This window comes from Psittacula echo (genome assembly GCF_963264785.1).
Source record: "Psittacula echo genome assembly, chromosome: 6".
Lineage (NCBI taxonomy): Eukaryota > Metazoa > Chordata > Aves > Psittaciformes > Psittacidae > Psittacula > Psittacula echo.
The window spans coordinates 33330729-34297728 of NC_137743.1; the positions used below are offsets into that span (position 1 = coordinate 33330729).

General features: G+C 39.5%; 6 protein-coding genes across 6 annotated transcripts in view; 3 read left to right on the top strand and 3 right to left on the bottom strand.

Moving 5' to 3' along the window:
- Window positions 1-20293: 20293 nt before the first annotated feature.
- GPR39 (G protein-coupled receptor 39) lies at window positions 20294-106591 on the top strand (the record flags this gene model as incomplete). The annotated part of the gene is made up of 2 exons (XM_080621300.1): window positions 20294-21161; window positions 106068-106591. 2 exons carry the CDS (start codon window positions 20294-20296, stop codon window positions 106589-106591), a joined length of 1392 nt encoding a protein of 463 aa, XP_080477426.1.
- A 354-nt stretch (window positions 106592-106945) lies between these two features.
- LYPD1 (LY6/PLAUR domain containing 1) lies at window positions 106946-124976 on the bottom strand (the record flags this gene model as incomplete). Its single annotated transcript, XM_080621354.1, has 3 exons — window positions 106946-107181; window positions 123726-123863; window positions 124925-124976. 3 exons carry the CDS (start codon window positions 124974-124976, stop codon window positions 106946-106948), a joined length of 426 nt encoding a protein of 141 aa, XP_080477480.1.
- A 2684-nt stretch (window positions 124977-127660) lies between these two features.
- NCKAP5 (NCK associated protein 5) lies at window positions 127661-523373 on the bottom strand (the record flags this gene model as incomplete). Its single annotated transcript, XM_080620860.1, has 19 exons — window positions 522992-523373; window positions 412260-412337; window positions 369491-369550; window positions 344167-344300; window positions 286473-286563; window positions 259824-259973; window positions 235487-235555; window positions 229394-229432; window positions 223205-223324; window positions 198666-198770; window positions 195056-195247; window positions 190712-194568; window positions 189832-190009; window positions 185525-185603; window positions 163248-163562; window positions 160961-161094; window positions 157854-157983; window positions 155006-155193; window positions 127661-127939 (listed from the first exon to the last, which is right to left on the bottom strand). Exons 1-19 carry the CDS (start codon window positions 523058-523060, stop codon window positions 127661-127663), a joined length of 6267 nt encoding a protein of 2088 aa, XP_080476986.1. The 5' UTR covers window positions 523061-523373.
- Window positions 523374-735306: 211933 nt separating this feature from the next.
- Window positions 735307-815293, top strand: MGAT5 (alpha-1,6-mannosylglycoprotein 6-beta-N-acetylglucosaminyltransferase; the record flags this gene model as incomplete). Its single annotated transcript, XM_080622179.1, has 16 exons — window positions 735307-735544; window positions 738902-739069; window positions 754754-754830; window positions 756366-756455; window positions 768482-768553; window positions 769804-769965; window positions 772207-772376; window positions 773257-773391; window positions 779628-779761; window positions 784007-784140; window positions 796854-797003; window positions 804668-804814; window positions 808751-808867; window positions 809692-809766; window positions 813215-813372; window positions 815095-815293. 16 exons carry the CDS (start codon window positions 735307-735309, stop codon window positions 815291-815293), a joined length of 2226 nt encoding a protein of 741 aa, XP_080478305.1.
- Window positions 815294-830039: 14746 nt separating this feature from the next.
- TMEM163 (transmembrane protein 163) lies at window positions 830040-931081 on the bottom strand (the record flags this gene model as incomplete). The annotated part of the gene is given in 10 exon segments (XM_080621662.1): window positions 830040-830100; window positions 831499-831640; window positions 836267-836378; window positions 851643-851660; window positions 851662-851691; window positions 852149-852245; window positions 871791-871882; window positions 873053-873096; window positions 925641-925760; window positions 930925-931081. Coding segments are annotated over 10 exon segments (873 nt in total).
- Window positions 931082-954284: 23203 nt separating this feature from the next.
- The window catches only part of ACMSD (aminocarboxymuconate semialdehyde decarboxylase), a gene marked incomplete at its 3' end in the record, with an annotated part of 24560 nt that continues 11844 nt past the window's right edge, over window positions 954285-967000 (top strand). Inside the window, exons 1-4 of the mRNA XM_080621355.1 lie at window positions 954285-954433; window positions 957728-957772; window positions 963583-963679; window positions 965912-965961. Of these exons, the coding sequence (XP_080477481.1) occupies window positions 954377-954433; window positions 957728-957772; window positions 963583-963679; window positions 965912-965961 (249 nt within the window). The 5' untranslated portion in view covers window positions 954285-954376. The remainder of the gene's footprint in view (window positions 954434-957727; window positions 957773-963582; window positions 963680-965911; window positions 965962-967000) is intronic.

Here is a 967000-nt window from a genome sequence, read left to right on the forward strand (position 1 = left end):
AGATCCTCTCCTACAGTGGGCCTAGGGTCTTCATTCTTACAGTCCCTGCATCCGCCTTCCAAGACTTGGGTGGTGTGGTGATTATGTCTCCTTCTATACATCTCCTTGAGATCTAAGACACTATCTATTAAATGAGGCTACAGTATCTGTTATTCTCATGGGATTTCTCCGTTTCCAACTCCCATCACAGTGCCTTTTAGTAAGTTTTGGAATCTGTGTAAATTTCTGACTCTAAGAAGTACGTTCAGTTTAAACCTTGGTAGTCTTAAACTTGGTGCTTTTTGTAATGTATGCTGCAAAAGAGCCATAATCTGCTGGCCTCCATAGTACCATTATTCCAAGTGAATATGTGGGCTAAATGAACTGTCAGGCATCAAATAACAAACATAAGCATGCACTTAAACACTGTGGTTTTCATACAAATAAATGAATACACGCTGCTCATTCTTGTGCAGCGTGAACATAGCTTTCCTGTATGTCTAGGATTTTTTACAAAGCTTCATGACGGTCTTAATTATTCAGTACCTATTATAAGCCTCTAAGAGTGGAAAGAGAAGCGCATTTCCTAGAAATGAAACATGGAAGTGTTCTCTAAGCTATTTTAATGCTAATTCTTGTTCACTTTTTCAGAGCTTGAGCTTTAAACACAACTGTGAAAATATCAGACCAAGTTGGGACATGTACTTTGGATAGAGGTGAAATTGTGAATTGGCATTTAATCGTGGAAAGTGATTTTGTAGCAGGTACTTTTAAATTTTTCAATTGGTGTGAGTCAATGAGCTTTTATGGTAACAAAATTGCACAGTAGGCTTTAATTGTGCATAATTACTGCACTGCGTGGTGCAGAGTACTATATTGTAGGCATTCAACTGCATTCTGTTGAGTTTTTTTATTGAACTCTGTGAAGAAGTGTACCTGATGGTGTTTGATATATGCTTGTTTAATCTGCTTGTGCTTTTTTGTCTTAGGAAAAATTAAAATAATTATAATAGAATATTTTTTTCCTTTTTCTCCCAGCTTCCAGATGACTACTTATGCTGTATGTTCTGCCTATGGCCATCTGCTAAAATTAACTGGAGTCTTATTTCTGATTTCAGCTGCAAAAGTATTACAAAAGGTCTTTAGGTTTAGAGGTGTAACTCTAATATAAGGTTCATGGGGGTTTATATTCATCTGTGCATTCTTAAGGCTGAATGATACTTGGTGGATTTTCATCTTGTCACTTCAGTAACCTGTAGTTGTTTCCAAGTTGATTATTTTTCTTTCCTGAGTGTTTTATATCTGCTGGATTTGACCAGTGCATCCAGCTAGAACACAGCCTGTGATTCAGGATTAGGAAAACTTTATTTCCTCCTCTGTAAGTAGAGCATTTTTATCACTGTGGACCTAGTGATTTGTGAAATCCTATTGTGCTTTGGTTTTTCTCCTGCTAAGCTTTCAAGTTGTCATGAGTTATCTGCTTGTTTCCCGTCTTTTCACCAATATTGGAACCCAGGCCAGCACTCTGTTGCTCTCAGGAATTCAGTATCAGAGCTTTCAGCCATCAAAAAACCTTTATGATGTTTCTGGGATGTGACATTTCTGGGGAAAAACAACCTTGGGTTCAGGGCTTTGGATTTTTAGGGGATGAAAAAATGGAGTCTGATATTATTGTAATTACCACAAGATTCTGTAGTTTTTTTTTCCTGCCAGGGATAAAAGTACTGTATAACACACAGTAGCTTTAGCAGATCTTTCTCCTATCCGTATTGATGAACTTACCATTGTTATAATGTAGATAACAAATCTTACAATAGTCCTCTTTCTTGTTAGCATCTTCCAGCACATAGCAGCTTCTGTAGGTGGCCTCAAAGAACGAACTGGAGGAAGAATAAATTTTGATTGCATCACTGCAAAGCCTTTTTTGTTCTTCCTTCTTGTATAGTAAAAATGAAGTAACAGGAAAAAGCTTTCATTTTTAATCATCCATTCTGTTATTCCAAGACGTTCTGAAGAATACTGTTACAGGTGGAGTTAAGTCAGCCAGGCATTTTCACCGCCTTCCAGTCTATTTACCTACTGTTATACCTGGAGGTCTATATAATGCAAAAGGAATATGTGAAAATTTCTTTAACAGCTTTACAGTTCTTTCCATAAGAATGTGTGCATTCAGGAACAATGCAGGATCGCTTTCATCCCACCCTACTCTGAATTGCTGAATTTTACCAGGGAGGTGAACAGTGTCTCTAGCTCTTATTATTTCTGCTTCACTACTTATATCAATGGGATGTAACTGTACAAACCCAAAGTCCTGTCGGACACCTGCCTTCCTCTGGTGATCTCAGCCAAAAGCAGAGAGAGAACAGACACCTGTGTGGGAGGGTGAGAGGTAACTGTTGATCAGAACTGTGAAAGGAAATATTTAAACACATTTTAAGACTCTTCTCTACAGACATTAGCTGTTAAGTGGGATCTGATCCTCAGTTAAATAAGATAATTTTGCAATATAGCAGGTTCAAACGTTTATTTATTTCAAGAGCCGTTGTAGTTGCAGAGATAATCAAGTCTTTGATTTTATGTCAGAGACCTGCATAAGCTGTCATGCTTCAGTCTGGGTTTGGTGTTTTTTGTGGGTTTTTTTTGTTTGTGTTTTTTTTGGGTTTTTTGTTTGTTTGTTTGTTTTTGTTGTTTTTCTTTTTAAAAAAACCCATTGGTTTTACTGCATTTATTTCCTTCTTTTCCCCTTACTTTAGTTTTTAAGGAACAGGAGGAGGGGTGAGTAACAGTAAAAAAGAGGAAACTCTTACTGATTATCTTATTGCCTTAGAAGACAGTTTGGATGTAATCCCAGATTATACATCTGCCCCTCTAATGTACGTCCAAAATAATATTGATACCAATTCAGACATCTGTGTGCTAGATGTGCTCAGCTGCTTGTGAGCGTGCTGCTGCTGCGCCTGCAGAGAACAGCCTGAGCTTCCTCATGTGCTTAGCAAGCAATGGCAAGAGGAAAGAGCAGCCTTCCTGTCTGGGCTCAACACCCAGTTCAGAAAGGTGTGTTTGGCATTTCACCCTGCACTTTTCATCCTGCTTTCTCTAACACTCATAATGTTCTCTAGCTCACATCAGGTTATGCCTCAGAATTACAAGAGCAATTAAAATAAAAATGTTTTTTCAACATATTGTTAGCTGGACAGATACCAGAGGTCCTGACAGGATGGGTCAGGGTAGTCTTTCCATGCAGGGCTGAAGCTTGAAATGGAGAAAATTGCAATGTCCTGGCTGTACCAGTTTCTCAGATATACTTCCTTAACTTTTCTCAGCCAGTGTAGGCAAATTCATTAAACACATGCAGCCTTTCAACAAGAGCTGAGGCTTTTTTGCAGCTCAGGTGAAGTTACCGGCTGGGACAGGATAGTGAAAAGTTGACCATCTTTATTCACATAAATGTATTTATATTTTTTTGTGTTTTGCTAATACTTCTAACTATAAACTAGTCCCAGAGTAGAAAGACCCATTTATATTTGACATCTCTCATGAGATATCTTCATTTACAACATAGAAAGAAGACTGATATTCAGTAAGTCTTTCCTTCCAGGCTGTTTTCCCAAAGGCTTTATTTATAGGTTGCCAGGTAACCAGAAGTCTTTGACATTTAAATAATACTTCATACAGGTACAAAAGGTGAGATTTTTCCAGAGCTGAAATGGCAAGAACTATCTGAAATGAACGGTAGTCTTAGCAAATGCCTATGGAGCTGGCCACTGATACGCACGCACACAAATGTGAAAGAAGCAATTTGCTAAACTCTTCAGTGGCTGTAAGGATCCAATTTCAAGTACAGAGAGTGCATATTTTTCCTAGCTAGTTGTTAAATTGAATCTGCATATTCTTACTTAAGGTCATATTGCTGTTTAATAGGTAAACCTTACTCTTCATCTCCTCAAGGAAAATCAGGTGTGTGTTGCTACTCGCAGTCTGCTTTTGCTTCTCCATCGAGTTGGCTATGGTTTCTGTAGTATGGAAGAGAGGAATAAAAGAGATAAGGGTAATTAAAGTTGTCAGCATTAGCATGGCCAGCCAAATGTCTCCAGAGGACCGTGACAGCTCTTCCTTCCTCTTCTTCTACCTTGATCTTAGAAGAAGCAGCCCAATGCCTTGAATTGCAGAGACTCACTCATGGAGGTGGAAGAAATGTGGAGTGCCTCAGAAAGTGTTTAGTCATGGGTCTGCCAGTTTTTCAGCCATCTATAAGACTATGGCTCAGTTACTGTTTAGGTAGCTACCTTATTCTAAGTATCTAGTCTAATGTAAGCCAAACTTAAACACGTGCTTATTACTGTCCTGTGCTAACTGGAATCAGTCAGAGGATGCAGTTGATTTTAGTTGTAATCTCATGTAACTAAAGCACCCCAGTCCTGACTATGGGTAGAGGCAGGAAAGCCCCAGCTAGACCTGAAGCCTGAAGAACAGGGCCTTTATGGATCTCAAAAGTTGTTGGTGCAGCCAAAGGTGGAATCAACTTTCATGGCAGTTAAAAGAAAGTTGTGACAGCATGGAGCTAGCCCTAGCAGCAAGAAGCTCATGCATCAGGATTGCTTGAAGACTCTTCCTTCCCTAGCTGGCTTTGTCGTGAATCTTGCACAAGAGCAGCTTTCAGTCTGCATCTTGCTACAGTGACTCCAAGGGGTAGTTCTGCCCCAGAGTGATTGCCTCTCTCTGATATTTGGCAGCAGGGCAGGAGCTGCGATGCAGGGAGCTGCCCTGAGACCAGAATTTTGTGTCATGCAGTTCCCTACTCCCAGTGTGGCAACAGATTTCAGTTCTTACTTGACAAACTTTGCGTTTAAGCTCTCCATGCAATGACTTTCTTTTCCCTTTAAAGTCAGGCTTTTGAAAATTTCCTTTTTCACAGTATTTTTACTATGGAGATACTCCTGAGGTCATTGTGAAACATCTTAAACATTCAAACCTATTTCATTCTATTTCCAGGGCTTCATCATAGCAGCAGTGTATTAGAACAACTTAATAAAATGTTTATATCAATGTCTAAAGTTCACGGTAATCTGAGAGTGTGCAATGACATCTGTAGGATAAGTTACATAACTCAGCATTGAAACATGACCACAGGACAAAGTATATTGTTTGGAAATCTATTGTTGGACATGAAATCCAGCTTTGCAATTTTTGTGTCAGGATTTACACTGACAACTTTTTTTCATAAATGGGAGACACTTACATGCCATCCTTTGAGTACTTCAGAATCAAAACTGGTGAAGAAAACAAAGCCTTTGTACCATTAAAAACAGCCAGGCTTTTCCTATCAGTGTGCTTATGTTAGCTATTCACGATTCAGATAAACTAAAACTGATAACACGTTTATTACGTGTTTTGCTACATCTGTCCTTCTGATGAAGTGCTCTGAAATTACAGCATAAAGACTGCAAATTTATTTCAGCAGAACCCAAAAGTCTAAATCCTTTATCACAGTAAATGCAAACAACAGTCCTTATGAGCAGCCTAAAACAGAGTAACAGAACACAGACAAGAATACTTCCCCACAGTCACTGCAGTTCTTGGGTAGCAGGTTACACACTTATGCCTCAGTATATGTTTATTTACATATGTCAAACTTGGAGTAGTTTAGTAACATAAAGTAGAAATTTGGCGTCCATGGCCTGCATTTCTCTGTTAGCATTCCCACCAAAACCCAGTAAAACCCCACAGATACACCTCCCAAAGAACCAAAAATCCTACATCAAGGCTAATACATCAGTTTGCTAAAATTGCAAGTAGAAGTGATTCATTTCTTCCAGATACTGGCTTCCTTCTGCTACTTCAGGAATAGTAAGGAGATGTGGGGGAGCAGAAAAGTTGTTTTCATGAGTTTTTTTTCATTCATAATTCAGTTGGGGTTGGACCCAAACTTGTTGAATTATTGCAGTTGGCTGCAGTAGGACTGTGCTATCCAGTCCTTTACTATGCAGATAGAGAAAAGAAGAGCTTAGAAATTAAATACAGCTGTGTGATGCAATAGAATATTCCAATGAAATCACAGCCAAATCCTTCACACCCTATTGAGGTGTTAGGTTGCCTCCAGGTGAAGACAGCAGAATTGTTTGTAATGATTCAGACATGTTCAATGAAGTTTTTGGTCAGTATCATGGAAGGAAGACTAAACCAAGTTAAAATCGGCAGTCTTGGATGTCTTGTACTCTGTAAAACTGAAAAGAAGATTTTCAAAAGGGCATCTCTGGCTTAAAATCATGAAATGTGGGGTAAAATAGCTAATGTGATAACATATTCCAGAGGCTTAAAAAACTTGACATGGGTAAGAAACTGTACACTTAGCCTGATGTCAGTCCTGGGAAAAATAATGGAAAAGTTAATAAGGAATTTAAATGATAGAGATTCAAAGGACAGAAATATAATAAATGCTAATCAGCACAGTTTTTCTGGAAAATATATCTTATGCAGCAGACCTGATTTTGAATGAGATTATAAATGCATTGATAATGGTGGTTATGTAGATTTTGATAGTATTTTCCTGATGAAAATTTTTGCATTCCACAGCTCTAGTGAAACATGCATTTAAAATGAGCTAATGGATAGATCGCAAAAATGAGATATCATTGGCAATTATTACAGAGCTCTTAAAGTGCTCTAGGGAGGTTGGTTCGGGCAACCTGAAAATGTGACAGTGACAGGCTGAGCAGCTAGGCCTAATCAAGGGTTGGAGCCAGGCATCCCCTCCGGGAATCACAAAAACTTTAATGTATTTCAAACTACATCTGAAACTACTGGACATTTTCATCAGTGATTCAGCTGCAAATACAGGAATTAAAGCTTGGGGCAGTAGTCAGGGTGAGGGTAGCGTATCCCAGTTTGTTGTAGAGGTTATTCGATAATCTGAGCCCATGCAAACGATGAAAAAAAAAGCTATAAAGGTCACATCTGCAGAAGAGAGAATTTCCTGGAAAACAGCAATTTTAAAGATGTTTTGGGAGATCATGTGAAATTCAATGCAAGTTGACAACATGATACTGTAGCAGAAAGGAGGAGGAGGAGAAGAAAAAACGCAAGCTGAGGAACAGCTAATAGGACTGAGAAGCTGTCTCCTGGGTAAACCATCCTGGTGAGACTAAATGCAGTAATGCTTTTTGATGTGAAACCCTGTGGAATTTACCATTCACGTCATGCTCAGATCCCATATTTTTCAATATACCATCACTCTTGTCTCATGTGTATATATATATACATATATATATACATACACACACACACAAAGAGAGAGATATCATTCCTTAGTGTATGGACCAATCCCTACAAAGCTGCTGGGTTCATCTGGTTCATGATGAGCTCCATCTCTTGTAACAGTCTTTCAGAGCAGGACAGACAGTGTGCAGTGTTGGATTGTTGCCTGCTGATGACACTGCGGAACTCGTCTGGTCATTGCTGATGTAAAAGATGTAAAAAGCTGGATTCCATGTAGAAAACAAGTATGACTACAGGGCCAGAGGCAGCACTTTTGTTTAAAGAAGAAATAATCAGAAAGACCACACGTAGGTGAACTGGAACAGACTATAAGTACTTTTTCATGGGCTGTTTAACCTAAATTAGAATCACAAGAACTAGTGTCTGGAGACAAAAATCAAACAAGTACAAATGAGAAACTGTACTGACATTTTTAAGGAACTACAGAAAGAAATGTTGGTGTCTTCATCTCTTGAGGTCTTCAGGTTAAGAAGGGTATAGATATTTTAGCCAAACAAAAGCTAATGTACTCACTGTAGAGGGACTGGCTGAGTGCCACGGGATGCGACTAGCCTGTTGACTTCTGATTTAAATGTAACGAACCTAAGAATGAAAAAGCAGAGCTTTCATTGAAGACAGTTAAATTTTGCCTGGAGAAGTACTGCAACATAATTCCAGGTTTTTTAAAATTTAACGGAGTTCTTGGTTCTGAATACAAATCCTGCCTTACAGTGTTGCTGTTTGCACACATCAGAGAATTCTTAAGCTATTTAATCCTCATTAGTGAGGCATTATTAATCCACAACATTGAAGGACAGGAGGTATAATTTAGAGAAACCCTTATGGTAAGGATCTCATAGGAGATAAAAAGGAATTAGTGTTTCTACAGACTAGTAACATAAATCATGGCATTCTAGTGCAGGTTTGTGGGTTTTTTTAATGTTGCAGATTTAAAATTCTGTGCAAGAGTTTTGTTTTCCTATGGGTGCTATAGGATTAAGGGGTAATTTTAATTTTTCACCTGTGTTATATCTAACCTTGGTCTATGGGATTCCTGTCTTTTGTGTTCCATAAGGCTTTCCAGCATTATCATGTGTTAGAGAATCACTGAACTGTTCAACTCACTATCCTGGGATTATTTTCTTATACTCACTAGAAGTTTAACCTGTGAAAACAATCATTAAACGATTTGTAACATAGCAGAGACATAAATGGTCTCAAAAAGCTTATGACTGAGAAAAAAAGATAAAAAAAGAGCAATGACTTGGTAGAGCTCCCATATTTGTAGAAATCCATAATAACTTGTTTCCCAAAAGTTAGAATACTTGAAATAATTTAGTAGGTTAGAATATTTGAAAATTATCCATCTGTTTTTTCATAACCTCTCTACCAAGATAAACATTGCCATCTTATGCAATTGCACCTCTTTGCTGTGGAGGAGGTAAAACTTTTCTCAGACAGAGGCCTTGCAAAGTCTAGTGTCTTCAGCTGTGCGAACTGATATTGAATGGAGTTGTCCTTCGTGGTCAGGTCATGGCTGTATTAGACAGGAGGGCTTTTAAGAGAAACCCAGAAGTTTGCACTTGCTGAGCCAGATTCACCATGAAAAATAATACAGCCATGTAAGTATGGCACTGCAGAGGCAGGGCATTTTCCCCCCACTTATCTCAGCATTTAAAAACAGAGCTGACCCTCTGTACACCCCATAACACATCCCAGGAGAAAGGGAGGAGTGCTTTATGGCCACCTGCTCAGGGAGAGAGAGAAATCTCTCTGCTCTTGGGAGTTGCTTCTTATGGTTTCTGGCAGGCATTGTGGGGAGGACCATTTCTCAGGGACTCATCCCGGGTGCTCTGGGAAGGATGTTCTTTACCTCAGTTTGAGAAGCTGGAGCTGTCATTTCTCACAGCTTAGAAGTAAGAGACACAATGCCTTGGAAAACAGCAGTCTTTATGAGCAATATTGCAATCAAAGTGGAAATGTAACAATGGTGCTTTACACAGCACAATCACAGAAAGGGTACAGGTTTGATACCATATTCCAAAATGTTTCAGTGTGGGAGGCATATTATCTCAGTCAATAACAGCAATGTGAGCAAATAAAAGAGCTTGTATTTTCAGTTAACAAAAGGAAATGGATGTTTTGACCACATTTAGTGCTTCCTCAGCTCCTTCTCGTTGGATTTGTTACATGGTGGTGTTAAAGACATAAAGCACTTATTTTTAATACTGACATTTATTTTTACTGCAGCACTACGTAACTTCTAGAGTGGCAACCTCCAGTTTGGGGCTTCCTACAACTCCTGCAGTCATACTTGGCCTCAGTGTTGGTAACAGAAGACTGCCATGCAGGACCAAACCAAGAGAGAGATCTCAGCATCTAAGAGTCTCTTACTGCAAATCTGTTGAGCCTGGTCTAAATGAAAGATAACAATTATTCTTTGGCACCCACCAGACCTCAAGCCTGCCTCTTTTGATTTGCTCACTTCTTATTTCCTTTCCTTTTCTAAACTGTGTGTACATATACCTCACCTAAGAGAAGAGAATGTTCACGAAACTGCACTACCCTACCCACTTCAGGTTTTCTATGTGAAAAAGCAGCCTTTGGCTCTGCCTTTCTAAGCGTAGTCTTGGCTGTGGTTACTCTATCAAACATTTCTTTTGGAGTTGGCTGAAAATTGGTGTGCAGATTCTTGTAAGTCCTGAGCATCTTCCAAGGTTGCACTGTAGCTGCAGAGTCCCTGAGTCAATCATTCATTTGGAGACTTCTGTACAAGTCTCACATGGGTTTTGCAAATGCATTTTTAAACCTAATTTTAAACCTTGTAGACAAAACTCAAGAATGATGAAAACTTGCAACCACCTACACACAAAACATTTCCTAGGAGACCTTCCTGGCTTAGTACCCTTTTAGGATTTTGATTGATGTTTTGCAGTTCCTTTCTTCCTAGCCAGCCTTTTCTTCCTGTGGTTAGTACACCAGTCCAAGTTAAAACTTTGTGTTTTTACGAATTCCAGTTCCTTCTTTCCAGGTAGCATCTGGAGGTAATATCTGGAGAGATCTTTCTAGGACAGCTTTTCCAAATAACATCTATTCCTTATCAAATGTTTATTTAGGAGCAAACCAGGCAAAGACAATCCTCGAAGACTTAGTTTCTTTGGCCTAAAGCCAAGTCTTTTATCTATTTGAATGGATGTCCTGTAAAGCTATTGACTCTTGAGCAGCCTGTATTGCTAGCTCTTTTCTCTGTGTAATGATTCTTCCTGATAGCTCTTAAGTCAAAGAAAAGTTAAGACTGGAAGCTACAATAACAAAGAAAAGTCACCCAACAACTGGGCAATCAAAGTAATAGGCACAAAACATGTGGGATATATCAGCTGATACATATACAAAAATTGTATTTGTCTCATTTCCCTTTACATGCTGTCTCTACACCATAGATATTACAGCTGTTATTTGTGATAGGAGCCCTTTTTGTCAAGAGAGAAGTAGGTATTCCTGGGGCTGCAGACTTATTTTGCATGTCTTCTTTAGAATGGCATCAATCAGGTCTTGGTTACACTGAGGAAGATCTTCACAGACATGAGCCAGTCCTGGGGTGACAGTGTCAGATGTCAGAATGGGCATTGTGGCAGCAGGTTAGCATTTACAGTTGTTTAAAGCACACATTTTCTTAGTAGGAATAGTATGCCATGGAACAAAGAAAAACTAATGTCAAGAAGGGAGGGAATGAGGGGAAGAGAATTAGAAATTCAGAGAGCAAAGAGAAAAAAGTGATAACTAAAATATTTTCACATGTACTTAATATAGTTCATGCTTCAAAAATAAAATAATAGCTGTTGGTTTGTTCCAGACAAAGGAGTTTCTGTATTTTTGCAAAACAGAAGAGCTCTACTTACCCAGTATGGGAAGTCATAACAATTTATTGATCATATATATAGGTAGTCCTGTTTGTACTTTAACAACCATTTGGACAGAATATGGTACCACATAAACACAAGTGAAAACACTATTGAAAAAACAGTTTTGGATCCCATTTCTTATTTACTTCCATGTTCAGTTTCAGGGTTTGGATGTGTAAGACAGTGACCAGAATTTCCTGTGTTTAGTCAAAGAATTTCAGAAATAAAGGAAGTTGCACAGATAAAGTAAGCCTAACTGCACGCCCAAAGCAAATGAGGACCTCTCCCCTCCCTCATCCTTCCCACGTCCCCCCCGTACGGGCACTTCAGCAAAAAGCATTACAAGCATCACAAACATTAAATCCGAGGTAAAGTGTGTGCTTTAAATCTAAATCAGCTCACTTTCACATTTGTTTGTTTTAGATTTTCTTTGCTTGACTTACATTTACCAATATAGTACTAAATTGCAAAGTACTCCCATTACACTGTTAGTATTTGCCTCTGCAAATGACATCTAAAATGAAGAGAAAATGCTGTCCTGTCACGAGTCAATACAGAGCTGGTGGGCAAGTATGCCACTGCCACAGGCTTAATTCATGGCCCAATATAATCGGAGGGAGAGATACATGTGGAGCTGCTGGGGACAAGTGAGGAGCAGTTTCACTGTGCTCACAGGGCCCAGGCAGGAGGCAGCGAGCTTTGTTGTACCTTAACTGCTTGTCACTCCCCAGGCAGTGTTTCCTACTAGGGCTGCTCCCGATCTCCACACCATCTCTTCAGGCTGTGATTCAAGGCTCTGCAGCACAGATTGTCCTCCAAAGTTTTCTCACTTTTCCCTGGCTATTGTGTGCTGGGGTGGAGGAACAGCCTAGCATGCAGCAGCCCAAAACACCTGCCACAAGAATTCCTGATGATATGCACCAACAGGAAGACAGCAGGGATGAGAAAACCTTGAGTCAGTAATTGGTGGTTCAGCTGGACAGTGACTAAAGGTTCTGTGCTTCATAGATCCCGTGCTGATGGCATATCCAGGAGCCAAACTCCTGAAATTCACCTAGTGTTTTCCCTGAGAATAAGACCTGAAGCCCTGCCTTCTGGCCAAGTTTCAGCTCAGACATATTTTACATGTTTTACTTAGAAACCCAAATGTGGCATCCTGTATACCCACAAATTACTATGTAATGTTAATTGTCCTGCTCTTCTCTAGAAGTAGCTGTATCATTGCAACAACAGGTGAAGAATTCTGCCTTTTTTTACAAGCTATTTAAAACTGAATTTGTGAAGTTACTGCAGAGGAAAGAACTACATAATCTTGAAATACGAGTTCCTTAAAGTGAGAAGTTGGGTATTTTGAGTCTTGGCATCATGTACGTATTGTAAGTTCAAAAAACCAGGGTGACAGAAGCATCCTTGCTGTGGTGACATACTCCTTAGAAGCAGGTCAAAAAGCTGTCATTAGCTTGCTTCAGGCTAAACTGCATCAGCTGAGTTCTGAAGAGAGGCAAAATGATTCTGTAACAGCTCAGCTGGGCACATGAGTGCAAGTCCTGATGGTGATGAGATGCCAAGCACAAGAAAGAAGCAAGAAGCAAGGAAATATATTTTTGCTTCTCATTGCAATATTAAAGCTTGATATTGCTTTAAAGAGATTTTCAGAAGAGCAAGAGTGAACCATCAACATTTTTTAGAAGATTCCCAGTTGGTTTGTTAGCAAAAGAAGAGCATGTACTCTGAACTGCAGTGTTTTGTTGCCTGCATGTGACGGTCATTTCCATAGATTATTGACTTCACAGATTCATAACAAAAATTATGGAGAATTCAGGTTGTGAGAGGCATTGTTACAGTTATTTCTATCTTGTAACTTCAAGCAACTGGCTACATTCAGAGAATAAAATCTGAAGTTTTTTCTAGGCCAGTAGCATAACATCCAGTAGTATGAACCTCTATTAAAAGCTGGGTTGGAAAAGTACATTGCATAGAAGAATTCTACTTGACAGTTTAAAAATGCAGCAAACTAAGTATGCTCTTAAACAGGAGCTTTGAATTGTATTTTGAAGCCATTAACATCTATTTGGATAAGTCAGTTTAGAAATTATGCAAAGAAAAATGAGAATTGTGCCTGGGATTATGCCCTGGGGTTCACAGTGGCGATTTCTTGAACCAGATGTTACTCTTCGGTGCCACTGTGCTTCAGACAAAAGGAACTCTGAACGAGTATTTCAGGAAATGTGTTCAATGTCATTGACTTATGATTATTGAGACCTAGGCTTAGTGTATGTGCTCATTTTGGTTTTAAGTTGTAGCTCATTTGTCAGGCCTGGGACATAAATAAGATCATTTCCTTCGATGCCTCATTCTCAAAGGATGCAAAAAGGACTATCTTATTTCAGGACCTGCTTTACTTGCTTTTTCCAGCCTGTCTAATCAGCTTCTTTACATTTGGGGACTTTTTTTTTTTGCCTCTTAACAGCTACTAGAATGTCAAGGGACAGAGAGAAGTGCATCTCTTTCATTGCTCCAAGAGTGGAACATTAACACTTTCACTTTTTTTTGCCAGGCAAAGTGCACTTCCACCTAATCACAGCAACCCACAGACCTCCCAGTGCATTTGGTTTACTTCAACTGAGTGAAGGCTTTGAACAGTTTTAACGTCTTTAATTTGCTAAGGTGATCAGAAAGCAGGTGGTGTATTCAACAATTCCAGATATGACTAAGTACAATAGTTATGTGTTTTGATGCTGTAAATGTGTTTTAATTATTATGAATTAACATCAGTTAAAACTACCAGAGCAGCTAGTAAGGAGCTGTGTAAATGCATTTTGTGCTCTGTAATTGCTATGCTGCAGGTCATGTGAGAAAGTTAGCTGAAATCCAGAATATCAGTGAGGAGGCTCAGATGTTGCACAGATTGTCTCTATCTCGGATAAACCATTTAGTCTCACTGTCTCCAGCTTCTTTTCATGTTGCTTGCCAATTTGTAAAACAAACTGGGAAGTAGTGAAGTGTTTTTATCTATTTATTTAGAGGTAATGATTTGGAGCAGAGATTGCTTTTTTCTGTGTATCCTGGAAACACATTTGAAACCCTCTTCTCTATTGGCCAGATAAGCAAACACTCACAATATGATATTCCAGGAAGATGGCATTACAGCAGGTAACACTGCACATCATTGAATAAAAGATGGCAGCTTTCCATATGTCACCTTTCTAGAGGTAATCTAATTTAATTAGAATTCATTATAGATATGTGGGTTACACAGCACATCCATTGCCCTGATTGCATAACCCAGTTTCTCATAATGTCAGAAGAAAAGGAGCCAAGCAGTTAACAGCACGGTGGTTGTTAGGCTCTGTTGCCCAAAACCAAACTCTTAGGGAAATTAAAAAGAAATAAATTTCACAAATTACTTGTAGTTATTTATATTATTAACTATCATCATAATCTTCAAAAGAAGAAATACAGAAGAATACAAAGGCGTCTTAACAGTAAAGAGGCTTTTTAGATTTCTAAAAACCAGAAAGGAACCTTTATCTGAATGCAGTCTTGAATTATTTAAATGTTAATGAAAAATATTTTTAAAAGCCAACATGAGCTGTCTCACTCAAATTGATTTCTTAAAACATTTAAAATCATTTGGACACTTCACTTTTGTCTGTGCTGTTTCTTTCTTTTATTCCCACAGCACTTTCCCCTCTGCCTGTGCAGATCAGAGTAGCTGCCTTCTGCAGAACAGCAATCTCATTTTGTTTACCTTGTGTTTCAAAGAGAATTGAACAAGCCCAGGATTCACTTTCTCTAAACAAATACTGACAAGACAAAGGTATCACAGCTATTCCAGGGACAAGAGGTTTGTTGAGATGGAGAATGGTAAAGACTAGCAAGAAAAAAAGTCAATGTGTTTTTATCTGAAAAAAAAAAGTTAATCCTTTTCACAACCTCATTTTCTTTGCTTTTGAGATAGCTCTCCTTTTTCATTTAAGCTTTCAAGTTTTTCAACCAAAGGAAACAAGAAACCAAAGCATTTTCTTTGTTCCTGTCAAGTAGCTTGAACAGTTTGAGAACAGAAACCAGTCAGAGCAGTGTGATTAGCGTAGCCAATTAGGGTGGATTTGCATATTCACAACACGGTTATCAAGAAATAATTCTGCAGAGATAATGCAAGTGTGACAATGCCTGTCTGCCAGTCAGGGCACCCTGGCATCTGTGCTGTATGGTAATTGAGAAATAACCATTGAGCGATTCTGCAGATTGGGCAGCCCAAGCCAATTCATGTGCCAGCACTACACAGCTGGGGAAGAGACTGCATTTTTAAGGCAGCAGCCATACAATACCTCTGCACACTGGAAAAGGTTAATCTACAGTCTATTTACCTAAAATACAACAGCATCTGTCAAATGTGATTGTTCTTCCAAGACTCATTCCAGCTACAACTTGTGCTAACTGCCAGTTCTGGGGGCCAGCCTCGTCAGGAATTTGGGGGACATGGCTTCTGATGAGACGGTAGTTGGTCAAGGACCGAGTGCCTTGCAGACCCTCCTGCCCTTCAGCTCAGTCAGTGGTACACAGGCATGGTGGGGTGCTAGATGGTTCACTGCACAAAGTGTGTGCAGGTGAGCTTTGTGCAATGTCTAAAGGATGTATGATACAGCCCTGATTTCTTCTGTCCCAACAGGCCTCTCACCAAGGTGTTATCCATGGAGTAGGCAAGAAAGCAGGAACCTTTGTAGACTCTGTTGGATAACAGACTGCAGCGGGTGATCATAGCTGCTTTATTATCTCTGAAAGTGAAAAATCACCTTATATACTACAGTGACAACAATCCATGCTCCTTCTCACCATTTCTCTGCCTACCACCACTTGTCATCTTTTACCAACAACTGCATCTTCACAAGTGTTCAGGTGAGCATGATTGTGTCTGAGCAAGTGGCATGCAGAGCCAGCTGTGCCCATGTAATCTGCATCTTCAGGATGCTCTATTTTCTTAAAAAGTGGCTAACAAGTGATTGGCAATGTGTCGCATCTGTGTGTGCTGATTTTAGAAAGAGAGACAGTGATCTCTATCCGTAGTGCTCTAGACTTGGAAGGCAGACGCAGGGACTGTGACAATGAAGACCCTAGGCCCACTGTAGGAGAAGATCTGGTTCGAGACCATCTTAAAAACCTAAACTTGCACAAGTCCATGGGACCTGATGAAATCCATCCGCGGGTCCTGAAGGAGGTAGCGAATGAAGTTGCTAAGCCACTGGCCATTATATTTGAAAAATCATGGCAGTCAGGTGAAGTTCCCAATGACTGGAAGAAGGGAAATAGAACCCCCATTTTCAAGAAGGGGAAAATGGATGACCTGGAGAATTACAGAGCAGTCAGTCTCACCTCTGTGCCGGGCAAAATCTTGGAGCAGATTCTCCTGGAAGGCATGCTAAGGCACATGAAAAACAAGGAGGTGGTTGGTGACAGCCAGCATGGCTTCACTAAGGGGAAATCCTGCCTGACCAATTTGGTGGCCTTCTATGATGGGGCTACTTAATTGATGAGCAGGGGTAGAGCAGTTGACGTCATCTACCTGGACTTGTGCAAAGCGTTCGACACTGTCCCACACAACACCCTTGTCTCTAAATTGGAGGGACATAAATTTAATGGGTGGACCACATGGTGGATAAAGAACTGGCTGGATGGCTGCACACAAAGAGTTGTGGTCGTGGCTCAATGTCTGGCTGGAGACGGGTAATGAGTGGTATCTCTCAGGGATTGGTGTTGAGACCGACCCTGTTCAACATCTTTGTCAGTGACATGGACAGTGGGATTGAGTGCACCCTCAGCAAGTTTGCTGATGACACCAAGCTGTGTGGTTCGGTTGATACCCCGGAGGGAAGGAATGCCATCCAGAGGGACCTTGACATGCTTGTGAGGTGGGCTGATGCCAACCTTATGAAGTTTAACCATACCAAGTGCAAGGTCCTACACCTGGGTTGGAGCAATCCCAGGCACAGCTACAGGTTGGGCAGAGAAGAGATTCAGAGCAGCCCTTCAGAGAAGGACTTGGGGGTGTTGGTCAATGAGAAAATGAACATGGGCTGGCTTCAGTGTGCGCTCGCAGCCCAGAAAGGCGACCATATCCTGGGCTGCATCAAAAGGAGCGTGACCAGCAGGTCGAAGGAGGTGATCCTGCCCCTCTACTCTGCTCTCGTGAGACCTCACTTGGAGTATTGTGTGCAGTTCTGGTGTCCTCAACATAAAAAGGACATGGAACTGTTGGAACAAATCCAGAGGAGGGCCACGAGGATGATCAGGGGACTGGAGCACCTCCCGTATGAAGAGAGGCTGAGAAAGTTTGGGCTGTTCAGCCTGGAGAAGAGAAGGCTGCGTGGAGACCTCATAGCAGGCTTCCAGCATCTGAAGGCGGCTGTAGCGATCCTGGAGAGGGACTCTTCATTAGGGACTGTAGTGATAGGACAAGGGGTAACGGGCTAAAACTTAAACAGGGGAAGTTTAGATTGGATATGAGGAAGAAATTCTTTACTGTGAGGGTGGTGAGGCACTGGAATGGTTTGCCCAAGGATGTTGTGAATGCTCTATCCTTGGCGGTGTTCAAGGCCAGGTTGGACAGAGCCTTGGGTGGCATGGTTTAGTGTGAGGTGTCCCTGCCCATGGCAGGGGGGTTGGAACTTGATGATCTTAAGGTCCTTTCCAATCCTAACTGTTTTATGATTCTATGATTCTATGACTTCTCTTCAGTGCTGGGGGCTGAAGTCATGGTGCACAATGGCCACAAATTGGATCTAGAGGGGCTCCCTGCAGTGTTCTCCCAGGTACAAGCACACAAGCCACGTTCACTTTCGTAACAGCTAAGGGAAAGGCAACAACACAAAAATTATTTTGTGGTACTCACTGCTACATGATATTGAGTAAAACTTAACAAAATCCCTAAAATTAGACTGTGACACAAATCATAAGTTCATAAACTGGTATCATCCACCAGGGTAAAGACTATGAGCTCTCTCCCTCCATGCCACAAAGACACTTTTAGATCATTTATCACAGAATCATAGAATGGTTTTGAGTTGGAAAGGAGCTTAAAGGTCATCTAGTTGCAATCCCACTGCCACGGATAGGGACATCTTCCGTTAGACCAGGTTTCTCAAAGCCCTGTCCAGCCTGTCCTTGGATACTTACAGGGATGGGGCATCAACAATTTCTTCCCCATTTAGTTGGGAAGAAATGTTTCCCTCCAGGAAGATATATATATATTTTATAATCATCCATGATAGGGATTTTATATGTATCTCTGGAATACTCACTGCTGGTTTATGTAGTCCAGTAACTTATGTAAAATTTTTTTAATGGTCTCAGTCTATGAGTATCCACAATTGCCTCTTTCCTTCCTATCCCCTTTGTGGCATCAGCTCTTTATTAGAAAGTTAATAAACTTTGTGTATATTCTAAAGATAATATTGAAACCTGCAAAATTGTGTTCTGCATTTTATAATTGGTGTGGAAAAAAAGGGGGAAATCTAATCCTATTGGGCCTTCTTTCTCTTTTGCTCTCTCTCTCTCCCTTTTTCCCTTTTGATAGTAAGCAGCAAATTTTAATTAGCTTCATTTCCACAATTCAGTCATGCATATGTAATCTTTGTTCACACTTTTATAAAGTAAAATTAAGTGAAAGAAATTGGGTAATAATACAAAGCTTGTCTGAGCAGAACAAATGTGAATTATCAAACATAAGGAAAAATGACTAGGACTACAGGCTTGAAGTTGTGCAAGGTTTGAGGTGGTTCTTCTGAAACTGGAATGTATAAATAATGCGTAGAAACAGGTGCTGATTATCCTGTTTTGGGCATCTTTTGTTCATTATATGCTTGGGCTGCTGAGGTACAGTGATAACCACTGAACGTGAGGAGACTGCTTAATAACAGCTTTCTAATGTTTCTCTTTTATCATGAGCTGAAAGTGTCACATGTTCTTGTCTAGTTAATAGAAATCACTTTGTGAACCCACTGTTCTTGGATTTGGTATTGGAGCAGATCACTGTAATGGGCCTCTCTCTTGGTTATAGCTGCAAAAGCTGTTCTGCCATTTTGTACTGTAATGTGAAGGTTTTCTAATCCATACACACACCTTCTAATTAAATGTTTCCACGGGTTACCCTGGGAGCCTTCAGTGCTATGGTTTGAAACTAGAACTAAAGAGTGTGTTAAATTCATTCTCCCTCAGGTGAGACAGGAGCAGGAAGTCCATTTTCATCCTCTGTTACTCTGGATTACTTGAAAGCATGAACTTGATCAGGATTACTAACTTTATTATTTTTGTTATCCAACACGAGAAGATAGAAAATTAAAGGGAGACAATGGATGTGTCTAAATCTAGAGCTCATCTTATTTTATAACTTATGAGAAGTCTCTTTAGAGTCTAACCAGTTATTTTAAGAAGCTACCAGTTCATCAGCAGCAACTGAAAAACAGAAGCTACTGATGATGTAAATCAGTTCATGGCTGCACAAGCTGCGTATCAAATAATGCTGTGGCAGATACTGAGGTCTTCATTAAAGGAAAGGTAAAGTAGTGAAGCATGTTGGCATATGGAAGTCTGAAGCCCAGTTAATATTCAGCCTGACCCCACCAACCTAATCTATCCCTGAGAAGGAGCTCTTATTACAGGAAGTGCATTTCAAACGTCCGTACAGGAAGTGCATTTCAAACGTCGGTGGCTTGTGCCAAGATTTAGGTTAATGGTTAACAGAGAAGCTATAATCACACAGAAACTCTGACTTCCTCCTCCTGGGGCAAGGACCAAAAGCTGCCTTTGCTTGCAGAAGAAGAGGCAAATGTTGAAAGAAGAGCAGTTCAGACCACAGAGGGCTGGAGAACGGCATCTTCACTTAGTAGAGAAAGGAGAAAAATCCAAAAGGAGCAAGAGATGTTTGCCATAGATATAGGTAAGATCTGAAACACTTTTGTGCTTGGCTCACTGACTCAGTGGCTGTTGCTAACAAAACCCACAGGTGTGGCTAGTTGAGACAGGTTTTTTGTGCCTGATTGCTCCAACCTGTGCATTGCAGTGAGAGGGGCAAAGCAAGAAAGGATCCATTTGCTGTGAATCTGAACATCAGAGAGGGCAGAAGGCTTTTTCTACCTCCTCTTCCCCCCAAGGGGCTTCTCATGGCAGGACAGACATCCTCTTCAGACTGTTCTGATCTCATTGACCACAGCCACATCCCTGAGTTTGAAGTGTCTTCTTGGATTAAGATCACTTTGGCCTCTGTGTATGTCTGCATCTTTGTTGCGGGCATCCTGGGCAACAGCATCACCATCAAGGCCACCAGGATCCTGCAGAAGAAGGGCTACCTGCAGAAAGAGGTCACAGACCACATGGTGAGCCTGGCCTGCTCTGATCTGCTGGTCATCCTGCTGGGTATGCCCATGGAGTTCTTCAGTGCTATATGGAGCCCCTTTTCTACCCCCAATGGCAATGTGGCTTGCAAGCTCTACTACTTCCTCTTTGAAGCCTGTAGTTACGCCACTGTGCTGCATGTTGCCACCCTCAGCTTTGAGAGGTATGTGGCTATCTGCCACCCCTTTAAGTTCAAGGCCGTCTCTGGACCCCGCACGGTGAAGCTGCTCATTGCTTTTGTCTGGGGGATGTCTGTCATAGTGGCTCTGCCTCTGCTCTTTGCCATGGGCACAGAATACCCCCTGGAAGCTATTGAGGGCTACCAAGGTATGACTGCCTGTGACAAGCCTATGCCCAGGCACCACCTTCCTGATCTGAAGCACAATATGACCATCTGTACCAGCCTCTCCTCCAAGTGGTCTGTCTTTCAGGCCAGCATCTTCAGTGCCTTTGCTGTGTACATCATAGTGCTGGGATCTGTCATATTCATGTGCCACAGCATGATGAAGACCCTGATGATCCACAAGGAAGGAACTGTGGCAGTGAAGGGTGGACTAAAACACCAGGAACAGTATCTAAGAAAAAGTGAGAGCTCGGAGGGCAAGAGCTCCAGGAGACAGATCATTTTATTCCTGGGTAAGAGCCATGGGTTACTCTGCCTCCCCTCCCCTGCCCCCTTTCCACATGGGAAGAAAGCCCAGAAGCCTCAGTTTTAGCTCACCAGGTTTACCTAAATGGGGGATATATGTTTTAAAACTGGGGCAAAATGATGGAGAGAAATACTTTGGTTGCAATGACATGTTTTTAAGAAACTGATTTTCCTGTGTGTTTTTGACTCATTCTTTTTGCTGCTAGAACAGGTGGGAGGGAATAAGAAGGAAAATTCCGTTTGCTGTCTGATATTTATGTTGTTTGATTATCCTGCATGCCTACATGCAGCAATATGGGTAACAGGGTGTTGCTGCTTGATCTTTGGGGTAGCAATAGGCAATGATTGCCTGGATATAAGGTAGTTCTACTTGTATGTTTTCCCATTAAATTACAAATACATGCATACTTAGTAAAGGCTCTCGATAGGACAGAAGAGTGTCTTGCAAGATCTGAAGTTTGTCCCACTCACAGGGCACGTCCCTGTTAATTCAGGATGCTCCCTGGAGGGTACTTACGTAGTCTCAGTAATTGTGGTTGTGGATGTGTTGCATCCAAGCATTAAGAAAGCTGGGCTGGAGAATTGATTTGGTCTTGCAAATTGCTGTTGCCCTCTTTGAATTTTTTTTGTCTGGTTTTATTTGAAGGCCTTGGAATTATGTTTGATTCTGATCTCTCTTGCCACATTTTTCAGGCAAAAACTAATCAAGCTGTCATTTCACCAACTTGAATCTTTCTGGGCTGTGATCCATGCAGTCTCCACATTTGTTGATGCTCTTAGAAGCACCCTTAATCATGCCCTGGCTGCATTACTGCAAGTTTTTGTTTTGTTGGGTTGCTTAGTATGATACTGGATATAATAAATGAACCATCTAGAATGTGAATGCAGAGTAGACCTAGTATTTCAGTGATGCTTTTTTAGAGTTCTGCTTGATATTGCAGAGGCAGAATTGAAACCTGTGGGTCTGTCCACTTCTAGCTTTATGTAGATAAGATATTTTAAGACATTTTTTTCTTTTCTTTTCCTTATCCTCAGAATGTACACCTAACAAAGAAATTGTCTTGTGCAATGCAAGAAATCATCTCTGTGGGATGGGAGGTCCCATACCTGGGTGATTAAAAGGGCTTTCGCTATACTTACTTCACTGAAAGTACTGATTTCTGAGGTAGAGGCTTAGCAGCAAACGCTAAATACAGCATGTTGCACAAAGTGAAAAAAGAGATAAGGCTCTGCTCTAAGTGCTGCTGCAGGATCCTTAAATGTCTGTGGATCTCTCTCCCCTTGTAAAATTATCATCCAGATCTGCGTTAAAGCTCAGTCTAAGATCCCAATCCTGTAGCAAGTTCTAGCTAGGTTGAGAGGTGAAGGTAAATTGCCTTAGCTTTTCTTCCCCTTCTTGATTATTGTTCGTACTTGGTGATGGTTTAACATGGAATAGGGCTCACCTAGTGCTGCTTGCAGGAGTGTTAAAAGCTAAGTGAAGGCAATTGGCTTTTGCTTTATCTTAAGGGAATTTGCTGTCAGTATGTGGCATTCCTCTGTGCTCTCAGCTTTCTGGAGCCACTAGATACTTCTGTAAATTCTCCAAAATCATTTCAGTGGCGAGATTCTTAATACAAGTCTTGCTAATTTACTTAGGTTGGGAAATAATAAACTGAAAAGGAAGAAACTGTGGCCTGCATCCTTAAGAACAATGCAAAGCAAATTAATTTGGAGATTTCATAAGAGTGATGCTTTAGGGAAGTTTTAACCCAGAAGAAATGAACATATAGATTGGTTACAAATCGCTGAATTTATATATAGTGATTTAGAAGTCCTCTTTGTTTTTCATTTAACAGATGGGTCAAATTAAAACAAATACTTGCACATTCCCAACGTATTTCACTTTTAATGTGAAATATAAATGTCAGAATGTAGCAGGATGTCTTTGAACGTGTAACAGCAATAAAAACAATTTAGCAGTTTCTTCTTCTAGCTGTTAAAATTGTTAAGTTCTATAAAATGGAGATTAAATTCATAAATGATGATGAGAAAAAGCTAAGTAGAAAACACAAGAAGGAACTGGTGTTTTTTTAGTGTCGCATCACTGTGTGGCACTTGAAATAATCATGAATATGAATTGTAAATGTTGAAAGACTGCTTGCCATAGGTAGTATGTACGCTTGCAGGATGGGCTCCAGATGGGGTGACACCACTGCTATAATGGAGGAAGGTGACAAGGGGCCAAGGGAGAGAGCTCCACCATGCTACACTGGTCTAGGCCCATGTGGGGAAGAGCTTTTGTCCAAGGAAGGTAGCTGCAAGGTTCAAATATTTCAGCTTAAAGCCCAGAGGGTCTGTTTGGGGATTTGAAATCGTTGGTGTAGAGATGTCAGTTCTTTCTGTTTCTGACTACCTTGCTACACTCACAGTGGAGAGGAGGGTCTGGCTCAATGGCTGCAATAAAAGCTCTATGCCTGGTGCTGGTGGTGGGGGTACTTCCAGGGGCTGTTCAGCTCAAATTTTGGTAGATTTGTTCCAGTCTAGGAATGCAATTTTGTCTCAGTCTTTTGAAGAAAATCAGTTTTGCTTTTATAAAGTAGTTTGTGCAGTCCTGTTCCTTCCAACTTCCTTCCCACTTGCTGCTGCCTTCAAGAAAAACATGATAGTACATGCAAGTCTCCTTAATGGTCCTGCTCCCGAAATGAGGCCTTTTGTGCTTTTGGATAGACTGGGGCATAATTCCTGCAATCTGGGTGTGTGTGAGATTTATTTAATCACCTTCTGAGTCATGTGGTAAAACTCACTTCCCCAGTGGGTCAGCCCATCCACACAAGCAGCATAGATCGGACTGGTTGACACTGTGTGGGTTACCTATATGTTTGTTGTTAAAGTAGATTTACTCATGTTGGGAGAGCAGAGCTTTCTTCTTGTAAAGGTCTATATGGGTCTCTCTGAGTATGACCTGTTATGAATAGCAGGAAAAATCTAGCTGAACTTAAGTTTTTGAGTGATTCATGGCAGCATGTGTTAATAAAAGTTTCCCCATGCCTGGCAGCAGAAACTGAATAGCTGTAGTGCTTATGAAAACACATGGCTGATGGCACTTTGAAACACAAGCTTTTCACAGTATTTAAAATCTCCTAATGTGCAGTCCACCGTGACAGGGATTGATTCAATCTTTGTGGCTATTCGATCTTGTCTTTCTCCTGTGGCTGTAATAGGCAAGGCAGTGACCAGAGGGCTGCCTAAATGGCCACAAGGTGCCACTGGGGACCTCTTGCTTCTCCAGCAGCTGAGCTGAGGCCTTTGCCAACATAGAAATGAGCTTTTAAGAAAGGTGAGTTTGGAGATTTATATGTATTAATATATATAAGTGGGTTATAGCAAACAAAGAAGGAGAATGTAATAGAAGGATTATGTAAAAGATATCAAACTCCAACTATTGCAGTAATTGTAAATGTTACAAAAATAAGGCACTTCTCATAGCTGAAACTATGTAAGTTAAAAACCTTTAGGAAATGTTAACAGGTGGCTTGGTCACTGGGAGAGGGGAGCAGTATGGGACAAGCCTCCATGCAAGCTACTGGTGGGATGGTCCTCAGCACAAGTGGCTCCATGGCAGCAGTGGCAGCTCACTGGCCATGGCTACATCCTTCTTAATCTGGTCAATTATATAAAGCAGCACTTCTACAAAAGCAGTTGTATGGTTTGTCATCTAGATCTAACTGAACTGAACTTGTACTCTACAATGAAATGAGTTTTGACTACCCCAGCTGAAAAATGTATTGCTTCTACAGCTTCTGTTATTCCCCTTGGCAGATTCCGTTTTGCTCTTCCACTAAAAAGTCTTAATTATTTTGTATAAAACAATCTCAGGCCCCCCACAGTAAATATGTTGAAATAAAAAAGTCCTTTAGTGTTGCTACATCCTCTGCTTTTCTTTGTATACACTTCCAGTTTGCCCTTTGGAGCAATACTCTTCTGTTTGCACAGCAGGGGGGTCCAACTGCATGGGGCTGCTGGGCACTGTGGGTGCTTCGGTGTTTGCCAGCTGGCATCTGGTCAGCGCTTTTTTGTCTCCTGGCCATGATGAAACATCCATCTATCCTGACCACTTCCTTCCAGGAAATGGAAATATCAAAGTAATCTGGCTGCTGTGAAAGTGTTGAGGTGGATGCACTAAAGCACTGATGTAACTGCATCAGTCGGTGAGAGCCAGAGTTGCAGCTGGACTTACATAACTGGAGAACTTGCTGATACCAGCGCAGCACCGTCAGCTCCCCCATGCCAACCAGGAGAGGTAATTCTCCCTGCTGTCTCTTTCCCATCACTACAGTACTGCAGCTTTTCTGCTGTAGGACCTTCTGATGTAAGATTAATTTTACCTGTGTGCCTGGACAACAAATATCCTACAACTTCTTTATTGAGCAGAGAAGGGCTTATCAGAATCTATGGCACTGCCTTCATCTTAAGAAAGACTGTGGTGTTTTTTTCTTTTATTTTTCTTTAGTCTAACACTTAAGTATGTCAAATACACTGAGAGTCGGCCTGAAGACAGTAGAAGTGATGGTTTCATGTGATGTGGTATGGTGCATGTAGCTTCAGCTCTGGTCTTCTTTATGGAACAATAGCCGCTAGAGGCTTTACTGAGACTCTGGTAAGTGCCATATAAGGAGAGTTCCTGCCTCTAAATCCACATAAAAAGGGCAAAAGGTAAGGGCTGGAAAAGCTAGACAGAAAGAGGTCAGTGACCTGACCAAGGCCACAAATGCTGTGGAGAGTCACAAATGCATCTGCTGAATCTTGTGCAAGTGCCCTGTCTTCTGATAAAATTTTGAGTTGGAAATTAAAAAGACCTTTTAGAACTTAAGATGGAGTACCATTTTTTCCCTATATACTAGTGCTGGCAGATTAATGTTTTGCTCAGAATAAAGGTATTGTGTGTAGAAATAGCCTTTCCAAAGATCACTAAGGAAATGTATTTCATAAGGCACTTGGCAAATGGGTTTTCAGGAGGCAGCTTACTTCAAGTAGTTGTGAAAAAATACGTGGTTGTCATCCTCAGATGACTCAGGCACAGTATAAGTTGACAATGGTAGGACTTGTAGGAAAATTAGATGCTTCTTCATAGGCCGGAAATTGGCTGGGTTTTTCCTCACTGAAAAAGGTAAAGCTTAGGGACAGAACAAAAATTGAAAGAATAACCTAATTGATTAGATTCTAGAATACAGCTCCAACTCATGTTCTTTAAACTCGGCTTCATTGACTCCTCTTGGTTCATTGCTTTAATCATTCCACTCAGCCGCCTTTCTTCAGAGACTTTCTTGGAGAGGTGCCTGAAGATAAATACATTGTAGGCTGGATATCATTTTAATCTCTGTGTTTTATATGGTGTCTCCATCTATATATTTCCGTGAGCAGGACTTCAAATTATGCCAGACAAGTAGGAAACTGTACTGAAATGTGTAGTAGGGGCTGAGCAGGTAAAATGAAATGCTTAGACAAACAGACCAGGGTCTGGCCATTCATCTGAATGGGACACCTACCCTCTGTGTAGTAAGCTTTTGCTTTTAGGTGCTGCTTCCTGGAAAAGAGATAAAAGCAGAAGATTTACCTACTGGTGTTCACTAAAATTTGCTTTCCTTTTCTCTGCAAAAGTATTAACCTGGTGTCAATGGCAAAACTGATCAATGCTACTGAATGCTGGTAGCATAAAAACGAAGTTCATCTATTCAACAGATGACAATGGAAAGGCTGCGTTCAGGAATCATAGCTTCTCCTTGCAATTTTGTACAAACCATCTCCTTCAAAGGACTGTGAGACTTCTGTTGGGCTAAAAAAAACAAAACAAAACCAACAATCAAAAATGTAGCCACAGTAAAATAGACTCAAGGCAAACTTCCAAAATCATATCTCTGTGTTCAGTTTTCCCACAATGTCATTTAAAAAATGAACATAAGCAGAAACCAGCATAATTTTTCTCCCTATTGTACAGAAAGCCATTTATCTACTGCTTTAACTGGACTAGTGTAATAGAAGATTGTGCTTTTGGCTTAAGCAGTCTTCCTTTCCTCCTACATCAAGGGCTGGCACAGTGGTACAGAGAGAAAAAGAATGGAAGAATAGGGACTAATTGAGGCCAGCACCCCCAGGGTATTTAAGGCTTTCGTAGTTTTAATGGAAAAATCTATGTGTGATTACACTTTGCATTAGAGTACTTAAGAATTGCTTCAAAATGAAAAGCCTGCAGCTTTAAAGACAACCTAACTGCAAATACTGTAGTCAGAGAACCAAATTCACTACTAGTGCAATCCACATAATTCTCCATATGTGATATCCTGACAGATATAGGTTCGGTGTACATATGACCACTGTCTTTGCTTCCATGTGCAAGAAGCTTATGAGGACAGTAAGTGATTTACTGGTACTTAGTGAAAATCATGGCCATGCTTCTGTCTTTCACCTAATGCCTACAAAGGAAACTGATGTTTCACCTAGTCTGCTAGTGAGCTATAGGTGCTGATGTGCTGCTTCAGCCTAGCTTTCCCGGTGGCATATGCAGCACAACTATCTTTCCTCTTCTTTATACTCTACCATCTGTGTTGTCCGTATACTAAGCGGATGGAAAAGATTTATTAAGTATTTCTGCTCTGTATTTGCCTCTACCCAAAGCCTTTAAGCTTAATTGAAGACTGTTACAAGTTTTGACCTTAAACTTAGTATTAATCTTTCCCCCTCCCCTTCCCCCTCTCTTTAATAGCTTTTATTGGTCCTCGGTTCTTCTGATATCCCCAGGGTATGTTAAGAGAAGAAAGGAGGGAAGTACAGGTAACATCCCTTGCTTTGGTAGCATAAGCCAAGAAACAGGGAGGGAGCTGCTGTCTTTGGGGAGCTGAGGACTGGCTGTGTCATCGCAGCTTCTGAAAAACAAGCTCTGTATAATGGCAAACCCTCTTTAGGACACGCTTACAAGAAACAGCCTTGGAAGCTGTCTCTTTAATTCTTTGATTAAGAGGTTATTGTCTTAAGCATTAGTGTTCAGATTTCTCTCTGTTTTCTTGCTACCTCTTCTGAGCTTACTACCTCATTTGAGACACCATCTCAAATGTAGATTGCTCTTGCAACTCCCCAGTTTCAGTAGATCATAGACTCATTTGAATAGTAGATAGATGACTCATCTGTGGCAAGTTCACAGATGATTTATTGAAGTCTTTACCTGTGAAAACTAAATGCATTATCTATTCCTCTATTGTTTCATATTGCAATTATATCACATTTCACAAAATTAAATCTTTTGTTTTCCTAGCTGATGTTACGACCATTATCTTTAAGCAACAATTGCTAACCTGTGAATTTTAATGGAAGAGAGCTTTAATATCTGCACATTTATTAGTAATGTGAAGCTTTCAATTTAGTCCTACATAACTTCTTGGTTTCCTGAAGGCAACATTTGTGTTAGAAACTGAGAACCAGCCAACTGCCAACCACTAGGTTAAAGATTATTTTCTTCCCTTTCATTGTTGTGAGTTCCTAAACCTTCAGTTTTACTGGATAGGTAGTACATTTGAAAAACTGTAGTTTTTCCTGTAGTAGAAGGAATTCTAAAATTATGTTTTCTGCTAAAGATAAACAGTTAAGATTTCAACTTAACATCTGGCACAATGTACTGTAGCAGCTTTTTATCCTTTCTTGAGGGCATGATACATATGTTTATGCTGTTAGATGTCAACCCTATGCTTAACTGAGAAAGCAGTTATCTTTCTGACCTCTGTTGTGGATGCATGAGTAACATAAAGGTAAAAATATTATGGATTAAATGAGTCTGCCAAGAACCTCTTAATTGTATAAATAGTGACTTACAATGAAAGGTGAAACTGAGAAAGAGGTCTGGTATTGTTATGAGCTAACTTTTCCTTGTTTCCCCTTAAGTTGTTTTAAGCCTGTGGTGCTTGTATTTAATTCTCTCTTAAAAGCACTTACTATGTTTGATCTTACAAATTTTTTCAAAAAGGTATTTAGATTTAAAGTGCAGCTTTTGGGGTTAGAGTTGAGGATCTCTCTGCAGCAAGTGTATGCTTGTAATGGAAACATGTAGAGAGTTCTGTGAGCACTCAAAAACCAGTTGACATCCACCTGCAAATAGGTGCAATGTAATAGGTAATAATCACCAGGAAGCTAAACTTGAGTCTTGACTTTAAAGAAAACCAGACACAGTCAGCATAAATGGCTTTCTTTTCTCATGTTTTATTAGGTAGCATCTGTAAAGATATTCAAAAGGCTGTTCTACTCACAGTATGTTAGAGATTGGAAGGGACCTCAAAAGATCATCTAGTCCAATCCCCCTGTCAGAGCAGGAACACCTAGATAAGGTTACACAGGAATGTGTCCAGGTGGGTTTTGAATGTCTCCAGAGAAGGAGACTCTACAACCTCCCTGGGCAGCCTGTTCCAGTGTTCCGTCACCATCAGTACTCCAGTCTCTAGCTGAGCCCTGCGAAAGAGCTCAGATACAGCCCCTTTCACAGGGTAGTCTAAATATTTTGCCCCTGTTCATATAGTGTTTCTGCAAATCCACCCTGCTTTGCTTCTCCATATAATATTGCCAGCATGCTTTTTGTTGAATGTAGTGATTGTCTGATATAGCTAAAAGAGGAGCTGCCTTGCACTCAGTCTTTTGTATTAGTAGTATATCTATGATGCTGCTGAAGATGATTTTGATTTGAAGAAATACTAGAAGACTGTCCTGATTGCTGCTTCCTAGAAAAATCCCTGGAGTTCTGTATATATGTTCCCCTTCCAGTAAACTGCAATAACCACAATTATTCTGGCACTTTTTCTATAAAGTGTAAAATTTAAATTCTGGAACTTAATGTTGTGGAGGCCAAATCTAAAAGTGAGCTCCAAAAGAGATTAAATGTAACCTTGAAGGATAGTGCTGTCAAGAATAAGATATAATTTCTACCTTAGGAAGTCCTGGTATAGCTGAGTGCCAAAAAGCATAGTGTGAATAGTACAGAAAAATCCCTCTATGTTCTTTCTCCCACAGATGTCTGTGTGGGATCATCACAGAGAGAAATGAATGGAGAGATGAGTCCTAGGTCTGTCCCAGTATGTCCGCTCTCAATCTCAAATTTTCTGTATATGCCAAAATAGGCAAGTAATAAGTCTGCTTCAGCCAGGTAGAAGAACATAAGCTTTTTAAGATGGTACAACAAGATGGTGAACATGAAAAAGAATAGACTAAAATGCTCTCCCTCAAGTTTTGGTTATTTTTTCCACACATCCCTCTGCCCTACCAAACATAAACTTTTCAGAAGAAAAAATGTATTCATTACTGGGTGTGATTTTATTTCTCTGTGTGTGTGTGCACCAAAATGTCTCATTTGATAAGCTCCAGTATCTGTTATTTTTTTTAAAATTCTTTTGCTTGTCATTATCTTTCCAATAAAGACAACTTCTGAGCTTCCTGATTTTGAAAGTGAAACTGAACTTAAATTTGTCCCTTAAATGCATTAAGGCTGAAGGTCCTCACCAACTGAGTCTCAGTAATGCTTAAAGATATCTATCGAAGGGAAGTTCTAGAAACTGCTATAACTGAGCCAACAATCAGAATTAAACTTCTAAGGTAACTAAAAATTGTAGTACAACATCAATAAGGTACACAGAGAATGGAGTAGTCTTTACTGTGGACATGACTTTAACGTGTCAGGTTTTTAACCATTAGATAAGAACTAATGTGTTCTGGTGAAGGACAAACAGAAGTCAAAAGCAAGCATGCTGATTTGTTTGCCTTTGCCCTTCAGACAGTGAAATTGCTAAAAGCCTTACAACTTTCTGGTGCAAGTTTATTCAATAGAACGGTTTGGGTAGGAGAGGACCTTAAGATATCTGGTTCTAACCCCCCTGCCATGGGCAGGGGTACCTTCCACTAGTCCAGGTTGCTCAAAGTCCTGTCCAGCATGGCCTTGAACACTTACAGGGATGGGGCAGCCACAGTTTCTCTGGGTAAGCTGTTCCAGTGTCTCACCACCCTCACAGTAATGAACTTCTTCCTAATATCTAATCTAAATCTACCCTCTTTCAGTTTAAAGCCATTCCACCTTGTCCTGTCACTACCTGTTCTTATAAAAAGTCCCTCTCCAGCTTTCCTGTAGTCCCCCTTAGGTACTGGAAGCTGCATTAAGTTCTTCTCAGAGCCTTCTCTTCTCCAGACTGAACAACTCCAGCTCTCTCAGCCTGTCTCCATAGGAGAGGTGCTCCAGCCCTCTGATCATCTTCATAGCCCTCCTCTGCACTTGCCCCAGCAGGATCACATCCTTCTTACGTTCGTGGCTTTTGTGATCTGTTTGGAATCTTTCTGATTGATTGAAAGAGTTGCAGATCTAAAATGGATGGAATGGGTCCTGCCACAAGTGTTCGGAAGATGTCATTTAAGTGATCTTTTTGTCTTGAAAGCCAAACCACTTAAATTCTAGGGGTAGTAATGATGACATTAACTCCTGCCAAAATGCGTAGAAGCATTTCCCGGTACTTGCAAATGTACACATACCATTGAAAGTCTTGGACAATAATTCTAGGAGGATAACTTAGCTACTAAAGTATAATGGGTTAAAGTATATCTTTTTTTAACCTTGAGCGTTCGTAGAATGCAACGTCTAACTACCTGTGTTGAGGCTGTAGAAAAGATGATCAGAGATGTGGAGACAAACTTTTAACACAAGCTAAAATGAGGTTGTATTGTTTTATGTAACGAAATGAAGAATATGGCTGCTTTGAGTTGTCTTTACATACAATGAGGTAATGAGTACCAAGGAAAGAATAAAATCTAGTTTGTACCCTCATTTGAAAAGCTTGCAAAACTGGTTCAGTAACAGCCATATGCAGAGTGACTCTGGGTACAATCATTCTGATCTCGTTGTGCAATGAGTTAAGCTTAGCAGTCTTGCTTGGCATCTTTAGAAATTGCTCAGGGAGCCCAGCCCATAAATTGTCACTCCTTATGTAAAGGACTTTGCAATTGCCTTTGTTTCAGTTGTAGAGCCGAGGACCTTCCCTCCAGTATGCACAAACCTTCCCCTTCAGCTTAGAGACTTGAGTCTGAAAGTTGTAGTACCCATGATTAACTCTGAGTTTCCAGAGCTTTAAATCCGTGTTAAGTATAGATATGCTAATTCGGTCTATTAAAAAAAAAAAAAAAAAAAAAAAAGAGCAACGGAAGAGCAAAACAAGAGAGTTCTGAAACTGTCACCTGCTGGTCTGCTCTGTGCAAGGGGCCATCATCCCTCATTTGGAGCAGTCCCTGAGCAAAGCCAGAGCAGATCTGATCTCTCTGTGCCTGTTGGTTTATGAGTGCATACCTCTTTTCTCTTCCAGTGCTCCTCTTGTGCCCTTTCCTAAAAGATTTTCCCCACCTAGTTTACTTGTAGGCAGCCTCAAGAGTTCATTATTGAAAGTTAATGTGTGTCGTTTTAAACTTTCCATTGTCTTGATTCCCTTCCCTTTTTCTATTCCTGCTCATATGCACATCTTCTGAATTCTAAAAAGCTTTTTGATAGCAACTTGAAATTCAAATGTCCCCTTTTTCTTTGTATTCTGGTCCAAGCCAACATTTAAATGAATTCTTTTATATTATAAAAAGCATATTGACAATTTAGGAAACATTGTCCTGCAATGCAAATGATCTGATATTACAAAATATTGCCATGTTCTCTGTATTGATCTAAATGATGGCATTGGCATAAGAGTTAATGGGTCTACAGGGGCCATGAATGAGTACAGACAGAAATCAGAAAATTTCTAATCATGAGAAGGACATGTTCAGGGACAGCCTTCCAAGTGGAGAGCTGGACCAAATGAGTTCAATTTCTGGGGTAGCAAATGCCATAATTTCTGCAAGTCCATTATGTGGTTGCCTGTGCTGGAAGTGAAGGTGTGTCTCTGGTCATAAAGCCCAGGCCTCCACTGTGTTGGAAGGAAGAGGTTATGTTTATTGCTCCTTGGTGTGGCACTTTGTGACTCCGTATCCTCCTTTGGGAGGGTGCTGAACCTGTAAAGAAGGTCCAGCAAGCTTACCCATGCTGAACATTTCCTGTTGCCAAAAGTAGGCTTTCAGAAGGCTGGCCTGGGACCATGCAACTTGGTGCACACATGGTCTGTAAGTGGAGGATCCATTCCCTCCATGTTTTAGTCTCTGAATCAAGGGCAAAATACCACCTGTGCTGCTCCTCCTCTTGCTGCTGCAGATCCATTCTACCAGCCTATCCTGACGCCCTCCTTCCCAACCTATGTGGCCATTAGTCTCTGTGCCAAATGACTGGTGTTCAAAAGCCTGCCTCCAAGTCCCTATCTCCAAGAGAGAATTACTTTAACCTTATCAAATTGAGGTGAAATTTAAAATGGCTTAATGTTTATTTGCTGACAGGCAGGATTGTCCTCTAAATTGACTGTCACAGCTCAAACACGACGCTGTAGAACCAAATCATAACCTCTTGTTGGCCTTCAATGAAACAATGTTAGGTTTGGGGAGTGGTGATCTTTTTTAGCCTCCCTGGATGTATGGATAGCATTCTCACTTTGAAGTTTTATACAATGAAGTTACATTTTATATTTGCATAATTCAAATAGATGAACTCCTCAAACAGGCACAGAGACTTGATTTCATTAACTTGGGATGCAGCCATTCCCATCTCTCATGCAAATGGCAAATACCTTTCCTGTAAGTATACTTTAAAGATTCATTTCTTTCTCTAATCAAGTGGTGCAATCCTACCCACAGGAAGCAGAATTGATTTCTGTTCCCTTCAGGCTGAATAGCACAGACTTTATTTGGGTTAACTTCTTTCATGAAATTTAAAGTTAACCCTTCTATGTGCTATGAATCAGCTGAATATGTTCCTGTTCACTGCTCTAACACACTGAAAATGCACACAGTGTAGTTTTCCTGCAAATGTAGCTGTCAGCTCAGGGAAGCTTTGCCTATTGTCATCAAGGATCCATTTCCACTGAAACCCTGACCTTGAAAGCTTGTTTTTAAATTTTCTTCTGGGCCTTGAATGCTGTAATTGATTATGGTTGCTTTTGAGTTTAGTTTTTAACAATCAAAGTGAAGAATTGCTCCCAAGTCTGTTACGATGTTGAAGGAAGGCAACTTTCCCACACGGCATGAGTAGTGTCAAAGAGCCACAATGGACTCTTGCAGGCCTTCCACAAGGCACTGACGTTTCTGGGTGGAAATGAAAAGGGGACAGAAATTCTCCTCTCTTGGAGCTGGCACCTGCAACTTTTGGGAAATGAGAGTACTCCACTGCATTAATGCAATTTTATAGCCCTCAATGGAGGATTAAAGATATCTGCTGATGTTCCAAGTTGCCTGAGGGAATAGTTCCTCACATCATGTAGTCTGAGCCTATGGCTGGAAATCCTGTCCATAGCAGCACTCAGAATTTCACTCTCCTCAGATATGTGGAATTGTCCACATATCTTTGATGTTTCCTGATTCATCTTCTTCTATCTGGTTTGCTGTTCCTGGTAATAAAACTCTGCATCTTATTTTCTGTCTTTCAGTTGTATCACTTTTCACTTCGATTGTCTTATATTAGTTGAAAATGATAGCCTGACCCTTGGCCACTCTTCCACTGTGCTTCTCTGAAACATTTCCCAGTGCTTTCATTGAAAGCAGGATGCTCTGCTACATTCTAATGAAGAGCTGCTTTAAAAACAGCAACAACAACAAAAAGGGAAAAAACATATTTTTCTCAGTAATTTTGGATGCTTAGTTTTCCAGTTCTCTTTGTCTTAGAACACAAAGTAGTGATTGGGGAGAGGTTTTTTTCTCAGCACCCAAAGTGAATTTATGGTGTGCTCTCTGCCTCTTCTAGCCTGTAGAAGGAAGCAGTAGGAAGACAGCTGCATTGAATGGCTCAAGAAAATCCAAGATGTCCTGGTTTTTCTTCTTGTATCAAAGGAAGATTTTACTCTGCAACTAGCACTAATTAGTAAACCCTCCCTAAAGCATACACATATTGTGCGTTTCGACCTCTGAAAGTACTGGTGTGGGGGTGCGCACCAAGTCGTGAGCAGTGAGATTGCTCTGGTGTTTTGATTACTACCCCAGATGTCAGCTGCCTTTCACAAATGACTTTAAAAGTTCAGCAGTCTGGTTCCCAAGAGCTTTTGATTAGCCTGGCTTTACTGCTTCATTTAGTTAAACTTTGCACTTCCCCTTCAAACCTCTGAGTTGCCTAGGGTGTCAGTGGGGAATGCAAGGCCCAATACCTGGTATTGCTCAAAAGAAGCAGTAGCCTGGGATATAGTCTGTCTCTGCTTCTCTTGGGCTTCATGTGACACCAAAAAATGTGGTTTTTTGATACCAAGGAATGCTGAAAAGGTCTACATAAATATATACCCACAGATGTGTATATACATACATATATAGCAATATTGACTAATTAGGAGTAGCCATTCACACCAAACTGTTGTATCTCAAGGCATGAGGAAGCGTGAGCAGCTTTTTCGCACTTTGGACTTAACAGCAGCCCAGAGCCTTCTTGGTTGGCAAAGTGCTGCATTTTACAAGAAAAGCAGCCCAAAATAATAGGACTTGAACCAATTGCTTCCTCTTTGTCTATCTGGAACTTTTGGAGGTTTCTTTTCAGATTTGGGGTGGGTTTTTGGTTTAATGGTTTGTTTGTTTTAATCTTTAAGAAGGCTCAGCTTGAAGGGTCCCAGCTCTCATCCTGAGCAGCCACATTTTGGAAAAGCCTCATTGAGCGAAAGCCCCAAGAGTACAAGGTGAGGAAAATGCCATGCTTGTTGGGGTGCACTGGAGATCAATACACTGAATTTAGTAGGAGTAGCATTTCAGACTTTTGGTGACAAAAATCTTAACAACTGAACTCTACTTTGAAGTCATTTCAGGTGAAGAATATTTGCCATCTTTACATCACCATTTTGTAATGTTTTATCCCTTGAAGCAACATTGAGAAAGTCAGTGTCCCTGAGCTTCAAAAATTCTTTATTTAATTTTAAAAATATCAATGGTTCTGATCATTTTTACTCAATATGGTTTTGAGGTGTAAATACTGAGGTGTGAAAAAATCTGTTTAAAGTGAACATCATGCTTTTGATCCTAGGACTGATGTTCTGTAGGAGGAATAGAAACAAAAATCTCATGATAACCCCTCTGCTTTCCTAAAATAGAAAATCTGCCTAGTTAATGAATATAAATAAATGTACATTCACTTCCTCTTTTGAGGTTACTAAAACTGATTAACATTAGGTACCACAATTTATTTAAAGCAGTTGCGTAATTATTCTGCTTCCTATCCTAAGAACATGTGACTTATTTATTATTGAGGGATTGGGGTTTTGTTTTAAAGTGTATCCTTGAAATCACATTGGGGGCATATCTTTGTCAACATCAGAGTTTTAAAATAAGTACTTTACAATAACTTATTCTGATATACATGCAAGGAAGAAAAATTGGGCAATGCTATAGATATTCAATAAACTGTGATCCATTATTTTACAGGAAAGGACCCAAAATCCTTAGGAGTGAAATAATGTATTGATAATTTGGGGTTACACAAGTAGAATTCAATATTCAGCATAATTAAATTAGAAATTGGTAGCTTTGGTGAAACAGAACATTTTTTCATACAGAATTTAAAACAGGTGAAGCTACTTTGCTTTGTTTTGACACTGGGTGGATCAAAGTGCATTGGCTGACAGTTACTTTCGAGTAAAAGACTTCATCATAAAGTTACTTGTATGTGTTGGCCTTTCCTCTTATGTTATTCTACTCAGAATTCATTCTCTGCTCACTAGTAGAGGCTGCCATAGCTTCTGCCATGTTGTTAGTTATACCAAGCAGGTTGAGTTACACGGTCTAGATCCATCTTTGCTAAAATTGCATCTTCCCTTCCCCCAACCAGTCTTCAGGACTGAGAAAGAGAATTGAGCAGACACTGGCTGCAGCTGGAGGTGGCCAAGAGCTGTGCAGTTGTTACGATTTTGCAGACTTGTTCCTTGTTGTCCCTTTTGTTGACTTTCATGAGGTGGCTGTTGAACAGATATTCCTTTAACTGAGTTTAAAGTTGTTCTCTAAGTTTGCATAGTTTGAGATATTGTCAGTCTTCTTTGGGCTGGCAGTACTTTAATTCCTCAAGATTGGTGTCTGTAAGTGTATGTAAAACTGTATGTGAAGGAAGAGAAACACTGAGATTTAAACAAAATTATCATTTTAAATGTGGTAATACCATGTTATACTATCACTTCAGTATGAAAATTCTACTTCAGGATTAATGACTAAATAAAAGGCATCTCTAAACAATAAAAAAAGAAGCTGTTGATGTGAGCACGGTTAAGAGAGTAGAGAGTTTAAATATTAGGTCTCCCTTCCCACAGGAACACGTGCATAGCTCTCATTAGTACTTGCAAATTCTGCATATGTACCCAGAGAGAAACATACACCATTTAAAAGCAGGGGAAAAATCAAAAGGAATCTGCTCTGGAAGTTTCCCAGCGAAAGCACTCGAACCTCATCTAAGGAGTATTATGGGACAGAAAGAAGTTCTGCAGCTGGTGAACTTTATGGCAAAGTTGCATTTCATCCTCAGACCAGTTGTAAAAAGACAAGTTGAAATAAATCTACATTCTGCAGATGTGCAGACAATTCATGAATAAAATGTAATTCTGCAAGCAACCTATTATGGCTATCATAATGAGTGGGATAAAAAAAAAGCAAAGCAGCTGGATGCTGCTCATTTTGAATCACCAACTTCTGAAAACAGTAGCCTATTCTGACTTAGCAGAAGTAGTATTGATTTCTACAAACGTAGGTATTTCAGTGATGTAATTTTTATCTGCTGCATGGTAGTATCTTGGAGCCCAATCTGAGACCAGGGGCACACTGTAAATGCACTGTACAGACAGGAAGAATCTCTGTCAAAACATACACAGTCTACATAGTTAGAACTAGAAAGAATGATAAACAAGGAAGTTTGACGTGTACAGTTGATCTTCTCTAGCTTTTATTAACACAGCTATTGCATATTAAGTGCATGTATTAAATATTTGAAACTAGATAAGAAATGTTTATCTACTGAAAAAAAGTAGCCCAGCTACTTTTGAGAACTATGGGCTATGTGACAACGATGTAGCATGTTTGAAGTAATTGAATTTTCCATTTCCTGAAAATGCACATGGAAGAATATCCATTGTAAAAACGATTCTTTTTCTTGGAAGAGCTCATCATTACCAGGAGCTCTAGCATGTGTTGCATTTTTTAAGATACTCATCATGTGTTAGTAGATGAAAATGGGCTGCAATCAGCTCTCAAGAGGAGTTGGATTTGAGAAGGAAGAAATGCTGCTAGTAGACTTTAATTGTCAGCCACCTCTGACGCTGGTGTTGGAAGATGAAGAGGATTATTTGCACCAGCTTGTAGCTGCTCAGAGGAAAAATAACTACTGTGTATTTGTAGATTATGATAGTCTTTGCTTCTCTAAAGAAAACTCCTTAATATAACTTGCATTGAGGCTCTGAAACGCAGCTTGTTTGTATTTCCCCCTTGGCAGTGAAAACCTCATCTCTCCCTGATCTGCATTTGAACAGTCTTCATTTTTATCTCTTTTAGATAAGGAACAGAGTCTCTCTTTCTTTCTCATTTGAGCACTGGGAGGGGTTTTCTTTTTTTTTTCATCCTGAGCCTGTGCAATAGCCCAACTATTTGCTTTACAGTGCCTCTGGTTTGTCATTGAAGGGCAGTCATATTTCCAAATTGACTGATTACAGCTCCCCTGGGTGAGTCTGTTTTGTCTGATTGTGTCTTGGCGTAACATAGGGACAGCCTGCAGGCTTGTTTGTTCATGGTCCTGTACATTCAGACACATGGGTGCATTAAATGTCGGTGCTTTATGCATTTAAGATGGCAGGCTTCCTGTGATACATAGCGTGTAGGGTTATAATTTCCAATATGCAATTTCATGTGCAGAAGAATTATTTAGAATATAGAAAAATTAAGAGAGCAATGAAACTATTTTGTTCAATTCAGACACACATCACTACACAGGAATAGCCATTTGTGTGAATGATGGGGGTGTCCCTTTAATGCTTGCTGCACAACCAAATGTTTGGATATTTGAAAAGACCAGCATCTGATGCTAAAAGTGCAGGTTTTCTGAGTCCATGATATCAAGATGTTAAGAAATGAAGCTGAAACCTCTCCTTCCTTGACCCTTTTTCTACAACTTCCACCAATATGCCAGTTCCAGGTCAGTCAGCAATCAACAAACGTATGGGATCTCTGAATGGGATAAATGCACACAGTTTACTACTAGAACTTGATTTGAGACCAAACATGAGCATTTAACTAGTTTTTGGAGACTGATCATCCTTTTTGCCTTACCTGCAATCCCTTTCTCCTCAGCTGTCTATGAGTATGTACCTGTAGCTAATACAAGAAATAGTTTTGAAGCCTTATCTCCTGAGTGTCTTCCCTGCCTTTAATTTGGTAATCTGTATGTAGAAAATATGATCATATAGGCTGTAATTTTGTAGTATCATAGAATGGTTTGGGTTGGAAGGGACCTTTAAAGATCATTTAGCTCCAAAACCCCTTGCCATGGACAGGGCCACCTTCCGCTAGACCAGGCTGCGCAAACTTGGCCTTGAACACTTCCAACCTAGCCCATAAACAACCCAACCTGGCCTTGAACACTTAGAGTGATGGGGTAGCCACAACTTCCCTGGGCAACCTGTTCCAGTGACTCACCATCCTCACAGGTAATCTAAATCTCCCCTCTTTCAATTTAAAGCCATTTCCCCTCATCTTATCCCTACAGACCCTTGTAGAAAGTCCCTCTCCAGCTTTCTTGTAGGCCCATTTAGGTACTTGCAGGCTGCTCTGAGGTCTCCCCTGAGCCTTCTCTTCTCCAGGTTAAACAACACCAACCCTCCCAGCCTGTCTCTGTAGGAGAGGTGCTCCAGCCCTTTGGTCATCTTCATGGCCCTTCACTGGACTTGCTCCAACAGATCCATGTCCTTCTTATGTTGCAGGCTCCAGAGCTGGATACAGTACTCCAGGTGACATCTCATGAGAGCAGAGTAGAGGAGGAGAATCACCTCCTTCAACCTGCTGATCATACTCCTGATGTGGCCCAGAATATGGTTGGCTTTCTGGGCTGCAAGTGCACATTGCCAGGTCATGTTGAGCTTCTCATCAACCCTATTGAGCTGCTCATCAACTTGTTGACAACCAATCCAGTTTGACGCAGGATGTTTTCCCCTTGAATGTCCATGAGACAAAAAATGATTGCAATGTGTTCACCATTTTATGCTTCAAAGACAAATTTGTCTTTGTAGGTTAAAAAATCCTAAAGCCAGGAATGTCTCATGTTCATAAAATATATGGCTCCCTCTTACACCCTAGCCATAATATGTTTTTTTACAGCCCTTGTGCTTTTCCTTAAATGAGCAGGACAGTTACCTGAAAACAAGCACCTAATCTGTTGACCAGAGATACATGCTTTGTCTGAAGAAGAGCTAATATTGCCTGCTCTCTTGTTTTAGAGCCTAACCTAAGAAGACTTTCTAATTCCCTTATTGAAGAAAGAGGTGGCAGCTTCATAAAGCCACATTACTTGTTAACTGTTACAGATGAAGCTAATCTGAAACGCAGCAACTCTTAGTAACAGAAGGGACTGGACAGAAGAATATTTTCTATATGTGAAGTTGCTCATCCATAGCATACTAAAGATTTCATTCCTTTCATAAGTCAGGATTCTGACTTCAACTAAAGTTTTTACACCTTCAGGTTTTTATCCTACTGTCCAGCTGCCTCTCTTTCTTTCAGTTAAGACTTTTCTTTTTAAATCACCTTTTCCATGCCCCAGCACCATACACCAAAGTATCATCTATACTGAGCAGGGTTATTTATTATTTAACCTGCTTGCAATTAAGGTTCTAAACTGGAAACTTGTCCATAACTTCATAGTTATGGAGCAAACAGCAATTTTCTCAGTGTTCAGTAGTAGCAAACTCTCTCCCCAACCCTTCCCTTCTTTCCCTAAATCAATCATTAATAAGATTTCATTTAATTCCCCCAGCCCCTACCTTAAGTTTTTCTTTCTTAATGGCACCATTACAGTGATTTTATTTAACAAGTTTCATTCTGTACAGCTTTTGAAATAAACATGTTTACTAGCGGTACTTGGCTAAATTTGCAACCATTACACTCAGGGACTATGCCCCCAGGCCATCTGTGCTTTGGTTACAGAAAGATTGGACAAGGACTTCAAATGGTGTAGCTGGAAGAAGAGCCACCTTCCAAGTATTTTTTTTCTTTTCTTTTAAAAAGCAGCAGAAATTAATGACACACAAAAGTATTTGTGTTGCAGAATAGCTGGAAAAAGGGTTTCCTTCCATTTATATTCATGACAGCTTCTACATATCCAGCTATCAAAGCCTATTATGAAGAGCTGTATTGTAGTGTAGATAGTTTTTTTTTTTTTTGTTGGGGTGTTTTTTTTTTTTTATGCTTCTCATAATACAGATCTGTAGGTAAATTTGTCAATGATAAGTCCGCATGTCATATTGCCGTATTTCTTATAGAAAATGTTCTTAATGATAACTACCAAGTTAAATATTTTTATTGTGAAAGTTTGAGTTTATTTGGTTGCTCAGTTTTATGAAAAATTTTTAAATAGCGGGGGTTTGTTCAGTTTGGAGCAAATTTAGAAACACAACATTGAAACCAAACGTAATTTACTGAGCTAGTTACTTTCTACATCCTGTTTTTTAATAAGGTATGCACAGATGAGCAAGCTGCTTTCAATGACTTCCAGTGCTAGATTTTTCCTTGCTTTCCTTTTATACATGACTTGTCCAACCCATATTAGCAGCTTATTCTGGAATGAATTTTGACAGGTTGATGAAAAACCAACCCTCCTTGATGCCCATTTTGAAGCTGGTTTGATTGGCTAGGGCTGCCTCTAAAACCTAAAAAAAAAAAAAAGAGAGAAAAGTCCTCTGTGTGCTTTTGTTAGAAAATCTCCTGATGAAAGGAGTAACTTTCTCCATTTCTTCAGTGTTTTAGTTCTTATCCTGTCCTCCCTCTCCTGTTTCTCTGCTCCCTGCTATTAGCTGAAATGGGGCTGAGAGTGGGGTGACCATGCAGTAATAAAAAGTGTGAGGGAAAGGAAGGAGGGAAAGGGGGTCTGGCAGCGGGGAGAAAAGGTCACCTGTTTGTCTCAGAACTGAAGCTCAGGGGTTTTCTCATCAAACTGGAGATATTTAGAACAAAAATCTTGTTGTTTAATTTATTCTTTTCCCTCACAAAGATTAAAATAAATGTTCTTGGTCTCTTAAGCTTAGTACTTAGGAATATGAAGCCCCTAACATATCAAGAAGATAAAGCCAAAGGGCATTGCCATGATTTGCAAAATCAGCAGTTGACATGTTCCCTGTTCCTCCCACCCCATCTGGGGAGAAGAAAGAATAATGGCACAGGCTGGTCTGGGGCTCTCCAGGTTGTATCACATCCATGGTGACCCCTCCTAACGCCCACTAATACACACTAATGTAATTTCTCACATGCACAAGCCCAGAGGCGTACACCTCCTGTGGTACCAGAAATTACTACTGTTATCCTTGAGCTCTGACTAATTTCCTTTCCAAACGTAAGAATGACATCAACCTGTCTGAAAGATAAACTGGTTAATGCCAACAGGAAAAAGAAATCCAGGTTAAAAGATGGGCCTCCTTTGCCCCTGACAAGTCAGGGAGAGCACTGGGAGTGCGTTGATACAGGTGCCCTGGGGAGTTGACAGAGCCCAGTCACACCCGGAAAGCTTGGTATGTGAGAATGGGATGGTTTAGCCAATATAATTCAGTTACTGCATGTTGACTTGTTCTGTGGGTGGTTGGGGAGCCACCTAAAACATGCCTCTGTATGAGATGTGAGACAAAGGACAACTCCTATTCCCCTCACATGCTGTTCAGCTCCTGATTCTGAAAAGCACTGTGACCTTTCTCTTCAAATTGACCTGTATTTGTAGACTTGAAAGCAAAGTTTTTGTGTGGACATTGCATGTTACACGTACAAACAGCCAGTGTGGTACCTGCTGTATGGTTTGGCAGTATTGAGTTGGATCTGCCCACAACTCTAAGCCTGCTGCAGGTGAGATTCCTGTTCAATTTCTGCATCTGTTTCTGGGCTCATTTGCCTCTTCTGATCAATCCCTGTCTTTGCAGGCTCCATCATAGCTTCTGGTTTGGGTTGTGAGCACATGTAAAAATCTACATATTAGCTGATTTTTGAGACAGAGTGCTTATTCGCCCTGCTGAAGCATGTGTGTTCTAAAGAAAAATGTATAAATCTAGTCAGAGGAGCATATTACCAGGTTTCTATGTGTTTCTTTTCCCAAGTTGTGCTGTAGGTTAAGCTACTATTCCATGTTCCCTGTCATTCATCTCTAAGTACAGCACATACTATGGCAACAGCGTTCAAAATGAACTCAAATTAAGCCTGTGTCTGCAAAGGAGACAAAAATATCAAACTAGTTTAATTACTCCCCATTCAGATGTAATTTAGTTGCATTGCACTAAGAAAAATAAGTGCTGCTGGGATGTTATGAGACAATTAGTAAGATAATGTAAAATAGTTAATACCCCTGATGTCTGTGAAAGAATGCTCTCGCCTCTGCTTCCAAGTAGTCTTGAAAGGGTTTTCTGCATTGTATTTCTAAGCAAGAATATCCTTTCCCTTGGAAATCCGACAAAATCCTGTCACAATCCAAAATGGTTATTTCTGGTTTGGAAATCATACAGTTCAAAGAAATCACCTCGGTGCTGAGCCAGGCACAGGTCCAGGCACTGTGAGAATACTTCTCCCTTGGCAACGAAGGGTGATAGGTACGCTTTCTCACCCGGCAGTTTAAATTGCTGTCTTTGTTTCCTAGCAGGCACATGGAAATGCATCCTTGCGCCTTTCACAGCAGCCATTTGAAGCATTCCACAAATATCACAGACATTCAAAACGTGCCACAAGTATCTTCCTTTTTTATGTTCAAGATGGTGGACGTTTTCTTCTTCCACTGTGACAGCAAAGTTAGAACAGCAGATTTCTCCATAAGTTGTCAGTTTGTCTTCCCAGCACCCATCAGCCATAAGTGTGTTTGTTCCTTAGCTATGGAGTCTGCGACTCCAGCTCTGCTACAGTCCTCCTAAGTGACCTTGTTCAAGCAGTAAGCTCTCCCTGTGCCTTGGACACTTCTGCACCGTAGGGATAATGATTTCTGACTCCTTTGTAAGTGTGTTTTATTTGCTACAGTAGAGTCCAATTATCCTGGCTTTTGCCACTGCATGAATTACCAGCTACCAGCACCCGTGGGCAGAGCACAGTGAGCTTGAGCACATGTGTGGGCATTAATGCAGATTTCCTCGTTTCTCTTGTTTTGAAGTTCCTCCCTTGGGTTAAGGAGTTGGGGATTTTTTTGTCTGTGTGTTAGTCTCTCAGCTGTGCAACTCCCATTAAAAGTCAACCTCTCTGTGCAACTTGATCGGAAAAAAAAAAAAAATCCTGTTTAATGTGAGATTAGTTTAAGCTTTTGTACTTGGTTTCCTTGGGACTCTAATGGCAGTCTCAAAAAGAAAATCACCCCTGAGAATGTCTAGCACTTTGAGTTTCACATAAATGTAATCCAATTACCTCAGTCTAGTCCATGCAGAACTATTTGGTCTGAGGTATACATCAATCTAGGAGAAGTACAATATACTGAACTGAAAAGAAGGCAAATTGGGCATATTTCTTAATAGCATAACACAATGCAATTGCCAAAGGAAAGGCATATGCTTCTGTCCTGCATTACATAGTGCCTAAACTGAGTAATTTTGGGTGGGGAGAGGGAGTGAAGTCCTTGCAGGAAGGAATTTTAGAGGTATCTTCCCTGGAGGCCAGTTTTGTAAAGGCATGCCATCTGGTGCATTCAAAATGCAAAAAGATTTGCTCTTCATAAGTCTGAGCCAGGGATAAAAGTCCATCCCTGCCAGGGATGGCTTAGCAGTATCCAGAGAGAGGGATGAGTTTTATCACAAACAGCGAAATTCTCCTTTTCCTCCGCCCTTAACCTCTAGTTCAAACATCAAATAGACTGATCTTACTGCAGCTGCTGGTTTTTGTAATGAAAGTTTCTGATGTCCTTGCTTACTGTGAACTGAGCAATGAACTGTTTCATTACTATTTCTGCTTTGCTTCCAGGCACCTTCATTTTACACAGAGGTCAGAAAGGGGTTAAATACGAATGCTGACATTATCCCAAGCAAAGCCTATACTAGGGTTCAAACGGTCTGCTCCTCCCTTGCATGCCTTCAGCAGCAGTCAGATCACTACTGTGGTGCTGAAGCTTGTGGCTGCTCTCTGTATCAGCCTCAGTATTGGCATCTCTCAGGCCTAAGCTGTAGATTGAGTATCTTTGCAGAATTAAGTGGGTTTTGCCCTGTGCCTTGCAGGATAGATAGAATTATAGAGTGGTTATTATTAGTGGAAAGGACCTTAAGATCATCTGGTTTCAACTCCCCCTGCCATGGACAGAGGCACCTTCAAATACACCATGTTGCCCAAAGCCCCATTCAACCTGGCCTTGAACAGAGAGGGATGAGTCAGCCACAGCTTCTTTGAGCAACCAGTGCCTCACCACCCTCACAGTGAATTTCTTCCTTTTTATCTAACCTGAACTTCCCCTGTTTAAATTTAAACCCATTACCCTTTATCTTATCACTACATATCTTGAATTGTCTTTTAGAGGAATGGTTGAATGCTTAGCTTGCCTTGGAGACACTGGCTTTCGTTTTGGAATCCCTTAGTGCATCACTGTCACAACTGAAGCTCTCTTTGCCATTGGAATAATCTACCCAGGGAAATGGTGGATTCCCCAGCACTGAATGGTTCTAAAGTTAAGCTGGACAGAGTGCTGGGACATCTAGTCTATGTCACGCTTTGCAAAGAAAGGCTGGGACAGATGATCCTTGAGGTTCCTTCCAACCTGTTATTCTCTCAGCAGAGGCTGGAGGCCTGCAAGAGGCAGCCACTGGCTCATGCGTTCTCCAAGTTCAAGCTATTCAGGGCTTCCAGCTTACTACTGTGCTTACTATTCCTATCAGATGGACTCAGAATATTCACAAACTGAATATTCACAAGCAGAATATGATGTCCAAGTAGAAGTTAAGATTTTACAACAAAAGGTGGTGTAACCACTGAATAAGAAGAAATTATGCCTGAATACTGAGGACTGTGATCACAGCCCTGCAGCTCCTGCCATAGTTCATGGCGGGGTGAGTTTCCCTCTGGAAGCTGGGTCTGGGAGCTGTAAGACAGGAATCTTGAAATACTGAGCAACGATACTAATCTAGCTATTAGTACCATGTATATCTGCGCCTGCGCAAAAGCAGCAAGATAAGCATGTGGGCTGCACCTGCTTCACGTCAGTGAAGAGTAATGCTCCCGTGACTCCCTGGGTCTCAGGTGTGCTGCATGCACAGTGATGTGGTCCCTGTGCACTACTCTCCTGTAGCTGTGTCCTAGCAGCCCTGCTCCTCACTGTTCATGTCCACAGAACTCCAAAGTTGTCTTTATTTTGTTAATTTGAGCTTCCCCGTAACATGCAGCAAATTGATGTGCTAGTGAAATCAGAGTGTTGTTGAACCTCTTCCAGATGTGGGGTTTTTTGTCTAATCAGATATAAAAGAAACTAACCTCAATCAATTACCTGATTGAAAAATATGTCAGGCTTTTCTCATACTGGGAAAACTCTGGGTTTTCTCATACTAAGAAAAAAGTCCTGTCTGCCAAGTAGAAGATGCCTGCACAGCCTCACACAGGTACTTGTGCAAGTGAGAAACTCATAGAAAATAACTTCTGGTCTATTCAATTTAATTTCTTCTGCTCTTCCTTCTTTCTTTATCAAGATAAATCTTGATAGCTTTAATCTTATTCCATACTTCCTTCAATCTGGGCACCTAACATTGTGATATCATGGACCTCACAAGGTTGTAACTCCATGAAAAGTTACTGGGCATGTTCCTGATGCCCTGTAACTAATGGATGCTTCAGACTTGAAGAAGCAAGCTGGATCCTAGTGGTGATGTTTTGTGTTCCATTTATTTGTTCCTTATTGGTTTCTGAAATCCATTTGTCGCAATATTATTGAGTACTAACAACTCACACGTGAAATCTAGCTTTTGTCACTAATTTTGTGATGTTTGCATGGTTAAGCACTTACATAGGTGTAAGTATACTTCTTAATATTGGCAATAGCTTCCTCCCTGCCTATTTCCTGGCAGTTAAAGGAGAAGAGACAGCACAAGAGCAAAATCTGTTTTCTTGTTATGATAACTAATGTGGTCAGGCAAATTAACACAAAGTAAATGTGTTAAGAGGAGCAGTGATAACAGAGTCCTTGCATTGTCCTTTGCATGGCCATGGTAGGGCTGGCTATTACCAATAAATCTAATTATTTAAACTAGGAATTTTTCCTGATACATCCTCATTTCCTACATTCTCAGTATGTCCTTTCTCTTGCTTGGAAGATCTTTGTGAACTTGACAGAGCTTGAGAGCTGAAGAAAACTTATTCAAATATAACTTGTATGGTAGGGTTAAACACCGCTGTTCGCTTTCCTTGTGTATGTTCCTCTTCACACCTACCTAAACTGATAAGGCACCACGTCAGTGAAGCTGAAGGAGTGTAGTCACTATCAAACTTGGGAGAATGCATTGAAGCCTTCTGAAAACCTATTAAAGGTCAAGTTAGAAGCAGTGTTATTCTTCACCTGCCTGTTCCTTTTAAGCTCTTTTCTAACCATCCATGCTGTCAATATCTCTGACCCAGAAGAGTGTTTAAAGAGCAAGCCAGAGCAAAACAAAAAAATGTGGCTTAATTTAAAAATCTTCCTGGGTTAAAAAACGGGTTGACCATTACTACAAAATGCCAAAGCATCATTAAGTGCTATAAATATGCTATTAATAAAACACATTTATTTAGAGCGGTTAACTCTAATTTCCCATGCTGTGCAAAGGATGTGTGACCTTTTACCCCCTGTTATCTTGAGCAAGGAGGACCTTGTGGACTGATGGTGAGATGGTGAGGGGAAGGGGAGAACTGGTGAGAGAGGCTGTTGCTAGAATAAATTACCCTGAACTTCCCACTTCAAAAGTCAGTACTGCTGCTCTTCACTAGCTTTCGTGCACCCTTTCCTCCTTAGCACTAGGAAACCCCCCAGAGGCTCATTGAGGGCTCAGCCAGAAGGGTAGCCTGCTTTTTGCTCTTCATGTGCCTGGTCTCCTTTTTTGTGATAGGGGGCCTTAAGTCATCTCAGCTGTGAGGGTCAAATTTTCCTGCTGTCTCTGAGGGTATAACACTTCTAGAAGTCACTGAACTGTTGGGAAAGGGCAGGAAAGGTATATGATGCTGATGTGAGTAAATGCCAAGGCTGTAATGATACAGCTTTCCTTCTGTCTTGTTCCTCCCTGGAACTGCTTGAGACAGGCAGGACATTTCAAGTGTCTGTAATTGAAGGCATTAAGGTTTTACTCAGCTCTGCTTAAATCAGTGGTCTCAAGCATATATTTCACAGCAATTATATATTGCTCCATGCTTGATTTTATGGTTCTGCTCACATAAACTTCTGCTGGAGCTTTTTCAGGCATAAGTAAATCTGAAATATACAGATCATTAGAGGAAGTATTGAACCATTTACTTGTAGAATAGACATAGATTAACTGGGAATGGATCAGTGTGCTTTTATCACATCACATCCATAGTAAGTCTGAAAACTTCTTTGGGATAAAAAAAATAATTGTTTGCAGTTGCAAGGAGATCAGGGACAGCTTGACAGAGCATGGTGTGAGATGCATGGCAGCCTGCATTCTCTAAGTGGAAGCAAATATTTGTAAGCAGGATTCAGTCCTGGCTTAAGTGCAGTTTCAGAAGTAAAAAAGAACCACTGAGGTGGTACACAGGAAAAAGAGATGGCCACAGAGCTGTGCTTTCTCCCCTCATCTGCCTGGGTTCTGCTAACTTGCTCTCTGTCACCAGTGTGGTGTGGGGAAGGAGTTGCTTTCCCCTCCTTCCTCTGTGCTGCAACGGCAGCAGACATTGATTAAAAAAAGAGAGGGTCCTATGGCCCAGTTCAGACTAGGAGATTATCGTGGTTTATCGTGCCTTACTAATTTAATAACCTGCTTCTATCCAGTCACCGTCTGGACTTTAATTTTGGCTACTATTCGATCAGAGCACAAACAAATGACAGAAAACCTCAATGACAGCATGCCAGAGGAAATACTACAAAACCAGAATTAATTGAAAATATGTACTCCAAGAGTGAGATACAGACTCTTTTTCTAATAGGCTTAGACTTGGATATTATTACTGAAATACTGGCAAATTCACTCATCAATGTAAATCGTCTTGCTGCATCTGTCAACGGGCACCTAAAGCAGTTATAAAGGCAGAATAGCTCCTCATAAATATCCAATATCCTAATTATCAGAGCTTGACTTAACCAATAGCAGGGTAATAAAAAGATGTGATTTTTCTGATCTTTTGCTATGAAAAATGCATACTTTATTCTTTGAAGACTGACTGCAGTGTCACAACTTTTGTGGCAAATAGAGCATGAAGCATATTGTTAAAAATATGGTTAGGGAATGTGAAGCCACTAAATATTTTATCTTCCTGGCAATGTACTAGGAGGAAACTATAAACTTCAAATCATCAGGTTCCTCCTCCCACCACCCAAACTGTTTTAATAATATAGAAATTCAAGGTCCTGAGAGAAAAGTAACACATCCATTTTCCAGTGTGCTTTCATATAGTGAGTATCATGAATTATGTAGTGTTTGCATTGGGGTTTAACATGTCATCAGTTATCTCTAAGAATTGTTTAGCAGTTGTGTTTCTAACGTCCTTCTTTTTCCTTTTTTGCTGATCAATCAAGATGTGCTGGGTGGATGCAAACCTTTTCTGTCAGGGTGTCCTGGGGATGGTGGGGAAAAGCAGGGACCCCAGGGAAGGACAGGTGGTCATTTTGCTGGCCGGGTGAGGCCTCTGCATGCTGTCCTTCCTACACAGCTACTGCCAACCACTTTGTCACTGGATCTCCTTTCTGGCAACCTGGCAAGACACCCTGCCTGTATGGCTGCAGCAGAGCCAGTGTTGGCCCAGCAGGACCAATGCTCCAGCTCTGCAGCATACTGGTCTGGTCAGGCAACCCTACAGTATGACATTGGCTTCTGATGCTTCTCCTGGGGTTTTCACATGATGATTTCTGTGTCCCAAGTTGAATTTCAGCCATGAAATTAACTCTATGGCAAGGAACAAACCATGTTCTCTGTAACTTGCACCTTTCAAAGAGTATGTGTGGCTAAATTAGCCTTCCCCCTTCTTCAACACTCTGCTATGAAAATCAAAGCTCTAAGATGTATTATTCCTGTTGGCTTTGTGGCATGGTGCAAGACTCCACTGTTAAGAGACCTTGTCACTGATTGCCGGCAGGGTCTTTGACTTTGAATGAACAAGGAGATGATCTGCTCTTCTTCATTCCTCATTAGCAGCCCTGTCTTACCTTGTGCTGACCCCTGATTTTGTCATTAATGTGTATTTGTCTCCAGATTCTGTTAGGGATAGGGTAGGAACCATGACACTGGTGATAGCAGTAGTCTCCTGGATGTCTGCAAAACAGCTGCATAAATAGAGTTGCACTTTGAAGGCAGATGGACAGAGAGGTTGCAGGAGTAATAGGATACATCCCATTTTTTTTCCTTCTCTGGCCATTGCTGTGGTTGGGAACACATGATTTGCTCAGTGAATTGGTGAAAATTGGTACCAAACCCATGAATCTGTACTGAGCACCTGGATATATGCTGTAGTTCACATTTTAATTTATTAAAACAAAGACACTTTGTGCAGTGTAATCAGGATGAATTACTTACCTGGCAAGGTTGCGTAGGGCCCTTAGCTGTCTGCTGATGTTCACTTGACACCTGTATAAAGGATGTGCTGATGAGAAAGTGTCAGGGTCATTAAATAATTTTCTGCTGTTCATTACTATGTGCGTGTGGAGCTGGGTGATATGGAGGCTTCAGTTACACAGCTGAAAACCCCAGCTTTCCACTTTCCAAGAGACTGGGTTTTCTGTTATACCAGTGATGTGGGGACAGATGTTTTCAGGCTAAGAAGTCAATTCCTGCTTTATAAGTAGGAATCTCTAGAGCTGAATGCTGCCTTTCCTATTCTTTGTTTCCTTGAAAGAGCCATGTGGAGGTTTCCCAGCCTTGCCCCATACATGGCTGCAGACATAGCCTATATCAGTGCGACGAGGAGGAGAGCTGGCCTTTCCTCCCAGGAAAGATGTGCGGGGCTCACATTCCTCTTGCAGTCTCAGTGAAAACTCTGGTGTTTGATCGAAGTATCAAAATCCTGTGCACAGATTGTTTCTTGAGGAGACCTGGAAACAGGAATATGTTATATACAGATCATATTGGTGAACTCTTCTAGTTTAGGAATTTAAGTGCTTTGAAAATTGTGCTGGCATAAAAATATCGCATTCACTACATTCCACATAGTTTGAAATAAAAAGGACTTTGAGCATCTAGTAATGTTTTGATAATAGTGCTTTTTGGGAGCCTTTGTAATGGACTTGATGACAAACACATATAAATATACGTAGATAAATCCAATTTTTCACAACCAGGAAAAAAAAAACACCTCTTTTCTGTAACACATCACTTATGCTCCAAATGTGTTCACCTCTCTATTTTAAAGCACGAGAATGTGGAACAGCCAGGACAGCACTGAAAGTACATCCTTTAGGAAGGATAGTCTATCATCTTGTCTCTGGCTTCATACTCCCTATTGAACAAATCTGCCAACGTGACACTGGATACTGATGAGCAATTTGCATGGTTATAAAAACATTTAAAAACATTGGCAAAACTCCATTGTTTTGCTATTTAATTCTTAATTTACATTTTTAATGTGCTGTGTCCTAATTCATATTACGTGTTTTACTCTTCTGTGTACATCTATAATAGAACGATTTTTTTTCTTCCCTAAAAAATAATTATGAACACTTAAGAGCTGTTGCAATTGCACTGTGTTTGAATAAAAGACTGTGCCTGTCTGTTAAGATATGCTTTCTTAGGAAGGGAGCATATTTGCAAGGGACAGGGGAAAATAGAATAGCTATTATGGTATAGATTAGGTATATTTGTAAGTGTTCTGCCCAAGCTACAGATTACCTTCAGTAATCAGACTGCAAAAAATTGTAATAAATGATGGGGGCTGGAGACCAAGCCTCTGAACAGCCTGTCTCAGTGTATTTATTAGTCTTCCCTCCTCCTCAACCCCAGAGAAGAATGACATAGAATTTTGCCAGGCCATGGAAATAAAGGCTTAGCAACAGTATCTTCACCCTCTGTATCCAAGCTGTGTTTTTAAATTTCAAATTGTGTTTTTAAATTCTAAAGTGTTTTTAAATTTAAATCGTTTTTAAAGCAAGCTGTGTTTTTAAATTCCAGTTAAAATTTTTTACTGGACTATGATTTGTGCTAGGACTAAACTGCTGGTAATTGGCTTGGTTTTCATCCTCAGAACAACTCACCCACAGAAAGCATCTTAATATGAATGTATTGTTGCACTGTATTCACACAGCACTTGCACTGTTAGAGGAGGCAGAGAAATACCATATCCACTAGCTGAAAGAGGGGCTGAGCAGTAGGAGCAAGCTGCAGTCACTCGGGTCCTGCTCTGTCCTGCCTGACCCACATGGACAGCTGGGAGTGAGCAGCCCTCCATCAGACTCACTGAGGGAGGCCATGAGCTCCAACAGATACCATCTCCTGCATACAAAAAACAGAGGTGTAAGCTGCCATTGAGAGAACTGTCTGTAATCATTTTATTCCATGAAACAGACCATGATTCCCAGTGATTAATGACTTACAGAATAGCAATGCAGCGAAAATATTGACAGTGGGTTTAAAGTAAAGATTAAGGACTCTGAACCCAAAGAAATAACAGCAAACAACTTTACATGGCACAGGCTTATAAGCTTCCTGCTGCGAGAAATTAGTGTAAAACACAGGAAGAGAAAATGAACGTGCTCCTGAGAGCAGTGTACGTGCAGGACACCTCAGTGCCTCTATGCCAGTGCTGTGGTTCCCCCATCCTGCAAATGGACTGGGGAAGACTTCTTATTTACAGTGCTTTGCTCCAGCAGAGATCTTTAAAGTTGCCATGAAACTTGGCAATTTAGGGCCCCTTTCATTAGTGCACACTCTCTCCCAGTGGAGCCCATGTGTGGGCTGATGCTGAGAGCCAGCTGCAGCCTGTGAGGGTGCATCAGGGGCCATTTTTGTTGTGTAATCACAGAGGAACTTGCAGGAAGACTTGGAGCAATTCACTGAGAGTAGGAATAAGACTGGAAACAAGTTTTTACATACACATACAGACCCGTGCATTTTTTATGAGAACTGATTAAGTCATGGACGAGATAAAAGAGCTATGGAGAATGGGAGCCAAGTTGTTCAATGGAAGAAATAGGATATTGATTTCATTTGGGGCATATAATGAACAGTGTTGGACCAACCAACTCCTCTTTGGGAGGTGCTCCTGGGAGAGCTTTCTTCAAGTTTAAAGCATGTATTTTGTTCAAGGAACCTGGGAAATATAGAAATACTTTTAGTGAGACTCTTCACTGTGCTGTTTAGGAGCTGGGGATCCACAGGGCACAAGTGGAGGAAAGAGAGAAGGTGAGCAGAGGGGAATCATTAGAAGAGAGGCCCACAGCTTTGCAGTCTAGCTCAGCTCTCCCTGAATCCCAGGGTTATCTGTTCATATATATCCCTGTATTCCCTTTAAAACTTCTTAAAATCTCTGTGTGCAGATCACAGGGTCCGTGGGCCTGAAGAGGGTTGGGAGCTGAGAGCAGAAGCCTTCCCAGGTGTGAGGGGAGCAGAGGCAAACCAGCTGTGGGGTGGGTGTCACTTGCCTATGCCCTGGTGAGAGAAGGGTGTCACAAAGGGGTGCTTTGGGGCAGGACTGAAAAGGGACACAGGTGCCCAAAGAGACCCCAGGGCTTTTGTTCTTGTCACTGTCAAAGAGCAGCCCCCAGGGCACACTGAGCATTGGAGAGAGACCTGCTCAATGCAGTTTGGACATGTTGGGAAATAAGACAGATCTGATCAACCCAGTCCCCTTGTTTGGCAATTACACTCCAAAGGTAGGTTGAACATTGCAGCGTATGGGAGACACACAAATAAGAGTTTAAAGTGAAAAAGGCATTCAGGAGAGTTCTATTGTGATTAATTTGTGCAGTCAACAAAGCACACCTGCACCTTGTACATTAAACATATCTCTTACTGAGGTCTGCTGCAACTTGTTTGACCTGCGGCTTATACTGTATTTGGATATAAAATCTTGTGGTTACGAAAATCTGTGATGAGCCAGTGTATTCTGTGAGCTTTTTTCATGAGCCTTTTTCTCAAACGTGCTGAAGTTTGGAAGAAAGTGTTACTGTGTCATTCGGGGGCATTTTGCTGCTAAACGTCATGTATGTGAGAACTGTAAAGCAACGCTCTTGGTAATTCTTGTTCTGAACTAATATAGAAAGCTTAAGTATGATTTAGGAGCCCAGGCAACTGGTTTCTTTTACTGACAGATACTAATTCTGGGTGTTTACAAACTGGAATAAAGCTTGCTTTTGCAAGTAGTCCCACTTATTGCTTAGTAGGAAGTTCCTTGTGGAGCACTAAACATTTTCTAAGATAAAGAAATTAGTCTTCTCTTCAAATTACCAAACAGCTCTCTGAAATGAGACCACTGTCTTAGGTCTGTCTCTAAGACACCTGCACTCTTCAAGCTGATGTATTTACTAAAGAGACATGTAAAAAAACTAGTCAATCTACTCTGGTTTAAATTCATGAGACTCTGTGCATCCTCAACAACTTTGCTTGGTTCAATGGATATCTGTGATGTGTATCTTTGACCCTAGATGCTTGTTGTATGGATTTATGTTCTTAACTAATCATGTAATGCTTAATTTGTTTTTGCAATAAGTAGTTACAATACTACTAAAAATAAGTGTGTGTGTGGTATATGCCCAGATTTGGACTTCTCTCAAGTTTACCAGCCTTTCAAAGGCATTGATGGAGAAAGAACTGGGGCATCCTCTAACTCACAAGCGAGAGGAGTTTTCCACCTTGGCAGCACTTTATTTTTGTGTATTTGTTCTACTCACATATTTATGAAAATAAATACCATTATCCAAGAGAAATACACAGGCTCCAGTGAAAGTCTGCTCTCTCCTGTGTGATTTCACAGTCGTACTTTCTTCAGAAACACTTAGAGATTGGTTAGGAGCTTTTTAAAAGTGTCTCTTGCAATGGCTTTCCTCTTAAAAGCAGCATAAGCACACAGGGCAGTGCATGTGAGAACTGCAAGTGTGGTACTGGAGGAGAGCTCTGTTCAGACGCGCTGTTTGAAAGCAGGACTATTGGTAGGTCCTTGTCTGCCATGGGACACTTCCATCCAGCAGTGTGCCACATCCTGCCCTTCTGCCCAGCATGAGAGTTTCTTGAGCATGGGGTAGGTGAGAAAGCAAAGAGAGCACAGACCCTGCAAGGGACGATGCCACCTCTGCTCTCTTAGGTCGGCAGCACAGAGGGCCTCGGTGCTCACTGAGTGTGGCCGCCTGGAAGGTGTCCATGGTAAGATGGGTTTATACCTGCTGCCTTCTCCAAGGAAATATGTTGGAAATGCCACCCTCAGCTCCCTGGACAACCACTTTTTTGCTTCCTCAGAGCTGCACAGGATGTAATAAACTGTTACTGCAGGGAGTGTACTGAGGGCTTTAGTTTTAATTCAAAAGATGTCTTTAATCTTCCTGTTGCTTTGTATAAGTTGTAAATTACACAACCCTGCAGAAAATGGTATGTAAAGTAGGATTATGATTCTCATTTTTATTATGAAAATGGCTCTGCATGGCAAAAAACGATTCTCATGGTCACTTAATTTTTCATTTACTCTCCAATTTGCATTTCACATATCAAATGCCTGAAAATCTGGGTGGGTTACTGCAATTTGGATGTTCAAAATCTATTTATAAACAAACTAGCTAAACAGATGTTATGGACATCAACTATGAACGACCATAATAGTTGGAGCTGACATGTAGATGTAGCAGAACTCAGCATGCCAGAGGCTGTTCCAGGGCATGCGGCTGTAGAGAGCAAGAGGTGCTGCAGGGTAGCAGGGTGCTCAGTGCTACACCCAGATCACAGCAAGTGGCATCCCCTCAGCACCTGCTGCCCAGCCCTCAGCAAGCTGGGATGGGGTTCAGGGAAGGTTGGAAGTCAGACTGTGTAGCAGCACTGCAGACTTTTATGGGAAGGCTGTACTGGGAGTGAGGAAGGCACCACAACAAAATGAGTGTCTCGGAAACTGGAAATCGGCTGTAATGCTTGATGGTGGTGGCCTTGCTGAGGTAAGGCACTGGCTTGATAATGTTTAGACTTCTTATGAGTTCTGACTGAGTTTCTCTGCATTCTCAGCATTTACTGCTTTGGGGGTTGCAGTGGCTCTGACAGGGGAAGGAGGTTGTGATTGGTGAGCTGAGGGGCAGAGGGCTTTCCTGAGGGGTGAACTTGAGGTGGGAGTGGGAACAGAATATCAGAGGGAGGGGAAGGGAAATTAAAACTCCTGACAGGACTTTCTGTCCCTGATGCTTCAGATCCCTGCAGCCAGCGACGGGTGGTTTGGTGGCACAGGTGCTGCCCTGGCCAGTAGACACTTACCTCTGGAAAGCTCAGCCTCTCCCTGCTGATGCTTTCCAGCTAGCAATAGAGTTATGGCACTAACTGGACATTTGGTTTAAAATGAAAGTAAGAAAACCACCTCCAGGTACTATGTAGTGCCATCTGATTGCCAGCTTTGTGGGACTGCAAACTGGGTGCCACGGTGCTGCAAGGAATGAGGAAGTGAAAAGGGCTCAGTGAGGACACAGGGATAATTCACACAGTGAGAGATAATTCCCAGCAGCACAGTGGAGGGTGAGGGATGCCCTTCCCTGTAGGATGCTCTGGATGGGACTCAGGGAATAACAACATGCTGCACGCACAGCTGCCTGCAGCACCACCCTGTCTGTACCCAGCCCATTCTGTAGAGGGCTGCATAGATCCCCATCATTTCTCCCTTGCACAGCATGCTTTCCCTCTATTCCTTTCAGTTCCTTGTCCTACTTTGTAACATCCTCTCCTGTGCTTCAAGGCTTACAGCTCCTGCCTCTTAAAAGCATAGAAAGGAAGATCAGGTTTATGCGATGGAGGAAGTGTAGCTGCAAATCATGAGCAATGGTGAAGTCCTCAGCAGACTCTGAGTCAGAGGGTCCCAGATGGCACCTTCAAAGTCTGCCAGAGACCAGTGTGCGGGAGATGGATGAGGGTGGATCTGCCTCGAGTGGCAGGGGGAGAGCTGACATATATATCTATGTCCTGAGAACATGATTGTATTAGTGGCAAGGGGGAATGGTGGAGCTCTAGAGAAGTAAAGAGGCTCAATTGGACAGGAGAAGTGGGGGAAATGAAGAGGAGATAACTAAATGCAAGAACAGAAGATTTAGTATAGTACATTAGGCACTAGCTCAAGTGATGTGAAGATCTTCAATGACTTTATGAGATTTTAATCCTAAAATAAAATAATACAAAGTAGTGCATTATTTTACTGCTAATGTTATGTGCACCTTGAATGTTTCCTGATTGTTGGGGATTTCTTCCCTTCCCCCCGCCTCCCATAGGTAGAAGTTTTTATATTTAGCCTTTCCTTTCTTTCCTTTCTCTTTCTTCTTTCCTTCCTCTCTCTCTTTCCAATTCAAGCAAAGTTGGTTCAGCTGGTTTTGATTTATGCAAGCATGAGGAAAATATGTTTTTCCCATATCTTCAGAATAAAATACATGCACACCCATAAGTCTAAGCTGCCTGGAACTGGCAATGTCAAATTAGCTTGTTTATAGCCCTCACTGGAGAGTTCCAAGTTTTGAAGAAAATTGGTTCCATGTTTTTAAGTTTTGAATGCACTAGAAGTCAGTGTTTTCATGTACACACATTAGGTGGGATTTGTTTGGGTTTTTTTTCTCCCCCTAATGCTTTTAACCTGAATCAGCTTTGAGCATTTAAGGATGCATTGCTAGGAGACTCTTACGTTCTGTTCAAGCTGTCTTGCTAAAGCATTTTGGTCATGCATGGGTGCAGAAAGTAGCACAAGTTCCTTCCTTCTAAATAAATGTGTATGAAAACTAAAATGCAGTGGAGAATCTTGAATAATGCAAGCCTAGTGTTTCTAATGCAACGTTCCCAAACTATGGGAAATACTTAGTTTTCAGAATGATTGGATTTGATTCACAGAACTCTACCACAATGTTTATGGCAGCTGCTAAACGATATGCTTTGTAGCACACGATATCAAACAGGTATACAGTAACCTGTAAGTGCTTTAAATGCCCTGATGTGGACCACCCCATTGTGCCTGCATTCTCTTGGAGAAGCCCTGCAGGTACCAGCCTTGTACCACTCACTGGGCTTGCATTTGTCCCTAAGGTCACAGCCATGGCCTCAGCAACCTGGCCAGAGTTCAGACCTTGTTATTTGCTCTGCTTCAAGGCACGGACTCACTGTTTATACAGATCTTGCTTTAGACAAGTATTGGCTGATGTTAACTCCGGGAAGGCTAAAAGTAACAAGCAAATTAACCTAACTGTAATGTCGTTACCCAGCCTTTTAGCAGTTCCTGACTTACTTGCTTAGAAAGAGCTTTGCTGGGCTTTCCTCCCATGGCCATGCTGCCAGCATGCAGATGCTGCTGCCTCCTCGCACCAGCCCTGCCTCTCTCCAGCTGGGGTGCTTGGTCTTCCAGCCCACAACCTTTTGAATGTTAGAATTTCTCTTTGTTTGTTTGGGTTTTTTTGGAGGGGGTTGGTTTTTCGGTTTTGTTTTTGGTTGTTGATTTTTTTTTTTTTTTTGGGGGGGGGGGCAGGGGGTGTCCTTTTTGTTTTGGTTTGGTTTTGTCTGTACACAGTATTGTTTCTCCTGTTTAAGCTGATCCCTGCCTGCCTTCAAGTGCAAGCAGGTAGTAGTACAAAATTTTACTTGCACAAAATAATTCCCACCTCAGATCTGTTTTCTCTGGAGAGGAGGAAAAAAAAGGAGTTGGAAGCTCTTCCTCTTCCTCACCTCACTACTCATCTTTAGGAGCTCCTGATGCCTGTCCCTGCCCCTTCTCTTCCTGCAGTCACCCAAGAGAGATGAGAAAAGGGGTGGGGGTGGGGGGATCACTGCTTGGCGCAGGAAAGAAACATCAGGCTTGAGGTACTTGTTGAAACTCCACGTGAAAACAAAGACAAGTGCTGGCAATGATGAGATTCAGGATTTGAGGGGCACGGAGGGCATGCAGTGGATGCTGGGCAATACAGTATGTCTCTGTCCACACACACTGACGCCTGTTCCCAAGCCCTGGGGAAACACCTTTATGCTGCAGCGTTTAACCCAAGTGGCTGTATTTGCCTATCTAGGAGAGTGATCCAGATTTGTGCTATATGAATGTACTGCATCCCTAATGTGAAATCTGAGAGTTAGATTGTGTCATGGAAAGACAGCTCTTTAAGTCCTGGTGAATGTATTTGACTCTTATACGTAACAGCGGATATTGGTAGCCCTTCAGCATAATCTGCTTCTGTGAAAATGTATCCAAAATCCCTCTCTATCATCGTTAACATTTATCACTGTTAATGAAATTACTTACTTAATCATTTTAACCTTGATGCTACCCTGGATAAAAGACCTGTGATATATCTGTAGAGGAATAGCTAGACATTTGATACATTTGAAAAGATAACACTAATTTATTTTAGTCTGATTTATGATTAGTGCTGCGCAGCATGAAGCACTCTGCTGCTCTGTACATCACTTAGGGTCTATAGGGTAAATAATTGCTGTACTCATCATCCCAGAAGCTGCATGTGTGGCACTGTGTATGGCATCATGATCTTACTTTCAAAAAGATATGTGTGTATTTGAGCAATAAAAAGGCAGCTATGTTTGCAGCAACTGGTGCCCCCTGTGGTATGTGTGTGTGCAATACCTGCTGTGAGTATTGGGGTGCTACGACCTTGGGGAGACGCTGAGCCAGGATTGGTGTGACAGGGTGTGCAGGAGGGTCAGAGAGGAGACCAAGGGACTTCCAGAGCGCCAGTTATCAACTCCATCAGAATGACGGAGAAGGCTTAATCAGGATTTTATACACCTCTTTTCTTTAAGAGAAGTCACCTCCAAAATGAATGGATGTTCAGAGCACGGATTTCCCCAGTAAAGATGCCCAGATTTAAAAGTTGCCTGTGTAATTGTGCTGGGTAGTCTGACAGTAACACAAGATAACATTGTATTATTTTTTGTTCTTAATTTTAATGTAAGATTACTTTTTCAGCCATACCTTAATCATGTAGTGCAACTCCAATCTACAGAGAGGACTCGATATTAGGATAATTAGAAGCCATTAAAAGTATAGGATAATATCACTATAAAGCTGTACAGATGTTCTATATTCTGCAGGTCTCTGTCAAAGGAGGAAATTTAACATATGTCAAATCCTATCAGTGATATCTACTTTATTCCTGTAGCACATAGGAAGCTTGGAGGGATTCATCATGGTAAACTCAGGATATATTTTCTTTCCGTATTTTGCAGTAAAAAAGTGATTACTTCTTGAAATTGGTAAAGATAATTTTCTCTGCCTCCATTACCTCCTCCCAGTATTCAGACTTGGGTATAAAACAGACAGCTCCTGCTAGTTATTATTTCTCTCTGGATTCCAACTTGCTTTTTTGTCTCTTGCACTTATTCAGCCTGTAATCATCAGTTCTGCGTTACATGAACCTGTCTAACCTGTCACATTTTACTCCGGTAAATGGGAGGGATGGCTGTCTGTAACTGTTCCCATTTGTGATAGCTGGCACTGGGACTGGACCTCGTACAGTCACACTTCTTGCCTGGGACAACTGGCCCCACAATATGGTCACACTTCGAACAAGACTTTAAGCTGGGTGACAGCTGATATGTCTGTGGATAAATCTAAGTCTTGGTGATTTAATACACCATTTTCAATGAAAGTTTTTATTGTTATTTTTGTAGAGAAACATGGTTGCTTTGCCATGTCACAATACATAATTCTAAACTGCACTGTTTAGATTTTGCTTCCTCTCAAATGTGTATTTTAAGATTGTCATTTTAGATAGCATTTCTGAAATAGATTTCCAGATGATTTGAATGGATACCAAAAGGTATTTTAAATCTTAATGTTAGATTGGTTCCTATCTTTCACTCACTCTCTCTTGCTTGAAAGATGCTTTCAAAATGCAAAGCTCTGGTTCTGTATCTGAATGATTGGCACAAAGATTTAATAATATCTTTTGTCTTTATAGCAGTTCCATTTGTAGCAATTTTAGCATCAGTCTCCAGTGAGCCCGAGTAAAAAACTTTATTTAATATGAGCCAGCTAAATATAATTTCCCATTTCTTTGATCTCCCCTATTTTAATTCGCTTCTTATCAGGTACCTGTAGGGCTAAGAGATACAGTTGATGGTTTGCTGCTTACGGAGTGATTCTGTTTAAGCTGCATGGATTATTGTTGGCGAGATATTGAGGTATTCTCATTACAGATGTGGTAGTATAGGTTGAAGATGTTGTTGCTAACAAACACCCTGCAGCTGTTGTGCATGAGGGTTTTGCTTCTGAATCTCCTTCCAGAAACTTCAGTAAAATATAGGGAAGGAGTTTGATAAATAACATATGAAGTAGGTGACTGTAGGTTAACACCGGGGTTCCTTCCTCAGTCACCTTAGTGTGGCCATGGATAGATGCTGAATAATCAGAGGCATGCCAAGCTGTTCTGATGTTTAGGAAGGTGTGAACACAAGCCGTGTGCCCTGCAGTAGCAGTTGGGATTACTGGGTCAGGATCAGGCTTCTCAGGCTCCCATGCGCCCTGCCCAGCCAAGATGTTGGTGTGCGCTTTGTGGTGCAGGACATTCTGGGGACATTCATGGTATATAATCTTAGCTGTGAAGCTGCAGAGAGAGGACCCCTTCCTAAATAGTGTCACATTTGAGTGTAAACAAGGCAAGAATTAAAGAAATGAAAAGGACCAAGTGTGGCTATTGGGTGTCCCAGCTGGCACCACTCACCTGTGTGACTCCTCAGCCGTGGACACTTTTTGCAAGCAGATTGCCTTCTGAAATGCCTTTCATGGCAGGCAGCTGGAGAACAGAGGACCATCTAAGCTCCCAATATTTCTTTTGCTGCATCGCTTGTTAACTCACAGCAGCAAGAGGCAAGTAGTGCTTCAGAATTCCTGGAGGAAAGCATCTCAGGAACAAATGTGAAATGGAGGAGGGACAAGCCAGGCTCCATTGATGTTTTGTGCTATTCCCAGCTCCCACTGGAGATTTAACCTGCTGTTTGTATTTCCCTTTGCCTGAAGGTGTGTTGAGAACTGGTGGGAGTATCTCAGTCCCTATGTCCTCCTCACCTGTGGAGACCACCCGAGCATGTATTTGCAGAAGAAAAAAGCAGTTGTTATTTCATGTTGTGGATTTTGGTGCTTCTGTTCAGTAGTCTGGTAAAGACCTTGGTGCTTGTGAAGTAGAGATCAGGTGTGCACAGGCACAAGTACGTTATACTAATTAGAGGCAATTTAAAAACCAAACTCTTCTGCACTATTTAAAACACAATAAACAGCTTTGCTCCCTAAGTGTTAATCATCTCCTGCTGTTCAGTCTCTGAAGCTAAAACCTTCTACTCACTTCAAAACACTCTCTCAGTAACCAAGTGTGACATCGTAAAAAGGATTTTGAGGACTTCAGTCTGGGAAAAAGCAGATGTGTTTAGGAGAATAAAATCACCAAGGTCTTCGGATCTACAAAGAAACTCCAGGCAAGAGAAGGAGAAATGAAAAAAACCTAGTCAGCCTAAGTGGAAGTGTTCTAAAATTAGGTTTCTCAAGCCTCCCTGGAAGATGCACAGGTGCTGTGTGGGTGCCTGCACACCCAGGAGGAATGCAGCAGAGGAGGTAGAGAAGGTGCTGCTCTGTGTGTGCTTTCAGGAGCCGTAGCTGTGTGCCACATGTGCTTGGGGAAGGACTCACTGAGGGAATGGCTGTTGCTTTTTCTCAAAGTCCCAGTGTGAAGGAAGGCACACCAATGATCCATGTCAATTACATGAAAGCTGTGCACTACCAACATGTTTCATCATTGGGAGGCATTGAATTATCTGCTGTACAGAAGCAGGTACCCATCTCCCCACAAAGAGGAGTCATGCAGTTAGGGGTGTGCAGTCCTGCTGAGGACCTTGAACCCACGGTGGAGTGAGGCTTGTAGGTGGGCTCCTGCAGGCAGAGGGAGATGGTCCCTTTCAGCCGTGCTCCGTTCCTCCTGCATTCTCAACCACTCTGAAGATCAGACCCTATCACAGTCACCACTGTGAGATAGAATGTGTTATTAAGCTTAACCTAGAAATAAAGAAAGGTTTGAGAAACTGCTACAATTTCTGACCTGTGCATTTATTATAATTGAGTCCATTAGCCTTAATTTTATAATTTCTAAATTAACTTTGTACATTTACAAATGGTCTTAATTGCTTCATGGAGGGAGTTAGGCTTTAACAAAGCTAAATGCATAAAAAAAGTATCAGCTACATCAGTACCAGTAGGTTCCTTTTTAATATAATGCTGCCAATTTATATCCAGTGAATTGTCTAGAAAATGCATTGTTGAAGCATCAAAGTTACCTTAAGTTGTTCTAGCTAGTAAGGAAAATAAACAAACCTCAACTGGATATTTCCACATGCAGGTTCCTCCCTATGCTGAAGCCTTTGTACATGTAAAGCACCCATTTTAAGCACTATTTTGGTGCTTACAAAAGGTGTTATTGTGCAAACATCGAGCCTGAAATTACTCCTCTTGACTAACAGTAGCCTATCTATAAGTCCTCATCTAGAATTTGGAGTCATTCTCTGGTTTCAGAGGGTTTATGGGCTGTGCCTTCTGGAGATAGTTGTAAGGTAGTAGATCACAGAATCACAGAATCCCGAGGGTTGGAAGGGACCTCAAAAGATCATCTAGTCCACCCCCCCTACAAGAGCAGGGTAACCTAGAGTACATCACACAGGAACTTGTCCAGCCAGGCCTTGAATATCTCCAACGTAGGAGACTCCACAACCCCCCTGGGCAACCTGTTCCAGTGCTCTGTCACTCTCACGGTAAAGAAGTTTTTCCTGATGTTCACATGCAACCTCTTATGCTCCAGTTTACACCCATTACCCCTTGTCCTATCACTGGACATCACTGAGAAAACCCTAGCTCCATCATCCTGACACTCACCCTTTACATATTTGTAAACATTGATGAGGTCACCCCTCAGTCTCCTCTTCTCCAAGCTAAAGAGACCCAGCTCCCTCAGCCTCTCCTCATAAGGGAGATGCTCCACTCCCTTAATCATCTTAGTCGCCCTGCGCTGGACTCTCTCCAGCAGGTCCCTGTCCTTCTTGAACTGAGGGGTCCAGAACTGGACACAATATTCCAGATGCAGCCTCACCAAGGCAGCGTAGAGGGGGAGGAGAACCTCTCTTGACCTACTAACCACATCCTTTCTAATGCACCCTAGGATGCCATTGGCCTTCTTGGCCACAAGGGCACATTGCTGGCTCATGGTCATCCTCCTATCCAGCAGGACCCCCAGGTCCCTTTCCCCTTCACTACTTTCCAGCAGGTCAACCCCCAACCTGTACTGGTACATGGGGTTGTTCCTCCCCAGATGCAAGACTCTACACTTGCCCTTGTTGAATTTCATCAAGTTTCTCCCTGCCCAACTCTCCAGCCTATCCAGGTCTCGCTGATGAAAAGATAAAAATTCAGTTACCTTTCAAATTGTTGTGTTGTTCGCTTTTAATTCATGTAAGTACAAAACTCCTCCACCCCTCTTAAAAACCCTACTTTCCTTTGGATGACGATGCTGAGGCTTGAATTCAGTCTGACTGGCACATTAACCCAAACAGCTGTTGCTCATGTCCATGTCCTGACATGAGTGTTTCAGACTGTTTTCCTCATTATTGAGAAATGCCAGGCTCTAATACTGTATTGTATATACTTTCCCCAAGAAGGGGAAAATGGATGATCCAGGGAATTACAGAGCAGTCAGTCTCACCTCTGTGCCTGGCAAAATCTTGGAGCAGATTCTCCTGGAAGGCATGCTAAGGCACACAAAAAACAAGGAGGTGCTTGGTGACAGCCAGCATGGCTTCACTAAGGGGAAATTCTGCCTGACCAATTTGGTGGCCTTCTATGATGGGGCTACGGAATTGATGAGCAGGGGTAGAGCAGTTGACGTCATCTACCTGGACTTGTGCAGAGCGTTTGACACTGTCCCGCATGACATCCTTGTCTCTAAATTGGAGAGACATCAATTTGATGGGTTGACCACTCGGTGGATAAAGAACTGGCTGGATGGCCGCACGCAAAGAGTTGTGGTCAATGGCTCGATGTCAAGCTGGAGACCAGTAATGAGTGGCGTCCCTCAGGGATCGGTGTTGGGACCGATCCTGTTCAACATCTTTGTCGGTGACATGGACAGTGGGATTGAGTGCACCCTCAGCAAGTTTGCCGATGACACCAAGCTGTGTGGTTCGGTTGATACGCCAGAGGGAAGGGATGCCATCCAGAGGGACCTCGACACGCTTGTGAGGTGGGCTGATGCCAACCTTATGAAGTTTAACCATGCCAAGTGCAAGGTCCTGCACCTGGGTTGGAGCAATCCCAGGCACAGCTACAGGTTGGGCAGAGAAGAGATTCAGAGCAGCCCTGCAGAGAAGGACTTGGGGGTGTTGGTCAATGAGAAAATGAACATGAGCCAGCTTCAGTGTGTGCTCGCAGCCCAGAAAGCCAACTGTATCCTGGGCTGCATCAAAAGGAGCGTGACCAGCAGGTCGAAGGAGGTGATCCTGCCCCTCTCCTCTGCTCTCGTGAGACCTCACTTGGAGTATTGTGTACAGTCCTCAACTGAAGAAGGACATGGAACTGTTGGAACAAATCCAGAGGAGGGCCACGAGGATGATCGGGGACTGGAGCACCTCCCATATGAAGATAGGCTGAGAAAGTTGGGGCTGTTCGGAGAAGAGAAGGCTGCTTGGAGACCTCATAGCAGGCTTCCAACATATGAAGGGGACTATAGGGATCCTGGGAAGGGACTATTCATTAGGGACTGTAGCGATAGGACAAGGGGTTACAGGTTAAAAATTAAGCGGGGGAAGTTTAGATTGGATATGAGGAAGAAATTCTTTACTGAGAGGGTGGTGAGGCACTGGAATGAGTTGCCAAGGGAGGTTCTGAATGCTCCACCCCTGGCAGTGTCCAAGGCCAGATTGTACAGAGCCTTGGGTGGCATGGTTTAGTGTGAGATGTCCCTGCCCATGACAGGGGGGTTGGAAACTTCTTCTCAGTGAGAGTGACAGAACACTGGAACAGGCTGCCCAGGGGGGTTGTGGAGTCTCCTTCTCTGGAGACATTCAAAACCCGCCTGGACACATTCCTGTGTAACCTTATCTAGGTATTCCTGCTTCGGCAGGGGGATTGGACTAGATGATCTTTTGAGGTCCCTTCCAATCTCTAACATACTGTGATACTGTGATACTGTAACTTGATGATCTTAAAGTCCTTTTCAACCCTAACTATTCTATGATTCTATGATTCTAATGCCTTTGTTGTCAGTGACTGCAAGGTGTATATTTTAATGTTTTCCCTGAAACTTTGATGTTTAACCTTCTTCATAGGTAGCATTTCCTGAAGGCCCTGTGAAGTCTAATCAACTGTATGAAGGATCAGCTGCTACGGCCTCAAAATTACTTCTGTACGGAGTTTCTTAAAACAAGATGTTAAGGCTGAAATACTTACTTTTGAATACTTTATTCAAAGCAAGAAGGGATCTAAATTAGAACTTGTAGTTTTTCATCTTTGTCTAGAGGAAGTAAATTGAAGGGAGTAAAAAAACAGGTATTGGAAAGTAATTTATTCAAAAGAAAAGAGAATTTTATATATTTGGGGTTATTAATATGCAGCTATGGCATCTGCTTGAGAAGAATGTGAACACAGATACTTCAGCAGACTGCTCTGGTACAACATGTTACATTATGGTATGTTTGATTGTCAGTAGTACACCACAACTGACATCAAACTGGGACAGGTAAAACCTATATACACGGTTTTTGTTTGAAGATGGCAAACATTTCTTTGCAGATGCGGAAGCTTTGATTGAAGCTTAGAAACCGAAGACTCTTAATAAAGTAAGCAGCAACAAGAGGTGTAGCTAGCTTAAATACCTTTTCCCCTTCCACCTCAAAATACCAGTGCTTTTCTCCCCTTCTGTACTAGGGTGAGCTCCCTCCACCTTTCATCCTTTACTCCCTCAAAAGAAAACCACCTCTGCCAGTAATTTGATGATAGGGGTATTGTTGAAGGCAAACAGCAAAGCCAGGGCTATGACCTAGTCCCAGCTTCCATATTGGCTATTTTGAAGCTGTGTCTCTGTGGCTACATCAGAAGTTTCCCTTGTGACTGGATGATCTTTTCCTGGGGAAAGTTTTTTTTAAACTATACATGTATTTGTATAAAAAACTTGGATTTAATACAAATGTTTTTCAAGGTTGGGAGTGGAGAAAACAAGCTCTGGATAGAGAATCCTCTAGAGTCCCAGTGGGACCTAGGTTATTTTCAGAAAATATGGACCTGTTTAATGTGATTTTTATTGTTATACTTTCAACAATTTATTTTATTGCTTACACAGTTGGTTATGAATGTGAAATACCTCTGAGAAATGGGAGAAAAAAAACCAAACCAACAAAACACCTCAAAGACCCAGTGTATGCGGAACAGTTAATATTTCAGATGGTGGTGATTTTAAAGTTGTCATCCACGAATTGTAGAGTTCAGGTGCAGGTGAGCTCTGGTGCCCTTCACATTTATGGTGCTACATCACTAATAACAGGAGTCAGAGAGGGAGTTGAAGAAATCTTTACAGAAGCAGCTCGCTCCGCTGTCACTATACTAATTTCTACCATCTAATCGTTCACCTCCATGGCCTGCACTAGATGTTACAGTCCCCTTAAGTGCAGAATAGCAAATATTTCCCAGTGTGCAGGGATGTATGCCAAATCCATTAAATCTTTCAGCTCAATTTTTTTGTTGGAGTACCTGGCCTGGAGGTTATAGCTTTAATTTTTTTCTAAGACCACTGAAGGCCTCTTCAGTTACAAGTACTGGAAAGAGTCTTAAGAGTCCTTTTAAACTGTGCATGACCCTTTTGTCTTGATCACTGTCTGACACCATTTCGACTGACTTGGATTTTCCTTAATTTTTTTTGAAGAGCGCAATGTTAAAGGCTACAAATACTTGAAGTTCAGAGAAAAGGGGAAGTGGCAGGATGCAAAGGCCTCGTTGAGGGTCTAAAATCCAGAAAAGCAGTTTCTTGGTTTTGGGTTTTTTTTTTCTCTCAGAGGTAAATAAGCAGTAAGAGATAAATTAGATGGAGTTCTTGAAGTTTTATCATATTCCTCCAGTAAGTAAAAAGCACATGCAGAGTTACAGGAATCTGGGATCTCTGGACAAGACCTGTGGAGACCTGTCACATGACAACAGTGTAGAAGTGAATATAGGTGGTCGTCATGACCTAACTGAAAACTACCTTTGTGATTTGCAAGCGATCGCATTACAGATGACGATGTTCAGATTGGAGGCTTTAATGGGATGATTTGTACTGCATCCTTTGATGTTTGATAACAATCAACATCAACATGTTTAATAATATAGAAACAGCAGCCACAAGCTGTGACTGAATCTTGGTGATGCCTGAGCCGTAGGACTAAGCCTATACTCCTTCTCCTCCCTATAGCTGTTCTGCTCTACTGAATCTCATCCGCCTGATGCCTGGTTTGTGCAGAGGCTTGTTAGCTCAGAAGAGCTCATAGGTGTGTAAGTTTGGTACCCCCATGGCAGTAATGTGAGCTGGAAACCATACAATTACAAGAGGGAATTTAGTACCCGAGCCAGTCCTGCACTGCTATTCAGAGAAGAAATGCCTTTCTCTTCAAGGAGGCTTGGAAAAAGCTGACACTATGATTTGTGAGGCAGCAAAGGTGAGGTGTCCTCTGGAATTCACCTTTTTAGGGGATTTTTGGGGAGAGGAAATGCCCCTTCCTGGATTCCCAAGGGCCTGAGTCCATGGATATGACCCCAGTTCATTTCAGACTAGGGAAGCAAGGCACACCTCATGTTGCCCCATGTGCTCCCATGCCTGTGACATCCCACAGTGGCCCACCACACTAGGCTTGGGCACTTGAGCTTACACAGGCTTCACAGCTGCTGTGTAACACTGGCACCAAATGTTCCAAGCTTGAGAGGCCTTCATAACTGTCACCTATCCTAGGTATTTTTGCATAAGAGTCTGCCAACCATAAATTTTGGGATTTAAAATATTGGATTTAACTGAATTTAAATAGATTGATTCTCATACCAAGAAATAGAGGGGTCCACATGACAAGTATGTGTGCTATAAGCTCTTGACTTGTAGAGGGCAGAACTGCAGAATGAGCTACCCGCAGCTACGAGGGTTTTCTTCAGGTTTCTTAGGAAAGAGGCAAATGTGATCCAAGATGAGTGTTCCTGAGAAGTTGGGGAAATGAACACTTTTTGTGGCAGTGGTGTTTTCTCTGGCATACGGTGGGGACTTTAGGGGCATTCAAGAAAGGGACTCCAATAGAAATGATGTCAGGATGAACACAGGAATGGTGTGATTTGGTTGCCTCCTTGTTTATCCCAGCATAATGAAAGTAGAGAGGGGATGTGAATTGCTGTCTATAAATATATCAGAGAAGTAAACACCAGGGAAAGAAAGGAGTTAGTTCAGCTAGAGGACAGTGCTGGCACAAGAACAAATTGGTAATAAACTGGCTGTGAATAAATTTCAGATGGAAATTAGAAGCAGCTTTTTAATCAGTAAAAAGGTGAGGTTCTGGAAAAGCCTTTCACTGGGATTTTGGGGGCAAAATCTTAACTAGTATGCAGATGGATCTTAATCAGTGTATTAAAGGGATTGTGTGATGTGATTGTCTCCAGTGTCGAGGGACTGGGCTCCTTGGCCTATGCATCCCTTTAGTGCTATGTTTCTACATACTATGTTTAGTAATTCTCTCTGAATTGCTGAAGTGCACCGAGCACAGAGAAATGCTGTATTATTCTGATGCAATGTTATTTTTCAAAAAACATATCAAAGTGTAAATATGCAGGGATAAGGATGGTGCTGGGCATATTTTTATTTAACCTACTTTAAAATGAATACTGGTGACTAAATGGCTTTAGTCATTTTGAGGACATTGGCCATATCTCTCCCACTCCATAACTAATTTCATTTCTGAAACTTGTGCTTCCAAAAATATTGGCTGTTTAGAATTGGAAGTGTTAGAGGGTATGTAATATTCAAGGTTACTGTATGATTAAGGACAGCAAGCTGCCATCACATACACTAAGAGTTAGCACAGTCTTGTCCACAAAAAGACCGGAAACTAATCACTACTGTTTGTTTCTTTCCATAGTGGTAGACACATCAAGCAATAGAGAAAGCAATTTCTTACTTAGAAATTGTTTTACCCTTTTTCTTTTGGACATCTAGAACCATCACTCTCAGGTCCATCCCTTCTGATCAATTGATTGACAGTTGCAATAGAAAAAGCAGTTGGCTGCTGAAAAAAAGCCCCAAACCCCTCTCTAGTCTTGTACTTGGGAATGTGAGTTTTAAAATGAATCCTGTGAGACTAATTGAATGTGACTGACACCTGCCACTGGTACAGTGAGGAGAGGAAAGACCTCTGTTCCCAACTGAGAAAAAACAGACATTCTGCAAAAAGCTATTCTTTTTCCTTCATTTATCATTGCTCAGAGTTCACAACAATAGCTAAATAACAGAAAAAAAAAAATCTACATTCTGAGTCTGCTTTTGAAATGCTAAAAAGTAAATCAACAGCCTGGTTCTTCCCAGGACAAGAGATCTCAGAAATTAAGTCAAACCATGTTGAATGTACCATACTCCTGAAATTCCAGCAATGATTACTGTGTAAACATTATAAACAACTAGTCTGAAGGAATAATTTATTTTGCATTGAACAACATGCTCTAGTTGTGACTGTCAGCAGAATCTAATACTGGTCCGAAACTTCATTTTTATTTTAAAAAGGTGTAATAAGCAGATCAAAGAATGTGACAGAAGAAAGAAATCTAAATACAAACACACAAGCCCAGAAAATACCCTCTGCACAAACGATGTGCAATCACACAATGCAATTTTTTTAACGTAGGTTTTATGGAATGATAGAATGGTTAGGGTTGGAAAGGACCTTAAGATCATCAAGTTCCAACCCCACTAAATAGGCAGAAATGCCTTACCCTAGACTATGCCTCCCGAGGCTCTGTCCAATCTGGCCTTGAACACTGCCAGGGATGGAGCATTTACCACTGGGCTGCCTGTTGGGCAGCCTGTTCCAGTGCCTCACCACCCTAACAGTAAAGAACTTCTTCCTTATATCCAATCTGAACTTCCCCTGTTTTAGTTTAAACTCAATACTCATTGTCTTATCACTACAGTCCCTGATGAAGAGTCCCTCTCCAGCATCATTATAGGCCCCCTTCAGATGCTGGAAGGCTGCTATGAGGTCTTCACACAGCCTTCTCTTCTCCAGGCTGAACAGCCCCAACTTTCTCAGCCTATCTTCATACGGGAGGTGCTCCAGTCCCCTGATCCTCCTCGTGGCCCTCCTCTGGACTTGTTCCAACAGTTCCATGTCCTTCTTATGTTGAGGACACCAGAACTGCACACAATACTCCAAGTGAGGTCTCACGAGAGCAGAGGAGAGGGGCAGGATCACCTCCTTCGACCTGCTGGTCACGCTCCTTTGCAACCCAGGATAGAATCATAGAATAGTTAGGGTTGGAAAGGACCTTAAGATCATCAAGTTCCAACTCCCCCGCCACTCTTGGCTTTCTGGGCTGCGAGCGCACACTGAAGCTGGCTCATATTAATTTTCTCATCGACCAACACCCTCAAGTCCTTCTCTGCAGGGCTGCTCTGAATCTCTTCTCTGCCCAACCTGTAGCTGTGCCTGGGATTGCTCCAACCCAGGTGTAGGACCTTGCACTTGGCATGGTTAAACTTCATAAGGTTGGCATCAGCCCACCTCACAAGCGTGTCGAGGTCCCTCTGGATGGCATCCCTTCCCTCTGGCGTATCAACCGAACCACACAGCTTGGTGTCATTGGCAAACTTGCTGAGGGCGCACTCAATCCCACTGTCCATGTTGCCAACAACAATGTTGAACAGGATTGGTCCCAACACCGATCCCTGAGGGACACCACTCGTTACTGGTCTCCAACTGGACATTGAGCCACTGACCACAACTCTTTGCGTGCGGCCATCCAGCCAGTTCTTTATCCACCAAGTGGTCCATCTATCAAATTCATGTCCCTCCAGTTTAGAGATAAAGATCTCATGCAGGACAGTGTCAAACATTTTGCACAAGTCCAGGTAGACAACGTCAGCTGCTCTGCCTCTATCCATCAGTTCTGTAGCAATCAGTTCTTTTAACAGATTTTGCACATCTTATTGAGTGTTGCGTAACAAAGCTGTTTGCATTTGAGCACTGAATTCTGCTTTGCACCCCAGTGCAGTGGGAAGCATGGTGTGGTGCAGGGCTGCTCCTGTTGGCAGGTGTTAAAGTGGATGGTCTCATTCACACAGGTCAGATGTACTTTGTGTCCGCAGTCGATAATTGCCTCAAATTTGTATGAAGCTCTGATACATCAGATTCACACTACATCTGCCAGTTGCCTCTACAACACATACAGTGCAACTGCTCAGCACAGGCAGAAAGGTTGCTGGTTTGTGGCTGTATCTACAGTAGATGCTTGCTCAGAGCACTATGAATTAGTTCAATTACTAGGAAGGAAATGGTAATCTACTGTCAAAGTACATTGAATTGGGGGGTCTCCTGCAATGACTGGAGATTAGCCCAAGATTTCCTTATGTTCTAGTCACTTTAATCAAATTATTATTTATTGATGTTGGAGTCTGTTTTCCCTCTAGCCAAGGGGGGAGTATTAGGAGAGAAAGCCCCTATTAAATAGTGTTTTGCAGGGCTTGACATTTGGAGCACCTTTCCATTTGATACTCTTATTCTATGAACTGGATCATAGAATCATAGAATTATAGAATCATAGAATGGCTTGGTTTGGAAGGGACCCTCAAAGGTCATCTAGTCCAGCCCTCCTGCAATGAGCAGGGACTTGTTCAACTAGATCAGGTTGCCCAGAAACACATGCAGCCTGGCCTTGAATTTCTCCAGGGATGATGCAGCTGCCACCTCTCTGGCCAACCTGTGCCAGGATTTTACCATCCTCGTTGTAAAGAATTAGCCTGAATCTCCCTTCTTTTAGTTTAAAACCATTAGTTCTTCTCCTTACCATTACCAACAACTCCTTCAAATTTGTTTGTTGAGCATGATATGCAAATAAGGAATAAAATATTTTTTTAATCTCATTTTCTCCAGGAGAAGAAAGGAAAATATGGCCTGGTGCATGCTTAGGTCTCAGAGTAATCTCTCAAACCTGAAACATTTTTTTCTTAATGTAGGTAAAATTAATTTCATTGGCTACTAGACCAAAATACTGCGTTTTAAGCATTTCTGGTGCTGCTTGTAACACTCTGGGGTCCTTTAGTATCTATTCTATGCCCTTTGCAGCCTGACCATCCAGCAACAGTAAATTGAGCTTGTGTAAGAGCCCTGCTGAGGGATGTTGACACAAGAAGTTATTTCTGAAAAACATGATGTTGGACTAACTTTCCATGGGGCAATCTGCTGCTGCAATGGGCTTTCCCTGTCCCCTGGCAGAGGCTTATTAGTAAAAAAGAGTGAGCAGGTTTTGAAGTGTTGCTTTGATGGTGCTATGGGAGAGGCAGTGCTTCAGGAGGGGATGGAGAGAGGCAACTGCAGGGACCACAGTTTCCACCATGTCAGCTGCTCTACCCCACCTATATAAATTCCTAAACCAGGAGTTCATCCTGGAAAATCATGAATAATGACTGAGGCTCTATTTGGTGCTTGATTTTCAGAGTGAGAAGGAGCAGAGAGGAGCTGAGCGTTCACCTGGGCACAAACCCCTGGGAATGAATGCTCAAGGATTGTCAGCAGATGCTGTGAAGTTCACTGCCCTTAGAGGCACAGTCCTCTGGGTTGCTGTTACTTTAGTTAAACCCCACTTCCTTGAAATATATTTATTCTGTTTTCATTTCAATGGTAAAGAATGGCAATATTACAAACATGCTCCACTGAAGCTCATAGCAGCCTTGGTCATGCAACCAGGTGCTGTGTTTTAGGTGCAATGATGAATTTTAAAAATGAATGTAAACAACCGAATACTTCAGAAATATCTATAGGATTTCAAAGGTTTCTGGAGTAAGCTGAATTCAGTTTTGCAGATGCTCACAGTGTCGTGGTTTAAGCCCCGGCCATAAATCAGAACCACGCAGTCTACTTCCCCCCCCACCTTTCTTGCCTCCGCTCCTGGAGGGACGGGGAGGAGAATCGAAAGAATGCAGCTCCCACGGGTTGAGATAAGAACAGTTTAATAACTAAGGTATAACACAAATCACTACTGCTACCACCAATAGTAATAATGATAAAAGAAATAACAAGGAAGAGAATACAACTGCTCACCAACCGGTACCTCGCCCCCACCCCGCAGTCATCCAGCCCTTCCGGGAACTCTCAGTTCTACATCCTGGGCATGACGTGCTGTGGTATGGAATACCTCTTTGGCTAATTTGGGTCAGCTGTGCTGTCCCTGCTTCCTCCCGGCTTCTCCTCCTCTCTGGCAGAGCATGAGACTCACAAAGTCCTTGGTCAGTCTAAACATCTGTGTTATCAGCTCTGTTCCCAGGCCGAAAGTCAAAAACACAGTGCTGCCACAGCTACTAAGAAGGAGAAAAACTGACTGCTACTGCTGAACCCAGGACACACAGTTTCAGGAAATGCCTGGGACAGAGCACAGATTGCTAATTAAATCCAACAAGAGTATAAGAAAGCCTGATGCTATGGGCAGAGGTGATGTGGACACCAATGTCTCACCTGCAAGTGAGGAGTCAATGTTGAGTAGGAACAGGCTGCAAACTCTGTACCAGGTTGGCATTCCTTATATGACATAAGGGAGAAGTGGGAAGGAGAGTAGTGAGGTATTTATCTCAGCAGCCTGGGAAAAAGGTCTTTTGAACACTTTGAATGGATGCAAGCAGAGCAGAGCAACATTTTTTTAAGACTGAAAAAGAAATGAGCAGTGTGTGCTGTATACTGAGAGCTCACATCAGTCCTAGGCATTCCATGAGGATGATGTCCAGGTTGGCCAGCTCTGCTGGAGACAGGACAAGAGGCTGAGGCCAGGGAGATGGGCAGTGAGGCTGCAGGGTCTGGAAAAGATCAGGAAAAGAGGTGGTGGTGAGAAGGGACTTCAGGTTCTGCTCTAGCCAAACTGCTTGCAAGCTGACAGCTGGACATCCAGGAGTACGTCAGGCCTGAGCCTCTTGCTGGTACACATTGGGACAGGTCTGTAATGGGGAGAGATAGATTTGAGTTGTCAGCATGGAAATGGCAGCTGAATTTGTGCTGGCAGCAGAGAAGGACCCAGCACCAGTCTGTGTGATCCCACAGGGAAGAAAGTGAGGAATTAATTGTTCTGGTGATTAAATAAAGCAGGAAAAAAATCAAAGAGTCTGAGCTTCTTGGGGGTGTGCAATATTTTCCGTTTAGCAAAGCTCTGTAAGATTGAAGTATTAATTTTGCATTTTAAACATTTTTTTTTGGAAATGCATGCTCCAGATAATCAACAGCCTCACACTTGCTACAAGGACACAGCATCCGAAAGGAGTGTCCTAACCTGAAAATCCACCCTGCAACCAAAGAGCTCTTTCCTGCCATCAGCAACACTATTATGGCACAGCTAAAAGTACTGTGGACAAAACTTCAAACAGAACTGAAGAACAAATGTTTTCAACACATTGATTTGTTGGGACTGGCTCTGATCATTTATTTTCAGCTCACTTGTGTGGTGCCCGTAGCAAGCTTGGTGGGCTCTTTATGCCTTTGCAATAATGGAGATTTTCTTTTCATTAGAGTGGAAGCTAGAAAAGTGAGAAGAGAAAAATAGCATGGCTGGTATAACACCCAGCCATCACTCTACTGTGAGTACGGTAGTCAAACATCAAAGCCGATAGATGTATTAACAGGGAAGCAAAGATCAAGGAGTACTGGCAGAGCAAATAGCATGGTGGCAGCTGTAAGCAAGCAGGCAGGATGCTCCTCTCAAAGCTGTAATCTGAAAACTAGAGAAATGCCGCTGCACTGACAAGAGGTGTATTTGTCACCCTTCAGTAGCATGATGTGTCTTTTAGCGGTACCTTGTTGTGCTTGCAGCTCTTCAAGATCTCATGCCATGTCTTGCCTTAGGTTATCTCTCCCCATGCCTGTGCTCCCAGATCCCTGTTACATTTGGCACTTGGAATGATAGCCAGGACCTCATATGCACCTTTTTGTGCTGCTTTGTGTTGGATTTCTGTAAACGTTTTGAGTAAGCTACTATAGCTGTGTATTATTAAAGCCAATTAATGCAGAAGGCCTGCTGATGAGAAGGCAGCATGATGCTTTGCTTTGAGAAATGCATGAGTCTGTCAGTGGCCTTGGTGAGTTCATTGGCCATGCCCAGGTGTGTGGTGGCAGTGACCTAGTAAGGGATTAAATTGGTGCTGCTGCCTCTCTCTTTCGTGGCACTAAGAGTCGCCTTTGACTTCAATACCTTGGTGTGCAACAAACCACAGAGGAAGAGTTGAGTACAATCTGTCCCCTAAACCTGCTGGGTGAGAAGCTCCATCAAAGGTGGAGCAATTGAGACAAAGAGCAGCCAGAAACTGCAGTAGATTTTAAGGCCAAATCTTACATCTTTGGGAGAATCATTACCTTTTCAAAGCTATTTCTTAGAAGGAATCCACAGAAACCCAGATGTTTGCATGCAAATCAGTCTGTCTATCAATGAGAAGTAAGAGACTCGTTTAGCATTTTCCCCTCTGACCCTATTCTTCTATCCTGCCATGATCACTTGGAAGGGCTCTAGAGGGCTTAGGCCTCCCTTGCCACAAAACCCAGCAGGTTTGCCATATGATCAAACAGAAGTGCAGCAAAAACGTTGCCAAATTACCTTGCAATCCTTTGGTTTACTGAGGAGGGAGCAGAGGAAATCTGTGAAAAGCAGTCACTTCAGCAGTGGCAAGAACCATGTATATGAAAAAGTGATAAACTAGTCATTATTAACCCAATGGTTGCATTGCTGAAAGACTGCAGGGTTTTTTGCTATACTAATGCCAAGTGCTGGTTTTATTTACACTATCTTAATTTTTTTATACCTCTTATTATGTTCTCTTTTATAACGAGGCTCTGAGCTGCATTAGCTCAGAAACTGTCTTTTGCTATTTCCCATGTGCAGTTGCAGACTGCCATGGAAACAATTCCTGGTCCAATTGGAAGACTGTGGGTGTTTTTTTTAAAGTAACTTTCTCTTGGGTCCTCCACTATTTTTTTATTTAAATATTTTGATATGTGAGAGAAATTTATATAAAAATTAGCAGCAATTGACTTATGGAACATAGCTTTAATTAAGTTGCACAAATAGTATCTGCTACAGTACTAACAAACTCTGTTATTTAAGTAATAAAAGTGAAAGAAACAATTTATTGAGGACAAAGTAGAGGAAAGTGTGAGCAGAAACATAGCTAATGAAAGGCAAGTAAAGGTTTGGCAGCCCTCTACGGGGCAGAGTGGAGCTGGCAAAAGTCCAGCTGGACTATGTTTCCTAATTAACTTTAATTCTCCACTTTTAAACCCCGACTGGATTGCAGTCTTCTCATTTTTCTGTCATGTGCATTTCTCTTGCTGAATTCTTCTTCTGAACAGGAATTTTACACTGAATGGCGAGTGAGTAAATAAATAAATAAAATCAACTGCCATGAACCATTTCAGTTTTCAGGACTACAGGGTATGCTTTTAATGCCCCTCTCAGAGCTCGGCGTTCAACTGCGGGAACTTCATTAACACGCTCATTAGCAGTATGTGATTCACTGCCACAGCCTCTCCCTGGGAGCTGGGAGCAGCAGCTGGGGGAGTGGATCAGCTTCAGTGAGCGCATATGTTAATAACACTAATGTTGTAGCATTTGGTGCTGCTGAGAGACAGTAAAATATCTGCACTGTCTCCTGCTACACTTAAAAAAAAGAGACCAGTGCAACATAAAATAAAGCTATCTGCTAGGAATGTTTATAGTCAGTATTTATAGATTAGAGCAGTATGTTGGAAAATCAAACACTACAATGCACACATGAAGACCCATTCAATGAATTATTCAGGAAGAGCTGTCGTAAAAGTGCTCCACTGACAAGAAAAGCAAACTAATGTTTCAGCAACTTGAACTGAATCTGCCACCTCTGACCTGCCAGCCTTGCACCTTCAATAGACCTCCACTAGTGTAAACTCAGTTTATGCTAGTAAACCTGCTCTCTGTGAATTGCTGGTGGTGGCACGAAGGAGGTGCAGCTGCACCTTGGGGTTGCAATGGAGGTCCTGCAAGGAGGCAAGCAAATTAGCAACATCTCTGCAGCCATGATCCAGGTTGCTCCACTCCAAAACACACGTGTGTAGCTCTGCATTTGTAGATTTGAGTACTATTTGATCTAGCCCTGTGCGTTTGCTGTGTTGAGTGAAATGAGCAACCTAGGCAGAAAAAGCAACCTGCTCATATTTCAGTAGCATCGTAGGCTTTCCAGATTTGCAGATGTGCGTTTGGCCTGTTTGAGTCTGGTTTGCTGTGGATTTCAGTGTTTCCACTATGAAAGGTGAAATTGGGATCCAAGATCATAGAATCATAGAATAGTTAGGGTTGGAAAGGACCTTAAGATCATCTGATGGGGTTTATTTATTTATTTATTTATTTATTTTCATACCTGCTAGGCTTCTTCACACATGTCCTTTTTTTCCTGTGATTTTAAGAGGTTGACATGTGGGTCAGTAATGGTTGGCTGATGGCAGGACAGTTTTTCCACTCCTGTTTGCCACTCACTAAAATCTTGTCAATGTTGCATTAACAAATTGTGCCTTTGGGCAGCGCAGGAGAGCTCTGTCGACAGTAAATGCTTATGAAGAGGACAGGATTAACTGTGATGAATAGACAGCCGGGTTGACTTTCTAATAAAAAGATCTTGCACACGCTGCCTTACAAATATGACTTAATTCTAGGTGGTCTGAGTGCCTCTGGACACTCACCAGGGCTAAGCTACTGTGTAATATGCATCTTTCAACTCATAAATAAGTAAAAAATTAATTTTGCATGAACTGCTTAAAGCTAAAATGGGTTTTCAGTCCTCTTCACCTGATTGCAGTGTTGCCACCTGGCTTCTCTTATTCTCATGGGATAAATCTTCACTTCTGGCCTTCAGTGTATGCTTGAACTTGTGGATTTGTCATGTTATTTACTGTGGGTTTGTTTTCCTCCTCACAATCTCTGTTAAATACTGATACATTTTCAGTTATTTTTTTAATCTGATAAAGCCTTCAGCTAATTTTATTTGAGCTAATAAGCAATTCACCCTTCCAAGCTGCGTTTTCAGATCTTTTATCTGGAGTCCCAATCTCCATTGCTAACGTTACTTTCAGCTCACCCGCTGAGGCTTTGCACACCAAGATGATGTACGGCACAATTGAGTGACTCCATGATTGCAGACTTGAAAAGTATTTGGTCCAGCACTGGGCATTTTTTTGCCCCTCCATATCTTTGTATTCCACATTTGAATGCACTATAGTGCTGTATTGATATTACAGTCATAATGTGTTTGTACCCACAAAGACTCTTATTGACGTAAATGAAAGATGCCCTTCAAGCTGCAGTGTGGTGACAAAATCCAAGGTACTCTGTAGAGATGTAGTATGTGAGGAGAACTGGAGTGAGGAGGTGTGGGAAGATGCAGCTCCTCCCTTCTAATAAATTCACGCCTAGTCTGAGCATCGTTTTGGTTATAACCAGCCAGGGGAAGGCTTAGCCAGTGGCAACTCTGACTGAGTCAACAGCAGATTCCCCAATGACCTGGGTACGCTGTTATTGGTATGGGGTGAATGAGTTGTGTTTGATTAAAATTATGGGGATTTTCCTTTTTACTTACAAAGAAAAGTGCTCTGATCTTCCTCATCATTCTGCTGTGGGCAGCAGCCTTCATGCAGTACCTGCAAGCCCAGGCTGTGCGCTGCAGGGGTTGGATCTTTCTCTTAGAAATGGTTAATATTTTCAATTTTTGTGTCTTTGCTCTGTGGTTGCCAAGTTAAAATAAGAGCCAGGACCCCCCACTGTGCCCCTGGAGCAGTGCACAGGGCTCTGAATGCATATTGTGTGCACTGACCTTTGCTGTTGAGAGGACCTGTATGGGAGATCAGGGTTGCAAAGCTGGGTGCAGCCACTCTTATCCATCAGAAAGTCACTGCAGCGCCTGCTGTGAGCCATGCATCTATCTGTAGAGCTGGAGTTGGTTCTCAGGGGCTTTTATAGTGCCCCATCCTACGCATATAGCACTGCCATTAGAGCCAGCATGATTGCAGCATGTTATGAATTACCTACTGTTTCTGACACATATGGGGACCTTGCATACAAAGTATCATCACAGAGCCAATTTTTACTGTCTAATCAAATCCCTTAGAAACTACTTTCTAATGGAAATGATAATGAAACTTTAATTATAACTGTGCTACTTGGTTCCCTGAGTGTACACATCCCATTAGATGGTTTCTGCTAAGACAGTGATATCTTTCAAACTCATTTCCAAGCATATTAAAAAAAAATAGGGGTGCTGTTTTATCTGTGATGTGTTACAACTGTTGGTATTTTTCTGCGTTCATCAAAATCTCATTAGCATTAATCAGAGATTTGACCAGAGAACAATATAGTTCCTTGGGTTATAGACTGAACAGAAATATTTGCATGAGCCAGAAACCTATTTTTTGGTGAAGTTTTAGAGTTTTAATTTTTAAAGATATTTTCAGTACAGCAGAAGAGCTTGTACCGATAGGCTGGGGCAGTGTGCAGTACATGTTTTATTCAGGTGATTAAGCACATTGTTCCCATGTGACTAGTAAAGGAAAAATATGGTGTAGTTTTTCCTTTCTTCAGTTATATCTGTAGCATCATCCTAGGCAATAATTTTCAAAAAGGGATGCTTAATTTCTTTTTAAAAAGTGAGCCATTCCATTAAGTTCAGCTGCAGGATCTGGGGGTAGGACTAGACATCACTGTGATTCAGAAACGTGCAGCTAGAACTAGATCTGTTTATTAATGAGATTATATGTAGAGTAGCTACCAAGCCGCAGATCATTTCTACATGAGAAACATTGAGCAGTTCAATGGTTTGTGAGCTAAGTGCAGATCACTGTGAGCCTTTGGCAAGAAATAATCCAGGGTTATTCCAGGTGTTGGAGTGTGTTTAAATCTGATCCTTCCTGGCACGAAGAGTTCATGCTCGGCTGGGGTGTTCCCCTGTGCTACTCTCTCCTTGGTGGCTTGGCATATTGAAGTGCTGTGTGCATGGAGGCAAGAACTAGCACAGACATAAAGGGGTCTTGAAAGGGATTCATCTCTTCAGCCTCAGTACTCTGAAGGGTAACCAACTCGTGTAACATCACCAGCAACAATAAGCAGCTTTTAGACAGGCAGCTCTGAGCACTGGTGCTGGGATGCAAGCAGGCAGGTTAGCCCAAGGCGCTTTCTGCTCTCAATTGTTATGTGACTCAGCTTGTCCATCCAGGGTGGGGGGTGGATGAGTCCAGGTTTTAGAAGCCAAATTTTTATTCTTTTCTGTGTGAACTTGAAAAAGAATTAAAAAAAGGGGACTAAAAAAAAGAAAAAAAAAAGGTGCTGCAGTCTGTCTGATAGCGCTAGCTGGCAGGGATGGGGAAGGCCGCTGCAGCACTGCAACACTGGGAAGTTAGAAGAGATTTTTCACTGTTGATTTTTGAAAAGGGGAAGAAAAAAGGCAGCTACTTTAGTGCAGGAGAGTGTAAGAGAGGCCCATGTTCTTAGTTTAAAATAGCACCAGAAAGTAGTTACTCTCCTTGCGGAAAGAGCAGGATTCTTGGGTACTTCTTAAGCCTATCCTGCAGGTACAAATGTGCCTTTTAAAGTTTAACCTGTTCTGTAAATCCTGCTGGGAACTGTTGTCTCTCCTTGGCCTTGTTGCTGTATCTCCAGCTTGTCTGTGTGAGCAGCGCCAGATTGTGGTAAAGAAAAGTTGACATTACAACTTGGAATAAAGCCTTCTTCCCTTTGCAACACAAAGGGCTTGCTTTTAGAGATAAGGTTAGCACCTTCAGCTCCAGCAGTACCCTCGAGTTAATGATTATCATATCCCAGACGCAGAAATAGGGGAATGAGGATGATATCGGTAAAGGGAAAGATACCAGAGGGATGGGCTGCCTTTGACATGATAGCATCTATCAGCTGGGAGCTGAGGTCCTGCAGGGAGCTGAGGTCCCGATCTGTTTTTCAGTGCCTGTGGTAATTTCAGTGTTGCTTTGAGTGTGTTCCCTCTGCTTTCATTTCAGCTTTGTATTCCAGCTACTAATTTGTATAAAATGCTGGGATTGGAGAAGCAAGGGAATATAATTCAGCCCAGATACCTCAGTATGGTATCAGGGTCAGGCCTTTGCTACTTGCTGCTAAGCAAAGTGACTGAGGAGTTAACACACGAGCTGCAGGACAAGGTAGATGCGACATTCCCAGGTGTGTATTACCTGTTCTGTGTGTGCCAAACCCTGCAAGTGAACAGTTCAGTCCTTCTGTATTTTGAAAAAAAGAAAAGAAGAAAAAAGAGAAAGAAAAAAACCTGTGTATGCTGCTCAGGAGAATATTTTAACATCTGGAATAGCCAACCTGTGTAGAACTGGTTCATCTTCCTAATAGGCACTTTCCTTAATGATCTAATTGGTTGCAACATAAAGTGGCTATATGAAATTTGTATAGCAGCAGCACAGTGGCTGCATGAACATGGCTGTAACTGCTTAAATCATCTCACTTCATAAATGAGCCATCTTCTTGTGTTCTCAGAGCACCTGGTCCATTCCCTATCTGCCGTTACGTGTGTTGCTCCACCCAGTTCTGTAGGGACTTCTGTCTCTCAAAGAGAGCACAGGACAGCACTGTGGCCTTGCTCCTCACAACCCCAGGTTTGGAAACAGGCAGCTGTCTCCCCTCAATGTCTCTCACTTGCACAGGCAAGATAAAAGTCTATGTACTGTTCTTTAAGACAGGAAAAGATATCTCAGCACATGCACAATGGATTTTATGTCTGCACCATCTCAGGAGTATGGAGTTTTGCCATCTCCATTGTTCCTCTGTAGAGGAATGAGGTCAGCATGCAAAGACCAGGAGTTCAGGGAGAAGGGGCAGCTATGGGCTCACACTGGAGTGCAGGAAAAGATGGAGAGGTGGAAAGCAGATTTGCACACACCGGGTTCCTTCTTGTACTGCTCCTGCAGAGCCAAACCAGGAGGCAAGAGATGTCTAAATTATACCAGGTAGGTCCAGAGGTATAGACACAAAATCAGAAGGGGGATCAGAAAGGAAGAGGTGCAAATTCCCCCTGCGTGCACACTGGGGGCAATGCAGCATGTGCATAAGGGTGGCTGGCACCTTGCACAGTGTGACTGCTGTGCCAGGGACGGTGGAGAAGCAGAAACACTCCCAGGAGAATTGGTGACCAACTCTGCTACCTTCCAGGGCCCTTGATTCTCCCCTACCATACGGTGTGGGGATGGCCTTTCACCAGTGGAGTGGTGGCCCACTGCAGCATGGATGTTCCTGTGCAATGCAGTTCTTGGTACAGAGCCTGTCCTGTGCTCTGTTGCCACAGAGACTTTCCTCTAGGAACACAGACTGATCCTGAATCATAGAATCATAGAATAGTTAGGGTTGGAAAAGACCTTAAGATCATCTGCTTTTTTATTTTATATATATTGGAGGATTTCCTGTTTAATAATTTTGTCTTTAACATGGTACTGTTTATCTCTACTTCATGATCTCCCAATTTCATGCACTATGGAGCACCAATTTGCATGAAAATCCTTACAAATCTATGGTGTGTGGGGGATGTGTTCTTTGTGTCTGCGCTTTGACATTCTACTCTAGAAACTTCCTTCAAACATAAATCTGTATAATTCCAGTAAAAAAACCCCCACAAACAAAACATAATACCCTGAATTTTGTTTTAAATTAGACTCTAAAGCCCAAGATTTGGAACTGAGTAAGGCCAAGATCTTTAAGGTCTCAGTATCTGATGTTATGAACCTAAATCCATGTTTACAGATTTACCCCTCCAGACTTCACTCAATGCACTTTCTTGCCCAAATGCAGGTGTCAGCAGCTGAAAAGCCCAGATACCAGCAGCCTCCCTCCTTTTCAGGGAAGTCCTGAATACAGAAAACTTTCACAAAACACAGTGTGTATTTTATTATACAACCTCTAAATTACAATTTGTAAATCAAAGTGAAGGCCAGCTTCTTTTCTGGCTCCCTAAAGCTACTATGAAGAGAGACTTTGTTTTAGCAAAATACCTAATCTTATCTACAGTGTCCCTGTTTTTAATTGCTATGATAGTATGAGAATAATGGAAAACACCCACCTGTAGGTTAGGGGGTAACCAGGGCAAACCCACGCAGTTTTCCAGGGATGCTCTACAGAAGCTGCAGGATTTGATATCAGAAGTAGTGTGAAAGTAATGTGAAAGTGAAACTCGATGAAATGAAAGGACAACCAGATTATAATGCAGACATGATCAACATTTTGAATTAAAAGTGTGTATTGGTGCACAAGCAGATACAAATAACCGAAGCCTCTTCATTTGCGGGCTTGCAGAGGAATATCTTTCTAAGGTATGCTTTTATAAGCATTAAACAGTTTTTGGCACTTGTGATAATCGTAAGGTCCAAAAAACCAAATGTAGAAAATTGCCTTTTTCTGGGAAAGAGCACTGTTAATATTGAAATTATTAAAGCAGCCAAACTGTGTGAAGGGCATCTTTATTCCCCTTTGACACATCATGACTACATTTCGATCAATGCAGCCTACGTCTCCATGGTTTTCTTTGTCTAAACCAGCTTTGATCAACTCAATAGCACAGATTTCTTCAGGCTGCCTCAGAGGTAAAGATGTGTGCTAGGCTAGCTGCTGGTGACCTGTCCTTATCCGTATGACCCTTGTGATGAAGAAATAAGATTTAGAAATGAGATTTTTAGATGAAGAAATAACACTTAGATCTCTGCAGAGTCAGCAAAAGGACAAAATTGTGAATTGCTGCCTGTCACTGGAGCCACAGGGGTTTATTCCAGGCAGCATCACGAGGCACCCACTCCTTAACGTGACCACTGGCAAAATGTGGAAATGGTATCCCTTTTCAAGAAGAGAGCCAAACCAAAAGACCGTTGGTTAAATGGAAATGTTTCCTGTGCAGGCTGGGTCCAGTTGGGTTTGGCAGCCTGGGGCAGGAGGATTGGTTTCAGGGGCTGCTGGGTTGGCAGGAGCAGCAGGTCCCTACAGACCAGCAAAGGGAGAGAGGGGTCTGTAATGGAGGGGAAAAGGACTCAGCAGGCAGACAAAAACCCTGCTTTCAAGAGGTGAGTAGAGAGGAGGTTCAGCTGATAAAATGCTTTTGTTATTAATCTGCTTGAACTGATGGCTCTTCTTTTCTCTCCTTGCTCTCACCAGCGGGAGCAGAGTGCTTTGTGGCCAAGTGGCTAAGCCTTTCCCTCTCACCTCCCCTAGGCAGAGCAGAGAAGAAGCAGGGAAGGACACAGGAGACGTACAAAAATCTGGCATGCACAGGGAGTAAATCAGGGTGTTAAACAAAACCTCTGCTCTCGGCTGGCTAATGTTTCAAAGGAAAACATTTCAAATGCTGAGAGAGATTGTGCAGTTAGCCGGTGATGCAATTACATGGTTGTAAGCTGTAGAAACTCTTTCAATGTGGCACATACTAAACCTTTCAGAGGTAGTGCTTTGATTTTTAATTTTATGCTGTTGGCAGGCAATCAGGGTCTTTAATAGTATGGAGGCCAGAGGGAAAATGTTTCAAAACAGCAAGGATCTTATCATAGTGTGCAATTAATGAATAATTATTAAAAACCAGAAATAGCTGGAAAAGCAGGGAAGAGCTGGCAATGCAATTCTCTGGTTTCAGGCCTATAATGATATCTCAGGAGAGGGACGTATGATATGCAGCTTCATGCAATTAAAGCTGGGATTTTTTTCCCCCTAGTCAAAAGATTAGTGATCTTGAAAAAAATATACCTGTCACTTGGTTTTGTTTTCAAGTCATTAAATTGTTGTGGTAAAGCATGTAACATTTAACAAGCATGGAGACATTCTTCTATAAATGATGGAATTTTAGGATTTTTTTTTTCTTTAAACAGTAAGATTTTTTTTTCTTTTTTTTTTGTTTTAAGATGTTTGAAAAGAGGCCTGTCGGCAGAATCAGACTATGCTGTCCATGGGAAAGGGCTGCAGTAACGCTTTCCCAGTACTCTGGCTGCTAAGTTTGTCCAAGAAGACACCAGAACTGAGAAGGAAAGGCTTCATGTGGACATCGAAGTCCGTTTGATGCTCTGCCACAGAATAGTGCTTTTTCTGTGTTGTTGAGGAAAAATCTTATCACCTGTGATGTCTTCCTATTTCCAACCTATTAAAAAAAAGAACAAGAAAGAATACCCATTTTATTCTCTCACACAGGCTTCTGAAGGTTACCTGGGCTTTTACCCTTTTCATCTGTTTTCCTGTGTTCAGGCACCTTTCTGCGTTGGGGCCGTATTGTACCCAGCAGCTCATTGTCCTTGGTGCCACAGCTAGTGAGGCCTAATTGTACATTTTTGGGTGTGAGACACTTGTTCACCTGGGGACAAATGAAGTCTCCAGCCTGGTGCAATGCCCTGGTCCTGACAGGTCAAACTGTATGTGAACTAGGAGGTAAGAACTGGTGTCTTAAAGGGCCATGGAGCTCCACCAAGCCAGGGAATGCTGAACATGAATGGTGGTTAGCTTCAGCATGAAGTAAGAGTCCTTTAAACCAAAACTAGCTTATAGTGTAACCAAAATAACAAGAAACGTTAAACTCCTCTACTAAGGAGGCCTATGGAAAGACCAATCGTGACCTTCAGATTCAAGGCTTAAAGTTTTCGGGTTTTTATAATGAAGTGCAGTTATAGCTGTGTGTTATCACTGGTCTTGTTCTCCTAATCAAAAGTGAACTTACTGTTTGCTTCTTCACTTGGAGAGAATAGGACTTTCCTGCTTGGACATGGGAACAACTGTTTTGCTTTTAAAGCTGCATAAAACATCTAATAGCTAAAGGTGTAACACTCGTGTTTCATCACTGAAATCCATTAGTCTGTGGCATAGTGAAAGTGGCTCTGGCATGCAGGCTTGAAGATGCATTTGCTTCGCAGCCTCTTCTTTTGAGCACTGAACACATTTACTTACTGCTCTTTCATTATATATGATCTCCAAAAAAGTTATTTACAACTATCAGACATTTCTACATGCGGTATTAAGAGATGTTTTCCATTAGCTTCAAGATAGAATGGCTTAAATTGTGTGTGTATGTGTGTGTGTGTCTGTCTTGGCTGCTAGTATCTTGCATTCACGTCCGTGGTGTTAATCCTGTTGTATTGTGGCACTGCAAGAGTGTAATATGTGGCACCCTTCAGTGCTGGTACATGTGCCTTAGTGCATGACTGGTATTGACAAAAACAAATGTGAACTACTTTGATCTGCACTGAAAGGGGAAAAAAAACATCTCTTGGTTCCTTGGAAGGCTTCCTGGCTCAAGCACACTTCTGCATATTTGTTTAGACACTTTGATTGCCACAGAGCATGGCAGCTCTAAAGAATTCCTGGGGCTAGAAAGTGCTTCTTGAAACCATTAGATTTCCTAGACACATTACACAGGAAACCAATGGGGCAGTGTCAGAGAGGATGCCAACTTGGCTGATGGGGGCAAGCAAAACCCGGGGCAGATGAGCATAAACGAGCTGTGGCGTTTTCTTGAAACTGTTTCTAGGAGACAGAAGTCAATCCGCACCACTGTGCCTGGTTTGTTTGCTCCCCCTGGGTTTTTTTCTGGCCTCAGGGATTTTTTCTGTTTTCCTTTTCTCCCAACTCCAATGCCCCCTCTTTGCTCCAGGGCATTGGTAAAATGGCATAAATGTTTGCTGGCTTGTGAGAGAGTGTCTCTAGACCCCTGTGCTGGTGGCTGGGGGGCCAGGGACTTCCAAGGAGATGTCAGAGGGGGGAGCCTCACCGAGTTTCGCCAGCCAGTGGTGCAGGGAAGCTGCTCCTCCGAATGGAAAAATGCAGACTGAGAAAATGAACCTCTTTCTGGCAGAGATTTTGGTGTCCCTGACCCTATTCCCAGGTAGCATCGGTGGGTACAGTGGAGTGGCAGCCAGTGTCGTATGTCCATAAGTCCTGTGGTACCAAAAAGGAGCCAGATGTGCTACTCTCTGCACATCACACTGGTTTTGAGGACAGTCCCCATAGCACTTGACTACTGCTTTGGCTCAGCAGCCTGTCATCCTGGGGAAGTGATTGGGGCCTTGCTTGCAGTTCTCACCATCCTATGAGGGTGGAGGACATTGCCCTTCTCCATGGCTTTGTCTGAGGTCTGCAGCTTGCATGCTCTCAGGCTTGCAGATTTTCTTTACTTCAAGGCATGCTTAGTGCTCACAAGAAGCTGGTTGCTGATGTTTATTTGTTCCTGTAACACCTTCTGAAGTCAGTAGCTTTTTTCTTTCTTTTCCCTTAAAAACATAGGGGCAGAGTGCAGAGTGTGCACCAGTGGAGTTTGTTACAGTGTCGTAGCTGGCTTCGGCTCCTGTCATTAATTGATAATCTTGCTGGATCTGCTAAAATGCAGTGCCAGCTCAGCAAGCTCCAAGGAACTCTTGGGTAAAGTGCTCTCCATTTTGAGACCATTGTCGGCAGCTTATCACTTGATTTATCTCCTTTTTCCAGGTGTGGAATTAAAAGTAAACTGTCATTGTAAATCACTAATTCAAGCAGAGTGAGAGAACAGTGCATGGTTTGCATATTTCAATACCACTTAATTAGGAAAAAAAAAAATCCCTTGTTCCATACAAATGTACAATGCAAATCCTTTCTCTTAGTGCTTCAGATGGGTAAAATGTCTTTTTCAGTCCCACATGTCTAATGCTGCTTCTCATCTTGTTACAACAGACTTTTAATTTTGCCCCTGGAACCAGATAGGGAAGTAGCTTTCTTTAAAGCCCAACCCTGTATGCATCTGGGAAGGAGTCCTTGCCTGCAGCTGGCACATACACCAGCACTGACACCTCTTAATCCAGTCCTGAGCCTGCTGACCTTACTCATGTATTTACTTATTTATTCATTAAAAAAGGCTTTTGTGCTTGCTAATTGTGTAACTGCCATTTTACATCCTAATTGTCCTAGAGGAGGTTGAGGGATGTGTCTTCCCTAAAGGTGTTCTCATCTGACTCTTGTTCAAAATCAGCTTCTAACTGCAAATTGTGGTTTTGCATGACTAGAGCTTCTTCTGTCCCAGCCCCTTGTTTCCTTGAACTCACCTTCATGGAAAACAGAATTATTTACTGGTTCAGTGGGAGTATCATTTTCTTGTGGCATGTCGCTTCAGAAAAATAAGTGGTTCTTGATATGATCACTGCCTTCGAGCCTCATCTCTTACTGTCCCGTCTCCCCTTCTTCCCTTACCTTTTACGTTCCTGCTGTGCTGCTGGGTGACAGCACCTCCAGCATTTGCTTCAGTCCCTCCCTCAGCTCTTCCTCTTGGCAGTATAAATTGCTCCAGCAATTTCATAATTTTGATCTGCAATCATTTTGCTCCTCTAGCTTATGGCAGCGCACAGACCAAGCACTCGTTTTCTTTTTAGACCTGGCTGACTACTGGTGTACTGATCTCAGAGTAACTTCAGAGCTGAGAGGTTTGTGAGGTGCCGTGTGCACCAAAATGTGGATTAAAAATTAAAGCCGGAAGAGAGAGCACCCCTTTCAAGAAAACATCCAGCACTTCAATTGTTTGGTCTTGGGTTTTTTTCCTCTCAGCACTTGCCAGTTTTTATTTAAACACAAACTTATAAACTCACTATCCCATTATAAAATGAAATATCCTGCTTTAGAAAAATGAGCAAACAAACGATAACACCATCTTTTGATTTATTGGTGTGATTCTTTTTTTCCCCAAACATGATCTCTGACAGGCTTTTCTGTTCTTGCTAAAAACATTGCATTGTATATAAGATTTTCTTGTTCAGATCAATTTGTTAAATTTTCATTTAGTTTCAAAGTGGTTCGTTTTGTTGAGGCTTCATTTTATTCAGACTGCAACTCAAGAGGTTTCCTGTAGCTTAGAGAGATTGCTTTTGAATTGGTACATTATTCAGTCATGAATAGTTTCTTTAGTATATGAGCAGCTGAATAGGGTTTTTATTACAAATATGAGTTTGAGTGCAGAACAACAACTATTTTGGGTAAATAAAGAATGCAAAATAGAGCATAAGCCTTCATAGTATGCTGTGATGCTTTTCTGCACTGTGTGCATTGGGATTTTTTTTTAAGTACTTAGCAAAAACCTCCTGTAGGGCATGGTGATATGATTGACTGCACACAGAATTTAAAAAATAATACAGTATATTGCAGAAATATGGCTGCACCAGTAAGATCTGAAACCATTTTTATGTTTTCAGAAAATACAAGTGAATAAATTTTGGTCTTTGTGATCAGCTACTAATTAAATGGTGGTTCTGCTGCATTCAGCATTGGATGCTATTGCCATGTTCTGAGTGGGTGTAGCAGGAATCCTGCAGTCGCTGAGGTGATGAGGTGATGTAGGGCAGCAGGGCAAGCGCAGTCTCAGTGTTATTCACCAGCCTTTTAAAATATGTTTTTCCTCTGTGTTGATTCTTATTTACCAGTGTACACAATTGCTTTTACCTACCTTGAATTAGTTTCCACCTCTGCAGGACTGTTTTTGTCCAAAAAAGTTAACTTGGGTAAATGGAAAGCAGTAGGAAGGAAGTATCTGGCTTTTGAAGATGCTGTCTCTGGATTTAGGGAGGTTCTGTAGATGGAAGATTCTTGTAGCAAATGAGGTACCTTTATTTGCTTAGTGTGTGGCAGAAAATTAGTCGACCTTGCGTGTTCTAGCTGCCTCAGTAAAGAGATCGAGGATCCCAGTGTCTCAGAGCAGATCTCCTGCCATGTTTTGCTCTAATAGGCTTCACCAGTGCAGCCTCCAAAAATTGTTTTCCCTGACATTAAAGGTGACAGGGGGGGATTTTGTGGGGGCATCCTACTGCCTGTAGCATAGCTGCCTGGAGTTCACTGTTGCACCAAGTCTAGGTCGTTGGCTGTATGACTTCAAGGAGAAAAGAATCCATTTTTGCTCAGGTAAATTAGGAGAGACCTGCCTGCCTTTTACTACACTATCTACTGGTTAAAGAAGTTTATTGCCACATGAGAAGATGATTTAGACTTTCTGTTTTAATCTCTTGAATATTATAAGAAAAATTAGTTCTATTAGCTCTTGGGAGTTAGAATTTCACTCATGAGTGGGTGAACACCTTACAAAGCTCAAGAAGAAGGTATCTAAAAATGTCTCTTCCCAAGACATCTTAGTCAATAGGAATGATTAGAAAAACTTATTTCAAAGTAAGAGGCTGTTCTGGAAAGAGGATGAGAAATGAAAGTGGATAGTGGATATAGCTATGTTAATAGGGGCAGAGCAGCTACTTAATTACATAGCAATGTCAGAAGCAATAGGATTATCTATTTCTGTCATGGTACAGGTCAGACCGAAAGCCAGCAGTTGAACTTAAGGTGCTATATAAATGCATAGGAAAGTTCCCAAATGCTAATAGTTGCCCTCTCAGTTGCTGGAAATACTGATATTTAGTGATCTTCTTTCTCCCTTTCATAGTCATATATTTATTAAATGTGAAAGGGTTACTGTAAAAGTCTTTTTTTCCATTACTGTGGTCCTGTGTGCCCAAAGTTGGAGCCAGCTGCATGAGTCCGGAAGAAGAAATGTATTTTGTAATTTATATTAGGGTAGATCTAGTCCTTGCTAAAATCTCCTGTATATTCACTGTGCTCCAGAAAACACCATATTTATCAACAGATTCTAGAATTTACGTTAAAAATGGCATAATTGAATCAAATGCATTGCCACATCTTGTTTCCTCTTCTTTGTTTATAGATTTCCTCTAAGAAGCTCTGTTTTGTTCCTGTATTTTCTAGGAGAGAGGGAGAGTGCAAGCTGTCAGATAGTTGGAGCTCTGGCTTAATTAGTTTTCTCAGGTCTGCAGTAATATCTTATAGTTCTTAGTGTTTCTTGGAAAGGTGCTACAAAAGATAGAGTGAGCTGCATGCTCTAATTCCACCTGGAATACTCTAGTTAGCTGTGGATTCACCTCAAGGAAACAAAAGAGAGTTAAAAGGCTAGCAAAAATGTACCCTGTATGGCCTGTATAAAGGAACATGCACTGGGTTATTTTTTAAGTTAAAAGTCATTGTAAGGGGGTTTGCTTCTAATAAATTATATAGAACAAAATGATGTGACATCTTTTACTAATACTAAGATACAAGACTGAGATTACATGTGTGGAGGAGAGGAAGAAATGCTGCCTGATGTTTACTGTGAGCCATTGCTGCTTGTCGCCTAGCTGAGACATTCTGGAAGTCCCCAGCAGCTATCTGAAAGCAAAGTGCAAATATCACATCCCAGACACAAGGCTCCAAACCAAAAGGTGCCTGAGTGCTCAGTGAATCCATGTTCAGGTGTTTATTTGAATGCCGTTTTGGAGAGCATATTTGCCTTCTCATATGGCATGGGGAGACTTTGAGCCTCATAGACTTTGAATTAGACTGCTGCCAAGTTTGTGGCAAGGGGAAGAATACTCTTTATCTTGCATGTATATTCCTTGAAAAGGTTTAGAAAGGAGGTTTTGACATGTTTGCACTCATTACAACTTTCTGGACAGCTCTGAAATGTAAATAAAAGGAGATTCAGGTGTTAGCAGAGAAGAGACTTTGCTGCGATGGAAATATTACTGCTCCCTGAACAGCCTTCTTGGAGGGAAGCTGCAAACAAGCAGTGTTTGGCCAGGACATTTTTCTTAGGGCAATTTTAAGTAGCTTTACCACTACTCAAGGCTTTGATCCAAATTATCAGAGGTAAGGCCTAATTTAAAGAATAACACTGCCTTGTGTAATAGGTACTTTATGTTTCCCCCATTAACATGGTGGCCAGGATGCACTGAAGGAGTCAGACTGGAGTTTGGTCTTCATTCACTTGCAGTGTTGGAATGACCTCTATAGCTCTACTGGAGATGGCTGAATCAGAGATTCCACCTCTCCCACCCTTTCCATAAGAGAGCTGTCTGACACCCCCAAATACCTCATTTAATTTCTCACGCCAATATTTCCAGAAAAGAATGTTGTCTTCCCTCCAAAAATAAGAGGAATCTGTTCAGAGGAGGAAAAGGCTCACTGCTGTCAGAAATAGCAGGCTATCAGTGAATTTAGAAGAACGTGAGAGTCCTTCAGGCAGCCTTTCACCTCCCCATGCCAGATTTGTAGCAGAAATATTTGGCCTGTGTAGGTTGTTTCCTTGATGATTTTACCTAAGGATGAGCTCCTGGGGACTAGTGCCTCCCATGTGCTGGTGTGTGATGGGACCTCTTTTTACCCAGTTTGCTGCAGCAGACCCATGGCCCTCTTACAGCACTCTGCAGCATTTTTGAACAGAAAGGTACCTTCTGATCAAGACAGCCTCACCCATATCAATATCTATATAAAATATGTTGCATTATGATAAGAGTTGCAAAGGCTATATGCAGTAGGGTTTAGCTCCAGACACAGTTCGGATGGTGCATGTAACTGTTGTGGCCACATTGTAAATTAGGGTGGAAGAAGAAATGAGAGGTTTGATCCAATGCAACACCATTTCCTCCCAAAAAAGGAAGCTGAGGCACCAGTCAGTATCTTACTGGACTGACACAGCCGCCTTCCTCAGGGACAGAGGAGTGCAATAAATTGGCCACCAGTCCCAAAGCACAGCCACTGTCAGGCTTTGTGCTACTGGTGCCAAGTCTGCCTGGGTGCATTTCTGCTCTTCCACTGCCTGGATCCTGGTTCTTGTTGTGGGTTTTGTTGTAAAATTTGGATAACTGCATGTAATTTTTACGGCAATTTGTTTTGGTTTGTCCTCTCACTTTAGCTGCTAAACATAAACGCCAATTGCATTTGTTCGTTTAAAGCAGCTGGCAAGCATAATCTTGCTACCATTTGTGTATCAATAATTCCATTTTCTTCTCACTTGCTACAAAACAGCGAGTTTTCTTCATTTCAGGGCTTTTGGTACAAAAATTTGACTTGGAGATTGATAATATCTCTCTTGTTTAGGAAGAGCTTTGCTGATTCCCTGTGATGATCAGATTCATATAACATATAGCTAAAGCTTGTCTTTCTGGCAGAGCTCATAAGTGTCTTATGTATCTGCTGAGCTAATATATTGTCTTTCTGTATTTGTATTCTGCAGTAGATTGTTCAATGATTTCTCCTGCTGAATTGCAATAGATGAGCTGTTTAATGTTGCAATGGCTCATTTTGTAATGTAAAAACAAAAAACCTCTCAATTCCAAATTGTGTTTGCTAGTTAGAATGCAGAATTTAAATGAGATTTATATGGAAGATGTATTTTTCCTACTGTTTTGCCAATGCAGAATGAAAACAAGTATTCACTCTTCCTAAAAGAAAATCAAAGCAACCATGGTAAGAATTTGTTTTGCAGGGGAGAAGCAGCAATAAAAAGTAAACCTGTTCCTTTCTACATAGTACTGTTCATATTGGTGTTCCTTAAATATACTTTCTCAATGCAGAAGTAACAACTTCGAATAAGCAAGTCTTTTCTGACAGCTGGAATGTTAAAATTTCTAAAAATGAGCAGTTAATATGCATTTATTTTACCCTGGTATGTCTTCTCATGCTCAGTCTATGTGTATTTCCACAATATTCTTGATTTTTTACCCAACGTAGCTCTGGTTTAAAATTTCAGTTATGATTTTACTGAAGAATTGTTGTAGTGAATGGAAATGAACGATTCAAAACTAGATGCTGGATTTTGTGGCATTTTTTGACAAACCACATGTGATTGGCACCTGAATGAAACAGTCGATTGTTGCTTCAAATGCCAAGTTGGTATTTACTGTAAGGCGTAATGATTTCATGACTGTTTACCCACCTGTGTGAGGGAAAGCACCAAAGATCACAAGGGAATGTATAAAATTCTCCCATTAGCTTTCGTGTTTTGCGGCAGCCTCAGCTCTGCGGTGACCAGATTGCTTCATCCACAGAGTTGGGGTCCTCAGAAGAGCACTGTGGTGTGTTGGTGTAGTGACCCGGCAGGCTCGCCTGCACATGGGGGCTCACCACGCTGTGAGGATGCTGCTCTGGCACTCCAGTTCGAGAATTCAGTATCCAGTTACAGTATCAGAGACTGGTCCATCATTTCTCTGTACAGTTGTGCACATTTGAAACTGAATTATAGTAGATGAGTGCTAAGATGAAGTTTGAGATTGGAAGATTAAATCCGAAGAGCAACAAAAACTCATATTTGAAGTACAATTTTTAACATAATGAACAGAAGAAATAAATGACCATTGAAGGCAGGAACTTGTGTGGGGAAGATTTTCGAAGGTGCTGTTGTCACTGCATCACAGTGTCTATAAATGTGTTACCATCTCCATAATAGAATGTGGTGGGGTGACCCTGGCTGGATGCCAGGTGCCCACCAAAGCCGCTGTATCACTGCCCTCCTCAGCTGGACAGGGGAGGGAAAATATAATGAAAGGCTGTGGGTCAGGATAAGGGCAGGGAGAGGTCACTCACTAGTTACTATCACAGGCAAAACAGCTTTGACTTGGGGAAATTATTTAATTTATTACCAATCAAATCAGAGCAGGATAATGAGAAGTAAAAGATAAACCTTAAACCACCTTTCCCCCATCCCTCCCTTCTTCCTGGGCCCAATTTCACTCCTGATTTTCTCCACCTCCTCCCCTACAGTGGTGCAGAGAGACAGGGAATGGGGGTTGTGGTCAGTTCATCACACCTTGTCTCTGCCACTCCTTCCTCCTCAGGGGAGGACTTTTCACACTCTTCCCCTGCTCCAGCGTGGGGTCCCTCCCACAGGAGACAGTCCTCCATGGACTTCTCCAACATGAGTCCTTCCCACAGGCTGCAGTTCTTCATGAACTGCTCCAGCACTGGATCCTCCCCAGGCTGCAGGTGGAGATCTGCTCCACCATGGACCTCCATGGGCAGTGGGGGACAGCTGCCTCACCATGGTCTGCACCAGGGGCTGCAGGGGAATGTCTGCTTTGGTGCTTGGAGCACCTCCTCCCTCCTGCACTGACCTTGGTCTCTGCAGAGTTGTTTCTCTCACATGTTCTCACTGCCCAATCTGGCTGCAGTTGTTGCACAGTTTTTCCCCTTAACTGTGTTACCCTGGAAGCACTATCACCGCTGCTGCTGGGCTTAGGCTTGGCTGGCGGTGGGTCTGGCTTGGAGCAGGCTGGCATTGTTCCATCAGACATGGATCAGACATTCTAGCAGCTTCTCATGGAACCCACCTCTGTAGTTCCAGACTACCAAAACCCTCTTGTGCAAACCCCATACAAACTATTAAAACTGGCTTGATTTCCTCTGGTAATATATAAGCACGCATGGCTTTTAAAAGCATATCATGTCTTTAATCACTGTTTTGCAAAAAGACTGCTCATGTTCAGTAACGATGCTTCTGTCATGAAACTTCCTTGAGTATTTTTAGCTTTTTCTAGTGTTTGCACTGTGAAATGGCAGTATTTAAAAATATTTGAGAAGCAAAACTTGACCCTGCTAATAACTGAAGATAATTGTCAGATATTTTAAATTGCTAAGAAGTAGAACTGTTAACGCTTGTGTCCTCACTAATTATATTCTGCATATCTATGTTCCCCTGACAACTTCTGATGCATCCAGTATCACTCTACCTAACGGCTGAGGGCTTTTCAGTGACAGTGCAAAGGAAAAACAGCTTATTCCTCTGAGGGACTCTTTTCTCTCTTGTGGAGAAGTGTGTGGTGGGATCCCTGGAAGCTGTTACGTTTTAGTGTTGCAGAGTCAGAAAAGATTTTACTGAAGTGTCCTGTAAGTCCCAGCTGGATGGATCTATGGTACATAGACTTGAAACTTTGGTTCAGCCCCACGTAAGCCTCTTGTAATCTTCTCCTTGTTTGATGGGAATGTTTGTGTTTCTCAACCTAATACGCTGTTTATCAGTTGTAGAGCACTGAAATACAACAGAGACTGAAACATCATCACTTTGCAAGGAAGTGCAGGTTCTGCTGGGCAGGTTCCTTCAGCATTAGTTTCAATTAAAGATGACATTGCTGGAAATACAAAATTCACCTAACCCTTGGCCAGCGTGTAGCTGAGGTGATATTGCTGTGTTGCATCCAGCCTAGAGCAGCTCTTTGCTGCCAGTCAAGAAATATGTTCAGCAGAGCAGGGAGGACCTGAACTGAGCAACTTGCTGGGCAATGCAGGGGTTTCAACTGGAGCGTTGTGTGCATGCTGTTGTTCTGTTGTGTCTTTGCTTTGGCCCAATGACACAATATGCAGCCAGAATCTCTGATAAGCCAGTTTGGTCTCGGTGATCCTGTAGCACCCTTGAGGGCACTTGTGCGGGGGAGAGTGCAGTCCAATCTAAGCGAGAAGACATACACTTCAGATTCTGGTAACAACTCCTGGGTCTTCGTAATGATTTACGGTGGCAATTAGTCACCTGTGAAATGAAGTATCAAAAACAGCTGCAGGTGATTTTCTGACTCCAAAGGTGGCAAATGCTTATGTGAAATTATTCTCAATGTGCCTGGCAACTCCAGTTATATATGGAAGCTTTTAAAAAGGAAAGAAATAATTCCCTGTGTTGTCACTGCCCCACATTTGAACACATTGCTGCTTCGGGTGGGTATTTATGGGAGGAACACATGCATGGTTTTAACATTTGTGATTTAGCAAGACCATTAATGGTGTCTTCAATTGGAAGAAACGTGATTTAGTGTGCAACAGAACAGCAACTTATTGATTAAAGCCTTGCAATTTTGGTTCATTTATTGCATCAACAGGCAGCTTGGTTCTTCTCTATGCCTTTCATTTATTGCACCATATTGTGGGACAGCACTGTCCTATCACCCAACTGTGCTTGCTAATGAGACATGGCCTCATTGCACAGTGCCGTTGAGGCTGGGAGGAGCATAATGATCACTGGATGGACCCAGATTCCTCTGGGGGCTATGGGAATTGCAGGTCCATTGGTTTTTTTGCTGGGAGCTGTTGACAGGATCAGATGTACAGAGAGCTGGTTTTCAACTGTTGGTCCCAGGCCATATGCTTAATTGTTCAGCAGCATTTATAAAGATAACTAGTTTGTTACTGGCTTCTGTTCAGTTTAAACCCATTCTGAGAAGGGCTATGGTGTGCTTGCCAAAGCCTCTCTGTGAGCACTTGGAGATTCGCCTGCTTGTGCTGGTGACAAAAATGTTGTCTCGACAGCTCCTTTGTCCTTTATCCCTGCAGTGCCAGCCCAGGCAGGAGCAGGGGCTGGATTTCATCTCAGTTTGCTTTGCCAGAGGCACCCCTACATGTGTTCTCTATACACAAAGTGGCTCCACAGCAAAGGCAGCAAGTCGCTGATGAAGAAACGCCTGTTCTCTGGGGAGGCTGCACACCTAGCAGCCAGCCCAGATCCACTGTCAGATCCCAAAGTGAGCTGGTAGATCTTTCAGGTGGTTAGAAAAACTCCAATGGAGAAATCACTGGGAAATATACACTTGCCGTATCTCTTCTCCCTGTAGCTACTGCCTGAGTAGGGTTAGTAGGGATAGTTTACTTATTCCCTCCTCTTCCAGAAAAGCATTTTTGAAAGGCAAATCTGTGATTCTGAAAGTTGAGGGTAAAAGGAACAGAGTTGCTGAGTAATTTGAGCTTATACAAAATGTATGTAGCAATGCACACATTGACTTACTTCAGAGAATATAAAAATTTATTGTCCCTTGAGCTTAATATTGACACAGACAAAGCAATATCAATATTTATCTCCCAGGTTAATACATTTTTATATTCACCTTAACATTCATCAATATGTGCTTATTATAATGTTTGTCCTTCAGCAGAAGAAATTTGTATGTGGTGGAGAGGGAAAAGGGAGGTTTATATCAGTATTCTTTTCCTGTTTTAAACTTCATCAAACACTTTATCCTGCACATGGAGCACACTGCAGCCCTCATTCAAGCAAAACCCTTATTGACGGTTGTTACGTTCTATGCACTGAATACAGGATTGAGTGATTGATTTTTGGGAAATGTGAAGTTAACTGTCATAAGCAGAAGGGGCAGCAAACCCACCGTATCTGTTTTATAGACTAGATGCTTGGTGGCACTTCCTGCAGCAACTCTGTAACCAAGAGTGACCTACTTAACAGTGCACAGACACAGAGGCATAGCACGGCATGCAAGACACAGATCGAGCAGACTTTGATCCCGAGATCCAGTGGTCAATTGCTGCCTACAAAATGATGCTGTTAATGTGGAACAGGACAGCTGCAGATTTGTTAGGAGCCTTGTGGCAAACTTACCTTATGCCTGTGTCACATGTGGCACTCTGCATCTGCATGCCAGCTAGAACTTGGTTTGTGGGCACTCTGTACCATAGAGAACGCAGTGGCCTATTTGGGCCTCCGGTATTTGTTCCAAGAAGCAAGTGTGTGTGGGGAAGAAGAGGGTGGCCACTTCACTGTGTCTGAAGGATTATCATTCTGGTCTGCTCTAGTGCATTTTTACCCTAATTCTAGACCTCAGATGATAGAGGCTTCCTATCTGGATGATGAGGGCAGGCTGCACAAAAGGGATGCAGACATTCAGCACTGGATGTCACAAGACTTGTCTGGGATCTACGAAGGCCTTTTAGCACAATTTATGCTATAGATACTTATTTATGTGCAGATACGAGCTCTGGCAGTTAGGCAGAAACATTGTGAGTTCTGCAGAAGCGCAGAAGCACATAAGCCATTGTTCCGCTTGCTTTTAAACCCAAGGGAGCTGTTGGGGTAGTCTGGGAGCAGTCGTAAAAGGTGTGTTCCTCCCTCCCACCCCCTGTGCACCCTTCTGTTCATCAACAGCCAATTGGTGTTGGTCAGAGACAGAGAGAGTTTGAGTCCTGTGTTGATCTGGATAGTGGCTGAACACCAGCTACTCACGAGAAGCTGTTCAAAGCCGAAAGTTTGGATCTGAAATTCTACCCAGCTGCTGGTAGACCAGAGAAACTTCTCCAAGCTCTTACCTGCCAGAAGCAGCACTGGTAGGAAATCCTTGAGGCTGGAGAGCAAAGGCAGTCCCCTTGAGGTGCTCCTGCGCAGCCTGCCTGGCTCCTGCTGCTTGACAGCATTGCCAAGAAGTGCCAACAGCCATTTGCTATCACTTCGGTTGGTTTCTTTGCTGCACTTACAAGTCAGGCTTGCAGCAATGAAAGTAACAGCTGTTTGTAATCTGACATTTCAATGACAATTGTCAGTAGACAATAAGCATATGGTGGCTGACTTCTCACTTGCAGACAACTGCAGCAGCAGAGGCATGGAGCAGCTGCAGCTGCTGGAAGCCAGTACTACACTGATCTGCAGTTGGGAAGGTCATCTCAGTGACTGAAGACGGTGGTGCGTGACTTCTGATGTTTTTCTCAAAAGCTAGAAAGACAATAGCTTAATGCCCAGTGTCCTTATTTCCATTCAAAAGCAAGATTTTTGAGTCCTGGTTAAAATAATAAACATAGCATAAATACATGCCAAAACCTCACCTCCTCAAAGTAACACTCTTAATAAGTCCTGGAGTCTTTGTTTTCTTCCTTGTGCTGAATTCGTAGTGACTGATACTGTGACCATCAAGAACCTGATTAGCTCTAAGGTGTATTTGCGTGTGATTTCAAAGCCATTTGTAGCAGAATCAAATCAGGAACAAGTGCTTTCCTTGTGATTAGTATTGCTCTAGGACAGTAAACTTAATAATGAGGGGTGGTCTCAATATTTTCCTCTTTTGGGAGCCAGCACCTTTGACACATGGTTGGAAGAATTTCTGATTTAGGCATAGGGCATTAATATCACATTATACCTTTGAGAATAGTTGGGCCAAGTATGCAAATATGAAATGCACGCTAAGAAGACTCCCTCTGACCAAACTGCATCAATGCCTGTGCTTGACTCATAACTCAGTAACCATATGCTTATATTTCACTGACAATTGCCATTTAAATGTCAGTTTACAAGCAGATGTTGAGAACCCGCCTTTTTGCCATTAATTAAATCACAGAAAAGCAAAATTTGATGTTTAAGGCTGCTTAGGGTAACAATGACGAGAGGAGCAGCAGAAGCTAGCAGACCTTATAGTGCCGGGGTTAAGTTGCACGGACAAATGAGCATGTACATGAGCTGCTACAACAGCCTTAGTTAATGGGCTATGGCAGCCAAATACAGCATGTTGGCATTTCCTAGAGACCATGATCATTTTGTAGACAATCCCAAGTTTTGTGGGAAGGCTGGCAGAGGCCAGGGTAGAGGGGAGATGCTGGACTATAAAAGGAGACAGATTTAAGTACTCAGGTGCAGAAAGGAAGACAAAAATCTATTCAAGAGCAGAACAAGCAATATCCGGAAGGGTAGAGAAGGCAGCCCTCTCTACTCTGCCAGACTTTTGCATGTATTTAAAATCCCTCCCAGTAAAGTTCATAATGAATTTAATTCAGTCCTCTATGGCCCAGAGGAATGTTCTGAGTAATAAAAAAGTATTGCTAAGGGATAGATGACTGCCAAACTCCCATTTGGTGCCAGAAATGCATAGTTATATTATTGGTGCTTAAACGCTAGGTTTATTTTACTACATAAGCGATCCTTTGTCACATAGTGAGAATTAATACTGAAAGATACACTTCTGGGAAGTTACAGTAACAATCCCCAGATTCAAATCATTGTTAAATTGGTATGATTTGTTTTTAAAGAGTTTTGGGGTGGGTTTTTTCTCCAGATTATATTTGAATGTTGTAGTTCCTATTCTGGGTAAGCTATTTTGTGGCTGGTTTCTGGCTTAGCTTTTTGAAGTGGTTTTAGTCAAGGATCTTTTCATGTCTGTCTTTTTTTTGTTACCTTGAAATACCTATATCAATGTTAAATGAATTGTAAGCTCAAACACTTACTTACTGGTTGAGATATATTCACTTACACATAGTCAGCTAGGCTATGGTGCATGGGCTAATGCACTTTTGATGATTAAACCAAGAGATTCAAGTGTATGTTGGAAATTTCAAGCACCAGTGATGGAGGTCACTGGACCACAGCATTACTTTGTTTATAAACATCAGTATTCATGGAAGATAAATCTTTGCTCTCATCTAGTGTGTCACTCCAGTGCAGTGGGCAGGAAAATGGAAAAAAAAATGGAGCTGCTGATTTTTTTCACTTTAATAAGAACTAGCGGAAGGGAAGGGTGGATATGAGATGAGACATGAGAGAGTTCAGCTCCTAGCAGGCAGCAAGCTCATGGGAAAAATGCATCAGTCCTGGTGCAAGAGGCAGTTTGGTTTACTTTCAAGCTGAGACAGTGTAGCTTAAACACCTTCTGCACTTTACAGTACAACACAAACTTCTATGGCCTGTGTACAAGTTCAAATCGATGGCAGCAGTAATTTGGTCAAAATATTTCATATGCTAAGGTCTGAACAGAAAGCTTTTCTGATGGGCTCCGCTGCTGCACTTCAGTTTACTCCATACCTCCACATCAAGTGTGACCAGTTAAAAAAAATGTTGAGAATCTGTTGGTGTGTTTGTTTACACGGTGCATCTCTCTTGAATCCAGAAGCATTTTTTTCAAGCATAAAAATGAACAATTACTCATCCCTGGAAAACAACAAAGTTTTGCTGCCACCTTCTCCCACCCCCCAAAAGACTCATCTCACTGCACTGCAAATGGGCACAAGCAGCTCATTTTTCACTTGCTGTTCACACAACAAATACACAGTTACCCAGAACAAAAGTGACTGAAGAAGGGGAAATCTTAAGCATTTTGGCAGTTTGAATTAGAAAGAAAAGTCAATGGCAAAGAATTCAAATACAAGCAAAAAGTCAGACATCTTGAAGCACTACATTTGAGGTTTAAAACTGAATGCACACATTGTTTGCTTAGCCTTTCACAGCAGTATTCATAATTTAGGAAACTATTAAACAGGGTGAAGTGTCCTGTTCCCTACTAAGAACCCAAAAGTTACACTGTAGAGCTTATTTTCTTTTCCCTTGAAAGATATCATCTGGTAAAATTTGCCAAGAATCCTGCAGACCTCGGTTTATGGGCTTTATGTTTCAGTTGCACAGGAGAAAAAGCCACAGCAAACCAGTACCATCATTTTGCTGCCTTTTCAATAAGGCCTGTCACAAGTCACAGCTCCTTATTTTCTGTTGGTCTCTACCAGGACTCCTCTCTGTGTATTGGTTATGCTGACAGCAGATTAAAAAACAAGCACTGAAGACTACGAAATTTGCAGGACTAATATAAAATTCAGATCAGCTTTTGACAGAGACACAACAGGCACTGACAAGTGAGGCAAGAAGGCAGGGAAGAGTAGGGCAGGGAAGCAAAGGGGCCTGAGATTGTATAGGAATGGAATGAGAATAGAGACAAAGGTGAGTTACAGTAGTTAAAGAGCAGAAAATGGCAAAGAGAGACACATTTGTCACTTGCCTACTACGAACAGCCTTCCAGGTATCTTACCTTGTGCTGTAAGTCTAAGATACGCTACTTCTCATCCTACCAGAATTATTGTGACATGAAGTGATTACAAAAGCAGATGATCAAAAAGACAACTTTTATTTGGTAGCTTATTCAGTGAGATCATAAATTTGTTAATTATACCTTTCATTAACAAAATTAATTAAAAAGAAGACATTTCATACCTTTTCTTTGCTCAGGGGAGGTGGAGGAGAGAACTTAGACATACCTGTTTAAGCCCTGGCAGTTTTGAAGTTAGGAAACATCTTTCTTTTCTTTTCTGCCTCCCTTTCCCATTTATGTTCATGTCTTCCCACTTGTGAAGTATAATGTTCCTGGCTTGGAAGATCAGCATGCACTATTTCAAAATTGTATTTCTACTGTAATCTGTTCAGTGGTGCATTCTACAGCAAGCTCTTTGATGGGGGCAATCTGACTTAGTCTAGACAGGTAGGAATTAAGTGCTTCTGTGCTTCTGTTGGGAGAAGAAGTTAGATGTTGGAGATTAACAATACCACCAAAGCCTACTGGAAATGACAATGGTGCACCATCACGATACTCTCTACTACTTTGTGCCTCTGTGGCAGGAAAGCCAACCTGCAACTTCTGCTCCCTCCCAGTGTTCATATAAGGCACGTTTCCTGCAACGAGAAAAACAAAGTGGAAACAGTAATCTGGTGGCGTAAGGTGTTTCAGAAGTAATGCTTGGTGGGGGAGCACTGAGAAGAATTGTTTTGTTACCTGTTATTTTATGCAAGATGTCAGGATTTCCATGCTTACATGCACCAGAAGCAGTGGATACCAGTGCGGATTGGAGTGCGTCCCCCTGCTCCGTCTCCCGCCTGGGAACAGAGCCTGCTCAAGGTCACCCACACCTTACTTCAGGGCTGCTCTTCTGAAGACAGCACCACCACTGAGCCCTAGTGAAAGCCAGTCCACAGAGGCAGAGTTTTCAGACATCTAGTCACCCCCTTTTTAATGCCATCAGTGATGCAGCAACATGTATTTATATTTACATATAAATACAGAATGATCAGATACCATATTTTAAAGCATAATTTATAATCTGAAACTGCTTACACTTTCATGACTAGGCTTGGGTTTTTCTCATTTACATTCATAATTTAATTCCACTGGAATTTGATTTTAAGAAAGCCCAACATATCTTAATTACCATAAAAAGATCCATACATATTTTGCTTAAAAATATCTTCTGTAAGAGGAAATTTACAAAAAATAACAGGAAATTTATTATTATGCATACATTTTCTTTTTTTTTTTTTTCCAAAGTACAAACAAGAATCTGATCTCTTCTGGGTATTGCCTGATCTAATATGGCTATAGCTTCTATTTATTTTGCTTGTTTTTCAAAGTAAAGGGAAAGACAAAAGAAATGTAAGAACACAAACTAAAATAAAAATGCATTCTTTTTGAAGATACAGATATCAGTGAAAGAAGTCTAACAAATGGCCATAGGTACAAAGAAATACCAGCCAAGCAGTATGCACTCTTCTGTCAGAGCATGTGCTGCAGTGACCTTGTAACAGTTATTAAAAACAACAAAACAAAAAAATGCTACTGGTAGAAAAAGCTGTCAAGCGAAACATTGAGAAATTGGTACCATTTCCTAATGAGCAAGTGCAGAACTGATATTTAGTGGTTTATGTTTTTTTCTTTCCATATATGCATACCTCTTCCTCTTTCTGTTCGCAGGACTGATTATTGCAACTCTGGCCGTATGCTGGATGCCAAACCAGGTTAGAAGGATCATGGCTGCTGCTAAACCAAAGCAGGACTGGACTGTTCCCTACTTTAGAGCATATATCACTCTTCTTCCCATTGCCGACACCTTCTTCTACCTCAGCTCGGTGGTGAACCCCCTCCTGTACAACATCTCTTCTCAGCAGTTCCGCAGCGTGTTCCTGCAGGTCCTTCGCTGCCGCCTTACCATACAGCATGCCAACAAGGAGAAGTTTCTCAGAGCAAACCAGAGCTCCAGAGCAAGGAGCAGCCGGTCTCTGCGCCCACTGCTCTTCATGTCGTCTAGGCGCAATTCTTCTATGAGGAGCAATAACAAAATTTTCTTAAGTACTTTTCAGAACGAGACCAAGCCTGACTGCAGCCTACAGGAACCAGGACCCGAATCACAGCAGTCCAGCTTGGAAGTAGTGCCCCTGGAGACTAGCTCAGAGCCCAGCCTGGATGCACCAAATGGCCTTTGTGAACATCAAGTATGACTTCATAAGGCAAAGTTAATGATTAGCAATGAACTTAAAAACATAGAAATCAAAATGACCAAGGAATTGACTACATCTTAAAAGGAATAACATAAGTGGATTTGTTTCCAGTTATGCAGCAAAAGTAGAGTCCTGTATCCTGCTGATGGGATTTTTAAGTGCAACACTGGAAATTCAATCTGCTAACTGAATTCATTAGCTGCCGAAAATATCAGCCCCTTTCTCCCCACAGCCACTGAATTTCCCTCTTTGTTGACAGGGATTTGGAAACAAAAAGAAAATAACTGCGGTGTCTTTGAAGAAAGGAGGAGACAGAACAAACTTTGTCAAGGCAAAAAAATACTTGCTTGAAGTTTAGCAATACAAAACCCACAGAGCCAATGTAAGGAGCAGAACAGTGGTTATTACGTGTGCCCTCGGCACCACACCAGAATTCCCCCTCTTCTTCGGCCGGGGTCCATTGCAGAGTGGGGTGTTACAGCAGCTGATACAAACAGAGTTCACTTTCCCCGGAGAACAAAAGGACTGGTACCCAGCAGAGGCTATCAGACACGCTGCTGAAGAGGCGCAGGATTTGCGATACATGATTCCTGTGACACAGAATAAAGGTTACTTAGTTTGATATGAACACAGTTTTGCTTTAGAACACGATCCATGCTTGGAAACTGTTGAGAAACCTGTTTACATTTCTAAAGCCATGCTGGTGATTTGAACCAGAGCCCTCAGCTGTGACACGGCTAATGGCTCTGCACTGCAGGAGAAGCACAGCCACTCTGCTTTGGATTTTCCTTTTATTTGATTCTGGTTGGAACCAAAACTATTAGACTCAAATGATGCATTCTTATAACCAGAATTCCCATCTTTTGGAATAAACTGCTGGAATAGCTGTAACTGAAATGCAGTTAGTTTTAAAATGGCTTTCGTTCCTGTTGCTGAACACATGTGAGTTGTTTAAGGTGTCTAATTACAGTTTTCTATGCTGTTAATTTGTCTTTTGAGCATTTTTGTTTCCTTTTCTTGTTCCTTTGCCTCACACAGACAAGTAACCAAGAGTAAAAGGAGGACTATCAGCAAAACTTCACACCCTCACCTGCTTTTATTCTTTTAAAGAAAAACTAGAAATACTTTTCCAGGTAATCTCAGTTCTTGCTGTTTTTGAAGCTTAATACCCTCAACAACAAAAATTTCCCTTTGTACAGAAATGGCTTTTCTGAGTTGAAAGTCTACCCTTTTAAAATGTAATTTAAATTAATCTAATTTTAATTCAAAATCTAATTAAATTTATATTCTATCAAATTGTTTTTACCTGAAAAAAAGTACATTCTGGTGCACATAGCTGTTATTTTAAAACAGTTCATAAAGGTTTTAAAATACACAGTCGCATTTTCCCCTGACACTGGAAAATGTCTGTGGCAGTTCCACATCTCAATGCTCTAACATTTTCCTGCAAGTGATACAGTAGAAATTGTGTTGGAAAAACATATACATAACACATAAATAGATAATGGAGGTTTGCTCATATTGCCTTGTGGTTACAAAAAGAGGTAAATATTTCTAAAGATAATAAAATCACTATTTCTTTTGAATATGCAACTCTCAAAAGTTTTTTTTTCTGGTGGATGAAGTGCCTAAGCCATTATCCATCATGTCTGAGAAGCTGTGGCAGTCCAGTGAAGTTCCCACTGAGTGGAAAAGGGGAAATATAACCCACATTTTTAAAAACAGAAAAAAAAGACTGAGGGAACTACAGGCCAGTCAGTCTCACCTCTGTGCCCGGCAAGATCATGGAGCAGATCCTGCTGGAAACTATGGTAAGGTACATGGATGTAAGGAGGTGGTTGGTGACAGCCAATATTGCTTCACTAAGGGCAAACAGTGCCTGATGAATTCAGTGGCCTTCTGCGATGGGGTTACAGCACTGGTAGCTAAGGAAAGAGCAACTATCATCTACCAGGACTTGTGCAAAGTGTTTGACACTGTCCCACACATCATCCTTACCTCTGAATTGGAGAGACATGGATTTGACAGATGGACCACTCGGTGGATAAGGAATTGGCTGTATGGTCACAATCAAAGAGTTGAAGCCAACAGCTCAATGTCCAAGAGGAGACCAGTGACGAGTGGTGTTCCTCAGGGGTTGATACTGGGACTGCCACTGTTTAACATCTTTGTCAGTGACATGGACAGCGCACCCGCAGCAGGCTTGCCAATGACATCAAACTGTGGTGCAGTTGACCTGCAGGAGGGAAGGGATGCAGTCCAGAGGGGCCTTCACAGGCTCAAGAGGTAGGCCCATGCAAACCTCATGAAGTTCAATAAAGCCAAGTACAAGGTCTTTACACCTGGGTCAGGCCAGTCCCAAGCACAAATACAGGCTGGGTGGAGACTGGATTGAGAGAAGCCCTGATGAGACAACTTGGGGGTGCTAAATGACAAGAAGGTCAACATGACCCAGCAGTGTGCGTCTGCAGCCGAGAAAGCCAACCATATGCTGGTTGGCTGCATCAAAAGGAGTGTGGCCAGTAGGTCGAGGGAGGTGATTCTCCCCCTCTACTCTGCTTTCATAAAACCCCACCTGCAGTTCTGTGTCCAGCTCCAGGGCCGTCAACATAAGAAGGACATGGAACTGTCGGACCAAGTCAAAACGAGGCCATGAAGATGATCAGAGGGCGGGAGCACCTCTGCTGTGAAGACAGGCTGAGAGAGTTGGGGTTGTTCAGCCTGGAGAAGAGAAAGTTCCAGGGATAGCTTAGAGGAGCTTCCAGTACCTAAAAGAGCTGACAAGAAAGCTGGAGAGGTTTACAAGGACATGGAGGGATAGGACAAGAGGGAATGGCTCTGAACTGAAGCAGGGGAGATTTGAATTAGTAAATAACTTCTTCCTACTATCTGTGAGGGTGATGAGGCACTGGAACTGGTTTCCCAGAGAAGCTGTGGGTGCTCCATCCCTGGCAGTGTTCAAGGCCAGGATGGATGGGGCTTTGGGCAACCTGGTCTAGTGGAAGGTGACCCTGTCTCTGGCAGGACTGGATGGAACTAGATGATCTTTAAGGTCCCTTTCTAACCCAAACCATTCTCTAATTCATCTGAAGAGCATCGGACAGGATTCCCTTGGAGACTGGTGCCTCTGCATCCTGTAGCATGGCTCCAGAATGTTTTTAAGTGCACAATGACTGAGACTTTTTTTTAGCAGGAGTGAAGCAGAAATATGACCTGTAGGTACTGAACTCACAGTAACTGCAGATACTGGTTCAGTCCCTGGGGACTTCAGAAATAAGCACTACTGCACTGCACAGCCCAGTAGAGACCTCTGAAGTAGCAACTGCCACTGCGCTACTGAGTGCTGCATGTAGCAGCAAAACACGGTTTGTTTGGGTTATGCTCAGGAAGAAGGATTTCCCGTCTTCAGAGAATTTTAATTAAAGCAATTCTTTTACACTGTCACCACACTGCTGCCATCTCAACAATGCAGGGGTTTCCCTGTTTTCTGTTCTCCCTCTGCAAATCTGAACTCTGAATCATGTTTTAAGGCTATCTATCTAGTCAAACTCACGAAGAGAAGCCCTCAAGTCAGTGTTAAATCGTTCTCTGTCTCCAGTGAACTTCAATCAATCAACGCAGCAGGTAGAGCCTCTTCTCAAGAAGGAAGAGGAGCTAGAGGCTGTTCTAGCTGTAACAACAAAGGCGCACAGATTGAGAGATACAATCTTTTTTTACTACAGTTTGCAGAAAGAAGGGAGCTGTGTCACTGTTGGCAAACCATTTCTATCAATGAGCCTCAACTGTGTTGCCACCAATCGGTTTTCAACACTGAAATCTCAGCTGGTGCTTCCCACAAAGACCTGGTGCTTTGTCTGTGTTCCTCCTGCAGTCTTCAGGAGCTGAGGCACTTGTGACTCCTCCCATAGCTACGATTACTTTTTTTTCCTTCCCCTTCCCTCTTGAGATAGGAATCCTGTATTCAACGGAACTATGCACAGAGATTGTTCTCACATTTCTAATCCTGCATCTACTCATCAAGCATTCCTTCCCTGTACTTACCACCACCCAAACTCAGCCACTCCTCAGTCTTCTATATGAACAGCAGTGAATCGACTTTCCTCTCAAAGACCAAGCCTCTAAAAAGCTTTTGACATTGGCAATTTCCTACTCCTGTTGTTTCATAGATCACTCTCTTCCTGCCATTTCCTTTTCACAGGATTCCCACAAAGCCCTGTTCTCAATTCAAGCTATCATGTGATTTACTAGTTTAGGTCCCCAAAATATCATATACTTTGCACTTTTCCCTTTTAGACAAGGAGACTAGAATGGTTCGGTGCTGTGAACAATTAGATAATACCCTCTGAGGCATGATTTTCACTAGGCAACTCTAGAAGACCACTCTCCGAAAAAAGAAAATCAAGTTCTGCAGCTTAACTGCATGTGTTTACAACAGCTCTGTTGTCCAGGATAAATTACACAGAACAATCCGGAGCTCCTTTTGAAGGTAAAACACAGTATTCCTGCACAGACTGAAATTTTACAACTCAGTGTTTCTTGCACCACTGGACCATGTTCACACCTAAATACAGAGAAGAATCTAAGTAGGAGTAAAAATCCCACTGTAACACCTCTTCTGTAAATATGTCTTACAGCAGGCAATTCCACTCCCAAATGATTGTTTATTCCCTTTCCCAGCTCTAGTAATCGGAATTGTAACAAGATTCTTTACATAATTAAAAAAGTCAGCACTTCTGTCAGCTTTTCAATACTTACTTGCCTGAAGACATGCCCTTCACATCCAAGTTTATTTCTTAAGTACCAATAAGATTCTTTTGAGCTTGCAAATCAGCTGCTATCATACATTAACTGTGCTTTTTACGAAGCATCAGCTATGAACGAAACTCAATCACCATAGAAAAGCTGTGCTTTTCTTTAAATCTGCAGTATCCTTATAGCAAGATACAATGAAAACAGGCATAAAGATTGATGGAAAAATGGAGAATGTTAGCACTACAGGAGTGACATTTAAAAAATGCTTTGGCCATGACTTCTCTTATTTTTTAACCATGAGTGTAAAAAAGCAATGACACTTTGAATAGTATGAATTAAAGATAGGCAGGAAAACTGCTCTTAAACCTTTTTTTCTATCATATTCTGATTCCAGTTTAATTGTGGTAGGAAACAAATTAGTACAACTGACTTCCCTGGGGTGATGCCAGGGATACTACTGTCCTTGCTCCAGCAGACAGATTAATGTACCCTAGTTCACCCACTGAGTTCGGATGGGACAACAGTGTCCTTTCTGGATTAACCCCAGAGATTTTTCTTCAACTCCTCTCTTGCAGTGGCTTATTGTACCATTAAGCCAGCTCTGAAATTATTTCTGAGATCTTCCTGAATCATTTGCCACCAGCAGGCTGAACTGCAGACAGTTCTTTGACGTAGTTATCTATCTGCCTCATAAGACTCATACCACAGACATAACTGCTAATCACTGGATATTCTTGCTTGAGCAATCAGCTTGATACATCCATTAACACAACACCTGGAAATATTATTGCAAACCTTTCAGGGAATTTTCTGCTACCTCAGATTGTTCTGCGTTGCTGGCTAGGCAAGGAGACTACGTGTTTTACACTCCGCTCTTACTGGGATGGGGTCATTCCCAGTGACCTACCCTCAACAGTTCACACTAGTGCTCAATTAGTATATTTACTAATATACAATTAGTATATTTACTGCCTGATCTCTTGATGGATAAGTACCAAATAATTTGTCCTTTTTCATGGATTCAGCAGCCCCCAACAGCAGTGTGAGTTATGCATATGTGTAGGTACTACAATGTTTTAATGCTACTACTGCTCCCACTGGCCAATTGATTTTCCTTCATTTTGGCTTTAAGGTTTGTAGGATTGGCTGAGGATATAGTTCAAGTACAAGTACTTTTAAGAAGAGAGGGGAATACACAAGGCTAGAACATATGTTTGATAATGCAGTAGTATTCCACACCCTCTCCTTCCACATATACCTACTACAACTGCTTTAAAAAAATGAAGCTTTGGGCTTACATCAGGCATTGAAAATTTACTCCAAGTCTGAGCAACTTGCCCACCATTACACCTCTCTCTGCCCCACACACGATCATATATGTAGACAGCATCAAGGCCCAAACTACTATTTCTGCAGGATTTCTGCCTTACTCCATGCAATGAAGAGATGGTGTAAATCTCAAGCCTTTTCTATAGTTCCTGCTTGTGATAATGATTTTCTCACCTAGATCTGTTCTACACATACCCTCCCCACAACTGCCAAGCTCAACCCCCCCCCACTTCACTGCAGTCTAGTCCTGTACATCTGCAGCCTGGCACTGTTTGGCCACATGCAGATGCATTCAAGTCAGATAGCAACAAACAATTCTTGCTACAATTTATTTGAATTCAAAAGTGAGAGTTCTTCCACCTACCATGTCTGCAGAGCCCAGTACATGTTCTCTTGTATTAACAGCTTAACTTGTTACTAGGACAACCAAAAAAGGTGACATCACACCTGCTTCTTACACGGTGTATATGCAGAAGGCACCAGAAGATCCAAGCTTTTTCTCTTACTGCTCAAAAAGGATCTTATTAGGCACCTTCAGTTCTTCTGTTACAGCAGGTACAGACAAAACAGAGCAAATGTAAGTATGACTCTCCAACTTAAGAGCCAACCATAATCCAAGCAGTATGGAACTTTAGTTTGCACCTGTACTCTCCAGACTGTCCTTCAGCAAAACACACAGAATCTCTGAAGCCAGAATTGGTAAGTAGAATACCACCAGAGATCAGTGACCTGATTTCTAAAGAAAACCAGTAACCTTCCCACCCTATGACTCAACTACTGTGAAACTGCCGTCTGCAGTGGCACACCTCAGCAGGAAATTGCACCATCTGCTTCACCCTGGCACAGTTTATGGCCCCATGGCCATGAACTCTTAGCTGAAAGTTTGACTCTAGTCAAGTAGATGATGTTGCTTTGTCCAACACTAACTTTTCCAGGCCAAGTGCTCTATCCCATGGGCTAGACTGACACTCTCCATTTTTAAACAAAGCTTTTGCTTACAGTGTTTTGTACATATCCAATGTCATAGGCATGCATAAAGCCAGGTTTTTCTTCTGCAACTCATTCCACAAATACTGCTTTAGCAAAATCTTCTGCACGTACTCTGAAGAATATGATGCGCTCCATCAAATCTTTTAGATTATTAAACAACAGCCTGTGCCCAACTAGGGCCCAAGAATGAGGCATCCTTGAGCAGTCACAAAACCACCTTTCCAAGGCTAGACAAAGAGTTACAGGCATACACACAGCCTTAGCTTCAGGTACATAGGAAAGTTTTGTATCTTAAGTAACTCAGAAAGCTAGCAGGCAGATCAAGACAAGTTTTGAGGTGCGCTGTTGCAACTGCAGCAGAGTTTCTCTACTCAATGCTTTTAGATTAGGTGCTTAATCTTGCCCATCTGCTCCAAGCAAAAGGCCAAGAAAACTGGGCAACAGTGGAAAATTCATATTGTGGCACACACAACCCCGGGAAGCCTGCAAATGTTGTCCTAGCTCTAGAGTTAAGCATTCTCTTAGAATAATAGAGTATTTAGAGTTGGAAAGGACCTTAAGATCATCAAGTTCCAACCCCCTGCCATGGGCAGGGACACCTCGCACTAAACCATGTCACCGAAGGCTCTAACCTGGCCTTGAACACTGTCAGGGATGGAGCATTCACAACTTCCTTAGGGCAACCCATTCCAGTGCCTCATCACCCTTATAGTAAAGAACTTCTTCCTTATATCCAATCTAAACTTCCCTTGTTTAAGTTTCAACTCATTACTCCTTGTCCTATCACTACAGTCCCTAGTTAAGAGTCCCTCCACAAAGATAAGCCCAAGAACTGTGTTGATGTACTGATACTCACACTTTGTTTTAGTATTCTGAATAGCTCCAATTCTCTTATTTCACTGAAACTTTCAACTTTCTGGTCTCAGTGAACCTGCAGGTTTTCCTTCTTGTTGTGCTTAGACTTGATGTCTTGTCTGCCTATCCATGCTTGCTTTGTGATTTCAACTATATATTTCATCCTTTATTTCTTGTCCTAAACTGTCACTTGCTTACCCTCCTCTTGAGTGAAATTCAGTACCCAGGAGGAGTTATTTTGTGATGTCTGCTGAAATCTAAAATGAGAACTTATACTAGTGCAAGAACAACATGTTAACATTTAATATCAATTTCTGAGGAATATAAAATATACACGTGACCATTTCTGGATTTTAGTATATTCAAAATTGGGTTCAGACTACACACAAATAGGTTTCTAAATTATGATTTTTAGTTTATATGGGTTTTGTGCCCATCTTTTTATGGCTTCAGTGGTTTTGTTGTGGTAATTGTCTATTCCTTAGCTAGTACCTGTTCATACACATCATACAGTGACAGACTGAAAAAGGTCTTACTGAGATTTGCTCTGTTTTCTGGACAGTGATTGTAAATACGTTATCTGAAAAGGTCCTAAATATCTTAGAAGGTGACTGAATACTGAAAAGCAATAATTCTTGTGAAACTGTGCTTCCCCAGTGATTTTTTTAGTTAGATCATGCATTTATTGGTTTCAAATATGAATTAAGCTTCCCCAACACAAACCCCTTCATCTATGATTGTAAAAACTGTTAAAAATTACAGTTAAAACTGGTGTAAAGTATAACCACATCCAACCATATCCTCCATGTTTCATTTTACACTAACCTTTCCTATCCTCATCTTCTCAACTTTTTCTCTGGAGCTCACAAGAGGTTTAAATAATTTGAACCTTACCAGAAGTTTCATAATAAAATTTATTGATTACCTTACAAAGAGTTAATTAAATACAGTTAGCAGCCATGATCAGTGTTTTGCAGGTGAAAAAAACACAGAACACTGAAATCAAGAGACTTGAAGTCTATTGCAAAGCTATGTCACAAACTTCCAGATTTTTAATGCTGTGTTTTAGGACTGCAGCTATTTCATCCCCACCCCTCCCTTTGATGCATTCAGTAGAAGAGATAAAAGCATATTCATGCCATTAGGCTCTTCCAGAGTACACAACTGTAAAAAAAAAAATAAAACCAAAATAAAACAACCCCCCCCACACCATATCTGTTTGAATTAGCCTATTTTCATCATAATTTTCTATGAAAACTTACTCAGCATCATCAAAAATCCTCCATATAGTCAGCACTCCTAAAAAGTTGCACTTTTTTGCAGAATATAACAGGAGGCTTTTGACAATGAAAGACTGGCCTCCCCACTCTCCTTCTGACCCCAGCTGACATGGACTGACATGCCATCTTGCAGAAATTAAATCATCTCAGAAGAAAAGTGGACAATTGTTGACCGACAGAGGACAAGGGTTTGGATTATGATGAAAGCCCTTTGTAAGTCATGCCTTCTAATTCTGGCACTGGAAAAATGACTCAAAACTGCATTGTTAATAGCATAAATAACAGCACAAAGTAGTCTCTGTCATTGCTTGCAGTATCATACAGCAGAAGCATGGCATTAAACTGCTTAAAAATGCAGAGGCTGATAAAGTTAAAGTACAACTCCTAATGGTGGTATTATCAAATATTTTTTTTAAAGCCACAGGAGGCTACAAACCACAAGTCAAGGCTTAACTTTCACCTGTATAACTAATTCTTTTGTTTTCTACTGGTTTTACTCATTTCTCTGCTCACTAATGTGGACTTACAGTCAAGCACTATCAATCTTTCAAACAAAGCTGGCTCACAGCACTCCGTCATCTGTGCTTTTCTAATACAAAGGTATCAAGAGCTAAATGGCCTTGGATATCAAGATCTAATCTGATCTTCCAGCAAGAGAGGTGAACTTAATTTTTGGAATCCTGTATGAGCATTTTTCCTGACAATCCTTGTCTGCTGAAATGAACTGGGAAGGCACAGTCCTTGTGCCTTTGCAGATGCTAAAATGATATATCCTTGTAGTAGGTTCCATAAATAATTTTACACATGAATAGCCTTGCATCCTACTCATTAATGTCCCTAGCAGTTTCGATGGAACTGCTCTCAGGTTTACACTTGCATGCCAGCACCTTGGAAATCCATTCAGCTTTTAGATCTTTAGCTATTTTCATGCTTATAGTTTTACAGCCTGTTCAGCTTTTGGAGCAGGATTTGCCTAGATTTTGTATTATCACTTCCAAAGACTCGTTGGTAATTTTGGCAAAACAGGTTATGGCAAGTTTTCAAAAAAAACCCCAAACAACTAGACTACAAAGGAAAAATGGAAATGAAAACAGTCTGGACTAATTAAAACACAATCGCTGATGTTTTGATGAGGTCACTGCAAATTAAGATAAGTTAAGGTCTATCCTGGGTTCAGCAGTAGCAGTCATTTTTCTCCTTCAGCTACTAGCTGGTGCAGTGCTGTGTTTTTGACTTTCAGCCTGGGAACAATGCTGGTAACACCGATGTTTTTAGTTGTTGCTCAGTAATGTTTACTCTGATCAAGGACTTTCTGAGTCTCATGCTCTGCCAGGGAGGAGGGGAAGCCGGGAGGAAGCAGAGACAGGACACCTGACCCAAACTAGCCAAAGAGGTATTCCATACCACAGCACGTCACGCCCACTATATAAACTGGGGGCAGTTACCCAGAAGGCCCAGATCACTGCTCAGGCTAGGTATCGGTTGGCAGGTGGTGAGCGGTTGTATTCTCTTCCCTTGTTCTTTCCCTTATCATTATTATTATTGGTGGTAGGAGCGGTGGTTTGTGTTATACCTCAGTTACTGGACTGCTCTTATCTCAACCCATGGGAGTTACATTCTTTCCATTCTCCTCCCCATCCCTCTGGGAGTGGAGGGAGGAAGAAGGGAGGGAGGGCTGCATGGTTCTGAGGTACCGGCTGGGCTTAAACCATTACAAGGTCATGCAACAAGGTTTTGGAAATAGACTTTTTTGTGTGTGAAATACAATAGGAAGCTCTTGAAGGAGGTATAAGAGACACCAGCTCGTGGGCACTGTATCATCATAAAATTAATTTGTATACCTTTTATACAAGTCTGAGAAATAAAGTAACATAAAAAGCTATTGTCCGTGTCCTGTGAAAAATGAAATTCACTGGACCAGATACCACAACTTCCTTAATAATAGAGCCCTTCATAATCTCTGCACTTGGATCTTGGTCATGGCTTTCAAGTCATGAACTGCTTGCACTGTTAACTCCACTGTTGCTTTTCTATATTTAAAGGCAGTCAGAACAACAACCTACCATGTACGGGCTGTAACTTCTTATCTGACACACTTAGTTCAGTTCATTCCATACATGGCTTCAAGTTTTCTGAGCAGCCCAAAGACTGGAATGAATTTACTAGTAAGAAAACAGCTTTGGCCTGTGAAAAAGTGTTTCTAAATGGTAATGCACTCACAGCTCCAAGTTTTCAGCATACAGCACGAATTAACAACATCACTTCAAAGTCTTTTATTCAGCATCAAGAATGAACTGCATGTTTCCAATATTGGTTACTGTGTGTTCATTTCTTTGGGCACCTGGTAGTGTGAGACAATGGTGCAGGTAACAGCCCTCACATGCCACTTATTTATTTATTTATTAACTTGTCAGTAAGGGTTTATTATATTATGCTTTACTTAGATTAAAAAACCATCAGAAGTTCTTTTGAGTTACGTTGATATGCTTTGACCAAAAGAGAAAGTGTAGAATAAAAATGAACAAATCTACTGCCAGCTTAGTGGATGTTTCTTACCGATTCTAAATGGATACTGGTGATGCAGCATTTTGCCTATAAAATTTTAATGCCTACAGTGATTCTGAAGACATTAAACTTTGTTTACTGTTTTAATCACTTTGTCAATAAATGTACTCCAGAGTATAATTTCCCCTTGATACAAGTGTGCAATTAGTATTAGTACTAATGGATGCTATACACGAAACCAGCGAAAAGTATGTGCTTCTGTAATCCTTAACAGCCATACACGAAGCAAATTTATCATGGCAGCAACACAGCAAGATAAAAGTAGTAAGTAAACACAGGTAAAGAATTTACCATAGGTCAGCTCAACACACAACTTAAACTGTGTTTTTGTCTGCCTCATAAAACAAATGAAGGAGAAACACAAGGCTGAGGAGAGTTTAAATAAACAAACAAACTTAAAATTCAACAAGGAGATGATGATCTTGTTTATGATGTTCCATGCACTACTCTTAAGCACAAAATTATCACCATTGCTTTTGCTTTAATTACATTACAGGATTACATATTATGTAAATACATCAAAGCTACTGTTGTACACCAAACAAATAAGAGAAGTTTCTTATTGCAGATTAATAGAAATAACAAGGTTGTTTCCCAACTGACTTGCAAAGAAAATTCATGAATAGTCTTATTTTGATGCAGACATCTAAAAATATCAGTCTTGCTACTGTGGATTTTTTTTTCCCCAATTGTGAAAGTAAAGGTTCATGCATGTACGCTCACAACTACATTAAAGCACAAGGGATAATTGTTCAGAACATACATATGGGCAGGTTTCCTTACAGAGAGTCTGAGGAATTCAGTCTGGCTGCCTTTCTGGGCTGTCTCATCCTTCATGCTTTATTGCTTTCTGATCTAGCCACACTGCAGTTTCATTTTGCCTTAAGTAGGTTTTAGAATAGCCTTTATACTCAGATAGCTCTTGCCTTCAGTAGAAGATAAATTTCATTATCAGTATGTTTCCTATGATACATGTATAAAAACTACATATATTACATACTCATCTCCATATCATCAAGATGTTTTATCTGATCCCAATATACTGTGGGATTTCTTCATCCCTATATATGCTAAAAATGAAGGAGCACTGACATTCCTAAGTTAAAAGACTGTAGACAGGAAGGAGGCAGGTGGGAGAGGGGAATCTGGCATAGGCATTCCACAAAGTATCCGCAAATGGAATTACTGTAAGCAAGAACTTTGATCTTTCGTTAAACATTTCATTTACACAGTTTTCAAACACCTGCTTCTCCAGTTGAAGTATGCACTAGAAACGTATCCTCTATGTTAATTTCTGTGGGACAAAAATGACTCAGTGTTGTCTTCAGTGCCAGTTCCCACCCTCACCAGTGTTCCCTCTAAAGGGGAAAAGCACTTCCTCCCCCCGCCCCCAAGATTAAATGAACAAAATAGTTTGTAGGATTTTGCATCCCAGGTGAAACACTGTGTTGTCTTTCTGTATCTGCCACGGGAGCAGAGTGCTAACGGAACTGCGTAAAACTTGTTCTAATGTAAGTTTTAAAACAATTTGATTAACATGAGAAAAATATTATGTCACTTAATTGACAAGGTGTCCAGTTCTGTGCACTGACAGACCCCCGAAGTACAGCTGAAATGTGAACTGCCATAGCAAAGAGCATGTCTGCAGGGGAGGCAGAATTATACTAGTTCCACATAATCCCTTAATCAGATAGATACACATGTACTGAATTGAGTGTACTTATCAGTGCTGCTCTATTCATTTCAGGTTGTGCAATGGAGCAAACATCTACCTGATGCTACAAACAGCTGAGATAACATGCCTACTGATCTAATTCAAAACATCATACCTGCTTTCTTAGCTACTCACATCAGAGGCTGTCACAACAACAGCCACTTTTTAAGCTCTGGGTTAGGAACATGCCTATGCTGCTGTTATTTCTCATCTGAAGTCAAAAAGTACTTCTACAGTTGGTTCTCCAGAAACTGAGACAATGTTCTGAGAGGGCACAGTGGCATTTAAAGCACTAACCCTAACGTTACAGCAACTGAAGAGGAGTGGATTGCTCAGCTGTGATCAGGCATGAGGAACTATTTTACAACACAAATGAAAAAAGCTGCACAGAGTTGCAGCCCTCTGCAGAGTTGTTTACAGAAAGTTTAACGCAGAAATGAAGCTGAACCACAGAGCTGTCATCCCGCAACTCGGTGAACACTAACAAATATGCAAGGAAAAAGGCCAGGTTGGACAGAGCCTTGGGCAACACCATCTAGTGTAAGGCATGCCTGCCCATGGAAGGGGGTTGGAACTTGATGATCTTAAGGTCCTTTCCAACCCAAACCACTCTATGGCTCTATGAAAAAAGGCACAACCTACACACTGGGGACTATACTGTAGACACCACAGAATTTAAGTCAGTGATGGCAAAACAAACACACAGGTTAACATCCTGCAAAGGAAGGGTGACTACATCAGCAGGTTACTAACTCAGACCATGAACTTTACCTCAAAATGTTGCACTTAACTTTTAAACAATGTTTAGGAGAACTTCTAACATTTTGCTCACTGACTCAGCTATATTTTATTAAGGACAAAAATGGGTTAGTCTACAAAAATTAAATTATATTCATTTGACTATATCTAGTCAATAGGAAAAAGTCTTAATTATGAGATTGTTCTGTCAAATAAACGCAAATTCATGTCTTTCATATTCTGATTTAAAAATTCAAACTCAAGCCTATTATAAATTAAAATCGGTATTTGAAACATTTCAGCTTTCGATGATAAGCAACAACCAAAAGAATCAAGTTATGAAATATACTGATAGGAATAGAATGAATTATTAAATAAACCTTGGGAGGAAAAAGAGACTTATATTACACACATTTAAATATCAATTAGGAAAACGAATAATAAAGGATCATGAACTGAATCATCTGTTTTACAACCAATCCTCTCTAGAACTGACTGAGAACAACAGGGAAACCAAGCTTGCAATGTAAATTTCACTCAAATTGAAATAGTTAGGTAAAAAATTTAAATTCATTAAGTAGCTGAGATTTGCAATCTCTAAGCTTAAAATGAGTAAGAACTGCATTTATAGAAGGAAATTACATAAAATAGAACAGTGGTACCTGCTATTGCACAGCATGCTAGTTACCTCCTAAAGGGAAAATCCAAGGATCTGCTCAGACACAAAATAAAACTGCACAGAAAAAAACCCACCCAGAAGTTTCCTTTAAGAGCACCTTATTTACTGTATTGCAAACCAATTTCTTTATAGGAATAAGAACAAGGTATGCATTTGTGTATGTCTAAAGCCTACTAAACCAGTTCCAGTTCGCATTTTCAGTGTAAAACAGTCACCCTGGCCAGATTGCAGCCTTGCCTACTAGTCTGAGCCAAGGCACGGGTCTAACTGTCTCATCCTCACCCCAGCCTATGAGTGGCTGCTCCTGAACACAGCTGGGGGTGTGTGTACACATATCTGCAAGTCCACTGATCCAGAGACTTGCACTTTAACCTGCGAGGGCCTTACTTGCCTGAGAACACTTCTCTAACATTCACCCGAAGAGCAGATCACAGATTGTTTCTGGAAGGCTGATACAGTCTGAAGTTGTACTGAAATAAAAAGATATCTTGAAAAACTCCCCCAGTCAGCAAACACCAAACAATGTTAAGACTTCAGTGAGAACTGTCTCCATACCATGCTCACAGCCCTTCAAATCACCACAGCCTCCACTGAAACCTATTAAAAGGTGTGGCATGCGGATAGCAATGTCTTCAAACATTCACTGAGAGATACTTGGACTTTAAAAGTACTGTGTAAGCCGTAAATACCTCCCATCCCCCCCACCCTTTCCAAGTAAACTTGAAATTAAATATTGCAATAATATCTATTTTGAAAGAGACTGATTTTTCTTTAAACATAGAGCTTTTCTCTCTACACTGGAAGGCTTCTATATGTTTTACAGAAATAAAATCACTGGGGATGGTGCTACCCAGGATGAAATAAAGTGCCAGTGGTTCAGCTACTTTTGACAGGTAACAACAATTGTGATTATTTACCTGTGATTTGTAACTCAGTGTTTTGATACTACCAGCCCAAGTGGAACTATCTGATTGATAAGCACTTTGAAAATACTAATGAGTAGTCCCCTCATGCAAAGAGCCAATGTTACCGTTCAAGACAGGTGGCTGCATACATTTGCTAGATGGGGGGGATCCTGCTGGTACTGAAGGACTCACTGAGAAAGGACAGACCACAGCGTGATTTATGTTAGCAGGAGAACAGTCCTTTACATCAGTAAATGCCACGCTCTACAGCATTGCCCTCACTTGTAAAATGCGCAATCCCAGACAGCAGCTTCCCTTTAAATCAAGGTTCTGAAGACCCAGCTTGTCCTCTGCTCCTTTGCCAAACATTTGGAACAGAGGTCACATCCATGCTGAGGGACATCAGAGAGCTGCTACTAGCTTGCCCTTTCTAATGCCCAAGCATCTTAATGGCTGGCTGCAGCAAGAGCAGGATGCTCCATGAACTCCAGCTCCCACAAACACACTTTCGTGCCTCCCAGCCCCGAATTCCCTAATCAAGCTGTAGTCTTCTACTCACATAGATGGCTACAGAGCAATGTGGCAGTCTAAAAAATGAGACTGTTCCCTCTAAATCTCAAATGACTTCCATGACATTGAATTAAAAAAAAGGCAATTTATAACACTGATCAAAAGGCAATAGAGGCAAGATGTAGAATCACAGCTAGCTTCCTCTTGAGCACATTTATCTCCAACTATGCTAACTCTTATATTCATTACAGTAGGGGAAAAGTCCCCTTACACTTAGAAAATTGGTATGGCAAATATAACCATTTGTGCCTCCTCCCCCAAACTCTTTTCTGCTCTCTCCCTTCTGTTTGATGTTTTCTTTTATGGACAAAAGCTAAGATGACTACACTTCCCTTTCCTTAAGATGAACCTTCAGAGTATATGAATTGCTAGAGTAAATAAAAGAAAGGAGGGAATTACTAATTTAATGCTGTTCCATCTCTTGGGGAAAAAGCCCATGTAATTAACTGTAATGAGATTAAACTAACTTGTTATTAATTTCCCAGTGCTGGGAAACTAAATCTGAGACCCATAAGTCTGTGTATTAACAGCTTTATCAACATTTGGCTTGCATCCTTCAGTGTTTGCACCAGTTTTAAAGGAAAATTATTAACTTCATTGAGTGCAAAGTCACTTAGAAGTATAAGAAATGGAACGTGGTCCCTTTAGGCAGGGATGCCAGATTTCTCTGTAGCTGAAGACTATGAATGGGTGGAGTCAAAAGCCACAACTGGTCTCCAACACAAACAAGGTATAATTATATTTATTAAATCCTTACCAAAGCTTTTTTCCATTACTTCCTTCTGACACATATCTTGAACATTCACTGTACAATTCACGATGAACTCTGGAGCAGAGCAGTCATTATTTAGTTGGAACTCCTCACACTGGTAGCACTGTATTTGCAAACCCAAACCTAGAACAGATCGACTTCGGTCAGGATAATAGTACTAAAAAAATCCAACAAAACAAAACAAAAATCAACACGTGCCACAGATCCTTACCCTTCCGTCTTCGCATTTCGTTGTGCCTATCTACCCAACAGCCCAGCAGAAGTGCGACTTCCACACAAACAACGCAAGATAAACGCGTCGCCAGCACTGCTGAGACTGCTCCTTACACGCTCAACACTTGGCTTAGGAGCGGGTTCCCTTCCGCGGGGCTCCGTGGGGGACACCCGGCGGTACCGGCGCTGGGGCGCTGCCACCAGCAGGCGGCGGGGCACGGGCAGTGGCAGGGTACTCGCAGCGCAGCCGCTGCCCATCGCCTGCCCAGCCACCCCCAGCGAGGCGGGATGAAAACTGCCCACGCTCCAGAGACAGCAACCCGGCTAATAGATGTGCTTCGGCTCTTATCTGTACCGATGGGTTTACTTAGCTACTAATTAATTACAAATGATTTAATTACTATTTTGCCATGCACAATTACAGCTGCGGAGCATACTTCACTTCCCTCCTTTATCATGCAAACGAGGTGCTCCGTACGGCTCTCCAGGAGCCGCTCCTCCCAGCCCTCCGCTGAGGCCGCAGCGCGGCGACTTCCAGAACCCCGTCGGGGAGCAGCGCTTTGTGCCGCGCATGGGACCCCCTGCCCGCGTATCCCTTCCGCCGGGAGCTGATGGCGGCAGGACCGATCCCGCTCCCCTCTGGGGCTGACGGCCAGCCCGGGGTTAAGCGTGCGCCGCACCGGCGGTCAGCAGGCGGCATCCTCGGAACGCGGTACCGGGTGCTGCGTGCGGAGCGACCCCCGCCTCGCCCCGCGGGTGGACAGTGACGGGGACACCGGGCCGGGCTGTGCCCTCGCTCGCGGCAGGGAGCTCCACAGGGTGCGGGCAGTACGCCGGGCTCCGCTGCCCCGTTCCTCTCTGAGCGCCCGGCGCCAGCTTCGTCGAGGGGACGAAGCCTTCCAGCGGCCGCTGTGCCGGGCAGCGCAGGCTCGCCGCAGGTGCCTCCGGGGGAGCTGCGCTGAGTCCCTTACCTGGCGCCAGGCACAATCCCCAGAAAGTTGCAGCAAGGAGGAAAAGCCGCATCCTTGCGGAGCTGCGGCCGCCAGGCTGGCGTGCAGTCGCGAAGGGGCATCAGAAGGAGAAAGGCAGCGGAGGCGCCGCGCACTTGTGCCGCTTCCCCGCCGCCTCCGCTGCGGAGAGGCGCCCCGGGAGCAGGCGGCGCAGCCCGCCCGGCTCCCGCCCTGCTCAGCCCCGCGCAGCGTTCCAGCCTCGCTGGAGTTGAGCGCTGAGACTAGAAGAAACTGTACGAGAAGCGAGAGCCGGGGGGCGGCTCCCCCCTTCCCTCCCCCAGCACCATGTGATGCCAGCGGAGCGGGGCGGGGATCCCCGACAGCCGCCGCGCACCTCGCCTCGCCGGGCGCGCGTCGGAGACGGGCAAAGTTCAGTGAGGGAGAAGGCTTCCCGCTCCCGCACGCAGCCCGAGCACGGCGCGCACCGCCACTTCCCGCGGCGGCGCCGAGGCGTGGGCACACAGCCCCGTGCGGCGCCCCGGCCGCCCCAAGCACATAGATGGCGGCCGGAGTGAGCCCTGGGGGTGTCACGGGCCGTGTCCCGCTGCGAGGCGTCCCTTGCCGGCCGCAGACGCAGCCCGCTGTACCCGGGAGGCGCTGAAGGAGCGCGCGACCCCTCGATCCGACCGACGCCGTTTTCTCCCTTCAGCCCCCTGAGAGGGGATTCAACCGCAAGAAGATGGAAGCGGCCGCGCCGGCGGCGTAGGTGTCGGTGCGGGCCCCGCTGCCTCCCCCGCGCACACCCGCTGGGGCTGGCGCTCGGCACCGGCTCCCCGCCGCTCGCTGCCCATGGGCGCTGCGGCGCTCGCCGCTGCCGCCCGCATCGGCGGGGAGCCGTTGGCAGGTTGCGCTGAGGTGGCGGCAGCCGGTGGCAGGTCCCGGCTGAGGCCGCTCGTTCTGAGGGGAGGTGAGGTGGGGCAGGGGCAGAGGCTGGGGCAGGCCGGCGTGTGCAGGAGCGGCCTTTCCCGGCCTGTTTTTGCTCCAGCCCGAGGGGTGACTCGCCTCCCCTCGCCGCCTAACCGCGCTCTCGTCGTGTCACAGCCTCTTCTGCCAGCGAAGTAAACTGCTTTTTCGTTCTGAATTCCTCCGCATGAGTGAATCCTACCTGCACGCACGTTGTACGGGAGCAGGGAGGTTAGCTGAGCTGAACAGGGTACAGTCTCTACGCGGTCCTGTACGCACTCACTATGTGGTGCCGATGCCCGTCCAGTGCACCCCCACTCAGCTGTACCGACTGCATGTACCCCCTGCACTTAACCACAGCATCATGAAGTGGTTTGGGTTGGAAAGGACCTTAAAGATCGTGTTTCATCTAGTCACACCAACCCCTTCCAAAATCCCCTCTTCAGGCACACATATGCAAGAGAAATTTTATTTATGAAAGACGTCCCAATCAAAATTTCTTAAAAGTTGAAAAAGACAACGCAAGTTTATGGCAGAAATGACTTGAAATACAACAAATTGCACAAAATATCAACACTGATCATACAGCTCTTCAAAGATAACAGGCATGTGCTAAAGAAACTGTGGAGTCTAGAAATATCCCAAATATGTCTAGTTTACAGATTGCTGTACAAAAAGCAGTTATAAATACTTCACATCTAGAAAAAATACACAGAACCTTTGAAATAGACTTTCCCTTACATATAAACAACCTTTGTAGAAAAAGCCAAACACAGTTGATACAAGCCAATCCCCCTGCTCCTAGATATGTTTAAACTAGTATGGGTTAGCATCGACATCTTTTTGAAGTGTGCCACAAACAGGAGTTGGGTTTCATATATTAAAAATAATTTTAATGCATACAATGTAATTACGACCAAACAGGGACTAGGAAATATCACACAGTATGATACATTCGTCATTTGATGGGAAATGAGTACACAGGAGGTGGAAGCAGAGAAACTGTGTTACAGTCGGAAGTGAAGGGCGATTTATGCAGCTCTCATTCATACAAGACTCCTGGTGTGTCAGCAGTGAATTAGTCTGACCCTTGTCTTTCAGTTATATGTATGATTGATGAAGTCAATACCAGCAGCATCAGGCCTTTTAATCTATTAATTTTCTTGTCAAGTCAGAAGTCAAAACCCTCTCAAAATAAGACACCTGTTGTAAAATTGTAATAACTGAAATGCACATTTCCCTGGAACACCTGTATGGAATTGCACTAAAAATAAACAATAAAACGCGTTTTGTAAAAAGGAGTCCAAGAAAGGTCATTACAGACAATTTGGCAGACTCAAGTCTATGGTAATGCAGTGTTTCTACATACAGTTGAAAGACTAGAACAATTATAAATCTTTCTTAAAAAAATTACCAACTTTTCTTGTTAATATTAACATCAGTTTCCTTAAGTTAGTAATCTGCAATTACAGGAGCATAGCACCAATTTAATATTTATTGCTGTCATTTATCTCTACAAATATATTTTCCCAAAATACTTACAACTGTACAAATATTCACAAAAGTGCAAAATTCAGACTTTATTCTGTGTCACTGCTGTGTTTGGTGTCGAGTCTCGCGCACCACGATGACTGCTGTCTTGCCTGCCTTATTGCTGTGTGGTGGGAAGTCACAACACCCTGCCGTGAGCGCAGCGATTCCGAGGGAGAATTTTCAACAGCCGTCTCTTCTCCCCCCTCACTCCCCACTTGCCTTCAGCTGCGTTACGTGCTGCAGCCACGCAGGGAAGGGTCTCTAGACATCGTTTGAGCCTTGGCTGGTGCAAGAGGAGAAGCTATCATATAGAGAATCACTCAAGGATTCTAAATTGTCCACATCATGCCTTCCCGAACTACTTAAGGAAGCTGCTTCTTTCTTCCCATTTTCTTCCTTTTGTGCTTCAACCTTGTTCAGACAGTTCTTCTCTTTTTCTAATAAAAGTACATTATTGCTGTTAAATTTATTGAGAGACTCCAGGGAAATTTTAGATAATCCATTCTGGGAATCTTCTGTTTCTTCAGTTTGCTTCCATTTCTGTAATAAGTGAAGGAAATATTAGAAACATATTTCTTATAAAGTTATCCTACTGTACACCATTAATTACTGTCTTTCCCAAGTTCACAGGGTTAAAGTAAAAAGATTGTTAGATGCTTAAATATCTGTTATAACTAAATAGAATGTTAACATCCATTTTAGGAGAAATAGCTTTAATGATTCTGCTGAGACAAATAGGACTCCATTTACACAACAGTAAAGTGCTATTAATGTCTGAAGTAGCAGATCCTGGGTATGTGGATGTTAAGCGTCCCCAGCATCTTCACAGTAAGTTACATCTTCTCCTGTACAAATACTCTGGGAGGCATGTTTGAATGGGTATTTGTTTAAGTTGAGTTTGGAGTCTGCTAAAAAACCAAGGTGCATAGACATGTTCAGAGGGGAAAACAGCATTTTTCATAAATTACAGACACAAATGAAACGTGCTAGAGAGCTACCTCACATTTTGCATGGAGCAAGCCTATTGATTTCCACGGACCCAAACTCACTCTAACCAACAAGAAAGAAACAAGACAGGAAATTACACTCAACAGGGCCAATCCCCACAGACCAGAATCAATCAGATACCAGCCAAGCCTACTTGGAGAAGTGTTGTAATTCTGCAGGAACACCGGACGATGCATTAGCACATTATATTAAAAATGCACAGTAGGATTATACAAGAGTAATTTTATCCCTTTGGTAGCTACTGGTATTCTCAGTCAGTGATCTCCCCAAGGATTAGTTAGGGAATTGCGCAGGGAGCAGTTCAATAAAAATGACCTGCTGTTCATACACAGGATGTTTCAAAGTCTGCCTAACTAACTCCTCTTACAGATAATATTATCACTGAAGTATGAGATAACATTCAACATTTTACATTCAACATTCAACAACCTCTCGGAGAGATAAGAGTCAAGAATTCTGAGATATGCTGTCAGAGTGCAAGCCATTCCTCATTTTTGGTATTACCGTTAGATAGCAAAGACTGAATCAGTAAAGTGCTGCCAATCCAAGACAATATTTTGGCTTAGATAGAAAATGAAATGGTATTTTAAGCACACTGAAAATACAGTGCAGCCAGATGTATGGATTATGTGGATCATTACATATGCAGTTACAAAGGGTTGTTAGAATTTTTGGAAGAATCCAAGTTCCAGGTAGGTCCAATGTTGTGCATGCTGTGCTGCTTATCCTCAGAAATCTTGTGCTAGAAGAAGACAAATCACTACATAGTTTGATTGCTTGTTTTTATGGCTAGTTAGATAAAAATCAAAATGCCAGTTCGATGACTGTTTATGTTGTGATCTTGTCATATTTCATCAGCTAACAATGCCTGGATGAGTTTAGTATTTTTATCAAATGTTTCAAATGTTAAGCAAAGCAACAGGAGATGCTAAAGTCTTAGTAAATGAACATTTTCTGTTTGGTTCATTTATTAATCTTCAGTCTAAAAGGTTTTAGGAATCATTATGTTAGATTCTGATTTTAGATGACAAAACTCAAGACAGTTGAGGTCTTCAATATCTGTAATTAAAATGTTTCCTGAAAACACTTGGTAACAAAACAAAGACAAAGTTAGGGCCCTTTCACAGAAATTCTCCACAATTTCAGCTTAGAATGTTCCTCCCTTTGCCCTCATTTAAAATACTATGCACTATTCCTGAAACAGTTGTTTCACTTCTCTGTAGACCAGATGAGAAAATTCTCAGACACGGCATCAATACCATGCATATTACCACTTTTTTGCTCTTCAGAGTATTAAACCTGAAATACTTTATTGTATGACAGACTAAACGATTTTTTTTTGTGTATATTTTTACCACTTCACAGGGTTTTTTTAGATAAATTGAATATGGCTACTTAGCACAGTCTTGGGTTTGCAAGAAGTCAATATTGGTGTTAGTAAGGTCTACGATAAAACTTTCATTGATTCAAATGGAGCCAATTTCAACTATTGGGTAGGAGGAGCAGAGACATCTAGAGTATTTCCTGCACAGAGCAGTCCAGATGAAGTATGGAAATACGAGCAAGATCTTTGGCTGGCTGAAGAATAGATTTAAGCCAGTGCACAGACTGGAGTGAATTCAGCAGCATATTCTGCATATATGTAGTATCAATAATTTATTATACCCTTACAAGTACAACCTAGACTACAATCCTAGTTTAATCACACCCTAGTTTCTCATTTAATATAAGGCTAAGTTTATAAAATATATTAGGAAACTGCAGGGAGCAGAAGTATTCTCTACAAATTTTAAGCAAAATCATTGAATTGAATCAAATGAAACTGAACAGAAACCAGTGAAGAACACTGGCAAAAGGTACACAGAATATTGAACAGTACATCTATGATACATCAAGAATTAAAGAAAAAACTGATTTTAAAAGTTGTTGCAGCAATATTTATTACTGAAATAGAAAAATATCAGAAATAAGTTATGGATATTTCTTTGAAATACAGTTGTCCTTTTTAAACCATGACAAGATGTCTTCAATGCTCAGTTCCATCCTTATGTGAAAAATAATACATCTTTTCTTTAACACATTACTTCAATAGTATGCAAGTATGCAAAAGTAATGCTCGTGGGATGTGAACAGTAATACTTTATGTTTTTTTTCATTTGATGTAGGTGTAATGAATAATATATAATACAATACAAACTGTATTGTAATACAATACACTGGTTTAGGCCATTTATTGCTAATTTTATAGTCAGTTAAGAATGTGGGGTCATCTGGATGGGAATTCTGGTAGAGAATTAATATTCTAGAACTGTACTCAGATATCAGATGTACAATATGATCTTAGCTCGTGATTTTATTAGTAAAGCTGCACTAAAATCTGTTGGAACATGTCCACAGGAGGGTCACAAGGATGATCAGGGGACTGGAGCACCTCCCGTATGGAGACAGGCTGAGAAAGTTGGGGCTGTTCAGCCTGGAGAAGAGAAGGCTGTGTGGAGACCTCATAGCAGCCTTCTACGGCTGTATAGTGATAGGACACTACTAGACTGTAGTGATAGGACAAGGGGTAACGAGTTAAAACTCAAACAGGGGAAGTTTAGATTGGATATAAGGAAGAAATTCTTTACTGAGAGGGTGGTGAGGCACTGTAATGGGTTGCCCAAGGAAGTTGTGAATACTCCATCCCTGGTGGTGTTCAAGGCTGGGTTGGACAGAGCCTTGAGTGACATGGTTTAGTGGGAGATGTCCCTGCCCATGGCAGGGGGGTTGGAACTTGATGATCTTAAGGTCCTTTCCAACCCTAACTATTGTATGGTTCTATGATATCACATATGGAATAAAAATATATTTGTGGTTAGAAAGTTAAAATGTGATATTCTAGTCCTTGACACACAGAACACTCATTCAGAGACTGAGCTCCATAAGCAAAAATAAAGAAAACTTTAAGCAGAGAAATTAATGTAAGAATCTACATAATCAATAAATAATTTTCTCCCACAGTAACAAAATTATGTACCTTCCTAGAATTGAAAGGTCATTGATAATTTCTTTAAACTTGATGTGTCAAGATAAATGTTATCTGAATTCTTTATGATTTTTTTTCTCTGGTTACTCTAAATACAATTCAGAAAAAATTACTAAAGACTATTTATTTAAATTTATTCTTAAGTGTCTTACTTTTCATGGCAGTCACAACAGCTGCTAGATGAATCAAAAGACAAAACCAAAGAAACTATTATTAGAATTTGTTTGATAAATTGTGTCTGCGGTTAGGTAATGCCTTTAGTTTTGTTCATGTACATTTGTTACTGACCAGCAGAGGCACAGATCTAACAAAGAACAAGGGTTTAGCCCGAAGATGCTAGTATTGTGCCTTTTAAAGTAATTAGTTCATTAATGCATTTGAGAGCCACACTAATGTGAATCAGTAGGTCTTCCTGCAGATAGGAACGTTTGGCAGTGGATCAGATGGGTTTTATATGCTTGAGAACTGGGTGAGATTTGCTAATAGTGTAGAGTGCAGCTAACCTCCAAGTCATGGATTCCAGTCTGATCTTTCCTGTATTAGTAGTGACTCTCTGCATAATAAACAGGTGGGTTTATCATCACAGGAAACAAAAAAAAAAGGACTTGGTGATGTTGTTCAGCGTTGCTGGAAGAGCTAAGATGGAAACAACAGTATGTGCTTGCTCTCAGATGGGATTTATCTTAGAAGTATACTCATAGCCATTTCAGCTGTTGACTTTGCTGCTGATTATTCTGCTTCTGCTCTATGAATAAAGACAGTGTTTGCTGTGTTCGGTGTGGTCAATATAAACTTAAGGGAAATGGTAAAAACATGTCACAGGTTTTGGTCTAAAGGAGAAAAAAAGGCACAGTGCAGAAAAGGACTGTGATTTTCACAGTGCCTCTGTAAAAGCATTGGCCCATCATTGTAAAGCAGATCCATGAATAACTTGTTTTACTTATTCTAACTATATTTTTGTATAGAAAATACATACTGTTATAGCCTTAGGGTATAGGAAGCATTTGTTGTTCTACTTTGTTGTAAGTGGAGAGCTTCTGACCACTGGAGTTTCTTAGCTAGTCAGTATGAGGTGCTTTATGCCACCTGAGAGGAAGGACTATTCGTCAGAAGAGAAACCCTATCTGACAGAATATAGATGTTAATCACGAGTCACATCACTTTGAAATAAATCCATGAGTCATGAATCAGAATAATGTTTCCTTGTTGGCAACATCCTAAAGGGAATAACTAAAACCCATTAGTGATATAATAAAATCTGGCATGTCACTTCAAGCACAGCAAATTATGAAAACAAAACTAGCCTGCAGTTACACTGATACATTATAAATAGGTGTTATTTCTACATTAATACATCAAATTAGATTTTTTAAAAAACTTTAAAAATGAGAGGTTACATGTGGGTAGAATGCATTTTCAGCGCTGCCTGATCGAAGACCAGTGACAACTGTAGCTGTTGTGAATGGCAGAAGGGCTCTGCAGGTCTAACAGGAAGGAGCAGGGAAAGATGGGCTGGTTCACGGTACAGAGGACCACACAGTTGACAGGCAGAAAGGGATGCAACAGCAAGTCCAGTTTTTCTGTATGGTAACCCCTGATTGCCTGGAGGTCAGGCTGTGCTTATAAGGCATGTCAGAGCCCAGAATTAGCAATGAACCATTCTGCAGGATAAATGTATTTTCCAGCTGCCTAAGTTTAGTTAACCAGCACTTTAAAGGGCTCAGAATCAGTTACACACAAGAATAAAATGAACTTTATTTATGTCTCTCATGCACTGGGCAATTTAGTTTTTAGATTAACACAAAAGCAGGAAGGGCATTGCTTCAAGTGAAGTATAACTGCAAAACACTATTGGATAAACCCAACTAAATTGCTATGAGAATTAAATATAGATCAACAGAATCGATACTTAATTGTATAACTCAAGGTCTTTCATTTCAGATCTGATCTCTAATAGGAGATACAAAGTATGTGCACTTTTTATTTTTTTAGTTATTATTTAAAACTTTACTGTGAAGGAAAAAGATTTTCTAGATTTTTACCTTTTTAAAAACTGTTTGGTACTTTGTCTGCATATGTTCAAGTGAAACTTGATCCCACAGTGCCACTGTTTCTTATTTGAAATTCAGAGTTTTACCGATTTAGATATCCTCTAGTCCTATAATTGCTTTGTATTTATGACACAATGGGTCTAAGTGGGATATGCAGTTGCAGCATTTCATAGGTTGCTCATATATAACCCATTTAGCGGAACATTTTTAATATGTTCACAGCTTCTTGTAAAACAGATAGAGAGTAGTATTCTGATCAGAGACATACCAGTGTAATCAGAAATAAATTCTCACTGTATTCAGTGGTGTAACACAACCAGTTTGCAAGCAGAAAGGTGTAACATGAAAAGGGTTAGTTTTGAACTACCAAAGGTAGTAGCTTTCTAATAGCTAGTCGGGACAGAATGCAATGGTGGACTCTCAGTGGAAAGTGAGTACTCTCTAGATCTCATTTAACATCAGGTGGATAGGTAACACTCTGCATTAAAAATAGTTGTACAGTCACATCCAGGAAACTACAGAGGTGAAAGCTGTAACTGTGTGACCTTTGCTATATTACAGCTGAGCTAAAAATGTGATGTTTGAACTTCTTTCTCTTTAAAGCATAGCCTTAAATAATAAGATAAGCGCTGCTCTCCCTTGTCATAAGCTTTCATCTATTTTTTGGACTGACAGTAAAATAATTTTTTAAATAATGAGCCCCTTTTCCTTTTTCTATTTGAGCAGAAATCCCATTAATATTTTGCTGTAGCAGACAATAACATTCTCAAAGATGCACCGTTAGTTTTTCAAAATAAACAGTGAGTGCTAGTTTCTTTTCTTGGGGGAAAAAATACATTGATACGGATTATTTTTAAGTTCATTAGTCTGTTCATCAGTTTCTAGAAGGCCATATATACCTAGGTACATGTCATCCACTTCTGGCATTATGGGTAATACAGTAATGACAACAGAACCAATGCTTGCCTACTGCATTTAAGAGTATAACAATCTACAAATATATTTTAGTATTGCAAGGACAGCATTTCTGAGGATCCTGAATTGTAAGTAAATTACCTTAGAGGAAATAAAGCTGATTAGCGTGAACTGTGTATGCTTCATAGCTGCAGATCTGGACAAAACAGCCATTGCTTAATGAATAGGTGACTGAGGAATTGAGACTTACATTGTCTATTCCTTGAATTCTTATGTGGTTTAGGAGATAAAAGGTAGTTTAGTGAATTAAGCCTTATGCTTTCAGAAGCATAGTTTTAATAAAATGACGAAATGACTTGGTACATTCAGGATTCTAATGCCAAGAATATCATCCTCATAATTTACTAAGTATATGATTATTTTGTTGATATGACTAGACTGTTTGACCCGAGTAGGTATATACCAACCCTTTTAGAAGTTTTCCTAGTTTAATAAACTAGTATTTTCAGGCCCTAGTTTCAAGGTTTGGCAAATGTAGCTTTTTACCTTCAGCTCAGTTCTGAACTGAATGCCACAAATGTGGTTGTTTTCTCATAGTGCCTCAGAATGGCCACTGGCTGCATTAACTGTGCATGGACAAAGTTTATTTAAAATGGAGTAAGAAAATACAATTCTAAGTGGCAACATCTTGGAAAATGGTCACAATGCTCAATCAAGTGTGTTGAGGGGATTTATTAAAAAGAAAACAAATTAAACACCAGTACTTTCCCCAGAAGGTAATAGAATCATAGAATCATAGAATAGTTAGGGTTGGAAAGGACCTTAAGATCATCAAGTTCCAACCCCCTGCCATGGGCAGGGACACCTCACACTAAACCATGTCACCCAAGGCCTCATGCAACCTGGCCTTGAACACCGCCAAGGATGGAGCATTCACAACCTCCCTGGGCAACCCATTCCAGTGCCTCACCACCCTCTCAGTAAAGAATTTCTTCCTCATATCCAATCTAAACTTCCCCTGTTTAAGTTTGAACCCATTACCCCTTATCCTGTCACTACAGTCCCTGATGAATAGTCCCTCCCCAGCATCATTGTAGGCCCCCTTCAGATACTGGAAGGCTGCTATGAGGTCTCCACGCAGCCTTCTCTTCTCCAGGCTGAACAGCCCCAACTTTCTCAGCCTGTCTCCATACGGGAGGTGCTCCAGTCCCCTGATCATCCTCGTGGCCCTCCTCTGGACTTGTTCCAACAGTTCCATGTCCTTCTTATGTTGAGGACACCAGAACTGCACACAATACTCCAAGTGAGGTCTCACGAGAGCAGAGTAGAGGGGCAGGATCACCTCCTTCGACCTGCTGGTCACTCTCCTTTTGATGCAGCCCAGGATACAGTTGGCTTTCTGGGCTGCGAGCGCACACTGAAGCCGCCTCATGTTCATTTTCTCATTGACCAACCCCCCCAAGTCCTTCTCCTCAGGGCTGCTCTGAATCTCTTCTCTGCCCAACCTGTAGCTGTGCCTGGGATTGCTCCGACCCAGGTGTAGGACCTTGCACTTGGCATGGTTAAACTTCATAAGGTTGGCATCAGCCCACCTCACAAGTGTGTCAAGGTCCCTCTGGATGGCATCCCTTCCCTCCGGCGTATCAACCGAACCACACAGCTTGGTGTCATCGGCAAACTTGCTGAGGGCGCACTCAATCCCACTGTCCATGTCACCGACAAAGATGTTGAACAAGACCGGTCCCAACACCAATCCCTGAGAGACACCACTCGTTACTGGTCTCCAGCTGGACATCGAGCCATTGACCACAAGTCTTTGCGTGCAGCCATCCAGCCAGTTCTTTATCCACCAAAAGGATATCATCTTTTGTAAAGCAGCGCCTTGCATTGGCAGAATCACCAGTTTTGCTTCAGAGGGAATCTACCCACTACAAGCCATGCTTACTGCAATCAGAGGCTCACCAGAAGGCATTAAGGAAGAAATGTCCATGGTGAGAAAGGAAGCTGATACTCAGTTTTTAGAACCTGACAGACTGAAAATGAACAAGACATGCATAGGATACACTTACTTTTCAGAGATCCTTTTCACTTTACTTGTAGAGGCAGTTAAATAACAAAATTGTTTCTAGTGACTGGAGAAAAATCACAGTGAAAAAAAACTTACACTGAAAGATAAAGCTGCTGACAAAGTTACTGAACCTGACTTAACCATCTGAAGTTCAGAACTATTTCTTGACAGAATTATGTTGAAAGTTACTATGCCAGTGATAAGCTACTGAATGGTACTGGAACTGTGCAGTCTTAAGTAATTTCACCATTTCAGTCTTCATCAGACTGTATTTCACCATGCAGCATTTAAATATACAGAGGTTTGTCCTACTGAATGAAAGTAGTTGTCCTTACCTTGATGGAAGCATGACTGATTGTTTCAGTAAAGAAGAAGCTTTATAAAAAAGGGGCTACAATTTTATCCTAGATTAGAGGTTTAGAGGACTTTTTTTTTAATTGGTATACTTAGAACTGCATCAAGAAGGGGAAAAAAATAAAGATTTTTCAAATCTAAAAAAAAATACAGTCCTTAAAGAGACATATTTTATCCTACATTTTGACTGAAGCAAAAATTCCTCTCAAACTCAGTAAACGCAGGATCATACTCATACAACATACAATCTCACTGACATTTGCAGTAATCAGGGTCATTTTCTGTATAGCTGGACTATTCCCAGACTACTGTTCCTAAGTATCAGCTATGTTCTTACCCCTCTTCATCTTCCACCTTTGGCTTTTTTTATTTTGGTAATTACAAAGACACTTATCCTCTCACTCTGTAGTGATGTCTCAGTTCCTGGGCTGTAACGTCTGTATGTCAGTCACCCAGTATACCGATGGAAAATGGAATTGCACTTCAAGAATGTACTGCAAATGGTAATTTGTAGTGGGTAATGATTTTCCACACTAGTAATCCTCTCTTTGGAGTACCAGACTAGAATCACTTCAGGTTAACCTGTGACTATCCAAGGTACATCAGCTGATCTAAGGGCAAAAAGACAGAAGGAGATGATATACAAGGACCAACATTATGTAGCTGCACCAAGAGCAAATCAGCAATATGAAGAAACCATGTAGAAATAATTCTCTGAGCTGCGAAAACTGGCTTGTTGTATGCACTAAGAAGGCTGCGCTGTCTGCAGCCCTCTTTGTGCATAAAACACTAAGGCTGTCTGCAGGGGCATTAGAAGAGTATGAATCTTTGCTGAAAGACTTGCAGAGGAAAGAAAGGGAATGTGCCTTCTTACAAGTTTTAAAGATGATTCATAAAGGTAATTTAAACATCAGAGTAAGCTCCACAGCAAATGGTGTTCTCATTTTTAGCCTCTGAGGAGAAAAGTTGGGAAGAGACAAAGAATCTTTCCAGACCCATCAGTCCACCTCTGTGTGACTCCACATTTAGCTGCTATGGAGGGAGCCTCCTCCATGTTTTGCATACATGTTTTGCATACACAGTGCACACACATCAGAATGATACCTCTTCCAAGCTCTCACCAAGCAGAAATACAGAGGTGATAATTTTCACATTTGGAAGCAAGATCTTCTTTATTCTTAAAAAAAATCTGAATTAGCAATCTTAAACCCCACTCCAAGAAAACAGTTTATTTTAGGAGCCTAAAGTAATTTTCCTTTCCACTCTGGATATGGATGTGGGGATGTGGATGGACAATCATGTCACATATTGCACTGGTAGGGGCTCCTGGAGGCAGCAGAGGATGAGGCTGTAGCCCAAGCTTCCTTCTCAGTAAACCTGTTGCAGCCTGAACTATGTGCATACTGTTTTCTGACATTTCTGTGCAATGAGACTATGACAGTTCCTTTGAAATCAGAGAAGACTGGGACAGGATAGATGCAAATAGTGATGCTGGTTATGTGACTGCACTTGCCACCTCTTCAGCTGACATTATGATCTGCACAGTTTTCAGTACTCATTCACGCGAAGCACGAATTGCAGAATGGAAACCTCTTTGTAAGTTCATCTGCATCAAATCCTATGTAACGGTACAGTTATTTACATGTACTTTCTAAATTTATGCAAACAATTTATCTTTGCTGTAGGGGAGAATATTTTGAGGGGCAGAAGCACAACATGCACAAGAATCTGAGCGGGAATTTCAGATAATTTCAGGCTGCAGAACCAAATTAAAGCAGAAGGATAAATCCTCTCGCAATTTTTAGTTCATTTCAGTGCACCAAGTTGTATCAATAAACAGCCTTTAGTATAAGTCAGCTAGAAAATAAATGCTATGAAGGATGTTCCATTTTATGTCCTTTGAATTCGATTAGTGATTAGTCTTGGTGGTTAAGCCACATGGGAACAGTAACTGAGGTTTCTCTACTACGGTTCTGTAACAACTGGAAAACACTGTTGGCTCATGTCTTATACCATGATGGGATAGTAACCTAAAATCTAATTAATCTATGAATGAATTATGGTTCTAGAAACGTACTATATTATAATCAATTTTAAGTGAGTTCCTAACAGAAGATAAGATGAAGAAAAAGCTGTAAAATTACCAGAGGTTGATAAATTCTGTTTACTATGACTGATGATTTTTATGGAGGATAATTTTACAATCCATCAAACTTTTGTCAGTTCAAGAATCATGCTGCCAAACGTATGCAGTAAATTAATTTTTAAATTTACATACTTATTAAAAATCTTATTGAAAACAGCAGGAAGTAAGCCTTGCTTGAATAATAAAATAACTTGTTATTCTACTGGAAAGAAAACAAACAAACAAAACTCAACCAAATTTCTATTAAGATGATTTTACAGTAGGGCAGTAATTATAAACAGCTACATGAATTAGTTAACCAAACAATGTATTAAATAGCCAACCTCAAATTAATGAAGAATTAAAAAAAAACCCTTGGAAGATAATAAATTAAAAAATGTAATTTAAAAGCTGAGAAATTCATGGCTGACTTTTGGATGTGCTTGAGGACATATTAACTCAGGCCCATTGGCATGAGCTCCTGGATTCCTTCTGGAAGCATGGGGAGCTGCAGGTGTTTGCCTATGTGGCTTCCCCACTCAGGGTGCTGAAGAGGAAAGGAGTGTTAGCAATCTTCGTGTGCATATGGCCACAAGAATGAGCCCAGTGTGATGTGCTGAGCCCAGTGTGATGTGCTGCTGGCTCAGAAAATCATTCTGTGACACAAGTCTGTTTATTCTCACAGAAGCTCACTGCAAGAAGGTGTTACAGCTGCACCCTAGGTACTCCTGCTAAAAGCTGAACATGAACCATAGAAATATCTGCTGAACAAGCAAATAAACAGAAACAAGAAAGGAGAAAAGGCTATATCAGCACCAGTGTGGCAGCAGGGCCAGGGCAGCGACTGTCCTCCTGTGCTGGGCACTGGTGAGGCTGCACCTCGAATCCTGTGTTCAGTTCTGGGCCTCTCACAAGAGAGACATTGAGGTGCTGGAGTGGGGCCAGAAAAGGGCAATGGAGCTGGTGCAGGGCCTGGAGCACAGGTGTGATGGGGAACGGCTGAGGGACCTGGGGGGTTTAGTCTGGAGAAGAGAAGGCTCAGGCGGGACCTTATTGCTCTCTACAACTGCCTGACAGGAGGTTGCAGTGAGGTGGGGTTGGTCTCTGCTCCCAAGGAACAAGTGACAGAACAAGAAGAAACAGCCTCAAGCTGCACCAGGGGACTCAGTGACATGGGTTAGTGGTGGCCTTGGCAGTGCTGGGGAATGGTTGGCCTGGATGATCTTAAAGGTCTTTTCCAACCTGGTTGATTCCATGATATATGCATATTTAAAGCATATCATATTATAAAACTACAGCACATGGTAGGAGGTGGCATTATCACAAGGAAAGCAAGAACTACTTTCCCATCACTTACACAAGGAAGGAAGCATGGTGATATGACTTGAGGCAAATAAGGCACCTTAGAGACCAGCCCAGCAGAGTTCTTGGCTGTGTCTACTTGCAAGGCCGAATTTCAGTGTTACCTATCAGTTATATTACAAAGATTTTTCTGCTTCATCTTTGATGAAGCACCTTTTCTGCTTCACCTAACTCCACCACTGTGATTCCTGTACTGTCCATATGCCACAGACAAGCTTCTGGTATCAATAAAGCAGTGGAGCCAGGCCTCATGTCCTCTTGGTTCCTTCCCTGGTCTCATCTTCCCAATTGCTGCAGTTTTCTTTGTCCACTACTACCGCTGGGACCAGCCATTCACACTCTTAAAATATGTACTTTATGTATATAAAATAGGTAAGCCATCCTGCCTGCATCCATCAGAAACAAGACTTGCGTAATATTAACAATTCTGCTTCCTCCCTCAGCCCTCTCACTTGTCTCATGAGAGTCCAGGGCCAAGGAACAGGCCCTCTTATTTGATTTATGGATTACGTAGTATCTGGTGTGTGTTCAAATACTGCATTATGCCTGCTATCAGCGAATACATGTTTCAGGATGTCTGCCACCATTACGAGGAGAAAGCGCTATGCCTGTGCTAGTGGTGACAATACAAAGAACGGAAACAGGACAACATTGGATTTAATAATTTAGTCAGTGGACTAAAATATATCTTGATGGAAATAAAAAAAAAATAAAGAATATTGTAACTGATCTCATGTTTACCAGGCAACTCAAGAATACAGTCCTGGGCTGTGGCTTGGTAACTATGTGAATTAATTCAAAAGGAAATGGGAGAAACAGGGCTACATGCAGGGAACAGGCAATTCATATCACAAATGCAGATTGTAGATGACAGTCCTTTGCCCAGCTCTAAAGGACAATCAAAAAGAAACATTGTGAATTAAGCAGAGTAATGCTGGGCACCAAGATGGCCACTGCTGAAGATGCATATGGAAGTTCCTAGAGCCGGGAGATTTATGAAGTGTTCAACTTGCCTCCTCACAAAATTAAATCAGTGATACACATCACATTCTGATTAACACACATATCATTTGGCTGTGATCCAAGGAGAATTTTAGTTAATTTATAGGGTTAGATTTGTTTGCTTCATCTTTTAGACACAAGTACATCTGTTCCTGGTCATGAGAATCTCTATTCTGCTTTGTGGTTCAGCCAGGCATACGGAGCATCTCTCACTTGGATCTGGTAGGAGGCATTAGTGGTTGAAAACTTTCTGTAAAGGGGTCACAGCCTTGAAACAGAAAGGGGTCAAAGGACAAGTGTGCTGGACAGACGTTTGACTTTACATCTTTGCCTTTTTTAGGTACCAGCAAGGTTGAGGTAAGCAGCTAACAAGATGTGAAAGGCTGGTAAACATTTGTGCTGAGTCCACCTAGGCTATGAAAGTACCTGCTTTGAATATGAGGTATTACTTTGACAAGGCTTTGTCAGAGAAAGGAAACACAGTGAAAATACATATTGGGAAGCCCATTTCTCTGGGGTCTATTTGGCTGTGAGAAAACCTTTGTTGGGAATGATCAAAGAAGGAATTCAGTGTGAGAAACCAGGACAGGCTCCTGTTCTCACTATGGGATTCCTGCAGTGACACAATAATGCAGTATTTTTTGCACTGGTTTTGCTACAATTGGGTATAAATAAAGAAACGTGTATATGAAGTGCTAACCAGCCACAGGAATCGATTTGTGGACAAAGGCTTTAGAAGATTTACTGACCTTAGCAAGACAGAAGTGTTGCAGTATTAATGCTGCAAACTGTTGTGAGATACTAGCAATACAGAACATGTTCCTATGCCTAAAATACAGATTAGAAGATTATTAATATAATAGGCCACTAGGAGGACTAAAATACAACTGGAATTCACACAGACACACAAAACTCACGTAAAACTAATATGCACTCATTTTCTGAATGGCCAAAGGTGATACAAAACAGGATATCTGGATAAAAATACAGAATAAAGCAACTCCCAGGCCCCACTAGTGAATGAATAATTTGAAAAGTATTGCTGAAAATGAAGAAGCATTTGACATTTACTAGAATACAAAAAAAATATTGGAAGTGTTGATTTCTTCGATATTTTAGATTATTCAGGATTAAAATACTTGTAAGTATGGATTAAAAATTTCCTCTGTGCACAGACATTGTTAGGAGCCTTGTATGGACAGCCAGACTGCTGAAGGCGGTAGGTATAGTTCTGCTTATGGAAAACTATTTGCAGGATCCAGGTGTGAATTTGCTTCTGACATTCTGAAAATTCCTCAGCAAAGGGACGATGTGTTTGTGGTTTTAGCCTTTGTAATGCAAGATCCCATCTTGGGTAAGAATGCTTGATGAGAATATTAAGTGATAATGATTATTTGCCTAGCTTTGCTGTGGGGCCTTCAAAGCCCTCAAAGCAGCCTGCTCACAGTACTGGATTAAATTCCAAATGCAGCTGGAAGGTATTATTTATATTCTTTATTTAAAAATGGTGAATTTAATAGAAAAAGAGGTTTAGCAATTTGGACAGTCAGCCAGAACCTCATCCTGATCTCCAGCCCTGCACTCCAAACTGCTAAGCTTTTTGTCACTATTTGAATTTTTTTTTGTTTCTTTTTTTTTTGCAGGCAAAAAATTCATCATGGAACAACAGAGGCCTGTATTGTCCTCCCTAGAGACCATCTGAAGTGCTCTTCAACATACAGGACCTGGCATTTATCCAGTGTATGTGGTAGTTAATCAAATGTTTTGCACTGACTTCAGTAGACTTTGGATCAGACTCCTGATGCATTAGAGAGATGAATTATTTAACTTACTGAGTTCCCCTAGAAACAAAACATTGAGCTGCAAACAAAGCTAACAAACACCAAATGGGATACCATCTGCTGCAATGAGCAGAACATGACCAGTTTCCCCTATGCTTGAGATTCTTCCAAAATACAATCTGACATAGGTTTGTTGAACTCCCAACTGTCTTACAAAATTGGCTTAGCACAGGTTAGCAAATGCTAATGCCACCAGCAACAGCAAGTCAGACTCTGATGTATCAATTTGAGTTCTCTATGATTTTATTTCTATTGGACTGCCTGGTGTAAAAGCTCAAGGGTTTTCTGCTATCCAGAGCCTATGGAGCCTATAGATATGCGTCTGTTCATGCCCTGTGTCGTAGGGCCAGCGGACACTGAGTAGTTTCTGCCCTTGAGTAAATCTGAATGGTAATTATCTATATAATGATGCCTTCATAAATCTGTATTCTTCTATCTTTTGACATCCAGATGCCCTGACTGACTGACTTCTAAAGAGACAGGATATGGAGGCAAAAGAAGCTCCATCTCCCACAGGAATGACAGGAGATACCTGAAATCACAAGTCCAGAGCATTCCCTACTTGGTATCGAAGTTTTTGGCTGTGCTGGAGAATATATGGGTTCCCAAACACTTTCACAGGAACAGAAGGACACTGCTAAGCTAAATGCAGTGTGTGATACTAGTAGATACCATCAGTATTAGACCCCTTTCCATTTAAAAATCATACTAAGCAACCAAATAGTTTTTATGTAATGTGAGGAAAAAAACTAACAGCATTTGCCTTGTAAAACATGACAAGAAGGTGTCTTCATACCTAAATTTGCTGCATAGCCAGGCACTTCATCTTCTATTATTGTCACTACAAGTGATGAAACTACCACAAGCAAACAGAACCTCTAAAGGCTATTTAGTCTTCAGCAGTTAACCAGAAAGGCTACAGCTCTCCATATCATGCAGCTTTTAGATGGTGACTGCTGTTCTTTGGCTTGCTCTGCTGCATCTGTTTTCATTGCTGTGCTATTAATGATGTTGTAATACAGATTCCATGATTTTACAATGGATTTCATTTATAGAAATCTTATATTACAAATGTTGAACTCTCTGGTACCCTGGCTTGTTATAGTGGTTCTCAGAAACATGAAAAGAAGTATGATGTTCCAGTAAGAGTAATAATAAAAATACCCTGTAAAATGATACAAATGGAAATATTAGCATTTTTTAGTTCTCATACACTAATGTTATGAAAAATACAATAAAGAAATGGGTTTAAAAATACAGAAAGTTTCATTATTACATGATCTTAATGTTGTAGGACCAGATGGAAAAATACACATTATTTGGCCTTCCTTTTAACTCAGGGGAAAATGTCTGCTGATGTTCCATGACATTCCCCACAGAGCCAAGGCACAGAAGTGGGATGCTACAGATCAAAATTCTGCCAGATAGGGAAAGAATATCTAAACCGATTTTTGAGCACCTATATAAATACCATGATTTTCACAGGATCCAAATATATGTATCTGTTGGAGACACCAGCAAAAGCTGCAGATTTCTAGCACCTTTGAAAACTGGGCAGCTGAAGTGTCTAAATACGAATTTAGGCACAGCTATTAGGAAATGAAGCTTTAAAAAAAATGGCCTATAGTTTTAGTAATTAGGGGCCACAAACAAGACTCTCCAGTTAGGCTATGCAGGGCAACGTAATTCTTGCCACCATGATCAGGAAGCTAACTGCTCAGCTACTTCTGTTCCTCAGTTTCAGGCATTGTCTGAAAAGCTCCTACATTTCAAACCTACTTTGTATCTTAGTACATGTGCTAACAACAAGTTTCCCAATCTGGTAACTTTTCTGCAGATACAGTCTCTTGGTAAAGTTTAGACATTCCTGTTCTAAGACATATCATAGGCTATTACTGCATGGTTAACATTTTAATTTCATAATGCTCATCAGGATAATATATTCATATTTAATTTCTTCATTCCCACCCACTTCATTCTTCATCCACCCAAATCCATCTGAGGTCTTGTTTTACGTTATGCTTTACAGAGCATTCATTCAATAACCCATAGGATACGTGAATATGTAATAAGATATCGGAAAAATAACTTTTAAATGTTTGGCAATTATTCAGATAATTATTCAAATAATCACTTAGGGTTTTATTTGCTGAGAATAACACTAGAGTAGTTAAGGGAAGTTCTTAAGGCTTTTTATAGTATGCAAAAGTCTTAGTGACTTCTATCAATGATCAAAGAATGGAGTAATGCAGAGAAGGTGGCACTAATGGAAATGGGGCTATCAGGATGTGTCTTGGTCATTGATGGATTGATGGGCAGTACCAGCTGGGAGGACTCTCACATGTGCTATGAAAATTTATGTCACTTGTCTTAGCCTTTGTGAAAGGTAATTAGACATTTAAATTACATAGCTATATCTTACGAACTTCCCAAACTTCCCTGTGTCAAGTTCTTGCTGATAAGTCTGATAAATCCCATGTTTGTTTCTTCCACCAAATACAAATATTACTTTCCATTAAAATAATATGAATTATGCGCAAGACCTGGAATTCACATACCAGGGCCTAAAAATATAGTAAGAAATAAAATATTTCACTTTGGGACTTGCTATAGAGTATTTCAGTTCCTAAAAAATGTTTAACTAATATTTTTTCTTAAGGATTTAAACAATCTGTGTGTTATATTGCAGAAAATCCAGTCTAATTTCTCATTTAAATAAAAGGTGAATTGCTTTTTAGAGATGAAAACAGCTTGTGGAACAAACAATAAGCACCTGCAAATTATTTCAATGTGATTTTTGCTGATACTTGCCATAAAATTTGCCTTATTTTCAAAGACTGTTTTGATTAGGATACTATTGTCTGTGTACATATGAAAACAAAAAGCAGAGTATTAAAAAAGGAAGAGTTTGGTAACAGATTTTCAGTGTATGGCCACAAGTCCTGCTAGCACCAGCTGTGCAACTTACTTCTCATGTATTTTGCTCAGAACGGAACTCTCATACTGAAAGATCAGTCATTTCCTACCCTTCCCTGCATGATGTTTGAGTGCTTTATGCAAAACATATCACTGTTATAGACAGGGAAGGCAAGTTTCAGCTGGAAAAAATTAAAAAAAAAAATATCACAGTGTTATTCATCTCATTTAACTCTGCGAATCACATGCTCCTCTGGGAGTCAAAATATTTTTCAGCTTCAGAAAACAAAGAGCTCACTGAGTACCTCTCTGCCCTACTGCTCTTGATCGAGTCAATCTAATGTTTATTGTATCAAATTTATTTTTTAGCTTTTTTTTATTACTAATATAATTTCTACCATTACAACAATTACACTATCTCACAAACTTACTAATAGTTATCATTTGTTGCTGCTAATGTGCCTTGAATTCCATTTTGGCCTACAGTATTATTGTCATATTCCAATTCAACACAGAGAGAAATGAAACCGAAAGTTTTATTTCCAAAGATGGAGGACTGAAGAGTGTCTGGTTACAAATGGCAGCAACATTAAGTGCACTTTGGGCCATGCTGCAAATCATAGCAGCTCCATCTGTCAAACCTTTGAAAAATATGCTCAGAACATTTTCCACTCAGGGAAATCACTAGCAAATCACTAGCAAATGATACTTCTATTCAATATGTACTTTTGGTTCTTATTAGACGAAAAGATCTGCCTATATACAGCTAGGATCCACAGTGGCTATTAAATCCTTATGTAATCTTCAGTTATATAGTCAAATAGACACTACAGTGCTCAGAGTGTATCTGAAAGGCACAGTGCAGTGTGATGTTAAGGTATCAGTGAGCAAGATGGGTGGGCTGGGACCAAATGCAGTGGGGTCTTTTCAACACTGCTTATTGCAGCTACTCAGCCCTGCTGAGAAATGTTCCAGAGTAACCAGGCCATAAAGGAGCTGTGCTAATACTGTGCTCAATCAGGCTCACTGTAAATTAGCTCTGTATAGCTCCGTGTTGCTCTGGGCATTCGTATGTAAGCAGTTTTGGACCATTTCTTTGGGGACTCCAGGAAATGAGCTGCACGACTCTGTGACATCTGGGCCAGTGGGTAATGTGGTTATGCTGCTCCTACATGCTGAAAAGACAAGGTTCTCTCTGTAATTTGAAATTACTTGCTGAGATGGTGGGATATGGGGTTTCTGCTCCAGTGAGCAAGATTTTCAACTCAAAAGGAGCCAAGTTCTTCCCTCCTTACAGTGCCAAAGGGGTTATATTCAGTGAGCACAACACTCCAGCTCTGGTCACAGGACAGCTCAGTGTGTTGCCTTAAATCAGAAAAGCTCACACACCTGCATTTGGCACTCAGCAAACTACATGGGCATACTTCACTTGGTGCTGTGAGTTATCTGGGGATTTAGCATTATATGACACTGTGCCATAGCCACTAGAACTGCACCTACATGCCAGTGATGCTTCAAGCCCTTAACTTTCCTCTTGTAGCTGCAGCTTTTCACTTCCTCCGCATCTTCTCTCAGACTCACATCCAAACTATTCTCCTGCTAGCCTTGCACACCATGTGTTTTAAATGCCACCCAGCCTGCTGTACTATGCCAAAGACTTTCTGTCCCTCACCAATATCCAAATACGCTTTTAAAACTCTGTGTTAAAAGATATTTGAGTTAAAATGTCGCCACCTACCCGTTCCCATAAATACACTAACCAAACATAAAATAGAACTTTTACACCAGCTGGAGGGCTAGTTAGAATGGGATTTGGTGCACAATACTAAAACTACTGAGTCCATTAGTGCTAGAAGCAGAACCGTACCAGCAGATAACAGCTTCCAGGTTTTTTTAGGGTATGCTTTTCCTAAAAATATCCCTTGCATTACATTAAAACAGCTACTTTCTCTGACGGACTCTGCCTTCCAAATGTCGTTTTGCCTTGCCACAGCCTTTTAAAAACTTTAAAAAGTTATGGAGAATGTTACCATCCTCCTTGCTGAGCCATTCTCCATTGCCTGATTTTTCACTAAAACTCTCAGCAGTGTAAGAAGCCTCAGCTGTTTCACCTAGAAGGCACAGGGAGAGAAATGAGTCTCTCTATAACTGCAGCTTTTTATTGTTGCCAAGCTAGTTCCTCAGGCTAACTGTAAGAATGTTCTTCCACACTACACAACATTTCTTTTAAGTGATACACGTCAAGTGAGACTTAGGTCCCAGGAGACTGCCTAGCAGTCTTCAAATTGTTTGTTTTGCTGTCTCTTCACTTTACTTTTGAGGGCAACTTTGACAGCAAGATACTAGAAACAATGAGACCTGATTAGGAATATAAGGCTCAGTAGCAGGTCTAAGAATGTGAACTTGCCCTACGCAGGGAAAAAAACCAATCATGCAGAGATGTGGGACTTGTTGATGTTTGGAGAAATCATAGCTTATTTCTAATTTCACATTTCCCCACATGAGTTGAATCAGACTTGAGGCTAGTAAAAATATTTTTAATTCTGTACTACTCCCATGGGTGGTATGGTAAAATCTGTTTTCTTATCAGAGCATGCTCCTGTGGTTTTTGTCACTTATGTTGTCAAATACTCCTATAAAATTCCCCTGACAATGGATCTTACATCAACTTGGGTAATTACTCAGACAGTCTTTACTATGATGGAACAAGTATTGCATCATTCATCTGAGAATCAAAAACCTTTGATTAAATACAAAGGAAGTCTCGCAGCCCCAAGCCTGTCAGTGGGTAAATTCTTTTGAGACAATTTGACAAATGGAAACATGTGTAGCTTAAAGACCCCCATACATACCACATTTAGGAAATGGAGCAGGGGAGGCTGTGGTGCAGAGTGCCTGTTTCAGTACTCCAGTCTGTGCCCAGTAAAGCCTCGTATGTGTGCTCTCGGTGACCTCCCTGCAGTGGCAGCAGAAAGACTTGATCTCAGCCGGCAGCACCAGCTCTGGAGGCAGAGGTCTAGGAGAGCTCTGAGCAAGCATGCATGGATGCAGCACGAGAACTTGGGGGCAGCCCAGCTCCAGCTGGGCCCCTTCAGGTCTGCCATGACTGAGGTGCACTCTGAACCAAGCAGCTATGTCTGCGTGGCTCTGTACCATCCGTGGCGGTTTTACACCACCTGTGGCTTGGGTGACCAATCTGAGCACGGTGCTCAGAGCATGCTCCCTCTCTTTGGGCGAGGCAGTTTGCTCTGCTTTCAAAATAGAGGTGCTGAGCCCTAGACGGACATACAAGTCTGCTGGGTAGTTTACCTTCCCTTTGTTATACTGTCCTTTACAAAACTGTTGCTGGATCTTTGATATACATCCTGTGCTAATGATGTGAGTTTTGAAGATAGAATACAAAAGCACAAATACAGTAAATTTTATTTTCACTTTTTGTAACAGAGAGGATGAAAGGATATCAGATCCTGACTGTATTAGAATGTCTGGTTCTAGGCTGGCATCAACTGATGTTTACGTTAATAGACCACCTCCATAAACATATGCAATGATTTGATGTGCTAATTCCTTACACAGAAGGAAAACATTGATCTTAAAACAGAAGACAGGTGAATGGGTCTGCAGACTTATTCCCCATCTACAAGTTGTACAATGGCAGTATCCTCCTTAACATCTTGCATTCATCAAGGCTGGGAAAGGAAATAAAACTGATTCCCTCCTCAACTCATCACCTTCCTCTCTCTTAAGCAAGGCAAGGAAAACAGCAAAGAGAAGGTGAGGTTTCTGTGCTTGATAGACAGTAGGCTGAATTACATAGAAATCCATAATAACTAATTCCTGGATTTGATCCAGCCCATCTAGGAACTTTCTATTATTGACAAGGGACACCTTGTATCTCCTATTACTTTCTAGTGTAATATTTTGTAGGAGTTGCTTCAAATTCTGTATTTGCAGTATCACACACATTGTACAAGAGAAGCTAAGACCTAGGTCACCTAGAGCATTTACTGTTTTCCTTCTGAGATACGTATTGCTGTCCCGAGTTTACAGACAGTGAAACTGAGATCCTGAGACCAAGCAGCTAGCCTGATACCCAGTGATGCCCCAGCTGCAGGAACTCTCATTATTATGAAAGTATAAGCAAGGTAATTATTTAGTGCTCACTTGAGGGCGCACTGAGGTTTGGTTTCACTCTCTAAAATACAAATAGTAGCTACAACAGCTACTTTTTACTACTTCCCCACAGAGGAAAGCTTGGGGCAATGTTCATCTTGCTAACTTTGAGTTGAAAGTTTGGTATTCAGTACAAGCTAGCTGCATAGGCTCCCTTTTGCTGGTCAAGGCAAGGAAGCAAGTACTTCCATAGGTCAGTACACCTTCCCACTTTGAACTCTTAGGATGCAGCTCTTCCAACTGTTAGCTGGACTAAACTCATTCTGTTAGGTTTTTTCATACTTGATAAGCAGAATCCCTCCTTCAACATATCTGAGAATGTGAAAAAAATTAGTTCTCTGTGAAAGCAGAGTACACTGTCTCCCTGGAACTATTTCAGACATTTAATTATGGAGAGTGTCTTTTAAGAGGGGCTCTATTTTTAAGAGCCTAAAAGTGTCTTTTAAGAGGGCTTTATTTAGGACCCTAAGAGCTTCTCTCTTTCAGAGAGACTAAAGTACCTTCAGAAAGTGACTCTGAGAACCCAAATCAGGCACATAAACTTTGCTGGCATGTTTTGCAAGGTCTGACTAAATTGCTGAATGTGCCCAGTGTGCTGCTAATTCATATCCTAGCTCAAGACCTACTGATCTCTGTGAGTGATGAGACACAGGATGAGACACAGAATGAGACACAGAAGCAGCTCATGCCTGCCTTTTGTTTTCTCCTTGTTCTTGTTTAGTGTAGCCTACAGAGGTGTCTAGGCTGTTTTAATTATTGCTGTAATTCAGGAATGCTGGAACATCCTCTACAGAATCAGCCGAGTGCTCTGGGATCCTTGAGGATGACAAGTGTTATGCAATTACCAAACTTTCTTATTCTTGCTTCTAGTCCTTTTGTGAATATTCCTTTCTGTTAATTCAATGCATTAGAAGCCTTGTGAACACAATGAGTCAATCATATAGCATTAACTCTCAATCAGCTTACTCAGCTGTAAAAAACCTTGAGTTTATCTGGGAATGCCGCCACATCAGTCCCATTTCTAAGTGCAGCCAAACCAGCAGCAACTTCTCTAATTCTTCCTTTTCCTGTATTTGCCAGTGAGTTCTAATATATACTTCAATTGCAAGACACAGTGATTTGAGCATTTGATTTCCTTCATGAATCATCTCTACAACACATACAAACTCTGCTGTGTTGCATAAGACTGTAAATTCACATTGCACATACAACCTCTTCCATTAAATGAGCCTCCTAGTTAAATTGCTGATGCAGTTAACATTGTAGCTGTGCCCGAAATGTCACATTTGTTATGTATGTTATCATAACTAAGGGAAAACAAAACCTGTGATGGGCACCAGCCTCTTCCACAAAGGGTCTTTTCTTTAAAGTGCTCAAGTCACGCCTTGAAATACAAGCAAGCCTTGATGTTGACACAAATTGAGTAATACGTAGGGACAAAGGAAAGCAAAAAGGGCTGTATTACAAAAAATAATTATGTGGTGGCTGGTTAAGAATAGAGAAGAAAAAATATTTTTCATGATGCTTTGGGATCATAAGGATGATTAAGTAATAAAATCTTTGACCATCTCAGTTACTTTTCCAAGGGAATAAAGAAGATGATAAGAAGTCTTGTATTAGTTCTCATTGTTCATAAACAATGGGCCTGGGTGAGGGAAATTTATCTTGTTTTCTGAATTCTTATAAGGAAAAATAAACCACTGAGCTTTTAAAGTCTAAACAGTAAGTTCATTGAAATGTGAAAGAATTTCTTCCTTGCAAAAATATGGTAGCAATCATGACGTCAGCAAACTGCTCAAGGCACAACTACTGCTGTAAGGAAGAGGAACAGCTGTTTAATGCAGGCCTCACTGAAGCTGCACTTGGACAGGTGTCTGCCATGGGCTGATTGCAGTGGACTTTAGATGAGGTGCTATATATGTTTTACTAAATCAGAGAAGTTACTGTTCAATTAAAATTAATTCGATACACATAAAAATTATTGTTTCTTGTTTTGAAAATCTTACATGAGGCAAATACACCATGACTCTTTATTTAAGTGAAAGTTTTATGCCCAGCATTCAATGCATCTTATTCCTTTCTTTGAAACTGTATTTTTTTTTCTTGTCCAAAATTCTGCAGTGAAATGATGACATTATTTCAGAATATGTTTCCCAGGTCAAAATAAATGCAAAATAAAATTGGTCTTAATGCCAAATGAATTTAACCAGGATGCTTTTTAAAACTTCATACATAAGAAACTGGAACAATAAATATTTCTCTCAATGTGTAGAAGCCTTGATTCCTCTAACTGCCCATGCAGTGTCCCTTTTTCACAGCAATTGCCCACTGGTTGTTTCCCTTCTGAAACTCCTCCCATGCAATAGTTCTTTGCTGATAAAACTTGTTGTGTATATACTTTGGGGCAATGCTGATGAATATGTTCAGTGAGGAGACAATTCATAAGATAGTAAGCGGGTTAACAGAGCTTCCTGCCAGAATGTCTCATTAGAGCACCCAGTCTGAAGCCACTATTGTACCAGTGCTGTACAGTCCAATTTAGCTGAGCTGAGGAACTGATACAGCAGCCTGCTCTTTTGACAAACAGTGTAAAATCCTCATTCTTCCCATGACAACAATTTATTTTTTCTTTTAGCTTTTAAAGGCTTCACACACTATTTGGGAATGAAATTCAAAGCACGCAGCATTTCCTTTTTCAAAATGCCAAATAATCTGCATGAAAGCTTCATTTCCCCTCCCCCCCAATTTATGTTGGGTTTTTCTTTTTTTTCAGTTCCTGGCCATAAGTGCCTCAGTTTTTGGTGTAATGTTCCAGATCACACAGTTCTAATTTAAACAGACTGTGGATGGACAAATTACAGCTTAGAAAAATTTGCTGTGCTAGTTCAAATAAGAAGTTCAGGGCAACCTGTTTTTCATGGTTACTGGCTCTTATTTGTCATTCTGAAAAGTTTAATACTAATAGGCAAATCTCTAGTGCTTTACTGAGCTTTCACTGTTCACTGAGAGGCAATGCTGTTTTGAGAGCTATTTCATATCCTCAAAGAGTTATCTCAAAAGCTCTCCAACACAATGCATGAAAAATGCTGGTGCTGAGTTCTACCTGTTGCCTTCTAGTTTAATGGTGGATTTTTACAAGGATCCTAAGGCTACTTTAATGAGTTTTGTTTAAGTTTTGATGCTGATTGGGCACATTGCAGAGATGTCATATGCAAAAATTGCATGAGAAGAATTAATTAAAACTAGATGCAACTCTGAGCCACTTCTCTGTAGTGGAACCAAATCTTAACTTCTCTGTTAATCGTAAAAGCCTTCAGAAGGCAGAACTGATTTTTATATATTTTTATATAAATAATACATATATATATAATTAATCTCATCTTCATAACTAAGCTGTGAATTTCTAGATGTTCAAGATGAGGAATTAGGCGTATGTTCAAAGCATTTTCCTTCATCTATCCTTTTTAATACTCTTCTGCTACCTTCCTTTTTTTTCCTTTTTAAATTCTCTTCTTCTTAGCTATGAAGCCAGATTCTTTAAAAACTGTTCTTTCTAATATGACCCAAATATGTTCAAATTGAATCATATTCTAGGTACTAGTGAAATTTGGTTGAACAGGAAATGAGGCAGATAAGTTTCAGGATTTTTCTTTTGAAGTTTGTGTGTCAATTCAGTTAAGCTGGGCTTTACTGACAGCAGAGTTGGAGCAAAGTGGGCATTGCCAGTTTGTTCTACACATTCCTTCTGCACATTTGGCCCAGATTCTTGAAATCCTCTAACTTTGGTTAATCACCTCTGAAGTTACAATGCACAGTGATTTTATGAAGCTGTAAACTGGTATTTGTGAAGAGATAAATATTCTTTTTCACTTATGAACTACAACAGTATGCTACAAAAGCAGCAGCTCATTCATCATTTTCTGCTACCACCATTGTTTATGACATAACAGACCCAAAATGTGCTGAGTGCTACACAGAAACAAAAGAGCTGCTATTTAAAAAGAAGAGCTGGGGAAAAAGATTGAACATGGAGGCAAAATGTTTAAACTGGATCATGGCTGGGTGGCTCCATTTTTAAACAAATTGGCTTGTTAGAGTATACAAGAGAAAAAGTCAGAAAGTGTTAGGATGAGAGGAGAAGGCATGAGAAAAGAGGAGGAAAAGAGCAGGTTGAGAAGTTGCCAGTCAGGGTTATTGATACTGCATGATGTCAGGTTCAATGTTTTTACAGACAGAAATAGTAAGTGGATTCACATGAAGTAAGCATCAAGATCCACCAATCATATCAGAACTGGTCTTCAAAATAACGTTTAAAGCCCTCAAATCAGGAGTTCCAGAGCTAACACCAAGTGTTATTTCAAAAGAGACCAGAAGATAGCTGACTTCCATAGCATGATTTAATTTGAATTTTCAGGATACTACTTCAGATGTTTAGATGATTTACTATATGTTCTGCTATACAGATTATCTAACTACATGAAGGAGCAGTCTTAAAAGATATTCTCTGTTTTCTTGCTATCCTTCTATTTAATCTCTCTAATGGTAGAGTGCTAGTGCTAGCCTGTCTCTACTTGTCAATTTTGGAAGTCTGATTCTGTGACAGTTGAACATCAGAACGTAACACTGTTCTAAAAATATTTACATCTTTACTCTTCTGCAGGTCATGCCAGTTTTTGTTATCAATCAACACACTGAGGAAAAAACAAGAGACAAATAAAAAAATCATTAAGAAAAGGATAAGTAATATAAAAGTCATAGTAACTCACACTTGGGCTCTCCCTGCCCTTGCTGTCTTCACTGGAAGCTCCACTCAGCTGCTCAATTAAACTGTAATGCGTTAATTGTTCAGGTCCATCCTCTCCAAAATGGCCACAGAGACTGTGTTGGTATAAATCCAAGATTGACATTGGGTTCCCCAGAAATGACTTTCTCTGACTTTGTTTTTTCTGCTCAGCTGTAAGAGATGTTAAAAATAATACTATTATGGCATATTTAATTGTTGAACTGCAGTCTATATACATTATAATGTTACAATTTTAAAATGTATTTTAAATGTTTTAAGGTATCTGGGGTTCAATGTAATAACAGCATTTAAATACTGGCTCCTAACTCTCAAATCAATACACATAAATAAGACTGTTCATATTTAATATTCAATGCGAAAGAGATGGCATGAAACAGCCAGAATTAATCCTCTTTCTTTTTTAATTATAGAAGGGACAGTTAATTTGAGGTGATCATTACACTTATTTATTTGCCTTAAGTTTTTGTTCTTCTCTCTTAATAGTCTTACATGGCAGATGTGCTAAGTGCCCTTAGCATGACTTTCAGTTTTACTATATTTGATAATTCTATCCTTTTCACTACATTTTTAACTAATGAATACAACAGTATAAAAAATACACTGGTAAGGTAAAAAACAGGCCCTACCCTGTTACAGATCCTACTGTAATACACGAATATTAGGAATAAAACCTTAGTTTTCAAAGTCCAAGGCTGAAAACCTATTCAGAAGATCAAAACAAAACCAAAGAAATTTTCTGCAGCTTCATGAAAATGCACAGGAGATAGAGGCTTATATGATCATTAGTTTCTTTCCTCACACTTTTTGTTACACAAACTCTACTTATAACTTACAGCATTAGAAGAACCTCTGCCTCCAGTGCCTCCAACAGAACTGCATCAGGATAAAACCTTCATGAAATTTGAAGCAAAATATTTTCATGGTTGAAATAGAAGAACCTGGAATATTTGGCTTATTCCCTGCTATTCTACTGACCTTCTCTGTAACACTGAGCAATGTACTGGGACTCTCATCCAAAGCTCACTAAATTAATGAAGGTCTTATCATTGACTTTTAATAGCCTTTGCATCGGACACTCAGTCTTTCAGTCTTTATGTTCCCTGCTCATAAATGGAAAATTAAAATCACCCCAACATTATAATTGTTCAGCCAATGAAATCTCATAAATATTTTTGGGACTCATCTAATAAATACAATTATTACATATGAAAATATTCTTTATGAATTGGTTTGCTGCAGCCTATGCCTCAGCCTCACATGGATATTCTGAGTTGTGAGCATAAGGAAGCTAAGATCTTTAAACACAGAATAAAGTATTGTTCTGAATATGATGTGAGAACTGCATTTATAGAGCATAGAACAGAAATCCTGACCATAAGGAATGACCACAGCAGAAATACTTTTGCAATAATGCTTTATAATTTTCTTTTCTATTTGTCTTAATCATAATTATGATTTTTAGTTGTTATTAGCCCAAAATATTAGGCATACACACAAAATTAAGGATTTTCTACGTAAAATTGTGACTTAAAGTCATCCTTAAGAATCATTAAACTTGGAATCTGCCGCCATTTAATGCAACTGCTTACACACTATAAAACCCTTTTTTTGCAAATTGTGATCAATACAGAAAAAAGTGCCTGCATATCTCTTTAACAAAATACATCTTTCTTGTATTAGAACATGATGTGTAAACCTGTAAAAAGAAGTCTTTATGGGCTGACTTAAATGTTTTGCAACATTTCATACAGATTAAAAATAAAGTTATAGGAGTAATGTAATAAAATGTAATGTAAATAAATGTCCTGGCTTCCTACTCTGCTCTCTTTCTGGTGGAATCACCAAAAAATGAATTAGCTCTGAAAAAGCCAAATGTTTTAAATCCACCTCCCAGCAGACACTAAACAGCACAGTGTGTCTGTCAACAGTATCTAGCCATCCATGGCATTTTTAATACATTCTTCACTGCAATATCTACTATAGGTGCTAATGTTTGCTAGGTTGAGCTCACTGCTGTGCAGAGGGTTCAGCACAACTCCTATGAATCAGCTTAAGCTGTGAGGGCTTCAATGGTGGTGAGACCCTGCACTGGCCTTTGCACTTGCCAGAATTTATCTCCTGCAGGGAAGCCATCGGCTGCGTAGGCAAGGATACCAGCTCCACTCTCCTCCCCCTCTCAGACAGCTCACATCTGCCTCGAAAGGAAGCTTGCAGCACAGCAAGCCAGTGGTCAAGACGACAGCAATTTCTTGGGTTATTAAGCACATTATTATTAAAACTATTATCTCAAGAACTTACTGTGCTTTTATCTACTGGAATTCAGTAAATTCCAAATTGCCATCAATTCTTGCAAAAAGGTTTAATACTTGAAAATGGCAATATTTACATGGAGAACAATAGGAGACACTCCACTTTGGCATTTTGATACAGAGACTGGAAAATCGTGGCCTTGATCATTGCTTTATTTCAACTGGCTAATATAATTAAAAAGAAAAAAAAGGAAGTTATCTTTATAGTCACCTTTTATATTTGTAATAATGTAACAGAAGACTTCTTTTTACTTACACTGCAGGGATTTATGCATAAAAACCTACAAATAACCCCTTGCTAGCAAAAACTGTGGAAGAAAGGAAAAGAAGATATGTACATAATAAAAAGCAAAAAGTAATAAAAAGTTAATGGAAAATTAGACTGAAGTAAGATCTGGGGGTAGAAAGTGAAAACTAGACAGAAAGTTCAATAAAGGACACTATCTGCTGCTGACTCAGAGTGGAGATGATACACATTTTTACGTACAGATTTTCAATTACCTTGTTTGTTGTTCTTTGTTAACTCTACAAAAGTCTCCTCTGCAGTTCTAAAATAACTTGTTTCATACTCTGGCTCCAGTTCAGTGTCACTGCTGCTTGCAGAGTAAGTACACACTCTGAGAGCTCTGTCCTGTACAAATAAGGGTATTGCAATTATTTAGATGATGCATATATATAAAAATAATGCTGAAGATGGTATTAAGAGTGGAACATTTTATATTCATCAGGCAGTATACATGGATATTTCAACTGGAAAAAAGTCTGCAATACCCATTTAACTAACCACTTCTCCTTCAAGTAAGTAATCATCAATCTGGCATGGGGGAAATAACACATTCTTCTCCTAGTAAGTCTTCTCAGTTTGGCAGAAACAGCCCAGATTTTATCATTTTTTTTTACTGCAACATTGTTTTCAAATCTACCAACATCCTCAGATAATTTCACCCAGCAAGTTCAATTTTATACTTCTCAAATATGTTTAATAGAGTGTATTTGTAACATGCAAAATTACCATACAACAAATCGTTTGCTGTTAGCAATTCTAGAGACAATTAGGAGGGCCAGTAGACAATATTCATGCTTTCTATACCAGTAAATCCTAAATTCTTCCTAAATTCACACCCCTTGTGCCTAACATTTACCTGGCTGTAGTCCTGAAGCCATTTACACACGTTCATATACCATCTATACACACTGACCTCACTCTTAGGCAGACTAATTAGCAGTAATACATGTTTTGTGTTAAAATGGTTTGGGGACTAGAAGTGGTCATTCATGACTGGTTCATGGTGAAGACCACACTGATGTGGTTTTTACTTGAAGGCCAATACTCCTGCACTACAGAGAATTCACCAATAGTTTCTCAATGACATACAAGTAATTTTATCTCCCTATTTCTGTTCTAAATATCCTGAGCATGAGTTACAGAATCACAGAATCACAGAATATTAGGAATTGGAAGGGACCTCAAAAGATCATCTAGTCCAATCCCCCTGCCGGAGCAGGAATACCTAGATGAGGTTACACAGGAATGTGTCCAGGCGGGTTTTGAATGTCTCGAGAGAAGGAGATTCCAAAACCTCCCTGGGCAGCCTGTTCCAGTGTTCTGTCACCCTCACTGAGAAGAAGTTTCTTCTCAAGTTTAAGTGGAACCTCTTGTGCTCCAGTTTGAGTGCACTACCCCTTGTCTTACCATTGGTTGTCACCGAGAAGAGCCTGGCTCCATCCTCGTGACACTCCCCCTTTATATATTTATAAATGTTAATGAGGTCACCCCTCAGTCTCCTGAAGTCTCCTCTTCTCCAAACTATAGAGACCCAGCTCCCTCAGCCTTTCCTCATAAGGGAGATGCTCCACTCCCTTAATCATCTTTGTTGCCCTGCGCTGGACTCTCTCCAGCAGGTCCCTGTCCTTCTTGAACTGAGGGGCCCAGAACTGGACACAATATTCCAGATGCGGTCTCACCAGGGCAGAGTAGAGGGGAAGGAGGACCTCTCTTGATCTACTGACCACCCCCCTTCTAATACACCCCAGGATGCCATTGGCCTTCTTGGCCACAAGGGCACAGTGTTGGCTCATGGTCATCCTGCCGTCCACTAGGACCCCCAGGTCCCTCTCCACTACACTGCTGACTAACAGGTCGTTCCCCAACCTATATTGGAACCTGGGGTTGTTTCTGCCCAGATGCAGGACTCTACACTTTCCCTTGTTATATTTCATCAAGTTTCTCCCTGCCCAACTCTCCAGCCTGTCCAGGTCTCGCTGGATGGCAGCACAGCCTTCTGGCGTGTCAGCCACTCCTCCCAGCTTAGTGTCATCAGCAAACTTGCTGACAGTACACTCAATTCCCTCATCCAGGTCACTGATGAATATATTAAATAATACTGGCCCCAGCACTGACCCTTGAGGACTCCACTAGATACAGGCCTCCAACTAGACTCCGCCCCATTGACCACAACTCTCTGGCTTCTGTCCTTCAGCCAGTTTGCAGTCCACCTCACCACCGGACCGTCCAGTCCACACTTCCTCAGTTTAGCTGTGAGGATGCTGTGGGAGACTGTCAAATGCTTTACTGAAGTCATATAAATATAGGCACATCAGACCCACAGGAGTATAAGGCTGTGGTAGATAGGTTCACAGTGTACCCTAATGCCATTAAGCTATAAAGGGCAGAACCCATTTCTGTATTTCTAAAGTGGCAGGGAGATCCTAACAGCCATTATATTGGAGGCTGACATGAGCCTGACTTGGAATTAGTGGGAAAAGCACCCCACCGTGATTGGCCCAGAGGTTCTGTGCATCCTTGGCATAGACTACCTCAGGAGAGGGTACGAAGGAAACTAGAGCTCCCACTTGGTAAATACATGGATAAAGCAGACATGCAAAAAAGCTCTGCAACAAAGTATTTTTAGCCTCTTGTAATGTAAGACTTATTAGCTAGCAGTCTGACAGTTTTCTTGCTTAACACCCACTTTCTTGATAAATTTTTTTCTCTCTTTGCTAAGCTGCTGACCCTATGGTTCTCATGGGGCTTGACAGCCTGATGTTCCTGAATATGAATAACTTGACAAGCATCAGAAGTAGCTTTTACACAGGTATTTGTCTGTTTATTCTTCCTTCAGTTTTCATGACAGGATTGAAGGACAGAGATCATTACAGGGATTAACCAAAACCACACAGAAATATGTAAGAATTTTCCTGTTCACAATACTGTCATAGCACATCTGCTCAAGCACTCATATGGCCATACAGACAAGGAAACCTCAACATGGAGAAAAAAAATGTGATATGAATCTCATGGAAAGAAAACAAATGAAATCAAGTTTCTTGAAAAGAAAAACAGGGCAAAAGGTCTCCATTTCTTTGTCTATAAAATGCCTGTGAGGATTTTAATTAAAACATGTTTGTAAACCATGATGGCAAAGTACCCTTAGGAGCTATATTATTATTATTAATAAATAATGGATTGCAAATGAAGGGCAAGAAAGTAAATGTAGCTGTTACGATTGCTAGTTACTCTTCCCACTATATTAAAACCATTCACCATTTCTGCTTCTTTACAGCACAATACACATCTCATTTAATAAATGACACTTCTTAACCCATACCTTTGTTTTAGTTTTCTTGGTGGTCCACTCTGGAAGAACTTCTCTATTTTCCACAGTTTCTTCAGTATGCTTTAATGAGGCAGAGGTCATAGAACTTGGTTCTTGTTCACTTTGCTTTGCAAGATTAATTATTCCTGAATTAAGAGAGGCATTATCTAAATTGTAGGTCTCATCAGCATCTTCCTGACAGTGTTTCAATTATAATTCAGTAAAAACTGAGAGCAAATCATTATGTCAAATAATATTTTACTACTCCAAAGAACAACTTACTAACATACTGGAATAATTCTAACAAGTACAATGGCAGAATTTGATCCAAAGCCTCTTCCTATTACCAAGAGAAGAGGAAAGCATGAATTTAAATCCCTCTATTAGTTTTAAAATATATACTCTTTCAAATAAGAAACAACATTCAATAACTACTTCTAGGCATTGTAGGATCTGCTTTGCTATTTTATGTTCTCAGAGAGAGAACAGTCTTTTACCATAATTATAACTACAAGTACCTTTCTAGCAGAAAGCTAGCCTTTTTATTTGCTATATTTGCACTATGCAAAATCAGAACATCAGAGAAGATATATGGTACATATGAAATAAAGTGGTAATTGTAATTTGAATGAGAAAGTGAGGGAGAGAATAATTGAATGAAAATATTCTAGTAAAGAATGAGTTGACCCCACCATCTGATGTATACTACTTTTTTTTTAACATCTTTTCATGACAATTTAATTAAGATACAAACCTTACAAGGCTGGTGCAGTGAATATTAGCATTGAGATCAGAACAATCTTACTGCTACTGATTTCTTAAGAAGCAATTCAATGCTTGCAGTTTCTGTTCAATTTGTTATAATGACAGTGTTTAATCATGAACTCTATAGCACACTGCTGAATTGAGGTCACACATGTGGCTATTGAAGCATGCAGCATATAATCTATAACTAAGATTTCACTTCTGAATCTGTCTTAGCTGTACCATTAATTAACAGTACATTTAAAAATACTAAGCATTAAAATATACTTTATTTAGATTTTATTTGAAACAAGTAGGGGAGTCTGCAATGAAGCATATGATGCATGTTTGCAGTCTATTATATCATTGCAATACCACACTGGGAATATTGCTAAATCAAGTAAGTTCTAAGACGTTTAATTAGAATTGTTCTGTTATGCATTTTGTGAACACATAAAAGAGTTTTTTTTCCTCCTAGGCTCAATATACATCAGCTCATTAGCAGAATACATATTTGATGTCCTTAAACTAAGCTTAAACTTGATGTTTAACCTTACATGCTAATTACATGGAAACTCTCTTAGAGTGATGCAGATTTATGCAAGTTAAATACTCACAACTTTTATAGATGCAATAAATACACTGACAAAGTGCTAACAACCATAACCCCAAGAAAAACACGATATTGCACTGGGTCAGGATAAAAAAATACTCTTCCCATTAAACCACTTACTTTTACTGCTTTTTGTACCATATCTATCATGCTGACTATGAAAAATTCCTTGTTATAAACACTTTATGTAATGGTTTCTATCATTATTGACATACATATCGATAATTCAAAACCCTTCAAAAACATATATAAATGGTCAATGTGCATTTATGAAAAAATGCAGATTTCAATGGAACCATTTACTATAACTAATACCAAGTTATTTGTTGGTGCTTTCCTGGATACCTTTTATTCCTTTGTCAGTTTTTATTTTATAGTTTAAATACAAAGTTTGCGTGCAGCTGATCAGTGAAAGTAAGGTATTTTATGTTCATCTATAGAAATGTATTTGTATAATGTAGTAAAGTAATGAGAGTCGTTTTTGAGGTCCAGGCCATATATTTGTTAGCACTGAGGCCAAATGAGTTTTTAGACCAAGTCTGGTTTCAAAAGCAAGTCTCTATGAATGCATCTTTTCTACGTCACAACATGACTATGCTTTGTACTTTGCTGCAAAGTCTGATCCTGAATATTGCTGATCATCTGCATTCTTTCTGAAGTCAAATTTCAAGGCTGGCATATGTTTTTTCTTCATGTACTGTTTCTTGAGAAAAGGATTTAAGTACTTAACACATTTTTCTTTCTCTGATAAGCGTTATGTGTAACAAAATTTCTATACAGTTCAGGTCACAAACTTCTTAACCTTATGCATTCATAAAAAGAACATCTTCTGTTCTGCATTTAACATTTCTGTTATCAATTGTCATTATTATAGGACTTCTGCTAATCAAAACAGACATCAGGGCAGAAATAATGTGATTTTCAGTGTAATTGACATTTTACCTGAGGAAGCTGGTTTCGGAAGGCGACTTTGAAAAGGTCGTATACCTTTAGCAATCATGGCCGGATCAGATGTTGAGTGACTAATTATGCTTTCCACAGACTCCTGGCTCTTAGCTGTTGAAGGCACTTCTCGCTCAAGAGTTTTGGCTTGTACTGAAGGAGCTGAAAGAAGAACTTGCTCAGACTGTGCAAGGACTTCTATTTGCAAAGTTGAATCTTGCTTAGAAACATGTCGCCCTGTAGATCGGCTCCCTGAGTCAGGGAGGGGGAAAGTTCCAATCCCGCTGTCCAGCGTCCTCATCTGGCAGCAAGACTCTAAGATACAGGAAAATTGTGTGACAGGGTGGAGCTAAAGGTGTCACCAGTATTTAAAGACAGTGAAGGGGTCTATGGAAAAAAAATGCATTTTCAAGCGAAGGTTTCAAGGAAACAATGAAAAAACATTTTTCATTTTGTGAGTATGCCGTTACCTGTCATTTGTGTTAAACTAACAGACGCCAAAATACTGAAATTGTCCTGGTTCAGAGTTACGGTGTGATAATGAATAAGAAGGGCATGTTTTAGAAAGTGATGACAGCTGGAATTTTTATATTATTTACTTCAAAGGCCCACAGAAAGTCTGGAGAGTACCAGTGTGAGGGGCCGAGTAATATAATCTAACATATTTTTTCCTACATAAACCCACACTCCACAAAAGCTTGACCTCTCCATACCTCTGCTTAATTGTTTCTCTTATGAGAAGGTGTTTATCAAAATGTACCATTTATTCTTACACAAAATTAAGATCTACCTGAGACACCTGTCTTTCAAAGTGTCCTGAAAAACTTAGATAGCAACAGCCATGACTTGTTATGCTTTGGTTTTGCATATCCCATTTGGGTTAAGGGTACACTTCCTAACACAATGCCAGACAGGGGTACATTACATACTTGGTTTAGAAGCAGTATGGTCACCCATAGCCCCCCAGCTTATTCATCCTACTGGAAAAGTGCTCTACTAACCATGGAACAGAGAAAGATGAAAGTGTAGATAATGTGCACATTGCTGTCCTAGCAACTAGGATCTAAGAGCACCACCCTGCCCTGTCATTATCTATTCATTTCCAGAGACTTGCCTTTTGTTTGCATAATTAGCAAACAATATAAAAGAGACTATGATGGCAAAGTCCTTCTGAGAGGTATAAGCACCAAGAAGGGAACTTCAGCACTAACAGTTGGAAAATGAGCATAATTTAGATTAAATGTCTGGAAACATCCCTTGACAGTGAGATCTTCAGTCTGTGGCAGCCACTCCCAAAGGAAGTAGAGGAATTTCCTTTGCTTTAAGCAATTTAAGGCTACACTAGATAAAAGATATACTGCAGTGAACAATTACACTCTAGCAGGAGATGCAGAACATGACCTAATATATCTTTTCCATCTCTATCTTCTGTGTCCCTAAGTATTGATTTTTTTTATGATATGCCTATTTGTTGTTTAAGTCTGTTGTAGTTAGCAGTCCTCTGTCAAATAAATTTCATTATTTTTTTCCTCTGCAGTGTTTCTAATACTCTCAGAAATTCAGAAATATTTCTCCTCTACAGGTTTTGCCTATTTGTTTTTGAAATAAGAATATTAATGTGGTCATTTTCCACTAATATCTTAATCTCAATGGGACTTATTTGATGGGAAATTAAAGATAAATTAAATCTCTATTTAAAAAATCTTCTGGTTCTTGTCAAAAGAGAAGTCTATATTCACATGGTCCTCATTACCTTATTTTCCTCACTCAGGATCAAAGAAAAATTTAAAGTCATACTAAGGACATTTGCAACAGCAAAACAAACTCGCCATCTTGTAAAAGGGCAACAAGTGACTCTGATATCCTTCACACAATTACTGCATCCCAGTTCTTTCCACAGGTAAGAGGAGATGAGGTTGGAAGCCATGGCTAGCTAGCAACTATGTTTTCCATCACATTTTCGGCCTGATGTGCCATAACTGTTTTAGAAGTTGCTGAAGGTTATCCAGGAAATGTGAAAAAGAAGAGAATTTAAATTTGGTTCTGCTGCATCAAAGGGAGGTATCCGAGCCACTGAACTCTTACTTTAGTTATTCATCCCTCAAGATATTTTTGTTCTGTTTTTGAATAGTGAACTGTTCCTCTCAGGATGTAACAGAGTGCAGAAAAGTAAGTTAAAATGCTAGGTGCCTGACCTTGCCATTTATTCTGTAGATAACCAAGCTTGAACAGTGTGTTAACTCATGCACAGGTAATGCTTCAGCTAATGACCATCAGTGCCAGTAAATAAAGGAAAATAGAGAATAAGAAAGGACTTCCATTAGTTGCCTCTTGACCAGAAGAAAGACTAGTGCAGCACTAGTTATGTTGGAGAGGCAGAGCTCTTCAACAGAGACATGGAGTAAACTGGAAGCACTAAAGAAAATAATATCCTGAAAATAAAAATCTGGAGTCTCCCCTCTACTGCCCACACAGTTAACACTGAATCTGATTTTGCAACTCAGTTCCACAGGGAATCTGAATGATTTTGTAGCGTTATTTCCTTTCTGAGCATTCTCTAAGAAACTAAAAACTCACTCTCTCCTTATTGTTACAAGAAAATTAAGTAGATTCAAAGCGTACACTGAACAGCAAAGCTACATCTTTTGCTCAGGGATAACTGGAAGATGAATCCTATTTTATCTTCTATGGTCCTGTTTCTTAAAATGACATAAGAATTTGTCTTGCCCACTGTTACCTTGTGTATGCCTAGGAATTGTCCATAGAAGCAATAGCATAAAATCAAGATAAATTAATACTGAAGGTCATACTTGCAAGAAAATAGTCTCATGATGTTCCCAGCAGCTGGGAGAGTGATGAAGGAGCAGACTAGCAATATTGTACTCAATTGAAAGGAAAAAGAGTTTTAATGGATTATAGACTTCCTTCATAGAGACTTTACCTATGCTAAAGTAAATGCACCAGGTGGAAAACATGTTTGAAACAGGTCACTAAGTTTAAATTCTGAACAAGCACAAAAGGGCATGCTCAAAGCTCAGCAGCTCCCACTGTGACACAAGACATTTCTGAAAAATGCTGTGACTCAATTATGTTGAGTAATCCTCAAAAACCTAGTTTAAATCCAGACAGTGCACCACAAAATTCTTTACTGATGTTAATTTTTCACTAACAAAAGTAACTAATTCCCCCTAAAGCTATATTATACAGATAAAAAACAATCTTGGAACAATCTGTATTACTGAATTAATGAATATACATTATTTTGTGTTGTTTTTAAACTTTCATGAAGCAACTGCAAAATAAAAATATAGTTATACATCTCAGTGACAGCTTTCAAACCCAACGGTTCACGGCCCATCTGATTTCATCAGTTGCACTGACACTTCAAACGACTGTTATAAGCAAGAGCTGCACAAGACTACATAATGAAAATACGTAAAAGTTAAATCTACGATGCTGCAACAGTACTGCTCAATACATGAAAAATGATTCTGCAAAACATTAAAGTCTGAAAAGAGTTACATATGAGCTTAATTGCTTTTGCTTGCAATTTTTTCCTGCCACACAAGCCAAATTCTCTGCCTCATTCAGGGGTTTTGTCCCCACTTTCCCTGCCAGGGAAGAAAACAGCTCAACAATGGCATTAGTTTTTATAGTGGACACACATAGACACGCAATCTGCCATTTTACTGAACAATTGACTAGAATAAAAAATCTGAAGTACTGAAATAACCACTTCTTTCCCTCCTGTCATGTGGATTTGAGTTTGGGCAGAAAACAAAGATCCTACAAATCCTACAGTAGAGAAGCATTTCTCAAAACTGAAAGCAGAAATAAGGAAGGATTTAGAGAAATTTCTTGCAGATCAAGAAACTCCTGACTGCACAAGAACCTTCTGGTGACAGGGTGTTGTAAGAGCTTTAGGGACAATTTGAGGAAGACCTTTAATGTTGAGAAGCTTCTCAGCCACTAAACAAAACAAATTAACGCTGCATAGAGTTTTCTGAAAATCTGTTGAACTCCCTAGTTCTCAAAATCTTAGGTTTAAGATTTTTCACAGGCAAGATAATCAAGCAGTTCATGCCGTACACCATCTGGACACCATGGTAATTTGAACAGTTGGACAGGCACTGGCACATTCCAACATCCCCGGTGTTTTACCAGAGTTTTCTGGTATCAGTAAACCATAAAGACCTCTTCAACATGGAGACAGCACCCAAATTAGAGTGAACAAAAAGAATCTTTTAAAATTGTGCACCATTCTGAGGGCATGGACAAGAGGAGCACAGAAAAGTGACATACACACAGGCTGGTAGGTATAAGGAATTCTAAAAATGAGATCACTGGCGAAAATTACAATAGCAGCTCCTTCTGTGTTTTTTTTTACATCTTCCTCTGACATGCAATGTTAGAGTTAGAAATAAACAGAGGCCACTGACAACACAGAATTCTTTAAAGTCTTTCAGGGCATTCTCCTGAGCATAGATAATTTAAAAATGCACCTTGCATACCAGCAACAGATTGTTAAACCTAATTATTTTTCAACTTTTATTTCTTCTGAAACATTTGCCACAGAGCTACCACAAACACACTACCTCTAGCTCAGAAGCTACTTTTGGCACAAATCTTTGGAGACTGGGAGAGAATACCCGGGAAAGCTGACTGCTGACCTTGCTTTTGTGTTTCTTCAGAGGCACTGGTATCGGTCATTCTGAGAGTTCTCAGTCTGAGCTGGTACCATGCTGTTTTATGTTGTCATATGGCACTCTTCTCTGTTCCTCTTTTTGTACAATGCTTATGAAAGAAAAATCAATTTTTTTTGGAAAAAAGCCCACAGGTCAGCTACCATGAAGGGAATTGCTTCCAGCACAATGCAAGAAACATGGGTTCAGCCTTCCTCAGTCTAAGTTCTACACTGATGGTTGCAAAATAGAGTATTACTCAAAATAAGCAATGGAGCAAAATGTGTCCCACTTTTAGATTATGTACATGTTAATCTTTCTGATGTTGAACTTCTGAAAACCTGTGCTGAGCACTAGTACTAGCACATATCCAAGAGATTTAATGAATTTTATATAGTAGAAGCCATAATGTGATGACATAGCTTTTAAACAGAGATACTGATACACATTTCTTTAACAAAGTGAAAAGATGGTTTTACTAAGGGGGATATAATGCCACATGTTATTATAAATGAACTTTTAACTGAGTAACTGGAGAGTGTTTCAAAGTGTTTCCTCAGGTAAAGTGAACACTCATATTCTAATAAAGTCTTATAATATTGTATCTTAGAAAGTGTTTCACAGATGCTTAGTCTAGTCTCAAATCACATACCAGGTCTTTCTTTACATAGGAACTGTTATACTTTAAAGAAGTCTACATATTCAATCACACTTATGTTGATCATCTAGTTAAAACAATATGTGATTTTTATTATGATGCTTAAATCATCCATAAATCTTTATGGAAACAAGATCCAAAGTTTTACCCACAAAGCTACAAAATCAGGCATCAATCAACAATTCTATTAAGCAGGTATATTGTCTTATGTGTATACGCAATGTCACTCAAAATGGTCAGGCAATTCATCCACTTTGAATTAAACATTGTTAGAGGAGACATTTCTGGGTGTTAGCACACAGGGGAGGACTCACAGGTCCTGAGAGGAAATAACTATAGCCCCTACTATGTTGAAAGTAAAGTTTTGCCTCTCTACCAACTCTCTACCGTGACTGACAAAAGGCAGACACCTCTCAGTGCTGCTTGAGGGTTTTCAGGGTTTCCAGAATCAGCCCAATAACCTCAGTCATTCCCCATCAAGTAGAACCACAATATTACTAATGAAACATACTGGTGGATACCAGATGCAGTTACTACAAGCAGACATTATCTTTATTTTCAAACGACTGACACAAACTAACAGTTTCTATTTGGAGATGGAAAAGTTACAGAAGTGTTTATGTTACTTTGATGGCAAATCTATCTTAATGTTAAAAATAAACAGCAACAAGGACGACAACTATATTTTAGGTCAAAACATACATCAAGCTTTCTATGTAAAATGCTAGTAGCACAGGGACATTTTCTTTCAAAGAAGCATCCCATCTCATGAAAAATGTGGAATTCTCCCCTGTGCTTACCACTACAGCTGGTTTGAGATCTTCCTCACATAAATTTTCAAGTTTTGGCCTACAAAACTGCACATGATTGACACAAATTTCAGCTGAAACCCTTAGTAACCACCAGAATTTTCCACAGAAAACAGACATTTTCAGGAAAAAAAATAGTCAAAAATAGTTCTGTATCAAGAACAGTTTCACTGGGAAATTTCCAGCAAGCTGTTTTCAGAAGTACGGACTCAAGCCTTGAAAGAAGGATTTGAGAAATATGGCTTTCTTCAGCAAGTACCTATGATACTGAAGATGAAAGGGCATAATTCCAATCAGTAACAGAATACACAAATTCTAACAGATTACCTTTCTTTGCATTAGAAAGTTCAAGACAATCTACTAAGCTGACACAGGGAACCAGAGAACATGTAGTTGTTTTCTCCTGAAATACAAAGGCAGTATAATTTTTCTGGTATTTTGAAACATGCCAAATTATTATGAATTTTTCTTCTTTTTATTTTTTCAGAATAATATTCAAATGTAAATAGGTCTCTGCAAAGTTGCATTATAATTTAATAAACATCTTTAAGCTACATGTGGCATTGGCAGGAAGAACTTAAACTACAGATGGCAAACCAGATCTCTTTATTTGCACATCCTTCTCTTCATCTGCAATGCTAAAGCAACCACAAAAAATTTAATGTATTTCTGCCACATCAATGTCAATTTTAAGTAGATTATTCCTTCTGGGTTTATACCATTATTTGATCCAATTAGTCAAAGATGAATGCATTATTGTTTTCTATCTAGATCTGAAGTGCAACAAGTATGCAAAACTAAAAAACCCTGAAGGCTATTCCTAGGTACAACTAGAAAAGACACAAGTTTTCACAGCTCTGATACTCTCATGAGTACTGCACTGGTGAAATGGAATTATTTCAAATGGATACTAAGGAAGGGTAAATGGGAGGAGGACTGTGCAGTGTACTTCCAAATGATGGATCTACAAGTGAACTTCATTCGCGGCTGCATCAATCTTGGATTAGAATTTAAGCTTATTTATAATAACCAACACACTAAATGCAGACTCTACCAACTGACTCAGTGTTCTTTCTATTGCTTCTTCCTTGTCAAGCTTTTTTCTTCTTGCAAAACCCATCAACATCAATGTCATTTGTCCAACAAATTGACAGTTGTCTTCACAGTCTTCCATGACCAAAATCCCATCTTTGAAATGTATCTTCTGAGTTGAAACAGGTAACTGCCACTTCATTTTAATTCCAGTACCACCTTAAAATACAATTCTATTAGTAAGTCAGAAGATTAGTTTTAATTATTAGTGTGCACTAACAATCTTGTACTCCAATTTGGCAGTTATCTATGACTTTTTTCTTCTTGCAGTAAGTGTTTCCCATTCCTCCTCTCCAGGCATTTAGGTTCCTTCTTTGTATGCTTGGAAAGAATGGTGGTCAGCTACTTGGAACAGGGTTGTTACGAAGAGCAAAACTTTAAATGAGTTGGAAAAAGAACTTGGATGATTTTTAGAATTTTCTACTTCACATCTCTCAGTGTCTATTAAAGTCTACATGCAACTTCCAGTTAGAGAAGTCCCACAACTGATGACATCTGGACTGATCTCTCCATATTACACTGCTATACTTTCTAAAAATCTACTCACTGTTCTCAGGAGACAAGATATTAGATAAAATTTTAGTCCTACTAGAAAGGAAATACTGAGGCTTAAAAGTCATGTGAAGAGCAACCTTAAGCTGTGTGTAAAAGGTAACCAAATGCAGTCCAGCTGCAGCCTGGCTATCAATGAGGCCAGCCTGGAAATACTTTGGGGAGCTATCCTTCTTTTTTGGCTCTATGTCCTCCTTTGGTTTTACCCCTGCACTTGCCAATCAGCCTTACAGATCTGCAGCTATCTTTAAGAAATCCTTACAGATGAGTAATAGCTGAGAAGAAAGAAAGTCTTCACATCTGATGAAAGGTGTGAATCCAAGGGAAGCAACAGGTCTGTTGCAATGCAGAAATGTGGCTTTTACAGGCCTTTTCACTGCAAATAGCCTTCTGTTTCCCTTAGAACCCTGGAATATAAAGGTTGAGAGCCAACAATTGCACACCATCTAAAGAACATCTTACTGGGGATTGCTCATTCAAGGCATGGATTGATGCTTCCCTTCATTTGTTATTCTCTAACAGAAAAGGCATTATCCCAACTTAGAGAAATTGTACCTGTAAGTAGCAAAACAGAAGAAAAGATGGTTTACTATTTACCCAGGTGCCAGCTAAGGGCTGCCTCAACCATGCCTTTTCCACGTAATCACAGACCTATCTCTTTCTCTCTTTACGCCTCAGTTCTTCATATTAGAAGACAAAGCTAATCACATCTCCCCGTTACACAGTGATAGCATAGGGATAAAGAATCTAGGAGTTTGGCAACCAGTATTTAACCAACCTGCAATCACTTGAATGAATAATGCTTGTGTAGAGAAATATTTTAGCTTCCTTGGATGCTGTTCAGGAATGAATAGCAAGCTGCAAAATACTTGTAAGAAGCATTGTTATTTTTGCTAATATTATTAGAGGTAGATGGTTTAACTTTGGTTTGTGAATAACTGCATTAGACCGCAGTTACAAAAGAGAAGAGGTCACACTTAGTATCTCAGATACACAGGCTGCACATAGTGCCCAAGGGAGCATTTTCTGCTGGAATCTGTTCCATTCAGGGTTTCTGTTCATGGACTAGTGTGTTTGAAGCACTGAAGGATAACAGGATGGAACCACTGGTTTACCTGCTCTTAAACAACTCTCTTATAAACTGGAGTTTGGTTTCACTCACATTAAGATACTATTTCCTATTTCCAGCAGACAGGACCAGGGATAGTGCTTTAAGCATAAATGCTGTCTCTGGTAAACACACACCAATTAATAAAGTGCATAGGAAGTTCTGGGTCTTGCAAATGCACAGAAGAACATACTATATTTATTTTAGTAACATTACTGCTTTTTGCTTATTAGGACAAAATTAAAGCCAAATGAATATTAAATGAGGCTTTAAATAATTTATTTTTAGTTCTGCCCTACAGACGGCTTTACTTAAGGGCACTACTAATAAACAGTTACAAATATACATGCACACCTGAAACAGACTGATTTTATTTCTTAATTAATGAAGTGAAAACTCACTAACAGAGTGAGCACAGAGACCTATGAGAAACTTTTAGGTGAACTCTAATCTTTTCATTTTGGTACTCACATTCAAGTCCTCCAAACCAGTGAATCACTGTGAAACTAACTGCATGCAAGCAGGATTTGATAAGAAACCATCACAATTTTAAAGCCAGAAGAACTAACAGAGATTTTACTCAGGAAGTCTATTTTTTGCAGTGTTTTATGGTGCTACAAAAATTGTTAGAATGTCCATTCTGAAACAATATACTGGACCTCTTTGCATGTTAAAGACAGAAAGTAGGGAAATTATTCACTATAAATATATTTAATTTCTTTTTCTTTTTGTAATAGTGGATTGTCCAAACACTGAGAAATTCTCAGGTTCACCTAGTAATAAAAATAAGCATGAATTCTATAGGTATTATTTCTCTGCTGTAGTGATTACTTTTTTTTGAAAAGCCTGTTTTTCTATGATCTGCTGTCATGTTTAATTGCATAATCAAATGTCAAAAGTTCAGGTCTTTGACTGAACATATGAATCAAAGATCCTTAAACTCAACTAAAAATTGGCAAAGACGAGCAAAATTAGGAAAAGGCATACTATCATTAGAGTGAGAATTTGGAAAGGCAGATGCTGGTACAGCTCAAATATAATTGATAATTCATGTAAAAATGTATTTTTCATAAAAATTCTACAAAGTCCATGTGAACACAGTTGAAACAAATGTTTAAAATAATTCAACACATTTCAGTTTGCTCAGTTTTACTTCAGGTATATGAATTAGAGTTAATAGGAAATGCATGACTGAAACTATATACACACATCTACAGATGGTTTCAGCCAGAAGCAAAAAACACGTAAAGTAGAAAAGTTTCAAATAGAAGGGCTTATACTACTACAGAGAATACTGGCATGTACTATCCTGTGATAAGTATGATAATCAGCCACAGTCTTGATTTGGGTCATAAAAACTAATATAGATTGGGCCAGACTGTACGGTAGTGTAAATCAACATAGAAGCATTAACTTCAGAGCTGAAGAACCCAACAATCCTGTTTAATAGACATTTTAAGCCTGAATGAGACCAGCAGATTCTCAGTATCTTGAATAATAATTAGACTGTATCCTATATATAATGTATAAAAAGCCACACTTCTCATTCTACCGATAAAATTTGGTATTTCTGGGTGAATAAATGTAATGATAAAGAAGGAAATTAACAGCAAATTATTGTGGCTAATATAAGGAGGTGTTGATCCAAAATATTAATTTTCTTCACAGAAGGAAGACAAGCTAGACAGGAGGCTGCGGCGGTGCTGCAGAAGAATTGGCAATTAGACAGGTGCTATGTGTACTATCTTTTAAAGTACAAAGAAATGATTTGTCTTTTCCAGACTGTGAAGAAGGTAAGCTGACATAAATTGGAAGACACTAATAGATGTTAGTTTCTTATTATTCACATTGGCAAGGTTCTCCATCATCATCACGGAATGTAAGCAATAGCTTGAAAATTACACAGAAAGTTTCACACTACTATCATAGGCTCCTTCAGATCATCATTTCAAAATTATTCCCTGCATAAATACCCAAATGTCAAATGAGAGTCAAGAACACAGTACTAAAGACACAGCTCACTCCATTTCTAGTGGCCCAAGCCCACATAATGCTGCTTCTCTCACAGCTGTCTCCATTCTGCAGAGTAGCCTCTTCACCTTCTCACTCATACAGAAAACACGCATTAATAAAATTCCACTGAAAAGATGCAGAGCAACACAGTAGAAGGAGAGGATATTTAATTAGCTGTATGCACCAGTGTGAGCTGTATCTGATGAGCAAGTCCTGGGATGGTAAATGCTGAAAGCTGCTCCACACCATCCTGGAAGGCCACTCAACAGCATGACCATAGCAAATCTCCAATAACATGAATATTATGGCATAAGAACACAGGAATGCTAAGTGTTGTGTAAAGCCTCACAAAGAAATCGTGCATTGGTCATGGACAAATTTAGAACAATATCTTTGAAGATATTCAAAACTCAACTGATGGAGTCCCTGAGCAAGATGACCTCCAATCTACGTGCTTCTAGGGGTATATTTCTACACACAAGACTGTCAGTTGGTTTTGCAATGCCTACTGGTTATTAAACAAGATTTCCCCTCAGTGATGCCTCATTTTAGCTACTCTGGTTCAGAAAAGTAAGTTAGTAACAGACACAGGTAATTTCAATAGTATTGAAGGATCAGAAAATGAAGATCAGAAAAAGGGAAGAACAGTGCTTGATAATTACATTGAAATGTAAATGCTTTTGGACATTAGATGGAAGCATGAAATGGCATAAACTTTGAGGAATGTAAAGTAAAAATTTAACTGCTTTTTACCCAGCCAAGTTCAGTTTTGTTTGTGCACTTTCACACGTCTCCTATCTGAAGTATTCTGAGGACAATGAGACCATGATAGTTAAGGAAATGTGAGAGTCTCTCAAGATCTTTTAGATTCCTTGTGGCACTAGGGTTTGAGGCTTCTTTGTTTGTTTCGTATGGGCTTTTTTTTTGTGTGTGTGTGTGTGTGTGTGTGTGTTTGTTTTTGTTTCGGTTTTTTTAATGAATTTTGGATCCTGATGTTGCTAGAATCAAGCACCTTATTTTAGTATTTATTAATTCATAATTGTTTTAGCAATCGGGAATCTAGTCCTTTGGATTAACATCCAAGCTAGTTACATATAGCAAGTGACCATGTTAAGTTGCCTGCTACACTTCAGCCCTATTTCAAAGCTCCAGCTCAGGAAGCACACACATACTAAAGCAACACAGTCTACAGATTTAGCACCTACCTGTCAGCTTCCACATGCACAAAGGGCTTTAGAAAATGGCTTTGTACCGATGTACAAATTGCATGCATACTTGTACTGCTACTCATGTACAGAGCATTAATGTAAACCAGAATATCTTATACAGTTTGCATCAAAACATAACATTTTTGAGCATGCAGATTCAAAATAAGAACAGACCCAGGCTGGAAACAGATTTGGTGCTAACTGGTTTTGTTTGATGGCTTTTACAGACAGCAACCTCACATGTAGAGACTTCTAGGTATTCCACAGCTCTACTGGGTGGCAATGGGGAAGATAAGCCAAACGTTTTTCCTTTATTTGATCATGTGTAATTGAATGATTCAACTGGTATATCAGTGATAAGATGATGCTAAATGGTTCTTCTCAACTTCTATCAATGGCCTGGTGAAAGGAATCAACAGTGACAGTGATAAGTTGTTTTCTTAGGAACTGAGACTTCATGACAAGAGAGGATTTCTTTTGTGGTCAAAATACATTTTATCACTCGAATATTGTTCTTCATTAAATGCATTAGAGGCATCCATGGAATTGCCTGACATTTAAGCAACTTCTGGATTATCCTTTTGCTTCTCCACAGTGATGCACATCACCTCACTTTATTGAACTCACAGCCTGTAATACAGATCATTTTGTTCACTGTCTTTCCTCTGTCACTTATTCTGTTACATTTATCTCAGTAATTCATTACAGACCTCATGTAATCTGTCTCCAGGTTTTGAGGATTCTTTAATGTAAATGTATTTGCTCAAATATGTCAGACTTAATGGACATGGTTTTCGATGATGATTGTCAGACAATGCATTTACCACATTAATCAGGCTTGTTTCTTTCCCATTCCCCGACAAAGAGAAAACATGAATTCAATAGCTGTTTACTTAGTACTCCAGTAAAAACACCAAAAGTTCTAGTATTTTACATGGTGGTGGATAAATCCAAGCCTTTTGTTTAGCAAATTTTTTTTTTTTTTTTGTCTTACTAGAAGCTTGGTGGAAGTGTATTTATATGAGGGTGGTGAGATATTGGAACAGGTTGCCCAGAGAAGCTGTTGCTCCCCCATCCCTGAAAAACATAGAACAGTTAGGGTTGGAAAGGACCTTAAGATCAAGTTCCAACCTCCCTGCCATGGGTAGGGACACCTCACATTAAACCATGTCACCCAAGGCTCTGTCCAACATGGCCTGGAACACCACCAGGGATGGAGAATTCACAACTTCCCTGGGCAAACCATTCCAGTGCCTCACCACCCTCTCAGTAAAGAACTTCTTCCTTATATCCAATCTAAACTTCCCTGTTTAAGTTTTAACCCATTACTGCTTGTCCTATCACTACAGTCCCTAATGAAACATCCCTCTCCAGCATCCTTATAGGCCCCCTTCAGATACTGGAAGGCTGCCATGAGGTCTCCACGCAGCCTTCTCTTCTCCAGGCTGAACAGCCCCAACTTTCTCAGCCTATCTTCATACGGGAGGTGCTCCAGTCCCCTGATCACCCTCGTGGCCCTCCTCTGGACTTGTTCCAACAGTTCCATGTCCTTATGTTGAGGACGCCAGAACTGTACACGATACTTCAAGTGAGGTCTCACAAGAGCAGAGGAGAGGGGCAGGCTCACCTCCTTCTACCTGCTGGTCACGCTCCTTTTGATGCAGCCCAGGATACGGTTGGCTTTCTGGGCTGCAAGCACACACTGAAGCTGGCTCATGTTAAGTTTCTCATCGACCAACTCCTCCAAGTCCTCCTCTGCAGGGCTGCTCTGAATCTCTTCTCTGCCCAACCTGTAGCTGTGCCTGGGATTGCTCCGACCCAGGTGTAGGACCTTGCACTTGGCATGGTTAAACTTCATAAGGCTGGCATCAGCCCACCTCACAAGCGTCTGGAGGTCCCTCTGGATGGCATCCCTTCCTCCGGCGTATCAACCGAACCACACAGCTTGGTGTCATCAGCAAACTTGCTGAGGGCGCACTCAATTGTCCATGTCACCGACAAAGAAGTTGAACAAGATCGGTCCCAACACCGATCCCTGAGGGACACCACTTGTTACTGGCCTCCAGCCGGACATCGAGCCATTGACCACAACTCTTTGCGTGCGGCCATCCAGCCAGTTCTATATCCACTGAGTGGTCCACCCATCAAATTGATGTCTCTCCAAATTAGAGACAAGGATGTCATGCGGGACAATGTCAAAGGCTTTGCACAAGTCCAGATAGATGACGTCAACTGCTTTACCCCTGTCCATCAGTTTCGTAGCCCCATCATAGAAGGCCACCAAATTGGTCAGGCAGGATTTCCCCTTAGTGAAGCCATGCTGGCTGTCACCAACCACCTCCTTGTTTTTCATGTGCCTTAGCATGCCTTCCAGGAGAATCTGCTCCAAGATTTTGCCAGGCACAGAGGTGAGACTGACTGGTCTGTAGTTCCCCGGGTCATCCATTTTCCCCTTCTTGAAAATGGGGGTTATATTTCCCTTTTTCCAGTCGTCTTGAACCTCACCTGAGTGCCATGATTTTTCAGATATGATGGACAGTGGCTTAGCAACTTCATTTGCCAGCTCCTTCAGGACCCATGGATGGATTTCATCAGGTCCCATGGACTAGTGCACATTCAAGTTCTTAAGATGGTCTCGAACCAGATCTTCTCCTACAGTGGGCCTAGGGTCTTCATTCTCACAGTCCCAGCGTCTGCCTTCCAAGACTTGGGTGGTGTGGTCAGAGCATTTACCAGTGAAGACTGAGGCAAAGAAGCCATTAAGGACCTCAGCCTTCCCCAAATCCAGGGTAGCCAGTTCTCCTGATAGCTTCCGGAGTGGGTCTACGTTGTCCCTAGTCTGTCTTTTATTTGCAATGTAACTATAGAATCCCTTCCTGTTATCTTTCATATCCCTAGCCAAATCTAATTCTAACTGGGCCTAATGTTATAAGGCTACGTTGTAATGGGCTTTGAGAAACCTGGTCTAGTGGAAGGTGTTCCTGCCCATGACAAGAGGGTTGGAAATAGATGATCTTTAAGGTACCTTCCAACCCAAACCACTCTATGAGTTTATGATTCTATGATTATTAAACAAGCAGATGAACTGCTGTTGTTTTCACCAGGCTTTGGAATAGGCCAGTAGATAACTTACATAATTAAGCATTCTGAATAGGTAAATTAAATGGCACATTCAGAAACAGATTTTGAAACATACTTTTTAGAAGAGAATCATAGAATCATAGAATAGTTAGGGTTGGAAAGGACCTTAAGATCATCTAGTTCCAGCCCCCCTGCCATGGGCAGGGACACCCCACACTAAACCATGCCACCCAAGGCCTCATCCAACCTGGCCTTGAACACTGCCAAGGATGGAGCATTCACAACCTCCCTGGGCAACTCATTCCAGTTTTTCAATTCCAGTGTTCATCAGATCCAGATTTGGAATTGATACAGAAAGAAAAAAAAAAAAAGGCAGGTTCTGTATTGTGGTCTAGATTTTTGAGGAGTCAGATAATGAGCAATAAATACTGGGGCACCTCACAAGCAGTAAAGAGTGACCACTGCTTTTAAACGATGTAGGTGAACAAATATGATAGCAAAGGTGAGAAAAGAATATCTCAGCAGTAAATGGGTAAAATCATATAGAAGAATTTGAATGAAAAGAGGAGTCAGAAACCAACAAATTTACCTGAACTACTCAAAAGAATGCAGGCCCTTCGCCTCACAGAAAAGCCTGCTTATGTAGTGTGTTTTTTAATTTTCATACATACAGTTTCATAGTGTGGTTACTAAAACAATATCAGAATACACAGATAAGGCTATGATCTTTATTATTGATACCTGAATGCAAATAAATCATAATGCAGACATTTCATTCTAAGTCAAACCCAGCCAGATCTATATATGTCCTTTGCTATTGGTGTACCTATAAAATTGCTATCAAGTTGCTAGCAACTTATCTATAAAACTTGGTATGAAGAACATTTCTGGTTTCTACTGAAAACGTAATTTGGTCATTTTGCTGCATATAAAGCTTAACTGGGTGGACTTTAAAACACAATGCAACATCATAAAATACCAACAATGCTTTCTTTCTGGAACATTAGGCAACTAAGGGATTCAACCAAATGTTCTCTAAAGAAGCTAAATTCCAAAAAGTGGCTTAAAAGACAGATCTTCCCTTTTCTGACCAGCCTGCCTTAAATTAAACTGCAAAAACCTTCTGCAAGGTTGTTCTTGGGAAGCAGAAAAAATGATGATAAAGCCTGCTATAAGGCAGATGATTATCAAGAACTTTAATGGAATTGAGCGCTGGGCTACAGCAGAGCTACAAAAGAATCCCTTGACCTCAGTGTGTGCTTTTGTTCCAGCACAAAGGAGCAAAGTCTACAATGCACTTTTAATGTTGCTTTGATAGTACGTAAGCCCAACCCTCTATCTAGCTTTTCAAAACCCTTTTAAGTAGCTGCAGGCATTTTCTCTGTATTATAGAAATGGCAGTATCTACAAGGCTCCCATTTAATGTTGGATGAATCAATTCTGAGCAACTGACCTAGACCTCTAATGAAAATTTGACAAAAATTAGACCAAATGGTTTCTTCAAAGTTTCAAAAATTCTGACTATATTTATCTTCATAATCTTCGCCTGGCTCTGAGTTTGACTTGGAATACTTCAAACAAACAACAGGGGTCAATGCCACAGCTAATTTCTTTCCAACAACTGTGAATCTTTCTACTGTGGATTCTAGCCCCAGACTGCCTCTGGGAATTAACTCCCAATACAACTTCAGTAGGTAGTATCTTGTGCTTCCAACAGAGCAGGTATTACCAACAACACCCTGATATATTTTGGATTGCTTTCGCCAATTCTTGCTATCAAGTATTTGCTCTCTAGAGTACCCACAATGCTCAAGCGAAATGCAGATATATTCAGATTATTTTTTTACTTTTATTTTTACCAGTGATGTCATTCCAAGGAGAAAGCCTACCTACAGTGATGTCCCTGATGTCAAAGTTCAACAGGCTTTCATTAAAGAATGAATCTGTCCCTTTAGTTCAAGTGACATATTAAAGATAATATCTGAAAGCAAAAAACTCTCCAGTTCAATAAAACAACTCCTTTAGATGAACTGTCCATGCTTTCATGTACTCCCTGAAGTTTTGTGCTTCAGACCAGAAGCACTTGCTTGATTAATTTAGGAACAGCTAAGGATAGAATGATCACTGCGAACCTACTATGGTGAATAAACATATTCACACATAGAAATATCTGTGACAAAAAAAAAAAAAAAAAAAAAAAAAAATCTTCTTTTTATTGAAACCTGAGTATAAATTTAAGAACTGGAGACCTTCTCAGACACCTCTTATTAGTCTATGTAGGCTGGTGAATATATGCTGAGAATGTATTTTGTGTGAAGCTGGAGTATATCATTAGCAAAAGGCACATTCAATATTAACTCACTTCTCTAGCAAACTTGTCACCCATCTGGAATTACAAACAGAAAAGAAAACTGGACTCAGAGAAATTATAATCATACAGCTTTCATACATGGGGTTTGGAAAACCACCAAAGCATTGATGTCTGGGAAAACGGCACACTCAGTATTTCCTTCTTCAACCTCAACATAGGTTTACATCAACACTGAAGGATGATACAATTAATTATGACTAAATTTCCTCTTCATTACAGATACATATTACTAAAAATCCTCAAGGACAGGAACCTTTTATTTTGTGTAGGCACCTGTATACCCAAAAATACTTCTGTTCCTTCAAGGTACCTGTATTTTAGCCATAAGAAATTAATATTATAATCAGGGAAACTATCTTTGGCATGACTGCTACTGTATAACATAGTATTTTCATGTGAAATTGTCCGCCAGAGTGAATTCTACAGTAATTAGCATTCGTTTGCTTGCGTCATGGACTTCTGGCTATTCCCTTGAAGCTGTTTGTCATGGTTTAAGCCGAGCCAGTAATTCAGAACCATGCAGCCGCTCACTCACTCCCCTCCCTTTCTTCTCCCCCTCTTCCAGAGGGATGGGGAGGAGAACTGAAAGAATATAAATCCCATGGGTTGAGGTAAGAACAGTCCAGTAACTAAGGTACAATACAAAACCACTATTACCACCACTAATAATAATAAAGATGATAAGGGAAATAACAAGGGGAGAGAATATAAAACTAAAAGGAGTAAGTAACAAAAGGAAAACAATAAACACAAGCGGTGCACAATGCAATTGCTCACCACCTGCTGACTGATACCCATCCTGCCCTGGGCACTGATCTGGGCCTTCTGGGTAACTGTCCTCAGTTTATATACTGGACATGATGTGCTGTTGTATGGAATGCCTCTTTGGCCAGTTTGGGTCAGGTGTCCTGTCTCTGCTTCCTCCCAGCTTCCCGTTCCCCTCCTCACTGGCAGAGCACGAGACTGGAAAGTCCTCTATTGGGGTAAGCATTACTTAGCAACAACTAAAAACATCAGTGTGTTATCAGCATTATTTTCAGACTAAAGTCAAAAACACAGCACTGCACCAGCTACTAAGAAGGAGAAAAATAATTCTTAAAGCCCAACAGGACACAGTTTATCACTGAAAACTCTTAATACATTATAATTAATGCACTCACACTTTCCCAGGAGTGGCTGCTAATTTGAAACAGTAGCTGAATTTTAGTTACAAGAATATTATTTTATATATATATATATATATATATATATATACCTGCTATACCTGTCTGAGCTGGGGAGTCCCACATGACATGAAGGGAAAGTCAACCTTGTTATGATGTCCTTCCTCATACTTGGTACTTTAGGATTTCTCACTTCATCACTCTTTCAGAATCCAGCTACTTTATTGCAATGGGCTTGAGGAAGGAGCTCTGGACCTGAAAGTGATGCTCAGGGATTCTTAGGTCTCCTGTCTGTGGGAAGTGGCAGCATAGGTAGTGTCTGTGCTGCCAGGACCACATCTAGTATTCACGCTGACAATACAGCAAAAGCATCCAGGGCGTAACGTATTTTTGTTTTAAATTTTTTAAAAATGTTTTAACTATATGTTTAAATACAATATAGACTGCTTCATATGGAAATGATCATGTGTTCCTGAGATACAGGTATACTAGAAGAGAAATTTTACATCATACTCCATTCTTTCAATTTAGCAGAATCCAAAAAGTCAGCTAAATACTTGAATTTGTTTATAACAAGAAAAACCCCTAGCAACTGGCATTTTACATGGTTTTTATATAACATACCTAGGAGTATCTCATTATTAGAACATGATGAACCAGCATTGTCTTACATGGTATCAAGTTTGAAGACTGTTCAGTTATATGCATAAGTTTATTAGCTAACTGGGCAGAACTGATGTCAATTTAGGTATTTTACAGTGATAACTACAGTAACATATTTTTCCTATTATGTAGAGAACATCTTCCCTGCTTAATCATAGCCTTCTACATCTTCTAGACTTTCAGCAACATTTTGTTAACAGTTTAGGTCAAAACCAGTAGACCAAACTCATTAATGTACAGCTACAAAACCAGAGTGGCCTTTGTTTCTTCTTTTTTTTTTTTTTTTTTTTAATTACTGTTTACAATAGTGAAGAATGCAGTAAGAAACTTACAGCCCACAGCAATTTTCAAGATTTCAAAGATGTTCCTATTCTGGAAGACATACACACCACACCCTCCTCCCCACTGTGAAACTGTTCCGTGAAAAAGACAGATCACAAGCCTCCACCAGGCCCTCTTTGACCAGACTAAGAACCTGGCTCATTTGCTTGATGGCAGCAAGGCTCAGCATTTACAGAGCCATCCTTCCTGTATTATTTCCTTCTGCTTCTGACAACCAGAAGCCTAGGAGCTGATAACAAAGCAAGCCAAATTTGTCTCTCTCCCTTCTCAGATAAGTTCTTCATAATCTTCACAAGTTCTTCCTTGTGTATGGCTTTGACTAAAAACTGCAAGGTGACATGGGAAATGTTCCAAATGAATGTTTCTTAAAGCTGAATAGAGTTTCAGTACTGAAAAAACTCAGTATCTTTCTATGAAATCCTTTGTATTAGAAAAAAGACAGAACCTCTGTCAAAGAATTTGGTAAAAGAATCTGAGCAAGACCTAGGAAATCTTGCTATCCACAAAGAGCAATGCATCATGCAGCATACAAAATACAAATGTAAGATAAAATATTGCCTGATGAGAGACAACCAAAACACAGCATGATACTGATATAGGAGTATTCAGGAAGTGCACTTAGATCCATGCTTCTAATTTCCCAGGCTTGGGCTTGTCCTGCTCAAGTAAGTAATCACTGGTACACCCTGTATTAGGAATCACTGTGCTGATGTTAACAAATTTGCCTAGATTTGTATTATTTTTACTGTGCCAATACAACCTATTGCATATAATGGCTCCCATCATCAGAACTTCCTGACATTAACAGCTAGATCCTCAGAGCAATTTCCTTGAGTTTCTCTAGATGGTTTGACAAGGCAGAATAGGGATAGCTGGCATCCTGTGTTGAGCATTTAAGAGATGGCATTGTCTAAGGGAAAGAAGATGCTTTTGCAATTGGTCTAATTCAGATGATGAAAAAGTCTTTGTACAAGCTATAGAAATTTCCCAAGGGCAGCACTGCCTGTAGCACTGCTATGTAGCACTACTTACTGTGGACCTGGATAGACCTGGGCCACAGACCTACCTGTCACTTTATCGTTGTCATCAGCCCTGAAAAAAGTGAAGAAAAAGCTCCTGTCTTTGCAAAAAAGGACCCTGGTGCACAGGAGGACTGGACCCACAGAGATGACCTCTCCCAACTGAGGGCCTCATGAACCTAAGGCACAACTGAACTCTGACTTTGGGGAATGCCAACCAACCTGCTCCAGAACCACTATATCCTGTCAGAGACTCAGATTTGGTGCCTGTAGGAGAAGCAAAACATTGACACTCTCAAAAGCCACCTGCATGACATATTACAGGATGTACTACCAAAGTAATATGTTGAAATATATAGCAATTAGGTCTCAGCCACAACCACCAATTATACTGATGAACACCAACGAAGCACTGGTGTCTGAAAAGAAAAAAGCTCTGCAAATAGCTGTTTTCAATTGTTCAGTATCTGGATTAAAAAATTAAACCCAAACATTTCACATCAAGTCAAAGTAGAAGTTTTGAGAATTTTGGGATGGAGACAAAATAATTCTGAAGGAAAATAATTCTGAACAATCTCGAGCGAGTTATTCTCTTTTGGACAATTCTGAGTAACAGAAAAGTAACAGTCTTTAACTCACAGAGTGAGGGGTATGTATTTCTCTTTTCAGGACTAGTGCCTACCCACTCACAGAATCCCTTCACTGCATTGTTTGAAGTTCTTGTTATTTGGTTGCTGTAATGGAGCTAAGTTATGGCTGGGTTCATAGAGAGAAGAGTTTTAGGGATCTCTTCGGCAAGTAAGATAGCCAGAGTTTATTTGGCTGAATTTGAGACTGAAAAGGATGTTGAAGTCAATACAGTATGCAAGCATTTTCCTACTACCTCAAAGAGAAATGTATTTCAACATGATATCTCTGTTCAGCCACACTTGCTAGGTTGACAATATTAGTGAAATAAAAGAGCTTCTGGGTAGCCAAATCACTTACAGTGACCTGAAAACACTGAATCAGATTCTAACTATTGCTGCAGTCTCTGCCTACAAAGGGAACAGCTTTAAGGTCTTTTGAACAGACACCTGTTTTGCTACTCCTTCTGGTTTAGTTTATTACAGAAATTATTCTGCTATTCAGAATTTTATTCTGAATTTTATTAATTCAAGGCCAGATGACAGAGTTACAGCATATCAGTAATATTCCCACTGGAAGTATCATGCACAACTAACCTTGAGTTAAGCCACTATATGTAATCAACTAGTTTTGGAGGCTGAAATGATCTTTCTTAGCCAGATTCCAAAGCCCTTCTGTCAGCATTGAACTGACCCACAACTGCTAATGGTATGTACCCATTTTTTTTGTATAGTTGGTGAAATCAGGTTATCCAGGAACAGAGCTAAATGAATGCCAAAGCTAACATTAGGTGGGCAAACAAATGAAGTAATCAGAATTAAACATGTTTGGGTTTTTTTTTCCTAAGAACTGACAGCAATAAAATCCGGGGTAAAACATAATTTTGTACCTATCACATGACTCTGACATGTAGTCCTTGTCATGGTGTCCTCCTCTTCTTCTTGCAGGTTTTCTGTGACTACTTTAGCCTGTACATAGTACAACAACAAAAGTGAAGAAAATCTGTGACTCAGTTACGTTGCTTCAGGATAACTAGAAAATATCTTTTCAGAAATAAACCAGAATAAAGTTACAGGGCAGCTAAGAGTGGAAGAGTTCATTCTATGAATGGTATCTGAGGATAACAACTTTAACTTCATTCAAAGTCAAAATATGCAGCAGTCAAAAAATACCCTTGGAAGATGTAATTCCTCAAATGGAAAACTCTTTTCTGCAGTTGTTCTGACCTCTTTGCTTCTCTCTAGAAATACCATGTTTCACATTCTAAGCCAAATAAAAGTGAACTTAATACATGATATAGTATCTCTGTAGTTCAGTTTGCAAACACAGAACTTTGGCATTTTTGTTTCCACCCCTATTTAAAAGCAGTAATTAGCTAAACAGAGAGAAAAAACTTAATTTAAGAATGCAGGGCACACTAAGAGCCTGCATGCATTATTCGAGTATGTGTTAATCAAATCCCCTAGATACTCTATTTTTCAGCTGAAGGCATATTTTTTGCTGTTCTTCTGCACTATTTCCCAAGTGTATATATAATCTGGGTACCTTCCTAGCATACAGTGAAAACCCCTTCCATTACATGCCATCAGCAACCATAATTCAGATCCAGGGACATATTTTTCTGCCATGATACATAAATCAAACAGGAATGAAGATACTTTCAGGGTGATGAGAGGAGGAAAGCCAGCACTGCAGAAAAAAAAATATTTTCAATATCTATCTCAAAGATTTTAAATTATTTATTAATCCCTCTGCTATTTTAAACTACTTACAGCACATCCACAATAACATTAAATATCTTCTGCAATATAAACCAATAGAATTTATCATCATTTGCATGCCATATCTTTGACCATAACATATATTCTGCTTGTTTGGCTTACACTAGTAGCCTTATTGACCTCCTGTGACTAGCCTCAGTAAGACATGAATCCGAGATCTAATTACATCTTTTTTTCTTCTGAAGTAACGCTCTTCAGGCTATGGAAAATTAAGACAAGAGTATGTAATCATGCAAAGAATGGGTAGAACAATTTATCACATTTGCAGACTGCATGGCAGTCTGTGGCTTACTGCTGATGTGACATTTCACAGTATTAGGATAGATCTCTGGGTATTCCCCAAACACGCAGACTGCAGACAGACAGTGCTATACAAAGCTCCTGGTGTCTCAATTTTGGTGCCACACTTCCACCTCACAAAGTAAAGCCCATGGCTTTTCTAAATTACACTGGGCTGTAATAAAATCACATAGATGAAATGAAGCAGTGCAGCACAAAAATGATTGTATCTCACCTTAAGCTCCAGCCAAGGACATAAAAAAGTATTGGAGAATGTGGAATATCCTTGGTGTGGGCTAAAGGATTATGTATTTCTGTTGGCTAGCCTTTAGAACAAAGTGCTTTTTTGATGAACACTAACGGGAAGTGTATCCCTCTGAAGGTGAAAGCACAAGGCCGCCATTGGTGGAACATTGCTTTTTCCATAAATTCGGTGGCAGACAAGCAATAACATTTTTTGCATGAACAGAATCAGATGTAATTGGTGCATATGTTACAGTGTAATAGTGCCCCAAGTCTTTACCTGGCACATCATAAAGGAAGAGATTTAATCATGAAAAATTAAATAGGCTTTAAAGGAAAAACTTGCTAGGAAATTAATGTTAAAAAATGTTATGACCAGGATTTAAAATACAGTTTAGATTTAAAATACAGTTTAAATTTAAAATGCAGTTTTGAAATACAGCAGCTTTGACGCTAAACGTGTATGGTTGAATGCACTTTGCATTGTTCAAAAAAGAAATCTTCATAGTTTAGGGCTTTTCAAAAGATTTATGCTGTTTTCTCTGAAACAATTTGTTTTGTCTTTTTTACAAGTGAAAAAATGCACAACAGGCCATTCTACTGCATGAGACTTTTCAGTCACAGCTGTCTTGCAGTCCTTTGAAATCTGCTTCAAAGTAAGCAGACACCAAAGAATAACTGGAAATTATAGTAATAAGATGCATGAACTCTGAATTTAAAAACTTTGCATTGTTTTTCTTGTAGAAGTTTGGAGGACAAGATGAAATATCACATACTGTAGAATCTTAAGGTATATCTCTTTCACAGGTTAGCATTAAGAACTGTAAGCATGGTTTTAGTTCTGTTATTCTAAATAATAGTCCCCCGTCTTTCTGCACTAGGTATGTCCTTCAGGAATTAAGAGACACAAAAAAACATAATATGAAACTCGAAACAATTAAGGATATTATGTAACTTAATCTTAAAAAAAATACAAAAAATACTCTGATTCCCCATGAACAAAGGAGTGTATTGTATATGACAGGTAATGCCTTTTCTCTGTAACTAACATGCTCTTAATAATGAAATAGTGCAATTAGCAGTTCTCCATTATTTTTGTATATTAAGAACAATCTTTGTAGTTACCTGATAAAACAAAGCATGTTTCTTGAACATATACTTAGAGTTCTAAATGACTATTATTGCTATGGTTAGAGAGACTTCACAAAATGACAGACAAAAAGCACAGCAAATTATTCCAGCATTAGAAAATAATGAGTCAGAAAGAAACTGCAGAAGCAGTGTGCAGAGTTTTTTGTACTTCTGTACAGTGAAGATATACCCTAAGCTGTCAGGACCATATTAAATGGGGCATAGTTAAAACTGAGTGGCTCTGATAAGGGGCTCTGCTTTGCTATCAAAGTTCTAGATCAGCTGGATTGAATTTCCTGCATATTGCACATTTCCAGACTTTCATTCTCTCTCTTTGCTTTCAGTGACACTACAAGGACAGCCTTAGATATGCTTATAATTTGTAGCTTTATAATGCAGGAGACATCTACATTTTGAAAGAAGAGATGATACCACAGGAGTCAGGAGGAAAAAGTTTTCAAACACATTCATTCTGCATATGTTCAGTGTTAAGTTTTAAAAATGACCTTGCAGATGTTCTTAGAAAAGACATCAGCATTAAAGTAAAACAACACTTGCCTGAAGCTGAAACTATGCGTGGGATATGTAAACCTTAAGCATCTTAAATGTCAGTACTAAGCTAAGAGTTTTTCAAGTTCCCATTATGAAGCTTTTTGAAATTTGTTTTACCCTTGAAACACGTCCCAAAGATTTTGTGTTTCGAATTCTCTCAGATGAAACAGTTGCATGTGCTGTACTTCAGTAACTCAGTTTTATCAGAACAACAAAAGTGATAGCCTTAACTTCATGATCAGTATTGCATTTGACACAGGTTCTCAGTCTATTTGGTGGAAATTGTGATTATTGTTAATAATCACCATAAGAATGTGGTCAAGACAGCTATCAGGAATGAGAAAATAATGCTTATCAAGTTAAAGCATCTCTGTTTTCCTGGTGCTTGGACTTTAAAACATCATGGGAAAGGCCCCTTCTGAGCAAGAAATTTCTTACTAAATTCTATGTTAATAGAAGCTTCACAAGGAAGTGCACCCATTCAGTTTGACTTTGGGTTACAGTCCTTGACTGTATGTATACTTCTCGATGCAGAAAAGTTAGCAATTCACACAACCTTTCAAGAACCAGAATCTAGTAGCTAACAAAGAATAAATTTGTTTTTCTTCTAAATTGCATCATCCCTACTTCCTGGGTAACTTGGTGTATCAGATATACTAAGTACATTATTGAAGCATAAAACTACAGGGCATTAAATGTAGATTTTCCATGGTACAGAGACATGGGTCAAAAGTATGGTTTTGCTTTTGAAAGACTCCCTCTTAAGTAACAACTATTCTCAAATATGGTCAAATACTTTGCCTCTTTCGCATCAGCAGTGCGCTTTTTAGGTTAAATGATTTCTATAATGTTCACAGGAATGTTAACACTGGCATGCAATTTTCAGGGAAAGGGGAAAAAATGGAAAAAAAAGGTCCTATTATTTTATTATTTCATTATTTCATTCTACTAGCGTATGATTATAGCACCATTGTGCATGTATCTCCATTGGAATTGAATTGCCAGCAGAAGCAGTAGGATCTTCATGACTAGCCGTATAACCTGGCCTATATTTAAACTGCCAACTTTAGTATTAATTCACAATTCTCTAGCTACACAAAATCCTTCTATCATATATAAACAGCTATTGTCCTGTTTGTCTGTACTGTCAGGAACACCTCCAGAAGTTAAAAAAGAACATAATAATGTTTTCATATACCAAAGCACTTACCAGGGTCTGATTCTGCATTTCCATATCAGCTTTTGTGTTGCTGTTTTTCTTGTGGTTTCCTTGAGAGCTAATAGAGTTGCCGTGAAGAGAGGAGCCCTGGGAGCTGCCCTTCGACACACTCCTGTAGGAAACATTATTTGATCCACTTTCTGTCTGCTGAGCTGCTTTCTTATCAACTCTGCAGGTAGAGAGTGATTCCTCTGATAAATTACATTGCCCTTCTTCAATCACTCTACTTTCCCATTCCTTTAATGTTTAAAGTAACCTCTCTATATCTTTCTGTCTCTAAACCTTTGAGTGATAAATGTTTCTAACTAGCCTTGATCAAACCCGTCACTTACAATTTCAGGTAGTATATCAATTTAGCCTTTCACATATAATGATTTATATTATATTTGGGACTGCTGTGGGGCGAACTTGAAAACACAGTATAGCAAATGTTAAGTTCCGTGAGTGAAGGTTGTGGTAGCTAGAAATGTAATTAATTCTGACTAGTTACCAAATATATGTCTGCTGGTTACAATACACGAAGATGGAATACATTAAAACATGAACCTAAATATTCTCAATCTTTACACACCATCTGCTTAGATTCTTGATTTCTGGAATAATTTGAATTTCTATCAATTTGGATGTAACTTGCCATTCTTTAATTTCAAAGACCACTGGTTTGGTTAACAAAGGAACATGAACAAAATTATCATCTCATTATTAATGTTTTGGGGGTCTTTTTTGTGCAGAGATTAACATCCTGATTGTCTACCTACTAATTACTACTATGCATTCTTAGCCTATGAGAAACACATTGAACTTAGCATTTGATCAGCTGTAAAGCTACAGTGTACAACACCACATCCCAAACCATGTTCCAGAGTTTTACCTGTTTAAAAGCTCTTTCATAAAACTGTCTTTTGGTGAGAACGTAGATGTGCTGGAACCTTTGCCTTGCTCACACTCAATCTCACCAGGAGTGTCTTGTGAAGGTTTCAGAATTTTGCTCTCCATGGCATCAGCTAAAATATCACCATTGTCTGCTTTCCTGTTAATTTCATTTTCTATTTCACAGTGTTGTTCAGTTTTCTTTTTTTCTTTTTTTCTCTCCAGTTTTGCCTGCTTAATTCCAAATCCTGAAATTCTTGCATCTTTTTTTTCTACCTTTGTTTTAGGATCATCAGTCCTCCAGCTACTCAGTGCTGGGAGCTTACTCTTTCGAAAGCCAAACCAACTAGCTAGAGAGGGTCCAGTCCTTTGTTTAGTCTCCGTCGTGGGCAATTTAGTTTGTCCCTGACCCTTTTGCACATTTTCTTGGATGCATAGCATGACTTTTTCCTCTATTGTAGGTTGCAGAGCTGGGGAACTCAAAATATTGGCACCCTTCTCAGAGGCTTCTGCTAACTCTAAACACATTTGCTGTTTTTGTGACTTTGTTGCTTCCAGTTTCTGAGAACACTTTATGCCATCTGAGCTTTGAAATGATGAAGATTGTTTGGAAGATACAGAAACTGATGCTTCTAGATCTAGTTCCAGTTCTGTTGGTAGAATACTTCTTTTATTATGAGCCTCATGTTGAAAACTTTCAGTGCTTTTCTCACTCTGGACAGACAGGCTACGTGCATCTTTCTGAGAAAATGGTTTGTTTCCATTGCATTTTGAAGCGTTGTGAAACAGGTCTAGTTTCGGAGATGATCTGAAGGGCAGTTTGCTCGGGCTTCCATGCTGGCTATTACAACTAGTTGTATTTCCAAGAAAGCCTTGTTTAGAATAGGAATTTTCTGTGGGTTTAGGAGTATATGAAAGAGTCACTGGTGTCACTGCTGACCCAGGAATGGGCTTGATTTGAAGCCCTTCCACGGATGAGTTCTGCCTTGTTAGAGAATTTCCTCTATCAGACGTGTTTGTAATAATCTGAGTCCGTACTTTTCCAAGACCTTCTGTTGCAGGGGCAGAAGGCTTTTCCCCTGTATGAATGCTGAAACTCTGACTGCGAGCTTTCGCTCCATTCATGCCCAGAGCTGGCTTCAAGTGTGACTTGTTACTAGAAGAAACAGATCTCTTAACTAATTTGTTTTCTAATCCATCTACTCTGTCTACCACCAAGTTGCAGTTTTCATGTGAATGAGGTGATGCTGCATCCATACTAAGTCCCACAGTAAAACTGTGTTTTACTTCGGTATCAGACTTAGAGTCTTTTAATTCAGCATCCGTTGTACTTCCACTGGTTACACATATAGATTCATTTTGCTTGTACTTACTTGAACTCACATTACTTTTGGAAGCTGCATTTATACTGTCTTTTTCCTGTTTCCCTGGTACAGTAGAACTCTTGCGAAGTTGGGGAGATTTGACAAATAATTTCAGTCCTACAGGGAGACGGGTTTTCATTCCTTTCTCATTAGAGTTTTGGGTAGCATGTGCAGTGTCACTACCATGAAACAGTGTTGACAATGGGGAATTGTTTACCTGAGATAGTAAAGGCTCACTTGTGCTTGTGGTATGACATTGAGGAGTTGCAGGGAGAATGTTTGGCATCTTTTGTGGCTGATCTACCTCACTGTCACAGGAAATATCTTTTTTGCTGGAATATGTGTCTTGCGAAGAAGTTGTTTTCAATGACGGAAAACCTAGAGAAAGGGACCTGGTTGTTTGAAAATCTGTGTTAGGAAATTCACGATTCCTGTGGAGACCCAGCTGATTAGGGCTTTTTGGGCAGACTTGCTTTGTGGAAACATTGGGAAGTTCTTGGCATGCACTATGGGGTTGCTGAGATATGCTCTTATGTTGCATAATCGCTTCTGCATTTTCTTGAAGGCAAGATAATTCAATTTTGGCCCCAGAAGATGCATTTTTTGCTTGCAATTCATGACTAGATTGATTATGAAAGCCAGAGTTCACAGTTCCTTTTGATGGTGATGATTTCAGTATATTTTTTGCTGTTTCACTGGGACCAGCTCCTCCTAACTTTACCACTACAGGTGGTGAATGAGCATAATCAGGCCGAATCAACAAGGATGTTGACCTGCCTGGAGGAAGGGGTGGGGATGGTGATTGGGTTTCTACAGTTGCTAAATCACAATGAAAGTCTCTGGTTGGAGGTTCTCCATAGTCACTGGGCTCTATAAGGTGCTGAGGCAACAGTGGTGATGCTGGATTCTGACTGTTTGGATACTTTGAACGGTCACTTCTGCCTGGATGTTTCAAGCTAGGCAGAGGGTGGACAGGGGTCTTTGGAACCTGGAAGTCGACCTTTGAGTCAAAATTATGAGGTGGACATTGTGCCTTTTTGAATCTTGAAAGCTTTACAGGTGGCAGAGCAGGTGATTTTTCAAGGGCTGCAGGGCCTACTGCTTCAGCTACAGGTGTGTACCCATTCTCTGTCATCACAGTTTTTTCTGGAGAAAATTTACCTCTGCTTGGTATTTTAGTCAAGTTTGGCTTTTGATTGATTCCTGAATGCCCAGTGGAGCTTGAATTGGCCTTGTATGTTGCATCATACACTGGCTTCGCTAGTTTTTGTCGTGGAGTATTTTGCAGCATCATTCTTCCACAGTGTGAAGATTCATTGCAGGTCATAGGGACAACTGTGTTTTTATTCCCAGTATTATCTTCAAGAGTCTTTTTCTCAGTTTCATCCTCAGATCTTTCTAAAGAAGTGTAGTTTCTAGCATTGGTTCCTGTCTGCAAACCAGTTATTCCCTGAGGTATAAATTCAGTATATTCTGCACTGGATGTAGTTTGTGGCTGGTTGATTGAAATTTCATTTCTTGTTACAGTGACAACTCCAGTTTGATGTGAGCTGAATTCAATAGGCTCACCATCCTCAGCATCAAATATTACTGTAATGCACTCTTCAGAAGAGGTCTTTCTTATAACCTTTTGTTGTTTAATGAAATTACATGTCTTTGGCCTAATGTCTGAGGGAGCAGATATCTTTTTTTCCTCTTTGTCAGTAGATACAATCTGAGAATTTTCCGTGTCTTTGAACATGTCAGAGGTCTTCATGTACTTCTCAGTAAAAGGAGTTGCTAATAAATCTGATGGACTTTTCTCATCATTGCTTTCTATATGCAATTCATCCAAGACTTCATTGTCATCAGTATCTGAAAGCTGAAAATTAAGGTCCTTCCAGCCTATATTAGCATGGCTTTGATACAACTGTAACTCAGGCAGCTTTGCTCTGGTGCATGATTTTACTTCTGCCTGAAATCCACTGACAAAACTAGTCAATTTTTCAGGTCTTTCCTTTGAATTAAAATATGAACTTCTTTCTGGCAAGTACTTCCTATTAGGATCCCAGTCAAAGAGACTGTCAGAAATGCTGTGAGTTAATTTGTTACAATAGGTCCTGCAGTCTTTTCTTGGTACTTCCTGCAGGAACAGTAAGGATGAAGAGTCATCATCTGCATCATCATGTGAATCTGAATCATAAGAGAATGCTTTGTTATGTTCAATGCAAATACTTTCTATTTCTGTTGGCTTACAGTAAGTCTGTTCATTATGGCCACCACATTTAACTCCAGGGGAATATATTCCTTCATTAGAGTTCATGCAATCTTTGTAACCCCATTTTGATATTACTGAAGGTGATTCAAGTATTATTTTTTTCTTCTGTAATTTCTTCAGCCCTTCTAAGATATGGTTTTCCTTGACACGAGTTGGAGGTAGATCATCTGCAGGACTTGAGAGGTTGCTTGGGAGAGAAGAGCCAACACTCACTCTTTTATCCCAGCTCACAGATGACTGTTGAAACAAAACAAAATTCACATATTACTCACATGTGCTGTTAATAAAGTGTTACCATTTTAGAAAACAGATATAGGAGTTGCATAGGGTATTACATTTCCTCCATTGCTATTAATAGCAATGTTCTTTTTTAATAAAGGATTTCACAGTGGTGTGAAGGCTATAGCGCACTTAAAACCTGTAGGAAGAACAATATAAATGGAAGGATTAAGATAAAGAAGAAGAGCAATTTGGACTGTGAAAGACAGAATAAATGTCAGAATAAATGAGGAAACTGTGAGCAAATTGTTAAAGAAGAATTAAAAGGGGGAAAGTGAAAGGGAGGGAGACATTTGGGACAGAATCCTTACTGAGTTCAGTGACAACTGTTTTAAATATAAAAGAGAGAAGAAAGTGAAAAAAATCTCTGAAATAGGCAGCTTTTCAATTTATCTTATTTCAGATTAATTTATGCTAATAAATGAAGAAAATTAATTTGATTTACCCTTTTGCTGCATGTCTTTCCGTCATTCCATGTGTAGGAGGAACCACTGGAATATTCACTGCAAGCACTTGAGAGGGAGAGTTCACTGCTACTGCAGCTGCTCCTGGGATACAGGCAGCTAGGACCTGTCATATGTAATTGACTCTGGCATTTCAAAACGGGTATACTGGATTTCACATTCTGCTGGCGTTCCTAAAATATGAGAAGAAATAGAAATATCTTATGGGTGGAAAAAGATCATTTCACTTCCTCTTGATTAAGAAGGACAAAGAAAAAGCAAGTAAGCTACTTATGCATTCCTGTTATGCCATTAGCATCTGGTGAATTTAATACCGAGAACTAAATTATAAATTGCTAAAATTTGTCAGGGCAAAAATCCACAATCCTCCATATTTTCTTCTTTATTCTCAAACCAATATTCTGCTATTCTTTTGCTAATGATTATTCTGAGTGTATTTGAATTATGCTTTGTATATAAAGTGTGCCTGTGTAAGATACAGAAAACAAAGTTATAAGAATACGAGTACATCTTGACAACCGCATTATAGCCCTACAATGTAACTGATGAGGCTGTGCACCCTGGACAAGGTAAATTAATTTAGCATCCCAGCCAGAATGTCCACTGAGAATGGAATCTCTCCATTACAGTCTAATTTGGGTTTCCTATCTAGTTCAAAGCTTTGTCTAAGAAACTCTCTGACGTAGGACAATCCATCTTTGTGTCGCTTGAAGACAGCTGAAGCCTCTTGCTTATGCAATTTATTGACACTTTATGGCTGCCTTTAGTACTTGTGTAGTTATCGCCCTTCTCCAAATGCAATTTCAGCTGACTGTGACTAAGTGCCAGCTTTGAGGAAGAGAGTAATGAAGAGCAGATAGCACTTTAGGTAAAATATTAAACCTCTGTAGGAGTATCTAGGATGCCTTTAATTTGTTTTCAAACTAATACTCTTGTGCCTAACAGTGTTAGAGCTTCTTTAATGTTAAGTGCCTGCACCATTCTATTATGCTATTCTCCAGCTCCCTTACAGAGTCAGACATCTTTTTAATTACCAGGAACGCCAGAGAGAGTGACATGGCTACCTGAAAGCAGGTTGTAGTGAGGTGGGGGTTGGTCTCTTCTCCCAAATATCAAGCAATAGGATGAGAAGAAACAGCCTCAAGTTGTTCCAGGGGATGTTTACATCGGGTATTAGGAAAAATTTCTTCACTGAAAGGACTGTGAAGCATTGGAACATGCTGCCCAGGGAAGTGGTGGAGTCACCATCCCTGGAAGTATTTAAAAGATGTATACAGGTGGCACTTAGTGATATGGTTTAGTGGTGGACATGGCAGTATTAGGTTAATAGTTGGATGTGATGATTTTAAGGGTTTTTTCCAACCTAAATGATTCTATGATTTTATATGACTCTGTTTCACAAAACTTTGCTTCAGATTTCATTAAAGCAAGCTCAAAAAATATTTATTGATTTTGCGTGTAGATATACACCAAACTAATTTTGCTTAGATGAAAATTTTACCTTTATATTCAAGAAGACACAAGAAATATGAAGTTATTGAATCCACAGAACAATTATTGAAACCGTATATGCACTAGACACAGCTTCTTCATGCTAATCTCCAGAAAAATGCTGTTTGTAGGTGCTTCTCATACACTAACGTGTTTGTTGCCCTTCTGCTAATTTCTTCCATTTATTCCCCCATGTCCTCCCATTTATTACTACAAGGGTTGAACCTTTTTTCAGTTAAATGGGAGAGAGCAGAATTTTTACTGCTGAGGAGTTCATCAGTACAGCTGCTCATTGCTCAACTGAATAATAATGTTCTGGTTTTGACAAACGTAACTACAGGGCAAATCATTATTCTCTGTCACAGGCAAAACCTATGAATGGGAAAATCATTTAGAGGTAGCAAGAGCACATTTCACCTCTGAGAATTATCGCTACATGTCCTCCTATGAAGTCAAATGGATGCAAGAGGAGTAGCCTTTAAATCCACGGGATCTGGGAAGAAAAAATACATCTTCGAGTGTGAGGCTGGCTGATGCCTGTGTTTTGGGCTCTGAAACAGACTTTCTTGCTTTGTTGAGACAAATTACTCTTTATTTATGACATCATGGTTCACATGGGAGACCCTCTCTTGTCAGCTTCCCCAGCTACAACGGTGTTGTTCCCTGTAAGGCTGACTATAGAGAGGCCATTGGCAGCATCTGCTTCTTTTGGCTATTTTGTTGCCTTTCAGCTATGGCACTGGGAAAACATGTCATGTCAAATTTCTGCTCTTTATACTCGACAATGTCCCAGTCATCACAGCGTGTAAGGGAAGGATGCCTGTAAAACCCTTTCCTATGACAGTCTCCTGTCGGAGAAAAGAGGAGATCACAGTGTGCTGACAAGTATTGCCTTCCCCTCCTGTCATCTTCAGCTAGTCTGAGAGACTTGCCATCCCCTCACTGTTTCCTTTTCACCTAAAGAGAGGAGAAAGGCCTTTGGTCCTACAGTTTTAGCAGTGGGAAAAACGGAGATATCCAAGCAAAGCAAAAGAACAGTGTATTACTGTAATCATCTGTATCATTTAAGAAAGGAGATGATGCACACAAAATATCATACCATTACATATGCTGAAGTAGGATATCCACCCAATTTCTACACTGCATTCAGATCACTGAAGGTGGAATTTTCCCATGCAATTTGCCTTTATTCTTGTAATTATCCAAGAAAGTACCTTGATAATATGTTTATGATGCATTCATTAAATATATTTAACTTGCATACATGTCTATAACTGACATGGTGAAATTTTAATTTTTTGTAATTAAGACTTTTAAGTCATTGCCTTTAATGAAAATAAAAGGGCCTGAATGTAGTATTACAATTTAAACACATAATTTTCGCTAGAAATCACAGAAAATGGAATTAGACTGTTAGACAAAAAACTGTTAAAAAAACCTAACCTGAAGGCTTAATTACATATCAAGCAAAGGTGGTTAGCATTTTTGTGAACCTCTGAAACAATGCCTTTTCATTAAAGTATGTATTACAAAGGAGATTACATTTTTGTTGACACTACTATACTTGAAAGTCATACACAGGTTCAATGCTCTGTTCTTGTCCTCTTTTCCCCATGTGACTTTTGGTTTTTGAGCTACTTTTCTCTTTGACAATGAAACATGAAAGCCACACTGGCTAACATTTTGCCAAATAAGCACAAAGCTAACCCCATCTGAAAAAAAAAATGCAGAGCCCATGAATTTTTAAAAGTTCATACATAATATATCATAAAAGTGGGATGAATAATACGGTGTATGGGCTTTAATAAAAAGCTCCTTGACCATTTCTCAGAGATTCTGAGATGTAATCAATACCCAAAAAGGTACACTGGGGACATTGCTAAGATTTACGCTTTTTTTGCACAGAGTGACACTATCTGCTTACTATATCAACTGAGGACACAATATTGAATATCAGAGAACAGAAGAAAGAAGTATTGTTATCTGCCTCAACAGTGTTTCAGTTCAGAGCTCTGCTTTATGGCTCATCCCTGGCATCAGACTTCAGAGGCAAAAAGCAGGGTCCCAAATAAGGGGTACAAGGACAGCACAAAAACTCACGTGAATTTGAGCATCAGCAGTTCGAGACTGCATCAGGCTTCTGTTTCGTTCTACTTCTGAAAGCAAATCTCCAGATGAGAGGTCTAAGATGCGTGAATGGAGTTTCTGGGGGAGCAGAAGGGAATGAGCAAAACATAAGCATTTGTCAAATATGAAGCAGATCAGCAATTCCAAAATTCCAAACTCTGCTGTTAAATTTCAAGGGGAAAGAAGACCCCAAGGTAAAAGAGGATTTGTTCTAATTTGAAACACTGCTCTTTGTGCTTACTTTGTCCAAGACTTCCTGTATGCAGAATAGATCATTCTTTATCCAAAAGAAACTCTACTTTTTCTTCTAGTCACTGTTTTGCAACTTAGCATTACTTCACATGCAACAATGACAAATGAATACAAGCCCCACCATTATCCACAGAGTTTGACAGGTGTCAAGAAAAAAGGCATTAAAATGAACTACAAAATTAACATTTATAAATCAATCAACACGTTAATGTTGCTTTATTTTTGAGCTGTTACACCTTGAGTGAATGATTGCAAAAGTGACCCTATTTTTAAACAGCATTGATCTGCTGAAGGCCTCCTTTGCACACATTTTAACTCAAAGTCATTACTGTCATCTGTTAGGAACAATTAATGTGAATAGAAAATAATTGCATTGGGGAACTAGGGGACTCAGAGGAATTTGTGCGTTAATATTCACATGCTGTTCGATTGTAAACCCAGTTCTTCTTTTAAGTTTTGCTTGGAAGGATGGCTAAGCTTGTGCCTTTTCCTCCATGTTCACCTAAGGCTTTCAGCATGCATTCAGCCTGATTTGCTTTAATTGCAGTTTCAATAAAATCCATGGTTTACGTGAATGCCTTGGCCAATGACTTCAAAAGAATAAGCATCTGCAGCCCTGTCAGTCATTGGACCAACATATCATGTAACAGGCAGTGTGGATCTGACTCACAGCCCACTGAACTCAACAAAAAAGTACTTAAAAAACCCCAACCAAACAAAAGAACTTTGGATCAGGCTCTTTTCATTTCCCCATTAATTCTCCAGGCTTGCAACATGAGAGACTACATCTACACCCTCTACAGCACCAGGACACTCAATTTGGAGGAACAAATGGAGCAGACCTGGCCAGGGTGCTTTGCTAGGGGGACCCTGTGAAGGATGCAAACCATGGAGACTTGTCGAGGCTGCACGAGCAGTCCATCACCAGGTACATCCAAAAGGCTTGGTCAAAGAAGGAAAAGAAATTGTAGCACAAAAGCCCTTCCATGCTGTGCAGTAGCAGTAACAGCAAGACACTTATTTGCAGAGCCCAAAACATCAGTCACACACAATCTTATGCCCAGCTAATCCCCAGCCTCCTCTCTTGGTACCTCTTGGTACCCACTGCAGAAATGTATCTGCTAGAGAACAAAGCAGGCACCACTCCTACAGCGTCTGTTATCTGCATGCTGCACTTCATGCATCTATTTCAGGAAAACTAGTGCTTTTTTTTTTTTTTTTTTTTTTTTTTGAAATTGGGAGCAATTTCTCAGTATTTCCATATTCATCCAGCAGGTACTACCTGTTGCAGACAGATTATGAAAAATATTTTCAATGATCAATATCCTGTATAAACATATTTTGTCCAATATATTGTTGAATAGATCGAAATGCTACGAGCACTCAGTATCCAAGATACTTTTCATTATACTATTTACTACATCCAGGCCCTGTGTTTTTTAACATCAGCGATGTCTATCCCTTAGTTATTCAGTGTGTACCTTTTAAAGTGTTATTACTAGAGTTACTGTCAGGTATTTGTTCAAGATTAAAGCTCCAGGTAAAATGCCTTCCCAAACTCACAGATTTACTGACTTAGTACACCTGTTATTCTTGACAATAATTCCAACTGCATCACTGAACCACCAGAAAATTCCACTGTTTTCATTATCCGGACTCACTGATGTTCTGAACAAGCGGTGTACTTGCTCTTTGCAAACGAATTAACTACTTTCTCCAGTGAAATCAGTCACCTGATTTTTGCTTCCAGAGATATTTTAGCAGAAGTTACTAAAGCCAAATCTGAGCATTAGAGATGATGACTGCAGCCATGTGAAATGGATGAACATTTATACTTCAACATTTATTTTTCCAAAAAAAAAGTGTCCTAGAAATATTGCCATAGGAGTTTTAGAGCTGTAAAACAGTCTTCTCATTTTTCAGCATGGCATTTTAAATACTTCATTACTTAAATGGGAACATATATGCATCTCAATAAGGGAAATTAAATATACCCCTATAGCATCATCCAATAGAATTTAGCATTCTGCTGTTATTGCCCATATCAGACATAAGAGCAGAGATCAGCTCAACTGGAACAGGCAGAAAACAAACAATTTTTTGGCCAGTGATAAGATGTTGCCTAGCAAAGTGGGCTGTAAATGGCTCAGAATTCTGGGGGTCCCCCCACACTGGCTCAGTAACCAAAAGGGATGGGATGCACATGGGTCATCCTGTTTTCAAATCACTACTAGTGTTAAACTCTATGACTCTATAAAACTGCCATAACAAAGGTGAATCAGCAGAATAAAATGATTAACAAAGAAGTAAAATGCATTCTCAAGATGTATAATGTGATTACATTTCTGTATCAAACAACAGATCATCACATTGGGAATATTCATACACACACATATGCAAATAAACTAACAGACACACAGCCAGCACAATGACTAGCATTACCAAACAGCACAAGAAAGTTTGAGATCATTAATTAAATATAGTCACACAGCACTGAAGCGAGTCATCCAATTACAAAAGAAAAATGATAAGAAAATTGTTTTTCTTTCATTTATATTTTTCTTTCCCCCACTCCATTTTCTAATTAAAAAAATGAGAAAAACTCTACTATTTGTTAAAAACCTCATTAATGATCCATTTAAAATGAAGTAACAGATTGTGCTAACTATGCATCTTGTTTCTGACTTCTTCTCAGATATGCAAAATGTACTTTGTCCTTTATGGTTATTTTTAGATGACAGTCACGTAACTAGATCAAGGAGCTTGAAAACTGTACAATATTAAAATCACTGTTGATGCTATTATGATGCAATGCAATGAAAGGAGAACAGCACTGAATGACTTCCACAGAAAACATCACATCAATTTAAATGAATACTTATATATAAAACTGAGGAGTTACAACTATAAATCCAAGCCATCTGCACCATTTTTTGGTGCCCAATATAACAATGGGAAACTGAGCAGTATTTGTACCAGGTGGGGAACCTCTGGGCCTCTCTGAACACAGGAAGCATTAGGCTGTACAACAAAAACCATTATGGAAGTTAATACAGCATGCCCAGACCAACTTCAGTGGAAATTAGCCTGTACTGAGTACTGCCAGGGCAGGCATGAACTAAAACATTCCTAGCATGTTAGCTAGACTGGACCCATGCCTCTACAGAAAGTGAGTGCTGAGAGGTACAGAAGCCCGGGCAGAGCAGGCCTCTCTGGCTGCTGGTGACCAGCAGCAAAAAGTTCCTCCTTCACCTACGAGACTGATGAAGAAAAAGCCATGCCTTTTATGGCTCAATGTCAAGATTAACTCCTGAAATCCACATAAAAAATAAAACCAAAGTAACTGATAATTTAGGTGGAAAACTATTATATCAAGTGCAATAGGAAATACAATTATCTGGCAGGCAGATTACCAATCCATCAAATAGTACACCAGCTCCCCTTCCCCCCAGCAGCATCCTTATTAAGGCTTTCTAGGAAGATAAAAGAAGGCTACTACCTGCTGGCATGAGGCAAATATTACAGAGAGACTCCCCTAACTATTGCGCCTCTTGACTGTATCTGTGCAGAATATCTATCAGTTCCCATCTCCTTTTTGAAACATCTAATGGCCTGCAGCATTGCTGGAACAATTTTCAATGAATTATGCCCAACTGTAATGGCTCTCCAATATTGGATGAGTTAATTGCTATTAAATCAATCGGCTTTGCTTTTCTCACATGAACCAAAGTCCATCATTCACAAAGAATAAATCCTCTCTCGATTCTAAGGAGACACTTTAATCCTAGTGCTCTGTGCCAGAGCTGTAAATGTTTGTTTGTTGCATGTGACCTCCTCCCATCTTTGCTGTTATCTGGGGCATCACACACCTGTACAGACTGCTCTCCTACATGACCTTACCACTGTAATTGGACTGCCAGGGAATACCTTTTCTGTAGCCTTCACACCACTCATTTTTAATAATTTTCTGCACAAAGAAGATTCCCCTAAAGTCCACCACAACAGCAACACCACTGCTCCAATTCCACCCTTGTTGTACCAAATGAGTTACATCTTAGTAATTCCACCAAAACCATGCAAAATAATGTGCCACACAAGAAGAGTACTGATATGGTCATCTCTTTACCGGTGTGATAGATGCTCATGGAATTAAAAAGCTCTTTCTAGCTGACATTTTTTTCCCAATCATCTGACCTGTCTCGCGTTCCTGTTCCCTTGCTCATCTTTAACTCTTATATCCATCAGAAGCAGACTGCAGCTATGAATTGATCACATCTACGATGAGCTTTAGTTTCAAAGGTCTTACAGAAATAGTACTCTGCACTACATTTCCATTACACCATGGAAGACAGCAGACTAAAAAAGAAAAAAAATATTATTAGGTATGCTATTTACGTAGTATTAGTTTATACAGAAATACAATCTTTCATGAAATTAAATCTTGATTTTTTTTAGTCCTTAGATACATTGCAGAGAGATGTTTAGCTGGAGGTGACAGAACATCCTTCACTTATTCCATCAGAACTTACGTAGGTTAAGAACATGCACTGCTCAAAGTATGAAATGAGAACTTCTCATACACTAAATACTCTGAAATAAGGAGAAAGTTAAGTATTTTTAAGAAAAAAATGATCTTTGCATTTCTGCACAGAAGCAAACAGTTAATGTGATTTTTTGGGTGCCAGTTCTGGGAATAAAATAGGGCCTTACAGGCATCATAGTAACGTCATATAGGTCTATGTCTCTACATTTTCACAAGTGTGTTAAAAATAGACCAAGCTTTAAAGAATAAGGAAATAAGAAAACAGCTGTGAGTCTGGGGAAGGGGGGAAAAGTTCAGCATTTTGAAAGGAAGAAACACTACGTTAAGATACTAACTTTTCTTGCCCTCAGCATTTGGGTAGCATTCTGAGTCCATGTTCAGGTTCCCTTGTAGTAACAGGACAATTCAACAATTCTTCTGGATTTATATATTTTGTTTATAAAATGTTACATGCTTACAGGTTTGTCTATTTGAGATTATTCTGCAACAAATATTTATACTTGTATTTTCACTTGAACATAGAGCAACCATGAACAACCAATCTGTACTTGTGCATTTCCTTAAGCACCAAAATATTGCATTAAGCAGCCAAGGAAAAGAAAATAGCAAAGTATCACTAAAGCATGGGAGTAAACAGAGGCTCATTACAGCTCTCTTCCTGCTCTGTTCTGTTGCTTCAGAATATCCCCTAGGAAAAGTGAATAAAGATCTGCAGTATGGGTAACAGGAGTTAGTCAGAAGAGATATCTAGGAGAACATGCAATGTGCAGTCTACTTGTTAGGTAACTCCTTTCTCTGACTGTTGGAGCTAAAATTTGAGTGAAGAACTAACAGCCTTTGACCATTTAAAATACACTTTCTTTACCAAAAAAAATAAACATAAGTTCATCATTTCTTAGACCTCTAGAAGCTACTAATATACCTCTCTGCAGGCAAACCACATAACTTCTGATTGTAAAGCTAAAGCATCACACTAAGCTATTTTTTTCTACTTCTCTGTTGCTACAGACCAAGCAGTTAACAAAGATACTTGATACTTGGCAAAAGTGTGTAACATGCAATGTCATACACCTCAGTCTGGAACAGGCAAAACAACTCAGAAGTTTTATACGCCACTGTATTTAGTACCAACATGCATGTTGTCTTTCATATTTAGTATCTGGTTATATACTAAGGTTTGTCTGACAGGTTAACTAAAATTAATTTGTGCTGTATATTGCTGCTAGGGTTCTCAACAGCCGTATCACAGCAGATTTACCACTACAGGTGGTTGTATTTAAGTTTTGGTGGAATGAGGTGGTTAATACACAGTAAGTGAACCCCAGGATAACTCTTACAGTGGCATGAGCAGGCAGTGGAGACTGCTATTTATTGGTCTTACCTACAGCTATGTCAAATATAGGAAACAATCACAAACATGCAGTATTGCTCGGTGGCAAAGGAGGAAGAGTTATGCATAAAATGAATATTAAAGGATTAACTGTAGAATACATTTCAGTAAGCTAAATCAGTTCTTAGTACAAAAAAAAAAAAAATGTTTCCAGCTATTCCAGGAATTTCAAGTCAAGCAGATTATGATTTTCCATTAATCTAATAAAAATACTTCCATGAAACTTTCAATTTGATATTTTCCATTTGTTTTTGTTGGTTTTCACTCCTGCTAGGCTGACTTTGCTAAAAAACCTAGAAGCCTTGTGATGCAGAAGGCGCTAGACTTCAAATTCAAACCCAGTATTAATAGTGGTTTGTCAAGTTCTCCTGGCAAATGCTCCAGGCGAGTTTACTGAGACTTAACAGACAACATCCAAGACAAAGTACATGGATATGATATTACAAACATTTGTATAGAAGATTAGGGTGCAAAAGCTACATCAGCAAATCCTGTTAACAAGGCAAATCCAGCACAAAAAAATAAAGCAAAGGTTTCATTTGTATCTGCCTCAGATTTTCCATGCTTGGTGCTCTCCATTATTATCAAGCCATTCAGAGATGGCAAAAAAACCAGTGAAGTAGATTCCAGAGTAACTCAGAAGGTTAGAAACTTACATCCTAGGGTATAAATTGGGAGGTATTAAGCAGGTATTTGATGCATAAACATAAATAACATAATCTTTCTGTATTCTTCAGAGAGTTGGCAACATTAATGTAAGCCTAAAATTATGCCTGTTCCAAATCTCTTAGTTTTATTAATTTTTATAAACTGCTTTAAATAAAAGTTACATTGAAAGACATAAAGCAATATTCCCTGATCCTACTTTTCATTTTATAACTCTATCAGTGTTTTCAAGCTCTGAGACTCCAAAGTGTTAGTTCTCATTTTAATAACACTACGGTTGGAGTCTGTAAATATTGCAGTAATAATAAAATGAGCTAATTTAATTTCTTAGGAAAATGTCTGTATAAAGTTCCCTGTGGTTTGTAATTACTATAAAGTCAACAGTTTACATCAATGATCCTGTAATCAGCTAGTCAGAATGTAAATAATTAATGAAATAAATGTTTTCAGTGATCTTGCTCATGGAAGACTCCTTGGAGTACGGTAAAACAGCAGTTTTATGAGAATAATATTGCAGAAGAGTAAGCCTTTTCTTGAGTACATATTTGTATTTTGTTTCTTAAGTACATATTAGTATTTTGTTTCCTAATAATTTGGGTCAAACCAGTAAATGCTTTTAGTAAACACCTTTCTATTGATCTAATACTAATTAATATGTTAATTCCACTTTGCTAAATGAGTGGCAACATCATGCAGGTGCTAGGAAGTATTGGGAACATCAGAGAGTGTATTCACAAGCATTTCAGCATGGTCAGAATCAGTTTAGGAGACAACTTTATACTGAACATCTGTGACAAGGAAGAGCTATACCATTAATCTTCTAAGGCATGCCTTACACATGCTATCTATGCATTAGCAGTAAAAAGGCGGGCTGTTTTTTATTATTTCACTGTTTTAAGAAATGCTTTAACATGAAAACACAGACGAAAAGTACTGATGTTTCAGTCTCGCTTATACAACAGACATTGCATTATTAATCATTATCTGTAAATACTACTCACTAATTTCAACATGCTGCTAAATTGGTGGTTCTAAGAGAGTCAGTGATAATCCTGGTAGCACAACACAATTTTGGTCTGTCTTTGTGATTCCTGCAGTTTAAAATTCATTTTCACATTCACTTTCTGACTATGCCCCAAAATCATCTAAGGGAATTAGGCAGAACTCAGTACGATCTTGTTATTGACATTTATGTTGATCGATGTTGTCTCTTACAGAATTGGAATCTACGGATCAATTCCCTTATTAGATTCATTCTCAGTGCTGCCATGATCATTTTATCACAGAAACTGCTGCCATCAAATGCTGCTTTATCACTTTATAATGGGATAAGCTGAAGCTTTCCTCTAGTATATAGCTGGAAATGAAAACTGTCTGGGCTCTAAATATTTCTTTAACAGATTTTCAAAATACCCTTATTAACTGCATATGTCTATTTTAAAAGCTATTTTAAACTCAATTTACCTAAACAGTAATAATTTTGTCCCACAACAAAAATCCAGTTCTCAGGGTGGTAAAAAAAAAAAAAGGCTAACACTGGAGAGTGCCTTGGATCTGCTAATAACTTTCTTCCTGCAGAGCCTGTGAGTCAGATGACAGAAAAAAAATAAGAATGAAGAAACAGAAGAACTGAAAAGGTCTCAGGAATGGTAAATGGTATTATATGAACACACAAACACATGTGCAAACACTCAACAAGCACACAGAACAAATACATACACAAGGGTCACTGCAAGTACTTTGGTTTTGAAAATATGAAGAGCTGTGGTATTTTTTAGGAGTGGTATTACAGCTCCTATTGAGAGAGGAGTTCATCACATAAATTTAAATCTTCAATAAAATAAATTAGCTTTTTTATTGCCAGGTTGAACTATGGGGCTATGATTGTTATGTATTGCTACAATATAAGTCTTAATGGCATCTTAGCCCTGTGGTGGTCAAACAGAAACTATTTCAAACCTTCTAAAGCCTATTAAAACATGTGCAGATGTCTGGAAAATTAATACTATTATCTAATTCTAACCTTTTGCCTGTAGGAGGAAAAGGAGAGAGAAAGCTCAGGGAAGATGTTTTAGATCAATACACGGCAACCGAGAAGGATAAGCACTGTTTCACATGGAAGTTTATTGGCTGTGAACAGGTGATTCAAGTGAACAGATTCATCCTTATTTGGATTTCACTGACATAATTCATTTACTCAGAAGAATACTTTAGGAAATATGAGCATCATTTTTACAGTCCTGCCTCACTGCTGTTTCCCAAGGTCCAGCAAGCTAGACATGGGAAAGGTTCATTCATTTAAATGACATGAGCAGGAATTTGTCAAGGTTAATGTTGAATAAGCCATATTTTCCTTCCCTCAGTATTATGCATTTAAAGGGCATCATCATCCCTCCACCTTGCTTTTCTTTTCTTTTTTTTTTTTCTAATATTGTTGAAATATCAGATGGACTGAAAGTAGTTTAAAAGTAGAAGGATTTAAAGAAATACGTTTATCATTAGTTTAAGGCTTTTCTCTCCAACTCTAATGCATTGTTTTTGGCTCTAACAGAATAATTTCAAATAAGGAATGACTTTTTAGGAAGGTTTTCTTTAATACCTGGAGCATGGTACTTTATTCTACCATTTTTTCCTCAAAGCACTTACCAGAGGTATTGTATAGAAAAAGTAAGTGGGCAGATTCCCCGCTGGTAAGAATTAATGGCTTCACTTCTTTTACTGAAATTGAAAGAATTTTTGCCAGCTCAGGAACTGTACCATAGACTTCCCTAACTTTTGCTGCTTTTCAGAAATAAAGCTTCTAGAAGGTCACTGTGTACATATGTTGTGGTATTTCATTCTTGAAGGTCTCAAATCTGACTACAAGATTTCCAAATGGCAGACCAAGTTCTGCCAACATTTATTCTGGTAGACAAAAATCACAAGGCTTGTGTGCAGGACAAACTATGAACCTGTAGACTTGACAACCTGAACCAGCCCCTCAAATCCTGGCTTCAGTCCTCTGTAATTCCACTGACCTTTTCTGGAGTAAGAAACCTCAGAAGGATCTTGCAATCAGCCTGGCCATGCAAGTACAGCTGAAAAACAGGTGAGGTGGGAGAGCCAGTGCTGGTGACAACAAGGAGGATGCACCATGTATGTATGATATGAAGATACAGATCTGCACTCCCCATGTTCATTTGCAACTAGCTGATACTGCTGTAGCCAGGCAGAAAACGCCAGGAAATCGAAAAATGTCAGTCATTGCTCCTGGGCCAAACTGTGCTCTTAGAATCATAGAATCACAGAACAGTTAGGGTTGGAAAGGACCTTAAGATCACCTAGTTCCAACCCCCCTGCCATGGGTAGGCACACCTCACACTAAACCATGTCACCCAAGGCTCTTGAACACTGCCAGGGATGGAGAATTCACAACTTCCCTGGGCAACCCATTCCAGTGCCTCACCACCCCTACAGTAAAAAACTTCCTCCTTATATCCAATCTAAACTTCTCCTGTTTTAAGTTTTAACCCGTTACCCCTTGTCATGTCACTACAGTCCCTAATTAATAGTCCACCCCAGCATCCTTATAAGCCCCCTTCAGATACTGGAAGGCTGCTATGAGGTCTCCATGCAGCCTTCTCTTCTCCAGGCTGAACAGCCCCAACTTTCTCAGCCTATCTTCATACGGGAGGTGCTCCAGTCCCCTGATCATCCTCGTGGCCCTCCTCTGGACTTGTTCCAACAGTTCCATGTCCTTTTTATGTTGAGGACACCAGAACTGCACACAATACTCCAAGTGAGGTCTCACGAGAGCAGAGTAGAGGGGCAGGATCACCTCCTTCGACCTGCTGGTCACTCTCCTCTTGATGCAGCCCAGGATATGGTTGGCTTTCTGGGCTGTGAGCGTACACTGAAGCCGGCTCATGTTCATTTTCTCATCGACGAATACCCCCAAGTCTTTTTCCGCAGGGCTGCTCTGAATGTCTTCCCTGCCCAACCTGTAGCTGTGCCTGGGATTGCTCCGACCCAGGTGTAGGACCTTGCACTTGGCATGGTTAAACTTCATAAGGTTGGCATCAGCCCACCTCACAAGTGTCTGGAGGTCCCTCTGGATGGCATCCCTTCCCTCCAGGGTATCAATCAAACCACACAGCTTGGTGTCATCAGCAAACTTGCTGAGGGTGCACTCAATCCCACTGTCCATGTCACCGACAAAGATGTTGAACAAGACCATTCCCAACACCAATCCCTGAGGGACACCACTCGTTACTGGTCTCCAGCCATTGACCACAACTCTTTGCATGCGGCCGTCCAGCCAGTTCTTTATCCACCGAGTGGTCCACCTATCAAACTGTTGTCTCTCCAATTTAGAGACAAGGATGTCATGCGGGACAGTGTCAAACACTGCACAAATCCAGGTAGATGACATGAACTGCTTTACCCCTGTCCATCAGTTCTGTAGCCCCATCATAGAAGGTCACCAGATTGGTCAGGCAGGATTTCCCCTTAGTGAAGCCATGCTGGCTGTCACCAACCATCTCCTTGTTTTTCATGTGCCTTAGCATGCCTTCCAGGAGAATCTGCCTCAAGATTTTGGCAGGCACAGAGGTGAGACTGACTGGTCTGTAGTTCCCCGGGTCATCCATTTTCCCCTTCTTGAAAATGGGGGTTCTATTTCCCTTTTTCCAGTCATCGGGAACCTCACCTGACTGCCATGATTTTTCAAATATGATGGCCGGTGGCTTAGCAACTTCATTCGTCAGCTCCTTCAGGACCCGCGGATGGATTTCATCAGGTCCCATGGACTTGTGCACGTTCAAGTTCTTAAGATGGTCTTGAACCAGATTCTCTCCTAGGGTCTTCATTCTCACAGTTCCTGCATCTGCCTTCCAAGACTTGGGTGGTCTGGTCAGAGCCTTTACCAGTGAAGACTGAAGCAAAGAAGTCATTAAGAACCTCAGCCTTTTCCAAATCCAGGGTAGCCAGTTCTCCCGATAACTTCTGGAGAGGGCCCACCTTGTCCCTAGTCTGTCTTTTATTCTCAGCATACCTATAGAATCCCTTCCTGGTTTTTTTCACATCCCAAGCCAATTCTAACTGGGCCTTAGCTTTCCTAACCTGGTCCCTAGCTTCCCAGACAACATCCCTGTATTCTTCCCAGGCCGCCTGTCCTTGCTTCCACCTTTTATAAGCCTCTTTTTTCCCTCAAAGTTTCCTCAGCAGCTCCTTATCCATCCAAGGAGGTCTCCTGGCCCTCCTGCTGCACTTCCTTCTAGTTGGGATGCAACACTCCTGAGCTTGGAGCAGGTGATCCTTGAATATCAACCAACAGTCTTGGGACCCCCTGCCTTCTAGGGCTATATCCCATGGAACTTTACTAAGCAGGCTCCTGAAGAGGCCAAAATCTGCTCTCTTGAAGTCCAGGGCAGTGAGCTTGCTGCACGCTCTCCTCACTGTCCTGAGGATCTCGAATTTGACCATCTCATGATTGCTAAAACCAAGGGTGCCCTGGAGCTTCACATTTCCAACCAGCCCTTCCCTGTTCCTGACCAAGGGAAGGGTATCTTCCTTTTGCAAGGGAAGATACAGTGCCTCTTAGTTAGCAACATTCAGAACCTGGACTGTTCTTGGGAGTGCTAGGCCCTGGCAAACAGTAACATTGAAGAGAGTCCTCTCTCCCACCCTGCAGCCAGTACCTGAGGCAGTCTGTCCCCAGGCTCAAGTCAGCTGTGAGCTTCACCTCTAGCACAGATGGGTGATAGCTGCTGCAAACCCTTTCTGCAGCTGTCTGTGCTCAGAACAAGCTGTGCCAATATTTGATTAGGAATCTGTGCCCTTGTGAATTGATCATTTTTTCATGGTAGATAAAAGCAGGGCTTATGAGGTATTATGCAGGAATTTGAAAAGGGATCAGCTCCCATTTTGGCACCAAATAAGTAGTCAAATTTTAAGAACACCTGAAAGTCTGGTCCCATGTACATGAAGGACCAAAAGACCTAAATTAAAGGTGAATTCCACTTGTTATTCTGCCATGAATTGGTGTAGAGCTGAGAGTAACCATATTTCTAATTATTGTCAAGATTTCCTAAGGACCATTTAGGGGAATAAATTCAAGTGAGTCTCTAATATACAGTGCTAATCTCAGATTCATGTTCACATGTGAAATATCTATAATGAATAGTAATTGAGCCTAGACCTGTGCCTGTATCTGCTGTACAGGAAAAAGCATGCAAGGCTTGTTTAGAGGAAAAAAAAATGAGTTAATAGTAAGTAATGGAAACTTTAAAAAAAAAAAAGTGATGGAGCATTTCTGTTCTTAAAATATGACTGAATAAAAAAAATTAGGATCAAACCACTGTAAAATTAAGCAGTTCATCTCTGAAACTGTATACCAGAAAGATGAACTGAAGAGTGGCATATATTTGAGAATTTTAAAGCACTGATATTAATTCAAGATGCCATTACTTTGGCAGTCTGGTTTCCATACTTCTAATGCAGTAAGATGGAGTTTAATTCTTAATGTTAATGTTGAAGATGCCCTTGTAATGCACACAGGACACAGACAAATCACTGCTCCTCTCTGCTCCCAGACGTCGGAGAGTGAGTAATGAAACATGGCTTGCTCACATTCACAGGAAGAAATGAGCATGAATGCAATCTAAAAATGCTAAAAATACAAAAAGACTCAAGTCTGTCAATATCACATTGTTAAAGATTTAATGACAAGGGAAACTTTTCCTTTTAGCTTGTCCTTATCAAGAGAGATACCCACATGGTAATTCAAGAGTTAAGGCACTAATGGACTCTTCAGTTTCACTGAGCACCTACGTGCTGATTTTATCTTGCAATACAGAATTTCACATTCTCAGCGAAGTCAACACAGATCTAGTCAATAGTGTCATGGCCTTTGGATGAGGATTTGAATCTTACCAGTATCCAAACCATCATTAAAGACGACAGGTCATTTGGGAAACAAATGAGAGCATTAGTAAAACTCAATAGTAAAAGATGGGGTCAGTTCAGTAGGTGTTTTATGATTCATTATGAATACCATTTTATTCTAATTACATCCCCCTTCTTCTTTGTGCAGTATCCATAGGAGTATACAAAACATAAAGTGTATCACAGGAAAATGAATTTTTTCATAACAGAAAATACCTAATGAGTAATCTTAAGTGCACTTAGCATAATGTTAGTTGGATTGATTTGATGGAATGTGTAATTTAAAATTACCAGGAAATTACACTGACATGATATAATCTGAACAGTTTAAATGTTACCAAGCAGAGTACTTATTGGCACACCAATTTTAAGTAAAAGAGCTGTAATTCCATATTGCTTCATGTTTGAAGTGCTACTAAAATAATAGTATAATCCACAGTTATAAAGTAAAATGTAAACGAAATCTTATTTGTATTGAATGCAATAAAAGATGAAATTGATCTTTTATCCATTTTTGTTTCATATACATACTTTTGCATAGTTATCTTTCACTTCAGTTTCAAAGTCTTAAGTTTGAAAAGTTAACTATATACTTAGCTCCATTAGTACAATAAGAAAATGACATATCCTTAATAATAATGGTTATATTTCTACACTGCTTTAGAATTTCAATAGATTCCCACTTTACTGCAACAAGAAGCAGCTCTCTAAAACTCTGAATCATTCAATTATATACATTTTTTGGTATTTCATTTGGGAGTTACAGAGTGTGAAATATGCACCATGATGAGAAATCAATTATCTAGCACACCTGTGGTCTGTGCATATTATATTTAAGCAGGGCATGCAGTGGCTACTATTTTATTCCACTGTGAAATCCAAACTAGGAAGGCTTTAAAAGTTGACCTGATGAGATGAACTTACCCTTTTATATGTAGCACATGGCTTGTACTTACCAGCCACATACTGTGACATTAGAACAAATCCATGCTAATTTTCACTATCCAAATGTCAATGAGAAAGATTTTTTTATTTAGAAAGGAAACCTCAATGAATGACCCTTGACGTGCTGTGGTAAGGAATATCCCTTTGGCTAGTTTGGGTGAGGTGTTCTGGTTCTACTTCCTCCCAGCTTCCAGTGCCCCTTTTCACTGGCAGAGCATGAGTCTGAAAAATCTTTGGGGTAAGCACTACTTAGCAACAACCGAAAACATTGGTGTGTTATCAGTGTTGTTCTCTGACTAAAGTCAAAAACACAGCACTGCACCAGCTACTAAGAAAAAGAAAAATAACCGTTACAGCTGAACCCAGGACACTTAAATACACCAAATATATATGTATCTATAAAAAATGTTTAAACTTCAAACCTAGAAACACACCAGACAAAAAAATGGATCTTTTGGTCATAAAAGACAAACAGAGCAGGCTGAAATAGCATCCAACAGGTTAAGCATTGTTAAAGGTTAGATTTAACTTCATGGAATAAAAAATCATATCTTTTTAACACTTACTGTAAGTTTGAAGCACAGGGCAATTTTCGAAAGGAATATAGCGATACTATTTTGTATTTTGGAATTCCTTCCTTTTTTCTTTCATTTATTCTGATACTGAATGTACACAATAATAGGAAAAAACGTGAAAAACGTTCTTGTACTTAATGACTCTGCCCCTATACTTGCTTAGGGCTTTCATATTGGATTCCTGCCATCATGTGTATCATCACTGAAAATAAAAATCTATGCATAAAATAAAGAGAAATCTATGGTTCACCCAGTTTCAGTTGCATATTTTTCTTTGTCTAAAAACAAAAAGGCAGTAAAATCTTACTTTTGTTGTTAAGGCCTGTCACATCAGTATAGCCTCAAGGTTTCCTTGACACATGCTTACTCTGAAAAACTGTTTTTGCTCTTCAGAAAAAACATCTATATATTTCTTCAAAACTTAAAAATAAAAAAAAAAAACTGCTGTCCTCAGTCAAAATCATTCATAAAAGCTTCACCCAAGATCACCTGTGGCTTTCCTAAAGATTATTTGCTCATTTGATTTACTGGTTTTGGTATCACTTTAGCAATTTATCATGGGGATAATGGAAAAAGCTCATTTTAAATTTGTTACCTAAAAAATATATATTTAAATTGTATCACAAAATAGTCAAGACCACATTGGAAGGGGCTTTGAGCAACCTGGTCTAGTTGGGAGATGTCCCTGTCCATGTCAGGGGCCTGGAACTAAATGATCTCTATGGTCCCTTCCAACACAAACCATTCTACAATTTTATGATTCTGATATGGAAAGCCTTTCAGTGCTCTTCTTGGGAACCTCTCAAGACTAGTTGAAGTACTTGCACATTAGAAATTCTAGCAGTTGGGAGTAAATTTCTCTTAAAAGCATTATTATTCTCATCAGATCTATATTTCCAGTGAGCTTTAGTTTTCTTTTTGTTTGAGAGCAAATTGGTAAGAATTCAGGTAGTGAAATAAGGGACAACAGTCTGACAAGAAAGGAAATAAACAAAACACAAATTGTAGATGGAGGAGACCTATCAGGTCAGTTGATCTAACTCCCTTATAATAAAATACTGTTCTTCATTGAACCTCTAGCTGTTCTAACTGTTCTTTGTTTTTCTTTAGTTTTAAATGTGAAGGATACTGTCCTACCTCTCTTCTTATATATCACACCACAGTATAGATGAAAATTTTTTGTGATGTTATTTTGTCAGCCTGGATTAGATTTAGACCCAGCAAATAATTTTAGCAAATGTTTTATTTTAAGAATGAAAGTTTCACACTTTCCTTAGTGAGAAAAGAGCATGCTTGGATTTGCTGTGTTAGAGAATGGTGTCCTTCAGGGACAAGAAAAGCCATCTCAGCTACTTCACACAAGAGATCTCACAAAGCTTCTTGGACATCTACACACCATGGCAGTGATTTACACATGAGCATAAGTCCCTGTGACTAGAGATGGCCTGTAGAGAGCCACTGTGGCAGATGATATCCAATGATTCTCGGTGCTCTTCCAAACATCTGCCTATCTCAGATCCTCCTTCCAGAGCTGGCTGGACATCAGATATCCAGCCTAATTCCTTCAGGTATTATGTTGTTGCTGTTCATTCAGAACTAGGTCATATGGCTTAGGGAGATTAGATGAAATTTCTTTGGAGGGAGGATGTTTCCTGTCTTTCTCTCATCACTGACTTTGGTCACCCGTTCATCTAACCAGTAGGCTTTCATGAATACTTGAATTCTGGATTGTTTTCTCAGCACATAATTGGAGCTGCAAACACGGCAATTAAGAAATATAGTTTATAATGTATTACTACACGTTGATGACGTAAACTGAGATGAAATACAGAGATTCAAAGCTTTATATTTCTGTCTTCTCAGATACTATTGGTGAGTGAGCACATGACAGAAATTGAAAGCAGGTACCAGTTTACTGGGATAATGCAAGACTGAAAATTATGACATCAGCATCTTCACATGAAGAAATATTCCTTTAATTCATTCTTGAAAGTCTCAAAAATCTTTAAGTGTTCTTTACTAGGCCACTATCTAATCCTGTGTATCTCCTGAGATACACAGAGGTATTCTTATCATTTCACACTGCTACAAGACTGGATGCTCTTTCTTGGGACAGGATCTTCATGACAGTAATTGTGCACCTTTGGTAATCTTGAGCTAGAGAAAGTACTGCAGCAGGGCTGTGGTCTGAGATATTTTGAGAACTGCAAATGATGTAAAACCCACCACCTCACTCCTTAGTAGGTGTTCTACTGGCAATGCAATTCTTGGATAAAGTTTAATGTACTAGTTTAAACTTAATATATGTCAAACCTGCTTTAGATTTATGTGATTACCTTTTTGTCTGTTGATAAAGTCCTTGAGATTGAGGTAGCTTTTAAGAAGTTTTCCACTACTGCTGAAACAATTAGCAGATCTGAGATTAATTTCTCCTTCAAGCCACCAGTCCCGATTTCTGAGAAAGTAAGTATCACTACAGATACTGCCACACCTGATTTATATGTTTACTGAGAAGGAAAAGACAGGTTGTTCTGAAACTGGAACTTTTCAGAAGCGTTGCAGATGACAGTACCCTGACAATCTGATGGATACAAAAGAACAAACGTGAAGTAAGAAAATAAGCAGGTCAACTGCAGGAGTTTCAAAACTTTAAATACAATTTGCTGATCTTGGTCTCAAGTCTGCCTGCTCTCTGAAGAGCCTGGAGGCACAAGGCAGGAGTAGTAGCTGGCTTCTGTGAGATGGGAATTATACTGCTGCTCAGCCTATAATGATCCAGTTATTGAAATATACTTTGGATTGCTGACAAACTGTTTTCTAATAGTGTGCTAAGATTTTTAGCTTTAATTTCAAACCCTCAAATACCTACTTTCTGAAATACTTAAATATTTAATCTACCTGATTGCTGTAAATGCAACTTCACTTTTAACCTCTGCATTCAGAAATCCTCTTGCCTAATGATGTCTGAACCAGAGGTCAGACTCAGATTCTGAGGCTAGATATTCCATCTTCTTTTATCAGATTTTAGGGCAATTAATTGCCTTCTTTTTCTTCCCATATATTATAATGTTGCTGGTGCAATTCACCCCTTCCTGCTAAGTTGTACAACAATTTCCATAGAAATACACACAGCTGCACTGTCTTGTATGTCAGGACATAGTTGTCAGGTTATTAAAAAAGCTAATATCAATGCAGTTATAACAAAGTAGTTATTATTTAAATTGACCTGAGAATTCAGTGGACTGTGCTGTAGCATTCTAGAAAAGATTTTGGACATAAAATTAAACAATGTGGATGGCCCATGAGTACTAAATGAAACTAATCTAGCCAGAGAAACACATGAGAAAATACATGTTTGAAGAGTCTTACCTGCTTTGTTCTGGGATTGATAAAGTAGAATTTTTACGATGGAAATGAAATGGCAATGAAAATATAGTTTAGGATCAGACATATTGTAAATCTTATGACTAGAAATATTATTTTATACTTTCTCAACTAGGAAAATTTTATTACTTATTTAATCAAATAAATCAACTCAATAAATGTTGCTACTTAGAATAATAGAATCATAGATTAGAGCTCAAAAGGACCTTAAGATCATCTAATTCCAACTCCCTGCCATGGGCAGGGACACCTCACACTAAACCATGTCATAGAATCATAGAATCATAGAATCATAGAATCATAGAATCATAGAATAGTTAGGGTTGGAAAGGACCTTGAGATCATCTAGCTCCAACCCCCCTGCCATGGGCATGTCACTCAAGGCTCTGTCCAACCTGGCCTTGAACACTGCCAGGGATGGAGAATTCACAACTTCCCTGGGCAACCCATTCCAGTGCCTCACCACCCTAACAGTAAAGAATTTCTTCCTTATACCCAATCTAAACTTCCCCTGTTTAAGTTTTAACCCGTTACCCCTTGTCCTGTCACTACAGTCCCTAATGAATAGTCCCTCCCTAGCATCCTTATAAGCCCCCTTCAGATACTGGAAGGCTGCTATGAGGTCTCCAAGCAGCCTTCTCTTCTCCAGGCTGAACAGCCCCAACTTTCTCAGCCTGTCTCCATACGGGAGGTGCTCCAGCCCCCTCAAAATCCTTATGGCTCTCCTCTGGACTTGTTCCAACAGTTCCATGTCCTTTTTATGTTGAGGACACCAGAACTGCACACAATACTCCAAGTGAGGTCTCACAAGAGCAGAGTAGAGGGGCAGGATCACCTCCTTCGACCTGCTGGTCACGCTCCTTTTGATGCAGCCCAGGATACGGTTGGCTTTCTGGGCTGCGAGCGCACACTGAAGCCAGCTCACGTTCAGTTTCTCATCGACGAATACCCCCAAGTCTTTTTCCGCAGGGCTGCTCTGATTCTCTTCCCTGCCCAACCTGTAGCTGTGCCTGGGATTGCTCCAACCCAGGTGTAGGACCTTGCACTTGGCATGGTTAAACTTCATAAGGTTGGCATCAGCCCACCTCACAAGTGTCTGGAGGTCCCTCTGGATGGCATCCCTTCCCTCCAGGGTATCAATCAAACCACACAGCTTGGTGTCATCAGCAAACTTGCTGAGGGCGCACTCAATCCCACTGTCCATGTCACCGACAAAGATGTTGAACAAGACCATTCCCAACACCAATCCCTGAGGGACACCACTCGTTACTGGTCTCCAGCCATTGACCACAACTCTTTGCATGCGGCCGTCCAGCCAGTTCTTTATCCACCGAGTGGTCCACCTATCAAACTGTTGTCTCTCCAATTTAGAGACAAGGATGTCATGCGGGACAGTGTCAAACACTGCACAAATCCAGGTAGATGACATGAACTGCTTTACCCCTGTCCATCAGTTCTGTAGCCCCATCATAGAAGGCCACCAGATCGGTCAGGCAGGATTTCCCCTTAGTGAAGCCATGCTGGCTGTCACCAACCATCTCCTTGTTTTTCATGTATCTTAGCATGCCTTCCAGAAGAATCTGCCTCAAGATTTTGCCAGGCACAGAGGTGAGACTGACTGGTCTGTAGTTCCCCGGGTCATCCATTTTCCCCTTCTTAAAAATGGGGGTTCTATTTCCCTTTTTCCAGTCATCGGGAACCTCACCTGACTGCCATGATTTTTCAGATATGATGGACAGTGGCTTAGCAACTTCATTCGCCAGCTCCTTCAGGACCCGTGGATAGATTCCATCAGGTCCCATGGACTTGTGCACATTCAAGTTCTTAAGATGGTCTCGAACCAGATCCTCTCCTACAGTGGGCCTAAGGTCTTCTTTACTTGCCACTTTTTAACACCTTTCACTAATGTTTCCTCACATGCTTTATGAAAAGTCTGCAACAACAACTTTCTGGGTGAAAAGTTAAAGCAAGACATCATCCATGAGAACAATTCAGCTAACAAATGTTGAATTTATATAAACAGAGATACAAAATACAAACAAATTATAGCAGTATCTATGAGAAGAAAAACCCTGACCCCTGTTATCATTAGTAACTTTCTACAAGTCATCATTGTTGTAATAGGAGGATATGTAACATCAGAATCAGGTTCAATGTCATTAGTTATATTTTCAAATATGAGTAAAAAGAGGGCTAACAAGGAGAAAGATCTGTGAAAAGACCTGTCTCAAGACTGAGCATTCCATACCCAACAACAAAACAATTCTGCAAGATGCCAGAGCTAAGAAATGGATGAGCACTGTAATTTGGTGATTTCAGTAAAGTTTCTCTGAAGAAAACAGTACATCATTTAGAAAAAATGAGGCAAAGACAGAAATATAGTGATATTGACATTTGCATTTAAAAATAATTCATAGCTGCTGTACATGGGCAAAGCAGAAGTGCTAAGTTTCATTTAAGACTTCTTACTCCTACTCTTGTATCTTCTCTTTGGATTTTCTTATCCCTTCAGCAACCGTCTGTATATCACCTTCACAGATTTCTCTCTTCACTTCCAATCAGTTTTGCTATACTAAGTTTTAAATCTTAGTCTGTCTATTATTCTCAACTATTTCTCCCACTTGCAGATGAAATACAAGGTGGCTCACTAAAAAGGAGCTCCTGGTTTTCTTTCCCAAACCCCTCTTGCTATGACAGGCAGAATTTAATCAATTTTTAGCAACCACATTCGAAAATGAAGGCTGCTTGGACAGAAGCTACTCTTCTGTGCTAGCTTCTAACTAAGACTATTGCTCTTCCTCAGATGGTGCTGAGACAGAAACACTTTTCCTAGGCTTCAACATTTTAAGAAAGCTGCTTCAGAGAGAAGACTGCCTGAATAAAATGTTTTGGGTTTTTTTTTTAAAAAAAACGATGTGATCAGGCTCCTCCTTATTTATCTACCCTAATACTGGCTCTGTAAATCACACACTTAAGCTACAAAGAATGTCCCCAGAAAGATAGGGTAGCTCTTAAAATTGTCTACAATATCAAAGAGGTGACAAAAAAAAGCCCAAGTTATCTCTTTCTCCACCTTACATTTTGCAGAGACTGCATTACTTAATCTTTTCATGACGGAAGTGACATATCGTCTGTTTCACTCCATACAAGCAGTAAGCGCACCAAAATTTCTAGTAGTAAAGAACTTACATAGAATCACAGAATGGTTTGGGTTGGAAATGACCTTAGAATCATCTAGTTCCAACCCCCCTGCCATGGGCAGGGATGCCTCACACTAAACCATGTCACCCAAGGCTCTGTCCAATCTGACCTTGAACACTGCCAGGGATGGAGCATTTATCACTTTGGGGAAGCAGTTCCAGTGCCTCACCACCTTCACAGTGAAGAACTTCTTCCTTATATCTAACCATGGCAATATACATAATCACGTGTCACAAGAAAACACACATATTTCATTTAAAACATTATTAGACCCTTCTATTTCCTAAGTACTTAAACTTCTTGTAAATGCATGAAAATGTAATAATTTTAATAAGATTTTCACAGCAGCAGTCATGAACACCTTACTACATGTGTTTTCTTTGTTATTGTTTTCATTTTTAAATTGGTAGTAATCAGTTTTTCTTTTGAAATGTGTGAGAAGCATGAGTTAAAACAATACAGTGATATTGGTCAGGTACACAGGCCATTACCCTGCAGTCAAATTCAAAACACTGGTATCAATCTTTTCATTGAAAAAAATGTGAATAATTTGATTCCTAAGAAGACAAATGAGTCACGTCGTATTTGCTCAAAATCAAATATACAAAAAAATACAAGTCTTCTAATGTCAATTACAGAATAATTCAATGGTAACAGACAACCAAATCACGGAGACGATATGCAGAAAAAGCAACTGATATTATTATTTTTTTTTTAGCTTGTACCCTCTTCTACAGCATTCTTCAAAATCTGTAGTTGTAACTGAGTGTGAATACTCCTAGGATGAGAACAACATTAAATAAAATTGAACTGTAGTGTATCAGACAGTACCAGAAAGGTGAAATTAACACCATATGTCATGCCTGTCCCTCCTCCCAGTTAGCAGTATTTGCCCATTCACTTTGATTAGGGTCATGCTTTAACAGGAATGTCCTTAACCACATATTTAGTACTCTTGTGTAGAGCAACAGATTAAAAAAAAAGTATTTAGCTATTGCTCTAAATCTGGTATGTATGCATTTCCAAAAAGACATAATACAAACAGTGCTTCAAATCTATGCAGGCACACAAGAGTATTTGCTTAATTTCAGTCCTAAGGAAACACCCTTCTTCAGATTTTACATCTTGGACTGTAAGATCACAGAATATATACTATTTATTCAAGTCTGGAGTATAGTCAGAGGATAAACAAGGTTCTGGAAACTCACACATTTACTGGGGCTTTTTGTTTGTCTGTTTTTTGTTGGTTTGGGGTTTTGTCTGTTTGGTTTGGCGTTCTGTTTTGTTTTCCTTTTTTTTTTTTTTTTTTAATTACATATGATGTGTTTTAACAGCTAGGGCAAGGGAGAAGCCATTAGAAGAGAGAAGGTCCTGATCTAGCAGTACCTCTATCAACACAAAATAAATAGACAGAACAAGAACCTGAGGATAACACAAGAACCCAGATCCGTGTGATTGTAACCTGGACTCAATCTGCCCAAGCTTCAGTTCTGCAGTATGTAAGTATAGCTGTTTACCACCCCTGGGATTCTCTTGCCTTTAAGCACCAGTTGGTGAGGAGACCATGTTTCCTCAATAAACAGCATGAGCTGATGAGAGTTAACAGTCCTTGGCTGTTTAGCAACAGTGCAAGGGTCAAATTTTACTTTGAGATACATATGCATAGCATCAGAGAATTTAAGTAAGATATACATACTTATTTAACATCTCTTACCTATCTGACTCCTCCAAAATGAATGTTTTGGGGTTTTCTGGTTGGTTTTTTGGTTTTTTGTGTTTTGCTGGTTTTTTTTTTTTTTTTTTAATAAGAATTAATATGGATTGCTAAACCCAGAATTTGTCATATTGCTAGAAACTTGCAAAGTTTTAAAAGAAAATCCTCATTTATTGTTCTAGCTCATGGTCAGGTTTGTTGGAACTTCTGCAAAGCAATTCTACTTCTACAAAAGGATGACAAAGCGATGGATGCATTCACAATAATGGACTTTGCCAGATGAAAAGAGATACTGAAACATCTCTTATTCTAGAATGGCACAGGAGTGGGAGATAGGTCAATTGGTTTCTCAGCTAAATCCCTCCATAAAACATTTGGAAAAAAAATCACTCTGGGTCTGTGAATACGTACTTAAGTCCTTGTAAGTAAGCTGAAACCAGGAAAGTAATACATATGGCAAAAGTTAAATAAATGGGCTGTCTTCTCACAGGAAATTACACTGCTCACTATCAACCTGAATGTTAAAGAATCAGAGCTTCTCCCCTGCAGAGAGATAATGAACCCATATAATTCCATTTATCATACTGAAAAAATACCTAAAAAGTAAGTTACTTTGCAGGTGTGCTCCTCTCCACATTTGCATCTAATATGTAGTCATAGCTTATTGGTGTACACTTGCAGTTTCAGTGGTATCAGATTATAGATAACAGATATTCTTCTAAAATATTAAATCTATCAACAGTCATTTCCTGCTTACTGACATAACCTTAAAATGAAGAAAAGAATGGAGGGAAGAAAGGTGGGGGGGGGGGGCAGTAGACTGCGTGGTTCTGGTTTACAGCTTGGGCTTAAACCACGACATAATTTGTAAGAAATACAAAGCTCATAGCTTGCTTTCTGCAAATTGCCATCTCCTACCTGAAGAAGGAGGTCAGAAGCTGGTTTGACTTTCTGCTGGAAAAGCACACTTAATGTTTGATTCTGTTGTTCCAAATCAAAAACTCTCATTTTCAGCTTTATACATTCCTCCCTCAAATCCTGTGGCAGAAGGGAAAATAGGATTTTAGAAAGTAGGTAACAGAAGCACTTACAAAGCTCTAAGTAATGTCAGATGCTAAGCAGAAATACACATACAACTTTTAAAATAGTACGAATCAGAAAAATGTCCTACTTCATTTTCTCTGGTCGTTTGATCATCATGGGATAAGATTAAAAAAATCTTGTAATGAGAAACAGTAGTTACCTGACACATACATTTAGAGTTTTCTGTTAGTATAAAAAGCGACTTTGCTAGCAATGTTTCATTTTGCAGCCAACGCAAAGCAGAAAGCAGCAATTAAGATATGAATATTGTAATAAAGCACAAGCTAAGGAAAAAAGTGTAAACTATACCAAACCAGGAAGAAGTTCAAAGTGGTACTGTGCCTTCAAGATATTCTTCTGAAGTCTGATCCCCTGGAATAACCAAGTCAGCATTGCTGGATGGCATATTGTGTATGGTCTGTTTCTTCCCCACTGTAACTTGCCACAGTAGAGCTACACTGTAGGCCATAGTAAGACGTTTACGCACCAGACACGTGTGGCAATATGATCCTGTCTGAGATTTCCAACACGAGGTACCAAAAAATTCTTAAAATAGGCCATTAGAGAGTCTCTGAATCTTAAGGCATAGGACATTACTGTCAAAACTGAAAGATGCAAGTCTTTTAGCATCATCATGAACAAGTCACTAATGGTTTCTGGGTACAGCAAATTATCTATCTATATCTATCTATCTATCTATCTATCTATCTGTCTATCTGTCTGTCTATCCATCTACCTACCTACCTTCAATGTAAGACCTGCTTTTCCTGGCCAGTTGAAGGAATACACACTTCTATCAGAAAGATGATTTTGGAGAGAGGATTTTAGTCAATTTATGCAGTTGTTCATTTTGAGGTGTGAGAGCTTCATAAATCAGAATACATACAAAAGTAAAAGAGGTGTGGCCATACCCAGCTTTATTAAAACAAAAAACTTCCAAATACTTCCCCATATTCATTTAAATGTAGGACAGTTGCTGCCTTGTGGTATTGCCTAGTTGGTAACACTTTCCACCATATGAAGGTGGAGAAACAAGCCTCTGGATCACCACGTGCTGTTCTGTCAATACCACTATCAACACTATAACCTGGCTTTATGAGAAAACAACTCAGAGGAGAAAATTATAGTCAGATGTAGCTTAAATTCTTGCCTACAGTTGCTCTGGTCTCCGCTCTAACCAGCACTGAGGTTGTAAGAGGTGAACACACAACAAAATAAGCTTGAGACTTTCAGAAAATTGTAAACATCTTTTTATACATATAACATGTATCAGATTTTATGATGCTACTGGATGAATGCAGTTACCTTCTCTTGATAGTTTCTTAGTATTTGTTTCAGGTAGCAGCCAAGCGGCTATTCAAGTAAAATTGCTAGAGCCTTCCAACATGACCCCCCAAAAAACTTTGGTTTAATGTTTTGTAAAGCCCTAAAGCTTTGCTTTCTGTCATTGAGACCTCTTATCTCTGGCCTTTCACAAGGTAATCTATTAGGAAACTGCAAGCATCAAGATCCAGCATTATCCCCCTTTCACAAATAATCAGGGAATTTAAAACAGAGCCTCAGCTGTTACAACCATGTTAAACATTAAATACTACCAAGTGCACTGAGAAGGAAAAAATATTCACAGAAACTAAAAATGTATAAAAAAAATAAATCTTAGCAATGCCTCTGCTCAAAACTTTCCCATCTTGCAGTTTTAGAACTGTAAGATCTATGTTTCAAACTTCAGACTTTCTGTAAAAAGTGAATCATAAGATAGTAGACTACCCACCCAGATGCTATAAACTGTGCCAATGGTAATGCCACATATGCCCAGAGGAGAAATAAGGCACATAAAGGTAGCAGCATTCTTGTAAAACAAAGTCTGATTTTAGAATTCTGAAGTCCTAAAATTACCAATTAATGCAACTTCCAAATGCCTGAAGCATAGAATTCCTCCCCTGTGGGCAAAACAACCAGCTATTTAAGATAGTCATCTCTCAAATATCTAAGGTATTCCTATGGTCTCACTATAGTAATATCCAAGCATCTCTCTATCCTTCCTTTTTCTCTTGAGTATGAGACTCACTGTTCTCCAAATCGGGATTCAATGCCCTCATTAGAGGTTCCAGAAACACACTGCTCTTCCTCTGAAGTTGCTTCTTCTAAGACTTAATTAATGTCTTTTTTTATTTCATTAATGAAAATGAAGAAGAAATAACAGAAACCAGAGTAAAAAAATATTCTCTGGAATATACTCCTGTGGAGGAGGGTAATATGCAAAGAACAGATACACAGATCACAAAACGAATTCATTAAGTGGAATAACTCAAATTTCAAACTGCTGATCCAGGTCTTACATGGGGGGAGAGAGCAAATTAAAAATTCGTTTCCAGGACTCCGAACATCTCATGATGTAAGAAGTCTTTGGGTGGAAGGAGAAAGAATGGATACTTCCAGTAAGTATCAGAGCACACAGGTTTCCCTGAAATAATTTTATTTGGCTTCTGACTTCTTAAACTTCATAGAGATAAAATTTTCTATTAGTAAGTGGCAGAAAATCTATATAATTTTGCTATGTAGAATTGTGCAATTTTGCTCTATGGCCAATTCAGCACAAATCTCAATTAAATATAGTTTTTTGCATAGCCACAGTAAAAAAAAAAAAAGAAAAAAGAAAAGCCTCTCATATTAGAGAAATTATATATATATTGTAACAAATTACATACTTGAAGAGTGCACATTTAAGAATGTAATTCCATTTCAAGGTTTCAGTGACATTGATAAATCACTCAAGCTTTGCTCACTCAATTTGTGTCACCAGAATCTCTCAGTGGAATCACAGTCTTTCCATATACCGGCAAGTACACAGTGCTTTATTTGTTACATTACAGCATTTACTTAATTTAAACAAAAATTAATCCTTGAGGGACAGTTTCAAATTCACAGCAAAGCCTACGCAGTACCCGTTACTGTACAAAATCACTCTTCTCCATTTTCTGAAAGCTCTCAGCTTTTCTTCATGTCTCACTATGCCCCAGAGGTGTGTTATCTCACTGTGGCATGACTGGCTCTGTCTTACTGCTTAACTGTGCAATGGGAGATTTATCTGTTTACTACTTACTACTTGGATTCTGGTATCTACTCATTTGAGACTGGTGTGAGGAGTCCAATTTCCTTTTTATTGTATGCTATTGTGTTTCTGTCTTTTCTTATAAAAGGACATGTATGAATGGTGTCAGGAGCACACTAACAGTTAATATTCATTAGCATTTAGAAGAGTACCCTCTTTCCTCTTTCTATGGATATTAAATTAGCTGTTATTACTCAGTAATGGGTAAGCAGCTGTTAAATCCCATCAATACTAAGTAAATCACTTTATTAAATGTATTCAAATCTGTTTTTATTGTATCCGTATGAACTCCTTGGTTCCTATTGGTTTGGGAGGATTCATTACTGAGAAACTATGTAGTCATCAAAATGTCTGACGTCTTTGTGAAGGGACTCAGGAAGCTCCTCTCTTCATTTGGAAAACAACCATAACATTCCCAAACTAGACATTAATATATTGAGATTAACCCTCTGGTAAACATTTAATCATGTATGGTTTTATATTACAAAATGAGGAGGAGGTTTTTGTGTATATTAACATGAGAAAACACATTTAAGCTGAAATGAAACACAGATCTAGGAGTTTTTAAAAAATAGCTGAAGTTACATTTCTAAAAGGTGTTACAGCAATAGCTCTGCAGACTGCAGTCCTCTGAGGATACACAGACCATACAGCATGTGTGTATACAGAGTACAGAAGAGTAATACAGCACAGACAGCAACAGCGAAAGCTTCCTCATGTTGTGGTTTGCACAAATCACCTCCAAGCTATAGAACTTCCGATTCCTGTATGGCAGTATCCCTTCTCTAGACTAAAAGGCTTTGTTGTGCAGCAAAAAAACCCATGGGATTAAAAAATGATACTTTCAACCCTAACCTGTGGTAACAGCTGTGTGGCTGTTTTGTGGCCACAGCTGTCAGGTGAAGAGATTTAGGGAACATTATTACTTCTAGATTCCTGATGCTAGCTTGGGCCATAGGAATTTATTATCTATATAACGGGTAACTATACCCTCCAGAGTTTTGCATCACTCACCTACAGGTCACTTAGACATCTCTGTCTTCAGGGCAGGATACCTAAGAGCAGACCTAACAGGGCCAGAATATCTCTCTAAGCATCTTTTAATCTACCCAGAATGTCAGAAAATTGATTCACAAAAAATCTGCCCAGTAAGTGCTTTAGAAGGGCCTTCTCCCTGATTTGTAGATGGCCCAATGCAACCTTCTGCACCTATTTACCATTCAGTTAGGTGCAGATGGTTATGGATGCAGATGTTTGTCTATTCTGCTGTCAGCACACACTCCCCAAATTTAGGAGTTTAGTTGGCAGAGTTCAAGGTCATCTTGTTCAGGTCTGAGCCAATCAGTAGACACCTTGCAGCTACACTTGCACCCCAGCCTCCTGTCTGCTGATCCTGAGCTGCATCTTAACCCCTGGGCTTGGCTTTGCTCAGGGGACCTGCGTTCTCCCTATGGACTTCCCCAGCAAACACAGGACCAAGGCTGATCCTGATCACTGCCTCCAGGCCTGACCCTGACAGTTGGTGCTCAGCTTCCTGCCTGCTCTGCTGTCACCCTCAGTCCCCGCTCGTCCCTTTTGTGGGGGGCATTCTAAATAATGCTCCTCTGTTCTAAATGGTGTCCACAGTGGAGGCTTTCGAGCCCATCCTCAAAATCTATTTGCATCTAGAAGGCTTTTGGGCATATAGCAGATGTTTTTTTATTATCTTGACTTGGTGTTTCTTGTTGCATTTTAAGAACATTATTTCTTGTCCTGTCATTCAGTGCAGACAAAACAGTCTATACTCTTCTTTGCACTATCTGTACTAAAAGATTGTATTTATGTCTCTTTCCGACTTGTCTTTTTAAAGCTAAATGATCCAAAGCATTATTAAGAATGCTATATTCATCTAGATCTCACAAAGGATATTTCACGAATATCGCAAGGTTCATAGCTTATTATTACAGATCTTTGTGAGATTTTGTTTGTCTCCCCCACCTCCTCCTCCCAAATGAAATCACGGAATCATGTTCAACTCAAAGAGCACTTTTTTGTAGAATTGTCCTACCAGACACTCCCTCCCCTTTGTGGGCAGCTGATCATTTGTTTTACTTGCTTTGCTCCCTGTTTAATTTCATCTTACTTTTTTTTTTTTTTTCCCCAGATCACTTCTTCATTTTAGAAATTTTTAATTTTACTCCTCCCACTAGGTTCTAGGTGAAACAACCATACTTCATATCCAACCATTTGGATTGTGAATGGAAACTTCAGACATGACTTGATCCAGAACAGACCTTTAGAGAAGCCATAGAGGCATCTTTTCATTCTGCCAGGTTTGCAATCACCCTACAAGAGTTTTACGTGTATAGTATTTCCTTTGCTTTGCCAGGAGAATGGAGCAGGAAGACATCAAAAGGTTTTCTAAGACTAAATGCACGTTCTCTATTGCTGGTCACCAGCCCACACGTAGAGTAGCTGAATCCCCATTCTATGCACAGAGCCTTCTCTTTCACTCAGGGAAGCACAGGCCCACACTGGGAAGTCTTTCCTTCCACTGAATGTAAGTGAGTATGCCAGCTATTGACATGCACTGTAATTTGTTTGTTGGACATTGCACAGGAATGAACTGTAGGAGTGACATAACTCATTATGGATAGGGAATGGAAAAATCACCACCTGGAGGAAGAATTTTCAAATGCTATTGTGTCAATATAGATAAACAATAGCTAAAATTGTAAGATATACAGTCTTAAGGATTTTTATTCACTTGGATTACAAAAAACTTTACTTTGCATCTGACATGTGACAGCCTTGGTAATTAAATGTGTGAACATAGTTTAAAAAAAGTATGCTACACAAGAATATATCTCTCAAATGAAAAATGAACATTTGCGAGCTTTAAGTTATGCCACAATACCCAAACCACAACTTACCTTTTGAGTAAGTAGAGCCTGAACAACCTGATTAGCTACCTGAAAAAAATAAACAAAATGGTTTAAGTATGTTATTGTGTGTGTTTATGCACAGCAATACCTTCTTTTGTGGTTTTACACTCTGCTTTCTATCTACAACCACGACCACTATCTAAACCATACTGTTATTTACTAGTATTTTCATCAGATAATACTAGTAGGAATACATGAAATACACATTAACTACTTCTGTGCTAGTCCTCATTATAAACAAACATGTATGAATTGCAGTATGACATGATGGGCATTTGGTTAACTTCTCTCATCTCATCTTTGGACTTTCACAGTTGAATATGCAGCTGGTGTGCATCAGCATGGATTGACTGTATTCACTAGAACTGATTTTTACCAGCCGAGGATGGAGTCCTGAATGTTTTCATGAAGTTTAATTGTTTCTTGATTCAATATTGACAAAATGGTACATCTACCACAACAAGCAGAAACCATGAAGTGCTACTGAAAATTAAAGTACCTCCTGTCATCAGAATGTGGTTGGAAGGAATTCACAGCACATAGAATAATTGACTTGAATGAGATTACATACCATTGATTAGTACAACTATATATTCAACAGGGAATTCTGAAGTTATTTATTTTATACATCCTTTCTAATTTATATTTACTAGCAAGCATGGGGACAGGGGAGAGGAAGAAGGAGACACAGAAACAGGGACCGAGACAAGATTTTCTGTTGATGATGTCTAACTTGTATGTTACCTTTCTAAAGTAATTTAAAACTATATATGCATGTTATCAGACAACTTGTTTGCCTATATTTATGACCTTGCATTTAGGCAGAGTAACTAGAGTTCTCACTATGTGCAAAACCAGAGCATATTTATGATTCATGGTTTGGTTTTGGCTTTCAGAAATTAAAGCATATGCAGATGTCACCAAACCTGCACTGATTCTTCTTACTCTTGGCAAATTAAAGAAAAAAACCGCACCACTGATGTGAACTGAGTTCTGAGGAAAGAACTGAAGCTAATTAATTTCCATAAATAATTCAATTCTGTTAGATTCCAAAGGTAAATTTGATTCATACTCTCATAAAATTGCCTGGTATCAATTTTTTTTCACTAAACTGGTCCCTAACTTAAGGCAGCCTGTGGAACAATGGTCCCATAAAATAGCTCTATACATGATTTAACAGAAGACACAGACTAATATTATAACAGTAATAACTAACAGAAGTAAACATGTTCCATTTTTGAAAAACCATATGCCTTGCCCTATAGGCTTTCAGGATCTACATCTGACAGTATTCCTTCTGGCATGTGCTTTTAATGTCTGTTTGCTCTACCTGAAAATTGAACAGACCATATTGACTAAATTATTTTTTTACTTTCTGACATGGAGTTACTTTACCAAGGAAGAACTAAAAGGTTCTTTGAAGTGTGTACTAGTCACTCACAACAGAATAGCTTAAAAAATTACTCCTTATAGCTTTATATATTGCACAGAGGAGTGTAAACGGCATAATCTTCCAAATGGGAAAATCTGAACTTGCCGATGCATATGTGACCAATTTTCCAGCTTTAAGTGTGTGAACCTATATGTCTAAATGAAAGTACATGCCAGTGATTCGTAGCTCCCATAGATCTCAATAGGAGAGATATGCAACTAGTTTCTTTATAAAATGAGGTTATTTTATTCTAGAGCCTAGCAACTTTGGAAACCATTCAACTACATTTTCAGGTCTGTATTCTTGGTTTTCAGCAGGAACAGATGTGGGAAGCCTTCAGTGAAATGTTCTGTAGTTACTAAGATTAATTTAGCAGTTAGAAAGTGGAATAATATCTACTTCATTTTTACTTACACATATTAAGAGACACCACAGATATGCGGGAACAACATAAACCAGCACTACAAAACTGATAGTCACAACTACCAAAAACTGAAGGAACTGACACCACTGGTGGCAGAGGGACTGAGTTCTGAGATGCAGAGTATGTGAAACTCCCACTGATATAAGGCAGAAGTGTAGCTCAATCTCTGTAAAACGACTTGACCTGTGATTCATGCAGTTAAGGCAAAACAGGAAACAGGATAGAGATGGCTGGTTCTTTAGTCTACTGTTATGTAGGAGATGGCACTGCTTGCCTTCACATTGCCTGCCTTTCTTTTCTAATAGCCAAGATTTTAAAGTGAGGTTTCCTTTCATGGATTGCAATGAAAGAGATAAAAGAACCACCTTCACTTTTTCCTTACACAGCTATGTTTACATATGCATGTTATAAAGTGGTCCTAATAGCAAAGTTATAGAAGAATGAATCAGAGACCCTAGTGTATCATCTATTACACCTTTAACAAGTACTGACATTTTACATAGCTGCCTTTAATGTATGGTTTCATATGCACAAATACATTTCAAGTGTACTAAAATGAAAAGTTTTATATTTTATTCAAATCTCAAATCTTAAAAATACAATGCCTTTTTCTTTTTTTAATTAGCTAATTCTTAAAATATCAGAAAAAAAAAAGATCACCTACCCTAAGTGGCATAATTTCCTGCATGTAAGTATGGTGAAGCTTGACAGAAATCTCAGCTGGCACAGTGATGTGAATAAACATGGCATTACCACTTACCAGTAAACTGACAGCTGAATTCCAGGGTAGGAAACTAGGATTAAGCATGTTAACCTGAAACCCCAAAGGTACAAGAAGACAATCCTGGGGTTTGTATTAAATTTTTCAGAGACAGAAAGATACATTTATGAAGTACTTCTGAAATTAAATGAGCTCTTTTCTTATTTATCAAGTACTAGAACATTTCAATGACACCTTCCTCCAAATACTGCTCTGAAGTTGTTTATATGTACATCTCAGAGATGAACAATTACTTTAAAAATCAGTGAATATTTATTAAAATTCATAAAGGACTCGCTTCAGCTTGGCCCATATTCTTTTCAGATTTAACCTCTATGAACAGTTGAATTTCACTGAATTTTACCAAGAAAATGTCTACAGAGCATGCATTTTTAAGTCACAGGTGCAAGCATTCATACAATATTAAATGTAGGACATAATATGAATGAAAAGAACTATGTAAAATAATTGGTGATTAAAAAAAACCAAAAAAGAAAAATAGGAAAAATAATGGCAGGCGAAGCTTTAAACCCTCAGCTGTGGTATCTTTTTGTCACACATAGACAGAAAAACCATGATGGTTATTTATACCTCCTTCATATATAGCTTAATGGCACCAACACCTCAGCAGAAAGCACACTGTGCACAGCAACTGTCCTTATCGCATTGCTGTAGAGGCCTGAGGGACCAAGCAGGATCACTTACTGGCAGGGTGACCAGGTTAAATGATGCTTGCAATGCCCTGAGCAGAGTTTGCCTGTGCTTAGGGGAGAGAAGCTGCATTCTGAGGATGCTGAATGATGAGTGAAAGATGGCAGCATTCTTTCAGTAGTTATCAAATGATGTTTCCAGCCTTCATTACTGCAAGGGTCTGTCAAGCATCCCAAATATGTAACCAGCCAGAACAGCTGGGCATGAGCTTTGTAGCTCCTTGTGTATCAGTCTGAAAGAAGTTCAATGCACTTAAACCCAAGACTTCAAAGGCAAAATTAAAATAATTATTGTAATCTTCCAGTGGCAGGCTTAGCTGTCTCAGGTTTGGGTGTGATCAGAGCCTTGTGTTCTCAGTAACATCTGTGTTCCTCCACTTACATGCATCAGGTCTCCCTGGGACAAAATGGTGCTGTAGCACAGATACATAGCTGTAGAGAATACATCTGCTCCTAAAACTGCTGAAGTCCTGAAGCACAAACCAGAGAAGGTCTGAAGAGATTTTCACCTTCAAGAAGTAGGGATTGTGTAAGGTGACTTATGAACAGAGGAAGCATCAGACTTAAAAGTCTTAAAGGAAAGAAAATTTTAAGCAGCTCTTTTTTTTTTTTTTTTCTCTTCCATGAGAATATTTATGGAAAGCATCTTATCTGCTTAAGATCTCCAGTAAGAATCCTGGCTTGGAAAGGACTTTGTCATATGCAGCGTATCCTGAGAAGACTCTAGTTGAAAGTGAAGGCTGTTACAATCACTGATTGGGTTATTCACTATTTACACCTCCTCTCCTATTCTCCTTATTGTTAGTATAATGAAGTAGGATGAGAACGTGCGATTTCTTGTAATGTTCCACAAAAAGAAGGTGCTCAGATGGGTGCTAACCTGGGACTCCTGCAGAATTTCCAATTATTAAATATGGTTTTATTGTCTGAGTCACTGGCAACACCTCAGTCATCAGAAAGGATTAGGTTCAAGTTTGTGTCAGCTAAAACAATTTCGATTACAGTGCCACTGCCAAAGCATTGTGGGGGCTGAAAGGGGAAAGAGAAGAAAAAAGTGATACCAAGCCATGGGGAAGGACAAGAGAGGTCACTGCAAAATAGATGGAAGACAAAAAAAAAAAAAAAAAAAAAAAAAAAAAGGAAGAAAATAAGTAAACAAAAAGTAAAGCAAGGAAGAACAAAACCACAGGTGATTCAAAGCACTTTGTCAAGTTGACACACTAGAAGATGGATACAGCTGTGATAATGTGGAAGAACTGAAAACAGCCAACCTAACGGTGAAGATAATAAAGTTCAGAGCATAGTCCAATATAATTATTTGCAAAAAATAATTAACACAACCCTGGTTCAGAAATCCATCATGTTACTGCAAACACAATTCCCCCCTATATTTTCTGTCTTTATAAATGTCTTTTGCTGAATGGACACTTACGGTTCTTTACTGATTTCCAAAATTAATTATATAGGCAGATTTTGTCCTAGACAATCAGAAAATCATTTTAAGTTAAACTCTGTAATTTAAACTAAAGTTAGCAATTATATGGTAATTTTATCCTTATCACCAAGATATCCAAATATCGTTCACTGAATGCACTGACTCAGGCCAATGCAGACCAAGGCTCTGCTGGCATCCCAATGCCACAGAACAGGCGGGGCATAACCTCAAGGGCAAACCTATCTGCAAGTCTTTTACTCCAGCGCCATCATAAAAATATGTTATAGTGGCAAAAGTGCAGATTTGCTGATGAAAATCTGCACTAAACTGAAGGCTTCTTACACCAGGGCTGTATTGCTCATCATGCCAGTAGCACTTCATCAAATGCTAATTAAAAAATTAGAAAGCTGGTATGCAGACATGAATTGTCATCTGCTATGTGTGGTTTGCATGCTCATGTACTCTTTTCTCAAATGTACAGGTGAGAAATTGGTGTAGTTTTTTGTTCGTGGTTGTTTTTGGGGTTTTTTGCGTGCTAGCTAACTCCTTATGCTACTACGCATTCTAGTAGGAATGGGTAAATGATTTCTACTAAGCAACTCTTTGAACTACTGAAAGTCTTAAAACTATCTTAAGATCTTGCGTATGCTTAAGAGCCTTTTTCAGGATAAATGGGAGGCACAAGTAAACATCAATATATACATGGAGAAAGCTGCATGGAATGAGAGATACTAGACGTATCCGGAATTGTAAGAATTGCTGGAGTGCATGGACAGTAACCGATGAGTGAATTATATTGTAGCTGTAACTGGAAGGTCTGATGAGAAGCTGAGATGTGTAGGAGAAATAAGCCAATGGCTAGAAAAAAAAACAACAACAAACCCAACATAGAAAGCTCTGTATGTAACCCTAACGGGGAGCTGAGAGACTTAATTCCCTGGTTACAAAATACATTACATAGGAAAGCTGGGGGAATTTTAATGGAAGCAGCCACTGTCACTTTTCTACTCTACAGGAAAGGAGTACACAACACTTAGTAGTCAAATTAACATTTTCTCCTCCTAATAAAAGCAAATCAGTTCCAAATATTGGTCACAGGGATTCACCTTTTCAGTGAGGAGGTGTGGTCAAACTAGAATTTACAGTAGAGGTCATGCAGAACAGTATCTACAACTGCCAGACACATGTTCTTGGAATTAATTATAATGAGGTAATAGTAGACAATTGCAGAACAATGTCAACTTTGTAATAGAGGGCGAAATTAATTTCTATTCATTTAACTATAGTAACAGGTAAGAACAATTTTTTTATCTACCTTACCTCATCAAGACATCTTTCATACTGTTCTCTCTGATTTTCATTTTCCAGAGCCAGCGCTGAATTCTCTGCCTACAGTAAAATGGAATAAATACACAAATATGTAAATTAATCAAAGGGTATCTTGTACTACATGACAATACATAAAACTTCTTGGGGTGCTTATTTTGTGTATTTCTTCCAGATGCAGAATAAAAAGTACCATACAATTAGTTTGCTACAAGTTGGTATTTTGAGTGAAAACAGAAGTGACATTCATTTATGAGATTATTCACACCATGCATTACCATTTAGAAAAATATCAGAGCAGATATTCCACATATGTCCACAATCTCATCTTGTCAGGTACAACAGAGTTGGCAATGAAACATTATAAAAGTTATTGGTATATCTTTTCTCCCTCCCCCTTTCTGTTTAAAGTGAACTTGATATCTGAGAAAGCCACCTGGAAACAAACAGAGGCAGCTACTACCAAAAGGAAACAAAAGGCAGTATGAAAAATGTCTTTATGTAAACTTTTAACTGTGGCAGCTCTTTATAAACCTGGTTTCTGCAGTTGGTAACTCCAGAGGCAGTGCTCATGCTACAACTAATTGGCAAATTACATCCCTTAACTGAACCAGATAAATTCATTAATCTTTACTTAGAAAGCTAATCCTATCATTTCAAGAGAGAGGTATTTTACTACATCTAAATGCAATCTTAAAGTCAGTCACATATGTCAGTTTAAATATGATAGTTTCCTGTACAGTAGTGCCTTTCATCTATCTTTGATTTCCATTGCACTCATTTTTGCATAGTGCAAATCTCAAAATGGCACAATCTGGTATGTAAATTTCAGTAAATCAATGTATTCTTCTACATATTATGACTTGACTTTAGGAATTCTTACAGTACTGCAAAAGAAAAATCTCTGAAGTGAGCTGTATACAGTTGCACTAGGGCAAGTTTCAACTAGTCTCTTAAAAGACTGAGAAACTAAAACAATACATAAAAATCTATGAGCTAAAACTGGCTCTAGAAACCTCTCTGCCTCCCATTCATAACTTCACATCATGTAACCGTAACACCAAAATCAATACATTCACATAATTATAGCTATTATACAATTTACATTACTTGCTTCACCTTAACTTTCTGTCAATCTATAAGTTACATAAATGCTGTTTCAAAAGAATTGTGGTTACACAAAACAACAGTCATAAACATAGTTAACATTAGAAAAACTTAATGTAATGTATTGCATGGGAAGATTCTATGGAAAGATGCACAGTTTTTCTCCTTGTTAAGAAGAGTCAGTGATTCAACAAAATGAAAGTCCCAAAGCCCAATAAATCGATTCATTAACAGCAATTTCAAATTCAGCTAAATCCTAAAAGCAAGAGTAGGAAGAAAAAGTAAACATACATAATTATCCAGCATACAGAAAGAGAGTAAAGAATAAAAAGGTGGTAAGAAACAAGGACATATAGAGCTTACTTATTTACAAGTCTAAATAAACAACTGTAGGGAATCAGTGCTTTATCTTGAGGGCACAATAAAGCCAGCAAAGGTGGTAAAATGTTCTGCATCATACTTTCACAATGTCACCTACCAATGGATTCAACATATGGCTATAAAATGTCTATCGGTGATCCTGTAGAGAGCACTGTGAGATGAGGCAGCAAAAAGCTCAGATGCAGAAGTAAGTAGCAAAGTAGAAGCAGAAGCTGGAAAAGCAGCAGTAAGAAATCAGAAGCTGGAGGGTAAATAGTCCTTCATAGCGAAGAGGCTATAACATACAGTTATCAGTTTGCCTTTACAGACTGATTGATAAAAATAAAGAGATTATTGCTACATAAAAATATATTTCTGAGTTAAAATACCATCCAAAATAAATTATTCTTACTGCTTTGAAACAATCATTAAAGGCTTAGTCTGCACAGACTTTAACTCATGCGTGTTGGTAAACCTATGGGTTTAATTTTTTAATTTTCATTTTCACTAACATAAAAATAATTTGTATGATTCTATCCTAAAATAGTTAGGGTAGACTGATCCCGTATAGAGATGTCTAAAAGAACTACAACACATAGTTGTACTATGCAAAATACAGAGAGGGCTCCCCATATTTCTCTTACTCCATTTAGTATTAATGCTGTTAAGGCTATAAAATGGAGCTAAGTCTTCTTGGATCTGTTAGCTGCATCTCTGATTTCAGTGAGCTATTCCTCTACAAATAAGCTACCAAAATTAGAAGATCTGAACTTGACAGCATTATAGATAAATGCAACATTTCCCCTCTTATCAAGCCACAGTGGAAACATCTGTATAATAAAATCCTTCTTCACACCACTGGCTTTGAAAGTGTAGTGAAAGGATATAATGCGGTCAATGTTAGCTTGACCTCTGTGCTTCTTGATTGCCAAGCAAATTATGCCTATTTATTTGACATTTTTGTAACAAGCACTGCACTAGAAGGGAACACTTGACTGACTTTGCTTAAGATCCTGTGCCAGTTCCCACAACATGGGTTAATCACTACTTGATATACTCAATCGCTCTATACTGCATCTGAATACTCAATAATAATACTCATATCCCCAAAAATATTAATTTGCAAAATTTGTAATAGCACCTGTGGTCTCAAAACCCTGCCTCCTAATCCAAACCTTCATTTATTTAACAGAAACCACTGGGTTTTGATGGTATTGTAAGTCTGCTCAGTTTTTGCCCAGAGGAATCTGCTTACCTCCAGTATTGCATATTCTAGGCATCTTTTGCCAGCTAAGCAAAGTAGGTCTGCTTGGAGGAAACCAGTACTACATTTTATTTTCATCTTTAGTTTTAAGCTATACTTACACAAGGCTAAGCCGCAGTAAGAAGCCCATGCTTCTCACAGCTTGAAAGCTATTGCACACTTGCAGGCACCCAAAGGCAGTGGTAGAGAAGTACTGACCCCTAATGCAGTCACTTTTCCCATACATAACCTAGCAGGGGACCATGCAAGAGAAAACTAGCTTACTGAGAACTCTCCGAGATACTAATTGATTTCTATAGTGATTTCTAGTTTTAGATACAGCTGTCTTCTAGGAATTTATGTATATTTACTTCGCACAAAAGTGAAGCATCTCTGTCCTTCAGCCCCAGAAACACTAAAAGTGATGCAGCCTAGCAAAGTTCCGCAGCCAAGCAACATTCAATCCCTGCCACCAGTGCCTACAGGCAAGAATGTCTTTTCTTGAGAGGTCAGCCCTCAAAGCACAGTATCATTCAGTCAGCCAAAAGTAACTCTGTGGCATAACTTAACATTAAAAGAAACATTACATGTTGCTTTTGGATCATTATATATTCAGGATCCTAAAATTTCAAAACAGAGGTACTTCCGAGTTCCCATTTGAAGACAGCATTTTGCACAAAAGTATCTCCAAACACTGGAAAATTTAAAGATTTCAGTCATGATTTGGATAATGCTAACCAACTTTCAATTGCCTAAATTAGAGACTTTGCTCTGAATTATGAGACTGAGTTTATGGAAAATCAATTTGAAAATGAAAACTTCAGACTATTTTATATAAAACAGAGGTTGCCTTGTATTGATACCATTGCTAAGATACAGTCATTTGCCAACTCTGATATTAATCCCTTTCTCAGGATGGAACACATAGCCCTAGTAATGATGAAAATCATCTTTCAGCCAGCTAAGAGCTTTTTTCTCTCCACAGATGAAGAACACCACTGTATTTTCTCTTTTGGGTCAGCTGTTTGCACTGTTTCATTCAAGGCTAGCAATTTAGTTCCCATGAATGTAGACACAAGTCAGGTGCAACGAAATAAACCGCATTTGTTCCAAAATACACAATGTTTCCATAAAATTTCTTTGAGGTCAAGGGGATGTTCCTTGGTTCACAATGATTTGTTGTTCATTATGCTGTAGCAGAAACAAGGAGACAGACAGCAGCCTTAGCCTTCCTCATGTTTCTAGAAACATGTTCTGGACTTGGTGAGTAAAGGCAGGCTAATTAATGACAATTCTAAAAGAAATTCTAACATAGTCATGATAATTAACTTCAGTGTATACCCTTACACTGAAACACAGGAAGCATCCATTCACGTAGTACAACCACTTGAACTTTAAATTCTTGTGAAAATCAATCTTCACCTGAACTCTCAAATGCATCTCAATTATATCCTTAACATGGTCATTTTTACTTTTCCTGGTAATGAACAGCAAAAGATACTACATCTCTTTGCATCATAGGGAAAAAAACCCCAAATAAAAGCCCCCGATTCCTCCTACACCAAAACAGAGGGAAATTTTGTCTCCTCAAAAGTATTCAGTATCAGCAGGCTCTGAGCAAAAAAAAAAAAAAAAGCTCTGCTACTTTCCAGGTCATGGTCTTTTTTGTCCGGGTTTACATGGTCAGAAAACGAGATCTCCCACCAGTCTCACTATGCCAAATCTGAGACGTTTTCGGTCTTACCTTCAGTCCTCACCTACAGTCATAGATCATGGCACCTTTAAGCTGAGTAAGAGCACCAGACTGACTATATATAGCTAAAATGAATGCACATTTAATATTCTAACATTGATACAGACATTTAGGATGATTTCTTCATTCTCTTCCTTTTTAGTGATGTGAGGATTATTACAACAGGTTAAGGATTGTCTACTAACTATACTTTGTTCAACATTTACCTGTATTTGGCAGAAGCGACAAGCACATGCCTGAGAATGTCATGAGATACTCATTTCTCCTCCAGATTTGCATCTCTCAACTGGCACCTGAGAGGACATCTTTCACTTAACATCCTGCAAAAGCCATTTCTGTGTGCTTCTTGAAAGAGCAAATTGAAGTGCTTAAACCATGTTTGAAAATAAGATTTGGATTTAAGTCCCTAAAGTGTTTTTCAAAAAGTTTAAACTTTACCTTTCTGTACCTTGATTTTTTTAAGTCAAGAGAACAGGAACAAAACCATTTTGTTATCTGGCTAGCCTGTTCCAGTGATTTATGAATTAGGACATACTCGGAATTAAAAATAAGGAATTATTTCATGTACCTATTAGAAAGTCTTCAACAGGCAATCCTCCACACTTTTATAACTATGATGAAATGAATTAAACCACTGAATTTTCTACTAGAAGGCATGAATAAAAGAGAAGCATATACAAGACAGCTTTCCTTACTCAACCATTGCAGAGTTGAGAAAAAAGGATGGGAGAAGGAACAGAGATGAAAGCAGAGAATAGTATGTATTTTGCAATAAAGGAATCATAGAGTAGTTTGGATCAGACGGGACCTTTAAAGATCATCTAGTCCACCCCTCCCTGGCATGGGCAGAAAATAAAGGTCTAAAGGTTGTGCGCCAAGTTAGCAGCTCAAAATGTTTTGAAGGTATCATCAATAAAGGTCAAGAGGAACAAAGTTATGACAGTGAACTTTAAAATCCTTGACAGAATGCTACAACACTGGTTACCATGTGCACTGCTTTGTTATTCATACTAAACCATTTGTTCATTTGTAGAAAGCTTTATTGATTTACACAGACACTCATTTGTCATGCCCTGTGCAGTGTATTAATAGCTGTCCAAGCACTTAAAATGTGCTCAGCAATTTTTTCCAGCTTTCAGCCTCTCATTTTGTGTATTTTTGTGGTCACAGCTTCACACAGCACACGTGTGAGGTCAAAGCCTATTTGGCAAAGTACAAAGTAATGTTGCACTCCTTCAACTTAAGCATTTATTTTCTAAGCTGCTGCTCTAGGAAGAGTTTACTACTTGAACACATTTTTGGTCACCAGAAACTCTTTGCATTGTTCAGCCCATGTTACAAAGAAAATTTGTCCTTTGAAAGACTAACCCAATAAATCGTCAGAGAAAACTTTAAAAGCATAGTTATGATGCTTAGAAGTACTGAAAATTATATTTGTGTTTTTAAATCAACATAAATCTAGGGGAAAAAGAGACTTAATTCTAGCACTATAAAATCATTTCCACTGGCCACTTTCCAGTGTCTTTTATATTGCTATAGACAGGTCTTTGCTAGGGGTAAAACAGAAACTGCACCTCATGACCTGCATGTCAACATTTGGATGTTTCCACATTCTGATTGCATCTTCCATAACACAACAACACTGGAGCATCCGCGAAGTGTCTCCCTGCTGAACTGCAGCCCACGTGCTACCACTCTGATCTCCAGCCCCCTATCTCCAGGACAGTAAAACTGAGACTAGAGGATGCCAGCTACTGATGAAATAAGCAGTGAATTTAGTGGACTAGTATGTTAGAAAATATTACTGTATGCTTTTTCAAATGTCTTAGTCTTAACTATTTCTTCCAGCTTATGGAGATGGGGAAAAAAAACACAAAAGGACAAATTAGTGATCTGATGACTGCCAGGCTTCTCAACCGTGCTTCAAAACACGTGGGCCCTTAGCCTTCTCAGTTGCATCATTTTACAATTTTTTTTAGCATGATAAAATATCCTCTTCTCTTTAACGACACTTAAAACATATGATACATTTTATCTGAAATACTCAGCCACTGTTCAGTTCACATTCAGGTAAAACATGGCATGCATATGTTGTTAAATGATAAAATAGAGAACTGCCATAAAGGTATTAATTATAATTCTGTCCATAAAAATCACAATAAACCTTACTCAGCAGTACTGTTAGGGATTGTTCTTGCAATTCAAAATTTCAATAATACATTTTTAAATTCTTTAATGACATAAAATCACACTGATATTAGAACACCAAAGTGATCTCAAAAGCAATCTCATAGGCCATGCTATGCCATAGCTGTGCTACTAACAAAATAGGTTTGTGGCCTATTTCACAGGTTACATTGTAGAGAGCAGTATGACCTTCTTCTTCTAATGTATGCTAGAAATCAGAGGATATTCATTCAATATCTGAAAGCTAACCACTTGTGATTACATAAAAACTTGAGTTTAAATGTTCTCAATAAAAAGCAGCCCAAGGTTTGCGCAGCTGCATATGATGTTTTGCCAATTATTGATGAGCTGATTCATGTATTTAAACAGGAATTTACACTGGAAATTATATAACAGCTTTAAACATTGTATGGATTTCACGTTGCCAGAGATCAGAAAACAGAACTTGTTAATTTACCTGCAGATTTCCAACAGATTGGAAGGAAGGATCCTCACCCAGGGCTCATAACAACAGAGCAGCTTTTCCTGTCTATGCTGATTGTTTCTCAGTTTCCACAAGAAGAAAAAATGATTGTTCAACCTAAACAATCAAGCCCCTTTTTGAAAGAAGGGGATACCTAGAATTTAATCCTTCAAATCTACTTATATTGCATAAAAACATGAACAGGAGTTGAATCAAACAAATTAAAGCCAAATGAGAGTCATACACTGCTGATGAGACTGTCTCCTAAAAACGACTAAAAGTAAACCTCATATTCCTGGGAATTTCTCTGTGAAGTATCTTTACCTTTTTTAAAAAACACTTTTCAGAGGCTGGGGTTGGAACTTTGTAACTGGTTGAAGAATATTTCTCTTTTTTACTTTGGTTAATTCTGAAGTAGTTAAGAATGACAAGCCTTTAAAACCTTCAACATTTTCCCTTCTGACACGACAGAAATGCCTGGAGTTGACATTTTAAAGAGAAGGTTAGGAATAGATCTAGCAAAACAGACTGCATTATAAGCCTAGGCTTATCTTCCAGTAAATAAATACATAGGCTACTAACAGATATCTCAATAATAGCTTTGTATGTTTACCTGCACACGAATTGTAGAAAACAGCAAATGCTACCATTATTTACAGAGAGTATAATAGACTAGCAATAAGCTAACAAGTAAAGCAATGTCAATACAAGCATTATAAAAATAGGTTAAAAATATGAAGGATGCTTTTTTTTTTTTCCCCAAAAAAAAGTCTTCCAAATGATCACATCCAGAATGTTTTGAGGCTGAGGAATAAAAGAGATGTAAATAAGCAGAGACAGCGAGCATACAGCTCTATTTCCTTAAGTTGAAGACACATACTACATCTGATGTATATAATGCATATAGACTTAATAAAGCACAGAAGTACATGCATGGAAAACCAGAATCCCAGCAAGACTCATACATTTTATCACTCTTTCCCTGAATAAAATACTGAACTGCATGCCTCAGTGTTACACACTGCTCTGCACAGAGACCAAGGCATTCACCTTCCATAAACAATATTGCTAGGCTTCCTAGGAATTCACTGTTCCTAGCAGCTGCTATTGATGAGGGGTAAAATGCCAGACCAGAGAAAGCCCTCCCACTCACAGCCAGGCAGCCCCATGAAGCTATGTGATGCCAATCTTGCCATCCAGCATCCCTGACAGCGCAGTCAGGGAAGAAGAATGCTGAAACTCATTCACCTTTCTCCAGATGGCCATTATTCTCATGGCACAGGCTGCCTGCCTAGAAGCACCACACCCAAGCACTGCATTACAGGCCATGATGCCATCACACAAAAGTAAGACATATGACTGATTTTTTTATGCAAGGAACAGTGTGTGCATGTCACAAAATTTATTTTCTGATTTTCCAGTATTTACAGTGATCCTTACCCTTGCAAACTGTGAACCAGAGGCAGATGTTCCATGTCATTCTTCCCCCCTCCGCGTCTCATTTTAAGTGATTTGTTCCATTATGAAACTGTTCTCCATTAAAAACTGAGAGCATTTCACTCTGACAGACTTACTGTGCTTCCCCATGTAATATTAACAGGCAGTTATTTCCTCTATCAAAGAACTAAAAATAAAATCCCTTGTCCATGAAAAAAGTATGAGATCCTGAAATTCTAAGGGAAACTAAGATTCTTACAATTAACGCAAGCAGATAAAGGCAAGCAGCCTGGATCTGATTAATCTTAAAGGGCTTGTTGTGTTTAATATCTACTTGTATTTAACACATGCATAGGCATCTTTGCATTGAAAACTCACATATAAATTAATCATATCACATTTGGTCTGTTGCATTTGTTTCAGTATTTCTTTCAAAAAGACCAAACTGTTCAGGGAAAATACTAATTGAAATAATATTTTCTTTTAAATTAGCGAAGACTTTTTGAAAACCATTGACTACCTATACATCCAATGTGGAAGCTTCCACAAAACTTCCAGTGCAGCCATTTTCAAGGAAAATATTTGCTTTGATTTCAAAGGAAACATTTTGCAGAAGATTTTGATCAAATTTAAAAGTGAGACTGAAATCAGTACAAGTATTTGCAGGGCTTTGGGTCCTTCTGAAATGACCCATATTGTAACCATTTTTTAAAAACTTCACTTGCCTAATCACAAAACAGAAGGGTGGGTGTTTTGGGCTTGTTTTGTTTTGATTTGGTTTTTTTTAATTCCAATCTTGAGGAAAACTCATATACTTTCAGGAAAGTTTTCCAAGCAATAAGAAAGGCAACTTTAGAATTCACTTTAAATGAGTTATCCTTCAAAACTCTGCAATTTTGACTGCGAGGTTACTGACACAGTGACAGTTTTCTACTTTCCATGATTCCATTATCCACACCTTCCTGAGTAGCATACTCAACTTCAAGGTTAATCTAATGTAGAGTTTGAAAAGAACAAGACGCTGCAGATGTACGTAAGAAACTTAATCGTTGGGCAATTTATCGTGGTTTAAGAACCCATTTCTTTTTTTTTTTTTTTCCCTACTTGCCTACCTGAGATGTTCATAGCAAATACAGCCAATACTACTACTGATTGATGGCAATGGGAAGCAGGTATGGAAAAAGAAGCCCAAGAGACAGTTTGTCTTCACAGGTCACATCTCAATAGCTAAGTATAGGAAAAAGCCACAAAGGCCTTAAGCTCATTTTCTTCAAAAGTGGAAATTCAAGAATTCAGCTATTCCTTTTAGCAAATTTAATTTACCTTTTCTAATTTGGGCAGGTCACATTAAAATATTCAATTCAGAAATAGAACATAATTTTTAATCTAATTAATTTAAAAAAGTAACTTATTTTTCTTTAAAAACAAAGATAAAATAAAAATGACAGTCAATGAAATTGGCAGAAAACCTTAAAATTACATACCAGGAAACCAAGGATTACACATATGCAAATATATTTTTGAATTTCTAGAAATTCTATCTATCAAGAGCAGCTCTTCTCCTTTAAAGCAGCTTTCATATATTGGAGTGAACTTGAAATATAATTTCATAGTTCAATGCAGAAAATGGCCCTGCTGCTGTAACTGGCACTTCTGTGCTGCTCCATGCTCCTGAACTGAAGGGCTGTTACTAAATAATAGTAGACAGTTTAAATTTGGAGCTAAATTTGGCATTATCTTCAAGGAACACCAACACCAATCTCCTCCCTACTCACCCACTGGCTTCCCCCAGGAAACTAAGCAATGGAGTGCACTTGGGGTCGAGAGAAAGAGAAGATTAAAACCCTAAGCAAATTCCTGCTTTTTTCCTGTGTCTTTTAATGTATAATCAACAACACCATTAACTGTCTCCCATAATCAGTTATTTTGGCTCTCACTGGAAGGTGAAACAATAGATGTTTTGCTCTGTCTTCAAGAGACCTTATTAGTGTATATAAATATATAAAGGGAGAGTGTCATGAGGATGGAGCCAGGCTCTTCTCAATGGCTAACAATGATAAGACAAGGGGTAATGGGTATAAACTGGAACACAAGAGGTTCCACTTAAACTTGAGAAGAAACTTCTTCTCAGTGAGGGTGACAGAACACTGGAACAGGCTGCCCAGGGAGGTTGTGGAGTCTCCTTCTCTGGAGACATTCAAAACCCGCCTGGACACATTCCTGTGTAACCTTATCTAGGTATTCCTGCTCCGGCAGGGGGATTGGACTAGATGATCTTTTGAGGTCCCTTCCAATCTCTAACATACTGTGATACTGTGATACTGTGATACTGTGAAAGTGGATGCTGAATTTCTATCAAGAAATATTTTTTCCCAATTATGTATGCCAAGTTTTTTTCGCTTAGTTAAAACAAAAAATTTATAAACCAAAGTGATTTATACTGACAGCCTGGAAAACACTGATTCCATATGCTTAAATGTCACACTCACTGTGCTGTACCATGGAATAAGATTTAAAGCATTACATTATGTTATAATTGATATTGTCACAAAATATTTTTAAACATAATAAAATATAAAACACCCTATTTTCCCTCTCCTATCACGAATCATTTTATTCTATTCCTTTAAAGACTTGGAGTTAAAAGGTTTTCACCACAATAACCTGTTAATGTCAGCTTTTCACAATTGGTAACATAAATTCATAACAAGTTTCTCTTTTTTTAACTACATGGGAACATTGAGTTATTTCTGAAGGCAATGTTTCCTGCGATTTCACTTTCTTCATCAGAAGTCACCCATAAGTCAACTGCTCCAGGTATTTCAAAATGAACTTTGTTTGATGGCTTCAGTTATTTCTCTTCCTTCTGGCTAAGCATTTGCAAAGCAAAGCAAAGCAAAGCAGAATAGGTATTGGTGCACTGTATTACAGATAGGATCAAATGCCATATAACACGTAGCAATTGTTTTGTAGCCAATAGCTTCTAATAACCGAATCACAAAATTACTGTTCATTTCTTGCTAACTGAAATAAGACTTTCTTTGCAAACATCACCTTGCTGAAAGCTTTGAACATTTTTCTCTTTTGTTTTTACAGACAAAGTAAAAGCAACAAACAATGCCCTTCACTCCACTCTGCAATACACAGTAGGTTGATTTCTGCATCAACATTTGTTAAATTCAAACTTCTGATTCATTTTCATCTTTTAGAGTGGAATAGTGAATTTGCAAAGTAATTGTATTTTGCCCAAAAGAACAACAACTCAGACCCCAAATGCTGTCTATTTTAAAAGCTTCAACAGTTTGGAGTTGCATCTGTTTTTTCTGCTCTGCAGACTGTGCTCACTTCAGAGATGATGGATGTAGAGCGATGAGGATCCTTTAGAAACTGTCTGAAGTTGCAGCACCTGAATGTTATCCTAACTAGTCATATGAAATTTCTTCTATGCTGCTGGCTGACATAAGGTGCATCTACATTGGCTTTTTGCTTGGATGAGCAGTTAGTGCTCTTCTCAAGTGATTTTTCTGATTATTGCACTGACCAAACTACATCTGACACCACAGTGTGGCCTTAGAGTCAACAGACTGGTCTTCTTTCACATGAAAATTGGAATAGGGACTAAATTGCTGGTGGCCTTAACTATAGCTCAGCCAAAGTGAATTTCCTCAAATGCATACAATACGGATGTCAGGTCCTTAGCACAAACACCTTGCCTCTGAGGATCTGCTCCTGTTACACTGAACTGCTTGCTAAGGTAGACATACAATTATAACAGGCTATTTTCAGGTCCTAAATTAATAATGATAGACCTAAGGAAGTCAACTGCCAGGTCAATAGCATATCCCATAACACCAAAGCAAAAGATAGGCCTGTTTGGAAGGCTTTTTCCTACATATGACAGAGGTACTAGAAGGATTTTTTACTTGGATAGTTTTACAGCTCTGTACTTTTGAAAATAGAAAATATGAAACTGTACAGAAACATACACATTAAAGCCAGCCACATGGAAAGCAAATTCTATTTTAATTATAATTAATTAATTGTTACTGTGCAGTACTAAATACAATCCAATTATTTACCTAAACTTGATCTTCAACATACAAAATTTATCTGATTTTGTTCTCTGTACTTAAATTTGTTGGTAAACTACATCTGCAGGAGGTCCAAGAAAAGCCTTAGACTACACATCCTGTTGAGAAAGTAGCAAACTGTAGTTCTTAAAAAAACAGGCTTCGGATGACAATAACAATCCCATATGAAATACACATTAAGTTGAAGTTGATGATTCAGTGGTGCTCCTGTAAGAAGCTCAGGCATGAAAAGCACAGCAGCAGTAATGAGCCAAATTTGACTCACACATAAGTTAGCACAACCCAAGTGCAGCCACCAGAACTGCACCCACCTTCACATGTCCAAATTTGATAGCCAAATACACAGTCTAGTATGAAACATGAGAAAAGGTTGCTGCTATCTTATTCCAAGCTGCTGCTCAAGAGCAGAATCAGTGATTAATTGACTGGCCTAAAGGGAAAATGCAGGGAAAAGAACAAAAATAAATAAATGTATGAAATACTATGCAATATAATATAGACCTAGGATAGACCACACTACTGCTCTGTCAGATTGGCCTGCAATTGGGAAATATTCCTGACTGGCAGAGGTCACTAGCAGGGTAAATCAGCTGCTTAAAACCATGAGAAGTTCTACTCTCTTATTTCTATTCAATTTGAATACATTACAGTTCTTGGCTAATACTAGCAAGTTCTTTATTACAAAAAAAAACTAAGAATACCTGTTTTTACCCATCTCACTAGGTAAAATTTTGCATAGTTAACATATGGACACTCTGAAGGACAAAATATTTGATAAAAAAGGTACAAGGAAGACTACCACTGGAACAGAAAAAAATATATCCTACCACACCAAGAGGAAGACACAAGCTGTTTCCTTAGCAGTGATGTCCCCACTACACCAAGCAGCCCTGCAAAGATCTGCTAAAGCTGCCTCAATTTGCTAACACATTGTTCCACTGGGGCTAATACCCTGGTTTTCAAGAAGAGTTAATTAGTTCAAATGAAAACCAGGCCATCCAGCTACACTGCCTCTGCTACCTAGACTACCTTGCATGCAGGGCACTATATAAAAAGACTATATTGGTTTTGTCATGATACAGATCAGATTTAAGGTTACAGAAAGAACATCCATTGCTTATTTAAGAAAAAGAATATTACAACTGTCATTATTGGTATTAGCAGCTGAAGTATAATGACATCAAATGTAATACAGGACTGGAGGATATTATCAAGGAGGAGGCAACAGACTTTTCTCTGGCATGTCTAAGGTCTAAAGAAGCAAACTCCATAATGTTTAAAAGAAGAAAAAGAAGGAGCTATTAGGAGACACCTAAGAAGAAACTTCAGCACTTTCAGCCATATGACCTCTTCACTGAAAAGCCTGTCTCCACTTATTTCCAGCTTGCCATAAACTGAGAGAAATGCTAAACAAGTATTTCAGTGGAAAAGATGCAATACATAAAGGAAGATTTAAGTTCTTCTGCCTAAATGCACAACGGACTTACATAAAGCACAACCCTCAGACCCATTTCTTCAGCTGACCTGAAATTGTTGCTGCAGTAACTTTAAAAAGGACTTTGTCTAGTGAAGTAACCAATTTGTATGTATTCTTTTTCTTACAGTTTACCAAAAAGCCAAATAACAAACCTAGGTCTTACTTTCTTCCTCTTTTTCAAAGAACTTCTTCCTAAAGAACTTCAGCATTAAGACCCAGAGCATTTAAAATCAGAGGATTTTTTCTGGAGAAACAGCCCATTTGACTGATTGAAGACAACAAGGAAACCTGCAGGCTCATTAAAAGGAAACAGTTGTAATTACTAACTGAGTGTTTCTCTTCTCCTAAATAATTTCCATGTCTTGGTCTTGTATGAGAACATACTACTGAGAAGAGGAATAGGAAAATGCATGAATCACAAAGATGAATGAGCACTGTCACGAGGTGTGATGGAACGCCAGCAGTTACCACAGGTATTTCTATAGGAAGGGAAGAAACTCTGCCCTCTAGATGGCATTATGTGCCTGTATATCCCAGATGCAACTGGAGAGCCCTGCCAGGCAGTCTAATCCTTTCCCCACCTGCACAGGAAACATGGGCACACATGTCAAAAAGATCGGAAGGCAGTTCTTAGTCTCAGGGGAAGGTGACTGCTGCACGCTGCTGAACAGCACAACAGCGGCTGTCCTGGGGCAGAGACCCTGTTTTAGCTGTTTGATGTGGGAAGCAGAGGAAGGGTGCTCAGCTTGAGACAGAACAGAATGGAGGATCTTCCTCACCCCATATGGGGAAATGCAGCTTACAACTGGCAGGAATAGGCAATATGTAAAAACATATAAAAAGATTGTCTTTATGAAAAAACAAACCTCTTCCTCTACTTGGCATTTAATAGTAATGCAGATCTTAACCACGCAAATGCTCATTACAACATGTATGTATGTAATGTAGGTATCCAAGTCCATGCATATGAGGTTATACTGTACCCATGTATAGCTGTTTTGATGATACACTGAAATTAGAGAATTAGTTAGTAAGTTATCACGTATCTACAGAACCATCAGAGAAAATCAGAATCAAACATAAGGGACTGAGGTCAGACTATTCCACATTTGATTCATCTATTCTCTTTATATATTTATAACTAATCTTAAAATCTGTGCTTGTAACCATGACAGATTAAACAGACTTAAAAATAATCGTTTTAGTATTTTCTGCTGTGGACTATTAAAGTGGCTGCATAATAAAGCTAGCAAATATTGAATCTCAGGACTATGTTAATCATACAGATTTCACATGTATAGTTAAACATATGGCTGACACAGGAGCTAAGAACCTTATATGCTAGAAGTCAGCACAGCTCCGGTAATTCTAGTAATATGAGTGTAACTATACCTGCCCAGAATCCCAGCCATAATTTCCAATTCTGTATTTCTACAAGATGAACAAAAGGGATATAACTACTCAATTAAGAAAAAGTGCATCACCATGCAGACCTCATTACTGTTTCATTATTTTTCAAGGCCAGTAAAGAGAAACGAAAAAAAAGAATTATTTTGCTAGTTGCTAGAGTTGTAAGGGATTCAGCTCCAACAGATGAGGTAAATTGATTGAGATTTTCTATGCAGCCAGCAGAGAATGTCCACAGAATACCGGGTTTTCTTAATAATGTTAGTTTGAAATGAACTGCAGCTATTTATTTAGTTTATGAACCACACAGCTGGCATTACTGCCAAATCGCATGCATTAGTATGTAAATTAAAAATATAAGGCGTGATTCTACAATCTCTGTCACACAGAATCTTTCCTCTGAAAGAGGTGCCACTATGAGCAATGAGCAAGCTCACAGAAAGTGCTTGTGCAGAACTGGGCCTGAAGTGCATACCTGATAGAAACTATTTAAAAAAACTACTGAGTCTCACTCTTTGAAATGATAGATGTGTTGGGATAAACACAGTCACCTAGATCTATAACACAGTGTTGGAAAACCTCATTTCATTCAGCAGGGAGAGTGAATTTTCAATTGTACCAAATGCCTGATTGCTAAAAAAGGTAAGTTACATTATCTACTGATTACTTGCAAGAAGGCACTATACATGGAGAGAAGGGTACTGAAAACTATCATTATTTAAATTAGAAAAGTCGGACTGAAATATCAGATTCCTTCACTGCAACCTAGCAAAGACTCTTTGCAGAACACAGTTAACATTAATTTCAATAGAGGAAATCTGACAGGTTTAATAAAACCAAGAAGATTTTCCTTGACTTCTGTGACTTACCTTTTCTTCCCTGATTATGCCTATTCGTCAGACCTTCTGGCACCAAATCATTATTCTTGTAACCGTATTCAATACTTTGAACTATTTAAAGAGTGTTTGTTGTACCAGCCAAGTACTGGTACTTAACTGTAAGAAAAGAGCCATTGTACTACAATTTTGAATATCATAGAAAAAATGAATATATAATCTGCTTTTACAATAAACATATGCAATTACACTTTGTTGTGCTAAAATTAATGTTCGATGCTTCTCTAAGTTCTCCTTTTTTTTGGCAGGGGGGGAAATTACAGAGCTTAATATACTATCTTGACAATACTATAGCTTACCTATAATTTTCACAACTGCATCAACACAATAGGTAAACTAAAGGATCTTCCAAACAGTACCCTGACTAAAATATTAATGTGAATTAAAAATCGCATTTAAGAATGTTTCTTTCATGTGGAAGATGTTGGACTTACTGCCCTGGAAAAGAATATTTTATGTCATTCTAACTCGAGAAGTTACAAGTCAAGAACAGCTTAAGTTACTTAACTCTGCCTTCCCAATGCACCTGACTTGGATAGACTGATGCGTGTGATAAGATCACTGAAATATCTGATGCTACAAAGCTAGTAACTTTTATTAAAACCTAAATTGATTGCATGAGCAGGCTAAGGGAGAAAAATTCTGATATGCAGCAAAATTCCCTTTATGTAAGTAGTTGATGGGGTATGACATGATGTCACACTTAAAACTATTAAATGCAGTTTTAATCTTAACAGCATAGGAACAGTAGTTGGAGCATATTCTGTTGAGCACTTCACCGAATTAGCAAATTGTTAAAGATTACTGCTTCGTGGGTACCTCATATTAGAAAGCAGAGGCAATCTGTAAGTTTTTACCTTTTCAGCATGTGACAAAAATTCAGAAGCTCTGCATGTTGTGACCCAAAACATTTAACTGCTGAACCACTGCTGTGGTGCTTTATAGAAGATGAGATTCAGTATCTTTTTTTCCCAGACTTAGTTAGAAAAGAAAACAATACCATCTGTTCAAACTAAAATTCCCAGGAGGCACCATGGTTGGTTTTAGAAACTAAGTATTTTAAGCTTTCATTGAACCAAACAGTCAGAAAAATGAGATATGCATGGCCTTCTCCATGCCTCTTCACTAGTCAAGGAGGCACTTTCTTAATGTACAGCCTTATTTATATTAAGGCACTTTCCCATCTCAGGAGATGGACATTTTTGGTGGAACAGTGGATCATCATTCTCTCTCTAATGATAGCAGCAAATGGTTACAGCAATAAAAAAAAAGAGCAAATCTGAACAGCTCTTCCTACATCCAGTGGGCACAGCTATTTTCAACATCCCTGTGTAAATTCATATCCCTGCTAGATCATCTTAATTTCTGCATGCCAAAAAAAGAAATTGCCTAGAATTTCTACTGGTTTAGGGAAAAAAGTGTGAAAGAGAGAAAAAAGGAAGTCCTTTTAGATCCTCAGTATTTTACACGTTTGCAAGCACATTCTCTTCTCTTAAATACTCTTCACATACTAACTGGATTTAATGCCCTGCTCAGAAGAGGTTTCTATTAGTCTACAGCTTCTATATGAAGATATTATTTCTATTAACATCCCAACTGGTAAGGTGCATTGACCACTGAAAGCTATTCAGCTTCTTTGCTGACTATGGTAAATGCAGCTTCATGCACTCACAGGCAGCATGGAGGACGGATGGAAAAGCCTCAATGGAAGATACGAACAGAAGTAGGGCATGCACTGGGAGGGGGGTGGGTAAAACATCTGGGAGGGAGATGCATTTAAAGACTGCAGCATGAGTGGGTGAGAACAGATGGCAAAAAAAGGAAAGTACCTCATAGCACATAGATAAGGAGAAAGGTAGCAGCCATGAAATTTGCTTCCCAAAGACTAAGATCAACAGAGCCACTGACCTGCAGTAGAAGAGTTCAAGCATCAACAGATTATAGAACGCATTCAGCTTGATAGTACTTGTTCGGTTTTAATTTAAAATTTACTCAGTTATCGGGAAGCTAGAACAGTTTCCCAGTATGATCACCAGCAAAGAGCTGGAATAAACCGGACTGGTTTTGAAACCAGTGATGCAGGTGAGTGCTGATTCATTATCAGCCATTGGGCAAGTTTGGAAATAACTTTCCCTGCTGCATTGCCTGATCCCTGGCCATATATATATATAAAAAAGAGTTCTTAGACACAATTCAGAAAAGTAATTATAAAAATCTCCTACTGAAATGATTTAAAAGTAAAATAATCCAATAATCAGGATTAAGTAGGTTGGCCTTTGGTGACTAATGAGCATAGTGAATCTAGTTATGTGGATGGTCAAGGCACTGGGCTAAGAAGAGGCTTCTGGCTGAATCAGATTAAATGCATTGGTTGAAACAAGACCAGTTGCTACAAAATACTAAGAACACTGCTACAAAATATTGAATAGTTTCATGATTTTTCTATGCATTTCAGTAGTAAAGTGATACCATTTTCCTATAAACCCAAGTGAAGCAAGTAATATTCAATAAACAAGAAGTTCTTTTCCTCACAGTTATTTTCAGAAACTCAGGCTCTTTGCCCCTGCATATAGTATGATTCTTTCCATGGAAAATAATATAATTATGCATTTTTTAATCATTTTACATTGTAGCACATGGAAAATGAGTGGAGTTAAAAAAAAAAAAAAAAAAAAAAAAAAAAAGGAGAATCATGTAAGGGCAAAACAAAAACCACCAGCACCCCACTCAAAGTTATCTTCTTAATCCACTGAAAGGAAGTATGTACCCTTCTCATATTTCTTTTTTATCTTCCTTCTAGTTCATTGATACCATGCCTTTCTTCCTCTGCAGGGTAGTAAAAACATAGTATCGGAAATACTTGACATACTTCCTCATCTGTTTAATGGTGATGATACAAGGAAAATTACCCCTCTAATATATTTGAACATTTAGCTTATTATCCTGAGTGAGTTTTCTCCCAAAGCTCAATTTATTAAAACAAAACACATCTTTCTATGATGAACTGCAAAGGGCAAGAGGGCAAAATTCTATAATGTAGATTAGAGTGGTTTCATGACTCTTCCCTAGCAGATACTGCTTCTACTGCAGCTTAGTTTACTGAAACTTTCATTGAGTCTCACTCACCCACAAGCAATGAGATTTTCACACATGAATTAGGCTTTTCATTTGATAACTTCAGGGTTACAATTTAATGCTACCCCAGTGGCTTGCTATTTGGTGAAAAATACAAGGTTGCGAGCAGCCTTGAATTGTTACTTTTTGAGGCCAATGGAACTCCTGCCAATTGCAGAACTTCTGGGAGGGAAGGGGGACACTCACCAAACCATGGAACCACTTCTTGTTAACAATGTTTATTTTAACTTGAACATAAAGACTGTGATTTTAGCAAGGCATTAGTTGTGCTAGTCATAGGCTCAGGTGGGTACATCATCTCTTTCGAAGAGCTGAGACTGCTCCCACATAACCAAAACTCATTAATTCCCCATAACAAGGTGAGGGTAAGCTGCACATCTAAAAGGGGAGCATGAGGCATGCTCATTCAGCCATGAAACAGAGCAAGTGCCAGCAAAAATATGATGTCCTATCCTAAACACAGGCATTACTTATCCTGTAATAGATGGATACACTCACACTCTGCATGTCCTTTCAATTTCTCAAAAAGAAAGGGGAGTGTGAGTAGATATTGGAAAGGACACACCACCACCACCAAAATTTCTGTATCCTACAGATCCGTTTTTTACTGGCAAAGCAGAACACTGTCCAAAACAACCTCCATTAAGTACTCTTGGCTCATTTAGTTTTGAGCAATCCCAGGCAGCTTACTTTCTTCATAATCAACCAAAAGCAAGTAACTTTCTAAGAAAGTTGCACTACTGTAGTTGCAAAGAAGGAAGTTTGGAAGAGCCAGAACATTTCATACAGCTAGACAAAGTTAATTCGTACTGAATTATCCTCACTGCATAAATGTCTGTGCAAATGAGAGACTTTAATAAGCCTTCAAATCTGACACAGTATTTATCACTGATTAAATTTTAAAAATCAAAGTAACTATGGCTTTTACAGACATGTTGAGATTAAGACTGACACTAGCTCAGTATATCAGTTTAATTCACTTGCAATTACACAGGTGCTCGGGCATCCTGTATTTCAGTCATTTAAGGCTAAATTGGGGCAGACAGCCCATAACTCCATATTGGATAACAAAGGTCTGGGACAGTCTTTTAAGGTCTTTACAGACAGCAATTTTCAAATATAGAATATTCTTAAAGCTTTCCTCTGTGCTAAACTGTTGCTGAAAGTACACAATCTTGCTATGAGAGGCCATATTATACCTAACATACCCAAAAGGGCAAATTAAGGTTTTGTGAAAAATTTCCAACTTACGTGCACATGACTTTGGAAATATAACATTATTGTTTTATTGTAACTGTGTATATATGCCCACATATATCTCAAATTGCTGCATGGGGGTTGGTGCATGTCCAGAATAAATTATATTTTTTGTACATTTCTGTCTGCCATTAAAAAAAAAAAAAATCTTTAGGTGATGAAAGCAGATTAAAAAAAAAATTACATCCTAACAAGGAGTTGCTCTGTTATTCACTGTATTTCATTAATATTTCATTTTTTGCAGCACTACAAATACACAGAGAAGTTATCACAGATTTTTTTTCTTTGTAAGAGTTAGAAGGCATTTGATCATAATTGTTGAAGTAAATTAAGTGGCATTTCAAGAGCTGCCAACTAAAAATGCTGAAGGCACAAAGGAGTTTTTGATATCCAGCAAATCACAATTAATTTGAACTGCATAAAACGGGATATAAGATGGTATGAACCATTTGTTATTTGTCCTCTGTTTCATTTGATTAGAAACATATGGTATTTATCAGTCAGTAAAGTGGAAATAGAATTTGCTGTAAATGATAAAGGATGTAAAAGGAGCAAGGGGAGAATATGTATATATGTTTCTTATCAAAGTATGTAATAGCTTTCACTTGGGCTGACTCCAAAGATACTTTGTTATACTGATTTGTATTGTTCAGTGAGAAAATTTCTAGGTTAAACAGAAGTTCATAGAACATGAAAGGTATTACAGAAATATATTTGGCAATAAATTTGACAGCACCAAAGAAAAAAAAAAAAAAACCACAATTCTTCTGATATCGAAGTCATTTAAAGAATGTTTTTAGTGAAAGTGAAGCCTCACCCCTTTTTCACACTTAGGCTTGACAGTTTCCTGATCCACATCTAACAGTCCAAGATGACTACAGTTGTCCTTGCATTGAAATTCCTGAAGAAAACCACCATGTACCTCATATCTACCATGCTAGCACTACAGGAAGGGAACAAATAATTTATTTCATGTACGGAAAATGAACTGTTTTCCATATACATACTCAAAAGAAACTAAATAACCTAGTATATTGTATATGTACCAGCTAAACTACCCATTTATCCCTGTGCTGGTAGGTAGCTTTTCTCTTTTGGTACTTCATTCACTCGAAATTTAGCTTGGACTTACCCAATTTTTCCTTAGAAGTACACTGTTGTATACATTTACATACATATTTATACACACATACGGTCTTTCATTTCAAGAGGAGCTCACTCTATCACTAGGACAATATTCTCCCTACAGATAGGGAGAATGAAATACTTTTACAATGCTCTAACAGATTAAGCTATATCTTTTCATGAGCTACACTTGAGCAACAAACAAACACAAAGAAATATTAAAACATTTCTTAAAAGTGCTGATACCCATGAAATGACAGTACTAGAAATTAATGGATTTAGTCCCATGTTTTGACTATTCCTATTATTACTAGAGCTTATTTATAGTCACTCTTCAGATTTTACAGTACACAGATGGAGGATCAACTTTAGTAAGTACTTTATTAGCCTTGCTGATTTTATTACTTATGATACAGTAACATCTAATCACAAAGTACAATTTAAAACTGACACCCAGCATGAGAACTAACAAACAATAGTTTTTAATTGGTTTTTATATAGACTAATAAATATTTAGAATAATTACTCTGCAACTAGGAAAGGATTCGAACTGCTACTTTCATGTAACTTCAAAAAAGTATGTCTCTTAATTAATAAACCATAGTCTTTGACATTACAATTTATATTCTTCAAGAGAAAAATCAAGTGCAAGAATATGTAACATTAAACAACACCTAATTAGCAACGCTTTGTTTTAATTATCTTGGGTCACAATTAATGCTGGCCCTGTAGTTCATCTTTCTCTTTGATAGCTCCTCAGACTATTTATGTAGATTAATTCTTGAAGTACTGGCATTCACTAATACGTGTTTTTGAACAAGCCACTGCACAACACTGACATCAGTGAGGAAACCTATTCACTGACCTTCCAGAACTAGACTCTGTCTGTCCATAACATTATATATCTGGGCAATTTGCCACAACTGATAAAGGTTGTGACATTATTGAATAGCTTCCTATCAACTGAGGACATAAAGAACTGCAACTGTCAAGCAGACTAATTAAGGCAAAGCAAACACAAATAGTGCGTACTTGGAAACAAAAGACTACAAGGAAACTATAATCATTCCCCATCAACAGATAAAGCAAGACTATAGTAAACTGCACATTTATCAGAGTTTTATGGGCCTTAAAAATTAAGTATCATGTATTTTTTCCCAAGTCAAAATTAGAGTTAATATTAAATACGTTTGTTTTACAGTCTAAGATTTTAAAAGAAAGAAAAATTGCAGAGACTGCCTTTTAGATTCCCTATTTAGATCCAAACATGATTATAATTGTTCATATTTTACTTCTAATAAAATCCTCAAGAACAAAGATCCAGAGTTTTCATTTGATTAGAGTATAACTCAAAAAGAGCCACTTAAGCAAAAACATAGAGGCCAAGTGATGAAGTCTTTGTTTACAAGATAAGATCATTCTAAGGCATTTATTTATCCATATCTATAACACTACATAGACCCTTGAACAGAACAGAATGGAGGAAATACTTGATAAGTTAAAAACATGCCTCTGTACTAGTTCAAAATTATATTAAAATATGCATAGTCTTATTTTTTTAAACACATTGAAACCCACGCTTCTATCAAGGAGCACAAAATAAGTTCAATATATATAGTGGTTACAGTCTTATCTGCACCTTGTCCATGGCTGCCTCAGAACACTTCAAAACTTTTCGTCTAGTTAAGAGTTACCATAAGGTGCACCATTTTGCATCTCAATTTTCCAGAAATGCACTCAAAACATAGAGTGTGCAATTCTCCATGTAGTCTACAAGGACATATACTTTCCATAATCTAGCTGTAAAAAGATCTGAGCTCTCCCAAGCAAGCAATCTAACAATTAAAAGTTGAGCAATAAACTACAATGAAGCAACACTGGTTTTATGGCAGTTGTTAAACCATGCGTACCAGTCTTACAATATTAATAATTATAGAATCACAGAAACTTTTAGGTTGGAAAAGACCTTTAAGATCATCAAGTCCAATTGTGTATTACCATGAATATGTAACTTCCTACTCAGTTTCTGATAATGTACTAGTACATTTGGTAATCGGGACAACTCAAGCAAACACCTTTGAAATCGAGACATAATCAGTAAAAAAAAAAAAATATTATTATTACATGGTGCCAATTAAATGAAGAGTAATGTATGAATTTGTTTTTAAAGATATCTGATAATCAGCATTAGAGAGGGATCCTTTCAGTGGTTCTAAGACTTAGATTCTCGTTCATCCTTGGTAAATGAATCATTTAAAAAAACCCACTCCATAACATGACTACAAGTGAACTGTGAAAGACCAGATTTATACTACAGGGTGATTCAGTGCCAATAAACAAATGAAGCGGGGGGGCAGTGTGTTTTTTCTGTGTAAAACCATTGTACTTCTTACCTCCAAAGCTTTCAAACGCTCCAATAGCAATTTTGTCTTTTCTTTTTCCTCTTCAGTGCTGCTGCTTTCACTTCTTGAATCTTCATCTGCTGGTGTGTGACTTTTTTCCATGCCTTCTTTAAATTTCCTACTGTCTTCTGACAGCTTTTCCTGAAATGTTTTTTTTTAAATGTCATTACTTATAGGTGCAAATGAAGTTAACTACTCAAATAGCTTCAATTCTCCCTTGTAGGTAAATGAAAAAGACAGAGCAAGTTGCTAGTTACAATTACAGTACTAAATAAGTGGAGTCATGAAGGGTCTATGAAACATGCTCCTGTGCAAATTCTGCTAAAGTGTATGCACAATTTAACTGCTACATTTACTTAAGATTTTTTAAAAGTGGAACGCATAATATTTTAATAAATTAACTTGCATTTTCTTCTTTAGAAGTTGCAATGAAAACTGAGCATATCAGCTTTCACTGAAAACCTTTTGCCACTGAGATGTAAAGCAGTTTATTGAGGAAGAGCTAACATATGTTCATGCCTAATGTATTTCACCTTTCTCTATCTAAAGCTAATATTTGAATTACTAAATAATGGGCTGAGAACCAAGCTACCACATACTGATTTAAGATTCACACTAATATATAACTGGAGAGAATCAAACTGACAGTAAGATTTTCAGAAGTGCCTGAGTCTATTACAAGTCAGTCAGATCGGGTTATTACTAGATGCTGCTGCCACTGAGTGGACTACGGCTGCCGAGTTTTACAAGAGGTCTATAAAAATCATAGGACTGAACAGTGAATCTTACTGACTCCATTAATTATGTGTCCAACTTTTGTGCTGAGAGAATGAGATAGAGCAAGCAAAACATTGAGACTACAGGCAGGCAGTGTAATATACTGCCCAAAACAACAATGCAATCACACAGGGAAAAAAAGAGAACTGCACAGATGTACAGAGTGAAATATCACCTGAGTGCAACACAAAGTGGACAGTCTCTACCTTGTAAACTATGTTCTCTAACTACATAAGCAGATGCAGTGTGACAACTATTGAGAAGATTAAGGATAGAAAATGTGAGGTAAATCAACATGAAATAATGACTGCCAACACAAATCTGGAGAAGTCCTTTAATGAGCTTTTAGCTTTCTTCATGTGCCTTCTTGATGAGTCTTATAAGCAAAACCACGTACTTTCACGATCTCTGGGTTAGTCTGTAAGTGAGATGAATTTCCCATAATTACTACAGAGCACAAACTCTGTCTAAGTATAAAAATACATATTTTCATGAAGAACTTGCCCAGCTTGAATAACCAAGCAAATACAACTCTTGAAGAGATAAGGGCAAGACATTCTCCTAACTAAAGCCCATAAACACAACTGAATGAAAAATCAGCACTATGGATCACATTTCTAACAGTATCTTTTTTAAATATTAATTAGCTTAGAAATTGACCGTTACTATGTTAAAAATTTAATCAAGAATCAATTTCATAAGCAATGGGTTTAATCATGGAATACTCTTACACAAACCATACACACAGATCTCATTCTGAGCCTCAAAACACAGACGTCAAAGAGTCATCCCATCAGGTTTCCAGCATTAGTGCTATCCTGATCACAAAGGAATCAAAAATATAGTAGTTGGGTTTTTTTTTGTCTTGCTTGCTACTCTTTGGTTCAATGATCAAGCACCTGTAAAGGAGCCATTGAACCACTTTCCCTTCAAGCTGCTCCGATGACTGCATTGAGATAAAACACTGATGAACTCTGGGAAAAAAAATTAAATTGACAAAGGTATCTCTTTGCTATAATTTAAACATAAGCAATCATTTTTTGAAAAGAATGCAACATGAATTCAATGTGGCTAACAATGGAAGAAAACATAAAACATCTACACCCTTCTTGCTCAAACTAAAGGCCAGCAATTTCAAAGGAAAGGTAGAAGAAAGCATAGGTTACGACATTTCATCACACAAAGCGGAGTAATGCAACTTCGTACAGAGTAACTCCCAGTCACCTAAAGAAGTAACCCTTCATTTCCTAGTTACAAAATTTGATGAACTTTGCACACTAGTGTCATAATCAAGAATACACATCCTGTTTTATTATAGCACACAGAATACCTCAAAGATACTACTGTTACCCCCGCTCCAGTGTTTAAGTTTACATAATTTCAAAACTATTTTATTACTCAGTCATAATAAATGAGTTTCAGGCATGGGCTGGAAAAAATCCCTGATATGTCACCTACCTTACCTAGAAAAGCTGCAAAACAGAGGAAAACATTACTAACCTTAAAAATCATGCTTAAGCATGAAATTTGCTGAGGGCACTGCCCTGTCACTTTAACCAGTTCTATGTGGGTGACACACACTAGGGGTAAAGTGGAAAATCCACACTCAAGAAAGCAAGCAGATGCTTCTTAAACACTCTCTCTGCTTAAAGTCAAGTCAAGTAAGGAGGAGGATGACAAAGGCTTTTGGAATGACAGAATCATCTTAAAATACTAGCATCAAAGGCAGCTGCCAGCTGGGGGGAGGCAGGAAGGCGCAGAGAGATTTGGAAGAGGAAATGTGTAACTCCTATATGATGTTGACCAAATCCTGCAGAAAGCTCTGGAATGAGCATGCTGAAGGCAGTGAATGATGGCATACAGCAGCTTATTCTTTTTTTCCCTCTAAATTCCTTTACTTGTGTTACCTCAAATAAAGACCATTTTTTGAATCTTTTGAACAGTCTTCTGTTGTATGACTCATGTATTGCACAATTAAAGGCAGGCTGGGTTTTCAAGACGAACAGCAAAATACTTTCCAGGTCAGAAGTCCAGCAACGGCAGAGTTTGTGCTATTCTGCTGCTCAATGCACTTTAATTTCTGTGAAAAGGTAACATGGAAATGGTGCTCTGGAAGTAAGATGGAGGTAAAAAAAAACCCCAACAACCCATTTCTTGGTCTCCTCAGAACCAATAAGATTTTAAGACACATGCCTGTACCACAGGAGGTACAGCAGTCTGATGAGAATTCCACAGTATCGCCTCATCTACATCTCTAATGTTCTATATGAACCAAGAGACAATAAAAATATTAAACATTCAAATCTCACTAGATGGAAACTAGCATTATGCTGCACACTGTAGACCAGTTCCCACAGAAATTAATGAGAAACTTACAATCAACTCCCACATTGTGTAAGCTTCTCAAGCTGGTTTAAACTGTCACTGCTTTTCCGAAACCAACAGTATCGGAAACATCCTGCCGTGATCATTATTTCAAAGTATTCAGTGTGTTCTATACATGAAAAAAAAAATACATGGGTGCTGACCCCTTGGATCAAACACTAAAGGCCCTATAGCTAGGAGAAAACAAGAGATGAAAACAGACCCTGCAGTACGGAAACGGCAAGTTTCTAGAATCAATGAGAAGATATAAATCACTAGAGACATTGATCTATGAAGCTATACAATGCAGAGGCCTGACTGAGAATTACCAGAAAGCTGGTATTCAGTTAGTTAGGAAGAAGCAGTATAATACTCCCTTTTTCCACTAATAAATAATAACAGTAAGAACAGCAAATTAAGAGAGTACGAAATCCACCTGAAATTACAAATAATAATTTATTGGAATTTGTAGAATACAAATAAATTATGCAGAATATAAAGCAAATCTTCACCCTTTCACCTACCTTTCAGAGTACTGCACAAGAGAGTGTTTTCACTGTTTATAAACAAAAGGAGTAACTATAATGATAGAAAAGATCATACTGAAGCTTTCAAAAGATAAGAGACCAAACTGCCTATTTCAGAAATTACTTTCTCCTTCATTTCAAGAAAGGCAAAAGGCTGCTGGCCCTCTGAACACAGCATTAGTCATTGGGATGCCTTTTCTCTAAGGTTTGTCACCTTTTCAAGGAATGCCCAAATGTCAATGGGACACCTACACAGCTATTTCTTAACTGCTATTATTTCAAAAATTATTGTGCTTTCGAAATTTTATTGCTAGCACCATCAGTTGTCTGTTCTTTGCCCTTTGTTCTTTCTTAAGATGCTCTCTAGGAATTACACTACACATACAGAGGGAAAAAAAAAAACCTAGAAAAAAATCAGCTCACTTTAAAATATTTCAATTTGTAACTACGAAATTTCAAACCAAGAAGTGTAAATGTCAGGTGATGTAAGGGGGGGACAGGGGAGTGAAGGAAAGGAAGCCAGAAAATATCTATTCCAGATTTTCTTTTTTACAGTGAAAACCATGATTAGGCACTAATTGGAATAAGGGCTCCTCTCTGGTAGTAACGATAAATACATGATATGAAATGATCATAGAGTTCCCCAGTGAACTCATGTTCCAATTGTTCCTGATTTAAGATTCTACAATGCAGGAACTACCTACCAAAGAGGCCTTTAGGAAAACAAATCATGAACACTGTCAGCCAGCAGATGGCCCTCTACGGGAGGAGGTCAACTAGAACCAGCAGCAGCAGCACAGCACCTGCCACAGCTCTCGGCATTGGGAAATCCAAAGTCCTGCACTGGGGCAGGAATAACCCCCAGCATCAGCAGAGACTGGGAGGAAACTGCATAGGAAAGTATCTTGTTGCAGACAAAAGAGGAGATGGAGCCAGACTCTTCCTGGAAATGGCATGCTGAAAAAGATGACAGGATACAATGGACACAGTTTGGAGCATGGTAAATTGAAATTAGATACAGAAAAACTTCTTCCTCCCCACCACCTCCCATGAGGTCATATGGTTGCTGGAACAAGTTACCCAGGGAGGTTCCCAAAACACAGATATTGCAAAGGTTCAGTATTACAGCCACTGGGCAAGTGGCTGTAATAATAAAACATAGCATAATCTAATCCTGATTTAACTGGATCTGGAGTCTACAGTACTGATTCTGGACAGCAGCATTTCACAAGGGCATGTGACAAAATTCTGATTGAACCAAACAGGAATTAAAAAAAGATAAAGATATTTGAAATGCTGATTTTCCCAGTGAGCATTAAATGCTTGTCTGAAAACCGATTAGTATTAATTAGAGGTGACATCTTTGCTTACAGAAGCTAAAGATCATTTTCATGGGATAAACACAAGTTCTTCACAGATGTGAAATGTTTCAGATGCAATGCGGTAAAGATCCCTCAGATACAAATGATCTCTATTTCAATTTCGGGTGTGAGATTGTGATGCCTGAGTATATTGCCATTTTTTCTGGATTCCTTTAAATTCTTCAGCTTCTGAAGTTTATTAGAGAAAATGCTTTTAAATGGTAGCAAATTCTTCTGAGAGTCATGGCTGTAATTTTCCAAAGAACACACTTTAATCACACTTTTAACCCAAGAATAAAATACATGTAAGATACATAATTAAATAGTTGTTAAGATTGGTCATGAGCATTTACTTGAAGAAAAGCCAAACCAACTTAATTATTCACAATGCAGTTATTAACAGATCGTACATAGAGACAATGGTAACAGGAATGCTTTCTTACCTACCATCCCAGAATCCAAAGAATATGGAACCCAAGCTAAGTGTTATCTTAGCATCCCAAAACAGTTAGCACTTTCCATGGTATCTCAGAAGCTTTCACAGGACTTTCTAAGACATTTACTAAATAGTTCTCCTAGATTTCAGCGACTGAATTTGGTAAACCAGGTACACTACACTTCTAAATAACTATTTCCTGCTATAATATAGGCACTCTAAACCTTGAAACCCAAACTGCAATGTACAAATTTATATGGAGAATTGTTGATGTATGCACTGGTTTTGGCCGGGACAGAGTTAACTTTCTTCATGGTAGCTCGTATGGGGCTATGCACTGTATTTGTGCTGCAGTGTTGATAATACAGGGATGTTTTGACTACTGCTGAGCAGTGCTTACACAGGGTCAAGGCGTTTTCTGCCTCTCATCCTGCCAGTGAGCAGGCTGGGTGTGCACAAGTAGCTGGGAGGGGACACAGCCAGGATAGCTGACCCTGACTGACCCAAGGGATATTCCAAACCACACGGCATCATACTTAGCAATAAACTAGGCTGAAAGTTGGTGCAGGCCTGCTGCTCAGGGACTGGCTGGACATCAGTCATTTGGTGGCAAGCAATTAATTTCCATCACTTGTTTTTGCTTTTTTCTCTCTCTCTCTCCTTATTAGTTTCCTTTTTATTACAATTTGTTATTATAACCATCACTCATTTTATTTCAATAATTAAACTGTTCTTATCTCAGCCCATGAGTTTTCTAACTTTTACCCTTCCAGTTCTCTTCCCCCCATCATGCTGGAGTGGGGAGTGAGCAAGTGGCTGTGTGGTGTTCAGTTGCTGGGTAGGCTTAAACCATGAAAACATAATAATAAACTGTGTTTTTTTCTTGCAAGGCCATTCTATAGTCTTGATGTATTCTTAGATGATGTAGTTTTAGTGTTATATTCACTGCAGACCTCCTAGTGTTCAGCCCTATTCTTCACTGTGAGCGAGTGATATGAAATGAAAATTTCCAGATTGTTGATGTAGACAGAAACTGTAGATGAGGGTTTCTTTGTACTTTCAGGGGAAAAACAGCCCCAAGCTATGCACAAGTAGCTCAGCCTGACTGCACAAGCTGAAAAAAGGCAGCAATTGCTCCAAGAACTACTGACTTACAATTCCAACAAGGTTTAAAATTGTTTCCCAGTGACACCTTGTTCCCCTTTCTCCCTCACCATGAACTTTTTTTCCTTAATCATAGAATCATAGAATAGTTAGAGTTGGAAAGGACCTTAAGATCATCTAGTTCCAACCCCCTGCCATGGGCAGGGACACCTCATACTAAACCATGCCACCCAAAGCTCTGCACAACCTGGCCTCGAACACCACCAGGGATGGAGCATTCACAACTTCCCTGGGCAACCCATTCCAGTGCCTCACCACCCTCTCAGTAAAGAACTTCCTCCTTATATCCAATCTAAACTTCCCCTGCTTAAGTTTTAACCCGTTAACCCTTGTCCTATCACTAAAGTCCCTAATGAAGAGTCCCTCCCCAGCATCCTTATAGGCCCCCTTCAGATACTGGAAGGCTGCTATGAGGTCTCCATGCAGCTTCTCTTCTCCAGGCTGAACAGCCCCAACTTTCTCAGCCTATCTCCATACGGGAGGTGCTCCAGCCCCCTCAAAATCCTTATGGCTCTCCTCTGGACTTGTTCCAACACTTCCATGTCCTTTTTATGTTGAGGACACCAGAACTGCACACAATACTCCAAGTGAGGTCTCACGAGAGCAGAGGAGAAGGGCAGGATCATCTCCTTCGACCTGCTGGTCACGCTCCTTTTGATGCAGCCCAGGATACAGTTGGCTTTCTGGGCTGTGAGCACACACTGAAGCCAGCTCATATTAAGTTTCTCATTGACCAACACCCCCAAGTCCTTCTCCGCAGGGCTGCTCTGAATCTCTTCTTTGCCTAACCTGTAGCTGTGCCTGGGATAGCTCCGACCCAGGTGTAGGACAGAATCACAGAATATCAGGAATTGGAAGGGACCTCAAAAGATCATCTAGTCCAATCCCCCTGCCAGAGCAGGAACACCTAGATGAGGTTACACAGGAATGTGTCCAGGCGGGTTTTGAATGTCTCCAGAGAAGGAGACTCCACAACCCCTCTGGGCAGCCTGTTCCAGTGTTCCGTCACCCTCACTGAGAAGAAGTTTCTTCTCAAGTTTAAGTGGAACCTCTTGTGCTCCAGTTTGAGCGCACTACCCCTTGTCTTAACATTGGTTGTCACCGAGAAGAGCCTGGCTCCATCCTCGTGACACTCCCCCTTTATATATTTATATACACTAATAAGGTCCCCCCGCAGTCTCCTCTTCTCCAAACTATAGAGACCCAACTCCCTCAGCCTTTCCTCATAAGGGAGATGCTCCACTCCCTTAATCATCTTTGTTGCCCTGCACTGGACTCTCTCCAGCAGGTCCCTGTCCTTCTTGAACTGAGGGGCCCAGAACTGGACACAATATTCCAGATGCGGTCTCACCAGGGCAGAGTAGAGGGGAAGGAGGACCTCTCTTGATCTACTGACCACCCCCCTTCTAATACACCCCAGGATGCCATTGGCCTTCCTGGCCACAAGGGCACAGTGTTGGCTCATGGTTATCCTGCCGTCCACTAGGACCCCCAGGTCCCTCTCCCCTACACTACTTTCTAACAGGTCGTTCCCCAACCTATATTGGAACCTGGGGTTGTTTCTGCCCAGAGGCAGGACTCTACACTTTCCCTTGTTATATTTCATCAAGTTTCTCCCTGCCCAACTCTCCAGCCTGTCCAGGTCTCGCTGGATGGCAGCACAGCCTTCTGGCGTGTCAGCCACTCCTCCCAGCTTAGTGTCATCAGCAGACTTGCTGATAGTACACTCAATTCCCTCATCTAAATCATTGATGAATATATTAAATAATACTGGTCCCAATACTGACCCCTGAGGCACTCCACTAGATACAGGCCTCCAACTAGACTCCGCCCCATAGACTACAACTCTCTGGCTTCTGTCCTTCAGCCAGTTTGCAGTCCACCTCACTACCTGATCATCCAGACCACACTTCCTCAATTTAGCTATGAGGATGCTGTGGGAGACTGTGTCAAATGCTTTGCTGAAGTCAAGGTAGACCACATCCACTGCTCTGCCATCATCCAACCACCTTGTTATGTCTTCATAAAAGGCTATGAGGTTGGTCAAGCACGACTTCCCCTTGGTGAAGCCATGTTGACTGTCCCTAATGACCCTCTTATCCTTGATATGCCTTAAGATGGCACCAAGGATAAGGTGTTCCATCACTTTCCCAGGGATGGAGGTGAGGCTGACCGGTCTATAGTTACCCGGGTCCTCCTTCTTGCCCTTTTTGAAGACTGGAGTGACATTTGCTTTCCTCCAGTCCTCAGGCACCTCTCCCGTTTCCCAAGACTTGGCAAAGATGATGGAGAGTCGTCCAGCAATGCCTTCAGCCAGCTCCCTCAGTACCTGGGGGTGCATCCCATCTGGACCCATGGATTTATGGATGTCCAGATTGCTCAACTGGTCTCTAACCCATTCCTCATCGACTAAGGCAAATTCCTCCAATTTCCCGACTTCCTCTGGGTCCTCAGGAGCACAGGGCTCCTCAGGACAGCCTCTAGCAGAGTAGATAGAGAGAGACAAAGAAGGCATTCAGCAACTCTGCCTTCTCTGTATCTTCTGTCACCAGGGCACTCACCCCATTCACCAGTGTGCCTACATTACCTCTGGTGTTGGTTTTATCTGCCATATATTTGAAAAAGCTTTTTCTGTTGTCCTTGACCCCTCTCACCAGCTTTAATTCTAAGGAGGCCTTAGCTTTCCTAGTTGCCTCCCTACATCCTCTGACAACAGCCTTATATTCTTCCCAAGTGGCCAGCCCCTCCTTCCATGATCTGTAAACTCTCCTCTTCCATTTGAGCTTACCCAGCAGTTCCTTGTCTAACCATGCAGGTCTCCTGGCTCCCTTCCTTGACTTCCTACGTGTCCGGATGCTCTGATCTTGAGCTTGGTAGAAGCAGTCTTTGAATGCTAGCCAACTATCTTGGGCCCCTTTACCTTCGAGCAGCCTTGCCCATGGGATTTCCCCCAACAATTGTTTGAAAAGGCCAAAGTTTGCCCTGCTGAAGTCCAGGGTTGCAATTCTGCTTGCTGTTCTGTTCCTGCCGCATGAGATCCTAAACTCCAGCATTTCATGGTCGTTACAACCGAGGCAGCCCTCAACCTTTACTGCTTCGACCAGACCCTCCTTGTTAGTGAGGATGAGATCCAGCAGCGCTCCTCTCCTGGTTGGCTCATCCACCATTTGCATGAGGAAGTTATCATCCATACACTGGAGGAACCTCCTGGACTGTGGCTGGGTTGCTGAGTCGTCCTTCCAGCAAACATCAGGGAAGTTAAAATCCCCCACGACGACCACGTCCTGTGACTGTGAGGCCGCTCTCAGCTGCCTGTAGAAGTCCTCGTCAACTTCCTCACCCTGATCTGGTGGCCTGTAACAGACACCCACAACAGTATCGCCCCTGCCAGCCTGCCCCTTAATTCTCACCCACAGACTCTCAACCTGCTCCTCATCTGTCCCTGGACAGAACTCAGTACATTGTAGCTGCTCTCTCACGTAAAGAGCAACTCCGCCACCTCGCCTGGCTGGCCTGTCTTTTCTGAAAAGGACATAGCCATCTATGAGCACGTTCCAGTCATGTGAGCTGTCCCACCACGTCTCTGTAATTGCCACCAGATCATAACCTACTGACTGAACACAGATTTCTAACTCCTCCTGCTTATTCCCCATGCTGTGCACATTGGTGTACAGGCATTTCAGGGCGTGAGCTGACTACACCGATTTCACCGTACGGGGATGGGAGGCCTCCCAGTCTTCATCAATTCTAGAGTGCTGCTCCACTGGTGCCAGTCCAGCTACAACCCCATCCCCCTTCAAATCTAGTTTAAAGCTCTCCAAACTAGCCCTGCCAATTCCTGTCCCAGCATCCTTCTACCCCTGTGAGATAAACCTTTCCCACGTATCACTGTCCGGACTGGTGTCTTATAGAACCAGCTGTTATCAAAGAATCCAAAACCCTGCCTGTAGCACCAGTCTTGAAGCCAATCATTTATGGACTGAATTTTTCTAATTGATCCCACATCATCATCTGAAAATGGAAGGAGTGCAGAGAAAATCACTTGAGCCCCTGAATCTTTCACCATCTGTCCCAAGGCCTTGAAATCTTTCTTCATTCCCCTCAGACTACGGGATGCAGCTTCCTCCCCACCTGTCTGGAAGACCAGCGGTGGGTAGTAGTCAGTAACAGACAGTTACAGTGGGGTGCACCAGGCTGGGGAGTGCCCTGGTGATATCCCTGACTCGGGCTCCAGGTAGACTACAAACTTCCCTATGATGAGGGTCAGCTCTGCATATTGGGCCCTCTGTCCCTCTCAGAAGGGAATCACCTACTACAATTACCCTTCTTTCTTTCTTATCAGAGGCAGTCTTAAGGTGTGGAGGCAGCTGCCTCTTCCTATGTGACCTTGTAGGCAGGCTTTGTACCACATCCTCACTTACCTTTTCTTCAAGATCCAGGGCCTCAAACCTACTACAGAGGGGCACCTGGGGAAGCAAAGCAGGTAGGGAAGGGAGTTGCCTGTGATGCCGAACTGGAACTTGCTTCCAACCCTCGTCATCTCTTTGGTCCCCTACCTGTGCCCAACAGTGACAGGGCAGGGGCTGTCTTGGGTCTTCCATCACTTTTTGGGGGTATCCCCCTTTGGCCTTTCTGAGTGGCACATCAGGGAGTTGCTCCACCAGTCAATCTCCTTTTCACATTCCCTGATAGACCTCAGTGTCTCGACCTCCTTCTTAAGTTTCACCACCATGCTGAGCAGATCTTGTACCTCCTCACACCTCACGCAGGTGGAATGCCTGCCTCCCTCCCCCGGCTGCAGCAGGCTCTGGCACTCCCTGGAGCCGGAGACCTGAACAGAGACGATCTGGGACAGGACCTCTGTTTGCGTTGCAGCAGTCTTTTTGTGACAAGCTCTCTTCCTGGAGGAGATCATGGTCAGCAGCAGTCTGGGACAGTGGCAATAATTGAGATGGTCTAACAAGCGACGGTCTAACAAGCGACGACTGACAACCTCTGCACCCTACTACACGAGCTACCACACCCACTGCTGCAGCACGGTGTGGGCGGTACTCACCCACTTCACCAGCTGGTCTCACCTCCCAGCGCCTCTCGAAGGCTTTTTCAAGGCGAGGGGCGGGGGTGTGATCACCGTCACTGTGGTAACACCCACGCCACATCAGCCGCTCTCGCAAGGGCTGCCGGGGCTTCTGGGTCACAAAATCGAAACGCTCAACCCCTTCTCCGTACCTCGTGATCGCATCAGCCCACCTCACAAGCGTGTCAATGTCCCTCTGGATGGCATCCCTTCCCTCTGGCGTATCAACCGAACCACACAGCTTGGTGTCATCGGCAAACTTGCTGAGGGCACACTCAATCCCACTGTCCATGTCACCGACAAAGATGTTGAAAAAGGCCGGTCCCAACACTGATCCCTGTGGGACACCACTCATTACCGGTCTCCAGCCGGACATCGAGCCATTGACTAGAACTCTTTGCGTGTGGCCATCCAGCCAGTTCTTTATCCACTGAGTGGTCCACCCATCAAATTGATGTCTCTCCAATTTAGAGACAAGGATGTCATGCGGGACAGTGTCAAACACTTTGCACAAGTCCAGATATATGATGTCAACTGCTCTACCCCTTTTCGTTGGTTCCGTAGCCTCATCATAGAAGGCCACCAAATTGGTCAGGCAGGATTTCCCCTCAGTGAAGCCATGCTGGCTGTCACCAACCACCTCCTTGTTTTTCATGCGCCTTAGCATGCCTTCCAGAAGAATCTGCTCCAAGATTTTGCCAGGCACAGAGGTGAGACTGACTGCTCTGTAGTTCCCTGGGTCATCCATTTTTTCCCTTCTTAAAAATGGGGGTTGTATTTCCTTTTTTCCAGTCGCCAGGAACCTCACCTGAGTGCCATGATTTTTCAGATATGATGGACAGTGGCTTAGCAACTTCATTTGCCAGCTCCTTCAGGACCCATGGATGGATTTCATCAGGTCCCATGGACTTGTGCACATTTAGATTCTTAAGATGGACTCTAACCAGATCCTCTCCTACAGTGGGCCCAAGGTCTTCATTCTCACAGTCCCTGTGTCTACCTTCCAAGACTTAGGTGGTGTGGTCAGAGCATTTGCCAGCAAATACTGAAGCAAAGAAGTCATTAAGAACCTCAGCCTTCTCCAAATCCAGGGTAGCCAGTTCTCTTGATAGCTTCCGGAGAGGGCCCACATTGTCCCTAGTCTGTCTTTAATTCGCTGTGTACCTATAGAATCCCTTCCTGTTATCTCTCACATCCCTAGCCAAGTTTAATTCTAACTGGGCCTTAGCTTTCCTAACCTGGTCCCTAGCTTCCCAGACAACATCCCTGTATTCTTCCCAGGCTGCCTGTCCTACCTTCCTCCTTTTATAAGCCTCTTTTTTCCCCTCGAAGTTTTCGCAGCAGCTCCTTATCCATCCAAGGAGGTCTCCTGGCCCTCCTGCTGCACTTCCTTCTAGTTGGGATGCAACACTCCTGAGCTTTTAGCAGGTGATCCTTCACTATCAACCAGCAGTCTTGGGACCCCCTGCCCTCTAGGGCTATATCCCATGGAGCCTTACTAAGCAGGTTCCTGAAGAGGCCAAAGTCTGCTCTCTTGAAATCCAGGGCAGTGAGCTTGCTGCACACTCTTCTCACTGTCCTGACGATCTCGAACTTGACCATCTCATGATCGCTACAACCAAGGGTGCCCTGGAGTGACACATTTTCAACCAGTCCTTCCCTGTTGGTGAGGACGAGGTCAAGCATGGCATCTCTCCTTGTCAGCTCCTCTATTACTTGCAGAAGGAAATTGTCTTCCACACAATCGAGGAATCTCCTGGGTTGTTTGTGCCGGGCCATACTGTCCCTCCAACAGATATCAGGGTCGTTGAAGTCCCCCATGAGAACAAGGCCCTGCGAGCGTGAGGCTGTTCCCATGTGTCTATAGAGCGCTCCATGCACAGAGTCCTCTTGATCAGGCGGTCAGTAATAGATCCCCACAATAATGTCTTCCATCGCTGTTCTCTCTTTAACCCTGACCCACAAACACTCCGTTAACTGATCACCTGTCCCCAGACAGAGTTCCATACTCTTCAGCCTATCCCTAACATAAATAGCAACTCCCTCTCCCTGCCTGCCAGGCCTGTCTTTTCTAAAGAGCCTTTAACCTTCCATTCCAACACTCTGGTCATAGGAGCCATGTTTCTCCGATACCTCTGATACTACTGTACCAGACCCCCGTAGACGTGCACACAACTCTAATTCCTCTTGTTTGTTCCCCATACTACGGGCATTTGTATAGAGGCATCTGAGCCAAGCTCCAAATGAAGCTGTCTCATTGGCGGGAGCAGCTGGAATATCTCTACATTGCTCCACGCATTTATTACAGGTGCTGGCAACTGACTGGGTGTGTTGGGATGGAATGATGCCCTCCTCCCCCAACACATCTAGTTTAGAGCTTTCTTGACCAGCCTGGCAAGCCTCCTACCAAAACTGCTCTTCCCCTTCTTTGTCAGACTAGCTCCACCAGCCTCCAGCAGACCTGGCCTCCTAAATTGCGTCCCATGTTCTAAATACCCAAACTCCTGACTATGACACCAACCTTTTAACCATTTATTAACCTGGCCAATCCTCCTAGCCTTTCTAAGGTCCTCTCCTTTATCCTGGAGAATTGACGAAAAGACTGTCCAAGCTCCAGAATCTCTAACCACCTCTCCCAGGGCTCTGCAGTCCTTCTTTATGCTCTCCAGGCTACTGCTATCTATATCACTAGCACCCACATGGATCATCAGAAGTGGGTAATAGTCAGCGGGACTCACTAGAGCAGGCAGCCTCTCTGCAACATCCCTGATCCGTGCCCCTGGTAGGCAACACACCTCCCTTGAGATGGGGTCAGGCCAACAGATGGGTGCCTCTGTGCCTTTCAAAGTAGAGTTCCCTACCACTACAACCTGCTGCTTTTTCCTGGCAGCACCAGTAGTGATCTTTTTTACCAGTGCATCAGCCGGTTGTTCATGGTGCGAGTGTGTTTCCTCATTAGCCCCCTGCAGAACTGCAAAGCAGTTCTGGGTGGGGACATCAGATTTAGGGGAAGCCCCTTGCTTTTAATTGTCTTCTTCCTCCTTTTTTTTTTTTTTTTTGTTTGTTTTTTTTTTTTTTTTTTTGTGTTGTTTTTTTTTTTTTTTTTGTTTCTGTTACTATTTCCCAGCTTCCTGGGTTGACAGCCTCCTCCTTTCCTCCATGAGCTACAATGGGCGCTTGAGGCCTCTGCACAGTTTGGGCCTGGAGCAAGCAGTCCTGCTTCCTCTCAGCTTCCCTGACATCTTTCAGCCTATTGACAGGGTCCTGCAGCTCAGCCACCTGCTGCAGGAGGACCTCCACCAGGGAGCACAGAGCGCAGCCCTGCCCATGGGCACCGTTCCCTCAGGAGACCAGCGCCGGCACTCTCTGCACTCCGAGCTCTGCACTGCAGCCTCCCCTCTCATCGGCTCTGTTTGGGTGCCTACGCTGGCCACCGCCGGGGCAGCCAGAGCAGAGCTCCCAGACCGGGCCCTGGTCACAGGGCGAGTACTCACCATCCCGCTCGCCTGCCCGCGCAAACTGCCTCGCCCCTCCCTGTTTGGTCGCGCTCCCTGGGGCAGGTTTTTACCCAGTCAGGGCTGGTTCCGCTCCTCCTGGCTCCGCCCCCTGTGAGTCAGCTGCGCGCGTCAGCGGAGCTGCCGGCTCCTGGGCAAGTCCTGTCGAGGACTTGAGGCTCCCTCGGTGGCTGTTGCTGCTCTGAGTTGAGGCTCCCGGACGCTGAGCTTCCGCCTGCTCAGGTGTTGAAGGCGTCCTCTCCCGAGCTACTCACCTCAGCAACTGACCCAAATCATAATTAACAATTAATCATAATTAACAATTGTTTACTCTGGTTCAATCCCTTGTGAACATGCCCTTTGAAATTTTTCAGTATCTTCTAATATGCTTTATAACGTATTTCATGCAGTGAAACCTGTGATGTATAAACGACACTTGTATGTTAAGTGAGAACAATGTGAAGTAAAAGTGATGAATTCAGAGTGTTTCCTGCAAGATCTGGCACAGGGGTAGTCACTGATATCACTGTGACCTGAATATGTCTGTCCCATATTCTTTTTTTTATTTACTATTGAGAATCCCATTAAACATGATGATTCAAAAAAAATTAAGTGAGCAAGCAAGTTAGAATGTACAAAACCCAAAATAATTCCATGCAACTAGACAGTGCAATCTAAATGATCTCTGAGTATAAGGCTGCAAAATATGACTTTTAGTTTTACCTTGCTTACTTCTGTCTATGTATTTTCCTGCTTTCTCTTGCTATATTTTCTCCCAGTGGAAGGACAGACTAAAATATAGCTTTGTGTTAGATAGCACATCAGCAAGTGTAGTAATAATATATTTTTGTTTAGCTAACAGCTTTTGTTTCAGAACAAGCTGATCAAAATTGAAAGAAAAGAATGTACATGTCACAGAAATTTTACAGAAACATCCTAAATTGTTCACAGTTTAACATTAACGTTGTCAGGAAAAGTACATGAAACTCTTCTTTCGAATCTCTGGATTTTACTTACAAAGTGAATGGAGTGAGCACTAACATTCCCCAGATTAAGTATATGTGACAGGTAAGAGTACAAAGTACTTTCTTTATGTTTTTGCTATGAGCCTCTGACCACTGGCATATCAATCTAAATGTACTACATATTATTCTTCACTCAAAACACTCCTCACTAGTACAAGCTATCACCCCTATTGAACAGGTCTGCAGTAACACTAATAAATTTCCTGATGATGATTTTGTTGGCTGTTCCATGCATCAGAAACATCTATTTTTCTACAATAAGTTCAGATTAAAAGGACTGTAAAAGAAGAAAACCTTCCCAGTGAAGTTCACTTTTCAGTGTACTTATCAGATCAGTAAGAGCAGATGGGAGTTTCTTGTCTTCAGGTCCACAGCTGAATGTCAGTCCTGAGTGTCAAAGTAAACTACACTAACCTTGCAACCAAATATTGCTGTTGACACCATCCTGCCTTTAGTAAATGGATATTCACATTATCAACAGCACCCTGGCTTCTGGCACTTCATCTATCAGAAGTGAAATGAAAGACTGCCCATTCTGGTGGTGACTCTTTCAAGCCAGGTTTCAGGCACAGTGCTAGCAGGGCAGTGTGGCGATACTTCATCGTGTTTGTTGTTCCTTTTCAAAATGGCAGACTTCAGCTACACTGAATAGTGAAGTCAGCAGTAAAAAAAAAACCTGTTCTAGAAGCTAAGCTGTTCCTTCTTCATATGTCTATATATGGTAATTCGAGAAAAACATGCAATGTGATTTTTCATGCAGATATTCTCTTATAAATTGATTCATTATAGTACCATACTTAATCACCTTTCCTCCCAGTAAACCTATATGCATCATTTAAACTCTTCTGAAGGAGTTTGTATTAAAGTAACTACACTTGGCTATGGTGACACTATTGAAGTATCTACCTTTGACTGAAGTACAAACAAGACAAACTATTCTGAAAATTAAATTCAGTAAGTTTTATGTAATAGCAATTTAAAGCAATAGAATTATTCTGGATTTAGATTGCTAAAAGAAGCTGACTTTCGTTCTCTTTGCAGCCTTTTTTTTTTTTTTATTTTCAAAGAGAGAATGTGAATATGGCATAATCTCCTTTTTTTTACTCAGCAAATAAAATTTTACCTTTTTTTTCAACTTTCAATATTTAAAAAGTAACACTTCTTTATGATGGTTGAATCCCAGTTCAGAATGCAGAGTGAACAGTAACTTTTATGGAGATGTAGAAACAGGGAGAGAGCAAGTGACTTGGCCACATGTAAGACCCAACCTTGGAATACCAAGGAATAAAAACAGTTTTTTCAATTTTTCTGTCCCAACACCTCTGTCACTAGACAGCTGATTGCATGAAATGGTCTCTATTTCTTATTTCTTATTCATTATCCTTACTCAGAAAACACAAAGGAATCTATAGCTAAAAATACTTCTTACTTACTTGCCTGACCCTCCTGCCCAGCCTGAACCTGTCCAATACCAAACGAGGATGGGCAATTCTGTGTCAGCTCAAGAAAGCACTTCTGGATCCTCACATGGATTGGGATAGGTTACAGATAGGTAAGATCCCCTTATTAAAATTTTCTTTTGCTAAAGTGCCAGGAGACATGCTACAGACCTGGGAGCACTAAAAGCAGTTGCCAGATGGCACATGGCAACTCCCTAGGGATCTTTCTACTCTACTGGGAAACAGCAAGTCCTAAAGAGGTGCTGGGCTCCACAGCAAGTGTGCCATAGCAGCACTGTGGACCTGCTTTCTCACACAGCCAAAAAATGGGCTGCCCTCTGCCAGTGTGCCAGGACAGCCCTGCTGCTGCTGGTAGACCTGATCTGATCTGTCTGAGAAACACATCCACATAAAGAGCCCCAGATTGGCCTTCACATGCAGATATACTGACACCTCTCCAAGCAGTAGGTAAATTATCTTTAAACTGGTTATTTCCTATAAACTCCAGGAGGTTATCCCAGTCTCTTAGGATTACGAAACAGGGGCATGTTAGAGCCATATTCATTTCTCTCAAATACATATCTGAATTAGAAACAAGGCAACCAGAACACCACCATTAAGAGCAAGATTAAGGCTGCTGTATGGAATTGGGAAGCCCCTGTATGCATTATGATAACCTGTATCAGTCAGGCTGCAAACCGCATCATCACATTGCTTTCCAAATAGTGTCTCTGAAATTCTGTTATGCCTGTTTCATATGTATAGGCTTCAGGCAATGTATATGGGCTGATTTTTGTGGATTCATCCCACAAGAACTAGAAGAAAGATACAGCACAAGACAGAAACACTATATTGTAGAGGAAAATGGAAATGTAGAATTACAATAAGTATAATGCATAAGAGTACCAATCAAATCACCTCTTGTTACTCTAGGCACATAGAGAATTCTGGGAAGGAAAGAATAGCTTGTTTTCTCAGAAACAGGCATACAGATGACACATTTCAGTTATGAGACTTTATGTTAAATGTAATGCCATAGCTTTGTTACTGTATTCCAAACAAACAAAAAGGGAAAACTGTTTGTACATATGTTCCTTTCAACAAGACTGTCATTTAGAAAAGTGAGTGAGAAGCACCGTCACTCTCCTTTGGGGGCAAGAATCCAACCTCATTTTAGTTAAATATAAGAACAAATATCAGAATCTTTGCACAGTGGTGAAAATCCACCAGAAGAAAAGCCATAAGGAATTAGTTGTTACTGAACTAGCCCTGAATTTCTCTGTACAGAAAAGCAGTCCAATAGCAAATGCTTTTCTGCTTTACAGCCTTAGATTTCCAATGGAGCTCCCAAGGATGCAGGTGGCTCCTCTTCCGCTTTCTCTGGGAGACACAAAACTGCTAAGCATTGCCTAATAGTATTCTCCTTAGCAGCTTGGAAATGGTTGATGCATCCTGTGGGCACTTCCAGTCCAGAGATAAAAGTTTAATTTTAAGGATATATTTCCTCTTTCTGCAGTAGAAGTTAGCATTAAAAATCCTATGTGAATTTCAGCTAGGGAATTCAAGTAGTGCTGTTTTTATAATTCATGGCCATGCCCCATCCATAAAATGCTACATATCAATGTCCTGAACATTAAGCTTGTATAATTTTGTTTTAAGATAAAATTATATTCCCAATAGATACCGTTTTTCTTCTCATGAAAGAGCTGTTAACAGCAACGACTGTGCAAATTAGAAGTGACAGTCACAACAACTGTTCCACACTTGAGTCTCACAAAGCATGCAGACAAAAAATTGGGTTGATCTGGCCAACAATGCCACCTGAAATGTGCCTGTATCACTCACAGTGACACCTGCTTCAGAAAGCAACTGGCAAAACCCTCCAGACTATGTAACTGAGACCTACAAGTCTTGTAGGGCTGGAATTATTTCTACTGAAACTATTGGTATTATTTATAGATAAATACTGTTTCTAAGCTTTGGATAAGGCAGGCACATGTACACATCTTTATATTCAGCAAGAGGGCAGAAAATGGAACTGAACTTTCTTATATTCAAAGTCACTCCTCCTGTGAAGCTGCAGTGTGAGTTAATGATTGCACTGGTGGTGATGCCCTGAAAATGGGACAGATGTTCCCATGGAGCCATATGCCATTATTCTCATGGTGCACACTACAGCCTGAGAAATCTCTTTGGAAGTCATTACTTCTCAAAATCTTGTCATCCCTCCACAGTGAGAAAATAAAACAGCTGTAACAGTGTCACAGCTCTTACTCAGTGAGAAGAGCCCATGCAAATCCTTAGGCTGCAATTGCTCCAACTGTCTGCAGACACTTTGATATCAGTGTAGTCACATGGGAGCCAAAATGAGAAGTGGAGCAAAAATGAGACAGGGGACATACCACTTACAGAAAGAAATAGAAGGAATCAAGCTGTTCTCCTTTGCACCAAGGGTCAAAGAAACCTGAAAATGTGCTCTGCTATTAAGGCTACCTGTAATCTCCATCAAGTCTTCAAGTCCAGCTTCTCTTGGTGTAGACTCAGCAGCAGTCACCTCAGCACAGGGATCACTCTTCATGACCAGACCTCCTAGACCACTACTCCTATCCTTCCCCTCTTGAATTTCTGAAGTCATTCTCTGAAGACCTACACTGTCCAGTAGAAAATCCCCCCTAGTACTCTGTATCAGCTGGTCAAAGACACTGTGTACTAGCAAAGAGGTTGAGGGATGACAGGGCCAGTGACATTGCATGGGTGGCTTCATGCTATCTACAACTCAGGATTTCAGTTCCTGCTGATCAAAAGAATGTGCCTGGTCCCCACAGCAGTATTTGAGTGCAAATCTCAAAGAAGCACAGTGGGGTTCTGAAAAGGCTACAACCCCTGCAAGTCATAAGTTTTTATTTCCCTAAGTTTTCAATTTATGTATCAAAATCCCTGATCTCCCAACAGCAAACCCCACTTTCATATTTTGTGATTCAAGACAAACTAGCCCCGCTTGAAGAGCATCAAAGCTCCACTTTGAAATTGATTCCTTTTGTATTCGAAGCATTTGTATGTTAAACAAACTCCTTACGGGAAATAAGCTTTTTTCAAAGTTTACAAGGAAATATGAAAAGCCATTTTTCTTTTTTTTAATCTCTTCATTATCTGGCTCAGTATTTTTAACAGTTCCTGCTACCACAGAAGCAGCAGTTCATACATATGATGACATATTAAATATATTTGAGATTAAATGATATGGGTTTTGCCTCTTTATACAGACAAAGGTTAAAGATGGACAGATAATGTGAATTTGTCCAAGGAAATTGAGAGATTTGTAGCAAATGAAAGAATTAAAATCTAGCCTCCCACACACGGGGCTTTAAACAGCAGATCATCCTTCCTCTCCGATGTGACTGCACCACGTCTGCCCTGAGCTTTAGTGCACACATTGACAAGTCCAGAATTATAAAACAAGCTGTGAACTTACAACAAACTCTTCACCATTTAGCTCACTGTGCACTGATACAAAGTCAAATGAAATTAAAAAAAATAACCCACTTTAAAGTCTTTGAGTGATCTGTAATTAGGTAAAACTCTACCTAGATATCCAGTATTGTGAGCAAACAGGAAAGAGAATCTAGTTTTTATATCTAAATCACGAGGACAAATTTAGGAAGGGAAGTCTGTGCGATGCTTGTTTTAATATCTTGGGTTCAAGTACTGCACACAATTATTTCTAGGGATAATTCATTTTAAAGTACTTGCATCTTGAATGAGAATGATATTAATGTATGGGACATTGGTTTGTCCTTTCATAGTCTTACTTTCAGATGAGCAATGCTCTTGGAAACATCATAAAGCTCTTACTTACTAGACCCTTTTGGTCAAGTAAACTTTTAAGCAAGAAATACTATGGTTCAAGGCAATTCAAATCACACATATTCTTGTCTACATTTACATGAGCATTCCTTATCTTCCCTCAGTTATTATTATGTAAAGTGGTAACAGAGGAGAATTTTATGTACAATCCTGCTTCTAAATTCTTTTACCCTAATCACATCATCCATGTGTAAGTCCAGCAAATTTAATTCCCACAGGGCAACTAGCTCTATGAAAAGGGTTAGAACATTTTACTTCAAGTAAGAATCCCAGCAAGACCTAACATAGTATTGCAGTAATACTGCATGGTCTAAGCATCATCTTATTATTATTCTTCTTCTAACATGATCACTATGCAACATTTAATGTTCATTAGCAAGAATATTTACTCTGGAGTCAGGCATATTGGTATTATAATACGAACTCAATTTCATACATCCCAGAACAATAATTAGATTTGTAAAAGAACAAATATGTAGACAATGGTCAATAGATCAAAAGTGTTTACTGTACAGAGGTATCTTTTATGACTATTCAGATATTAATTTTAACAGGCTTTGCACACTAAAACTAACCTACCATGGTGTCAGAGAATATAGGACGTGTTGATAAGTCACACTGGAGATCACCTAGGTCATGTCCTCATTTCATAGAATCATAAAATAGTTAGGGTTGGAAAGGACCTTAAGATCATCTAGTTCCAACCCCCCTGCCATGGGCAGAGACACCTCACACTAAACCATGTCACCCAAGGCTCTGTCCAACCTGGCCTTGAACACCGCCAGGGATGGAGCATTCACAACTTGCCTGGGCAACCCATTCCAGTGCCTCACCACCCTTACAGTAAAGAATTTCTTCCTTATATCCAATCTAAACTTCTCCTGCTCAGGTTTTAACCCATTACCCCTTGTCCTGTCACTACAGTCCCTAATGAAGAGTCCCTCCCCAGCATCCTTATAGGCCCCCTTCAGATACTGGAAGGCTGCTATGAGGTCTCCACGCAGCCTTCTCTTCTCCAGGCTGAACAGCCCCAACTTTCTCAGCCTATCTTCATATGGGAGGTGCTCCAGTCCCCTGATCATCCTCGTGGCCCTCCTCTGGACTTGTTCCAACAGTTCCATGTCCTTTTTATGTTGAGGACACCAGAACTGCACACAATACTCCAAGTGAGGTCTCACGAGAGCAGAGGAGAGGGGCAGGATCACCTCCTTCGACCTGCTGATCACGCTCCTTTTGATGCAGCCCAGGATACGGTTGGCTTTCTGGGCTGCGAGCGCTCACTGCTGGCTCATGTTAAGTTTCTCATTGACCAACACCCCCAAGTCCTTCTCCGCAGGGCTGCTCTGAATCTCTTCTCTGCCCAACCTGTAGCTGTGCCTGGGATTGCTCCAACCCAGGTGTAGGACCTTGCACTTGGCATGGTTAAACTTCATAAGGTTGGCATCAGCCCACCTCACAAGCGTGTCGAGGTCCCTCTGGATGGCATCCCTTCCCTCCGGGGTATCAACCGAACCACACATCTTGGTGTCATCGGCAAACTTGCTGAGGGCACACTCAATCCCACTGTCCATGTCACTGACAAAGATGTTGAACAAGACCGGTCCCAACACTAATCCCTGAGGGACACCACTCGTTATCGGTCTCCAGCTGGACATCGAGCCATTGACCACAAATCTTTGTGTGCAGCCATCCAGCCAGTTCTTTATTCACTGAGTGGTCCACCCATCAAATTGATGTCTCTCCAATTTAGAGACAAGGATGTCATGTGGGACAGGGTCGAAGGCTTTGCACAAGTCCAGGTAGATGACGTCAACTGCTCTGCCCCTGTCCATCAGCTCCGTAGCCCCATCACAGAAGGCCACCAAATTGGTCAGGCAGGATTTGCCCTTAGTGAAGCCATGCTGGCTGTCACCAACCACCTCGTTTTTCATTTGTTGTGAAATGTATGGTTGTTAAACTGCATTAAAAACTGATACTCTATTGCACCGAGTACTGATCATATTGTTCTGATCATACCATAGTTATCACAGAGAACAGGTGATTCAGAATATATTCTATAAGGTACCTAATTGTAGGGGATGGCTTTCAAAATATTGTTACTATTTATACATTCAGTAATTTTTTTGTATGAAGGTATATGTATGTCACTTGGAATACAGATTATAAAAATCTTCTTTGCACGTTAGCTCACATCTGTACTTCATTTACAAATACAGGATAATAATATGGTTATCAGGTTTTCCAAAACCTGACTACATCAGTGTTTCTAAGAAACATTACCTAGGTCGTACATTCAAACTATTCCCATTTGTGAATTACTCTTATAAATATAGCAAAAAACTGTCTGAATTCACTTGGAAAGATGAAAATGAAATTCTTCTATTGCAGTATTGATGCCTCTTGCCAAACCTAGACACTATGTTTGCAATAAAACATCACATATTTAGATATGTTCATCCATTATTTCCACACAGTTTCAATAAGATATTAATGTTTCATATAATGCTTTATTAGTACATTTTCCAATGTTAAAATACTTCATAAACTTTTCAGATCAGAGATTCTTTGCCAACAATTTGTTCTGAAGAGCCTTTCAGGTATTAGCTTTTCTTATTACATGCAGTTGTTCCCTAAATCACACTGCATACTTTTTACCCTTCGACTGAATAACAAACACCCCCCCAGTGAACCCATTTCTGACCTACATATAGCTGTGTGACGGCAGGAATGTGCTGTTTCGCATGTGAATAGAGCCATTCCTTGAAATTCCCAGAAAAAAATCTACTTGTTCAGAAGTTTGTCATAAAAGTGAATAAAAGAGATGTGAGGCTGAAGAAGGCAGAGACAGAAAAAAAAACCAAAACAGCTCATGGAAATGGTCTGCATTATTTTACTTATTTTACTAATCACAGACTAATATACGATGCCATATATGCATGGCATGAATATGATACAGTAGCTTAGCTATTCCTCCAGGAAAGGAAAAACCATTGCTTCTGAGTCATGAATTAGGAAAAGAAATTCATAAGCAAATAAAATTGCATACTGACAATATGGAAGAAATGAAAATTGCTAAAAACCAAGACGACTTCGATATCATGAACGAAAACATTCCCAAGGACAAGAACAGGAAGAGAAGGAAGGTGTTATACAATGTGGAGATTTAAAATAATCCCAGAGTAACAGGTATGTGGGTGCTTTAAGCTCCTGGGAGAGAGACGGCTTCACTCTGTAAGATAGCTAGGCTAAGGTTCAGGGAATCATCCCAGCTACCACCTTGCGGATTCAAACAAAATCCCATGTCCAGAAGAAGGGGAAAAAGGAGGTTAGACAGAACTTTGTTAGGTGGAGGGGGCTGTTTGGCGAAGATGAAGGAAAACAAAGATTTGTTCTTGCTATCATTTAGCTGGGCAGAACTGCTTTGTTTTGTTGGTCAGAAAATAAGCCCAAGAGACTTTACACAAAACACGCCACAGTGCCCATTCTCCTGGCTGGCAAAAGGCAACAAATGCCCACATCAGCATGGCCCCAAAGGAGGCAAAAGCAAAACCCTAACCAAATTATCTTTTTTTTTCAAGAATTAATAAACAATTAAAAGATGAAGAATACACAAGCACCGAAATTAGAATGACTGGTTTATCTCCCCTCTAGGAAAGCCACACAGACAATTTTAAATTTCAAAAGACCACATAGCTGATGCTTTTCCAGTTTAGTGCCCAAAAGAAAAATAAACCTTCAGTTTGATGGAAAGAAACTGAAGTACTTTTTTGCTTTTCTTGTTGAGAGTGCAAACCCAAAGAAGCTAAAACGTAATTACGGTACCACCCTACTGTGGCTTCTATGGTAAGACAGCATACAGAAAAGCAGGCAATAAAACCATTCCAGCTGTCTGTTACAGACAGACAAGTAATCCACTCAAATGAGAGACTGATACATTTCAGAAGACCCACTGTGCAGGAAGTGTGGATTTAAAGTTCAAACTAAGAGGAGGGAACTGAGTTTTATTTTTGAATCCCAAAAGGCTATTGAGTAAAATATAGATGCTTTATCACCAGTTTCTAAAAGCACTATCTTCAACAAAAAGTTTAATTTGTCCTGAAATTAAATTTTACAGGGTATCATTTTAAGAAGAAGAAGTGATTATTTTGGAAGGTTAATCTAAAAGATTCTTTTCCCTTCAATCCAAGCTTAAAATGAAAATTTAATTACAGCCACAAATACTCTTTAATATAAGTTTTGTTTAGTTATATTGCTGTATTTTTGAGCCATCAGTTGTAGGAATGACTGATGCAACTAGAATTGTGGAAGTGTTTTATCTGAAGGATCACTAACCAGTATAGATTTTATTATATTATGTCAGCATTTTATGTCTTTATAAGGAATGCTTATTATGTTTAAAAAGATACAGGATAGGACTACTTCATTAAGTGCTTTTTTTTTTTTAAGAATTCATGTGCAGAATGTCCCATTAACTGGGATGTATCTCATCCCTTTTTCCAGACACTTAACAAGGCTTTCCACCACTTCAGGTTCACCACTTCCAGAATACATCAGTACATTAGGAAAACATAAACCTCTCCTTTCTGGTTCCCTCTGAAAAACCTCTAAAATATTTGCTCTCTTAAATTCTGTTCAGAGACACTCTCTCTCTACCCCAAGTGAAGCTGATAAAACACGCCAAAAGCAGCAGTGAGAAACTATGAAGCTTGATATGGAAATCTCATGGCAATAAAAATATGAGTGGATAAATTTAAACATCACAATCTGAAGGTCAAGATGTTAAAAGAATCTGTGTTTTCTAAAGATGCTGGAATATATTAATTAACCTATTAAGTGCTTTAATGAAGTCTTCAAAACTAGTTTCTTTGTCCCTTGTGAACTTTGAGGAGCAACAACTGTAGATAACACAATGACAATAAAAATGAAAAAAACCTTAAAACTCTGGTGAGAGAACACCTGGGAAAATGTAGATGGTACCAACCACCACTTACAAGTATTTGTGAGTAATAAACAAATAGAGGAAGCAATGCCAGACCCATTTATTTCAGCAGTGTGATTTTTGTTTCAAAGAACTTCTCTATCACAAGAAAACAGGCAGTAAGTCACTAATACCTGATATACCTTCACGATATTGACAGTTCCCTCTCCATGCTGGCCTGGGGATCCTTGGCTCTGCAGCAGATTTCTCACTGTCTCCTCCATTCTAAAGAATGAAAATATTTATAAAAGTCAACTGTGTGGAAAAGAAATATAAGAGTTGTATTCAGTGTTTTGTTCTTTACAAGAGCCTAATGCATCCATGGCTACCACGAAATTAATATTTAAAGACAATCCTGGCCTTATAATGTTCTCATACTCCATGTTATGAATAACACATTAAGAGCACTCTTTCATCTTTTGAATATGCACAGCAATTAGTTGCATTGTTAAAACCCTACTGGAGCTCAATAACAAAAACTAAAAACAAATGTGTGCAAAAGACATCACCTTGTCAACAGTGTATCCAAACACCATGATAAAATTACTGTCAGTTAGGAACAGAATCAGTCACACTAAAAAAACCCCAACCTGCTGTATTTCTAGCCAGTTGTCTGGTTTGTGCAATTTAGACAGACTGTCAAATACATTACCAGTATTTACTTTCTGCACTTACATAGGTGCAGCAGTGTGTACCAGTACATTTGTTTAGAGAGGCACAGCTGCTGAATTCACCCTTCTCTGCCCTTTCAAACGGATGTAAAAAGCAAGTGTAGGCTACAATCTGGCACTACCATCTCATGAAAACATAATCAACTTCTGTTCCATCAGTGAAAGAAGGAAGGTTTGCATACCATTTTACAAGGTGTTAATAGACACCATCAAAAGTTGTCTTTGATCTACACGCATTCATCAAGCATGTTAAAACTGATAATAACACTAACCCTCCTGAATGGAGGCTGGAGAGAATAGAGTTCTGCTCCTTCACACAGTAAGACTGCTGAGAATAACAGAAGTCAGATACAAAACACTGGTCCCATTTAAGATGGACCAGAAATTAAATCCCATGGTTTTCGGATATGTAACTGAGGCTGACCACAGATAAAGGTTCTGGTTTCAGCTGGTAAGGGGACGAAATGGATCAAAAACTGGAGAAGCAGTGATGAACACAGCAACAAAGATGCTGGTTTCATAACAAAAAGTGCTATGTGCCAATTCCAGCCAGAAGTCCTCAATGTTTTGCCCCACTCCCCATCTCCTCACCTGAAATCTGACCCCTGTACAGCTTCTTCTATGGACACAGCAATTATCCTCACCGTCCCTTTCATGTTCTCCGTTCTTTTCCTTTTAAGCTATCTCAATCCCTTGACTTAGTTGGAAAAACTGCCCAGCTGGAACAGGGGCTTGAGAAGAGAAAACTTCTGTGGCACAGGTGTGTGGGTGACATGAAGGCAGGGGAGAGAGAGAGGGATACCTTAAGCCATATTGACAGATACGCTGCATATTAAAACTGACCCTAAAGGAAGAGCCAGCATTCCTAGGCATATCAGGCCAGAAACTGCCTGCTGTTGTTTATTTCTACTGTGTTTAGGGAAACATGACTTCTGCGTACCATTCACAGCAAATACAATTGAGCAGAAGAATTATTCACAGTGTATCTTTTTTTTGTTTTGTTTTATTTCTAAGGTAACAATCCAGCAAGACAGCAAATATTAGCTAACTCCTCTGGCCAGAGGCAAATAACATTAGTTTTTATACAAGCCTCATAGTCTTTCTGTTCTTTCAGTCTTATCAGAATGAATGGTATGGGCTAATTTAGCAATGATACGATGTTTTGCTAGCTTTTCTCCTTCCAAGTCAGCCTGCTACACTACTTTTCGAGATGCTGACACTGGGTATTCATTCTAATCAGATGAACACTGACATTTACTTATTCATATGATGGGTTTTTGTCATTGATGTGCAGACTTCTACATTGCCAGAATGCCCACAGAATACTTGGACCATCTGTTGACCAAATGTGCATGGAAACAAGCCAGCTCTAATCTCTAGCGCAGACAGTGGTGCAGTTTTTCAGTTGCAGATTGGAACCATTTCTGCTCATAGGCTGACCTTAATCACATACATTTTATACAGAAGACCAAATCCTTTTGGTTCATAACATAAATTCCTGTGTAGTCCTCACTGAAAGATTTAATTTCTTAACATGGTCATCATTTCCTTTTTAAAAAACGATGTAATAGGATTCTTCATTACTGTGTTTATATATGCATACACAGTTCCACCTCTAGTCCTCCACAGTGTTCTTACAAATTAATAAAAAACGAAAAATGGGAGAAGGAATAGATCCAGCTATCACTAAAAGCAAGAGTTTTTCAATTTAGGCCTAATAGTAGTAGGAGAAAATATAGTCTAGTTGCAAACTAGTATCATCAGTTAAACCAGCTCAGAAAAATTATGAAGACTTCTTAAATTCAATAGGTCATTTCATCTTCAGTCAAATTTAGATGGTCTCTTTTGGACAAAAGGCCCAGCCAAAGAGTCAAACAGCTTGTCAAACAGGGACTGGCAAGTACACAGTGTAATGTGGCAACTAGATATACCTCCCATCAGCATTTCCATTTCCATGCAACAGAATAATCTTCACAACATGAAAAAGAGCTGAGTTAAACACAGTTGAGACTTGTTTTCTTGCTTGCACCTATTATAAAAATGTTTGTAAGAGTTAACAACCATAAATTTGAACCGCAAGCATAACAGAGACACTGCATGGTCATGTCACTATGAAACCAGCACTGAGAGGATCTTACAAGCCTTAGTTACCCATGGAATATCTGAAAGAGGAAAGAGAAAACTATTTTCTGTCACAGAAGGAGGTGAAATATGCTTACAGTCAAATTTACTGTAAAGCTCTGATGGCCCGTGCCCTTGCAGTTTATAAACTGCTTTGCACTAGCACCCCAGTTGTCCATTTGCAGGAAGAACTGCTTAAACAAACACAGCACAAGATAATAATCAAGGCTTGTTTCTTATAAATTAGAATCTCTGAAGCATGAATTAACGGCACCTTAATTGAAAAGTGATTGTTATATTATGATCTATAATACTCTCTACAGTGACAGTACATGCCAGAAGGATTTAGTATAAATGCTTTTAAAGAATGCAAGAATAGTTGAGCCTCTATAAATTTAACTTGAAATCCCATGTTCTGCTCCCCAAACAAGGCTTCCAAAGGACATGTAAATTTTGGAAGTGAACCGGAAATATTAGGAGCTTTATGAAAGGCTATTTCTGCACACTGACCTACTTTTTTTTTTTTCCCTTCTGATAACCTGCTTCTGGTAACCACGAAAGGTTATCTTCTCTGGGTCATTATTCTAATATACTAGATGGACCCACCCCAACAGCAAGCACTTGCTGATTACAGCTATAACAGCTATTCTCCACACGTGCATTCTGCCTGCTTGATGGACTATGCTAAAAAACCTGTTTTGCCAAAGATTCTGTGTATCTTATGTAACTACCAAGCTGTTACAAGCTGCAGAAACGATCTCCAAAGCTCGCCATTCCTGAGTCTACACTTTTCAATCACTATTTAAGAACATTTATTTTCCCCTTTTGTTAGTGTTCTATTTACTATGTCTGAAGCTTCTCACTTAGTACCTTTTTTTTTGTTACATCTATTATTTGAATAGAAAATGAAATTTTTCTTAAAACTGAAGTGTTCCTTTCAATTTTTTTTTTTAAAAAGGGATTTTTTTTAGGGAAAAATAAATGAAACTCATGTTTGATAGAAACTTCTGAAGTTTCTTAGCAAAACATCAGTTTAGAGTAGGGAAACAATCCTCTGCCAGTCCTAACCAAAGGATAAATTTCTTGAAGCATAAAACAGAAGAGAGGCACTGTAAAACTAGAATCTGTTCATAGAATATAAAAGTTTAAGGAATATAAAATATTAATGCTACTGTGGAAAGCACTGACAAGATTTCATCTGGAATACTATCTGGAATTACAATTACCAGTGTTCAGGAGTGGTTCATTCAGAGAGGATTCAGTGAAGAGACAGCTCTGAGGTTATTTAGAGAAATTGAGAGTCTGTTTCATTGTCCTGGGTTCAGCAGTAGCAGTCATTTTTCTCCTTCGTAGTAGCTGGTGCAGTTCTGTGCTTTCAACTTTAGACTGAGAACAGTGCTGATAACACACCGACGTTTTTAGTGAGCTCGAATATGTAGGTATCTTATACAATACCTTATGTAGGTATTCCTGCTCCGGCAGGGGGATTGGACTAGATGATCTTTTGAGGTCCCTTCCAATCTCTAGCATACTGTGATACTGTGAATAGGAAATCCTAGTTGTCCAGGAATTTTAGAAGCCCTCATGGACTCGCCAGAGGACAAAGATTTTGGAATGTCACCAGAGGAGGAGGTGATGCGTGCTGAAGAGGCCCCACCATATAATAAACTGTCAGAAAGTGAAAAGCAGTATGCCTTGTTTACTGATGGGTCCTGCCATACTGTGGGAAAGCATCGGAGATGGAAAGCAGCTGTATGGAGTCCTCAACGACAAGTTGCAGAAACTGCTGAAGGAGAGGGTGAATCGAGTCAGTTTGCCGAGGTGAAAGCCATCCAGCTGGCCCTGGACATTGCTGAATGAGAAAAGTGGCCAGTACTTTATCTCTATACTGACTCATGGATGGTGGCAAATGCCCTGTGGGGGTGGTTGCAGCAATGGAAGCAGAGCAAGTGGCAACGCAGAGGTAAACCCATCTGGGCTGCTGCACTGTGGCAAGATATCGCTGCCCGGGTGCAAAACCTGGTGGTGAAGGTACGCCATGTAGATGCTTGTCTACCCAAAATTTGGGCCACTGAGGAACACCAGAACAACCAACAAGTGGATAAAGCTGCTAAGGTTGAAGTGGCTCAGATCGACTTAGGCAACTTAAGGGTGAACTAGTTGTAGCCTGGTGGGCCCATGACACCTCCGGCCATCGAGGCACAGATGCAACATACAGATGGGCTCGTGATCGAGGGGTGGACTTAACAATGGACACTATTGCCCAGGTTATTCATGAGTGTGAAACATGTGCTGCAATTAAACAAGCCAAACAGTTAAAGCCTCTTTGGTATGGAGGACGATGGCTGAAGTATAAATATGGGGAGGCCTGGCAAATTGATTATATCACACTCCCACCAACCCGCCAAGGCAAGCGCCATGTGCTTACCATGGTGGAAACAACCACCAGATGGCTGGAAACATACGCTGTGCCCCATGCCACTGCCCGGAACATGATCCTGAGCCTTGAGAAACAGATTTTGTGGCGACTCGGCATCCCTGAGAGAATTGAGTCAGACAATGGGACTCATTTCCGGAATAACCTTATAGACACTTGGGTCAAAGAGCACAGCATTGAGTGGGTATATCACATCCCCTACCATGCACCAGCCTCTGGGAAAATCAAGCTGTACAATGGGCTGTTAAAAACTACACTGAGAGCAATGGGTGGGGGAACTTTCAAGCATTGGGATACACACTTACCAAAAGCCACTGGGTTGGTTAACACCAGAGGATCTGCCAACAGGGCTGGCCCAGCACAGTCAGAACTTTTACATATTGTAGAGGGGGACAAAGTTCCTGTGGTGCACATAAAGAATTTGCTGGGGAAGACAGTCTGGGTTATTCCTGCTTCAGGTAATGGCAAACCCACTCGTGGGATTGCTTTTTCTTAGGGACCCGGATGTACTTGGTGGGTAACGCTGGAGGATGGGGAAGTCTGATGTGTACCTCCAGGGAATTTAAGTTTAGGGGAAACCAGCCAAAGAACTGAATTATATGCTGTTGCCTGTATATAACACATCAGCTAGATGCCCATCTCCACCACTCTGGGCTTTGAAAAGATCTGTGCTGTCATGACCATCAGCAGAGAATAAAGTCATGGGAAAGGCCAGCAGCAGCAGAACTGTCCTCAGGTCACCATCAGCTGACCCTGACTTCCCTCAGATCATCACCCCAACAAAGAATAAACTTTGATGAAACCAGACGAGCTCAGCAGTGATTAGATGAGTTCCGTGGTGTCATCAGAAGGCAACAGTCCAACACTGCACACAGTCTCTCCGGCTCTGAAAGACTGTTACAAGCAACAGAGCCTGACATCATGGACTGAATGACTTCAGCTACTTTATAGGGATTGGTCCATGGACTAAGGAATGATATCTCTCTCTTTTTGTGTGGGTGTGGGTGTATATACATGTGTGTATATATGTATGAGACAAAAAGCAATGGTACATTTTAAAATATGGGATCTGAGCATGACGTGAATGGTATGGAATAAGGGGTGGATACTGTCTTGGGTTCAGCAGTAGAAGTCATTTTTCTCCTTCTTAATAGCTGGTGCAGTGCTGTGGTTTTGACTTTCAGCCTGGGAACAGCGCTGATAACACCGATGGTTTTAGTTGTTGCTAAGTAATGTTTACTCTGACCAAGAACTTTTCAGTCTCGTGCTCTGCCAGGGAGGAGGGGCACGTGAAGCCAGAAGGAAGCAGAGACAGGACACCTGACCCAAACTAGCCAAAGGGGTATTCCATACCACAGCACGTCATGCCCAGTATATAAACTGGGGGCAGTTACCTGGAAGGGCTAGATTGCTGCTTGGGTCAGGCTGGGTATCAGTTGGCAGGTGGTGAGCAGTTGTACTTTCTTCCTTTGTTATTTCCCTTATCATTATTATTATTGGTGGCAGCAGTAGTGATTTGTGTTATACCTTAGTTACTGGACTGTTTTATCTCAACCTGTGGAATTTACATTCTTTCAATTCTCCTCCTCATCCCTCCAGGAGCGGGGGTGGGGGGAAGAAAAGAGGGAGTGAGCAAGTGGCTACATGATTCTGAGTTACCGGCTGGGCTTAAACCATGACAGTCATGAGAAGAGACTAAACAACATATCTTGCTAAACTTGAGACACCAAGGACTTACACAGCTATGACTTCCCCAATAGAACCAGTGAGAGAAATTAAAATGGGAAAGAAAACTACACTAATCTAAGGCAAATGACTGACAAAACAAGATGGGAATACAGCGGTTATAATCGTGTTTAGGCTGGAATTAGGATGTTTTTAATCACTGAAAAAGTGGGACTCTGAACCAGCCTGTCAAGTGGAGAACAGGATGAGAAACTTAAACAGTTTTAAGCCAGAGTTGAACAGTTTATGAAATTAATTACATATCAGGGTCAAGAGCTGAGGACTTGAATTTATGATCCATGGGTCCTTGCTGCTATTCCTCCTGAAACAAAATCACTGATTTCTACATTAAAATATCTAGTTTGTTCTGTGCTGTTGAGAGAATACCAGGAAACAAATCCAACTGCAACATACAGTTATTTATATTGGCTTTGTTTCTGTGTGTGTTTCTGGGAAATGGGGGCAGAGGAATCTCTGCAAAGGAGGAAAGAGTGTTCCCTGCCCAGGGAGCAGCACATCAGGCACAGATGCTCAGATGTCCAAGATGGCAGAAGGAAGCTTCCTCTGTGTTTTTGCTGCAACACAAATCTTGCCTGGAAGCCAAGACCTGCCTGCAAGGCTCCACTGAGCTGTTGGAGACTTGCTGTTAAAGCTTCTTGATGTTACATTTCTGACAGCTCTGCTTCCTCCATCTCCTGTCTGGCCTCACTGCTGCAACTCAGGGTGTGCACCAGAGAAGTTTCAACCAGACCAGGTGAGACAGACCCTGCTGGGGTTGATGCTTGACTGCTGGGCAGTTACATTCCTAACTTTCAATTTACTCAGCGCCATCACCTTCCTAAATGGGCACATCCTCTGTGCAGTCCCCCAACAATGCTGGGAAATGATCAGAAAACCTGCCTGCTTTGTGCCTCTCCTGGTTCTGTCATTTCAAGTGGACCAAAGACATACTCTATTATGTTGGGGTCCCGCCCCCAAGCACAGATTTTAAGACCATACAGGAATTATCTTCCCTTAAATACACTAACTCAAGGAGGCACGAGAGTTCTTTCAGCCACCTAACTCTTCAGAACCTTCATATAATTCCCACTTCCTAAAAAGGCACTTCAGGCCCCTCTCACCTAGGTTATTGATTCCCTTCCTTGGGAAGGGTGTCTCTCACAGTGCACCACAGCAATTTCACATGTGAAGAGGATTTTCTCTGACCAACCTCTCTGCTGTGTAGGACATGCCTTTATGCCCTGTCTCATTGCAGAGGAAACCCATTCTCTTCTTCAGTTCTTTCTAGCATATCCCTTAGAAGGGTCTGATCTCCCCAGACATAAAAACTTTCCTTGACAGAGCAAGTTTTCCTTGAAAAAAAATCCTTCACATATACCCTGATCTTTGATTCCCCTTCCAGCACAGGGAATAAGTACTCTCTATAGCCCATGCTCTGCTCAGCCACATCCCACACAGGCATTTTACAATTCTCCCTCCAAGGGACAGGTAGCACATACCTGTTCCAGCTCTGGAAGGTGCATGACAGATTCAACCCCTTCTCCCTTGACCTATTTCCTTCAAGATTTCCACAGGTTGGCAGCTACCTTTTGCTAGACGCTATCACCTTCCCTTTCCATCATCTTCAAGCAGAGGTGACAGCATTCGGTGGTTATTTCAAATGCTTGTCACAGGAATTCCTTCAACTTGATAGTGACCCACAGAGTCAGTCACAGAGAGGTGTCCAAAGCTTTCTACAGTATCTTTCTTCTGCAGCAGCTGATGTTTGTATTTCAGCTTTTTCCTTCTCCTCATGCCAGGCAGCAGGTGCAGGACTCTTTTCAAAGTCTTAGAGAAAAGTATTAGTAACAGATCTTTCTCCATCTTTAGCTTAACTTACTTCGGTGTTACTAGAATTCTCAGGTGGGTATTTTCTTTCAGCTTTTATCTGTCATACAGTGAAGCTTCCTGCCTCTCTCCTGGGCAGTCTGGCTTAAGTCTCTTGACCTACATTTTTAGTCACAGCCTCCCTAGAGATGCAGCCTGGGTATCAGCTCTTTGAGCTGTCTGACCCCCACCTACCACCTGATCACAGATGAAGGACCAGGGCTCCATGTGGTATCTCAGTTCCTTTAGCTCTTGGTTCACCTGTGAACTAGCTGATATCTTCACCAGCTGGACTTCAGTTATCTCTCTGGGGACTGCAATCTGGCTTTGGTGGCAGACTTCAGTGCCTCTGCCCAATGCTTCCAGCAGTCTCTCCAAACCCACAATCCAATCAAATAAAAAGCTTCTCTGACTCAGCTCCCAGAGATTAGTTTGCTTACTCATACTTAGTTCTGAACTTGAGATTTGGGGTTACCTGTATCCAACTTTCCTCAGCGCACCCTTCAAAGCTATGCAATGGATCGAGTTAGACTTTCTCCTTACAGTGAATTCTGAAAACTACCAAAAGGCTTCAAAATAAACAAACACACGCAACTCTCCCTCCCAAACAAATAAAAAAATCCATAGTTTAGATCAAGCACCGGATTTTTTTAAACAGGGAAAATATCAAAGTGGCTTTACAAGACAAAACAGAATCAAAAAACTCACATCAAACAGCAGTTCCTGTTCACTGCATCCTTGCAAGAGTCTTTCCTTCTACCTTGTTTCAATTAAATTAGTGGCTCTCTGAACCACAGACTCTACTTACCCCCTCTGGCCCCAAGGACTTCCATTAGATCTAGACATGGCTGCCTACTCTCCTCAACTCTCCCCCTGATCTGAAGGCTCATTTCCAGACTGTGCAGTGACCTCCAGCCACAGACACAGCCTTGACATCCACTGCTCTCCACCATGAGCCATGGTGATCCCCAGGACAAAGTGGTCCCTCCTTCCCAGGGCCGTGTCCAAGCCTACTGTTCTCAAGGCACCTACTGCAGAGATCCTGCGGCACACTGTTGGGCCATAGCTTCAGGTAAGTAGGTAGCCAGGAGACAGACACAAGCTTCTCCAAAGAATTTAGATATTAAAAATGGATTGAACAAAAAGCAAAGAAAGAAGTGAAAACAGGTATGTGATAAAAGAGAACTGACAGATGGGAAATGCTGGGGCTTTAAACCCCAAGGGGTTTCCTCTGCATTTTCAGTTCTGATTAAGAGATGACATTGGCATATGCCTTATAGCAGTGTGGTTGGTAAACCCTACAGAAGGCACGATATCCATCCTCAGCATTTCAGTTGGAAAATAAAGTAATAATATCCTTTATAACAGCAACAGACAGACACATATATAATGTATAATTTATGTTTATTCTTTCTGTTCATCCGTACAGGTGCTTATCAATGCATAAATACCAAGGCAAATTCTCCTGCTGCAGCACCATCACGACCCTTTCCCCAATACAGGCTCTAAGCAGCGAGGTCAAGCCTGTAGCATTTGCTAGCGGCAAATCCAAACTGCCCAAGCCATGCTCCTTTCACATACTCATGCTAAACACTCCCTATAAAAACATATTCAAAGCATATTCGAACTGTTACCCAAAGGGCAAGCTATCTAAGGAAGAGTAGCGCATAAAAGAAAGTATCTTGTGCATGATGAGGGCAAGTACCACAAGGCCATGCTGGAATGAAACAGGTCTCAAACTCTATTGACATGACTGAAGAAGGATCCTTCTTTTGAGCACCTAATCAGGTTCTCTGTCCATTAGACCATACCATCACTTGAAAATTACACAGAATTTAAAGACTGAGCACAACCTTTACTTAGTTGAACCACTGACCATTGAACCCACTGGAAATTTTCAATTAAAATAATGTGAATATGTGCCTTGAGCCTCAGATAAATCGGGTACAATTTTGAAAGACCTCAGCACTGGCATATCACTTCTCCCACACAAGTCTGAATTCTGTTATCATGCAATGGCAGACCTGACATTTCTCTGAAACTGCTCTAACTACCATCTGAGCCAGGAAAAGTTAGAAATGTTTCCATTATCTCTTTCAGCTATACAGATTTTACTCATCAAACTTGTAGCTACAGCAAAAAGTTTCTGAACTGCAATAGAAACCAGTGGTAGTGTTTATTTCTGTGCTGACAGATAGATAGACAAATGCCATATGGACTGTATAGGTGACTTCCATCACCAGCCTTGTATATGATTTTTAAGTTATAGGCATGGAGGATTAAACAAAAAACACTTCAAGACCAAGCCTTACAGAAAAGCTTCTCACAGGCAATGGAAAGGATTTATCAAGCGGAAGGACTGTCCCTCCTGCAATTCCTCAGTAACATATTTAGGACCTTAGGAGAGGAGATATTTTCATTAACTATAAGTGGATAGATCCAGACATGTACAGAAAGCTAATTCTCATGTCAGCTTAAACATATGCTTCTAAATTCAAACTCTATTCATGCTGGAGGCAGTAGAAATAGTCACAGTGTTTCAGCACCAGAAAAATCACGGACAACTATAAAATCAGAATGCAAATATTTCCTATTTCAAATAATGTGGGTTTTTTCTTTTTTACTTTTTTCTTGTTTTCTACATATATAAAGGAAATATTTGCATTTCCATATTTGCAAATATATATAAAAATGGACAAATATATCTGCCAGCTCCTACAAATAGATATTTAATTCTATATATAAGCACACTGATACAGACAAGCCACTATTGCTTTAAGCTACTTATGGGAATGTAAAGTGACTCAAAACTAAAAAGCTCTTATTCAATCCTGAGTCCCAACTCCAAGGTGGTACCAAAACCACCCTGACATAGCTACATATATTTCTATGTGTTCCCAAGAATAGCAAAGACACTATGTGGAGGGAGGCAGCTTTTGTGGGGTTAAAGTAGGTACAAGAGAAACGCAAGATGAAAATGACGTCTGTCAACAACGAGCATTTGCAGAACCCTCCACAATGCAAACAAGCTTTTCTTACACATTTTCACACTACACAGCCCACCGTGAAGCTTTCAGGCTCAGACTGCGAAGTGCTGTGGTAGACAGTCACCTGTGCTGTCAAGAGTACAGACAGAAGCTGGAAGAAAGCTGAAAAGAGGAGGGACTTTCTTTTCTCCTTTTTCTCCTGTTTTCAACCTTTCTGACTCCTCAGTCACACGCATAACACTTAAAACATATAATTCTTCTGATTAAGTGGCTAGTGAGCATGCGTATTATTGCTGTACAGGACAAGATATAATTATTCTGATTCAGTCTACTGAGTAAGCATACTGTTAAAATTAAAAAAGTTTCATTATACTGAACACCATTCAACATGCCCTGACATTTTCAGAAGCAAAGACTGCAAAGTTTATTAAATTCTTGCAATTTTTTTCCCTTTAAAATGTTATTTGTGAATTTAATACTTTTAAAAACCTCTTGATAGAGCTAATGGGACTCTAAATAAACATTCAAGAAACCACTCCTCGTTTCATTCAATAACCTAAATCTCACATCAAAAATCAAATTCACAACCCAGCACCATCCCTTACCTGACACTATAAAGCCATCTTTAAGGCCTGAAGGGAAAACTCCTGCAAACCTTAACTACACGGGATTCAACTATGACAGGAAAGTTTCCCACTTTGAACTTAGATTCCTCCCTCCCCCTCTTCCTCTTCCCACCACCCCCACCACCCCACCAAAATGGGTCACCTCAGATATTCACGAATACAGAGAACAGCAAGAACCAACAGAACACTGAGAAACAATGAGTCGGGTTCCCAACCATGAGATTCACTTCAAAAAGGAAAAAGAAAAGGGAACAAGGAAAAAGAAAAGGAAAAGGAAAAGGAAATAGAAAAGGAAAAGGAATAAGGCAGGGACACTTTCATGCCTCTATGTTAAGCATTGTAAAGCATTCCCCAATTCTTTTCAAACACATTACTCTATCACAGCCAGTATCTATTGTATGAAGTAACAGTAGGAAAGAACCACACCAGAATACACATATTTAACATGCCAAACTTGTCACTATTGAAGTCCATCTCTTTAAATTGCACTATCCTGCAGACTAACTGAATAAAGGCAAGAAAATATTGCTGTATGTAGGATTTGTACTGAAAATTGGCTCTTTGCTGCATTATATGTGCTTCCACTACTGCCTGCTCCCATTTTCCCCTAGCTGACGTAATGCAGAATGTTGCTCTTTTATCAGATGCAGTGTCTGAAATCTCACCTCACAGGTTCAGAAGGTAAGTTGTGTGATGCCAGAAATATGGTGAGAAGAGGAAAGGACATTTTGGAGGGATGGTCAGCTATCAACATGGAAAATAAAAGGAACAGAGGGAAGAGTAAATGGATCTGGAAGGCCTACCCCATTATTTTGGCCTACAAGGTACAGAAACTGGACAAACCAAGAGTTGGGTGAGGGGAAGATAGAAGGAAATATTTACAGAGAAGGAAAGTAGAGGAAAAAGTAATTTGAGAAAGGAGAGAATGGAGAGGAAGAGGACAGCACAAGAAATGAAGATCAGAAATAAAGGCAACAGTAACATAGATATAAAATAACTCTGAGAACAAAAAAAAAAAGACATGAACTAAGATTTAAGAAAACAAAAAAAAGTGGAACAGCAATAAAAAAGGTAAAAGTAAAGAGAAGTGAAGTGAAAGGACATCAAGACATCTCTAAGGTGCAAATGTTAATTATTTGCAATGTATCGGCATTCCTTTTGCAGAAACAGAAGAGCTGTTATCTAGGATTTCCAGCAGAAGATCATTTAAGCAGGGTTTCAAGAAGGATATTTAGTCTAACAACAGCCCTAAATGGAGAATCATCACTCCCTCCTCCCTGTTCAAGCACTCATTCTTTAATCATCTATCTTCAGCACAGCATGGGACACATTTTCAAACCACTCTGCAGGATTTTAGCCAGGCGGCTCCCATTGTGTTTAATGGGAATCCAGTGGACAGAGTTCTGTATGGGGCTTTCAAAATGTACTCCAAAAACTCTAAATAATGCACTAGTTGAACATTAGCCTGTTTATTTCTCATAGGACATGACTAAAATGAAACAAAGGCTAGGTAATTTATAAAAGTACTACTTATTGGGAAGCTCATCAGTGTTTCCTATAGGGATATTTTTTCATCTGTAAAAATATTTAAGATGACTATCTAGGACTTTTTTTCCCATAATATCTAAACCAGAGAACAAAATCATCTCAAACCACATTTGCTTCAGAAAGGAAGACCCAGCAGTTAACATGTCAGCCTAAGATCCAAGAAACTACTCTTCAACACTTCACATTGTTACAGGGTACTTTTGTGCCTTTGTTTCAGATTTTCCTCTGAAAATTGACCTAACAGTTTCTATTTCATAACAGCTTTATGATGATAATAAATACCAGTGAAGCACTAATCAAAGATTCAGCAGATACAGAAAAAATGCTCCAATATGAACTCCCTCTCTCCCTTCAATAGGAAAGCTGTTTCCTTGAGGAGGCCTAAGGTAACATGAAAGGGAAATGTAAATCCTTGCCACCCATGCTTGACAGAAGACCTTAGTTTCTGTGCTTTCACTTTTTAGAAGCAGGATTCAGAATAAATCCATGAAGATGCAATTTTAATAAGTTTTCATGCACCCAAACAGTAGATTATATTCCATCATCCTTTAGAATATGAACCAAATAGGCTTGGCTACATGAAAAGTTTCAGGGGATAGATTCTCAACCTTTTCAACCTGGGCAAAGCAGAGCAGCATTACTGCAGAGAACAGAAGGCTGGTACATTCATTAGCCAAACAACAGCAAACATAACACACAGAGTCTAGTTTCAGAAATGAACATTAGATGTAATATCACCAGTTTATTGTAAACTGTTACTTTATCCATGCAGATACTTTGTACTACCATGAAAGAGGAAGATTGCCTTAGGAATACATATATTTATGTTAAGAAACCTGAAAATTGGGCTTGGCAAATAAAATTCTTCAGTTGTGAAGTAGTTAAGCACTTTTTTCTTGGACTTACAGAACAGATAGTGGACATAAAGGTCTACTATGAAAACCTAGGTAAATATCTGTAACATGACAAGTTCAGCATTTTGCAAGATTCTGAATTTATGTCGGTGGAATGCAGAAGAATTAGACTGCAGAAACTACTCTTTCTAACAGGTTCTAACTGTACCCACATGAATTACTGCAAAATGGAGTAACTTTGGGCAGAAGTCATTCCACTGAATTTAACAGTTCATTTCATACAATCAGGGCCTCTGTGACTTAAGTGAACAGGCAGCATGTATTTTAGCTAATCTGGTGGAAACAAAGCCTCACAAGCTTGCCTTACTAAGAAATAATTTAGTAGTTCTCCTGAGGGACTTCTTTTCCCTCTAAGCAAGAATCAACACAAAGAAAAAGATCCTTTTGAATCCTTAATTAAATATTATAAGAAGTTGAAAGAAAACAATCATTATCTTATAATACACCATTACAATGCAGGAGACTGATTTCTGAAAAACCAATTTAGATATCCATGTCCAGGAGGGGAAAAGGGCAGTAACAACAAAAAAACCAACTGGAATGATACATGAAAGAGAGGCTGGGCTGGACATGCTGGGAATGCAGGGTAAGTGCTGAACAGCAGCATCTCACAGCACCAAAGCTTTAAGAACTCCATTTGTTCTTTAGAAAGGAAGGACAGTTTACTCTCATCATGAGCAAAAACGCTACACAGGGCAGGAAATCTTGTGCATAACAGGGGATTCTATGAATGTGATAAGAACCCAAGTCAGGTCCTTTCATATTCACTGCTAGGCAGGTGGACTCTCAGACAGACACACAGAGGAAATATAACCGGTGGTACAAGAGACATCCAAGACCCCTGCTTGCTTGGTTACAAAATTAAGCTATGTTTTATGACACAATTGTAATAATTCACTCAGGTTTTAATGTGTAGTTAGAAGGAAGAAAGATCTTATTTATTACAGATATGACCCAGAAAGCCCAAGTCAGCATCGTGCTCTCCTGCTGCCATAGACAAGCTGGGCAGAGGCACGCAGAGCGCACTCTGGCTGTAAGAAACCTGCCAAACCTCCCACTATGGAGCTGCAAGTACTGTGGAAAACACAGCTCTTGCCAGCCTAGTTAGCTTTAGCTAGATGATGAGCAATAGGAGGCAGAAGGAATAATAAAGCAACCAGAAAAAGTCATACCCTGCTAATAATTGCATCTGACCCAATTCCGGCTTTGCATGCCCACCAGTGCAGCGCTTATAGAGGAGATCTATCTGGTACTTATCTTCACAGCAAACTCAATCCTACTTGATGCAAATGCAAACAATGTAATCTTGCAGAAAATGTAATAGTGGCAGTGACTGTGAAATGAAACTGAATTATTTTAGATCATCCACGTTCACTTTATTTTTTAAAATAACTGCTACAATGGTAATGTGTAAATTATTCATATTTGCCTCCTTTATTAGTGTCTTCTAAAGAGCACTTTTATTTCTAGATTATTATAAAATAAAGATGCTGACAGTCTTTTTATTAGCACAATGCTAGCACAATATTTTTATACCTTTGTTGAACTCATTGCTAATGATTCATTTCAAAGTAATTTCAGATTACTAAAAGGAAGTGTGATAGATTTCTTTAATCTTCATCATCTTAAACCCTCATTTGCTGTTCACGCCACTAAGCACATCACGTGTTTTGAAAAATCACTTGGTCTGCAAACAGCATAAACAAACCTGCTGAAAAATAAACGTATTGTTTGGAAATGTAAAAATTATAAATCCAACAATATCTTCAATTGCTGAAGGAATATGGTAACTCATTTTACAGCAAAGGCCACATTCTTGAGTTAAGCTGAGGCTTTTTTTTGTTTTGACATTTACACTACTGCGTTGCCAAATAAAAATAGTCTAGTGGGAGGAAAAAGAGACAGATCTGTATCTAGTAGGGTGATCAATTCCAGCATTTGACTCCTAACACTATTTGCTGAAGACAAATATTTTAAAATTTGAGCAAATACATCTGGCTTTTATAGATTATATCCACATCTCTGAGCAAGTGGAAAGCTTCTGGATTTTGAACTCATTTGGGAGAAAATCTTTCAATCTATCACTGATGAAAAATTACAGAGAGAAAAAAGCTATTGTTAACTTAAAATGAAAGCAATCATCCACTCATTTTATTATGATTATTTATTATGTATCAGAGGTCACTATTTACATCTCACTCCTTTATGTAGACAAAATACGAAGTCTATGGTTTAGCTTCATCTTTGCTCTGCAATTCCAGTACTTAAAGAGTAATGTAAAGGTGAATTATAAGGTATTTTGTCTAAGCATTATTGTTTTTTGTGACCTTCCCTAGCACATGAACTGTACATGCAAAACTGAACAGAAACAAAAATAATAAACAAATAAGAGTTAATTGTTTGTACTGACTTAGTGCAATGACAGTATAACAAAAAAACAGGCTTCTTCTAAAGTCTGGAGAATTATTTTTTTTTGCAAATTGTATTTGCGAGTAAGTGTGACAATCCTAATAAACTCAGAAGCATGCATGACTGGCTATTTGCCAAGTTCACAAAGATTTACCTCAGTCAGAGCAAGCAGCCAGTCATTACACAGAGGGAGAAAAAGCTATGGATGGATACCAGCTGCACCAACAGATTTAACTGCTAGAATATTTACAGACCTATTACATTTATCATACTCAGCATTTAACATGTCTGCCTGCATATTACTCCTGAGAGTTTGTTTTCAGTTGAGAAAGCACTCAGATTCCATGAAGAACAGCAACATAAAACCAGGACAGGTAGGTAATATCCTGTAAGGTTGCCTGTCTTTTTACACTAAGACAGATAGCATCATTCCTTACATTGTGCTACTCACGGTGCCTAACTTAAATATAAGTTCAGAGCACTTAACACTTGTGCATGTCTCTACATTGCTGTTAGGTTACTGCAAACTACAGTCCAATCCACCAGCACTGGATGTGTAATGTCAGTGGCGTAATCACCTTCCCTCTGCACTCCCCAGCAATGCCAGATACAGTCATCACCAGTGCAGTGTGACTGGGCTTTACATGCTTTAGATATACCTGTTGCCATCCCTACAACACACAACTGGATTAAGACAGCAGTTGGCATCGTGAGTTCAGGCTCCTCGGTGAACGGAAATTTTTCAAAGGCTGCACTATTTACATAAGGTCCAAACCATAAGGCAGGCTTATGGATTACGGTCAGTGGAGAGTAAGTAAGCCCTGCTCTACCCAGCAAGGTGTGAAACAGCCTGTTTCAGAGCTTTAAAATAAAAAAATAAAACCTCAAGCTTGCGAGGATATAAGGTGATAGGTGACCTACATGGCACCTGGTGGGAAAAAAATGCTTCAACTCATTAAAAATTTTACAGGATTACTACATACAAAAATAGGCAATCCAAAAGGCTTTTCTGTTCAAAGAGCCAGAACCACAGCTTACACACCCCTCTCCAACAGGTACTTAAGGAAGAACAAGGAGAAATCCTGACTTGAAATTTGCTTTGATAGTAGCAGCCTGCTTGGATAGGATTTTTATATAAATTCTGGCAAAATGCCAAGTACTTTCTTAATAGAAACAGTTTAGAGAAGGGAGGCAAACTTACTTAGATTAATCACACTTAAATATGACTTTTCAAAAACTTCAGAAGTGGAAGGAAAACTGAAACAGCTCACCTAACGTAAATCAGTGTGCGCAAGCCTCTCTTCTAGTATTGCTGAAGAGAAAAACATCATCTACAGTATCCATATAAATTAATGCCGAATCCCTAACTACAATCGTTTTGTGAAAAAAGAAGTATCTCCTTTTAAACTGGGTTTTGAAAACACATACTCAGTATAGATCTAGGATATTGAATATTTTATGACATAATACTGCACTGGCTTAAAAACACTGTCTGCTTAAATATATGGAAAAAATAATTCATTTTTTAACAATTAAAAAGGTATTGCCAGTAGAATGAACAGGTCTCATTCAGAGAGACAAATGAGACTCAGAGTCCAAACATGCATAAACACTAGGAATCCATATACAAAACCTGATATGAAAAAAATATTACCAGGGCTATATGAATGTGTAGTAGTATGTACATGTGAGAGTACTGTGAATGTGAAAAGCTGACTTTGAAGAAAAATATTTTTTAAACAGGCCTTTATTCAAGTTATGGAAGCTGAACTTAAACCTTGTTAGAGAACAGCCAGCTCCAAACATTAATTACTTTTAAAATAGCATGGGAAAAATTTTATCAATGTCTATTTTTTCACTCGTGTCTATTTTGTGATGCAAAATTTTGCTTGAGGTTTTCAAGCCATGCAGACTGCACAGATTATACTGAAGTAAAACACTCATGCTTTATTAAAACTCACCAGTATATGTACTAATGAATGGTCACCTCATATAAAATTTATATATTTCTGCCTACACATTGCATAAAATTAAGATAAATTGCCATATATATAAATGAATGATAGCTAACGTTTTATGAAGTATAAACACAAGATCAGTGGTGCTTCACTTCTGCAAGATAAATCTGACATTTGGACAGCACTGTGAATTGCATCCAGAAATGCAATGACCAGAGAATATAAGCTGCCTATTAAAAAAATAAACAAAAAACACAGCAAATCACTTTCACATGGACTTCTTAAAACACCAAACCACCAAAAGCTAATGCTTCTTTCAGCTACAGCTGACAGTGTACCATCCTCTACAGAATCATAAAATCATCTTCTGAGCCAAGGTCTTTTGATAGATTTTCAATACCATTTGTATAAAGACTTTCAATATGACCTAGCAATACAAACAAGAATTCTTTACCCTAGTGGTGCCCATTTTTGTCACTTTTCTTTTCTCAGGAGGTATCTGTGCCCACCACCATGAGAAGGCATGCCTTCCTGTAGCAGTATATCACAATTCTGCCATACATTCTATGTATAAATATTGACAGGAAAATGCATTTAGAAAACTGTTGTACTTTTCATAAAAAACCACACACGTTAGAAGTGTATTTAATCACACTAAATATATCTTTTTTTTTTTTTGTTTGAGGGTTTTTTTGTGAGTGTGCCTGCATTTAGGTCTTTGTACTTCACAGTGTAACTGGAATGACAGACAGAGGAGCCACTCATGTATGTTTTTAAAATAATTGCCTAATTCAGGCCATCTCCTAGAACACAAGCCTTAGTAAAGGTCAAAATAGGTCCTCAAACAGGTCCTCAGCTTTCTTTCATGAGAAGTTGTCCAACGCTAGAGTTGGACAAACTGAACAGCCAGATTCACACAGTGACTACCAATAAAAAGGACAACATTCACCTATATGCAGCATCTGCTATGTTAAGGATCTGCCTCACTCTATACGTTGTGGTACATGTGCACATTATCAACCTGGCTCCTGGGATTCCATCTTGGTGCCCTATTTTTAAATCTCTATAGAAGCTCAGTCCCTGTGCTAGATTACAATGCCTAGTCCTGGTACTGCTTCAGACATGAAAGGCAGATTTAATTTACTCAAATCCCCAGCTATGCTGAATTTTCAGCTGAACTTAATGTTTAATTAAACATTAAGGAAAAAATGGCAAAGAAGAGATAATTTCTATGAATGTAATTTTTAAAATTCAGCTGGACAGTTTTCTTTAAATATTTTGAATGCTCAGGTTTGGTGTTTTAAGAAGTCCATGTGAAAGTTAAGAAAATGGTATCTCAGAGAATTAGCTTTACTTTCACAAGAATTTATGATTGTACTTTCTTTTTATCTAAGAGTTACTGACTGAGTATACCCACCACTATGAAAAGCAAGCTTGGGGATTTTAATGCAATATTTTTCTGACTTCTGAACTAGATAATACATGCTTAATTTACTTAGGAACACTTAATAAAATCTATTCATAAACTTCAACACCTTATTCAGAAGATGCTCTGACAGCCTATTCTGCATTATCCTGAAGATTTACTTTGATTATCACTTTGTTAATCAACGTATTATTATGCGTCCAGTCAAACAAACAGTGGAGTACAAATTTTTGAAGTTTACACATTCACACTACTTTAACGAACAATTCACAGTAATTTACAGCTTTTTTCTTTTTAAACAGAGAACCTTCTTTTATTGCTGACTTGTTTTGTTCTATACATTCCGTTATGAACAGAAACACTCAGATGTTACCCTTAAGGAGCACTGCAGAAGTGATCACCAATGCAAAAAAAGTTCTAAGAGGCTGCTACCTTTTCTTACATGTTCAGCTTTCACTTTCATAAGCAAATATTGATTACTTGAATGCTAAGAAAAAGATTTACTAAAAATGTTCTAAGAGCTTGAATGCAAGAGGAAAACACTGCCCCATTTTTGGTCTATCCCTTTTCTGCGGTCACAAGGTCACACAACCTTCCCCAAGTCCACTGCACACAACAGAAAAGAATAAAAGATAGATGGAATCAAGTGAATATTGATAAAAACCATGATAAAAGATGACAAAAGATGACATAAGTGCTCCAGAAATACTTCCAATGTCATTAATTTTTCAAAACTGACAATTAATAGAGACATAACATCCACAAACTTCAAGAAGCTCTAAAATTACTGAAACCTTTTGTATCTACCCTCCTTATGGGGAATATAATCAAATAAATTCAGTTGTAATTACATGGGACTCATATTCAATTTATCTTTAATTATTTGAAACGTGCACACACTCCAGGAAAACCTCATTAAGATGGCTCAGCCAGTTTGTTTTCAAATGGGACTGGTAAGTCAACATTACAATTATCCATCACAACAGCCATCCATTCACTCTAATGGTTCAGAATAATCAGTTATTACAGTCAATTCAAACCAGCAAGGAATAATGAAGAAAATTGTTCTCCAGTTATGTAGGGAAGACCTGATCTTCCAAGAGAGAGAAAGACACTGCTGGAAATCTTTGTTTCCCTTACTGCCTCCTACTTTTCATTTAGGATAGCACATTATGTTGTGAGGATGCTATCCCCAGTGTTCACCAAAAAAAAAAAAAAAAAAAAAAAGAAAAAGAAAAAATTAAAAAATTCGACTTTAAGTTCCTTGGATTCCTACTGGAAGCAGAGTATTGCAATAAAAAAGAAAAAGACATTCTGACCTCAACATCAACAGCAATAGGTTGATTTTAGTACACTGCCTGTCTGCAATACATTAAACAGCGTCTTTCTATTTTGCCCTAAGCAACAGTACAATCAAATGTTGTTCAGAAAAAAAATCCTTCATGCATGGCTGTTACATTTTTCCTTTTCTTGCCTTCTGTGTCTCCCTCTCCCCATCTCAAAACACAAAATTAAACTGCTGCAGAATAAGTTAGTGTTGATTAAGGGAAATTTTTGAACAATGAAATAGATTTTTCTTTTAATCTAGGCATCTGAAGATGCAAAATATACTTCTTTTTCCACTACCTGGGATATTTTTGTAACATCAAAATCATTAGCATATTAAATCTGCTGGATGAAGACAACAAATTTAACAAGACTTCAGGCATGAACAGGAGCCCATTGTACAAATGCACTTCAGCGAAGTCACACAAAGCTAAATCCTGGGGTTCAGCACTAGGTCACTACACAGCTTTTTCCAGTCCAAGTAAACAATTGAAAAAGAAATCAGCAATATTTGAAAACCTTGTTTAAAATCCTTATTTAAAACACACTGTTAGTAAAGCCAGCTTTTTCATGGAACCCCTCTCTCAGAAGTATCACCAGTCATACTGCCAATGTATTATGTTTTCCTAGGAGAGTTGCAACAGACACTTCCAAAAAATTATTCATAATTAATTTCCCCAATTATAATGAAATTTCATTTTAAAAAGTAGTTATTTTAATTTCAGACTAAAATTCACATTGCATTAAGACAAAACAGTCATAGAGCACTTCACTCTTATTAGTTGGTCATTAGCTGTATAGCCCACTTCCTAAATCTCATTTTGGCCAGTTCTTGTACGGAAGCTCTCAGCAAAGTTCTCTGTCCTTAATTTTCACTTTGTATTAATAAGTCATTGTCTGGGAGCCATTACAAAAGCTCTTTTTTTTTTTTTTTTTGGCCAAACCCTGCCAAGTGTCAGAGAGGACATTTAGTTTCTGCAAGAGTGGCTGTCCTGAATGGGAATGGTGCTGCTAACAGGTGAAGAAGCTGTGGAGGGTCTGACTGAGTTCAGCGGGATGAAACCAGATTAAGGCTGATGTTTTGGGTGATACAAATTTTCTATGAAGGCAAGTATCTTGCAATAGCTGTAACTTTTATTTAAAAGAAGAGAAAAATAATATGGGTTTATGTTTTTCAACCTACAAGAACAAAAACGAGTATATTTCAGAAAGGCAAAATAGCTATAGAAATTTTTTCAATGCTTATATATCTAAATTCAAACATTGCATCTTCCCCAATGACATGGTAGTTGTGACAAATAATAGCAGACTGTAAATTCAATAATTGTTCATGCATCCACATCACTGCTAAACATGAAAATTTTTTAATACTTTTAGAAAGCAACATACTGTAAATTAGGTACAGAATAGCTTTAATTTTGTTCCATGACTAAGTGTGACTGAGTAATGTTTTTGTAAAGCACTAACATTACCCCACAGTAAAGAATTGTTAGAAAATAAATAAACCAAGTACTTAAACTAAATATACTGTAACATATACAGTTAATAAGGCTCAGTAGCTAAGTAAGAATACTTATTTCTTCACTGCACCTATCATCTCTTGTTACTATTCATGTCATTACATAGCCATAGGTCACTCAAATTCATTTTCCCAGGGTAATTTTATAACCTTGCAGGTATCTGAAGCAAGCATAATAAAACAGAAAGGTTAATTGTGCATTCTGCCAGGACCATGTGGCATCAGGCCATGACCATCAATTGCCTGGTAAACCTTATCTTGGGTTTTTTGCTATTTAAACTCTCTCTGGCTGAATGATAATTTTTCATTGTCTAACCTGCCTAAAGGTGGGTATTAAAATAAAGTTTTAGGTTCTTTTGCTTATACCTTTGCTTAACTTTCTAAAATCCCTAACTTTGACAATGCTTAATATACTCTTACAGCTCTCTTGCCTCCTAATTGATTAATACTATTTCCTTTTGTAGTTTAAATGTATTTTGAGACTAGTCTCCTTAGTACATGGCTACGAGTGAACGCATAAATCAACTCAATACTATATACTTGACAAATTATATTCCTTGCTATCAGAAGTCAAGACAGAATGAGGTTAATGCACAGTATCAAGCAGGTAGCAAATTTGGATTACTTTGGACAAATTCAACTCATATAGAAGAAGGCCCAGCCATGCTAAGGACAATTCAGGGCTTCACTAAAATCACTAGGAGTTGGATAGATAAGTGAGCTTGTGCATTTGAGACAGAGTTGAGTTTTGAAGAATCAGAATTGAGGAGTGCAGCACAAGAGTCGTCAAACAGCAACGGATGTGGTGCACACACTTAGTGTACAGACAATGACTTATGCCAAGGACTGAAACTGTCTTAAAACATAGTCACAACAAGCATATTTTGGGAGGAGACAAAGGTGATGCTGGCCTTTTAAGTTATAGCTCTGGAGTTGGAATATACATTCAACAACAGGCCAGTGTGAAGAATGGCATGAAGTATCTCTAAGACAATGGTTGGGGCACTCACTGAGAAGATGCAGGCAATTTTTATCCAGTGACTGCACAGTTATATGGATCCATGTAAAATTAAGTAATTCCAAAAGGAGCCCAGCTTTAGGGAAAAAGAGAAGAATATTTCCATGAGGAGGCCATCCATGTACCAGTTAGGAACACCCTCCTGAAAGATGGGACAAACCATCTAGACTCCCTCAGTCTGAGCCATCCATAGATACTATGTTTTCTAATTCTGTCTCAAATGTTGCTTTTATTAAGTGGTCAGAAAACACTACTATTTCTGGAGACATTATTTCTTCTTCCAACCAGTTTAAACACAAATTCTGAACAGTTCACCTGCAGCACTGGTTTAGGTCCATGAGCTCTATGAAGGGACACAGTCTTTCCAGCCCTAGCTGGTCTCTCACTCAGCATAAAGACTTCAGAATCACCTTTCCCTAAGCATTATAAAGGGCACCTGAGTACCCAGTTTTGGCTTTTTTTTATTACCTCTGCAGGTATGTTTTTATTTCATTTGAAAGTTCTTTACTTTTTCGAATTATACCCCAACTATACCACAGGGAGACAAAGCCCAGAGAAAGTGGAACTAATTCGTGCCTGTGTTCTTTAAAAACAGCAAATGCTTTCTTATTCCATTTAATACTCTGCATATAGGAGCAGCCAGGCAAGGATATTAATATTATCAGTCTGTTGCAGTAATTAATAGCAACTCCCCTCATAGCTCAGATAAGCTAGGAAACACATTTCATTTCTTGTCCTTTCCTGCTTATGAAAAACAGGTATAAGTCTCTTGCAGTGACCTTGTATTGGGATTGTAACTCCTTTAGCTTTAAGAATCAGTATGGAGCCATTAAAAGTCTCCATAAGTAAATTATATGGGACACCCACTAAAAATTTAGAGAACATGCAGCTCAATGACGCATTTCAGTTCTATCACAACACATTATTAATGCCAATTATAGCATGAAAGATGCTAATGCAAGATTCTCTGGAGAATAAGCAAAACACTGATCCATTTTGAAGATAAGGTTTGTCTTAGTTATCAGTTTCACTCTCAAGGAAAGGTTTATCTGTTGAAATTTTGCACCCTGTCACTTTCAGCGCTGTAGAAAAGGAAAGCTAGGTGCAAGCTTCCCTCTTGTCGTGGTTTAAGCCCAAGCTGTAAATCAGAACCACGCAGTCTACTGCCCCCCCCACCTTTCTTCCCTCCGCTTCTGGAGGGACGGGGAGGAGAATCAAAAGAATGCAACTCCCACGGGTTGAGATAAGAACAGTTTAATAACTAAGGTATAACACAAATCACCACTGCCGCCACCAACAATAACAACGACAAGAGAAATAACAAGGGAAGAGAATACGATACTGCCCGCCGGAAAAGACAGCCCGACCGACCAGGGGACGTGCCCTTCCGGGTAGCTCCCAGTTCCATCCCCTGGCATGACGTGCTGTGGTATGGAACACCTCCTTGGCCAGTCTGGGTCAGGTGTCCTGTCCCCGCTTCCTCCCGGCCCCTCCTCCTCCCTGGCAGAGCATGAGACTCACAAAATCCTTGGTCAGTCTAAACATCGGTGTTATCAGTTTTTTTTGTTCCCAAGCCAAAAGTCAAAAACACAGTGCTGCAACAGCTACTAAGAAGGAAAAAAAAAAACAAAAAACTGACTGCCACTGCTGAACCCAGGACAGTATCCACCCCTTGTTCCATACCATTCACGTCATGCTCAGATCCCACATTTTCCATATACCCTCACTCTCATCTCGGTGCACTGTTATCTTAGTGCATGGACCAATTCCTATAAAGCTACTGAGTCCATTCGGTTCATGATGTTGGGCTCCATCTCTTGGAACAGTCTTTCAGGGCAGAAGAAGCTGTATGCAGTGTTGGATCGTTGCCTGCTGATGCTGATCATTCCTTTACTGTAGAACTCATCCGGTTCTATCAAAGTTCATTCTCTGTTGGGATGATGGTCGGAGGGAAGTCAGAGCCAGTCGCTGGTGCCCTGCAGACTTCTAGTTGATGGACTATAGCAGGCAACAGCGTACAATTGAGTTCATTGTCTGTTTTCCCCTAAAATCAAATCCCCTTGAGGTACGCATCGGACTTCCCCATCTTCCCGCATTACCCACCAAGTATATCCAGGTCCCTGAGCAAAAGCAATCCCACGAGTGGGTTTGCCTTTACCTGAAGCAGGAATAACCCAGACTGTCTTCCCCAGCAAATTCTTCATGTGCACCACAGGAACTTTGTCCCCCTCTACAATATGTAAAAGTTCTGACTGTGCTGGGCCAGCCCTGTTGGCAGATCCTCTGGTGTTGACCAACCAGGTGGCCTTTGGTAAGTGTGTATCCCAATGCTTGAAAGTTCCCCCACCCATTGCTCTCAGTGTAGTTTTAACAGCCCATTATACCGTTCGATTTTCCCAGAGGCTGGTGCATGGTAGGGGATGTGATATACCCACTCAATGCCATGCTCTTTGGCCCAAGTGTCTATAAGGTTATTCCGGAAATGAGTCCCATTGTCTGATTCAATTCTTTCTGGGGTGCCATGTCGCCACAAAATCTGGTTCTCAAGGCCCAGGATAGTGTTCCGGGCAGTGGCGTGGGGCACAGCGTATGTTTCCAGCCATCCGGTGGTTGCTTCCACCATGGTAAGCACATGGCGCTTGCCTTGGCGGGTTGGTGGGAGTGTGATATAATCAATTTGCCAGGCCTCCCCATATTTATACTTCAGCCATCGTCCTCCATACCAAAGAGGCTTTAACCGTTTGGCTTGTTTAATTGCAGCACATGTTTCACACTCGTGAATAACCCGGGCAATAGTGTCCATTGTTAAGTCCACCCCTCGATCACGGGCCCATCTGTATGTTGCATCTCTGCCCTGATGACCTGAAGTGTCATGGGCCCACCGGGCCAAAAATAATTCACCTTTATGTTGCCAATCTAAGTCCATCTGAGCCACTTCAATCTTAGCAGCTTTGTCCACTTGTTGGTTGTTCTGGTGTTCCTCAGTGGCCCGACTCTTGGGTACATGGGCGTCTACATGACGTACCTTCACCACCAGGTTCTGCACCCGGGCAGCGATATCTTGCCACAGTGCAGCAGCCCAGATGGGTTTACCTCTGCGTTGCCAGTTGCTCTGCTTCCATTGCTGCAACCACCCCCACAGGGCATTTGCCACCATCCATGAGTTCAGTATAGAGATAAAGTACTGGCCACTTTTCTCGTTCAGCAATGTCCAGGGCCAGCTGGATGGCTTTCACCTCGGCAAACTGACTCGATTCACCCTCTCCTTCAGCAGTTTCTGCAACTTGTCGTTGAGGATTCCATACAGCTGCCTTCCATCTCCGATGTTTTCCCACAATACGGCAGGACCCATCAGTAAACAAGGCATACTGCTTTTCACTTTCTGGCAGTTTATTATATGGTGGGGCCTCTTCAGCACGCATCACCTCCTCCTCTGGTGACATTCCAAAATCTTTGCCCTCTGGCCAGTCCATGATGACTTCTAGAATGCCTGGACGACTGGGATTTCCTATTCGAGCTCGTTGTGTAATTAGTGCAGCCCATTTACTCCATGTCGCATCGGTTGCATGATGTGTAGAGGAGACCCTGCCTTTGAACATCCAGCCCAGAACGGGCAACCTGGGTGCCAGGAGGAGCTGTGCTTCAGTGCCAATCACCTCCGAAGCAGCTCGAACCCCTTCATAGGCTGCCAGTATCTCTTTCTCAGTTGGGGTATAGCTGGCCTCAGATCCTTTGTATCCCCGACTCCAAAAGCCGAGGGGTCGACCTCGAGTCTCCCCTGGAGCTTTCTGCCAGAGGCTCCAGGTAGGACCATTCTCCCCAGCTGCGGTGTACAGTACATTTTTTACATCTGGCCCATTCCGGACTGGTCCAAGGGCTACTGCATGAACTATCTCACGTTTAATTTGCTCAAAGGCTTGTTGTTGCTCAGGGCCCCATTTAAAATCGTTCTTCTTCCGGGTTACATGATAGAGAGGGCTTACAATCGAACTGTAATTCGGGATGTGCATTCTCCAGAACCCCACAGCACCCAAGAAAGCTTGTGTTTCTTTCTTATTAGTTGGTGGAGACATTGCTATTATTTTGTTGATCACATCTGTAGGGATCTGGCGACGTCCATCTTGCCATTTTATTCCCAAAAATTGAATCTCCTGTGCAGGTCCCTTGACCTTACTCCGTTTTATGGCAAAACCAGCTTTCAGCAGGATTTGGATTATTTTCCTCCCTTTCTCAAAGACTTCTTCCGCTGTATCACCCCACACAATAATGTCATCAATGTACTGCAGGTGTTCTGGAGCTTGCCCCTGTTCCAGTGCATTCTGGATCAGTCCATGGCAGATGGTAGGGCTGTGTTTCCACCCCTGGGGCAGTCGGTTCCAAGTGTACTGGACGCCCCTCCAAGTAAAAGCAAACTGTGGCCTGCATTCTGCTGCCAAAGGAATTGAGAAGAATGCATTGGCAATATCAATCGTGGCATACCACTTGGCTGCCTTTGACTCCAGTTCATACTGAAGTTCTAGCATGTCCGGTACGGCAGCACTCAATGGTGGTGTGACTTCATTCAGGCCACGATAGTCTACTGTTAGTCTCCACTCTCCATTAGACTTTCGCACTGGCCATATGGGGCTATTAAAGGGTGAGCGGGTCCTGCTGATCACTCCCTGACTCTCCAGACTACGGATCAGTTTATGGATGGGAATCAGGGAGTCTCGGTTGGTGCGATACTGCTGCCGGTGCACTGTTGTGGTTGCGATTGGCACTTGTTGTTCTTCGACCTTCAGCAACCCCACAACAGAGGGATCCTCTGAGAGACCAGGCAAGGTGGACAGCTGTTCATTTTCCTCAGTCTCCAAAGCAGCAATACCAAAAGCCCATCGGTACCCTTTTGGGTCTTTGAAGTACCCTCTCCTGAGGTAATCTATGCCGAGGATGCATGGAGCCTCTGGACCAGTCACAATGGGGTGCTTTTGCCATTTCCTTCCAGTCAGGCTGATCTTAGCCTCCAGTACAGTCAACTCTTGGGATCCTCCTGTCACTCCAGAGATATAGATGGGTTCCACCCCTTGACAGCTTGACGGCATCAGGGTACACTGTGCACCGGTATCTACGAGAGCTTTATACTTCTGCGGGACTGATGTGCCAGGCCATCTGACCCACACAGTCCAGTAAATCCGATTGTCCCCTACCTCCACCTGGCTGGAGGCAGGGTCCCTCTAACAGTCATCACAACGTTGGACACCTAAGTCGTGTTGAAAGGGATTATTCTTCGTTATCACAGGAGCTGGAGTAAAATCAGCTCTTCCGCTCCATCTGGGAACCTGCTCACCAGAGACTGAAGCCGCAGCTCTCATGGGATGATTAGTCTTGACCCTTGTTCCTATTTTCAATTCATGCACCCGTTCCTCCAAAGCTGAAGTAGGTTTTCCATCCCACTTCGTCATGTCTTCTCCATGATCCCGCAGGTAAAACCATAGGGTGGCCCGTGGTGTTTGCCTTCTATATCTTCTGTCTTGAACAATAGGACGTCTTTTGTTAACAGCTGAGACGTATGTTGGTACACGTGAGGAGCTGGATAAATCAGATAGATCGTCCCTCAATTGTTTGACATCCTGGGACAGTTTTTCCACAGCTGAGATGATGGAAGGGGTGAGATTGTCTTCGAACTCTCGGAGTTTGTGAATCATTTCATCCACTGTTGGTGTTACTATGTCACCCCAGGTTACCGTTGCCAATGAATGGGCATATGATGACGGTGCATTCCGTGTAAGTTTTCGCCACATGGGTCGTGTACATTCGACTTCATCTGGGTCTATGGGTATATCTCCGTTATTCGGTTTGGTGTGATAGATCATCTCTACGATGGCTGATTCCCTCAGAGACTGGATGCCTTTGTCTAAAGTAGTCCACTTGGCCGAACGACTCGTAACATCATCCTTGTATGGAAACCTTTCTTTCACAGCTGCCAAGAGCCGCCTCCAAAGACTGAGGGACTTTTTCTCTCTTGCAATTGCTTTGTCAATTCCCCCTTCTCTAGCAAGTGATCCCAGCTGCTTGGCTTCCGTACCTCCTAGTTTGTGACCATCGGCCCCATTGTCCCAGCATCGGAGCAACCAGGTGATGATGTGCTCCCCTGGTTGACGGGTAAAATCTTTTCGCATATTCCGTAGCTCGGTTGAGGTCCGAGGTCGAGAAGTCACCTCTTCTTCTTCTTCTTCATCATGGGATGATGACTCCTGATCAGGTGGTGGCCTGGGTGGTGAATACATTGTTTCTTCATCTTGCTTCACCCTTCTTGCCTCTTTTCTGCTTTTTCTCTTGCTTATGGGGGCAATCGATATTGGTACGAATTGGTCCTCTGGTTTAGCTGCAGTCATTATCACTGTGCTTTGAGTAGCAACAGTACTTGTCGCGGGGGGTGGTGTAGCTGCTGTGGTTGGGGCTGGGGTAGCTTCGCTATCTGTTGCAGTTGAAGTTTGAGTAGTGGCTGTACTTGTCGCTGGGAGTGGTGTAGCTGCTGTGGTTGGAGCTGGGGTAGCTTCGCTGTCTGTTGCAGTTGAAGTTTGAGTAGTGGCTGTACTTGTCGCTGGGGTAGCTGCACTGTCTGTTGCAGTCGAAGTTTGAGTAGTGGCTGTACTTGTCGCTAGGGGTGGTGTAGCTGCTGTGCTCGGAGCTGGAGTAGCTGCGCTGTCTGTTGCTTCGCCCTCAGATCCAAGGACATTTCCTTCCTTTTGAAGGTGCTGGATAGTGTTGAACAAGGCCCGGTAAGCATAGGCCAAGCCCCAGCACGTTGACATGATTTGTCCCTCTCTGGTATGACCAGGATGACAGCACACCTCATTTAAGTGTTTTACTAATTCTTCTGGATTTTGCATTTGTTCAGTGGTGAAGTTCCAAAACACTGGAGGGGCCCACTGACCTAGATACTTGCCCATACTATCCCACACACCCTGCCACTCATGGCTGTCCAGCCTCGGGGAAAATCTCTCGGTCCCCCTATTTTGTCGTCTAACCCCAGACAAGGCCCAAACCCGACTCTGCTTAACTCTTGAGATCAGACGTAATGGTTGTGGACAAAACGCACTCTGTATGCGTGCCAACATGGTGACCCCCATCACAATCAGCAAACAGGTCTCAACAATATTAAAAGGCCACTCAAAAACTTCAAAACTCTCAAACGATGCTGTAAACGGTCTGGAAGGGGCACTGGGAGGGTAAAAGAATGTCTCCTTCATAGGTTGACCACCCAGGAAGGAGAAAAAAGATGTATAGTTGCTAAGCATTTGTATTATATACCTCCCAAAGTATAAAGGTGGTGACCACACTGGGAACATAAGCCAGATCAGTTTCATGATCAATTTTTCTATTGTATTACAAGTCATTACCATAAAATATAATGAGACAATAACCTTAGCCCAAGCCCCACACTTGAAAAACACCAACACAGCAAATACCGGCTCTAAGTAACCTACGGCATATTGAGACTGTGAGATCAAAAACAACAACTTTGAGAGCCAATAAATCAGCATTGTGACAAGTGACTATCAATCCAAAACACTGAATGCTTATCACAAATACGATTAGACACACTCCGGTCAGATCTGTCGTTATCTCAACCCTTCGTGCCCCACGTTGGGCGCCAAAAGAACTGTCGTGGTTTAAGCCCAAGCTGTAAATCAGAACCACGCAGTCTACTGCCCCCCCCACCTTTCTTCCCTCCACTTCTGGAGGGACGGGGAGGAGAATCAAAAGAATGCAGCTCCCACGGGTTGAGATAAGAACAGTTTAATAACTAAGGTATAACACAAATCACCTCTGCCGCCACCAACAATAACAACGACAAGAGAAATAACAAGGGAAGAGAATACGATACCGCCCGCCGGAAAAGACAGCCCGCCCGACCAGGGGACGTGCCCTTCCGGGTAGCTCCCAGTTCCATCCCCTGGCATGACGTGCTGTGGTATGGAACACCTCCTTGGCCAGTCTGGGTCAGGTGTCCTGTCCCCGCTTCCTCCCGGCCCCTCCTCCTCCCTGGCAGAGCATGAGACTCACAAAATCCTTGGTCAGTCTAAACATCGGTGTTATCAGTTTTTTTTGTTCCCAAGCCAAAAGTCAAAAACACAGTACTGCAACAGCTACTAAGAAGGAAAAAAAAAAAACAAAAAACTGACTGCCACTGCTGGACCCAGGACACCTCTCCAGAAGAAGAAATAACTAATAAACAGGGTGAAGACTTAACATTACTATTGTAGCCATATTTTTGCAATAATTTCCATAAAATTTCCTCTTCTCTTACTCTCTATGGAAAAGTGACACACACATCCATGTGTAGGGAGGGGTGTGGGACAGAAAAGACAGACATTGCCTCAGTTACATTTCTCCAGTGAGTCATGCTTAGACACTGCTGGCTGAAGAGATACTAATAGTTTCATAAAGCAGAAAGACAGTGCAAGTTGGGAGGAAGGTGTGTCTACCACAGCAAAAGGCATAAAATTCTCTTTAGATGCTGACAAAGCTTATGGAAAGCAATATGCATGTCAAATGCTAGACCTTAAGATCCTCAGAAGATAGTACATGAAATTTGGAGATATTTTAAGAACTAATGTTTCATATATATATATAGATATAAGAAATAAAGCCATATAGATGCTGATAACCAGCATGCAACATAAAGGCATCCCTGAATAAAATTTAGGATTTTAAAAGAAAATGCTAAATAAGACTTTTAAGAAACAAATTAGGATACAATCAAATAACATGCTGAGTGAAAACCTGTTCGACTGCCGCATGTTCTCTAGGTATATGTCCGCTGTATGAGAGCCATCACTAGCAAATAAATCAGATCAGATTTCTAAAGCGAATAAAGTGACCTCTTCAATAAAAGCACAGAAGTTCTCACAAAAAGCAAGACAAGAGAATAGGGTTTGACTTTCTCTATACAACTCCCTTACCCAGTGCTTTCCATTCCACAAAACAGTTTAATATCACAGGCATTGGGCTGGGGCTACACTGAGCAAATCCAGGTAACTTGAAGAGATCTTACTTGTCATCAATATTGTGGCAGGCATCAGGAATATGACATCAGGAAGCTGCTGAAAACTATTTAAATGGTCAATGAGGTGTGAGTAAAATGATTTTAAGTATAACTATCTATGTTACAAGTATACTAGCCTTGGAAAGAACCTGCACCATGGAAACATGAAGCTCTGCTGAAATCAGTGGGAAGTTTTTCTCAATAGAAAAAAAAATTAGTAAGACTATCAGAAATTTAGTACAGATATCAGGCTCATATGCAAACTCAAAAGAAGTATTTGAGATATGATTTTCTTGTACATGACAAAGCTTTTGCTTAAGGACTTCAAACAAAGATTACAGTGGGCAGCAGATGAAATGCTAACCATTTAGTAATGTAACTTACTCCAACATCAGCTGCCACACTCATCCTCAGCTGGAAGACATTTACTTTCCTCACTTGCAACTTCCTCTCTTCACCAGTAGCCACAGGGATTGATACAATCCATACTGACATACATATTTCAGTACAAAGACAGGATTCTGAAGTATTATGAAAGGTTGGTTTATGTGCATGTTAATGTATGCCTATGATTTATATAAGGGCAAGGACAGCCAAAAAATATTTCATAGAATACCTAGTTACCTCTATTCACATAATGTCTAACAGTATGGCTTCACAGTAAAAAGACGACAACCATAATTCACACACTTTTAGGTTTTGACCGCTGCTAAGTAGCTTCACGTCTTTTTGCTTCTACATACCTGTTGACAGAAGAGATCTGTACTCCACTATAGGGGGATTTCAGTCTAGATCAATTACATGTAAATATTACATACATAATAATTACATATAATATTACATACTAAGGAAGAGCAAAATACCAAAAAAAGAAAGCTAATATGTGAAATGTGACATAGCAGTATTTGTTCTTTCTGGTTAAGTATCGGTTTATTTTTATCCAGATGGCCACAGAGGTGCTCAGTTTCTTTATCAAGTATCTTCCCTATGTGTTTCTTCTTCATCTACTGAGATGATTTCTCAAAGATATAAGTAAAACAAATTCCATTTCTACTCTCATATAGTTTTACTAACAGATGCAGGCATGTATCTGTCTTTGGACATGTTGATAATCTCCACCAGCTCTAAGCATGTTAGGACCTTGCTCATCCATATCGCACCTCACTGCTTAGAATCACCACTAGCATATTTATCTGCAGAACATGGCAGCAAAGACTTTTTCTTGCTTTTTACTACATTTCTAAGACATTCAACAAAATGAACAAACTTCATAGTTGTTGCATAAAATATTTTTATTCTATTCACCTGCAAGTGGAAGTTGGGAATTATACGAACAAATGATGTTGTCATGTTCTTCCGTTCTTCATGTGTATATTTCAGCAATTACAAATTACAGGTGTCATATACCCAGCTATGGAAAAAATAACTGGAATTTTCTTTTGGTTTGTGGGTTTTACCCTTTCAAATAAAATAGCTCTCTAAAATTGTCTCAACTTGCTATGTCCTTTACAAACATAGAAGCAGACTTCCTGATCAAATGCAAAAGATTTCGTATGACTAATTGGATAAATTTGGATTTCCCCTATATAGTCTCTTCATTTTTGGAGCCAAGCACTATCAGTTATGTTTTGACAGGGGCTTATGGTCAATGAAGTATATCCTGAGCACAGCACTGCAGTATGGAACACTTAAACACAAGATTTTATACCAGGTAACATCCCTGCAAAAACAAAAGATATTCATGCTATTTTCAGTACATGAGAATTCATCACTGATAAAATTTGGTTTAACAAATGAATACCTTTATCACAGGCTTAAATTATGATTCAGAAGAGAGATGAAAACCGAAATGCAAACTTAAATCACCAAGGAACAGAAAATTCATAAAATAATCTTAGAATGGCATTATCAAAACCAGGACTACTTATAATTCTCTGAGTTGTAAATACAGATAAGTTCTTGTAAGCTCGACATGTGAAAGCTTAACACATGAGAGCTCAAACTGAGAAAAACAAGCCTCCATAGTGATTTCTGTCAGAAAGCATTAACATCACCTGCCAAAAAAGACAGTGTTGTAGCTGAAACAATCCCCCAGAATACAGTTCACCAGTTAGAAAGAAAGGCTGCACACTTATCACAGAATTCCTCTGCTAGGATTTTATGCAGCACTGAGACATACAGAAATGCCTATAGATAAATTTTCCCATTTTACTGCTGAATTACACTAAGTGGGTGGAACACACCTGTGTAAGCAGCACTGTTAGATCTGCTGTTTGACCAAAATTGCCTTTTGTATTACTGAGAAAGTTGAACTTGAAGGGACTGAAAGGGAAGAATATAATTCCTGGAATTACAATATCTTTCTTATTATATTTTGTACATCAAAAATATTCCTAGCAAAAGGAAAGAAAATCCTAGCTGCAAGAGCCTGTAGTCTAAACAAAACTCTCACCATCTCACCTCAACTATTTTTGCATAGGGTAATACTGTGGATAAAACACCTAGGCTATTTTCAATATTACATATGGACACAGTTTTTTAATAAGTATTTTTATTAACAGAATTCTCTCAGAAAGGTACATATCCTAAGGAGACAAAGAAAGGAAATACTGCAAACCTCTGTATCAATCTTGTCCTCCAGAGTACTGTCAACAGACTGAAAGGAGAATAAAGAGACAGTGTTTTCCCACAAACCTGAGGAAAACAGACTCCTGATGCTATCATCAGGAAACACATACATCTGTTTATAAATTGACAGGTGTCTTCAGCTAGCTGATCTAACCTGAAAGAAACTTCATAGTTCAAGGGTCATTGCAATCAAGCTGATCTATAACACACAAGTGGTCTACAAAATATTAGATTGGCCTAAAAATTAATTACATCCGGCAGGAAGAATTTGATTCACCCAAATTGGTTACTAAAATGTTTTGCAGGGGCTAGATATAATCTGTCCTTAGAAATGAAATTGATATATAAGTGTCATGCTTGGAACATATAACAGATACTCCCATTACCAAAATTTCCATAATGGACTTCCTTAAAATAATATCGACCAGTGTAATTTTGTGAGGTATGTAGAAGAAGAGTTGACAGGAAGAAAACCTACTTTTATCTGTTACAAAGATATTCAGTTAACCTGTATGGGTATGACTAATTTCATTACAGTATGCACACATTTTCCAGTGACTCATTAGAAGCTATATGGTATGAAAACACACTAAAACACCCACAGGCTTAGCAAGATTTATCACCTCCAAATAAGAACAATTATACTTGATGGACACAATGTTCTACAGCAAAAAAGGCCCACAAGAAGTCTTCAAAAATGTTTAAGCTACTGCTTTTATAACAACAGTATCAAGGCACCACTCAGTTGATTAGCAAACTGACAACACAAAATTAACCACTCTTAATTTCTACATCTGTTTGAACTTCAGCCACTGCTGTCTTTTTCACGAGGCATCCATCCACAAGACAGTAGAGAAGTCAAATAAGAAAATTGCAATGATGATTTCTTTATCAGATCCTGACAATGGTTCAATTCATCTTGAAATTTAAAACTTCTGGTATACTGGAGCTGGAAATTTAAGTTTCTGATACTTGAAAAAATAAAAAAGTTACAAACGGAGAAATTTTCTGCTTCTTACAAAGACCACAAAGTACTGTATCAAGAACTTCTCATTTTCTAGCAATCCTTCCATACAATTAACAAAACCCTGCACAGTCTGTTCCTAGATATCAAGGGTCTTTCTTGCTGTCAAAGCTTAAAACCTCAGGGACTTTACGGCATTAAAACAATCCTCCATTTTTATTCTATTCCTTTGATGACTAAACTGAGCAACTTCAGACAGTGGAAGCAAGAAATAAAAAAAGATGCCTAGGGTTGGGTTTACTAGTTTAAATGTTAACTGCAAGAGTGGAAACGTCTAAAAGAGATGCAAATGAGACTTAGCTGGTCTATGTGCTGTCAGTTCTCAGAAGTCACTGTCATGACAGCTTTTTAAATAATAGGAATTTAAAAATTCAAAGTAAAAATGGAGAGGAAGGAGAAGACAGAAGATGACTAAAATTGGGAAATTCATTTCTAAGTCAACAGCATTATCACAACTTGCAAATGAGATGAAGAAAGTCTTTGGAACATTTTTGCTGCAGTGGAACTAGCCCGTGATAAATCTATGAAACTATTATAAATATAGTAAAAGTACCTAAACCATGGGCAAATGACGCTTAAATTTGTGGCTTGTATAAATAACAGACTGCTACCCATGAGAGATATATGCTTCCCATAGAATGAAAAATTAGGAAATTTCACATAAAACACTGAAAGAAGAAACAGTTCTTCAGACCAGCATGTCAAGTGCTCTAAAAGAGAGCTTAAGACATCTTCAAATCAATTGCACACAAGTGTGAGCTCTATTAGTATACAACCAACTTTATGAATTTCACTGTATCATTCATCTTAAAATTCTTTCAGACTTGCCACAATCAATAAGAAAAGTTTCTCCAGAAAGATGCAGTACCTGCAAACAGCCTTCCTTAGCATGAAATTAAAGTCAGGCTCCCGTGAATAGGCTCTTCCAGGAACACTCCTCTTGTGCATGCTCCAGGACATTGCCAGTTCCTCTTCCTAACCTGGACAAATGACTTCTCATAAAAGGCTACTCAGGAACTGAGCTGTTTTTTTTTTTTAAAAAAAGCATTAACGTGGCCCCACACTGTGCCGTCAGAGGCTTTTTTGCATGAAGCCTTCATTACTCTTACTTTTCAAATCTGTTGCATAGCACACAGGACATCAAAGCTAATCATTCTGTCTGGTCCTCTAAGTCCACAGAGCTACTACTGTTTTCACTTGCTACTGAGGAAAAGAGTGGTTTTTTTGTCACATGTTTGCTAGTGTCTGACCTACATCATGAATCTTCCACTAATCCACATCCTGATAGCCAGACTTTCTTAAACCCCCAACAGGAAAGTCAGGCATGTGACAAGAAGCATTATTCCTGCCCCCACCTTTTATTAATATTCTTACTCCTCAACTCCTTTTTTGTATTCTTTTGTTCTCTTTGCAAAACTGTATCAGAGTGAATTAATGACATTTGTAATATCTACTATGTTCATAAATTACAAAGATATGATCTGCCAGTACTCTGTTTATCAGAAAGCTAGGTATCTCTGTTGCAGCTTTTAATACAATAAACCTTTTAAATCAGCTTTAACAGAACTCAATCAGAATGTGCTTACAGTAAGTAATATTCTGTACTGGACCTGCAACTTGTTTATTGAAATACCATCATCTATGCCACACTGAATTTTGAAAACCCAAATTACACAGTGTATTTTTTTTTCTTTCCAAAGATTTTCTTCCCAAAGATTTTCTTCTTAAGCCGATTTGAGAACCTACAGACTTAGAGCACCAGGTAGCTGCAGTTTTCATCTTCTCAGTTAGTGAGGAGACTGGTTCTGACTGAAAACTTCATTACACTGGACAAGCATCTTTGTAAATGTGTATCAGGTGTTTCTCAATTTAGGGTTTTTAGGAAATGTGGCTGGAAAAGGTCTTGTATTACCAGTAGCATACTGGTGGGTAGACCACGCAGCTTGGAAATTCAGATAAGAAAACAGTTTCCTGACATCCAACAACACTGTTCTCTCACACTTACCCCATTTTTCATGTGCAATTTTAAACTTTTCAGAATTTTTTTATCAATTCAATGCTGCTTAATAGGCTTGATCAACTATTACCTCACTATGCTTTTCAGGTAAGCATTCAGTGCCTGATGAAAAACTCAATTGTGTACCTTATGAAGTTCATCAGATTCAAGATTGGGATTTTAAGTCTCAGATATGATGTAGTTTCACTGAATAAACAAAGATTTACTTTGCAAAATGCTATGAAGTCTACAGATCAGAAACCCTATGTATGAAAATTTATATATATGTATGCAAGCAACTTTAACCTTTTTTTTTTTTTTTTTAAATAGTATTTTCTTCTGCTGTCTCCACAGAATCAATCCCAATCTCAAAGATCTACTGGGTTATTTGCCTCAACTCCCACAGCTGTACTACCTTGAATAGCTCCTGATGATGCCCCATGCACACCTGCTTCGTCAGCAACCCATGCAAGTGAGGCCCATGGTGAACACTGTAATGAAATCAAGACTTTTCCTTCTCAATCTTTCACTCCACTCCTAAAAAAACCCCTCTGCTCTCACAGCCCCACACCTCCCCCAAAACACACATAATTTATCAGGTGGCAAGTGTAGCCTGTTTATGAAGTTATTTTCCCAAAAAAACCTTAGGTTTAAGACCTTTTCTACACACATTCCACCAGGAAATTTAGTTTTGCCACTGTAAAACTCCTGGGGAAGCCTTGTGCCCCTGTTTTCAACACCCCAAATCTTCAAGAATCATCTTGATGTCTGATGTCCTGTCACTGAATATGGGGTTAGAAAAATAATGGAGTCAGTAGCCCTTTGAAACACTTCTATGGCTTCCATTAAATGCAATCTGCCTATAAAAGACTTGACATTTTGTTAGAGTTCATTTGTGTCTTTTCATTTGCACACATATAGTTTTTCCCCAGGGTAGATGGATGAGATTTGCAGTTACCAAGGTTTTCTTTCATTGTTTAAGTAATACTATGTATAATTTCACAGCAATTTTAGTTAATAAACTGTTTAGAAATTCTCTGCTTGCTTAGCTATAAAATGCCATTATTTTCTTCTAGTGGCCAACAGAGAAAACAAATCCTAACAGACTTTAAAAGATTTTCATAATCTTTTTCTAAAGGCAACTGATTTAGATACAGAAAAAAACAAAGAGCGAAACATGTTTATACAAGTGTTTCTTCAGGACAGAAACATAAAATTTCAAGCTAAGCACAGACTGAATTATTAGGAAGAGATTGTATAGTTTATTAAACTTGTGTTAGCTTCTGTAACAAGAGACGATACCAACCTCTACAAATCTTTCTTATTTCCATGGACCAGGAAGGCAATGACACTATTACTACTATTTTTTAAATTAATGTATTTTTCAAATGTAGATTTTAAATTTCTGAAAGTCTGATTATTTCTCCACTAAAGCACTGCTTATCTTCCTAACATAATTTGCTGAATGTTATTACTGCACGAGATGCATGCTCTTCATTAAAACTATTGCTGCAGCTCCAATAACCAAGCTAACTTTAAATGAGCTGGCTAAGATCCTGACCAATAGCACTGCATCAAGCAGCTCAGTGAAGAGCAGTCAACAGCATTTTCATCTGGGGAACAGGCAGACTTAGAGAGTATACTGATAAAGACACAATTTCTGCTGCTGCTAATCACTGAATGCTAGCTCAGATACTTGTATGTTAGCTACCATCACAATTTGGACATATCTCTAAATATTCTGGTGGAAGGAGGAGTGCTATTTTCCTTTTTAATTTGTCTCTGTAGCTTTAGAGGTTATTTATGGGTTAACTGTAAAACCAACACTTTGAATACCATAACAGAGCAGGTGAACCAAGTATGCTCTCAGAACGCTCAAAATTTGCTCTTGTGCATTCTTACTAGCTTTAGCAATAGCATGTACACACAACAAATAACAGCAGATGCAATTCGAGGTTTTAATGAAAATTGTTATTATAAAACAATAAGAAACAAAAGGTAGAGAATATGATACTCATCTTTTTTATTTAACCCCAAGGCATTTATGAAATTTACAGCAATATCATTTACAGAAAAATCAGCAACAATTTTGGTTTTTCCTATGCAGCAGAAATAAATACAATTAGCATAAGGATTGGCTAGCACTTTTAAAATATTATATTAATCTCAATGTTGCAGACATAAATTTCTGTTAGAATTGCATAAGAATATATGGACACTAAACAAGATGCTTAAAATAAAACATATTCTCATCCACTATATTTATGAGATCACAAAATCACTGGCTCACTTCAATTTAAGCAAGATAGAATGAAATCACATCCACAGTTCTAATCCTTCATCTTCTAAATCCAGCCCTACCTCTCAGCCTTCATATTGTTTAATCTGGAGAATAAAGAGGACTGTCATCTAGTTCTCTGAACTCCACAATGATTAACAAAATAGGAACATAAGGCACAGGCTCAAGATTCAAAATTGTTAAGATTCCACATCCAACACAGTATTCTAACTAGAAATGTGCCTTACCGTATAAACTTTGCTAAACAACAGTAAATACACAGCAAATATCAGTTTCTGCTGGATGCAATAATCATAATACTGGTCATTCAGAAACTGAGCTGGTGTTTTAAGTGAAAGAATACGGAGACTGAAGGAAGAACAGGTAAGAGAAGATAGACAGGAAAATGTTCAGGACAACAGCAAGAGAAGACATGGAACAGATAAGACCTACGGAGGCAGGGTGAACACCAAGGGTGTTGGGAACTTAGTCTGTGTTTCCACTAACTGTAAGGGTATTGTTAAAGTAAGTCTGTGCAGTTAGTCTCAAATAAGTCTTCCATAGATGCCTATAGGCATCTTACTGGGTGCAAGCTATATTTCTTGGCAAGATTCTCCTCCCATTGTCAGTGAGAAACTTGATTCAATGTGAAGAAAAGCACCTGCTCTAGGAAGACGGTAGTAGCAGACATAAAATATTGTGAAATTGGTAAGGCCCATCTGAAACACATTTAGATCACCTACCTTTAAGAAAAAATAACTTACATTGCAAAAGGCACAGCAAAGAGTCAGGCTCAAAAAAAAAAAAAGGGCAAGTTTAGTTTTAGAACCTTAGCAAAGGTTCAGTGGGGACAGGATTAATCAATATGTATTTATAAAATGAACCTGATGTAAGAAAAAATACACATTAACTGAGCAGTACTGTATGTACTGCAAATAAGAGCAGCTCAGTACAGAACAGGCGTGCAATAGCAAAAGTTGGACAGAACAACTATTCTGCAGTGGGGGTGATTAGATTACGTGCCATGATCTCTTCTGACAAGCTGGGGGATGAAGCCTCTTGGCCTAATTTTAGACCCTAAAATTTATGGCCAACAAATACCTGTCAAATAAGTAGAGCAAGTCAAGAAAAGAGACAGAGTGAGCTGAATTACATGACTATAGTATTACATGACAACTTATTCTCTACCACATGCATGTTGTTTTGAATTTATAAGTTTACTTTAATATGAGATTAATATTCATATTAAAATACCAGACTATTGCAAATATAGACTCTGTGTCTTTTAGATTTAAAACACTATGAACTGCTCAATAATCTTCATAAATTGGAAGGGAGAGTTCTGAAGAACCTAGACAAAATACTAAAGCAGTGAGATTTTTTCACTGCTTAGTATTTCTTTACATTAAAACTTCATCAATGCAAATACTGCTCCAGTACCATGTGCCAACCTAATGATAAAAGGTTATTTCACATTTTTATATAATCCGGATGGCAACAATTGAGAAAGAATCCCACTCCTTAGCTCAGCAGGATTAGGAAACCTCTTACAACAACCTCAATTGACAGTTCTCTTCCTGCCAGCACTACAATGAATCATGATGCATGTGCTTTACGTTGCAGTTGCCAGTATAATTGTCTTATTACAAACACACTGATTGAGAAAACACATATAGCACTGCAATAAACACTAAATATGTCATAAAATATGCAACAGAGGGCTCACAGTGAAGAGCAGGCAAGTAGAAAATGGGAAAATATTGTTATTTAGCAATGCTATAAATTTCACCAATTCAGTTCATGACTACAAAAGCTGAATGAAACCCAGAATACTGGAAGTATTTCTACAAGAATGCTCCCTGAAGTATGAAACTAGTGAAACCAGTGAGCAATTATTCTTCTATGTATACACTAAAATTGTCTTCAACAAATATTTCAGAAGCGTATCCAAATGGCCTCTCTGAAACTCAAATACTTTTTAAAAAATGCCTCTCATTCTTTAACAGGCTAGATAGTAAATTCATGTCAATATAACATACTCTCCTACTATTCATTACTGCATAGACTTAGACAAAATACGCTTTTCTCTCTGTGAAGGGTTGAGACTAAGATTTAAGAACTGAATTTGGTAGACATTTGCCTTTTAAGGAAGATACTGACAGACTGGTTTGGGGCTTTTTTTTCTCCTCTTTAGTTTGAGAATACAAGCATAGTAGCAGCAGACGTTTAAAGTACTTGAGAAGATTAAGAAATACTTCGCCTTGAACAGAATTCGTATTCTGAGATACACTTGCTTTCCGCAAGGCAAGGAGAGGAATCTCCACTTTAGACCATTCTAACACAGATCCAATTTAATACACCATAATTTTAACTAATTCTGAAGGCAGTCAGCTCCCTGGCTTTTTAATCTACTTATTACCTTGCTCTGCCTTATCTGCCTTTCAGAAAGTAGTACAGGTGGTCAGAATTTTTCAGTTTCTCACTGATTTTTCCAGTAAAAAGGAACATACACAAAGGCTTACTGTCACTTGCTTATCATCTATACATGATACATACATGATTAGGTTTCTTATGGTTAGTAGATAAAAGCTGGAAGGAATCTGCCAGCTGGAGACAAATGGAACACAGCAATAAACCCACAATCAACACAGTGCCTCTAAAAAGACCTGAGGATGAAGGATGAAACCTATAGTTAAAGACAGAGAAAGGTTACCTTCTGATCAGATGAGACAGTATATCAACCCATGCCACATTCATTCAATTAATAGACTCTGCAGCTTGCAAACACTGATAAGGGCACTACAGCTTAATGATCTAATCTGTATTCCTAGAGAATGAAAACTTTTTTCAGAAGACACAGTTTGCCTGGATTTCCAATGCAGGCACAAGGTACTGCAGGATGTACTTCCTCTGCTATGTACTGGCATGACAAAATGGACAATTAAATCCCTCAAGTATAGAGGAATAAAAAGGAGGATTAACAACACTTGCTGAAAAAGGTATGCCAAGTTCTAAAATGCAGCACAACCTCCTGTGCCAAAACAAGAGGCTACAGAAATCTCTTTTCCCCTGCAGAACTAAGCCTCATCATCTCACCTCTCCTCCTAATCACTTTTCTCATAACAAATGCAACTCTTCCTCAGCATGGCACTTCTTCCTTCCTATCTGGAATGGTGGTGAAATGCAAGAAGAGTAAAATCCCTTATCTTGAAGAAAGCAATTGAACTGGGATTCAGTTATCATGGAACAGGATGTTGCAAAAGAAAAATCTTCTCCAAGGTGTATGTAAACAAAGAATTTGTATCAACACCCTAAAATTCTCAGTGTTCTCTACTATGTAAATTGTTCTGAACAAGATTTGTAGTTTCTCTGCATCCTTCTCCAGCATATCCAGAGTTATCTGTCACAAGAGGTGCTCATTGGGTTATGCAGCACAGTACTCTATTGACATCCTTCAGACAATGCTTTCAGAATAACCTATCCATAGTTATTATACTGCATGCTTGGAAGATAATAGATACTTGCTGAAATACATATTTAATTAATGTTACTTAATAAACAATTCAACTGAAGGACAGCAATGCCCAAAATTTGAGATTATGAGGTAGGCAGTACACATAGAATTAAAACCGTGTCACACTGAAACAATCATTCAAATCAATCTACCTTTTCTTACAGTATCTGCAAACTAAAGCACATATTAAGACCAAAGATAATCACATGAAGATTTTTTTGGAAATGCTTTACAATAAAAGCTATCTGAAATAGTTGTCAGTAATTGTTACTAAATTCTAACAGAATCCCTGTGGAGTTAGGAATTACAACCATATTAGTCATAAGTTCAGCATGATTAATGATACTGAATGTCCTGGTTTAGCAGTAGCAGTCATTTTTTCTACTGGTGCAGTGCTGTGTTTTGACTTTCGACCTGAGAATAATATGATAAAGCTGATGTTTTCAGTTGTGGGTCAGAATGTTTAGACTGACCAAGGACTTTGAGAGTCTCATGCTCTGCCAGGGAGGAGGAGAAGCTGGGAGGAAGCAGAGACAGGACACCTGACCCAAACTAGCCAAAGAGGTATTCCATACCACAGCACATCATGCCCAGGAGGTAGAACTGAGAGTTCCTGGAAGGGCTGGATCATGGCAGGGTGGGGGTGAGGTACCGGTTGGTGAGCGGTTGTATTCTCTTCCTTGTTATTTCCTTTATCATTATTATTATTGGTGGTAGCAGTAGTGATTTGTGTTATACCTTAGTTATTAAACTGTTCTTATCTCAACCCGTGGGAGTTGCATTCTTTTGATTCTCCTCCCCATCCCTCCAGAAGCGGAGGGAAGAAAGGTGTGGGGGGGGGGAAGTGGACTTCATGGTTCTGATTTACGGCCTGGGCTTAAACCACGACACTGAAAAATACGAAGATTTTAAGTAATAAGCACCTTACAGGCAAAGCCTACTGTAATTACTTAGGTCCATTCCTCCCATAAGCTACTTAAGAGTCAACTCATGATTGCTGCATTTTTTAGTGCAGTCATCTAGTATGTTTCAGGAGCTGGCCCACCAATTTTACTTATTTGAATAGTTTGAATCATGTCAGAGAATCTAAAACTGTAGCATTTGTCCTTCAATGCTTTTTTCATCGTTAAGAAGGGAAATGGTTCATTCTTTCCCAGGACATTCTCTCTGCTAGGTCTAGATCCACACCCAGTAAGAAACCTAAGCCTTGCCTTCAAGCAGGAGTGAAGAAAGACCTCACAGCTGTCTTTATTGAAACTGATTGACTAAACCCAAGTGTTTTTTTTCCTTTTTTAAATCCCATTTTTCCTCTATGCAAGTTCCATTACATGTATCAAGAAAAAGCACAAGCAACATCCATGCCGCTGAAACAAACTTCTTATGCAGGGCATAAACCTCTGAGATCACACCTGTAGAGTATCTAGCAAAATGCAGTATCAGAGCAAGGGATGAATAATTAGAAGAACTGGGTGTGTAAGCCTGTACAAAAGAAACAAAACCCATCCTGCTCTCTTAATGTTTATCATATATTATGAGAAGCAAAACTCCAAAACAGTTTGCACCTAACAGAATAGTTTCTCAGCTTTAAATTTACTCACTGCAACTTTTAATAACCATATTTGAAATGGGCTCAGAGAGGGAAACATGCCCCCAAAACAATTTGATGAAAGAAAAAGATTAAAACTAAATTTTTAAGTTGCCCTGTACAATTCTGAGCACTGAAAAACAAATGAACTGTTGCATGGCCTGTTACATTAGTACAATATTGTGGAATAATTACAAGTTCTAAGATAAAATTAAAATTACTATAATAATTCTCCTATGAAACAATCCAATCTATGCAGACTACAAATTGCTACTAGGTTTAAAAAAATTATTACTACCTCAAGTCAGGCAGATAAATTATTCTATTTCCATTAGTTAGTCTAGGTACTTAAGAGGTTACACAAAGCAGGATGACAAACTGATTATATTTACAAATTATGCACTGGTCACATTTAAAGACCAGCTCTTTACTTGCACACCAGCATTAGAAAGCCAGCTGTGCAAACTGTGAGAAAAGATATGATTCTACAATATTTTCTCACTGATGAGAACAAATGTCCCAGTCTATAGGGCCCACCTTTGGATACAACATGTGATACCAAGTCGGGGGCAGTTTTGTGTCTGTTTGCCTATTTTGCTGTCTGTGCCATTTCCTTTAGAGTACTTCAGAGAAAGCCTTATTTTCTTCCCTGCCTCACACCTACATGAAAAACAGAAAACCTTGCTTCAAAATCTAGGTAAGACAAAGGATTGTCCTATTATTCTACTCAGAGAGATAACATTCAGAATTTCATGTTCTTACCCTCTGTACTGCAAGTTGTACATCTGTACTATTTAATGCACCAAAGTCCTCAAATGTACCTGAAGCTCTCCTTTCCTTCTGCCCGTAATGAGAGTAGAAGGCACAACAATATCTTAAAAAGGCTGAGCACTTTTCTGGATCAGATTTTATCCACCTGCAATTAGAACATGAGTGTAGTCTCCCCATTTTAGTTTGCTGTAAAATTGTAAAGGTAAAACTTAGACTCAGTCAACCAATGAGCCTTTGCAGATTCCAATCATGCTCATAAAAGAGAAGTATCACTATAAAGATCATTTGGTTTTATGTCAGCTTTATAATCATAGTATTCCCTCATGGTTTAATTTCCTCTGTACCTACAACCATCAAGCTGAATACACACCACTGCCCATTAATGATACATTTACAGTTTATAACACAAGTTATAGTAAGGAAAATTATTAATACAAGCCACCTCAAGCATCTAACAGAAAAACAACCACAAAAATAATGATCATAAACTCACATTTCTCCCTGATCCATTAGTAAAGAGAAACATTCTATAATCTGATGTGGCTTTTAAGTATAGGTTTACAATCCTATGACAAAAGGAACCACAAGTGTGATGGGATCAGTAAACTAAAATGGAATAAATCCATGTTATCTGGGTAGTGACTTAAATCTAATCATGGACTCAGGGGATCAGTCTTAACTGATTTTAAAAATACGTGTCTTTTTGATTCTCTAAGAGAACTGCTCACTTTGAAGACATATGTCTTGAAGTGTGGACAGCACATGTATGCGTCGCATGAGCATACATAAAAGCGCCAGTTGTGAAAGGCACATACAATGAGGTTTCAAAACTTCGGTGTCCTTGTCATTCCATACACTCTCCCTTCCCAGGAAGGGATAATTAATAAAAGGTGCCATTGTACAACACTACAGGGAAAAAGAAGACTTTAATGAGAGGCTGAGTCATTGTGTTGGTGTAGAAAACAACTCTGGAAGACAACCCTGTAGCTCTAACAGATTGATGTTTTTAAAATAAGTCTTTAAATTTACAACAATCATCCACGATAGACCCTCAGGTAACATCTTTTCTTAGCCAGCTGTCGTGGTTTAAGCCCAGGCCGTAAATTAGAACCACACAGTTTGTGGACTCGACACTGGACTCGGAAAAAGAGAAGCTGGTGGTGAGAGAGCCGGCAAGCATAGCAGCATCATTTGAGAGTTCTGAAGGTTTTGAATGGCCTCTGGGTACCCTTGGAACCTGCCTGCTGATTGTGATGGGGATCACCATGTTGGCACACACACAGAGTGTGTTTTAGCCACAGCCATTTTGTCTGATCCCGAGAGTTAAGCAGAGTCAGGTTTGGGTCTTGTCTGGGGTTAGACGACGATATAGGGGGACCAAGAGGTTTTCTCCAAGGCTGGACAGTCATGAGTGTCATGGTGTGTGGGACAGTATGGGCGAGTATCTAGTCCACTGGGCCCCTCCAGTGCTTTGGAAGCGTCGGAGATGGAAGGCAGCTGAATGGAGTCCCCAACGACAAGTTGCAGAGACTGCAACAGGGGAGGGTGAATTATTTTGAGCCTGGTGGGCCCATGACACTTCAGGCCATCAGGGCAGAGATGCAACATAGAGATGGACTCATGATGGCAGGGTGGGGGTGAGGTACCGGTTGGTGAGCAGTTGTATTCTCTTGCTTGTTATTTCCTTTATCATTATTATTATTGGTGGTAGCAGTAGTGATTTGTGTTATACCTTAGTTATTAAACTGTTCTTATCTCAACCCGTGGGAGCTGCATTCTTTTGATTCTCCTCCCCATCCCTCCCTTAAGCATTTACTGGGACTTAATTTCCATTTACAGAGATCTCTTCGAATTACTGGGTTTAAAAAGGCAAATGACAATAGTGTTTCAAAGGTGACTCCGTAGTATACTCTACAGTGAGGATTCCAGACATTTTACACCACCTTGTCCTTTTCTCACAGGTATTTCCTCCATTTCCTTTTTAATATTCTTTTGTTATACAGATATTCTGAAATGAAGATAATATTTTTAAAAAACAAAGGTACATATACCATCTGAAGTAGGCAATTTTTCAGGTTCAGAAGGATGGATCTAGCTATTACACGAATAAACAAAACTTTGAATACTTCTATCCCACCAAAATTAAAAATAAAAACTCTCTCTTATTTGTTTTGGTAGGAAACATGGCAGAAAGAATTACTAATTTTTAAAAGCATTTAGCTATATGAAAGGCCTTCTTTTTTAAAACAACAGGCTTCCAGCCTGCTGTCCCTGGAAGAATTTGGCTGGCTTTGGGGTTTTTTTTAAGACAATAAAAAATATTTCTCTAATAGATTAGCAACAAAATGATGGCTAAGGAGGATCTCCATTCTTTATTGGATGTGGGGAGAAGCACAGTGACAAAGGATGACAAAAAGGCTGAGATATTTAATGCTGCTTTGCCTCAGTCTTTAATAGCAAGACCAGATGTTCTCTGGGTACACAGTCCCCTGAGCTGGAACACAGGGACAGGATGCAGAATGAAATCCCCATAATCCAAGGGGATCTAGTGCTTCTCATCCCTCAGGTTAAGGGATCAGAAGCACAAGTAGTGTTCTCCTTTATCTTTCCAGTCACAGGAATGATAAGGAAAGAAACAGGAAGAGCCTGCAGATTAATACCTGGCTCCAAGCCTTGCGTCACTGGCAGAATTTGGGGTTCTTTGATCATGGGTCAGCTCACACTCGTCAGTTACACCAGGCCTGCTGGCAATAGACAGGGTACACCTGTATCAACAGTGACCTAAGTATGAAGGAATTTGGTCTTTCACAAAGGCAGGTAATCATGGCAAGCTGCGCAAAAAAAGTGAGAGCAGCCTTAAAATGCAATCAGGATAGGTTCTTTCCTAAAAAATGACTCAGAATTAAGGATATAATGTTAAAAGAAAGCATTTAAAAATATGCTCTTTTAGGCCACAGCTAATTAATATCAAATGGCTTGACTTAAGAGAAAATATAAGCTAAAGGAAAACAAATTCTTTTCTGCACATCTTTGTAGGCCCTTTTTCTGTCCTTCTGCTGGTCCTTGGAATTAAGGTATCTATCATGTCTAGCAAAGGAATCTATTTATTGAATATGTGAAGGAATGTGTTGGTTTTGAATAGTCTCTTTACCTCATATGTCATCAAGGAATTGCAGAATAGCACATGACACATCTATGACTTTCCCACTTTCCCAGGTTCAAAAGAAACCAAACTATGGCAATTTCAGTCAGCACTTTAGCTTTGCATGTTCCAATGCAATTTTAAAAATACATCTATAAGAACAGCAAACCAGCAATAAGTAACAGAAATCCTCCTGATAACCACAGGTCTTACTCACCTTGGAAACATCTTACCATGCATGACTGCACAGCTCTTAGGCAGCAGCTTACTCAGTAACAGAACTTAGCTCCTACATTGACACCATCCTGTCATAAATCTACACGTGTTTTACAACGGTGAATATCTGTAGCTAGAAATACCTGCAAAAATGTGCCTAGTATTGTCCAAAATAAAATTGCACAGAGCTGTGAACTTCAATAGGTAGAGGTTTTCACAGTACATAAACATCAAACATGAACCTCAATCTTTTTAAATAGCAGTAGCAAGGGAGTCTGAAATCTCACCAAAATGAGGTTTTCACTGTCCTCCAACATAAAAGGGTCTGTAAAACATCTGCACAGGAACTCCTGCTCTTAAGCACAATACTATTTGGTACTTGATTCCAGGAGCTTTCTTCAATATCAGTGGGGTTTTCTCACTTTGGGAATGAAACGGCCACATAATGAAATGAGGGATGCATGCCCCATGCTACTTAATATAGATAGGGTCTGCTTGGTCAGGATCATGGTATGGGAGTGCAGATAATATTCAAACTACCTTTCCACTACAAAAATTAATGCATGGAGGGGAATATATGCTGCGTGTGCACCCAGGAATGGGCATTGGTAACCTACTGTTAAACTGTGGCGAAAACATTGATAGATTGTTTTTCAGTTAATCTCCATCTTGTATGTTTTGAAACACGGTAAACCTAAGGATTACACTGTAACCTAGCAGTACTTTAGTGCTAATCTATCACATTTTGCAAAGGGAAAAAAACCACTATATTCTATTAAATTTTAGTGCTAGCTAGAACAGAGGAAGCAGAGTATCATTTCTTTCTCTGATAAATCAGTAAAGGCAAAAGATGCAACCTTCCAGAAGTACAAGTATGATGCATACTGTCAGCATATAAATAAATACAAACCAAATCCAGGATTTTCTGAGCAGAGAGATAGCCGTTGTTTGGTTTGTGAAAGATAAAAATTATCTATTTCCCTGGACCCCTTGAAAGAAGCTTTCAGCAACTAATAGCTGCCATGAAACACAACCGCATGATTTACTAGCCCATCAGGGTACTGAAACAGGGCTGGCTTTTAATGCAGCTTCAGTGCCTGAAGAGTCCACAGAAAATTGGGAACTGCATGTACCTCTACGTGCATCTTTAATAATGCCTGAAGCAAAGCAAACCATTGCTCTCTAAATGTGTTACGCAAGTCAATATACATCATGCAACGTCATCTACTTTAACTTCTGGTCCTTGCACGACTTCTGTGTTTTGAGTTTACACTGGTTCTTCAGTCCTCTGCAGTCACTCTAACCTCATTGCTTTTGTTCTTTCTCAACTTCTGTAGGAAAACGTGTATTTCAAGCTGATGGTTTTTAACATGAGAATAACAATTGTAGTTTTTGAAAAAAAACTAAGATATTGCTCATGTGTATGGGCTTTCAAAACCACTGTATTCATACACAGAACAGCAATTAAGCCTGGTATGAAAAATTATAATTTTTTTTTTTTTTATTCCTGTTGGTCAAACAACAGGAAACTAGCATGTTTAGTTTAAAGTAGGCCGGGAACTGAGTGGTACCAAACTCTGAATCAAACTTGGGGCAACCTCCTCTCTGGTCTTAATTTCACAGGTTTACTAAAACCAGTCCTTTATTTTCTGCCAGGTGAAAACTATTCACGCAAAAGCTCCTTGATCTTACTTAAAATAGTGCTTGACAGTTCTGAGCAACACTTAACAGATGAAATATGTACCTGAGTGCCATACATGTCCATAAATAGAAGTACTAATATACTCACCCCATCAGTGTTAATCTAAAAGAAACTCCATTGTTTTACTCTGTCAATTCTAATCAAAAGACAAGATCAATACCCTAAGCTTTAGGTCAAAGCCCTAGTAGAACGGTATTCACACCATGTCCTGAGGCTCAGTGAGTCCAGCCAAGATCTAAGCAGTCCTCCAGTGAAAGCACTCTGCCCAGCACACTGAGAGCAGCAGCTCCAGAACTGGTGCCTGTGAAGCAGACATCAGTCCCACCCTCTTGTGCCATGTACCACAGAGGCCACTCAGCACTCAAAGACCCCACATTGGAGCAGAGGGAAAGTGTGAAGAGGAAGAAGTGGTAACGATGAAGCATTTTGAATTGAATGCAGCAGCCTGCCTCCAACCCTGCCATCCACCATGCTGCTCAGGGAAGGATGTAGAAGAGTTGAGAAAGAAGTAATGAAGTTGAGTCTGGGAAGAAGGGAGGGGTGGGAGGTGTTACTTGTTTTGTCTTTGTTCTCACTATCCTACACTATTTTTAACTGGCAATACATTAATCTTCCCCTAGTGGAGTTTGCTATCCCTCTTAAGATAATTGGTGAGTGATTCGCTTGTCGTTATCTCAACCCATGAAGATTTCATCTTATTATTTTCTCTCCCAGTCCTGTCAAGGAAGATGAATGAAAGATTCTCTGAGTGGGCACCTGCTAGCCAGCCAAGTCAACTTACCACATGTCTAACAGTGGACATCTTGAAGTTAGCAGCAATGCAGGAAGTGTACAAGTGAGATACACATAAAACATGAAGCACTTTCAAGTCAGCAAGTTGTGTTTATGCTTGTTCACTAGTTCTCTTTGTAACATTTCACACAGTCACATCTAATAAAATCTGGTAATATCTAAAAACAGTTCACAGAATCACAGAATCACAGAATATTAGGAATTGGAAGGGACCTCAAAAGATCATCTAGTCCAATCCCCCTGCCGGAGCAGGAACACCTAGATGAGGTTACACAAGAAGGCGTCCAGGCGAGTTTTGAATGACTTCAGAGACAGTTCAGGATGACAAGGTCAGTCTTTGATATAAACTGTATCTTTGTAACAATCCGCCTCTCGCAATAATCCTACATACAGGCTATGTAGAGAGGATGATAGGAGATTACTGCAGAACTACACAGGAGAACTGTAGACAGCTCCTTCTGTAATCTTCATCTGAGACAAGAAGTGAATTCCCACATAGTACTGTACTCATCCCTGCTGTGACAGAATCAAAGGAATACCACCAATGGCTGCCAGGACAGCATTTTAATCTCTCCATAAACTAGATTAAAATGTTGTTAATGGTTTAAATTGGCATTCAGTGGACTCAGACAAAGTGACCAACCAAAGGGGCTACTGAAGTGTCCTACGGGTTTATACTTTCCAGGCATGGTCTCTGTTGTACATGGGTTACCAGTCATGGCAGTAAGGCCAGAGAAATGCAAGCAGGTGGTGACCTCTAGATCATGCATATGTGATAGTGTTAGAAATTACAATGTTATGATGCAACATCAAAATGCTGATGCAATGCAAAAAAATCTCAATATCACAGCTGCTAAGAAAACAGTTATCATTTCCACTCACCTGCTGAAAAGACAGAATGAAGCAAGAGGAATTAACAGTACCTGGAGAACACCTAGGATGTGCCTAAACCAACAGCCACACAACACTTTTATGCGAACAGTTAGCAGATTCGCAGTAGTCATTTTTCCCCTTGTCAGAAGTGACAGGCTTAGTCCTACGGTCAATATTAATGTGAGGGGAACGCTGAAATACAATCTAATGAGAATTGCACTCATCCCATTCACGAGGACCCTGGCAGATCAAAAAAGGATCATTTCCTAGTTTTCCAATAACATCCATTCTTAAAAGCCTTAGGCAGTTTTCCAGTCACAGACATCGATACCTGTAAACAACATCTTCTTAACTGAAAGAATTTTTGAAATTTACCCAAAAGGGATTTTAAGGTTTGATACTAGTCTCTTCAATTACTGTTTAAAGCTGTATTTCACAATAGTGTGTTTATTGAACATGTTTCATTTAGACCAACTCAGTAATCAAAATAACGTAAGTAAAGCTACCTCTTTTACTGCTTTAACATTTAATCCCAGGTTGGAATTGTATGTACTGTATGCACTCAGCAGACAACAACTTCTATTTCTTACTGATGTACAGCAGAGAAATGTAATCAATTCATACTGTGTGTATTAGTGTGCTTTTTAGAGTGATACTATAAATCACATCCACTGCTTCAGGCGGGGTTGTTACACTTCTGTAACAACAGAAGATGCGGAAAGTAGGAAAAGCACAGCTGAAACCAAGAACTAGGAGGTACATCAGACACAATGTATTTTCTTGCTCTGATGTCCAAGATAGAAGTTCAAGGAGGAACTAATGTTAAACTGTGACCAAAAAAAAAACCAAACAAACAAACAAAAAAAAAAAAAAAACAAACAAAAAAAACCCACAATAAAACCAACCAACCAAAAAATATAACATAATTTCCTCCAGAGGCAGTAGGCATAATACTAACCTAAATGGTGACCCGCCATGACAGTTGCCAACAATCAAAATGGGCAAGTCAGACTGCTTGACACTGTCTTGGAAGAAACTGGGCTGACAGGTATTTATAGGGTTAGTCTCCATGTGTTTGAGCGACATTCACCTATAAATGGCTGTGAAAAAAGGGCCTTATAGAATTTAACAGTACACCTGCAGCAAAGCAACAGATCCCAGAGGCTTTGAGAAAGAAAATATCAAGGATTTCAACTCAAGGTGAGATTATACGAAGGCAATCCAAAAGTAACTGCATCCAACTTCAGTGTAAAACTGTAGCTTTATCAGTAAATGGCTTTCCTGAAGACCACACCTTAGATATATTCACATCCAACAAAATTAGAAAATAAATTTAAAACTCCAGGGATACACCACTGTACAATTCTGGAAAATAAATTTGTTTTTTAAAATCTTTCTCCTTCTACAGCAACTGTCACATATTTACCAAACTAAGCACTGTGCCACTTTAAGGCTCTGGCAGATTTTTACAGATGTTAAGAAAGAAAACTTTGATTTTTTCCAGACTCCAAGCCTGGAATATTGCTTACTCAGTAAGAACAGAAATGTCAATCAGTAAATAAACCCTTGCCTTCTGAAGTCCTCACTCTCAAACTATATGCTTATATGACAGATTAAAGTTTTCACACAATTTCAGATAGGAATAGGCAGCTTTCCTCCCTGATTGCAAAGGTCAGCTTACAGCTTTCCACAAACTATTGTGTTTCATTCTTTCAAAGACACAAAGAAAATATTCTGAGATGCAAAGAAACATCATCCAAATCACAGTTTAACCTACTGCTCTTCATGTATATGTAGGAATGTCTATGGAAATCCACTCAGTTCAGGAATTACATGCATTTAAAAGATTTATCCTGTAACACAGCCTTACTTCAGTCTACCTACACCTGAAAGCCAGAAGGCTTGGGCTCAAAGTACTTCCTCTTTGCTTGATTTTAACATCTCCTTCCACCAACACTTCTCTTGTCCCACATAGTTGTTCTCAAATTGAGAAAAAAGTCTCAAAACCTTCAACTAATACAGACTCTCTAAGCAACACAAGATTATCCAGTTGCCAGTTTCATAATTTGCTCAAGCAGGGTAAAACTCATTTAGTGAGAAAGTCTGTGTAAACAAATATCTTAATATTCTACTAAATATATGAAAAAATAACTTCTAATATTCATTGTAACAAACATAAGGTTTTAAAGGCAAATGAAGTATTTAAGTGATACGTTCTCTTCCTCGCATCTCATCTACACTAAAATAAAATCATAGCCCAATGAAGCCAACAGCAATTTTCATCCCTGGCAATAACAGGGCCAACCAAGGTGCCATTAATGAAAAGTGGTATATAAGTTTGCCTTCAAAAGATATACCTAACGTAAAGGCAGCCTTAAAAAGAACATAATACTGATTTAGACAACATTCACCTTTATCTAAATCAGAGGTACAAAAATAAAGAGACAAACAACTTTAATCCCAAGCTTGCATCCCTCTCCTTCGTTACAGATCAGAGCAAGTTAAACTAAAAATAGCAATGGAAGAAAAAGAATGGATTAATTTGAAGATAGTGGACTTCAGGGATCCTAACTAATAAAATAGTTATTATTTTCAGAAACACTGTAGATGTGAATCAGACTACTATAATTTCACAGGAATAATGAAAATTTAACCTGAAAAGATCTGAACATGCAACAGTTTAAATTTTACCAAGTTATAGGCACTGTACTCTGGAGACTGGCTTCCCCTCACCCCTTCTTTTTTTAATTATGGCTCCATCATCTACAAAGTTTATTTCAAAGGCTTCTAGTTAGTGTAACTATAATACTGTTCTAAAATCAGCACCTCAGGAAATTCTTCCATAAACAAAGATTAATATATAATAGAGCAAGATATTCTAACCAAGAATACTCATAATAGAGTGGATTTATTTTCTGTATATTACTCAGGGAGTCTCATCAGAATAAGCAAAAATTGAAACCAAAGATCATAAAACAAGAACAGCAGAAAACTAAAAAAGAAATATCCTTAGCATTTTTAGTGGAAGAATTTTAGTCTTATCTGAACACTTTTTTTTTTTTAAATCTGAAGAGCATTAATGGAAATTTTCCAAAAACATTGTAACAGATCAGAACAAATTTTATTATTACTATTAATGGCTTTTGCAGTGTTGCCTAGTAACCCAGTTTCAGACCAGAGGAGCAGCAAGGCAGACGCTGAGGAAAAAAGCCCACAAAAAATGTCCAGCACAGAAAACCCAAAAAAATCCAACAAAAATAACAAAAGGAAAAATCCACCCCACAGTTGTTTTCACCATATTAAACTAAACTTTAATTTTTCAATGATCCTGGGGCCTAAGCGAATCAGTTAATCCATTATTCAGATTGATCCAACCTGCTGGTTAACAGAAACAACCAACCAAATATTGACTTTGCAATGCTGTTCACTTTTTGAGAAGTGAGGACTTGTACTTAAAAAATTATTGGGAATTCTAACAAAAATTTAACCCAAATGCAAAATCTCTAGAAATGAAAATTTTCATCATTATATAGAATGATGTTATAAGCCTTTGAAGTTTTACAGGATGCAGACAAACATTTAGCCAAAAGCCTGCCATGTTTACAGAATTTCAGAGGGAGAGCAGTTTTTGCTTTAGTTTCATTCCATCAACAGGTTTGATCAATCTTTTTACACCAAAGTATGTTCCTCCAATATTTTGAACATAGTTTACTTATGTAACATACCTGGAAAACTGTTCTTGCAGCCCACGCATCTGAGCTCTGCTGCGCTCCGACTCCAGCGTCACCTCCCGCAATCTTTTTTCACTCTCAAGTCTTAAATGTCTTTCTTCCTCCAACTCATGTATGAGCTTCTCACGCTGAAAGACCATAAAAACATATTTATTAATTGTACACATAAAACACACTTCTAGCAAAAATTTAAGATCTAATTTGGAAAAAATCACTGAACAATCAAAATAATTACCCTAACTCTCCAATCCCATCATTTTTTGTATACCAATGTTACACAGAATAACAAGCTAGAGATGGAAAGCCTTTCAGAATATCCCCATCATGCTGAGCTACTCTTACTTGGCTCAGACTCACTGAAATCAGTATATTTAAAAATAAACACCCACCCTCTCCTGCAAAGCTCTTTATCTTCCACTCAAAATAAATAGAGAACATGGTATTTGAGATCTGTGATCTGTCTTGCTTGAATGCAGACATGGGAAGCATGAAACAAGTCAAAGAGGACAACCTGTTACCCACCCCTTAATGTTTCAAGCTCAGAAGCAGAGAAGGACCTGACTCTAAAGCCACAGGTTTTCTTGGTTTGGCTGAGAGGAGGATCCCTATCAGAATCCGCTGGAACCTATTATTGAAATACTATGACAAAGAATATGTCTTTAAAAACTGAGTACCAATCAAACAAATATGAGAGAAATAAAAATGCCATTAATTTTACTAATAGTTCTCACAAGCAAATTAGCATGCAGTTTTTCGTAATTCTTAAAACATCGGACCAAAAAACGCAAGCCACAATATACAATACTACCTGCACAAATCACATGTCACAGCTAAATGTGATTTAAGAAGAGGAGGAGAATGAACTGAAAAGTTATAAAAAATGCTACTGGAATTAAAAAAATCTATATACAGCCTTTTCCATGTGCCCCTGTTGAATGGAAATGAAATGAAATTAAATTTTTCCTTGTGCATTTAAATGAGAAAACTAATCAATAACGCACCCCAAGCAATTTATGTGGTACTACATTATACTCCATCAGTAGAGAGGCTCCAAAGTCAATTGTCTAAGAAAAGGTTAAGTAACTGCAAAGCTACAGTGGGTTAGTGGGTTCAACACCCATATGATTTGAAAAATCTGTGCCCATGGCGCAGCACGATTTGTAGCCTGTCAGACAGTCTGATGTAGCTCCACTGCTGACCTAAATTTTCATGACACACCTGCAAAAATTCATCTCAAAATTATACATACAGTTTCATTAGAAAATAACAAAGGTATCTTAGTGTTAAGCCATTAAATGGGGGAGACAGATCATTTGTACATGTCTCACCACTATAAATCTTACTGGATAATAATTTACAATAGCAGTAACCAAGGGACCAAAAATATGAATATTACCAAGTGGAAAAGGGATTCTAGAGACAGTGATAAATAAGAAGACACCACAAAGGGAGGCTGCAACAGATTAAATGAAATTATATATATGCTTGTGAAAAAAATAGGGGGAATAACTCATAGAGCAGAGGGCTTCTGTCTGGTTGGACATATGTAATATCTGGAAAATGGCAAAACAAGAAACAGGTTACTGGAAAATAAATGTATTGTTCTAACTAAATTACCTAATTACTGTACTTGCTGTTACATAACCATGTTCTGCCAGGTGATTGGTTTCTGCCACATGAAGAAGAGCAGAGTGCTTAGCATCCAGCAGAAGATGCACAGTAGACGTACAGAAAGTATGGCTCACGAAGGGTAACTTGGGATAATGATATGGGAAGAATATTCAACACAGTTAGTATTTCTCCAGCTTAGATCCCGTCAACACTAGCTTCAAAATTATACTGTTCCTGAGGCCCTTGCTGAATACAGTTGGCATTTCTGTTATAGAAGCATTTCACTGCTGCTAAAGAGACTAGAGCTTCCAGAGTAAGAGTAGCAGGCAAAATTACATCAAATAAAAATATAGTTATCACCCAGGGCTTAAGACAAGCTTTCAGAAGATACTGACGTCTACAGAAATTGGGTTTAAAACTGAATATGTAACTGCCCCTATGGAAACTGATAGGCCACCTTGGAGGAAATTCAGGTACTGCTATGAACCCCTGAGTGCCCAAGTTGACTCAAGGCACCAGACTGTGCCTGAGCTACCTGATGCAGTAACAGCTTAATGATAATGAACTGAAGACTAGAGACTAAGCCATGACTTCGATGCTCATTCAGCGCCATTACCGCTACAACAATCTTACTCTGACAGCACCTCTACATGTCTGCTACACTAACAATGCTCTGGTCCTCAAATAACCCTTCTTTCCACATTAAGTAGAAAGCCAGATCTCCACGGAGGAGAGAGACAAAACATGACACTTTAGAGCACAGATGAGTATCCAGTCCTCCATCTCACTGACAGGATATTCTGCAGGTTGCACAAAGCTCCACTGACTCTCCTGAAGAACGAATGTGCTGTATCTACATGCATGGCCATGGTGTTGCTAATCACAAAACCATATTTTCTAGTAGAGCACTGAATATACAGCAGAGATTCACAAATCCAAACTGTCTCCTACAAGAGCTGCGTAAGCTATTTCCATAGGTTTCATTTACCTCTTGCTGCTAGGTCAGAGAATGCTGTTGCTAACCATTTACTCCCTCCATTCATGAGGGGATGTCTGTATTACTGTCCTACACAAAAAGATCAGCATACCCACATAGAGGGGTCTTGTGTTGGTTTGAGGTTTTTTTTTAAGAAGGACGGACCTACGAATTACCTTAAGAAAAGTAACCATAACCCATAAACAAATTCACATTTCAAGAACAATAGCACTACAAGAATGAAATGTCTAAACATTAGGAACTTCTGGAATTACTTAAATGTCCAGTTCCACCTCATGAGCAAGCACTATGCCACAGTATTAGTTATATGAGCACATATAATTCCTGTACAAAAGCTAATGCTCCTTTCAGGATAAGGCTATGAGACCAGAAACGAAAGCACTAACATGTAGCCCTGAAAGTCTGGGTTCTCTTCCCAGTAATGAAAAATTTCCTGTATGAATGGAAAGAAGACTGCCCACAAGATAGCCGCACAGCAATAACACCACCAGCCTTCAATTTGTGCTTCTCACAAGAAATTATTGGCAAGTTTGAGGCACTTCTGCCATTTCTTGCAGGCAGAAAGAAGATCTGCTTTCAGCCAGATCACAGACATTAAATACAGGGTGGCGGTAAAGAAGCAAAAGACCACCCACCCACACTCAGAAAGTTTTCAGACTCCAGGACACAAAACACTCACGTATACTACACACAGAAAGTAGCTCCCAGCAGCAGTGATTGTATCTACAAGAGAAGATAACTAAATTTTTATTGAAACCCAGAAAAGCCATAATGAAGTGTCAGAAGAAAGAAGTGAGCCTAATGTACAGAAAGGCCAGGATTAAACAGAGAGGTTTTGGATTGTCTAGAGTTTTTTTTATCTCCTGGAAGCAGATAGCATACCCTTGAATTCTCCAGAAATTCTGCATTGTCATAACCCCCTTTACAACCTCCTCTGTGCTAAACCCATTTTATTCCTGTGCAAAATAAAAGTGTATGTGAGGACATGAACTAGCCAGAAACAGTTCAAGGTTTTACAGTGAACACAAGCTTACTGGAAAGAGAGACTATTAGCATGCCATGTGAAGAAAAGGTTAAATAAAAAAAGAAAGTATGTGAAATGCATCAGTATGTTTTAACACCAGAAAAATCATTGCCATCTTCCAATGAAGTTCCCACTTGCCAATTCCTCTTTAATTGTAGCTCCTTCTCTACATGAGCTCTGCTCAAACTATTTTTCCATGCTTCCTCTCTCCTTGCCTTCTGCAGCACAGCTATAACCTTCTCCTCTTACAAGTAAAACCCTTACTTCACTCTTGCTTCCCTTTGTCAGCCTCTCCAAATAGCCTGCCTTTCATCACATCACCCTGTTAAATTTCTGACAACTTTTCAAATACGCAAAAATTTTGTGTGAACAAACTAGAATGAAACACAGGGTTAGCAAACTCCACCAATACTTTTGTGCAAGTACTGGAATATTTTAACACTTGAACAAATACTGTTTTCAATTCCTTCTTCATGAACATTTCAGCAATCAAGTTTCACTAGCTGCTTATTATGCTCATGAGCCAGCATTTGCACTTCAACAAGTTCCTTTTTGTGTAGCTGTAGAAATGTTCGTGTCAAAATGTTTCATTTCTCATCTAGTCAGGGACATGTACCACACATTAACTTGTCTTCTTAAAGTTAAGGAAGAAATCCAATTTGAGGTATTCATGATCAAAACAAAATGCATGAAAACTATTTATGGCTAGATTGAAAATAGTGCATATATTTGACAGAAAATTCTGAACCGCTCCTCAGCACTCCATGAAGAGACCATGAGACAATGCTTATTTTCAGTTACTCGTTAATAGCCACGCTCTCAGTCTAAGGACTGACCCAGAGCAGCCATGTGACAAGTGTCTCCTAAGAAGTGCTCAACTATTTTTGTCTCCTTTAATTCCCTTGGGGTGTCGCAAACGTTAGCACCTGGTTCTTTCACTTCTACCACACTGCAAGCATCTCCTCTCAAGTGACCCATGACACTGTGACAGCCACCAGAAAAGGCAGAAGTGACAAAACATGAAAGTGGATGTGGCGGGCAGCAGCCACAGGAGGCAGATGGCAGTGCGTGGTGCAACAGGCCCATCATCGCTGGTCAGTTCGACACCTAGCATGCAAAGTGAACATGCAGCACCTTAAGGTTTTGAACAGAAAGGCTGCCTTCTTACCTCTTTTTCCTTTCTGAGCTATTTTGCTGTCAACTTTAAAATGAGACACGGATGACGCTCAAGCCTTCCAAGTCAGGGACGTGCCGTTTAACTCCTTTACCTGTCATCGCAAATAAAATCAGCAGAAGTCTCGTGTGAATGACACGACCAACTCTGTGACAAAACCTTCTCAGAGAAGTACTCAGGGACTTCTCTCCATGAGGGCCAAGCATTCAACTGACACAAGCAGATTTCTTACTTCAAAACCCTCTAGTCCCACCCTACCCTTTTTGCTAGTCCTGCTTCTCTCCCCTCCTCAATGCTGATGATTTTGTGTCCTCCATGTTAAAGCTGCTTAACTGACAGCTCATTCCTCCTTCCTTTAAACCTAAAAACATTTTCCACTGCCCCCCCTGCCCAACAATGTGCCACCCTAATAATATTACTTTTTCTTAATGTCAGTGGATCAGATGTGTCTGTGACCATGTGTTGGCAGTGGAGGGCTGTGGGAGCTCCTCTGTGAGGAGAAGCCAGGGCTGCCTTGTGCTGGACACAGCCGGTTCCAGCCAGTTACAGCTGGCTGAGTCATGGCCCCACCGCAGGGCACAGCTGAGCTCACCACTGATGCTGGTGGCACCTCTGGGAAATGTATTTAATAAAGAGCAAAACTCCTTGTTGAGGAATGAGGTAAATAGTGTGAGAAACAGCCCAGTGAGTGCCCAGACCTGGTGAGGAGGTGCTCCTGGCGCTGGGGTGGGTATTTACCTGCAGCCCATGGAGGGACCACATGGGACATCTCCTGAAGGACTGCAGCCTGTGGAGAGTCCGTGCTGGAGCTGGGGAAACCTGTCAGGAGGAAGACCCAGCAGCGAGGGACTGTGATGGACCTCATCCTCATTCCCCTGCACCACTCAGCAGGGGAAGCTGGGGAATCAAACTCCACAAACTACACTTTGGAAAGTGCTGTTCTAAATTTGTCTTTGTTTTACATTATCTAAATCTATTTTAATTGGCAATAAATTAAATTAATCTTCCCTAAGCCGCCTGTTTTGCCTGTAAGGGTAAATGGTAAGGAATCTCCCTGTCTTTATCTTCATCCATGAGCTTTTTCATCTTATTTTCTCCCCCAGTCTTCTTGAGAAGGAGGAGCAAAAGAGCAGATGGGTGGGTGCCCAGCAGTCAACGCACCACACCAGAGTGTTTTAGCCTTTTAATTTATCTTTCACATAAAAATCATACTATTCCTTTGATCAATAATGTTATCTGTATGTTAAACAAAATGTGGCTGCACATGAAGATTTCAACTATAGATAACTTCAAGTGAAAAAGTAAAGAGATTCAGTATACACATGCCATGCATTCTATATGGGGTGTTGCTCTATCATAGGGGAGCCAGCCCAACAGCTGCATAGGAACTGGCGCCTCCTTTTTGTGTTTAGCTTACGTTTGAGTCTTATGAAAAGCAATTCTTAAGAACAGCTAGGTATAACTAGGATGATTAGTTCAAGTATCAAAAATGTACTCTTGAAGATGTTCTTTGCTTCCCCAGTGCATCATCAGATGGGTTTTACTATGGTACTACTAATTATGCTAACATGGGAGCACGATTTTGCAAAAAAAGTCTAGTTGAGAATATTTAACATAGGCTTAATGTTGCTCAAAATCAGGCTAATAAGCTTCACATTTTTTTAACAACTATTTTAAAGCATTTGCTAAAGAGGGTCACAATTTCTGTGTAATTAATATTGATTTCAAACAGACACTTTGCAATGAATTTAAATGATGGGAAGAAAAGAATACAAAATTTTTTGTTTGAAGCACCATTAAGTCATTGCTGAGTATTTATATGTTTATTTTTAATGCATTTTCTGACACTGTGTATCTGATAGCTTACTGTAAAACTCGTATTTAATAGAATCATCACCTATTCTGTAACGCAAGATCCTATGAGCCAGAGAGAATCAACTGGCCACAAAAGTAGACAAAGCCAGCACCACCAAAGTAGACAACAATTGCAACAGAATTAAGGAAATAAACAGCAACTACTAGAAGCATGTTAAAATCAGTTTCCCAAGCAAGTCAATGCCCAATACTGTTATGAATAAATATGCATATTCAAAGTACTCAAACCCACTATTTTATCACCTCTGTATGCCACTTTTGAAAGACTGCTGCAGGCAGGAGCCACAAAGCAGCCTGGGATAAGGGATGAGAGAGGGATGGTGAAACAGTTCTAATTTTCAATAATTAATTATGAAATATTAATTAAATAGAAACTGTAATTTGCAACTTGATGTCCCAGTTGGTTACTTTAACAAAGTAACTAATTTTTTTCTGATGCAATGAATATTTAATTCCCCCAACATAATGCATGTTGATCAAATGGTATTTGTTCAAGTGCCACAGAATATATCCAAGCCCCAGTTGCTCACAACCTAAGCTGTTGGTTAAAAAGAAGTACAAGAGTTCTCTATGTTACAGATATTTTATGAGAGCTCATGTCTGGGTTCTGCAAAAAAACAGGTCAAGGAGTCCAAAGTGGTTTGCCCTCATCTGTCTTATGCAGAAGGTGGGTGAAGTCTCTTGATGTGGTCACCTCCAGAGGCTAAGGGACCTGCTTGATGCCCTGCTGCAAAGCCTAGGGCTACCACACAAGGCAGCACCTCCCCCTTCAAATTCCCCTTGTGCAACCTGGGGACCAGCAGACAGGAGACTACAGCCCTCTCTCTGTCTAATTGTATTTCACTCACAGATGACAGAAAAGAAATGTTATTAAAAGAACAGAGAGCAGATATAATTTTTTATTTCATCATAAATTGCACCAGGTACTGTATTTTTGTTCAAATTCAAATGAGTCAAACTTCAGAGTGTCCTTTGTTTGCTCCTCATCGATCCCTGTTAAACCAAACGTTTCTCATTCTGTAATCAATACTGCTCTGCAAAAATAAACCAAGGCACTGACAAACAACTTTGCACAACATTGCAGCATTCCTTGAGGTGGACTCTGACAGCATGAAAAAACACTACTCCAAAGAGCGGGGGAAAAAAGAAGTGCATTGCTCATTGCGCTTATTACAATTTTTACAGGTTGCTTACACCTGAATCATTTTACTGTAACAAGACTTTATTAAATTAGCCAGCTATTGAAATCAGAGCTTTCCAACAGTGTCAGTCCATATGCCTTTGTCCCTTGCCACTGTTTCCAGCTATACTGGGAATACTGACAAATACCATTAAACACAGCTTTCCCAGGGATGAAAGTATAGGTGTATTTAAAGCACAGAGAAACATTAAGGTAGAAACAACTTAAGCACTTGGAGGGTTCATGGAAGGAGAGGTACCTTTATTTCCGTATCTCTTCAAAATAAAGAAGTTAAGGGTGAAGTTGTGCTGCTGCTTTGTAATTAAAATGAATTACCATTTTACCTGATACAGATTTGTACTACAAAAGCTAAGGAAGACATTTCCTTAATTTATATAAGGCCTCTACTTTTTTCCCCAATTATTTTATGATGTAATCATTTTCCTAAAGTTATTCCTGCTAAAGCTCTGCAACTTCAAGATATAAATAGTATAAAAAGCAGTATCCTAATTTTAGGCTGGTATCTTCTAGCTTTTTCATTTCAGTAAGAAAAAACTATGTATTTTTAGAACAGGATCCTGCTTCCAAAATGACAGACTACCCAAATAAACCAGTGAAACTTAACTGACACTAACTAATTTGTACTAGCCTTTTCTAAAACTGCCTTGAAAACAGCTAAAGTAAATATTTTTAGGAAAATAATTTATTTTCCACTACGAATTTTTTCACATGTCAATACATCTCTCTCTTTGGCTTCGTATCACACTAGCACATGTATCCTGTGCCTGTCAGATGCAAACTTCAAGCTTTGCTTGGCTCTGAGATGAATAGAAAACAGGAAAGGTTTATTATTATTAGTGATATTTTAGTGACAGTAGTTTACACACTTCATATTCTTGGGTGATAACACTGCTCCAGAGCAATTCAAGTAAATTAGAAACTCTTTCTTGATGGAGTTACTCCTTATGAATAAAATAAGATGCTAGCTTTCATTGTGCACTAGCTCAAAATTGCCACCATGTGGAAGGATAGCAACTTAATTTAGCATTATTTATACTGCACTGATATAGTTTTAATTGCATCTGTACGACAGAATAACTGCTGTGCTGAAGCTCCTTTATCATTGCAAGCCTACAATTAATCTGAATTAGGCAGGCTATTACATGAGCAGTACTGTATATATAGTTGGAGTTGTGACAACATTTATTTCACAGGGGGAAGAAAATAATTAAATAATTCATAAACCCTTTCAGCACAGAGCTAGGTAGCTAGCACCATCTCTCTCATCGCTTTCAACAGCATGGTGTATGCCCGCCCTCTGAAAGGGAGCTCTTACTGCCCAACAGATCTTTAATTTTGTGAAACACACCATGACAGGCCACACAAAATTGGAGATACCTTTAAAAAAAAACCTAACAAGATAGTAACAACCAAAAAATCCCACTCAGAGTCCTTCAGAAACAAGTAAGTGGAAGTGGACCTCTTAGCACCCTTCCTGGAGACACACTGATAGATCCAGCAGTTACACACAGTCTGTGACAGTGAAATGTGTACTTTACGCAGGTGAAACATTCGCACCCCCAACTCCTCAGCTCCTTAAAGGACATCTCTGCATCGTATTTTCAATGTTGAATGAAGACAAGCAACACATATTTTGATAATTCTCTCTCCCTAATAAAACAATTGCTATTCAGCCAAATTCACAATTGATAGCCCAGTTTCAAAGACCTGCATTGACCTGCATTTCTTAGCAGAGGTAATATTTCCATTTTAGACACTATTTCCTTCTAAGGGGAGGGGTCTAGAAAGAATACTCTTAGTGAATTTGAAAGCCCCAAATAGTCGGATCATGGACTTCTAAAAATTAATCTTAAAATGATAACACTTCTAAAAAATGAACTTGCAAATACAATTGAGCTTCTAATAGCTTCTACAGACAGTAATTAAAGAAATCTCATTTCTCTAAATTAAGCATAATGAAATGTTTTTCAAGATCAAATAACAACTTGTAAACAATATTATGACAAACATAATTCATATGAATACCCAGTATTCAGAAGTGTGGGGAGAAAAACTCTGTCGATACCAAAAAGAGAAACAGTGGAATTAATAATCAATATAATGTAAACCAAAACTAAATTCCCTGAAGTATCTTACATTGTAATGGCTAATTACAATTCTAAGCCCTTTTTATACATTTTATTTTTTTTAAGATGTGTAACCACGCATAAAGGTGTTTGGTTTTTAACCCAGGAATATAGTCTTTTCTTAGTAGAAACAAAGCTTTATAACCAATGTCACTTGTTTACAATGAGTTTTTATTAATTCAGTTGCAAACAAGCAAAAATCCCCAGTCTGTGCTAGTTTATGTTTCCCACTTGTTTGATTCAAGAAAATTTATAATAATGGTGTTTGAACCATAAGACAGCACAGAAGAGTGTGTGTACACAACAGCTTGCAGGAGCCAACTTACATGGGCCAGCAAAGCATCAATTGTTTGATTTATCTACAATTTTCTGTCAGATCTGCAATCCTGAACACCTCCTAAAGGGGTACCAGTGTAGCAATGTATGAAACATGTACGAAACACAGACGGTAAGGCTGGCTGGCAAAACAAAAGTTCCCAGTTACAGAAATACAACTCAGGTTTTGCAATTTCATCAGAACAAAACTACATCTCTGAATAAATAAAACTGACACCAAAACATTAGGTAGTAACACAGTTACAGCCTGCAAGTACACCTCCAAGAGCCACATCCACAGAGTTGAATGCTTTGCTGATGATGGACTACAAGTCTCTTGTCATTCTCTAGTCAATTTATGTAAATAAACAGCGCATGGGACTGAACTCCCCACTCACACAACAAAGACTAGGAATAAATGAACCCAGGTGATTTAGAAAAAGATCCAGGTTCAAGAAAGTGTTCTCCCCTATAGGGTCATTGCCTATATTTAGTAATCAGAAACTCCTTCTCAGATCAAAAGAGAAGTCTTGCAGTGCGGGCCAGAAGATTTGCCTGAAGTACTCTCAAGTGCATTACATGTTCTTTGGACTTTTTGTGACCTACAGCAACACTTTCAAAATAATCTTATACTATTTTGGTGCATGAGATGAGCTGTAGGCCACACAATTTAGGGTGGTTTCCACATTTGCACTTGCTGAAATGACATTTAATTTTTTATATGTCATGGGTTTATTTTACAGTTGAATGTCGTGGTTTAAGCCAGTCGGCAAGTCAGCCACGCAGTTTCTACACACACCACCCCCCCCTCCTCCCCCACCCAGAGAGATGGGGAGGAGAATCGAAAGAATGTAACTCTCGCGGATTGAGATAAGAACAGTCCAGTAACTAAGATATAACACAAATCACTACTGCTACCACCAATAATAATAATGATAAAGGAAATAACAAGGGAAGAGAATACAATACCACCCGCTGAAACAAGCCCGACCGAGCAGAGAGTGCCCTTCTGGGTAACTCCCAGTTACATCCCCGGGCATGACATGCTGTGGTATGGAATACCTCTTTGGCTAGTTTGGGTCAGGTGTCCAGTCTCTGCTTCCTCCCGGCTTCCCCTCCTTCCAGGCAGAGCATGAGACTCACAAAGTCCTTGGTCAGGGTAAACATTCTGACCAGTAACTGAAAACATCGGCTTTATCAGTATTATCCCCAGGTCGGAAGTCAAAAACACAGCGCTGCACCAGCTACTAAGAAGGAGAAAAACTGACTGCTACTGCTAAACCAGGACATTGAACAACAGACATTTGCTGTCAGTTTGGATGAAGTTCCAGACCAGGAAAAGACTTGAAGAGGAAAGAGGGAAAAGAGACCTTAAGCTCTGTAAACCAGTGTAGTCCCACAGCTGATACTCTTTCAAAATGCAAGAAAGATTTTTCAAAGAGGGTTTTAAAAGGCAGGCAGTTTCCAGATCTTGTCTGCATTGTTTGAAGAGTCTATAAAAGATAATCACATGAACTATGACAGCCAGTACTCAGTTCAGACTCAGAAGATTTATTCAAGTTCCTTTTAAGCAGGTAACAATATTTTGATAAGCCACTATGTAAACATTACTGGAAAACAGTATTTGTGGCACACTTGCAAAGGACTATGAAGTCTACCCTGAGTGGGGAGAAAGAAACCATGAATTTGTAGTCATGCTGGATTTTGATTTCTGAAACATTGATGCCTGTCCATTTAAGGGGACTTCCTACAGTGGAATAGCGTCCCACCTGCAACACAACAGTCTGTAGAAAAGGTAGAAGACAAAGAACAGGTAAAAAGACAATTAAAGGTGACAGGTCACTCAAGCTACACTGTTTATATCTGGTATTGATTTTGACCTATGGAATTCATATAAAGCAATACAGTATCTGCAGCATTTACTCCTACACATGACCAATTTGGTGGCCTTCTATGATGGGGCTACGGAACTGACGGACAGGGGTAGAGCAGTTGACGTCATCTACCTGGACTTGTGCAAAGTTCGACACTGTCCCGCATGACATCCTTGTCTCTAAATTGGAGAGACATCAATTTGATGGGTGGACCACTCAGTGAATAAAGAACTGGCTGGATGGCCGCATGCAAAGAGTTGTGGTCAGTGGCTCAGCGTCCAGCTGGAGACCAGTAACGAGTGGTGTCCCTCAGGGATCGGTGTTGGGACCGATCCTGTTCAACATCTTTGTTGGTGACATGGACAGGGGGATTGAGTGCACCCTCAGCAAGTTTGCCGATGACACCAAGATGTGTGGTTCGGTTGATACACTGAAGGGAAGGGATGCCATCCAGAGGGATGTTGACATGCTTGTGAGGTGGGCTGATGCCAACCTTATGAAGTTTAACCATGCCAAGTGCAAGGTCCTACACCTGGGTCGGAGCAATCCCAGGCACAGCTACAGGTTAGGCAAAGAAGAGATTCAGAGCAGCCCTGCGGAGGAGGACTTGGGGGTGTTGGTCAATGAGAAAATGAACATGAGCCAGCAGTGTGCGCTCGCAGCCCAGAAAGCCAACCATATCCTGGGCTGCATCAAGAGGAGCGTGACCAGCAGGTCGAAGGAGATGATCCTGCCCCTCTCCTCTGCTCTCGTGAGACCTCACTTGGAGTATTGTGTGCAGTTCTGGTGTCCTCAACATAAAAAGGACATGGAGCTGTTGGAACAAGTCCAGAGGAGGGCCACGAGGATGATCAGGGGACTGGAGCACCTCCCATATGAAGACAGGCTGAGAAAGTTGGGGCTGTTCAGCCTGGAGAAGAGAAGGCTGCGTGGAGACCTCATAGCAGCCTTCCAGTATCTGAAGGGGGCCTACAAGGATGCTGGGGAGGGACTATTCATCAGGGACTGTAGTGACAGGACAAGGGGTAACAGTTTCAAACTTAAACAGGGGAAGTTTAGATTAGATATAAGGGGGAAGTTCTTTACTGTTAGGGTGGTGAGGCACTGGAATGGGTTGCCCAGGGAGGTTGTGAATGCTCCATCCCTGGCAGTGTTCAAGGCCAGGTTGGATGAGGCCTTGGGTGGCATGGTTTAGTGAGAGGTGTCCCTGTCCATGGCAGGGGGGTTGGAACTAGATGATCTTAAGGTCCTTTCCAACCCTAACTATTCTATGATTCTATGCTTTCTAAAGTGTGCAATGAAGAGACACTGTCCCAGAGCACAAGTAACAGGGCCCAGCAACCAAGTTTCTTCCAGATCCCACCGCAATAGTAGAAGAGGTCATTGCCTCAGTCTGATCACCCCTCATCACTAGCTGAAGGTCACCAGCCTTTCAAGTCAGCAGAGAATTGCTTAAGGCTCAGGCTGGGGTATAAGGCAAAGGGCTTAACTGAACTCATCACCAGACACGCTTTGAAGTAACTTGGCAGGCTGTGCAATGATGGAGCACTGACATAATCCCCACCCACTCTGCTGGGCATAACAGTAACCCCCAGCAGGGAGACAGTAACATCTTAAATGACTCCTGCTTATCTGCAATGCCGATGTGTCTGCATGCACAGAGAATGTGTTTTCTCTTCTGTAACTGACCAACATGTTCTTTAGATGATATAAATGGTTTCCTTTCTAAGGAACTGAATGCTCACAGAACAAATGGGCAAGCGGCTGAATAAAGCATTTCCCACTTGGATCTGTATTAGTAAGATAGGAGTTACGCAGCAGGATACACATAGGATAAGCATTAGAAAAAAGCCTACTCTTCTAAGAATTTTACTTGGCCTTAATGGATCAGACAGTGGAATTCCACTTTGTTGCTCCAGGGAGCTCTGGGATTTACTCACAAACTAGCAGTAGCATGTATTCTTTGTCCTGATGCTGGGGAGAATTAGGGCTTCTTCATTTTCTGGACTTCTCAAGAATATATTCGTATTTCCTGCTAATAAATAGGATATTAAGAAGTTAAATAGATGTAAGGCTAAAGAAAAATTGGAAGGATGGGAGGAGTAGAACCTCACCATGCCAGCCATGAGAGGTGGCTCAGAATGGTTTGCAGTGCCATCAGACCCCCACAGATCTGAGATATGCTGATGTTTTAAATTTTCATGCACACGCTTCTATTTGCTTTTCTCAGCTGACACACTCAACACCTCCGGCATCACTACTGTGCTGTTAGCTACCTTTCCATAAAGCATTTTTTTTTTCCCAGGCTCTTCACAGCATTGCTCATGAACCTGTCAGATCTTACTATGTTCATTTTTCTGTGTTCATTTGTAGAGTCCATTTAATGGTCAGTAAGTAACTGTAAAAAAGATAGCTTATTTACTCAGCCGTTCCTTGCATGTATTCCAGAGTCCCGTCACTTTAGTCATCTGACAAATGTACCCCTTTTTTCATATTCACACCTTTAGCACTTCAGGCACTACTATAAGCAACAGGGAAATGTGGTGCATTTTTTGTTGGCTGGTGCATCTTCAGTGGCATTTTTAACAGAGCTGCCACCGCAAGATCTTTATCAGTGCTGACAATGCACACATGCAGAAGAACTGACTTGACTTTCAGGGGCCAGACTGAGTTTGCAAAGCAGGTACCTGAGAGAATTTGAAAAAAATAAAAGAAAGTAACAAGTTTTCATCCTGTTTTTAATTTATTCACTGGTTAAACAGGACTAATTAATTAAATTAGTTTAATTTAATAATAAATAATTTGTCTAAATGCGGCTGAAAAGCACTGATCATGCAAGCAAAGCCAAGCTGAGCTGGGTTCAGGGGAATCAGGGTGTTCAGCTCAACTTTTCAGCTGTTGTAGGGTTAGGGGGACAAACTGCTATCATCAAGTAAGTCAGTAGCTACATAAAAAGAGCAAAACTAAGAAAAGTTCCTCCTTCCTGTGTCTGTTGGTTTAAACTCATTTCCAGAAGCTGATACTCGTGCGTCCTGGGGGTTCACTGGGATATTTCTGCTAACTTGCTTACACCACTTCTAAAGTTTTTGCTTTTGATAAGTGTTAAACTGCATGCATGCTTCACACTCTGGCTTCCCGTTGCCTCCTCCTCCATGTTTCAGTTTGTAGACAGGTTTCCCTTATCAACTGATGCAAGACACAACCACTGGAAACCTGCCTTTAGACTATCACAGCTGACAACTCTCAAAGGCTAGTTTTAGTGTGAAATTATTTTTCAGCTTCTCATTTAATGCATGTATTTCCTTGTGGCATCTCCTACATCACGAGTTTTCCCTTCTGGGGTGGTTTATTGTCAATGACATTGGGAAATCATACATAATGCAAGATTTCCAACAGCAACCTGGGAATTCTGACCCACTCCTCTAGCAACATCCATGGAAAAGGTTTCTTAAATGCAAAACCACACCAGTCACTGCCACAGAGTATTTTTTAATAGATACTACCAGGAACAGGATGTTCCCAAGAGATAACAATTTTTCTTCCACACTCCAATATCATTTCTAAATAAGCACTGTCACCATGGATGCTGATCACAAATGTGCAGTGTAAAGATGTAATTACAAAATTACAATTGAGTGGACTGCACACACTGAGCCAAATCCCCTCAAGGTATTCATCCCAAGTCGCTGGGCTGTAATTATTCCTGGCACATCAGCACCCCAGGCTCCAAGTAGCAATCAGCACTATTCAGACGTGCAGTAAGACCCCACCTCTTCCCCAAAGACTTCAATACCTACACAGGCAAGCAGATGAACAGCAGTCAGAATAAAGACTGCTTTACAACTGAGCAATTTAGATCAGAAATTAAATATTTTCCATAATTATAGATGATTTAGGTGTCAAAGGTTGCAACAGGACTTACAGGACACCAAAGTTAGAGAATAAGATCCTTAATGAATATAGTGAAGAGTTTTAAGCACCAGGTTATTTACAGTCACACAGTAGTGTACTGTGCAGAAAGCACAACTTATCAGCACAGTTCGGAAAATGAAGGAAAGCCACTTCCCAGACAGGTAACATCCTGCATTAAGCCTGGTACTTTCATTAGTTTCCTGTAGCATAACTACAGAGTGCATCATGCCAAGTGGTATGGAAATAACGCTGTCCAAACATCACAGTCATTCCCACAGTCTAGACAGTCTCCTCTTGCAGGACACGCAAGCAAGTCTGATCACTAGTTCCAGACTTGGAAAACTATGTCATGAGATCTTCATTATGAAAGATCCCATAAAATATCAAAAGATGCCTTATCACAATGCAATAGATACAGACCCAAACCAAACAAAGTATGTAAAAGGAAATTCCTGACAAATCAAAAACTGAATTAAAGTTTATGAACTGGAGCAGGGAGGGAAAAGAAAGGAAGACAAGCAGTTGCCAGCTCAAGCTATATGAATCTATACAAAGATACGTAAGTTTAGTACAGGAAAACATTTTCTCACTATGTTTTAATATTTCTTTTAAATCTTTAACTGAAGTTGCAGAGAGGGGTGATTATCCTCTGCCAAGACAAAAGAACAGCAAAGCTAATGGAGCTTAATGGTACAAAGAATACTGACAAGTTCAAACCTTGCCCAGATAGTTTTTATGTCTATCTGCAAAGTGTTCATTGTTTGGAAATGGCCAACATTTTTTCACAGTTTCTGCTGTCTCTCTAATATTCACTTCCAACAGACTACTTTCTGTATATATGTATATATATATATGTAGATTTTGTCTCTACCCGGAGGGACCTGGACAAGACAACAGCACTTTACCATGCTACCTTGGTGTGTGGAGCAATTATAGAATCATAGAATAGTTAAGGATGGAAAGGACCTTAAGATCATCTAGTTCCAACCACCATTCATGGATCAGGGCTCCACTGTGCTCGATGCTGACCAAAGACTCATTGCAGTAACGTTCTTTTACTGTAGCAGAAGGCAATCTAAAGTGCTGCTGAGCTGACTCACTTCAAGGGTCAGCACTGACTTCGTGGTACAAGCTCTGAGAGTACTGTATTCATTTAAATAAACAGGCATTTAATGGAAGCAGCACAACTGAGTGAAACTCTTGGTACATAAATTTTGTCCTTCCTTACACAGAAATTTTCTTTCCCTCCCAGTAACCTTTCTGTCCCATCTGGGGGAAAAGGGGAAGTCTTCTGAACCCAGACAAAAACCCTCTTGGCTTGTGCAGGGACTAATGCCACATACCACAAAAAAATAAAAATCACTGAGTGACAATTAAGCTCACCTTTAGATGACAACAGCGATGAAGAAATCAAAGACCCTACTCCTGGTCCAGCTGGCCACAAAAAAAAAAAAAAAAAAAAAAAAAAAAAACAAAAAAAAAACAACCAAAGAACAACCACATAAATAAAACAAAACCCACAAAAATCTGGTGATTTCTATCACTTGTAAGATAATTTCCCTAGCTATTACAAGAAAAAAATTGCAATGCCACATATATCACAGCAGTTTCACCACTATTAATCTGTATAAATTTACCTTCCTAGTTGCATAAAATACAAATTGTTGGCCCAGTGTATACATTCATAACTTATTGTCTCTTCAGAGACTCAGGTGTTGTGACTAATTCTGTCCTAGCTGTGATCCCTTTCTTGCATGAGATAAAACCTGACTGTAAATGTCCTGCCTCTTTCAGCCTGCAGATCCCTGGCTCTATTCAGCTCATCCCTGCAAAAATTTGAATCCAGTGAGTGTGTGGCTTCCTCAACTCAACTCCTGCCATTGCCTGGAGGAGCTGGGGATTGCAGAGCTTAACCTTTGATATGAAAATGGCTGCAATTCACTGTTGTTAGTGCATGGGCGCATAACTCCTACCTGGCAATGAGGTATTGCCTAGAGCAGGATACATCTGCTTCTAATCATAAAGCAGGATTTGCTTCATGCTGAAGCCAACTGCCACTCTGATATCACATGCATCCCTAGATGCTATGAGGCTGCATAAGCCCTTTCTGTACTCCAACATCCTCTGCCTTTGTTACCTAATGTATAAATGGCAATTTCTACTTGAGTGCAACTTAGTTTATATGACATACTTTCTACAGCTTTCCTCTGTTTTACTTTCAGACCATATATAAATGCATTTTTTATGTGTTGGGCTTTTTTTTTCCATGTTCAGTGATTTTACATTATTCTATTTGAGTCATTTTTATGTCAACTAAATACTCACAGAAACTTGTTGGAGAGACAGACCATTTTGGTGCATTCCAGCTAAGGGGCACAACTTATTTCTGCTCCTCTGAATACAGTACTGGTCTTCAAAGTGCTGGTGCCTACGACAACATCCTTGGAAAGCAGAGCAAGTAAACACCAAAACCGAGGATGGATTATTGCTGCCTCTGCAATGACAAGTACCAAGAGTCCCTTCAAAGTCCCGTGTAATTTAGAATACTGAGGCTAACTTCCAGCTTCACAAACCTAAATGCCAGTGAAGGCTGAAAAGCCTGTACTTCCAGCATGCCGCAGGTTCGTTTTCCACCAGAGATGTGGAGGTGGGTGCTCTTTGCAATGGCTGCAGCTCCCTCTCCTGGTGGAAAGCCAGAGTCAGGGAGGCCACCACCCTCCACCACCTTCCCACACCCGCTCTCACTATTTCTGCTACGCTTTAAACAGAGTAATAATGCAAGTAAATGGATTTTAACAATTTACTGTGGAATTTGATGAATAAACCGGACTCTGGAATTAATTAACCAGGAAAAAGTAGCACAGCCTTTGAAAAGGCAGACAATTCTGAGCAGAGGCAACCAGGCTCTCAGTACTTCTGTTTCAGGAAGAGTGAGCAACCACACTAACTTTTTTAACTGGAAAACGCCTGTTGAAAGGTGTCAGAAATTTCAAGTAATAAAGAAATCTCAGATTCATAAAAGCCCCAAAACACAAACCTGAAAATACCTACACGTTTGCAAATCTGAAGCAAAATGCAAAATATACTCAGGACACAAGGTTTTATTTTAAAACCACTGAAGATAAAACTGCAAAATTGTGAATGAGAACATTTGGCCTAATGAAGTATGAACAATTGGTGAGGTCCAGGAGCATTAAACTAGGCTTGTAAAGAATTTCAATAATCATTACTGATGCCAACTGCTGCTAATGTCACTGAGTTTCTGTGAGGGCTGTATGATGAAGTTTCTAAGGAAAGGGAGCTAGACAACATTGCTAGCTGTGTATAAATACACAGCTGCACAGAGAAGACAGCACAAGGGTCACATTGCTTCTATTCCAGTTTAGGCCATTTAATATACAAAAAAACATTTTAGAACAGTTACTTTACCTCTCCCTCTGCTTCTTTCTAATTAAAGCACGTATAGATGATTTCATAGACAGAAGCTGGGAAAGACAATTTAGCCTTTTGTATCTCATCTTATAACACTTCATTTACTACTAAATATCATCCATTTTTGAGTGACCCGGGTGCTTCTGCAACAACGGCCTTCCCAGCTGCTGGAGGCAATTGCAGAGATTCATCATGCCAGTGACAGGAAGCGCCGCCGCACTAGTGGCAGTACATTGTGCTGCCATCTGTAAGACCTCAGCCCAAGAGCAACCTCAGGATTCCCCCTCCTCTGTAAAAACAATGTATGTAGTGCAGATGTTAAGAGCTGGGTCTCTGAACATGCTGACCATGCTCCTTTCAGAGGGCTCCCTGCTAGCTGATTAATGCGGCAGTATTAACATCAGCTGCAGCGCTGACCACAGAGCCAGGATGGTGGCCTGAAACTGAGTGCCCTGGCAGTGCTGAGAGCCAGGAGAGGTGCGGGAAAAGCACAATTCCCTACAGTCATGGGCTGCCTTTATAACTATGCATTTTCAGCTTCCTGCAGGAAAAAAAAAAAAAAAAAGATGGAAATTTGGATTTGTATTTTCAACTTCATTTCACTCAGCTCAACAAAGCATTGTCAAGCCAGGGTCTGATCTCTTTCTTCTCACTACAAAACTAGCACCCACATGCAAAGTCTAAATCTGAGTGGAAGAGCAAACAACTAAAATTACATACAAAACACCCAGGAGTTTGGGAAAACACATAATATGGTCAGACTAATTTTTATATGATTTCAATCAAGACCTCTTCTGCACTTCAACATGTCCATCTCCATTTGAACTTCCAGTTCAGCACCGCATGATGAGGAAAAGAGGCAGAGATCTTTATCTTTTCAAAGCTGATTACAGCACAGCTTTGGTTTCAACATGGAAAAAAGACTCGTTTGTACTTCCTGTAGTTCTTTAAGAGGCTGTTACGTATATCAAAACATTACATTTAAGAAAGTTGTAACAAGCAGAAGTGACTCAGTTCCTAGTGCTAATGGGATATCTTACTGACTCTGCAATTTTTTTTTCTGCCTTTCCTTTTTACTTCTTCCACTCTTTATTTTAAAACTTGCAGTCTCTACTGTTTCACAGCAAAAACTGTTTGTAAAGCAAGAATTGTGCTGATGGCATCAAAACTCATTAATATAACTTGTTTTTCCATTATTAGCACCATCTGAGCCTGTTGAAAGCCTTAACCAGGGCTTTAATTTTTCCACAGAGAGCTTTAAATTAATTAGTGGTTTACATGCTAACAAAGAATCTGATACGTTCATAAATCAATCTAATGCAGAAGGATTACCAGAGGGTGGAAACCTATTCAGTGGGGACCTCACATTCACTTAACATGGTGGGTTTTTAACAAAAGGGTGCAGGTGTGGAATAGACGGGTACCAGGAAGAGCCCCTGATAATCACTTTGCATCACTTAAAGACGCAGCAGGACACATGGTAAATCAGTGCCTAGGGCCCACCCTAAGCAAAACTCATGTAGATATAAAAGGCAATATCATCTCCCTTTAACCTTCACAGCTAAATTGTCAGAGTGGTACAATTTCTTTTGTGTAGGTTACAGGCCACTGAACTAATGGAAAATAGAGTAGAATTAAAGGGCTTGGATGCAGAAGTACAAAGAAAGCTGTGTAACATATACGTAAATAAAGTTACCAAATAAAAAAAAAAATACATTTTTCTGTGTAGTATTAAATGAATTCAAAGCTATTAACGCATGATATGCTTGTTTATACTTTCAGTTCATTTTAGGCTTTTAATCTAGTTTTTGCTAACACAACACTTATTCTTGCCACAAGAGCTCTACTCTGATATTTTTCCTACCCTGGCACTGCTCGCTGTTAAGACAATGTCACAAAAATGAACACTTTTCTCTTTTCCTAGTCTCATTCTGTGTCCTATAGGTCCAAAGTAATGGACTTTAAAAAAAAAAAATACTTTGATGACTAAAGCAGCTTTCAGTCTTTGCTATGTTTTGAAATAAACCTGTGATCTGTTCTGAGAGCTGCTCATTTTAATAATGGAGTCTCTGTCACCACAGACACCTTCACACTCTCCATCAAATGCAGTAAGAACTGTACACGTAAGAAGTGATCATTTTCTTTTGCTTTACAAAAAGGTAAAATATCCTTGATGAATCAAAAGAAAAATGACTGAGAAAATTGTGAACATGCCCATTAAGAAATTAAAGTCTGTAAGTGACAGGAAGAGCCAAATGGCAATTTAGACCCAACGCTGCTGAAATATTCATGGATTGGCAGTAAGTAATTGTGCACTTTGATAATGGATAATCAATATTTACTGATGGTGGTTCATAAAATAAAGAAACCAAAGCAATTATCTGGTATTCATATCCTGAATTTGTTCGGTTCTCCTAATTCAAGTAATTATAAATTCATACTCACTCAATCCTACATAGGAGGTGGCAGATTTTCCATACAATCATATGGAAAAAACATATCACAGGTAATTTGTATTCTTGGTGATAAACATTTATTTTGAAATTAAGACTCTTCATTTTATCTTCTATAGTACCTTCCAGTAATTCGCTACTTCCAACAATAAATCAGTAATGAGAAAGGTAACTGTGGGACATACTAAAACCCCCATTTCCTATGAGGACTGACATGGAGCAGACACACTAGTATTGCAGACAGCACATAGTGCCTGATCTTCAACTTCAGCTGAGGTCTCCTCAGGAAAACATCTCATCATAAACATGCATTTCATCATCACTCACATATATTATTTATACAGATGTACAAACCCATTTCTTAAGCAAAGATACCACAGTGTAAGTAATTTCTACAGCACATGGTTTGTATTTACGTGGATTTTACGTACGTGTCCACCTTGCTGCAGCAGTTCCTGAGATGCTGGGTGAACCCGAGCACTGGAAGCCTTTCCTACCCTTCCAAGCTTCCAAGCACCACTTGCAAAAAGGCAACAGCTGGTTGCAGGTTACAGCAAATGCTAACTGATGTGACCTCCCATGTAGGGAAGCAAATCCTAAATAGCATCTTCTCCCCTTGACTTGTGCTGGGAAGGTAATAGGGAAGAGTATCCATGGCTCTCTCACACTGTGATCACATAGGTGTCAAATGGGAACCAGGAAGGCCAGGGCAAACCCACCACACCATGTGTCCCTCCAGCATGCCAGTGGCAGGGCAGCACACGCAGGGACAGGTCACCCTTAAAATGAGCCTGGGTTGACATAATGTGGTCACTCTTACCCTCATGACCTATCTCTGACTGCAAAACCCAAATAATTTTCGGTTTTTTTTTTTCAGAAGCAAGAAACAAGAGCAGGTATTACATGAGGTGCCACCCTGCAAAAGGCTTGCGTGATGCTTTCCACAGTTACTGGGAGGCAGGGCAGCAGCAGGGCAGCAGCAGGGCAGCACGGCTCCTCGTGCTTTCTGCCCCACTTCATGCCTGGTATGAGAAATGCCCTCCATGGGACACCGAAAGAGCAGACATGGGGTTTGGTACCCTGCAGGTACGCTCTACAGAAGAAGCCTCGCTGTTTGATAAAAGCCAAGCTGGGCTGTTTGCCCTCACCAAGACTTTGCATATGACTATGGATCCGGTATATGCTGCAGGCTCCTTCTGCACATCCTGAGAATGCAGGCTAAGAAGTTACTTCATCCCCGGCCTCCTCTGTGTTCAAACACTCCAGCTCCTGGACCCTTACTGCTCTCAAACTGCTCACAGTCAAGCAAGTTCATTAATGTTAATTAATGTCTGCTGTGTTTCATATTAAAATCACCAGTTCTCAGCTCTGAGACACAAAGAAGTTTCCATACATCAACAGCTTCAAAGCAATTGTCTCTATGGGTGCACTTATCCTTGGCTGTAGTAGCAGGATACTTGTGGAAATTACCCCACAGGGGAGAGGGGAAAAACTACCTAGTATTTACCTTGGGGGAAGATTGCACCCCTGGAGAGCTACCTATCAGCTCCTAATAGGATACAACACTCAGCCTCTCAACAAATTATACAAAATTACACTCTGGTTAGCAGGGCTAAAGGGATTAATGGGGCACAGGAAAAGGTACAAGAAGTGCCTGACTCTCATGAGATGAGATCTCAAGAAGGGTGCATATACCAAAAGCCTTTACCAGCTCTGGAAGGTTAATCAATATTGCTCATTTCATAAAGTCCTGGATTATCCCACTAAATATATTTTACACTCAATATATTATTTCTACGCCTCCAAGGGAAAGCTAATTTTTTAAAAAATAAAGGAAACATTTCAAATAAACAGCTCTTCCCAGATTTTGAAATTTGTTTACACTGAAAATGAAAATGCAATTGCAAATCCAATGCCTGATCTCTGCCCTTCTTCCTCCCCCAAAATTCCTCCTGGAGGCAGCAAGATTTTTATCTCAGTCACAGACTCTTGTAATTTCACCTGATAAAAGTTTGTTTCTCAGTTCCTCCAGGCCTTCTGCCCCAACACATACACATTACCCAGTGGCCAGTCTTCCCAACTCCTTAAGCGCCACCTCAAAGTCTTCCTGTGGCCAGCCCATCCATGCTGCAGACCCAACGGCGTGCACACCGGGGTGGCATTGGGATGGGAGAGGGCAGCAGCTCCCATAGCTATGCTGGGCACTCAGCTGGGGCTCCGGGGCAACGCACACACTCATGTGCCTGGCACACGCTGCTCGTGTCCTCCCTTTCTCTACAAGGCATGCAGAGCCTAAAGGCCACCGTCTCAGAAAAGCCCTCTGTTAGGCACCCCCAGCTCTGCTGGAGCCACCTGTGGCCATGGTGGGAGCAATAGCTTCAGAGCTGATTGCTCCTACCTGTCACTCAGGTCCCTCCAAATCTCACTGCATTTTATTGATAGCTAACAATGATTTATAAAATGCATTCATTGGAGGCAGGTGAGATTTTAAGGACCTTGCAACACACAGCTAACAGTGTCTACTTCCCAGAGACCCTCTACAGCTTCTCCCCACCATGTCAAACAAACGTCGGACCAGATTTGTTCACAGCCAACTATGCAACTCACTCAAATGAGAAACAGTTTCATGAGTATGTTCAAGGGGACTGGTTTGGGTTTTAAGGTTTGTGAACTCATCTGCTTTATCCTTTGGAAACCTAGGATATTTTATCTGAAGACAGGGACAAACAAACTCCTTAACAGATGGGAAAAGTTACTTAGATATTAAGTAATTAAGCACATTCAGCACATGTTGGCTCCTAAAAAAAATTGTTTTGAAGAGATAAGGCACTCTATAAATTAAGGCTTGCAGTTAACCAAAAATCTCCCTTTTCAACTTTTGCTCACAAGCCTAATCTCATAAATTGCTACATGAAAAATGAGGCTATAAGGAGCATTACATGATTTACAAATTTATCAGATGGAGGGAATTTTTTAAGCTTCCATGCCTGTATTCCTCCATTTTTCTGTGGTTGGCTAAGATTTAACAGGGAACTAAACCTACTGCATTTTGATCTGAAACTGCCTTTCCGTGCTTGCCTTGCTTTCAATTCCAGTAAGCACCAGCAGCAGGGAAAAGAAAACAGCTCTTCCCTACTGCAGCTTTTCCAAGGAAGCCAAGACAGAACCTTGAGTTTCCTCAGATAATGAATACATCACTGGCAACCTATCATTGTGTCCAAGACGGCCTTACTGCCTCAGTGACCACCTTCACCAATCAAAACATACCTAAGGCATGAAGTAGTTAAGACAAGAATTCCAAAGCAGTGAGTTGCTTCAGCTTACCATTGCTCCTTCACTCTTGCTTCGTGCAACTTCTCGCTGCAGACGAGCCACAGACAGCTTCTCCCTACGGAAAGAAAGGCAGATGAATAGCAGTTCATTTTTCACTGGCAGAGAGAACGCACCACATCCCAATCGAGGCGGCATTCCTGCACATCACTCAGGCAACCCTCCCAGCAGACCATGCTCTCCTCACGGTGTTTCTCTGCAATATTCAGCTGCTCTGTTGCTGTTTCATTTGTGGCAGTTTGACAGAACTGTCAATAAATCAACTAGATGCAAGTATCATTTGCTCCATTCAAAAAACAAAGTAGCTCATCACGCTGGCAATATGGAAACAGACTGTGCAAATCAGATCATGTGATTTATTTTCCTACGGCCTTGCACATCAGCTTTATTTGACTACACTGACACCAGTTAGAAGGCTGCTAGATCATCAATAAATGTAGGCATAAAAATGAAATTTAAAAAATCTATTCTATTCCCAAACACTGTGCTGCATTTTGCAACTACTGAATATTTCTTTAATTAGCCTTTTTTCATAAGAGATCCATACCCAAATGTTTGGCTTGATTTAAGTCACAATTAACTTGCTGAATTAAGGACTTGATGATCACAACACACTTTTGCCTGAAAAGTTGTAAGATATTAATGAAAGCAGGGCTTAATATACATACAAAAGGGAATAGATTTTCAGTGCATGGAGTGGGAAAACGTAGCAGTATCAAGTCTGTGAGCTGCAAAACCTAGACAGGGGAAGGTGGTGTAGGAACCAACCACTGCAGGAAGGGTACAGGAAGAAGGGAATTTGCTCTGGAAGCTCAGCAAAGCAGAAAATACTTCATAGAACAAGCAGGACTTAAGTAACCTACCATATTTAGAAAGGATTTAAGAAAAACAAACACACTTTTTCAAGCAGGCTATTTTTAAAGAAGAATATGTATTTTTGAAAGAAAAGCACCCTGCAGAAACGTCAGAGGCATTTGTCAGTGCACAATGAAACATAAATCTGAAGATGAATAAATTATTTACAGAAGATGATCAGCTTTGAAAAATTCCAACAAAAGGGGTTTTAAATCAGAATATAGCCATTATCAACTTTGAATTTTTCCATTTACTGGTGTTTTGCCAAGAAATTCTACATGGTCTAATTGGAAAGAAAGACCTGAACCATCCCAGTGCAGCATCCTGGCACGTACCTGGGATATATAAAATCTTTGCCCCAGTGACTACTCAGTATAAGGTAAACGTAAGCATGCCAATGGCTCAGGCCTGCTGAGACATGGCTGTGGGCAAGCACCGGCTGCCCTTTTGCAGCTGTGCTGTCTGAGGGCCAGCAGGACCAGCCCTGCACTGCTCATCATTGCTCCAGCCATGATTCCACTGGCCATGCTACCTGGCCTTCCTGAGACATTGTGAGATCAGGACAAAAACCCTTCCTGCTGTCCACTGCAGGGATGTAGAGAGTCCTGAAAGTGCACAGACACATCTTTCAGCTCCTACAGCAGAAAAGGGGCTGGAAAATCATGGTCCCCAGAGACCTACAAAGGTCCCCTGCTGTGGCTGAGGGACAACCCGGTGGCCAATGATCTCCCCAGGCTCTGTAACCACTCCTGTCACTGACTGGGTTACTCTCATCCAGCGTGAGAAGCTAATTGCTCTATAATAGTTTATTCCTGATCTTGCAAGAAACGTAGCATTTACACCATTTCTCAGTAACCCTTCCTGCACACATCTGACTAATTCATGCAGGAATGACAGCATTCATGTCACTCTGCCACAGCTCAACATATGCTTGGGTCACTAAACCAGTCCTCCCCCTCCATTTCAGTAGCAGATGTGGTATTTAAGTCAAGTCTCCTTAGCAGTCACCTGCCCTCACATGCTTGGTGCACCCTCACAACACTCCCCATGCAACTGGCTGATGGCACTCTGTAAATACGGTTATCACACAATACCAGGCATTGCTAATATTGTGATCTGTAAACATACACAGTGATGAAACCACTCAATACCAGCAAAACCTAAAGACAATACAGCCACCGTCCTGTAGAAGTGGTATTTGTGTTACTCCAGCATTATATCAAGATCCTCTTTTGCACATGTGAAAAATTACTGAATATTGAGAAGTGGCATTAGTGCAGCCTGAACCCAAGTATCCTAAAACAGCTTCTGAAAGACAAGTACCGCTCTCCCCCTTCCCTGCTCAGATACTATCACAGGCAAATTATAAAATTGGTTAATCCTATTTTAAGGATTTAGTTCATCTGCTTGAAATAGCCCACTGCATTTTTGTAGCGCTTCAGTGCCCTAATATGTTTTAGTGGAAAAAGCAAGTATACCCTTTGAGGGGGTTTTTGACTTTTTAATTGCAAAATAAATGCCGAAAGATATTTTAGGAGAAAAGATGAAGGGCAGGAGAGAGGGAGGAATAAACAAAAATAAACCCTGCAAACCACTCCTCCATGCACTTCCTGTCAGTGGTCTCGAGAGATGTATTTCGTTATTCCTCCTACATGAGGAATACTCCTACTTTCCTCTCTTCGTGTTACCTCCAGCACGGAATCAGTTCTACATTTCTAGAATCCTGGAATTTTATCTGAGTAAATCCCATTTGAGCTCCATTCACAAAGCGGGCTCCTCCTGACAACACCAGGCCTTCCCTCTCCAGGTGAGGATCCTGGAGGATTTCTGAGGTTCAGAAAGGGCTTCCTTAGCAATTTCCTCAATGAAGGAGAGCAAAAACTGGGATTCTCATACTGAGTTTATAACATTGCTGCGATTAGGAAAATAATCCCTTTTCAATGGCAGAAAATGAAAAAGAGACTTGATTGTCACAGGAGAAAAAAAATCTGCAATAGAGCAATAGATGATACAGAAGAGCCATCTGTTCCAACAGTGTCTAAAAATAAGTCACCTTTGAGGCAAGCAAACCCTGTGCTCCCACTTCAAATAGGTCCCAGCACATCTTCTCCCTCCCGCCTCCATTCCCCAGGTGAGGGATCTGTGCACTCACAGCCAGACCCGTGCAGATGGTTACCTTCATCTAGGCAGGACACAGGCCAGAGGCTCAGCATGCCTATGGACCACAGTCATCTCTGAGCCCATTCCAGGGAGCTTCATTTGTGATGCACTTGGCCCATCGCCTGCAGTGAGCCATTCCCACTACCTCTATACAAACATATGCCAGTATAATGGGTGAGAAATGTGGTCAGGATCCTGTTATGAGCCAACAGCATTTAACACCATTTACAGCGTTGGAATTTTTCATGTAAGACACATGACAAGAGGGAGCAAGCGCCTTCATGTCTAAGCACAACCAAATAAACTCGCTGGTTACTATCCACCATCTCAGTCAGTTTTGATTAAGATAGCACCTTCAGCAACTATTCCCAGCTTTCAGATTTTAATATGGTGTTACAACTGAATAAGCATTTTGCTATGACTGAGTTGCAAAAATAATAAGCTTTTAGCTGCTTTAGCCTTTCAGATGTTTCAAATGCAAAGAACATTTGACATGCAGCTTCAAAGTTAATCGTGGTTTTTTAATCTTTCCTTTTAAATAGGAGAAATCAGTAGCATTACTTTGTTGCTATACAGCTTTATTTTTAATCAAGCATGTTTCATCCCTATAACATGATTAATTAATGAAGTTAATTAGCAACAACAACCTCCATGAAAACAAATTCTTCTCTGAGGATTTAAAAAATTTAACCATGTTCATTGAGGAGTTCTCATGTTCGCTTTTGAAAAAACACCAAATGATGAAAGATTTACAAAAACGCTCTTTGAAAGCACAGTTTATGCTCTTAAGTTTGAATATTTGCATTGTAAGTGGCAAAATTCCCAGCCAAGGACTTTGCAAAGAGATAATTAAAGGAGCCAAACAAGGATTCAATTATATCCTTTCCAGATGGAACCAAGCACACAAGTAGTCACTGTGTGGATGGAAGAAAGATACGTTTCAAGTCTCAATATCACCAGTAGATCTTGCAGTAGCTTGTTGTAAAAAACAACAGTTTGAGGAAAACCCATTTAGTCCAAGGAAAACATAAGTGTGCTGAATAATGCTGCAAATTCTGAACTGTCCTTAAAGTATAATTTATCCTTCATTCTCCCCATCAGTTTGACTCATTCAACTACCACACAAAAAAAAACCTGTATCATATGACAGTGACAGCTAACACACACATAGGGGTTCACTATGAAACAGTGCTACTTGGACTTCTCTCAATCCATGGGGATAAAGGTAGGTAAGTTGATGCAACCACAAGCCTGCACCTACCACATAATATTGAACAAATGCTGGTACTGTGCCTGGTCTGGTAACAGATATCCTCAGATCAAACAACACAATAAAAGCTACACTGGATGAGTGCAAGGCTCCCTTTTTCTTAGTTCTCATCTTCATAATGTTATTTTACATCAATACAACAAAACAAAAAATTCTGTCAGCAAATTTCAACTTCCCAATATTTGAAATAAGATTTTAATTTTTATTTTGGATTACCAGATTCCAAAGCTCTGAGATACAGGCCTTTGCTTCTCCATCTAACACAGAAAGATATTTCTTAAAATAGCTTGGGGATAAAGTTATGAAATAAAGATTCCTGAATTATATCCAGTTGCCAAGACCTCAGCCATACAGGATCAGGATATATTTTCAGGATTAAATAATAATTTCACAGTTTCAATGAAGAAAAATAATTGTATTGTTTTAATGAAGAGCAGAAACAAAACTCGAAAAGAACAGAAAATGTCTTTCTAACATCATCCAAAACTTAACTTAATGGTTCAGTGAACCTTAATCCCCATGATCTACAGGGAAGACAAGGGGTCTATCAAACCCTGACATTACTCTTTCCTTTCCTGATCATTCACAGCAGCTCCACGACCTGGCAGTGTGCACTGACAGCTCTTGCATTTTCAACATTGACACAAGAAGATTTCAAACTTTTCCTTTTTCCCTTTTCCCAAGTTAATTATTACTTTCCTATACAATGACTGAATATGGACAACATTTAACAGGTATGACAGCTCCCAAGTTACTAATTTGTTTTTCCACTTGTCTTTTCTTTGATGAATGGGATCAGAGAAATTCAGACTACATTTTCCCACTCTACACTGCTGCTGTGAGATTCAGAAGGTGAATAAATACTTTGTTCACATATGGAAAAAGCAAACAGAAAAATGACAGAGACTCAGAATGTGAATTTGCAAAGTGCCCCTAACCACTGCACCTTGGAACCACCCCTGATTTATTACCTACCAAAATTATCTCTTCTTCATTTCCCACCCCACCCATACCATCACTTGTAGCCATGGCATTGTTTTCCAAATGAACCAGAAAAAACACCACTGAAAGCCATTAAACATGGATTAAACATAGCATGGTGCTAACAACTGATCTAGGGGCAGGGCACTAGTCAAGTGTGGAAAGACACAAGCCTGGCTTCCTTCAACTCCCGGTTTCCCAGGGAGGTTTCCCATCCAAATGCTGACCAGGCTTGACCCTGTCGAGCTTATGAGAACTGACAGGGGAAAAGCCAAGGGTGGAATGGCTGCAATGAAGTAATTTGCCTCCTCCAGCTCCTGCTGTGATTGCAGTGGTCAGTGATGCTGCAACCTTCCTTCCTACTGAAGATCACATACAACAGAGGCATTTGGCGCTTTATCCATGTCAGCGTCGTGTTCCTTTTGAAACTGGCCTTTTAGAGTCACAATGGTTTAACTAAGATCTGGCAATAGAAGAGCCATCTTGCAAAAAAATACCCATTCCAAATTTAAAGCTAAGCAAAGTAGAAGCTTTATTTATTTTTACAATAATTACAAAGACTGGAGTTACTTACAATGGAAATACTAATGCTGTAAAGCAAAAGCAGAATAGATAGGATGAGCCACCAGTGAGGCACAGGCTCCTATGTATTGCTAATTTATTTGTAATAAAAGATAAGCATACAGAAAACATAATTTACATTAAACTTCTATAAGACATGACACTTTCAAATCCGGACAAGCAAAACAGGTAGCAACTTACTTAAACTCTGATTTCTTTAGGTGACACTAACAGTAAGGAATAAAACCCCACAGAATTCTAACTATACTCTAAAATAGGTATGAGCAATATCCAGACGCTGGCTCCTCACCAATTTCAAATGGATTTTAATGTATATGTAATCTGAAGCAGAAGTTCAAAAAAGAACATCAAGTTACTTTCCAGAAGTATCCAAACAAGACACCCAATACAAAAGAAATACCACGGAAGAAAGCATAGGGTAACACTGGGCTGAGTCCCATATCCTGGCGAGAAAGGAGGCCAACAGAGAAACATAGCGGAGACAGAGCCTTCATTATAAAAGCAAAAAGCTTTCTTTCTTTAATGGCAGAGCCATAGCAAAGAAATTAGAAAAGGAAAGGTGTCCACGAGGAGTCCATGGCAATGATCACAGGATTGTTTTCACGACAAATCACTCTCAGCAGCAGCACAGCAGCTGAAGTCAGCTGAGCACCTGAGCATAGTAACTTTCCTATCATAAGCACCTGCACAGAGACAGGTGGCAATGCGAAAACATCTTTTCTCACACTGGCAATCTTTTTTACCTACTTGACATTTATTGTTTTCAACACCGAAATTACGGCTGCAAGTCTGCACATTTTAATGATTTACTGCTACTTCAGACAACATTTCAAATATATCTATTTTTTTAATGTTAACCCAACATTAAAAAGGAAGGAATAGCCTCCTTCCACTATTAGTGTTGACTCCACAACACAGCCTGCTACTCAAATTCTGTATATATTTGGGCTCACAGCATCAGACATAGGGAGGTATAGACACAAAGTTCAAAATGTTGGTCTCTTGAACTCTCTGGAGATTTGAGATGGTTTTTAACCCTGGTAATGTAGAAAAGCCAGCAAGTGAAGAGCAAAAGCTTTTAAAATAGAGACCTTTAAATAGCTTTCATCAGAAACTGCTAATGATTAGAATGACAATAAATAGAGCCATCAACCCCCCTTTCAGTTCCTTGACAAGACAGAGACAGCATCAACCAGTACAATCAATGCAGTTTCTTCATAAAGACAAAAAAAAACAGGCAAAAAAGTGATTTCTTCCCCGCAACACACACATTCAGTTGTAGGATAAAAAATTAATGTCTGTATGACACAATGCCAAATCATCAGGATCATTACGAATTATACCAAGCAATCATTTAACAAATCTCCTGGAACATCTCACCATTATTCATGAGATAATGCATTTAGCTGCAATTTTTTTTTTCAGATATACTCCTCTGAAGCCTTTCTTTTGGGCTGAGATTCCAGGTGGAAGAAGAAACTGGGGGGGGGCTGGGGGAATGGGGTAAAGGTTGTTTTTTTTATGAAACAGAAAACTGAGGGAAAAAAATAACATTTTCCTAATAATTTCTAATGTCTGCAGAGAGTAGTGACAGATACTTAAAGATTTATTTTCAAAATCAGCTCAAACACAAAAAAGAAAACTGCAAGAGGCAAGGGAGTTACACCTGGCTATCAACTTCAATGCAACATCAAGTAGGAAATAACAAACACCAAAGTGTCAAAAACCACCAAGTAAACAGCACTACAGTTCTGAACTCTGAAATACACCTACAGTACAGGTTTTCACATTATAAATTAAAGAGCTCATGCATTATGTAAAGACTGTATTTATCAAAAAGCATAGTTACGGTTTTACTAGGTCCAAATTCTGCACAGATTTGTCCCCTGTTTAAACCCTTTGATTGAATCTATCCCAGAAACTACTAAAACGCACTACTACACATAAATGAGCGCAGGATCTATCTCACAGAATTTGTTATTAGAAGTGTTACATTAACCATAAACTTCATTGTCTCTGCTCTGCAATCCACACCACAAAATACCTAGCAAAAGCAATTTGACAAATTCACACTGTTGTAGCTTGGAAATTCTTGACGTAAGTGACTGAGTTATCAATTTCAATGTTACATTAACAGTAATATTTGTATTTACTGCTGCATTATTTCTGCAAATAAGCAAGTGGGAATTTCTACAATTAGGCAAGCTTCCAAGTTCTCAAAGACTTATCATCATCGAAAATCTCAGTGTTTAAACAGGAAAAATAGAAGAAAAAGACTAATAGAAGGCAATTTGGAATATTAATTCAGCAAAAGAAGCTTTAAAATATAACAAAGACAGGAGTTGCAAACAGATGCCCATCCTTTTCTATGAAAATGACTGCTTGCTCTTCTTTTCAGGTGCTACTTTAAGATATCTTACACAAATGAAAGCATCTGCTTAATGAAAGCCCTAAATGATCTACAATGGTACCAAATTTATTTCTTTCACAGTACCAGGCCTACATGTTGCACTTTTGTAATCAAACCAAAATATTAGTGTTTATCGGCTTTTTGACAGCATCCTCAGAGCCGCAACATCACTCTTCTGACCTTCTCCAGTCAGGTGAGTGTGGAAAGCAAATTTGACTCTATCACCTTTCCCGTCCTGTACACCACTAGTTCACATGATCCTCTGGTCAGAGTATATCATCCAGGAGATCCACTTCTTGAAATGGGACAATAAGACAGTAAGACATGTTGCTAAAAGCCTCCCAGTTTATCTTGAAAGCACAGCTGGGATCAAAGTGGATAATGAGAGAGGCACAGGATCATTGCTACATGACAGTTTGGCCCATGGTAGAAAGACAACAGTTTAAGTCAACAGCTTTTACCTCCTCTTATTTCCAACACACACAACTACTACTCCTCATTTCACATGCCCACAAGATGCTCTTTTTCGGTCTTCATCCCCAAATACACCTCCTCTTATTGCTGGAAGTACCAAAGGCAGCGACGTTTGGCTGTTCAGTGGAGCTGACAGGGGCCTGGCAACACATCAGTCCCAGCACATGGAAGTCATTGCTAAAGCAGATGCCACTTTCAAAAGAGTCAGATTTTTATTTGTGACTTGGTGAACTTGAAAGCGACAGCAGAGATGAACACAGCCACTCTGTCTAAACAGTCATCTGAAGATTTTTTTTTTTTTTTTAAGCAAATTCAAGAAAAAAGAGACAGAGCAAGGACTAAAAAGAAACCACTGTGTGTAAGGGTACCTTTCACCTCTTGCCTTTCTTCAGCATGTTATTCAGCACTTCTACTCTACTCTAGATTTAAAACCAGCCTACTGTTGTAGGTTGTGCACTGCATTGCCATTAGTGCAAGTGTGCTTGTTGCTCCCCAGTTTAACTGCTGATAGCAGGGTCTTTCAGCTTCTGAGTGTTTAACTTCTTACTTCGGGTTTTGCTGTTTATTTTTAAACTGGGTCAAGCCGTCATCTAGACTAGATGAAGTCTAGGTTCTTGCATTTGTTTGGGGTATTCTGTATGGTTTGAAGTACCAAATCCTTACAGCATACAGATTCACACTATTATTAGTGCATTGTTTACTTGTGTTAGTTTTTGAGGGTTTTTTAAGTAAATATTTGGAATCCAGAAGATACCTCCTGATACATGAAGAATTCTCTGGACTGTGACCCAAACAGAACTAGCTGTGAATCCTGAACCCATTCAGCCATTTCTAGCAAAAGTGAATTCATTTTTCCTTTGTTTTCACTAAGCCTGGACTTAAGATGACCTTGGAAAATGAAAAACAAAAGAAGAAATAAGCAAACAAGGTCTTCTTTTTGCACAGGACTTGGCAGTTGAGCTAACAAATCCCCAGTCACTGGTAGCTCACATAGATATTTTCTCTGGAGATTTGTCACATGGAGACGATGTGCTGTGGAAATCCTTTTGAAAGGATATGCATTTCCCTAAAGGATTTTTAATGAGAATTTATTGCTTATGAAAGATTCAGGATTGGCAGCACTTCAGTCTTCAGTTAACGATCTTTGTTTATTAACATGAAATGCATCACCCTTAACAGGAATGTAACTTTCCCAACCGATGCATCAAAGCACAAAAGAATTCTCTCTCCTTCAATCTTATCCCCTAAGGCTGTCTGAGAGGGTACCAGTTGAAATTCGTATCATTGTCCTCTATGAAAATTAAGTCAGAACCCTTGTTTCACATAAGGCTGAAAATCATGCCAATATTTTTTCATAACCAAAATTACTTAGACATAAACTAACAGCAAGAAATGGCAGCAGACTGCTACTGCTATTACTTTTTACAGTGTCTATTCCTTCCACCAGTATCAGAAGATTTTTGCTTAATCCTAATCCTAATTGCTCTTAAATTCCATTGGTAACATTCATGCAAAGTGCTGATTCCACATCCTATTAGAAAATTACCACCTTCTGAAACTCCACAAATATGCAAGAGTGATGAAGGATATAGGCAATTGGGTCTGTAAACCAGAAATCCCAGAAACACACCACTAAACCACCTCTTGTATTTCTATGGAAATAAAAAGGCAGATTTCTTCAGAAAACAAAAGCAAAAATAAAGACCAAATGTACAATCCAACTAAAATGGGATGTAACGCAAAACTCAAACACTAAGCTTAACGCAATTTGGACGCTAAGCTCAACTGAACTCTTAGATCCCACTGCTTTCTTTACAACTAGCTTTCCTTCTGCTCTGCCCAATATATTCATCTCTTGTCTGGTTGTGAGAATATATAGGTAAATTTTTCTCCCTCCTCTCTACAAAGCTTTTCAGTTTTGCTCCTACAATTCAAAGAAGATACCTGATTTTGCTTCATTACCTGTTGATCTCTTACCTCTGTTTTCCACTTCTCTGTTCCCAGATCATCCTGACATGTTCCTGGTATTACTTGTAATCTCAGGTTTTGGACAGGATGTTACACACTGTGATATGTTTTTATCCATCCAGTAAAACTAGAGCATGAGGACTTCTGCTCTTAACAGGCTGCACTTACTCTATCTTTTCTCTCTCCAAGCTGCGTTAACTGCGCACTCTGTAACCTTCCAGATGTCACTCATGTCCTGCTCTAATTGAATATTAAAATACCTTGGAGAAAGCATCTCTTTTTTGCAGACAAGGAACAAAGTCAAACTGATTTTATTCTGTTTCACTCCCTGGACTACTCTCTCCTTTATTTTTTTTTTTATTTTATGCAATTGTTCAATGCCTAACTATCCTGGCACAAATCGTTAGCAAATCTGCAATGATCTTCCATGCAAACGGAAAACACAGAAGAGCATCAGAGTTGTTCAGAAAGAGTCCTTTTCTTTACTGCTTAAACTTTTTCTGTTGATTTTTCTTGTAATTTCATTTTGCACCCTCAAGAATACTACTAATATATGAAGACTCAGAAATACTGTTCCGCTGGGGACTGTCTCCATTTTAAGGCCAGAGGCAGATGAAACTCGGATAAGGTCCCTGAAGCAGCATTTTCCGTTCCAACCCATCTTTGTTTTCATCTGCCAGCTCACCTGAGAGATGAGAGAATTTCTTTTCACATCATTTTATGGGAAATCAAATAAATCGAACAGTGAAATCCTATATATGCCTTTGGGTTACAGCAGAACAGCAGCGCTGATTTCCATGGGTATTACCTGTGCACCTCCAGACTGAGCATTCATTGGGTACTAGGATTATAGATCAGTAATGCAGAGTACTTCATACTCAAGAAATCATCAGAATGGGTCAAAGTACAGGTGAAACTAGTTTATCATCCTTTCTAACTCTAACTATTCTATGATTCTACGATTCTATATATATGTATATATATATGTATATATTTCCTATAAAAGGGAAAACACCCACATATAAACCATTGTCCTGGGTTCAGCAGCAGCAGTCATTTTTTCTCCTTCTTAGTAGCTGGTGCAGCACTGTGGTTTTGACTTTCGGCCTGGGAATAATACTGATAAAGCTGATGTTTTCAGTTGCTGGTCAGAATGTTTACCCTGACCAAGGACTTTGTGAGTCTTATGCTCCGCCAGGGGGGAGGAGAAGATGGGAGGAAGCAGGGACAGGACACCTGACCCAAACTAGCCAAAGAGGTATTCCATACCACAACACGTCATGCCCAGGATGTAGAACTGAGATTCCCCGGAAGGGCTGGAATTCTGCTGGATGGGGGGGCGAGGAATTGGTATCGGTCAGCGGGTGGTGAGGTGTTGTATTCTCTTCCCTTGTTATTTCCTTTATCATTATTATTGGTGGTAGCAGTAGTGATTTGTGTTATACCTTAGTTATTAAACTGTTCTTATCTCAACCCGTGGGAGTTGCATGCATTCTTTCGATTCTCCTCCCCATCCCTCTGGGGGCGGGGGGGAAGTAGACTGCGTGGTTCTAATTTATGGCCTGGGCTTAAACCACGACAACCATATAGCTTCTGCATTTGTACTTTAAAATTTCCAATCAGTGATACAGCGTTTAGAAGCCACACACAGGAGGCTATGGGTGCCCAACAAGAAAATAGCAAAGGGAGTGGAGTTAAAAACTAAATTAATGCATACAAGATAAATAAAAGATTTTTTTTAATACACTTTGAAACAACCAATATGAGGGGGAATAAATGTTACTAAAATGTCAGAAATATGGTTTGCAGCATACAATTAAATAATTAATACTGAGCATATATGCCGAAAGACATATTTGCCAAATTTATAACATAGCTATTTTACATGTGCATATCCATAATCTCTATTATTAAAAGCATTAGTGCATCAATTCATTTTAATTTATAGTTGTGCTGAAAAATATTAAACCAATTATGAAAATAATTTCAGATATCCACCCATTTTCATAATTCTGAAAGTACAGGACATTTGAGACATACTGCCAAGATCACCTTTTGTAAAATCATCTGCTTTTGGTATAAATGTAAACCGGATGATTTGTACTTTAATGAGCCACAGGTCATTTAATGATGTGCAACAGTTGGTTCTTGGGCCACCTGCAAACAGCCACTGGCACAAACATGCCACTCGCAGCAATACAGACCCTGGAGGCGCCTTCCAATTGGACTCCCAGCAAGTGACAGATAAAATAAATGAAATAATTATTTCCCAAGAGCATTTCTCAAATGTCTACATAAAATGTATTTTGGATGTACCAACTGGCAAGAACTGCCACTTGGTTTTCAGATTCAGGAAGGTGATCCTGATCACTGACTGCAAAGATTTGGAGAGAGAAGGTAACTCAGATTTTCCTATAAAACTCTTTGTGAGCTTCAGTAACCTACTAGATTTGTGAAGAGAAAAAAAGAGGAAGGCTAGTTAAAATTAAAAATTTTCAAATTAAAAATTAAAAATTAATTTAAAAAAAAAAAATAAGAGTTTTTATTATTTATTTATTTTATTTAAAGTGGTATCACAGTAAATTTCCTTGGAAATGTTTCCTGGGCTTCCCTCAGTCCTCCCCCACGCTAAGGAACATGCTTCAGTATGCCTTAAACAAAATAATGTTCTCAAATCACATCCACTATGCCAGAAAGAAACAATAAAAACAAACCAAACCAAACCTGTTTGCTGAAAGTCACTTTGAAGTAACTCAATACACAAATTCATACTCATGAAGCTCTGGAACAATAAAATTAATTCTATCACTAACATGGAACCGTTTCTTCTATCATTCCATCTACAAAAAAGACTAGAAAAAGTCAAAGGCAGTGTCCTCTGGCTGATGACAAGTTTTGACAAGTTAGATGATTAACTGGAACCTCAAACTCAAGCTTCCTTGCCTTAGCAGACCTAAAAGAGAAGACAAGACTTGCTTTTGAAAGGACATAGATCTACAGGGACCCCAGCCCAGCCTGAGAGAGCTACTCAGAGCGTTATTTGTACTGAACCAAACAATGGTTGGCATGCATAGATTAATTTTGATACAGAAATTACAGTTGTCACTTTAAACAACGGACGGTGCATATGGTAATACATGCAAAATGTTTTCCAACACGTTCAAGCAGAGATGGAGAAACTATGCTATCAATGACAGTTTTACCATGTATTATATCAGTCTAACACTTAACAGCACTGACAATGTAATCCAGAGCACATCAGACGTATTAGTGGAGGAATGACACTTTTCATGTGTATTTATGAAGCCATTTAAGTTCAGATACAGTCAAATCACAACCTCAGTGGTTGCCTAGGAATGAAACACAGAAGACTGAATAACAATAGGCACAAGATTCACCTGTGGTGTTGAAGTTTTTTACTGATCTCGGTTAAAAAAACCCTCACATTGTGGTGACTTAAACTTGCTTCAGTACAACACCTTTAAAACCTACTCTCTGACTATTAACTGGAAAAACTTTATCAGATGAAACTTAGGTACAGCTAGTACAGCTCAACAAAGTTGGGCCAGAAATGTTACTTAATAGTTTTCCAACTATTAGTGCTGTGACTGACAATCCTATCATAGAACCATACAAATAAGTGTGCTTCCATCTTTTTACAAGTAAACACAATCTAAAAAAACCAGCTGTTTTTTTGTTTAAAACCTAAATCAAGGAAACAAACACCTTCAAGAAACCCCAGTCAAACTAAACCCTCTTGGCGCATTTTAAATTATTTTCCTGAAAGACATCAGCCAGATCTGCTTCTCAAAGCTCAAATGGCATCAACTTCAATGGAAGTTCAACTTTAGCAAACAAACCAAGTAATTTAAAAGATGAGGCTGGGTTAGGATTATGATGTGTTGGCATTCATGCATTTCCAAACATATTAAATATATATTAATTAATACCTAAAATATTAACTGTCTGAAGTATTAAAATAGAAGGATTTTCAGCATTTTGAATTTCAACAAGACGCTTACGCAAACATGCATTTTTCCAGCTTCCACAAGAAATAGCATGTTTTGAATCCAATCTGATGTTTGAATAAAGCCACTTGCCATTTTTTATAGCACAGAGAATCTGGGTAATGAACTGTGCTCTGAAATGACTTACGATAGTCATCACCTGAGTCAGCTACATCACCTTTAGTAAGAAGCAAAATATAAGTTGCACACAATGCTCACGCAGCATCACCACAAGTATTACCTCATTTACAGAATCAGGAAAAAGTCCCTTTCAAATCAAGGTATTGATTATGTCAAAATTTAATTCCAGTCAAAAGCTGCAGCAAGAAAATAAATCCAGTAAAGCGCATTTGCCAGTTAAGTGATCCAAATTTTGATTTTAAGCTACCTTGATATTAGAGATCAAAAAACTAGAACCACACTTCAAGTACCCATGTTAACAGAGTAAGACAAATGGTCATATACAAAATTGGTGATAAACTTTGTAGGTAAATCTCCTGTGTCATTATATGGCCATACTTTAGTTCCCATGAGATCAAAACAGCTGACAGAAAATACACACATGGGCATTTTGAATTTTTGCTTCTGTTGTGGTTTAAGCCCAGGCCGTAAATCAGAATCACGAAGTCCACTTCCCCCTCCCCACCTTTCTTCCCTCCGCTTCTGGAGGGACGGGGAGGAGAATCAAAAGAATGCAGCTCCCATAGGTTGAGATAAGAACAGTTTAATAACTAAGGTATAACACAAATCACTACTGCTACCACCAATAATAATAATGATAAAGGAAATAACAAGCAAGAGAATACAACCGCTCACCAACCGGTACCTCACCCCCACCCTGCCATGATCCAGCCCTTCCCCGAACTCTCAATTCTACCTCCTGGGCATGACGTGCTGTGGTATGGAATACCTCTTTGGCTAGTTTGGGTCAGGTGTCCAGTCTCTGCTTCCTCCCGGCTTCTCCTCCCCCCTGGCAGAGCATGAGACTCACAAAGTCCTTGGTCAGGATAAACATTCTGACCAGTAACTGAAAACATCAGCTTTATCAATATTTTTCCCAGGCCGAAAGTCAAAACCACAGCGCTGCACCAGCTACTAAGAAGAAATAAAACTGACTGCTGCTGCTGAACCCAGGACAGCTGCTTAAATTCAAAGGATCAGTCTGCAATAAGCATCAACTTAAACATCCACCGGTAATTCACAGCTTTCTTAGACAAAACCAACAGAAGTAATCTCTTCCACACTCAGGGCTCATTAGCAAAATTGTAACAGTGGCTCTTAACAGCATTTTACAAGAGCGCAAAAACAACTGAAAGTACTTTTATACACAGAATATATGCTATGAATTGCCTAAATTGCTATAGAGGTGTTCAGAGCTTTTGCAAACTCAGAAGATCAACATCTAAGAGACATTTGCATTGTTCACTTTCCATTCTGAAAGTCCCCAGAGCAGAACGGCATAGCTTCTCCCTTTCCATGCTGCAAGAACAAGTGTATTTCTATACATTAAGATACTTCCATGTTGACATATTTTTCTTAAGATATTGTCTTAATTAGTTTTGTCTGTTATTTGGAGGTTTCCTAGAAGACATGTTAAGGATTTTTTCCAGTGAAGCAGAAAAAACCCATATGTTTCTAGATGGTGTACTATTCTGTCCTATAAAATCAGTACCTGCTCATTACTGCACATCACGTAAAAACAGTTTTCACAGTTGACACTAAAAGCTGTTATCTAATTTTACATGGAAATGAAATGCTAGGATTTTAGTCTGCACAAAATACCCACATATTCATCCCTTCATTAAACTCATTTTCACTCTATCAGTGAGAATGCATGGCCATGACACAAAGGTCTGGTTTTGCCCTGCTGATGGCTCCGGCCATGAAGATAAGGCTTCGCACTACCAGTTCCTTGCTGGCTTCAGCCTACAAAGTTCTCAACTCAGCATCAATACAATGCCCTAGTGCGTTACATGATTACACAGCTACTTGCTAAATTTAGCATTATTTTAGTTATCATGCTCATGCTTTTGTCACAATCTCAGATGTAGGAAAAGATAAACTCACAAGGTACGTAGGGTTTAGCAACAGGTACTTCCCCCAGTACTGTCTTGTGAAAACATTATGAAAGACTTCACCTACTGACAGACAGTATGCACCTATAAAAACTAAACCTTTACTTGAAAAATACTAAGCTTCCAATCTCTCAGAACTGCAAGTGACAAACTATTTTCTAGATAGATACTGAGTAATTTCCATTTTCTCCCATAATATAAAGATCATGTTTTACAACATTTCCCAAAGAAGTATTCTCTTAAGTGGTATCTCTTAAAGCATTCCTTGCAATAACATCAGTCAGTTTTCCTTTTATGAGGAAAATGTAAGTAAACAAGTACCTCAGACCATCAAACGTATGAATGAAGAAAAGTACTTAAAAAATACTAGAAAATTATGCCTATCATACCACACAGTAATTTAACACTTCAAACAGGCAGCCAGATGGCTGGTTTCAGTCGGCCCATATCCACTGACATGTATTTAATCAGCTGAGCTACCCCAGACAAATAACTCGCCCAGATTTTTACGAGAAAGACAGTGATGGAGTGGGATAGCTCAGCTAGAGATAGCAGGGTCTAGAAGCTACTTCAGGCTGGGGTTGGCTAGGCCTTGGCAGATCAGCAGTGGCAGGGTTCAGCCCCACTTCCTATGCCCCTGGAACCACTTGGGCACCCACTGGAAGCTGCAAGGGATCTGCAGGACATTCCTGCAGCCTTAGCCACAATCCTCCAGCTGGGCTCTTAATGCCTGTCTCAACACTCTGACACCTCCTGAGAGCCTGTGACCCTTGCAGCTATAGTGCACGTAGCCTCAGACACACACAATGACTTGCGAATGTCTAGCTGGCCAGCCAGAAAATCAGACAGGTAGAGTTTTACTACAGAGGAAGAAAATGCTCTCAACCACCACAAAGCAAAATACCTCTCTGACCCTTCGGAGTTTTATCTCATCTTAGGTAGAGGCCTTCAGCCACGATCACGCTCAAGCTGGAGTTTTTCAGTTTGAGGCTGTAAGTCTGCTCCTTCCTCAACGGTCAGAGGACTTCCCAGGAGTTCACTGGTTAATCATCAAATGGCTGCACTAAAGGGTAGAGCCATGTTTTCACCTATTTAACTGTACCCCCTAATACCCATTCTCTCTACACCTCTATTTTATTTCCTCCACATCCTTTCTTTCGCTAGTTCACCAGAGCACACTGCCTTTTCACTGGTATTTTTACACTGCTGAAGCCAAAAAGTATCCATCAATTCTAATACACGTGTTCTGGTGATGGCTCTCCTAAGCAAACTTGGTTTGACCCCTCAAGTCAATGACTACAATCAAAGCCATTTGGTGATGTCTGCATACTGTCCATTGACACCACAGAAGAGGACAAAACTCGGGAGTGAGAGCTGACATCAAAACCTGTGATGAGGTTAGAGAATGGCGACTGGCTGGGAGCGCAGTAACAGCAGCTGGATCTGTAACTACACAGAGCAGACAGAGCCCTTTCCATTATTTTACATAGAGAGAATGAGAAAAGGTGTCCTAAATTTACACAGATTGCTCAAATATTACGATCTGAGTACTCAAATATTTATTTCTGCCTCAGCAATCTACAGGAAATGTGCAGTTTGGGCTGGTAATACAACCACATGTTAATGACTCCCAGAACCAGACCCACCTTCAAAATGGCATGATGTGAAACCTTACTGCAGACTGAAATGAAGACATTACCCATGCCAACCTTCAGAAATCATTTCATACTCAATGCTTGTTTATACACAACATAGTGCTGTGGTATTTACTGCCCTTTTATGCTCTTCTATGCAAAAGAGGCACAAAAAAATCGTTTTTATTGTAAACCAGTGAAAGTTTGAGAGCTTTTTTGACAGGCACGGATTTTTTTTTTTTTTTTTTTTTTTTTAATTTTTAAAAGGAATTAGAAATCTAGATCACAACATCATCACACAAAATGTGTGAAGCAACACTGGAAGTCAATGCCAGGCTTCCTTATTCTCAGAAATACAGTTATGCGGTTTCAGGACCCTGTCTTTTAGGCATAGATTGCATTCTAGCATATCAGATGCTGCAGTAATGGGATTTTATAAATCTCAAATGCATTCATATTGTATACATAAAGAAATCTCTTGATGTTTTACTTAGTTTAATGCTCTTTTTCATCATACAGACCCACCCATGCCCCCCTGCTTTTACCAGCTAATAACCAGTACATCTGACGAAAATTAATTGTCTTGACAGCTTGCATAAAAACCATAAAGGTCCAAAGGAAAAATGCTGTGGCAGCATTTTCTTTCTCTGTGGGACAGTAGCTATGGAAACTATCTTTAGAGGCCAACTGGCCTTCATCCCAGTACAACACAAAAAAAAAAATCAAAATGCTACTTTCACTGGGTTACTCGGTGGCAGCAGTCTTAACCTCTACAACATCGGTTCATGTTAGCTAGAGCAAAATATTCATTGATTTTGTTGGAAGCAAAGCTTCTAACATGACATCATAGTACTTTCACAGACTTAGGCAATACAGAGTCTTATGAACTGTACTGATATTGATAATTATTATGATATCTGTAACAAAGAAAATATAAAATGTAAAACTAGACACATATCCAAAATACCAATGTGCAAACCCATTTTCTTTATAGAAAATATTTTCTTTATAGAAAATACTCTAATAATCATTGATAGAAATAGTTTAGTCATACTTGCAGCCAAAGAAGACATCCCTGATCTTATTTAACTGTCACATTTCACTAACTGAAACTTGTATGCTTTTGGAAGGGTTTTATCCCATATAGTTAGCCTGAACAAAAGCTGTGATTTCTAATACAGTCTGAAAAAGCCATCATTTTTTATGAATGCTGAGAGATTACGAAGGGGTTTTCTCTCAAAATGTAAGACACAAATGAGCCAGAGGTTGACTGTTGCAAATGTGACAACTTCCTTTGGCAACCACACAAAAGTTCCTGAAGAACAGCAATCACAGGTCACTAATGAGGCTCTCAAGCTTTTGAAGAAATATGTATTTCATCCAGAATGGTATTCAAAAAGATCTGAAATCAGATCTTTCCAAAGTGAAGGATTTCAGTTGTTATAAAACCTACCTATAAGGAAGGAAGCTGGAGCATACATATACCTCACATATATGTACATTTCCATCTCTGCAGAGGCTGGCATTTCACCCAAGCGTACAATTTTTGCAGCATTGTGGTACTCTGATACCTTTCTCCTTTTCTTCTGGAAAACTTGTTCTGTTCACACCAGAAATTCTTACATAAATGGCTTATGGGCACTAAGCAGGCAGGACAGAATGACACCGACCAAGTTAACGTTCAGTCAAGAACAAACTTTTCCCCAGTGCCACGTGACAATAGCTGGGTGTGGGTCTACTGGAGCCTACAGAAATGCAACATCTGAAAGGATCTGGCTTTACACACTGGTATTTCAAAGCGCACTGCAGAAACCAAACATCAGTATATGATTCCCAGGCTAATGTACCAAAAGAAGCACTGGGCTGGCAATTATCCAGGTAACCACTGAGCATCCACAAATCAGTTACTGTTGCATTCAAAAATTCTATTGGCAGAACATAACCAGAAAACAGGGCATGTGCCTAAAATAGAGGATACATACAAAACTGTAAAATTTAACTTAGCTCACAGATTACAACCACTTTTACTCATGGAAGTCTAGATCTCCATTTTGCTACTTCCACTGAGAAGTTACGTTTTATCTCCTTACCTCAAGATGCTCTGCTTGTAAGAGCTTAGGCACAAGCAGGCAGGCTGGATTTGCAGTGTTGGTGTAGCTCCATTTTGCCTGCTGGAGATAACATGTCTCTAAAACAACTTCTACACTGGCCAACTCATCTTAAATTGAAGGCAAGCATGCTATTTTCAGGCCATTAAACCAATACAGATTATTATAAATATCAAGCAGCCCAGGACCACGTTCTCTGCTGCATTTTTTCTCACTCACAACTAAGGACAAAATTATGACCTTTGCAGGCCCCTCGTCAGGGCAGTACAGTCATTCCTTTGGGATGGACAGGGAGAGGTGCCACAGCTTCCCAGGACCAGCCCCAGGGAAAGTCCACGCAGAGTTTTCTAGCCATCGCCAGTCTGTCTTCCTGTAACCTTAGCCAGGATGTTCACCAATCTTTCAGGCACTATATGAACTTCCACAGATTGAAGCTTCTTTCTCTCACTAGAGGAAGGAAGATCTTTGATCTGCATTTATTAAAGATCTAGCAATTAATATCTGTTCTTTCTTTTTAATAAATTAGCACTGTGTCAAGCAGCTTTCTTTATAAAGCAGCAGATGCAGTCTCTCAAAAATATGTATTTAGTTGCACTGCATATTAGTCAAAGTAAATTAAGACCTTTAATGCAGTCTTAATCCAAATTGTTTTACTGGTTGAATGCACCATATGGGAAAGGAGCTTTCACATTCCCTACCCAGACCTCACTGATGGGATATTTTGTAGTATCACTGTAAAAAAAAAAAATGAAATGAAAAAATAAAAGGAGGCAACTTTTCTGAAGGCTGACAGAAATTCACTACTGATCCAAATGGGAAGAGGGCACAGCCAGCCAGCTGTAGAGCTGTGATTTCATCCTGTCATGTAGGAGCTCTGCATCTGAAATATTGATTGGGGGGACTGGAGGAAAGAGGATCATGCCATGCTTAGATCTCCTTCTGCATCAATAAAACCATGCCTGACTGGAACTAAAGGTTATATTTTAGCTCTAACAATAGTTCCTGTTAATTTACCTGCTGCCTTTTCCTAGATTTATCAGTGTAAGATTGCAGCAAAACATACCAGAACTATTTATTACGTGCCAGCTTCTATGAAATAAACCAGGTTATGTTTCAACTACTTGGATCTGAATCAAAACCATGCTGCCATCATGAAAAAGATGAGATTAACACAACTGACAATAGGGTTCATGTGCCAAAAGCCTGACTTCTTTTCCCATGTTAATCTCAAAAGTCACCCATGACTGAAAACTTTGTCTTGCCTACCGTCCTTAAGACTATCACGGCTACACCACTGCTGAGTGAAGATGTTAAGGAGATTAATCCAGACTTTAATAATATTATTTAACTATTACTATAAATCTCTTTCTTACAAAAGCCTTTAAATGACAATGGAGAGAGAAACTCACATACTGATACATCCCAACATTTCCAAGGTTCACCCAAGCACAAAACCCAACATCAGCCAGCAAAATGAACAATACCCAACCATGTTTTCGTTCCTCTATGAAGTAAATCCATCAGGGACCACTGTCATCATTTGCTTCATGTTAAGTGCATGCTACACCAATGAGTTACAGCACTAGCTTTTATAAAAAATATTTTTAACTAGCTATGACAAATTTGATCCTTCTTTGACAAACATATCTCCACCCCAGAAAACAAGTCCCAGTAAAGGAAAAGATTTCTAACATCTGTTAATACCACACTTGCTCTCCTCCAGTTTTATAACTTTGGTTTCCTCCCTCACTGAGATAAACGCTGTTGCAGATTCCAGTACCTTTCTCCACTCCTGCTTTCACACTTCATAACACCTGTATCACAAATCCCAAGAGCTGACAGCCTGTTCCACTGCAGATTTTTTTTTATTTCTGTAGTTCTGACACTTTCCTAACACATCTTTTCAAACAGAACAGAATATCCCTTTGCAGTTAAGTATTTTCTACCTTTCGTTAATTCCTGCACACCTGCAGTTCTCTCCCCAAACACTACTGCATTGTTTTCTTTCAAAAGTAAATCAAAATCCAACAAGGCTGAGAAAGTTGGGGCTGTTCAGCCTGGAGAAGAGAAGGCTGCGTGGAGACCTCATAGCAGCCTTCCAGTATCTGAAGGGGGCCTACAAGGATGCTGGGGAGGGGCTATTCATCAGGGACTGTAGTGACAGGACAAGGGGTAACGGGTTCAAACTTCAACAGGGGAAGTTTAGATTGGATATAAGGAAGAAATTCTTTACTGAGAGGGTGGTGAGGCACTGGAATGGGTTGCCCAGGGAGGCTGTGAATTCTCCATCCTTGGCAGTGTTCAAGGCCAGGTTGGATGAGGCCTTGGGTGACATGGTTTAGTGTGAGGTGTCCCTTTCCATGGCAGGGGGGTTGGAACTAGATGATCTCAAGGTCCTTTCCAACCCTAACTATTCTATAATTCTATGATTCTTCCTTCTCACCTGCCAAGATGGCATTGATCTCCCAGTCACTCCTCTGACCCATACATGTCAGCCCTTATTCTAAGGCTCTGCTGTCCCTGGTTCCTGTTCCTTGCCATACATGTCTATTACAGTCTTTCCTGGCTTAAAATGACAACAGTCACCCTTGGTCCTACTTTGCTCTCTGGGATCACCGAACACTGTCTAGACTGCCACTCAGCCTCTCCCTTTGTTGCCCATGTCTTTCCTAACAAAATACCAGAACCAGTGTTCAACCCGTTATGAGGCTGGACTCTTCTAGCTCTCATCAAGGAACCATGAAGCTCCAGATATCCTAGCTCAAACCAGGTGCTCCTTTACAGGGAGAGTCCAGAGCTGGAAACCCTGGGATGTTTTGGAACTTTCTGGTTTTCAGATATGGAGACTGGTCTGAGGTAGTCCATGTTCACAAGTTACAAGGCATCGGTGTCTGTAGGCTCCTGTTACTTAGTACTCAGATACAGATCTGTAAGGCAGAATGCCAGCCATGGACAGTCCTAGCAGTTCTGAAGGAGCTCTTCAGATATTTAATACTGTGAGAATGTCAGACTTTGAGAACAAATAGAAGTCTTGATTCTTGATTTCAAAAGAAATCTACTCCTGCTGTCTGACCAACGTTTCCTTGTTTTTCCTTGTACTCTGTAGCCTACTTCTCTGATCATTTGCTGTCCTTTGTTTCACACACACATCATGAGTTGGGCCAGACGTTCTTTCTGATCATATTTTAATTCACTAAGTGCATTTGCACTAGTAATTCAACGTGCTGATGGCACTTTTAAGGTGAAAACTTGTCTGGCATCAACATTTAAGGCCTTGAGCACACAATTCATGATCTTGTAGATTCTCTCCTGCAGTTATGCACCACGACAATAACCAGAGCACCCCAGATACAATGTAGATGCAAGGTCCCCAGCTGCTGGCTCCTTGGTGTGTACCCAGGACCAGCAGCTGGTGCAACCTCTTGGGCCAACTGGGAGACAAAGTGAGGGTGTGGCCCTGGACCCACAAAGGATACCAGTGATTCTTATTTATGCCATGTCAGTTGACAATACTAATGCACCTACTGAGTCCTCAGATAGGCCGCTACTACAGTGACAACGCAAACGTAAATACACTTGCTCTAACAAGGGTGAACATTTCAAAAACTAAAAATCAAACCATAGAAGCATACTACAGTACTGTAATTATTCATTTACATTAAGTAACTCTGAAAATGATGACTGTATACTAACTTATTCATCTACAAGATACAAGTTCTAGCAGCAGTAGTGAAGTCAATGTTACATGGGAAAGAATCCTGCAGTAAAACATACAGCAAATTATTCCTTCTTCATGAACAACAAATACCCATCTAGAACTCAGATACCAGCAGCAGTCCCAGCAGTGCCCTGCATTACCATATGTGCTATTTGCATGAAAAAATACTTCTATATACTTGAAAGTTGACATGTCAGATTCCCATTAACACCAATGAGAATGATTATCACTCAATCTCATTTTTGGTAGCCACCCAGAATCACTTTACTGCAGACGTCAAGAAGGCCAAGATGTACCACATGTTGAGTAGCTTTGGGCTTCTCTCAGACTCAACAGAAAGATATGTTTATTGCACTGGGTTTGGCCTACATTCTCCTGTTCAGATATTTCATGCAGCTATGTTCTAAGTCACCAGGGTCACCACAAATTGCAAGGCGGCTTTTATACCTGAGACCAGGAATATACACTGGAACACATATACACAGTGGGTATGGAGAAGACGTACACATGCAATTAATTCAAAGAAAGAGAAAGAAATAGAGGAAAAGTTCTGTAAAGATCAACATCAACTGCCATAGAAATGACTGTACTTACAGCAACAAAACCCATAATTAGAATTCTAAAGGTTTAAAGCATATAGTTCATCTTCAGAACAAAAGAATCACTCAGAATAAGGAAGCAGTATACTCAGCCACAAGTAACTTTGCTACCATCAAATATACAATGGGATAAGGATTTTAGCTTCCTGTAGTGGCCGAGACGAACAACATGGGCATAATCTTGGCACAGAGAAGAACTGAAAAGTCTGAAGGATTCAAGTGAACATAATGAGAGAGAGCTGCATTGTCTATTTAGAACAACACAGGCCACCAGGAGCCAAGAGTGTATTTAAAGGGCTTTATACGCAAAGCAAGGAAAGTCATTAGAAGATGTAACAAAGATGTACATGAAAAGCAACTGGTAAATGTTTCTCAAATACTCAGAACCATACAGATTTAAGAGAAATCCTAAGAAAGAAAGATGGGGAAAAGAAGAATGTTTCTTTTTGTTCTTTGACAGCATACAGCAGTGTTGAAAACTTTGTTTCTGTGATATGTCAAACTTCTATTTCCATGTCTTGTTTTTTTTTTTCCTGATCTTACTCACATTCTGATTATTCTGAGGAATAATTTATGTTTCAGATGTGACCTGTCAGTGCACACACCACAGTGTAAGAAGTAGAAGTACTTGACTCTCCTTTATGAGCCATTAATTTCTGTATTTTAAAGATTCTCTCCTTCTGAAAACTTCCCATCTTCATTTCAAGGGAAAAGTATAGAAAAAAAAAAGAAAGTCTCAAAGAACTAGAGAACTCCAGGGTCTCTAACTTCTAACTTTTAGAGGAATCCTGCATATATGAGTCTTGCTGGCAGAACACCCAGCAGTCTTTCTCTTAATGCTTAAATCATTTGAATATATTAAAAAAAAAAAAAAAAAGTCAGCCACATCAGCTCAGAACTGTATCCACCATCCAGTATCTTAACAGTATGAATTCTTTGCTCCTTCTCAGGAATTTCCTTTACACAACAAAAATAAGATCTAAATGTCGAAAAGTTAGAAACAATAAATTTTGCTACAGGAATCCCTCCAGTCCTTCAGTATGGAAGCAATATATAAATCCAAAACCTACCAGGCTTCTGGTTGGTGTTTTTCACAAATACTATTAAAATTGCTTTTTCATCATCTGATTTCTCAGCAGTGGCAATTCTGTGTTAGTGCTATGGCAATCTCAACTTCACCACTGTTCAGTTTCAGGTGAAAAAAGAAGCCTCAAACCTCAATGGAAACATAAGCCAAAAGCAGAAACACAATTCCCACATTTGAAATACCAGTCCCAAGCCAGCTCCATCACACTATGCAATTACATTTTAACTAAACAACCAACCAAATAGCAGGTACCTACCATAATTCTTGAGGATAGGAGACAAGCAAAAGGAGTTCAGGTTGTTTGGATTTGGCTTTTTCTTTTTTGTTCAGCACCTCTTTGCAAGCTTTAATCCTGTGAAAAACTACACACATGCCTAACTTATCAGGCAGATTAGCATATCTATTTCAATGCTGTAACTCTAAGGTTAAGCAGGTGTATAACTGGTTGCAAAATCAGGATCTTATATGGAAAATTAATCAGTGTAAGAAGAGGATTTATGCACAACACCTGGCTGCTGCTGCTGCTGAGCTTATCTGTGTAGGGATTTATCTGGCGAAGTCAAGCAGTAGTGTAGCAGTAACGCTCTACAACAGTTGTGATTAACCCTACATAGCATATAAGTGTGAATGTTAAGCAGTAATAATTACTACAGAAGGTTTCTTTGCTTAAGGAAGGTGGTATCACATACATATGAAGCCATACATTCATACTTTACACCAGCAAGAAAAACTTGTGTGTGCTACCTACAAGTAACAGAAAAAATGCAGATGTGAAAAAGCTGAAGTGCTGATAACTTTCCTAGGAAACACTCCAAACCACCAAGGTACTGACAGACCAGACTGGAAAAGCCAAAACGTACCACATATACTATTTCTGAGCTAAAGGATGTACTGTTCCTCCCCACAATGTTCAGTGAAAGAGGAAAGTACACGAGAGATGCCGAAACCATCCTGAAGTTTTGATCTTTTTCATTTTTCTATCAGAGCTCTGCACTGAACCTCCAATTCATCCTTAATGATCAGCACACCACCGCGCTGTGGGGAACACACCATATGGCTCACTTTAACCGCGTAAATTGTACACTGTGACATGAATGGAACTGCTCCATGTACACAGTCAATCACCAGTTTCAAGGATTTGCCAGAATGGGGATTACGCTGTGCACTGCAGCTACCCCAAGAACAAGCAGGGCTTCAGGCAGGGCCAGCACAGTCAGGTGATGGCTTCTGTTCTGTACATCTGAAATCCTCTGGATCACAACAGGTTCTGGGAGCACTCTGCCCTGTATGACTCAAGATTTTATTAGAGTCTTTTCAGTGCAACAGGAATTTTATAATGTACTTTTTCATACTGTTTCCCTGCACAACACACCAAATTTCAAGTTTTAAAAGAAGCACATAAATCGACAGCAGAAAAGACCTGATGACGTTTTTATTCTCACTACTAGCAAGCCTCATGTAACGCCAGTGGCAGTAATCCCAGTGTTCACCAGCCAAAGGAACTAAGTCTTGGGAAACTCAACTAAGGGTACCGATCACTTTATCCCCAAAGGGAATACTTATATGATTTATTTCATCTTTTAACAAGAAATGGAAAAATATTTGTGCTATTCAAAGAAGAAAGAAACACTGAATTACTTCTGGTCCACCACCAAAGACCGCCATCAAAATTCCCTGAAAAAAACTCTTCAGCATTCTGATTATTGCCTAGTTATTCCCCAGCCACACTTAAAAATCCAGCCTGCCCATTCCAGCATTTCAGTGCAATTTTTATTGACCTACTAACCTGTAACTCTGCGAAGCCTGGAGCTAAGAATGCTGTAACGGCCAGCAAATACAAGTCTCCAAACAGAGTGTAATAACCTTAAGTAAACTACTTCCAAGCAAAAGTCCTGCAGATCAAACAGTTCCCATGCAGACTTATGCTATTAACTAGCAAAAAAGTCCCATGATATCTCCACAGTCATGCACAATACCAGAGCACTGCACTTCTGTTTACTTACATAGCTTATCTGCAATCCAGTAATGTATACAGTGTATCCCTCCGATGTAAATCACTTGTCTATTTGATGTTACTTCACTTGTTAAAAACTTTGCTAGCTTTTTAATGATAAACAAGGGGGTTAGCTGGAATAACAGGTTTTAAGGAATGTACAGTGGACATTCATAAACCATTTCTATTAGGGAGCCAATTCGATGTTGTTACATGGAGAAAAAGAACTGCATATGTACAAAATAGCACCAACATGGTGCTTATGTGGCTCTGCTTTTTTCCTACAGGAAACTGCAAAGCCCACTCACACTTATTCTACCTTGTTTCAGTCACTTCCCAGGTAAACCCACCTCAGAAGATGGAGAGTGGATTTAACACCCTGCTAAAGCAAACAGAATCAACAACTGAAAGCCTCATCGGATAGCAGTGGGTCATTTAGCACTCTGCATCTGCTTTACACACTATTGCTTCGTGTATTTCAGAAACATTGCTTTTCTGCCTAATGTACTTCTTCCATCAGTAAAATTTTCTTCCGGTGATTTATGCAGTGTGAAGGACTCAATCTTTAAACAGACAGGAATAAAAACAATAAATAAAGCTCCTCAGGACGCTCCTGCCAGAGTCACAGAACAAGAAAACCCTCTGCTTCTGAAGCAACAGGGCTCACTCAAAGGCAGACACCGCCGGTTTCCCCCCTGCGGCTCCAGCAGGGAAAAAGAAGGAAAAAAGCGTACTGCATGCTCCCCCATGGCTAAGGAGGGGCAGAGCTCCGCGGCAGGGCCAGACACGCACAGGCACAGTGCGGGGCTCCCAGCCGGGCAGAGGCCGCAGGGCGGCGGGGGGAGCCGGCTCGGGGAGCCCGGTCTCCGCGGCAGCGGGGTTTCGGGGCTTCTTCGGCCCGCGGTCGCGGGACCCAGCCCGCCTCCCGCGCGATGCTGCAGCGGCGCGGCTGCGGCGGGCTGCGCAGCCGGCGGGGCGGGGAGGAGGCCGGGCCGGCGGCGCGGAGCGGCGGCAGGTGCCTCCCCCAGACCGGCGCCGCGCCCGTCCCCGCGCAGCCCCGCGCCCCCCGGGCCGGCGCAGGGGAGCCGGGGAAGGGGAGGAGACGGGAGCGGCGGGGCGGGCGGGAGGCGGCGGCGCGGCGGGCAGGTGAGGGAGGGGAGGCGCTGCGCGGCCAGCTCTTACCTGCTCGGTGGTGGGGCATGCTGCGGCGGGCGGGGGCAGCGCGTCCCGGCGGGCCGCTGAGCCCGCTGCCCGCCCCCGCCTGGGCAGAGCGGCTGCCGTTCCCCGGGCCGGCCGCCCCGCCGCCGCCGCTCGCCTCTTCTGCTTTGTTCCGCCGCAGTGGCTTCTCCCGCCGCAGCCGCGGGACGCGTAACATGTGCCTGGGGAGGGCGGGCGGGCGCCCGGGGTGGCACTTTCGGCGGGGCGGGGAGCGCGGTGGCCGGGCCCCTCCGCACCCGGCCCCGCGGAGGAGCTGAGCTGTCAGATCCAGCCCATCTGCTGCGATCGCAATCGGTCGCAACTGAATGGCTCCGGCAGCAGAGGCTCGCCGCGGCGTGGGGGGTAGGGGGGTGAAGGGGCCGGACGGGAGGGGGGCGGCCACTGTCTGAGGTGGCGAGGCCCGGAGTGCCCCTGGCGGGGGGCGGCTGGCGGGAGCTGTTCGGGGACTTGGTGGCCGGGCGCCGCTCCCTATCGTCCGGGCGGCATCGGGGCAGCGCCCGTCTGGGCGCCTTTGGGCGGCTGTGATCCCCACGTGCAGGGCGGCTGACCCGGTGGTTCGCACAGGAAAGGAGAGCACGAGCTCGAATGAGAGGTTGGGCCCAACTCCTCTCTTCGAAGTTCGGGGCGTCGGGAGGGCCTGGGAGCGGCAGTGCCTGTGGCGTGGCCCAGGGGCGTCCCTGCTGGTAAGGGTGGAGGGCCTGGCTGCGCAGCACGGAGGTACAAGGCTTCAGGTGGACAGACATCGGCAGGTGTGCACGGCACACTTTGAAAACCTTGTGTTGTATGAAAAGAATAAGGAATTGCTGGAAGCTTTTCATCTGGTAGTCAAAAAAAGGGCAAATGACAAAAAATTGCCTTGTTACAATGGATCAGACTGGTACATGATCCAGTTATTTGCAGATAAAATATAGTTAAGAGAACCTGCATGTAGAGTGAGAAAGAGCTCAGGCAAGATGCTGGGGTTTAACTAGAGAAAGTGTGAGGTGGAGGTCTTGGACACAAGTGAGAAAACCTGACATGATGCAAATGATTGAGCTGGGTATGCTATAGTCAAGAAACTGCAGGAATCACAGAGTGCAAAGTAAATCCTCATCATGCTGAGACAAGACACTTCCCCATCCCTGGAGACATTCAAAGTGAGGTTGGACAGAGCTTCAAGCAACCTGGTCTTAAGGGAAGGTGTTCCTGCCCATGGCAGGGGGGTAGAACTAGATGATACTTAAGGTCTCTTCCTACCCACACCATTCCATGTTTATGTAAGGTGAAGGGTTGAGCCATATTTCAGAATCAGAAACAAGGAGGAGTACTGGAGAAATCTTCAAAAATGCAAGTGGCAGGTTTTTTTTCTGGATTTTGAATTTAGAGGTTTCTAAGCAGAGAATGATACACTCTCAAGAATGGAAAAAGACATTGGAATTAAATATACCACCAGAAATAATGCTCAGATTTTACTTAACAGATTGGCTGTAGCTGGAGACAGTGGATTATGCAGAAGGAACCTCTTCCTGTGACAGTACAGAGAACTCTCTCCAGAGTAGATGATACAGCAGTGTTTTTAAACATTACAAAACTCTGTGAAAGAAAGCTGCAAAGAAGCATGAGACGGGACCTAGGCATAATGGCAGAAATGCGCAGGTCTCAGGTGGGTTCTTATACACCATTCAAACAAGGGCTCATCATTCAAACCATGGTCCTGTAGAACTCACGTAGTACTGAAGTAATGTCAACTGGCCTATTTAGTTGTTTTGTTGTGCAGGGAAACACCTTCAGAACTCTCCTAAAAGCTATTTTAAATTACGGAGTTTAAAGTATGTTCACTTTCTGTTTAAATAGAAATAATAATATCCCAATAAAATGTAATCACGTTATAATACCTGTTGCTTGCACAGTCAACCTAAATCACCTATACAGATTCCTTTATAAGTAGTGATGGAGACTGCAAAGGCTAAATGTTTTTTGAGACTTGGGTGACGTACGAGTGGCTGCACTGGCTCTCCCTAGAAGGTCTGTATAGCTCAGTGATGTTTCTTTTCAGTGGCAAAGCCTAAATATCCAGAGAAAGATACAACACATTTCCACTATCCAGCCCCCTGGGAGCTCAGAGACATCCTGAGGCAAGCTTGCACCATCTCACTAGGTTTCTTCCATGACTTTGTCCAGTCTTCAGCTGAACTCACATGCACTTCTGAAATCTGTGATACCCTGTTGCAGATGCTCTGAACCTTGCTTACATGAAAAATCTCTTCCGTCCGTTTATTTTTTGATGTGCCACCTGTTAGTTTCATCCAATGCCCTGTATTTCTTGCATTAAAAGCAGCAGTGGGCAGTCTGCTCCTTTCCATGCTACTCACGTTTTTAGTGCTGCCATTCCTCTGCATAAGTTAGTGCTTTTTCAGACTCAAGAGTTTTAGTTGTTCCAAAAATGAAAACCATCTCCTGCTTCTGGTTACCCTTTCCTGCCGTCCTTTGAATTCTTCCAGTTCTGTTACACCTTTTCTGAAATGGGGGACCAGAACTGCAACTGGTTTCCAAGATGCAGTAAAATCACCGACATATGGATGATCCTTTCCTAGGTGTGGTACTGCAGATCTTAATGTGCTGTTCTAGTCTACTCAACGGTAAGTCTATAAACCAGTTTGTACAGACTATCGGTCTGTAAATTACTGCATAAAAGGCTTTTATTTAAAGACCACATTTATCTGTAATTCCCCTTTCCCAAATTCCTGGTGAAATCATTGAATGATTTCACTAGATACGCTAGATTAACCAGGACTACAGAAATGAAAAAAATTATTGCCAGTTTTTTAATCATTTTCAGGCCTGAGCTTGCATCCTCTGAAATCAAGAGCAATGGAAGTGGTTTCCTACTCTCTAACTGAAAGTGATTTAGAATTAAAAAGAATCAGTATTTATCTACAATTTAAAGCTGTAATTACAGCTTGAGTCTTTTATGCATATTGAGCTGTACTGTTCCTGACAGCTGAGATACTGTTCTTCTGTGTCTCTTTATCTCAGTTTCATACACATCAATAAGTACATGTTCCAAACTATTATTTATTGTCCCTAGGCTTGTGCAATTTTATCTAGCATAGACATGTACAAGATGATACACTAGTCTTCAAACAAATTTGTGACTTTGCTGGCCATTGCTTTGGAAACATAATAAAAATGCAATGCTCATACTTCAAAATACTAAAATGAAGTAGATGATAGCATTAGCTTGATATGTTGAATGTAGCCATAGCTTTAAATACAGAAACCTAACAGCTGGCACTGACAAATGCAATAATTACCCAGTTACAGGAATGTTGTTGTTTTCTCAGAGATACCAAGCTACTGTTGAAGGGACAAGATGCTTCTTAAACTGACTTCTGATTCTCCACTGGCATAATGTACCTGTGGAGGTGATTTATCTCTGCTCACTGTTGCATTCTTCAGCTCTTTCAAATGGGTGGTACTTGGGAAAGAACAGGTACATTGACATATTGGACATGATCAATTTGCACAATAATAAATAATGCTGAAATAACCATATAATCCTGAAGAGGATCTGTGCTTCACAGAGAAGCTTCAAATTTAAAAACGTGGGAGGAAAAAACCCTTAGAATTTAGTTATTAAGTTTCACTTCTTGTCCTTTATTTTAGTAGTGATTTATTTACCTACATAGGACTGTAGCTACGTAAAGGTGATGCAATACTAGATTTTGAGGTACTGTAGCTAAAGCACGTAACACTAGTGGTGTTCCAAAACTCTATTAAACATGAGTAGGGTAGAAATTGCATGTACTGACATCATTTTAGGAACAGTTGCTCTTTCAGCCTGACTGAGGATACTGTTCAGTGAGACCTGAGGCAGTACTCTCCTTTAGGGGACTTCAGTTCAAGTATCAGGACAATTGTCTGCATATCTGGGAAAACTGCCAGGCCAGGCTATTACACAAAAAGCTGCACAATAATAGCTGATGGGCACACTCATGGATTGCCCTGCACTGGCAGAAAAAAACACAGATCAGTCGCTCAAGGAGAGGTTCCAGAACAAACTGGACCCACATAAGCACGTTGGTATTTCCTAGTACAGACCGGTAAGCAGGACTGCAGGAAGATAATGGAAATTCAGAATTTAGATCCTTTATGGGAATTCTGAGTATCTTTGGAGCTAGCTGAAGAAAGGGTCAAGGGCTGCCATTTGCACATTTCCAAATAGCTGAACAGCGAATAAAAGAAATCCTGACATTACTGTTAGTGAGAGAACGGCATTTGGCCATTTTTACAAGCATTTATAATGATGTTATTAGAGAAAATGAGAAACGGGATTGAGAGTGCTTACAACTTTTGATCTGTGTTTCTGGACCGATCTCTCCCAGGGCTCTGCAGGAAGATAGGTACTTCCTTTGCATTTGATCTTTCTTCCCCAGCTGGGAAGAGTGGAAGATCATAAAAATACAGGAAGCCTTAGAGGAACCACATCTTACGTACTTGTTTCTCTCACTTAACTTAAGAGGCTCTTAACTTGCCTGGTAGAGGACTAAGAATCTGCTCAATGAAAAACAATACTGGATTTATTAAAGCATTATGAGGAATTGAATGGGGAAGAATTGAGAGGTAGCATCAAACTTCAGGTGCTGAACAGCAGAAGTATGTGCCAATTATGGCAGCATGTGGAAGCAGATAGGCTTATTCCTGTGCTGTCTTTAAAGGTGCTACATAAATTACAGCAAATTAAATATCCTGCAAAAGCTGGCATCTCCTTCCTTCTAGGCATTTGCTGGAGATTAATTTTCTATTTTTTGCTTATTTAAGTTACACATTCTAGACTCTGCTTAGCTAATCAGGTGGTAATAAAACCAAGAGGTCTGTATTTTGCAGGGTTTATTAATTTTTGAAGATCTCAGGGGAATATCTACATAAGCAAAAGTTTGCAAATTCTGAGCTATGCTGATTTAAATAGGGAAAAAAAATATGCTCAGGTCTTTCATATCTAATGAATTCTGCCTTATATTTGAAACCTTGTCCCTTGTGGAACCCATTACAATAATGTTTATACAGGTTTATGCTATAAATGCACAATATTTTCTCTGCAGCAGACTATGCTGGAATTTACTCCTGATTGAAAAAAAAATGTGTGAATGGTCTATATCCCAGAATATGGATTTCTATAGACATAGTTATGCCCCTTTATTAACAAATAAAGCCATATAATTTTCCAATATAATTATATTGGAAGTGCACCCTGGATATCCTGCAACATGTGTAAGCAGGAAGCCAGTCAAGTCCTACAGAATTAAAGCAAACTTTCAGAAAGCTGTGAAGTACTGCCCTGAGCTCTTCCAGCCTGATTACAGTCAGCACTGAAGCTAAGCAGGAGAACAGGTGAGCCTCCTAGATAATGCTGGCAACAGAGCTAAACTCTGCTTCTGCAAAAATACACTCTAGCACATCTGGATCTTTAGCTGCCAAGTGTACACAAAGCCTGGAGAGAGATGCTGTCTGTTGCGGTAGAAAGGAGGAGGGTGGCAGTGATGGCTCAGTGCACACTTAGCATTAAATAGCAGGAAGAGGTGACATCACAGCAATATTTTGGTTGCACAGGTGTCCTGCTTTCAACTCAAGCAGTATTTGTCTGTGATGCACCCAGCCAGATGACACAGGTATCTGTGTCCATGGTTGTCTCTATATTAAAAAACATTTGCACCAGCACAGCAACACCAATATACTTTAAAAAAAAAAATGCTTTGAGAGAACAGGGTAGAGCTCTTTTCTCTTTCTTCCCTTGCCACTACCCGTCTCCTAACAGACAAGATCATTTACACAAACTTTTGTACTGTGGAGTGACAAGGGCCAAGGACATGAGTTGGAGAGAACACTTCCAAAGATGGTTTTGTCTTCCACACCCCATCTTGCTGTGAAGTGTAGACCCAAGAAAATGTTCTGCTGTCCAATGCACAGGATAAGACTGTCAACACGCTTGCTTTAAGCCATAAATCCTTTTAAAGATTCAAGTGGTGATGTGGGCACTTCATCCCTCAGATTGGAGTGAACAGGCTGACAACACACAGTGCTGTGACATAAGAAATACAACCTTATTATTGATACACTGAACTGGAACACAGAAAACTCTGGCTTAGACACAGATCTCTTGTATAAGCTTCATTACTCAGTATATTCATAGAATTATAGAAAGGGTTGGGTTGAAAGGGACCTTAAAGATCATCTAGTTCCAACCGCAATTCATGACTTTGTTTTTCTCTGTAAAAAGGGAATTATGTTATTTCTCGTTTCATCCTTGGGGCTGCAGAGATGAAAACCATTTCTCACTTTATGTGGAACAATAAGGCCGTTCTCACTTGGGGTCTTAAAGTCTTAACTTTAATGTAATTTAGAAAAAATAAAAATGGTTGAGCATTACAGAATGAAATAGAAATGCTAAACTTGATTATTTAACTTTTCTTTCAAGAGTGAAACTCATCTACAGGGAAGAGTGATACCTAACGTGTGTGGCTTCACACACATTTTCCCACTGGCCTCTTCTCCATCCGCCATCAGCACTGCCCTACTTGTGGACTTCATTAGTTAAAAGGAACAGTGACATACCATTCCTTTAAAAATACTTCATAAATTCATAAATTCTCCATTTCTCCTTCCTTAAAATGCAACACCCCATCTAAAACCCTGCCTGACAGCCTGTGCCTGTACCCTAATCATTTTTATGATACATTTTGACATCCTCTTTTTATAAGAGCCCAATTTCTTGCCTTGATGTAAATCCATGGATATTCCTCTGCCAACTAGGAAACACAGGCTCCGTATAAAGATAGGGCTGTTCAGCCTTAGAGAAGACTTCAGGGCAATGTCAGTATTACTCATAGGAATTATTCTTTGCTCTGTGAATAATTCCAGTGAAATAATTGGAATTATCTGAGGAGTGAAATATAATTCAACATAAATAAGGATGGCTGTGCCTAGGCATTAGTGGAAGACTAAATTCAACACCAAATAATAAAAACAGACTACAGACGGTTCCCATGCGGAAATGCTTGATTTTTTAAAAAAGGACTAGATAAGCTTGGAGCACCAACAACAGATAAGTGCATATTCATTCCTTGTAGATTCTTATGTTGTTCTGTTATTTGGTTTCGCATATAGAAAACTGGGGTACCATTTCAGATGAATGGGTGGTCTAACGTTTCCCCACACAGCTGGTCCTTTCGGGTGGGCCTCTGCTGCCCCATGCAGTTATGCAGTGTGTCTGTGGTGTGCCCAAAGCCTGCTACCTGAACCAAAGCATGCTCTTCAAGAGACACAGACAAAAAACCTGCCACTTTCACTTAGCCACAGACAAAATGAGCTCAAAACATATTTTCTTCCCAACCCTAAATAGCCACTACAGTAATACGTGTATCTGCCTACACAAAAGCATTTGTTCTTATGAAAAATGTAAAACAAACGGAGAAGCATGCCAAGATTATACATTTCATTTCCCGGCATACAAATGAGGATCTAATTTACTCTGGGCTGTTCATGCATTTTGCTTTTAACAAACATCCATATGTCAAATAGACCTTCCACATACCTCCCTGCTGGAGTTTTTTTCCTTCAACTTAGTAGGGAACATTTGTGATCCCTATTCTACCAAATATATCTAAAGAATATATTTTGCTCAAGGCCTTCTATTTTTTCATTTAAGAGAAATCAATTCATAGCTCTAGCAGTCTTACTATTATGACAAGCATACATCTGTGCAAAAGTACCCCAATCTCTAATTAATTACAGAATGTTATTAACATTTTTACATTTAACATTGGTTAATTTATTTATTTTTATACACATGACTATATGAAGTCACTTCTTAAGCATCTTTTTCATATTTTGCCTGCAGTTTTAAAATCTGGGTAGTTTAGCATAGATACAGAGATTTGCTTGTATCAAAATTATTTTCTATTCAGATAGTTCCAAATCCTTTATGTAATGACTTCACTATCTGAGTCTTGACACTTCACTCCTGACTCACGTAGTACTGACGGGGAGTGTTAACGGGAGTTTTCCCCGATTAAAGAAAACAGGCTGAGGGTCATATTCTTTAAAATTAATAGTTGTTATGAATGTATAATGGCAAAATCATTCCAGATCATATTTCTCATCTACCACAGCACATCAACTTGAGCTTAATTTTAAGTCAGTTTAATAAATACTACACAAAATACGTACTATGAAAGTTAAAATGACTCATTGTTGAAGGAGATTTACTTATTGATAAGGTAAAGAGTTACACAAAAAAAGACTATCAGTCAACTTTAATCAGTTGAAGACAATTATATGAATAATTAGTGGAACTGATCATAAAAAATCAAACTTTTGTAAGGCATCTATTTTTATTTGTTTGAAAGATAGTGATCAGTCTTGATTTGAACATTGAGATAAATTACACCCACTTAAATAAGCACCACTTTTACTGCAATTGCAACAAGTGCTCTAACAGCTATGCAGTGTTTTACCTTGGTTGCAAGTTTAGTATTTATAGTGGGCTTACGTAGTCTGTACAGCTAATTTGTAATCTTTAACCTTTCTTGCTTTTCTGTGATCCTATTAAAAATATTATTTATAAGGCCAACAGTAAAACACTTGCTTTTCTCTATACCATTACTCACATTACCCCCACTCAGTTCTGTCATGAAAAAGTATCTTTAGCAACTGTGGTATGAGATAGGCATTGTACTGGGGAGTCAAAGGAAGCGATCAGTTTTTATTCACAGATAATACAATGGCAGTGCTTTTTGTGGCCTGTAACTACATCTGCACTGCTCATTGAACCATCCAAATTTACACTCAGCTAAAGAAAAGCACATTTGGCCAAAAATCAGATACATTTTTAATTGGTATCCTAATGCGCATATTCAAATACTAATCCTTGGTAGAAATGCAGATCTGAAGCAGTATTGTGAATGCTGTTATACAACTTGGTAGCCTTATATGGGTTTTATCTACATTTTTATGGGATTTTTTTCACACATAAAGTCACAAACCAGAAGCCTCAGCTTTAGAGAGACATATGTGATGTTATAATGTTCGCTGGAAACACCCAAGTACCTGTGATGACTGAATGGCTCCTAAATGTCAAACTCAGTTCTGCTCTGCCTTGGCCAGCCCCACCTCAAAACACTAAGGAAACTGAAAGGAATACACCAGTGTTTTCACAGCTTTTACAAATTTATCATACATATCCACTGCTATATCTAGCAATGTTGTAGAGATGTAGTGAACAAAAACCAAAACCAAAAACAACAAAAAACAAACAAACAAAAAAACCCAAAGCACAAACCAGAAAAGCACCACCACCACCTCAAAAAAAAAAACCCAGCGAAACAAAACACTGAGAAAAAGAGGAGCATGTTAATGGCTAATAGCACAAACCACCTTTTCTTCTGGCTTTATCCATTGCCAGATGGTGTGAAAAGACACGTGGATAAAGAAGTAAAAAAGGAAGAAGCCTCGTGATCTTACAAACCAAACCAAACCAAACCACACCAAACCAATCTCTGTCTGCTGATCATGGGCTACAGCAATTTTGGAAGAGAATTAATTCCCAATATAGTCTATAACTCATGTTAGCAACATAGACCAGAGGCAACTTTTGTTATCAGAAAGGGTTAAAATGGGGTTCCAGCCACAAGACCTGGCTGCTTTGACCTTAAGTCCCCTCAGGCCAGGTTACTAATCCCCTGACAAGAAAAAGATACTAGAGCAGAGCATGACCTTATTTAGCTGAGATAGCATTTGTTTTTTCTCACAGCCTTCATTACTGTAATATCGTACATAGGGTTTTTCATTTGTTTGCCATGTAACTTATTCCCCTAAGATTAGTCCTTTTCTAGTCAGTTTAAAGCTAATCACAGTTGTTATTTTAATCTGTGCTCACCATTAAGAATTCTTGCAGAGCTATTTTGCTTGTTAGCAATTATGGTCTCCCAATGGAAGTTCATGATTACAGCAAAAACAACCTGTTTAATACTTGGCACCTCTTTTGTATACAAGCATTAAACCCAGGAGCATTCAAGTATGCTAATGCTGGTGATGAAAGTATAGCAAATCTATTTAACAAACTCTGGTTTTAAAATACAGCGTTGGAGAAATGCCATACAGTCCTCATGCACATTTGTAGTCCTCCCCCTCTGTGTTTTTAATTCCTGTAACAAAGTAGTAAGGTGCTGCTGATCATTCATTTACTATATGATGGTCATGTCTGAAATGCATATATCCTCATGCTTTCACCAAGACAGACCAAAGGTTTGGTCCTGCTTCCAGTAGTACTAATAATAAGATTCCCTTGAAAGGTCTTAAGAACAGGGCCTGACCTTTGCATAGTTAGGTAAGCATCCTACGCTGAAATATGAATTCTTTCTTCTATTAAGGAAACTAGTAATTGCTCTCACTGATCTATGTGTCAGGACTTAAAGGTCAATTAGCAAAGACCGCAGGAGCAAATTTCTGCTTCTCATGTTGATTGTCCGTTTGATTCTGCAATAAAAATTACACACAGTAATCCACATTAGCTGAACTGGACAGAACATTAAATGACTTTGTGGGAAACAACACTGCAGGGAATCACCCCAACCAATTCTGTCCTGTTCAAAGTTATTTCCAGACAGGACAAGGCAGAGAGATCTAAAATAACCCAGTGTTCTGGTCCAAGCTGATACACTGAATGAACAATCACTATTGTGCATCATCTCTGGCGATAAATATTGGCAATTTACATTGACGGGGGTCAAGTTTGTCTCACATTGGGTAAATTTATTTTGTTCAAACTTGAGAAATGGGGGAACCACTGACAAGTCAAGTATGCTATCATTTTCATCATTCTTCATGTGAAAATAATTACTGCAAAGAAGTGTTCAGCATAAGAAAATCTATGTTTAAAAAAGTCTGCATCTCCACATATTAGTGAGGTACCTTCACTTGTTGTAAAGGTTTTAAAGAACAAAACAACTGAAGCTGGGCTAGAGGTCTATTTTAGTAGAAAGCTATAAAACGTGACCTAACCATAGCCAGTTCTCTTGGGACAGCAATTACAGCAATAAATGTTCCACAGCAGATGCTAATGCCGTATATAAACAGTCTTCCTCTAAAATGAAAAGAAATTTTTGTCCCCACATGTCTTTTAGGGTCCCATTGTACGTGTGGAAATATAAAGAAAATGTAAAATTGATATGCACACCATGACATCGGCTTTAGTCTCCTCTGCCTTAGCCGGGCTGCTATAAATCTGTCCTGGCTGTAAGTAATGGTGAAGGAGCTAAATGGTCAGAATTTGTGTCTGTCTTTTTTTATTAGCTCACCTAGAGTAAAGTAGGGGTTATCGGTCAATGTCAGGTTCAGCGCCCAGTGACCCAGTGGGTTAAAATCATGGTAGTCACAAATCAAGAGCATAATGAAGTCTGAGAAGAGGGCTATGCTGATTTATTAGGACATCTGTCTGGCTATAGACAGCCTAGTACTGCCCCTGTGTAGTGCGAGCTATTAGCATAATCCCCACCATGAAACATCTTTGAGATTTGAAAGAGAAAAATAAAGTGTTCAAAGAAGACTGGTGAAACCAGAAGGGTTTATCTTGTAGTGCTCATTGTAAGTCTTAATTTTTTATGTTGATACTCCATAAAAATAGTATTAAATATAAGTTAATACTAAAAATAAATTACTGTCTTCAGTTTTCCAAACCCACTGAATTTTCAGAACACATCTGAATGTCTGTTCATAATGAAATAAACTCACCACCCCTGCTACTTTTCAACGACTTTTTCATATTTTAATTTTTTATTGTTCATTTATATTTAACCATTGTGGTGTCATCCACATGTAATGCTATCACTTTTATTCTTACAAAAATAATTTCCTGAATTCTGTAATCTTAGATGTAAACTTCAGTTTCTTGTGCCAATTATTCTGACTACCATTAAAAGAAAGCATGGATTAAACACAAACTTTCTGAATTTTGCCTATAAATAAGACCAAGTCCATATCATAAATGCTGTATGCTGTAAATGCTGTCATATTACTTTATATCCTATAGGTCAAGAAGTTTCTGAGCTGGATACCAACTAGTACTGTCATGTACAAAACTACATTTTTTTGTACATAAGAGGTATTCAACTGAAAAATCATACCGATCATTATTTCTTCCTTGATCAGAACTAAGGTGAAATAGGTTTCAATCTATGAAGATTAAATTATTCCCTGAAGATTACTTTGCATTTGACTCTATATTAGTAAAGATTGTCACTGCTCATGTGCCTTCAGAAAAAAAAAAGTTAAATATTGCATTTGGAAAAAAAATATGGCTGTAAATGTTCAATGAGTTTCAGCAATGGTATTAGTCCATTTCCATTATATTATATGGTATCTCAGGTAGGAATTTAGCTGGTAACTATAAAAATATGAGATAGTGATAGTTAATAGATACTGAATACTTTGAAAATGCCAAGTACAAGCAAGTACTGCAAAGTGCTGTCATGCAGATCTTTTTAGACCAGCTGTGATAATAATAATTGTATACAAGTGGAAAGTCTGGAAGAGTTAATGTAGAAATTATCAAGAGATAATTAATTCATTAAGGGTGTGACACTTCTGCGCCTCCTAAAGATTAGGTAATTTCATCACTACCTTTACCATTTCATACTAGAACAGCCCTAACACAACAGCTAGAGAACAGTACTGCTGAAATACAAGAAAAAAGAATCTATAGGTTTAGAAATTCTTGCCATCATATCACAGTTGAGTGATGCTTGATAAGATGGAAAGATGGAAAGATGCAAACAACGCACAACCTCTCATCCTATCAAAGGAAGGCATCAACAATACACAGCAGCAAAACCACTTAAGCACAATATGCAATAAACTTGTTATTGTAAAGAGGAATCTTTGTATGGAATGAAGTGAGCACCTTTGTGCGAGAGCTGACCACCCCCACTTGTGAGTAAATGATATTTACTAGACCAGACAAATGCATGGAGTTTTGCAAAGTCCTGCAGCAATCTTATTGTTTGAGGAGCTCTTCAGAAGTGCTCGTGCAGTTACCACATCTGCTGTACAGCCAGGTAGAAACACCCAGGAGGTGCACAGTAGCATGTGGAAATCGCTGTTTTGCTTAAACCAGGGCAGCCTGCACTGAGCAACAAAACCAAAGGAGAAATAGAAAATCTGGATCATCAAAAGTACTACAAAATTTTAAGAACATGTTTATTTCAGTCTCAAAACTCTCAATTTCTCATGCTGCTATGCTGGTTTTTTGGCTATAATTTGTGTGCCATTTAGTGAAAACACATTCAAGAATATGAGACCATTTCTTAAATTGAGTCCAATTAAAAGAATCTGAAGTTGAGTTAGCGTCCACTGTTTAGCAAATTCAACATGAGGAAACCTGTGCATGTGTGTAACTGTCTGATTAGCAAAGGCAAGATTCAACTTGTGTGTGATGCCCTACTTATTCCACTTAGGTAAGATTTTCTAGTCCTCAAAGAATTAAACAGTGGAGAAACTGAATACCCAATCATTTATTTGAACTCAAGAATGAAAACTATGGATTGCAGTATTTTTTCCAAAATAGCAACATAAACACGTGTGTGCACAGTACTTGCCTCCACAAATTCCAGCGTTGTTCTTCCAGCTGAGTCACTAAATGCTCAATGTACTCATTTGAGTCCATGTATTCCTAAATGAAAGATGATGAAAAGGTTAATTTTTCAATGTTCAAAGCATTTGTAAAATTTTGAGTGAAAGACAGAGTCAGTTTGTGGAGTGCACTTTCATTTTGCACCCAAGGTTATCCCATGTACACAGAAATCATCACAGTGATGTAAAATTTTAGATCAAAACTGAATTTGGATGCATACCAAGTGAAAGTGAACAGGGCAGTAGCCCGATACACTTCTTAGAGATTATTTGAGAGGAAGACAAAAGGTGGTGAGGCTATGCAAGCAGCACAAATAAATTAGAGAAAAATAAATGCATATCCGTATTCTAAGCCCAGAATTGTCTTCCCTGGATCCAGACTGTAAAATAACTTCTCAACAGTGCAGTCACTCTTCTGGTGCACATTTTGTTTATTTTAGATATAAATCAAAGTGAAAGGAATATTTGACTTAAATATTATAGCCTGTACACTATTTGAAAATGAAACTATAACTCAGCTCCTGTATCATTTCCAGTTCAACTTTTGCAGATGTCATAACCTGCAGTATCAGATATGTGCACTTGATTCTGGACAGAATTTCTGATAAATAATCATTTGCAGATGAACAATTTGGATTTTTTTCTTATGGAAGACTGCCCTTTAAACTCAGTGCAAAGAAATGTTTCTTTTCAGCAGAGAAATATATTAGCAATAGAAATACACCACTTTACTTCCAGGGGGAAGGCAACTTCAGTGTTATTTATATAAAGTATTTCAGAATATACCCACGCAATAACATGTGATATGATATATTTGTATGACTGCAGTACCAACACTTTACTATTATTCTATACCAGCCACATTACTATTATTCTGAAAGCCTATCAGTAATAATAAAACTCTCTTGAAATATCTCACCAAAACAAAAATATGTTTCAAACCTCATACTTCAGGAAATAACAAGTATTGGAGTAATATATGGAAAAGAATCTATCTTCACTTTCTGGAGACAAAAGCTCCATTTTTATAGCTCCACTGTTTTACCTGTGGACTAATCACATTGATTCTTCTTTGTATTAGGAATTGTTTCTTCTCTCTTATTACTAATTTGGTGTACAAATATAGATTCTTGTTGCAAAGTAGGTGGTTCTTCTGAGCTATTTATCTTCATGGCCAGGAATATCAGATAGCTACAACAGGGACAGCATGTCATCGTGTCTTCTCAAGGTGAAGATGAATGTTAGCGGATTTTAATGATCATAATGTATATATAAATGTACTTTTTTATTTTTCAGGACTGGAACTATTCTAAGTGATTCTGTCTTTTTGCCTACAGTAATTATTTTCTTGTTCTGCTTCAGAGAGAGAGTGATTCCTTAAAGGCTGTTGTGACTCAAGGAAATGGTCCCTGGCACAGATGGAGAGGAAGAGTGAGAGTTGCTCCCGAGGAGACTGTGCAAATGCACCTCAGCCATGTTCTCTTCAAACTGCATTGCTTGGAAATCTTTGGGGATTGTGAAACTGTCCATTAAACTCTGTGGTTGCCACAAGCTTAAATTTAAATCTAACTGCTGTAGGTAGATGTGTCTTGTGGATGTTACTTTCAGAAAACATTAAATAATGCAAATCCTGAGAAATGTCATGAACTTCAGTGGCATTAATATAGCTGTTTTACCAGTGCTGTTTAGATTAAACCCTCCTACTCTCCTTGCTACTCAACTGAGTTGAATTTCACTTGGAGTACATTACGTCAATTAAGCAGCAAGCTGCTTCTAAGGCAATGCAAGTGAAGTATTCTGTATTACACATATATTGCAGTATAAAAAAAATAAACTGTACAAATGCATAATAACGATTAGTTGCAGTACCGAGTTCTTTAAAACAAGCTGCCTTTTTTACTTACTATTTTTTACTACAATGAACCTGGTATAAATCAGTATTAATACCTTTACATCTTTTTAATGTAATATTAAACAATATTCCTGATTTATTCATCAGTGCACTTTGCCCTAAGGGCAAGGGTAGGATCAGCAGCTTCATTCTGCATAATTCTACCATGATAATAGAAAAAAACTCACTCTGAAGCAATTTTCTCAAAAATATTGTCTAGAAATAAAGACAGTGGGGAAAAAGAAAGCAATGTGTTAATCCTGTATGACTGCTGCCTTAATGTTAGGTTTTCCCTGTGGCAAATCAGAAATATTACTGTATTTCTCTTGAAGACCTGCAGCTCTGTATGTAATCTGTCAGTGTGCCAAAGTGACTTGAAAAAATCAACCATGATTTGATAGAAACGTGATTAGAAGCACCTCCTTCCTTCTGTGCTGCTATGGCACACTCATGTGCCAGCCATGTCCGAAGCAAGCCATCTGCTTCAGACAAGGTCTGTGTTCCCAAGCCCAGGTTTCTGCTGTTGTCTATTAGCCGCTATCACAATAAGACAAATTCCCCAAACCCTGGATCAGAAGCCAGTAATATTTTGTCAACATGAAGGAAATAGCAGTCATTTGAGACTTAGAGCAACTCTATGATTTTGAATTATATAGCACATTCAGTGAAAGCATAAAATGTGAGAAAAAAATCTCACAGTAATCGCACTTATTTATGGCTGGACTCAATAATCTTTAAGGTCTTTTCCAACTTAAATGATTCTATGACTTTATATTCACAAAGACTGTATATACAATTCAGTAAAGTACCAACATTTATCAGTATGCAATAGATTACGTCTAAAGGAATAATATAAATATTTTGCATTGTTCCTTGGAACTCTGTCATACGATTGCTTGCACCATGTAGGCTTTGAGTAGCATGAGTAACTGTTGAGACTGAAAAACTACGGAGAGCGTCATTTTACAATGCAAATGGATGACTTCAGGAGTTTGTATTATTGGAAGGAGGATCCAAGTGACTCACACATATGTCAGAAAAAATGATGAAAACAGAAACAAGGTCCAATAACTGAATAAGGATAAGAATCATTTAGGTAGATAAGACTGATACTTAGACTAGATACTAGTAAGACAGATCAACCAAACACAGGAGAAAGCACAGTAGTCCCCAGGTTTCCAAAGTGGCTTACAATTCTACCTGTTCCCACTAGCAGAAGGCTAAACACTGACCCCCAACATTTTCCAAATTACGCCTCATTTTTACTCTGAAGTTGCAGGCTCCAAATTAGTGCATTTTTATAAAGCTGATGATACTATATAGCAGCTCTGCTGGTTGTGGAATTGCCATCCATGCTGTTATTCACTATTGGACTAGACCTCAGGAGCCTGAGCTGCACTGGCTCTGCTTCAAGTCCCACTCCAACCTCCAGTAATTCGTCTCAACTTGCAGGAATACTGAGGAGTCCATTATTAAAACAAAAAAAAAAAAGAAGCATTTTTTAATCCTTTTCAGAATAATGGGTGAAACCTGTCCGCTTTCTTCTCAATCAGTTAGCTTCCAGCCAGGAAGATTTCACTCCTCCACCTATGCTCCTGTGATGGCAGATAACTGCATTGGTTTAAAGAAGAAAACCTTCTGTAATATGTGTAAACGCAGTAAAAGAGATTTCTAACAACAGCTGCGTTGATTCTGGCATCCAGGAGGAGTTGGTATGCAAATGTCACATACCAGCTCATCTAATTTAGAGAGCATTAGAGAATTGCTTTACCAAAATAGTCACTAGCTTGGGCACAAACCTACAAATATACCTAAGTATGTTTTCTGGCAGAACTAAGTATCCAGCTTTGCAATGCTTGCTTTGCCATTTTGTATTTTTCTTTTCTTTGTTAGTTGGACAGCTGTCAGATAAAGAAAAAAGGGGGAAAGGGAAAGGAAATGAAGTGCCTCCGCTGAGGCCTGGGATCCACTGCTCGGTATTTTGGTTGGTTACGTGGGTATTTGTTCTGGCATATCCATGTTATTATCCTGGGCAGGGTATCAAAAATTATACAGCACACAGAACATTTTCCCATCCATTGTTACAGAGCAAACCCTTAGGGCAACCTTAGGCTTATAGCACAGGAGTCCCTCCCTGGAAGCTGGAAGTGATAAATTTAAGCTAAAAATTAGCACATAATCTCTGCCTCTCTTAAGGAACTTGCACATCTTGGTATCAAAGAGAGTTTAATGAGCTTAGCGATATGTGGAAAGGATTAAGGGTACAGTCATTGATCCAGCAAATCACTTGATTGTGTACCTAATTCAACGGGGCTTCTCATGTGCTAAAAGTTAAGCATGTGCTTCTGCACTTTTACTGGGCAGTGGGCACTCGGAGGTGGTGGCGTTGTGGTGGGATGGGGCTGTCCTGCAGCAGTGATGCCCCAAGTGTCCTAAACCCACTCGCCTCAACCAGGCATGGAGGGACATGGCAGCTGCCCCGCCTGCCGCTGCCTTCCCTGCCCTTGAAAAAGTTCCCAACACAGGGCCTGCCTGCACAGTGGAAATGCACTAGTTGCATAGAAATCAGAGAAACCGGGATAGAGACAAGGCCAGAGCTCATCTTCCTACAGGCCAGCTGTGAGGTAAAAGTCATATTCAGCCCTGCAGAGCCTAAAGCCTCCCATTGTCCCTGTGGCACATCTAACTCCTCTCGTGGTTCAGTTGCGACAGACGCTTATCAGACAGCCCTAACACAGTCCTCTGCAACACTACTCCTTGACTCCACTGATATTTGTATTTGAAACCAGACAGGAAAGATCAGCATGGATTTAGGCTCTTGGGCTTCACAGAGGAGGATGTTTGTCGCTGGGGAGAAAAACACTGAATGAACAGGCTGATAAATGCAGACAGGTTCGTGTGGGTATCTCAAGCCATCCAGCCCTGGAGACAGGGAACTGCATAGAGAGCACACAATCATCTGTTACAATGCAGAAAGTCGTATTTTCCCAGGGAAAGGTTACCAGAAATCAGACAACAACAAAGCTGTCTGCAGCCAAAAAGCAAACTGTTGCAGTTGGGAAGTGCTGTTGGCAAAGCAACGAGGGGGACATTGAGGCTGTTACACTAAGTGTGGAGACACAAGTCATCTTTGAAGGATCTTGGAGGAGTGCCCTAGGGGAAAGCTTTAGATCTAGAGAGAGTGGCTTTAGAGAAGATTATAACTTTTATAAAATATTTATTTTTGTTATCATCCTGCTGCACAAACCTTTGATAGAAAATAGGCTGTTTCGCAGCAGCCCAAGAGGACTTATATTCGTATGTATTCTTGCCTGGCCTATGTTTTTTGAATGTCTGTGTTATGATTAAGGATTTGGGTGAGCTGTATGTTATACAACATTACTCAGCTGCATACTAAAAATAAATCAGTATAAAAAAAAAGATAAAACCTCTTTGGATTAGGTATTTTCATCATTCCCTTCAATATCACACCTGGCTAGACTGCTTACCTTTGGTGCTAAATACCAATAAAACCTAAACCATGTGCCTTAAGAAAAGATCTTTTAAAACTGCCATTATTGCTGATTTATTCTTTTCCTACCTGATTGCAAAACGTTATTTTAATTGACAGCTTTATTAACAATTGGCATGAAAGTGTACATTTAGAACCTCTGCAATGGAGCAGAAGGCTGGCAAGAGCCCTTCTGCACATTACACCATTACGGTAAAATAGTAATGATTATTTTAATAAATACGTTGAGTAAATTTTTTAATTGTTCAAAATCACTTAAGCCTCAGTGAACAGTTCACAATGCATCTCAGCTGCAGTGATTAAAACTGATTTACTGACTCCTCTGAAGCCAGTTGTTTTCATAAGAAATCAGCTGGGTTTTCCTCCTGCTGCTGCTTGGCTTCTGCTTTGCACCCTATTTAATGGCACTATCCACAGACGACAGCAGAGTTTAATAAAGCCTGAAATAGCACAAGCTCATTAGTTAACAGACAGATTTTGCATCCTGTGCATGCTGAGTGCAGGGATGCAGAGACAGTTGGCAAAGGAGTGCTATCCAGACTCGCAGCTGGCATACAGACCCCCGCTGCATTTGAACCTTTGCCAGTTTGTCCCCAGAGAAGTAGAAGCTCTGGGATAATAACATGGGTACTCTGCTACTCACTGGCACTGGATTTTGCATTCTTCCACACGGGGCCATGGAGAACAGTTTTATGTTATCTTCCACCAGCTTATAAAAACTTGTTTTCCAGCAAGACATTCTCTACAAGCAAATCTCACAGCTCAGGCAGGCATGTGCAGCAGATACATATGGACCCATATTCTGTTGGGGCTCTTCCCTGGCTTAGTAGACCACAGCTGGAAGACGAAGAACAGATCTGGCAAGAACCACCGCCACCATTCTGATCTCCAGATGCTTGGCTGCTTTGGTTGCTTTAAAGGTTACAGTGGTTTTACATGCGAGTTACAAAACCTACATGGGCCTTGATATGGTAATGAAATCATAGCAGATAGGAGGATAGCAATGATGCTAGACTTAAATTCTTGAAGAGGAAAAGTTAAAAGTTCATTTAATTGAGGTTAATTATTTTAAAGTAGATTTGAAGTAAATCAATTAAGTATCTTGGTACTGGGAATGAAGGAAACAATCCCAGAGCTTTTCAGATCCCCCGTGATGCTGAGAAGTGAAACTAAAAAGACAAAAATATATGTTTCAGCTTTCCAAAGGGAAGCCTCATGACAGATTCAGGCAGAAAAATAGCAAAGCAGTTTTCAGCTGGACTGGATGCTGCAGAATTCACAGTAATACAATATTGCCCATTGAAAATAGGCACTTGGACAGACAATTTAAAACTGGGATACATTAAAAAAAAAAACAAAAAAGTGCTTATTTGACAGGCTGGAATATTTTTCAAACTAAGATAGGACATAAAGTAAGAGAGTGCTGAGTAAAGTTAGAACTAAAACCAGAAAGAAGGACAGCAAAAGTGAGTAAGTACAGTGAACATGTCTAGAACTTGACAGATTTTTTTGTAAAATTACCTTTTACTCCAAAAAGTTAGCATTTCTTTGGCCTAAATGTCTTTATGCAAATAACAGGATATGGAAGTCTTGCCATCTCTACTAAATACTGAGCAAATAATTCTGCTTGGCTGTGTAAGTAAAAGAAACTGGACATTTTGTCCAACAGGCAAATCCATGCTATTTTTAGCTGGCTTCCTTCCCTTGAAAGAAGTATAAATCAGTGAAAGCAAATACAAAGCATTACCTGGAATTTACTAGAATTATCTTGAAATGGAAAAGGATGATATCATACCAGAAAAGTTCCCATTTATTAGACATCCTCTAGGTCATGGAGCTTTTAACACCAGTAAGCAGCTTCAATGAATAATACATCAGAGGTACACATTGTTATTGCCAGAACAAAACCCAAGGTCATATAGGAGGGTTTCCTACAGCATCAGCAGGTAGATGCCCTTGATTTGTATTTGGGGCCAAATCAGAAGATCATTTTGTAACCAGTCTGCATAAAGGCCAGGTGTCCATGGGTACCCATCTATCGTGAGCATTGCTCACTGTGAATGAAGTTCAAGCAGGCTGGTTAGGGCCTGATCCTGAGCAGGAGGCAGTGAGCAGGAACTGCAGCAGATGCAGGTAATGGTGCAGATTATGAGTGGCACTCACCCGCACTAGTCCCAGAGAAGGAAAAGGACAACAACTCTCTGAGCTTCTAAACTACCAAAAAAATCAAGGCCATTGCAGCAGCAGGAAATGGGGAAAACCTGCCTTTTGCCTGGAAGAACAGTGGATATGGATGAGCAGGTTGCACCACAGCACTCTTACTGTGTCTCCTGTGGAGGTTTGGGGCTCTCTCCCAGTTACCTCAGCATATGGAATATTCTTGTCCTCAGTCAGTGTAAAACCTCTCTATATAGTGAAATACAAAACGAACATACAAAGTAAAGCTTAGCATAGTGGTACATGTGAGAGTTCCTGGTTGTTCATATTTACTGATGACGTTGTGTAAGTTAAGGAGGTGTCAGAGTGTCAGAAATGTTTATATCCCAGCACTTCGACAAATGAAAAGGCATCAGTGTTATTTAGGGCAATACGAATTTTCTGTATAGCTAAAACAGATATTCAGAGCTTAAAATAATAAATAAATAAAGGCAAGAAGATAACATGTACAGATGTGCAGATTCTATGAGTTTGCTGCTACAGAGTGTGTATATTTACATGAAATAATTAGCTGTAGTCTTGTTTATGTCAAATCTAATTTACATTAATAAACTCCAAGCAAAGACACTGATGCTGTAAAAAAGTGCCCAGAAATATTAGCAGCCATAAAGATGCAGAGTAAACACTGGAACATTTAATTAATCAGTTTCTGACATTACCAGGTAATTACAATTTCTGAATCATTTCTTGGATGGTTTTTATGAATATAAATCAACACAACACACAGAGGAAGTGCTAGTTGGAGGCATTTGGCTTACGTAGACATATGGCACTTGCATGTGCCTCACACTGACTAAAGAAGACAAGGAATTACAGCAAGGATAGAAAAACATTCACAGGATCTATTGCACAGTTGGGGAAATCAAATTCTAAGGTTTAACATTCTAGATGTTTTGGATTCACAGATAAAGATGCTTAATTCTCAGAATGTATCAGACTTGTTAACTCACTTGGAATAACCACTGCCATCCATCCTAACAACAAATATCTAGAGACCTGAAGTTTTCTACCATCTTCTTTCACTGCTTCATTATCACTTGTCCTCACATTTATTCTGGCAACTTCTGACAAGGGAGAAAACCAAGTGTATCTTCATGTGGTGGGTTTATTTGTACTTAAAAACCAAACTACATAAAAAGGTAGTAGAGTAGTCTTTTAAAAGAAAAGTAGTGTTTTAAAAATCTGGGGTTTAGCAAAACCCAAATATCAGCTCTTGGATGGAAAACAGAGAAACTGCAAGAGCAAAGAGAAGGCGCTGTGCAGCACCAGAGGCTGAGACTTCCATTTCAGACAGGTTCTGCTTGCTTTCTGCTGCCATCCCTTTTTTGCCCTCCTGCTACCATGCTTTGCTCTAGCCACAAGCTTTTTCAAAGAGAGTAGGGAACTTGTTATAGCACATTTTGAATATTAATCAGCTGTGTCAAGGGCTCTGCTTGCACTGCCTCATACGTACATATCTAGAGTCAAGAAAAATGTATCTCAGTGTTAAAAATATAGTAATGCTTAGGAAATCTCAGAAGCTGCTTCCAGCACCCTGCCTCTTCCTGGAACGCTTAATTCAGTGGAACTACTCTGACTTACATCCATCCATCTCATCGATATGCTACACAAACATGTAACACAGAAAATTGATGAAACATGCAAATAAATATACTCCTAAACATCCCCTGCTCATGGGTTTGCTTTTTCACTCTGTGTTTGTATAAAGAAAAAAATATTACTCAGAAGCTAATACATGAATATACCTATGCATTTTCATAGCTTTATTATAAATGAAGCAGCAGCCGTGCTCCCAGGGAGTGCTGTCAGCTCGTGTTCTGCCTGAAGCACATTTAATGTCAGCTGCCATTACCAGGCCTTGCACCTGGTTCACAGTATGCTAGAGATTGGAAGGGACCTCAAAAGATCATCTAGTCCAATCCCCCTGCCAGAGCAGGAACACCTAGATGAGGTTACACAGGAATGTGTCCAGGCGGGTTTTGAATGTCTCCAGAGAAGGAGACTCCACAACCCCCCTGGGCAGCCTGTTCCAGTGTTCCGTCACCCTCACTGAGAAGAAGTTTCTTCTCAAGTTTAAGTGGAACCTCTTGTGTTCCCGTTTGTACCCATTACCCCTTGTCCTATCATTGTTTGCCACTGAGAAGAGCCTGGCTCCATCCTCGTGACACTCCCCCTTTATATATTTATATACGCTAATAAGGTCACCCCTCAGTCTCCTCTTCTCCAAACTATAGAGACCCAGCTCCCTCAGCCTTTCCTCATAAGGGAGATGCTCCACTCCCTTAATCATCTTAGTTGCCCTGCGCTGGACTCTCTCCAGCAGGTCCCTGTCCTTCTTGAACTGAGGGGCCCAGAACTGGACACAATATTCCAGATGCGGTCTCACCAGGGCAGAGTAGAGAGGAAGGAGGACCTCTCTCGACCTACTAAGCACCCCCCTTCTAATACACCCCAGGATGCCATTGGCCTTCTTGGCCACAAGGGCACAGTGTTGGCTCATGGTCATCCTGCCATCCACTAGGACCCCCAGGTCCCTCTCCCCTACACTACTCTCTAACAGGTCGTTCCCCAACCTATATTGGAACCTGGGGTTGTTCCTGCCCAGATGCAGGACTCTACACTTTCCCTTGTTATATTTCATCAAGTTTCTCCCTGCCCAACTCTCCAGCCTGTCCAGGTCTCGCTGGATGGCAGCACAGCCTTCTGGCGTGTCAGCCACTCCTCCCAGCTTAGTGTCATCAGCAAACTTGCTGACAGTACACTCAATTCCCTCATCTAAATCATTGATGAATATATTAAATAATACTGGTCCCAATACTGACCCTTGAGGCACTCCACTAGATACAGGCCTCCAACTAGACTCCGCCCCATAGACTACAACTCTCTGGCTTCTCTCCTTCAGCCAGTTCGCAGTCCACCTCACTACCTGATCATCCAGACCACACTTCCTCAGTTTAGCTATGAGGATGCTGTGGGAGACTGTGTCAAATGCTTTGCTGAAGTCAAGGTAGACCACATCCACCGCTCTGCCATCATCCATCCACCGTGTTAATTCCTCATAAGAGGCTATGAGGTTGGTCAAGCATGACTTCCCCTTGGTGAAGCCATGTTGACTGCCCCTCATAACCCTCTTATCCTTGACATGCCTTAAGATGGCACCAAGGATAAGGTGTTCCATCACTTTCCCAGGGATGGAGGTGAGGCTGACCGGTCTATAGTTACCCGGGTCCTCCTTCTTGCCCTTTTTGAAGACTGGAGTGACATTTGCTTTCCTCCAGTCCTCAGGCACCTCTCCCGTTTCCCAAGACTTGGTAAAGATGATGGAGAGTCGTCCAGCAATGACTTCAGCCAGCTCCCTCAGCACCCGTGGGTGCATCCCATCTGGACCCATGGATTTATGGATGTCCAGATTGCTCAACTGGTCTCTAACCCATTCCTCATCGACTAAGGCAAACTGCTCCAGTGACCTGACTTCATCTGAGGTCTCAGGGGTACAGGGCTCTTCAGGACTGCCTCCGGCAGAGTAGACAGAGACAAAGAAGGCATTCAATAACTCTGCCATCTCTGTATCTTCTGTCACCAGGGCACCCACCCCATTCACCAGTGGGCCTACCTTGCCTCTGGTGTTAGTTTTATCTGCCATGTATTTGAAAAAGCTCTTTCTGCTGTCCTTGACCCCTCTCACCAGATTTAATTCTAAGGAGGCCTTAGCCATCCTAGCTGCCTTCCTACATCCTCTAGCAGCAGCCTTATATTCCTCCCAAGTGGCCAGCCCCTCCTTCCATGACCTGTAAACTCTCCTCTTCCACTTGAGCATACCCAGCAGTTCCTTATTTAGCCACGCAGGTCTCCTGGCCCTCTTCCTTGACTTCCTATGTGTTGGGATGCTCTGATCTTGAGCTCGGAATAAGCAATTCTTGAATGCCAACCAACTATCTTGGGCCCCTTTACCTTCAAGCAGCCTTGCCCATGGGATTTCCCCTAGCAATTGCTTGAAAAGGCCAAAGTTTGCCCTGCTGAAGTCCAGGGTTGCAATTCTACTTGCTATTGTACTGGTCCTACCACACAAGATCCTGAATTCCACCATCTCGTGGTCGCTGCAACCAAGGCAGCCCTCAACCTTTACTGCTTCGACCAGACCCTCCTTGTTAGTGAGGATGAGATCCAGCAGCGCTCCTCTCCTGGTTGGCTCATCCACCATTTGCATGAGGAAGTTATCATCCATACACTGGAGGAACCTCCTGGACTGTGGCTGGGTTGCTGAGTCATCCTTCCAGCAAACATCAGGGAAGTTAAAATCCCCCACGATGACCACGGCCTGTGACTGTGAGGCCGCTCTCAGCTGCCTGTAGAAGGCCTCGTCAACTTCCTCACCCTGATCTGGTGGCCTGTAACAGACACCCACAACAGTATCACCCCTGCCAGCCTGCCCCTTAATTCTCACCCACAGACTCTCAACTCGCTCATCCCCTGTTCCTGGACAGAACTCAGTACATTGCAGCTGCTCTCGCACATAAAGAGCAACCCCACCACCCCGCCTGGCTGGCCTGTCTTTCCTGAAAAGGACATAGCCCTCCATGAGTATATTCCAGTCATGTGAGCTGTCCCACCACGTCTCTGTAATTGCCACCAGATCATAATCTCCTGACTTAACACAGGTCTCTAACACCTCCTGCTTATTTCCCATGCTGCACGCATTGGTGTACAGGCATTTCAAGGAGCGAGCTGAGCTCACCGATTTCACCCTAGGATTATGGTTCAGCTTAGGATACTGACTGATTGTGGGACACAGTGGAGTTTAAGGCATGAATCAGTTATAAACTGTTGCCCAAATCATTCTCTTTCTTCAACCAAAATTCCCACTAATTTCCATGAGATATTCAAGAAAATAAAAGCATTCATAAATGCAACAGGATCAGCCCTGCTTGTGCAAATGAAAAAAAAAATCTCTAAAACTTTCAATGTATTTTCTTGCTGGTAACAATTGAATTCAATGTGTATGAGGAAGCTAACCTTCCCTGGCAGTTTTGCAAAGCAGGTTTCCATACGGAGCTCTGATCCCAACTGCTGCAGCTCTCTAACAACCACCATCACTGCTTCCAAGATGAGCTCATGGTCCCAGCACAGGACAGGCAATGGCACTGTGGAACCTGACTTTCTGGGGTCAGCGGATTAATCATAAGAAGTGTGGCATTTCCTAAATGGTGTGTAGGCTAGACAGCATCATGTGATAATGGTTGGAGATAAACTTTAAGTATATCAGGGATTTAGTGAAAGTAGATTTAGTGGGAGGAAAATGTTTCACTCTAATGGTAAGCTATAAGCAGAAAGTTCAGTAAAGGCTCCGAAAGGGAATAAGAACTGGAACATTTGCGTCAGCAAACAGCATACAAGCATGCATTTATGTTGCGTAGGCTTGTTAAATACTTAAGCCAAAGAAGTGCCTTTACTTATATCCGCTAATTCTCAGTAAATTCTGGGTGGAGGATATAGCACAAAGGCACTGAAAGCACAATTTCTTGCTAGCCTGCAACTCCAACCCTGTCATCCCTACCAATGCTGTAAACAGATACACACACATCAGTTTGGTACAGTAGTGGCAAATTAGCTGTACTGGCAAGACTGGAGCATACAGGGACTAAATGGGCTACAAAATCACACAGCAGAGTGCTGCTTGGGTGCAGTTCTCTGCAGGCATGGAGCTTTACATGAGTGCGATGTTCCAGCTCTTATCTGCCCCAGTGACAGGCACATTGCAAGTGACCATGCAGCAGCCTCTGTGTCCTTTTGGAAGGCAGGGCAAGCTGCGCACCAGCCAAGGAAGGTGAGTATAAAAAGTTGCTTTGATGGAAAGCCAAGAGCTAGAGCCATGCTCCCAGAATAGATGCAATGCATGAAGAAAGGATCTTGGGGATGGCCTTTACTGACCTGTAGTCAGAGCTGGAGCATGGAGAATATGCAGTTCAGTGAATATGGATGCACATTGTTGAGTTCAATGTGTAGGAATAACTGAGACTAATGTAAAGGTTTTCATAAAGTAGAAATGGGTAGTTTTAACTCCTCTCATGTTCTAAACAAAGCAGAACTCCCTCTTCAATTCCTGCGTATAACAATTGCTAATGACAATAATAACAATAATGATTATTATTATCTTGCGCTTTTATTAAGTGGCCTAACACATTGTTTTGCCTTCTGAACACTGGTAGCTTCACTATGCCATATACAGGAGGTGCTAAACAAATATAATGACACTACTCAATTTAAAGAGAATCTATTTCCTTTTCATAAAAATTTAAGTGAACCATTAATTTCATTCAGCATTTTAGAATTCACAGGTACAATGCAGTGCCGGTGAAATCAAAGCTGTAATTTAGCTCCTGGTTAACGCTAATAATTTTTCTGCAGTTGAATATTGCTGCACTGAATTGCAGATCCATCTCAAACGTTATGTGCCTAGAAATATTAGTCACAGTTACTGCAAAACATTCTGTTTATTTAAATAAGACTGAAAAACTATAGTGTGAAAGGCTTGAAAATACTTGTTTGTGGATTCATATTCACTGTTGGCTGCTATGCAGGATATATAGTGACAATTCAGATTACATGATAGCTTTCTGGTTTATATACTAGCTTGCCAGTTAGCATTCAAAAATATAACTTTAAAAATGCCCTTAATTTTATGTCTGAAGTAGCAAGTGATAAACTTTGCTGTCAGTGTTTCTTAAACATGAACCTTTCAATCCACAGGAAACTTAATGTGAATTAACAGTGAGAATATAAACATAAACCTTTATATTTCTGCTAATCTAATTTTTTGTCACTAACTGTGGCTTACTGGAAAAGTTCTTTACAGTATTTAACTGAATTGCATTTTAAAGATCTTAGCATCACCACCTGGAAAATCTACAGCAGCAAGTGATGAGTAACTTGCTCATCAGTTAGTGTACCTGCTGCTCTACTACAGACTTTGTGATGTTTAGATACTGCGTCTTTCTTGGGGAAACAAAGAAATATACACAATTTCCTGCGGAAGCCTTGGTTTTCACTGACCCGAGACACAAATATGTATCAATCCGGTACCTAAAAGCATTTTATTTTACTTTTTTCACATGAAGGTGATGTCCCATTTCCTGTGTGTAAGGTCAGCTTTAGCTGGAGTTGTGCCGTCCTAGATGGAATTAACTGAGGGCATGTCAGTCCAAACCAAAGACAGCCAAGAGATACACAAAGTAATGAGGTTTTCCTCTCTACTCTTAATGGGTGATTTGCAGAGTAATTGGATAGAAAGATTTTTAAACACTGGTTAAAAAAAAAAAATAAGTGTCATTTGGGGATCCTAATTATTTTACATAAATACTCTGATACATTCTGACCCCTTGCTGTCATCTAGCACTTGTTAAGCATCTCATGTTTCGGAGTATTCAAAACCAGTGGCAATAATTTATATACAACAGAAGGGTTGAAATACTGCATCTGAACTGTGTAGGTGCTCCATGTATGAATCACAGCCAATTTACTGTATGATCCTCTCAAGGGCTGATGAATTAGGTTAATTTCTATAAGCCTTAAAATGTTTGCATGCATACTGTAGATCAGAAATACTGAGTTTGTATTAAATCACAGGAGAAAAAAAAAACCAACTTTAAGAAACTTCAAAAATTAAGAGAGATTCCAACCCAGAAAGTGCTAGAGAATAAGGTATGTGTTTCCTTTCAAATCTTGTTTGCCTATACTGACATGCATTTCATATGTATGATTATGGAAAAGGTTGATTCATCTATGAGGCTCTGCCCTGTCTCACAGCTCGGGTAGTGGCAGTATTCACAGCAGTGGTGGGGCAGGTTTTGCAGGAATCCAGCTCACATGGGAAGTCTGCAGGAATGGTAGGAGCTTCTCAGATCTCACTTCTGACATAAAGAGAAGCTTACCACATAAATATGTTTTCAAGGTGTTACAGACATCAAGATAGCCATAAAACTGAACCATTGTAACCACTCAGCCATCCTCATGTAATCTTGTGTGGCTTCACTGTGAAAAGTGCTGCACATGTGCAAGTCTCCATGATACTGCAGAATTCAACTTAGGGGAGGAAAAGCAATTTTCAACCTTTAGGTACAGTCCTTAGTCATTCATTTAAAAAGCATTTCCACAGCCATCAACTTGGCAGTATTTAAATTAAAAGACTGAAAATCTCTTGTTTTCCAACAGGAAATGTTTTCAGGGATTGGCATTTCACATGTATAGAGAAATTTAAAGTGATCATACCCTGATGACAAGTCTAAGAGAGGATTTACATCTAATGGGAATGATCCAATTTATTTTTCATACAGTAATACCAAGTGGCTATTGTTAACATTTCACTATCAAAGAAATTAAAGACAATACAAGAAAATTAATGCTTTAAGAGAAAGTTGTATGGTCCATTTAACTTCTCTTTTGACTGTCCACAAAATGTAGTAAGATAATTTGCTTCTTTTCATATGCCCGAATAATAGAAATAACACTTTCCATAAATCATCTACAAAAGCCTTAAGAAGAAAAGCAAGCTATTCAGTATAAAGCTTTCAAATTCCTTCTGTATAAATGTATATCTGCGTACTTCAGCAAAACCCCTCTCTGAGAAAAAACCCTTACATGGAATATTAACCTTCCTCCTCTTCTCCTTTCCAACTTTTTTCTGTTTGGATATCAAACATTCTCACTGCACAACAGTAGCGTCCTCTCGTTGTATGGGACTCAATGGATATTCTGTTACCGACTCAAACCTCACACTATTTGGGTGTGGAGATGGTGGTATGCTATGAAAGCACAGCAAACACTCCTAGCAGGAAGATGTCTCAGTGCTTTATGGTTAGAGACTTGTAGTGAAGCTCTCAAAAGTTTTGCTGCTGAGGAAAACCAATTCTCTTGTCTCGCCTCCCCTTCTTCCAAGCACCCTTTATAATTCTGAGTCTTATGAAAAAAAAAGTTTGACCAAAAGTGAAATAATAGGACCTTAGAATGCCTTCTCCATGTGCCTGGGATGTGGCTGAACAGCCTCACTGCAGAAAAGGCCCTTGACCTTGCATCCCAATGAGTCCTCCTGCTGTTGTCCTTTCCAGTGAGGACACTCAGAATAGGATTTCAGATTATGCCCACCCCTGCAGTGCTTACTTAAATGAGTGCATCTCAGAGCTCAGTATGGCCTGGGACTATGCGTCCAGTCATTTGTGCCTGTGTCACTCCAGTTGTTGAAGGGAAAAGCAAAAATCACAAATGAATCAAAAGAGCACGGGGTTAGATGGGACATTTAAACATCTGAAGATGCAGATAAACACCTAATGAGATTTTAATGAGAATGTGTTCATTCTGCTCCCTTGGAGATTTCTGAAATGCCAGGTCTGTCTCCCCACTCCTTCTTATGTATCCAACAGCTTTGCTTTTCTCTTTCTGAGAGGGGGAGGGCAAAGAAGCCCAGCATATAAATTCCCTTCCTTTGATGCTTACATTCATACCGAGTAAGATAAAAACAAAACCCCTCCTCTCTACATATTTGAACGACACAATCATTTATGTGGATAGCTGAATTCCCCCTTATATTACTTTGCATTCATGCATCAGATGCCTGGGCCGGAAGGACATGCTGGATATGAGTCTCTGTCTAGCCACAAAATAAATATGGTGAGAGGGGGAGGATTAAGATGAGGCAAAGGACTCTGCCGCTTCAGACTGCAAAACACTGCAGGCTCTCCTGAAATGCCAAAAGAGGGAAGAATTTTATAGTGATGATTTGACTGATCTCTGTGCTGGGGGAAACTGAGTCACTGAACAAGTCCTGTTCTCTGAGTCATACTGGCAAGACCATGGTGGAAAGGAAGACGTCCTCAGTCCTTCCAGTCCTTTAGTCTGATTACATCCATCTCCGTAACCTGGCATCAAAAACATACCAAATATGCGTGTGTGTTGTGCGTACTCACACACACATATACAAAAATAAAGCTAATTCAAAAAGTGTATGTTTAGTTAGGATCCAGTGACTTAATCTTACAGTCTTAAAAACTGGAGAGGCTCTTTGCAAAGGAGAGTTACACAGCCAGTCTTAGCGACATCTTAGGGACAAGTGGTTTTTTGCTTCTTTAAAAGATTGCACTGCCTATGCAAATATGTATCAGCTAATAGATCTTAAGCCATATTGATTTGTTTTACTTTTTAAATTTTTGATTAAAAATACCTTTAGATTATTTGTCTCCTAAAATGCTCTAGATTAGATATTCCTCTTTCAAACCTAGTACTAAGGTATTAATCAAGCCAGAGATTTCTGATTTCCACAAATCAGTAATTATTCATTTAGCTATGATTAGTGCTACATAGGGAAACCCTTCGTTTTAAAGAAGACAGCATTCAACTCTTAACAGACAGAGTACATCATAAATGTAGCTTGGAGTTGGAATAATGTGGAGATGTACTATTCTCCCAGGAGATCTGAGGATTTCCTCCTCATCTAATTTTAATTTGTAGCACTGATATGCCATAACTGATCTATCTGAAAATAGTGTTGCACACAGAAGACAGGAGACATACTAATATCTACCAACAGGAAATTCTTGAACATGATTTCAAACTCCAGAAGTATTTCCTAAATGGAAAGACTAATTAGTTCCACAATGATTATTCACATCCCCTCAAAGCTTTGGGAAAGTTTGCAAAACAGGCTGCTTTCCAGTGGATAGTACTGCAATTCCAGTGACACAGGAGTACAGTATGAGGCTGGATTTCACCATTTCTACCACCAATGTACATTATTATTTTCATCAGCATGTATTAGCTCCCAGAGAGACAGACATGGAGCCCAGCTCATGCCTGCAAACAGCTTTTCCAAGACACAACTGGTGACATTTCCCACTTCCTTGACTATTTTTCTCCTGTTGCTCCTGTTATGACTAAAACCAGAAGGATTATATTTTTCTCAGTGGGAAATGTGTCACCTGCTGTTGAAAGGAAAGCAATTATTGTGTCCTCGCTAAATCTTGGGCCTTTCTGTGTAGAGTTTGAGAGCTTAAAAATATAAACATCCCGCTCTGTGCCACTGTAAGTGGTTAGGCACTGCGGAACCCCAGCTGGGATCCCCAAGACGTCACCTTCAGTGCCTGTTAAGCACAGGGAAAGATGCCAAACCCAAGTGCCTTTTCCGTAATTGTGTCTAATCAGTGGTAAGTAAAAGTGAATGATGTGCTCTTAGTTCCTGCACAGGACACCTCAAATGATCACGTTCTTCCTCTCCTCCCCTACTCCAGGAGTCAGAGTATACTTTTCAGCTTTACTCAAACAAGATTTATGTCTGCCCTGCATTTCTGGAGTTGTTTTCACTCCTTTTGTGTAGTTTTATGTGACTGTAAACCTGTCTAACAAAGGGGCAGGTATTTTATTTGCACAGTGTCAGATGCTATTTCTCTGTGCAATCTCCTGTTGTCAAACAGAAATAGTCTTTTAAACAAAATGGGAAATAAAGCAACTGGACATTTACATTTGCAGCTGGCCAGAAGCAGTAGAAGAATCAAACTCACAAAATGCATGTATTTTTATATATATATAAATGTGTATATGTACATATGTAAGTGTATATGTACACACACACAAAAGGATGTATAGGTGCATGTTAAAAGGCAGTAGTTTTTAATACACAAACTTAGTTTCTCATGAGTCTATCACTATTTAGAAGTTATTTTTTACCATGAAACTGAAGAAAATGCACACAAATACTGGAAAAGGAAAGCGCACAACTATGACTAAATTTAAGAAAAAATAATCTTACACTAATTATGAAAGGAAGTTTCCAACAGTATTGATCGCTGTCCTAGGATCTAGGGAATTGCATCTAGAATCACTTCTAGGGAAAGGATCAGCAGCTTCAGTATTGGGCATCATTTCAGAAACAGAATAATTGAGGCTGAAATGGACCTCTGAGTTATCTGGTGGAACCCCCATGCAAAGCAGGGTCAACTTCAAAGTTAGATCATGTGTGCAGTTCTGGTGTCCTCAACAGAAAAAGGGCATGGAACTGTTGGAACAAGTCCAGAGGAGGGCCACAAGGATGATCAGGGGACTGGAGCACCTCCCGTATGGAGACAGGCTGAGAAAGTTGGGGCTGTTCAGCCTGGAGAAGAGAAGGCTGTGTGGAGACCTCATAGCAGCCTTCCAGTATCTGAAGGGGGCCTACAAGGATGCTGGGGAGGGGCTATTCATCAGGGACTGTAGTGACAGGACAAGGGGTAACGGGTTCAAACTTAAACAGGGGAAGTTTAGATTGGATATAAGGAAGAAATTCTTTCCTGAGAGGGTGGTGAGGCTCTGGAATGGGTTGCCCAGGGAGGTTGTGAATGCTCCATCCTTGGCAGTGTTCAAGGCCAGGTTGGATGAGGCCTTGGGTGACATGGTTTAGTGTGAGGTGTCCCTGCCCATGGCAGGGGGGTTGGAACTAGATGATCTCAAGGTCCTTTCCAACCCTAACTATTCTATGATTCTATATCCAGCCAAGTTTTTGAATGTCTCTATGAGTCCACAGCTTCTCTGGGCAATCTGTTTCAGTGTTCAGTCACCCTGATGGTAAATACCAAACCAGAATTTCCCTTAAAGCAACCGTTGTCCATTGCTCATTCTCTCACTGTGCACCTCCAAGAAGAGATTAGCTCCATCTTTCCCTTTACCTTTCCCTTAAGTAGATGTAGACAACAACTAAATCTGCCCTTAGCCTTCTCTTCATACTCCTGAACAATTCAGTTCTCCCACCCTTTACATCTGCTGTCCCAGGCCCATCTTAGTAGGCAGCTCTGGACCAGCTCCAGCATATCCAGAATGGACCAGTAAGGAACCTCTGTGCAAGATGCACTCCTCTGGCTTCCCATCAGCAAGGCAGCTCCTGCTCTGGAACATACAGCTTGCTATTTATTCTTCAAAATGCCTATTTTATGTTACATAGCTGTGGATATACATAGAGACATATGCATGTCTAAATCCTAAATATACATAGCTTCGGAAATCTGTGACAAGTAATGTTACAGATAGTTTATTAAAATCTATAGTGTTTACAATATATTTTCTATCACATTTCTATACATTTTGGATAAAGCCAGTTGAGATCAAACATACAAATTTTCAGTGAATACACATTAGGGAAATTTTACCCCTATGGAAGCTAGCACCGAATAAAGAGATTCAGAGAATAGTATTTACATAATAAATTAAACATCTTCCCCAGTTCAGGTACATTATGTAGGCATATCCTTCAACAGCAACCAAGAAGTGGTCACCTGTTAACTTTGCTGTTGAAATACTATTGGCTGTGGAGATAGAAACACTATTTACTTGCTGATAGTGTTTGGCAGGATTCAGAAAGGCTGTGGAGTGCTCAAATCTTTTGCTAATCGAGAAGGCTGCAGGTGGCATGAATTACTCAGTGTACAGCATGCATAGTAAGAACATTGTATAATACAGTATATGCAATATTGCTCCAGCTTTTCTCTTTCTGTACCACAAAACACTTTTCTAAGAGAATTTTTATCACAAAATTAAATATTGTGCTTTAATATAGTTTACTACTAGGAATGACAGAAGAAAGTTGCATGCTGAAAGCAACTGTCTGTTCACCTAACTTTGGCGATCCTTATCTGGTTTTCTATAGAATTTCTGATCAGATATTCAGATGCCTAGAAACAGATCAGTAAAAACAAGAGGATATACACCACAGTTCATGTTTTCCTTCACATGCTCTGCTAGAAACAAGGGCTTTTAGCATTTGGCTAAATTCAAACACTCTGGCATATGCAGAGGTAACTGTTCAAAACTGCAGCCCATGGACTATAATGGTATTTAACAGCTTGACCTATAATATCTTCCCTAAGCTGTGACTCTGAAAATAAATACAGCATGTGGTCTTTGCTGAGACATACCAAAAGATTCAGTGATAATATAAACACAAAGCTGGGTGCTTCCTTTCCAAATCACTTTGTATATGCGTTGCCAGGATCTGTAACATATGGATATTTTATTTTATTTCTTATTTTTATTTAATTTTTAGTTTTCATTTAATTCTTCTCTGTTTCTCTTTTCTTAAAACACTCTGGGAAAACTAACTTTTAATTCCATATTCATTATTACACCCACTTTAAGTAGGGAATGTCAGTATGCCCTGTGAAAGTTCATGAGGTTCCCTATGACTCTTGTAATAGCACTTTTTATCCTCTGCTTCCTACCTTCATATGGCTTTCTAATATTGAGACACAACTAGTATCATGATCATATCTACAAGAGGTTTGTACTGAAGACTACAGAAGAGAAATACTATATTTCTCATCTTTTCTCAGCTGTGGATAAAAATGACCACTAATACTTTCTATATGGGCAGATGGCTGTTTGATGTATGTACTCATCTACAAACAAAATTCAGAAATTAATTTGGTTTTATAACCACTCATTATGTATTACTGGTCTCTCTCCATTTAACATCAAAAGTGCAAGTAAGAGGACTGCCTTTCTTTATATTAATTGTTCAATTGATTACTCACTAGTAGTAACACTTAGCATTTATATAGTTCTTTACATCTCTAAATTACTTTATAAATTTTGGTTTATCAAAAAGTCAGACTTCTTTCCAGAACTTACCTTCTAGGAATACTGTCTAACCAGAAGGGAAAAAAGAAAAGTGTCACAGTGTTCTTTGTTAAATATTTAGTGGTTAGAGGCACCAAAGCATGAGCTTTGACAAGGTTTTGCATTTCAGTCTTATGTCATAAATTCTCTTCTGCATACATGAAACAAGAAGGCTACAAAGGGGATGAGAAATGAGAGAAAGAGTACGAAAACATTATGCCACTGAAGATTAATTTACTGAAGGATTTTATAACACACCTAGTGTTACCTAAATGCCCAGTACAGGTCAAATGTCAGAACAAACTGGTGGTCCTATCTAAGGCTAACTTAACCAACTTTTGAGGGTGAAGACTAGTCATGGATAAATTGCATGACTGTGGCTCTCCATACTGCTTGCTAAAAACCTGCTGCAGATTTTTTTAACAGATTTAGGGTAATATTCTTCCAAATCAATGCCCCCCCTACACTCACCAACTTAAAAATCTTCTTGCACCAGTTTTCTTTGTATACAGCTGCTCAATTACCCAACATAATGACTATAAGTAACAAAACTAGGACTCCAGTGAGTAACTCACAAAGTTATAGATGTTAACAGAATGTCTTTGTAATAAGAAGGGAACAAAATTAAGCAGAACCCTGATGTAATGTTACTCAGTGTCCATGTAATTCAATGCAAGTGTTCCTTGCCAGATACAGGCACGCAGATGATGGCCTGGATGCATGTTATGCCTGACACAGGCTGTCAAGAACTTTCCCTTTGCATTATTTCAAGCAAATTAAATTAAATACACATCAGTGTATCTTGTTAAGAAATATTTTGTATATAAGAAAGAAGAAGAACAAAGTATATTTTTTTCCAGTATTTAAAGGGTGGCTACAAAGAAGATTGAGATTCCCTTTTTATAAGGAGTCACATGGAAAAGATGAGAGGTAATGGACACAAGTTATTCCTAGGGACATTCCAACCAGACACAAGAGGAAAATTTCTTCCAATGAGAACAATCAGCCATTGGAATAATCTCCCTAGGGAAGTGGTGGATTCCTCAGCACTGAACACTTTTAAGATTCAGCTGTACAGGGTGCTGGGAGATTTAGTCTAGGTCATGCTTTGCCAAGAAAAGTTGGAACAGATGATCCTCGAGGTCCCTTCCAACCTGGTTTTCTGTTTCTATGATTGTAAGAAGTTTCAAGCACAGAGTTTATCCAAGATGCTGCAAACCAACTTTTATCTAAAAGAACCTATTCTTCTCTAGGCAGAGCAAAATAAATATAGGTGGCTGTACAAATGGAAGACAGTTTATGTCCAGATTTGTATGAGAATAGATTAGTTTCCAGGTCTATCCTGGAAGTGGTCACTATGCCACAGAGCAGTACATGGAAATATGTTTATGAAAGAATCCTAGTCCTTTCTGTAGGGAATTAAGCACACCTTCCTGCCAAGAACAGATGCACAAACAGACACATAAAGGGGCCAATGCCTTTTTTGGTTGTTAGTCCACCGTAATTGTTAGGACTGCCTTAAGTATATGCTGCTGGGACTATGTGTTGTGACATAAGTCAGGACCAGGTGTGCTCCTGCCAGCTCACACCAAATACTAGGTGACTGCAGCTATTCTGTACCTCAGTGCTGCTGCATAAGAAAACTGACTATTAAAATTTATCTTCCGTGGAACAGCTCACTTGAATGTTACTTATTGTTCAAGCATTTGCCAGGCTGAAAATTCAAGTTTAAAAAAAGAAATAATTTCTTGATATTAGTTGTACAACCAATGTTTTAACAATCATAAAACCAATAAAGAACTGCAGGCTTCAAAATGTGCTATTTAAGTGAGGCAATTAAAACCAATGGTCCAGTGTCAATAACAGCTTCTAGGGGCTGAACGAAATAAATAAACCTATTAAAATAAGTGGATGCTTAACCTCAAATCTTCACACTATGTTGGGTATTATTTAGAACATTTCTGCTAGTTTGTAAATGATAATGTCGTTGCAGTATCATTTTCATCATAAACTGTCCAGAAGTCAAGAAGATTCCAGCAGTTACAGTTACACAACCTTTCAACCAAGTGAATCTACTTAGAATTTGAGTTAAATGCAGATGCCAGTATGTCATCATACCACAACTTTCAGATGGTGTCAGCCAAAGGTATCATGTTATTACTAAGAGTTAAAAGAAAACTGGAGGGGCACATACAAAGACACTTCCTTACCTAAACTTCTTCCGTATTCCTTTTTTTTTGCTTAGGAGCAGCTTGCTAGGAAACTTGTTGGAAACTGCTACAACAAACAACCAGCCCTGCAGCAAACAGCAATATGTCCTTGGGGAACAGCTGTGAGATCATTTATGTTATTCAAATATGTAATACAAACCCATGGCTAGTTGGTTGTTTGGCTTTGGGAAACAGCTTCGGGAGTGTAAACAACTGATTTCAGAAATCCTTACATTATAGTAAGTAATCTTGTTATTCTGTGATGCAGTTGAGTATGTGCAAATATCTGAATTTGTCTACATCTGTTGAAGGATTTGTTCATACACACATAATTTTACAGCACCTCCCAAAACTGTGCAGAAAGAAAAGCCAACAACTGAATTTTGCATAAGCAGTAAGTGATACTGAAGTTTTCAGTCTGAGAATGGCAACTTGGAACATTTTAAATGAATCTCATTTTCTGTTTCCTTTATATGTTGCAAAAGTCAGGGCTCACATGGGGATCTCCAGTCAGACACTTAAAATTCAGAATTACGGAATGGTCACTTAAGATTCTTTCACGGCAGTGACTGAATAAGGAGGAAGGAGTTAGGGGACCACAGCAACTGGAGATGCATTTTTAGCCTGTGTAGGCAGATTCTTGTCCCATGCTGGCAGAAAACTGCAGAAACAGAAACACAAGTATGTGCAATCATTTGTAAGATTAGGACTCTCAATACAGTTTTCTAAAGAAATGCTTGATTTCCTGAAACTGTCAGTATTTCGGTTTTGGATATATTTCTGCTCTTCTTTGTTTTAAGCATGTTTCATTGCTGCAGTAGAGAGGCAAGTCTTCTTGTGAGGTTCTGAAGCACATTAGCCAAAAGCTGAGTACTATGAATATTTCATATCATCCTGATGGCTGTTAGTGTTAGGTTAAATATTAACATGCAATAAACCACTATGCTTACAACAAATAATAACAATTTAATTGACAAAAAGTAATTCAAGTGTCTAATTTCTGTTTTGCTCAAAGGAAAATTTAGCCATTGACACCACTAACAGTAAAGTGGTTGAAACAGAGAGAAGAGTAGCAATAGTCATGCAATCCAGATGGACCATAAACAGTTCAAAAAATCTACTTTACTAAAAATGTTTTGATTAAATAAAAGTGGTTTCCTTTTTTAAATAAAGGATGTAAATGAATTAACAGCACATTTTAGCCATCTTGACATGATTAGTTTGTAGGATAAATTGTGCAATGTACCACTTGCATTATAACTTGACGGAGAGTCTTGTATTTTACAAAAATGACAGATATTTAGGCTCCTGTGCATTTTTTTGTTTCATTTTAAAACTGGTCTCATGGGCTTTTGCTTAATAAAAGCACATTGCTCTAGTTGTAAGTCATAAATAAGACCAGGCTTGGGTCAGGGCTAGCAGAGGAATCCTGGACTCCAGAGGCAATGAAGAAATGCCAACGACATTTGACATCCTGCAATTTTTGTGCATGACTTCATGGGGATGGGCAGGTGGGTTGGCGTGGCTGCAAGCAGTTCAACAAACTTCACTGGGAGCCCTGGGAGCTTCATAGGAGGTAATAAAGTGCAGGCATTCAGAAAAAAAAAAAACAAAACACTGAAGGAGGATCATTAAAAACTCAGGAGGAACTTTAAATTACTCAAGAGAACCCCATTATAAGTTAGCACACCCTTCAAAACTGACCTCTTGAAAGGCTTTTAATCTCAGGCTGTCTCCAGACTTCCAAGTGGAATAACCTGACAGCTTTCCATCTTCCTATTTTCCCTAAATATTATGTGCTATTTCCCTAAATACTATGCTCCCATTTCTTTGAACCAAAATGCCTAGGAGATTGTGCTGAAGAGAGGACAGAGCTGGAGAAGTTTGGGTCCTTCATTTTCAGTAGTTCCTTGCAGGGCTTGTGGTAATTAAAAGGTATCACTGAACCCAGCTGAATTTTATCTTTTGTTCAAGCGTGTCAAACATTTCTGTTCATTAGAAGTCACCAGTATGTACTGCACTGCTCTCTCCTTCCACCAGAACAAGAACAGAGCGAGCAGTAATACATGTACTAGGACTACAGCAACTAGATCTGCCAGTTCTGTTGTCATCAAGGGAACTGAGGCTGGCAAAGAGCAATGGCTCATTCTGTTAAGCTCCCACTTCTACAAGCCCTGTTTCTGTGGGGTAGGAATGGGTTTAGACTTCAGGTGGGAGGTGTCAGCACTCCTGAGCACAGGTTCATGTAGCCCTTTCACTGAAGGGTCAAGTTTTCAACAAGCTCAAAAAGGCCTCAGGTTTCATGGTTTTATGACCTTTCATAAAACAAGGGGGAAAAATGTGGGGACCAATGTTTGCTTGAGGATTACCTCAATCCCCTGCTGTCAGTTCCAGAAGCAAAGTCCATTATTATACCCCTGCTGCTGCCTTGAACAAGTTTCTACAGTGTAAATGAAATGATTCTTATTATCTGCCCACAATGGTGATTGATAAGTTTGCACTTTACAGAACAGCTCACTGCTCTCAATTGCCTCATCATTGATTTTCTCTAGGCCATGCCTGTCCTGTCATACCACAGACAGAAAGCCTTCTTCCACGAGGTCAGTCCAGATGCAATGAATTTTACTGCTCCTGAAACTCGCTTCATCCCAGTGGAAATTTGCAGAGATGGAGCTAACAGAAAAATCCTGTTACTTTCTCCTTGCTAGCTCTGCTATTTGCTTCCTCCAATCCACCCCACTGTGTTCCCACTGAGGGTTTGATTTTTCATCAGGAAGAGAAAAATCCATCACAGAGGACAGAGCAGAGAGAGGATTAAGACAGTGTGAGTCCCTCCACTGACTGGAGATCGGCCATATCATAACTGCATACCTGCTCACCCAGAGGCACTGAGCATGCATCGTCCTGCACCATATGAGATAGGTGTCAGTAGGAAATTAAGAGTGAGAGAACCTGAAGAGCTCACAGAATAAATGTGACTACATTTTTAAAAGCCACTAAAACTCAAGATCCTGAATCCTATATATATAAAAAGTAAAACATTTAATTCCACTTAGGCTCAGAATTTCTTTCTCACTGATACTCCAAAATTAGAAACACATTTTCAGAGAAGGCTTAAGTCCCAAATAGATATGTAGCCTTCAGAAGGGCAGCTCTGTCCCTGCAGCCTTCTCATTTTCCTCTGAGCAGCCATCTGTTTGGCCAACTAGATGTCTGGCTATTAAAAATCCAATCACAAGGAAAAATGGTATGATTTATACAGAACGGCTATATACTTTTTCTCCCTTACACAGAGCAAAACGCACACGCTAACACCAGTCCATCTGCCTTATGACACAGATATACAGCCATCAGTTCCTCTGTCTGTCAAGCTCCAACCACACTGTGCTTCCCTCCAAGTTGAAGTGTGGTGATAATAACAGCATGACAAATCGATCTTCTGCTGTGGCAAGTCCTTTGACGCTGCTCTAAGAGCAGTCTGAATTTGCTGGGAACATGAGATTAAAGGAAATCTGAAATTTAAAGATCAGACTGAATTATTTGCTGCACCTGAAATAACTGGGTGGTTCTGGACCGGTGAATGTGGGCCATTGTTGTCTTCAGCTACATCCACAAAATATCTAAAATAGATTATGAAGATGATAAACTCACATAATTAGTTACAGTTAATCAACATATGAAAGGTTTGCATTGTACTGCGATCAGTAAGGGTTGATCTGTGAAATTCTCAAAGATCACGCAGAGTGAGTGGCGGCAGACTGTACTGAACTTTGGGAGACCTCCTCGCAAAAACACGTGGTTGGACCCTTGTTCTCATGTCTGTTAGAAACTACAGGCAGAAGAGAGAGGATGTGCTCAGCCTGCAAAGGGAGAGAGAGCTGACTTCCAGTTCAGAGAGTGAGTGCACTGGGTGAACTACAGATATTCTGACCTTGCTTCCTGGAATATGAATTGGTTTATGACAAAAAAGTGTGGGGCTGGAGTTACAAAAAGGGCCAGAAGGTTTAAATCAGATTGCAGTGCAAAACCCTGCTCTCCAGAGAAAATGTGGCAACTGGAGTATGGGAAAAATTAAACAGATTTGGATCTATGGTCTATGCAAATTTAGCTCTATGTACTGATTCCCTCTGTAAATAATTTGTAATCAGTATGAACCGTCCTTGCACCTGAAGCTAATACACTCACTGAGGAGGACAGGAGGACCCTGCATGGTGCTACAAAGGGGTGAAATACTGCAGCAGATCAGTATTCCCTTACACACTATCCAATTCCCTCATCTCCTCCTCCTCTTCAATCTGTGTAATGTTAATAAATACAGAAATAGTTAAAGTTTATAAAATTGTCAAGACCCCCACAAAGTACCATGAAAATGTATTCTGAAAATCCCTTTTTTTATTATTTTTCCAGACCTTCTGAAAATCTTCAGTTAGAACTGCTAAGTAGCTTTGTAACTCGCTTCCATATTAAGTGGTCATAATATTGGAAAAATAGCAAAATTCCTGTATGCATTTTGAGCTCTGACAAAATGATGGAAAATATGATACATACATCATTTAAGCACGCCATGGAGCAGAATGGAGCATCAATACAAATATAAAAAATACAAAGGAATTTTTTGCTAAGGTAATTCTCAAAAAGCTGCATAACACAAACAACAATATTTCTTGGTACAAAATTACAACATTTTGTCTATCCTCAGCTTGGCCAGTTCATTCTGAAGTATTTTAGTAAGGTACACGAATGATTATGAAGGTTGCCTGCTGCCCTGAAGAAAATGTTTATGACCTGAATAGATTAATTATATTCTCCTCTTAAATATCATTCCTTCAGGACTAGTTATTGTTGAGTGAAAATGTGCCACTTTATATGCAAATAAAATGGACTGAGAGTGGAATAAAAAGTTTGGCATATAACTACTGACAAATCATCTTATTATGTTTTATATTAGCAGATGGAACATCTTGTGGTATTAAATTTCAATAGACTTCAATGGGATGCAGTACTTGCTTCCTTGTTTCTAGGAAATCTTAATCAAACTTTCAGTCACTTTCTGTTAGTCACCTTTGCTTCACTGGGAAAGGATTTTAACTGAATAGTAAGAAAAAGCAATACATCAAATGCAGGAAAAATATCTAAAACTCATTAATGCTTAGTATTAGTAAGCCTATTTGATAGAAGTGACATAAATTAAAAATAGAAGCTAATGTAATCCTGAATGCTCTATAAAAGAGGATTCAAAGCAAATAATTCATATTAGTGCAAGTCAATAGATTCAAAACCCAGAGAAACCAGGGATAAACTTACAGTTAGCATAGCTCATTGTTAGACAGCCAGAGCTATTCCACTTTAGCACTGCACACTTCAGTCATGCAAATATTTAGATATACACGAGAAGAAGGAACCACAAGACACAGACTTTTGTCCTTAGTTTCTAGTTGCATGTCCGAAGATTGACTATCTGGTTACGTGGCAACAGACAATTGGTGATAGTTTTCAGAGGTTCAACTCTTTTATCACTACCTGCCTATAGTATCAGAATCAGTTCTCAGTTTAACTTTTTCCATCTGTGAACAAAACTGAGGGTCTCCAATAAGACAAATGAGCACTGTGAATGTGTTAATGGGGTGACATACTAAAACCACCTCTGCTATCCCTGGGATCTGCTTTTCAAGGAAGACAAGCTTGGAATGAAGTTGCATTGTTGCGTAAAATATTAAATGTAAGAAGTTATCCATTCTTATGGCTTAAATTTGTTCTGGATTGAAATAAATACTTGAATTTAAATAAAGCATATAACATTAGTTGAATAGAAATAGTTTAATGAAATTTTATGGATTGGTTTAGTGTTCTTCTCCCATATTTTTAGCCAAAAGTTTAATTAACATGATTAGACAATTTTTTATATGGCATTAGTCAAAATCAGATGAAGTCAATGTCAAAGTAAATGACTGATTTCAGCAGAGCCAAGTCAGATGCAGAACTCCAGAGCAGGCCAGGATAATTAAAAGAAAATCACCATCAGAATGCTTTAACCATAGATGTGTCTTGACACAGCATTACTACCCTTGAAGAATGAACTTTATTTAATCTGCTGCTAGGAATCCCCAAATACTGTCAAAGCTGAAACTATTTAGGGGCAATTAGATGCTCCCACTTCTGAGAGGGACCCACTCCAACAATGGGATCATTGGGCTCATTGGGTTCATCAGCACAGGAATACATAAGCAGAATATATAACCTCTAAGTTACATTTACACTGCTAATGTGTTCATTAATGATACAGAATGATTACGTTCACAGGTGGATTGGTTATTCATTTCGGATGCCCTGAAAAGTACCATGAGTATAGTAAGGAAGAAAAATAAAACACACTGCAGAAAAAACACTGCAGTATGCATAGAAACGTATTTTAGCTTGTTCTCCCATCCTCTCCCTAAATCCACATGCAGAAAACAAAAACTGGGAAAGGCCCTTCACTCACTAGCACTCTGCTCATGTGGAAGGTATCAGCAGTCTTTGAATTCCAAAGAACAGATAAATAAACAAATAGATATTGATAAACAAATAAGGGTGATGACAAAACTCCCCATGATATTTTAAGCTCCTCTTAATCAATCTGTCCAAACAGACAAACAAAAGTGAAAAAAAAACAAAAAAAAACTCCAAAAAAAGAAAACAAGCAACCCCCCACAAGAAAACAAAACAAACAAAAAAACACACCACCATCAACAAAAAACAAAAAAATACTTGAACCCTGCTGCATTTATATTTTGCATGCCAAGTTACAACCCAGAGATCATTTTTATAGCTGTAATAGTCCTATGAAAGTGGAGTGAAACTGCTGCTGGCATTCCTCAGACTGTTGCAGCACTATCAGGAACCTCTATATTATGAGGAGATATTTGAGCCCATCATCTCCAATTTCCAGACAATGTACTGACTTAATCACCACTCTTGGCAATGCAAAGCAGACAATCTTTCTGTCTTTTGTTCATTTTTTACATCCTAGAACAGTTGAGTTTCAGTCTTCTATACACCATCTACTCCCACATCTGTCTCCCACTATATAGCTATTCTTTACAATTCCTGCCATGCTTATTTTTGTTGCTACATTGAAATCTTGTGCATAATTATGTGAGGTTGCTATGGAGATTATGGGTGATTTGTCATGAGGAAAATCTATTGTGTTTGAGATAATTCTGCATGGTAATGACCAACCAATCTTTCTTCTCCCTGCCCCAGGGATTAGGAGGAACTACCTGCCTAGATGTTCACAGCTACAAGCTGAGCAGATTTTACAAACAGAAAAGTTTGTGTCCTGCACAGACGACAAGAATTTTGCTTCTTTTAAGCAGATGGATATGAACTGGTAGGAGGTGATGGTTTTCCAAGACGTTGATGTCCATGTTTTTGAAGAATGCATCAGCGGCAGTTTTAAAGAGTCTATAAAGTTTATTTTTTATTTTGCTGAAAATGTCTTTAGCCAATGCTCATGACTTCCCATGAAGAAGATATGGTGCAGTATAAATTCAAACTAAGTAAAATTGAACGGACAGAACTTTGAAAATTAAGTAGTCAACAGTACTTTGAAACATTATCCTCTTCATCCCCAGCTCTGCATCTTTTTCAGAGCTGGGCAGGCTTACACTGTGATTGATTACTGCACATCAGTCACAAGCAATTCATACCATCCAGCCTGAGTTGAACAATAGCTAGAGGCTGACACACAGCTTTCAGCCCAGGTCATGGGTTAGTCCTTCCGCACCCCAGCTAGCAACTTCACTCCTTCCTCAGGCTGCAACTATCTCAGAAAGCATACACATTTGCATAGCAAGCGGACAGGAACACAGAAACATGCCAAACTTTTCCAGCACGGAAGATCCAACTAAAGAAATGTCAGGGATCTGGTAGGAAAATCCTTCCCACTTCAGGCAGAGGAGATAGAACACAAAGACAGCAAATTTGTAGGAGCGAAGAAATGTACTTATAGAAACGGGGCTTCATAAGGAAAGCACAATTCAAGGGGCTGTTTAAAAAGAAAAGAAAAGAAAACAAAACAAAAACCTGTTCATGTGACAACTCCAAAGTAAAATCTAAAGCCCAGACAATCACAAACTCTGCAGTTCAGGTCACCATCATGCGGTTGCCATTAAGGTAGTGCAGGTGTGATATCCTTTACTACCTTGGCAATGCTGGATGGAAGGGAAGGGGCAAAAAGTATAGATGCAGAAAAATAATAAGATCTTTAGAAACTTCAAAACATTCATCATCTTCTGCCATTCTTTCATTCCTCATGTGTGACTCTCATCATTTTACTGCCTTCCTACAGATCACCTTGTAATTTTTATTTTTATGCGATTAGTGATGAATATTTGCTGGCCTAAGCACTTCTTAAATCACCAGTAACAGAAAAAAAAACATTAAGATGCAGCTTGTAACAGAAGGACAAACATACCCTGAGGTGGATGCATCTTTATGCAGAGTAACTGCTGTCTTCCCCACATAATCTTATATTAACCTACTGCTAAGGACTGCTGACTGTGAGCACAGCACCACATCTGAAATTGAGAGTCCTTAATTAAAACCTGACTTTTGATAAAAAATTCAACTACTACAGCCAAGTCTTTGGAAAAAAAAATGAATCCATATGACACCCTTACACTCAGTGGTTTAGACTTCAGAAGCAACAGGACTTTGAATAATTCTTTTGTATCTGCCATCCCCTATGTTGCACGCTTACCATACAGTCTGGCTGATGTTTGCAATACTTTGATTGCTGCCCTACCATGCTCCGAAGGGGCAGTCTGCTTCAAAAGCTGCATGAATTGATGAGCCTGACTTTGGTGTCATTAAGAGAATTGGAGTTTGCTCTGGTGGTTCATAATGTTGCCAGAATCCTTGAAGGAATTTACAACCTCATTATGCACAAATGGGAATACATTATTCCATATATTGCTAATGTTAAAAGGGTGTTGAATAATAGAGCTTTTTAGTATTTGAAAAGCTCTCCTACAGCACCTTCTGAAGGTAGTTGCTAAAATACAGTTAGGTAAAGCCAATTACTGACTTGAACAAAGCTGTTATACTACTCCATGCATTTTTAAGCACATTTTTTTGAGGTTGGAATTAACACAGAAGTCTGAAAGAGTTCTTGTAAAATAAGAATAAATGAGAGAAATGGTGGTTAAACACTCAACTGCGTGCATGCCTTACACAGCACAGGCACACTGGTTTTCAAATGCTGCATACAAGAAAATTGTGCAATTCACTGTGTCCCAGATACATGCCAAAGATGTTCTTCAAAAGAAACAGTGAGTAGAGGTGATCTGGAAAGGGCTTTTAACCTCTGTGATAAATTGCCACATACCATTACATTTAATGAGTCCCGTCAATATGCTGCAGGAGTAGCAGAAATAAATAAATAAATAAATCATTATCAAAAAACTAGTATAAATAATTACATGAATTAATAATGAGAATCTTATTAATGTCTGCGTAATATAGAGAAGTTAATGAAAACAATTTTAAGTTTTAGTAATGTGTATTTGGTGGTTTGAAGTTTAATTTTCTACAGAGATCTTAATGCTCCTTTTCCCTCTTTATTCCCCTTGGCCACCTCCATTTAAGGAATGAGCTCTTCTGAAAAGAACATGAAATTTAACGTAAAACTGTATTTTCTGCAGGATTTTAGAACTGTATTGTGAATCTTTCTTTCCTGTAGAATACCAGTGCCTTAAAGAAACAAACCTATGAGAAGAACAAAGCCATCATTTACATCTGTAACAATTGAGATAAATGTCCATATGACCCTTGGAAGTCCAGTAGAAGATTCCAGTTTTGGAAACATCCAGAAGATGCTTCCAGTATTCAGATCCTATTACTTTCATTTTATTAAAAAACAAAACAAAACAAAACAAAACAAAAAAACAAACAAAACCAAACAAACCCCTCCCAAACCCCCCACCTATGTTTCTACAGTAGAGAAGTGAGAAAAATGTGTTGTTTGGCATCAACATCTCCAAAAAAAACCCCCATCTGTTGTGATTTTCAGGTACTGGCTGTGGTAAATTCACTTTTGCCCCAGCAGTAGAGATTACCTCTGTAGTCAGCAACTGTGAACTACTGGTGCTAATGTACTCAGCAGTGTCTGCAATGAAATCTTAATCCCTGCATAGATGAATGGCTAAAGCTCTCACTGGCCTCAGCAAGATCACAATGTACCCTTTCCTCACCTCCCACAATCAGGGTTTATTTGGCTGATCATAAGTTTCCCTATAAAGTTTATTTGGTGAAGCAGTTTCCAGATTACAGTGAAAAGGCGGATTCTCACCCTCTGCTTTACCTAGCTAAACTGCAATCTAGGCTCCTACATTAGTTCCACATCTAGTGAGGACAGAAAGGCAGACAGCTCCAGGCTAAAACAGAAATCTGCAGGTAGGCAATGTGCACTTAGGGATTGTGAGGACCTTGCAGGACACCGTTTGTGCTGTAGCTCTGTGTCTACTCACTGTCTACAAGTAATTCTTTAAACTCAGTTGTTTACAGCTGACATCTAGGCTGTCAGAAACTAGAGGATGACCTCAATTTCAGAACCAAGTGGGCTTTTTATTAAGTGTTTGCACCGAGGCAGTGTTGAGTCCATCTGGGAAATGTTCCTTCACATCACCTTTAATCATCCTGGTACTTACAGTGTATTTACAATGTATTTACAACATCAGATTTTCACCTCATCTCTGAATAGGGGGATTCAAGTTTTCTGGGCCATCCTCACCAGGCAGCACATTTGCAGTAGGTAACTTTTGCTTTGCACAGTTTATTTGGGGCACTTTTACCTGAGACAATTCTTGCATATGGCACACAATTCTTTTAGTTACTTTTTTCTTAAGTAAGCTATGGGCTGAAAAAAAGAAATATTAATTTGAACTGCCAAAGACTTATGACAACTACACTGGAAGAGTGCCAGAGAAAAAAGAGGAGGGCAACATGTTACCTTGTAGGGCACTGGGCTTCATGATCTGACTCTACATAAATAAAATTACATTTAAAAACTACTGGTGATGTCTGTTGCAGTGTAACTGACAGTAATGTTACCAGCTGACATCAATTACAGAACCACACTTTAACAGGGAAAGAATTCACAGATATGTATTCTCCTAAAAGCACAGTGCAGTGATACCGTTTGCTGCTCTTTTCTCCTCCTCAACTAGTACACTCGGTTATGTTTTGAAATTTTAATTTTTCATCCAATAAGTGTATTACATTCCTTCTGTTGCCATGCAGCAAATGGTAATTATTTATCTGTTATGAGAATGTATTTAAGAAAATGTAAGAGATGAGAAATTGCTGGTGAGCATCCCATCTAAGGTAAGCACTGTTACTTACATCTACATATATAGTTCAAGCTAAACTAATGAAAATAAGTAAATAAAATAAAGGAAGAACCTGTTTTATGTGCTAAATACACTGAACGTAACACACCTAACATGCTATGCATCAGGTTTAGTCCAATCACACAATTGACAGAGTAAACATTTTAGGTTTAAGTGATTTTCATCAAAGATAGTAAGTACTATAGGGAAATATCTGAGAAATATTTCAATGAAGCTTGTTTTTAAATTAGGTATTTCAACTTCCTGCTCCGTGAGGCCAATGGAGAGAAAGTCTGATCATGAAACCTTCTATAAGAGAGTAGTGAGCACCTAAGAAGTAGTGAGCCTTATGAAGTTGACTGCAGCTGGATACTAGCCACTCCTTTGTATTTCTGTCTGGAGTCAGAAATCTCAAGTCTATCTTCCAGTATCCAGCACTTCCAATTAGCTACATTTGTGGAGGTGTTCAGCCAGAAGAGAAGAGTTTACATTGCACTCACGGCCCTATGCTTACCTCAGTCTGAGCTGCGGTGCAGCATGATATTTCAAGTATTGTTTAAAGTCTTAAAAAACTACTCCTAACCATCTCTATTCAACTCTAGTTTCCTAAAATATGAATATACCCTTCCAGAGAATCACAACATTATTTACATTTTGTAACTGCAAACCAGATGCTAGAGCTCATATATCCTCTATAATTCTATACATGAAATTTAATTCAAAAGGATTCAGACTCATCCCAATTCTCCTCCTTCATTTCAGCAGTATTTTTCTCACTCAGTTGCTTGCTAAAGCATAAGCTCATTACGCAGTGTCCAACACTCATCAGAAGATTATCATCTATTAATTTTCAAAACTATTATTGCATTTCTTCCTTGTGACAAAGTTTCTCAGAAAAGAGAGCCAGAAATTACTTTAGAGTGGCAATTTGTAAAGAAGATTAATCTGGCAAAGTGGATCTGAAGAGTTTGTTTCTAATTATTTCCATAAATGAGCTTTACAGGAAATTTGAAAAGGAAGTTCCAATAATCAAGCAATTTATGTTAAAATAGACTCTGGTGTTCTCCACCTTCAGATACTGCATTTATTACATTAAGATCTATAGACACTTGTGAATAACACTAGAGTCCTAACATAACAATTAACATTTATTTTATTATCCAATTTATAAAGTACACACATTGTGTGCTTGCATTTGGATTCTATGTAATTTTGCCTTATACCAAAAGGAGTTTTATTACATTAGGTGAACTCTGTTATGCATCTGTGATCAATTCTAAGCATTATTTCACAGCTCAGTGCTTTAAGCACAATAAGGAGAAGCTAAAGGCTTTGGCTATCATTTTGCATATGCATTGAAGTTGACCTGGAAAAAAGCGCAGCCTTTAATAATGTCTTTCAACTTCTAGGTTGCTTACAAGCGATCAAACAATCATTCTGGGATGTCTCATCTTCTGCCAGTATCAGCTTTCAAAACTCAGAATTACAAGATCAGAGTGACAGCAAAGAAAACCTTGCCATGTGCCACAAAAGCTCAGCCAGGACCCTGCGCCACACATGCACCCTACTTTCAAAATGTACAGGCGTTCACTACCTCCATTTGGATCTAAATTATGCAAAGCTCTAACTCAGCAAACCAAAAATGAACATTCAAACACTGCTGAACCCATCACATGCCTCCTATGCAGGCACCAATATTGGGCTTTTGAGACCACCGTTTTTTGTTCCTACCTTATTAGCTATATATAAACCAAATAGAAAGATCTCTGTGAACAGCCACCCTGACCATCTTTGACTACCCCTTATCCCAAAACAGAAGAGCTGTAGGACTGACATTTTCAAAGCAAGGTTCATGTTGAAATGCCAGCTGCAACGTGACACTAAGCACCTGGTGATAGGCAGCGCTGTTATTCTGGAGGTGACAGCACTGCTGATGCTGCTTAGTGCTTGCCTAATGTGAGGATCTGAGAGGACTGATCTCACTGAGGACAGCATGTTAAAAAATTTCTATCTAAACATGAGATTCTTTGCCAGTCAGGACTGTAATGATATTCTTAGATCAATGTTACCAGGACAGAAAGTCTTTCCACAGTTCAGTCTCTTGGGTTAATTAAGACAAATTAATAGATCATATCTATTATTCACTTGCAAGATAAAATTTTTGTCTTTAGTGATACAGCCCAGATAGCTTCAAACAAAGCAAGCATGAAAGAGAGAAAGAAAAAGAACAAGCATGAAAGAGAGGAAGGGAGGGAGGAAGGTAGGAATTGGAAATAATGGAAAATGATGCAACTGCAGCTTATTCTGGTCTATTTCAGACATCTCCCCTAAGCTGCAACTGGCATGGTCCCCTCCACCAACTTATCCAAGAAACTCAGGCCATCTAAAGGAGAAATAACAAACCATCCACTTTACTGTTTCCTTCTCATTCTACAGGAGAAATAGACTAATTTACTGTGTGTCCATTCATGTACTCAACTGAGCCAGCCTGAGTAGGCTATATGTGGGATGAAATTACTGATGTAAAACTAAAACTGAAGAAACAAATTTGACCTTTAATTCTGTGAAGAGTTGATACTATCTTTAGTTTAGATGGCTTCTAGAAAAAAATTTCCTACAGTCTTGAACTTCCCACAGTAAGAAGTAGCTTCTCTGCTTTTTGGGATGCAGCTGTTTGGAAGATGTTAGTCATGAAAGAAGTGATCTCAAAGGTAGCAGAAGCCAGTCAGTAGATGGCATTCAAAGATGACAGGTTAAGACCTTGGACTGATCTGTCTACTTAACAGAGAGTCTGCACAGGGAATGGAGAACCAGGGTGATGTCCAGGACATACATTGCTATGTGGATTGGCACTCCACTTACTGATTTTTCAAGCTATTTGGCTTCATTCCTATATAAAATGTTCTGTAATAACCAACAGTATGATCATGAATGTGGACATTGTGTTGGCCAGGTGTACATTCAATAGCTTTAGATTCAACCTATCGTCTGGTTGCATATGAAGCTTAAAAAATAGCTGCCAGAGAGAACTTCCCACAAGTGCACAAAGCAGCTCCACTCAGTAGAGTGCAATTAAAAGAAGAGGCTGTCATGCTGTTGTAGAAAGCATCAATTGTGCATTCATCAGTCCTCCAGCAGTGTCCCCTCATTCCTGCCAAGGCTCCCTGTGTGCTTCTCTGTTTTCTTGGACTGAAGGAATGCAAGTCAGCATACAAACCACGACTTTAAGGGCTAACGAGTAGTGCTTTGTTGAATGCTCCTTTTGATATAAGTTCAACCATGGTCACATTTGCTCACAAACAAAGCTGAAGGGCTAGCTAGCACACTGGAGAGAAAAAGGAAATTGTAGTGACCTGTAATATCAGGACACACGGAAACTTGCAATTATTTCATGCTTTCAAGTGAATTAAGAGATAAAATTAGTGTAAAGGGGTACTGAGGAGATTTTGATAGATTTTGCAGAAGTCTGGTGACATGGTTCTTATATTTCACAGAAATGTGACATAACTGTGTTGCCACTGCCAGGAAGTGCTTTGTGGGATTTTATGACAAACAAAACAAACATCCCCCCCAAAAAAAAAAACAAAAAAAACAAAACTTATAGCAAAAAGAGCAAGGACTTGAGTAGGACACTTCAACTGCTGCTGGCTGTAGACTGACACCTCATCTGTGAAGTGGAAATAGTCCAAATTTGAAAAGTTACTTTATTTTAAAGCCATATGGCAACCATCACCCCAACTGGTAGGTGCAATACATCACCCAAACTTTTAAAAACCTGGAAGGAGCTGAAATACAGAACCTTTCCCATTGCTTCCTGAAGACCAGCAATAACTATGTAAGAAGCTGAGAAACTGATAATTTTCATTTTCTGTAGCTCAGAGAAAAGGTTGCTTGGTTGGTTTTGTTTGTTTGGTTGGTTGGTTTTATCACAGAGTTCTGTTGTAATAAATTCAAGCTTACACTGCTGAAAGGGTGTTAAATCTTGGTTTTCAGCAGGAATTGAAGAACTAGCTACTGACCACTTGTTTTATTTATTTAACCTTCATAGGAGACATGTAGGGCTGAAGCTATCATAGCTGTGCCTACAAAGGTACATCATTCATGAGTATTCTCTTATCTGACACTAGTACAAAGGGCATGGAGTATCATGGATGTTAGAGATAGTGAGAAAAGGACTAGGCCAAATCTAAAATTACTTCTTTTCATCATGGAGACAGAGTAATAATTTTCTTTCCCTTTCACATACTGAAAACAAGGTTTCATAAGAGTTTTTAGCATCTAATCCACATTTTATTACTCTCTTCACTAACTCTGAGGAAATATGTAGCTTATTTTAGAGAAAGTTCACTGTAGATTATGGTAGCTTGAAAGTTATGTGATGAAACCCAAAACCACTCCCGGTGCTGGAGATTTTCCACTTCATTTCAAAGGAAAGGTGAGCCAAGCTCACAAATATTCCTATAAAGTCAGGCACAGAAAGCAGGATAACATATCTGAGTTTTGGTTGTCACAAATAACTAAAACCCCAAGCCAAACAAACTTTTGTTCATGTGAAAATCCAAACATCAGTTGGGAAAAAGCTCACAAAACCTCTGTTACACTTCTGACTTGTCTACCTGCTTTCCCAGAGCTTCTTCCAAGGTACGAAGAACAGCCAAAGTAATGTACCTCCTCTATCTTACATGGAAATTAATTGGACAAAATGTGTACAGAGCATTTTAAAAAGTATTAAATGAGATTCAGTGTAACTGCATACTTGGTCACATTTATTCAGATTAAATAAGAAATATGTAAAGTAAGTAAAGCTACTGTGATGCTCTGCAGATCTCATCTTCTGTGCAGACTGCAACACACTTCAGGAGATACTAGTAGCTTTTGCTTATGGCTGGCCTCACTACAACAATTCATCTGCAGAGCAGCATAGTCTGATTTATTTACTCTAGAAAATAATCTGCCAAGTCTGACTTGGTAGAGTCTGTAACATGTATCATGTAACACGTAATCTGTAACAGATTACAGCTGTTTACGTATGTTTGAAATTGTGCTTTAAAAGGTGAGACTTAGTGTCTCTAGAGCATGAAATCAGAAGAGTATGTACTGATGTACTCTGAAGATACTCTGCTGATACCCACCACACAATCAGAGAATTATAGAATAGTTAGGGTTGGAAAGCACCTTAAGATCATCTAGTTCCAGCCCCTCTGCCATCCACAGTATGAGAAGAGAAAATCCATTCATCATGGAGTAGATTTTTTTTTTTTAATATAAACCAATCTATTTCTGTAAACTCTCATTATCTGGGTTAGAACAGATCAGTGAACTGATAAACACGTCTGTGGAAGCCAGATGTACCTTTCTTTACCAGAGCAAAGCCTGCCTGCTCTGCACCCTCAGATATGCAGTTAGCCCTCTCTGGAATAAAGACAAGTTCCCTAGATGTAGTGAAGCTACTGTCCATGTGTTAGAGCCTTTGGTAGTATGTAAAGGTACAGACTTCTAAAGCTGGTTTGATATGTGCCTTGCAATAATAAAAAAAGTGTTATAATGAATTAGTATAGTAATCACATAAATGCACCTTATAAACAGTCTGTGGTACGAAAGAGTTCCTTCATCATTACCTATTCTATCAAATGAAGATTTTTATATGCAATCTGAATCCCATGGTATGTATTATTCACCATTACAGTCACATACTGCTTGGTATTTAATTCCTTCACTGTGTGAGTGTAGCACTGTCAGTATTGGTGATGCACTGAGGAGGATCTATGGCTATTCAACCAAAGCAACACATGGTACTGGTGAGATGATTTAAATACCTGACAGTAGGTACCTGGGCATCCAAACCCTCCGGTCTAACCAATCTGAAGCCAGAAGCTGTGCTGAAGTACAGGGCAGAATCCCACGTGAGAGATCTAGTCCCCAGGAGGCAGACAGGATGCCTCCTCATTAGGTAACGTCTAAGGTATCACTTGTTTGACTCTTGTTCCTCATACAGAAAAAATCTGCAACTTATTTTAGGCTAGAAAAATATTCAAGCACTGCAAAGTACTTGAGAAGTGTAATAGAAGCTATGAAGAGAAATATGACAAGCACTGACTGTTTTCTGTGGACATGCTTACATCATGGCATGATATCACAATTTTGTTAGGTAAGACTTAGGAGATGGCCATATTTCATCATATTTTGTATTTACAAAGAAAGCACACAGGTCCTCACGGCGAGGTCCTTGACCACAGCTAAGGTAAAACATCTCCCTAACCTTCAAGAGGCTGATGAATCCAAACTGAGGAACAGCAAACTGAAAACAGAAATAATTTTTAAGTTGTCATTTTAGTCTGATATCCCTTGTGAGCTTGATACTACTAGAGTCTCATTTCACATGCTTTTAAAATGTAAGGGTTCTCTTGGTAAAAACCCAACAATTTTCTCTAAAGCATTCAGGGACACAGACTTCTGGGATTGCTCCATATGCAGAGCTTCTCTGCACTGGGGTGGGCAGGGACGAAGGGTCAGACTCAAGGCTCCTATCCCACCCTCACCCTTCTCCCCACAGACACTCGCATCCACTGACACACGGCACTCATCTGTGCCCTCCCCATCTCCTTCCTCTCCCAATGCTCTTTATAAATACTGTTATTTCCTGGTAACTCACTGTGCTATTTGTGCTGGTTATACTATTTTGTTTACATTTAAACTTCCTCTTCTTTATAATTCCCTGGATATATTTATGTTCACATCGAAGAGTAACCCCTTGGGTGCAGAACAGCACACTGGGAAGCTCTGGAGAGCTTCCTGACCAGGGAGAGCAGCTTGTTCCCATTCTATTTAAAACTATGTTTGTTAGTTATCTCCAAGATAACATCAGATGCTGACTTACATGGATCAAGGAGAAAAATCCAGTTCTCCTTCATTAAAAGTGTTTGCCCTATTCTGCCTGAAGCCACTATACAGTAGACATAAATTTCAGAGCTAATGAATGGTATCTCAAGGAGCCGAGCTGTAGTGGGGAGCATACTAGATTTCTGTCATGAAACTAATTTCTGTCTTTGCTGAATCCTGGATAAACAGAGATTTTAAATGCTGGAACACTGTCAAGAGTTTTATAAAGCTGCCACCATTTATTTAGTCATGCAGCAGAGTTTGAAAGAGTCTAAAGAAGCATGTGCTTGTAAATTACTCTGCGGAGTGGGGGACCAGAAGATGTGTGACTGTTTTGTGTAATTAAGAGGGAACCAAGGAAACTATTAATAACATCTGAGACCTGGGTTATTAATAGCCCATGTTATTTCTGGTGTTAAATAGGCAGTTATCTTCAACTTCACATCCTCAGCTTCACAGATCCATTTGTGGCTTTGGCTCTCCTCACCGGAGGTACCTCTGTGCAGATCACACAGCTTCATGCACAGCAGAGAAAGAGTAACCAGTGCATCTGTCTGCCAGAATGAATTCTGGTTTTTAAACATGGCTTGTCTCATTGAATTCCAAGTTGGGAGCACAAAAAGTAACTGAAAAATGGTAACTGGAGTGTAAAGAAAGTGCAGATTAATGTCAGGCAAGAACAAAAAAACCTAGTAGTGATGCAAGTGAGATTTTCTATTCCTGGTCTGTCTTTGTACTGTATATAACCGACTGTGTAAGAGGTCTAAAACAGAGCTTTGGCAACTAAAAGACTTTCCACTTATAATTTTCCCACTCTCCCTTCTCCTTGTAGTTATATATCCTATAAAAGGAAGATTTATTGAGGCATGTTCCAATAAATGCTGTGCATTAGCTACAGCTATACGTATATATCCTTAACGTGTCAATCCTTGAAGTTTTGTACTTCACACATTTTTATTACCGGAGGCCAACTCTATAGTCCTTACACTAACTGCTCCCTTACTACAATCCATGAAGCCATTGCCAGGGTTAAAACTTGGAGGTAAAACTATAAACTCTCAATCTTGAAAGCTTCAGTCAGACAACAGACAGAAAATCTGCTATGCAACATGGTCCTCTTGGCAGGACCCAAGCTAGAGGATGCTCCGCTACAAAGGATGACTCTTTGCTTTAGATAACCACTGAATTAAAAAAAACACCTCTAAAGCAGAAAGGGAACGTACCTATCTATTACATACTGGCAATGCTTAGTAAATATTTTGCAAAACATGTTTGTTTATTATTGTAGGGGGAATAGCTGTCCAGAGACAGCTCTGGACTCTTCATTATAAGGGTCTGCATGGTGTTTGCCTGCAGCCTTTAAAGCAGGCACTAGCACACAGTGAGCAGAGCAAGGCACGTCTGCACTTAGCCCACTGTCTGCTGTCCAGCCCCATTTGAGCCAGCTCCCCTCCTTATTCCGTGAAGGCTTCATATGCATCAGAAATGCAGCATTCCACAACTTATGCTGGGCTTCATAGACATGGAGGTCAGACATTGCAACACCCCAGACTTTTATGGGCCCCATTCTTAAATGCCATTCTTGGAGAATGGAGCAGAGTTCACACAACAGAATTTTTCCCTTCCCTCATGAAGCTCCATGTGAGCTGATAATTGTTGCTGCTCAGACAGCAACAGGAGCTGGATGAGGTATTTCCCTACCTAAAACATGAGCCTTTACTGAGGCTTGAGGGTAAGGTTTTGAGTCCAGGAACCGAGAAAGCGTCTGTATACCATCCCTGGGATGGTGGCAGAAAGATGACGTTAAGTGCTGAGGGCCAGCTGAAAGGTATGGCTCCAGCTCATCCTTTGATTCATCCTGGCTCAGCAGATGCACTGGGGAGCACTGCATGCCACAGCAACAGACTTAACTTTTCTCATGGGCAGGTGAGTTCAGGGAACTTAGGGGAAAAAAACCAGCTACCTGATAGATTTTCCTCAGGATTATAAACTTAGAATTAAGATTTTCAATAAAGTAATTAAAAGTACGGGTTAAGCTGGAGTCCCTGTCACCAAATGTGACGGAGTATTAAAGCATTATACAATGAAGCATAAACAACAATATACTTCATTTGTCCATTTACTTTACAGTCAGCTGAAAAAGTATTTAGGTCATTACATTTGAAATGCCATTGCATTAACTCATCTCTCAACACAATAACCAGATGTTAGCAGATCTGCCAGGTTTGCTAGTGCCTCCCTGAAAAGACAAAGACGTTCTGATTACTGTGACAAACTATTTCATAGGTAAGTCATTCATAGGTATTTTGGTGGCTTCTAAATAGATGTCAGATGTCAAGCCACAGTTGAACTCAGTGATGTAGAGAATTGATGTAAATTGAGTTAAGGAAGAGGTGGACTAACACTAGGAGTACAGCTGTCTGTGTTGGTGACTGATAGTGAGGATAGTGATGAGGGGCAAAGAGGTTTGGCTGATTCCAGAAATGTGATTTCAGGATGTCAGATTTGAAAAACGATCCCACAGAAACACAGCCAAGACCTGGAATAAGAGAGTAAAGATTACAGAAGAACATACAAGAGATAAATGATAACAAATGCCAAGCATGAAAGAGGGAGAGGTGCCTTCACAGAGCCTCTTGTGCATGAGCTGGAAGTGCAGTGCTGGGAGCTACACCCAGGAACCCCACAATGTGCATGTACACTGTTAGCATTGAAAACACTCCGAAATTTACACCACAAGGGAAAAAAAAAGCCATAAAAATAACAAAGTTCTTGAAGACACATTTTATAAAACAGAGACAAATCCAGGATTTAGATGTATGTCAGGACTGGAGTGGAAAATAATACAAGAGAGATTTCCCGGTGTGCATTATACTTGTCTCATTTTCTGCATTGCTCCATCAAGCATGCCAGCAAAGACTCTTACTCCTAGTTAAAAAATGTTTGAAATTGGCAGATTTTGCTACCCAGATCAGGTCTATCTGACCCGTTTCCTCAGGACTTTCAAGCTTGCACTACTTCAGTTTACAACATACACAATTGAAAACCACTGCTACTGGTAAATGGAGTGAGAAAATTAATAGTACCAGTACTGACCTCCACCAATACATGTACACATAGTATGTGAAGCAAAATTTCAGTTTTGAGAAAAGAGATGTAACATACTTAATGCAAGTAAAGCTAGGTATACATGAGGCGTGGAGCACCACTGTCCTTGAGTTCCACCAGCACCTGCTGTTTCATGCACAGCAGTCCACCAGCAGTCTAGCGAAGCTAAGTTAATGTTTGCTAGCTACTAAAACTTTGTAAAATCATGTCCTCTGTCAGTAGCAGTTACAAGGAATATCCACCTTTTAGCAGTCGCATTCACTGAGTGTCATTTTTCATCCTGTTTTTCCTTTCCTTCAATCAGTGTTTTCTTGTATGTGCTAGATTAGGTACTGGCATTGAATAGTAAATATTTTGCCAAACAGATGTTTATTTGATTAAAATTATTGGGGAACTAGATTGATTTCTGCGCCTGTGACTGCATGCTGTAAATAACTTCTCATCTTTTGAATACCTATTAATTAAAAATAGAAGATACGCAGTAATTAGTCCATAAGGCCAGAAATGTCTGCAGTGACTCACCTGACAATCAGCACATTGAAATGTGATTATGGAGAACAGACCCTTTGAGCCAACCGGACCTTACTGCAGAATATCTGAAGGCTTTAGCTGGCCTGTCATTGTATGTGCAATCCAAGCTTTTCCTTTCCCATATGTCTGGCAGTCTGCAGATAGACCATATGGAATCACAGCAAACTGCAGTAATGAAGGACCATTGCTGTCTAGAGTGAATACACTGAAGGGTTTGACAGGCTTCGCCTGCTATTTGTGACAGCAGTTTCACCTGTAAGGTGCTACTTAATTGCTTTCCATAAAACAGACAATCCACAAAGCCTTACTTTACTCTTATAGATGACATAAGGAGTACTTAGTACAAGTTAAGATTTATTTACAAATAAACAAACTCTTCCATCCTTTCTATTTTTGTGAGTAAATTTCTTTTACTATACACTGCTGACACACTGCATTTCTGTTCTGGCTTCTAAGAACGCATAGCTATTTATGAGTTTATTTTCCTATTAAGCTTTGAAGATATTCAACATAGTCCACATAATACATCTTTTAAAACACGATTTTATGTTGCATTTTGGAGCCTGAGGAGTGGATTACACAGGAGAAATGAGCACAGTAGATGAAGAAGTTTGAGAAGGATTCATGTCACATTTCAAACTAAAATCCTCAAATTGGATTTTAAAGCCCCAATCTCAGGGAGGAGTTGCCATGCAATTTTATTTCTGTCCTAGGCAGGGCCAAGGATCAAAATACAATCCAAAGAAAGTACAAGTTACAAAATTCTTGCCCCAAAACTCAGTCTGAGTTGAACCTACATCCTATGCAGAGATATTATCATTAAGGAAGGACTATATACACAGGACTGGAATATCAAGAAAGTGCAGGAACTGGGTCAGTGTTATATTATTGCCACAGAATCAGAGGCACCCCTGTTTATTTACAGGAATGTGGCTGATTCTACATGAGGATAACATACTGCATTAATGGACACATCTGTGTTTCTTTCCATGGCAAAATTCCTTTTGATGCTAAAGGAAACTGTACCAGAAACACAAAACGTAACTAAAGAAAATCGTTTTCTGTAGCATTCTCAGGGCCATCCTATTGAAACCCATTGTGTCGTACACAAAATATGATTACATTATATTGCTTGCTTACGCTGAGTGGTTATCAATCACTTTTAAAGCCAATTTGTGAACTTGGCTTAGAAATCTGTTTTTACATTTTGCTGTTCTCCTTGGCTTTGTTTAAATTGATAAAAAAACAAACATGAAAAACATTTCCAAACAGATGTTGCATTCTTTCTCTAGCATGAAACCTCAAACTCCTTGCTTCATATAGGAGACTATACATGCAATTTTTAGCTTCATTTAATCACAAAGTGAAATTTTGTTCCTCGTAAGCTTCTGTTTCCACAGTTAAACAAAACCAGACACCAAAAGGAGCATCTTCTCATTTTGAAAATCCCCATTTTCCTGCCAAACATTTGGGTTAGTTCAATCGCACAGAACAGCTCCAGGGTTTTCACTCCTTAAATAGGAGTATGACATTTAACTGGCAACTGCCTGAAAAATAGTATGTTAATTGTTATATTGATGTTAATGATCATTCAACATTAGGTTTCCCTCAAACTACAATACTTTCTTACAAGTTTCTGAGATGTTGATTAAAAGCATTTCTGGATTTGTTCAAAATGTTTCATATGCCTCCATAAGGAAACATTTTCTCCAACTACAGTGAAACAAACAGGAGAATCAAATTAACTTCATTATATTTATTTTATTTTGTGACCTCTGAGCCAGATTTAACAATAGCTCTATCTGATTTTAGTCTGTGTAACAGAACATTAAAAAACCATGGCATTTATGTAATTTAGCACTCGCTACTTTTTGAGCAACAAATGATAACTTCCTGCTGACTCTTATTTACTATGAGCTATTCATGGGAATTGTGCTTTAAATAGCTGAAGTCCATAGGATGTCAAAATCTGGAGCTTGAACTGGAATGCACACAGATCTTATTAACTAACAAGGCCTGGGAAAATAAATGGGATAGAGAAAATATATGTGGGCTCTGGCTTCAGCATGAGAACGGAGTCTGAATTCAGGTTCAAAGCCAAATCAGAGCTAACATTCAAGTATGCATGGAATGAGGTCCCTAGCAGTGGTTATTGTGAGACTCCTACTCTGTCAGATATCTCTTGATATTTCCTCCATTTCTAGCCAACTCAGAGCAACTTTCTTGATTCCTTTGTCTCTTTATTCACCTGGTTTTAAACCCAGGGATTGATATCCCAGTCCTGCGAATTTGAACCATTCACTGAAGATGATCGGGCTCTCTTGAGGAATGAGGTTACCAAGGAGAAGAGGTGCTATTGCAAGTTGTCTGCATGTCGCTAAATGCTGTGCTTGTTTTGGAGCTAAGCACAAAGCAAGGAGTTTGTACCATGACAAGTAGCTCTTTGCTACTTGAGCATTTGTTTTCATATGAGAGGACTGAGCACACTGTCCACTTGCAGCAATGAAAAATGATACAGCCTTGAATCTTGCCCCAGCTTCATCTTAAACTGTATTTTGTCCGCTTGTGTATGTACTTCCTCCTGGTTAATGCTTATTGCACATTTTGCAAGAACTGCCAAATGAATGAATAGAGGATATCTTACAGTCATGATATGGCTGGGCTTCATTTGCAAAAGAAATGGTTGTTTCTTCAATAAAAGCCAAAAGAAAATGTAACTGCTCATTGTACTGACTGTCCTGCTAGGCCTTCCTGACTCTTCCCTGGGGAATGGACTAATAGTCTCTGGGGGTTTTAACCAGATTTCCTAAGAATTTGCACAGCTTTGAAGCACAGGAACATATGCTCAGTACATCTCTTCCAGCAGAAAGTCCTCTATGTCCACACTTCTCCCAGTAATTTACTTATCTGCCTTTTTGTTTTGTGCTCTGGCAAAGAACAAGCCTGAGAACACGCATTTCTGCTTCAACCCCTGTGTATAGACTTTCTGCCCTAGTTTTGCCCATACCCCAGCTTTGAGGGATATTTCTTTTCTTTGCTCTTCTACATGAAGTTTTTGTTTAAAGAAAGTCACTGTCTTTTTGAAAGCTTGAGGGCACATAAAAGCAGTCTCTCCATATTAAGGATCCCTGCTGGGAAAATCATAGTTGCATTTCTTGCATCAGCACCAGGAAAGCAGGAACATGAGGTCACCACCAGCAGCATAGAGCACATATAACCCACGGTCAGACACTTGCCCAAAAGGATCAAATTCAACCCATGTGATCACAACGAACACTTTGAATGCAAAAGTTATATGATTTTTTTTTTATAGCATGTCAGAGTATTTTCCTTTAAGCAGATGAGAAATTAAAGATCTCAAAAAAAAGTCTTAAAAGATCTCTTTTGAGTTCTCAAAAATGTTGTGACTTGAATTTATCAATGTCTGCCCTGCCCCACGCCCATGTATATTGTTGCATATCTCTGTTTTAGTATTCCTTTATATTCTTAAGCACTGTTTGAAGTAGGTTGTTTGAATTGAATTTGCTGCAGATAATAATATGAGTTACATATATTGGATTCAATTCCTAGCTCCATTTTTCCTTTCTGAAAAACCATATTCAGTTTTCAAGCCTTTCCTTGTGCAGAATTCCCTCCTGGATTAACAAGGCTGATGTCACCACTGTGCAATTCTGGGTTAAGCCACAGTAACTCCCCTGATCTCAAAAAAGCTGTAACAGCAGAAAACTCCAGTAACACAACAGTGAGTCACACCCAGGGAGCTCTACGTGTGGAAGGGCTCTGGATGTCTCCAAAGAGTAATCATTAAATGTTTTTCATTTTTTACCAAGTGCTGACTGCATTACATGGCTAAACATGGATTCAATATGTCAATGTACACCTAGAAAACTCACACAAAACAAAAAAACAAAGAGCTGATTTTTATATTAGTGATCTGCACACAGCAGTGACCTGAAGTTACTCTGAGATACCAAAGGTTATCATATTAAAGGCAGCAAAATTGATTAAATATTCCTCATTAGATGAACTCACGGCATGTTAAACCTTAATCAAATAGTGTCTCATATGGCTTTCTTTTCAGTTTGGTACCTTGGCTATGGCACTATGAGACACTCAAGTTTTTTATCAAGAACATGCTTGTGATTTCTGCCAAAGAACAAAACAGGAATTCTGTGTTGAGCCCAGTGTTTGCAGAACTAGGCAATGCTGATTATGCATCAGTTTGTGCATATATATTAGCCTTTCCTCTTTCCATAACCCTCTTCTTTTCCTGTAATAATTCATATGGAGAGACTGCTAACCAAAAAGAGTGCAGGGAATTTCCCAGGTTTAGAAGCAAAACCACCGAATTCAGTGTGCCCCTCACTATTCTATTTAAAGCACTGGTAAATGAGCCAAAAAAGTACTGTCCATGAGCATTACATCACATGCTGCCACATTTCTCGAAGGCTATATAAAGCTGTAATATGTTCACTAATGAATTGTGTGGTATGTTCAGTCCATATGGCACACTGGAATTGTACAGTACCGTGCTGGAGTTATGGGGGTACATAACAACCACTGTTGGACATGTATATCATCACACATTTATGAAACGTTTCCCAAGGAGACTGCATGTTAAAATAAACAGTGAATATTTAATTGCTCGCTCTCTTGTGTGCTTGTTACAATTTGGTTTATATATTATTTGTTTATAAAATCATTTGTGCTAATAACCTAAAATGCCAACATATTTTTTATTTTCCACTGTGCCCTAATTTCACTGCTGCTGCGGGAATACGGAGAAGGTGATTGGCTCCTGTTATTTTGTTTCAAAAGTTCCAGCTGTTGACTAATTACTCTGTTGGAAAAGCAAACATGGCTGTTTCCCATATCTTCACGACATTTTCTTATTTCCAAATATGAAACTACAGGAATCCAAGGCAGTTAATGTGTCAGGTTTTATTTACATAGCTCTTCAGTTATCATGTGAGGCAGCATCTGTGCCCAACCTTTTGATTATAGAAGGATTTTGTTGAAAGACAAAATGCTAGGGAATGGGTTAAAATATGTGAATAAATTTAAACAAACACATAAACAAAAAGCAGAACACTTGGGCTATCTCTGCACATTATGGTAAATGAACCCGTAATCTCCTAATACCTCTGACAACGAGGTCTCTCCATTAGCTAATAGCCGGTTCTAAACACAGTTTTATAATAATTCTACCAACTAAATAAACATTTTAAAATGAACACAAACACATGTGCATAATCATTCTGATTTACAAGGTAGAAAATGCACAACATTATGTTTCACTGCCTATTTTTCAGTCATTAAATTTTGAACAGTATAAGCCTGCATGCAACTGTGTGACCCGTGATAAAAATACCCCCTTGGAGTTAAACCAGCTGTGAGTTACCCACCCAGTTTCCTCACGAGGTGCTGCACCTGCAGGAGCTGCCTTTCTGGGAGAGCAGTCAGACCTACCTTTAACAACTGAAGAAATGATAAGCCACAAAGGTCATTGTACTGGGCTGGATCATTCAGGCTCCTGCAGACATTCATTCTGGCTATGAAAATCCGGGATGTGCTCAATCAGAAAAGCAAGACTGCTTTTCTCTTCAGCCTGAGTGCTGCTGCCTTTCCTCTTCTTGTCAATATTTAACTAGTTTGTCAAGTTGGATTATATCGCCTGTCTTAAATCCTACTCCTTTAATTCCAACTAAGTGGGTGTGCTTCCAACGCAGCCTCTTAGTCAAATATCGATAGCTTATCAAAGTAATTTGTTTGACCTGAAAGGTTTCTTCCTGAGAGAGTTATCATATATGGGTGATAAGGTGTCCAAACCATTGTACCAGCGAAGCCAACATGGTAAACAAACAGCCACAATTTCCGTGTTCCATTGCAACACGCACAGAAAACAAGGAATCTGTTGGATTTTCAGCATTTTTGGATTGTGGATTATTTGCCACAATGAATGAATGAAGACTATATAAAAAACATCGTTCACAGCAATAGGAGGAATTCCAATATACACATACTTTTCAGTTGATTAGTGTAAAATAACATGCTTTTTCAGACTTTTTTTAGGAGTCTGAAGGAAGTGCCTCTGCAGGGCTGGTCTCACCCTCAAATGTGGCCTGCAGCTGCCCTCTCCCCGCAGCAATCCTGCTATCAGCAGAATTATTTCTGCTGACTGCAAACAAACTGTTTCTGTTTGGCCTGCTGAAGATGCAACTACACACTACTAGGAACAGACTTGTATGAATTCATGTTTTGTTCCACTTATGTACATTTATTTGGAGGCTACGCATGTCTCTTAGGCACAGGCAATTTGCCAACACCATCCTCAATGGAACAAAATTTTGCTCTCCAAATTTAAAGGCACTAATAATATCAGGCAGCAAAAACAATGATACAAAGCCCATATGGTGCTCCAAGCTACAGTAGTTAACATTAAAAAAAACCCACCTATTATTACCAGCCCACTGCAATATTTTGTCTCAGAAAGAACAATGTTTTAAAGAAATGTTACAATGTCACAGGGGTTTTTTTGGGGGGGGGGAGTTTTTTGTTTGTTGTTTTTTTTTTTAGGGGAGTGGTAGTGGGGTGGAAACACTGACTTTTAACAACAAACTTTGCTTATTCCAGAAAGGGATAGGATGCAAAAAGGCTATAGGTTTCAGAATAATATTTGCAAGTATTCCCCACACAGTTCTTCCCTGTCCTCCCTCTTAGCTTCTTCACAAAAAAGGCATATTTGAGCCAAAGACCTTAGTTGAACCAAATCATGGGAGAAATGAGATTCACACTACTTGAAAGGAGCAGGGAAGGAACAAGAAGGTGCAGTCTACCTAGTCATATTCCCCAGCTTAATTCTCAAAATTTGTGGCTTCTGGGCATTTTCCTATGTCTTTGATAATACAGAATATTTATATCCCTGTAAAGTTATTTAAAGTTATCTAGTCATTATTAATACCTAAATCAGATCTGAAAATGTCTGTCTACACCTGGATGTACACGCTGAGTTCTCAAGTTATCAGGTCAAGATCATTATAACTGTGCCTGACCCAAAGGCTGCTGAAGCAAATGGAAGTTTTCTTGCTCATTCTCTGGGCTTTGGCCTGGGCCAGGCTTCACACATACACCTATACCAGAGGCACTCAGGGTTCCTTACTTCCATTCCCATGCCTCTGACTTCAAGAGACAAACTGTGTGTCCAAAACCATCACAAGACAGTTCAGGGTTGATGTATGTATGATGCAGTCTTGTCCAGCATGATATGTTTTCAGATCACCAAAACCTGATAGAAGCTCAAATCTGCCATTCAGATAGATGGCCACTAACATTCAGGTTACAGTTATCAGCCAGTGAAATCGTATATGCAATTCAAATGATTATTTTAGATATAAAGGGATTCACACAATATCTTGAGCAACTTAATTCCCCATCCCCTTCCCCAGTGCTTCTCTGAAACACACAGCCTGCACTGAAATAGATACTGAGCCTCAGTCAAAAGCAATTCTGTAGTTCTAAATCCAAAGCATGCACAATTGGTCTCTGAAACTAGTGGAACAAATGCTACTCTCTTGCAGCAAGATATTTTAGTCTTCAGTAAATATTAAACAACATGCAATAGTCATAGCCAAAGCAGCTGAGCCATATTTCATAACCTGTGGAGCTCTGCAATGGGGAAGTTTTCTTTGACACTATCATTAGAAGCACTCAGCTGTCGGGGGGGTGTGAGCCAGATCCCAGTTCAAAACTTCTCATCACCACATGTGGCCTCAACAGGAAGAAGTACATTGGAGCTTACTTGACAGAAGATTTTAATGTAGTTCTTTACATCTTTTATTTGGTTAAAAAGGGGAAAAGTAGAGACATTCAATTATAGCCCTCAGTGCCATGGGTTAGTGGTGGCCTTGGCAGTGCTGGGGTAAGCGTTGCACTGGATAATCTTAAAGGTCTTTTCCAACTTGGTTGATTCTATGATTCTATGACTCTATGTCTTATTAAATATTGTTTTTTACTGGATAAACTGTTGTGGACTTATCACTAGCAGCACATACAATCGCAGGGAGGAAGCAGATACTGGGGAGGGGGAGTAGGTTGTCACAAGGATATTGTATGATTCACCTAGCTGCTGGGATTACAAGATAACATACATCAATTTGTCATGAGGTCATCTTCAGTGTAACTGAATTGCTATTTTCAAAAAAACTATAACTGAATGTAACTTTAGTGAAAATTACTTATTACCTGAAATCTGCAGATCTGAACAAGAATGCTAGACGTCAAAAAGTCTTTAGAAAAGACTACAATCTTGAGCCCAGAATGGGTTTCTATTAGGAAGCTGAAATACTGCTATATTTTCCAGGGTTGTGTTGAAGTTTGGGTGTTTCTTGCTTTTCTGCAAATAAATAATTAGATTCAAAGTTTACAAACAAAAAGAGGAGTGTTGAAAATATGAAAATAGTCAAATTCTGCCTAATATTCTAAATAATACAATATACTGTGGACCTCAGAAGAAAATACTACAGATCTGGTACAGGAAAATCTTTGTTTACTTATTGCAATTCTGACCCCTTTGTTATTATATATTTATTTAAGTATGCACGAACTTCCCCAGCCAAGCTGTTCAGGTTGCCAACATGAATAGCTTTCCACAGCTGTTGCCAACTGATGTCTCCCTTGATGGTATTCAGAGCTGAAGACCAAAAATTTCACATAGAGCAAAATTAGCTCTTTAATAAATGGGTCTGTGGAGCAGTTCAGCCTAGAATAAGGCAGCTGTTTCAGTGCTGTTTCATGGCTCCTGGCATTTGCCTCCAAAACTTGCCATTGCCACAGCATCCATGTCAGAGAGTTACCCATTACAATGAGTTACTTCCATTGCAAGTCCCCATTTTTGCAGTCTTAAAAAATATTTTAAGTGAAATGGGGACCTTGAAGGCTATATTCATGTTGTTCAACATTCTATGTTGATTGGGGAATAAGAGTCAATTCTGACCTTTCAATCTCACTGAAGATTTTTCATCCTTTTCCTTAAACACGTTTATTCATGGTAATGGTTTTGCACATGCATAGAGGCAACATTTCGTGGTACACACTGCAGCAGACATCACTCACAGATTCATCTTAGACATACAGTTGAGGCCTTACCATCTTACAATGACTGCTGAGCTAATTCTGTCAAACTTCCATTGCCCCTAATGGAAAATTGTCCAAAATGAAATGAGAAAAACCTGGACCGTGCTCTGTGTTTGGGAGAAAAATGAACTGTCTTGGTAGCTGCCACATTTGTGTGCCAGAAATTGTTGTGTGGGACTTTAAAAGGTGCTTACTTTTGGCCTCTGTTCCCAGTGAAATCAGTTAGTGATTAAACTTCCATTGACCTCAGTGGGAACAGATTTAAACTCACATTAGCCATTTTAAAATCCAAGCATGCAGGTTTTCCGTATTGGACAACATACCTTTCTGAGCACTATTATAAACCTTATTCTCCCATCAGAATCTATTGGCAATGCACCTTTTGCAGTAAATATTGGAAGAGACTGAATAAGTGCAATTGTTTTTCAATGTCACTTAAATAAATTGTACACAGTGCCACAGGCTGAGTCAGAAAAGTATTTTTTATAAGCTCATAATGTTTTTGTCTTAGAATGTGCTCATTAAATTTTGAACAGCGTACATCATGCAACATCCGACATAGCTGCCGCTCTAACACTTCCATGTCTGCTCCATCACACAACAAACTGACCATGACTTTTTCATGAGAAACAAAAAAAATGTTCATCAATTATTAAAGTTTTCTTTTCATTATGTATGGTTGAAAAACATGTAACTGAAAATAAAATATTGCTTCCTACATGTCACATATGCACCTACTAAGTATTCTGGGTTTCTTATGGTAGGCCCAGCCACCCCACTACCTTGTTTACAGCATTGTCTGATACCTATAGTTCATTTTTTTAGGCATGAAGGAATTCAAGACCCTCACTGCTGTCCTACACACACACAGCTATGGCCTTGGGCTAAAAAATAAATCCCTGCCTTTCACAGAATGCAGCAAGCAGTTTAGCATTTCCAGAAATAATACTTTCTTCATATCCTCTATTTTGATCTTTTTGGAAATAAGCAATTAGGCAAAAAAAAAAAAAATCTCTGAAACATTAACTATTTCTGAAGGTGGCAATATCAATAAAACTGTTGGCATACACAGTGTGGAGAAGCTAATCAGTCCTGCAGTCCAGCGCTCCCTCCCATGAGTGGGAACGCCCTGCCTGTGCAGCTTTCAGTGACCTCAAGGTCATTCTTCTGTATAAGGACATTTGCTACAAGGAGGCCACTGAGTTTTTTTTGAACCAACAGAGAAAACAAGGAAACTTCTTTCCTCCACTCTCAACTTCTCTGCAGGTCATCACCACATCCCTTCCAAATTTCTGCTGCCTTCTGACCGGTACTATTATCTGAGCAGTGGGCACTTCTTTTATTCTTTGCTGTTCATCAAGAAAGCACCTTAACTTTCTCAAGGCAGAAGAGACCCTCCTTTGACCTCACTCCTCTCAGTTTTTCTGTATTCCTGGATGCCAAGGGAGAATGATGAGGAAACTGGTTGCTTCTCCCTTCCCCCAGTTTCCACTCATGTCTCCCTTTTTCATAGCAGTGCTTGTAAAAGCTTATCTCTTGAGTGCCTCACCCCACACATCCTAAACTTTCCCTTATCTCATCCAAGAGATAGCACCACAGCTAGTGTAGTGAATATTAGCTCATTCTGGGGCTCTGTAGGAGATCTGAGGTGTGTCACCTACAAAGACCCATAGTGTCTATATATTGAAATGCTTGGAAATCTAACATCCAAATACTGGCTAGCCAAACTTGGCTTAATGTGAGACTGAAAGAGATCACAGCCCAGGGAAGGATGGCTGCAGGCCATAAATGCAAATAGCTGTGCAATTAACAACATGTTATACCCATAAAATTTAAATCAAACATTGGTCATCTGAAGGTCATTAAAGAAAGTCCCTTAGTTCTCCTTTACTCTCCTCTGAAAGGCTGATACTCACCAATGGGAGATACAGCGGACTAAAAGGAAAACCACACAGATTTAAAAAGATTTTGTTTCAAAAAAAGAAAATGGATTTTCTGGATATTATATATATGTGCAAGGAAAGTAGAAATAAACTGTGAATTACCAGGAACAACAACGAAAAACCTTGTTCATTTAAGTGACTGGTGTCACTACGTATCACTTAGTGCCTGGAGGGAGCACTCACAGCAAGAACATTATAAATAGGCCAAACTTTCTAGAGTGCTCTGGATACTTTGCCAGCTTTTGGAAGCAGAGTTCAAGAAATGTGAAACTACTTACTGCCAAATGCCTGCCTGCTGACTGTGAATAGTCACCTTTTGCCAGAGCAAGAGGGGATTTGAATGATGCTTCTACAAGACTTCAATTCAGAGCTCCTCAAAGGAAAAGGAGGCTTTGCTAAGTGCACGTTCTGTCAGCTGTGCTACACATCAGGTCCCTGTAGCATGAACAACTTCTGAGTATAGATCTGCTTAATTTGATCACTATCCTCTGTATGAATCAAACTATGCTTGCTTGCAGTACAAATGCCAGCCTTTTCTTCATCTCCACTGCTAGATTGAGTAGAAAATTGCTGGATTTAAACCAAATGGAAAAAAAAGACACTTAAACCTTAACGAAAATGTCTATGACCAAGGTATGCTTTCCATATATATAGTTAGATAAAAGATTATAAATGTTTAACTAGTTTATAAACATTTAACTAGTAAGTTCATATGAGAATTCAGGCTAGCGAAACAAACTTGGGGAAGTTGACCCTTTTGGTCAGAGTTGCACATCACCATGAGAGCTACAGAAAATGAAATGCTGATGTGCACTCAAGTAGCTGGGGGACAAATTAGTTTCTTTGGGAGGTGTTTGAGCTTGTGACTCTTTCAAACTTTATCAAGGGATTTATTTTCCTTAGTGGCTACCAAACAATAGGAAAGATCAGTAACAGTTCCAAACTGGCCAGCTGAGAAGCATCTATTACACCTGCCCCAGGATATGATGGCAGAATGTGTGAATAAGTCTGAAAAGCAACAAGCCTCTACATTGAAATTATCAAATTCAGTACATTCACATAAACGTTGATTTAAGTACGCTGACAGCAGTTTATATTCATGAACATACACCTATTGCATTATCTTCCTTGTCTTCTTTGTAAAGTTAAAAGGAAAACAGAATCATTCTTGTCTTCTTCTGGGAAGTCTTTCTGATGCTGACTTTATTTATTTGTTTATTGCCAAGTAGAAGCCTTAAGGATGTGTAAAGTATCTGTTGTGACACACAGGCTTTCTTACTAAATCAAATCTAGGTCTCCATAGACAGCTGATAATAGCACAAAAGGGAAAGTGTGAGATGAACTCACAGTAGAATTAGAAAAAGAAAGAAGGATTTAAAGCGGAAGAGTTTGAGGGAAAACATCCATTATGATATACTTCACATTCACCATTAGTCTGCCCTTGGGAGGGAGAGAATCAAGAAGCTGTAAAATGGGGTTTAAAATGGACTTCCCAGGACTTGAGGAACTGGTAGACCTCCATTAGACAGACTTCTGACAGGTCTCTAAGTTAGGCTACCCTGTATATAAAAATAAATATGACTCTAGCTGACAGACTACTGTTTCTACAGCAGTGTGGATCAAGAGCAGTCAAAACTCTTCAAAGACATTGAAACCAAACTATTTTCTAAAATCACATTAAGCACATGCTACAGATACAGCATTATTCATAGCTTGAAGTTGGTTAGTGACAACTGCCTTCTTCCTTAATGTGCATCCTGGGGCTGGGGCAGCATGGGTGAGCTGCTCTCTGCTTTCCTGTGGAGGCATTTGAGTATCTGGGACTCTTAGTACTCGGCAAATGTGAAAGTATCCATGCACAAACCAAAAGCTCTGAGCCAACAAGGCAAACACGACAAATCTCAAATATGTTTTCATTCTCCTGTTTTGCAAATCAGTTTTATCATGGTTTTGGCATGGCAATGTTAACTATTGATTTTTCTGATTTTGACCATGCAGATACAGAGTAGAAAACTGATAAATCCATTCAATTCTGCTGAATTTGAACCCTGTTTTCTCAGTTATTTCAGCTTCTATCGTTCTCTTCCCTTCCAGGAAGACTCTCATATTTTGCAAATCTCTAGAGAACATTTGCAGCTGGACAGCTTCCACCATGTAAATAAATGAGTGTAGGAATATTGCTCTGTAAATGTAAAGAAAAGGGCTGATTTGAAAGTGATTAAAAGACTGAGAGTTAGAGAAGCTCTAAGGATGGAATAGACTGTTTTATACAAGAAAGTTTTTTGTTCAGGCTCTCTTGTTGCTTTACCAGATTACAAAGTGTTTTCACCAATGGGAAACAAAAGCAGAATGGGCACGTTGAGTGGTGGTTTTAAATGAGGCTGTATTCTCTTAATCTCTTGTGTCTAGAAGAAAATCTAGCAGAAGTGAAATAAATCCATGGCAGTGAAAATACATGCATTATAGCAGTTATCAGTAAAGTATGTATTTATTTTGGAATGCTCTCAGCAAGCTTAATATGAACTTAAATATTAATATGAATTTAATATAGAAAATATTTGCTTTCTTGTTGATCATTCATGCATGGATTTCTCTTTTTTTTTTTTTGCTTTCCATGTTTCAGCCTCAGAAGCTAAGCAGAAACACTGACTTCTCCTCTGCATTGTTTTTAAACAGAAGGCTATTTGCAACACCCAAGTTACACAGCAGAACGCAGCCACATAAGGCAAAGCTGCATAATGTATCATTTTTGCCAGTGCGTCCTACCAGTAACTAATAAATATGTAAAAGCAAACATAGCACCTGAGGTCAGAAGCAAACTGTTGAATCCTGAAGCACCCAGGTCTCCAGCGGGTAGTCCACAGAACTGCCTTGAGCAAATATCTATTTTTACTATAGGTCGCTGAACACATACAAGTTGGAAGGGGGTTGTGTGAGGGAGCGGGAATTGAGTAGAGCATTTCAAAAGCAGTGAGAAGCAGGGATTCAGTTAACTGGGTGCCTCCTGGACTGTCAGTCATACAAATCTTCGCCTCAGGAGCATCCTCTGAGTTCAGCAAAAACATTTCAGTACATTCACAATTCGTCAGGATGGTAACACAGGGAGATTTGTTTGTAAGTAAATTCTCCTACTACTACAGCTGTGTCTAGGCTTATGCCAACTGGCACCTGAAGCTCTTCTACTGCCAAAATTTGCTGTCTCCAAAGCAAATGGGAACGAGCCAGCATCCTGTGGATCTCAACTGTAAGTAGACATCTAAGAATATAAGATGAGCTTGTAGAAGAGACTGGCGATCTCCATAGGAACAAGCAACTCAGAGACACTGAAGAATGAGAAAGAGGGAGGGACGTTATGTATATTGAATAAGCAGAGTTCATTTTTGTCTCCTGACTAATATTTAGGTTCAGATTCTCCACTGGGATAAACTAGAGCGTCTTTAGCCTTTTTGCAAACATTTGTTTTTGCAAAAATCTTGACATGGCTGTATAAACACAGTATTTGAGATGATAAATCTGGGGTCTGTTTTATTTGTCTTATACTTTAAGGGCCTCCAGGCTATTGTTTTCAAGGCTTTTTCCAACATCAGAAAGGCAAAACACTGTCACACTTCATCTTCACACAAATGAAAACTGCATGTAGTTCCCTGAGTCTGGGTTTCAGCGAATGAAAGAAAAACCTGAAAGCAAACAAGGACAACACAAGCAACAAAACCATGACAGCTAGCGGCTGCAAAATCTGTCCAGCTTCAGCTCACATGAGTGGAAGTATGTGATTTTGTGCCAGTTGAGGACCCAGCCTTTAGTCTAAATGTTGACTCAGTGTTTGGTCTTGAACTAAACAAGAAGTTTCATGAGGCATTTCTCAACCTCGGATTTGGGAACCAATGGGTTTGGAGAGACTGAAAGCCTCCACTTCAGCCTTTATGTGATCAAAGTTGAGAGCTCTATTTGAGTTTGCTCCTGAATACAGTCAAAAGATTTTCCAGGTGCTTTAAGATTTGGATTTTATATATTCTTGCTGCAGCACCTACAATCTAATAGGTATTCTCCAAAAACACAAGAAAAAAAAAAATTCTGCCCCTGTAGTCATACTTAAAGCCGGACAAAATATTTAAGAATTATTTATCCCCTCAAAAAATAAATGATTTATCTGATTCAAGAAATCAATCCTCACTGCAATGCCCAAAGTGGAAATTATCTTCCACCCTACGGAGCGCTTTGTGTTTTATTTGGCCAACACAGTATGTTCTATAGAAACTTAAGAAAAAAAGGCAAATTACAAGCATTTGAATAGTTATCAAATTCTGTCAAATATGGCAGCATTTATATCAAATATGGCAGCATTTGCAAGATTTGTATTTTTTAAGCATTAAAACGATAAAAGGATTTTCTGTAACCGAGGAGAAGACATCAACTATCAGCTTTTGCATTAGATGGGTAAGATCAGTCTTACCCCAGGACCACAAGCAGAGTACATATTGTTGCTTAAGAATTTCATGTCTTCAATCCATTTTCATTTCTACAGCTATTAGAAATGTGAATTTTCTTTGACACTTGTTCTCTCTTGAGCTTGGTCCTCCATTCTCAGCATACCAACTGCACTGCAAATTTTGAAAAAAGAATGAATCCTCATCCTGAGCAACAGCCTTTTACCCCCGATACTGAGTTCGTTTGCTCTGAATTTCTATAAATTGCTTCTCTAGATTGGACTCTGCTCTTTTACAGGCTGTCAGTGATATGCTCCCACATACACAGAAGTAGATCTCATCAAAGTACCATTCTCTGTTGTCATCATACTTGGTAACTGTCGTAATCAAGGTAAAAGGTCTTAGTTAATTATTTGCTTCCTTAAAGGTTTATTGGAAGATTACAGAAAGAAGACAGGTATGTTATTGTTAGCTATAATGCCACTGCCTCACTTAAAAGCCGTCAAAACCTCTCTCATCTTAGTTCCTTACTGATAATTTACACTGTGCCATATCCTAATGAGTATAGACTGGAATCACAAGTCCTCAGGGCTCCGAAAAGAAAATCGGCTCCTTTTATCTGTAACCTTTTATTGTTGCTGTTTTCCTTGACTACTTAACTCTGGCCTTAAGTGCTCTTGTGCAGCAGATTCCAGCTCCATTTACAAAGAGGGTTACCCTATCAAAAGGGACAAAAGGTACATTACCCCCAGCTTCGAGAGCTGCCACATATGTTGAGATTTTTTTCCAATAGAAAATAGAAATGCTTTTTGTTACTCACAATTTCAAGCACATGCCCATCCTCCATTCACTGCCCAGCCTCCTGACACAGTGTAATGGACATCACCGGTAGACACACTCGGCTGAGTGCCATTTGTGCTGAGGGAAATTGCCCACATACAAATGGGGCAAAATGCACATCATGAAGGGGAGAAAATCTTATCTGTTTTGGAAGGCTATCAAGGATTTCAATAAAGGGCAATAGATATATTGCCTTTGATTGGCTTTTAAACCTCTGTCTTACCATTCTGAGGAAAGAAAGCTCTATTTAACAATCTCTGCTCTTTCTCATACAGATGGGTGGAATTTATCTCTGGTGGCTCTTCAATGAAAACAAGTCATCCTTTATATTCCAAGAAACAGTAGGATAACGAAAACTGCCATGTATGGTGCAGATACTTCCCCCAGTTTCTTTTTGGAACCTGATTAATTATCAGGACTTTCTGAGAGGTTTGTAAATCAGGACAGAATCTGGTTAAATGATCTATGAATGTGTGATAATGCTCATTATTTTCAGAGTTTGGCAAAATAAGTTGATTCCTACCCCAAAACCCTGTAACCAGGCAAGTCTATCACCACAGCAGTACACTTGTTCAGCCTCCTAAGTGTGTGAGGATCCCCAGTCAGTAAATACAAGACACCTTTTCTGTATTTCCTATTTTTTGTATCATTCCTGTAAATGATACAAAGCAGCAGTAATAGTTTATCATGGATTCAGCTAAAGGTCTCTATTAAAAACACACAGTGGCAACAGATACCTGGAGAAGATCGACATTACAAGATAAGGCTGAAGTCTTTATTGGAAAGGGGATCAGACAGGCACACTCTTAAAAAGAAAAAACTCTGCAGCCCAGTCCCAATCCACTGCCTTCCCACAGTTCCTCCTTCCCATAGTTCCTCCAGCCCGCGAGCCCATGCTCCACCACTGCAGTGGAAGGAGCAGCTTTACATGGCCATCACCACCTTTCCCTCTCCACCCAAATGTGGCTGGGGACATGAAGTACCCCACACGCAAGCGCATGGAGATGCAATTCACAGACTCATGAACTAGTTTGAAAGAATACAGTCCAGTAATTCCATAAGAAGTTCTGTCAGAGAAGGCCCACTGGACTCATTCACTTAGGAAAAAAAACAACAAAAAGAGCAGGACTGACTTCTGCCATGCAAGCATTTACACAGGCAGATCACAAATCCAGTGGTTTTAGCTGATCAGTCAAGGGGAATGACTTGCTAAGGCCAGAACAAAAAACAACACTTGAGCTTAATTTCACTGTCTGAAGGTTTCTCTGCTAAGTTTAACCAGCCCTTGCCCTCCGCTTGTTTAGGCAGCTTTCCTTAGTAACAAAAGAATTTCACACTCCAGCATACAAGAGAGATACAATTTTCAGATGCGCCGACGTGATGCAGGCTTGGCACTGGCCTCGCTTTGCACAGACTGAATGTAATTAGGTCCTGGTCACTGGTCTGTGGGCAAACACCAGCTTCCAGTCCACCGATTAATTAATCTTTAGCCAGCACAGTGACATCCAAAATCGACGTACTTCACACTGGGGAAGGGGGATATTTGGAGATTAGAAAATTTTATGATTTTTAGAAAATACTGTGGTACAATAGTGGATGCTACAAACACCCTGAATGTGTATCCCCAACTGAAGTCCAGCAGAAATGCACAATTCTCCTTTCTGTATGGTACCAACAAGTGTATAGAGAGTAACTCACCCTATTCTTAGGTTTGTCAGACATTTATCTCTCACTTCCCTCTATCCCTATCTCTGCTAGCACCACTTCCTGAGGTTTGCTAATTAGTTCATTGAGCCACACACATGGATATATAAATATAGATTAAAGACCTTGTGTTTCTGAGTTTTAAGAATACCCCTAAAAATAGATGGTAATTGTGTCTAATACAGAGCACTGTTCTCCATATTTCCTTCCTTGCCTCCATTTTGTGAGTACAGTATAAACAATGATTTTAACATCATAAATAAGTCATTCCACAAGATATCAGTAATGTCAATTAGACATATATCTTCACATCAATGAGAATTTCCTGTTTTCTGCTATGCTTTGGGAAAAACACTCTAAGCCTTGATGCATAAGGAATTGAAAAAATGTCTTTAGTTTCTCATTCACAGCATTCAGAGTTCACCTTGTACACTGTGAGCCCAGATTCACAGGTTTGTGCTTTCTGAAGCTTGCAATCTCGTCTCAAAGCGCCATCCTGCAATTCATGCAGGGCCGGACAACTTATGGTACTTATCATGAAAGCACCACAATGCAAGTTTAATGGGCCCATAAGGGACATATGTCCTCACATCAGGAAGGAAAAATATATAATCCATATTAAATAAAACCCTGAGCTATTTGCAATAATATTTGCTCAGCTTTAAAAGGTCACTGGAAGGTGAGCAAAGGTTGAGGGAGAACTTGAAGCAATGGATAATAACACAGCACTGATGTATCGTTTCTGATGGATGATCCACCAGGTCTTTACAAACATTAATTAAGCCTCACATTTTCTGAATGTGATCGGTAAACATTGTCACTCCCTTGCACTCAGATCTGTAAAACCAGGCCAGTAAAAGATTTGTGACTCATAAGACATCAGAAGAGCCAAGAGCAGAATTATAAAAGACTTAGCCGCCAGCCTACATTCATTCTAGCAACTTGAATTAATTCAGTCAGTAACGGATCCCATCACTGAGATGTGATTCCCATTTCCCTTGCCAATGACAGCGGATTCCTGGCTGTATTTGACTTTCAGTTTAACGTAACTATAAATAATCTGTTGCATCTTGTTCTTTCAGAGTCCAGACATTTATAATTTCCAACATGACTTCTTTCCTCCTCTTCTACTCCACTGCTTTGATGCTTAACCCCTCAGTTCTTTTCCTTGCAGCATGGTATTATGAGAAACCTCTGCAGAAACAGAAGCTGTGAATCAAATGATGAGCATGTTCAGCGTAGGGCCCACAGCTGTGAGAAATTCAATGTTAACAAAAGCCAGCAGGAAAGTGTTTAAATTCTCCCTTCTGTCCTCAGACCTGAATATCAGCAGGGTGTAAGTGGTTCACAGACACTGTACTTCTCATCTTCACCATGGGATGAATTTCACTTAAACACCACAGTCATATCTCACAGCTTTGGTCTCCATTCTTACCTGTTTTCAGTTCTCAGATATATCCAACAGAATCTATATTTAATAACAAATAATGAAGCACACTTGTGATAAATTTCAAACACAGCTGTGTACCTGTAAACCCCATAGTGCTGCACCACGCACATGGGATCAGAGATGCCACAACACACAAGATGAATGCATAAGCAAAGAAGCAAGTTCAGTATACCGCAACTGCAAATCTTCTCCACTGCTGGGCTTTATCTATTATATAAAAGAGATAACCAATTTTCTCTTTCTGCATTTAGTCAATTATTTTCTTGAGGACTCTGTTCTCAAGAGGACTTTTGAAATTAATACAGTAGCAAGTTGTTTAGGACAGAAGTTTCGACTAAGAAGTGCAGGTTTGTAACCAGAATTTCTGGAAGGGTAAATGCATATTCCAGTTATTTAATCTGAGCTCAAATTTGCCTAAATTATTGAGGAAAATATATTTTATTATTTTTTTTTTTCCTTGAGCCAACAATCCTGCAGGAAAGAACTCCTCTCTGTTCTCTTTCAAGCACCAACAAAAGAATTGCTGGAAAATTTTTAACTGTAGCATTTGTCCCTGATGCAAACACATATATATTTGTCAGCTCTGAAATTAGATTTATTGTGCTGGTAGTCAAAGGATGAAAAATGATAGTTGAGAATGGTGATGAAATAGATATGAATTCTTTACCTGAGTGCCGGGACACAATGAGCTCTAGAAGCACGTCTATCTTATTTTCACAAGCAGATGCATTAAAATTAGCAATATTTGTGTAATTTTCAGAATACTGTAGTAATACCTAGATTCTGCCATGGAGCTCCCATTTGATTCTACAATTTGTACATTTTGAGACAATATAATACAAATTCAGTATGCACTGCTAAGGGCATAAGAGTGTCACCTCTTGACCCGTGCATGAAAGTCCCGTGTCATTAATGAGATGAAAAAGGAAGGACAACATTTAGGCAGGTGATTTAGCAGAATAAGTCTTTCGAGCTGGAACCACTTAGTTAATTCTACTGCATCAATATTTCAAATGCATCACGTTCCGAGGAAAATACACTTGCCAAAAATAACAACAGTTTGGCTTAAAATCAAAATGTGTAACCTGCAATGTATTATGTGCCAATGTTTTTGAAATGCTTCCTGTTTCTATGAATACAACCTGCAATTCAACTGCTATCATGTAACCAGGATAAGAAGACATTTGAAAAAATAAAGGTATAAAATGGAGCATACCAGATGGATTGTGGCTTAAGAACATAAATAAAGTCAAGCCATTGCTCAGACAGTAGCATTTCAATAACCTGAGTAAATGAACTAGACAAAGAGATGGCTTATATGAATCAGTAAATACTCTGCTATTTTAAAAGCTCACAGGCTCCTTTCAGACTCATGGCATTGGAAATCCTGAGCTCTACCATGCCAAACAGCACTCAGTTTATTCAGATACAACATGTTCTGGGATCAGAAAAGGTGTGTTCAGTCTTTTACTACAGCACTGACCAAGCCTAACTTGCTTTTTCACTTAAATATTCACTGAATATTACATTTTACTCAATCCTTTTGTACCAGTGTGACAGTGCATTGCAGCTGCCTACCACTGTCAGCAGCTCATCTCTTTGGACAGTGAGGCCAGAAATTCCCTTCAGCACCCCAAGAAAAAAATACTAGAAAGCATAAGCCTCAGAATGCTGGAGACAACTGATGCTTGGGACCAAAACACAGTTTGGACAAAATGATGCAGATGCCACTGGAACTGATAAGTTGAGTAAGCCTAAGATAGGTGATTCTGGAATGTGTTTTTTCCTCCCTTTGTGTTCAAGCTTCCCCACTTTACACAGAATACTTAATTAGCCAGAAAGATTTTCTTATTCTGTGGTGGGAGATTTAAATTCCTATTCCTGCACCAGTGGACAGTCAATTATTTATACAAAGTAGAAGAGAGACAACAGAAGGGAATACGAATGCCCTGTGCAACACAATGACCTATCACTCAGATGTTTGATGCTCTCGAGGCAGCGGGGACAACTGAGCCTTATAAAAGCAGGACAAATCATCTCCTTCTAGATAACAGCTTTTTCCCGTTTTTCCTGTTTTGTTTTTTTTTTTTCCCTGAAATGAGAAGGAAAATTTGACCCAAATTCACAAGCAGTTTCCAGGCAACTGAACTTTGCCAGAACATGTAACAAAGCTCTGAAATGCTATTTGCCAGTCTGCTGTAAAAACTTAATGGACTGCAGTCATACCATGAGGTAAACTAACAACAGGCAGCTACGTCTGAAAGGCAGGGAGGAGAATTTTCTGTTACTGAGGAAACAGTAAATACTTATCACCAGGATATATTTTCATTTCAGAGGATAATGATCCAGATCTTGAAAGTGGTTGGAATCTTCCCCCCCCCATCAAGAAATATGTTTCTGTATCTGCTGTACGAAATTGCCATTAATTCCTTATGCTATCCTAGGAATTAGAAAACCCATTTACTATCCAGAACTGTTTTGATGCTGGGTAAACTGTGAATTTCGGCAACAGACTAAGCAGGAATTTTAGAATAGGAGCCTCCCTAACCATTTGTTTTTAATTCATAGGGCAGTAAAGATGTGTTTTAAAGGCCTTTGAAGGAGAGCAGTGAAGTATTTGGGGGCTGGAGCACCTCCTGTATGAAAACAGGCTGAGAAAGTTAGGGCTGCTCAGCCTGGAGAAGAGAAGGCTGCATGGAGACCTCATAGCAGCCTTCCAGTATCTGAAGAGGGCCTACAAGGATGCTGGAAAGAGACTCTTCATCAGGGACTGTAGCAATAGGACAAGGGGTAATGGGTTCAAACTTAAACAGGGTAAATTCAGGTTAGATATAAGGAAGAAGTCCTTTATTGTGAGGGTGGTGAGGCACTGGAACATGTTGTTCCATCCCCGGCAGTGTTCAAGGCCAGTTTGGACAGAGCCTCAGGCGAAGTGGTTTAGTGTGAGGCGTCCCTGCCCAAGGCAAGGGAGTTTGAACTAGATGATCTTAAGGTCCTTTCCAACCCTATTCTATTCTATTCTATTCTATTCTATTCTATTCTATTCTATTCTATTCTATTCTATTCTAGCCTAGCCTAGCCTAGCCTAGCCTAGCCTAGCCTAGCCTAGCCTAGCCTAGCCTAGCCTAGCCCAGCCCAGCCCAGCCCAGCCCAGCCCAGCCCAGCCTAGCCTAGCCTACCTTTTGGCTACTGATGGAGTATTTTTCTGAAGCACGAGGAAGACCTGGAAAGTAGTACAAATGCCTTTTGAAACCCCTCCAAGCAGAGTGAGGAGTTGTGCTTTACACTAGTGGTGGTTCAGAGAGCCAAGTCTTCACAAGAGGCCTTGAGAGGTGAATTTCCTTAAAATACATTTAGGGAAAGGTGAGCTAATGAAGAACCACACAGACAGAGATTATCTAAGTCAGCAATAGAAAAATGCAACATAAAAATGAGTGTCTCCCTTTGATGGACTTAAAATAGTGGTGTTTACCTCTAACCTGGCTAGTAGATTCTGTAGTTCTATGAAAATAGATTAATGAAGAAACAAGTTGATCTCTATTGCACTCTGCAACCAGCTTGGAGAAAACTGTGTTCCAGTCAAGTTCACTTGTTTCACTCTCTCAGGTTGGGTTACTATCATCATATATGCCAACAGTCTGCTACGACGGCTCAGCCTTGAATACTGACAAAGATCTTTGGGACTTCCAGTGAGGCTGCTCCTGTTGGAAGGGAGACTTTCAGATTGCTGACAAGCTAATATTGAGATTGTCTTCTTCAGACAAGCCATGCAGTTTTAGCACAAGGTTGAATGTGACAGCAGAAAGCAAAAGCCTGAAATCTTTTAATATCTTAAAATTTAACCAATTTATTTATTAACAGAGTTCTATCTATTTCTAATTCTGGATAAAGCCATGTTAGTTAGTCCTTGAGTTAAATGATATGCCAAGTACTACCAGCTGTCTTTTCGCTATTCTTCCTAGATATATGTGTATGAAAACAGAGATACTTAAAAGGATAATTGCACCCTGGCTCCTTGTTCACAGAAGAAATTCCCTGTTTGAGCGTGTGCTTCCTTTTTGCACTAAGAAACCCAGCAGGGCAGCTCATTGCAAACTGGGTAGGAATATAAATAATCTGTACAATTTATTTTGTTTGCCTCATTGAGTTTTTAATTACTGCTATCAGTCCAGTCCCTAAACTGTATTCTTTGTCTTGGATTACCATACATTTAGAAAGATGCACTAATCAGTACATATCTATTTTGTAACTGTGGACATTGACAAGATACTTTAATGACTCAGGTAACCTACCATACTATTCCAATCATAAATCAAATTGAGGTTGGAGGAAATAAAGAAATGCAAATGCTGCTCAAAGTCAGGCACAAGAATGACAGTTTGTTGCTCAATTTGGCCAATAAGTATGGATTATATTGTTCCATAAAATATATATACGTAAAAGATACACTGGTTTGGATAAAAACACTTCTGAAAAATATTTCCTTCAACAACTTTTTATTTTGCGGTTTGGATGATCATCTTCCACGTTAATATAATTTTACAGGCATTTTAATTTTTGTTATTCTGCTGACACTGGTAAAGTACATCACTGTTAAGATGAGTATTGTTTAACACTATGTCAGTTTTGTAATTTTCTTGCCCCCTGCCATTCAGGATGGGGGCACAGATGAGGAAAATATCTTTCTTTAAATATATGGCTATTTATTTCTTTTGCGGTAGGTATTTTTCTTTATGGTCTCTTTGATCAAGATGTGGGAAATGGTTTGTGTCCAGATTTGCAAGGCAAAACAAAACACAGTATGACTACTGTCAAGTATTTTATTATTCTGTATGTCACAGTGAGTGAACTTAATTATGGTTCATTAACCCCAAATCCAGTTTCTCATTCATGTACCCAACAGTGTGGTATCAAGTCATGTCTCATAACTTCAACATGATGTTCTTAAATCAATGTGGACTTTTTCTTATATCAACATACCCTATAGTCCTTGCATTTTTCGTGATATTTATAAATGGAAACACTGCATATTATAATTAATGATTTCAAAAGCTAGTTGTGAAGAGATGTAAATTAGGATTACCAAATCTCTTCCCTGAAGACAGAGATAGTGTGGTTAAGTGCTTAAAAAAGTTCCTTTTAGATATTTTTTTTGCAGAAAATGCCCCTGCTGTGTCTGCCCTCTGGTTATTAGTTTCACCTGTAAACAGTTCACTGCCACTGCTGACTCCACTAAACATCTTCTTTGTACTTCAATCTGCATTTTATGTGAACTCTGGAGCTATTAGCCACTAATATCAACAGCACTGCACAGTCTAAGAACATTTATTGCTCCCCTGCTTAGTTTAATGTTTCTGCCTTAGTACCGTAATATTATTAATAGTCACAAAGTACAATAAAAGAAAATTGTTTATTTTGTTTAGGCTTTCGCCACTTTACCTGCAGCCTTTTTCCATTACATTTGCACATAAATGAGCATACACTACATTTTTTAGTGCATCTAAAAATCAGGGTTTAACTCCCCTAATCATATTGTTCTATTTTCAGTCATCTTCCAGGCCCCTTTCTTTATTTGTTATTGCAAATGCAAGTATATTATGGTAAATTATACATATATGTAATTTTTATAAATGCTTAGCATGCATTTTGTAGCTATTTGCCTTGCCAATAGACTTTATTTGTATATTTTTACTTCTTTTAAAACAAATATTTTGCAAAAAAGATGGTCTTCAGTAGAGGCATGTCATAGTTTGCAGAACATGCTCACAATCACATGCATGCCAAAATAGCCTATTTGCTGCTTATGGTGCTGCTTCATTTTCACCTTCAGTTCCATAGATGTAAAACCAAAATTGAGGTTTTCAGGCCTATTAAGATTGGTATTGATTCAGACATATTTCAGACGGGTGTGCACGAGATCTGGAGACATTCACTTTCAAATAGACAATAAAATTCTGAAGTGTCCACATTCTCAAGAAACATTGGCCTCCACAGACAATGTGCTGATAAAAAGCGAGCCAACTCATAGCTGGCCACAAGAATACAAACTAAATTGCTTCCCATGGATATACACAATTATGCATAAGAATAGCATTCACCGCATTCTTTCCAAAGACCAGCTCAAGTACATACTCCTATTAAAGAAACTAGACAGTGGATAAAATTAAAGATTACATGGTTAATGAGTATGTAAAACTGCAGCTGCAAAAGCCTCTGTGCGGCACAGGCTTTGTGTGGAACCGCAGTGGGCACAGCCCAGGCTGCTCCTCTCCCACTGCGGGGCAGAGGCTGCCAGTGTCTGAACAGCCAGTCTGAGAGGTGCCTGTAGGGAAATGGGATATAAAATAACACTTTCCAGGGCTTGCATACTATCAGAGTTAAAATTTAACCAGGCACATCATCTCTTTAGTAGGGAGAAGTTGGTAATTTTCCCTGTCTAGGTAATTTAGCTCTGCAAAATGTCCCAGCCAGCTCTGCAGAACTTGCACAACCTTGGACAATGGCCGCATGATTTACCTAAACCACAAGCAATTTTGGTTGTGAAAGTGCAGGTCCAGGGAAGCCTGATGGGCCCTGATTTCCCAGATGGTCTTTGGAGTGGCCTCCTGCCAGCCTGGCACAAGTATCCAGTATTATTGGACTCTGCGTCTCAGATTCAACTCTCCATGGCTAAAGCTTCACGCTTCTAAGCAGCTTAATGAAAGACTGTAGGTTGCCTACATTTTTTCTGAACTATCTCTAACTTGACAGTATTTTCCGGTATTCAGGGACTTAGAATCTGTGCCAGGAGTCCTGGCACCACAGGAAAAGTATTAGGTTCCCTATTCTTTCATTATGAATCTAGATTAATAGCACCAAATTCCTACTCCCAGTGGACTGAAAAGAGATGCTTGGAAATGTATGCATTTGTTGGGCTATATTAATTTGTACACACAACTAATTATAAAGTAATTAGTATTATCTCAATACATCTAAACTAGCAAGCAAGAGAAGACAGAACCATTTATTACAGTGACAAAGGGAATCAGCATTTTCTCATCATAAAAATCCAAGTTATCTTGCTTTCTTGTATGTCAGTGTAATTAATCACTGTATTTAGCATTCATAGATAATAACACTCAGTATCTGCTTTGATGAGATACAAACAAGCGTATTATGAATCACTTCACATCCAGACTATCTTAATTGCTAAAATTACTGTCTTCACGTCTGCTGCTTCTGTAACAGCAGTTAAGTCAGTGAAACGCCTGGAACACCCATGTGCTTCAGCAACCAGTTTAGCTACTGAACTAATAATGGCATTTGTCATTCTTATTATGAAGCCATATTCTTCCTTCATTTACAATTGCATGAAACCAGACAAGTCCATGGGGTGATGCAGGGCATAAACAAGGACATAATCAGACTTCCTATAGTGGATGACTGAGGGAGTGAAAAAACTGTCAAATTCACTAATTCACTAATCCCTAAATACACCTCTTAAGTGGATGGAACACAAAGTGAAATCTTACTTTTATCTTTAACTGAGTAATAAAATAAAAAAATAAAAGAGCTTTTATCAGTTAATTGAGATTGTCTTCAACAATATAAATACGACTGACTAACCTTTAGGGCTTTTCATTAACCAAGGTTCATCAATTATAATCATCTGACACTCAAATGCTCTAATGGCCATGCCAATGTAATTAAAGTTGCCAATTCTGCTGACAAAGTTCTTAGGTGACAAGTACAGTTAGCAATGTAGAATAAGTAATGTTGTACCACACTGTTTTCACAGATACTGTCCTATCCTATTAATGTCTTAACTGGTGACAGATTTTATTAATGAAATTAATCTTCAAATATGTACTCAGTCATTAATTTCTGTTCAGAATCGGAAGTAGCCACCAGTTCGTAATCCTGCGTGATATTTTATCACAGTTATGAAACACAATAGCAAACCTGGTAGAATTAATAGTCATCTCTTAATCAAAATAATTAAGGTTTTAATCTTCCAAGGGTAATTTGTTTGACCCCTCCTACCAAATACATTCTCAAACATTCTCCTGTGTGGGTTGTGACTGAGGGCAGGATGAGAGTTAGGGTATGAGAAACCAATTCAGCAGCTGCCTTAGTGTCTTTCACATTGTACCAATGCCCACATGCAAGGTATAAATATTTCTCGTCACTACAAGATGACTTTCCAGCTAAATCACACATGCTGCCTACAAACTGTGCACACATGCATTTAAACCACACATATTGCTATCTATTAGAATAACTGAAAAGCATCCTACAAGCTACTTTGCAGCTGCAGATATCCAAGCAACTGTCAGACATGACATGCTGGAAAAGTTTAATTGATGTCCATTGGGCTGATCACACAAGTAAAATTATCTTCTAGTTCAGATGTGTTTTTTCTCTTACAGAATTGTTAGAGGATATTTAAGAATGAGTTTTCAACAAGAGGTATCCTCTTTCTTCCTAACATTCAGCATTGTTTGATTTATCTTTTTCTTTTTTTAGTAGATCAAGAAGAAAAGAATCAGAGGAAAACTTATGCCATATGACAAAAACAGCTCACAGCAATGTGATTTATGACAAAACACAGTCTGAGTTTCAAGTATCAGCAAAGGAAAGGACAACCAAACTGCGTCAGTTTGAAAGTGGCCATCAGATGATGGCAGAGGGAGAATGTAAGAGGATGACAAGTATATTGTTGTACATTCATCGGACACTTTCAGATAGTTCTGGTCTCAATTTCTTCTCTAATAATTCCTAATTTCAATTTTCTTTCTTGACTGCTACTGAATATTGAACTGACATTTTCATTAAATTATCTATAGTAACTATAATGCCTTATTCGTGAACAGTGGTACTTAGGTCCCATCAGAATATATAGAATGCATCAAATACTTTTACCTAATCACCAATCCCTATAGCAAAAAGTTAAGACATGACTTGATGACTGTTGTTGCTCATGAGCCACTGAAAGTTACGGGTTGTTGTCTCCCTGTTCTGCTTGAAGAATTTCTTCTGATAGAATAACAGGATTGTGACCATACTGAAACAAAGAAGAAGAATAACACTAATTTACTTATATCTTGTAAGAGTTGCTAAGCAAACTTGTGCTGAAAATTTACATCAGCACCTGATCTAGCCAAGGGTAAACATAAAGCTGAAAGCAGGCAAGGGTTTGGGTTTTTTTATTTTCACAAATAAATTACTTCAGTAACTACATAGGCATCCACCTACACTAGCCTGGGGCTGCATCAGTTTAGGTCTTAGACTGCAATTAATTACTATGTCTATTCTTTGACTTAGAGCCAATCCTGTTCAGAATATTATCTGTATAACTATGCTGGAGTCAGTAAAGCCTTGAACTTGTAGACTGAAGCACATGCTTCTTTATGTACTGCAAACACATTGTAGCAATAGAACCCATTGGGTAATGGGTTTAACCTTAAACAGGGGAAGTTCAGGTTAGATATAAGGAAGAAGTTCCTCACTGTGAGGGTGGTGAGGCACTGGAACAGGCTGCCCAAGGAAGTGTTAAATGCCCCATCCCTGGCAGTGTTCAAGGCCAGGTTGGACAGAGCCTTGGGCAACATGGTCTAGGGTGAGGTGTCCCTGACCATAGTAGGGGGTTGGAACAGATCATCTTAAGGTCCTTTCCAATCCTAACCATTCTATGATTTTAATAGGCTGGTGGATGTCTGTGAGAAAAGGCACAATGAATAAGAAATGAAACACATATAAGAGTCAGTAGAAGGAGAGCACACAGAAACAGCATTCAACTCAGATTTTTGATATTTGCTATAAATGCCCATTCAAGACATTTTGAGACATTTCAAGAACAGTCGACACTTTGTAAACCACACTGCTCAGAAATAACCTGTAAAAGCTACAATGACAGCTTCATGGCACAACTGCATTACTTTGTTAGCTACATGCCACTTCCCACATACACCATGTAAGGTTTGAAGCCATACACTCACACAAGGGTTGTCTCTATTCAATTTGGATAGTGAGACAAGAGGAGGCAGTGAAGTGCAGTGCTGTCTCAGAGAAGTGACTGAGAGATTCACCAAGCTCCCTGAAAAAGTATATGGCAAACTTAAGAATGCAAGCCTGTTCTCAAAATACAGGCTCACTTTTTCCCACATGACCACCAAGTTGGTGTGCATGTCAAACACATCAAAAAAACCTACAGAGTCTATTTCCTTGATGTTCCATCGTTCTCAGTTGAGCTGTCAGAAGATGCATGAAGGCATGGAATTTCTCAGCACAGGAAAGAAAACCATAAGCAATTAGAGAGCAATATTGATTAAAATTATCTTAATTTTTAGAACCATTTCTTCACACAACCCATATTTAAGGGAAAACTCTATTCAATTCTTATTCAGCTTGACAGGCATTCACCCTCTGAAATGCCTGGGAATTGTTTTTGAAAGGGGGCTGAGCAGCAACTTCAACTTTTGGCCCAAAGTCAGCTGGAAACAAGCCATAACCTAGACATAGCTGGCCCTCAGGATATGCTTCCAAAGACCTTGACAAACTTAAAATTAAATTTTAATTATCCCTGTTCAGCTTGATTTATAATAATTGTCAATATCTTTGGTTTGAAATAACACGTTTTACAGCATGATCAGTTAGAGAAAATATTTTCCTAATGACTAAAGGGATGAAGAGTCTGCAGTGAGTCCAAGAATTATATTATCAATCTTATTTATTATTATTTTAAACCATAACACACAAACATTTAGGAGACATTGATCGGGAATTGAGGTGAAAGGCTGAAGAATACTGTGTTTTCCTGGTGTTGCAGCAGTGAGATTTAGAAGTCTAATCCTGAGACCAGCTGAGATCCCAGGAGTTCACAGAGAAAATTAATGGTGTTTGCAATGCTCACTAATTTGAAGAGTCCATAGAACCATAAAATTTTTAACTTGCCAATTATTTTTTTAAAATAATTATGATGTGCCAGGAGGTGATAATTTATTAATTTGGACAAAGATTCTTGTGAAGTTCTTCACAGCAGTAAACCCACAACCATTTTGTACTCACAAATCCCATTAAATTATTCAGCCCTTTTTGTTCCTATAGAGTTCTACGGGAAAGGTCACTTAACACTGGGCTTTCAAGCTTATCAGCATCCACGCAATATTTCTGAAATAAACTGCCATGACTTTAAGCATACCAGGCAGAACAACAAACAAATTCTCTTTCCCAACTGGTGTTAGTGTCTCTAAGCAATGGCCACTCGCAGAACCACAGGCTCAGGCTGTTTTCTAAATACCTCAAGCTGCTCAGAAAGAATCTTCTTTCCTTTTTGAATCTATTTACAAAGAAATTATTGCACATGGTTTCTAACATAGGAGTAAAAGGGTAGATCGTAAGATTAAAACCAACTTAATTCACGTGAAACAAACCTGCTAAACTAGAGTGAAATTCAGATCCCAATAATGTCAGCAGAGGACTTTTCAGAGTTCATAAACCACAGAAATATTGTGGTTACTGCCCCTACCCCGAGAAAATGGCTTACCAGAAACAAACCCCATCATTTGCAACTATTGCATCGGCAGGTCAGTGTAACAGATGATGTAGGTATCCTCAATGATTTTTTTTTTTTTTCCCCTGTATAAAAGGGATAAAACTAATATACACTGCAATTTTGGTATTTTTGCTACTTGACTCTGAAATTGCTTCTGCCATGGGTCTGTGAATTCCTGGCCATTGCTTGATCCATTCCACCAGCAGTCACTTCAGCTGAAAAGATATTCTAAGCTTTTGCAATTTTGTCTTCTTTTTAAAGGTAGCCTCCTGTAACAACTTCTGCCTAATAACCTATTTGTTTTTCATAACACCAACTGAATGAAACATTTTGCTACATGCCTCAAATCTTGCCTCATTTACAACACTCATCCATTTGGGCTGTAAATAAAATTATTACTGCCTCTCTTTTAAGTAACTAATGTGGGTAAAACTCGCTGATCCTGAACCTCATACACAATGGAAAAAAAGAGAACTTTCCAGCTTTTCTGCATCTTACCTCTCAAATATACAATTCCCAAACAAACAGGCCTCCTCACACAAGTTGTTTGCTTATTTACAAACACAAGCCCAGAAACTCTACAAATCATCTGGAAGACTGTAATATTAACTCTAATGATTATCTCATGCCCTGTCCTAAAGCAACATTTCTCCTTGAAGAATGACAGAGCATTATTCTACAACAATCTTTTCCTTCTCTCACCAAGGCAGCAGAAACATGAGAAGGTGATGAAAACCTCAGTGGGAGTTCACTAAAAGCCACAGGAGGGTGAAGTTTATGGCTCAGCTCAGCTCTGGACTTCTAGCTGAAGTCTTATTCAGCACCTCTGGGAGTAACACAGCTTTAAAATATTTTTTTGATAGCCTCTTCCAAAGTTAGAACATCAGTTACTGTCCATATGCATGTAACACTGCAATGGTCTGCACAAAGGCCTCAAGTAATTATCCACCGAACCTGCACTCCCAGATAGCAGGAAGAAAACACAGAATTATGGAATTGTTTGGGTTGGAAGGGACCTTAAAGATCATCCAGTTCCAACTCTACTGCACACAGGGACACCTTCCACTACAGCAGGTTGCTCAAAGCCCCATCCAACCTGGCCAGTCATGCCCAAGATCACTAATTTTCAGCACAGGCTATTCTACATCTTCACAAACCATGAAAATCCTCCTGGTTTCTAGGCTGCTAGCCAAATTAATGTTTAGGAGGGTGAGCAGGCAAGATTTAAAGGGTGATTCAAGGAAACAGAAACAACTGTTGCTCCAGAGGAAGAAATCTTTAATAGCAAAAGCATAATAATATTACTGAATATTGAAATACCACTAGTTATTCTGAGGGAAGGGATCAGTTGGACTTTAGAGGAACCTAGGCAGTCAAAGACAAGGTTTGTGTTCACTAGCCTGTGTGATCTTAGGATAGGATAAGAAGGCAGAGTACTACCCCTGAATATATTTTCACCATGCTGGAAGTCACAGATTTGCCTCAGGTCACCTGGAGGAAATGCCTCTTCATTGCCTCTTCCAGAACTGACCGATCTCATCCCTGCCAGAGCACTGCCTTGCTGCAGTGTCAGGGTGTAAGAGGAAAAGGAAAAGCACAACCTTTCTGTGGTGAAGCAGGCACACAGCCAGCAGCCCCCATTCTTGAGGACAAGGTCATCTGTGCAGGTCTGGATTACCAGGTCTGCAAACCTGGCAATGCAGATATCACAATACCATGATAGTACCAACACCTAATAATTTTTCTATCATTTGATACTGTGTATTTCTAGAGCCATGAGAATACCATGAAACCTGCACATCAGCCATTAATACAGGGAAGCTTTGTGACAATTACCTTTCAAAGTGGAGGGTTTCTATAGAACGGTATCTTTAACTGTATGCTCTCACAGTTGAAGGTTCATTAATTCAACAAACAATTCATTCTTTTGCAAAAATGATACTCCATTTAAATAGAAATTTAAATAGAAATATTGAAATAGAAATAACATTTCATAAGAAGCAAACTCTGCAGGAAAGAGAGGAACTAGCAGATTGTATTGTTTGACAAAATTATGAAACTGTAGGCTTGATTGAAAACAAATCTAAGAGAGAAAAACCTGTCTGGAAAACAAATTTTGCTTTCTTATAGCTGTTTATCAACACCAAAAAGACAGCTATACAATATAGAGTTTACATCTTCAACTGATTAACATCTTCCAAGCAAAGATGGTGTTGTAACAGAGCAATAATCTTAGGATCTGTATTCAGAATTGAAAACAAATTCTTAAAAACTAAGGGGTTTTCAACTACACATTAAATTGGAAGTTTTTTAACTGCAATTTAAAGGCCTCTTTCCAATTAAATAATTATTATTTATCCATGGGCAATAATGAGCTTTTTCCTCATTTCCTAATGAGACAGTAAGAGGTAGATTTACTGTATTGAACTTTCAATTCTGTAGAAAAAACAAAAAAATTATAAAAAATTATATCAGATACAGAAAAGTCAACAGGACAACTGCCTTCTTCAGGAACGTGGGAAGGATCTTCAGTGAAGAACCTTGACCACAGCTTGGAGTAGCATTCCCTGACACAGTATTCACACAAATTGGTTCTGAAATGCAGGATTTTTCAATCGAACGGGACAAAAAGTCTTCAGGCTGATTTATTTCCTGAAAAAATAAGATCTAAACCCAATCAAGTCTAAAAGAGAGGAATTACTTAGGATCATTTGAATGGCGAAGGTGAGCTGTGTCTTGTGGAAGTCAGGGTGCTGTGCTGACACCATATTTATTAATACAGAGATTAAATGCCACAGGAGCTGGGGTTGCCCATACAGCAGGTATACATACAGCATCCTTACTCCATTCATTTCCTTTTCATCAAGGCAGTACCCCGCTATGGGATGATTAATGACAGAGAAGAAACTGAAGAGTTCTGATAGGCCCCACTGCAGAGCCTTCAAGCCTTGGTAAGGACTTCTGTGGGGCTTGGGGGGACTGAATCTCTCAGTCAAAGAACAACTCAACATCATGATTCCTGCCCTAAGCTTGTGAGTCACTCAGATGACGCACAGAGAAAGGCAGCACATCATTGCAACAGCATGTACATAGCACACACATGCATGAACAAGATTTCTTTCGGCCTTGAAGTATCTAGTCCAGATTTGAACTCCCAGGCTATTGGCTTGGCATCAGGCTGTCAGTTGTACAGCCTCAGATGGTAACCTACGTTTTTGTGCTTACTCAGTGACTTCTGTTCCCAAGCAATGGATATTGGATCTTTACAGGAGTTATGAATTATTGGACGCGGATCAGGAACCTTTTTAAAAGACCTTCAGGAGACGGTGGGAGGTAATTATAAAGTAGAAAAAGAAATCAGACTGATTTAAGTTTGATTCAAACCTCATCTCTCTCAACTAGACTTTTTGCTGTTTTCAATGGATTTACATCCTATAAATACATCAAATGCAATTGCAGACATTTACGACACAAATATTAAGTGATCCAAGCAGTGTTAAATTAGTTTTTAAAGTTCTGTTAAATAAGTAGGACAGGTCAAGATAAACACATAAGATTCCACACTCCATTCCAGGGTTACAGTAAGAATTTTTCACTACTCTTATTATGTGCTTTCACCTGTCTTTCATAAAGCTACGCTGGTAATTTCCAGAGGTATCTGGAGCAAACAGCATACCGAGGAGAGAAAAGCATGCAGGGAACAGCATCCCTGAGTCCCTGGCATCCTCTCCACCTGGGAGTTGAATCCCACTTAACAAAACAGGATTACTTAATGCCAAAATTGCTTTTCTGAGTCCCAGCAGCTCTTGACTCACTGTTCTAGCCTGCATAAAGATGAAAGGTAGCACACCCAAACACAGACAGGGTACTCTAAACAACATTGAGACTGTACCTAGCACATGACAATGACAGCTGAAGCTATCCTGTCCCAAAGAGACCAAGATTTCCTTTGGTTTGCTTCCTTTCCCCCATCCTCTACCTTTTCAATCCTTGCAACTGAAAGTGGGAAACACATAGGGATGTGGGTAGTGCAGCATCCACACAGATACATGCCCATGGTCTTGGGATGATATCCCTACAAGAGCACTGAGATTGTGGAATGCAAGAGGATTTTCCAGTCTGTTATTTCTAAAACCTTTTACTCCACACTGTAATACATGGTGCATGAAGGATACCAGAAATTACACTGATGCGTATTTTCTTCAGTATGTGGAGTATCACACTTCTAAAACACAGGAACAGATCCGTAGAGTGGCTTTCCATACTGCACTTTCATTTGATCTACATTTCACCCTTAAATACACCATATATAAGCATTGCCTGTCTGACACATACTTCTTGAGCAATAGGATCTCTTTAAATCATACAATGTCAAGGGTTTGGTGCCAAAACTACTATTTTTATACTACTATTACTATTATTGTACTAATTGAGAGCAATCCTGAGGAGAAGGAACTTGGGAGTGTTTGTGATGGGAAGTTCAACATGAGCCGGCAGTGTGTGCTTGCAGTCCAGAAAGCCAACTGTGTGCTGGGCTGCATCAAAAGAAGTGTGACCAGCAGGTCAAGGGAGCTGATTATCACCTTCTGCTCCATTCTTGTGAGACCTCACCCGCAGTACTGTGTCCAGCTTTGAGGTCCCCAACATAAGAAGGATGTGGACCTGTTGAGGCGCGTGCAGAGAAGGGCCATAAAGATGACCAGAGGGCTGGAGCCCCTCTCCTATGAAGACAAGCTGAGAGAGTTGGGGTTTTCAGTCTGGAGGAGGCTTCAGGACATCTTAGAGCAGCTTCCAGTGCCTAAAAGGGGCCTACAAGAAAGCTGGAGAGGGACTTTTTATGCAGGCATGTGACAGGAAAAGGGGGAATGGCTTTAAACTTTAGATTAGGTATTAGGAAGAAATTCTCTACTGTGAGCGTGGTGAGGCACTGGAAGAGGTTTCTCAAAGGAGTTGTGGATGCCCCATCCCTGGAGATGTTCAAGGCCAGGTAGGACGGGGCTTTGAGCAATCTGATCTAGTGGAAGGTGCCTCTGCCCATGGCAGGGGGGGTGGAACTAGATGATCTTTAAGGTTGCTTCCAACCTATACCGTTCTTTGATTCTATGATTCTAAGATTTTTGACTGTAAAATTAAGTCCTTTGCCGCTTTAATGCATACCTTGTATATATACAAGACCTTCAATGAATGTATATGCCTTTTCTTTTGCAGAGTGCTTTTGTCTTTTGTCAGCAGTACATGCACTGACTGCTGACTGGAGGTTAATCTAAAGATTTTAACTTCAGCTTTCAGTTTTCCTAACCTTATACAATCAATAGAGTCAGGTACCACCTGATACCAGTTGACTATAAATGTTTTTGCTTACCTAGAGGGTAAAAAAAAAAAAAAAATAAGAAAAAAAAAATAAGCAAAAGACAGAATATAGCTTTTCAAAAGAAATATTATAGCCATTAGCTCCACAAACACACTGCACCTAACTCAGAACCAAATTCTGCCCTCAAAAAAAAGATGTGTCATTTATGTGTATGTGTGTATGTACGGAAAGTGGGCAGACTGAGAGGGTAGTGTAGCCCTTGAGTTTTATAAAGAAATGCCTGCCTTAGGTGTTGGGATGAAGTGGAGATCTATTATATTGTTATCTTTGTTTAACAAGACTTAAGAGTATATTGTAAACAGAGTTCATCAATAAAATGAACTAATTATTTTACAGAAAAAGTTAGGGTTTATTTTTGCACTGACTTCTCATTTTAATTCAGAATGCTTCTACTGGCTGTAGCTGTCAACATTGGTTAAAATGAAACAGGCCAGCAGGAGATGTGGATCAAGTTCAGCATACTTCATATGATAAAAAATGTGTAACTTCGAAAGAGCTAATAGAAATATGGCACAATATTCATACATTGCAATTTCATTTGAATATGATTCACAAATCCTTGTGGTTTAAGTAGTACTATTTTTATGATATGGAAAGACTAGCTAGGAAGTCAGTGTCAGAATAAACACTTCACTTGTGTTTCTGTGCTCACCCCACTCATGTCCTATAGCTCCTCTAAGAAGAAATCTCCCATTTCAGCATATGTTCACACCATTTATGCCAGTTCTAGGAAAACGTAATTTTCAAGTGATGCGTCAATAGCACAACCTAAGATATCCCACAGTGGATGCAAATAACACAGACTTTGACAAGAAATGTCTCAGCACACAACATTTTAGAATTTTCCTATGGTGAACTGGGAAATGACAGAGACATAAATAAAATCTGATGCATTTCAGAAGAAATCACACAATTTTTAAACTGTTATTTTACAACAGAAAGGAAAAAAAGAATTATATTCCTCTTATTCTACTGGATACAAAACAAAGTGATGGAGGCATCTATCTTAGATTCATCACATGGTCTGCATTTTTTGGGCTGGTTGTCTTTGGAATGATTCTCTGGATTGGAAAATCCACAGTTGAAAATCAAACTGTGGATTTTCCCCATCTTCCTCTCTTGACTTTTGTCCCTAATGTGAAGAATATGACGCAACAAGTTGGGATGATTCAAAAACCCCCCTTTTCTTCTTAATTTTTCTTTTTCTTTTATTCATATCAAACCACCTTGGTCTTTGATGGACCAGTTTGAAAATCTTATTGGAATTCTAAAAGCAAAAGCAAAGCACATGCAATACATGGCAAAGATAAAACAAATACCTCTAAGAATTGCTGGAGGATCAGCACAGTGCTGACAGAGTAGTGAATCAAAAGACACACATTCTTTAAGGTTTCACTGTGACAGTCCTGTGCTGAAGGCGTGAGAAAACTCAGATGAGTCACACTGTGTTATAACATTTATCATAAACCAACGCTATCAATGCAAGTAGACAATACAAGTCACAATCTGATGCATTAGCCCAGAGACAACAGGAACAGATAGGTTTTCTACACACCAGGTTAACACAAAATAAATACAAAAGCATCTTTGTTTTCTGACACAGCCCTCTCATTGGTGAAAAAAAAAATCACCAAAAGGTCAAAGGAATTGTAAAGCTGGTACATTCTATTAAAAGTACAGTGGCTGTCTTGTCTGTCCCCAAAGTCAGGGAAAGGAGAGGAGTTCAAGGCAACTGGCTGCTGCGCAAGATGGTGAAACAATTCTGCCTTGGTTCTTCTCTTAACTACCCTTTCTTCCCTTCACACAACTTTTCTCTTTTCATACACTGCTTCCAGCTACTCTTCATGCACTGCTTCCACTGGGGATGATGAAAATATGTCCATGTGTCAAATTATTGGTAGCCATAAAATAAAAGTGACATATCATACAGATACCCCATCCTCCAGAGCACTCTCACAAAATGGCAAAGCACTTTAGAAAAGGTATAAACTATAAGCCTCAAGTTACTGGTGATGAAACTGAGACACAGCATCAGGCACAGTAAAAGAACAGCCGTTATTGGGAGCAGTTACTAAGCAACAGTTTCCCTTATTTGCCACCATTTTGCCCATCATCTTTGAAAAGTTTTGGTTTAGTGTGAGGTGTCCCTGCCCATGCCAAGAGGGTTGGAACTAGATGATCTTAAGGTCCTTTCCAACCCCAACTGTTCTATGATTCCATAAAGTTATGCCAAATCTTGCTTTCCCTGGTTGTTTGCTTATAAAGAATAATAAACTCTGCAAATCTTTCTCCCTCTGAGAATCACACTAGTGATATTGTGGCTTCACAGCATTAGAGAGCTAAATAACAGAGAGGTAACACCAGGGCATGACACTGAAATCCAGTTTCTGATCTTAACCCTCTAGAACTGCAGAACTACTGGATTTCATAGGCAGCAAGACCATCATTATCTGACCTCTTGCATAATGTAAGCCACAGAATTTCATTTAGTAATTCAGTCAGTAGAGGAAACTAATAAGAGATGCTTGATTCTGACTGCTGAAGCAGCTCTTGAGACTACTGGGGTAGCAGTAAGGTTAAAAGGAGGGTAAGGTTTTCTGTTGGGTGCTCCATTCCAGACAATAAAAGCTAGGTTAACTCTGTACTGTCTAAATATAAAAATTGGCAGGTTTTTTTAGAAAGCCTTTATTGTCAATTACCTGCTCTTTTATCAACTCTTCCAGGCTGTATCTACAAGGACAGAACCATCACCCTGAAGCCCTGAGCTACTAGCCATCTATACAGCAGATTTGCTTAAACCTAACAACAGTCCAGCCCAATCCTGAAGCCTTCACCAAGGAGATGAGGCAATCCCTTTCACTATCTCCCTCCTAACATACATTTTGCTGTGGCCTATTTTATATTTGTCTGAACAAACATATATCTGTTAGCAATTCACAGATGGCCACAATCATATAAGCAGCTTTGGTCTACAAGGTCTGACTTGAGATGTTAAGGCATCTCTAATACGACTTGGAACATCTCAGTTTGGTAATGTTGAATCAGGGTTAGCCTTGTGCAGAGACAAAAGCCAGCTACCCTATGAATTTAGCCTTATATTCTGAATTACTTAACTCCAGACATTATTTGGGAATTTGAGACTGATAGAACACACAAGAATGGTGTCTGAAAGTTATATTTGAATTTAATGTTGTCACTATGTCTAACAGAAAATGCAACTTAAACAGGAGTGTTTATCAAAGACAGGCTAGACCCAACACCTGTCTATTTTCCAGAGTAGCACACCTTGCCCATTTCTCATGAACTAAAAGCAAACTGTGTGTTATTCACAGTTACAGAAAGAGCAAAAGATCAAAACATTTCTGGGGATGCACCACACACTGCCTTCTCTTACTGCTCTTTTCCAGTTCTGTACTGTCTAGAAACCTCAGTAGGGAAGGGAAAGAAAATTGAGGAAAACAAACTCTGGAAAGAAGCTTGGCAAACTTTTGAATCTTGATTACTAGAAAACCATCTTCCTAGAAAAACATTGTATAAACCTTGCTTTGAGGATTACGTTCATCCTTATTTTATAGGGACAAAACAATAGCGGATGAGCAGAATGAAACACAAGAGAACACTAATAACATCAAATTTGCAGGAGACAAATCACAGTAAAAAACACCCACAATATGAGACCTCTCTTGCAAAGCTTTCCTAATTCCCACTTGAGGACTTTCTTCTGAATCACTTCATCACAACCATTTGCTGGCTACAGGAACAGCCGGAGAGTCCATTTCCCAAAACCCGTGTGTCCCAAGGCTGCAGTAAGGACATCCACAAGTCCCTCCCACAACTCCAACCTTTCCATTTCTGCCAAGGCAGGAACACCCATGCCTCTACTTATATCAAGACATCCCATAACCACCACCTTCCTGCAGCAGCTTGTGATGATAGTTGTGGTTCCTTTGACAGCCCTACTTTTTCAGGGGGTTCCTGAGAATACCTAATTTCACTTCTTTTGAGAGAGGCCTTGATGATAACCGGTTATGCCCCAGGCCCCCTAATTTGAACAAATGTTACATTCAACCACATCAAATGTGCTTCCTGTGTCTTCACAGACTTGTACTTGTCAGTAAAACTTCAATTTAATGATACTTAGAATACTTCAGTTACTTCCTTCTTTATATGGATGGAAATGCTTCAGCTTTACAAAAGTGGCTTTCCTCTTATCACGGTATGTTGGATGCACTCTCCATATGCCCATTTGGCAGGAATCAGTTTGGGTCAATGGGCTATGAGCCATTTGTTTGCTGTTTGCAAGCCCACACACAGCTGCTGGGTGTTTTGTTTTCTTTTCCTGATTGCTTTCACACATGAAGCTGTAAGGACATGTTGATTGATCAAATGAAACTATTGTACACTTCAGCTCACATCAAGCATACCAGGTGAGGAGTCCATGTAATTGCCTGCTTTGGTCAGTGGTGCTTGTGGCAACCTGTCATCTCTGTGGCTTCCTCCACTTGCAAAATAGTTCCAGTGTTCAAAAGCTCCAGACAAAAACCCCAGAATAAAGCTCACCCTCCAAATAAACCCCCCTTTATTTATATGTTGTAAACTGTCAAGAAGACAGGCAAAATTCGCAATACAGTACGCCTTCTGTCATGCAACTGTAGTGAACCTACTGGCAAATAAGCATCATTGTCTCTACTGGATGGATTTAGACCCAATTTTAACCACTTTGCACTCCAGTGGCTCTACTGACAACATGGCAGAAGTGCCTCCTAACCTGCTCAGTTCTGGTTTATTTATAGGCACTTTGAATCCAAATACTAATTTCCATAAAGCATTCCATTGTTTCAGCTATAACACATTAATCTGTTAAATGAATACATTAAATAAATTAAGAAAAGTTTCCCATTTTTAAACTATGCTCATTTATTATATCATTAGAGAAAAAAATACTGCAAAGTATTGTATTTGTTACACACGCTTTGTCAAAACTTAGCTTTAAAACACCAGTGCTTATAGAATCATATTATGAGTGCAATTTCTCTTTCTGCAGTTTCATCTTTTCTGAAGCTGAACATACAGCTTTTGTAGCAAGGACAGTCATTATATTTTTGAACAGAATTCATTCAGTGACAGGTTTATTGCTTGTTTATCTCAGAAATATTTTCTACAAAGGACATTATAGAAAATTGCAAGAAACCAAAATATTGAAAGTGTTTTGAATGGCATTATATGGAATTCCACGGCTGGAATGGTATCCGATAAAACAATTTTCTTAACTCACATCATCCCCTCCAAGAAGGATGCTTGGGTTCACAACAAAAAGATGCTTGAGTTCACTAGAAAAAAAATGGATCTTATTTGTTTTCTGTCAATATTTTTGGTTGACTAAAGCAGGGCTTGAATCTTCTTGACATCATAATTTCATTGTATCCCAGGATTTGCACAGAACTGAAAAATTCTGCTTGTTTGAACTACCAATGTTATTGCTTTTAAAGTTTACAGAAGCAGGGATTGAACTGTAAATTTGACAATGCTGTAGGATATAGATATGTCACACTTAAAAATATCTCTCAAAATGCTTTTTCAAAATGGCAGGATTAGGGACAAAGGTCACATTTTTAACATTATTTATAGGCAAATTGCTCAGATTACTTATGGAAAAAGCAGCCATGAGACCTATTATACCCACAACCACCCATTATTGTTATATATGTTATGGTGAAAAGATAAGACCAGCTCCAGAGCCAGGGGAATGAATGAGATGAGAAATGCTGGGTACTATATGTGGGAGCATTTCAACCTGTGAACTCCTCAAATATAAAGAGTTAAGAGTCAATCTACAGTCTCTCCTTAAATACCACATTCTCCTCCCTACAGCAAGAGAAGAACTGCAGCTTGTGGGAGCATTAAATCAGGGAAGATACAATACAAACTTTAAATGAACACGAGATTTCAAGAGGTCTTAGAGAAGTTAATTCTGTTTCCCACTAGAAAATGAAGTTTCTTACCTGAGTGGAATATTAAAAAGCACACTCTGAATGGTCTGTCCTTGTACTTTAACTGAACATTAATTCACCTTATAATTTCTCTGGCATTCCTTAAAACTGATTTTAATGCGTGCCTAAGCAGCACTGCCACACAAGCTCTTGAGAAGTATCAACAAAGCATGCCAATGCAATGCTACACTAACCACTGTAATGCCAAAGCTTTTGGCTCAAATTTAAACATACTTTCCCTTCCCTGGATTCTTCCTTACCTCTCCCCACCCCTGCCATCAAAGACGAGCATCAGTAAATGAATGTGCTATGTGAATTCCTCAGACAATCACCTGCATTTAAAAGATACAGATTACCAAATCCTCTCCCCCATCCACTCTGCAGCGTTTTGAAAAGCTGAACTTCCATGGCAGCAGGAGGGTCCCAAAAAAGAGCCACATACTCAAAGGCAGGACAGGGTACCTATCAGCAGTTTGAAGGAAGAGCTGAAGGCAGTGCTTAGGTAGAAAAAAAGCCAAAGCTGAGCTGGGGTGTTTCGGTGGTGTAAGTCAAAACTCACATTCAAAGTCACAGAATAATAAATTCTAACATTATCTGACTTGAAAGGAAATTTTTAATTATTAGTATTATATTTTATTTTGTTCTGGAATTTGTAATAACCTAACATTGCTTAAAATATAAAAATTGAAGTACGAGGAGTCCAATTAAGTAATCCTGAGACTATGAAACAAGCCAGGTGCGGCAAGAAAATTCAAATTAACACTTATCTCAAGCTTCAAAATAAGTGTCAGTTTATTTTTTTTATTTTAATTTATTGTAGTCAACATTAGCTAAAGCTGAAGACATTTGTTCTCTTGCTAATGATATACACATAACTCCCACTTATATCCCCTTGCTCCTTCCAATTAAGAGTAACTTCTGAACATTTCAGCTAGAAGGCTTATCTGGCACAGATTATTCACTGTATCATATGGATTCAGGTTCTTACGTCTGTGAGCTCTTTAGAGCAGCAATTTGTTCTTTGTTTAGCATATTCTGCAGTGCACAATGCTAAATAAGCTTAGGGAGTGCTATTCACTGAGGCATGTTTGTGCTCAGTGGGAACAGCATTGCCTTGTGCTTTGTTGTTCCAATCTGTGCAAACCTCCTCTCCAATGCAGTGTATAAAATTCCAGGCTGCCTGTAAGTCAGTCGGATTCTGAAAGAAATCTTCAGACTAAACACACAAAAATTAGTGGGTCTGAGAAGCACTATAGGTGGAAATGTAGCACACCTCATATTAGCTTGCTATTGCTTAAGTGTACAAAATCAGCACCAGCTCGCCGCTTATCTTCTCTGCACAACTAATTGCTTTCCTCACCACACAGTTCTGACACATCTCGCATGCACGCTGGGAATATTTAACTCCAACTGAGCAATAAAACACCACCAGTTCCTTGACTTTCTCAATTCAACACAGCTTGTTCAAGTTAACCATGTCATTGTTGCATTATGTCTTTACTTTTCAGTCTTGCTGAAATGAAGTTTGGAAAGCATAAAGACAGGGTATCATTCCTATGAGAATCACAGAACAGGGTCCCCCCCATCAAAGCAGAACATGTATTTTGTGAAAGCATCGTATCTATTTAGCTCCCAGCTCCACCCTGTGAACTCCCAGGCTCTCTGGACAAGCAAAACAAGCCAAGCTGCTGTGGAGTGCATGGGATGAGAAAGAGCTACAGAGCTGCCTCTTTTCCCCCCCAGGAGTCTGAGAAGGCCTTACTAGCAAACTGCAGTGAACAAGGTTTTGTCAGGTCAAGCTTATGGTCAAATAAAACAGCACCATCTCACATGGTATGTGTCCTTCCAACACAAAGTATCAGGTAGCAACATAGCAAATACCATTACACTTAGCACCATTAATCTTGACACCTTTTACTTTCTCCTGTGTCAAGCTAGCAAGTAGCACCATGGCTCTGGACTGGACAGGGCACTGATGCTCTGGGATGGCCAAACCCAGTGGCTGCAACACACCTTCTTGGAATTCATTTCTTATAAAGAGGTGCAAAATTTTTTCTCTTTGAAAATTTTATGCCCTCCATGACAAAGAAATGCTTTCCTCCAATAAAATACAGGTAATCTCTTCAGGTTTATTTAAGTTAAGCTTTCTAATCATTACTGTTGTTAAAAGAATTGGAAATGGGTAATTATTAATTTTCAGTCTTTATAGGTTTTCTGTGAAGGAAAAGGAAATTTAATGCAACACATTTTAAATCCTGTATGACAGGATGTGTCCTTCTGACTCATACATCAGAGACTGAGCAAAGGATGTTCAGATAAGCCACCATAAATTGTTACAAAGACTGTGTAGCCAAGGGGTGAAAATACTCCTGGCTCTCAGTTGACTGATACAGGAGAAGACTTATAATACCCACAGGTTATAAGACATGTTTACCCAGACTGAATCCCTAGGATGACTGGAAGGATACTTATACAGAACACTTGAATTCTGAAGTTGCTATACAAGCCAAGCAATCTGTTCAAAACACCAAAGAAGGCTTAAGTGCTTAAGCTATCGACACTTCTTCTCTGACAGACATCCATGAGAACCAGAGACAAGAGTGTACTGATGAAAACTCCACTGAGGGAAGAAAGCAGTTTCACAGAGCTACAGGGTCAGGCTTGTCTTCACTCAGACCAGCATCAATCTCAAGAAATTTCACCAGCCTGCCCTTCACAGAACAGTATCAAACCTGTTCTTAAGTGGCTTTAGCAAAAGGAAATATTTCAGGTTTCTAGTCTGTTGACCTAATTTTAGTCGCACTTACTTGACTGCTAAGCTCGTAATTGCAGCTGATTCTAACTTAGTATAAAATGAAAGCTTGATTATCTTCAGTGCCGATTTGTATCATGTAACAGTTTGGTCCACTGACTTTCTTAATATGATTCTTGCATTACTCCGAAGCTTATTGGGGTAAAATCAGGCCTTGTCTCTTCTTTACATTGAAGCTTCTAGCTGCAAGCCTAATTTTGAAATGGAGATTAACAAAAAAGTTCTCTGTAATATGTAGATTAGTGAGGCAGAAAGTGTGACAGCATTAAGCTTAAATACCTCCTTCTGCTGGTCATAACCTAGTATAGAATTTAACCTGCTCTTCAAATAAACAAGAATTGGTTTAGCTTGCACGTTTAATCTCAAAATTGCTTTTGGTGCTCCAAGATCACATTATTTTAAACGTATATATTGTATATAAACTCAGAATCATTTAGGTTAGAAAAGGGACCATTCTCAGGTGCCTCCATGGTTTCTAACACACCAATAAGCCTTGCATCTTTACTGCCCTATGGATCTCCATTCCCTACCTCACTGAGATGGCAGATTGAGGGACCTCACTAGCATACTGTCCCTCAACCACTGGCGTGCCACCCCCAGGCTTATCTCTAAACATGTTTACAATTCTGTATCCTGCCTATAGGGATTGATACTTTCCTAAAATTTTATATATGATTGCATATGAATAAAAAAAAGAGTAAGGTCAAAGTCCAAGTAGTATGCTTAGGACTTTGTATTTCAATAAGCGTTACAGGCAATGATAAAAATACCTATCAGTCTCCAGTCCTAAAGGAAGAAAAGGACTGAAATTACAAACTCAAACAATCAAAACAAGGCAAACAAGAGTTAGAAGGCTTCCTCTTCTTTACTTGCAACAAAATTGGGGTTTTTTTTCTGCTACTTTCAAATATGGTACAACTGTGTTTTGAAATTAGAAATCTGTATCTCCAAACTTCTATGTATCAAGACATCTTGCAAAATACATCCTAAGTTTTAATTTTAATGTGAGAAAAAGGCACTTAACATTGGTTGTAGTGTTAAACTTAGTTCTATTTCATACACACTAAAACACATGAATCTCCCTCTTGAATGTTTATCATTTAATCCTATAGCGACACACATAAGAAAACACAGATACAACCAGCTGCCTAGTGAGTTAGGTACCCGCAGTACCCGATCTTAGTGAACAGCAAGTACCAAGAAAGGATAAATTCTCTTCTGACTTTACAGGAGACCATGTTATACCCTGTAGCAAGAGATCCAATTACGGTTACCACCATTATTCCAAAGTCAGAAAATTACTGAATACTATTAAAAGTTCATCCACAGTATTTACCTCAGCAACCTCCAGCAATCTTGAATTGCAATGAGGGACAATATATTGGCTTAGTTATTGCTTCTTATCTGAGATGGGCCCTAAGCAAAACATACTAAGAAATGTTTGGATCCAAGGATTTGGGTCAACACAGTTTTAATTCTCAGTAGTTCTTTCATTTCAGAAAGCATCTCATTTCTTTCTCTTGGGCATCTGTCTGAGTATATGTAAAGCACCATGAGCACATTTGACTAAAAGCCCTCCAAACAGTATTATTAACCTTAGCTGATTATACTTACAGCCTCAGGACCGCAGACCATCACAGAATTAAATACCAGAGACTAGTTTTACAAAAGGATTGGATACATTTATCATTGTTAATGATACATGTATCTCTGCAAGGTAGGTTGAAGCTAACAAGTAGGAGTTTCAAATGCACCTCACTGAATTAAGTGCAAAAGGAACATTAAATCAGTACATTGACCCAGTATCAGTTTATAGGGCACCCTATCTCCATCCCTCCCTGCATCGACTGAGCTTTCTGTGTGAGGACCTGACATGTCCGCACAGAGCCACAAAACTGTACTAAATGGACAGTGCAGAAGGGCTAAAACTAGAGTTGACACCGTCAGCAGAAGGCTAGAGGCAAAAGCATTGCAAGCATATTTTAATTATCTTGAAAAGCAAGCACTACTAATGTAGAACCAAAGATTTAAGGAGGTATGTGCATGTGAGGGTATAAAATTCAGGCACAGAGGTTAGCTCTGGTAATAAAAAGCATTTGGCATATAATTGTGATTAGCAATACTGCTGTCTACAGCTCTGTATTTGGTTGTTTTAATTTTTAAAACTTTATTATTTTTCTTTGGCTGCATTGTTCTATCAAAGTACAGGGTATTATGATTGCTTCAGGACTATCTTAAATTCAGACTCCAAGCGGTAAAACCCTTTTCAACAGAAGTCCAAATCCATGAATGCTGCTGGGGACACAGTGGCTAAGAAACCTGCAGTCCAGGCTGTGTTGGACTTCCCTTTCTATGGCCTAAAACTGTTCCTGACCAGCAGTACGGAGTTGTGAGGGACACTGTCCTTAGCCCAAATATCAGCAACACACATACATATCAACACATATCAACAAATATAGTCAATAGTGGGCAGAGAAGTCAGTCACAGCATCCTTCTCAGAAAAGCCTGATGTTGTTACATATGAGCTGAGCCAACATTATGCACATTTATGCCTGAACTCAGTCTGCCCTTAAACCAATGCGAGCTCTGGTAGTGCTGGAATTGCCTTTCTGCCTTGCCCATTCTCTGCAAGTAGCAGAGACACAGCACACATGAATGAAAAGCGAGCATCTTTCTAGTCGCATCCCAACACAATGTAACAGTTATTCTGAATAGTGTATTTTTCCAGAAAGCACCTATGTTCTCTGCTTTATGCAAATGGAAGAACAAGGAGTATGTATTTATCATTTGGGTGGAAGAAGAATAGCACACATGAATCTCTGCTGAAGAAGAAACTTATAGCTAAGAACAATCTGAAAAAAATTTAAATGTACTTACTGTAAGCCTGACTTTCTTGAAAGTTTAAAGACTTGGTACTGTTCCTCTATTAATATAATTTTAACAATTATCTCACAGCCCTGAGATACTTAAAGGATTTATTTTTAAATTAATCTTAATGCATAAATGAATTAACTAATACAACTGCTCATTTCAGAAAGTTAATTCTGTACTCAAAAGAGTAGATGCTGTAATTTTGGTGCCACACAAACTATTCTTTATAGATAATAAAGTAGTTTTAATTGTCAAATCCACATTAGCACAATTTTGGCAGATGAAGAACACTTTGATCTGTGCATAATAACAAATCTTTACCTTAGCATGGTAGGTAAGGCTTGCATTTCTGCTGCTAGCAACCGCCTGTCAAACACATTTTTGTAAATGTAATTTCTGGAGAGATGAAGGCTCACTGGTTAAGATTTTCAAAGGAACTGGTGACTTAAGGTGTCTGAAAGTTTCCAGTGTCCCAGTTAATGAGACCTGTGTTTCAAGATTTCCATCATTTCTGTAAAAGTACTTAAAGTTGAATGCCCAAAGCAATACACCTGCAGTCACTAGTTGATTGACAATCACCAGAACTAAGCAATTATAAATCAAAAAGCTTAATTTAGTTACTAATCAGCAGTCATAAAACTGCTGAATGCAAAAATAACTTTATTTTTTCAAAACACACATAGCCTCCATTAAAGGAGATTCCCAGGTCACTTAGGACTGACTGAAAGGAAACAGTTTCTGTCCCAGCGGGAAACAGCAACACAACACCATCAGTGTCTGACTTCCTCAAGGACAGTAAGTGAGCAAAGGCTGGGAGACAATTCTCTTCAATGATGTATGTTATGCTCATAAAATTCATTCATGTGTCATATAAATGCTCAGATATTCCAAGACACAGACATGTGGGGAGGGAAACATACTTAAAACTTTCTAGGTTTAAACCAATGCCACATTCAAAGATAATTCAGTGCTTCATATAGGTGTGGCGTGCTGATTTCTGCACACATTTAACCGTATGTCCTTTACAACATACAGCAAATTTTGCACAAACTTCAGAATACCATGTAGAAGTCAGCCTGGGAAGCTGTGAACCAGCTACTGCAATAATTCAACTTGTGCTGTTATCCAGACATAAATCAAACCCTCCACATCCTGCTGAGACAGCAAGACCTGAGCTTTTGCTCAGTTCCTACACAGATAAAAAAGAAAGGGTAAAAAAAAAAAAAGAAAAAGCCTTGACAATGTAGTTGATGGGGTACTCAAAGGGAAGCTTGAAGTCGCAGATGAAACTGAGATTACAAGGTGGTGGGAAAGTAAATAACAATTCCATCAAACAGAAGTATAAGTGGAAGAGGATTAGGAGGAACATGCTGCTTAGCTGGTGACAACCAGCATGATTCAGTATTACAAGACGATCCAATTTACAAAGACACAACATGAGAGAAAATTTCTATCTAGCCCTCAGTAACAGCAGGAGAATTAGGCACGAGATACTAGTTGATAGCTAAAAAATGTTTAAATAAAACCAGCTATAGAATAAACAGAAGCTGTTCAGAGGATGTTAGCTTGATTCTTGTCTAACTTGTACAGATGTACATCAGGAAGAAGTCCATTGAGGTTCCTGGAGTTTAAGGGATGTAAAAGACATAAATAAGATGCAAACACTTGCAATGGCAGGTTTTGTCAGCAAAACCTATATGGAGTATGTACTTTTCTGTCTGAGGTAACTATCTAACCAGTGCCACTAAAGTTTCTACTTAGTGGAATAAGGCCATAGCTATGTTGGCTAAAGGTAAAAGCAGCATCCTGTATAGCTTTAATAAAGCTGTTTAGGAATTTTCTAATGACTAGTCTAGAGGAGACTGCAGTTTCCACAAGAAAAAAACAGATTTTTTGAAGGAAAATGCCAATATCATTCTTAAAAAAAACCAGATTTCCTTTACGATAACAGAAAGTGTTTCTTTTCTGGGGACAACTTACACAAATTTCATGTACACACATTTACTCACACGCCCCTTATTACTATGAGGCAGACACTTTTTGTTCGTATGCTCAACCATGGTGTGTTTAAGGTCACAAAGAGCCATGTAGTTCACCTGCTGAGCACCGCCACCTCCTCCATCTCCCGTACCAGGTAGAGCCTGGGGTTGCTTCCCCTCCAGAGACAGCCCTTCAGAGAATGACAGCTGTGTAACCTGATGTTCCACTTGTGCCATGGGTAGCTGGGCAGTAGGGGAATGCAAGGCAAATAAATGATGCCTCTCTGGAGGCACTGCAGCAAAACAGGAAGAAAGTAAATTCAGTTTAAAAAGAGATATTTTCAACATTTCAAAGTAAAAAAAAAAAAAAAAATAGTTTTAATAGAAAGCAAGATGTCAAAATAATGAATCTAATTTCCCAGGATGGAAATAGACATTCTGTCCCAGTCTAATGCTTAAATCTGAGGGGAATTCTGCCTTGCTGAGTCACATGATCGAAGCATTTGTCTTTTAGAAAGTTCTCTAATGAACAGGTATATTTGAACCTACTTAGAAAGTAATACAAACAAAATAATTGCCTTTAAGAGTCAAAGATTTGACTCTCTCTTTTTGTCTAGGACTGCAATTTATGCTGTAAAAACCTTGAAAAAAGTTGAGAAATAAACAGTACTTCAAAAAACTGTTTCAATACACTATGCAGTGAATAAATTCACTGGAGGCAAAAACAGATTGACAGGATCTTGGAGAGCCATATCCCATATGTGTACATCACCAAAGACACATAGGAGCCTTGTGAACAGTTACGTATTTGTTTGGGATTCAGCGGAAGAAATCACTACCCTGAAACGTGATCATATTGCGAGTTATCTTTGCCAAGACTCATAAATTCAAGCAAAAGGAAAACATATTGGGTGTCTAGAAACAGTGGAGGTAATTTTTCCCTTTAGACCTGCTAGAGATTTTCACTATAATGAAAAACTCTAAGGTATTATTACAAGAGTAAGTCGGGAAACTGTTTCCCAGCCAAAATTACTTGGATCCACTTTATATGCTAGGAAAAATACCCATTGAAATCATAAAAACTCTCTGGATTTACATTGTTAGCTTCCCATAAAGCCAGCTGTTGATACCCAATTATTTTAAATGCTGCACAATGATCCCAGCTCATTTCCTATCTGGGTCAAGCGATGCCCTAAAAGCAAAACCAGACAGGCAAGCTCAGAGGCGCAAGAACAGAAGTAAGTAGAAAGGAACTGATAGCAGAGCCATTCACAGCAATTAGAGCTCAACAAGCACTTACAGATTCCCTGGAAAAGAAAAATTACTGGTATTGGAATATTTACCCTTGAATGTCCCTGCCTCCAGGGGTGCTGAGCAAAAGACATATTTACACTGCAGTTTTGCCTAGCTCAGTTGACAGCATGAAGCAAAATATTCTTCATGTGAAAGATTTAGCTGGTTCTTCGGCAGCCTGTTTTTTAACCAGAAAATACTTTTTCTATAAAGGCAAAATACATATAGTGATTTAACTGAAATTTTCAGCAAGAAACACTTTAGATAAAGATCAAATTGTAAACTCATGGAGTGGCACAGTGTACATCATCTCTTAGTGTACATTATCTATTAAAGCTATAGAGCAAGAGGGCCAAAATATATATATATTTAGAAAAAAATCAGGATTTTCCAGCTAGGACTAACCCAAATACCAAAATCTCATCTTTTTTTAACAAAGGCTCAAAATTCTCATTTGCAGGCAGTTCAAAGCTGCAGCTTTGATTTGAGGCTATCCAACATTCCACTTGTAAGTGGACAAAATAAGCAAAACTTAAGAACACCAGGGAAAGATGACCATAACTATTTGCAAAATAAATCTATCTGGATATGCCTACATACCTTTTTGCAAAGACATTCTTTACCTTTGTACAGTTACACGCACAGAAGTCCACGAGAGAAATGTATATTCTTCTAGGGATGCAACAATATTCAAAATAGGACATTTGAGAGAATGCCGTGACTGAACTATCAGGAGACAGGCTGACAATTCATTCTTGGTCTTGCAGGGTAGAGAATTATGTCAACACTATAAAACAACACAGGACTTTATTTCTCTCTTTTGCCCAGGATTGTATTCAAGAAGAATCAGGCAACTGTGGGAGACAGAGGAGACCTGTTCTTCTCAGTTCCATAGCCTTCCAGCATGGCTTCACTAAGGGGAAATCCTGCCTGACCAATCTGGTGGCCTTCTATGATGGGGCTACGGAACTGATGGACAGGGGTAGAGCAGTTGACGTCATCTACCTGGACTTGCGCAAAGCGTTCGACACTGTCCCACACAACATCCTTGTCTCTAAATTGGAGAGACATCAATTTGATGGGTGGACCACTCGGTGGATAAAGAACTGGCTGGATGGCCGCACGCAAAGAGTTGTGGTCAATGGCTCGATGTCCGGCTGGAGACCGGTAACGAGTGGTGTCCCTCAAGGATCGGTGTTGGGACCAGTCTTGTTCAACATCTTTGTCGGTGACATGGACAGTGGGATTGAGTGCGCCCTCAGCAAGTTTGCCGATGACACCAAGCTGTGTGGTTCAGTTGATACACTGAAGGGAAGGGATGCCATCCAGAGGGACGTTGACATGCTTGTGAGGTGGGCTGATGCCAACCTTATGAAGTTTAACCATGCCAAGTGCAAGGTCCTACACCTGGGTCGGAGCAATCCCAGGCACAGCTACAGGTTGGGCAGAAAAGAGATTCAGAGCAGCCCTGCGGAGAAGGACTTGAGGGTGTTGGTCAATGAGAAAATGAACATGAGCCAGCTTCAGTGTGCGCTCGCAGCCCAGAAAGCCAACTGTATCCTGGGCTGCATCAAGAGGAGCGTGACCAGCAGGTCGAAGGAGGTGATCCTGCCCCTCTACTCTACTGTCGTAGAGTACACCTCACTTGGAGTATTGTGTACAGTTCTGGTGTCCTCAACATAAAAAGGACATGGAGCTGTTGGAACAAGTCCAGAGGAGGGCCACCAGGATGATCAGGAGGCTGGAGCACCTCCCATATGAAGATAGGCTGAGGAAGTTGGGGCTGTTCAGCCTGGAGAAGAGAAGGCTGCGTGGAGACCTCATAGCAGCCTTCCAGTATCTGAAGGGGACCTACAAGGATGCTGGGGATGGACTATTCATCAGGGACTGTAGTGACAGGACAAGGGGTAATGGGTTAAAACTTAAACAGGGGAAGTTTAGGTTGGATATGAGGAAGAAATTCTTTACTGTTAGGGTGGTGAGGCACTGGAATGGGCTGCCCAGGGAGGTTGTGAATGCTCCATCCTTGGCAGTGTTCAAGGCCAGGTTGGATGAGGCCTTGGGTGGCATGGTTTAGTGTGAAGTGTGCCTACCCATGGCAGGGGGGCTGGAAATAGATGATCTTAAGGTCCTTTCCAACCCTAACTATTCTATGATTCTCAGGGCGTGTACTATGTTTAATTGCTGAAGGCATGAAGCATTTTGAAAGGTTTGTCAATAAAATCCCTATTTAGTTAACCCCAATCTCCTCAGATCTCCTGTTACATGCAGCCTTCTGCTCCTAACATCTGGCCAGGCAAAGCCTCCAATTACACTGCTGCATTTGGTGGCTTAATAGACCTAGATAAAGGTCTATGGTATATTCATTTCCCTTAGTAACTGTTTATCTCTGGCTAGTCCAATGATATGCAGCCTCATGTAGCAGCAAGGCACACAGTCATGTGCCAGGCCACAGAGCACATGTGCACATTCACATTAATACCAAAGCTTCCCATGACCTTTCCTTTTCTGTGGCTGGATTTACATATGTCACAGCTACACTTTGTAATTGGTGTGGAAGGGGGAGGAAGAAAGGGAGAGAGCAGCCCAAGATTGCAGCCAAGCGCAAGCTTGCACCACTCTATCCCTTCCACTGTCTTCACTGTACTTGATGCTTTTCAGGCCACACCTGGAATACTGTGTTCAGCTTTGGTCCCCACTACAAAAAAAGATGTGGGCAGGCTGGAAGGGGTTCAGAGAAGGGCCACAAAGATGATCAAAGGGCTGTGAAGCTATGTGAGGAAAGGCTGAGAGAGCTGGATGTGTTCAGCCTAGAAAAAAGAAGGTTCAGGGGAGACCTTATCACCATGGTTGGTATTTAGAGGGTGGCTACAAAAAAGACTGATAACCTCTTTTTACAAGGAGTCACATGGAAAAGACAAGGGGAGTGGGCACGAATTATTCCTGGGGAGATTCCAACTAGACAAAAGCATAAAATTTTATACAATGAAAACAATCATCCATTGGAATAATCTCCCATGGTAGATTCCCCAACATTGGATACTTTTAAGTTTCACCTGGATAGAGTGATGGGACATCTAGTCTAAGTCATGGTTTGACAAGAAAGGTTGGACCAGATGATCCTTGAGGTCCCTTCCAACCTGGAATTGTATGATTCTCCTCAGCACGCAGTCTACTTCTTGCTGACATCTTCAGTGAGGAGGGCAGGAGTGGCAGAAAGCTGCAAAGCTGGCTATGGACCAGATGGCCAGGATCCCCCAGCTGCTACCAATGCCCTGGAGGACAAAGCCTGAAGGACAATGCCCTGAAGAACATGCACACTGCAAATCATCAAAACTCCTCTGAATATTGATGTTGAGGCTCAATCCAAAATAAGCATCTACTATCAAATAGTTCCACAGCAAGATTTCTCCTTAATGTTTCCCTAAGTGGATGATACTGAAGAAAAACTATAAAAATCAGCTCTCAGCACACAGTTGTCTCCTCTGCACTAAGATGAATCATGACTGCGTTCTTCTAGACCTTGCTATCTGCAACTGTAAAGTACCACAAACTTCTTACAGTTCAGCCTCTGGAATTTGTCAACTTGAACACTTGACAGCCATTTATTTTTTGCTGTGCCCAAATTTTTTGTCATACCACACTGAGGTTTCCTTCCTCAATCACTTTAAAAATATATGCAGATATTTGTCTTTCTTTTTCCTTAGTTTTATTTTTAGTTCCCCCTCTGCAGTCAAATCAGCACCTTTAAAAGCTTTTTAGAAATTGTTTGGGATGTAATATTTTTATGTTGAAAGCCTGACATGGAAGTTGCTGAAATTCTGTAGCAACATGGACTGGTTTTCCTGCTTTTTTTAAAAGGCCACAGAGTATCATTGCTTTCTTTTTCTCAGTCCATCTGCCAGACAATTTGCAGGCACTAGTAAAATCATCTTTTCTATTCTCTGTACTTCTTAGCTTTCCTCTGCTTTTGCATCAAGTCCTGTGACAATGGACAAGGGCAGATCAGCTACAGAAATTTCTCTTAAACATTTATTTTAACCTTCAAGTTTCATGTTTGTCACTTTATGTGCCAAAGACAGGAGAAAGCAAAATCCAGCAGTTTGTCAAAACTTGCTCTCTAGGGATCTGGGATCTGTTTCAGTTGTCACCATGTTGCCGTATTTACCTATTGATGTAACTTCTGATGTGCAGCAACAAATGGTAAATAATTCCTCTCTCAGACCAAACTTCTGCCTGTGTTGTTGTCAGTGCTTTTGATCAATAAACCATTGAGGCATCTTCCAGTGTGAATATTGTTCCAACTGTTGCTCAGGAACAACATGCTTTATGCACTATATCCTTATTTTCAATACTATGTGTGAGCTTTTTACTTCTTTCTTCAAGCAGTATCTTCTCTAGCTTGCTATGCAACTGCTTATCCACATCTCCAGTGCTTGAAAAGGCTCACTGGTTTCGATAGGTATAAACCAGCTTTCAACTGCAGGTCACTATCTGTATCACGGATAATATCAAGGATTTCAGTTCTTTCTGTGGCACTGGCACATAATAGAGCCATTTCTTCACATTAGGCCTGACACTTACTTCTTCTAATGTAATTCCCTGGGTTCACCGAGTCCTTCTGAACTCATAGCCCCTGTATTTTTTAGTTATTATGTTAGCTTTTACGAGGCTGCTCTGGAGTCCAAGAATGGTACTTACAGTAACTGACTGCTGCCAGGACATCTAGCACTTTACACACTTTATTTTCATATCTGTCTTCTGCAAATGAAATTCAAACCAGACATCTCCACCACTGCTACAAGGAAGTGTCGTCATCCATCTTACTTGGTGACTGGTGACTTTATCCTCTTTTTATCCAAGCTAATGTAGATTCTACATCTAGTACCCCAGGCATACTGCTGTGCTGCTAAATGATGTCCTTAAACCAACTCAGACCTCAGTGTTTTCCATGTTATTAGCATTAGTGATATGCTAATACCAGTAAAACCTAAACACTGCTATCTCCACACCCGTGTCTTCTATTTTTCTCATCACCTCTCCCCAGTTTCTGCTGTGAACTGACTCATTCAGTTGGGTTTTCCTGTGTGTTTTCTCAAGCTGACATACCATGGCTCTTAGTCCAATTTCCACTTTATTGAAAATTCAAATACAGCCAAGTATGTGCTATTGGCAATACATTTATAGATAGCTCCATTTCTGCAAAGTCTTAGAGTTTAAAGACACAGGGGATGCAAAACAATTTGTTGTTGTTCTGTTTAGATTCTGCCCACACTGGGATTTCCTTTTTTCCTTTTTCCACAAAGTTTCAAGCAGATTTCAGGGCTATCTATTATGTAGACAGATGACAGCACTTCATTCACACAGTCTGTGAATAAGGAATAAATGTCCATACTGTCAGATTTGCAAAATATTGCAAGCAATACTAACACTGACATAAGGAACAGACTTTTCTCCTATTGCCTTGGTAATTCAGTTTACTGAGTCCTTATGTCAATTCGATATCTTAGGGTTTTCCCTAAAATTTACAAATTTTAACCTATTAAGTTAGCAACCCCTACATATACTCCATTGCTGTTCTTTCCTGTATTTGGTCTTCTATCTCCAAACAACACACTTGTCACCTTTATTAAACCATTTTCCTTGACTTATTCTCCTACTGTATGCACTGAATGCTATGGATGCTTTAGCTTGCCTCTACAACACACTGTGAAAACTGAGGCTCACATTCTGCATGCCTTTTCCAGGGCTTCACCGTGCTTTTGCAGTGCTTGATTGCACCCCTGGCACATGCTTTTATTCTGATATGTATCCAGTTGAATAAAATTCTGAATTATAAATACACAAAAATAAGAATTCAAGTTTTGAGAGGACTGGAAATATTTGCAGATTCATAGGGAATTTGGCAGCAGTTTTAGGTGGAAAAAATAGTAAGAACATTAGCCAACATCTGACTAGGCAGTATGTTTCGTGCCACCTTTCAAGTCCAAATGCTGGATTATGTGATGTTACACACTGATGTTAGACACATTGTGAACGTCACAGTCAACTAGCAAAAAATCAGGGCTATTCCCTTCACTGAGTTTAATTCCCACATACAAAGAGTTCTCCTCCCACTGCACTGGTGCAGCACTCTTCACAGCTTTGCTATAATGTCACTTTGTGGCACCTTCACCTTTCATCTGAAGATATCAAAGCAAGCTACAGACACATGTTAATAAAAGACCCTTCTTAAAATACTTACGAGGTAAGAAATTATTACAATATGCAATTTGTTGATGAGAAAACTGAATTAGAAAATTATTAAACTGAGTTAGAAATTGATTAAAGGTCACAGATGTTGGACTTAACCCCTAAATGTGTGGCTTCCAGCCCCATGCATTACTCACAGATAACACATGCACACCTCTCAACAAAGGTCTCTAATTCAACTTCGGTTTTGCACATGATGCCAACACAAGTACAGGTAGACTAAATGAAGGTATTACTCCCACGCCCCAGTACAATTCATTATATTACTGTTACCCTTATTACAACAAAGTGGTGTCATTAAAGCTAATTCTACAGAGCCCCATAAGAGCGTGTGACCAGAATGAAAGCAGTAGCGCACAGCTCATGAGCCAGAGCAGCACTTTACCACAGCTTGCTTTCAGAAGTAAAAGCTGTTTTTTAAATAAAACAAAAAACTTTTACTTTGATAAATGCTGGCTGCTTCAAAAAGATACTGTGTTCTCAAATCTCCCCAGCTAAATGCCACCACAGCTGTAAGGGCCAACCACGTGTGCAGTCAGGCTGGGAATTATCCACACAAACAAAGAGCACAGCTTGAAACATGGACTTCTTCCTGATCAAAAGGGCCGGGGAGACAACTGGACACTTTGGATCAGGCAAAGGATAGGGGTTTTATTATTTTCAAAGAGCACCCCAGTGGATAAAGTAGCCAATATGGTCCTGGTGGCAGTGATAGGTTCTAACACTCTCCTCATCCCACACAAGTTGCTTAAAAGCTTGGCTTTGGGTCTGTTTAAGGTTTGCTGGTTTCCATTTATTTTTTTTTTTTGTTAAAGAACTTCTTTAGGGAAACCCTGAAATACAATCAATCCTTTCATTAGCTTTGTTTAATAGCATTCCTTGTGTAAGCTGCTTTGCCACATACCAAATCATAAACTGCAAATAATACCAAAGAAACCTTGTCACATGAAAAACATCTTCATTATACCCATAATAAGGAAATATGAGGTTTAATTCTATTAAAGTACAATTTTTATTTTTCTATGTATTTTTATATTAATGTTTGAAGAGAAAGAAAGAGAAATCCCTTTCCATCTTGTTTTTACCTAGTTTCATTCACCAGTTTTCAACTACATATGCTGAAAGATTTAACATAAAACAATTATTCATGAAAAAGTTTTCAATCATGAAATATTCACAACATTTCACTTTGTAGAGCTGTTCTTTTTAACAAAATCTAAAGGATTTCAGCCAAACAATAAGACAGAATATTCCTCTGAAATATCTGTTCCTCTTAATAGCCATATATCCCAGTGTAAACATAAAACAATCTAACATGGAGGTATGTGACCACTAAGCTAAGTATTCCCAATAAATGTATCCCATCAACATTACAAATTTTGCAGTGTATGTTAAATTTAAATAGAGGTACTGTGGCAATGACTGCAACGACTTTGGTCATGATTTCTTATGCAAATCCAGAAGGACATAGAGTTCTATCTTGTTCTCTAACTGTTGTCTATCTTATCATCATACAACCACACATATAAAATATCTTTACTAATATAATAACATGATGGGACAGATATCTGTTATTTAGAACCAAACAAGAATTAGAGACCTTCTTTAGTCCTTCTATCTCAAACCAGTTTGATTTTCAGAGTTGTGGTGTTCTGACTGTAATAAATTCGCATAAGAAAACTTTCTAAAACCAAAATACAGTAGCATCACTTGTACAACAGATGAAACAATAAAGGTAGTATAAAATCACATTGAAACTGTAAAAAGTATATCCTTCTTGGGTGGTATGTTTTGGGGTTTAAGTATCAGGCAGAAATTACAAAAACATTTTCTTTAACTGATTTTATACAATTCTCTGTAGGAATTGTTAGGCAGTTAGTATTTTGTAATTGTTTCACCTGAATATAAAGCTATAAAGCATCATTGTCACTGCAGGCTTACCTGCTTTGCCTGCAAATGTAAATGAGCATCTGGGTGTAAAATATCTCTCTAACCGTAAAATATCTCTCTAACCAGTTGCCAGTATTGGAAATCTAGAGAGCAGTAACAGCCTTTGGCTATACCAGATATTTTTTGGAATGCTACTTATGATATTATGACTAAAAGCTGATGGGGATCTAATTTCATTTAAGGGAACAGCAAGGCTCCTCTTTGACCTGGACAGCATTTGTAATGATTCCTCTGTTGCATTATCTGGCATTTCTTAACAGTGGTAGGATTCTGAATCTTGTTAAAATGCATGGCTTCTAACTACTAACTTCCAGTAAAGCATTAATTCAGATATTCATAAGGTCCATAATCACTCAAAAAGTATGTCCTGTGAAGCACATTCTATGAATATATTTGTGCGTTTATATTTTTTTAATTTTAAAAAGGTTTATTTATCCTCATTGTAAAGCTTATACCCCCAAGCCACTGGCTGGAAGGGGGTATATGTACAGTAGTGTATGAAAGAACGCTGAACTTTTATTTACCCGAGCTGAAGAAGAAGTAGTTACTGTGTCTGTGGTGCAAGGAAGAGTGTTTGAATGCCTATGAAATTTCTCACTGACATGTTGTTTGAAGGATGTTTCTGAAATCAATCCTCCACATCTGAAGCCTGAATCTCATTGTTTGATGGGATAGGCCTGAATAAAAAACACTGATGAAATTTATGCTCATATTTTAAGGCCCAGATCCATATTCTAAGGAATTTGAAGCCATGCCTTTATTTCTTTCAGAAACAATTTTTTCCTTTTCTTCCTCTTCCACCAAATATCATTGTATCCTATATATTCAGAGTCTGAGATGAGAAAGGAAGAGAGGTTTTTTTGGGGGGTTGGTTTGTTGGTATTTTTTGGTGTTTGTTTTGTTTTGTTTTAAACTTCACTATGCAATACTCGTAGATCAAATCATGGAAAAAAAAACATTCCAGAAGATGACTACAATCTGATGCAGATGGGAAAAGCAACACAGCCAGGCAGGGTGAGGAATGTTATCAGAAACGCCTATTTGTATCTCATGGTCCGGAGTACAAAAGTAGAAACCAGTTTCTTTTAAACACACAGAAATCAGAATTCTTTATGAGATACAATAATGCTGGAAGACTCCACCAAGCAACAAGTGCTCTTGAGCAAATCAAGGCCAAATTTTCCAAGCAGAGTGTCCAGCCCTGAATGCCTGAGAGGTTAAACACAAAACCCTTGGGAAGAGATAGAAGAATTAAGGACTTGCACAGGCAGGGGACTCGCCTAAAACATTGCACTTGGATAGAGTTTGGTGACAGAATGGACACAAGTGTAATGAAGATGCATATATAACATGAAGGCATCAATTAAGAAAAGGTATGATAGAAAAGGAATTTGGAGAAAATAAGAGGAATACAAAGTACTTTGTTCTGCCCAGTTGAATTTCATGGAATCACAAGGCATCCAATGTGACTTACTAACAGGCAGCTGAAGGCACTTGAATCTCAAAACATCTCTTCTGATTTGTTGTGAAATAATAGCTTGCAGCAAACAACATCGGTGCTTACATGTTTCTAATTAAATGTATGGATGACACTCTAGTTACACATATCCTACTTAGTACAAAGCTTCAATACACACTGACCTGTAGTATACAAGTACTGAAAAAGGATGCATGCACCAAGAAACGCTACAGGCAAGCATAACCTGCAACTGCCACATGCAGCAGAAGACATTGTTTTAAAACTGAGTGTGTCAGCCTGATGGTATGACGGGTTTATATATTCAAAATATTGAAATACTGCAATATTTCTTACCCTCACAGGTTTCCTTCAAAACTTTTGTAACAATATTGGCTAATAAGCCACAGAGCTTCTGCTGGCACATACTAGCATAAACTGATTGACTTCAAACCAGTGCCTGAAGACTGTTTTCCAGCTGTGTACAATAACCCACCCTACTTACTACTTGCTGAAGAGCAGGTAGAAAGCATCATCTTCTCATACAGCCAGTCTCTACTGCTTCTCTAATTATGTCCTCGTGGGCATTTTAATATGTAGGTACAATTATTACACAAAGCACTTTGGATAGCATCACACACCCAATATTCCCTATGACACTGGCAAATGCGTCTCTCTGCTACCCACCCACAGGGGAAAAATTAAGCATAGTGTACTGTCTCGGCTATAAATTAAGTCCAAAGTAGCAGTAGGTGGGACTGGAAGCCAGAAATACTTAGCATTTTGTTCCCATCCACACAGAAGACCATGTTGTCACTTCAGGGAAAAGAAAATGTCTATCTTAATGCATTAAGTAAAGGCTGAATCTAGTCCATTGCATCAGTGAAAACATTTAGGGATAAACAGTACTGATTTTAAATACTAAGCAATATGTTTGTGCAAAAGTCACAATTGCTAGCATTTCCCTTACCCAGTTTCCATGAGCATTCTTTTTTCCTCCAGATAAATATTGATAGTTCATGGCAAATTGTTTGGAACACAGCACTCCATTTTAGCTGCAGGATTTAGGCTGGAGTCTGTTTCAGTGGTGTGCATGCCTAGAACTAATAGCAGAGGTTGGCCCTGAGAATAAACACACAACTGAGCATTTAAAACCTGCTGGATTTTGTTTGACTCAGTGTATTAGATAAAATTGTGATTTCATACTAAACTTACCTTGTCTGCACACAAGCTAGAAGACAACTGAAAATTTTAATAGTGCAAGGCCTGGTGAGTGTGCGGAAGTTGAGAAGGCAGCTTTTATTGCAGGCTGCATAACCTGAAAACAGCTATCTCTCACCATTACAGCACAGAGCTGCTCCAGTCTGAACAGGAGGGAGCTTAGACGACATCTCATTAGGGTCCCAAGATCAGCTCAGAGTTTGGGGGAGGACTTGCTACTCTTCACTACTATTATTTCTCTCTAAATATTTTTATTTTTCAAAATAAAGAGATGTCATTCATTATTATAAGTGCCATTCCAAAGCTAAGGAAAACGACAGACCCCTTTTGAAACATGCTCTGCACATTTCTTCACTGGCCAGCTAACACTACCCCAGAAGCACAGACATGCTAGCTGAGGCCTAAGGGAGAAGAGCAGAGTCCTCAAGGATCTGCAGAGCAGTAGAAACCTGGGAGAGAGGGCCTGCTCTGCTGCCTCCTGCTAAGTAGCACAGCAGATGAAAGGCATCAGTAGACAGACAAACCTGCTCAGTCCATATTCACTGCTTTAAGCATGCCAGTGGGCTTTTTACTTTGGGGGGGGGAAGGGACAGAACAAGACACCAAAACACAAAACCAAAACCACCCTACAAGTATAGCATAAGATAAAGGAAATTACATAGTTGTGATATGTGTGAAATTCAAAGTAGACTAGTGATCTTACACTTGCCTGATACAAATGTTCAGCACAAATTAAAGCAACACATTACAGCATGGGGATACAGAAGTCAGACCAAGGAGATGGGACAGGGGAGTTTCTGTTTTCTAGATTGCCTTTGTAGCCTTTTTGGTGAAGCAAATCTCAACAGCAAGCCACAGTGCAGATGAGGCAGGAGCAGCTGGCTGGAGTGGGCTGTGGGCAGCTCAGGTAACTGGGACTACCACAGACATGGATGAGATCTTGCTATGCAATGTAATACGCAAATGGGGGTCTGGGGTCCCACTACCTGTGTGTACGGTAATGTTAAAGGAGAGGAGAAATATCTGCTCAAGAAGTCATCAGAAATGAGGACTTCAAATGACTGTTGGTACATTCTGGGATGCTTGCTTATTGTCTAGCGTTGTTACCTTTTCTCCCTTTAATCAAGCATTGCTTCATGAATCATTTGACTTGTTATTTATGAGTGGCATTGGGCAAAGTTTAATATTTTGTAGCTTTCATGTAAGGAGCCAAACTGGTGTTCATTAGTGACCCCTGGAACCTAAACCCAGCCTTTGCAGCTACCAATGTCAAATCCATTTGTTTCCAGCACTTTCCAGCATCAGTGCTAGCCAAATGAACACTCAAAGAGGAAACTCTAATATCAACAACCAGGAACAAACTTGTCTCTCAGAAGACAACCTCTACAAATGTCAAAGATGGCATGGGTTTCCCTGACTCTCCAAGCTTTCGTTGTTTCAGTATTTGTTAACCTAGCATGCTGAATACTTGACATTGGCATGTTTATCCTCTTATACAACTGTTCCAACATCTATGAGCATTTTACAGTCATGTATCCATAGTACAGCTATGAAATGTCCTTGTTAATCTCAGTCATCATACAAAAATATTAACTAAAAATAAATTCAGAATACAATCTCAATGAATTCAAATCCTACATATATCCACACCAGTTATTTTACAGCACTTGGCATTTACATTTCTCTTTCAGGTGACATTAGAGCAATTTATACATTCACTACAGTGAAAGTTTTTCCTAGTATCCTCAACAGCAAAACAAGCATTTCTGATTAGATGATCTCAGCTACCTACAGCTCTCATATGCTAAATATAAAGCAATACAGAGTGATCCCACAGAGGCTGAGTAGGATTTTAATTGCAAGTTTGGTATATTTGTCTGGATTCCTTTCTTGTGTAAATCCAGTGAATTCAGGGCCATGCTTCTATATGATGACAAGTTTCTATTTAGGATGCAGTAAAATTCCTCTTGCACTTTTGCTCTGGAGAATCTTAAAAATCACAAAAGGTTGTGATACTGTGATGAATAAACATCTTTAAAATGTACATCATTATCAGTATTGCCTCTTAACAACTACATTTTAATGACAGAGGATATATTCAGGAAATTCAGTAAATTTTCATTCTTACCACAAGACTGCTGTCCAGAGAAAGTCTTTTCCCAAATTCCCTTTTCTGTAGCTGTCTCTTTCTCTCCATAGCTGAGGTTATTTGTTTTCCTTTTGATCAGCTAGAAGTGTCAGACTGTTTCCAGCATCACTAAAAAAAAAATAAAATTAAAAAACCCCACCGAAATTAAATGCACATTTCAGTATCCTACTAACAGTTTCTGTCTTTCATCATTAACTTTGTAATAACCCAGCAGCTTATGACTTTGTGTCTATAGTAGGCTATGTTCCAGGAACAAATTTTCTGTGCCAGAAAAGCTAAACTCTCCAGACACAAATATTACCAATATGTTTGGGTCACTTCTCAAAGAAAAAAAATAATCTGCTACTACTGTCCTTATCAAGACACCCCATGTTTCCTAGTCTCTTTTGAATTGGGCTGGGATCTGGATTTGCAGAACCAACAAACTACCTGGGGCTGGGGAGTGGGAGGCGGGGAGGGAAACAGTTCGCTTCACATTAATTGCACTCCTCAGTAAGCCCTGCTTGTTGGCACATCTGTGCTGCTACTATGATGTACATATTTTGGACCTAATCCTGAAGAGTTCTAAAAGCTTTCAACTCCCATTATCCTTAATGAGACACAAATGCCCTTAGCATGTTTAAGTTTTTAAGGTCAAAGATTCCGCTGTGTTAATCAGACAGCCCAACTGCCTGTACAGAATGGCTGGGGAACTTCACTCTGTGAAGCTATCACAGAGGGAGTGAGTCTTTCCAGTTTTGTAGGATTTTGTAGGCTGGTGGTTTCTACTAAAACCAAGCTACAGTTTACCAGTAACTACAGCTCTCTCTTTTCCCAAATGTTTCTGATAATATATGTGTATGAAAGTTTTAGCTTGTATTTTAAGGTAATATTTATTGTGTGTGATTCAGGAACATGGGCAAAGCTAATGAATTTATTCAGGATTCAGAAAATAGGAACAGAAAAACAGAAGTCAGAATCTAGCCTAAATTAAAGCAGACAGATATGCTCATAAATACAGAACCAAGTATAGGAATCTCATACTGACTACATTTACTGTATCAGAGGGCAAGATGCTATCTCTCTTAATCTGGGCTAACTCCCATTAAATACAAAGAGCTTTCACGACAAGAATTTGTCCACATTTTTTTTTAGTCAAGAGCTGATATGAAAGCCTATTTAAAAACAAATTTAGTAAGACTGAGACATTCATATAGCACTGCTTAATGCTGAACCTATAGAAATTCACTGCATTCGACTGAAAAACAATACTAAGCAAAAGACATATCTGTCCATTTCTGATCCTTTTTACTTATTGTGAACAAAACCTTCAGTCACAAACAGCCAGGTGATGCATGAATACCACTGGGCTTGGCTGTAGGGTAACACAGCTGGCATTCCCAAAAGAAGCATGTGCCCTGCAGATATACTTGCGTGGGTATGGATAAATGTGATTTCTCAACCGCCCATCTGTCACTGTGGGGATACTAAGCAGATAAAACCACCACAACTCATTCCTCAAGTTGCCCCTAAATGCTCTGCCATGAGGGCACAAAGAAGTCTGACTATGGGTCAAGCACAGGCCACCTACACGGAAAATGGGATGCCCAGGCTAAGCCTCCAAAGCCAGCTGGAATTTGGAGGGCTCCCAGAGGCATGCAACCCAAGATCATCAGGTCCACTGTGGGCATCACAACTGGGATTGCTCTTGTAAAATATTTCCCATGGGGAAGCCACAGTTGGTCTGGTACCAAGCCATCCAGTGAGAAATTCAGCCTTCTATTAAACACCACTTGTTTTGTACTTCTGGTTTACACTTACACAAGACCAGAATTCAAGCCATTTTCTCCAAAATGGATAAATTACCCACTATACAAATTCATCTAAGGAATGCATGTGGTGAGAACATGTACACACAATTATAGGAAAACCAGTTATTGCACTGTGTTCATTCCTGCCTTGCGGGTTTTTTCCCAGGTTTATCTGTAAGCCCTTGCTTCCTTTTTGTAGTACCAATCCTAAAGCTACAGACACTATTTCATTCAGCTTATAAGGAATCTCAGTGGTATGCTGTCACATTTACACAATTTACACAATTACTGTACACATTAACACAATTACCATTGCTTGCTGATTAGCAATCATGCCTCAGAAGAAATACCAAAATAGATTTGAACAAACACAGAGGCAATGTATTACACTGTTTTTGTGATTACACCAGAAACTGGCAAGATAAAGCCCTTATGCAATATTTGTATTATTCTTCTCTGCATTCACCATGCCTGGAGAGCAGGACTTCCACCAAGGGAGTCTTCGTTGATCAGCAAGCACACAACCACTTAGGAACAAACCAGTTGGAGAGCTACAGTTGGAGCCCATTATCGCTGCAAAAGTTCAAGCATTACTATTAGTTATTCCTATAGGTTACATGCTACGCTGCCTTGAGCACCTCAAGGAGTGGATCTATTGTAACCCATACCTGGCACAGCACATGAACCTATCTATGTACTGGTGAAGCAGCCTCAGACCTGCACACTCCACTCCCTCCCCCCACACACACACCATGGAAAAAAATCTCTGGGCATGTTACTGTTAGTAGGCTGTCACAGATCTCTCCTAAAGAGTTAACCTAAGGCTGAACCCACTTAAAGTTTTGAATCAAAGGTAATTGTCAGAGAAGATAATACATCACTTGTACCAACATATGCTGGTGCCTCAAAGTACCCAACTCAGGAGGCCTTTAAAGAAAACTGATCATCAGAGCGAAGTATATAAAACCAGAACAAGTTTTCATCTTGGAATGGTCATTTTTATGCATCATACTATTTGTCACAGACAAAAAATGACCCTCCCAGGTAAATCTCTCTTCCTCTGAGACTAGCAACAATCTGAAATACAGTACTGCGTCCACTGGGAAGTTCAGCAGAGAATGGTCGTCCAGATGTAACAGTTCTGAAATGTAAAAGCACTCAGAATCAGTTTTGCCCAGTCATCAGAAATACCATTTGTATTGCCAAGAAAACAGCCTGTAGAAATTTATCCGCCTTCCCTGACCAATTTGCTTGTCAGTATCTTTATAGCAGAGACCCCAGTGATCAACATTCAGACCGTGACTGTCCCATTTAGCTCAGCTGAACTGTGAACTATTGCAAAGCCACTTCTGATTTACGGTGTCTTCACAGACACTGCGCTCATACATGTACATTGCCAAACCTTTGGGGGCACATCTTACTGTTCTTTGTGCTGCAGGAAATTTTTCCACTGTAGGACTGTTCTCTAAGGGACTATAGAGTTCATCTATGCTGAGCATGTTGGGGAAGGCACTGAAGTTAGAAGTACTTGGCGGTTATCCTCATATCCTCCTTGTATCCTCAAGGAGCGTACGGGGATCAGTCTAAGAGAATTCAGGTCCCAGATGTTTGCCTACTGTCTTAGTTTTTCCTTGAGCTCAGGGAAGAAGGTTTTATATGGACATAGAAAAAACTCTCAGGGGAAAACCTAAGCGGAATCTTGCTTCAATACGGTACACCCTCACTGTTCAGAAAGCTAGCAAGCCAGAGGCAGAGCCAGAGCTTGATTATACATCCTAAAGTGCAGTATTTTTAGCACTCAATACAAAAATCTTCATTACTTGAGGAAATGGCTCCAAAACTATGCCCTGGAGAAACGGTGTCATTAGCAGAGAAAAGCACTCTCTAAAATCTATGCAAGAAGTTTCTTGGACTATAATACCTTCATTTCCAGTAGTAACAAAGGGTGATTGATGTATATTGCTTTAGCTGATGAAAACTCATAACATTATATTCTGTAGATAAGCATCCAACATATTTTCAGACAGTTTGAAACTGCAGTTACACTGCAACAGAGCTATGCCAGCATATGCCAGCTGGGAACTAGCACACAGTATCTCTCTTTGGTAACTGGAAATACACTGTATTTATTTTTCTCTTACAAATTAGTATAAATTTAGAAGTTACAACACATAAAAATGACAGCTCTGTAAACTAGTGTCCTTTCATTTAAATTCAGGATAGATGTAGGGTAGTCTCCCCACCCTCTGCTTTGCACAGAAGGCAAAACACCCGCAGGGCAGCAAGGCATTCCCTCTCAGCAGTCTGCTTGTCTTTCTGAGGTGCTAATGCGAGGACAAGTTTTGTGATGTGAACATCAAAATGCTGGGTAACAGAATGAAGCCAAAATTATGCAGTGATCACCCTTAAGCACTTTTTTCTACTCTGATAGTTCTACTTGTTTGACGGCGATACTTTAAGACTAAAAGGGAGTAACAAGAACTGGTATTGTCCTCAGCAATGAAAGGAGAAGGAAAATAATATCACTAGCATAGGACATGAAGAAGCTATGAGAAAGTAGATTGTCATCAATGAAAATGTTAGTTAGAATGAACAGGTGACCTAAAGGTGAGAGATTTTATATCTCATTAGCAATCTCTGGATTGATTCAGTTTCCCAAGAACCAAATTAAATGTAATGTCTCTGTCCGGCTCTGTTTCTTTTGCATAATGCCAATGTGCATTTTCTTTTCTTGTGGTCTTTGTACAAAAACAGAAGAAAAAGTGTAAATAAGTCGGGTATGGTTTGTATAGGCCTTTTTAGAACTGGAAAAAAAAAATAAAAAATCCAGAATTAAGGAGTTGGTGTGTATTCAACAGATCAAAGATTTTTCTGATCTATAAAATCACTACATTTAACTTCCCAGGCATAGGTCAGTCAAAAATGACAGCTAGCTTCACACTAAGCATTTCACTGTTTCCTTTGTGTTGTGTTTTGTTTTGTTTTGTTTGGGTTTTCTGGAGAGTTTTGGTTTGGTTTTTTTGTTTGTTAATGGTAGAGTGTTCAAACCATCAGAGCAGTAACAGCAGAAGACCCCACCTCCACAAAAGATTCTGCCCAGTGCTTGTAAGTGAGCCATGAAAATGGTCTCATTACCACACCCCTATCTCTCCCCATCATGGTATTTAGCCTGGTCACGACTTGGAGCGATAAAGTGGAAAAATAATTCCTTCCACTTGGGAAATAGAAAACCACAGTGACATGGGCAACTGAAAGCAACCTGCAACCTGCAACCTGAAACTTAGCAAAATGTTTCTTGTTTCGCCCACAATGTATTTCATAGCAATGCCATAAGCAGGGCCCACCTGCCTAACGCCCAATACTCCCAGGTATTTGCTTAGGCTCGTCAGCAGTTTGTTAGCACTAGTGTATACGTTGTACATCCACACCCACTGGATTAGGTTACTATTTAGATAAGCAAGCTGCATTTTTGCAGAGAGGAAAGGAGATTGTTCCATGTGCCAGCAGTAATGAGTTAATTAAATTAGAAAAATTCCAGTGCAGGAACCTAAAATCCTTAGATAAGTAGAATACGATGGGAATTACAAGGCAGCAAACACAGCACTGCTGTCTCGTTCTGCCTACATATCTAGATATCCTGAATGGCTTTGGAAACTACTAAAAAATATGTCAAGTCAGAAAATATCTAGATAGAAGACTCTTTCCTAATTCTCTTCATTTTCCTGTGTGATAATTAATTTTGATGCACCCCAAATTTCTTACTGTCTCTAAAGCTATTCCAAAGGACATTGGAGCTGTAGAGGCAGTGCACAGACCCAGCTACGCCCTGCAAATTATTTTGTGATCCAAACCACTCCCTAACCCAATGGTCCCCTAGTTCTGGTTGAAAAATGTAGAGCAGTCATCAACAAGGCCATGATAAAGCACTCCCAAAGAAGAGTGGGAAAGGCCAGAGCTAGACAAGGAACTCGCATCCTTGTTGTGATTTAAATTAGGCACAATGACAACGTCACATGACAGAAACTGAACGCTGACAAATTTGAGAGCCAAATACTACGGATCTATCCTGCCCTTGTCCCATCTCTTGAAAGGGAATCAACAGAGCACGAAGGACAGTCTCATACAATTTTTGACTGGTGATCACTTGCTAGCAAAGAACAGACTCTCAGTAAAATGTTCTGGAAAAAGAAAGGATTTAAAATAAAGCATCTCAGCTACTAATTTCCACCCTGTTTCAACCACAGTTTTCAAAACACATTTATGCTTTCTTTAAGCAAGATAATCTTCCATTTATTCAGCAAACTAAACAACCAGTAAAGCTTTCTATATCATTGCTTCTAGGATTTAAACAATTTAAGATTAAGGGCTTAAATCTAGCAAACCTATCAGTGTACTCAGAATAATACCAGGAATTTCAATAAATCAAAAAATAAAGAATATAGCATTAAAGATGTTATTACTATGACAGCTGTCAAGATGAATTGCATGAGAAGCATTTAAAAGATTTATATCTCAGTATCTCACCAGGTTAATTAAATGGATGCATACATTCATTTAAGAGGATAAGGTGGGTTGCAATGACATAAAATGAGATGGCACAAGATTACGTTCTTTCAGCACTAACAAGAAAGGGTTGAGCAGATATCATTTCAGTATTCTCTAATAAGCATGATTCATCCATTGCCATTTTCAGCTCTCATCTTCTTTCTGGCCAAGAAAAGACTATGAACATTTACAGACTAGCATAATCAAAGCTTTAACCTTTTCAGCATTTTCTGTTTGGATTGGCTGTCCATTTTTATCATGGGTTTCCAGGGCCATGCCACAGGGAGAAGAATCATCAGTAAATTACACCAAAGAATGCTGGAAAGGTCAAAGGATTACTCTCCCCTGTTTGCTTTTATGGGACATATGAAACATTCATATCGTGCAATAAAATTACTGAGGAAAAAAATTATGAAGGAAATGCAGACAGAAAGCATGAATCTGTTGTCAGGGCAGCATGGAAGAAAAGGATATATTACAGTGTTATCATCAATAAAAAACAGATTATGACAATAGTGTTTGTGTATCCTTAGTTCCTGCCCTGAAATCAAATCCTTCTGAACATTTTAAGACCTATATCCAAGAAAGAGATAGCCAGGCAAGACTGAGGTGATTCAGGCTGAAGGAAACATTAGATCCAAAGCTCCTATTTCTTGAGTAAGTTTCTAATCACTTGTTATTAGATATTATTACTACATACTATTATAAATTACGTGATATAGATTATTATATGCTAAAGATGGGTTCCCTTAGCCATTAAGCCTCTTTCAGCAATGTTTTGCTACCTAGGCTGTTAATCAGCAAAAGGTATGCTTTGAGCACAGCAACCGCATCAGCTATATCTGAGGGACACATTTCAGTCCCTTGGGAACCACAGCTAAGCTCAGGTCATTGACAGGCAGCTCCAAGCATCTGGAGAAGCTGAACTCCAGGACCTGAGGAAATTTCACTATACACAGACCTAAAGGGTTATGAGAAGATTTTGAGGTTCAAAAACAAAGTCCCATTTATATTCCAGTAAAGACACCTCTGGCATCAACTACTTGCAACTTCTGTAATCTAGTGCATCATTATTAGAGCTAGCTGTTGCTGGTGGTAAAATGGCTAGCTGGCAGCAGAAACCCAAACTTGAATTTCATTAGGTTTCAAACACTGAATTACGAATCTTCATCAGAGGAAGCAGCATCTGGTTTAAGGGGCCAATAAAGATAACACACCAAATTCATATGTATTCATTTAATACATTGCAATGTTCAGAAAAATGCATGCAATTAAATCCAACATCTGAGTAAGTCTGACAGAAAACTAAGCGGAGGGAAGAATTTAATATACACAACCAAGTTTCCTCCATTTTGCTCAGTTTGATTTGTGGGTTTTTTTAATTTTTCTTTCATTGGTGTAAATCAAGGCACTGTTCAAGTAAGTTAAAGAATTTCAAGCCTATGTGTAAGACCTATATCAGGATCTCTGCTGTAAACAAAGGTGGAATGCCAACTCCATTTTTGAAAGTAGGACTAGGAGCTTCTGAAATGTGACTAAAGATCCCTTCCTCTCCAAGACCAATGCATTTCACTCGGCATCTCTGCTGCTTGCTCATCTGTCTTAATCACAGTCCAGAGGGACCACTAAAAATCATTGGTTTTGTGCATGCTCCACCCCTTCCACCTGCACTTCTAAAAGGGATGATGGCTGTACACTCACAGGATGGCTCTGTGATCTGAACACAAGCCCATCAGACATAGAGAATGAATACACTTAAGAGGTTTTTATTACAATCACCTCTCTTCTTTCTCATTCACTCATTCTGCAGTCTATGCACAATGAAGCATTTTGCTAGAAACACTTTCTAACAGAACATTTTGGTGAATGAAAGCAGTTTTGTGAGATGAAGTGTCCCAAGTGAATGCTACTCCATTTGGTTCTCCCTGGCATCATAGATGAAAGGAATGAAAGATCATTTATTTACTGATGTATTCCAGCTCATGGATATAAGGAATTGTTAAAATCATCTTAACTTAGCGACAGCATTCAGACATCTAGGTTTACTCCACAGAGCACTGGTAACACTTCAACATGTTCACGTGGCTCAAAGGAAAACTCTCAAGACAAAGTATTGTAAAAATATTTCCTCTGTCACTAGTAACACCTTCAGCACCCAGCCCTGCACATTGTCCTATAAAGAAAGTCATTTGCATTACAGGGAATATTTCAACATCTGAGCTGTAGAATTTGTTTCTAACGAATCTGGGGCTTTGTGGATTATAACCTAGTGTCTCAAGTTTCACCTTCCTGTACAGACACTCCCAGTGGGTCAGGGCCTATCCTTCCATTACAGGCAATAACTTTATAATGAAGGTATTAGTTTAAGAACAGCCCAGACAAGAAACTGAATCAAGCTCATAATCCCTTTCTGTCTGATGGAAAAAAAAAAAAAAAAAGAAAAAAAAAGAAAAAAGGGAAGATAACGTACAGTGAAATAAATGTCATCTCTCCATGACCTGGGAAGAGGGTAACTGGGAAAGGGTTCAACTTCATCTATTTGCATAATCTGAAAATAGCTCCTACACCCTACTATGACTAAACGCTACCCTGGGAAACAAGAGGGGAAAGACAGTGCCGATCTTTTCCAGTGCCAGCTAAACCAGAACTGAGCCCCTGGTTTGAAAGAACAGACTGTAACATGGAAACAAAGCAAGAATATGCAGTCTCATTAGACTGGGCAGCTCCGTGTACTACCTGCACAGGACTCTGTGCATATTTTTATCAGAAAAATTCTTCACATATCACTTACTTTGATCTGCAAGTACCTTCACTGAGTCATGCCAGCTATAACTGCAGCTATAGTTCTTTGGACTCTGCTGTCCACTGCTACAGACAAGACACATAAAAGAGCTGTGGTACCAGAGCTGAATTTGGAGGTACCACAACTATTGCTCCTGTGGGTGGACACTGAAATCCTTCAGCTAGTCTCTGGCTGTCCAGCTTTTGCAGAAGTTAGAAATCTACTCTAATTTCAATCAACCTAACATCAGCCAAGGATGACACCCAACAGAATGCAGCTTCAGTGTTCCCAAACACACTTCAGTAACATCTCTCCTTCATGTTCACAGCAGAAAGGTGACAGGGTACAATTCAGCTCTAGCTCCTTCAGTTTCATTGAGATGTATGCCCTGGATACCAATAAGTATACATAAATTAAAATTCCAGGGGATTTCCTCAGCCAATTCAAATTCACTTTATTCTGACACAACAGAGCATGTAGGACTGTGGGATATCAAGACCGTAAAATTAAGAGGAACAGATACACACAGATTAAACTCCATCTTCATCTTATGGCCAAGAAAACTATTATGAAAACATTAAAAATGAAAGATGTTCTGTCTTGATCCATATATCCTTAGATGGTGACAGAACACTGAACAGTATCAGCATACCAAACAGCCATTCACCTCTTTTTCCTCTGCAATTCTAGATTGAGCTCATCTCAAATACTGAATTCAGTTGTGAGCAAAAAAGACAGACAAAATTGATGGAATTCAGACAACAGCAGCAAAGATGATTAAAGTATTGACTTGCAGGGAAACGATTAACAAGGCCCTTCATAGTAGTTTCAAATAATGACAAAGAGGAGACTAAAATGAGAAGGAATGACCACCTATGCAAGTTTGAGGGACATATACAAACACTAGGGACAGTGAGGAATTGATTAGGTTATCAACAACAGGCTGAAAAGAAATAAAGAAGGGGAAATGATGCTGAGTATCTGAAGAAATTACCTGAAGTGAAATCCAATACAGATTGATTCAAAGATTTATATGACACTTGTCATATAAAAAAATTAGGCAGGATGAAGTACAGAAAAATACACTGAAAGTGAGTGATGACTTATCAGAAGACTCTGATGGGGAGGAAAAGAACTTTCTCTCCCTTTCAGTGTCCCTCTTTATAAATTGTGGTGGTTGATCCACATTAGACACAATAAGAGTGGAAGTTTTTTGCTTTGGCTGGGGGAAGAGCCACTCCATCCTTCCTCCCATGCAGTCAGCTGCCAGCAGTGCTTACTCCCCTTTCAGAGAGTGAAGACTCGCTGTCATACACTGATTTCTAATTTTTCCATCTGCCAGAAACATAATAAAAAAGTAAATTAAAAAACAATCATGAATTTCCTACTTAAAAGGTTCATAATTCTCCTATGTTTTATGTCATTCTAACAGTCTCTAACTCATCCACACTCAGTTCTACCAAGTGAAATGGGAAAGAACATACAGTCTGCCATCACAGATAATAATGTGACACTTTGGGATTATGGATACACTACTGTCCAGATAATATTAGACAGGGAAATACTATTAAAATTCTCCAGTCTCTCTCCCTCACATCCGTGCATTTAAAATGCAAAGAAAAATCATTAAACTACTAGAAGTGGCACAAAAGAAAAAAAATAAATACAGACCTTTCAGAAGTTCATCATCCACTAAAAACAGAAAGATATCTTTGCTTTCAGTAGACAGCAAAGCAAGTTGGGTTGCCACAAGATTATTCATCTACTTTTTCTTATGGAGTTCATGTTAGCACCTCAAATAGGATTTTTTTCCCCTAGATTATTTCTTAGAAGTAATGCCATACAGGTTTAGGTAAAACTTTAAAGATTATAGTTTATGCACCTCCAGTCTTGGAATAACCAAAGTTACCCAATACTACTGCTCAGCTTGAACTTCAGCTGAAATAAAGTCTTTTTAGTGAGGAAAGGGAAAGTGTGATACATTTGTGTGTCCTAAAGTATCCTCTTAGAATTTAAAAGTGCATTTTGAGACTAAATATAGCCTTTTAAAGTATTTTGGTTTGCATAAGATTTATGGGGTGTGTGTGGGAGGGGGGAACAGTTTCGGACATAAGTAAGCAAGAATGTACTTGGTTCATTTCAGATAAGCCTTAAGTGTTTGTCCATACTTTGGGTTGAATCCCTGCTCTTGAGTGGGTGGTTTTGGTTGATACACAAACTTCTGCTGTCTCAGTTTCTCCACTACACTGTGAAGGTAATAATATATAGTATATATAAGTGCCATTTACAGAATAATTTCTCTTTGTCAAAGACTTGAATAGTGCAACTTCCTATTAGCACTGCTGCTCTATCATTATCTACCACATGTGTACATCACTATGTACCTAAAGCGGGGCATGATTCTTTCTCCAAATTCTGCACAGTACAGCAGAAATACTCAGTTCTCATTCACCTCTTGGCTATTCTGTCAAGATTAATCTGATTGTGGAAATGCAAATAGAACAGAATTAAACCCAACAGAGGGCAAGAGACGATTCTGCCACCAACCAATCAAAAGCAGGTACACAGGCAATGAGTCAGATATTTTCCACTCCCTCCACAGATCCAAACCTCATTCCTCTGCAGGCCAAAGCAGGAAGCATTAAAGCAGCTTTTTATTTTTTATTTAGAACTGGACCCTTTTTTCTGTAATAGTGGGGGTCTTGAGCAGGATGCTAGCTGCAGCCAACAGAAAGGTTCTATTTACCTTTGATTTTCCCTGTTGGCTCACTGTGATGTTACCAGGAGCTATCAAAGACAACCTCTGAGTGGGACTCTGAAAAGGGAGAGAGGAACAAAAGGGGAAAGCAAGGTAGGGTCTTCATGGGACTTCTTGCCCAAGGGTGTGACTTAAAGCCACAAGAATGTGCCTTATCCTTCCTGTTGTCTTGGATGAAGATCCTTTGAGTTAAATCTTAACCTTCGGTTTACCTCACACCAGAGTAAGCCACTCCATCTCAGCTGAGCAAGATAGCAGCTAAGGGGATGTAGCCTCCCACTGCTACTGGTTAAGTTAGACACCTCGGCAAGGGAGGTCTCAGATATGCTCCCCAGACTTATCAGCTCTTGAAATTGTGCACTCAAGCTCAGGATCCTCCTGTAACACACAGGATCCCAACCTGGAGTTCAGGTAGAGAAGAACAAGTAAACAGGTAAAGAATAACTTGCTTCCACAAGAGGCAATAGCCAGTGAGTGAAAGTGAGACTAGTGCTTTACTAGCGAGACAGGATCTATTAATGCCTGCCACGAGTAAGGAAAATACTACTTAATGTTTGTGGTATATGTCTGCCTTTGCATTGCCATGCTGCCCATGGCTGTGTACCTCAGGGACCATTCGTTTCTCAGGGTTGTGCCAAAAATTATCATCTCATTGATAAATTTTTATGAATGTCTGTTTAAAGCATCTTCTTGTGACAGAGGAATTTTGTAGTGAAGGAGAAGAAAAGCAATTCACTTTAAGATTTGTAAATAGAAATGACAGAAATAGTTTCCTATGAACACTGTGATGTATTCCCAATCAATAATACTATGACAGAATTGCCGCTTAATGGGAGGAAGTTACTAGTTTTAGGAAAGGCACATAATTAAATACAAGACAAGTGTATAGCTTCTCAAGCAGACAACAGCCAACCCAAACTCTGTAGATTGTGCTATCATTGTCTCTTCTGTTCATTTGGTGCTGTCTTTCATTTAAATGCGCAACCTCAAAATAAAGATGAAGCTCTTAGTCTCAAATGTTAGGCTAACAGACAGTGATATAACACATAACAGAGCTGTTTATTAAAAATAGGCCAGGTTTTACTTTAATACTTTCCTGCAGTTTCAGCAGATGTTAAAAATCCTTAATGATTCAGCTGAACTTTTAGTAATTTCTAAATGTTTCTCATGTTTAACCACAAACAGCACTTATGCCTTTTGCCACCAGCATAATATGGAGATTGGATAGATCTAATTATTAGTAATTGGGATTTTAGTCTTTCACCTCTGGATCAGTGTTTCAAACTCAGACCAGGTTGGTATTCAATAAAAGTAATTTCCATCAGCTGCCTGTTCATTGACCTCTATGAAATATTACAAGTTGGCAGTGGACAGGTGTCTATATAATTAAAATACACTTCAGAAGCACAGTTGGCACCCTGGAATTTCCTTACTACAAATCCATAATCTACTCCCCCCAGCTCATAAATGAGAAGTATTCAGGAGCGCTGAGATGTCATTTAAAAACTGGGAGGATACAGTGTTCTTTGTTAATTCCACAAACAAAGTACCTGTGTTTCTAGAGCAGTTTTGAATTCCCAGACAAATGCTTTTGTGCACTGCAAAGATGATTATTCAGCCTAATAAAACTCATGAATAAGAGAAACACCAACATTAAAAAAACTAGAGCCCTGTAGGTTATATTGTAAACTCTCACAGCCAGCACTATGCATGATGTTCACAGTAAAGAGAATATATATCCACAAAGTATCAGCAAAGCAGAATCACACAGGATGTCTCACATATCCATGAATTTGCATTAATTGAGTCGATATTCCCCAAAGATCCACACAGAACTTAAGTATTTTTGGCAACCAAAAATACAAAAAAGGTTTTGATAGGATAAGGTATGCCTAACCTCAACATGAGGTGGTTTCTCTGACTAGGAATCCAGGCAACAGTTTTATGTTTGAGTAGGATTTGGGGGATTAGCAGGGGCAATAGCACAATATTTTATGGCTTTTGAATAATCAAGCCCATCATTCAAGCCTCAAGCCTTTAATCAGTTTCTCTTCTTTAACCCGTTCAGAGGTTTTGTCAGAGAATGTGTGAGAAAATGCTCTCCACTGACTTTGCTTTCTTCTTATACCAATTTTGAACTAAGCAAGGCAGAGCACTTCAGGCTGAAGCCCTATGACAGATGCAGGTTCATAGAACTGTGGGACATTCAGAGACTATCATGGAAATCTTTTTGGACTTGCCAACAACTCACATCTGTGTCAGTGAAAGAACAAAAGTTATTGGGAATCCAAACAACAGGGAAGGACATTTAAGTAAATCCCCAGTAGTGATAATATATGCACAAGATGTTTCACCTCTCTGAAAAGAAACATTGTTTTGTCTGACCTAGTTCAAGATGCTAAAAGATTTATAAGAACATAAAACAACAGTTAAGCTTGGCACTGTTGTGCTGTAGGACGACTATGGATCCACCTGAGGAAAGAGCCCTCATCTCAATGTGGGAACAGAACAGAGGAGAGTTTAGTTAGCTCAAACATCAAGTAACCTTGATTTGGTGAGGTGAAAAAAAGAACCACATCAAGAAAAAACCCAAGGAAAGCCAAAGTCTTCTAACTGCTGTTTGAGATCTTACTAGGAAAGTCCTATTAGATATTTTCTTCTACTAGGAATTTTCTTCTTAAACTGGTTTTCTCAGCCAGTAATTCCCTCTGCAAGGGACAACTGAAATATATAGATAAAAATCACTGCTACGTAAGTCTCAGCATTTACCCCTCCAGTCTCTAATTTACATACATTAAAATGAGTCTGCTTTTTACATACATTTCAGATGGAATGGTTAAAAGGAAGAAGAAAACCAGGAATATGGGGAATTAAAGCAACTATTAACACACCCATTTTTAACACTTTCTGTCACATTGTCCAGAAGAACATCTATAACCTGCTCAAAATGAACCACAAAACCAAAAAGTTAAAACCTGAAGACTGCCTCTGTTAGCAGTCTAAATTGCAGATGCAGGAGACTCATCCAAAAAGACCTCACAAATCAGCAATGAGGGGAAGAGAGAGCAAATCATGCAGAAACTATTTAATCAATGAGTTAAGACAATTATAACATCTGTTAATCTTTTGTGTAGGTTATAATTAGATGCTGCGGAGGAGTAGCCTTTAAGGGGGAGGCAGGAAATCCTTTAACATCTGCTAGGAGGGCAAACACTGTGCAATAAATGACTTTAAATGCAATCAGCAAAATCAGAGCTGTGCAGAGTTCACAAAAGGCCTCTATAAAAGATTGAGGATAACAAAATATTTTGCCAAAGGTCAACTCCTGCAGCATCAGAGCCTGAATAATGACTGCTAGTTTAGAGGCCATAACAAAACATGGTCATACCTCTGAAAACAGTTCTTTTCTCATTTGTTTCATTATAGCAAAGCTACATGCTGTTGCTGTGTATCACGTCAGTTTAATGACTTATTAGGGCTGTAGCTATCAACCTTGAACAGTTTAGAATAAACAGGTAGGTGTGATGTATTTTAAAGACCAGAATTCAGCCTAGTTAGACTGACACAGAACTGGGTTGTACTGTAAAAGTGATGTGATTCTGATTTTAAATAATCGATCATTTAGTAGCTTCCAAAAAAAATTCAATAATTTACTCATTTTGCTCTTGAAAACAACCATATGCTTTCAGCCGATACTCACTGAAAATGTGAGAACAAGGAGGAGTTATTTTATCCAGTTTAACACAGCCCTCTACTGGCAAAATAACCCCCCAAAAATCTTATCACTATGAACCATTTTGCCAGATCATTTCAGATCAGCTGAAAAGATCCTACATTTTACAGTAAAGTTACACCAAATCTTAGAAGATAGCAGTGTAGATCAGAGCTTTAAGAATCTAAATAAATCAAGCCACCACTTAATCTTTCTGGAGTTCCCTTGCTGACAGCACTACTTCCTTTTACCCAGCAGATGTAGATCTGAACATCACCAGAGCACTGAAGGAAAAAAGCCAAGTGCTCATATCTGGTGGAGTAAGTAATTTTAGACGCAAATGCAGTCCTTTTACTTGTACAAGTTGTGCTGTACTCCTAAAAGAGTGCCACACTGATTCCCAACAGGATCAATGCACACATGATTTTAGTTTGCACAATTAGGTAATACTTACTACAGGCAAACCAAGCACAGTACAGCCCAGCTGAAAAAAGAATACTATTGAAAATAAAAATGCTAACTACCACCAAAAAGCAACTTCATTGCAAAAGAATTCCTGCTTCCTTTCCTTCACCATTACTGAAAATCCACAGCTGTGATTCAACACAGCTTCAATCAAGTGAAGCAGACAATGAAATTCGCCTCTGTTGTTACATGCAGTAATTAACTCTTCCTATTTGTATTATGTCCGAGCAACAAAGAAACAAAAGGATATAGTAAACTGTTGAATTTAACAATTTAGATAACGATGAATTATAATAATCAATTAGCACTGTCAAAGGAAATAAATTGTGACATGCGTTTGATTCTGCACAGACCTGTTATGTGCACACACTATCCAAAGCTAGTTTGGCTGTGGAAAAGGGTTGTCCTGTGGAAAGCTTATCAAACATGCAGTTCAATAGTAGCATTTGTTCTTGTTGTGTGTCATTACTAATAGTCCATATTTCAGCAAAATAACTTTTACCCATTCCTTTGTAATCCAACCTGCTTTTCAGGGTCTGCATCATTCATAGCCCATAGACAATGTCACTGCCAGCTTTCAGAAGCCATCGCTGCTGAACAAACCATGTTTATCTGGTTCACCTTAATGCAAGTTAGTGGAATCAGAAAAAATTCCCAAGTATCTTTCACATAATAGCTGTCTAAATTTTCCTTCCCCAAACATCATGACTAATTCATGTAATCATCAGGGAATACCTAACGTAATTCAGGTTTCTGCATGCTACATGAGTGGTATCATTAGACAGTACAGAACAAAGTACTACAAGTGTTAATGGTTCATGTTGTGTTTACATCGTACATTTATCCTATTTTAGTAATAAACATGTATATGACGTGTTATAACTTCCGGCAGTGTTCTGGCAGCTTTGGCATAGATTGTTCTTAAGCATAGCTCCAATCCTGCCAGGAGCTGAACACGTGCAGAACTACACAGGAGCTGCAGAGCATCACACCGTATTTGGCCCTGGCTGAACCATGCTAAGCTATTCAGCCAACTGTGCTTCCCTTCAGCGCCTTTGTTTTGGGGCTTTTATCCCACTCTCAGTCCCACTTGTCAGATGCTGACAGGCTGGAGTCTGCACTTATTCCATTTCTTTTCAGACAGTGAAAAAGCCAAAAGAATTGACATTCTGCTGGCAATTGTCCCCTTTAATGCCATCCCAGAATGTTATCAGATTATATGCGGTATCCTAGGGCAGATTTCTCAGATCCCGGGAAAATCCAACCAGGGGATTCATCTGCTGAAAAGTGAGCGCACTCTGTATCCTAATTTGCTATACTGGAATATAAGGAAGAAAATGTAAATGTGAGAAGGGAAATATAAGAGAGGAAAATGGAAAAAAAATGCCCCCAGGCTCATAAGGTTTTGAGAGTCTGCTTCTGCTCTGAAGGTAATTAGCTGAAGATTTGCTCCTGACTGAAGTGGAATTGTACTTTACATTTACTGGAGCAGGATTTCTAATTGTTTAAATCTAAGCTTCTAAACACTTATACACAACTCATGCACAAGAACAATAGCAGAGAAGTTCATGAAGTTTTCTCAAATTCACATTTGTAAGATTAGGATTTGCCTTTAAAATTAATTCAAGTGAGAAAGATACGTGGGACATGAGCTTTTTTTAAATTTTAACTTATGATCTTTTAGGTATTTGCCAACATGATACCCAAATATTTTGCAAGTGTAAATACCCTTAACAACTGACTGCCACAAGGTGACAGAGGAAAGGAAGGACTGGTGCACAGGAGTCATCATGGAAGGGGTGAAACCACCTAACCTTAAACCCGTTCCTTCTCCTCAGGGAAAGGCTCCATCACAATTCTCTGTTCTCTCTTGTATTTAATGGAAGCTTCCAAGCTACAAAAAGGTCTTTCAAAGAACATAAATATTTGTTTATAATATTTCTGAAGAAGAATGATGAAGATTTAAAGAATAAAACTCTATGCTCTTATTTAAGATCCCAAAACCTTTGCCATTTGCATGGCATTAATGCAGAGCTAAATTTAGGGTTGTTTTGGTTTTTTTTATTTCCCAGGATAATATGTTTTAATTCCAAAGACAGAACAACAGCTCCCAAATTGCACAATATCTTGACATCCCAAGCTACATTAGAGCATCAAAAGAAGAGACAGACAAGTTTTGGTCTCCTGTAGAAACAGGGTCACTTGAGAGGGGCATCCGTGGTTGTAGCCACTCAAACCTTAATAGGAAGCCCCAAAAATCTGTTCCTGTGTAGGACTGAGAGGCCTTGTAAACAAAGTCAGTAGCAAGAAAAGCAAAATAAAATCAATAGTGCTAACAATTCAAGAGGAATCCCCCAATTCCTATCTGATTGATTTATACTGACTTACCCTCATATAAGTGCCAATCAGTTTTCTGATTTCATTATTCAGAAATGCGCTTTATCTCCTCAAAGACAGATCATTAAATAGAGGTAAACAGTAATATAAGAGTTCCTCATACACAGTACTGTGATCAGGTTACTCCCTGGAAAAGACACTACAACTGAAATTGCAGTAATTTAGAATGGGCTTCTGGTGAAGGACTGAAATGAGAAGCAGGAGATATGGGGTTTGTTATCAGCTTTTGAAGTAGGTAAACTAAGTTTATATAAATCAAATCTATGGGCCTGTTTCCCCTGTGTAAATTGGGAATAAGTCCATGACAATCACAGCTAGTTGTCCTGAAAATTAGTTAATCAGTGGTCAGAAACATAGTTCTGTCCCACAAGCAGCTGGCAGTAAAGAAAGCTTTTTAACAGCACTTACCAGTGTAATAGTGTTTCTCCACTGATGTTTCAGAATTGGTTGTATTTCTAACAAACACTCAAACCAAAAAATACTGTTTCTCACATAAATAACAACTCATTTTATCCAAAACACATCAGATTTCAAAGTACTGTATGATTTGTTCTTTTAAATTTATATACCTCCAGAATTTGAACAGGGGCTAAAAGTAAAAACAGTCAAGTTTTGCTTTAAATCAATGCCTGCATAAGGAACAAAACAATTTTTAATGAAAACTGTACTAAAACAAAGAAGGAAATTATATTAAAAATACAAATTAACTTTGACTATTCAGACAAATACCATGACATGATAAAAGAACTATCTTAAGACAGACTAGTTTTTGCTCAGTTAATGACAGTGCTCAAGAGATTTTTAAGAATCTTAAGAGTTTCATCACTTAAATTAAGAGAGAGTCCCTTCAATGTAGTCTCATGCAAACAAAAGCCAGAATTAAGTTTTCATTTATCCTTTACTCTGTTGCTGAACCACACTTAGATGTACGGTTGCAATTACTCTTAACAACTACATACTTGCTGCTCTAATTAAAGCAAAACTACAAGTAGCAATGCTGACACACTCCTAGAGAAAATAAGTTTTACAGAGATTATAAAAAAACCAAACCAGCAAAAGTCTTACTTGCAGCAGTTCAGTCAAAACATGCCAGCTCTGGAGAACTCAGAACCGTAAGAAGTCTTTGCAGTCCAGAAATTCTCTTGAGTTTATCCAGTGTTTATTTAACAAGCTTTAAAAGTCTGTGGTTAGAAGAACAGAGTTAGCTTTCTACACTATCCACAGCACTACTGAAGTCCTCCAGTAACAGCAGACATGAAGTTTGCTGATAGTTGGGTTTGCTGCTGCTATGTAGTTGCTCAGTACTTGTAAATACAAGCTCTGTGGACAAAGTCCCAAATGACATCACAGGCAGCTGCTTATTGTTGAGTCTTTATTAACCGACTGTCAAAAAAGAAAAGCAAAGAGGAAAGAAAAGCCCAAACTATCTTCCCTGCAGCACAATTTGCATCTTAGTAGGAGTTTCAGTGCTTCACATATAAATACTTCTGTTTACCCAACTGATGTTTTCTTTGAATGAATAAACAGTGCTTGCAGGGAAAGCGGAAAAAGAACAACTTGAACAGCTTCAACATGGAAAGAGCACAGGGAGAAAAGGAAAAAATAAAAATGCCATCAGTGCCTTTTCCAAAATTTACCCCTCAATTCTCCTAATTTGTCTGTTCATTTAAATACACATAACTAGGGGTGCAAATCTGCATGGAGTTTAAAGCATAGAACAGAGAACTTTAGTAAACAGAAAATTTCAACTCATTCCCGATTTTAAAACCTACAGAATTACAAACTTTTGTAACTTAAATTTATAAGATTTAAGACAGCTCTACCTCAGTTACAATGTGTTTTGAAGAAAACTCTCTTACTTCCAAAAAAAAAAAAATGCAAGAAAGTAAGAAACAGCATCAAACATAGTTATTCACTAGGTGCTAAGGGCATGTACTGACCTTTCCTTCTCAGACATGGAGGTCCAAGACCAAGTAGTGCTTTGGAGCCAAAACAGGCACTTGGTTCCCAGCCAGGCACAGAGTACTCACTTGAGAACTAGTCCAGCTACTAATCTGAATCTATCAGTCACTGAGAGTTCCTGCTGAAAGACAGGGGCTGAGACTCTGTGCCTTGATTTCTCAGAAGTCACTCCTTTCAAATAAGTACAGATGCTGTAGGGGCACCACCAAAAGTTGGGACAGGTTGAGCTCTGTTATCTGTGCACACTTCCACATGAATAGCTTCAGTATTGAGAAACACCTGGCTACTCATATCCAAATACCCTAGACTGCATATCCCACAAACACCAAAACAACCAAAACTCAGTGATGAGCTGAAGCCAAGTTTTTACCACAATTTAATTGCTTCATACAAAAGCAACAACCCCCACTCTGCCTGCATTTATAGACAGCAAATCAATTTTGAGTCAGATCCTCAGCTGATGTAAATCAAGCTAGATGCAATGACACACCAGAACAATGACAGTCAGCATCAACTAAAATCTTACTTTTTGCCTGCAACAGTGCAGTTAAAAAAACCTGTGTGACCTAAATGACAGATTTTCTTGGTGTTTGCCATGAGTGGCAGCAGTACCATGCTGACATAGTGCCACTGAACTTGCTGGAACTGCTTACATAGGCAATTGCTACCTCTGCTCCTTGCTGCTTTTAAAACATAAGTTGGTGCTTTTGAAGGAGATCTGTTATAAATCTCCCTACATTTATTCCTGCGGCTAATCAGCTTGTAGCACACAAGACTCAAACATACAGGGTTGTGTTCCTCTTCCATTGCAAGATATAAACCCACCAAGGGTTTGTATCTTGCTCATTGACAGCTTACTAATTTGATCCAGGAAGTCTTCAAAATACTTTGAAGATGAAGTGGGCTATGGGAGTAATAAGCACTAACACATAATATTCAGTAACATGAACTTCAAACCATACAGCTTTTGCTCCAGCTTTGCAAGTGCCATAATGTAGCTACTCCATTTAAGCAAACGCGAAAGAGGCTGTGTACTCACACATACAGCTCCATAAAGTTTCAGCTCGTCCCAGCAGGAACAAGCCCATGCATAAGATCTGCAGAAAAGTTAGATTTTGTTTAAATCTGATGCTGATTTACAGTGTGCTTCCTCAGACCAAGGATAAGATTCATTTTTTTACCTGCCTTTAGAAGTATTTATAAAATTGCAAAACACAGGTTACACTCCAGCTCTATTGAAAACAAAACTGGTTTTTTCCATGACAGTAATGCAGACACACATGTAGAAGAAACAAGAGTGTATAGATTCATAAAATAAGAAAAAAATTTATTCAAGTGAAAAAGCAAAATGTTTAATGAAATAAAAAAGGACAAGCCTTAAGGCTTGAGGGTGGTGAGGTGCTGGAACAGGTTGCCCAGAGAGGTTGTGGCTGCCCCATCCCTGAAGTGTTCAAAGCCAGGTTGGGCAGGGCTTTGAGCAACCTGATCTAGTGGAAGGCGTCCCTGCTCACGGCAGGGGCTTGGAACTGGATGATCTTTAAGGTACCTTCCAACACAAACCATTCTATGATTCTACAATGATTCTATGAAAAATGCAGTTTGTTCCCAGGAAGAATTTGCATTATTTAGTAAAATCTAGCACTCACTAAACTTTCTAGAGAATGTGAATGCATGTCCAGGCTAAGTACACCTAGGTGAGCAAGAGCAGGACAGCAGACACGCTGCTCTCATCTCTCTGGTCAGGCAGCACTGTAGATGAAGTGATTTCAATTGGCCAAAAGCAATTTTTTGTAGACTTCCATCTAAGCAAGATCTGCCTCGATCCTTTTAGAACTGGTGGATCTTGTAGAAATAAACATGCAATGAAATAAATATTGAGATTCGCAGGTTTAACCAGCAAGTTATTCTTCCCAAGGGAAGAATTCCCATGAGGGTAGACAAACAGATTCTGCATTCTTCAAATTACAGCCCTTATTAAAAGAGCGCCCATTAGCTCATCCTGTCAGGGCATTTATCCATCTAATTTCTATTCTAAGTCATCATACGATATAGCTACTTGCTGTGCAGATACAGTTTATTTCTGGAAGGAATGTCACAGCTTTTGTTAGAGCAAAATTCATGACAGAATTCAGCCCTTGCCTAGCTATAGGTTGAGTGAAAAGATAAAGATGTTCAAGTCATGAGCTGCACTAGTTGCTCCCAGACTGAGGCATAGTAGGCTGACCTGAGTTACCCATCCGAAAAAATAAATTCAGCTTCATACCGCTTCATCTCCAAAGGCAAGACAGGTAAGATGAGACATAACAAACTGATCTAAGTACAGAAAGATATTAGTAAAGCATGTCAATTAACCTACTGCAGTATAGCCAGGGTCAGTTAAAGACCCCATGTCTCATACTAACACAAAATCCATACTATCTTCAGGTTCACTGGCCATGTTTGATTTTTCTTTATTATTAACTTAGAAAGTTCCTCCTCATTGAAGAAGCAAAAACAAAGGTCTGATCTTCTCAGAAAACACATAACTGGATGGAATTAAGTCACCTAAACTGCACAGAACTTTTCCTGAAGCACGGCAGAAGTCCCTACAGTTGCACATGCTCTATGTGTGTGTTTGCTTCTTCCCAGGACAGCTTCAGATGGTGAACCCGCAGGCCACATAAAAGCTTTGGTTTACCCTCTGATACTGCTCCTGGGACAAGAACAGACAAGCTGGCAGGGTGAAGAGCAGTCTAGAAGGACTAAATTATAGGACATTAAAATACCAAAATATTTATTTGAAAAGAATAGCACAGCGTAGAGTAGAGTAGAGTAGAGTAGAGTAGAATCCTTAGCTGTTATATCTGTAGCCCACAATAAATACTCAGATCAATTAAGGGTAAATTTAAAAAATAGTAAAATAAATCATAGGCTGCAGAATTCACTCTCCTTGGAGCTGCGCATGGTTAGATGTCTTGAACTGGTTCCTAAAATATCACAGAAATTTCTCCTGAATGACACCAGGGTACTAAAGAACAAAATGTTATTTGAAAATTACTATTATTCTCATTTTTACCAACACAGGTAAGTATGTCTTACAAAACAAATACCTACAAGCATGTGGGATAATCACAAATTAGCACAGTAAACTCCCAAGACTGGGGTAGCTGGCAGAGAGGATATACAAGTTAAAATATGTGGGGAAAATAGAAGAAATCATGTTGGGGCAGTGTATGTATCTCCTAAGATATTAATTGTGGTTTGATCAGGCTGGTAAGCTTTTGATCATGAAGACAGTTTGGTTTTTAACCTTACTAGGTGATTTTTCGAAGCTTTTTACCTCCCCTGCATGTAAAGAATAGGGGAAAGGACTTTCGCAAAGGCAGGTTTTACTGCTTGAACAAATGATAGCTCTTTCCTCTGACATGTTTATGAATTTACACTTCAGAGAAAACAGCAAATAATGCATAACAACAATAACTGCTTTCCGATCAGCCATTCCGCTACATACAGGGTCACAGGTTATTATCAGTCTGGTTTGTCCTTCTGAGTCATGCTCGATGCCTGGCACTGCCATGCTTCCCCTTCCATGACCTCCTGGGCAGCTTTCTGTAATGACCTGTGTGCTGTCTGGTACCTGTCACTAAAATAATTATATTCTACCTCCTGAAAGAGGACATTTATACAGAAATATTTACTCTAACTGACATCCTACGCTGTGGGAAACCCTGTCTTTAAGCATGAGGATGAAGTCTCGATACCCTATTCTGACATGTAAGAAAAAGAATGGCTAAAACGAAATGCTGTACGTAGCCTTTTAGATGCACTAAGAACTAAAATGAACATATATGATTTTTCCAGCCATAGCAGTGATTTGCATTCTATTTCTAAATCTTTTTCAGTTCCATAATTTTTGCTTCAGTAGCATTTATGAAAAGCACTCACTGCAGAAAATTGATGGGATGTCTTTAAAGGACAATGGCTTTCACTATATATTGCCTCATTGTAAAATACAATATTAAGCAAATCAAACAAAGTCTGTTTTGAGTGTTACCACTTGAAACTGGAAGAGATAGGCAGAAGCTGTGTTTCTGACTTACAGGAGAACTCAGAAATATTTTAAACATGATTACTAAATATAAGTACATAGAACTGGCTGTCATTATGGATTTAGCCATTATTCCTTCTTTGCCTTTCCTGTTGTTTCTGGAATCAAGCAATTGATTCAGCCACTAGTGACCTTATCCAGAGTTAATTGAAATCAATGGCACTAGTGGATTCTGGAGCAGGCCCAAAACCAATGTACGTTCAAGGGCTTTTGTATATCCTTAATCACATGGGTAAGCCTCCGCAAATTTAGATTCCAGTGGATCCAATCATTAAATCAGTTATGCAGTGTTTAACTTCACATATGGTCAGTGGTCCCCAGTTGGTTGTTGAAAGTGGTCTCTATTAAGAAGATAAGGTTATTTCCATAACCTATTTCTGATGAAAACATGTATTTCTACAGGTGTCAGTGTTCTGGCAAGGTTAGCACCTAACGGGAGGAATGACTAATTTGCACTCTCCTCCTGCCTTTTTGGACATGTTGCTATGTGTCAGAAAGCAGAGGTATCAGCTTGTGAAACACACATTCCTCTGATGCAAGCATCTGGCTTCTTGGCAGCCAAGTCGTGACAGGTTCTGCAGCAGCTGTGATGGCTCCATGCTCTTTCAGATGGTTAAATAGTCTTGTTTTTTAGCCTAGCTGTTTGTTTTCTGCTGCTCTCCTGGATGAAAGCCCATTTTCCCTTTTAATCAATGAACTGGCCTTTGGATTGGAGCAATCAGTTACAGTTTTGCACATGTCAGAGCAGAGATTCTTTCCCAGAGACAGCCATCAATACAGCCTTGTACTCGACTCGATTCTTCACCTTGTCCTGCTCCATCCTGACACCCTTACACACCAAACAAAGGGGCATTTCCCAAAGTAAGAGCAAGCACTAAAATAGCTTTCTTCACCCCTCATCCATAATATTTCATAGCTCCTGCATTGTTACAGGAGATAACAATCAGAACAAACAGATCTGATTGAATTCAAAAAGGAATGCAACTTATTTATTTCAGATGGCTTTATAAACTGTCCTCCCATGTGTATGCATCAGATGGAGATAAGAATCCGGCTGGAACCTTTAGCCTTACTCTGTGCGGCATAGAGGTAACAGCACAGCAGCTTATTAAGAGAAAAAATTCTTCAGAGAAGATTACATAAATCTGAATTAAATTGTATTTACATTGCTTTTAAACATATGCAAATCCACAACGTAACAAGCAGTTCCAAGTAGTTCCCTCAAACAAGTGAGCACACAGCACCCCTAACACCAAATGTGATAACACAATATTAAAGGGATACCACAAAGATGAAAAGCTGCCATCTAGCTCTCAGCCATTTGTAAGCCCATCCTCACCTTTTCACTCCAGATGATAATCTGTGTCTCTCCGTGACATGTCCTTCCTCGTTTTTCCTGATGTATTGCTGCTTGTGGAGAAAAAATAAAAAATGCACTGACTCAGGCAAGCTACATTCTCCCTTGCTAGACTTTTACTCCTTGTTTTTCCCATGCTTGCTGTACAAAGCTCTTTTTGTGGGGTATAACTACTGTTATTTCTACTTTCACCAGAATAGGGAAATGCATAAACAGGCCTATTCTTTTTCCTGCCTCAGAGATCTTGAGGAGAGAACAAACCTTCCCCACTATTTACCCTTACATGTTTCATTAATCCCTTGATGAGGACTTAATAACAACCTGATCAGTCCCATCATCCACTCTATTTGCCAAAGCACACACAGACACAGTTAATCAGTACTCACAAGTGGCTCTGGTCTCTGGCCAAAATGCTGCCTGTGAAACCAACACAGCTGACTACAACCAGGCCATGTGTAGCCAATCAGTGACCAAAATTGGCACTCGGTACCACCCTGTCCCAAAGGCTGTAAGACAACAACAATCCTAAAATTGTTTGAGATATTTTAGTATCATTTAAAGTTCTCTTTGGGTCTTTCAATTCCATCTTCAAAGCAGGACAGGGAGGAACCAGCAATGACTTATTAAATAAAAGCTGCAACAACATGCATCATTTTAATACCATGTAATTCCATATTGTGACATACAATACAAGTTCATAAAAGCATCCCATTTTACTGACTATTATCAACAGTCTATCTGAAATGCATTGCCAGTGTTCTGGTTATTTAACACCCCTAAGATCCACTGAAAGTTGACCTATGTCACAGGTTAAATAATCAGGGGGTAAGCTTAAAGCCCAAATGGGTTACCACCAACAAATTACAGTCTAGGAATTACTGGTCCCAATACTCCCAAAGTCCCGGACAATACCATGAAGTCTCAGCTGAAAGCATCTCAATGCAAGTCCTCAGCCCTCTCTCTGCTACCCTCTTGAAAAATCCTGGGTTGTTGTAGAAAGCAGTACTAAACTGTACACACGCTAGGATTTCAACAATATGATTACTTTAAATCCATGAAATATAACAACTCATAACAGCTAGCTAGATACCTTCCCGGGAAGGAGACGAAAGTATGTCTTTGCAAAAAGGATGATGAAACAGCCCAAAACTATTTGTGTGAGGAGAAAGTTTTCTTAGTCTTCCTGCAAGGAAAAAACCCTCCATTCTGTTTGTCTGGATAGAAAACGGCAGGTGTATCAAAGAAAGGCTATTCTGGTTTATCCCACTGCTTCTCTACTACAGTACTGAATATTTTATTGCATGCTATAAAGAGGAAAAACTCATCTTGTAATCATATAAACACAGTGAACAACAGAATAAGTATCAATTAATTTTGCAAGTTTTAGTGATAGCCTCAACCCCTGAGGATAATTTCAAATGGTATGATAAAGACTTCTGTTAGATTAAAAGCATGAAAACCAAACTAGCATTCAAAGCCAAACAATTCTGCCTCTGATATGTAAGTTACAATAAATTTTCTGAAGTGGCAGATTTCCCTCCTAGCTGTTCAGCTGTTCCTTCCCCACAGGTAAAACAAGTCAATCTGTTTGAGAAGACAATTTGCCACCCAGCTTACTTAACACCACACATTAAAATAAAATGACTGAATAATTTTGTTGTCAAAAAGCTGTTTTAATGGGAATCTATGGCTAAGAGAAACAACTGCAAGACAGAAATGCAATCAGATGCTGCTGACTTCCATGTAAATTAGATCTACAGAAAACAACTGTCCAACTTTTGGTCTCATATTTTGCATAGAACTTTTCTCAAGTCTTTCAACACGTCCCTGCAAATTTTGCTTAGTGATGTTACTATAAACACAAACATGACTAACAGAGAACAGCAGAACTGTGATAAACTTTTATTCATCTGGAATTAAATGCAATAAAGTCCTGTAGCATACTAGCAAGTCAATGTAGCTGCATTTTCCATTCCCTTTGTGCCGGCACATGTGACTATGGAAAGTGCACAGAAATGCAGGAGACTGGTTCTAGGTGACACTCGCACAGTGTGGTGCAATGACTTGCAGGCATGTCTGAAGTAGCTTTGAAAAAGTTACTTCCGTTCTGGGAAGAAACATGGCCATATTAGCTCCTCTGTGTGGAGCACAACACAGGAAATACCCTCAAGCAGAGCCCTATGCAAATGTGGTTACAGTCCTGCTCCAGCCCAGCTAGCAGGTTCAGAGTTAGCCCAGTTATCTCTGCATGACACTGCCATATGACCATCAGAAGTATCAGAAGTGTTTATTTTGCTTTCAGAAAGAGAAAGCAGGAAAATGCTTTATCTTCACAGTGTAAGTCCCAAACTGAAAAGGCTTTTCCAGTCATGGTGTGAACTCATTAATCCATCCTAAACCACCATCCTTAGGTGAACGAATAAAAGCAGCTCTGACGTTGAGCACCAACTTTTAAATGGTCTGTGATAACATGAAGCAAGACTCACCCTTGCTTTTTGATCAAATAAATGGCTAGGGCTCAGGCCAGTTAACTGTCTTTTTATACCTGCTAAAGATGAAGAAACTTAAGTGCACACTAGCCAGCACTGCTAGGGCTGCTCCATGTTCCCTTGATTTCAAACACAATCTTAGCAATTCAGATGAGCTTTCAAAGGCTGAGCGCCATGCACTTAGCTTTCATACAGTCATGGTTATATGTATTAATTAAAGGGATTAGCTGTCACTAGCCAGAACCACTTAGTATATTTAGTACATCCTGAAAATATAAAACCTGTGAACCTTTACAGTTTTAACCCAGATATTCTTGCCCTACTTCATGTTCTAGATTGCTTTGCTGAAAGACTTGGACCAAGTCCTGTGCATTGACCGAGAGGTCAGCTATCACAGACACCTGGAACAGCTACTCTGATGTCTCCCCTGCCCTGTTGCTGCTTTTTTACCACTCCGTTACAGACACAGTAGTTTCCAGCATGCAGAACTGTATCTTGCTCTCTGAGTGGGTACTATTAGCATTGTTTGCATGATGCCACAGCTAAATGTATATTTTGTAAGAATTTTAAGTAAGGCCCATTCTGCTGCAATATCAGCAACTTCCCTTCAGAGCTCTTTCAAACATTGCAGAAGCTTGGACATGAGTGATTTCTATAGTGCTCTAACTTTGGCACATGTCTTTAAACAGATGGAAATTACTGTTATGCAGCCTTAGGACATACCGAGATCTCTTTTTGTTTCTGTAATGAGGCCCAATTAATACCTAGGACTTTCTGCCACTCAAAGGATTTCAAAATATCTGGATTTCAGCCAGAACTGTAATGCTGATGTATGCTTTCATGACATAATCTAACTACAATTACCCAAACCAACATCAATATAAGCAATGAAAGTCATTCTTATCCTATAGGAAACTTACGTATTCCATTGTATTAAAAATCCTATCTACTATAAAAGACATTTTCTCATTGCAGGGTCAGCATTACACTTTAGTGTAATGATGCAAATTAGAGTAATTTTATTGAGCTAGACAGTCTTTGGGCTAGTCTCCGTGAAAGCTTTGTGGCAAAGATGGGACAGCACAGTTGTCGCTGTGTAATCTTACCATGCAGAGGGCATTAGAAATACCTCCACGTAGAACTGCTGTAGAATAACTATTCTGTAGTGATTTACTGTTATGCATTTCAGAAGCCTTTACATAAAATGATAACAATGAAAAATAGTATTTATAAAGCATTACAGATTAAGAACTTAATTATACTTATTCACCTAGCCAGACTTCCAGGGTTACCACTCTCCCCTGAAAAAAGTCGGTTCATGAATGCTTGAAATGCCTACAGTGATTTCTGAACTTTATCTTGTTCATGAGAAGTCCGCTCTGATTATTTAGAATTCTGGGAAAGTGATAAGATAATACTTAACTTTACAGTTCACTTTTTTCTTCTTTTTTTTTTTTCTCCTCCATGTGCAGCATGAGGAACCCCCTTAATTAAATGACAGCATCTTCGCTGGATCCAATAGGACTTTTCACTACCTGTGGTTTCTTGCTGCTACCTAACATAGCTGAAGGTTTCTACCAAACTTAGAATCCTGATCATCACACTCTGAACAGGTTCAGACTGGGTTAAAGTACCCAGATGCATTACCAAACAGATATTTACAACCAGGACTAAGCTGAACCACTGTTATTAAAATATAATGAAAATGAATGCAAGCGAGTGTTGTGTCTTTTCTCCTCTCCCCATCTCCTCTCCTCAGAAAGATCCAGTGACCAGATAGTTGGCAAGATAAACAGTAAATGCCACTGTAGCTTAATGGGGACAATGTACTACAAATTATAAGTATGATGGCAGGATTTGGTTTAATATTACATGTTTGTTTTTTTAAAATATATTTAATTATTACTATCAGAAACTGTGCTAAAAATAGGTTGTCGAATTGCATTTTTCTAAATGACAGATAGCTGTAGGAATGCAGCATTCAGAAGGAACTGTTTGTACTAGGCACTGTATTTCTTCTCCACCCATCGGAACTTCCAGAAGAACATTATGCGAATTTTGCAAATATATCAAGGAGGGAATAGACACCACAGGCTGTAAAAACTAGATCACAGACATGCAAGTATATGCAGGTGCTATAGGCAAACTACATTTTCTTCCTGCCAAAGAGGCTTCTCTAATCTCCAAGTTAGTGAGAACGTCCTCAATGCTCCAATATTTTCCCTGCAGCCACAACAATTTTTTAAATACATAAGCAGCCATTTGATTTTATCACTTAGAATGACAAATTCAGACAGTGTCCATCAAGTCCCTTGAAGGTTTCATACATTTTATACACATCTCGTAAATTATTCTGCATATTCAGGCTCTCAGTACAGTTACTAAAATAATCACTAAAATGCTATCATCAGTTTTCAAGAAAGAGAAGGAAGAATTTTGAGTTTAGCTATTCCTATAGCCCTGACTCAGCCATAATTCCTCCTTAATTGAGTGGAGAATCAAACCTTATGGGGAGATTAACTGACTTCAGCTCACTGCTTCACTAGATCACCCCTGCAGCGCTGGTTTTGTTCAGTAATGTCTGAAACCACAACTGCTCGTTACACAAGCAGCTGCTTGGGATGAGATCTCCCATGCTGCATGAGGCTGTGGGTAAGGCAGGTCAGCATGCTGGAGCAGGGCTGTTTCACATCAGGCACTTGTGATCCCTTCACAACAAAGGCCTGTCGCTCAAGCTGCTCAAGCCAGCACAATATTAATTTACTCAAAATAAGGGTATGATCATGCCTTATGTAATTACAGGAATGCCTCTGTTTCCAAGGGGAATAGTAGTGTTGTCTGATGCTATGAACTAGAAAACCATCTGCTTGAAACAACACCAAGAGAGGGGAGAAACAGCATAGCTCCTATGCCAACCCTCAAGCACCTGCCTCTGCTATTCCACAGTTCCTGTCCTGGCTGGGTAGCAGGTAGTTCCTGGTTTCTCCACAAAATGCCAAGAAGACAACTTGAAATGCTTAACGGCACTTCTTCCAACTATGAAGTATTCATTGTCAAGGTCACTTCCAACTCAAACCATTCTATGATTCTATGATTTTCCATGGATACCTATGGAAAATAGTTGCCTTCAAGATGGCATATTCAGGAAATATTTTTGAGGAACACAACTCAGGTGCGGGGACGAAGGCAGCAGCAGAGACACTTCTCAGAGACAGATCTTCACCTGGAGTGTCTTTCATCTGAGTATGTGTGAATGCTTGAACTGTCTAACCAGCCACCTCAGCTGCATACCAACTTTATGGCAACCTTTCCTTCCTTCCTGGGAATTACACAATGACCAAGTGTCTGCATCTTACCAGAACATTTACCCCTTGCTCTAGAACTTAAGCTTTAATTAAAAGTTTCTACACCTTATGCCTGGAAGGTAGATTTAACAAAAATCAAGCAGAACATAAACCTTCAGCCTGTATAAAGCTTGAGACAACAGCTCAGAAATTCTGTTAATCTTAGTACAACACTGAAATGAAATAACAGCATTTCCTAGAGGCAGCTTCACTGAGAACACCAGCTTTTTAATAAATATTAAAGTGCAGTTCTTGGGGTTTTTTACCACTCTTCCCAAAGTGGCCTAAAAGATTTTGCCTTCAGCCCTACTACCTCCCCTTCAGTAATCCCAAATGGAAAGCTATACTTCTTTCCTAATCTATTTAAAACATATTTAAAAACAAGATATTAACAGACTGCAGTAAATTTAACTGAAAAACACAATAATGGATTTATTTAGTAGAGCTTCCCTAAGGGCATGTATTTGCACATTTGCTTAGGTGAAATCTCCCTCCTTTCAAAAACACTTGAGCTGCAACTGAGAGTTTCAGAAGATGCCATGAGACATCACAGCTAGGCAAGGTCACTCTATGGGGCAACAGAGCTTGCTCCATTATTGTGTGTGCCACAGCCATTCAGAAACTGACTCATGCCTATATATTTAACACCCTGATCAAAAGCCTGATCCAAAGCCCACTGATGTCAATGGGAACCTATTACCTTTTGCAGGATTTGGGTACCTATACCTCAAGCTGCACCATGCCCAGCACTGCCAAAGGAAGAGCACTGCACACACAGCATTCCTCAACAAGGCCCAAACCCGCAGAGGCAAGTCACACCCTGCTTGTGGCTGATCCCTATGGTGCAGTCCCATCTCAGATGGCAAATCTCCCAGCTTCCAGGGAACAGGAGGCAAACATTTTAATTGTGGCACACTAAACAAATGGAGGGCATAGAAACCCAGGTTTGCTTCAGGACAAAACCACAGCAACAGTGATGCATGGCAGGGTTTCACATATCTGCAGTCACTCATGTCACACTCTTGCACTACCCTGGGCCTGACGCTGCACAGGGAGCTGCCAGCGGCGATGGTCTCTCTCCCTAAGCCCTCATGTCTCCTCTCCTGTGTCCTGTCACAGAGCTGAAGGGTGACTCAGCTCAGGTCCCAGACGGAAATCATCCCTGCTGCTCACGCACACAAAATCTCTCTCTCTATAGATATATATACCCTTACACTTACTTACACTGAGCGAAATCACCCTGTGGCCACACTGTCACAGAACACTGGGAAAAGAAGAGATGGAGAGAACCCCATGGGCAATGGAGGGGTAGAGATGGACTGGCACACTCAGCCACAGCTATCCTACATTAAAATGAGGTTACATTCAGGTGAGTTACCAGGAAAAAGGCTGCTGTGTGATCTTCCACTGCACATCATTCAGCACAGTGAGGTGTGCTCTGTTTGCACAAAACACTCCAAACTCTTCCATATCAGTTTTATTGGTTTTATTCCCTACTGCAATGAAAGAGGTAAAGCTATTAAACTTTTCCCATACAAAAATCAAAGTTTATCTTCTGTACTGGGCCAAGTGCATTGGCATTACAACCTCACCAATATCCACCAAAGAGGGTTATAGTAGGCAATTCTTCTGCACAGATGTGCTTTAAAGTCTGGTACACCTGTGTACTGTCACAAATCTATCCAATACTTACAGCATTCAGTCACTCACCTAATCACTATAAAAGTGCTTTCATGGGATTATATGGGAGAAGAGAGGAAAACATGGGGCAACCCAATGTATCATCCTCTCTCCTTCCTTAACTGAATGCCAGAGATTGCCCCTTATTCCCATTTCTCTTTCTTCATTCCTGCTTAAGTATGAATGATCGCACCCAGAAGACATACTCCTAGGAAGAATGGAACCTCCCTCACTGTAGAAATGCTGCACTTTTAAAATGCTTCAAGGTGCTGAGTACCCTTATAAAGATATTATATAAGTCTATAAATAACCTTATAACACACAGGTTTCCAGTTCAAGGGATAGGTCATTTGCCTCCATAGCACTCTGTGCCTGTACTGGTACTAGAAAGATGAATTAAGCTCATCTCTACCTCCAACACTACGCCAGAGGCAAAAAAAAACAAACCAAAAAATCCCCCAGTGATCCTCACTCCTTTCAGTGTGAATACGTCACGTTCCCAATCACACATTCATAGGCTGGTTGTATGCAATGGCTCACATATAATGAGCTGGTTCAAGATTAATATATTCAGCTAAAAGATCAGTTTACAGAAGTGAAAGATTTGGACAAGTGGGAACAACTTCAGTTTGCTTTAGGGCACTGCTTTGTTGCACCATACAGACCTGAGCAGCTCTGGGACCGCAGCTGGTACAAAGATGGGAATTCAGCTGAAACATGAGGAAGCTTTTCCCACTGGCACTTACTCACGTAGCTGCAATCAAAGAATGCCTCTCACCTGAATTTTGTCAAGACACAAAAATAAATTACTATCTGAGTCACCATTTATATGAGTACTTGGGAGTGCAGTTCTGGTATCCTCAACATAAGAAGGACATGGAGCTGTTGGCGTGAGTCCACAGGAGGGCCATGAGGAAGATGAGGAGGCTGGAGCACCTCCCGTATGAAGAAAGTTCGGGTTGTTCAGCCTGGAGAAGAGAAGGCTGCGTGGAGACCTCATAGCAGCCTTCCAGTATCTGAAGGGGGCCTACAAGAATGCTGGAGAGGAAATCTTCAACAGCAACTGCAGCGATAGGACAAAGGGGAATAGGTTTAAACTTAAACAGGGGAAGTTCAGGTTAAATATAAGGAAGAAGTCCTTTACTGTGAGGGAGGTGAGGCACTAGAACAGATTGCCCAGAGTAGTGGTAAATGCTCCATCCCTGGCAGTGTTCAAGGCCAGGATGGACAGAGCCTTGGGATACATGGTCTAAAGGGAGGTGTCCCTGCCCATGGCAGGGAGGTTGGAACTAGATGATCTTCAGGCCCTTTCCAACCCAAACCATTCTATGATTCCTAAGTTTCTGACTGAACAAGAGCATGAGCAAAAATTTTACAAACCACTTTGTGCAACACAATTTCCAGTATGTTGCCAAAGACCCAAATTACTAAAAAAACCCATAGGCCCAAGCAAAATTACATGGCAGGGAAACATTTGTGTTTTGAGCTCTCGCAATTCTGTCCATCAAGTTATACTGTGTAACTGAGCACCTCCGGGGATTAAAGAGTTAATAAAAAAAAAGAAAATGCACAACGATATAAAATACAATCTGTCAATCAGATATTGGAAATGGACTATGAAGATGCCATTTTAAGTGCACGTACTTACACCCAGAGAACACTTTAAACAGATGACCGTGATTTATACATGCTGCAACTGTCACACACACTATTTCTGACATTCAGGAGCCTATGTGTACTGTCAGTTGAAGAAATTTCTAGTTATTTGCTATTTTGTAGATCTGTAAATCACATAAATGCTCATATTATTTCCATGTGCTCTGACAGTTTGCATCAACAGACCATCTTGGGAGAACTACAGTGATGAATTATTGATGGTATCTCACATAGCTGGCAAACATTTATTTGCAATGCTGTGATACAGAGCCTGCCTCTTTCCAGTCTCAAGATTGACCCTAATGTAAACTACAGCATACAACAGATCAAAAAATATATAGCCTAGCTCTCAATTCATGATCTCATTCTTATCATTCAGTGGTTCTCATAAAGATTGTTTATTATTGATGGGAAATGCTGGAAGCAAAATATCCTGTAGCTGGAAGTCCCAGTAACTGACTCAGTCTGACTCTTCTGGCCTTCTCTCAAGATGCTTTATTTCTTCTATTGAATAAACAAACAGTCCCATTCTGTAATGACAAAGCAAGCCAGGATTTTCCCATATTGTTTTGACAGATGTTGTCAAGGACTGATTACAAAAACCTGTATACCTAGTAAGATATTTACTGCTGTGATTTTCCTTAATGTAACTGAACTACATGCAGAATAAACTAATGTCATAGGAAGCTGTGCTAATGAACAGCCTCTGACTATGCAAATTAAACTGCAAAATAACTTCTCCAACTGCAGCAAAATCTATTTTTAAAGGCACTGGAGGAAAAAATATCTTATTTTTTACATTGTACTAACAGGGCATAGGAGTCTATGATGGAGGTGAAAGGACTGATTAACGAAACATCTCAATGTCTGGTTCAGGCACCCTGCAGGAAAAGATCAGATCTTTTTTCAAAGGTCTCATTACTCAAAAGCTCTCAGTAAGAACAGCTAGAGCAACCTTCAGCTGACTGCTACTTCACCCAGTACAATCAGTCAGCATTTAATGTGTTAATAATGGTTTTGTGCTCTGTTTTTACAGGCAGTTGGAAAATGCATCAAAGCTGATGGGGTTCAATTACAAAAAATTATTTTAAAGGGCTTTCTGGGTTTTGTGTTGCAGGAGGGTTGGGAGAGGATGCTGTTTAACTGATCACACCCATGCATCATTTTAAAAAACAACAAATAAAAGTAAGCTGATGCCTCACTACAATTATATGCAGAACAGTGAAGCAGAATGATTTTCTATTGCGAGGTGTTCATGTGCCCATTAAAACTGGCAAAAGGAAGACCCTAGACATTGCAACATCATGGGCCTTCCTTTTCCATACTATTTTTTGGGTCTGTAGCCCCCACTGGCTCTGACATTTACTTGTTACATAGATAGGAAATTACAAGTGTGTACCAAGAGGACAATAATCTTTTTGAAGCTATGGGAAAATGAGACTGAGGGAATAGGGGGCATCACAGCACAAGTACCTTCATTGCAATGAGGGAATTTTCATTGCAGTGAGGGTACTTGGACCAGCAGGTTTACAGAGCCAAACAGTGTTTTTGCAAGCGCAGGTGACTAATAATTCTGGAAATTAAAAAGCTGCAGCTCTGTATGACTGACAAAAGAGATATTTCATTACATCATTTTGTCTGTGCAAAATGAAGCACTACACAATTCAAATGTAAAAGTTTATTTCTCCACTATTTCTCTAGATTCTGTACAACCACAAAAATAGGATGTGGACCTATGTGACTGAGGCTTTTCTGGATATCAAGGATGAGATCTAAAGCCCATTTAAAAATCTCTAATGTTTTCCAGTGATTTATGCTGCAATTAGACTACAGACCTGATTTAACAGAAATCTCACAGAAGTAGAAGTAAACTTCTTAGTTATTGTGTCTCTTTCCTTAAAATCTTAACTTGCTTCATATTAAATATATATAAAAAGCATTTGTTCAGTAAATACTGCACCAGCAAGCTGAAAGCAATACAGCTGCCTGTTCAGGTCAGATTCGTATCTGGAGCCATGCTCTGGAAAGGATTATAAACCGTCTATCACCCCTCTGTGGCAGAAGTATGGTCAATACGTCATTCTTTCTATGCAGAATATTACGTATGAAATTACAAAGGGGCCCTATTCAGATAATATTCCTTTTTATTTCATATTCTAATTGCCTAGGAATGGCAAGGTAAAAAGGACATCTTGTCCTAGCAGAAACTCTAGGAAGTGTACCAAGCAAGATGCATAAGTCACACTTTACACATGCACTCTGACCACTCCTGACACTATAGATCGTCTTCCAATTTCCAAGAGGAAGCAAAAGGAGTCATCTCTGTCTGTCTGATGTCTCAATGACATTTCACTGAGATAACAGTTCACCGGCATTTGCACATCTGAAACTCTCTCCAAGGAAGTTTGTGAAAAATAATAGTCTAACCTACTTTTGGGACTCAGTGGAGAAATTCTGTTTCAAGTGCCAATGGCCATCGACGTCAATGGGAAGATGTGAGTGAGCGCAAAGGAACCTGGTTCTGCTCAGCCCCGCAGGGCCTGCTAAGGCCTAAAAGACATTCATAGAAATGAAACACCTGCATGAAGTTACTGAAAATCAAGATCTGATTTAAGGAAAAAGGTAAATTCTTTTGGGGACAATATTATTGAACTAAAAGAAAAACAAGAACTATGGCAAATATGCCTAGATGAGAATCAAGCAAAACCTTTCTTAACAAAACCAAACAAACTTGAAACAATACATTCATCCTCCAATAACTTTCAAATCAGTTATGCTTCCAGCTAAAAAAATTGTCATTGTGCAAGATATGTGATGATACTCAATATTTCTAGCTATAGGTTGCATTAGATATTTGGAAAACCAGAGTCAGACTAAATCTAGCTTGCTCTTCACTACCTTAATTCCAGATCTGAAGCAGTCATGGCAGAGCAGAGAGCTCTTCTGATCCATTCAGGGACCCCCACACTGAACTCTTTAATGATGACCCCACAGACAGCAGAAGTTGTGGGCATTTTCTCCTCCAAGAGAGAAAACTGTGTGTCTCACACAGAGAGTCTCCAGGACTATCTAATATACTACTTTTTAAAGACATCAACTTACTTCAGGCCTTCTGAACCCAATGTAAACTTCAAACTTAATTTGATTAAGGGGGATGAAATTTAGCACCTCTATGAAAACAAATAAGACTGTTAAATACATCAGCATTTGATTCATTTTTCAGACAAAATAAGCACCACTAGAAAACAATGGAATACAACAGATCCCAAAAGCCAAAATGGGTAGGCATCCTCTTTAATTTAAATGCTGTCATTTATACTGTTTGTGTCACCTTCAGCAATTATTACTTATTGCACACAATGACAGCAATGGAAACCACAACCAGTATGTGAAGGCAAGACGTCAAAGAAACAAAGTAATTCAAAAAGGAAGGAGAATTTCAGCTAGACTGACATGCAGAGGCACTTTTCTTGAGTGAACTGTTGTGGTTTAAGCCCAGCCAGTAACTTGAGTGAGAGATAGGATGAGCTCTGATTGATTTCCTTGTGATTGTGTGAGTAAAGTGGAACATTTTATTGTATCAGTAAAGTGGAACATCCATGCACATGGATGACAAGAAGGTGATCAGGAGTAGTCAGCATGGATTCGTCAAAAGGAAATCATACTTAACAAACCTGACTGCCTTCTATGATGGACAACTGGCTGGATAGATGAGGGGACAGCAGTGGATGATGTCCACCTGTACTTCTGCAAGGCTTTGGACACTGTTTCCCATGACATCCTTATAGGCAAGCTCAGGAAGTACAGGGTGGATGAGTGGACGATGAGGTGGATTGAGAACTGGCTGAATGGCAGATCTAAGAGGGTTATGTTGTGGTCAGTGGCACAGGGTCTACTTGGACATCAGTACTAGTGGTGCTGGTACCCAGCGGACACCAGTAACTAGTGGTGTCCCCCAAGGGTCAATACTGGGTCCAGTATTGTTTGATTTATTCATCAGTGTCTTGGACTGAGGGATAGAGTGTCTCCTCTGCAAGTCTGCTGATGATACAAAACTGGGAGGAGTGGCAGAGAGCTGTGAGAGATTCATAAGAATCCAGGCAGCCTGGAGAGATGGACAGAGAGGAACCTTTTGGAACTCAACAAAAGAAAGCACAAGGTCCTGCAACTTGGAAGGAATAACTCCATGCATCAGTACAGGCTGGGGGCTGACCTTCTGGAAAGTATCTCTGTGGAGAAGGACATGAGGGTCCTGGTGGACAGCAAGCTGCCCATGAGCCAGCAACGTGCCTTCCCTTGTGGCCAACGGTATCCCAGGGTGCATTAGGAAGCGCACCGTCAGCAGGTGGAGCAGGAAGTGATCCTCGCTCTCTACTCAGCCCTCGTGGGGCCTCACCTGGAGTACCAGTTCTGGGCTCCCCGGTACAGGAGAGATGTGGAGCTCCTGAAGCAAGTCCCGCAAAGGGCTACTAGAGTGATTAAGGGTTTGGAGCATTTCTGATGTGAGGAAAGGCTGAGGGAGCTGGGCCTGTTCAGCCTAAAGAGAAGGCTCAGGGAGGATCTGATCAATGTGTCTAAGTATCTGAAGGGAAGGTGTCAAGAGGATGGGGGCAGACCTTCAGTGATGCCAGGCAATAGGACAAGAGGCAACAGGCATAAACTAAAACACAGAAAGTTCCACTTGAACATGAGGAAGAACTTTACTGTGAGGCTGACTGAGCACTGGAATAGGTTGCACAGAGAGGCTGTGGAGTCTGCTTCCCTGGAGATACTGAAGAGCTGTCTGGACACAATCCTAAGCAATGTGCTCTAGGTGACCTGGCTTGAGCAGGGGGGTTGGATTAGGTTACCTCGTTGGTCCCTTCCAGCCTCAACCATTCTGTGATTCTGTGAAAGACAAGAGGGCGTAGCATTACCCATTATACCACCATCTTTCCAGTGGGTTATATACAACTGAGGACTAGTAAGGCCAAGTTAAAGTATCCTTGTAAACACCAATTACAGCAGATACACCCAAACTGGGTCACATGTGCTTCACCCAAAGGTTGGCTGCATAACTGCTGATTCCAACTCAAAAGATGTCAGCCTTGCTAGTATCAGACCCTTCAGCTTTATGTTACACAGCACAATACATTTTACACAATAAGTCAGGCTGCATCTTTTCCTCTCTTTCCCACGCTTCCCAAACCATAGGAGAAGAATAGTCCCCTCAAATACACTTCCATTATGCCTTAACTAATAGCACTAACCACAAGGCTACAGGAAAATGCCATTTCCCTCCTGCTCTGGGAGCTCCTACAGCCAGCACTGCCCACTAGCTATGCCTGGCATGCAGCTGAGACATTGCACAGAAGCCACGCTCATGGATAACCACAAGTTACAACACCAAAAGATGTGCAAGTCCATGCATAAAGAGGAAGATTTCACACAGCTGCTGTTCTTATGATCTCTTTAGATAAGTGTAAGGCAGCCTGCTCTGCTGCTTCTTCTTGGCTGGTAAATTCAGGTGTGGGTTTGCCTCACAGCAGTCTAGGAAGATTTTTCAGAAATATGAATCCTCATTCTGTGGGAAGAGAAACTCTTGAGACACTACAAATATAAAGCAAAAAAGTGCCGCTGGCCACAACTACTGCACTCTAATTAATCCAAATAAGAAATGCCTGTAACTATCCAAGGCTGTCAATAATTCTAAGAGAAAGTTTTGCTTAGCTGAATCTACACAGCTGAAGTCTCTCCCATTAATATTTCTTCTGCCTTATACCAGGCTGGACAAAGCCTTGGGTGGCACGGTTCAGTGTGAGGTGTCCCTGCTCATGGAAGGGGGGTTGGAACAAGATGATCTTAAGGTCCTTTCCAACCCTAACTATTCTATGATTCTATGATTCTAATACACAGAGCTCTGCAGATTTATTTCATATCCATGTTACGTTACTCATATGAATATGTCATTTGAAATTATTTTAGACATAATATTTACAAAATTAATTCACTAAGAAAGCTTACTGCAGGGGGATTCCAGTTTCAACTGCCGAAACCACTTGGTCTAATAATTTGTTGTAGTAAATAAATGTTATGAAATTTCATGGAGAAACTATTATCCAAATTACTGAACAAAAACAGAAGAGCCTTTATTTTGTTCCAGGAATGCATTTCTGGCAGAGAAAATAACAGCCATATACAATGTCTTTTTATAGATTAGTCAGAGGAAAAAAATGACTGCATTGATGTACTGTAAACTGAGGGTTTTTTTCTTTCCTGAGGAACTACAAGTGACATCACTTTTCATAATATCTGAGAAGAAGAGAATATACTTTGTCGAAAGAATTTCAGCTTTTTTATTCTGCTAAGTTGTGTTACTGAGACAAACTTTCCCATTGTTTATTGTTTGCCAAGCTGTGGCTCTGGTGTACAAAAAAAAAAAAAAAAGTGTTTCAAGCTCTCAAATATTCTCCTGAATAATTATTTTATTGTTTTCTCTTGATCAAAGCAGCAGAATGACCCTACTGAGATCTGTGACAGCATTTGCCAGGGGCTTGAAACCTCCACCTCCAATAAATAAAATAAAATTGCCCATGAGGTCTCAGCAAACTGTTCTCAGGATAGTTATTCCTGGAGCATGTTGGTTCAAGCAATCCTCTTCAGTGGTCAAAAATGTCATTCAAAAAACTATGCAGTAAGTACTGGGGTTCTGCAGAGGAAAATAGTTTACAAGATCTTCCCCAGCGTGATAAGCAAAATACAGTGGGGGGAGAAGGGGGCCAGAAAGAGCTAAGACTGTGGGATTTTATGGTAAATCTCTAAGGAAGTCCACCTGTCCTCTCCTTCATTACTATCTAAGAGGCAGAGCTTTATGAAACACTACTGAAGCTCTCTGATCTGTCAAACAAATCTATCAGACACATGGAATGTATTGTCTATCCCAGAGTAAGACTCTATGTAACTTTTCTTCCTATGCAGAAATAAGGATGATCTTCAACTCTGCAGGTTAAACTTTTCATATAAATGACTCAGAATTGACAGATAGACTCTGCTGTTGACTCAAACTTCAGCAGTTCAAGACTTCTTTTGGCCATTTCAGTGGGAAAAGGATAAAAATCACGTGTCTGACATTGGTGAGATACTGTGAATTGCCACATTGTCACCAGTTGCTACTAATTGCTACCATCATCAGCATCTGCATCACAAAACTTCTCTTAATACAAACAGACTCATATGAAGAATGGATAGCCCTGTACTCCTACAGCTCACTCTGCATGAAGGAAGTTAACATTTACAGATAAGGAAATTAAAATATTCTTGATATGTAATCCTATCACGGGCCAAGAAAAATCACATTTGATAACTGTGGTCACAAAGAGTTTCTTAACATACCTATTTCATTGTGAAAAAAACAGTTTTATGTTTAAACCACTTCTATTAAATATACTATCTTCAGCACGTGTTTTTTTTAAAAAGACCACCAAATATATATATATATATAATACAGGTGCCATCTCCTTTCTTATCTTAATTGGCTCCCCTGACACAGGAGGACTGCAAAAGTTTATGCCAGTATAATTTGTCCTCTATTTCTTAACTGTATCCGGATGTTTCATCCAAGAGTATTTTCCCTTTATTTTTTTTTTCCACTGATAATACCTCATATTTTGTGTTTGCAGAATTAATGTCGGCATGGCATACTCTCCAGCATGAATGACCCCAAAAGATTTGTTGTGCCAAATATTTTTCTAGTTCCAAGATGTCTTAGCATCTCTATTCTGCGAAAGACATAGTGTGGTGTATTGATTCCCACACATATTGAAAGCAGGAGCTCTCACACTAGGCTTGATTCAAGGATCAGGGGTAGAAATTGGGCCAAGCATCTGGATTAATCTGATTTTGTGCAGCCATCCTTTGAGATTATGTTGGTCTTTCGCTTGTAGTGGAATCCTGGTTTTATGAAAGTCAGCAGAAGTATTTCTCTCCCCATGCTGGATATCCTTACTGTCATCATCTAAAATCAAACCCACTTAAATCTTTGATGAATTTAATCTAACTGCAGAGAGTCATTTTTAGGCCCTTAAGACCAAATGCATAACCTAAGTTCTCACTATGGAGTATCAGCAGGATTTCACAGCAGAATGTATTATGCAGCTGTCTGCCTACTGAGCAATGTCACACAAAGTGACTTTTTATTCCTTTTTCTTTGTTAAGAGAAAAGTTGACATAAGACAAACTATGCTGTTGACAGAAACTTCAGCAGATGTTCCACAAGCCGCTGCTCTATGGGAGGCCCAGAGCAGCGGCTCACTGCAATCAGCAATCATTTCTGGAAGTTCTTCTTCTGCAAAGCAAGGATTAAAACAGTTCTCAGAAAATAACCTGTGTAACAGTCAAAAGGCAAGCCCATACTCATCTTTTGAAGAAGACCTATGACATAGATCTTCACTATGACAGCGGAGATCTGTCACTGTTATGAATAAAGTTAGTTAAAAGCTTCATAATCAGGAGACGGGTGATGCTGTGGTTGTTAAAGCACAAGCACTTAATTAAGATGACTTGGGTCTGCCCTTTTTTTCTTAAACTTTGCACTGTTACCTGTGTGAGTTTTGGCCAACCACTTGTCTACATCTCTGTCCCACTCCGTATCTCTCTCATTTTGGAACAGCCTTTTTTCCAACTTTGTTGATTCTGACCATCAAAATCTTGGAGCAGGAAGCACCAGAAGCAGCAGCAAGGCTGGGATGAATAAATGCCCTGGGGAGTAAGACATTAACCAAGCACCTGGAGTACCACCACAGGAGTTCTTGTGCTGTCCAGCACCTGTGGCATGAAGCTGCATCCTCTCAGTATTAAAAAAGTCCAGATGAAGCTGTACCTAGGTTCTGATGTCTTAAATCATACTGAAGAATAAGTTATCCTCTAAAGCCATTTCAGTCTGTCAATAAAGCGTATTCTTGGATGACACCAATTGTCACAGCTGTACTGAGTCATGGCAGGTGACAATAAATCCCACCATAGGATCCATTCCAATGATAAAAAATAAAACATTTCCTCATATTTGCTCTGCTTTCTTCTCACCCCCTCCCCCCCTAATTCTTACTTTTTCCAGTGTATGAAGCCAATAGCTTTGCAGTAGAAAAAAATCCCTGCAACTAAATGTCCTGGCACATAGATCAGCCTGCTGCCTGGCAGAAAGATCAACAGTTTTACCATTAAAGAAAATATGTCTTTGTTCACAGTACAACCTGTGTGAAACTCCTAGTTATCAATGAAAGAAACATCTCATTAACAGACCTTCCATGATGGAGGAAAGTGTTAGCTCAGAAGAGATGGAAGGCAATCTCAAAGCGCTAATACAAACTTCAGAGTTATAAATTGGGTGCTAGAGAAACTGTAGTGCACGCCTTATGTTGCTAGAAAAGATCTTGTTAGAAGTACCTACATCTTTATTCAAACACAGTCTTTGTGTTGCACAACAAAACCATGACATTCCCCAGAGAAACTGCCATACTCTTCCCTTTATCTCATTTAAATGAACAAAGAATCCATTTACAGATATTTAGTTTCAAAATTACTCAGTTCTGGCACTCCATCAGAGCCTCCTGAGGGGACCAAGCGCAGTACAGGGGACTTGATTTCTGTTCTTATAAAGCTCTGTCATTGAGAGCTAGTCAATAAAATATTGTTTCAGTTTTTACTGCCAATAATGATACACCAAGCTTGCATCATGCGTGTCAAGCCAGGCAATCACAAAACACTTCACAATACTTTATTTTGCAGAACAGCTGTAAATGCACATCCCACCCATACAAACATAACCCTGGAGTACTAAGTTACGGGGCATGCACTGTCTGATCACTGTGCCCATTACCTGTGCAGCTCAAGCTTCAAACCTCCTGGTCAAGTACTTACTCAGCTTAACTGGATTTAGGTTGCAAAAGAAAGCAGGATTCCATTATTCTCTGCAGGATTTTGTAAACTATGAACTTTTATTTTATTTTATAAATATGCCTTGTAACAGTATTCCTATGTTACAAGAGTACATAACAATTCATGCTTTTGTGAATAGCTAAATATATGTTGCAATATTGAAAGTAAACAGCAACAAAAATGGCAAAATGAAAAAAATCAGCTCTGTTTTTCTCCACAGGAGCACGAAGAAGGTATAAAATAATTTTTAAAAATTAATCTGCACTAACAAACACAGCAATAGTGATTCCTTGCATGTTGCAAAGTATAGCAAAGGGAATACATATTGCAATATATATTGCAAAGGGAATGTTGCCAAAGTATAGCATTGCTTTGAATGTGAACATGGTTCCAGGAACGCATTTTGTGCCCCATACTCTGGGTGAGTTTCTTCTTTAGCTGGACATAGCCTTTCTAAACTGAAAGAGCAAGACTGTAAATACAGGTATTACTTTATAGTGTCTCTGCATGTATCCCCTATGGGCATAGAGGGGATGGAGTGAAAAGAGTAAGATCTACACAGCTACTGTTATTTTCTCTGGAAGGGTGATTTGAAAAGAATAAAGAATAAGTTTTTCCTTTAGGACCAGCCACAAAACTGAACCAATGTGGGTGAGAGGCTGGAAAATAAGTAAACTACTTTTCTTCCAACAAATGAAGGATATAAAGGCAGTTCCTTGCTTGGAGCAATCACATTTATACAAATTGGTGTCTAGAGACACAGCCTGCCCTACAGAAACAAAGCTCACAGTAATGAGTCCAGCTGCCTATCCAGGCGAAGTTCTTCTGGGTTGATGTGACAAAGACAACATTCATGTAGGCTACCACAGAAGAAGTCATATGAAAATTACCCTGAATTCCTGCTTACAGAAGACAGGAAGGGGACAACTCCTTGACTCTGGACAGGAAAATTACTTAGGTCCTATAGGCAGAGTGTGTGCCTGAAATAATCATTTTATTAAGGCTCAGGATCCATTTTATGAACCACAGCTACCTGCATTGATCACCAAGGCCTTAAAATTTCATTTAAGAGCAATGTGTTCATTCATCAGCTTTAGTTACCACAACAAGATAAAGGTTCTGGACTACTACCCTGAACTATGCAACTCCGGGTAACTAAAATACTGTTTTCATTAGAATTGCCTTCTGGAGAGGAAATAATTGTCAGCAACTTCACTGTATGCATAATTTTATTGCTTAGGTGAGAGGCTGGAGAATTGTTCTGCTACCAATGAACTGCATAAGTAACTTTGAGAAGGTTAATCTCAGTTTATACATAGGCTCTCAGATGGACAGTATGAGATTTGAAATGATCACTTTAATGACTATAGATTAAGAGATTAGGTTTCACCACTGTGGTGAAGTTCTGCAGAGAGAGGGCTGACAGAGCTCTCTCTGCTTCCAGATTTTGAGGGACAACCAGAACCAGTATTGCCAATCCCATAATTTGGTTAATTGGAGGATAGCTCTAAGCTTACGCTTTGACATTGACTGTTGATGATTTATCATTGAGTGGTGAATGACCTGATCATCCCCCTTACCCTCATTATTTAAAACCATAACATGAAGAATAAAGAAGTTTACCAAAGACCCAGCTCCACAAACACTAACAAGTGCTCACAAAGCTCTGCCAGAAAGAGATCTCCTGCAATACATTCTGGTTTGCCCTGCTTACCTTCTACTATTTCCTACTGGAAATCATTCCTACCAAAATTATACTCCTTGTGATATACACATCTGGTATGCATTACTCTTTCAATTAGGTTTTCCACCAACCATGTTAGAGAGTGTAACCATTTATACTACTTAAGTATTTCTTCTCTTCCTCCGTATATTACACAACTTCTATGTTTGGTAATAATCATCTGTTCTCCCAAGAATTTGTCCCCCAACTTTCCTACACATGATGCATAGAAAATATTGAACAAATCAATGACCAAACAAAATGAAAAAATAATTTTTTAAAAAATCCCACAAAACCAAAAATCCCAGAACTGAATGTTCAACAGGCTTTATCTTGTAATAGCAAGCATGTCCAAAGTGCAACAGCAATCCATGGTGTGGCTTCACAATACCACCAGAAGGCGACATGGAATGTGCTTTTGTTGTCCTTTTCAAGTAAACAACTAAGAGAAGAATGAGGAAAGAACTGGTCACCTCACTGAGGACCAAAATTTACTGTTTGATGAAGCTTAAGAAGCATGAGCACTATTCTAGTTTCTTCCAGCAATCTCTATACATACATAGTGCAGTAGTTGCACTTGCTTTCAGTTCACAGGTCTTATTATGAGCAAACTATCAGACACAACGTTGGTATAAATGTTAAATGCTACTTCGTAATTAGCATCAGCCATTTTCTCTTTTAATCTGGAAAACAACCACTATCCTTTTGGCTTTTTGTTCCGAGTTGCTCACGATGTGAACATCACTCTCAACTCATTCATAACTCACAAGTCTTAAATGATGTCTCCACCACTACGCTGCACATTGCTGCAATGATATTTGTCTAGCTAGCACTTGCCTAGGGAAGACTGCTAACAACACAGGGTTTTGCACGGCAGGGGAGTTGGAACTAGATGATCTTAGAAGTCCCTTCCAACCCAAACAATTCTATATTCTCCAAATTAATACACTAATCCCACAGTCTCTCACTATATACAGCTTCTTTCTGTCCCTGTATCCCTGTGCCAAGAGGACTGTGGACCTCAGGACCAGCTTCAGTGACAATGGCGGAAGACAGAGCAGTGGTGGAGAAGCACAGGCCATGCAGTTCTTTTCACAATGCCAAACATCAAAGTTATCAGGGCTGACACAGGGCAACAGCTCCCTTACAGCAACACCTTCACTTGTACCTGAACATCATACATGAGTCATTGTCAAGGATTTGAAGGCAGCACAACATTAAAAGCAGAGGCCTCTATCCTCGCAGTTGCTGGAAAATATTACACGCTTAGGAAAAATCTTCCTTCTGCCAGGAAGAAGGAGGTGTGCTACTAGCTAGGCTTCAGCTTGGGTGAGACTTTCATCTTTATCCACTAATTAGCTTGACATCCCTCTGCTGCTGTACCACTTCCCTCAATTATGCAGCTAGGTTCTGTCCTCCAGAGTTCTCCAGAGCACCAGTAAAATTATGATAGAAGAAACAGTAAATCCTACCTAAAATTAATAGATGTTTTAACGCAGAATCCAAAGAGCATCTTGCTTTTCAGGAAACAAGCAGAATAGCCATCCTCTAGTCCTATGGGCAGTATAACCATTATAGACTCCATGCAAGTCTCTTAATAAAGGAGGGTATATGTTCAGATACCCAAAGATTTCAGTGTTTGACCTGCCAAAGACATGAAGTAGTAGTGGCTTTTACTGTAGCAGAATCACTGAGTAATACCACCCAGGGGAAATCCCCAGGAAAGTTCTCATCTGTTTACCATTACAAATTATCCCGACCCATCAGATGGACTTAAGTAATTTTCTCTGTGGAGACACACCAAAGTTGTACAACTTTTCAGCAAGTCATTCTGGTGAAAAGCCCAATAGAAACTTGCCCATGTTTTGGCAGAATTTAAGTGCTAATATCCAAGGAAACAATCCAGAAAACCAGCTTTCCAAAGGATATTTAACCTCAGGGGCACCTAAACATTCTTAAGTGTTCTCAAACTATTTCCTCAGCACCTGTGCAGAAGTGCATGGCAGTTTGGGAAGTTTCATCCACAGCTTTGCTTAAGCACCACCAAGCTCCAGAGACCAGACAGCCTACAGGTCAGTGAGTTCCCTGAAGAGACAATTGCTCGCTGTTTAATTGTGCAGTAAAGTAGGCTCCGACTTGCAAACAGCTAAACCGTGGCCAAACACTGCTACAACGAAATCAAGAAGGAAATGCAAAAATGCTAATACATCCTCTTCACCTGTTTGCTTGTACACTTTCTAAGGACCAATCTTTCTTTCCTTAAGGTAACTAGCATATTAGATGAATCACTGGACCTGGAGGATACATCCATCATTGCACATGTACATAAAGGCAAAGTAAATTACACTAAAAATGTTATTTTGCAGGAGGACCTAGATTCATTGTTTGATTTATACTGAGTCAAGTCTGTTTAAGACAGAGATATAGTCTAAAACAAATTTTGTCCTTGTTAGCCCTGAGGTTCCATCAAAAGAAGGTGACCAAGAACCCATTTTTTGGTGAGGCTACACTCTGTTATCAGCTTCCTCATCTACCAGCTTTAGAAAGTGGTTAATCTGTGTCTTGTAATAAACATTTACTTATATTGCACTGCTCATCTTCAGATCTCAAAAACACCCTAAACCAGCAGTTTATTAAAAGCATAAAAAAGCATACAAAATTAATTTCTATTAGTATTAGCAAACTATTTGAGTCTATTCCACTTCCTTATGATCAGACAACTATTCTTTGCACCCTTCTGTACTGTTGCTGCCTTCGGGCTTGTATCAAATCTTTAATGCTATTATAGACCAGGGGCTGCTAAAACTTATGTACAATACTTTTTATTATTTTATGTATACTATGCATTTCATAAATATACAGACATATCTATTTCCATAAAACTTATTGCAATTAAAAGCATATTGATCCTAATTTTCTAACAGTGGCTGGTGATGAGTAGGTCTTACCTAAACAAAGTAGTTTCAATCTACTCAATAGAACGCAAGCTGTGAATAATTGCTAACAAATAAGGGTATTGGAAAAAGAAAACAACCCCTCAATTTAGAGATTTGTGTTGATTCTCTTGAATTTTCTTGGGCTTAACTGCACTACAGTTGTTTTCATTGTATATGTGTACTCATGTTTATGTTTCTTGACAAATGCCTTTAAAACTTGATTTTATAATTTAATTGACATTTATTTTGGCAATAAGCTTTTTTCTTACAAGCTTCCCTTTGACAACATGCTCTGTGCTACTCTACACACGGACAATTAAAAAGGCACATTTAACTGAACCCCAACTGCTGCAGTATGATCTGTCGCTATGAAATTTGCAGGAGTCTTTACTCACAGTTAACAAAAGTAAAGCCAAAACAGTATGACTGATATGCTGGAATAGGAGGCAAACAGGAATTTCAAATAATTTCATGTGAATTTCATATGATAATATATCACAACAGGTAGAAACCAGTACTTGTTAGTTCTGGAAGACATTTTTTGGATTTAATTTATTACTTCCTGATACAATTAAGAAGAACTTTATATAACATAGGAAACACTTTTCATTCACCTAATTTCAACTGTTTGTTTAATACCAAATGTGTAAAGACAGTAGTCTCTGATAAACCTCTCTGAATTGTCTATAAAAATATTTGTTCCTATTTCTAAAATCAGCACAATCTACTAAACAGAATAAGATTGCATTTTACAAAGGCATATTAAAAAGCAGAAAAATCTGAAATCTCACTTTTAGGCAGATGCAGGCATGACCGTGACATTGCTGGTAAGTACTGTCAAATATAGCTGTGTTTTAGAAAGTCTGTAATGGTTTGTGAATCTATCAGACACACAGTCTACAGTGACTGCACACAGCTACTTCCTAATGTCTTTCACCTCTTCACATGGTCTGTTATATCAGCTGAGCTTTTTCCTGAAACATGAGGTTAAATCAAAAGTGTTAATGGCATCTTTCAGTGCTACTAACCGTAAACCTCTTTTATAATAACATTTAAAGCATTAAACAAAAAATCTGTCCTTACTTACAAGGCAAAGCAGAAAAGGAAGGTCATTCATTACACCCCATTCACTATTTTCTGTTTCATTCTGTAAATATTATAGTCTTACTGAGAGAAAATATAATGTCTGAGGTTCTCAGATCTTCCTTCAGAGTTTTAATCATTCACTTCCCAAGAAGGGGGTTAACAAATACCACACTGTTCTGTCACTATTTGTATGCAGCACCACATAGGGCAAGCTGCCAAACTTGCCTGGTTTAAAGAGCCAAGGGTAGAAAATTGACACCCTAACAAACACACTCCCCACTTTGTCCCTTTTAAGGTGGTGTAAAAGTGTCATCCTTGCTTCTGGCTGCAGTTTTGGAAGGCTCTTTATTGGATTGCTTTACTTCCCCAGAAATGAAGTATTTAATAATCGCCATTCACCAAACTTCAGGGATTTGTTTCATGCCCAAACGTTTCTTATGCAATTATAAGCCTTTTGCTCCCCACCAGCTGCACTTTAAATGTATTTTAATTGGCTGGAATTCAGAAGGAATCCATTTGGCAGTCATTTACATTTGAAGCACGCCCCTAGCAGCTGAAACGGACCCCAGAAGCAGCCCGATTACTTCATCAAAAGAAACTGCTCGAATACCATTGACTCCTACATAACTATAGTGAACTCTATTATATATGTGTGGTGATGTAATTAATAATTCTCTGCTACATTTTGGCTTATACTGGGAGCAGAATGTATTACCAACTGATACATTTACAGAGTATTTTGCAGATTTACAGTACTCAGCATTAGTTTTCAAACCTCATTGCACTGCCAGAGAGAGGCCTTTCTTGTGCTCTTCCACTATCTGATATAAACAATGGTGTGGCACTAACACTGGTATTCTTGTTTCTATGCAGCACATCAAGAATGTTTCCAGCTGGATTTTTGCATATAGTATTATTTTAAAAGCTTCTAATGTGCTCGTTATTCAAGGATCAAAGTATCAACTAAGTTTAGAACATTACATTAGGAATGTCTCGGTTTTCCATTTCTCTTTATTTTTGGGCTCCTAATGCATAATGTAAGCCAACTTTACAAAGCCTTAATTTCATGTAGTAAGTTCACCGTACTCTTCAGTTTATAATGCAGAGGTTTAAGAGATGACAGCAGTAGGGAGAGCTACCAACAGCTGCTTAAAAAAAAATAATGAGAAGACGTTAAAGAAAGAACCACAAGAATTCACACTCTAAAATGCAGTATTTAGGATGAATGTAGCGACATTAACAAGTCAGATTTAAAAACAGAGAGACATTCCAAGTGATGCTGATTGAACGCATGGTATCTGAAAAACCCAGAGCTCTGCAGTCCATGAAAGCTCCTGTGAAATTGTAACTGCTTGAGAGTTCACTTATCATCACTGTAAAACAGAGGATGAGGGACTGAAAGAAAAGGGATTATCCTCTAGCTGAAGTACAATGAGAACTGTTTTCTACATTTAAAATGTGAATAGTTCTTGAAGTGAAGTTATGACAATACTTGCCGCCTACAGAGAAAAGCAGCGTTTCAAGTGCATTGTATGAAAAGGAGAAGGATTAATGCCACAGACAGAGACCATTATACTATAGAACAGCTGCAAATTTTAATAATTTGACTCCAACCAACTCTGGAAATTTCCATAGTTAACTGGCTTATACTCCTAGAAAGTGGAAACGCTCAGTGTACTGAGGGCTTAAGGGAACTTACTGGACTTACCACTTTAAAAAAAACAAACCCCACACCAAAAAGCAATTGTTATGGTAACCCAGTTTATCACACTCAATGTATTTCACCTTCAGATATAGTCACGACACACAGGAATACACTTGAATTCCTCCTTTTGAAGTCACAACATCAAGCTGGGACATGAACCCAGATCCTCAGTGCCTTCTTTCCTCTATTATGTCATGCATTTATAACTGTCCCACATAGAGACACTTGTGGCTACAACCCAGATCAGAGCTGACTCAGGTTTAATAGCTGAAAGGCACAAGGAAGCATCTTAGATCTTTGAAAGCCAAACGAAACAGAAGGTGGAGGCTTAAATCCAGGCTCCTTTCACCCTCATCCAAGCAGAAGCAGAAGATTAGAGAGCCACTCACCTTTATCTCATCTGCAACCTATGAAGACAGATGACAAAGCTCTCACCAAGTTCAAAAGGTGATACAAATGGCAGAAGAGAAGAACAATTACAGAACTATTTGTGACCTTAGCAATAAATGAAAAGAAAATCCTAAATCATTACAAGTAATCAAAATATGTCATATTTGAATCCTCACTCATGCATCATTGAATACTTTACACTTTTGCCTACATGACTTTACGTGTTTGTTTAAAAAAATTAGAAATCTTCCTGATAGAAGTCCTGCAGTGTAAAATATCAATATGAACTGTGTGGTGGATGAAGGGGAGCTCTAGACAGGAAGGCAAACGGCAGCATGCGTGACAGCCTGCCTCTGTCCTCCTGCCTCTCCCAAGCAGCAAGCAGCTTTGGAAAGAGAAAGGTCAATGCTCTATTCATGCTGTCACTCTGGGAATCCCCTGCGTTGTCATGGGCTGCATGATGACAGCCATGAAGCCTTGATGTGCCATTGATTGTTATCGGACATTGAAGACAACTGGCCATTATTTAGCTTCAATATCTATCTTCACAATTATTTAAATGTGAGACACTGGCAAGTGTTTCCAAAGAAACTGTACCGGTAAGATTTTCAAAAGAAGGGGACTGATCTATTTTCAAGCCTCATGTGAGATGTGAGTCACAACAACAATAAGCCTCAGAAAAGCTGTACACTAAACTGATTTTCTGGTACCAGTTCTGCAAGAAAACCCTTGCATTGAGAAAACTTAAGCATATGAAACATTTACTATTAAGGCAGTTAATAGCCCTAAGCATAGTGAGACAGAAAAGCATTACTTTGAAATTTCAGAAACCATTAAAGAAGGCAGAGAGAGAAATATGGGTGCTATCAAAGGAAAGATAATCCTTCAAAAGCAGAGACATCAAGCAGTAAAGAATGCTTCCACCATGCCTAATGGAAATTCTTTGCTGCCTTCATTTCCTAACTGCTGTTCGCATTCAGCTGGATGACAAGAAAAAAAACGTGTTAACAGTAGTACACACAAGCAAAAACGAACTATGGCAAAGGAGAAACCACACAATGAATGAAAAGCTGGTTTTCTCTTATGTAAACAGTATGCATCAATGAGCCAGTTCCCAGTCTAACAGAACCATCTTCAGGAGATTTATAAGGTTATTAGTGTAACTGATACCTGGTTAAAAATGGAGGTGAGAGGGAGGAGAATGTGAGTGTGTAGGATTTATTAAAACAGCAGCCCAGCAGAGTCCTAGTAAACATATGACAAAAGACAAGAAGAATAATGTTTGTGAAGAGGATACTAGAAAGAATATGTAATCTAGCCAGTACGCCAAAAAATGAGGAGGTGGAAGTATTAAAATAAGGCTTATTGCAGGCTTTTAAAACTAGGTGAGAACACTGGACAATCAATTACTTTTTTTTAATCCAGAGATTGCCCATGCGAAATGTTGTGAAGGCAAGTAATCAAACTATCAGTCTCTCCCTTGTCCTAACTGAGGTGGGCAGGTAGAAGGAAAGCAGAGGACAAATTGCAGCCTTTGTGTTCACCAAGTAGGATTACCTCTGTACATTTTCCATCACTTTCTGCCTCCCCATATTCCTTCTCTACATGTCCAGACTTTCAGATCTGGGCAGGTGAGTGTAGGATAACAGCGTACTTAAGCTCCACTGGCCTACAAAATTTTCCTAAGCATCACCCAAAAGGTGTCACGGCACACACAACTCCACCATGCTCTGGTGTATGGGACAGGATGTAGAGTTATGAAAATACATTTCATCCTCTAATCTTTTGAAATCTGGTTCTGCATCCCTTGCTCTCTTCCTTGAAGGAACTACATCAAATTCAGCCCTACATATATATAAGGCATATCTTCATGAGGACCGTATAAAAAAGACTCACAAGCATGGGTGCCAGGTCCTTATCACAGTTATACTCCACTATGCCACTTCCCATGTTGACCTATCCCCAGTGGAAACAGGGCTTAATAAAAGCAAGATGCTCAGTTATTAATGTGTCTTTTGCTTCTGAACAGCATAGTTGAGGCCTTGTACACAGAAGAAAGTATACAAAAGATAACAGATTTTTTTTTTTTGATGGCAGTAACTTGATTACAATATCTTGGCACTGTACAGTAGGGGAATGGGTGATGAAAACAACCACCTTCCTTGTGCATTAACGCCTCCACCTTCTTGAGAGCAACAGCAAGGGGTTTGGGGATGTTAGAAACCAACATCCTCCTTTGCATTCTGAGAAATGCTTCCATGTCATCAGTCCACTGGGAGTTCGAATGTCATCTGTCTGTACCTCCTTTGAAGGAACAAAATCTCTGATACTGGAACACAGGGCATATTATGGAAATACCAAGAGCTGAGATGACAAGACACCCTTTGAGAGATCAATTCTGTGAAGCTGAGATGAAGCATTGTGTATCTATTATTTGCTACACACACTCCTGAAACAAGGTATTATTTGCAGCACTATTACATTCCTCTAAGTAGGCCCCAAATAGTGCTAAATATGGAAAAGATTTTCCTAAGAAGAAAAATTAGTTTGTGTGCAATGCAAAATTCATACTCTCTGCAAATCTGGCTGGGCACAAAATCATGCTACTCAGCATTTAACATCAGTTTGGAAGCTTATTGTAGTATCAGTGTCCATGGACTTCTTACCATCACCTCTCAGCCTTTCACTGCAAAACATTATCACTTTTTTGTTACCTGATATCATGTGAAAAGGGAAAAGATATTTTTAAATATGAGTTTGTACCAGAATTGCTGGAAACATAAGCCTTGCAAGTCACTGCTGTTAGTGTCACTGCAAATCACTGCTGTTAGAGAAGGTACCACTCTGCTCATTAAGAGGAGAATAAGACCAAACATGATTGATATAAAAACCTTCAGACCATTCCTGTGCAAGGGCATGGTCTGAGAGCTCAAGTTTTCAAGGCAGAAGACAGGCATGTGCAGAAGACACCAAAGGCTGTGGGATAATGCAACAGACTACAAACAGGTCTGGACAACATAACTGACTGGCGGGCAAAAGTAAACAGGGGTGGAGCAAAAACAATCCAAATTATGCATCCTGCCTGGATGCACATTCACCTTCAGGGGAGTCAGTCTGCTGCCCTGAGGAGATGTGTCATCTTCAAGTGAATAATATTTACTTTGATGAATGAAGACAAATCTATTTTCAGTTGCTGCATGCTGGCTTCCCTTAGAACCAAGTAGATTCACATGTCAAGCTGTGACAACTTGAAAAGAACAGAATATAGAAAAACTACATATATTTAAAAAATATAATTTTTATATTCTTCCCTCATAGATAACATGTAACAGCCCAGTGCAGATGCTTAAAAATATCTGAAATACCTACCACTATCCTAGGGCTTCTTGCTGAGGATTGAGACAGGGAAGACACAGAGAAGTCCACAGCTGCTCATTCTTATTACCTTTATAAGCTCAAATTTCCATTAAGCAAACAGGTTGAGAAAGACTAATGGATATGCAACATAGGAGATTAAGGACCCCTCAAAAAGCTGAATGTTTTGCTTATGTACATTCCTATCAACCTCTTGGCCATCAGCACTCAGCTTGTAATACAATAATGCCTGAAAGTCCATTTTGAAGTAATTATTTTCAATAAATATTAGAAACTATGACATTCTCATTATCTTAATTAAGGTAAGACAACCTGCAAAGACTGGGGTTTTTTTTAATTAACCTTTGTATTGGCACAGCATATTATGGTAATGCAGTGTTACCAAAGAGACTGGTAAAAATCTGATTTCTGTGAAATGAGGCTCTGATCCAGGACACCAGCCATACCAGCAGATCATCAGGACCACCAGTGTTAGGGAATTTCTGTGTGAACACAGAAGTCTATTATTTCAAAAGAAAGTTCCAGATTGTACTTGAATCACTCAGGTTTTCACCACTACTTAGCAATTATTATAACAATGCATATTATTTCACATGTTCTTTTAATAATAGCACTTGGAACTTTCTACAGCATGAGAGGATTCAGTATCCAAACCTTCCCAGAAGGCAGGCAAATAGCAAATGTCATACTCTCATAATGCGTTTAGGTACTGTATAGATGGGACATAATTAAAATAAGACTTAATTAAAGCTTTTCTTTTCCAGAGACGGACAGGTAAAACATAACTTACTGTATTCTTGAGTACAAAGGAGTCTAAAATTGTCTTCACAATTATACAACTGCAGACTTTCAGCACAGCAAAGGAGAAATACAGTAACAGTTGGGAAGAAGATTTGCTTCCACCTGTTCCCATTTCACTCTGAACTAATTTCTAATCCCTTGAAACAAAGCCAGCAGGATCTATTCTCTTTAGTATAGAAAACTTAAATTTGCAGCACTCTGCTAAAAAATTCTATAGGTGATCCATTCTGCTCATGCTAAACTGTACTGCTTTCAGTGGTGCACCACAAAAATCCACCTGGAACCAGCCACTTCAAAGTGTGTCCTTGGGCAAGTTACTTAACTTTGTAGTTTAACAGCTGGGTTTCTTTATGGCAGTACTCACCACTTACTATCTGCACGTATAGAAAGTACATCCAAAAAGGGAGTGTCAGCCACCACATTACTGAACATTATATAAATTTAGTGTTGGTTACTTTATGTTTGGAGTGAGATCTCTAAGGTGATGTCTGGCCTCAATACTCAGTATGATGCATGGAGAGAGACTGAAAAGAAAAACAAAAAAACCCAAACCAGCAGCACGTGCTGAAGTCAGGACTTTAACATGAAGTCACATATTAAACCTCAGTCTCTCTTGTACCTGAAGCGCAGATTCAGGATTGTACAGAAATCTTTCTGCCTACTTCGATTCTAATTTGTGGTTCCATCTCTTGAAAGTATTTGGCAATAACATTTCTCTGAAAAACCTTTACGCATAAAGCTACCAGAGGAAGTAATCTATTACTGTATGTTTTCCAAAGAGCACCTGATGGTAAAGTGTGTTAAGAAAAGGTGCCACCAGTCAATATTTTCTATGTGAGCAGCAAGCCAGCAACAGACCCCTGCCCCAGCAGTGTGGTGCCTACCACAGAGACCCTCATGGTTAGCTCTCATGAAAGGGATGACTGTGCTTCAGCCACAGGTCCCTCTTAAACACTGAATTTCTGCCTAGTTGCCAAGATGAAGCCTTGCAAGGGGTGAGCAGGCCTCATTCTGCAGAGCCTCCCCTCCACTGCAGGTGGCAATGGAAAGGCAGACTGCCTCCTCAGTGCCCTCACCAGGTAAAACTGAATGTCAGTTACGAGCTTTACCAAGGGTATATAACCAAGAAGGCTGGACTGCATTAATCTGAAGAGCTGATTAGTTTGCATCCACTTTAGGCCTACTGTGGCATAATTTCCTTGTACTAAAGCACGGTGGGAAAACTCCTTTTGAAAACTAGCCTGTATGTGTTAAAATACAAACTTAAAACAGTGAAGTTACAGGTGGCCTTAGGCTTGGCTGCAAAGGTCTTAATGGCTGTAATGGGTATTGCACAAATTTGGGTGACCGGACCTTTGTGCAGAAGACTTATGCTCTCAGCAGCTGCTGGTGTGGCTGTTGGTTTGAGTTCCAGGGTGATGCAGAGGCAAAAAACAGCTTTGAAAGGCAGATCTGGGCCAGGAGTCACAGCCATGAGGTAGAAACAAGAGAACTAACATCTGCCAGTCAGTCTCAGATTTACTGTCATTGTCTCCTCTTTCAGTTCCTCACCCTACAGAAAGGGGATAACCTTCTCAAATGACTGCAGTAGCAAGAGACAAGGAATTTATCCATGAAATTCCCTGCTGGAAGCAGATACAGGAGCTGAATATCGTATTGTTATATGAGAAATAGCATTCTTTAAAAAAATCTATTCTAGTCACAATGCTAAACTAGATTTTCCTGAGAATAGGTGATATTTTAGCAGAATTTTCTTTGTTCACAGGGGCATGGGAAAGAGAGTGGGACAGAGTTACAGCATGACTAGTAAACAAATCCAAACTATCTAATGTCATAAAAATAAAGTAGGACACAGAGCTCTACATATTATTTGTAAGCTCTTCCAATTGCTTCACTTCTCCTCCAAAAGCCAATGAAGCTTTCTGAACATAGCAGAGAATGATACGGTCAATCCTCCTGCACCAAGTAATTAACATGGCTGAATTCTGAACAAACAGAGCACTGTAGGACAGTAGTACTTACAATTACTCAAATTAGTGGACATGATACATAAACACTCCAAGTAGAATGAGAGCATTTTGGTCAACGAACCAGCAAACAACAGGAAGAAAAAGGCAAAAGGGGTGACAAAAAGTATGAAAATAAACCAGCCACAGCCTGGGAAAAAGCAGAAGTTTGGTATTTCAATCTGCCATACCGCAAATTCAGGTTTAAGGAATTTTTTCCTTCTTCACATCACTCCTCCATTTTCTGAGGCCTTTAGGTACTACAGTATGGGCAGCTGGATTTTCTGTTCTGTTTCTTTTTCCAAGATGATAACAAGCATTCACTAGATCAAATGAGATTTGTGCCAGGACAGTTTTTGCCCTGCACCTTCTTGACCACACAGCCCACAGATGGGTTTTATCTAAGTTCAAAATAATGTAAGGGATTACTTAAAGCATCTCCTGAAGACAAAGCACTTTTAAGCATATTCATAGTGCAGGTCTGAGAAAGGACAGCTGGATGTCTGCAGGAACAAATGTGGGGTTTGTTTATAGTTGTAGTTTCCAGAGCCTCAGCAGTGATGCTCTGAGTCAGTACATCCTCTAGCTACCCAGGTCAGGGCCATGTATGTTGAAGCCACATTAACCCTTCTCCACTTGCAAAGGAGATTTAAACACACTGTTCCTGTAAATGATTGCTTACGCTAGTTTTCTACTCCAGAAATCCTATTCAAGGGTCTTGTGTTGATACACGCTGACAGTGAATCAGGCCCTGAGTATTTCGACAGTAGAACAGCACTTAACTTTTAAATATACTGCCCAGCTGTAGACATATTAAATCCAAATGAACTGCATGTCTAAGGCAATTTTCTTCCTTGCATGACAAACCTAGGTTGCTCTTATTCTGATCCCTAAATAGACCTCTCCCATCTGTATTTAGCCAAATATTTTGCTGTAAAACTTCAACAAGGGGAATGATGATTCACCTGAATTATAGCTATAGGTCTGTAGTAACTCCTTGCAAGCCTGCTTGTATGCTTAACACACCCATGGGACAGCTTGCAAAATAATCCACAGGAATGTACATTATAAAAAAGCAGTCATAAACATACCAAGATGGAGGCTTGACTGGGATTTAGTCAGTTAAAACAAATATTTTGTGTTGAGCAATTAGAATCACAATTAAAAGGTGTCACCTTGACTAAGTAGTACATGCATATGGTTCACATAAAAGGAACTGTTAGCTCTTAGGTCAGCAAGTGCATTCTTAACAATTGCAAGCAGAAGGGGGAGATAAAGAGCCCAAGATGAGGTTGGCCTTGTATCACACATGAAGATTGATTGAGCCAGAGCAATTGCAACAAAAAGCACTTCAATCATGCCCTAGGCCTCACTAGAAAAGCGCTTTTAAAAGGCAACAATAGAGACACTACTGCTGATACAGGAAAACTACAGTGTATATCATCTGGATCTCCCAGACGCTAGGCTGTGCACTCATGATGGATTGACTTGTCTTTACCATGGGAGCACGTGGGGAGCACTTCATTGTTCTATTCTTTTGCCAGTGTTCTCTGGACTTAGTCCCCACAGTAACTCGGCACTAGGCTGCATGGGGCCTCAATGGCATCACATTACTTTTTTCCTGAAAAATGATTGCTATGATCTGGTTATTGTTTTTCTTTAAATAAATAAATAAAATTGTACAATAAATAAATAAATAAAATTTGTACAATTTTATTGCACAAAAAGTAGTTGAAAATTAAGACCCAGCTGATAAGCCTTAACAACCATAGCAGATATAACATATTTGATATCCTATTTTTATTCTACTGTCATGTTGCAATTAAAAGGAAAGACTTGTCACTTCCCAATTAAAAATCTCCAGATGGATGTTGACTAGGCATTGCCAGATAGCATTAAAAAAAAAAAAAATAGAGGGAATTTATCTTGATATTGTCAACAAGTCAAGTTGTAGGGGAGTGTAGGGGAATAAAGAGTTACATTTATCCAGGAAAATAGCAATACTTTTTGTCTGCAGTAGCCTGCAGCTGCACAGTGGGGAATTTACAAGAATTCAGCAACCTTTTGATATGGAAAAGGTACACACTGGATGGAAAATATAATAGAAGGATACATTAATTTTGTCAAAGATCAGGACTATGAATCACTGTACAAGTGATGCCACCACTCTGCAGCACAGGAGCTATAGTGGTCTTCAAGGATCTCCAGATTGTCTGAGTTGTTTCTATTCTGTTTTGTGGGATGATTCTATCTGCCATGGAGTTACTGTCATAATTCCTATTTATTCTGACCGTACAAGAAGAAATCACTGAACATTTGTGGGACTCAGTGTCATTTCACAGAATAAAAAGATGTAGAAAACCTGACCAAGCCGTAGAGTATTAAAGTTGATCTGGGAGAGGAGAGGGAAAAAAAGCAATATTTTATGGAGAAATATCTTGGAGCACTGGAAGACCATTATAGCAACAAAAACAACGACCTGAATGGAACCTAGGCCTTTGATAGATTAATTAGAGGGAGGATGGGCTCCTAATTGCTGCATGAAGAGTTCTGCTTCCTCTGCTCCATCACCTACTCATGTCATATCCCAGTGCAGAAAGCCGAGTCTAAGGGTCGCTGGAGATTTAAAGACAGATGTGCTAATCTGTGGTTTAATAATTATAAGCAAAGAGTGTACAATTTGTTAAGTTTCAAGCCAAGTTTAGTCATATTTCCCCAGCCCAGCAAATACACCTACCCCTCTGGCAAGAAAATGAAAGACGTAAGAATCAAGAACAAACATGTACTGCTGTAGGATGCACATTGCATTTTTAAGTTCAGACGCTTAAAAGTTCTCACTATAAAGCAGTTAATGATGGGCCAAAACCCCAAAGGTTTTTTATTTTCCTTCACCAGCTGTCAGCTTCAGCTGCAGATAAAACAGGATCCTGATTCAAGCTTGGTAGATAAAACCAGCAAAGCATGCGAAGTTTAGATCATTCCCATAAATGCTAGTAAATACCTTACACACAAGACCTTGCTGCTTCTCAGTGTGCTTTTTTCTTTTCTTCTGTTTTGCAAATAGCAAACCCATCAAATTTCTGTTTTTGTGTCTGGAAAATCAGTTGTCTCCATAAACCTGTCAACTTGGCTCAAGAGACAGAGACCATAAAGAAGTTACTGCAAACTGACACAAGAGTAAGCGTTGCAGTGCATGTCTGATGTATTTAAAGCAGCTCCAAATGCACAGCGAAGTGCCACTGGGGATTCTTCCGTGAAATGGATGGATATTGTTTTGTTCTATTGACTTCATTACCCACTTGATTTCAAACAACATACTGTAATACAGATCTGTAAGCAAAATGCTTGTATTCAGATTGACAGAGCCTGTGAAATCTGTGGAAACAATGATTTTTATTGAAAAGCAGAAGTAAGAAAACAAAATTCCTGACTTCCTCAAATCATGAAGTTTGCACCAAAACCAAGATGATAAAAGTAATCTGCCGTTTTTATGGGTTTTTATTTAATCTGCCCATTTTATGGGTTTCTAAATAAGGTCTGATAGCTGATTTACTGATTAGCACTGAGGGAGCATAAAGAAGAAAATCACTTCACAGAAATAAGAACATGAAGAGTTTCAGACAACAGGAAGTGTATCATCAGTCAAATATTTCTCTGAAATAACTGTCGTTCATCTTAATATACCTTCCTGTCCTCCTGCTTTATCTGAGTTGGAAAAAAAATCTGATAAAACTTGGTACGTTATTTGATGTATTACTTAGGCTGGTGCATTTTTTTTTTCCATTTTGCACGTACCAGACCTATAGAGGAGATACAACTTTAGATGTCCAATGAAACCACAGCATACTTTTTAACATCTACATGAATGCTGGTGTTCTTCATATTTTAGAAAGAAACATTACCAAAAAAGAAAAAAGACAGGATATTAAGTGATTTAAATCACAGTAGAGCCTATACAACTGACTCAACAACCAGCTGTGAAAAGAGTCAGATTCTAGATGAAATCGACTGTAACATATTTACAAAAGAAAGCAAGGAATATAACCTTCGACTTTCCCCTAGGCCTCATAAAAGAGATTCAGCTGTGATTTAAGAGACCTGAGGCAGGAAGGTATCACAGAGCATGGCAGACTTATATGGGGGGGGGGGGGGGGGGGGGAAACAACAAACTAAACCAAATTTAGTTACTTAAAACATTATAGACAAGATTATTTTCAATTAATTATATACTTTTCATCCTCTCTCTTCTTTCATTCCAAAGAGTATAAAAATTGATCACTGTACTGATGTGATTCAATGCAAAGTATTTTTAAGGAAGAAAATTAAATTTAAAATTTAGAAGTACTTTTTGCAGCACAGTTAGACTAAACCGCCAGAAGCTAAACAGCAGCAAGTCCTGCTCTATCCCTCTGCCAATGATTTGATGTTCAGACCTGCACCAAAACCCTAACCTTCCCTCAGTAAAGTCTGAAAAATGGGGTAAACTAGAGGAGAATTCAGAATTTACTTAACGATTTAATTACTTCATTTTACCATAGCTTTCACTATCCTAGTGCCTTACACATATGCAAGAAGCCATTGACCTGAGGCACTAGAAGCTGAGGCTACTAATGCACAGGCTTCAGTCAGGTTTCACTGAAGGGCCTTGCAGCCCTTCCTTTACAGTGAAAAAGGTGCTACCTGCCTTCCCATCTCACCCCATATTTTTATTTCAGGTGGACCTGTTGTAGCTCTGTTCAGTTTCTCTTAACCTAATGTCACCTGCTCCATTTCTCCTCCACTTACACAACATTTGAGCAGACATGCTACCCAAGGAATCCTTCTCTGTTCTCTGTTTCCAATTTACCAGACAACAACACAAGCCTTCAGGTAAACCTGTGGTATAGCATCAGTCAGATCCATAATTAGAGGAAATAAGCCCATAAGACATTTTCATATTTAGTGAAGAAGAAAAAAGAAATTGAGCAGCAAAAAAAAATCAGTCAGGTGCTCTATGAATCATGATGTGATTTGAAGTCTGAATTCCTTAATAATAATGTTTTTGCTGACACATGTTGTTTGCATTTGTCTTCAGAACTGTGTTAATAATGAGCAATTCCACTCGGAAAATATTTACATAAAATTATTTATTCTTATGTCACAGGCATAGATGGTGTCTTCTTTAAGTGGAAACAGCAGCCAGGAAATTACTAATACTGCAGGAAATTTAAATGTGCTCCCCTGGTATATTCCACCAGAAATCCATACACACACAAAGGCTGTGACTCCAACCTCAGTTACCACCACTTGGAAGAAACAAGGCTGTGCCAGCCCTTGGTTTTGGACACTATGCTGCATTTCATCAGCCAGAAAAAACTTCAGAAGTTCCCACCACTGGGTGGTTTTCGAAGCCACTCCAGTGTGGCCTGCAACCACAATTTAGATACATGCGTATAACATTTACAAGATGAATTAATACGCTGGGTAGAGAACTATTTGTCGTATTTCACTAAAACCACACCATTTTCCTATACTAATACTAAATTCATTTGGAGATAGAGGAAATGCAAAGCACTGTAAAGAGGGTCAAGGGGATTATTGCTCTCTTCTGGAAAGACTGCTGTGGAGAACAAAAGGAATAATTCAGGGTTATGCTGATAGATTTTAGATGCAAGGCAATAAGGACCATGGTGATTCTGAGCTCACAAACACAAAGCAAAACTCAGAAAAAAAGCTGAACTGGACATTAGCCATTAATAATTCAAATATCATTCTCCTTCAGGAACAATTAAGTTTGGAATCCAAAATCAAGTTTTTAGACTACCTTTAACACCCAGTAGGAAACTCATCTGAGACAGCTGGACAATGAAGGTAAAACAGAAAAATCCTTCCAGACAGTAATCCTCATCAATTATTGTTTGTAATTACCACTAAACAATTAATACCTAATCACATGTTTTAAATAATAGTTTGCATTTGCGCTAATGAGTTTGTAAATTATGGAGTAAGGATAAGATTAGAAAGACCTTTCCTCATGCTTTTGTTTATCAAAGCATCAAAGATGGTTTTGCTTTTACTTTGCATCATTTTTAAAGATACTTAGTTGTAGGTAAGAAATATAACAGCTTGTGTTTGTGTTAGGTTTAACAGCTAAATTTAAATGGTCTACCATGCTTTCAAAGCTGCCAATTGCAATTGAATATATCCTGCTGAAAACAAAGATGTTGCCTCTGTAAAAAATCTTGCCCAGGAAAATTTTTCCACTTGATATTTGCTGTAAAAGGACTGCCCAGTTCAGGCAGAAACAAGCTCTTCTAAGAAGCTAGGAAACGGTAGTTAAATAATATAAAAAATGGACTGGAAGGAAACATCCCATTGATGAAAACAGGGAGTAAAGATAATGCAAAGTGCTGCTGAGCACCATCAAAACCCCAAATGAATGAACCACAATCAAAAGGTTTCCCAGAGTTATAGGTAAACCAGACTGAGATGCAGAATGTGTCTGTGCCTCTAATACTCATTTGAAAATGAGGACAGAGAAATAACACTAAAAAGGAATACAATAAAACATTTCCCAACATCACGTGTTTTTCTTCATAGCCATATTCAAAACTGAACATCCCAGGAATTCTGCAGATGCCTCCCTTAAATTCCTAGCAGAAAATAAACATCTGCTGGGGCTGAAATAGAACCAGGTGGATATATACCTCAGGTTGAAAATACCCAAAGGACTTTGCATGTCTTCAATATCTTTTTGGACTCTTTGACTGTGGGAGGCACTGGTGAAATATGGTGTGAAGCAAAGTCATTTAAGAGACAAGTAAGATATGCCCTTGTCTCTAAAAATTCTAGCTTCCAAACACAGCAGGTTCTCTGTTTGCTTTTTATAACTGAAGGGGAAAATTCAAACATGATACATTACTTTCCCTTTTGAACTTGCACTTTTAAACATTTCCAATAGCCTGTGCAGGAGGCAATCAACAAACTAATGAGATCGCTACATATGGCCTTTGGATGTTGCAGCCATTATGAGCCCCACAAGCCACACTGCCTGCTGTATATCATTCGTTTATGACATCTGTCTCTTCAGAGGACAACCCACCCCAGCAGTACCTATCGTGAGACAGCCAGTTGTCTCTGTTGAGGTCAGGGACAAAAGGCTGACGCAGGCACTATTCATGCAGTTCAGCGACAGATTGTGCACCACAGCATGACTCTTTGCACTATCTCCTGCTCAGAGTATCATACTGAATGGAGCAGATCATAAGCAAAGTATTTTCCAAAAAGCTATCATCATTTCTAAATTCTGAATGGATAAATGGTGCAAAAGGCTTGCAGACATTTTGTCAGTGTTCCTACCTAAAAGCCATCCTAAGTTTTCCAGATTGCTTTGAAGATACAGAGCCAGCTAGCGATTGTGCGGAACCTGTACAATGGACTAATACCTGGTCATCTGGCAGGTTGTGTATTTGATGACTGATCCATGGTTACAAATCACACCATTATATTGTGCTATTTTTATCAAAGTTTCTAGACTTGCTTTTTAAAAATGACCATCGTTTCCAAAAGTAAGCAGTGCACAGTCCTAGGTGAACCAGAGCTAACAGAAATACAGCTGTGGCTCTCTAAATCTCTGTCAGTTTGCTCAAGATGGATGAATTAAGCAAAGCTGGAAAGCATTGCTTCCAAGAAAGGTGACATGAGACAGATGCTAGTCATATCCCTTATTTTTTTTTCCTCAAGACACACAAATATGAGATTAAATTTACCTCTGCCATGAAATAAAAGGCAAACCCTTGTTTCTCTGCCTTGGGGTGGAAAACAGAAAAGCTATTTATTTTTTCAGGGAAAAATATACAAAGACATGCCTGAATATTGCCACAGGCACCTTTAATGAAGACTTAAAAGGCATTTCAAATGAAAACCTTGGTGAACCTCCCCTCCTCCCCAAAAAATCAACTGCCAACAGCAAATATTTCTGTTGGCAAACACTTTTGTGCTCTATAAAATTCTTTCCCATTAGGAACCTCCTTCCCCAAAGGCCTGGTAAAAAGGGTTTGAGAGAGCTCAATGAATATTGTCAAGTAGAGGCCGCACTTTGCCTTAGGGTCAGAAGGGACCATTAGATCATCTCATCTACCACCTGCATTTAAAAAATAAATAAATAAAAAACACAAACACCACCACAAAACAACAAAAAAGTAACAACCAGGATTTCACCCACTCACTTCTCTATACAGTCAGCAAAATGTGTTTAGTTAGTAAGTATCTTCCAGAAAGCCATCCTTCTCCCTTGATCATCAAGAAATGGAGGGCCCATTTAACAGATCCCATATTTTTATATCTATGGAAAGACTACATGATACTTCCTTGTAAAGAGCCACCCCTGTTCTGGTACTAGTATCCATGCTTGTATTTCTCAAATGTCTCTCTCTGAATGCAGCATCTGCACCTCTCTGGGATGTATTTGAACGGTAGGTGAATGTGCTTGTGCAATACTGAATGTATTAGTAATTCAGGACCCAACTTGTAAACTTTACACTATGCCTATTAGTAACTATATCATGATGAATGTGTAAGGCAAATATAAGTCCTAGGGGTACTGAGACTAGGAGGGAATTTGGAGACAGATCTTGACTGATGCTGAACTACCCTGAACTAATTACATATCTGTAAAGTAAAAGGAACTCACCAGATAGAGTTTCTGGGTATGGTTCCTACACTAGCCCATTAATATACCTGCTTATGCAGAAGTCTTGCATTTTTGCTCACACAAAAAAAATCTTAAAACACAAAACCAGAGATAAGACATGTTTCACTGCATTTTTGTTTAAAAGTTATAAAATACTTTAATTCTACTCAATCAGTATCTTACTGTTTCCATATTAAAAATCATGGCACTGGCATACAACCTTCAAATAAAATTTATGTTAATATCTTATATACTTAACATTATAACACATTGCTGAACAGTTTGATAGCACTTCACATTTATAATTCATTACAGTATTTTTGCCTACTCTCACTTGCTGGAACATTTTCCATTTGGCAGAAAAAAATTCTGATTGGACTTATTTGTCCATGAGGTAGTTTAGGTCTCTATTTATCACCATATGATTACCTTGGCTCTGCATTTGTATAACTATGTTGGTTTCATAGAATCACAGAATCATAGAATAGTTAGGGTTGGAAAGGACCTTAAGATCATCAAGTTCCAACCCCCCTGCCATGGAAAGGGACACCTCACACTAAACCATGCCACCCAAGGCCTCATCCAACCTGGCCTTGAACACCGCCAAGGATGGAGCATTCACAACCTCCCTGAGCAACCCATTCCAGTGCCTCACCACCCTCTCAGTAAAGAATTTCTTCCTTATATCCAATCTAAACTTCCTCTGTTTAAGTTTTAACCCGTTACCCCTTGTCCTGTCACTACAGTCCCTGATGAAGAGTCCCTCCCCAGCATCCTTGCAGGCCCCCTTCAGATACTGGAAGGCTGCTATGAGGTCTCCACGCAGCCTTCTCTTCTCCAGGCTGAACAGCCCCAACTTTCTCAGCCTGTCTCCATACGGGAGGTGCTCCAGCCCCTGATCATCCTCGTGGCCCTCCTCTGGACTTGTTCCAACACTTCCATGTCCTTTCTATGTTGAGGACACCAGAACTGCACACAATACTCCAAGTGAGGTCTCACGAGAGCAGAGTAGAGGGGCACGATCACCTCCTTCGACATGCTGGTCATGCTCCTTTTGATGCAGCCCAGGATACGGTTGGCTTTCTGGGCTGCGAGCACACACTGAAGCCGGCTCATGTTCATTTTCTCATCGACCAACACCCCCAAGTCCTTCTCTGCAGGGCTGCTCTGAATCTCTTCTTTGCCCAACCTGTAGCCATGCCTGGGATTGCTTCGACCCGGGTGTAAGACCTTTCACTTGGCATGGTTAAACTTCATAAGGTTGGCATCAGCCCACCTCACAAGCATGTCAACGTCCCTCTGGATGGCATCCCTTCCCTCCGGCGTATCAACCGAACCACACATCTTGGTGTCATCAGCAAACTTGCTGAGGGCGCACTCAATCCCACTGTCCATGTCACCGACAAAGATGTTGAACAAGACCGGTCCCAACACCGATCCCTGAGGGACACCACTCGTTACCTGTCTCCAGCCGGACATCGAGCCATTGACCACAACTCTTTGCGTGCGGCCATCCAGCCAGTTCTTTATCCACCGAGTGGTCCACCCATCAAATTGATGTCTCTCCAATTTAGAGACAAGGATGTCATGCGGGACAATGTCAAACGCTCTGCACAAATCCAGGTAGATGACGTCAACTGCTCTGCCCCTGTCCATCAGTTCCATAGCCCTGTCATAGAAGGCCACCAAGTTGGTCAGGCAGGATTTCCCCTTAGTGAAGCCATGCTGGCTGTCACCAACCACCTCGTTTTTCATGTGCCTTAGCATGCCTTCCAGGAGAATCTGCTCCAAGATTTTGCCAGGCACAGAGGTGAGACTGACTGGTCTGTAGTTCCCCGGGTCATCCATTTTCCCCTTCTTGAAAATGGGGGTTGTATTTCCCTTTTTCCAGTCGTCAGGAACTTCACCTGACTGCCATGATTTTTCAAATATGATGGCCAGTGGCTTAGCAACTTCATTCACCAGCTCCTTCAGGACCCGCGGATGGATTTCATCAGGTCCCATGGACTTGTGTACATTTAGGTTTTTAAGATGGTCTCGAACCAGATCCTCTCCTACAGTGGGCCTAGGGTCTTCATTCTCACAGTCCCTGCGTCCGCCTTCCAAGACTTGGGTGGTGCAGTCAGAGCCTTTGCCAGTGAAGACTGAAGCAAAGAAGTCATTAAGAACCTCAGCCTTCTCCAAATCCACTGTAGCCAGTTCTCCCGATATCTTCCAGAGAGGGCCTAGGTTGTCCCTAGTCTGTCTTTTATTCACTACGTACCTATAGATTCCCTTCCTGCTATCCTTAACATCCCTAGCCAAGTTTAATTCTATCTGGGCCTTAGCTTTCCTAACCTGGTCCCTAGCTTCCCAGACAACATCCCTGTATTCTTCTCAGGCCGCCTGTCCCTGCTTCCACCTTTTATAAGCCTCTTTTTTCCCTCAAAGTTTCCTCAGCAGCTCCTTATCCATCCAAGGAGGTCTCCTGGCCCTCCTGCTGCACTTCCTTCTAGTTGGGATGCAGCACTCCTGAGCTTGGAGCAGGTGATCCTTGAATAAGAACCAGCAGTCTTGGGACCCCCTGCCCTCTAGGGCTATATCCCATGGGACTTTACTAAGCAGGTTCCTGAAGAGGCCAAAATCTGCTCTCTTGAAGTCCAGGGCAGTGAGCTTGCTGCACACTCTTCTCACTGTCCCGAGGATCTCGAATTCGGCCATCTCGTGGTCGCTGCAACCAAGGCTGCCCTGGAGTATCACATTTCCAACGAGCCCTTCCCTGTTGGTGAGGATGAGGTCAAGCATGGCATCTCTCCTTGCTGGCTCCTCTATTACTTGCAGAAGGAAGTTGTCTTCCACACAATCGAGGAACCTCCTGGATTGCTTGTGCCAGGCCATACCTTCACTCCAACAGATGTCAGGGTGGTTGACGTCCCCCATGAGAACAAGGGCCTGCGAGTGTGAGGCTGTTTCTATCTGCCTATAGAGCACTTCATCCACAGATTCCTCTTGATCAGGAGGTCTGTAACAGATCCCCACAGTAATGTCCCCCATAGCTGTTCTCCCTTTAATCCTGATCCACAAACTCTCTGTCGACTGCTCATCCGTCCCCAGACAGAGTTCCATACTCTCCAGCCTATCCCTAACATAAATAGCAACTCCCCCTCCCCATCTGCCAGGCCTGTCTTTTCTAAAGAGTCTGTAACCTTCCATTCCAACACTCCAGTCTTAGGAGCCATCCCACCATGTTTCTGTGATGCCTACTATATACTCCCATAGTCGTGCACACATCTCTAATTCCTCTTGTTTGTTTCCCACAGTATAAAGAAAAGACATTTCTGCCTTGATGTAAGGATGACACAAAATGACATCCAGTGTCCTCATAAAAAGATAAAAGATAATGAAGTAGAGAACAAAAGGAGAAGCCTAAGTTTAACCAGGAATAAATCCAACAAAAATGGAAGAGACTGAGCTTTGAAATGGTAGGTATTGTGCCACAGATTTTGAAGTCACTACAACTAAAACTTGTGTTTGGGTATACAAGTGACATAGTATGGCAGCATTGTCCAGCCAGTGTTACTGGGAAGCATCATGCTCTACAGCAACCATTTGTGGAATTAGCCTTCACATGGTCAGAACTGGCACCTACTAAATAACTTTAATATGAAAAATCTGTTTAGCCTTCTATGAGTGGTTTCACCAAGAGAACTAAATAATTACATAATCTGAAAAAAATCTTCCCAAATTACATTTGTACGTAAACGACAGTCCCACTCACTGGTTTTTGCTGTTTGCATACAATAGCTGTGAGTAAGTGTTTCAGAGCTAGTGCTAGTTATTCAGCTAGTTAATAATTCAGAGCTATTGCTGGTGCTCTTAAATTTGCATTCTTGCCCATCCAAAGATAATGAAGTGCTTTGCAAACACTGGCTCTTAATCATTTGAGGAAATACATTTATCCTCAAATGCTATCCTTCTGTAGCTCATAGGGAAATTGCTTTCTCCAACACTGATGCATGCAAGACTTCTTAATGAGAAACACAGAAGTAGTTTTATACCACACAGCCCTCTTATCTCTGTATTACATCACTACAAGCTTTCTCCTGTGTCAAAAACTATGCTAACCATCTGCAAAAGGCAGAGGTTTTTTCTCTGGGAGAAAAAAATCTAACCCTTTTTCTGGGAGAAAAAACAAGGGAAAAAAGAGATTTACTAGTTTACTACAATTTATGGAAGAAACTTTATCATTATAGAAAAGACTTCATCTTTCACAGCTAGAAAGAAAAAGCATCATGCTCTATTTTCAGATGCCTCCACTGGGAGGCATACCTCAAACACTAGATAACACTGACAACTCTGGTCTCCTTCAGGAGCAGAAATGGAATTGAAGCTCAGACTTTAGGATTTATAAAGCTGCTTGAGGAAAGCAACTGCAATTAGAACACATGCATTTAAAAAAAAATCTTAGAATTTGTGAAAATCATCAGGACTGAGGCACCTACCTTAGGCTAAATACATGCTCAAGTACTTTACTGATTTAGGACTACAGCTGGGAGAGAAGAGGGACATCAGCTCAGGCTCTGAAATACTGTCAATAGGGAAATTAGAAAGCAGTACCCATTTGCCCCCATTCATTTTCTATGCTAAATAATTTGCACGGACAAGGTTTACTTGCTCATAATCTTGTGCTAGCTGGGGAAAGCAAGAAGTCACTAGTATAAAATCAGAGAATCCACATTATTAATGCATCTGTGAAGACCTACAGGAAGACACTGCTTTCTCGCTGCTTTAATTTCTGTAGCTTCTGTGTAAGAACTCTGTACAGGCATTTCAGTGCTTTGCACACAGCATAATAATAATTCCTTACAAACAGCTACAAGATGAAATAAATTACACTAACTCATTTGCATGCACAGAAGTTTAAATCTCAGTGGATATCAAGGCATTTAATAAATTACAGCATATGATAAGAAGAGAGAATAGATGGTGACCTGTGTTCCAGGTTCCTGGACACTGCACAAAATCTCCTGCAGCCTCTTCCAGAAAGACAAAATAGCAGGTAAGTGATTAGAGTTAATTCCCTGTAGTACAGTATCAGCTACTTATCCAAATTAATTAATATCTTAATGTTAGTTCAGCCCTGTTGCAAACATACATATGCGAATCATCAATGTGAAATTGTTTCCAGGTTGCAAAATAGTGTATGTATACAGTATAAGAGCAGAATAATCTCCTCAGCTACATAACTTTCTCCCCTCTGGCTGGACATTTGTGGGTTACATGAGGTTATATTTCCTCTGAGATACAGGCGCAATAGGATTTTGCTATTACTGAGGAAACAAAAAATAAGCACATTTTAGGATCCCGACACAGGTGGGGAAAGTGGTCTGTTCTGAAGATCAAGTCGTTACAAAACACCCCTATACATGAAGGGCTGTATTCAGCTAAAGAATTAAGATCATACTGTCTTCATTTTGTACCAACTTGTTACATTTTCTCGTACTTCCTTCTTAGAAATATTATAGTTCAAGTGAAGTGATCAGAGCTCACTGAGCACAGATCAGCTGTGGATTAAAGATGAATTAAAGTCTTAATTTAATTAAAGGCTAATTAAAGACTGTGCACAAAGAAACCTCCAGACCAAGTGCCTGTCATCTTATCTGAGCATGACTATTAAAGTAATTTCTCCAGCTGTAATTGCAAATCTTTGCACAGAACATGGATGTTGCAATTCTTCTTCATGTCTATTTGAACTACCAGTCCACTGTCTCATTTTTTACTGCTCTTCTCCATTTCCAGAGTTGCCAGACACAATTTATTCCTTATGAATCAGAAATAGCTACCTTTTGTCAGCTGGTATTTATCCAGATGTTTTGTGATCTCACATCTTATTAATGTCTCCAGGATATTGCCTTCCAGTAAGGTTAGGCACATAAACCTGTAATTGTTTGTCTCTTGCCCTTCCAAATGGCTCCCATGCTAACAGGTCTCGTCAACAAGGTCAGCCAGAGAAAGCATGGGTATAGCCCTTCACAAGTCACACAGTGTATTTTTCATTCATTCAGTGACCATGGTATTTTCAATTGTATACATCTAAAATATAGATCTACTGGCACAAAGCCTGCTAATCCAAAGGTGAAATGGGAATGGAACAGTTATAAATAAAAAGAGGAAAGAGAAAGAGGGAGAGATGTTTCCCACACCTATCATTTGAAGTCTCATCATTGAAAGAAAATCTCTCTCTGTCTTACAAATAGTCTTTTGTGTCTGGTGTATTTCAAGTTGCTACTAGTCTTCAGGTTATGTCTTGAAAAGAGCCAAAACAGTAAAAAGAGCAAGATGTGACAAAGGAGCTGGCAGGAATCCAGAAGACATTATTTGCACAGTACAGATTTGAGACAGCCTTAATATTGGAGATAACCTACTGGTGGTTTTGAGGTTCAAATCTTAAGACATTCAAATTTGATTTATGCTAAGATCTAACGAGTATTTCTGTAAGGGTGGTGGTGTTGCCACCTTTACAATTGACTAAGACCAGGTAATGGTGTAACAACAATAATGTTAACTATGCAACATTTTTTAATCCTTGTATCCTTTGAACTAAAAGACCTCAAGTACATTTAGAAACAGCATGGATGTAGCAGAATGTTAAGTATGAATGATTACCTTATAAAAACATTGCTGGCAATACACAGTTACACAAAGTCTAGTTGCTTCTGCTGCTATTCCAAATTCAAGTTTGCCTTCATGTCATTAAATAGTTTTCTTTCAAAATCCAAGTCTTTGCACAGTTTTGGAATACAAAACAACATGTCTGTGCTTGTGAGGCTGCTTCCCTCCTCTCCTCTTCTTCCTTATCCTTAACAGAAAAAGAGAGGGAGATGCCCCTGTTCACTTATATAAGCACTAAAAAGCTCATATAAACTCTCACACACAGGAATTTGCTGGCTTATACTACTTGCTGGACTTCAGTGAACACAGTCTGTTGTGGTTTTGAAGCCCTCTCACTCAGACAGCTCCCCAGTAAATATAATCTGTGACCACAGGCAGAAAAGAGGTGCCAAGCCTGTCAGCAAAGAAGTCTCTTGTAATGTACCCCAGAGAAGGACTCCACTGACAATCAACTGCTACAGGTTGATGGTATCATGCAACATAAAAAGTCTACTCCACAGACAGCCTTTGTGCAAATCCTCCTTCCTAATGCTCTGCTCCCTGTTTTCCACTGGTCAGTTGCTCTGAAACATCTTTCTGTTCCTTCTGTTAAAAGGTGCTTGGGAAGGATCACGATCCAAGGTAGAACCTTGACACCAGGCAAGCCAAGTGGCCATTAACATCAGAGGAGACAAGACTTTGCCCAAGGGTTCCAGTGCCCAAAAGAACCAGCACAGTCATCTCGTCATGTTTCTGCGTGCAGAGGTGGATTAACTCTGTAGATTAAGGTTCTCTATCATCTGAGAATTTACACCTTACTTCATCTAATACCAAGTATGAATTTTGTAACTAGCTATTGCATATTAGGCTGCTTCATTTTCATGATTTATGTTGCTAGTCTCTTGGCATCTCAGAATATAAATCAAACCACATATAAAAATCATTGCCAAGATTTATGTACATAAGATTTATGTACAACTCACAGTGGTCACGCAGCACCTCTAACTGTAAAAGATGTTCTCTAATCAATTTGAGATATGTCTTTCTCATCTTAGAGCTTTAAAAATATACGTTATATTGAAAACTTATTCACAGCACTCCTCAAAGGCTGCATGCTTCTGCAGCCAAATAATGCAGAAATACATCATACAGGATTACATTGTACACAGTCAAACGGAAACTTGAGACTCCTAGTATCAAGAGCAGAATCATTTTTATCCTAATTTTTAGCAAAGACTTAATACTAATGAAATTCAGTGTTCTTGAGGCCCAAATAAAAGGTAAAACTTAATGATAACTTCTTCTATCATTCCTTATGTGATTCACAATGTTTTTTTCTGTTGCTATTGTTGTCACTATGTGAATGCAATTACTTTAAGAATTACAGAGGTTAGTAAGGTCTGCAAAGACAAAGACAGCCATATCTATCATAGAGATTATTACTAAAAAGGCAGTGCTGCTGCTCTTTAAAACTTTTCGCAGAACGGCTGCATATCATAAAAGGTAAAATTACCTTCACAAAGAGTTTTGAAGTGTGAAAACATTTTTTTTCTAGACTTCCAAACCAGGTAATTACATTTTTAACTTTTTGACAAGCTTTTTTCTGTAGCTTTTTTTCTGAAGCTTATTTAGAAGAGTTCAAAAACCAAGTAAAATTCTATGTAAAATCTATAAAAAATTTAAAACTTTAAAAATTGTACGCATGATATTTACGGAAATGTAACAGAAGCACATTTTTCCTGCTCAGAAACTAGAATGAAGTCACAGATATACAAGATCAACCAATTTCAGCAAAACCATCTTTCTTGTAAAAAAAATTATCCCCCACTAAAGAAACATAGCTTCAAATATTTTCTCAGTCCTATCAACTAATACATTGATGGAAACTCATTTCACTCCTCTTCTAAATACTTCAATGCTATTAGAAATGTAATTCAAGAAGCATAAAAGCACAAAGAAAATTATCAAGACAGACCTCCCATTTATCATAATCATTAAGTAAAATAAAAATAATTGCATTTATATAGATCTTTAGCTATTGGATGAAAGAGGCACATACAATTTTCGCCCAAATCATAGAGTTCCCTTCCAGGGAGAGAGAATAGATGATAGCCATCCCCCCTGCATAACACATTCTCAATTTAGTAGAATGCTACTACATATGGTTATAGATCTCTTCGTGAATTTTGTCTGCATCGTTTTCAGTTCACAAACTTTTACTACCTTAGATCAAATTATCAGAGAGATCTATTTTCCTTAGTCTTCACTGGTCTCCCTAGACCCAAATCCAGAGCATGAGCAGCACTTTCTCTGTAGATAGAGACCGGGATACAGCTGCAACCACAGAACCAAAGAGCCCCACCTGGAAAATCATAGAATCATAGAACCATAGAATAGTTAGGGTTGGAAAGGACCTTAAGATCATCAAGTTCCAACCCCCCTGCCATGGAAAGGAAGACCTCACACTAAACCATGCCACCCAAGGCCTCATCCAACCTGGCCTTGAACACCGCCAAAGATGGAGCATTCACAACCTCCCTGAGCAACCCATTCCAGTGCCTCACCACCCTCTCAGTAAAGAATTTCTTCCTTATATCCAATCTAAACTTCCTCTGTTTAAGTTTTAACCTGTTACCCCTTCTACTGTCACTACAGTTCCTAACGAAGAGTCCAGCCTCGGCATCCTTGTAGGTCCCCTTCAGATACTGGAAGGCTGCTATAAGGTCTCCACGCAGCCTTCTCTTCTCCAGGCTGAACAGCCCCAACTTTCTCAGCCTGTCTCCATACGGGAGGTGCTCCAGCCCCTGATCATCCTCGTGGCCCTCCTCTGGACTTGTTCCAACACTTCCATGTCCTTTCTATGTTGAGGACACCAGAACTGTATACAATACTCCAAGTGAGGTCTCACGAGAGCAGAGTAGAGGGGCACGATCACCTCCTTCGACATGCTGGTCATGCTCCTTTTGATGCAGCCCAGGATACGGTTGGCTTTCTGGGCTGCGAGCACACACTGAAGCCGGCTCATGTTCATTTTCTCATCGACCAACACCCCCAAGTCCTTCTCTGCAGGGCTGCTCTGAATCTCTTCTTTGCCCAACCTGTAGCCGTGCCTGGGATTGCTCCAACCCAGGTGTAGGACCTTGCACTTGGCATGGTTAAACTTCATAAGGTTGGCATCAGCCCACCTCACAAGCATGTCAACGTCCCTCTGGATGGCATTCCTTCCCTCCAGTGTATCAACTGAACCACACATCTTGGTGTCAGCAACAAACTTGCTGAGGGTGCACTCAATCCCACTGTCCATGTCACCGACAAAGATGTTGAACAAGACCGGTCCCAACACCGATCCCTGAGGGACACCACTCGTTACCTGTCTCCAGCCGGACATCGAGCCATTGACCACAACTCTTTGTGTGCGGCCATCCAGCCAGTTCTTTATCCACCGAGTGGTCCACCCATCAAATTGATGTCTCTCCAATTTAGAGACAAGGATGTCATGCGGGACAGTGTCAAACGCTCTGCACAAATCCAGGTAGATGACGTCAACTGCTCTGCCCCTGTCCATCAGTTCCATAGCCCTGTCATAGAAGGCCACCAAGTTGGTCAGGCAGGATTTCCCCTTAGTGAAGCCATGCTGGCTGTCACCAACCACCTCGTTTTTCATGTGCCTTAGCATGCCTTCCAGGAGAATCTGCTCCAAGATTTTGTCAGGCACAGAGGTGAGACTGACTGCTCTGTAACTCCCTGGGTCATCCATTTTCCCCTTCTTGAAAATGGGGGTTATATTTCCCTTTTTCCAGTTGTCAGGATCTTCACCTGACTGCCATGATTTTTCAAATATGACGGCCAGTGGCTTAGCAACTTCATTCACCAGCTCCTTCAGGACCCGTGGATGGATTTTGTCAGGTCCCATGGACTTGTGTATGCTTAGGTTTTTAAGATGGTCTCGAACCAGATCCTCTCCTACAGTGGGCCCAAGGTCTTCATTCTCACAGTCCCTGCGTCCGCCTTCCAAGACTTGGGTGGTGCAGTCAGAGCCTTTGCCAGTGAAGACTGATGCAAAGAAGTCATTAAGAACCTCAGCCTTCTCCAAATCCAGGGTAGCCAGTTCTCCCGATATCTTCTGGAGGGGGCCTACATTTTCCCTAGTCTGTCTTTTATTCGCTACGTACCTATAGAATCCCTTCCTGTTATCCTTAACATCCCTAGCTAACAACTCCAGCTCCAACACAGCAACAACCCTGGCCGCACTAAGCCCAGATTTCCCACTTAGGGAAGCCAAGAAAACCCTAGTCCCTGAGATCAGAGAATTAATATGCCTTCACCTACATGAGCTGACCTCTCCCTCACACAGGAGAGTTTAAAGGCGTGGGTTTCAGTCTAACTTGGACACCTTGAAAGCCCAACCGTCCAGTTCAGCTCAAATACCTTGCAAGTCTGTTCCCCATATATTCCTTTGTGCATCTCACTGAAGGCCTGCAGGGTTGAGGACTGAATTGGGATCTCTCTCCAGCTGATTTCCAGCTCTCGTTCCCAAGCAAATGTCTGGTGGTTTTAAAAATAAGACACTTCCGGTTTATGGCCCTGACTGGCATTTGATTTTCACAAGGGAAATAATGCAGAAACAATGATGAATTGTCCAATAATTCCTCCACTAGGAATCCAGAGAGAAAAGACACTGAAGAATTTAAAACCAAAAGTAGAAAATGCCATTTATCTGCACAGTGAGATTTTTTGTTGTTCAGAAAAGTGTGCAAAATGTTGCTTTTGGCTGTTTGGTTTTATTGTTTGGGGGGTGGAGGGGTTGTTTGTTTAACTATGTTAATTCTGCTGAGAACATTTGTTCAAAGTTGACCATGACAAGTGAAACTTTTTCTGCAAATATTGCTGTAGTTTTCTGTAGCTCAGTGTGGCATGCCCTTGAGAGCAGGGATTACAGTCTTGTAGTGCAACTGCAGAAATAAACATTTGCTTATTTAGTATGTCCTTTAATCATCAAGTGAATTTCTGCATTCTGCTGCAGTACTTGCTAATGAATGTTCTATGCTCTTCAGTTTTCTCATTCAGGGTACAAGAATTATCCCAGCTCCCGGGGACCTCACTAACAATTTACACAGGTGGTAAACCTGTCTGTGTGTATGCATACAGCAGCATATGCATAGCACCATAGAAACATGTCTTTCCTTGTGGAGGAAACAAATAAGGAACCCTCACAGCTGAAACATTATCGTCCTTCTCAATTTGAAAATCTGCTACTAGACTCCAGCAGAACTAAACCTTTTTCACTGAGATATGGCTGTGCATCATGACATTTAGGTGTAATGAGAGAAGGACAGTCATAAACCACCATGTGAACATCTTGCATACACTGGCATCAGTGCCAAACCTCCCCTTTAACTTCTGAATGGCCAGAATTTTAGCTTCAGATGCTGACACAAAGTCAAGGTCAATCCCAAAAAAATCAACTAAGAGTAGCTGATTTACAGCACTAAAAATTATTATGATCCAGATGAAAACAGAATGAATCATACCAAAATACCCAATCCAGACAAGACACAGATGTCACAAAAGCTTCAGAAAAGTTTAACAAGAATCTTTGCAGCATTCCTTTTCATTCATGTCACTTTGTAATTGTCAAAATCATTTCAATTCGTTCATTCATAGCCAGCTTGAAACACATTCCAATAACAGCTCTTTGCCATGGTTCTGCATAATGCAGGGAAAGGAGAACTAATTAAAAGAAATACTGTAAACGGCTCAACTTATTAGACAAGATGGGCATTATTTTCAACCGCTGGTATATGTGCACTCAACAAGGCACAACCAAATAAAACTCAAATAAAAACCTAAAAAGATTGAAGACATGATTTGCCTTCAAGGAAAGACATTTCAGGACACAGGGAGTAAAGTACTGTAATATTAGGAGAAAGACCCTCATCTTTATTAGTCACCCAAGCATTTAATTCCTTACAGTCTCACCCACCTTAACAGAGGGCATAGAACAGATGCAGATGACATTTTTTATAAATTCTCCTCTTTGCACATTGAAAAGTTCCCTCACTGAAATACTTTTTCATGTTAAGCCTGGTTTTGCATCATCATACAAGGCAATGGGGCTGGGGCATTTGCATCCCGTTGTCGTTGAAGAGAAACGTGCACAGCCTTTGTGAGCCTTTTGGCAGAAACTACCTCTAATCTTTTATATTTTTATATTGATGCAAATTCTCTAGGAATACTCTAAATTGTTACTCATGCTTAATGTCTTCATGCAATTCAGTACCAAATATACTTCCATTATGTATTCAGAGCCCATCATCCATTACTGAATGTTATTTACCTCAGAATTACAGACACTAGAAAGACATATTACCTGGCGTGAGCTTTTCTGCAAGGTACTTATTTATGTGCATGTACACAAGCAGACATTTTTCAGTGTCCCTCATAGGTATCACTGACACTTTGTAGCCTATTTAGGCTTTTGTAGGTGGAGGGGTATGCCTCTGTGTCAGGTTTCACATGCATATTATAAGAGTAACCACTGTAGTGATGTCAGGATGCCAGGAATAAGAAACTATTACTGACTTCTTAGCTCTTGCTTTTGTCTTGGGTTGATGAGATAGCACTCTTAGTAGCAATCCTATCATTTCATATTGACAGTTTAAAACGGTTTATCAGTTTTTCCATATTCAGCCATTAACATACCATATCTTTTGATTATAAAATATGTTTATAAAAGACACCAAAATGAAGCCACTGCTAGAAATACCTATTAAGTGGCATGTTCTTGCTAGTTTCTCAGGCCCATTGCATAATGTTTTGATGCACTGCAGAAATCATTTCCAACTCAAAAGCTCTGTGTAGGGGTTTTAGAAAGAAAGAAGGAAGATAGGATAGACTGTAATTGGTCTGAAAAAAAAAAGACTCTGAGAAATGTGGGACAAATTCATTGTGAACAAACTTCTATTCATCCACTGAGTCTGATACAGTGAGTGACAGCTTATACAGAACTTGGCAGGCTTCACAAAAAGGGAAATAAAAGAAAATTTTTAGCCTGTGATAAGCTTTATGACAGGGCAGTAAAATCTTGAGATAAACTAAATCATACAAAGAAGTTTGTATACTGTATTACAGGTTTAAATGAATAGACATAGTCAGAAGAAGATGAAAGAAACCTCCTCTAATGATAGATCCCCTGATTTTTTTTAGAGTATTAACTTTCAAAATTCTTGCATTTGCTTATTTTCTTACCTATTCTTGTAATTTATATTACACATAAGCAGATAAATTCTCATATTTCTTATCATTATTGCAATTATTTTGACAAGTTTAAATTGCACTAGTAATTTTTTATTCTCTGTTTTATAGGAATACATAGCATGGCCTCAAAACTTGTATCATCTTGCCTAAAAAATTGTGTTAACCCAAACATAACGCTAAATCTGCTGAAATCCAACAGATGTTTAGTTCATATTTTAATGCACTCTCACTACATGATTTGGTATGGCAGGATGAATTTTATAGAAAGTAAGTCAGCTGTAGCTATAGAACTGGAGATACTCGAGCTGAAACCAACAGACCTCAGGACAGCTCAGCTGTTCACGTAGCTGAAATAGTCATATTGTAGTTACAGGATTCATAAAGGAAATAAAAATAAATACCTGATGGCAGAGATGTATTTTATATCCTTTTTTCCGACATCATGACATGGCACGTCTAAGGACATGAACGATCAGTTGAACTTCAGTCTCTCTCAAAATGTCATGATTTAGTCTGCAGGAAATAACGCCCACATAAAAGACTGCCTAAGCTAAAGATTTGTAACTCAGACTAGCAGCCTTTCTGAACATAGGAAGAGCCCTAGCTCCAACCCCAAACACAGCCCAAGCTTTGCCTTTATCTACCTCAGTAATTCTTTCAAAGCAAAATCTAAACCTGTGGTCCAGACAAACAAGAAACAGCCTTAAAATCAGACCAGATGCCATCCCTGCCCCTACAGCAATGCATGCCACAACCCAAGAGCCCTAAAAGTCCTATGTCCTTTTCAGACCTATCAATAAATCTACCTCATTCTACTCTGCCAATTCATATTCTTTCCTTAATGCTATCCCAGTGCTAACTGGTGACTCTTGAAGGCATCTGCCCTATGTCTATCCCAACAACCCGTATTTCATCACTTCATCAGTCCTGACCTTCAGCTCTGCCCCCTATTCTTGCTTCAGATTTGTTCTACATATACTCTAGACCATGTTCTGTGCTCTGAGCATATATTTGTATTTCTGAAATAAAAGGGAATTCAGTTGAGGTTGCTTGTGATGTCTCTAATTCCTGTTAAGCCATATAGTAGCTGTATAGAATACTATTTTAGAGTCATGCTGATACAATACCTGCTGCTATTACATACATTTGAAACAAACAGGGCCACCACTGCATTTCAAAAATGAACTACAGTGCCACCACTGCCAGAGCAGAAAACACAAGCCAACTGCCCTCCTGAGGCCAGGGACAGACTGAACTAATGGCTGTCATTTTTGGTTTTGTTACCTTGACTACAGTTCCGTTCTGTCAAATAGTCCTTCAAGTTAGGTGCTCACTTTGCAAACATATAACCCTAACCTTTTGTTGGGGTATTGCTGAGCCTCTTTCATCAGATGCTGATAAAAGTTTCCCTCCAAAATAAAAGATTGCATGAATACAGACTTTCTTGATTCTTTCACTTTAGCTCCCATTTCCCTATTGAAATCTGAGCTTTAAGGATGAGACAAGCCACTCCCCCCTCAATGTGTTTTGCTCTGTATGATTGCTTTGATGTCTACAAATTATAAGCCCACGTTTCTGACACATTTTTCAATTTACTGAGTGACCTTCATAGCTGGTCGCCATGTGCAGTTCATGCAAATATGCTAGTACATAAATGCTATCCAAGTGGAATACCTTCTTTTTTAAGACTTCATTGAAAACTCTTCAAAATTTAAAATCATTGACTCTGGCTGTCACTTATGTTTGCATACACCATTGCTATTACCCAGGAACAGCAACTGGATGAAGAATATGTACCCACAACAGCTGAAAAGAGCCCTTTCTTGGCTCAAAAAACTTCTCCCATACAAATACCTGGCTTTAACCTCAAAGCAGTTTAATTTTGGAGAAAAAGAGGAGAGGAAGGGTTGAAAATCCAGGGACAGGTTCTCACTTTGTCATTTAACACTGCTTCACTGATTTCAACAAATTTATTGCTCAATATCACCTGGTGAGGTAAGTCTCAGTATTTCATTATTAGCATTTTACTTCCATTTTAGCAGGGCCACAGTTTTAAAAAGACAGACACTGACAGAAACAGACTGAAAAGGAAGGAGAGTGTTAAACATTTCCATGGCAACTCTTGAGATAACAGTTAACAGCCTACCTAGCCTAGAGGGATAGGTAAGTGAGACTAAAATATGGATGTAACAGAACTACTTTCAAGGTCCTTTTTCAGTTTAAATACATAAATTTGAATTTAGGTACTAAGTATAGATATTATGAGTCCTGTATGTTTAATACAAACGGTAAAAGGACATCTGTTTTACACTGTACAGAATTATTTAGGGGAAAAAACCTTTCCTGAGAAAAGCCTAGGATCTTTGAATGGGAAAAAAATCAAGACATAACTATATCTTCCTGAGGGAAGTTGCACAGGCTTTGTGTCATTTAAAAGTTCCACCAAAGGGGCAATTAAATTGACCTATTTCATACTTTGTTTCAGCATGTAAGTGGTTGACTTAGAAGGTCTAAGCAATTATTTTGTCATCATTTGTGATAAAACAGCTCCTGTCTTCCCAACACCATGTGAAAGCCTCATGGTTGCGAGAAATTGAGCAGTAAGAAAAGGCCAGTGGCATGGCCAGCAAAACCAGAGCAAGCAAAAAAGCTTGAAAATTTTGGAGGGAAGAAAGGTATTAGTGGAGTCAGATGGCATTAGAAGTGTATTTTAAAAAAATGAGAATGCTTTGGAAAAAAAAAAAAATAGCTCAGAATAGCTTTGGATAATAATCCATGAATATCATGGATAATAGCAAGATAATCCTGTTCCAACCCTGGAGGCCTCATTCACATGGCTTACACTCAGAGGCAGGAAGTGTGGAGGTGAGGCCCTTCAAGGTGATTGCCCCAGCCACACTGCAGGATGACTTGCAAAGCAGACTCTGGGGCGCGGAAACTTGAGCCCACTGAATTTGGACAAACTACCAATTATAATTTTCTTAAAAGCATGTTGAAAATTACTCCATGAGGGGTTTAGCATTTCTGCATTGAGGCTGTGGCTACACTTCCACCACCTCGCTTCTGCCTAAAAATGCCTTTCTCCTCAGACAGCAATTAGAAATCCAATTAGAAACCTCAAATCCTGTGCAAATCTTTGTTTCAACTCCAGTGATTCCGTTTTTCTTTGAGGGAGACAAAATAATCATCATTTATGTCCAATCTCACGTTTTCTAAACCACCTGCTGTTCTCATTACTCTCCTCTCAGCTCTTGCTAACTCTCTGGAAGTGTGGCGCTCCGAGCTGAAGGCAGGATTCCAGCTGAGCTTTCACCAACACTGAGGTGAGCAGAGTAATTACATCTGACACTCCGCCCACAACATTCTGGAATTGTATTTGCCTTTTTATAACTTCATCATGTAGTTGGCACATGGCTGAGTAGCCGAAGCCTTCTGGTACGTAATGTATTAATTTCTGAAAATAGAAATATATTTCCAGTTTAACCTCTGTTCTGATGCCATCCTTCAAATGTTCCATGCACCTCTTCTTCATTTTGAGTCATAACAAATTTTGCGACTGCATATGCTGCTTCATTATCTAAGTTGTTAAAGTAAAATGCTGACCAGAACTGAGTATACATTAGATCTGATCTGCCCCAACTCCAGAAGCCTTCCAGTTCCATACTAAGCCACTGCTCACCACTCAGACAGGTTGGCTTGAAAAATCTGGTTTGTTATGGCAATGGCCTCTAGGGCACCTTACCTAACTGGCTTATGAGAAATGGCTTTTGGGACTGTCAAAAAGATCTTTGCCTAAAAAGTGCCTAAAAAGTACCTAAAACCTCTCAGATATATCAACGATACTGCTTCCACCCTGTCAGTAGTTCAGCTATTCTACCATAATTATATTATTTGTAAAGATAAAAGTCTTGTCTTATCATAGAATCCATAAAGAATCAGTATTTGATCAGACTGCTCTAGTATCCACTAAGTCTTCCACATTTTTCACTGTAAAGGTAATTGCTATTTTTCTCCTCTTTCTTGGGATATAATTAATGAAATCTTACAGATAGCCACTAACAGTTGAGAAACCACTCCAGCAAACTTCTTAGGTACTCTATAGATCAAGCCTGATGTTCACTGGACCCTTTAACTAAAAAATACAAAACTTAATCTTTCCTTATATTGGTCTGCACACCTACCCCCTTATTAAAATTAATTTCATTAAGCATGTGACCACAACTAACTGTTTGCTGAAGAGTGAAACAAAAAAGGCATTGACCACTCCAGTCCCGCTTGCTTCACCCTCTACTTCCTCTCTTTTGCTGTTTTTTCTTTTTTCCTTATTCTTAATATATTCATAGTACCCCTGATTATCTTTTATACCTTTTTCAAGCAAAATTTTCCGAACTCATCTCACCAAATAAGCATAACACGACTCACATAAATCCATAAAAACTTTTTTGAGACATTTCCCGAAAAAAATGTTTGCTTGCTCTCTTGCTACTGATAAATATACGCTGTGGATCAGCTCAATTCAAGTAGATTCCAGAAGAAGAGCAGTTCATTGGCTACCAAATATAATTCTCCTCACATAGAATCCACTGCAGAAAGCTTGATGAACAGATCTGCACTACGCATCATGTCACTCTAATCTGCATGTTGCTGTTAAAACGTCAAAGCTCAGACTTAACCATTCCCTTCCTTGCACTTCGAAACGCACCACATTCTCTAGAATCCGTTTGACGAGTGATTTCTATCACAGACCTGTAGGGACTGTAAAAGTATTTCAACCACATTTCAGGGTTAGTCTTTTTTAAGTTCTTTCCTTCTAGGATCATTATGAACTTCCCTCAATTTTTTCCAATACTCAACTAATACCAAGCAGCTTATCACTTGTACCCAGCTCCCTCTTCATAAATGAGTTGAGTAACTGCTTAAATAGTTTCTTAAATATCATAAATTCTCTGCAAAGTTTTAAATTATTTATCATTGGCAGTTATCTGGAAATTAGCCTACATATATTTGTTCAAGAGATAAAGAGACATAACACTTTACTGACTGCTAGGGAAAGGCTGGCAGTACTGAAGAGGGAGCTGTCAGCAGTAACGACAACAGCGAAAAAATTAAAAAAAAAAAAAAAAGGAAGAAAATTCTACTCTTTTCCTCTTCCTCCTTCCTTCCTCCCCTTACTCCTTTGGTGACCTCAGTACAATTTGCTAACAGCCCATCTTCTCCAACTCAGTGGCAGATTCACTTGCCCTTTTGAACTCAGCCAACAATCTTATTTGAAGCACCTACAGCACCAACTATGAAAAACCATGCAAAGTAGGAGAATGCTAACAGCATTTATCACGTATTTACAACTCCCTTTGTAAACTTCTATAGTCAATATTCTACATTCTGTGTCTGTTCAAATGGAGAACTCAAAAGAGTAATGCTATTCCTCATAAAAAATGCTGGTACCAGCACTTCCTGCAGGTGAGGTTAAAAGGCTAGCAATTGCTTCTCATTTGAAATACGAATGTACTCAAAGATTACTCCTCTATTCTTCACTTTTGAGGTAGGTTTTAAAATGAAAAAGGAAAAATAAGAAATGCTACTAAGTACGAATACATAAATTCATACAGTTTTGATAGATTTTATCATACTAACATATGCTTAGAAATTCTTTAGCAATTAAGTATTGTGCAGTCAAGAATACAAGCATGCAGTTTCTTCAGGAGGCCTCATTTTGCCTTATTTTGTGTCTCACTCTCTCCTGGCTGCCATGCTTAATAAGCAGTAATTACTTTACTACAGAAGAATTACATTTGAAAGCTTTATTCTAGAAACACAAAGTCTGATTTATCATTTCAGACATAGAAACCAATATCAAAATGAATGAAAAAGTAGGTAGGACATTAAAATTTTTCACCAGTAAATAGTAACTGAATGCAAAGTGTTATGAGAAGTCTTAAGAAAGTTCTGTGTAATGAAATGCAGTGTTATATTGTGTCACATTTTATCAGTGTATATACCCGCACTACCTCTGAATCACCTTACATAAGCCTAAGTTGGCAATGCATCTATGTCAGCACTATGCCCTGCCTTATTCTATTTAACCCAACCCAAACCATTGTGTCCAACTGCAGTTAATGCAGCTATATTTCTTTTGGGACAAAGCTAGCTCAAAAACTACATTGTGACATAGACATACACAGAACAGTTGCAAAAGTGCAGTTTGAATGGATAAACTGTGCCATTTTTCAATTAAGTGACTTAATGGATGCAGCGCTTCAAATCTGTTCCCATGGCAATGGAGAAACAGCAGTGGAAATACAGGCAGTTTCCTCTTCCACTTGCAGTACATGGAGGAGAACAAAAACCTTTTCTCCATTTGAATGAGCAGAAGCAGACTCATTTTCCAGTGCAAACATGTAAAGCCAAAATCTTTCCCATGTCCTGACCACAGTAAAATTCATGAATAAACAGAAAAGACTTGCCAACAAGGTCAAAAAACTTGGGTTTTGCTTTGTCAGACCAACAGGGGTTAGGACTGATTCACAGAAACATCCTGCTCCCATTCCTCCAGAGCTAAAAATCAAAGCACTGTTGGAAGAAGAGTCCCAGATGTTCTTTCAAGAGGGTAAATAAAGCGAGAGGCAGCCTGTAAGGCAGCCTCAACTTTGCTAACTAGTCATGACTTTCCATTGTGTTTGGAAACAGAAAAGCTAGCACAATAGAGGAAGCAGAGAGACGCACCACACTAAAAGTGATCCCCCACAATATCTTCAATACTGAGATCAAACAAAATATAGGCAGCTATCACACAGTCTGCATCAAAATAACAGCAAATTCCAAGACAAAGAACATTCAAATCAATTATTCTAGTTGCCTCTGGACCCATCTACCTTAGGAGTCTGCACCCTCCCATCACTCCCAAACAGAAAGTACCTCCAAAGCTGCTAACCTCATTAACCGATAAGATTTCCTCTGGAAAAATATGTCCCTTCCACCACATTGTCCTACTGTTGAGTTGTCTCAGTCTAGCCTGACACAATCTTTGGAAAAGTTTGCTTTTAGGCAGGCCCCTAAATCAGGAGCTGAGAAAGCACCAAGACTGCATCATTGTGCTGTGATTGAAGGGAGCATTATGGATCACTGAACCTGACTGTTCGGATACATATCACATTGTCTATTGTAGCAGCTTGTTATTAATCTTTGCATTCTGCTTGTACCTAAAACCATCAGTCAGAAACAAGAATCCATTCTGCCAGACTTGCACTATAAATAGATCTATCTACAACTTTCTTGCACACACAGTGCACACACTAAAGTATAACAGGCTGTCCTGCGTACCAAGGAACTAAACTAGAAGGTAGTCTGTCCTTTTGCTAACTTTCTAAGCCCAAACACCTGAAAAATTAATGCAAAGATTATCTTGCTAAAGTACCTGTAGTAGTAGTGGAAAGTTCATAGGCAGACTCCTTAGTTGCTTCAAATGAAGCTGCAGATGCTAAATTTAATCAGAAACCCAACCAAAGAACGCTGACATTTTGCAACATTTTCCATAAGAAAATTCAGAGATTCAAAAATATACCAATGAAGTCTCAGAATAATCATCCTGACTTTTAATGCTTATGTAAAACATCATTATCATGCCACATGCCATCCATCACCTATTGTCAATCTTTAGAGGCCTAGGTCAAGTTCTCCTGTTTCTGTTGCAGAGCCCAGAAAACCGGCTTCCTCTTTTTTTCCCCTAATGTATTTACCATCAAGAGCTTAATTTAGGCCTTGCTGCAGCCATCATTTCAGATCTAGCACTGGCAGTAAATCTGGATCAAGGCACAGCCTAAGCCTAGGAAAGGAAAATAAGAGCAGAGACATTTGAAAGCAGTCCCCAGGACAAATATTGTTCTGATTACATTGTCTGCCCACCTTATTGAAAAGTCCTTTCTCTGTCTTCCTTACTTTCATCTACTGAGCATTAGTCATGAAACAACATGATGCAATAATATACATCCTTTCAATAAACACACAGTACTGTGTGTTTAAAAACACTGCGTCCTGAAATCCAGGACTCTGCTTTCCACCTCATACCACATGACACAAAGCTGAGCACTAAAAAATGAAGGGCTCCAACACAAGAGATGCAGGTCTTCCACTACCCTGCCTTTTAATTAAATAATAAACAGGATTAAATGGAACTTAATTTAATTCCACGGGAAACTCACACCCACTCCATGGGAGTGCATCTCTTGCTAGCCGTCAGCACTGTATGGACGCCTCTTTTTATTAATAAATGCTCCTCCATCCCATCCATTGTGTTTGCGTGTCTGTCTCCTTGTCACTCTCGACATGCGGTTTTTCTAATCTCTTGCCTATAAATACTCAAAAATTCATCATCAGGATATTCTGAAAGAATTAGTACTGGATGTCTTCGCACATGTAAACTGCAATATATGAAACATTGTTGAATTGAACCCAACAAATGCAGCTGGGTATTTTTTGTTAATGAGACAATTCTTTTCTTTATAAAGGACACAGAGGCAGGTTCTCTTTCTGGCTGTACTGTGACAGCCCATGCTCCCCATCTGCAAGGAACAGTATTTATACCCAGCATGAAGGCCGGGGGATGAGCACTTAGGTTGTTCACTTTTGCAATGGTTTTGTGTGCGAGATGAGCATGCTTTGGAGACACATAGTATTTGGTTTCTCACAGAAAGCACCGATACCTTATGCCGCTTCATCCCTGGTAGCTGAGTCAGTGGAACTTGGCTGGCCCAGATATGATTTATGTATGTGCTGTACAGACTACTGCAGTAATTTCATAACAAGAATATCACAATGACCTTGACATGCCTTCTGTTCTCTGTTGGTTTTAGCAGTTTTAATGAATACGTCTTTCTTAACCAAAGTATCAAGATGTGGTCCTTTAGATTACCCACACAGATGATAGCTTCTAAATTCATTTTAAAATTGCAGTGAATGGATTTAAGAGTTATTATGAACAATCCAGAGACAGTGTCTGCCAAAAGCCTGATTAGGCTCTCAGCCATCATTTTTCAGACATGGGAAAAACTGTGAAAGTAAATCTCCAATTAGGATGCTTGTGTTCTTTTAAATTAATGTTTCATTTCAATTTTGTTTCTTAGTTCGTGTCATTTTCTGAGGAATTCATGTGCTGAAATCACCCCTTTGATGAGGCACAGACAAGAAGCTTAGTGTGCTTTGATGTGGAAAAGGAAAACGTGTCCTCTTTGTTTCTGTGGAACCAACTTGCAAATCAAGGAATGATCACGATCACTGTAGTTAATGCAGGGTAAGCCCCAATTTTTTTTTTTTTTTTCAGCCAATAAAGAAGGCTGGAAGAAGCAGCTTGTCCAAAGAGTTACGAGCAATCAAGTAATGATGAGAGGTTCCATAATTACCTAAGCTTCCTTCTCCCTTTTTCTTCAAAGCATCATGAAGCAGTGGACTGGGAAATCAACCTATGTTTGTGCAGGGAGCTCTGCAGGGCAAAGCCATGCCAGCTAGACATCAAAGAACTACAAACCCCTAGCATATCACTCCATACATGTGCAACCTTTGCATCTCTTAAACAGCAAATAGCAAGACTGAATCACAGTAACAAGTCCATCTTTGGCCCTATACCTTCCAAAGGCAGGAGGAAATGACCAAGGGTATCCAGAGCACTTGTAACTGACACATCCCAACTATGGAGACAGAGAGAACTGACTTTCAGTACAGACGAAATACAGTTACAAATGTACTCTGATGTGTAAACAGGAGAGGTCCAAATGTACAAGCTTTCCCTATAAATACACATCCCTTGATTTCATCTTTCAGAAAAATCAGGGGCAAGGTTCAAAACTGCCCCAGCAAAGTCAAGAACATAAGCATTTTTAAATCAGTGCAAGAAGGGTCAAGTATACTCTCTGCTAATGGGAAGACAACCTGGTATTCGAAACTGAAAATGTCAATATTTCAAACATTAACATGCTGAAAACTGTGAAACAACTTTGTCTATCTTGCCAACTTCTGTAGCTATCAGTCTCGAATCAAAGGAGGTAGTTGCTGTAAGACTTTGTACTTTCTGACCTCACTGCATTTAGAAACATTAGCAACTACATTTCTGTATCTGGTTTTCATATACAGCATGGTGCTTCAAAGTGAAAGTCACATTAAAAATGGATTTGATTAGATGTGCTAAGTGCCTACAGCAAAGTGCAGCATGCCTTCAACTACTGTGGACTTCTGTGAGACAGGAAAGTACCAAGCACTTTGCAAGACTTGATCAGTTATGACAGGCATGTCTCCTCTTACTGTTTCAGCAGTTTCCCATATGCATTCTGTATCAGTAAAAGGGATAACTTCTCCTGTAGTTATTACAAGCTGGATCACATATGACACATAAAAAGTTTATTCCTCACATACCTTGTTCAGTAAAACCTACACTATTAATTTTAAAATTAGAAATACCCAGTTCCATTAAGTTTTAAGGCCCCTTTGCACTGATTGTACACAGCAGAGAGAAAGCTGTTACTGCACTTTATGCTGCTAGGGAATTTTTGATGCTTTTTTGAGCAAGTTTCTTCCAGGTCAGTTCCATGTACAAAGTAGGCTGAGAATTAATAATGTTAATAGGAGTGTGTATTAATCACCCAATTCATTTTTAAAAGACACTTTTAGCCAGCAAACGGTGTCATAATGAATGATATATAGTCACCTTGATTCCACAAGCCATCTGCAGCTCCTCATGAAGCTAAAAAGTAAACTCTTCAAAGAAAACTAACAATCTTCAGATCCAAAAATACAGAAAGAATGAAAGGAAAAAACTTATTCCCTCCATTACAAGTCAGCTCCCCTGCAAAAAAAGAAACCTGGAGCAGTTACATTTGGGAAGCTGTCATGTTTCTACTTCCAGATTCTTTTCCATTCTTTTGATCTAAAAAATCTCAGCCACTGGGGATTGAACCAATCCAGGAGATTCACATGGCTTCTCAGTTCACTCTCAGGTGCTTATCACATTCTCTACTGCAGGCACTTTTCAGCAATTAATTTTAATTTCAGCCTGGAAAACACAGGCGGTAATATGAAAAAGACACTAACAGGGAAGACCACATCTCTTAAACCCCCACTGACCTCCATATTAAGAAATTGATATTCTGTTTCTGGCTGTGCCATGGATCCATGCAAATTACTTCAGCGCTGGTTCCTCACTCTTCTCACAAGCATGTAACTTTCTTTTACACTACATTGCATTGCTGAAAAGGCCCAGATTAGTAATACTGCCCTACGATCAGCCAAACTTTTTTTACGAAGAGAATTCCTTTTCTGAGAGGAAGTGTCACTACCTCTAGCCAAAATCAGATACGCTGTCATTTTAACACCCACAAGTGCTCTGCAGTGGGAAGGATATGAAGACCTGAAGAAAAAGTGAGCTTACACCACTAGCAGAGGGCTAAAATCTGAGCTCTTTGTCTTCCATTAAATGACACTTTCTGGTAAAACATTCCTAGGCAAAGTAGCAACAGAGGCTAGTAGCTGTTTGGCAGCCATACAACAAACTCAATTATACAGCCATACCCAGTCCTTCCTTGCCAGGCTACCCATGAAGGAACATCTTAAATCCCAGAGAAGCCAATGAAAGATATGCCTGTGTCAATCACTTCTGTGCTGGATGTCCTTACAAAGGAAAGGTGTGAGCAGGAGTAAGCCTAAGTGTATATGCCATAGAAACAGAAAGCCTGTATTTTACCTATCTGGAATCAGAAAATCCTCCCAATAGACAACTTCTGAGAGTGACATGAACTCTGATACTCATTTTAGCCTGCCATTTTGCTGCCTCCAATATGTACACAGAGACCCCTAGCTGCAATTTTGCTTAGGACAAGCATTTGCCTGAGAGTACCATTTAACATAATTTTAATTGAATAGTCAGGTTTCATTTTTAGCAACCACCACATGAAGCTGCAAGACTGTATATTACCATTGTCCTACACAGAATACCTGTCAAGGACTTACAAATTTTCAGTGGCACAAGTTTGTCACTCATCTGTGCGGTTTTCGACTGAATGTTTTCCACTTGGTGGAAGGGTAGCTAAAATGTATATAATTCCCTACAAAAGTAATCAGAACAGTCTGTCTCTGAGCAGTGTGATATTGTCCTGGGTTCAGCAGTGGCAGTCAGTTTTTTGTTTTTTTTTCCTTCTTAGTAGCTGTTGCAGCACTGTGTTTTTGACTTTTGGCTTGGGAACAAAAAAAAACTGATAATACCGATGTTTAGACTGACCAAGGATTTTGTGAGTCTCATGCTCTGCCAGGGAGGAGGAGGGGCCGGGAGGAAGCGGGGACAGGACACCTGACCCAGACTGGCCAAGGAGGTGTTCCATACCACAGCACGTCATGCCAGGGGATGGAAATGGCAGCTAGCCGGAAGGGCATGTCCGCTGGTCGGGTGGTCTGTCTTTTCCGGCGGGCGGTATCGTATTCTCTTCCCTTGTTATTTCTCTTGTCGTTGTTATTGTTGGTGGCGGCAGTGGTGATTTGTGTTATACCTTAGTTATTAAACTGTTCTTATCTCAACCCGTGGGAGCTGCATTCTTTTGATTCTCCTCCCCGTCCCTCCAGAAGCGGAGGGAAGAAAGGGGGGGGGGGGGGGGGGGCAGTAGACTGCGTGGTTCTGATTTACAGCTTGGGCTTAAACCACGACAGTTCTTTTGGCGCCCAACGTGGGGCACGAAGGGTTGAGATAACGACAGATCTGACCGGAGTGTGTTTAATCGTATTTGTGATAAGCATTCAGTGTTTTGGATTGATAGTCGCTTGTCACAATGCTGATTTATTGGCTCTCAAAGTTGTTGTTTTTGATCTCACAGTCTCAATATGCCGTAGGTTACTTAGAGCCGGTATTTGCTGTGTTAGTGTTTTTCAAGTGTGGGGCTTGGGCTAAGGTTATTGTCTCATTATATTTTATGGTAATGACTTGTAATACAATAGAAAAATTGATCATGAAACTGATCTGGCTTATGTTCCCAGTGTGGTCACCACCTTTATACTTTGGGAGGTATATAATACAAATGCTTAGCAACTATACATCTTTTTTCTCCTTCCTGGGTGGTCAACCTATGAAGGAGACATTCTTTTACCCTCCCAGTGCCCCTTCCAGACCGTTTACAGCATCGTTTGAGAGTTTTGAAGTTTTTGAGTGGCCTTTTAATATTGTTGAGACCTGTTTGCTGATTGTGATGGGGGTCACCATGTTGGCACGCATACAGAGTGTGTTTTGTCCACAACCATTACGTCTGATCTCAAGAGTTAAGCAGAGTCGGGTTTGGGCCTTGTCTGGGGTTAGACGACAAAATAGGGGGACCGAGAGATTTTCCCTGAGGCTGGACAGCCATGAGTGGCAGGGTGTGTGGGATAGTATGGGCAAGTATCTAGGTCAGTGGGCCCCTCCAGTGTTTTGGAACTTCACCACCGAACAAGTGCAAAATCCAGAAGAATTAGTAAAACACTTAAATGAGGTGTGCTGTCATCCTGGTCATACCAGAGAGGGACAAATCATGTCAATGTGCTGGGGCTTGGCCTATGCTTACCGGGCCTTGTTCAACACTATCCAGCACCTTCAAAAGGAAGGAAATGTCCTTGGATCTGAGGGCGAAGCAACAGACAGCGCAGCTACTCCAGCTCCGAGCACAGCAGCTACACCACCCCTAGCGACAAGTACAGCCACTACTCAAACTTCGACTGCAACAGACAGTGCAGCTACCCCAGCGACAAGTACAGCCACTACTCAAACTTCAACTGCAACAGACAGCGAAGCTACCCCAGCTCCAACCACAGCAGCTACACCACTCCCAGCGACAAGTACAGCCACTACTCAAACTTCAACTGCAACAGATAGCGAAGCTACCCCAGCCCCAACCACAGCAGCTACACCACCCCCCACGACAAGTACTGTTGCTACTCAAAGCACAGTGATAATGACTGCAGCTAAACCAGAGGACCAATTCGTACCAATATCGATTGCCCCCATAAGCAAGAGAAAAAGCAGAAAAGAGGCAAGAAGGGTGAAGCAAGATGAAGAAACAATGTATTCACCACCCAGGCCACCACCTGATCAGGAGTCATCATCCCATGATGAAGAAGAAGAAGAAGAGGTGACTTCTCGACCTCGGACCTCAACCGAGCTACGGAATATGCGAAAAGATTTTACCCGTCAACCAGGGGAGCACATCATCACCTGGTTGCTCCGATGCTGGGACAATGGGGCCGATGGTCACAAACTAGGAGGTACGGAAGCCAAGCAGCTGGGATCACTTGCTAGAGAAGGGGGAATTGACAAAGCAATTGCAAGAGAGAAAAAGTCCCTCAGTCTTTGGAGGCGGCTCTTGGCAGCTGTGAAAGAAAGGTTTCCATACAAGGATGATGTTACGAGTCGTTCGGCCAAGTGGACTACTTTAGACAAAGGCATCCAGTCTCTGAGGGAATCAGCCATCGTAGAGATGATCTATCACACCAAACCGAATAACGGAGATATACCCATAGACCCAGATGAAGTCGAATGTACACGACCCATGTGGCGAAAACTTACACGGAATGCACCGTCATCATATGCCCATTCATTGGCAACGGTAACCTGGGGTGACATAGTAACACCAACAGTGGATGAAATGATTCACAAACTCCGAGAGTTCGAAGACAATCTCACCCCTTCCATCATCTCAGCTGTGGAAAAACTGTCCCAGGATGTCAAACAATTGAGGGACGATCTATCTGATTTATCCAGCTCCTCACGTGTACCAACATACGTCTCAGCTGTTAACAAAAAGACGTCCTATTGTTCAAGACAGAAGATATAGAAGGCAAACACCACGGGCCACCCTATGGTTTTACCTGCGGGATCATGGAGAAGACATGACGAAGTGGGATGGAAAACCTACTTCAGCTTTGGAGGAACGGGTGCATGAATTGAAAATAGGAACAAGGGTCAAGACTAATCATCCCATGAGAGCTGCGGCTTCAGTCTCTGGTGAGCAGGTTCCCAGATGGAGCGGAAGAGCTGATTTTACTCCAGCTCCTGTGATAACGAAGAATAATCCCTTTCAACACGACTTAGGTGTCCAACGTTGTGATGACTGTTAGAGGGACCCTGCCTCCAGCCAGGTGGAGGTAGGGGACAATCGGATTTACTGGACTGTGTGGGTCAGATGGCCTGGCACATCAGTCCCGCAGAAGTATAAAGCTCTCGTAGATACCGGTGCACAGTGTACCCTGATGCCGTCAAGCTGTCAAGGGGTGGAACCCATCTATATCTCTGGAGTGACAGGAGGATCCCAAGAGTTGACTGTACTGGAGGCTGAGATCAGCCTGACTGGAAGGAAATGGCAAAAGCACCCCATTGTGACTGGTCCAGAGGCTCCATGCATCCTCGGCATAGATTACCTCAGGAGAGGGTACTTCAAAGACCCAAAAGGGTACCGATGGGCTTTTGGTATTGCTGCTTTGGAGACTGAGGAAAATGAACAGCTGTCCACCTTGCCTGGTCTCTCAGAGGATCCCTCTGTTGTGGGGTTGCTGAAGGTCGAAGAACAACAAGTGCCAATCGCAACCACAACAGTGCACCGGCGGCAATATCGCACCAACCGAGACTCCCTGATTCCCATCCATAAACTGATCCGTAGTCTGGAGAGTCAGGGAGTGATCAGCAGGACCCGCTCACCCTTTAATAGCCCCATATGGCCAGTGCGAAAGTCTAATGGAGAGTGGAGACTAACAGTAGACTATCGTGGCCTGAATGAAGTCACACCACCATTGAGTGCTGCCGTACCGGACATGCTAGAACTTCAGTATGAACTGGAGTCAAAGGCAGCCAAGTGGTATGCCACGATTGATATTGCCAATGCATTCTTCTCAATTCCTTTGGCAGCAGAATGCAGGCCACAGTTTGCTTTTACTTGGAGGGGCGTCCAGTACACTTGGAACCGACTGCCCCAGGGGTGGAAACACAGCCCTACCATCTGCCATGGACTGATCCAGAATGCACTGGAACAGGGGCAAGCTCCAGAACACCTGCAGTACATTGATGACATTATTGTGTGGGGTGATACAGCGGAAGAAGTCTTTGAGAAAGGGAGGAAAATAATCCAAATCCTGCTGAAAGCTGGTTTTGCCATAAAACGGAGTAAGGTCAAGGGACCTGCACAGGAGATTCAATTTTTGGGAATAAAATGGCAAGATGGACGTCGCCAGATCCCTACAGATGTGATCAACAAAATAATAGCAATGTCTCCACCAACTAATAAGAAAGAAACACAAGCTTTCTTGGGTGCTGTGGGGTTCTGGAGAATGCACATCCCGAATTACAGTTCGATTGTAAGCCCTCTCTATCATGTAACCCGGAAGAAGAACGATTTTAAATGGGGCCCTGAGCAACAACAAGCCTTTGAGCAAATTAAACGTGAGATAGTTCATGCAGTAGCCCTTGGACCAGTCCGGAATGGGCCAGATGTAAAAAATGTACTGTACACCGCAGCTGGGGAGAATGGTCCTACCTGGAGCCTCTGGCAGAAAGCTCCAGGGGAGACTCGAGGTCGACCCCTCGGCTTTTGGAGTCGGGGATACAAAGGATCTGAGGCCAGCTATACCCCAACTGAGAAAGAGATACTGGCAGCCTATGAAGGGGTTCGAGCTGCTTCGGAGGTGATTGGCACTGAAGCACAGCTCCTCCTGGCACCCAGGTTGCCCGTTCTGGGCTGGATGTTCAAAGGCAGGGTCTCCTCTACACATCATGCAACCGATGCGACATGGAGTAAATGGGCTGCACTAATTACACAACGAGCTCGAATAGGAAATCCCAGTCGTCCAGGCATTCTAGAAGTCATCATGGACTGGCCAGAGGGCAAAGATTTTGGAATGTCACCAGAGGAGGAGGTGATGCGTGCTGAAGAGGCCCCACCATATAATAAACTATCAGAAAGTGAAAAGCAGTATGCCTTGTTTACTGATGGGTCCTGCCGTATTGTGGGAAAACATCGGAGATGGAAGGCAGCTGTATGGAATCCTCAACGACAAGTTGCAGAAACTGCTGAAGGAGAGGGTGAATCGAGTCAGTTTGCCGAGGTGAAAGCCATCCAGCTGGCCCTGGACATTGCTGAACGAGAAAAGTGGCCAGTACTTTATCTCTATACTGACTCATGGATGGTGGCAAATGCCCTGTGGGGGTGGTTGCAGCAATGGAAGCAGAGCAACTGGCAACGCAGAGGTAAACCCATCTGGGCTGCTGCACTGTGGCAAGATATCGCTGCCCGGGTGCAGAACCTGGTGGTGAAGGTACGTCATGTAGACGCCCATGTACCCAAGAGTCGGGCCACTGAGGAACACCAGAACAACCAACAAGTGGATAAAGCTGCTAAGATTGAAGTGGCTCAGATGGACTTAGATTGGCAACATAAAGGTGAATTATTTTTGGCCCGGTGGGCCCATGACACTTCAGGTCATCAGGGCAGAGATGCAACATACAGATGGGCCCGTGATCGAGGGGTGGACTTAACAATGGACACTATTGCCCGGGTTATTCACGAGTGTGAAACATGTGCTGCAATTAAACAAGCCAAACGGTTAAAGCCTCTTTGGTATGGAGGACGATGGCTGAAGTATAAATATGGGGAGGCCTGGCAGATTGATTATATCACACTCCCACCAACCCGCCAAGGCAAGCGCCATGTGCTTACCATGGTGGAAGCAACCACCGGATGGCTGGAAACATACGCTGTGCCCCACGCCACTGCCCGGAACACTATCCTGGGCCTTGAGAACCAGATTTTGTGGCGACATGGCACCCCAGAAAGAATTGAATCAGACAATGGGACTCATTTCCGGAATAACCTTATAGACACTTGGGCCAAAGAGCATGGCATTGAGTGGGTATATCACATCCCCTACCATGCACCAGCCTCTGGGAAAATCGAACGGTATAATGGGCTGTTAAAACTACACTGAGAGCAATGGGTGGGGGAACTTTCAAGCATTGGGATACACACTTACCAAAGGCCACCTGGTTGGTCAACACCAGAGGATCTGCCAACAGGGCTGGCCCAGCACAGTCAGAACTTTTACATATTGTAGAGGGGGACAAAGTTCCTGTGGTGCACATGAAGAATTTGCTGGGGAAGACAGTCTGGGTTATTCCTGCTTCAGGTAAAGGCAAACCCACTCGTGGGATTGCTTTTGCTCAGGGACCTGGATATACTTGGTGGGTAATGCGGGAAGATAGGGATGTCCGATGCGTACCTCAAGGGGATTTGATTTTAGGGGAAAACAGACAATGAACTCAATTGTACGCTGTTGCCTGCTATAGTCCATCAACTAGAAGTCTGCAGGGCACCAGCGACTGGCTCTGACTTCCCTCCGACCATCATCCCAACAGAGAATGAACTTTGATAGAACCGGATGAGTTCTACAGTAAAGGAATGATCAGCATCAGCAGGCAACGATCCAACGCTGCATACAGCTTCTTCTGCCCTGAAAGACTGTTCCAAGAGATGGAGCCCAACATCATGAACCGAATGGACTCAGTAGCTTTATAGGAATTGGTCCGTGCACTAAGATAACAGTGCACCGAGATGAGAGTGAGGGTATATGGAAAATGTGGGATCTGAGCATGACGTGAATGGTATGGAACAAGGGGTGGATACTGTCCTGGGTTCAGCAGTGGCAGTCAGTTTTTTGTTGTTTTTTTTTTTTTTCCTTCTTAGTAGCTGTTGCAGCACTGTGTTTTTGACTTTTGGCTTGGGAACAAAAAAAACTGATAACACCGATGTTTAGACTGACCAAGAACTTTGTGAGTCTCATGCTCCACCAGGGAGGAGGAGGGGCCGGGAGGAAGCGGGGACAGGACACCTGACCCAGACTGGCCAAGGAGGTGTTCCATACCACAGCACGTCATGCCAGGGGATGGAACTGGCAGCTAGCCGGAAGGGCATGTCCCCTGGTCGGGTGGTCTGTCTTTTCCGGCAGGCGGTATCGTATTCTCTTCCCTTGTTATTTCTCTTGTCGTTGTTATTGTTGGTGGCGGCAGTGGTGATTTGTGTTATACCTTAGTTATTAAACTGTTCTTATCTCAACCCGTGGGAGCTGCATTCTTTTGATTCTCCTCCCCGTCCCTCCAGAAGCGGAGGGAAGAAGGGGGGGGGGGGGGGGGGCAGTAGACTGCGTGGTTCTGATTTACAGCTTGGGCTTAAACCACGACAGATATCTACCTCAAAACCTTGTGAAAACTTATGTATCATCAGGCATTATTTGATTCTTATGAGAGAAACACTGGGAAGCCCTTTAAAAGTCAGTTACACAACTTTTTATGCTTAGACAAAGTGCTAACTTCCCATTGTTTTCAAGTTACTCAGCTCACAGGCAGTCCCAAAGCTGGGATGCACATAGCTCTGGAAGCACAATAGGAACAGAACTGAGACGGACTGCACAAGGCAGACTGATGAACAGCTGTAGGCATGCCTGCCCTAAGAGGCAACCGCCTGCATACAGAGCTGCCAGAAAAGCCTAGCTGTGCTGGAGTCTAACTAGATGCGCCAGATGCTTACTACAATGTCAGATGTGCCCAGTCATACCGGTCCCTGAATGTTCTGACCACCCTCTCCTGAGGGCTGCCCTGACGCCAAACACAACAAACGACAGATGTGGCCAGAGCCAGCCATAAGCTGGGACAGATCTGTTTTGAGGGCAATTTAATTGTCTGCTTGTTCCAGATTAATTCTGTGTTCACACCTCACAGTACTTCTACTACTAAGATTCCCCCTTTTCTCTGAGGTCTTGGCACAGTATTTGGCTTTGTTTCTCTTATCCTCTCTTGACAAAAACAGGTATCATGACTGATTCAGCAGGGAAGTGAAGGCCAGACTTGCCCTTACACTTTCATTTGTAACCTGATTTGTGTGAACTCCAGGAAACACATGATACTGCAGAAGTGATACATGAATCCTTATTTCTCTGACTAAAACAGAAGATTTAAAATCACTTACAGCTTCATACGACCAGCATGTTCAGCAGGAGAACTGCTTTTATCAGCTAACTCACTTAACACAGTAATGAGCTTTTGGCCAAGAAATGGGTTATGTTGAATCCTACTGGATCAATGTGGAGGGGAAAAAGCTCAGCTTATTTGAGTACTCCATCCTCTAAATGTACACAGCAGGATGCCAAGATGGCCCACATATGCTATATGAAGGAAATTCAACCCAATTCTACAACATGATAGTGTCTTTTCCTACCCATCTTGCTTTGTTTCACTTACACTCAAGATATTAGGATTTAAGCAAATAGGGGAGAAAAGGCTGAGGGGATAATAAGGGGGAGAAAAAAGGCAGAGCCCTCATTACATCTTGTTTACAAATCTTCTGCCACTTCAGTTAAATTGAATCAATTTTCACTGGTAAAATATCTTTCAGAGAAGATCAATAGAATGATCAGCTGAAGTAGTAAGTCTCTGTTTGAATTAAAATATTGATGAGCAAAGCTCTTAAACAAAAAATACTGAAAAATATGCATAAAATGCAAATGAGATTGTGCTTGAGCATGCTACTGAAGTAAAAGAGATATGGAAGCTAGACAGGGGAAGAGGAGACTACAGTCCTGTTCCTGTTGCTCACATAAAGATGATCATATTGGGGTTTTGCCCTAATTTAGGGCAAAATCTCAATATCAAAGCAACTTCGGACATGTTCCCCATGGTAAACAAGTTCTGCAGGGAGGGCAAGTGTATCAGGACAAGGGGAGCACATCAGCTGCTTTATATTTATCCCAGGTGCCTGCTTTCATCTGCAGTAATCACAGGGGAGCTCTCTAAACAACTTCCTGTTTAGAGACACACACCTGTATACCACACTGTGATGTACTGATATACAAAGATAACTGGGCAAGCAAGAAGAGAAGAACAATGCATTGTAAGGCCCAAGACTGTGCTGGATTCTTCCCAGAATCAGAATTACCAGGTTGGAAGGGACCTTCAAGATCATCGAGTCCAAACCATGCCTTACACCTCGACTAAACCATGTCACCAAGTGCCACATCCAATCTCTTTTTAAACACATCCAGGGATGGTGACTCCACCAGCACCCTGGGCAAACCATTCCAATATTTTATTATTCTTTCTGTGAAAAATTTCTTCCTAATATCCAACCTGTACCGTCCTTGGCGCAGTTTGAGATTCCACATCACTCTAGTTATGTTAAGCAGAATATCTGCCTTTCACAAGTCAGCTCTGAGCTAATCCTAAACGAACTAGTGCTGAGACATGCAGATCTGCAGCTGGTTTATGCTCAGGCTGATAAGCACAGCTGAGAGCATCAGCACCATGCTCCCACAGCCACACAGCTCCAGGTGCCTGCTCAGTAACTCTGCACAGAGACTGCCTGGGCAATGTAGGCGTGCTAACCCAATCCAACTCATATGTATTTTATAGGCATATCTGATATAACATTGCCATCTATCAATTCACTAAAATATTTAGAGACATGTTACAATACAATACAATACAATATAAAAGAGCACTGGTTTGGACATCCATGGCTGGGAAACACTCTTTTGAAAACAAACAAGCCAACACCATAGTGAAGACTGGCCCACTCACTTGGTTCACCCACATCCCAAAGTAATTTTTCTGGCCCAGGGTTTGTCATATAATACTTCAGGCTGAAAAACCACCCTATGCTACTACTACGGCATAGTGTGCCTCAGGAACAACCTAATCCAATGATCTCCAATAAAGGTTTCTAACTACGTCAACAAGCAAGCAGCTAACTCCTCCCTCTGCTTATTGAAAAGAAATTAATTTATTATAAGTGAACATATTCAAAGAAGAAATGTCCCATTAAGAACAATGGTAAGATGCATTTCATTTAAAAGGAGATAGATCTGTCTTCCTGAACTCTATGAGGAGGATTTCCTGTTAGCTCTGCCAGTTAGTAAGAAGTCATTCATTTGACACCACTGTCTATAAAAGAGATGGATCATGAAAGTGCCTGAGCTGCTGAAAAGAAAGGATTTTGAGATCTGTGAATGAAAAGTGCTATGGCACAAAAGCAGATATGCAGGACAGTGGTTATTCATCATCCTTGTCTTCTAATAAGAGCTTTCCAGACACCTAAGCAATTTCCGAAAATAGTTTCATCAGTTTTGATTAATATCTACACAGTGGCATTATTTCTTTCCTTGTAAGGGGGAAAAGAAAAAAAAAGTATCTTTTAAAGCCATCTATAAAGTGTGATTGAGGTGTATGCTAGAAAACCACTTAAAACAAATAATTTCTTATTTTCAGACCCGCCTTCAGAAATGCTCTCATATTTAGGCTAATACATAGCTATCTATGTGACTTTTGAAAAGCATGGACTGATATACAAGGATTAAACGGCTGTGAGACAGCACATCTTCACCCATGGTTAACTGAGGGAGATTCAGAACTCTTATAAATTCTTTAATGCAGAAGTATAAAAATCATGTGTAAGTAGACTGACATGAGGTCTTGGGAAGCAGCTGGCAGTTGCTAGAAATTCATTGTCAAGCGTATGAATTTTGACCTTCCCTTTACAACCAACCAAGTTATCAGCAAAGGCAAAGTATTCACCATTCTACTTTTTCCTGCTTGAGGCTACAAACCTTAATGTTATCTCAATATGCATTATGAATTCATACACTTCATTAGGAATTACTAGGCAGAGACACATGAAGTAGGCACTTTAAAGACTCTACAGAATTTCTCACACTGTGAGGAAGAATGCTGGGGAATTGCAGACAGCTCGTGCACAGGAGGTATGGAAATCGGAAGTAAGGGTCACCCCAGAAATGCAATTTACTAACTCCTGATCGGTAGAATATTAAAATGTGTTTGAAGGAATGTTTTTTTAAAAAAAAAATAAAGACTACAGTTATTGATGCCACTGTGATTATTCAGTGTCACACTGATTGGGCGTTCCTTTTTAACTCCCGCAGAACCAGAGCGAGCCCACTTGAGGAACATCAGCCTCCTGCACGCCCATGCGAGCCCTTCGGACCTCCGAAGACGTCAGAAAGGCGTTTCCGTCACAATGGCGGCCCGTCGCTGCCCGCCGGCTGCGGCCCCTCACAGGCCGCCTCGGGCCAATACGCTACTTCCGCAGCGGGCGCGGGGCCGGCGGCGTTTCTAGCCCTTTGCTGCCATCTGGCGGGCAGTGGCCGCCACGGCCCGGCCCCCGTGCTTGAGGCGTGAGTCTCCTGTCACGGCTGAGACACAACGGCCTCAACCCGGGCCTGTCGTGCCGGTCCAACAGTGTGACCGTGAGCAGAGTGGGGTGGGGGCACGGTGCACTTTAAAGTCGAGAAGCCTAATCCAGCTGGGAGACTGGCACCAAAATCGCTCGGGTACGACTATGCCGACAATGAATCTCTCTCTTTAGCTTTTGTCTAGGTTATTTAACAAGTGAATGATTGGCACTATAGGCTATTTCTCACCCAGTCAGCCTCTCTTCTCATGCATGCAAATCTGCACACGGGATTTCGTGCCCATTTTTCATTTAAAAGGGAGCTAGAAGAGTATAAATTCATCTCAGTCCTTCATGCTTCTCCTGTTCCCAACCAGTCATCATTTTCATTTATTGTTTGTGCTATCCTTTAAAACTAATCAGACTTTGCTTTTCTAGCTTTCCATTCTGCTGTCTTTTGTTATTGCATGAGAAATAGCAGCACTTTTCTAAGAAGTGACTCAGAAAGCAACTTGGAGGAATAACACAGCGAGTACCCCCCGGCTGACTGTGCACCTCTTTATGAACCCCACATAAGCAAACAGCAGCTCCAACACTGCCAGTGCAAGGGAAAGGAGTTTTGACTTCCTCTTCTGTTATCTTTACGTGTATAAACTGAACCAAAGATGTAAAGCATTATTCTAAATGATAACAGAATAAGAAAGAAATGTAATAATCTACTACTGTGGGTTTGGTAGTGAAAGGGTTAAAATAATTGAAAGCAATAAAAAGTGGCAAATTACTTAATAATGGCAGCAAAGCACTGAGAATTTTCTACTGGACTAATTTTCTGGTTTCTAAGAGATTTTTATTTTATTAAAACAAAACTGCTCCAAATCTTTTTCTGCTTTTTTTCTAGATCATCCCTAACTATGTTGTATCAGGTTAGGCGGTCATCACAGGGAGCTGCCCCAGAAGTGCCACAATTGGTATCCTGCTGTCCAGGATTAGTACCCTTCAGCCTCTCTCCCTCCTCTCTAGGCCAGATTCCCACAAAACTGCAATTCCCATAGTTTGTCCAAGGGGAAAAAAAAACCAACTCCTGCATACAATAGCTGGGAGTTTGGTGGAAGAGAAATCTACTCCCTCTTTCTGGAACCCCAGATTAGGTGGGTATACAGAAAGTGACACCAGACCACAGCTCCAATCAGTCTGGCCTTGCACTCCTGCCACTTGGCAGATGTACTCCAGTGTCCCACAAACCTGACAGTGCCATGGCTGACACCCTCATCTAAGGCACCTTTGATATTATAGGAATCTGTTGAGTAACTTTTTGTAGACTGACCCACTAGACCAAAAGGCAGCAGTAGGCTCTTAATGGCACTTTTGCAAAGGCAAGGCACAGAGCAGGGCTGAAAAAAGCATTCTGCAACATTCAAAACTGGAATTAAAAAAAAAAAAAAACAAACCCAACCAACCCATCATAAAATCATGGAATCATAGAATGGTTTGGGTTGGAAAGGACCTTAAAGTTTATCAAGTTCCAAACTCCCAGCCACCTTCCACTAGACCAGGTTGCTCAAAACCCCATCCAACCTGGCCTCAAACACTTCCAGGGGTGTGGCAGCCATAACTTCTTTAGGCAACCTGTTCCAGTGCCTCACCACCCTCAGAGGGAAGAATTTCTTCCTAATAGCTAATCTAAATCTACCTTCTTCTGGTTTAAAGCCACTGCCCCTTGCAGTGGCCTATCACTGCCTGGGTCTTTGTCAGAAGTCCCTCTCCAGCTTTCTTGTAGGTCCATTTAGTTACCAGAAAGCTGCTCTAAGTTCTCCCCAGAGCCTTCTCTCCTCCAGGCTGAACGACCCCAGCTCTCTCAGCCTGTCTTGACAGGAGAGGTGCTCCAGCCCTTTGATCATTTTCATGGCCTCCTCTGGACTCACTCCAGCAAGTCCACATCCTTCCTATGTTGGGGGCCCCAAACATATTACTAATACATATTACATATTTACACATTATTCCGGACATGTTATAACATACTACGTTCAAGAAAAAATACAATGCTGTGCAGGTGCACAAAAGAAAAAGGACAAACAAGGAGTTTCAAGTTTTTTGAATCCATTTTACAGAAACAAGAATGAGTTAAAATAAGAGGTTCTTTTCCATGCATCTCACTGGGGAAAAAGGGATCTGGAACAAAGTGAATACTCTCTGGAAAGATTTTTAAAAGACATTTTCTGTCAAAAGAAAAGGTTTGTGTCAAAACAGCAATGCCAGAACAAAAGAAAGGCTCTTTGCAGATGACATTAATAGCACCTGCAGTGTTAGGTAAGTCTTTTGCCTAGACCTACTATTTACAGGTGCTTCTGCTGCGGAGCAAGTGGTCAACCAACCTGAAAGGTGGCATCATATCACTACCCAAGAAGGCAACAATCAACCTCAATTAAATGGCTCAGCTGAGGTTTCCAGTCAGAGGTGAAAATAGCCACCTTGGTCTGAGTTCAGGTGGCTTTATAACCGAGAAACAAAAAGATGAAGAGAGTCTTCTTGTAGTAAAGTCTCTGTTAATTTTTGGCACTTTATCAGAGACATCTTCAAAATTCATCAAAACAAGCTTATGAAGAATCACCAGTCTCATATGGCTGGGGCAGCTGGTCATGTTTCACTATGAAGTGTATTGCTCATATTAGGACTGTAGCTACCATTGCTGCCAGATAAATTTTGTGCCCTTCTTACTGTTGTGAAAACTCTACATAAAAAAAAAAAAACCATACAGAAGTGCTGAAAGAGAAGTACAAGACAGCTGTTAAGTGCAGAGACACATTCAAGAGGACATGAGCTTTGACATGTTAGTGTTCTGTGAATCTCGAGAGATTCAAAAAAGCCAACTGCAAAGTCTGAAGTTACATGCTGATTTCCCTGCCAGAGAAAGTGGTGATTGCTGCCAATGCCAGATTTGTCAAATATTAGGTAATTTCTGAAACCTCATCTGAAAGGAATAACTAGAGCTGAGCCAGATCATGCTGAGAGGATCCCACTAATTCACTGTAAGGAAGAGCATTCATCACCATCCTTTAATCATGCAATTCCATATATTAGCAGAAAGTTAAGTAGAAAGACCTCTGGACTTAACTGATCTGTTTTTCACTTACTTTGCCCATACTGCCCCTTGCTGCATCTCAGCTCTCTACATACTGGAAGAATACAGCCTTTAAGAGGTGCACGCACCCCCACTGGAGCGCACAGAAGCAATCTGTGTCATGATGCCTTAGCTTTGGTTCTTTCATATGGCTTGCAAAAAGATGCACTTGTTTCTATAATCTGTCTGACCATAAATAGTTCATTTTTACTTTATGGCTTCTTGGAGAAAAGATCTTAAATGAAAGTTAAGTCCCTTAGAGTTATCTTTAAGTTTTTCTATGGACTTCAGTGAGCCAAAAGAGTTCCCCTGTTTTTGCAACATTTCTGTACTGGGACTAGTCCCTTCTGCTGAGCCAACAAGGTTTCTTGTGACAGGCTGGTGAGCCTAAGGAAGGAAGGGAGCCTTGTAGCTATGTGTAATAAAAGGGTTTGTAGTTAAGGCAGCGAATCTCAGCCTGATTTGCAACAAAATGCACTTCTTTTTTTTTTACATGCAAAACTATCTGCATGGTGTCATCTAGCAAGGTTTTTCTGCTGTGGAGTTGTTGCACAGAGACCTATCTTAGAACCTATTCTCTAGGTAAGAAACCTATGCCAGCTATTATCTCTCTGGAGTATTGAACTCCTTACACTTCATTTAGATAGAAGAAAACAAGATATTATGAGAAGACGTTTCAGAATAACTAAAGAAACCCTAAAATCATCATTCAGAGGCTAAATGGTGACACACATTATTTTAAATGAGGAGTGACCAATGTTGATCCTGCTAAGAATTAAACATTCAAATCTAAGGAGCATAGTTTTAATTAAGCCTAGCCCAGTCCACAAGTGAACAGGAGGCACTGCTCTTATACATGCTTCTTTCAAGCTAGATAGCAAATAACTTCAAGCTTCTCCAAAAACTCCTTAACCTTGGATGAAGTCTCCTGAGAGTTAAGGAAGCACTTTTCAAAAGCAGCAAAGCTTCTGAGGGGAAAGAAAGCTGTTTAGGCATTGATGTGGCTTTGTAACATTTATATTGCATCCCTACAGCAATTAGGTGGAGTTAGATTGACATTTCATTGGGAAAGGCACCCACAAATGCCTCTTGTTTGCTCTCACAGCTGAACTGTACAGAGGAAGACAATCAGTTGGTGAGAGGCACAAAGTGACAGCAAGAAGGGCATGACTAATGCAACAGACAGCAGTTGCAGCAGCCCTAGCACTCAGAAGGGCTGCAGCTTTTCAGATAATATAGTTAGAAACTCTTTAGAAAGCACAGAGGTACTGAGCACTGAATGAGAATGCTTGTACTGGTGAGATGGCTCTAAACCACCTGCCTCCATCCAAAATGGTCCATTTTTAATAGCCACAAGCAAGTGACTTTGTATAACATGTATTCTCCTCTTCTGCTTTAGTACAAATGGTTAAAAGCAACCAGCTTTTCTTTGAACTGGAAGAGAACAGAGTTGCTCTTAGATGCAGAAGCAACTGAAAAGTAAAGAAATTACAGATTTTGATCTGAGACCACTTCCTGACTAATACTGCAGACAGAGTAATACGCATTATCCTCATGCTGCTAAGTATTTGTGACACAGCTTCCAATCACTGCACCTTTTGTGTAATCATGCCAGCACACCCTAGTGCTATGCTAAAGATTTTAAATATAGGAAACGCAGACTGATGATGTATGTTTGGAATACAGAGAAGTTAGATCAAAGCTGGGTGTCAAAGCAGAAGGCTTTTCATGATTGGAGGGAGGAAATGTCAGGACAACCTGAACAATGCAGAATTTTGAGTCATGTACATCCTCCTACTCTGAAGCCAGATAGGCAGTGAGTCCTGTGAGAGGAGGCAAAATGGACTTTCTTGCTGCAAAACAAACCTGACATCCAAAAACCTTCATCTAACTCTGAGGAGCCTGTCAACACATCAACATTACACACAATCAAGGCTTGGAGTAGGATAGGAAAAACCTGATATTCTCCATGATCATTTTCTTATTAGAGAGTTGACAGAGCGATTATCATCTCAGGGGAGGCTCTCAGTGCAGAACTTAACATCTGTGGAGAAAATGCAACTGACACAGCAGGATATAATTTCATCACACACAAGTTAAGCAAAAATTTCAGAATTCTGAGCTAAATGCTTTCTTTTAGTTTTGTTGAGACAAGTACTTTCAGAATTCCACATGTTCCACAGAAATTATCTGTATTCAAATGGCTGAATAACTTAATTTTTGCATGTTTCCAATCTTACCAAAATGAGTAACCTCAAAAGAATTTCACAGACAAGTTTATAAGCAGAGATATACCTTGACTATTGTAATCAACATTTTTCAGTGACAAAACGTTACAACCAGATGAATGTTGCACCAGATCTAAGTCACTGCAATTATAAGAACATTACAGCACAGGAATTCTCCAAGCTGCCATGAGTATTTTAGAAAAGCTTTCCTTCATCACTTGTTTGTTGCCACCTTTGACAATCCAGGAAACATGTCCATATTATGCATATGCAACCTTCCTAGCATTCATTTACTCTGAAGCAACAACATGCTCTACCTGTCCCTGCACATCACAACACATTCTTCCAACGCAAAGCAATGGCAGTGCAGCAGGATGAAGAACAGTTCACTGTGAATGCTGTGTGATCGTAGCTAATCTTTTGATTCACAGCACTTCTCAGCCCATTATTATCATAAAAAAAGACAAATGGAAAAACCTGTAGGTATTCTGTTGTCTCTATAAAATGTTGCAGGTAAGAGCTGCAGGAGTCCAGAAAACAGTGCTCCTTCAGTGCAAATCTGTATACTGCCAGCAACTCACACTCTGCAAGGAATGCTTGATTTGAGGAAATGAATTCTCCAATTTGAATCAGCACCAGTTACAGAGCTGCTAATCTTCTGGGTGCGCCTTCTGCAGAAAATATTGAGGGAGATACCTACAGGATACTTTCCTTCTACAGAGGTAGCAGAGGGCATCAGTTAGAACACCAGAAATTTAGGCTTAACTAGCTGTTTAATCACAGGCTTTTGTCTGGCCTTGTATAATTCCCTCAGTTTCCCAGCACTTTGGTTCCTTTTCTGGAAAATGTTCCTCTTGTGGTAGAAGAGGTGTTTAGGTACCCAGAACATATGCGTGTTGGAAGAGAAATGGATGAGATGGACATGCAATGCAACGAGTGATAACCTTCTGACATGCATTTCTACATAATACAATTGCTTTTTTCCTCTCAGATTTTATCAGCTATAAAACCTTCTACCACATCCAGCACTTCCCAGTATCGCGTGTAAACTAAGTCCCATGGCAGTGAAAGAAGCACCCCTGATTTGGCAGCCCACCCTTCATCCACTCTGCAATAGCTTCCAGCCCTGTCTGCAAACATACCTCCCCCTAGCTGCAGGCTAATCTGATTTAGCAAAGAAATGGTTCTCCTCCATTAGCTTTCACACCCATGCACTGTTTTGGTCTAATACTATTGTAAGTGGGAAATAAACAGGCATTTTTTAAGCCAGCCATGTCTGCTGCAATGTGTTACCAATAGCCTCGGTCTAACTAGCTTCAATTTCTGAATCATGTTTGCTACCCAACTCTCCAAACACTCCAGCTCTGCCACACTCCAGTGCAGACTAGTCAGGAGAAGCCAGGGCATCCTTCTTCACTGGTTTTTCCATTGTTCTAATGCCACAGTCACAAGCATACTGAAGCTGTAAGGCTTGATCTGCCACCGCTTATCTGTGTATACTAGTTTCAATGTTTCAGCTGAAAAAAGATGTCCGAAAGTGCCATACACTGTGTAGAAAACCACAGCTTCTCCTCTTGCTATCTAATGTACTCACCCAAGACTGCGTCTGATTCTGGTGCACTGAAAAACAGGCATAAAAGGTATCAGATTTTCTTAGAAGGGGTAATTTACTCTTCCAATCATTTTAAAGTATATGAATGGAAAGCTAACAGGAGTCTTTCTCTCCTCAGAAGGAAAACTTCACAGCAACACTGTTAGAAGGAAGGGTACCCAAGCAAGCTCATTTCCTCCTTTCTCCCACTCACAAGTGGTTCCTAAAATAGATTTTCCTTCCCATAAAAAAAAATAAACATTTTTTAATGAAAGTTGCTTTAATAGAAGGTTGCCCTTTCATTCATGCATTACAGGGAGACTGTAAACCCAGGACAATTTGCTACATGCTCCGAATATCACCATCCCACTTCAGAAAATGGAAAACAAAAACAAACAGATCAAACATTTATCTCTTTGACCACCAAAATCAATGGATACTTGCTCACAACGTATAGGATTTTCTACTCCTGGACACAAAACAACAGTTTTTGTTACTATAAAACAGAAAGCTTCCAAATACAATAATATTAAAGAACTCGTATAGAAACAAAATATCCCCACCATTATAGACAGATCCCCCTAAAAGACTACAGATAAAGACAGAACTTCTGTTTTCCCAAACCCAGAGCTAAAGGATTCATCTAGGAAGTCCAGCTTGTCCCTGGCTGGTTTTTGACTGGTTACTTCAAAAAGCAGTGTCTGACAGAAGAATCTCAATCCTGTAAATTGCCAATTCTGGAGCACATTCTGCTTGTTTCAAATTCCACATATTGCAATTATGAGTAAAACACATCATAAGCTTATATACATATTAAAGTGTTCAACAATGAGCACATTCCATTCTCTTGCATGACAAGTAACATTTTTCTTTTAATCTGCTTTAATTAATATCCTTCAGCTTATTTTTGTCGCCTGTATATTATGACCAATGGGCAGATGGTTCATAAACTGATACAGCATTTCGAAAACTCTTTAATGAGTAGTTTGAATTCTTTATTATTTTGAAACTTCTGTATTTGTCAAAGCCCACAGTGCATTATCTTCATTTGTCTTATGCCTCAAGGTTTCCGCAAAGGCACCTGAGTTGTGAATACGTCCTTCTCTTTTGCTTGCTATGTACTTTTATGTTTCACAGACATAGCTGTCTAAAGAAACATGGATTTGGCATGATGCATATGGACTGAATTGCTGTGGTTAAAAATCTAATTTTTACTGGTGGTTGAAATTGTGGTTAAAAATTTAGGTGGTTAAAAATGTAATTGTATAGAATCTGAATATACCTTAAATATACCTAAAATAAAGCAAGTGGTGAGATTTCAGTCTAGAAAAGAGGGATTTTACCTACCCAAATGAAAAGCTCCAATATAGAACAGCTTACTCAACAATTGGAAACGCAAAATACCTTTTTCTCAAGCAATAATTTGTTGACTGTCCAGGGTTCTGCAAACAGCAAATGTTCAGGACTGACCTGTCCTATGCATCTCAGCATTGACCCTGCAGACTGAGCAAAGAGCAAGAGAGAAGGAAGCAACTTCGATTTGATTCTTGTTTCAGCCCTCAATACTACCCACACAATTTACATTAAACAATCTTTAGATAAAAACACAAATAAGCCTGGGAACAGTCTGCTCACAGAAGCTTCACATTCCAGCCAAGCACTTCAACACTAGACACCACAATGATTTTCATTTCTGTTTGATCTCGTTTTGGCCCCAGGAATACTGCACAGTGACCCACTTTTTAAATATGGAAAATCAGACTGGACATAAGACTTTTCCCTCCATTTGTAGCCTAATGCTGAGAAACTCTGGTGAAAAAGAAATGGGAAATTACAGCCATTCAAGTCACTGGCAGCTACATTTGGGAGCAGGTTGTGAACTTGTGAAGCAGCAGCTCTCTTCAGATGCCATAATCTCCCTGAACAAGGGGAAAGATCTCAGATATGGATAGCACTTAGCATTTCCTATGGGCTAGTTCAAATCTGTCTGCATTCAACACACATCTGAGATAGATACCATTCTGAATTACACTTTTATTTTGTTTTGGCCATTGTCCCTACTACTATTTTCTTTCTTAACACTTCTCACTCCTGAACAGTATGCCTTGTGATTACTATGCTGCTTCCATAGCTTTGAAAGTTTGTAAGCCAGCCCTTGTGAGCTGTGTTCCCCACAGTGCATGATATCCAAGAGGATGAGGCCTGAGCAGACCTGTATGTTGTCCCTGACCTGAAAACCCAAACTTTAAAATCTAGTTCTGATAAGGAATGAATTATCAAAGCAAAATTGTAAAGCGCTTCCAGGACAATGGTTCTGTTTTCAGAGCGGAATCCATATTCCTTTAAAATGGAGCAATCATGAGCTGCTTCAGTTCACCTTAACATTTCAATATAGCCAAAAGTTAGATCTATTATCATATTTTTTCTCTGACATGCAAACTTTGGCAAACTGAGAAAACTAGTTAGCAAGATTGTCTAGAGTGACTCAAATGTGTAAATAATGAAACAGAACCCTGGCTCTTAATTTCATGAGTAGGGGAGGGAAGAAGTGACGCCGTTATCCATTCACAGTACAGTGGAGTCAGAGGATAATTTAGATTTGGCCTAGCAATTAAATACAGCTTTTCTTTTGTTTTCAGTAGGGGTGGTTAACTTCCTTCATGAGAATAAGAGTAGGGCATCTCATGGGAGTGAAGCATTTACCACATCCTATGAATTAATCAAAATTTGGACAATCACAGCAAAACTAAAAATAAAGAGATAAACAGTCTCCATCCAAAGGTGTAAAAAAACTCATAGGAGACAGGATTTTTGTTCCTATAATTTGAAAGCAATACCCTATAACCCAGAGAAAAAAAAGAAAACAACCCATGCTATGTGTATTTTTAAAAGGAGCAAGCAAGGAGATAGAACTGACATTTTGCAAGACTGTGGTATCATTACTGTAGAATGAGTAAATCTAGGACAGAGAGAGAAATGAAAACTGTGATAAAATGCCACATGGTTTTATCAAGTTAGACTGCGGCAGTCTATAGTGTCTCTCTTCAGATAACTGGTTTTTTTAGGCAAATTCAATCCATTGGAACTAATCTCAATAGACTTAAACCACGAATTGTTTTCACTGCCTCAAGACAGATTGATTATTAAAGCAGAAAAAAATGGAGATTATAAAATAACTATTAGGTAGCTAAGAGATTACAACTGTTTATTGTATTGAGAAGAAAAGGGGTGTCTTTCTAAAATCATTACCAGTCCCAGTTCTGCTTAGGATTTTAATAAAACCATTGGTCCAAGGAGAAGACAGTCCAAGAAGCTGCATGGTACTGAAGCTTCAGGTAACACAAAGTAGGAAGGTAATGCCAATTACTAAGAACAAGTTTACTTGCAAAAAGAATTTTATAGCCCTATGGCATAGAATCACAGAGGCAGAAAGCAATTCAACAACACAAAGGCCTGCATTCATAAGCAAGCATTTTGTTGCTGGAGTCTGGGCCTTAATATGTGAAGGTGCCAGTAAAGGAAAAAAGCAAAATCCTTATGGTTAATAGTAAGATAATAACATGGTGCCAAACCAGTTAGCTCCAGGGATCACCAAAGCTAATCATGGGCAACACTCCACTGTTTATTTACTTCTAGAAAAGTCAAAATGTACACAAAGTTGCTGGGTTTAGGCCTCCAGCCCTATCTCTGTTAAAGTGCAAAAGAGAGAAGTAATATCAAATTTAAAGTTTGCAACTAGAGTATGAGTTGACAAGGACAGACATGGACTAAAATCTTGACTTGAAAAATAAACTCATATTCATATTGGGATGAATTAAAATTTTAGGAATGCCTCAGTTTAAGCCTGGATTTCAAACTCAGGAACATTCAGATCTGATGCTGCGGTTCAGGCTTGTATCTCTGACACTGTTTCACCTTATAAAATGAGAAACAACATAAAACAGGCTACAAAGGACATGCTGCTCCACTTTATTGATTAGGCTTCTAGAAAGGCAAGATTCCTCTCCCACCCTTACCTGAGGAACAGGCAAGATGATGCAGTAAGGAGGAGAGGGGTATAGGCAGCTAATCCATACAGGCTCTGAACAGTCTGGGATGTCCACTCCTCATTGAATGGGACAGTTGCTTATAACCTAGCTGTGTGTTGATCCCCATTCTTCTTGTCCTGTTAAAAGCCTTTCTAGAAGAAACATCTGTCTATCAAATAGCAATGTTGGAATACTGTTCCCTATACTCACTCTAATTTTCTTAATCCTTTTCATGAGATTTGAATTTCAGTTTAAAAATTAGGAATAGTTGCCTCTGTCATGTTCACTAGAACAAGAGATGAGCAGTCTTCTACTTCCACGCTTCCTAGTATAAACAAAAAGTGAGCAGGAGGATTATTACAAGCGCTCAGGGATTTTCCTCGGCTCCTTACATGTATTTACACTAGACAGGTACTACAAGTAATGCATAGCAAACGTAGAGACTTCAGTAAAAACTATGAAAAACCTGAAGCAGCTCCAGCCCAATTTGCTACATCTGTTCCCCAAGGCATTCAGCTGGGACAGCGAAAGGAGGGAAAAGGCACCAACAGTCCAGAGGTCAAGAAATTAAGTGCCTTTGCCAAGGCCTTGGCTTCAGATTACGGAATTTTTACCACAGTTGATGGTAAAGTAAGCGTTAAGAATGACGGAAACGATTCTGAAGTATATACCTGCATTTAAGTAAACTAGTCACTAGATGTCACTGTAAAATGTGTCTAACAAAACGGAGTTAAAAATATACCCGTCAGCATGGTCAACATCACTCAGGACCTCTCAGCTATGAGATTGCATTCTTCCTAAAGAACCAGGAAACCTCAAAGCCTTAGTTGAAACGCTAAAAAATTTGCAGCATCAGGTAACCATTAAAAAATTTGGACATTGAATGTCCCAGGCACTGAACGAAGATCTCAAACTTGCTGGAATTTCAGCATTCTCAGTGCCAAGTATTAATGGGAAACAAAGCAGTCAGTGAAAGGTGGCTTATACGCAATGTACTAAGATGTTTGAGTTTCATTCTACACCTATAAAATACCGACACTGACCTTCTGCTGAGGTTATCTCATTCTAAGCACCGCAAAAGCCACTGTTGAAACTGGATCTTTCGAAAGTACTAAACTCTCCTAAGGAATACTCAGTAGCAGCTACAATAGAACCATTTGGGTCCCATTCACTTCATAAGAAGTTAAGGCAATTAAACTTTTTTCCTGTCTGAGAGAGCATTCTGGACAGCCATCTTGCAAAAGTGAATTTTTAATGCCATCACGTTTACAGTTCTAGTTAATGCTTTGTACTCTGCATTACCAGCTGGAAATTTCAGTTTCTTGATTTAGAATGTGATTCTCATGGTACTCCCTTTCTAGCAACTGATTTCTGTGGGCCTGATCCAACTAAACTAATAATTGTGGTTTTTTCACTTCAATAAACCAAACAAGGAGCTTCTTGCAGGTTTGGGTTTTTTTTCCCCTAATAAATAAAAGATCAAATCTTCATTCCTCATTTTATATGAAACATTCTTTGATGGCTTGCAGATGTAAATACATAAGAGACAGAAATGCAACCTTCTATAGCTCTGTTTCCTGCAGAACATTTAACCACTCTCTATGGAACACTGGAGCTCCTTTTCTTCTCTCCACCCATCCCACCCACCCCTCCACTTCTAAGGAATTCACTGTCCCATCCTCTATTTCTCTCTCCACACTTTTACTTCTCCCCTGTGAATTACTGTTTGTTCTTCTTTTTCACAAACCTGTTCTTCCTATTTTCCTACCTATAATGGAAGAGACTCAGTTCTTATGAAAATATATTTGTTTCTCCATCCTATCTCAGGCATGTTACCTACTCAATGTAACAGCTGCTAGTTTCTATGCCTGTCTTTCCTCCTTGTTGAGTGCTTAGCCAACTACTCAGCTTCCAGCATTTCTCTACCAGTCACTGCTGTCTAGGCAGTTCCAGCACCTGGACTCACCAGTACTGATACTCCTTTCATAAAAGCAAGAATCAGGGGTAAATCTATAACCTTGCTGAATTCAACAGTAAAATTCCCACTGGTCTGAAGATGACTAGGATTTTTTACAGGCTTATACCAATTAGAAAAGAAGGGATGTAAGGCTTCCATTTCTGGATTCATCTGTCAAAATTATTAAAGAAAATCATCCACTCTAATTTTGGGTTAACTGTGGTTTAGCAGTTTGTTCATGATGGATTTGATGAATGAATGATTTTGTGATTCCTGCTCTGTGGCTGTATTTTTAAGAGGTCTCATGGTGTTACAAAACCCACACTATTTATTTCCATGATTAGAGATCATCATTCTCTACATAAAATAAAATACACTTTTTAATGATATGATTTGTACTTGAAGTACTTTCATGTGCTTTTAAATTTTAATATACATTTCAATTTTCTTTTTCCTGCTCTTTCCTAAGTCACTTCAAAGCACCATTAGAAGTTACATGAGCTTGCAGCAGCTGCACCAAGCAGAACAGTGGGAAAGACGGCATCCGAAAAAAATGAATTAAATTGATACTGTAGGACCATTTGACCTTTGGTGAACTTAAATTCCCACCTATGAACAAAAACTGCTAGAAGTATGTCTGCATGAGGGTTTCAGGACTGATCCCAGAACATTAAAATTAAACGAGAATTCACAGAGCACTTTTTAGTTCTTATCTCTATATTATACATGAAAAAAAATGCCTTAAAACTAAATTTTAGAAGACTTCACAAATAATCTGAATTGCAGACCTTTCTACTGAGTTTAGCAGGTTGTGCCTTTGCAATTCATATGCATGAAGAGACAGAGTCTTCAAAACACAAATAAAATCTCCAGGAAGTATATTTGTCACCATAAGTTGGGAGCTCAGCTAAAAGATTGATGGAGCACCTAATTTAAGCACCATGGCTGGCTGGCTTAGTTTGGATGTCAGGACTGTTTCTCACCACAGATTGTGTGGAAAGTCTGACTGAGAACTGAGGAAAACTGGCAGACTAAATCACTTGCTGTACTTTTGAACTATGTGTCATAACACCCATTGCAGCCATGTATATTAAGCAGACAGAATTCCACCTTGCAGTGTTGTACCTCCACGGAAGCCTGTGAACAGACAGCTTTAAGGTAAAGACCCTAACTTGTTACCAGTCTTTGTCAGACCTTCAGGGGTACTGCAGAACCTGTATTCAGTTTTAGGTTACACATTTTCAGTAGAATCACTGATGATGTATGAGTTAGGAACAAACAAACAGGCTGACAGTTTGGATCCAGGGTGAGTATACACTGCATATTGTCAAGGAGGAGGGTGGGTAGAGAAGAAAGACATAATTTCATCAATTCTCCAGGATAAAGGAGAGGACCTTAAAAAGGCTAGGAGGATTGGCCAGGTTAATAAATGGTTAGAACAGTGGTGCCATAGTCAGGGGTTTGGGTATTTAGAACATGGGACGCAATTTAGGAGGCCAGGTCTACTGGAGGCTCGTGGAGCTAGTCTGACAACAAAGGGGAGCAGCGGTTTTGGTAGGAGGCTTGCCAGGCTGGTCAAGAAAGCTATAAATTAGATGTGTTGGGGGAAGAGGGCATCATTCCATCCCAACACACCCAGTCAGTTGCCAGCACCTATAATAAATGCTCAGAGCAATGTAGAGATATTCCAGCTGCTCCCGCCAATGAGACAGCTTCATTTGGAGCTCGGCTCAGATGCCTTTATACAAACGCCCATAGCATGGGGAACAAACAAGAGGAATTAGAGATGTGCGCACATCTAGGGGGATATGATATCACTGGTACCACAGAAACATAGTGGGATGGCTCCTAAGACTGGAGTGTTGGAATGGAAAGTTAAAGGCTCTTTAGAAAAGACAGGCCTGGCAGATGGGGAGGGGGAGTTGCTATTTACGTTAGGGATAGGCTGGAGAGTATGGAACTCTGTCTAGGGACAGGTGAGCAGTCAACAGAGAGTTTTTGGGTCAGGGTTAAAGGGAGAACAGCTATGGGGGACATTACTGTGGGGATCTGTTACAGACCGCCTCACAAAGAGGAATCTGTGGATGAAGCACTCTACAGAGAGATAGGAACAGTCTCACGCTCGCAGGCCCTTGCCCTCATGGGGGACGTCAACCACCCTGATATCTGTTGGAGGAAAGGTACAGCCCGGCACAAGCAATCCAGGAGGTTTCTCGATTGTGTGGAAGACAACTTCCTTCTGCAAGTAATAGAGGAGCCGACAAGGAGAGGTGCCATGCTTGACCTCATCCTCACCAACAGGGAAGGGCTCGTTGGAAATGTGATACTCCAGGGCAGCCTTGGTTATAGCCATCATGAGATGGTCGAATTCGAGATCCTCAGGACAGGAAGAAGAGCGTGCAGCAGGCTCACTGCCCTGGACTTCAAGAGAGCAGACTTTGGCCTCTTCAGGAACCTGCTCAGTAAGGCTCCATAGGATATAGCCCTAGAGGGCAGGAAGCCCAAGACTGCTGGTTGATATTCAAGGATCACCTGCTCCAAGCTCAGCAGTGTTGCATCCCAACTAGAAGGAAGTGCAGCAGGAGGGCCAGGAGACCTCCTTGGATGGATAAGGAGCTGCTGAGGAAACTTTGAGGGAAAAAAGAGGCTTATAAAAGGTGGAAGCAGGGACAGGCGGCCTGAGAAGAATACAGGGATGTTGTCTGGGAAGCTAGGGACCAGGTTAGGAAAGCTAAGGCCCAGTTAGAATTAAATTTGGCTAGGGACGTGAAAGATAACAGGAAGGGATTCTATAGGTACACAGCGAATTAAAGACAGACTAGGGACAAGGTAGGCCCTCTCCGGAAGCTATAAGGAGAACTGGCTACCCTGGATTTGGAGAAGGCTGAGGTTCTTAATGACTTCTTTGCTTCAGTCTTCACTGGCAAAGGCTCTGACTGCGCCACCCAAGTCTTGGAAGGCGGACGCAGGGACTGTGAGAATGAAGACCCTAGGCCCACTGTAGGAGAGGATCTGGTTCAAGACGATCTTAAAAACCTAAATGTGCACAAGTCCATGGGACCTGATGAAATCCATCCGCGGGTCCTGAAGGAGCTGGCAAATGAAGTTGCTAAGCCACTGGCCATCATAATTGAAAAATCATGGCAGTCAGGTGAAGTTCCTGACAACTGGAAAAAGGGAAATATAACCCTCATTTTCAAGAAGGGGAAAACCACAGAGCAGTCAGTCTCACCTCTGTGCCTGGCAAAATCTTGGAGCAGATTCTCCTGGAAGGCATGCTAAGGCACATGAAAAACAAGGAGGTGGTTGGTGACAGCCAGCATGGCTTCACTAAGGGGAAATCCTGCCTGACCAACCTGGTGGCCTTCTATGATGGGGCTACAGAACTGATGGACAGGGGTAGAGCAGTTGACGTCATCTACCTGGACTTGTGCAAAGCGTTCGACACTGTCCTGCATGACATCCTTGTCTCTAGATTGGAGAGACATCAGTTTGATAGATGGACCACTCGGTGGATAAAGAACTGGCTGGATGGCCGCACGCAAAGAGTTGTGGTCAATGGCTCGATGTCCGGCTGGAGACAGGTAACGAGTGGTGTCCCTCAGGGATCGGTGTTGGGACCAGTCTTGTTCAACATCTTCGTTGGTGACATGGACAGTGGGATTGAGTGCGCCCTCAGCAAGTTTGCCGATGACACCAAGCTGTGTGGTTCAGTTGATACACTGGAGGGAAGGGATGCCATCCAGAGGGACCTCGACATGCTTGTGAGGTGGGCTGATGCCAACCTTATGAAGTTTAACCATGCCAAGTGCAAGGTCTTACACCTGGGTTGGAGCAATCCCAGGCATGGCTACAGGTTGGGCAAAGAAGAGATTCAGAGCAGCCCTGCGGAGAAGGATTTGGGAGTGTTGGTTGATGAGAAAATGAACATGAGCTGGCTTCAGTGTGCGCTCACAGCCCAGAAAGCCAACCGTATCCTGGGCTGCATCAAAAGGAGCGTGACCAGCAGGTCGAAGGAGGTGATCGTGCCCCTCTACTCTGCTCTCGTGAGACCTCACTTGGAGTATTGTGTACAGTTCTGGTGTCCTCAACATAGAAAGGACATGGAAGTGTTGGAACAAGTCCAGAGGAGGGCCACGAGGATGATCAGGGGACTGGAGCACCTCCCATATGAAGACAGGTTGAGAAAATTGGGGCTGTTCAGCCTGGAGAAAAGAAGGCTGTGTGGACACTTCATAGCAGCCTTCCAGTATCTGAAGGGGACCTACAAGAATGCTGGGGAGGGACTCTTCATTAGGGACTATAGTGATAGGACATGGGGTAACAGGTTAAAACTGAAACGGGAAGTTTAGATTGGATATAAGGAAGAAGTTCTTTACTGTAAGGGTGGTGAGGCTCTGGAATGGTTTGCCCAAGGAAGCCGTGAATGCTCCACCCCTGGTGGTGCTCAAAGCCGAGTTGGACAGAGCCTTGGGTGACATGGTTTAGTGTGAGGTGTCCCTGCCCTTGGCAGGAGGGTTGGAAGTAGATGATCTTAAGGTCCTTTCCAACCCTAACTATTCTATGGCTCTATGATTCTATAATTGTTCGCAAGAGAAAGCTACAGATTTGAAAACAAAGGGATCATAAAGTGACCACTTTCATGAGGTCACTTAGCCCATTGGTATTAAATTTAATGGATTGTTTAAATGTAAGCTTGTAAGATACTGAAAAAAAAAAAAGTCAGCAACCATTTAATAAAATCTCCGAAAAAAAGAGATGTATGTCTGGCTTAGATGATGCAACTGATTTAGTGACACATTTTAGACTTAAGCAACACAGCTGTATTTTCTTCCAAAGCAGAAACAGAGGAGGCTGAAAAGGAAAGTTTCTGTTACGCACAGTTTTAGGATGAGTTTGGTTCCTGCAACAAGATTTCAGTCCACTGGAAGGCAATCCAAGAATCTCCAAGGATGGAAATTTGACAGTAATTTTGTTTCACAAATAATATAAACCACATTTCAGATATGAAATAAGCTATCTGCCCCCAGCAGCATTATGCTACAGGCTACTTAGAACTGGGCTCTTGAACTTTCTAATGCAAATTCTGAGATCTCTGGAAAAACTGCCTGCTTGGATTCTCAGGGTTGCCAAGCCTGAAGCAGTTTAGCTGGCAGGTCTGTCTTAGAGCTACTGATCTTGGAAAATTTGGGTTTCACTGCCAGTGTTCCAGTAAACATTGTTTTGGTTTTGTGGAATAAGAAATCTTGCCATATATTGCTGCAACAGCAGAAGAGACAAGTAGCAATCTTTAAATATGTGTTACATGCATTGTTAATGCATAGGAAAATGAACACTGTGAAATTATTCAGTAAGACTTAAGTCTTACTCTGTAAGAATTAAGTCTGCTGGCCATATAAAAGTTACAGGGAACAACTGCTTACTCTTAATGCCTTGGCGACCAAGATCTGGAAAGAAGACATATTACTTCTATTTAAATCATCAGATAAAATTTTCCCTTTGGAAACAGGAGAGAGAGATGACTATCTTTGGATCCTAGAACAATGTGACACAGTCATGTATATCTTTATTATGTAACATATATCTATAGCCTACATGACCTAAAATAGGTTTTTGACATAGACACAAAAGGATTGATTTCTTTTCAGTCATTGGTGTACAAACAATCTTGCGAAACACCTGAAGAAGCTTTCAGTATGTGGCAGCTAGTTAAAAGTAAAAGACCATTTTTTGTTACGGAATTACAAGCACTGATAAACTTTTAGGAAATATTCCCAAAGGCAGTTTAAAGAGAGTTTGCTATTTGCAGAAGGCACTATTACTATTTAATTTATAGAGTTAATAAAATTATTCTGAATTATTTAATAAAGTAGGGAATAATCACAAAGTTAATAGTTGTCTGCTTTGATAGTGGTATGAATCATGCACCAGAATAAAACATGCTGTTAATGAAATAAACAACTATAACAATTTCAATTTATATGAAAAATAATTACAAAGCAAAAGGACTTAGCTGTACTGTTTTTCAAAGAGGCAAGTGGGTGTTGTGCAAGGGCAATGGCTTTTACTAGATCTAAGAACTTTTTACTGTATTTTAACACATGCATTTTTACATTCCTTTATTATCATAATGTATCACCAATTTATATCACTATTGAATGCAAGCACTTTATCTCATTCTTTTGTGAGTTACCACAGTATTTCTAAAGCACAGTGATCTCAGGACAGAAAGAAACCATTTGTAGTTTCAATCTGAATATAAATCCTTGGAAAGAAGCAGATGTAAGAGAGGGGAAAAAAGAGGGGAGAAACAACAGACAATTTTAATTCCTTCCTTTCTCAGTTTAAAGTTCAGGCCTTTCCAATCCCTTATAATACTCTTTCAAAGACTGAAGTTGCTACAAGTGGTTTGAGCTAGCTGACAGATAAAGCATCATACAGTCCGTGTACAACTGCATACACAGTGAAGGATTAGAACTGACCACGTAAATAAGACTGTGTAAGCCTAAAATAGATGGAGAAATTTGTAGGTTTTGTTTGACTATTGCCCAGTGTTGCTGTTCATAATGTGCAGGGCTATTATTGAACCTTACCTGCAATCAAACCCTTTGTTCAAAGCTTTAGAAATATCTGGTGAATATTCAGAAAACAAATAAACAAACAAAAATGTGTCAAATAGCCAAGTCTTGCATTAAAAAAATACAAAGCATAATTTCATCCTGTTGTTAAGTAGAACACAATGAATATCTCCTCCTTTTCAGCATTTTTAGTTTCCCAATCAAGACTGTAAATGGAAGAGGAGTTTTCATTTGTGGCTCGGATTCATATTTTTAATTAACAACAGCTGTTATTATCTACCTCAGTGTATATCTTCAGGATGTGCACAGCTTCTACAAGAACTTTTTAGTAAATCCACAGTGAATCACTCAGATTCCTGTCTCAGTGTAATAGCTTTCTATTTCAGTTACATTTAGCATTTAGCAAGTACAAGAGGAGCAAAGCAGAACAAAAATGACTCAGAAACCAAGGGAGAGAAGTCTTTAAGTGGTGCGGGCTCTTCCTTCTAGAAACCATTATGGCAGCCAAGTCTTCTAGCCTGGCCACGTTCTAGTGAAGTAATAAGCATGGAAAATCAAATCCTTGATTCCCACTGATTTCATATTGATTGTGCACAGACAAAGAGCAGCTACTGCCTTTACTTAACCAGTGGTCATATGAAGTCAAGACTTACCTCCTGGAGCTTTTTACTTGTGAGGATTGTTGGTCTGGGCAGGCCCATGTGAAGTAAGGAGGAAAATGATACTGTCTTCTCAGGCACATTTGGCAGAATACTGCAGAGCGCATACAAGCCTTCAGCTCTGTTGTGGCCAGGTTATGGTTTTGGGGAGGAAGACTCTGAGTCTTCTCCTACCTACTGTCTCAGTCTCTGAGCTCCACCAAACCCACTCCTACCTCCAATACACTAGCTTCCCAGACCTCCTAGCAGCCATTGCCAAATGCACCCTTCCTGTTCCTGCCACAGCTTTGCCCACCTTTAGCAAAAAAAGTCTCCCTGTGGCAGGCACGGGAGAGCGGATTCAGCCATGTGGGCTACCTTCATGCATTGAACAGTTGCTCTCTCTCTCCTCCAAGGAAGCAGCAGTAAACCAGATAAAAGCACTGCATAGGCCACGAGCTGAGCCACACTCACCTAGAAGCATTCCAAGGGCCTTAGCTCCGATCCTAGGGATGAAACTGCTCAGGAAGCTTATATTCCACAGCCCAGCACCTTGCTTTGCTACCAATACATGCTGGAGACAATCTCATCTTGCTCCTTCTTTCCCTGCCCCACTGCATACACCAGAACAGCAGATGTTAATGGCTTGTAGAGATAAAAGTACAAGCCACATATGTTTTCTTCCCAACCTGTTTTTTCCTGCTTCAGTTAATCCGTTTGTCAGTCACTACAGTAAACTGCATATACCAACTCCTGCAACAGACTCATACATAGCCCGGATGAAGCTGCTACAAGGGTTATTGTTAATGTGTTAGCGCTAAAAAAAAAAAAAAATAATAGAATCTTATGCCAATGTTTGTTTTTATAAAGGAACTGTAATACGAAGCTGCCATTCAAACTAGGAATATGGAGAAGGCTAGAAGGTAGCTCCTGAGTCATGCAGAGCTTGCTTTTCATGATATGGGACTGGATGTCACTCATTTTTTTTGATCCATATCTCCCATGACACACACATGCACATGCATACATACTCTTACCTTACTCCTTCTTCTATTAAAACCTTTCTTTTAAAGATATTACACTTGGCTGACTATAATACAGATTTCAGAGGCCAGGGTGACATACATGAGAGCTAAGGATATACCACAGTTAGTCAGAAGGATCTAGCTATGAATACTGCAGAGGAGATTAGAGGATTTCAGAGTCCAGGCATCTTTAAAGAAGATGACAAGTCAAGCTTTCCTTTAAATAAGTCCATCCACGACATGAATGACTCCCACAATACTCACCAATCCCTGCTTCCCAGACACATATTCTATAGCAATGAGAATGAAGCAGGGAGTGAGGGAAAAGGGAATAAATACATTTTCAATGGAAACCTTAGAACATCGCAGTAAAGCACATACACTAAATGAAATTACTAAAAGCTGAAAGTAAAATATGCCACATTAATGTCTCAAGCAGAGCTTTGGCCCCAGAAAGGGAACAAATTGGAAGATATCATACAGCCTTCTTAGAGAGTTCTCGTGCTAGGTAAAGTACAAGATATTATTCAGAAATTAGTTTTCTGGGGCAACTTTGAACTCCAGGGTATGCAGCTAAATATTACTTACCCTGATTTGTCCTGAAGATGTAGCGATGTAAGTGCACTGTTTGCTGGCAACTTCAGGCACAGGCATGGATTGTACTAGGATGTGTGTACTAATTTTAGTTACATGTATCTTCCCTGAGAACTTCTGACAGGTAATTTATCACCACTGAATGTCATGAATGCATGCCGCACCTCTCTGAATCAATCCTCATAACAAAGTCTTGATAAACCAGCTGAAAAATGCATTTTGTACTATCAGTTTCTAGTAATTGGTTCTCAAAGCTTGCATTTTCAGACTGCTTCTTTGATATTCTGTAATGCCATAGACTGTCTTTGAAGAGTGAATAATAATGGAGAGCTTTAAAGAGACTTGTAAAAGTTCTGAAGTCATAAAACTCTATTTTATTCCTCCTTCGGTCTGTATTATGAAGGCATGCTGAATTTTAATAGTGAAGAGATCTTACAGGCTTTGAATGAAAGATTCTTTCTCTTCTCAAGTCACGGTTTCCGCTACACTATCCTCATTGACATTTCATTGCCTTCAGGACAATGGGACGTATATAGGAGTTTTTTTCCAAGTCTCTTATTAACAGTGTTCTGGGACACTTGGCCAAAAAAATGTATGCCTATTCTTCACAATTTCCTGTTCAAAAGTATGGTGTTGCATGAAGCTACAGTCATTGAGACACAGGAGGTCTGCCAAAACTCACTTTGCAAATAGGGGTTGTACTTGTTTTCCTTGCCCTTCTTGTTCCTAGCAACTCTGTACAGCAGCTTCCCATAAATTGAGTCCATTCCTCTTCTTCTAAGGTATGACTATGCTGTGCACAACTGATACTTCTGCAAAGAAAAATAGTTTTATCATGTTACACAGTTTAGACTTCCACCAGCCCATAAACTCAAAATAAACCAGGAGGCATTCTAACTGTCTGCTCAACGTCTGCACAGTGACATTTACCATGAGAGAGGCAGACAAGAAATACTCAGTGACTGGAGACTTTTACAGACCAGAATAGTGACACTGTAATCTTGCTCTTTCCCTCCCTACGCCCCCTTTTCTAATCACTCATGTCCCTCCTAGACACAGCTAAAATGACTGTTAGAAGTACCCTTTGAAGTGTGCTCAAATCCAAAATACAGGTATTATTATTCACTTGAAATAAAAAAAAAAAAATAAAAAAAAAATTAGAAAGAAAAAGTGAAAGCAATTTAAGTATCCTCTGGTTCCAGGACATATAACAGAAGAGACATTACTGTTAATAAGCTCATTTCTGAAGTCAACAGATGGTCTTGCTACAATTTAAAGCACTTTGAGGTTGTTTGCTGTGTTCTTTCTTTGTTACAGAAAAAGCCTTGGAAGTAGTTTCAAAAGACTATGCAGGCAACTTTATGCCAAACATACTTAAACCAGCATTTCTGATACAGCTGAAAACAACTTTTTTTTTTTTTTTTTGTAAGTATAAATGTCACAGGACACTTGTGAGTACACGTGAGCCAAATTAGAAACAACAAAAGAAAGTCTGATTTTACCACCCCAGTATATTTCATGCAGCCAGTCAGTGACAGCAGCCCACAGATGCTAAGGCCAGATATGCTTTGGTAAACAGAACAATTTGCAGCATTGTGTGAGCCATCAGCATAGCAAAGTAAACTTCTTGGAGCCATGTGGCTACACTTCTTCCTATGAAAAAAATGTGAAAAGCACAAAATAACTTATCTGCAAAAGCTGATTAACAACTGCCAGCTATGTATCATACAAGCTGAAGCAAGAGCTCTTTAAATGGGCACTTACAGAGGAACTACAGGAACTCAATTATCACTTGAGTCATTAATATCATGCCCTTTTATCAACTATCTTTGTATCTTATTTTAAGAAAAAAAAGCCACACCTTTTTTTTGCCATGGTCTTATACTGCCATCAAACACTTGGTAGACAAATGGTCAGTATTTAACATTGGTCCCTACCCTGGTCACATTCAGTCATATCTAGCAATTGGTGATACATTCACAGTAACTCCTTGCAATTATCATGTCGAACATTTGCAATACATAGGCATACATGGTACTAAAACTGATTAACCACAAAGTACTTTGTCTACACATTATCCATTTGCTTCCTCCATTTATGGATAATAGCGCTATTTGCAGACAACAGCAGAAAAACTTTTCTCCACGGATTTATTTATACCTCTCTATTTCTTAGATTATGGTTTCCATTTTCTTGTGTAATAAGTGCCCCAGAAAAACAAGGAAGCGCAGCAATCAAGAGAAGAGTTAATTTTCCTGCCCAATAATCCTGGCATACTAAACCACTCAATAGAAGGAGTGCATTAATGCTATGCTGTACTGTAAACTGCATTCACCTTTCCCCAGCCTCCACTACTACTAACAGAGAGCAGAGGGACTGCAGTCTTGCTTATTCAAATGTAAATAATTAAGTAATTCACCTGAACCATGGCCACAGGTCAGTGAAAGGGAGGATATAGCTTCTCTCGTTTAGTTGTATTTATATTTTCAAATTATGATGCAAAGCTATTGTTAAAGAGACAGTGGATGAAAGATTAGGTTATTGACATGCCTTTCCAGTTAAATACCTGAGGTAAAGCCTAGATAGTGGTCCACTTGTTTGTATTTTTTTCCTGTACTAATTAGAATAGATATAATGTACTCTCATTGATGCCCTGTGATTCTTACGTAGGTTATCTACCAGCTATTGTCATGTGCCCTAAATTACAAGTCCCTACAGCTGAGGCTGAATAATAAGGTACTTGTAACAGCAGCTGAAAGGAATAAAATCAAGCAACCAAAACCAGAGCTTTTACTTCCTTCATTCTTATTTTCACCCATCCTTTTAATATCCAGCAGGCCACAAAATGAATGACAAAGATTAAATAATTTGGCTGCCAGATTATTTTAGTAGCTGTTCTTAGCAGAACATCTATGCAAATCATTGAGAAAGCAGGATATGAGTGGGTGAATCAGACTCTGCAGGGTTTATGCACATCTTACACTCACTGTGTTAGTTGCTCCCAGGCATTAGAAAATATTAAAAAAAAAAAATAGAATTAAATCAAACCCAATAGATGTGGACTTTGATTGTCTAACAAATCTGACCTAAAAGGAACAGGAATTCTGTAGATGACCTACCTGAAAATTCCCATCATTCTTGCACCTGCCCATCCTTTGAGGTACATTTTGTTTAGTTCCTGTAACACAAAGGACTAACAGAACGTATGAAATGCTAAAGTGTAGAAACTAAAATTCCAAAACTAGCATCACGTCTTCAGAAACCTTAAACTATGATTTCAACACTCTCATAGTTATGGTACAGTCTCATTGTTTCTTTGTTGCATACATTTTCTCATTAGATTGAAAGGTGGATGGGAAAGAGAACAGCCCTCGCTGTATTTTACCTGTTCCTTGCACAATGAAATATTTATCTCCAAATGGAGAATCCAGGCTTTATTACTACATGAATAATATATGTAACTTGAGTTATAACCTCCCAAAGACCTATTTACAAGTCAATTTTTCTGTCTGTTCAGCATGGTGCTTCCTGACTACAGCCACTGATAATATTTTCTCACTTTACAGTAAGGCTTGTATTTTAAATAATCTCACTGGTCTATGTGTCTGTTAATTATTCTTTATCCCCTTATCTAAAGTACATCACTTATTTAAAAGACTTATTTAACAAATAAATTTTCGTTCTTGACTCAAGAAAAGCTGCCATTAGCACCTTCACCTAATGAGCAAGTTATCCCAATGAATGTTCAACTTAAATAAAGAGCAAAACAATTTGCTCTGATCACAGGGGATTGGCAAAAAAAGACAGATAAAAAGATGACTGAGTGTCATGGCAAGCCCCTACAAAGACAATACTTTCTGTATTCCTCAGATACACGTTCCACTTTTTATAAACCTCTTTAGGACAGTGGACTGTGCTTCCACTCAGATCATCTTAATAGAAAACTGCTCTATTATAAATCTGTCTTGCTAATTTTTTCCAGAGAGGAGAATGAACTGAGACAACACAATTTGCCACTCATAAGTTTTCCCTGATTACTCTACATAAGTGAAGATAATTTCTAAGGATATTCACAGTGCTACCCAACTACAGACATACTGTCAGCTTGTCGTGGTTTAAGCCCAAGCTGTAAATCAGAACCACGCAGTCTACTGCCCCCCCCCCCCCCCCCCCCCTTTCTTCCCTCCGCTTCTGGAGGGACGGGGAGGAGAATCAAAAGAATGCAGCTCCCACAGGTTGAGATAAGAACAGTTTAATAACTAAGGTATAACACAAATCACCACTGCCGCCACCAACAATAACAACGACAAGAGAAATAACAAGGGAAGAGAATACGATACCGCCCGCCGGAAAAGACAGACCACCCGACCAGGGGACATGCCCTTCCGGCTAGCTGCCAGTTCCATCCCCTGGCATGACGTGCTGTGGTATGGAACACCTCCTTGGCCAGTCTGGGTCAGGTGTCCTGTCCCCGCTTCCTCCCGGCCCCTCCTCCTCCCTGGCGGAGCATGAGACTCACAAAATCCTTGGTCAGTCTAAACATCGGTGTTATCAGTTTTTTTTGTTCCCAAGCCAAAAGTCAAAAACACAGTGCTGCAACAGCTACTAAGAAGGAAAAAAAAACAAAAAACTGACTGCCACTGCTGAACCCAGGACAGTATCCACCCCTTGTTCCATACCATTCACGTCATGCTCAGATCCCACATTTTCCATATACCCTCACTCTCATCTCGGTGCACTGTTATCTTAGTGCACGGACCAATTCCTATAAAGCTACTGAGTCCATTCGGTTCATGATGTTGGGCTCCATCTCTTGGAACAGTCTTTCAGGGCAGAAGAAGCTGTGTGCAGCGTTGGATCGTTGCCTGCTGATGCTGATCATTCCTTTATTGTAGAACTCATCCGGTTCTATCAAAGTTCATTCTCTGTTGGGATGATGGTCGGAGGGAAGTCAGAGCCAGTCGCTGGTGCCCTGCAGACTTCTAGTTGATGGACTATAGCAGGCAACAGCGTACAATTGAGTTCATTGTCTGTTTTCCCCTAAAATCAAATCCCCTTGAGGTACGCATCGGACTTCCCCATCTTCCCGCATTACCCACCAAGTATATCCAGGTCCCTGAGCAAAAGCAATCCCACGAGTGGGTTTGCCTTTACCTGAAGCAGGAATAACCCAGACTGTCTTCCCCAGCAAATTCTTCATGTGCACCACAGGAACTTTGTCCCCCTCTACAATATGTAAAAGTTCTGACTGTGCTGGGCCAGCCCTGTTGGCAGATCCTCTGGTGTTGACCAACCAGGTGGCCTTTGGTAAGTGTGTATCCCAATGCTTGAAAGTTCCCCCACCCATTGCTCTCAGTGTAGTTTTAACAGCCCATTATACCGTTCGATTTTCCCAGAGGCTGGTGCATGGTAGGGGATGTGATATACCCACTCAATGCCATGCTCTTTGGCCCAAGTGTCTATAAGGTTATTCCGGAAATGAGTCCCATTGTCTGATTCAATTCTTTCTGGGGTGCCATGTCGCCACAAAATCTGGTTCTCAAGGCCCAGGATAGTGTTCCGGGCAGTGGCGTGGGGCACAGCGTATGTTTCCAGCCATCCGGTGGTTGCTTCCACCATGGTAAGCACATGGCGCTTGCCTTGGCGGGTTGGTGGGAGTGTGATATAATCAATCTGCCAGGCCTCCCCATATTTGTACTTCAGCCATCGTCCTCCATACCAAAGAGGCTTTAACCGTTTGGCTTGTTTAATTGCAGCACATGTTTCACACTCGTGAATAACCCGGGCAATAGTGTCCATTGTTAAGTCCACCCCTCGATCACGGGCCTATCTGTATGTTGCATCTCTGCCCTGATGACCTGAAGTGTCATGGGCCCACCGGGCCAAAAATAATTCACCTTTATGTTGCCAATCTAAGTCCATCTGAGCCACTTCAATCTTAGCAGCTTTATCCACTTGTTGGTTGTTCTGGTGTTCCTCAGTGGCCCGACTCTTGGGTACATGGGCGTCTACATGACGTACCTTCACCACCAGGTTCTGCACCCGGGCAGCGATATCTTGCCACAGTGCAGCAGCCCAGATGGGTTTACCTCTGCGTTGCCAGTTGCTCTGCTTCCATTGCTGCAACCACCCCCACAGGGCATTTGCCACCATCCATGAGTCAGTATAGAGATAAAGTACTGGCCACTTTTCTCGTTCAGCAATGTCCAGGGCCAGCTGGATGGCTTTCACCTCGGCAAACTGACTCGATTCACCCTCTCCTTCAGCAGTTTCTGCAACTTGTCGTTGAGGATTCCATACAGCTGCCTTCCATCTCCGATGTTTTCCCACAATACGGCAGGACCCATCAGTAAACAAGGCATACTGCTTTTCACTTTCTGATAGTTTATTATATGGTGGGGCCTCTTCAGCATGCATCACCTCCTCCTCTGGTGACATTCCAAAATCTTTGCCCTCTGGCCAGTCCATGATGACTTCTAGAATGCCTGGACGACTGGGATTTCCTATTCGAGCTCGTTGTGTAATTAGTGCAGCCCATTTACTCCATGTCGCATCGGTTGCATGATGTGTAGAGGAGACCCTGCCTTTGAACATCCAGCCCAGAACGGGCAACCTGGGTGCCAGGAGGAGCTGTGCTTCAGTGCCAATCACCTCCGAAGCAGCTCGAACCCCTTCATAGGCTGCCAGTATCTCTTTCTCAGTTGGGGTATAGCTGGCCTCAGATCCTTTGTATCCCCGACTCCAAAAGCCGAGGGGTCGACCTCGAGTCTCCCCTGGAGCTTTCTGCCAGAGGCTCCAGGTAGGACCATTCTCCCCAGCTGCGGTGTACAGTACATTTTTTACATCTGGCCCATTCCGGACTGGTCCAAGGGCTACTGCATGAACTATCTCACGTTTAATTTGCTCAAAGGCTTGTTGTTGCTCAGGGCCCCATTTAAAATCGTTCTTCTTCCGGGTTACATGATAGAGAGGGCTTACAATCGAACTGTAATTCGGGATGTGCATTCTCCAGAACCCCACAGCACCCAAGAAAGCTTGTGTTTCTTTCTTATTAGTTGGTGGAGACATTGCTATTATTTTGTTGATCACATCTGTAGGGATCTGGCGACGTCCATCTTGCCATTTTATTCCCAAAAATTGAATCTCCTGTGCAGGTCCCTTGACCTTACTCCGTTTTATGGCAAAACCAGCTTTCAGCAGGATTTGGATTATTTTCCTCCCTTTCTCAAAGACTTCTTCCGCTGTATCACCCCACACAATAATGTCATCAATGTACTGCAGGTGTTCTGGAGCTTGCCCCTGTTCCAGTGCATTCTGGATCAGTCCATGGCAGATGGTAGGGCTGTGTTTCCACCCCTGGGGCAGTCGGTTCCAAGTGTACTGGACGCCCCTCCAAGTAAAAGCAAACTGTGGCCTGCATTCTGCTGCCAAAGGAATTGAGAAGAATGCATTGGCAATATCAATCGTGGCATACCACTTGGCTGCCTTTGACTCCAGTTCATACTGAAGGTCTAGCATGTCCGGTACGGCAGCACTCAATGGTGGTGTGACTTCATTCAGGCCACGATAGTCTACTGTTAGTCTCCACTCTCCATTAGACTTTCGCACTGGCCATATGGGGCTATTAAAGGGTGAGCGGGTCCTGCTGATCACTCCCTGACTCTCCAGACTACGGATCAGTTTATGGATGGGAATCAGGGAGTCTCGGTTGGTGCGATATTGCCGCCGGTGCACTGTTGTGGTTGCGATTGGCACTTGTTGTTCTTCGACCTTCAGCAACCCCACAACAGAGGGATCCTCTGAGAGACCAGGCAAGGTGGACAGCTGTTCATTTTCCTCAGTCTCCAAAGCAGCAATACCAAAAGCCCATCGGTACCCTTTTGGGTCTTTGAAGTACCCTCTCCTGAGGTAATCTATGCCGAGGATGCATGGAGCCTCTGGACCAGTCACAATGGGGTGCTTTTGCCATTTCCTTCCAGTCAGGCTGATCTCAGCCTCCAGTACAGTCAACTCTTGGGATCCTCCTGTCACTCCAGAGATATAGATGGGTTCCACCCCTTGACAGCTTGACGGCATCAGGGTACACTGTGCACCGGTATCTACGAGAGCTTTATACTTCTGCGGGACTGATGTGCCAGGCCATCTGACCCACACAGTCCAGTAAATCCGATTGTCCCCTACCTCCACCTGGCTGGAGGCAGGGTCCCTCTAACAGTCATCACAACGTTGGACACCTAAGTCGTGTTGAAAGGGATTATTCTTCGTTATCACAGGAGCTGGAGTAAAATCAGCTCTTCCGCTCCATCTGGGAACCTGCTCACCAGAGACTGAAGCCGCAGCTCTCATGGGATGATTAGTCTTGACCCTTGTTCCTATTTTCAATTCATGCACCCGTTCCTCCAAAGCTGAAGTAGGTTTTCCATCCCACTTCGTCATGTCTTCTCCATGATCCCGCAGGTAAAACCATAGGGTGGCCCGTGGTGTTTGCCTTCTATATCTTCTGTCTTGAACAATAGGACGTCTTTTTGTTAACAGCTGAGACGTATGTTGGTACACGTGAGGAGCTGGATAAATCAGATAGATCGTCCCTCAATTGTTTGACATCCTGGGACAGTTTTTCCACAGCTGAGATGATGGAAGGGGTGAGATTGTCTTCGAACTCTCGGAGTTTGTGAATCATTTCATCCACTGTTGGTGTTACTATGTCACCCCAGGTTACCGTTGCCAATGAATGGGCATATGATGACGGTGCATTCCGTGTAAGTTTTCGCCACATGGGTCGTGTACATTCGACTTCATCTGGGTCTATGGGTATATCTCCGTTATTCGGTTTGGTGTGATAGATCATCTCTACGATGGCTGATTCCCTCAGAGACTGGATGCCTTTGTCTAAAGTAGTCCACTTGGCCGAACGACTCGTAACATCATCCTTGTATGGAAACCTTTCTTTCACAGCTGCCAAGAGCCGCCTCCAAAGACTGAGGGACTTTTTCTCTCTTGCAATTGCTTTGTCAATTCCCCCTTCTCTAGCAAGTGATCCCAGCTGCTTGGCTTCCGTACCTCCTAGTTTGTGACCATCGGCCCCATTGTCCCAGCATCGGAGCAACCAGGTGATGATGTGCTCCCCTGGTTGACGGGTAAAATCTTTTCGCATATTCCGTAGCTCGGTTGAGGTCCGAGGTCGAGAAGTCACCTCTTCTTCTTCTTCTTCATCATGGGATGATGACTCCTGATCAGGTGGTGGCCTGGGTGGTGAATACATTGTTTCTTCATCTTGCTTCACCCTTCTTGCCTCTTTTCTGCTTTTTCTCTTGCTTATGGGGGCAATCGATATTGGTACGAATTGGTCCTCTGGTTTAGCTGCAGTCATTATCACTGTGCTTTGAGTAGCAACAGTACTTGTCGTGGGGGGTGGTGTAGCTGCTGTGGTTGGGGCTGGGGTAGCTTCGCTATCTGTTGCAGTTGAAGTTTGAGTAGTGGCTGTACTTGTCGCTGGGAGTGGTGTAGCTGCTGTGGTTGGAGCTGGGGTAGCTTCGCTGTCTGTTGCAGTTGAAGTTTGAGTAGTGGCTGTACTTGTCGCTGGGGTAGCTGCACTGTCTGTTGCAGTCGAAGTTTGAGTAGTGGCTGTACTTGTCGCTAGGGGTGGTGTAGCTGCTGTGCTCGGAGCTGGAGTAGCTGCGCTGTCTGTTGCTTCGCCCTCAGATCCAAGGACATTTCCTTCCTTTTGAAGGTGCTGGATAGTGTTGAACAAGGCCCGGTAAGCATAGGCCAAGCCCCAGCACATTGACATGATTTGTCCCTCTCTGGTATGACCAGGATGACAGCACACCTCATTTAAGTGTTTTACTAATTCTTCTGGATTTTGCACTTGTTCGGTGGTGAAGTTCCAAAACACTGGAGGGGCCCACTGACCTAGATACTTGCCCATACTATCCCACACACCCTGCCACTCATGGCTGTCCAGCCTCAGGGAAAATCTCTCGGTCCCCCTATTTTGTCGTCTAACCCCAGACAAGGCCCAAACCCGACTCTGCTTAACTCTTGAGATCAGACGTAATGGTTGTGGACAAAACACACTCTGTATGCGTGCCAACATGGTGACCCCCATCACAATCAGCAAACAGGTCTCAACAATATTAAAAGGCCACTCAAAAACTTCAAAACTCTCAAACGATGCTGTAAACGGTCTGGAAGGGGCACTGGGAGGGTAAAAGAATGTCTCCTTCATAGGTTGACCACCCAGGAAGGAGAAAAAAGATGTATAGTTGCTAAGCATTTGTATTATATACCTCCCAAAGTATAAAGGTGGTGACCACACTGGGAACATAAGCCAGATCAGTTTCATGATCAATTTTTCTATTGTATTACAAGTCATTACCATAAAATATAATGAGACAATAACCTTAGCCCAAGCCCCACACTTGAAAAACACTAACACAGCAAATACCGGCTCTAAGTAACCTACGGCATATTGAGACTGTGAGATCAAAAACAACAACTTTGAGAGCCAATAAATCAGCATTGTGACAAGCGACTATCAATCCAAAACACTGAATGCTTATCACAAATACGATTAAACACACTCCGGTCAGATCTGTCGTTATCTCAACCCTTCGTGCCCCACGTTGGGCGCCAAAAGAACTGTCGTGGTTTAAGCCCAAGCTGTAAATCAGAACCACGCAGTCTACTGCCCCCCCCCCCCCCCCCCCCTTTCTTCCCTCCGCTTCTGGAGGGACGGGGAGGAGAATCAAAAGAATGCAGCTCCCACGGGTTGAGATAAGAACAGTTTAATAACTAAGGTATAACACAAATCACCACTGCCGCCACCAACAATAACAACGACAAGAGAAATAACAAGGGAAGAGAATACGATACCGCCCGCCGGAAAAGACAGACCACCCGACCAGCGGACATGCCCTTCCGGCTAGCTGCCAGTTCCATCCCCTGGCATGACGTGCTGTGGTATGGAACACCTCCTTGGCCAGTCTGGGTCAGGTGTCCTGTCCCCGCTTCCTCCCGGCCCCTCCTCCTCCCTGGCAGAGCATGAGACTCACAAAATCCTTGGTCAGTCTAAACATCGGTATTATCAGTTTTTTTTTGTTCCCAAGCCAAAAGTCAAAAACACAGTGCTGCAACAGCTACTAAGAAGGAAAAAAAAACAAAAAACTGACTGCCACTGCTGAACCCAGGACACAGCTCTAGAACGTTCTCTCTCAGCTGCCCTCTAAAAGGCATTCAGTAAAAATAACTGAATTTAGTAAACAGATATAATAGATTAAGTCAAGAGCATTTGTGTTTGGTCACCTTGGATTTTCAGGTATTTCTAGGTGAATCCATCTCTGTGTATTTAAGAGGATATTGCTTAGTAATGTTCCCAAAGCAGTGATGCCACAGTGAAGAGTTTACTACATAAAAAGGAAAAAAAAGTTCCTCAGCCATTGTGCAATTATCTAGGACTTTCTAAGATGGACTGCACTAGAACAATAAACGGAAAAGTCTCACTAGAACACTACATGGAAAAGCTTCAGTTGCCTTCTTGGTTATATGGGCTTCACATCTCCCATTGTGTCTCTCAGACTCTTAGAGTCAAAGTGTCCAATCGGGCAGAAAAATGGAAAAGCTGAAAAAGAAGTGACACTTTACTTAAGCCTGTTGATTAGACTAAAAGCTTCCAAATGCTAAGTACTAAAGATAAGGCACACTTCACCACAGCGGAAAATTGAATACTGAGTTATAACAATTACAGTTGCCATCTCTGAGTCTTCTAAGTGATGAGTGGTTTCATTACAGATCATGTTGACAGCATGATAGGTCTCTGTGAGACAGTATAAATACCTGCCATAAAGCAAATACAGTGTACTTACTTGCTTCTGGCAGCCAGAAGAAACTATAAATATATATGACAAGATACTAGAATGGACTTCCTAAATTAACAAAATCAGCCCCCACTATCAAACAGCTATGTCACACAATCCCCTTCACAAGCTGATTAAAGAACATCCACAAGGCTAGCTGGGGAGAGATGGATTTTTTATTCCTATTACTTTTCCTGAGGACACTGAAGAACCTCAAACATCTGACATTCAGGAACTTCTGATTTCCTGCCTAAATGTAATTATGACCCAATTTGTTCTTATGCCAAATTTTCCTTTTGGGTAAATGGTTGCTTTCCCTCTCTGGTGTTTTTCAACCAATACATCTGTATGCCGCAACTGCATTTCCTCTAAGCCTTTGCTTTGTTAAGCTAAACAAACCAAGTTATCTTATTCCGTCCTTCTTAGGATAAAAAGACTTCATCCTTTTTGCCTATTTGCCTTCGTAGGCTTTTTCTGGTTTATATTCCAGTATTAATTAATCCTTCTCAAACAGGAGTACCTGTATATAGTGAGAACAGTAGACAGTACTGTATCTAGGTCTTACAGGATGGATCCATGCCTTCTCATCTCTACCTATTCAACCCATCAAAGATTTTTTTTTTTTAATGGCTGCATCATACAGTCAGGTCTGTTGCATTGTTACTAATATTTGAGTCATCTCTGCTACTGCCTTTTGAACAGGTAACCTCCCAGTTGATAGCAAATATTCTTCTTTTTATCTACCTAAATCAGGACTTTGCATTTCATATCACCAAATTGAAGGCCATTTCTACAAGCAAGGTATTTTAGCTCTTCTTATGCATTTGCATTTGCATTCCCTTTGGGGAATTCAATCTTTTCCATTTTGGGGCATCATTTTATTCCTTAGTTCTTAGCAAAACAACAAAATGAAACTGGTTACCATCTCAACTGAGGAGCTTCATTATTCCTTATCCAGTATTACATATTTCTTTGTTCAGCACTTTTGATACTAATTGTGGTGCTTTAGACCATTCCCAAGTTTGTTTATAATTCTTACCAATTTTAAAGTTATCTAAGAGGTAAGTTTATGTAAATATAACATGCTCTATCTCGAGCCTCTTCCTGGTCTGCAACTATGATGTCATATACTATTTTTACTATACTATTGCTTTTTGCAGGAGACACTGCCAAAACCCAGACCACAAACATGGTGGCTTCCTGCACATTAACAAAATCTCTTAAGAAGTTCTGGGAAACAATATAGTAATAGAGACAAGACCTTTTAATGCTTTGTCATGGCAGACTATCCAGATATTCCCACACAGTAGATGGCTACTAAAGTATTTTAACATTGAAGGCTGTCCTTTTCTTCCCCAGTCCATCCTTTTCTTCCCCATTTCCACCATTCCTTCCTGTAGCGGGTTTGTCCCAGCCAGCAGCTGCACCACAAACCCGCTTTTTCACTCACCCCAGCAGCAGCATTCGAGAACAGATTAAGAAGAGCAGAAGCGAGAAAACTTCAAGGTCCAGATAAACTCAGTTTAATAAGTGAAAGAATTTGGAACAAAAAAAAACCCCAGACAAGTGTTACAGAGGCCATCACTCACCACTTCCCTCAAAAACACCAATGCCCATCCAGTCTCTGAGCAATAACCACCTCCTCAAAGCCCTGGCTTGGAATATCCCCCTGGTCATTTTGAGTCAGCTGCCCAGGTTGTGTCCCCTCCCAACTTCTTGCCCACCCCCAGCCTGTTTACTGAGGAAGCACACTGGAAAAAAGAAAAAGCCTTGCCACTGTGCAAGCACTGCTTAGCAATAGCTAGACACTGGTGTGTTACTAACCCTGCTTTAGTCCCAGATCCAAAACACAGCACCATACAGGCTGTTATGGAGAAAATCAACTCAGGCAGACCCAGAACACCTCCAAAGCCACAGCCAAATCTTTCAAACTGCAAACAGAGCAGGAGCCACGTGCACTATAGGTTGATTAAAAGAATCTTGTTTTTCAAGAGTTGTCATACAAATTTACATGTTGTGTATGTTTTTAAGGACAGCATGCCAATGCTGCCAGCATGTCAAGGAAAAACATGAAAGTTGTCAAGGTTTAATTAATTGAAGGATTTTTATAAATCAAAAGTGCACTTTGGAAAATTTGATATTTGGAAAATGGTCAGGATTAGCCTCAGAAACCCAGAAAGCAAAAGAAATTTGGACTGTCAGCAAAACTTAATATTCTGTATTTGAAAGAGACACTGCTTGGTTAAAAACTAGACAGACAGTGACTAGTAGGGACACAGTACTCCACAAATGCAGGGCCTGATCGAACCAGTAACACCCATGGAACAGTACCCTGCAGATTCAGCAGTACTTCCTAGATTGATTGTGACTTGGGTGAATCTTTCACAAGATAAAGAATACCTTTCTTTGAATGGCCAACAAGGCTACGCAGTTAAAAGACCCTAATGACAATAATATGATTCTATAGCATCCCTATAAGCTCAGGATGTTGCATGTGTGTAAGTATATGAACAATATTTACTACAGAGCACTTCTAACTGGAGGTAAGCTCTCGCTACAGAATCTGCACCAAATTCAGGCATGTTCTTAGATGCTTTTAGTATTAAGTAGTTGAAAAATACAGAAACCATTCACAGAATTCAGATTTGTAAACATGAGTTGTGAAAATTTCATTGACAATTTGGACCACCTCTCATTTTAACTGAGATGTAAGCTGGTTCGTACTGCTTGATTTTCCTCTGGTTTTATATTTATAAAAATATTTCATAGCACATCTACACCATTTCATGGTACATTCTCAAATAGCATATTCACTCATTCTTTACTAACTGACACTTTAAGGTTTACAGAGATCTGAACTGCACATACATCCATAATACAAGAAAGCACTAAACCAATGCATTTGTTGAGATAATGAGGCAGGAAAAACAAACAAAAAGACACCAGTGCTGCAGCTGATTTTACCTTTAAAACAGTCCATTGTATGTCTTTTGACAAATTACTTACACATTTATGCCAATGGACAGCTCAGGGAATTATTTCTGTGTCTTTATTTCACTTCCTTTATTGCCATTGGTTGCATGAGGCATCTGGGAACAAGTTAAAGAAAACCCAACAACAAAAGAAGCTTTTTGATACTGAGGTCAGAGAATAAAAAGCTACACTGAGAGATCAAACCTACCACAATGAAGAAGGTGTATCTGGCAAGTAAAGGAGGACCCAGTCTTTTTTCCCAAGGCAATACTATTTTTCTATGTGAGTATATACAAAGAGCTCAGATTATTCATGCAAACATTTCCATTAGGGTCAAGAGGAGTGCAGTGAGCAGGATATGTTAATAGCATTTGCTTGAAATCAGCAGGTACCAGGAACTCTGTTGTGCCAGATATAGTTCATACACACTGAAAGGTCTTCTGGGCTTTTACTGTCTAAACTACAAAAAACTAAGAGGAAGAGAAAAACAGAGGCACAATGTAATTAACACCTTGATGTACCTTCAAGAATATAAATGCTAGTGTTGTTGCATAAATGTTTAACTTTTTTTGCTGGACAAGGGACAAACTGAGTTGGCAAAGGTGACGTGTTATTTCTGTGAAAGAGTTAAGCACTGAATTCCATTATTCTGATGTCCAAGGTACGTCAGTATCCACCCCAAAATAACTAATTCCGTTATGCCAAATCCAGGCAATAACATGATCTAAACATTTACTTCTGCAACAACAGTTTTACTGTATCTTTGTAAAGTGGTAAAAAAAGTTCTAACAATACATGAAAAAATGTTTCTTAATTTAAATGATGTAAAAAATTTAGGGAGAATAAAAGCAATCAGGTAAGATTCCTCAATAGCAGCTGCTATATATTATTTATGAACCTAGAGCATTTAAAATGTGTAAAACCATTCATTTTAAAAAAATATTGTAAAACTACCTCATCTACTATCATTTTTAATGTACTTGCCTGTAAGGAATATGATAACATTATCTGTGACAGAGCTATCTTTTTTTTTTCCCTAATCAAGCCAAATATCTGCCAGAACAAGTTAAAATCAAATTCTCTTCTTAAGCAGTATTTTCAGTACATAGTATTTCCAAAACAGGCAACTGCATGTTGCGTTTCTGAAGTCTCTGAAGTCACGGTTGGACAACATGACAGGATATAACATTAACTGTTTGACTGAAGCAATTACAATGCAGAAGGAAATAACAACTGGTCACATCAAACAGGAGGCATCTGATGGAAACCTCCTGTGACAAATTAGAGCCTCTGAAAAGCGGATAGCAAAGCAATGCCCTAAATAAGACTCACTGCTCATCAGTCCTTATATTTCCAGTGTTTTTCAGGCATTTATTTTTGTTGTTTCTTCATTCCTTCTCTAATCATGTATTTAGCAGAAGCTGCCAGTCTTTAAGGAATGTGGTATCTGATACAGTAACTGATGCTAGATTTATTGTATTCTGTTTATTAAAAAAATGGATCACTTCAAAAGTAAAATCTGCTACAACAGTGATGTCTTTTGTTTTGTTCAACAGTTAGAGCCCTTGTAAAACTAACAGGTGACAGGACCTTACAGCACTCAACATCTCACAGAGCTGAGCTTTTCAAATAGGCGAGCCATTTACGCATACATTTATGGAATTACATTCTAATTACAAAGATCCTTAACAGTTCTTAAATAGAGAAAAGCAGCCATGTCCACCGGACACCATCTGCATGACCAACTTCCAGACATATCTATTACGTATTTGCCTCAGGAAATGCACTATTAATGACCTGACAATCACTTCTGGGTTCTCAATATTTTCCTATAATGTACTGAGAAATTTTTACCAATTGCATAACTGCAGCTAATATGTGAATTACTTCAACCCCAAACAGTTTCCCAGTGTAAGTTCTGCTTCCCTAAAAAAGCTGCCTTAGCTTTACTTCATATAGCAGTGCTTTCTCATATAACTAAGTTTCTAAAAATGAGTAATTGAACTCTAGTGGGTATGTTAAATTGTTCTATGTATATTGCTGCCATGTATTGCTTCATTTCCACAATGGTGATTCACTGCATACTGACAACTAATTCCATATGCTTTAGTATTCACTCACTAATAGCTTAATTTTTTATCATTTCAGTATAGATACTGACAGGTCACATGTATGAGAACATAAAGTTGTCATGGCAGATCATACTACTGGTCCATCAAACCTGGTAGTCTGTCTTTATTGTATCTCAGAGGAAGGTGCAAATCTTCAAAATGTGGTAAGCAATTATGCAATAGTAACCATATAAGCAACATTTCTTTTCCACTTTGACAACCAGAAGCAAAAAAGGCTATTATCCTTTAAATAGTTTCCTATGCTGGGCATGACAGACTCCTTTCCCTTATGATTGACACTGAACCAGATGCTGTTGCAGCTAATAGACTCAAAATCTAAATTGGCCAAAGAAGAACAAGACTAAAAAGCAAGGTTAGCAGTAAAACTGTTCTTCAAAGCGAAGACTGAAACATGGAGAAAAAGCTAGATTCTGTGGCATTAACTTTGTTGTTTTATGTGCAAGCTGTCCAATGATTTCAGATTCACACATGACTAATGAAGAAGACAAAGCAGATTTTAAGATCATATGTTAAGAGCTATTTTGAACAGTCATGGAATCCACAACCTGGACTTATCAGCTGTCTTATGGGAAATTCTAGGCATACTAGCCTTTAATGGCAACAATTGCTCATATAAAGGTACTGCTTTTATTCATACTTCCTGGTAGTATTTTGCATGTGGACTTCCCTGGAAAGGACTGTCCAAAACAGCAGCAATGTTGTTTCACTGAAATTAATCAAAGTTTATAACCCATTATCCTGTGAGTCTAGCATTCCTGGATCTACTGCTCAACAATCTGCTGAGCTTCGAATAACTCAATTGAGGTGATTTCCAGTCTACTTAGTAATTATTTTCCATAATTTATAGCAGATTATGCAGGATGTCCCACAGAGATCAGCAAACCATCTGACTCTCTCTAGTCATGTGATACCATGGAGCTGTCAGATGACTGAGTTCAGATATCCTTTCTATTTATGGGTAGTCATATTTCCATTCTTTGCACCCTTACTTTTATTCAAAATCTATCATCTTTTCCCTTGAAGGGAGTCAACTATTAATCCCTGCTGGCATTTGGAACTTTATAGGGGGAAGAAAGAGCAGAAGAAGTAGAAAAATGGAATATCCAGACAACAGTTAGGAACAAGTAATTTGTACAGAAAGTTGTAATAGCAAGAAGAAACAAGTATGTTTTCAGGGACAAATTAGCAACCTATTGAAGGCTATTAGCTATGTATTTTACACTAAAACATGTTATTTCCCAAAACATTTAAAAGATAAAAAAATAGAGGAGAGGAATTTTTCTGAGTTCTCTAAATGGAAACAACAGCAAATAGCTACGTTGAACTGAAAATGAAGTAATTGAGAGATATGAGAAATGAGCAAAGAGCAAGCTGTTAGTTTTCAGAATATCAGTTAAACACGGTATGTCAAGCTAAATAAAGTGTAAGAATTTGGAAAATTCTTAAAAACAGATAAAACAAAGCATTAGCAAATACACTGTTTGAGAGAAGGGGATTCTACATTTGTAGCAGGGTAGACATGCCTTGACTGGTCTTTCCTACTTTTAACAGTTGTAAATCTGTACATGTAAGTAACAGCTGGAAAATGGAAAAGGTCCTGAGTTTTTAAATAAGCCCATATAAATGAATAAATTTATGATTAATTTCCATGAAAGCAAATGTAAAATAAACATTTTAAATACAGTGTGCATTGGGCTCTGTGCAGTAGATACATATTTCTAATCCAAATATGCTATCTAAAAGGCAAATGCCCACAGGCTTCTAAGTGTACAGGAGCCAATATTGTTTGTCCAGCTTGCTGTTAGATTAGTCTCAATTTTAGCAGCTATTTTCATACAGGACATTGTCACCAGAAAGGGTCGTGGGTGGAGGGTTTCAGTGATGAACATTTAGGAATGTTGATATAAAACAGACAACTAAATTTGCACGGATGTTTTCAGAAGGGACTTTTCTGGTTTTAAACACCTTTACAGTAAATGATCAATCTAGAACTCTCTAGAAAATTGTTGAAGACCTGCTGATGCATCACAGAGCATCTAAGCCTAGGGGCTAGACCTGCAGTCACTTAAATTCTTTCTGAAGGAAAAACAGTTTGAACCTCACTTTATTTCTGCTGTAGTCATCTGCAGTTACACCCATCTGAGATGAATAGATGGGTCTGGTAATCACTACACTATTGGTACCATCCTTACTTTTTAACCCCAGTTTCAGCAGACAAGAGCAAGATTAGATTTACTAAAGTAAATATTCCATGCACCTGAGCTGACAGACTGATGTAACTCAATCTGCAGTATTTTTAGTTAATGACTAACAGTAAATTAGCCAGCACATGAAAAATACCTTCTTTCCTACTAGCACCCTATATCTCACCATTGGTCTACCTCCCTGCAATACATTCAAAAAGATGACAATTTTTTTTAAATACTGGCTCTCCTGATTGAACATTTGCCTTTATCACTTGCCAATAACCCTACCCCCTAATGACTTTTAAAAAAAGCAAGTCTTCAAACCACTAACTGGTATACTATTTAGCCAGATTTACTTAAACTGCAGCTATGTCCTAAATCACCTGCTACTCTCCTAAACTACAGAGATAACCTAAAAATGTATCATGTGATTACACACAGTAAATTGATGGTAATCCACTGCCATCCCTATACAGACACATTTCCCAGCTTGCTAAGATCTAAATGATTTCCTCTAGGGTCTCTACCATGTGAAATGTGAGGCTGCTAAGGGTCAATGGGTCATAACTTGAAACTTTCAGTCACACCTCTCTAACCTGGGCTAATGGAATCCATATTAAAAGCTTTTCTCCAATGATCCTTCTCTAGCAATGAATAACAAAAGGTATTCAGAAGTTTGATGCTGAAATAGTATCTTAGCTATAAATCCGGTCACTATTCACTTCCACACATTTGAATGAAGCTACCCAATCTTTCCTTGTATCTCATGCTTGTTAGGCATATATGTCTAAGAATACACAGTTGTCTATGAGAAATATATTCCAAAATGTCTAAGGGAACCAGGGAGAAAAGTAACTGGAAGCCAAGGACGTAATTAGGAATACATTAAAATTCCAGGCTCAGTGGTATTAGAAAACTCAAAAGTTTGACTGCATCTGCTTAACAATGGGATGTATCTCCAGGGATAACCAAGTATGTCTAAATACTTCCCATCCACAGGGACTGGAGTGACATGAGAACTGGATTCAGAGACTGTCTTCTTGAATATTGTTTCAGATCATTCTTTTTTTTTGTTTGTTTGTGGTTATATACACATATAAATAGTAAAAATTTACAATAAAGTAAAAAAATATACAACAAAGATGTATTGTTATTTTTCACATTTGCAGGTTTAGGTTTGGGGGTTTTGTTTTATAAAAGGATTACATTTCTGAATAAGGAAAACCTTGCCGATGCTCCAGTTAGCCTACTTTCCATTTAAATGGGTTGTCTGGCAAAGGAAATATTTTTCCCTCAGGAAACCTACACTTTCTGACTTTCCAGGTCAAGACTTCTCTCATAGCACATGTAAATGCTTCTACTACGTCTTTTGCTCCAGTATTGCAGGCTGGCATACACATAAGGTCAAATGACTCAGCACGTATCCAGTGGCTGCATCTATCATTATGTAGCTTATTATTTTAAGAGATTTGTACAGAATTCTTCCTTTCTTGTAAGAATTTATTTTCAAATATTTTTTGTCATGCATAACATGTCCCTGTTCAAGAAAAGCATCTTGGAGAAAGCATACTGTCTGGTAAGTTTAAGATACTTTAAGTCAGTGTAGTCCATTTCCATAAAGCCCATTGTATTACATATCCACAAAAAAAAAAAAAAAAAAAAAAAGGAAAAGAAGCAGTCCTTTGTTAAAAGATCTTCAGCCCCATAGAGTAAAAATACATTAAAATAACAACAGATTTGGAGGAGAAGGTAAAAGATGGAAGGCAATGGTAGGACAGAGAAGATGTGATAATTTTTCTAGTAGGTAATTAAGACATTTGATAAATTCTAGTAAGAGTCAATTTAGGAACTCAAAGTTTTTTGTTAATTCTAAATATGTGAAGTGAATATTGACTTTGGGCTATACTTTGCATAGTCAAGCGCCAAACTCAAAAAACAAACAAAAAAAACCAAACAAAAAACCCCAAAAAAACTCCATAAAAGCAAACGTGCTTTTCCTCTTTTTGCAATAGCAATCCTATTCACAAATACTCTGTTTCCAGAAGTGTACAGTAACAAGATGAGAAAACTTAGAGGTCACTGAAATTCCAGATGGATGAGCATTCCTTCGAGACTTCTGCAGTGCTTGAAAGACTGCACATATAGTCTTTGTTGTATAAACGTGGTGGGAATACAGATTGCAAAATGTCAGCAGTTCCATACAACTGCAAGCACCTAAAAGATTCTCACCAAAGTCAGACTAAAATTTTCCAGATGACACTTTAAATCACTCTAAAGGAAACATCATTTAGGGTAATCTACAAAATTCAGTTATTATTTAGCAACTAAAATTCCACTAAAACTTTCATTTACCACCAAACAATGCAAACATATGCTCAGCATTGTTCACACCTTAGCCAACCTTTTTATTTATTAATAAACAGAATAATTATATAAATACACACCAGACTGCAATCCATTGACCACAAGACTCTCAACCTTTTAGATTTTCAAATTAGACCAAAGGGGACCTATTAGATCTGCATAAGCAGCAGAAAGCCTACAAGTAAGCTCTCATATGTGTGGCAATTCTATAGTCAAAATCCCTGTCTTGACTGCCTATCTCATAAATAATAGACATAAATATTCTAGGATTTCAGACATGGGGTGCAGTACAGTAAACCAGTATCCTACACAAAATTTTCTTCATTTGAGGGGCTGAGGGGAAAGGGTGTTTCAAGCTGATGATCTAGATCTCACAGTTTGAATTTGTCTCTAATAATAACAGAAGCTTCACCTACCTGCTGTTGAAGCAAGAGACTCTTTTGTCTCAGTTCACCAATTGCTGAAACCAGTCTTTTATTTTGTCAAGTTTTATAATCAGTTCTTTTTAGCTTTATAAAGCAGTCTCCAGTTTAGTGTCTTCTATAAATCAAGTGCCTCCCTCTTCCAAACTTTAATTGCCAAAATAGTGGGAACAGCTCTCTTAAGTAGATGGAAAGTAAACTAAATCTGGTTTTAACACCCTAGTTTAACGGTTCCCACAAGTGAAATGTCACCTGGCTACTTGAGAGGGAAAAGATACCAATTTCAGCAACTGTCTGCATCATGTGTTTTCTTCACCCTTGTTTGATAATATATTTAGTATTAGTGAAAAGTAAACTTGATAAAGTACATTTCTGAGTCTTTATATCCTTTTGAGTTTCAAAGAAACAAGTTAATAAAATATTTTAAAGAAAAAAATACAATTCAGGGTTACATAAGAACAATTACAAGTATGTGCAACAGTACTACCCAGATTGTGAAGACTGTCAAAAGTTCTGAAGACTTACAGGAAATAGGGTATTTCCTAGATGTGCTGTTGCTTAAAGCAGTAGGCCTGATGCTGAAATCACAACTAATATACTAGATCAAACTGTAAAACAAGATTTAAAAGTAAAGATTATTTGGCTCCTATTGTTTATTTGGGGTATCAAATAACAACAGAAATACAGACACATTTAATTAAGGCTGAAAAAGAATTAATGTCATTGGCATTGACATGGAGTCCTTTGTTACATTAGCAATAATGTAGCAGAGATCCACTCTCTATTCCAAAATCACCACTCTGTTGTACTGGTCAGAACCACATTATAACACTAAGGGCACATATTAGTTAAAAATTAGGAATTAATTCTTCATTACCAAGATTTTCCAGATTTTGTCCACAGGACACAGTTCTATGAGAAACAGTACAACAACAGGAAATGACAGGGTCTATACTGGGGGGAAAGAGGCATGGAGACACAGACATATAAAAAGTTCATCTGGGACACTGCAGAGTAAGATTTCCAAATATTTTTTAAAACTGTTGTTTTGAAATCATCCCAGTTCACTGTTCAAAATATGGCAGAAGCTGCACGGAAACCCATGAAAGCCCAAAAGAGGAACTGAATCTACAAGCCTTGTTGAATTGGAGCTATTTTGTGCCTTGAAGAGGTTGAATTGCACTGTAAAGGAAAGGCATTATGCCCAAAGTCTTGGAGCAGATTCTCCTGGAAGGCATGCTAAGGCACATGAAAAACAACAAGGCGGTTGGTGACAGCCAGCATGGCTTCACTAAGGGGAAATCCTGCCTGACCAACCTGGTGGCCTTCTATGATGGGGCTACGAAACTGATGTACAGGGGCAGAGCAGTTGACGTCATCTACCTGGATTTGTGCAAAGCGTTCGACACTGTCCCACATGACATCCTTGTCTCTAAATTGGAGAGACATCAATTTGATAGATGGACCACTCGGTGGATAAAGAACTGGCTGGATGGCCGCACGCAAAGAGTTGTGGTCAATGGCTCGATGCCCAGCTGGAGACCAGTAACGAGTGGTGTCCCTCAGGGAGCGGTGTTGGGACCAGTCTTGTTCAACGTCTTTGTTGGTGACATGGACAGTGGGATTGAGTGCGCTCTCAGCAAGTTTGCCGATGACACCAAGCTGTGTGGTTCAGTTGATACACTGGAGGGAAGGAATGCCATTCAGAGGGGCCTTGACATGCTTGTGAGGTGGGCTGATGCCAACCTTATGAAGTTTAACCATGCCAAGTGCAAGGTCTTACACCCGGGTCGAAGCAATCCCAGGCATGGCTACAGGTTGGGCAAAGAAGAGATTCAGAGCAGCCCTGCAGAGAAGGATTTGGGGGTGTTGGTCGATGAAAAAATGAACATGAGCCGGCTTCAGTGTGCGCTCACAGCCCAGAAAGCCAACCGTATCCTGGGCTGCATCAAGAGGAGCGTGATCAGCAGGTCAAAGAAGGTGATCCTGCCCCTCTCCTCTGCTCTTGTGAGACCTCACTTGGAGTATTGTGTACAGTTCTGGTGTCCTCAACATAGAAAGGACATGGAAGTGTTGGAACAAGTCCAGAGGAGGGCCACGAGGATGATCAGGGGACTGGAGCACCTCCCGTACAAAGACAGGCTGAGAAATTTGGGGCTGTTCAGCTTGGAGAAGAGAAGGCTGCGTGGAGACCTCATAGCAGCCTTCCAGTATCTGAAGGGGCCTACGACGATGTTGGAGTGAGACTCTTCACTAGGGACTGTAGTGATAGTACAAGGGGTAACAGTTTAAAACTGAAACGGGAAGTTTAGATTGGATATAAGGAGGAAGTTCTTTACTGTAAGGGTGGTGAGGCACTGGAATGGGCTGCCCAGGGAAGCTGTGAATGCTCCATCCCTGGCGGTGTTCAAGGCCAGGTTGGACAGAGCCTTGGGTGACATGGTTTAGTGTGAAGTGTCCCTGCCCATGGCAGGGAGGTTGGAAATAGATGATCTTAAGGACCTTTCCAACCCTAACTATTCTATGATTCTGTTCAGGTAATTTCTGTTAGGATGAGGGAGTCGGACCTTAGAAAAGGAGCGCATCCCCAGATGAGTTAGCATGTAAAAGGAAGGAATAAGGATATAACAACATCTTCACTGAGTCAGCTGAAGGACCAGCTGCTCAGTATCTCAAAGAAAGAATATGAAGAGACGCTTTCGTGAGCAGTGCAAGAAGCAGGAATTATGCCTTCCAGGGAATATTTTCCCAGCTTCCTAACAGTCTCAGAGGTTTCAGACTTGGAAGCTTCTTTAAAGTTGTTCCCTATTTAACAGCCACTGAAGCACCTCTTATCCTTGAACTATGTAACTCTTTTTTTAGTCCATTTCTATTTTTGGCCTCCAAGAAAACCCTGCAGATTCTACAATTTAACTTAGATTTTTACAACTATTTATTTATTTGAAATACAGTATTCAAAAAATTCTTTGTGCACCACAAGTCGTTTTGCTGTGTCAAATACTGAACAATTCTGCCCTATTCATCCGATCTGTGCAATCTGTGACTTCAATAATCTTGTTTTAGTCAATCTTCATCACCTCTTTCCCAAGTTCTCCTCTAATTTCAAGCCAGCTTTGTCTCTTCTCATATGATGTACTTCAAAGTCTCTGATCACTCTTATCATCCTTTATTGCTTTTCTACACCTTTTCTGAAGTAGGGAAAGAGAACTGCCAGATTCAAATTTGAGTGTACCATGGATCTCTACAGACATAGGGATGCTTCGCGGTTTTTTGTTCACAAATCCTTTCTTAATATTCCCCAACATTCTGGGGTTTTGATCACTGTTGAACATTGAGCTGATATTTTCAGAGATCCTACAAAGTAATTTCACAATCTCATTCCTGATTAGTAATATCAAAAGTACATTTGGTTATACAGGTAGTCACTTCCTATTTTTCATGTAATTTTGCATTTATCATGCAAAGTAATATGAACACGAAATTATATCTGCTTGTTTATTTTCCTGTCATGTAGTATCACTGTAACCTTCTGCAACAGTCTGCAATCACTTTTAGATTGTATTAACTTCAGCAATTTTATATCATCTGCAATTGTCACCTCAAGTATGCTGAAAAGCAGATTGCAAAACAAGGTCCTGAGAGATACCAAAGATAAACTCCCTCCACAGTGACAAATGATCCCATATCACTATTTCTACCCCTGCCTTTTACAGTGTCTTATCAGATATCCCATGATGATCTCATTTCTTTAATGACATTGAGTGTTTGGCTCAGGCATTTGTGAAAAAGTTTATGGATATCTGAATAGAGACTACTGTCCAGATCAGAGAGATGGTTACTGACTCTTTCAAATAACAAACCAGCTCATTTTTTACCTCTACAGAATATGATATCCACATATGCTATCTATATATATATACTAAGTATATTTCCTGCTGAGTCACTGGGGCAGAAGTCAGACTAGCCATCCATTTCCAATTTTCAGAGTTACCACTACAGACCATTCTGAAATTGGTGTTTCTGATGGTTATGAAAAGAGGCTGATTAGACAAATGTAGCAGAGACAACCACTCCTACCTAAGTTCCTTTAAAACTCTTGAATGAGTATCATCAAGCCTGGGTACCATAAATTTCATTGATTCAATCTGAAAACTCTTCTACTCTCAGAATCACAGGATGGTTTGGGCTGGAAGGGACCTTAGAGATCATCAGTTCCAACCCCCCTGCCATGGGCAGTGACACCCTTCACTAGACCAGGCTGCTCAAAGCCCTGTCTAACCTGGCCTATTGCATCTTCAGTCTGAGACAATAGCTCCATAAAGATTATACTGGAGGGGAAACTTTCAAAAATTATTTCCTCAGTAGTGAACACTGAGGAAGTTCACTACTTCCCCACTAATAAAATAAGCCATTCAGATTTTCTACTATGTCCTTACTGCTGTTCATACTGTTATTTCTTAGTCTTTCTCCTTTTATACCTTAATCATTTATCTGCTGCACAGTCTTTTTGGCAAACCTCCATGAGTGGCTAGTGACTTGTTTTCTCAGAAAAGTCTTTAATTCCCCCAGGTCCAACGAGACCTCTAAAATAAATCATGATGCAATTTCAGTTTGCATTCAAATGAGAACACAGAGTATCTCTTACACCTTGAGTAGTAATTCACACCTTTGCAAGGTGAATGTAAAATACGACCGTCCTTACTAATTATTACAAAGAGAGGAAGACAGTGGAGAGTGAGCTCCATGAGATTCATATCGTGCCAATGAAATTTTACAATTATATGCCATTTTGCACTGAAACGCTACTGTGATGTCCAAAAAGAATTCTCAAATTATTTCCTTCAGATGGGGAGCTCCTTAGTATCAGTTAATGGAAATTTTTGTACAATTTATGTTTACAATGTCTGTGGTAATGGGGTGATCTGTTGGGATATAGAGCAATGTTTTCAGGTGATGAAAAATGTTATAACCCAGTTGTTTAATCTATGAACAGAGAACAGAATAAAACCTTCATAGGCAAGAGTCAAATAACAATTTATAGATTTGCTCTTTTGTACTGGGCAGTCTAAAATGCCTTTTTAAAAGGTGACTTTTTCATATCCATAAATATTTGGTGGGAAGGAAACAGTTAAAGTCTAACTGTAAAGTCTTACTTATGTTAGAAAACAGGGGGGTTATCTGAATATGGGGGAAAGGACAGAACATTTTCTATTTTCTACTTTTCTGATATTTAATCAGAGTTAAACCAAGGTTATCCTATAGCAACTGTGAATTGTGAATGAGGAGCATAAGAGAGGGAGAGGATGATTCTTTGAGATTTCACTTTGTGATCAGAATATTATTAGGGTTGAATACGACAGCTCTCCAGAATTATACTGTAGCTCAAAAAAACATAGATGAGATCCTGACAAATCAGAGGCATCAAACAAAAAAGCAAGATACATTCTTGAACAAGAATGCATAACTCTTCTGATCTCTAGTACAGAGGTTGGATTCAGTTATCATTTTGCAATAAATTTCTATCAATGAAGCTGAGGAAGACATCAAACAGAAAGCTTTAAAAGCATATGTTGGAAGCCTCAAGATGCAGTTATTGTGTTTGGCAATGAACACACAATGAAGATACTTTTCAGGAAGGTCTTTTTTATCTTATCTCTGGTTCAAATTTCAGTTTTTTCTTTTGTTTTCCTCTTCTCTTTTTTCATTTTATTGAAGTCATGTTCAACATTCATAATACAATACTCAACCTACCACTAAAGCGTCCACTTAGTATTTCAAAGCTAACAATTAACATGCATGGCATTTATAAAAGAAGGTAAAAAACCCTGCACAGAAGAACGGAGATCTTCCAGAGACCAAACAGCATGGCTTTGAAGGAGATGCAGATTATAATGCAGATGCTCGCTAGTTCCTATCTCAAGTGCTTTACTGCTGTGGTGATCCAAGAAGTATGATTCGATGTAATACTATGTCTATCTACCATGAGACAAGAGGGAGCTACCAATTGGAACAAAAGCAGGAATGCAGGATAAAGTCGAGAAGAAAGATATTTCTATATTAAAATTATTTGTTATATCTATATTATCTAATAATATATATTTCATAAAAAACAGATTTTGCTATAAGTGTGCTGTAATTGCTAGACAGTATTGCAAGTCAAAGGGGAACATAGCTTACACATAAGGTTTATGTATATATTGTCTGTTAATAATCACCAAATTCTTCTATGCTTTAAGCACATTTCTCTATGCTACAATAGTTATACTTTGAACAGAGATGGGAAGTTCAACAAGTACGTTTAAAGTAGTGACATTAAACATTTCTAAAGTTAGTATTGGTGACTTCTGTGCATTTACATTTTAGGTGATCATTCACTGCTGGTCCATAATCAGAATTCTCCAAAACTCAGTACAGAGAAATGCAAAAGAATTGGTCTCGCAACATAAACAGCGCTCAAACAATCCCACTGTATTCAGTGTCTTCTAAGGATTATTTCTGCTCTTTTATGTTGAATTTACAGTAAGCAAGCACAAGTTAGTATAGATGAGACTTCTTAACCTAGCATAGCTAAGTTCTCTACTAATCCGAAGCTGTGACTGGCACACAATCACACATGGGAGCTTTTGTTATCCAATCAGTTAGTAAATTTTCCATTAACCACAAGTATAGCCAAGATCCTCAGTCTTAGCCTTTGTCGTGGTTTAAGTCCAGTCAGTAATTCAGAAAACCCACATAGCCATTAGTCCTCTCTCCCCTCTTCCTCTCTCCACTCCCAGAGGGATGGGGAGGAGAATCAAAAGAATGTAACTCCCACGGGTTGAGATAAGAACAGTCCAGTAACTAAGATATAACACAAACCACTGCTGCTACCACCAATAATAATAATGATAAGGGAAATAACAAGGGAAATAACTCACCACCCACCGACTGATACCCAGCCTGACCTGAGCAGTGATCTAGCTCTTTCGGGTAACTGCCCCCAGTTCTACATCCTGGGCGTGACGTGCTGTGGTATGGAATACCTCTTTGGTTAGTTTGGGTCAGGTGTCCTGTCTCTGCTTCTTCCTGGCTTCCCCTCCTCCCTGGCAAAGCATGAGACCCAGAAAGCCCTTGGTCAGAGTAAACATTCTGACCAGCAACTAAAAACATCAGTGTTATCAGCGCTGCTCCCAGGCTGAAAGTCAGAACCACAGCACTGCACCAGCTACTAAGAAGGAGAAAAATGACTGCCACTGCTGAACCCAGGACAGTCTTATACAAGGTCTAGGTGTTTTCACACATCCAACAGACCTACAACTGTTTAATGTTGCCCAACTTGTATGTAGCGTGGCTACACATGTGGAAACTCAAGAAACACACATGGTGCTAAATTGAAGCCATTCGTCCCTGTATCTGAGGGTGATCAGTACACAGAGTCCTAGAGCTGGAGAGAACCTGTGGCTCTGGGATGCAAACACTCAAGATGAGATGCCAGCATCAGGGCCCTGATTGCATTAACAGGCAGGCCTTAATGGTCCTAATCAGCCTCACCTGGGCCTTCACCCACAATCTCTACCCACAGCACAGAATGACTAAGCAGATAGACGAAGCTGTAACTGTGAGCTTCAGGCTGAATGCCAGACAGGCCTGAGATAGCTAAATCTGATTAACTGGTGGCCTACTTGTTACGCACTAAAATGAGGAATAAACATGTAAGTGCAGGTTGCTCTCAGATTTTAATACTTTCATGCTGCATGGGTTTATGTTCTCCCTTCTTTCAGTCTCTGCTCCTTATGCTCCAAGAACCCAACCCTTCCTCAAGGAGCCCACTCTACTATGGAGTTCTTGCTTCCTTAATTAATGCACAGTTTGCTCACCTCTCTCATCTCTTCTCCTTTAGCTATGTTAGATATACATACTGTAAAACATGTAGTGTAACTTCCTGTTCCTGAATGAAGAATCTAGCTGTTATGCTTCAGTTTGAAAACTGTCAGCTAATAAGGTCTACTGCTCCCTGAAGTAAAAGCTCTGCCAGAATTTCTACAACAGAACACATCCAACTCAAAAGTGACTGCAATGTTAGGTCAGCTCTCGCATGTGAGCTTCCTAAATTAAAACTATAATAAATTAAAACAGATGAAAGTGCTGTAGATGCTGTTATTTCACCTCCTTCCTTTCTCTGTGACAAGAGCCTGTTCCAAAAATCATATTAGATCTTTTAACTGTTACCCGTCTTATATAGAAAGATGTCAAGTCTTTGATCCTCCAGTGCGCTGTAAAATTCTCAAATCCCTAACCTCTCAATAAATGCCAACGAACATTTCCAACTGGAAACACAGCACAATGCTGGGTAAAAACTGAAACTCCAAGTTACACAGCATTACTACAGATGCTTGTGGGTACAAGTGTCCTTCAGCACACACTGTGTGCATCACCATTTTCTGACCTGTCTGGAGAAACCCAAAATGAATAGCACTGAACACTAGCATATATTTTTGAGAACAGTGGCCAAAACTATATCCATTATTTTCGGTTGGGTTTTTTGTGTGTGTAACCACTTCCTAGTGATTCATGGTGTGTGAAGACTATTGTTAACAGATATTGATCTGAGTCCTGCAGCTTATTACAAGCTATACCTGTTCTTCTTTTAGCCTATATTAAGTCGCAGAGGTAACCAGAAACCTGTTTTCTTGCTTTGATCTTGATCTACTCTTGAAAAAAGCCTCTTATCAACATCAGAATAGGATTGGCCACCAGATGTCACCCGTCTTCTATTAGCATCCTCCAAATCTGTGTATGCAGGCTCGGGAAAATGTTATCCTCCAGAAGCTGTGCTAAATAGAGACTGTCTCGCCGCTATAAAAATATAGCCATCTCGTTACAGAACTGTATTATCTTCCTCTGCTCTAATGGCTCCAAAACACTGAAGCTCTAGTAGCTTATACAGTTCGTTTTAGAGACAATCTAAGAAGTAGATGAACACCCAACAACTCCTGGCACAAATACCTGTCTCTTACACTCAGGAAAATGTTAGCTGATGTAATGCGTCCACCCAGTGGAGCCAAAACCACACTGCTACCAAAGACAAGATCTGCGCCTAACCTTGTGCAATGACGAGGCTGTGGGCAAGCCCGGGGAAGGCAGAAGAGAGCTCTTAGGAATCTGTTTCAGGTCAGCCAGCGCTCTTCAAGCCATACCTATCTAGCTCTGCTTCCCTGATCTCTGCCTTACAAGACCTTCAACACCGTGAGGCGCAGCGTCGGATTCCCCGGCCGCTCCTCAGCGGGCTCCTCAAGGCCTGAGCAGGGCCCACCACTCAACTGAAACACCGACCGTTCGCCGGACACCGGCCAGCGTGAGAGGAAAATGCCGCGCTCGTTCGAGAGCAAGGCCGTGACTGAGGAGAGCCGGGGCGTCGCCCGAGCGGCTCACTCCGCACACTTACCACAGCGCGCAGCGGCTGCGCACGAGCGGCTGTGCCCATGCCCGCTTGCGGGCGCACTCTCCTCACACCCGCGGCAGCAACCGCCGCCACCCTCCTATCCCCCGCGCGCGCTCCGACGCTAGGCAGGCACTTTGCACACGCTCCCTCCCTCTGCGCAACCTGTGACCGGCGCTTCCGGCCGGGCGGCCGGCGAGGCTGGCTGTTCGCGCGTGCTCCCCCTTTCGCGCGGCTGCCAGACGCCGCTGCCTGCGCTCGGGCGGGTGCTGCTGCGCCATGCTGCGGCTCTGCTAGCGGCTGGCAGTTTGCAGACGCTCCCTGGCGCCCGCCCGCCTCCAGGTGGCCCGGCACCCACAGCGGGCGCGGCGGCCGCCTCTCGGCCCGCGCCGGCCTCCGCCTAGGACCATGGGCGGTGCGCTCCTCCCGGCGCGGGGTGCTGCGCACGGGCGGCGCCGAAGAAGGTGAGGGAGAACGGGGTTGTGAGTGGTGGGGGACCGGTGCCATGCCCAGGCCAGCCGTGGAGGGTTGCAGCTGCCGCTGCCTCCTCCCCCAGGCCGCTGCGGCTCCGCAGGCCGTGAGGGAGAGCGGTCTTCTCAGCCTCTCCTCGCGTCTGCAGCATCTGTGTGGGGCGGGGGTCGCCCCTCATCCCCGGCCACATCACTGTCTCTGGGGACCGGCCCGGAGCGGGGGAGTCGCCTGCCCTGGCGCCGCGGGGAGCTGCGAGGCGGGGCCGGCTGTGGGCGCGAGTGCCGAACGGGAGGGAGGCAGGAAGGGGGATCGCCGAGGCAGCCACTTGCTGCGGCCCCGCCGCTCCCGTCACCTTGCGTAACGACCTTCCGTGCCCGGCACGGTGGGGACCGACTCTGCGGGCGGCTGCCCCCCAAATGGAGCAGGAGCCCAGGAGGTGTCTGCGGAGGGGGCGCGGCCCCGGGAGCCCGGCGGTGGCCGCCCGCAGCTTGAGAGGGCGGGCGAGCCTCTGAGGGAAGCGCGGGTGGTAAGCGCTGCCGTGGATGAGAGGATGAATCTCCAGCGAAAGTATGTTGAAATCTTTCCCTTACGGTACGATTTACAAGCTCTCGGTTCTACCCGATGCTGGTTTTGTTTCCTCTTCAGGCTTTGTGAGCGTCTAGGAAGCGAATCATAAAAAGGTTCCTGAAAACTGGCATCTCTGTGCCAGTTGTGCTTTGGTCTGCCATGTCTGCTACTTTCTTTTTGCCAAAGGTGTGTTGAGCTTTAGAGTGGAAAAAACAATGCTCTTCGTTTGTCAGGTTCAGTATTTCTTGCATATCAACATCATCTTGTGGTTTATTGTAGGGATTTATCTTTCTGTGAAGAGCAGTGACTGATCTGATGTGATTGCATAGGTGTGTGGACCTACATTAAACAGGAATTTTGGGGGCCTGTTTCATTGTCTCCCTTGAGTTTTAGCAACTATTTAAGGTAAACTTACTTTTAAATATATCTAGGAGGAAAATAAATGTCACTCAGTTTTGAGAGACTGAGTCTAGGTGGAGGCTTTCCTTACTGTTAACATAGGGAGTGTAGGTTCCAGCTTTATCCAGATACAGTATAATACCAATCTCATCTTTTGAGTGCATATTTTTCTTTCTGCCATTACGGTCAGTAAACTTGAGAGAATTAATTCTTATATTAGGTCTTGATACATCAATGCCTCTTGATAACTACAGCAAGAATAGAATATTCTTTAAATGAAGACACACTCTTGAGATTTATGTTGTTCTAGTATATTTGTCTAAAAAAATCTTTGTCACCTTGTCCCCATGAAATAGTATGATAGGTTTTTCAACAGCATGACTCATAATCCTAAATACAGGAATGAATTTTTGATTTAGTGCAGAGCAAGTGCTTTATCTCAGTTAACAGCCTTGTGCGTAGAAAATGCAAGTAGGGAGGTGGGAGTGTCTGGTACTATATCTGTTAATCTTTGTCCTCAGAAGGACAGAATTCAGAGTTGTTTGCAGGCTAGGGTTATATGTATCTTTACTCCCAAATCAACAAAGTGATCCCAGTTCTTTGAAAATACTTTTGCTGTTTCATAAAAGACTGAAAAGCTTTCAGAAAAGGAGGAACCAGTTAGTTCTTGTTATTTATTATTGAAACCATTTTGCCTGGGGACACTGAGTCCAGTTTAGTCTGAATGGGTGATTTACCCTTTTCCTTCTTCATTTCTGTGTAATGACTTGACTGTTCTTCATGAGAAACTCTGCTTACTGCAACACCCACAGTTGACATAATTGTTGGTGGCTGTACCAAGCCTAATAGTAGGAAAAAAAAACCCTCACTTTTTCTTTTCTTTCTTTCTTTCTTTTTTTTTTTTTTTTTTTTACATGGTTTTCTTACATATAAGATGACTTTCATCACTGCTTTCAGCTCTTTACCTCTATGAGATGGTGTAGCAAACAGTTTACTTCTAAATTGGCTCATGGAGCAGTATTTTAGCAAAACGAGTGTCTGTTTTTCATAATTTAATGTGCGCAGGCTTTTTTCTGTTGCTCTTATGTAGAATATGGATTTATTTTGTACAAGCTATATAAGGATTAAATAAGAACACATGCTTCCTGTTTTCTGGGTGACATTTATCTTGCTATCCAGGAAGAAGACAGCTTATACAGCCTGGACTGAAGAGATGCTAAAAGGCAAAGTGACTGAATATAAGAAGATCAGGTTCTTTAAGCTCCCAAAACTAAACTGCCTAAGCAGCCAGCAACACTGGGTGCAAAGCATCTAAAATCCTTTAATCTGTTTCATGAAGTAGAATCTGGTAAAATAATGAAGTATTCTGAATTCCTAAAATGACTTTGAATAAAGACAGTTGCTCTCCAATTTGAAGTCATTTCTTTCCAACTAGAAGATTTCCTTTCCTCTCCCATGCTTAAAAAAACCCCACAGCTTTATGCCATTAACTTCTATGCTTTTGAGATAATATGTAGAATTTTACTAACACTATTCATTTCCCTTCAAGTTTTGTTTTTTTTTTTTTTTTTCAGTTTTGATCACAATGCTTTTGGCATTGTATGCCACTGTTATCTAACAAGTTCACTCTGGTTTTGCTTCTGTTTAATAAAATAGCTTAGGATGGAGCTTTCTTCCTCAACTTGGCTCTAAAATCTTAATAGAAATTCAAGAACTTTTGGCATTCACAGCCCTTCACTGATATAGTAACTTGATTATTAGTTATGTGGTAGGTGTTTTGAAGGTTTATTTGAATGCAGTGTTCATGTTTTGAGGAGATTGAGATTCAGAGAGGAATGAAAGTCAGAGAATGGGAGAATTAGTTCAGTTTTATTGGTAAGTGATAAGGGAGATTTGGTGGCAAATATTTGCCAACAGATTTTCTGACTCGTGTATGTTTAGTCTTTTAAACAGATGGTGGAAAGAAATACAGTATGATAAATGTCAAAAAAGCTAGGTTCTGATAGCGTTTTCATTTATATCAGATTATTCCCAAAGTGTCTGCAAAACTCTTCTGCTTAGCCTAGTTTGGAACCAGCACACTACTCCAGCAGCAACTCTTGGTAATGAACATCGGAAGCATCTGCTGAAGGAAATGAACATGCTGCACAGAGCAAATCAGCTGGGAATCTGATGAGTGGAAACTTTCAGGAATCAAGCAGTTTAGCTATTACTGCATCTTCAGTTTAAAAAATTCTCAACTGATTGGAGTAGAATAAGGTCATCCTTTATTCCACTTTACTTTTGCTGAGATAGTATTTCTGCATCTCTGTGTTTCATATACGACATATGCACGTGAACTTAAACAAAAAAAAAAAAAAAAACTAAAATAACCCTAAAAAACCTTTTGTCTTCCATACTTGAGAATAAAAAGTGGAATTCTATATTTGTTTCTGTGGTATGTGTGCACACTCAAATCCTCGTTTTCTCCCTTAGCCTCTTGTTGCTAGCAAACATTATAGAAGTTGTAAAGGCTTCATTATCTGTTCCACTTTAATTTCTTGAAAAGCCTGGACCTGTAATATAGTGAAGTATACCTTCTGTGAGGAATAAGTCTCTTTCAGATTGTGTTTTGATAGTGGTTTAATTTTCATAACTTCTGGCTCGTCTTCTATCAATACTTCTTTATGTGAGTCAATAACTCACATACTGTAGTTCTTGGCTACAAAGAGAAGGTAACTAGATTTTTGTACAAATTTACATTAGTTTGTTAAAGGGTTTTGGATTTTGACATAGGTTCTATTTAATTGGGTGGTATTTGAGGAGGAGCCATCTCAGTGGTGGAGAATTGGTAACACAAATGCTGACACAGCTTCCCAGAGGTGAGGCAGCAGCTTTTTGTGACAGTGCTAGCTTTTATCAGGGAGAATGGGCTTATTCTTCTATTCAGGCTGGAATAGTTGATGAATTTGTGGGCTTTTGTTCATGCTGTCCAACAAGGAAAAGTCTTGTCTGCTTTAATCGGGTGAATCCTGAAAGCCCAAGGTCTATGCATGTACTCAGGCCAGGGTGTAGCTCCTTTGAGGAACTTCTGTTAAAATTAATGGCATTTTTGTATGCCTGTGGCAGCTTGTGTAGAAGGGAAGAACAGTGGAAGAACAGAGAGGAGAAAATTAGTTTGGGGTACAGGGATTCCCTCTTAGAGTGCTCTAAGCAGCAAAGTCGTTTTCATGAGGAGAGCTGAAGTCAGTGCTGTGGTTCATTTGATTTATTATTTATGGTTTGTAAGGTTAAGAATCCTGTGATCCTGGCCCTTTGAGTCTCACAAGGTCTTCTTATTCCTGTTAGCTAACTATATTTCTTCATACATCCCACAGGCATTTCAAACTATTTAACCTTGATTATTAGTCTGATGTACTGGTGTTTGTCTTACTGGTTTTTATATCCTGATAAAAGCCTGTAGCCTTTGAAAGCTATCAACCACCTCTTTTGACCTTGTTGTCCTCTAGAAGAAAGGATTTAAGGATATTTGTCAGTTACAAGTAGCAGGCATAACATGATTTTATTTTGAGGGGCTGTTGCTCCTGGGTCAGGTAGTTTGTATATACATTGTTGCTATATAATGTATTACTTTGTTACATTTTCCTAGAATAGTTTTATAACTAAAACCTTTTCTTCACTTTTGTTAGAGTTAGGTAATGACGTTTATTGCTGTTTCCTTTCCATTGCATGTTAAGTTTGTGTTCCTCCCTTCCCTAGGAAACAGCGAGTATACATGACTGGTACAGCATTTTATATAACCTGTATTGAGGTCCTGGCAAAGCATTTTGAGATAGCTACTAATCAAGTAATAGATTACATATTAGAAAAAATTTCTTCCCCAAAAGGGTTGTCGAGCCCTGGAACAGGTTGCCCAGGGCAGTGGTGGAGTCACCATCCCTGGAAGTATTTGAAAGAATCAATGATCTTAAAGGTCTTTTTCAACATAAATTATTCTATGATCTGAAGTTGTCATAAAAGGTGCAAGCTGCAGTGAATTACTGTTCTTGCCGAAGGTTATATTTTAGGATCTTGATGGGTTTTCGACATGTGACATCTCAAGATACTGAACCTTTGGACTCTGCCACATTATGTAATTGTTGTCTTGTCTGCAATATGTGTGACTAAAGTGGATTAATGCATTCTTACAGAAGCTCATTGTTAATACAAACGTATCTTCATATATTCACTGAGACAGTAGTTCTCTTGTATTTAAATGCTGTGTCATATCCCTCTCCTCTTTTTTTTCTTCTTCTGGTCCCCTCCCTTGTGCTCTATCTGTGTTTTTCTTTTCTGCAGAGAACTAATACTGTTCAATTTACTGTGTAAATGCAATTTTTGGAAATTTCCCTTGAGCTCTGGAGAGCATGACTATAGTATGCATGTGATATACCTGGAAGATAATTTCAAGTAGTAAGGACCCATGTAACTAAACTTTCTCTGCTATTATGACTTTTTTTTTTTTTTTTTTGGTAAAAGGAAGTGTAAAATGTATTTTGTTTGAAGATGGTCTATCAGAAATGTTTCATTAGTCACATAAAACTTGCCTACATAGGATAGTGAGTTAAGAAAAATATACATAGCTCCTGTGTTCAGTGAATTTAAACGCTAATATGGTATTCATAGCAAAAATCTTCAAACAAATTATCTACCTCCTAACAAGCTTTTGAGTAACTTCCCTGTGACTTTCTTGATAGCTCCTGTTCAAGTAGAGTTTGTGTAGCAATTTAGTTTTTAATCTTGTAGATTAATAAAAGTGAAAACACTAGCTTTAAGTTGCTCTTGAGAAAGTTTTATGCTGTACTGTTAGACCTCTGTATCATAAATCAGTACTTTTTCTGAAAAGCTTGTTGTTTTTCCAAAAAAAACCCAAAACCAACCCAAACCCCAACAGCAAATACCCTCCAAAGCCCCTCAAAACCTTGAATGAGTGTGAGGAATGTTTCTAACATGGTAGTTATCCAGGTTTTACATTGTTTATTCATTCTGTACCAAGACATTGTAGCATGAGTGTTTTGAATGCTGAATGAAACTGGTTGCATGACCTAACTGTAGAATGAAAGTCCTGCACTGTTTCAGTGCACTGTAGTGTGAAGGCTATTTCTGCCTACAAAGAAATGGTTCCAGTACTAATGCCTCTAAAATACTACTCCAAGTAACATGAACCGTGAAATAGTTTGCCTTTCCGATGCTGGCTTGAATTGCCTATTTCTCTTTGGATGTAATTAAAGCTTGCTGGTTTTAATAATTAAAATAGCGATAAATACAGAAAACATAGGATCTGTCTAGAAGCATTCAGCAAACAGTGGCAACCAGATCACCATCACCTTTAGATTCTCAGGATGAATTTTCTTTCTGTCTTGCTTATGGTATGAATTGTACATTAAAATGGGCTCCCTTTTCCTGAAGGGACTATGTAGTATTACCTTGCTATGTCTGTCTTTGTTTACCTAGAGAGTCTGAGCCACCTGGCAAAGGAGCTTTCACACTGAAAGTAAGAGAAACTAAGCAGACAGATATATTTCATGCTTAGGAAAAACCTGAAATATTCTCAGCATGGGAGCTTCCACACTTGTTTGGCAAACTCCGGCTGTAAAGAAGCTTGCCCATGGTGTTCTCTGTAGGTACTGATAGATTGTATATGGATACAAACTTTCCTACCTACTTCATACACACACACATAGAGTGCATGCACACACACAAACACAAAACCCCCCCAACAAAACATAATCAAGACACAGCTCCAAAACCCTCTAGCATCTTGGCTTTTGAAACACTCTTAACAATCCTGACAAAAATGCATTTGGCTAATGATAGATATATGGTGGATTCAGAGACTATTTGGGCAGGATGAGAGACTGCAAAATGAATGGCTATTTCTTGGGTGGTAATAAGAAGCTTAAAAACACAAGCAGGAAAGCAGTCTATGGCAGCAATTTGATGCTCAGGTTGCGGAGATCTTACAGGCATACTTACAAGCAGTAAGGAGGAGTGTGTTGATGGAATTTAAGGTAGGAAATGTTAAAATACATACCTCTGTTGCAGGGATCCTGAAGATCCAGAGAGATCAGGAACAAATTTGGAAAAAATTTGGAAGCCTGAACAAAATGAATTGTTTGAGAGAGACTTTTGAAGAACTCAAACTGTTTGTCTGGAAGTCAAACTACATTTAGAAATTGGGCATTAAATTTAAATAGACATGTACTCAAATTACAATATCTAATGGTTTTCTTTCTCCTTATATTTAAGAATTGTTACTCCTGTATTTCAGAAGGATTTTATCAGTGAACTCAGTATTTGTATTTCCTGATTTGACAGAACAGGAAAGGGATGTGGAACACTGGGGCGGGAGAGAAAAGACACAAATATTTCTCAATCTCTACCACTCAGACTTCAACCTAGGTTGCACAGGATATGTAACCAGATTATTAAAGCTATATTATTACAATCAGTTCCTTAGCACATTGATTAGGTTTTGTAAGTTTTTGTAAAATTGAACAGTTTTCTTCCCTGTATTTCTCTCCATGAAATGCAGTTTCTCAGTCAGTACTATTGATCCTCCAAGAACATGGTGAAATGCAGTATCATTCTGTTTACGCTTAGCATCCTTTCGTGTTATGCAGCTACTTTTCTTTTACTAGATTGGAAAACATGCAGGATGAGAATGTTGCAAATGCTTCCAGTGGTTTTTCTACTCAAGCTAACAGCTATTTTACTATTGATAATATCAACCAGTTCTGAATATTTAGTCTGATTTTAAGAGCCTGTAGTCAAGTTAAATGGATATGTTATGGTTATATCTTAAAAAGAAATAGTAGATTTTTATTCCTGATAGATATTTTCTTAGATACCAGTTGAGTTTGTTTATAAATCAGTTCTAGAAAACAGCATTTTTCTTTGTTTTGATATCGTATCTTTTCTTGAAAGAGAAGTATAACCTATACTCGTTATAGATAAGATAATAATCTGTAGATCTTGTTGAAATACTCTCCCAGATTTTTTCAGTAGCTTGGCAGTCAAGTTCAAGAAATTGGATAGTCAGTAAAATCAAAACTTGTGACTTTTTTAATGATGTGAGAAATGAAACTAAGTTGCATGAGTGTTTGGCAAGGTGATTTGACAAAGCAATTTCACATATGTCTGAATCTGGATCTCGGTGGTTTGAGGCCTCTGGGGAAGTTTATCAATTTCACTTTATGGCCCCAGTTGTCAATCTTTGTGATGTCTCTATTGACTCTCCTTGGGTTTTGGACTGATAACCTTATAGGACTACACATGATTCCTTTGAAGAAAAGGCTACAGTAACTTTCAGCTAACCTATGTTACCAGAATTTTCACCAAGGTAAGTTAAAGAATATTTTGAGCCAGGAAAAACTTCAGGCTGGAAGATGATTAAGGATTTGGCCTCTTTGCTGGAGTCCATTGCAAATTGCTGCTTGCTAGCAGCTGAGAGGAAGTTCTGTGAAAAGTGTTCTTGCCCACTGGAAGGCTGGAATTTCAGTTCACTAGTTGATTCATGCTAGCTGCTGAATGTCCAGGGAGTGAGCAGTAGTAACAATGCTGTTGGTATGTTACCAGCAGCGATTCAGTGTGCCAGAGGCCTGTACTGAAAGGAGTGGATTGTTGTCATGGTGTAATGCGAGTTTAACTGCAGTGGGTAAAGCGCTGTACTGGTGTAAAAGATATATTCTAGTTTACTTAAGCTGTTTTTAGGTTCATGCTGTTTAAGTCTCTGGCTCTGCATATTGAAACCAGTCCAATGAGGCCCAAGTGTGCACTTAAACTTTCCTTTGAGAGCTGTACTGGCTGATACAGAGCAAAAGCTTCTCACAGGTTTAGCTTCTGTTCAGCTTCTAATAAAGTCCTTGCACCTTGATTCATTTCCTGGTGTAGTTTCTGTATGTACCAGTTGTGTAGCTTGTGCACTGTCTAATGTTACAGAAGAATATTAGTATTGATTAAGCTACTTAAAACATGTTTAAGAACAGTTTCTTATATACTGGGATACTGGCATGCATGTGGCCACATCTAGAGCAAAGAAAACAGTGAGTCTTAAAAAAAAAAAAAAATTATTCTTTTTAATAAAGCTGTACTTGAAAAATAGTATTGTATTTTAAATACATGGAGAAAACTGTTTGCATAAATTTTGCATTTCTTAGACCTGAAAAGGAGGGGGTAGGTGGAGATCTGAAGAATCCAACTTCTCATTATTTGGGGTTTAAAAAAAGTAAATTAGCAGGGGCTTTTTCCCCTGCATTGGAAGCACAAGTTTTCTATATCCCATGTACTTGAACAATTTTTTTTTTTTTTCCCCATCCATTTGTAGTACTGTTCTGTTCGAATTCCCTTGATCTCTGTTTTGACTGTTGTTTTTGCCTCAAGTCTTGTTCTATACCCTTGAGTGTTGTTCCCATTGGGTATAGCAATCTTGAATTCTGTTGCTCAACTGACAATCTGGTACTTCAGGATATGGTGTTCAGGGTACTCTGTGTATCTGTGTTAGAAGTGGTCTTCTAACGTGGTTTTATAATTTGTAGTAAAATCATAGAATAGTTAGGGTTGGAAAGGTCCTTAAGATCATCTAGTTCCAACACCGCTGCCATGTGCAGGGACATCTCATGCTAAACAATATCACCCAAGGGTCTGTCCAACCTTGAACACTGCCAGGGATGAAGCATTCACAACTTCCTTGGGCAAACCATTCCAGTGCCTCACCACCCTTACAGTAAAGAACTTGCTCCTTATATCTAATCTAAACTTCCCGTTTCAGTTTTAACCCATTACCCGTTGTCGTATCACTATAGTCCCTAATGGAGTGTCCTTCCCCAGCATCCTTATAGGCTCCCTTCAGATACTGGAAGGCTGCTATGAGGTTTCCACGCAGCCTTCTCTTCTCCAGGCTGAACAGCCCCAATTTTCTCAGCCTGTCTTCATATGGGAGGTGCTCCAGTCCCCTGATGATCCTCGTGGCCCTCCTCTGAACTTGTTCCAACACTTCCATGTCCTTTCTATGTTGAGGACACCAGAACTGCACACAATACTCCAAGTGAGGTCTCACGAGAGCAGAGTAGAGGCAGGATCACCTCCTTCAGCCTGCTGGTCATGCTCCTCTTGATGCAGCCCAGGATACGGTTGGCTTTCTGGGCTGTGGGAGCACACTGAAGCCAGCTCATGTTCATTTTCTCATCGACCAACACCCTCAAGTCCTTCTCCGCAGGGCTGCTCTGAATCTCTTCTTTGCCCAACCTGTAGCCATGGCTGGGATTGCTCTGACCCAGGTGTAGGACCTTGCACTTGGCATGGTTAAACTTCATAAGGTTGGCATCAGCCCACCTCACAAGCATGTCAAGGTCCCTCTGGATGGCATTCCTTCCCTCCAGTGTATCAAATGAACCACACAGCTTGGTGTCATCGGCAAACTTGCTGAGGGTGCACTCAATCCCACTGTCCATGTCACCAACAAAGATGTAGAACAAGATCTATTCTAACACTGACCCCAGAAGAGCAGCACTCATTACTGGTCTCCAACTGGACATTGAGCTGCTGACTGACTGCCAGCATATTAGTAATACGCTAATAAAATGTTCTGTGCTTTTACAGAGGAGAACACTAACATTTCATGGTGCTTTTATGTGAGAATGTTATTAGTATTCCTGGTCTTCACCAAGACTGCAGTTAGATAAAATTTGTGCCCTCATACCAGTCTCTCCCTTCTTCCTTTCAGTGCATTTTGTGGTAGTGCAGTGAAGTGGCTGACAAACTCCTGTGGCTGTAAATGGCTGTACGACATTTGGCTGTTCATGTTTCAGCATGACAACACTCCCTACATGTCTTCAACTTTTAGCCATATAGGCTGGACAGGGAGGTTGGAGAGGGATAAAGATGCTGCTTTCAGTGACAGTACTGGCTTGGGGTGTTTGAACATCAGCCTAATCTAAAAGATTGTGTTCTAAAAATGTTAGGTTAACAGAGGGTTAATACGCTAATACTCTATCCAGTAGGTCAAATGGCCCCACTTTTATCTAGCAAATTAATGTTTGGTTTGGTTTGTTTCCTAGAAGACTCTATGTAAGTACTATCAGTATATATTTTTGTTTGTTTATCCAAATTGGGGGAAAAATGTCTCTCTCACTGTATAATTTTCTGATCTACAACTCTGATTTCACACTATTGATTTTTGCTTTGCATTACGAAGAGTTTTTGATGAAGGTGTATTCTTGCCCTTTCACAAGCTACGGAGTATTTTTAAATATGTCAGCCACCTTGTTCTTTAAATAACTAAAATTTGACATTCCATTAAAAAGGTTGCTGATGCAGCATTGTAGTTTGGCAGAAATTACTCTAGGAACCTTACAGTGCTCAATATGTCCACCTCTGTAGTATGGGCATCAAGCCTATTGCTCAGGATAAAAATGTTTGTTCCAGCCACAGAAATGCAGGATTAAAACGTTGTTGTTTATTTTGTACTGACCAGCTCTGTCATCCTCATGTTTGACAAATGGAGGAAGAAATCTGTCAAATGTTACTACCTTTTTTTCTTTTTTTTTTTTTTTTTGCTATTTATTCTCTCTTGGCTTGTGTGCCAAGTGCACTGCTGACTGTTGTCCATTTCATTAGTGTTAAGGTTTTTATTTCCATATAAAAATTATTTGTGATATCACATAAAGTAGACCAGTGTTTGAGTTGTAAAACTGATTAAAAAGTATATATATAAAAAGGAAAAAAAAAAAAAAGAGAGAGAGAGAAGTGTTAAAAATTCTTCAGAATACTGTGTCACAGGTTTCAGGGGCTTGGTCATACTTTTCCTTCCGTCTTGGCTTGTGCCTGTCTCCTTCCTTCCCAGTTCTGTGTAATTTGAAGCATGTTTTCTTTGTTACAGTGACTTAATTATTTCTATTACCACTGCTTCTGCGGTTCCACATCCTAAAAGACTGAAGGATTAATCATCTTTTCATTTGGCCTTCAGGAGCTATACAGGCAGCATATGCATTTTCTGTTCTGCTCAGCACTGGAAACAGCATTCCACTAGACTGCAAATTTCAGTGAATATAATATCTTATTCAGCAGATGTATTAAAATTCAGCTATGTCTCAATTCTAAGTAGGCTTATTTTGGGCAAATTTTTTTGTTGTTGTTTTTGTTGGTCAAGCTGAATTTCGGTTATTTGTGGGAAATGTTCTGGGTGTTCTCTGCTGTGCTTGGAAAAAAGCAAAATCTCCTTTTTAATCCAGTCTCCTGAATGGCTTCTGCCTTTTTTTCTCCAACTTCTTGTCTTCAATTATGAGATTTCGCCATGTGGCTTGAAATTTTTTCACACACGTTACACTTAAGCTTTACCTCGTACATTCTTTCCCATCCCTGTAAGTGTACTTCTGAAGTCCTCTCATGTTTGTGTAACCTGTTTCTTTATTAAATAATTTAGGAAATATCCTTATTTACTGAACTCATTGACTTCTAGAAATGGACTAAACCAAAACGCCTCATCCTGCCTTGCCCAGCAAACCTGGATGGATTTTTCTGTACAATTAAGATGAAGTTGATGAAGCCTCTTAATGGCATATGTGCAGTTGTGCTAAGTCTTCATTGTAATTGGCTAGTAATAGACTCAAGATGAACTAGAACCTTACTCTTGGATTGCTCACCACCTAATTATCAAAACAGATGATTTCAGGCAAAGATTGCATGCCTTCAGTTAATCTTGCATCTTTTTCTTTTTCACATTAGTAACTCTTTCACACAGATCCTTCTTTTCGTCTTTTATTTGGCTTTTTCAACTGACTTCAAACAACTGTTATGATTGAGGCCATTCTTACTGAAGGTCTGACACTTTGCCCATGTTTCCAAAGCTTTGAATCTATAGAAAATGAAAGTAGTATGTTGAAGAGGTGAGTAATTGCTGAGTGTTCTGTAGTTTGTCTGGAACTGCAGATTTTTTCCCCTGGGGGTTATTTGCATCAGAATTGACTTCCATATTTTTCTAATATATTCAATATGTTATTGCAGTAACAGATATGGCTTGGTTATTCTCAATGTTTATATAGGAATCTCTCCAAAAGCTGTCATTATACCCCCCCAAAAAAAGCCAGTCAGGATGAACAAATGAAAATATTATGGAGAAAATGTAAGTTTGCTGCTTTAAATTGTTTCAGTGGTCTGTTAGAATGTAGGAAAGCTGAGCAGACCAGATCATCAAATAAATCTGAATTTAGCCAACTTTTTAAATACTATCTTCTGAAATTTCTGGTAAATCCATGCTAGCTATTGTCTTTTTGTAATTAAGCTGCTGCTTCTGTGAGCTGGTTTTTTTGAGTCCCTCTTTGAATTTTCATTGTATGCAGATTTTAAGTGTCTAACATGAAACTGTGAATGTCATAGAACCTAGATCCTTACAGTAATGAAGCAGTAGTTGGCTTTGTTGATTTGTTTTTTGGGTTGTTTTTTGTTTGTTTGTTTTGGTTTTTTATTTTTTTTAAAAAAGTAAATTAAAGAGAAACCCTTCCAATTCTAAAGAATCGTACAGAATGATAGGTGGAAGAAGATCTGGTGGTAGTGGTGGTGAAGTTCTTAAGGAGTCATTAAATTAACTGGTCAGGTGATGCTTTCTTCAAGGTAAAGCAGACTTGAGTATGAAGAGCCAGAGCAATGCAGTTAATGGGAGGGAGGTTAGAAGTTAAATGAAACCTTACCTTTACAAAAAAACAACTTAGTTGCTCAACAGTCTTGAAGATAGGTATTTTCTCAGATTTGAAAAAATACATGAAAGTCACTGAAGAGTCATATGCCAAAATAACTGTATGCAATAATAATTTTTAATTTAAACAGATATTATGGAATTATAGAATAGTTAGGGTTGGAAGGGACCTTAAGATCATCTAGTTCCAAGCCCTCTGCCATGGGCAGGGGCATCTCACACTAAACCATATCACCCAGGGCTCTGTCCAACCCGGCCTTGAACACTGCCAAGGATGGAGCATTCACAACTTCCTTGGGCAACCCACCCTTACAGTAAAAAACTTCCTCCTTGTATCCAATCTAAACTTCCCCTGTTTAAGTTTTAACCTGTTACCCCTTGTCTTATCACTACAGTCCTTAATGAAAAGTCCCTCCCCAGCATCCTTATAGGTCCCCTTCAGATACTGGAAGGCTGCTATGAGGTCTCCACGCAGCCTTCTCTTCTCCAGGCTGAACAGCCCCAACTTTCTCAGCCTATCTTCGTACAGGAGGTGCTCCAGTCCCCGATCATCCTTGTGGCCCTCCTCTGGACTTGTTCCAACAGTTCCATGTCCTTTTTTTGTTGAGGACACCAGAACTGCACACAATACTCCAAGTGAGGTCTCACGAGAGCAGAGTAGAGAGGCAGGATCACCTCCTTCGACCTGCTGGTCACGCTCCTCTTGATGCAGCCCAGGATACGGTTGGCTTTCTGGGCTGTGAGCGCACACTGAAGCTCATGTTCATTTTCTCATCAACCAACACCCTCAAGTCCTTCTCCGCAGGGCTGCTCTGAATCTCTTCTCTGCCCAACCTGTAGCTGTGCCTGGGATTGCTCTGACCCAGGTGTAGGACCTTGCACTTGGCATGGTTAAACTTCATAAGGTTGGCATCAGCCCACCTCACAAGCATGTCAACGTCCCTCTGGATGGCATCCCTTCCCTCCAGTGTATCAACTGAACCACACAGCTTGGTGTCATCGGCAAACTTGCTGAGGGTGCACTCAATCCCACTGTCCATGTCACCGACAAAGATGTTGAACAATACCGGTCCCAACACCGATCCCTGAGGAACACCACTTGTTACTGGTTTCTCGCTGGACATCGAGCCATTGACCACAACTCTTTGTGTGTGGCCATCCAGCCAGTTCTTTATCCACCGAGTGGTCCACCCATCAAATTGATGTCTCTCCAATTTAGAGACAAGGATGTCATGTGGGAAAATATAAAAGCATAGACGTGATTTCTAAAGCAGTCTTCAGGTTTAAACCTCAAGTCATGTATTGAGTCCTAGCTGTAGGGTCCTAACTGTACAATGCATCTTTTCTCAGTATTAAAACAGCAGCCTAAGTTGGAGTATAGCCTGGAAGCTATTGAGTGATACAAAGCTTTAGAAAAAAATGTCATATCCCTCTGAAATACAGAGGGAACTGCTGAAAAAAATACATTCTTTCTTTTATCAGGCTATTAGCATAAACAGTTCTCTTTAAGACCAGATGTAATGAACTTGAGTGACTGACTATGGTTGGGTTTTGTCTCCTCTCCCCTTCTATTTAGAGGTACTGTTATACTCTGCATGCACATGGCTCCAATACAGATTTATTTATTTTTTGCAGTGGAACACAAGTGTAAGCCAGTAGGCTAAAATATGATACAGTGGTAGATGTTGGATCCTCATGGTCATAGCTTACAAAGCAAATGGACTGCTCTGGGTGTTGAAATGTGCTAAGTTAATGCCTTACATAGTTATATGCAGGTAATCTGTCAAATCCTGGGTGTTATTAAGATAAATAAACATAGCCCAGTGATAATAGAGTTTAAAAGAGAAAGGCTTTTTATACTGACTTATCTTTTAAAGATGCGTTTGCCAGAAAACTTCCCCATTGAGTAGAAAGGAATGAATATTTTCATAATATTAGAAAATCTGTTCCTCTGTCTCTTTGCCAATCTTTTTCTCCTCATTAGCTATGACTAAACAGTAAAGAAATCCATTCAGCTGTGGTAGTATCAGTATAGTGGTCTTTCTTTTTCTTTCTGCTAGTTTTACAGTAGTGTTTCAAGAACATTTAAATTCTGCTCAGAGCTCTAAGTGATCTTTTTGGCAGCCTTATGTGCCTTTATATTAACTGCTGGGTTGTAATAATTTTCAAATGGATTGTCTTAAAGTGAATTTCTTTTTTGGGACATATTTTAGATGACTATTTGTGTCTTAGAGTTGTGGCTTTATTTCAATTCTTGTGCTTTTACCTAGCTAACATTAACTTGGTTCTAGGAAGATACTTCCTGGTGCAAACTCAGAGAATGGATGCTGAACCTGGCCTGGAGGTTCAGAAGAAAATCAGCAGGTAGAAATAATGCCACTGGGCTTGTACCTTTGGTGCAGAGTGTTTCATCTGATTAAACATAAACATCTACCTAGAGCGTGCAGTATACTGCAACTGAATGTCAGCTTTGCTGCTAATGGAAGTTCCTTTTGATGCAAGACTTTGCTGTATTTGACCTGAAAAGTCTCCTGACTTTCTCTGTTAGCTCAAAATGCAGTTTTTGACTGTGACCATTCTAGAGATGGACAATATTTTCTATTGAATTTTCTTTCTGTTACTGGAAACTATTTGGATTTAGGATGCTGAAGAGGTTTGCAGTAGGATGTATCCTTTTGTAGATGTTGGCTGTAGTTTAGGATATGCTTACATATGTATTGCTTATAAAGCATTTTTATTATTGAAACTAGAGAAATAGCCTAATAACTGTTCTCTTTTTAGATAATATTTACTGAAGTGGGTCAGCTTCTGCTTGGTTTGGAAGACCATTTCACTTAATGACACTGCTTTAGTTTATGCATGTTTTCTAAGAAGTGAGTTGTGTTTCCAGCACTGGAGGCTCAATCTGCATGCTTGAGAACATGCTGAAGAGCATGCATGGTGGAATTCTGGGAGAGGTGAAAATTTAAGAGGGTGACGGGCATCACATAGCTACACAGCTTCAGATCATATAATCTTATACAGTTCAGCCAAGTGGAAATTTACGCCACCAGATTTGTCTCCCCCCCCACCCCTTTTCTTAATTGTTCTGAGATTGTTTGAGAAGATGGACAGAATTACTTCAAGTGAGAAAGTTCAGAAAACTGTGATGGGCAGCTGAGGTAAATAACCCTCTGATGTGGTTCAAACTGAAAAAACCGTAAGATTAAATCCATGGCAAGGCAAATATAATCTAGTTTTATAGTTATGTAAGACTGTTTAAAGTGGGTCATCAGTGTTGGGGGAAAAACATGCCTTCGTTTCCAGGCCTTTTTTTTTCTTTTTGTTTTTAACATACCAAATAAGGATTTTTCTCTCCTCCCCTTCCCACACTAGAAGGAAGACTTTCCTCTAGGGATAAAGATAAGATGAAGCTAAATATATCAATTGTCTTTATTCTCCACTATGTTGCTTCAGTGGTAATCACTTGTTTGAGATTTACCTTCAGAGATTCTGCCTGACATATGGTGACATGCGTAATGAGTATATGCAAACATATAGTAATTCAAAATTCATTCTTTACTGCACTTTGGTTTTAGTTTACAAATTACTATTAACAATGGAAAAGATTTTGTAAGCATTAATCTGCACACTTAGGGAAAATTTCACCTTAATTCTTTATTATGTGTGTGAGCTGGGGAAGCAGCAGCTTAAGATCCTGCTTGAGAGTTGGGGTTGTTTTGTTTTCTAGTTTCAGGTGATACATAGGAAAGTTAAGTTTCTCTTCTCTGAATGTACCACCGTTTTCCGGGAAGGAGGTGAAGTTGCTAGAGTTTGAGAGCCATGACCTGTGTGGTTTAGTTACGGATTTTTGTTTGATGTTCATTTGTTTTTTTTCTGAAGCACCAGCCAAAAGAATCAGAGAAAAGAGAAGAACAATTGGATGCTTCTGTAGGAGAAGGAGGCCTGAGAGAGAACAGCTACAGAGGGATTTTAAGTAGGAAGGGAATGGCTTCTTTAGCAGCCCTTTAGAACTGAGATACAAAGGGAAGTGCACATACGTGTCCTCTAGACTTCTGAAAATGTCGACATAAAAAACTGAGTTATCTCACAAACTTTTCTTATACTGTGGTTTAGGTGACTTGGGAAAGGACTGAAATATTTACTTGCCCATTCATAATAGGAACCACACAATGATGAGTAAAAAATACATACTGCTGTAAATAATGTTCAAACTGTAGCTCTTCCTTTGATATTCCTGACTCTGTTGGAATTGGCATAATTGGTTGCCAGCAATGTGAGTTGTGTCCAAAAAATCCAGCTTGCAACTTCTGATGATTGAGGTAATTTATTTTGACTTTCTATTCAGCATCTAAGTCCTATTAAGCCAGCTTCTAGTTCATCCTGTATTTAAATTCTTTATAGGAGTTGACAGTAAATTTTTTCAGTTCATGTTGAAAACTGCATATTGGCAAATAAACAGGTAACCATCTTAATACACATCAAATGAGCATCTATTCAAGCTTTATGCGGAGCCTTTGATCAAGTACTTGATCATAAGTCATGATGTCAGTATGCTGAACCAGAAGAGGACAACAAAACATTGGTGGAAAATATTCCTGCAATCTTGATGGAAAGGCTAATTCATACTGTCTGAATCTGGTTAATCAAAACAGCCAGATCAGCTTTGTAGCTGAAATAACTAATTACTTCTTGCCCAACTTATTTTGACTGAAGTGTCTATGGAACACTCGGATTAATTCCATGGGCAGATGTGAGGAGGCAGTGAGTTCTGCTTGGAGAAGTCTGCTGGCACAGGTGGATCCAGAATAGCTCATGTCTTCCTGGCCTCAGCCTGTCACGCTCAGAAATTTAAGCCACTCATACTGATTCTCATGTTCTGCATGATTTACTTTTATCACATCACAAAACCGTTTCCCCCCTTCACAGTCTCTGCTATTTTGACTCTACTGCAATGGCTTCTCTTACCAAAAATGGCTGCTGGTAAGCACAAGCACTTTTTTTTTTTTTCCTAAATTATTATTCTTCATGATTGGGAAGAGACTGAAAATTTGCTCATACTATATTGGGAAGCACTGCTGGGTTGAAAACAATGTGGCTTTGAACTTTGCTGTAGAATACTGTAGAGTGTGGGGAAAGGGAAAAGTAGCAATAAAAGCACACACTAATTTGAGCTTAGGAAAGTCAGGTCCTTCTATAGCCAATACAGAGGATGAAGCTCTTGGAGTTGCTGCTTTGAATCACTCCACAAAAGGGGAAGAAGAGCTAAGCTACACAAATCCTTGCTGCCAAAACACAATTTCTCCTTTTCAGTTTCACTAGCTCTGATACGCACCTGACCCATCTGTTAGACAGCTTGGTTTGCAAAACAAGGAGAAAGCTAATGTAAGAAAAAGGCTTCTTTAGTTTTCATGATCTGAATCAGCTCTTAGAGAGGTCTGTTGATTTGGCACATGTAGCGCAAAGGAGGGTGTGAGACTGAGTGGCTTGAAGCAGTAGGATGTAAAGTGTGGAGTGAGATTAGCCCGGTTTCCAGCTGAACCCTTTGCATGTGAGTCTCAGGGCCTTCAAGGACCCTAGCTGTCTTTGCTGCCTACAGAGGGACAAAGTGACCCGCAACTTCCCCTTGAGCTGTGGTGACAACAGTGGCTGCTGTTGTCATATTTGAGCATTACCTTTCTCTTCCCCTTCTTTCACCCCCATGTCGTCTTGGGGTTTTTTTGGGTTTTTGGGGGGCTTTTTGAGGGGTTTTGGGGCTTTTTTTGTTTTTTTTTTTTTTTTTTTTTTTTTGTTTGTTTGTTTGTTTGTTTTTTGTTGTTGTTTGAAAACAGAGGATACTGTAGTCTTAGTAAATCTTTGTACCTTATTGAGCATAAAGTCAGTAACTAAATGATTGAAGGGTTACTGTGGCAAAAAAAAGGCCAAGTCTAACTTCTCAGTTGTTTCAGTGGTGTCACTGCTATCTGCACTGCTAATATCACAAATTTTTTTTTTTTATAAACAATTCCTCAAAAGTAGGAAGTACCCAGAATTTTTGCTTTAAGGCTATGTTCAAGAACGCACTTAAAATATACTGCAGAATGAGAGTGTCCTACCACACCTGTAGAAGTGTCAAGAGTTCAGTGCCAGGCCTAGTGAAGCTTCCTCACTTGTATCACATCTGGGTTCTTTGCATTTTGGCAAGCAGTCAAAAACAGATTTAGCCCTTTACAGGTATTAAGCATTGCCCTCAGACATCATAACTCGAAAGACTGTGTCCAGTGTATGGTGTGAAATTAATCAAAAGGAAGGAAAATTAATGACCTGCTGTGGTTCCATCCATCAGGATATCGCTCAGCAGGTGTGAAATTAACTTGCTTGACTGTGGATTAAATTTAACAGCATGACGTAAAACTACGGAAACTGTTTCCATTATTACTAGGGAGAAAGCATTTTTAAAGATTCCAGCCTAATGAACTGCTTACGCCATACTCTGGATGGTCCCATGATCATTTAACGGCATGAGTTTAGATTAAGTTCCTTAAGAAGATCAAGTATTACTGTATCAGTAAAAATTGTTCAAGGCAAGCCACAGAAATGCGCTTTTAATTTCTATAATTACTGTGCACCATATGGTGGGTGTATACTTTTTTCAAGCACAAGTACTTCAGCTAAAATATAAGCAGTTGCAATATTTATTTAAAATTCATCAGATTTTAACCTAGGTGAGCAAAATTCTCTTGTTATGACCCATTATGATGACCTTCAAAGAAATATGTAGGCAAAACCTCACTATTGTTATAGTTACAAAAAAGCCTTGTTTCTTTCTCTTCAGATCTGAATTGTAAGGCTAGTAAAACTGCCCACTAATGTTAACTACCCACGAAACACTAACTCCATTTTGCAATAAGTATCTAATATTAGATTATGTACTTAAAGCATTTGGTAAATCCTAGTGTATTTAAACATTGGTTCTGAAAGAGTAGTACTACAGAGTTTCAGAATACATTATTAATAGGTTATTAATAGCTCAAAAGAAATGAGGAAAATGAAGGAAATCTATTTCACAGTTTAAATCTAAAGATCTTGATATTCTGCCAACTATTTCCAACTATTTTTTTTCTGTCCATCCCATTTCCTTATGTGTATGCACTTTTTCCTCTACAGTTGCCTTGATTTTATTTTATTTTTATTTTTAAATGGAGCATTTATCACTGTTGTGGAAGCTCCCTTGGACTTGTGAGTTCTTAGTGGATTTTTGCTGAATAGGCCTTGGAACATCCTCTTCTAAAATGTTCAGAGTCATCTCAGTCCTTGTTAGAACTCCTGATAGTTTTGCCCTTGACAGAAAACAGTCGTGCATGCTTTTCTTCTTTTTTTTTTTTTTTTTTTTTTGTCTCCACCCCACCTCAAATTCTGGATACACATTTCCCAAGAGTTAAGGAAGTTGTGTATTTGTGATTAGGATGAAGACTTAGTTATGACTTGCACGGTAGCTTTCTTTGAGGTAGAGCTGGCATGTGGCCATTAATATATTTTCAGGATAGGGTCTCCACGGTATATTGACACATACTTGATTAGCTGCTCTTCAGGACTCGTTCAACCTCTTATTAAGGAGCTTCTGTGCTTTGCAAAAACAGTACTTTTTTGTTTAAATATTGCTGATCAGAATGCTGTTAGAGCAGTGAAGGTCTAATTAATGCGTCACAGCTGCGGTAACAAACTTGAGGGCATTTTGTGTCAAAACATAATTCTGACGCTAGCATTAGGAAAATGGTTTTGATTTGTAACAAGCATGATGAAACTACCAAGAAATGTTAGGGTTGTTTTTAGAGTTATCCTGCTCAGTTGCTGTGTCACTGGCAGTATTTCCCTCAAGGATAAATCCATAAGTAGTAGCTCAAAGATCATGAGATCTGTACTGTTCTGAAACTTAAAGGAAGAGCTCTGTAGTCCTTTAGAAGAATATTTATTTGGGTAGAGCTGGCAAAATATTTTAGGCATTTCTTCTCTTCTTTGGAGAGAAACATCAGTCTTTATCCATTTCAAAATGAGGGAGTGAGCAAGTACGAAGGTCTAGTGCTTTGTGACATTATAAACATTAACAGTGTGGGTCAAACTTTTAACAGCGAGCAAAGGTTAGGTGATTACTAGAACACTCATATTTCGTCTGGAGCTTTGGGCTGCTTTCTTTTCCTGCATTAGAAAATGGATAGTTTAACATGAGTGTCTAAAGAAACTTGCTTTTAAGGCTTAGACTGTACCATGATGCTCTTGCAACTTTGCTTATATTGAAATCAGCCCTGGGATACCATGTTCAGTTGCCTGCCTGCAATTTGGGCTTTACATTACTGGGTTTATTTAATTGTACTACTGTCTGTCTCTTGTTGATGACTTTTATAGTCTCCTAAGCTTTTATGATTAATTTGTAGCCCCAAGGGAGGTAGGGAGAGAAGGGGAAAAAAGAGAACTTCAACTCTTTCTCTGGAACTTCTCTAGGTTTTAAGGTAAGTGAAAAGCCAAACAAGGGTGCTCTGGCAGCAAGAACATCTGTCCTGGCAAACCTTTTTGTCAGCCCATTTTTCTAGGAAAAGAGCTTCACACATCTGTTTTCCATAACAGCCTGTGTAAGTTGGGTCACATAGCTGTTCATGGTGTCTTGCATTCAAACTGAGTTTGTGTTGGCTGTTTTTTGCCATTTGCTTTATCCTCTTGTATCTATAATATCCTGTCATGAGGGAGCATGAAGCTAATTATGGTGTCTTCACTGCAGTGTTTGATAGGTTTTTATGCAGCACTACTAGGTTGTGTTATGAAGAGAACTCTGATTTCTGTACACTGCCTGTAATAAGGATATGGAAAATTGGTCTGTCAGCATGTTAACAGTTAAGCAGTGTGATGTTATATGCCTGTGAGTATGGGTTCATGAGAAGATATTTGGATTTGTCTTGATACAGAATGATTGAGGACTGCAGCTGACCTTAGCAGAGATGGTCCGTTGCAAGCGAATTGATCCAAGGGAGGAAAAAAAACCCATAACAAAGTCAAACAAAAGCATTAGTGGTTCAGCGTGATTTGCACAGCTGATGTTGACCCATATGAGGAGCATTTGTTCATATTCCAGGTTATGCTTACAATGCTTTAGTTTCTGATGGGCTCAGAGCACATGAGAGAAGAGAGCTTGTGTCTGCTAGCAAAGATGAGGCAGTAGTCACTGGTTAAAATCACTGAGTAGGGTTGGGTGGTTTTTTTGTTTGGGCTTTATTTTGGTGTTGTGGTTCTTTTTGGGGGGGTGGTGTTCTCTTTTGGTTCTATATGAGGAATGAAGATTTTGTTTGGCTTTTCTCATGTCGTTTTCTGTATTTTCTCAAACTGCACTCAATGAATGCTCCTTCCCAAAGGAACTGCCGGTCTGTATACTTGAGATTGTTAATGTAAGTCAGCCAGGAATATTATTATATAATATAACTTATTATATAACGAGTCAAAAATAATGCTATTTAGTAAGAATTTTTTTCTTCATGGCAGAAAAATTGTTTAATTAGCAGTCAAACCACTTATTTTGCCCTCTAGTTCATTATATGTTAAGTAGGTTTATGCCACTGATTCATATAGCTCATTACAACTCGTAAATGTCACCATAAAATTAGTCAAAATGAATGTTAAAGTGTCTTGCTGTCATTAGTTACCCAGTTGGTTGGTTTTGGTGACAAGTTTGTAGATAAAGTGTGAATTTTATCATTGAAGATGTCACAGGACTTGGATAGCATTCTGCTTCTCAATATGAAAAAAGACAGCCTATATCTAAAGCTGAAACTTTTTTCCTGGCCATAGGTACTATTTGCCTCTCCTACAGTGTCAGTCACGCTCTGTACCAAGTTTAAAAGCAATAGGTGCAATGGTGGTAATTGTCAAAAAGTCAGTGATGTCACTTCTGGGAACACAGTACCAATAAGATGCTTTCATTAAATCTCTGTGTTCTTTGCCCAAATGGCAGTCAGTCAAGATCTGGAGCGTAAGCTCAGTGTGAGTTGAAGTAGCCACCTCTTTAATAGTGCACCTGATGATTTCCAGATGCCAGTTGCTGTAATAATCTCAAATACCTTACATGTAGTAAAGTAGGGATATGGAGGTAGGATCCTGGAGTCTGCCTCTTAGAAGGCTGATGGCATTGTAGAAAGGAGACTAGAGTATAGCGCAGAAAGTGATTTGCATCAGTCATTTGACCACTTGATCAATCACTATCACTTGATATTATAATAATATTTTATCACTTGGTAGTATAATAATAAGTCTCAGTACTTTACAATAACAAGTTGTAATGAAAAGCTGATGGTAAGTGACTCTAGAAGATTTTGTACAGGGTTTTGGTAAATTCCAGTTAAGCTGAACAGGAGAACTCTGAGGCTAAAACTTCAGACTGATTTATTTTAACAGATCCAAGATCCAAATCTTTTGATAACTACAGTAGTGTCAGCTGCAGTTGCCACAGCCCTAGAGGTATCAATGATGTTTGTATGGTTTATACAAATTGATTTCAAAGATTTTGGGGGTATTATATGCTTTTAATATTTTAATATATGCTATATATTTTATATATACTAAATTAAGTATGGGAATGTACAGGGATAAATAGGCCAGTGGCAGAGTTACATAATACATCTCTAAAGGTCTAGCATGCAGCTCATCTGTGAGACAAGACTGTAGATGTGCAGAATTTAAATGGGAACAGTTTCTCTGGTTTTATTGGAATTGATGTGGTCAGGGTATGTCAGTCCACTGGAAATTAGGCATGGAATCTGGTCAAGAAAGAGATTGAAGTATTGCCACCTGATCCCAGATCATTTTAAGGAACCTCTAAAGCAGTCTTATAGATAGCTTTTGTTGGCTTTACAGGGGGTACTTTTAGAGAAGTCATAGAATCATAGAATCATAGAATAGTTAGGGTTGGAAAGGACCTTAAGATCATCTAGTTCCAACTCCCCTGCCATGGGCAGGGACACCTCACACTAAACCATGCCACCCAAGGCCTCATCCAACCTGGCCTTGAACACCGCCAAGGATGGAGCATTCACAACCTCCCTGGGCAACCCATTCCACTGCCTCACCACCCTCTCAGTAAAGAATTTCTTCCTTATATCCAATCTAAGCTTCCCCTGTTTAAGTTTGAACCCGTTACCCCTTGTCCTGTCACTACAGTCCCTGATGAATAGTCCCTCCCCAGCATCCTTGTAGGTCCCCTTCAGATACTGGAAGGCTGCTATGAGGTCTCCACACAGCCTTCTCTTCTCCAGGCTGAACAGCCCCAACTTTCTCAGCCTGTCTCCATACGGGAGGTGCTCCAGTCCCCTGATCATCCTCGTGGCCCTCCTCTGGACTTGTTCCAACACTTCCATGTCCTTTTATGTTGAGGACACCAGAACTGTACACAATACTCCAAGTGAGGTCTCACGAGAGCAGAGTAGAGAAGCAGGATCACCTCCTTCAACCTGCTGGTCACGCTCCTTTTGATGCAGCCCAGGATACGGTTGGCTTTCTGGGCTGTGAGCGCTCACTGAAGCTCGTGTTCATTTTCTCATCGACCAACACCCCCAAGTCCTTCTCCGCAGGGCTGCTCTGAATCTCTTCTTTGCCCAACCTGTAGCTGTGCCTGGGATTGCGCTGACCCAGGTGTAGGACCTTGCACTTGGCATGGTTAAACTTCATCAGCCCACCTCACAAGCATGTCGAGGTCCCTCTGGATGGCATCCCTTCCCTCCGGCATATCAACCGAACCACACAGCTTGGTGTCATCGGCAAACTTGCTGAGGGTGCACTCAATCCCACTGTCCATGTCACTGACAAAGATGTTGAACAAGACTGGTCCCAACACTGATCCCTGTGGGACACCACTCGTTACCGGTCTCCAGCCGGACATCGAGCCATTGACCACAACTCTTTGCGTGCAGCCATCCAGCCAGTTCTTTATCCATTGAGTGGTCCACCCATCAAATTGATGTCTCTCCAATTTAGAGACAAGGATGTCATGCGGGACAGTGTCGAACGCTTTGCACAAGTCCAGGTAGATGACGTCAACTGCTCTACCCCTGTCCATCAGTTCCGTAGCCCCATCATAGAAGGCCACCAAATTGGTCAGGCAGGATTTCCCCTTAGTGAAGCCATGCTGGCTGTCACCAACCACCTCCTTGTTTTTCATGTGCCTTAGCATGCCTTCCAGGAGAATCTGCTCCAAGATTTTGCCAGGCACAGAGGTGAGACTGACTGGTCTGTTATTCATAAGTGACTGAAGAGAAACATGTCTTGTTTTTACACTGTAACTTCAAACTGGAATGTCACTTTTGGTTAGTCTCTGTTTAAAGACAGATTTCCTCTGTTTTTAATAATTTATGTGGAAAGTGTATGAAATATTTGATATTGGGCAGCTCTGAGGTAAGAAGATTGATGCCACTGTAGATTTGTGATCTGATTTGGATTCTGACCTAATTTCTTTTAGTTAGTGATTGGTATAGGACTTTGTGGGGTACATGAGTTTATGACTTCTGGAGATTACTGGCTTGTATTTTTGGGTTACCAGCTAATCCTGTTTAGGAGTAGGATTTTCATCTGAAAACTGACAGGCCTTTAAATTCTTCCTGTTTTGCTTTAGAATGACAACTGTAAAGCGTGTAGAAAAACCAAAGAATTGTTTGCTTATTTCAAACTCTGCTGTGGCTTTCTTCTACATAATGATTTTCTGCATGGGTCTAAAACATGCTATTTGCCTTTAATGCTTAAACAAAAGGAAAATCTTCCATTGAAGTTGTTAATTTTGTGCATGCTCTAAAAGCGATATGGAAAAACATTGTGTACACATTGCCCCAAAAATGTTTTGAGCCTTTCCTTCTGGATTTTTCACATGTTGCCTTGTAGCTGTTTGAAAAGCAGCCAGACTATAGATAAACTAACAAATGCAAATTCACTGTTCCATTTGCTTACTCAACAACTGTGTTCATATCGAAATACTATCTTCCAGATGTTTTCTTCTTGTCAGCAGTTGCTTTCATGTGCTTGTAATGTATGGCAGAGAAAGAACCTTGTTCTTCAATTCCACACGTAGTGTGGGGTTGCCATCTGCTTTGTGTGCCAGTTTGGAAGGTAAGCATTTTGTCACCTGTTTCCACCGATTGAGTACAAAATGCTTACCAGTGCTATATATGAAGTCACCTTTGTGAATTTTTATTGAACTTTATAAAAAGTGTACAAAAGCAGAAAAATAAAGGTTATTTGCAGCTTAAAAGTTAGAGTGGTGTATGTAGGATTGTACCTCCTGCAGCTGTTTCATTTCGTTTGTTATGCGCATCTTGATGGGATGCTGAAACGAGGTGGAGAAATGAGAATTTGCACTCGAAGTGTAATGTGTATGAGTAATACTATGTTGTATTGAAAATATTGCTCAGACTGTGTGGGTTTTGTTGCTGGTTTGGCATGCTAATATTAATAGGTTTTTCCCTTTTTAGTGAAAGGCATATATAATCAGGTCTAGTGAAAGGTGTCCCTGCCCATGGCAAGGGGGGTGGAACTAGATGAACTTAAAGGTCCCCTCTAATCCAAACTATTACATGATTCTATAATATTGGACTGAGCTTGATGTAAATTACTGTGCCTCCCCACCCCAAAATTTACCGCTTCAAAAGAGCCCTTGCGATACATTTGTATACTGAAACCTCTTCTATTGACGTTACGCAGAAAATTCTCATGACAGCTTGGTGACGTCTTCATCTTACTGGTAATTGGGGCTGAAGTGAAAGTGAGAGGAGTAGGAGGGTGTCACATGAACATGGGTGGTGTCATGCCTTATGTGACATTCCTGCATCCTAGCACACAGAGTTAGAATCCTGTTCTTGTCTCCTGAAAGCATAAGAAGCTGCAGTTCTGTGGGCAGTGTTAACAGTGAAGCAGAGCAGCTAACTCCCAAGAGATCTCCCACACAAGTCAAGACAAATTTTGCAGTTCTGCAGATCAGTGTGGGTTTTATCCCCTTTTTATTTTTTTTTTTTTTCCTTCCTCCCTGTTGCCTTCACCAACTCTTGAGAGTTATTTATGGTGCTTTCAAGGAAGATGCTAATTCAGCTACCACTCATCTGGTGGGGTAGATGGAGCATTACCTCTCACTGAGGCTTTATGTGACTCCTTCAGAACTGCTTTAACTATCCATGTCTACCTCCTTATCATAGAATCACAGAATGGTTTGGGTTGGAAGAGATCTTGAAGATCATCTAGTCTCAACCTCCCTGCCATGGGCAGGGACACCTTCCACTGGACCAGGTTGCTCAAAGCCCTGTCCAGCTTGGCCTTGAACACTTCTTGGGAAAGGGAGCACAATTTTTCTGGGCAACCTGTTCCATTGTCTCACAATCAGTAAAGATTTTATTTGTTATACCTCATCTAAATCTACCCTCTTCCAATTTAAAGCCATTTCCCCTTCTCCTATCCTTATATGCATTTGTCAAAAGTCCCTCTCCAGCTTTCTTGTTGGCTGCTTTAGGTACTGGAAGCTTCTCTGAGGAGTCCCTGGAGCTTTCTGTTCTCTAGGCTGAACAACCCCAGCTCTCTCAGCCTGTCTTCACAGGAGAGGTACTCCAGCCCTTTGATCATCTTCATGGCCCTTCTCTGGACTCACTTCTTAGGGAAGGACGTTCCATGTCCTTCCTATGTTTGGGGTCCCAGAGCTGGATGCAGTGCTCCAGGTGAGGTATCAGGGGAGCAGAGGGGGAGAATCACCTCCCTCAACCTGCTGGTCACACTTCTTTTGATGCAGCCCAACATATGTTTGGCTTTCTGGGCTGCAAGCACACATTGCTGGGTCACACTGAGCTTCTCATCATCCAGCACCCCCAAGTCTTTCTCCTGAAGCTGCTCAATCAATTCTCTGCCCAGCCTGTATTTGTGGTTTTGATTGCCCCAACCTAAGTGCAGCAATTTTGCACTTCGTGTTGTTGAACCCGCCTCTCCAGCCTGTCAAGTTCCCTCTGAATGGCATCCCTTCCCTCCTGCATGTCAACCACCCCACACAGTTTGATGTTGTCGGCATTCCATCCCTCTGTCCTTGTTGCTGACAAAGTTGTTGAGCAGTGTCGGTCCCAGTGCTGACCCCTGAGGACACTGATCTCCACTTGGACATCGAGCTGTTGACTACAACTCTTTGAGTGTGACCATCCAGCCAGTTCTTTATCCCCCGAGTGGTCCATCTGTCAATTCCACGCCTCTCAAGCTTAGAGACAAGGATGATTTGTGGGACAGTGTCAGGTGCTTTGCACATGCGGAGGTAAATGACCTGAGCTGTTTTTCCCTTATCCACCAGTGTTGTAGCCCCAGTGTATAAAAGTGTATGAAGTCATCAAATGTCAGGCACAATTTGCCCTTAGTGAAGCTATGTTGACTGTCACTAGCCACATTCTTATTTTTCATGTGCCTTAGCACAGTTTCCAGGAGAATCTGCTCTATGATCTTGCCCTGCAGCAATACAAGACTGACGGGGCTGTAGTTCCCCAAGTAATTTTTTTTCATTTTTTTTATTTCCTTTTTAAAAATGGGGGTTATGTTTCCCCTTTTCCAGTCAGTGGAACTTCACTTGACTGCCATAACTTACCAGATATGATGGCTAGTGGCTTAGCCGCTTCATCCACCAGTTTCCTCAGGACTCACGGATGCATCTCATTAAGTCCCATAGAATTGTGTACCTTCACATTCCTTAGATGGTCTCAGACCTCATCGTCTCCTACAACGGACTGTTCTTCATTTTCCCGGTCTCTGACTTCGTAATCTGCAGTTCAGGCAGTGTGGCTCAAGAACTTGCTGGTGAAGACATTGAGTACCTTGGCCTTCCTCATGTCCCGGGTAACCAGGTCTCCCATTTCCTTCCAGAGAGTGCCTACGTTTTCCCTCATCTTTTTTTTTTTTATCACTGACCTACCTGTAGAAGCTTTTCTTCTTGTCCTTGATGTCCCTGGCCAGATTTAATTCTATCAGGGCATTCGCTTTTCTAACCTGATCCCTGGTTGCTCAGAAAATACAGAAATAAATAAAATAAAATATTTGCAGAACTTGATTAATTTGTGAAGGTTTTTCCAAATCTGAAAAAGTTCAATCTATAGAAATTTGGCGGACTTCTGTATGCAGCTGATCTGAATATTGCATAAATCAGATAGAGCTTCAGTTTTCCACTCTGTACTTACCTGGTTTAGATACGCTGACAGTATTCACATGGAAACAGGCTATGCTGCCTCGACACCCAAGCTGTGTGATTACAAATAATATAAAACATCCAAACAACTCAGATTATGAGGCATGAAAAGGAGGCTGTTTGTGAGAATGGCTTATATTATATGTGTATACATGGATTTAAGCACATTTGTTGCACTAGGGTAGACTTCTGTGTGTTTTAAGAGCTGCTAGTCAAGTTCTACTCATTTCCGGCGTATTCCTGAAAAGCACATGGGGAGCAGACATTTTAAAGCAGAATTTTGAAGTCTTATTCACAAGGCTCAACACAGGAAAACCAGAATCCTTCTTTGGGGGTGAAGTTACTATTGGAAAAAGTCAGTGGGAAGATTGCTGTTTAGAAAGGGACCTGAAATAAGGCAACAACAGCATCCAGTGCACCTAAACTTAAATGTGAGAATTGACCAAACTTGTCAGTAATTGCTTAGGATGAAAGTAGATGCTTTTCACACGCTTGCTTAATGATACTGTGCAGTGTATTCTGGGACTGTATGGGCTTTGTAGTGACCTGCATAAAATTTCATTGACAAAATACTGTAATTATGGAAAGCTGTTGAGTGGAATAATGTCTATAACTACCCTTTCTTTCATGCTGGAGATACAGTTCTTTCAAAGCAATTTCATAATACTTGTGTCATTTATTTGGCTAAATGCAGGCAAGGTTTGTGGCCAAAATACATTTACTTGTGGTTGATGCTTAGTAGAAATTGTGTTGATGAAGGGATGCTTGTTGCTTGCAAAAAATACTAATAAAAAGGTTTTGCAAGATTTTAATGGCCCTTTTTTGGTAAATGGTTGCAAGAATTGTGGTATTGGCTCCGAAATTCTTTATCTGTATGGGTTGTTAATAAAAGCCAACGACATGTAAACTAAATAAGATGCTTGGAACAGATATGTGAAACATGAAACTTATTCATTTATTCTTTTAAGTTTTGGTAAGCATTTAAAAGTCCTTAAAATATGCCTGCTTGGTACCTTGAACTGTGTCTTTAATGTGCGTATTCTTGTTTATTTGACACTGACTGTTGCTGGTATTACTGTGAAGTCCAGTTACATATAGACTAATATTGATGCTGTTCTTTGGTTTTTTGGTTGTGTTTAAAAAGGCAATGCTTCTGAGATGGGCAAATGTAGGCTTATGGCAGTAACTATAATTCTTCAAATTAGTGTGATCAGCATTAAAATACCTTGAACTAATTTGAAGATAAAAGCTATCATAAAGAACATTAGTCCTCTTAAGTGGTTTTTGTGTATTCCAAATATATGCTAGCATGTCTGAGTCTGTGAGTAGTCACGAACCTTGTAGTCTTGATGTGAATTGTTTGACAGACTTCAAAAATAATTGAAGTATCCCTCACAAAGCCAAATTAAAACTTTACAGGAGTGGAGAAAAATGTGTGATCTAAGTCTTAAATTAGGACACAGATAAAACTTCTTGTTAATTTTAATACGAAATCTTAGATGTAATGAATATGTTGCGTGGGACTTATGTAATGATTCTTAAGTGGTTCAGTGTATTAGTAGACTAAGGCAGTTATACTTAAAATGGGCAAGGGGAGACAAAGGCCAACTGCCATTTTAAAAACAGGATATGAAATCATGCAGTGTCAAATTTTATCTTGCTTTTATGTAAATTACTACTTAACAGGTGTTTGAAATCAAGCAGCATTTGTGGTGAGAAAGTTTGTTCCTGTTCAGCCATGCAAATGAATTTTGAACAAGTTGAAAAGAGTGAATTTATGTTTTTTCCAATTTTTTTTTTTTTTTTTTTTTTTGGAGGAAGGACATTTAAAGACTTGCTGTAACAAAGGGTCATTATCAGGCATTGCAGGAGGAGTTAAAGGGTAATGGAGAGATCATCAGGCATAATGCTGAAAACCTAAATGTAAAGAGAGACAGGCACTGCTTTTGGGCTATACTTTTTCCTCTGCTACAAAGTAGTACATTGCTAATGATCTTCCATAAAAAGAGGATAAAATGCATTCAGTGATGGATTCTTCTTCTCAGGTGTTATCAGTGTAATCACTCAGTGTATTGTGTTTTATTTCCTAAATGAAACTCTCTGCTCTCTTCATTACTTAACAAAAAAAAAGAAACAAAAACGTGAGTGGAGGTGATTTGTATAGTAGTCTTTATTTTATCAGTACTGTAAACAAATGCACTTTTTTAAAATCAAGTAGGTCGTTAAGGTGGGGTTCTAAATGATGAAGGTTATTTCTTCTTAAATGGATGCAAGTCATGATGATTTTGATTTTTTTTTTTTTTTTAAATTGTGTAAACCTTTTCTTTAAACCAGCTTCTAACTATTTTGGACTGAATCTGTTACTTGGTACTACCTGTACTTCTTTTTCTTTCTTCCAGTCCCTGATCTTCCAGCATTGACAGTTCCCTGTTAAAGATCAAGTGAATTATTAGAAAAAGAACAGATTAATTTTTCATGCTACAGAAATCAACTGTGCATATACATAATTCTTTGTAAGTAATCCAGCAATAGATCTGTTTACCTTCAAAATAATGTTTTACATTTCTGGGTAGCTTTCTAGTTTGATTTTTATATCCTTTGATAGAATGTATCAAAGCCATTAAGGATAGTTGTTGTATTTGCAAGTTACGGGAAGCCAGTCTGCTAATTTCATGAACCAGAAGAGTAAGACTGGCCTACTGTGGTCACAGCATCTGTTGGTTGGAGCGCAACAGAAAGCACCCATGGGCTCCAACTCCTAATGCTAACCTTCAAGTCTGTGACTGCCATATTTATCAGGACTGATGGCAGTAAGGCATAATAGTATTTTGTGATTACTTATGAGAGCATATTGCTAGCTAATGCTCTGAGCACACAGACTAGAATTCATATCTAAACTGGGTGGGTAGCACTGTATTCTCTTGAAGTAACTAGGAGTTCTTGCAACTTTTTCAAAATTAAAATAGCCTCCTTCACCTGATGTGCAAGTAGTCAAGCCATTTCTTCACTTCTAATTCCCTGGCATCTCTAAAGAAAGCTAATCTTGAGGCTCACTGTAACATGCACTCAAACCTCAGAAGTAGACCTGGGTCGTTGGGACAACTTGTGAGAGAAAAGAAAATCACAGAATCACTTAGGTTGGTAAAGATCTTTAAGATCATCGAGTCCAATTGTTAATCTAGCACAGCGAAATCCACCATGAAATCACATCTCTAAGCACCACAGGTCTTCTTAAATCATTCTGGGGTGATGACTCAGCTACTTTCCTCAGCAGCTTGCTCCAGTGCTTGAGAACCCATTTGGTGAGAACCCATTCACCTGCTTCTACTCTTAATTAAATCTGCTTCAGTTTGCAAAGGGTAAAACTTTTTTTAAAGTTTATTGTCTAATCTTTTTCTGCTTACCTTAACTGCAACCTGTGTCAGATCCACTGGGGCTATCATTGTGCCTGTGGCATAAGCTGTACAATGCTAATGAGTTTCAAGAAAACACACCACCAGTCTCTGCCTGATGCAGCCTGTGCAGGATCTTTATCAGTCTTGTCCTGTTTTCAAGAAGGCCATGTCTCTCAATAATATTAACTGTAGAAATAGCAACAAGTTATCCTGCAGGGTCAGATTCCTAGCATTTTGGTGAAGAAGTCCTGGCTGGAATAGCTATATTTTATTGAATATATTGAGAGTCTGCAGAACTTGAGGAAGTTGTAACACTGTTAGGTCTTCAGGTTTGAGTGACTGACCCAGATAACCTTTTCTTTTTGAACTAACTGGTGATGGAAATTTGCAGTGTTCCGAAAGTATGCTGTCCCATCTGCCATGGGTTAAATGAGTCCTGTCCTAAAAGGTCAGTCTGTCCTACCTATTAGCCACATTTTATTCCGTCTGTTAATATGAATGTTCTCAGGATGATGCCAAGAAGAGTTTACTAAATATATACACATTTTTGGGAATAGATAGTCCTTGAACTGATCAAGTTTTCCCAAATACTAACATTCAACAGCTATTTAACTGCCCTCTCAAAAGGCAAGTGATGGAAAATAACTTCCTGTGACTTTCATCACATGTATATTTCTTTTCAGATTCATCTTAATTTGTTTGGGATTTTAGAACTATTTTTGCATTCATTTGTATTCAAATATATATATACTATATGTAATGAATGCATTCATTGTATATTTTCAACATACAGTCGTATAAAATATGACTGTAGAAATATCCTAAATTCAGGTAGAAATCTGGTACAACATGAAAAGCAGAATAGTAAAATATGGGGGGTTGGAACCAGATGATCTCAAGGTCCTTTCCAACCCTAACTATTCTATGATTCTATGATTTCTTGTTTTGAGGATAATTGGGAATATGTAAACCTTAAAATTGGGGTCATCTCAGTTTTTCAGGGTTTAAGCAAAGCATGAGAAGTAGTTGAAAAAATAACTTTCAGTAACAGTTCTCAACTCTCAAGAAAAGTTTGCCTATCCTTATGAATTCTTGATTTACAGCTGTGATTTAAATTGACTTTCCAAATGTAGCAAGTGTAATACTCCAAATCCTACAGAAATTTTTCTTCCCCTTTAGCACATTAAGGGTGGGGGGAGGGGGAAGGGAAGGGAGAGGAGGGGGAACAAAAAGCTGGTGTTGAAAAATTCAGACCTCACTCCTACTCTTATAAATTGCTGTTAGTATTCCTGTCTCCATGTGTGAGCCCAAGGTTCAGGCTTGTGGTTTAAACTGTAAACAGAGATGAGATACTTGTATACAAGAATAAATGTGCACAGATGGAGATAATCAGAAGTGACTTAAATGTGTAGGCTTTTTTAGAAGTGCCGAAAGCCCACAGTACCAAGTTGACATTGATGAGAACTGCAGGTGCAAAGTGTGCTCAGACAAAACCTTAGCATCTGATTTGTAGAAGGTGTTCAGACACCTATAGTCAGGATTGTGTCATTAAATGCAGTGGGAGTTGTATATTTGGGCGTGCTCACAAATCTCTTGGACACCTCTTTGCATTGGGATTTTTTAAAAATTCTTTATTTTTGCTGTGCTGTTCACAGTTGCCATAATTAGAGGCTTTGGGTTGGGTTTTTTTTAGGGCTTGCCTTACAGTTCTCAGTTAATTATGAGAAATTCTAATGTTGTGGGCTAAAGGGTAGAAACAACAAAAATTTTCAAGGCCAGTGCTTTGCATAACATGAAGGATTTCTGTGGGGTTTTTTAACCAATTTCGTACATTAAAATTAAGAAAAGGGACCTCCTGTGCTTTGAAAGTTTTTAATAATAAATTAAAAAAAAAACTTTTTTTAAAAAAAAAAAAAACTTTTTTTTTAAAAAAAAAAACTTTTTTTTTTTTAAAAAAAAAAAGAACACTTCCGTAGTTACACCTCCAAGACATCTATTCTTTAAAACTTGGAAGAAAAATAATTTAGAATCTGTTAACAAATTCTGAGCATTCTTTTATTGTCAGTCATCTGACAAGACTGACAAAAACCTCATTTTTCTTTGTGTGCTACTTCCATTTAAGGCACACTTCTGTAGTAAAGGAAAATGTTAGTGTTGGCAGAGATTAAGAATTTGTTCTTGTTCCTTAATAGTCATAATGATTAAATGTGGGTATTAACATAACCTTTTATTTAATAATAAACTGTAAATGAGGTTTTTTGGTTGTTTTTTCTTTTTTTTTTCCAATGACATATTCTTGCTTGTAAGCCTATATTGCACAATAAGTCTCCATTAAGGTGGTAAATCAAACTTCATGTTCTTGAAACTATTTTCACCTCTGTCTGCTTTCTAGCCTCAATATCAGCCTTTCCTTCCAAAATGTGAATGTTAAGACATAAAAAAAAAAAAAAAAAAAAACCAAACCAAAACAAAAAAAGCCACCAACAGCAACCAACCAAGAAACCTGCATTTTCGGAGTTTTGTCCTACTTTCTGTGGTGTATGGCCATTTTCGTCCTGTCATATAGCATAAATATCTTAACAGGCAAACATCCCACCCCCCTTTCTAACCTCATTGTAACATGACTTTTCTTTGTCTTTCACAAGTGTGGCCTTGCTCTGCTGACAGCTCTCTTACATTCTGCATTTTCCTGTACATACTAGTTTGTGTTTCCCTTGCCCATCCTTCCTTCCACTTCTATTCTCCCCACTGAAACATAATCTCTTTGTCTTCACTTCCATGCTCTGCTCATCCCGTTCAGCAGTGAGGGACGCTTGCTACCTCCACCTGGGCCATGTGCAGCCCATGTTAGACTTTCAAGTCCTGTGGAGACTCTGGAAAAAGTGTCTTTTTGCTTTCTCTCGTGGTCCTCCCTAGCAGGCAGGAATTCTCCATTTAATGTTGGCAAAACTACTTCACTGTTCTCCTCATATCTCTTCTGAAAACTCTACTCTGCTGTGATGTCTACAGATAAAAAAGGGAATGAGACTCCCAGTCTCATTAGCACTACTTCCTAAGGTATGTTTCTTTGTGTTTCCAGTCCATCTGCTCCTTCTTACCACCTGTTTTTGCATGGCTTTGCTGCTGGGCACAAGATGTATCTTTGTCCTGCGTACTGTCCGATAACAAGCCTAAGTCTCCTAATCTATGTGTAGGATTTACTGTAATGCAAATACAAATCTGGAGGGGTAGGTCTAATGCTCAAAATCTGGGTGTACAGTATGACACGTTTACTTGTGTACTCCAGTGAAATCTAACCACTACTGGGCTAGCAGATGGCAATTGTGGTAATATCTTTTTCTTTCTTTCTTTCTTTTTCCAACCCTTGTTTTACAGACTGTGCTGTATTGTACAATTTGATACTTTTAGCTACCCAAATTTAACTTTCAAGACAGAAAAATACATATAAGAATTGCAACTTGACTTGTGAAAAATGTGATCAGGGTTGGGGGGATTTTGTGATTCACAGGAATCACTTTTTTTTTTTTTTTTTTTTTTAATATAGGTATGTTACCTGAGTTTTGTGCTGTGTCCTTTTGTCTTGTATATCGACTCAGAACTTCTTGACTATTTAGCCTTTAGCAATACTGTTAAATGAGCTACTTTTTCCCTCCTCCTGCTTTAACTGGAAGCTTAGGTTAGGTGGAGATGAATGGATTATCTATTTCACTGGAATATGTAATCAGCCTTATCTTCTTACAAATTTTATTATTCCTTCCATTTCTTTTAATTCTATTTCCGTTGTAGGTAGTACATAAGATTATGTGATATGTTGAAACCTAGAAGTGGCTGCTTTTCTTCCTTGCTTCAATTCATTCTTTTGCTTTGGGGTTGGTTTGGTTTAGCCAGTCCCATTTAAATGCTTTTCTGGAAAAATTCAACAACAGGTATTTAATTTAATAGTCTTTCCAAACCTGATCTTCTGAAAATTTCTTGCCATGTTAAAATAAAAAACAAACAAGCAAACAAAACCTCAAACACACACCAAAAAGGAAAAAAAAAAAAAAAAAAAAAAAAAAACAAAAAAAAAACAAACCAAAAAACCGAAAACTAGTGAGGAGGAAGAATAGGAAATGTTACTGAATATATTTTTATTTTAAATAAATTGAATTCAGTGGATGACTTATTTTTTGTAGTTATGTAACGAAAAGTTTCCAAATGAAATCTCCTCAAGGTTCTCAAATTAAAATTGTGGGATGTCTTGGCATCTTTCCCTATTTGAAAAGGAAAAACAATCTACTCTTCTTTGAAAATGGGTTTCGTGGAGCTGGCTTTAATGTGGGAAAGGTTTTTGTTACCGGTTTTGCTGACATTTCTCTAAGGCTTGCTGGTTTGCATTTTTAATTTTCTTCATGTTTATGTGCTTGCAGTATTTGCAATGTCACTTCAGTTTTGCTCATGAAACATTCTAGCATTTATCTTTTACCCACTGCTAGTGTTAGATCTTTGTTATTCTTGGTTCCTACTTTGTCCTTCAAACTTCTCCTTTCTCCCCTGTCCCCTAAAAAGACTGAAATGTTGACTAAAGTGGGGAAAAATGCCAGTCTACCAGGTTATCTGTTCACCATCATGCTGTCGTAAAGTTGGTTTTCTCCTGTATTTTTGCAAAGCGTATTTTACAAAAAATGTTGTTCTTTGGTTTATTGTTTTGTTTTTTTTTTTCATGGTGGTTGTTGGCGGGGGTTTTTTAAATCTCTATATACACATGTACATATTGCTTGTCTTAGGTTGTGCATGTTTGCTCTTCTCCCCCCTAAACTATTTACTCTAACATGATGAAAGCGTTCCTGTTTGGTTGTTGAGAGTTGCCTCAGAGATGGCTGGCCTTCAGTGGACAATAAAACAGGGATTTTTTTTATGAAGTTTTACATCTAATGCATAATAATAATCAAAAGCTAAAGAATTACCATTATTCTTTTTCGAGACTGGTGCTATATTAGTTTTTTTTGTCTTTTGGTTTGAGAGAATGTGTAAAAAAAAAAAAGTCTCAAGTAGTAATTCTTTCTATCCCCTCAAAAGACTAAAATGTCACCTGAAGTGGGGAAAATAGCTATCTATCTTTTCGTTACCACACAGAGAGGAAAAGTTTTTTTGAAAAGTGAGGTTTTGCCTTGTTTGAATTGGAAAATAACAAAAGCCATAATATATATGATGGAGGCATAGTGCATTTAGTAGTGTAAAATAATTTAAGGGGTACTGTATACCAACTGGTACTTAGAGGACGTTCGTAGGAGGAGGCATCAAAGCATTGGGGACAAGTGTTTCTATTTGTAATGTTTACTTTTAGTGCTTTACATGCTTCGCCATCCCTTTTGTGTCACTTTCCTCCTGTGGGAAGGGGGTGTATGGTGGAAAGGTGGTCCAATACCGGAGGACTTCCTGCTCGTAGACCAGCAGGGAAGAGATCATGAGAGGGCATGGGGGCACAATAGGAAAATGCAGATGATACATGCTGGTCAGTGGTGGCACCATGTAACATGAAGATTCATGATATGAAGGAAGGAAGAACACTTTGCCCCCACTTCCACCACAAAAGCTGAGGGTAACTTTTCTGCATTTTTTCCCTAGCAATGGAGCCTGAATGGAGTTGAGTACTATTGTGGGTTTTTGCCGTTTAAAACTACCACCTATGGTCTTCATTCTAGTACTGGGAAATAGAAGCCAATCAGACTTGCCAGTCCAGATTTTTCTGCTGTACCGCAAACAGAGTGAGGCTAGTGATGAACATTTTGGATTTTTTACATTACCTAGATTGAGAATTAGGTACAAACCCATTTATTTGGTACACATGCAGTCAGTTGCTCTGTCATCAACTGGGACAACTATTGCAAATGAAACTACCTGCAGTAGAGCCTAACAAGCCATACCTTCTTAATTTTGGTGACCTCTGGTTTGCAGTCATCAGTCACAACGAGCTACTGAAGTCAGTGCATTGAGTACTGTGGAGGTTGCAAGCCAGGAGACAGCACTGACTGTGTCTGGAAAAAGTTTTTGTTTAATGACGCAGGTGTATTTGGCTGGTATCTTTTCTCTTGGTCAAGCTGATAGAAGCTTTCTCTGGTTTTGGATTTGCAAGCCAAAGCAGAGCTCTGGTTGAGGCTTCACAAGCAGCAGATGTGACAAATTGGAACTTCGTGCTGTCAGCCAAACTCACAAAACATGTTGCATCTATAAAACAAGTATTTGGTAGGCTCTTCTTTTGTTGGATTTGGAGTTCGAAATTTAGATGACATATAAGCATACAAGGGGAAGAGGGAATGGATGAGATATCAAAATCATACTTGATCAAGCAATATGAAAAATCTGATATGCACCAAAATTGTTCTCTAGCAGTATGTGCTTCTTGGCTTGTGCTTATATAAAAATGCATAAAGGATGTTATGCAAGTGTTTCTTTGCTTGACACTCACTACGCAGCCACCTGTTAAAACATAACAGTATAGATGGTTCCCAGTATGAGATATGGGAGGTATCACAAGCTTTGCTGCTTGTGAGGAAGTATGTTTACTAGCCTTCAGAAAACAGATTTTGTTGCTATGAAAGTAGAATTTGAAAGCCTTATCAAGTGCATGCACATAAACTTCAAAAGTAGTACATAGGGTGGAAGATAATGTTGTGCTAGTAACAGGAACTGAGCAGTCAGCTGACTGGTTCTATAGAAAACTTTTCTGTACTTACTCTGTACTTTCTAAACTACAACTGGGGACGAGGGTAGATTTAAAAGCTTTTTTTTGTTTGTTTGTTTTACTAGCTTCAGATTTAACAATTTAAAACATTAAAAAAAAAAAAAAAGAACAAACCCAACACCCTTCTTGACAGTCTTGTGCAATACTTAATAGAGGAACACCTGACTAGTGGCCTAAACTCAGTATCAATAAACATCATTAATTATGCATTGTCAGACCATTGAGGGGAAGTTATTCTCAAAATAAAAATGAAGACACTAACGGAATTTGACAAAGTCTATAAAGGATGGTTAGGTCTGTCTCTACTGTCACCTGTAGTTAGATATGTGGGCGTACAGTGCTTCCAAGTATCTCTGCCTGTGTGACTTTATGTGTAAAACAGGTTGAAGAAGGTGGCTGGTTTGGAACATCATCAAAGTATTACTTGCAGTTTTGACAAACGTTAAGTTTTAATGAACTCTGAATTGTCACTGACCACATTGAAGGAGGTAATATTCACCATTTGATGTAAGTAATTAATGTGACCCTAGACCTTGGGGTTCCTGAGCTGTAAATGCTTAATATGTAATTTATACCAAATATTTTCTTAATCTTGCATGTAAATCTTGCATATGTTCTTTCAGTGTCTGTAGTTTTATTTCCTATTATCGTCTGCAGCATCCTTTTACTGGCTGTGTAGCAACCTTAACATAGACCCATAATGTCTTATGCAAAGGTAATGCTATGTTTTGTCCCTCCTGACTACTGAGAGCTGTAGAAAGGATTATACTTGTGAATAGAAGTCAGATCCGTGCCACTACACATGTGCACACTAAGGACTGATCCTTAGGGTGTAATTCACTGCAGGTGTTTGGAAGATAAATTGCATAAAGATCTGACCTTATGAGAATTTAAATTTTTTCTGAAGTTGATATATTGATAAAAATTAACAATAATATTAAGAAATAGTAATTCTGAAGGAGTTTCTCGTTATCTTGGATACTTTTCTTAAAGAAGGTCTTGAAATAGGAAGTTCTAATCACTGATTGTAGCTTTCTCTTAAATGAAAAACTACCTATTCCTTGCTCAAGGTGAAAGCTCTAACAGCTTAAGTGTATCAGGAAATACCAATAACAGTTCTCTTTATCAACAGTTACAGTCCTATTGGTATGTGGAAACTTAGTAGTGTTATGCATTATCAGTTGCATTTGTAATCTCCTTTGTGTCTGGCATAGCACTCCTAATGTTGATTTAGGGTTTTTTTTTTTTATGTTCTTTTTCCTTGGTGTGTCATGACCTAGTATATCCAACCATTCGGTTTGTTTAGCCCTTGTCTATCAGGCTGCTCTTTCTGGTACCTTTTAATCTGCTTAACATTTGTTTTGTTTGCTCTCTTTTAAACTGTCATTGAAATATTTTCTTACCTCATCTCTGGACTCAGGACACTTGTTATTCTTCTCCCTGCCTCACCTTTCAGTTTCTTAACCAACTTAAATATTTTAGTCATTCCTATAGAGATTTCCATGCAAACCCTCAGATTTTTCTGTGCAACTTTCTTCTCATACCTACTATTCTGCAACCGCGTCAATTACTGTGTCAATGAAATGCTGATAACATTTTTAATTATGAAGAAGAATTTGCAAGTAAGACCTGAGGTTTCTTTTCCTGTTAACATTATTTACTTGTAACCTGTTACACCTAAAATGTATGAATACAAAATGTCTGGGTTTTTTGGTTTGGGTTGTTGTTTTGTGGGTTTTTTTCCAGTCTAATTTCCCAATGAAATGAGGCTCTTTCAGTCATCCAGTTTTGACCCTCATAACTTCCAGTTCTCGCTGGCATTTCAGACAAACCAATAGTGAAATTTCTGCAAGCTTTTTGTAAATTAGTGGCTGGCTCAAGGCCCCCTTTTTGATATAGTTACAGCTCATTCAAGCATAAGCTGAACTCTGATTTCCAAATGTGTTCTGTCTTTGTAAATCTGCAGTCATGTGCCAGTCTATAACCACAGTATGTGTAAAGAGAGGGATACATTTTTTTCTGTATACCTTTGTGGCCATTAACATTACAATTGTGTTAAGTTACTTGACAGAATAACTGCAGGTAATTGATAAGAGTTTATTTCCTTGACAATTTCAGTGATGAGTATCTATGCTATGAGTAAGTTTGGTAGTTCAGAGTAGTTGAGCATGTTTTCAAACATAGGTTTGAATGAGACATGCTTTTTAAGTGAATTGAATATACTGAATATGCTGGAGTACTCTTGGAGATCACAAACTGATTTCCTCTAATGAAAATATTTCAGGAATGCAAGTAATGTCCTCAAACTGTTGGTATTTAGTCCTTAGGATCAGGCTAGATACAATCCACAGCACTGCTGAGCTGGAATGCTGATAATATGAATGTCAGGTCCTCAAAACCCGTAATTTTGTTTTGCAGATAATGCTCCTGTTTTGCTGTGGTGCTTGCTAACATAAATAGAGATTTCAAGTACTGAGGTGTGTTTTTATGTCTGTTAAAGACAGACTTCAGGCTTCATTTCCTGGTTTGTTTAAGGATAACTTTCTTGTGTAAGTTATAACTAGAATCTTTGAGAAGGAAGAGGAAATCCATGACCACTTAAGCATTCAATATTATAAATAATTAAATTTGCTAAAATGTTAACATTTGCATTTACTTTGGAACTGCACTACAGCAGGAATGTTGCTTTCAGCACTGAAAATGAAGCTACTTTTGCTAACAAACCTGGAATGAGGGTATTGACAATAGCCTCAACAGAACGTGCTTTGGAAAGGAGGCCTTCCCAGTAGTTTGGCTAATTTATAAAAAGCATTGAGGCATTAAAGAAAGTTCATTATCCAAACTATTTTGCAATGTGAACCAGGACCAGCAGGTGAAATAGCTTTCTCCTGTAATAGATTATAGGTGTCTAGAGGACCTGAAAACTTTAGAGATGCTAAAAAAAGAAATGCTGTTGTTAATGATGGGCTATAAGCAGTGAAGGGAACTTCCAGGTTTCTGCATCCATCCTTTAGTACGATGTTAGGCAGCACTTCAAGTCAGAAGCCTTTGTTGCTTGCTAGGACTTTTTCATATTATTTCTTGAATTGTGTGTGGGTTTTCTGCGTGTCCATCCTGCCTAGCAGTACTCTAAAGAGAAACTACAAAGTGCTATTACTGATTCACTTTCCTTCCCCCCATCTCCTCCCTTTAGTTTTGTAAGAGCTACAGCTGAAACAAAACTACTCCTCAGAGTATGCAAGCACAAGTTGTTCTACAGCTGTTTAGGGATGGCAAAAGAGTGGAGGCTGGTTTTCACCTACTCAAAATAGTTTGTAAGTTGTGCCCTATGATAAAGTTCATATGTTTGCAAAGAACGCTTCTATAGTTTATTAGATGTTGCAGATAACTGGAAAGCTGATGGCCTTTCGGCAGCATAGTGGTTATAATGTCATAGGTGACAGGTTATAATGTGGTCATGTTTGTCCTGGTACTGGCTCTCATTTGTAAATACTGTAGTGGTAGTGGCCAAGCTGTTCAATGTTTGTCATAGTTTATGGAAAAGCTTTAAAATTCATAGCAACATTTTGTGAATCATGTGCAGAGAGGTTTTATATGAAGACTCTTATTACTGCTATTTGCTTATGGGTAGCTGGATCAGAACTGTAGGTGTCAAAACTTTTGTCTAATGCTCCCTCCAAGAGTTGCTCAGTGGCTCCCTTCCATTAAGATAGCTGGTCCTGTGCTTTCAGGGGAAAAAAAATTACTTTCAAGCCCTACTAGTGCTTTAAAGTTCTGACTTGTGTGACTGTAGGTTTCTGACTGGGCTCCGCTGGACACTGGAACAGGTTGCCCAAAGAAGTGGTAAATGCTCCATCCCTGGCAGTGTTCAAGGCCAGGTTGGACAGAGCCTTGGGCAACATGGTATAGGGTGAGGCGTCCCTGCGTATGGCAGAGGGCTTGGAACTTGGATAATCTTAAGGTCCGTTCCACCCCTAAGCATTCTATGATTCTACGTACAGAACTGTATGTGTGTCCCTGTAAACATTTTGACAGGGGCAGTGCTATGTTTGTGATAAGTTATTATTACAGTTTAACAACAAAGTGAGCTGCGTAGCGTTAGTGCTGTTGTTGACACAGTAACGTTATAATCACTCATCAGTCAGGATGAGATAGACTTTTTTCATACTATGTGAAGCTGATTTCTTTGTGACAAATTGTTGCTACTTACAAAGAGAAATAATAAACATTAACAGCTTTCATTTCAATGAAAGTGCTCTTCTAATCTTTGGTGGTATCAGCTGTTGATAAATACCAGTGTTGATCAACAGGATATATACAGGTGATGCAGGAAATAGGTTAGAATATTTTACTGCTCTACTAACTTTAATATTAGATATGAAGTAAATTGCAATTTCATCCTTTTCAGTAAGATGAAATGCAGAAACCAGAGCAATAGGATAATCAGCAGCACTATTGGTTCCAAACAGGTGACTATGTTGGAATTTTAATTCCATTAAATTTTGTGCTTTGGAGATGCAGCTTGTATTTTCAGCCGTTTGTCTAGCCACATAAGCTGGACGGTGTTCAAAAAGCTTGCCAAGAACAAATCCATTGGAAGAAGTGTCATACTTTGACCCAGGTTCAAGACATTCTAAAGCAACAAGAAATAAATATTTCTGAAGACTTATTCAGTGTTCAGTTTTGTTTTGTTGTTTTGGTTTGGCTTTTTCCTTCCCTGTGATCTGATATATGCTTTCGTAATAGCATGCACTATTATACTATATTTTTATGTATTTATTTCTACTTTTTCTGTATTTTATGTTGACTCCTCTATATTTTTCTATTGGCATTTGTCCTTTATAGAAAGTTTGGACTTGGAATCCTGTAGCAACCGTTTATTTAAACCCAATGTAATGAGAATTTATTTTTGATTATCCACTGTCCCCAGCAAATTATAAGAAATTCAAGAAAGTTAATTTTCTTACACAGATGTATTTATATTTTTGTCTTCTAATTTTGAAAACTTTTTCAGTAATATGTTGTGGATATTTTAAGCATGAATATGTTTGGATCTGTCCTTAAATTTTGTACTTTATTTTCAGCTGCCTGTCTGGGGTCCAACATAACTGCCAAGAACTGTTTAGTGTGTTGACCACCAAGTTGACAAGGGATGATAGTTGAGCATCCACATTGATGAGGGCTTTCTTGCTGAATACAAAGAACTTTTTGACTTTCCCTTGTGAGTTGGACAGAGCTGCTCTTGAGAGTTACTTGTTTTTTCTTTTGGACAGACTGCAAGATGTGATGTAACAGGCTGATTTGTGGCTAATAGCAGTGTGTGAGACTGGATCCTGGAGTGTCTGCTTGATGCAAATGAGCTAATGAATCCAATTTCTAAGTAATAAACTTATTTTTCTTGGAGTGCTAAGTAATTTGGTTGCTTTGATTATAAGCTGAAGTTAATTTTATTATTCATTAAAAATAAAGTTTTCTGAAGAAGTTCATAATGATGCTTGTAGCTTCTGATACCAGTTATGCTGTGTCCTAAAGAGATGGGAGAGAATGACCAGAAACCAAATTGCACACATGAGACTGCTCTGTAAGAACCAAGGACATTTTGTTCATAACTTTGAAGAACTTCCAGCTGATCTGAAAAGTATGAGACCATGCTTCTCAGTAGGTGCCATATTTATGCCTTTCAGAGGAGAAATGCCAAATGTAAACGCAAGAATTACATAAGAGGATTTCATATAGCCTTTGACTGAGGGTAGTTGGGAAGAGGGGAAGTGAAGAAGGTATGTACTTGTATCCACAGTGGAAATATGATAAAACTGATTGGCCATGAGACCTATTTTTAAAACACATTAAAATTAATGAAGTAACTTAAGGTTGGTTTGTTCAGTTATACGAGACTCTTGAAAGCATGAGAACATGACTCATGCATACTTTTTTCACTGGTTTTAGGGATGTTGTAGATTATGACTATTCCTCTCAGCCTCTGTAAGAGACTTCCTTGTAAAAGAAAATGAAACTTAATAAAAACCCAAACCAAAACAAACCAAGAAAACAAAAAACCAACAACAAAACAAAACTCAAAAAAGACCCTAAAACGTATTTCCTAATCTCTTGATCAGCATGCTGACATCCCAAAATGTTCTTTTTTAGTGGGAAAATGCTACTTTGGGCATCTTCTTTAAATGCAGTAACAAGACAAATGTCATTAATATATCCTATACCTTGCCTATTGGTGTGTTTAAATCCAGCCGGTAACTCAAAACCACACAGCCACTTTCTGTGCCCCTCTTCCTTTCCCCCCCTGCTCCCGGAGGGGTGGGTAGGAGAATTGAAAGAGTGTAAATCCCATGGGTTGAGATAAGAACAGCCGTGTAACTAAGGTATAACACAAACCACTGCTGTTGCCACCAATAATAATAATGATAAGGGAAATAACAAGGAGAGAGAATGTAAAACTAAAAGGGGAAAAGGAGAAAAAAGCAGTAAACACAAGTGATGCACAGTACAATTGCTCACCACCCACCGACCAATACCCAGCCCAACCTGAGCAGTGATCTGGACCTTCCATGTAACTCCCTTCAATTTATATACTGAACATGACATGCTGTGGTGTGGAATACCCCTTTGGCTAGTTTGGGTTAGGTGTTCTGTCTCTGCTTCCTCCCAGCTTCCCATGCTCCTGCTCCCTGGCAGAGCATGAGACTGAAAAGTCTTTGATCGGAGTAAGCATGACTTAGCAACAACTAAAAACATTGGTGTTATCAAGCGCTGTTCCCAGGCTGAAAGTCAAAAACACAGCAGTGCACCAGCTACTGAGAAGGAGAAAAATTACTGCTACTGCTGAACCCAGGACACCAATAAATGACTGTAAAAACGTAAATTTCTTTTATTTGTTCAAAATCAGGAATATTTCTGGTTTCTGAGGTTCAGGGATGTCTTATTCCTATTCCTAAAATTTGTTGGGTTTTGTCTTGGTTTTGGGTGTGGTGTTTTTTGTTTGTTTTTGGTTTGTTTTTTTTTTGATCTCCAAGCACTTCATTAAAAGAAGATCAGATTATTTTGTGATTATGGTATTACATGTATTGCCTGGAGTGTTTTCAATTGATTAACAGTATCTGAATCATAAGGATTTCAATCCATAAGGATTTTTCCTGTAATCTTTTTCACTTTGTCTTCTGTGTAACCTTTCCTTCCTTTTTCACTCTTTTTTCACTGAAATACTGGAGTAAGCAAACAGCATGATAGGAAGAACACGTGATGTTTTCATTTTTGTAGGACTAAACTATAAAAAATTATGTGCTAGGTAGAAAACTGGAAACGTGTTGGAGTACTCTCTGAAACCACAGACCCACATGAGGAAATTAAGGTGGGATTGCCACCCAAACTGTGTCTAGGTGGAGAGTTTATTTTTGAAAGTGAAGGCAAGCTGCTTGCTCAAGCTGAAAATTTGCTTTGTTTCATGGCATCTTATAAAGGCTGCTTTTTTCTCCTTCAGCTCTCATCCTAGCCCCCCTGCCAGTTTCTACTACATGCACACACAGAAGCAAACATGTCATCTTCCCTTCAGCCTAAAAAAAACCCCAAACCCAGAGTATTTATACTGTTGTTCTCCCTCAGTCCATCTGTCCTGCTTCTACTGTTGTGACCCAGTGTTGTTCTGCTTTTCTCACTTCATGGGATTGCATCCCGAACTGCCACTTCAGGCACAGTATGTGGTGCCATTTTAACTGTAGATGAGTGATGAGAGTGAGGACGTAGTGACATCTGTCAGCTGGGAGAAAAGAATGGGTTGGCAGAAGCATTGCTGAAAATAAAATTTAGCAGCAGAAGAAAAAGCAAGACTGAAGACTTTCCATGAAGCTAAGGAAATGGTTTTATGCGTTTATTTTATATGCTAAGGAACTTAAATTATAAAACATGCAGTTAGCAAAAGCATGCATAAACACGAGTCTGGGATAGTTCTGTGATTTTTCAGCTACCTCTTCTTCCTGAGGTGCTGGAAATGGAGACTGCCTGTGTGAGCACACATCATTTTGAAATGCAGGTATACTTGCAGGAATCGGGCATCTTTTTTCTTCTTTGATCTAGTTTATCCTTTCTTATCTTGTACCAACACAGCATAGGACTGTTCTTTGATTTCTCTTGACTGTATTAAGTGGTAAGCTGCATCTTATCCCATTGGTAATGCTGTATTTTGGAAGAAGGAAAGGTATATTCAGTCTCCATAAAGGCTAAATAGAGCCAGGATCTTGCATTAAGTGAAAAAGGGGCAGGATGGGTTCAGCATGGATTGCAGTATTTCAGAACACAGATTGGCCAGCTGGGGTGGGACATCTGCTGAGATACTCCTGCAGGAATGAAGATCAGCTGTACCAGGAAATGCATTAAATTTGCATTTAGTTGGGGTATAGCATACATCTGTTTAGGCAGTGCAGCTGCAGGAGGAGACAGTGAACATCAGCCTGGAATTCCAGGTTTTGTATATGTTGAAGCATGTCTTGTTTAAACTGTTAAAACCTAGCAGTCCCAGTTTGGACTCATTGCTCCTAGTAAGGAGGTTTTAGAGGATTGCCTATCCCTTTTAAGATGCATTACATCAGCTTCTGCATGAAGCAAGACTCCTGGCATCCCTTAGCAGAGAAGTGCTAGGATATGGCAGGTGTTTTTACTCACCACTGTGCTTTCTTGCTGTAGACCGGGTGTGTTGGCAGATTGGGACTTGAATTATCGTTAGCTTTTAGGTTAACACACCCTTCATAAGAACAGAGGAAATTCATGTCTAGATGTCCTCCGCTGGTCTATAGCAAGTTGTTCTGCAGATTCAAACAGTTGCAAACAGAAGTATAATGTGCTGTCTTCAGGGAAGAATCTAGGAAATAGATCAGTATTTGCATTAGGATCCTGGTGTGGGGGTTTTTAAGAGCACCTCTTCGGGCTGATTGTGGTACTGTAATTATGCAGCATCAAGCATGGCAGTACAGTGCTGCAACTTAATTTGTGTCATTTGTGTATGGATATATATGTAAGAAGAGAATGAGAGATTCCTGTGACTGAAGGTCCAGAAGGCTGCTACAACAGTTGTTTAAACCAGCTTTAAATTCTATAACAAAACCTCACTAGATTGATACTCATTAGCAGTATACATTGCTAATGCCTAGTTATTACTTGTTCCTAATCATTACCACTGCATATTCAAAGTAATTAGTCTGTAACAATCTCACTATCAATGAATTGTGGGCACACAGTACCATAGAGCTGGTGCCATGTATTTAGCACAGATAGCTATGGTCCTTGATGTTCCAGGCTGTCATAGGTGCCATTCTTATTGCTTAACAGTTTTATTCCTCCTTTTCAGCATTTGCTGCCATTGAAAGAAAAGCAGGGGTTTTTCCAAATCTCAAGGTTGCACTTCAGCAGTGACTAATAATTGACTCTCACTGAGTTGCGTGTGGTTCTGAGGCCTCTGATTTCAACCTATATCCGTATTTTCAAGGCCTGTGTTGTTATCTCATATCTAAGCTGTATGCCGTAACAAGAGGCACCTGGTACCCAGCTCTAGTTCTAATTCACACAACAAGTTCTCCTAATAATTTCACAAGCATAAGAGGCCAGAATTTGGGCCTTGCACATTCGCAGTAGGAACACAGCATAGGGCCTGAGGCCTGTTCATAGCAGTGGCAGTACTATTTTTGCTGAGCTGCTTGGTACAAAACTGCATATATATTGTTTACTAGTCATGCTCTGTAAGTTTACTAATGTTCGAGTTCATAACAAGTAAATAATTAAACACTACTTAATCTCCAGTTACTTTTATGGGTGGAACAGCTTCTGCTTTGGCTACAGAAAGTAATAACTGTGGAGGTAGTGATGAACAGCACTGCATTAAACTGATGAACAGTTGAATCCTGACTATCCTGAGGATAGTGCTGTTCCAAGGTTACCCTGAATAAGTACTACTTCTTATATAGGCACAGATTAGACAGAGAGCATCAGGCTTTTTATATGTCCTATGTACAAAGAAACATTGTTTAATATCTTGAAGATGATTAATTCTGCTTTTTAATTGTGAAGACGAATACATGGATTATGTGTCACGAAAATCTGTTCACATGAAGATTGTTTGTACTCTATTTTAAGCAGTTAAAAAAATAAAAATAAAAAAGGAAATATTATAAAGGCTTAAAATGCCTGTGAGTTGCATCCCTGAAGTACAGATCACTTTAGCATTGGAATCCTTTCCTGATATGATTCTAAATAGCATGAGGGTTTTTTTGTTTGATGACACAGACCTGGTAATGTTATCCTCTGTAACCAGTGTTGACCAGCTGTTGAACAAGATTTTATTAAATACAGAATGGGGAAAAATGTGGTTTTAATGAAGCTGTTTAATAGTCTGAGTTCTTTTAGTATTTCAGAATTCTTATACTTGTTTAAATGGGTACAAATTTAGCCTTTTCCAAAAAAATATGTTAATCATTTTTGTTAAGAGTAGAGGTAGTTCTTGTTTAAATTGTGCTGTTTTTCACAAAGGGTGTAACTTGTCTGTTTGAAACATAACAAATCACAACAGGACACCAGTGTATTGGTTTAACTGTGGGGAGATTTTTGGCGATTAGAGTTAAATTTAAGGCAGAATATAACAAAGCTGTTCTTTATTAAAGTTTTTCTTGCCCTGTATATCTTTTCACTTTCTCCCTGTTTTTCACACTTGACATTTAGTTTTGGTACATTAGCTACTCTCAGTAAGTCAGGAGGAATTGTCTTCTTAACGGTTTTATGAACAACCTCACAAGTATGACATACCCAGTTTACAGAGGAGCCCTGGAATTATTTCAAAAGTTGTCTTAGAGTGAGACAGCCTCTTTCCAGAGCTTAAAAAAACCCCAAACTCCAACGGAACAAAAAAGCCTGTCATTCCTTAGAGGCATGTGCAAAAACATGTTTCCATATCCTCTTTAGATATGACTCCTATTGTGTATTTTGAAGACTAGACCAGGAAAAGGCCTTAATAGTTAACAGGATCAGCTCCTTTGCAAACATTTTTAAGGGAAGGGAGAGAATAAGGAAAATATTCTACCACTTTACATTTAGGAATGGCTTACTTGGTAGTCATAACTGACATATACTATCAGTATAACTGTTGATAACTAGTTAGTAGGCCTGATGAAAGTCCATGATTGATTGCAGTAGAAAAAATGTATGTTTATTGCTTCAACTGTTATTAATTCCCTGTTAAAACAGAAATACAGAGATATTTCTGTGCTGCTGTCATAATGCATTCCACGTCACTCCTTGATATCTTCTGACCATTGTCCACTTAGATACCACATAATGAGTCATTATAGATATGTGGTAATCATTAACTGGCAATAGTTGTATTGCAGTCCGTGACATCTGCAAATTTAGGATTAAACGTATACCGAAGTCAGTATGGGTGTGTGTCCAGCCACAGAGGTGGTGGAAAGCACAAAGATTCTTCTCTTGCACACCTCCGTGGCCACTAGCAGTGCTGTAAAGATAATCAGTTAAGTATATATTGTTGGGCATTCATCAAGTTGCTAGCCACTGGAATTGCTTAAGTGGCAGTAAAAATGGGGCTGGTTTGTGGGGTTTGGGGTTTTATTTTTATTGCTTTTAGTACTTGAAATAATGGGGGCCATTCTTCCACCTGTCGATGAGTTTTAATCCTTTCTAATGGCAAAACTTTAATATTTGCTGTCTACCTTGCTACAGTTTTTGAGGGGATTGAAGGCTTTTTTTTTTTTTTTCTGTTGATAAACAGAATGGCAAAGTCAACAGTTGCATTTAAGTAGATCATTTTCGTATGTTAAACATACACTGGTGTAATCTTCTTTGTTTTTGTTCTAGCAATTTAAAAAGAAAATTGTGACATACTCGCATTTTTCTGTTGCTGTTTTTAATGTTTATTCTGTTCTGTTGGTTTTCTTCCTAAACAACTAGTCAAAAAAAAATATTTATACCTATCTGTTCAAACATGGTGGTGATAGATTTACTTTCTTATTCAGTGTTTTCCACTTCACAAACAACTGATAATTGGGGAAGAAATATTGACTGTTATTACTGCAAATCTTATTGCTGTAGAGGACGCTGTCAATTCTTACTTGAAATTAAGCCACTGAAGGATTTTATACAGAAAATTTCCAATTTCTGTGACATCGTTTTAAACTATGATTTTTTCTGTATTTTATTGGACCAGATATTGCAAAGAATAGTAAAACATTCAGGTTTTAATGAAATAACAATACTCTACTTTTTAGTCAGTCCAGGAGTGTCCCAAGGCTATAGTTACATAAACTCAGAGAAGTAAAATTTCCCTCTGCCATTTCTTAGAAAATTAACTTTTATGGAGAGCAGCATTAAACAGAGTACTTCATGTTCTCTATTGATACTAATCATTTTCTTTATTGAGACATTTTAAGTGTGGAAAAGGTCAGCTTGAGGGCTTTGTAATCTTTTTCACTGTACTTACAATTCATTTTTCTGCACCATTCCTTCTTAAGCAAACAATAGCTACAAATTGTCCTGTTAGCAATGTACATGCATGGTACAGTTGCTGCCTTGTCTGATGTTAGTGTACTATGTAATGCAAGTTCGCTTCTACAATTGATAATAGTCAATAATGCTAAACTCACACACAAGACATTTTGGAAGATAAATGTTCCAAAGGTATTTTTGTCCCTCTGCAGAACTGCTGGTTCAACTGAAAGCAGAAAATCTAAAGGCAATTTTAACAAACAGAGAGCACTGGTAGCAGCCATCTGTGTAATTATCCTATTAAAAAAAAAAGAGTAACATCTGCATTATCTGTACCAGAGCAGAATGGAAGGGAACATTATATTCTCTAATCCTGTCTGGAAGCATTATGAAGCTAAAAGGATAACATTTTACCAAATCATGTGTTTAACATGATAGGTTACACTTAATTACCTTTTAATTACCTTTTTTCTTGTTGGGCTCTATGCTAAGGACCCTGCTGCAGCCCTCATCACAGAGCTTTTCTTGCCTTTAGATTCTTTATGCCAGGTTTTATTTTTGAGTTTACCATGAAAAGGTGGTCCTGCAGTGTCTTGAAAGCCTTTTTTAAAATTTTTTTCCCTAGTGTGTCAAAAGCTCTGAGAACATTATTTTTGTATACAAAAGACTTGTAGCATTTAGATGTACATGTTTTGAATTTGATTGTAAAGGGCAAACTCATTGGACTATGTTTTATGAATAACGAGTTCTGTGCCACACAGGAGCAAGAGGAGATTATTTCAGCCTTCTGACTGCTTGCAGTATAAGCCAGGAGAGTGTATTGGCTTAAATAATGTAGATTTCTTTTTTTCTTCTTTACCCCTGGGGGAGTCTGATTTCCTGATCACCTATCTAGCCATATGCTGTAGCTCTTGCCAGGAACTCCGAGCAGTGTCACTGCCAGCTAGACTTACTTTTTTTCTGAGAGCTGAATTATGCTGAGAATTGTCTTAAATTGCTGCACTGGCAACATCACAAAGTCTTGTGTATGCACATAAAAAAAATATGTAAAAGCAGCCTTACCTTGAAATTCAGCTTAGAAACCACTTCAAGCATTGAATTTTATCCCTACACTTACAGGTGTTCTGCACCTGCTCAGGCTCATTGCTCCCTCTCCATTGTCTTTCTGGTGTTTTTCTCAGCTTCTTTGTGCTCTGGCTAGTACAGTACAATGTTGATACAGACAAATTAAGCATTTAAAAAGAAAGCATATTGTCTACTCCTGTTCTTTATTAGTGAGGGTGAAGTCCTACTACAGCTAGTAAAACCTAATATGTTGTGGTAACAATGCTTCTTTTCTTTCCTTTTACAACAGGATGGAACTGAAATACGGATATACGTTGACTAAGGAGTCGGAATAAGACCGAGTTCCGCTCTGTGATACCATGACCATGAACTTGCTGTTTGGCTTCATGCTTTAGGAACTTTTGTAGTAACTGTGTGAAGCTGTTGGGAATCATGGCGTTCTCTCCATGGAAGCTGTCCTCTCAGAAACTTGGCTTTTTTCTGGTGACTTTTGGTTTCATTTGGGGAATGATGCTTCTGCATTTTACTATTCAGCAGCAAACACAACATGAAAGCAGTTCAGTCTTGCGTGAGCAAATTTTGGATCTCAGCAAAAGATATATCAAAGCATTAGCTGAAGAAAATAAAAATGTGGTTGATGGGCCTTATGTTGGGACAGTGACAGCATATGGTAAGTGTGTGCTCTGAATTACATGGTGATCTGATTAAAGTTTCTTCTAAATTGTCCAAACATTTTACTTCAGCATGCTGCTCAATTGACAGTACTTTACACTGTGGATTTTCTGCACAGATGGAGAGAAGAGCCTTCACTTGTCAATATGAAATGGGAAAAATTTTGCATTCCCAGTCACTTGGAAATGAAGTTGTCTGCTAATTTTTATTACATCTGTCTAGTAGCAGTATCTAGTATGCCTCAGGTTATTTGTTAGAACTTGCTCTAAAATAAACAATTTTTGCTGTTTTTGCAAAACATGGGAGGCTTTTCAGTTTGTGTATCAGTGATCTGAGAAATTCCTTGTGGAAGAAGAACTTGCCTTACTGGTAAAGATCTATGTTTATTTCTTCTTTCTCCTTTCACTTTTTTGTTCAGTCAGTTTGTCAGTTTACTTAACGTTTAAGTTTACTTATCTGGCATAATCTTAAATTAAGATCAAATATATTATTTTTACCTCAGGGTGGAGAACTCTGTGAGTTTCAGTGCCTTGTTCAACAGGAAGTCCTAATGCTTACTCTTTTCCCCTAAAAGAAGATTTTTTGAGTGTGTGAAGCTGCTTGCCTTAAAGCCTGAGGTTATCATCTTAAGCATAGCTAACAATTATATTGCTTTATTGCTTAAGCAAAGCTGTCGTTATTCTGTTACTTCTGATTTGTTGAACTATACTGGTATTGTAATCTTACAGAGCAATACAAACTAAATAGTGTTTACTACATCAGTCAATATTAGATCAGTCAATACTAGAATCAGTCAATAGTAGATCAGTCTTTAGACTGAAGACCTCCGAACAAGCAGAGGTCCCTAGAGAATTGTGTGTGTAGGCTTAAAACAAAACCCTGTCTACCATATATCTTGTAAGAGTACTTGATGGTAGGGGAATTAAAGAAAATAAACCAAACAAAGAACAAAAAAACCCAGGTTGTCTCCAGAAATTGAAGGGTAACTACATTAATATGTGTCCTAGCGAGGTCTAGTACTTAAACTAAGTTCCTCCTGCAGCTTGTTGCCTGTGTTATTCATTTCCTGTTTCAAATCCCAGTGAGGAATAAGTTGAATTGCCAAAAACAGTGATCAAGTTCCCCAGGAGAAGTTAGAGAACATTTGAAAATGGGTGAAATAACTTTATAACTCTTCTGTGAAAGTAAACCTAAGTTTTCTGTAGAAATTTCAGCTTCCATGGCTAAGAAGAATTTTAAGTTTAAGGATACATTTGGACAGGTGTTTTCAGATGAGGAGTTTAGAAAGATGCAAAATATTGGTAATGTATTTAGTTAAAATGTTAGAGGCAAAGATGCTATGGTGAGTGAGTAATGTCGTATTAAATAATGCTTTATGAAACTGAGCAAGATAATTACTTAATAAGTAAGTAAATTTGTCCTGTTTGGCATCAAATGAGTTGTTGATAGCAAACGATCAGGTTAACTATTCATGACTAAACACATTAATGACTAATACTAATGATAATTGGTAAAGTTGGTTCACTAGTCTATGAAAATTAATACCGTTGCTACTTAGCCTCCTTATTGCTTTTATTCTTATCCTCTGATTGATATTAGTGAGCACAGTCATGATTTCCATGCTCAACAATAAGTTTTAAATTTGCTTGATTTGGCTGCTTTTACCCACCCAAAAGATTTTCAATTATTCCTTAACTGTGATTGCACAGCTTGTTCACTTTGTCACTTTTACTTTATTCACCTGGTGGGCAGTTGGATCTGACACTTTACTTTTGAAAGTTGTAGTCCAAATATACACTGAGTATTAAATTTTTGTAGCAGTAAACAGTTGTTTTACAAAAATTATTATGAATCTGTGCTTCTGCCCTCGCCTTCTCAGTCGAGGCTTCAATTGTTTGGTTTTATGGTGTTTGGGTTTTTTTGTTCTGGTGAGCAGTCTCTCATACCTTTTCTTCTGTACACTATACCATTAAGAGACTTCTGGACCCTTTAAAAGTAGTCCAGATCATTATTAGTGCTTAAGAGTCCATCTTCTGATCTTTAAAGGTCAGAGGAAAACACACAGCTATAAAGAAAAAAAAATCCAACTTATAGCTCCATGGAGTAAACATAGCTCTCCTTTTATCTGGAAAAAAGAAACATAAGCTTTCTAAAGTAATAGCATTTTCTTATTTACTGTCTCATTTGCACAAGAATTGGATTAGTCATAAAGAAAAAGGATAGCACAAAGTAGGTGTGGCAAAAATGCAGCTGGTGTTAGAGGCAGAGGAATCTTCACATGTATGGCAAGATTTTCTGTTACAGATCAGAAAGTTATTTGATTCTGAAGTTGTGGAAAGCAGAAAATATATTAAGCATATGCACATTTAATTATTATATGTAATTAAATGGGAAAATAATGTAAATTAATCACACTGAATTCTTTAATCTTGAGATAAGGGTAAATAAGCAAAGAAAAATACTTTATTTCATCTTCTTTGGCTTGTTGCCACTATAATTACACAGTTTAATCTGATAGTGGTCCATTTTTACTCTGTTGCCCACAGTTCTGTAAGTTTGCCCAACTGTCTGGGTCATTTCAAGAAATCTGAACAAAAGAAAAGGGAAAGAAAAATTATTAGAGAATTTTTTCTGGGTTGCCATTTGTTAGGCAAACTTCTGTTATTGTTTGTTGCTTTCCATGTGAAAGGAAAGGCTGTGTCAGACCAAACAGATAGGTAAAGGCAACCGCCAACAGACTGAAGAAAAGAAACACGTGATTCATGGTGTTTTGTGTATCTATCAGAAAGGCTGAACTTCACATTTATTCTTATCTTTTTTTTTCTTTTTCTGTTTTTTGTTTGTTTGTTTGTTTGTTTGTTTGTTTTGGTCAGTGCAGAGCCTGGCTATGGTGGAGGAGATGTGGATGAAGGTTTTTGTACTGACGCAAAGCTGTCCCTCTTGGGAAGGGGATTTTTGTTTCCAAGTGACTGAGCACAGACTGTTCCTCTAATAGTGCTTGAACATGGATTTAGATTCAGACTCATTATTATTTAAGCAGCTTCTTATTACTTGAGCTATTACAAAGCTTGAACTTTTTTTGTTCCCATGTGTGTACCCATGAAAGCTCACACTTCATCTTTAATGTAGGATATATATATGAGTCGCAGTGTGCTTTATAAAATACGTCCAGGGAAATTTGTACCTGAGACTGAACAAAGTAGGGAATGTTAGTGCATAGAACTGCTAATGACAAAGGTTTGCACTGATGAAGTGTCTTTATATATTCCAGTCTTATTCTTGTATCTATTTTCGATTCTGTCTGACAGTGTGCATTGCATTATTAAGCAATTTAACTTTTCATTTTCATTTGTAGATTTGAAGAAGACACTTGCTGTCTTGTTGGATAATATCTTGCAGCGCATTGGGAAGCTAGAGTCCAAGGTGGAAAACCTTGTGCTTAATGGAACCGGAGCAAATTCTACCAACAATACTACCACTCCTGCTCCTAGCTTGGAAGCAGCTGAAAAGCTTAATGTAGCAGGTGGGTATGGCAATTGTTTAAAATATTTATGGACTTTTTAATCTGTATATATTTCTTTCTTCACCATAGCATGATTTTTCAGTGTTAGGTATTTGGAATGCCTTAGTAAACAAAATTCGAAGTCAAAATCTAGCCTATGTCAATGGCAATCTAAAGTCCAGTGGTTGTTTACAAGCACAGAGGAAGACTTTGTTCTATGGTAACTTGAACACATTGAAGAAAATAAAATTCTCTGCCTAAGGGATATAATATACCTTGTTCATAGTCACTTTCATACTTTAAAAGGTTGCACTTTAGAACGAAGAAACTGGGCAAGCATTTTCTCTCTAAGCCTGATTGCTAAGGTTGGTATGAACTGCATTTCCACTGTATGCAATTCATTGGTTATTAGCTGAAAGAAAACATTTAGCATGTTTGTTAATGAGTATGATTTTAAATGTCTTTCCCTACTCTGCTTAACAGCTCTTCCAATTTGACATAGAGTGACCTACCTGGTACCTTCAGCTTAAGTGAATATGTGTTTTAACACGTCATTTGAAGTCATTAATTTTTTTCTTCAGTGAATGGACTGTTTGCTACCCTTACAACTTCTCAAAACATTTGAGGAGTCCTGTAGTTGTAGAATGCATTTGCTCCCCTCCTCACTTGTATATCTCAGTTCCTTTAGTGTTCCCAGCTGTGAATGTGGTGGGTACACTGGGTGAATCTTGTTTATGCTGCCTGGTCTATTGCCCTGCATTTTGCTCTGCCACCAGTCTAAATAGATACGGGCTGTCCTGACACATAGGAAGTCCTCTGGACTCATTTGTGCAGGTCCACATCTCTGGGGGCCCCAGAGTTGAACACAGTACTTCAGTCAGGGTCTCACGAGAGCGCAGTAGAGGGGGAGAAGCACCCCCTTTAACCTGCTGGTCATGCTCCTTTGGATGCAGCCCAGCATATGGTTAGCTTTCTGGGCTGCAAGTGCAGATTGCTGGGTCACATTGAGCTTCTTCTCAGTCAGCACCACCTAGTCCTTCTCCTCAGGGCTTCTCTCAATCCTGTCTCTGCCCAGTCTGGGTTTTGGGTTTTTTTTCGTATTAAATGAAAAAACATCCTTGTATATTTTCTTTCTGTAGCTGGACAAAAGAAAGGCTTGATGCTGTGATTTCAATAGATTTGAAGATAATTGGAAGAAGGAAACTTGTGCTGTTGCTTATACATTTATAGGCAAAAGGTCATTGTTCTTATCTGATTTGGAAACATTTCTCATCAGTTCTTAGGGTGAATTGAATTTTGTTACTCTTGGAGTTTTCTAGACTCACAATTTTAGTACTCATGAGTAGCGTTTAAGGAGCTTGGTAAGAGTTTTCAGTTTGCAGTGTTTACATAGCTTTTTGCTGCCTGGGGCTTGCATAGTGGCAAAGAACACTGTTGGTGTTATTAGAGCTTCAGCTTTTTTACTTTTGACTCTTGGTGCACTAATTTAAAATATCTGAAGTAACTGTATTAAGCAGCAACAACAGAAAACTTTAGGAAACAATTTCTTAAGGTTTTTTTACTGTTATTCTGTAGACTGGACAGTTTTACCTTTTTGGGTATCTCCAGCCTGGATAGTAAAATGGAGCTTGAAGCTAATCCTTGTATTAAAGTGCCAACTATTCATCTATTGGAGGCATTTGGTAGAAATTCATCTGATCAGAAGCAGCCAAACGGAAAAAAAAAGCTTGTTTCTATTTCTGTCTTCATAGCAGTTTCCTGACAGTAAACTCTGGAAGCCATATGATTCCAGTAATATCATAATATGAATATCTCCTCTGTTAGGAAGGAATTGTTCAAAAAATAAGCTAGGTGAGTAAACATTGTGATTACAGTACCAGCTGCAGTGTTGGGTTTGCCTGTAATATTTCAACAGCATCTTTTTTATTGTGCTAGAGCAATTGAGATAGTCTGAAAATTGTTGTAGAAGAAGGGATTTTGTTGTGCAAGTTTGTCATTTTAACGTAGCTGAAACATGTATGTATACAAATACACATGATGTTTTCATGTATTTCTTTATATTCAGCCGTTACACTATGAAATGATCACAGAGAGCAAACATATTAAGATTATTGTTCCTCTCCATCATCTGTAAAATTTTAATGCTTACTTTAGACAGATTCATGTTAGGTGTTGTTAGTACATTTCAGTCTTTCTGTCTGGACAACTCTAGTATTTATGGAGCATCCTAACAACAGTAAGTTTAATGTTTTTAGTATTATTTTGTGAAGACTTCTTGAGTTTACTTTTTTTCAAATCTTTTTTGACTTGGAGTTGCTGCTTAAAACTCTGATTTAAATTAAGCATTTTATAGCTTTATTGATCAGTACAACAGAGCAGTGTCATTAGCACACATTCTTAGAAGAGACCTGCTTCCAGTGGAGCTACTTCATGCATTTATTATTTTTTGATTAAGCAGTCACAGTACACAGAAACCTGATTCTATGGTCTATATAACCATGTCCCTTTATCTATGGAAAGCCTTTCTGAAATAAATGAAGCTTCATGCAGGCTTAAGCTGCACTTTAGCATCTACTGAAACTGCTCATAAACCTTGATAGTAAATAGTGGAGTCACTACTCATCCTGAAATCTGCATTTTGTGCTCACTGACCTTGTGTAGTTTACTCCATGTTATTTACTACCTGACTAGATACAAGTCATAAAATAAGACATATTAGAGTGACAGGAAGATGATTATACTGTAAATATTTGTCCTCACTGCTGTTTATGACTGGACAAACTCAAGAGCAAAGCATTATATTTTTTCTTGCAATTTAAAACTGACTACCATGGCAGGCTAGACTTGTCAATCCAAATGTGCTATTGGCTTTTCTTTATTGTGTATTTTAAGTATTAGTAATGCTTTCATGGGGAAAAAATAGTACTCTTTTATCTGCAAACTAGGAAGAACAGGATGATAATGATTATTCAACAGTGCTCCACACAAAGCCTCTCTGTAATCTGAATTTTCTTTTAGGAGGTACATTGCTGTATTCAGAAAGTAGTCCGAAGAACAGTATTCATATGCTACATGTAGAGGATTTTGATAATCATAGAATCCTGATTTAGTTCAGGGTAAAGTTAGTGAAATCAGTCCAGGTTCTAGTTTTATCTGACTTCAATAAACAAAACTGATATGTGACCATGAGTCAGATTTATGGATTGCAAAATTCTTTCTGTGACATTAAGGATACTGGCAATTGAAGTTAGATACGGGTTTTCAGAAAAAAATCCATTCATGTCCACCTTTTCTGTATAGACAACTAGAATAAGTAGTATAAAAAGGGAGTATTTTTAGTATCAGAATGTATGGATATTTTCTTCAGTTCAGATATGCATTGGTTTTAGGTTAGGTCAGATACCAGTTTGAATGTGACTGTGGAAGTAATTCAGGTAACGATGAAAAACTGTATGTTCAGAAACATTTCTCAATTGCAAAGTGGTTGAAAAATCAATTTGTTTAAAATGCTCACACTTCTTAGTATTTAATTTTTGCCCGCTCTTTGCCATCTCGATGGCAAAATGTCTGTTGTTCCAGGAAAGTTGTTTCTTACAGTTAATAAACTTGCAAAGTTACTTCTAATGCGCTACACTTGAGCTAAACCCACCTTCGGTTTCCACAGTCTCTTAATATTGCAACATGGAAGCTATCATACATCTTTCAAAAGAAGAAAAAATAAAAATCTTCTATATACTTTTTGATATTCTTTATGTTATTTTTTGGGATGTAGCTATTCAGATTTTGAGAGTGGTCATGCAGCTGCCTGGGAAAATAGATTTGAGTAGTTCATGTTCCCCTAAGGAACAGATCTGCTTGTGGGCAGATGCCCGTAACTCGATGATAGTGTTAATAAAGGAATACACAGCCTTTGCAGCCTTACAGCTGTAAAAGCAGATATAAAATTTCCGCTGAACTGGATGGATGAGAGAAGACCTAATAATGATGATATTAGTAGCTCCTTTTCAAACAACTGTAACTACTGTTTCTAGGCAGGATATCACAAGAGCTATCAGATGTGTTCTAAAACTTTGATCAGCAAAAGTGACAGGCTGTGAGAGTTGGGCTTGTTCAGCTTGGAGAAGAGAAAGTTCTGGGGAGACCTTAGAGCAGCCTTCCAGTGCCTTCCAGGGTTTTGTTGCTGGTTTGGCATGCTAATATTAATGGGGTTTTCCCTTTTTAGTGAAAGGCATATATAACCAAGTCTAGTGGAAGGTGCCCTGGCCCATGGCACTGAGGTTGGAACTACATGATCTTGAAGGTCCCTTGCATGATTCTGTGAACTTCTGTAGGTAGCATCAGTAACAGAAAGATGAAGTAGGACAGTTTCTTCAGGAACAGCAAAATCATTAAGGAAGTACCTGGCTATCAAAGATATTAAAAAAAACCAACCCAAAACAACCAAACAAAAAAACCCCAACAAACAAAAAATCCACAACCAAACAGTATCAACAAAACAAACAAGCAAACAAAAAAAAAAAACCAAACACAAACATGTGTTCAACAAAACCAAAAATGTGTTCAACAAAACATAATGTAGTCTTGACTATGTGAAGTGTTAGGCAGTGTGAGCCACAAAGTCCAGATAAGCATTGGACCGGGAAGTGTTATAACTTGGAGTATTATGCTGAGATAATCCATTATAAATCACTTCATGAAGGAATAAGCAATACCTCCTCTGAAAGAGCCTGGATACAAAGGGAAAAGGAGGCACTGGCATAGGAAATGATCAAACTATTTAGCAGTTTGGAAAAAATACCCATCTTTGCTTTAGGGGTATTAATACAGCCAGAAGCTGAATAATCACTGGCCAAACAGAAGCCATCATGGCTATTTATTTCTTTTACTAGCCTAATAGAAGTGTTTGTGGCTTCCTAAAACCAGTTTTGATCAATTTTTAGCCTGTGCTTTTGAGCACAGTAGCCTGAACAAGCAATTTTTGTGATAGGTACAAAGTGCATGACTTTTTCAGTAGAGTAGCCTCTTCACTACCGTACCAAAACCTGAGATAATGCTGGTATATTACATAGTGTAAGTAAAACATGATTTATATTTGTACTTCAGGCAGACACTCAAACATATTAAGAACATGACTCAGTGCATAAAATTTAGGGGCTGTTTGGAAATAAAGTTACTCATCACTTCACAAAGGTGTCTTCATTGGTTATGTGCCTCATTTGGCAAGAGATGGATAAAAGTGGTGGTACGGGTTTTGGTGGGGTTTTTTATTTCTTTTGGGTTTTTTTGGTTTGTTGTTTTTAAATTGTTCCACCTCTGGCTGACAAGCGTGGTATAGAACTGAGATGGCAGTGATGAAATCTGAAATGGAAAATACTGGTTTGTGGTGATGTGTAGAGTTTTTTGGCAGATAAAAGGATCTGAAGAAAATCCATGTGGATTATGCTTGCTCATAATAAGAAGGTGATAACAGTTGGTAGGAGGAAATATTGAGGATTTAAGAAGGACTGTAATTCAGCTGTCTGTGAAGTAGGTGAACTCAAACTTTTCTTTGATTGATTTTTGAGTTACCATTTAGAGACCAGAAATCTCCCTTTTCAGACTCTCAGACAACTAGCGTGATTAATGTACACATAGACTGTGTTATGTTTTCATATTGTTAGTGTGTTTAGGCATAAAGTTGGCAGTGTGATACTACACCTGGTTTCTTCCTCTGAAGTTAGTTTTGCAGAATCCTTTGTTGAAGGAAGCCCAAGACCAAAACAGCTTCTGTTCTCTTTTGGATTGAGTGGAAGTATAATAGAGCATGAGCTCTTAGCATCACAAATGTCTTTGATACTAATCCCAAAAGAACTTCTGCTAGTGAGCGAAGCTGCAGAGATTTTGTTAAAAAGCAAAGCTGTGGAGCACCTTGTGTAGCTTGAGTGGGAGGTTAGGTGTTAGGGCTTTTTTTTTCCCTCTTTAGATCCATCCATGTGTAAAATCACAAGTATTGTGAGAATGAAGACCTTAGGCCCACTGTAGGAGAGGATCAAGTTCAAGATCATCTTAAGAACCTGAATGAGCATGGACCTGATGAAATCCATCCACAGGTCCTGAAGGAGCTGGCAAATGAAGTTGCTAAGCCACTGTCCATCATATTTGAAAAGTCATGGCACTCAGGTGAAGCTCTCGATGACTGGAAAAAGGAAAATATGACCTCCATTTTCAAGAACAGTGTCGTGGTTTAAGCCCAGCCAGCAACCCAGAACCACACAGCCGCTCGCTCACTCCCCCTGCTTCCTCCCCCTGCTCCCAGAGGAATGGGGAGAAGAATTGAAAGAATGTAACTCCTACGTGTTGAGATAAAAACAGTCCAGTAACTAAGGTATAACACAAAACCACTGCTGCTACCACCAATAATAATAAGGGGAATAACAAGGGAAGAGAATACAAATGCTCACCACCCGCCAACCGATACCCAACCCGACCTGAGCAGCGATCTAGCCCTTCCAGGTAACTGTCCCCGGTTTATATACTGGGCATGACATGCTGTGGTATAGAATACCCCTTTGGGTAGTGTGGGTCAGGTGTCCTGTCCCTACTTCCTCCTGGCTTCCCCTCCGCCTTGGCAAAGCATGAGACTCAGAAAGTCCTTGGTCAGAGTAGACATTACTGAGCAGCAATTAAAAACATCAGTGTTATCAGCGCTGTTCCCAGGCTGAAAGTCAAAACCACCACACTGCACCAGCTACTAAGAAGGAGAAAAAATGACTGCTACTGCTGAACACAGGAGAAATGGGAAAATGGATTACCCAGGGAACTGCAGAGCAGTCAGTCTCAGTGCCTGGCAAAATCTTGGAGCAGATTCTCCTGGAAAGCAGGGGTGTTGGAACTAGATGATTTTAAGATCCTTTCCAGCCTTAACTATTCTAGGATTCTATACTTTTTCTTCTTCCCTTCTCAGAGATCTTGAACAATCTGGTGGTTTTGATGCTGACAATTTTCAACTGCTTTTTCAGAACCTCCATTTAATTTATGAAAGAGTAAATTGTTAATAGTGATGCTTATAAGGCTTCATCTGATTGGTTTCAGAAACAATGAAGTCTTCCTTCCTTTGTTTGCTTGCTTGTTTCCTTCCGTCCTTCACACTTCCCTCCCTCTCTTTCTCCCTCCCCCTGTCTTCTGTCTTTATTTATCCAACTTGTGTTGGAAACGCTTTAAAGATATTTGATAGTCATGCTTTCTGCATTTGTGGGAAGTAATGTATTCCTGTACACACAAGAAAGTATTAATCTAAACCTTAGGTGCCTTAAGACTTTTCATCAGCCTTTAGGACAGAAAGCTTTGAGCCACCACCACAAATAACATGCTGGGTAAATTTGATGTTGCTGGTTTGGACATGATTAAGTGGAAATGGGGAAATGTGAAACCATGGCACTTTCAGGCAGAGCTTGTCTACATGGCTGCTTCTGATGTAGGTGAATGTATGGTTCCATGTGACATGCCCAAGATCAGCTTGGTTTAGGCAACTTGGTTTCTAACAGTTGTGCTTTTCTAAGATATCTACGGACGAAGTCCTTGATTTTGCGGAAGTGTTGCACTAAGCATATTCCATCAGATAGGGCAATCTGCTTGCACAAACATGGTCAGAGAATCAGTCCTTCATTTTCTTTCTTCATGTGGTTTTGGTTTGAGGTTGGGTTTTTTTTGCTTTTGTTTTTTTTGTGTTTGTTTTTTTTTATATAAGCAAGGGGTGTGGGGTTTATGTGTTGTGGGTTGGGTCTGCTTTGGGCTTTGTGACGGGGTGAGGTTTTTTTTCCAAATTGTGAACTCTCTCTGTGTTCTGGCAGGTATGGAAAAAACTTGATTTAAGGAAACTAAAAGAAACTGTTTCAATTCCTCAGGCTTGAATAATGGTGATGTTAATTCTAACTATGCATGTTGCAAAACATTTTTTTTTTTAAATAAAGGGCCAAGGTGCTCTGAGGTCATTGTCATCCCTCTACTGTGCTTGTTCAGTGAAAAGCTAAGTTTTTGCTATGTGTAACTATGTAACGCCTTGAATAGTGTAATTGCACCAGAACTATGCCAGACTGGTTTTTTAACAAATGTTCTTTCGCCTTGAAAAGTGCACTCCAGAAGATTTTAATTGTGTTTCTTTGATCCCATAAAAATGAGCAAGTGAAGGCTCACCTTAAATCCTCCTCCACACTCTCCTTGTATGTGGCTGGTACTTGGAGAACTCTTTCTAAGCTAAGAACAGTTAAGTGTCAGCTATATGCAGTACTGCTCAGGAAGGGAGAATATTTTTGGTGTATCTGTTCAAAGTTCCTATAGCTTTTCTGCCTTACGCATTAACTTGTTCTGCTGTATTGGCTGTTGAGTTCTCTTTTAACAACTTTAGTGTTAACATCTTTGAAGTCACTCGTTAGGATGCAGACTTCAGTATTTACTTGTCATTTAGGACATGATGGCTTGGATGCCTGTCAGATATCTGGCATGCTCTGTGAATATGTAGTGAGGCAGGCTGACAAGTCAGCTTTAGCTATGCTGCAAGCAGGCTTCTTAACGTTACTATGGTGAGAAGGACCTTTGTAATGGTGTTTCCATGTCCTCCTTCTTAAAGACTTGGGGCTGATACACTGAAGCCTTTTAGGTGGGGAGGAGAGGAAGAGTCAGGTAACTTCATGATCGGTTGATTTTCTTCTGTGGCTGTCTTTCTGATGAACTTTGTTACACAGCCTCATTTGTTTTAACAGCCTGCAACCATGCTTTGCCCCATAGTTCTGTACTTGCAGAGACAAACTGGATTAACAAAAGCTAAAATGGTGCATATTATTTTGACTTTCCAAGGCTGTCTTCCTGTCTTAAGAGGACTGCAGTAGGCTTTTCTTTAGTTAACTTAGTATGTAAAATGTTTCATATGGTAATGTATCCTCGTTTCTTCCTAGTAGCTGGTACAGGGCTGTGTTCTGGCATTAGTCTGGGAATAACGTTGAAAACACACCGATGTTTTAGTTGTTGCTAAGTAATACTTACTCTAAATCAAGGACTTTGCAGTTTCTCATGCTCTGCCAGTGAGGAGAGGCACAAGAAGCTGAGAAGGATCACAGCCAGAACAGATGACCCAAACTAGCCAAAGGGGTATTCTGTACCACAGCATGTCATGCCCAGTATATGAACTCGGGGGAGTTACCCAAAAGGGCAGATCGCTGCTCGGGTCAGGCTGAGTATTGGTCAGTGGGTGGTTGTATTGCGCATTACTTGTGGTTTTTTGTTTGATTGGTTTATGCCAGTCTCCCTTTTATTACTCTTATTGTTGCTGTTGTTGTTATTATTTTACTTAATTTCAATTATTGAACTCCTGTTATTTCAAATGATGGAGTTTACCTTTTTTTCCTGATTCTTCTCCCCATGGGGCTGGGGGAATGAGCAAGTGGTTGCATGTGTGATACTTAGTTGCTGGCCGGGGTTAAACCACAACATCATGCTTAAAAAACAAACTAGTTGTCCCAACAGAACGTCAGTGTGTACTGGATGTAATAGGATGTGGGCTGCACTGGTTCTAATAGCTAAGATTACAGTTTTTCCAGGGCGATGCTTTGCTTTGAATCATATTTATTGTGCCTTATTCATTATATTACTTTTCCACACTGTATATAATATTAAGCAGTTTTTCCCATTTTGCTCTCCATTTTTCTCCCACAAAGGCAGTAGCATGGAGCTTGGGAGAACTGTGTTTTTTCAAGCCTCGCTGTTGCAACACAGTGTAATAACTGTGCAGAAGACCACACGTGAATATTTTCTGCTGCAGTGCTAAGCTGTATTAGGAATGCTGAAGGGGGCTGTTAGTGGTCCCCTGGGCTGCATTTTGATTAACCACTCGACTACTACTTGAATTCTCCTAACTCTGCACTGATTTCAGTAGTGTTAATGGGACACAGCAGCACAGCTGGTGTGAGGATGGACTAGCAGTAGAAAAGTTAATTTTCTTTAAATCATACCAATGCTTTGCTACTGCAGTTTCTAAAATGTTAATAGAAAGTGTTCTGTGCTCTGCATTTAAAATCTTGAAACCTTTAGCTTGTTTCATTGAATATGTTGATAGTGCTTTCAGCTCACATTGCAAATTCTCTCTTTAAATAAATCTTATCAGCTGGAGATTAAAAATGTGAATTAAATTAAGAATGTGTTTATTAGTGGGCGAAGGGAAAGAAGACCTTACACAAACTAAACCAGTCCTAACTACAGTGTTGTGTCCAGCTGTAGATAACCAAATTTCTGAACTGAAATAGAAACAAGGGTTCCATGAATTTAAGTAAGAATAGTACTTTTATTTAATGATCAAAACCAGAAAGAAAACAAATAGGGATAAAATTGATGAATAGACTTGATCGGATATGATTACTCTGTCCTTTTAAGACTAAGGAGGTTCCTGATTTTGAGAGATCCGCTGATGGGAAACAGTTTGAGTTGAGCTATTATCTGTGCTGTATGTCATCAAAAGATATTCTAATATGCTTTTTTTGCACTAGTCTAAAAATCTAGGGTTTAGCTTCTAGGTTTCCAAGTATATAAAATTTGTGTCATGTTAAATTCTCAAGATACTTCCATTCTCTCAAAAATTAAGAGTTGATCCTTAGCAGACTAGATAGGCTGCTGGTGTCACAGTTTGCAATCTCAGCAGTATTGTAGCTTTTTTATTTGCTTTAACCAATATTGCTATTTTAAAACTTGTATGATAAATAGAATAGCTTTCAAACAACAATCTGCTGAATAATTATAATTGTTATGCTTTTATTAGTGTTAACTGTCTGGTGGAGAAAATTCATTTTAGCCCATTACAAAGCGTATTATCTGAAGGATATGCAATACAGGAAAAGAACATTATGTGTATGTAGCACTCACTCTTGCTTATTTTTACTGTTTTGCTAAAGAGTAACTAGGAAGCAAAAAAAATCGATTCTGTATCCCAGACTGTGTGCTTTTAACCACATAACCCTCTCTTGGGTGTTTTAAGACCTTCACCAAAGCAGACAAAACCTGTGGACACAGAGTTTAATTGAAAGAGACAATGAAGACCTGCACCTGTGAACTGGTGTTCAAAGAAAGTGATGTCAAAGGCCTGAGTCTTTAGCCAGTATAGTTGCTCATATAGAGCAACAAGGGAGAAATATCTTTTCCAGTGCAAGGTTAGGTGGCTTAGCCTAAATCTGCTCATTCATGCTAACATGCCAGACTTTGCAGTGAAATAACTGATAACTGTTCACAAGTTTGGTTTCACCTGCTGTGCACTAACAATCTCTGATGTAGAGCTATATATCTTTAAACAACCACAGGCATTTGCAAAGTGAACATATGGCTACTTTCTAAACATGTGGATGGAGTTTGTTAGTTATATTTTGAATGTCCTTATATGTTGAGTGTCCCAGGATATCACAAACAGAGCACTATTTAAAAAGTTTTTTAAATCTAGATTTTTTTTGTGTTTTATCAATATTTTCCATATTTTTCCAGGATAATCTATAATAAGTGTAGGCTCTTAGGTTTATAATATGCTCAGATTCCTATTTTCATTTTGTCAATGCATTGACCTTTAATGTAACAATGTATGAGATAAACGTTTAATAAATATGCCTTTGCATAACAGCAGTCAAGAGGAGATAAGCTGAGCATGTCTTCAAAAACACTTAGGTGCCTGTAGAACAGAAATTAGTATCATGGCTCACAAAAAGCTTAAGATTAAAAAAATGTGTGTATTTAGTACTGTTGCTTTGTACTGACTTGACAGTTGCTGTATTTCTAACGTTTTTGGCTGTAAGTTCTAAGGTTTGGCTGGGAAGAAAGATCTTAGAACTTGCATTTTAAATTACATAAATCCTAATTAAGGATAAAAATCCTTGTGGTTTTTCAAATACTATTTTCCAGCAAAAGTAATTTTAATGTCTGGCTTAATAATGTATTTTTCTGCTTCAGGAAAGAGCTATACAGTGTGAATTTGGTAACAGCATAGAACTTCTAACCAGACCGTTTTAACTAGATCTTCAGAAGATACTAGGGTGTGGTTTTTTTCATCACCTCCAAATGATGAAAACACTGCTTGTTTTTTAATACTTGCTTTTCATGTTTTGGAAAATCCAGAAGTGTAGGTCAGTATTCCCAGGGTTCAACCTGCTTCATCTCCCTTGACTTTGTGATACATTCAAAACTGTAAATTGCTGATATCTGGTTGAGGTAGGTCCCACCTGTCCATGGGATATGCAAGATTTGTTCACCTCTGGATTCCTTTTTAAGAAGACCCAGCTTCTAGCTGGCATGGGTGATCAAAGTCCTGTTGCTGGCAAGGAGGGAGAAAGATGTCAGGTACTCTTGAAAATACTGCTAGAGACATTAATACTTCACCAAGCATTTAAAAATGGTTAGAGGTGATAAAAGTGGGCATTAGTGTTCTGTGTTCCCTATCCATATAGATTATCCTGGAGAGATCAGTATGCTGTTTGTATGTATGAGCAAGAGTGAGACTGCTCTGGAAAAGGCCTAGTGCAGCTGGCCACAGGAGAGACCAGAAGCCTGAGAAAATCTGTAGCTTGTGCTGATGTAAATGTCTGGCTCTTGCTTTTAACTTCTTGGGATGAACAGGAACAGTGATAGCTGGGAGGGTCGACTTTCCACTTGGAAGGTATCTGTATGCAGGCCTGCAACAGCTTATGCAAGCTGTTGAAGTGTATGACTGGTGTAATATGTTACTGTTGGAAGAAGTAGATCTTGCAAATATAGAGATCCTGTAAAACCTTACGAACAATGAACAGTAGCAAAGATCACTGCCCATCTACAAAAACACACTTGCATGCAGAAATTGTGTTTATGCATGACAAAAGCAAACAGGTATCCTGCAGCTGCACCGCCCAAAGGACTGTCAGTCCCACCTCCACTTTGCTTCCTCTGTAGTGCCAATCAGAAAATTGGGTTTGGTTTCGAGTAATACTTTTGGGCAAGAACTATTTTTAACTGATTCCTTATCAGTGGTCCAACCAAGAGTCAAGTGAGTGGTAGTGTTGGCATGGTGATTGGTGGGTAATGATTGAGGAAGAATACTCCTTAATAAAGTACTGTTGTGGAGGAAAAGGTATATGGAAATGAATGTTGAATACCATTAATAGTATCTTCACTTTAAGGGTTTAATAATTATCTCTTACCTTTCTGAATATTGCTAAGTACAGTTGTTTGAATCTATATATGGCAGCCATGTTTGAGTCTATATATGGCAGCCTTGGGGGGGGGGGGTGTGCAAAAAAACCTTTGAGCATGACAAGTATAACTTGCTCAAATGCAACTGAAAGTGATAAGAAGACTTGTTTGAATAGAATTGGCCAGACGTTCAGAATTTTCAACCCTAAGTTCAGTATGATGCTGAAAGTTGGACTTTCCCTGGGGTTGAAACTGCATCTCTGATGTTATATCATAAATTTCAGATGTCTTTTATGTTTTAGGAAGGTCTGAGTTTGGCATGCCTTATGAAAAGCTCCCTACTTGTTTTGCAAACAATGATAGGACAAAGGGTAATGGGTATAAACTGGAACACAAGAGGTTCCACTTAAACTTGAGAAGAAACTTCTTCTCAGTGAGGGTGACAGAACACTGGAACAGGCTGCCCAGGGAGGTTGTGGAGTCTCCTTCTCTGGAGACATTCAAAACCCGCCTGGACACATTCCTATGTAACCTTATTTAGGTGTTCCTGCTCTGGCAGGGGGATTGGACTAGATGATCTTTTGAGGTCCCTTCCCATCTCTAACATACTGTGATACTGTGATACTGTGTGATACTTATTTTGTAGTCAGGCTTATGAGTTTGTATAAAAAAATACCAAATGAAAAAAAAACCCAACCAAAATAACAAAGAAAGAAACCCAACCCAACAACAACAAAAAATAAACCCAAAACAAACAAGAAAACAACAAAAAAAAACAAACCAACAACAACAAATTAAAAAAAAAAAAACAAACAAACAAAAAAAAGGCCACAATTTTGATCAGAAAGCTCTTCTAATGGCATTATATTGATTTCTGAAGATTGCCATCATTTTAACCTCTTTTCGGTTTAACATAGGTTTATTACTGTTTGATCTCAAGCACTGATTTCAGTGTGATTAAAAGTGGAAGGTCTAATTTCTGGACTCCAGTCCCAGAAAGCAAAAAGTCTCACTGCTATTTAGCTGTACTGACTGAATTTGGAACATACTTCTAAACTGTTACTTGCTATGTATTTTCTTACTTGGAGCAGCAATCAGAGCTGTAGATGTTAGTGGTCCAGTCTGCAAGAATCATATAAGGGTAAGAAGATAGGGAGATAATTTTGAAAGTGCTTATTGATTTGAAATTATAAAGTCATGTTACAAACTGCTTCACTTCAGTGTTATTGTTGCTTGCAGTACAACTCAGTTTGTCAAATTACTCTGCTGCTGCAGAGACTGCCAAACCTGGTGTCTTCTTTCTGGCATGACTCTTCTTTTCCCCATCCGCTTCATTTTGCAATGCTTCACTCACATTTCAAGCTTTATCTTTAAAAGTAATTATTTGCAAAAAAATTGAAAATAGTCAGGTAGATCAGGTAGGTTTTGTATATAGAATCATAGAATAGTTAGGGTAGGAAAGGACCTTGAGATCATCTAGTTCCAGCCCCCCAATGTTCTAATGTTTATCTATTGATCTTGTCCCTGCTCTATTCTAATACTGCAACCTTCCTTCCTCCCTTCCTGAGATCTCCAATTAGCATATTCTGGGTGAAGTCGTACTGTATAACTTCCAAAGCATGAAGTGTTCCTACGTTGAGGAATGGCTGGTTTTAATGATCTTGATTCTTGACTGTGGGAAAAGCCAGAAATGGTGTAGGTGTAATTTAGATAAAACTCTGGGATGAACTACCAAAATTGAAAAGCTTATCCTCCATGGACTTCGGCAAGAATCTCTCCACCATCTTAATTTTCTTGTCTTCAAGGCCTGTGTCAGAGGGCTCTTCTATCTTAGAAGAAGGTCTCATACTGCAGTTGATGTGGCAGTGTCCTTTAACACTGCTCCTTTTTCCTTGGTTCATGGGCTAGAAGTGTTGCTCTGTATTACATTCTTTAATTTGTTGCAAAAATCTAGAATGATAAAATATTAAAATAGGCAAAAAAGGAAAAAATCTTGAAAGACCATATGAAATATTTCTCATGAAATATGATAACAGTGTTAGTTGTAAAATTAGATCATATTGCAACATTTATTAATTAGGTCATATATCTCATGCCAAGTTTCAGATCATGGGTAGTATTTGATAAAATGATAACAGAACTTGAAAAACTGGTTTTTATGTTTAAGAGCAATACACATCTCAAACGTTTGACAATCAGAACCAAATTGTTGCAAGTTAGTAGGTTTAAGCACACTTTGATTAGGAAGATATTTTGCTTTTTATTATTCTTAGTATGGATTAATTTGATTTTTAAGTCTTTGTAGACGAGTTTCTGTCAATCAGCACCTTTACTGCAAGTCAAAATTGAAATATATGGAACCATTTTCTTCTGTAGTCTAAAAGGGCACACTGAGTTTTAATGTTATAGCAGATACTACACAGTAGGACTCTTCAGTCAGTCTGGATTGTGGATTCATGAAAATAAAAGGAAGGATTCATTAGGCCACCTCTCAGAACTGGAAAATGAAATTCAGTTATGGTTTATGTGTCTCTTTAGATCTAATAAATGGAGCCCAAGAACAGTGTGAATTGCCTCCTATGGATGGTTTTCCTCACTGTGAAGGGAAAATAAAGGTAAGTGAACTGGTTTTAATCTTATTCTATGTGTTCTAAAATCTGAACCTATGTTGCAAGAGGTCACTGCTCAGACAATGATGTAAAACAAGAACAACCGTGTCAAAAAGGGAATTTTTAGGAGTGTCGCTACAGTATTACTTACCTCAGGCCTCTGATACTACTGCTGCAGAGAAGTGGCATCCTATTAAGACAGGAATAAAATGCCATGTTATATTAAATGTGTAGTAGTATTATTATTATGTATTTATGTTATTTATTATTATATGTTATGTTTTATGTATTTATGATAATAAAAGGCTTTGTTATTTGTATGATGTCTTCTTATTCAGAAAACCCTGGTTTTTCCTCATTATGAGTCATTTGGTATTCTCCTACCCCAGGACTTGGATTCTGTGTGTACCTCTGTCCAACCCTTTTTCTGTTTCAGCAAAACATTTGTTTATGCTTCTTTCCCCTCTTTGCCAACAATGCTGTTGGGTTCCTCCCTTCCCCTTCATTAGGAAAAGCATTCTGCCTCTTCTTGATCACAAGCTAAAGCAACCAGAACTTTGGGGTTCACAGTTAATTCTACATAAATCCTATATTTTACTAATAATGCAGTTTGAAAAACAAAATATGGAAAGCCATCAGACTTCAGCTGGAAATGAAAAAAGCAAAACAAAACACTTCTTCCCTTTTTCTCCTCCCACCCCCCAAACCAATAAACCTGCCACAAAACAAACAAGACAAAAAAATCCAAAACAACAGACTTGCTAAATGAAGTGTTTGGAGGTTTGTTTTTTTTTCACCAAGATACATTTCAAATGTAAGACCACTGTTTTAGTAGTAGGGCACAAACGTCAAATTCTGAACACTTAAATTGTATTACTTGATAATGATATCTATTTCTGATAGTGAAAAGAAATAACTACCAAAAGATATGTGAAATCATATTGCCTTTTTCCTCTAAATAAAATTTGTAGGCAATAGTATTTAAAAATCCCAAAACTGTGTCTTAAATCTCTGGTCTGTGTTTTGATCCTTTTTGACAAACTGGCTGCATAGTGACTATGTAATACATTATTTGAATATTAAAATATGAATTTAAATTAATAACTTCGTTCTGCAGAAATGACAAATTCTTGGCAGAATCAGGCAGATTTCAGTCTTAATGACTGAAATGGTCTGTTAAATTCCAGAGCAAGTGTAACATGGAAGGGGGGGAAACAATGCAATCAACTCCAGCCACACCCATATGTCTGCACCCTGGTTATATTCTCCTTTTGATATTTGTCTCTGCTTGCCTGGTTACCAGTTTGTATAAACTGTGCTCACATCTGGTATGTAGTTACTTTCCCAACATAGCTGAATACAGAGATGCAGTATGCTGCAAAATGTTAATATAAAATTCCTTTTTTGCTATTTGTATTTTTCATCAAGATGGATATGGTCGCTTGCAGCTTTCCCCATTATTTCTGAGTTCAGTGTGAAATAGTAGAGAGTTATTATGTGATACTTCAATCTAACAGACTGTGGTTTTGTTTCTGTTTCAGTGGATGAAAGATATGTGGCGATCGGATCCCTGTTATGCAAGTTATGGTGTAGATGGGTCCACATGCTCCTTTTTTATTTACCTCAGTGAGGTTAGTAATCTATTAATCTGCAGAAGGGGAACATAGTATTTTTGGTAACTGTTTGCAAACTCTTCTCAAAAGAAATCATAACTTTCTTTGGAAAAAAAAAAAATTATAAAGAGGAAAAAGCTATTAAAACAGAACTATTATGAAGTGTTTTGCTATTAATCATAAGTCCTCCAGGGGTTTCTAGCCTGGAGAATTTTAATGTTTATAACTGAAGTGATGTAAGCAGCAGCTCTCTAGGGAGTCCACACTGGGTGTCCTGTTAAACCTAAGTATGAAGCTCAGTCATAAATCCTTGCCTCTGCACATTTTTTCTGTTGTTTTCAGTGCAGCTCTTAGGGTAGTAGTAGGGGCACGCATTTTAGGGGGGGCATTTGGAATGTAAAATTTGGAAATTAGAACTAAATGAACAGTAGAACCTTCTCCGAAGCAGCATGGCCACTTCCTGCTTGGAGACTGTTCATGAATTGTCTGTTAACAGAAAACAAAACCCCCATGGAAGTCCCATTTTTTAATGAAGTAGCACATATATTGGCTAAAGCTTTTGGTACCTGTCAGAACCAAAAGCCCAGTTTCGTACACAACTGAGTAAAGTTCATGCCCTGGTGGGTTTTTGTACAGACTCTGTTTCCTGCGTAACACGTTTTTTCCAAGAATGAATTTTGTCAGTCAGTTATTATGGGCTCCATTGCTGGCTTGTAGTGTTTGTGCCAGAAAGTCAGGTGTATTTGATCACTTGACCTCTTATTTCTTACTACTAGAATTTTGATAACTTATGGCAGCTGATCTTGGAAGTAGTATTGATATCTAGTAGCTTACTATTTGTAAAGAACTGCAGGAGCCAGTATGGCTGCTGAATTGCAAACTGATATTAATTTTGCAGTTTCTGTGAGATTGAGGGGTGGGGCTGGGATTTTAAATTACATGTCTGAGATTAAAACTATAGGTCTACTAGATAAGTAACTGTTGTGATGAAAGCAGTTTCTGTTAATTTACTCAGTTTACTGTCATGAACTTTTTGGAGACACTGCTTGAAGCAGCAGTAATGGTTAAATGCATATCCAAAACATGTGTCTGAAGAAATAAAAAAGGCTGGGTTGAATCACAGATTTGACTCACTCCAGTGCTAGTACCAAGTGTTGATCTATTTATGGGCTATGAAGCTGGTGAAGGAAAACATACAGTATGACTATAATAGTTATCCTGTTATTTATCATAAAAGCTAGAGATACGGTTTTGAAATAATCTGAAGTTGATCTGAGTTTCAGCTAAAAGGTTATGTTTTAGCATTAGTGGAGTTACATTTGTGCATTAGTATTCTGTCAGCCAGCAGGTGCTTTGTGTTTTTAGTGCAGATGTATTTTAGAGATGAAGATACATGTCAACTGAATGTGAGAATCTAATAAAAAAAATGGCATCTGTTATTTTGTATTTCTGTATTCAAATCACAGCATCTTCTGTAACAATCTTCTCTGATCATCAGTTTTGAAAACTCAGTTGATGCTCAGTTCAGCTCATCCTCATGGCAAAATTGAAGCAGATTTATAGAGACCAAATGGTTGGGTTTTTTTTTCAAAGAGTCTAGGGATTTAAAATTTTTCTTTAAGCAGCAGTACTGAATTTGGGCAAATTCTCATTTCATGATGGAACAACAGAACAATTAGTCTATGTGTATATTTACGAACTTCAAACAAGAGTCTTGTACTTTTCTTTTTTAAAGTGTTTTCCCATGACAGAATGTAAAAGTGATATTGGGTGAGCATGTTATTAACCTTGAGTTTAAATTTGGCATTCTTAATCCTATGATTAATGCCCAGCAGCAGAGGTTGAAAGCTTAAATGTTTGTGAATACAAGCATGAAATGAAATTCTAATAACACTACAACAACGTGGATTTATGAGGTGTGTTGGCTGCTAAGGATAACTTGGAAATGCTGTTGCGAGAGTCATTTGTCAAAGTGGACAATGATGAAGAGTTGACAGTTTATACTATGGTTGCTCAGCTGAATGATAAATGTGTCTACAGAGCTCTCAAGTCAAAACTACTGATTTAAAATATTAGAATGCATTAGGGTGCTGGGAGGATATTATGGTTACGATTTTTCTACTTTAAGGTTACAGTGTAGGAGTAAGATGGTTGTGTACACATGCTTTGTTTGAAAAGGCAATATATACATCAAATTATGCACAACTTCTGTTTGAAAAGACAGAATATGCATCAAATTGTGTGTATGTCTACTTTTGCTCTTGAAACTCCCTCTAAGATCTAGCGTGACAAGAGCCTGTGTTCTTTCATACTCTTTCGGGATCTATGTTTTCTTCAGAAGGAGTTCAGTTAGGATATTATGTTGCACTCACCTAGCACTCTTCCTAATGCAATTGTAAACTTGTAAACAAAGCAGCCTGAAATAATACGTCTTGATATGTAATATGGGTCAGGACCACAGAGATACAAAGTAACTTGTCCACAGTTTAGTCAAAGGTTTAGAAATAAAACCCGGTCTTTGAGTATCTGCTGTGTGCCTGTTTTGTTTCCATCCTGTGTGTCTGCAAAATCGAACAGCATAGTCAACATCCATGCTGCCCCAAGTAATCTCTTCTGAAGAGCCTGCACAAGTGCAAGTGTTAACAGTTCTGCCTCCTCTAGTTTGCTTTGGATGGCACTTTTGCAAGAACACAAGAACAGCTAGCTGAACAGCTCTTCCCCACTTCTCTTGTGTCTTGGCTGCTTGAGCAGAATGGGAGGCGAGTGCGGCAGTAGAAGGAAAGTGAGAAGCAATGCAGCATTTCAGGCTTATGTTTTTTTATTTAAAGCTGTCCCTCTACAAATTTGCAGATAAAGCTGCAAGAATTTTCACACTTCCATCTTGAAGTTTTGCTGAAGCAACTGGCTCACTCCTGGTGCATGTTATGCAACTGTGCAGTCCTCATAATGCTAATTGTGCTGGAACCTTTGAAGACTGGAGAAGACAGAAATGGCCTGAATAGTAAAACCAGACTTATATTCTTTTCAATAACAGGGCAAGACAGGAATTAGAAGTAGCAAAAATTGAAAAGCAAGTTAAGCTAAGGTTTCTGGATAGTTGGGGACTTCTTTCCTTTTAACTGTGATACAAATTTGTCCATTGAAAAGAGTTGCTTCCTATAAACTCAGCATTTAGTTATGAAAAAGACAGTTGTTCAACACTGTAATGTCACTGGCACAGTTATAATTTTCACAGATGGCATTGCCTCTGGGGAGAAATGTGAAAAAATTAATTTCTAGACAGTACAAAAATATATTTCACTGTAAAATGTCAGTTTGCAGCTGAAGAATTAAGCTTTTAAAAATACCTTCTAGCAAATGAATTTTTCACACTGTTTCCCAGCTTAAGGAAAAAAAAAAAAAAAGAAAGAAGATGTAGGAATCTTATTGCTCCTCTTCTTTATCTAGACATGTGCTTTCTCTGAGGGCTTTCACTGCCTGCCACACAGGAGTGGAACTACTGCTGTGCTTGCTGGTCAGCCAGCAGCTGTGATGCAAGTTACCACTGCCCAGAGGTCACTACATGGATGCTTACCTGCTGGAGCTGGGCAGATCTTACTAAAATCCCAGTCTTTGGATCTCCAGTTTGCCTTTCAGGTGCAAGGGTAATTTTTGGTACCCATCTTGGAAGTGGATCCAACATTTCAAAAGACTAAAACAATTTCAAAGACCAATCTCTAAAGCTCCTGTAGTTTCTGAGTGTGTGCTAGTATGCCATTAGAGAGACTTCTTGTTTTGAGTCCTTCAGACTTGATGGAAACAGAATCTATGGTTTCATTGCAGGAATGTTTTTCTTTATGCTGTTTCTTTTGCTTTGAGGGATAATGCAGAAAAATACAAACTGAAGGTGATTTTGATTGAGGGTTTGTTTCTAGAAGGCAAGCTGCAGTCTGAGGCATATTTTAGTGAAAACACCTGGAAATCATAATTATACAGATTCCCCAAATCCTTGTGGGTTTGCTAGTTTAGTGCCATTTGCTCACATCTGTGTGGAATTACCCTTTCCACAACTTCTGCTGCTTGTGTAAGCTATTTTCTGATATTGAGGTGAGTTAATGATTTGCATTTCTTCAATGTAATGTAGCATTAAACCAGCTTCTTTGAATTCTACTTAGAAAATTTACAAAAATAGTATTGTCTGTAAAGCAGCAACAGCTTGAACTTCTTAAGTCATCTTGTGTAAGTCCCCAAGAAATTTAAATGCTAATGATAGCCAACACTTTGTCCCTAAATCATCCATTAGTGTATTGGCCTGGATTTGGGTGATTTGGGCTTGGTTATCTTTTCTACTTCTGTCACTTTAAACTGGGATTAGTCTTTTTTCTGTGTTTTTGGAAAAGGCATAGATGCCAGTGTAAGAGAGGAATCAAATTTCGTGCACGTTACTGAAGTTAGATAAGAGACCATTTTTTGATTGATGATTATGTATAAAATTTCATATTCTGGTGTCACTGGGACTGCAGGTACGTAACACCCAAAGTTTGAGATTGCCTTTGGAAACAACCAAATCCAAAATTACCTGTACACTCCTCCATTTCACTAAACAGGCAGGCAGTCATCTTGCACACTGCGGATTTTGTAGCACCTTCAAATGACTACCTATCACTGAGGAAATGCTAAACAAAATATAGGTAATACAGTTTCCAAAGGATTTGAGAAAGTCACCTGAGAGCAGTTCTTTCACATCAAATTCTCAAAAGGATTTTCTAGGTGAACATTTTGAGTTCTCTGCCTGCCTTCATACTGCCTAATAAATTCAAACATGCACCTTTCACCAGATACTACTGCACTGTTGTTTTTTTCTTGCCCACTCTGGGACTAACATAAGATATTTAACAGTAGTACTTCACCATGGATAGAAGTGCACTGAGCAATAAAGCTGTTCACCTGATGTGGTAAGAAAGTTGCTTTAGTTTCTCTATAGATGTGTTGCACCTGCCCTTTGGGAGAGTCCAAAATGAAGATTATCCCAGGTATTTAGAGAAAGTGCCTTTTCACTTTCTGCTTTATTAAATTCCCACTGTGACTTTTTAAAAGCATAATGGACTTCCTGAAATTTTGGGTGCGGGTAGTTCCTGATAAACTATACTTCCATTCAGTCTGGAAGATGCTCAACTACGCTAGTGCTACGTTTATCATGCCAGGTTCTTAGAAGTGTGCTTGAAGTACTTGCTCTGTAATGTGTGCTGCAGTCTTGACTTCCCTTCAGTGTCAGTGTTTCTGGGGAAATTACTGGAACAGATACCCGCAAAGCTTCTATAAAATATGCTCTTCAAATTTCTTAGGTTTGTTTGGTTTGGGTTAACTCACCAGTAAGCTACATGAAGTCACTGTGAGAGTGGCTTGTCTATGATAAGAGATTAGACAAACTCTTGAGTTCAGTTTAAGCCGAACCTAGTCATTCACACCCCAAAGCAGTTCAAAACACCAACTTTTCACTAATATCTGAAATCATGTAGCACTTAAATTTTGAACTTCTAACATACCATGCAACCTAAACTTATGGAGCTAGCTACGTGTACTCTAGACAGAACTCTGTCTACTGCAATTTAAAAACAAGCAAAGAACTTTCAATTTCTCAGGTGGACTTCATTTCTTGAGCATGGTCAAAGACTACCCTAATGCATTTGATTGGCAATGAATGCAACATTAGGTACAGGAGGCACAGCTGGTCTTGTTCAAAATATGACAGCAGAGATAAATGTATTATTCTGAATAATAGTTTAGCATTTACATCACTCATCCAAAAAATGGTCAGTCTTTAAATCCGCAGTTGCTGCTTCCCAACAACCTTTCTTAACTACTAATCTGCAGTCTGATCTCACATCCTTCCTATTAAATCATGCATGTGACTGTGTAACAGTTGGTTGCTATGGAGAGATTAAGCTAGAGAAAGAACTGATGCTAACCCAGTGAGAGGAAAGTTGTCCCTGGAAAGGGAGAAAAGGAATCCTGGTTCCTTCTTCAGAGACAACTTCTGTGTTTATACATTTCTGTGTATATACATAATATATAATATATACATAATACATAATATACATTTCTGTGTTTATACATTTCAAAAGAAATGTATAAACAAGTTGAAGAGCAGGATCCAAACTAACACTGCTGCCCTCCTTCACCTTGCTCAGACTTAGGGCTGATTGCACATGGATATTCTGTACCAAAACAGAAAGCTGAAGTATTTGTGTGTTTCTGATGGAGATTTCATCTCAACTCACTTTAGTGATATCATAATCCTTTCTGTCATCATTGCCAATGACAGAGAAAAGCTGTGTATTAATGGAACAATACCAGATTTGTAACTGCGTACTGCAGCCTTAGCACATGCTATATCATCCTGTTTATAACTAGATGTATCATATCTATATACACACACATACATATATATATGCAGACACACGCATTTTTCCCCATTGTACATGTTATTTACTATGACAAATATTCTTGACCTGGGACAAGTTATGCTTTAATGCTGTTGCATTTTCTGGAAACCTTTTCGTTACGAGTTATCAACCAAAGCAGGCTTCCCTCCCCATCATTCAGTTTTTTGTATTAGGAGCTTCCAGAACATGTGTTACAAAACAAAGTCTCTAATTCTTCCCCTCACATTCCCTGCCCTATCTCTGTCTTATCCCTGGTAGTGTCAATTAAAGCTGATAGGCTTTCTTTAGGCAATCTGGGATAAAGGTGGGGAAATCAAGTTCCAGGCACCAGGTGTTTTCTGAGAGCTTGCATCATTGTTGGTGCTTATTTGTCACACAAGACAAAGGATATTGAATGCCTCCACTCAAGTCATCTGAGCAGGTTTAGACATTTCTTACCATTTTTTCTTCTGCATCTGTAGTTGTAAGTTAGTATTCATTGAAATAGAACTTGACTTGTACTTATCTTACATCAATGAGTCTATGAAAATGGATCCAAGTTGTCACTGGTATTTGCTGGTAAAAGTTTCATTACCATCTGTCCTGGGTTCAGCAGTAGCAGTCAGTTTTTCTCCTTCTTAGTAGCTGGTGCAGCACTGTGTTTTTGACTTTCGGCCTGGGAACAGAGCTGATAACACCGATGTTTAGACTGACAAAGGACTTTGTGAGTCTCATGCTCTGCCAGGGAGGAGGAGAAGCTGGGAGGAAGCAGAGACAGGACACCTGACCCAAACTAGCCAAAGAGGTATTCCATACCACAGCACGTCACGCCCAGGAGGTGGAACTGAGAGTTCCCGGAAGGGCTAGATCACTGCGGGGTGGGGGCGAGGTACCAGTTGGTGAGCAGTTGTATTCTCTTCCTTGTTATTTCCTTTATCATTATTACTATTAGTGGTAGCAGTAGTGATTTGTGTTATACCTTAGTTATTAAACTGTTCTTATCTCAACCCGTGGGAGTTGCATTCTTTTGATTCTCCTCCCTGTCCCTCCAGAAGCGGAGGAAAGAAAGGTGGGGGGGGAAGTGGACTTCGTGGTTCTGATTTACGGCCTGGGCTTAAACCACGACACCATCCTGCATTTTTCAATAACTTCCTGGTTTTGGTTGGAATAGAGTTAATTTTCTTCTTAGTAGCTGGTACAGTGCTGTGTTTTGGCTTTAGTCTGAGAATAATGTCAATAACAAACTGATGGTTTAGTTGTTGCTAAGTAGCACTTTGTCTAAATCAAGGACTTTTCAGTTTCCCATGCTCTGCAAGTGAGGAGAGGCAAAAGAAGGGAACACAGCCAGGATAACTGACCTGAACTAGCCAAAGGGATATTCCATACCAGAGAATGTCATGCTCAGTATAGAAATGGGGGGAGTTTGTGGGGAGGGGCTCGTTGCTGCTGGGGGGTGGGATGGGCATCGGTCAGCTGGTGGTGAACAATTGTATTTGTGCATCACTTGGGTTTCTTGGGTTTTATTCGTAGAATCATAGAATCATAGAATAGTTAGGGTTGGAAAGGACCTTAAGATCATCTAGTTCCAACTCCCCTGACATGGGCAGGGACACCTCACACTAAACCATGCCACCCAAGGCCTCATCCAACCTGGCCTTGAACACCGCCAAGGATGGAGCATTCACAACCTCTCTTCCTTTTATTGTTACTATTGTTGGTTTTGTTATTAATATTATTATATTTCACTTTATTTCAATTATTATACTGCTCTTATCTCAATCCATGGGTTTTAACTTTTTATCAATTCTACTCCTCATCCCACTGGGCCATGGAGGAAGGAGTGAGTAAATTGCTGCAAGGTGCTTAATTGCCAGCTGTTGTTTAAAGCATGACAAATAACTATAGCACCCACCTTTGTTTTTAAAGAAGTTCCCATGGCAGTGGTTAATAGACTGGGTCAGAGAACAGCTGCAAGATTTGTTCAGAAATGGATGAGCACAGCTAGAATTGCTGTTGTGGGCCATGTTTGGGTCATGCAAGGCAACTAGGAAAATTACTTACCCACTAAAGTTTCATATTGAGTTATAGGCATCCCTGTGGTGTTCTGTATGAGAAATCCTGAAGCTTTTAGCTGAAGTGGTGATACTTGGTTCTTTAAAAACCAACCAACCAAAAAACCCACCACCCACTTTCTAGGCCATATGAAGGTCTCATGAAAGTGTAAGTCCTGCCGAGAGCTGTAGTTAGAAATAGTTCCTAGGCTTAAAAGTGAGCAATTCCATGTTCCAGACAGGAAATGTTTGAGTGCTCAGTTTGAATTGAATGCTGGTACACTGGGTAGGGGAAGAGAGGAAAAGCAAGGAATGAAAGAGCAAGGAAGGAACAGAAAGAGGTTGTCTTGAAAAAGGCCAATAGCATGGTGGTTTGAATTATTTGCAACAGAAGTAGTATGTATTCTGTTCTACTGTGTATCATTACATGGGGGTAAATTGAGGAACACAAAGTTCATTTTGCTACTCATCGGTGTTAGTGCAAACTGTTCCTTTTAATTCTGACACAAAATATTAATCACTATTTCTGTACAGGATTTTTAAGCAATCTTTACTGAGGCTTTGTACTGCTGTAGACTTTTAATTTTACATAATGCAATGGAAAAGCACAGTTAACTGGAATCTTTTTACTTGTAATACATGTAAAAATGCAACTGCTGTAGTTTTTGGGGAAAGCTGCAGTAAAACTTAGGAGCCTGCTAGATATCTTGTGTAAGTAACATCAAATCAGCAGGTTTTTAATCCTGTAGTAGAAGCCTGTCAATGCTGTCGTTTCCAGTAGTTCTACAAAGGCTGTCTCTGAAGTCTTCAGTAGCTTGTGTAGTTGCGTAGGTTGACACCGCTCTCCCTTTCACCAAGTGTATGTAGACTGTTGATTATCTGTGCTTTTACTGAACAGGGAAGGAAGAACTGGAGATGAAGTGTGAATATTCCGTTTGAAAACCTTGTTTTCATTGGAAGTGTGATATTTCTTGAGTACTAGGCACCTCTAAACACAGATGTTACGACTTGTGTAGACTTCCCTACTGTAGTTTTTCACTTCTGCTTTCTTTACTCTGTATCTTTACTGTGAAGGTGGTGAAGCACTGGAACAGGTTGCCCAAAGAAGTGGTAAATACTCTGTGCCTGGCAGTGTTCAAGGCCAGGTTGGACAGAGCCTTGGGTGACATCATCTAGTGTGAGGTGTCCCTGCCCATGGCAGGGGGGTTGGAACCAAATGATCTTAAGGTCCTTTCCAACCCTAACCATTCTATGATTCTATGATTCTGTCTACCTGGTAATATCTACTATGATCTAAAAGTGTCTTCTGGTGCATGAGCTTCAGTGTTAAGTGCTTGCATTTTCTGCCCTCTGCCAACAATCAAGTAATCTGATTTTCCTCTCAGTTTCTTTTGGAACCATGACTCATTAATTCCAGTTGATTCTTTAATTACCTGAAAAATTAACTCATGTTCTGAACAGCAGAAATTGCATTAGCATTTTAGCTGGTTATCCTGTCATAATGTTTCTGTCTTGGGGGCATATACGCCTGATCTTTTTTGCCCAAGAATACCTGAAATTTGTTATTAAAGTAATCCTAGTTTGGCTAGTTTGCCAGTAAGTATTTTGCCTCTCCATCCTCACTTTCCCTTGTGTCAATATAGTAAATTAATGAGGTTTTTTAATTTCTTTGATCTTCCCCTTCTGTGTCAGGTTTGGTTGCTTTATCTTCGGTTTCTTGGTGCTCTTGCTAATTCTCTCCATAAGAGAATGCCTGTGCATTCTTCCTGGTGTATTTTTCAGTCCTGAAGTGCCAAATTTTGAAGAATATGTATTTAAAAAGTCCTCTGGTGAGTTAAGCTGGTCTTTCGAATGAACAAGAGGAAACATAAGGAAGGAAGAATGAGTGCTAGACCAACTGTGTACACTGATATTACTTTTAGTCTACTCCGTAAGTGTTTATGTGATAGGAATTACTGTAATTTAATTTAGACTAGAGGGAATATTTCTAAAAGCACAAAAGAAGTGTATTTGTTTTTCAGTCAGTAAGGCATGCAACTAACTGTCCTTGTCAGCTCTGCAAAATCTTCAGTTCCTTTAGGAGCCAGAAAAGGGGCACACACAGTAGTCCTTGAAATGTCATATCTTACTTTCAATCTGTTTTAATGCTAGGAATAATTCTAAACTATTTGTACTGTGAAAAAAAAAATTAACAAAGGGGAGAGAGATTGGGACTGTGAGTGATTTGTAATATGGATCTTGCAACCTTCTGCCAGTGATTCCACAGCTTGCATTAGAAAGTTAGGATTGTTAATCGCTGTAATTTCTAGTATGTTCCCAGGAGTGGAGACCACCAAAGAATCAGATATTTTCAAATAAGTTTGATAAGCTGCTGCTTTCAACTGTTATGTTAAATACATTGAGTAGAGTAAGTCATAGCATTCAAATTAATGCTTTTATATAATTTGTCTGAGGAACCTGAGCTTGATACATTTCTTCTCTTAATGAGATTATGATGCTTATTAATTTATTTTCATGTTATTGGTCTTCTAGGAAATTGTATGGTATGATCTTAAGCTTTTAACCTCTAATGCTTCAGGCCTACTGCAGCATGATTAAACTTAAATTATGTTTTGACAGGTCTGTGACTGGAGGGGCCAAAAGAGCAACTCCAACTTGTAATTCTTTGGGAGCTGTAAATTAAATTGATAGTGATGAATCTTAGGTGGCCTATAAATTTTTTTGCATTTCTCCCTTTTTGCAGTACAGTTATGTTTCTGTTTTCATGGGTTTGCCTCTAAGAGTGTGATTCCTTGTTCCCAAAAGCAAATAGTCTAATTTCTTAAGTTACATGAATAATAAAGATTCTACAGGACAAGCAAGATCCCTAGGGAGCTTTCAGTGACTCGCATCTATTGCTGTTTCTTCCCTAACTACTAGCTGTTGTACTTTTTTTTTTTCCTAGTAGACAATAGTAGAAGCATTGCTTTTGCACTGATTGTGTTTCTCTAATGATTACAGCTATTAGTACTTGTGGATATTGTTACATAAGTTATAATTATGTTACTTATACCCTTCAAATAAGGTCGTTTAGGTTTTATTCTTCTTTCAACTTTTTGTCTAGATTTCTACAAGGTAGAACTTTGATCATTGGTTTTCATCAGGCTTTGCTTTCCATAAAGCTATTCTGGGGAGGTGGGATATGTTCCAAAATACATGGGGTTTTTTTTAAGATCTGGAAGCATAAAAAACTTAGTGCTTTTTAAAAACATTTAGAAACTGCTCAGAGAAAGTGTATTTAGAGCGTTTAATGGCTGACCTCTCTCTTGAAATCGTTTTATCTCCTGTATTCATTATCATGAATGAATAGCTAAATGTGACTTTTGGTTGCAAATTTGCAAGGTTAAAATAGTATTGAATTGCAAAAAAGTCTTAAGCTTTTCTTGAAAAAAGCGATTTTAACTTGCAGTGACTTACTAATCAGCTGATACCTTATTTAAGCCATAGAAAGATGTAATCTAAAGGCAGTGAGAGGCTTTGGTAGACCAGCTGGAATGGGAATGGAACAGAACAGAACAGAATTATTTATTTTCATGTGACTGTTTTACAGGTTGAAAATTGGTGTCCTCGTTTACCTTGGAGAGCAAAAAGTCCTAATGAAGAAACTGATCAAAAAACAGTGGTAAGGATAAGGTTAAAGTATGAAAAAGAATTCAGTAATTGTGATTCATGGAAAAGATCCTGGAATCCTGTGCTGCATAAATGCTGATAATACAAAAATTTACCATTTTTATTCCTCAGCTTCTCAAAACTGAAGGGAACATCCTTGACTATATATATATGTAGCTCATCATGTGTTTTCTCCAATTATTGTGTCACATTGCAGTCTTGCTGGTAGATTTCCATTAAAAACAATTTAGTGTTTAAATTTGTGAAATGATGTGTCTGAGATACTGAGAAAAATTCCAAAAATTAACAAATCCGTTCACCAGTGTTAAGCGACCATGTGTGAAACTGCCCAATTTTATGGTCCTATGAATATATATAATATAATATAATATATAATGCATATAAAAATGCCTTAACAGAAGGGGTATATGTACATTTCAGTTCTGTAGTAACATTTTCATTACTGCTATTTTTTTTTTTCCTTTAAAAACTCTACACCATGCAGGTTGTTTCTAAATGCTATAGCCTAATTATGTAGCACATAGATATTTTAAGATAATTGCTGGGCTGCATATGAACATTACTTGCATAATTTAGATATAGGCTGTCTCATTTTGTAAAACCAATTGTTCCCAGATCAGTCTAGATATAAAAGGAGTGTTTCCTTTAAAATCTGTAATCTGGTAAAGTTTCTTCCTTTATGGTATAGTAGGAGGCTTCCTCGTAGTTTTTAAAAGATTCAAGATATACACAAATCTTCATCTTACTGAATCTTCAGCAGACTGTTCTGATTTTATGTTTTGGAGATCCTTTAACCTCATTTTGAGGGACATGAACAAACCCAAATCTTATATTGCAGAATTAAATACATTGTGAAACATTACAAACATAGTGTATTTAAGGCCAGATTAAATGAGGTTTTAAGCAATGTGATCTAGCAGAAGGATGGTTGGAACCAGATGATCTTTAAGGTCCTTTCCAACCCAAACTATTCTATGATACTCAGGGGCTACTAAATACTGATAATAAAAACAACAGTAATTTATGGGGTTTAGAAATGTCTGTTTAAAGCTATCTTAAGTGTTTGAGCTAAAATCTCAACTTGACTTTAATGTTAGGAGTGTATCTTATTTTCTTTCTTTTCCATCTTTTTGAATGAGAGATGAAGAGCACACAGTTCACGTTTGGCAAATTTTTTCACTTATGGAAAGTACACTGAAGACTAACGAATGTTTTGGGGTTTTCTTGATGTTTTAATTGAAGGCTGAAATTCGTATCAACTTTGATAATCTCTACAAAATGATGTCAAGACATGAGGAATTCAGGTGGATGATGTTACGCATCAGACGAATGGCTGATACCTGGATTGAAGCGATTAAATCACTTGCAGAAAAACAGAGTTTGGAAAAGAGAAAACGAAAAAAGGTAAATAAAAAGATTTTTCATTCCTGCCACTTGCAGTTGTATAGGCTCTTTTAAGCTTCTTATTCCAGAAGTAACTTCAAAGTGGAAATACCAAATATGTCCAAAGGCTCATGTTTATACGTGTGCCTCTTTTCAAGAAGTATTTTGGTGTTTGAAGTTACTGTTACAATGGGTATTTGCTTTAACAAATAGTTTCACACACTTTCTATGAGTCACTCTTTGAGTAAGTTTTTAACCTCTTTAATTTTGGATAAAATAGAGACTATGTAGAAGATTCTAAAAGGAAAAACTGCATTTGCAGCAGGCTATTGAAAATGGAGTGTTTTATGTAATGGTGCAAAACAATTGTGCATCTTCTTTGTCCAAAATTGAGACTTTAAATAGTGTAGTTCTGTTTTGGATTTGAGTAGACTTAAAGTTGACAACAGCTTTAGATTGGATAAGTTTGATTACCTCAACTAGTTAAATAGAGCTCAAAGTCATAAACACCGCAATGGGTTTCCCTTCCTGCTTTGTTCTTAATGGAGCCAGTCCTAAGTGACAGCAAGCCATGCACAGTCATGTTTCTACCCTCTCTTTAAGCCTGGCTGGCTGCAGTGCAGCTCCTTGCTTGAGAGTCTCAGTCCCTGCATGACATCTGAGCACCATGTTGCAGCTCTAATATTTGTCACCTACTACAGTCCTGGAGTGGGCTCACTCTTTGTAAAGGAGCAGCTCATCTGTTTCAAGCAGCCCTCCAGCCTGCTTTATTAAAGAAATCTAACATCTGAGAATACTAAACTCAAGAATAAACAGAAACGGTATTGTCCTGCACAAGCAGTTTTGATGGGATGCTCTAGTTAACGCTTATTCTTTGCTTTTAAAAGCCCTTTGAGGTTGGGCTTTAAAAAAATAATGATGATTTTATTTTAATATGTCCAGCTCAGTTCTGGGAGCTGAAAGAGATTAGAATAAAATGGTTTTTTGAATGGTGCTTCTTTATAAAGAGTGACAGATCTTTATGAAATCTTTTTCATAAAATTTATGGTGTTCATGAGGTTTTAGGCTTGCCACTGTATGTACCCACACTCAACAACCAGCTATTTAGCAAAGTAGTTAGAACTCAGTTTCTGTGCTTTGCTGGAAACAGAAGCAGGGATTTCAGAGAAATGCAGAGAAAACTCTCCTCTGGTGGCAATGGAGAGGAGAGGTTTGGAAAGCATCCTGCTACTGTTATGCAGTCTTTTTAAGTTCTTGTTGGCTTGTCCTATCCTTAACTATAGTGTCTTGCCTAAACAAGTGTATCCTTCTTGAGAATCTAAGTGGTTATTCAATCAAAGTAATTTGCCAACCGTATCCTGGGATACATCAAAAGAAGTGCAACCAGCAGGTCGAAAGAGGTGATTCTGCCCCACTGCTTCTGTGGGACCTCATTGGGAGTACTATGTACAGTTCTGGTATCCCCAACATAAGAAGGACATGGAGCTGTTGGAACAAGTCCAGAAGAGGGCCATGAGGATGATAAGGGGGCTGGAGCACCTCCCATACAAAGACAGGCTAACAAAATCAGAATTGTTCAGCCTGGAGAAGAGTTGGTGCATGGAGACCCCATAGCAGCCTTCCAATATCTGAAGGGGGCCTACGATGTTGCATGAGAGGCACTCTTCATCAGGAACTGTAGTGTACTTGTAGGGACAAGGGGTAATGGGTTCAATCTTAAACGGCGGAGATTTAGGTTGGATATAAAGAAGAAATTCTTTACTTTGAGATTGGTGAGGCACTGGAGTGGGTTGCCCAAGGAAGTTGTGAATGCTCCATCCCTGGCCAGTGTTCAAGGTCAGGTTGGACAGGGCCCTGACCAATCTGATCCCAGTGTGAGGTGTCCTTACCCATGGCGGGCGGAGGGGGGTAGATACTAGGTGATCTTAAGGTCCTTTCCAACCCAAACCATTCTGTAATTCTGTAATGTGATCCACAACTTTTTGTGCAGAATTACAGATTATTTTGTGAATAACACCATTCTGGTGGATGTTTTTAATTACTGATCTGGTGGCAGATAATAGTGCAAAGCAATGCAGTAACATTCTTATAATTATTGTTTAGGAGATCCATTACAGAATTAAGTAAGTCATTAGGGTATTGGATTTTGGGGGGTTGATATTTTGGCCATAGCTGGAATTTAATAGGAAGAAAACATGCCATGAGGTATAATGGTTGCATATTCAATGTCAATAACTCTTAACATATGACTTTCCTTTCCAGATTCTTGTTCATCTGGGGCTCTTGACAAAAGAATCTGGATTCAAGATTGCAGAAAATGCGTTTAGCGGTGGCCCACTTGGTGAATTAGTCCAGTGGAGTGATTTAATTACATCTCTCTACTTACTGGGCCATGATATCAGGATTTCAGCTTCACTGGCAGAGCTCAAGGAGTAAGGAGATTACTTTCACTTTTGAAACTGGAATACAAAAAAAGGAATTGTAAACTCTTAAAGCTTCTAGTAACGGTATATAATTTCTTGAAGCATAAAATGAAAGTGGTAACTCACTAAACATACGATAGATTATTCTCATGAGCTGAATATATGTACTATGAAAAGGATAATGTGTTTCTTTGTGGCTTCAGGCTCCTGAGACTTCATAAATGAATGCTGTAAAATTCGAACTAAGTAGCTTTTCTTTAACATTGCAGGTGCTTTAACCAGCTGCAATAGGAAAAGTTACAGACTAGCCTAATTCTGTGTCCTTTTCTTCAGTTTCTGCTATTCTTCATGCAGTATCTCTTTTTAAAATAAAAGTGTAGATCTTTTAAACACATTACTTTTGATGTATTTCATTGCTAATATTAGGTCAAATTGCTCATCTTTGTCTTGCTCTGCATACTAGTTCAGCATTAGGCATTAAACATCTGTTTTAAGCTTGAGCACATACACTTTTTCTGTAGCTTTTGGGGTTTTTTATAACAAACATGACAGCATCGTTTTATAGAGAGCACTTACACTATGAAGCTGTCAATAGAAATCTGAAATTATTTAAAATAATTTCAAAGCACAATAGTTAACCATTGCAGCCACATTACTCTTGTTTAGATGGGGTTTTTAGTGCAAATTAGCTCTTTACTGATGTATAAATGTTTCTTAATAAATGATGAGCATCTTTAGAATTTGAATGTTCTTACATGTTTTCTGATTTGGCAAAAATAAGAGTAAAGCTTTTTTGGAAAAGGAAATTATTGGTATAAACAGTATTACGGCATCTATTCAACATATTTGGAAAGTAATACTTTTCCATATTTCTTCTTTCTTTGTTTAGGATTATGAAGAAGGTTGTAGGTAACAGATCTGGCTGCCCTACCCAGGGGGATAAAGTTGTAGAACTCATTTACATTGATATAGTGGGACTCACACAGTTTAAGAAAACGCTTGGTCCATCATGGGTACATTACCAGTAAGTATAACACTTATTTGACCTCTTAACTGCTGTGTTAAAGAGCTTTTTTTGAGTAACACATGTCAAAATATTGAGGTGAGTACATTCACATAAATTTAAATTTATTTAAAAGTGAAAATGTGGTTCTCTGTTGACTTTCATTCTTAGGAATAAAGGGGCTAGGACCTGTTTGTTGCATACTATCTTTATACCCCCCAGCAATTTTGGGGTTCTTGGATTCAAGCATTTTTAATCTGAATGAATTGTATTATTTTTTTGAGGCATTACCTTTACCTTTCTTTCTCTCCCTTCCTTACACCCCACTCCCTTTGTTCTGTAAATTAGTAGATAAACTGAGAGATTATTGGATCTTGTTGTTCAGTTGGAATACTAAAGGCATGTTTTGCTTGTCCATGTTTGTAGCTGTACTGGATTGATGATCGTGGAGATCTATCTATGCTAATTGTATTGGGCAACAACTGCAATGTGATTTTTTCTGTTCCATCCCTTGAGATGCTGGGCAAAGAGTTGTCTTCAAGGATAGGTCCAAACAATAACTGCAGTTGTGCTTCTGTAATCTGTGAACATTTTTCCATTTGAAATGGAAGATGGTGGTCACAAGACATTACTTTGTACAGCCTTCTTAGCATCTGCAGTTTTAGAACCACATTTCTTTTTGTCAATAACTTTAAATCAGCAAGCTCCCATGTGTTGTACCAATATGTATCAGCATGAAATAAAACCAGATCTAAATTACCGACTTTGATTCTTCTGTGCGAAATTGAATTAGCTATGTTTCATGATCCGTAAAGTCCAGTAAATCCTACTTGAAGGAAGGTATTGAAAGGTGTTCACTGCAGGCAGAAAAATTGTTTTCTTTCAACTTCAGGATTTTCTAGAGCTTTGGTTCTTTTCAGCATATTTTTAAGTGAGAGTCCTCTGATCAGTGTTACCGATTAGATTACTCTTAATCTCTTTTTTTTTTTTTTTAAGCAAAAGAGTAAATGGTTATTCTGTTTTATAGGATCCTGCTAATCAAGATAATCCCATTTTCCACTGAGCTACAGTTGGTTGTCTGCCAGATGTAATTGTCACTAGGTGATCATATACAGTATTATGGTCAGAATGTAAACCCATACTTACAAATTTAAAATGTTTCTCTCCGTTTGTTTTGAATTTCCTATTTGGCATGTTCTATAACGAAGATATGGAAATACACCATGATACTGAGAATATTAGATAAACTTTTCAATTTTTCTTGCTTATTTCATGAATCATTAAATCTCAAGTTGTCAGTCTGGTTTTCATCCGTTCCTAATTTGTGGTAATGACTTACACTTTCTGGTTTAGGAGAGGAGAATTAAATTTAACTCTAAATAAATGCCTTCGGTAATATAGGAGTTTTTGTTAGGCTTTTGAAGAAGAAAATAAATTACTAATGCCTCTCTTCTGCAATATTGGATTTCTTGGAATGGAGGAAGGCCTCATCTAGTCCATAGTCTTGCTGAAAAGTAGATTGGATGTGTTCGTCCTTCTTGAGAGACTTTTGACTGCAAAAGATGTCCCAGCCACTGTTTTATATTGTTAAGCTTTTGTTTGAAGTGTTTTTTCTTGGCTTGGTTTCTTGTAAAGTGCCCATAACTGCTTATTCTGATACGGTTCTGGGAAATAAATTGCTTCCTTCCCCTCTCTCGCAACCTCTAGACTATCTTTTACACTGTTCCTTCAATTTGCTTTTCTTCAAAATAAATTTAGGGGGTTTGATCATTAATTACAATTCAGGTTTTTCAGACCTTTCATCAAACTTGTTGCTTCTCTAATTCTCCTTAGAGAAATCTCTCTAATTACTTGATACTTTTTCTCAAGTTCAGTGTACGAAACAGGGTCCAGAGTCTAGCAGGGACTACAGGATTGATTAGAGGAGAAGAATTAATTCATAGCTTCATGCATGCTGTCTCCTGTTTGAGGATCCACTTGCAATTATTTTTCTTTCTCAGCATCATGAGTTACCTCATAAATTTTGTCATCAAAATATAAGTTAAAACTAGTAAGTACAGTATAAAAGCGTAATTATATGGTTTTGTTTAATTCATTCCAGTAAAATAAACATGATCACAAATAAAGCTGGCTTATAGCCTTTGTTCTTTACAAACTTTGATTTCTCACTCACTTGTGTTTAATGTTAATAGGAATAATTCTTTGTCTTGAAAGAAGTGTTTTGCTTTGTGCCATATGGTTTTTCAGGAGAAATGTGTGCATCAGCTCAGTTTGATTTATGCAGGCCAGACTCAAATACTGATAAATTAAAACTTGTTTATTCATTCTCAGATTGGAATAGAGTGGTTGAATAAACCCTTGCTTGCAGAACAGTGTCTTGATAAGAGTGCTGTATGCAACCTTTGTGAGTGAGCTAGAGCCCTGGGGATTTTCTTGGTAATTGCAAATCAGGTTTCTAGAATTGCTAGCTCAAAAGAATGACCCTGCAGTTCTGAGAGGTGAGAATTTCTGAACAACTGAAACACTGTTTTGTATGTCTGAGATCGGTAGCACCATTGATTCTCTGTAGTACCTGCTTTATCTGAGTTGTAATTAGTGCCGTAAGTAGTATGAATCTAGCAAAACAGATCTCATTCTTGAGGTAACTGTTTTCAAGCAGACAAATGCCTGGACATGCTGTGTTTTTCACTTCTGAAGTCTCGATATTTGAGAGCAGTTTCTGGGCAATGAAGCAACAAAAAAACTAGTAGCTTAATATAGTTTGAGGAGTGCAGCACATTGCCTTTCTTAGCACCCTCATCCTCCATACCGCACATAAAAGTCGGATTTTTTTCTGTTCTTCCCGTTTTTCTACACTATCTCTAGCAATGACTCATTCCCAAATGCCAAAAATCCAACTGGCTTTATTCTTGAAATAAATTAACATGACAGCTATCCTAAAAAAGAACAACATTCCTGCTTTTTGCATGTTCTCTAGAATACATTTGTTTTAGGAGGCTTATTTTCTGACTCATTTTTTACATTTTAAATGCAAGTACTGAGTGGCCTGAAAGTGAATGTGTGTGTCTGCAAGAATTTGTATAGGTAGATATGAGCTGCTCATGATCTGAGCTGGCTGGACAAACAGTCTGGAGTCCATGTATCTGTGCTGGCACACTGCTGTGCCTGAGCTCAGTGCACCTATCAAGCTTCCAAACCAGAACTGGGTGGGTTTTGACTAGCTTGCTCCCAGGAAGGTATCTGCATCCACTGTCATGTATGTACCCCTTGTTTTAACTCTGTGTGCAGGCATAAGCACTAGTTGCTGACAGCGATGGGTGCTGCTGGACAGCCTTGCTTGTTCAAACAAAGATGAAGTATACGTAAGTAGAGAAAAATTATAACCTCAGGTGGGAGAAGGATATGTCCTTCCGTGAGGACAGCCCCATTAAGATTGTGCTTATGCACAATATTTCTCAAAAACACTCACTTCAAAAATTGTGATAATTCTGAGTTACTTTAGTCTAGTTACATTTTTTATTTTTTTTTTTTATATTAGGCCCCGAATTTATCACTTCTAATATGCTAGAACTAGAAAAACGACTTTAATATGGATGTTTCTATAAGGAGTTTGATACCCACCAATCCTCTGTTTAATTAGTCAGTGAATAGACTAATCAGTCTGACACCAGTTCCATGCTATAATTCTCTGCAACTTCACTGCTAGGTGACATCTTAGGAAGGAAAGAGGGAAGTGAGTGAAAACTGAAGTTAAAATCACTCCAAATTAACATTTTTATTCGAAATATATGCATGTTTAAAAAAAATGCTGTTTTGCCATTTACAAAATGAAATATTTCACTTTAAAAGTGCTAAAATATTATATGCAAAATCAATCTTTTTGTTTTAAAATAATTCAGTTGAAAGAGGTTTAAACCACTAAGTGACACAAATGGAGAATACAGTACTTGGTAGACAATTGAGGTGTGCCTACATATGTTAAAATACCAGTTCAGCATAACTGGCATTAATTGCCTTCATTTCTAAATTTGAAATATTTACCAGTTCTTTTCTGCTGCATTTCAGGGATTAAATTCACCACTTGAACCTTTGATATTTCATACCATTTCTGCACATACTTGCACTTTCTGCTGTGACCTTTTCTCTTTTCCAACTTACTTTATGCCTGAATCATATAAATATTTTTTTGTTTTCCCTGTTTTCTGTTTTAGCTTAGTTTCTATTGCACCACATTTCCTGCCCCGTTTCAGAAATCCTGTGTGTGTTGGACATAGTTACACATACCCTTGTGAACAATTAGTGCTACGCAGCTTACATCTGAATACAGGAAAAAGAGAGAAAACAAAGCACTCTGAGATGATCACATGTGATGTAGTGCTCCTTACATACATAATTTGACAAACTCAAAAAAATGTTGCAATTTTTCAGTAGCTTTCACCTATTTTTCATTCTCCCTTACTCAAGTACTTAGCCAAAAGCTGCATGTTTGATAAAAATTTTGTTTTAAGGCCAGCAAAGAAGTAAGAGGGTTTTTATTGCTGATTCATCAGTGCAGACATTGTTTTGGTCCTGCTGGAGTATTTTGTACGATGCAAAGATAATTGCCACTGTTGTAAAATATTTTCATTGAAAACAGTTGACATGAAACACGGCACAGAAACTCATCTGTCAGCTTTGTTGTTTGGTGAATCATAATGTATTGTATATTTTGACTTTCTTTCCACTTGAAAGATCTCTGTGAAGATTAAAAAAAAAAAAAAAGTAAATGTTTTTCTGTGTTTGTACTTTCAAAGACAAAGGTGTCATTTTCATATGAGAGTTTAAAGGTTGCTGGTTGGTGGTTTGCTTTTTTTCCTTTTTTAATAGACACTTTGGAGAAAAGAAACAATATAAGAAATATATGCATATATTTTAGGGACTAAATTCTTTCATCTTTTAAAGCTGAAAGATGGCTGGAGCTAATCCTTTCACCTTTTGGGAGCTAAATTCTTCCTCATTTTAAAGCCAAAATCCTGGAGTTTTACTGAAGTTAATATATATAGGTTTGGAGCATGGGAAGTGTTGAAGACTGGGAAGTATAGCCATTTTTAGTAGTAACTTTTGTAGCTTCCTGCATTCTCTGCCACCATGAGGTTGTGTCTCTTCCTTGGCACATACAAGCCTAGTGATAAAATGTTCAGTGGTAAGAGTTCATATGTTTATAACATAGTGGCACATAGTGTAGGAACAAATTCTATACAGGTTTTTTCCAAAAATTATTAAGGAGGGCTGAAGAATGGTAGGGTCAGCAGCTTTGGAGCCATATAATCCAATTAATTTGGAGTATAGCCAGTGGTCAGTACAATGGCCATAAGGTTTGGCATAAAGGTTTGGCAGGCTGCATTTTAGAAACATAATTTCTAGAATCCATATGCTAGAATATGTGCCGCCCTTTTCATACTGAGACTTTTTCTGCCTTTCATGTAATATGGGCCCTTTTTGAAAGGATCTGCTCATAAGTGAAGTAATTTTTTTTTTTCTAGGAATTCATAGGAGTGAAATGAAGGACTGAGTGTGATTCTTTTTATTGCAGACCCTTTGTAGTCCAGCGCCAAGGTTTCTCTGAGTTGTGTACTGTTTCTTGCAGGCATTTGACTTCAGTATTGTTTCCTCAGAAGTCTGTGACAAAGTGTTTCATAAACAAATGGTCTGTCTGACTGTAAATATTCAGCAAATTAAACTGTCTTCAGTGCTTCTCCAGTGGGTCTCATTGACCCAAAAGTCAGTCAGAACCTGGAGGCTGAATACTATTGTCTAAAGACAAAGTGATGTTCTTCTTGGCATGCGGCCCTTAGCTGTTGCATTTGATTTTGTGGTAATGAGTGAGAATATTAGAAAATAGATGAAGAATCCTCTCTTCTTCTGCCTAAATTCTGCTTCAGAGCCCCAGGAATGTAGGTGACCACAGCAGCATTCCCATAAGCTCTACTTGGATGTTAAAGCATAACTTTGTTCTGTAAGAACAAAGAAACCCAAAACAACCTTCAGGGTTGTTATTTAAATGTCTGATATATCCTTGAATTTGCTGATCATAATGTCTTTGTGAATGTAGTATGAACAAAAATGTTTGAAATTAAAATGTACCTTTAGTTTATAAATCATCCACGGTTGAAAATGCAAAAAAAACACATCTTAATTATCATAACTGTGTACACACACGTATGCTTGTATATCCGTATACATGTGTACCTACAGTAAATTATTGCTCTCTCTTTTAGGTGTATGCTAAGAGTTCTGGATTCCTTTGGAACTGAACCAGAGTTTAACCATGCCCATTATGCCCAGTCTAAAGGCCACAAGACACCATGGGGGAAGTGGAACCTTAATCCACAGCAGTTTTATACAATGTTCCGTAAGTATCCCTGTGTTTATAAATAATTTGGAGCTTTTAAAGGGAATACTGTCATTGAGGAGAACTTTTGTATTATGAAAGATAAGTTCATGGTTTAATAAAATGCAGCTTACTAAAGGGACAGAATCATGTCTGTAGACTATGCAAAAGCTCTGTTGCGCTTCCATGCAGCAGTTGGAAAAAACAATACCAATTTAATATAAATAATGGTGGGGAACTTTATTCTCAGGGTACCTGTGGGAAGTGGTGTTTGGCTTTATATACAAGTGTCAGTGAGTTAGCTTTTGTTAATTTTGCCTTCTCAAATCCTGTCTATGGAGCAATAGGGTTTTGACAAACTTGTTAGATTACATTTTTGTAAACTAAAAATTTATATTTATAAACTGAAAATCTCACATTTTATCATGTTAAACTCAAGTTTGTAACTGAAGTTTGTAACCATGTTAACTATGTTTCTTTCTTTCTGCTTTTTTCCTCTGAACAACTGAGCAGCACAATTCCTTTGCTGTTTCTTTTTGCTCGAGATTAATAAACTAATACTCAGCAAAAATATTTTTGTCTCTACTTTTTCATGGATTTATCAAAAATTTTCACATAGCTTGTTTTCGTCCTGAGCATTCATCCTGAGGTGAACTGATTCACCTTTATTTGCTAGCAGTGTACAAAGCTATTGAAAAACAAGTAGTAGATTTCTGCACTGCTCTAGATCTTTGAAGCATTGTTAAATATCTTAAAAGAACACAAAAAATTATATAAATCCTGTATATATTGGATCAGATTAAATCATCACTGTTAAACCATACTGACCTGCTCTAGTCCCAATCCTTGACTTCTTTGACGTTATGGCACTAGGTTCTAGAATCAAAGGATCCTTCTCTTGCATGTTGTAGTAGTGGTTCAAGTTTGTAATCTCTGAAATATGCAGAAAGATTCACTACTGCCAGATAGCTTGATGTTAAGTGAGGCTTAGGAAAGAGGAAGGGTCATGCTTTTGTGTGCAGGAACTTCTCAGCCCAAGTCACCAAGGAAACACTTGGTGGTGACCAGCCTGACTGCCAAAGTGTGGTGGTGGTCACTGTCTGAAACTAAGGCCAGGGCATGCACTGTTCTTTCTCATCAGACTTCATAGTCAAGTCTTTCAAACTTTTCTGCTTTTCATAGCAGAAATATACATGCTGCTGTCTGGTTGACATGCTTTTGATTTCAGTTGCCCTGTAAAATTCTTGAGAGAGGCATATTTTGTCTGTCAACATTTGCTGTGCAAGTTTTTCCAGAGAAATATAAGTGAAGGTTGTTCGAAAGATAAAAGACTGCATTCACAGTTGTTTGGAAACAAGTAACAAAATGTGTGTTGAGGAAATGTGACTTAGAAGTGGTTGAAGAGTGTGTCTGGACATTAGTAAGCAGAACTTGTGCCTTATCCATGTGATTTGCTGTATTTATTGGTTTATGTTCTAAATGGAAAAGGATCTGAAAGCTCAATATTTAAGTGGTCCAGCTGCTGGGAAATTTGTGTATGAGGTCCTGGTCAAGATAGCAGCAAGGGTGATGAGGCATTTGAGGGAAACAGTTAAATGAATACTTGTGTGTGTGCACTCCTCAATCCCACTTCTTGAAATACAGAAGAAACTGAATCTTCTCTATAGAGATCTCTGTCATGACAGCATAGACTACTGTTACAGTCTCTTGTTTGGAGCAAATCACTTCATGTAATGGATTTTCAGAAGTGTACGACTATATGGGAATTTCAATAAATAACCATTTCCAATTTTTACGACTGGAAATGACTGCAGCTTTTCCTTTGCAGAAGTGGTAAATGGGTTGCAAACAAACTCATTCTGAACCATGAGTGATTCCAGTGCTGTAGATTATTGAAGGGTTTTGCTGCTTTTTATGTTGCTGGAGAAGATTCAGCATGTTTTGTGATATTTAAAGTTTATTCTTGTTTTGTTTTGTTTTTTCTCTGCTGCACAGATAGCACCATTTTTATGGGGTTGTGATTAAAAGTGCATATTACACATCAGTAAAGATTTTATGACAGATTTGAACCCTGGACAGCTTCCCAAAATCCCCAGACTCTTATTATGTTTTGAGAACTCTGATTATAAGGGCAGAAAATTATTACTGAGCAACAAGAAAGCCATTCTCAAACCTGTGGCCTATTACCAAATGCTTGACTATTCTGAGCTTTCCAGCAGCATAAGGGTTTGGGGTTTTTTTACCCCTTTTTATGTTTTTAATTTAAATTCTTTTATGCAAAATAAGAGTACTGGTACTTTTGAAACTGCATGATGTTGCTTAAAAGTTTGAGTACTTCCTGTCAGTGATGCTTGAAGCACTGAATTCCACCAGGTCTAAGTGCTAACTTGTTGTGGTTTAAGCCCAGGCCGTAAATTAGAACCACACAGTCTGGTTCCCCCCCAACCCTTTCTTCCCCCCGCTCCTGGAGGGACGGGGAGGAGAATTGAAAGAATGCAACTCCCACGGGTTGAGATAAGAACAGTTTAGTAACTAAAATATAACACAAATCACTACTGCTACCACCAATAATAAAAATGATAAAGGAAATAACAAGGGAAGAGAATACACCACCTCACCACCTGCTGACCGATACCTCGCCCCCCACCCAGCAGAGTTCCAGCCCTTCTGGGTAACCCTCTGTTACCTCCTGGGCATGACGTGCTGTGGTATGGAATACCTCTTTGGCTGGTTTGGGTCAGGTGTCCTGTCCCTGCTTCCTCCCGGCTTCCCCTCCTCCCTGGCAGAGCATGAGACTCACAAAGTCCTTGGTCAGACCAAATGTCAGTGTTATCAGCTCTGTTCCCAGCCTGAAAGTCAAAAACACAGCGCTGCACCAGCTACTAAGAAGGAGAAAAAAATGACTGCTACTGCTGAACCCAGGACATAACTTTAACAAAAGTTTATTTTTCTTCTGAGTGAACTGCCTTGCCTGTCCTTTGAATGCAGTCTCTTATCCAAAATATGAAAGGATAGAAAAATGCCCCTTGTCAGGCATATTTGCGGTGTGCTATTTACTATGTTAAACCTAAAGAGTCCTTGGGTCTGAGTGCTTAGTTGTTGCTGAGGCATTTTCTTATGAAAAAGAGTAATTGTCATTTGTAAGACTAAATGTAATGGCAGAAGGAAGCGTACACTGTGTATGGTTTCTCTGTTCTACTGCATTATCAAGCTGGCTGATTTCAGGAATCAAAAAATGAAGCCTTATAATTGCAATAGAATTTATTTTATATATAACCTTGGCTATAGGTTTAGCACTGCATGTATTGCAAGTGCCTGAGGCCCTGTCTTTGGGTTGGGGTTTATTTATTTTATGGTTTTGGAGGGTTTTTTCTTTTTTGTTTGTTTGGGGTTTTTTTGTTTGTTTGTTCTTTTTTAATAACTTTGCAAAATGTGCTTAGTAAGAAGTTGTCAGCTTGTGTGCCAGAATTTAAAAGGGAGGCTTAAACAAAACAAAGCAAAAAACCCCTTAGTTTTAATGGGCCTATAGATCTGTGCCTTTATAAGAGGAGAACAGTGGCTGGTATTGCTGGATGTCACCACTGGAAAAAGACTAACAGAGACTACAAATAATGTAGAAAACTTAAGAGTAAGTTGTCTGTCCTTTGCATGAACTTTTTATCTGGGCTCTGGATTAACAACTGTTTTGCCAAGATAGATCTGAGTGAATTAGGCAGTGAAATTTGTGTTATTATCAGCTTAGTGTGACTTTGTAGGCTAGTAATGAGCATGGATAGGTAATATGCAGTGAGTGGGATGGTCAGTATTAGCTCTTCCAATATGGGAGGTAAACCCAAGAAATTTACTAGAATTTATTTATGACAGTGAGCAACATACAGCTTTGTTAACAAGCATAAACCCAGGGTTTTTTCAAGTTGTTCATATTTCATCTCTGAGATTGTTAAACTGAATTTCTTCTGGTTCTCTTATCTCTAATAATAAAATAAAGTTCAGCACACAAAAAATCGTTATCATTGGCCTCAGTCCAGATACAGAATTTTTATTGTCAGAAATGAGCCAGAAAGTAACTGCTTACTTCAGTAGACATACGTAGCAGGATTTAATAAGGACTTTATTGATAATAAAGGAAGCAAATGTATCTCTCTATGAATGCGAAGTGATCTGTTAAATAATATATTTTTTATACCTGCGTTTCTAACAATATTCACAGTTTTGTAATACTAAGTGATACTTTAAAAGGTTTTGAATATGCTCTGTGTCTTACAGCTCACACTCCAGATAACAGCTTCCTTGGATTTGTGGTAGAGCAGCATCTGAATTCCAGTGACATTAAACACATTAATGACATCAAAAGGCAGAATCAATCTCTCGTTTATGGCAAAGTAGATAATTTCTGGAAGGTGAGTTTTCTATGCTCATATACTTGAGCAAATTTATTTTGATCAAAATCATAAAGCAATTTAATAACTCTACAACTAAATATGTTCCCTGGGAAAGTGATGGAGCACCTTATCCTTGATGCCATCTTAAGGCATGTCAAGGATAAGAGGGTTATGAGGGGCAGTCAACATGGCTTTACCAAGGGGAAGTCATGCTTGACCAACCTCATAGCCTTTTATGAGGAAATAACACGGTGGATGGATGATGGCAGAGCGGTGGATGTGGTCTACCTTGACTTCAGCAAAGCATTTGACACAGTCTCCCACAGCATCCTCATAGCTAAACTGAGGAAGTGTGGTCTGAATGATCAGGTGGTGAGGTGGACCACGAGCTGGCTGAAGGAGAGAAGCCAGAGAGTTGTAGTCTATGGGGAGGAGTCTAGTTGGAGGCCTGTATCTAGTGGAGTGCCTCAAGGGTCAGTATTGGGACCAGTATTATTTAATATATTCATCAATGATTTAGATGAGGGAATTGAGTGTACTGTCAGCAAGTTCGCTGATGACACTAAGCTGGGAGGAGTGGCTGACACGCCAGAAGGCTGTGCTGCCATCCAGCGAGACCTGGACAGGCTGGAGAGTTGGGCAGGGAGTAACTTGATGAAATATAACAAGAGAAAGTGTAGAGTCCTGCATCTGGGCAGGAACAACCCCAGGTTCCAGTATAGGTTGCGGAACGACCTGTTAGAGAGTAGTGTAGGGGAGAGGGACCTGGGGGTCCTAGTGGATGGCAGGATGACCATGAGCCAACACTGTGCCCTTGTGGCCAAGAAGGCCAATGGCATCCTGGGGTGTATTAGAAGGGGGGTGGTCAGTAGGTCGAGAGAGGTCCTCCTTCCCCTCTACTCTGCCCTGGTGAGACCGCATCTGGAATATTGTGTCCAGTTCTGGGCCCCTCAGTTCAAGAAGGACAGGGACCTGCTGGAGAGAGTCCAGCGCAGGGCGACTAAGATGATTAAGGGAGTGGAGCATCTCCCTTATGAGGAAAGGCTGAGGGAGCTGGGTCTCTATAGTTTGGAGAAGAGGAGACTGCGGGAGGACCTTATTAGTGTATATAAATATATAAAGGGGGAGTGTCACGAGGATGGAGCCAGGCTCTTCTCAGTGGCAAACAATGATAGGACAAGGGGTAATGGGTACAAACTGGAACACAAGAGGTTCTACTTAAACTTGAGAAGAAACTTCTTTTCAGTGAGGGTGACAGAACACTGGAACAGGCTGCCCAGGGGGGTTGTGGAGTCTCCTTCTCTGGAGACATTCAAAACCCGCCTGGACACATTCCTGTGTAACCTTATCTAGGTGTTCCTGCTCTGGCAGGGGGATTGGACTAGATGATCTTTTGAGGTCCCTTCCAATCTCTAACATACTGTGATACTGTGATATGTGCTGCATTTTGAACTGAAAATCGTGTTTCACTAAAGACCCTAGAAGTGTCCAATCTTGTTTTAGCTCCCCATAATAATATCAGAGTTTTATTTCTTAAATATTGCAATTTCTGTATTGTCTCCCATCTGCAGAAGAGAGCTGCAGAATTACAACTATGAGGTTTGGTCATATTTTCACCAAGTTAAAGTATATTGTGTTGTTAAGCTCACAGTGGCCTCTGTTTCTTTTCCACTGTCCTTCTCTGGATCTCCTTCTTCCAGGCTGCCACACCTGGGGGTGTGTGTCTCATGCAGTTTCCAAAGAAAAGAGATTATTCACTAATAATTATATTTCTTCCAAGTAACTGCTAGCTCTGTGTGCCCACATGCATTGTATGCCTTCCCTTCTGCTTAAGACCCTATTCTAAGCCACTTGTCAACTGAAAAATGAGCTGATCAGTACATGCTGTGCCATACATAGGACCAAGCAATATGACAGTCTGAGAGCATCCATGTCTCACATTTTCTTTCCTTTTCTCTTCATTGGCATGAGACTATCATTCTTACAGTTTTCTGAACCACAGAAGCAACATTTAGTCTGATGACTGTGATTATACAGAATAAATTCTTGAAAACTGTTAGCTACAAGTAAATGGTCCTTCTGTGAGACAAAACAAAATAAAAACTGAAAGGAAATGGGAGAATGTTGCCATTGGTAGCAAAAAGAGCTGAATGCTTTTTGTGGCCACTGTGCTGAGAAAAATAGGTATATTAGCTCTCAGGTTTGTATTTGGGCTTACTGTGCTAAGCCATGTAATCTGTGTCTTAAAAGGATATTTTGCTTGGCATCATAGTAAATACATGACAGTTACTGTATTTGGCTTATGGTATAGATGCTCCCATCTGCATTATTCTGTCTGCAAAGTGGTGAAGCCAACCTGGGGTCCTTTCATTCAAGTCTTTCCTAGCAGAGGCTGTTATACTTTGAGTTGCTGATCTCATTATCAGTCTCTTAGGAACAGTTGCATATAATAATTATCTGTACTTCCTGACCTGATTTGCAGTGCATATCAGCAGAACAACCTGTTGAATATCAGTTGGATTTAAGGAACAAGATAGTTGCTTAGTCACCAGGGTTTTTTTTACTGACGTATATGTCTTTCTCAGTTTATTCTTTCTGCATGAATTCAGAACTATATGCCCAAAGGGGAGATTTTTGATTGCCTAGTCTGAGATTCTGTATGACACAGAGGATATTCACGGGCTGATTAAGATGACAACATGGCTTTTTTGAAAAGAACATCCAATCTTGATTTTTAAATAGCACACAATGGAAACCCCACTATTTTCTCTGGTAACATCCTCAAATAATTGCCTTCTCCCTTAAGACTTTGTTTTATGTCTAGTACAGATTTCCAAATGGTAATTTCCAGTGACTAGACAAAATCCAGTAGATTTTGTCTGCTGGACTTATGATGTATCTGTTCTGTTTCCCTATGGGAATATATAGGTTAAGTTCAAAGTAACCCATAGTCGTCTCCTGAAAAGCCTGTAGATACTGAACCACTGAGAACTTTGTGCTTTCTCATCTTTAAGTGTTCTCACGTGTCTGAACCTTTGAAAGATTATTCACATTCCCCTGGAAATGTGAATGTTAGCAAAGGGCATGTGGGCCATACCAGCATCAAAATAGAACAGGAAATACAATGTATGTATTGTTAGGCATATCCCCTTTTCATCATTAGGAACCTGCGTTTAGACAACTTCTCAACTTTTTAAAGAACTAGTGCTTATCAAGTCACTGCTCTGTTTCTGTCAGTATTGCCTGTCTTGTTTCTTCCAAGATGTATGACCTGCCTGTATTAAAATGCTCACTGTATGCTTGTAACATCAAGCATGTTAAAACTGTAACTTGCAGATTATAACTGCAGTCATACCCATATGCACTGGTACATAACATGCAATCACCATAGATAGGCTTTGAATCAGTGACAGAGTGTCTTGGAGTGATAAAATCCAATTCTTGTGATCAACAGAAAGCCTGAACTAATCTTGTGTCTGTGTAATTTGCTTATTTCATGTCTCCTTCATTTTTCCTGTACAAAGCTCTTTTCATCTGCCACCATGGCTTGTACAGAACTAGACTAATCTATTTATCTTGCTCCTTTTCCTTATATTGAACATGGCTAATTATTGAAAAGTGTAATATCCACAGAATACACCTGTCACTGCTGGAGCTGATCAGTCATTAGTGAAGCACAGTGTGGAGGGGAGTGTGTTTCAGTTCCCAGGCTAAGATGCTTTTGGGGAATAACAGTTGCAAATAAATTGTTTAATTTTAAATTGAGGAGGTTGAAATGGAACTAAGGAATTGCATGGAACCTCTTTTTCCCCTGGAAGTGATACTAGAATAGCTAACTGCCATCTAAATTTCATCTTTGCTAGAAATCCCCATGTTTCCAGCTCTGCTGCCTGGCTAGGCAGAGTTGGTGATGCTAGCTCAGCCCACCAGCTTAATCTGCATACACTAACCAGGTTATTGTAGCTAGAGAATTATGGATTGCTTAGAGACAATGCTCTGTCTTCCTACATCATTCAGTGGGGCTAAACTCTGGTATGAACATGATGAGTAACAGGAGGAGGAATACAGTGATGACTTGTGTTGGCATTTCTGGACATAGGAAAAATGTCAGCCTGTGGCCTGAGACCCCGTTCACTCCGTGTTACACTGGGCAAGTCTGGGTACATCTTGCAAGAGGTCAGGAAGCATGTAAGCTGCTGAGACTGTAAGATACATCTTGTTTACTTCCTTCTGATAACTAAATCAGTCTTAAGTGGGTTAAGGATTACAATTAGGAGGCTCTAAAGAATTTAGCAATATTTCTAAAGGTAATGCTTAAAGTTAATCTACCAAGGGTAACATTTGCCAAGTTTTGAATGTGTTTGTTGTAATCAAAAGTTTGGGGGGTTGTCTGGGATTTCTGGCAGTACGAAGGTATAAAGAGAGTCCTATCTCTGCCTAAATGAAAAAGAAGGAATGAAAAAAATGTGAGTGAAACCCACAATGCTCTCCATTATCAAAATTGGCTTTAATTACAGAACATTTCAATTAAAAGGGAATGTTTGAAGCCTTTCATGTCGTCTTAGCTCCTGTTGCGGTCTAAGTTTTTTCTTTGTTCTTCTCCCTGCAACTTCCTGTCATACCATTCCAGTACTTCTACCCTTAAGCCTTGAAGAAAAAAAGAGTCAAGATTCATTTTATAGTATTTGCTATTTCTTTTTTTTTTTTTTTTTGTGGGGTGCTGCGGCAGATGTCAGAATTTTGCTTGTTTCAGAAAATAGCCATCAATGCATAGCATACAGTTGTATGATCACTGCTTTGAGTTGTCTTTAAAATGTTTATATATTTAAAGGCAAAATAATGTGTGAGTTTGTTACTAATGCCCTTGACAAGATGGGCATTCTTCTTAAACGTACACTGTCTGTAAAACAAGCTATTGTCCTGGGTTCAGCAGCAGCAGTCAGTTTTTCCCCTTCTTAGTAGCTGGTGCAGCGCTGTGTTTTTGACTTTCGGCCTGGGAATAATACTGTGATAAAGCCGATGTTTTCAGTTGCTGGTCAGAATGTTTACCCTGACCAAGGACTTTGTGAGTCTCATGCTCTGCCAGGGAGGAGGAGAAGCCGGAAGGAAGCAGGGACAGGACACCTGACCCAAACTAGACAAAGAGGTATTCCGTACCACAGCACGTCATGCCCAGAGACGTAACTGGGAGTTCCCGGAAGGGCACGTCCTCTTCTCTGTCGGGCTCATTTTTGGCGGGTGGTGTCGTATTCTCTTCCCTTGTTATTTCCCTTATCATTATTATTATTGGTGGTAGCAGTAGTGATTTGTGTTATACCTTAGTTACTGGACTGTTTTTATCTCAACCCATGGGAGTTGCATTCTTTCGATTCTCCTCCCCATCCCTTTGGGGGGGCTGGGAAGTAGAAACTGCATGGCTGACTTGCCAACTGGCTTAAAACACGACAGTTCTTTTTGGCGCCCAACGTGGGGCACGAAGGGTTGAGATAACGACAGATCTGACTGGAGCGTGTCTAATCGTATTTGTGGTAAGCATTCAGTGTTTTAGATTAATAGTCACTCGTCACAATGCCAATTTATTGGCTCTCAAAATTGTTGGTTTTGATCTCACAGTTTCAATATGCCATAGCTTACTTCGAGCCGGTATTTGCTGTGTTAGTGTTTTTCAAATGTGGGGCTTGGACTAAGGTTATCGTCTCATTGTATTTTATGGTAATGACTTGTAATACAATAGAATCATTGATCATGAAACTGATCTGGCTTATTTCCCAGTGTGGTCACCACCTTTATACTTTGAGAAGTATATAATACAAGTGCTTAGCAATTACACACCTTTTTTCTCCTTCCTGGGTGGTCAACCTATGAAGGAGACATTCTCTTACCCCAAGCTAAAGAAATTTAGCTTGTTCTCAATGGGAAAGTACATAACCAAGGCTGTTCTTAATATCTGCCCTTTATAGCTCCATGTGACATATATAATTTCCCCATCGTATGCCCTCTTGCATGAAGTAGGAGGAAGAAAATGAAGGGAAGTTAGAAAGGAGAAATTACGCTTCTAGGAATAGTTCTCTTACATGCAAAAATCAGTGTCTTGTTGCTGGTAGTGTTGCCTTTTCCCTTCCTTCTGGTTGCTTTTTGTGCTTCATATTTAGCAGCATACTTTGGCTAAACATCTAATTTAATTTTTTAGGCTACAAGATACATAAGGAAAGGGAGGAAAGATCCTTCTCACCTTTCCTCTTCAACGTACTCAGTGCACTTATAAACTTGTCGTGTGGTAGTTTTGTCTTACTCCAAACTGGCAGGAGCACCGTGAGCTTTCCTATTGATCATAACCTACCCTAGTTGCTGTCACCAAGCTTCAGGAGCACTGTCTTGCTTTATGCCACATAAGAAATTGAAATAAGCCAAACACTTTAGTTCAGCAGCATCTCTGAAATTCAGTATTTGCTTCTGAAAGAAGTATGGATCAAAAAAACAAGTAAGTCAAAGCAAATGAGAAGCTATAGGTGCAGTAAATAAGTATACGTGTATGTACATTTGTAGGCTTATTCTTCAACATTTGTTATGAAAATTAGGATTTAATTTATTATGAAGAAAGAAAGGAAAGGAGAGGAGAGTGTCTCATTATTAGTTCTGGAAATTTCTATTCAAAGGACAAGAAATTCCTTGTTAGACATTAATGTCCATTACGTGGCAATGAAGTTGTCAAGTCTTTATAAAACCTCAGTGTAAAAAGCAAGCAAACAAACAAACATTAAGAACTGCAAGAAATTATGAATGAAATAGGTAAAGATGACAAGCAGGATTTCTGGCAGATCTTGAAGACTCAGTTCTTTACTGAGATGTTTTATTCATTCTTTATGCAAAGATTATATATGTGCAAATAAATAACATACAGGTATGTGGTCATGTGTATTTTATGGTATATGTGGTAGGTGCTTAACAGATAAGCCATAAATGGACATTCAGGGAAGAGCAAAAGCATGGCAAAGTTACTCAATACTTCCTTTGCATATTCTCTCTCTTCCCAGCTTTTTTCAGCGCAGGGTATTTTCTGAATCTGTTTGTCTATTGATAAACTGGCTTTTGGCACACTTTTGAGATGTCAGTAAGAGGTGACTTCAATCAAAGTGCTTGTCATTTGGGCTGATTTTTTTCATGGACCAAAATCATATATTATAATAATTCAAAGTGTTCATTCCTGAGTGATGATAGTTAGCTGAGGTCCATTATTCAAACATGAAGCTAGAACTGGTTTTCAACATGTGCATCACTTTGTATTGACTTTATCAATCATTGTATTTCCTAATCACTCCATCCTTTAGATTACTGAGACAGCTTTTTCAAAAGCTTTACAACCCCAGGTATTCAGTGTTGCCATGGTTTTCTGCAGCATTTTAAAGTTAGTTTCAGGTTTGCTGTTGTGAATAGTATGTATTGACCACATGCTTTATCACTTCTCTATTCTCTTTCTCATTATGACTATTAATTCACAAGAGTGATACCCTTCTATCCCAAAGAGATTTAGTTCCTTTAAGAACTTTGAATAGTTTCTACATGTTGATTTTCTTCTTGAGAGAACACTACCAATTTGGTGAGAGAGGATTTCCTTGTACAGAAAGAATTGACTATTGCAATTTTGTTGGGTTTATATGGTTATATAGTTAACACTTTAAATTTCAGAGAATTTCAGTGTGGAATTCATACTTGCTATTCACGAGTCACTGCATCTTCTCCAGATCCATTTATAAATTCACTACTCTGCATTAAGTACTCTGCAGTTAGCAGTTTGAAGTTTCATATTTGAGCTCCATCTACTCCTGATTTACCATTGTAAAACTGGTACAGTTAAACACTGTATCCATTTAAGTGTCTTAATATTGTAGCTTGAATTCTGCAGCATTTGTGCTTTCTTCCAGTTCTCCAGTAGATGGGATTTTCATTATTCAAGGATGTCTTGAAAAGTCTTTGAGAATGTGACAGTTCTTGGAAAGAGAAAAAGAGACGTTTTCCAATCTTATGTTTTGTGTCACAATGTCAGCGGTCATACATTGCATATACATTGGATTTTGGCTTACCATGGACTCGACGTTTTAGCAAATAATCACCAAGACATTAGGATTTCTAGACTTAACAGTGTGCATTTAGGATATACACAAAGTTTAGATCATAATGCATCATATTTCTACCATGTATTTTTGTAGCTTTTATACTTAAATTTTTCACCCACCAAACTTAAAAATTTCAACACTTCAGATTGTCCTCTTGTCAATATTGTCCTAGCAAAAGACTTATCAGACAGTTGTCATTTGATTTATTTGATGAGAAAGACCTTATCATGATGCTTTTAAAAGTAGGTGGAAATAACTGATGAAGAGTAATAACAGTTTTGCAGTCAGTGATCAACAAAAAGTACTTTCCTGAGTGGCACGTTTATTTTAGCTGCTGAAAAATTGTTTCAGAAAAGGTTTGTATAACTGTTATTGTTACATTTCCTTTTTGATTCTGAGGAAAAATGGATTTTTTTTTTGATGTTGCCTTTCATACTTGAAGTCTAGATTTGTAGCATGGATAGCAGGCAGACAGAGGTGAAGAGTACAGTCTGATACAAACTCTGCAGAGAATGCTGATTTTTCATTACTAGCCAGCAGCCCACGGTCTTTTTTCTTTGAATTCATTTTGGAGAAAGTAAAAATCTGGAGTTTACTGTCAAATGATTTAAGATAAAAGTTATATCTGCACCCAAGCAAGCAAGGAAGTGGATTAACAGTTGAAGGAACATTGGTAGTTTGCAAATCACATTTCTTGATTTATTTAGTTGTAGCCTTTCTACTTATAAATGCCATATTTATGCTTTCTCTTTTTTCTAATTCAGTGGTTTTAATGTTTAGAATTGAATTATGTGTTCTGGTTACTTTTGTGAAGTAGCTTATTACAAGACATACTTTCATGATCAGAAATAACGGTTTTCTACAAGGAATGTGGAAATTCAGGACTTCTTAAATGCAAAAGTAGGCAAATGTTACTGAGATTGTGCAAGGTATAAGGTATTTTGCTAGTGGTATTTTTATGGTACTTTATATTTTATAAAAGCAGTTACTTTTGACTCAAGGTGTATAAGGGAACAAAGGAGTGTTGTGGATTGTGCTTTCTGAATTTTTGGTTGTGCTTTTTTTGGTTTCCTTCAGTAAAAAAGACTTTTAGAAAAATTTATGTACAGGGAACAAAGGGAAGATACTGCTCTTGGTTCCAATTCTTTAAAAATCTCATTTGATTAAAAGAAAGAGGGTTGCCCTTTGTGGGATGAAAGATTTCTCTCAGCTTTTGTGCACTGGGGTTTTTTTTCATCTTTTTACTCTTGTGGTTTGAAAACTAATTTTTTTTTTATTTTTTTTTTTTTTACATATTGATCCCTTTACTTGTGCCTATCTATCTATAAGGTTTCTTTTGTGAGGAAAAACCATTTCTATATGCTCTTTAACAGAATATGTAGTAGTTGCCCAGTCTTGTGGAGGTGGAAACCTAGCAATACCATTTAGAAGCCCATTATTTTCCTAATGGATGGACAAATTGATGCTTTTTGGCATCCTTGAATGTTTTATCTCTGGTTTTAGACTCTGAATCAGGAAAGCAGTCAGTCTTATGCTTAAGTAATGTTCCCAATTAAGATTATGGATTGTTATTTTAATGTTTTGTTTGCACTTTCAGAGATGCTTAAAACATGCTGAATTTGTCAGTGCTTTGGCCTTGTTTTCCTAAATCGTATTGATCAGTTGTATATTAATGTTAAATATAAAATTTAATTTATAGTAAATAATTTTAATTTATTAGTAATATTTCTAACATACTTTTGTAACTATAAGAGTTTAAGCAAAAGCCCTCCTTCTGCCCCTGAAAAATACTACTGTAAATACAGCATGAAAGCCTTTTCTTTTCGTCCTGTCTTCATATGTACTCCTTTTATTTTTTTTTTTTTTTTTTTTAATCCTGTATTCCCCGTTTTGTAGCAACCAACTGCTGGTATTTGTATAGAGGACACATGGATATAGTAGGAAGATTCAGTTATTTACAAGATGATTTGGGGAATACTTTGGGCTAAATTCGAGGACTGTTGTATTTATGAAAGAGTGTTTTCAGCAGAATTTAGGCAATGAACTTCACAATAACACAGATGCTTCTCAGAATCCCAATAGATTTTTATTGGCATCACATGTAAACAGAAGCCCTGTGAAAATGTTACATTTCTTTTGGGCCATTTTATATTCACCTTTGAAAATAAGCTAATAAAAATAAGATGACAGCAAGGTCAGTTCAGATCAAAGATTTATGTAGTCCAGTGCTCTGATTCCAAAGATAGGCAAAACTTGATGTGTAAGGAATAATGTGAAAACAGTCATGTTTCACAGCCACCAGAGACAAGTGTCTCATGGATTTCTTAGACCAAAATTTGTGTGTCTCTGTTCAGTAATGATTCATGGACTTTTCTTCCATTACTGCTTTTTGAACCTATATAAAATCTTCAACAGTCCTATAACTAATAATGCCATTTCTGAGAAACTGTTAGAAAAATTGTAAAGACTAAGTAATTTTCATGTCAAATATTTTATTTCAAAGTAGGTAAATAAAAATTTGTGAAATTATCATTGAAATCATTATAGTAAGCACAGTTTTAGGTGATCCTGGTTTTGTTCTTTCTAGCTGCTTGCTTCTTATATTTTTCTAGAGTTGGAGTGCCTTCATGTCATCAGTCTGTGTGTCACGAGCCAATAAAATCGGAGACAATTGCATTAGTGTTCTTCCTATAGGCAGATTCTGTCAGCAGTACATGTGCTTTATTGCCTTCTCTTCCCATTCAGACACTAAAACCTAACTCATAAGGCTCTGTGTCTATTAAAAGCCAGGCAGACAGGTTTAAGATATGCCTCTAGTAACAGACTACTACTGCATTCTGAAAACAAGACACAAATAAATGGCTACTCCATTTATTTTTCATAGAATCGTAGAATTGTTTGGATTGGAAGGGATCTTCAAAGGCCAACTAGTTCCAAACCCCCTGCCACAGGCAGTGACACCTTCCACTAGACCATGTTGCTCACAGACCCATCCAGCCTGGCCTTGAATACCTTGAATGGGGCATCCACAACTTCCTTGGGCAACCTGTTCCAGTGCCTTACCATCCTCACAGGGAAGCACTTCTTCCTTATATCTAATCTAAATCTACCTACAATCTACAATTTCTCCTGCACGTTTGCAAAGAAAAGGTTCTACAATGGAATTTCTCTTAATAAAGCATATGAGGTTCGCAACAGTTTCTATTTATGCTACTTTAGAAATGGTGGGAGGAACATACCTTTCGTGGTTATTAAAATTTGAAGTAAAAGGAAAAATAAAAAATGGAGCAAGCTTTTAGGGTTTTTTGTGGTTTGTTTCTTTTTTTAATAGATTGTGCTAATTAACAATAAGAGCAGCCTTTCATCAAAATAAGAAAGCACATTTGTCTCCATTTGTGGGCAGTTTTATGTAATACTTAGCCCAGGACATTGTCTAACTGGTGCAGTCTTGGCATAGCTACTAGAAAAGGGAGATTAAATAATGAGGCAGGCAGTCTACCTCATCACAAACAGTATCACCAGTAGAGCAAGATAAAGCTAGAAGCCAGTTGTTATGTGACATTAAATACCTTGTGTATTTGAATGCAGACTGGTAATTAGCAAGGAAGTTTTAAGAAGTGATAGTGTTCATTCACCTGGGGCTGATACCTTAATGCACCTCCAAGGTTTGAAAAGACAGGATTTGCACCGGGCTGTTTGCCCTCTGAATGAACTTCAGTCGAATTGTTGGCCAGCTTTCATACAGGGCTGTGGAGGAACAGTGTACAGAATTTACATGACAAAAAATACTGAATTAAAATTATCAAAAACTCACTCGCTGCCAAGAAGTACAGGAACTTGTTGCCTGATTTTAGAGCTATTACTAAGAGTATGTGCAAATATTGAGGGAAAGACTTTCTGATCTGTGTTGCATACTGCCTGTAAATACAAACTACAGCTAATTGCTTTTGAAATACCAGTAGTCTTCAAAACTAAAAGAACATATGGCATTGAAAATTAAAGTAATTCTTGTTTGCAAACTAGGATGGATTTTGTTAGTTTGGATTTTTTTTTTTAATGCAACTCTTTTCTGGTTCTTTTCCAAAATGCCTTTAAAACTTCAGGTAAATGGAATATTTGTAGGTATCTCATGGGACTCAGTTGCTAGGTATTTAGATAAAGATGTGTATTCAGTTATTCAGTTGGCAAGACTGTATCTTACTGAGGTGAGATTCACCCTTCACAAAGAAGATAAACAATAATTATTTTGCATCTCTGACAAAAACAGAGTGAAAATTTAATATCTCAGAATGAGGTTTTTTGTATTTTTAGACCCAGTATTATTTAGGCATGCTGAGATTACAGCTGTCCAATGGTGACCTGTTTTTTGTCCACTTAGAAATTAATAGGACCTTGGTACTTATTTATACCTATACTATGAGTAAAAAAGATGCAGTTTTCTTCCTGTCTAGTATAAAACAAAATTAATAATGTAATGAAAGATAGAAATCATATAAGAATGGCTGAACTTCTGTTTCTGGCTTTTGTGGTACAGGAGATAAAAAGACAATTGTGTTTGAACACTACTGCTTGAAAAGTGTAAATTAGACTGAACATATTTTATTGTTGCTATTACAGGATAAGAAGGCTTACCTGGACATCATCCACACCTATATGGAAGTCCATGGAACTGTTCACGGGACAAGCACGATTTATATTCCTGGCTATGTAAAAAATCATGGTATACTCAGTGGGCGGGATTTGCAGTTTCTACTGAGAGAAACCAAAGTAAGTTTGTCAAGAGGGAGTAGTGGCAAAAATAGCTACAGACAGACAGTATCTGAAGTGCATGCTTTTCACCTCCTACAACTGAGCTTCTAATTTAAAAGTATTAGAAAAATAAATTATCAAATGGAAAGGAGCTTAAGTTGTCTTCTGCTAAGAATATGTTTTTCCTTGTGTCCATGTCTTGTGGATTGACGGCTGTTATTAGAAAATTTTGATGACAACCTAGAGTCACAGACACATTTAACAACCAGCTTGAAAAATGTGTATTTCATTTTCTAAAATGTGATATTCAGCTCAAGGAGATTATCAGCTGAGAATGTGCTTTATTTTCCAATCCCTGATGTGAAAATTAGGTAATATCTGACAGCTGTACAGTAGGCATGCTTGCTCTGCCCTACCAATGACTTTAACCTGGAGCGACCCTACTCTCTGAGGAAGAAAAGAAGAAAAGTAAGCACTTCATTCGTCATTCCTCTACTGCAGTGGTGCAGAGAGAGCGAGCAAAAGAGTGTGCTTTTTGTGGTGTACTTTGCCTGTGACCCCTGTCAAGGGAACTCAAGATAAGGGACACTGTATAGACTGAAATAAATCAACTTTTGTACCCATAGTTAGAATGCTTTGTGGAGTTTTTCTGTGCCATTCCCATAATCTTTGTGGCACTTTACAACATTAAAATACTTTGGCAGATTACATTAAAATAGGATGTTTAACTTTCAGTTGGTGAAAGAACTGATTTGTGTGTTTACAATTAGCAAAATGTGTGGAACTGCAGCACTTACTCCCCATTGTTGATAGTTCCTTGCTGTGCACTTCTACAGAAGAATCTGTTAAAAAAGGAAAAGGAAAAAGCAAGCACCTCCCAGTCTTCCCACATGACTGCAGAGATCTCCGTTTTGAAATATTTGGGAAAATGATGGTAATTTGACATCTCTGTTGGCAAATTTGCCAACAGTGACAGCTGTTGGCAAATTATGACTTTTTAAAGGCAACCAGTGCGTGTATGTACTTGATGCATACAGATACCCATTGTTGCAGATTAAAAAGTCAACATTTACTTTCGTCACAGATACATACTACTGAGATTACACAGCTCTTGCCTGTGCAGAGCATGAAATCATGGTATTAATCATAGTACTAACGTGGGAAGAATATTGACATTTTAATAACCCCAAGCACAAACAGTGACTTCCTTCTGGGGGAAAGAAAGTGTTTGATTCACTGAATAGTAAAATAAGCTCCTGAACTTCCTATAGAATTAGTGAAGTTCTTACAATATATAAAGTTCATTATAACAGTTACACTTGACTGAGCCTTCCTCTAATTCTATATCAGTCATCTTACATGAATTACACTAAAGAGCTTGATTTTCAATATCAAATAGATAGCATATCTAGTTGTTATTTGTCATATTTGCTGTGATCTAAGATGCAATGTAAAAACACTGTAATGTTAGGACAAATTCCAGCCAATACATACACACTATGCAGATCAGTACAGTGCAGTTATATGGGGTTTGTGACACAGGAAGTAGCCAGACTAATTTCATTCAGTTTTCAGCATCTAATTGCAATATCAGATAGAAGATACTGTCGTGATTTGCAGTTCTCCTGAGCTTAGTGAGTTGCTTATTTTTCACAAATTATATTTTTATGAAAAGCCTGGATTTACACTGTGCTGGTTTTAGAGTCCTACAAGCACTTTAGATTTTAATGATTTTCTGTTCCATTGTGCATTGTTTAGGGGTTGGGGTTTTTTTGATTCCTAACACTGGGGGAAATCCTTTGAGAATTTGTTGCATTTCTTAGTAGATGGCACTGAGAAACACATCAGTGTGTTTCAGACCCTTGTATCAGCAAGCCAGTGTTTTTATCACATTATCCTTTTGGTAGAATCATTCTTAATAAACTTTTTTCTTTATTTAAGTCCACAAACAGTATTTTCAGGTGGCTTTTCTGAGCTTTGGTAGCAGATTTGCCAATGACAAAAGCTGTTTTCCTTTTAAGGAAATTATTTATTTGTGATACAGCCAGGCTAGCACAACTTTGACCTGATGATAAGCAGTTAAGAGTCCATCTGCTTCTCCTAATACTTACTGTTGTCGGGCAAATTGGAGTGCAGTGTATTTCTGATGTTGCAACAAATAAAATTAAATATGGTCTACTGCAGCATTAATCTCAGTTATTCTAATACTGTTCCGATATATCTAGTGTAACAGAAGAAGTATAACAGCAGCATGCTGAGATTGAAAGTGGAAACTGAAATTTACCATCTAATTTGTTTGGACTTTCTCAGTTGAAGGCGGATTTTGGGGTTGGTTTTTGGGTTGGTGTTTTCATTTGCTAGCTGATGCTTGGTATCTCTTAGGTACGCTGGCTGTTCTGCCTTAGCATATGGTTGCCTCTCAGTGTTGATCAACAGACACACTTGTTCTAAGTCTTCTTGTTGCCTGTATGTTTAAGTTTCAGATTTTGATATCCTGAGACAACACTTTAACGTAGATTAGCATAAAACACCACTCACCTGTCTCTACTGGCCATCTGCTGCCTGTGTGGGTCAGTTGTGTTTATGTCAAATGGATCATGGATTGAATTGCTAAAAGAAGTGCAGGTTTTTCCCAAAAATCAAGCTGACTTGAATGGGAGCTTTGTGCCCTTGAGGAGCCTCATGTATGTGTGCATGTGTGCACATGCATCCAGTGATGATTAAGGACACTTTTTAATCATAATCACTTTAATCACTAGGCAACACGACCAGAACCCCATAATGAATTTAGTTATGGGGTTTTGTCACTAGACAATCAGCGTGCTGAAAGTACATGAATAATCAGAGCTGTAACTCCAGGATGGTAACATCTGTGGGTACAGTGCTGATTTGAACCATCTAGGCCTGCTGTGTGCTGTCTCCAAGCAGCAACCTTTGTCTTTAAGCTTCAAGAAACTGTCAGATTTTTCTTAATCTAAACATATATTTTGAGACGCAAGGGCAAGGATTGTCTTTCATTGCTTGTGATTTCACCATTGTGTTAGCAAGTGTTAGGTCAGCTGACATGATCTAGCTTTCAGAAAGCCAGATCTGAATAATAATTTTTAAAATTACCCAGTTCAGTGTTCTCAGAAGTGTCAGTTGCACTGCTCGTTTTGCCCTTAGACAGCGATATACTGATAGGTGACAGCTTGGTCATGATTCTTGATCAGAACTTTGCATTCCCAGAACATATTTGGTCTCTCTGCAGTATAGGACACAGTTACTCTCAAAAGCATGCAGCTGCCATTTCATTTTGGTGTGTGTTACAAAGCAGCACATTTCCAAGTAAGTGTGTTTTCCAAGCAGAAGGGGGCTGTTTGAGATTCATCATGACTAGTTCAGCTGTGCAGTGCATGGCAAAACTGCGACATGTCAACAGTTCCTAATGAGAAGATGTGAAGCCATTCATCATGTCAGAGGAAAATAGGGTAGGCGAGCTGGCAGCCTTCCTGCCAACTTACGTGGCTTCTTGTCAAGTGGGCAGCTGGAAGAGTTGGACCAGACTCTCTTGCAAGAACCACTACTGAATTCTTGAGAATATTCCTCCTTTTGAGACAGTTTCAGATGCAACTTCATACTTCTAGTCACTGTGAATTTTTGAGGGGATCCAAATTCTTTTACTAAGTGGAAGCAAAACCCTCTTTAGACAGCTTGGGAAAAATCCCACTGCGGTGTTGGATTCATATTGTCTTTTATGAAATAATGCATTTTTTCACTTCCACACACTTCACAAGATCATCTGAAAGACATTTAACTAGTGATTCTTTTCAAAATTGTTTCAATCACAAAAGGGCTTTTCCAGAAAGAATTTTATATTAATGAAAAAAATATATCAAGATAGTTAACCTTTGCTACATGTCCCTTTCTGTAGTTCAGAAGAGAATACATAAGTTCAGTAAGGAGGCATACAAAAGTGGTTAAACCTACCAACCCAACAGAATAAATTAGCTAAAGTGCAGTATGTTAGAAACTTGAGAGGAGATGATAAACACCCCTGTTTCTGGATCTGTAGCATTTAGTCTCTGGAATATGAAGTTGTTCTTTTAAATATTCAGCTACTCAGAATTACAGTAAGTGAAGTAAAACATTCACTCCTTATTTTATACTTTTGGCTATAATTTAGAAAGGCTGTTTGTTCAAATTCTCGTTTTAGTAATAGTCTGATCTGGTGCTGTAAACTCTACAAGTTAATTGCTTAGTGTCAACTAAGTGGTTTCCAAAAAATAAAACTATACTGTTTTTTAATGGGAGTTATTGTGAAGCACTTTTTTATGTCAGAGAAGTCTCCAGTTGGCTCCTACACCGTGAAAGGACTGTTTACATTATGATCAGGAAAGAATGGTGTCTTGGCAGGTGTGATGCTGGGTGGCCAACTCAAAAACCTGAAATTGCAAACCAGGGGTTCAGTTCTCTGCAAAGGCAGAAAAGGTTCCTGAGGAGCCTTTTGTATGAAAACCAAAGAATTGCTGTTTAAGGGTTTCAACACCTGCTTTGCCCAAGTTGGGCAAGTGAGACTACAGATAAGAAACCCCTTTTCTGATTGATGCAGACCTACAGGCACCGACACACCTGGGTAGTGACCTTGCAAACAAGGAAATGGTTTAAAAAAAATAGAAACAAAACATGCTGCCATTACCGTGATGATTTTACATCTCTACTTATTTGCTGTTATCTCCTTTAGACAGACTTTTATACGGTAAACTTCTGGTAATCATCTCGTTTTATGGGGAGCTAGCAATACAGAGCCCATTGTGTCATGTGCCCACTTAAAGCACTGTATGAAAAATAATGGGTTTAGTTTTCAGAAACGTTTGAAAAGTGAGAAAAATGCTCACATAGAGAAAATGAAATGGTTTAAAGCACTAATCAACCATTAAAGAATAAAGGAATTCTACTCTGCATAGCAATTCTGCTGCAGCTAACAAAGCAAGATCAGGGCTAAAATTTTTGAACCATATGTACCCACAGTTATATTGCCAACATTGTCAAGTTTGGAGTTTTGTGTTACAGATTTTGCATTCTAGAGCTTCAGCCTTCAGAGGGAAAGGTGCCTCTCCATGGTAGACTGTGTTACCAGACATAGTGTCCAGTAAGAGAGTACCCTAAAAACCATAGTCAGCACCTTATGTGGTGGGGGCAGCAATTTAGATCACAAAATCGTGGAAACACAGTCTGTTTTAAATCTTTACCAGTTTGTGGAAGAGAACTTTGCCTTCCACACAGCCTCAGCTCTACATGGATGCTTGCTTCCCTGGTACCTGAAAATTGTTGCCTGTGTTATTTCTTCTTTTTTTTTTTTTTTTTTCTTTTTCTCCCAGTCCTTTTTCAATTAGTGACTTACAGTATTCTGTTGCATGCTTTCAGGAAGTATCTTGACAGATTGTTTTAGCCTTTCTGGAAATAACAAGCTGCATGTAATTCAAAGGATTAGCAAATTAGAGCATCATAAGAATGAGTTACAGAAGTGACCTGTGTTCTCTAATGCTTGTTTTTTTGAACATAACGAATGTGACTTTCTTCAGGCAGTGAAGATATTCCTCAGTTTTGATCTTTGTACCATACAAAAATACTAGCTCCCTAACCAAGGAATGCTAATCAAGGGGAATTTTCAGGAGCAGGGTCTAGATTCGGTTGGGGAATTTCAGCTGACTTGATGACAATGGGATGATGGAGAGTGATAGAAGATTTTGGAGGGTAGAAATAAGGGAGCGCTGTGGGCCAGGCTGCAACCTCAGGCCTACAGGCAGCGCACACACATACACCGTTCTAGCAATCAGACACATCTTTCTTTCTTCAAAGATCTGGTACTGCTTAGAGGTAAGGCTGGAAAATGTATGTGAAACAGGTGGCAAGCTATTTATTATAGATTAAGTGCTGACAGTGTGCTCTGTGCTGTCAAAACATAAACCCATATTTCTTTCCCCATGGAGCTTCCTCCTAAATAAATAGACCAGTCAGACACAGAACTGTTCAGCACTGCACAGCAGCAGTTTATTAAAAAAGTGAAAAACTAAGCAAACAAACCAGTGTTCTCCACATAACAGACAAACACAGGATCAGAGGAGAATTGATACTTCAGATGGTTTTAATTGCTGGTTCTCAGCTGGTTTTCTGCCTGAACTAAGGCGTAGTTTAAATAAATAAAGAGTATGTGTGCAGATTGCATGAAATTATTTGATGTCTGTAATTCATTATTTTCAAGAGATTACCTTTCTTTAAATTAAGCCTCTTTTGAGATGAGATTTAAGATGTGTTTTTGCTGATTGAAAGGTAATATATCTTATGCTGTAGATGAAACCCAAATTTAGATAATCTAACTTTAACGGAGATAGTCTTCCAGATCTTTTTTTTCAATCAGCCACTGTAAGATTTAAATCCATGACGTAGCTGTGAAACTTTTTGAAAGTAGGTGACTTTTTAAGCCAACAGTTGAAAACTTAACAATATGCAGCTCCGTGCAGTGAAAATTGTATGACCTCAACTATGCCAAGAAGTGTTAACTTTCTTTTTAAAATGAGCCAACTCACAATTTGTACTGTTGCTGTCATGGGTCAGAGAGGAATGATACTGCAATGCCTGTGCATGGCAATACTGACTACAGTTTTATACATCAAAGTTAAGATCAGCCGCCTTCAGTTTTGAATCTTTTGTTACTAGGATTCACTTCTGTATTGCAGAAAATTGAATGCGGAATAGTACAATTTGACTTTGAATACGTACATCCCAAATACATGATCCTAATAGTTATGAAGATTGCTCATTATTTTCTTGAAAAGAAAAAGGCGGTGTTTATATATATAAATCATGTAGCAGTGCTGAGAAATTACTGTTATAAATCAGAGCTTGTAATTCTCCCATTATACACAGACATAGAAATAAAGGTGAAGAATCCTATATTTGATTCAGGGGGGTTAATTGTGTTTGGCCAGGAAAGGGGTTAAGATCCAACTAAAAGCCAGACAATTCTGAAAAAATACTAAATTTCTTTAGATTGGAGAAAAGCACTGCCTTTTCTAGAGCACCTGTAATCTCAGCTGATACAAGAATAGCTTTATGATGCCTTTTTCCTCCTTTGATACCTTGAAGGTGGCGTTGAACCCTCTTAATCCTATGCAAGCTCTTGCCTAGGTACAGTGTCTTCAGCTGATGTTTGCTGCCATCTACCTTTTTAATTATAAGGCTTAATGAGTTTGCCGGGAGTATGTTCATTTTGGCAAAACCAGCAGGTTGGCTGATGTGGGAGAGAGGGGGAAAACAGTAGTGTAGCTGTGCTGTGAGGTTGCTGCAGTAAAACCTGGACCTGCAAGAGAGCCCCAGCAGTTCCATTTCAACACCAGTCAAACCACCAAATGACTCTTTTTCCCAAAAAGTAACTGAAAGGGTCTGTTGTTGCCTCAGCTCCACAAAAAACTGCCTCAGCTCACTACAGAAGATTGTTGTCAAATGTGTTTTGCAGGACATTCCATAACTGCTTGGGTGGGGGGGGTGAGCTGCTGAATTCCTCCAATTTTCTTCTTAATGTTACTTTTTTTTTAGGCTGGTCCATTTAGAGTGCATTGTTGTTTGTTTTAAGTTGGCTCTTAACTGTCAGATTTTGTAAAGAATAAAAATTAAGGCAGCTCTTGTTTTCTATTTTTCAGCTGTTCGTTGGTCTCGGATTTCCATATGAAGGGCCAGCTCCTTTGGAGGCTATTGCTAATGGATGTGCTTTTCTAAATTTAAGATTTAACCCACCAAAAAGTAGCAAAAACACAGAGTTTTTTAAAGGCAAACCTACACTCCGTGAGGTAAGCTTTGTCAATCTTGATGATTTCTATATTGACAATGATTGTGGATTTCTTTCTAGTAACACAATGCAGGAAAAAATCAATGTTCACAGTTTATGGCAAAAGGTGTGCAACTATTGTTTTCTTTAGCCATCAGTGGGATTGTCAGATCTTATTTTTATAAGGTAATCAAAATTTTTCTGTTACGTTTTAACTGTTAAGTTTTATCTCTAGATTTGCCTATATGTACATTCTGCTTCTTATTACTGATAGCTCATAAACTGAAGTTTCACTTGAAAACCTGACCTTCTGCCCAGAAAGAGGTCATGTCATATGATACATGATGTGTCATTTGAAAGTGGTTTTATTTTGTTGAAGAAACAAACATTACCATGTGCTGTGCAGGAAGTAAACTGGCATTTAAGTAAATTATAAAAATAAAATTTGTGGGTGGTGGTGTGTGTTTTGGGATATTATGTTTTTTCTCAGAAAGGACCTGTTCAAGGCACTGTTAAGCTAAGCTCAATGGTCACACCCCACCATGTTTGTGGTTAAACACTGAAGACATTTGGAGAACTGGCTGTTTAGGAGAACAGGAAAACCAAACCTCTAAGGTTCGAATCAGCAAGTGTGTTTAGACTCAAGCAAGAGAAAAATGAGGCTAAGTAAACAAGCCTCTCATCCTGGTACTGACTTGGAATATTTTTCTTCAGTGTAGGTAAAATTCAACCTCTACCACTTGCATGTAGCAAGTGGTCATGTAGCCATTTCTGACAACACTTTTGTCTTGTGACCATGTCTTCTTCATAGGTGTATCACAGAATACCATAGAATCGTAGAATACCAGGTAAGAAGGGACCTCGAGGATCATCTGGTCCAATCTACATGTATATGCTTATTTTCTCTACATAATTATCTGAAGGGAAAGCTCTCAGGTTAACACTTAGATTATGTAAGAACTTTACAGAGCCATATTTCCCAATTCAAGTTACACTAGGGCTATATAAATTGCTTACTGAGCAGTGCCAAAGTTGATCAAAAAAAGACAGTTTCATATTTTAAAATAGGAACATAAGGTTCTTATGATTTTATGATCCAGACCTGTAATTGTCTTTCAGCTTGTTATTTGTTCAGCTTGTCCAGGACATGAGTTCAAACTCGTTCTCACAGCTTGCATCACTGACAAAGGCGGTAATAATAAGGGAGGAAAAATCTGTTTAAATTTTCTCCTTGGGCACAGCACCTTTCAAAGCTTTTCTTCTATGACTGTTCGACTGTTTGTCTCGGTTCCGGTTGTTCTGTGCCCAGACACTATAACTGGTGAGGCTCAGTAAATAATCTGGACCCACCTAACTCTTTAGTAGGAACTTTAGTGCTTGGAATGCTGTACTAAATGCCTCTGGCGTATGTCAGCACTAACAGAAATGCTGTGCACCTGACTTGCACAGAAAAATAATCCCTATTTACTGCTTAAGTAGAAAATAGTATAATGAACACTCGTCACAAATACTGCTGTGTTCACATGCTCTGCTGACCTATGCTATGAGTAACCTTTTCTCTTAACTGGTTTTCACAACTGCGTTTAGATCCAATTGCCAGTAATCCATCTGCTGGTTCTTTGGGATTAATAAAATTCTTAAATCCTTCTCTCATTTTTTTTTCAAGTGTTAAAAGAGAACAAAAAAAGCATGTGTAGTTCTGCAAGTTGGTTATCCAGATGAATTTGAAGATAAAGTCTGTGTTTAGCACTTTCGTAAAGTAACCACTGCAAGTCGCTACCTCCATCTTGTTTTAGGCAGAATTTATTGGGCATTGGGGAGTTAATTATTTCCCCTCTCCCCCCAAGATGAGGTCCTGTAGTGAAGACTCTGTACAAAAACTGGAAATTGTAATTTGCATTTTAGATCAGCAGTTGTTTTGTCTTAGGACATGATTTTGCTGAAGGAAAAAGGCAGGGAAAAAAGAAGAAAAAGTCACCTTCAAGCAGCTTCGTTTGTACCAGTATTTGACCAATATTTCTTCTCCATTCCAACTCACGCTCCCCAAAAGAAAGAAGACATTGTACGATAAATCTAGTTGAAATGTGTTCTTGGTGGGTGTCATTTCTTTCATTTCCTGCTTTGAGGAAGGAAGGAAGGAAAAAAAAAAAATAATCTGAAATTCTGAAATTAGAATTAATTCCAAATCTCTTTTATAAGAATTCTTTGAGATTTTAAATTAGAGAGGGAGTATCTCTGGAATATCTAAATCATTAAGCCTTGGCTAATTAAAGCATTTCAGCATTAGGAAATAGTCTTAATATTTTTGGTGAGTCTAGATGCAGAATAACTGGTGCAATAAAAATATGTTACTAGTTACTCTTAATACTTAAAACAGCTACTAGTCTGAGAAGTTCAGTTGTTTGTCTTCCAGATCAGATCTGGCTGGAATTCTGCTCTCTCTTTGTATGAAATGGTAGAGAAAAAGTGGTCTAAGGCATAATTCCTAAAGCTTTATGGAATTTAAAACAGTGGGTTTTGTTCATATTTTTAAAGGTGCAGTAAAAGGTTTTTATTGAGAGCAATATGACTGTAGCTTCAGCCATCTGAAGTCCAGACATAAATGCCCTGGGAACTCAGTCTTGGTAACCCAAACACTTTGGGTCTTTGGACTGTCTGGAGGAATTTAAAATATGCCGATGGGAGCACGGTCCAGTGAGCTGCAAGTGAATGTGGGCAGCTATGGAAGCTGTCTGTGTGCTGGAGCATCCTGAGTTACTGCCCAGCACCTGCAGTCTTCCAGCCAGGTCCATGGACTCTCACCACCACACTGCCCTGCAGCCAAAGGTGTAACCTGCACAGAGCCCCTCGGAGCATTGGTCTCAGAGCACAGAATTATGCTAGCTGATCCCATGTCAAACTCTAAGACTGGCTTCTCTTGTCCACAAGCAAATTGCAATAGGCAACATTTTTTTTAAAGTTCTTCCTTACATTCACTTGAGGAAGATATCAAGTACTGTCTATGCCCAGTGCAGAAGGTTCTTTCCAACAGACTGTCTCCTACTTCACATCTTTTGCACTGTCTAGATTTTTCTTCATATCATGCATAAAGATGCAACCGTATAAAGATTGTCTACGAATAATCTGTCCTGTAGGGTGTGGGGGTTTGTATTTTTTTGAGAAGCAATTGCCTTCTGAGGCTCGTGTGAAACACTCCCCTCTCTTCTCCAGCTTTTGCCTCCTCTCAGTGTGTTCATTCGCATGTTCTCACTCCTGTCACAAAAATTTTGGTGCCATCCTGCGAGTTCTGAAAGCAATCTCTGGTACTTTTCTTAGTTATCTACTTGGGTATTTTTTGAATTTGTTTTCTCACAGAGTGGTGAGTAAAATATTTACAAGTTAACACTCTTACTGAGGTCAAAGTACTCTTGCACTATCATCAGCGCAAGTCAGAATTCATCTTCAATGATAGAAATGATCCTTTATTCTCTACGACTCACAGAATCTTGGAAATGGTTGAAATTTGAAGAAGAGACAGGGTGAGGACATTGTCTGAAGGTGAGGCAGGGTGAGGATGACATCTCTTGAAGCCAGTCAGGCAGGTCTAACCAGGACTGCTAGCAATTACGGGTTATGAAAACAGTTGCTCTATGAATGAGCTCTGGGGAGAAAGGGTCACATTGTAAGCATAATTTCAGTAAGCATCAATTCTTTTGTGATGTGGGTCATTATGAGGATCAAAGCCACAAATTAGAGGGGCACAAATGTTACTTGTGATCTTAGTTATCTGATCTTCAGTTTTCTAGCTAAATTCACTCTCTAAATTTAAATGAGGAAAATCTGAAAGATAACTCAGAAGGAATGGTGCTGTTAGATTCTGGCTGAATACTTGTGTTATCCTAGGAGATTTTATCCAAAAGGTGAGAGGGAAGGACATCTTGACACACTGATTTTTACCAGTATCGTTTCTTCCTTTCAGTTGACATCTCAGCATCCCTATGCTGAAGTTTACATTGGGAAGCCCCATGTGTGGACTGTAGACATCAACGATCTTTCTGAAGTTGAGAAAGCTGTGAAATCAATTTTGAATCAAAAGGTGAGAAATGTATCCTCGGTTTGTCATCAGCACTTAAGGGTGCATTGTGTACAACATGTTGAGTGCGCCTTAGTCAATTAGAGTGCTGTAATTTGGTAGGATATTGGGCGGAGAAAAATGTTATTATGTATCTGTGATATGTGGTTATCATAGTTTGATTTAGTAGTGGGTATGTCAGGTTTTTACCTGAAAAAATTAGTATGAATGAATTTTACAGCAATGTGAATTTCATACATAAAAGATACAACAATCTGTGTTTTCTGTGCATTCGGTGAGGAAGTTTCCTTGCTGTTTCTTAGGGCATTGTAGTCTGTCCAAATACATGGTCAATTCTTTTGGCTGATTTTGTAGCTTTGACATAGCTGCCGCTGAGGCAGTTGTGAACTTACGGTGTGGAATTGTAATGAGGGCGCTTCAAGGGCAGGGTGTGTGTGGGGGGAAGTTTGAAGTAATTTTCAAAGGTACCACATTCCTTTTTTGTCTTAATGTTTCATTTTTCACTTCAACTCCAGAACTGAAACTTAGTTGAAACAGGAGCCCTGAAATCCCTTAGGGTCTCAGGCTAGCTTTGCATGTATTACTTTGCAGTATACCATGAGTTTCCGTAAAATAATCACTGACAACTTTTATTGCCTTTACAACAAGAAAAGATCAGCTTAAACTGCTGATGGTTTTGCAAAATTGTGATTTTTTTAATGAGTTTATTTGGTTTTATTGTTGCTGCTTAGGCTGGAGTGTAGCATTTGGAGTACAAGCTGCTACCACGAAGCACACCACAAAGCTCATTTAAAGAAAAAACCCTCTAACACACTGTATTTCCACAGATTGACCCTTATTTGCCCTATGAATTTACGTGTGAGGGAATGCTTCAGAGGATGAATGCATTTATTGAAAGACAGGTATGAACTTTTATTGTGGATGACTTTCGTTTTATGTTGGAAAGGGAGAACTCTCTCAATTTTAAAGCGTTCTTGCTGTTCAAGTAGAAACAGTAGCTGTGCAGACCTTGGCATTAAATCAAAGCAGAAAGGCAAACTAATTTTGCAGTGTATATGTGACTTCTTTAACTGTGTACACACAGAAAAAATGTTCAATCGTGAGATATCACATAAATGTAGAGATACATTTGTTGTAGAATTGCACTTAGGCTAAAGCCTCTGGGCAGATTTTTCAAGTATTTAGTTTCAATTGATGAAGTTTTAAATGGTTTGGAAGCCAGTTACTTAAAGGACTTTTGGTTCTCGTGCATTACCACCAGCTGAGAGCAGCAGAAGACACTGAATTATAATAATAAATTGCATAGATTTCTTTGGGATCCTGATTTCTAGACACTGTGTGTTTGCTTGGACTTCTGCCCAAGGCCAGATCTGCTGCAGCGCTGGCTCTGCCTTTTGTTCTGGCTGCTGCAGAAGAGATAGGAACAAGCTTTATCTCTGATATGCCAATTAATTGCCAGGATTTCTTTAAAATGAAATCACTGGACATGCTTCTGTATCTGTATTTCTGAAAATGGATGATATTAAATACAGTAATAAAGAATTCAGGTCAGAAATGTAGTTAACATAACATAGCTATTTCCAGTTTCCTGACAATAAGCGCTTTAAGCTTTTCACTGCAGTGTTGGTGACACAGCTTGAAAAGTATCTCTGCTTCTTTTGATTCTTCTACTCGAGTTAGCTATAATTGTTAGGTTTTGTCAATACAGGAGGAAGTGGAGCTCAGTGTAAAGGAGAAAAGGAGACAATCTAGAGATAGTGCTTGTGGGGCAAACCCATTTCTCCTCTCTGGACCTCCTCCAAGGGCCGAGCCCTGGCCTGTACTGCCTGCTTCTCAGAAATAAATAGAGCATTGTAATTTTGTTCATTGCTTTGACTGATTGTCAAAAGCCATTACTGTTTCACAGCCCCCAGCATGCTCAAGCGTCATCATTAGCTGCATGTGCTTAGCACTGTGCCTGATTAACAATGTCACATAAAGCAAAAACAAAGGTTGAGAACTTATTTTGAAGAGCTTTCAGTGGGAGGGAGGCAGGACAGAGGAAGCAGCGCAAGCTTGGAACAGGAACAAAGGTGCATGGAATTGGGCTAGTTCAGAGGTTCTGGAGTGCATTAACTACAAGAATGTGGTCTTCTGGGATGTTTGAATGTGAAGAGGATGGGGCTAGATACAGTCACCCACAAGTCACCATATGGGACAGTGAAACTCTAGGATTTAAAGGAGTTGTCTGGAGTTCCCCTTTTGGGGCCTTGGCTCAGGATCAGGAGGGAGGACAGTGTTCGCAAGAAAGGTTTAGTGAATTCCCCAAGTCTTCAGGCAGCTAAGTGGAAGGTTTTTAGGGTCTGAAGCAAGAGAACTACTGTGAGCTGTGCTTTCGTTTAGCAGTGCACCACTCCTTCCTGACAGTGCACTGCCTTTGCCAGTGGCCCTGCATGGCTGTTGAGTGCATCTGTGCTATCTGCTGAATCCTTCCCTTGATCCTGTTTGCTCTGTGGCTGTACAAACAGTTGTGTCAGCTCTTCGAAGTGGTAGCATAGGGTGGGAGCCGAAGGGTGGGACTGCTGAAGTTGGCCCTGCCATCAAAGGAGCAGCCAAGCAACTGCAGCCGAAGCAGCTGTGGGATTACTTGTTGCAAACCTGGGAGCTGCTTGATGAAGCAGGCTGAGCTGAGGCAACTAATATGGTGACTTTGAAAGATGTGGTCAAGTGTAGTATTAGTTAAACCAGCAGAAAATGGTTTTGGCAGGGCTCTACTAGGTTAGCAAATTGATTTGGCTCAGCAGAGGGTCAGTTGAGCACCAGCGCATGGCGGAGAGAGTGGAGCAAGGACATTCCTCCAAGAGCAAGAAAAGCCAAAGGGAGAATACCTCCTTTGATGGCAGGGCTAAACCTGTCTTACCTTGAAGTTGTGGTGATAGGTAAATTAAGCATAAATGCAGTCTCTTGTGAAGCTTAGCCTTCTGGTTTAAATACCATCTTTTCTTTATTTCATCCTTATGCATGTGGGGTTGTGTGGCAAGGTAGACTGGAGTGAAGATACCAAAATCAGGTTGGTTTTGGTGGCTGATAGCAAAACTAACCAAAGGCAGCAAACTAGCACAGCCTTGTGTGCTAGCAGCTGTGAAGGTGATGTACTGTGAGACATGCTTCAAGGTGGTGTAAGCTGAGGGGAAGGCTTCCCACCAAGCTAAGGACTGGCAAGGGGAGCCTGTGCCCAGTTTGGGGGAAGAATTTTCAGCAAAGAGATGTTTAAACCTGAAGCCCTCAGCAAATGGTGAAGCCTCACAAGTGATTCACTTCGAAAAGCTTTGTCTTCTGCCTGCATTAGCTCTGAATCCAATCCAATAGTACAGTGTTATATTGTATGTATTACATTACTATATATTACAGTATTGTATAATATATATATTACAGTACTGTATTGGATTTTGAAAGTATATAGATTTTTTTCCTGCATCTAGTATTTTTAATACTGATTTATGAAAGGACAGAATAAGCAGGCAATGACCTTTTGAAACAACCTCGTTAAAAAGTGCCTCCAGCTATCTATTACTAACCTGTTTTTTCAGATGCTGTTAAAATTATTCTGCCATAAATATACCCTAAAATGATAATTTATTTCTTTTTTTCCCAAATATGGCATGAGAAAATGGCTTAGAGCTGCATTAGGGGTTCATTAGCTGCATTCAGAAGTTCATTATTGACAGAGTGGTCAACCACTGGAACAAACTCCCCAGGAAAGCGGTCATGGCCCCAGGCCTGTCAGTGTTCAAGAAGCGTTTGAACAGTGCTCTTAGATATATGGTATAACTTTTAGATTGCCCTGTGTGGATTCCAGAGTTGGCCCCTGATCCTTTCCGCATGGCTCTCCACATGGGCCACTTGAGACATTTCTCACCTACGAGGTAATAGGCTTCTGGAATTCTCCTACCAGAACTTCCTCCTGATCCCTGTGCGAAGTATCACTTAGAAAATATATAACTAAGGAAATAGCTCTGCTAGCACCGAGTTAGTGAAACAGGAATCACTGAGAAAGCCAAAATGGGTTCTGTGTGTGGAAACAGAGACTAGCTAGAGTTGTTTATGATAAATTAAAAATGGTGAAACTAGGGAAGAAGCTTCTTTGAGAAGAATGATAGTACCACATTTCAAGTAGCTATAAAAGGTGACAATTCCCTCATGCTAAAATAAAAATGTTCTTTTTAAATGTGCTTAAATTAATGATTTTGATACAACCACAAGAGCTGCAAAATGAGTGTTTGGGTGATAAAAACTACTAATTTTACTAATGGGAAAAATTACTGTCAAGAGACTGGATACATCCTAATAAAATATGATCTGTCACTGCAGGATTTTTGTCATGGGCAAGTGATGTGGCCTCCATTAAGTGCCCTTCAAGTAAAAATTGCTGAACCTGGAAAATCCTGTAAACAAGTTTGTCAGGAAAGCCAGCTCATCTGTGAGCCTTCCTTCTTTCAGCATCTCAACAAGGACAAAGCTCTACTTAGGTAAGTACTGCAAAGCACAAACATACTACTTGGTCTTGTTTTATTGCACTGGGTTTTGCCACACATGATGTTTAGTGTACAAATTCTGTGAGAAGGGAAGGTGGGGAGAGGAGTGCTGGCTGGCTGGCAACAGCAAGCTCTGAGGTTAGCTCTCAGTCCTTCATAGCAGTGGATGGTAGAAGCTATTGCTGTGCTGAGAGTGCCATTCCACATAGCATGTGTTTTTGCAGTGAGACAGTACCAAGGCCAAAAATTTACATCTCTTCCTTCCCCCCTATCTCTGTGTGTGCACACTGTGCGGTGCCCTTTGATGTTGGGTTTTCTGCACTAAGTAAGACGCTTGTGCCGCAGGGATCCCAGATGCCAGGACTATAATTGGGTTTGGATGGACCTGGTGCAGCCCTGGCTGAGCAGGTGCACTATGCTACAAGTTTTGCCATATCCTTCTGAGAGACAGTGAACTTACATGACTCTGAATGCTAATCCTAGTTGTGCTCAGTCAGCTGGGTCAGAAATTAAATGCATTTTGTTGCAGTAAATAGAACTCAGTACATACTGTGTGATTTCTGCTGGTTGTTTACATGATTTTAAATATAGCACTTATAAAGCATTGCTTTTATTTATTAAGCTTCCTCTTTGGTCATGATTAACATCCATATTGAAGCATCTATGTTCACTGGCATTTAGCAGTTACTGTTTCTGCAAACCTTTTGTTGGTATTGTCCTACATAAAGAACTGCAAACCCTTGTACATGAAAGGTAGTGTCAATTTCTGAAGCTTAGCAGCTATGCATTAAGGAAATTAATGCTGCTTTCAGGTGCTGCCTCTTTAGGAATATGTCTGTGTTCCTTTCAGAATGAAAACAAAGCACTCAAAGCTGGGCTCTAACCAATGGCTGCTAGGGAATCTGCTTTCTAGGTTTTCTGTCTCCACTTTTTGCTAAATTAAATTCTAGAATGTTTTTATTTTTATATTTTATTTGAAAAATTGTAATTCCCAGTGGAATTCAGATGCAGCTCATAGAAAAGTTTTGTCAGGCTTCCTTTCTAGCTGTCTAGACAACATTATAATTCTGTGGAAAAAAAACCTGTTAAATGCTGAAAGCTACCAGTGTTTCGAGAATAAGTGAAAAACAAACCCCCATTGGAAATGCTACCCTCGTGCTTAAGCTTTGTGGTCAGAAAAAAGCAACTGGAATTTTAATGTTTTCAGCTACCCTGCACTAGCTGGCTCCCCGGAGCAGCAGGTCCCACACTGACCAGCTTCTGCTGCACAGCAGCATCGCCTCATCTTCATAGTTTGGCTGAGCTACCTCACCTCAAGCTGTCCAGGGCTGCCTAGCATGGTGGGGCTTGCCTGCAGGACTTCCCTGCTGAAATCGATGAGGGTATCTCCCAATTTCATATTCTTTGGTTTTGTCTTACTAGAAATCCATGGTGTATTTTAAGTACTGTACTCTGGGGAATAGTCAAAAGCATTTTTTTCCTTTTTAACGTGTTTCATTAGTCTTTAGAAAAGCAGCAAAGGCTGTACTGCCCTCTGCAGAGGGAATCCGTGCAAGCAGAAAAAAATGAGTTGTGTTCTGGAAATCTGCAACTCTAAGTGTACTTGATTTAGGATTTAATATAGCATTTTATTTTTGTTTTAGCAACAAAGGATGAAAACTGTACTGAACTCCTGTAAACTCCACAGTGATTTAGGTAATTTGCTTTGCTTTTTAGGCATAATATCGAATGTCTCACCATGGAGTCCGCAAATGATATTCTGGTCCCCTCTTTTGATGGAAGAAGGAAGCACTGTGTTTTCCAGGGTGATCTCTTATTGTTCAGCTGTGCCGGATCCCACCCCACCCACAGAAGAATCTGCCCGTGCAGAGACTATATTAAGGGGCAGGTTGCGCTTTGTAAAGATTGCCTATAGCAGCAGCGGAGCTTCTTTTGAGTTGAGGACAAAATGTAAGTAGTTTTGAGAGGAGCTACTTATTACTTCCTGCACTTTTGTCCAGGTTTTTTGCTGCAGGCAGAGCTATCATTGCTGGGCAGAATCATCTACTAAGAGAGGAGGGATTCATTACAAACAGCTAACTGATCTTTTTTTCCTATAAGAACATTGCAGTGCAACTCTTCAGATTCCTTCATGTGGCTGCGAAGAGAAAGGAGTTTCATATTCTACAGTGATTTGAAGATGACTGCACAGAATAGTTTGTAGAAAATTCCCAGACCCATCAAACTTCTTTTTTGTTGTGGTTGTTTGGGTGAAGTGTTTTCTATTTTTGTAATGAGTTAGGCCATCCCCCATCATGGTTAGCTAAAGGATCTCAACTTCATTCCAGTAGAAAATTGAGAGAAGCGTGCTTGACAGCAGGGGTACGGGGGCAGGAGGACTGATGTTTTATTCTAAGTGGGTACTGCTTGTAGTGTGAACAGCTATGAAGTTGTTTACTTCACAAGAACTTGGACTCATTACTCTGTACCCTGTTCTTGGGTTAGCTGGGCCCGGTTCCTTTTTTTTTTCTTTTCCTTTTTTTAATCTTTGTACACAACAAGGCATTGTCTGCATCAGAGCTGCTGCAGCAGAGCAGTCTAACCCGAGTATCATGAATGAGCAAACAAGCAGTTGCCAGCATTTGACACATCTCGGTGACTTGACAACTGACTACAGTTGTGGCATTCCTCAGTGTGGAAAAGCTACACAAACATACTGCCATTTTGGGAATGGACTCGTCACAGTTTACTGGTCCCATTTAGAGAGTAATCCTTGGAGTTTGCCCATGCTTCTATTATAGTCTGTCTCGTAGAAATACTGTGTGAAGCAAAAAGTATTCAGCATCATTGGAGCAATATTATCGTTAGAGCCTCAGTCTGCTATGGCTTCCAGTAGTTAAAGTGTTGCTGAATGACATAGAAAGGTTAAACTAAGCTAACTATAATTATTGTATGGTAGAAATGTAAAATGTCTTCATAACTAGCTAGGTTTTAAAGAGAAATCTTTTCTGAAGATCAAGTAAGAGGAGACAAACAACTGCTAAGAAAAGCATTGATCAGTCTCATGGGTTCTTTGTTTTTCTGGTTTGGGGGGTGTTTCTGGTTTGTTGGGGTTTTTTTTTCTTTCTTTTTTTTTTAAGCAGGCACACCAGTTACAAATTTAGAATAAAGAAATTCAAATCAAACTTCATTTGTTTTAGAGCAGCAAGTTAACTCTTCTGAACTGTCATGGTTCATAGAGGTAATTTTTGTTACTTTCAGCAGAAGGTGGCATGCTTGACAGCACCATTTGTAGTCAGGAAATTATATGCTAAGATTAGAGAGAAACAAACCTGCAGTGTATTTTGAAAGCAGTCATAGTCTGCAGGTTTACAATTTGGACATGCTTTGACCATGCAGGAGAAAAACTTCATATCAATGTGAAGGGGCTTTCCATAAAGATCAACAAGCATAACCAGGTAATAATGACAAGCATGGATACTTTGAATTTTCCTTTCTTCGATGTATCTGGTTGGTTCAGATTTTTCTTGTAACCAGCATTCATTACCTGTGTATAAATATCAATGTATCTCTTGATCTACCAAAGACCAAGCAAGGAAAATGCTCTTTCATTGCGGATAAATTCTCCAGACAAGAGAACAGAACAGTATATGTATTTAAATTTTCAATTTAAAAGCATTGAATTAGCTTTTCGAGCTTTTTCTTTCCTGTGTCAGCAGTTTCCCTGTTACACCCCGTAACATTGCTGTGGACTACACAGTAGCTTAATCCTGAGAGACTGTCGAGTATCCAAAAAGGATATGTGGGAGCTGGTGAAGAGCAGGGTCACCCATAACTGGGTTGTGCTGATGATAAAATCTGCTGGGTTTTTTGAGTCATTTTCCAGAAACAGAACAGCTGGTTCTATAATGGGTAGCAAACTTTGTGAATGAAAAGAAAACAAACAAGTACAGAAATCCTTACTGTTACCATAGCTCAGCATTTGCTTCAGTCAGCACAAATGTCATATGCACTAGTTTTAATACCCTAGTAAAGCTGGGGGAGGAGAATTGGAAATCAGTCTGAACAGGTGCAACAATTCACTTTGTATTTATATAAAATACTCCCCACATACCTGTGCATATTTGTGCAACTGGAACATCCGGAGTATCACAGTATATATATGGTGCTGAAAGAAAAGGCAGCAGCAGAACTTGCCTTTACCAGTTCAGCCTGAGGTTCTTCAGGCAGGAATTTAGTTTGGAATGAGAGAGCACCGAAGTATGTCGGGAGCAAAGAGTCGTAGGTTCACACTTAAAGAATGCAAGACCCTTAGTTTTTGCTGTAGTGTGATTCTTTGCTGTAAATACATACATGCTTGTTTCCCACACACACACTGTATGGTTCACATGGCCTACTGCATTTTGTTTTTCCTCTAAACCTTTAAAGATGGAAGGGTTTGTGTATTTTTAAGATTTTCTGGTCTTGTGCTTTGCTTAGTGCTACATTTGCCTTTACCACAGCAGGGAGAGTCTGTTGTAAGCTGTTTTTTTCATGCTGTAGCACTGTTTCTAATCTACTAAAGTGAATTACTGTGTACTGGCAAAAAGGAAATGGCAAGCATCAATGCCTCTTGTATTTCAGCTAGGGACAGAGTACCTAAACTGGCTTCAGAATCGGTTGGGTCTCATCCTATTTCCACTGGAATCTATAGAGAAGACTCATTAATCTTAAAAAAGAATCAAGACCTGTAATTTGATAGGGCTCTATTAATAATTTTAAACTCTCTTTTCAGCAAAAGTGTTGCTTTTCTGAAGACTGCTTCGGTCTAAATTTCTGTAAGAGGAGACTATCCTATGAGAATTGTAAGCACATAAACTTTGTAAACAGCACTGGCTAAGCCTGATACAGCACTCCCCCATCACACACCACAGTGTTTGTTCACACATTGATGAGCACTCAGGTGTATCCATGTCAGACTATATAAAAGTTTGAATTATTTACTAAACTGTATAATATATATCCACTTTTCGGGATAGAGGGCAGCCTACTGTCTGAGTTCTGTATCTATTTTCATTCCTAATTAAAGAATTAGGTGTAGTCCAATTCTTGCACTTAAGGATATTACAGATGGGACTGTGCTGCTGTTTTTCAGTCAGACAGTAAAGCTTGCAGCTTCCTTTCCTCAGAAATCAGGTTCTTGCATGACTTGCATTTGAATTTATTGATCAGTGATTGAGGGGAAAAAAATGTCAAAAGTTGAATATAAAACCATTTTCCAAGCTTTTAAACATATCTCTCATATCAAGACATCCTTTGTTTTAAAATCTTGTATTTTTGTATGTGACCTGAGTTGTTTTCAAAAATCTTGTTCCTATGAGATTAGAAAACTTGAGAGAAGCATTTACATATTTATTAAAATTGACAGAAAAGGCTTGCCTTCGAAGGGTGAAGTTAGTAAATACACACTGTTTGAAAATGCCAATAAAAACCTCATTTATTTCATATATGCAAGTTGATTTGCACATGTATAAATAGAGTTGGTTTTTGCCTTTTTTTTTTGCATAGTTTCTGTGTTTCTTTTTATAATTTATAGTTGCATCAGTGTGTTAGCTTGTTTATATCAGATTATGTTTCTCCTACAAATATTTAATATTTATGTGCCTTTTACTTTCTTTGGGGTTTGGATGAGTGTTTGGAATATGGATGCTGTCTGAACAAGTATAATGGAACACTAATGACAGGTAAAAATAGTGCTTGATGACTTTACAACTTAGTGGTATGAATTCAGAATGTTTTTAAGTAGTGGAGAAATCTGTTCTAGAAGCATTAGGTAAGGGTTAATAAGATAAAAGATAGTATAACTTTACTAATTCTTGCTAAATGTCGCTTCAGCAAGCAGAAGTCCCTTTATTATGTAATTTGACATGAGAGCTCCTGCTGGGATGGGTTGTCTGTTTAATGACCAGAGAGCAAGCTGAAGCTGTTACATTCCCCTAGGAGACACTGCTAACATAAAACATCTAGAAACAGCCATATCTGATTTGATCAGAAGGAAAACTGAAGATCCACATTAAAGTGCTGGAGGTATTGGGGTTTTTTGGGTAAAGACATGGAAATGCATGGGGCGATTCCTGGTGCTATCAGAACACAGTCGTTTTGTGATACAGCTCTTAGTGCAGAGGGAACTCTGGATATTCTGCTTGTTGCAGATGGTTTTCTTTTTACTACTACTACTTTTCTGCAAGAAGAGTGTCTTGTACAGTAACTGCTGCTCAGGTTTCAGTTGACGAGGCTATGGAGGGACCCAGGACTCAGTGTCTTCCCCATTCAGCTTTGCTCCCAACTGCCTGTGCCAGCTTTTATAACTTGCTTAGTGATGAGCATTCAGAATTGCTGAGAGTTTCTGTTGGCATCAGCCACAGATCATGTTGTTAGCTGATGGCTTCTCTCCTCACTTAATCACGCTGTACTACTGTCCTTTATAATGCTAGTCAAAGTCCCTGATTTATCCTTGACAGGAAAGACATGCCCTTCCCTTGCAAAAGTGAGTGGCCCATCTAAATTACAAAGATGATTTATGAGTGTGCAGCACTTCTCATGTAAACAAAATCCAAATTGCTTTCTCAGGTGTTTGTTCTGCTCATGGTGCATTTCAGGATCAGATTTTGCTAGTAAAATAAATTAAATGGCATGGATCTGGCTGGATAGAATCTCATCCAGGTCTAATTAACTTCATGACTCCCACTGGTGGCTTCAGTGATAGCAGAACTCCTCCATTAATTTTTCTTCAAATTAAAAAAGCATCTCTCCCTTTTTAATACAAACCAGTGTATCTTACAAGACCAAATACTTGCAGTTTCTGTTGTGTGCATATCAGCAGCCAGTTTTGTTTGCTGTTGCAGCATGTGTCATTTCTAAGTTGATGTTACTTATTGTTAAAGTATCAGGTGAAAACCTGGTTAAATAGCTGTTCAGTGCACAGTTCGGAGGCGGGGAGTGGGTGTTTGTGGTATTTGTTGTTTTGTTATTTGTTTATTTTTAAAGAGCCTTTCCAATTTCACAGGCTGTTTTCTGGGGGTGCTAACGTTTTGGCATGGCTATTTCTTTGGGACGTTCATGTTACAGCTGCTATGCCTTTAACTTTTTGACTTGTGATCTCTTTCCATTTGTAGTTTTCCTGTGGTCCCAGTTTCTGAGATTGCTGTAAAGTTGAGGGGAGTAACACCCTGACAGGCATGTGCTTTTGTTCAGGCTGAAAAGGCCAGGGACAGACACGACTGCATTGAGATACGCTTTAATACTATTGCTGTAAATGTAACATCAAAATATGCCAGTTTATGGACAGTGACTTAAATCCCATCTTCATATTTTTAAGCAGATCTAGAGGGTTTTTTAAAACGAGTTTGTAATTTCCGATTATATTTAAATGGAATGTGTAAAGACCAGACGCTGTGTATCCAGTGTGAAATGTTTACTGTGGGAATGTGTTGAAAATACTAGCAGCTGAACCCCAGAAGGCCTCAGGTGGGAGGCATCATTCACGTTCTTTCTTCCAGGGAAAAACAACAAAGTGCAACTGTTGCCAATGTATCTTTTAGGTGTAATCCTTTGCATTTTCATGCAGTTCTGACCGTACGACAGCATGTTCAAGTTCAGCAGACCTCTCTCAACAGCACTTAGCCACTTGTTTATTAAATGGGTCAATAAAATCAGGTCCTCAAAGTTTCAATAAAATGAGTAGTAACTCCACCTTCCACACACAGAAACTGCTTTAGGAAAATTCAGGTAACACCCTTCTCTCTGGGGGGTCTGGGGCAGGTACCGTTTAACTTTCGTGGATAAAGTATGGGAGCAGAATTTGTCACCTTGTGTAGGGACCCACAGAGCTGAAGTACCACAGAACTTGCTGTTCTCACGTTTTACAGCATGATAACATGCAGCTCCTCTTCTGTATGGGAAAATCCATCTGTATTGCACTGTGCTGTCGTGCCTGCAAATACCAGCCCTTGGCCAGTGCTGCTCCAGTTGGGGCCAGCTTGGTCCTGCAGGAGGCAGCAAAATCCTTGGCTTTAAGGAGAGCATGTAAATAAGGCTATGGCGTTTATGGAGCCATCCGTGCACTTGGCAAAAGGCATGCAACACATCCTGGCTTGGATTCCAGCAGCTGCAACGTAGTTCAAGGTATCAAATAGGAACACAATAAATCAAGTTAAATTGCTGTGTGAAGGCAGTTAATTTTAATAAGGTTATATCCACAACTAATTTGTTACATTCATTAATGGGTCTGTTGCAGTAGAGTGACAGCGAAGACCTTTTTTTAAGAGGCTGTGGGTTTATTTGGGTTTTGCAGAGGAATACAGCAGAGGAGGAGGAAATGGCAGGTTTTACCAAAGGAAACAATGAGTAAATTTCATCAGAAAAGTTACCCTGAAGATTCTAAGAGAGTGAAAAGAAAAATATAAGGGAATATTTACAAAGCTAACTTGAGCCTGGAGAAGTTGATCCCCTGAGGTTGCTCAGCTGAGGGCTGCAGAGGGAAAGAGGAGGGCAGAGGACAGTTTGAGAGTTTGAGGCAGCTCTTTCTGGTCTGGATAATTCCCTGGAGGAAACTTTCTCTCTCCATGGGTGAAGGTTCAGAATCTGAATAATCTCTGCAGCACTGTAAATTAGGATAAAAAAAAAAACAAAACACCAGCTACTGAAATCTGTAAAAAATAAAAGATTGCTGCTTTTTGCATACGATGATCTGGAGACAGTGTTTTTATATGTACATGAGAACTTCAGGGTCAGGCCAGCGCTATGTGTGTTTGGTTTAAGTTCTCTCCTGAAAGGTTGATTCTGTGTTTTATTTAAATGATGGTGTTCCAGTATATTACATTCAAGCTGTTTAATTCAGAAAGAACAGAACACAGTGGTTCAGATACCGTCATGTTCCTGGGGTTCAATAGGATGGGAAGGTTTTAATTTACTTTTTTTTTCTAGAACAGTAAATGTCTGTACTTTAACGGCATAGAAAAATGCTTTGTTTTCACTGTTGTAGAAAAAAACTAGGGAGAACTTTATTTTTCAATAAACCTTTCTCTTGTGTGATTTGGATTGGTGATTGCTTTGTGCTTAAATGGGAAGTCTGTGAGCTGCCAATTGATCAAAAATTGCATTTGTGTGGCTTGTCCTTGCAATTCTGCAGCCAGGCGTTTGTGTTGGTGGCTGACGCTTGTGACCTTGGCCATAAGGACAACAGGTAAGTGATTGTCTTTTTGCTTTAAACCCACGTAGCATAATGGATACATTCAGGATTCCTTGTAGGGGGAAGATTTGTCACAGCAGTAGGTAGCAGTTCTTGGTTTTCTAGAGATTTCCAGCACCCAAGAAAGACTGTGGAATTGCCCATTGATGCACAGATATACAAGACTAACTGGTGTAATACACCATAGAGTTCAAAAATAAAAGTTATGTTGTGGTAAAATAACATCTTTAGAGGGTGTTGTCTTTCAAGATCCAAGTTTAAATGCAAAAGGCTTGGATGGCTTACGAAATACTTGCATATGAGACGCGTGTTCAAGCATGAAACTTGGGACTCCATGTCTGCCTTCCTTCAGCCGGCATCACTCCTGCAGCAGGTTGAGGTTCCAGCAGCTGGAGCCATCAACTGAGAGGGGCCCTGGAAGATCTGTCCACCAAAATCATCCAAGAGATGGTAATTTGTGCCTGGGGGGAGTGGAGCAGGTGTTCAGTGCACTTGAAAAGTGCTGCCTTAAATCACCTTGAAGGTTGCAAGCACATCTATCAGAAAAGATGTACGATAGAAGTGTCCAGTGAAGCTCCTTACAGGGCACTGCCAGGTTACTTCACTGTGCCAATTCTGCCAAAAGGCTCTTTCTCCCGCCTCAGTTTTTGCTACCTCGCTACCTCAGCTGAGCCTGAGGGAAGGGTTTGCTGTTGTCAGCTTCTGCTAGCAATGGTGAGAGGTTCTGGGGGTAACAGAACAATTAACGTGGGAGCAGTATGCAGTAGTAAAACAAACAGTAAAATAACCAAACCAGCCAAAAACCAAAATGAAGACTGGCTCTTTTTTGTCTATTTAAAAAATGTCAGTTTGTAGCACAGTTGCTATCTACTTCTAAAACTACACTGGAGAGAAGCAACTGCTCGCTTCCTCCAATGCCTCTTCCCAAGTTTATTGTGTGGAGGTTTGTTTTTTTAAATGTGGCCACACATAACTGAGACATGTAAAATCTGAATGGAACAGAAGCCGGTAACTATCAACTTGGGATCTTTTTTATTTTCCCTGCCCCAGTTGATGACACACCAACACTGGTAAAGTAATAGTGTAAATAACAGGGTCAGACTGAAGCGGGAAGGTACAGTGTCTGCAGGTTGGGAGGATGTTTTTGACTTGGCTTTGGCTAGTCAGCTGCCTGGTCTGATCACCAGCCAGAATTCAGGAGTTTAGAGCATTGTAGCTACGCACAGTGGCTTTCTGCTACATTGCTTCTACAAAAGCCTTGTATTGCTGTTTCAGTGAGGTAAAGCACATGAATATCCTTCACCAGTCGCCCCTTTTTGTGGGTATTTCCTTGGCATACCTCACCTCATATTGAAATGGGTGAAAGTTTTGTTGTCCTGTGTTGCTCTTCAACACACCCCAATTCCCAAATGTTTCCTACAGGACAGTGCTCATTCAGCCCCCCGTTCTGGTTATTTTTGGAAATGTTTTCCTTCCTGTTTCATTCTCTAATTGTGTTCATTGCTGACATTATAAGGGGACATCTGTAAAATGGTGAGTAGCTAGAGTCAGATGTGGGCTGTGCTGCAGTCACATAATGGAAAAAGAATGTATAAAAATTGGAACTTGGAATAAAAAACCACACACACCATGCAGCTGTATTGGAAAGATCATTGGAGGAGGTTCAATACTAAATACTTCAACTCTCACACACTTTGACTGGGTTTAGTCAAACACCATCTGAGAGAGAGTCCACAGATGGAAACGTTTTATTGGGACTTGGCTTCTGTGGCTCTAAGAAGCCTCTCCTCACACTGACGCTTCCTTGTCAGCGTGCAAGGGATGGCACAGCCCCATTTACCACCCTGCGATGCCCCGTATTGATGTTTATGCTTGCCAGGACTTGCACATTTTATCATTTTACTGATTATGGAGATTCCATTAACTAAACTCCTGGTGGTAAATCGTTGTTGCCAAATAAATGGCATGTTGTTTGCACCCAACAGACTCCAGCTGTTAAATTTCAATGTTATGTCCTGCTTTGTCTTGCGGACCCTTGGCTCAGTGGCCTTTCCTCCCAGGAGGCTTGCTGCAGCCCTCATAGGAGCCCTGGCCTCTTGTGTGTCTGTGAGAAGGGAAACTTCAAAGCAAAAAAAGTACTGGACAAACACTCTTGAAACAGTAATACTACCTCAGAAGCATGTGTACCAAGGCTTGAGCCTCCAGTGTTTCAGCAACAACTGTGTAAGTAACAGCACAGTAGATCTTTGAAGTGAAAGCTGCCAGCTCCCCAAAGACCCCCACTGGCTTTCCTTTCCTCCCCACCTCCACGGGAGGGAGGAATCAATGTGATTTGCCCAAGGCTTCGCTGCAGGGTTGGATTCTGATTGATGGGTCTGCCCCAGTAAAAGGAAATTGGCATTCCTTGTCACTCAAGAGAGTTTAGAATAGGTGTTGCCTTCACTCCACCCATTGCTGTGCAGGGAGGTGACAGGTAATAATCTAATAAGACCTTTGTCATTAAGGGACACGTTCAGGACACTGGGGTTGGTGGCAGTGGCGTTAGGTGACAAAACAGGATGTTTCCTACTTACTTGCCACAGTAACTTGGAAGAGCATCCCTTCGTTAGAGGCTTTGGACAGACCGTGCTGTCAGCCTCCCTGCACCGAAATAGTTGGTTGTGTTGGTACTGGTGTCAACCCACGTGGGACCCACACACAGGGGTTCTCCTGAGCTGCTGTAGGTGAGCTCACTGCAGTGGGTAACTGCACAGTAAATGGGTGAAATTCAGGAACTGTTCAGGGGTGTCTCTAATACTGATCTTGTGGCTGAAAGTTAAAAATCAGCTCCCAAACATGGGAGGAACAGGAGAGGGAAATATCCCTGGGTTGTCTGCTATTTGATTTAATTACGCTCTCCAATTGCGTAACCTGGACCCCAATGCCAGGCCACAGGAATGTGTTTTTGTGGGCTGCTCCTGCCTAGTTACTATAAACATAGCCAGGCTCAGTGATGGGCTTTGTTGCAGCACCACTTGGTGGCAAGGCACCTAGTGCAGGCTACAGCTGACTCCTGGAAGCAGTGGTGAGAAATGATGGGTCCTGCGAGCACAGCAGAACACTTTCCTATGTACAGACTCTGACTGAAGCATCAACACAAGTCCCTGCACCCCAGGGATAATCTCTGGTCAAGCAGCTTCAGTGGTTCCTTATCTCAGGTGCTGCGGAGGCTGCTTGCTGCTATCATGGCCTTCTGTGTGATACGCCACGTTCAGAGACTTCAAAAGGAAATTGGTAGAAAAGACATTTATTTCTTGAGTATAAATTTGACTGAGAAAAATGCCTTGTTAGGAACAAACATTCTTGCTTTGTGTATTATTAAGGCTTAATAGACAGCCTAGATGACCTTTAAAGGTACCTTCCAACCCAAACTGTTCTATTAATAAAATAGTCTAGTGACTTTGCATCTCCATGAGCTGGCCCACAAAGAAGAGTACCAGAAATGTTGACCCTTTATTCCTGGGCAGCTGGGGTTGCAGAAATGCGGATGGCATTACTAGTGATGAGCTCCCTAGGGCATACTCCCTGATGCAGGTATACCTAGAGCTGAATCTGCCCACGTCTGAGGAGCTTCTGATCTTTGCTTCACATCAATTTATGGACTATTTTCTGCAAGGAGCTACTTTGGAGGCTCCATTTTTCCAGGATGGTTGAATAATGCTTATTTAATAGTTTGCCTACTACTGCTACAGGTAAAATGGGACTAAATCAGCAAGGGATGTTAAGTCTGATGATTTCCGGATGACAATCTGGGTTGGATGACAATCTGAGTTCAAAAGTATCTGTCTTTTAGCTACAGGTGGAATAGTATCATTTGCCATTACTAAAATAAACCTGCATGTGGGTCAGGCCTTGGGATTCAAGACTGCAGCTGGTGTAATCCTTACTGTGAGAGGTTTTGATAGCTTCCTCTGCTGAACAATATGGCCAAATTTAAAACATCTGTTCAGATTTATAGTCACTTTCAGGGATTAATTTGCAATCCTGAGTTTGGCCAGACTTTATAAAGTGTCAGTATGCAGGCTCTATACTAGCCAGAGCTGCTCCTTGTAGGAACACTGGAGCTCCTTCCATGTATCCTGTGCACAACAAAGAGGGCCTGGCAGTGCTGACAAGCTCAGGTGGCCTGTGATCACCAAACAAAGTATTATGTTGGCCAGTGCCAAGTTTCAGGTGATTAGTCAGAGTGCTTTTGAGCTAGTCCAGCTTTTGAAAAGTCCACCCTTGCTTAGCTTAGCTGGAAGCACACTTGTTATAGCACCATTAGAAAAATTGACTGGCTCAGACGTTTAATAAAGGAAACTAATATAGAAACTGAGGGTGGCTGGCTGGAGCCGAGTCTCTCAGTAAATTGGGTGAGCAGTTATTTTCTCTTCTATTGTCACATCCCCTACAAAGCTCCTTGATGCCAGCTGGCTTTATCAGCATGTATTTGCTTTCATTTCTGAGTACCATTATTTCCTGGGTCTTTTTTCTTCTAAGTATCACAAGTATTTTGGTTATTTTCTTGTATTTACCTGCTAATATCAGAAATGTTTTGAGGCACCTGTGGTAACTGAAAAGCTTCTGCAATTGGTTTAAATTTATTTGACAAGAAAAAGTATGATTAACTTGTTTAACCACATATCCTTTTCAAAGGCTACACAGCTGGTGTTTGTACTTACAGCCTCTAAGAGCATTCCAGAGTTCCAGGAAGAAGTGTCATTTACTCAGTGCTTAGCTTTGTTTCATGCATGAACACATCTGCAAAGTCCTGTGCTCCTATTTACACTCAGCATTTTAACAGAATTATTTAATGCTAGAGCTGTGTGTTGGTTTTAATGTCCTACATACTTCCACGGCCTAGGACTTCTGTGTGGCAAAGGTTGTATCAAGAATTAAGTATCTTGCCATTTCCAAGTGCACCTCCTCACTTCCCTTCAGAAGTCTCAGCCGCAAACAGGTTGCTGGTGTGCACGGCCCTGCAAAGCAGCACTTTTAGTAGATCCCAAGTGTCATTCTCACAAACTAGCAAAGGGGCTGGGGAAGTAGTAAAGCCCCTGGAGTGGTGGAAGAGGGTAAATGGTACTAACAAAACCATAACATGTCTAATACAGCTTCACTCAGGCTCTGGTTCTGTGATTCTGTGGCTGAAGGTCATAGAATCATAGAATAGTTTGGGTTGGACGGGACATTCAAGATCATCTAGTTCCAACCCCCCTGCCATGGGCAGGGACACCTTCTACTAGACCAGGTTGCTCCAAGCCCCATCAAACCTGACCTTGAACACTGCCAGGGATGGGGCAGCCACAACCTATTCCAGTTTACCTCACAGTAAATAATTTCTAATACCTAATCTAAATCTACCCTCTCAGTTTGAAGCTGTTCCTTCCCCTGTGTGCTATCCCTACATGATGCTTGACAAAAGCTAGATAATCAGTGTGGAAATACCTGCTCCACAGTTCACTTCATGGAACTATGAGTTAGAGAGGAAGTGTAATGGGAAAATATCAGGACTAAGCAAAAGCATAACAAGTTAGGAACATGTGGAAGAAGAAAAGGTCTTGGGGTGGTATTTCACTTTTAAAAAATCCACCTGTGATGTGTACAGCGATGACTCCTATACTTTACAGTCCTCCTGAAGTCCTCACTGAATGTATTTATGAAGTAGCTCCTTTGTCTTGTCAAGCGTTGTGCTTATGTTCATCTTACTGTTGAGTGACCTGATGATCTCTAACATCATCCTGCGACAGCAAGGCACAAGCAGCATCAGTACTGACAGCAGTAACATTATAAAGTTTGCATACAAATAGTTATACAAACTTAATTGATCTAAAATATGTGTAAACAAACTGTAGCAGCAGAAAAAATCCCTTTTGTTGGGAATTTTCTGTTTCAAGTGAAACTGAGCATCATCTTTCAATATTTTGCACCTCATAGAGGTGCTGTCAGGTCAGTGAAACCTTTGGGTGGTCCCTTCCTACACACATCATTTGGAGTTGGCTGTTACTAGAGAGCCTTAAGTATCCAGCAAAGAACTTACTAAGTGACATATGACAGGAAATACTGTATTAAGCAGCACAAGGCGCCAGTGAAAACAGTATTGTAATGAGTGTCCTCACTGTACTTCAGACACTGAACCTTCTAATTGTACATTTACTCTAGTTTGTGTAGTCCATTGTTGTGTAGCTAGAAATGCCCATTTCTAACTACTTACTTGGATACTTACCACGGTCCTTTTCAAACTATTTTCTATCCACCTGTGCTAAACAGAAGCAACAATACTGGTTCTGTGTTGTGAAAACCAACCTGAAATACACAAAATGAAGAGAAAAAGGATATAGCCAGAGAATCCACTTTAATAGGCTGCTATACAGGAAGACTTTGTTCTATGATACATTCTGGAAATAGTTTTCAAATGTTAGTTGCAGATACTGTATAAAATAGATACCAGTATTATTGATTATACATCGAGATTATTTAATAATTTAACCTGCTATTAAGTAATGTATAAGATGTGTGATGGAAGGTGAGCAACACTTTACAGGACAATCTAAATCTAATAAGTAGATCTGTATCTCACCACAAGATTGAGCCACTGCTGTGCCATCGTCAGACTACAGAGCAACCACAAAGTCACACACGCTGGGTACATCTGTGTATAGTGTAATAGAAGGTGAAAATGCCATTTCTCAAGCAGTTCCTCTTCTTTGCATGACTTTTTGGCTTTGGTCTGTACAGTAATACTGTGTGTGCTTGTTTGGTCCATGCAAAGCTATGAACAGTGTCTTGTTAAGAAAAAAACAGAATTTAAATTGTAGAGGTATAGTTTCACTGAATTTGGGATTAAAATGCAGTAGTATCTCTCTGGTGACAGAAAGGTTTGTACCTGCTCTTTCTGTGAATCTGTTGGAAAGGGAGGGAGGAAGTAGCTACTTAAGTGTTTAAAGCAACACAGCTCTCAATGTCCAGACTCCAGGATACTCTGTTAGCTGAAGAGGTTAGCAAGGATTGTACTTCTGTTACAGCATGTGTTTGGGAAAATACAGGCCAGAGGGAGGCGGGGAACAACCCAAAAAAACAAGATCTGAAACTGGCACTTTTTTACCCACAGGCTTATCACACCATTAAGAACACTTTCACTCCAGAATATACAACATGGCAGCTGGGTCAAAACTGCAAACTGAATGTTTTCTATTGTCACAAGAATCAAGAGCATACTTGAAAAAAAAAAAAAATGCTGCTGCTGTTTTGCTGAATTGCAAGCAGTGTGCACATATGCCAGTTTTACAGAGAGATTTCCCATTAAAACAAACTTCAACAAAACCAGACCACGGGAAACAAACTGCATATTTAGTAAAATACTATTGGCACCACTTGCCAAAATGTACGATGCTGCAGTTCTACAGTCCTTACAGAGGAGAGGGTGTCATCTTCACTCAAACATTTCATAATGGCGTGTTTGCCTTACACGGGGTACCATATCGATAAGCAGCCTGCAGAGGAAAGCACAAGAGTGTTGATGCAGAGAAACAGGAAAGCCCTGGAACAGGGCTCTCTTTACTTATAAATACTCATTTATGTTATGAGTTAAATGATTTTCTAACAGCCTTCTCTTGCTTTCTCCTGATCAGAATTAATCCCACCCTGCAATTAATTCTGCACAAAAGGGTGTGTAAAACAAACTGTGTGGAGCAGGGCTCTCCTTCGGGAAGCTTGGCTGCAGAGCTGCGCTGAGAATTGAGATGCACTGTTGCTGTCACTTGGGGCTGGAGAAGCCATGGCAGGGTTAGTGGGCCAGGGACTGTTATAGCAACCACACTAGGCTGCTGGAGGAAGGTTTCTAACAGAAGAGGAGAATTGCAGTAGTTTCACAAACAGAATTCAGTTTAGTCCTTCATCAGCATTCATTGTGTCTTGGTGACACACTGGCTGAGTGTGCTGTCCTGCAGATTGATGCCATGTGTGTGTAGCATGACCTTCAATGTTTCTGATGCTGTTTGGTATGTTTAAATATATAGTTTTGTATGGATTTGCCTCTACACTTTTTCAGTACAGTTAATTTTATAATGGAAATAGTAATTATAGGGATTTTTCCAAGAATGGTATTCCCCATTAAATGTTAATTTAATTTTCAAAGTTTAAAAAAAGCCCACACAACTTCCAGGTGATGGCTTCCTGCAGCCTGGCCAAGGTCTGCTTCTCAACAGGCACAATTCTAATTAACTAAGATGCTACATCTCCCTCTTCTTCTTATGGCAGAAAGGGGGATAAAATGCAAAAACCCTTTGTTAGATTCCATGCAGCCAAGGGAAATTGTGGCAACAATGAAGCACATAGCAGAGTTTAATTTGATTTCATTCTATTTCTGGTGTCATGAATCAGAAAAAACACCTTAAAATTCAATGGAAACAACATTTGAAACACAACTGGCTAACATTCACTTCAGAAGTTACTATAGGGTAAGGCTAGGATGGAAACCACTAGGCAACACCATTCTTTAAACTTGGGCACCTTCCTTCTAATCTAAACTGTATCTGCAAAAAAACAGCACTTAGAAATGTGCCATAAAGGCAACAGGGATTGATTTAATCCAAGATTCATGGTTATTTTTCAAATATTTCAAACCTTGTATTTCCAAATTCAGGTATACAAAAGTCTTCTAAAATTACTCAGATTCCTTTTTAAGCCCTGGCTTCTTTCCAACTGATGTGAGACACAATCTTTTATCTCTTTCCATACACTTTGCTTCAGCATTGACCACAAGTCTTATAAATTCCAGAAACTGATTTTACTGGAGTTATATAAGCCTTTAAGAGCTATGGCTTAATCACCCTAAAGAGACAGCCCATCTGCTGTACATACTGAAATACCTGCTATCAGGAGATACTCACTTGATTCCATAGGCAAATATTGTAAGTCCAATTAAAACTCCTATACTGCCATCCAGATACCAGACAGAAGAATTATGTTTAAAAACCTCTGCACTAAGAAGGATGGAAAATCCCATTATTCCACCTACAAGAGAGTTGAAACCTAGAAGGGGAAAAAACAAATAATTAAAGAAAGAACCACATCTCAAGAAACTTGCTTTAACCATCTCACCTAAGTGAAAGTAGTCTGTAGGAAGACAAGGCATTATTATACCCATGCCACCAGAGAAGGGCACAGACCCTTGAGAGAGGTTACACAGTGGCACCTTTCGCACCACAGTAAGGAGGAAGCAGTGGAATTCGTTCACATGCAGTTACGCAGAGGTCTCTGCTGCCACCTTCATTTCAACAAATCAAACACAGAACAGTCAGTGTCAGACCAGTGTTTAAGAACATTTATTCTGGTGCATATAAATAACTTTACATTAAATGGATGGGCCTTTGAGCAACCTGATCTAGTGGGAGCTGTCCCTGCCCATGGCAGTGGGTTAGAACTAGATGATCTTGAAGGACCCTTCCAACCCAAACCCTCCTCTGATTTTGTTAAACCTGTTAGTGCCTGTCTTGATTTCATCAGTCCCAATTTCTTCATTCTCTATTTAGTTACAGATCCCACTTCTAGCTGCTGTTTATTTCAAGATGCTTTCTCCTCTTGATGCTAATTTTCCAAATAGCAATATTACTCCAGAATACTGGACTGCTCCATGTTGACTCTGAGAGTCAAGTGCTTATCTCTCTTGTAGAGACATCTCACTTATTGTAATGAATGAAGTATCTTTGAGCTGTGACAGAGGGACTGGCTGACTGCAGCCCTAAGTATGCCTGCTGTAGCCATGTTATCCTCCAAATAACATTTTCATAACTGATTACTATTGCTGCATGGGCAAATATCCCCAGTTAGACCTTCAAAGGCCACTTCGTAAAGTACCCAAATGCTCACACTTTCTCTGAAAAGGAGCAAACAAACAAGTCCAGTATGCCAGGAGCTCATGAAAAGGAAAATGGTTTTGCACAGTAACATTTCAAAGACCTTTTTTTGAAGCTTCTTAGCCCATTCCATATATTTACTTACATGCAATTGGCACTACAGCTTAGACCTGCATACACTGCTCATTGCATTAGGGAAGACATACAGAATAATCCTAGGAATATTTTCCATTTATGCCTTAGACACATCACAGGAGCTTCCTATCTCTTATTCACATTTTTATGAACATACTTTTAGAGTTCTCGTTCCTTTTCAAACCCTTTCTCTTTGTCTCGAAGATTGTCCCTTCAAAATCCTCCCAGAGGTTTTTAAATAGTTAATGCTCTTTTTCCTTTAATTCTTGTTTGATTGGTTATTGGTTTGGGGTTTTTTGAGTCAATCCTTGCGTTCGTTTTTCTCCCAAATTCCCTTTTTCTCATTTTTCTCATGACCCAAAAGACATCACTGTTGTTCTACAAAATAAAACACATCACTGATTGATAATGCATTCATTTGGTAGATAAATAACTATTTAATCTAGTTAACAAGTGAAAAAACAAACTTGAAATAACCTATATTGCTTGGTGAGTCAACTCCAGTCAGCAGCTGCTTATAGTACTGGGCCAGGGGTTTTTTTCTCCAACCTCCATGACTGCCAGCAACCACATAGATGGCACCTATTCCTGAATGCTTCCTTTGATCCAAACCTCTCACATCCATGCCTTAGCTAAATCATGTTAAGACCTTCTGAAAGATGTAGCTGAAAACTGACCTTTCCTAGGTATCCCTACAGCCGAAATGCTTGTATAAACCATCAGTATTTTGCTTATGATTCACCAAGTCCCTGTCAGTATGTACTTAAAAGCAAAGGAAACCCTGGCACAGAAAAGCACCTGTTACTTACTAAGTCTGTGGCAGAACAGGACATACAAAGGTTTCAGGTTTTGAGCCATGCAAAGAGAAGGGGATTGGGGTTTTTTTGAACTGTTGCAGCGCATTCTACAAGTGGTATCCCAGGCATTGCATGTAAATGCCTGATTATTGGATTAATTATACCAGTAAACTTAAACCAATACAGACACAATTACTCTGCCCACACTCTAGTCTAGAAGTACTTTGATCTTTTTTTATTCCTGGGCAATGTAACTTAACACAACTAATACATGTCAATGAAATATATATTGTGTGTATATATATATAAAGATATTAAATATAAATTATTAAATATAAGTATAAATTTAAATGAGATTTACTTCCCATGCGTCAGCTTAAGTCAGAATCCATCAGTATGATATGCAAAAGGCAAGAATAACACATTTTCTTTCCATCATTGGCTGATGGTTCCAAATGATTTAAAAGCAACTTACAAAGAAAATTGTTTTCTCTCCCTGACTTTGTCACAGTCAAACCTTTCATTCCTGATGGGACAGGAAATCACATAACGGCTGCAGGTATTAATCCAGAGACCATGTTCTGTGCATAAGGCTTGCACAGGAGTAAGCAGGTGGCTAAATCTGGGAAGGAAGCAGGTATCTAAAACCTACAGGAAAGCTGGCTGACATCACCTGTCACATACCTGCCTTTCGCCTCCTAGATGTTGCAAAATTCAAGATAGGAATTAGCTGGGTTTATTATCCAAAAGGTCATGAGCTTTTGCTATGAACAAATTGTACAAATAACATTTTGCCTCATTAGGATTCATACATTCAGGTTTTAAAGAGATGTCGTTGTCAAGGTCTACTCTAAAAAAAATAATTAATTTTAAAAAATGTTGACAGAGGTTGACCTGTATGAGAGAGAATTTGCTGGTTTGAAAATAAACCCATTTTTCAGGAAGAAAAATGTATGCTCATGTTACTCAAAACAATTTGTTGGTCTACAGCCAGTGATTGCAGGAGGTAAATTAGCAGGAAACAGAAAACACTAAAAAAAGATGTGCAAGGGAGTGCTAAATCTGTCTCTGCTGCTGAATCACATTGTCTCCTCCTGATTGTTGAATCAAGTACATATGTAAATATATCTTGTGAAAGAAGATATTTAACCACAAATGGTAAGATCAGCCCCCTACATTTTCTAAAGTAGCTCTGAAGTAGAGGAAAGGGAGATAAAAAACAGACCGAGGTAATTGTATACTTTATTCTCTCATTTTTTTAATCAAAGAATAAGCAATCTCCAGCTCAGAAGCAATGTAATTAGCATGAGGATGTAATTATGGGGGAAGAGATTTCTGTGTCATACAGGGGACCCATTCAGAGCTATTCAGGAAATTTTCAGCTAATATTTTGTCTGAAAAAAAACCTGCCCTGTTTCAAAACCAAGCTGTTTCTTTTTTAAAGGGAGGGTTAATCATTTGCCTGCCTAGACACAGATCTGAAACGGTCAACATGTCCCACTTACACTCACGCAGCAAAGGAAGTCAGACTCAGTGGTCTGTAATTCCCAGGATCCTTTCCAGAATCCTTTTTGCAGGTTGGAGATCTTTTTGTTTTAAAATGTCTAGGCTGGCAGAGTCCATAGTAAAGAGTAAGATCACTGAACAGAGAATCACAAATGCAAGGAAGCAGTAGATTAGCTGTAACCCCCGCACTGCTGTTTGATACCTTTTTTGCTCATTTTGCATTTAAAATATGAATACTCATGAAACGTTTATATAAGCGGGATAACATACAATATAAATATTCATAATATGTGTTTTCACACATCACCAAAAAAAATGTTGAGTATGTTTAAGTTACTTAAAATAAAGCAATTGTGTGTATCCCTAGAGTAAGCTGAAAATTCTACTTCCTTACAGTGAAATCTTTAGCAGAGTAAAATTATTTATGTACCACAATACATGAATCACTAACACCCTACCGTGTATGTTTACAGAGTATTTCAAACTATCCTGTGCTTCCAGGTAAAAACTGGCAGGGGTTTGTAAGGCGCTGAGAAATCTGCACCATCACTGTGGCCTCACTTGTGTGTATAGATGGTAACAGAATAGAGCCCCACGGCTTTCTGAAGATTCACAACCTTAAGCCTTACCAGTAAGAGGTGTATCAGGACCTACATTTAAAACATGCCTTTAAACATACTTTTAAAGCCAGTACCAGTCAGGTGCTATGCACCTGATTCAACAGAGTGGTGGCAGGGAGGTCTTCTAAGGATGTAGCAGACAAGATTCCCCTTGTGCCAAACTCTGTTCAGGCCAGAGGAGTGTAGGGCAGTAGGCTTTGTTTTACACACGTTCCACCAGCTCTACTGAGTGAAAAGAAAAGCACTACAGTGGCAAATTATGTCTGCAGGGGATATGTATGAATGATGTTTGTGATTCCTGCTCAAGGCAAGGTGGGTGTTTTCTGAAACAGACTTGCTTCACTTTAACTCTAGGGATAAAATTGTTTACTAGGCCTAGCCAAGAGAAAAGATGTGACTTAACCAAAGCTATATAAGCTTATGTCATATCCTCCCTCTGTAGTCTAACCTCTAATACACACATTTTTGTTATATGCTCTACCTCTAACTCACTGTTATTGCTAACTATTCAACACCGTAACTGTTTGACTTCCACCAGACGTACCCATTTCAGCTGAGGTATGTGTGCAAGAGGCTAGTGGTACCACAGGCTTATCTAGAGTTTTGCAGGGCGTTTTCCATTTCCCAGTGGAAATTATTTCAATACTGTTTCACAGCTGTCATCATGCAGGGGTCACTCAGATCCTCTGCATCTACATTACCTGGAAGAGTCTATAAATGCAGCAGCATCAACTTCACACTCACCATCAGTTATCAGCGCTCTGCTTGTAAGGACTTTTCCCAGCATAAACTTGATTACTGCCAAGACAGTGCAAAGGATTCCACTTAAAACAGAGACACTATACAGAAAATCATCCTGAAAGAAAAGATGTCAGATATTAGTATGTCTTCATGCCCCATATAGTAAATGACAAATAGCACTAGTTATTGTGCAATTATTATTGCCACTGAAGTATACAACCTGAGAAAAAGATTTCCTGAGTTATGACTTCCATGACAGCTGGTGTTTATTTTGCTTATATCGCCATCTGTAGTTGCTTTTGCTAACAGAAGTAATGACAGTTCCAAACAAACAAATTTTAAATTGACCCAAACTCCTCAGAATCAGGAGGTTATATACCTGCAGGGCTGACTAATTCAAGTTATCAAACCCCCAATCCAATCAGTAATGAAGTCCCCACATGCAGGATAAATGCTTGAGAGTATAATCCTACTTACCAGGCCTTTGATTTTTGGTGTGAGAAATAACCGTTTAATGTTGTTTCTGATTCTGTGCTTGCTTTGGTTTTGTTTAGTTTTCTTCTTCTAAGGTAAAGTCTGGTCCAAGCTACACCCACAAGACTTTTGATACTGACATGCAAAGTAAGGTTTAGCACTAGAAAACAAATTTTCCATGGACTATCATTTCACAGCTACAGAAATATCCACATTGCTTAATTTGAACAAATCACATCAGCTCTCTCTAGGCTCCCTCTGCAGAAAGCTGCATGTCTGTGCAGGGCAACTAAGAGTAACTAAAGATCCTTTAAAGTGCATTCTCTAAAACTCATCTGGAGGCACCTACCTCTTTCTGTTGACTATTTTCAGTTTGGTTGAGAAGCACTCCTGGGCACTTGCATTGCAATAAGGTGCCTAAATGAAGTGAGTCCCTGGGCCTTCTCCCCCCCAGGGTACATCAGCCCATGAGCTACATGGAAAAACCCAAGCAAGCTCTTAGCATCCTTGCCTGCCGTCTCACCACAGAGCTTTGAAAGAGATTAATTTATTGCTCTTACTAGAAGCTTTAATTTAAGCTGTTGCAACACCAGTACAAATAAAAGAAATAGCAAGAATATTATTTTTATCTACAGGCTTAAGTGGGCCAGTGCCACTGGGACCTTGTTACTGATTAAAACACTCTGGCGAAAATCCCTGGTGGTAGTAAACATTGTCATAGTGATTCATCATCAGCTCCATCCATTTTCATTATTTTAACAGCAATTCAAAACCCAAAGAAATAAAAAAAAATTGTTTTGAAAGCTGCTTAGGAAGATACTGGGAATTAGATTACTGGGATAATATACTCACATCGCTAAAGAAATCATTGAATAAGTTTGTATACAATTTTTTATGTCGTACAATTTTTGAGGTCTACTTCATTCACTCTCAGTCATGAGCTCATTCTCTCTAGTCCTGGTACGATACTGAATATTAAGACAAAATGCACTGAAGGGAAAGAGAATAAAATAGAAGCAATGAGAACACAAAACTCAAGCAGGGTAAAGGTAGGATAAAAAGCATTTGAGAAAAGTCATATTAGAAAATGACTGGAAAATGCAGTCTGGCAATTTTGGAGTGCTAGGGAAAGACTAAAGAAGGACTGCCAATATTTGGTTGCTGTCAGCCTAGCAAGGAAAGTTGGGAGCTTTCAGAAGACCTAAAATGACAACAAAACTCCAAAAGTCTGGATAATCTCCACAAAAAGCACTTGAAATTTGAAAGCCTTGTCAAATTCATGCCTCTAAATTTCATGCATCTTTTTCAAAAATGTATATTTACCAGGCCCAAAGCCTTAACTTTGACAGCCTCAAAAACTCTGAGTGGTCTTGAGATTTTAATCTAATCTCATCAAATATTTTATTAGATGTTTTATATAATATTTAACATACAGCATATGTATAAGATGTACAAGAATAATCTGAAGCAGAACGATATGCTCCATCAACCTAGTCATCTCTATCCCAACCTGCCACATTAGCAGTCAGAGTGCCCTTCCCAAATTACCATACAGAATGTGAGCTTGCCTTAGATGGACGAGTTTGTTTTTTCCTTTAATCATTTGTAATAGTAGGCATGGCAAGCAAACCTGCTTGTGATGCTCTCAAGAGCATGAAGGCCCCTAACTCACTAAAGGGTGAGTGAGAAGCAGAGAAAAAGAGCAATGCAAAGGGGTGTGCAAATGTGGTGTGCTCTCAGCCGGTGGCTAGCTCCAGCTTTTCACAGATGACATGTTGGGCAAGTGCTCAATAAGTAATCAACAGTTCAACACTGTGTTTCACTGGCGTCTCACTTGCTAACGGTCAATGACTACATGCAATCTCTTATTTCATCCTCATACCACAGACTCCCTAGATGCTTACTGATGGCTTCCAGGCATCCCTCATCATCTGATCTTCATCATCGTCCTCAGCAAAGCACAAGCTTTGTCATTAGCACAGAACTGAATGTTGTAGACCAGTGGAGGTGACAGCATGAATTACTTTGCTATCAAAAGTTATGTCAGCCTTAGACTGACAAATGCAGTTTCCTACACCTATAAAATTCTTGGGGATTGACTTGCAAGCAATTACAAATTGACACAGTTTGGAAGAAACTGACAATTCCAATACAAGAGATTTTCAAAATTATTGGAACAAATGTTTAAAAGTGCAGTTACGAAGTTAAACTCTTGAAAATGTTATACCTTATTCCATGTGTTGTAGTGCGAGGCTTCATCATTATTTTGAGCTGGTTTGGTTTTTTCTTTTCATGGTATGCACCATAGATTTTTGGGGCAAAATTTTTTTCCCCTGCATGCGTTGCTAAACTCATGGTACATAGAAATGCATCTTGTCGTTTGTTCCGGCAATATAGCCGGGATCAAAGTGAGCCTAGCTGCTTTACTGGAATCCAAGAATGACTGAAGTGTGATACAGATTTCTGAATCAACTCAAAGTGAATTAAAAAACAGGCTTTTTATAGAGACTTTGGGAACTAGACATTCTTCATAAGTCTGGTTGCTTTGTTCATTGAATCACAGAAGCCAAGTTCATTTTGTTGCTAATACTAATCAAATAACCACTGATGACACAGAAGGACTGACAAATTAAAACGCCTTTGTTATCACAGTGCACACAGAAAGGAATTAAAAACCCCCACTCTTAATGCAAACACCTGTGCGGTTTCTTGCTTTAAACTGTGCCAAACAGATTTTCAGAAGACTATATTCTTTGTTTAATCTCTGAACCTAAATAACAATCACCAGTTCCAGTTGTGTGCAGCTTCTACCAAAAGCCACCGGGAGGCAGCAGATACCGCAGTAACTGAGCACCAGATGCAAGAAGACAAAACCAGAGTTTTCTCAGTACTTTGCTATGCTTTCTGTGTGTCCAGGCACCCAAGAGCTGGAAGAAGAGTGAAGAAGGTTTTGTGGATGTAAGAGACTGGCGGAAAACACGTGGCAAAGCCAGCAGCATGGACAGCCCCTGCAGCATGCTGCCTGAGCCGGTGAGGTGGTAAGAGGAGAGAAGCAGCTCGAAAGGCTGCCTTGGCATTACTTTGTTGCAATGATAAAAGCTGGAGCTGGTTCAGAACAGCAGGACTCAACAAATCACCTAAGGCTGCTGGGAGCCAACCACTTGGGCTGGAGCTGGGGCCTCAGAGGTGGCCAGCCAAGAGGACCCGTGACTGATGCAGGCTCTTCACTACAGTGCTATGGGCTCTGAAGAGTTAAACAACGTCATACTGTGGCTGTGAAATGATTCCCATTATACTAACTCATCCTTTGGAGAAGTGAAGAAAAAAGAAGCCATAACAGAGATCCAAATTAATAAAATAAGCCTGGCCATCTGGCACCATCTCCCTCCGGATCTTCTCGCAGTCCTGCCCTCTCCATACCCCTTGCCTTCCCATCTGACAGCCATTAAGAGCATGAAGCACATCCAGTCAGACTCACTGTACACGTCCTTGCTGTTATTTTAATTAAAGCAGCAGCAAATTGTGATAGATGATAAAAATTTAAATTCTGATCATTTCCATACAATAAAGGCTTCTCAGTGTGGTAAATAAAGCTCTTTCCTTTTCCATTCCTTTTCATCATATTCCCTCATTGCTACTACGCTGTACATTAGACCTTAATTAAAGGACACACATATATCTTATTAGATGACTTCATGGATAAAATAGTACTGTACATAAAGTGAGATGCCCATCCTGGACTGCCATTTCATTACACAGCACTCTAATAGCTACAGTATCGCTATTTAAGATTTTATGCTGTGACAGTTTCCCAAAAGAAAGCTTTCCTAGGATGTTCTTTTTTCAGTCCTAGAAAAGTAATAAAAAGGAATAATACAAGTCTGCAGGCAGCTTCTCTCTGCTTTACCCCACCAGTGCAGCTTAGAAGAGGGATCTGCAAAAACATAGCAACAGTTCTGTCCCTGCTTTCAAGGATTTCACCAAAAGCAGCGGTAATCTTATGGCTTAAGGAAAATTTGTTGATGATGATATGACTTTGATCTCACTCTGAATCTACTGTAGAAACTAATAAAAAAAAAAAATAACAAAAACCACAGGGAATGCTTCAGTGCTTATTAGGAGGAAGATATTTTAACCCAATTCCCAGCCAAGTAACTACATTTCAGCTGATTTGTGCTCCTAATCTTTTACTAGAATGCATCTCACTAATTCTGATATCAAATCTGATATCAGAATTATGATTTCATATCTTATTTCTGCCAGCTCCTCTTCAACCTTTAATTACAGTCACTTCCTCTAAATTCCACTTGTAGGATGTAAAAGTGTTCTTGGATCACGTGAAGTGTACAGTATTGAATAAAAATATATTCACTGTGCAGGAGGAAGAAGGCATCTTCAGTGTTCCTCCACAGCAGTCAAAACACACACCCTATTATGATTAAAATCTATGTGCGATCTTCCCCTCTGGCCCTCCTTGGTAGCTCATTCTAGTGCAAGCCCAAAACAAGCTGCTTCTCCCATCCCCAACAACTGCAGGTTTCTTTCCACTCTTCTGCCCTCTCCTTCTTCCCCTGTGAAACAGCCAAGGGCCTGGTTCCTTCCCCTCCCACATGAGCTGGGAATTGTTGGTACTGCCTTTTTCATGCCATTTTTCCATTCCCAGGGAAGCTGGTGTCTCATGGTGTTGTACCTCTTCTCTGCTGAGCCTCGCTCATCTTGGCTGAGGAGGTAGGGACACGTTTCTGGAACGCTACAGATGCTGTTGGCAGGAGCAATACCGTAGCTAGCCCAGACTGAGCTGAGTTTGTGTTGTTAAATATTCATTTGCCCATCTCAGCAACTCACCATCTGTCTCACAGAATGTCTCCTGACGACCCTCCCTCAGTCCAGATGACTGGTCACTCACTGTCCTCCCCAGTGCCATCAGGGCCTGCTACCACCCTGCTGCCCATCCCTACCTTCAAATGCTTTCCACAGCCTTCCAGTCCTCCAACAGCTCTCACATCATCTGCACACACACCAGCTGTGGCATCCCTAAAAGCATGTTACTTAACCAAAAAGACTGTCTTCCCTCCTCTTCCCATGAAGGACTCCACTTATAAGTGGTAACACAGATGACAGATATGTTTCTAATACAAACATCCTTTTTTTTGAAAAAAGGGGCAAAAAAAAAGGTCCAAATCTCTCCCACTTTCTCCCACGTAATAAATAGTTTATGTAATCAGTCTAGAGGGAGCTTCTGGGAAGCCGGAGGGTCTCTCTCACCAGTGAACTTCAAAAAGGATAAGAATTTTAATTGCACTTCTGAAAACAACCCAACAGCCCAGTGTCTGACTCAAGCAGGAGACAGTCTCTTCACATGGAGATATAAAGAGCTATTATTAGTACCAAGAAAAAAAAAAATCCCCAAACTTATGAAGGTCTAAACTTGTATCTTTGATGCTGAAGTGCTGTGACAAAGCAATTCCACAGCACAGAACACTTCTTCAGGAAACAGGTAACAAGCAGTGCACCGAATGCCACAGCAGGGGCACCGGGGCTGGGAACCAAGGGTCTACGGGCTCCATAAAACTACCTTAGGTGACATTAGGGCTCCTGCAAAGTGTGTGTTTGAAACTCTAAGATCACAACTCTAAGATCAGCAGTACATTTCACATAACCTAACAAGGGGCTAGTAGTTGCCAATTTTTATTTCTTATCACTCTGTGGTAAAGTCTGAAAATAAGACTTTCCACCAATCACTTGAACAAAGAGTGAAGTTTAGTTGATATATTTTTCGTAATCCTGGCTTACTGGCTAGCCCAAGTATACACAATATTCTCACCAACCTGTAAGAAGCACATGTATTTGAGGGTTAAAGTAATTATTTAAAGCCAAACACCAAGCCACCATACCATACATAATACGTAACAATCATAAAACAGGATTCTAATGTATAATAAATGTATCTGGCACTTTGACTTGAAATTGTGAGCAATAAATTACATATATATATAAAAGATATTAGACATGTATTACATGTATATAATCACAAGTATTATTTGCTATATTGCTATTGATCTATAATTCAACTGCTGACATTGTTAACTATATTTAGGATCTATTTATTATAAATTATTAAACTAGTAAATAAATTAGAAATCATAAAGCTACACTGTGCCACCCCTAGCTTCCAATTTCAACTGCAATCTGTAGTATATGATAGAATTACATGTGGCCTAATCTTTCAAGTGATTTAATTTCTAAGAGCATTGAAGGTGCCACATCAGATGTCCTGCATGTCTTCTGTACAAGAACTGATTATGTTTTTTACTTCTTTGTTCCGCAGGAAATGTCAGAAATATGGCATGATGCTTGCTTACTCTTGCAAAAATGTGTCCTTTGCCATACTAATGAGGACAAATGCCAAACTGCATTGATATTACATGTGTTATACTATTACCCAGGGAAATGCAAGCAGTAACTGAATAGTAAATGGATATTGATTTACAACCCCAGGTGAAATTAAAACAGTCATTCTCAGTGTGGCTGGGTCGGGCTCTTTTAAGCCTTCTTTAGTAAACAATAAAAGGTTCGCAAAATGCTTTGTGGCAACAGTCAAAATAAAACACACCATTTGCACTTAAATTATATTTATACTATCCAAGAATATATAGTAATTGACATGAAGGAGGCAAAGGGGTAAATGAAAAATGATTTTTACCACGAACATGGCAAATATTAACAATAGGAAATGCAAACACAAAGCAATGCTTGAAACCTATGCTTGAGTTTCAAACTCCTTTCTCCATATATTAACAGAACATTTAAAAAAAAAAAAAGTAAAATCTACACAGAAATACAAGCATGATGTCATCAACAATGTGCGATAACACTATTCCTCCTTATTTGTAAGGAAATGCATGCATACCAAATCCTCAGGGTCAGTACTGGCTGTGGGTATAGCTCTCTGAAACATCAATAAAGGAATGCTAATTCCTTTTCCTGGTGGGAATTACCTTATTACAGCTAACATAGGTTGGAGAACAAATGCTGCAAGTAACAATAGGGAAATGTTCTGAATCTGACAGCTAGCGGGGGAAAAAAAACAGTAAATCATTTTTGAGCCAACAAGAAGTGATTCTATTTTAGGTTTAACACTCAACACTGTAGGGAGAAAAAAAAACAAAACAACAACCTTAAATTACATGATCAGAGAAATACTCATTTAATATTCAGTGAAAGGGTAAACAGAATGAAGGTTTTATATTCCAAATGTCAAATACTGTTTAGTTTTGTAAGTCAGATGTATTGAACAACAGCTAAAATTATTAAAAACCTTAACTCCAAACACCCCAGCTGGCCTACTTCTAACACTTCCAGTAAGTGCATTAGGAACAAAGAAAAACAAAAGGGGGGAGGGAAGAGAAAGATCTGATCAGTGAAAATTATTTCTTTAGGGGTCAATGACATGAAACTGAAATAACCGCAACATGTCATGCTGAAGCAGACCCTCAAAGAATAAAGATTCACAGCTATATAAGAAATTCACAGCTATATAACTACATAAATAGGAGAAGAACACAGAGAGAAGTGAAATTTGTAGCTGTAAGGTTCCCACACATCAATGCCACGTCCCTCTTTCCTGTTAAAAAAAAAAAAAAAAAAAAAAAAAAAAATTCTTTGGATTTTGTGATCTTTCCACATTTTTTCCAAGATTTCCAGGTGTACAATACCATGTTCACAGCTAATCCTCACTGCAAACACATGCATACGTTTTGGGCAGATCCACTGTACAGCATATGCATAGAAAGTGTAAGCCAGTGTTACTTAAAAATTCTGGAAGAGCTCGGGCACTGTATGGGCTGTCTACAGTACAAGTACACCTACATTTTACAGGTCATCTTCCCTAAATATCTAAGCATCCTAGCTATATGGTAAGAATAGTAGAGAAACAGTAAGATTTCCTTCAAAACCAACATGCTCCAAGACAAGTGGAAAATATCATCACATCTCTAAATCCATAAAACAAGAAAGTTTAAATTAAAACTAGTTTCAGGCAAATGAGAATGGAGGTCACAACTTGATAAAAGCAGTGATTTGTGCAAATGTGTTGCTGCATGCAGAAACTGTCTACACACACATCCCCACACAAAACTGCCTCCAAAGGAAAATGAAGCAACCCTGCAAATTCAAGGAAAGGTTACAACAGACAGGCCCTCTCTGGAAGGGACATGAAAACTGTATTCTCACCCCTCTGTCCAAAAATCAGAGATCCGTAACACATTTTCTGATGCTCATTAAAACTAATGTCCAAAGCTTCAAAAATGTGGGAGAAATAAAATCCATTACACTTCACACTGCATATATTCAGTATAGGCAGTTTCCAGACTTTGTGGACAAACAAATCCCTTCAGTTGCTGTATTTCTCCTGTATCTACCTCATCATCATCCCTATAATTCGCAACTTAATTCATTTAAAAGCACAATAAGCAATACAATTCTATGGATCAGTTGGTGGAAAACACTGCTCTACATGGCAAATACTGAAAACGCTAGCACAAGGGATTGTATTTCGTACCCTGAAGATTAATACATATATCAATTACTTGAAAAGAAACTTTTCCCCATGTTAGCAAGAAGTGTATAATTAATACAAATGCAGAATTATATAACTGTATAATTAACTCACTGGCCACCTCTCCTAACAAAGAACACTATTTTTCAGGGCAGGCTTCTTGTTAATTATAATATAAAGTACTGTGCACAGGGAAAACCCAAAGTTTACCTAATAGTGACAATTCCTGAGCTTGCTGTTAGCTGCAGGAGATGGAATCTACAGTGAACGTTCTGCAAAAATATCAATTCAGTGCTCAACAGTAATTTGCAGAAATTAGCATATTGTATAAATCCCTGGTGAGAGCTATACCTTGAATTCTGTGGGTTCTTCAGACTTCCTTGTCTAAAAATGGAGGAAAAACTAAATAGAAAGGTACGAATAAAGTCTGTTATGACCAAAGACAGGCCTTTAGCCTGACCCAGTATGGCCACAGTTGCTGTTGCATATACAAAACACACATTACCAGGAAATAAAATTCCAGACAAACACTTACTAACCTTATTTGTATTTTAAACTAATTAATCTACCTAGTCATTCATATCCTGCCTTATAGGCTATTTCAAAGTTAACTACAGTCCTTGGCATATCAAGCAAGGGAATCAAATGAGGAAATAAACCATTGCTGTGTTTCCCAAGGTTTTGAAGCATTCAAAAGAATTACAAAAAAACCACTGCCAGTGCTGAAAGCATGTATAGCGACATACACTACCTATTACTTATTTTTACTTCACACAGAGGAAACAAACAAAAAGCAGAACAAAAGGCAGAGGCAATATTAAGAAATGCAAAAAGTCAGGAGCTCTGATTGTCCTCTCTTCTATGCCAGTGCAGATGAGGAGTGCTGTAATTCAGTGTTTCGACAAAATTACATTCAGCATGGAGTAAAAGAGAATTCAAATAGGTGACTGAAAAATGCCTGACTGAGCTAAACCTGAGCTCCTGTCCTGTAAATTAAGTAGCTGCTCCCTGCAGTCTGGCAAGAAACTATGGACATTTAAGTCCCTTACAGAATGGGGTAGTTGAGCTGGAAATGCCAGCTCGACAGGTTTAACGTGTAAACCTGTCACCCTCCTTTTGGTCCTCCAAAACCTGGTGAGGATTGTCAGACCTGCAGCTGAAATCGTCACATGATGACAACTCTGAAGACTCCTGTTGATAGAAGTCCACATAAGTAAAAGAAAATCTGTGTTCAAAACATTTGATAAAGCATTTCAAATTACTTCTTATGTGAATTTTATATCCTTTCTTATTGGTAGTATTTTCATGAAAGCAACTCTTCTGAGATCCTCTTCAAGGACAACAGAATCTCTTTGTTAAAGTTCTCACAATCTTTTCAAGGAAATATTTTTCTTGCTACATGCATAGTGAGAACTGACACATATGTAACCAATGTAACTTGTGTAAATAGGATCATAGGATAGTTAGGGTTGGAAAGGACCTTGAGATCATCTAGTTCCAACCCCCCTGCCATGGGCAGGGACACCCCACACTAAACCATGTCACCCAAGGCCTCATCCAACCTGGCCTTGAACACCGCCAAGGATGGAGCATTCACAACTTCCCTGGGCAACCCATTCCAGTACCTCACCACCCTCACAGTAAAGAATTTCTTCCTCATATCCAATCTAAACTTCCCCTGTTTAAGTTTGAACCCGTTACCCCTTGTCCTGTCACTACAGTCCCTAGATAAGAGTCCCTCTCCAGCATCCTTGTAGGCCCCCTTCAGATACTGGAAGGCTGCTATGAGGTCTCCATGCAGCCTTCTCTTCTCCAGGCTGAGCAGCCCCAACTTTCTCAGCCTGTCTCCATACGGGAGGTGCTCCAGTTCCCTGATCATCCTCGTGGCCCTCCTCTGGACTTGTTCCAACAGCTCCATGTCCTTTTTATGTTGAGGACACCAGAACTGCACACAATACTCCAAGTGAGGTCTCACAAGAGCAGAGTAGAGGGGCAGGATCACCTCCTTCGACCTGCTGGTCACGCTCCTTTTGATGCAGACCAGGATACGGTTGGCTTTCTGTGCTGCAAGCGCACACTGAAGATGGCTCATGTTCATTTTCTCATCGACCAACACCTCCAAGTCCTTCTCTGCAGGGCTGCTCTGAATCTCTTCTCTGCCCAACCTGTAGCTGTGCCTGGGATTGCACAGACCCAGGTGTAGGACCTTGCACTTGGCATGGTTAAACTTCATAAGGTTGGCATCAGCCCACCTCACAAGCGTGTCAAGGTCCCTCTGGATGGCATCCCTTCCCTCCAGAGTATCAACGGAACCACATAGCTTGGTGTCATCGGCAAACTTGCTGAGGGCACACTCAATCCCACTGTCCATGTCACTGACAAAGATGTTGAACAAGACCGGTCCCAACACTGATCCCTGAGGGACACCACTCGTTACTGGTCTCCAGCTGCACATTGAGCCATTGACTACAACTCTTTGTGTGTGGCCATCCAGCCAGTTCTTTATCCGCCGAGTGGTCCACCCATCAAATTGATGTCTCTCCAATTTAGAGACAAGGATGTCATGTGGGACAGTGTCAAAGGCTTTGCACAAGTCCAGGTAGATGACATCAACTGCTCTACCCCTGTCCATCAGTTTCGTAGCCCCATCATAGAAGGCCACCAAATTGATCAGGCAGGATTTCCCCTTAGTGAAGCCATGCTGGCTGTCACCAACCACCTCCTTGTTTTTCATGTGCCTTAGCATGTCTTCCAGGAGAATCTGCTCCATGATTTTGCCAGGCACAGAGGTGAGACTGAATGCTCTGTAATTCCCTGGGTCATCCATTTTCCCCTTCTTGAAAATGGGGGTTCTATTTCCCTTTTTCCAGTCGTTGGGAACTTCACCTGACTGCCATGATTTTTCAAATATGATGGCCAGTGGCTTAGCAACTTCATTCGCCAGCTCCTTCAGGACCCGTGGATGGATTTCGTCAGGTCCCATGGACTTGATCCAGAATTATTCAGAAGTGACTATGGTTTTAATCACAGCACCTTTCAATTAGCAAGTAGATACTTAATTGCTTTATCTGCTTAATTTCTCAAACTTGTCCATATCATACTATTTTCTCCAAAATTTACTCAAATTAAAACAAACTCAGAGAACTTCTCAAGCCTGCCAAGGTCCCTCTAGATGGCATCCCTTCTCTCCAGCATGTCAACCACATCACACAGCTTGGTGTTGTTGGCAAACTTCCTGAGAGTGCACTCAATCCCACCGTCCACATTGCTGACAAAGGTGTTGAACAGTGCTGGTCCAAATACTGACTCCTAAGGAGCACCACTCATCACTGATGTCCATTTGGACATTCAAGCCATTGAGTGCAACCACACAGCCAATAAAATCACCATAAAAACATACTTCAAGTCACTGTTTTGACGCAGAACTGGCTACTACACAGAAACCACTGTTCTATTTTTCCATATATGTCATAGTATCATAGAATAGTTAGGGTTGGAAAGGACCTTAAGATGATCTAGTTCCAACCTCCCTGCCATGGGCACGAACACCTCACACTAAACCATGTCACCAAAGGCTCTGTCCAACCTGGCCTTGAACACTTCAGGGATGCAGCATTCACCACTTCTTCAGGCAACCCATTCCAGTGCCTCACCATCCTTACAGTAAAGAACTTCTTCCTTTTATCTAACCTGAACTTCCCCTGTTTAAGTTTAAAGCTATTACCTCTTGTTCTGTCACTACAGTCTCTGACAAAAAGTCCCTGGCTGGCATCCTTGTAGGCCCCCTTCAGATACTGGAAGGCTGCTATGAGGTCTCCATGCAGCCTTCTCTTCTCCAGGCTGAACAGCTCCAATTTTCTCAGCCTGTCTGTATGGAGGTGCTCCAGCCCTCTTATCATCCTCGTGGCCCTCCTCTGGACTTGCTCCAACAGCTCCATGTCCTTACATCCATACATTATAGCTAAATTACATGATAAGGTATTACAGAAATTAGTACCATTAGCGATTAGTTCAGTTGTGGTCCAAAGTAGAAGACAGCACCCTATATAAAAGAGTAGAGCAGAAACTTCTTCCCCTTACTTACTGATTTAATTAGAGCAGATTTCAACTCTGCTAAGATGCTAATATCTCCCAGGCAGCTGCAGATCAGCTGAGAACATAATCAGCAAAGACCCAAGCAACTGAGAAGAATGGCTATTTCTGCTGCAACACAGAGCAGCTAAAGGAGCATTAAGCAAACAGAAAATCAGCATCAGATCCAGGCATGGCTAGAGCAACTCAAAAGGTTTCTATTAAAAAACAACCTTTCCCCCCATCTATTTTTAATGTAGCAACTGTCAGGCATAATACCTCACTGGCCATGACTTGCAGCAGTAATGCTGTTCTCTCGGTCTCCCCATTTTTCAGTGTTATTCTTAGTTTACCCACAGATATTTCACCTGTCATGCAACCCTTACCGAGCCAGTTTCCCACAGTGAGATGTACTGAAAGACTTCGAAATGAGAATCCTTGTCATGTCATTTAAGAGACAATGAACAGTATCATCTTTTTTCCATCCCTTGTTCTAACCTACTTCCCAGGCAGAATTGCAAGGTATGAAAATTCTTGTGTATGCAATGAGGCTTTTACCCTGCTACTAGTCAGTCGTAGTCCATACTCTGCAAGATGTGTCCTTCAAAGTGCTGGGAGTACTTGAGTGCCTAAATGAGTGAGAACAGCAGACCTTATGTCAGAAACAAAATTATCTATCCTGATACTGTGTCCAACACAAGCAGTATCCACCCTAACTTTTACCTACTTGACACAGTTTCAGTGCAGAGAGTCTGAATCTGAGGTAGTCCGTGACAAAAGAGATCTGTACAAATTATTCTTACAGGGCACTTGAAATGTAATGGGACTTCTCATCAGGGATACTTTCCTGTAGGTCTTATTTCACTTTTTTTTTACCTTCTCTAAATGCATTTCAAAAATTAGAAGTTAAGAAGTACAACATGTCTGAAGTCATACATAACTTTGATGTTGCAAACAGGAGACATTTCTCCCTGTGTAAGAAACAAAGCCCTCAATTGTAGACAGTACCTGTAATGATGGAAGAATAAAATATAGATGACACACCTTTTAAACCTTTGTTCTTACTACTGGAATTATCAGGGCATTTGCCCACAATGCATTAGACTGAGACATCAAATGACTCTGATCTACACTGCCATAAATTCACCAAACATGTGTTTTAATAATCTCTGCAGCCTCCCTTCTTTCTGCTTCACAGAGTCAAGACTATATATTTATTTTCCCACTAAATAGGAGTCAAACTGTAGCCAGATGCACTGTTTGGGTGCAGCCAAGTTAAGAGGTTGTCCTTTAGCTGGCCATCACTGTAGGGTCTCCCCTTATCCTTTTCAGGATCTCCTTCAGCCTTACTGGCGCAATGGCATCCATGCTCATTCCCTAACCCAGTTCTGTCAAAATGTTTTGGTTGAGTTCAAGAGCTGACTATTAAAAGTGTTTAAGCTAACCTAGATCATTTTGACAGAACCAGGCTGGTGAATTGTGCTGTTATGCTGGCAAAGCTGAGGGGGCAGTAAAGTATGACGACTGGAAAAAAGGAAAAGTGCAAAGAGAATATGAATCAGCTGCACTTAAACAATGCCCCTGGCTGCAATTCAGTAGTGCCTTAGTTCATGGGCTTTTGATATGCTATGCATTTTTGCCCAGATTTCCCTAAGCTACTGAAAATAAAGTTTCTTTAGTGACAGAGCTTCTTGGAATTTTCCATGAGAGCACAGGACCCAGTGGGTCATCTGCACTGCTAACAGTGTGTAACAAGTTGAAATTATAAATTAGCTTTTTTTTCTAGCTTTGCCTCCATCTCATGCTTGAAAGCGAGGAGTTTATGTTTCCCTCTAGTGATGTGTTGAGAATGGTACTCGGCAGGGTGAAGCCCAGATGCAAAAGCCTGCACACAGTTACAAATAAACTCAACTTCATGAAGGTTGAATTTAAAAGGTACACGTCAGGTTGCATATGAACTGAAGCCTCATTTTCTTTGAGCACATTAGGAAGTAATGTAGTAGAACCACTGCCAAATGGCTCTCCCAGTGAGTAGCCATTTTGGATGAGTAGAGCTTAGGGAGCTTAGGGAAGTTAATACCCAGCACTGAAAGGAAGCAAGCAGGATAGGACAGAGCAGAGCTGAGAGAAAGGCTGCTAGGGAGAGCTGCTCTATAGGCCAGATAGGGGCTGGCTTTCATAATCAAAAGAAAGCAGAGAGCAGGAGAAAAGCCTTTTTGATGCTTCATGGTGAGCCAGTCAAAAAGCCAGCTCTTTCACCCAGCATGCTCCCCTCACCTGTTTCATTCCTGCTACTCATACATGGCTCTGGAATTGGAGGCAAGAGCTGGAAAACAAAAAAATACAATCCAAAAATACTTTTTTTTCTACATTAAAAATAAAATACTGAAGCCATTGGAGCATTGAACTGTGAAAAGATTCTCCTCATAAAATTCTACTACTTTCATTAAGCCCAGAGAGACCTCCTTTCTGTAAGTTAACTCCTACAGTTTCATATGAAAGCTGTAAGTCATTATGTTGAGAAAGATTTGGCCCATAAAGATAATGATGGAGAAGAAGAGATGGGATCAGGCCTGTAAAAACCCATTAACAACTATACTCCAACACATAAGGACAAAATACCATTTGAAGACTAGGACCAGAGTGTGCAGCCAGGCAAGAAATGCACCTGCTACAGCTTTGCCAAGTTCAATGGAGCTTGTTGAAAGGAGATGCTGGCCTTTCTCAGTGCCACTGAGTGTAGGGAATAAAGAGAACATTTTAAAGAACATGAATCACCTTACCACTTCTGGAAGCACTTTCTTCGCAAGATCGTGGATGGCTTTGATCACAATACATATAGATGACAGGAGGAATATGACACCCAAAATAACACAAGCTCTGGGAAAAAGAAAAAAAATAGAGAAGAATAAAAAGAAATGTTAAGAACATATTTGGAGTTGTCAACTCTCCCACTGCTAAAGGGTAACACACAACAGAATACTGATAATAAAAAGAATAAATTTAGAAGCTAAAGACAGAGACTTGAATTAAAGAGGAGAATGAAATGTCCAGTTTCTCTCCAGTTCTTAAAACCTGGATTATATGTGAGAAAACAGTGCAGACCAGATGATAAAGACATGCCTCTTCAGCTCCTGATGATTTATCATAAAGTCCTCTAGAGGTCTGTTTCTCTTTGTTGGTTTGGCTAGGATCTTGCATTTGAAATAATCAAGGGGACTTAGTTCTCTTTACCAAAGCAGGACAGATGCTTGGTAAATCTGGCCAGTAGCATAACAGGACCAAAAACATGTTTCTGCTCCAAATCTCCAAGAAAAAAGATTTTAACTGCAGACACTAAAAAAATCAGCACATTAGGTGCATCACATTGTAGGCTGTCCAAAGGGGTCTCAATACCTACATAAGGATCAGTCTCATCAGATTAGGTGCTGTGCAGAATTAGATTCTATTCCTGCTCTGCACAGTTCACAACCCAGCCTTGTAAAAAGCAAACAAATGGCTTAATGAACAGAAGATAAAGTAACAGAAAACAATTAACAGAAAATAATTAAGTTTTGTATAGGACACAGGCACAATGAGGCTTAAAAAGCACATAATGCATACATAAAATACACAGTAAAAAAGAAAACTCTTGCTTTTGTTCAAACATACAGACTGATCCTACTTTGAGATGGAGTTCCTCTTGCCATGAAATATTACAGGATGTAAGACTTTGATTTCCTCCACGAACAATAACAGTCCATCTGTTACAGTAATGATATATCCATTCTTTATCCATATTTCACTAATGTCTTCATATAAAATACTACTACTCTAGACAGATGTACAGTAAGAATCATTTTAATGTTTAAAGCATGAAATAGTTAAGAATTTATATCTCTACGTACAACTTTTTTTCTTCAAAAGTTGTATTTCCATTGTTCACTATTCATCATTTGGTACCTATTTGTTAGCTCAGTTTATGGATGCTATAATTATTCCAGCGGCATGCTACTATTTTCAACAACTCAGACATCAGGCCATCTGGTGGTTGGCATCACATGTAATGTTCACATCAAGCTCCATATAGAGACTGTGGTTGAACTGGCACTGCTTTTTCTAGGTCTGAAGATGCAGCTGCAGCAGTGGTGCAGGTGAGTACCTGTCATTTTACTCCTGTCGTGGTTTAAGCCCAGGACGTAAATTAGAACCACTCAGTCTACTTTCCCCCCCACCTTTCTTCCCTCTGCTCCTGGAGGGACGGGGAGGAGAATCAAAAGAATGCAACTCCCACGGGTTGAGATAAAAACAGTCCAGTAACTAAGGTATAACACAAATCACTACTGCTACCACCAATAATAATGATAAAGGAAATAACAAGGGAAGAGAATACAGCACCTCACCCACCAGTACCTCATCCCCACCTAGCAGTGATCTAGCCCTTCCGGGTACTCTCAGTTTTACATCCTGAGCATGACGTGCTGTGGTATGGAATACCTCTTTGGTTAGTTTGGGTCAGGTGTCCTGTCCCTGCTTCCTCCTGGCTTCCTCTCCTCTCTGGCAGAGCTCACAAACTCAAAGAAAAAAACTCACAAAGTCCTTGGTCAGGGTAAACATTCTGACCAGCAACTGAAAACATCGGCTTTATCAGTATTATTCCCAGGCCGAAAGTCAAAAACACAGCGCTGCACCAGCTACTAAGAAGGAGAAAAAGTGACTGCTGCTGCTGAACCCAGGACAACTCCCAACACAAGTGACACTAAACCACGCTGTGGACAATCCATATAATCCTACAAACAACTTCTCAGTAAAGGGACTGCTCTTCTACAGAGGAGAACAGACAATGTAGAGGCTAGCATCCTTCCTAGCAACAGAGTGGCATTGTAGATGAGGTACTCATCTCAGGTAGGCAAAACTCTGCCACACCTATTTTAAGACAGATGTTTAACTCCTTTGTAGTAAAATGCAAGACAGGCCTCATCTTGTTAAACATAACTTGTCTTAAAAGATAGGCAGAAAATGCTTGAGATAGTCTGATTGCCCTAGAGTCCTTCCCTTAGACTCAAACACAAGAACAAAAATCTGGCCCATAATGTGATAGAGGAAGAAGCTCATAGGATTCTATGCAATCCTGCGGCGAGGGGTGATCATTAAATGGTAATATGGATGGGAGAAAAGTTCATCTTCCAACAGGAATGAGTAAAATTGAAAAATTAAGAGGGGTTTCTGTTTTCCATTGCATATTTGCAAGCAACATCCTGTTTTGCAACAGATTCTTTTTAGAGATTTGCAGTTTCACTCTATCTGAATGGATCACTGCTCAGAGATCTGCCCAGAGCTCCCTGACCTTCTTTTGTCAAACTCAAAATTTTTCAGTACCACCTTTATGTATTACTTCTGTAATATTTAGTGCTGCCATAATCTAGGAAGCTTATACTGCACAATCCTTCATAATGTATTCTGCTGCAATGATTATTTTCTTTTTTTTTATGTACAGAAACATATACTAAATGTTCTTCCCATTTACCTGAGATACACTCAGGCATTAGGCAACTTGAACACAAAACTGGCCCACAAAAGTTAGCTGACTTGCCTAATACTGTTTGCTGACCCAGTGACAGGTTTACATAAGATACATACATGTCATGCAACAATATGATGACATTTCATCTGAAAGCAACACTGAAAGAGAACCTTTTCTATGATTCCCAGCAGGCTCAAATTAACATAGCCACAGATCTGTGAGTTGGAGACAGATTAAACTTCCTTGTAACAATACGTATTTTTGAATATGCAGCATCATAACTTCCTCTTAGCATACCTTCTGTTCCCTGCATGTATCTCCTGAGGAATAAAAGGAATCATTCCCTAAAGGCTTGACAGGAGCCTTGCTGGCACAAGTCTAATTTGTCCAGGGAACCAGTGCTTGCCCTGACTGCTGGCTGAATTCACTTCCTATGTATGTTGGGGAGTTTGGAGTTCTCTCTGTGAACTTCCCAATCACCCAAGATTAAGAGCAAACATTTTGCATGTTTGCCTAAGCCAGCATGTAAGTAATGACTTCAGCAATATTGAGTTGCTTCTTTTACTCCCCAGATTAGTTTTACAAAAAAAAGTCTCTTTACAGAAAAATTGCTTTACATCTACTTAACCAGAAATAGTTAAAAATAGAAAGAAAAAAGGAAGATGTCAGTGACAAGGGTATTAACAGCAGACAAAAATGTAGTCTGAGGCTTGATCAGTATTCAGTGATCATATTTAGCAAGCCTAGTTTCTCCTTTATATGCTGGCTTTGGAATCCATAGCCATGCAAAATTCATGAGTAATGGCAGAGCACTTTAAGCGCAAAAAAACAGGTTTCTTGTCTTCTTGAGTGTACCAATTTATCTGCAAAACCACTAGAACAAAATACTGCATAGTGACCTTTTTCAGTCCAATTTGCCAGAAAAGTCATTTCTATCTAGAAAGCAAATCATGCAAACTTCAACTAGAAATTAAATTCAACTACAAAAAAAAAAAAACCCTACAAAAATTAATCTGAAATTTTAACTGTAGTACATAATAAATAAATTGTAATTGGCTCTTGTAAGCTTGCTTTATTTTCAAGCCAGTAGACAACAAAAACTTTCATACAAGCCTGCTAACTTCCATCTGCTAACAGTTACCGCTTTGCAACTAAATAGCATTTCCAACTTCACATGAAGGATGTTAGTGCCAAGGTTGCTGGCAAATGCAATTTCATTAATAACATTCAATTAAATTAGACTGCCATTTCTAAAGAAGCTCAAGTCAACTCAGAAACGCCCATAAAATTTAATGAAAGAGGAGTTAATACAGAAGTGAGGTTTGACTGACAACCTAGTGTAGATTTCACAGATACCTCTGATTTGGACTCATGATAGTGTTATAAATGGTCCTCAATCTCCAGGTCCCTCATGATCAATGATTCAGACACTGCAGTAAGTAGTGGTCCACCTACGCCCCCATATTCCAGAACATTTGTATCTTCCTGCTACGACATGAGGATACTCTGTCCAGTGACATCCATGATGAATGGATCTCCACTTATGCCACAAGTACCACTTACTTACGCTTCCAGCACCTACTGAAGATCATGTACTTATTTTACAGCCATTTCTACACAAGTTAGTATAAGAGCTTCCCACTATATATCTACTACATCATTAGAGGTGTAATAGATCTATAATGCAAAATCATTGGTCATTACAGGTTTGAGAGGCAACAGAAAAGACCTAATGCAGAATGTATGAATCTGAAATCTTCCTCAGTTCCATGCAATGTGCTGCTTCTAAAAAGAAAGTGGAACAGAAATAATTTAGTCAAACATTTTAAAAGGTAATGGAAAACCATTATTTGAGTTTCAGAAACAATACACTTTCTGGAATCTCTCAGAATGCAGTATGGTTTAAAGAATAATAGACAAATTCAGAAAGGACAAGGTAAGGACATCTCTCTGATATTCAGGCAATAAACAACTTTTAGGCAAACTAAAGCTCAAACTTTGAAAGTTGGTTGGTTTTTTGGTGGGTTTTTTTTCCTTAGAGCAATGGTACTTGGAATGCAAGAGTAATTAAAACTATATCATTAAGTTGACAGTAAAGAGAATTTAGTATTATAACAGTAAACCCACCAAGTCTTCTTTAGTTTGACGTAGGTCTTGATACCTGACCACGATGTGCCAGATATTTTTTATATGTTTTTGATGAGGTATTTCTAACCGAGAATCCAGAAGCTAATCTAAAGAATAATTCATTGTCTTAAAAAATGAACTCATCAATTTTGTCAACTTTTTAAAATAACTTTTCCATAGACGAAACATACTTCAAATCAGTTGTACTGCAGCCTCAAGCACTGAGAATGAAATTATTTAGAGTTTCAAAACTGCCAAAGACTGAAACTTTTGAGCTTCATTTACTGCTAGTTCACTTCTAGTGGAATCCATAAACATGATTATATTTAAATCCTAAGAACTAAGTCATGTCACCAGCCTAAAAGTTGATTCTGGATATGCTATAACCTGACAATCTCCAAAAGAAAATCTTCTAAAAGCAATACTACAGCCTTTATACAACCTATTTAGACAACCCTATAAATATCCATTTTGTATTACACCAGTCCTGGATATTTGTACTCACACTCATCAAAATAAGATGAGGGTAACTGTATTACATGACATACAGCTGCCACCTCATCTTTTCTGTAACACATCCCCTGTATAGACACAATTCTTCATATAGATGACAAATTCTCACAACTCGTAAGTAAACCAGAAAATTAAATCTATCACTGTAAGCAGACAATAGTCTTTCCCTTAATCAAAAAATTGTTACTTTGCATAAGTTAATGGTTTTTAAGCAAGTAGCTATGAAAAGGACAGAGATTCAGAAGGTTCCATCTCCACAAACTGCCAATTTTCAAGATGCTGTTAGTAAGTTAACATTTTTTTCCACTTTTTATCACAAAATTTCCTAAGGAGAAAAAGTCCAAGTATTCAATTCATTTGCCTCTAGCAGACATAGCAAAACAACCTTCTAATTTGTGGATTTATCTGTAATTCTGTATTATATTTATAATTATTTGTTACAATTCTCTATAGATAGTGATAAGACTTAAATTCTGTCATAGTTCCACTACAGAACTAACAATTAACCTCACTCAGATCTCTATGGTGATTAATCTTCAATGTAATAAAGCAATTTCAGCTTTAGCATGGTTCTTGCCACACTGAATACTCTTTACATGAGTCAACCCATTCCAGCCAAAGGGACTGCTCTTCATGTAAGCAGCAGTCAGCCTCAACTAACTGCAGATTTAGACTCTCAGTTACTTGTTTTGTAACATTCGTAAAAAATAAATAGATAATTGTTATAAAGTTACAAATATACCCCTAGTGACAAGCTCTGCTATATGCTACCTCAAAAGAGATGTGGGAGAAACTACACAAGGGTGAGTGATGACAGTTTTCCTCATATCAACTGACTGCTATAAAACAGCCACTGTAACAGGCTTCCCTTTTTAATTATCATCCTGCTATCTTTCTGGCAAATAGAACTCAGTAACACAGTACCAATGAGGGTTTGTAATGAAGCTCTTGGTAATTACTCTCTCAAGTCAATCTGCTCTCATGTGCAGCAAAGGTGGTGCAACAGAATTAAGGATTCTGAAAAAATAAGTCATGCATATGAATACAGTCTGCAAAAATGTGTTAACTTTCTCTTAGCAGCTCACAGAGGCAGTTGTTTTGGGGCACTGGAGAGAGAAAGAGGTCTCACGTACTTGGTAGTATGTCTGTTACATCCTGGAACCTATTTTACCACCACACTTCAAGTTCATTAAAATAGTTCCTGAAATGTGATGACACCATGTGGAATAAAACAAGATTGTCAGAAGCAGTCTAATTACTTCCCAGTTCTGTTAACATATGATACGACTAAAAGGCAGTATTACAAACCTAACCTTCTTGTCAAATACTGCACTAGTTTCCCACTTTGTTTATTCATTTCTGCATCTCAGATTACTTGATCTTTTTTGATTACATGGGTTATATTTGTGGTTTCTCACTACTTTTATCAGTGTAAAGAACCCCACAGAACTTAGAACAGCCCAGGTTAGAAGGGACCTCAAAAAAACCACCTAGTCCAACCTTTCATGGGAAAGGGAGCCTTGATGAGACAATCTAGTACCCTGTACATCCGCTTTTTTGAAAACCTCCCATGATGAGGACTCTATCATGTCCCTGGGGAAGCTGTTCTAGTGGTTGGTTGTTCCCACTGTAAGAAATTTCTTGTATAAAGATCACTTACCTTATTCATTGAAAACATCATTTATCTTATATGGAAAACATTTTAATAATTTCCTCGGTTACAGATGTAAGTGTGATGAAGAGATCTGTGAGAAATTCATTATAATCCATTACAGTTTATATTAATATTCTTAAAGCAGAAACTAGAGTCTTACATTCTCTCATATTTGCAAAGCTGCCATCAAAACAAACTTCAGTTCCTCATCTTTGTCTCAATTCTCTGGCAGCTATGATACTATAAATAAAAGATAATACTCCTATAAATAAAAGATAATACTCCTAATTTCTACATGTAATTCTGCTACCTTACAAGAGCCGGTTTACTCTATTTCATTTTAATTCTGTATTTTCTTGATTGTTAGGAATCTTATCATGATATATTTTTCTAAGACAAACAGATTTTCCACCATGAGAAAAGTGAAACATTTGCCCAGAGAGGTTGCAGAGTCTCCATCCTTGGAAGTTTTCAACACCTGACTGGATAAATTTCTGAGCAACCTATTCTTATCCTCCAGCTGACTCTGCTTTGAGCAACAGCCTGGGCAAGCAACCTCCTGAGGCCCCTTCCATTCCTGAATTATCCTATGATCCTACGAATTTTTATTCACAAAATCTTTATCTCTGTAGACTCTGTCAAGATCTTTCAGAACTAATGGCTCCTAATAGCCCACAGAAAAGGAGATGGTAAAAACTCTGCAGGCTGTTTTCACCATTGCAGTGAAAAGGTAGTGTTAAAACTATCACTTTGCAAGGAATTGTAGCTTAGCATTAAAATGAGCTGCAGGCCAGTAAAAGCAATATGAGCTCTAAGCCCAGAAGTAATGTGAGCTTTTTCAGCAAAGCTGAGCAAATTTGGTTTATGATGGATACAGGATTTAATCTCTGAATAAATCCAGTAATGAAACCTCTGGAGCTTAAGTAAGAAAAAAATTAATTATAATATTAATTCATTTAATAAAAACTACAAATGTGCTAATTTCTGTTTCAATATGATCTGAAAGGATTTTAGCGGTATTAGTGGATGACAAAGTCAGTATCATGTATGGAATCATTCAGAGGAAGTCACATGGCATGCAAGGCAAACACCCAAGAGGGTTTTGCTGTGTCAGAAGTTAGGAAAATATTTTTGAGCACACAGTAGTCATCCACTTTCTAATTCTGTTTCTCTCTATACATTTCTCTCAATTGTCTTCTGGGTCTAGCCACATGACAGGAATCCTTTTATATCTCTTCACTTTGCTGGTACTCTTGTTTTCATTCTTTCTTCCCATAACCAACTACAAATGTGAATGTTCCTTCATTAATAACTTGGAGCTTGCAATAATCTGCACCACATTCCTTCTAGATGAGAGGCAGTCAGCCTGTTTAAACAAAGCTAGGCCTACTGTTATTTAATATTTGTATCATGGCAGCTCTTCTAGTCTGATTACAGTAGCCAAAGTCAGAGACAGCCAAAGATTTCTCAAATGTAAAATGCTGATACTCAAAGGTTGAGAACTCAGGATGAAAAAGCTCAGGTTTTGGTCACCAACAAATGATTTTATGGTGGCAAACCAGTGGGTTCTGGCCTATGGGGATGAAGTGGAACATGGTAGAGAAAATGGAAGAGGACTCAGAATTAAGTCAATGGCCAAATAATACGGAAAAGGAAAAACTCGGAGGATGTTTTGGAGAGGAGTGGCTGAAAGTGTTAGTTCTGGTTTGCAGTCACCAGTTTGCACTTTGGGTTTTGGTTTGCAGTTCTGGTTTGTGGTCTGGGGCACCAAGGGACAGCTGGGGATGTTGCAGATATGGGCCTCTCTTTGCTTTCTCTTCCCTTCATCTCAAGTCAATCCACGCCTTTCCAAGATGCACAACTTTTCCTGAAAACTCTAAAACATTGAAGACTCTAAAAATAAAGGATCTGAAAATAAAGACTCTAAAAATAAAGACTCTTAGAAATAAAGACTTTAAAATTTGCCACTTAAACTCATTAAAGGGCCTACTCTAAAAAAAACAACTACTAACCACTGTGGCATTTTACTGTCATACACAGGAAAAATATGCAACATCAGCCTCAGTCTTTAGATTCCTGCTCCTTTGTCATGCTCTACAGCTAATCTTAAACTTTGTGTCCAATTAGACAGTTACATTGCTTGTTTATGTTTGTAGTATAGCTTATGTGTTATCAAGTTTAGCTACTGAGGGGGTATTGGAAACCAAACTGTATGTAGTCACAGTTGATCAGAGTATTTGCACCAGCTTGCTGTTGGGTGAAGAGGCAATAGAGTCACTTTAATATGCACTTTAAAAGGAAGGAAGTGGGCTCACTGTTGATCGCACATGTTCCATAATCCTCCTCTAACTGTCAGAATCCAGATCAGCATTGTTACAGCTACTCCTATTTCTCACCATTAAAAAAAAAAAAAAAGAAAAACCCAACCAGATTATGCAATAAAGTAACAGGCCAAATTAAATATTCTATGTTATCACATGGTCTAACCTCTTCCTAAAGGACATGGAGGTGAAATGCCATTTATATATGAGACTCAGACTAGCTATGCTAGGGACCCACTTCATGTTGAAAGCATTACAGGCCTCATAAAATTTTTATTATCCTCAGGAGTTCAACTAGTCAGTGCAGAACAGGGTATTTACATCCTTTAAAATCATGCAGCTGAACTGGAGCAATAGTTCTACAAATAATTTGATTCTCCAGGTATTAAGTACCTGCCAATAAAAGCTAACGGACATTTCTACAACTTGGAGATTTTGAAAACTCTAACATCCTGTTTTCTAGTTTCAGGTCTGCATAGACTGTACAGTTTCACTTATGGTACACCTGACTTCTAAGTACCCTCCTGGCTTGTGAAGGTAATCAGAAATTCTATCATCCCCCTGAAGCTCAAAATTAAAGGCTTTTGAGAGTTTCTGTAATATTAATTTTTATGGTGATTATAAAATTCCAGTACAGAACACCATATCCCTGATTTTTTATAGATATGTTGTGTAAATACTATGCAATATACACAAATACTGCCTAATCAATTACCAGTGAAGGAAAAGGATTTCATAAATTAAATAGATTTTGGATCTAGCTTCAGTAAAATCATTGCCAAGTCTACAGATGCCACACATTTAGAAACAGATTTTAGAATGTATAAATATATACATTTACTATTTAATATTTAATATAAATTCTATGTGTGAGGATATTGTGTGTGTGCATGCATAAATATATGCATACATACATGTCTGCCTGAATAAGAGCAAAGTTTATGACTGCTTCACTTTTGCCTGAATATGGGATAATGGATTTATGGAGAAATGATGCAGTTTTAGTAAGCCAGCCTAATGAAGCACCACTAAAATTTCTATCCAGCTCTGTACTTGGATGTAGTATTTCAGTTAAATACTTCAGAAGAAATAATGACTTAGAAATTTTCAGTGTGGTTAAAAATAAACTATATTTCTCCTTCTATAAAGCAGATATCCAAGCATAGGTGAACACTTACTTTGCAGACTCTGCACTGTGCTCCACTGGGTAGGAGAGACATGCATGTGCCACGCAAAGACCAACTCCAGGTAGCTGAGAACTACACAAGACCTGCAAAGGTAGTTTCTCAGCTATTTGCAGTTTGTAGGCTATCTCCGTGCATTTGACATTTTTCCAGATCACTTAGCTATTCCATTCACTCATCACAAAAGAGTTTTTCCTCCAGCCACAGAGGTTTGCCCTGAACTGTGGGTAGGCGTGGATTTTGCCATCTGTGCTTCAAGTGTCTTTCCTACGTATGGCATAGATGAAATTATTCACAGTTTTTTCAATGTGACTGGTATGTTGGGTCTGAATTGAGAAGACTATTTTCATTCAACTCTACCTAAATAGACAATGCGCATTTAGTTGGGCTAATGAGAGCAGAGCCAATCTGCAGATCAAAACTTAAATACAGTACTAATACTGAAAATTTGGGGAGAGGGATTAACTCTGTGAACCAAGAGAGAATATACTCTGCATAACCATACAGATCAGTACACTCTCTTATTTGAATCAGAGGAAAAGAAAGAAGAGCCAGACCTAATCTGGCAGTGTGACAGCCATTCCCTCCTGTAAATGGTGGTTTATAATTCTTTTAATCTTTGGGTGCAAGAGTAGGATACGTCACAATCCCCATATTGCATGCCTAAATATAATACACATACATTCAATATAACTTCCATGAGGCTGCCCGTGACTAAACCCTGCTGTAAATATTCTCAAGTGGTGTCACCTGAACATAAGCAAGACAGAAAAAAAGGGTTACTATTACTTCAGAAGGAGGGGCTCACTCTGTCTAGGGTCTCACCTGTCATCACATTTTCTCAGTAAGAAGAAAGCCCTTACACAAACTCAGCAGCCACTAACTTCCCACATCCGCCCAGTAGACACACTGACGTGGCTCTGCAGGAGGTGGCAACGGTGATGGCTCCTTACAGAATCTGCACAGGGCAGTGATAAATGGCAGTTCAAATGGATAGCTTCTGTCCTGGGTTCAGCATAGCAGTCATTTTTTCTCCTTCTTAGTAGCTGGCACAGTGCTGTGTTTTTAACCTTCAGCCTGGGAACAACACTGATAACACACCAATGTTTCCAGTCTTGCTAAGTTCTTGCTAATGGTTACTCTGATCAAGGACTTCTCAGTCTCATGCTCTGCCAGTGAGGAGGCGCACAGGAAGCCGGGAGGAAGCAGAGACAGGACACCTGACCCAAACTAACTAAAGAGGTATTCCACACCACAGCACATCATGCCCAGTATATAAACTGGGGGCAGTTACCCAGAAGGCCCAGATCGCTGCTCGGGTCAGGCTGGGTAGCAGTCGGTGGGTGGTGAGCGATTGCATTCTCTTCCCTTGTTATTTCCCTTATCATTATTATTTTCGGTGGTAGTAGTAGTGGTTTGTGTTATACCTGAGATACTGGACTATTCTTATCTCAACCCATGGGAGTTACATTCTTTCAATTCTCCTCCCCATCCCCGTGGGACTGAGGGGAGAAAGAAGGAGGGGAGTGAGTGAGCGGCTGCATGGTTCTGAGTTACTGGCTGGGCTTAAACCACAACACACTCAAAACAAAAATCACTGGCAAGATGAAAGCCCCTTGGATTGCAATGTATTAGACCATAAGCAACTGGACAAGAGACTATAGAGCAAAAGTAGATTTGCAGGTTGAAGAGATAATATAGTGCAAAGCAGTAAGGTATCATTCATGAAGCAGTGCACCACTTTTCCCTAGCAACTGAAGAAGGATACCAAGTACATAATGATTTCCCCTGACTTCTAAAAATGAATTGTGCCAGTAAGTAAAGAGAGAACAAGGTGTCAAAGGAATATTTATCCACAAGACAACAGGAATATCATAGCAAAGGGCAGTTCCTTCAGGTATATTCAATTCAGAGTGGTGTGTACTTACCATACACAGAGTTGTACGGATGATTTTATTATTGCTGTTTACTTCAGTCTAACTTCCAGAAAGAAGGTAACTAAGCAACTGGTAAGGGTTTCTAATCACTTGTCTAGGCTTCTTCAAAGGTCACATGCCTAAGATGTAAGGTTATAAAAGAAAAACTGTTCAAAGCTGTACCCTTCTGCTTGATAAATGTCCATGTGGTAGCACTTGAAACAATAATATGTCTGCTTACTGCACTGCCCATTTACCTGAAGAGGCTACTTACAATCAAAAACTCAAAGCAGGGCATAATCTGTGAAAAGATAACTGAGAGATGTAGCCAGGAGGTTATCAAGCAACCAAGGAAAGGTATTGGTACACTGGTAATGTTGTAGTCATTGGGTATTATAAAATTATAATAAATATATATATATAAAATTGTATAATGATATCATTAATATGCTTTATAAAATGTTTTTAAATAGCCTAATTCCCATGTCATACTGTTAAATAGCTGAAAGCTTCACTGGTGGATGAAGTCCTACGAAAGGGTCAGAATATACTTGTTTCCTCTTTTCCTTCCTTTCTTCATTACATATCCTTATGTAATGGGTAATCCTTACATAGAGATATCCACATAGTATTCCTAGAGTTGTTCAACAAGTGAGAACCCCAAAGAACCGCAGCCTGGTTCTTTCATCAGACACAAAAAAGGCACAATAATGCTGAGTGCTTATATACTGAAGCTATATATATATATATATATATATATATATACACACATAGATTAGAAATAAGAAGTACATCTTTATCATTGAGCTTAATTAAATATCAGGGTAGGGTAGTAAAGGATGCAAGAGATTTTCTCATTGTTACATCCAATATGCTAATTATAAGACAGGTTTCTGATTTACTCCATCCCTCAAGAGTAAATATCTTCTTTCGAGATTGTTTTTAGCTCAAACTAAGTTAGAAATTCTAGAATTAAGCCCTCAGAGTTGTGCTCCTTTGGATGTCAAAACTGATGAGACTATCAGTTCATTCTCTCCATAACTTAAGAACTTATCAAGAATTAAAACTTCAGGGAAGGCATTTTTCACTTGGCCAATGGGTTCATCATTCTGCCACAGCAGAGGTATAATGCATGGAGATGAAAGTAAGTTACAGACACATAGAAAGTTTTTAGATAATGGCTATTTACAAAGCTGCAAAGACTGCAAGACATTCCCAATTCTTAACCTGTTGTTTTTAAACCTAGCATAAGGTGAGAAAAGATATGCAAAACAAATAGATGAGCAGAAATAACTGAAGCCACCTACTGTTACAGGCAGTGTCACCTTACCTACAAAGAAACAGCGTAACAGAATCAGATGCTGCCTCACCAAGGATCACAGAATCATAGAATGGTTTGGGTTAGAAAGGACCTTAAAGACCATCTAGTTCCAAACCCCCTACCATGGGAAGTGACACCTACTAGACCAGGTTGCTCAAAGCCCTGTCCAACCTGGCCTTGAACACTTCAGGGATGGAGCAGCCACAGCTTCTGAGGGCAACCTGTTTCAGTGTCTCATCACCCTCACAGTAAAGAACTTCTTCCTTACATCTAATCTAAATCTATCCTCTTTCAGTTTAAAGCCATTTCCCCTTGTCTTACCACTACTTGCTTTTATAAAAAGTCCCTCTCCAGTGTTCTTGTAGGCCCCTTTTAGGATTTGGAATGGCTATTTTCTCCTGTTTTAGGATAGGAATGACTATTTTTTCCTGTCAAAAAGCTTTCTCAGCGGCAGGTGGAGGTATGACACATACATGCACCTTTGTCTGCCACACAGAAGACTCTATCTAGTTCTTCTTATCTTAATATTACTGCCAATGTTTTGGATGACAGCTTCACCAATATAAGGAAAAAATACATCTGCATCCATGATGTATTATGTCATGGCAACATAGAGCACCATAAGTTCATTAGAAATTATTTGCCCATGATACAATTTAATTTTCTTATTACAGTAAAAAGAAAGAAAGACTAGCTGGAGTCTGACATAGACAATAAAAACAACAACAACCACCACCACCAAACAAACAAACAAACACAACAACAAAACCACCAAAACCAACAAAGAGTGAAAGAAATGTGAGCTTTCTGGTCTTGGCATAAGAGCGTCATTAAGGTTTCCCATTTACTCTGGCACTGGAAAGGAAAACGTTGGCTGGAAAGATGTTGACAGACTGGTTCTTAGGAACCACAGAATTTAACTTGGTATCATCAACAAAATAATACCAAGTACAATTGCCAAGAATTGCTATGTTAAATATGACATACAAAGTTAAGTTTTTGCAATACTGAACATACAAGCTCAGACCAATCCCAGTCGCCAAAAAAACCTTAGGTGCAAGGGATCCTATAGGCAAAAGTAGATAACTCAGTCCTGCACTAATCCTGTGCTACATGGTACAGAAATGCAAGACTGTAGCTCTGTAATGTAACAATAGGGATATTGCTTTATAGCCTGAGAAGTAGCAGTAGTCCACTTACTCCATCTACCTGAGAAGGCTGCCAACTAACTCTATTAACTTAACCTGAGCAAAATCCTGGTTTCCTGAGCAGAAGGAATCAAATTCAAAGCTTTGAGATCCTTCCAACCACCTATAAAAAGCTCCATCTTTTCCAGATTTTTCACAACGTTGTGTCTCTGAAGCTTCTATTCTGCTTTTCTCAATCTTTCCTTTTTTAGTGGTATTTCTCACTTTCTCCTCACACACAGTTCCAAAACTCCAATCTAATTCCTTCACTCCTCAATTTCTCAGATCAAAGAGTTGCCCTTTGTACAGCTAGTTACTAGTTCAACCTCTCGTGAAATGTTTTTCCAGGTCCCTATTGCTTCAGTCTTCTACATAAAAATTACTTCTACTGCTGTTTACTGGGTTTATTTATGCACATGAAAGTTACCACATCAGTTTTAATAAATTTCTTTCTACAACAGAATTTAGATTTGCTTCAGCAGTCCAATAAACTATTATGTTGCTAAAGATTTACTAAAGGACAGAATATTCAAGCGTATTTGTACTCTGATTATGGGGAGCATTCAGATTTCTCTGCCCATCTTGAATGGTTCAGTGTTTATTCAATGTTCAAATCATTGTTCAATGAACAAATCAATGTTCAAAACAAAATAGAAGACTGGATTCACACTTTTAACCTGATAACCTGCTCCAATTGATCCTGCTTTGAGCACAGATTGAACTGGTGACCTCCAGAGGTGCCTGCCCAGCCCAGCCATTCTATGGCACAGCACTGCACAAAACTCTTACAATGAAGTAATAGACTGTACCTGGCCTGAAGTGTACAAGTAGTGGGTCTACTGCATTTTTACAGTCTCTAGTTTATCAACTACATCAGAGCATGTTCCTTCCTCTTAGTTTCTGCTCGTATGAAGAAGAATAGGGAATTGCAAAAATGTAATTTCTGTTGTAAGTTTTCATCTTTTGTGGAGATTCAAAATTATTTTTTAAGTTATTTCAGCACTCCTTTCTTGGATTTCTTGATCATTGCTTTGTTGAAAATTAATTCAACACCTCAAAGCTTCCTGCATGTTAACTTGCAACGCAGCAGATCACACTGAGCACTTGTGAACTATGTACTCTGATTCTCTTCCTAGATACCAGTAGTCCTTCCCAATTCTTGCCTTGCCTCAAGGCCTACAATGCTTTCAACAGCTCTACTAAAAATACATGAAAATGTATGTATTAACCTGGTTTTACCCTCTTTTATTTGGCAGCCAAAATAAAAAGATGGTGAAGTGCAAAACTATCTGAAAAGTACCAAAACACATCAAATATTCATCGTACTCCTACATACCCTTTTATTAATGAGCCAGCTAGGCAGAATAAAGCAAAGTTTCATATGGCCTACAACCTTACAGTGGTTTATGCCTGATCCTGCTGAAAATCATACTTTCAAAGCCACTTGGTATATTAAAAAAAAAAAAAAAAAAGAAAAAAAGTCATAATTTCATCATAATTTAAGACATACCTTTAACATAACCAGATATATCTTTCCACGATGACTTAAGAGAAATTCCCATCAATAAAAGACTTGAAAAGCCTGCCAGCTTTAGCTTCTCAGGCCATCAGTAGCAAAGAATTTTCAAGAAGAGCAAATTGCAGAGGCAAGTTAAAAAATATTTCCCAGTTACTACATATGAACCACTTGAGAATCAGCAAAGACGTACACTGTGCAACTCTGGTGATATTTACACTAAAGGATTACCTTCTCATCTTGTCGCAGAAAAAGAGAGAAATCAAATGATCTAGTAAAAATGCAACCCATTCAACTCAGTCAAATTCAGCAGGACAAATTTTCGTGACAGTTTCAGCATTACAATTCCCCTGAAGTCAAATGGAAATGCATTGGTTCAGCTTAGCAGGACTTGGCACAGCAAGCAGTTTTGTACTGTTCATTCTGAGTACCAGCCCATGAAACATTGCATCTCTAGCTTCCATATAGCTACATCTTAAGTAAGATTACACGGTTCTTTTGCATCTTAGCATTTTATTCTAAGTATTTAATTCATGGCACAATCTCAGTCAGACTGTACTATCTGTGTCTTTTTCTGGCATTTTGTTTTTCATTTTATATTTACGTTCTCTCTCAAAAATGTCCAACAGTTAGGATTTGATCTAATGATGCCCCTCCATGACAGGCTTTTCACTAATTTCAACAGATTTTGGCTCGATCTCTTGTTGTCAAGTTTATGAAACAGGAAGTTTCATAAATTTGCAATACATAACGGGCAATTCTGCTTGACCTTTGTAAGGAGCTCACGTTATTTTCAAACATGTTAGAATACACAGACAAATGTAATATTTAAACCAGTAAAAGACAGACCTATAAGTAAACAATTAAACTGAAGTCACTCTGGCACACCTTATTCTGGTAAACAGTACTAATGCTTTTGCAGAAACCTAAAGTTTTGCACTAAGGCTCCGGTACTAAGGCGAAGTATGGCTAGGCACACAGAAATGGGAACAACGCACAGCACCACTTAAGCCCATACACGAATTTCACCAAACTGTCCAGGAGTCTGAGAGCAGAGTTCCCCACTGAAGCACTGGCACGAAACAAGGAATGTGAAAGACGAGGTGTGGCTATAGGCACAAAGATTTCAAGGTAAGCAAGCAGCCAAGAGGAGCCATGCAACATTTTCGCAGCATAGAGGAAAAATAATTACATTCAGTCCTTCAAGCAAGAGGTTGATTAAACAGGAAATTAGAAGTGTGCCTCCCTCAAAAATCTGACACAGTAAGAACTGCCTTAACAGACACAACCATCTCTTTGCTTGTTGATACTATGATGACTTTCCTGTCGATTCTAGAAACGGAGGTACAACCAGACTGGTTATCCAGTGATTCATATTCCTAGCATATGGTAACACTATTTCACGCAGTACTGATCTCATCGAGCAACCTTAGCTGTCTTCAATTAGTGGGCATGGCAAGTACTTCATTGACTTAATTTAGCCTTATGTAAAGCAGAGGGATTATATGAAAGCAAATTAAAAATGAGCATAAAAGGCAGAAAAATATGTCCGCTGCTTTGCTTGTTCACTTTACTGGCTTAGCCGTACGGATATGGTGCTGCTTCTTTTGTATTGGGATTTATTTTCTCTATAAAGTACTTTACAAGATTCACTTGAAAAAGCTCAACAGAAGGAGATTTCAAAAATATGTTAATTGAATGTTGACAGGAATCTCTGTGGACGCCCACAAAAGCAAAATACTCAGGAAATATCTGTTAAAATCTCCAAAATTGTGCAGGAAGACTAATTTTAATCACACATTTCTGGATTTATTTTTATGAATCAATGTCACATCAATCTTCTTTGGCCTTTTATTCCAAACTGTTATGTATGGAGCCCTGCCAGAAACAAACACACAGCACTGACAAGCTGTTGCATGAGCCTGAGTTAATGTACGATGCATGTAAAAATACTGCTTACTGTTTTCTTGGTTTTTAGGGAAAGATTATGAAGACATAAACTCACACACTCTGTGTGGCTTTTTTTTCTTTGGTTTTTTGTTTGTTTGTTTGGTTTGGTTTTGGGGTGGTTTTTTTGTTTATTTGGTTTTTTCTGTTTTGTTTTTTTTTAACTTGATCCTACCAGTTATGTAGCTCAGTTTCATCCGGCTTCTCTTCCTGTAGAAGGGACTTCATTGCAAAACAGTAGTCCATTCCAGGAGATACATGAACTATCTTTAAACAAGCCAGATGGGATACTGCTAGCAATGGCAGCAGAGAACAAAACCAAAGCAGATAAATGTACTGCAATTCTCCACTTAGATGTACCCAAAATTTGAGTAGGAGATTAAAATCTTCTCTATGCACTAGCGTGAATAATTCTTAAGCCAATCTCCACCTGATCTTCTCAGTTACCACATGCATTGCGTATAGAAATGCTGCACAATGAACACTGAAGCAGAATACAGTTTCCAGTGTGATCAATACTGCACTGCAAATTAAAGACTTTTTTCCATATGAGCTCTATAGCAAGCATTAAATACGCTTACTTTGCAAGCATACACCTTGTTCCATAAATAAGATATACAAGTATTGATACACTCTTACTTACCAAAACAGTGATAGTTCCGTAACAAAAAGGGTGTGTCTCACTGTTTGTACAGCAGTTATAATAAACTGCATCACCCTACTATCTTATCACTCATACAGGTTCAATCTTCACAGAAGTTCTGTAATCTCAACTTGTAATAATATCGCTAGCAATTGAAGCAATTTACATTCAGAAAAAAAGGGGTTCATATTCCAATCTTGTTAAGGGAAGCACAAATATACAAGCATAAATTTTAAAAACATAACCTAGTAAGAATAATGGAGTAAAACATAAAAAAAAAAATAAATTTAAAAATTCATTACAGATTGTAAACGCATTTCATTTGATAAAGATGTTGCAAGGAAAAAAAAATTGTGAATCCCTAGCAATTACTATCTTGGCTAACAAAAAGCCCTGCAAAACACAGTCACAGGGAGGTTTGCCTAAGGAAAGCCTGCATGCTTGCGACCAGACAGTAAGTTGGCAGAAGGAAAGAATACTTGCTGACATGACAAAATGGTTTTTGTCAAAGCTCTGGAATATGTAGCATCACAGCTTGACAGCAAAAGCTCTGCAGGCCTCTACCAAAGCCAAATGTAATTAAGTGTACTTACATGTACTCTCTGTGTGCAGAATGCACAGCAGCTGCGTTGCTGTAACGCCACAAAACTATTGCTGAAGACAACACATCCAGTGTAGCATCGAACTGAAAGAGATAGAGAGTCAATTGTTTTGTGGACCATTAAATGTGCCCTGTACTAGTGGTAATGCATTTACTATCCTGCTGCACGGGCAGAAAGCAGCTTCAAATAAACAATTCTAATGAAAGTAGAATTTACATTTATTAAATTAATCTTCATGGCTTCACCATGTTTTATTGCCCAGTTATACACCTCAGGGCTCAGGAAGTCTATCAAGGGATTAAAACATTTTTATTTGTAATCCATCACCTCCAGAGAAATTAAGGAAAAAAAATAAAAAAATGAAACCCCACCAGTCTGCCATTGTGATACCATGACAGTTATAATACTAATGTGATTCTTATGCAAAGACTCTTTAAAAAAAAAAAATAAACAAGTGCTTGAAAATGCCTGGCAAGCATTTCTTTTGCTGGCAAAGTCATTAATTTTCTGCAGTAGAAGGTTTTGTTTCAAACCAAGCAAATAGTAATTTTTTTCAAAATCCCACTGTATCCAGATTTCATATTATTTCTGGGTCATCAGCAAAATTGCCATGTTTGTATTACTGAACACATAATGGCAGGTAACACCAAAAACCAGGCTTGTCCATTGTAAGAATTTTCATTCTTAAGTCAAACTTTCTAGAGTCAATATAACCTTCAAATTTGAAAGCAAAAGACAAATTATTTTACACCAGTCATTTTACTTCACGTTAGGAATTCTTTTCTCTATCACTGATCAAGAAAGTCATGGCAGCTACTGGAGATAAAAGCTGTCATCCCAAAGTCAACTAGAGTTTTACCATAGACTTCAATCAGAAACAGGATACACAGAGTTCAGAAGGGAACTTTAGAATTGGGCTCAACTTAAATAACAGAACTGAATAAGCTGACTTTGCAGAACAAAAAAATAAAAAACATATTTGGTGGATAATATCTATCAATGACAAGATGTAAGCATTTATATTAACTTCAACATATTACCTAGTAGTTAGAAACTGAAAAAGTGTAACCAAAGCATCTTTACTATCATTCACAAGGTGTGAGTTCAACAATATTTTATTTAATCCATCATTGACTTCATACACCTTGCCATGAACTTTTAACAAGAAAAATACAGTATTCTATGTTTGGGGGGATGAGTGGGGGATGGGGAAGAAAAAAGATAGAGGGTATTTAAATTGTATCTTTACTTACAGCAAATCCAAATGATGATGCACTGTATCTCATTACGGAGACAGCTAAAGGAAAGGAAATATTATTTAGAAACACTTTAAATCTTTTTTGTATCCTTTCTTCTTCTCTCATCGAGTTACAAAACTATTTTCAACATATGGGCTTAGTGTCACCCAGTTCCCACCAGAATCACCTAACCATAACTTCAAACTCTCAGAAAACTTAACATTTATCAAAGTGCTCTCTGCTACAGCTAGGCAGAAAAGTCCACCTGAGCTGGCTGACAGAAAACTATCCAGACTTTTTGACTGCCACCTTTTAAACAAAAACCCCAAGGGCAATTCACACAGCCCCAAGAATTGCTTCAAAATCCATCAGAGTAGTTACTTCCAATGGCAAAATCATTAGCAGGAAAACAATTTGCCCAGCTCTGATATTGACAGCATACTTCCTCAAAAAAATAAATGAGACTTTAAAAATGGTCTAACATCACTTTTACTCCATGCAACCTAATTCTACTATCTCACAGTTCCAAATTCTAGGATAGGAGGTATTGTGGCAGGTACCTTTCAGTAGCCCAGAGGAATACCAGGTAAGAAGCAGGCAGCAACAGAACAGACCACTTGCTGGACTTCGTCAAACTGAAACTCTCATAGGCTACAAACAACATCATGGCTGTGTCAAGCTCTCAAGCAAGGAGCAGCTCCAGCTTTCTGTGTTTTGCAGACTGCCCAGTGAGAACAGAACTAACCTGTGCTCCCTGAATAAAACACACAGCACTCCAGTTCCAGTATTAAGAGGGCTTGGGATAAAGCCCAAAAGGATTAATTTTACTACTCTTTTATGAACAGATATTAACTAACTTACTAAGAAAAATACATTTTTGTAAAAATAAAAATACTTGAACTAAAAAAAAAGGACCAGACTCATTAACGACTTCGTCAATCTCAGATTGACAAACACAATACCTAATTTCCAGTATTCCAGTATTCATTAGAACAGCTTGGCAGAACAGAGCTGCTATGGTTTGACTGTTCTTTTCAGTAACACCAAGCTGCAGTTCTGTGGCACTTATCTGGATAAACAGAAATTAAAATCTTGGAAAAAATAACCCTTTTTTACTGATCTAAGACCTAACTGTGGCCACAAGTATGCTGGACATCACAAATATTTGGACTTTATTAATACAGTTGGCCAAATCACATAGAGAAGTCAAGTTCATTTCTAGATTCCCATTTTCTCAGCGTTGAAGAGTACTGAAACAGTATGGATTTACATCTCCCTCTCATTGTTAAATCATGATTTCCCACACTTCATCTCCTAGGTGAAAAATGAAGTTATATTTCTTGGCCAGACTTGCCTGGCAAGAGCTACACTTGACAAGCTGATACTAGCTTCCAGTGATCCAGCTACAAATTTGAACACTTCACTGCATAATTAATATATTACCTACCAAATTGCATGCGTCCTTAGAGGCATACAGTTTCAAAACCTACAGAAGCTGTATCAAAAAAAAAAAAAAAGTATGGGCATTCACAGGTACACACATGCTTGCAATATTCCTGTCATTACTGCTTTCATATGTTGCAGTTCAAAGCCACATTTATACTCCTACTTCTCTAGCCTGCCTCTGTAGCAGAATTAGCTCCTCAGATTTTACTAAATTGTCAGCTTTTCTCCCCACTCTAATCCAAACTTAAATCAAATTAACTCTATGGTTCCCTTAAAATTGAATATATAATTTCTAAGGGCGATGAAGTACAGATAGCCACACCTTAAGAGTGCTCTAGGTGGCATACTTTACAGCGTAAGGTTTTAATGAGAGAACTGTCTTTATTCTTATGTATTCTGACACAGCACTAAGATAGCACATATCCATAGCACTAACACACAATCTGTTTCACCTGAGCTATCTAAAACACTGATGAAGTATTAACTAACAGCCTTGCAAGTCTGCTTAAACCTTTTTGATAGTGAATACAACTGGAGGAAAGACTTTCCAAAGCCTGGTACCCTACAATAATAAATTGTAGTGGTACAAGGCCATAATTAAAGTAGTAACGGCCATTTTAACACTGGAAAAATAGTATTTTTATATTACTTATTTACATACCCTGGGGAGACGGACTTGGGAGTGTTGGTTGATGAGAAGCTCAACATGACCCAGCAATGTGCATTTGCAGCCCAGAAACCAACCGTATAATGGGCGGCATCAAACGAAGAGTGACCATCAGTTCAAGGAAGGTGATCCTGCCCCTCTACTCTGTTCTCATGAGATCCCCCCTGAAGTTCTGTGTAAAGATGCAGGGCCCCCAACATAAGGACATGGACCTGTTGAAGTGATTCCAGAGGAGGCCATGAAGATGATCAGAGGATTGGAGCACCTCTCCTGTGAAGACAGGCTGAGAGAGCTGGGGCTGTTCCTGAGAGCCTGAAGAAGAGAAGGCTCCAGGGAGACCTCAGAACAGCCTTCCAGTGCCTAAAAGGACCTAGAAGAAAGCTGGAGAGGGACTTTTTACATGGGCAGTTAGTTTTATGGCAAGGAGAAAAGGCTTGAAACTGGAAGAGGAGTGATTTAGACCAGGTATTAGGAATTCTTCACTGTAAGGGTAGTGAGACACTGGAACAGGTTGCCCTGAGAAGCTATGGCTGCCCTACCCATAGCAGTGTTCAATGACAGGTTGGATGGGGCTTTAAGCAACCTGGTTTAGTGAAAGCTATCCCTGCCCACGGCAGGCAACTTGAAACTAGATGGTTTTCAAGGCCTCTTCCAACCCAAACCATTCTATGATTCTATTGGCTTACAGGGTATATCACTCAATACAGGTTGACACAGACTGACTGTATCCTCTAATGATGATGACTGCCTTCCATTCTAGGCACTGAAGCTGAAGGGACTGTGAGGGAAGTTCTTCTTATCATCCAAGCACTTGAGATCCCTGGGCAAAGGAATAACCAGTGGTCCTTATGCCTCCAGAACCACTGCTGTGCTCCAGGATCAACATATCAATGGACGACACTGCAGGAAATGGATCACAGAGCTTTTGCTGAACCCTCACCCTCCTTATTCACAGCACATATTTTCAGTTCCTTCCAGATGAGCCTCTGATGTAAAATAAAAGAGCCCCAAGAATAAAATAAAACAAAAAAGGCACAAAACCAAAAACAAACACCACAAATAAAAACTAATTGTCATTAATCTTAATATTGAATCAGTACAATCAGTAAAATGATGGGAAACAAGCAATGAGGAAAGAACAGAACAGGCACCTTGAAAATCCTGTGGAGCCACTGCATACATTTAGCAGTTACACTGCCATGGCAGTGGGAGCCTGCTTTTAGCTATTTTATTGGCTAAATTGGACAGCATTTTATTACCTCTACAATGAAGCAGATAATCCTAATTTATTTTCCTGACATTTGTAAATGGAACTTGCAAGCAAATATTAAAAATACAGCCAGCACAGTAAGCTGCAAATCTACCACTGCCTCAACCTGCACAGCAACATCAATCTGTGAAGTCTGCCAACCTATAGGTCAGATTTTGCTATAATTCCTACACCCCTTCCAAACTGATTCCAAATGAAGAAAGATACCTCATTTTCCACACATTCTACCCTCAACAAACTAAGGGTTTTATTCATTTCCATGTGCCTCAGAAAAATCATTTCACTAGGGCCCTAACCCTAAAAAATCATTTCAGTTTAACTCTTCAGCCATCTAGCCTCCCACCAGCCTTCAACAGCTTTGACCCATCTAAAATGTGTTCCTGGAGAGACAGACCCTGCAGTGACCATGGGCCTCTCATCTCCTTCGCTGCATTCAGAGAGCACGCTGGTAACCTTTCTGCACAAACGTCGGAGGCAAAAAATAAGACAGGAAATTAACTCTGCCTTCAAGTCTCCCATTTGTCTGGGATAAGTGTGGCTATAAACAAGAGATGGTACATACAAACAGCTCCCCCACCTGTCATGAAAATCTCATACCTACTCAGAGAGGGAAGAACTATTTTTAGGGAGCTCCTCTTGATGGGACAATCACTCCATCATGTTTGCTTTGAAATTAGTCTTTTTGAAAAACACGTCTGGATGTCAGGACATAAAACATCATACCTTAAAAGTACATGACCTGCACTTAGCAGAAATCGGAATCAGGCAGGCAATCTGAACACCATTGAAAAGTGTTGGGTTTATTTCTACATAAATTACCATGCATATCTTGCATGTTTTACAGAATGACAAGAAAGAGAAACTGGAAATTGTGCTGAATCAGAAAGGAAACTGAAATACAGTCTGTTTTCATTGCCCAGTGTTGACAAAACATCAAAACTTAATGTTACAACAAATATTTCAAAAGAAATCCATTCCAAGAAGAGAAAACCAAATGAGTAATACATTCTAAAATTCCCTCACAACAACTGAAGGCAAAGAACAGACATGACTCCAATACCATTTATACTTGTAAAAAAAGCTACTGACCAGGACCAAGAGGTACACATGTATTTCCCCAGGCACCTCCTCCCCGCCCCAAAATTTTAGGAAAGCAAAATTTAAGGATTTTTATGCACATGTTCAAAATTTCTGCATTCAGCACAGCAGCTACAAATGGCTGTTCAACATCCAATGCCTCAGACACAAGTCTGCCAGACATCTAATCTACGTGGGGAGACCCACTGCTATCCATCAGTGCTGTATTTCCACACCCATATTTCTATCCCAAAGTCATTGGCAAAATTGGACCAACCCTACCTATACAAAATCATCAGCTCATTTCCCAGTTTATAACTGCATCAACATGTAAAGAATGGTTACTGTACTTTCCAGTCTGTCTCTAATATCCCCTGGACTACAGGCAGGGCTGGAACGTCTGATTTCTAAATGTAAATGATTTCTAAAATCAACACAGCTAAGGAGTCTAGGATTTACAACTCGCTTCCTTCAAAAAGGAAGTGCAACCCCACCAAAACTATTAAACAGCTTTATCTTTTCCTTCACTTTTTTTTTAAAGGACTGAGATCTTTGACATAAACAAGTGACTCTATTATTTAATAACAATGTACATATCATAGAATCATAGAATAGTTAGGGTTGGAAAGGACATTAAGATCATCAAGTTCCAACCTCCCCGCCATGGGCAGGCACACCTCACACTAAACCATGCCCCCAAGAACGTACTAGTAATATAAAATACCCCAAGCAAACACTGAATGGTAGACACACATATGCAGACAGAGCAGCGCACTGCAGTGCCAGTGTTGGGAGAAAGCAGGATCCCTTCTGTCCAGCATCCCACTGCTTCGCACACTCCCATGCTTCCTTTCTCAAGTGCCAACCTTCTGTTTTCAAACAAGATCATCTCAAAAAAAGAATGGAAATGAATCCAAATAAAGAAGAAGTGGTATTTTTGTTGAGTTTTGGCTTCCCAGGGGGCAGGAACTAAAAGAAGGCCCATATGTCATAGCTGCAGTTGAACTTTATCAGGATACTAAATACATACATTTGCATTCAAGAATAGGAATAATAAAACTTGAAGATCTATACAAAACATACTAGTTTTCCTTCTAGGTACACAATGCAAACTCTCTGTAACTGAACACAGTACATAGCTTAATCTGTTATATTTCAAATGGGGTCACTTGAATCACCCAAATAACTCTGTGTAATGACATTAAAGGACATTGTCTTTTAATGAAACTATGTATTACCAATGCCCCAACTTCAAATATAACAACTGAAAGGGTCCAGAATGTTGCAAATACCCGTAAGTGCACACTTAACCGGGGAAGATTTTGCAGCTTATATATACCTACAGTCCACAGGCTTTGTAATTTTGAGCCTGAAACTAGTTTCCAAAACAAAAGGAAGCCATTTGGCCCTGGACATAGACAAGGAATAAGCAGTACCTTGGCTAAAAAAGCCACCAATGACCAGAAATGTTGAGTGATATCAGACACACTTAACAGCTGTTTCTAAAGCCCAGTGGCAAAGATTTCTAACTCACTCTATCCAAGCGAAGATTATCTAGATTTAACGACCCAGGAGACTGCAAAGGCAAAATTTCTTCCATCTTTTGCGTTTTACTGACTGGAGGCAAAGCTACCAGACAAGTATTCAGGTTCTACACAGCATAAAGAATTTATTCTTGGGAGTTTGGCCAGCTGCTTTAAAGAAGGTTTTACTGAAGTTAACAGAATAAGTCAGAAGACTGAGGTGAAAGTTTGTAAATACTTATCTGACTTAAAAGGATTCTTGGAAGCTTCTTATTTTATACATGTATCCCCAAACATGTAACAGCTTGGACATAGACTAAGCATTTTTATCGGTCACTGAAGGTTTTGAATTGTTAATAAAAGAGCTGAAATACTGCCATTAATTTCAGGTTTTGGCAAATTCCTGCCCAGTAGTCATGTTAGAAAGGTGGAGAGATCCTTTCAAAAACAGAAAGAATGATCTCATACGCAAGCTACACCTCAGATGACACAGATGACATAGAATTTACATATAAGGATTCAGGCTTATTGAAGCACAACCGAAAATACATACATGAATAGCATTGGTTGTGCTAGGTATTGGTATCTATATGAAAAAGGTATTGTTAATAAGCTTTTATTTAGAACCTAAGCACATTTGAAAAAACATAACCAGTGAGATGTGCATCACCCTGCCCAGCACAAGGTTGTCTCCATTACTGTGGATACAAAGCCTATTGGTTTAATTTTTAAAAGATGCTTAACTTGAAGTTTGCCAAACCTCAGACTAAATGAAGCACATCAGAAAAGTCCAGGGGCCAAACCTCCAAATTCAGCATAATTTTTTTAAGTTATTTTCCCCCTACTTTTATGCTACTATTTCAAGCTGAACTTGTTTGTGAATTGTGTTTTCAACAGTTGTGGTATATCTAGGGGGTTAAAACAAAACATCAATGCTGCTGTTAAAAAAACCCAAGAAAGTCCAGATTGAAAGTACTTCTAAGAAACATAAATAATTGTCCAGCATCATAAAACCTATTTCTCAGCATGCTACAAAGATTCAAACCACAGGCCTTTATGGTGTATAAAAACACTATTTCCTTGGTTGGTATTTCAGGTTCAAGATAAATATAACACAGCTTTAAATACCTTGAATCATAGCACAGTATAACCTCTGTTCCATATAAATTGGCTGATGGAAGTACAACATGGAGGATTTGGATCAAGAGAGGATTTAGTTAGCTTTGCCACATATTGTATGATTTTCTAGAAGTATTCCAACTATCCTGTACCTTAATAAGAAAAAAAAATGTAATTTAAGTCTTATTCAAGTTGGATTCTTCATGGTGTTCTCTAAATTTAGAGAAAAGAAGTACATTTTAGCCATGGTAAGCATTTAAAACCAGAAAATTCCACAAAAAGTACTGGCTAAATTCTCGTTTTTCCACATTACCTATAAGAACCCTTACTTAGTATCTGCTATCCACAATATGACACAGATAAATTTTCTAGTTATAAACAAATACAGATTTGCCACATAATATTTTCACTGGAGCTTAACTTCAATATACAGATTTTGATCCAAAGTATTTTTCTTCCTAGAATTTCAGCAAAATTTTAAGCAGCTCAATGGATGTAGCAATGAATTGCAAAATTTTGTATTTGTATAAAACAAATCAAAAGTTTTTCCAAATAAATTAGAATCTATTTTATTGGATTTGATGGATTTTAACTCTTTCATTCAGTATGTCTGTGAAGAGAGTTGTATCTTTGGAGGACATTATAGACATACGACTATATTTACAAGTATCTCAAAAAATAAATCAAACAAAACAATTATAGTAGTCTCTGTGTTTAACAGGTAAGGAAACAGAACTCAATAAGGGATCTTAGGAGATATCTTAAAATCAGGGATCCAGAATAAGTTTAATAGCCAGAACAACTGGACTCTGGAGAGAGAGTATGAGTGTTTGAAATGGCACCTAGGTCTCGGTGACTTGCACAGTCTCACATAATATACTTTCTAAGTAACCTTCAATAAAACCTTTAAAAATTCCTTTTTCAGGATTTCTATCTATAAAATGTGAGGTAAGTACTTCCACACTTCAGGATGTTATTACACAGGGAAAACCATTATACCATATGGAAGCATCTTCACAGTAATTCTGCAGAGTGACAGCAGGCACCATGAAAATCTATTTGAATAAACTGTTTAGTATTATGATCTGCCTTCTATGATATTTCACTTTCTCAAAGCCCTGCCTTAACTTTTAGAAATGCAAACTCTATAGAAAATGGTAACCCAATTAGAAATGATCTGCATGATATTTGTGACAATTCCACAGCTTAACAGTTGTAGGATACTCTTTTTTTTATACTAGAAGTATTTCAACAGACTTCTGAAAATCAAAGCAGATTTCCTTTCATACAGAAATATAGCAGTTCTTCAAAAGTGCATCAAGTGCTGAAAAAGAACCAACATTCATATTGAAAATAATTTTGTGTTGCCCTTTAACTTGTATTAGTATAATGTAATTATAATTATTGAAACTGATGTCACCCCCATCAATGGGTTATTACAAGATCATTTTTGTCCTGCTGAAACCTCTAGAACACAAATGCAGTGAGACCATGAATGCAAAGGTGACTATTTTAAGCATCTTTTGGTTTAGATACCTTTGAAAGGCTCTGAATCTAGAAGCCCCCAAAACTGAGTCCACCAAAAACTGTCAGCTGGATGCCCAATAATGAAGACGCCCAAGACAATTATAAGAAAGATCTATTAAAAACTACAAAATCATGTAAAGGAAAACATACAGACAGTCTGATATTTCCCTTAACAAAAAACAAATAAACAAACAAATAAACAAAAATCTAGTCTAACAATTTATCTCCTTTTTTTATTTTTTTCCCCCAAAAAACCACACAAATGCAATAGGAAATCTGTCACAAGGAATGAAAGTAAAATAAGATACTTGCTTTGCTCTTCCCTGGGTATTTTTGTCTGCTTCCTCCCTCAACTAACAGGTGGTTAAGTCCTGCAGTGCTGTTCTTGAGAAGGATACATGAAATTAGAATAAATTCTCTGCACATACACATTTATGATTTAGAAATCTAAGACTTCTACCTTAGCTGGGGCCCATCCACACCTGAGCCTGGTTCAGTGGTTCCTGGGACAAGGAATGACCACTCTAACCTAGAAGCCAGAGACCATAATCCAATGAGGATCACAGCAGAACACAAGTTGCTTCTCTGGAACCCACTCTTCTGTGCACAAGGACCGATGCTTTCCCCAGAACTTTCTACAATAGCCAATGATTAATGGCACAACTGAGTCCCTCTATAATCAGTGGGAACAACACAAGAGAGGAGCATAATAGTTCAAAGATTTGACAGGCTTTCCTTATCATAGTAATAAAATAATAAAAAGAAAACTAGAGAATTATATTAATTTCTCTATGCATGGCTCTCCTCAATATGCAAAGAATGGAATATGGCACATAAAGACTAGACCAGAAGAAATTCACACTCATGACATTTAGTCTCATATTAAATGTTTGTTCTCTGAGCATTTTAATGACTTCAGAAATACGAAAATCAAAGAAGATTTCAACTGACAAGCTTTGGTCATTGAAAAATAATTAGTCATCTTCACAGCTTTTTTCATCATCACTATCAGTTTCAGAGACAAGACACATATCACAGTACCCCCCCATTTTAATTAGACAGCTAGTGAGCTGCACCAGAACCAAAACAAACTGCCAAATACAGTTAAGCAGGCTGCCAGAATATAGCACAATATTACAGAGACTTTGTTTTTTACAAAGTGAGATTAAGAATGCAAACCATAACAGATACCTCCGTGGATTAGTGGATTAGAAACTTTAAAACATGGCTTTACATACATATTTTTAAAAAACCAACAAATTCCAATTTCAAGCTGCTTTTTGGTGTGAAAAATTTTAGCTATCCTGAATGACTATGGAAGAGGACATGTCTAGCTGTATACATGCAGCCTGTTTTAGTATATAGGAGCCTGAAGGTGAATGCAAAGCAGGCCAGAGGTAAACGTGTTCCGCATCATGCTAAGGACACCTCTATGTACTACCAGACAGGTAATAAGCTATCCCACACCCCATTAAATCCTCCCATTTAATCTTAAATTTTAACAAGTGAAAAGTTCAAATCCTGTCATTTAACATCTTAAACTTATAAAATTCTCACAGGAGCATTTCCACACACTAAGAATCTGGAGTTTTAAACATGCAAAATTACTCACAGACCCATTACTGGTCTGCATGTTCAAGAATTCCTGTATGTAATATATTTGAAAAGCACTAAAATTCAAACATGGAAGAATTACACTGGAACTAAGGGTAAATTACGAAAATTGTCACAATTTTACACAACAAATTCTACTGGTCAATTTTGCTAATAAACCTAAAAGAAGCCCAAACAACTATGGTAGTTCTGAATCAGGGAGTACTTTAATTGTTTAATTTTATTTCGGTACTATCAACACTTATTTGCATTTATGTTATTGTCAGATAGTTTCTGGCAGTTTATTACCTAGATAATTAAACTATAAACTCATTTCTGTGGTCAGATAACTGGAAAGCAAGACATGACTGAAAATGTTACCTTGTTTATTCAATTAGACCAACTGGCAGATTTTATCACCTATTTCAGCATATTGCATCATAGAATGGTTTGGGTTAGAAGGCACCTTCAAGATCATCTAGTTCCAACCCCCTCTGCCACAGGCAGGGACACCTTCCACTAGACCACGTTGCTCAAAGCCCCGGCCAACACATCCAGGGGTGGGGGAGCCACAGTTTCTCTGGGCAACCTGTTCCAGTGCCTCACCACCCTCACAGTAAAGCATTTCTTCCTAATATCTAATCTAAATCTGCCTTATTCCAGTTTCAAGCCACTACCCATTGTCTTATCACTACATGCGCTCTCCCTTTACAGCTTTCTTGTAGGCCCCTTTAGGTACTGGAAGGCTGTTCGGAGGTCTCCCCAGAGCCTTCTCCAGGCTGAACAAGCCCAGCTCTCTCAGCCTGTCTTCACAGGAGAGGTGCTTCAGCCCTCTGATCATCTTCATGGCCTCCTTTGGAATCACTCCAACAGATCCATGTCCTTACGTTGGGGATCCCACAGCTGAACCACTACTCCAAGTGGGGTCTAATAGAAGTGGAGTGGAAGGGGAGAATCACTTCCCTTGACCACCTGGTCACACTTCTTTTGATGCCGCCCAGCATACGGCTGTTTTCTGGGTTGCAAGCACACATTGCTGCGTCATATTGAGCTTCTCATCAACCAACACCTCCAAGTTACCTCCCTAGGTCTGCTCTCCATCCAGTCTCCACTCAGCCTGTATTTGTGCTTGGGATTGCCCTGACCCATGTGCAGTACCTTGCACTTGGCCTTGTTGAACTTGAGGAGGTTTACACAGGCCCACCTCTTAAGTCTGTCAAGGTCACTCCTTACGGCATCCCTTCCATCCAACATGTTGACCACACCACACAGCTTGTCATTAGCAAACTTGCTGAGGGTGCGCTCAAACTCAATGTCCATGTCACCGCTGACGATAGAATCATAGAACAGTTAAGGTTGGAAAGGACCTTAAGATCATCTAGTTCCAACACCCTGCCTGCCATGGGCAGGCACACCTCACACTAAACCATGCCACCCAAGGCTCTGTCCAACCTGGCCTTGAACACTGCCAGGGATAGAGCATTCACAGCTTCCTTGGGCAACCCATTCCAGTGCCTCACCACCCTCACAGTAGAGAATTTCTTCCTTATATCCAATCTAAACTTCCCCTGTTTAAGTTTTAACCCGTTACGCCTTGTCCTATCACTACAGTCCCTAACGAATAGTCCCTCCCCAGCATCATTATAGCCTCTCTTCAGATACTGGAAGGCTGCTATGAGGTCTCCATGCAGCCTTCTCTTCTCCAGGCTGAATAGCCTCAACTTTCTCAGCAAGTCATTAAGTCAAAATTATAATGAAATGTGAGTCTGAAATGCAAATTTCCTTTGGTCTGTTGTTTTGGGTTTTTTTAATTTGCTTTATTAGTAGCTTTTTAAAGCAGTAATTCCAAATGCAATGCTCATTTTCTAAGAAAAACATTTTAAAACTGTTAAAAGTTTTCTTCCAGTTCCACAGTCTTGGCAACAGGTAGCAACAGGAAATTGTACTCGGCATTTCACAAGACTATGAAGATTGTAACAGCTTCCCTGAAGGACACCAAGTTGAAAGAAAAAACAGTAAATGATTCACATACCACACCACTTTGCCTCTGTCCAATTTTAGAGTAATTGGCTTGACAAATCTACTGCTAATTCTGATCAGTAAAATTTGCAATCCTTTCTCTATGAGATGAGATTTATTTGGACAAAAAGTAGCCCAGATAGCATCAGAAAAAATATGATGATAAGACAGGTGGATATTACAAAGTTGTATATTGTTATTTACAACATGTAAACATGTCAATAAAACTCAAGCTAACATCAATTATGTTTGTGTTCCATGCACAACTACTCCAAGGAGTAAACTCTTGACAAGTGTTAGAAATGTATTCCTAGGATAAAACCCTTTATGTCAAGCAGCACACACCTGTTAACGTACAAAGGGCTTTTGCTGTTGCTCGTTTTGTTTTCTTCTGTTATAAAGACTTACTATTAGTATGAAACAGCTTCAAAACTAAGAGAATTTCTATGTTACCATATACAAGGAATGTTTACAGCAGAGCTAACATGTACCAAACTTGCAAATCAAAATGACTTGTCAGTAGAAGACCCTAAGCACCAACAATTCTTAGAGCCATCTAATATATCCTGACTTAATTTTTCTGAAATGATAAACATAAAAATAGAGTCTCATGTTTTCTGCCAGTAGCACTTCTGAAAATGGAGCTATAATTTAAAAGGGTTAACATGTCTTTTACAACCATGACGCCAAGAGTTTTAAAGATTTTTGATGTCAACGGTGTATTTTTAAAAAGATTGCTTCAAATTATTGAAAGTACAAAAAAAAAAAAAAAATTTCATCATTTTCATCATTTTTAGATCATCATCTGTTCTGCTATGCTAACTACTCATAGTGTTATTCTCTGACTCCATGCATAAAGAAACGATGCATCTTTTTTTTTCATTTGTAAATTACATTGAGAATATTTACTTATTTATAAAAGCAGATACCTAGAATTCCTAACACCAGAATACTGGACTTGTATTTAAAAGAATCCAGTGGTCTGAATTTGTAGTCACCAATCGTGATCCTTGAATATGAGATTAACTTACCAGAACTGGTAGGTTTTGCAATGGTTGAGTATTTTAACACTACGCTAACATTTCACATTGGCCAAAGATGTCTTGCTCACTATTCCCACTATGCCAGACTTACTGCTTTCCTTTCTTAGCTTTGAACTTTCTCGGCCTGATGCACCTCAATGACACAACAACCCTGCCTGCTCCTGCTGAAGATTTTCCTTTTGCAAAGCCTTCCAAGCCAAAATAGGTATTTTGTATTCAATTACAGCTCTAATTAAGTTAACTTATTCACTGCTTTTGATGACCTCCCAGCCTCCCTCAGATGTAAGACACCCCTTTAAGCTTACAAGTTATTGTATTTTTTTCCCTGTATTGCTCTTACTCAACTTTTCTCTCCAGTTGCCTAGTGGTCAAAGTCATTTGCAACATTAAGTATGCTTTGCAGCAAACAGAAAAGGAATTGCAGCAAGTTTACTCAGCCACTTTAAGAGAAAATTGAGACGCAAGTTGGCAGTGTAAAACTAATGTAAACTACCTGAAGTTAATATGTACAAGCATAGAATTTAGATATCTTTGTAGTGGAGTTATAGAAGAGTCTAACAAATATTTTTTCCTCTACCCCCAAGAAGGTCAACTGTCAAACCAGGAGATATTACTGCAACATTCAAACAAGTAGACTATATTACTACATAAATAATGTCATATGAGAAAAGTAGCTTAATTCTGGGAAGTGGAAAGAACAAGCTATTTTTTATTGACTATGCAAAGCAAATTACTGCCAGGTGAATTTATAATATTCCAGAACTCACAGTATATTTCATGGTAATTTGATTGCATACATAGGAGATAAGAATATATTGTAAATTTACACAATCTGAAACTGGAGTGAACTGGACTCTTAAGATGTGCTTCTTTATTTATACCACTTGAAGTCTTCATATAATTGACTGTGTTCGTAACAGCCTAAATTTAAAAATTTCCCATTTTGAACACTGTGATAAAGAAGTCTAAAAATGTCCATGGTAAGTACCAAGATAACATGATCAATGATATTTCTGGATAAAAGAATACTTACAATTGAAAACACTATTTTGTAAATATGTTATTTAAACACTGGAAAGACAATATCCTTCAAGTAAGAATTTGTAAAAGCTTCTCAAATATCTTAATAAAGTAACTCCCTTTTGCATACTATTTTTTAAAAAACTAGGCTGCCATACACTTCTGCATCCTACTAAACAATAAAAGAAAAAAGCGATTGAAAGGGACAGTCAGGGAGAAAAGATTTATTCAGAGCTAGAGCTGAGGCTCCTCTGGGGTAGGATGTTGGAATGACACCGCTGCTTCAGATGGAAACCATGAGATTAGTCACTGCCACACAGTCTTAAAAGGGCTTTAGCAAAATTCTGAAATTCATTGTGTAGCAAGGAATGAATCCCTGTTCACAAGAGGTGATCATTCTGTACATATATAGTATAGACAGTCAGCCCTAATTATATTTGTAATATGAATTTGCAATAAGGTAAATAAAATCTCTTAATGCCAGAAAGCTCTTATGACACAGAAGCCAAATTTTATGCTATACATATATTTATAGATACATATTTTTGAAGAAAATCATTATTTATTTCTGGCCTCCTTAGCATCTTTTATAACTATATGACAGAAAAAGAAGAGTCATGGTTCAAGAACAGTCACCAGGTAGACTACAAGCAGTCCACTTTCTTTGTTGTGGCACGTAATACTACACCATACATTGAGGTATTAGCCACAAGACTGTACGAAAGATCCAAGAGGGATCTTGGGGCAATTTTCCACATAATAACTATGCACACATACATAAGTGGATTTCTTAACCTTTTCTAAAAATACACGAAAACCTACTGAAAGTGAATCAATGGCTTAATTCACTCTTTAAGGTAGCTCACTACAAAACTAAAGATCTTCAAAGATTCTTATTTTTGAAGCTAATCTAATCTAACAAAACGAAAGCACTTAAACTCTTTCAATGGCAATTGAGTCCTACGTCTGAATACCAATGTTTTGTTAGTTTTTCCATAACAACTTGAGAATATTTTCAATTCCTTAAGAAATTAAATCCAGAAAAATTCTGATCCATAGGCAACAAAAATTGTCAAACTAAAGCATATCAGTAAGGTACTGGTTCATCCTTAAACATTGAAAGAAATACTTCAGAATCCACCTAAAAGTTTATGGCAGCAAGGATAATGAACATGTCCTTTCCTTCTTAAAGAAACACTAATGTACCTTGAAGAACAATATGTAGCTACCTTTTACTTTACAACCAAACAGAAATGTTGGCTAAATAAAAATACGTAGAAACAGCATCACATGAAAACCCTATATAGTGTTATTACAGATTTGTATAGATTATGAAAAATGCTATAAAGAGAAAGAAATATCTGCATAGCAAGTCCTGCAGAGAAGATGAGCTGATTTCCTACAGAATTTGATCAATTAATTATATATTTTTGATGTTACCTTAAAGATGCAGATCCTGTCTTTATTATAGGTTTTATTGCAATGTGACACACAACTATATTATTAGAACATGAAACTTCAAAAAAAAAAGTGAAGCAAAAATAGGAATACATGCTTATGTAACTCCTGCAGGACAAGCACCATTCCCAAAGTTGCTCAGGTAATGAAAACCAGCAAAAGCAACAGACCCAAACCAATCCCTCAGCCCCTACATGTTCCTGAATACTAAATACTGCAATCAAGTACAAGCATAATTCACATAAGATTAAAACAAATGCAAATTAGACATTTGTACGCATCTTCCAACTAAAGAATTGGACCAGTTTAGCAAAGGTAAATATGCTTCCATGTCTCTTCTATGTATATACAGGCACAAATACACTGGGAAGAGGGAAAGCAAACAAAACTGAGCTGACAGATGTGGCAATGTATTATAATTGTAGAAACACAAAATGGTGCTAATACTGAGCTTGTCTGTAGGATAAGACAAAGGAAGTAGAGTTGGTCTAAACTGTCAAAGATCACAAAAGAATAGTCACACTTGTCAACATCCATCACCAGCAGATCCTTCCTCAGGTCCCACCCTTCTGTCATCAGCAGGAAACGCTTCAAATGGAGGAAAGTAAAGGGAATTGTATACGGACTTAAAAAAAGTCTTCAAACTCAACTACTCGAAGCTAGCTAATCCTCTTCCTATCTAATCCACTACATGCTGCCAAAACAAAACAAGAGAAGCAACATTCAGCTGGTTAGGTTGCTTTAAAACAGTAGCCAAGGTGTTTGCTTCAGCTTTGGTAAGCCTAAGACTTCTGCTTCGTCCATTTATGACACATCTTCAGCTGTTACCATGACAACACTGATATCTCCCCATGCTGGGAAGTGCTCTTTGTTTAAATATTGTATAAATGAATGTAAATCTTTCATGCAGTTATTGTTTGTGGAATGGGCGCAGCATTCCCCTTCTCAGTTTTATTACAGGAAGAAATATGATACAAATCAGTCATATTGTTATTCACTGAACACTGAAAAATTTCAACAGCCCAACCCAGCAAAATGTTAATATTTTTAATAAAAAGCAGTATAGTAAGGCTCTCAGCATCTCAGCACAAGAAAGATCAGTTTTTCAGGACAGAAAATTTGCTAAAATTCATGCGTGTTGAAAATGAGACTTCCACAAACTTATTGTCCATGAAGCTCAAGTAAAAGAATTTTAAATGCGTCAATATTCTAAGCAAACATTTTGTAGGGAATTTCAATTAATAGTTTTTGATCTTATAATTTTTGTACTTTTTTTCTATTATTCATAAACACTGAAAAATTTCTTAGGATAACAACATTCCCACCTGTCTCTAGCTGAGTTTCAAAGCACAAACAGGATGCCATGCTCTTAAGGCATTCTACCCTTGAGAATTAGTAAAACCCCTTATGGACAGGGTACAGCTTCTACTACCATGTACAGGTAAACCTGTAATAGAAATTCCATTATTTTCAGTTCTACATTCATAGAAGTGTTTCAGATAAACCTAGAAATAAATCAGATCTTCCTAGTTTTCTTTTTGATTAAAGACATTTAAGAACAAATAAAAAGAACAAAAAAAAAAAAAAAAAAGTCAACTCAAAAAAAAAAAAATAGACCAAAAAAGCCCAGTACTTTTCCACTCCAAAGGCCTATGAAGACATTCACATAGGTCTTACAATGTAAATCTGGCACCCAACTCATATGCTGATATCACTTTACATCACTGATTTTCATACTGATTGGTTGTTTTAAGAGGTTCATCTTCTATGGGGTGGACTTACGTCTTTGCAGACAGAGCTCATAATTTCCACCCGCACTGGCACAAAATAAAGATGAGTTTATTTAGGACTAAATGTAACTCATGGGACTGAGAGTGCACATACTGCATCAGGCACTGATAACTGTTAACATTAGAGACAGTGTGTTTTGACTACCCTAGTAAATCCACATCCTTCTGTTCCTTTACCCACAACAGAAAACAACTTCTTATGTAAGCCCTTTATCCTGTTTTCTTTCTTTTTATACACAGAATATGGGGCTTCTACTAACACCCCGTAACAGATGTAGATTTTCTATTATTTATATACAGGTACTCCAGAGTAAGATGACACTGGGGAGCAGAGTATTTTTATTTGCAAATACACAGCAATGCTGTAAAGGCCTATAAGGAATGCATTAAATAAGTTTAGACTCATCTTTAATCATTCCCTATAATTTTTTTTATGTCTTTTTTTTTTTTTTAGGAGGCAGGCACAAAGATATTTCATCTTCTCTTTTTTCTTTTAGACTCACTTTTCGTGGCTGCTGTAGCATTTAAATAGAGTTAATCAGTTCTCTCTAAAGAAAAAGTAAGTACTACACACAGCTGCACGGCTTAAGGGATATTCGGCAAACGTGTTCAACCAACACTTACTCCTTATGGAATTAAAAGGATGTGCCTCTGCATCAGATTTATCCCTTGTCTACTGTTTGAATAGTGTGGCAGTCTCTCTCTATGCCATAATATGATTTGGATTGAGGGGAAAAGGTCATAGGGTTATTCTAAAACTGCATTGCAATGCCCAATTTTCATCTAATGAGGATTATCTAATTTACATTTGAAAACCTGTACCTACTGCAAACGCAAAAATTACAAAAGAAGGCGTGTGCAGGACTGGAGCAGCTAGTGGGAAGGAAATTGAAATTTACTCTGCTAGAACTCTTATTTTATATAAGCATGTTAATTATTATCACTGGAATAATGATATTAAGAAATTAATAAAATCTTGACTCACAATATTAGTCTTTTTTGTGATTAAGTTAATTATAAGTAGCAAGCTTACGAGCATAGCATTTGCTGGCATGAGATGGCATGCTGCTTTAAAAGGTAATAATGATAGGTAAGTCATTTAGGCATAACATGCGTTAAAGAAAGGATCCTTATGAATGTCATCAATAAGTAAGTATCAAATAGTAGTCCTGATTCTGTAAGCCCCCACAGAAATAGGCAATTTCAGCCATGGTTAATATCTCATTTAAACTGGTAAGATTACCCAAATTCTCATAAGTAACCCTCTCTCAATATTTTAGTAGATTATAGGTTAATTATGAAATTATCTGGAGCCTTCCTGACCTATCACTTTACATTTCTGAAATCCATTAAGTAAAGATAACACAGGGCCATTGTTGCACACAGACACATAGGCTCCTTTCATCTTTAGAACCAACTTGTATGACTCCAATTTCCCCTTAATTAGACAATCTTTCAGAGGATTATTTGCTAATTATCCTCAGTAGGATTTCAGTGTATGAAAAAATACAGCAGGGAGGGTCAACCCCACAAAGAGAGACTTCTCTAAGAAACTTGGCATATTATATAGAGCACAGTATGGAAATAACCCACAGATGCTCAGGGATGCTTCAACCATAACATTGCAGGTATAACAACTTAGTTGTGTTAACTGTTTCTGGGCAACAGAGCACCCAGGATCTACTGCATTTCAAAATTATCCAACATGAGACAAGACTTCAAAATGAGATTATTTTACTAAAAAGCATGCCTAAGCAACTACCTGACAGATTTGGGAACAGATACAAAAAATAAGTGTGGTATCTAATAGCTATATGTCATTTATTAGCTATAGGAATTTTCTTTTTCATGCTGCTAGCAGAGCTGAAAACTGACACAGGAGAGATTTTTGTACTTGTAATGACCAAAGACCAAGTCTTACATGAAGCCAGTTTTCCAAGCAGTCTCTTCTCAAACAGAAATTCTTCCCAAACAGAAAGATAGGAATCTTTCCTTCTAAACCTCCCTAGGAAGAACTCCTTAATTTCTGTTTTTCCTGTAATGTTTAATTCTGACAGCAAATTCAACCAAGAAATATTTGCAACTTCCTTAATAATGAAATGCTATTTGTGGCAGTCTTACTTTAAGCTGCATGATGGTGCTTTTGAAACATACAGCCCTTTCTGCCAGACCTATAAAGTATTAACATGTGGTTTATTAATAATATATTCATATGCTACAAACATGATTAATTCTGCCAGAACAGCTTAAGTTCTGGTGCATAATACGTATTTTGAGAATCACTACTTACACAACAGTATTAGTGACACTAAGAAGTGCACCTTAACATTTGTTTATGACGAATCTGTGACAGATGAATACAAATTTGAGGATTCTGATACCTTTGGGCAAGGTTAAAACTTTACACAATTTCCAGCATTTGGAGGGCATGAGTTTCTATACACTCTTGCTGCCTACATGCTTTTTGCATTACCATGTAAATAAGGGTATTAAGACAACTCAGTATACTGGTCAAATGGGCTAAACAAGAAATGTTGAACTTCCATTAGAGCTGAACTCATGATATAAACAAGAACTATCAGACAGCATGTGCTTGAAGAAACCTTTTCAGCCTTACAATTATAACTATCCATACTTCACAGACTCTTTCACAGTCCTTTACTCCTCTTCACAAAGTTAAACTATAGTTGCCTGATATCCATGCAATCTGCTGACAAAAACTGTCTAGTTCTGGGGTTTGATTTACTACATGGCCAACAAATGCTACAGAGATTGCATCTATAACCAGTAAATATCTCCGAAACTGCTACTCAGTTGACAAATCAGACATCTGTAACCAGAATGGATGAAACAGGAAGAGAGAACTGTCAGACGTATCCTAGCAGTAGCTGAGTTTTATTCCTTCACCTCCTTCCAGCTAACCAAAACATGGCACAGAGTTTTGGCTGCTGCTGTCCTTGACTGTTCTGACTCACTGCTACCATATCCTTCTCCATAATTTCCAAGGCATAGCAATACCAGTTTTGTTCCAGGATCTCCCACATCGAAAATCTGAGCAGCAATGTGCAGTCACATGACTTAATGGAACTGAGATAAACAGAATGATACTTCAGGCAACTATCCACCAATCCAGAAAAACGATGGACCACTGCTGGCAGCTCCAGCTCACAGTCTTGATTGCTGCTGAGTCAAGCATTTGCAGCATGTTTGACAGCAGCAGGCACAGCCAAGTGTGTTTAAGTTCCAGCAGTGTGGAAGCATCCTGTCAGCAACTCTATAGAGCTGTAAAAATCCTAACAAAGACATCATCTAAGTTCATTAGCCTCCAAGTACTTACAGGATGTGAAATTTGGTTACTGAAGTCAAGACAGCTATTCAGAGAAAGCCAAACATTATTTATGCAGTTGTAGAACTTGGGTGCCTTGGATATACCTCAGAAATTAGAACAAAACCAAAAATGTTGTGTACATGTGTCTATACTGGGAAAAAACATCTACCTCTTTTGATGATTTAAAGGAAAGATAAAAATCTTTACCTATAATAAATTCATAAATACTTCTCATGCTAAATTTCTGGTGTAATGTGCTGATGCCTTGAGTTAATGTAGATTGAGTATACTCAAGAAGATAAAGGTTACTGTCCTGTAAGACTTGTATATAGCATTCTCCTTCATTTTTTAGTTTGATAGAAAGGAAAGAAAAAAATATACAACCTGCTCAACAAGAGCTAATGGTTTACCACTTTGGATGAGTGCTAATTGGCTTAGCAATTTAGAAACATCTGGATTAAATGTGCACCTAGTAGCACTGTCTGCACTTCTCTGAGGGACTGCTTTTGTAAAGAAGGAAAGCACCTAAGTTCTAAAGTTAAAATAACTAAATTAAAGATACTCCAGTATTACGTTCTTCAAATTCAGTAGGAAGTATGTGTTATACATCAAAACGTGTTGTATTTCAAAGTCTTCTTTTTAAAATTACCTACTATTTTCAAACCCACCACCAAAGACTCATAAATGTTTTTCAGCATGTTGATCCTTGTGATAATATTTAGAAATGTAAGAGATACTTCGTTACTGTTACAATTTGGTGGCCAGAAAGATACTGCAAACCTATTATTCTCAGTATACTGCCCTGAAGACTTCTGATCACAGATACTCTTACTCACATGCACCAAATAGTAAGGAGTCCAGTCTTTGAAATAGGACAAATAATCGCCACCACATACATTTTATTATATTTAATATTACTTCAAAATTTGGCAACTGTTCCTTCTTCAGTATATGATTTTACACTTATCTAACCATGTTGTCATGCATATAATCTGAAAGCAGGGCACTAACACAAAGTTATTTTTCCAACTCACCTAATGCCTCCAAAGGAAGACATATTTTTTCAGAAAATGAAAAGATAAAATATACTCCATAATATGAAATTGTTACAGTCTGTGGCTTGTAAGTGAAAGGTCCATGAGTAAATATGGTGAGTATTCTACAGATGTTACAGATGTGGTCAGCAGACTGTCATATTCACAGAGTTCCCAGAACAAGCAAAGCAACTGGGGAAAGGGATATTCAAAACAAAGCCATCTGGACAGTATATTTAAGCAAAACAATGTCCCACATTAATGAATGTGCAACTAAGGGTTCAGCTATTCTTGTCTTTTAGTACAGCTAAGGCTGGGGAGGAGAATACATCACTAATCTTTGCATTACCATTATAAGAATCAGTTTTAATTTAAATTCTCTGGTATATACATTTGCTGCTAAAATTGGCTCCCCTTATACTTGTTCACTGAGAGTAAAAATTTAGTGATGCTCCAGACTCACTTCGGGACAGTGCCAAGGACTGCATCTAGTGTGTAACTAAATATAATTATTACCTTTCTACTGGCATGAAACTGTAACAAAATTTTGAGTTCCTTAGCATCAGCACACAGAGAGTGCATTAAAACTTAAAGAGCAGAAGTAGTTGCATTTTTATTTTCTCTTTCCAGTTGTCTGCCCTGCAAAATCTAAAAGGCCTTGCATCAGACCAAATATGAGTATTTATCCCCACACACCATTTGATTTCTATTTTTAAAATAACTAGAATAAAACCACAGGTACAAATTTTTATGTGTATAATAAGCAGCCCTGGACTTCTTCATTTTCCCCAGCAAACTTCCTATTGCAAATGCAGACCTTAAAACACAAGTATTAAGGTCAACAACAAAAATAATTTGTATTTATAACTATCTGTGGGCAAAAGAGGCACTTAATGACACCAATCATGCCACTACAGTTTACTATAACATATAATTTTCTAAAATATATCAAATACCCTATAAGTAAGGTTTTTTTGGAAGACTCACTACAATCTCCCCAAAAAATATTGGACACTCTATTGGTTTTAGAACCACTGTATTGTTCAGTTCTCCTCCTCATCCCCTCCCCAAAAAAAAAAAAAAAAAAAAAAAAAAATAAAAAAAAGACTTAAAACTCCAATATATGGGAAGAGGTTGCTCAAATTAGAGCTAAGTTATAGAGAGTTTTGAATTCTACACACACATGATGCCAGCAAGCTGGAAGAACCTACCATGTATGTTCAGACACATCAGATTTTATTTTATATTAAAAAAAAAAAAAAAAAAAAAAAACAACAATCACAGAAGACCAGAGTAAAATTTCCATATAAGAAAAAAAATCTTACTGCTCTGGTATAGTGTAATATCACTTTTCCTGCTGAAAATGCTTCTGCACACACCAAGTTCCCAGAAAGTTACTTTTTCACCTTTTATTGAGTAGTCACATGCAAACCTTTATACAATTAACAACTTGCAATCTAAAGTCATTCTGGAGATCACTAACACAATTTGGCTGAAAATAAGAATAGATTTTAATCATACATCAACTTCATGTTCCAGCACTTGCAATAAGGCAGTCTCATTTATGTCAAATGGTTTCCAAATTTAAACAAATTCAAGTAAATAAAGAAATGTAAATAAATAATATAGATACAATTTATGATACAATTTATGCTTATTCTGAAATTTCCATTTCTCCCAATCCCTCCCCTTCCTCCCTTGTTTCTCATATACTAAGAATCTACTCTAGTAAATCTTGGCTTTACCAATAAAGTAGTCAAAAAAAAAAAAAAAAAACCCAACCACCAAACTTGTTATGTATAAGGTTCCCTTTCTTCTCCCCATTATACCTAATTTTCAGGGTCACCATATGAATCTGATGAACTGTATTCTTCTTTACTTGGTTTTTATATGCACTTCCTTTAGGACATACCAGTCTAATGAATTACAGGACTGACAACTGCCATAATAAAGAACCATTCCTCAGATAAGAACTAAGTATTTTTGTACTCAATTTCTCAATTTTACAGGAAACCAAAGTTGCCCGGAGTGCTTCAAAGTTCAGGATCTTCTATGTCTGATTTTCAGCTACTGAAATTCTGAATTTGACAAGCAAGTAGCTTTTGCATCTTATTCTGCAGAATGGGGTGTTATACAGACATCAGCCTACAAAATTCCTGAACCCCAGAGTTAAACTGCCTCCTGGTGCTCACAGTAGTAACACTGAGTTTTTATCATTACTTGGGCAATCCACTAGTATTTCAATTCTTTATATGACCATAGGTGGGTGTTGTGGTTTAAGCCCAGCCTGTTACTCAGCACCACACAACTGTTCATTCACTCACCTCCTTTCCACCCTCCTTCTGTGCAGGATGGAGAGGAGAATTGAAAGAATGTAAACCCCGCACAGTGAGATAAGAACAGTCCAATACCTAAAGTATAATATAAAAATAATAATAATAATTGTAAGGGAAATAAGGGGAGAGAACATAAAACTAAAAAGTGAAAGAAAAAAACCCAATAAACACAAGTGACGCACAGTACAACTGCTCACCACGTGCCAATCGATACCCAGCCAGACCCAAGCAGTGATCGGCCCTTCCAGGTAATTCCCCTCAGTTTATATACTGGGGGCATGATGTGGTATAGAATACCCCTTTGGCTAGTTTGGGTCAGGTGTCCTGTCTCTGCTTCCTTCCAGCTTCCAGTGCCCCTCCTCACTGGCAGAGCATGAGAAACTGAAAGGTCCTTGATCTTTTGTTGTTTTTTTGCTACTTAGTTGTAGCTTTTTGTTGTTTTGTTGCTACTTAGCAACAACTTAAACATCAGTGTGTTATCAGCATTGCTCTCAGAATAAAGTCGAAACACAGCACTTCACCAGTTACTAGGAAGGAGAAAAAATAACTGTTACAGATGAATCCAGGATACCATGGACAGTACAGTTAAACACAATCCATTAAAATATGTAACAAGCATAGGAAGTTGAATTTAACACAACAGCAGTTTGCTACTCCTCTGCCAAAACAAAGCCTCAAACGATTCCCAGTATCAAAAATCTGAGTAAGAGGTGAAGGGAAAAAAAAAAAAGTTTACTCAGAACCATTAATCTTCAGTGAAGATCCTTTACTGGTCAAGACTTATGGCAGCTGATGACAGCAGTAGGTACTATACCACAAACTGAAGATGAAGTCCTGGCTCCGAAGTCCGTGCCAAATTCCAACAGTACTTCTGAGCAATTCCTAGCCCTTGTGACTCAGTTTTTGAACTGTCAGTTGAGTGGGAGGTGTGAATTGAGGAAATGTTTGCATGAATTTCCTCATTTAGCCATTTTTCCGTGACATGCATTGGCAGAGCCCAGAGAGCAGAAAAAAGAAAAAAAGAAAAAAAAACCAACAATACCAAAAAAACACAATAAACCACCAGTCTGGAGATTGTTCACTGTTTTCTGAGTGAATTACTCAGCTTTTTAGCTAGGCCAATGCTTACACCTTCCAGAAATGCTGAAGGCTGCAATTCTTACTCTTCAACACAAAGAACCAAAGCCCAAGAACAATTCTCTTTTTACGATCATATTTTTGCAGGTTCCTCATCCTATAGATATCCACATGAAATCTATTAAACATCATGCTATTACTGAAAGGAAAAAAACTGCTTGGAAACTTTAATGCACAGAAGAAACACGTATGCATACATAATATCAATTATGTTCAGAACGTCAAGACTTAGCATGGCTTGAACTTCACAAAAACTTAGACTGAAGTAGGTAGGAAGCCCAAAGCAAGAAGGTGAAGATGCCTCTATCGCTTAGGCCAGGAGTTGGCAGTCTGATCTCTGGTGTCCCATTTACAGCTCTGCTATTGCCCAATTCTGTGACTTCAGAGTATGGTACAAAATGTAACAAACACTGTAGGGCCCAATCTGCTCAGTAAGTTTTGGCCTGCCTTTATGAATTCATAACAGAAAAAGAAACATGCATCTGTCTTTGAAACACTTGCTTGAAACGGGACAAACCTTCAGCGCTCCTTGTCTGAGAGAACAAAATGTCAGGATGCAAGTCACTGCTACAGGCTCAGCTTGGTGAGGCCATAGATAGAAACAATGTGTCTGCCCAAATCTGACTGTGCTAAAGAAGATTACATAAGGGGAAGTATGAAGAAACTTTTGAAACAACGAAACATTACTTACAATAGCAGGGAAGCAATAACCAAAACCAGATCTGGTGTTACCAGAAGTCACCCCACCAGCATCATTCCTCTACCTAGGAGCTACAGAGCAGCCTTCCCATCAGATCCCATCAGAAGCCAGCACTCTAAGCTGTTGGGCAACAGTGTAGGTACAACAGGTAGGCACCCTGAATGTGTATGACCTTGCAGGGTGCTCAAGGATGTGTGTTAGTGGATACATAAAGTAAGAACATTCACATCTCCCACTCGAAAAGTGTGTCACAGGTCCAGCACATGCCCAGAAAAGATGTGTTCTCATAATCTTTTCTTTCAGTAATGAGGGGACATACATCCTTGTGGTGACTAGCGCTAGTTATAAAGGAGCATTTAGAAATACACTGTTGCATATCAATATTGTCTAGGTGTCTACTATCACGGTTTATCAACTGCATTGCTGCTATTGTTCCTTGATGTACAATTTATTGATTGCCAGTTAATTACATCATTAATATACCAGTAAACCACTCTGATCCTTCTTTGATTTAATCTGTGCTAACTGTGCAGATTGCCCCTGTAATCAGAATTCAAACCAAGTGCCACTGCAGGAAGAAACCTAAAAGTCACTATTGACAAGATAATTATCTGGATGACCCCAAATAAAAAATTCCTTGGTGGGCCACAACATGCATGGAGAGCTCCGGGGCAAACAGATTTCAGTCAGAATAGCAATGCTCTCCAGATACACTACACACACAGATCCAGGCCACCATTGTATTTCTTTATGTTATTATGCATGCAAACTATTTAAAGGCTTTTGTATTTCTGTGCTCTATTCATAGAGTACTTTGCAATGGTTGGGAGAATGCCCATACACTAATAAATGAAAACTAAACTTTGTCGCAGTCAACATTGGGAAAAGTGCTTTTTAAGTAGAATATATCACCAAGAATCTTTGGGATCTCTTCAGTTTTACAGTTTGCTTTGCATAGCAACAGCCATTATGCGCACAGTTCGCAGAAATGTATTCCAATAGATCCGTAAGCATATTACAACTGATTTTAAAGAATTAAATTAGCAGGGAGATTAAAAATGTAGAATAAAATAAACTCTAAATACACTTTAAGCGTAATCCTTTCCAATGGGTCGAATTACTTCTCTTTTCCATGCCTACTGTTATGAGAGTAGTTTTCAGTTACTCTGGTTTGCTAATTGGCAATCTCTTAACAAAATGTGCACAAAGCAAACCAAAAATAACAAATAGTAGAATAAACAGCACTGGTTTCTCAAGGGACACATATACATGTTGATGCATGACTGCAACATGAATAATTCAGAATCTTCCTATCAGAAAATGGTTTTTATGTAACTAAGGTATAAACCCCCTTGCATTCATTAAGAAAGATTAATAGCAACAGCAGCAAATTTTGGTATTTCTTACTGTCATTAGACTTAATGGTTAGAACATGAGTTTATACAGGCGAAGGACAATTACCTCCTGTCCATGCTGTGCATCTTCTGAATAAATCATTCAACAGCTTTTCCCTAAAATGCATTTTAATGATATTGTATGCTCAAGTGTGTCACATTAAAAAGTGTACCCTTTAAAATACTGTTAGGGTAAACGGCTTTCTATTTGAAAGCTAAAAGGAAGCTTCAAATAAGCAGCATGAAATCTGTCAACCATGTGCCATTTTGTGTCATACTGTTGATGAATCTAAGCAAATGAGGTATATACTACATGGTTCTCAGGGACTCACCCTGATGCAAAAGAAAATCCTAAGCAGAAGGGAGGAAAAGCAGTGGGTTCTACAATAGCCATCTTCTCTTCTACTAGAGAAAAACATTCAAGTTCTCTGCCCTTTGGAGACAGTAGTAGATGGTGCACATTAGCAAGTCCTACGGTGAATTTTAATTATGGCAGGAAACTCACAGTTATTGCAAGGATGTTGAAATTAGGATAGGAAGGGAAGCAAGAAAGAGAAAATTCTCTAGGCTACTATTTCTGTGGTGTCCTAAGTCCGGTTAATCATGTTGCATGCAGTTCAAGTAGGCACCAGCAAAGCCCTACAAAATTCTCTACTTTATTCTACTATAGTCTGTCACTTCAGTTTTAGCAAAGGGTAATACCTGGTTATTGGTTAGCTTTAAACATTTTTAAAAGCAAAAAAAAAAAAGTGTTCATGATCCAAACAGCAGCCTCTTCCAAGAAAAGCAGTCAAAGCACCTAACCATAAATTAAATATCCCATAACCTTTTATAAATGATTCTCTAATATAAAATAAGGTTAAATGAGCCTCACTAAAATGATTCCACTGACGTATTTGTGTTTTGTATTTGTGGCTTTTGTGTTCCTCTGCAGAGCCCACTAATGGTAATAGGGCAATTCAATATACATGCATTAGCCAGTACTATCCCATTAGCAAAAATATAAAGCCCAGCTATCAAAAAATGTCTGATGATTGTGATTCTTAAACTGTGTAATGACAATCTAAGGGCTGCCGATGCAACGCTATTGGATTTTTAAGGATTTTAAATGCATTAGAAGAGTAAATATTAAAAGTACTCCGGTTCTTCATGCCAAACTGATTGATGTCAAATGTCTAAGTTCATAGGCTAAGTTTAAATTTGTAACTACTCCAGAAATGGTGCACACACTGATCAACAACTTACGTAAGTTTCCTTCTTCAAAGCAGAACATTATTCTGTAAAAGACAAGAAGTTTGAATATTTTCACTTACTAATTTCTGGGGTTTGCTGAAGACATAGAGAACCAATGTTGTCCTAACATTAAACTACAGTCAGAGATTGTAACTAAACTGCATAAAATGAGTCAAACACCTATTTCTGAGTATGTATAGAGAGACTTGCACATGTCAAAGAGTTGAAATGCATTTGCTCATAAACCTAAATAAAACATGTCATCAACTCAACAGATCCACTGAGAAAGTTTCTTTTTCCAATGAAGCTTCAAACCTTTGCAGGTAAGGTGACTGGTCCAGCTGTTGTGGCTTACAGCAGCCACCAAGCTGAGAGAAGGGCCACTATTTTAATAAGAAGAGCGAATGGTGAATGTCCAAAGGGACAAAATAAGCAGGAAACCAGAGAATTGCTATGAGGCAGCTGAGCCACAAGGAAGCACCACTTTCATTGCCATTTGCTGTCTCATTGGTCTCTTTAGTACTTTTGATCCAGGTCTGCACAAAGAAAGCTCACAGGCCAAGTATATGTTGCAGCTAGCAGTAAGACTATACTGTACTATGTTATAAATGATATTTCAAGAGCACTGAATAATTTATATGAAGTATCACTTGTACTTCCAAATGCTATGACATCAGAAGGCACTATTCCAGGATAGGAAATAATCACTGCATAACTTGGAAGAAACTGTTCCCCTTAGGCAAAATATTAGCTACCAAAAATATAAGTGAGATTTTCAAGCTCTTCCAAATGTTTTTGACTTTCAAAATTAGACTAGAAAAGCTCATGTTACGAAGTCACTAGTGCAGCTAAGCACACAGTCCAGTCATTCCCTTCAGGTACAAGTATTTAATTGAACTTAAAAGACTATACATATGATAATAAAAAGTCAGTATTGGGAAACAAATGTATGAATAACTTGGCTACCTTAAAATTTTCCAGTAAAAATACTGCACCTAGGAGACAAACAGAATTCTTTACAGAAAGAAACATTGCAGTAGAGGAAATAGGGTCTATTCATGGATACACAGATTTTACAAAGCATTCAGCCAGTATCAAGATTATAAAATGTTCTTCAATGTGGAGGATTTTCATCCCCTGCACATTAGATCCTCCAAGTCTGGTATTTCTGCAGGAGAGATGTTTCACACACTTTACATGGTATGAAACTCCACAGTAAGCTTTTGATTTAGTTAAAAAAAAAAAAAAAAAAAAAAAACACAAAACCCCCCCCACAATATTTCCTCTCTAATGCAATGAGATATTTTAAAGAACAGATTTTTTAAATTAAGTTTTCTAGCAGAAAGTTCCATGCCAGACTTTTGAACCACTGATGACGGCACAGCAGTTTTAACTTTCTCTGTAATCTTGTCTTGGAGTTTTATGTCACTTTGGAAATTTCTACACAATTTCTTTCCATGGTCTTTCTTATTCTAGGTCCATGAATAACTTACACAATTTTAGGGCTCAAGAAAGTACACAGTAACCCCAAAGAATTCTCTATTTCTACAAAACCTCTACATTTCCAACATTGACTTGACTAAACCTTCTCACATGAATGGTTCATTGCATAATTATCATTTAATTATCAGATTAAATAGATCAGACACCTCAAAGGCACTTCCTTTGATAGTCTTGCTGGTTTAATATCAATGCATCCTACCCAGCTGACACGTGACGTGTGAAAGCTGATGGTGTAGAACTTCACAGTGGTAGCTTTAATTTATTCATTTATACAGCACACAGCTTGTTAAAATAGCTTCGTGTTTAGAGTTGGTATAAATTTAACTCATGGTGTAATTTTTAAAATTACAATTTCCCCCAGTAGATTGCTTCAAAACAGAGCTGTAGATTTATAAGATTCCTTCTGCTAAACCCTTGCACTAATAAGATAAATATTTCACTGGAAACAATTTTGTTATTTCTTCCTCTTTTCAAAATTCAATGCACATTTAGAACTACTATTCAATAAACTCAATTACATTTATTATTGGAAGTACCCATGAGGACTATTACCATCCTCTGCTTTCTTTCCAATAATTATAGTGTTGTTACACATAGAAAATCAACACATGCCCAAATCAAAGTGCAAGTCAGATGCTGACTATACATATATATTTGTTAGTAACTCATTAATATACTTCTCAGATACACAATAAGCTTTTCATCTTTGATTCTACTGAAATGTGCTTCAACTATCATTTTGGGTTTCCCCAAGATATTTGCTGCAAAAACATACCTCACAAAAAACCAAAACAGAACAAACTTTTCATTAACATTCACAGGCTTCCTACTCAAATTCTGATGCTTACTGAGCAGTGACTCAAACTTCAAAACTTCATAAACTTCAAAACCTGACTTCGTAAATTTCAAAAACTTCCTGTTAATACAGGACATGCCATGACAAAGACAATGTAAAACTTCACTGTTTTGAAATACTGAGTTACTAATCCCCAGCATGTAATGGGTTAGATTTTGAAAACAACAAACCTAATGGAATACCAGTGTTCTAGCCTATGAGTCCTTTGGAATTAATAAACATAGAATCATAGAATAGTTAGGGTTGGAAAGGACCTTGAGATCATCTAGTTCCAATCCCCCTGCCATGGGATTTTGAAAATACTACAGAAAAAAATTCCCTTAAAATGAAGAAAGTATGGAAAAAGGCTGCAATATTTCTATAGCAACTCTTTTTAAACAGCTTAAGAAAAATATCATGTAATGCAAAACTATCCACTGGGAGAACATTCAAAGAGATTATCTGAGATACTAAGAGTCCAAATTAGACTTCTGAAATCAGTATTCAAATGATTCTTCTTCAGTGTAACCTTCCCAGTAGCATGGAACAGTAAATACAATCTGATTCACAGGCATTTAATTGCTAGTGATAAATAGTAAAGCAAAACCATTAAATACTGCAACATAGTATGGATTCAGGATCTGAATCTGTAGCTTTGAGACATGATCAAGAAGACAGCAGAATTAGGACCAGGGAAACCACAGAAACAAAGAGGACTTGCTTAAAATGCCCTTGAAACCACAAGGCAAGATTATCAATGCTAATCTTCATTAAAGCCAGGTAACAGCATAAGAGCAGGTTCTTACCCCTGAAATCAATGATCACTTTACATATAACCTAGACAGCAGACCTAACCATGATAAAAATGCAATAAAAAAAATATAGTGTTCAGTGATCAGAATGGTTTTTATAATGTGCTGTTTAAGTACTTGCACAAAGCACAGTTTGAAATCCAAAACAATGGGCACTTGGAAAAAAGAAACAAAAAAACAAAAAACAAAACAACAGAACAGGTATTGGGAAGAGAGTGGAAGAAAAAGAGCTGCATGTAATTTAATCCTAGTGGAATTTTTATTCTAAGGCTAATTCTTCAGAAGAGAAAGATTTTTCCCTATTTTTCAGAGGATTTATACCCACAGAAAAAATAAATAAATAGAGAATAATGATCAGAGGGGACAAATTATCCATTGATTTGCATCCAAACAACACACAACACCCATCAGACCTGACTGAATTTGCATTCATCTTCCTTTAAAAACAGAAAACTGGAATTTGGACAACATCTGTTTTCTCATTCTCTCCACTGAGAAGAGAAGAGCAGAAGCACACTACTTGTTTACTCTTCCAGAGGTTGAAGTACAGGCAAACACAATTCCTGTCTTTCTGAGGACTCTCTCAAACAAATCTCTTGCTCAAACAATTGTATTTAGGGTAACATTCTTTTCCCAGAATAAGATTGCTTCTCCTTCTCCAACTTTTCCTTTCAATTTTAAACCTTAATTACAAAACAATTGCTCTCTCAAGTACTTTTTGAAAACCTAATTTAATTTTTCAAGATTACAAGCTATTCAGTTGTTAGGGACTAAAAATTACCCAAATATTTGTCAACTGCTTTGAAGTCCATTATTTACAAGGCTGACCTAACTTCAGATAAAGGCAATTAGCTGTGTGAACTACATCAGCAAAACAGAATTGTATCATGAAATATCAGAAATACCACATCACTACTTGTACAGTGAGCTCAGAAGAGAGGAGGTTGTTTAATATTCTTCATCTGCTAGATAAATCATCTATATTTCCATTAAAAAAAAAGTTAAGAAACTCTTCTGACTTGAAAAAGGGTTTCATCTGATAGATGAAAGTGGAAATGCATGAAGAATTTGTGTCTTCAGGTTCTGCTGCTTTCGCACTATCCCTTAAAGCTAAATTCTGCCTTTCTGTAATCCAAATAGGGGGAGAAAGCAAAGAAATTGTCAATTAATTTTGGACTCACAAACTTAACAGCTGTTCAACGCAGCTACCCCCTGCTATTTTTACTAACATCAAAATTCAGCATGCGTTACATTCAGCATTATGAATCACTATGTTATTTTCTAAACCAGCCCATATTTAATCATCATTTCACAAAACAGAAACGTAACATGATGTTCTGGATCCTTCACCAATATCTGTGGAAGTGGCCATGGCACTAGAAGCAGAGACAATATATGAGCTTTGAAGTGTGATTCAGGATCATAGCCTACAGGAAATAAAATAGAGAGTACAGCTGCCACTGCCAACAAGAAGGTGAACAAAAAATAGAGAAGATTAATAACTGTCAGTTATCAAACTTTGTAGTCTTTACATATGTCAAGCAGATAAAATTTTGCCTCTGCATGAAGTAAGAAGGAAATCAGGCTTGCCACACCTCTGTATTGCTGTTAGTCACTGAACACAGCATCCAGCAGTATTTCCAAACAGCCTACGTAAACCGATCCAGGGACCATAAAGGATATGTTCAGCATGCTTCCTGAGTACTGCAAATAAGACTGCATACTAGTAAATGCAAAGCATTTCGATTTTCTTCATGTGAATGTTTAAACCCCTTGTACTCTGAACTAGCTATCTTCATATGGGAAACAGAATAAATAATATTAATATATCATGTCAGATTTTCTACTACCACAAAACAATACACCTTTGAAAGTTACTAACAAATATTGAATATTCTTTAATCAGAATAGTATTATGATTAATCAGAATAACCGTAATATTATATTCAACTTCTTTTTAAAAGAAGTTAAATTTCAGGATGGAATACTTTTTCCAGGATGGAGATACCTTTGAAAACACAGGTCTTAACTTCCATTGCTCAGGAAAAGGAAATTATTTGTGATAGGGAAAGTCGTGTACCACACACTAAGGCATACGCAGCAAAAGAGGCCACCTGCTTAATTCTCAGCACAGACCTGCAGAACAGTCTTCAGAGAAAGCCAATGTTTCAGACATGTCATCTGAACAGTAACTTCAGTCTAGGTTGTGCTAGCTCTTCTTCCAGCATTTTACCTGCACTGATCCACAACACCTTACACTGTTTTATAGGCAATTTGCTTGAATGGCTGTAGTGATGGGGGCAGCAGCAAAGATGAAATGAGCAATTTAGCCTTCTCCCTTAACCTGTGATCTGAAGCATTTTTCTTACAGTGCACTGCTGATGGGGTGTAGTAAGTCACTCTTCTGAAAGAAACAAAACATTATTATTTCCATCTACTACTGCAAAAAGGCAATAGAAGGTGCAAAAACTTGGCCTAGAAAGTATAGCATGCCAGTGCACAACATAGAACTGAAACGTTGCTTCTTCCTGTAAGTAAGAAAGTCAATCGTCCTGTGTACAAAAAAGAAAAGGGGCCTGGTTTTATTATTCTCTATGTAAAAAAAATGAAAACTGAAGAGGTACAATTTCAACAGTGGCTACTGCTTTCTCTCTGGATCTCGACAAACATCATTATATCTCAAAAGATAACAAACCATTCAAAACAGACCTAAAATTGCACTTAAAATCCCAGAACCTAAAACCAAAGGTTGTTTTTGTCATCACTTTCTCGTCAGTTCCCACTGCCTCACAGGCAACATGTCACTTCCATGCAAATGAACTTTCATGTTCATTAGCACTTCCATGAAAAAAATATTAATTTAACTTTTAGACATTCCATAAAAATCACAGCCCATTATAAACCACAGAAATTCACTTGAATTTCAGCATCTGAATTCGGTTTTGTCAGTTTTATAAAATCTGAAAAAGCTTTCACACTCTGTAACACAATAGAATTGCTCCTGTGCTAATGTACAGTCCTTCTTTGCTCTAACATTTTATCCTTCCCTGCTCTAATGTTTTGTCCTTCCAGATACAGCAAGAAACAAAAAAAGCAATGTTTTTCTAAGTAGCCATTAGATTTCTCCTAAAATTAGAATGGGAACAGATGAGGCATCAGAGACATAAAGCACTAGTAAATACAATAGTAGGACATGAAGGGTTAGGTTTTGTTGTTCCACTTTGAGTTGAACACTGAATCTGAATGCAGCAAAAGTACCCTATTATCCATGAATGGAAAACCATATTCAAATTACAAATTTCATCATAGCAACCAAAGGCAGGAAACATTCCAAAAAGACCATACAAGCCAAGTAGAATGTTTTTAGTGGGGAAAAACAAATACTCCTTGCAACTCTTAATACTGTTAGCAAATTACAGTCTGGATGTATTGAAGAAAGAGGAAACATCCTATAAAAGCTTCCCTGGAGCCAGGGTTCTCACCTTTACCTCACATTCTACAGTGTTATACCTATGGGTGATATGGAAGCATGAAGTTTTGTTCCCATCCCACTCAACCTCAGTAGGAGGTCTGAAGATGATCTAAAATTACAGTATTAGAATTCTAAACAACCTTGATTATTTTTTAATACATGCTAAATACATGCTATTGAAAACTAAATGAGGAAATTCAACAAAAGCTTACGCAACTACATGTAAACCTCCTCCAAGATATAACTCCGTTACAAGGACAGTATCTAGAGGTAAAGACTGAGGAGACATTTGAAGGCAATTTCCTGGTAACTTCTTAAATTACAGTAGCAAAATTCTCAGAGCTTGACTGCTTCATTGAAAACCCCACTTCTAAAGCATGAACAAGTGTTCACTGGAAGTATCTTCATAATGGGAATGTCTTTCTTTAAAGTAGTCTGATTATCAGGTTTATTCATCTGGTGTTTCCGAACAGGCATAGTGCTTAGTTTACCCTGCATGCTTATTGGTTTCATTTTATTTTGTGGAACTATGGAACAGTGAATTGGAAAAGAATCTAACTCACTCTTTTATATATTTTATTCTTTGTGTACTGTGAATCTTTTTGCAAATCTTCCCAGCTATTGATGTCACCCTATGTCACAGGATTTCTACTGACTGCAGTGACAATAATGAATACCAAGTGTCTCCCAAACAGAACTCCTTCATCAACACCTTCTGCTCACCCAGGATGTTGACCTTCCTTATCTTACTTTTTTCAGTATCACAAGACACATACTATAGCAACACATGAACGTAAAAATCAATTCTAACTAAAGCTACGCAAGTGAAATCAAGGCAGATACATTACTGTGAATAGAAGAGCTATGCATCATCATTAAGGGGATATATTTCATTAATTTTCCTGCATCTCACCTAACCTTCCAGTGAAGTCATTGTATACACATACAAGAAGTTATAATGTAGAAAACAGATTGTAAATGTTTAGGTCTACAAGGTATTCTTGCACCATGTAGCAACTAATACTTTTTGCAGTTCCAGCTCACTGTAAACATGAAGCCTAAGCCACCAGAAAGGAAAAGCACACCATTTGCATTCTTTCTTAATTGGACCCCTGAGATGGACACATTCAAACTGAAGATAAATCTGCTGCTTTTTGGAATAAAACAGCTGTGTAAGAGAAACTGCCTGTAAAGAAGTTGCCTGTGTGTCATAGTAGCAATATCACTTCTCAAACTACAGTTAACTGTAAAATGCATAATTTGAATGACAGTTAAATAGATTCATTACAAGCAAAGGCCAGGTCCTACTTTTGATGAACAACATATTTATGTTTCTATTCGGTTTAAAAAAAAACCAAAACAAAACAAAACACAGCTGAACACAAGCAACAGCAAACGCAGTTCTTTACCTTCAAAAGTGCCTTTTCTCTGCAGATTTCTGACTGTTTCAAAAACTGACAATCTGGGACACTCTCCTTCTGATTTAAATCAGTTTCATATCATCATCTGCCATAAGCAACTTTGCTCACTGTGCCAAGCAGCAAGGGAATTGACTGTAGTGCACAAGAGTGCAGGCTTGGTTTTATAACCCTTGTCCCTTAGCTGCCTCAACTATCCTGAGAGCTTACTTCATCTGAAACTGAGAACGGTTTTTTAGAAACACTACATCCACACAAAGTAACTCCTTATTACATAGTACTTAGCAAGACACCACAGTTTGTTATCTTGCTTTAAATTGCAGTATCTGCATGCTTGTGTTTATACATTCATATTAGATTTCCAAACCAATTTACTTAGTCCTGCAGCTTCCTTGCAACACAATTGTGCAATCTGTTTTTCTGTGTGTCCTTTACTATGTAGGGCAGGATGACTGAATATCACCTCCCTGTTTATAAAGTGGTGTGCTATCAAATTTGATGGTTTTTACTCTGGATGATCCATTTCCACCTGTGTTTAGCACTGACATCACAGTATTTCATCCCTCCTTTCCAACTGGAAGTATATCTGCTTTCTTGACTTATGTGGAAGTCATGGAAATCCTCAGGTTTTCTAATGTCTTAAGACTGTCATTACAGAAAGGCTGATTGTACTCACCTCTGTGCAATATCACAGTACAACCAAGACTACACAAGGGGAAAGCAAACACAAAAAACCCCCCCAAAACCTCAAGTTAAAAGCACTCAAGTCATTTGCCCATATGGTAAGTAGGCAAGCCTTTGGCTCCTCCTCACGCCAGGGACACCAGCCGTTGCCAGTGTACTTGAGAACAATGAAGACACTGGGACTGAAAGCAGCTCTGTAAACAAAGTTTGTTTCAAAGACTTGACAATTGCTACTTGTGACACACAGAACACCAAAATCTTCTCGCGACTGACCTATAGACCCAGTGGATTCACTGTTAGAACATAAGCTTCCATCCCTAAAAACTCTGTATGTCTTCCCTAACTCCCTTTCACATCCTCCAATGATGATTATGCCATATGAGGCTGCAATAGCTTGCTTTTTGCAAGCTTAAAATTTAGCAAGGTTTTTTCTGCTCACCAGAAAACTGCATTGCAGCAGGAAGCCTGTGCAGAAAATGCATATAGTACATAGCAAGAGCAACAAATTACCAACTTCACTAAACTCCAGTGGGCCTAACAGGCACTGCAAAGCAGCACTTATTTCATAGTTAGCTCAAAGCACACCAGGAGAAGATATAAAGTGAAACTTTATATGCAGAAAGTTGTTTATCATGGTTCTAAGACAATCTAGCAAGACTGTCTTCTCCATGCTAAAACAGGTGGATACAAACTTTCAGTCACTTAAGAAAACTGTCAGGGACACCATTCTGGCTGACAGTATCAATGTTCACATTGGTAGACTTCCTTAGCCTTCATAAATGGATTCTTGCTTAGTTTTTTAGCTACAAGGATTAGGGAGACATCCTCTAACACCACGGCAATCTTTAGGGACATACATGCTGTAGCTAACCTGACTCATTAGACTTCCATTTCACTTCCATGTGTCACACCCTGAAAAATATTCACAGCTCAGTTGTAAATTATCAGTAGATTCTTACAGAGTAGCAAATGCTGTGACCAATCTGTCTATATATATCCTGTGAAAGACGTAACTTACCTAGGGGTTTTTTAACTTTACTTAGTTTTGCCTAGTTTTGACCTGACAGCCAAACCCCAAATGCCTGTTCATCTCCTGGAGAGAAAAAATAAAGTTAAAAAGAAAAGAATAACAAAGAAAACATAAAACATTTGGTAACCTCATGGAATCCAACTGCACTTTAGATGCAGCTTTAAACCTTACTTTTGCACTGTAGACTGCTGAGCTTTGTTACAAAAACCTTCTATTTTTAAAACCTCAGGCTCAGTGTTTCACAAAAAAAAGCAAAAGTATGAGCAAAAAACCTAGAATAGCCCTGCAAAAATAACATCAGACTTGTGCTGACATGAAAATTTGCACTGAACATCAGGTCAAAAATACAGCTAAAAAAATAGGTTCCTTCTTGAAGGCCTCCCTAATGTGTTCCTGACAACTACCAACGGCTAAAACCATCTTGCTGCTCAAAGACACTCTAAAATTCTTTAAGCTTCCATTTTCCATAAGGATCCCTTCCTTGATCTCAAAACCTTCACGCACTTAGAATTCGAGCCAGATTATTTCCTAGCATTCTGTCTTTTTTATTTCTCAGTGGTACTCATTTGACAGCAGTTTTAAGTTGTAAAAGTTCTTTCCAACATCTACCTGACCAATGAAAATGGTTACTCAAAAAAACTATAAGAAATACAAGTTTCCCAGCACTGAAAAACAAATGCTAATAGTATTTACTTTAACCATCTATGAAGGGGGGGGGAATAAAAAAAATAAAAAAAGATCCAAGTCCATAAATACTTCATGAACCTTGAGAAGCACAACACAAGTTGAAGCTATTCCACCAACAGCCATGGCCACACACAGCAGCACAATCCTGCCCTCCTAATTGTCTAGCAGGACCTTTACTCTGTTCTAGGTCAGCAGCAGTAGGCTAACTGCATCACTAAAGTACAAAAAAGAATAACACCACGTTCCTCAAAACCCTCCAATCCAAAACACTTCACTCAACTGTAAAGTTACTACTGCCTAGACAAGAAGTCAATACATGTAAACACATTCAATCACAAGCATTACAGCATTAAAAATTCTGTGCCTTTGAAATAGTTTTCACAAGGTAAACCACAACAACACAGACATAATCCCACAAATCAGTAGGTCTAGTGCCAAGGCAAAGCAGCCTCCAATACCTGACTAGAACTGTACATAGGAAAATTCAGAGCATGCTGTCACTACGGAAGACTTAGTATACACATAAACATGCCAATTACTATACAGCAAAACACTCCATTTTGGGGGGCAGAAAATTGAGTTATTTTTTCAGGTATCAAAACCTGATGTGTACAGATGGAGAACAAGCTTACAGCAGTAAATTAATTTTCCCAAGGCTACAAAGAAAGCTTGGCCTATGCCTAGAATTAGAATAGTCCCTGGAGCAAATTCTTGGCCTGGCCTCTGTGAACCTACGAGGATCTGAGTTAGCATTAATTCACCTTTTTTCCTCAGCATTTAAAGACACTTGTGAAAGTTTAAACAGGCTGCCTTAAGCAAATAGCTCACAAAAATGAGAGACAAAACAAGAATTACTATACAAAAACAAAACAAACAAACTAACAAAACCACTCAAGAAAATGTTGAAAGGAAATTTAAGTCTGAAAACACTTCACCTAGTGTAAGTTCACCCTATCATTTGCCATAAGCTGTAGGACCAGGTGTTGATCAGTTTCAAATTGAAATAAAACCACAGAAGTCTATAAATCTATGTACTCCAACTGAAGATCTGTCTCTATAAATTAAGTGAATTTAGAAGATTTCAAGCCTAAAGATTCCATAAGCCATTAAACATTACTTGCAATGCTGTCCCTTAAACCCAAGTTTTGTTCTAATCTGCCAGATGCTTCTCAGCAGGGAAATGCACACATGATAATGCAATGAGTATCACTTAGTGGGAGTGCAATAGGAAATCTCCCTTTGAGTAGGGTTTGCTCAAGTGTTCCCAGAATTCAAAATAACAAAATTGGATCATTTTGCTGCTCACAACTCAATGTCAGAATTGCTGATGTTGTTGGTTTGGTTTGCATTGAGTTTTTTGTTTGTTTGGGGTTTGTTGGTTTTGAGGTTTGGTTTTGTTGGGTTGTTTTGGGTTTGGTTTTTTTTTAACATATGCACAAGCAGTAACTACAGGTTTCCCCACAATCAGAACTCATATGGTAAAAGGCACATAGCTATGAATTTTACCTTCTTAACTAGCAATCTGTACAAATTAATTTGCTGACCTATTTTTTTCATGGCTAGAGAGAGAACTGTTAAGCAATCTCTCATTTTCTTGTTGCAGCTAATTACACACAGAAATACCAAGTCGTGCTAAATAAAAAGGAGACACAGTTTATTATTAGTTTCTAATGTGCCACAAAGACAAGCAAATTAATTGGCTCTTTTGGGTACTATTAGTTCCACATAGTTAGACATTATAGTCTGATACACATTCGCTGAAGCAGCAAGTCAGAGAATAGTGATGCCTATCAAGTCAGAAAATAGACAACAATCCTTCAGGCATACATATAGTCCTCATTCACTCTTTTACAAAACAAGCTAAGACTGATGACTCTCATTTGCCTTTCTGTATCCGTAGCACCACACACACACACATACAATCTGATCAACATAAAGATAGCTTGGGCTGTCTTACTTTTTCTTGCGCTGTTTAGCAGTGTTCTCATAAGTCCTTAGCCATGTAGTTAGGAAGTGATCTTCCACCATTGCAATCGCTATCAGTTTTGTCACTAGCTTCCATGATGCTAGCCAGGTCTGACGCTGCTTACTTGGCTCTGCTCTGTGTTTTCCACAGGAATTGTGGGAAATGTTTTTCCAGGATTAACTCAATTTATTAACTCAAGATTAACTCAACTAAACGTGAATTTAACTGTTCCAAACATAAAAAAACTGTTGTTACATATGTGAAGTCATTTGTAGCTTTGAAGGAGTGTTCTTATCATGGAAGGATCACAAATCATCCTTTTCGTCGAGGCAAAGTAAGTTAGGTAGTTTCCACAAAATACTGTTTCTAAGGAACTGCTTTCTAATTTGGACTTTGGCATTTCAAGTACACCTTAACCTGTCTATCAGTTGTCTATCAGGCCTACCAGAATGGGAATGCATGCAGATACTTTTCTTTTCCCCAGCTGTACATCCTAGCTGACACTGCAGGCTGCATTTCCATTCTATTAAATCTCCTACTGAACGATAATAAATCTTTCTTCTAAAATTTTAGATTTTTCTTTTCAGAGCCTGAGGAAATAACTGTCACTCTTTGGCCATTGAAATTTTTCATTAAAAAACATGATCTGAAGACAATACACTTAGAGGTGCATTTTCTTCACCTTGATACATTGAAAAGATACATTATACTTAATGGTTCCTCGATGCAGAATCTTTACTAGCAGAAGATAAATAGTCTTCATATCTGATGAGAAATCTTCATTTAGGATTCAGCTGAGGATTCTGTTCTGCAGTAGATCTTACTCATCTTCTCAGCATCACACCTAGCATGGAAATGGACCAGAGATCTCTCCAGAAAGGCAGAGTTTGCAGTGCAAGTCTGCAGCAGTTCCTGAAAGGCAGATGCCTCTTGTCTAACTATTTTTACAGTATTTGTCAGACTATCCCCCTTCCTCTGCAATTTCTCTGTCTAGCAAAAATACCAGCTGGTTATTTCTGGTCACTCTTCTTTGACTAAGCACTGACTAATCCCATTCTTCTAACTCTGAAGCTAAACTTATCTGTCTCTTTTACTGCACATCCAGAGAAAAAAGAATGGTAATGGGTCCTGCATGAAAGTCAGAAGAGAAACTGTGGAGCTCTTAATGGCTTTACTGGAGAAAGCTGTTTTGCAAATTAAGGTTAACGTCTATTATAAGTTACCTTGGTTTCCCCAGTCTCCAGACTTTTTATTTCAATCTTTACCAAAGATTGAAAATTATCCTTATTTGAACAAAACTAATTTGATCAGATTGCACTACCCTCTTCATACAATGTACTAAATTTTACTAATCTTTCAACCTGAGAGACTTGAACAATTGACACTATAGTTGCTTGACAAGGTATCAAAATCTACAAATGCAAAAGAGATCAGAACAACTGTAGACCCTTATCATCCAGGTATTGTCCCCTCACACACCAAAAAATACACCACCAAACCACCCAACAGTATTTTTACTCTTTTTGTTTTATAATATTTGTGTAATATTTTCAGTAAGGTACAATAAGAGATTGATCAAACAACACACACATCAGCACCACTACAGCAGGCAAGCACAGCTGTTTAACAGAACATTATGGGGTTCTAGTACAGTTTATCACCTACAATGATAAACGTTAATTTTTTCAAATGTAGTAGTATATAAATTTATCGAACTGTATTTTTCACAAGTTCAGTATTAAGCTACCTTGTCTCAAAAAGTGTCACAGCATGAAACAAAAAGGAGTTTTTTGTTCTCACAGGTGGTATTTTCAGCAATTATTTTCAGATAGTTTTCAGCAAAGACGATGCTTCAGTTAATACTGGGTTATTAAACTCAGAAGGGGCAGTGCCACCCATTCAAACAACATCACCCTTAGTTATAACAGACTTCCTCCACTGTCACTCTGTACATACCCACAGTCTCTCAGATGCTCTCATTTCTCAGCTAGCACTACCATAGCTTCACCAGAGTTGGCAACAAGGAAGCATATGTGTCAGCCAACCAATAGTATGTTTGACCGCTGGGAGCTATATTGCTCTATAAAGAAGCAGGTATTATTTATATGATTATTTTACTAAGTCTCCTACAGTGCAGGCATACCAATACAAGATGAGTCATCAACAAATAATAAATTATGTACTGAAAAAATATTAAAATCTAACAAGCTTTGACTTTCAGTGAAACACTTGCTGAAAAATCACGAGAATAAATGCCAAGAAGCAAACACCAATCACTATCAACCTCCCCAGTAAAGCAAAAGTTATAAATGTTATTAAAAAATACTTAAATCAGGTACATGTTTACATTTTGTTGCTTACATTTCATTGTGTACTAAGTTAAAGCACATGAATGCTTTAAAAATTCTGGCAAAAGTAAAGAAAATCTAAGAAATAAAACTTTCAATTTTCAACACTTTCACTGCTGCTCAAGAAGTTTATTTTAATGCAGTAGTGCTTTACAACATTATAAACTTCAAACAATAAAGTGATACTGTACAATTAATACTAAACATTCATTTTCTTCCATTAATCTTGATTTTCAGCTCCAGATACAAAGAATTACAAGTAAATCTTCACCGATAAGCAAAGAAACACATTCTTAGACTGGGAGAGCAGATAAAATATCTCATGAGCCATGAAAAATCAAATTCTACTAGTATGTCAGGCACTCATAATGAAATCTATTAACACGTTCATGCCTTTGCACAAGAAGTAAGCCTGCAACTGCTGAGGTACCATTTTGTGGAAGTGATACAACAATGATTGATTGAAAATACATTTGACTTTTAAGCCTGCAGTGATGTTCCTTCAAAGGGCAGAGGTACAAACTCTTACCTATGTGATACACCAAAAAAAGCAAGAGCAGCAATTGAGACTTGTACTAGAGCATCATTTAAATTCAATTTCATACAAAAAAGCTACACAAGTTTTTATGGACAGCAGTTAATACTGATCACATGCAATAAACCTAATATTACTTCACTTCCTAACTATTTTTGTCTATTTTTAGCCAACATACATATTTTTCATCCACCACAGACTGGGGATGACTGTAGGGAACATCATTACCACACCACTCACTTATCCTCAAGTTGCATGCCTAAAACTCTCTCCATTAAGTGTTCAGTTCTTCTTTTTCCACATGTAAATTTCACCCTCTACCCATTCTATTTCTACTAGTACAGTATAATTCTCTCAGGGATATGAGTAGGACCACGACACCAGCCCAATTACTTCACACTGCCTAGTTATTTACCTTTCTTATTTGTTTATCATACTCTGCTACACAACCATATTCTCAGAGTTGGAACCTCTGAATCACCAAACACAAAGCTGCCTTTAACAGAATCCTAGCAGAGAACTCATGGTAAAACTGAAGACCAAATTGTGAGTGTCTAAAATCTCCTGCTATAAAATAAATATGTTCATATGGTATAAATTACATAATATAATATAAATGTTCAGTCATTTAAAAGATGTTATTGTTCTTACTGGTCTAGATATCACACAGGCTTATTTCAGACTTCTGCACAAAAAAAAATTCCACAATCTCAGAAAGGAAAAATAAAAGAAAGAACTGAGATTACGCTTTTCACACTAAATAGCCTAGACTTAACATTCTTGTGTGTTCCCTGTTCTTCAAGAAATTATGTTATAGTGCTAGTTTTACATCAATAGCAGCATTCTGTTTTAATTTCAAAATTCTTTAGGATGATCTCTCATGAGAAACAAATCAGTACTTAGCACATGGAATAATTAAATCACATTTTTCTAATGCAAAAACACAACAGGTTTGTATGTTTTAAAGGTTAGCATTTAAGTAAACACACCACTGTTTTAATATACTTCCACCACAGCAATAATTTTTTTAATTGTTTACTGTTCAAATATATAGACAAGAGATCATTATATAGCCTGTTCTGGATCTCAGACTTCTATCATCATTTTGCCTGCCAACTAAAAAAAAGATTTCATGATTTGTGAAGCATTGCAGATTTGAGATCTATACTTCTGTTCAACAGCTATCAGTCTTGAACTTGACATCCATATGCTATTTTCTCCTCCCAAGAAAGTCACTTAGAGTTTTGTATGACTAAAAAAAGACAGGCCCTTACTGGCCTCTTATTTCATATTTAGTGAATAGAAATTACATTTTGCTGTTACTAAGTACAGGCTGACCTAATCAAAAGGCTCTTTTGCACAGGCAGTGGATTTTTTGTCCTTTAGATCTTACATATAACATGGTTAGCACCACACTCTGGTTTTGACTGTAGTGATTCAACTATAAGGAGAACAATAGGATTGCAAAAATGTCATCAATATCAGAACTCTACCTTGGGAATTTAAGTTCTATATTTCATTAGCACTTCTGTCAGACTACAGCCCTGAAGCATCTGTCTTTTTGTAACTGATGTAATTAAATGCCCTGAGAAATATGCAAAATAAAGGATCTGCACACTATCACACAGCAGTTTTATTCTGTATTTAGCCTTTACTTGGTTTTAAGTGTCTGAATGGTATTGTGGTTTGAAATGTAACTTTCTGAATAAATGTGCTCCACCCAAAAAAAAAAAAAAATATAAACAACTCTATGGTCTTCAGGAGCAAGAAATGCAATAATGCAATTCTCCATAGCTCCTGGAAGAGGAAACACAAATACCAGGACTTTTCATGTGGTCAGTGATCTTGGAGAACTCTGGTTAGGTATCCAGCTGAGACACTCTAAACCAGGCCTGAGTTCTGAATGATCATCGTTTATCTGAAATTCAGTGACCTTTAAAGAATGCTGAATTGGATATCCAAACTAAAGTGCCTCAGAACCATGAACCTTCACCTACATTTTTTATTAGTAGTATTATTCACAGCTGTGCTCAGGATCTACTAAGAACTGTGCAACCAAAAGGGAAAGTCAACATATATTTAATTTTTCAAGAAAGAACAGGAATGGGTCACTGGGAAAATGACATATTCATCAATAAATTAATATAGTCACTACCCAAATCAGTTGTCTGAGTAGTATTCCTGAGAGAAGGACTGACAGATTAAAACAATACATCTACATCCGAGCATCCACAGGGTAACACCTCCAACTGCTCAATGTTTGTCCCATGTAACTCCATTTGCAATGCAAAATACCTCTCTAATTCCAGTATGTGGAAGCTCACTTTAATAAATCATTTTTCAGTAATTCATTCTGAAAAACAGATTATTTTGTATAGAATATCAGAACATCAGTGGGTTTGCATTTACTTGTATTATGTTATCCTTAGGCCAACAGCTAATCCTGTAAAATACTCCCATTTACAGAATTGTATCAACCAAGTTTCCATCTAAGATACCACATAGATTAATAGGATTCACCGTCTCAAAATAACAGCGCATATTTAGTACACCAGACTAAACACTTACCAGGATAGGACCTCAAATCACACACCTATTGTTGCACTCAAGGTTTCAGTTATAAGCTAAACCCTTAAATACGTCCGTGATTATCTAAAAGAACTGATCTCTAAAGCAACCATGAGGACAGATTTAACAATCTGCTGCAATTTCCCCAGCATTTCACAAATAGCCCAGTATCAACTCTTTCAGTGATGCATTAGCACGCTGGACCTATTCAGGCGTGCTCTGACCACACTCGGACAGGCTGTCTGCAAGTCCCATCTCGACGGCTGCCTCATGAAAGTCCGTTACAAAGCTTACATTTACAAAGGCATACATTCTAAATCTTTACTCAATCTCTGACTACAAAGGGAGCTTTTAGGGCAGAATTCAGTCTATAGATTGTTTTGATATATTGATATGACTACTCCATTCACTGTGAAACAATTTTAGCTAATCAAATGAGGAAGATGAATGAACAGGCTACTTTCTGTGAATCACAAGTCTATACTGGACAAGAAATACCAGACAGAATGAGAGTTTGTTTTCTGCTTTGACAATATATTATCAGAGGTTAGCTGCTTGAGCAGAAATTAAACTATCACAGCAAAAGCTGTATTTGTATATTTTTCAAAGTTATGTTTGGTAACATAAGTGTCAAGAAACTAAGAATAATGAGTTTCAAAACACAAAAGTTCTATTCCACCTGTAATACGCCCTTGACCTCTATTAAGATTCTGAAACTATGCTCAGTATTAACCTACAGTACTGCAGCTACAGAAGGAAGTTAGAGTTATTATGAAATGATTTAGACTGCAGCCTTATACAACACATACACATACATATTATTGTAAAGCAGAACCAACTGTACTTACTTGGGGTGCTAAGGAATAATGTTCATTTTAGTAATTTTTATCATATTCAGTCTCCATTTATGACTATATACTTATAAAAATATAAACGCACTTCTGATGAGAATTCTACAAGCATGCATATTTCAGGCAGCATTAAAATAAAAAGGGAAATGAACTTATTCATAGAACAGTTTGGGTTGGAAGGGACCTTAAAGATCATCTGGTTTCAGCCCCCTGCCATGAGCAGGGACACCTTCCACTAGACCAGGTTCCTCAAAGTCCCATCCAACCTGGCCTTAAACACTGCCAGGGATGGGGCAGCTTCATCAGGCATTGTTCAGTATCTGACCATAAAAGTATTGCACAAAACCACAAATGTCAGAACACATATAACTGATTCTAAGAGAGTCTTAACTTTCAGCCACTAAAGACAATACCATAGGGCTCTACTGACCTCAATGATTTCACAAATTTAAGCCTGTAAGAATTTTTACTTATGCCTTGTGCAACTATATGCTGGGGAGCAACATTTTCTAGAGCAGCCAAAGCCTATATGAACACAATGATCACTGCACAGTGCAGGATCTGTATTTGGAGACAGCAGCTGAAACATCCAAACAGTCTTTTACAATTGCATCATTTCTGTAAAATTAAGATCTGTTCTTTCAGGTAAAAGAAAAACCTGATTTTATGATCTGTGTAAGTCCTGCTTCTCAACATTAGTGAATGAAAGCTAACAATTTCATTTTCCCTTAAGCAGCCACTCTTCCATATCCAGCCTAGCCTAGTTTAGCTTTCCAAACCAAGAGACCAAACATCTTTTGATGCATGCAGTCAGCAGCATTTCATTTTGTGTTCCAGTATTTCAGACCACAAAACAACACAAACAGAATACATACCATGCACCTCACCTGTTACAGAACTAATATATGACATGTATAGGGGTATTACCATAATTTGGATTTACACAGCTTTATAATACACTATACACAGGTGTTTTTAATAATAAGTCTAAAACACAGAGTTCAGATCAATCGATCTCACACCTCATGTGCCATAAATCATTATCTCATAAGATAAGCTTTATGTATTTAGATCAACATAAGATTTTTCAATCTATCTCAAAATTACCAAGTGAAAGAACATAAGAGTTCAGCTGGCGCATCCTTATAACCCCACCAAAAGAAAACATCTCATACCAGTCAAGATAAACCCTTCAAATTTACCCCAGTGATGGAAAAATAGAGCATTGGCAGCACCTAGACTGAAAGGAAGGATGGTGCTCAAGCTGCATCACTCAAGGGAGTGGGCAGATCGTAATAAACAAAGACTAGTTACAAACACTTGATTAGAAAAGGAGGGTCATGAATCACTTCCCCATTATCCACAGAGACCATACCACAGGTATCACTCTCCTTAATATTTTTCTTACCTTCTATGTCCTACATTTCTTCAACTACAATTATCAAGTAATGCCAGTTTCCTAGCCTAGTATCTTTAGTGTATCATGTGCTCCTGCAAAAGCAGCACCATAGGATACATTCACAAGGAAGTATTAGAATCGTAGAATAGTTAGAGTTGGAAAGGACCTTAAGATCATCTAGTTCCAAACCCCCTGCCATGGGCAGAGACACTTCACACTAAACCATGCCACCCAAGGCCTCATCCAACCTGGCCTTGAACACCGCCAAGGATGGAGCATTCACAACTTCCTTGGGCAACCCATTCCAGTGCCTCACCACCCTCACAGTAAAGAATTTCTTCCTTATATCCAATCTAAACTTTCCCTGTTTAAGCTTTAGCCCGTTACTCCTTGTCCTGTCACTACAGTCCCTGATGAATAGTGCATCCCCAGCATCCTTGTAGGCCCCCTTCAGATACTGGAAGGCTGCTACGAGGTCTCCACACAGCCTTCTTTTCTCCAGGCTGAACAGCCCCAGCTTTCTCAGCCTGTCTTCATACGGGAGGTGCTCCAGTCCCCTGATCATCCTCGTGGTCCTCCTCTGGACTTGTTCCAACACTTCCATGTCCTTTTTATGTTGAGGACACCAGAACTGTACACAAGGGAGGTCTCACAAGAGCAGAGTAGAGGGGCAGGATCACCTCCTTGGACCTGCTGGTCGTGCTCCTTTTGATGCAGACCAGGATATGGTTGGCTTTCTGGGCTGCAAGCGCACACTGAAGATGGCTCATGTTCATTTTCTCATCGACCAACACCCCCAAGTCCTTCTGCACAGGGCTGCTCTGAATCTCTTCTCTGCCCAACCTGTAGCTGTGCCTGGGATTGCACAGACCCAGGTGTAGGACCTTGCACTTGGCATGGTTAAACTTCATAAGGTTGGCATCAACCCACCTTACAAGCGTGTTGAGGTCCCTCTGGACAGCATTCTTTCCCTCCAGAGTATCAACGGAACCACACAGCTTGGTGTCATCGGCAAACTTGCTGAGGGCACACTCAATCCCACTGTCCATGTCACCAACAAAGATGTTGAACAAGACTGGTCCCAATACCAATCCCTGCGGGACACCACTCGTTACCGGTCTCCAGCTGCACATTGAGCCATTGACCACAACTCTTTGCGTGTGGCCATCCAGCCAGTTCTTTATCCGCCGAGTGGTCAACCCATCAAATTGATGTCTCTCCAATTTAGAGACAAGGACGTCATGCGGGACAGTGTCGAATGCTTTGAACAAGTCCAGGTAGATGACATCAACTGCTTTACCCCGTCTATCAGTTCCGTAGCCCCATCATAGAAGGCCACCAAATTGGTCAGGCAGCATTTTCCCTTGGTGAAGCCATGCTGCCTGTCACCAAGCACCTTATTGTTTTTCATGTGCCTTAGCATGTCTTCCAGGAGAATCTGCTCCAAGATTTTGCCAGGCACAGAGGTGAGACTGACTGCTCTGTAATTCCCTGAGTCATCCATTTTCCCCTTCTTGAAAATGGGGGTTATATTTCCCTTTTTCCAGTCATCAAAAACATTTTAACAGGATAAAACAGAATTTTACAGGAAGAATTTACAGGGGAATCTCAAAGAGTAATGAGAATACAGCCAGGGTAGCCCAACGATTAGTCCAGCAGGTCCCCATTATTCACCCAAATGGAACATCAGGGCCGTATTGCTAACACTTTACCATTACAGGCAAGAAGTAAAACTGAAACAGGATTCTTTAAATAGCAGGTGTTTGCAAAGAACTGGCAGTGTCAGACACCCCAAAGTGACAACTAGTCATTTATATCAAACACAAAGTAAACTCTGGTCACCTGGCATGACTCCCAGTTCATAGACTGGCTAGAGGAAACTGCTAAGAGTAGAGCACAAAGGAAAAGAACAGCCAATGTGAGACAATAAACTGAGCAGAACTGCTGAAATTGCATGGGGGAGTAAAGTGGTTCTAGAAGAATCACTGTATTTTCCTCAAAGATTAAAAAGTTTTAATACTTAGTATATAAAAAGCCCTGGCAATACTTTTGTGGCATGCAAGTTAACTGTCAACTGTCCATTAAGAGATTCCATACAGATTCAATATGTATCTATGTGCTGATTCCTCTTTTCTTCTTCATAAATTTAGCTTCTTCAAACCACAAGATACATTGCAAAAACACTTAATTGTCTGCTACTAACAGGTTATTTAAGCAGTTCAATACCTATGCTCTCCAGCTGAGTATGCAGTCACAGTATATCCAGGCAGGGACTACCTTAGCAGGGGGTTTTGGCAGCATTTCTAAACACTACCAGAGTGCCACAAATAAGGAAAACAGAAAACAGAAGTTTTCAGATAGCCTAACCCTACAAAACTTTTTAAAAGACTCTTTCAAAAGAAATGGAGAGTTTTAGTTATCTATATTATACATATGCCTTGCCATTTCTCAATATTCCCTAAGATTATATTGTTAATAGGTAACAAAGTTATTTTGTAACACAGTATTTACTTTTATATTGCTTCAGTAGCAAAGACAGACTATTTTATTTTCCTGAAGCAGATCAAAATGGAAACTTAAGACATCCAGCTTTCTCGTTAACATTCAAATTCTTTACAGTGTTAGATTCTTCTTTTAAGTGTTCCTTCTCTTTTTTCTTCTTTCTGAATCAAGTTATTGTACCTGTCTTTATATATAAATCACTCTGAGCAATATATATTTCGTTTTCAGAGACCATTTGGTCAAATTCTAATAATGTCTCCTGGGAGCTGACACCAACTTCCAGCAGCAGGTCATATACTGCAGATTAGAATAATAAAACACATGCTGCTGCAGCTTCAAAAAAAAAGAAAAATTATGTAAGTCTGTCTTTATCAAGCTGAAAAATGAGGTTTTGAAACACCTCAGATGTCTTCTAGACACAGCTTTCATTCTATTTAAAGACATAAATCCAGTCACTTCCGGGGTTTTTTTAATTCTTTTAAATCAAGAATGTGCCATTGGAAAGATTTTGTTTCAGATTCCACATTTCTTTTTGTCCTTACAGTAATACAGTGCTATTTAATTGACCAAAATAGAAAGCCTGTATTTTACAAATTTGTATTAAACTGAAATATATCTTTATTTACACAGTGCAGCATTTTTTCCCGTTTTGAAATAAAAAATATGTAATTTTTCCCATATAAAGGCAGTTTGGTTTTAGGTTTTGGGTTTGGTTGGTTGGTTGGTTTTTGTTTGGGTTTTTTTCCCCAAATTCTTTGTGTAAAGTAGATAAGTGTCTTGAAACTTAAAGACAAACACTGGCTTAAAAAGGAACTGGTATTTCTCCTCCATAATAGCATTACATTAGGGTATCTGTCAATGCAATACAGGTAAATTATATATTTCTCCCTTACAATGCACTATTCTTTATTATAGCATTCCCACTACAAATCCCAGATGGAGTAAAGTTTGTCATATTTGACCTCTTTGGTTAAAAGCAATCCACTGCAGAATGATTTTTTACACTACTCTAAAGTGAACAGTTCCACATGCATGAATGCTAGCAGGAATCAACATCTGTTTCTTTCTCCGACCTTCAACAACCCTACTCTCTGCAGAAAAAAAATTACTGTTTTACTAATTTATAAGCACCATACAGGCACAGGCAGTATAGAGAGAAACCTCCTTAGCAGTTGTGAAGAAAAAACATGAGAAAGCTTCCACAAAGAGAAATTTTGAGAGCTCAAAAGTAAAATAAAAAGGAAGAGGTGTGAATATTTAAAATATTCCCAATACTCACTGAAAGCAGCCACTGCAAGAGCCAGTGTGACAATAATGGAGACCCAGGAAACCCACAATGCCTTCTTTCTGTAGCTTTGAGCTTCATGAGGTTTTAGCCTTGTACTGCTTTCTAGTAAACCTGATAAGCAATAAGCAAAGAGGGTATGAACAATACATTGCTCCTTTTAAAAACACAGCTGTGTTAGTTCAGACCTACATCACATATTTACATTACATATAAAATCAATAGAGAATCAAATTCTGCTCACATTATGAAGATTAACTGAATGAAGCTACCAGAAACATTCAAGTAAGCAAGGAGAGCACACACAAGGTGTTTTGATTTCACACAGAAAGACTCACACATCAGCAACTTGAAAAGAGTCTGCAATTGTAGGGCAGTTACAGAAATTCACACAGCTTACTTTTCCATCTGTACATCTACACAAGAAAGAGCTCAGTCCTACAGTCAGATCAAACTGCATTTCAGGACTTCAGAATCCTGAACATAGTTAACAAAAGAAAATCTTGTGCTCACCAGTCTCTGCAAAATAACCTACCAATGCACAGGAATATACTGCAGATATTGAGCATCAAAGTAGAAAGTGGCATACTTTAGAACCAAAGCTATTAAAGCTGAAAAAAACCTCTTGAAGCATAACATCCTTCATGTGAAGCATAACATCCTCATCTAAAACTAACTGAAGAACCAATTCTGCCCTTATTACAATCTGTTGAACACAAGTGAATGGGATGGCTTTCTCTCATTTTTGATGATTTCAATTTGTGGAAGTTTTTTTCCACTCATCTTAAACCACAGAGAAGAATTCAGGTTAAAAATAAAGAAAATACAACATTGTTTGGTTTTCATTCTCTCATCTAGGTCTTAAGCCACTTTTAAAATGCATCCAGAATTTAACAGAGTTGCTCTCTGTATATCCCATGCAGATTCTTTTGTGTTTAATATATTCATCTAATTTAAAACATAGATTCTTTTTCATCAGCAAGTTCCAGCTCAAATCTGCTTAACTGAAGAGAACACCTGATGGCTTTTAACTTTCTTAATGAATTACTTCAGAAAACGTGGGTGATCCCTCCACTTTTCAGAGGCACTTGTCTGCACTGAATGCATTGAACTGGGGCACAGGTTTAATAGAACCTTTCAGCAGCTGGTATAAGGTGTCAGAGAAAGGGTTGAGAAGAGGGTCTCTGGCAGACTCAGCAGCAGATTAAAACACAGCTGAAGCTGTTACCATCCTTACCTTCCCCAAGTTTTCTGTCTGAGGGCTGTTGCCACTTTCAAGGAAGGGACACCCGATCTAGTTATTGGTATAATTCTGAACCTACAACATGTTTAACCAAGGTCATTAATGTTAATAGATATGAATTTCAACTGACTGCAATACACTGGCTGAAAAGTGCAATGGTTTTGGAAGCAATACAGTAGGGAATTAGACATCTCTGCCTCAGGGACAGCAATGTATCAGCAGAGGGGCAGGCATCCAGGCGTGGTAACAATTCAAACCACAGGATTTTATTCTGCCACTGATTTTGATCCTAGCATAATTGGTGGGATTCACACTGACTTGGAAAGATTCTTGATGCTTTTTTCACCTCAAATACAATAAAGCAGAGAAAGTTTCTTTATGACTGATCAGAAAGCTTCTGTGGGAATTTCATGCTTATACTGTGTTTTTAGAAAAATTCAAGTATTACCTCACTTGTGCTACACATTCCCCTCCTTATGAATAGAAAGAGAATTTGCAAACTTGCATGCACTAGGCCCTATATTGAAGTAATGTTTGTTTCTTATTATGTGTGTTCTCTGCCTATTTAGGGCATGAAAACTACCAGATGACAATTCTGAAAGGTTTGAATCTTTTACTACTGCACAGCTATTTCTCACATAGCCCACTTTCATTTGCGTGAATATTTTTTTCTCTCTACCCAATGTCTGGCCTAAATTCTGCTACTACACATAACGATGCAAAGCTTAATTGCTGTCTGATATGAGGTAATTAACAATACATCTTGAAATATAGGAGATACTTCTACTCATATAAGCATAGAGAATACGCAGCTTACATTTTGTGTCCTCACCCCTCTTGCCCCCTCCCCAAACCAAGAATTTTAAATTACAGTTCAAATCTTGTTGGAATGTAAAACAAAGTAGGTATTCTTAGTCAATTTTGATTCTCAATATTTCAAATCTCAAATAAACACACACCAGAATGACAGACATCCTCACCTGTTTCTTTCTTTAAAGAAATCCTGTAATTCACAGCTACAGTTCACTATTATCCTGGAAGTTCAACATACACAGTTGACACTTATAAAACAAATAATATCCTAATTAATTCGGGAAATGAATAATAAGTCCCACAGCTAGTGAAGCACTGCTGATTACTATTCACATGTCAAGCACGTGTCCAGTATGACACAGACCACAATCCTTATAAAACTGAACCACTTCTGATGTGTGTGTTTCTCTCTCAAAATGGCTGGCATATTCTAGCTGTCAGAGATGTGATCCCTTCCTTCCTAGAATAATTCAAATAATTTTTCTGTAATTCCAATTTTCACCCCTGAGAAAGACCATATTATTCTTACGAGTGTCCTAGCGGACGGCACGCAAAAACACAAACTCATTAACATGACTACCAAGCCCATAGCATGAAAATTATTTAGAAGCAACAACAGCTCATTAATTTACACACAACAACACAATTCACAAGGTAAATCTCCATATTTTTTCCACTGACCGTAAGAAAACAAGTTCTAAGCATCCACAGGAGGCTGAAAGATAATCTGTCAGTATGACCTGTGTCGCTACAAAAATAAAAAGGTAGTATTTACTGATAAAATTTTTCCACCCTGAAATTAACAAACTGAGAAATTTTACTGCCATTAATTTATTTAACACATAGATATCCTTAAGGTAAAGAAAAGATGATGAGCCTGTTAAAGCCACTGGATTTTTACTTTATCTTTCAATACCTTCACATATTAGCAGATTTTCTTTCCATAAAAAAAATCAGAAGGAGAAAAAACCTGCCTAACAGTTGCAGAACACAAGCTTGGCATATTTGTGAAGTGATTCTAGGATATTCTTTACCATATGCTGACTTACCAGAAGTACTTTTCTATTTGGCTAAGGGATCATTTTAAAATGTCAAGTTATAATTTGTGAAAGGATAAGGCTAACAGAAAAACTGTTCACCTAAGATGTTAATTTAAGGACCCCATCCACAAAATTATCACTGGTTTTGAATCTGACTCTTAAAAAGCAAATATCTTTAACCCAAAATTTAGGGTTATTTTTTATTTTTAGCAAACATGGAAGTATCACCTCTATAATTGAATCTGCTATGATTCATTGGAAAGGATCATAAGGAAAAGTACAATCTAAAAGGCCAGACTGTAATAATTTCAACAGGGACAACCTGCAAAAAGCATACCAGATTTTCCCTTACAATGACTGGGAATTATCCTAGTAGGTGGAATCGGTGACTATAGGAAAGGCTAAAAGAAAGCTACTGCAAGGGCCATAGAAATAACACAAAGTCAGAGAAGGAAATAGAGTCAGTAGCTTTAGCGTCAATTCCCTCCTAGAAAGAGATATAAGATTAGGTATGACAGAAAAAAAAACACATATGGTTTTTTTTGTAACATTTTTAGGTATGACAGAAAGTCTCCTTTCCAAATTACCCTTAATACCTTATGGGCCAGCTTTCATCTTTAGCTCTGCTATACTGAGCACAAATTACAAATTTCTGTAGTCAGACTCCCATGTTTGAACCATAATCAAAATTCCTGATTCCCATTATTTAAACAGAATTGAAGCCTCGAATTGCCCTCAGTCATAATGTCTGTCCTCTGCCATTGACAGTGACAACGAGGCTATCCCCGGAGAAAGGGCTGTCCCCAGCCCAGGCATGACTGAAAGCTGTCAGGGAAGACGGTGACTGCTCTTCCCCTTTACTTCTCTACTTCATGTCTAGGATCTGTGAGCAGGCACAAGCATTTGGAAAACCAGGGAAAGAAAAGGAAATACAGAGATTATATAGAATGGGATGAAAACCAAGAACACAGACTCAGGGATGCTGAAAGAAAAAAACAAAAAGAAAGAAAAGGCAACAGAGAGACTAAGCAAAGCCTATATGTGAAATAAAAAAATGGAGACAAATTATGTGGAAGAGGAGCCTGGAGGTGTTGTGGAGGACAAGGCAATGGGGAGAGTTAAAATGGCAGCTGTCTTTATGGGCAGCAGGTGAGTACCTCACATGCTATTAACAAATATCTGAAATAGCTGGGCTTCACATTAAAGAGTATAACGGTTTGGAAGCGGGCAGCTTTCTATCCCTGGCCAGATATTTAGGCAAATAATAAATAAATAAATAAATAAAAAACCCACGAGTTATGTGGAAGTGCATTACACTGTAGTGGAAGGGATACAAGGAGTAAGGTAAGCACCCTTACTTCGCTACGCAGCCTGGCTGCAGCGGCCACATTAACACCCCGTTATACCCCAGCTCGCGAGGTGGCTGCCACCGGCAAATAACCTCAGAGGCGAACGGACCTCCAGCGCTGCCTGACGCTGGCGGGCACTGCCTGTGCCTGCCCCTTCCCGGAGTCCCCTAGGCCCCCGCCTCTGCCTGCGCCCTCGGCCCAAACTCTCCCCTCGCAGGTGGGGCGGGAGCGGCGCCATGTGCGACCGCCCGCCGGCCGGTACCCGCTCCCCGCCAGGCAGCCAAGTTTTCGGGCGAGGTGGGAGCTGCCACGAATAGAGTTTATAAAAATACTGTAAAGCTACCGTGGGGTGGCTTCTCTCGCACCAGAGCTAAAAAAGGGGAAAATCTTTGAGGGCGGCGAGGGAGGGGATGTTAAGCGAGCGCTCGTTACGGGCTGAGGGAGAGGCGGCCGGGTGGGTGCCGAGGCGGCGGCAGGTCAGGGCGAGAGCGGGGCCTGCAGGCCCTCACGATGCGGGGGGTGCTGGGGTCGAGGGGAACAGCAAAGGAGTCTGGAGGAGACCGGGGCGTTGAGGAGCGGCGGGCGGCTGCGAGCGCAGAGCGGCTGCCTGGAGCAGTTAGGAGGGCAGGAGCCGGTGTGCAGCTGCCAGGGCTGAGGGAGAGGGGGCAAAACGGGCTGCTGTGGCGGAACGGGGAGGAGGGTACGCGTCTAGGAGAGCGAGGCGCCAGGGTTCTGAGGAGAGGGTTGAAGGAAAAGCTGTCGGGTGTTGGGCGTCTCGGGTCGGAGGGGAGGTAACGCCACGGAGGGCAGCGTGCAGGAAGGCAGGTGCTCACCTCTGTCCTCTAGCCCCTCACTAAACTGCCCGCTGTCCCCGATCCGCAGCTGCTCCTGCTGGTGCTGCTCCCTGGGGGGCACTAGCGGGCTGGCCCCGGGGGGCTGCACGATGGCGGGGTCCGGAGTGGTGTCTAGAGAGGCAGCGGACGGCTCCATGTTTTGCGGGGCGGCGGACAGCGGCTGGCGACTGTGGCAGCGAAGCGAGGAGCGAGCGGAGCACCCAGCCCGGGTGCGAGCCCGGGGAGAGGAGGAGACTCCGGCTCACAGCATCAGAGAGACGAGGACAGGCAGCAAACAAACTCCTCCGGCTGCTCTCCGCCAGCCGCCTCATCACTAACCTCAGCGGCGGCGGCGGAGGGAGGGCAGGTGGGAGAGCGGTGCCGCCTCCCCGCACTGCCCGTCCCCTCCCCGCCCCAGGGAGCGCCTCGGGCGCCGCTCTCGACGCGAGGCTCTGCAGTGGGGCGGGGGCCGGGCGGCAGTTTGTCCCCGTGTGGGGCGGCGTGCGAGGGGACGGTGTGGCGGGAGAGGTGGCAGGAAGGGCTCTGGTGAAGTGATCTCAGGGGCTTCTCGTCCTCGAGAGCCCGCAGTCACCTGCGAAAGGAGCGGCAGGACCTTGGGCTTTAAGGTACATACCGGAGTCGGCCGAGGGAGCAGGAGGCCTGTCAGCCTTCCTTCCCTATGGCGGGCTTTGCCTTCCTCCTCTCCCTCCTCCCCGCACCAAGTCCCTCAGAGGGAAGAGTTGTCCAGTGACTGTCTAAACATGGAGCCCCAGCGCAGCAAAGTGAAAAGCAAATGCTGCTCCTAAGGACTGTGGGTGCTGGCACTGTGGGACAAGGCCCTGTCAGCCTCGCCTGCCCGCACACAGGTAAAGACCCAGGGCTCCTCTTTGCTGCGGGATTTGCTTGTTTTCCATTCACTGTAGCCTTTTTTCAGGATCAGAGCTGAACTGCCATACATATGCACCTGAGAATCCCCAGCACTGACCTTTTGTTATGCTGACAGTTGGGTTTAGCTTAAAAAATGGCCTAGAACATACAGCCATCTCACGCTGAAGCATGGGATTAGAGCTGCAGACATGCTGATGTTCAGGGCTTTTCTTGATTTGCTCACCTGCTGCTCCTAGGGCTGCAGAAGAGTGCAGGGAAGCAATTAAAACGTTAGGAGAACAGAATGTGGAAAAAAAATGAATAATTTTACAGATAGATCTGTGCTAGAGCTGCTTTCTTCTTCTCCGCTGGTTTCTAATGACTAGAGAGGTGCAAATAAACAAAAGCATTTTCTGTGCTAGCACAGTCTCCCATTTGCTTGTTTACTAGCATGCAAATAAATTTTATTCTGACTTGAGTCTAGGAAAATAACAGAAGACAATTAAATTTTGCAGCCCAGCTCCTCAGCTGGTATGTATGGATATAATCCCCATTTAACTTATATGAAGATTGTGTTCCATTTCTCTTTTGAGAAACTGGCAAATCTGGGGAGTATGGATATGCCAGGAGGAAATTAATATTTATGCTAGCATATAAACTGTCAGAATCTTGCTGATGTCAGCCTTAAAAGTTTTTCAATATTTTAGTAATGCCTATTTGGGAATGATTAGTGAAACATTACTACCAAAATGTTAATTTATGCTTCTTAATGTTGTATGGTAATCTTCAAAATCTTTTAGCTGTATTTTAAGGCATTAACTATTTGAAAAAGTAGATATAAGTAAACGTTGATGTAAGTGACATAAAATATCAGTTTAGAAGCTGATTTGCATTCTCTCAACTTTGTGGAATGGAGATGCTGTTGTGGTGTGAGGGACTGGTATTTTCTCTTTACCTAATCCAATGATTTCTTTGAGTATAGTCTGCCATACCTACTATATGAAATGGTTTTGAAGTCTTCATGCCTCTCACCTAAATTTCATCTTCACCCTTAGCCTACCCTGCTGAATGATCCCAGAGCTCTTGCTCTTCTGGTTGGATTTGCATTAGTATGAGTACAAGCAACACCAAAAATATTTTGTTTTTCCCTCATGAAATGGATAGTAAATTACAAAGTGCCTATTTGATGTTAACGTCAAAAGAGGTTCTTATGTGCGTAAACTAACACAAGTGAGTTCTTTTGAGAATTCACTTGGGGTTTGGGAGTTTCGGCTGAGTTAAGGAGGGGTTGGAAACTAGTAACGCCGTAAAAAAGATATGGTTATTTTCTTTATGGGCTGTTTATTAAGCTCTTGTGAACTTGAACCTACAAGATATGAGAAAAGATCTGTACGTGTATGCATGCGAGAGACAAGTAAAAAGTAGCAAATACTTTTTGTTGCTTGCCATAAGTAATAGATTGCCATGTCTATGACATAAAATGTGTTTGTAAAGTGAAAACCCTTAAATAAGTAGAACCAGTTTTGTAACCTGGTCAGAGACAAGGATTGGGGCCAAATCACTTTTCAAGATCAAGCAGGGATACAGGAAGCTTTGGTGAATCAGTTTAGGATGCAGAGTGCATCCAGTACAAGCCATGAACAGTCCCTCGAAACTGCTGCAAAAGGCAGAATGCTCCTGAATGCAATTATTGCAAGTTCTTTCCTCTTCTAGGGAAACAAGTCTGTACCCAGTCCATTCCAGAAGGAGCTTTATTATTCCTTGCATAATTGAAAAATTGACTAGTGACTCTTAATGGACACTACCTCCTTTCTGTAACTCTCTCTACGCTATTGTGTATTCTTAAAACTTTCAGAAATCAACCCAAGAGTAAAGTGCCTGGAGAGTCCTAATTCCTTTCTTTAAAAGGAGGTGGTGAAAGGGGTAGGTTTGCAAATGATTTGGAAGAAAACAGCAGCTAGGAACATCAAACCACAAGTTTTAAACTTTAATATGTTCCTTTTTCTTTCTTTTAGTTGTTCTCAATTGCTATTCTTACATAAAACTGCGTCTGGCAAGGGCTGCAGCTGTGTCTATTTGTATAAATGCTATAGTGTTCAGTCTATAGTAAAGAATATGAGGCTTGCAAAGAGCATTATAGTTTCTTTAAATGACTCTTCAGTTCTTTCAAACATGTCCTCATGTGAGAAGGGATATACTCTGCATTTAGCAAATACAAATTCAAAACATTAAGCAGATCCACAATGAAGGGCCTTTCAGACCCGACCATTATTCATATAAGCTAGCTACTAAAAGCAGAAAGACTGCCATGTCATAGCAGCTGGAAGCTGCTTTCCAGCATCACCGCTTATTTCTCATGACATGTCTTTAACTCATAGAATCATAGAATAGTTAGGGTTGGAAAGGACCTTAAGATCATCTAGTTCCAACCCTCCTGCCACAGATAGGGACACCTCACACTAAACCATGTCACCCAAGGCTTCGTCCAACCTGGCCTTGAACACCGCCAGGGATGGAGCATTCACAGTTTCCCTGGGCAACCCTCTCTAGTGCCAAACTCAAAGCATATGACTTTGGATAAGGATACAGGGCTAGGGTTTTAAAGACATGGATCCTGTTTTCCAGCCCTGTTGGACTTCTTGTGTAGGAAGCCTGCAGACAAAGTCAATGAAAAGAAAAAGGCCTGACCCTAATAGCTATATTACTGTATGATTCTATTTCTTGGCCCCTCAAAATCCTCTTTGTCGGATATGAATAAGGACAATTTGAAATGCATTTAAGAAAAAAAAGAAAAAGAGCCACATCTCTGCATTCAGCCTAAATAGACTGATGCCATCCCATACTCTGGCTGCTGCAAGATTAATACACACTTGCAGAACTTTGTTCTTAGTTGGAACTGCCTGTAATTTCCATAATATTTTGGCTTCCAGGGAGAGGTGATTCCAGAAAGGATGGAGGTCTCTTGCACCACAGCAACCAGCAACAACAAAGAGAGCTTACCTTGTTTTTCTTCAGCTGTATTTTCTGTGGTATCATTTAGCTGTGGTTATTTGTGGTGGTTCTTTTCTCTCTCTTTTTTTTTTTTTTTTTTTTTGTGCTCTTCCTCCTTCCTTCTATTGAATAAATGAAAAATATTAATCAGATTTGAGATTCTTCCTCCAGGCCACCCTAACTCTCAGCAAAGTCAGAGAAAGAACTTCAATTACATTTGATGAAAATTCGATTAGGTCCATAATTTTATTCTTTTCCAAAGGCAGACATTTTCCTGAGGTCATAAGCAATATCTGGGCAGTATGTTGGCCTACTTTGCTAAGTTACAGTCCCTTTGTTTCACTTAAATATTATTCCCATTTATTCACCCTCAGCACCCATTATGGAATGGCAAAGAGTAGTATGTTGCAAAAAGTAAGAAAGTATATGGTGCATCATGTAGGGTGAAACTAGAGCCAGTGGGTGACAGTGGCAAAACAGGTTCTGGTCCATCAGTGAGGAAGTGGTCACTGTATGAAAGTAGAACATTGCTTGTTCCTCTTCAATTTATGTGGAATAGAAATAAATCCATTTTAATTGTAAGCAGGTTTGGATATGTTGGCATTAGATGTTCATTTGTCATTCTAAATATGAGAGCTGCTTCTATTCTGGACTTTCTGGTTTTCCTTTTCAGCACTACTGACTGGAATGTTTTCACTTGAATTAGCAGAACACAGTGGTGTATTCAGAGGCTCCTGATGCTTGATTTCATTGATGTTAACTAGTCAATGTTTCTTATTGACCATCATCATAAGTGCAGCACTTAATTTAAGAGCAGTGTTGCATATTTGGAAAGAGTTGATCAGCTGGCCCAGTGATTATTTTTTAGTATGTTTAGAGGCGCAACAGCAAGATAATGATACTGTCACCAGTCACACAAAACTGCCTTTTTCTGTCAACAAAATGCTATATTTGTCTCTGGCACTGTATTGCAGTATCAGGGAGTGCTAGTGTAAGCTGGCATGTTTATTAGTTTGGCCCATCAGATGTCTCATGCCTGACATTCAGAAGAAAATGCTCACTTCTATGTATGCCTTTCATGGAACTACAGAAGGAGGTAATGGCATCCCCATTCAGTTTTACAGGAGACACATCCAAAACAAAACCAAGTACCAATCCAATTCTAAATGGATAGTCAGCGATCAGTCATGTAAAGGTCATCACTATAGATAATCTTCAGTGTTACTCCTCTAGGACCAAAGTCTGAGATTGATTCAGAATGTTATTTTGAAAAAAGAATATGATAATTCAGTATCTTTTCCTTCAGGCTATGAAAAAGTGCCTGTAATATGATTCCCAGAGAATACAGCATGAGATGACCTTGTTAAGTAATTGATGACACCTCAAATAAGGACCTACTCTTCCTCTATATGATGTTGTTCTAGAATCATATTTGCAAAGAATACCAAACCTGGTAAGAGCCACAAGCATTAATAAACTCCATTGTGACAACAAAGGAGGAGTAAAATCGTAGAATGCAAAATATGTAATTTTAAAGTGAGGAGAGGATCTTGAAAAAGATTCTTCACAGTGAGCACTTTCCATCTTGAAAGTATTTTAAAGGCTGGTTTTGTTTCCCATATTTACATGACAATTTTAACCCAAAAAGTTTACCCACAAAAACAACTTACTAGTTTGTTCAAAGAAGTATTATGCAGTCATGCAAGACTACACGCCCCTATTCCAAACAATGTTATTTCTTCATATCACTGAAGACATTTTGTTTCCAGTTTTTATGTAACTGAGTAAAACTGACTTGACAGTGGCTTTATTTCATTGCTAATATTCATGAGTATTGAAAAGGAATGGAAGGGAAAATGAACTGAATTTTAAGGAGGTAGCAACCTGTTAAGTAATAATTTTTCTCCTTTTCCTTTTTTTTTTTTCCCTGCTTCCTGTGTTACATGGAGAGATCTTTCTTTCAGTGAGAGACTAACCATAGCCTAAAAGATGACATAAGCATAAGCAGCTGAGATTTCATTTGTGCGTCAAAGAAAAGAAAGAAAGCTAGGCAATTCCTAGGAAGCAAAAGTCAGTATCATTTTATAATAAACCTATCTTATTACTTACAATTACTTGATGATAATTCCTATCCAAAAGCTTATTAACGGCCAGACACTTCCAGTGTATTTGCATAACTTCATGTTTTCTCCTGTATCTTTGCAGAATTTATACACAATTTTCCATTAAGTTTACATGATTAACTATGAGATGATGTGAACTACAGAAATCACAAAACTACTACTAATTATTATTATTATTATTATTATTTACCCATTGGGTCAGTTTTCCTTTTGCCAAGCCAATGACCATTCCTCCTGATGTGCCTGTCTACCAAGGCTTTTTCCCACATGTCAGACCTAAGTTTCGTTAAGAAGGCTGTATGCCATAGTAGACACATCTTTGTTTCCTAGTCAGGTTAGACTCATGCATTTATGAAATATTTATAGTTTATACATTTAACCTTATGCATTAAAAAAAATTTTAAGTCATAATCCCTACCTTGATGGTAAGGATTTAATGAGAAAAAGAACTAGTTTCATTTACTTATGGGATTTGCCTGTGTCAGAAAACAGATCTAATAGATTTTATGGGGAATTTCATCTATTTTCTCTTCCAGTATTTTAAATTGTAATTTATGATTTGGGTTCATATCTTATTCCTTGGTAATTAGTGTCAACAGCAGAAGAGTAATTTCTTTTTTTTTTTTTCTTGCTGTATTTGATCTTTTATCAAAAGACCAGGTAGCAGTATTTGAGGGACTGACTTTTCTGCTAATCTGTTCCAGTAAGATTTATATTGCTTCTACTCTACTGGTAACTAAGTACTCCACAGCTCACTTTTCCTGTGAGTTGTTTGATAATATTTGTGATGTTTTGAATACCTAATCCATATCGTTTAATGAGTTGGAAAAGAGTATCTTATCGTTTTCTTATACCAAGTGAATTGTCACTAGGGTTCTGCACATTCCAACTTGAGTATTTAGCTAAGATGATTATAGGAAGTGTTTGAAAAAAAAAGAACGATAGCCCCAGCCAAAATGAATATTTTGCAAAACATGTTCTCCATAATCAGGAAACTATGCATATTTTATTACGTGCCAGTTGGATTTTTTTTTTTTTTTAACATCTGCTCAAGCGTATGTTTGACACTTTAAATCATTTAACCCTTCTAGGTTTTGATGGACATGAACTCTCAAGTACCTAGTTGAATCTGTTAACCTCTTAATGTTCTTTGATTGGTTGGTTTTGTTTCTGCTTTTTTTTTTTTTTTTTTCTGGAGAAAGTAGAATTAGTTTCCTGAGTTCTGGCATGCAGTTGAGTTTCAATACTTCATTTTAATGGAAGATGCTGTAGGTAAAATGATTAAATTCTTCAGATACTAATTTTTGAGAAAGGCAAAAATAACATCATCATACAGCAGCCTTAATAGGTGTTTGCATCCCTTATTCTCATGATGTATTAATTGTTTCTCATCCTCTTTGGTAAAAAATTTCATTGGGCAGTGGGAAAAATACAGAGACAGGGACAGTCTCTTTTGTAATTTTAAGAGCATTCTTGTAAGAAGGAATGGAAGTCATTTTTCTTGTGGAATTCAAACACAAAAGTTTGTACTGCATTGCAGCCAAGCCTTTCTCTGTGTGCAGCAGTAGCAAAGGCAGCAGATCTCTGTTTGATCTAACATGATGAAACACGCTGTATTGCCATTTTTCTATCCATAGTGAATACTATTTGATCTGAATGTCCTGGGTTCAGCAGCAGCAGTCAGTTTTTCTTCTTCTTAGTAGCTGGTGCAGCGCTGTGGTTTTGACTTTCGGCCTGGGAAAAATATTGATAACGCTGATGTTTTCAGTTACTGGTCAGAATGTTTATCCTGACCAAGGACTTTGTGAGTCTCATGCTCTGCCAGGGAGGAGGAGAAGCCGGGAGGAAGCAGGGACAGGACACCTGACCCAAACTAGCCAAAGAGGTATTCCATACCATAGCACGTCATGCCCAGGATGTAGAACTGAGAGTGCCCGGAAGGGCTGGATGACTGCGGGGTGGGGGCGAGGTACCAGTTGGTGAGCGGTTGTATTCTCTTCCTTGTTATTTCCTTTATCATTATTACTATTAGTGGTAGCAGTAGTGATTTGTGTTATACCTTAGTTATTAAACTGTTCTTATCTCAACCCATGGGAGCTGCATTCTTTTGATTCTCCTCCCCGTCCCTCCAGGAGCGGAGGGAAGAAAGGTGGGGGGGGAAGTGGACTTCATGGTTCTGATTTATGGCCTGGGCTTAAACCACGACAGTAGGGTAGTTGTTTAATAAGTCTACCAAAACATTCATAGTACATTTAGCAGTGATGCAGAGTTGCGCAAGGCTATTAGGTTTAATTTTCAAGGAAAAGGAGCATCTTCAGGAAACAGAGGCAGCACATTTCTCTGTAGAATGAAAAGTGTTAAACATACTTCACCTCTGAAAGCCTTTTTAAGCAAGCAGTAAAATTCAGATCTAAAGGCATTTGAAGTTTGGAATTCGAAATGTCAGTGAAATTTTGAACCTCTATTGCAATAAAATTGTCCTATAATCAAAAATAAAGAGGGAGGCATCAGCCATATGATTAAATCAGATTATGATAAAATTCAATTTCTGCGTCTTTCAGATTTTCTCTAAAACTTTTTGTGGTGCCTAAAAGTAACCAAGGGACAGGCAGTCATATGGTAATTAGCAGGCAGCTTTCTCCTCACCATCAAGACTACACAGATTTTCAGTATTGGGATGCTTCAGTAGCCACAGAAGTGTCACTTGTCACATTGTTTTATTAGAAAATGTGTATTTTAAGAGCTTTATTTTACAGATAAAATTTATATACTTGGATTCATTTTACTTGAGAAGAAACTTCTCAGTGAGGGTGACGGAACACTGGAACAGGCTGCCCAGGGGGGTTGTGGAGTCTCCTTCTCTGGAGACATTCAAAACCTGCCTGGACACATTCCTGTGTAACCTTATCTGGTTATCTTGGACTACGCAAATTAAGTATAGTTGTACTTCTGAATTTAGGCAAACTGAGGCAAGATTGTAAAAAGAAATATGTTTTATTAAACCAACTACTGTAATTCAATTCCAACTAATATGCTCAGAAAGTGTAGCTAGGTGTACACGAAGAGTTTGTGTGTCCAAAAGTGCCTGCTTTTTTCACCAGCTTGCTTAATTAAAAAAAAACTTTCTATAGACTCTTTATCTTTGTATCAAAGTGACTTCATTTCATATGTCTGGTTTTTGTCATATTTAGGATCTTAGTGTATCATGTTAGCAAGAGATGAATCATTAAATTACTTTTCAGGTTGCATCAACTCCGAGCCTTATTTAGGTCAGATAGGAATTTTTTTGTGTCACAAGGAAAATAATTTCTTTCTATAAAGCTTCTTTCTATAAAGAAATTCTGCAGCAGTCAGCTAGCAAAGGAAAAGAAGCAAGAGCACTCGAGTGTGGGTTTTATTTCAGTTCCGAGAATCACCCCAGTTTCACTTTAGTAGGTTCTACAAATGTAATTCTTCATTTGAGACTCAGCTCGTTGCTTAGAAATATTTAATTGCTGTCTTCATAATACCAGCTCTATATCTTGCCCTGCTGGTTGGTGAATCATAGTTTGGACTTGCAATCTGAATTTAGTAGGTGGGGCTCCCAAGCAGGCAGTTAATCGAGGTAGTATACTGTAAGTACAGGACATAGAGACTTGGTTGTAAGGCAGTATTGGCCAGGAGTGTACAATTTGCCTGGGATTCAGAGCAGTGTAGGAGGCTTGACAGTTCTGCCTGGCACTGCAGGCAGATGTATGCTAGCAGATCAAGGGAGATGGTTCTCCCCCTCTGCTCTGGTGAGACCCCACCTGGAGTACTGCATCAAGCTCTGGAATCCTCAATACAGGAAAGACATGGACCTGTTGGAGACATCCAGAGAAGGGCCACAAAAATCATCAGAGGGATGGAGCACCTCTCCTATGAGGGAAGGCTGAAAGAGTTGGGGTTGTTCAGCCTGAGGAAGAGAAGACTTTGAAGAGATCTGATTGCAGAATTTCAGTTCTTAAAAGGGGCATATAAGAAAGATGGGAGGAGACTTTTTAGCAGGGCCTGTTGCAATAGGATGAGGGGTAATGGTTTTAAACCAAATGAGGGAAGATTCATGCTGGATGTGGGGAAAGAATTCCTTACGAGGGTGGTAAAATACTGGAACAGGTTGCTTGGAAAGGTGGTGGATGAGTTATCCCTGGAGACATTCAAGGCCAAGCTGGGTGTGGTTCTGGGCAACCTGTTCCAGTTCAAGATGTCCCTGCTCATCCTGGGGTTGGATGAGATGACCTTTGAAGGTCCCTTTCAACCCAAAGTATTCTATGGTTCTATGATCTTCTACACTGCTCAGGGTGGTCATTATCAGTCGATGATCTGAACTGCTAGAACTGATGCAGCTCATGTCAGAGCTGGGTTACGGGTTTCAGAAGTTCAAGTCTGGAATTGTAGTAGAGTGTCTGTGCCTTGTCCATATCTGTACTCCATGCCATCTATGTCAGCAACTGTGCAGATGAAGGTGAGATAAAGATGCAAGGGGTAGGGTGACATGTTTTTTAATTAGCTGGACTTTTAACAAGTAGGCTAATATTATAGCACAGACATGTGACGAAAATAAGGGCCTCACTGTTTCAGTTACAGTCTCAAAGTATTCTTACAGATCCACTGAATGCTTCATGTAAAAGAGGAGCTTGGTTTCTGCTTCTGGAGTAGTCAAAAGTGCTTAAATCAGGCAATACTGTCAGAGGTTAGTAATGCTTGAATGTAGTTGTTTTTTAATTCTAAAATAGATCAGGCTTTTTGCTTCTTAGCTCTTACACTTCTTCAACTTTGTTACGCATCTTTGTTATGTTGTCTTGGCTAATTTGAGCTTTGCATGGAAACTGAGAATTTAGACACACACAATCAGTTCATGCCCATAACATTTTTTTCCATTACTCTTCTGTCGAAAATCTGGTTTACTTCAATAGAATTGCATGTTCTTCCCTTTTCAAAACCAAAGAGGAAAAATAAGCAGCAGCATAAGAATGGATGGCCTGAGCCAGTGCTCACAAACTGTGACTTGAGAGGTTCGAATAGGATATTAGGAAAATATTCTTCACTATGATGTTAGTGCAGCAGTAGAAGAGGTTACTGAGAAAGGGGTGGAATCTTCCCACTTCCAGGATTTCTAAATTCAGCTAGCAAAAAAGCCACAGGTAACCACAGCTAACCTGGTATAGTGATGCTTATAGTCCTTCTCAGAGAAGAGAGTTGAACTAAATCATCTCCACAGCGCCACAGTTGTATGATTCACCCAATATATAGACATTAGGGGAGTGTATAACTCTAAGGTTTTACGTAATAAATGATAAGCTAAGTAATATCAAAATAGGTTGATACAAAATGTGCAGAAGTCTAGAGATGGTGCTAATTCAGGCCTAAGAGCAGGTTATTTCACCAATAAAGGGCAAGTGCTATGTTTTTATGAAGGATAAAATTTTGATGACTTACTCCTCTTGAAATATTCCTTCCTGTGGATTTTAGAAGAGCTATTAGTGGAGTATGTTACTTCTCTGATACAGATAGTCTCTTTAGGCCCCTTATTCTGCTCTAATCTTTTTATGACAAACCCATTTCCTTTATATAACTTTGATTTTTAGAGTCTTTTTTCACTGTTTCCTTTTTTATCTATAGGCATAGAAAAGTGACCTCATATTATAGAGACAAAGATCATTAATTCTGAAACTCTGGAATTACAGGTTGTTCTGGCTGATGTATCAATAAACTTCTTTGAATTGTCTCCTTTATGATCTTGAAGTGTGTATAATTCTGTTGACCAAAAAATTCAACCTCAAAATTTAACTGGGAAAGAAAATCCAGAGCCTTCCAAGGTCTTTTTCACATCCCACAGTCATGATAAATACAAGTTCACTCGGATTGTTTTGCATATCTTAAGTTTGAGAGTAAAATGTCTTTGGAAGATACTGAAGTTTTGGGAAGAATTTTTTTATGAATGTTTTGAAAATTAAGTTATAGTTCTTTTGCTTTAAATTCAATTCAGTAGTAAAACTATCAAGTGGTTGCAACACTAATTAGATTCATGTTGCATGGGATATCCAGACAGACTTGTTGTATCCATGCTTGTTGATTTTTCCACTAGATGGCATTATGCATTAACTACAAGTTAATTTATGAGCTAAAATATAATTGCAAATGCTAAAGATATAAAAAATATGAACTTATCTACCCGGGATTTGGAGAAGGCTGAGATTCTTAATGACTTCTTTGCCTCAGTCTTCACGGCAAAGGCTCTGACTGCACCATCCAAGTCTTGGAAGGCAGACTCAGGGACTGTGAGAACGAAGACCCTAGGCCCACTGTAGGAGAGGATCTGGTTTGAGACCGTCTTAAAAACCTAAATGTACACAAGTCCATGGGACCTGACGAAATCCATCCACGGGTCCTGAAGGAGCTTGCGAATGAAGTTGCTAAGCCACTGGCCAACATATTTGAAAAATCATGGCAGTCAGGTGAAGTTCCCGATGACTGGAAAAAGGGAAATATAACCCCCATTTTCAAGAAGGGGAAAATGGATGACTCAGGGAATTACAGAGCAGTCAGTCTCACCTCTGTGCCTGGCAAAATCTTGGAGCAGATTCTCCTGGAAGACATGCTAAGGCACATGAAAAAAAACAAGGTGCTTGGTGACAGGCAGCATGGCCTCACTAAAGGAAAATCTTGCCTGATCAATTTGGTGGCCTTCTATGATGGGGCTACGGAACTGATAGACGGGGTAAAGCAGTTGATGTCATCTACTTGGACTTGTTCAAAGCATTCGACACTGTCCCGCATGACGTCCTTGTCTCTAAATTGGAGAGACATCAATTTGATGGGTTGACCACTCGGCGGATAAAGAACTGGCTGGATGGCCACACACAAAGAGTTGTGGTCAATGGCTCAATGTGCAGCTGGAGACCGGTAACGAGTGGTGTCCCGCAGGGATTGGTATTGGGACCAGTCTTGTTAAACATCTTTGTCGGTGACATGGACAGTGGGATTGAGTGTGCCCTCAGCAAGTTTGCCGATGACACCAAGCTATGTGGTTCCGTTGATACTCTGGAGGGAAAGAATGCTGTCCAGAGGGACCTCAACACGCTTGTAAGGTGGGTTGATGCCAACCTTATGAAGTTTAACCATGCCAAGTGCAAGGTCCTACACCTGGGTCTGTGCAATCCCAGGCACAGCTACAGGTTGGGCAGAGAAGAGATTCAAAGCAGCCCTGTGCAGAAGGACTTGGGGGTGTTGGTCGATGAGAAAATGAACATGAGCCAGCTTCAGTGTGCGCTTGCAGCCCAGAAAGCCAACCATATCCTGGTCTGCATCAAAAGGAGCACGACCAGCAGGTCCAAGGAGGTGATCCTGCCCCTCTACTCTGCTCTTGTGAGACCTCCCTTGTGTACAGTTCTGGTGTCCTCAACATAAAAAGGACATGGAAGTGTTGGAACAAGTCCAGAGGAGGACCACGAGGATGATCAGGGGACTGGAGCACCTCCCGTATGAAGACAGGCTGAGAAAGCTGGGGCTGTTCAGCCTGGAGAAAAGAAGGCTGTGTGGAGACCTCGTAGCAGCCTTCCAGTATCTGAAGGGGGCCTACAAGGATGCTGGGGATGCACTATTCATCAGGGACTGTAGTGACAGGACAAGGAGTAACGGGCTAAAGCTTAAACAGGGAAAGTTTAGATTGGATATAAGGAAGAAATTCTTTACTGTGAGGGTGGTGAGGCACTGGAATGGGTTGCCCAAGGAAGTTGTGAATGCTCCATCCTTGGCGGTGTTCAAGGCCAGGTTGGATGAGGCCTTGGGTGGCATGGTTTAGTGTGAGGTGTCTCTGCCCATGGCAGGGGGTTTGGAACTAGATGATCTTAAGGTCCTTTCCAACTCTAACTATTCTACAATTCTATTAAATTCTGAGACTTTTGAGTGAGCTGTGGAGAACCACATAAAACAAGTAATTTAACTATATTTCAGTTGTATTGTTGAAGTGCCTTCAAACTGCAAACTGCAAGTTCCATTAAATTAGAGCAATTAGTTTCCTTTTGTCACTTGAGATGAAGAGATTAATTGTAGGTTTTAGTTGGTTAACAATATTAGAAATTTCTTATTGTTAATTGTATTATAGGTTAATTTTTATAAGCACATGTATTTTGTTACTAGGATCCAAAACTTCAGAGCTTCACAGGTGGTATCAAATGTTATTACTAATTAGCAGATTTTCTTATGAAAAACGTTAGTGATAAGGACTTCCTTTATTATTTGGTAAGTGGTGAGCATTTACTGAAAACTGACACATGAACCCCCCTATCTGAAGTGCATGTTCTACATTGCCTTCCAACTGGTAGTGAGCCAGGCCCCCAGGAAATTTTCATACATGCAGTTTAAGAACATACTGCAGAGATGAGCAAGCATCTCTTGCTTGTTCAAGTTAGAAAAATGGATATTTGGAAGCATGTATTTTCTTTCTGTTCCTAAAAATGCTGTATTACTGGAGACAAAGGAATTTTAAGATCCATTCATCAACCAATGAATTATATTAATGTGTAAAATATTCATTGCAAATCCACTGTACTTAGCAACAGTTCAACCCAGTTGTACTTTGACATTGCTGTGTCAGCCACAAAATCAGACAGCACAAGCTTGCGTCATTTACCAAAAGGCAAAATCCATTTCAATCAATATGAAATGAGTGCTTTATGTGTATATCGCAATCACTGTTTGGTGCTCTGTTTTAATACACTACAAATTGCAACCTGTAGTATTCAGAGTGAGCTGCACAAACATTAATAACAAATTACGATTTATAACAGTTCTCTTTTTTTGGGGCACCATACTGACATGGACGATCAGATGTAATCCAGAAATGGCACTCTAAACTGGCCTTGCACTTAATTACTGAACTCTGGGCAAATTTTACCTCATTTAAATTCTTCATTTAAAGTGGTCTGTCTTTACAGTGGCTCAAAACTATTTTTTGAACCATTAGTTGATAGATCTTTTCTGAAAAGACTGGATTTCCTGATGACTTCAGTGAGCTTTCTGTTGGATTCAAACTGATTAATTATAATAGATTATTTCTAAAGCATCTGCAATTATTTTTAGATCATAGGAAAGTTAATATGAAATATTAGTTTAAGATGAGTGGCAATGCCCTCAAAGAAAAAATACACCTCAATTAGGAAGTGGCTTTGTTTATGACCTTCACACTCAGAAGCGAACACAGATATTTTGATGTACCTGCAGTGCAGTCGTAGCTGTAGCTGTGACCAAAAGAGTGCAAATTCCTTAATATTTTCCAGCAAATAAAGAAAAAAAAAATCAAGAAAATAAGTAAATTACACTTTAAACACAGTCAAAAAGTCGTGGAGCTTTTAGTAATTGTGAAGAAGGTTGTTCATCCAGAGAGGATGTTGTTAAATTCAAACTGTTGGAATGAAAAGAAAAGAAGACAGAGAAACTAAGTATGATAGTTGAGAAAAGAATTCAAGTTGCAGTCTTAGTGCTACATAAATTGGCAGTTGCATTGGATTAAGTCTTTGGTCTGGATTTTGTATGATATACACTGTAAATCAAAGTGCACTTCACAAGCTCCTCTGTGAAAAGAAGTTTGGGGTATTTTTAAGTGGCTCACATGATTGTTTAGCTGTGATCATAATATAAATTTACTGAATCATTTTTGAAAACACACTTTTAAGATTGTAACTTGGTGGAGCTTTTATGCTTGCTAAAGCATATCCAACCAAAATGACTCCTCAGTGGAGTCCGAGTTAGTGATCTGAACTCACTCCAGAGTGCTTTCAGTATAAATCTTCAAGCCATTCTTTCTGTGCTGTCTTTGTGTGCACATAATTGTTAATGGAGCTTGTTGCATGTAAGTATAAGCAGAACTGAGGTGAACACTCAGGTGTGAATGCAGCAATTAGCATTTGCTTAACTTAGTAGTGCTACTAATTCCAGTGGTCCTACTGTGTTTTAAAGTTAAGCTCAAATTTAAATATTTATTAGTGGGTGTGAACCAAAGCACATCTTTCCATTTAGAACTGACCATTCCCAGGAAAGGCAAACTGGAGGTATATTACTGAGGAAATAAAAATCTTTCTTAAAAGCCATGGTAAATGTTAATAAGTAGCTTTCTAAAGGAGAAAAGACAATACAACAGATAATATTCTTTCCTATTCCACTTGTGAAACTCACAGGCTAAAATAAGATGATCAGAGCTGGGTGACTGAATTCAATCATGGCCCACCATAGTACATAGAGTTTTCTAGTCAGTGATGGATTTGGCTTTGGGGTAGTAATTATTTGTAAAAGTAACCAGGACTTACAAACTCTTCTTTTAGTTGAGGTGTTATCTCCAGAGGTGTTCTGTGATATTAATACACAGTCTTATGTTGCTTGTCATGGTTGGTTTACTAAAGTAATCCAATTCCTAGCCACTCTCATGCTAGACCTTGAAATAAGTGGACACATTAACCGTGTATATAGTTATACTTATTTACCTGTTATGTAAATGTCTTACAGCATATTTCCAAATCATTTCTTAGTCAACAACAGATTGAAATGCATAAAGCATTTTGAAATATTACTAATTTGATTTTCTGTTTTGGAATGGAGCTTTCATTTGGAGACCAACTTACTATTTGTACCAGGATTTTCTTTTTGAGACCTCTAGTGTATTAACAAAAAAAAAAAAAAAAAAAAAAAAAGAAGGAAAAAAAATTCTTCTGTTGACATTCATCCAATGAGTTGAAAGCCACATCTAGTAATGATGAGGCACAGCTTTCAGACAGAAGATTAGTGATAGGTTGGATATTAGGAAAAATTTCTTCACTAAAAGGATTGTCAAGCACTGGAACAGGCTGCCCAGGGAAATGGCAGTGCTAGGTTAGCAGTTGGACTCAGTGATCTTAAAGGTCCTTTCCAACCTAAATGATTCTATGATTCTATAATCCTATTGTATATATTCACAAATCAAAAATCTACGCATTTGTCACTTTAGCTGAAAAGAAATGATCAGATAAATTGCAAAGTGAATAGGTACCAATTTTGCTGCCTGGTTAACACTTACTAGTCAGAATTTTGCAGTTTGCATATCACTTTTAAATCAACTTGTTTTAGCTAGTAATACTTTTTTGTGTTAAAGGTTGTGTAATGTTGAACAGTTACTCATTAAGTTATCTTAATACAATGAACTGCTAATAAGATACTCTGTAAACCTCTACTGAATAACAGTTCTGAGCCTGTGAAACAGCAGTATGGCCTCTTCTGCATTACAGAAATATAGTCTGACCCATATGTAGTATCACCTTCTGATTCAGCTGTAAACTCAGTTGTGACCAAACAATACAGCAGTACTTCCAGCAGTATTCATATTAGATTTGCCTGAAGCACTGCTAACCATCACATAAGCCTCCACAATGCTAGTCTTCACTCAAGGACAACACCAGTGGGAGAGTTGGTGTATCATGACTGACTCACAGTCCCGCAGCAACAGACAGTGTTTTTTCCAACTGACACCATTTTCTGTTAGGTGTTTGTATTAAGATGGCCAAAAGTTGGCTTTGATTGCTGGTATGGCTTCTGTGGAAGAAGTAGAATGAGTAAAAGCTTTAATATATTGCATTTTTCTTAATTCTTGTGATAATCTGTATTCTCACTGTGGTCCATAATTTTAATATTTTGTGAATTTCAAAAGAAACAATTTTGAGGCATAAATTCTATCTTGGAATTAATGTATGTGGAAAAATAAATCCTGAAAGTTAAAGACAGAAAAATGTTTGTATCTGAACTCAGCAAGTGAAAGCAGGCTCCAGAAATCCTCTGTGCAGGCATTCCTCTGCCAAGCTCCCTCCTCCAGATGAATGAATAAATGCAGCTGCAGTACTAAACCCTAAATATTTACATCATAAACATCTGCATAGTTGGGTCTTTGCTTTGGCACTCACTGCTGTAATCTACAGATAGCAACATTCCTGCCTCTCAGAAGCTCAGTAAATGCATCATCAGTTTAAAGCCGTGGCTAACTACTTGTACAGCGTTTAGTGGGAGCCAGGGTTTCATCTCTAGTCCCTTGCAGAAGATCTGTTTGGTGACAGGGATTCATAGCTACTCAAAAATGATGAAACATAAAACCTCATGCTCAAGCAGACCTTGAGGACCCAGGAAGAAGCCGGTTTCATTAGCCTAGACCTAGTAGCACAGAGGAGGCATAAGCACACTTCTGCAGAGTTCGAGAGGCAGGTGTAGGAATTTGTTGAAGCAGCTGAACAAATTCAGAAACTAGATTTTTCTGTTGGTTCCTTAGCTTCCTTTCCTAAGTAGTAAAAGCTTGAGAAGACCATTCTTATCCACAAAATTCAGATACCCCCAGTGGCACAGAGAGGCCTCTACGAGGAGAGAAAGGTGGGGATTTGTGTATCTGGCACACAGGAAAAAAAGTCATTAAGACAACATTTGGCAACAGTTACTACTTATTTATTTCAGACACCAACCTTCTAAATATTTGCAGCAATCTCAGATGTTACCATGAGGTATCAACTTGAAAATTATGACTTTTTGATATCAGTATCTGTAAGCTTTACTCCATCTGTTCTTTCTGGCCCACGTTTATGCTACTGGTATCTGTCTGGTTGCTCCCACCGCACAAGAGTGACACTTGGCCTGATACATTCTTAAATGAAGTCTTTTTATTTGTCTATGTCTACACATAGGAAAAAAATTATTCTATTTGTACTCACATTTTGGAAAATATCTATTTAATTATCATTTTTGATAGAACATTTCTATTCAAGATAAATGGTAATTGTAAATTTCAGAATTGCAGTTATAGTGTATTAAGAAAATAGTTAACATTATTTTTAAGAAAGCCATATTTTTTCTTTTTGTTTAAAATACTAGTTGAGTTTCAACCATGTAATATTTCCTAGAAACCTGAAAATAAATGAGGATTTATTACAGCTTAACTTATGCAGCAGAGAACACTGTAATAGTCAGGAATCTGGCATAGGACACTGGCATAGGCAGTGTTTGTTTTCACCATGGTGTGATTCATCAGAACTCTTGCTAGGCTAGTAGTCACAAAGCAGTGCAGTGTGCTGCCAAAAGCGTCAGCAATCTTGGCCACTTTTACACTACAAATTTTAGTGACACAACTGTGGCAGCTGGGGCAGGTCTAATAAAGAGACCACCCAATGAGCATCATCCTGAGCTCGTACAACCATTAAGTTTCACTATGCAAATTTAATAGATTAGCTCTTGGAAGCGTCAGAGATGCATCAGTACAGCATCACATCTAAACTAAAAAGCCAAGCTTCTCAGCAAGGCTAAACTGGCTCAGATACTGACCAGCATCAGCTCTGATGCTTGTGTAAACAGAGGCTCTTTCTGTAATTTGTTTCTGCAGTGGTTTTTGAATAACAAAATGAAAACTTTACTTGTCTTCAGTATTTAATGATGAGTATGCCTGCTCTGCTGCCATCTCTGGGATACACCTTTGTTAAGGACTTTACTGATGTAACTGTAGCAGGACATATCCTCCTGGTGTACTTGTGCTAGGTATACTGATGTTTTCCTGTAAAAAATAGCATCTTGAGATGTAAAGCACTTGAAATCTACATATGGACAGTGCTACATGGGAACAGCATAACGCTATTTCTCATTAGAAGGGAAACCATAACCATTGTTATTATTCCACATAGAAGGGAAACCATACCACCTCCACTAAAGTCTGTGTTCTCTGGGATCCCAGAAGAGGATGAAGCTCCATGATTAGATTAATTTAATAGGAGATGTTCAATTATTTGACACCAAACAAAAAAAAAAAAAAATTACTGACTTGCATCCTTTCCAAATGTGACATTTCCAAGCAGGTCTGTAGTGGCAGTCTCAAAGGACTAGTGCAGTCCCCAGCACAGCCAAAGGATAACCTGTTGCTAAGCAACCAATATAAGTGCGCTGCTGAACATTTATTTCATTTGGAAAGGGACATATTACTTAAGTACTTCATCTTAGTTGCTGAGCACAAAGAGTTTTTCACTTGTTTTTGCAGAGCTGTGTACATGCATAAAATAGCAAATTTGCACAAACAAATGTGCAATTTAAAGAGCAGGTGCCAGAGAACAACATGCAAAACTAAAGGTCTGAAAAACTGACACCAGTATTTTAGCCCTTTTTAACATCAGCATCCTGAATGTTTGTGTTCTTTGTTCATCCTACTTGAAAATGGGCTGCCTGGATAGCATGTTTGTGGCAGACACATGCTATGTTTACCAATGTTTGTTGATGCACCTCTTTCGAAGAATGCTGTGACATGGTTTTCCCACTGATGTTAGGAGATACTTTCTCCCTAATAAACAAAGTCCAGAACTGGATCCCCACTTTCCAGCCTGAAGACACCAAATCTCAGATTCTGTAACTGTTTGAGAAAAGCAGCTAAATAGCTTCAGAAAAGAGCATTTAATGGTCTACATCTAACACCATTTTCACTTTAGTGTTTGTCCCTTTAGTGAAATAAAACTCTCTAGTTCTGTTAGACTTGCATCTGCTTATCTAAAATCAGCCTTGGCCTGAATAGTCTTTAGCTAAATTGTCCTGAAGGAGTTGTTCATTATGTTTCACAGCCTAAACTAACACAAATAGAAAACAGATAATGCACAAAAAAATATGAAGCTGGTCAAAATCAAGAATGCAGTTTGGTTTCTAATGGCCATAATAAATGTCTATGATCTTAAAGACATGTATGCCATGCATCAAGTGTATTGAGGCAGGTGGGGCATGCCATGTGTGGAGGAGGCTACTTCTGACTGGAAAGAAGTCTCTATGCATTTTAGTTCTCCTCCTTAGCAGATGTAACAAGTATGTTCATTGACTGATCTCTCTTATTTTTTTCTGACCAGCTTTGTGGTCTCATCCAAATGCTCTAGGATATAAATTATTTGTGGACAGCCCAAGAATGGGTATAGTTCAGGTCTGATATTGGCCCAATACAACTTTCTGCTGCCCCAGACACTTCTGTGCCCCAGACGTGAAAGTTTCTATCTGGTCATGACCTCCTGCTTACAGTGAATTTAAGCTGAGTTCTGCCTGTGCAGGACCATCTGACCCAGCTGCAGGTTTTCCTGGATACTCTTGTCAATTCCCGCGCCTCTGTGTCACACTCCAGAATTTCACAACCAGGAGGAGATAGATAGCAAGGTCCATGCCAAAAGCCATCATGTTGCACTAGGACAAACTCAGCAAGGAGACTGAAAGACGTAAGTCACTGTTACCAGACACATTGTACAAAACTTCAGTGAGGGTATCCTGTTTTTCAGACCCGAACACAAAGTAGGTAGGGGGTGCCTGGGTAGCTGAAGATGCATTTGTTCATATCCACTGACGGTCTTTCTGCTGCTGATCCAGTGGATCATGTTGGATATAAACAGATGTCTTACTGTCACTTTGATCAAGTAAATGAATACAAATTTTGCCTTTACTGGTATTGTTTCCAAATTATATGCTTTGTTATGTGAAATGCAGTGTGAGAGAACTTCACTGTTTGCAAGCTAAGCTGTGTCTTCGGAGCAGCAGCTAACAATGACATCTTCTGTTACAGCTGAGAAAACTAAAACACAGTATTGAAGAAATGCTGCTGATCTCTGCATGGTAGTCTGCAGCTATGGTGACTTAAGAGAAAAACTAGATGCCTTAGGCTATTCAGATAGACCAATTTCTTCCTGCCCCTCTACTTTCTATGCTTAAATAGGGAATTGTCTTCCAGACATCACTGTATGGAAGGACTCACCTTAACTTTTTGCCTTATGTCTATGGATTCATTGGATTCACAATGCAGAGTTCCCACAGCTGAATCAATACTTCTTTCTTACCTCTGCTACTGTGTTTACAGAAACATTGCTTGCCAAAAGGCTAACACTGTAGATGTGCTTGGTCATACAACATAGCTGTCACATTTGGGAGCAAGAAAGCAAATTTGCTAGTTAACCTGGCAGCCTGGTCTAGAAGAGATTTGTTTTGATTTCAAGATGGAAATAATTGCAATTTTCAATCCCATGGTTTTGATCTGTCAAAGTGAATTATTGGATGTCCTGCTTCACTTAGGGAATACTCTCACAAAGCTGCTGCTTCCTATTTCTTTTGAACTTTAGTCTTCAGTGATCTCACATGGCAGAAAAACACGCCATCAAGCAAAGAAAACGATCCTGCCACAAGGAATTGACTTGAAGAATAAATAACTGTAAGAAGGTTAACTGACCACATCTAAAGCAGGCTTGCTTAATGAGTAAACAAGCAGGGAAATATAAAAGTCCTTTTTTTCTTTCTTTTTTTGTTGACTCCAAACAACATAACAAAATTAGAAAAAGGATTAAACAAAATGGGCCACTTTTTTTTTCAGATTGCTTGATTTCAAGTTGCAAGACTCACAATATCATTTGCTTTTGAAAAAAAAAAAAAAAAAAATTTTCACTAGAAACAAATTAATCAAGAAATGGTTAACCAGCTTTTGTAAGATTAGTAGCGTGTGAGTAGCATACATTGAAATAAAGTTACAAAGGTCATAACTTACAGGGAAAAATACAGCAAAGGATATCTCGAGGAAATAAATGTAATGCTAAATTGAGCAAAGAGCAAAACATGAGATGTAGTTCACAGAAAATCTGAGCTAGCTCCAGTTAAGCTTAATTTAGGATGCAGAAACTGTTTGCCATATTAGCTAGTGAGCTACACTAGCATTAATTGCTAAAATAATTTGAGGCATTCTCCTTCCAGATCTTGAGCTAGATCGAGAGCCTGTAAGCACTGTTTTGCAGTAGCATGTGTAAATATCCTAAGTGAAGCAATAATGAGAAGGGGGAAATAAAGTGCAGAGCATAGATTTGGCTACAATAGATTTGGCTACAATTCAACATTTCTGTGTTTGTTTGTTTGGGTTTTTTTACATAGTTTTAAAGAAATTGTAGGGTTGGAAAGGACCTTAAGATCATCTTGTTCCAACTGCCCCTGCCATGGAGTTATGACTGTTTACCAAGGGTAGGTTATATGCTCTCTACAAATTGTTGTAGATTCTAAGAGGGAGAAAGGAGGAAATTCAAGTCAGCATGTTTAGTGCATTTATTCTAATTCAGGTTCATTGAATGATTTTGAACTGTAAACAAGTTTGCATTTTAGATTCTGTGTAAAATAAATCCCTTTCTAGTGCCAATATAAACATGTATTTTCCCTTTGCCTTCAGTCAGCTGTAGTTTATGCATTAACGGGAACTTTCTGCTAGAAGCTTTTGTTCTTTCAGAGAGCCACTCCTCCAGGATTTAGGCTCCCTGGTTGGCCACTGTACCCTAGCTCTCCTGATAAAACAGCAGATGGATCACAACAGCGGCCGAAGTTAATAACCTGCTGAACCAGACACAGGAAGGATAGTAGCAAGTACACAGAAAACATTTTCATTGAAGGAGTATTCCTCCTTTGATACTTTAAAAATGAAAATTGATATTCATAGCCACATTCTACCTAAGGAATGGCCTGACCTAGAAAAGGTAATAAGAGTTTAGATATTCAGTGCCTTATGTTATCAGCAACCATTTCTACCAGTGTAATTTTGAAAGAGCAGTGAATGAAGGGTTCTGTTATAAATATCTCTAGGCTTTTGTCTAATTTGAATTTTTTTTTTTTTTTTTTGATGTAAGATATTTGTATTGCTTTACTTTGCAAAGCAAGAGTCCCACTAAGAAAGGGATGAATAACTGAGCTCTGTTCCCCACTCTTTGTTTAGTCTGAAGCAATTCTTATATTTTAGCTTGGGCTTTTTTGTGAGACCTAAAATTGCCAAATAATCATGTGTAAGTTCAACTTTCTTGATAAAACCAGACCTTCCAGGTTCCCAGATGGTATTCCCTTTTGGTTTAAATAAGAGAAATAAGCAACTATTAGACAAGATTAATTTTACCTAAGACAAAAGTCATTCACCTCTTATAATCACAGGCATAAAGGTCATTAACTTCAGTAGGACTGGGGTCACTCTAAGTACAGTTAAGTGATGATGATAGTTTTATTAATATCGGGGGGGGGGGTTCAGTTACTGGAAAAAAGTAGCATATTGTATTAAAAATACAAAATATCAAGTGCTAGAACATTGAAGCTATAAGTCAACTTGAATTTATTTAGAATCTTTGCATGTTGTTGTTACTATTGTTATTGGTATTATTCTTAATATTATTCAATGGAAAAAGTCATTCTTGTCAGTAATAATTTTCATCATCCTATGAAAAGTATTTAAGAATGGAAAGTGAAACTAAAATATATATAGTTTATACACAAAAATAAAATTATTTTCGATTGAACTTTGCATTTGGGTTTCCAGGATAGATATGTTTTATAACTCTTCAATGCTTCCATTCATGATAAAATATCAGAGTAGCAAAGAGTTTCATTGTTGCTTCTTTCCTTACTGTAATTCTGTGCTGGTTGTAGTTTGAATGAACATTCCATGTGTCTAACAGTAGTATGGAACCATTGGATTTCATTGTGCCTCTCTTTGACAACAAAAGAATGCCATTATCTCAGCTATGTGCTTAGGCACTTGACACACTAACTGAAACTGGTTTATCCTGTACCTTTCTCTCACTTAATTATTTTGAAGTTGATGATGGCAAAATCTCAGTAAGTGTTTCATATGTATTACCTCTGTGTTTCTGTGATTTTAAACATGACAGCCCAGTATCAGTTCAATATTAGCCAGAGAGCAGCTGGAAAATGTAAACAGCATGTTAGAAAAAACGTCATGAGAAAACTTGGTATTAAAAGCATACATAGGATCATTTCTTCATTAGTAGTGAAAAATAACATCATTATTCATAAAACCACCTGGAAAGGAATGTTTGTTTCTCCATTTACCAACAAAGGTATTTTTAAACACCTATTTGAACTTCCTATTTGCAATAATAAGAGCTCCTCAATGAAAAACAAATATAGGCTGGATAATGTAAGTGAGGTGACAGATATTTTTTAGAACAATTATGTCTGGTTTAAATGGGTAGGAGTTTAAATATCCAGACTACAAAGACAGGTTGCTCTTGCTTGTTTCAGATTTTGCTGTCCTTGTTGGTGCAATATCCATATAAAACCGCCTATAAAATTCCTTCATTCTGATTTTATATGATTTAAAAATATTATATTTTTCTGTATGTACTTTAAAAGGGCAATAAATTCACTGAGATAAAATCATCAGAAGAATCTCATGATGTTCACGGATGTACATCAAGACTGAACTTGCTGTTGTTAGTAGTGTTGCATTTATTTAAACACTGATAAAAAGGCAAACAATCAAATTTTTAGAACTTAATTTCCACCTGCTAGTTTTTGTTTCCTCTGTTGTAAAGATTGAGCTTTTCAATGGTTTATTATGGGCCCAGAATAGAAAACAACTCTCAGAATTCCCTAGAGTCCTCTAAAAAGTCAAGGCATTAACATAGTTTTCTATATCTCATGCATGGAAAAACAATGAGGCAATCCTAACATGCACAGTAAACTTTTCTTTTTTCTTTTTTTTTTCCCAGCCTTATAAATACTGAACCCTGAACCTAGATAATTCTATTGTAAAGATACTTACATAAGAGCTTAGGAAACCATAGGTATGACATTTCATAGAAACAAATGAAATAAGGAATACATCCAATTAGGAACTGAGGGGGAGAAAGAAGAAAATAAGTTCAAAACCAAAGCAGTGAGGTATTTTGTTGCCTAAATGCTCCTTTAACACCTTTAAAATACTTGTTTTCTGCACAGCTTGCAATTGCAATTAGCATGGAGCTAGGGAAAATAAGTTCTCATCAGGTGTCACTCACAAAACTTTCCATAAACTTACACATTTTTTATCAATATAACCTAATAAAAATAAAACCTAGAAATCTATGAATTTAAATAAAATGTATGTTTTATTACAGAGCTACATATCTAAATAATACACAGCCTCAGTCATTAGCATCTCTGATTGGCTGAAGCCAGGAGGCTTGGCTCTGCATGCTTACATTAGGAAAGCTTTCAGTGGCATTACATCATGATTTGTTACCACAGGAAATTCAGGTCTGTATTCAAATCATTTAGACATCAGTGAAAGAAATGCGTGCTTTTATGTAGTTCCCATTGAAATGTTTCTTTACAGAAAAATGGGAATTCTGAACATTTTTTTCAGTCTATTATGGTATTTCAAGATTTCATTTCTTTCTAGTCTGATAATTTATGAAAGTAAAAGAAAATTGGTACCTTTTGCAGGTTTTGGTGTTGGGGTTCTTTTGTGTAATCAATTTTGAATCTCTCTGGAAGAATCAATGAGCGTCTAAGCTTCTCCCTTCTAGCTCCTCTTGGCTGTTTAAATATTAATAGCCAAGAGTCTGACCTTGATTCCTACTGCTGAATCATGGAAGCTGAGAAGTGGAATCAATACAATTTTGTGCTAATGATTAACTGATCACAGATTGGAAAATTGTCAGCTCAATTTTCATATTGACAACTACTTGATTTAATTTTTTCTGTCAAAAACATGCATTAGAACCTCAATATAGTAAGCAACTTTAACCATTTTGAAATCAGTTGTAAGACTTATTTTAAAATGTTGTTGAACTGGGAGCTAAAAGTTCAGCTCTACAAATACCGTTGGTCCAACCCAGTTAAACTTCAGGACTTACACTGAAGTCTGGGGCTAATCATAGGCTGAAAGCTGAGCATGTGTGTTTCTCCTGAATGAGGTACTGCTGGATTGTAAGAACTGAGATTTTTATTATTATTATTGCAGAGTGCTAACTAGCACTGGCTTTTTCTTCTTTCTTTCACAGAGATACGGGTATGGTGGATGGGTACAGCTGGATCATCACTGCAAGGTTTGGACTGTTTGGTGCTGTAAGCTGATCTTGGAATATCTAAACTGATCCTGGAAAATCTAAGCTGAGCATCAGGAATACATGCTCACAGTAAATCTATTAAAAAGCAAAGTGGCAGTAAGATGAGCTATGTCTGATACAGATTCGCTAGATGTCTATCTTCTATGAATTAATATCACTCCAAGCCCTAATGTGCCTCAGTAGAACTTTTTGCTTGAGAGCTGAAACTCACATTCCCTTGTATGAACCAGTATTCATTTTTCATCATCATCTTATCATGGATAGCTCTTCAATAAGATAGGTCAGCCAGCCTGAAGTAACGTCATCATCTGTATGAGAAGCAAAACCAAAAGGAACTGGTATTTCAATAGCAGTTAAAGATGAGAACATGTCTTCACATCTGAGTGAAAGAGGAAGAGTAATTTCTGTAACTTCATGATAAGGAGAACAAGTAGCAGAAGAGTAGGGACCATTATGTATAAAAGTAGGAGTGTGAGGTTTATTGGCAAGTAAAAGGCATGCTGGGTCTGATTTTACCTACCTTGTTATCACCATCCATTCTATTAACTTTGCAAAGGCACACCTGAGCTACATTAGTACAACTGGAACAACATGCCTCCATGTACGAGTCTGTGATAGCATTCAGAACCCATCTTGCTGGTACTGAAGTTAGCAAAATACATGGATTTACTCTAATGCAGACAGAACTGGTTTCTAAAGGCTTGATTCTGACCTCACTCAGAGTAGAGCAAATCGGCAGTAATTTTAGTGAGACAGTGACACAAAAATGTAAAACTTCTGAAAGCAAGATCAAAATGTTGCAGTTTATCGTTTGGTAAGAGCATTTAAAAAATACTAGTATTACTGCTTTTTTTTAGGGGAGGGCACAAGGACCTAAGAGAGTTACGACTGGTATGGCAAAATAATTTCCTTTGTACATTACTATGTATGTTAACTGTACCAGCCTGTTTTAAAGATGTTGCCTCTATTACCAAAGAATCATAGTATGGTTTGGGTTGCCAGGGACCTTAAAGATCATCTAGTTCCAACCTCCTGCCATGGAGAGGGACACCTTCCACCAGACCAGGTTGCTCAAAGGCCCTTCCAACCTGGCCTTGAAAAATTCCAAGGATGGCACAAGCCACAGCTTCTCTGGGCAACATGTTCCAGCATCTCACCACCCTCACAGTGAAGAACTTCTTCCTAATATCTTGTCTAAATTTACCTTCTTCCAATTTAAACCCATTCCCCCTTGTCGTATCACTACATGCCCTTGTCAAAAGTCCCTCTCCAGATTTCTTGTCAGCCCCTTTAGGTATTGGGAGGCCTCTCTAAGGTCTCCCCTGAGCCTTCTCTTCTCCGGGCTGAACAAGCCTGGCTCTCTCAGCCTGTCTTCATAGGAGAGGTGCTCCAATCCTCTGATCATCTTGGTGGCCCTCCTCTGGACTCACTCCAACAGGCCCACATCCTTCTTATGTTGGGGCCTCAGAGCTGAACACAGTACTGCAGGTCTCACCAGAGCGAAGTAGATAATACAATCATTTCAATATGTCAGTCAGATATCCCTGTCTGTCTCAACACTGTCTCACATCAAGCCAGCTTACTCCTGTGACCTGTCAGCTCCTCACTTCCAGGACTCTTTTGGAGAGCATGTCACTGCAAATAGCACTGGCTTCCAGAAAGAGGGAGATTAGAAATATGGCATTAAAAAGAGGTCTCAGGAGACCTCAGTTCAGTTTCCATCCCACTTCTTATGTACCTGTTCTAACCTGAAAAATTTCATCTCTAATTGCCAATTGTGAGTTGTACAGATACAGAAGGGATAAAAGAAATGTGAGGCATTAGCCAGATAGCTAAGGAAAAAATAAGAAACCAAGAGGACTTGTGTGGATAAAAGCAGAAAGAACAATGTGCATATAGTAAGCTGCAAGACAAAAGATGCAAAACTGAGAGCATGAATAGCTCAATACAGAGAGTGAGCTCATAACCCACCTAACGAATGTGAAGGGTGCAAGTAACTGTCTAAACCCAGCTATGTTATATAATGGCAGGCTATATGCAGGGGTTAATCTGTGTCTGTCTTCTGAAATTCAGACATAATATCAATGTAGGAATTCTGTACTGGAAACTAGAAGAGTAAGTGATAAAAAGATTTAGTACTTAACATATTCAGGATGGCAGTGCTTCTCCCTATTTGGGTAACCTTATAAAAAAATAGTACCCAGTCTTCTTTATTGCTTGGTATTTTTGTGTATGATTTGGCCAATTCTTTCATTCTCTGTAGAGATTCAACACTTTATTTGTCTTTAAAAAGCAAGACTTGCATCTTCCAGGTAATCAGAGTATTCAAATATATAATGCCTGTTAATTTCAGTGCGTCTTGACATTCCCTCATCCTTTTGCTACTTCACAAAATCATACTTCTCTGTGATTGTGTATATGCTTATATTAACTGGGAAAAGCTGATAAAATGGATACAAAACCGTGTCTGTTTATTGCAATCTAGTGATATACACACTTGTCATTATATAACATGCAAGGCTGTCCTGTCAAATGCCTGACAACCATTTATGAAAAAGGATGACAGAATATGAGGGTTGGGGACAAAAATGAGGAGCAAAGAAATATTATGCTGAAATTTCAGATCTGATTATAAGCAGGCCTAGGAGGGGAGAACAAGCCACCTGCTGAACCAAAGTGTGGATGGCACAGCTTCTGAGATACATGGTAAGTGCAGGAAGGAGAGAATTATTGGAGACACTTTTAGTAGCTTAGCTGTTTGTTACAGGTCTGATGCTAAAATTCCTTGCTAAAAATAGTTTGCAAAGGAGCCTTGTGGCAAGTCAGTAATAGCCTTATGCACTCTGCAGAGAATTCTGTCTAGCCTACTTCTGTCTGAAAATGTTGCACGAAAAAAGTGCATGGCAAAATAAAATCCTGTTCAGATACATGGAGCTGGGGAAGTTAACTCTTCAGATTAAAAAGAACCCTAAAAGCTTCTCATATCATTCTGTGAAGAAGTATCAGGGCCAAACTGGAAGAAAATAATTAAATGCATTTTTAAAGTACAGTTTGGGATGTGAGTGAGTAGTTTAGTGATGGGATAATTTTAAATGTAGTTTGCTGAACCAAATCAGCCTGCTGGACTTAATTCTTAAATATCTCTCTCTTAATTGCCACATAAATTAATTAAAGCCTTAAGTATCAGACAATGTTAGGAATGGAATGGAATGGAATAGCCTAGAAATAAACTGACATAGAATAGCATAGAAAAATAGGACTTCTTCAGCTGTGACCTTAGAAAATAGCGTTAACCTTGCAAATAGAAATCTGTCTTTTATGACATTTTCAGTGTTTCATCCATGAAAATTTTTTTCCTGATCTATGTTTCATTCTTACTAGTGCTAAAAGCTCTAAGAATTGTTTCCCAGTGGAGTAATATCTCCATTTAAAAATATCAGGTGCAGGTTTGTGGCAGTGTCTTAGAGACCATGGCAATATTACTCATTTTCCAGTCACCGTGTTGCTGGACCAAGTCTTTATATCCTTACATAGACAAGCATGATCATGTTTTCAGATGATCATGTTTTGCTTTACTGCATAATCAAGTTTGTTGTTGCCAACATACAATACTGTCAGCTCAGCCTTGACCCGTAGTGTATTCACAAAGAATCAGTTGATGCAAATGTAAAGAGCCAACAGTTCAACTAGTTCTTCAATAAGAACAGCACATGGCTTTTTAGAAACCTTTCTTATATTGAAACCCTGTTGCAGGTTTATCTAGATATTGAAGTACCAGCACTGTCAAAGTTGCTAGTAAAGTTACAATCTATCTAATTTCGCATTCAGTATTGGCAGAAGAAAGTATGAGCAGGTAAGCTGCAATACCTTACCTATGTCTGAGTAAAGAATTAAGTTGCCTATGTTCACAGATATACTCCCAGTGGTAATTCAGTGAAATCCACACAATCTATTCATATGTGATGCAATGCTTCTTTCTACTCTGTCCTTTTCTCTACTCACACCAAAATATTTTTCTATTAGGCAATTTGTGTCAACGCACTGATTTTTTTTTTTAATGTAGTTAAAAAATGTTAGAATTATGGTTAAAGTATCCAGCTATGGCTATAGTATCTAGTATGGTTAGAGTAAACTGCATTACTCCATGCTAGGAGAGCATAGTTAGAGTAAACCTTTCTGTCAGGTTGGAAAATCAATTTTACCAGAACCTGAAGTATTCTACCAGAGGATTAGGACTATGTAGTTGTTATTACCAACTCTTAATATTTCACAACCTGTGATTCAGCTAACAATTAACTTGACAGTTTGCCAAAGCAGCACCATTAGGTTTGTTGAAGAGAGCTTTAAAATATTCATTAAGGCAGTATATTTGTGAATGATGCATAAAGTTAATAACAAATTCAAGGTTAAGAGCAGTCTGACTTCTCAGAAGGAGGGGACATAAACCCGGCTCTGAGAGAGATAGGGAAATTTTATTAGTTATTTCTGGTTTAGCATATTAGTAGCAAATATTTTGATGTAACAGGGTTTTTATTAAAAAAAAAAAATAGTCAGGAACCTAAATAAACCAATTTTGTGAGGAAAAAATAAAATGGCCTTTGGAGAGAGAGAATTCCTTTTCCAGAAGGGTCGGAAGACTGCCCTGCACTTGGCTTCTATTTACTGTGAAGATGCAGGAATAGCAACTGTGTTTTCTCATGTGGTTTTCAATTTTCAGCTGCAGATGCAGTGTGTTCTCTGTGCAGTACATCTGCTACATGACCACGCTTACTCATCCCAAATAGACAGGGTCATTTGGACCTTCTGACTTTCATCCATTTCCATTTATCCCTAGCTTCAAGCAACCAAGAAATACTCAGGCCTTGCAAGTATTGGTGAATTGTATCCCATCAATTTCTGTAAGTCTAGGCCAACAGAAGGGCTGTTTTGTCTGTTTTTACAAGTCCATAAAGGTATGTGGATACCTACAACTGTAACAATTTACTTTGTAAATGTGATGACACTGCCTACTCAACCTTTTTTGACAACTGTCAAATCAACAAGCAAAAAAAAAAAAAAAAAAAGTTTTAAAATGAAGTTTTCATGCCCATAGTTAAAGGAACACTTTTAAATATCATGACCTTGGTAGAATTTTGAACTTTGTAAGTCTGGGAATTGGTGACGTATGGAGATGGTATTACACTAACTCAGGTAATTGTTTTATACCACATTTAGGTTTTGTTTAGGTTTTTCTTTTTCCAACTACATATTATTCAATAATTCTTCTTTTCTCAGGGAGAAAATATAATCTGATGACAACATAATAGGTCTCCTTTAGTCTCAGTATTACTGGTAATACGAAACAACTGGACTGAAATAAACAGAGTTGCACAATTATTTCTGTAGTTACTGGAATCACTGTGAAGCTATTGACTTTAAAAGAACACACAGATACCCAAGGGGAAAATTTAGCACAGATTTAATTAGAGGATTATTTTGAGGTCAAAATTTGGTTGGAGGGTAAAATTGGATGAAGGTACCAGATACCTTTTCCAAACAAATGTAGAATGATAAACTTTGCAAAAGAAAGGAGATTGTTTTATTATGAAGAATTAAATCTGAGTTAATACATTTCTGGTTTATTAATGACTATTTTAAAATAGTATTTGATTAAAATTACCCACTGAATAAAAATAAAATAACAAATTCTGTCACTGAATTTCTGTAGGGAGCGCAATACACTCAAGAGACTATAAATTAGCATGTACTACTTTGTCACATTTATAATATATGAAAATGTCATTTCACAGGGACAGGCAAAGATGATGAAGGATGGAAAGGTTTTTAGAATTATTCAAGAGAACTGTTGGGATCCAGAAGTACGGATTAAAGAGATGAACCTATCAGGTACCTCCGTAAAGGAATTGAAATAATTTTGTCTCATTTAGAGTAACAGTGCATCTGAAAGTGCTCAATAAAAATATAAAATTGAAAAGGTTTAGCACACTGATTCGTTCATAGAGGCACAGAATGGTTTGGGTTGGAAGGGACCTTAGAGATCATCAAGTTCCACCCCTCCCTACCTCATTTGCACCCTGAAGCAGTATTTCAAACTCCATCAGGGACTGTAGTGATAGGACAAAGGGTAATGGGTTTAAACTAAAACAGGAGATGTTCAGGTTAGATATAAGGAAGAAGTTCTTTGCTGTGAGAGTGGTGAGGCACTGGAACAGGTTGCCCAAAGAAATGCTGAATGCTCCATCCCTGGCAGTGTTCAAGGCCAAGTTGGACAGAGCCTAGGGCAACATGGTCTAGTGTGAGGCATCCCTGGGGTTGGAACTAGATGATCTTAAGGTCCTTTCCAATCCTAACCATTCTATGATTCTGTGATTTAATGGGAATGCTAGAATGTCTTTGCAACCTCTCTGAAATAGGCTGCCTTGACTAGATTGTAGTCATTCTCTGAGTTAGCTTAGGGATCTTGAGGATTACCATGTCATTCAACCATAGTGTGTAAATAGCCTTTGGGCATCCTTCCCTTTCAGATATTTTCCTCAGCACTAATACCAAGTTTCTACAAAACAATTCTGCCCTATCTACTTGCTGTAGACAAAAAGAAAACATAGAAGATTTTTGATTATTTTTTTTCCCAACAGCTCTACAGGAAAGAAAATGTAATACAAAGCCCACACTACAATATTTCTCCACAAACTAAACAGTGCTCAGTTAAGAAATAAATAAAAATCTTAAAGTGCGTGTTACAGCACCACCTGGTGACTTGTGCCATAAAAATGTCCCCTTTTATTACAACTCTCCAGAGATACAGACAACAGCCAATTAAGTGTCAAAAAAAGGTCTTAGTGTTTTTCATTCTTACAGTTCACCTAATGATACAGACTATGGGCCCTGTTTACTCTTTCTTGGTTGGGAAATCTGTAGGTACTTCATTCAAAGACCCTTTTCTGTAACACAGGCCAAGATAGATTATACCCCAAAATTTCACCTCCCAACATGGCATAATTTTGGAACAAAGATGCAAGGAGCTGAACAAACTAGTATCAGTCACTGTAAGGTATTATTAACTCAGAGAGATAATTTACAGCTTGCTTGCTAAAAGGCTTTGTTTGTGAAAACCCAAGAAATCTTGCCAGTAATAACAAATGGTAGCCAATGTACTAAGGAGACTAAATTAGTTGTCATAATCATATGTCCTAGGTTTATTTGGTATACTAACCTGTGTCTTGCTCTACTCAATAAAACAAACTAGCAGGGTAACCAACATCACAGTTCTGTGACACAAATAACTACAGTTTTGTTGGAGAAAATCTTTCAGTTAATCCTAACTGCCTTTTCTTATTATTTTCTCCCTTGTAAAACCCTCTGAAGAGGGTATATAGAAGTTTTTCTGATTCTTTTTCTTCCTAAAGCTAGTGTCTAGGAATCTTCAGCTGGGAAATCTACCTTTAAGTTTTATGATAAATCTGCTCAGAAGTGTAAAAATGGATTGAAACCAGATACAATGTTTATTGTGGAAAACATGGTGAATGATCTCAAACATACTAATTAAGTGTCCAGTAGCATACTTGTGGGTAATACAACTTAGGCTCTACTTCGGTACATACATAATTTTGTAGTCCCTATCCTCAACCCAAAACCATTGCTGCTGCACATAATATTAATCAGATCTTCTAAGAGAGATGCCTGAGGCAGCTTCCCCTTTTGTTTCCTACTTAAAATACTGAGAAGGAGGATAAATCATTTTGTTAAACATTTGAGTGTTTTGGCAAGGTCATTGTCTTAGAATAAGTTGTCCTAGGGTTTTTTTCTGGCATCTTTTGCATTAGTAGTTTCATTACATGTAACTATTTAGTGAAGTCCTAATTATTTTTCATTGTTTCCTCTGTTGTTAATCTGCTGGATTTGTTGTGTTCCTTCCTGTAACCTGTCACACAAAAAGTTATGGTATAGATTAGTACCATGATGCTTAGTTAGAAAAAAAATATGCTATCCATGTCACTGTTAAATCAGTCTTTCTTACCATTAAAGCTTTCACCTTCTACATTTCAAATCAAAGTGCTTCTTTATTTTCAATGTTTTATCTAAGAAAAAGGAAATTAATAACTGTTTTTTCTTCCTCAGGAGTTACAGTCCAAGTCCTTTCCACAGTCCCTGTCATGTTCAGCTACTGGGTAGGCTCCTACTGGCATATTTTGTAATTTTCATGTGTAGCAAATTTTTTAAAAAATAAATGCTTCCTCCTATGAATTAGGTGATTGAAGTAGTCACTGGAGCACTGAAGTAGATGTGGAGTTGTTCTGTTGTGAAAAAAAACCAAAAGACAAAAAACCAGTCCAGGTCAGAAAAGCCAGCAGGGTGTCCTGGCAAAACTCTGCTGTGGAGTACACTCAGTAAGAAAGAACAAGAGAACAGAATTTCTTCTGGGGACTTTATTGAGGTAGTTGGAAACAGGAAGAGAATTTACACAACATGAATCCATGGCTAGCAGGTAGACATATATGTACAGATTCCATGAAAGCTAGACATTAGTCAGCATTTTCTCATTAAAAAAGGAAAGAAAGAAAAATATATATTTGTGGTCTTTTAAATGTGGCGTGGGACTCACTGACCTAGAGGAATGCTTTGAATCTCAAAATTCAGTAGCAAATTTAAATCAGTGTGTTCCTGCATGGTGATCTTGAATACATCAAAGAAATAAAAGCAGTCTGAGAAGACAAATCATAGCAAAATGTTTTTCTAAATACATTCTAAATTTAACTATTTAGCTATATGTACAAGTCAAGCTGTTAAATGTAAACCGATACGCTATGTTAGAAATCACTGTGTTAAGCCCACATATAAGTAGTACCACTGATCTTCAGAATTTCTTTTTGAGTGACATACATTTAAAATTTATTCTGGTATGCATGGGAATATTTTCCATTAAATATGTATTAGGAGGGAAAATGGGAAACTGATTGTATGGATATTGCATTTCCTTTATTCAAATTATGACTGTTATCTCCTCCTAAATGTTAGAGAGATTGGCTCGAGTTTTCTCTGTAGAATTCTCATGCTCCAGCACCTCACATTTCTTATTTTTATCTCTCCAACTCCAGTAATAGGAGAGTAAATATTTCATTGCTATGTTAAAAACTATATGCTGAGGTTTTTGCATTGGGATAGAAGAGAACAGAGGACTGGTTGTGTCCAAAGACCAGATACTTGCAT